Here is a 1,153,433-nt window from a genome sequence, read left to right as displayed (position 1 = left end):
ACTTGTGCTTGCCTTTCATATCATGACAATGTTAATTTAGTTGGTGTCAAACTAGTGTAATGCTGACTCTACAACTATCAGTGTAGACATAACACTTGATTTTTACTAAAATGGAGTGCTGTCAGCCTAAGTGCTAGCAATAGGAATGACATGCAGGTGTCATCTTTATTGAAATCTTTATTGAAATCTGTTTGAAAGCTTGGACAGCTCCATGGAGTCTAGGCTGTCTGACACTCAATTCCAAAACAAAACTGGGTGGACAGGGAGGAATTCAAGACTTAAGCTCCACAGAGGGGAAAGGGCAAAAGAACACTTGGGTGCACTCCAGTAAGCAAAGTGGGGGCCAAAGGAACTAGTACGATCTTTTTTTGGAAGCTGGAACTGCTGACTTCTCAGATATTGCCACATCAATTTCACATGTCAAAAACAAGTTGGCACTACCCCTGCTCTGCATGTAGCAACAGTTCTTAGTCATTTCAGTTCTGCAAAGTGACGTTCTCTATTCCTAAACTCCATTGTGCACAACTGTACAGCAGCCATATCTGCACTGTACCAAGCTTTTTGTCTGAGCTCAAAGAATGCTTTTAATATGACTACCTCCACTTTGGATGGCTTTTGTGTTGAGGGGGGGATATGGAGGCTTTGGATCCTTAATTGTAACTTAGTGTTTTCTCACGTACAGAGTTGGACTTGTAAATGTTAACTACAAATTCAAGGCATAGTAGGGTGGCAGTGCCATTCCTGGGAGAGACATGGGTTAGTATGTCAGTGTAGCTGTAGTTTTCCCCTATATTGAGTTGATACAGCCTGTCTAGAAATGTAGAACCAGGTGGCTGTTTCAGAGTACTAATCACTTACAATGTGTAAAGCCCTTGTGGGCTGAGAACTTGTGTAGTATCTCCCAACCACTAACGTGGAGTGGGTGGGGTACTTTATGAAAGAATGCATCTCTTCTGCTCTACTGTTACTCACATTAGGTGAGTTAACTTAAATGCTTGCTAGTAAAGAGACTTTAGCTCTGAGTAATATTTAACTTGATTAGAAACAAGTTTGGCAGTGCTGACATGCCCTGTATCTTGTTTGAGTGCAGCAGCATGTGTACACTGCAGCTGGGCATAAGCCTCCAACCATGGGTAGACAGGCTTGTGCTAGCTGGAGCCCTGCTAGCACACTAAAAATAGAAGTGCGCATATTGCGGTTAAGGCAGTACCTTGCGCTGTCAAGGCCGGCTGACCCCTGCTAGGTCTGAGCTCAGGTGGTAGCCTGAGTCTTTGCTGGAGCTGCAACACTAGTGCTTATTTTTAATATGCTAGCTTGAGCCTGGCTAGTGCAAATGTGTCTGCGTGGGCTGGGAGTGACAGGCTTCAATGCCACATCAACTTAGAATAAATTTCCTCTTTCTACAGCAAGCTGGATTTTAGCATTGCTATCCTATATGGTAGGAAACTTGGAGAAACAAAGTCAGTGTCCTCGTCACACATCTCACCTGTTCTCTTTTCAGAGCTGGCATAAGGTGAGGTGGCCAAACTTACTGCCTGATTTTTATTTTTTTTGTATAAATAGTCCATTAAACCATCTCTAATTGTTGCTTTAATTACGAAAGGCTGCGGAGAAAAAACAGAGGCCCTTTTGATGGTCATTAGTCACAGGACCCATTTGCTTTGTTGTTCCTTACAGTACTTCCTGCCAAGTGTTGCATTTTTACACCCTTTATGCAGCCTTACTGGGTCAGACCTAAGGTCCATCTAGCCCACTATCCTGTCTTCCAACAGTGACCAATGCCAGGTGTTATTCCCTCTGAAGCACAACAGGTAATCAAGTGATCCACCTCATATCACCTATTCCCAGCTTCTGGCAAACAGAGACTAGGGACACCAATCCTGTCCATCCTGGGTAATAGCCATTGATGGACCTATTCTCCATGAATTTACCTAGTTCCTTTTTGAACACTATTACAGTCTTGGCCTTCACAACATTCTCAGGCAAGGAGTTCCACAGGTTGATAGTGCACTGTGTGAAGAAATACTTTTGTTTTAAACCTGCTGCCTATTAATTTTATTTGGTGACTCTTCCTTCTTGTGTTATCAGAAGGAGCAAATAACACTTCCTTATTCCTAGCAACTCCAGTTGCTAGGAAAAGGCGGGTGTTAGTAAGGGGAGATTCGATCATTAGAAACGTAGATAGCTGGGTTTGTGATGACCAGGAGAACTGTATGGTGACTTGCCTGCCTGGTGTGAAGGTTGCGGATCTCTCGAGGCATCTAGACAGACTTATGTGTAGTGCTGGGGAGGAGCGGGTGGTCGTGGTACATGTAGGTACCAATGATATAGGGAAGGGTAGGAGAGATGTCCTGGAAGCCAAATTTAGGCTGCTAGGGAAGAGACTGAAATCCAGGACCTCTATGGTGGCGTTCTCAGAAATGCTCCCAGTTCCACACGCAGGGCCAGGTAGGCAGGCAGAGCTTTAGAGTCTCAATGCATGGATGAGACAATGGTGTAGAGAGGAGGGGTTTAGATTCATTAGGAACTGGGGAAACTTTTGGGAGGGGGGAGCCTATACAGGAGAAATGGGCTCCACCTAAACCAAAGTGGAACCAGACTGCTGGCACTAAACATTAAAAAGGTTGTAAAGCAGTTTTTAAACTAGGAGATGGGGGAAAGTCAACTGCTGCAGAGGAGCATGTGGATCGGACACAGACTTCTCTTAGGGGAGAGTCTAATGATAGAGAATCTCCAGGTTATAGTCAGGAGCAGAGGATGGAAGAGGATAATGTAAGGGCCAGATCAGATGATAAACAGTCACATAAAAAAGAATCTGGCACATCAGAAAAGGGCAGACAAATAAACAGGGACAAGTTTTTAAAGTGCTTGTACACAAATGCTAGAAGTCTATTAAGATGGGTGAACTAGAGTGCCTTGTGATAAAGGAGGATATTGATATAATAGGCATCACAGAAACCTGGTGGACTGAGAGCAATCAATGGGACACAATCATTCAGGGGTACAAAATATATCAGAAGGACAGAACAGGTCGTGCAGGAGTGGGAGTGGCACTATATGTGAAAGAAAATGTAGATTCAAATGAAGTAAAAATCTTAAGCGAATCCACATGTTCTATAGAATCTCTATGGATAGAAATTTTATGCTCTAATAAAAATATAACATTAGGGATCTATTATCGACCACCTGACCAGGACAGTGATAGTGATGATGAAATGCTAAGGGAAATTAGGCTATCAAAATTAAGAACCCAATAATAGTGGGGGATTTCAATTATCCCCATATTGACTGGGAACATTTCACTTCAGGACGAAATGCAGAGATAACATTTCTCAATACTTTAAATGACTGCTTCATGGAGCAGCTGGTATGGGAACCCACAAGGGGAGAGGCAACTCTAGATTTAATCCTGAGTGGAGCGCAGGAGCTGGTCCAAGAGGTAACTATAGCAGGACCACTTGGAAATAGTGACCATAATACAATAGCATTCAACATCCCTGTGGTGGGAAGAACATCTCAACAGCCCAACACTGTGGTATTTAATTTCAAAAGGGGGAACTATGCAAAAATGAGGGGGTTAGTTAAACAGAAGTTAAAAGGTACAGTGACTAAAGTGAAATCCCTGCAAGCTGCATGGGTGCTTTTTAAAGACACCATAATAGAGGCCCAACTTCAATGTATACTCCAAATTAAGAAACACAGTAAAAGAACTAAAAAAGAGCCACCGTGGCTTAACAACCATGTAAAAGAAGCAGTGAGAGATAAAAAGACTTCCTTTAAAAAGTGGAAGTCAAATCCTAGTGAGGCAAATAGAAAGGAGCATAAACACTGCCAAATTAAGTGCAAGAGTATAATAAGAAAAGCCAAAGAGGAGTTTGAAGAACAGCTAGCCAAAAACTCCAAAGGTAATAACAAAATGTTTTTTAAGTACATCAGAAGCAGGAAGCCTGCTAAACAACCAGTGGGGCCCCTTGATGATCGAGATACGAAAGGAGCGCTTAAAGATGATAAAGTCATTGCAGAGAAACTAAATGGATTCTTTGCTTCAGTCTTCACGGCTGAGGATGTTAGAGAGATTCCCAAACCTGAGCCGGCTTTTGTAGGTGACAAATCTGAGGAACTGTCACAGATTGAAGTGTCACTAGAGGAGGTTTTGGAATTAATTGATAAACTCAACATTAACAAGTCACCGGGACCAGATGGCATTCACCCAAGAGTTCTGAAAGAACTCAAATGTGAAGTTGTGGAACTCTTAACTAAGATTTGTAACCTGTCCTTTAAATCGTCTTCGGTACCCAATGACTGGAAGTTAGCTAATGTAACGCCAATATTTAAAAAGGGCTCTAGAGGTGATCCCAGCAATTACAGACCAGTAAGTCTAACGTCGGTACCAGGCAAATTAGTCGAAACAATAGTTAAGAATAAAATTGTCAGACACGTAGAAAAACATAAACTGTTGAGCAATAGTCAACATGGTTTCTGTAAAGGGAAATCGTGTCTTACTAATCTATTAGAGTTCTTTGAAGCTGTCAACAAACGTGGACAAGGGGGATCCAGTGGTCATAGTATACTTATTTTTCCAGAAAGCCTTTGACAAGGTCCCTCACCAAAGGCTGTTACGTAAATTAAGCTGTCATGGGATAAAAGTAAAGGTCCTTTCATGGACTGAGAACTGGTTAAAAGACAGGGAACAAAGGGTAGGAATTAATGGTAAATTCTCAGAATGGAGAGGGGTAACTAGTGGTGTTCCCCAAGGGTCAGTCCTAGGACCAATCCTATTCAATTTATTCATAAATGATCCGGAGAAAGGGGTAAACAGTGAGGTGGCAAAGTTTGCAGATGATACTAAGCTGCTCAAGATAGTTAAGACCAAAGCAGACTGTGAAGAACTTCAAAAAGTTCTCACAAAACTAAGTGATTGGGCAGCAAAATGGCAAATGAAATTTAATGTGGATAAATGTAAAGTAATGCACATTGGAAAAAATAACCCCAACTATACATACAATATGATGGGGGCTAATTTAGCTACAACTAATCAGGAAAAAGATCTTGGAGTCATCTTGGACAGTTCTCTGAAGATGTCTACGCAGTGTGCAGAGGTGGTCAAAAAAGCAAACGATGTTAGGAATTATTAAAAAGGGGATAGAGAATAAGACTGAGAATAATTATTGCCCTTATATAAATCCATGGTACGCCCACATCTCGAATACTGTGTACAGATGTGGTCTCCTCACCTCAAAAAAGATATACTGGCACTAGAAAAGGTTCAGAAAAGGGCAACTAAAATGATTAGGGGTTTGGAGAGGGTTCCATATGAGGAAAGATTAAAGAGGCTAGGACTCTTCATCTTGGAAAAGAGGAGACTAAGGGTGGGATATGATAGAGGTATATAAAATCATGAGTGATGTGGAGAAAGTGGATAAGGAAAAGTTATGTACTTGTTCCCATAATACAAGAACTAGGGATCACCAAATGAAATTAATAGGCAGCAGGTTTAAAACAAATACAAGGAAGTTCTTCTTCACACAGCGCACAGTCAACTTGTGGAACTCCTTACCTGAGAAGGTTGTGAATGCTAGGACTATAACAGCGTTTAAAAGAGAACTGGATAAATTCATGGTGGTTAAGTACATAAATGGCTATTAGCCAGGATAGGTAAGGAATGGTGTCCCTAGCCTCTGTTTGTCAGAGGACTGAGATGAATAGCAGGAGAGAGATCACTTGATCATTACCTGTTAGGTTCACTCCCTCTGGGGCACCTGGCATTGGCCACTGTCGGTAGACAGATACTGGGCTAGATGGACCTTTGGTCTGACCCGGTACGGCCGTTCTTATGTTCTTATTTACTTTCTCACATCAGTCATGATTTTATAGACCTTTATTATATCTCCCCTTAGTCATCTCTTTTCCAAGCTGAAAAGTCCCAGTCTTATTAATCTCTCCTCATATGGAAGCTGTTCCATACCCCTAACCATTTTTTGTTGCCCTGCTTCTGTTCCTCTTCCAATTCCAAAATATCTTTTTTGAGATGGGGTGACCAGATCTGTGCAGAGTATTCAAGATGTGGGCATACCTTGGATTCATATAGAGGTAATGATATTTTCTGTCTTGTCTATCCCTTTCCTAATGATTCCCAACATTCTGTTAGCTATGTGTTAAGGCTGTGTGTACTTAATCTTTTTAAATTGGGAAGTTGGACATTTAACTCCAAATATTTATTTCTTAAATAGTTTTAAGCATAACTCAAAATGTACAAGATGCTGAGCCTGATATTTAACTTTTATGAGCCAAAATAAATTTTTAATGCTACAGTTGAGCCAAACCTGCTTTTAAAAAAATCCTGTAAAATTAGATTTTGCTGTGCAATTAAAATCTACAAAATTAAAACAGAGTCCCCGCTAGTGAGTCACATGCCTCTGCTTATGGTTTTAAAAATATTGAGCAAAGTCCAAACTGTTATTTAGAGTCAGACAATGTAATAGGCCACAAATTAGGCCTCTGGCAATATGAAAATAAAATTGTTGTCTAGGTAACAAAACTATCTACACAGGGATTTAGGTTGTCTTAAAACCACCTGGATTTTTCACATTCTTGAGGAATGGAGTTAAATGGACCTAATTTTCTAGTGTAGACCAGGCCTACAAAAGAAAATTCTTCTCAAAACATAAAGCCACTTTTTGCCCCTGCAAGTCTGAGTGGTTTAAGATAAATACAGGAAAATTTGTATTTAAGATTAAGCAAGAAGCAGAAGGAGGTGTTGGACCTGGAATGAGCTAATCTCCAGAACAGCCAGAAGGAGGTGCCCCAGCAGTGAGTGGACCCCATGATACCACCTTATAACTTTTAGCCCAGTGGTTAGAGCACTTGCCTGGATGTGAGAGAACCTGGGTTCAATTGCTGCCCACCCCAGGAGGAGAGAGGATTTGAACAGGTGTCTCCTAGCTCTCAGGAGAGTGCTATAATTTCTGAACTATTGGATAGTCTGATGTGGGATTGCCTCAGTGTCTCCTGTTAAAGCTATTCCACTTTGCATAAGTAAAGAGTCATTGGAGCTGGGTACGGACCTTGGGACTTTCATTGTCTAGGCAGGTGCAGTTACTCATTCTTTTACTTGCCTAATGACAAGTATTTATCAACATTTGAATAGTTTCAACTGGAGACATTGAGGTAGGTCCCCGTTAGATTAGCCCATAGCTCAGTGGTTAGAGTGCCCTCTTGAAAGGGTGGGGGAGATCCCTCTTCAAATCTTTTCTCACTCTCAGGCTGAGATGGGAATTGAACCTGGTTCTCCCACATCCCAGATAAGCACTCTAACCACTGGGCAAAAAGAAGGTGGGCATCACTGCCATGTGTGGAGTGAGGTAGGTGAGGTATTTTCCATAATAAATGACTTAGGTGCCAAGGCCACCTGACTCCAAGACAGATGTCCCTGGGTGTGGAACAATAATAGAGAAAGGCATCTCCCTGCAGTCTGGACTTAAGGTGCCGAACTTCCTAAGAGGTGTGTGGTTTAGGACCCACCACTCTCATCAATATCTCCCATTAGCTAGTTTAGGCAGTTCCCTGCCTAGCATACTGGCTTTTGTGAATTGCTTTCTTAGACACTATCTCATCTTATGCATTGTACAGGGAGATAAGGCACTTAACAGGCTTTGTTGAGCACAAAGTTATTCCAGGAATTTTCTAATACCCAAGCCCCTTTGGGGACTGATTCTTCAAGGAGAACAGCATAAGTTTTTGCCCAGTGAAGTCATTGGATCTATACATACGTACTGGAAGTAGGAGTACTGGGGGTGCGGCAGCATCCCTTGGTTTGAAGTAATTTCTATCATTTACAGGGTTTACAGTTTGGTTCAATGGCTTTCCGCACACCCACTATAAACATTGTTCCAGCACCTATCTATGTGTAGCCCCAAGGATCAGTCCACACAGTAATTCTTACAGGTTCAGGGAATAAGTTCTGTTTGTGGCATCTTTATTGCCGGGAATATGTAGAGATCAAGAAAATGAACACAGATGATTTTCAGATTCCAGGTGGAGCTTGCAGGGCAGACAGTTAGGAAAACCAAAGTTGTTTTTGTAAATTGAGCAAAGTTGACCCAGAAGTCATTGGGAAATTAATAAACAGGGAGCCTTTTAAAACACTTCTAGTTTTTTACTTTTCAGAGTAGAGGTACACTTCTAAATTTGTTAGCTTCAACATTCTATAAAGTTCAGAGGGGGAAAGAGTCAATTAAGAATAACAAGTAATAAAGACAGTATTCAGGAAGAGCAAAAACACTTGCTTAAAGGTGTGAAGAATACAGTCACAAACAGCTTTTAAACCTCTCTCAGGATCCTTTGGACTGGATGAAGATGGATGGTGCTGCATCATAATGGCAGAAAAGAGTTTTAAAACATCTCTCCCAGCATCTCTTGGTGTAGACAGGGCCAGATAACACACAATGGAGAGACAGGGACAGCAGAGAGGATTTTAGTCCCTTTCTCCTAGCATCTTGTGGGGATAGATGTGGTTTCCTGATGCTGGCTTTGGTTAGCAACAGCTGCTGCTGCCTTGGTCTTGCTATTCTGTTATGCTTTTTTCATATAAACAGTTCAGCAATGTAGCTGGGAAATCTTTTATACATCTCTAGAAAGTCACTTCATCCCACTTTAATGTGAATTGCCTCATAAACCAGCATTTACTGAGCTACTACAGGAGTTACTGACTGCACAACTTTTCCAGGCAATAAGGTAGATATTCTGAAAATCCTTGGTTCAGGATATCAAGAAGTTTTTGGATTTCACTTTTGAAATGAATAAAAAAAATTTCCCCACAAAACTCTTTCCTATACAAGTTTTGTAGTTGCCATAACACTTAATTAGAAAAATACACCCAGCAGCCGTTTAAAAAACAAACATTCAAAAAGGAACATATTAACTCAATTCAGCTAGCCACAAAAATGCTGCTTTTGATCCCCCATCCTTCCATACTTAATTGTTTTACAGAGAGTTATGCAGTACATACTAACTCATTAAAGAATTTTTACATTTGTGTAGTGAATGTGTATGGGGATGGAGGAGAGAGATTTCAGCACGAGACTGTCTCATTTCTTAAGCATTTTGTTGTAAACAAAGCTACAGATTTTGAATGGGAGCTTGCTGGGGAGTGATTTTCTCTAGCAGCAGTGCCGTCATTCAGTTTGTCACATTTTCATTAAAATATACCCTTCTCCCATCCAGCTTTATATACATATATACATGTACATACACACAGACATATTTATGAAAACTGTCTTAGCTGTCAGCCTGCTGCAGGCTAAAACTTGTCAAACAGGTGCTCTACCCTTGCTGAGCTTTTCTTTCTGGTAGATGGCAAACACAGCAGTGATTTCAGATGGGTTTTTATTGAACTACTGCCAGGTTTTGTTGTTGCTGTGTGTATTGTGTGTGTATGTGAGTGCAGCATAGTATAATAAAATATAAATCTCCCCAAGCATTCAGACTTTAACTTAGGTTTCTTTTAATAACTATATTTGTTTAATAGATTTAAGTACATCAGAAATGCCTACACACAAGCTCCAGGTGTCTTTATGATTAATTAAACTCATAATCACATGGTGATAGCCATCCAGCAGCATAAGAATAGTTGTATTGAAAGAAAATAACTTTTGTTGATTTACTGACGGAGTTAATTTATCTCTTCCATTGCCAAGTAAGATGTTTTACAGAAGCATAGTTAACATGTGAAAATAAGCTATTATGCATAATATTTTCCAAACAAATGAGTTTCTAGTGAAAGACCCTGCCATTTCGCCCCCAATTTAGGGTGTCATTCTTTTGATTTACTCTACACACACATATAAAAAGCATACATTAAAAGAACATCATTAAGATTGAAATGTGAAGCTCTAAAGTTAGGAAATGCCAGAATTAAGGTTGCCTGTGCAACCTTAATTTGGCCCCCTTGGCATTGTGATGAGTCATCCCTGAGTTACCTGTGAGCCTAAACCTGATGATTCATCCCTGAGTCAGAGAGTGTGATGAGTCAGCAGAAGCAATTTCCTTCAGGTCTGTTGACAGGCCCCATGCCATTCAACCAGAGTTCAGCCAATCCAGAGCCAAGGACCCACCCAGGTGATCCCAAGGCAGGTATATAGGCTCCTGGGGGACGTATTCTCTCTTGTCTGCTCAATATCACTAGCTGGCTGGGAGTACTCCCATTATCAGTAGTTTCAACAGAGTGGCCATGCTCCTTTTCCACTCTCTGCCCCTTGCTTCATCTCCAGCTCTAGCCACCCTTGCTCCTGTGCCTGTTTCCATGCTAGCCAACACCTGTTCCAGCCTGCATCTGCTCCTGTCTCAGCTGCTTGTCCAGCAATTCTGACATGTATATAGGTTACTCTTTAATTACATGATCACATTTCCCTCATGTGGCATCATAATAACACCACATGGGGCACCAGCAAGGTTGGAACCTTTACGTTCAGCACACAGACCTCTTCTACCTGAGCTAATGGCGTAACTGATAGCAGCAGTAGTAGCATCACTGTGGGAGATGGGACCGTTTGCCAGTGTGTTTCATTGTTATTTGCTGACAGCAGAGAATGCTGAGACTTGGAAATCTGGATTCCATTCCAGACTCTGGAGGTGAATGTGGTCTAGCTGGCACAAACTCTTCTGACCATTCCCCCAAAGTGTGACTCTCTTCTACTCTGTCCCCTACAATCTGCCCTTGTTCTGTCTCTTCCTCACACTGGCTCCTCATCCCAGCACCAGTCTTCATACCTCAGGCTTTGCATCCCATTTTCTGCCTCATTGCCCAGTAAGTCCTAATCTTACCCTTTTGTACTCCCCATCACAGTCCCAGTTTCCCAATCCCAGTCTCGTTGCCCTCCCAGTTCCCCAACCCCCTACATCTCCTCATCCAATCTGTCTCTCACTCTGACCCAGACCTCCAGTTTCCACACCCCCTACATAACCTGTACCCACTGGCTCCCAGTCCCAACCTACCTCCATATGCTCATCATCCAATCACAATGTCCCTGACTCTCTGGCTTCTTGTTCCAGTCTCTTTGCCTAACCAGTCCTGGTTCTTCCCCTGCACACTGGCTCCTTCAAATCTGTTTCCTCTTCCCCGTCATCACCTTCTCCCTGTTCTATGTATTCTCAGTCCCAGTCTCCTTTCCCAGCCAGTCTCAGTCTTCTGTCCTTTCCCTGCCCCTGGGTTTCTCATGTGACCTCAGTCTTCCTCGCCATTGATTGGCTCTCTTTTCCTCCTGCCTTGCGGTCATCCCTGCTCCCAGTCCGAGTCCATTGCACAGCAAATCACAGTCTTCTCCCCTCCCTTTACCCCACCACTCCCTGTTCTAGTCTTCTGCCTCTGGCTTCCAGCCTCAATTCTAGTTTCGTTGACCAGCAAGTTTCTGCTTCTTCCCAGGCTCCTTGTTCCAATCTATTACCCCTTCCCATCCTTCTGCCTACATATCTGGCTTTTGTCCCCTCTGCATTCAGATCAGGCAACTTCCTTCCCCAGAGTTGCCTGAGCTCAGCAGGGGGGTCACTGAGAGCACAGGAGAGTCTCCCTGGTCTCACTTCCAGTGCCTGGACTTGGATCAGCCTGCAGAAGCCCAAGGTTCAATTGCAGGGAAAGTCCTGCCTATCTCAGGGCTAGAGTATGCCCAGGGCAGGTGGACTCTTCAGGGAAGTTAGATTCCTTAGTTAGAGTAGCTAAGAATTCGCTATTAAACATGTGTGAACTATGATTTTCCAAAGGCTTATAATTTGGTCCTATTTGGGCAGTTTTTCATGGGGAGGCAAAAGGCACATCCTGCCAAATTTCAAGTCCCTGCTCCAAAGCATGGGGACACCAGATCTTCTCAAAGAAAAGATCACCAAAATTGTTAACATGGGCAACACAATTTATTTGTCCTTATTCTCGGAAAAAGCTGAACTGTTTTGGCTGAAATTTTCCAAAATATTTAAGCCTGAGACAGACCCCCAGCATGGAAAATTTCAGCCCAAACAATTATACCTGGCAAAGTTATAAGCAACTGAAAGGAGGGTTTTATAATGGGAAGTGCTGGCAACCTTAAAAATAGGCAGTGCTACCCACCTCTCCTATAATCACTACAACGCTCATCACCATAATATTGAAGTATTATGGAAGAGACAAATGAAAATTACAATTTCCCTGAAAGGAAAGAGGAATAGCAATATAGTATTTCAAAAATAATGCTAACATTTTTGTTGGTTAAGGAATGTTGAAAATACGTTATTCTTGTTGTAGTTACTTATTTTTCAGTGTTACTGACCAGTCTAATGATAATTAGAACACATCTACATTTGTGGAAGACTGCCTCTTCCTACATATGAAATAGTGCTTTTATCTCACTATTTGCTGCTATTTATGTCAGTGTAGAAATTGCATGATAAAGTCCTGCTCTACTCGAGGTCAATAAGAGGATTTCAATTAAATTTCTTGAGAGCCAGATCAGTCTCTCTCTCTCTCTATATATATATATATATAACCACAGCCACATATTATAGACGTTTCACCAACTACTAAAATGCAACCACTTCAAGGTTGGAATGTGGTAGCTTTTTAAGGGCCCACTCTTGCCGTCACGTTGTTCCCATTGAAGACAGATGAATTAAGGGTAGCAGGCTGGAGCCCTGATGTCATACATCACTGCTACATAACAGTTTGGAACAAGATTGGGGCAGCCGTGTACAGTTATACAGTTGAATCTGCAGAGACATATAAGTGGGTAGAGTGTTCATTACCTAAACCAGATTTTAGTCAGAACACAAGTGCTAACAACACTACTCTGGCAAAATGTGCCATTGAATTTGTAATGAATGGTCAGAAAGTCAGTTTTACATCTCAGCTGAGAGGCAGCATGTCCAATAATACCGTGTTGGAAACTGGTTCTGTTTTGGCTCAATCTTTATTCCCTTATGTTCCCCCCCATTAACTCTTCCCTATCTCATAAAATAGAGTAGTTATCAGTGGTTCACAGTTAAGCTGGAAGGGTATATCAAGTGAGGTCCCATAGGGATCAGTTCTGGGTCTGGTTCTGTTCAATATCTTCATCAATAATTTAGATAATGGCATAGAGAGTACACTTATAAAGTTTGAGGATGATACCAAGATGGGAAGGGTTGCAGCACTTTGGAGGATAGGATTAAAATGATCTGGACAAACTGGATAAATGGTCTGAAGTAAATAGGATGAAATTAAATAAGGACAAATGCAAAGTACTCCACTTAGGAAGGAACAATAAGTTGCACACATACAAAATGGGAAATGAAGGAAAGAGATCTGGGTGTTACATTGGATCACAAGCTAAATATTAGTGAACAATGTAACACTTGCAAAAAGAAAAAAGAAAACATCATTCTGGGATTTATTAGCAGGAATGTTGTAAGCAAGACACAAGAAGTAATTCTGCTCATTATGCCTCACCTGGAGTGCTTTGTCCAGTTCTGTGCACCACATTTCAGGAAAGATACGGACAAATTGGAGAAAGTCCAGAGAACAGCAACAAAAATAATTAAAAGTCTAGAAAACATGACTTATGAGGGAAGATTGAAAAAATTGGGTTTGTTTAGTCTGGAGAAGAGAAAATACTGAGGAGGGGGAATGATAACAGTTTTCAAGTACATAAAAGCGTGTTATAAGAAGGAGGGAGAAAAATTGTTCTCTTTAACGTCTGAGGGTAGAACAAGAAGCAATGAGCTTAAATTGCAGCAAGGACTGTTTAGCTTGGATATTAGGAAAAATTTCCTGTCCGGGTGGTTAAGCACTGGAATAAATTGCCTAGGGAGGTTGTGGAATTTCTATCACTGGAGATTTTTAAGAGCAGGTTAGACAAACACCTGTCAGGGTTGGTTTAGATAATACTTAGTCCTGTCATGAGTGCAGGACACTAGACTAGAAGACCTATTGAGGTTTCTTACAATTCTATGATTCTATGAAACATAGAAACTGGAAATGGACCTAGCAGGTCATTTATTCTATCACCCTGGCAATCTACACTTTTATACATATAAATACTTTATCATGGCTTAAAGTTTTACAATATTATTATTTATATAGTGACCAGGCAGCACCTGAGGATTCCAAGTAAATTAGCTTTTCATTCTCAAGATGGGGAACACCTTTATTAGACAAATTGACATAAATGCAGAGGACTCTAAAGGACTGTGGGACACCAGCTCTCTGGAGCGCTAGATCAAGGAAACAGCCAATGAACACATCACGTAAGGAGCAATTAAGGAAAACTAGATATTCATCTAATTCTGCTGTGGCAGAATGAATTTCACTATAGCAAAGTGCTTTGGAGGAGATGCTGAAGAAAAGGATTACACTATTTTTAAAGAAGAGTCTCTGTTGACAAAGAGACTCTGTCCCAGATTACAAGATGGCTGTGAAAGCCTGAAGAAAAACTGTGCTAAAAGTACGCAGCTGAAAAGTCATTTACACGAGAGACATCTGTGTGTGTTCAGAATTCTTCCCATGCTGTTCCCATTATTCAACAAAATCTGCTGGAGGAGAAGATAAGACTGGTGAAGCAGACTCAAGAGAAAGGAGAGCTACTTCAAAGATTCAAACCGGTCAAAGTGTACAAGTCCAAGAATAATTTTTCATATTTGCAGTCTTTAACAGCCAAATGGAGCAGCATCACCCAAAGTGATGCTTTATAAGCTCAATCAGTCTTGTCTGCAGATGGCAAGAAACCGAGATTCACTATGTTGCTAGACAATTTTGGATTAGAAGACCAATTACTTCACTACAGAAGAACAGAAGAAGACTTTATAGCTATATAGTCTACACTTACAAAACTCACAGTTATAAAAACAATGTCTTCAGAAAGGCTGAATAAATTCTGATTGCATCAGAAGTATTACATCATCATGCTACTCTGTGCCGGACTAGTGGATTGTGCTAATAGACTGTTCTTAAAATCATGTATTAGATGCAGCATGTATAAGAGACAGTTATTTTCTGGAGAGGATTAACTGTTGTGGACTGATGTAGCAAAAGCTGAGTCATATTGAGAAAACTGCCATTAGTGAATATGAAGAAATATGAAAATAAAATCTAGTAATATGTACTTATCAGCTGGCTGTTGATGGGTTTTACACAGTACATTCTCTTACTCATTATGAAATAATGGAGTCAAGTTAGGTGCTGCTTCTAATTATACTAAGACATGGAAGTGTTGTATCCTTTGTTCATGGGGTACAAAATCTCCATCTTCAAAAAGTTTCTTCCAACTGCCAGTCAGCTGATGCCAACATTCTAAGGGTTAAGTACTGGTGTAATCAATTTGTACATTCTTAATTACTAAAGTAATATTGAGGTCTTGTACATGACTTTATTTCCTGTGATTTTATTAGAATAGAACCTATTTATATAATAACATAGGTGCTGCTGGCAGTTTACAGACATAATAAGTTCCTGACCGAAGTGGAATCTAACCTAATTAAAACAAATAACACACTGATGATGGGAAGAGATCATCTGGCTGGATTTGGGTGTGTGGGAAAGAGGAAAAAAATATGAGGGTCCTGAAACATTTTTGGAGGGTTATTGCTATTTGCGCACTATTAACTGCTAGTTTTTGTATATATTTTCAAAGCTATCCCAAAATAATAGTTGGAGGATTTTTTATTTTAATTCCAAATATCTCCTACTTTGGGGACTAACATTAAGACCATCCTTCCCTATAAACTTTGGGGGGAACCTTGGTTTCAGTTGTTAACATCATTGTTAAAGGACCAATAAACTGATGGTAAAATTCTCGCTTTCATCTTCGCAAATTCTCAGTCCAGTGGGTTATAAACGTAAATTTCCATTCAGGTTTTGTAATAAATCAGGTTGACGTCACTTTCAGTTAATAGGACACGAATATTTCAGTCTAGATCTTGACCTATTTTAAAGTTTTTATAACCATGGGGCAAATTTTCTCCAGAGTCTACATTTCTAAATGTTAAAACTCCAACACTATTTAGGAAAACTAGCTCAGGGGCCTCTGCTGATAAGCCAACAATAATTTTGTTCTGTTGCTGCAGAAACCACTTACGGACTGGGGCCCCATGAGTTGTGATGCTTAAACATGACTGGGGTAGCTGAACTAAGCAGATTCATCATTAGCTCTGAATTTTCTTTGATTCCGTAGATCTAGGTCAGACTAAGTGTTACCCTAATGGGGTTTTGTGGTTTCATTTAATTTTTCATTATAGCTTTCTTTTAAAAAAAAAAAAAATATTTAAAAGGAAAAAGGTGTTAGTAGAAACCAATGGGCAGGAAAACTGGGTTGATAGATTCTTAGTGAAGAATAAAAGAGGGGGTCTTGGTGGGGTAGAATAAGCAAATATGCTCACACAGGAGATCTGTGCTGGAGGTTGAGAGAGGGAGAGGTTGTTTCAGAGCCTGCTCCAAAAGAATCCCTGCAGAGAGAAGAATGAGTGATGGGGAGGAATGTTTGAGAGGAGATCCAAAGTAGTAAGTAAAGCAGAAGCAGAAGCAGCAGCTTGGTTGTATGTCCCATCTTAAAGATGGTATCGCCAATTGCATTTTGGCCCACTGCACCAAGTGCAGGCGTTGGTTCTGAAGGACATGGTTCACCTGGTAAATCACTAATTCTAGTTCCAATAGAACCCTAGCATTTTCTCTATCCAAGCCAGATACAACCCTGCCTAGTTTGTGAGAGCTCATGAGACCCCTGTCTGAAGCTGAAGTCAATGGGTCTACAGGCTTTAGTAAAGAGTATTTGGGTGATTGAAGATTGCAGGATCAGACCCTTGAAATGTAACTATGACATTTCCAATATTTCAGAGTATAGCAAGGTGTTTTCTAGCTCCTCATTATAGTCTGTGGGCCTGATTCTCCACTTCGTTACAACTGTTTGACACCAAGGTCACTCTATTGAAATTAATGAAGTGGCAACAGAATAAAAACTAGTGTAATGGAGCACTGAAATAGATCCCAAAGTAATTACCTTACTTTAAATAACTTAAACTGTCTGAAATAAGGGATGGGATACAGAGCCTATCACCTCTAGATCACTGATTCAAATCTGACCCGTTAGTAGTTACCAAAAATTATTATCAACAAGTGGGTGTTTGGCAGCCTACATAAAATATTATTTATAGCACCATTGTGCATGAGTTAATGGTCTCAGTTCACTTGCTAGATTCCACATCACAAAACTAGCATCACAATTTGCACTAATTAGTCTCCTAATCTGTAACTCAGGCCGCTAAATAAGTGGCCTAATTTTTCAGAAGGGCTGCATTGAGTGAAATTTTTTGAAAATGTTCATGAAAAACAAGAGAGCACCCTAAGAATAGCAAATAGCTTGGTGTTTAAGACACTCAGCTGGGATGTGGGAGACCTGTGTTGAAGTGCCACCTCTGAATCGAGTACAATAGGGATTTGAAGCTGGGTCTCCCCTAGCATAGATGAGTGTCTTGACCACAAGGCTATTGGCTAGTATTCTAGTATGCTTGTTCATTTTGACCACAAATTCCATCCTAGACTTGAGAAAGTTTCTGACCCCTTCCTGTGAAATTTTCCAGTTTTTATCATATTGGCATTTTCCAATGAAAAACCATTTAATCAAAAAGTTCCTGATCAGCTGCAACTATCAGTGACAGGTATCTAACTTCAAGCTTCCAAGTCTGAAAATTAGCCAGTCAGAACCAGAGTGCAGGAAGCTAATGTGGTTGTTTCAAACCACCATACTGGAAAAAGAGTTGTTCATATTTTTTAATGAGCCAACCATCCTGTAAGTTGTACCCTTTCTGTGTTTGTTCATAGAGGGGTCAGCCATAGAACCATTCCCTTCCTGCACAACCAAACAACCCTCCAGTGCCTATGAAAACAGAACAGCTAATAAGCCCATTAGAGCCTAACCTAGGTCAGCCAGGACCTGACAGTAAACCACGTGCTTGCAGCTGTCTTCCACAAACCACCCTCAGGGCACACTGTGGGGAAATTCAACAGGATATTTGCATATTAACAGGCAGACAAGAATGGAGAGAACTATTCTTAGGCCAACAGCATCTATCACTGTACGTTAGATATAAACACATGCATGAGAACTTCCTACAAATGGACTGTGCTGCAGAGACGAATCTGAACAAAACACTCAGATCCCAGAACTTTTGGAAAGTTCCAAATCAAGATCTAAATTTTGCCACTATCTTTATAACAGACTGAAACCCCAGATCCAATCCCCAATAAAAAAAAATAGTGGGGCATTAGAGATCCAGACAGAGAGAGGAAGTTTACAGTTTGGGCCCCTCTCTAGTGCTTTATAACATGAAATATACATTGTCCCTTTTATTCTTCCTTAGATCAGTATGAATGAATACCTTTAATGGCACTTATTGCTGGCTTAAAATGCATTGGAGGGCACAGTAATGTTTTAAAAAACAGATTTCAATATTAATGTTGTGGTAAATTTAGAGATGAAAGACTTCCCTACCCATAATCTGTGCCCCTGAGCCATCCAGTCCCCATTTGAAAACCATTACCATGTTTTTTTACATGAATGTTGCTATGGACTGCTTAATTTTTTTTAGCTATTATAAACAAAACAGCAGATTCTGTTGCTGATCTGTTCATTATGCCCCTGGCAAACCAAGTAATAGGGATGCTTTCTATCAAGTTGGATGAAATCTGGACATCTTGTGCAGTCTCCTTGTTTTGTTCCAGTAAAATCCTCTGAATGGTTTGCAGAGATTTTATTATTGAAGCTCCTTGTTTGTATATAAACAATATTACCACATTATTTCCATGTGTCCAAACTATGATCTCAGCTTCTGCTCTTTTTTCATTTTTTGGTAGGTAGCTGATCAAAGCTTTAATAATCATCTACTGGACCAATGAGATCAAGTGCTGGTGCTCAAATTGCCGTACTTAGTGAGCGAACTGGATGAGTCAGGGGATTAATAATGGTCTATAGAGACTTTTTGCCTCTAGTCTGACAGCTCAAACCCAAACAGCTCAGCCAGCAAGGACTGAAAGTAATTACCATATGCTGGCTATTTGATGTTTCAACTGAAACAAGTTTAGTTCAGTTTCCAAGTGTCCATGTCACACTCACTGTTGGAAGACATTAGTAGAGAAGTGGAGGACTTGGTGGACAATGGAAACTGAATTAGCCCCATACCCATAGAAGGTTAGAGTTTGAGGCACATTGCTAGGTGAATTTAAGGAAACCTTGCATTGACACCACCCAGCTGTACCTGTTACGTGAGTAAGTAGATGATTTCAATCTTGAGGGTGTTTATCTAGAATTTTTCACAAGCTCATTCACATGCCCTCTATCTGTCTATCCCAAGGTTTCTCAAACTTAATTCCACCGCGACCCCCTTCTGACAAAAAAAATTTACTACATGACCCCAGGAAGGGGGACTGAAGCCCAAGCCTGTTGCCCAGGGGGAAGGGAGGGAGCAAAGCTTAAGGGCTTCAGCCCTGGGCGAGGGGGCCTGTAACATAAGCCCCACTGCCTAGGGCTGAAGTCAAAGCCTGAGCCCTGCCACCCAGAGCTGAAGCCGAAGCTTGAGCCCTTCCACCCAGGGCTGAAACCCTTGGGCTTCAGCTTCAGCCCTAGGCAGTGGGGCTCAGGCTTCAGCTTCAGCTCCAGAGCCCAGCAAATCTAATGCTAGCCCTGGCGACCCCATTACAACAGGGTTGTGACCCACTGTGGGGTCCCGGACCTACAGTTTGAGAACTGCTGTACAATTCACTAAGATAGAGGAGAGAAATATATTATGTACATATATATTATCATAGCAGGATCCTGCTAGCATCCACTATAATTAAAGTTGGAAAAATGGTTCTCTCTTTTTTCTCATATGCTTCTAATTTCCTAAAATAATCCAATTTTGGAGCAAATATAGTCTCTCCTTGATCTCTGCCAAAAGGTGAATATTTCTGGCAAGCTTGAACATCATCTCTTTATGCTCCAAAATGATTCTTTTTTAACTTTCTTTTAAAAACCTAAGAAATTAAATGCAAACTGCATTACTGCAACCTTCGGGTTGCACAGCTGAAGCAACAAAATGTCAGACAATGTAAAAGGGAAGTTTCTAACAGCCCCTTTGACTCTGCTGCATTTCATACAAGTTGCGTTTTTGTATTCCTCTTTGGTTGAATGTATAGTTTAATGTATTACCATCTATATTGTAAGATATATATCATAAAGCACACAGAGGGCCAGATTTTCAAGAGTTTAGCATTTAGTACCTTTGATTGAAACCATGAAGAACAATAGGACTTCTGGGTATGGAACACTTTTGGAAAATCTGGTCACTTTATTTAGATGCCTGAGTGGGAGCTGAGCCCTGATTGTGGGTATTGAGCACTTTTGACAATCTGGCCCACGATGTGCAAAGTGGTTGAGTAAGCATTGCTTTTGCATAATCTTGATTTTTAATGACTTTTACTGTGTAGCATTTCTAAAGTTTATTTATATTTTCCATGTAGTTCTATTACAGTATATTGTATTATATTGAAAGAAAAAGAGTTGTGCAAAGAGAATAAAATGATCCATTAGTACAGTACATGTATTAGTACAGAATATCAACATATATTTAATATTATAAAAATGTAACTTTTTGACTTACACTTTGCCATCCTATTGACGTCAGTGCAATTGCACAAATTTAACTGAGGCCAAAATTTCCTTCTGTTGTTTTAGCAAAGTCTTGATGAAATAATGTAGGGGTCTTTATTCAACCATGTATAATGCAATAGGTGCAGGCGCGGCTTCAGGCACCAGCACGCCAAGGCGTGCCTGGGACGGCAAGCCACGGGGGGCGCTCTGCCGGTCACCGTGAGGGCGGCAGGCAGGTTGCCTTCGGCGGCATGCCTGCGGAGGGTCCGCTTGTCCTGCGGCTTCGGCGGACCTCTCGCAGGCTGCCGCCGAATCCACGGGACCGGGGACCTCCCGCAGGCAAGCCACCGAAGGCAGCCTGCCTGCCGTGCTTGGGGCGGCAAAATACCTAGAGCCACCCCTGAATAGGTGGCACTTGAAAAGACCAGGGTGCTTATTGTTTATATGTGATTTCTGTTGAAACTCTTCATTAGAGTTGCAATTTTTGCTTGCCCTCCTTTGGGTCGCCTTTTACTTTCTAATAACAAACTCCATGTTTTTTCTCATTCCTCTAGTTTCTCTAATAATTTTTCTGTGCAATGTGCTATGATTATGTAGCTCAATGCTGCAGGCTGCACATTGCCTATTTTGGGTGGTATTAGAAGACAAAAGGTCAAAGACAAATGCATTTATCAAACCCACTGGTGTGATAATCTCCCCATAACATTGTTTCCGTCTAACCCAAATACTCTATACTGCAGCATTTGACTTTGTTTGGCCCAAAGAAAGGAAGAGAAGACATCAATTTTAGTTAGAATACTCCATGTCTCTGCAAACATAAGAGAGCAAGGCAGGGCAACTCAGCTAGAAGGGCCCAGAAATATCTAGAAATAGGGTGTGTTGTGGCCAGGGCCGTCTCCAGCATTTTTGCTGCCCCAAGCAGGGGGAAAAAACCCGTGATCAGCGGCACTTCAGCGGCAGCTCTACCACCGCCGCTTCATTCTTCGGCGGCAATTCGGCGGCAGGTCCTTCCCTCCGAGAAGGACTGAGGGACCTGCCGCCGAATTGCTGCTGAAGAGCCAGACGTGCAGCCCCTGTCTGTTGGCCGCCCCAAGCACCTGCTTGCTGCGCTGGTGCCTGGAGCCGGCCCTGGTTGTGGCCATTTCTAAACATGCTCAGCAGCTGTTTCTGAAGCCATATAGGAAATTTTTCATTGTGGGCAATCCACCTGGCAGTCACCCCCAGTTACCTTCCAAGATCTGAACCAATCAGAACGCAATGGGGAGGCAGTGCTTAATTTGTGCCAGGACTTGCCAGAGCTGAGCCCTGGCAACTCTAGGCTTGGCAGTTCATAGCCCTGGCATCCCTGGGCTTGCTGAATGAAAAAAATTGCTTGAGCCCTGGCACCTCTTTCATTACAAATTAAGCACTGAGTGGGGAGGAAGTTATAAGTGTTAAAGCAGCACTGTGGACTCAGTGGCTGATCAATGTGTCCACTTTGATGGCTGGGTCCTAATACCTCTACTGCTTTGGAAACAGGTGAGTGCTATTCCAGCTTTACTTACTATGCAAGCTGTCTATTAGGATAATGTTTGGTCTACCATGGTTTGTTCTGTGGAACTAGAGAGGGAGAACTGGGAGGGGAGCAATTGTCATCTCTAGAGGCTATATGGCCTATGGAATTTACATTTAGCTATTAGCTAACTGTTTGACACTGGGATTCTGTCTCAAAGAGAAAATGGGCAGATATGAGTGAGGTGAAGGTTTGTAAATTCTTGTCTGATTTAGCTAAATTTATGGGGAGAAGATAATGCCATTGAGAGTGAAAGCCTTATTGAGCTCCAGGGAATGGGTATTTTACATGCTGATCCAAGTACTTGTACCACTTTGAATACAGGCTACAGATTTCTGACTCACCAGCAAATGAGGACCAGTCAGCTGTTTGCTCTAGGGCTGGAATGCTGCTAGCTATGGAGATCTCTAGACTGTTTGCTGACCAGGTTCTGAAGTGTTTAAAATAACTGAGATGCTGCCATTTCCCCCAGGAGTCCACATGACATACATTACATATTTTGTTCACTCTACAAAAACTGAGAAATCGTCTCTGAAAGAAGATCAGAGGGGAATATGTATATATGTGTGTGCTAAAGCACAGAAGTATAAAATGTTATGTTGAAGCCTTAGATTTGCTTATATGTAACAGCAACAAAGAGGGGAAGTTTGAATAAGGAACACTAGTAGATTTACTATCTAATAGCTTTTGTTTAAAAGTTATTCATAGTGTTTCAAATACTATTTACAGCAGTCGTCCCCAACCTTTTCGTCTGGCAGTGGAGCATCCGCCAAAATGCCACCGAATTTCTGCGGCGTTTCGGCGGCGACGCCTCTCGATGACGCCACTTGCCGCCGACAAGCAGCATCATAGAGAGGTGTCGCCGCCAAAACGCCACAGAAATTCGGCAGCATTTTGGCAGATGCTCGACCACCAGCCAGGATGCAGGCGCATTTAGATGCCCCTGCGGGTGCCATGGCGCCCGCGGGCACCACGTTGGGGACCCCTGATTTACAGTGTTTTATACTATGATGTTTTTGGTGTTCATCAAATGTTTGTTTTACTAAGAAACTGTATTGTACTCTCTGTCTGAAATTCACAGGAAATTATTATCTATTTCTCAGAGTTTTACATACACTAGCCCTGAAGTTTAACTCTGTGTAATGCTTTCTGAAAAGACAGAATTCCAGCCTGTGCTTCAGCAAAAAGTTAAGCTGAGGTACAGAAGGAAGGGGAGTGTAATAGTTACAAATAATGGTGCCTCAGCATGCCCCAACTCTATTACATTGGCAGCATCTCATTGCTATTAGAAACTGGTTAAATAAAATAAGGAAAGCAGTGGAAGATGGGCATTATAAGTGTGGACGTAAAATCAGTGAAGGCTCTGATTGTGCCATTTCACAAAGCTCTATATATGGTCTGGTAAATTTCCTGATGCCAGCAACTTTTGTAGGTGAGGATCTCTTGGATGGTATCTAACCCTTCCATTTTTAGTTACAATCTTTCTGCTGTATAAATGTGGCAAATACATGTCACACGATTTGATCCCAAATCTATTGAAGTGGACAAGAGTTTTGATATTGACTTCAGTAGGTGCAGGTTTGGGTTTACTTTGGGCTCTATTCTGCTCTCATTTAAAATGAATGGAGTTGCATCAAGTTTAGGATCAATTATTTCAGTAGGAGATGTGGCTGCTCACCCCTTAGCAGGACTGGGCTGTTAGGGCTCTATCTTGCAAGGTACTGAGTGATTTCCACTGAAGTCAGTGGGAGTTTCAGAGCTCAGCATCTTGCTGGATTAAGCCCCTGTAGAAAGCAGGTTTGTCCCTGTCTGCTTCTCTTCCCTGTTTCTGAGAACTCTCCTTTTTTCTATTGCTCTTTATGTTCCTGCATAAGAGCTAGTTACTGTTCTCCTTTAGCTCATTTACACTCAATTCTGAGTCAGGAGGACAAACAACTGAAGAATCAAGCTCAGTATTCTGGTAACCATATGTTGATGATGGTATAGTGGGACAGCAAACTAATCTCACTAGGTTTCACAAAGTCTTCTTTTGTTTGTTTTAAATGATTTGTGTGTTCATTTGAAATCCAGACATACAAACTGCTATCTAGCTCTAAGAATCCATTTAGAGACTTGGAGCAAATACATGATGCCTTCTATAATGGGTTAAAAGGATTATTTGTTTGGAATAAAATATTGAAGAGTTACTCCAACTAAACTGATGTAATTCATCCTTTTTTTCAATTTGAAAAAAAATATATTAATTTGCTTTTTTCTGGACTCTTTTTCTTCTTCACCCATGAGTTTCTTTCTTCAGTGTTTAGTGTGAGCTATCAAATTTAAGAAAAGTGCTAGAAATGAACTATCACATTTGTTGCTATATAGGGATGTGATTCAAACAAGAGGAAAGTCAGTGTTTTAGAACAGATTCTGCTCCCACAGAAAGCAATAATAAAACCCTCATTGACCTCAATATGAACAAAATCATGCAATTTGTCCTCAGTTCAAGAAGGTACTTAAGCACATGCCTAACTAAGCTGCTTTCAATAGGACCACTTGTGCTTAAAGTTACATGCCTAAGTACTTTTCAGTTATTTGTAAGAATGGACCCTGTAAGATATACATAGAACAGTTAATTATACATCATATTTATTATTTATATTGATTACTGGTGAATTTACCTATAGATCCTAGATGATAAAATAGGCAAGCATTTAATTATTTGTGTGTGGATATTAAATATTGCTGAGTTTCTTTTCATTTTTTGTATCATGGAGTTATCATTTGTTAGAAATTTTGAACAAAATGTTGCAAAATAATTGCAAGTACTGTGTATATATATTCATTTTGGTGGACTTGCTGTGTTTTGTGAAAGATTCACAATTCCAGCATGATAACCATGGCAGGGTGGCCTTGTGCACCCCCACTACACAGAGGGAACCCTCTGAGTGGGCCTCCAGTTTTTCACCTGGGATGGGAGAGGGAAGTCAATTATCTCCACAGCACTATCTACTGCTCCCAGCCCCCTTGGAGGTCTCTCCAATGGCTTTGGAGTCTGCACAGGGGGAGTGGGAAGATTGGGGAAGATAGGGGCATACATATCCCCCCAACTTCCACCGTCCCCATGTAGATAGGGTATACAACTTTGAGCTGTATCACCTTTTCTGTTGAGCCCCCTTCATGTTGAGTAGACCCCTTTAAGGGGCAGTCCCCAATATTTCAGGTATTGCATGCTGAGTAATAATATGAAAGGACTCCATGCCTCTGGCTCTTCATTAAGATAACTGTTTACAGAGGTGGTGCAACTGCAGCTGGCCTCCTAGCCAGATGCACACAGAGTGGCTTCCTGGTGCTTCCTCCAAACTCTTCCCTTCCGCAACCTGTGCTCCTCCCTCCAAGTTCCATACAGGCTGCTACTAGGGTTACCAGGCATCCAGTTTTTGACCAGAACACCCGGTCAAAAAGGGACCCTGGTGGCTCCTGTCAGCACCGCTGACTGGGCTGTTAAAAGTCCAATTGGTGGTGCGGCGGGGCTAAAGCAGGCTCCTTGCTTGCCTTGGCTCTGCACAGCTCCCGGAAGAGTCCGCCATGTCTGGCTCCTAGGCAAAGGGGCAGCCAGAGAGGCTCCATGCGCTGCCCCACCCTGAATGTCAGCTCCACAGCTCTCATTGGCTGGGAACTGCAGCCAATGGGTGCTGTGGGGGCAGTGCTTGCAGGCATGGGCAGTGTGCACCATGAAGAGCCACCTGACCACCATGGCGCCTAGGAGCCTGACATGGTGGCCGCTTCTGGGAGCCATGTGGAGCCTTGGCAAGCAGGGAATCTGCCTTAGCCCTGCTGTGCAGCTGTCTGGGAGCAGCCTGAGGTAAGCACCACCTGGCTGGAGCCCACATTCTGAGCCCCTTCCCCTACCCCAACCCCCTGCCCCAGCCCTGAGCCCCCTCCTGGAGCCCACACCCCAAACCCCTCCTGTACCCCAGTCCCAGCCCAGAGGCACCTCCTGCATCCAAACCCCTCCTGGAGCCCACACCTCCTCCTGCATCCCAAACCCCTCATCCCCGGCCTCACCCCAGAGTCCACACCCCCATCTGGAGCCTGTACCCTGCCCCACACCCCAATCCCCTGCTCCATTCCTAGCCCACTCTTGCACCCCAACCCAGAGCCCGCACCCCCAGCTGCAGCCCCAGCCTGGAACCCCCTCCTCACCCTGAACCCCTCATTTCTGGCCCCAGCCCAGAGCCTGCACCCTCAGCCAGAGCCCTCACCCCTTCCTGCATCACCCACTATCCCAGCCCAGTGAGAGTGAGTGAGGGAGAGTGAGTAACAGAGGGAGGGAAGATGGAATGAGTGGGGCCTCAGGGAAGGGGTGGGGCAGGGAACAAGGCAAGGGTGTTTGGTTTTGTGCAGTTAGAAAGTTGGCAACCTTAGCTGCTACACCTAAGGCAGCCATGACCAGTAGAGACCCTATTACTGTTAGTCCAATGGGGGCTGAAAAGGGCTAAAGCTTCAGCAGAGACCTCCCATACATCCCCTGGGATTTCCACACATCTTCAGGGGTCTGCAGGGTTGGTGGGGGGATGTCCTGTAGTCTAATCTGTGGAGAGAAGAGAATAACGTGGGGGGCTTTTGGGGGGAGATGTCTATCCTGGTAGTCCCTCCTCTTGCTTTTATTGTAACCTGTCTCTGTAAAAGTAACATTTACTTTTAATTTATTTTTGTTTGAACAGAATTAATTGAAATTAAAAAGCTTAAAAGAAACTAACATACTAACATGTCTGCCCATTGTGCAGTAAATATCACACATTTCATGAAAACATTTGATGAAATTTGAGATGGTTGCAAAAAGCTATGAATACTTCCAGATTATAACAGGGCTTGGGACCTGGGGCTTGGGACCACATTAACCAGCTCTCTTCCCGCTGGCCAAAGAAAAGATGATCTCTCTCCCTCTGCAAACATACAAGTATTACGATTCATCATAGCTCCCTTTACCTCTCAGAAGCTGCCTTAATAGCTGTTTGGTCATCATACTTTGTTTTATGAAACTGAAGTGTGCAGCTTTTCTGAAATTTAAACAAAATGTTCACATAATTGTAGAATCTAAAGATTCCCTGGGACCGAGACACCTGGGACTGGTGCAGAGGTTTTCAGAGATTCTGAAAGTGGGGTGTTAGGTAAACTAGGCCATGCCCCTGGCCATACAGAATTGTTCCTTATGCTATATTCTCTAGTGTCAACAGAGTATGTGACACTCACAAAAGGGTAATGAGCTCTCTGTAGTTGCTAGGTAACTGTCTTGCCCTCAGGATCACTGATCAGTCAGTGATAGCTTGTTCTAATGATAACATGCTTAATTTATAACTGGATAGCCTGCTTCATAGTGGAGTAAGTCACTATGCTGCCATAATAATTTATTTTACTTCCTTTTAAAAAACTAGGAAATTAAATGCAAAAACCTTGTGGTATTGAAATGTTAAGGCTGCATGGGTAAAGCCGTCAAAAAAATATATCAAGAAATGCAAAAGTTGTAGAACTTGTCTAAAGTGGCCTGTTCAGCTGCTAGGGAAGTTGAATTTAGTTCTTAATAGAAAGCTAGCTCTACAGCAGACTCTTGAGTATTATCACCACAAACACAACAGTTCTTGGTGCAGTGTAGTGTGGAATAACACTCCCATGATAGGTCCCTTAGATTGATAGGTTGGGAAATGCCAGTTAGGAAATGTTTCAGTCAGGGCTGGATTAACCTTTTGTGGGCCTGGCACCAAATATATTTGTGGGTCCCATGGAAGAAATAGGACATGGTGTGGAGGGAGGTATGGGGGTGTGTGTCAGTTCCTGGAGTGAGGGGCTGGCAGGGCGCAATGGGGCATGGCGTGAAGGGGACAGCCCTGCTCCACCCAGCCCACTGTGAAAAAAACAGCAGCCACCAGATGCACACTGGCCCGCCCAGTCCTGCACTGCCAGCATGCCCCTTCCCCTCAGGGCTGGCCCCATGTCATGCGCTGTATCACCCCGCCACCCCCACCCAGTGCCCCCCCAAACCCCTTATGCCCAACGCCCCTGCCCAGAGACACCCCCCCCCCCCCCGCAGACCTCTATACACAGCACCCCCTGGATCCACTATGCCCAGGGATCACTCCAGCCCCTTGGAGCAGTGCGATCAGCCAGGCTGGAGCAGGGCCTGGCCGGGCTCCCTCAGGAACAATTTGCTTGGCAGGGCCTGGCTGAGTTCCTCGCACTGCCCTCCCACACTTGGTCAAGACTGGCTAAACCTCTGCACCAGTCCCAGGTGTCTCGGTCCCAGGGAAGCAGGGGTGGGGGCACAGGTGGTGGGCAGCAGAGATCGCTCTGAGCCGGAGCTGTGCTGGGAAGACCCCTGGGACGTGTCCCCTGAGAGCCTGTCTAACCCATATGCCAGCAGCCCTGCCCAGTCCGCATGACAGAGGCTGGCTGCTGGGATGTAAGCAGAACCTGGGGTCTGGGAGCTGCTCGCATAGCAAGTGCTGGACTGCCCCAGGGGGGGCCAGACGCAGCCGTGTGGGTGAATTAGATGGGTCCATAATGTGCCCCTTCCCAGTGTGGCCCGGTGCCATTGGTGCCATTGTAAACCCAGTACTAGTTTCAGTCCAAATTTCCTTTTCTAACTGCCACCTCATTATTCCTATTCCTACTTCATAACTAAAATCTATTCTTTGCAAGCCAGCAGGCACTGTTTGGGTTTAGATTATTAATGGATTTAGGCTAAACGGCTCAAAAATGCTTGTCAAGAGGTTCAATGTGCAGCCAAAGATCAAATAGCTAGGTCAGCTCCAGAGGTATGTTCTTTAGATATTGAGTTTGAAGAAAGTGGTAATTTATTCCTAGGTAACAGAAAAACACATTTGGTTTAAAATAAATAAAACAATTTAACAAACATTTCTCTCACTTTTGTGCCTTTCATATGGAAACAAAGTGATTTAACCCCAGATTAGCTCTTCCCACTCTGAAATCCCACAGGAGGGATCTAGGGATCACAACTATACAGAGTCTTGTGGACCATGTCCCTCCTATTTGAGTTCATTTAGTTTCCATGTACTAACTACAGCAATTGCTTATATGGAAAAGCAGTATTAGGAAATAACAGACCACAGACTGGGAACCACTTTAGACAGCTAGATTAAACAAATTTTTGCCCTCTGTGTAGATAGATTATTATTATTGTATTTAATATTCCTGCACCACCATGGATGTGCATGCATTTAACAGACTTCATCTGTATTCATTTGACTTATAATTTGGAAAACACAGTAGCAATATATTGGCTCCAAAACAAACATATAACCAACCCATCACCAGACCCCCTTGTTGGGCGTCTAAGGGTTCCAGCCGTACTTGAAATAGCAATAACAAACACAAATACATGGTTTTCATGGTTTCCATCAGCACTCCCACTATAAAAATTGTCCCGGCAGCCCTGTCATCAAGAGTCAGTGAACATACAAATATTCTGAATTTCTGCCATTTTGCCTTTGTGTTTGCTTTGTAGGGATCGTCACACAAGGCAAGGTGCTAGATAACACCATTCAAAGAACTGGAATTGAATTTGTAAGTGTCAGTTTCGTTCTGGGAAACTTCCAAAAATGTGTTATGTGCAGCAGGGTGTGATTTACCGGTACTCTGATTTGTACCTCCCGTCCTAAACTATTTCTGAGCCTATGAAGGACACTTTCTCTATCTCTGATGGACTAGAAAAGTGACACATTTATTCAGTAATGAAGGTGTAGTCCTGCAAAATCTTTGTAAGAATTTGGAGATTATCTAAAAAAAAAATAACAAAAAAAAATAAACCCTTGAAATTGTTAACATAATTTAGGGAATGTGATCAGTTACTGCATTTGGTTAAAAAATGCACAACTATTATCCCAATTTTAGAGAGGGGGAACTGAGATACAGACAGACTGGGTGTCCTTGAACACTAGGCAAATCTTGGCATACAGGCATCCAAAGTTACACAGCTAGACTATGGTGGAGCCAGGAAAAGAACCTGGCAGTCAACTCCAAGTCTTGTCTTACCACAAGATAACCACAAACACAACTGCAGAGATTAGAACTCCTGATACCAATACACAAGCATGAATATGACACAGGTTACCATAAATGGCTATGCAGAAATTATGAGGAGCATGGATCTTAATAAGAGAAGGCTTGATCCTTTCCACATTGACATAAAACCCCTTTTGCTTTGAAACTTTCCAGTTCCCATTGCTTCCTAAGAAGAAATTAGCCTTACTTCACATTATCACGCTGTCAACGTAGCAGCTTCTAGTTTAATTTTTTAATTTTGTTTTTAATATATTTAAGACAAACATTTTAATGTAACATAAATTTTCTAATTAGCAGCAGTGATCAAAATAATTATTTTATCCTTACCTTTGAGCCAACTCCGGAAGTGACGTATGTGTCAAGGCATGGCCAAAAGCAGAATAAAAACTGCAGGGCTGTTGTGCAGGGGGACAAACGAATCAAGATTCTGCTCAGGTGACTCTTTGCCCTTCTCCTGCCACATGCACCACAGAGGAACTATCCTGCAGGTCTCCACAGTTCATGGCAGAGGGGGAAGAGATGGGGCATGTTGGGACATTGGTCAGTTGAGCCACTTCCAGTGCAGATCTCAAATGGCAGGGAGCAGAAGGCTGCATCTACTAATCCTCTCCATCCCCAGAAATCAGCCTGGCTACGCTGCTGTCTCAGGCCTAATTCTAGGTTATGGGTGAGGATTTTGTCCCCCACTCCTCAACCCCTTCACAGTTTTCTTGGTGAAGGCCATTTTACTGGGGCTTTGCTTGCAGGCTCAGGATTGGACCCAGAAGGAATTATTCACGTTCCAGGTGTGCATTGAGGTTTCCAGTTAAATGGCTGCAGAGGTTTGTTTCTGCCTCACCTCTGCTCACCTCAGCCAAATCTGTTATTTGGGAAGCCAATTTCATTTTGCTGATTTTGTCTGACTATTTATTATTCTGGATTTCTAAGAGCTCACGCTTGGCTGGATGATTCTCAGAAAGGGAATAGCGCCTTTTGTAGTTAACGCTGCAAAATGTCCAATGAATAATTAAATAACATCTTGTCTCTACTTCAGCTTTGTCTGTTTGGTCAGTCAGTTGATGGTTACCGCTCCTATCAGACAAAAACCTCTCTGCAAAGCTTGTTTAAAATGCAGCATTTGCTAATTAGCATTGTTCCAAATGTAATTCTAAGTGCCACTTCTTCAGGCAATTCAAGCCTACAATGTAGGAAACTTCAGGGTCGCTATGGATACCATCAATAATTTAAAAGAGAGTTTAATACCTTGCACTACTTAAAAAACACCCCAAAACAAAATAGGCTACCCTATTGTACCCCATCAGTATGTGGAACCAATTTGCTCAGGATACACTGAATGCAGCTAGAAAGGATTCAATGTATTCAGTTGAGTGGTAAGCAAAGACTCCAGAATTAGTCTCAGAGGTTTAAATTAAGCACTGAATAAATATTTAAAATGTGAAAGACCAAATCTTCAGGCACATGTGCCAGCTGCAGAAAGGTAAAACCAGTTTAATGGAGTCAGATAGAGAAAGAAACAAGAAATGAATGAGGCAGCCCTGGTAACCATCTGGATTAGAGCATTCTGTACCATAATTTATCTTTACTCATAGGACTATAGGATTTGCCAGAGAAGATTAGAACTTCAGTGTACCAAGCTGGCCATCCTGTCTCCAACAGGGCCTTTTACCTGATGCTTCAGAGGAAGGCAATGCTCAGCATGGGAGGAAGAGGGGGTTCCTTCCTCATCTGTCTGTGGATTGGTTTTTGACTGAAGCGTAAGAATAGTTTACCCTCATTATAGACTGCATAACTGTCAGTGTTATTAATGGCCATAAAATTATCCAGCTGTGCTTCAGATCCCACTATGATACTTGACTCTAACTCTCTGTGACAGTGAGTTGCACAGGTAACAATGCTGTTTCTACATGCCTTGCTGCAATCTCCTCAGCTACAGCTGGGCCAAACCATCTCAAGTGCAACTGATGGATGATCCCCTGTCAGTGGATAGAAGACAAACATCCATGCTCAGCTTCCTGGACTTCTCTGCAGCATTCAACACTGTTGACACAAGATTCTGTTGTCTCACCTGAGGGAGGTGGCAGAGGTCCAGGGTAAGAGCTAATATGGTTTGAGTCCTACCTGAAGGGATGGCCCTAAAGAATAATGATGGGAAACTGCACCTCCGCCACTAGAACCATCACATGAAGAGTTCCACAAGGATTAATTGTCTCTCCAGGTCTTTTCAATATCTACATGCAACCAATAGGCGAACTGGTTGGATGACATGGATTCAAGTGCCAGCAATATGCAGATGACACACAGCTCTACTTCTCCTTCAACACACATGACCACACCATTACCACCAAGATGGCCCAGTGTTTGGATGAGATTAGCTCTTGGATGAAGAATGGCTGTCTGAAGTTTAACTCTAACAAGACAGAGGTAATGCTGGTAGGAAGAGGAAAGTATTTTGAAGAGCTTGCAACAACTGTCCATGTGTCGAATATACATACCAACTATTGGTCACAAATGATACACACTCACAGTTCATATTCTAGAAGTACTCTTGGATTCCTCACTGATGCTAAACTCTTACATAGCAGCATCTGCAAGTAGTGCTTTCTACCATCTCTGCTTGGCTAGCAGGGGCAGTTCCAGGCACCAGCACGCCAAGTGCGTGCTTGGGGCGGCAAGCCGCGGGAGGCGCTCTGCCAGTCGCCGCGAGGGTGGCAGGCAGGCTGCCGTGGCGGCTTGCCTGCAGAGGGTCCGCTGGTCCCGTGGCTTCGGCGGACCTCCCACAAGCTGCTGCTGAATTCGCGAGACCAGGGACCTCCCGCAGGCAAGCCGCCGAAGGCAGCCTGCCTGCCGTGCTTGGGGCGGCAAAATGCCTAGAGCCGCCCCTATTGGCTAGGAAACTCTGTCCCATCCTGGCCTAAGAAGACCTGGCCTCAGTTATTCATGCCCTTGTCATCTCTCGGCTAGCTTACAGCAATGCAATATACTTGGGCACGAAGCATTCACTCTTGAAAAAATCCACTTAGTTCAGAATGCTGCAGCATGTCTCCTCAGCAACACAGGCTACCATGCACATATCAAACTGCTCTCTACACTGGCTTGCCATAGAATTTCAAATCAGGTTTAAGGTCTTGGTCTTTATCTTCAAAGTGCTCCATGGTCTGGAGATCTAAAAGATTTCCTAAAGCCCTGGGATAAAGACTGTGGTCAACAGCTCCCCTCCTCTGGCACAATGGAACTCTCAACAATAAGAGTAAAGCTCATCTGTGCAGGAGACAGAACTTTCTCGGGGGGGGATGTCCTAGACTGTACAATGAACCGCTCCTGGAAGAAAGGACCTACACAAACCTCACCACTTTCCACTCCAATTGCAAAGTGTACTTCTTTGTCCTTGCCTTCTCTAACATAAACACATAGCAACAGGTATATTATATATTGTGGCAGGTCGACGACTCACTGGCGCAGCGTCTCCTGCTGGTTGTCCTGAGAATTAGCTCTTCACCAGCTCTGGAGCACCCTCTGCAGGCTGGCAGCTTGCCTGACGCTGGCCCCTGTGTCTCTCCCAGACCCCGGTGCCCTTTGGCCAGAGGTTCTGCCCACCATAGTACCCCACACTCTGGGTCTCCTCACCCAGGGGGACCCCCAAACCTCTATCTCCAACTTGCCTCAGTGGCTACTGCCAGTCACCATCTAGCCCCTGCTTCCTGGGGTGGACTGCAGTCTATAAACCACTCATCATCGGGAAGGGGAGTTGGACCAGCTGCCTCTGCCTATTTCTGGGCTGCCGCTCTGCAGCCCTAGTACCCTTTTGTGGGCCCTTAACTCGGCCTGCAGCCTGGGGCTTTGCTAGGCTGGAGCTCTCCAGCTCCCTCTGCCCTTCCCCAGCACTGTTCCACCCTACGTACCCTCCTCAGCTCCCAGGCAGCCAGGTCCCCCTCTCTCAAAAGGCTAGAGAGAGTCCTTTTCAGCCTCTGGCCCTCAGCACTCTTATAGGGCCAGCCGTGGCCTGACTGGGGCATGGCCCCAGCCGTGGCTGCTTTTCCAATCAGCCCAATTTTTCCACGCTACAGCCCTCTCCTAGAGCTGTTTTATGCCCTTCAGGGCAGGAGCGGGGTGACCATCACGCTCCATATATATAAATAAATAATAATAAAAAATACACCCTACCAAAACAAGACACTCCACTGTACGTGGTTCTCCCATTGTAGAGAGGATGAGAGAACAAACAACATGTGACAGATGTGTAATCACATTGCTTAATGGACTACTACAAAGTGCTCAGATATTCTGGCAACAAGTGTGGTATAAAAAACTATACAAAATAGAAATAAGACTTTTGTTTCTATCTGACCTCAGAAGTCCCCTAAGAGGTCAGTCTTTTACCACATAAGCTATTTGTAAATTGGTAGCCACAGTCATTTTGAACAATGTAAATCACAGAGCAGCCATGTCTGAAAATATGTGCCCCAGGGAACAAGCATCCACCCCAATCTCATGCATATGAGATGCACTTGCAATTTTTCATGGAGATAAAATTGTAGTTCTGAATAGTCAAAAATACTCTGGACAGTCATTGGGTCAAATCCTCATCCCAGTAAAGTGAATGGGAATTCTGCCATTGACTTCAGAGGGAACTGGATTTAGCCTATTGATGCTTCTCTCCCTCCCATGCACATGCCGCATGCGACATAGGACCTTATTCTGATCTCTCTTGCATCTGTATAAATCAGGAGACGCTCCACGGAAGTCAGTGGAGTTGCATATGTATTGGTGAGAGGAGACTCAAGTGCAGTTGCCTGGAAGAGGGCTTTGATATAAGGAAAGCTCCCGAGTCAGCTCAGACTCACAGATAACATCTTAAAGTGCTTGGAAGTAATAACTAGTGCACAGACCAGTAACAAACGTGATCTCAGAACAAATGTGCAGAAGGCCAAAGTCACTCAGTACAATCTAGAAGTGTAAAGGAGGGAAAGTTCATGGCAGATGCAAAAGAAGATAATAAATAGCCCATTGAACGAGCTTCTCATTCCGGATACAATCACTACTGTCTGACTTCACAGAGCTTTCTGGTTTTCTGGCAAAGAGCACTGTGCTACATACAGTAGACTGGCAGTGTCTAGTCTGCTTGCTGTAATGCAGGGTCCTATACCACTTGCAGCCATTAGGGCTTTGATGGTGGGCTGGAGCATCTACAGCCACTGGATGCGCTAATGGCTGTAGTACATCTGGTGGCCACTCGGGAACTCCTGGCGCTTGCCCAGGATCTCTTGTCACACGTGGGCTTCAGGCCACAGCTGGGACTGTAGGCCTCTGTGGGACTAATTCAGTTTTGCCCTGCTGCCCCTCCAGGCTGTCTCCAGCTCCTGCTTCTCCAGGCCCAGCACCAGGTATGAGTGTTTGTGGGGGGCGGGAGGGGGACTCCTGAGGCTGGAGGATTAAGTGAGAGGGGCTCAGAGGTTCCGAGCTGGGAGGGGCAGGGGAGCTACAGCAGGAGACAGAACTGGAGTACAGCACTGTGTGAAGATACAAAAGGGGGAGGGAGAGAGTACAGCAGAGGGCAACAAGGCTATAGGACAGCACTGTAGTATGGGGGGACACTGGGAGACACTGCAGGGTGGAGAGCACTGGAGATGGGGAGAGTGAGAGAACTGAGTGAAAGAGAAAAGAACTGGGGGGGGGGGGCAATGAGAAAGGGAAGGGGAAAAGAGCCGTAAAATGCAGAAGGGTCAAAGGGGAAGAAAGATAAGGGAGAAGAAAAGCAAGAATGAAAAGTGAAAAGAAAAATGAGGGAAGGAAATGAGAGAAATAGACAGGACAGAAATTGGGGCTAGGAGATGGGTGAGGTGTAGCAATTGTGTCTGAGCATGATGTGAGGGGGCCATGAGGAGTGATGGCTATCTGTTGCATAAGGGGGAAGTTCCACCTATTGCCATCAGGGTGACCAGACAGCAAGTGTGAAAAATCGGGACAGGAGGTGGAGGCAGGGGGCGGGGAGGCCGCGGGGGGGGGGGCTTTCCGGGGGGGGGCCTTGCCCCCCGCCACCAAGCCCCCCCCCCCCCACCCCCGGGCCCCGGGGGCACCCGGGCGGCGGGCCCCGCCCCCCCCGGCCCCAGGCGCGCCGCCGCGGCGCGGGGCTTCTCCCCGCCCCGCCCCCCCCCCCCCCGCCCCGCCCCCCCCCCCCGCCCGCCCCCCCCCGCCGCCCCGCCCCCCCCGCGCCCAGCCCCCCCCCCCCCCCCCCCCCCCCCGCCCCCCCCCGCCCGGCCCGCCCCCCCACCGCCCCGCCCCCCCCCCCCCCCCGGCCCCCGCCCCACCCGCCGGGCCCCGCCCGGGGGCGGGGCCTGAGTCCCCTCAGGAGCGCGTGGTGAGGGGGGGGCGGGGCTGGGCGGCGAGGCGAGGCCCCAGCCCCCCCCCCTCCCCCTCCCGCCGGCGGGGGGGCGGGGCTCCCAGCCCGCCCAGCTCCCCCCCCTCACCACCGCAGACGGCAGGGGGGGGGGCAGGCTCTCAGCTCTCGGCGCGCGCTGGCTGAGGAGCAGGAGAGGGGCGGAGCGGCCTCGCTCTTCTCTTGGGGGCCCCTGCGGGCCGGGGCGGGGGGGGGCCCCCCTTGCCCCCCTCTGGGCGGCCCTGGGTGGAGGGTAATAGTAGCCTATATAAGAAAAAGCCCCAAATATCAGGACTGTCCCTATAAAATTGGGACATCTGATCACCCTAATTGCCATAGGCCATCTTCATTTTATACACTCTCAGGTTTTAAATGTAGAGGAAGAGTGCATCCTGCAAGCCATGCAAATCCCTCTGTGTAGCCTGTGGGAGGAACTGGGCTAAAACCCTCGCTCATCTGTCTGAAACAAGTGAGCAACGGAGAAATGAAAGCATAATGGGTGAAATCTTTGGTGCTCAAAATCCTTCCTGCCCTTGAAATTGAGAGTTGCTGCTGTCATGGTATGAAATATCCCAAAATAAACAACCTAATCTCCTCAAATCGTGCATTGTAATCAGCAGGTAGAAGTTTTTGGAAAGCTGAGAAGATACCTATGGGCTAATAATTTCATTTGATCAGCAATCATTTTGCTTACATACTTCCGATATTAGCATAAAGTAGGTTTACTTATTTTGTTTTGTTAGATCATAGGAAAGATATACAGGTTTATTTTATAATCTGCTCAACATTTTAAAAAAATATACTCTCAATTTTAGCTTATTCATTGTCATTTTTTGTCATGCTGTTTCAGCAATAGCGTTCATTAGAATCTATAAAAATAGACGTTTAATGAGATGTTTACTTCATGTAATTAAAGCCTGATATTTTCTGCCTGGAATACAGTGTATGCTTAGTGTTTGTTGATACATTAGAGTCACATGAATTATATAACTGGATATTAATGCTGAACAGGGAGTCAGTGTAATTTTGGTACGATGAGATCTGTTCTTCCTTTGATACACACATGGTGTTCCCATTGATGTTAGTGGGAATTCCACATGCATATTTAGGAGAGGACAGGTAGACCCCTAAGCATGGCACATCTCATGTTACATAGTATTTTATGAAGGGAACAAATGTCTTTCACGCTCCAGTTTTAACCTGTAGACTGTTGAAGTTATTTTCTCTTTCTTCCTGTTGCTCCTTGTCCATTTGGGGTGTTATGGGAAATGTGATCAGCACAAAAGGGTTAATATGGTAAAGGACATTTTCAGAAGTTGCATATTATGCTCTTAGGTTATGATTAGCCAATGAGCATAGGCACCGACTTCCCCTCTTTCATGTGGGTGCTCGACTCCATCTCTGGCCTCAGCCCTGCCCCCACTCCATCCCTTCCATGAGGCCCCGCCCCTTCCCAACCCTTCCCTGCCCCCATTTCAACCCCTTCCCCAAAGTCTCCACCCCAAATCCGCCTGGTCCCCGCCAATATTCCAACTCCTTCCCCACATCCCCCCCGCCCCCTCCCCTGAACATGCCATGTTCCTGCTCCTGCGCCTCCCCCCCCCTGGAGTGTGTTAATGTTGCCAAACGGCTGTTTGTTAGCGGCCGGATGGGAAACGCTGGGAGGTAGGTGGAGGAGCGGGGATGTGGCACACTCAGGGGAGGAGATGTGGTGGGGGGTGAAGGGCGCTTGGTTGACAGTGGGTGCAGAGCACCCACTAATTTTTCCCCATGGGTGCTTCAGCCCCAGAGCACAGCGGAGTTGGTGCCTATGCCAATGAGAGTTTAATCAGCTGATGTGATGCTTCCAAATTGATGTTGCCTTATTTTAGGCCCCAATCCTGCAACTGCATCACCATGCCCCTGGTGGCTCAAGCCCCCGGACAATTGCCCTGCTTCCTACCCCTTAATGGCAGCTGTATCTTTTATATGGAGAAAAACAGTTGTTGTGGTACAGTGGGCTGTGGAGTTTTTATAGCATGTTGGGGGGGGGGCTTAGAAAGAAAAAGGTTGAGAACCCCTGCTGTAGGGGGAGTTTCCACCATATGTAGTTCAGTTAAGGTCTTTATTAAACTCATTGTTTTTTCTAATTAATCTTTGTTTTCCAAATAAATACTGCTCCAAACTCAACAGGTAGGGTTTGCAACTGATTATATACAATAATATATAGGATGCGGGAGTCACAGCACTGTATTATGGGGGGACACAGGGAAGCATAGCAGGGTGGAGAGCATTGGCGATATTAAAAACGACCACCAATATTAACAACCACCACCAAACATTCTTAAGCACTTTCTTTGTAGAAGTCACTGAAATATGCAGGTAGGCCCCAATCTTGCTTAAATGTACACATATGGATTCCCAGTGAAGTCAATGAGAGTATTCAGGTATGCAAAGTTAAACCTGCTTAAGTGTTTGCATGTTTACGGACTATGGGAGAGATCCGCAAAGCCATATAGGCACCTAAAGCCCATATTTAGGCACCTGTGTCCCAGTTTTAGGCACTGCTGTAATATTCAAAACTCCTGCTTGGGTGCCTTCTAGCCCTGTAGGCTCCTAAACTCACTTGTCTACTACATTTTTGCTGTAAAAGTTCCCTAGGTGCCTACGTTTCTGCCTCTGAGCATGTGCACTACTGCCTTAGGCAGGCATCTGGGTACCTATCTCACACCTAAAGCTCACTGCTGTCTTTATAACCAGGGATGAAAGGCAGAGGAATGCTCATCTTGCTTGTGGGCCCAGTCTGGGGGTGTGCTGAGACACTGCCTAACTCCATGGACCTGAAAAAGAGCTCTGTGGAGCTTGAAAGCTTGTTTCTTTCACCCATAGAAGTTGATCCAATAAAAGATATTACCTCACCCACCTCATTTCACTCCACATAAAACAGCCAGGGTGGGAGGCAACCTCCCTTTACTTTTACCCCAGTGGTTAGAGAACTTAGCTGGGATGTGGGAGACTTTGGTTCAATTCCTCTCCCCTTCCTCCCCCTGCCCTCCCTCATGATGAAGAGTACAAGAGGCACATTTCTGGGGGAAAGTCTGGGACTGGGAGTCTGCTGGTGTCGCTCTGCAGTATAATTCAAGGGTGGTAACCTGGCTGAAGCACTCCTGAAATATAACTGGGAGTAATTTACATGCTGAAGGCTGAATGGGAGCAGGCCAGGAGTGGTTGCTCTGAGCAAAGTAGCGTAAAAGGCACCTTAGGTTGGAGAACTGAGGGGCACAGCTGTTCAACAGTCCAGATTGTACCCTGCATAATGTGACATGCACATTTTTTAAATCAAAACGAAAGTTGCCAGCCACAGTATTTGCTTGTATTTCTGTCTTTTAAGAGAGAGAGAGAGAGAGATGTGGGCTGCGTTGTAGGAGTCCATGGGCTGGCTTTTGACTTACTGGGTTGCATTGCAAAGATTCACTTCAGACCTATCTGTTAATGTTGAACTTCCACTTCAAACCTGGGCAGGTATTATTGTGTTGGGTATTTTAAAGCATTTTTTAAATGTGTAAGCAGAGTCAGGATGAGCTCTACCCTGACATCTGGTGGTGAATTGTGGTGAGTCATGAATAAGAACTTCAGGGGCTGGTCTTGTTTGCATAGGCACACTCACCCCGCCTAGCATGAGCCCATAGCCGCCCAAATGGTCACTTTGGCTGCTGTGGAATCCCCAGTTCCTCTGTTATTGGGGCAGGAAGAATAAAGGGTTGTTACCCTGATTATGTGAATCAAGGCCAGTGGAACTGTTTTATGACAGAGGGACTCACCATCAACTAAGTAGCACTTGCTAGACAAGGGACATGGGTTCCAAAATGCAGTGAATGAAGAGAGTCTGGGGACAGGTATTTGTGCCTGATAGGATGCCCCTCCCTTCTTGAGGGCCTGAAATGCCAATTGTATTGCTTCATATCTCAACTGTTAAATAGCAGAGCTAATTTTGATTCCATTAAGAGATTAGTTACAGCCTGCTGTGCTGAATTTGTTTTGAGCCATTGGTGCACCAGCACTGGGGCTCTTCTACTATGAGCTGAGATCACTGAGTGCTGTGTTAACTAGTGGGGGGAGCCTGAAGATATATTGCTAAGCGGCTGGCAGAGTGGAACAGTTTGTGGGGTGGTTGGAGTGGGCCATGGGACAGCAAGTGGAGCTGAGCAGTTTGCGGGAAGGTTGGAGCGGCCCTCAGAACAGCAAGTGGAGTGGAGCGGGGCGGAGTGGAGCAGTTTGTAGGATGGCTGGAGTAGCTCACGGGATGGCTGGTGGAGTGGAGCAGCTCAAGGTGAAGGCTGCAGCAGAGCCCCACAGAGAGGCAGGGCAGTTGGCCTCGGACCGCGTAAGGTGCCCCTTAACACCCCGTGTGTCCCTTCTCCCCCCCATTTCCATCCAGGCTGTGGGAGGTAAAACTCTGCATATAAACTTTTGAACTCTGGGGCTGCACTGACCAGGGACAGAGACTTTTGGGTTGTTGGACTTTTGGGTGATTTTGGGGTTGCTGCACACAAGAGACTTTTGGGGTGTTAGACTTTTGGGAATTGGAGTGATCTTTTGGGTTGTTGGACTTAAGAGCCTGAGGGGAAAAGGATACTGCTAAACTTACTTGAGGGGTGGGTCTTTTGCTCATGGCTTGTGTTATGAATCCTGTTTGTGGTGTTTCTCCAACACAATGCCGCATTGTTTCCCTCCTTTATTAAAAGGATTTTGCTACACTCAGACTCCGTGTTTGCGAGAGGGGAAGTATTGCCTCTTAGAGGCACCTGGGAGGTGGTATGTAATTGTCCCAGGTCACTGGGTGGGGGCTCGAGCCGGTTTTGCATTGCGTTATTGAAACGGAACCCCTAGATACTGAACCCGGCCCTTGTTGCTGCCAACTCAGATGGGCAGAAGGGTTACAAATGTAATAAATTAAAACCTACCAGGTCTTCTAGGCCTCTCCTTCCTTTCCAGTGACATTGTTTGGGCAATATATAATAAGAAATGCCTCACCGTGGTGATGTATGGCACTATCTATCATGAGAGCACTCTCTCTCTGATGTATTAGAATGATTCTTCATTAAAACACCATTGATGTGGATATATATCACTCAGCCACTGCCTGGCCATCAACAACACAAGTAGGAGATAAGGATAGGTTTAATGTATTAAATCAAAACTAAATGTATCTGAACAGAAAAAAAAGTTGAATGCCATTAAAGAATGGTGAGAGGCAAAATATTAATAGATATAATGAGAGCTTCCAAAAGACCTTTTGAAGTTTTGGGTTGTTTTTTTTTTAATTACAGTTTTAATGGAGTGATGGAAACTGCCCTCCTGCCACCCACATTGTTTTCCTGTTCTAGAATGCGTGGTGGTGAGGGATGAAGCTAGAAAGAAAAGATGCTGGGCAGTGATCCAATGGCATCACTCTATTCCACAGGTTTGTTAGGAAGCAGAAAAAATAATAAAAAGAAATGAGAGTTGAAATGGGGAAAGGTTACATACTTCATTTAGGATTTTCTGAAAGCTTTGGGTCCTTCTAATATTCCTGTGCTGTCCTTCTTGACTTTGAAATTAAAAGAGAGTTCCTGCTTTTCAGTGAGTTTAAGTGACACAAACTGCAGCACATAGGCTAACAAAGGGAGCGGGGGAAAGCAATATTGTATGTTAGCCATTGTTTGTTTCTAGCAAATTATAGGTCTTTGTTGTGGAGCGTTTTTTAAAATTCTCTGCCAGTTTCAAGAGTGTTGCCATTTGTTGAAATGAAAATATGGGGGTCACATCTGTTGCGGTGAAACAATGTTGATAGAGCTGTGCAATTGCTATTTCTACTCTTGTAGCAATGTTAGATGCACCTGCAGTTTTATCTGTTGTCTATGCTGGGCTGGGTTTTTTCTACCTTTTGGGAGTATTCAGGAAGTACTCATGTGGGATCCTTTTTGCTTCTGAAGCCAAGTGCAGCAGAGTTGTGTTAAAAAATCTGCACTTGCAGGTGTATTAGATTTTGAAACTGGAACTGGTTCCAAAAAGAGCTGAAAGTTAAAAATATGAAGAGAGGAAGGATTATAAAATGTCCTACAGAAGGCACAGGGAGGTTAAATTCTTCACTTAATGTGTCCATTTCTCATCTGCCTACATTCTGTATATGTTACTGACTTAACTAAACTTTCAAATTCACCATCACATTCAAAGCAGATTAAATTCAATACAATACAGTACAACTCAATAAGTTTATTCTCACTCCTGGGTTATTCCTAAAGAACAAAACAGAGGATCCTACAGCATAGAAGCTTCTTGTGACCAGGTTTTGGAGAGGATCATCTGAACTCCAGAGTAAGATAGTATCTAAGGCACAGATGTGATCTGGTCTTTACAACAAGAAAATTTGGCCAATATTGGATTGACACCAAGAAGTACTGTGTGCCTTCAGTGATAGAATTATGCAAAATAATTGTGGTGATATCTTAATAGAAGGCAGTAGACAAAAACACAGGACCAGAGAATAGCAGGCTCAAGAGCACTGGGAAACCTTTTAATAGCATTGTGTGGGGAAGTGGGGATCTTGTGTGCATGAGGATACATTTTCAGCACAAAGATCTTTCCATGTTTATAGCCTGGGTACATCTGGTGTTGAGCCGAGCTACTGAAAATTGGGTGTCATCAGTTCATCACTTACTTGGCCTTTGACTTCTAGTGACCAAATTCCATTTCCAGTGGGAAAAGGTGATAAAGCATCACTGACAAGGCCAGGGTGGAGGTTAACTTTTTGGTTCTGGTGCTAGCAATGCAACATAGAAAGTAGAAAATAAACTATCCACTAAGTTTAAAAATATAATCTAGGTGCATCATGTAGAGGTAAACTTTCAGCACTATGCACAGAGATCCTGCTGTACATCTCTCATAAAGGTATACAGGAGTTAAGTGGACAGTGTGCCATACTGAAAGCCAGTGCTAGGAACCATGAACTAAGTCCACTTCTGACAGTGATTCCTTCAGTGGCCTTAGGCAAGTCTCTCAACTATTCTGTGCCTCGGTTTCCCAATCTGTATAATAGGTCTAGTGATATTTAATTATGTACTGTACCGAGGAGTTGTAAAAATTGATTAATTCATTTTTAAAATTTCTGTGAAGGTGAAAAATGCTATATTAGTGTTATGTATTATTCCAATGGGCTCTTGATTTTGATGACTGACAGCTCTATACCACTATGAAACTGGTTTAAGTGGAAATCAAGAGATGTGGGTAATGATAGGAGACAAACATATCCACTACGAGCAGCCTGAACTGATGCACCAAGAGGAGATGTATACAAGTAGGTTTGGCAGAAATCAATTAAAAAATAATTTTGAAGGATATCAGTTTATTTTAAGCATTTGTTCCTATTTTTATCTATTGAAATTTTGTCTAAATTATGGGTTTTAAACATTGTTTTCAATTTTTAATCTATTTAAATTTTCACAGTGGTAGAAAATTAGGGAGGGCAGACAATAATTATTTAATCATAGTAGACACTGAGATTCAATAAGTTAAAGCTTTATAAACATTAAAACACAAATGATCAATATCCATGTCAAAATATACAAAACAAATATTGTTAAATCAAACTTTAATAAGTTCTCAAGCAGTATTTATCTTACTTTGCCTGTCATAACTTTCAATTACTATTGATGGAAGTATTTTTGTCAGTGTGCTGAAATCTGTGTATGCTGAAATCAGCATTTACTAATAAAAATCTAATGCTTCCAAGCCTACCCCATCAAGACACTCATAAAAAAACCCCCTCGTTACTGTAGCTGGAACTGGTCACTGTCCTGACTATGCCATTATGCCCTGGACAGGAGTGAGAAACATGTTAATGAAACAGAAAAATATCTGGAGCATCTGGGAAGGCTATTGTGTCAGGTCATATTATGAGGTACACGGACATCTTCCAGAGTTCTCCCAGAATGAAACAATAATATGCACGCATAAAAAAACCTTTGTGGGTGCAAGCAAAGAGCAGAACATCAAAGGGGCAAAGGGAAGGAAAGAAAAGTTCACACTGTGAAATACAGCTGGTTCTATCAGAGCTCATGAAAGAAGCTGGTGAATGCCCTGTCAGTGCCTTTCACAAAGTCTGTCAAGGTAAGAAAAGAGGGGAACAGCCAACAAAACATCCCAAAGTTCCTACCTCTGTTAGAACCAAAGTACAAAATCATTAATCTGCTCCACAAGGAAGGTGCAGCTGCTCATTACTGCAGACAGGGAGCCTGGCAAAGGAGCCCAGAAACTTCAAGTCAATTTTCTCTTTGATAATTTGGATGGTGAAATTAAGGGAGCTAATTAATAACACCGCAAGTGCACCATTAATTACCAGACAGCATCTAAGGCACACACAGAATGGAGGTGATGCTTGAGATGGGTTTCTAATCTCAACTAATTGGATTAATTTAGAATTGGAGCAACATCAATAGTCAGTACCAAAATGGGGCTGGGAAGTGGTTCAGGAGAGGAAAAGATTGCAGTAGTTACACTAGCCAACCACATCTTTGTGCCTGTAAGCTATAGATAACCAGGAGGGCTGAAAAGCAGACTAAAAGTAGAAGAATGATCTGAACGGTGCAGTTGAGGCCTGATCCAAAGCCCAGTGAAGCCTGTGGAAGAACTCCCATACAGAAAGCAAAACATCCTATAAATTATGCACCACTGGGTTATTAATTGCACAAATACAAAATAGGAAATGAGGGTCTGGGGGTTACAAAGGATCACAAACTAATTATGACTAAGGCTAAGATTTAGTGATGGTTATTTTTAGTAAAAGTCATGGACAGGTCATGGGAAATTAACAAAAAATCACGGCAACCGTAACCTGTCTGTGACTTTTCCTGCTGCGGCTCCATGGTTTCCCCCACCAACAAGGTGTGCTGGGAGCTGTGGGGTGACCATATTTCCCAAAGAGAAAACAGGACACCCCCAGCCTCTCGCCCGAGGCATCCCTCTTCCCTTCATGCAAGGCTGTCGCCCATCACTGGAACCCAGAGGAGGGATCCCTCAGGAGTCTGTCACCTGTTGCTGGAGTTTTGCAGGGGGGCCCCTGTCACTTGTTGCTGCTGTCGCCTGTCATTGGAACCCTGCCAGGGCCCCACTGGCTGTCAGCTCCAGACTCCTGCAGCCCCTGGGGCTGAAGCAGAGAATGTCACAGAGGTCTCTGGAAGTCACCGATTCCGACTTCCATGACCTCCGTGAAATAAACGTAGCCTTAATTATGAGCCAACAATATAATACTGTCTCAAAAAAAGCAAACATCATTCTGGGATGTATTAGCAGGAATGTTGTAAGCAAGACATGAGAAGTAATTCTTGCACTCTACTCAGCACTGATAAGGCCTCAACTGGGCACCACATTTCAGGAAAGATGTGGACAAATAGTTGAAAGTCCAGAGGAGAGCAACAAAAATGATTAAAGGTCTAGAAAACACGACCTGCGAGGAAAGATTGAAAAAATTGCATTTGTTTAGTCTGGACAAGAGAAGACTAAAGGGAAACTTGATAACAATCTTAAAAGTATGTAAAAAGTTGATATAAAGAGGAGGTTGATAAATTGTTCTCCTTAAGCACCAAGGACAGGACAAGAAGCAGTGGCTTAAATTGCAGCAAGAGAGTTTTAGGTTAGACATTAGGTAATTAAGCACTGGAACAAATTACCTAGGGAGGTTGTGGAATCGCTGTCATTGGAGGTTTTTAAGAACAGGTTAGTAGAAACAAACACGTTTCAGGAATGGTCTAGATAATACGCAGTCCTCCCTCAGTTCAGGGAACTGGACTAGATGACCTATTGAGGTCCCTTTCAATCCTACAATTCTATAATTAGTATCATTTAATTGTATTACAGTAATGCCTGGAGGTTCCAACCAAGACAAGGTTGGAACTTCCAGGAATTACAATATAAAAATATACATAGTAAGGGACAGTCCCTGCCCCAAACAGCTTGCAATCTAAATAGGCAAGACACAGGGTGGGAGGCAAAATAGAGCCCCAGAGAGGGGAAATGACCTGCCCAAGGTCACATAGCAGGTCAGTGTGAGAGCTGTGAATAGAGCATAGGTCTCCTGACTCACAGTTCGGTGCCCTATCCATTAGATTACACTCCCTCCCCCACCGCAAAACTCCCCCATGCAATTATCCTGTACAAAAGTCAGAGAACAGATTGCACACGAGTATTCAGTCTGTTTCAGACTGAGGTTTTCATCAGCCCTTAGGCTGAAAATAATATAGATGTTGAAAAAGGGGGAGAATAAACCCAGGCAAAAAAATTACATGTCACATCCCAACAGTAGAAAGGTGGGTGTTATTCAGAATGTCGCTCTGTTCTGCAATTTCACAAGTCCAGGCTGCTTAAAAAAAATGGGGATGGGGTATGATGGCAACAGTCTTCATTCACTGTAAAGGAACAAAGCAGATCTAGAGAGCCATATAACTTATCAAGGTCTTGCTGTGCGCCACATCAGCAATCTTTTTCCTCCTCCACATATTTATTATAATAGTAATTAATTAAAATATTGTCCTTTGATGGTGCCTTCCATTCACAGTATTTTAAAATATTAACAAATGAAGCCTCATAATCTCTTTGTGAAGTAAGAATTATTGTTATCCATATTTTATGGCTGGATAAACAAAGGCACAGCGAGATTAAAGGCTGATTGTTCACAGCCTTGCCTGGGTGGACACAGAGGTGGGGTAAAGGCCAAGAAGCCTCTTCTTTCCTTTCCTTGTGGTGCTGTTCAGGGGCTGGTTACTGAGTCCTTGACCTCCCAGAACCCAAACATTCTACAGGCTCACGGTGTTCATGGCAGTTCTAGCCCATCTGCCCATCACTGTATTATCTAAGCTTCCCCAAAGGGACAGGAAAGGACAGGGACAGGCATCCTATCCCCACCCCACCCCACCCCTTTTCACACACTGACCTGCAAAGCTAACCCCAACATAGGGAGGGGACACTGCACTCCTGGAAAGAGTGGCACAACAGTGGGGCTCCCCTTAACTGTGCATGAGATCTGGGGAGCATCATACTTGAGTCAGGCAAGTGTTTCCAGGAGCTCCTGTTAAGGAGGTAGTCTTCCATCTTGCCTGCAGTGTGCAGCTGTGTCTGAGCCCTAAATTACTTGCCCAAGGTCAGACAGGGAACTTTTGGCCAAGCCAGGAGTAGTAGCCAGGAATCCTGACTCAGTCCCATACTCTAACCACTAGGTCCCATTCCCTGCCTATAGTTGAAAAGAATAGTTTGTTAGTCTATGGGCCAAGTTTTTCTCTCCATACCATCAGCTTGAAAACAGAACACTGGTCAGGTTGTCAGGATCAAGACACTGGAGTGACTGTTTAGCCAGCCTGTCTTATGAGATTGTTAGCTCTGAGATTTGGCCCCGACATTGCCACATGTAAAGTCAGACTTACATTTATCATTAGAAAACCCCGTGGGGCGTGCTCTGTTGTAATGGCCATTGTCTGCAGCACACACAGACATCCAGTGCTGCCTCTGGGTTTCCAGGGTGAATGCTCTGTTTTTATGTAACAGAGAGAAAGAGAGAACATGTGAATGATTCAGGAGACAATTCCACTGAGTTCTGCTTGGCAAATGGTCTGCCTGAATGTGATGATGAATTTCATTGCAATTATATCTCTGCACATCTGTGACACTTCTTCCTAGAGCAGCTATGTGGCAAAAGGGCTTCTGTTCACATTGTTCAGTCTGGCTGCCCTCTTCTTCCCCTTATAGACTTTGTATCTAGGATATAATAAATAACATTGTTTCATCTGCTCCTGCTTTTTCATTCAATAAGATAAATGAACATAAAGACTCACTTTGCTTGCCTCTGAATACAGTCTGCTCCACGTATAGTGAAGATAAATAAGCAGGCAAGCCAACCTCATCGCCGCAAAATCCAGGCAAGCACCTATAAACTCTCCACCTGATACTACAGTGATGAACACCATAGAGAAGCCTATGAATAAAATAAATAAATACAGGGCTACTGAGAATCAAGAGAAAGAAGTGATAATGATTAATGGTATCCTCTGGCCTATATTCTACAACCTACATACAAGCCCAAACAAATCAATTGAATTTGCCTGTTTCCTCATCCTTTCACCATATTTAGTAGGAATGAAAGCAATAGAAAACCTATAGCATTCAATAGAGAATGATCTCCTTTCCATGGATGTCTGAACCACCATATCAAATTCTATAGCAGGAATATTATTCTCTATTTACAGTTTATATGATGGTTCAAAAAACCTGTAGAAAAGAGATCATTCTCAAATTTGCCTTTTCCTTTTGGTCAGTTGCATTTGTTTTTACTTCTTTTCAGCTTAGGCTGGACTATTAATACCTAGAAAGCTTTGTTTTTGCTGGTCACAATAAAAGCACTCCAAGACTTCTGACCTGTATCAGTGCCTTTCTGCATAGAGATACAGTGGAAAAAACCAGAGGTTCAGATGCTCTGGTGCATGGGGCAAGAAATATAATGCCAGAGGGAACTAAGGATAAGCAGATCAATCTGGAGGGAGGGATCACTCAATCTGCAGTGGGCAGCAGTGTGGTCTAGTGGAACAGGGTTACTTTTAGGAGCCAGGGAGCCTGCATTCTGAAAACTGGCGCTCACATTGAGTTACTGTGACTCTTGAGCTGAGTCACTTCACCATTCTGAGCCTCAGTTTCCACATCTGTAAAATGAATGTTTGGCCCAGATATCTTGGTAATGGGCATGTAAGATATAATGAGAGATGGCCAGAAAGACAAATAAGTGAAATAGGTGAAATTTTTTGGGTGGGTGGCAGGCAGGAACAATACCAAACGGGAAAAAAGCAAGTACTTTAAGTGGGAGGGTGGGATTGGGAGCAAGGATAACTAAGAAATCTAGTTGCCATCTCATTCTGATAAACTGTTTACAACTGGCTAGTTTCTCTTTTTGATCCTTCTGTATTTGATGGGTGTTCCTTCATGCTAGGACTCCAGCTGTTTTCATATGCCTGATGCTGTCTTCTTAATGTCCTCTCTACCAACTGACTCGCCATTGGCATGGTTTTGTTTAACATCACAGAATTTTCAGCAGAGCTGTGTGTGAAATGTTTTGTATCTGGGATTACCCTGTCATTGCGTGCTGTTCTTTTTTATAGGCCATGTCCAAACTGTGCTATTGGGAAAGATCCCATGTCTCAGGGTGTTTTCCAACCTCTCCTCATTATTCCTACATCCAGTTATGGCCAAGCAGTGAAACCATGTGAACCACTTATGTGCTCATCACTGTGGTATTTGACCACCAGGTCTCTATGCAGACATGTCAAATTCAAATCCTGCCTGTAGTATTCAACCATAGAAATGCTACGTTTCAAACCCACATCTTTTTGGATTGTGATGCAATTATCCAAGATGCACCTATCCATTTCATACCAAACCTGGAAAGATTTCCACAGCTCTGTTATGGTGCATTCCTCCTTCATGCCCTTTGCACCTACTGATTTGCTTGTTACTGCCCAGTGGTTGCCCTCTCCAGCTGGTCCCTTGCATGGTGCTGCATTGTTGGTGCCATCTCTAGTTCTGTAGAATTTACTTCTGAAATGTACTCTTTACCCAAATTATTTTATTATGCAAGGGGGAAGGGAAACTGCTCACCCTCTCCTACTCAAATTCCCCCTTTTAAGAACTTTGCCTAAGGCATAGTGTCAGTATTTTAAGCTATGGAAGAACAAAAGACACAGGAGGGAATGATTCAAAAACACAAGCTAAGCCATGTGGGTAAGATAAGGTCTTGCTCTTGCCCTCCTTCCCTCTGAGTCTCTGGGAAAGGATGTCCTTGCTTGCCACTGTAATCACTGATTACCATGTCATTTGCCTGTTGTATTAAAGCTGCTTGCTTAATTAATATCATTTTAAAGGGCGGTCTTGGCATGAGAGAGACAAGCTGTTTGAACTCTAGTAAACACATTTAGTATGTGATCATTGTAAGCATCCCCTGTAGCCTTTCTCCAGCAAGCAGACAGAAAGCCACATGAGTTAATGAACTCTGTTTTAACCACCTGATGCTGGTCAAAGCTTTGATCCATCAGATTTAAGGGCTGCATGGAGAGGATAGGAAGAAAGATGTTACTGCACACTTCCCAGCAACATCCAAACTATTAATCAGCTTGCTCTGCAGTCTACTGCGGAGTTTGCTTTATTAAAACTCGCTGCTGCCTGTACACGTTCACTGGCACAGACCTAGCGAGACAAGCAAATGCTTATCAAAGTGCAGAGCACTTACTGCTGCATTGCAGAGTTTACTGGCATAAAATGATGGGGGTAGGTAATCAAAGGTAGGAGCTTGGGTCCTCTCACTCAGTCTGTGTCTGCAGTGTCATGGATACTTGGAATAACAGATTCTAAGGGGGTTGGAGGCTAAACATGCACATGTGTGTGGGTCTTTCTAATTAACTCTTAAATGTCTGGCTGTCTGGCACTGAATACATTGTTCTCTAATGTGTTCTGTGTTGCTTAATGTATGTTTATCCAGAGTTATTCCATGAAACTAAAGATTAATTTCCTGTGAGGTACTAGCTGGGGTAAGCTTAATTGTATTTATTATTATTATTATTTATTATTTACTTACACTAAATCAGTGACCAGAGACCCCGATCAGGGTCCCATTATGCTATATGCTGTACAATGGTCTATAGAGGTGGACACAGGCCCTGAACCTAAGAGTTTACAATCTGAGAATTAAAGTCTCTTTGGCTGACTTGCATGTTTCTTATATAAGGGCTTGGGCAGAATTAAGTCATTTTCACAGAGTGAATTGTAGGTGATGAATTCAGTCCAGTTTCCCACAATAACTCTACCTATGGAGTTACACTTGATGAGTGTTCTTTGCCAATACAAAAAGTAATTGATTATTTAAAATATTTATTGAGGATTAATATCAAATAACAAATCTGTGCTGAAACCTGTCTGTAACTACAGTAGAGCTGTTAACCTTCAGGAAGCAGTTTTTATGCAAGGAAACTGGTGTTTACCTAACAGGCATTAAGCATTTTTTTTTATCCTCCGCATTAAATGTATATTTGGAAACCTAATTTTAATCATGACCATATTTAGTTTACTCTTTGTAGGCAGTCAGTTCAGGGTTTCTTTCATATGTGAAGAATAAAATGTAAAGTACTATTTAAGTTGCTGCTTAATATTCAAGACAGGACAATGATGGAGTAGGTCTCTTCACCCTATATTTTCAGTAGTGATACAATACTGCATTCCTGGCCTTACTCAGTTTATGTCTAATAGTGGAGTACATAGCTCATAGTTACTGCAAAAAAGATTCATGTGCAATCTTATCGTTTGATGCACATATTTGAAGTTATCCATCCATCCATTTATAGTCTGCATTGTTAACAGATTTTCATCCACATAGCAGACCTCAATTACACATTGGATAGCAATTAATTCTGGGGACTCCAGATGAAGATGGCTCTGGGTGAGGTGGTTTGGGAATTTGCAGTGTAATTCATTGAAAGCAGTATGGTACACTGTGTATAAAGGAAATGAGGTTTCTTTTCAGCAAAAAACTGAGTTTGTCTGGAAATAAATTCATTTTGTTTTCCTGTGGAGCAGAAGATTCCACCCCAGTATCCAGAATCAGAGCATCCATGGAGCAGCCGGAGCAGCCCAAACTGCCTCATTGAAACAGAGGAGCCACCAGGACTCAGTACCAGGAGTGTTACAGCTCAGGTTTGAAGTATTACAGCATAGAATTTAAAGTGTGGTTATGATTGGAAACATAACCATTGGGCCTGATTTTCAGAGCTGTTGAGCATCTACAACTTCAAATGACTTGTGAATATAGCAAATTTTCTCTGTAAATCAATGAGGGAGAATCAATGCTGGAACCCCAAGGTGACATTTGCGCAGCATCATTTTTCAGAATATAGTGAGAATTTAAAACACTGTGGGAGGAAGCCAGTGGGGGAGAGGAGAGAGAAATTGGATCTTGCATTTTTATTAGAAGATGAAGAGAGGTGAGTGAACTGCATAATACTGTAAGCTCTGTAACTGAGAGGAGGGTGAACCACACCTCTTGGAGACAAAATGTTAACTTATCTCAAAGCATGACCTATAGTGCATAGAGCCCAAGGGATACCTTCTGATCCCCTTTGAAAACAAGATCTAATATATTTACATACACTGACACTTAATCCTGCAGATAAGTAGCATTAGATTCATGTACTGCTATCAGCAGACTCTCTTGGGGTACATCTACACTGCAATAACAGACCTGTGACATGGCTATAGCTGGCCCAGGTCAGCAGACTTGGGCTATCAGGGCTTGGACTGTGAGGCTGAAAAACTGCAGTGTAGACGTTCATGGAGTCTCAGAGCCTGGGCCTGAGCCCGAACACCTACACTGCCATTTTTAGCCCCTCATCCTGAGCCTAGCAAGCTTGAGTCATTCAACCCAGGCCAGTCTTTTATTGCATGTAGACATACCCTTAATGTTATCAGAGGACCCTGTTCAGCAAAGTACTGGTATTGAATGTAAGTGGTTGGTTGGGGTGAGCCAAATCAAGCTAAAAATGGTCTTAATTTTGACCTGTTTTGGGATGTGGTAAACTGGCAGCAGCCCATGGTAGACGAGAACAGTAGATTACTGAATACTGCGACCCATGGAACATTATTCTCATTAAAAAGTCCAACCTAATGGCAATAATAACAACAGACATGCAGAAGAGACTTTATATTAGATAAGGTCACTCTGACTTGAATGGATTTGACTGCATCCATGGGAAGAGAGCCACGTCTCGAATGGGCAAACACTGTATTGACTCAAGTTGAGCTTTGGCCATTTATTTGCTGAGTTACATACATGCTGGGGCTCTTAAAATTAGCAGGGAGATTATTGATGGAAATTTATGATGCCTGTCCTAGGCAAGGAATAGTGCTAGCACACCTCAAATCAGTAGGTATGACGGCCATGCTCAAGAAATTGTTCCTAGGTGATGTTGGTGAGCTCACTAACTACTGACCTATCTTTTGTCTGCGTTTTTGGATAAGGTAATTGAGAAGGTGATTGGGAAGCAGCTCTGGCAATATCTGCAGGGCTCAGATTTCTGGATCCTTGTCAGTCCAGTTTCACACATGGGCATGGTATAGAAGCTGTGTGTTGGTTTTGCTGGTTGATGATCTCCTAGAATTAAAGAAATGGCAGTTGTCCATGTAGGTTGTTTTTCGCTCTGTCAGCAGCCTTTGATAGCATTGGCCATATGGTTTTGTTGTCTTGACAATGGAAGCTGGCAAAGCTAGACAAGATCATCGATGAGTGTTTCCATTCTTTCCTCTCAGAGAGAGATCCCAAAGACATGTATTGGGTAATTGCTCAACTGCCCCAAGGTCTCTCTCTTGTAGGGTTCCAGAGGAGTCTGTTCTGTCACTTCATCTGTTCAGTGTTTCATTGAGGCCACTGAGAGGGGGAGGGAGAAGGTTTGGGCTTCAGTGCCATCAGTATATGGATGACATGCAGTTCGACATCTTCTCTCCATTGGACCCAGACTGTGCAGGCTTTCTGTTTCCGAGTCCCAGAATAAGAGAGCAAGATAACTAAGACTAAATCCAGAGAAAGAGTGATGGCTGGCCAGAGGAAGCAACTGGAACATACAATGGGGATGGTGCCTTGCATTACTGACTGGTTTTGTCTACCCTTCTAAATATAGGTTAGTAGTTCTAGGGGTACTTTTCAAAACCAGTTTGCTCCTAGAGCCCTCAGTGGCTCTGGTAGCCAAAAGTGCTTTTGTGTGAAGCACAGATGGAAAAACAATTGCAATCATGTCTCTCAGACCAGGAACCATAGTGCTCCATGACTTGTGTCCTTTAGACTGGATTATTGAAATGTGATTTACACAGGGCTGTGCCTGAATATTACTTGCAATATGCATGGCACATGGGAGCATATTACACCAGCACTTGAAAGTCCACATGTACAGCTCTCTATTCAGTTACAGTTGCAACACAGGTTGTTGTAATTGATAAGTAAGTCCTAAAGATTTGGACTGTAGCTATTTGAGAGCAAACGTCTCTCTAGCTGATGCACTCTCTGTTTTGAAGCGCAAGGTTCTCAGTAACTTTGAAATTTGCTTCCTCTCTTGGTCTGGAGAGGAAGAATTTTGGGTTTTACAATGTGTTCTAAAAGCCAATCAGTGCCTTCAGACCTTTGCCTGGGATAGGTTTGTGGGACAGGATGGCTCTGTTTATGGGTTGGAGATGTTACCTCTGAGGATTTTATTTTTCATTGATGTGGTTTCAAATTTGAGGAGAGTCCTTTTTACAACCAGAAAATTATTTGGGGCAGGGATTATCTCTTACAATTGGTATGTGTAGTGTCTAGCACAATGGGGTCCCGATCTCAGTTAGTGCCTGTAGGAATTGTCATAATGTAATAAATAATAACAATAAAATATGTCCACTAAATATTTTATCATTGGAAAAATATAGTACAAGATGTTAAAAAAGAAAACTGGTTTGATTTGACTCAAAGAACAATTTGCATTTCCATTGCACCTTTTATCGGAGGGTCCCCAACCAATGTGAATTAGTTACTAGCCTTAAGCCTATAATAGTACTTTCTGTTTTGCAGGATAGGTAAATATCCCCATTTTACAGACCATTTATAGTGAGAGACTCAGACATTAAGAACTGTTTCATAGTCACTCAGTAATTCAGCAGCAGAGCTGAGAGAAGAATCTAGGAAACCTTATTCTCAATTTCCTGCTCTGCTCACTAGAGCACACTCACCATTGCTGGACTATCTTTGAAACATGAAATTAAAGCTATCCTACTAATGATTTTTCACCACAGGATAGTGTTCTGCAGACATGTTAGCAGGAATAGATCCAAGTCTCAAGAGACCATGTCAAACCCTAATTACAAGGTGTGGATTTTTCTGGGTGGAAGTAATTTGATGGGCTGGAAATTTATTCTTAGCATATCCTCTGAATGTGATTGTGAACAACAATCTTTGTATCTCCCCTTTTGTAGCAGGTCACATTTTCATGATGTCAAGCAAGCTGCCTTCTCTTCTATAATAAAGCTCACCTAATCAAAACAAGTCAGGGTTTATCTAAGCCCCTAGCCAGAGATATCTCTGTGGTGGCTACAGAGCTGTGTATCCTAGCAACCTAAAAAGGCATTAGAAAGGGCTTTGTAGACATTAATCTGTTACACACAAAAACCTCTGTTTGAAAACTGACAAAAGCCAGGAAATTCAGAGTTGAGGCAGATTCTCTATCCTTGCCCCTCATCACAGTGCAAAACAGAAAGCACAACCATGAGATTGATGGGCAGAGCAGCCCTATACTGATATTTCCTGGTTTTTGTCACAAATGTAACACTATTTAAATGAAGGGCTTGCTATACATTTTCTTTTCTTCAAGTGTGCTTGGTGCTTACCAAAGGTACTAAACTGACAGTCCTGCCAGCTTCCCCACACTGCCTCAACCTCTTCTGAAGGGACCACCTGCCCTGAGGAAGGGACTATTTGAGCTTCCATGCCTGTGCAGTCCTTAACCTCTCTACTGTGACTGCTTCCATAAGTGGCAATTACAGTGTAGATACCTATCTTCAAGGAACCAGTCTGAGACCATCAATCCACTTCACGTGAGCCACCATAGTTATCAGATGGCAATGACTTTCCATCACTACAAACCTAGGCCAGACTTGAGCATGTGGTGTCCCTGAGGTGAAAGACACTGTATCCTGCTACTAATCTCCTAGATCATCCACTTAATTTCCTGACTAGAAAAATACCTTTTATGCAAGGTTCAAGGGGTGTCTTAGAATCCAAGAACTTGGAATGAATCCTGATATAAAGTATTGGAAATAAATGGTCAGGAAACAAAGACTTCATTTTTCCCCACTCAGACAAAATATACACTGGGGACTCATGAATGGCCTATAAAATGATGTTTCAAAAATCTCGTTTTTCCAAGTTGTAGGACTGTTTGTGTCTGAAGTCCCACAACATCTGGGAGAGGTTGCTGAGGATGTTGCAAGATAAAGTAGGGAGACCGTTGCATTCTCTTATTACCACTTAAAATTCTTATGGAAAAATCCAATTGCATTTCCTAGAAAATGATCACCTTTCCAGAGACTTTTTGAAACTAGAATTTAACAGAAAATGTGATTCCTGCTGTAGAATAACATAGGATGGTTTTAAAAAAAACTATAGAAAAGAGATAAATCTGTGTTTAAGTTCATGGACCAGATTCTGAGCTGGTGTAATCTGGCCTAGCCCCGTTGACTTCAATGGTGAGTGACACCAATTTACATTTGCTGAAAATCTAGCCATGTAGGTTTTTAGAGTAATTTTTATAGAGCTCTATTGGTTTCATCTCTGTAAAATGTCAGAATTTTTTATTTCCTTCTGATGTGTGACCTGGTATAAAGATTTTTTTGCATTGAGTAAATTTTTTCCACCCTAATTCTGAAACCTCTGAAATGGTTTATAGAGAAAACACTGACAAAACCTTAGTTACAGCTCATCAAATAGCCTTGTTATAGTATTGTAGCAGAAAATCCTCTGCATTGCTGTCAGCAAGTTAGCAGCAGAGCTTTCATCCCCAGCATTCTCCACGGTAATCTTCATTAATATAACACTTGGTGTATTACTCCCTACTCATGGATGCCATATTGTCTGATCACTATGGGTTTGTCTGAATAATAATACCAAGGGCTCTGTATTGATGATAGCCAGGATATTTATGGACAGACACATCATGAAAAAATACACGAGAGTGGAGAGGAATTACTGCACAAAGTTCTTTTGCAAAACCAGGAGCAAAAGGAGGATCTTGCCCTTTCTACCAGCATTATCTTTACCATTCATCCATTTTAGCTTCTCCACTGGTAAAGCTTCCATTATGTGTGTGTAAGAGGAGACATTTGAGCCTACTATGCACTGGAGAATTTATGCATTGTTCTTCTGATTCACCACAGAAATCCCAACGTACACATGACCCACTTGCTGAGATTTTTTTTTTTTTGAGACGTGTCGAGGAGGGGAATGGAGAAGAGATCTCACAGCTGTATGCTGATTAGCAGTGCATACACACACACATATTGACATGGGTAAAATGCCTTTTATCTCCACAAAAGCCGTGTGTAGAATGGGCATATAACATCATTTAGCAGGACAAGAGTGTTGGGCAGCTTTCCCATCTCCTATGAGGTAACTGACTTTGACACCATCATGGACTTCTGCCTCAGGATGCATTACCTAAGTCACAGCTATCTTGTACAGAGCCCCTGATGGCAGGAGACTACTACCCAACTCCTTAATTCAGAATAATAGTCTGAAGGTTATTGAGGAATGTAGCACAGCTCTGTTGAGAGAACATATGAATAAGAATACCACAGAAATGTAACATGTGTTTTCCTCTACTTTATTGAGAACTCATTTAATCTATATAATACATGCATTTGGCAAGCTGGTTTGTTGTGTTAATTTAGGGGTAAAGGTGTTAATGTAGCCCAGTCCCTGACAAACATTAAACAGTGTTAAACAAGGTCTGGGGCTTGGTATACAGAGACCTCAGACTGCTTAGCACCCTGGCAAACACACCATTAAAATCCTTTTAACCTTTTATTAAAAGTACAGAAAAGTTAAAAACAAAGATGGTAATAACTGTCCTTTTGGAGAAAAGAGAAGTTAGCTAAGTGCAGATGTTGCTGCTGCTGTTGTTAAAGTCCAGTCTTAGAAGGAAAAGCCCTATTGTTTCACTGTCTCTTAGATGGAATCAAAGATAGTAATAACTGTCATCCCAGGTGGTGTTTGGGATTCATCTGGATTTGGTAGAGGTGTTGGTGGTGTCATCTGAGTCCCTCTCTCACTGGATCATTCTGGTCAGGATACTTCTCAGGATCAGGATGAGGAAGGCATGGGGTTCCAGGAAATGGTGGGGTTGGCAGCCATGATGGTGATGGCTCTGTGCAGTAGCCTCTGTCTGTTCTTCTTTTTGTTTTGTTTTGTTCATTTTCTCCACAAAATCTTTTTCTTCGGAGGACCTAAAAAAGGAGTGATGGATGGAATAGCCCATCCCATATTGTCCACCAATTACGCCTAATATCCAACATACCCATGTTAGATGATTAACTTCTGCCTCCATATCCCTTGGCTTTAACAAGCATAATTTCTACATAGTTCTTGAATCATATCAACTTGGTGTTTTTGTTTAGACTAATTCTGTTATTCTGTTTCCCTTTTGTACCTTTTCCATCAGCATTTGTTATTATAGGTAATTGTAACATTTTATTAACTTTCATATATATTTTACAGTTGAGTTCGCAATTCATGTAAATTTGTAGGCCCACTTGTCACAAGCCCCACAAAGTGTTACTACATCAGATAATCCAGCCATCAGAGCTATGGTGTACTCATCCAGAGTGCTATGTGGCTCCAACTTAAATGCGGGTAGTTTTCACATGTGTAGCACTTCCTAAGACTGCACCTGAAGTAATCCCTATTTATTTTGTAATAATATCCTCTAAATCAGTGGTTCTCAACCAGGGGTATAAGTACCCTTGGGGGTACTCAGAGGTCTTCCAGGGGATATTCAACTCATCTAGATATTTGCCTAATTTTATAACAGACTACATAAAAAGAACTAGCAGTCAGTACAAACTAAAATTTCATATGGACAATGGCTTGTTTATACTGCTCTCTATACTATACACTGAAATGTAAGTACAATATTTATGTTCCAACAGATTTATTTTAATTATATAGTAAAAATGAGAAAGTAAGCAATTTTTCCAGTACTAGTGTGCTGTTAAATATTTGTATTTTTATGTCTGATTTTGTAAGCAAGTAGTTTTTAAATGAGGTGAAACTTGGGGGTACGCAAAACAAATCTGACTCCTGAAAGGCATGTGGTAGTCTGGAAAGGTTGAGAACCACTGCTCTAAATGCTTGTTTAGAAGAAGGCTTAGTCCTGAAACTAGATAATACTTAGTCTTGCCGTGAGTGCAGGGGACTGGACTAGATGATCTCTTGAGGTCCCTTCCAGTTCTACAATTCCAGAGAAAGATAATTAAAGAGTATATTCTATCATGGGCATAGAGTGGCAAGGACACGGTAGAACAAGTGCAGTTCTGCTGTATAGGCAGGAGGAGAAGTATCCTGGAGTTTGTGCTTTAGATGCATTAGTGGCGGTGAGCCATGAAAATGGTGGAGTCATTGACGTCAGACTGAAAAAAAATCCTCTGGTCTTTTTGAAGAGTGGGTCTTACAACACATGAAAGCAATGGCCTGAGAGCTGCAGAGGTGGCCATAGAATGGTCCTACCATCACTTGGCCTAGAGGGAAATCTTCCTTCTCACTGGTCCCAGCCTTAAACCCTTATGTGCAGATATGGTACAGGTTGCGGGATTTGAACATTAGGCAGAAAAATGTCTTTCTGATTTGGTAGAATTTTATACCCATTTTGCACACGTGAAAATGATGCTACATAGTGCAATGCAATGGAGAATCAGATTGAGTGGAGAATTCTAGGCAGTGTTCTGGCCATTTTACATTGCTCTCGTAGCATAATGGAGCCAGAAAGCAGCTGGAACTTCCCCTTGGGAATTCCCAAGTGATAGATCTATACGTCCGTCCCCCGCCACAAAACCTCTAGTGTAGGAGTGTGCTGGGGATGGGAAAGGATATGGGGCAGAGCACATTGTGCTCTGGCTGTCCAGGGCTGCTGAATTGTCTCTCTGGGATCACTGCAGTCTGGAGGTAAGTTGGAGCACTCTGGTCTCCCACCCTGTTCTGCATCGTCCAAGGGATGCACCTCTGAATCAGGGCCATTGACTTAAGAGTGGAAGGTGCTCAGTATCTTACACACAGAGCTCAGCACTTTGCAGGATGAGGCCCTAAATGAAAAAAAGATTCTAAAACTTCTTTTTCTCTCTCCCCACCCCTTTCCATCTCTTCTATTCTGCTCTTCCCTGATTTCTTTTATTATGGTTCTGAAATCTATATCTTTTCATTTCCAACAGTACCATCTAATTGTGCACATAGGCCCTGTTTCAGTAAGATTGTGCGTAATATAAGCATGTTCCTAATTGTAACTACCTGAAAAGTGGGACTGCTTGTACTTAAAGTTAAACACGTGCTTAAACTGATTTGGAAACACAGGAATATGTGACTATCTCCATGTTATCTCCATGCTGTCTACACCATTTCCTCAGTATATTTGTTACACTACTTGTTGAGTCTGGGCTTAAATAAAATTGCAAGCTTTCTTGGACAGTTTCTAGCTATATGTTTGTGCAGCACCCAGCCCCAGTCCTGACTGGGGCCTCTGGACACTGCCTTCATACAAAATATTAATAAGTCTTCTCTTTCTCTCTTCCATGCCACCTCTCTTTTCTTCTTGTAGTGTATCTTCTCCTTTGATTCAGTATTGACTTCCTTTTCCACCTCCTATGTTCCTCTTCCCTTTTTTTCCCTCCTCCCCTTTTTCTACCCCATTGGCAGGCTGGTAAATCTGCGTTTTTGCCACTGCTGTTGCTGCTACAGTCCCCAGCCTTGATTTAGCAAAGCAAGGAGGATACCGAAATATTTTTACTAAGTTATCGGTACCGAATTCTTACTCATACACAAGAGCTGAGATGGTTGTGTGGATAAGGCACAAGTACAGAAGACAGGATGCCTGGGTTCTGTTCCCAGCTGTGACACTGACTTGCTCTATCCCTTCAGGAAGTCACTAAACTGCAGGGAGCTTAGTTCCCCCTACTGTAAACCAGAATGTTGTGAGGCTTAATTCATTTATCTCTATGAAATGCTTTGAGATCTTCAGATGGAAATGGAAAGAATTGTTAATTATAATTGTGTTGGGAAAGATGGTCCAATTGGCACTGGATGAGCACTAAGGAACCTAACCCTAGACGGATGTTTGGTTTAATAGGCAAATGTGGAACTGACCAGGCAGCACCTCTGAGTGAAAAACAATACGTGTGCTAAATTGAGAAGTGCTGAGCACGTGCAGCTCACGTTGCCGTTGATGGGAGATGTGAAAATTCATCACTTCTGAGAATCAGGCCCTTACATACTCAGCATGACAGTCCCAAGGTTAAAATGTATATAGTAGAGTCTGTCAGACTTTCTGAACCATACTCTTAGCACTGTCAGAGCAAGTGGGACTGTCAAATGAAAAGCTGCATTTGCAGCAGTAGGAAAAGAAACCGCAAGGTCATATCAAATCCAAGAAATAGGTTTAGTTTCAAAATATAAATTGGCTAGCAAGGAGTTAGGTATTTTCTCATCTAATAAAAACATGAACTGTTGTTACGCAATATGTGGTATGGGCTGTGGGAAAGGACTGTGTTGGTTATTGGCACCAGCTTCTTGATCTGTGCTGGTGCCAGCCTGCAGTGACTGTATTTCATTTCTTGTGTAACAACTGTTAATTTTCACAACATGCTGTTCTGTAAAAAGTTAGTTGATCTTGTCACAGAGTTGCTCAATCAATAAGATGTAAATCAACTAGAGTGGCACCTAATTATACTAGGCCTGAGTTTGGCTCCTTGTTCCCAGTGCTGAGGTCTGGCCATTAGACATTTATAAACAGCTGAGGAAGGGGAGAATTTAAAAAATGCTTCAGTGTCTCACCCTAGAAAGGAGTTGTCCTGGATTTCCTATTGTTAAAAAATATAAACTAATGTTCATTGAAACTGAAAGTGCAAAATAGAAGCTTGAAGAGAGGTCTCAAACATTTGTATTTGTGCAGATTAAAATGTCTCACCCACTCTTCAGGACTGTATATCTGTTAATCTACCACTTCCATTCAGCACTGAATACTGTGGTCTAGGCTTCCCCTATTGCCTTAGCCACTATATTGTATAGAACTCTCTGCCAATCCCATGAGACCAAAAGGCAATTGAGTATTCCACATTGGTACAATGTTTGACCATCGGACATTAAACTGAACCAGGGGTCGGCAACCTTTCGGAAGTGGTGTGCCAAGTCTTCATTTATTCACTCTGATTTCAGGTTTTGCGTGCCAGTAATACATTTTAACGTTTTTAGAAGGTCTCTTTCTATGTCTATAATATATAACTAAACTATTGTTGTATGTAAAGTAAATAAGGTTTTTAAAATGTTTAAGAAGCTTCATTTTAAATTAAATTAAAATGCAGAGCCCCCCGGACTGGTGGCCAGGACCCAGGCACTGTGAGCGCCACTGAAAATCGGCTCGCGTGCCATAGGTTGCCTACCCCTGAGCTAAACAATTGCTGGATGAAGAAGTGCCTGTAACGTTACTGGAAGTTACTAGAATGGCACTCTAACAAGATAGTATTGATGCCCCTTTTACAGGACAGTCAGTCAGCATTTGAGGTCTTGCAGGTTTGTTTCCATTGGTAGGAGAAATGGATGATACTAGTCAGGTGTATTCTTTGGTGAGGTCCTATGTATTGACAATGTTCTGTTTCCCAGAATGCAGTAGAAACAAACAGCAGGCAATTTCCTTGCTCAGAGATCCCCAAGCCTGCTTTTCCAGTGTATTCTATGCTCACGAAGCTCTGTCTCTCTGCCTCCTCTCAGGGCCACATTCATGACTGATTCTTTCACTGTCAGCTTACCAAACAATCCCGTAGCCGCAGCATTTACAATCAGGGAACTTCTCATCCCACATGGCTTAGCCTCTGGTCAGGCCTTGCCATATGACCAATTGCCTTGGGTAATGGTTCTGTTGTTTCAGTTATCTCACTGTATAAAGGGGCTTAATTGTTCCTTCCATTGAGCCCGAAAAAAAGATGGTTAGACATCCATTCACTTTAGCCAGGTTTGTGATTATTTACCTATCAAAGACTTGCTTGATGGTACCCATTAACACCTTCCATCATAACGGTGTTATTAGTTCCATTAATCTGAATGTGTAGGAGTTAGATCTTGGAGAAATGCTTATTGTCAGCTCTTATCCAGCTCTTTCTAAAATCTGTGTTCCTTTCTGGAATCTCTGTCTGATTAAAATAATTCGGAGGTGTTGTTGCTGCCTACAGGATATACCCATGTGAACAAAGTTTTACATGATGCCAAAACATCATATGAATCAGAAACCCTGTAAGTGCAGAAATAGCCTAAGAGAAAGAACAAATTGTCCAGCATGGAACTTCCTAGAAATAAACTGCCTAAAATGAATTGGGATAACATGACACTTCCTTAGAAGTGGAAGAAGTTCAAGCAGTAGATAGAACTCCTTTTCAAGGGCCTCCTGAAATTCAAAATTGAGGCGGTAAAATGCTGTTCTCTGTAATTAGGGTTGGAATGAAAGGTAGAGATATGTATACTATTATTTGTGTAGACATGTCGGATGAAGAGGAAAAAATAGCTGAAAGCATATTACAACAGATTTGATGAACCTCCACAAAAAGCTAACCCAATATTTGCATGCTATAGAATCTCATTCTCTAATGTAGTGCAAGGTGCTAGTGAACTGTAGAACAATTTGTAATGGTTCAAGTTGCTGGCTAAAGACTCTGTATAGATTAAATACTTCATAGGTGGCAGGTATAATAGGCCTGGCGGCTGGTGCAGCTGCCACCACCCTACTGACAGATACCTGGGCTGTGGTGGCCCCACTTCTTCTCCTCCCTGCTATGCCCCTTCCCCAGGCCCTCACTGCCTGCTGGTGCTGCGGGGCCTCTAAAGATACCTACTGCTCGTTGCATCCGTACTAACCCCCGCTCCCCTGTGGGGGCAGGGGAGTGAGGAGGGATGCAGCAAGCTAGCGGCAGGTGGGAGTGTCTGGCAGGGGTGAGGAGGGCGAGCCACCAACGGGTGGATGGATGGGGATCTGGTGGGGGAGTGAGGAGGTGAGCGGTGGTCTGGCGAGGGTCTTGCTGGGGGTGAGGGGATCTGGCAGGGGAGTGAGGAGGTGAGTGGCGGGCAGGCATGGGGCTGAGGAGGTGAGCAGCAGGTGGGCAGGGGTCTCGCTGTGGGCGGGGTGGTCTGGTGAGGCGTGAGGAAGCGGGCAGGTGGGGGTCTCATAATAGGTGGGGGGCTCTGGCAGGGGAATGACGAGGTGAGCGGCGGGTGGGGAGGCAGGAGGCAAGCAGCAAGTTGGGGTCTCACACCCAGCAGGGGAGTGAGGAGGAATGTGGTGAGCCAGGTAGGGGGGATAAGGAGGCAAGTGGCGGAGGGTGAGGAGTGAGGAGGTGAGCCACCAGCAGTGGGTGGGAGAAGATCTGGCGTGGGGGTGAGGAGGCGAGCAGCAGGGGGGGACTGAGCCAGGAGGGGGCTCAGTCGGGGTGAGGTTTGGGGCAGGGCAGGGGTGGAGTGGGGGCAGGGCCGAGGGCAGAAGAGACAGGATAGGGAGCTAGTCTCCCCCAGGGGAAGCTTCACTTGCTGCCCACAGAAATACTGACATAGATGAAATAATTGACAGGACAGTGTTTCGGACAAATCACCAAATATCTGTGAAAAGTTGATAAATGAGGGAATTGAGCTGGATTTAAATAAAATGCTCTCTTGCCACCGGTCTTCTGCTGCCTGGATAGGAACCTCTGTTTGGCAAGAGCTTATGGCTCTCCACCTTAGGCAGCTTTGCTGGAGTTAGAGATCTATTCCTGAGGAGCTGTCACAAAACTCCAATGTCCAACTACTCTATTGCCCATCCTCCAAAAGGCATCAGCGTGAGTGTCTGGCTGTCTGCCCCACTTTGGGATCTATATTATGATATACACCCCTATTCCATTATAACGCCACTTGATATAACACGAATTGGGATTTAACACGGTAAAGCAGCGCTCGGGGTGGGGGAGGGGCTGCACGCTCCAGCAGATCAAATCAAGTTCAATATAACGCGGTTTCACCTGTAACACGGTAAGATTTTTTTGGCTCCCAAGGACAGCGTTATATCGAGGTAGAGGTGTATTTCTATTTTTTAAACTATGTGGGTGCAGAATTTACTGTGTAGTATTTATTGTTTTGTTTTTGATTATAGAGTTGGCAATAATTTCCTGTATGTTCCATACTGGGCTGTCGTTTTAGAGAAATAAAGGCCCACCATGAGGATATCTTTGTCACTTTTACTTGTGTAGTACTATACATCCTGCAGGTTAATAGATTTCTTCTTTATTTTTATTTTTTTGTGCTTGCCCAGTGGTATGCTTTTTAGGCACAAGAAGACCACTTTAATTTAATGTCTCCTTTAAGTGAGGAAAGATGAACTTGTGCAGTGGAGTAGGACTCAGGAAAATTAGGGTTGCCAACTTTCTACTCGCACAAAGCCTTGGCCCACCCTCTGCCTCACCCCTCCTCCAAGACCCTGTCTGTGCCCTGCCCCTTCTCCGAAGCCCCACCCCCACTCACTCCATCCTCCCTCCCTCTCACTCGCTCTCCCCACCCTCCCTCACTCGCTCATTTTCACCAGCCTAGCTCAGCAGGCTGGGGTGCAGGAGAGGGTGAGGGCTCCGGATCGGGGTACAGGCTCTGTGGTGGGGCTGGGGATGAGGGATTTGGGGTGTAGGAGGAGGCTCCGAGCTGGGGCTGAAGGGTGCAGAGGAGGGAATCAGGACTGAGGCTAGGGGTTGGGGCCCGGGAAGTGGTCAGGAGTGCAGGCTCTGGGCAGCACTTACCTCAAGCAGCTTCTGGAAGCAGTGGCATGTCCCTCCTTCAACTCCTACACAGAGGTTCAGCCAGACAGCTCTTCGCACTGCCCCATCTGCAGGCTCTGTCCCCATCCAATGGGGGCTCTGCATGCTGCCCCCACCGCTCCCATCTGCAGGCGCTGCCCCCATCCAATGGGAGCTGTGGGGGCAGCGCTTGGGGTGGGGGCAGCATACAGAGCCCCCTGACTACCCCTACACGTAGGAACTGGAGGAGGGACATGCCTTGCTACAGACACCATATATGACTTTGAGCAGTCAGTTAATATTTGTTTGCCTTAGTTCTCCATGTATAAAATGGGGATAATGAAACTTACTTTGTCGATTTAGAGACTGTAAATTCTTTGGGGCAAGGACAGGCAGGTAATATATTTAGAAAAGCACCAAACACAAGGAACCCCTAATCTCAGGTGGGGCTTCTTGGTACTATTGTAGAAGAAATAATAAACAGTAACTGACTTTTGAAATTCTTTGGATGTTCTTAACACTACTGCTACCCCTCTTTGTCAAGGGGTCAGAGGTGTTGTCAATACATCAGAACTTCCATACAGAATCAGACACGTGATCCATCTAGTACAGTATGATGGGTCTGCACCAGATATTCCAGAGGAGGGTACAAGAAACAGCACAATGAACAGATGTGGAATAATCTGCCATCCGGAGGAGTCTTCTCCTAAACCACAATAGCTAGAGAAGATTTTAAACCCTTATGCATGAAGTTTTATATCCCTTCTAAAACTCCTTTTTTCTGAAATCTTATCTTATAAATGTCCAATCCCTCTTTGAATCTTGCTAAATTCTTCACTTCAATAATATACTGTGGCAATCAGTTCCACAGTCTAATTAAACGTGTGAAAAAATGACCTTTTATCAGTTTTGAATTTTCTGCCTTTCAATTTTACTGAAGCCCCTTTGAATTTCCAATAAGAACTATTTCTCTTCTGAAGTATTTTAATCCAGTTCTTGTAGTGTACCCATCTCTGTCCTATCTGGGTGGCTGTTGGTTTATCTTTAGCTATTATTATTTCTTTTGACGCTTCAGTGAACATTGAGAGATAGATGTTCTATGGTAGGAAAATGGTAAAATTTTACAAAAAGTTGTAAAATTTGATATTTTTCCTGATATGGCCAAAGTTACTTAGTCTGTAGGGGGGGAGCATTTGCTTCATTTATAGCTTGAATTTCTTTCTTTTGGGTTTAACTGGTTGTGTTTCTTTTCCAGCAAAAATACATCTTATCATAAATAAAAAAACTTTCTGATGTTGATGATAGAGTGTGTTGCCAAAAACATTGCTAAAACTGGTGAATCTGATGATAAAGATAATGAGGAAATTGCTTCAGATATTGATTCATTTAGTTCTGTAATACCAAATGATTGAAATTGTCTTCAGTTCTTTAGACTGGTCTAAAAAATGAAAGAAATATTTATGAATTTGAGTGTACTATTGAATTTTTAAAGGTATTTATATTTTGCTTTGTGTTAATGTCTGGTCTGACTTCCCTAGGGCTAAATGACAATATTTCCATTTAGTTTTGGAAAGAAGTGTTTAAGATTTTATTGTCCAATTCAAGAAGGTACTAAAGCAAGCGCATAACTTTAAGCACATGCTTACATGTTGAATAGCATAAGTCAGCTAAACTCTGTCTAAAAAGAAGGACATATACTCAGGGATGGATTTCACTCAGTGAATGTACACACTGGTTCAGATTCAGTCTGGGTTTGTTGTCTCTTCCCTATTTCACAGATTAACAGCCTGCCTGCTCATGTGCATTTAATATTTGCTGTGGTTGCCAGGAAATCATGGTGAGGCTTTGCTACTGCAGACTGAAACTGATCCCAGGTGTAGAATCAAGAACTTGTAAACACAAACACATTCATTCCACTGAAGATCCATGGCTGAATCATTAGGGGTGAATTTGTCCCATTGTGTCTATAGGTGTGTTTTATCCTCAGCAAACACTCACAGCTACACAATTTAAATCTGTACCCATAACACCATAAATAGATTAGTGATAGGTGACCTAACATGCTTTTTCCTATGTCTTTCCTCTGAGCACTGCAGGACTGGAAGATGGAAAAACACAACTCACATTTGCACAGCAGTTAGCATGATTGGTTATGCCTGTGTTACACGATATATTACATTGGAACATAGAAATGAGCTTGAAGTATCACTTCATCAGATGTGGAGCATTTCAATAAACTCATTCACTGTGCGCTATTAAAGCCATTTGCCAATGATGTTTTAAAACAGTGTTACTGATTTTTATTAGCATATATAATATTAACACCTATAGTAAAAGAACCTTCAAAACATCTGTGTATGACAAACAGGATAGTCTGATTCAATATCCATCTGAACACTTACTCACTTCTGTCCCTATCAAAGGGCAGTTTAAAATTAGGATATTGATTTCTCATGCTATAGAATAAAGGCCTAAAGAAGGTCTGTTTCTCAAAGGATAGCTGTGCAATGGATCCTATTCTGACAAACCAGTGTATGTATGTATAGTCTGGGACTCATGTACAACACTAATAAACCAACACAGTATATATGAGCAGGACTAGAATAACAATCCAACAGAAAGATACATGATGGGAGAAAAAAAGAAACTTGTGCAAATAAACTACATTAAATTTGAATGCTTCCAAGGGGATTAATTGCACCCTCAGCAAGTTTGCAGATGACACTAAACTGGGAGGAATGGTACATACGCTGGAGGGTAGGGATAGGGTCCAGAGTGACCTAGACAAATTGGAGGATTGGGCCAAAAGAAATCTGATGAGGTTCAACAGAGTCCTGCACTTAAGATGGAAGAATCCCATGCACTGCTACAGGCTGGGGACCGACTGGCTAAGCGGCAGTTCTGCAGAAAAGGACCTGGGGATTACAGTGGACGAGAAGCTGGCTATGAGTCAACAGTGTGCCCTTGTTGCCAAAAAGGCTAACAGCATATTGGGCCGCATTAGTAGGAGCATGCCAGCAGATGGAGGGAAGTGATTATACATCTCTATTTGGCAACAGTGAGGCCACATCTGGAGTATTGCATCCAGTTTTGGGCCCCCCACTACAGAAAGGATGTGGACAATTTGGAAAGAGTCCAACGGAGAGCCACAAAAATGATTAGGGGGCTGGGACACGTGGCTTACGAGGAGAGGCTGAGTGAACTGGGCTCATTTAGTCTGAAGAAGAGACTAGTGAGGGGGGATTTGATAGCCTTCAACTACCTGAAGCAGGGGTTCCAAAGAGGATGCAGCTAGGCTTTTCTCAGTGGTGGCAGATGACAGAACAAGCAGCAATGGTCTCATATTGCAGTGGGGGAGGTGTAGGTTGGATATTAGGAAAAACGATTTCACTAGGAGGGTGGTGAAGCACTGGAATGGGTTACCTAGGGAGGTGGTGGAATCTCCATCCTTAGAGGTTTTTAAGGCCTGGCTTGACAAAGCCCTGGCTGGGATGATTTGGTTGGGGTTGGTCCTGCTTTGAGCAGGGGGTTGGACTAGATAACCTCCTGAGGTATCTTCCAGCCCTAATCTTCTATGATTCTATGTTATGTAACATAATTAAGTAGGAAAAAAGATGTAAAAAATGATTAAACAAATGCCTTGTCAGTGTCCTGATAATGTCATTCACTGTACGGTGCTGCTAAGAAAAGGCAGATATTGGGACAAATGTATCCATTAAAGGCAATAGACTTACACTGGGAAAATATGGCCTGTTGAAAAAGAGCTAAGTTAACTTAATAAAAATCTCTCTCTCTCTCTGGATAAGGTTTAGGGGGTGAGGTGAGGACCATGAAGGCCATTCTGCGTGCCTTATATTTGCTATGAAATTCTCTTTTACCTTCTCTCCCCCCACCCCCACCCCCACCCCCCCGCTTCTGTGTCTTTTCATGCGGCCCTTTAGACTTTTATAGGTCCCTTAAAAATCTTCCATTGCTCTGCAGGGTGGTACAACAGCTACTCTGCACTTCTGCTTTCTTGGTGCTTTGTAACCCAAGATGGTCAATACACTCTCTTTGAAGGACAAGTGATTCCATCTTCAGGCTGGATCAATGCTGGTTTCCTCCTCTGTGGGGGCTAAATCACTAAGATTTACCCTGTATCCACTTTTCCCTATAAATCCAATGTACTTCCTGTGGATAAAAGCAACATAATTTGATTTTCATTTTAAAAGAGCATTAATCATGTTAGATTGCCACTATGGGTCTCTGATATGCTATGATATGATAAGCTATGCCACCCACTTAGGTGGGTCCCAAAGGCATGAAAGAAACAGAAGTGGTATGGTGGTATTTTTCCTTCTGCTATCAATAGGTCTCTGGCATGACCTGCTGTCATTTGATTTGTATTAAACCTACCTAGCATTTTCCAGCTTCAAAGTGCTTTACGGACCTTTATTAATTAAGGTTCACAGTGCCTCTGTGAGATAAGTATTACTTATCCCCATTTTACAGCTGGGTAACTGGGGCAGAGAGTTTAAGTGACTGCTCCAAGGTTGCAGGAGTGTGTGTCAGGGCAGGGATTGGAACTCAAGATCGTGATTTCAGTGTCCACGCTATTTCACTGCTGATCAGTTCGTGCTTCTCAGCACTGAACTACATTTCACCTTCCTCTCCCATAAAAAGGGATGGAAAACCTTTTAATTTTTGAAACTCTTATCATGTAACACAAAGCACTGTGGCTTCTTGGCATGGTGCTATGCAGTGATGGATTTTATTGCTTGCAACTTGTATTAAGTTTTAACATGTATGGTGCTATGTCTTGTTTTGTGGGCTTGAGTTTTACTTAGTACTTAGAAAGTCTCAACTGACAGACCCTACAAAAAAATCTTGTTGTTGTTAGATTTATACTATAGAAGTCCAAATGATAGATGCCATGAGGAGAAAAAAGTGAAAGATCCCAAAAACCCTAAATGGGATAATGGAATTCAGAGACAGAAAAGGTTTACAGCAGTGTGTCATCTTGTCCATCCACCCCTCCCCACAGTCAGTGCAGGATAGGTCCTTGCAGGGTGAATCCTCCATTGCTTCCTCCAAACCAGTTTTAAATGGGGCGTCCAACACTTTCCTTGGCTTCCTTTGATTTTCCTTCATTATGAATGAATGATTATGACTAATTGCTTTTCCTGTTGCTCTCGCTCCCCGCTCTCTCCTGCAGGAGACACGTGCCAAACATCTTTACTTTCCATCCCCTGCTGCCAAAAGGAGGTTTCTAGAGGCACTGACCTGTCAGCACCAGCAAAACTTGAGTTTCAGAGACTCTCTTGTTCTCCACCTGTGCCAAGGAAGGTCATCCCTTGGTTAGTATCAGAGCTCTCCTTAACCCCTCAAATCTCTGGGTGTTATAAAAATTAGTATCAGGTCAGGGCCAAGGGTCTACAGGGCCTTCATTGAAATAAGACATGCAGAGCCCCTCATAACAATCTTGATAGTTAGGATACATTTTATTTACAGCTTCTCTCCCTCACCCCCATCTGCTCAGTACTGAGCAATTATTTCAACATCTCACTCATTAGAATCACACCACATTTCAATTAGGGGTTGCATCCTCCACAAACCAGACCATGTGAAGGGATGGGAAGCTATGAGAATGTTGGGTGGGTGGAGGAGTGTGTGCATAGGGAGGTGATAAGTTCCTAGCCGTGCTTACAGTTATGTCACCAAAGAGCATACTCCTTCACCAGGGAAACGGCAGGTGAACAGGCAGGATTCTTGGCTTCTCTTCTCAGTTTCGCCACTACCTTGCTGGGTGATCTTGGGCAAGTCTCTTAAGCCTACTTTCAAAAGTGCCCGCTGATTTTGGATGGCTCAATTTTGGGTGCTCAACTTGAGACACCTTTGCCTGATTTCAGAAATTCTATGCACCCAAAAGTTAAGGAATTTAAAAAAAAAATAGGGTTGGGTTTTTTGTTTTTGTTTTTTTTTTTAAATTTAGTCCCTAATCTATAAAATGAGGATAATGATACTTACCCATCTTTGTAAGGCACTCTGGATCAAGACTGCTATGTAAGTGCAAGTTTTATGATGAGGCTGATTTTTAAATGATCTCCTTGCTTCCCCTCCATCCATGCAACTACACCTCTGTACACTTTGTGGCTACCAGTCTGTTAGCTGGAATGTGCCATGTGCCCTGTAATTCTGTGTGACATGATTCCAAGTACATTGAGATATCTATTGAAGAGCTCCAGGAAACACAGGCTGCAGACAATGTTCTGAAATTGTCAGCCAAATTGCCAAGATCATATAACTTATCAAGGAAGTGCCTGTTTGATCTGTTTTCTTATCTTTTACCTTGAGAATGATCAGATCCTTTTTTAGGGTGAAAAAAAACCACATCAGAAATTAATCCTGTGAAAGCCTCTTCTGGAGGATGACTTCCTGTGAGGAGTACACAATCCCCAAAAGATGCTTCCCTTCTCTCTGAGAGGAGAAAGTTCTTCAGACTGTCACTGTAATGTCCTGGGAAAATCCCAACCAGTTTTTTTGTCTATGACTTTGCAACCAAAGAAGGGGTATTCGCTGTAGGATCCTTCCCAGCTTTTACACTAAGTCTGGTGTGTCTGGGGACATTTTGATGAGTGCTGTCTGGATATTTGTACAGTGCAGACATGATCAGTGAAGCTTATAGATATGTGTAGGCTTGGAAGTGTTAGATTTTTATTGCTAAATGTCGATAAACATTGATTCTGCTGTAATGTAGTGAGGCAGAGTGGCCTCCCGCCAAGCCTGAGAGCAAGGGACCACTACACTCTGCCTGGTGGGTGGACCCAAACCAGCTGTACCCCCCATGCCATAAGTGCAGGGGCAGAGAGGACATATAAAAAGAGAGCCCTACAGCTCAGTTGGGGCAGAGCCAGGGAAGGAGGCAGACATCTCAAGCCCTCGGCAGGACTCTGGACTAGGCACCGAGCCACACCTTGCCCTGCCACCGGAGGAGATCTAGAGCAGAGAGGAGTTATCGGGACTGCCATTGACCGTCTATCCCAAAGCAACTGAGTACCAACTGAATATGGAGCCACGCTGATGGAGGTCAGTAGGAAGTAGCCCAGGGAAACCAGACTTTGGTCAGGTTGTACTGCCAAGAAGCAAGGCAGTACAGTTCGGCTTCCCCACCGACCCAATGGTGGGACTACCCATCACTAACAGGGCCCTGGGCTGGGACCCGGTAGAGTAGGATGGACCCAGGTCCCCCATCCCTCCCCTTCGCCACCAACTCCACAGCTGAGGATTGGACATTCACCGTAGATCCTTGAGCCCCAAACTGTGTTTGCTATCTGCCCTAACCAAGTGGCTAAGCTAAAGACAGCTTATTGCTCTGCCCCACCGGGGGGGTCCGAACCCAGACTGTGGCTAAAGACTGATCCTTCCTCTGACCTGCCTCGCTGGGGGGCGGTGAGGGGCAGAGCCCTCGACTGCTAATTGACTGTTGTTTGTTGCCTGATGCAGCAAGTCAGAGTGGCCTCCTGCCAAGCCTGAGACTGAGGGATCACTACATGTACACACACAAACAGACAAAAAATATTTCCTTTGATACTTTAACCATCTGTAAATTTAAATTAAGAAAAATGCTACTTGAGAATTTAGAGTTTGATTTAAAGCTAAAAGGTTGACATATGATGTTGACAGTTTTGTGTTTTAATGGATACAAAGCTTTAACTTTTTGAATCTCAACATCTACTGTTATTAAGAATATAAAGAACAGCCATATTGGGTCAGACCAAAGGTCCATCTAGCCCAGTATCCTGTCTTCTGACAGTGGCCAATGCCAGGTGCCCCAGAGGGAATGAACAGAACAGGTAATCATCAAGTGATCCATTCCCTGTCATCCACTCCCAGCTTCTGGCAAACAGAGGCTAGGGCAGGGATGAGCAAACTTTTTGGCCCAAGGGCCACATCGGGTATAGAAATTGTATGGCGGGCCATGAATGCTCACAAAATTGGGGTTAGGGTGTGAGACGGGGTATGGGCTCTGGGGTGGGGCTGGGGATGAGAGGTTTGGGGTGCAGGAGGGTGCTCTGGGCTGGGATTGAGGGGTTTGGAGAGTGGGAGGGTGATCAGGGCTGGGGCATGGGAAGAGGCTTGGGGGTGCAGGCTCTGAGCAGTGCTTACCTCAAGCAGCTCCTGGAAGCAGCAGCATGTCCCTTCTCCAGCTCCTACACTCCGGCACGGCCAAGCAGCTCTGTGCGCTGCCCCGTCTGCAGGCACTGCCCCTGCAGCTCCCATTGGAGTGTGTAGGAGCTGGAGCAGGACCATGCCACGGCTTCTGGGAGCTGCGTGGTGCGGCCCCAACTCTGTGCCCCATCCGGAGTGGGGCCGAGCCGCATGGTGCGGTTCGCGGGCCAGCTTAAAATGGCTCATGGGCTGGATCTGGCCTGCGGGCTGTAGTTCGCCCACCCCTGGGCCAGGGACACTATCCTTGTCCATCCTGGCTAATAGCCACTAATGGACCTATCCTCCATGAACTTATCTAGTTCTTTTTTGAATCCTGTTATAGTCTTGGCCTTTACAACATCCTCTGGCAAGGAGTTCCACGGGTTGACTGTGTGGTGTGTGAAAAACTACTTCCTTTTGTTTGTTTTAAACCTGTTGCTTATTAATTTCATTTGGTGACCCCTAGTTCTTACGTGATGAGAAGGAGTAAATAACACTTCCTTAATTATTTCATTAAATAATTATTTTCTGACTCCCACTCCATACTGTTTGAGCTACCATAATTTCCCACAACTGTGAAAATTTAAATTGATAAAAATAAAAAGAATACTTAAAACCAATGATATTGCACAACTATGAACATTTAAAGATAAAAATTTTAAAAAATGCTTAAATATAAACATCAATATTTTCCAATGAAATTATATATTAAAAAATTGAATTCTGTCAAACCTAGGTATGTGCCTTAATATTCACCTTAAGATCCAAATTTAAGGAGCGCTGTGACTAGGGACACAGCAGTCACCACAATACTAGCTGCCATCCATCAGAGTTAGGAGAGGGTAATTGCAGGAGAAGGAGATTGTGATGAGCTGGGAGAAAACCCCATTGAGATTGGTAGGTGTGAATTCACCCTTCAATTAACATAACTAAGCATAAATCCCACCTAAGACAAATGGTGTATGTGAACCCTCTCAGGAACTTTTGGCTGAGCATTATTTTGGGTAGTGGTGTGTATGAGGGAAGAGAGATCATACAGAAACTGATGTGAGACAAGAACAGACTGAGTGAAAGAGCGAGCCTGAAGGAGCAGCTGGAAGTGTGTGGCTGACCCTGGAAGAACCTGGGAAGAGGTTTGGGGGTCATGGTTGCCAGCTGAGAGGAGTGCTCTTGGTGCTGGGAGCAAAAGAAGCTGTTTCCTGGTATTACTTTCCTTTTGTGTTCAGAAATACAGGACCTTTGTACATTCTTTCTAAATAAACAAAATTGCATCAAAGAAATACTTGACTACCTCCAATTTCTACTCCCAATTGGAACACCCACAGAGCCCCAAACTTTGACTAGCTGGTCGAAAAGCGGCAAAAAGATGAACATGCAGAACTGTGACCCTGTGAGCCATAACATCAGTGGATTTCCCTCCTGGGGAATACTTTGTCATAAGAGGGATTCCTTGGTGGCCTGGGGCTTACAGAATGATAATATGCCACTCCCTGTTTGCAGCCCAGTGTAGAAGCCTGCTGGGGATGGAAGGGGTAGTTCTATGCACTGTTCTGGGCTGTTGGATATCTCCGTATGGAACCTTGCAGGCAGAGTCATTACCGTGGCCACAATCAAAATCCAGGAGGTGCAGAGGTAGCGTGTGCATCCTTTTTCCCTGCCCTTCCCCCCCCCACCTCCTCCCCACACCCTGACTGCACGAAGCTCAGCTCATCCATGGGCCAGTATCAGGGCTTCAGTGTTTTTAAAGATGAGTATAATGTGGGACGTTGCCCTTGGTTCTGGGTTAGTGCTGCAATAATCATGGAAATAGTTGCAGCATATTTGGCGGATGTAATGAACTCATTTTCTTCTTCATTAGTGGGACTGTATCTTTCAGTGGTCATGAGGGAGCCATATTGATCTTAGGTAATGGCACTACCCCAAAAATGGAAGGGACACTAAAGCTATTCAGAATTTAATGAAAAGCAACAAAAAAAGTCTTCGTCTCAAGTCCATTTTGCTGAAAACATACCCATGTTTTATCTATTTTTCACTTTCCCTCCCCTATTGAAAATGAACCCATTCCAAGTCTAAATAATCTTTCAGATTGAATTTGAACTTGTGTGTGTTTTCGGTATGAAATTCCAATTGATCTGAATGTGGCAGAAAAGTGAAGTCTCTGTGCGGTCACCCAAAGACAAATAGCAAGTATTTTTATGTAAAGTGTTATGGGAAATTTTTCATCAACTTTGCCTAGCTGGTCTAAGCAGTTAAGCAAGCACTATTACAAAGCTCTACTACCAAGCAAGCTCTACTAAGAGAGAGAGTGGGTGACTAGGGGACTGTTTCCTGTATCATGTGCAGCCCATTTCAGAAGTGTCTGGGTTTAAATAAAATATGTCTTGATAGTTTACCTTAAAACTGTGTCCTTTGCCTCAGATTCAGCAGAATCCTATGAAATAGATATGCAGCTTGGAGCCGTTCTTTACACCCCCACAAGTGCTAAAAATGGCCTTGATAAAACATGTATTTATGTAACAGTCATCTGCATTAATATCTTCCTTGCCTTCTGCATAGAGTCTGGAAAGGACTGTCCTGGGTGGATTTTAATGCAGTCCTGCACAAAGAGCAGGGTACCCTCTCCTCCATTCCCCTGGAGCTCACTGTAGTCCTGCTGTCCCAAATGCATTGATGGTGAGTGACACCCTTCCTAACCACGAGACCAATAAGCATGAATATGACATAACTATTTACATTGCCCACATTTTTAAACCAGCAAAAAGCTAGGGGGCTGGCTGGCTGGCTCTGGGCATGGGGAGTGAGCAGCAGAGCCTTCCCTTCTGATTCAAATTTGGAAGAAGTGACTGAAAGTTGTTACTCTCCAACAGCTGCCTGGTGCACTATTGGTCACAGTCATATCCTACTGGGGCTGTTCTCAGCATCTCATTGTACCTGTCCCCCTGGCTGGCAGCCTCAAAAAAGCGTTCAGATACTGTGTGAGCAAAGAGACTGAACTCCCCTTAACCTCCTAGAGTTAATCCCTCTAGGTCAACACTGAGTTACGTCATCAGGGCGGGAGGAAGGGGAGAAAAGCCTGAACTGTTGCTGCTGCTATGTTGATACAAAAAACAAAACAAAACAGGAGTACTTGTGGCACCTTAAAGACTAACAAATTTATTTTAGCATGAGCTTTCGTGAGCTGCAGCTCACTTCTTTGGATGCATCCGAAGAAGTGAGCTGCAGCTCACGAAAGCTCATGCTAAAATAAATTTGTTAGTCTTTAAGGTGCCACAAGTACTCCTGTTTTTTTTGCAGATACAGACTAACACGGCTGCTACTCTGAAACCTATGTTGATACAGAGAGTCTTGAGGGCAGACAAGTCAGCAGTGTTCACCACCATTAAACTTCCTTAAAGAATAAACAGCCTTCAACCCCTGAACTTCTTACACAAAGGCTTATGCACCCACCTCTGGTGTTCCTCTTTGTTTACCGATATCCACATGTACTATTGGGCTTTCTCACAGGCTAACAAATGTATCACTGTTCACTGAATCCTTGTGGTGGCTCACTGGTGCAGGATGGCTTGGCTCTGGGGCTTGTGTTTTGCAAGGGGCTGGCTGGGCTGGCCCAGAGAAAGACCCCTAAGCCTGTTAAATGTCCAAACCTGCTGCCTGTGTGGAACTTAGTACTAACCCAACAGCAAGAATCAAACCAACATTCTCATCAGCATCTGTAAACTTGATAAGCCTATTTCCTTCCTGCCCCCCTTCGCACTTCCCCATAGTGTTGAAATGAAGGCAGAGACATGCTGAGAGAGGCAGTGCAGTGCTCTGTTTGCAGAGAGTAATATGCAGACCACATGTATGTATTCAAGGCTGTATAGAATAATAATAAGCCAGGAGCATTTAAATGTGAGCCAAGGGGAATTTGCTATTCTGTGTGGGCAGATTTCAATTGTAAGGTTGGCAGCTCCAGTATCCTGTTCTCTAATGCCATGGGATGAGAAAAAATAGGCTTTTCTTTCAGAGCAGTTGATTATTGAATCCGTACCAGCTGTTCACCCTAATCCAAGCTTTCTGTGCTTGCTCCTTGTAATAGAGGCGTCTCTCATCCATCCATCCGCCTGTCCCCTGGCTCTCGTTTTCATGGCCCTTTTGTAATCTTTCAGAATGCTGGTTAGCAGATAGCAGCCATCTAAAGAGACATAAACATTGATACTAGGCAAGGGTTATAACTAATTAACAAGAGAAGAAAGGCCCTGTGGCCTTTTAGTGAAACCCAAATTATATTTCTCAGCCACGACGAGAAGTGTGAGAAGGAAAAGAAAAAGCTGTCACAAATCGAAGATCAGGAAACCATTTTTAACGGTGCCAGTGCCAGCTCGGTGCCCAGTGACAATGCGAACAGTGTGGCGGCACAGCCTAGAGCTGGTCCTTTGCACATGCAGTCAGGTGACTGTCCCTTTGGCAACTGAGGGCCAAAAATAAGTCTTTTTTGGTAGTAAAGAAGGTGAATGGGGTGAGAGTCGAGGGAGTGACCACTTCTCACGCTGCTGATCACATTATGTAAGACTGGTACTGCTTATGTCTTCACTGCTTTGTCATTGACTAGTTCATTCCATCTCTGTTACAATTATTTCATCAGTCTCCCTTATCAATCTATACAAATGCAAACTGAACTGCAATCTCACTTCTAATGATGGTCCCTTCGGGCCTGGGTTGAAGTGTATGGTGGGGGAGAATGGGGAAGGTGAGACAGGCTGTCCTGTGAATGGTTAGATATATAACTGCATCTTTATACCGTACATGTGGATACATAAAACAAATTAATCCCGATCCTTGACTTGTGTGATTTAGAGCTGTCAAGTTTGTGCACACAGCTAGCTAACATTTTTAAATCACCAGGCTTGGATAATCTGCACCCAAAAGTCCTAAAAAGAGTTGGTTGAGGAGATCTTTGGCCCAATTTTAAATAAATCTTGATCTACTGGAGAAATTCCAGAAGACTGAGGAGTGCTAATGTTTGCAATATTAAAAAAAAAAAAAAGGCAAGTGGGATGACTTGGGTAACTAAAGGCTGGTTACCCTGACATTAATCCTGGGCAAAATAATGTAAAAGTTGATATGGAATTCAATTAATAATGAAAGAAAGGATAGGGATATAATTAATGTGAGTCAACATGGTTTTATGGAAAACCGATCTTGTCAAACAAATCTGATTTCATCCTTTGATGAGATTACAAGTTTGGTTAATGACGGTAACTGTGTAGACGTGATATACTTTGTCAAATGCCTGACAAAAGTTTTAGTACCACAAGATTTTTAAAAAAAATTAGTACTGTACAATATCAATAGAGCACACATTAAATAGATTAAGAACTGGCTAACTGACAGATCTCAAAAAGTAGTTGTTATTGGGGAATCATCATTATTGAATGGGGGTATTTTTAGTGGGTTTCCACAAGGACTGGTACTAGGCCTGACACTATTCAACGTTTTCATCAATGATCTGGAAATAAACATAAAATCACTGCTGATAAGATTTGCAGCTGCTGCAAAGATTGGCAGAGTGGGAAATGATGATGACAGAGCAGTGATACAGAGTGATCTCGATTGTAAAGATGGGACCATTCAAAGAAAATACTTTTCGATACAGCCAAATGCAAATGTATACTTCTAGAAACAAGGAATGCAAGCCATACTTAGAGAATGGGGGACTATACCCTTCAAAGCAGTGACTCTGAAAGGGATGACAAGCAACTCAACATAAGCTTCCAGTGTGATGATGTGGTAAAAGGGCAAGTGTGATTGTTGGATGTATAAACGGGAGTAATGGGTAGGAGTAGGGAGGTGATTTTAACTTCTGAATACAGCATTGGTGAGCCCAATACTGGAATACTGTGTCCAGTTCTGATGTCCACATATTAAAAAGAATGTGGAAAAATTGGAGACGGTGCAGAAAAGAGCCCCCAAAATTATTTGAGGGCTGGAGAAAATGCCTTGAAGTGAGATGCTTAAAGAGGTCAATCAGTTTACATTATCAAAAAGAAGATTGAGAGATAACTCAGTCACAGTGTATAAATACCTTCCTGGGGAGAAAATACTGGGTGCTAAAAGGCTCTTTAGCGGAGTACATAAGAACATAAGAATGGCCCTACTGGGTCGGACCAAAGGTCCATCTAGCCCAGTATCCTGTCTTCTGACAGTGGCCAGTGCCAGGTGCCCCAGAGGGAATGAACAGAACAGGTAATCATCAGGTGATCCATCCCCTGTTGCTCATTCCCAGCTTCTGGCAAACAGAGGCTAGAGACACCATTCCTGCCCATCCTAATAGCCATTGATGGACCTATCCTCCATGAATTTATCTAGTTCTTTTTTGAACCCTGTCTGGCAAGGATGTTGTGAAGGCCAAGACCATAACAGGGTTCAAAAAAGAACTAGAAAATACTGGGTGCTAAAAGGATCTTTACTCTAGTGGAGTAAGGCAAAACAAGAACCAATGTCTGAAGCCAGACAAATTCAAATTAGAAATAAGGCACACATTTTTAACAGTTAGGGTTATTAACCATTAATTTGGGACTACCACGGTAGGTGGTAGATTTTCCATCTCTTGATGTCACCAGATCAAGACAGAATGCCTTTGTGGAAGAGATGCTGCAGCTGAACACAAGTGAGTGAAATGTAGTGAAATCTAGAATTCAGACTAATGGGTCCTGCTGGCCTTAAACTCTATGAGTAGCCGATGTAATCATGTTTTCTTACTGATGATACCCTCATCCTCCTCACATCTGCTTCCCCTTATAGTTTGTTATACAGACTTGTCTTACGTTAGAGGGAACTCATCAGAGCAGGGACTGTACCTTTATATATGTGTGCACAGCACTGAGCACAATGGAGTCCAGATTTTGTCTGGGGCTTCTGAGAGCTTCTGCTATGCAAATATTAAATGATGATAATTAAAAACAAAACATTTGATCCTTAGGCCCAAATTCAGTCTAAAGTGGGTCTGTCTCCCCTGGATGGTTTTGGTCCAAAACCATCAGAAATGTAAATAGTGGCATGAGTTATGTATTTGGTGTAAATTACCCAGAAAATAGGCATTAATTTAAGTGAGTGGAAAATTGTTTACATCTGGCAATCAGCGGGTGTGCTAACTGGGTGTAATTTACACACAGGACCGAGCAAATACTGCCAAAAAATGGACCGACAGACCTTGCTGGCTTACACTTGCTGGGGATCTGACTCAGTGTTGGGAAATATTCACTGGACTTTAGAAATGAATTTGCCCTGACTGTCTGTTGATGCCCCCTTTTTGCTGGGTTTGCTTTCAGTGAATATTCTAGGAAGTGAGCTGACTGGCAGGAATGTTGTTGGCAACAGTGAATATGGGAAAATATTCCCAAACCACAGGGCTCAGGTGTGATGTACGTCACCACCCTTTACATCACAACTGAATATGAACCATAGCTGCCTCGCTGTCAACTCAGCAGCTTTCACCAGCTTTACATTCATGTATCACCAGACGAAAGAAAGGAAAAAGAAACGTGTTTGAGTAAGAGACTAATTCAAAGCCCATTCCATTGACTTCATGGACTTCGAATCATGCCTTAAAAGTGGTTCTCTGGGAACTCTGAACATGTCTCAGAGGGTTGAAGGCATTTGGCCTCTTGCCTCACAACATAACTGAAATGAGCAGGACTGCAGCAGAACTGCTTACCTTCTCTCTTGTTACTATTTTCCTAAGGGACAGCACTAATTCAGTCTCCACATATTGTATCATCAGCCACATCTTTGAGTCCATTTCACATCATCGGGATGTGTGCAGAAGCAGACTCAGGCAGAAACAGCATGTTTGGTTGTATATAGGGCAGCAGGGGTGAAGAGACACTGAAGTAATGCACCTAATTTATCAAATTCTCTTGCGGTGGTGGCCTGGGGGCAGGAGGGGGTTACCTTTTCCTTCCCTGCATGCACATCAAACACAGCACGTAGGCTCTTGCTGGACCCTTGCTGTGTTTCAGTGGCAGCACTGGAAGCGTCTCCTGTCAGTCACTGAGAGGAGGTGCTAATACAGCATGGCAGGGGACTGAGAGTTTGACGAATAAGGCATAACATAACAAGCGTTCTGATACCCTGGAGTTCACTTCTATGTTTGTGTGGGCAACACAAGGCTTAATTCCAGCCATGGATGTACAGTATGGTATGGGCCATATTCTAATCATATGATCATATACAGTTACATCACTGTAAATCAGGAGTAACCTTTTTTAGGCCAATGGAATTAAACTGGTGTAAAAGCAGTGTGATGTCAGAATCAGGCTGTGCCTCTGTTTGATAGAGAGAGAGGGTGGGAGATCTAAAGTAACCACAGAAACACAGTATTCTTAGATATTAACAAAGATGACCTACTTCTGGATATTCACTCAGTTTATTAGTGCATCTGGCAGAGGGCTGTAATAGTTAGAGCTTTAAGCTTCAGAAAAGGAAGGGAATCTCTCTATCATTTTACAGGAGCTGGATTATTTGTAATAATATTGTGTTGTTATATTTCATTAGCAGTTTTCCTCTTTAGTGTATCACAATATTAAATTTGCATTCCTGCTTAATATATTCATAATATATTCATGTTTTAATATATTAATACATTATGTACATGGTCCTCTTTTGTCATGTGACAATGATAAAGTCTAGGGGTCCTGATTCTGCTGTCACTTATACTAGTGTACTCCAACTGAATAAAATGGAGTTACTCTTGATAATCAAGGCCCCATGTTTATGTACAGTACTGAGCCAAATTCTACTCTCTTACACTGTTGCAAATCAGGAGGCATTACCCTAACAGCAGTTCAATTACATTGGTATAAGTGAGAGGAAAAATCAGGCCCCAGGCTTTATATATTTTAAATGACTTCAATGAAGCTACTAAGAATTTGCTTTTTGCTCCTCATTGAGTATTTCATGTGGCATAAAATATATGAAGTCAAATGCTGTCAGTTACATACTATTGCAAACAAAGGAAGATGACTGGAATTCAGCACCTCTATTATATTATCGTTGAGACTTTGTCTCTGAAAAAGCCACAGATTTTAATCTGATAGGACCATGCATATATTCTGATTTTAATTTACAGTGGCTCTTGTTAAAGGTGTAAAATACCTCACGTAGGGCATAAGCCAATGCCCACTAAGCCTCAACTTCACTGGGCTGTTATAGTCCAGAGATTCTGTACATGGCATGTTAGCAAAGGTGAAAACTGAGGAGCAGATCCTTGCATATGTTTTATATCTTTACATTTTTGCACTTAATAGTTTTGATCATTCAATACAAAAATATGAAAACTAAGATTGGACTCATAAAGGTGCTTCAAGTTTCCTATGAGCTGTGGCTCCTTTTTGAGCTTTTATCCTGGGTTCATGGTCATTATATCACATACAGGATCAAACACTCAGACGTTACTAGCACCATCAGTCTAAAAGGAAAAGGATCTGAAAGCCTCTGGTATATGAAATTTAGCTTTACAGCATGATTTCTCATTAACTGGTAAAATGAAAATCCAACTTGCTGAGGATAACAATGCAATTTGCTGTGTTCCCTGCATTCCATTCAGATACTAGGTCTGTGCACATCTGCTGTCTGCACATACTGAAATCCAGGGGTTTCTCATTTCTGTGCCTGCAACAGCACTTGAAACTAGATAACATGCTATTAATTAAAGGATTGACTCAAGGAAGCACATAATAATAATTAATGAGCCCATAACATCTTAGCTCTCACAGCACCTCCAGTGCACCCAAATATTGGTATTCCCATTCTGCAGAAGGGAAACTTCAGTGACATGGACTGGAGATTAGGTGACTTGCTCAGTGCCACACAGTGATTTATTTTACAGGATTGGATCTGGACTTGTGAATTCCAGGATCCATACCTGGGCTGCGAAAGTATGAGACTAGGGCCTTGTCTAAACAGTATTTTTGACCTCAAGTTTCCTACTGTTGCTGTTACCTGTTCACGATTTTAAGTACCACATCACATACACTTGTTCTGATCAGGTCTAAACAACCTGGAGTGAAATTATGGCTGCATTGAAGTCAATGGTAGATTTCCAATTACTTGAATGAGGCTAGGCTTTCACCGCTGGTGTTTAAAATGGTGTCAACTGCCTGAGCCTTGTCTGTACTAGAGCTCCCCCTGTAGCTACCACTACTGGAACCAAACATATGGTAGCAATGTTTGGAAACTTTTGGGAACCTCTCCAAAAAAAACAACAACTAGTGTAGGCATCTCCCAGATGGCAGATTAGATAGAGAAAAAGAAACAATGTAATGAAACAGAGAGACCTGTGTGCCAGGGGGATGTAGATAATACTGTGTGCAGCTTTGCAATGCTGTCCAACACCTACATCCACTGGGATGGCTTGTGTAGAGGGCTCATAAAGGATTTGCAGAACAAGGCAGTATCAACAACCTATTAGTAACACAGCCATATGACAGACTCCAAAGCTGTTAGCATAATTGATTATGGCTGAAGAGTGGGTGATCTGGGGATTTTTTTTTTTTTAAAGGAAGCTTTTTTCTGTTATACCCAAAGTTTTGCATTTTACAAAAAAAAAAAAAAAAGAAAGAAAGCTTTTAATATTTCACCCTTTCTGTCCCCTAGTCCAAATAATATACCCTCTATGCTAGATTGATCTCTTTTTTTCATTCAGTGAATGGAATTTTACACAAGCATTTAAGTTACCTCTCTCTTTTAAATAGTCATTTAGTTTTCTTTACTTTAAAGCTGAGCTTAACAGAATCTAATTTACATAACAAGCCACTCAAAGCCTATTATGAGTCAAATAAAAAAAACCTGCCATATTTTATCATTTCTAGCTGACAAGTAGAAAGAAATATGTTGAGAAGGACCTACCCAATTATTAGGTTTTATGGTCGGCGTGTGTGTGTGTGTATGTATATATATATATATATATATATAAAAATTGTGGCACTTTCTAATACACCTCTACTTCGATATAATGCGACCCGATATAACACAAATTTGGATATAACGCAGTAAAGCAGTGCTCCGGGGTGGGGGAGAGGGGGGACAGGGCTGTGCACTCCAGTGGATCAAAGCAAGTTCGATATAAGGCGGTTTCACCTATAACGCAGTAAGATTTTTTTGGCTCCCAAGGACAGCATTATATCGAGTAGAGGTGTATATTAGAAATGCCACAATAACAAACTAGGATTTCCAAACATAGCAAGATCCTGCAACATTAGGATGTACCATCTGGACTTTATTCTCAAGGTGACATGACTTTGGCCAAGATAAACCTTGGATTATGAAGAGAGACAGGAAATCTTGCATTGACAGTACTAGAAGAAGCATGGAATCAAGAGGCAGAATCAAAAAGTAAACAGAACAACTTCTCAGGGACTGTGAGCAGCAGAGGAGTAGTGTACAACAAAGAAGGTGAACAGGGGCCCACCCAGTCCTGCCAGATGCTGAGCACTTTGCCCTAATCCAGCAAAGCATTGAAGCATATGCTTGACTTTAAGTACCATATAAGTAGTCCTGATGTCAGCTGAAAGAATGTAATAATAGTCCCTTTACTTTGAATTGAATCAGTGGGATTACTCACTTGCTCAAAGCTGAGTATGTGCTTTGCTGGAGGGGGGGCCAGAGTGCTCAGCACCTTTCAGGCCTGAGCCTTAGCTGAGCAAGGATCTGACAGAAGATTTTAGGAAGAACATGAAATATCCAGGGGGTAAAGGGAATACTGGGGCAGTGGTAAAGAGTTACAGCTGATGAGACACGCAGCTGAGGTTCTCATAATGATCATTTGTGGACATTAAATATCCCATAAGTTTTTGCAAGAGGAGAGATGAGGTGTTATCCTCAGTGTGCTGATCAAAGTCCAATGTGATTACTATCTGTCTATGGAAATTCCACCTGAAGTATCAGTTGGCTATAGCATTCTTCACTTCCTGTCCTAAACTACTCTGTAATGTGCAGCTCACTGATAAAAAGCTGCCAAATATTTCACCACAGTCATGCATGTCAGTGGAGGATGGTGATCCAAACATGTAGTGGCATGGTACTGCACATCAGCTTAAGTCAGTAAAATACATTGAGATTCTTTGGGTGAAAGGCAACACATATTGTAAATATAAGTTGTTACAAAAATTCAAAAAAGAGCATGTAAAGGAGTCCCCTGTACTAAGTCATCACCTTCAAGCCACCTGTTGGGGTCAAGGTCTGATTTGAATTAGTGGTAATATTACCAATAATTTGCCCTTCTACAACATCTTCTATCTGAGGATCTTTGCAAGTATTAATAAATCAGTCTTCAAAACACCCTTGTGAGATAGATAAGTAGTATTATAACTATTTTCCAGGAGAGCTGAAGTACAGCAGGATTAAATGATTTATCCAAAGGCACAGAGCAAATGCGTCAGGTAGGTAAGGATTATTCTACCAGTGAGGAAACTAAATCACAGGTAGCTTAAGTGACTTGCCCAAAGTCACATCACACAATGAATGGCAGGCCTGAGAAGAAAATCCAGGAACCCTGACTACCACGCTTTTGTGCTAACTACTATACCACACTACTACTTTTTTATTTCCTTCTCAGTCAAAATAAAATAAAAGGTCCCTTTGACTCTGAAAAGTAAATTGTTCTGCAGAAGTTTGGTTTGAAGCCAAACGATCCAGTCAGTCAGTGTCTCAGCTGCTGAGAGCTTGTATTGGTGGGATTTGCCAACACAGTAAAGACACAACTAAATGAGTTTCAGTTTTGAATGGATCTCAGGGCCTTCATTATTCTTAATTTTTTTTAATTATATATTATTTATTAGTGATTTGTGTTCCAGTAACTATTATAAGGTGCTAATATCCTTCACACACCCAAGAAGACACAGCCCCTGCTCCAAAGATTTTACATTCTTATTGTTCTCCTTCTTATTCTTATGTCTTGGTTTTAGGATGAGATATGACCAAGAAAGGAGTTTAGGCTCCACCTCCAGTTCTATTGAGCATGAAGCAGTTGCAGAAACTCTAAGCTTCCCCAAACCAGGACATCAGTACTTCAGGTGAGGTACTGAAAATACAGTGTTCCTATGAACTCCCCCGCACTTTCAGAGTGGGGACTCAAAAGGCCTAATTTCCCCACACTTCATAGGGTAAGAGTTCCTGCAATCAAACATAATGGCAGTTACTTGTATCCTAATGAGAGGGGGGAGAGTGGAAGCTGAGACACACAATGGAGGATGAATAAGCAAAGTGCTTGAAGAACATCACCATGGTGAAGGGGGAAGAGGGATATGAACAAATACTGACCGTCTACAGATGGAAATCAGAGAAAACAGAGCAGCAATCTAAAGGTGAATCTCTCAACAGTATTTAGTCCTACTGTGCACTGCCTTCACTGCTCTGTTATAGCTCCTCCTCCTTTTATTCTTTTTAAATTTGGGCATCATTATATTTTTGGACAATCAAAAGCTGCAATGAATGTTTAGTACAGGGCTACCTCACGCCCAACACCACACATATGCTTTCATCATATGTTGTATGGTCAAACCAATGTCATATATTGAGCTTGTTTCTGGTGGCACAAGCTCCCTAACACACCCTGCTTGTGTGTCTCAGTTTGTTCATTCTCTGGGATCCATTCAGTTGGCTTCCCTGCAAAGAACACCATCAAAGGACAATAAGTAGTACCAATTGTGAAGGGTCCTTTTGTAGTGTAGAAACCTAACCTCCAAGAACTGAAGTGAGACCGCCAACACATTTCACATAGACCTCTGAACACCTGTCACATGATCACTCTCCATCATCACTGACGTGCCACATTTCAACTAGGGAGCTAAAGGCAAAACGGTTCACACTCTATTACCAATTTCCTCGTCTATCTAGTCCCCCAAAGCCTACATTAATTAACCCCCACACTGGCCTTTGGGAAATCATTAGGAGTTTAGAAGCCATGCTGGCTGATTCTCAAGGAGCCCCTACTTATCAGTGATCACCCTTGTGTTCCAGTATAGAGAGATTCAGGGAAAGAATTTGCAATACGTAGGTTACTGTATGGACCAACCTGAGGTTACCAAACTCAATTTAATCTGAGTTCCCCACTGGTCTTTGGACATTGCAGCCTCTTCCTTTAGCTCTGTAGGCCTTCAAGAGTAAATAAGGAAATTATGGTTCTTTGTTTTCTCTGTATATCCTTTATAGAATGCTAAGTACTGCACTATGAAGTTATAAGATTACATTGGAAATGGAAATGGAAAGAGAAGGGTTTAGCCTTCAAGAAATTGTACTAGTGCTATAAGTAACATTTAGGTAATTGTCTAGGGCAGTGGTTCTCAAAGTCAGTCCGCCGCTTATCCCTCATCCCTTGGCCCGTGCTGCTTCCTGCAGCCCCCATTGGCCTGGAGCAGCAAACGGAGCCGCGATCGGCTGAACCCGCAGACGCAGCAGGTAAACAAATTGGCCCAAACCGTGAGGGGCTTTCCCTGAACTAGTGGCGGACTGGCTCTGAGAACCACTGGTCTAGGGGGTTATTTTTTCACTTGGACAACTCTATTTTTCCTAAAATAGATTTTTGTAGTGGTCGCATACAGTAGATTTGCCTCTGACCCTCTTTCGGCTCTTTGCCTATTTCATTGGCTGGCACCATTAGTGGGCATTAGAACATAAGAGTGGCCATACGGGTCAGGCTAAAGGTCTATCTAGCCAAGTATCCTGTCTTCCAACAGTGGCCAATGCCAGGTGCCCCAGAGGGAATGAACAGAACAGGTAATCATCAAGTGATCCATCCCATCGCCCATTCGCAGCTTCTGGCAAACAAATGCTAGGGACACCATCCCTGCCCCATCTATTTTGGTCTTTCATTTGTGTAATGTACAGCTTAGAAGAGCATATGCTTCTTTGGAAGGATGGTCTAATGGTTAGTCAACTAACTGGAGGTTGGGATGTCAGCCTTCAATTCCCTGCTCCACCACAGACTTCCTGTGTGATATTCAGTCTCTCTGTGCCTCAGTTCCCCATCTGTAAAATGGGGATAAAAGCACTGCCCTACCTCACACAGGTGTTGTGAGGATGAATATATTAAAGATTGTGAGGTGCTCAGTTATTACACTAATGATGGTTGAACAAGTACCTTAGATATGCTTTATTGATAAAGAATAGATAGACCAGATAAGGTGTTTGCAGTGTGAATTAGACAAATATTGAAGCAGATCATGAACTGATCAAGAGAGATTTAATGTAACATCCATGTGCACTATATGAGCCACCTACAGGTAGCATTATCAGACTATGGGGTCTTGGTCAATAAAAACTATGAGCCTGGTCCTTCTCCCACTGAGCAAAACTGACAAGTGATTTGTCTGAGTTTCTATGGCTATGAATAAGTTTCGTAGGTGGAGAAGCTGGACATGATGTCGGTTGAACTGAGTCTCTCAGCGAGTTGAAATCTGCAGCCTTCTCAAAGAGGCATCTAAGCTTAGGACACATAGGATAGGCCAGCCAGGCTGATTCTATCCTACCAAGTTGCACTTATGGTACTGGCTTTGTGAGCTTTGCAAGAGGCATCTTCTGATTTGGAACCAGAGGCTTTCGGTGTGGCTGTCAAATCTTTCTACATGTCTGTGTGTGTGCTTTCTCACCTTGTCACATTGGCTTTTGGTTATTTACTGATCCAGTACCATTTTCAGTAGTCATTATGGGTGTCTCAAGTTTTTGGGTGCCCAGCCTGAGCCACCTTAGAGGGGCCAGATTTTCAAAAAGTGTTGAGCACTCACCCTCAAAAATCAAGCCGCTTTCAGGTGTTTCAAGTTCAGTGCCCAAAAACTGAAGCACCCCAAATCACTTTACTTTTGAAAATCTTTGCTCAAGTTCTTCAGCCCTTTCAGTTTAATTTTATACATTTTTCAGCTAAGAAGAAAATCTCTCCCCTCTTCTTTCTTCCATGGTTTAAGAAAATTGTGCACTTTAGTCTGTTTTCCCAAGTTGTTCAGGAACATCAGCAATGCTAGTAGACACTGCACCCAAAAAGGAGACTATCATCTTATATGGCCTTCATTGCTGTGATATCTGAGAATATTTACAGGGATCTCACTCCAAGGCATCCAGTGCAATAGCTGTCTGAACTTCCAGGACATACTCTTGTTGAGATGACAGCCTTTACTACTATTATTATTAGTAATAGTAGTAATATTACCATAGCCCCAGGAGTCCTACTTCTGGACCAGGACTCCCCTGTGCTAGGTGATGTATAATCACACAATAAAAATATGGTCCCTGCCCCAGAGAATTTGCTATCTAAGTATAAAACAATAGACAACAGATGGGTACAGACAGATACTGGAGTACAAGTTCTGGTCTTGGCGCACCAGTGGCCTTACTGTTATAAAGTTATTTTTTTTTGTTGGCATCATGGCAAAGGAGAGTTTTAAGGAGGGGTTTGAAGGAGGATAATGAGGTAACTTTGGGGATGTTTATGAGGAGCGTGTCCCTAAAGTAAGGAGCACCACAAAGGAGTGCGTTTGAAAATTTAACAAGTGTGCAATGGAGGTTGACATTATGAACTGATTGGAGGTTGGAGTTGACCTCTTGATAGTGACCCTGAAGTACAGCCTCAAGTACAGGCCAATTATCTGAATCTAAGAAACTGGAGGTGGTAAGAACCACATAGATATCATTAGAGGTGGGCTTATGCTGAAGATTTCTCCAGTACTGAACAGTATTTAGATCTGAGGTTTGGTTTGGACCATGGTCCCAGCCTAGGGGCTAGATGGAGAGCTGAAAGCAAAGATTTTCTGATGTTTCTGATCACGGCCAGTGGGAGCTGCAGTTTGCCATTCCAGGCCAATGGGGGCTGCGGGAAGTGGCGGCCAGCACATCCCTCAGCCCATGCCACTTCCTACAGCCCCCATTGGCCAGTGGGAGCTGCGATCAGCCGAACCCGCGGATGCGGCAGCTAAACAAACTGGCCTGGCCTGCCAGCAGGCCTGCCCTGGCGGGCTGCATTGCAAAGGTTGCTGATCCCTGGTGTAATCAGTTTTACAGTGTGCCAGTGTAAACACATAGTTCTCAACTCCAGGAAGCTCTGTGACACTGGCCTTTGTAATGTGTAACACAGACAAAAAAATAAGAGAAATTAGGTGAGGTCCTTTTCTTTCCTGTGTATAAAGCCTTAGGGACATAGGACTTACCATGCCCAATAAGAGCAGTTATCCACCTAGATGCTTCAGAGGAAGCTGCAAGAAACTCTGTAATGGACCATTATGAAATAACCTGCTGAGGCGGAGCCCAGCAGCCGCAAGGCAGAGGCGAACCAGAACAGCCACCTCAGCAGCCGGCTCCCGCTGAACCTCAGGGCCCCGGGGCCAGGACCCCTCCCCGCGGCGGACCACGGCCGGAGAAGCCCGGCCGGCCGGGCGGGACCGGGACAGCCCAGGCAGGCCCAGAAGGTACCCGACGCGACCTGCCAGAGACGGTACCCGGGACAGCAGACAGGTACGGCGGCCTCAAGAAGCAAGCCTCCGGAGCAAGGCGAGCGGAGCTGAGCGAGGTACCCCCCCTGCCGCCGCCAGCCCTGACCGAGCCCCCCGAGCGTTCGAGTGACCCGAGACAGCCCGAGTGATAGCCCGACCGCTCCGAGCCGCCAGCAGCTCACCGAGGGCCCATGATGGGGAGATGAGCCCGAGGCCCAGCAGCCGGGGTACCGAGCGAGGCAGATGGAATGCAGCCCCGCCTGGAGTTGCAGGGCCTGCCCGGCTCCATGTGGCCCCTTTCCGCCCAGGATGTGTGTGCCCCCTGGCTCCCCGCTGGGCTGGGGCGCGGTGACCCGCCCTGTGGGCCCGTGCTGTGGGTGGTGGGTCCTCCCACCCCCCCCCTCCCCCCCCTGCTCCCCCACCTCCCCCCCCCCCCACCCTCTCACTGGCGCAGCACTGCCTGCTCTACTGCTGCTCTCATGAACTGCTGCCTGAGCTCAGCCCTGAGCCTTGAGCCTGAGCCTTTGCCCTGCCTGACTGCTGCCTGACCTGAGCCTGACTGCTCTGCCCTGCCTGCCTGGCTCCTGCTACCTGCTGAGGACCCTGAGCTTGCTCTGCTAGTTTTTTGCTTGCAGCTTACTGGCTGCTGGACCTGCAGGCCTGAGCCTGGAGACCTTGCCCACCCCCTGGGACTGACTGGTTTTGCTGGGACTATTGCTATTACTATTACTCTGCTCCTGATGCAGGACCCCTGGCTGAAGGACTTTGGCCTGAACCCTGCCCTATGCCCCTGCCTGGCTCTGATTTCCTAAGTTGTAAGCCGTTGCTCAGGACCTGAGACTGGCCCTGAGGCCCTGGGAGTGTTTGACTGGCCCTGCTGTGAGAGCTGTTGCTGCTGAGCCTGCTGCCTTGCTGCCCTGCTGACTGGCTTGGCGCCTGACCTGACTGAGGCTTTGTGCTGTGCTAGTGAGCAGCCTGCTGAGCTGCTGTGTTGCTGCCCCTACTGACTGCTGCCCTGCTGCCCGCTTGGCAAGCTTGTGTGTTTGTGTGTGTGTGCCTGCTGTGAGCTGCTGACTGCTGAGCTGCCTGCTGCTGCTTGCTGCCTGCCCTGGGGCTACTTGGGCTTAAACTGCTGTAGTTGTGCTCAGCCCCTGACCTGAGGTCTGAGCTAGAACTGCTGTGTGCTGCGCCTGCTGAGCTAGGGGGGGCTTTACAGGCGCTCAGAGCTGCTCAGCCCTCCTGTGGGATCTGGGATCTCTGCTCCTCTCGCCTGTGCTGCCTGCCCTAGGGGGGGGCTGGGCTTGACTCTACTGACTCTCTGCTCCGGCAGCCAGGACCGCAGGACCCCCTAGACCTGTCTGCTGTCCCGCTCTGACTGGCTGCTGGGACTCCTAGCAACTGTGTGCCTTCTGTTCTCTGCCTGCTTGAGGGGCAGAACCCCAAAAAAAACCAGAAGAAGAGGACTGGGAGGGTAGTGTGAGGGTGGCCTGGGGCGGGCCCCCCCTGGCGGCACGGCACGGCCCCTACCGCGGACTATTACACCTGCCCATAGCGAAAGCTTCTTACTCTAACCCCAATTAGTTAGCACTTGGCTTATATGCTAGACAAGAGGGTTTATAGTCCTTTTAAATATTTTAACCCTTTCTAATGTAACAGTGGTTATGGTATTATCCATATCAGTATCTAATTCTTTTTTCCCCCTCTGTGTAATTTCAGTTCAAGTCTGTATCTCTGGCACTAGCAATAATATAGCACATTCCATCCAGGGATTTCAAAGTTTTTAGAATTAATTAAACCTCAGAATCTCTGTGAGGTGATTATTCATAGATTCCAAGGCCAGAATGGACCATTATGATTAACTAGTCTGACCTCCTGTGTAACACAGGCCAGAGACCTTCCCCTAAATAATTCCCAAAGTACATTTTTTAGAAAAACCATCCAATCTTGATTTAAAAATTGTCAGTGATAGAGAATCCACCACCACTCTTGGTAAATTGTTCCAGCGGTTAATTATTCTTACTGTTAAACAAGTACACCTTATATCCAGTCTGAATTTGTCTAGCTTCAACATCCAGGCATTGGATCATGTTATACCTCTCTCTGCTAGACTGAAGAGCCCATTATTAAATATTTGTTCACCATATAGATACTTATAGACTGTAATCAAGCTACGCCTTAGCCTTCTCTTTGTTTAGTTCAGAGCTAAATCTCTTTAGTTTAACAATATAAGCCATGTTTTCTAATTCTTTAATCATTCTCATTGCTCTTTCCTGAACCTTCTCCAATTCATCAACATCTTTCTTGATGCTTAGGCCCATTTATGTATGGGGAAACTGAGGCACAGTGAGTTAGGGTCTGATTCAATGCCCATCAACTTCAGTAGAAAGACTCCCATTGACATCCATCTGAGATCTTTACTGAATTGCCCAGAGTCTTCCAGCCAGTCAGCGGCAGAGCTGGAAACAGAAACCATATCTTCCAATTCCAAGTCTTGTTCCTGCATCACTTTCTCTCCTAGTCTTTCTGGGTAATGCCCCTAGGCAGGAACTGTGAGCAACACAATCACACTTTGGCCCTTCTAGCACCTCCGCTCAGGAGCTCAACGTGCTTCAGTCAGTAAAGGTCATAGCCACACAACCTGCCTGTGGGCTGGGAAATATTACTTAAAAGGTGAGGAAACCAAGGTACAAAGGCTAAATGATGTAGCTAAAATCACAACTGAAGTCCCTCATTTGGTGCCTTATTTCATTTTATTATTTTGTGTTTGTTTAATAGTGGAATTTTGTTTTCATACAAAAAAAGTCTTTTCTGGAGATGTTAAAACACCTTCTTGGTATTTATTGTTGATGTTACAGTAGCACCCAGAGGACCCCCCCAATCAAGATCAGGGTCCCATTGTATGATGTATCCTACAAACACACAGTCCTTGCCCTGGTGACAGGTTTCAGAGTGGTAGCCGTGTTAGTCTGTATCAGCAAAAAGAACAGGAGTACCTGCGGGACCTTAGAGACAAACAAATTTATTTGGGCATAAGCTTTTGTGGAATAAAACCCACTTCATCAGATGGTATGGCAACACCCATTTTTTCCATGTTCTCTCTCTCTCTCTCTGTGTGTGTACACATCTTCCTACTGTATTTTCCACTGCATGCTTCCGATGAAGTGGGTTTTAGCCCACGAAAGTTTATGCCCAAATAAATTTGTTAGTCTAAGATGCCACAAGTACTCCTAGTCCTTGTCCTGAAGAGTTTATAATCTAAGGTCCCAATCCTGCAAACACTTAACACATGGAACTTTACCTACCTGCGTAGTCCTGTTGAATTCAAAGGGATTATTCACCTGCACTAAATTTCTCACCTATGTAAATGTTTGCAGGAATGAGGTATAAAGAGATAAAGGACATATGAAGGAGAGGGGAAAGAGAAATGCTAGTATATAAAATATTATTTACGGTACAAATATACACTTTCCTCCCTTTATTCCCCCCTCTCTCTTTAATAGAGCTCATTGATGTTGAGATTTGTCTTTTTTTTTTTAATTAGGAATAATAAAATAAGTGATGAGTCGTACTCTCAGTAGAGACCTAACAAACTCTCGAGCACTGCACGGCTATTTCAAGCTCCAAAAAGATTGTTTTGAGTTTGACAAAATGAGAAGACCAGAAAGCTCTGTCTCTCCTGACTTGGTGTTTGAATCCTCAGGGGTCTTCTCTAATGCCCTGTGATTCTGCTTAGTTCTTTTAAGGAGTGTTGAGAGTAACTAGTCCTAGAAGAAAAAAGGTCTGATCTGAGACTGTCCTGTGCCTCCAGAAGGGAGGAGGCTTTAAGGAACCTTTGTGCCTACAGATTCTTGGCTGCACCACGTGCCAAAACAGCCCACAGCCAGGGCCAGCGCAATCCATTAGGTGACCTAGGTGGTCGCCTAGGGCACTAACATTTGCGGGGCGGTGACCGCGGCGGCTGGATCTTCAGCCGCCCCGGTCATCGGCGGTATTTTGGGGGCGGGACCTTCCGCCGCCTAGGGTGCCAAAAAAGCTGGCGGCGCTTCTGCCCACAGCACAAATGAGAAGTTCTGGGATGCTCTAAATTAGAGCATACTCTTCTGGATGGCTATGTGCTTTTCTACAGTCCAGAGCAGCTCAGAATCACCATAGCATTATGCATGGCAGAGTCATCTCTGCACCTGACATGCATCTTCCTGCCTCCCACCTGTAACAAGGTTATCAAGGGTTACTATGGTCCTATTCTGTACATGTGAAAAGGGAACTCCCCTCTGGCCCCCGGCTGCCTCCAAAACTTCACATGGGACCAAGGTGGATGGAATATGTCACTTTTGTTCAATTGGACCCATGATTGATATAGAATTGAGGTTTCAGTTTTGACTAATGCAGGGTTACTTAAGCTCCCCCTGCAGTGATTAGGTATAGTTCTCTGACACAACAAAACTGTTATTGAGGGGTAGTGTTTTTCTATATGTAGTTAATCAAATTAACACTAGAAATGGGTGAATTCAGTTCAGAAAAATTCCCCAAGAATAGTCACTCACTTTTTTTTTAAATGAATTCTTTGAAATTCTGCTCATACCCCTTTTTTATTTTGTTCATCTTCCATGACTATTCAAGTAAGCACATTCACTGGCAGGAATGTTCATAAAAGTAGCCCATTTAAAACATATACAGAATATTCACAAAAAGAACACTCCCAGTTTGTGATTACTAGTATGCACCAGAAACCTTATTCTAAAAGTTACGCTCATCCAAATAGGCCACAGAAGCATACCACAAATATGTAAGTACAGTCAAGACAGCTAGAATTTTGAATTTTAAATGCTTTCAATGAAATTTCTACAACTAAAACCAAGGCCTACCTCCTAGGTGCCTAATCAGTTTAGGTGCTTTTGAAAAATTCCACTAGGAACCTAGCTGTATCTTTAGGCACCTATAGATATTTAAAAATCTGACCCTCTACCTCTCTGTTCTTCAGTACCATGATGATAATTGTATTTGCTCTTATATTTAAAGTGCTTTTATTTCTTCAGATGAAAAAACTGTATTTAAGAGCTAAAAATTATTATTATGAATCTCATTGAAGCATATCAGCTTGTTCCTCTGCTCTCACTGAAGTCAATAGCACAACTCCCATTGACTATATAGAAAAAGAATGTGGCCCAGTTGGAATGCTTTTGTAAATAAGGGTTGCCAGATTGAACCTGTTATGCTGAAGAGTATTGGTAGCTGCCAGTAAGCATGTCTTGGATGTCTGGGCAGTTACAGACTTTATTGAAGTTGATGAGCATACAAGGCAAGCTTCCTTCTGTTTAACTAAAAGAAGGAAGTAAGCTCTTTTATGGAGTAAGATAGCTAAAACAATAGAAGCTATCACCCAAAGCACTAGGCACATGAAAGACCTGAACAACGATTAACAGAGAGAATAAAAGGAATTTCCTTCAGAACCGGTTGGAAACAGGGACTATGGCTGTGTGTGTCAAAGCAGAAAGCCAAGAGAGAGTTTAATCTTTGGGGGGGGCTAGAGTTCACTTCATTGCCCTTCTCCAGTGCTTAAAAAACCCATAGAAAACCTGCTGAAGACCCAGAATTCAGTGTCTAAAGATTTTCAACAAGGATTGCATAGGGTCAACTTCCCCACATTCAAGTCCCAAAAAGAACATTAGAAATGAATTTAACAACTTTATAAAATCTTAAGAAAAATAACAATGTTTACAACATAACATGGCTATTTTATAATTCACATATATTATCTTCAGTTATACATAAAGAAAACAAATAAAGTCTAAACAGGTCAGACCCCACAGTGAGAAGAAACTCAGAGTTCCCAAAAGCTTAGGTTGAGTTCACTTGAGTCTCAGTAGTCTTTGATCACCAAATCTATATAGTTTGCTGAGTCAAAAGCAACATCTTCCCTCCACTTGCTTGTTGGAATCCATACATGCAGACTCTTACTCTTTCTCCACTGAAATCTCTATTAGCCAGACAGCTAACTGATTAACCAACCACTCAGTTAAGTATATAGAATTAAAAATAAAAAAGTTACAAGATAATGCAAAACTAAGAATAGCAAAATAGAAATGACTCTTTCCCCATTACTACATTTAAAGAAAAGTTGGTGAATCATACTAGTTGAGACAATTTAACTGAACAGTTTGGCTAAAAATCAAACATTCAAAGTGTACAATTAAAATAAATTATTTTCACTCCCAATTTCCTCTTTCTATAATTAACATTGCCCATGCTTCTTGTTGGAGGGTTACTAATATCACTAACCTACTGTGACAGACCCAGGCCAGTGGAGGTACAGGAGTCTGGTAAAGGGCAAGTATACTAGTCACTGGATGAGTAGTTTTCTGTCCCCTGAGTGACCAAAGCAGGGGCTGCACTAGAGTAATCAGGAACCTGCTAGAACCAATTAAGGCAGACAGGCTGATTAGATCACCTGCAGCCAATCAAGGCAGGCTAATCAGGGCACCTGGGTTTAAAAAGGAGCTCACTCCAATCAGGTGAGGAGGAGCCAGAGGAGAGGAAGTGTGTGTGAGGTGCTAGGAGCAAGAGGCACCAGGAGCTGAGAGTGAGAGGGTGTGCTGCTGGAGGACTAAGGAGTACAAGTGTTATCACATGCCAGGAGGAAGGTCCTGTGGTGAGGATAAAGAAGGTGTTTGGCGAAGGCCATGGGGAAGTAGCCCAGGGAGTTGTAGCTGTTACAGGAGGCACTATAGACAGCTGCAATCCATAGGGCCCTGGGCTGGAACCTGGAGTAGAGGGTGGGCCTGGGTTCCCCCCAAACCTCCCAACTCCTGATCAGACACAGGAGGAGTTGATCCAGACTGTGGGGAAGATGACTGAGGTGAGCAAATCTGCCAATAAGTGCAGGACCCACCAAGGTAGAGGAGGAACTTTGTCACAACACTCATTGGTGGATTTGGAGGGTGGGGGAGGGATAGGCTACTGGGGGCATTGGTGTCCCAAACTGTAGCACCATAATCAAAATAGGACAGCTCTGGTGGCAGTTCCACCCCCTCCCTCTTAAGGCCCCACCCCTGGCCAGGTCAGAGGCTGGAAGACAGCTAGCCGGAGCCTAGAAGTACAGGGTAGCTGCTATTCTGGATGGTTCCATGAACCAGGTGGATATGGTATTTCTCTATCTGCTGCTGGTGCCTGGGATGTGGTTGCTTCTCAGCCTCCACCCAGCCTTCCTTGAATGCTTGTACAGCTGGTAAGAACCACCTGGGCAGGGAGACCCAACTCATGGACAGGCAGAGCCCTCAGGGAGTAGTGATTGGGGGGACCCTCCAGAACACAGCCCCTAGGTACTCTTCTCCCTGTACCGAGCTACCCTCCTGCCTGTGCACAGCCCCTAGGTACCTGTCTCTTCGAACTACACCCCTGCCTCCACCCTGAGCAGTTTTCAAAGTTTTTGAGGTGAGCCCTTCCCTGTGGGTTATAGTTTTCAGCTATGCACTGCATTACCCCCACGGGGCTGGGTGGCCTGCTGAGGTGAGTTAGGGGGTTGAGGTGGTACAATGGCACTCCTTCCCCAGATCCCACTGTGCAGAGCTGGCCTGAGCCTTGTTGGGCCCTGCCACCCCAAATATAAAAATCAAACTACTCTATATCTACTACAAAACGTTTCAGGGTTAGGGAAAACACCCTGCTCCTGGACTCAGCTTCTCCTAACTCACCCAGGACACGTGGTCTTTTGTAAAGCATCTGCACTGACTGCTTGCCCTCATGGAGTCTGACACCCCAGCAACAGGGAACCTACTGGAGCAGACCCAAAACTACCACACCCAATTCCAGAAGCTTCTGGATGTGGTGTACTAAATCTGCCTAGGAACAATGGCTCAGACACAACTCACTTCTAACCCCCTCTCTCCCAGGTCTCTTAAAGAGTTATCTCCCTATTTGGAGTTACAAAGGCAGCCGGAAAGTGGGCAGAAAGCCAGAGAAGCACTTGTTGTGTGGACCTAGAAGCAAGCCAAGAGGGAGACCCTTTTTTTTGTAAATAACTAGCTAGAAGAAGCCTGGGATTGTGTTCAAGGAAACTGTCTCCTCTTGTTCATTCCTATTCTGTTCAGGTAAACAGGACTTTGTGTACATGTTTTGTAAATAAACAGGTCTGCAGCAAAGAAATACCCTGATTTGCTTAATCATTTTCTGCTTCTAACAGAAGCAATCTCCAAGGCCCCTGAGTAATGACTAATTGCTTGGGCCAAAAGGGACAGTAGCATAGATCCTCATTTAGGTGCCTAACTCCCATTGATTTTTTTTTAATGGAAGTTAGGCACCTAAATATCTTTGAGGATCTGGGCTAACAGACCCTATCATTTATACTTAAAGGACGTAGAGAAGCCCATTTCGCTGAGCAATGAGGAGAAGTAGGGGTTAGTGAAAGAGGGTGCATGGAGTAATCCTAAGGTGTTTGCAGCTGAGCCACTTTAATCATTAGGGGCTGAAAGCTGGGGGGGATGCTAGAAAGGAAGCTGCAATCCAGAAGCTGGACTAAAAAAGCAAACAGTAGGGTAAGAAATAAAAATATACCTGTCTGTCTCAACTCAAGCCTTTGTGGTCTAACTTGCATATCTCAAGATTTATAGCAGTTCCATGATACTGAGCAGAAGCAGAACTGAGGTAAGTCCTGTCCTGGCAGGCCCCCAAAGAAAGCCATTTGCTTGCCTCATTGTTGCCTGTGTTCATTTAAATTAGAATGTGGATTATTTTCCTGACTTATTTGTTTTAAATATTTTTTCATGTTAGTGTTCCCCCAAAGGGAAAGAAGAACTGAAGGTGAGGGTATGCATGGAGAGGTTTGTCTATAGGAAAATTTCAGGCTTTTTAGTTGCCTATTGTAGGCAGTAAGAAGAAAATCCTTCTTCAAAGGTTGAAAAAGTGTATTGGATTAACTCAGTCAAAGTCAGTGGAAAGAATGTTGTGTTCGACTTAGTAAATGATTTGTGCCTGACAAAAACAGTACTAAGAAAGATTTCTTCAACTGGGAGGAAATGGTGACTCCCAATTTTGAAGTGGAGGAAGCTTGGCTGCAGTGCTTGTTTATACAGGGCCATAGATAAATATGAGCTTTTTGGGATTGTTCCCAAGACGCACTGTGTCTGGGGGGTGGGGGGAAACAAGGAGTCCTTGTGGCACCTTAGAGACTAAAAAATTTATTTGGGCATAAGCTTTTGTGTGCTAGAACCCACTTCATCAGATGTCTGAAGATATTCTTTGAAACATCACCTCCAACTTCAGTGACTGGAATGATAATGTATGCAATTATGGTAGCACCTGGTGGGTCCTATTGAGCCAGGAACTGTACAGACACGTAACAAAGACAATTGCAGTTGTGGACGCTATCATTGCAGTGCTTATGCTACTGTACAGTGAGATAGAAGTTGGAGAGCTTGATAAGCCTTATCTATGCTTGACCTGGGCTTAGCATTAGTATCTATTGTCACACATGTGGATAGATTCTCAGCTGGTGTGACTCAATGTGAGCTATGCCATGGGGGTGGGACTCATATCTGTAGGGATTGCAGGCAGTGCTGCCTCCTGTAGAACTACCATAGTTTAAGAAGTCACCCAGGGCTGACCAAGTTACTCCAGTGGTCACACTGCCCACCCTCGGCAGCCTAGAATTGTGAGGGTGCATAGGCCCACATTCAGTCTTCTAGTTTCCAGGCCATCTGTTCAAGGTAAACACTAGTACTAGATTTCCTTTGCTATTTGCACGTTAAATTCTGGTCTCCTTCCAGTTCTGAATAATTTAGTCAGAAGACACTCTGTGTTTTCCTCTAGTGGGTGAAAGTAGTACAGTTTTTATAGAAGAATTGAGTCTTTCCCCACAGCGGGAGTGTCCTCCTCTCTTTGAGTCAGATCCTCATCAGAGCTCTGCACAGCTGAGGAGGAGAATAGGAAAAAGTGGATTTAAAAATCACTTCTGTTTGCTCAGTCCCCAGGCAGCTGGGGACCTTTTGTCATAATTCAAAGCAGCAGGGCCTTATTGGAAATCCAGCTATCCTCTGGAGACTGTTACACTGGCCAGCTCATACTGTTCCCATGTTCAGGGGCAGGCATTGAGAATGGGTGACATAGTCAATGTAGTTAGCCCTAATGCTGGTGCACAGCCATCAGTAGTCAATTGTAGAAGTAGGGTCTTGTTAAGAATAGAAACAGCCATTAGTTTCATTAGTAAGGTTTGCCCTCCAAACTGCTAGTACACAACATTAGCCTTTTTTCTTTTGCTCTGAATCTTCACAGTTCCAACATTTCATACCCTCTGAGGAAAGATTCTTTCTATTGTATCCTCTGAAAGGCCACAATGAAATGTCACTTGCCAGTGTGATGAAAGCTTGGTGCCTAATGAAGAAAATCTGCTTGAGGGGGCCTCCCACTGTTGCAGGCTAGAGGATTGGAAGTAATTGAATTTCTGAATATCTTTTTATTCTAGATATAAATCCTCCCACAAGCTTCAAGAAAAAAGTGGCCTGTTAAGCACAAAAATAATCAGCCAAAACCAGACATGGGCTGTTACTGGGAAGAAAACAGGACTCTCATGAGTTACCTTCTAAACTCCCTGAGGTGACATGACTCTCAAAAGGATATAATCCAACATGTCTCATGCAGCAACCTGTGCCTTTGATCTTGAATGTAGGCCCATACTTGCAGTATGGAGTACTGTATCCTGGAAAGCAGTGACTCTGAAAAGGAGCTCCTAATGCAATCATGCGACAAAAAAGCTACTCTAATTCTTGTATAAATAGTAGACTATTGAGGATGAATAGGGAAGTGATATTACCCCTGTGCACAACACTGCTGGGGTCACTACTGTTGCGCTGTCTCGTTCTGGTGTCCATGCTTTAAAAAGGATGTTGAAAAACTGGAGAGGGTTCAGGGAAGACCCACAAGAATGGCTGATCTGGAAAGCTCCTTTAGTTTTGTAAGAGAAGATTAAGAGGTGATTTGACCAAAATTACCTGCAGAGAGAGGAAAATATCTGATCACTGAAGACTCTTTAATTCAGCAAAAACATAACAAGATCCACAACAAGTGTCTGGAAATTCCAGTCCACAAAATTCAAACTGGAAAGAAGACTCCATTTTTTTTAAGTGTGTGATTAGCAAATAGAACAGATTACAAAAGGATGTGGTAAATGCTCCACCCTTTTTAGCCTTTTAATCCATATTGGATATGTTTTTAGATTGGGCTAGATTCAAGAATTACTAGGTGAAATTCTGTGGGTTGTGTTGTACAGATGGTCAGATTAGATGATCATAATGGTCCCTTCAGGCCTTAAAAATCCATGAGTTTTACTAACTGTTCCATTGGCTCTGAGTATTGTCTCAGTGATTGACAGAAATGGATGAAATAACTTCATAATTTAATCATTTGCCTGAAAAGTGGGCAGCAACTTTATTACCATACTTTCTGGTTGCTTTAGAGCATTTTATTTTAGTTCGTTGTTCTCTGACTGGGAGAAGGGGAATAGGACTGGGGGGAACATAAGGAAACATGGGCATCTCTTATTGAAGAAATTGAGGTTTGGCTGCTTTTATATAGTGGTAGATTGAAAAATGCAGAAGTTGGAAATTATTTTTATTTCTGTCCGGGGACAGGTTACACTAGTAATTCAGCCCTTTCTTTTCTACTTTAATTGGCTTTTCTCTTTAATCTCAGCATTTCTTGAGTCCTATATAAATTTGACACTTTTTGCACTAGTGTCTCATCAAAATACTGCTCTTAATGACTCCTGGCTTGTTGTATCTTGTTTGCTTTTTACACAGCATATTTTGTGGAGTAGGAGACCCCGAAACATCTAATCATTAAAGGGTGAGTCTTCTACAATAGAAGATTGGAACTCTGCCTCTCCTGAACTCTGCTGTGTAGCAAAGACATTAAGCCTAACTAAACACAGGAAATGATTCAAAACTAACTATATAAATGAGAGCCTTTCCACATAAGAAATTCAAGATAAAACAGAACACCTGAGTATAAGAAAAAATTAATCAAAGTATTTGGAGGTACGACAGAAAAATAAGCATAAGAATGCAAAGCCAGAGACTATTTAGGGGTCCAATGGATCTAACTGTGCTGTAATTAAACACCTGTGGCTGGCCCTGCTGACTTGTGCTCGTGGGACTCAGGCTAAGGGACTGTTTAATTGTGGTGTAGACATTTGGGCTCAAGCTGGGGTCTGAGCTGTAGGACCTTCCCCACTAGTTGAGTCCCAGAGCCTGAGTTCCAGTCCTTGCCCTAATGCCTACACTGCTGTTAAACAGTACCTTAGCCTGAGCCCTGCAAGCCTGAGTAAGCTGACACAGGCCAGTTACAGGTTTTTAAGTGCAGTATAGACACATTATTTGAGGCCAGGTGTCCCCTGACTCTTTAGTTAAAGGCAGATGTCAAGGCCAGTTCTCTTGTAACAATAGTAGGGCTGAAATTTTGAAAACTTTGGTGCCTGAAGGCAAGACTTTCAAGAGTGACTAATGACTTTTGGCTGACCATCTTGAGGCAGGAGTCTTAAAAGAATATTTTCCAGAAGATGGGTGCTGAACACCCTTCTGAAAATCAGGTCTCAAGTCTCACATCAGTCACTTTTGAAAATCTTGACTCTTGGTCAATATTTATGCATATAAATAAGTAGATTGGTATTTCAGAGGTGCTAAGCAGTCCTAACCACTGAACTCAGTGGGAGAGAACCCCAAATTTATTTTAAACTCATATTTTAAGCCAAACTCTTTGTTTATTTGGGGGGGCAGGAGACCGATTCATTATTTTTGAATACTTGGGTTTGAGGGCTGGACTTGAGGGCTGAGCACCTCAATCAGTTATTTAATCTAAGTATAGATTAAATTACTTAATTCCCTTATTTCTCTAGTGTAACTAGGGTCTGAATGAGCTCTCCTCTGACATCTAGTGTTGAGTAGGGGGTCAAAGACCATATTTGCTGGGTTCAGTAGTAGAACCTGAGAATGTGGCATTGCAGAGCGTGACGGGTAGCAGCAACACCAGAGTGAGTGATGGTGCCAGAGTGAATGACAGTAACTGATGTCAGTTGCAGCGGCAGCAACTGAGGCACTGTTCAGTGTTCCACCCTTCTGTGGTGGGAAGTGAACCCACACAAATGCACCTCTGAACTCTGGGTCTTTGCCTGACCAAGGACAGCCAACTGTGAGTGGAGTGGAGAGAGATGCAAGTGATGTGCTAAAGGGACATTGGTTCATTGGATGAATACGGGGTGGGAAACTGAGGCAAAAGACATGGCTCAATGCATTGTGGGGTCAGGCTGACCTCTGATCACATGTTCTTGAATGTGGCTGTTTTCCCAAACTAATGCTTGGATCCCGTTCCCTTTTAATTAAAGTTCTCTTTTGTTATACACTGAAACAGTGCTTGCAAGTGGCTAAGTATTCTCTTAGAGGCACCCAGTGATGATGGTAAATTTTCCCAGATTATTGGGTGGGGGCTAGAGCTGGTTCTGTGTTAGGAGGAACCCCTAAATATGAAACCCGGCCCTTGTTGCTGTTGACTCCACTTGGCAGGTTGCACTAGCATCTTTGTTGTGGTGGGGATCCTAAAAAAAAGTAACTGCTTGAAGGTTACTGAGATACTGCAATGCCTTTGAGCCATTGAAAACCACACCTGTATATCCCTTGTTTTCTGAAGAGGCCCCCAGTATAAATATTAATGTTTTTAATTTAATTCCCTGCTGTGTGATTCCAGAAGTGACTGGAGACAAGGAACTGCAGTGATGCAGTGGAGAATCAGGACCAATATTTGTGGATACTTTCTTTTGCTATTTAACAACTCTTGGAGTTGTGTACATGCTGGAAAAGCCAAATATAACATGAAGTTTTAAAGCTTCTCTGCTGTGGTGAGATTATGCAGAACTTACAAGAAGGAAATAAAAATAACTTGAGGACGTGTGTAACCAGCTGGAGCTCTCGAGTAAACCTGCAATCCTGGAACAGCCAGATGGGGTGCTGGGGAGTCTCTGGGAAATAGTATATGAGAATTTAAGCCCTGTGTGTAACAATTAAAATATGCTAGCTAAATATTGTTGGCTGCAAAAGCCTGAAGGAGGTAAGAACAGGAAGTTGGTAGGATGAGAAGGGGATATAGAAGAACACTAGAGGAATTGCTATCTTGGTCAACCTTTAGACAGGATACGGGGACTCGTCTTAAACACAAGACAAAACTAAACTATTCTCCTCCCTCATCGTGGGGTTTGATTCACGTTGATGTGAAGTCTATGTAGGTACCAAAGCGGTGTGAAGGCACCTCACTCCACAGTGATGGTAGTAGGCATTGAAGCTCAAAACCTTCTTACACCCACTTCAGCAGAGTGATGACATGTCCGGCCTCATCAACCTTCATTCAATAGTTGTGGTGGAGTGGGCTAGTCAACTGAGCTCTAGACTAGTTCCATCTACCACAGAGTGCAACTATAGTGAGGAAAAGCTAGTTTTGTATTACTCCTGGCTTTAGTAATGGAAGCTTTTTATAGAGTTGTCTTTGGGATTGCAGATAAGCAATTCATGGGAGACTGTGTGCTCCTTAGATGCAGATGGCTACTTAGTGTGGACTTTTGGCACTTGGTAACTTGTGATCAGGTTGTGGTTTCTTAAACAATCTTTAATCTCTGTTCTAGGAAATCGTGCTTTTCACCAGTGGTTGCTATGGTGATAGGAGAATGGACTAGGTATCAAGTTATTTTCTTGGCGGCAGCATCTGAAAAGAGGAGGCTAACGTGTGTGGGTGTAACTTGGCTTCACTCTGAGCACACTCACTATAAACATATATGTATGTGTTAGGAAGTCAATTAACTGCCTCTTAGAGGAAGTATATTAAAGGTTTGATTTGAAACCCAGAAATCAAGAGAAATTTAAAAGGGCCCTGTCAAAGTAGGTGGCAGGCTAGCCTAATGTTTAAGGTGCAGTCCTGGGATTTAGGGCACCATGGTTCAATTCCCTGCTCCACCACAGACTTTTCTGTGTGATCTTGGGCGAGTCACTTGGTCCCTCTGGGTCTCAGCTCCCCATCTGTAAAAGAGAGGAGTAATATTGTCCCCAACAGGGGTGCTGTGAGGATAAAAACACTAAAGATTGTGATGTGATCACATACCATGGGAATAGACTATCTAAGTACCTAAGATAGGTAGGTAGGCTACAAGTCTGAACTAATTCTATTTAGCTATCTTTTTGCTGACTTTTTGTTTAAAAAAAAAAATGCAATTAACCCCCTCCCCCAGTACTCTAATGCTCATGAGTAACCCTTACAAGGCTTACTTTGTACGAAGATCATTACAATAGGGTGTGAATTGGGTATATTTTGTCAGCCTTATCTGCAATACAGGAATACTTTTCTTTCCTACTGTGCAGAGGGTTTTGAGTATTGGCATTATTTGAAACCATTTAGATTGCCACAAAACTCCCTGACTCAGTGTCTGTTTGGGGGGATTCCAACCAAGCTCACTTCATTCTTCAGGGTACAAACTGTGGACCTGATTCTCCTGTGACTTATACCAGTGTAAATCAGGAGTAATTCTGAAGTCAAAGAAATTACATTGCTGTAAAGTCACCAAATGAAATTAATAGGCAGCAGGTTTAAAACAAAGTATTTCTTTACCCAACGCAGTCATCCTGTGGAACTCTTTGCCAGAGGATGTTATGAGGGCCAAGACTATAACAGGGTTCAAAAAATAACTAGATAAATGCATGGAGGATAGCCATTGATGGACCTATTAGTCAGGATGGTGGTCCGGAGCCTCTGTTTGCCAGAAGCTGGGAATGGGCATCAGGGATGGATCACTTGATGATTACCTCTTCTGTTCATTCCTTTTGGGGCACCTGGCAGAGACGGCTCACAACATTTTTGGCACCTGAGGTGGGGATCTCAAATGGTGCCTCCATGCCCCCTTGCTTGGGCCAAAATTTTGAAAGGTCTCAATTTTGCCTTCTTCCTCTTCTACTCCTCTCATGGTACTGCTCTGCTACCTATCCCAATAAAGGAGAACTAACAACTTAAAACGACTTGTTCAAGAATTTTAAGTAATGCTTACATTTGCTGTTCAGGTGTTTGAAAGTTTACTATGCAGACAAGAAAAGTTAACACTGGCATTTTTATCTGTTTGATTATTCAAAGTGGTGCTTTCTGTGCCTTCTTGGTTGCAAAGATTTGAACTGCTTCCTGAAGGTCCACTGTCTGGGCCAGCTCATGCTCTACTGAGATGGTTGCAAGGCTGACCAGCCTCTCCTGCGTCATTGTGGGGCGTAGATGTGTTTTTATTAACGTCAGCTTGGAGAAGCTGCTTTCTTCACTGACAACTGTTACAGGAAGTGTTAGAAGTACGTGCAGAGCAACAAAAGCATTGGGAAAGATGGTGGTCATCTTTATTTGTGCACATATATTCCAGAACAGCCTTTGGAGTTGATCCTGCTGAAATGTATCTTGGAAAGGGTTTTCAGTTCATCACCTAAATCACTCACATCAATATCATGCATGTCATCATGTGTCAACACTGTCCCTAATGCCCTGCATTGCTGGTGTAGGTCTTTAGGTATAGTGAGGAGTTTTGGAATATCATACAACATCTCAAATATACTGCTGTTCCTTGAGCTGCATGAAACATTCTTCAGCTGACTGTATTGCACAATCTAGCACCTGGTTAAAGAATTCAACTTTGAATTGTTTGGGGTCTCTTACGGGGTTATCCCTTGCCTCGTAATCAAAATGTTGTCTTCAGTGACTTCTGTATACTTGAATGGGTGGGAATATAGCTTCAGTGCAAAGTTCCTCTGCCAACTTCTGTGTACTCTTCAGAATGTTTTGAAATCCCTCATCCTACTGGTAAGACTGTAGGTATGACTTTGCTTTGTCTGCAGAACTGCTGCCTAGCCATTCGGTCCCTAGTCTGTAGCAGTGCATGGGATTCTTCCATCCTAAGTGCAGGACTCTGTACTCATCCTTGTTGAACCTCATCAGATTTATTTTGGCCCAATCCTCCTAATTTGTCTAGGTCCCTCTGTAGTCTATCCCTACCCTCCAGTGTATTTACCACTCCTCCCAGTTTAGTGTCATATGCAAACTTGCTGAGAGTGCAGTCCCCACCATCCTCCAGCTCATTGAGTGTTTTCATGCCAGTAATGCATTGGATGGAAACTTCTATTTTCATAGTCTTTGGGGAACATGAAGGTTTTTTTTTTTCCACTTGCTGTGGCCCATGCAGTACAAGGAAGTCCCTCAGGCTACTGATCAAGTGGGTCCACAGTCCTGGATCATCTAGACTTAAGGAACTAAACTCAGCAGCAGCTGTTTCTTGTGCCTCCACCACACTCTTCTCTGATCTACACTCTTCAGGAATGTGCATGGTTACATCCATTTGAGATGGAGATATGGATGCTGCAGTAGCTGCCAGGTCACCTGCACTCTGGCTAACTGGAAGATCAGGCATCTCCTCACCACTCCCTTCCAGCCCCAGTGAGGATGTCTCACTGTGAACATTTGTGTCTATGCATCTGAGGAGAGCTCCTTCCTGCTAAGCAAAGGAAGCTTTCCTATCTAGCTTTCTTTTTCTGAATGCTGCCCCAGAAGGTCGTTCTTGTCTTTCACTCATGACTGCTGTTCTATGCCAGCTATAGTGGCTCTCTTCACTCAGTTGAAGGGGACAAATAAGCAGGCTGGTAGCAGGGCCTGAGTGAGGGAAGATATCAGTGTCTTAAGGGCCTAATTGGCTCATACTACTTCAGTTGACTGCCTGTTCTCCTCCAGTGGGTTCAGGGAAGCAGCAGGAAGCTCCCTGAGAAGCTGGAGTTAATCAGTCCAGGCTCCTGGGGTGCTAGAGAGGCTCATAAGAGGCTCCTCCTCCTCTCTCTCCCTGCAGCTGCTGCTGCTTTGTTATTCCCTCTCACCTTTTCTCCTGCCTGCCTGTTATGTCTCTTGTGCCCTCCTTCCTCCAGCACAGCACTCCACCGTCTCTGTGCATCTAGAGCAGAGAGAATACATATGCACCATAGTCTGGCACCTGAGGAGGCCGCCTCAATTCGCCTCATGGTAAGGCTAGCCGTGGCACCTGGCATTGGTCACTTTTGGAAGATGGGATACTGGGCTAGGTGCAGGGGCGGCTCTAGAAATGACGCTGCCCCAAGCAGCGCAGAGCGCTGCGCCGCCCTTCCCCGGTCCCGCGGCGGGTCCCCTCTTCCCGCGGCTCCGGTTGAGCTCCTGCCGGCATGCTTGCGGCAGGTCCACCGGAGCCCGGGACCAGCGGACCTGCCGCAGTCATGCCTGCGGGAGCTCAACCGGAGCCGCGGGAAGACGGGACCCGCCGCAGTCATGCCTGCGGCAGGTCCGCTCGTCCCGGGCTCCGGTGGACCTGCCGCAGGCATGCCGGCGGGAGCTCCACCGGAGCCAAATGCCGCCCCCAGGGAAACGGCCGCCCCAAGCGCCTGCTTGGCGCGCTGGGGTCTAGAGCCGCCCCTGGCTAGGTGAGACCCAGTATGGCCATTCTCTTATTCAGATCTAGTGACTGCTGGTTCTGCTCTGAACTATGTGCATAAGAGATCCTCCCTATTATAATGTAGAATCTGTATGAAAGTGAGCAGTTTGTATCACCACCATTCAGCAAATGAAGTTTCACTCATGCACAAATGGCAAACATCTCTAAGTCCACAGAGCTCAGAACAAACATGAAAGGGCAGCTATGAGAGCAAATGAAAATTTATCCCAGCACAGGATTCTCCAGTCACTTTCAGAATGTGACTTATGTTCTTACGTTAATATACATGAGTGAGGAATGGACAACAGGCCAGTGTAGTAATTTATTATGAGAAATGACACCTAAACTAGACCGGCCTTAAGGCATTTAAAAATGTAATATAAAAACAGTTAAAATAGCAACTTTCATCTGAGGATTACAAATTCTTTACAAACATTAACCCTCACAATGCACCCCTGAAGTGGGTAAGGTGTGTTGTTTTACTGAAGTGCAGCCATCCCTCAGGTAGCTCTCAATTGGAGGAGGAAATTAGATACCTATCGTGGAATTATCGAAGTTGAAATTTGGACAAGTGTTTTTTTTAAAACAGTGGCAGGATGGTAGGAAATTTATGGAAAATATCTCTTAAAAAGCTGGGGGTTTTTTCCCTTACGCCTACCCCTACCCCGCATGCTTAATCCACCCCACTGTGCTGCTTGGATGTTGTTCTAAGACCCAACAATGTGAGAGATTATGTGCTAGTCAGGACAGTGTTATCTGCAGTATTGGCCTTGGTTCTGAGTAGCCCCCTCATTTTTGTGGGATTTAGTTGGTTACCACATTATTGAATTTTAAAAAAAAAAACACAAACTGTTACTTTAATTATGTCACTTTGAGTGTGTGAAACAACATGCAAATGTGTAAATTCATATTTAGGCCATTATTAAAATGCATGTCATATACCCTATGATCACTTTAGTTATTTTGTTCTGTATATGGTGTCAGATGATTTGGCTTTCATAGGTGCATGAAGGAAGAATAGGATAATAAATGTCCTTTGCTTTCACCCATCCAAGAGATGACTAGCCCACCTGAACTTCCTGAAGTGGTATATGGCTGATGATCCTGGTCCTGTGGATACTAGGTAACTCCTTCCACAATGCATATTCTTATAATTGTAAGTAAGAGTGTTACTTACACACACCCCAAATCTAATAGTGTCTTCCAAGGAAGCAACACCCCCATCAGTTAAATTATGATCCTTAAAATAAATGTACATGTTCTGTTCTGGAAATGCTCTTCGCAGGAAAGCACTGAAGACTGCAAAATTGCCTCTCAGAGCCGCAGCACCTCCTGAGAGCTACATGAGATGGCACAGAATGAGAGTCCAATTCTGCATATATAAATTTTATTTTTATTTTTTGTGCACCAGAATTGCCATTGAGGTCAGGGTGGTGGTCTGGGTACACAAGGAAATCAAGATTGTGCCGAGTGAGATGAATACAAGGTCTGGAAAGGAGAGAAATAAAGGCATGCTTGAAACAATATTCACTAAAACTTTCCAATGAATTTAATGAAATGGTTTGGGCATATTGGAAATAGACTTTCAACAAATTTTGTCAGTACAATTCCTGGAAAGCAGACACACAAGGGTCACCAAATAGCCTGTCTGCACAAATGTTCACAAGTTATAGATCAGTTTTAAATTTGCATGTACAAGCACTCTCTTGGAAGCCCGTGAGTGTTCATCCAGTCTGGAAGTAGAAACAATGGCATGTGACTTAGTGACTTGAGCTAAGGAACAGGAGCAGCAAACATAGGAGTTCTCCCAGGTGAGGCAGGAGTCACTACATGACCCTGGGGGTGAGTTTGTTGGCAACCCTAGTAAACTATCAGACAACTTTCTAATCTCACAAAACTGACCCCCCGCCCCAGCCTCATCCCTTCCCTGAGGTCCTGCCCCCACTCACTATTCTCCCCCCCCCCCCTTGGTGGCTCGCTCTCCCCCACTCATTTTCACTGTGCTGGGGCAGGGGGTTGGGGTGTGGGAGGGAGTGAGGGCTCTGGCTGGGGGTGCAGGCTCGGGGATGGAGTTGGGGATGAGGGGTTGGGGTGCAGGAGGGGGCTCCAGGCTGCAGGGTGGGGCTGAGGGAGTTGGAGTGTGGGAGGGGGCTGCAGGTTGAGGTGGGGGTTGGTGTGGGAGGGGTATGGGCTCTGGGATGGGGGTGTGGGTTCTGGGGTAGGGCTGGGGATGAAGGGTTTGGGGTAGAGGAGGGGGCTCAGTTTGTGGGGGCTCAGGGCTGGGGCACAGGCTTACCTCGGTCAGCAGGGCTAAGGCAGGCTCCCTGGCTGTCCTGGCACTGCGCTGCGCCCTGGAAGTGGCCAGCAGGTCCAGCTCTTAGGCAGGGTGGAGGGAAGGGCAGGAGGCTCTGTGCACTGCTCTTGTCTGCAGGCAGTGCCCCTGCCCCAGCCCCAGCCCCAGGTCTTGGCCAATGGGTGTGCAGAGCCAGTGCTCAGGGTGGGGACTGCGCGTGGAGCCCAGTGGCCCCCCTGCATAGGAGCCAGACCTGCTGGCCACTTTCGGGGCACAGCACGGTGCCAGGACAGGTAGGGACTAGCCTGCCTAGCCCTGCAGCACCACCAACGGGACTTTTAGTGGCCCAGTCGGCAGTGCTGAGCAGAGCTGCCAGGGTCCCTTTTCAACCAGAATGCCCAGACACCTGGCAACCCAATAGTTTGTTGTGGTTGTGCCTGCTTGATTCAAGTTTATAGTGTGGTCTGTTTGGGGGCTGTGATTGACTGCCTTCCCCACCTCCTGGGGAAGAGCAGCCAATTAGGGCTGGTTCAAGAGCTAGTCCACTTCCCCTCCCTGCCCCCCAGCAGCCAGAGGAGCTCTTTGGGAGGTGAGGGAAGGATACTGAGGGGGGAAGCAGCTGATGCCATTTTTATGAGTGGAGTGGAAAGAGTCCAGCTGCTCAGGGCAGTTCTGCTCCCTCCACCCTCCCTTCCTGCAAACAATGGGTCAGTCTGCTCTCTGCTCATCCCCTCAGCCTCCTTTCACCACCAGGCATCCCCAACCTGGGAGTGGGATGAAGAACCCCTGGAGCAGCAGGAAGAACAGAGCAGAACCAGGTTGTAGTGGGAGGGCTAGGCAAGCCTGGAGGCCAGGCAGAGGCAGGAGCTGGGTAGGTGGAAGGGATTGGTGGGCTGGGGAATGGGCAAATGTGGAGTGAGGGGGAGGGGACCACAGTATGTATGTTGGTATTTATTAGAATTTTGGTGGTTGGGAAGAAGCTGGAAGTTTTGTACCATCAGACAGTCAGCGGGGGCTAAAATCAATAAATTTGGGAGAGGTGGTAACAGTGTTTGTGCAATAGTCACTGGGAATGGGTGGGGAGAGGTCAAAAATCAAGACAGACCAAAAAAACCTTTGTTGTCTGCCGCATGATTTTTGAAATTTTGTGTTGGCAGTACTGGAATTACTCACTCTGCTCTCAGTCAGGCCCAGATTCTGCCTCTGGATGCGTGTCCTGGGCTCCCATTTACATTTTTCAGGAGCTGTATTATAGGGGCTGATTTTTACTTTTTTTTTTTTTTGGCTCCCTTTTTCTCAAGACTTGATTTCACTTTCTGAAAGTTCTAAATGTACTGACGTTTTATCACTTGCCTCAATTTCTCACTGAATTCAGACAATAGCTAGGACAGCCTCTGGACTCTTGAGGCTCATGTAGTTGATGTGCCTATTAATAATTCATGTATAATTTGTCAGTTACAATTCCCTGTAGGATTTTAATTTCCATTTTATATTGAAGTGCACATAGCTTAAATTCCTTCATGAGCTCATTCTGTCTTTTTCTCTACTGAATTTCCACATCCACCTTGATTATTTTAAAAATGTAAATATTTTACTTTGTGGGAAGATGGGAGTGGAAACATTCTAATCAATAGGAAGCTTTAAATTACAAACCCTGCGCCTACAGGGCCTAAATGATATACTCTTCAGGCAAGTAAAACTTCCACTAATGTCAGCACAGGAACCAAACCATAAAGATTCTGGTAAATCAAAAATCACTTCAAATTTTGCTTGGCAATGGACTGGAAGCCAGTGCAGTTAGTTAAGTGCCAGTGTAATATGACCCAGACAAGAAGTACTGCTAAGTAGATAAGAGGGGCAGCTGTATTATGCTGAAGTTTCCAACTTCAGCTGAAATCAAAGTTTACAAGTGGCCTTCAGGTGTAACACTATGTGCAGCAAGAGTAATCCAACCTAGATGAGACTGCTTTTTCCTATTTTAAGAATGTTTCATTGCTGCTGCTCCCTGGCCAGCACTGTGACTGCAGGTGCCATAGGCAAGGGTGTGTCACAGGTGGCCATGCTATCCATGTGTCCCTAAGATCAAATCTGCTGGTGGCACTGCATCTCATCTTACTGGTCTCCCCCCCACCTCCCCCAAGCTGAGCAGATGAGGATGACAACAGGAGCCAGAGGTACTCTGCACATGCAATTATCAAGTGCCCTACATAGCTTCTGCATCCTCCTAGAGAGGAAAAAAAATAAAACCAGGGGTGGGTTTTTGTGTGTGTGCGTTTTGGTTTTTTTGCAGGGTGGAAAGGATTTTGAACAATGGCAGTATTGGGAATCTGAACAATGGCAGTGTCGTAGCAAATGAGAGTAAAGAAAAGAAACTGACACATTTAATTTTGTTTTCTAAGCTAATGGAAACACACAAAGGTAAATAGGCAGCAGCATAAATGGCAAAGATTATTTGTTAATCTAAGTGCTGACTGTGCACTGTGTTCTTAAAACATACAAAGACAGTTCCTGCCCTGAGGAATTTTCAATAAAAAAGCACTCAGTAAATTAAATGTTAGAATCAGTTGATTTTAGGCATTCATAGGGCATCAATCCATTATAATATGTAGGTGTGGAAAAAAATCTATTCACTCTTAATAATCTGAGGTTTTGTGGTTCCTGAGAGCCAAATAATCTTTTGAGTATGCTGTGCTGACTGTTCCTTTTTAAGCTAAAAGAAACCCCACTGACTTTTCTTTGGGGGAGGGGAGGGAGAAAGCTTACTCATTGCAAAACACTCTCTTCACCTACACACCTCGATCACTGTTCCACTTCTAATTCTATACATGAATAAACAGTGTAGTTTGTCAGTGTGAGCCATCTTGGGCACATTCATCCACCATCAAACTGTCATAATAAGAGTTGATTAATATTTTGTGATGCTTTGTCCTCTTTGATAATGGTAAAGGGAATTATGTGACAGGTTGTCATTTCTGTTTGCTCACATATAATTAGTCTCCATCCAATTAAACACAACACATAATAATTGTGTCTTTGGTGGGGGGAAACAAATAGTTTGGAAATCAAGTTGGTATTTTTCTTGAGTGACAAGTAAAAGTAGATAGACCACTCATCTCTCAAGCACATTTTAAGACAGTAAATTATTCTGAAAAAGATAATCACTTCACCTATGTATAGCATAAAATTCAGCATCTGTGGTGTTCAGAATATCTTCTTTCCAGCATGCAGATAATGTACAATAGCATAAGCAGTTGGTAAATGATCCTCAATTTGTAAGGCAGCAGTGTAGTCACTTTGGAACAGATTTGAACACCCTCAAACTCTGCATTATATAATTTCACACATGTGCAAGATTGTGTTTTCAGAGTATGTTTACCCTACAGCACTTGACTGAGGTTTTCAGATATTGACTTTGAACCCTTTTGAATGCCAGAGAGATTCCTAGAACTAGGCCAGTTGCCAGAAGCTTAAAAAAAATAGAATATATGTGGGACAGATTAAAATGAATTTTCTCTTATACAGATATGGTGATTGTTGGTTCTGCTTTGAACCATGTGCATAAAACAGATCCTCCCTATTAGTGTAGAATCTGTATGAAAATGAGCAGCTTGTATCACCACCATTCAGCAAATGAAGATTCACTCATGCACAAATGGCAAACATCTGACTCCAAAGAGCTCGGAAGGGTAGCTATGTCAGCAAATAGAGATTTATCCTAGCACAGGGTTCCTCAGTCATTTTCAGAAGGCGGACTGCATCTTAATTGAGTGTCACCTAAATACCTCTCTTCTGCTCCCAGCCTGTGTAGCCCAGTTTCTCTACCATTCACATTATATCACTATGAATACTAAAGCAGCTGCTCACATGCAGCAGTAATATGAGGAAAGCATTTCTTGGATTTTTAGCAGTCTTTAATGCTTTGTTCTTTTTGAAAAAGTTAATCCCTTTGTCTCCTTTAGCTGTTAATATCTCCCCCTCCCCTCTCTTCTTCCTTGATGCTGTATCCTCTTTCTTCTCCACTCACTTCTCTCCAGTGCATGGTGCCTAACAACCTCATTTTGTTATCTCCATTGTTCCTTGATAAAACTGCCCAATTCCCTTCTCCTGTGTGCATCCCTGCTGTCCTTGAGGTGGCTCTGGTCCTTGAGGGTGACTTCTGTTTCCTTTTCCACTTTTACATAGCAGTGATCTATGCTATGTTGGCTACTCCTTCTGTTTCCAAATGTTTATAGGGTTCTAAGCTCTTCTCCTCAGCTAGAACCTGGACACAAATAGAAGAATACAAATGGAAGAGGTAGCATCATGTGACTAGCCAGCTTTCCAAGACCACCAGCAAGTGCTCTGCAGATCACACTCTGGAAACTGCTCTGAGCATAACTAAAGAAATCCAGGTGTGACTGGGGAGCCAACTGAGATCACTCAATTATGGTGAACTGCAAAGAATGAGGCAAGCAATCCCCAAAGCTGGAGATATTCCAATACTTACATTTATGAAGCCAGCACAAAACAGCTTCTATAATACCTCACTGGTTACCCAGAAGCCAACAACACAGCCCCCTTAAAGTAACCCAGCTTTAGGCCTCCATCCAGACACCCAAGTCAAATATGATGAGGATTACTGTAAATCTTAATCATCATATAAAAAAATTCTACCAATCCCAAAGGATCAGACACATTGCCTCCCAGGTTAATGAATATTCCAGATCTTACCTGAATACACACTTACAGCCAATTCTTATTAACAAAACTAAAATTTATTAAGAAAGAAAAGAGAGTATTGGTTAAAAGATCAATATGCATATGGACATGAGTACAATTCTCGAGATTCAGATTCATAGCAGAGATGGTCAGCTTTTGTAGTTGCAAAGAGTCCTTTCAGAATTAGTCCATGGGTTATAGTCCAATGACTGCTTCTTGGAGCAGCCGGTGCAGGAACCCACAAGGTGAGAGGCAATTCTCAATTTAGTTCTGAGTGGAGCGCAGGATCTGGTCCAAGAGGTAACTATAACAGGCCCACTTGGAAATAGTGACCATAATAGTGACCCAGCTTTGTGAACAGGGGCTGCTAACAGGGAGTTTCGCAAGGGAGTTGGGAAGGGGGCAAGGTTCACTTGCTGTTCTTTAAAACCTGTAAACTAAACTACATTCAAAACTTCTTGATTTAAACAAAACCCTTTCATTAACTAGGTAGCTGCAGGAGACCATGCAGGCAGAAGCCCAATAGCAGAGTGGGGGCTATCTAGTTTATTGCGCTGAGTGCAGCATGTATGATTACCTGCCCTGTGGGCAGGTGGCATATGTGTGCATTCGATGCAAGGAGCTCCTGGCCCTCAGAAACCGCGTACAGGCTTTGCAGGCCAGGGTGGTGGAACTGGAGGAGCAAAGGGAGGCAGAGAAGTATGTTGATGAGGCTTTCCGGGACAATGTAGAATTGTCCCCCCTCCAGTCAGACAGCCCCTGCGCTGTTGAGGAGGATGAAAGACCCAGGGAAGCAGAGCCGTCAACGGGAGCAGAGGGAAACCTTCCCATAGTTGGGACCCTCCTTCCAGATAGTGTTAGGGTATCCTCTCGCACTGTGGGTACCTCTCCCGGGGAGGGAACTCCAGTCACTAGGAAAAGGCAGGTGTTAATAGTGGGAGATTCAATCATTAGAAACATAGATAGCTTGGTTTGTGATGACCGGGAGAACCATATGTTGACTTGCCTGCCTGGTGTGAAGGTTGTGGATCTCTTGAGGCATCTGGATAGACTTATGAGTAGTGCTGGGGAAGAGCCGGTGGTCGTGGTACATGTAGGTACCAATGACATAGGGAAAGGTAGGAGTGACGTCCTGGAGGCCAGATTTAGGCTGCTAGGGAAGAGACTGAAATCCATGACCTCTATGGTGGCATTCTTAGAAATGCTTCCAGTTCCATGCGCAGGGCCAGGTAGGCAAGCAGAGCTTCAAAGTCTCAATGTATGGATGAGACGATGGTGTAGAGCGGAGGGGTTTAGATTCATTAGGAACTGGGGAAACTTTTGGGATGGGGGGAGCCTATACAGGAAAGATGGGCTCCACCTAAACCAAAGTGGAACCAGACTGCTGGCACTTAACATTAAAAAGGTTGCAGAGCAGTTTTTTAAACTAGGAGATGGCGGGGGGAGGGGAAGCCGGCTGCTGCAGAGGACCCGCATGGATTGGACAGAGACTTCTCTTAGAGGAGAGTCTATTGATAGAGATTCTCTAGTTTATAGTCAGGAGCAGAGGATGGAAGAGGATAATGTAAGGGCCAGATCAGACTAGAAACATTCACAAAGAATCGGACATATCAGAAAAGGGCAGACAAATAAATAGAGACAAGTTTTTAACGTGCTTGTACACAAATGCTAGAAGTCTAAATAATAAGATGGGTGAACTAGAGTGCCTTGTGATAAAGGAGGATATTGATATAATAGATATCACAGAAACCTGGTGGACTGAGGACAATCAATGGGACACCTTCAATATATCGGAAGGACAGAACAGGTCGTGCCGGGGGAGGAGAGTGGCAGTATATGTGAAAGAAAATGTAGAATCAAATGAAGTAAAAATCTTAAGTGAATCCACATGTTCCATAGAATCTCTATGGATAGTAATTTCATGCTCTAATAAGAATATAACATTAGGGATCTATTATCGACCACCTGACCAGAACAGTGATAGTGATGATGGAATGCTAAGGGAAATTAGATAGGCTATCAAAATTAAGAACTCAATAATAGTGGGGGATTTCAATTATCCCCATATTGACTGGGAACATGTCACCTCAGGATGAAATGCAGAGACAAAAATTCTCGATACTTTAAATGACTGCTTCATGGAGCAGCTGGTATGGGAACCCACAAGGGGAGAGGCAACTCTCAATTTAGTCCTGAGTGGAGCACAGGAGCTAGTCCAAGAGGTAACTATAACAGGACCACTTGGAAGTAGTGACCATAATATAATAACATTTAACATCCTTGTGGTGGGAAGAACATCTCAACAGCCCAACACTGTGGCATTTAATTTCAAAAAGGGGAACTAACTAACCCCTTCACTTTTGCATAAACAGAAATTAAAAGGTACAGTGACTAAAGTGAAATCACTGCAGCTGCATGGATGCTTTTTAAAGACACCATAATAGAGGCCCAACTTAAATGTATACCCCAAATTAAGCAACACAGTAAAAAAACTAAAAAAGCCACTGTGGCTTAACAACCATGTAAAAGAAGCAGTGAGAGATAAAAAGGCATCTTTTAAAAAGTGGAAGTCAAATCCTAGTGAGGTAAATAGAAAGGAGCATAAACACTGATAAATTAAGTGTAAAATGTAATAAGAAAAGCCAAAGAGGAGTTTGAAGAACGGTTAGGCAAAAACTCAAAAGGTAATAAAATGTTTTTTAAGTACATCAGAAGCAGGAAGCCTGCTAAACAAGCAGTGGGGCCCCTTGATGATCGGGATACAAAAGGCGCGCTTAAAGACGATAAAGTCATTGCGGATAAACTAAATGGATTCTTTGCTTCAGTCTTCACAGCTGAGGATGTTAGGAAGATTCCCAAACCTGAGCCAGATTTTGTAGGTGACAAATCTGAGGAACTGTCACAGATTGAAGTGTCACTAGAGGAGGCTTTGGAATTAATTGATAAACTCAACATTAACAAGTCACCGGGACCAGATGGCATTCACCCAAGAGTTCTGAAAGAACTCATATGTGAAGTTGCGGAACTATTAACTATGGTTTGTAACCTGTCCTTTAAATCAGCTTCTGTACCCAGTGACTGAAAGATAGCTAATGTAACACCAATATTTAAAAAGGCTCTAGAGGTGATCCTGGCAATTACAGACTGGTAAGTCTAACGTCAGTACTGGGCAAATTAGTCGAAACAATAGTAAAGAATAAACTTGTCGACACATAGAAGAACATAAATTGTTGGGCAAAAGTCAACGTGGTTTCTGTAAAGGGAAATCGTGTCCTACTAATCTATTAGAGTTCTTTGAAGGGGTCAATAAACATGTGGACAAGGGGGATCCAGTAGACATAGAATACTTAGATTTCCAGAAAGCCTTTGACAAGGTCCCTCACCAAAAGCTCTTATGTAAATTAAGTTGTCATGGGATAAAAGGGAAGGTCCTTTCATAGATTGACAACTGGTTAAAAAACAGGGAACAAAGGGTAGGAATAAATGGTAAATTCTCAGAATGGAGAGGGGTAACTAGTGGTGTTCCCCAAGGGTCAGTCCTAGGACCAATCCTATTCAATTTATTCATAAATGATCTGGAGAAAGGGGTAAAAAGTGAGGTGGCAAAGTTTGCAGATGATACTAAACTGTTCAAGATAGTTAAATCCAAAGCAGACTGTGAAGAACTTCAAAAAGATCTCACAAAACTAAGTGATTGGGCAACAAAATGACAAATGAAATTTAATGTGGATAAATGTAAAGTAATGCACATTGGAAAAAATAACCCCAACTATACATACAATATGATGGGGGCTAATTTAGCTACAATGAATCAGGAAAAAGATCTTGGAGTCATCATGGATTGTTCTCTGAAGATGTCCATGTAGTATGCAGAGGCAGTCAAAAAGCAAACATGATGTTAGGAATCATTAAAAAGGGAATAGAGAATAAGACAGAGAATATATTATTGCCCTTATATAAATCGATATTACGCTCACATCTTGAATACTGTGCACAGATGTGGTCTCCTCACCTCAAAAAAGATATACTGGAACTAGAAAAGGTTCAGGGAAGGGCAACTAAAATGACGAGGGGTTTGGCACGGGTTCCATATGAGGAAAGATTAAAGAGGGTAGGACTTTTCAGCTTGGAAAAGAAGAGACTAAGGGGGGATATGCTAGAAGTATATAAAATCATGAGTGGTGTGGAGAAAGTAGATAAGGAAAAGTTATGTACTTGTTCCCATAATACAAGAACTAGGGGCCACCAAATGAAATTAATGGGCAGCAGGTTTAAAACAAATACAAGGAAGTTCTTCTTCACGCAGCGCACAGTCAACTTGTGGAACTCCTTACCTGAGGAGGTTGTGAAGGCTAGGACTATAACAGTGTTTAAAAAGAACTGGATAAATTCATGGAGGTTAAGTCCATAAATGGCTATTAGCCAGGATGGGTAAGGAATGGTGTCTCTAGCCTCTGTTTGTCAGAGGGTGGAGATGGATGGCAGGAGAGAGATCACTTGATCATTACCTGTTAGGTTCACTCCCTTTGGGACACTTGGCATTGGTCGCTGTCAGTAGACTGGATTCTGGGCTGGATAGACCATTCTTATGTTTATGTTTTAGGGTGGTCCAATCAGACTGGCTTAGGCTCTCCTGCATGAAACCTCAACCAGATCTGAGATTAAAAAGAAATTGGGACCCAAAGGTCTTTTATAAAGTTTCAGGCCCTTTTGTGACATCTCAGAGTCCTTTGGCAAACAATAGTCACTCATGGGGACTCTGAAGTGGACCCATTTCCTAAGTATCATGAGTAATTATCTCCACAGATTAACATAAAGCAATTGCCTGTTTTTTCCACCATTTGCAGATGATTTGCTCTACATTTCAAAGAGAGGTGAATACAGCGATATCCTATTTACAGTTCATTTAAATGTTTAAGATGTCCTTTTGATCTCTGGATGAACAGAATACAACATAGACGACTGTTTGATTACACTGTTAATCATTACATAAGATAATTTGTACCTCTTTGAAACAAGATATAAGTAAACACATACAATTAGTATCACCTTTAATTTCTGCTGATATAGGTTTGCATTTCAAAGTTCTAGCTTATCTAACATGTTTCTAAAGGTTAACTCTCAGTCAACTAGTATGCAAGCTGCTTAACCCTTTCTGGCTATGCGTCACACCAGGTTAAGAGTTCTTTCAAGTGTTTGGCTGTGATTTAGAATTGCCCCAGGCTCTGGTAACTAATGCCTATGCATGTGCTCAGTCATTAATTCATGACACTGGTCTGTGGCAGCCACTACATCATATTACATACACAGTATCTCACAGCTTACCTTTTCAAGAGAATCTATCAGAGGGGTAGCCGTGTTAGTCTGGTTCTGTAGAAGCAGCAAAGAATCCTGTGGCACCTTATAGACTAACAGATGTTTTGTAGCATGAGCTTTCGTGGGTGAACACCCACTTCTTTGGATGCAAGAGAATCTAGTGCTCATAAGAGGCGTCAGACTTACAACATAAGAACGGCCGTACCGGGTCAGACCAAAGGTCCATCTAGCCCAGTATCTGTCTACCGACAGTGGCCAATGCCAGGTGCCCCAGAGGGAGTGAACCTACAAGTGATCACTCTCCTGCCATCCGTCTCCATTCTCTGACAAAGAGAGGCTAGGGACACCATTCCTTACCCATCCTGGCTAATAGCCATTTATGGACTTAATCACCATGAATTTATCCAGTTCTCTTTTAAATGCTGTTATAGTCCTAGCCTTCACAAACCCCTAATCATTTTAGTTGCCCTTTTCTGAACCTTTTCTAGTTCCAGTATATCTTTTTTTGAGGTGAGGAGACCACATCTGTACACAGTATTAGAGGAAGATTATATAAGGGCAATAATATATTCTCAGTCTTATTCTCTATCCTCTTTTTAATGATTCCTAACATCCTGTTTGCTTTTTTGACCGCCTCTGCACACTGCATGGACATCTTCAGAGAACTATCCACGATGACTCCAAGATCTTTTTCCTGACTCGTTGTAGCTAAATTAGCCCCCATCATATTGTATGTATAGTTGGGGTTATTTTTTCCAATGTGCATTACTTTACATTTATCCACATTAAATTTCATTTGTCATTTTGTTGCCCAATCACTTAGTTTTGTGAGATCTTTTTGAAGTTCTTCATAGTCTGCTTTGGTCTTAACTATCTTGAGCAGTTTAGTATCATCTGCAAACTTTGCCACCTCACTGTTTATTCATAAATGATCTGGAGAAAGGGGTAAATTGAATAGGTTTGGTCCTAGGACTGATCCTTGGGGAACACCACTAGTTACCCCTCTCCATTCTGAGAATTTACCATTAATTCCTACCCTTTGTTCCCTATCTTTTAACCAGTTCTTAATTCATGAAAGGACCTTCCCTTTTATCCCATGACAGCTTAATTTACGTAACAGCCTTTGGTGAGGGACCTTGTCAAAGGCTTTCTGGAAATCTAAGTATACTATGTCCCCTGGATCCTCCTTGTCCACATGTTTATTGACCCCTTCAAAGAACTCTAGTAGGACACGATTTCCCTTTACAGAAACCATCTTGACTTTTGCCCAATAGTGTTTTTCTATGTGTCCGACAATTTTATTCTTAACTATTGTTTCGACTAATTTGCCCGGTACCGCCGTTAGACTTACCGGTCTGTAATTGCTGGGATCACCTCTAGAGCCTTTTTAAATATTGGCGTTACATTGGCTAACTTCCAGTCACTTGCACCACTGGACTGAAATCCCATATTTCATATAGCAGGGGCAATGCCACCTTCTAGTGCTTCTCTAGGTCAGAGCAGAAGCACGCTAGAAGCACTGTCTTCTAGGGGTTGCACAGCTTACTTGGAGAAATACCTCACATATGCAGAGGCGCTGGAACGGGGCGGGGAGAGGGGGACCAGGGGGCCATGGCCCCATCACTTTTTACTGGCTGTAAGGGTGAGTGACAGGGGGAGGGGTGGAGAAGAGCAAGCTGGTAGCAGGGCCTCGGGGCTGGGGGGAAGAGGTGGTGTGGGGGGCAAGGCCAAGGTTCGGGTGCCAGTGGGCCCCCAACACTTATAGGTAGCTTCTGCTACTTCTCCACAGATGTTGCTAAAGAAGAGTTCTGTGTAGCTCTAAAGCAGGGGTCTCAAACTCAAATGATTGTGAGGGCCACATGAGGACTAGTTCATTGGCCCAAGGGCTGCATCACTGACACACACACCCCCTCGCTGCCCCCAGCCCTGCCCCCACTCCACCCCTTTCATGAGGCCCCACCCCTGCCCAGCCTCTTCCCTGCCTCCATTCCAACCCCTTCCCTGAAGTCCCCACCCCAACTGCGCCCCCTCCCTGCCCCCAGAGGGTGCAGGAGGGGTGTGGCAGGAGCTCAGGGCAGGGAGTGCAGGAGGTGTGCAGGGTGCGGCAGGGGGCTCAGGGCAGGGAGTTGGGGTGTGGGGTGCAGGAGGGAGTGCAGGGTGTGGCAGAGGGTTGGGGTTCAGGCAGGGGGCTCAGGGCAGGGGGTTAGGGTGCGGCAGGGGGCTCAGGGCAGGGGGTTAGGGTGTGGCAGGGGGCTCAGGGCAGGGGGTTGGGGTACAAGAGGGCTCCGGGCCAGAGCCTGAAGCCACTTACCTACAGCGGCTCTGGGGTGGCAGTGGTGCACACCGGGACCAGGACAGGCTCCTGGCCCTGGCCCTGGCTGGAACTATGTCCCTGCGGTCCCTGGGGAAAGAGGGACACAGGGCTCCGCGTGCTGCTTGCTGCTCGTCCAGGTACCTCCCCCGAAGCTCCCATTGGCCGCGGTTTCCTGTTCCCAGCCAATGGGAGCTGCGGGGGGGGGGGAGGTGTGCCTGGAAGCAGGGCAACACACGGAGCCCTCTGCTTCCGCCCCTCCACCCCGGCCGCAGGGACGTGATGCCAGCCACTTCAGTTTGCCCACCCCAGGCCTGGAGGTAGGCCGGGGCGGGGGGCGCGGGCTGTGTGGCAGGCTGTAGGAAATAGCCCCGCAGGCCACGTGTTTAAGACCCCTGCTCTAAAGCGTCTCTCTCTCTCTCTCTCTCTCTCACCCACCAGCAGAAGCTGGTCCAATAGAAGATACTACCTTGCCTCTCTCATTATAAGGGAGAGGTAGCAGTCACTCCATAGTTTTAAAGTTGAAGCTAGTATGATTTTTTCAAAACCTCCTCACTGCCCAATTTTTCCACAAAAAACTTATCTTCCAGAGATTTTGCACACTGCATCTCATTTCAAGGTAGAGAGGGTGGGTAAGTTTAGTAAGATGGACAAAAAATTGCTATAGTTCAAATTTTTGAAATGTTTCCAGTCCTTTTTTTTTTTTTAATTATTATTCCTCTTATCTCCAGATGGCTGGACTTTTGTTTTGCTTTGTTGGCCTTACTGAGTAGAAGTCCTGGTAAGTATTTTTGGATGGGGAAGAGGCAGAACATAGATTGTCAATATAAAAATTTGTTTTTACATGAATAAAATAGATCAGTTACAAAAAATCATTATGGTCATTCATATTTTAGCAAGTATAACAGATTATATTACCAACATCCATAATCATGAATGATAGATTATATAAACTTTTAAAACAGTGGTTCATTTGGATGCGAGAGATATTCCCAATTTTAACAGCATTACTTATTGTACGTGTAGGGAATGGAATATCTCTGGAACTAGTGATACCTGTAAACCAGAATTAATTTTTAATTTAGGCTTGAGCTGATTGTTTAGGCTTCCTTGTATGGATGAGAGATTGGCTGAAATAGTGAGTGAGTAAAGATGGAATAAATGGCATAAATTAAGTGACTGACTGTCCTGGAAATGTTTCTAGACTTAAGAGTTTTGTAGGTTATTCCCACCCCCCCCCCCCAGCTGTCAGCAGAATGATTCTATAGAAGTGCTAATCCATTTTCTAGGCATTAAGTAGTCATCACTGTTGCACAAATTCAAACATAGCTATTTCCTAATGAATTATTGTTTAGAAGTATGTAAAAAATTAGATGAAATCCTGGCCCCATTGAAGTCAATTACAAAGCTCCATTGTAGCCAATGGGGCCAGGATTTCATCCATAAAATTCAGGTTAACTCACATGACATGTGCATCAGCATCTCCAGCAGCTGCATTATGTTGTTATCGCTCTTGTCCTTTTTCCCTGTTCTCGCTAGGTACTTATATAGCCCCCATCACCATAGTACACAAGTACCTAAACCTTATCTCCTTATACTTTGTCTATGTTTCTGACATCATGTCTCAAGTTAAAGCTCCTCGGGGCAAGGATAGTAGGCCTGACTTTGATCTCCTTATCACTAGCTTTACACATGTCAGCTCAATTGACTTCAATGGAGTTACTTCTGATTTACACCAAAGTCAGTGAGATCCGAATTAGGCCCATTGTCCCTTACTTCTCTGTAAAATACTATAAATATACATGGCTCTATCAGAATTATATGATGAAAAGCATTTCTTAATGGAGGTTGAATTGATTTACTGACCCGTAGTAGCATACACATGAATCCCTTAATTTTGGGACACTCCTAAGAAAGATATCCTCACACCAGCCTGACAAAACTAAGGTGGTATGAGTAGTGTGAATGGAATGTCTTATTTAATCCGTTGGCTTGCTGGAACCGAGAGAATTATTATAGAGCATGTTGACTGACAGTTTTCTTAATCTTAAAAGCATTGGCTTGAGAACCCTTGTGACACTGATAGAATGGTGACTAATGTTTTAGGACTGCTGCATTTCCGGAACTAGTTCTCAGAAATCCAACAGGTAGACACAGAACCACAGAGAATGGAGGAAGAAGAAAGACTTGTGGAATGGGAAGAGAACATGGGAGAGACCTTAAATAATTATAAACTTGGTGCTAAATCTTCTGTCAAAGCCCACCTAGCCCTCAATGAACCAAGTTGGTGGGGATCAGCAGGGGTTAAGAATCCTTCTTTGCCACCTAGCTCCACTTCATAAAGCACAATGCCAGTGGATCTGTACAGGGATCCCCCATGAAACAGGGCTCCATGGTGTACCAAGAGCATGGGCTCAGAGCATGAACTCTGCTGGGGTCTGATCCTGCGTCTACTGAAGTCAATTGCAAAATTCCCATTTACTTCAGTGTTGAAAGATTTAGTCCCAGTCCTGCCACCTCCCCCAGCCCTCATGCATCAGAAGGCTAGTCTAGTTCTGCTTCATTTGCAGCCCATGGCTATGGAGGAGGGGGGCAATTTTTTCCCTGTAGTAAGTGTGACATAGAGGTTCTTTGCAAAGAACAGTAGAACCTTTGCCAAACAATTGTCATCTCAGACCTGACACACTCTCTAGACTAAATGTATGTCTTGCAGGGTATTTATCCATAAAGAGTAACATGAAAGCTTGTAACTTGTCAAGATTCATAATCATTGCGAGATGTATGTATCGGTAATATTTAAGGAATCCTGTATTTATATTGAAAGTATGCTTTATGGACTTGAAGTAAAAGTTAGTCATCGGGGACAAGATGTCTCAGTGATGGCCCATTCAAGCATGAGGGAGTTGCCAATCCACCCTGGTTAGCTGGTGATGTAATGCAAAGCTCAGTTGTTCAGACATAGTCTTGGGAAGGAGCATCAATGGAAAACTATCAAAGACAAGTGCAAACAATTGAAACCACCTGGAGGCAGTGCTGGTGCTAGGCATAAGCAGGCTAAGCAATTGCTTATGGCCTTGAGCAGCGCAGGGCGGCCCACATTTAAACTAAGTGGAAGAATAAACAAAAATAGATCTGTGTGTTTTTTTTTTATTTCAAAAGGGCGAACTTTAAAGAATTAAGGAAATTAGTTAGGGAAGTGGATTGGACTGAAGAACTTGGGGATCTAAAGGTGGAGGAAGCCTGGAATTACTTTGTCAAAGTTTGCAGAAACTATCAGAAGCCTGCATCCCAAGAAAGGGGAAAAAATTCATAGGCAGGAGTTGTAGACCAAGCTGGATGAGCAAGCATCTCAGAGAGGTGATTTTAAAAAAAGCAGAAAGCCTACAAGGAATGGAAGATGGGAGTGATCAGCAAGGAAAGCCACCTTATTGAGGTCAGAACATGTAGGGATAAAGTGAGAAAGGCCAAAAGCCATGTAGAGTTGGACCTTGCAAACGGAATTAAAACCAATAGTAAAAAGTTCTATAGCCATATAAATAAGAAGAAAACAAAGACAGAAGAAGTGGGACCGCTAAACACTGAGGATGGAGTGGAGGTTAAGGATAATCTAGGTATGGCCCAATATCTAAGCAAATACTTTGCCTCAGACTTTAATGAGGCTAATGAGGAGCTTAGGGATAATGGTAGGATGACAAATAGCAATGAGGATATGGAGGCAGATATTACCAAATCCAAGGTAGAAGCCAAACTCGAACAGCTTAATGGGATGAAATCAGGGGGCCCAGATAATCTTCATCCAAGAATATTAAAGGAACTGGCACATGAAATTGCAGCCCATTAGCAAGAATTTTTAATGAATCTGTAAACTCAGGGGTTGTACCATATGACTGGAGAATTGCTAACATAGTTCCTATCTTTAAGAAAGGGAAAAAACGTGATCCGGGCAACTATAGGCCTGCCAGTTTGACATCTGTAGTATGCAGGGTCTTGGGAAAAAAATTTGAAGGAAAAAGTAGTCAAGGACATTGAGGTCAATGGTAATTGGGACAAAATACAACATGGTTTTACAAAAGGTAGATCATGCCAAACCAACCTGATCTCCTACTTTGAGAAGGTAACAGATTATTTAGACAAAGGAAATGCAGTGGATCTAATTTACCTCAATTTCAGTAAGGCATTTGATATGGTTCCACATGGGAAATTATTAGCTAAATTGGAAAAGATGAGCATCAATATGAAAATTGAAAGGTGGATAAGGAACTGGTTAAAGGGGAGACTACAACAGGTTGTACTGAGAGGTGAATTGTCAGGCTGGAAGGAGGTTACTAGTGGAGTTCCTCAGGGATCGGTTTTAGGACCAATCTTATTTAATCTTTTTATTTCTGACCTTGGCACAAAAAGTGGGAATGTGCTAATAAAGTTTGAGGATGACACAAAGCTGGGAGGTATTGCCAATACAGAGAAGGACTGGGATATCATACAGGAAGATCTGGATGACCTTGGAAACTGGAGTAATAGTAATAGGATGAAATTTAATAGTGAAAAGTGCAAGGTCATGCATTTAGGGATTAATAACAAAAACTATTGTTATAAGCTGGGGAGGCATCAGTTGGAAGTAACAGAGGAGGGGAAGGAGCTCGGAGTATTGATTGATCACAGGATGACTATGAGCCACCAATGTGATATGGCTGTGAAAAAAGCTAATGCGGTCTTGGGATGCATCAGGCGAGGTATTTCCAGTAGAGATAAGGAGGTGTTAGTACCGTTATACAAGGCACTGGTGAGACCTCATCTGGAATACTGTGTGCAGTTCTGGTCTCCCATGTTTAAGAAGGATGAATTCAAACTGGAACAAGTTCAGAGAAGGGCTACTATGATGATTCGAGGAATGGAAAACCTGTCATATAAAAGGAGACGCAAAGAGCTGGCTTGTTTAGCCTAACCAAAAGAAGGCTGAGGGGAGATATGATTGCTCTCTATAAATATATCACAGGAATAAATACCAGGGAGGGAGAGGAATTATTTAAGCTCAGTACCAATGTGGACACAAGAACAAATGGATATAAACTGGCTATCAAGAAGTTTAGACTTGAAATTAGATGAAGGTTTCTAACCATCAGAGGAGTGAAGTTCTGGAATAGCCTTCCAAGGGGAGTAGTGGGGGGGGGGGGAGACATATCTGGCTTCAAGACTAAGCTTGATAAGTTTATGGAGGGTATGGTATAATGGGATAGCCTAATTTTGGCAATTAATTCGTCTTTGACTACTAGCGGTAAATATGCCCAAAGGCTTGTGATGGGATGTTGGATGGGGTGGGATCTGAGTTACTACAGAGAATTCTTTCCTGGGTATCTGGCTGGTGAGTCTTGCCCACATGCTCAGGGTTTAGCTGATCGCCATATTTGGAGTCGGCATGGAATTCCTCCAGGGGTTTTTCCCCCTGGTTTTTTTTTCGCCTTCCTCTGCAGCATGGGGCACAGGTCACTTGCTGGAAGATTCTCTGCACCTTGACGTCTTTAAACCACGATTTGAGGACTTCAATGGCTCAGACACAGGTTTGATACAGGAGTGGGTGGGTGAGATTCTGTGGCCTGCATTGTGCAGGAGGTCAGACTTAGATGATCATAATGGCCCCTTCTGACCTTAAAGTCTATGATTCTATGATTTGCTTTTTTAGTTTGTGATGTGGGGGAGGGACAAAAATATTCCTGTTTAGGGCCAGCAATGGGCTAGCACCGCCTCTGCCTGGAGGTAAAAAAAGGAACATTACAACAGACAGTGTTTTTGCCCTCTCTGTGAATAAAGACAAAGACTGATTTGCAGATGATACTAAACTGCGGGGGGGGGGGGGCGTGAGGAGGGAGGTAGATACACTGGAGTGTAGGGATAGGATACAGAGGGACCCAAACAAATTAGAGGACCGGGCCAAAAGAAATCTAATGAGGTTCAACAAGGACAAGTGCAGAGTCCAGCACTTAGGACGGAAGAATCCCATGCACTGCTACAGACTAGGGACTGAATGGCTGGGCAGCAGTTCTGCAGAAAAGGACCTAGGGGTTACAGTGGACGAGAAGCTGGATATGAGTCAACAGTGTGCCCTTGTTGCCAAGAAGGCTAATGGCATTTTGGGCTGTATAAGTAGGAGCATTGCCAGCAGATTGAGGGACGTGATGATGCCCCTCTATTCGGCATTGGTGTAGTTTTGGGCCCCACACTACAAGAAGGACGTGGAAAAATTGGAAAGAGTCCAGTGGAGGGCAACAAAAATGATTAGGGGGCTGGGGCATGTGACTTATGAGGAGAGGCTGAGGGAACTGGGATTATTTAGTCTGCAGAAGAGAAGAATGAGGGGGGTGGGGATTTGATAGCTGCTTTCAATTACCTGAAAGGGGTTCCAAAGAGGATGGATCTAGGCTGTTATCAGTGGTAGCAGATAACAGAACAAGGAGTAATGGTCTCAAGTTGCAGTGGGGGAGGTTTAGGTTGGATATTAGGAAAAACTTTTTCACTAGGAGGGTGGTGAAGCACTGGAATGGGTTACCTAGGGAGGTGGTGGAATCGCCTTCCTTAGACTTTTTAAGGTCAGGCTTGACAAAGCCCTGGCTGGGATCATTTAGTTGGAGATTGGTTTTGCTTTGAGCAGGGGGTTGGACTAGATGACCTCCTGAGGTCCCTTCCAACCCTGATATTCTATAATTCAGTATATGAGGGGAGGGAGAAAGACCCTCTGCATCTTTTTTCTGAGGAGATATCTTGGGGAGCAGGGATGTTCTCATGAGGAAAAATTGTATCCTGGTTCCTGTGAAGCCAGTCAGCTCTGCAATAGACTGAATGTTGTGAGGAAAACCTACTTCATTAGATAGGAAAGGTAACTATTAATATGTGTAGACCCAGGTTAGTGTGTTGTGGTGGGTTTTTTTTTTATTGGTATTGTAACCATTTTGTTTCCACCACTCTCTCTTGTTTCTAGTTCACTCTTTCTTTCTAAAATAAACCTACTTTTATCATATTATAAGTGCTGCATGGTTTACAGGAGCGGTGATTTTAGATAATGCTAGTAAAAAGGAGTATGCATCTCCTTTGGGAGCAGAGGATCTGGGATTTCTGTGAAGAACCAGTGTCAGGGGTTGGACATCACAGAGGAATAATTCACAGGTACTCTGTGACTGGTGTGCACCTATTATTAACCTGCACAGCAAAGAAAGGACTGGCATAGTCCAGAGGAGAGTGTTTGAGTGGCTGACAGGCTGGGGGTGTTAGCTCCTTAACACTCAGCCACCATGGGCAAGACTCCCTGCTTCCAGTGAAAGGAGATAAGGTGATTCACAATCCTGGGTGCCTGAGAGCCATCACAGTAAGTAATTCACAAGCCATGCTATCTGTAACTATCAGCACCTTCATGGGAGATGTCCAAGGAACTAGGCATCTGATTGCCCACAACATTGACCTTGTGTCATCACTTACCCTTGTGCAAGGTGGGTGTAAAATGTCATCAAATGAGAATGGCAGCATTTTCCACCCACTTTGTATAGGTATAAATGACATTATGAGGTGCAAGGAAGTAGAGAATCAGGACTTGGGTGTTACTGAAAGAGGTGCTGCTGATTTAATAAGTTGCACTCTTCCTTTTGAGCCAGTACCCCAGGATGGTATTAGGAAGCATCAGCAGTATAGCCCCTCTATCTGTGAGATGTGATGTTAAAAAACCAAACAACAACAACAAAAACCTCTGGTCCTGACTGCTTATAGCTATTAAGGATCTCACAGTGGTTTTTTGCAAGAGTAGGATTATTAACTTTGGGCTCCTGCCCAGATTCCAGTTTGAGGTGTAGCTTTATTTTGTTGCATAACTACCCCATGCCTTTGCAATGTCAACTTGAAAAAAGCCTCCTCTTTCATTTCCTATCCTAAACTGTTGTGGGTTGTTGCTGTCCTCTGTTATACAGCCACTTCTGGGGTGACAGCAGATGTCTATCAGTGGTGCCTGATGCTAAACTTTGTGCTTTGTGTTTGCCTTGATAAAACACTTCAGAATGAAAAGTGCTGGTAAATTGTGAGTTTATTATAATACATCTCTGCTTATTTAGCTATAGAGGGACGTGGACTGCAGTGAGGAAGCAGCAGGTCTTTTCAACTCTCCCCTGAATAGTCAGTAAATGACTTGTAATTCATTCGCCATTTCTTTTTGGGTGGGAAAGTTCTCCTCAACATGCATGAAATCCTCACCATAGAGCTGCAAAGAAGAACCTGTGTGAAGGTCTAGCTCTTCAGACTGTTCCTGGGCTGGTCTGAATTCTAAGAATGGCAGGTGAATTTACAAACTGGCTAATTCTGAATTACATATAAAGAAAATCCAGCTCCCCTATAACAGGATCCTAGCAACTGAAATAAATTCAGTTTGGTGCCTTCCACAATAGACTATAACAAGAAGCTTCAACCATGCGTAAGCAGCCATTGAAAACAGTCCTACAATGGGAAGGCCTTAAGCCATGGGTATCTGTATACAAAGATGATTTGGCCCACTGCGAGTGCTGTCAGACATCTTCGCCATGCAGATTATCACCAAGTGTTTGAATGTAGCCACAGTGAATTTCATCTGTCTGAGCTCAAACAAATTGTCAGCACATTGCTTCCAAATACTTACCCTGCCCTTTTACCTTCTATGTGTGTTGTAAGATTGAGGTCACATCCACACTAATTAGTCAATGGATATTCCCAAAATTCCTTTAACTATTAAGGTCTGGTCTATACTATAGCATTAGGTTGACATAAACTGTGGAAGCATCTTCACTTAAATTTGGCTCCTGCTGATGTAAATGCCTCTCTATGCCGGTTTAGTAACATCACCTCTGTGAGCGGCATAGAGTCATGGTCGAGGCAATTAGGTTGATGCAGTGTCAGTACAGATACTATGTCCACTGTTACTTGCTTTCTGGAGTTTTCTGACACTACCCCTCACTGACAATACAATTGATACAAGACCTTCTGGTGAGGACACGCACCGCCGTCACAAGGAGCAAAGTGTGTGCACATGCGTGTGTACACAAGTGATTTAATAAATATGGTGGCTGTATGCTGACACAAGTTGGGTTGACATAATTTTGAAGTGTAGACATGGCCTTACTCTTTTCTCAATCTCTGGGTTTTTTTGTCCAGCTTGCTGGAAAAAAAATACAAAACTTTGTTCTGCGGGTGGGATAACATAATGAAATGTTTGCTGCACTAAAGTGTGCTACTAAAAGCAAAGTACAGAGGAATCTCACTTTTCTGCACACCCCAAAAAAACTCTATCTGAAAATGAATTGTCTCTGTCCTACATCATTTCCATGGAAGTCCTATGACATCTGAATAAATCCTTTGTCCTCCTGATCAGTTGAAGGGTGTTCAACTGTCCTAAAACACATTGTAGCTTAGATTTAATGGAGGCTGGGGTGAGGAAAAAACGATATTGGAAAGCCACTGTTGTTCTGTCAAAAAAGCACTGAATGACAGTCTGGGAGACTAAAATTCTTTACCCACAGAGTAAGTCTGGAAAGAGAATAGCACTGGAAGCTTCCCTTTCTCCCACTTGCTGCTGTGCCTCAACCCTGCACTACAAAACCACCTCTAGAGAACTGTAAAAATTTATGCCTTGGCTTCTTAGTGAAGCTGCCTGGTGGTGATGCCAGCTTGGTGCTTTGGGCACTTGTCAGTCTCTGTCAAATCCTTAGTTGGCTTCACACAGCCCCCTGACCAGTGGTCAGCTGGGAGGAAGTTCTGGTCATGACTCAGAACTGACCTGAGGTACTTTTTTGCACTGGTGAGCTATAAGAGAAAGAATTGGTTTCCTATTACCAGTCTCTAGAGCCATCATACCCATGAGAACTATCAAACCTGGCTGAAGGCGGTTGTAATAACGTGTTTTCTTGACTTGCAGAAGTGACTACCAAAGGCATTTTCTTTAATACACACGTAAAGGCACTCCACTTTTGTTCTTGAGATTAAGGATGGGTCACTGCTTCTGTATTAGACGACAGTCACTTGACACTAAAACACTGGAAAAACATGACCTCTGAAGATTTGAGCAGTTGAAACATATTAGAATGCTACACGAAATCTGTGGCACAAGTATCTGTGTCAATATAAATATCTATAGAAGCCTATTGAAGGGCTAAGTAAAGATTGAATATAGGAAGAAAAGAATGTGTCCTGGAAGGAGAGTTGCCATAACAAGTTTGGTAGCTCCAGGTACCTCCTGTTTACTGAGCAAATACATTAGTACACATAGCAACTAAGTGTACAAAGAAGGGGTTTCTTCTGGATTTTTCTGTCCCAGCACATTCCACTAGTTACAGACAATGAATTAGAAAGGCTTGAGACTATGGGCTCTATAAATAGCACTACGAGGTGACAATAATTTACCTGGGATTCCAGTCTGGAACAAGATACGCAATACAACACATTAGAATAACCTGACTATGACCCGAAATATAAACAGATGGACTGGTGAAGGATGAACACGATGCATGTTTAGAACAGGCTATGTAGCAAGATGGTGTCGAATGACATGATAACTCTGACCCTTGCTTGATATAAAAGGCAATGATAATAGAACTGGAGTAGAGGAAACCAATTAACAAAGTGATGGGTTGGTGGAGACTAAGTGGGTTATGACTGGGTCATCTTTCATTTGTGATGAAATAAGAGGTGAGCTTTGATTAAAATCTTTTATTACAGGAATAAAGGAGGGTGACACATCTCTTTAAATGCATTACTTTATTCTGAGTGGGAAATGGCATTGAATAGCTATTGTGGGGGACATAGTTCTGCATGCCAGACACAAACCAGCAAAGCATTACCTTTAAAATAAGGGCAAACTGGAAAATACTGCATATGCAGTGATGAGCTGCCAAAATATTAACAGGTTCCCTCCTCTTCACCCCACAAGGGGGTCGTGGCCATCCCTGGGAATCCTGCCCCATCCAACCCCCCACATTCCTTGATGCCCCCCAGAACCCCTGCCCCATCCACCGCTCTTCCCTGTCCCCTGATTGCCCCCTGCTGCCCCATCCAACCCCTCCTCTTATTCCTGATGCCCCCCTGGGACCTCTGCCCCATCCAACCACCCCTTCTCCCTGTCCCCTGACCGCCCATGGAATCCCTGTCCCTGACTGCCCCCCGCCATCCCATTGAACCCCTGCTCCTTCCTGACTGCCCCCCCATGACCCTTGCCCCCATTCAATCCCCCTGTTCCCTGCCCTCTGACTGCCCCACCCCTATCCACCCTCCCACGACCCCCCAAACTCCCCTGCCCTCTTCCAACAACACCCCTTCCCTGCTCCCTGTCCCCTTACCGCGCTGCCTGGAGCCGCCTGGCCAGGACCAGCACTGGTGCCATGGGGCCCAGGCTGGGCCGGAGCTGCAACCGCGGGCCGGGACCAACACCGGCGCCGCGGGGTCCCGCGGCGGAGCCGAAGCTGGGGGCGCTCGGCTGGGGCCGGGACAAGACGGGGCTAGGGGCGCTCAGCCGGGGTCGGGCCGCAGGGAGCCACGGGGCCGAAGCCAGGGGCACTCGGCTGGGGGCGCCAGGCTGGAGGGAACTGCTCGGCCGGGACCAGGAGCTGGGCTGGAGGGAGCCGCTGAGCCGGCTGCACCTCCCCTCCCCCAGCTTACCTGCCTGCTGCTTGTTTCAGGCTTCCTGTGAACATCTAATTTGCAGGAAGCAGGGGAGGGGGAGGAGAAGGGGGGCGGAGCATTCAGGGAAGGAGGGGGAAGTGAGCTGGGGCTGGGGCGGAGTGCCAGAGCTTTTGTTAAATAAAGCCCTTATAGAACTGGTTGTCCTGGAACAACCGGTTCTAAAAGGCCTACTAAATTTAACAACTGGTTCCAGCTCACCACTCTGCATATGGAGAATCATAGGGTTGGAAGGGACCTCAGGAGATCTAGACCAACCCCCTGCTCAAAGCAGGGCCAATCCCCAAATGGCCCCCTCAAGGATTGAGCTCACAACCTTGGGTTTAGCAGACCAATGCTCAAACCACCAAGCTATCCCTTATGCTTACTTATGATGTGCCAACAGGATGTAATATTGGCTTGGACTCTTATTTACAAGGCTACATTTTTGCCTACCATATAAAAGGTCAAAACATCTCTATTCTGTAGGGATGTATTTTTTAACATATTCCAGCTGGGATTGTGTGAGGATGATGAAATATGCAACTCAGATTATTACTTTCAGATGCTGGGTCTATAGATGTTAAACAGGGCAGACTACCTTTTCTTACCAATCTGTTCCATTTACCCTAAGTATTTCCCATAAGTGGCCTGTCAATTTGTCTTTCATCCGGTTACAGGTCACTCTCCATTTATTGTAAGTGAGAGAGATAATTCTACAAACAAATAGAATATTGCAGACACTTAGGCCTGAAGAATGTGATTGCAAAGTATGCCCCCCCTCTAACATTAATAATAGATCAAAATAGTTTGCAGCAATTGCACCTCTGGCTCTGATCTTGACAGATCTTTCAAGTTAAGCAAGAGCAGGTTAGGTCAGTAGTAAAATGAGACTTCAGAGGAAAAGTCAGATGCTGTGGGAAATGGTGTTGATGATGATGCTTTTCTCTCTCTCATTATTGAATCAATTCAACATTGTATTAAGGGGCAAAGCCCTGCTGGAGGTGTTCTCATTTTGTCAAGCTATAAAACTGACATTCCATTTATTGGCCCCATGTTGGTTTTTATATTAATAAAGCATTTGGCATTCTATCTACCTGACCCCTATCTACTGTGTCCCTCACCATGGTATCTGAATCTTGGTGTTAGTCAAATTCCAACTTGTGGTGTTATATGCCACATGCACTCCACAGCCTAAGCTAGACACAGTATTTTTTTATTTCTGGTTCTAAAGCTGTTGTGGGTCATGTTTCAATAGTGAATTAAATTGTTCCTGTATGCATACAATTTTTATGAAGTACTTTGAGATAAAAAGTGCTATATAACTTGAAACTATTACATTATTAAAATGTTGTTAAATGGCACAAATAACTTACTTGCTCTGTAATTAGGCAATGAGAATCTATAGGGTATTTGCTCAAAGTACTTAGCAAAGAGATTTCAAGTGCAAGGTTAGTTACAGCATAACATCTAGTTTTTGAATAATATTTTGATCCTCTAGAAAGAGAGATAATCCATGAAATAACCCTGTAATGTGTAGTATTTATTAGAGCTGAGTAAATCATTCTATCTGTCAAGACTTTTATCCACTCAGCCCTTGCTGCAGTAGCATAATCACCCATTCATCTGATGCATTTAGCACTTCTCCACCCCGCCCCCTCCTTTGCTGGCAGAATATCTGTAAGCAGATCAGTTTCCTCAAGTTTATTAGCTTATTCAGCAAATATTTTACTGGGGATATTGCTTATTTGTGACTGATCAGTCAAATGGCAGTGTTTGTTTCTTGATGGCAAAATGTGCAAACACATCCATTGTGCATACATATGTGTTGGAAATTTAGGCTCTATGAATATTCATATACTTGATTTAGAAATTTGTTTTCCATACGCATTCCTGGAAATCTAACACAAAAGGGGCAAGAGAACAGGGAGAGCAAGTTCATTTAAAAATTAAAAGTGATATTCATGTATAGTGTACTCACTAATGTGGGTTGTTCTTTTTTTGTTTGGGTTTTGTTTTTTAATATTCACCCAGCTCTCACTCTCACCATGTATCAGTGATTGGGTAGTAGGACCTAAATAGCAGGTTATTTTACTTGCATTAGTAGCTAACACTTGACTCAGCAAATAGAAACAATATGTTTCTACTGCAATTCCATGATTCTCTGTAATAAATCTGTCAATAAAATGTGCATTATATACCTAATATATAATATGAAGGGCACATAACAGGATAGCAAGGTGTTTAATGACCCACTCATCTAGCAGGTATTGGGAGCTGCATAGAAATGGTGCTTGGCTTTTGCTGACTGACTTATAAGTGTGACTTATTAACTCTTTTCTGGATTCTAAGGGAGATGAGAATGGCTCCAAGAAGGTCATAGAAGGACAGCCTAGGAACACTGGAAAATAAGAATTGCCAGACTTATGCCTGGGGTAATTCTGCACCAAAAAAATAAAAGTTCTGCGCACAATATTTTAAAATTCTGCAAATTTTGTCAAAATAACGCTACATAATCACGCAGCTTCAATTATTTTGGTAATTTATTTCAAAATACTTGTCAGCATGTATGTCTGACACCTCCCCCCCCGCCCACACACAAAATTCCCCTAGGAGTAGAGCGTTAAAGAAACACCTATGACAACCCAGTTCCAGTTTCTTGGCCCCCACGCCTCAGCTGGGGGGCCAGACACCCACAATCCTCCCCACCCAGAGCCCAGCAACGGGGGCCATCCAGCCCAGCTACCTACACCCCTACCCTTCGCCCAGATACCCTCCCCGCACCTCTCCGAGCCCAGGGATCCAGAAGGAGAAACAGCATGATACTTGGTCCCACACTTGTGTGGAGTTTCCTGCATACCACCACTGCCTCCTTTCTTCAGGGTGTGCTGGGAATTGCAGCCGCCAGGAACCCTCTAGCTCCCTCCCGCTCCTGGCAGTGTCTTCTTTGTGCGAGCTGGGCTCTGCCCAGTCCAGCAGCCCCTAGTGGCATGCAGCAGCACTTCAGCCCATTTCTGTGCGGGAAAGGAAATTCTGAGCGCACAACATTAATTTCTGCAAAATTCTGCATTGTGCAGTGGCGCAGAATTCCCCCAGGAGTACAGACTGGATCAGATTCAAGGTCCATCTTGTCCAGGCCCTGACAGTGGCCATTACCAGATGCTTCAGGGGTCTGAGGCAGGCCTAGGTTTTTAAATATTTGGCCATGTATCGTAAAATTAATTCCAGGTAATGAAAGATGGTCAGAGAAGGTTTTGGAATGGTGGCCTCTAGATTGCAAACAAAGGAGAGGACAGTTGTGAGCCAGATGGAGGAATGAGCTGACAGAGCAGTTATTTTGAATGGGAAAGTATAAGATTGAAGAAATGATGAATAATGGGGAAGGCCTTCATTCAGCAATGGGCTGATAATGTCTGATTAAAAGAGGAGTTGTTATCCTAATTCCAAGTAATTAATGAGAATGAAGACAAGTGCTGAAAATTCAGAGAGCTGGCACTTGTGATAGACATGTGCTGCATATTTTCATTTGGAAGAGGTCAATCCTATATTCGTTTGTTTTTGGTGTTTGTTGTAATAACTGTAATTATGAGCCACTAATGTGGTAATTTAATGTAATTTAGCTCTTAATTAGTGAACCAAAATTCTGCACAACTATTCCTACCCGGAGTAGTGCAAGTAATTGGTAGTAGGGTTCAGTAATCATTTACATCTTCCGTGTTGACACATTCATCAGCCCCACATAGGCTGCATGCTTCACATGGCCTGCAGTATGTTTCCTTGTTTTGCTTTTTGAAGACCCAGTATAAGTGTAGATATTGTGGGGGAATTATTGAAATGAGAGCTGCTGCAGAAGGGAAAGCTCCACCCTTCGGGTATGAAAACTGACTTATTCCTGGCCAAGTGAATGCAGCTAAAGGAACAGTATTCTCTGAAAGCTTCATTGTACCCTCCACGCTTCACTGCTGCTCAATAATGTCATCTCTCCTGATCTCAAAAAAAAAAAAAAAACTGATGGAAGAAAACTTCAATAGCTTTTTCTGGGAAAATATCCTCCTGGCTGCTCTTTCATACAGGAAAACTAATCTCTGACTGCAGTTGTGCTGTTCCCCTTCATACAGGGCAAACATATATCCACTTTTAATGTGTATAATAGAAAATGCCAGACAAACCAGGTGAGACATGCTTGAGGCTGGTTTAGGATTTTTATGGTATATTATAACAAACAATTAAATCATAAGAGCCAAACCAAGTATATTTTGCTAAATCCCTATTAAAATTGTTGAGATGACCTTGTAAAACAATATACGGTATATTTCTTGCCTTAAGGAACCAATCTTTTGAGGTGCTAAGTGCCCTTAGGTCCCATTCAAGTCAGTGGGATTTGCAGCTCTTCTGCAATTCTGAGGAAGCACGCAGCACCTTAGAGGGTTGACTTTGTACTCTTAACTCAGATTTTAAAACATAAAGGCTCTGAAGATCCTTGGGTTCAAATCCCAGCAAAAGAAGATAAATCTGAGTTCCATGTAATTTGGATGTGGGGCTCTATATGAGCATTAAATATGTCTCAGTTTCATAGATTTATAATATTTATAATATGACCTCCTGTGTGTGACAAGCCATTGAATTTCACCCATATTGAGTCCCATAACTTGTTTGACTAAAGTATACTTTCCAGAAAGGCATCCAGTCTTGATTTTTAGACATCAAGGTGGTGGATTCTCCATCTCTCCTTTGGTAGTTTGTTCCAATGGTTAATCACTGTCACTGTTAAAAGTGTGTGCCTTATTTCTAATTTGAATTTGTCTGGCTTGTTTCCATCCATTGGTTCTTATTAAATCTTCCTCTCATTAGGTTAAAGAACCCTTTAGTTTACATGATTTTCTCCCCATAAGGATGCTTATAATCAAATCACCGTCTAATCTTATTTTTGATAAGGTTAACAGATTGAGCTCCTTAAGTCTCTCACTGGCAAGGCCTTCTCTTCAGCCCCTCAAATCATTCGTGTGGTTCTCTTCTGCAATCTCTCTAATTTTTCAGCATTCTTTTTAAAATGTGGATGCCAGAGTTGTTAACAACATAAGAATAGCCATATTGGGTCAGATCAATGGTCCAGCTAGCAGAGTATCCTGACTTCCAACAGTGGTCGATGCCAGATGGATCAAAAGGACTGAACAGAACAGGGCAAATATTGAGTGAACCATCCCCTGTTGTCCGGTTCCAGCTTCTGGCAGTCAGAGGTTTAGGGACACCCAGGTCATAGGATTGCATCCCTGACCACCTTTGCTAATAGGTTCACGAATGGCTATCTTCCAAGAACTTATCTAAATATTTTTTGAACCTCATCATACTTTTGGCCTTCAGAACATTCCCTGACGATGAGTTGCACAGATTGACTGTGTGTTGTATGAAGAAGTGTACTTCCTTTTGTTTGTTTTTAAAGGTGTTGCTTATTAATTTCATTAGGTGACCCTTGGTGCCTGTGCTCATGTGAACGGGTAAATAACATTTTTTTATTCATTTCCTCCACACCATTCATGATTTTATAGACTTTTGTCCTATCCCCTCTTAGGCCTGGCTACACTAGCGGCGGGGTTCGAACTAAGATACGCTATTCGCGTAGCTGAAGTCAAAGTATTTTAGTTCGACTTACCTGGCCGTCCTCACGGCGGCGAGTCGACTGGCGCGGCTCCCCCGTCGACTCCGCTTACTCCTCCTGACGAGGTGGAGTACGGGCATCGATTAGCGAATCCATTTATCGCGTCCAGACAAGACGTGATAAATCAATCCCCGATACATCGAACACTACCCGCCGATCCTGCAGGTAGTATAGATGTACCCTTAGTCATCTCTTTTCCAAGCTGAACAGTCCCAGTCTTTTTAATCTCTCTTCAAATGGAAGCTGTTCCATACTCTTAATCATTTTTGTTGTCCTTCTCTATACCTTTTCCAATTCTAATATATCTCTTTTGAAATGGGGCAACCAGAACTGCACACAGTATTCAAAGTGTGGGCATACTATGGATTTATATAGGGGCATTCTGATATTTTCTGTCTTCTTATCTGTCCCTTTCCTAATGGTTGCTAATATGGTTAGCTTTTTTTGATTGATGTTGCACACTGAGTGGATGTTTTCAGAAAACTATCCACAATGACTCCAAGATCTCTTTCCTGGGCGGAAACAGCTAATTTAGACTACATCATTTTGTATGTCTAGCTGGGGAGCGTGGGAACTGTGAGGGGGTAAGTGTGGCATGCAGGAGGGGCACCTTGAAGACTTGAGGGACACCCTGATAACTGGGGAGAATGGAGGGTGGGACTTAGAACTGGGAGGCTGGTACTTGTGAGGCAGAGGGAGGGGCCTCCTGGGAGCTATGTGGGCATGGAGGGGGTGCTGTGAGTTGGGGGCACAGGAAGGGGGCCCCCCTGGGAGCTGGGGGGGCTGGGACCTAGAGGCACAGGGAGAGCCCCAGGGAGCTTGGGGCACAGGGAGGGGTTGGGGGCATGGGGGTCACAACCCCCAAGACTTACTGGTCTCTTTGCCCTGCAGTTTTAGTTCCCAGTCACTCCCCTCCCCTCCCAATCGGGAAGAGGCCAGCAACTTCCAGCTCCCATTGGCTGGCTGAGACACCACACTCACCTTCCATTGGGCAGCATGGCTTTCATTCAGCCCATGGAAAGAGGAACAGCAGGGCTGGGAAGAGGAGGGGAAGAGCCTGCCAGCTCGCAGTTGTAGAGTGTGGAGATGGGGCTGGGAAACTATGTGGGGTGGCAAGCAGGGGACCTCTGCTCAGTCAGTAGCCGGGAAGCGGGTGTTCCTCACACCAGGCTGCACCCTGCAGGCAGTGAGGGGAAGCCTGAGCCCCTTGCCTCTGCACCACGGCACTCCCTGGCTATGGTGCCTTGGGCAGGCACCTGGATCACCCAGCCCAAAGGCCAGCCCTCCGCAGTCAGTTTTGGAATTAACTATCTGGAGTAATACTGTATCATCTGCAAACTTTGCCACTTCACTGTTTATCCCTTTTTTCCAGATTATCTATGAATATTGTGACAAAGTTCCTCCTCTACCTTGGTGGGTCCTGCACTTATTGGCAGATTTGCTCACCTCAGTGATCTTTCCCACAGTCTGGGTCAACTCCTCCTGTGTCTGGTCAGGAGTTGGGAGGTTTGGGGGAACCCAGGCCCGCCCTCTACTCCGGGTTCCAGCCCAGGGCCCTGTGGATTGCAGCTGTCTATAGTGCCTCCTGTAACAGCTGCATGACAGCTACAACTCCCTGGGCTACTTTCCCATGGCCTCCTCCAAACACCTTTTTTATCCTCACCACAGGACCTTCCTCCTGGTGTCTGATAACGCTTGTACTCCTTAGTCCTCCAGCAGCACACCCTCTCACTCTCAGCTCCTGGTGCCTCTTGCTCCCAGCTCCTCACACACACTTCCACTCCCCCTCACCTGACTGGAGTGAGCTCCTTTTTAAACCCAGGTGCCTTGATTAGCCTGCCTTGATTGGCTGCAGGTGATCTAATCAGCCTGTCTGCCTTAATTGGTTCTAGCAGGTGCCTGATTACTCTAGTGCAGCCCCTGCTCTGGTCACTCAGGGAACAGAAAACTACTCATCCAGTGACCAATATATTTGTCCTCTACCAGACTCCTGTACCCCCACTGGTCTGGGTCTGTCACAATATGTTGAACAGCACTGGTCCCAGTACAGATCCTCAGGGACCTCGTTGTTTACTTCTTGCCACTGTGAAAACGAATAATTTGTTCCTACCCTTTGTTTCCCATCTTTTAACTAGTTGCTGATCCATGAGAGGACCTTCCCTCTTATCTCATGACTGCTGGCTTTGCTTAAGAGCTTTTGGTGAAGGCCCTTGTCAAAAGCTTTCTGAAAGTCCTAGTACGCTTTATCTACTGGATGACCCTTGTCCACATGTTTGTTGACCCCCCTCCCCAACTAATTCTAATAGATTGGCATTATTTCCATTTACAAAAGCCGTTTTGACTCTTCCCCAACAAATCATGTTAATCTATGTCTGATAATTCTGTTCTTTACTATAGTTTCAACCTATTTATCTGGTACTGAAGTTAGGTTTATGGGCCTGTAATTGCCAGGATTGCCTCTGGAGCCTTTTAAAAAAATTCAGCATTACATGAGCTATCTTCTAATCATCTGGTGGAGAGGCTGACTTAAATGATAGGTTACATACCACATTTAGTAGTTCTGCAATTTCATATTTGAGTTCTTTCAGAACTCTTGGGTGAATACCATCTGGTTCTGGTGACTTTTACGGTTTAATTTATCAATTTGTTTCAGAACCCCCTCTAATTACATCAGTCTGGGACCATTCCTCAGATTTGTCACCTAATAAACATGACTAAGGTGTGTGAATCTCCCGCACATTCTCTGCAGTGAAGATTGATGCAAAGAATTCATTTAGCTTCTCTGCAGCATTTTCTTGAGTGCTCCTTTAGCACCTTGGTGGTCCACTGGCCCCACTGATTGTTTGGCAGGCCTCCTGATTCTTATGTACTTCATTATTTTTTTGCTGTTTAAATTCTTTTTTGACCTGCCTAATTATACTTGAGTCGTCAGAGTTTATGCTCCTTTCTATCTTCTTCAGTAGGATTTTACTTCCAATTTTTAAAGGATGCCTTTTTGCCTCTAACCAGTTTTACCCTGCAGTTTAGCTGTTGTGGCATTTTTTGTGGTCCTCTTACTGTTTTTTGTTTGTTTGTTTTTGGGCATACATTTAATTTAAGCCTCTAATATGGTGTTTTAAAAAAGTTTGTATGCAGCTCTCTGGCATTTCATTCCTGTGACTATTCCTTTTAATTTCCATTTAACTAGTTTCCTCATTTTTGCATAGTTCCCCTTTTTTAAGTTAAATGCTACTGTCATGGACTTCTTTGGCCCCCGCTGCTCCCCTCCCCACAGAAAGATGTTAAATTTAATTACATTATGGTAGCTATTACTGAGCTGTTCAGCTGTATTCACCTCTTGGACCAGATCCTGCGTGCCACTTAGGACTAAATCAAGAATTTCCTCTCTCCTTGTGGGTTCCAGGACTAGCTGCTCCAAGAAGCAGTCATTAATGGTGTCTAGAAATTTTATTTCTGCATCCTGTCCTGAGGTGACATGTACCCAGTCAATATGGGGATAGTTGAAATCCCCTATTATTATTGAGGTTCCCCCCCCCCAACCTTTCTAATCTCCCTGAGCATTTTATGATCACTGTCACCATCTTGGTCAGGTGGTCCATAGTAATTCGTGTTGCTATACTCTTATTATTCAAGCATGGAATTTCTATCCCTCGAGATTCATTTGATTCATTTAAGGTTTTTACTATACTCGACTCTATGCTTTCTTTCACATATAGTGCCACTTCCCCACCAGCATGACCTATTCTATCAATTCCTATATATTTTTGTATCGTAGTATTACAGTGTTATCATTCCACCAAGTTTCTGTTATGCCTATTATATCAATATACTCATTTAATACCAGGCACTCAAGTTCACTCATCTTATTATTTAGAATTCTAACATTTGTATACAAGCACTTATAAAATTTGTTTTATCTGCCTTCATGTGATATAACTGAATGGGACCCTTTCATTTGACTTCTCATTAAGCTGCTACCTTTTACTTCTATCCTCTCCTGCTTACTAGGATATAAAGAATACCCCTTAATAGATCCTCCCCTAAGGATGTCGCCGTACAAATTTGTGCTCCTCTACATCTGTCAGCTCTTCCTCAGTTTAAAAACTCCTCTATGACCTTTTTAATTTTAATGCCAGCAATCTGATTCCATTTTGATTTAGGGGGAGCCCATCCTTCCTGTGTAGGCTTCTCCTTTCCCAAAAGGTTCCCCTGCTCCTAATAAACCTAAAACCCTCCTCTCTACACCATCGTCTCATCCATGCATTGAGACCCTGCAGTTCTGCCTATATAACTGGCCCTATATGTGGAACTGGAAGTATTTCAGAGAATGCCTCCATGGAGGTCCTGGACTTTAATCTCTTACCTAGCAGCCTAAATTTGGTTTCCAGGACCTCTCTCCTACCTTTTCCAATGTCATTGGTACCTATATGTATCACAGTCAGCGGCTGCTCCCCAGCACTGTAGTATCAGTTTCACCAAGGCCATATATAGAAGTAAAGTTTCCTCACTACATCCCTGTTTATACATCTAAGGATCATGTTAATCCTTTTTGCCACAGCATCACACTGGGAGCTCACGTTGATTTGCTTTACCATTGCTGCCCCCCACCCCATTGGCAGCCCTGTTGGTACGCACCCTACCAGCAGGGCCCCTGACAGGGGAGGCAAAAGGGGCAGGGATATTAAAGCGCTGCTGCAGCAGCATTTTAATGTGGGCTGGGTGTGGGCCAGTGCGGGTTCTTACCGGTACAGAGTACCAGCCCGTACCAGCTCACTTTCACCCCTGCCTTTTTTGGAAAAGCTTTTGCACCTTTCAGTTTGGTATCTAAGCGCTATGGCCTCCTGTGACAAAAATGGGAAGTGCTGAATATCTGTTTTGATGCACTTCTTTTTTTTCCCCCCTCTCTAGTGTCACAGTCGTATTCACCTCAGAGCATTTTTATTACAGACTGTGGTAGAGGTCTGACACTTCTAGGATTCTGGTACAAAATGTGTTTACCATGTTTGACTCAAAGAAATTCTCCAGTAACAGAGACTTAGGTTAGGTAGGCTGCTAATAGTATTTATTTTACCAGATTAATCTTTTCTACCTCAGCCTATTCAGTCGCTGGGAAGTGCAGTGTTGGAGGTCATCATTCCCATCCCCTTTGGCAATAATTTCTAAAATGGTGCCAAAGGGAAGGAAGTTCATATCGCCCCCAGAAGTTTTGCCTTATAGTAATACTTTACATTTCCTAGCAAGTAGCTCCAAGACCTCCACAAACAATTGATGAAACCTTATAGCATCCCTAGGAAGAAAGTAGCTGCTATTTATTCACATTTTACAGTTGGCACAGAGAAGTAATGTGACTGCCCTAGATGTCTCAATAGGTCAGTGACAGAACTGGGAATGCAACCAAGGCAACTTAGTCTGATCTAAACTTTAGAAATTTCCAGGATTTTTGGAAAACTTTAATAGCTCTTCCTGGTTGGGTTAGTCACAGACAGGGTAATTTGGGGAAGAGGGAGTAAGATATCTAAGGAACTGGGCAGATGTCACCTAACTCAGTTTGCTTCTAGATGTGAATTATGATTTTGTTTTTAAGAAGAAACGGTGATTCAGACCTGGGAGTGCGGCTGATCTCTCCGCACAGGGATCTTGTTAATCTGTATGAGGATTGGAAAGATTTGAGCTGGTAGTGTATCCTCTCACCAAATGTATTTTGCAACAGTTTTATTCAAAACCTCTCATCTCAAATCTGAATCCTCTTGGTCCTGGCCTTTTTATCTCAGCCTATTTTATGGAGATGTGGTTAATCCACAAGCCCTTGACCTTTACTGATTTGTAATGCCATCAGTATGTATTATACAGCTTTCTGAGACATTCAGCCCTACAAAGCAAACATCCACTGTAGGGCTGTTTCCTTTTGAACAGAGCAACAGCCCAGGTGGTGCTTTTATAATGCAAACAGTTTCATTTTGGGGAAGAAAATCCAGAAGAGTCTCAGTGTGAAATACAGAACGGAGAAGCCCTGTCTAGATTGCGGGGAGTTTATGAGACTGAATGAAAGGAAATCTTGCAAACTGCTGTGGATTATATTGGTCTTGCTAGGAACAGAAACTGAGAGGGGGAAAATGGGAGTTTAATATTAATACCTTGCAAGAAGCTGGCTTCATTTTCAAAGAAAGATTTCAGAAGCATTTAGCCTATAGCTTTGTTGAAGAATGGGTTGCTGGGATTTTGCAGTTACTGTAAAATATACAGGTGCATCAATTCTCCTCCTTCTCCTTCTCCTCCTCCTCCTTTCCTGCCTTTTTATAGTAAGGCTGCTGAAAGAGGCAGTGCTGACAGCCTGAAGTCCTCCCTGTGTCCACAGAGCCAGAAGAGCACAAGCAAGAGATACAGGCTCTAACTGGAAGGGACCAACCATAGGGATAGTGGGGACAATTTAATTTCCATGCTGAGTCAGTTCATAGCCTCTTTCTTGAGACTGCCAGCAAGGGTATCAACTGAAGCAGTTCGGTTTGTGGGAGGTGGACCTCTGTCCATAAGGAACTGGACTGAAACTAAAAGCTCACTTCACAGTGGCCAGTAATGGGTTCCAGCTTCTTACTAACCTGGACTACATTTGAACTGGCAATGGAGAGGTGAGAAGATCCATGTGTGTTATCAATGCTGTCTCTTGCACTCTGCCCTTTGTTTCCAAGTTCCTTTTAGTAAACTATTTCTCATATTGGTTTATCTATTAGGATAATGGAGACTGAAATTAGATAGTCTGAGGTGAACGTGTCCTGTATTAAGATTACAGCTCTTTGCATTAAACAGCTCCACAAATGGTTACAGTCCTTCAGGTTTGGATGGAAACTCACGAAAGCAAGAACATATAGTCAAGAGTGAAACACACGATGCGGTAGTTTAACAAAGAAATCCCCTCTTGTTGTTTCTTCACAATGCAACCAGTTAAGGCCATTGGTTGTAGCCATGTTGTTCAAATGTAATGGTTTGTTTATTCCTAGTTTTGATTGCAGTTAGATTAATCTTTCTTATCTTCAGTACTGAGATTTTCTAAATTCTGTAACTGGAGTAAGAATACCGTACACCAGGAACTTCTAACCAGCCAAAAAGACTGTGCTCCAAACTTTCTGCTCTGCTACCATCGAGGAGGAAATAGGATACCATAAGAGCTCACATGACCATGGGACCTCTCACCAATGTAGAGTTAGAGGGTGATAATATAATACCTGTTAGGTCAACTGGCCCATCCCATTTCATCCGTGTATTTTTTTCCCTAGTGGTTTGTTCTAGTTTAAAACTTTCAAAGTAATGGGGCTTTTACTACTTCCTTTGGGAGGTTATATCACAGGCTTATCTTTACTGACAAAAAGGGTGTGTTTTTACTGCTCAGTAACTAATATGGATTAGCTATCCAGCTGTAAAATTCTAGTGGAGACAAGGCACTTTCATTTCACTGCAAGATAAACTAGGTATGGTCAACCCCAGATGAGGATATAATACTGACCTCACCTGACTACCTTGCAGAAATAACTGCAGGTGCCTTGTCTCTGGGTTAGGATTAACAAATGCACAATAGTTAAAAACGCCTTTTTAAGCAACGAAGACTCAGCGAAGACAAAGCTAAGAGCTCTCTCAGTTAGGGAGTGTTACCTGATAGTAGCCTAAGTAGCCTTGCATAGATCTATTCCTTGTATCACCCTAAGTAATTCCTCTATTTGCTGTTCACACTCTTCAAAACCTTGTGGGTGGCCTTCCTGTTCTGTGCCTCCATTGTATATAGGTCACTGCTCTACTTCCATGGAGCCTCCCTATGTCCTTTCTGAAATGTGAAGATTCATTAGCCACTTGCCAGTGTTCTGGCATTACCCTCCTCTGTAGTGAGCTTTCAATCTCCTTTGCTAGTGGCTTTCTTCATTCCCTTGCTATTCCCCTTTCAGAAACAGTATTGCCAAGCAACTCAGTGAATTGGAAACTCTGGGGAATGCCCATTAGCACATGATGGGCCACTCCTGTAAATATTTCACTGTGCTTTGTCTTATTTGGGAATCTCATTATGTTTCTTGTAGATTCTGGATGTCAGGCACCCTCTCTGCGCCTGAGAAAAAACGTTTTAAAAAAATCCTTTGAATCACTGAATATTGTGTGCACTTCTATAAACAAGGAACAGCAATACACTTTTACTTCAAATGGCTTTTATTTTAGATTAAGAGAAGAAAATGACACAAAAAAACAAAATTTAAGTCTCCATAAGAGAGCACAGTGTGTATGTGTCCTCTCTGCAAAAGTTTGCATTGGAACGGAACGTAAAATGACAGCTGTCTTTAGCTGGCAACAGGCTCTTAGAAATGCAAAGGGCAGTTCACAGAAAGGAAAACCATGTATGTTACATAGCTACATACACCACATTCAACAAATAAGCCAGGGACTCTCTTCAATTTCTTTAGGACCCATGCTGCCAGTCCCCAGATTCCTGCTGTTATGAACTGCCATCTGGAATATACCACGAGCATGGCTGTGTTTATATTTTGACACCAAGGGCTGCATATCAGCAACTTTCCAGGAGCTGAGGGCTGCATTGGCTCACTCGTACATGCACTTAGAATTTGACATACTGTGACATTCTGTACCTCAAAACAGTACCCTGTAACCCCCATATTCATCACTTCTGTGTGGTTGTGATGTTTCATACAAAGCATGCCTTGTAAGGTATCATATGAAAGGTCATGATCGGCTGAAACTCATTGTTCTGTCAAAATATGTGCATCGTAGAATCATAGGACTGGAAGAGAGGTCATCTAGTCCAGTCCCCGCACTAATGGCAGGACTAAGTATTATCTAGAACATCCCTGACAGGTGTTTGTCTAACCTGCTCTTAAAGATTCCACAACCTCCCTGGGCAATTTATTGCAGTGCTTAACCACCCTGACAGGAAGTTTTTCCTAATGTCCAACCTAAACCACCCTTGCTGCAATTTAAACCCATTGCTTCTTGTCCACTCTTCAGAGGTTAAAGAGAACAATTTTTTTCTCTCCTTCTCTTATGTACCTGAAAACTGTTATGTCCCCTCTGTCTTCCCTTCTCCAGACTAAACAAACCCAGTTTTTTCAGTTGTCCCTCATAGGTCATGTTTTCTAGACCTTTAATTGTTTTTATTGCTCTTCTCTGGACTTTCTCCAATTTGTCCACATCTTTCCTGAAATGTGGCGCCCAGAACTGGACACAATACTCCAGTTGAGGCCTATCAGCATGGAGTAGAGCGGACGAATTACTTCTTGTGTCTTGCTTATAACACTCCTGCTAATACATCCCAGAATGAGGTTTGCTTTTTTTTTTTTTTGCAACAGCGTTACTGTTGACTCACATTTAGCTTGTGATCCACTATGACTCTCAGATCCCTTTCCTCGGTACTCCTTCCTAGGCAGACCTTTCCCATTTTGAATATGTGCAACTGATTTGCTCCTTCCTAAGTGGAGTTCTTTGCATTTGTCCTTTGCATCCTATTTACTTTAGACCATTTCTCCAGATCATTTTGAATTTTAATCCTATCCTCCAAAGCACCTGCAACCCCTCCCAGTTTGGTATAGTTTGGTATAATTATAAGTGTACTCTGCCATTATTTAAATCATTGATGAAGATATTGACCAGAACTGGACCCAGAACGGCGGGACCCCACTCGATATGCCCTTCCAGCTTGTTTGTGAATCACTGATAACTACTCTCTGGGAATGGTGTTCCAACCAGTTATGCACCCAGCTTATAGTAGCTCTATCTAGGTTGTATTTACCTAGTTTGAGAAAGTCATGCGAGACAATATCAAAAGCCTTGCTAAAGTCAAGATATCACATCTACCACTTCCCTCCCCATGCACAAAGCCTGTTACTCTGTCACAGAAAGCTATTACTCTGGTGTGACATGATTTGTTCTTGACAAACCCATGCTGACTTTCACTTATCACCTTATCTTCATCTAGCTGTTTGCAAGTTGATTGCTTTATTATTTGCTCCATATCTTTCCTGGTACTGAAGTTAAGCTGACTGGTTGGTAATTCCCTGGGTTGTCCTTATTTGACTTTTTATATATTGGCACTATATTTGCCCTCTGCCAGTGCTTTGGAATCTCTCCCGCCTTCTATGATTTTTCAAAGATTGTCGCTAATGGCTCAGATATTTCCTCAGTCAGCTCCTTGAGTATTCTAGGATGTATTTCATCAGGACCTGGTGACTTGAAGACATCTAATTTGTCTAAGTAATTTTTAACTTGTTCTTTCCCTATTTTAGCCTCTGTTCCTACCTCATTTTTACTGGCATTCACTATGTTAGACATCCAGTCGCTACTAACCTTTTTGGTGAAAACTGAAACAAAAAGGTCATTTAGCACTTCTGCTATTTCCACATTTTCTGTAATTGTCGTTCTACCTCCCCCCACCCTGCTGCTTGAGTAATGGGCCTACTCTGTCCTTGGTCTTCCACTTGCTTCTGATGTATTTGTAGAATGTTTTCTTGCTACCCTTTATGTCTCTAGATAGTTTAATCTCATTTTGTGCCTTGGCCTTTCTAATTTTGTCCCTACAGACTTGTGTTGTTTGTTTATATTCATCATTTGTAATTTGACCTAGTTTCCACTTTTTGTAGGACTCTTCTTTGAGTTTCAGACCATTGAAGATCTCCTAGTTAAGCCAGGGTGGTCTCTTGCCATACTTCCTATCATTCATGCAACTTAGCTGGGTGTGTCTCTGCATGCCGGTGGCTAAGTGATAAGTGTCACTATCAAAGCATGCATCCGACGAAGTGGGTATTCACCCACGAAAGCTCATGCTCCAAAACGTCTGTTAGTCTATAAGGTGCCACAAGACTCTTTGCTGCTTTTAGCAAAGCATTATGAGAGACAGCCCTGGCTATAGAGTTAAGGGGGCACAGTGGTCCCACAGTTCCAGATTGTATCCTGGGAATCCCATCACACATATAAAGCGTACTGGATGAAGAGCAGTTGCTTTCTGTTTGGGGTTTGCTAGCAATAAAACCCTGCATCAGATCAGTATTGTCCATCTCCTGCAGTTGCAGGATGAGGAAGTACCTGCGTAGTAGCATTTCAGGATACAAGGTTAGACTTGATATATATCTAGTTTCAGAGGAGACTTTGAAGAATTGAGATATATAATTTTGCACGAAGGCAAAGCAATGCAAGAATACTAAGCATTCTGTAGCCCCCGATATTTCCACAGCCCTGCATGAATGTTAGCTAAATGTCTCACAGAGCATGTGTGTCCGTTGTTATCCCCATTTTCCAGGTGGAGAGACTGACAGAAAATCAGTAGGAGATATTCCTCCCAACCCTGTGATCATTCTGCCAGATCACACTCACTCCAGTGAATCATGTCCCAGATCATTTATGCACAGACTCAGTTCTAGGGCTATCAGCAGTTCACCCTAGCAGTTCAGCTATCTTTCTACTCAGAGCGTTCCAGGCTCACTGGCTTCTGTAACTTTTATGCTAACAGTGAACACCACATACCGTCTCCTGTGGTCCAACAAGTACCAGAGGGGCCAGCATCCTCAGAAGAAGCAGTAGCAGATCTTAAGGGAATTTTCTTTCCCTCCTGTTTACAACTATCTCTGTTGCTGCCACTGCCATTTTGTATGTTTGTCTTTACTGTGCTTTCCCAGCTAAGATTCTCTCACATCTGCCTTCCTAATTACTCTCACTTCACTCTTCTTTTTCCAGTAGGTGCATGTGTGCAGCTAGTAGCTTTCCATACTTACAGCAGTGCTTCCAATTTTAAGAAGAAAAATTGGCTGGCTTACAAAACCCAGCCCTGAAGGTCACAACCTTTGGAGGATTTTTTTCTTTTTAAAGCCTATGGTCTGTACTAGCCTGTCACATTAGTAACAACTCTTAGAGCACTCTTTATCTGTAGATCTCAAAGTGTTTTACTAACGGTGTGTGATTCTCATTATCCTCATTTTAAAGATGGAGAAAGGAAGGCTTAGAGATGTTAAATTACCCAAATAAATTGCCAGCAAATGAGGTTAGAGATGGGAATAGAACCCATCTCTCCTGGTTCCCAGTTCTGTTTTCGATTAGATCTGCTCCTGGAGTTTTGTGTGCTTTTATTCTGTGCACTGGCACTCAGATCTCTTCTGGCTCTGGTCTGCTTTGTCTCTCAACTTTCTACTTTGATCCCATTTTCCTTTCATGCAAAGCCTGCCCGCACTCCAGTGCTATCATAATCTGTATCTTTCTGCCACCTTAGTATTATGTCATTAGTGACCACTACTTTGCACAAGAAGTGGAATATCCTTCATAAATCCTCTTGTAATTTCTCCCACAGTGACTACTTTATTTTCCAAGGAGGAAGATGCCTTTGTTCAGAAACATTCCCTCTGCTTATTTGCATTATCCACCCTCCTCCTCCTCTTCAGAGTGCACGAACAAAAGGGAAGTTCTGGGCAGTTCTTTGGTTTGTGTCCAGTCCATGGTAAGTTTGGCAGGCAGGTTGTTGTCTGCTGATGGAGCAATGCAAGGATCAGTATTATTGGTATTCGCCTCAATAATAAAAAGTGCAATTTCTCTATTTTTTTAAAGGTAGCTCTTTCCCCCCCTCCCCCCCCCACTGGTGGCTTTGATCAGTATTGGGCTTTAGTCCAAGAACTCATTAAAAAGAAAGTACAGCCAGCTATCACTTTAGAAGAGGAAAATCTTGTTCATTTGTCAGGAGAAAGACAAACAATGTCACACTCACTGCTTGCTAATTTGCTCTCTCCTGGGAGCTCTGATTCTTTTTATACAGAAGTGAGTTGAGCCATTGAGAGATGCTGAGTAAACCTTGTATTTGTTCAGACTTTCCTTTCCCTTCTCTTTCCCAGCACAGTTGTGAGGGAGTGAGCATTTCCTATGACGTGCCAATATAAATGTGGAACTCGCTGGTGCAGGCTGCTGTTGAGACAATAGCTTTGTAAATTTCAAAATAGTTTAGTAGATTTCAAAACAGGATCAGGCACTTATAGGAATGGCATTTGCTAGGATAAATTTGAAAGGTGTGTGAAAAATCCTCAAGCTTCATAATATAAACTGATCAGGGCTGGGTTCCCGAAGAAAGCCAGCTTCTCTCCATCTCATGATGTAGTCCTGAGAATTAGTCAGGTGCATTATTTGAAGGGAATGTGAATTGCCCTCCTCTGAAGTAATCAGTATAAGACATGATCAGTCAGACAAGAAATGCTGCCTCAAGAAATACTGATTCTGAGACAGAGAAATTCAGGAGCATTTAGTGTTAGCCTAACCTCACCTATCTTGAGGTAAGAAAGTCTGTCCTGGGAATCAGGATGATGGGAAGTGGCCCATTTCTGTGCCATAAATGTGCCTTGAATGTTTCCACTTTTCACTCATCTTCCAGGGCCTCTACCAGCATTCCTACCCATCACTGAGAGTAAAAACCTTCAGTAAATCCAGCCTATTCTCTTGTGATGTCCTTCCCCCACTTCATGTGTTAATGGCTGCAGTCCCAATCCTGGCCTTTGTACCCTGCCAGGGCTTTGTTACTGAGTGCTCTTGGGGACTAAACAGCTTCCAATCATCCCTGAAGTTCTTTTGAAAATCTTGTAGTACATGAGCTGTGCTTTCAAAATGGCCTTACTGGTGAGCCTGATCAGCTGAGCAAGACCCTCTGTAAAGTTTGTGGTGGCAACTCTGACTTATTTTCTTATGTGACACTGGTAGGTGTCACTGAGTTTACCTTGGGACTGTTGTGTCAAAATTGAACTGCTTCATCCAAGGCAGTATTAAAGCCCCAGCTACTCTAGGGATGGATCCCTCCCCCTACAATGCATTGTGTGTGTGTTGGAAAACCAGCTGGTTTGAGTGCAAATCCAAAGTGAGGAGTATACAACCTTGCCTACTAGGAAGCAGGACTGAGCTGCAATGACTGAGTGAAACTGGGCATTAACATGTGACTTGCCCATGTGACTCCAAACACTATCTGGTCACCTGTGGTTCTCCACTAGCTGTGCTGAGGTTTTTGTTTGAAACAACAGGTTTCCCTCCACATGGCAGAGGATATAAATGGCCCTGGAAACCCCTCCATTTTGCCTCCATCCTGCTCCATCCTCTGGACTATACTAATGGGAGCATTCTAACCAATGGACTGAGGACCTTCCAATGGTTTTTGGAAGCAGCCAGAGACTTGACTTAAGCCAGCAGTTTATTCCATCACTGCTACAAGCTTGACTCAAGAACTTTGCAATTACTGTATGTATTTGATTTTTTTAACCAATTTTAACTCTCAACCTTCTTTCCTTTTATGAGTAAACCTTTAGATTTTAGATACTCAAAGATTGGCATCAGCATGATTTTTGGGTAAGATCTAAGTTATATATTGACCTGGGTGTGTGGCTGGTCATTTGGGATCAGAAAAACCATTTATTTGATGAGACTGGTTGTAAAGAACCACTCATGTCTAAACTAGTGTTTTTGGTGATGATATTAGCACTAGAATGCCTGAGGAAACTGCCTTTGTTTTCTTGTTAGCCAGTGTGGTGAAACAAAAGTTTACTTTTGTTGCTGGTTTAGTATATCCTATGGGGGATTAGCCACCAGTCTTGGGGTGTATCTGCCCTATTTCTCAGCAGTTCGTCCTGAATTTGGCATCCTCAGTTGTGACCCACTGAGGCACAGTTACACAATGGGCTCTTGATCTTGAATGAGACCTCTATGTACTATTGTAATACAAATAAATAATGATGATGCATCATGGTGGGTAAAATATTATTTATCCCATTTTGGAAGTTGAGGAGACTGAGGCAGAGAGGTTACGTTACTTGCCTGAGGTCACAGAAGGAGCTGAGGTTAATTCCTGGCCCATCTCCCTGAGAAGATGTTTTTTCATAGATTCTAGGACTGGAAGGGACCTCGAGAGGTCGAGTCCAGTCCCCTGCCCTCATGGCAGGACCAAATACTGTCTAGACCATCCCTGATAGACATTTATCTAACCTACTCTTAAATATCTCAAGAGATGGAGATTCCACAACCTCCCTAGGCAATGTATTCCAGTGTTTAACCACCCTGACAGTTAGGAACTTTTTCCTAATGTCCAACCTAAGCCTCCCTTGCTGCAGTTTAAGCCCATTGCTTCTTGTTCTATCCTTAGAGGCTAAGATGAACAAGTTTTCTCCCTCCTCCTTATGACACCCTTTTAGATACCTGAAAACTGCTATCATGTCCCTTCTCAGTCTTGGGAAATGGCATTAGTTGGAATGGTTCATTCATCCATTGAGTAGATCTTTCCATTGTGAGACACTGTGTGAGCATTGCACACGCCAGCACTGAGCCATGCTGAACTCTCTCGCTTTCAGTGTGCTGAGGAAGGAAGCATTTCCAGGACTAAAGCAAGGCACGAGGGCAATGGTGGGTCACAAATGAGACGGGAGGAAATGACTGTGCCTTTAGCCAGCACACACACGCCTCTCTGGATTCTAGCCAGGAGCACATGCTGTGGGAAAATTTGGTAGCAATCTCTACTGCTGACTCAGAGGGTGTGGTATTGTGCAGCTCCAGAGCAGGAAGGGCAGCTGGCGGAGATGAGAGTCCACAATAGAGGCAGGAAGAGTTCAGCTGCCCTATTAATAAAAACAAGAGAATGCTTAATGGTGGTGGCAGTATATGATAGCCTTTGTACGAGTTGGTGGGGTAATCGGTCTGGCTGACTTAGTGCAGTAATAGTGTGTGTATGAGAGAATCCCCAGGTCAGAAACAGCTCTTTGTTACCTCTGTACTTTTGGCACTGTACTGTAGTATCAGACAGTCCTTGAAGCTGCGTGTTCATGGTTTCTGTATCTAATACCTGGATAAATCATAGTTCATCCAGGGATCTCAAAGTTCTTTATAAACACTAATTATAACTTCACTGTGTGTGTGGTGGGTGGGGAGGTGTAAAGATGATGGCTTATTTCTCTCTCATTTACACTGAACTCCAGTGATGTCTTGGAATTGATGTAAGGTGCAAAGAGAATTGGGCCCTTGCTCCTGTGGTTTGGGGGATTTGTTTATTTGCTGCCATATGTAAACCCTGTGAAGTGCATCCAAATAGCGCTGTGGTGGCCACTTTCCATAGCTGACTGACTTCTATGTACATCGGCCAAACTGGACAGTCTCTAAGGAAAAGGATAAATGGACACAAATCAGACATTAGGAATGGCAATATACAAAAACCTGTAGGAGAACACTTCAACCTCCCTGGCCACACAATAGCAGATCTTAAGGTGGCCATCCTCCAGCAAAAAAACTTTAGGACTAGACTTCAAAGAGAAACTGCTGAGCTCCAGTTCATCTGCAAATTTGACACCATCAGCTCAGGACTAAACAAAGACTGTGAATGGCTTGCCAATTACAGAACCAGTTTCTCCTCCCTTGGTTTTCACACTTCAACTGCTAGAACAGGGCCTCATCCTCCCTGATTGATCTAACCTCGTTATCTCTAGCTTGCTTCTTGCTTGCTTATATATACCTGCCCCAGGAAATTTCCACCACTTGCATCCGAAGAAGTGGGTATTCACCCACGAAAGCTCATGCTGCAAAACATCTGTTAGTCTATAAGGTGCCACAGGATTCTTTGCTGCTTTTACAGAACCAGACTAACACGGCTACCCCTCTGATACTTGACTTCTCATAGGGGGTTATCCTCATTTTGCAGATGGGTAAATTGAGGCACAGAGAAATGGTGACTTGACAAAGGCTACATAGGAAGCTGATGGCAGAGCAGAGAATAGAAGCCAGTAATTCTACCTCAGTCCTATGCTCAAACCAGTAGAAATCCTTCTCCAAAGAAATGAAGGGGGGCCCTAATCCTCAGCTCCATCATACCACTCCTGTGACAAAGAAGGGCTATGATGCAGCCAGATTTCCCCTGCTTAGAAATTCCCCTGCCACAAAGGGGTTGCCCTGCTGGTGTAGGTATAATGGCCCTGTGCTGCTCATTCTTGCAGCCCTGGCACTAGGCAGGCCCAGGGGGCTCTGAGATAGCTGGATCAGGGCTTTGAGCAGCCCACTGGCAACTGTGGGAATCTTCCATAAACTAGAGCAGCCTGAATGCCAGGGACCACACCGGCCTCTGGAGCAGCCCAGAATTGGAGAGGTTCAAAGGTAGCACAAGGCCACTTTTCCTCCCCTTTCCACTGGATTATGCCTCCTGAGAGACACAGCTCATAGTCTGGGCCACAGTCCCTTCATAGGGATTTATGACCCTGAAAAGATTTGATTTTTTTTTAAAGTATCATTCTATAGATTATAAATTTGAGAAGCTTGTCCTGTGCTTCATTCTGGAGCTTGCCCTGCACTGAAGCACCAGTGCCCAGTGAAGTTCATGGCTTCAATCAGCCAGCCAGCTAGGTGCAGCAAATCTCTCTCTTATGTAATCCTAGGCAAAGTGGATTTGTTCAGCTTCGCTGTTTGCCAGGGACCTTGTTCATTCTTATTTTAACTAGGAAAGAATTAACACTGGAAAAGCAAAGTCCTTCTCAAACCTGTACCTTACTACTTTTTTGTGCATTAGCAAGGTGGAATGGCTGTTATTGCCTGCAAAAGACTATAAATACAGCCTGCTTATTAGTGGGAGGATGAAGAAAAAGGTTCAGAGTTTGGGTTTGGGAGCAAAATTAAAAATAGTGAAATAAGTTAAACAAACTTGTTCTGTACCATCCCGGGTTTGATCAGTTCAAGTTCTGGGCTGGAGGTTCAGGAGGATTCTTGCAGTATTTGTTCCAAAGTGGGTTATTCCTCACTAATTTATATATCCAGATGCTCTGTTTCCAGTGGAGTCCACAGAGGAAAATGGGCAGGGTTTGCTGCCACTAGATGTTAGCAATCAGTGGAAGCAGCTAACTTGATTTTGTATACGTTCCAAATGCATATGGAAGACAGCTAGGAGGAGAGAATGTCATTTTGTGTTGTATACATTTCTAGAATCTAGGATAGGCCCATTTTCTGCATATAAAAAAACAAACAATAATAAATTAATCCTACACTAGGAGAAAGAATTGTCAAAAAAGTCACAGATAGAGGTTTGTGTACAAATATTCCTCTGTCTCTAAATATAGTGCCCCAAATGCCCAGCCTGAAGGCCGCAAATTATCTTCAAATGAGTATGTGCTTATGATCACAGTGCAGCACCTCTGCAAGCCCAGCTAAGCAGTAATGCATTTTGTTTTATGGGGAGTAGTCCTGGTATTTCCAAATGGCATTGAGCCCTGATCTCCTCTCAAGACAATAGTGTGGGCCCATGGTGATGAATTAAGGGCACTGTGGGTGGATCAGACAAAATTCAGTGCTGTCTAGACCAGCTGCATTGGGGAGTGCTCAACCCAACTTCAAAATTACCAGTTTGGTTTCACAGATGAGAGCCTGTGCTCCAGCCACCCTTGCTCGGGGTGTATGTAAGGGGATTACATAAAGGATATAGGGCCCCTACAGGGAAGGAAAAGTCACTGCCCTCTGTGGGGAAGAAGAGGATGTTTGCTAGCTTGCAAAGCATTGCAGTGGTTGCTGTTTATTGAAGACATATTATTTGTAATAATAGATTAAAATGTTTGGAACCAGGTAGTTTTTGCTTGTCATGCAGTGCAGTGTGTTTGGGGAGGATTTGTTGTTACATGAACTACCTCCCATAACTTGTTAAGAGCTTGGAGAAGACAGAGTCCCTCAAATGTAAGACAATGAGCAGAAATTCTACCATAATGCAGGTTGATGCTGATTTCGCTTGCTGACCATGCTGAAAGGGCAGTTGTTACCATAAGAATACAGACCAGACTAAAGCTACCTTGAGAAAGATGAGTCCAGGCTCTGGTCACCTGAAATGAGAAGCCAGCCTAACCCAGGTCACCTATGAAGGAGAAGGCAAGGAGGAGGACTGGATGGGTGGAGTTTGTGAATTTGGGTGTAAGCAAGCAAATTTAGGTGCCAAAGCAAGTGGCCTGAGTACCATTGGGGAGGCCCTATATTTGGGAAATTTACCTGGTAGGACTCAGAAGACAGATCCTGGGGGACTTACCAATAGAAAATTTGGGAAGTGTTTCTATTTAAATTCTCCATTGTTTCTGGATGGAATGAATTGCTCTGTTGTTCACTGTACAGAGTGTTTAGTAATATGAATAGAGTTGTTACAGAAATTCTCAGTGTGTGTAAGGGAAGTGGGTCATTGGTGTAAAACTGCCCCTTATAATGAGTTGTTTCTTCTCTTCCAGCTAAGAAAAGCCTGTGCTCCCGGAGACCATTGCTAGAACACAGGTGAGAGGAGAAGGCCAGAAGCTTGCACCTTCCCCGCATCTGACCATGAAGAGTCCATACTGGAGAATGGCTTGCAGGTGAGTGCCAGTCATCTGGCGTAATGGCTGCTCCATAGGAGCCCTTTCTAGAGGCATGGAAGAGAATGGGGAGGCTGGGTTCAAGTTCAAGAAGTCCCACTCTGGGCCTCAAAATTTGGTGAAGTTGAATGTCTCTGAGCTCATGCAGACTTCTGACAACCTGGCTGGGCCATGAGATGAAGAGGAATCAGTAACAAGAACAATTCCTCCTGTGGGGTGTCTGGCACTCAGGTCTGGTGCAAGGATGTTTCGCGCCCTAGGCGAAACTTCCACCTTGCGCCCTCCCCGTCCCCAAGCCCCCGCCCTGAGGCACCCCCGCCGCCCCAGCTCACCCCTGCTCCGAGCACGAGCACCCCGAGCACGCCGTTGCTGCTTCATTTCTCCCACCTCCCAGGCTTGCGGTGCCTAAGCTGATTGGTGCCGCAAGCCTGGGAGGCATTAGAAGTGAAGCAGTTCACCCCTGCCCCGCCTCCTCCCCGAGCACGCCGTCGCTGCTTCACTTCTCCCACCTCCCAGGCTTGCGGTGCCAATCAGCTTAGGCGCCGCAAGCCTGGGAGGCGGGAGAAGTGAAGCAGCCACGGCATGCTCGGGGAGGAGGCGGGGCAGGGGTGAGCTGGGGCGGGGAGTTCCCCTGAGTGCCGCACCCTCCCCTTACTTGCTGCAGGCGGCCCTCCCCGTGCTCCCCTGCCCCAGCTCCCTCCGCCTAAATGCCGGCGGCGACCGGGGTGGCCAAAGATTCGGCTGCCGCAGTCGCTGCCGAAGAAAATGCCGCCCCCCAAATCCTAGCGTCCTAGGCGACCGCCTAGGTCACCTAAATGGTTGCACCGGCCCTGCTGGCACTGGGAGCAATTTTTTTTTCTTCTGTCCAGAGTTGCATGAATGTGGATTGTATGATTTCTTCTACTTTCATGCATATACCATTCGAGTAAAAATAAAATCAGGACTCGGTGCAAAGTGCATTCCTCCAGAATATTGATTTTGGCCAAATTACTTTTGAATTAAACAAGAATGTTGGGGAAAGGTTTAGTCTCCCTTTGGGCTCAGATTGGCTAGAGAAAAAGTGGGCTTGGACTTGGCATACATCCAGTTCTTTTTGGAGCTCAGAATGTTTCTTTGCATTTTGATCTCACTGCTATTGGCATCTTGTGCCAGCCAGACATTAGCGCTTCTCAACTATGATCTACGATCTGAAAGTGACTGGTAGCGGAGTTCAATAAATGCAGGAATAAACAGATTTATTATTTCTCCAGAAAGGCATAGAATAGAGGCATCCAGAAGTCTGTCCATCCAAGTGTTGCCCATAACTGGCATGAAATGGAGCAGATTGCAGTGGCTCTCCTCTTCAGCCCACAGAGATTACAGCTCCTGGTATGCACTACTCCATTTTGTGCATTATCCTCTGAAAATGTAATCTTAGATTTGCTCTGAGGAGAGGAAGCTGCCCATAAAATTTGTCTGTTCAGCATCATGCACACACCTACAGTGCCATAGGAACAATAAATTATAACATGCAACTTAATCTGTTCTTCCAGATTGGTTAAAATGTTAAACAAAGCCTGTTATGATCAACTCTTCCATCTTGATACATTGCTTTTACTCATAGCTACCCTTCTATTTAACTGTTTGGTGAAATAATGTACGACCCATGTGATGGTGCTAATATCTGAGCCCATTTCCAAATAACCCAAACAACCATGACACTGTATAAAATGCTTTACTAAAATCAAGATCTTGTCATGCTTTGGGCTTTGCCAATTACCATTATGTTGCCCATGGATGACACCTGAAACTTCTCCGTGATGGCAGGAATAGAATCGAGATCCTCCTGCTCCAAAAGCACAGGCTTTGTTGCCAAAGGAGAATCTTCAATTGTTAGTATTGTAGGATTTATGAGGGCTGGTCCACACTAAGAAGCGGGGTCGAACTAGGGTACGCAAATTCAGCTACGTGAATAGCGTAGCTGAATTCGAAGTACCCTAGTTCGAACTACTCACCCGTCCAGACGCCGCGGAATCGAAGTCCGCGGCTCCAAGGTTGACTCCGCCACCGCCTTTTGCAGTGGTGGAGTACCGGAGTCAACGGCGGCGCTTCCGGACTTCGAACTATCGCGTCCAGATTAGACGCGATAGTTCGAACTCCGAGAAGTCAAACTCACCGCGTCGACCCGGCTCGTAAGTGTAGACTAGCCCTGATACACAACTGAGCAGTTCTGATCCAATCCACTGGGAGGTGGTGGTAGACCACACATACTAACTAAAAAGAACAGGGGTACCTGTGGCACCTTAGAGACTAACAAATTTATTGGAGCATAAGCTGTCATGGGCTACAGCCCACTTCATTGGATGCATAGAATGGAGATCTCGATATACACATACAGAGAACATGAAAAGGTGGGAGTTGCCATACCAACTCTAAGAGGTTAATTAATTAAGATGAGCAGTTACCAGCAGGAGAGAAAAAACTTTTGTAGTGATAATCAAGATAGCCCATTACAGACAGTTTGACAGGAAGGTGTGAGGATACTTAACATGGGGAAATAGATTCAATGTGTGTAATGGCTCAGCCATTCCCAGTCTCTATTCAAGCCTAAATTGATGGTATCTAGTTTGCATATTCATTCAAATTCAGCAGTTTCTCATTGGAGTCTGTTTTTGAAGCTTTTCTGTTGCAAAATTGCCACCTTTAAGTCTGTTACTGAGTGACCAGAGAGGCTGAAGTGTTCTACTGGTTTTTGAATGTTATGATTCATGATGTCAGATTTGTGTCCATTTATTCTTTTGCGTAGAGACTGTCTGGTTTGGCCAATGTACATTGATTATCACTACAAAAGTTTTTTTTCTCCTGCTGATAATTGCTCATCTTAATTAATTAGCCTCTTAGAGTTGGTAAGGCAACTCCCACCTTTTCATGTTCTCTGTATGGGTATATATATATATCTCCTTACTATATGTTCCATTCTATGAAGTGGACTGTAGCCCACGAAAGCTTATGCTCAAATACATTTGATAGTCTCTAAGTTGCCACAAGTACTCCTGTTCTTTTTGCGGATACAGACTAACACGGCTGCTACTCTGAAACGTACTAACTAGTTCTTTATTATATACTGCATCTACTACAGGAGTTCCCAACATTTTTCTTTCTGAGCCCCTCCCCAACAAGTAATAAATATTCCATGGCCCAACTGTTTTTCTGCATATAAAAGCCAGGGCCGGTGTAAGGGAGTAACAAGCAGGGCAATTGCTCAGGGCTCCACAAAGCAAAGTTGCTCAGCCTTTGACTTGAGCCTGAGGTGGTGGGGCTCACAGCCCCAGGCTTCAGCCCTGTGCAGCTGGGTTTCAGCTTTCTGCAAACAAACCTCTGTTCTGTTAGTGGAGCCATCCCAGCTTCTCTGCCTGACCAGCTCCTAATTCTATACAGAGGCAGCTCCCCTTCTCTCTGCCCCCAGAATCTCCAGTTTTACACAGTCGGGGGTCAGTGAGCCCAATCAAAGGAAGAGAAACAACATCTACTTAAGAGGAGCATGTGCATGGGGAGAAAGTTTCTACTCTGACCATGATTGTTGTAGACACTTACTGCACTTGTTCTTTATAAACCTCCATTGATGTTTCTTGGTCATAGTTCTGTGACCCTTTTGATACACAGGTTATTTTTTAATTGAACTTCATATTGAGTATGAGTAGGACAAACCACAAGTTATTGAGTCTGAGGATAGTTTTAGAATATTATGCAGTATTAATTACAAAAGAGCTGAGTTGAGCCACAGCCCCAGGAAATAGCAGGGGCAGAAATGGAAGACAGACAATTTAGGAATATCTTTTGGGAAAGTATTAAGTGCTGGGAGAAAGAGGAAGGAATGAAGAGAGACAAACAATGCCAAGTTGAGGGCAGGCTTCCCAGTGAATGCTGTCAGTTCTCTGCAGCTGCATGCAGAATTATTCTTTGCGTTTCTCTCTCTCCCAGTCTCTCAGAAAACCACTGTCTAGTGCCAGACCTAGCGGGAAGTGTAGCCACTCAATACAGCAAACGCATCCACAAGCAAGTAAAAACTGGATTCAGAATCTGGCTTCTCTTATTTGTAGCTCATCTGCAACTTATCCTTAGGTATATGCAACTTTCTAACTTCTTTAAATTAAGCAGCGGATTACCAGTTATTGCAGTCCAAAAGGCAAATGTTCTGCATTTCCTGGGACTTGTGACAGGCAGTAGGGTTGCAGAAGTTTCCAAACAAGCCAGTAAGTGAGGATATTTTTAGACTATTGTATCAAAAAGCCCTTAAGTAAAAGTTGCATCATCTGCTTCTCTAATTTTAACAAAAGATTTAGACAGAGATCACCTATTCTGCAAAGCATATCCCTAGCATAGCCCTGTGGCTAAATTCATCCCTTGTATAAATCCACTGAAGTCCGATTAATTGAGCTCATGCTCTGTAGATTGCTGAGAAAAGAATATTCTGTTCCCACCATACCAGAAGACAAAGGAATGTATTAACTCCCTTGGTGTTTGGCAGGACTATCCTAGGCCAACCTGGCATTCACCCCAGGGCATTCATCTCTGGGGGCCCATGTACACTAGAACCACAGCCAGGTCAGGGCACTCTGTAACAACACACAAGTTTATTTCCAGGCACTGTTCCATATTGTAGTTTGGCAACACATGCCATGCAAAGGGAAGTGCCAAGGCTTCAGCACAGTTTACCCTTCCAGTTAAAGTCAAGTCTGCACTACTAAATGGACCCTTGCTTTACTTACAGCCTGTGGAAAACTATGTTGTTGTTGGGTCTGCCCCCAACACAGCTAAAACACTAAGAACCTGGTTCTGATTTCACTCACACCAGTTTAACTTCACTGACAGCAGTGGAGATATTCCTGACTGAGATCAGAATTTGTCCCTAAATAAAGTGCAGTTACATACAGTACAGTGAACACAGGCTCCTTCTCTCCTCTGACCAGATTTGATGCTGATGCCCAAGTACCCATCTCTGGCACTGAATGTTGGAGGGAGGCAGGTGTTATGATATCAGTGTCCTGAAGGTACTGACATTCAGAATATACATAGCCAAGGGATTTGCATTGTATTCAGCCAGGAGAGTATTGTCTGTTATACTCATGTCCTAATTACTGACTGAATATGCATACGTAATACATCTTGTTTTTAATCAGGTAAACAAGTATTTCCCTGGCCTTGGAACTTGCAGCCAAATAATGATTAAAAATCACTGTGCGTTTCCTATCCTCCCTGGCACTCCTGGGAGCATGTGTTCCCACTGAGCCAATGAAGTCAGCTACTTAGTCATGGGCTGTGACCCAAGTCCCGGACAGAGCAGTAGATTCTTCAGAAGAGGCAGAAGGCAAACCTGTGGGGAATTACATGTTTCCTTAAATGTTCTTGAAAAACCTGGTTGAAAATTGTTGAAGGAGCGAAAGCCACCATCACCAGTAGACGTGTCTTCCAGACAATAGGCACAGTGGGCGCAACACCGCAGAGACAGCAGAATAAGAGAGCTTTCCTCCCCATCCCCTATTCTGATGCACTGGGCCAGGCACCCAGCCTACTCACTAGTAGGTTGGCAGCCTGGCTTTTTTGATTTGGTAAGTTACTGAGATGGATACATCTTCCTGAAGTCTCCAAGCTCAGCCCTGTGTCTCTGTGTTAATTTATTCAGCACTTGAGCTTGTTCCTTTGGCAGATCTTATGCATTTCACTAGATCAGAGTCTGAGCTGTCTGCACAGAGGCTGACATGCATATTCAGAGCCTCCTTTAACACCACTGCAGGAGAATGCGGTGGCACTTAGCAGCCACTGCCTGAAACTCCGAGTAGATATTGTTAATGAACCTCGATGCATTGCTTGTCATATAGGTATCAGAGCCTCTTTCAAAATGCTTGACTCACACTCCACTAATCAGAAGGGCTAATTACTTAGATGTCCCTTCATGGATATAAAAAACTTTTGTCCTCTTGCCTGTCATTGATCAAAGGTGGGTTTTGAAAGGTAGTAGCCATATGGGCTTGATTTATTCTACAAAACCACTCAGAGCTGAGATGGCAGTAAGTGCACAGCTTATCAAAGGGACTAACAGAGTGCCTGTGAGAGAGGGAGACTGTGTGGTTTACATGTATTTCATTTACCCCTTTTTCTGTGCTCTAGCTTCCTTCTGTATAACAGTGTCCTCCACCAAGCCTGGGGGCCAGTTCATATCAGTACTAATGGAATTTGGAGAAATACACAAGACATCTTGTATGCTGTAGGGGCAAATCTGCTAGCCAAGCTCTGCTGTACCCCAAGAATTTCTCTCTTTATATGTTCAGTGTCTGGAATTAATCCAGGTTCTTGCTCCCTACGGCCTGTTCTGAGCTACCTCGGCATGACCCAAATGCAAGTGCTGAGCAGCATAGAGTATGAACAAAGTGAAAAACGCTGAGCCGAGGTACAGAGTGGAGGAGGCTCCAGAGCATACTTGGATTGTTCCTCTTTCAACAGTGGGCAAAACCCAAAGGCTCAGAGACAATTTCTGTGCTGTGCAGAATATGCTAAAAAGACTTAAGCTAACTCAGGCTCATATGCTCATGAGGTAGTCGTGCCATCCCATAAACACACATTAAGGATTGGTGCTGAATTATCTTTGGTATTTAATGAATACCTTATTGGCCTTTGCTGTTTGACAGTAACAGTGACTGCCTCCTGATGCCCCTGAACACTGGATAGCAGGAATCCTTAAATGTGAGAGAATTGTGTTTTGATAAAGAGTCTCTCTGCTGTAGCTCCATCGTTACCAATGGCAGCACGGCTTGCAGAGCCTCTGGGAAATGGCTGTTGGTGCAGTGCATATTTATGTCCCTGGGGTGATGACGGGCCTATATAATGAGAACTCAGTTTATCCAAATAGCATATGGGATTTAGATTTTATTCTGAAAGATGGAGCTTCACATAAATGGGGACCTTCACAATGTAAATGATGCGCATTGGAGTCATAACCAAGTTACAGATATGTGTACATGAGGGGTGTGTGTGTGTGTAGGAGGATAGGGAGTTGGTCACAGGGTGCAGAAGCCCTAGACTATCCCTGGCAAATGAGATGGCAATAGCAATTCAGGCTCCAGGGAGGGGCCATGAAATCAGCTGATCCAGAAACAGGAGAGAGAGCAAGCCTGGGTGAAGGCTGTTCTCTGAACCCAGGACTGTGCATCTGCCTAGGCAACCCCAGCCTGCATCATTTTTGTGTGTTATGCTTTGATGTTTTTGCCTTTGACTGAGAGAAAAATTTTTCCCTGGAGAAGAGGATATGACAGGCTGACCGGGTGTTCTTTAGAGTGTTGTTGCATCAGCTTAAAAGGGCCAAATTCTGCTCTGTTACATGGATCCCAGCTTGAAGAAAAACAAATTAATGGTTTTAAAGGTATGAACATTTGACAATAACCAGCCCATAGTTTATGATGCCCCAACATCCTAAGCCATTCAGCCATCATATCACTCTTAATAATTAAATCACTAAATGCTGATTTGGATTGCTCCTCATGTTAAAACAACCAAATTGCCAATACAATTTACCTAAAGCTTCATAGCCTGAAAGGGCTGTTTTGCATTAATTGTGGACTGTAGGTTCGTGTGATGGCTCTGCACAGATATCCTGAACACTGAGACCTTCCTCTTTGAAAGCCTCTCTCTAGGAGGCAAAGCTGCACTTTGAGTCAGGCATCTGCTTCAAGGCAAATCTCTTTGAAGCACTCCAAGCTGACAAAGTTTTGGACTTGTTGGAATCTTATTTGGAGGCCTCAGAATATCTGAGGTTCTCTGCTGTCTCCAGAGAGTTGCGGTAATGTCTCTAGGGCAGAGAGATATCCCTGTGCAAAGTCTCATCTGAATATATGAAATTCCAGTTCAGCAGAATCTACAAAAACTTGTAAAAGTATCTCCATGTAGTAAGAGAAGGTTTTGAAGCCAGGCACTGATTTATCAGCACACTTACATGCTAAGTGTTTTGATGACTCAGGGCCTTCGACGGAAAGCTCAGTAAGGAGGAATCAGCATTGTTGAAGTACTTAGGCTACAGATACACTGAAATCACAGCAGCACCTTCTCACATCCTCCTCAGTAAGTCTCTTGTAGATAATGAAGAGGAGGGAGGACCAGCTAGATCCCTGTGGGACTCCACAAGTGAAGGCTTTTGGGGAAGAGTAGCAGCTGCTCATGCCCACTCTTGCTGGAGAGGAATGATTGAAGCCATTGTGGTGCTGCACTGTTTGTTTTAGCTATATCAGGTAAGCAGGTCAGCAATACCTTGTTTTAACCATGTGAAAAAATTGCAGTGAGGTTGAGTAGTACAAGTACAGAGACGTGGCCTTTAACCACTACCACGAGGTGGTCATTTGCTAGCACCATGAGGGCTGTTTCTGTGCCATGTCAAAAGCAAAAGCCTGATTGAAAAGGGTCCCAAGTGTCAGCAGCTGTCACATGTTGCTGGAGTTTGGTTGTCACTGCTTTCTCATATTTTCCTTCCCTCACCCCAAGAAATGGGAGGTTGCAGAATCGGTGGTAGTTGAAGAGGTTCAGTGCATCATCTGGGCTCTTTAGGATTGAGTTGGTTGTTTTGTTTTGTTTTTTTTCAAGATTGGCATGCTTGTTTCTCTTAAGCAGGCATTCAGTTCTGCTGGCAGTGGGCACAGCTGTTCTTGGCTGGCTTCCATTGGCCAGGAGAGGCATGGATCTGTTTTGTAGGAGATGGGCTGGCTTTCTTGAGTTTAATCATGTGAGATAGGGCTGAACTCAGCATGGTGGCTGTTGCCATTCAGGCTGGTTTAAAGTTTTTTACCACAGTGAGTTCATCTCATATTTGGTCAATATTTCCTGCATAGTAGGTTGAGAACTCTTTACCTAAACATTAGACCCAAGCACTGACCACAGTGAAGCAGTCTGGCTTAATCAACTGGTTCACCATGTGGAATCTCTCTGCTGGCTGCCACTTTTCAGCTGTGATGGTGGAGAAGGTCTTTCTGAGCTTCATTTGTTGCAATGATGGAGTGCTGTAAAATTCTGTGTGTGTGCGTGTGTGTTGGTGGTGGGTGGATTCAGAAGAGGTTTGTGTCACTAATGAGGTACACATTTCATCTGCCATAGTTGGTTTGTGTACTGCAGAGATCTTCATGACACATCAGTGGTTGTGGCTATCAGATAGTTGCACTGTTCTACTAGCTTGTCAGCATATTACCTGTCTAGCTGGTAACTGGCTTTCCATGGGCAAGCTGAACCAGCTGTGTACTCCTTTCTTCTTGGGATGCATGGAAGACCATGATCTTCACCTGGGTGAGGTGGCAGAACATTTGTCCCCAATTTCTACTGCTAGTCTGATGATCAGGTCCAGGTATCTGAGAACCCAGAGTTGCTATGTTCCATGCAGAACATCAGTTGCTAGGGTGGGTGTTTTGGGCATTGTCCATGTGGTTGTAACTGTCATTAAGAACAGTGAAGCTGGGGGATTCCAGCAGTAGATCTATCAGTTGTTCTAGGAGGTTTGCTGGGTTTCAGGTAAACATCTCTAGGAGTCTAACGCACCTTCTAGTCTTTCCCTCACAGACCATCTGGGATTCTGAGGATTTTGGATGGGGGGCATCTTCTGCATATTGGTCACAGGGCTACGTCTCCATTTCCCTTTGTCTTCTTTTGCTTGCTCGGGGTCTTCCTTGGCTTGCGTTGTACTGAACAACCTATTGGGGCTAGCTGGGTTAAAAGGACTGGGTAGTGATGAGGATGGGTCAAGTCTTCGAGGGAGGCAGGGTCCGAGATCTCATCCTGAATCAGATAATGAATAATGCTACTTTTATTGACCTCTAACCTTGTATTTATTAACAGCAATTTGATGCAGCCCTGGTTTTTCAGGTGTGGATTTAGAGAAAGGTAGTGGCATTATGTGCCTAAGTGTAGGACTGTTTTTATGGGCTAGCATTCTTGGATCCCATTAATGGTTGGGATTGGGGAGGATAGGGGATATCTGAGTCCCAGGTCCCTTGAAGGGGCTGGGGTTCCAAATCTCCAGATTCCAAGATTTTGGCCAGAGGGTTGCATGATGGCACTTGAAAGGGTGAATCTGGTGTAATAGTATTTTGCCTTAATGGATTAAGAACAAGTTAGACAAACATCTCTCAAGGATGGCTCACTAATACTTGGTCCTGCCACAGGGCAGGGGGATAGAGTAGATGACCTCTCAAGATCCCTTCCAGCCCTACATTTCTGTGACTGGTGTTTGTGGAACTTGGAACTGAGTGTGTGTATCTGTCAGATGCAGTGTGGCCAGATGCATTACATACCCTTCGAGCTGTGGTCCTTGGCTGGATGGCTTTGCACTCTGAGCTTATTTCCTCCTATGGTGGTTGTGAATACTCAAGGTAATTTTTAATGATGTATAACTCAAAAATAGTTTGACCAATTTTCTTAATGCAGAGAAAAAAGCTAGGTGCCATTGGACAAAAAAAACCCATTGCTACATATGAGCAAACCCTACAATTATTAAATAAACTAAATCTGCCTGGAGAATGGGGAAAGATCGCTGCTCCTAGCTCTCTACTGCTCGAGCTACAGAAGACTCTGTTAGCTATAGGAAGGACCCATATGTTAAATGCTATCTCCAAGTTGTAACCAGCCACTAGAGGGGAACATGCTCATTGTGAATGGACATGGTCTCAGTACCACTTCCCCGCTCCCCAAATGCATGATTGGGTTTTGTTTAAAAATCCCCACCCTTCCTGCATTAGTAACTTGTTCTGAAGCTTTAGAAAGTTAACAAAAGCAATAAATCTTTCAGGCAGGACTTGACACAGGCCTGGTCTACACTACGGGTTTATACCGAATTTAGCAGCGTTAGACCGAATTAACCCTGCACCCGTCCACACAACGAAGCCCTTTATATTGATATAAAGAGCTCTTAATATCGATATCTGTACTCCTCCCCGACGAGGGGAGTAGCGCTCAAATCGGTGTTGCCATTTCGGAATAGGGTTAGTGTGGCCGCAATTCGACGGTATTGGCCTCTGGGAGGTATCCCACAGTGCAGCATTGTGACCGCTCTGGACAGCAATCTGGAGTCGGATGCACTGGCCAGATAGACAGGAAAAGCCCCGCGAACTTTTGAATTTCATTTCCTGTTTGCTCAGCGTGGAGAGCTGATCAGCACAGGTGACCACGCAGGGCTCATCAGCACAGGTAACTATGCAGTCTGAGAATCGAAAAAGAGCTCCAGCATGGACCGCATGGGAGGTACTGGATCTGATCGCTATATGGGGAGAGGATTCCATGCTAACAGAACTCCATTCCAAAAGACGAAATGAAAAAACATTTGAAAAAATTTCCGAGGCCATGATGGAGAGAGGCCACACCAGGGACTCAGTACAGTGCCGTGTGAAAGTTAAGGCGCTCAGACAAGCCTACCAGAAAACCAAAGAAGCAAACGGAAGGTCCGGGGCAGGGCCGCAAACATGCCGCTTCCATGCTGAGCTGCATGCAATTCTAGGGGAGTCCGCCACCACTCCCCCACCCCTGTCCGTGGATTCCGAGGTGGGGGTAATCTTAGCCTTGCCTGAGGATTCTGCGGACGGGGAAGATGAGGAGGAGGAAGAGGAGGACGAGCTTGCAGAGAGCACACAGCACTCCGTTCTCCTCAACAGCCAGGAGCTTTTTCTCACCCTGACAGAAGTACCCTCCCAGCCTTCCCAAGCCACTATCCCAGACAATGAAGCCATGGAAGGGACCTCTGGTGAGTGTACCTTTGTAAATATAAAACATGGTTTAAAAGCAAGTGTTTTTTAATGATTAATTTGCCCTGAGGACTTGGGATGCATTTGCGGCCAGTACAGTTACTGGAAAAGTCTGTTAACATGTCTGGGGATGGAGCGGAAATCCTCCAGGGACATCTCCATGAAGCTCTCCTGGAGGTATTCCAAAAGCCTTTGCAGAAGGTTTCTGGGCAGGGCAGCCTTATTCCGTCCTCCATGGTAGGACACTTGACCACACCATGCATGTAGCAAGTAATCTGGTATCATTGCATGACAAAGCCTAGCTGCGTATGGTCCCGGTGTTTGCTGGCATTCAAGCAACATCCATTCTTTATCTCGCTGTGTTATCCTCAGGAGAGTGATATCATTCATGGTAACCTGGTTGAAATACAGGAATTTAATTAAGGGGACAGAGATGATTGGACTGTTTGCCTGTGGCTTAAAAGAAATCCTTCCCTGCATTTAGCCAAGCAGGGAGGGGTGGTGTGATTTGGCACTGAGCTTTTTCGCGTTTGGCTAGCTGGGATCTTCCCTGCTACCAGCCATGCGGTGTGGGGGAGGGTGGCTAGCAGGGATCTTCCATCATGGGGGGAGGGATAAAGCGATCATCCCAGAGAATTGGATGGGGGCGGTTCTGGTGCTGCACGTTAACAGGAAAGAAGCAGCACTCAATGGGCTTTGCTTGCTATTTGGGAAAGGAGGGCGCTGGATATATGAAGGCTGCAGAAGACGAAAGACAATGGCTTACATGGCCACATGCAAGCCGAATTCTGATGCCTGGACCTGCGTCTGTGATCTCTAACACCAAAGCCGCAGGCACTCAATAATTAAGATGCAAAATGCGACCTTGTAGTGAGATCACATGTGCTATGTAAGGTGAATAGTGTTGTTCACCGTGAAAGAGTATAACCATTGTTCTGTAAAATGTATCTTTCTAAATACTTCTCTCCCTTTTTTCCCTCCCTCCTGCAGCTGCAAATTTTTTAAGTCTCCCTCCTCCGTCCCGAAGGCTATCTCAGTTAAGGCGTCGGGAAAAAAAAGACGTGAGATGAAATGTTCTCGGAAATCATGGAAGTGACCCGCAATGAAAGAACTCATCTGAATGAGTGGAAGGACGTGGTATCAAAGTACAGGAAAGATGCCATTGACCTTGAGGACAGGAGGGACCAACGTGAGGAGAGGAGAGATGCTCGAGATCAGAGGTGGTGGCAGGAAGATCAGAGGTGGCGGGATGCAACTCTGGGGCTGCTGCGTGATCAAACTGACATGCTCCGGCGTCTGGTGGAGCTTCAGGAGCATCAGCAGGATCACAGAGTGCCGCTGCAGCCCCTGTATAACCGCCCTCCCCCCTCACCATGTTCCTTAGCCTCCTCACCCACCAGATGACTAAGAACGCATGGGGGGAGGCTCCATGCACCCACCCATTCCACCCCAGTGGACAGCCCAACCAAAAGGCTGTCATTATTTTGAAATTTTTTTAGTGGCCTTTTCCTTCCCTCCTATCCTCCTCCCAAACCACACCCAGGCTACCTTGTCAGTTCTCTCCCTCTTTTTATAATTAAGTAATAAAGAATACATGATTTTTAAATGAGAGTGACTTTATTTCCTTAGGAAGCAAACGGTAATCGAAGGGGGAGGGTGGGTGGCTTACAGGGAATGAGTCAATCGGGGGCAGGGGGGGGTTCATCAAAGAGAAACAAACACAACACTCACACTGTACCCTGGCCTGTGATGAAACTGGTTTTCAGAGCTTCTCTGATGCGCACCGCTTCCTGGTGTGCTCTTCTAATCGCCCTGGTGTCTGGCTGCGCGTAATCAGCGGCCAGGTGATTTGCCTCAGCCTCCCACCCTGCCATAAAGGTCTCCCCCTTACTCTCACAGAGATTGTGGAGCACACAGCAAGCAGCAATAACAAAGGGGACATTGGTTTGGCTGAGGTCTGAGCGAGTCAGTAATGTGCGCCAGCGCGCCTTTAAACGGCCAAATGCACATTCTACCACCATTCTGCACTTGCTCAGCCTGTAGTTGAACAACTCCTGACTATTGTCCAGGCTGCTTGTGTATGGCTTCATGAGCCATGGCATCAATGGGTAGGCTGGGTCCCCCAGGATAACTACAGGCATTTCAACATCCCCAACTGTTATTTTCTGGTCTGGGAAGTAATTCCCTTGCTGCAGCCATTTAAACAGAGTAGTGTTCCTGAAGACACGAGCGTCATGAACCCTTCCCAGCCATCCTACGTGGATGTTGCTGAAATGTCCCTTGGGATCCACCAGTGCTTGCAGCAACATGGAAAAGTACCCCTTGTGGTTTATGTACTGGGTGCCCTGGTGCTCCGGTGCCAAGATAGGGATATGGGTTCCATCTATCGCCCGACCACAGTTAGGGAATCCCATTGCAGCAAAGCCATCCACTATGACCTGCACATTTCCCAGAGTCACTACCTTTTGTAGCAGCAGCTTAGTGATTGCTTTGGCTACTTGCATCACAGCAGCCCACACAGTAGATTTGCCCACTCCAAATTGATTCCCGACTGACCGGTAGCTGTCTGGCATTGCAAGTTTCCAGAGGGCTATCGCCACTCGCTTCTCAACTGTGAGGGCTGCTCTCATCTTGGTATTCTGGCGTTTCAGGACCAGAAAGCAAGTCACAAAGTTCCATGAAAGTGCCCTTATGCATGCGAAAGTTTTGCAGCCACTGGGAATCGTCCCACACCTGCAACACTATGCGGTCCCACCAGTCTGTGCTTGTTTCCCGGACCCAAAATCGGTGTTCAGTGGCTAGAACCTGCCCCATTACCAGCATGATCTCCAAAGCGCAGAGGCCAGTGGTTTGAGAGAATTCTGTGTCCATGTCCTCATCACTCTTGTCGCCGCACTGCCGTAGCCACCGCCTCCTCGCCTGGTTTTGCAGGTCCTGGTTCAGCATAGACTGCACGAGACTGCGCGAGGTGTTTACAACATCCATGATTGCTGTCTTGAGCTGAGCAGGCTCCAAGCCTGCCGTGCTAAGGCGTCTGCACAGTTCACCCAGGAAAAAAGGCACAAAACGGTTGTCTGCTACTTGCACGGAGGGAGGGGTGAGGCTGTACCCAGAACCACCCGCGACAATGTTTTTTGCCCCATCGGGCACTGAGATCTCAGCCCAGAATTCCAATGGGCAGGGGAGACTGCGGGAACTATGGGATAGCTACCCACAGTGCAACGCTCCGGAAATCAACACTAGCCTCGGTGCCACAACGCACACCGCCGAATTAATGTGCTTAGTGTGGCCGCATGCACTCGACTTTATACAATCTGTTTTAAAAAACCGGTTTCTGTAAAAATCGGAATAATCCCGTAGTGTAGACATACCTTCACAAACAATTCTCTGTAGACCTTTTGTGGGCTTACTTATTTCCAGGACTTCTCCTTGCAGGACGACTAGTTCCTCTCACTAGCTCTTCTACTGCAGAATAGAATTAGTTAGCTTTTTCTCTTGCAAATTGATTTGAATGAGCTTTATTTGCCCTGGCTACCAGAGTGAGTCAGTAGAGTACAGTAGCTCTGCTCATCCATGCAAAGCTCTAAAGCCTGCTATCATGTTGCATTTACACTCACACTATAACTATTATAATTAGATCTAACAATTGCTAGTACAAAGTGCTTACTTGTAACCACATTTTGTCAACTATACCCTGCTCATTAGTCTTCAAGAAGATTTTACCCTATGGATTGTTTGAAGGGGTTTTTTAAAACTCTACAAAGCACCTACAAGCTGCTTTTGAGCTAAAAGACCCAGAGTACTGTTAAACTCTGTTAACATTTTATTTTAGGGTAATTTTTATACGCCATGTAACACAATACATTTTCTTCAGACTTTGCAGAAAATCTGACCTTTAACTCCAGAGAAAATCTAGCAATTTTCAGGACTAGCCAATGTTAGCATGAAGGTGCCTAAAACAAAACTCATAGTGGAACGTGGTTGCAATCTTAACCCCAGAGCCATGACCGTAGCACCACAACATATAATTTCCCTGCCTCTACTCCAGCAAGTTATTTATGCCACCTCCTCCATGCAGACTGCTGCTCTGCCTGAATGTCTCAGTCTGAGTGAGTGGCTCTCCAGAGGATTTCTTCTAGGAACTGGGACACAAAAGCTGTCAGAGCATGTTGTTTAGCTCTCCCAGTGAATTATGAAATCAGGGCCAGATACAAGCACTGAGGCTGCTTGTGGCATTGTTCCAAGTTGCCCTTTACCAAGAAATGTCTCTTAAGTGTCAGAATGTGAAAGGAGCATCTATAAATGTACAGCAGGGTGAGAAGTGAGAGGGAACCTACAGCCTCTTTCAAAAGGCTGAAGATGCACTGATGAACCTCTCTGGTGTGGTGGAAATTGTAGCTTCTGAATGGAATGCGGCAGCTATTTTTCACTAATTCCATTTAATCTGTGTCTTAAAATCTGTGCCTATAAAAATCATCCTGATTTGGGGCTTATGTAGTTATAGCAGAGGTGCAGGGAAATGGCAGGGTAGAGCCAGATAAAGGCTAGGGAGAGAGATATAGCGCTGCTTGTGCTGCTGCAGTAACAGTGTGCGGAGAGCAGACTGGAGCCAGGGGCACACAGATGCAAATGAAATAGATAACGGGGACACACATCCCTGCAAGAGCTTTAACTCTGGGACTGCTCGGCACAAAATTCCCCTCTCAGTGAGCCCCGGGGGCTTTGAGAGCAGCATCTGCTTTAACTTGGAAAAGACTAAACCAGTCAACAGCTTTTTTTTTTCTTCTTCTTCTTCAGGAAACTTAAAAGTAGCCACAGGGTAGGTGCTGAGCTCTAAATAACCAAGGTGAGGATGAGCTCAGCACAGGCCTGGTCACCAGCATAAGTCCCCCAGAAAGCATGTGGCAGTGTGAGAGGTGTAAGAAAAGCAGGAGGAAGATGCTTTCAGAATATTAATGACATGGAAATATGGATTTAAAAAAACATTTGCTATTTCAATATTTTAATGCCCTCGCACTACCTTTGGAGCAGAGCCTAGAAACCTAAAAGAGCAGGTGTTTAGCATCTACGTCATACTCAGCCCCGGCCATCCCTAAGCACTCAGCTAACAGCAACTAATGAGCCAAGTGGCCATTTCATGAGGCGCACACACAATGTGAGTCAGTCACTGAAAGAGCTAGAATCAGACCATGGTCTCTGCTTATGTTAGCAGTAGGCTAGTGCTATGCAGGTGATGCTTGTTACCATTCTGCAGCTCTAGGGAGTGATGACAGGGTGGGGCAGCATAAAGGTTTTAGGGGGACAAGTTTGGGATGGGTGTATTACTCCCAGATGTAAAGCCACTGGTCAGTTACGCAGGTCATTGTAAACAAATGCCAATAAAACCTTTCAGCCACACCATCATGTATCTTGTATATGTCACAGCTCTACCATAGCCTTTCTGGGTGACTGGGGCAGATCACGTGTGATAACGTTTTCAGAAGAAACTCAGCACTAGCATTAACACTGCTTCCATTTTGTCCATGGGAGCTGAATGCTTTAGATCTTTGTGCCTCAATTCCCATCTGTAAAATGGAGATAAGGAACCTTCCTTTCACCACCATTTGACTGGTGTGTCTATTTTAGCTCGTGTGCTCTTTAGGGCATAGAGGGTCTTGCACGGTGTGTTCAGTACAGTGCTGTTCCTAATGAGTCTGCAGATCCTGCTGGGGCACCCTAGGAACTTACTGTAACACAGGCTTTTAGCCACTGATACAAAGCTGTAGCATAATCATGATTTATACTGGTGCAGTTAATGCACATTTCAAAGCAGGGCAAACTGCACCTGTGCAAAATGTGTCTGCTAGAGGATTGCCCTGGTGCATTTAGACTGCTGCCTGAAAACAGTGGTGTAGAAAAAGGCACAAATAATATAAATGGGGCAGAACTACTTTAGAAATGGTTCAGCGGTTCTTTAGCGGAACTTGTCTTTTTTTTTTCCGGTCTCCTCTCTGCCAAGAGGTCTAACTGGGGCTACAGAAAGAGAAAAATTCAAACCCACGATCCAAAATAGATTTTTTTTCCAGACATAAACACACCATCACTTTAAAGTCTGATTTTCCTGCGCCCAATACAGTGCCTGTTTCATACCTTAAACCAGTCACTGGGCCAGGACTACATGGGAGCTAGAGGGATTGTCTGTAGTGCTGTGGAGAGAATCCCACCTTTGAGGTAAAGGATGGAACATTGTATGGCAGTATCACCTCTGCTATTCAAATGTAGTGCAGAGCCACCGTTAAAGTCCACGAAGCTGCAGGCGGAGTGGGGAGCTGCCTAAAAGTGAAATACAGAGGAAAGGGGCAGGACTTAAATGTATAACTCCCACTGGTCTGAGATGTAGGAGACTCATGGGCCAAAGGGGAGGGGCTTTCTTCTGCTCTGGATTCTCAGCCATGAAGCTTCTCCTGGAGTTAGGCATATAGGGCTGACCTGGCTTTTCTCAGGAGAACTGTGAGATGCTGGCTAGGTCTACACAATTTATGTTGACATATGTTACACTGACATAAGCACCAGTGTGGACAGTGCTATGTTGGCAGGAGAGGTGTACCAGAGCATCAGGCTATTGTTAACTAACTGGGCCATCTTAGGCATTTCATGAGACTTCTACAGCTGAGTCAAATCACACAAAATGTTCACCCAGTTGGAAACTCAGTTCAGAAGACTAGCTCTTTGCGATTAGGGGTAAACTCAGATGCAAGTCACTATAAATGTGACTTCCTTTCAGGCTCACGGTCCACAGAACAGTGCTGTAGGATGATCAAGCAAGAGGAAATTATTACTGAACTATGCATGTGGGAAGATGATATTTAGTTCATGAATATATTAGGAAGTAAGAATGCTGCAGTGGGGCCCTTTTGTGTTAATCATTGAACAGCATTGTTGTCTATTACACTACACTCACTATTTCAGCCAGTGCCCTCCCTAGATGTTTCTCCTATCCACTGCCTTATGCGTCAGATCTTTGTACCCTCAGTGCGCAACCATTAGTGTAAATAAATGATAATGCAACAAAAATGGTCTCAGGCTTGGATTTGGGAGATAGGACTTCTCAAGGTTGCAAGCTCGCTTGCCCTTGCCAGTTCCATATCAGTATTGCGGTGCTGTTTGGGAAGCACCAACTCTTGCGACTTTCTAAGTCTCACCACAGATCTGATGTTTGGGCTCAGTGGGAGGGGTTTGGGATGAAGCCGGTGGGTGACAATTTTGTCCCCTCTACAATAAGGGTAAAACTCATCTGTGCTGCAGATAGAGTTTTCTCCAGGGGCTGTCAGAGACTGGACTGAACTCCCCCAGCACATTAGGCCCATCACAGATTTCACTGTGACAGGTTGGACTCCCTTGCTGTGATGCCACCTGCTGTACTGGGATTTCACAGAGCCACATTACTTAATCCACCCTCTCTCTTAGAGCTTCTAAATTTTACTCTTTCAGATTACACCTGCAACTTACACTGTTTTAAAACCAATTTCTTAAATTTACCATAAGCGGCAGTATCACCAACTGGCATCTTATTGAATATGTCCAGAGCTCTCCCAGTCAACTTTGCAACCCAATTGGTCATCTGTTGATCCTCAGGAATTGCATGGAGCATACCCAGCCTCTCAAAGGGGATGAAATATTCAGCAATGTCCCTGGACTTGCTGTATGGAGGACACAACCACTCCCATTTGGGGATTTTTGGAAAGGTGGCGTCCCCTGGCGTGGGGTTCTGCTCTTCCATTACATTACATTTCCATAAGGAAAGAGAAGCAGATAGGAGGTGGAGGCCAAGCCACGAATGCATGCATCTGAAGAAGTGAGGTTTTCTACCCACGAAAGCTAATGCCCAAATAAATCTGTTAGTCCTGAAGGTGCCACTGGCCTCCATGTTGTTTTTGTGGATACAGACTAACAGCTACCGCCTGATACTTGGTTTCAAGAAATAATTTCTCACCCTAAATGTTGTTTTAGACAAGTTGCAGAGTTTCTGTAGCTTAGAGTTCCAGTTATTTCTCTTTCCAGACTAGACTAGATGCCTGTCTTAGTCTGGACTCTGCCTTGCCTTTCCCACTGCTCAGTTACTTTTTCTCTTCAGATATTTTAAGCAGTCTTTCTTCTTGGCAGGAAGGCAATGGAGAAGAGTCCTGTTTGCCTTACTGCCCAGCCTGAAATAAGATTTACAGAAGGCGGGAATCTTTTGTTTCCCAGTCTTAACCTCCCCCTGCTTTTAGTGGAAAATTACTAGAAGTCCAAGATGGTGTTTAGTACCAGGTGACAGGACCAACTGACCGAGTAGTATCACAGCTACGGCCCAGGACGCCTCTCAGGAAGGAGAGAGATTAGTATCTTTCAAAGTCTTATTGTTCCTTTCTAATGGCCCATCAAGGCTGATGGGTGTCTCCCAAATACACACACAAGTGTAGTTGTTACATAATTAGTATTGCTAACTTTAGATACAGAAATGATACATGCATACAAATCGGATAATCACATGCAGTAAATTATAACCTTTAAGATGATACCTTACAAGACTCATCTTGCATAAAATATATCTCCCTTATGCCATATCATAAGCATATTTCCATAAAGAATATGGGGAGTAACATTACACTCTCCACTTCCTGCTCCAAGTGCAGGTGCATTGCCTCAGACCTTGCCTTTTCTACATAGGAACAACTATGTGTGTATAGTACTAAAAGGAAGAAAAACAAACAAACATTCTACTACACACTTCTTCCCCAAGGGAAAGAATGAGAGAACAAACTTCATGCCAGCTGCTAGTCATGTTGCTTTAATGCACTATGGGAAGGTGCTCAGGGCAAGAAAGAAACTGAAGCTTGAGGCAGGCACTGATTTAGCAAAAAGCCAGGGAAAAAGCAGCAGGCTGCTAACAGAAATTTTACCCCAGTGGTTAGGGTATTCACCTGGCATGTGGAAGACAACCCTCCCTCCTCCATTCAAGGCCCCTTCTCCATAGGCAGCAGATTTGTATAATTTTTGGTGGTGCCCACAATGGTGGTGCGCCCCCACCCCGCTCCCGCCCTGTAAGCTGATATAAAATGAAGCTTCAATGCGTCGGCACCACAAGATTACAAGGGTCAATTAAAAGTGGAAAGTCAGAAGCAGCACTTGCCTGCTTCAATATACGGTATTATATTTTGTTGCACCTGTTGTGACAAAGTGGGAATGTTCTTAATGTTTTCTCTGAATACTGTGTGGATGCCTCAGTTTCCCGTGCAAGGTGCCAACTGAAGGTGTTGGGGACAAAGAGATCAGGTGGCCTCCTTGTCCGGAAGAGACACAAAGGCTAGAGGAGGGAGTGTCAGTTTGGAGCTGGCTGGGGAAATGGGGAGAGGCCCCGAACTTGGGTCTAGGCTCCCCACCCTCCAAGATGGACCTGACTGAGGGGTCCTGTTTTCTGTACCTACAAGCTCTGTTTTAGACTGTGATCCTGTTGTCTAATAAACCACCTGTTTTACCAGTTGGCTGAGAGTCACGTCTGACTGCACAGTTGGGGTGCAGGTACCTCTGGTTGCCCCAGGACCTGTCTGGGCACACTCGCTGCGGAAAGCGCACGGTGTGGAAGGGCATGCTGAATGCTCCGAGGTCAGACCCAGGAAGGTGTAAGCTTCTTGCCCTGTAGACAATACGCTCAGAGAGAGGAGGCTCCCCCAGAGTCCTGACTGGCTTTGTATGGAATAGTTCCAAAGCATCCCAGCATCCCCTTCCACACCATGTGCTTCCCAGAAGTCCGCACAGGCACTGACACTCTCTCCTCTGGCTTTGTCTCTTTTCCAGGCATTAGGAGGCCACCTGATCGCTTTGTTCTCCAACACCTTGCAGGAGAGCGGCCCAGGCCATCAGTTGCCCGGATACAGGGTTTCGGTCATTCTCTGTGCAGACAGCATCACACTGACACTCTAGGGCTCTACATCAATCACACACCCTTATCCCACCATCTAGATCTTTGAGAAATGCATAGGGGAAACTGAGGCACCCACACAGTATTCAGAGAAAACATTAAGAACATTCCCACTTTGTAACACCTGTATACTTTAAAGGGTGTAAAATAATCAAGTATTGTGCTAAACACAATGATATTCCAAAGTGACCACCAAATTTAAGTAGCATTTTTTTCCCCTCAAGTGAGGGCTCTGGGGTGGGGCTGGGGATGAGGGGTTCACAGTGCAGGAGGGTGCTCAGGGTTGGGGTGCTGGGGGTGCAGGCTCTGGGGTGGGGCAGGGCTGGGGATAAGGAACTTGGGATGCAGACAGGCTGCCCCAGGGCTAGGCCAGAAAGGACTCCCCTGCCCTTACTGGCAGCAGCAAGCTCCAGGGGAGGGACCCCTCCTCTCCCCCCTTCCCCGCCCCCCTGTAGCACACTCACTCTGCACCACGGTCACTGCACATGCTCCTAGGGACTCTCTCAGGTCCAGAAGCCCACTTGCCTCCCCTATGGTGGGTACCGGGGGGGGGGGCGGTTGCCATCACGTGTGGCCTCCCCTGCTGCTGCCTCTCACCATAGCCTCACTGGAGATGGGGGATGGGGCTGCCCCTTGCCCAGCATGGGGCAGGAGTGGGGACTGCAGGGTGGTGGCTGGGGTGGGGGGTAGGATGTCACAAAATTCACCCAAGCCCCAGCTGCTCAGGTCTAGGAAGCTCCCCTCCTACATCTCCCGGTGGTAGGTGGGTGCTGGGGAGCGGGGGGGGGGGGTACAGCCAGCACATGTGGCTGCCTTCCTCCCCTGCTGCAGCCTGCTGCCCCTCACCCTTGTCTCACTGGGGATGGGGCTGCCTCTTCCCGAGTATTGGGCAGGAGTGGGGGCTGCGGGGAGAGGGGGTGGACCACAGGATCAAACCTCACCGAAGCCCCAGCAGCTGCTCATGTGAGTGAGGTCCACCCCAGATGGCCATCTCCTGGCCGGAAGTCCCCTTGGCATCTCCTCCATGTGGGTGCCTGGGGGCGGGGGAGAGAGCTCCCAAGCACGTGTGTGCCTCCACCGTCACCTCCTCTCTCCCTCTTCCCCTCCCCTGGTGCACCAAGAGGCTACAGGCAGCTGATCTCTATATCTTTAAGCAGAAGCAGCACAAGCAAGTCAGAGAGACACCGGCGGTTTTCTTTCAGGCAGGGAAGCTCCGAGGTGAGGGAGGGCACGCTCCAGGCAGAGCCAGGGGAGAAACCCAGCCACAAATATTGATGGAGGACAGCCCTCAGCCTTGAATATTCCTGGTACTCGATCACCTTGAGCCCATATAAAATGCCGTCACTGCCTAAGGATAGGGCACTTGGAGCTAGGGTTAGGGTTCCTATAGTTAGAGCTTCCAGCCCTAGGGTAAGAGATCCTAAGGATAGGGCACTTCGAACTAATGTTACGGTTCCTATGGGTAGGGCGTCCCACCCTAGGGTTCGGGTTCCCAACGGTAGGGAACTTAGAGCTAGGGTTACGGTTCCTATAGGTAGGGCACCCCCATCCTACGGTTAGGGTTCCTATTCCTAGGGCACTTGGAGCTAGGGTTAGGGTTCCTATGGGTAGGGCTTCCCACCCTAGGGTTAGGATTCCTAAGGGGAGGGCACTTGGACCTAGGGTTAGGGTTCCTATGGGTGGGGATTCTGTCCCAGGGTTAGGATTCCTATGGGTAGGTCATTTGCAGCTAGAGTTAGGGTTGCTATAGGTAATGCGCCCCACCTTAGCTTAAGGTTTCATATGAGTAGGGCACTTGAAGCTAGGGTTAAGGTTTATATCGGTAGGGCACTTGGAGCTAGGGTTAGGGTTCCTGGGAGTAGGGCACGTGGAGCTAAGATCAGGGTTCCTATGGGTAGGGCACGTGGAGCTAGGGTTAGGGTTCCTATGGGTAGGTCTTCATACCCTAGGGTTAGGGTTCCTATGGGTAAGGCACGTGGACCTAGGGTTACGGGTCCTATGGGTAGATCTTACCGCCCTAGGGTTAGGGTTCCTATGGGCAGGGCACGTGGAGCTAGGGTTAGGATTCCTATGGGTAGGGCATGAGGAGCTAGGGTTAGGGTTCCAGGGAGTAGGGCACATGGAGCTAGGGTTGGGGTTTCTATGGGAACGGCACGTGGAGCTAGGGTTAGGGTTCCTATGGGTAGGTCTTCCAACCCTAGGGTTACGGTCCCTATGGGTAGGGCACGTGGAGCTAGGGTTAGGGTTCCTATGGGTAAGGCACGTGGAGCTAGGATTAGGGTTCCTATGGGTAGGTCTTTCGGCCCTAGGGTTAGTGTTCCTATGGGTAGGGCACATGGAGCTCGGGTTAGTGTTCCGATGGGTAGGGAACGTGGAGCTAGGGTTAGGGTTCCTATGGGTAGGTCTTCCCGCCTTAGGGTTACTATGGGAACGGTATGTGGAGCTAGGGTTAGGGTTTCTATGGGTAGGGCACGTTGAGCTAGGGTTAGGCTTCCCATGGGAAGGGCACATGGAGCTAGGGTTAGGGTTCCTATGGGTAGGGCATGTGGACCTAGGGTTAGGGTTCCTGGGAGTAGGGCAAGTGGAGCTAAGATTAGGGTTCCTATGGGTAGGGCACGTGGAGCTAGGGTTAGGGTTTCTATGCGCAGGGTGCGTGGAGCTAGGGTTAGGTTTCCTATGGGTAGGTCTTCCAACCCTAGGATCAGGGTTCCTTTGGGTAACGTAAGTGGAGCTAGAGTTAGGGTTCCTATTGTTAGGTCTTCCCTCTCTAGGGTTAGAGTTCCTATGGGTAGGTCACGTGGAGCTAGTGTTAGGCTTCCTATGGGTACGGTACTTGGTGCTAGGTTTAGGGTTCCTATGGGTAGGGCACGTGGAGCTAGGTTTAGGGTTCCTATGGGTAGGGCACGTAGAGCTAGGTTTTGGGGTCCTGTGGCTATGTCTTCCTTCCCTAGGGTTAGAGTTCCTATGGGTAAGGCACGTGGAGCTAGGGTTAGGGTTCCTATGGGTAGGGCACGTGGAGCTAGGGTTAGGGTTCCTATGGGTAGGGCACGTGGAGCTCGGGTTAGGCTTCCTATGGGTAGGGCACGTGGAGCTAGGGTTACGGTCCCTATGGGTAGGGTACGTGGAGCTAGGGTTAGGGTTCCTATGGGTAGGGCACGTGCAGCTAACGTTAGGGTTCCTATGGGTAGGTCTTCCCTCCTCAGGGTTCCTATGGGTATGGTATGTGGAGCTAGGGTTAGGGTTCCTATGGGTGGGGCACGTGGAGCTAGGGTCAGGGTTCCTATGGTAGGTCTTCCCGCCCTAGGGTTAGGGTTCCTATGGGTAGGGCACGTGTAGCTAGGGTTAGGATTCCTATGGGTAGGGCACCTGGATCTAGGGTTAGGGTTCCTATGGGTAGGGCACTTGGAGCTAGGGTTGGGGTTCCTGGGAGTAGGGCATGTGGAGCTAAGATCAGGGTTCCTATGGGTAGGGCACGTGGAGCTAGGGTTAGGGTTCCTATGGGTAAGGCACGTGGACCTAGGGTTACGGTTCCTATGGGTAGGTCTTCCCGCCCTAGGGTTAGGGTTCCTATGGGCAGGGCACGTGGAGCTCGGGTTAGTGTTCTGATGGGTAGGGAACGTGGAGCTAGGGTTAGGATTCCTATGGGTAGGGCATGAGGAGCTAGGGTTAGGGTTCCAGGGAGTAGGGCACATGGAGCTAGGGTTGGGGTTTCTATGGGAAGGGCACGTGGAGCAAGGGTTAGGGTTCCTATGGGTAGGTCTTCCAACCCTAGGGTTAGGGTTCCTTTGGGTAAGGCACGTGGAGCTAGGGTTAGGGTTCCTATGGGTAGGTCTTCCCTCCCTAGGGTTAGAGTTCCTATGGGTAGGGCACGTGGAGCTAGGGTTACGGTCCCTATGGGTAGGGCACGTGGAGCTAAGGTTAGGGTTCCTATCCATAGGGAACGTGGAGCTAGGGTTAGGGTTCCTATGGGTAGGTCTTGCCACCCTAGGTTTAGGATTCCTATGGGTAAGGCACGTGGAGCTAGGGTTAGGGTTCCTATGGGTAGGGCCCGTGGAGCTAGGTTTAGAGTTCCTATTGGTAGGGCATGTGGAGCTAGGGTTAGGCTTCCTATGGGTACGGTATGTGGAGCTAGGGTACGTGGATCTAGGGTTAGGCTTTCTATGGGCAGGGTGCGTGGAGCTAGAGTTAGGTTTCCTATGGGCAGGGCAAATGGAGATAGGGTTAGGGTTCCTATGGGTATGGCACGTGGGGCTAGGGTTACGGTTCCTATGGCTAGGGCATTTCGAGCTAGGGTTAGGGTTCTTGGGAATAGGGAACGTGGAGCTAAGATTAGGGTTCCTAAGGGTAGGGCACGTGGAGCTAGGGTTAGGGTTGCGATGGGCAGGGCACGTGGGGCTAGGGTTAGAGTTCTTATGGGTAGGTCACTTGGAGCTAGGGTTAGGGTTCCTATGGGCAGGGCACGTGGGGCTAGGGTTAGAGTTCTTATGGGTAGGTCACGTGGAGCTAGGGTTACGGTTCCTATGGGCAGGGCACGTGGAGATAGGATTAGGGTTCCTATGGGTAATGTACGTGGAGCTAGGGTTAGGGTTCCTATGGGTAGGTCTTCCTGCCCTAGGGTTAGGGTTCCTATGGGTACGGCACGTGGAGCTAGGTTTAGGGTTCCTATGGGAAGGACACGTGGAGCTAGGGTTAGGGTTCCTATGGGTAGGGCATTTCGAGCTAGGGTTAGGGTTCCTGGGAATAGGGCACGTGGAGCTAAGATTAGGGTTCCTATGGGTAGGGCACATGGAGCTAGGGTTAGGGTTTCTGTGGGCAGAGCACTTGAACCTAGGCTTAGGGTTCCTAAGGGTAGGTCTTCCAACCCTAGCATTAGAGTTCCTATGGGTAGGGCACGTGGGGCTAGGGTTAGGCTTCCTATGGGTAGGGTACGTGGAGCTAGGGTTACGGTCCCATTGGGTAGGGCACGTGGAGCTAGGGTTAGGGTTCCTATAGGTAGGGCACATGCAGCGAGGTTTAGGGTTCCTATGGGTACATCTTCCCGCCTTAGTGTTCCTATGGGTACGGTATGTAGAGCTAGGGTTAGGATTCCTATTGGTAGGGCATGTGGAGCTAGGGTTATGGTTCCTATGGGCAGGGCATGTGGAGCTAAGGTTACGGTTCCTATGGGTAGGTCTTCCTGACCTAGGGATAGGGTTCCTATGGGTAAGGCACATGGAGCTAGGGTTAGGGTTCCTATGGGTAGGTCTTCCTGCCCTAGGGTTAGGTTTCCTATGGGTAGGGCACGTAGAGCTAGGGTTAGGGTTCCTATCCATAGGGAACGTGGAGCTAGGGTTAGGGTTCCTATGGGTAGGTCTTCCCACCCTAGGTTTAGGATTCCTATGGGTAAGGCACGTGGAGCTAGGGTTAGGGTTCCTAGGGGTAGGGCACTTGGAGCTAGGGTTAGGGTTCCTATGGGTAGATCTTGCCGCCCAAGGGTTATAGTTTCCTAGGGGTAGGATACATTGAGCTAGGTTTAGGGTTCCTATGGGCAGGGCACCTGGAGCTAGGGTTTGGGTAGTTCTTGCCACCATAGGGTTAGGGTTCCTATGGGTATGGCAATTGGTGCTAGGGTTAGGGTTCCTGTGGGTAAGGCACGTGGAGCTAGGGTTAGGGTTTCTATGGCTAGGTCTTCCAACCCTAGGGTTAGGGTTCCTATGGGGACGGCCCGTGTATCCATGGTAGGGTTCCTATGGGTAGGTCTTCCTGACCTAGGGTTAGGGTTTCTATGGTTAGGGCACGTGGAGCTAGGGTTATAGTTCCTATGGGTAGGGCACGTGGAGCTAGGCTTAGGGTTCCTATGGCCAGGGACATGGAGCTAGGGTTAGGGTTCCTATGGGTAGGTCTTCCCGACCTAGAGTTATAGTTCCTTTGGTAGACCACGTGGAGCTAGTGTTAGGGTTCCTATGGGCAGGGCATGTGGAGCTATGGTTTGGGTTCCTATGGGCAGGTCTTCCTGCCCTAGGGTTAGGGTTCCTATGGGTAGGGCACGTGTAGCTAGGGTTAGGGTTCCTATGGGTGGGGCACGTGGAGCTAGGGTCAGGGTTCCTATGGTAGGTCTTCCCGCCCTAGGGTTAGGGTTCCTATGGGTAGGGCACGTGTAGCTAGGGTTAGGATTCCTATGGGTAGGGCACCTGGATCTAGGGTTAGGGTTCCTATGGGTAGGGCACTTGGAGCTAGGGTTGGGGTTCCTGGGAGTAGGGCATGTGGAGCTAAGATCAGGGTTCCTATGGGTAGGGCACGTGGAGCTAGGGTTAGGGTTCCTATGGGCAGGGCTTGTGGAGCTAGGAATAGGGTTCCTATGGGTAGGTATTCCCATCCTAGGGTTAGGTTTCCTATGGGAAGGGCACGTGGAGCTCAGGTTAGGGTTCCGATGGGTAGGGAACATGGAGCTATGGTTAGGGCTCCTATGGGTAGGGCATGAGGAGCTAGGGTTAGGTTTCCTGGGAATCGGGCACATGGAGCTAGGGTTAGGGTTCCTATGGGCAGGGCACGTGGAGCTAGGGTTAGGGTTCCTATGGGTAGGTCTTCCAACCCTAGGGTTAGGGTTCCTTTGGGTAAGGCACGTGGAGCTGGGGTGAGGGTTCCTATGGGTCGGTCTTCACTCCCTAGGGTTAGAGTTCCTATGGGTAGGGCACGTGGAACGAGGGTTACAGTCCCTATGGGTAGGGCACGTGGAGCTAAGGTTAGGGTTCCTATCCATAGGGAACGTGGAGCTAGGGTTAGGGTTCCTATGGGTAGGTCTTGCCACCCTAGGTTTAGGATTCCTATGGGTAAGGCACGTGGAGCTAGGGTTAGGGTTCCTATGGGTAGGGCCCGTGGAGCTAGGTTTAGAGTTCCTATTGGTAGGGCACGTGGCGCTAGGGTTAGGCTTCCTATGGGTACGGTATGTGGAGCTAGGGTACGTGGATCTAGGGTTAGGGTTTCTATGGGCAGGGTGCGTGGAGCTAGAGTTAGGTTTCCTATGGGCAGGGCAAATGGAGATAGGGTTAGGGTTCCTATGGGTATGGCACGTGGGGCTAGGGTTACGGTTCCTATGGCTAGGGCATTTCGAGCTAGGGTTAGGGTTCTTGGGAATAGGGAACGTGGAGCTAAGATTAGGGTTCCTAAGGGTAGGGCACGTGGAGCTAGGGTTAGGGTTTCGATGGGCAGGGCACGTGGGGCTAGGGTTAGAGTTCTTATGGGTAGGTCACTTGGAGCTAGGGTTAGGGTTCCTATGGGCAGGGCACGTGGGGCTAGGGTTAGAGTTCTTATGGGTAGGTCACGTGGAGCTAGGGTTACGGTTCCTATGGGCAGGGCACGTGGAGATAGGATTAGGGTTCCTATGGGTAATGTACGTGGAGCTAGGGTTAGGGTTCCTATGGGTAGGTCTTCCTGCCCTAGGGTTAGGGTTCCTATGGGTAATGTACGTGGAGCTAGGTTTAAGGTTCCTATGGGAAGGACACGTGGAGCTAGGGTTAGGGTTCCTATGGGTAGGGCATTTCGAGCTAGGGTTAGGGTTCCTGGGAATAGGGCACATGGAGCTAGGGTTAGGGTTTCTATGGGCAGAGCACTTGAACCTAGGCTTAGGGTTCCTAAGGGTAGGTCTTCCAACCCTAGCATTAGAGTTCCTATGGGTAGGGCACGTGGGGCTAGGGTTAGGCTTCCTATGGGTAGGGTACGTGGAGCTAGGGTTACGGTCCCATTGGTTAGGGCACGTGGAGCTAGGGTTAGGGTTCCTATAGGTAGGGCACATGCAGCGAGGTTTAGGGTTCCTATGGGTACATCTTCCCGCCTTAGTGTTCCTATGGGTACGGTATGTAGAGCTAGGGTTAGGATTCCTATCGGTAGGGCATGTGGAGCTAGGGATAGGGTTCCTATGGGTAAGGCACATGGAGCTAGGGTTAGGGTTCCTATGGGTAGGTCTTCCTGCCCTAGGGTTAGGTTTCCTATGGGTAGGGCACGTAGAGCTAGGGTTAGGGTTCCTATCCATAGGGAACGTGGAGCTAGGGTTAGGGTTCCTATGGGTAGGTCTTCCCACCCTAGGTTTAGGATTCCTATGGGTAAGGCACGTGGAGCTAGGGTTAGGGTTCCTATGGGTAGATCTTGCCGCCCAAGGGTTATAGTTTCCTAGGGGTAGGATACATTGAGCTAGGTTTAGGGTTCCTATGGGCAGGGCACCTGGAGCTAGGGTTTGGGTAGTTCTTGCCACCATAGGGTTAGGGTTCCTATGGGTATGGCAATTGGTGCTAGGGTTAGGGTTCCTGTGGGTAAGGCACGTGGAGCTAGGGTTAGGGTTTCTATGGCTAGGTCTTCCAACCCTAGGGTTAGGGTTCCTATGGGGACGGCCCGTGTATCCATGGTAGGGTTCCTATGGGTAGGTCTTCCTGACCTAGGGTTAGGGTTTCTATGGTTAGGGCACGTGGAGCTAGGGTTATAGTTCCTATGGGTAGGGCACGTGGAGCTAGGCTTAGGGTTCCTATGGCCAGGGACGTGGAGCTAGGGTTAGGGTTCCTATGGGTAGGTCTTCCCGACCTAGGGTTAGAGTTCCTTTGGTAGACCACGTGGAGCTAGTGTTAGGGTTCCTATGGGCAGGGCATGTGGAGCTATGGTTTGGGTTCCTATGGGCAGGTCTTCCTGCCCTAGGGTTAGGGTTCCTATGGGTAGGGCACGTGGAGCTAGGGTTTGGGTTCCTATGGGTAGGTCTTCCAACCCTTGGGTTAGGGTTCCTTTTGGTAGACCACGTGAAGCTTGGGTTAGGATTCCTATGGGTAGGGAACGCGGAGCTAGGGTTAGGGTTCCTATGGGTAGGTCTTCTGGCCCTAGGGTTAAGGTTCCAATGGCTAGGGTATGTGGATCTAGGGTTAGGGTTCCAATGGGTAGGGCACGTGGAGCTAGGGTTAAGGTTCATATGGGTAGGGCACGTGGAGCTAGAGTTAGGGTTTCAATGGGTAGGGCACGTGGAGCTAGGGTTAGGGTTCCCATGGGTAGGGCACGTGGACCTAGGGTTACGGTTCCTATCGGTAAGTCTTGCCATCCTAGGGTTAGTGTTGCTATGGGTAACGCACGAGGAGCTAGGGTTAGGGTACCTATTGGTAGGTCTTCCCCCCCTAGGGTTAGGGTCCCTATGGGTAGGGCACGTGGAGCTAGGGTTACGGTTCCTATGGGTAGCTCTTCCTGCCATAGGGTTAGGGTTGCTATGGGTAACGCACGAGGAGCTAGGGTTAGGGTTCCTATGGGTAAGTCTTCCTGCCCTAGGGTTAGGGTTCCTATGGGTAGGGGACATGGAGCTAGGATTATGCTTCCTATGGGTAGGGCACGTGGAGCTAGGGTTAGGGTTCCTATGGGCAGGGCACCTGGATCTAGGGTTAGGGTTCCTATGGGTAGGGCACTTGGAGCTAGGGTTGGGGTTCCTGGGAGTAGGGCATGTGGAGCTAAGATCAGGGTTCCTATGGGTAGGGCACGTGGAGCTAGGGTTAGGGTTCCTATGGGTAAGGCACGTGGACCTAGGGTTACAGTTCCTATGGGTAGGTCTTCCCGCCCTAGGGTTAGGGTTCCTATGGGTAGGGCATGAGGAGCTAGGGTTAGGGTTCCAGGGAGTAGGGCACATGGAGCTAGGTTTGGGGTTTCTATGGGAAGGGCACGTGGAGCAAGGGTTAGGGTTCCTATGGGTAGGTCTTCCAACCCTAGGGTTAGGGTTCCTTTGGGTAAGGCACGTGGAGCTAGGGTTAGGGTTCCTATGGGTAGGTCTTCCCTCCCTAGGGTTAGGGTTCCTATGGGTAGGTCTTCCCACCCTAGGTTTAGGATTCCTATGGGTAAGGCACGTGGAGCTAGGGTTAGGGTTCCTATGGGTAGGGCCCGTGGAGCTAGGTTTAGAGTTCCTATTGGTAGGGCACGTGGAGCTAGGGTTAGGCTTCCTATGGGTCCGGTATGTGGAGCTAGGGTACGTGGATCTAGGGTTAGGGTTTCTATGGGCAGGGTGCGTGGAGCTAGAGTTAGGTTTCCTATGGGCAGGGCACGTGGAGCTAGGGTTAGGGTTCCCATGGGTAGGGCACGTGGACCTAGGGTTACGGTTCCTATCGGTAAGTCTTGCCATCCTAGGGTTAGTGTTGCTATGGGTAACGCACGAGGAGCTAGGGTTAGGGTACCTATTGGTAGGTCTTCCCCCCCTAGGGTTAGGGTCCCTATGGGTAGGGCACGTGGAGCTAGGGTTACGGTTCCTATGGGTAGCTCTTCCTGCCATAGGGTTAGGGTTCCTATGGGTAGGGCACGTGGCGCTAGGGTTAGGGTTCCTATGGGTAGGTCTTCCTGCCCTAGGGTTAGGGTTCCTATGGGTAGGGGACATGGAGCTAGGATTATGCTTCCTATGGGTAGGGCACGTGGAGCTAGGGTTAGGGTTCCTATGGGCAGGGCACCTGGAGCTAGGGTTAGGGTTCCTATGGGTAGGTCTTCCTGCCCTAGGTTTAGGGTTCCTATGGGTATGGCAATTGGAGCTAGGGTTAGGGTTCCTATGGATAGGGCACTTGGAGCTATGGTTAGGGTTCCTATGGGTAGATCTTCCTGCCCAAGGGTTATAGGTTCCTAGGGGTAGGATAGATTGAGCTAGGATTAGGGTTCTTATGGGTAGAGTACATGGAGCTAGGGTTAGGGTTCCTATGGGTAGGTCTTCCCGCCCTAGGGTTAGGGTTCCTATGGGGAGGGCACTTGGACCTAGGGTTAGGGTTGCTATGGGTAGGGTACTTGGAGCTAGGGTTAGGGTTCGTATGGGTAGTGCACTTGGAGCTAGGGTAAGGGTTCGTATAGGTAGGGCACCCCGCCCTTGGGTGAGACTTCCTAAGGATAGGGCACTTGGACCTAGGGTTAGGTTTGCTATGGGTAGAGTACGTTGAGCTAGGGTAAGGGTTCGTATGGGTAGGGCACCCCGCTCTAGGGTGAGACTTCCTAAGGGTAGGGCACTTGGAGCTAGCGTTATGGTTCCTATGGGTAGGGTAGCCCGACCGAGCGTTAGGTTTCCTATGGGTATGGCATTTGGAGCTAGGGTTAGGGCTCCTATGGGTAGGGGTTCCCGCCCTAGCGTTAGGGTTGCTAAGGGCATATGTGGAGGTTTGCATATTTTTTGGTGGTGCCTAAAATGGTGGTGCTCCCCTTCGCTCCTGCTCTGTAAGCCGATATAAAATGAAGCTAGAACGCGTTGGCACCACAAGATTAAAAGGGTCAATTAAAAGCGGAAAGTCAGAAGGAGCACTTGTCTGCTTTTATATACGGTATTATATTTTGTTGCACCTGTTGTGACAAAGTGGGAATGTTCTTAATGTTTTCTGTGAATACTGTGTGGGTGCCTCAGTTTCCCGTGCAAGGTGCCAACTGAATGTTTTGGGTACAAATAGATCAGGTGGCCTCCTTGTTCAGAAGGGACACAAAGGCTAGAGGAGGGAGTGTCAGTTTGGAGCTGGCTGGGGAAATGGGGAAAGGCCCAGAACTTGGGTCTAGGCTCCCCACCCTCCAAGATTGACCTGATTGAGGTCCTACCTACAAGCTCTGTTTTAGACTGTGATCCTGTTGTCTAATAAACCTTCTGTTTTACCGGCTGGCTGAGAGTCACGCCTGACTGCAGAGTTGGGGTGCAGGGACCTCTGGTTGCCCCAGGACCTGCCTGGGCACACTCGCTGCGGAAAGTGCATGATGTGGAAGGGCATACTGAATGCTCCGAGGTCAGACCCAGGAAGATATAAGCTTCTTGCCCTGTAGACAGTATGCTCAGAGAGAGGAGGCTCCCCCAGAGTCCTTACTTGCTTTGTATGGAGTAGTTCCAAAGCATCTCAGCATCCCCTCCCACACCATGCGCTTCCCAGAAGGCCGCTCAGGCACTGACACTCTCTCCTCTGGCCTTTGTCTCTTTTCCAGGCATTAGGAGGCCACCTGATCGCTTTGTTCTCCAACATCTTCAGTTGGCACCTTGCAGGAGAGCGACCCAGGCCATCAGTTGCCCGGAGACAGGGTTTCGGTCATTCTCTGTGCAGACAGCATCACACTGACACTCTAGGGCTCTACAACAATCACACACCCTTATCCCACCATCTAGATCTTTGAGAAATGCATAGGGGAAACCGAGGCACCCACACAGTATTCAGAGAAAACATGAACATTCCCACTTTGTAACACTTGTATACTTTAAAGAGTGTAAAATAATCAAGTATTGTGCTAAACAATGATACTCGAAACTGACCACCAAATTTAAGTTGCACGTTTTTCCCCTCAAGTGCGGGATCTGGGGTGGGGCTGGGGATGAGGGGTTCACAGTGGAAGAGGGTGCTCAGGGTTGGGGTGCTGGGGGTGCAGGCTCTAGGGTGGGGCTGGGCTGGGGATAAGGAACTTGGGATGCAGACAGCCTGCCCCAAGGCTAGGGCCAGAAAGGACTCCTCCCCCTTATTGGCAGCAGCAAGCTCCAGGGGAGGGACCCCTCCTCTCCCCACTTCCCCACCCCCCTGCAGCACACTCACTCTGCACCACGGTCACTGCACATGCTCCTATGGACTCTCTCAGGTCCAGAAAGCCCACTCACTTCCCCTATGATGGGTACCGGGGCGGGGGGGAGTTTGTCATCATGTGTGGCCTCCCCCGCTGCTGCCTCTCATCATAGCCTCACTGGGGATGAGGGATGGGACTGCCCCTTGCCCAGCATGGGGCAGGAGTGGGGACTGCAGGGTGGTGGCTGGGATGGGGGGTAGGGTGTCACAAAATTCACCCAAGCCCCAGCTGCTCAGGTCTAGGAAGCTCCCCTCCTACATCTCCCCTGTGGTGGGTTGGTGCTGGGGAGCGGGGCGGGGGGGGGGGACTGCCAGCACATGTGGCTTCCTTCCTCCCCTGCTGCAGCCTGCTGCCCCTCACCCTTGTCTCACTGGGGATGGGGCTGCCCCTCGCCCAGCATTGGGCAGGAGTGGGGGCTGCGGGGGGACAGGGTGGATCACAGGATCAAACCTCACCGAAGGCGCAGCAGCTGCTCAGGTGAGTGAGGTCCACCCCAGATGGCCATCTCCTGGCCGGAAGTCCCCTTGGCATCTCCTCCATGCGGGGTTCCGGGGGGCGGGGGAGAGAGCTCCCAAGCAGGTGTGCCATCCCTGCCTCCTCCTCTCTCCCTCTTCCCCTCCCCCAGTGCTCCAAGAGGCTGCCGGTGGCTGATCTCTATAGCCTTAGGCAGAAGCAACACAAGCAAGGGAGAGAGGCACCGGCTGTTTTCTTTCAGGCAGGGAAGCTCCGAGGTGGGGGAGGACCTGCTCCAGGCAGGGCCAGGGGAGAAACCCAGCTCCAAATATTGGTGGAGCACAGCCCTCAGCCTTGAATATTCCTGGTGCTCGAGCAGCTTGAGCCCATATAACCTGCCTCCCTTGCCCCTCTCTGCCGAGAGGAAGAAGGGATTTAAACAGGCATCTGCCACCTCTCAGGTGAGGGCTCTGGGAAATGTCTGATGTGGAGCTCCCCCAGTGTCTCCCATTGAAGTTGTTTCACTGTTGTTAAAAGTCATTAGCATGGGGGAGGGCTGCCTCCGTGGTCTCCCACAGGAATGCTGTAACCACCAGCCTAGAGTTTCATTCTCTCACTCTCCCTGGCCCATTGATTCTTGGCACCACACAGCTGTTTTGTGCAAGCTCGCCTATAGGCGCTCACACAAGTAGGTGAGGTCCAAGCATACTCACTGGATTGGGCCCTGCAGGTGAGTTAGGCAGAGGAATGCATATTGTACACTGACTTGTGTCTTGCTCTGGTGAGCAGGTCGCCAGGTGGCTGGCCTGGAACTTCAGTGCGCATGTGCCGGGGGAATGTTTATGGCAAATATGTAGGTTCTCAGCAAGATTAGGTGGTTCAGTAGCGATGAGCAGGGGGGCTGTGAATCCTAGTGGGACCTGATTCTGGGATTTAGGCACAAATTCTTTTGTGAATGTAGCCTTCAGATACTACAGTTTATACATGTGGGGTAAGAACCTCTATAGAACAGACTGGAATGTTATTTGGGACCCATATTTTTAAAGGGTGGTGTTTGAGAAGCTATGGATTCTCAGCCCTGTTGGTCTTCCATACTGCTGAAGGGGAAGGGATCAAGTGTAAATGCTGGCTACATGGGAAGTGGTAGGTCCTGGCATGGGAAAGAGTGAGAGAACCACTGATATGGGCTCTTACGATTACTTCTAATTGTGTTTTCCCTCATGCTGGTATCTCACCATCAATGATCATTAGCTGCTATTGTGGCTAACAATTGTTCCAGAGACCTTCCACCATGGTGATGATTTCATATGAAGAATGTGCATTTATGTGGAGGCTGTATTTGAAGAGATGAGTGGGAGTCAAGACTATGTTCAACTTGCCACTACAGACTTAAGATCTCATGGCTTTATCCATCTGTAAAATCACATCAATGATCTGTACCTGGCTTGGAGCAGTCTTGTGAAGTTTAATCTCTCCTTGGATGAAGTGTGGTACAATAATGCCCATTTCAAGTGATTTGATTGAAACTGTCTGCTCTGAATGCATCTTATTTCAAAAAACACAAACGTGATCAAAATAAACTGTCATCACATTTCAAGCATATTAACTCTTTCCTATCTTAAATAGATTTTTATGTCTACAGTTCCATGAAATAAAGCACTTAGAAGGTGATTGCTTCTGGCTTCCCAATTGGCCAGAATGCAGTTAGCACTCCCTCACCAGCTGAGGAGCTATGTTCTTGTTGCACTCCTGTCTTGTGAACTACATTCAGAAAAAGTACTGACTTCAGTTGCTGTTGAATAACTGTAAAAATGGCATTGTGGGGGTCAGAGTTTGGCTTTTGTATGATATGAATAGAGCTGGGAGGAGAATGAGAATCTTTCGCAGAGAAATCTGTGATTTCAAAATTTTGTTTCATTCAGATTTTGAACAAAACCTCGAAGTTTTGAAATTCATCATGCGATGGAATGTGATCTGGGGATGCTAGAAACCCTGGGAGCCCCGACTCGGAGGCAGCCAGCTCAGTGGGCTGCCCTGGAGCCAGGGACCCTGAAAGCAAGGTTGTGAAGGAGCTGCATGTCTGGGAGTCAGGATTTCCAGGGAGTGTGCCTTGCAAGTTAACAGAGAGCCTGAAAGCCCTAGAAACCCAAGCAGGTTTCAGAAAAGATTTCCAAGATTTTGACAAATTGGCAAATTCAGATGAAAAGTTTAGATGGATTTTTTTTGATCAGCTCTCGATAGGAACTCAGTTTACAAATAAAAATATTTTTTACCCATCTCACCCTGAAAACTCAAACTGGGCTCAGAGTCAAGTTGGCTATTTTATTTCTCCCACTCACCAGTAATAAAGATTGTGTAGGGTGAATTATCTATATCTGTGGCTCCTAGATGGCACTGACCATACAAATCTATGTATAAAATACCCTAAGCCTTCAATTAACTGGAGCAGTGCTAACAGAACATAACTTGGATGCAGTTGGGTTTCACAGGTGGTACTGAAGACATAATTTGGACTACAGGACCTTTATTACTGGTGGTGATGAGAGAGAAGGCAACAGCCCAGGCTGAGTATGAGGGTTGTTGGTCAGGGAAAAGTGTCATTTTAATTGAAAACTGAGCAAATTTTGATAGGCAATTAGTGAGACAAAATAAATTTAGAATTCCAAGATACCATTTTAACTTTACATCACCCACCTTGTCAGTTTAATACTGTCACTTTACAGAGTAGAACAGAACCTTCAGAAAAAGTTTCCAAAATAACATTTTTTGCATAAATGTCTGATCAGGTTGTATAATATCAAGATGCTGGAAAATATGGCAGATACAATTGGGCTGGTTCTGCTTCTCTCTGAATCCTGCTGTCCTCATCCAGTCAAGACATATATGGGCTGAATTAATTCCTCGTGTAAGTCCTCTTACTTCACTAGTTAGAGTGATGAATTTGCCCCATTAACTTCAGTGGCAATGTTGCCTATTGAAGCCCTGCAGGTTCAGTCATTTTATGCACAGTGACTGTAACTATCACTAGTTTTGCATATGCTTAGTAGCACCAAATGCAATTAGTTTTGAGAAGGACAAAGAAAAGCTCTGTCTGAAAAAGAAAGTCTGCAATCAGTTTTTGTCCTGATTGAATTCTGCTGGGCTATAGTCTAAGGTGAAAGAAATACACATTTTTAAAGTGATGGAAGTTTCATTCCTGGCTGAAGATCAGAAGACTTTATAGCAGTTTACAAAGAGGTGCTCCACATTTCATGTGGGCCAAGCTATAGAATAAAAGAAACTAAGGTCTCAGAGTCCAGGTGCTACTAGAGGCTGGGGTCTCAGTAGGTCACTCAGCCTGTTTCAAAGAGAGCAGACCATGTTATCTTTCACTAGGACTTGTTACTTAGACTGGGTGCATATACCTTTTTCTAACAACTGCTGATATAAGATAGATGGTAAAGGTAAATTAAGTGATGTTTAAACAAGTTCTGCCATTTAATTAACGTGCTATGAGGGCCTCCTGCTTTGGTCTGAAAACTCCTAAATTTGACCTTGTATACATACTCCATTTTTTGAAGCATGTAGTTGAGTTTTCTTGTTTTGACCAGGCAATTCGTAGGAGGTAAAGTCTTGTGGAAAAAATAATGAAACTAATTCCAAGAAAAGAACATGAAAGCCTGTTACACACTCCACTGTACATGAAGTTACTCCTGCGAGAATTCTGCACCACTGTGCAAGTCATGTGCCCTGCAGATTTTTTTTTCCCCCACAGAATGATTCTGTGGGAGAGGTGCTGCAGTTGTACCGTTTGCCCACCAGGGGCTGCTGTGGCACCAAAACAGAGCAGATGGCTCACCGCTCACCGGCTGTATCAATCAGCAGCTGCTAGGGAGGAAGAGAGGCTGCATTCCTCTCAGTGCCTGCCTGCTGGGCCAGGTGAAGAGGCACAGGATATGGGGGGACAGAAAGGGGAGCACATGGGCCTTCTGGGGGGTGACAGAATGGGGTTCAGAAGGGCTAGTGGGGGGACAGACTGGAGGGGGGGCTGATTGTGAGTGAGGGTGCAGGGACACATGGGGATGGGGTGGGGGTGCAGAGCTACCTGGGGACAGGGACAGATGTGTCTGACTGATTGGGAGAGGCTAGGGATCATCCAGAATCTGATTGGGGGAGGCTCCCCAACTTAACAGTCCCTCCATCCCCAAAATACCTGTTCCATAATTTACGCCTAACAACCCTCCAGGTTCACTACCAGCATCCTTCCCAGCAATTAGTGTGCACGGAATGTTTAGGCCCAGAATTCCCCCTGGAGTACTGAAGTGTACAATAGGTGTGACAGGCTATCCGCTAACGGCGCAGCAAGGAGGGACCTAACATCATTACACTGCCATCATTACCATTGGGAGAGTTTACCAAAATTGGCTAGAACTTTGAATTAAGTGAAAGAGATCAAGTAACAATTTGGGGCTTAAAAGGATCCCTCCATTCTTTGCGCTAGCAGAGGTTCTGTGCATGTTTATGCTTTAGAATAAGCAGGACATTCTCAAGTGAGGTGTGGTGCTTCTTATGGGAGAAGATTAAGCCTGACTTCTCAGAGCTTGATGTTAAAGCACTCTGCCTTGTCAGAAGAGCCTTCCTGCAATAGTGAAAGGGTGGACAGCTGAAGAATTGTGGGTAGGAATGTCTGTGTGGTGGCAGAGCAGATGATGGGTATTTTAAGAAACTGAAGAGGGATGGCAAAACCAAGGTTTACCATGGACAAAAATCACACACAAGTCTTAATTTCTGCATTTCCTTTTAGTTATTAGACATGGGATCATACAACTGTTGGGATCAAACATGTTTTAGGGGCTGAAAGAGGTCACAGAGTGTACATTGTGAGCTGTAGCTAGTGGGAGGCTTCAGCAGTGGGATGACAACATGGAGGGATGACTAAGACATTGCCTAGGACAGCAGTCAAGGAAGAGAAAACAGGACCACGTTTTGTCAAGAGACAGGAAGACAGTCAGATATGGCAGACAGACCAATGAGCTCTCTGATTCCTTTGTTTTCAAAAGTGTCTTGTATAACTGGGTTGATTTTAAAATTTTTATATTGGTCCAAATTAACTCCATGTGTGCATTTACCATGGGTTTTGGTGGAGATTTTTCTATCCTCTGGGGGGAAGAGGGGGGGGGGGATATTTTACAAGACTAGAAGACTAGGCAAAGATATCCGATGTGCCTCTTTTTCTCTTGACCTCATTGGACATAAGCAGTGCTAAATGTGATCTTCTCAAGGCCAGATGGCCTCCCACAGGCCCAACATTAATGAGCTGCACTCACAAGTTACCAGTTCCACTTCCTTTCATTGCGCTTTCAGACAGAGGACAGCCATGGGGGCCATTTAAAAATCTTTTTATTATTAACATAATCTTCCAACTGTGAGTAATGTATAAGGAATGTCAGTAAATATTCCATTTGAAGCTTCTTTTTACATATTTCCATCGATAAATAAACTCTGAATTCACATAAAAAAGTTACACTTAAATAACGAATATTTTCTTTTTTTGTAGCAGGCATACATTGGTAAAATATAAATATTCTTATACTCAGCCTTTGTTCTAAGTAAAGATAACAATTAGCCACACATCACAGTTTTTAACAACCAAAACCAAGAACTCTTCAACTGATTTTCTGGCCTGGACTACTATAGAGATGGAAAACAGAAAATTCACAGTTTGACTTTAGGCCAAGAGGGGTTGAGACGGAGGAGGAGAGAGAACAGTTTTCACGACAGGCTTGATAAAAATAGTCTGCTCTGCCACTGAATTTTAATTCAAATATATTATTCTACACTTGATGGTGGATTCCATTATAATTTTTACATAACACTCAGATGTCATCTAATGAAATATGGCACATTATCTATTAGAACAATATAATCAGGTTTCATAACCACCATGGGGAAAAAATGTAGGTGATCTATGAGAGATTTGTTTTTGGTTAGTCATTTTTTCCTCACTAATATTAAAATATTGTATCACTTCAATGCTTTGTCAGGTTTCCCACAATAGTTAACAAATTTTGTGGGGTTTTCTGTTACCTCTGAAACCACGCTGCGTTATCAAAGAGACCTGTATGTTGTGTTTCCTCACCCTCAAATCCAAAACTTGAAACATGATGAACTCAGTAATCAAGATATTATCTCAGAGAATTCGTGGAATGATGGTAAAAGGGACGATTGGGCTGCTGGCTTCAAGCTCTAATGCCGTCAAGAAGCACTCTGTTGCTGCATCGTCATTGCCCTGAGCTTGTAGAACCTCCCCAAGACCATTCCAAACCTCATGGGCTGTAGAATTCACCTGGACAGCATCTCTGAGAATCTTCTCAGCCAAACTATAGCGTCCTAATTGGTGAAGTATCAGAGCCTGCAATAAAATAAAGAAAATGCAGAAGTGGCTGAGAACACCAATATTAAGTACTGAACACTAGCAGTAGTAACATGAACAAGACTTTTAATAGGACTTTTACCAGACCCAAATTATACCTAGAAGCATTGAAAGAAGTGAAAATGGCTAGATGATTCAAGTGAATTAATGCATTTCACCATCTCTACTTTATAAACCTGGGTTCAAATTCTACTTTTGATTGTAAGTGAAAATGAGTGTGGTGGAGTGATATTGGTCTATTTTATAAAATCTCAGTAGCATGGTGAAGAGTAGAGTAGTATTGCTGAGTAGAGGTGCAGGAATGAAATAGGGTGTTCTTAAATTCACATTGAAGAGAACTGGAAGAGCTGTATAAGCTGGCTGTAAACAATTAGTCCCCACACCTTCATGAGTACCAAGTGGGTATAAAAGTAACTGAAGAGTGTAGAGATTCTGTGCAATTGTTTAACTATCCATTGTAAATTCCTGGAGTTTGAATTACTCACTCTGTCCCCTGCCAACTACATTAAACTCTATTGTAAGCAGACTATTAACTACACTATATAATTTAACTTTTGAATGCTTGACTGTTGAGAACAAATTCATGAAGAAGAAAGCAAATAAAGTAATTTCAGCAATGGGTTTAATGCAGAAATGCAATGAGAGCTAATTTCTAACAGTCTAATGGATCTGCTGTCACAGATGTACTGCAGTTTCATTTTTTGAGTTGTCAAGTGAGTAAGCACTCCCAGGGATGGTGATCAGTGGTTTGAGCGATATTTGAAAATTAGACCATCAAATTAATTCAGAAAAAGTGAGGCAGGAAGGAATCTATGGATGTTCTCTGCACTAAGCTAGTTTAGTGTAGCATTCTCAAGTTATAATTTACTGCCACCAAAGTGAATGAATAAAAGGTACTTGATTTACAGATGTAAGCTCCTCTTCCCAATTCATTTACAGAAATCTTCCTTCTGGAAGCTGTGCATATTCTATCCTAGTTAAAAATGCTAGTATTTTGTAAATGAAAAATGATATATATGTGTGTATATATATGTATTTTCAACATGCCAGATCCCATTTGCCAACTTGTTAAAAAAACAAACTCTACTTTTCAAGACCAAAGGAAGCAACATGGTCTTGTAGAGGTATTAGCCTGATTGACAGGGGTACAGACTAAAACAAATTACATCAAATCTGCAATTACTTTCTATGGAAAGAGCACATTTTTTTCTGATTATCTGCTACTGCAGTTAAGTACTGACAGCAATTGTTTGGTAGCCATGTTTTACTTGAGATGTTAGGGTATTTGATGCTGGTGAAGGATACTGCATTGAGAACACTGGAGAAAGAAGTTAATTGTTTATCCAAAGAACAGCCGTGACATGGGTAGTAACAAGGGTAAATCTTCACACCAGGCCCACCAAGGCACATTAGCCCTGGAGGGCACCACCTTACAGAGTCCATTCACTCACTGGCCTCTCTGCTGTGACTGCCAACAAAGGTTCTGGTGATTATTTTTATGATGATGAATCCTGTTCACTGGAACCCAGTAGACTGAGATTACAGACTCATTTCATATAGGGCATCAGAAAAGATTGCTATAACATTTGGTCATGATAGACTTAGGCTGAACTGAAACCCGTGATCCACAGATAAAAGGCCTCATATCCCATTGTCAGTCTTCTGACTCATCATAGACCCATCTAAAAGGGAGACCAGATGCCAGAGTTTACTGACAATATCCAATTTTTGCAGGGGTACCTCAAACCAATTATACTTCACTTGGATTTGTTTTTTAATACCATTTTAATAAAATGGTATTAAAATTGGGTGATCAGTCAATCTCCAGTGTTTCAGGATTTCCTTCTTGCCTCTGAGGTTCCCAGGACTACATGCTGGATTCCTGTGCTGTACCACCTGCCTACTGGTCTCTTAATTTAGCTATGTGCAAATTACAGCACAACATAGTCTGAGGACTTTACAATCTCCAGAGTTTGCTTGTGCTGGGTTTTGGAATATTTTGACCATTCTCAATGTTAACTGGACTCAGTTCTTTTAAAGCACTGAATCCCCAGATCACTACATCCCAAGCCTGGGAAAGCTCAGAACTGTACCCTATTTGAACATGGGCCTTGCCTAAATCATGGAATACTAATCTGAATACTAAACAGACACAGGTCTCCCTATATTCTGATTATATCAAGGAGTACAACCTCACTTATCAGATCATTTCTGCCCACTGCTCTGCCAATGAAACCAGGACACAATATTTTGTTTGTCTGCTTCCTTCATAATCATCTTCATGATTTATTCTACACTGCCCCATATGCACAAAACACTGTTTTTGAGTTTTCTCTCAAATCCATCAGCGCACGGATGGTATTTCATTATATGTCTGTACAATGCTTAGCACAATAGGGCCCCAATCCTTTATTTGGGCTCTAGGTACTACTGCAGGACAAATATATAATAATAATTCAAGCCCCTCCCTATGATCCACTATTGTCTCCAGGCCTACTCAAATGCTGATAATTAAGACATCTATTTAGACTGAATGTAATAACAAAACATCCTTAATCATGCCATGTGCTAGACCGCGTTGAATAATCACTATCTTATTTGTTATCCCACATTTTCCCTCTCACTTGCTACTCATTGCTGTATCATGACTAATACTAGGTTGGAAGATCCTTGGGGCAAGGGTAATCTCTTTTCTTGGTTTCGGAAGGGGTCTAGCACACCTATTAATATTTTCCAGTGACAGTCCTGTTCTTTCCAGATCTACAGAGAAAGAACTGATTGAAAGATTTGCACTATGCTTGCTTCTGGGGAGGCTTGCTTCTTGGACTTGGTAGGGGGAAATATATCTGTTTTCTTCCTTACTATGGCCCTACACCATGTAAACAATTCAGGGAGAATCATCTTGGCTTTGAAGCTTCTGCTGGACTGAAGGGTGCTGTGACTTGCCCCCTTGACAAATACTGTACCCACTCATCCTCATTTCCTGAGATGGACTTAGACGTAATGTCAAATCCAGTTGTTACAAAAAAACCCAAAAAACAAAACCGCATGATATTGACTAATAAGTCAAGAAAGTAAAAAGAAAATAGCTTTTGGGTTTTTTTGTTTGTTTTCTGGATTTTGAGCTCTTAGTGTTCATGTCTTCAAGCTTTTCTCTGCAACCCCAAGGGCTAGAAGCTTATTTTTAAACAATGAAAGCTGAAATTATCACAGTCACTTGTCTCCAGAGCTGGGGTTTTAAGAAAAACATTAAACACTGCAAGATAAGGAATGAAATCACTACAATTGGCAACACTTCAGAGAAATACTCTCCTCTTCAGTGATGGAACCTTGGTGCACTGAGACTTGTATTTCTCTGAATGGTCTCTGCTTAGGAGAGCTGGAGATTTGACCACTGACTGAGTTGTCTTGTCCTATCTGGAACAGGAGCCATTCTCAAGGGGAGAGCCATTTTAGTTTCCTCTGCGTCTACTTGGTGCTAAATGGAGCATCTTGGCTTTCCTTGTGGCCTGTAAAACTCTGGGAGAGGAATGGAGAAGAACAGAGACAAAGAACAGATGAAAAAATAAACTGAAACTAGGAGGAGAAGAAGAAACTAATGGAGGAAAAACTCTTCACAAGCACCAGAAAATATGAATTCAAGAGCCCAGCAGTCAGGACAGAAGCTGTGAATGCCAGTTCTTCTTCGAATGCTTGTTCATGTCAATTCCAATTATGTGTGCACCCTGCGTGCACAGCAGCCGGAAGGTTTTTCCCCTAGCAGTATCCGTCGGGTTGGTCCAGGTGATCTCTGGAACATGCCTTCATGGTGCTGGATATAGGGCCCTGCCGACCCACCATCCCCTCAGTTCCTTCTACCGCCTGTGATGGTTAGCTGGAATGCTCATGTCTCTTGCTTCGGCGAGCGTCTCTCTGAGCAGTTTGAACTTTCAACTCATGTATATATTTAGATCATATAGTAGTTAGCATAGTCTTCTATGTGTTTCATTTGGGGGTTTCCCCCACTCCCTTTCTTCCCAGTAATGGAGCATGCTTGGCTTTAAACCCTGCACGGCATGTGCCAAGCTTATGCCAAGACCGACCCACACACTTCTTGTCTGAAGTGTTTGGGGGAAAGCCACCAAAAAGAATGCTGCAACATCTGCAGGGGATTCTGTTGGACCACACAAAAGGAGAGGGACCTGTGTCTCAAGATCCTTGTCCACATTTGGACCCTGGATCAGCAGAGCTGGCATTGAGCACCTCATCTTTGGTGCGCAGTGCGCCAGTACCAGTGACACAAGTCGGCGCCAAGGAAAGACTCCACCAGAGACTCTTGGCACCATCATGGCTCCTCGCACAGGAGCTCCATGCATCCCAGTGGGCGGCACTGTTCCCATTCTCTGGTGCCCCAGAAGAAAAGGAGACCCGAAAGGGGCTGCTCCCCTGCGCCCAGACTGCCACAGAAGGAGCCCACAGCCTTGGGATGCACGTCGGACAATGGCAGTTTGGCCCCACCGACTAAGGCCTTGTCAATTCCTGCCCCCACATGGGACCAGTCGAGTCCGAGCCCACAACACTCCCTGATCTGGGAGAGCAACGACCTGCAGTTGCCATCCACAACGGAGGTGTTTGGAGGGAGCAGGAGACCCCATCATCCTTACAGCACCATCCTCCCCACCAAGGCGGATAGGTCTCCTGCATTGGTCTCAGAGGCCCCTGCGAGACCCTCCGTGCCATCCAAAGGCAAGCCAGCAATGATGCCATGCCAGTCGCCATCCCCTCAGCACCATACACCAGCGCCAACACAGGGGAGCCACACTGGTCCCCGAGTTCCCAGCACCAATCTCCACCGCTCCTCCGTGGTCCTCCTATACAGAGTCATAGAATATCAGGGTTGGAAGGGACCTCACGAGGTCATCTAGTCCAACCCCCTGCTCAAAGCAGGACCAATCCCCAGATTTTTGCCCCAGATCCTAAATGGCCCCCTCATGGATTGAACTCACAACCCTGGGTTTAGCAGGCCAATGCTCAAACCACTGAGCTATCCCTCCCCCCAGAGTCCTCGGAGTCAGAGTCATTCCGCTCCAGGAGAAGCAGGAAATCTAGGTCCAATAGGCACAGATGGCAACCCTACCCGGGACCGTAGCCAGGTCACTGGCAAACTCCTACCCAGGGGCCATTCTGGACACCCTTGGCTTTCCACCGGGGCCAGAGACAGAGTCAAAGGTCCTATTCAAGGCCGGCATTGGTGGTCGCAGCTTCATATGTACCAGCGACATATCAGCAGGACCAAGCGTTTCCTGCATAGACACCAACTGTGCCAGCATCGACACTCTCAGCACCAACTGTGCTGGCACTGGTGACGGATCTCCGAGTTTAATGAGATCCCCTTGGTGCCGAAGGCAGGGAACAGGACCTGCTCCTAGCTAGGGCATTGTCCTCGTCCTTGCCTGACAAGGCGGTGGCAGGAACAACATCCCATGCTGGCAGCTCCTCCGGCACAGCTGTACCAGTACCACTCCCAGCACTGTCCTCCGATGGGGCTGTACACACCCCAGGAGATGCAGCTGCAGGGAAGGGCTGGGGACAGTACAGCCACGCTGGAGGAGCTGTCGGTGTGGGAATGCCCTCCTTACACCTGAAATCCGAGTCCAGTGCAGTGGGAGGACAGAGTGCTCCCCCCCCCCGGGTAATATGGGATGGGAAGGGGACGGGGAGAGCATGGGGCCTGGGCTGGGTGGAGTAACGTGGAGAGGTCATGTGCCCCACTTTAGCTGGTGCTCCCCCTTGTGTCCCTCCCATGAGTCACCCATCCTCCTATACTGCTCTGCCACTCATCAAAACTATTTGTGATACCACCGAAACTCAGACCCTAGCCTCTTTGCTACCAATGGCAAAGAGGAATGAATGAAAGTACTTTGTTCCCTCGAAGGGGCATGAACATCTGTATAACCATTCCCTGCCGGACTCCATGATGGTAGCTGCAGTGAATAAGGAGAAGTGCCAAGGCTACCAAAAAATCGGGAGGCAAAACAGCTGGACCTCTTTGTGAGGAAAATGTACTCCAACTCCGTATAGCCAACCACCAGGCCATCCCCAGCAAGTATAATTACAACTTCTGCGGAGCGATGGCCAAGTTCACGGAGTTGTTGCCAGAGGACTCCTGGGCAGAGTTTTCCTCCTTGGTAGAGGAGGGCAAGCTCATTGCCCAAGCATCGCTGCAGGCAGCCCTTGATGTAGCAGATGCGGCCATCTGCACCATGGCCTCGGGGATAGCCATGAGGAGTAACTCCTAGCTACAAGTTTCAGAGCTCCCATATGAGGTCCAGCAGACAATCCAAGATCTCCCCTTTGAGGGTCTGTCCCTCTTTTCAGAAAAGACCAATTCATAGCCTTATAGCCTTAAGTTCTCGAGGGCTACCCTCAAGTCCCTTGGCTTCCACACTCCAGCTAATCAACAAACATTTTAAGCTGCAGCCCCCACCTCATTTTTACCATCTTCAAAACACTACATTGGATTGCTGGGTACTCTGCATGGTAGAAAGGGAACACTCCTCCTTCATTTCTCTTCCCCCACACCCTTCCCCATGCCTCTTCAGGGACCCCTCTCATGAGCAACTCCTCACATAGGAGGTGCACTCGTGCCTAAAGCTCGGGACAGTGGAAGAGGTTCCTCAGGAACTGAAGGGCTAGGGGTTCTATTCCTGGTATTTCCTAATACCAAAAGCCAAAGGTGGCCTCAGGCCCATTCTAGACCTGCAAGAGCTCAACAAGTTCATGAAGAAACTGAAGTTCTGCATGGTCTCTTTGACCTCTATTATCTCTTCCTGGGCTCCACGAGACTAATATGCCGCCCTCAATTTGAAGGACGCTTACTTTCACATTTCATTCAAGCCATCCTACAGAAGGTACCTCAGGTTTGTGGTGAACTGCAATCATTATCAGTTCACAGTCCTTCCATTTGGCCTGTCAGTGGCTCCTTGAGTATTTACCAAGTTCATGGCAGTCATATCTCCTTTCCTGCACAAGAGCCGGGTGCAGGTGTTTCCATACGTCAATGACTGGCTAATCAAGGGCTGCTCCAAGGCACAAGTGAGCTTCGTAAGAGCTACTTTTGATGACCCTGGGCCTTCTACTGAATGTACAGAAGTCAATCCTAGCCCCCATTCAGAGAACAGAATTTATATTGGGCGATGCTGAACTCTATGCAGGCGAGGGCGTACCTCCCGGAGTCGCGTTTCTGGTTCCTCTGTCACTTAATATGAAGCCTTATGCAATTCCCTATTACCACAGCAAAAAATTGCCTAAAACTTGTGGGACACATGGCTGCTTGTACCTCGGTGGTGCAGCACGCCAGATTGAGGCTCCGGCCTCTTCAGGTGTGTTAACTTCAGTGTATCAGCTGGTTCGAGACTGTCTAGACGAGGTTGTCACTTTTCCTCGTCTGGTCCTTGAGTCCCCCTTAGGGTGGCTCAACCCTCAGGAGGTCTGTGCACGTGTCCCCTTTCCCAGACCACAGCCTTCCCTCTTGCTGGTGATGGACGCATCAGCGTTAGGATAGGGAGCACACCTCGGAGACCTCAGAACTCAAGGCCTCTGGTCCCAAGCAGAGCACTCACTCCACATCAATGTCAGAGAGCTGAGTGATCCTTCTTGTATGCCAGGCATTCCAAGTTCCCTGGAGGGCAAATGTGTATAAGTTATGACAGCCAATACAACAGCGATGTTTTATATAAACAGAAGGGTATGTATGCTCCTCTCCCTTGTGCCAGGAATCCCTCAGTCTGTGGGACTTCTGCATAACTCACTCAATACACCTGGAGGCATCGTCCCTTCCCGGAATACAGAACGAGTTGGTGGACTATCTCAGCAGGTCCTTTCAGAGCCACAAATGGTCCCTATGCCCGGATGTCGTGAATACCATCTTCCAAAAGTGGGGATTTCCCCAGATAGACTTGTTCACCATGTGGCGCAACAGGGATGCCTGCATTTCTGCTGCTTCCTGAATCATAGCCTGGGTTCCATTGCGCATCGTTCCTCCTTCCCTGGAAGAGACCCCTTCTGTACGCGTTCCATCCCATACCTCTCATTCTCAAGGTGCTCGCTCCTCAAGGTTTGAAGGGAGGAGGCCTCAGCGATATTGATAGCTCTAGCCTGGCTCTGCCAGCATGGGTACACATCCCTCCTGGAAATGTCGCTGAACAACCCAATCGCCTCACTGCTCCTTCCAGACCTGATAACTCAGGACCACGGCCGTCTCCAGCACCCTAATCTTGAGTTGCTTCACCTCATGGCATGGAAGCTCCATGGCTAACCCCGACGGAGCTCGCCTGTTCGAGTCTGGTCAGGGAAGTCCGGTCAGTGGAGGGATAGCTCAGTGGTTTGAGCATTGGCCTGGCAAACCCAGGGTTGTGAGCTAAATCCTTGAGGGGACCATTTAGGGAACTGGGGTAAAAATCTGTCTCAGGCTTGGTCCTGCTTTGAGCAGGGGGTTGGACTAGATGACCTCCTGAGGTCCCTTCCAACCCTGATATTCTATGATTCTAAGTCCTCCTGTGCAGTAGGAAACCCTCCACTAGGGCTACCTACCTGGCCAAATGGAAAAGATTCACAATTTTGTCCTCCCAATTCCTCCCGTCTCCAACATATTTGTTGATACCTGTAATATTGGACTATCTTCTCCATCAGCAAGGGCTTTCCCTGTTGTCAATAAAAGTCCATCTGGCTGCTATCTCGGCCTTCTATCCAGGTACAGAGGGCCGGCTGGTCTTTGCCAAGTTAGTCTTTGCCTGTGGTTAGTGGTTTCCTAAATGGTCTCGACATGCTATACCCTCAGGTACGACAGCCGGTCCCAGCCTGGGACCTTAGCTTGGTCCTTTTCCAGACTAATGGGGACACCCTTCAAACTATTGGCTAAAGCTTTGTTGCTGTACCTCTCATACAAAGTGGCATTCCTGGTAGCGATAATATTGGCCAGGAGGGTATCTGAGCTCAAGGCCCTAACATCTAAGCCTCCTTACATGATGTTCTTTAAGGATAACGTCCAGCTCAGGCTGCATCCTGCTTTTCTCTCTAAGGTTATCTCCCAGTTCCACGTGAACCAGGATATCTTCCTTCTGGTTTTCTATCCCAAGCCACACGCAAGCAGCAGGGAGCAGAAACTGCATTCATTGGGCATTAGGCAGACACTTGCCTTCTATATCGAGTGCACCCCACAAGGGCGTAGGCATCATCAGTGGCATTCCTGGCCCATGTTCCGACGCAGGAGATCTGCAGAGCTGCAACATGGTCATGAATATATACTTTTACCTCGCATTACACAACAGGCCACAGATGATGCAGCCTTAATCAGAGCGGTGCTACAATTAGCAAGCCTTTGAGCTCCAACACTGCCTCCAAAACTTGGGCTTGGTAATCACCTAATTGGAATCAACATGAACAAGCACTTGAAGAAGAAAAATGGTTACTTACCGTCTCATAACTGTTCTTCGAGATGTGTTGTTCATGTCCATTCCAATACCCACCCTCCTACCCATCTGTCGGAGCAGCTGGCAAGAAGGAACTGAGGGGGTGGCAGGTTGGCAAAGGCCTATATCCAGCGCCATGAAGGCGCAACCCTAGGGGGCGCCTGGAGTGACCCGATGGATACTGCTAGGGGAAAAACCTTCCAGCTGCCATGCATATGGTGCGTGCACACCTAATTGGAATGGACATGAACAACATATCTCGAACAACAGTTATGAGATCGTAAGTAACCGTTTTTTCCTGCTGCAGAATAAGATGGTGTGGTAAGAAAGAAGGTGATACTGGCCAAAACTATGAACTGCCTCTGAAGTGTGCTGTGAAAGGACCTTGCCCACTTGGAGGAATGGAAATAATTAGCAAACAAACAAACAAACAAACAAACAAACAAACAAACAAACAAACAAACAAACAAACAAACAAACAAACAAACAAACAGTAAATGGCAGGGAAAGGCTGGGAAACTCATTCTGCCAAACTTGCAAAAATGTGGGCTTAATATCTGGAAAAGAACTCAGAACTATTGAGCTTCAAATTCCATTTGGTATGTCACGAGCACTGGATTGTTATATTTTTATTTCTTTGATAGTCCTAGAAGCATGACAAGAATTACTCTAATGGACATCTGTGTTTCTATAGCACAGGTTCCATTTATTCAGAAGTATCTCACTCAAAAAATAAATTTTCTTTGAAAAACAACAGCATATTGAAAAAATTGTTTTATGAAACTCAGAAGTGGAATGTGTGTGCTCTTAAGGTTCGAGGAATGGAGTGGGAGTCAGGAGACCTGTGTCCCATTCCCAGTGCTGACACGGACTCACTGTGACCACTGGCAAGTCACACAAAGTTTTCACATCAGGAAAACAAGTAGAATACCTGCCTAATTCACAGGCATGTTGTGAGATTAAATAAATTGCCACCAGTAAAGGGCATTAACACCACCAGATGGAAAGGCATAAAGAAATTCAAAGTAGTAGTATTAAAACTAACAGAAGTTTCATGAAACCCAAACCACCACTAGGTTCACCAATTCTCTAACGTTCTTTTGGTTGTTTTCCTTGCAAATTACCATCTAAAAAAGACTTAAGTATCTATACTTGTGTGCAGTAACACACTACAAATACTTCACTCAAAAACATGAAAACTAAGAATGATCTGACTATATAGTTATAGAACATCACTTAATATGCAAAACCTGCACAGCAAATCCATATGCACAGCAATTGTATCATCAAAAAAGTTTTTACCACTAAAAGTGTACTGCTTTTTCAATCTAATTTGCATATCTTATTTATGTGGCTGTTATTTTCAAACAAACCTATCAAACTTGAAGGTTTACAACAAAATTTTCAGTACTGTATTATAATCATAAAACAGAAATGCTGATTGCACATATCTAGAAGCATAAGATTTTCTATGACGTATGAAAAATGTAACATGAAACATCCCCCTCCCAGAATCTGAGATTTTCTCATGTGTTGGGACAGAAACATGCATGTTTTTAAATCACATGATAGTTATTGTAAGGATTTTGCTTTTGTTCCATGTGTTTTACTACAAGCATGAGAACTGAAGTTTAAAATAAAATTAGTGAAGTATTTCCATGTATTCCCTCTCATTCACGTACTTTGTATTTCCCTTTTAGAAGATGTATTTGTAATGAAATATGTTGGCCTGTTTCTTTAAAGGAAATATGAAATTCTACAGAAAATAATTTAGTAGCTCTTTCCTTTGGAAACAAGTGCACACGGAACACTTAATCTGTTTGTAATTATTATAATCAGATGTGTTGTGCAAATGAGATTAAAAACTCAGATGCACATCAGTTTGGAAATCAAGGATTCAGTAAAAATAACCTGTAATCAAACAAGAAACTGGACTTGGATTATTCTGTAGTGTTATTTTCCATACAACATGGTAGCTTTCAAAATGTCCATATCTTTTACTCACCCATCTATAATACAATCCAAATTAGTAAATTTTTGTCTTGAAAAATTAAGTTAAATTTATTAAATTGGTCTGGTTCCTTTTGGATCATGCAAACCAGCGGTTCTCAAATTATGGGTTGGGTCTCCCAAGGGAGATGCGAGGTCTGCCTTTTTTTCTTTTAAAAGAGCTCTGGCTGTCAGCCCGGGGTGGCTGGCGGCCGTACATATCCAGGAGGCAGGGATAATAGGGACAGCTGGAGCCCCGCCATCCTGGGGCTGACAGGTGGAGCCTGGCCATCCGGGCTTGGGCTCTACTTCCACCCCCCAATCCCTCACAGGTGGCAGGCCGGGCTCTGGCTCTCCCCCTCCCCATTCCCTAACCAAGAAGCAGGCCGGGCTCAGGTTCTCCTTCCTTCCCTCGCCCAATCCCTCACCTGGTGGCAGCAGGGCTCTGGGTGTCAACTGTGGGGTGGCAGCAGCAGTGCAGAAATAAGGGTGGCAATGGGGCACTAAGTCTGCTGTGAAAAGTGATATATTGGAAGTGATGTATCACTTTTCACTTCGCCACCCTTAATTTTGTGCTGCTGCTGACTTGGCACTGCCTTTAGAGCTGGGTAGCGATATATTTATTTGTGTGTACGGGGTGAGCGGCATAAATGACTTCAGACACAAAGAAGGGGGCCCAATTAAATAAGTTTGAGAGCCACTCATTTAAGGTATATTTGCTCAGTAATGTAATTATGTTGTATTCAAATATATTTAAATGTACAGAATCATAGCACTGGAAGGGCCTTTGAGAGGTCATCTAGTCCAGTCCCCTGCGGGGGAGGGGGCAGGACATCCCTGACAGGTGTTTATCTAACCCAGTGGTTCTCAAACTTTTGTACTGGTGACCCCTTTCACATAGCAAGCCTCTGAGTGTGACCCCCTTAATAAATTAAAAAACACTTTTTAATATATTTAACACCATTATAAATGCTGGAGGCAAAGCAGGGTTTGGGGTGGAGGCTGACAGCTTGCGACCTCCCATGTAATAACCTCGTGACCCCCTGAGGGGTCCCGACCCCCAGTTCGAGAACCCCTGATCTAACTTGCTCTTAAAAATCTCCAATAATGGAGATTCCACAACCTCCCTAGGCAATTTATTCCAGTGCTTAACCATTCTGACAGGAAGTTTTTCCTAATGTCCAACCTAAATTGCCCTTGCCGCAATTTAAGCCCATTGCTTCTCGTCCTATCCTCAGAGGTTAAGAAAAACAATTTTTTGCCCTCCTCCTTGTAACAACCTTTTACATACCTGAAAACTGTTATCATGTCCCCCCTCAGTCTTCTCTTTTCCAAACTAAACAAACCCAATTTTTTCAATCTTCCCTCATAGGTCATGTTTTCTAGACCTTTCATCATTTTTTGCTGCTCTTCTCTGTACTTTCTCCAATTTGTCCACATCCTTCCTGAAATGTGGCACCCAGAACTGGACACAATACTCCAGTTGAGGCCTAGACAGTGCGGAGTAGAGCGGAAGAATTACTTCTCATGTCTTGCTTATAATACTCCTGCTAATACATTCCAGAATGATAGCTTTTTTTGCAACAGTGTTACACATATTTAGCTTGTGGTCCACTATGACCCCCAGATCCCTTTCCACAGTACTCCTTCCTAGGCAGCCATTTCCCATTTTGTATGTGTGCAACTGACTGTTCCTTCCTAAGTGGAGTACTTTGCATTTGTTCTTACTGAATTTCATCCAGTTTACTTCAGACCATTTTTCCAGTTTGTCCAGATCATTTTGAATTTTAATCCTATCCTCCAAAGAAATTGCAACCCCTCCCAGCTTGGTATCATCCGCAAACTTTATAAGTGTACACTCTGTGCCATTATCTAAATCATTGATGAAGATATTGAACAGAACCGGACCCAGAACTGATCCCTGAGGGACCCCACTTGTTATGTCCTTCCAGCATGACTGAAATACTGATAACTACTCTCTGGGAACGACAAGGAGCCCAGTGGCACCTTAAAGACTAACAGATTTATTTGGACATAAGCTTTTGTTGGTTAAAAAAAACCCTTCTTCAGATGCATGGAGTGAAAATTACAGATGCAGGCATTATTATACATGGTTTTCCAAGCAGTTTTGCACCCACCTTATAGTAGCTCCATATAGGTTGCATTTCCCCAGTTTGTTTACGAGAAGATCATGTGAGACAGTATCAAAAGCTTACTAAAGTCAAGATATACCACGTCTACTGCTTCCCCCCATCCACAAGGCTTGTTACCTTGTCAAATAAAGCTATCAGGTTGCTCTGACACAATTTGTTTTCGACAAATCCATGCTGACTGTCACTTATCACCTTATTATCTTCTAGATATTTGCAAACTGATTGCTTAATTATTTGCTCCATTATCTTTCCGGGTACAGAAGTTAAGCTAACTGGTCTGTAATTCCCCAGGTTGTCCTTATTTCCCTTTTTATAGATTGGAACTATATCTGCCCTTTTCCAGTTTTTGGAATCTCTCCAGTCTTCCATGACTTTTCAAAGATAATTGCTAATGGCTCAGATATCTCCTCAGTCAGCTCTTTGAGTATTCTAAAATGTATTTCATCAGGCCCCGGTGACTTGAAGACACCTAATTTTCTAAGTAATTTTTAACTTGTCCTTTTCCCCTATTTTAGCCTCTTCTGATCTTACCTCATTTTCACTGGTATTCATTATGTTAGACGTCCCATCACCACCAACCTTCTCGGTGAAAACCAAAACAAAGAAGTCATTAAGCACCTCTATCATTTCCACATTTTCTGTTATTATTTTTCCCTCCTTATTGAGTAATGGGCCTACTCTGTCCTCGGTCTTCCTCTAGCTTCTAATGTACTTGTAGAATGTTTTCTTGTTACCTTTATGTCTCTAGCTAGTTTGATCTTGTTTTATGCCTTGGCCTTTCTAATTTTGCCCCTACATACTTGTGTTAATTGTTTATATTCATTCTTTGAAATCTGATCTAGTTTCCACTTTTAGTAGGACTCTTTTTTGATTTTTAGATTCATACTATTATCAAATAAAGGACTCATACTTATCAAATCTGTTACATTTCTGTGTGCTTATTTAGAGTGGATTTGAAATATTGTGATCTTAATTTTTTTTAAATTTAAAGGCAACTTGGTCGGTCATTAGTATTTAAATGTAAAAATATAGTGTTTCTCCAGAAAGCGTCCTTCAGTGATTTTGAATTATAGGTGCATACTAAATAAAAGGGTGACGTCAGACTTCAGTATATGATTAAAGTGTTTCAAAACACAGTATCTGTTTTGGCAAAGAGAAAAGGGATGCACTGGAATATAAATCACGTGTTCCCAACTGTAGAGCTTTTGTCTATTAATTTCTCTCGCTTTTGCTAATAAAAATAATCTTGAAATAAAACATGTTCTTCACTATTCACACATAGAAATTCCTCCTTAACTTTTTTAGCAGCTTTATTATCCTGAGACTATTATGAAGAAAATATGGTCCATTATATTGTAATAGTGTATGGTTTCAGAGTAGCAGACATGTTAGTCTGTATCCACAAAAAGAACAGGAGTCCTTCTGGCACCTTATATTGTAATAGTGTATGTGATCACTTACCTACGGAAGCAGACTATGAACAAAACAATGCCTGCAGTCAACATTTTATTTGTTCATCATCTATCTTAAACAATTGTTTGCACTGCATGTCCATTCCTGCCTCTCTTGCCTTCATTATTCAATCACTAGCATATTGAGAAATTTAGCTGTGTATTCTGTGTAAGCTCCTGATCCTAGCATGTTATTTCTTCCCCACCCCCAAACATACCAACTTGTTTCTCCTGCTGCAAAACACTTGTTGCTAGGAAAAACAACCTCCTGCATGGCAACATATTTTTAAAAGAACAACTTTGGTGTAGTTACTTACTGAACTTTATATTGCCAGTATGCAATAATGAACATAAGTGGTTGATAGTGCATCTCTGTGTGTTTATAAAACCCTTGAAAATGACTGACCCATTCTAACAAGAATGTCCTTGCCTTTTGTTTAATTCTTGGTTGCAGTTGTTGTTAGAAAAAATATGGAAAGTGATTTTTTTTTTAAAAACACAGCTGATGGATGGCTTTTACCAAAACTGAAGCTATTTTGGGCTTTTTTTTATACTTTGCAATTTTGTGACATTGTATCATAATTTACATTTACAGCTGATGTGAACACTACTAGACTAGCTTCAATAGAACATACTGGCATTACGAATTAATCTGACTATAATGAGTGTACTCAAACAAAGCCCCTTACTGATTAAATGAAAAGGCAAGTTATTTTACAGATGACTTAATTTTATAACCATATCTGGAAACGGTACGGCGAGTGCCATATCTATAATCACAGCAATACCCATTATAGCTGCAAAAGCTACAGGTGGGTTCACTGTAGGGAGATATTCCACTTCCCTCTGGATACTAGCACTGCAGCTATGTGGGTAGAATTCACTAGAACCTCAGAGCTGCTCATGTGGGGACAAAACCTAAGTTTGGGGGATAAACTACCTAATACACATCCTTTTAATCTCCTCTCAATTTTCTCCCATGAGGAAGCAGCACAGACAATGTGATCTGTTTCCCCCCCCTCTTTTTTTCCAAAATAGAAGCCACATCAATCTCCTAAGTGGATCAAAGCATGAATTAGAAAAGGACATTCAAGACAACCCTTCAAACACACACAGGAATAAAACATACTATAGACAGTGTTGCCTCTGCATAGGATGAATTCTCTTATGTGGTTTATACCTCTCAAATGTTCACCCCTCTGTACTGTTATTCTTCTCCAAGACTGGTAGTATTACTTTAACTCTGCTTCGGTCTATTTAACTGTATTTTTACATGCAAGCATGCTGCCTTGTTTATAGTCTCAGGCCTGGTCTACACTACAAAGTTTGGTCGATGTAAGGCAGTTTACATTGACCTAATAATGTGTCTACACTACAATGTTCCTCTTGCCAATGTAACTTGCTTGCTATGTCGACTTCATAACTCCACCCCCGTGAATGGCATAGTACTTAAGTTGACATACTTAGGTCGATGCAATGGCAGCGTAGACACTGTGTTGCTTACGTCAACTTACATGGCCTCCAGGAGGTGTCCCATAATGCCCCACTGTGACCGCTCTGGTCACCGTTTTCAACTCTGCCTCCCAGCAGCCTGGTATATAAGAACAAGCCCTTCCCTTGTTAAAGGAGTGCAAATCTTTGAATGTTCATTTCCAGCCCGCTTGGCGGGAAAGCTCCCCTGGCAACTGCCCACCTGAGCATGCTGGCTACATGGTCCAAATGCACTCCTGCCTGGAGTGCACAGGAGGTCTGTGGGGAGAAGGGGCTGAGCAGGCCAGTGCCGTAACAAGGGAAGTGCCTCGGGTTCACAAAGCCGAGGGGCGCAGAAAGCGGAGGAGGAAAAAAAAGCCACTGCCGCGGAGATATGTATAACCCAGGTAATCTCCCCCCCCCCGGCCCCGCCTGCCACCCCCCCATGCCTCCCCCGAGTGTCCCCTGGCCCCGACTTGCTCCCCCTCTCCCCGCCTTCCTGGCCCCAGGAGCAGAGAATTCCTGTCTTTCCCCTGCAGCTCCATGCTGCCTCCCTGCAGCAACTGCTGCCGCAGGGTCCTACTGTCCCCCACATCAACTGCCAGGGCAGACTGACTCTGAGCCTGCCCTTCCCCCTCAGACCCTTTCATTTTCCAATGAGACCTTCCACCAGCACAGGGGGCCCCCTCGCCCTCAGTCACCGTTCCTACCCCATGCTGGGCAAGGAGGCAGCCCCATCCCTCACCCCCAGTGAGGCTACAGTCAGGGGCAACAGCAGGGGAGGAGGTGGACGGAGCACCCCTCCCGGCACCCACCACGGGGGAGGCGAGGGAGATTCCTGGACCTGAGAGAGGCCCTAGGAGCACATGCAGTGACAGTGGTGGGGGTGAGTGTGCTGCTGGGGGGGCAGGAAAGGGGGGCTCCTCCCCCAGAGCTTGCTGCTGCCGGCAGGGAAAGGGCTGTGGGGAGTCCTCCTCACTGGCCCCTGTCCCGGAGCAGCCTGTCTGCACCCCAAACTCATCCCCAGCCCTGCCCCACCTCAGAGCCCACACCCTCAGTTAGAGCTTTCACCCCTCATCGCACCATCAACCCTCTGCCCCAGCCCTGAGCCCCTCCAGCACCCCAAACACCTTATCCCCAGTTCCAGCCAAAGCCCTCATCCCCCCGCAACCTGACCCTCTGCCCGAGCCCTGAGTCCCTCCAGCACCCCAAACACCTCATCCCCAGTCCCAGAGAGAGCCCTAACCCCCCCACACTCCTACTCTTGCCCTGAGCCCCTCCCACACCCCAAACCTCCCATTCCCAGCCCCAGACAGAGCCCTCACCCCTACTCTCACCTTGAGCCCCTCCCACACTCCAAACCCCTCATCTTCAGCCACAACCCACAGCCCTCACCCCTGCATTAATTAAATTTGTGACTAAATTCCTTGGGGGAGAATTGTATGTCCCCTGTTCTGTTTCTGCCATATATTTCATGTTATAGCAGTCTCGGATGATGACCCAGCACATGTTGTTCATTTTAAGAACACTTTCACTGCAGATTTGACAAAACGCAAAGAAGGTACCGATATGAGATTTCTAAAGATAGCTACAGCATTCAACCCAAGGTTTCAGAATATGAAGGGCCGTCCAAAATCTGAGAGGGATGAGGTGTGGAGCATGCAGTCAGAAGTCTTAAAAGAGCAACACTCCAATGCGGAAACTAAAGAAGCAAAACCACCAAAAAAAGAAAATCAACCTTCTGCTGGTGGCATCAGACTTAGATAATGGAAATGAACATGTGTCGGTCCACACTGCTTTGGATTGTTATCAAGTTGAAACGGTTACCAGTATGGACGCTGACGTCCCCTGGAATGGTGGTTAAAGCATGAAGGGACATATACATCTTTAGTGCATCTGGCACGTAAATATCTTGCAATGTCGGCTACAAAAGTGCCATGCAAATGCCTTTTCTCACTTTCTGGTGACACTGTAAATAAGAAGAGGGTAGCATTATCTCCTGTAAATGTAAACAAAATTGTTTGTCTAAGTGACTGGTTGAACGAGAAGTAGGACTGAGTGGACCTGCAGGCTCTGAAGTTTTATATTGTTTTGTTTTTGAGTGCAATTATGTAACAAAAAACCTCTACATTTGTAAGTTGCACCTTCATGACAAAGAGATTGCACTACAGTACTTGTATTAGGTGAACTGAAAAACACTTGATTTTTTACAGTGCAAATATTTGTAATAAAAAATAAATATAAAGTGAGCACTGTACACTTTGTATTCTGTATTGTAATTGAAATCAATATATTTGAAAATGTAGAAAACATCCAAAAATATTTAAATAAATGGCATTCTGTTTTTGTTTAACAGTGCGAATAATTTTTTTAATCGCAGCCCTAGTCAAAATGCAAAACATATTTCAATTACCCAAACCACAGAACTAATGACAAAAAATGCTTTACATACTGAAGATGAAAAACTGAATCTACTGATGTTATTGGTGAAGAGCAAAGATAAAGGAATACAGAAGATGTCAGGCCAAGATTCTAAAAAACAGGACCCGTAAAAAGTTAGAATTCTGAATCCATGTTTAAACATCTAAGTAATTAGCCTTACAGCAGAGGTGGGCAAACTACGGCCCGCTGGACCATCCTGCCCAGCCCTTGTTTCCGTCCGGGAAGGCTATAGCCCCCGGCCCCTCCTTTGCTGTTTCCCTTCCCCCGCAGCCTCACCTCACCACGCTGCCAGAGCTCGGGCCCGCCACTCCTGCTGGGCAGCATGGTGGCATGGCTGGCTCCGGCCAGCTGGTGGGGCTGCAAGCTCTTGCCGCTCTGAGCGGCATGGTAAAGGGGTGGGGAGGGGGTTGGATAAGGGGCAGGAGGTCCTGGGGGGCAGTCAGGGGACAGGGAGCGGTTGGATGGGGTGGAGGTTCTGGTAGGGGGCAGTCAGGGGATGGGGAGCAGGGTGGGTTGGATAGGTGTGGGAGTCTGGGGGGGTCGGTGGGGGTGTGGATAGGGGTCAGGGTAGTCAGGGGACGGGGGAGGTTGGATAGGGGATGAGGTCCTGGGGGGTTGCTTAGGGGCAGAGGGTCCTGGGGGGCAGTCAGGGGACAGGGAGCAGGGGGAGTTGGATAGGGCGTGGGGTCCTGGGGGGTGGTTAGGGGCAGGGGTCCCAGAAGGGGACGGTCAGGGGACAAGGAGCAGGGGGGGTTGGATGGGTTGGGGGTTCTCAGAGGGGCAGTCGGGGGCGGGAAGTGGGAGGGGGTGCATAGGGGCCAGGGGCCAGGCTGTTTGGGGAAGCACAGCCTTCCCTACCTGGCCCTCCGTACAGTTGTGCAATCCTGATGTGGCCCTCGGACCAAAAAGTTAGCCCGCCCCTGCCTTAGAGTGAGCAGTGGCACCAGTAGAAAAGCATGACCCTCAGCAGGAAAATACAGATTACAGCTATGAATTTAGAAGCCTAACTCTAAGGTCCCTGTTTTTGAAAAGCGTGCCTGCCTTCAAACAACATTCCTACTTATGGATAGACACTAAATTAAGAATATGCATTTCCTAGCATTAGTCATAAAAAATTTTATACAATCCAAGAAAAAACAGTGAAAAATTATAAGCATAGCTGATGTGAAAGGAAGGTGTGAAACAGTTTAGGGTTCCTGCTGTTTAAGTTAGGCCTCCCCAGAGTCTACCTTATGACGGGAATGTCAAAAAATATTCCAAAAGCTGTGTACTGATAGTAATATACTTAGCACTTACATACTGCTGTATACCTTCCAAGTGCTTTGCAAATATTAAATAATCCTCACATTACACTTGTTAGGTAGGTAAATAAATATTATTTTCTTCTCCTTTTTATATATGGAGAAACAGAGAGAAGTGAAGTGATTTGCCTGAGGACACACAATGAGTCATTACCACAGCCAGGACTGGAATTGAGGAGTTAATGGCTCCTAGGCTTATGCTAAAGTGAGTAGACCAAGCTACCTCCTGTGTACTTTGCATAATTGGGCTGATTTTTTGCCTCTGTTCAGTTTGCATTATCTAAATGACCAGAAGGTTTTCCTGCAGCTCATCCCTTTAAAGTTACATTTACAAAGGTTATATATATATATATAACACAAGATTGTTATGCAGCTTCCCACAAAATGGAGTGCTGACAGTGTGTCAGAATAGCATGAAAAGCGTAAAATGTAGAAGGAAGATAGGGATATCAGTGATGCTAACTAGGTTTTTTAAGTAAGGCTACAATTTAGTCATGGGAATTTTTAGTAGAAGTCATGGACAGGTCACTGGCAATAAACAAAAATTCACAGCCCATGACCTGTTCATGACCTTTACTATAAATACCTCTGACTAAATCTTAGCTAGGAGGCCCTGCGGGGCTGTTATTCTGGGGGCCTCTGGGGTGCTGCTGCTCTGGGGGGCCTCTGGGGCCAGCCCCACTGGCTGCTGTTCTGGCTGCCCCCAGACCACTGCTCAGGTGGTCCCTGGGGCCAACTGCACTGGCTGTTGCTTGGGGGGTCCCCGTGGCCACCCCGGCAGCATCCGGGGTGGCTGTCCTCAGGGCATATCAAGGTTAAGGGTTTTACACATACAAATCAGCCTAAGATATGGTGTTTTTAAAAAAACCAAACCCACAAGATTTGAAGACATTAATTTCCTATGATATTCAAATCTAGTACAAAATAATGCAAAACATGTCATATAATCACCACCTACCAGAATTACTAATAAAAAACAGAGGCCGTTAAGTACATATTTGATGTAGAGGACAGCTATAAATGGGCAGTGAATTCAAGGAGCTAAAGTTACAATAACATGAAATTAAACTGCTTTATGTAGTTTCAATAAAAGCTTTTATATAAAACAATAAGAAAATACAGGGGCATGATTTTTGGAGATACTGATTAGAAAACTGATCACGTGAATGACTAAATGCTCCAATGAACAAATCAGCATGCAGTATGGACAGTAGCAAAGTTACAGATATGGCCATTATATTCTAAAGTGATGTGCCAAAGGGTATGTGAAAATTACACATTGTCTGTGGCAGTGCATTTAACAACATATAACTGTAGGTTCCAATCCTACAAAGAGCCAAGCACCTTCCTTCAAAGAAACTCCACACATAACAGATCAGGCCGGCACATTGTAAAGGCCATCCTGGTGGACACTTTGTACTCAGGTTATCTATGTCAAAGAGCATGCCGGTCACTATTTATCTGTCCGGAGTTCTTTGGAAACATAACTGAAAAAATAAAGACGGCATTGTTTAAAATACAACCATATTTTTCAGAAACATTTTTTCATTTATGTATGTGTGTTGCCATCAAAAATTCGGACACAAGTTTAGTAAACATTTAAAATCAGAGCTGCAATATATTATGCAAAAAGGAAGCCTAGCTCTTTTACTGGCAAAGCAACAAAAATAGGAAATCTAAATGCAGAAATTATTAAGCATACCCTTCCCATTTTTTTGCTTTCAGTCACAGAGATTGTTATATAAAGCTAAATATCTACATACGTAATAACATTCAGCCTTACGGTTAGCACCTTTGGAACAATTTTGCTGTTAGAATAAAACAGTATATATTAGATTAAATTAAGATTTCAACAGAATACCAATGAACTCAGTCTTTGGCACTTTAGCTATCTTAAGAATCTCTGGGAAAGAAACTGGATTCTTCTTGATAATAGAGAAAGGTAAATTAGTTCCTAACACACAGATCTGTCAGTCACTGGAACAATGTCTGTGCTTCTTTTAGTTCAGGAAAAGAGAATCCAAGTGCTTCATATCAAATACAATAATCCTCAAATAAAACAGACATTCTGATTATCCCCTCCCCCACCCAGGCCTGGATCAACACCTCCCTCAAATACACATGGGAGGGAAAAAGGTCCCCCGTATGGAGTTTTATGGAGATCGTTCCTTGTGGGTTGTTGTCTCCCCTTTCTCTCCAGAACCCATAGATTCCTAAGTAAACCAGAGGAGCCCAAGGACCTCATCAGCCCTCCTCTTGCTCCCTGACAGCACAGCTTCCTGCTGATCCATCTCTGGAGGGAGGGGATTCTCAGCATGGATGGGAACCACAGAATACTTAATGCAGCCACAACCTGTATTTCATTTTCACTAGCTTTTCCATGGGGAGAGGGGTTGTGTACTCCTCTCCCAGCCCACCACACTCCCCAGCTGTGGATCCCTGACTCAGGAAGAGCATTCTGCACATTCTGGCTAGGGGAGCACAATGCTGTGAACTGGACATATCACCCCTTCCCATCCCCCCTCGGTGCAGTCCCAGAGAGATATATAATGAAGGTTCTCATCTCACCCTTATTTTGGATATCCAACGTTTAGATAGACTCTCAATTTTGTCGAAAAAAACAAGCTAATCAGAACTAGACTATTGGAATCAGATCAGCTATATGTTTAAATACAGAAGCAGGGGTCAGGGGATCCTAAAGAGACAATCTAATTAAAGGTGAAACATTAAAATTTCCCTGTAAAAGAAGAATGTAATGAACAAAAAGCTGCTTACACAGCTTCATGAAGGACTGCTCAAAGATCTGAGGTTAGCAAAAGCTTGTCTGGAAATTAAAAAGGGGGAAGAAATCTAACAAGGATACACAGACAGTTACAGTTGGTAGGGAAAGATAAGGACAACTACAGAGGAGAAGGAGCCAATGGTATCCAAAGGAGTTACAGACGGGCTTTTAACACATGTATTATGGAAAAGCTAGTATAGAGAGTAAGCAAATCTATTAATGAACAAGAAATAAGCAGAAATTAATGTCTTGAAATTGGCTGAGTTTCTGAAGTTTTTTAAAATTTATCTTCAACTACAATATAAAGAAAACAGGACTGGGCAATTGGAAAGTGAGCAAAAACCTAATATGAATAGCTATTGACAAAGAATAGGTAAGAGCATAAATGAAAAATTTAACCCTAAAAAAATCAGCTGGTGGAAGGAGGTATATTTCCAGCAGGACTTGGAGAGTAAACAGCAAACTCATTCATTGTGGTAGTGATCAGACAGAGGGAATGTAAATATAGTATGGTATGTGATATTAAAGCAACTTCCTTACTGGTTTGAAAGCAATCATTCAATATATTTGAAATAAAGAGCAAATCAATTTGCCACCCTGTTTCACAAGTATCATCCTGTGACTGAGGGTCATTTTTATATGTAAAACTGGCCAACATGAAACATTTCTGCTTTATATCCAATGCCACACTAAAGTCCCAAACTGTGACAAAGCTTCCTTAAAAATGACAAACTTTGATTTTCAAACACTGTATTGATTGATACCCCACTTTAAACCATTAAATGGTCCAGAATGACGCCTTTAACTGTATTAAAATCCCAGTTCCTACACTGGGTAAAAACTCTCCGAAACTAACCAGCCCCATGGGCTGGGACCCTGACAGAAAGCTAATGTGATGCTGAAAGTATGTCATCTCTGTACCCTTTCCTTTTGGCTTATTGCTGACTGACTGACTGAAAGGGATACAAATCCAGCTTCCAAGGTGAGAGGCAGAATCACGTCCCTTTTAATCACTTTTCCAGCTCGCTAGAGCAGAGCTGGTGGGGAGGACAGAAAGCTGACACACAATGCACTACCATACATACACCTATGATTCTATCACGCTCACCAAACTGGGCTATTAGTTGGTGCTCATCTAGCCTCTGAGCTGAAATTCAGACTTGCAAGCCTTCATTTTGGAGGACTGAAACAGTAGCAATAGTGGGGATTCAGGAAAATGGGAATTCTAACAATGACACCACCATTTGAGTGGTGGGTGAGTCAAGTACATTTTCTGTCCATCAACTGACAATGTGTTTTTCTGAGATTTGGATAGTTTCCTCCCTGCTCCACTTCACATCACTTTTTCCTACTGCCATGGAGACCTTCAGCCCAGTCCAAACTATGCAATTTATACAGTAAGACACAGATGAACATAAACAAACAGCATGTTTAAGCAGCCATTTATTTCACTAGTACTTTCCAACCGATCCAACTAGTTAGAAAATCTTTAGCTAGAAACATCATGTGAAAGTATCTCCTTTTTAAAAACATTCTGCCAAGTCATTTTATTTATGTTCTTTTACTAGTCACCATTTTGTTTAATTTTTTTGTGAAAATAAGTACCAGCAAAAGACAGGATAGATAAAAATGAATTTAAAAAATTAAATAGTTTTTTTTTATTTAAATTGGATTTTAAAAATTTAAAATGGGTTTATTTTAAAAAGATTAAAATTGTCAGTCTATGTTGTCCTAAACTTATTAAAGGCTGTCACAATTATTTAAATTGTAGGCAGCAAACATGTACTGCATAATATTATTTTCGATATTTAATTTAAAGGAAGTCAAACCACAGAACTGGTGAAAGTCTGGTTAAGTACCTGGAACCAGAATTTGCTGAAGTGTTAAAAAAGTTCTGAAGGCAGTACTTTCTTCTGCAGGTGCAGAGAGAATATATTCTTCATTTCAGTTTATTCAATTAGTTGAGTTCAATGACTAGTTCATTGAAAGTTAAGAAACTAAATGCAAGTTGAAAACCTGGAGAATTTGTTTTCCTCTTCCAATCTATGAATAAAAACTAGGTGTGAGAGGATGAGATCTATTAGTTCCAAAATCTTGAAGGACATAGTGACCACAAATAACCAGTTCAATTTACTAACTAGAGATATTTTGTTTAATAAATATATCAGTTTTAAATACAAAACATATTTTGATAAACTTTTTTAATATATCCATCACATTTAAGGTAGTTTTATTTAACAGAAAGTTAAAATGCTGTTTATATGAATAAAGCTCTACACAAAGCACAAGTAAAAAATTAATCTAGTAAATAAGAACTGCATCATTCATCACTTTTTAACATAAAAATTAGGCATCTGAAAAATTTAAGTAAAGCCATATAATTGCTTAAATAAATGTGTTCAGAGGTAGTATATCCTCCTGGTTAGCAAAAAGCACCAAATTTAGTGTAAAGGCTATATTTAGTTGCAAATCGGTATTTTTCATGGTTACCAACCAATAAGAATCAACTTTTCTTTAGGAAAATAACTAAAAGTACACCTGAAAATCAATTTTATGATTATTTAAATTAAGGTTTCCTACTTGCTGATTTAAATCATGATGAAAATTAATCCATCCTGGTGAACGATGCCTATTGACAGCCCTGGAGGCTGAAATCCTCTATCCACAGAACAAGTACTGTTCAGAGTTAGCTACAATGAAAGCTCTACTCCACACTTCCAATAACATACTCCCCTGCTATACCAATTTTCCTTTTTAATTTAGTTAATGTCTGATTTGTAAAAAAAAATACTGGGTACAATGTTGGACAGTTCTAAAGACACTACTGAAATCTAGCCCATTAAAAAAAACTTTAAAGTATTTTTAGGTATAATATCTGCCAATTCTGGTGGATTCACAATAATATTTTCCCACTTTAAAAATGTTTTTCATTCCCCCATAACTGCATTCTACAATTGTCAGATGAAAATGGCTGACTGAGGGGAAAGCGTTAAACTCATTATACACAGAGTGTTGTCAAATATACAACGTAAAGAGAATTTTTTTGTCCATCCTTTGCTTACAGTGATCTTAAATGTTACCTGTGTTAATAGTTGTGATGGGGTGAGCAGCCCACACTGGTCCGGCAAGAACTGGGAAGGGCCAGATGGGCCCAAGCTACTAATTTGGCTGCAGACCAGGGACAGTGGTGCTGGAACAGTTTTTAGAGTGGGGGTGCTGCACCTGTGCTCCCCCTTACGCCTGTCCGTGCCCTTCACTGCCCCTAGAGCTGGGGCCGGGATGGGGGGAAGGTGGCTCTGGGAGTGGGGGGAGGATGACGACGTGGACATGGGTGAGGGGGCTAAGGCTGAAGCCATAGCTGGGGGAGGTGCGGAGCCCCAGGTGCAGGGCCAGCAGCTGGGACCCCATGCAAAACTTGGGGGTGCTTCAGAACCCCCTGCACCGCTAGTTCCCACACCTATGGCCAGGGAGTTAATTGATGAGGAACAGGCTCACCAGGAGAGAAACAGGTGGGGTCTATAGAAAACCAGGTGTCTGGCTAGAGAGAGGGGCAGCTTATTGGGAAGGGGAGTCACTCCCTGGAAAGGGGGAGGAGTGTTTGAGGCTGCAGGAAGACAGGCAGCACAGACTCTCTGAGAGGAGGGAGTGGAGAAGCTGGCGAACCCAGAGAAGGGTGGAGCCAGTTCAGTAGGAAAAAGCCCAGGGAAACAGCAGCAAGGTCAAAGGGAATACTGGCCTAGGCTGAATGTTATAGGGTCCCTGGGCTGGAACCCAGTGTAGAGGGTGGGCATGGGTTCCTCTACTAGCCACTGGGTAGTGGCTCAGGGCACTGGAGACACCAGCCGGACAGCTGGTCTGGAAAGACTGTGATTTCCCCGGAACGGGAGGGAGTGAGTGACCTGGCCAGAGGGCCATGCCATGGACTGGAAGAGGCAGCACTAAGAGAGGCCCCATACAGAGAGAAGATGGGTGGACAGACCACTGCAGAGGCTGCAACACAAGACAGAGATAATCCCCAGAGCAACCAGCAGGTGGTGCCATGAGTGGAGAGGGAATCCTGTCACAAGCATGTAAAAAAATGCTCAAACAAAGGTATAACGATTTTAAATTGAGTGTCCCTTCAAACTATTACACTTACAGTTAGAAGAGAGTACCAACATAGTTTTTATAGGACCCACAAAATAACTTGTGGTAATTTTTCAGTATGATTTAGGGCTTCTTCCTTCACCTAATGAAGTCAATGACAAAGTTTTCATTTACTTTAGTAGTGCAGGATCAAGGTCTTACTGCATATTTTAAAATACAGACTTAGTTCAAATAGATTTACCCCATCAGATCACAATTTTAAAGGAGGTCAAATTTGGAGCATCAACTACTTTAATAAACCTAACAGCATTTCACACTGTTTCAGGCACCACACTAAGAACAGCTTAATTTTTGGCAGTGGTACTTACCAACTTTTGGCCAGGAGCCATATTAAAACTGAGACACTATCAAGGGCTGTATTCATAACATTGCCTGTCAAAGCCTTCTGGCAGGCCTGGAGAGCTGTCTGTGCACCATACTGATAACCTCATAGCATCACATGTTGAGATGTCACAGTAGCTGTGTCGTCTCCAAAATGGTCATACATTGGATTGTGACTTTTAAAAAGAGGCTTAAAACACGGGAAACAATGTAAACTACACTGGTGGACTGTAGCAAAGACCACAAAAACAGGATGTGGGGTTGAAAGTGATCTGCAAATACTAAGGATTTATTGATTCTTCTTTTGAAAGGTTTTTTAGCAATGTGAAAACACCTGTTTTTAATGGTGACTTTTGTTCTCTGCTCCATGTTCAGAAAACAATAAAATATGTTTTCTTTTACATGCTTTTAGAAGAGAATCCATGCATTTGAATTCAGCTCTATTTACAGTCACTTTTTATTTAAAAAAAAAAAATGAAATGGAGGCAAGCTGTTCTACCGGTAAGGATTCAGAAGCTAAGGCAGCATCAGGCTTCCCTTTCAGTAGTTCATAGATAGGAGGCCACTTTATTGAAATTCCAGTTAATGCTTATTTTCATGTTGTGGGCCTTGTGCAGAATAGATACTGGATGTGCACTATTTTTTTCTCCTCTCATTTATACATTTCCTTACTGAAAAGACAATGTCCCTGATCCATACTAGTTACATTAGTTTATTTGGTGTAACAAGTGTACATACATAGACTCTCCTTTGCCAGCTAATTTGACTAATACAGTGCAAGTAATTACAGTATCTAATTATTCTATGGATAATTTTTTTTTAGAAAATTCTTAATAGGACTGAAATAAAAAAGTTAATAGGACTATTTCTATCTCATACATTAAACCTATCAATGGAAGTTGTGATACTTTGCTAGGCACATCGTACTGCAACAGATCTTTCCTACCAGATAGGTTGGCACTAACTGAAGGTATTTTTTAATTAAAGATGCAATATTATGGAAATGTTAAAGAATCATTAGTGGATTAGAACCTCGGGGAGAATCTCTGTGAATTTTCAGGTCTTGCCATACAAACAGCGTAAAGAATTGTTCTTTTGAAAGTTGGCTTTTGGGGCAAGACCCACCCCATCTTTCCCTGAGACTCTTGCTCTATTAGTTACATTTAGAGTATTTTAAAAAATAAAAACAATGCACGTGATATATACATCCTAATGGGCTTCACCTAAATTACGCTATTTCATACGAGTGCTTTGGGCAGCATTAAGAAACAATGAAATAGAGGTTACACAGTGCTTAGCCTAAGCTTTCAACACACTTGTAACAACAGTGCATTTGTTTTCATGTCAATGCCAAGTAGGTGGCTCACTAATGGACTTCTGTGCTCAGTTGTAATATCCGATGAGCAGTACATGATTGTATATAAGCAGACTCTCTTCCAGGTCAAATGCTTTATGTGAACAAATGTGGCTCTTGGGTATGAAAACTTGCATTTGGCATTCCAACTCTTTGCTAATACAGCTTTTTCCTTCAACCCTTTACCTTTCTAAGCCAGTTCCTAACAACGAAACAAAGCTGTTTTTCAAAAGGCAACTTCAGGGCTTTGAATTGTAAATTCTAAACTATTTTCTGAAAGTCAAGTTCCTTGAAGTACTACAGCACTAGAAAGAAAAAGGCAATATTTTTATTATAAACAACATCTCTGAAATTTGTATTAAAAGGCCTGATGTTAGTTGTTTATATATATATATATATATATATATATATATATATATATACACACACACACACACACACACACACACCCCCCACATACTAAGTTTAGGGCTGGAGAAAAAGCTGCACATTTTGTAATCTATGCTGCTTTTTAAATTTCCGGAGATATCTGTTAAGAACATATTACCTAAAGTGAAAAACTCAACTCAGCCTTAACCACAGGGTCATGATTAGCACCTTCATAACAATTACTTGGTACCCTTTTTGGCAATCTTAGCAGAGAGAGCAAGATGATTAAACTATCCTCTCTTTCTTATCCTTAAGTCCAGGGCAGGGTTGAAGCTAATTATTATTATTTGTATTATCATAGCACCTAGGAGCCCCAGCCCCGGACCAGGACCTCACTGTAGTATGTGCTATACATACACAGAACAAAAAGATGGTCCTTGGCTTAAAGAGCTTACAATCCAATTATAAGACCAGAGACTGATACATACAGATGGTGGAACACAAGGAAACAATGAGACAATATTGGTTAGCACGATAGGCAGTGGTACGAGCACATCTGCAGACTAACCACCTAAGTTTTTATAGGCATAATGGAAAAGTTGAGTTTTAAGGAAGGATTTTGAAGGTGGATAATCAGTTAGCTTTGTGGATGTTTATGGGGAACTCCCCCACCCCCAAGCGTGAGGGACAGCCTGGAAATAAAAGCACAAAGGTGCTTGTTTGAAAAATTAAGTAGTGGTCGATAGAGGCTGGCATCATGTGCCAATTAAGGAATGGGTGTGAAGTCTGTGATTGGTGTGTGTGTGTGTGTGTGTGTGTGTGGAAGGGCCTCAAAGTGAAGGAAAACAAAAGTCAATTTAATGAAAAAATATTTTATGTGAAAGAAAGAGAGAATCAAAGAGGAGTAGAGTGAAAAAACAGTTGGACAAGAAAAGATCATTTTGCTCGATCTTTTTGAATTGATTGAAGCAGGGCACAGGATTTGGATTGTATTGATTCATGTATTGAGGTTCTGGGAATGCCACTGTGCCAGTGCAAAGTAAGTAGTTTTTTTTTTTTTTTTTTTTTCAGAGAGACTATACAGAGACTGGGCCAGGGGGGACCCTCAGGGGCAGCAAGGTGCTTAGGGGAGTCGAGGGGAGTCAGCTCACAGCTCCCCCTCCACCCAAGTTGTTGTTGGTGTTAGTATTTATATTAAAAATATTAAAATTAAATTTTGTTTTTGAGGGAGCCACAGAGGAGTCAGCTGCTTGGGAAGTCAAGGGTCAGCAGAGAGGAGGGGAGAGGGAAGGCAAGTGGCCCCTGGAGTGGGGTCCTCGGGGTCCCGGAAAACTCTGGAAACTGGTCTTTGGGTGCAATTTGCAGGGGGGTGGGGGGGTCTCGGGCCCCGGACCGCCCGCGCCTGCCCCAGACCCGGTGTGGTCCTTCCGCTCTGGGACCCCTGCCACCGAAGACCCCAGGCCCCCTGAATCCTCTGGGCGGCCCTGGTACAGCACATTTCATAAAAACTGTATTCTAAAATGCTTTACATAGCCGCGTAAATTCCCAGATAAAAGCAACATTAAAGCTGAGTTAAGGCTGAGAATACATACTAGTAATTTTGGTTAAAATACATTACAAGGATGTTGCAGTTATCCAGAAAGCAAGTATTATAAGCACAGGAAATTCAGAATTAACGTTACATTTTGAGGAAATCCAAACAAGTTAATGGATGAAAAATCACATTTAGGGCATCTAAACTATTTTAATTCTATCTTGTTGTAACACCGTGCAACAATCGTATGACTACAGTTAAAGCGTTTTAATGTTTGTTGGTCCCAGATTATAATAAACTGATTTTAAAGATATGTTAGAGTTTTCTTTTCTTTCCCCTCATTGTGTGTTTGTTTTTTTAATTAAAGTTTTCATACATGAACAGTAAGCGAGAAACCAAAGAGAAAGTTACAAGGTGATATCTCCAATTATTTGAAGATATCTTCCTTAAATCATTTTTTATTTTAACTTGGATGGACGTATTCACTGGTATGCTCTGGATACTTTATGCTACTCTGGAGCAGCACAAAGCAGCCAGACATTCTGGCTAGTTAAAATGGGTGTAAAGATGCTTTGCATTATCGTAGCAGCAAAAAGCAACTTGAGTATATACTCAAGATTGCCCGTTCATCCTGTGCTCTTAATTTTCCTGGCCTCTTGCACCTCCCTACTTCCTATAGTACACCCCCTGCCACAGTCCTTTGTCTGCCCTGACTCAAGATTTACATACACACATCCCAGTTTCCCCTTTCCACAATACACACCCCTAGTTTCCTCATCTTACTTTCTTTATTGAACAGGCCTGGTAAAATGGGTAGCTTTTGAAAAGAAATATCCAGGATTAATCGTCTTTCTGCTACTAATTTTCATAAGTGAAAGTTTATCTGTCAGCAGAGACTGATGAGTAATATTTTATTACAGAAAATTATAAAACTGCATTCTTCCTAAACTGCTGCCATAGCCTATTGTTCTCAATGTGAATGAAGCCACAGCTTCCCTTTTTCAAATGGCCTCCACTTTCAATTGTTTCCAGAATAAATTCAACAGCTAGCTTTAAGAGCCGCCATTGGCCTCAGCTCCATTGAGGTCAGGCAATAGGGCTTCTCAACATGGCTATGCTGTTCAAGATACAAGAATGGCCATACTGGGTAGGATTAATGGTCCATCTAGCCCAGTATCCTGTCTTTCAACAGTGGCCAATACCAGATGCTTCAAAGGGAATGAACAGAACAGGACGATCATCAAGTGATCCATCCTCGGTTCTCCTGGCCCAGCATCTGGCAGTCAGAGGTTTAGAGACAACCGCGCATGGGGTTGCATCCCTGACCATCTTGGCTAATAGTCATTGATGGACCTATCCTCCATGAACTTTTTAGAATCCAGTTATACTTTTAGATTTCACAACATCCCACAGCAACGAGTTCCAGGGGCTGACTGTGCATTGTGTGAAGAAATACTTCTGTTTGTTTTAAACATGTTGCATATTAATTTAATTGGGTGATCTCTGGTTCTTGTGCTATGTGAAAGGGTAAATGACACTTCCCCATCCCCTTTCTCCACACCATTCATGATTTTATAGACCTCTATCATATTGTCTTAGTTGTCTCTTTTCCAAGATGAACAGTCCCAGTCTTTTTAATGTCTCCTCATATAGAAACTGTTCCATATCCTTAATAATTTTTGTTGCCCTTCTCCATATCTTTTTCATTTCTAATGTTTCTTTTTGAGACGGGGTGACCATAAATGCATGCAGTATTCAAGGTATGAGCATACCATGGATTTGTATAGTGGCATTGTATTTCCTGTTTTATTATCTATTGCTGTCCTAATGGTTCCTAACATTCTGTTAGCTGTTTTGACTGCTGCTGCGCACTGAGTGGATGTTTTCAGAGAACGATCCATGACGACTCCAAGATCTCTTTCTTGAGTGGTAACAACTAATTTAGACCTCATCATTTTGTATGTATAGTTCGAGTCTGCTTTGGATTTAACTATCTTGAGTAATTATTTATCATCTGCAAACTTTGGCACCTGATTGCTTACCCCTTTTTCCAGATCATTTATGAATATGTTGAACAGCACTGATCCCAGTACAGATCCCTGCGGACACTGCTACTTACCTGTTTCCATTCTGAAAATGGACCACTTCTTTCTACTGTTTGTTTCCTGTCTTTTAACCAGTTACTGATCCATGAGAGGACCGTCCCTCTTATCCCAAGACTGCTCACTTTGCTAAGAGCCTTTGGTGAGGGACCTTATCAAAGGTTTTCTGAAAGTTCAAGTACACTGTATCTACTGGGTCACCCTTATCCACGTTTATTGACACCCTCAAAGAATTCCAATAGATTGATGAGGCATGATTTCCCTTTACAAAAACTGTGTTGACTCTTCCCCAATATATTGTGTTCATCTATGTGTCTGATAATGCTCTTCTTTAATACAGTTCAACCCAATTTTCCCGGTACTTTTCCTGGAAGTTAGGCTTACGGGCTGATAATAGCCAGGAGCACCTCTGGAGCCTTTAAAAATATTGGCATTACATTAGTTATCCTCCAGTCATCAGTACATAAGCTGATTTAAGTGATAGTTCGCAATTTCATATTTGAGTTCCTTCAGGACTCTTGGGGTGACTTATTACTGTTTAATTTATCAATTTACTCTAAAACCTCCTGTACTGACACCTTAATCTGGGACAATTCCTCAGATTGGTCACTTAAAAAGAATGCCTTAGGTGTGGGAATCTCCTCACGTCCTCCGCAGTGAAGAATGACACAAAATATTCATTTAGCTTCTCTGAAATAGCCTAATCTTCCTTGGGTGCTCCTTTAGCACCTCAATCATCCAGTGGCCAAATGATTGTTTGGCAGGCTTCCTGCTTCTCATGTAATTAAGTTTTGTTTTTTTTGCTGTTAGTTTTTTATGTCTTTTGCTAGTCCCTCTTCAAATTCTTTTTTGGCCTGCCTAATTATACTTTTACATTTGACTTGCCAACGTTTATGCTCCTTTTAATTTTCCTCATTAGGATTTGACTTCAAAATGTTAAAGGATGCCTTTTTAGCTCTAACCACTTCTTTTACTCTGTTTAGCCAAGGTGGCATTTTTTTGGTTCTATGTTTTTTAAATTTAGGACATACATTTAATTTGAGCCTCTGTTATGGTGTTTTTAAAAAAGTTTCCATGCAGTTTGCAGGCATCTCATTCTTGTGACTATTCCTTTTAATTTCTGTTTAAGTAGCTTCCTCATTTTTGTGTAGTTCCTCTTTCTGAAGTTTAATGTAACTGTGGTGGGCTTCTTTGGTATTCCCTCCCACCCACGACAAGGATGTTAAATGCAATTATATTATGGTCACCATTACTGAGCAGTTCAGCTATAATACTTCTTGGACCAGACCCTGTTCTCCACTTAGACCTAAATCCCTTGTGTGTTCTAAGACTAACTGCTCAAAGAAGCATTCATTAATGGTGTCTAGAAATTCTCTCTCTACATCCTTCCTGAAGTAACATGTATCCAACCAACATAGGGATAGTTGAAATCCCCCATTATTATTGCGTTTTCTATTTTACAGCCTTTCTAATATCCCTGGGCATTTCATGATCACCTTCACCATACTGGTCAGAAGGTCAGTAGTATATTCCTACTGCTCTCCTCTTATTTTTCAGGCATGGAATTTCTATCCATAGAAATTCTATGGTACAGTTTGATTCATTTAAGATTTTTTCCATACTTGACTCTATGCTTTGTTTCACCTATAGTGCCACTTCCCCACCAGCATCACCCATTCTTTCATTCCTATATATTTTGTATCGTGGTATTACAGTGTTATCATTCTATTTCAATATCTTCAATGACAGGCACTGGAGTTCACTCATCTTATTATTTATACTTCTAGCATTTGTATACAAACTCTTAAAACATTTGTCACTTTTTATCTGTCCACTTTCATGTGATATAACTGAACTGCACCCTTCTTCATTTATGACCACAGTCCTACTGAGAATAATGAGAGATGGCAGCTATTTTGAAAGAGGGTAATTTTACATATCATTTGCTGCAGAAAAATATTATTTGTCAGTCCCTGCCAAGAGAGAATCTTTCAATTATGATCAATAAAGAGGAAAATGACCACCAGGTCTTACATTTCATTTTCAGCAGTAGCCTATGTCACACATCAGTAAGCTTTAACTATAAGGGAAGCTTAAAGTATTTGCATTATTAAGATCATTTGGGAACATCAAATGGTCTGACACCAAAAATGGTGCTAAACTTGTTAATGGTCCCATTAATTAATTTTAACTCAAATGAATTAGCCAATTTACTTATAAAATTACAGAAAATTCAGTCCTTACTCAAAGAGTAAGTGCTGTAATTTTGGGGAGAGTATGCTCAATTCTTCAGACATAAAGTGGTTGAACCCCTGCTTTAAGTGCAAAATTAAACTCAGACTCAACTATAGAATTGTATGTGGCACTTTCATAATAATACAACTGCAGAGTATAACAGCATTATGCTGGGAGGTATTGGTGACTGCATGAATCAAAAAGCTTTTTGAGACTGAGTATGAATTTAATCTTCAATTAACTATTCCTGGGGGCATTCTGCACCAAAATATTAAAAAATCTGCGCACACTATTTTAAAATTCTGCAAATTTTATTTGTCAAATAAATGTGGAGGCTCCAGCATGTACAGCTCCCCAGACACAGACTAAGGGTACGTCTTCACTACCCGCCATATTGGCGGGTAGCAATCGATTTCTCGGCGTTCGATATATCGCGTCTCATCTAGACGCGATATATTGAACTCCGAACGCGCTCCCGTCGACTCCGGAACTCCACCACCGCAAACGGCGGTGGCGGAGTCGACGAGGGAGCCGTGGATGTCGATCCCGCGCCGTGAGGACGGGTAAGTAGTTCGAACTAAGGTAGTTCGACTTCAGCTACGCTATTCACGTAGCTGAAGTTGCGTACCTTAGTTCGACCCCCCCCCAGTGTAGACCAGGCCTAAGTGGTGAGGCTGCACCCAACCCTGACACAGCACATCGACTGGGTCTGCCATAGAAACACCCCAGGGCCCTTCCCCTCCACATCAGGTGCACCAGGTGTGGGCAGGAGGTTCTGGGTGCAATGGTAATGGGACTCTACAGGTGGGTCCAGGTGAAGGTGGTTGGGGCTCAGCTGCAGGGATGGTCTGGATGGGGGGGTAGAGCTCAGCAGGGGGTTTGGGTGTGGAGGGCTCAGGGGGTTGTCCAGATGCTAGGGGAGTGGGGCTCAGTGGGGTGGGGATCCAGGTGTGGCTGATTGGGGCTTGGTGGGGTGGGGGTGCGGGTGGCTCCTCGGAGTGGTCCAGGTACAAGGGAAGTGGGGCTCATCAGGGGGTTTCTGAGTGTGGGAGGGCATGAGGGGGTCTGGATGCCTGGGGTCAGGTGGATGGCAGAGCAGCTCCCTGTACAGGGATCCCTCTCCCTGCAGCTGAAGAGTGATGGGTACAGGAAGGGATGGGGGAGGAGGAGGGAGTTTGCAGAGCTTCCTGCAGCTGTGGGAGAAATCAGGGGGGTCTGACCCAGCCCCAGATGCCATGCAGGGGAAGAGGAAATCCCATCCTCCCCAGCCCAGCCAGGAGTAGCAGCTGAGCCAGGCGCAGTGTAGGGAGCTGCGTCTTCCTCAGTAGCATTAGTAATGCTACATTATAAGTCTGAAAAATACAAATATGCTTTGTCCCATTCAGATTGACCTTGATAAACAATTATATTTATATTTCAACAGTAAAAGTTCTCCAGCTGACAGAAAAGACAATATGGGTGTTTTACTTCGTGTCAACAAATATTTTTTGCTGCTAGTTCATGAGTTCAGACTCAGAGAATCTCAGAGTACTTTTCTTACCCAACCATCTTCCCCCCGACTTCAGCCTCTTTTTAAAGCCATTTGAGGACAGCTGCTCTCAGTAGCACTGTTTTGGTATCCATTATTTAGTCGAAACAATCCCAACCCTCCTTTTTAAAATAAGAGTAATTTTTATTAATTATACTGAAATACAATTACAAATGATTAGGTGCCAGATGTTGCCTACAAGCAAAAGGCCCTTGGAGAGTATATATAGGCAAGATGGCCATGCATGCCAGGTGCCACACAGCTTTGATTGCTGTGCAAGTTCTCAGCTCCAGCTACGAAGTAATGCTGTAATAAATTCAATGAGCAGAAAAAACACCCAGGGAGCAAAATAATCGTAATTAGTCCAGTGCACTGAACAGAAGACGGACCTAATTTAAAAAATGTTTTGCAAAGCAATTCTCATCTACTATCAAAAGGATTACGGAGAGCAAAATGTAAAGTTGTATCTTTGAGATACGTGCAAAGGAAAGCATGAGTGTCAACACAAAAATGGGTAAACTAAACTCTCCTGTCAAATGCTAGGATGCAGAGCATGCTCTCAAAGATTATTCCAGACCTTCTATCACCATCTGAATTTCATTCTTTGTTTAAACAAGAACAAGTGATGCCTTAAATCAAAGACGTAAAAACCCCTCAGTTATGTCCTGATGCAGTAGGTTTATGACCAGCTGACATTTTCATTGTTACAATGTCATCTCACTTGTTGGTACCTTTTCTTTGGTAAAAGTGTGTGTGTGTGTGTGTGTGTGTGTTTTTCTCTTTCAGTGGTAAATCGTACCCAGCAACAATCATGGAAGGAAGGACAAAGAAGAATGCTCTGGATATCAGTATGTCCCAAATGACAATCATTTGTATACTTGTTACACTAATACAAAGCTCTGAGATAATCACCCCCTTGGAGGATCAGACGTACATGGAGACTTTAAATGCACCTTTAACTGTCCCAAGATTATTATTTTATGAGCACCTCACTTCCTATAATACCTCTGTGCTTCCTAAGCATGGACTGTTTGAACTCTCCTCTTTTCTGAGCAAATTTAAAACATCTAATATATACACAAACACATAGGCAAAGGCTATAAAAGATAAACCAAACATATATATATATATATATAAATAAAACCACATCACCATCCTGTGATCAGGCACTTCTAATAACCTGTCAGCATTTGCACTCTCTCTGGGTTAATGCTATCAAAGGAGAGAATATCTTCCATGTTAAGGACCTGCTGTGTATTCCAGAAGCCACAAATATGTTCTGTTCTTTCTATAATACTGGGCTACACTTTCACCTAAGAATGCAATACATGGCTCATTAAGGGCCTGTGAGAATTTGGGTAATCTATGTATAACTCATGAATTGTTATTCATTGTTTGAGACAATGAACTGTATGCCTGGTTAAGCCCAGATGCTTATCTGAACTATGTTCTTGCACACCCTGATACTTCTTGTGTTAAGGAGACAGGGGAGTGGCGTCTGTATGTCCAATTAGGAATAGGTTGATCATTAAAGACGATCAGCAACTGAACAGAACTTGCCCAGGCAGAACAAATGGGCACTGTATCCTAGATAGAACCAGTTTTCTTCAACTTTTCTGTATGGTAGGTGGTTAGAAGATACGGAATTTCCCCAGGAGAGGGAACAAAGAGACGAAGTATAGAGGCAGCCCTTTAAAAACACAGAGGGCATGTCTTCACTAGCAACGGCAGCGCTTTAACGTGGCTGTGTAGTCGTGGCACCAGCGAGAGAACTCTCCCAGTGCTATAAAAAAATCCCACTTCCACGAGGGGCGTGGCTACCATCACTGTAGCACTGTCTACGCTGCCACGTTACAGCACTGAAACTTGCAGCGCTCCGGGGAGTGTTTTTTCATACCCCCTGAGTGAGAAAGTTGCAGTGCTGTAAAGTGGCAGCGTAGGCAAGGCCAGAGACTGGGTCTGTCAGACAGGCAGAAAGGTTGGGGCAGGAGAAAGGAGCATGCTTTTGTGGCAGAGGAGACCTTTTTGACTACTGGATTAGAGCAAGCTGAAGGAAGCTGGTTGCAAGGAGAGCGAGAGACTCTGTAAATAAGACAAACTATAAACTGCAGAAGGGGGATCATGGACACTCTGAAAGGACACTGATCAAAATCCAAAAAGAATGTTCATGAGTGCTAAGGAAATTGAAGCAGATAAAAGCATGTCAGTGTTTCTTATTTTGCCTACATCTGCATATTTCTTGTGCTGTCTATAGTGAAGAGTAATTGTGCTAGAAACTTTTGCAAAGCCTGTGTCTGTTTGCTTCTACAATCACGTGTCCCTGAAGAGATGACATGTAAACCAGTGTGTCTACAAGGTTGGATCTCTGGGAAAGTGTGCTTAATCACCTGGGGATTCTGGGGGAGTAGGCACTACCCTCAGAGTTCAGACAGTTGGATCACAGTGAGCGCTCTCAGGGGAGGAGACTAAAGAGAGGGCACCTAGAAAATCAGAGCCAAAGGCAGTGCAAACAGGTAAGCTTAAAAATACATGGATCTAGTGTTGGGATCCAAACACAGTAGCCTCGTGAGTGCCTAGCAAGGGGAGTTCAACTAGGGCTGTGACAGGGCTCTATTTCCTACAGTGAAACCCTGGGGAGGGAGCCAGGGGCCCAGAAAACTGAAATATTCGCCTTGCAGAGTTTCCAATTAATGTTCTCAAAACACTGACCACCGACACTTCTGCCCGCACAATCGCCAAGCCCCATCACATGAATAGGCTGTAGATGTGAAGGAGTTAATCCAGAGCATTAATGAAAAATACTGGATTGGGGAATACATCTGGCACATTTCTGGGTTGCTTCATATCTGCATCCCAATGGTGCTTCTCAACATATCATTAAAGCTCAGGTATTTAAGAAATAGCCAAATCAAACAGATAACATTCTTACTGAAAAGGCCTTTTGTTAATAACTACCCTCACAACAAAGCCCGTTTCACTAACTTTAGCATTCTGCCATGCCTGTAAGAGATCAGCCAGTTAATGAAGGCTAGGCTGTGTTGCAGATGGGCTAGTTGGCACCTACTTTATTTGTAACAAGTTTTTTAAAATACAAACATACAAAATTTATATCTCATTCTACCCCTTTCCCACAACTGTTTGCATGTCAATTGTCTTCTGAGATTGTAAATTCTTTTAGGCAGGTACCTTATCTTTAGGTGTGTATTTATAGGGTTTAGCACAATGGGGTCCTGATCATCACTGGAGTATAAAAATTATTAAACAATCCTGAAGTATTAAAGAGCAAACAGTAAAGCAAGTACTAAAATAGGCTACACTGCAGTGATCCAGAGGTCTTGTATATATTTCAAGATTATTTTTGACTGGATGCTGCACAGGAATGTAACAAACAGCCTTTCATTTCTAGATCAGTGGTCCAAATCCAGACCAGGCTCACACTGACTGAAAAGACACTGTCTGATGGCTATTAGCTGTCCACAAAGTGAGTTGGTAGTTTTGATTCAGTTCTTGTTCTTTAACAGCTGAGATGGCCAGTTTTATCGTGGGCTGATGAATAAGTAGTTCTGAGAGAAGTAGCCAATCAGGGTAGAAGAATTCTTATAATTAAGATCTGTTCAGAAATAAGAGCAATTTGTGCAATGGCAGCATGAAGAATTATAGTATTTCTCAGCAAGATAACAGTATGCAGCACACAGTATATTCTTGTAATCTAACTGGGGAGAGTTATTAGTCAAACTGAGTGCACGGATTTGTATTGTATATGGTTGACAAATAACCGTAATCATATAAATCAGACCCCATATGGCCCAAGTTTAAGGGAATGTAGTATACTGATCACAACCATATAGCATCCCAGCACACTAACTGGCTGACAGAATTACATTTCACTATATTCCAGCACAGACAGTAAAGCAAATCTCGCATCCAGTTCTAACTCAAGTTTAACATAGACAAAGTGTGAATTGACAATGCTGGGCTGCTAACCTTTCATTGACAGTCACATATGGTTTGCATGTGGTTATACAAAACTAGCAACAATAAATTCCTCAAGTAACTTTTTATTCGCAAAGTAGCAATTAAGTTTTACTATCCAATAAAGTGTGAAACTCCTGACAGTGACCATTCTCAAATGTAAGTTACACAGTAGATATGTACACCAACAGGATCTGACATTAAAATAATATTTTTAAAGATCCTGGTGAAAGCCTGTAGTAATTAGGTGAATCATCCCTTTACTACCTTTAATATGTTATCTCCAAAACTTGGATAGCAATCTTATAGCCCTAATAAAGAAAAAAGAGTCTATTTTTAAACCAACCAATAGCAGAATTAACTTTACTGATCATTCAGTCATATGGATAAAATCTTAGTTTCCAAAAAGCAGTGTCTATGGATGCTGGCATCTATACCCTTTGATTTTATTACACTGATCAGTGGGGATTTTCAGTTGTAAGGCTCAAATGGGAAATATTTTTCAAGATCTCCAAGGCAGCAAAGACTGTCAGCTTTTGAGTGACATGTGGCAACAAGTGAAGAATTTAAGTTTGTGGAAGACATGCTTATAATTCAATTAACCTGTCTTGATTTAAAATGCATGGTAGAGCTTCTGCTATCCTTTCAAAATGAAGAATTTGTTTCTAAGCATGTATCTCATTTGGGAAAATCACAGTTTAAGGGTTGCACTCATAGTGCCTGATCCAAAGCCCACTGAAGTTAACAGAAATACTCCCACTGACTTCAATAGGCCATGGATGAGATCCACAGTTATCTTCAAGACAGAATGACCCAAAGGTGGAGGGAGCCTGCTCAAACTGATTCTAATAGCAGAATTCCACTGTCATTTTTTTCTTCTTAGGACAACAACAACATTATTTAAAGCATTTAGACCTCTGAGTGGCTAAAATACTGCTCCTGAGGAAAAAGACATTTAATTTAAAGTGTATTTTGCTTTTTCTCCTTTTTCCTGCAGCAATCAAACTTCCAAAGGTCAACTTATTTAAAACATAAGCAATCTTTTACTAAGAAATCTAATAAAACAAATTACTATTATTTTCCCATTTTTTTTTCATCAAGACACTGCAGGCTTGAGGACTCAGTAGAGAAGAGGCCAAGTGAATCTTGTAGATATGCCAGAGGTATTACCTCTCTCGTTGTTATTATTACAGTGTATGCTGCAGGAACTAGTAATAATATGCTTAGGAAAGGTCCATCGATCTCAGAACAACATCTCTTACAAAGCAGGAACCTGACTCTGAAAACCCTTGAGGACCTCATGGCTGCTATGATACTATGGGCTCATATGACCAAGTCACCTGGTACTGGACTCCATCTTGTTTTTCCACTGAAAGGTGTGGGAACCAAGCTTGTAGACAAAAGGTTCCCGCCCAGGGCTGTCCTGAGGCATACACAGCATACGCGGCTGCGTAGGGCACCAGAAAATTTGGAGCATCCCTGGGTCTTAAGTGTCCACCCTCCTGCCTCTTCCTATCCCTGTTCTGACCCTTCTTGCAGGCTCCCACAGCTACCTGCTGCAGCCTGGTGACTCTACTCCAGAGGGGATCTAGTAACTTAAAAGTGAAAAAGCCTTCCAGCCTGCCAGAGGTTTAGTGTGTTCATAACGCAGCAAAGAATCCTGTGGCACCTTATAGACTAACAGATGTTTTGCAGCATGAGCTTTCGTGGGTGAATACCCACTTCTTCGGATGCAAGCAGGATTCTTTGCTGCTTCTACAGAACCAGACTAACACGGCTACCCCTCTGATACTTGTGTTCATAACAACGTTCATTGCTTTTAGAAAAAGGGATCACTAATTTACTTTGTGTGATCTCCATAACACAGACATATTTATGAAATTTCACCAACTTTAAAAAATGTGTTTCCAAAGATTTTAGGCATAATAAAGGATTTTATATCTCACTGAGGTACTGATTTTGCTGGAGGGTTCTCTTAAAATTAGTTAGTCAACACTACATCTGGAATCCAGTGATAAAGGGCATGAAATTAATTTACAGAAGTCTTAAAAGATTTGGCTTATTTAGTTACAGTAGCTAAGCTTAGCTATAATTATAGGCATCTTTAACATATTTGTTCCGGTGGAAAAAACAACACCCTTTTGAAAACTATTTTAAAGTAAGTTCCTTAAGCAAGTGATCTTGGGCTAGTCACTTCACCCTCTCTCTCTTTCAGTTTCCCCATCTTTGAAACTGGACTGTTGGAAGGATTAGCTAGAGCAGAGGTGGCCAACCTGGCTCTGTGGATGAGGGGAAAGCAATGGACGTGTTATTCCATGATTTTAGCAAAGCTTTTGATATGGTCTCCCACAGTATTCTTGCCAGCAAGTTAAAGAAGTATGGGCTGGATGAATGGACTATAAGGTGGACAGAAAGCTGGCTAAATCGTCAGGCTCAGCGGGTAGTGATCAATGGCTCCATGTCTAGTTGGCAGCTGGTATCAAGTGGAGTGCCCCAAGGGTCGTTCCTGGGGCCGGTTTTGTTCAATATCTTCATTAACGATCTGGAGGATGGCGTGGACTGCATCCTCAGCAAGTTTGCAGATGACACTAAACTTGGAGGAGTGGTACATATGCTGGAGGGTAGGGATAGGATACAGAGGGACCTAGACAAATTAGAGGATTGGGCCAAAAGAAATCTGAGGAGGTTCAACAAGGACAAGTGCAGAGTCCTGCACTTAGGATGGAAGAATCCCATGCACTGCTACAGACTAGAGACCAAATGCCTAGGCATCAGTTCTGCAGAAAAGGACCTAGGGGTTACAGTGTACAAGAAGCTGAATATGAATCAACAGTGTGCCCTTGTTGCTATATTGGGCTGTATAAGTAGGGGCATTGCCAGCAGATCGAGGGACGTGATCATTCCCCTCTATTCGACATTGGTGAGGCCTCATTTGGAGTACTGTGTCCATTTTTGGTCCCCACACTACAAGGAGGATGTGGAAAAATTGGACAGAGTCCAGCGGAGGGCAACAAATATGATTATTAGGCTGGAGCACATGACTTATGAGAAGAGGCTGAGGGAACTGGAATTGTTTAGTCTGCAGAAGAGAAGAATGAGGGGGGATATGATAGCTGCTTTCTACTACCTGAAAGGGGGTTCCAAAGAGGATGTACTGTTCTCAGTGGTAGCAGATGACAGAACAAGGAGTAATGGTCTCAAGTTGCAGTGGGGGAGGTTGAGGTTGGATATTAGGAAAAAAATTTTCACTAAGAGGATGATGAAGCACTGGAATTGGTTACCTAGGGAGGTGGTGGAATCTCCTTCCTTAGAGGTTTTTAAGGTCAGGCTTGACAAAGCCCTGGCTGGGATGATTTAGTTGGGGATTGGTCCTGCTTTGAGCAGGGGGTTGGACTAGATGACCTCCTGAGGTCCCTTCCAATCCTGATATTCTATGAACCTGTGGCTCCAGAGCTACCTGCGGCTCTTCATAAGTTAATATGTGGTTCCTTGCATAGGCACTGACTCTGGGGCTGGAGCTACAGGCACCAACTTTCCAATGTGCCGGGGGGTGTGTGCTCACTGCTCAACCCCTGGCTCTGCCACAGGCCCTTCTTGCCCCCACCCCTGAGCCTGCCATGCCCTGGCTCCTCCCCTCCCCCCAGAGCCTCCTGCATGCCACAAAACTGCTGATGGGGAGGGAAGGGGAGGTGCTAATTGGTGGGGCTGATGGTGAGTGGGAGGTGCTGGGAGCAGAGGGGGAGCTGATGGGGGGCTGTTGATGTATTATCATGGCTCTTTGGCAATGTACACTGGTAAATTCTGGCTCCTTCTCAGGCTCAGGTTGGCCACCCCTGAACTAGAGGGTGTTATAAGGATTAATTAATGTTTGCAAAACGTTTTTGGATGAAAAGCACTGTAATAGTGCATTATTACAATATACTGATTTATGCAGGGTGGTCAAATTATTTCAAATAAAAGCTCTTTTTGGCTATAAACTTATCAGATCCTAGAGAGAATGCATGGGTTTTATTTTCTGGACAGTGATGTGAAGAGCTCTGTCCACTTCCAGCCATCACTGGATGATGACCTACTTCCCAAATGAGTCAGAAAAGTAACAGCTACTTTTCTATGGTGTTGCTCTGACTGTGAAATATAAAAAGCTTGTTTCTCCTTTCTCAAGGGAGGCAGAGCTACAAAAAACAGAAAAGCAGCAGCGATGCATTAACCTGCAGGTGATGGTCAAGAGAGGGGAGAATGGAGGAAATTATCTAAAGGAAACTATTTTAAGCAAAAACAGCCAGCTGACAAACACGTAACAAATGTATGTAACACTTAAGCAAAGTGAGAATGATGTTTAAGACTCAGGATTAGTACAGAGGTTTAACTTAAAATGTCACTGCTCATTTTGGCTCAATATTTTAAGTTATTTAAATAATTTTAGATGTCTAGATATTGACATACGACTTACACTTATCTTTAAGCACTGTTGGTGCATGGTGTGACGTCCCCATGCTGTTTATCAATTTCCATGTAGTTCACATCTTGGATACTTTACTACTTAGCCTTGAAATGTCAAAACCAATCTAGCCCATATTAAGTAGATTAAAAACTGCTTAACTAATATCTTAAAAGTAACTGTAAATGGGGATTCAGTATCCAATGGGAGTGTTTCTAGTGAGGTCCAGCCGGGGTCTGTTCTCGGCTAACTGCTATTAAATATCTTTATTTTCTTCCAGATTATTGATAAAGTCATTACTAGTTACATTTGCCGATGACACAAACATTAGTGGAATGGTAACTAATAATGGGGACACATCACTTTTTTACAGACAGAGCTGGAATGCTTGGCAAGAGAGGCTCATTTTAATATAGCCAAATACAAGGTCAAATCTATGAACAGAGAATGTAGGTCACACTTATAAGATGGGGGACTGGATCCTGGAAAGCAGTAACACTGAAAAAGATGTAGATAGAGTATTGTACTGGGAGCTCATGTTAAGCTGGTTATTTACAATTACCACTAAGAGGGTGAACACGATCCTCGGATGCATAAGAAAGGGAATATCAAGTAGGTGTAAGGAAGTGGTATTACATCTGTATACAGCATTAGTGAGACCATTACTGGAATACTGTGTCCTAGCATCCACACAGTTCAGAAAGAAGCTTGAAACTTTTCTAAGGAGTTAAAAACAGGCTACCAGAACATTTTGCCGACATCAGTGATAATGTAGATGACTTCTTAAGGCATTTGACTGAGTACTACATGACAGTTTGATTAAAAAACTAGAAAGATATAAAATTAACATGGCACACATTACATGGATTAAAAGCTGACTAACTGATAGGTCTCAATATGTGATTTTAAATGGGGAATTACTATTGAACAGATGTGTTTCCAAGGGGATCTTGCAGGGATCGGTTCTTGCTACTACACTATTTAACATTTTTATTAATGACCTGGAAAACATAAAATCATCACTGGTAAAGTTTGCAGATGCCTCAAAAATCAGGAGAATGGTAAATGTAAATGATGAAGAGGATAGGTCACTGATATCAAGTGATCTGCATAGTTTGGTAAGCTGGGGCCAAGCAAACAATATGTTTTAATATGGCTAAATGTAGGCCATACTTACATGATGGGGGACTATCTTGGGAAGCAGTGACTCTGAAAACTATTGGAAGGTTGTAGGAGATAATCAGCTGAACATGAGCTCCCACTGCAATGCTGTTGCCAAGAGGGCTTATCCATCCAAGGACTGCATTAACAGGGAAATCTTGAGTAGGAATAGAAAGGATATATTACCTTTATATGTGACACTAGTGTGAGTCATAGAATCATAGAATATCAGGGTTGGAAGGTGTTAGGCCTGAATAAAGATGTAGCACCAGTTGTGCTAACCTGCCTGAAGTCAAGCATCTAGAGGTTTCTGGGTAAACCCAGAGTGAAATACTGAAAAGCAGCATTGTCTCACAAAGCCCTGGGAAAGAGTAAGATAAGTGAAGGGGCTGGGATCAGCTGTGTTATGTTGAGAGACAAACTGTCTCAAGTACTGATAAGAAACACAAGCATCTCACAGTTCTGACTTACTCCTTGGTTTAGTGTTCACATTCCTAACCTTTGGTGCTTGTTGAGATATTAACAATATAATGCTGTAGAGACTAGGCATGAGTATATATTAAAAGGTGTCTAATTTCTAGTTGTTAGACAAAGGGGGTGGATTGCTCTAGTAAATGATCTATGATGTAATAAAACTGTCTATATAAGCTAATACTAGCTGTAAAGGGGGGGCTGGTTCTTTGTCAATAAAGAACTTTTGATCGGACCTTGCTGGTGTTGCCTGTCTCTCTGCGGTCAGACAACGAACTTCGCTGTTGGGGTTCGAGTCCCCGACATAGGGACCTCAGGAGATCATCTAGTCTCAGGGGTGCAGAACCTTGCACTGGTCCTCTGTACCTACGTGAATTTCACCCTCACTGGCTTTGGCAATTTTAGTCATATCCACTGATCTATTTTTAGTCAAAAAATAGAATTCACCTTCTAAATCTGACGGTGTGAATGGAATCATTTCAGCTCCACTCTTTTAATAACTGATCTTTTAAAGATAGTTTTAATAGAACTTCTACCTTTTGTCTAGAATTTGTATATTATTTTTTATTTGAAAATTTATGCTAAAGCTTGATATTCCAATGACTTTAAACCTATCTTTCATCATGTACATTTCTCACTGAACATAATAATATGGGTCCAATTTAAATCACTGGGAATTTTATGTATGTGATGGAACACAGTGGATTTACAAAAAAGGATATGAGATCTAGACTATACACAGTAGCCTCTATTCAGATATAGTCAAGCTCAGCTATTCATTCTTCTCAAAACAGATCATTCATATTGTGATCTAAATCTGCAAAACTAAGCCATTTTTGTTAGTGTGAGTGCAAAATTCACATAAAAATGGCAAAAAGCAGTATCCTTTCTTTGACTTCAACTTACAAGCAACTGATTTTTTTTTAAACTGCACCTCAGCCAGGAAATTAATTAATTTAGGTCAAATATAAGTTTAAATGAGTTATAAACATCCCATAATATCAATGCAATAAGGCCCCCAAACAGAGTAGCCCAACTTGAAGTTAAAATGTGTATCCATTTGGACTCAAGACTTACCAGTCTCTGCATACTTTTTACATGGGTAGGACTGATAGATAAGGCCTCTTCATACCAGCGTTTGGCTTCATCAATATTTCCTCTAAGTTCAGCCACTTGACCTCTCATGTAGAGGACGTTATGTGACATTGGAAAGAGGTTAGCTGCTTCCTGGATACATGCTGTGGCTTCAGCAGGCTTCCCAATTCCTATATAGACTTCAGCTGTAGGAGGAAAAAAAAAAAGTAAATTCATTAATGTATTTTTCTCTGGTTAATCATAATATGCCAAAATATTGCAAGAACGGTTACATTTTCTTGAGGTTTTTTTCATTTCCTGCCAAGTGAATAAGGTTATTTCACTCAAGAAGGATAATAACTGAAGCTACAAGCAGTTGCCACATAAACCGTACCCAAAATGAATCTTTTAGAAAATAAGCAGCTTTTCTATCTGTAACATGTATACTTTAATTTTTTACAATGGCTGTTCCAGACAGCTGAGAGCTTTATAATAGAAATGTTTTAGTACTACAAAGTAACCTTAATAACAGGTACTTTTAATAAACACTGGCGAGTCTAAAATACCTATCAGCATATACGCTGGCACTATTAAAGAAAACCACTCTCCCCCCATGTTTCGGGTGTCAGACTGGAAGGCACCAATTATTGAACTGACTGAAAAGTTTCTGCTTGTTATTGATATGATTTTACAAGTCACAAGCTGAGAGAAGTGGCATCTGCTCATGTTCCCAACCACTGCACGTGGCAACCTGATCCAAATTATCCTGTGTATTTAAGCCTTTTCTTCTTAAAAACACATTTGATAAGAACGTAACATAATTGAATGACAGGCCTATTCAGAATTCTGATTTGCTGAGAAACTGCTTGTGAGATATGAGAAATAAGTTATTTAACTCAGTAATTTTATGTAAACATTAAAAGCTGTAGAATTATATTAGCAACAATTAATTTAAAATATATCATAACTGATATAAATAACTGGCTGGCCTGAGAATGAACTGTCTTTAGGTTGGGTTGGCTAGCTAAAAGATGCTCAATAATAAATTAATTAATGGCTAGAAAAAAAGTGTTTTGTTTCAGGCATTCCCTCAGTCTTAAATATTATTATTATGTTGATCAATTAGCTCAAAGTCTGTCCTTTGACTGGGAGAAGGAGGGTGGGTTAAAAATGATGGATGAGCAAGGGACTGTTATCTTGTATGTTTGCATAGCACAACTGGGCCACAAATAATGATTGGGACCGATGGATGCTACCATAGCACAATTTATAACAAACAACAACTAATGTGTGTTTAAAAAGTCAAAGCACTACAGATACATCTCTTCTCTTCAAGCCAATGTTCACGCTACATTATTTGGAGTAATACATCAACCCCATTTAGAAGGACAGGGACCTTAAGAGCTCAATCCAATGTCTACTGAAGTAAACTGGAGTCTTTTCAGGGAGTTTAATGATCTTAGGCCTAGTCTACACTAGGACTTTAATTCGAATTTAGCAGTGTTAATTCGAATTAACCGTGCACCCGTCCACACCACGAAGCTATTTAATTCGACATAGAGGGCTCTTTAGTTCGACTTCTGTACTCCTCCCCGATGAGGGGAGTAGCGCTAAATTCGACATGGCTATGTCAAATTAGGCTAGGTGTGGATGCAAATCGACCTTAATAGCTCCGGGAGCTATCCCACAGTGCACCACTCTGTTGACGCTCTGGACAGAAGTCCGAGCTTGGATGCTCTGACCAGCCACACAGGAAATGCCCCGGGAAAATCTGAATTCGTTTTCCTGTCTGGCCAGTTTGAATCTCATTTCCTGTGTGGACGTCGTGGCGAGCTCAGCAGCACTGGCAACGATGCAGAGCTCTCCAGCAGAGGAGTCCAGGGAATCTCAGAGTAGAAAGAGGGCCCCAGCATGGACTGACCAGGAAGTCTTGGATCTCATTGCTGTGTGGGGCGATGAGTCTGTGCTTTCGGAGCTACGCTCCAACAAACGGAATGCAAAGACCTACGAGAAGGTCTCCAAAGCCATGACAGACAGAGGATACAGCCGGGATGCAACGCAGTGCCGTGTGAAAGTCAAGGAGCTGAGACAAGGCTACCAAAAAATCAAAGCGGCAAACGGACGCTCCGGAGCCCAGCACCAGACATGCCGGTTCTACGAGGCACTGCATGCCATTCTCGGTGGGTCTGCCACCACTGCCCCACCAGTGTCTGTGGACTCTGACGATGGGATAGTGTCGACGGCCAGTTCCTCGGCGATGTTCGCAGACGGGGAAGATGAGGAAGGAGATGGGGGGGGCAGTCGACAGCGCTTACAATGCTGATTTTCCAGAAAGCCAGGATCTCTTCATCACCCTCACTGAGATCCCCTACCAACCCTCCCCAGCCATTACCCCCGGACCCTGAATCAGGGGAAGGATCAGTCTGTAAGTGCTTTAAACATGTTAACATTTATTTTTAATGGAGTAGGAATAGTTACTAGTTGAAAAAAAGGTCAATATATATGGGGATAGAACAGAAATCCTATTGGGAGATCTCCGAGAAGCTCTCTTGGAGGTAATCGAAAAGCCTCTGCATGAGGTTCCTGGGGAGAGCTGCCTTATTGGGTGCTCTGAGGTAGCACACTTTTCCACGCCAGGCTTTCATCTGGTACTCTGGGACCATTGCCTCAACGAGCATGGCAGCATAGGCCCCTGGTTTGTGCTCGCTTTCACGCAGCATGCGCTCTCTATCTCTTTCTGTGACCCTCCTCAGGGTGATCTCGCTCAGAGACTCCTGCATTTAATTAGAGTAATTTGTGTACTATTAGTATTGGGAGTGCTTCACTGTTCCTTTGCATAACAAGAAGCGTCACTTTACAGCCATGTGGTGGAGGCTGCAGAGTGGCAGCATACAGGGATCTTTTCCAGGGAACAGACGTGAGGGGGTGGAACAGGGGCAGAGTTTATGCTTTCAGGATTGCCTGCAGCAAGAGGACAGTGGTATACATTCACGTTTAAGCAGCCAAAAGTCTTTGGCTTATCATGCTTGGCTGCTCCATGGATTCTGCTGTCCTGCCCCGCTTGTCTGATCTGCAGTGCAATCCCCCAGGCAATGAAAGCGAATTCCGAAAATTCGAACTTTCCCTGAGTGAGTGCGCATGAGATAGGTGCTGTGCATGGTCTTGTTCACAGAGACTGACTAGATTATGTTTCTTCTTTGCAAAAATGTATCTTTGTAAGGAATTCACTCCCTTTTTCCCATCACACAGCTGCAACTGTATCCCGACCTGCTCCAGCATGCCCCTCACAGAGCCTGGCGCAGATTAGGCGGCGCAAGAAAAAGACACGGGTTGAGATGTTCGCTGAACGTATGGGCTGCTCCCGAGCCGAGGCAGCCCAGCAGAGCCAGTGGAGGGAGAACCTCTCTCAGCAGCCGTGCTCACACAGCGAACGGGAGGACAGATGGCGTCTGGAGGACCAGCAGGCGACTCAAACGCTGCTTGGGCTAATGAGGGAGCAAACGGACACGCTCAGGCGCCTTGTGGATGTTCTGCAGGACCGCAGGCAGGAGGACAGAGCCCCCCTGCACTGTATCTGCAACCGCCCTCCCCCGCCACAAAGTCCAATACCCCCCTCACCCAAAATAACAAGAAGGAGGTGCGCCAAGGGCTGTGAACACTGTCATTCCACGCCAGCAGAGTGCTCAAGTACCAAAAAGCTCTCATTCGCTAAATTTTGAGAAGTCCTTCCCTTTCTGGGTCACCCAAGCCCAAATCCCAGTTTCATCCCCTAACTGTGTAGTTGATTATTAAAAATAGTTTGCTGTTCATTACTGTTTCCGTCATGTTTCTTTACAGAAGACTTTGTGTGAAGGGGGGGAGGGGTTTGGTAATTGCATAGGACAGTCACCATTACCAGGGTACAGACACGGGGGCAGGATCTACAGCAGGTCACACACACAGTGCAGTCACTAGGCACCCTGGTCAGTCTGGGAGGTGTTTTTCATGTTCTGTGCATAGGCGGCAGGTGCCCTGCTCCAGCTATATTTGGAGCTGGGTCTCTCCCCCGACCCTGCCTGGATCGGGCCCTGGCCTCCACGGGTCTCCCCTTGCCCCGCCGGGCTGCGTCCCTGCCTGACAGTAGAGCGGCTCCCCGCAGAAATGCTGTCTGCTGCCCCAGGGTCCTAGCGCCTGCCATCCACAAATGGCAAGGCAGGCTGCCCTTACCCTGGCCTTCCACCATAGCCCTGAGCCTCTCCAATGCCCCAAAGCCTCAGCCCCAGCCAGAGCCCTCATCCCCCTACACCTTCTCCCCCTTCCCACACACCCCTCACCCCTTCCTACGCCCCCGCCCCCAGCCCAGAGCCTGCACCCCTCACCCCTTCCTGCACACCCACCTGTAACCGTCCTCCCCCCAGTCCTCCCCCGCCACAAGGCCACATAGCCCCCGCACACAGAGTCCCGAAAAGGAGGGATGGCAGGCTCCGTTGAAACAACCACTCCGGCACTGCAGACCGCTCTAGGAGCAGGTGCCTGTCATTCCTCGAGTGTAGAAGCGGTGTTAACATCACTGCACACCCTACCCACCCCAGTCTTTGTCCCTGTTTCAACCCTTTAACGCGAATTCATTAGTAAAGAAAACGTTGTTAATTAACAATGTTCCATTAACTTTATTTTTAAACGTGTGTTGGAAGGCGGGAAACGTGGTGAACGGGGTATGTAACCGCAAAAGAAAGTCAACAGTAACTGAAACAGGGGCAGGTTCAGCTTCTCTGTAAAGAAACTGAACAGTCACAGGTTACCCTGCAACCTGAGGAATCTATCTTTCAAAGCCTCTCGGATGCACAGCGCTTCCCGCTGGGCTCTTCTAATTGCACGGGTGTCTGGCTGAGCGTAATCAGCAGCCAGGCGATTTGCCTCAACCTCCCACCCCGCCATAAAGGTCTCCCCCTTGCTCTCACAGAGATTGTGGAGCACACAGCAAGCAGCAATAACAATGGGGATATTGGTTTCGCTGAGATCCGAGCGAGTCAGTAAGCTCCTCCATCTCCCCTTGAGATGTCCGAAAGCACACTCCACCACCATTCTGCACTTGCTCAGCTGGTAGTTGAAGAGTTCCTTGTCACTGTCCAAGGCGCCTGTATAGGGCTTCATGAGCCAGAGCATTAGCGGGTAGGCTGGGTCCCCGAGGATCACTGTAGGCATCTGCACATCCCCAACCGTTATTTTGTGGTCCGGGAAGAAACTACCTTCCTGCAGGCATCTAAACAGACCAGAGTTCCTGAACACACGCGCGTCATGAACCTTGCCCGGCCACCTGACGTTGATGTTGGTAAAGCGTTCCCTATGGTCCACCAGTGCTTGCAGCACCATTGAAAAGTAGCCCTTTCGGTTTATATACTAGCTGGTCTGGTGGGCCGGTCCCAGGATAGGGATGTGAGTCCCATCTATAGCCCCACTGCAGTTTGGGAATCCCATCACGGCGAAGCCAGCTATGATGACCTGGACGTTTTCCAGGGTCACTACCTTTGAGAGCAGTAGCTCAACGATTGCGTGGGCTACTTGCATCACAGCAACGTCCACGGTAGATTTGCCCACGCCAAAGTGGTTTGCTGCTGACCGGTAGCTGTCTGGCGTGGCAAGTTTCCAGAGGGCTATGGCCACTCACTTCTGCACAGTCAGGGCTGCTCGCATCCGGGTGTCCTTGCGCTTCAGGGCAGGGGACAGCAAATCACACAGTTCAAGGAAAGTGCCCTTACGCATGCGGAAGTTTCGCAGCCACTGTGATTCATCCCAGACCTGCAGCACTATGCAGTCCCACTAGTCCGTGCTTGTTTCCCGGGCCCAGAATCGCCGTTCCATAGCATGAACATGACCCATTGCCACCATGATCTCCACGGCGCGGCGTACCGTGCTTTCTGAGAGGTCTGTGCCACTCTGTGACTTCATGTCCTCACCGCGCTGCCGTTGCCTCCTCGCCCGATTTCTCAGCATCTGACTGTTGAAGAGGTGTACAATAAGGTGCGAGGAGTTGACAACGGCCATAAGCGCAGTGATGATCGCAGCGGGCTCCATGATCGCAGTGGAGTGCTGTGGCATCCGCGCTGTCACTAACAGGAAAAGTGCGCGAACTGATTTCCCGCCGGCGGGAGTGACAGTTGAAAGCTGACAGTTACCCAAGACCACCCTCGACACAGTTTCCCCCCCAGCATGCATTGGGGGGAAATCCCAGAATTCCAATGGGCAGCGGGGAGTGCGGGGTGGGGATAGCTTCCCACAGTGCACCGCTTCCAATTTCGACGCTTGCCCCGTTAGTGTGGACTCACAAAGTCGAATTAGTGTCCTTAGTGTGGACACACAAATTCGACTTTGTAAGGTCGATTCTACAAATTCAAATTAACTTATCGAACTAATCTGGTAGTGTAGACATACCCTTAGGAGGGGCCCTTAAATAAATTCAAGTTGATGAGATGTACCACAATAAATTTTAAGGCACTTTTTTGGGGATAAAAAATTATATCAAACAAACAATAATTAACATTACTTCAGTCTATTCAACTTAAAGAAGAGAAGGAGAATGTAAGTCTTCAATTGGTTGAACACCTGTAATTTATTAATTCTTGTACTCATTACTCTGTCTATCCACTTACAACAATCACAACCATAGCTCCTAGGCATCTAACAAAGGTAGTCAATAAACACAGTGTAAGAGCCCACACAATCTAAAGGCACACTGAAAAACAATCAGAATGGTAGGAGAACCAACAGAAGACAGGAGTCATGAAAGTCTGAAGGAAACTGATAAGAGTGAATGATTAATCAGAAAGTTCAGGGAAGGAGATGGGTGAACATTCACTTAAGGTTCAGAATTTAATCTTTTGCCTGTTCTGGTAATTTACATGAACATTTCTCACACAGTGTTCTCTGATTAATACCATTACTTCATCTTTTAGGAATAAAAGACGATTACCTTTTCTGTAACTGGTGTTCTTCGAGATGTGTTGCTCATGTCTATTCCACAATAGGTGTGCACGCTCGCCACGTACACCGGTGCCGGAAGTTTTTCCCCTAGCAGTACCCGTAGGGGAGCGCCCCAGCGACCCCTGGAGTGGCGCCTCCATGGCACAGTATAAGGGGCACTGCGTGCTCCCCCCACCCTTAGTTCCTTCTTGCCAAACAACTCTGACAGAGGGGAAGGTGGGCCGGATGTGGAATAGACATGAGCAACACATCTCGAAGAACACCAGTTACGGAAAAGGTAACTGTCTTTTCTTCTTCTCTTAGAGAAGTGGGCCAATGATGCTGGTGTTTGCCACAGGTCATTTGAAATTTTTGCCACCCCTTCATGGAGAGGCAAGGCCACCCTGCCTGGTGCTGAGGAGGACAGCACATTAAACAAGGAGTCTGAGGGCTCCTCCATCTCCTCCTCCTCCTCTGAGGTCTGGAGAGGGAGGCTGGTGGTCCTTCTGAGGCTCCGGCCACCGAGCGAGCCCCACCGGGGGCTGCGTCGGTGCCCACGGTGCTCACTGGTACCACTGAGCTAGCCACGGGGCCCGGTACCACTGCACCTGCTTTGGCACCAGCAAAGCCGGTTGTTCGGCCTGGCTAGCCTGGCCCATTGATGGACAACTACGAAGGGAGGATGGACTGACATAGGACCTGCCGCTGTCCCCAGACCAGGAGAAGCAGCGGTGCTGGGAGCAATGCCTACCACCAGACCGCAATCCCGACGTGGAGGACCGGTACCGTCAGTAACAGCTGCTCCACGATTGGCTCGGACGGGTGGACCTGCAATGGCGGAGACAAGGACCTTCTGCCTCGGTCCCATCAGTGTTCGCTCCTCGAGGCGGAGTGGTGCTGAGAGTCTCAGTCGGATGGATCCCAATCAGACAGTTTGGTGGGCGTCGAGGGCAATCCACGTGGACTTTGCTCTGAACGGTTGCTGGGCGGCGAATGGCGTCAGGAACATTCTCTCGACTGAGACTGGTACCGAGCTGGGGGTGACTGCGGAGATCTCAGTGGAAGCTTGTCTCTGGAGTGCAGGGCCGACATTGGCGGTGCTCCTGGTACTGGCATGGACATAACATCCTGGGCCACCTGCAGGGCCTCCAGTGTGGAGGGCATCCTGACATCCGGGGAGGCCTGCTCTGAATGGCCCAGGCTCTGCCCGACATTGGTCTGGCCTCTGTCCCATCAGAATAGCCTGGAGCTTAATGTCCCTTTCTCTCAAATCTTGCAGCGATCGCTGAGATGGGTTTTCCCCAAACAGCGCAGACAGTCCACGTGTGGATCACTCAGTGGCATAGATCACCTACAAGTATCGCACGACATAAAACCTGGGGAGCGGGGAATGCCCCGGCCTGGGCACTCTAAACTAAACTAAACTAACTAAACAATTAACTAACTACAGGTACCATACACTGAATGAACAAGCAGTTTTGGGGACGAGCTACAGCAAAGCTGGAGCAGAGCAATTCCGAATCAACTTCACTGGTGGCAAGAAGGAACTGAGGCATCGGTGCATGTGGTGAGCACACACACCTATTGTGGAATACACATGAGCAATCACTCGAAGAAGAACATATATCACAGGGGAATAGAAGTCCACTGCAGATCACTGGGTCAAATTTAAGACAAGATGGAAATGACTGAAAGTCTGTATTATTTGTCGGGAAGACAGAGGCTTTAGTGGGGAAGGGAACTAAGAGCAGAAGAGTCTTTGAACAGAACAGTATGAGAGAAGGGATGGAAAAGCTGGGGGACAAGGAGAAGATATGGAGTAGGTGATGCAGAGAAAAAAAGAGAAGACCTCAAAATGTTAAATAAATGTTCAAACTTCTGGGGGTTTAGATAACCGTTTTGAGGTTCACCCATCACCAGCTGTTGGTAGGAACTGAAAAGAGTTTGTAGCCCTAATTTGAGGGCTGAGAATATAGTATAAAGATCAAACCCCAGCTAGGCTTATTTTAAAAACAAATATTTTAAAGGAGGAGGGTACTAGTTTGGGTCCTTCGCTCTTCATAATGCCATTTAATAATTATGTGATCAATGTTAGCTCAAGAGAAAAAAGTTTCTTAGTGTGAGCAAAACAAAGGTTATTTATACTAAATTATTTTCACTACCAGAAATTTAAGCTCTCTCAGTTTTTTCAGTGTAACAAGAATTGACACATTTTTAATAATGCACGCTTACAAACTGGTGATAAGCAGACAGTAAGAGGAGGTTACTTACCTTATAGTAACTGGAGTTTCTTCGAGATGTGTGGTCCCTATCTGTAATTCCACTCTTGGTGTGTGCATGTGCTCCAGAAGTCAGAGAATTCTTGCAAGCAATATCTGTTAGTCCATGCATGTGGCCTTGCCCTCCTTGTGATTTCAACTGAAGTCATAAAGGGCAGAGCAGACCAACTGCCTCTCGAGTTCCCTCTCTACTATGACTCCAGTAAAGATCTGAAGCAGAGGGGAAGGAAGGCAGATAGTGACCACACATCTCAAACAACCTGCAGTTACTAAAAGGTACGAAACCTCTTCTTCGAGTGCTGGTCCCTATGTATATTCCATTGTGGGTGACCGACAAACAGGAGAAGGGGGCAAGGATGCAGCCAGCAGAGCCATTTGGAGAATTGCTGCCCCAAAGGATGAGTCAGTGAAGGAGTTCTGTGCTAGTGCATAATGTCTCATGAATGTATGGACAGAGCTCCACATAGCTGTTCTGCAAATGTCAAGTAAAGTGATGTCATTTAGGTTGCTTGTGCTTTGTAAAATGAGCCTTCACTCCTTTAGGAGAAAGAAGATGCAACAACTGGTAACTGAGCAGGATACAGCCCAAGATCCACTTACAAATCTTCTGGGAAAATACAACGTGAGCTCAGACTCATTCTGCTATAGTGAGAAACAATCTAGGCAATTTTCTACTTGGTTTTGTCTTTTCCAGGCAGATGGTGAAAGCATGTTGTCCACTGAGGGAGTGAAGTCTCTTCTCTTCTTCAAATGCATGCTGTTTCAGAAAAAACACTGGTAAGTGGATCGACTGGTCCATGTGAAACTCCAAAACTACTCAGGGAGTGAATTTTGGACGAAAGAGACTTTGTCCTTATAAAATACAGTGTCTGATGGATCCGCCATTACTGTTCCTAGCTCATCCATGCTTCTGGCTGAGGTAATGGTCACAAGGAATGCAATTTCATTGATAACTGAGACATGGAACATGTAGCTAATGGTTCAAAGGGAAGCTTAAAAAGTGCCAAAAGTACAAGATTTGAGTCCCAATGAAGGGCAGGTTTTCTTACTGGTGGGAAAGTTATAGGTGGGCTTTTTAAGAATCTGGTAGCCAATGGATGAGTGAAAATTGAATAATCATCCAATAGCGCATGGCACTGATAGCACTGCTGCCCGGTTGTGTAGAACTGAGTGAACGCCCAGCTGTTTAGAGTGAAAGACTGTAGACCAAAATGAGGGGACTATCACTGACTCAGGAGATACATGCTTTGGTTGTGCTCCAATGGAAAAATGCTTCCACTTGGCTGGATTAGCATTTCCTAGTGGAATCCTTTCTGATGTTATGTAAAGCTTCAGAGCAGGAATGTTATAATGTTGATGCCTAACCAAATACCAAGCCATGAGATGAAGTGCTCTGGGGTTGGAACATTTGATCTTCCCTTTCTCTTGGGTCAAGAGATGAGGAGAGGACTAGATGGTGATCTGAGCAGGAGATGAGAGTCATGGGAGATCTGGGAACCAAAAGTATCTGGGACTCATACCCTGTCCTAATGAATTTTCCGTAAGGGAGGAAAGGCATAGCTCAGATGGTCTGAGAAGTGATGGAGTACATCAGCTGAGAGTGTAGTCCTAGAGCTCCTCTAGAGCAGTATATGTTGCTTATCTTGTTCATTTTGGAGATGAACAGATCTCAGCAGGGGGTCCCCACTGAGCTTTTTGCTGCTGAACTGTGCAATGCTCACTCATGATTGATAGCACAATGCCTGCTGAGGGTGTCTGCCAACACATTATGAGTTCCTGACAGATATACTGCCAACAGGGTGAGTCGATTCCTGATACACCAATTCCACAGGGTGACCATTTCTACATAGAGGGGGACTGATCTCTCTCATCCCCCTGTGATGCAAAAGATGGTTGTCATGTTGTCTGACATTATGAAGACATGGTGGGACTGGATGACCTGTATAAAAACCTTGTAAGCTTCTTGGACTCCCACAGTTCCAGAAAGTGGATATGTATCCTGGTCTCTCAGAGTGTCCAAGTGCTCTGTGCCATACAGTTGTCTATGTGGGCTCCCCAGACTTAGATACGCATCTGTAACACTTTTCTTGTTTGGCAAGGATGGTACACAGGGGATGCCCACAAATACCTAATGAGAATACACCCACCACATCACTCTCCAAGGAATGGTTAACTATGGTGTTCATGATGTATTTGATTGCTGACTACACTCTTTGGAACCACACCTGAAGTCAACATAGATTGAGTCTGGCAATTGAGTTAGTTAAGTACATGAAGCCATGTACCCCAGGAGGGAAAGAAAAGTTCTGATTAAAGATCAACGGTTGCTTTTAACCTGCTCTATTAGATTGTTCATGGCATGAAACCTGCCTCTTGGTATATAAGTTTGTGCCATGACTGAATGTAGGGTGGCCCCTATGATTCCTACAGTCTGTCAGAGTGAGGACAGACTTTCCAGGTTCACACTGACTCATAGGGAAGAACGTAGATGAAGCATTAAAGAGGCTGACTCATAGGCTTCCTGATGTGTCTTTGCAATGAGAACCCAATTGTAGAGAGATGTGAAACCAGTGAAGCTGTTCCACCTAAAATGAGCTGCTACTGTCAGAAAGACCTTGATAAAGACCCTGGAGGCAGTGGTGAGGCCAAAAGGGAGCACCCTGTACTGAAAGTGGTCAGGGACAACTATGAATCTGAGAAAACGCCTATGGGCAGGCTGAATATCCACGTGAAAGTAAGTGGCCTTCATATTAAGAGCTGTAAAACATACATTTTTTCAAGGATGCAAGTGTGATCATAAGAATAAAGCAATTGAGATTATGGAGACTGAGGATAGGTCTCCAACCTCCCGGCTTTTTGGGGACTAGGAAGTATCTAGAGTAAAAACCTTTTCCTTGCTGTTGAGGCGTATGCACTCTATTGCTCCTTGCTGGAGGAGGGTTCCACTTCCTGCCTGAGAATCCCCTTGTGAGAATGATCCCTGAAAAGGGATGGGGATGGGGGATTTGGAGGAGATGGGCAAGTAAACTCGATCGCATAGCCATTATAGATGATATCTAATACCCACTTGTCCCATTGTTATGGCATTCCAGTTGTGGAAATAGAGTGCTAAATGACCCCCAAATGGTATGGGGGGGGGTCGAGTAGTGGTGGCATCATAAGTGGTCTGCAGCTATCGAACGCCCATCAAAAATATCTTTTTGCCAGGAGATGGGATTGAGATGGTATTATAGACATGGGAGGAACACGGAAATGAGACTTCTATACTCTGTCTCTTACAAGGAGGGTCATAAGACCTCTGGTGATAAAATTGTTGAGATGCTGCTTTAAGTTTGAAAGACTACCTGTGACACTTCCTTTCTGGGGCAGGTGTATATACTCACAGAGAGCAGAAGTGGCCCTGGAGCCCTTTAACATATTAAGGACTCAGGGCTTCATCGAAGTGTAGGTCTTGAACAGACAGTTTATTTTGGACCTCCCTGGGAACCCCCCAAATCTTGCTACTATGACTCATGGAGCATCACGACGACTGTTGCCATTGACCTAGATGATGAGTCTGCTGCATCTACCGCTAATTGAAGTGTGTTTCTGGCCACCAGCTTTTTCTCTTCAATAAGAGCCTGGAAGTGAGCTCTGTGCTGCTGTGGCAGCTGTGAATTTGGAATAGTTGAGATAGTCTTACTTCGCTAACAGTGCTTGATAATGTGCTATATGAAACCAAAAGCTAGATGTGAAAACGTTTCTTCACAACAAGTCTAGATGTTTAGTCTCCTACTTAGGAGTGGATTTAAGATGTTGTCTCGATCTCTCCATGGCAGCCTGGACAACTAGAGAGCTCGGTGCAGTGTGGGTAAAGAGAAATTCTGCTCCCCTAGCTGTAATGAAATAGTGCTTCTCTGCCTTCTTGGGGTAGGGGTGCACGTGACTAATGTATGCCAGACTGCTCTAGCAGGTTCCAGAATAGCTTCATTAACGGGATCCAGTGGTTTGTAGGATATCCAGGAGTTTGTATTGAGACCTCTTCTAGGGAGATCTGGAGTTCCTTAGCCACCCTTTGCAATAAATCCTGAAACTGTTTATGATCGTCTGGGGGGAAGGAGATGCTGGGATGACTGCTTCATGGGGACATGAAGAAGATAATTTTGTCAGTACTGTTTCATATTTTTTTCTTTCATGAGGTCAGGAGGAGGCTCTGACTGTTCCCTTAGAGGGGAATGGTGGACTGATTCCTTGGCACAATGCACAGGCTCTGTATATCCAGCACAGGTCCCATGTTCTCCAGTATGATCAGTATGTTGGCTCAGGAGGGAGTTGTGGGGGTCCCCAAGGTATGGGGTACCGATGGTCCTGAGGCAAATGCCAAGGCGGGGATCGGTACGAGGAGACCAATGGACACTTCTTGCAAGAATTCTCAGACTCTGGGTGCACAGAACACATGCACAGTGGAATACACATAAGGACAAGCACTTGAAGAAGGAGATACATCATTTATATCAAGGGTTCTCACAACAATTTTTTTGGTGGCCTCAGAGTGGGGCCTTTCCAGCTAGTAAGTCTGCTGCTGTGAAAAGTGATATTTGTATGTTCCTTAATATCATTTTCACAGCCTCTCAGCTAGCTAATAAGTCTGCTGTGAAAAATGATATTAACAAACATACCAACATGACTTTTCACAGCAGCAGACTTACTAGCTAGCTGGGAGGCGGTGAAAAGTGATACTTGTGTGTTTGTTAATATCACTTTTCACAGCAAGCCCCAGGACAAATTAAGCCATAGATGGGGCAGTGGGGAAGCAGCGGGGATGACGGGGTGGGTTGGGTGTGAGACCCATGGTGGGAGCTGGGGGTCAGAACCTCACGTCCGCAGCCTGGAGCCAGGGATCAGAGCCTGCCGGAGTTGGAGCCTGGAGCCCTTTGGCCAGAGCTGTGGGTTGGAGCCTGAACACCCACAGGAGGAGCCCACGGACAGAGACTGAAGCCCAAAGTCCTGCCCCGCCCCCAACCACCACTCCAGACCGAAGCCCAAGCCCCATCGTCCCTGGGAAGGTTGGGGGAACTCACCTTACTCCTCCAGCATTGTGCCCCACCTGTCTTGAGAGGTGGCGCTGGGCGCCATCCCCTGTTGACAGCTTCAGCCACCAACCCCAAAGTGGCACATCCAGGAGCAACAGGGAGGGGGAGTGGCTGCTGCTTTGCCCTCCTCTGCCATCACTGCCCAGGAGGCTGCCATGGCTGCAAGAAAAATCACCAGTGGCTGCATGTGGCCACAGTGGCTGCATTTAAGAAAGGCTGATTTATACTGTTAGTGACTGAGAAAAAAGTCACATACTATACAACACTGTAGAAGGAACTGGATGCTTTCATGGACTATTTGCTCCGTGACTTTAAAAGTCCTAATGCAAGGTTGGAGGAAACCAGAAACATCTGATGGTGCATATTCTAAGAATAGCTGCTAGTTTAGACTGTGAAAGGTGCTAAGTGAAAGCTGTAATTATTAGCAAGTAGCATGTAGAAATTAACCACCTACTTAAAAGTAATTTTTAGCTGCTACCACAATTCTGGACTGAAAGATAAGCATGCAGAGGCTAAAGGCATGTCTACATGGGCTTTCGGACTATAGGGTGTGAACAGCAGTGCACACTAAAGGGCTGTGCTGTATCTCCTCAGTGCGGATGCTGTGGGCATGAATTAAAAGGTTCCTAGTTCACATTAAAGTGGTCCTCCTCAAACAAGACTACACTAATGTGAACTAGGAACCTTCTAGTTCATGCCTGCGACAGCCACACTGGGAAAGTTACAGTGCAGTTCTTTGGTGCACACTGCTATTCAGATCCCCATAGTCTGAACTGCAGGGAAGTGTAGACAAGTCCTAGCTTAAAAAAACTCTCACAGTTCAGTTTCTGGTACTCATGCCTGGAGTCAAGTCAGAACCATGCTAGCAATGAGTCCTGAATGATAGGGGCAAGCCAGTGTAGCTTTTGGAAATGGTTTTATTTTGAACTAACAGATAGTAAAGCAATGGTGGGAGACAGCATGGTTTTATATGGAGAATCTTGACACCATTAACTAGTAAGTATTCCTGTAACTAATAAGCCATTAATAGAATTAAGGGAACATAAAAAAGACAGACTAATGTACTACTTTGAGAGTATACACATGTTGTGTTCTGCATATGTTTTTAATATTTTAAATTCCAGAAGAGATTCAAAACCTATATTTAAGAATGTATGTAAAGGATGAACTCTTTGTTAGCTGCTGAACAGAATACTTTATTCAAGGCAAATCACGGATCTAATAATTACCCAAGCACCTCAATCCATTATGAGCTGATTCAGTCTGACATCTACAAATAAAGGAGTGAAAACATCTTTGTACCGCAGGAGGAAAAGAAGAGAAGCTGTTTTTTAATCCAACTAAGATGGAAATCATTTGTAAGAGGAAAAAAATTACTAGACTAAAATCAGTGAGGCAAGTTTAAACAAGCCATTCATAAAAGGTTGACAAATAAGTCACCTGACTTGATAGGAGTTTCTCAAAGAAGAAATGGGGAACTACAGTTTGAAGATGCATGAGCTCAAAAACAAAATGGTGGCTTTGACTTGCAGGCTCTCCTCTTGCTCCACCCTGGAAAGAATGCCGCCAAGTTCTTGAATCCCTGTCCAAAATGTATGTTTAAGTTTTGCTAAGATTGCTATCATATGGTCTCTTTATAATAAAACTTATTGGCAGTATGAATGAATCCAATATGCTTTGTGTATTTACTTTTATTTTCATCCTTCCTTTAATGTATTTTGTGGCTTTGTAATTAACGTGAATAAATCCTATATTAATGAAACAGAGGAAATTATAAGGGAGTTCAGTCTTCATGTATTTTTCAAAAGAATAATTGCACAGCGTGTTAATTAATGACCGGTACTGTACTTTGTTTCCTTAACTGGACACACTAAAAAGTGTTTGAGCAGCAGCATTATCAGATAAAGAGTTCTTCTGATTAACATTCAAGATAAATCAGTGAGTTTCCACCTCTGCAGTGTAACCTTGGAAAGGTATTCAAAGTTTGAGGTTGCTTGATAACAGTGAACACTGAAGATGTGAGGTGGTGGCCCTGGGGAGACAAATCTGTGACAACTGCAAACACAAAGAAGGGAGAGAAACTGAAGAAAAGATACCAACATATAGGGCAGCTATTTATTTAGACTGAACACCGTAACTCAGTCATGGTTCTACCTCTTGTGAGTAAAGCTGTCTTTCCTCAACTCATGGTAATTAGAACAACAAATTCCATACTCTCAAGAGCTGTGTCTGTCTATATTACAGTCATTATAAGGCTGAGTTAGCTTTCACATATTTTTGCTGTGCTGTGTTTCTATGATTTAACATAAGAACAGCCATACTGAATCAGACCAATGTTCCATCTACTCCAACATCCTGTCTTCTGACAGTGGCCAATGCCAGGTGCTTCAGAGGGAATGAAAAGAATTTGCAAATCACCAATTGATCCATCTCCTGTCATCCACTCCCAGCTTCTGGCAACCAGAGGAAAAACTGTACATTTTTATATCATATGAATGCAGAAGTTAATTTAATTAAGATAGCAATTTTACTTCCACTAGAGTAAGATAGATAGTGCAACACTACTGTACAATGGCTGTTAAAAAGCAGTTTTCAAAACTGTGGCAGTGGTAGCCTCCTCATCAGAAGAAAGTGATTCCCCACACGGTGATCTTTGCTTTTATTTAGAGATTGTGTGCCATACATTAAGTTTAAAATAGGTTTTACAGCAGTCTATTGTTACAGATGGATAATATAAATAACCCTTTCAAGGTATCTTGAAAAAACCTGCCACTCTTTGGCTTTTCACCATGGTTCTCTGACCAAACCTGTTTTCTGACAGTCAATGTACAGGAAATGCTCCTTTCTCAAGATGCAGAACTAAATCTATTTGTTACTATATGTCACAGTTGGAAAGGTAACAGCTGCTTGAGAAAAATAATGTACATCACTCTGAAACAATACACAAAATATCAGCCTTATGTGGTGAGTTAAGTAACCTTTATAAAAGAGATGAATTGGAAAGGGCTCAGAGGAGAGCAATACTTTGCAAGAGCTCTGCTCTCTCTTCTCTCTCCTTCATCTATGTTGTAAGGGTGCTCTTTCACTTCCACACCCACACAACTGGAGTGGCTCTGTCTTTTCCCTCTCTCTTCCTACCGGGTGCTCTGGCCTTCCTAGTTGTCTCTTCTCTTTCCTCAATTCTGCTCTTTCTAGTACACCTCTACCCCGATATAACGCTGTCCTTGGGAGCCAAAAAAATCTTACCACGTTATACGTGAAACCATGTTATATCGAACTTGCTTTGCTCCACCGGAGTGCGCAGCCCCGCCCCTCCAGAGCGCTGCTTTACCGTGTTATATCCGAATTCGTGTTATACAGGTCGCATTATATCAGGGTAGAGGTGTAACTGTAGTCAGGAGGCAGGGAAATGGCAGACATGGAGATCTGATCACCAGGGTATCTGAAGGAGGGGAACAGGAGGATATGGGCCGTACAGGAATGAATTCTTCTTGGCCACTGAGGAGAGAGTAGCCAAGCCAGCATCACTTACTTCCTCACTACCCCCCACTAATGGGAATAAGCAAAGGGTTCCCCACAGCAGGGAGGACATGGTTCGCATCCACACATTGCGGATCAGTCACTGGTTCTAATTAGGCATTGAGGACTGAATAAGGAGTAATGGGTTTAAGCTACAACATTGAAAATTAAGGATGAATACGCAGAAAAATAAACGATGAGTTGAAAAATAAAACAAGTTGCAAGGGGAGGCTGTGAAAATTATCAGCACTGGAAATATTCAAAGCTAACAGACACTCGCCTGCTTAGCATGGCTTATGAATATTTAAACAAGTGATGCTATGATGCAGGGGAAGTGACTAGACTATCCCTACAGGCACATTCCAATTCTAAATCTCTGTGTGATTCTCTGGAGGAAAAGTCACCTCTTTTTGAACTGTCAGAATTAATAGGAATTCTAAGGCACTTCAACCAAATACCATACTAATCACTAGCACATCTTTTGCTCTCATTCTTTTGTTTTTCTGAAATAATTACTACTTGGCAGTGTTGCTACCTAATTACTTCTGCACAATAAAATGGTCAATGCAAGACAAGGCTAGTTAAGTATACAAAGAAATACAGCAATACTAAAAATAAACATGATTACTTCTTAATGGCAAAGAACTCCAACAATTTGAAAAAGTTATGCTAAACTCCTACCAATGAACAAGTTAGTGATGTTTGCTAAATGACATGGTGTCTTAGAGATCTTTAATATATGGTTACTTTTTACTGTATGACCAACTGTTACTAAAGGTATAGTTAATATAGACTACAGTGTATGAATGACAAATATTTAAGCTAGTATACAGATAAGCGTCCTGCAGGATAAATGACCCAAATATGACCTTTAGGGACATATTTATAGATAATGTTTGTGGTTGTGTGTTTACATATATATAGTTAGAGGTTAACAGTGTAACCAAATGGTTCCTGTCTCTGCTGTATTCTGTGAATTCAGAGATCAAAAGAACATCTTAACATTTAAATGAACTGTAAATATAGTGATATCACTGTATTGATCTTTCTTTAAAATGTACAAATCATCTGCAAATGGCGGAAAATAGGCAATTGCATTATATTGATCTGTGTAGCTAATTACCAGTGATGCTTGGGAAATAGGTCTACTTCAGAGTCTCGATGATTGCTTACTGTTCGGGCAAACAACTGGGTGGGGAAATTGCATGCAGGGCCATGAATGTAGGGCTGGGGCAGGGGGTTGGGGAGCAGGAGTGGTGCGGCAGGGGGCTCAGGGCAGGGGGTTGAAGTGCAGGAGGGGTGTGGCAGAGGGCTAGGAGCCGTCTGTACCCCCCACCGACCCCTAGGGGCTGCAGGAACATGGTGCCGACCACTTCCAGGAGTGGCACAGAGCCTGCAGTGTCATGGGAGTGGCAATCCTGTGGGCCAGATCCAAAGCCCTAAACGTGGTTCATAGTTTGCCCCCCCTGGGCCTAAGGACTCTGAGTTGTCAAGAGAAGGCCTGGAATTGCATTACTGACAATCCTTGAAGCTTTAGGTGAAGCAAATAGTACTAAATACACGATTTTGTTGTCTGACAGGACAAGAATCCCTTCTGCCCTAACCAGATGGAGAATCATTTTGCCAAATACGTAGCCCTGGTGGATGGTTTTCTGCTTCCTAGCAAGACCTCCTGAACCAGGCTAAAACACATGAGCTCTGAGGGGTTCCGCCATGGAGCTTACAGACCGTGAGATGAGGGAACTTGACATTCAGATGCTGGAGGCGACTGTGATCCTGAAAGATTAGATTTGAAAACATAGGCAGGGGGATTGGTGTTTCCACCGACAGGTTTAGGAGGGTGGTGAACCAATGCTGATGTGGCCAGGCTGGTACTATCAGAATCAGCCTCACTCTGTCCCTTTAGACCTTCAGGATCTTGTGAATGAGTGAAACAGGCAGGAATGCATAGAAAACATGGTCCTTCCATGGGAGAAGGAATGCGTTCGCCAGCAAGCCCAGGCTGTGATTCTGAAAGGAGCAGAACTGCAGGCACTTCCTGTTGTATTTTCTCGGAAACTGGTCTATCTGGGGAGTCCCTCACCTCTGGAAAATGTCCTTGATGCCAGCTGAGTGAAAAGACCACTCGTGATTGGAGAACGATCTCCTGAGACGATCTGCCAACATGTACTGAGTCCCTGGAAGGTAGGAAGCCTCCAGATGGATCGAGCAGGTTATGCAGAACTCCCACAGGGGGAGGGCTTCCTGGTATAGGCGAGGAATGCACTTCACCCTATCTGTTTATACAGGACATTGTTGTCATGTTGTCTGTAAGCACTGACACACACTTGCCATCCATGTGAAACTGGAATGCTTGACAAGCAGACAGACCCCGGGTACAACCACCACAAGAGGGAGCTGACCACAGGAAGGGGAAGCGTGATCACCATGTCCAGGCAATCCTGGACAGTATGTGGATGCTAGCGAAGCCTGGAGTGGTTTGAGTTGTAACCTTGTGAACTTCACAATATACGTGCAGGACGCCACATGGCTCAGAAGTTTCAGGCAGATTCGTGACGTGATGGTAGGTTGCTTTCTGAGGCTCTGAATGACTGACCCTAATGCCTGGACTCTTGATTCCAGCAGGAAGACTTTGGCCTGGACTGAGTTGAGGACTGCCCCAATAAATTCTATTCTTTGGCCAGGAACAAGAATTGATTTCTCTGTGGTAACAGGCCCAACCTCTGGAAGGTTGACAGTATTAGCTGGATGTGCGCCCAGCCTCCACCTGGCCTTTGGACTGACCCCTGATAGGGGCACACCTGTACTCTCTGCTTTCTCAGGAAGGCCGCGACTATTGCCATGTACTTTGTGAAGACGGGAGTGGGGACGGGTGCTGACAGGCCAAATGGCAGTAGTGTGAACTGATGGTGAACTTGACCCACAACGAACCGGAGGAATCTCCTGTGGTCTTGGAGGATTGAAATGTTCAAGTATGCATCTTTCACGTTGAGGGCAGCATACCAGTCTTCTGGATCCAAGGAGGGGATAATGGAGGCTAAGGAGACCATGAGGAACTTCAGTTTCTCCATGAACTAGTTGAGGTTTCGCAGGTCCAGGATGGGTCTGAAACTGTCTTTGGCCTTGGGGATTAGGAAAAAGTGGAGTAGAACCCCCTCCCCCATAGGAACCTCCTTTACTCCTCCCAGCTGCAGAAGCATTTGCACTTCCTGGAGTAGAAGTTGCTCCTGAGAAGGGTCCCTTAAGAGGGATGGAGAGGCAGGTTGGGAAGGAGGGGAAGAACTGAATTCCAGAGTGTATCTCAGAGTCTTATCATGTGTAGCACCCAGCAGTCTGACATAATATGGGCCCATGCCCAATAAAAGTGGGATAGCCAGTCCACAAAAGTAGGGAAGGTTGGATCCTGGCAAAGAACTGGTATGCCATCCTCAGACATACCCCTCAACAGGCCTGCTTGGAGCTGGACGCTTGCCTGGCCAAACCCAATCCGTGGGTCGATAAGGGTTGAGTAGAGGGCCTCCATTCTTGTAGCCCCTACACCACTTTCTACTATAGTCCTGCCTTGGCTGTGACTGGTAGAACTGAGATAGTGGTTGTGGCTTCCTCAAGCCAAGAGCACCTCCTCATCACCATGGCCAAGGCCATGGTCTGTATGGTGAAGTCAGCCACATCCAGAGACACTTGCAGGGACGCCTTCGCTACTGCCCTACCTTCCTTGACCAATTTAAACTTCGTCATTGCACCCCAGGAGTTAAAGTTGCATCTGCTAAGGAGCACTTGCTGGTTAGCAATGCAAAGCTGGAGTGCTCCTGTGGCATAGTTGTCTGTCAATCAAAGAGGTCCAGTTTCTTGGCATCCTTAGCTTTAAGGATAAGTCCCTGCTGCCCCTGCCATTTGCGCTTGTTTGTTGCTGAGACAACCAGAGCCCCGGAAACCAGGGTATATAGGTACTAAAATCCTTTTGGGAGAACAAAGTTCTTGTGTTGCACACTCTTTGCCGTAGGCTGTAAGAGTCTGGAATCTGCCAGAGCGCCTTGATATGTTCTAAGATGGCAGAATTCAGTGGCAGGACTACCTGAGAAGGGCCCAAAGGTGCCAAAATGTCCACTAAGGCATGGGAGAGCTCAGAAATTTTCTTCACCTGGACCCACAGGTTCTGTGCCACCCATCTCAACAATTCTTGGTGCGCCCTGTGGTCATCCTGTATGGATGCCACCAAGATACCTGTAACTGCCTCATCTGTAGAGGAGGAAGAGGATTCCAGAACCAGTACATTGCTCTTGGCCATCCACTCCTGACAGGTCCTGTGGTGCTGGTCCCTGATGTGAGGTACCAGGCTCAGTATTTTGGTCCTGCCCCTGCACCACTAGAGGAGGAGGCGGCGACAGGGCTCTAGTTTCCGATGCCACCGAGTATGACATCCTTGACTGGGGTCCTTGGGACTGATGGAAAACACTCCACACAAAGTCCCAAAGGGCCATTTACAGGCATCTGCCACTGTGCTTGCCAGACCGCAGGAGACAACCCATGGCTCATGTCCTCCATCCAGGACCGGCGGTCCGAGTGGTGCTGACTCCTGTGTGAGGTATAGGACTCCGGCTCCGAGGATTCACTCCCCAGAGGACCATGGGGGTGTGGTGCTGACAGTGGTGCTGGGATGGAGGCAATCAATGCTGCTGCATCACTGCTGGCTTTCCTTTCAACGGCACCTGGGGCCTTGGTACCATAGCTGGCTTTGCCTCCGGTGCTGGCTCACGTCTAATTGGCAACAGTGGCACTGGGAGGGACATCAGATCCTGTGCCACCTGGAATATGTCTGGCATAGATGGGAGCGCCAGTCCCACACTCCTATGGCTCTCCCTTTGGGGAGAGTCCAACAGCATTGGACTCAACGGCTCCCTCTCTGGGGTCAGAGTCAACGGTGCCACAGCAGCAGTCATTGACCCTTGTGTGGTTCTCACTCTGCCAGAGTCCTTTTGACTGGTGGGCTTTGGGGTAGGGGAGTGTCCCCTGCCTGGTTCTGTGCTGCTTCTTGCGCAGTACTGGCGAACGGGAGTAGTGCCACGTGCTCTCCTGCGCTGACCTCCTTTGTACTGGCAACCTGTGGTGGTGCCGGGAGTCATGTGACACCAGCAAGGAATCTCTCCTTGGTGCCAGAGAGGCTGGGCTGCGGTGACCGTCCCTCACAGAAGCAGGTGTACTCCTCACAGAGGCAGAGGTGCTCGGCGCTGAGTCATGGTGACTTGGCTCTGAGGGATGAAGAGCCGCTTCCATCAGGAGGAACTTAAGTCTCTCTGTGATGCGTTGGATCACAGAAGCCTCCTTGGGGCTGCCAGCTGATGTGCCAAGACTACTTCTACCCCTGCTTTCCCTGCCAGCTTGGTACTCCAGCACCCTGTCTTGTTGAGCCAGACATGCCAGTCTGCTCCAACACAGACCCAGGGTCTGACCCACGTGCCCCGAAGCTGGAGACTTAACTGAAAGCAACGTAAGAAGTGTTCCTGTCTAACACTTAGATGCTCAACTCCCATTTGGGTCCAACCCCCAAATAAATCTGTTTTACCCTGTATAAAGCTTACAGGATAAACTCATAAATTGTTCGCCCTCTATAACAACTGATAGAGAGAGATGCACAGTTGTTTGCCCCCCCTCCCCCCCAGGTATACACACTCTGGGTTAATTAATAAGTAAAAAGTGATTTTATTAAATACAGAAAGTAGGATTTAAGTGGTTCGAAGTAGTGACATACAGACCCAAGTGAATTAACAAGCAAAATAAAATAAAACATGCAAGTCTAAGCCTAGTACAGTAATAAAACTGAATACAGATAAAATCTCACCCTCAGAGATGTTTCAATAAGTTTCTTTCACAGTCTGGATGCCTTCCTAGTCTGGGCACAACCCTTTCCCCTGGTCCAGCCCTTTTCCCAGCTCAGGTGGTAGCTAGGGGATTTCTTATGATGGCTGCCTTTGTTCTGTTCCACCCACTTATATATCTTTTGCATAAGGCGGGAATCCTTTGTCCCTCTCTGGGTCTCCAACCCCACCGCCCCCTTCTAAATGGAAAAGTACCAGGTTAAAGATGGATTCCATGTCACTGTAAGACATGTCAGACACTGTAAGACTTCATTATCCACTTGCCAGCACACACGTATACAGGGAGACTTACAAGTAAAACAGAGTCATCTGCAGACAATTGTCCTGGTTAATGGGAGCCATCAAGATTCCAAACCATCATTAATGGCCCATACTTTGCATAATTACAATAGGCCCTCAGAGTTATATTTCATATTTCTAGTTTCAGATACAAGAATGATACATTCATGAAAATAGGATGAACACACTCAGTAGATTATAAGCTTTGTAATGATACCTTATAAGAGACTGGCATATTCCAGTCACATTATATTCATACTCATTAGCATATTTTCATAATATCATATAGCGTGCAATGTCACACTCTGGTCCCTTTCTTTTTGGGTCTGGGGCTTGAAACCTCTACAAATCCTGTAATGATCATGCAGTTGGGATTCGCCCAAACATTTGAGGCAAGCTGAGTGGGGATCACTGATAGGCACAAGCTTGTGGCAAGCCTTGAATGGCTTAAACCCCAGAGACTGAAGCATTCCCTGGTGCTGGACAGGAGAGAATCCTGATAAACGGGGTCCTACTCTATACTAGCAACTAGTAAGTTCTGCAAACACTAACTACTAACATTTTTAGAACTATTTACAGGAAAATATACAACAAGTCCACTGGGGAGAGTACTTGCAGAGCAAGAACGAGCAGTTCCAGCGACCGTCACAAGGGAAAGAAGGAATTGAGGGGGTGGCAGGCCCCTATATACAACACCATGAGGGTGTGACTCCAGGGGGCACCAGAGCCGACCCAACAGATACCACTGAGGGAAAAGCCTTCTGGCGACTGTGCACTCAGTGCGCACACACCTACATGGGAATGGACATGAGCAAGCACCCAAAGAACTACTTTTCAAATTGAATATTTTTAAAAGAATGATTAGAACACTGTTTTCACATAAACCATTATGCAATGCACTATTACCATCCACTGCCATCAGTGACACTCTCTGACTTAGAGTTTGGTGCAAAGCTTCAGGCCACTCTTGGGCACAAACTCCATTCCAGATCATTCACCAGTTAGGAAAATGCTACCACACATCCCAACAGGCAAACCAAGAAATGGCGACACCAGAAGCCCACTATCACTTTTACACTGGATAGGTGTCTCAAAAGCAAAATGATACTGGTTTGCTCCAGTTAACTTGTTGTCAAGTTAAGCTTTTATACAGTGCTAATGTTTTTTCTTCCAGCTGCAGTTGTAATATCTGATATTCCTGTAAATGCCTGCTCCTCTCCAGGGGAAATAAGGCATCTATGTTCCATGCTATTTAGCTTCTCAAGAAGCTTCAGACACCATAATGCCTACAAAGGGGACAGTGGTACTGCTCCATTAGTCTGCAAAGTTCTGATCCACCATGTAGCAATCCTATTATAAAACTGCTGCCCTATCTTATGTACGAATCAAGTGCTTTCTATTTAAGTGTTTCCATTCCTTTGCTTGCCTCAATACCAGGATCCAAATTTTCCCCTTTTAAAAAACAAAATCAAAAGTTCAGTAACTTAAGTATAAAAAGTTAAACAACAACCAACTAGCCAGCACCAGCAAGCACTTCACACTGTCAGCCCAGAGGCCTAGTTCAAGTTTTGGGCCCAATCTATTGCTTGCTTTGCCACACGATTCCATCAACCTCCATTCACACTTTTTGAAAAGAGCATAAACAAATGTGCAACTTTTTTACTTTATTGAAATACTAAATACCATGTTTACAGCACTACTTTGAACACGTGCCTTTCAGATCCAGCCCACAATGATTATGGTGGTCTGCAGTAGCTGTAATAAATACTGTCCTGCCACCCTTTGTAACAGAAGCACTTGCATATATTAGAAGTATCTGAATTTTTGCACACGGAAAAAAGCAGAAACCTATCCAGCCCCCTTTTAAAAAAAAAAAAAAAGCAGTCTCCCCTTTTTTTAAACCTCCACATCCAATGAATATATTTTGGAAGATAAACTTTAATTATTGTGCCCCCTTATGTAGAGTGATAGAAGCAACTCACATTAAAACTATATTTCTATGGTTAATTTCAGCAAACTATGATATGCATTATTTTTATTATTAGGACCCCAAGACTATTAAACATTCTTATGGTGATTGACGTTTAGTTAAAAAGTTCCACAAAAACACAGCAACCCTTAATTCTCAAGGACAAATTTGCCAAATAAGAAATTTTAGAAATCCACGACTTAATACAGTCTAAACTGTAGCTAGAAAATGCAACAACACTGTGACAAGGTTATTAAATTAAAAACTAAATGCCATCCTTATTGACCACTGTTTAATTTATAAAACATATAATGTTCTTTCTTGAAATGCAAAAAAATGCCACACTTTGAATAAGTGTCCTTAAAAGCTCCAATTTCAGTTGACAAATGATAATAGAGTCTGACCTGCTGAATGAAATGAATACAGATTCCTGGCTGTTTCATAGGTTAGTGAACAGGAAAAAAAAAAAGTTGTTTTTGTTTTCCAGTACCTGCATGAAGCCAGATTTGAGCCAGAGTCATCCAAGGATGCAGAGGACCTTGCTTAGGAGCACTGCTCTGCAAAGATGAAGCAACCTCAGACAGTGCCTGCTCCACTCTGGAGGCTGCTATTGACGTTGCATGGACTGAACCTGCAGAAGTAATAAAAAAAATTACATCAGTGTGTAGAGATGGGAGGGGAAGAAAGGAAGACAAAAATGTTCACAAAGGCTGGGTTAAATACTACACCTTAACCCTTTCCATAACACAGGCTTCACCAAAAAAGCTAACTTGGGTCTTAACTTCTGGATGTTTGCTGTCAGACTTTTTCTGATGTAAAATGCACAAATGTGAGTGAATGTACACTAAAATCATGTTATGATTTTACTAGCAGCAATGTTTGATGCCAAATTGAGTAGCCACTGTGAACACTGAAGATTTAACTCAGCATTTCATTTATGAGTATAAATGATTCAAAGAAGGTTTGTGATGGTACTATATGCTGTAACCTTTATGCTGCTGCTGCATGCACTTTGATGTTAGTAATTGCAATGTCTTTTCATAGAGTGCAATTAGATGTCTATTTAAAGGCTAATAATAGATTGCAAAAAAGAAAGACAGAACTAAAATATATAGGCTGAGCACAATATGCCCCTGCATGGATACATGATTAAATTGCATGGGATGTAAACTTTAGCTAATCAACAATGTTGAAGAAAATGTTTAGTAGCCTAATAATTCCTTGCAGGAAGAATATCTTGAAAATGCTGAATGGAATGGATTAGTCTCTCAAAATAAAGCTTTTCTGACAGATATTAAAATTCAGTCTGAAATAGTATCTCTTTTCCAGTAAATGAAAAATGAAATAGGTTTTCCACCAATTCAGTATGATAAATTTACCCTCATGATAAATTAAGCGTATGTATTAAATATTTAACTGTCAGCAGAGAATCTTTAGCACTGATGTTTTTCTATCCAGACCATAAACATTTAAAGTTATAGTTCTCATTGTGTTTTTAAATACTTACAAATCCACTGTAAATTTGTTCTGTAATTTCAAATTGTATTTGAGGCTCACTGGGCTTGATTAAAGAAGAAGTAGTTTTACACTGCTTACAGAGATAGGAAAACAGGAACACAGGAAATGCCAGACTGGATCAGAACAAAGGTTCACCTAGTCCAGTATCCTGCCTCTCATAATTACCAGCAGCAGATGCTTTTCAGGAAGATGTTAAACTGATTACCACAGAAGTCAAAGACATAAGCTTGGTGATTGCTTGCCTAAAACTGCGAACAGTAAACGTGAGCTGGTCACGTGACTGTTGACATTACAGGCCTTCACAAGAGAAGAGACACAATATGGATGGCTTTCAGTAAACTGCTGCAGTTTGATGTAGTAACATCAGAGTACACTTAAAGTGGAGGAGGTGGTGAATGCAGACACATATTGCATAATTTATCCCAATGCTTCTCTTGTCTACTGTCCCCTCCCCCAGACTATGATGGTGTCAGCTTCCCAATCAATTTGGGAAATGCTGATGTGTGTATTTTATTATTTGCACTGGAGAGAGAAATTTGTCACTATGTTTGAAAAGTCCTGTCAAGGCTATAAAAGCAGTGATTCCATTCATTTCAGGATCCGGTCCACCATTTCCCCCTTAGGTTTTAAAGATGACAAGCTCCACAATCAACAGCAGAGACTCATGCTCTCTCCCAGCAGCAAGGGGCTCAGAGAATTTTCTTAGTTAAAAAGTGTAAAGGATGTCTGATGCGATCTGTGCAGTGGCTCAGTAATGGAGTAGAAGCCTTTGCTACTCCCAGTGCTGACATGGTCTGTTGTAAATGGTTAAGAAGGAGAATCCACCCCAGATCTCTTGAAGAACTGGTAAGGAAGGGATGCAGCTCCTTGATATGAAGAAAAGCTGAGGAAAGGAGAAAGTTGTAGACCATTATCCAACCCCTCACTTGTAATAATACAAAGCTTCAGCAGGGAGGAGGAGTTCCCTAGCAGGAGGCTGGTTGTACAGTGAGAACCATGTACTCTTAACAAGAGTAAAAATTTTCCAGTATACAAACAAATGTTTTGGTACCTTCTAAATAGGCCAAAATTTGTTCCATTTAGCAGCATATATATTATTCAGATTGCACATCCCTAGTATCTAGGTCTAAAGTCAGAAAAAACAATGGAATGTAAACAGTTTACTACAGTAATTCTGTAAGTGGATAAATCCACATACAGTGTAACAGTAACCTGGTGGTAAAACTTATTTGAGCAGAGGATAGTTCTATAGGATAATAAGCAACTATACCAAAGTTATAAAAGCTTATTTAAGAACATAAGAATGGCAATGAGGGTTCAAGACCAGTGATCCATCTAGCCCAGTATCCTGTCTTCCAACAGCAGCCAATGCCAGATGCTTCAAAGGGAATGAAAAGAACAGGGTAATTTACTGATTGATCCATCCCTGTTGTCCAGTCCGAGCTTTTAGTAGTCAGACATTTAGGACATCTAGAGCATTTAGGAAACCCTGACCATCTTGACTAACAGCCATCAATGGACCTATCCTCCACAAACTTATCTAATTCTTTTTTGAATCCAGTTATACCCTAAGCTGTTCTATACCCCTAATCTTTCTATTGCATGTATCTGTATGTTTTCTAATTCTAATTTTGAGATGGGGCACCAGAACTGCACACAGTTTTCAAGGTGTGCAAGTACCAGGGATTTCTATAGTGACATTATGATATTTTCTGTCTTATTATCTATCCCTTTGTTAATGGTGTCTACCATTTTGTTAGGTTTTTTGACTGCCGCAGCACACTGAGCAGATGTTTTCAGAAAACTATCCATGATGACTTCAAGAGCTCTTTTTTGAGTGGTAATAGCTTATTCAGAACCCACCAATTTGTACAGATATTTGGGATTATGTTTTCCAGTGTGCATTACTTTGCACTTAACAACACTGAATTTCATTTGCCATTTTGTTGCCCAGTCAGCCAGTTTTGAGAGAAGGATAGCCTCTAATGCAGCCTCTGGCAGTCCCTGTATTTTGTGGGTCTCTAGACAACACTACCACTGAAGCTTCATCATGCCTGGGCTATGCCTTTTTATAGTCACAGTCTTTTCAGTCATCAAATCAAGCGTCCTGACCATGTGTAACTTTCATCCCTGGAAATCTAATCCCACAATATTTCATGCTTCTCTGGTATCACCACAATTAATTAGCATTTCGCTCATTCATGGCTCTTCCAGAGGAAATGCATGGTACACAGTTTCTTTTAATAGTTGTTCTGTGGACAACTGGGAGCAGTTCTCTTAAAAGCAGAGTTTTGAGTGCCCAAAATTCACTCTGCCTTTCTTCTAGTTTCTTCAGAAGTTTTCTTATTTAAAATCCAGATTTCTTGCTCTACATCTCACACTTGCTATGGTGCTAAATGCCTACATTCTGGCTTCCCGTTCCACTCTACCGCACACTCACTCTGCTCTTTCCCCAGCATCACACAGATCTCTCCTAGTTTTGTTTGTATGGTTATAGACCCTCAGCCAATCACATTCCTTTGCCAGTTGCTTAGCTCTCTCCAGCAAGGTTTTGTTGCTGCATTTCACTCAATTTTATCCCCCTTCCATCCCCAAAAGGTGCTATGGCAGTTTTACTCTCATTGCTTTGACCAGGAATATATATATATTCTGTATTTTTTAATCCCTACCCAGCCCATCAGAATTCATTGTAAAGGCCAACTTGTGTCCCAGCTGAATATGCTGTAAAATAATCTATTATCTCTTCATCAGAAAACGTAACCCATACAGATAACCTGTTGGACAACTGCTAAAATCAGGATTTAAGCATGAACATTGTGACGAACCGAAGAAGGGTTTTGTTCCCTTAAAACAGAAACTGAAGGTTCTTTTGAACTCAAATGTCTGAAAAAGGCATGAGAGGTCTGGGAAAGAAAACTAGTCATAATACATCAGCATAATGGCTCTCTGCTATCACCTTTGGCTTGTTTGGTTGTACTTTGACTAGGATTCATCTTTGATACTAAAATTGTCTCAATGGCGGGAAGTTTTTGAAAGTTCAAGAACTCACATTTAGTTACCACCTGAATAACATCTGGAAATAGTAATTATCTCACACATGGTAAAATGATGTGTGAGATTTGCTGTCTAACTTTTTATTTCATGGCACATTTTTGTTGAGAAATATTTTGCTTTACTTCCAAGTTACCTTTGGCAATTGCTATTCAGGATTTATGAAGAGAGAATTTTTGTCACTAAACCAACATTTTATTAGTTTACAATCAGCCTTTGCTTGTTTGAACGTTTTAATCAATAAGCTTTTAATTCAATAGGAGACTTCATCTGTCATAATGTGAACAAATTACCAAGGAAACCTGACATTGTGACCAGATGATTACTGAATCGTCAGCATTTTTACTGGCATTTGCTCTGAGAAGTCCTTTACATCTCAAAGACTTGCTTATTGCCCGATTTCAGCAAATACAGCAATGCCCTAAATTTACAGATTATCTCTAAAATCTTCTTTTAGATTATCTAAAATTCCATTTTGTCCTGAAGCCTAGATGTTCATAAGCTTCACTATCTAAAAAAAATTATGATAAAATCCATGTCTTTCCTAGTAATTTTCTTGGTAATTTCTAAATAAATTTCAACATTAAATACTTGATTTAATGAAAGTCTGTCATATATTCTTGCTCTTACCGCAGAAGAGGAAAGTTGCTTTATAAATCAAATGTAATGGAATAATGTCTTATTCAAAGCAAGAGAAATCTGAATTCACCAGAAACATTCAGGCAGGATGAAGAATACTTCCAATTTCACATGCACAAAAAGCAGGCATTAAAGCATTTAAAAATACTAATGGTGTAACATGCACTGGACTGTGTGCTAATGCAAGCAAACACATTTTGTGTAAAAAGACAGTACCTTCTGCAGGGCTACATAAAGCAGATGTTTCAATTGAAATTTACATTCTTCCTACTGAATATTCACAAGGCACGGGAGACACTTTTCCTCACACAGAAGTTGCAATGTTAATTATCAGTTTGGGCAGAAGAACATTTCAAGAAAGCCAAATCTGGGCAATAAGATTTAGCATACCCTCTCCTTTAGTTCCCTGAATAACACTATCTGCAATGAGACAAGGTGGGTGAGGTAATATCGTCTAATGGACCAACTTCTGTTGGTGAGAGAGACAAGCTTTCACGCTTAGAGAGAGCTCTTCTTCAGATCGTCACAGGTCTATCTGCACTGAACAGACACCATATTTGCAGCGAAATATGTACAGCTCTTCCAAATTCTTCTTCCTCCCCACCCCTTAGTTAAAAAAGTATCTTCCACTACTTGGGAATTTCAAAGTGAAAAGGGTAATAAAAACACATATGCCACAATTTTCTATAGGCTAAGCATAAAATAATATTAAAATATATCTGATGGTAGCAATCTCAAGATTGCAAAAAATGTGTTTTGTATCTTGGATAATTTATTTGTCTAACTTTAAACGTATATTTACCGATCTTTATTTTATTCTCTTTATTGAGGTCTTTAGCTCTCCTCTGACAATCACTATTTCAGGCAGTGGAACACCTCTCAGAAAAGAAAGCAATGGCCCACTGTGAATTGCACTAGAAATCAAATTAACAGTAGCAACATTACATATTAGACCACTGTAATGCTTACTAACAGTGGTGGCTTAAGAACTTTAATAATAAAAATTACCAGTGACTGACCATTATTCTATATAAGACCTTCCTGAAATACCTTTATTTGCAGCCCTCCAGAAATGAATACTGCCTCTTTAATAATTAAATTCATGTGTTGGTTGAGTGCATTCAGATTTTGTAAGATTACAGCCCTCAGAGTGACTGAATGGGTAAACAGCATCAGCTGCACTTTACACAATATAACAAACTTCCACTATTGATAAGCAATATTTACATTTTGTGGTGGAGAAATACGTGATTTATAAGTCATTTAGAAATTAAAAGTAGACCTGTATAGTGAATACTACTTACAAACTGAAAAAAGGGAGTAAAAACCATGAAAGTAAGCATCTGGTGGATTACCTTTGAACAACAGATCAAATCACAAATTAAAATCTTAATTAAAAAAAGACAAAATATAAAAACTAAATACTCCAAGAAAACAAAAAGACTTCTGATAATCTTCAAACTGAAAATCAGGTTTATTGTTTTCAGCTTTCAATAAAGGTTTTGAAAAAAGAGTGGTTGTTACTACTTCTGAAATCATTTTGGTTTTCACCAGTACAGGATGGTGAACTAAACACTTGTGATGTGTGTTTTGTTTCTATTACAGGAAGATGTAGAGTTGAATAAAATAAGCAGCCCACAACCTTCAGCCCTGAAATTTATACCAAGAAGCTACAAGGATCTGGACTAAATTTTTATTCATATAGCATAAAGGGTAAAAATACCCAATGCTTTGAATCTCACCAATTATTTACACTCTAGATAAGAATCTGACATTCTGCTTTTATGACCTGCACATCATCATGTAAACTTTCCTCACATCATCATGCAACCTCAAAAGCTCTTTTCCTTATTAATACTGTAGCTTTTATTGGAAATGGAAAACTCAGACTTCATACCACTTAGTCTGTGTTTGCACTTCTGCATTTTCTCATTATATGTTAGGCATCCCGGTGGAACTCCTGGTGACTCATTGCTCCACAAAGAACAAACAATCTAATGCTGCATGGAATGTACCATCTTATAGCAGTATGCCTACAAAATGGAACACAGCCTTCAACTTCTTAAGCCTTTGTATCTAAGTACCCTGAAGTTTAAAGAAACATCCATGCTTCCATAGATTTGAACATTTAAAATATCAAGGAGGGTGGTCACTGACCAATACCAAAACTGAACTTCAGAACACTGGATTATTGTGGTATAGCAGTGAAACCAAATAGTACTATACCTAAGGCTAACAGTGAGGGTCAGGAATATTAATAGTAAGCAATCTAGTGGAAGGAGAATAAATATAAACTGAGAAAAATGTTTGGAAAGTTATTTTAAACAAGAGGTTACAACACCAACACCAGATTTATTTTGATATATTTTGTAGAGTTTTTAAGTGAGAGGAGAATCAGGCCTACAATGGGTTTACATTAGCAGAACTCAACTGATTATAGTTCAGTAAGACAGATCAATAGGCCTTTGCAATATGCAAAACAAACAAAATAAATACAAATTATTTGATGCATTTTGCCTCCTTGGTGCAAGATTTCAGGAAAAGATAGTTGTTAGAAATTATAGTTATTATAGTTGTTAATGAAGGATCCAACAACACAAAATAAATTATTACAATTTATGGATGAGAAAGGCAAACCTCGTAGATAGTTATATTCCTATGAGACAAAGGGTACCAGTAACTGAACTGACTATTCCAGGTTCAACACCAGATATGCTTTATTGCAATGCATATAACAGGTACTCTAAAACAACACTGATTGATAATCCCTTTCTCCTCCCATCTATTACACTGTGTCACATCCAGGAGTTTGAGATACTAATCTATTCAAAACTGTAAAGCTTTACGCACTCCAATATTACCTATTAAAATCTCCTCATACACTACTAATGTTTGTCTATTTAATATTTCCCCCACACTAGTTAACTAAGAGCATCTGACCAGGCAGGCTCCAGTTGCACCTAATGTTTTGAAGTTTAAAATAGTTTCAATGGAAACACTGTTTATCAGTTATGGAGATTATCAGAAAACCAAACAAAGAGCAAATTAACACGCCTATCAGGAAGAGATAACCAGTTTACAGAGAGGAGGTGCATGGGGCCCAGGAACATGGTTGCAGTATGGATAGGCTGCATGGGGCCACACAAAGGTATCAGATTTGGGATGAGGGTGAGAAGGATGAGAAGATATAAACAGGTGAAGAGGAGATTCTGTTCTTGAGAGAGATGAGGCGGAAGTATCGGTAGCTAAAAAAATGAAAGAAAAAATGGATAAAAGAAAAAAGATCCAAGAACAGGGTTTTAATGGATTCATGAATTCCAAAAAGAAAATGATATAATGCACAGCATTTATTCCACTACTCATAATATGAAGATGGTTTCTGCAGAAAACAAGTATTCGTTTTTCTTTAAACAACTTTACAAAGTCCATTATCTTGTATGATATTCAAAGACAAGTATCTTTATGTACAAGAAAACCAGAAAACTAGATTTAATCAAAATCAATTAATTTGGAAAGCAAATTTTCTTTAATATGCTTTAAACTCATTTTATTTGAGGAAAAACAAAGTTCTAGAAAACCAGCTACTAATTTTATTTTCTATTATGCTGGTCCAAAAATAAGTGAGCTAAGAGCTTTATTATCACATAATAAAACAAGTAAAACAGAACCTCAGAGTTATGAACACCAGAGTTATGAACTGACCAGTGACCCAAGATAAGATATCTAGCTAAAGTGGAAAGGATTTTAGGAGGGCTGACATGACATGACTTTTGACCAGAAGACTAGCACTAACAGTCTAGTTTTGTGAACAAGAGAGATCCGGACTTGTCTACATTAGAAAATTGCACAGGTGTAACTTAAATTTATTAAGCCTGTTTAGTTAAACTGATGCAAATCCCTATGTAAACAAATTTTAAGAGTGGCTTATTTCAGTTTAGTTTAAGTTGGTAAGGAACTGAGTTACATTAAATTGATATATGAAACTCTTATCTGGAAATAAGAGTGTCTAGACAGGATTTTGCACCAGTTTAGCATTTAGTTTAAAAACAACTTTAGTTAAACTGGTACAAGTTTTGTGTAGATAGACAAGGCCTCTAGTATGATTATTAGCTCTAGTCTCTTGTTCCATAGGTCAGTAGAGGCTGAATATGCTGCTCGGCTGTGTGGATAAGGGACTCATCACTTAAAAGTTGGCTTACAAAGGAAAAAAGAATGAGTTAAATTCAACTCCCTCCCCTTCCTTTCTGATATATAAAGGAAGACCGAATGTTGCTCTCATGGAGGTATTTTTTCTTGCTCATTTTTACCTTAAAACTATCAGAAATGCCAGTTCTGTTCTTCTATATTTTTGGAAGACCCACTGAACTGTAGTGGGAGCTCTCTCCGCACATAAAGATTCAACACCCCTGCACTATTATTATCTAAGACCTTTTTCTCCAAATGGTTCCTGACATTTGATAACATCTGTTTAACTCAGAAGTAAAAATCAAGGGGTTTTAAGGTACTTACCTAAAACACCCTCCCCCTAATCAACATACTAAGTTTCACTTCCTTGGTATTTGTAGAGTCATAATTCTTCTACTTCCCCATCCATCTACACAGTGTTCCAGATAAAGAGAGTAGCAGAAACCTGAATTTCTAAGTGAGATGGTATGCTCTTAGGGAAAAGGACTGTCCCCATCTGTGTGCATGTACAGCATGCAGCACAATAAACCCTAAATCCTTATTGGAGTCTTTGGATGGTGCTACAATATTAATTTTTTTATTATTATTAACAAGAACAAAAACCCTTTCAAAAGTTACTTTTCAGTCACTCTTTATACTTCATAAAGTAGCAAGAAGGAGGACCGTAGAAGAGTAGACTCTCTGCTGACAAGTCCCCTTGGGGCTAGGCATGGTGTAGTAAGCTCTCATTTAGTAAACTCCCCTGCTGACAGACCGCTCTGACTCTGTACGGTCTGCCTCTTCTTCTGATTCGGATCTCCGGCCAGGTTATATTTTAGTCCAGCCCCTTCTGCGGTAACAAAAAGTCCAACGAACAACAAGTTTCCAATCTTTCTGTTCAATCTGTCACCCTTGATCCTGGGTCCCGTGGTTCATATGCCCTTTATTCGAACTCCCAGTCATCAATCCCCCTTCTCACAAGCTTTCTATCACCTTACCAGTGGGGTTAATAGAGGAACCCATGCCCAGGGTTCCAGTCCAGGGACCCTAAGATAGGCAGTCAAGTTTCAATCCCTCAAACTACTTACTGTCACCTCCCTGGACTTCTTCCTACCAACCCTGTAAGCAGACTTCTCCTATAGCTTAAGTTCACCCTTTTCGCAGGGCTAGGACCTCCAGGGCTCTCCCCTGGAATCTCCCAATAAATCCTAGAATAAAAGTATAAACAAACCCCCTTCTGCCCTCCTTGGGCTTCACCTTTTAACCCTCTCTTGGTCCTTAAGTGAATACATCTGAGGGCTTTTTCCTCACACTGGAGTGACTGCAGAGTTTCTACCATTCTCCCTGCAGACTTCTTTCTACTACAAACTTTCCTCTCTTTCTACTAACACCCAGCTCCTCCCTGCCCAGGTACGGCCAGTTCAGATTCAGAATAATACAAATCTGAACTTCCAAAAAGTTCAAGTTTGTTGAGATCCTTTGTTCCAGTTTTGTCTGAAGATAGTTTAAAGAACAGGTTAGACAAACATCTGTCAGGGATGGTTTAGGTAAACCTGGTCCTGTCTCTGTGAGGTCCCTTCCAGCCCTTACATTTCCATGCTTGTGACAAGCCCCAGTAATAAAGGTCAGACCTGGATGCAAACTTCCCAAAAAGTTCACATGGTTTTAGATTACAAGTTTTGATCCAGGGATATCTCTATTTAACAGCACTTCATCTGGCTGATTAATGGTGAGTGATGAAGGTCTATGAAGATAATTCAATCTATAAAGGCAGCGATTACTGTTCATGGTCTGAGTAACTGGAGAGGTAAAAGCAGGGTGTCCCAAGGCTCTCTAAAGTATCTTGGCACCCGCTTGAAAAACAAATGTTTCTTAGCATGCATAAGCAGCTAGATTTTAAAATTTCATACCTCATTTCTTATATTTCCTTGATAAAACAAAAGCAGTGAGATAGCCCAGAATATGGAATGATCACAAGCCAAATTTCGTATTTTTAATTAAAGTGCTTTTTTAAATTGCAAGTGCACATAAGAATGTGAAAGCAAAAAAATCCCACTGTATGACTAACAGACTTCTTGCTATATGATACAGTACACACTGCATCAAGCCTTTTTAATTCTCAGAAATAAGGCATTTATAACAGAATACCTATAATAATGGCAAAAATGCACCTCTTTGTGCATGTGAGTGCGCACATCTGGTCCAACTTCATGGTTTCAGAAATAAAGCAAGCAAATACAATTTTTTACTATTGAATAATTCTGTTACATTATATTTCAACTACTCACAGGTTGATGAGTTCTAATTTACAGCTGTCAAAATGCCATAAAGGCATCTCAGGCTGGGAAATCTTTCCAAAAGCATTTTATATTGAAGCCTGAGTAAACAAAATTTCATGTCTCAAAGACAATTCAAAAAGTATGTTATAGTTTTGACATAAAACCACAAAAGCAAGGAAACAAACAGCTAAGGAAAATCTCTTAATACTTGTGATACAATAGGATCTAGATTAGGATAAGCTTAATATGGCGTCCTTTCATGTAAAGTAGTGAAACTAAAATCACCATATGTCAATTGTTTCCCCTTCTGAGAGTTTCTCTTAAAACTGTACATTTATTCACTCATTTTGGCTGAGTTTTTGGTTTACACAGTCTTTTAGGTGTATTTATTCAAGTTATGATTGGTGAACATAAGATTATAAACTGTAATTTGTCTATTAATATGTACTAACATGTAATGACATCGCAAAGCTAACCTACTGCATCTGTGCAGCATTTTATTTTGCACTGTTTAATGAGAAGTTCATTATCTGACTTGTAAAATATTTATTTCCCTTAAAGTCAAAAGCTATAAGCCTCTTTTCTGAACCCGCCACCAAAATGAAATTTGTTTTCAAATATACAGTGCCAAAAAATTGCTAAAATAAATTTTAACGTTTTTGAATGGGTGGGAGAGAGTTCTCTTTGTATCACTAATTTGCTTATTAAATAATAACAAGAAAAAATGTACTCAGAAATGCTCAGATACCAAGGAAATGGGTGAAGTATCAGACCCTAGCTAGAATAGAATAGATCAGCATGCCACTATGAAATATTTAACAATAAGTATAGTAATACTTCCTAAAATGTTTATATATATTTTATTAATACAAATGTACTGACAGGCCTGGGAAATGGGCACTTTTAAAAACAAAAAATAATTAATAAAAAGTAAAGTTTATATATTGCAAGCATCTCCTCAAAACCTTGATACTGCAATTTGTTTTATATTTTTTACTTTACAACAATGAAGGTATATAGTGCAAAAATAATCACATCTTACACTGACTGCTTTTGTCTTTTTATCTTGTAAGATTTGACTGATGATACTGAGCCACACATTATCTTTGCCACTTTATTGTTCAAGATGTTAATTCTCACCTGTTTCAGGGTCACTGAAGTCAGGTAAGGTAATCGTATTGAGCTGTCGTCTGTCAGCAATGGCTCTGTCTAACAGACTGCTCCCACGTCCAGAATCACTGTAACACAATATTTGAAGTACAAGTCATTTAAAATATAAAATCGAACACTGATGGTTGAGATACAATTTTTATACGGTACCACCTCATGTTGTTGCAAAAAAATGTGGATAGCAACAATCAAAGTTTAGTATTAAACATGGCCAATTATTCAGTTAAACAACTACACTAAATAAAAGGTAACTAAAAATTTAATCCATACTTATTTTAACAATTTTTGTTCCATAATAAAATCAATCAAAATGGGCACAAAAGATACAAACATTTCAAGTGAGTTATATAATGTTATAGCTTTACAAGTGAAGTACATGCTCAGACTCAAGTTATTAAACTAGTGCACAATACAGTAAATTTACATGGCAATTAATAAGATGATGACAGTGCTAAAGAACAGAATCTAAACACATCCAAACCAAAACAAAATGTAGGACAAAGAGTTAAAGTTCAAGAGGAGCTGTAGAGATTACTAAAGAGTAAAAGAAATGCCCCAAGAGCTGAGTTTTAAGCAGGGATCAGAAGAAAAGAGGATGTTTTGCAGATGAACCAATTCAGTTTTATGCTTAGTTAAATTTAGGGCAACAACCTTTGTATAAATACAGATGGTACAGGAGACTGGTAATGAATTACTGTAAGAATCTTTCACCTCTGTTCATTACATCTGAGACTAGTCTACTTTGGCAGTAACAAAGTCAATGCCACCTAGCTGGCTGATTTGGCAGCCTATGTGTAGGGCCCTACCAAATTCACAGTCCATTTCACAGTCATAGGATTTTAAAAATCAAATTTCATGATTTCAGCTATTTAAATCTGAAATTTCATGGTGTTGTAATTGTAGGGGTCCTGATCCAAAAAGGAGTTGTGTGTGTGTGTGTGTGGGGGGGGGGGGGGCAGAAGGTTATTGTTGGGGGGGGAGGGGCTGTTGCAGCACTGCCACCCTTACTTCTGCACTGGGCAGTTGGAGAGCAATGGCTGCTGGCCGGGAGCCCAGCTCTAAAGGCAGAGTTGCTGCCAGCAGCATAGAAATAAGGATGGACTGATATGGTATTGCCACCCTTACTTCTCCGCTGCTGCCTGCAGAGCTGGGCCCTCAGTTACCAGCCTCCATTCTCCGGCCGCCCAGCTCTGAAGGCAGCTGCGCAGAAGTAAGGGTGGCATGGTATGGTATTGCCACCCTTACTTCTGTGCTGCTGCTGGTGGGGCACTGCCTTCAAAGCTGGACGCCCAGCCAACAGCCACCACTCTCTGGCCACTCAGCTCTGAAGGCAATGGAGAAGTAAGGGTGGAAATGCTTCTACTCCCCAAAATAACCTTGTGGACCCCTCCACTCTCTTTCGGATCAGGACCCACCCCCAATTTGAGAAATCTGGTGTCCCCAGTGAAATCTGGAGAAGAGATTTCATGGTCTGTGACATGTTTTTCATGGCTGTGAATTTGGCAGGGCCCTACCTATGTGGAAAAAAATTGGTCTATTAGTCCATTTCTTAGTTCACATCACAAATAAACCAACCATACAACACTTGACTGGCAGTTTTAGCAGAAGGACCAGGACTTAATGGGAATGGAGAATGAATTTCCTCTCACCCCTAAATTGTCCCTCCAGGTTGGTGGTGAGGCACATTAGCAGGACAGTGAGGGGAAGCTCGTACGGATACTGTCTGTGCCTTAAACATTCTGTGGATAAATAGATAACTTTTGTTTCTATGGCTGTTAATCTGACACTTTTCACAGTTAATTCTCCCTTTTAAAAGGCATTTTTTCAGTGGAACCCTAAATTGTAATAGCTCCATTTAATATGGTATATGCTCTTGCCTAATTCTCCTCTCACAACGGTGACAATTCAGAGTAATTCCATTTAATTCACCAGTATAAAATGGGGTCTAAGAGAGATCAGAATCTGGGCCAATTTTAAAATGGCCTCCTACTTTTGAATTCAAATGTATTTTTGCCCTTTTCTTTCAATTCAGCTACTAAATTCATTATAGTTTCATACTTTAAAAACAGAGTGAAAGATACTATTTCCTTTCTTTATGCAGATGTTGCTAAAATGTTACCAATAAGATCTTGCATAACACTAATGTCATTGCTAGACTGCAATTTCCCTGCAAAGGGATGCTATTATAGCAATCTACAGGAAACAGAAGAGAATTTTCTGGGATACAGACACCTTAGCTATAGTTATGACATCAGTTGGAACATATTTTTTGGTAACAGCTATATTAATTACTTCTTCAACCCAGGAACAATGTCACACTAAATATCGTTGACCAGAACAACATTTAATGTAAATTACCTTTTAACTACTGCACTGACATTCTGGGTGGTTATCTGGTTTCCTCCCATAGTTAATTCACATTTTGTATTTATTCCAAAATAAACCTGTATGTGACAATGTCCTACACTGCTCCTAATCTGGGGTGTAGCCTACCTCTTTCCTATTTAATATACAGAAATTAAATGAAAGTTATACGCATGTACACTATATTCCCTTAATTAGGCTGAATTGGTTTAAGGAGGAAAATACATTATACTGTAATTGTAATGAGAAAAATATAGCAAAAGAAGAGAAAGAACCTATTTTAATTTTCATTATACTTTAGCAACCAGATTACAGATGCATTGCATTTGATGCAAGTATTACACCTTAATTCTACAAGCCTTATACGTTACAATAAGGGAATTAAAGAGTAGCAGAATTCTAAGGATTTATAGCCAATTAGTAAGCAAACATTTACTTGTATGCCGGAAATGACTTTCAACAAAGAGCAGATTGTTTTCTTGTGTTTTACAAGATCAAAGCCGTGGGAAAGAGTAGTATTAGCACTTTTATATCATGTATTCAGTTCAGTTGTTTTCATAGGTAACAGATTAATGAGGACACTGGGTCCAACCTTCTCCTACAAAAGGTGATCTGATTGCAATCAGAGATATGAGCCATTGCCAGTCGAGCTAGTCAGGACAGGGAACTTTCATTCAGCAGCACAAATTAGAAAGGGAACCCTCTTCTAATTATAACACTGCTCCATGTTCAACTACTATTGGTTTAAAAATGCAGTATGCTACATTAGGGTAGGTATGTCACATCACCACAACCCTGTCAGCACTGTATTGGAGAGGTATGCCACATCAGATGCTACATAAGGGAGGTGTATGATACCATCACAACTACAACAGTGCCAATGTGACGTGATTCGCAAAACCACATCTCCTGTATCACAGCATTTGTCCCCCTCTTCCCTGAGATCCACTTTGATCTTGATTGTAATTTATAAAGATTTTTTGTAACTGAATTGTTAGAGCTTTTCTACCAAAATCAGCAGCCTCAAAATCTAGGTTAGTGTCAAATATGGAGCTAGAAGTTCCCAGGTTCTTAAGGAGAGGTGGAAAGATCAAGAGAGTTGGCAACTATTATTATTATTCAGAACTGATATCAAACCCAATGTAATGAGAATACTAAGCTTTTATCATTCAGGGCAGGTCAGAATTCCTGCTGTTATCTGGAGGAGTTGTTACTTAACTGAAGTATTTTTAGGCTAGATAGCACTGAGCACATCAGGAAAGCAATGACAAAGCATGGTTAGGCATCTGTGCTGCACATATATATACACACACACACAGAGCCTATTTCCACATCTCTTTCTCGACATCCCTTAAATGAGGGATATCTTCATGAAAATAACAGATGCTTTTAAAGAGTTCATCTGCTTATTCTGACCTTCAATAAGAATAAGACATCATAATTAAATACTGTGCAGAAGATTGTGACATTACAAAATGAGGACTTTATATTCAAGCAATGAGTAACCAAATTTGTGAATGGGGGATAAGCTTTTAAAAAATGCATGGCTGAAGATTAGAGTGGACTGGGCTCTAAACAGATGGTTCTCATGACTACTCAACAAGTCTTCTAAATGGATTTTTTCTCTTTAATGGAAGAAAAACAAAAATATAGTACTACTCTCCTGCATAAACTCCTCGCCCAGCAACAGGCCACCCCTGCAAATGCTTTTTAAATTGTCACACATTACAGGAATTTAGATGAAATAGAAATATTCCTTATACCGTACTATTTTTCTATAAACTACACCTAAAGCTACAACACATATAGCTAGTACAAACAAGGGATTAGACAGGTATTTAGAAGCAACACATTTTCAGGTATAAAAGGTACCACAATGGAGGGCACAGTTCAAGATGAACCCCTTATCTCCCTTGTGGTAAAATTGCTTATATTCCCATCAGAAAGGTAAATTAATCTGAAGTACCATCTGCTCGGTTAGGGTCTGGCCCTTTGCACCACTAAAGCAATGTCAAGGGGCAGAGACTTGGACATAACTGGTCAAGTGCAGTTAATTTGGCAGAGCTAGTTCCTTACACCAAATGCCCCCGGTTAAGGGGGTGTCTTAGGAAGGGCATCCCTCTGCTATGCTGAGCCTTAAGTGGTGTAAATTAGAACACCCCCATAGCTTCTCTAACTTGTGGCCAGGCCAGGTCCACTAGAGACCAAAGCTCAGAATCAAGGATCCAGAAATAGCTGTCTTATGTGCTTGCATTCATCTCTCAAAAATCATTCCTGCTCTCTAAAATATTCCCATTGGAGTAGCTTGTGCACAATTTCTAGCACGCCTCCCCTCCCCTCCAGATAATGGATGATATTGGCTCTTACATTTTAGGAATAATTAGGGCTGTCGATTAATTGCAGTTAACTCAAAACTAATCATGATTAATTGCACTTTTAATTGCACTCAAACAATAGAATATCAATTGAAATATATTAAACGTTTGGATGTTTTTCTACATTTTCAAATATATTGATTTCAATTACAACACAGAATATAAAGTGTACACTGCTCACTTTACATTATTATTTTTTATTACAAATATTTGCACAGTAAAAATGATAAACAAAAGAAATAGTATTTTTCAATTCACCTCATACAAGTACTGTAGTGCAATCTCTTTATCGTCGAAGTGTAAGTTACAAATGTTGATTTTTTTTGGGGTTAAATAACTGCACTCAAAAAACAAAACAATGTAAAACTTTACAGCCAACAAGTCCAGTCAGTCCTACTTCTTGTTCAGCCAATGGCTAAGACAAACAAGTTTGTTTACATTTACAGGACATAATGCTGCCTGCTTCTTATTTACAAGGTCACCTGAAAGTGAGAACAGGCATTTGCATAGAACTTTGTAGTTGGCATTGCAAGGTATTTATGTGCTAGATATGCTAAACATTCGTACGCCCCTTCATGCTTTGGCCACCATTCCAGAGGACAGGCTTCCATGCTGATGACGCTTGTTAAAAAAAAGTGTGTTAATTAAATTTGTGACTGAACTCCTTGGGGGAGAATTGTATGTCTCCTGCTGTTTTACTCGCATTCTGCCATATATTTCATGTTATGGCAATCTCGGATGATGACTCAGAACATGTTGTTCGTTTTAAGAACACTTTCACTGCAGATCTGACAAAACTCAAAGGAGGTACCAATGTGAGATTTTTAAAGACAGCTACATCACTCAACCCAAGGTTTAAGAATCTGAAGCACCTTCCAAAATCTGAGCGAGATGAGGTGTGGAGCATGCTTTAAGAAGTCTTAAAAGAGCAACACTCCAATGCGGAAACTACAGAACCCAAACCACCAAAAAAGAAAATCAATCTTCTGCTGACTCAGATGATGAAAATGAATATGCGTCGATCCACACTGCTTTGGATTGTTATCAAGCAGAACCCATCATTGGCATGGAAGCATGTCCTCTGGAATGGTGGTTGAAGCATGATGGGACATATGAATCATTAGCGCATCTGGCATGTAAATATCTGATTGTACATTAAACATATCAGACTTTAACCCTTTTTCCCTTTGAAAAACAGAAATCAATGAATCCCACCCATCTCTAATGTATCTTATAAAAGCAGAAATAAAAATTAAGACAGGCCTTTCCAGCTCTCATCATCATAAAACTTCTTGCAAGTAACCACCCACTTCTGTCTCAAAACTGTAGAGCAATGCATTTAAAAATACCTTTTATAAATAGAGACCAGATATAGCCCAAGAACCATCTTAGCAGTAAACCCAAGAAAAAAGATTTATGAATTGTAATTAAATTGGAATTCTGTACACTGAAACTCATCAGGAGACAAAATCCAAGATTTCTTTAGCATCTTACCTAGGGTTAGTGAGATTGTAACAGGACTTCCAAATCTGTAGCATATGTTTGCAGGTAAGGAGTGCCTCATCCGGGCCTCTGCACAGGGATTCCAGTTTGGCTTTTGAAAACAGTAATCTAATGGAGAAGGGGAAATTTTTTTTTTTTTTGAAGAGTCACACTGAAGCAAAAACCCTTAATCTCATTTGAGAGATCCTTGCAATGATTTGAAAACAAATTAGAATACAAAAGTTCCCAATACTATCTACAGAGAACCAAACTGGAGGAGAATCTGAAATATTGACTTTATAGCACAATGCCCTGGAATTGTATTCTTTAGGTATTTTTCCTTACCGTACACATCACATACAAAGAAATCATTCTAATAGGAGCCCTATTTGTAAAGTAACATATGGTAACATACAACTCATTTTTTTGTTGTGGCAGCATAAACACACAGTAAATTAAATCTGATTTTCAGAAAATTTGCATTCATGTAGATATCTTGGTCTGAATTAGGGGGCATTCTTCAATTAAACTATGTTCAAAGGGGAGTCTATATTTATTTTTTTCTTGTAATTCTCAATATGGGCTCCATTCAGTGTCAAAATCAGCACCTAGATCCAAGATGACATTGACTACATTTAACATAGAACCCATGTATAACAACCCTTGGGAACTGTGGTGTACAAAATATTTATCTTATATACCACTGTACGTTTGACTTCACAAATTGTTTTTTATTCTTGATGGAAGTTTAGTGTTCTTTTTTATGACTGAAAACACAAGGCTGAAATATCTGACTACAGAATACAATTTCTATGATACATCATCATTGTCAAACCAATCTTGGGAACCAATAACGTCAGTGATATATTGTAAATTTGATGGAGACACAAGATGAGTGAGGTAATATCTTTTATTGGACCAACTTTAGCTGGTGAAAGAGAGAAGCTCTCAAGCTACACAGAGGTCTTCTGGGTTCAATAAAAGATATTTCCTCACCCACCTTGTCTGTCTAATATCCTGGGACCAGCACGGCTACAGCAACACTGTAAACTTGATATTTTCATAGGGCAATTACAATGAGACTCAGTGTAGTCAGAATTGAATATTTTCATATTACTTTGTGTTTCAATACACTATCCTGATGAAAACCATGTTTTTTTTATTGTGTGGGGTATGAGCACCCAAACAGGCACATTCACCTACAGAGGTTTAAGTCGGACATTACATTAGTCAGGACAGAACTAGATATAATAATGTTAAGTGAAACCCAAAGGAGAATGAAAAAAGCACATTGCGTCTGAGGAGACAGCAGCATTTCTTAGTTGGGATTGTGACTACTACTTTTGTGTGCGGGGGGTGGGGGTGGGGAGCAAGGTAGTAGGTAAGTACCCAGGTAGACAATAAGTGAAAGAATTTTAAAAGCTTAACTGTGAATCACTCTGGCAAAGAGGAAAATTGCACAGTGCCATACATAATAACTACTTTTAACAATGATCAGCACTTGAAAGTTTTCTTTGTTAACTACAATGGAAAATTGGAAATGGCCATATTGGAAATGACACTATTGGACTAGAAAGGATAAAGGGAAGAGAGCGTGACAAGGAAAATCTACCTTCACTCTGCATTATGTTGTCATCAAGAGAAGGTCAAACTCAGGTTTGATTTGAATTTAAGACGTTTCCTAACAGAGTTCAAAATGGCATCTTGCACTATGGCTCATATAGGGAAAGCAAAGATAGATGCAAATGATGTTACTATCATAATTAATTACTATAGAAAAGAATTAAAGTGACTATTTTTAACTGCTCCTTTGCACAAAATGTCAAGATGTCCTTTCAGCTGCATTTTTCAGATGTTATGTTAGAACATGGCACCCTATCAGATATGCTTGCGGTGACTGACTCAATTCCATGATATATAAAATGGGGACAGTACTTCTTTATTAGCTTTCAGGGGCATTAGAACCATAAATTCAGTAAAGTGCTTTGAGATCCTCAGATAGAAGTTCAAAATATTCACAACAATTGTGTAATTAATGCATGATCATCTCTCTGTCAAATTTCAGTAACATTATCAGTTATCAGAGTGGTAGCCGTGTTAGTCTGTATCAGCAAAAAAGAACGAGGAGTACTTGTGGCACCTTAGAGACTAACAAACACACACACTAATAAAAGTGAATGTGATTTAACGTATTGATGGAAGATTCAAATACTAAAAACTTTTGCTTGGACTATATTTTATCTGTCTGCTTTCATAGTTCTAATCTGTGCATTAAAAACATCGTTTGCTATCTTTCTATAGCACCAGACTGAAAAAATCTCTCTAGAATCAAGATAGGACAATACTGGTGGATATCTAGATTTTGTATAGCTTAAACGGTATAGAAAAAACAAGTTCAGAGCACACAGCTTAAGAGAAGTCATATACAACACATCAAACTGACAAAGAACTTCTAATTAACATTAAATAACAGCTTTCAAACACTTGACTCAGGATACGGTGTTGAAAAGGTGTGGGCTGAATTAAAGGAAGTTATATGCAGAGAACAATCGAGGATTTAGTGTGCAGACTTCAAAAGAAAGAGTAGCAGTAACACCTGCAAGGTAGGCAAGAAGTAATGACAATGGAAGCAAATGGGAAAGAAAACCTGATCTTAGAATATAGCACACACAAAACACAGTAAAATGTCCATGAAATTTGAAAAAGCATCTTGGGCTAAATTGTAAAGAAACAGAAAATGAAATCTTCACCACCCTTTTTAAAGCAATCATCAATTAAAAGGAGGGTGCAATAGTCACTTCAAGGCATGAAGAAACAACGGAACTCTCTTGTAATTTCTTACTGGGATGGCCAACTAAACCAACGTAAGTGAAATATGCAAGCAGGCTGTATTTGTTAATTGAAAATTATTCCAAAACTTCTTTTGCTCTAAGCTCCTGCCTAATTTAGTTTAGCAGAAAAACTATAATAGATGTCACAGATACCCATTCACCTGCTAAAGTATGTTCAGATGCAGTAAACTACAGTACAAAAAAGAAAAAAAAGTATCTACTGATTAGAAAAGAGCCAAAAACAATGGAACAAAAGAGATTTAATAGCCTGAAACTACTGCAAAGTGAAGTCATACTGGGAAAATGTTGAGAATTACAATAATGATATAAATGAGAAACAAGCCTGAGAAACCGCATCAAAACAAAAATCAAGTCCTCTAGTGGGTGGATTGTATTTGATTTTTTTTAAATGGTTACAACAGAAAAACTTATCGTAGGTTTCAAAAGTTCTTGATCACATTCACTGGGTCCAAAAAATATTGCAGTGTGTATGAATCAGAGTAAATGTGTCATAGTCCAAGAAGTTGATCAGGAATGTTATTGAACAAAATAAGAGCAGAACCTCCTACACAAAAATCCAAGTACTGAAGAGCACTAGGAAAAAAAGACTAGTGACACAAGCAGGGCACTCAAATCTAATAGGATTTAATATATTAAATCTGAATCCTTCCTACGTGGGGCACAAACAATGCTCCACTATCTGTACTGCTCAACCACGACCTCTCTTGTGCATACCCTCTATGTTAAGCGCCATAAATATTCCCTCTTTAAGTACAGTTCAACAAACGGGGTTCTTTCAGTCAGCATTACTGTAGTGTTCCTCCCACTCCCCAGTCAAAGCAGACTCTTTAGCTTCATTCTTAACACATGCCAGCTTTCACAAGCTTCGTTGGTGACTTGGTTTTCACCTGTAGTTTCCCAAGTTTTAACTTTTTTATTAGCAGCAAAGAGTCCTGTGGCACCTTATAGACTAACAGACGTTTTGGAGCATGAGCTTTCGTGGGTGAATACCCACAAAACGTCTGTTAGTCTATAAGGTGCCACAGGACTCTCCGCTGCTTTTACAGATCCAGACTAACACGGCTACCCTCTGATAACTTTTTTATTGAGTCTCACGTCTTTGTTTGTAATGTGAGATGTTACAACACTGTCTTTTGGGTGTTAATTTCTCTGTCAAAGGCTTCTTGTTGGGTTGGTCCATTTAGCAGTATTGCCAGCCCCAAATGTTTAAAAATCAAGAGTCAGGCTCACCAAAAATAATGAAATTTGGCTTCATGTAAAAATAATAGATTTGGTGTTCTTTTATTTGCCTTTTGCTTTTTGAGCCTTTAGGGTGCACTAGGGTCACATTTTAGGAAACTTTCTCCACAATCATGAGAGCTAAAAACTTACTTTTTCTTTAAGAATGAAGGCTGAAATAATCACATATCCACTTGACTCCAGAAGCTGGGGCTTTCAGGAAAACAATAATTATCATGAGACTAATGCCAAAATCATGGCAACACTGATTATCTCTTGACAGTATTCTGCCTATCACGCTCTTCGTTCTATTTCTGTTGTTCAGATTTTTCCTTGTTTGTTCTTAACAGACTCTTGGCTGGTCTAAACTTGCCACTTAGAACCCTGCTGAGTTTTGATAAAGTATTTTACTAACATCTCTTTCAGCATCAGCTTCTTTGGAGATGTTATCTATGAATTTCCTCGTCTCATCTTGTGTTGCTTTTTACTGCTTTGTCCTCTCTTTTGTGCAATTTTTTCCCTATTAAATGATTAGCGCACAAAAATATATTGAAATGTATTGAAAGGCAAAGACATAACATCATGGATGGTAATCTGTTAATTTGTATTTGATATAGTGTAGCGGGGCGACCACCCACTCCAGCCTGGAAGGGGTTGGAAAAGCCCTGCAGAGGGCTGGGGCTGGGCAAGGTAAAACTCTGGCTGATTGGGGGAAGTGGCTGCAGCTGGGGCCATGCCCCAAACTGAGCAACAGGGCCTTATAAGAAGGCCAGGGAAGCCAGAAGTAACAGTCTCTCTCTGTTTGTAGAGGGAGAAGGGCCTGGCTGCAGGGAGCTAGAGACAAAGTACCTGAGTGGAGCAGGGCTGGGGAAAGGCAGACTAGCTGGGGAGCTCCAGCCTGGAAAGCCCCAGGCTGTGGCCTAGCACAAGGTCAACAGGTACTGGGGGTTGCAGAGGGCAGCCCAGGGGTAGGCAAAGGCAGCAGGTTCAAACCCAGCCTTGCCAGTGATGAGTGGCTGATACTGCAGTCTGCCCCAGGGCGTAGGGGCTAGACGATGACTGGCAGTAGCCTTATACTGAGGCGAGGTGGGAATAGTGGGTGGGAGTTCCCCGGGGAAGGGAGACCCTAAGACTGAGGAGATTACTGCTAGGGGGCAGCACCCCAGGTAAAAAGGCACCGGGTCTAGGGAGGGACACAGAGGACAGGCGGATCACCGGCCTGCAGAGGGCGCTCCAGAGCTGGAATGAGCTAATTCCCAGGAGTCACCAGCAGGAGGCGCCGCAGGGGTGAGTCCACTCCTCTACATATAGATTAAATCAAAAAGGAAATAAAATATATGAACAGTTTCTTTAAAGGCAGACAGCAAGCTGGATTTAGTTTGACACCTCCAGACAATAAAATGAATATGCAAAAGCTAAGACATAAGGTTAGAACAACTAGAGAGCTGTCTGAATGGAGAGAATCTTTTGTTTTGAAAATAAGATGCAAAGGTGGGGCTAAGAGGTTCACTTGCAAAGTTGGCACCAAAAATACAAAAAACAAAAATGTAACAATTTGGGATAGTTGGTGGCACTTGGATCAGAGAAATCTCACTCAGTCTGGAGTCTGTAGGCAGTTCAATGACAATTCTCATTTTTTGTGAAAACAAAATTCCATAGGGTTTTCCTGAATTGGGGAAAACCCAGGAGCTAAATATGTTGCACTGCTTATAATTATGGACAGGACATTCAGGATTCAGCCCTGCGAATCCTGGATGTAAATCTCACAGGGACATTCCTTCCCACCTTTAGAAATCACCATGGCAGAATGATTCATAAATTGGAGAACTGCTCTGAAATCAATTAAATAAATTCAAGAAAGACAAGTGTCAAGTCCTATACTTATGAAGCAAAAATCAAATGCACAAATACAAAATGGCAAATAACTGGCTAAGTAGCAGTACTACAGAAAAAGATCTGGGGTAATAGGTAATAATAATAGGTAATAGGTAATAGGTGTGTGGGGGGGGTATAGTGCATCACAAATTAAGCATGAGTCAACAGTTTGATGCTCAGTGTTGCCAACCTCAAGAGATTAAATGTCATGCGCCAGACCCCTCAAGAGATTAACAATTATCAGGTTAGACCCCAAGAGTCATGAGATTGGCCCAAAATTCATGGTTTTTTTTTTTTTAAGATTATGTTGTGGTTTTGGTCTGTCTTTTGATATTTGAACCCTCCTGCCCATGTCCAGTGTGTGTGGGGGAGGGAGGGAATTAGCTTTGACCATTCTTCCACATTTACTGGGAAAGGTGATTTTGGCCCCTGCTGCTGGAGCTCTCACCCCCACATCTGCCTGCCCCTGCCCAGCAATTAATCCTGCCCGACTGTGCCCACATCAGTCCCACAACCCACCAATTCAATCCCCATCCCCAGCCTCACGTCTGTACCCCCTCACCCAGACCTGTGAGGCTGCAATAGGGTCCCATCTCCTGCTTCCCAGGCTGGTGGGGGCTGCTCCAGGAACTCTTAATCTCTCCATACCTTTCCCAGGCCAGGAGCTGCAAGGGGATGTGGGGGACAAACAGAGGCACTGTCCTGTTCATCTTTATCACAGGAAAAGTGAGGGGAAGAAGGGAGTAGAGTTGTGCTGAGCTCTAGTATCCTCTGATATCCTGTCACTTACAAAAAAAAATCGTATGGGTTGGCAATACTGGATGCTGTTGAGAAAAAAGCAAATGTCATTCTGGGCACACGTAGTCTAGAGAAGAAACGACATGGGGAGGTACATGATAACAGTTCAAACACATAAAAAGTTGTTGTAAAGAGGACAGTGATCAATTGTTCTTCATGTCAACAAAGGGCAGGACAAGAAATAATCAGCATGGTTTTCAGCAAGAGAGATTTAAGTTAGATATTGAGAAAAGCTTTCTATCTATAAGGATAGAACTTAGCTGCCTCCAAATAACATGACTGGAACAACACAAACATCTGAATATTCATGAAGCATGAGAGCTCGATAGGAAGTAGTCAGGAGAAAAAGGAAGGGGAAATCAGTTTGCTGCAGGACTTACACATCTACTGGCTGCACTAGGAAGAGAGAAGGATTCAATACACAGCAATATTGCAGCCCTAATCATGCCTCCTCCTCCTCGGCCTGCCAGACCCATCCACCAATTGAGCTACCAGAGGGGAAGCTCCAGCTACCATAGCCTCTCCAAAGCAAACTTTCCACCATAAAGCCAGCATAAAACAGGACTGAATTTGGCTAACAGTGGCTCAAGTCACTAAGCTGCTGTTTGTCTCTCTTCAAATGCTACAATCCAATGTCCTCACATTCTTCTTCCATCCTATCTACTAGGTATTTATCACTTGTCATTATGGTACTCGGAGCCCTCCAGTTTCATAACTCCTTGATTTTCATTCTGTATGGTACTTACCACATTCAGGGCATGAAGAACATAAGAAATGCCATGATGTGTTGCCACAGGGTTAAGCCAACCATTCTTGGCAAGTGACAAAGAATGATGCACATTCAAAGAAACTAGCATTTAAAAGCTATTTCAAGAAAAGGTACCTGTATGCACTGTGTGATGAAAAAAGTAATTTTGTACCCCAAAGTAACTGACTTTTATTGTATTACATTCTATACAATTGAAAAATGAGACCATTACAGAATTCCAGATAGTCTCTTTGAATAATGCAACAGTTTGTATTTCTAATCTAGCTAACCTTTAATATGCTTTGCAAAGCATTTTTCTGATGAATACATGATAGTATCAAACTGGAAAAGATTAGGAAAGAATAAAAGTAAGGCAATAATTCTCTCCAACTTTCATATGGTTGTAGGAAAAGTGTATTAATTAACGGTATTGAATAAGAAAAATTATACTGATGCACAAAACAACTTTGTGAATGTTGAGATTATGTAGAATGCTTGGAAACGGTATCTAGACTGAATTTAAAAACAGATAAATAGACTACAAACATTTCATTTACTCAGAATATGTTTCTTTTAAAGCCCATTTTATAGGATGATATGCTGGTTGTGTAGTTAGTGCGTAAGAGCTCCCAACAAATGCAAGGGATCTGGGATTTATCTCCATATCAAGTCTGTTACTCAAAGGCTGGGAGTGTCCTGTATTATTCTTTAGAGAATCTTAGAGTTGAAGTAACAGCGTCATATATATGGGTTTAGAAAAGAATCTCAATCCATCACTCTTCAACTAGAACTAAGAACATCATTGGGGTGGCCTTGAGGATGGCATCATCTGGGAAGAAACAAAAAGGGATTCTTTGGGCCCACAGAGGCCTGGAGAGGATCCCTTTCTAAAAAGAATACAAAATATCCCTCAAGAATGTGTAGATACTGTTCTAAGAACATTTACTGCATTAGAGAAACACATGTTCCATCATATTTTTAGTTTGCATTCCCTCACACAATAAATTGACTGTTCTTATTCAGATTTGTTTAGCAGTGACAATGCAATGTAATAGGTATCCTTTAAAAATGAAGTACCAGTATGTTAAATGGTAAAAGTGAAAATTTAAAAAAAGTAATCCTAACAGCGCTATAGCATTATTATTTTAAAACCATCACTTAAAGATTTTATAATTATTTAAACAGCACAGACGTGAGTAGGATGCCTTATAAAACTTGAGTTTATGAAAAAAAATTAACAAAGACTGGGTAGGTGACCTCATACTTATTGTTTAGTGGGAGGGATGAGGCTTTCCACCTTGGTCTCCAAATTCTCATTTTTTTAAATGGTTATTATAAAGTAAATCTCTTGCCATCATGGTTGTGAAGAAAAACTTCAAAACATGAACTGAATGTAACTGAGATAAATATTGATCTGAAACCCAACATATAATTTATGTACTGGGTGTCTGAGATGGAGTGCTGGAATATCAAAGGGCAGCAGACACTTTCAGCACCATCCTCCACAGTCACAAGACCAATGACCGCAAGCCATTAAGACTAAATGGACCTAACTGCCAAACAATGGAGCAATGATCTCAGGGACATTCTCTTAGGTGGGCTGGACTGGGCAACTGGGGGAAAAAAGAAAGACTTCACACCTAGGCCCTGTAACAAAGTCTATAAGAAAGCAATATGGCAATAGGACTTGGACACACGCAAGGGGAGGGATAGCTCAGTGGTTTGAGCACTGGCCTGCTAAACCCAGGGTTGTGAGTTCAATCCTTGAGGGGGCCATTTGGGGATTGGTCCTGCTTTGAGCAGGGGGTTGGACTAGATGACCTCCTGAGGTTCCTTCCAACCCTGATATTCTATTTAAAAAAGAAAAAAAAAGCAGGTTGGGACTTTGAGAAAAGGCTGGTCCTGAGAGGGGGGGAAACCAACTAGGGTTGACTTGCTGGTTGGGCCCCAAGAGTTCCTCAGCTTCCTAAAAAGATGCAAGTTGGGTCTGTTCTATTCCAGTAGATCAAAAGGGAAGCCCATTTAACTTAGCTTGTATTGAATCATAAGAGTAGATGAGACTAAATATGTGTTTGGGTTTTTTAAAACTCATTTTCTCTAAAATTTTGCTCCAGGGGCTAATAAACCTATTTGTTTTAAGATGACTGCATGTCACTATATCATTGGTCACATATTCCTAAAGAGAAAATCACGCAGGTGCCAAAATTTAGCTGGGCCTGTTTGGTAATAAGTGGTTGACACAGATAGAGTGTCTGGGGGTAGAGTGGGAGAACTGTGAAATTCTACCCCAAGACAGGTAAAGGCATGAAATGCCCAACATCTGATATTAGCCCCATAACTGTGACATTAACCAACACAATAATGTCTGCCTGAGTTTGCAGAGAGTTTGAATCAATAATTTTGAGAGTTGTCAACTACTGTGTTAATGTTTATGGTAGCTTACATTTACAAGAATAACTTAAATGTCATCATTGTTAACTATTTCATTACTGATCAAAGCACATAAGAATGGAGACAAATTATCACATTATAAAGAGCTGCATAATCTACTGCAAAAGATGTTCCATTTTAGTCCCACAAGTAAATGGCAATTTGGAAAGTGCCAGAAATTTTGAAGCAACTGGGAAAACACCAGATAACTTGTTAAAAACTAATGTTGTGCTAATATTTGAGAGGGGTAAATGGGATGACCTGGGAAGCTATAGGCTTGTTAGCCTGACAGTGATCGGAGGCAAAATCATGAAAAGGTTAATATGAGACGGAATCCGTAAAGAATTAAAGGATGGTAGCATAATTAATACCAATCAATATCTTTCATGGAAAATATGCCCTGTCAGACAAACATGATATAATTTTTGTATGAGATTCCAGGATTGGCTGATAAAGTGTAATACTCTTGACATAATATACTTAAAACTTCTGTAAGTCATATCTCTTAATTAGATTAAAATTAACATTAAACAAAAAATCGATGTAGCCCACATTAAGTGAGGTAAAAATGATTGATAGACCTCAAAAAGTAATTGTAATGGAGAATTGCCATCCATTACAGGTGTTCTGAGTAAGGTCCCACAGGGATCTATTCTTTGCTCAGTGCTATTGTATATTTTCAATGTTCTGGAAGAAAATATAAAATCATTACCAGTAAAATCTCCAGCTAACATCAAAATTGGTGAACTGGTAAATAATATTGGGAACAAGTGAGTTACACTGGAACCTAGATCACTTCGTGAGGTGGGTGCATTTGAAGAATGTTCATTTTAATACAACCAAATGCAAGGTCCTACCCAAGAAAAAAAGAATGTAGGTCTCACTTACAAGATGAGGGATTATACCCTGGAAGGCAGTAACACTGAAAAGGACTTGGGATCATGGCAGATAACAATTAACATGAGCTCCCAAGTGCAATGCTACATCTAGCTAAGCAAACAAAAGTCTAGCTCAGATATATAAGCTGGTGAGCATCAAACATGGGTTTAAGAGTTGGTATTACCTCTGTCTATGGCATTAGTGAAATCATTACATGTCCGGTCTTGGTGTTCACATTTATGAACGGGATGTTGAAAAATTGGAGGTATTCAGGAAAGAGCTATAAGAATGATTCAAAGTCTGGAATACAAGCTTTAGAGTGAGGCTAAAGAAGCTCAATACGTTTAGTTTATAAAAGTGAAGGTTAAGAGGTGACTTGATCATGGTCTACGTCAGTGGTCCCCAACCTTTTGGCACCCACCAAACGACAAGCCACAGAGGACCGTGGCGGCGGACGAGCATCCGCTGAAATTCCGCCAAGGGGCAACGTCAATAGGCGTCGCTGCCGAAATGCTGCCGACAAACAGCGTCATCCAGAGGCGTCGCTGCCGAAATACCACCGAAAATCGGCGCCGACGCCTCTGGATGACGCAGCTTGTCGACGGCATTTCGGCGGATGCTCATCTGCCAGCCAGTACGCGGGCACACTTAGACGCCATGGCGCCCGCGGGCACCACGTTGGGGACCCCTAGTCTACGTACTACATAGAGAAGATTTCTGATACTGTCTTTATTCTAGCAGAAAGGCATAACAAGATCCAATGGTCAGAAGCTGAAGCTAGACAAATTCAGATTAAAAATAAGTTCATGTTTTTCAAAGTAACAGTAATTTATCATTCAGAACAATTTACCTAGAGATGTGGTAGATTTTGCATCACTTTAAATCAAAACTGGATAGCTTCCTTAAAGTTATGCAATAGCACAACGAGAAGTGATGGGCTTGATGCAGAGATTGCTGAGTGAGTTTTTTTGGCCTGTATTATGCCAGGTCAGACTATTGTTCTGATGTGTCCACCTGTAAGGAGGAGTTCAGTTTCCAAGCCTATTCATCTCTTACAATGGACAGTAACCATATTTAATAATTCTTTTCACCACCACCATTAAACAGGAGTTAGAAAAAAAAATACCTTCTTTTCTAAATATGTTAGATGGAGCAACAACTGCTCTAGTTCTGTCCCCTTTGCCCTGCCTGGAAGGAGCAAAGGGCCAGACTCTGGTTGCAGCTTTGCTGTTGAAAATTTTCCCAGCAGGAATACTCTCTTATGTCATAAAAGCAGCGGACAAAACTCTTATACTGACTTCCCCATCCCAGCTTAGGGGGTCTTGCCAAGGGCAGACAGCACCATGTTAGTGCAGGGAGATCAAAGCTTGACTCTGCCAATTCACAGCTGGTGCATGATCACTTAGGGAACATAGCCAGTTGTCGTAAATTAGAGCAGCCTAAAGCCAAAACTTGCTTGATAGTATTGATGCAACTTAAATAATTTAAAAATCAGGTGACATGTACACTAAATTAAATATATTTCATCTCAGTATAATTTAATGTTGGTGTATCTATCATCTTTTGTTTTTGATGAACACCAGTCTAATATACTAAAGTATCAGAGTTGACTAACATGAAGCTGTGAACATGCCACTTCGAATGTTAAAATGACACCTGCCAAACTAAGTATTGGATAGAGTTTAAGACCAGAAGAAACCATTAGATCATCGAGTCTCATCTCCTGTGTATCACAGGCCATTACATTTAAATCAGTTCCCCATTTTGAGCCAAATAACTCACATTTGACTAAAATATCATTTTCTGAAAGGCATCCAGTCTTGATATGAAGACATCAAGAGATGGAGGATCCACCACCTCCCTTGGTAGTTTGTTCAAATGGTTAAATCAACCTCACTATTAACATTTGTGCCTAATTTCTAATTTGAATTTATGTGGCTACAACTTCTAGTCACTGGGTCTCGTTTTGCCTTTCTCCAGTAGATTAAAAAAAAAGCCCTTTAATACCTGGCATTTTCTACCTATAAAAGTAGTTATACACTAATCAATCACCTCTCTCTCTTCTTTTTGATAAAATAATAGAGATTCTTTAAGATTCTCACTGTAAGGGTATGTCTACACTACTCGCTGGATTGGTGGGCAGCAATCAATCCAGCGGCGATTGATTTATCGCGTCTAGTCTAGACGCAATAAATCTACCTCCAAGCGCTGTCCCATCGACTCCTGTACTCCAGCGCTGCGAGAAGCATAGGGAGAGTCGACAGGAGAGCCGCAGCAGTTGACTCGCCACGGTGAAGACGCCATGGTAAATTGATCTAAATATGTCGACTTCAGCTATGTTATTCAGGTAGCTGAAGTTGCGTAACTTAGACTGATCCACCCCCCAGTGTAGACCAGGGCTAAGACATTTTCTCTAGCCCTTGAATAATTTTGGGGGGCTCTTTTCTGCACACTCTAAATTTTTAACACCCTTTTTAAAAGTGGCCACCAGAATGGCAAGCAGTATTCCAGGATCCATCCCATGAATACCATATACAGAGGTAAAAATCACCTTTCTACTCACTACACCCCTATTTATACATCCAAGGGAGTTGTGAACAACTGATCTAGGTGGATAATCTACATTTATATTTATATTCCCTCCAAGATGTATGAGTCAGGCTAAGATTTTGTCATGGATATTTTTAGTAAAAGTCACAGACAGGTCATGTGGAAGTCCACGACCTGTCCTGTGACTTTTACTAAAAATATCCATGAAAAATGGGGACCTCGAGGCCCACTGCGGCTCGGAGCTCCAGGGTCTCTGGCCATCCGTGGCTTGGAGTTGTGGACCCCTGCCACCCGCAGCAGCTGCTGGGAACTGGCGGGTCCCCTGGCTCGCAGTGGGAGCTCCATGTTGCCCCTGCCACCCCAGAACTCCAGGGAGATTGGAGCACTGTTCATCTGAAGGCCGCATCGTCTCTGGCCTGCTGGATAACTGCATAGTGTGTGGTGAAAGTATGAATGTAGGACCACATCGCTGCTCTGCAGATTTCCTGAGTGGGAACCTGAGCCAGGAACGCTGTTGATGAAGCCTGCACCATAGTGGAGTGTGCAGTGATTGGAGGTGCAGGAATCCCCACCAGGCTGTAGTACTCATGAATGCAGGATATGATCCATGACGAAATGCATTGCAACGACACAGGCAGACCTTCCATTCTGTCCACCACTGCCACAAATAACTGGACTGATTTTCTGAATGGCTTTGTTCTCTTGATGTAAAAGACTAGTGCCCTATGGACATTCAGTGAATGAAGTCTCTGCTCCCTGCCGCTGGAATGTGGCTTAGGGAAGAATTCCAGGAGAAAGATGTCCTGGTTGATGTGAAACTGCGACACAACCTTCGGTAGGAAAGTAGGATGAGGACTGAGCTGAACCTTGTCCTTATAGAACATGGTGTAAGGGGACTTTGATGTTAGGGCCTTAAGTTCAGACACCCTCGTGGCCGAGGTTATCGCTACCAGGAACATGACCTTGTAAGAGAGGTAGAACAGGGAGCACAATGCCAAGGGTTCAAAGGGCGGTCCCATGAGTCTACAAAGGACAAGGTTGAGGTCCCAAGCCGGGACAGGCTGCCGGACATTAGGGTGTAGCCTGTCGAGATCTTTTAGAAATTGGCTGACCATAAGAGTGGCCCTCCGCACCCTGGTGGAAGGCTAAGATGGTGTCCAAGTGAACCCTTACTGATGACACTGAAAGCAGGCCAATGCTTCAATGGAGGAGATAGTCCAGAATAAGCGGTACTGAGGCTAGCATCGGGAACGAATAGTGCTGTGCCGACCAGATTGAAAATCTCTTCCACTTGGCAAGGTAGGTAGCTCTCATAGAGGGTTTCCTGCTGCCAAGGAGGACTTGTCTAACCTGGTCTGAATAGGAAAGCTTCGCCAGGTTCAACCGCGGAGCTTCCACCCCATGAGGTGCAGCAACCTGAGGTTCGGATGTTGGAGACAACTGTGATCTTGTATCAGAAAGTCTGGGAAGAGCGGCAGGGTGACTGGAGCTTCCACAGACATGTCTAGGAGAGATGTGTACCAGTGCTGGTGGGGTCAGGCTGGAGCTATCAAGATGACCTGAGCTTGTTCCCTCTGGATCTTGAGGAGTACCTTGGGAATGAGCAGTATGGGCTTAAAGGCGTATAGGAGACAACCTCCCCATGGGAGGAGGAACGCATCCGCGCTGGAGCTGGGCTGTGATTTTAGAAGGAGCAGAACTGCTGGCACTTCCTGTTGTGTTGCGTAGCTAAGAGGTCTATCTGGGGAAATCTCCACCTCTGGAAGACTGAATTCACGACGTCCGGGTGAAGGGACCACTCGTGGCCGTGAGGGCTGGAGTGCCCAAGAGGCTCCATGGTCGTGCCGAGCCTCCTTGGCAGTCTTTTTTGGACACTGGATGTTTCAAAGATGGCACCGGAGCACTGAAAAAGAAACTGGGAGCGGCAACCCCGGCGCCTGGGTCTGACTGAGATCGGAGAGCTGTCTCCATGAGGAGGATTTTAAGGTGCTGCTCCCTCTCTTTAAATGTTCTCGGTCAGAATTCCTGACAGATCTTGCAGCAGTCTTTTTGGTGACCCTCCCCCAGACACTATAAACAGGAGGTGTGGGAGTCACTTTTAGGCATGTGTTTTGCGCAATCCTCGCAAATCATAGAATCACAGAATATCAGGGTTGGAAGGGACCTCAGGAGGTCATCTAGTCCAACCCCCTGCTCAAAGCAGGACCAATCCCCAGACAGATTTTTACCCCAGTTCCCTAAATGGTCCCCTCAAGGATTGAACTCACAACCCTGCGTTTAGCAGGCCAATGCTCAAACCACTGAGCTATCCCTCCCCCAATCTTGAAGCCTGGGGATCACGGCCTGCCCCAGTGACAAATAAGGGGGGGGAAGGAACCCCCCCGTAAGTGAAACTTGTAAGTGAACTAACTATGCTATACTAACCAACTAGAACTATCTATCTATAGCAAAAACCAAAAGTACTGCTAAGCTACATGCTGAAGCAAGAGCAAGGGGAAGATCCAGCTACTGTCACTGGCGGTAAGACGTAACTGAGGGGGTGGCGGATTGGCAGGGCCCTTTATTGAGTGCCATTAAGGCACGACTCCAGGGGGTGCTCAGGCCAACCCCAGGGATGCTGCTCGGGGAAAAATCTTCCGGCTAATGTGAGCGCGCACATGCACCTGAATGGAATTGACATGAACAAGAACTCGAACAACAACTCATTTCACTTAGGATAATGGACAGTTATCAAATGAATATGACTTGCAGCCATTATTGACCTGGGGAAAAATAAAGGGCTCCATATTCCACTGCTGACTCCTGAAACAGTGTAGCTCCGAAAAAATTCCCCATGGGCTAGGAAGAATTTTAGAGTTTTCAATTAAGATAATACATTTGCTTAAAATTTTATGAAATATTCTTGTAACAAAAAAGTTTTCTACCACACTTCAACAAATGTAAATGTTTAAACAGTGAGCTTAGTCTTCAGTTGCTTTCAGACCTGTTACCATATGTCTTTCCTTTTTTGAGCTTACAGCTTAACATTAAAATAAGATTCTTGCATTCCTCAAATATCCCTTCTGCTGTTCCTTATGCCTGCTACTTTAAAAAGCCTGTCAGCTGTCATCTCTTGGAGTCATCACTAATTTGCAGCATATTAGCAGTTATTGTTTATTACTTATTGTTTTAAGTGGCTTTTCATTAAATCAGGATGATCTCAGGTAACATACTAGACCTATTGATTTGGTAACATAATACCATAAGTTAAAAAAATACTAAGGTGAAAAAGCGACTACATAAATATTTAATTATGAAACATGAATCCATCCTACTAAGTGATAATTTGATGGCTAAGCATGAGGTAGAATAAATAAAAAGGTATTTGAAGATTTTATACTATAAATAGCAGAGACCATATAGAAACACGTACCTCATGAGACAACAATAAAAGACAGGAAGTTTGGGAATTGTAAAAATTGAGTTTTTAAGTAAAGGACTGTCACTAATCTCTCTCTCTTTGTGACTAAAATACAGTGATTTCATATATAACTGTATTATACAGATACATGTTTTGCACAACATAGTGAACGTGATTTGAACAAAATCTACTCTTTTTCACAGTATTAACTAGAATTCTTATCAACTGATAGGCAGAGGGGAAACAGTTCCTTGTAAGAACAAAACAATACAAAGTTCATAATGAAAATTTACAAAAATCTCTGTCCTAAGCAAACGGGTGGAACACAGGCAATTGAAGGATAAAAAAGTTATTTGCAATCAAATATCAAGGCAACATTTTCATAACTTATTTACTCTATCCTCTTTGAAGAGGGGGACAAACGTCTTGTCTACTTAGTCATGATACCACACTCATCATCAACATTCTAGCACTTAATACGTCTAGTTCTCTCTCTCCTCACCAACACTAGTACTGCGGCAAATTTACTTTGATATTTTAGTCACAAGAAGAACTCAAATTAGGCTGAAAAGTTTTTTGCAATGTCAAAAAAATTATTTACTGTGGGATCCTGTATGTGCATGGCCTGCCAGGACAGCCATTGGAAACTTGCCTGGGGAACACAGCAGCAGCCTTGACAAAGACTTGCACAAGTAGTTTTCTATGTTCTTTCCCCTCAGTATTTTCATGAGTCTTACATCATCAATGTAAGTCTCACAAAAAAGCAGTATCAATCATAGAAACAGCTTTACAGTAAATGCACATGGGAGTGGGGCAGAAAAAGGGAATACAGGTGTGTTTAAAATGTGCTTAAGGTAATTCATTTCATTTTGAAACTCTTGACACAACATAAAAGTCACCACAGGTAATTTTCTTGAACATGCACCCAAACATATAAAATGGGTACCTGTTAAACAAACCTATATTTACTCTACACCAAACAGGCAACTACTACTCAATATCTCTCTGTGGCCATAGTTTGGCAGACAAGTCCTACAGTTGAACTTTGCAGAAATAACAACAAGAGGAAATTTTCTAGTCTGTATCTTTGCGTTTGTAGGCTGATTGAGTTTGAAGAGTAAGCAATCTAAGGCTATGCCTATACTATGCAACTTTCAGCAACATGGCTGTGCCGCTACAGCCGTGCTGCTAAAAGGCATGCAGTGTAGCAGCTGTTTGTCGGTAGGAGAGAGCTCCTATAGACAAAAAACTTCCACCTCCAACGAGCGGCGTTAGCATTGTTGGCAAGAGCGCGCTCCAGCCGACAAAGCGCTGTTCACACCAGCGCTTGTTGTCGACAAAGCTTTTGTCTTTCGGGAGGGTGTTTTTTTTAAACACCTCTAAATGACAAAAATGTTCTCTTTCACTTGCCAGTGTAGACAAAGTCTAAGAGTGCTGGGATGGGATGAGGTTATGTCCTTTTGTGTAAGTTGAGATCCCAGTGCCTGATGGGGCAAAAACTTGTGTGATGAATTAATAAAGAATGCAGACCATCCATCCACCAGAAAAATTAGGATCAGCTGAAGCTGATCATCAGGCCTCAGTTTGGATTCTGATACTTGTGAAGAAAAAGGGTGGAGTAGAAGCTTTTTCTTTAGATTACGCAGTGGTGTGGTAATAGATTCAAAATTTTAGGTAATTCTAGATGTGAAAGGTGTTACATTTCTTCACCACAGAATATGGTTGTCTTCAGCAAAATACCTTGCAGCAATGTTGGTATGCCAAGCATACAGCTTTTAAATTTGTCCTGGAAAAATGATCTAAGCAGCATGTACTTCCTCCATCTGGTGGATTTATTACTACTTCATCTTATTTTTTCCTCCCTATGTTGCAAAGAATGAGATGTCAACTCTTCATGTGGAGAAGATGCTATGACTTGCAGGCAACACTAGAATGTGGTATTCACTCTCTCCCATAACTTCTTTTGCTTAGGATGGTTCTCGGGCCTGGAGTAAACTCTCTATTTCTTAACAAAGGGGTCACACTGCAAAAAGTGTATATGAATGGCTGTTCAGCAGTTTGTTTGTTTGTTCAGCAGTTTTTCTTGGCTGCCTATTAGAGCAATAAACCCTGTAAGACCAAGATGCAAATTTGGGGGATATACCAATAGCATACTTCTGACATGAGTGGTGCCAGCGCAAGAATCAATCTTGGAAAGGTACCAAATTTTAAAGGATTAAAATGTTGAACACCAGCAGTTAGCATTCACCCATCAATCAGCAGTTAGGCAAAATGCATCTCAGCAAGAAGAGAGGAGGACCAGGAAGAACTGTTTTATCAGCACAGCTTCTATTACCAGTTTACAGCTTTCCCTTGTGTTTTATGAAGGTATCACATGCAAACTTGAAATTAAAGCCACTTGACTGGAAAAAAACAAAAACAAAAACAAAACAAAAGCCCCGAAAGAATGGCAGGAAGGCACACAGTGTAGCATGTAGTGGTATTCAGTTATGCACAATGTAAATTAAATAATAAATGGCATAATTCACATACACTATGTATTTGTTTTTTAAATTTAGTTTTTCCACAAAGAGAGGATTATCTTCAACAAGCTGTAAAGCAACTTCTATATCCATGCTGTCAAGGCTGAATCCCCACTCTGTCACTTTGAGTACAGAAGGTGGGGGCTCGCAAGGATTTTAAAAATTAATACTTGCTACTCTAGTCTTGTATTAAACTCCCAAGGTTACAGCTTTTCTGTGACCGTGGCTTGGTAAACGTTGCCACCACCCAAATGCCAAAACCCCCTTGAACCCAGGAAGGAGCACTTGGGAATTCCTCCCTGTGGGGTACCCTCAAGCCCTTACACACACACACTCTCTCTCTCTCCCCCCCCCCGCCCCCCGCAATCTGGGGAAGAGCCGTGAAAAAAACTAAAGCTACCAGCTAATTAAACAACACTCACAAACCTCATAGGACACCAAAAATCCAATCGTGTTCTTAAAAAAAGTAAATTTTATTAAAAACAAAAAGGAAGAAAATACATCTGGAAATTAGGCTTTTGCTAGATTTTAAAAGAGCAATTCCAAAAATTAAGCACCCAAGATAGCTTTCTTGGGGGTTAGTTTAAAGGTGACAAGCAAACAAAGCATCTGGGGTTAGTACAGAGGAGTCCACAAGCCTTAAAAAATAAACAGAAATAAAACTAATCGCGTCTTTTTAGACATTCCCTAATTTTACTTACATATCTGAGGCTTCAGATAAGTAGGTTTGAGGTATGAATTGATAATCTATAATCATACCTGGCTTAAAGCTGCTTACAGCATTGCTGCCCATGTCCCTGCAACCCAGAGAGAACAATAGACAAAGGGAAAGTTTCTTTCCCAATTTTTAAAAGTTCTACCTTCCCATTGGCTCTTTTGGTCAGGTTCCCACTTCCTTTTCTTTACCTGGGGGACTTTTAACCCTTTACAGGTAAAGCATGCAGAGAACAACTACCAAGAGGGATTTTACAGCTAACTGGCTGGCTGGGTGTCCATCAAAAGGAGCTACCTCCCCTTTGCCCCCTCCCACACACTTCATTTATCACACATGCAAAAAAGTTTTAAATTATACTTTGATAGGGGAGTCTCTGATATGCAGCAACGAGGAGACTCAGAAGCCCCATACTATTTAATTTACTAAGATTCGGGATATCCTGGCCTGTGTCCCCAGAGGAAAAATAGAAAACAATTGAAATGTACAAAAAACCCAATTAAATACTAAAGAAAATAGAATGAATCAAGGAATGTTTGAGCATACTGAAAATTAGCAACTTTTGAGGTGTGTTATAGGGATCTCTTCTCACAGGTGGTGGGGGAGAGGGAATGGGGTTGCGTCATCTGTCAGCAGTTGCAGAGAGGGAAAATAGAGTCAGCTTACATCCAAAGCACTTTTGTAGAATAAAAAAAACTATCAAATACACTGCTACCTCGATGTAACGCCACACGATATAACACAAATTTGGATATAATGCTGTAAAGCAGTGCTCCGGGGCGGCGGGGCTGCGCATTCCAGTGGATCAAAACAAGTTCAATATAACACGGTTTCACCTACAACGTGGTAAGATTTTTTGGCTCCCAAGGACAGCATTATATCGAGGTAGAGGTGTATTTGTACATGATGTTTTACAAGTCAAAGATATAGTAATAAAACCTGATCATATAACTGAGGCTTATAAATCCCTGTAGAAAATAATATAATGATATGGAGAATTCAATACCAGGTTTAAATTATGGGCCACACTGTGGCTGCCCAAGAGAGAAGACAGAGAATAAGGAATCTTCACCATCCCTTGAACTCTCTGCAGGGGCCAGCCATGACCTGATGGGGTATGCTACCAAGCAGATTATCCACCCAAAAAGGGAACTAAGAGGGGTACAGCTGTACCAGCACAGGAGAGTAATTTCACATTCATTCTTTTTTCAGAGGCTGGCAGATTTCCCACTCTGATGTCTGCACTGACTTCCTTTCTCCCCTCTCCCAAAGACTCTTCAGGAATTCTAGCCCACTAAGATCTGTCCAACTAGGTTTTCCACCAAGGGACCTGTACCGCATAATCTGGCCAGTGACTTAAAACCACAATCTTGTCCTAAATTAAGAATAAAAGATTGCCCCTTATTTTTTAGTGTGTTGGAATTAGTGTGGAGCTAGGTTTAGGCTCAAGATTCAATGTAAACAATTGTTTATCTTTTTCTTTTCTCAATTTGAAAAACCCACAGACGTATACTGAAATGTACATATAGGAATAAAGGAATTGCCATACTGGATCACATGCATCCGACGAAGTGGGTATTCACCCACGAAAGCTCATGCTCCAATACGTCTGTTAGTCTATAAGGTGCCACAGGACTCTTTGCTGCTTTTACAGATCCAGACTAACACGGCTATCCCTCTGATACTGGATCATACCCTACTCCACCTAGTCCAGTACCCTATCTCTGACAATAGCAAGATACTTCAGAGGAAGATGCAAACAACCGCCTCACTCAGTAGTTAAAGACTGTCTCAAGACCTGAAGTATGATGTTTAATATCTTTCAAAATTTTTGGTTCTTGAGAAAAGAATTGGAGGAGGCACAGATGTTTGTGTACGAATCTGAGAAATGGATAGATGATGCAGAAATTGTGAAACAGAGGAGGCAAGAGATGACGCAGTAGGTGATAATATTGCACAAGTAGGGTGGCATATTGCTGTGAAGGGCCTTTGAAGTCAAGTGCACAAAGACTTGAAGTGATGCAGTTCAACAGTGGGAGCAACTGGAGAGATTCAGGGAGAGGTGAGGTTGATGTGGTACCTGGTCGGAGCGATGAAGGTGATCTTACCAACTGTGCTTTGTATGGATTTAACATGGAGTGGGAGGTGACCTGGATATAAGGGAGGTCAGTAATCAAGATGGGAGAGAATGAGGGTTTGGATAAGAGATTTTGTTGTCTGAACTGAAAGAGGATGACTCATGCAGGGATAAGTGGCAAAATTTGGAAACCGCCTGGATGTTCAGGGTAAGAGAGGGATGAGTCAAAGATGATCCTCTAATTTATGGGGTGATGGAATGACAGGGAGGATAGCAGAATTGTCAACAGCAAATGAGAATGAAGGAGTTGGGAGGGAAGAAGAGGAATTCAGCTTTGGCATTGTTAAATTTAAGCGGACAGTGAGTCATTCCAGAGTAGTCATCAGAGAGCAAGACTGAGATGTGAGATTAGACAGAAGCAGACAGATCAGGAGTTGAGTAGTATATATGAGAGCTACCAGCATAAAGATGGAAGCTGAAACCAGGAGAGGAGCAGATTACACAGAGAAGGGGCTCACCCAAAGAAACAAGTATGGGGCAGTCTCAGAAGCAGCAGGCACAAATTCAAAAGCTTCAAGGGGTCAGATTTCAAAAAGGAGGGTCAAAAGCAGTGATAAGATCCATGAGGATGAAATACAGACCATGTGATTTGGCCATGAAAAAGTTGTTAGAAATCTTGGTGACAGCAGTTTTATGTTATTAGGAAACAATTTCTAATTGAGGTAAGTCTGTTCTCTCCAACTGGTTCAAAATATTGATTTTTTTTTATTGCCACGAAGTTATATATTAGTTTAAAAATAGTTTATATTTTAAACTGAAAATTCTATTACTATCATATCTATTAAATGGGCATCTGATAAAGACTAATACATTTTTTAAACGTTTGAATTAATGTTGAATTGTCAGCAACTTAGTTTAGGATGCTTAAAATGCTGTGGATCATAACCTGGAGTAGCTGACACAAACTTCTTTATCAGAATAAAACATTGCTGGTCTTACTGAAGTCAAAGGGAGTTTTGCCATTGACTTCAGTAGTGTTATGATTTCACGCTGAAACTTTTGACCTTATTGTGGGTTCCACTGAAATATATACTAATTTTATACTGAATTTAAATGCATCTTTACAGAATTATGAAATCCAACTATATTTAAGGGATGTCATCCAACAACAAAGGAAACTGTGGTGCCTGTGTGTGTCCCAAGCAAAATACAATGAGTATGCACAACAAAAAATGAATTGTTTTTAATATGATAAAGAACCTTCCACCAAATTTGTGCTTCTTCCACTTCAGTTGTTTAATTATGCACCTGTTGATTCCTGATGACTGGCCATTAAACACAGACAAAGTAGCACAGCGACTTTATACAATAAACACATTAGTGGATTTTTATCCTTAGAAGACGACATTATGAAACTACATTTTTTTTGTGAAAGTATCATATAAGCTTTTTTAGATTGCTACATAAAAATATACAACCCAGGAGAATATTGTAAAACATGCTAAGTGGGAAATTTTTAAAACAAATAACCAGTATATGGAAAACCACCAAAAATACAGGGCAGCTGTTTGAAACCTATTTTCAACATTTAAAAAAGCCTAAAATGCTAAGAAACAGCAATAGTATTGAAAACAATTACAATGCATTGGAGAAAAAAAGAAAACTAAAATAAAAAAGATTGCAATCTTCAAAAATAACCTCTCTTACCATTAATGAGATAGGGAGCCTACTACTAGCCAACAAAATTCAGGAGTTGTGAAATAGGGTATATGGAAATAGATGCACTGAAAGTACTCACATGAAGTTTTCTGGATATTCACTCAAGGCCATGTCAATTATATTCAAAGCATCATGATAGTGTTTCTGGGCTGACAGCAAGAGTGCAAGGAGATGCAAAGAGTTGGCATCATCTCCTTGAAGTTGAAGAGCCTGACGAACATAACCTAAAGCTTCTGGTATCTGAGTAAAAAAAATGCTGAGAAGAGTTATTATTAGAAATACCACTTGCTATAATTTCACTGCATGTATATAAACATTCAAAGTACATGTAATACTTGTAGAAATTATGCAAAGCTGTATAGGCTCACATAAAATACTAACCAGAAATATACAAGCAGACTTGACATTTTACAGTGAACATTAAAAGCTCCAAAGTAATAAATCAACCTCTGAAATGAGATAAAATGTGTTTAAATTTATGCATAGCAGTCAATACCAGACCATTGCATCTAATTCATTCCTTTTCTCCCATTTACAACATTTTAAATCTCTTTTTAATGATGCTCAAAAGATATTTTATTTTAACTTCAGCTCAAGTATACCTGAATAAGCACACAGCTAGATTTCAGAGTAATCTTTCTTCTTTATAACTCCCCATAATCACCAAAGTTATATATGCTTTTGTTTAAACAAATGCTTCAAGTGTTGAAATGAATGTACAATGTAAAATTGCATTTCATAAAGCAATGTGCTTCTGAAGTAAAAAGGAAATTCTGGCAAACTCATAACAGTTGGGATTCCCTCCAAGATCTCTTTCCACTCAGCTTCCCAGGAACTCAGTTCAACTCGAGACTTCACTCAGGTATCTTTATTTGGCATGCAGCAAAGCTACGCTGAGCTGATTAGACCCAAACACAGAGTATGGATGCAGGGTACATCACAGATCCAAAGTTACACAGAAACCCTCTCCCTTTATATACATCTACACATCTCACTGCATTTACTATACATTGCATTACAAATTTTGGGATTACCAAATACTTGGTAGGAACCAATTCTCGTACAGCATGCTGTGTCTACGCACTGGCCATGTTCAACCTACTCTTTACCTCATCTTTACATTTTCAGCATATCTTGTCCATTGTTATCTTGTTCTTTGCAAATGGTTCCCTAGGCATTCCCTCCCCATACCTTAGCTAGTTCAGACATTCTGTCTCAGTTGACTGAGCCATTTTCCTAATTTAGTTACACAACTGTTTTCAGCCTGCTCATCTATTTACTTCCCTAAACCAGTCTTCCAAGAAATGAGGCCTCCCCCATGTTTAATTACTCATGTCAAGCCAGACTGACATTTCACTGCCTTTGGGGTTTTAAAAATATTTTTTCAATATTTTTAAACATTTGTTGTATTTTCATTACATTTTGGGATTTTTTTTGTGTGCTTTTTGATGCGTATTACCCAGCAACACATTCTCAGGACAACAGTAATTGTAATAATTTGAACTACCATTAATATCAGGCTCAAACCCAGGGGATGCAAGCTCACCTCCTCTGGTACAGCCCACCAATGTATTTCCAATGCCTGTACAGTATTGTCCCTAATCTTTTGTTCCATGGCTATTTAGTAACATGTTCTTTTCCAATTCCGATATAGTGGTTTTTACCATGGGCCATCTTGTGAAAGGGGAAATATGAAGAACAGCTGAGGTGCAGAAGTCTGGAAACCCTATTGGGAGTTCACTGGATGAGCTTTCTCAGCAGGTGGACATCCCTGCAGAGCTTTCAATATTTTTACTTCCTCCTCCAGTTGCTTCTTCTCTTTTTCAGGCTGCCAAAAGGGTACCCATAGTCTTCCATGTTCCTGATCTCCTTGTCCCTCACCCAGAATCCCTTGCCCTTGGGGCCAGATTCCACTTGGAAAAGTTAGCTTCAGCTACTGACACTGCTGATTTATTTAACCCCAACCAGCACTCAGTTCTGGCTAAGAAACTGTCCAAATGATTGGGATCAGGGTTGAACTGCAAGAAATTTCTTGCATTCTGGGGAAGCACCATTCATGCCACTTCAATGTGCGCTTGCTCTCCTCTTGCTAGTATATTATGCACATTATACTCTCAGAAATTCCACCTCCAAAGGAGGCGATCTGCTAGCTCATGTGGACCTTCCATCCAATGCTTCCGCTTGAGTTGATCTTAAATTATATAGTACTCATACCAACTGTGCCCCTAAATTTGAGTCATCAATAGTATGACCTATAACCTGCAACCATAAACGCCCCAAAGATCTCTGCCATAACTTATCTCAATTCTGCTTATTTAAGTGGTTCATCTTTTTCAAGATGATTCTTTTCAGTAACAATCTTTCCACCGTTGTTCCCTTCCCCTTCTACCTGAACTATAATTGGAGCAGGGAGATCAGGGGCATGCCCATAACCTCTGGATATATTATTCAACTCAGCCTGCAGGTATCTTGTTTTAGCAGTGTCCAAAGCAGGAGAGCAGTAGCAACTTGCACAGGCCCTGCTGCACAGATATATCCCATGGCTACAGTGAAAACTAAGGAAAATGCTTCTGGGTCCTGCCTCCCATTATGCTGGTATCTCCACAACTCATCCTGTAAGTTTGCTACTTGTTCTACAAGCTAGTTATGTTCCTCCCTCATTTCCTCACAGCTTTTATTTTTCTCCAAAAACGCCTCATTGGATTGCACTGCATGTACCTTGTGTATCTTCTTTTCTTCTCCAATCTATTTTTTCCTTTCCTAATTTGTGGATCTGGATCTTTAAGTCCTTTAACTTCCTGATCCAAGCCTCCAATGTCCAACATTAAGCAGTTTTTTGCTTTTCTTTTTTCCATATTTTATCCAGCACTATTTGTTGGAGTTTCTTTTCCACCTGATTCTAGTCTCTCCCTACTACATTTCTGGGGTGTAAGAGCCAGGCTTACAATAACCTGCTACAGAAACCTGTGATATCATAAGACAGTCCATTCTTCTCCAATGTGACATTTTTGCTGTTCATTAGCAATAAAAAGTAGTCACCTAGAGTATGTAAACTACTCTGTTCCAATCTAGCTCCTAAAATAAACCTGACACAGGAAAAAGCCTACGACATATAGAAAGCAGCTATATATTACACAAATTAATGCAATGCAAGATACAATTCTAGCTCCTTTAAATGTAACAGCTGTACAAGGACATGATTCAGGTTGTGTTTTAAGAACACAACTTAACTCCCACCTCTTTCTGCAGATTTATAAGATTTTTCTTTTCTTTTTAAACAGATATTTGTAGTACTGTTTACAACAAGCAAACCATCCACAAGTATTCAGAGAACATGTACTTTTACATGGCCATGAGGCACAAGAATTTGATTCCTAGTCTCCTACTTCTGACCCTTAGTGCTGGGTATGCTGTGGCAGAATACTGGATTAAAGGGCAACACTGACAGACTCTGAGGGAAATGCTCCCTGTATTGATGTTAGCCACAGTGCAGGGCCTGCAGGGAAAGAGCACAGGGCCGGCTCCAGGCACCAGCGAAGGAAGTAGGTGCTTGGGGCGGCCAATGGGAAGGGGTCTGGGTCTTCGGTGGCAATTCAGCAGCAGGTCCCTCAGTCCCTCTCGGAGCCAAGGAACTGCTGCCAAATAATGAAGCAGCACGGTAGAGCTGCTGCTGAAGTGCCACCGATCACGGCTTTATCTTTTTCTTTTTGACTTCACCACTTGGGGTGGCAAAAAAGCTGGAGCCGGCCCTGAAAGAGCAGAAACCATCTATTCATTAAATGAGGAAGTGGAATTAAGCATGTCTAGGTACAGAATTCAATACTCCGAGGACAGATATAAATCATGTAACAGATGATCAGAATTTATAACGAGTGCACACAGAAAGAGTAATTGGATCCTTAGGATAATAAAATATTCCATTGTTAAAAATGGCTGATGCTCCTTAATGGTATATTATACATTGGTGAACACAGCTTGCACCAGGCTATGAAAACACATGAATTATTTTGTTTGCTGTTTACCATTGCTGTGTCCATTTACACAGGTCAGAATTTCTATCTTCATATCACGATGTGGAGTTTTAATATATTTGACAAGTAGAACTAACCTGTCTAGATATGGCAAGCTGCAGTGCCAGGTAAAATGCTGCGAGATGATCTGTTGGAGACAAACTGTGGGCCCTGAAAAAAATCGAAACACAGTTAGTCTATTAAGACATGTTAACTACTATACATTCAGATCTCTTTTTGACTTGTCGTTGGTTCATATTTTGACATAGGAGGACGTGCCAGTCTTCTGTCCCTCCCACACTGGATTGGTTATAAAGTGATTGCTCTTAACAACCCTGGGTTAAACAGAAACACCTTTTGGTTTTGCACAGAGTCCTTTTAGTGCAAGCAGACTATGTACCTTCAGTGCAATCTTAGAAGTGGATGAATTGAAAAGTAAGAATTCTCATTAATTACGTCTAATCCCAGGTCCATGCCAGACACACCTATGGAAGAGTTATTTGCACTAAGAACTCAATTTCTCACAATTAACTATGGGGATCTTATTTTACATTAAAAATTCAATGTGCTTTACAGTGACAATGAGAAGAACGATGCCAACTTCATGACAGGAACCCGAGCCATCCCACTGATGCAGGGCAGGATGATGCTGAAGGCTAGACCTCAAGGAAAGGGAATGTACAGTGGAGTGAATCTTACTGTTGCACACCCTCCAGTGAGTGTTGCAGAATCCAGAAATCTGATCATACTCTCAACAACCCAGTATTCTGTACCTCCCTGGGGACCAGGCAGATGAGTCAGCCTGTCCAACTACAGGCACTCAAGAAAAAGGTAGGAGGGTATCCTGCTTCGCTGCTGTGCAGGAATTTTCCAGCCATCCCTTTCCCGCCATAGCACAGGGCAGGATAAGACCCCATATTTAAAAGGAGAGAAGAAATAGAGAGCAATGTTTCTTTTAAAAATAAACATTACTGCAGCACACAAAAAAGAAAGTAGGGGGCCCAGTAACACCACCACTTTAGGATTAGACACTTAGGCCTGGTCTACACTAGGGTGGGGGGGTCGAACTAAGGTACATGACTTCAGCTACACAAATAGCGTAGCTGAAGTCGAACTACCTTAGTTCGAGTTACTTACCCGTCCAGACGCCGCGGGATCGAAGTCCGCGGCTCCCCCGTCGACTCCGCCACCGCCGTTTGCGGTGGTGGAGTTCCGGAGTCGACGGGAGCGCGTTCGGAGTGCGAACTATCGCGTCTAGATGAGACGCAATATATCGAACTCCGAGAAGTCGAACGCTACGCGTCGACCCGGCAGGTAAGTATAGACCTACCCACAGTTAATGAAAATATCACTTTTCTGTTTGAAACATTTGTATCTATATTTATCATAAGTAACACCACAGGTTACTACAACAAAGAAATTAGAGGAAAAACATTTTTCTCTCAATTTTTTCCGGTTTTTTACTTTGTGCATTTGACAGAATTTTGCGTATAGACCATTTTGCTCCTTCTCCTGTAGAGTCAGATTCCATTGCAGTTTGTGTGTTTGGGATTTTTTTTTTAAACATAGCAACAAAAGAGAAAAAGGATGTTAAAAATAAGTAAAAACACAAATACTGTCTGGTGAAAACTAAGGCATTAAGGGTAGAACCTAACACAATTTCTAAACTTTGCTTTTAAAACAAGACTAGATTTCAAATTGATTGTGTTCTCTAACGGAGGTTATATTACAAATAGGACATAAAATAAAGATGCCAAGAAAATCTAGTCAGAATTCTTTTTTCAGAGAAAAAACATTGCTATCCTTTATGATCATGAAGGGAACCTTCTACACATGACTTGATCAGAGCGGTCATCCTGAATGTGCAGAAAGACAGTTCCAGTGGCTTGGTGGCTTCCCATAATACAGTTGCTTCCCTAATAACCTGTATTGTTGGTGAACCAAGTATTTCAGCTTCTACCATTCCTGAAGACCAAATTTATTTTCAAGAAGTGGGATGGAGTAAAGAGCACAGACAATCTGGAAAAAGTGCAAATAAGCATTCCTAGAAGTGACAATTTTTAAATGGAGTTGCCCTCCTCAGTCATAAAAACAACGGAGCTAGCAACCTTATTAACCACAGACACACACATTTCCAGCAGGGTTATATGCTGATGAATGTCAGCTCTAAGTGACGCTTCACGCTACCAGACAAGTCAATACCAAACTTTCTAAAATTACTGTTTTCCTCCTCTTTGAAGCAAATTATAATGCTGTTAAGGTCCAGCAACTCCAACCGTTGTAAATGGTCAATCCATTTTATACATGTATGTTTGAGCCAGTCACATCTGCAGTGTTACCATGTCCTGGTCGCAATACTGGAAGTGTTTTTTTAAAGCCTACTCTAACTGTTCACTGTCATTTTGAAATCCTATCCCACATGTTTTCACTAACAACTCCAAAGATACTTCAATTTAAAACTTTGGTACAAATTAATAATAAGAAATACCAGTTGACAGAATGAACATATAATTTTGATTTCAAGTAAATTGAAATTGTGCATTCAGACTGCTAAATACAGAACACCACAGTGTAGGTTTCAAGTACGAACTGGTAATATAGAAATACAAAATATACAGCTTTTAAGAAAGGAAAAGAAGTAATCACCATTTTCCAAGGCACTCTATGTTTATATGCCTCTATTTAGGACAAAAATTTCAAAGCTTCAAATCACTAAAAAATTAAAATTCCATCCACACTCTACAGCTATAGGGCATCCATAAAAGCTCACTGAACAGACACCAGATATGTTTTCAGATATCACTGCTAACAAGTCTTAGAAACAGTATAGTTAAGAAGCCATCAGGAATCTTGTTAGTTGCTGTAAGTAAAGAAGCTGCAAAGATCCTAGGAGTAATAAAAACAGAAAATGAATGATAATGGTTGCATAGGGAAAAATATCTTCTCATGAAGTCCGAACTCATATGTTATTGCAGAGAAAGAATTCTAGTAACCCCCCTGTCCCATATACTATTCGGTATTTTTCACAGGGTTTCAGCCCAAACATTTACTGTACATCCTTTTCTAGGACAAAATACTGTAAGAATAACAAAAATCAGACAAACGGCACAGTCTCTGCTTTATCAAGGCACACAGCATTTCCATTAGGAAGCTCACATTTTATTAATTTACAAGTGCAGTAAAATACAGATCAAGGAAGCAACCAAGGTTTGGTACATGCTGCACACTTTAATCCTTGGGAAAATGGCAAGTAACCATACAGATTACTAGCAGAGACTTGCTTCCTAAGGGTTTTTGGATCTCCATGGCAAGCTGGAAGATGAGGAAGAGATAGTTGCAGCTACGTAGTGAGCAGGGAAGGACTGGCTTCAGTCAAGAGTCTCACTCTGTCCCTAGCTTTTGGAAGGCAACCACAGAGGCAGGCAAGTCATGTTAGGAATTCAAGCCAGGGATGAAATGACATACAAGCCGCCAGCAGCTGAGTAAATGGAGTCAGGCTGACAGCAGAGCAAGGCAAGGGAATGGGGAGGCAAGTTAGTTATTGATAGTTGGTAGTTGGTCCTGCTTTGAACAGGGGGTTGGACTGGATGACGTACGAAGGTCTCTTCAACCCTAATCGTCTATGATTCTATGAAATGGAGGTGGTCAAGTTTTAGAACTTTGTGGTGATGGCAGGAATCATTGTGGAACCCAGGGAGGGACCAGGAAGTGGAAAGTGCACATTGAGAATGGGTGACAGGAGAAATCATGTACTCAAAAAAGGCTGAAGGAGCTCAATCTATTTAGCTTAAGAAAGAGAAGGTTACTAGGGCATAGGAAGCCAACTCAACCAAATTGAGGCTTTAACTTTTTTAATTTCGGACTCACCCCTCCACACAGGGCAGGTGGAGTACGGTCCGCAGGTTAGAAGCCGCTGGGCTCAACTTGCTGCTCTTGCTAGCTATTTGAGCGGAGCTATCCCACAGCTGCGTGCTCTTTTCGCGCCACAGTGGTCAGAGCTCGGTCTCTGCTTCAGCCTTCCAGCTGGGACGGCTGGAGAGCCCAGAATTGATTCACTCGCTTTTTGGCGCTGGGAGTCGGCTTGGATCTGAGAACACATGGCCATGAATCCAAGCAGCCTGTTCCGAAATCCAGGGAATGATTCTGTCTGGTCGGTTTGAATCTGAGACCAGCAGAGGAGTCCAGGGACGAGTGCAGAGCACCTGCAGTCCCGCAGAGGAGTCCAGCAGAGAGCACTCAAGGGAGAAAGAAGAGACAGCCAGAATGAAAGAAGTCCCTGAAAGCCTGACCGGGAAGTGTGACCATGAGTAAGAGCGGGAGGACAGAATGCCTCCAAAGCTCGAAGGAGAAAAAATAGAAAGGCAAAGGATACAGCGGGGAGCAACCCGGCAGTGCCCGCCACTGGTGCAGCAGACGCGGGGAGAAAGGAGTGCTGACATCAACAGGTCCAGTGGTGGCCCCCGGCAGAACCCCAGGGACTGTTCTCAGGTGCTCTGCAGCACTGCTTGCCATTCAAGGGGGTTCCCCACCAGTGATGAATGAGGCTCCGAGGGCTCAACCGTGTGCAGGGACACTTTCCCCCCCCAGCCAGGATCTGGACAGGGAGGATCCCCGATTGAGAAGATCTAAGAGGCGACATCCCCCCCCTCTCAACTCTCCTCCCAGTAGGGAGGGCTTCATCACCCTCACAGAGATCCCCTACCAACAGGGGAATTAATATTATTCGGAATCAGGGAAATTTATATAAAAAAGAAATAAAAATAAAAAACATTTAAATTTAAATAAAAAAGAAAATAGAAAAATATAAAAACTATACAAAAATTTAAATCAGAGAGCAGCTGGAAAAGAAGCAGCAAAGCAACAGCAACTCAGAGGAAATTTCTTGGGATAAGTCTCTGCAGGCTCTCTTCAGCAAGCCACAAACTCTTGCGAGACAGCCTCTCCATGAGAGAGAGGGGGACCTGCGCAGCTCTTGGCAGTCTGTGCAGCTCCATCTGTCCTGGTCCGTGCTCACATCCGCTCTCTGTGTGTCGTTCCTGCTCTGTGCATCCCTTGTGTATTCTATCTGTGTGTTGTGTTAGTGCTGTGGTGTGATTGGTGTTTTTAGAAGTGTGTTAATCTGAAGTGCTTAAGTAAACTTTTATTGTGCACTTTGTTGCATAACTTAACAGACTTTTACTTAGACTTTTAGAGTGCATACAGTGAGTTTACTTTTAGGTGAGTTTTATGCAGGCCTAAATGACTTTGCTTATACTCAGTTTGCACTGCAGAGAGATGCCTTACAATGCCATCTTATCAAATCTTACACGTTTTCAGCAGGCAGAGGCAGTCTTGCTCACTTGCTCACTATCTGACGCGCTCTCTGTACTGAAGCTTACGCAGTGCCAGTGCAGCAGCGCTAAGCTAGCTTGCTACCCAGCCAAATGCAGCTGCAATGACTGCGCCAATGAGAGCCTGCACTAAATCTCCTCCCACTAGTGCAATCTCGCCTGCTCTTAGTTTGTTTTTCTCGACTCTCTCTTGATCTCCTGACTGTGTAACTTGTTGATGGTAAACTGTGTTTTGTTCAAGAAATGCACCTACTTTTTCGCATCATGTACACTACTGTTCGCATCACACCCGCTGGCTCGCGCATCACACGCGGCACAGACTATGAGAAAAAACATAGACGCGGAGGCGACTGGCAGAGACGGGGCCTTCCAGGGCTCCAGCGCCAAGGCAGAGAAGAGAGGGAGGGAGCAGCAGCACCAGGCAGGGAGGCGACAGGGCAGGTGGAGTGGAGGCAGAGCAGAGACATCGAGAGGACGACCAGCAGGCGGATCAGCAGCCAGGCACAGGAATGCAGGCGGGAGGAGCAAGACCGGCAGCAGGAGCATAGATGGGATGGAAGCAGCCCTCTGCGCAGGAGAGCGCAGGCAAGAGCTGCTGTCCCCCTGGAACCCCCCGCAGAAGTGACCGGTCTGGGCAAGTGCCCTGTCACCAAGGAGGAGGCCCTGAGCCAAGTGACTGCAGTGTCAGCAGAGTGTACAAGTAATGAACCAGACACCTACAGTCTGTACCAGTCTGTTGTCCCTACACCTACCCCCAGTCCCATCCCAATCCCTTTTCCCAAGTTGCTATTACTTTAACATTGTTGGTCAAGTTTTGTTTCAGTCTCTGTTTCAGCCATTTTGCACAGTGTTACCAGTTTGCAGTTTGGGGGGGATCATTGTTTCAGGACCACTTGCATGGGGCACACAGAGACACAGGGGGTACAGAGGCACAGCAGGGCCACATTGCAGGTGTAGTGTGTGGGGCTGAGGATGCTGTGTGTGGTGGACACATCCCGGGTCTTTCCCTCAATGTATGGGTGTGGTGCTGCCACATGCCCCGGGTCCCCTGCAGCGTCCCCCCCCTGCCCCCTGACCCCGTCATCCACTCCCTCCCCCTGCCCCTCCCCCACCCCCCCCCCACACCTCACCAGCCCCTCACCCTAAACCCCCTTCCTCACCTCCCCCCCCCCCCCAACGCCCCCCCAACCCCCTCCCCCCAAACCACCCCATCACTTCACCACCCACCAACCCACCATGACCTTCCCCTTAACCCTTCAATTAAAAACGATGTTTCACAAATAGAAAAACATTTAATTAGTATTATTTTCAAAACGTAAAACTTAAAAAATTTTTTGTTAAATTTTAAACTAGTGGGGAAAATTGGGAAAAGTTAGTCTATGGGGGCTCTCTGAAAAATGCTTCACAGGTTAAGCTCTCAAGCCTCAAGTGGCATATCAAAGCTCACCCTGCTCCTCTGCTCTGCGGCTTTTCTTCTCTCTCTCTCTCAGCCAAGCCTGGGATCTGGCAGCCTCTCAAAGGCCAAAAAGCCTTGCTCCCAACCACCCAAGCCTTGGGCTCTCACTCCAGCACAGCAGCACGGGAGCACACAGCAAGCAGTCAGCACTGGGATATTCAAGCGAGCAGCGTCCCTTCATGTCTCCGTTCTTGCCTCCACCACCATTCAGCACTCTCCACCACCCACCCCTTCTTGCTCAGCCAGCTCCACACCATTTCCAACTTGCAGCTTCAGGGTTCGCCTGCCTAGGGCTTCATGAGCCAGGGGCCGAGCGAGGAGCACTGTAGGAGGATCACTGTCCCCATCTGCATCCCCAACATTCTGGCCTGAGTCCGAAAGGAAAGACCGCCTGCCTGGAGGAACGAACCTGCAGACTGCGAACCTCATGCCCCCCGCCCGCGCCTGACCCCGCTGCGAATTTGCCCCTTGCCCCCACCCTTGCTTGCCAGCTTGCAAGCCCATTGCAGCACCCAGGATGTCGCTGGTACCCTGCTGGCTGGTGCTCTGGTGCCTGGAGTGGATAGGGATGATGGGGATGTGACATGGTGGGGGAATCCATCTATAGCCCCCGTCGCCTGATCATCTGACATGATGACTACCAGTCAGAGCAGTTGGAGATTTCGATTGCTCGAGCTTTTTGCTGAGCGACTTGCTTGACACAGAAGACAATCCCATGATGGGAGCCGCCCGCTACTGAGGGGTAGCTGTCTAGCGTAAGTGCCTGGCTGGCTGGCTTTTGGCGCTTCAGGCTGGCGCTTCAGCACTGGCAGCTGCACAGTCAGTCCTGCTCAGTTCCAGGCAGGGGACAGCAAGTCACACAGGACAGAAGTGTCACAGTTCAGGAGAAGTTTTCGCAGCCACTCTGTGTCATCCCACTCCTGCAGCACCATGCAGTCCCAGCCATGCCTGTCTGTGTCTGTTCCCGGGCCCAGACCACACATTCCACCCACCCCCCTGCCACACATGATCCCCACTGCCTCCACTGCCGCCGGCGTCTGAGCTCTGAGCCCTGGTCACGCTCTCTCTCACCCTGCTGCGGAGCCCTCTCTCGCGGTTTCTCAGCATCTGACTGTGTGAGAGGTGGGGCGATAACGCGGAGGAGTTGACAGCGGCCATAAGTGCAGCGATCTCAGCGGCGGGCTGCTGGGCTCTGCGTGCGGCCCGCTCCACCAGAGCAGAAGCCAGAAGAACAGAAGGCCGAACGCGATTTCCGAGGAAGAGAGGGAGGGCGGGAGGGAGGCGGGATTGGTTTTTCCCCAGCATGCATTGGCCAGCATGCATTGGGGAAATCCAAATAAGCGGCGTGGGGGGAACTGCTGTGGGACTTCTTCCCACCAAACAAAAAGCTGTCCCAGCTGCCCCGTGGAATGGATCAGAAGTTGAATTTGTGTGTTAGTATGGATACACAATCGTATTTTCGTCGAATCCAACACAAATTCTTAAGTAGATTCGAAATAGTCCTGTAGTGTAGACAAGCCCTAGGTGACTTGATCACAGTCTGTAAGCACCTACATGGGGAAAAGGAGGTTACTTACCTGTAACTTAAGGTTGAGAGGTGTGGTCCGCTATCTGTATTCCACTGAGGGTTACGCATGCGCACCACGTGCCTGAGTGAGAGAATTAGGGCAGACTGACCGCGTCTCTGAAGATGGCACTGGAAACGGAGTCTCTGGTAATCACATAAGGAGCTGCAAAGTTATGCACAGGTTGCCACTCTACAGATTTCACAGATAGGGACATTGTTGAGGAAGGTAACGGAAGAGGAAACCAACCTCGTGGAGTGAGTTCGAATACTGAATGGAAGTGTTCTATTGAGAACCTGACAGCATTGTTTAATACTGTTCGAGACTCATCTGGAGAGTCTCTGGGCCAACATCACTGAGCCCTTAAATCTCTCTTATTGAGGTGATTGCCACCAGGAAGGTTGTCTTCACTGACAGGTATATGAACGAACAAGTGGTCATGGGTTCAAAGGGAGGTCTAGTCGGGCTTCTTAGCATGAGGTTTAGGACCCATGTTGGGACTGGATATCTGGGTTTGGAGAAAAAGTTTAATATTCCCACAAAGAATCATTTTGTGGTTGGATGTGAGAGCACTGACTATCCCTCTTCTTGTTGATGGAATGTCACTATAACTTCTAGGTGAACTTTGAGTGAAAGCCCAGATTTTTTTTTTTTTTTTAAAAGAGTCAGTACATAGTTTTGGGCCATTGGGAGAGTAGCTGATGTCAGAGAGATTTGTTGGGAATTACACCAAACCTGAAACCTGGACCACTTTTGCAGGGCAGTAGTGGAGTGGATTTTCTACTGCGCAGTTAACACTTCCTGTATCTTCTCAGCAGGCATGTTGCCAGTTGTTTCAGGTAAGGGTACCAAGTCTGTCTCAGCCATGTGGGAGCAATCAGTATGACATTTGCTCTCTCTCTTTATCTTTAGCTGGACTTTTGACAGTAGGGGAACAGGGGAAAGGCATAGAGAACGTCCCTGTCCCACCAAAGAAGGAGAGTGTTGCCCAAGGAGTGTTGCCCTATCCTTAGCCTGGAGCAGTAGCATGGACATTTCTTGTTCAGGTAAGTGACAAACAGGTCTGTGGCTGATGTCTCCCATGGCCTGAGTAGGTCATGAAGCACTGCTGGGTTTATCTCTTACTTGTGGTCATGTGGGAATTTGTGACTGAGACTGTCCACTATCAAGTTTTGTATTCCAGGAAGGTAGGTCGTTGATAATGTGATGTTGTGGGAAATGCACCAGTTCCACAACTTTAGTGGTTCTGCGCAAAGGAAGAGTGACCTGGCTCCTCCCTGCCAATTTATGTAGTATATACATGGTATGTTGTCTGTTAAGACACTTGTGTTCCCTCGAGCAGTGGGAGGAAATGGACCCAGGCATTCCTGATCGCTCCGAAGAGGTTGATGTGAAGGGACATTTCCATGGATGACCTTTTGCCTTGTGTTGTAAAGTTGTTTAGATGTGCACCCCATCCTATGAGGGATGCGTTGGTGGTGAGAAGTAATGACAGGGAAGTTTGCAGAAAGAGAATCCCCTTGCAAACACTGGCTGGATTTTTCCACCAGTCAAGAGAGTTTTTGACCTTGGTTCGTACTGACAGAGGTTTGTCTAATCTGTCTCTGTTAAACAGTATCTGGAGGCACTGCATATGAAGTCTGGCATGAGGTATCACCGCTGTGCCTTTCGCCATATCCCCCAGGATTTGGCGGCAGTGTCTTGCTGATATTTGAGGGCAGTTTTGTAGTGTCTCTATGGCCTGGACTACACTACGTGTTTATGTCGAATTTAGCAGCGTTAAAACGAATTAACTCTGCACTCGTCCACACAATGAAGCCCTTTACTTCGATATAAAGGACTTTTAAAATCAATTTCTGTACTCCTCCCCGACGAGGGGATTAGTGCTGAAATCGATATCGCTGGTTCGAATTAGGGTTAGCGTGGACGCAATTCGATGTTATTGGCCTCCGGGAGCTATCCCACAGTGCACCATTGTGACTGCTCTGGACAGCACTTTCAACTTGGATGCACGGGCCAGGTGTACAGGAAAAGCCCCACGAACTTTTGAATCTCATTTCCTGTTTGGCCAGTTTAGCTCATCAGCACAGGTAACTATGCAGTCCGAGAACTGAAAAACAGCTCCAGCATGGACCATACAGGAGGTACTGGATCTGATCGCTATATGGGGAGACGATTCCGTGCTATCAGAACTACATTCCAAAAGACCAAATGCCAAAACATTTGAAAAAATCTCCAAGGCCATGATGGAGAGAGGTCACAACAGAGACTCAATACAGTGCCGCATGAAAGTTAAGTAGCTCAGACAAGCGTACGAGAAAACGGAATCAAATGGACGCTCCGGGGCAGAGCCGCAGACATGCTGCTTCTACGCTGAGCTGCATGCAATTCTAGGGGGGGCCGCCACCACTACCCTGCCCCTGACCGTGGATTCCGAGGAGGGGGTAATCTCAGCCATGCCTGAGGATTTTGCGGACAGGGAAGATGAGGACGACAACGAGGACAACCTTGAGGAGAGCACACAGCACACCGTTCTCCCCAACAGCCAGGATCTTTTTCTCACTGTGACTGAAATACCCTCCCAACTCTCCCAAGGCGGTATCCCAGACCATGAAGCCGTAGAAGGGACTTCTGGTGAGTGTACCTTTGTATATATAATACATGGTTTAAAAGCAAGCGTTTTTTAATGATTAATTTGCCCTGTAGACTTGGGATGCATTCACGGCCAGTACAGCTACTGGAAAAGTCTGTTAACGTGTCTGGGGATGGAGCAGAAATCCTCCAGGGACATCTCCATGAAGCTCTCCTGGAGGTACAGCCTTTGCAGAAGGTTTCTGGAGAGAACCAGCCACGCAGTGGGGAAAAGGGTAAAGTGATCATCCCAGAGAACTGGATGGGGGGGGTTACTTTGGTTTCTGCTGCTGCACGTTAATAGCTGCTTTTATGAAGGTTGCAGAAGCCGAAAGACTATGGCTTACCATGGCCGCCTGCAAGCCGAATTCTGTTGCCCGGCCCTGCATCTGTGATCTCTAACGCCAAAGCTGCAAGCACTCAATATAAAAGATGCAAAATGCAACCTTGTACTGAAATCACATGTGCTATGTAATGTAAATAGCGTTGTTCACAGTGAAAGGGTATACCCATTGTTCTGTAAAATGTATCTTTTTTCTCCCTGTAAAATGTATCTTCTCTCCCTTTTTTCCCCTCACACAGCTGCAAATTTTTCAAGCCTCCCTCCTCCGTCCCAAAGGCTCTCTCAGATAAAGCGGCAAAAAAAAAAACGCACGCGAGATGAAATGTTCTGAGATCATGAAGTTGACCCGCAATGAAAGAGCTCATCTGAATGAGTGGAAGGACACAGTATAACAATACAGGAAAGTGGCCAATGACCGTGAGGACAGGAGGGACGAACGTGAGGACAGGAGGGACGAACGTGAGGACAGGAGGGACGAACGTGAGGACAGGAGGGACGAACGTGAGGACAGGAGGGACGAACGTGAGGACAGGAGGGACGACTGAGATGAGAGGTGCCAGCAGGAAGATCAGAGGAGGCAAGATGCAATGCTGGGGCTACTGCGGGATCAAACGGACATACTTCGGCGTCTGGTGGAGCGTCAGGAACGGCAGTGGATCACAGAGTGCTGCTGCAGCTCCTGTTTAACCGCCCTCCCCCGTCCCCAAGTTCCACAGCCTCCTCACGCAGACGCCCAAGAACACCGGGGGGGGGGGGCGGGAGGATCTGGGGACCCAACCACTCCACCCCAGTGGACAACCCAAGCAACAGAAGGCTTGCATTCAACAAGTTTTGAGGTGGCCTTTTTCTTCCCTCCTCCCACACCCCACCTGGGCTACCTTGTCAGTTATCTCCCTATTTTTATAATCAATTAATAAAGAATACATATTTTTTAAACGATAGTGACTTTATTTCCTTTGCAAGCAAGCTATGATCGAAGGGGGGAGGGTGGGTGGCTTACAGAGAATGAGTCAATAAGGGGGCGGGTTTTCATCAAGGAGAAACAAACAGAACTGTCACACCATAGCCTGGCCAGTCATGAAACTGGTTTTCAAAGCTTCTCTGATGCGCAGCGCTTCCTGGTCTGCTCTTCTAATCGCCCTGGTGTCTGGCTGTGCGTAATCAGCAGCCAGGCAATTTGCCTCAACCTCCCACCCCACCATAAACGTCTCTCCCTTACTCTCACAGAGATTGTGGCGCACACAGCAAGCAGCAATAACAATGGGAATACTGGTCTGGCTGAGGTCTGAGCGAGTCAGTAAAGTGCTCTAGCAACCCTTTAAACATCCAAATGCACATTCTACCACCATTCTGCACTTGCTCAGCCTACAGTTGAACAGCTCTTGACTACTGTCCAGGCTGCCTGTATGGCTTCATGAGCCATGGCATTAAGGGGTAGGCTGGGTCCCCAAGAATAACTATAGGCATGCCAACATCCCCAACTGTTATTTTCTGGTCTGGGAAGCAAATCCCTTGCTGCAGCTGTTTAAACAGACTAGTGTTCCTGAAGACGCGAGCGTCGTGAACCCTTCCCAGCCATCCCACGTTGATGTTGGTGAAATGTCCCTTGTGATTCACCAGTGCTTGCAGCACCATTGAAAAGTACCGCTTGCAGTTTATGTATTTAGCTGCCCTGGTGGTCCGGTGCCAAGATAGGGATATGGGTTCCATCTATCGCCCCACCACAGTTAGGGAATCCCATTGCAGGAAAGCCATCTACTATGATCTGCACATTTCCTAGAGTCACTACCTTTGGTAGCAGCAGCTCAGTGATTGCTTTGGCTACTTGCATCACAGCAGCCCCCACAGTAGATTTGCCCACTCCAAATTGACTCCTGACTGACCGGTAGCTGTCTGGCGTTGCACGCTTCCACAGGGCTATTGCCACTCGCTTGTGAACTGCGAGGGCTGCTCTCATCTTGGTATTCTGGCGTTTCAGGGCAGGGGAAAGCAAGTCACAAAGTTCCATGAAAGTGCCCTTACATATGTGAAAGTTTTGCAGCCACTGGGAATTGTCCCACACCTGCAACACTATGCGGTCCCACCAGTCTGTGCTTGTTTCCTGGGCCCAGATTCGGCGTTCCACGGCATGAACCTGCCCCATTAACACCATGATCTCCAAAGCGCCGGGGCCCGCGCTTTGAGAGAATTGTGTGTCCATTTCCTCATCACTCTTGTCACCGCACTGCTGTCACCTCCCCCTCGTCTGGTTTTTCAGGTTCTGGTTCTGCATAAACTGCATGATAATGTGTGAGGTGTTTACAATGTTCATGACTGCTGCGTTGAGATGAGCGGGCTCCATGCTTGCCGTGGTATGGTGTCTACACTGAAAAAAGGCGCAAAACGATTGTCTGCCGTTGCTCTGGGGAGGGGCGACTGACAACATGGCTTAAAGGGAATTAAAATCAACAAAGGGGGTGGCTTTGCCTCAAGGAGAAACACAAACAACTGTCACACAGAATGGCCCCCTCAAGGATTGAACTCAAAACCCTGGGTTTAGCAGGCCGATGATTTCACGGGGGTGGGGGAGCAAATGAATACAAAACAAATCTGGTCTATTTCTTGTTTGATCCACTCCATCTATCTTTTACATCTTAGGCTGGCAGCAGACGGTGCAGTATGACTGCTAGCCATCGTCATCTCCTGGGTGCTCACCAGGAGACGGTGCAGTACGACTGCTAGCCATTGTCATCTTCTGGGTGCTCGGCAGAAGATGGGAATAACCTGGCTGAGTCACTCCCATGTGTGCCCAGGTGCCCCTGACCGACCTCACTGAGGTTGGCTAAAAGAGCACCCAGGAGTACTATGACATTATGGCATAATACACCGTCTGCTGCCAAAAGGTAATAAGCTGCTGCAGTGTAGCAATGCAGTCCCAAGTCTGCCAGCACCCAGGAGACATACGGTGACGGTCAGCTGAGCGGGCTCCATGCTTGCCGTGGTATGGTGTCTCCACAGGTAACCCAGGAAAAAAGGCGCAAAACAATTGTCTGTCATTGCTTTCACGGAGGGAGGGAGGGAGAGGAGGGTCTGACGACATGTACCCAGAACCGCCCGCGACAATGTTTTTTGTGCCATCAGGCATTGGGATCTCAACCCAGAATTCCAATGGGCAGCAGAGACTGCAGGAACTAAGGGATAGCTACTCACAGTGCAACACTCTGGAAGTCGACACTAGCCTCGGCACTAGGGATGCACACCGCCGATTAACGTGCTTAGTGTGGATGCATGCACTCGACTTTATACAATCTGTTGCCAAAAATCTAATTCTGTAAAATTGGAGTAATTCCGTAGTGTAGACATACCCTTAGAGTGTGGCCAAAGTGCAGAACCTGTGCTGAGGCAGAGCGCTTTGGCCTGTAATGAGGCCGACTCCTATGAACTCTAGGTGCTGTACAGTGGTGAAGGTTGATTTTTGGATGTTGATCTGTTCTGTGAATAAGTCTACTGTGGTTTTGGTAACCCAGTGGGCCTCATTGAAGGAGTGGGCCTCTGAAGAAACAATCATCCAGGTGGGGTAGATCATGATTCCCTGTGAGCATAGGTAAGGCACCACTATGGAGAGGACCTTGGAGAATATTCTTGGAGCTGATGAGAAACCAAAGGGGAGTACTTTGTATTGGTAGTGGTACTGGCCTAGGGTAAATCTGAGAAATCGTCTGCGTGAAGGTAGGATAGATATGTGGAAATCGCTGCTAGTATGACCATACTGAATTTCTGAGCTTTGAAAAATTTGTTCAGAGCCATGAGGTCCAGCATGGGTCTCCAACCTCCCTTCTTCTTGGGTATCAGGAAATAATGAGACTAAAAACATTTGCCCCCTCGCAGATGTTGAGGTACTGGGTCTACAGCTCCTAACTGGAGGAGGAGATCTATTTCTTGTTGTAGTAAACTCTCGTGAGAAGGGTTCCTGAAGAGGGATGGGTGTTTGGGGAGGGTAGCAAAGTGAATAGAGTACACGTTGCAGATGATTTCCAGGACCCATTGGTCTTGATGTTATGTGTTCCCAGATGCTGCGGAACGGGGCAAGCTGGTAATCAAATGGATGCGATGTGTTGGTCAGCTGCAGCAGTTGAGGGGATTGGTCTGTCGACCCCTTAACCAACACATCAAAACTGATGTTTTGAGGTAGATGGTTGCAACGTGGAAGGCTCTGGGACTGATGGCTTATGTATGGAGAATCTGGATTTCTTTCTCTGAGGCTTGTAGAAACGCTGGGTTGGGAACTGCAAAGTACAGTATTTATGTTGAGGTTGTGGACTAAGCTCTCTCTTTTGTCCAGGAGTATAGATCCCTACTGAGTAGAGAGTCACCCTGGAATCTTTAATGGTCCAGAAGAACGAGTCAGGCTTTTTAGCAAACAGTTTGGTGCCTTTGAAGGGAAGATCTTCTACAGTTGTTTGCACTTCCTTAGGGAAGCCAGACAGGTGTAACCAAAAGGCTCATCACATAACCACTGCAATGGAGATGAACAGGGCTGCTCTGTCAGTTGCATCGAGTGCTGACTGGAGCGCTGTTTTGGCCACTAGTTGTCCCTCCTGGATAATAGCCCAGAACTGGTCATGGTATGACTCTGGGAGCTGATCAGTAAAAGTGTTCAGCTTTGTATAATTGAAATAGTTATATTTTGCTGTTAATGTTTGATAATTGGCAATTCTAAATTGCAATGTGGCTGAGGAGTAGGGCTTTCTCCCAAAGAGCTCCAGGTGTTTCCAATCCGTATCATAGGGGATTTCATTTGGTGATGGTGGCCATGGAAATTTCCTGCATCCATGACAACAGAATTAAGGGGAGGGGGAGAAAAAGGAATTCCATCTTCCTAGCTGGGATGTAAATATTTTTAATTGGACCATTTGTAAGTAGGTATCACCAATGCTGGGGTTTGCCATAACTTGAACAGGTCCAGAAGGACCTCATTGATGGGGAAGACTATTCTGGAGAATGAGAAAGAGTGTAAGATCTTTTACCTCCTCCAGGGGTATCTAGAAAAGCCGAAAATTGTTGGGCAAGGAAGATGGAGGGGGCATCACTCCCTTGCCTGAAGAGGAGGAAGAGATGTTGGTTCTCAGTGTAACTTCCTCCTTGAATCCACCCTCCTGTTCCTCCAAAGATCTCCTCTGGGGGTTCGGCAGTTCTGGATGCTGTGGTTGAGGGAGAATGTCTCAGGGACTTCATGGTGAGTCAAGCTGGAAGCCCAAGAGGTGCGAGGTCTATATGTTACCCAGGGATCCCAGTAGGGCCACTGGGGTGGTGGGATAGTTCCACATGGTGGTGCCAATGGCTGGCTGTACCATGGTGGTGGAGGAGGTTGGGGGTATGACTGAGGAGCCCCTTGATAACAGGCACCATAGGGAGCATGAGAGGAGTGGTGACTCCTCTGGCTCACTGTCTGAGTCACCACTAGAAAATGAAAGTGCATGGCAAGGTGCCAGAGAAGACTCCCATGACTGGAGAAGACTTGGTATCAGAGCCATAGTGCCAAGAAGAGAAGACTCTGGTATATCAGATAACTTAAGTTCTCTTCAGTGCTACAAATTCTGTTGTGCAGACCAACCCAGTGCCAATGCCAATACAAAGGAAGTCTCAGATTTCGCCTGTACCAAGCGCTCTGGTCCTGGGTGGCTCACAGTTGACAGTGCCAAAAGTAAAGCTTGTACCACCAGCATCTTCTTAACACTGTGCTCCCTGCTCCTGTCCTTATCCACTGGTATCGTTGGTTCAGTCCCTGTGCCTATCAGGTTTTTAGGTGTATCATCGTACCTGCCATTCCAGACCCTCATGAGCTATGTTTTATTATGCTTGGACTGTCTCAGTACCGAAGATACCAAGCATGCTGGTGAACTTCTGCTAGCTCGGAGTTCATTCTGGGGACTCTCAGCTCTTTTTTTAAGATGCTTTACCTGAGAGGTTTGCGGCTGTTTTCTTCGATTCATAGTCCCTGTATGTTGAGGGCCGTGGGGAAGATCTGTGCCTTCTCGGTGATTCTTGGCACAGATCTAGGGAAGGCTGAAGGGCTGCCTCCATCAGGATGATTTTTTGTCTCAGTTCCTGTCACGGGGGCAAGTGCATCCCCCGTCCCCGTTTGGGGCGGGGCAAGGGTGTTGTAGCCCCGTGGTTAAGTCCGCTTGACTGTTCTTATCCTCAGGGCAGTATGGCCTAATGGCCAAAGTCTATCTGGTCACCCTTCCTGACAGGGCTAGGCGGACTGGTGGCCAAAGTCAATATGCATGCCCTCTCCCTAGGGGCAGTAGGACCTCATGACAAGTCAACAAGGCTGCCTTTTCCCTAGGGCAGAATGGTCCAGTGGCCAGAGTTAACATGGCTGCCCTCCTCCGCATGGCTGAGAGACCTAGTGACCAGCTCAGGGAGTGTGCGGCGACTGGGGTAAGGGGACCCAGGCCCTCTGTACTCCACCAGATCCCAGCCCAAAGTCCTGGCAATGGCGAGTACAGAGATCTGATCAAAGAGTCAGCAGGATCTGACCGAAACACGCTGACAACACCAAGCACAATGGCTAGTGCCCCCTGGGCTACTTCCTATCCTGTCTCCTGATGCAGTGGTCCGGGTGTCTTCAGGGTCTCTGGGTTCCTCGGCCTGTGCAGCTCCCAACAGCTCCGACCTTCCTTGGGCGTCAGTATGTACGTGGGAATCCTCTTGTGTCTTGGTACCTTGGGCTTCTGTGTCCTGGGCCTTCCACACACGTCTCCCTGCAAGGTCCGTCATCCCTCCTCGGCAGTCAGCCCAGACTGGGTTGAGTTGCTTCCTTTTATACTTTCGTGGATATTCACCCACGAAAGCTCATGCTGCAAAACGTCTGTTAGTCTATAAAGGTGCCACAGGATTCTTTGCTCCTTTTATACTGGTGTTCCAGTTGGAGCATGGCCAGCAGGGCCAAGGGCTTCCTCTGTCCAGAGTGTGGCGTTAGCCCCTTCTTGACCAGTGTGGGAAAAGTGCACCCTGTCACAGCTCCCTATCCTTCCGTGACCTGGGTTTAAGCTGTTGACAGAGACCACACTTCTGAGGAACATGGCCTTCCCGGAGGCAGCATATGCAGCAATAATGTTTATCTGCCACAGGGATGGCCTCCTTACATGAGAGGCACTTCTTGAAGCCCAGTGAGCTGGGCATACCCTGCTGCGGAAAGGGTTCCCCAACAAAGGGGGAACATTAAGTTTTTGGGGTTTTTGTTTTGTTTTTAAAGTGAAAATAAAGAAAATCTACAACTAAGAAGGAAGGAGATGAACTAGCTACTAAAAATACTAATAAAGACTATAGATAATGATTACAAATGGACTGCTAGCAGCTCCCTCTCCATCAATGGGGGTTCACCCCAGCAAGTGGGGACAGCACATGTGTAGATCGAATGGACACTGCTACCAAAGTTCTCCAATCAGCAATGCAGGGATGCACGTGCACCTACAGTGGAGCACCCACAGTAGGGACACTACTCCAAAAAGAACAGAGTAATCTTCCACAGGAGGAAGGAATGTGCTGATTGCCACCAGGTGGACTCGCAAAAGCACTGAAGGCATGACCCAATGACTTTAAGGATAAAATGCAGTCTAGGATGAGGGGAATTCCTGCTGCTTCTGGTAAAACCCCTTTATGTTGTGCCCAAGACAAAAAACATCTCCACTTAGTCTGGTAACATTGTCTAGTGAAATCCTTCCTACTGTTAGAGAGAATGTCTTGTACAGCCAAGGCGCATGTCTGCTCTAGACTAGATTCCCATCCAAATACCACGCCCTGAGGTGAGTATATGTGAATTGTGATGCTTGATCTTGCCACTGTACTGGGTCAGAGGATCGGGAAAGTACAGGATCGGAATTGGTGGGCCGGATGACATGTGCAGGAAATTGGGGAACCAGAACTGTCTTGGCCAGAGGGGCCGATGAGAAGACAGTCATCCTGTCTTGTTGGATCTTGTGCAGCACGCGAAGCAGGAGCAGTAGTAGAGAAAAGGCATAGTTGAGTTGGTCCAACCAGGAAAGTAGGAGAACATTGCCCTGGAAGTGGAAGCCGAGGCGCATTTGCTGTTTATGTATATGTAACCCTCTGTGGAATATAATAGAGACCATCACAGAAAGCACAATAAATATTTGATAATGGGATCTTCAATCTAGCAGACAAAGATATCACAAGACCCAGTGGCTGCAAGTTGAAGCTAGACAAATTTAGACTGCAAATAAGGGATACATTTTCAACAGTGAGGGTAATTAATCATTGGAACAATTTACAAAGGGTAGTGGTGGAGTCTTCCTCACTGGCAATTTTTAGATCAAGATTGGATGTTCTCCTAAAAAAATATGCTCTAGTTCATACAAATTATTCTGAAGATCTGTGGCCTGTGTTATTCAGGTGGTCAGACTAGATGATTACATTGGTCCATTGTGGCCTCAGAATTTATGAATCCTCAGTGTTCTAAGGGCTTAAAAAAGTCTCAAGACAGTTACAGACTGCAACAACTATTGTAACTCACTGATAAGTGAGTGCTACAGGTCCCCCTCTGTGCTGATCCACATAGGAAATTAGTTGTTACAGACCTCAGATAGGGAGCCATGGTTCTTTAGCTCAAGCCATAGATGTTCATGCTTTTGCTCTGAAGGTCCACAGTTCAATTCCAGCATGTCAGACAAGACCACAACTGTCATACCATCATAGTATCATACATGTCCATTTTTCCTCTATTCCCCTCCAATCTAATGTCACCATATTAAACAAAACCCTACATATTCTTGTAAAAGTGACTCAAGTATAAGTCAATGATCCCCATGTTTAATAGGAAAAAAACCTGCAAAAGCCTTTTTACTTTTATATAACCCAAGTGGGCTTATGCAAGAATATATACATTAGCAAGAATCAAGTGTAGACACTGTGGCACTTCTACTATTTAAACTTCTTTCTATATTTATAATCTTTAATTCATGTACAAACTGACTCCTTTTTGTTCCCCCTTTTCTCTTCCAAACAGTTCTGCCCCTGGGTCAAGATTTGGGGATATGCGCATGTGTGATTTGCATTGTCATTGCCTGCGCTGTGACTGTTCTGTGGCTACAGAGGACTACATTCTCCAGATCTAGCAATCCAGCATATTTTACAATGATAAACTCCCTGTTTATTCAAATGCACAAAGAAACTATATCACATATCACTCTAAAACTATGCATACGCAATTGCAAAAATCTTGGTGTACACTTTGATCAATGACAATCACTACAAAAATGTTTTTACTGGATTCAACAGTGACCTTAAGACTCTATTTCCTTTCTTTCTTTTTTTTTTCCCCCTCCCCTTTAGCACATCAGAAAGAGAGAACATTTCATTAAAGGACTGTTAGATGAACAATAGTCTCTGGTAGATGGCAACAAAAATATCTTTAATAATGAAATAAGAGGAAATCTTTTGGAATCTGTTCGGATTTGCCTGGCAGAAACTGATTAACTGAATGTTAATGTAATATGTTCTGTACCCATGAAACCAGACTCCCAGAGGTAAAATCCTCATTATATAATCTTCATAGATATCTTTTTTTAAAACCACATACAACAAGGTTTTTCCACTATGTACAGCTGAATGAAATGAAAAGATTAACACCCACTCACCTCTGAAATGCAAGAAGAGCCTTTCTCTGCAGGACCTCTTGCATCCCTCGCAAAGATGCTAAAAAAGGATATATTAATCAGCGATATTTAAGAGTCAAAGATTTGCTTGCACATGCTTACTGAACAAAGATTAATACATTCACAGACTATTATGACAAAAATGATGCAAAAAACGTACAACACATTTTCTTTTAGAGGCTGGTGTGTCTGAGGTTTTTCCATTATATGACTGGTATTTTCTAACTCTATGAGTATGTCTAAACTGCAGTTGGGAGCGTGCTCCCCAGCATGGGCAGACAGACACACGGTAGCTTTGCTCGAGCTAGTGCACTAAAATTAGCAGTGTAGCCAGAGTAGCATAGGTGGCCAACTGTCTGAATGCATAACAAGGGTGTCTGGGCAGGTTTGTGCTTGGGCAGCTAGTCTGAGCTGCTGCCGTCTCTGCTATTTTGCTAAACTGGTATCTTTAGAGGTCTAGCTCGAGCAAAGCAAGCACATCTGTCTACCCATGCTGGGATGCATACTCCAGCTGCAGTGTAGACGTACCCAATGCGTGAATTCTTTTCTTACCATCAGTGGCTTGCAGGCTGTAAGTTAGTCCCAATGCTAAATAGCCTTTTGCTTTGAACTCCGATGTTTTGTCACCAACATCAACAACCGTTTTGGCAAATCTTTCCGCTTCTTCCAACTGAAAATATTACAAAAGATGAACATAAGTCTCTGTCAGAGTTTTGCTTTTGAAAACTCCACACACAAAACCATAAATATAAAGCAAGCCAAAATCTGTGTTACAGTGAGTCTAAAATTAGAAAGAAGTGTACAGACCATGGATGCAATATACATTAGGTCAGTTTAACAAATAATGTCAACCATTACCACTTCCTTTAAGCACCCCGCTGCCCTTTTCCGCCTACATTTAGTTGTCCTGTTAACTCCACAACAAAGAATATAGCTCTTACACAAGGCCGAGACATCCATTTCTATGGTGAAATGGGAACTAGCACTGAAAGGATACAAGTAAACTTGAAATTTAGTCTGTTAAACAAAAAAAGGATTTAAAATCTATTTTCAGATCCAATACCTATCCCTGAACCCCACCCGCCAACCTCTACTGCCTTACAGTCACATTTCCCAATTAACATTTTTTTTCCCTGATGACTTATTTCTCTGTGAAACACCCCACTAATAACTGCAGAAACTAAGGCCCTGATTCTGCACGGCAGATCTCTTCATCACAAGCACACACATTGATTTGGCTTTGCTAATGCAGAGCTCCTTGTAAGATCCAGGCCTGTCTACACATTCATACACCACTCCCTCTTCTACACTTTGCGATGTCAAGTAGTTAGACTACAAACTACAAAGAAAAAACAACATGAATTTACTGGAAATGAATCTAAAACCTACATGCCCAATACAGCAAGCTGCTCCATGCAGGATTCACCTATGCAGGAAAATTTACAGAACTCGGACCACTATTAGCAATCAAGTAATACTATGTTTTCAGCAACTTAAGTCATATCCCTGCTACTGAACCATTTTCTCATTTCTGCTTGAACTAAACAAAAGCAATATTTATAAAGCACTGCCCTGCCTCTGTGGTACTATACATTCAAAGCAAATTAAATATAACCATAATTATTATAAAAACTGCACATCTTCCTCCCAACCATTTCCTCTGGAAGCTACAGGCCCACCTTGCAACTCATACAATAACCACAATGAACGCTAAATTATTCTTTTTATTAAATCAATGTCTTCTGGAGAGAGATACCTGTTTCAAGGGAATCTAATAATGTATTTTACTATTAAATAACACTTTCAAGTTAAATATGGTCTCAAATTTAGGTTGTATAAAAAAAAAGTGAGCTTTTCCAAAACCTAACATCAACAGAAATGTTACTACGAAATTCTTTCAAGAGGAAATTTTACCTTCTGATCTTGGGATGTCTGAATAATTAATAAAATGTAATGCTGTCAACTCCTCCCTCCAATTATTTACTCTTAAAGCTAAAATAAGTGACTAATCTCTGAACCATATAACCATTAAAGCAAGTGGCGTGCTGTGTGGATAATTACCTATCTCTGAAATCTGTATGCAAAAAATTCTGCTCCTATATAAGTGAAAAAGTTTTGTGCTAAAGTGGTTGTCATTTATTAAAAAGTCAGAATTTAACAGTTACCACCCCTTAGTGTCTGAAACACATTAGCGATTTCTTACAATACCAGAAATCAAGGTGTGCTAACTTTTGTTAAATGTGGACTTTAATGGCAATAACTGTTCCTGAATATTTTTAAACCATGGAGATATAAAGACAGTGATAAACAGTACTGTTCAACTGCGATCCTATAGAAAATATTCTGTATTTTTATCAATATTCTATTGCGTGCTGTCAATGTGTCTACCATATTTTCAAAGTCCATAACCATGGATTTGTCACATTCTGAAATTCTCAGTCCTTGCTGATCTGACTGCTAATATAAACTTACCCAGTGAAGAGATCCCATGCATAGCTTTGCAGCAAGAAGTGGAATAGTAGCATCATCTGGTTTCAAACGTATACACTCCTTCAAGACTTTCACAGCTCGAGCAGACTGTATAAAAATGTATTTTTCCACTGTGAAACACTAAAAGCACAAGCCCAACATCTCACTACTGCAAGACCCCTATGCTACATTTTTTAGTTTCTGTTTTACTAGTTGAAGGAACCACTATTAATTCATTTTTATTTTAACAATCCGCCATAAGCATCTGTACAGATCAGATATAAGACCTTATACACTGTATAGTCAATCATGTTGGATTATATGCCAGCCCTGCATATCACTCCAGTGGTGCGGAAGAGCTAGAAAACTGCCCTACCAGGGGAGATAAGGGCTCACCTTTGGTCTATAGCACTCCACTTCTGATCCCCCCACAGAATAGGGGCACGATTAAGGCTGAGGCAGGGGGTTGGGGTGCAGGAGGAGGTGATGGCTCTGGGTGGTGGTTACCTTGGGGGGACTCCCTGGAAGCGGCAACATGTTCCTAGGTGGAGGCACACCGCCTCTGCCTGCAGGCACCACCCCCGCAGCTCCCACTGGCCATGGTTCCCAGCCAATGGGAGCTGCAGAGCGGGTGCTTGGGGCGGGACAGCGCATGGAGCCCAACGGCCGCACCTCTGCCTAGGGGCTGCAGGGACATCCTGTCAGGCGCCCTCCCCAATACCAGTGGGGGCACCACCTCCAGCACCCACGGCACCCCTAGTCTGCCCCCTGCCTCAGAGCACTCAAGTTTTAGTCAGGGGTATATAGTACAAGTCATGGACAGGTCACAGGCCGTGAATTTTTGTTTACTGCCTGAGACCTGTCCATGACTTTTACTAAAAATACCTGTGACTAAAACCTAGACTTAAGCATGACTAGTGAAGGGATAGGACGAATATAGCCAGAACAAGCTGTACTCCAGTGATGCCCAGTTGGCATAACAGCATGTAAAGGACCGTTCTGAACTGGTATAGTATAGATCAGCCCTTTATGGCTCCCTGAACCTGAAGCCTTTTTAATTCCGCTTCTGTCCCCAGCATAATTTAGAGGCCACTCTAAACTAAACTGGGGATTGGGGCAGAAGAAAAAAGGCTCCAAGATAGAGAAGCCACAAAACATTCCTTTAAATAAATAAAATTTTCTCAGTAAATTCTCTCTCTCTGTACAGACTGGGCTTGGTGGAAGCAGGAGATAACAACTATTCATAATATAACAAAAATGGCTTGTTCCCCATACTAATTCATACGTAAGAGGAAAAAATTTTATCCAAAAGTATAAGATGAGGGTTGACATATTCCAACTCAATTTTTACTTGTACATGAGATTTTGCATCCTGGACAAGAATATTTGATAAATAATGGTGTAAACAGAAGTCCCAAATTAAATAAATTTAAAAGTCTATTGGATTGTCTTCCAGGATCAGTCTGAATTGTATGAGCTTGGATCTAAAAATCAAGCCTCTGTTGATCACAGTGGCAGTTAAAATAAACTCTACTGCATTTTTCTCCAGAGTAATGTCTAACTTATCTAAAATAAACAAAATAATACAGCTTACATTCACTTTACTGCTTACTTTAGTGTGTATAGCAGCAAAGTCCCCAAATATTTAATATTGGTTCTGTCTAGATTGTAAATTCTTGAGGCAGAAACTGTATTTTTGTGCCTTGTCCAATGCTGACCACAAATTCACTGGTACACTATTCACAGAGCTTCTGTGAGGATTAGTTAATGTTTTCAAAGTTCTTTAAAGATGGAAAACACTAGTAAAAAAATTATTACTAGCCACCAATACAAAGAATTATATACAGAAAAGATTAGACTTACTTTTCCTGCTGCCATTAGGGACAATGCAAACTGATACCAAAGATGGAACTCTTCAAATGCAAACTTCATTGCTCTTTCTAAACACTAATTTTAAAATAAAAATGATTAATAAATTTATAAAACACTCATTAAGGGCTTTCAAAGATTTATGCACATGCTTATCTTAATGGCCTAAGAAGATCAAAATAATCCTAAGGCTTTTCTGTAGATTTGTCATATACATCCTCACTTAAAGTATTATGAAATGAAAACCTAATTGGTTCAAATAACCTGCATATCAAGATAGCAAGCTCTTTGAGAAATGGACTGTCTTTCAGTTGTTTGTGCACAGCATTTAGCGCTGGGGTCCTAGGCACTACAATAATAAGTTCTACTACTCAACAAGACAAAACAAACAGAAGCTATCAGAGCCTACAGGATCATTCTAACAGAAATTTACAAAATTTAAAAGCCAAGGAGAAAATTTTTCTCCCTCACACCATGAATGTTTAAAATATTGCTATGTCGGCTGTTCCTTTTTATTCTGATTGGAGAAGTGATACACATCTGCCATGTGACTGTTGGATGCGGGACCTTAGACTTCCAGCTTCTGGGTGCTTATTTAAGACTCAGGTGCCAAAGGAAACTACATACCCATCTTCTCAATCAAAGTGAACACTTGTTGCAGCATTAGCACCCTCAAAACTGGTCATTAGTACAATGAAAAATTGATCCGGTAGTATTATTTCCAATTTAAAGAAATCATCTGGACTCAAACTACTGGTGGGTATGAAATCAGAGTACTCATTTATTACACTGAATATTCAGCTGAGACTCTCACTTTAGTAACTGGATGCCATAAGATAGACTGATCATTAGTATATAGAGATTTAATATATTTTAATTAGTGTGTGTATCAATTACAAAAGTTTCATATTTGCTGTTGGCATTAAGAATCCATTTCCTCTTATGCTTATTATTCTGGTTTTAGAAATGAGGCCAAAGATTGGATGCTCTTCTGGTTTAAACAAACTGATTTAGCAATTATCTTCCTAGCATGCAGAGCCCAATTATACAAACTAGGTGTTCTGCACTGACAGATGTCCAATAAATACCCCCAAACTTTAAGAACCCAAACACTATTTCTGGTATTCAAATGAGCCTTCAGTATTATGGAGAAAACAGAAAAAAAACAGACAATATTTATTGTGTTTCCACATAACAGGAGCTGAAGTGAAGTATGATAAAATACTGAGGCTGAAATAGATGAAAATGGTAAGAAATGTGTTAACTAGGCATTCTGTTTACCAAATAACATTTACATATTATAATTTTTCTTATTACAGGAAATTCTTTTAAATACAGAAATATTATTAATTATTATCCTTAAAAATTATGGTACCATATGGACATTGGTGAAATGTAAGTGTTTTTTTTTTGTTTTTTTTGTAAACAATCAGTAATTCCTTTGCAGCGCTGTTACAGAAAGATATTTGCAGGTGGCGTTGCAACCTGGTGCATTGGGTTACAGCACCGCTCACTCAAATTTTGTCTGGCCACCCCTATCAGGAATGCCTACCCAATCCTCAGCAGCCTCAGGGGCCAGGTCACAATGCTCAGAGTGAGTAGCCAACCCCAGTCAGCCCTGCGGGACTAGAGCTGCTGTAGTGGGCTGAGTGCAAAGCAGGTTCACTCTGCAACTCCCCCCCAGGGCCACCCAATTTCTGGGGCAGCAGACGACCCCTCCCCAGTGCTACCCACCCACTGGGGGCAGCACCTATCCCACCACCACCCAGGGCAGAACCTGGACCACGTTAACCTCTTGAAATGTTGGGAGGTATTTTGATGGAGCTCTAATCCAAAAACAAAGATCTAATTCCCTGGATATAGAAGTTTGTCCTTACGATCTCTTCTTGCTAATAAAACTTATCTCAAAGATTCACCATTAAAATGATGAGTCTCTTTCTTTAGTTTTGATTTACCTACTTGTTCTTGCCCACAATACCGTAATTCTTTCATATGTAAAGTGGGATATTCCACAATTCTGTTAGCAATGAGAGTGCCAATGAATTGCTGCTTTTGATATTAACCAGCTGTACTGCAATCCCACACATTTTTAGTGAGCCCTGGTTTTCTGGTATCTTGACAGCTCTTTCATAGCAGATATATTGTTTTACAATTGCCACCTTTGATGTGTTTTCCTTGACCTCCATCAAACTCTCTTCAAGTTTAATTTCCTATCTTATTAGGTATCCTTAAGGCTGTTGACCTGGAAACAAGCAATTCTGTTTTGCTCTGCAGTGCAACTGAAAACACTTGCACATGGACCATTTTTCCCCCCTTTTCAGATGTGAAGTCTCAACTGAAAGTTTCTCTGGTGCTCAGGATTGCCATGAGATATGAACACACGGCCTAGTCATGGACATTGAGAACTCTGTTATAAAGTGGTACATATAGTGATGTGTATGCATACATGTCTCTTTATTTGGAAAACATATTGTGATTTTGACATCTCTGCATATAAAATGCTTTCCCTGAACAGGAGCCAATAAATAAATAAATGTTTTACAATCACTATATAGCAGAGGTCGGCAACCTCTGGCACGTGGCTCGCCAGGGTAAGCACCCTGGCGGGCCGGGCCAGTTTCTTTACCCTGCCACATCAGCAGGTTCAGCAGACCACGGCTCCCACTGGCTGCGGTTTGCCGTCCCCAGGCCAATGCGGGAGGCCTCAGCCAGCACATCCCTTGGCCCGCGGCGTTTCCTGCTGCCCCCAATGGCCTGGAACGGCGAACCGCAGCCAGTGGGAGCCGCGGTCCGCCAAACCTGCCGATGCAGCAGGTAAACAAACTGGCCTGGCCCGCCAGGGTGCTTACCCTGGCGAACCGCGTGCCAGAGGTTGCCGACCACTGCTATGTAGTTTTTATAATGTTCATGAATTTACATTCAAACGTGCTGTGCTCTTCATGAATATAATTGGTCTCACTGCATCTGTTCTTGCCCACTCCATCCTGCACCTAGGGCTTGATTCTGCAAGGTGCTCATTACTCTGCATCTGAGCCAGCAAAATGGAGCCAAAGCACTCCTCACCTTGCAGGTTCAAGTCTTTCCTTTCTTCCTATTAGTTTAACTGTGAGAAAATTTCTTATTCCAGATATAAAAATAGAATTTGGAATGCATAGTCACATAAACAGGTAAATCTCAAAATTCAGCTACCCTGGCTCATGCAGTGCACTACCTTTGAAATCAGTGATTAATTCCATTTCAAGAATTGCAGCAATGAAGAGAGCTGAACCAATAGCTTACTGAGCAACATGCCTCTGTTGGGAAAATATTTGCTAACTAGTTCTTCCACGAGTTGAGTGAGGTGAGGAATGCTTTTTAATAAAGGCCCAATATGCCATCATCACCACCAAGAGAGTTCCAAGTAGATTTAGGGATAGATATATAAAATTCATACCGCACAGCAAGAGAATATACAGTGAATTCACAAATCATGAGATGATAAACATGGTCACTTCTCTGAGAGATTACTAGACAAAAGGAAACAGGCTGATAATATACAAAAGTAGCTCTGTTCTACTGAGCATGGATATGGCATATGATAATTTAGCTATGACAAGATATGAAAATCATGGTCCAGACACCCCAAGAGGAAAACGGGAGGTCTGAACGCCAAAGAACAAGCAATTGAATGAATTGGTTGTGTATTAAATATATGTCATGTAAGGTCTTTTATGAATGCTTGTAATCTCCTGAATTTATTGGTCATTAGGAGATCTGCATCAAGTTATGATTATAGATGCACGCATGTATATAGGTGCAGAAAATTGTAACCGTAACTATAGTGCAACTAGAGCATCACCTCACAGAAGTATGGTGAATCAATCAGGCACAGAGGGCATCTCCCGGGCCAGGTATTTACATGAACCAGCTCCAACCACTGAGCATTGTCCAGCCAGAAAGAGACAGTGGCGGACCACTAATGTTAATGGGAAAACACTGAAACTGAAAAGAAATCCCCCACTCTGTGTAACCATGAATTAGTCTGAGAAAAAGGAAAAACCAAACCAAAACAGAAGCAAAAAACCCACAAGCCCTGTTAAAAGGGAAGGAATTTGAAGTGAAGGCTGTCCAGAAACTGAGGGCCAGCATAGGTGTGCTGTCCATGAAGCATCCCCTCTAGGACATAGGACACACTGGGAAACTGTTCAGAGGCAATAGGTAACTTGTATTAGTAGAGAATTATAAAGCATGAGATTTGTGTTTATGTTTATTTTTTGTATAACGTGTATTTGCTTTTCCTTACTATTTCATCATTGACTATGATTTTTCTATTAAATAAACTTTTTGTTTATTTTTATCCTCTGTTGTGGAGGACAAGATATTCATCAAAGATGCGAAGGTTAATGGTAGGGTATGCCAGGCATGGAAAGATACTGCTCTGCAGATTTCACTGGTTAAAAGGGAGATGGTCAAAGAGCTTAACATGCTCCCAGAAGAAAATGTAAAACTCCTTGCTTTGGGAAATTTTGAAATCACAGCACCCTTAGCCCACATAGAGCTGGAGTAGGAGGGAAGCAAAATACGATCTGAAAGTGGGAATTTGGGATGGTATCCCTGCAGACATTTTGGTTGGAAATTATTATACCTGTGTCTAAAGTTACTAATGTGGTAACCTGCACTGGGAAAGCGTGTACCACAGGGGAGAAAGAGACAGAAGGAACAGGGAAAGACACTTTGCCTGCACTGCAGAGTGGGAAACACTGCCAGGGAGGGGGTATCAGCTCCTCTTACTGAAGCAGCCCTCCAAATCAGCCAGAGGCAAGGAGCCCTTGTTAGGGATTGGGACACAGATGTTTTCCTAGAGACCATTAGCAATACCCCTGCAAAAGATGATGGGGGAGGTTTTTTTATGCAAGAAGGCAGGATATTTAGGGAAGCCCCAATAGGAAAGAACAAGGGCCACAGGGAGCACTACAAACAATTGATAATGCTCAAAAAGCACAGATCAGCATCACTACATTTAGCCCATGACTGTCCATTCGATGGACATCTAGGAGTAGAAAGGACATTTAGACGGCTTCAGAAGAAGTTTTACTGGCCAGGTATAGGGATGGACATAAAGGAATACAGTAAATCCTGTGAGTTGTGCCGAAAGTGGAAAAAGACTACAAGTCTCTGCAAGGTCCCATTAAAAACTGGCTAATTTGCACAAAAAGTTGTTAGTCTCTCCCCACTGCTCAAACAAGATTTACTAGGACACTGTAGTGAGGAATTTTTGTACTAAGGTCTCATAAGCCTTACAAAATATACTGCAGCACATTTTTTAGCATACTAAGAAACAGTATAAATAATTGAAACTAAATTCTAAGTATCCATATTGTGATGCACATCACCCCCCCAAATTTTGTTTGTTTACTTATTTGCTACTTTGTAAAATTCAGTACCTCACAATTGGTCCTTCCAATACATGTACATTTATAAATTTATTGGGGCATAAGCTTTTGTGGGCTAACACGCACTTCATCAGATGCACGGAGTGGAGTGCATCAGATGAAGTGGGTTTTAGCCCACGAAAGCTTATGCCCAAATCATAGAATAGAATCATAGAATCTCAGGGTTGGAAGGGACCTCAGGAGGTCATCTAGTCCAACCCCCTGCTCAAAGCAGGACCAAACCCAACTAAATCATCCCAGCCAGGGCTTTGTCAAGCCTGACCTTAAAAACCTCTAAGGAAGGAGATTCCACTACCTCCCTAGGTAACCCATTCCAGTTCTTCACCACCCTACTAGTGAAAAAGTTTTTCCTAATATCCAACCTAAACCTCCCCCTCTGCAACTTGAGACCATTACTCCTTGTTCTGTCATCTTCTACCACTGAGAACAGTCTAGATCCATCCTCTTTGGAACCCCCTTTCAGGTAGTTGAAAGCAGCTACCAAATCCCCCCTCATTCTTCTCTTCTGCAGACTAAACAATCCCAGTTCCCTCAGCCTCTCCTCCTAAGTCATGTGCTCCAGCCCCCTAATCATTTTTGTTGCCCTCCACTGGACTCTCTCCAATTTATCCACATCCTTCTTGTAGTGTGGGGCCCAAAACTGGACACAGTACTCCAAATGAGGCCTCACCAGTGCTGAGTAGAGGGGAATGATCACATCCCTTGATCTGCTGGAAATGCTCCTACTTATACAACCCAAAATGCCATTAGCCTTCTTGGCAACAAGGGCACACTGTTGACTCATATTCAGCTTTTCGTCCACCGTAACCCCTAGGTCCTTTTCTGCAGAACTGCTACCCAGCCATTCAGTCCTTAGTCTGTATCAGTGCATGGGATTCTTCCGTCCTAAGTGCAGGACTCTGCACTTGTCCTTGTTGAACCTCATCATATTTCTTTTGGCCCAATCCTCTAATTTGTCTAGGTCCCTCTGTATCCTATCCCTACCCTCCAGCGTATCAAGCACTCCTCCCAGTTTAGTGTCATCTGCAAACTTGCTAAGGGTGCAGTCCACACCATCCTCCAGATCGTTAATGAAGATATTGAACAAAACCGGCCCCAGCACCGACCCTTGGGGCACTCCACTTGATACCGGCTGCCAACTAGACATGGAACCATTGATCACTACCCGTTGAGCCCGACCATCTAGCCAGTTTTCTATCCACCTTACTGTCCATTCATCCAGCCCAGACTTCTTTAACTTGCTGGCAAGAATACTGTGGGAGACTGTATCAAAAGCTTTGCTAAAATCCAGAAATAGTACATCCACTGCTTTCCCCTCATCCACAGAGCCGGTTATCTCGTCATAGAAGGCCATTAGGTTAGTCAGGCATGACTTGCCCTTGGTGAATCCATGCTGACTGTTCCTGATCACTTTCCCCTCCTTTAAGTGGTTCAGGATTGATTCCTTGAGGACCTGTTCCATGATTTTTCCAGGGACTGAGGTGAGACTGACTGGCCTGTAGTTCCCTGGATCTTCCTTCTTCCCTTTTTTAAAGATGGGCACTACATTAGCTTTTTTCCAGTCATCCGGGACCTCCCCCGATCGCCATGATTTTTCAAAGATAATGGCCAATGGCTCTGCAATCTCATTGGCCAACTCCTTTAGCACCCTCGGATGCAGCGCATCCGGCCCCATGGACTTGTGCTCGTCCAGCTTTCCTAAATAGCCCCGAACTACTTCTTTCTCCACAGAGAGCTGGTCACCTCCTCCCCATACCGTGCTGCAGAGTGCAGCTGTCTGGGAGCTGACCTTGTCTGTGAAGACAGAGGCAAAAAAAGCATTGAGTACACTAGCTTTCTCCACATCCTCTGTTACTAGGTTCCCTCCCTCATTCAGCAAGGGGCCCACACTTTTCTTGACTTTCTTCCTGTTGCTAACATACCTAAAGAAACCCTTCTTGTTACTCCTAACATCTCCGGCTAGCTGCAACTCCAAGTGTGATTTGGCCTTCCTGATTTCACACCTGCATGCCTGAACAATACTTTTATACTCCTCCCTGGTTATTTGTCCAATCTTCCACTTCTTGTAAGCTGTTCTTTTGTGTTTAAGACGAGCAAGGATTTCACTGTTAAGCCAAGCTGGTCGCCTGCCATATTTACTTTTCTTCCTACACATCGGAAGTCTCTAAGGTGCCACAAGGATTCCTCATTGTTTTTGCTGATACAGACTAACACGGCTACCACTCTGAAACATGTAAATTTCTGTCGTTCTTCTGTATTTAGGGAGTAGACATTTAGCTAGAAAGTAAAAAAGTTGAATGTCACTGTATTTACGCTAACTTAATTAAATCAATATTCAAGCTGTGTGAAATGTAGCACTGTAGGAAGGAGAACCTATTAAAGTGACACGGCAGATAATTCTACTATGTTGGAAAGTTATGTAGTTATATACAGTTCTCAGAAGTGACTTAAGTATCTATCACTCCAACTGACAAGGAACAATTATTGCTACAGTTGGGATTTGATATAGTTTAAGCATTTGTTAAGCCATCCATGTGCTCAGCACTATACAAGACACAAAAAAAGCCCACAAATAAATTCCAGGAATTTACGACCGAAGGCCCCAAACTGGCCTACAAATACTAATCAAAATTACTCAAGATAAGTTCAAAGCTGACTATGAAGAGTTACAAATGGCTCTCACTAAATTGGGTGACAGGGCAATAAAATGGCAGATGAAATTCAATGTTGATAAATGCAAAGTAAAGTACATTGGAAAACATCATCCCAACTATACATACAAAATGATGGGATCTAAATTAACCGCTACCACTCAAGAAACAGATCTTGGCATCATTGTGGATAGTTCTCTGAAAACATTCGCTCAACGTGCAACAGCAGTCAAAAAAACTAACAATGTTAACAGCCATTAGGAAAAGGATAGATAATAAGACAGTAAATATAATGCCACTATACAAATCCATGGAATGCCCACATCTTTAATACTGCATGCAGTTCTGGTCACCCCATCTCAAAAAGAGAAATTAGAATTGGAAAAGGTACAAAGAAGGGCAACAAAAATGATTAAGTGAATAGAACAGCTTCCGTATGAGGAGAGATTAAAAAGACTGGGACTTTTTAGTTTGGAAAAGAGACGACTAAGGAGGGGGGGATATGATAAAGATCTATAAAATCATGAATGGTGTAAAGAAAGTGAATAAGGAAATATTTACTTCTTCACAAAACACAAATACCAGGGATCACTCAATAATATTAATAGGCAACAGGTTTAAAGCAAACAAAAAGAAGTACTACTTCACATGGCACTCAGTCAACTTGTGGAACTCGTTTCCAGGGATGTTGTGAAGGCCAAAACTATAACTGGGTTAAAAAAAAGAACTGGATAAGTTCATGGAGGTCCTTCAATGGCTATTAGCCAAGCTGGTGAGGGACACAACCCCACGTTCTGGGTGTCTCTAGCCTCTGACTGCGAGAAGCTGGAAGTGAATGACTGGGCGATCATTCAATAATTGTCCTGTTCTGTTCATTCCCTTTGAGCACCTGGTTTTGGTCACTGTTTGAAGACAGGATACTGACCTAAACGGACTGTTGACCCATTATGGCCATTTTATGTTCTTATCAATTTAAACACAATGTTATTAAAACAGTAAAACAACTAACATGTTTGTAGTGTTCTAAGTCAATACTTCCTTTGGGTCTTACCTTGCATTTTACCTATGCTAAGTGTTTTAGATTGTAAGCTCCTCAGGGCAAGGATAGTCTTTGTATCTTTTACAGTGGTAAGAATATAATCTGCACTAGATAAATAAAAAGGAATTTACTATGTGGGATTTGAACAAAAACAGAAGTGTGAACTCAAATATATTGGCACCTAAACCAAGTCCACAGCATCAGAAAAAAATATTTTTCTTTCAAAATAATGTTGGACTTCATAATGCATTATGAGAACTGTAAAACGTCAATAAACTATGTTAATATCTTTAGTATTTACAGATTCAAGAATATAATATTAATTGCTTTCCTTTTCATAGCCATGATTCTTATGCCAACCAGAGGTTAAGCCAAAAACAGCAACTAGTAGCCATAAATTTGCTCCCTTACTACATAAAGATTTCAACAAGGCTTACAATTGGCCAATTAAACATTAATCTGTATTACTAATTATACTTTGGTAGTGCCCAAAATGCGTTAAGAAAAAAATTCTGTAGCTCATTGACACACTAGGAAGTGTTTTCCACAAAACCATATTGACTGAGTTTTAAAAGTAACATTACCATAAGGTGAAATAAATTTGAATGTTACTGTTTTTATAGGTGTTGTATTCATTGAGATGAGAGCTGTATTGGCTAAAATAGAATTCAGAGGTTAGGTTTCCTATTTTTTCTTGTTAATTTATCGTCTTCTCACATGATGCAGGAAACAGCAGGGTAATTTGCTCTATTTATTAAAGTACAATGCTTTAAATCAGGGGTGGCTAACCTGTGGCTCCAGAGCCACATGCGGCTCTTCAGAAGTTAATATATGGTGTGGCTCCTTGTATAGGCACCGACTCCGGGACTGGAGCTACAGGCGCCAACTTTCCAATGTGCCAGGGGATGCTCACTGCTCAACCCCTGGCTCTGCCCCCCACTCCACCCCTTCCCGTCCCCTCCCCTGAGCCTGCCATGCCCTCACTCCTTCTCCTTTCCCGCAGAGGGTCCTGCATGCCACAAAACAGCTGATCGGGAGGTACGGGGAGGGAGGGGGAGGTGCTAATTGGCAGGGCTGTTGGTGGGTGGGAGACGCTAGGAGCGGGGGGAGTTGATGGGGGAGTGCTACTGACATATTACTGTGGCTCTTTGGCAATGTACACTGGTAAATTCTGGCTCCTTCTCAGGCTCAGGCTGGCCACCCTTGCTTTAAATACACAATTTTGGGGGAATTTCAATACTCAGTGCAGACTCCTGCCCTACTTTTTGATTCCCTCCCCCGCACCCAGCCAAGCACAACTCCCAGAAAATTGTAGACTCATATTTATTTTACGCTAACAGAACAAAAAACAAACAAAAATATCTGTGAAGTCCATCCTGGACCACTTTACCTCAAGTTCCAGAGCCACTGCCTTTAATAGTAATTATTGCAGAAGTATGGAATATGCACACACAAGTTCATCGACATCAGCAAATATTTGCACTTGTGAATTTGACAACACATTTGCACATTCACATATGCAAAATGTGAATGTGCAAATGTGTCAACAAATTCACAAGTGCAAATATTTGCAAAATGTGAATGTGTTATGTGACTGTTGGAACGCATGGCATTGTAATTAAGGTTCTGCATTATACAGCGAGGGAGATAAATATATTATTTGAAAGGCATTTCCTTACCAGCTGGAGATAGAAGAAAGTTCATTGCAACTATGCAGTGTATCTTTGTCATTGGAAGCATGTTGGGTGGGCATTAGGGTATGGTTAAGAGGTGACCCACAACTTGGTAATTCTTGTTTTTTAGGATTTGTCTTGGGGGATGTCACACTTAGCCAACTTCAAATCTCCATCCTCAATCCTTTTGATATCAAGCTTTTGGTTACAGAATAAAGAAAAGAAACTAAAAGTGTAGTAGAAATAATTCTCCCAGTTCTCTACGCTAGAGTCCTTCTGTGGGTGGATGACTGGTCACTGACCTCCCAGAGCTTTCCCAGTCAAGATCAGATGATTACAGGTTTCCTGCTGGGTTAACTAGCAGAGGAGCTAGCCAAAGAAGCCAGCTTCTTTAGGTGCTGCTGGTCCTGGATAAATACTTGCAGCAGATAGTTGAGGTTGATAGCAGTGACTATACATCAGAAGCTATGAAATGCAGAACCGTGAAATGCTAAAACCAACTATGAAATGCTAAAACCAATGGAAATCTAAGCTCAGTAGAAGGATAATAAGGAATTTTAAAATTCGAACAGTAACTAAAGAGTAGGTTAACTAGACATTAAAGAGGAACTACTAAAGATGAACATTTTTAAACCTGCAGGACGGGACAACTCAGCACCAAAGAGTTTTAAAGATGGAAGGTGGTAATGACCACTTTCATGTGGTCCACTTTGTTAAGTGGGAAACCATCGCTATCATCATCAAACCAGTGACCAAACGTTAACGGTCGACCTCCCAGTCAGAAGAGCAACAAAATAAGACTTTTCAGGGCCAACTTACTAGGCAGATTGGACCTGGGATAAAAGTCTGCCAATTGAATGTTGAAGGCCTCTTATGATCCAAGTGTGACTACCAGGAGAAAATGCTGAAGACGACCACCATCCACGTCCTCGCCCTCCTGGAAACCTATGCCACAAACGAAGAAAAAGCCTGTTGCTACAACGGCTATAAACTCATAGCCAGCAATTACCACCTAAAACATGGGCTGGCAATATACATGAAGCAGGAGATCAACTAATATGTGGTCTTACTTCCTAAAGTGCACAAAGAAACAACTACAATCTGTGCGCCTTATCAAGTTTATCATCATTAATGTATACAAACCACCCCGTGTGAAGTTCCCTCAATCAACTCTGCCAACCGCACAGGACCCTGCTGTATTAGTGGGGGACTTTAATTGTCACCACACACAGTGGAGCTAGGCAGCAAAGAATACTGCAGGCGAAGAACTGACACAGTGGGCATCAGCAAATGATATACTCCTCCTTTCTGATGCAAAACAGCATGGTACTTTCCATTCTGAAAGACAGGGCACAGCCTGGCCTGAGGTTCACCTCTAAAGATGATACAGGCACACCAATACATGCATCATGGATTGTCCTTGACAACTTCTCAAACAGCCAGCACAAATCAGTACTGACCCATATTGGCATTCAAATTCCAGTACTCTACTTAAAACCAGCGCCATGCTGGAGCTTCAAAAAAGTTGACTGAGCCACTTTCACAACAACTGCGGAGAATACAATCTTCCACACTGTCCCACCACTGAAGACTTCTGACCATTTGTCACATTCTGAGGTGCAATCCAGACCAGTGAGGGGTTGTGTCACCGCATACCCCACAATGCGGCCACACTGAAATAGCCTGCCAGCATGAAGTTCATACTCTGAGTGCCTCTGTATTGCTGTAGCCCTGGTCCAGCAGCTCTTAACCCAGCAGCCTGTCAGTAACACACCAGTCACACTTCGGCTTCCATCACCCTTGGTTACTAGTTGCAGAGTGACCCCAACAAATTCCCAGTCCCGAATTTTCCCAAAAATGTGTGTTCTGCACTCTCCAGCCCTGTTCTGGACAGTTCAGATATTAAGGTTTGTTGATCCTGTATGAAGCCAATATTCAACAGTTTGCTACTTTAACTGGAGTTACCAAACAGTTCAGTTTAAACTCAGCATTGTATTGCTTTAGATTAAAAAAAAAAAGTCTATTAACAAGAAAATAGTATTTTTAGTGAATTCAAGTATAAGAGATTAAGTTAGAAGTTGTCACAAGCAAATATAAGTGAGAACATGCATCTAAAAGTCTAAAACTTAATTAAGCAAGTTTTGATTCAAAGCTTTGTTTAAAATGCACGTTCTCACCCAGTGTTTCCCAGCAAGATGGTGACTGACCCTTCCTCCTGGTCAGGGTCTCTCCAGGAGGCCCAAAGGTGCTGGTGCCTTTGTCTTCTTAGGTGAAAGAGATAATTTGGGGTTTTCTGCTCTTCTCTTTTACAGTTCAGTGAACTTTTCAAGTGGATTCTTCTGAAGATTACCCCTCAAAGCAAAGTTTTCCAACAATGAGGTAGGTGACATGGAGTCAGGTGATGGACACTTCATGCTCTCTCCCCTCACATGTTTGTTGAAATGTCAATTTGCTTTGTCTCCTGCCATCTGCCCCTGTTGTCTAATGAATCTTGTTTACTATTTATGTGTAAATTGGGGTAAACACACATTCATTTGTTTAAGATAGCCCCAATTAACAACTTTTGCTTAGGCAGGGCTGTGCTAATATCATACTGGGGGATTTCATAACTTTACATATAATTTTGCTACATAAATTTCACCATATTTACTAGTTTTCAAATGATACCTCACAAGGCATATTTCATATAAAGATTATTACAGCAGTGTATAGGGTGTGAATATGGGGGGTGTTTTCAATCACACCATTTTACTAAGCTCCTTCTTTGTGGGGGAGATTAGAACATCCACCAGGGACACAAGTCATCATATACTCCTTTCTGGACTGCAGAGAGCCAAGAGCTCTTCCATAAATATGATGAGTGTAGAGACTCAGAAATTGGAAAGCCCTCCTAGCAGCACTGGATGCAGCAAGATGGAAACAGTGGCCCGAATGAGCAGAAGGTCTAAATTTCATACACACAAGTAGATGTTCCTGGAATCTGCTGAGACACCTGGGGGCTACAAATCCCTTGCATTCCACTAGGATGCAGGTGAAAGATAATGCCATCATTGCTAAACTGTTGTGGACATCAAAACAGCAGGTGGACAAACAGTAGCACAGACAGCCCAGCATCAACTCCAGCAGATAAAGTCCACACCCTCTTCATTATCCCAGTGGTTTGGACCATTCACAAATAGGGAGATTGATGCAGCCAATGTAGCCACAAAACTGGGAAAAGCAGCAGCAGAAGATGGCATCTATCTCAAGTTTCTATATAACCTGGGTCCACTGACATGGAAATGGATGGTCACCAACATCCTAGAGACCAGTGAAATCCGCCCCGTGTGGAGAGAACCTAAAGTCATTGAAATCCTAAAGCCTGGAAAACCTGCACATGACCCTTCTAGTTATAGGGCAATCTCCTGTTTGAGAACCACCTACAAGTGATGAAGTGTATGAATCGGAACCAAATTGGGCCCGCTGCAGATAACAGCCTACACAAGGAGCAAGCTGGTTTCCGACTGCACGGAAGTTGCTGTGCCCAGGTCCTGGGCCTCACTACATACACCAAGGCTGGATTCCAACAAAAACTCAAGACCCAGTACTGCTTTCTTTCATCTGTCAGCAGCATGTGACGTAGTCTGAAAGGATGGACTACTACTGAACCTGGCCAAAGTGATCCCGTGTTCACATTCCCCAGCTGCTGAACACCAGCTTAGCAGCCAAAGGATGTGCGTACATCTCGGAAGTCAAACCTGCAAGCCACGCAATTTCCATAATGGGCTACCATAAGGCTCCGTACTTGCTCCAATACTCTACAATGTATACAAGAGCGATATCCCTGAAACAATAGCACATGAATTTCTGCATGCTGATGATTTGGCACTCACAACTCAGGCTCCATAACTTTAAAGAATTTGAAGTAATCCTTACATCTGACCTTAAGATCACGGAGGAGTACTTCCAAAAGTGGTGGCTGAGACCAAATCCGAGCAATTAGCAGTCTCTACTTTCCACCTTGAAAATAGAATCGCAGAAGGCACTGTCTAGTTTTATGGTGAAACTGTGCGTTATGACCCAAAGCCAACACATCTCAATATTATTCTTGACCACTCACTGATCTTTCATGACCACCTCAAGAAAGTAGCCTGTAAAGCAAAGGCTTGCGCCAACATTATCCAAAAGTTAGTGGGAACAAGCTGGACACCAACCGCTCTGGTGCTACGAACATCAGCCTTAACCCTGGTATACTTAGTTGCACAGTACTGTGCACTAGTTTTGGACAAGATGCTGCCATATCCAACTTGTGGATAGGCAGCTGAATCAGACCATGTGCATTATGACAGAAACTTTACAATCAACACTTCACTGAACCGCATCTGAACAAACCATGCAGTTACTTCATGCACAAGTGGAAAATCAAAGACTCACCTTTCATACGACTGCAGTGAGAACATCCAAACCATTGAATACATAATAATGCAGTGCTTCAAATATGGATTCAAAGGTGAAATGGACAATGGTTTATCTGACAATGACACAGAGGAGGCCTTGAGATGGCTTATGGACCTACAACTGCATCTACAAAACATTGCTCTGCAGATGCCATACACACATGCGAGAGAGAAAGTTTTAAAAGATTTAGCTGAGGAGGATTCTGAACCACTGATGTTGATTTTTAACAGATTTTGGAATCTAAGGAAAGTTCAAGAGAAAAAAGGTGAATATACCAGTACTTTTAAAAGGGTAAGCAAGATGATTAGGATAACTAAAGGGCAGGTAGCCTGACATCAATCCTGGGCAAAATCATGGAAGGACTAATATGGGATGCAATCAGAAAAAACAATTAAAGGTTGGTAGCTTGGTACTAATCAGCACTGTTTTATGAAAAATAGGTTCTGTCAGATAAATGTCTTTTTTGAAGAGATCACAAGTTTGCTTTAGGCATAATAATGTCTAAACAACTCTGTAGATGTAATATTCTGAGACGTTCATAAAACATTTGACTTAGTACCACCTGGCATTCTGATTAAAAACCCAAACACTATACAAAAACCAGTATAATGCATGTTAAATGTATTAAGACCTGGCTAATTGATAGATCTCAAAAAGTAATTATAAACAGAGAATCATCATAATAACAAAGGGAGCTATTTCTAATGGGGTCCAATAGGGATCTGTTTTTGCCCCAATGCTATTCAGCATCTTTACCAACAATCCGGAAGAAAATACAAAAGCATTGCTGATACATTTTGCAGATCACAAAAATTGGTAGAGTAGTAAATAATAATGACAGATCACTACTACAGAATGATCTGGAGCACTTGGTAAACCATGTTCCTCTGAACAATATGCATTATAATACAGCTAGATGCAAGGTAATGTACCTAGGAACAAAAAATCTATGTCACACTTTCAGTATTGGGGAGAGTTGGGGGGCTGTATTCTGAAAAGGATTAGGGGTCATGGTGGATAACCAACTGTACATGAGCTTTCAGTACAATACCGTGGCTAAGAGGGATAACATTTCTTGGATATATAAGGAGGCAATATCAGGTAATCGTAGGGAGAGGGTATTATCTCTGTATACGGCACTGATGAGGAAAGGACTGGAATACTGTTGTCTAGCTCTGCTGTCCATACTTAAAAAATGTTTTAAAATGGAAAAAGAGTTCAAAGAAGAATTTTAAGAATGATTTGAATTCTAGAAAACATGTCTCGCACTGAAAGGTTTAAGAGGCTCAATCTATCTAGCTTATCAACGAGAAAGTTAAGACGTAACTTTATCACAGTCTGTAAGTACCTGAATTTACAGAAGATTTCTGGCAGTAGAGGACTCTTTAATCTAGCAGACAAAGGCATAATGAGATCCAATGGCTGGAAACTGAAGCAAGATAAATTCAGACTAGAAATAAAGCACACAATTTAACAGTGAGGGTAATTAAGCATTGGAATAAGTTAACAAGGGATGTGGTGAATCCTCCATCACTTAACATTTTTAAATCAAGACTGGATATTTTTCTAAAAGATATGCTACAGGTCAGACAGATGGTATGGGTGTGATGCAAGAATTACTGTACAAAATCTGATGGTCTTTGTATGCAAATGGTTACAGTAGATAAGGATAACAATCCTTTATGATCTTAAATCTATTAATCTAGATAGAACTGGGTTTGTTTTCTAGTGACCTGCCTGGGGAAAGATGCTGTTGGTCCAGAAAGATCTCCCCCGAATTCATGAAGGACCAAATACACTTCATCACAGTAACTACATAAATAATGATTTCTATGCTAATTCCGATAGCACACATTATAGAGTTCCATTTACTCAATGATTTTTGGAAGATTTGAAATGTTATACACAGAAGTATCTTTATAAATGTAAATAAAACCCTTACTACTGTGGCCAGGGGAAAAAAAAAACTAAAGAAATCAGGAAAAATATATAAAGGTCTATTCCTTGACTCTACTGAAGGCACTTCATTACTTTCTGCATGAGCAAAAACTGTTATTGGCTCCAAAAAATGGCTGCCTCTTAGGAGCACCTATAGATCATCACCTGGTTTCCAGAACACAAAAGGTGATACAAAGCTCCAAGGTGGAGCCAAAGGAAAGGTCAGGTCAAGTCAAGACAGGATGACAGGCTAACTGGAAGGAAATTTCCTCTGCTGGACTGATATTTAGATAATTCCCATTTATAATTAATCTATCAACTCCTTTTTGACCAAACTGAAGTATATTAACACTAATGGATCAAAGACTTTTCAAATTTTATTATATTTACATTAATAATAAAATTAAGCTAGAGGCTGCTGGTTGGCGACCACAGAATCTGAAGGCAGATAAGCTGCACAATGCCATGGGTGGTTGGAGAAAATTAGCTCCTTAAAGCCTGGATGTTCTGGAATATTTTGGACAATAGTGCATGGGATTTAAGAGCTGGTTGAATGCTTTGTCGATATGAGAGAAGAATAGATCTTACAGGACATCTGACAGAACAATACATTTGTATCTTTCCATCAAAAACAGGCATCGTATTTTGACATATATTTTATTCTGATAGAGAATGTCTTTACAGAAGTTGTTTTTTCCACATACAGAATAGCTGCTTCATGGCCAGAGTATCAATATTTTTAAACGTTATGTATTGGCCAAGATTTTCAAAAATGTGTGACTAAAGTTAGGCTTCTAAAAAGTGGCTTGATGTACAAAATAACCCTATAGTACTGCAATGGACTATACCTATGAAGGGTTAGACCCCATTTTGGCAAAGACTTAATTTTAACCATATGAGGAGTCCTACTCAAGAGCCATGAAATCAGAGGAAGTTTCATGATTTATCAGTATAATTGACAAGCCTACATGCACTGGAAGACATTGGGACAAACCTTGGGCCATTAATTTCTAAAGTGCACGAGCCTACATTAATACATTGGGGTACATGCTTGGCAAATGAAGCTCCAAACAAATTCTATGTAAACACCACATAGCGGATATACAATTTAGGAAACAAAGTCATTTACTGGAAAGAATTTTAAAATATTTGACAATCCAAGATTATGCTGAGAAACGAAAGCCCTCCCTAAGCTTTTATACTGTTTGGTTTCATGGAAGGGCTACTATCACTCTGATAAAAATTGTGTGTAGACCACCTGATGCTGAAAAACACTGGTTACAGGAGGCAAAACTTCCATTTCAGAGTTGAGCATGAAGAGATATTGCTATGAAATGCTTCACAGACATAACACTATTGAATTTTTATTTTAAGTAAAGAATCCTTCAGTGAATGTTCTGAGGCATATTACTAACCAGCTAATCAATTCCTTGATGGGCTTTTCTTGTCAAGCGAAATGTATGGAATTCAGGTGTGACTAAGGGCTCATCGTGGATACAGATGGCATTTTGCTGAATTCAAGGCATTGCTTTAAGCAGGAGAAAAACCTTCTCTTCTGCAAAGAGCTTGATTACCCATTATGCATTTGAGAAATAGGAGATTACACTTTAAAATGCCCTAAACATGTAAAAAGGCATATCTAAAAAGAACAGATTTCTATATTATATAATTAAATAAAACTCTTCAGACATCATATGCAATTTCTATAGCAGAGATCTGAAGAGACAAATAATGAGGGAGAAGCTCATTATTAGCTATATAAAAGCCAGGTATTATTACTATTATTATTATGAACAGCATTTTAGAGCAGTCCCAATGCTATGAGACCAAGCGGGGAAATTATATAAAATACTTACCTCAAAAGAAATAGTTTCATAAATTCCTTTTCCAGCTACTCACTAATGAGGATGTATTTATAATACAATTGTTATGGTAGAAGATTTTTTATGAAACTGTTTAGACCCTTTTACTACAACATAACTGAACAGAGTAGTAAATTCATGGCAGTTTTTGTTTTCAAATGACCATAGACAGTTTTGTCATCTACATTTCATATATGTTAACAGTTGGAAACAAACTGAAGACATGGCACTGGAAATATTTACTATTAAAGACGTACCTCTGATAGCATTTCATATTGACCTCTTCTCCCTAAGGCAATTGTAAGCAAATCGTAGACCACAGATGCACTTTGCAAACTGATGATGCGATCATTTTTGTGCTCTGGTATTCTGCTCAGTACAGCATCACGGTTAGCCTGGAAGACAACACCAAGAAGAAACCTAGGGTGTTAGTCTAATCTGACTCACATTTTGATTCTGGTCATTATTAATATGTTTCAACATATCAATCATCACTGGAAGCAAGTGACCAAACAAGATAGCAACTGCTGCTCATTTTGCATTTGATTACTTGTATTTAAACAAAAGACTATTTGATGCCATTTTTTCACACTACTTTTTGTGAGGGATTTAATATACAAATTAACCCTAATCCAGTGTTTCTGTAACTGATTTACTTTCATTGTTATGTTTTAACTGTATAAAACAGAGGAAAATAATTTTGTTAAAAATTATCTAAGCTGAAGCTATACTTTGTGGTTTGACTCTGGCATAATTAGTGCTTTACAGCAACTCCTCACTTAAAGTCGTCCCAGTTAACGCTGTTTCCTTGCTGATCAATTAGGGAACATGCTCGTTTAAAGTTGAGCAATACTCCCTTATAATGTCATTTGGCAGCCGCCTGCTTTGTCCACTGCTTGCAGGAAGAGCAGCCTGTTGCAGCTACCTGGTGGGGGCTTGGAACCAGGGTGGACTGGCAGCCCCCCCATCAGCTCCCCGCTCCCTTAAATTCCCTGTTTGGCAGCCGCCCAGCAGGCTATCAATTGCTGGCAGTTCAGCTGTCCCTCCCTCCACTGCCACATGCTATTCCTGCCCTCTGCCTTGGAGCTGCTCCCCAGAGCCTCCTGCTTTCTGTGCGGGGGGGAGGGGGAGGCACTCTAATGTCAGGGTGCTCCCCTCCCCCCTGCTCCTGCACCCCGCGTACCCCATCTTCCATAGAGCAGGGGGGGACACGACAGGGCTCAGGATGGAGGGAGCTTCCTGGCAGCAGCTGCCATCTCAGCTTGCTGATCTACTTAAAAAGGCAGTGTACTTAAAGGAGCATCTCTCTCTCCCACACACGGTGTGTGTCTCTGTCTGCCATGCTATCTCCCCTCCCTCCATTTGTGCTGCCTTGTAGAGTGTGAGACTATTTTAACAACAAGTTAACCCTTGAGGGCTCAGCCAATTGCTAGTTCGTCATTTAGCAGTAAGGCATTCCCTGGGAAATATCCCACCCTCTGACTTCATCACCTCAACCAAGCCTCACAATCATTATCTCTGTGTACCAGTATTAAATTGTTTGTTTAAAACACTTATACTGTGTGTATATATATATATAAAATATAGTCTTTTGTCTGGCGACAAAAATTTCCCTGGAACCTAACCCCCCTATTTACATTAATTCTTATGGGGAAATTGGATTCGCTTAACATCGTTTCGCTTAGTCACATTTTTCAGGAACATAACTACAACATTAAGCGAGGAGTTACTGTATTGTCTTTTGCATCAAAATAATGTACAACTTTGCTGATTGACAGGCTGTTGGGGTCTTCCATCCTTCTTTTGTTCCACTTAACTTCATCTTCTGAAGGTCATGACAGTGTCCTCTCTATGGGATGAATAAACAGTCTCTTCCAAAGATAACCCACACCAATACAGTTCAATGTAAACTCCATAAGAAGGGCCTTATACAAGAAGCTCAGCCTCGCCGATCCTATGGCTCAAGCGTTGCACAGAAACGTGTGCATATTGACAACACTCTGCACTTCTCATGTGCCTTTCATCTGATGGATTTCAAAATATTTTACGAAGACTAATGAATTACAACACACCTTTTTACAAATAGGCATACTGAGGTACAGGCAGATTAAATCAACTTGCCCAGGTTAACAGAGGAAGTCTTTTGTAGAGCAGAGATAAAATTCAAGTCTCCTGATGCCCAGTGCTATGAGTTAACGAGAAGACCACTTGTACGCCACTGTCTAGAACTTTAAAAGGTTACTCTAAAACCAACCTCTTCTATTCTCCATCACATCTTATCACAAAACCACCAGTCTGAATATGCCTTGTCTTGATGTCCTCTAATTACAGTAAAAGCTCTAATTCTATATGCTTTTACAATCAAATTTAGAATTTCAGTTCAAAATTTCATTGTTGTAGACTACAGACTTGAATTTTTATGGGTTACTATAATGTGAAACAAAGTAAAGATCTGAAGTGAGAGGAGCCCAAGGTTTTTGTTTTGTTTTGTTGTGTTTAAATATTAATGACAGTCAGAGGACCCTCTAGAGAATTGAAGAGCAAGTTGACAACTGCATTTATTCACCTATTAATTTCATCTAGCTAGAAACCAACATTATTTTTAGCAACTTGTTTTAATTCCAACTTAAGTTTAATTTCTATATAGTTTATAGATTCACATTAGAAGTCAGAATGGACAGCCTTCATTCCCCCGTTATAGGAAGATGAAAAATCACACACATTAAAATCTGAAGTACTTTTTAGCTATTTTAACTGGCTAACGTTTTAGGCTCTGAAAACACTGGATGAAAAAGTCAATAAAATCAGGATAATCAAACACTAAGTGGTAAATTTTCAAAGTGGTACATGGGGAGTTACACGCACAAATACTCCATTAGTTGTGAACTTAGCTGCCCACATCTTCCTTTGAAAATGTACTCCCATATGTGTAGAAGAATTGGTTTTCTTTTGATCAACAAGTAGTTGGCATTTACATTCTCCACTGTATAAATATTTAGTCAGCTTCAAAATCTCTTACTTTTATGGTTGCATATGTAATCATGGTAACATCATGTTAGTGGCACTCACTGCTTCCTGCCTCTCAGATGCAGTCAGCTGTGACAAAAACACTGCTGCTGGTACCATGGTAGGCTATACCAGTGTGAGAGTAGGGACAATTCTCCCACCCTAAGTATTAAAAACAAATTTAAAATTGCTTGAAGTAGGAAAAGAACCTCCATATACGTATGTGTGATTACTTTAAAGGTCCAGTGACTCAGAACTGCTTACGAGTCTGACCCCTCTACAGGATCTTACTTAGATAAGCAAAGCAAAGGTAGGCATGTACTTCATATGTATGGGAGCCAGAGTACAAGGGCACCTTATAACAGCAACAATGATAATACTGCAGCTGGCTCTCTGCACTACTCATGAGAGTACTGTGGTAGCAGTAGTCAGTGCAACTATCATAATGTTAAACGGTAGGAGACACTTCCTACTCTTAAATGTAAAAGACAAGCTGAACTCTATAAGACAATCACACTTACAAATCACAGTTATATATCTTTCTAGAGTTGTCCTTTTCTTAAAGATTACAATTTAAGCTTTACCCATCAAAGTGTCCTTTCCGACTCAGACAGATTGAGGGGACATTCAAGGTGGCAAAAAATTGACTACTGGAAATGATCTATTTAGGAGACTATGCAATTTCTGGAAATGTTCTGCATCAGGACTGTTTCAAATAGGAAGAATGATGATAGCAATACCAATATTTACGAGCTATCATATTAACAAGTTTTTTCAGCTAAATAGAAGTAGTGAAAATATTTTCATGAGTTTTGAAAATAAATGACCAAAATAACCATTTTTATAATTTACTGCAATACATGAAAGCACTTAGCGCTTTTGAAAATTTCACCCTTTGATTCAATATAAGCAGGGAAAAAGTTTCAGATTCATTATACGAAGTGAAAAGATTACTCCTGGGGGAATTCTGCACCAAAAAATTGTAAATGCTGTACACAATATTTTAAAATTCTGCAAAATTCTGCCTATTTTAGTTGTCATAATAATACAATATACAGTGTATATATATATATATATATATATATATATACATATATATATACACACACATATATACATATATATATACACACACACAGTAAAAGCGTTCTTATCCGGCATGTTGACGGAATGGGGGTGCCAGTAAGTGAAAAATGATGGTTAACTAAGAGGGAGAGAGTTTGGGTACAGGAGGGGATGCGCGGTGCTGGGGCGAGAGGGGGTGCGGCATGTGGGCTGTGGGAGGGATTTTGGCTGTGGGAGGGGGCTGGGGGCACGGGAAGGGGTGCTGGATCTGGGGGCGGCTCCCCGCAAGCATCGACCTGTCTCATCTGCTCCTAGGCGGAGGCGTGGCAGGCAGCTCTGTGTGCTGCCTCTGCCCACAGGCACTGCACCACAGCGCCCATTGGCCATGGTTCCCAGCCAATGGGAGCTGCAGAAACAGCGCTCGGGGTGGCACCTGTGGGCAGAGGCAGCACACAAAACCGCCTGCCACGCCTCGTATAGGAGCAGCTGGGACAGGTTGCCGCTTGCGGGGATCTGCCCAAGATGAGCGGGCCCCTCGATCCAACACCCCAAACATCCCCTCCCGCATTCCAAGCCCCTCCCATACCCAAACTCTGTCCTAAAGCCCGCACTCCACACCCCTTCTTGCGCCACAACCCCCTGCTAGCCCCACGTCAACTGGACTATATGCTGACATTTCAATTAAGATCAGAAATGCTGGATTATAGAGCTTTCCGGTTGGTGAAATGCCTGGTAAAACAGCTTTTACTGTAATCACACCAGTTTCAATTATTTTTGGCCATTTATTTCAAAATACCTGTCAGCAAGTATGTCTGTCACAATACAGACAATAAGAGATTCATGAAATGTTTTTTGACAAATAGATTCCTTGCTCGGCATATTAAGACAGAACTTGGAGTAATAATTCATTTAAACTACAGTACAGAACCGTATAAGCAGTGCAAAGACTTGGGGGAGTCAAGGGTAACGGAGGAGCCAAGGGAGAGGGAAGTAATTGCTGGGAAGGAGCCTGGGTATGAACCTGAAGGGCTGTTGGGTGTGGGTGGGAAAAGTATGGATCAGTTTTTTTGAGGGTGCAGGGTGGGATTGTTAGGATGTGTCCCCCATGCAGACCCGGGCTGATGTCTAGCCTCTCCCATTCAGTCAGGCACATCTGCCCCAGTGCCCATGTGTCCCTACTCCCCCATGTATCCTTGCACCCCCGTCCCTCGACCCTGACACCCACTCCCCCCATCCCCATGTGTCCCCGCATCCCTGTCCCGTGTCCATGCACCTCCACCCCCTGTCCCCGTAACTGTTCCCCCACTCAACTACCCTGTCCCCATATGGTCCTACACCTCTCTCCCCATGTGTCCATGCACCCCGTCCTCATGTGGCTGTGCCCCCACTCAACCACACCTTTTCCCCTCGGTAGCTCTGCACCCCCTCCACCTAGGTGGCCCTGCGCCTCCACTCCCATTCAGCTCCTGCTCCAGTCTGTCCTCCCTCTCTAGGCCTTATGAGCACCGTCTGACCCCTCAGCAGCCCCATGCTGTCTGTCGCCCCATATCCCCTGCCTCCTGACTTGGTCTGACAGGTGCTGTGAAGAAGGCAGGCTCTTTCTCTTCCCCACCGTAGCTGGAGCTGGACAGAAATGGATGCTGTGTTCTAGTGCCACACCACCCTCTGGTGGACAAAAGGTGGAATCACAGCAACGTTTCAGAAGGAGCTTTTTTCTGCAAAAAATATGTGCAGCAATGAAATATGCACGTGCACAGTGGGACAGAATTCCCCCAGGAGTAAAAGATTTTGTATTGAACGTTTTAAGAGCATGGGATGTAAGTGACCTTGCATTAGTAAGTTACCAGCAGGCAGGAGATCAATGATTAGGAAAGCTCTGCTAGAGCAGTAGTATGGCACCGTTTTAACAGGTGTCAATAAAGGCATTGAAAGGAAACAACCACAGGGGAAAATCAAGGCTTTATAAAAAACACAACACCAGTAACATCCTATGATGCCTTATACAGATGATATGCCAATATCAAGAGTTATTTGAAACTTGAGTGAGATCTGCATTTTAAAGCACTTCAGAAAGAATTCTTGGCCATATACACATTGAATAGGTCACACGTGGGCAAACTACGGCCCACAGGCCACATTCAGACCTGTGGGACCATCCTGCCCGGCCCCTGAGCTGCCGGCTGGGGAGCCTAGTCCCCAGCCCCTCCCCTGCTGTCCCACCTCCCCCGCAGCCACGCTACCACGTGGGCCGTGCTCTGACCCACCGTTCATGCTGGGCAGCACAGCTGTCTCTGGCTGGGTGTCGTGGCTGCGAGTTCCTGCTGCTGGTAAGGGGGTGAGGGTTGGTAAGGGAGCAGGGATTCTGGGGGGCAGTCAGAGAGGAGGGGGCGGAGGTTGGAGGGGGCTCAAGGGAACAGGGAGGGTTGGGAGTGGGAGTCCCGGGGGCAGGGATATGGATGGGGTAGGAAGGGCAATCAGGGGACAGGAAGCAGGGGGTGTTGGATAAGGGGGTGGGATCCCAGGGGGCAGTTAGGGGCAGGGAGTCCCGGGAGGGGGTGGTCAGGGGACAAGGAGCAGAGGGCAGTTGGATGGGTTGGAGGTTCTGAGGGGGGGAGTCAGGGGCGGGAGCCAGGCAGTTTGGGGAGGCACAGCCTTCCCTACCCGGCCCTTCATACAATTGCGCAACACCAATGTGACCCTCAGGCCAACAAGTTTGCTCACCCCTGGAATAGGTACATGTATCTAATTTTTGGTTTTCATGATTACAACAAAAACTACTTGAATTTTCAAGTTTGCTTGTCTGAATGGCAGCAGCTATTGTAACAGCTGTTCACACTGATGTGATGCCAAGTGAAGGACCTGGTTTTGGGAACAGATTCTACCTCTCCTCCCTAAAACTAAAGGAAGGGTAGGTTCAGCCCAGAGACAATGCACTTAGTCTCAAAAAGAAAGAGGAACTCAGAATCATAATACACTCACAGCACTTCCTGCTGGCTCCCTGTCAGAGTAGCAATAACTTTAGTCCCAGAAGGAACTGCTCTTGTAGGTTCGTAACAGGAAATGACAAAATGTGCTCTAAAGACAAATGAAAGAAGTGACATAATTTTTTTTTAAAACAGCTGTTTAACTTACCATAGATTCACTAATCAGCAACAACAATAGGGCTTCTTCTGTGTTTTCTTGAGGACAAAAAATGCTGTCAAAAACAAAAACTTTAGTATTTATTAAAATACAAGTAGAGCATATTACCCTTAAGAATGGTGTACATAACATCAAATGTTTCTATGATTAGTATATTTTTAATATTCAGAAAAAATGAAAATCTCTATACATTAGAATTTTAGTTTCAATGATTAGTTTTATTTCAATACTTTGATTTGCCTTTAAAAAAATAAGTTGGCAAAACAGAATGAACAGAAGCACCAGACTGATCAGAGTTGAAAACAAACAGTGCAAATATCCCAAATACCATTTAATTTTGACAGCTGTAAAAAAAAAAAAAGGCAGTATTCACAATTAAACCTCCCACTCTACTTGTAAGTGTGCATGAACTGCAACCATTCATGAATAGCAACAAGGGCATATTAAAATAGATTATCCCTCAGCTTACAAGAATAGGATATTGATTACATTTTAGCAATGTTTGGACTCCATTTGCATTATCTCTGCATTAGATATATTTAAGATTCCTCTTACTGATGCTGTACTGTATAGCTCACTATTAAAACCAAAAGCCACTCCAGTTTCTGCCTTTTCTGTGGACCATCACTCTCATCACTTCCTAAGCACTTAAAACATTTATTTCCAATTACTTAATTCTGAAGGCCCCTGCCAGCCTATGCAACAGATTGCAGAAAGCAGTTATCCAGACACATTCCACAAGGCCACAACTCCCCTCTGGTGCAGGGGTTGGGGGTGAGGGTAGAGAAGTAAAATCTGTACCAGGTACAGAGCTAGGACCCTCCTACTCTCTCAAAGCAAAGGGAAACCAGGCATCAAATTGTGACCCAGTCAGGATTTGGTGTCTGGTCTGTTCCTGGGGTAGAGCATCTATATTCTGCTCTTTACTCAGTGCTTGTGGTTACTCTACAATCAAGCTCTTACTAATGAGCTAAATTTCTCTCACCACTACTAGACACTGCCTTATAGGTATTATGGAATTTGCCTAAACTACACTGAATTACTGAGAGGGAACTAAGGGTTGTCTAAGATTTAGACATTTTTTATTTCTTAAAGATGCCTCAAATTTAACAGGAAATTTACCATGAAACCGTGAAATCATTTTAGACAAATAGCAGGTTTGATCTCAAGAATAGTGCCTCTCCACTTTTTTAAAATAGATGGGCTATTATCAATGCAAGTCGATCTCCATGTCTCTTTTTGGACATTAAAGTAAGGGTACGAAATCATTTCCAAGACTAACTATTTTTTATGTAATAAAGAAGTTTCAACACATAGTTAAGACTGCTGGCACTACCAAAAGCTGCCAGAAATGGAATAACGCATCTGTTAAGAAACTTGGCTTCTTTATTGCTTTAAAGAAACACTTCAGAGAGGTGATATACAAACCTATAAATATTTTAGTATTTCTCTAACAAGCTGACAGAAGAACTAAATGGGCTCCGCTCACAGAAGTCCATAGTGCTAAATGAAACAACTAGACAATAAAAAAAAAGGGTGAGTTTTGAGATCTTAAGAATCTGAAGGCAAATATTTTAAGCTACACCCACAGTGTTAATGTTTATCTATTGATTCCCTCTCCAGTTTAATTAAATGATGGTTACTTACCTGTAACTGGAGGTTCTTTGAGATGTGTGAACCTATGTGTATTACACATGTGGGTACAAGGACACAGGCAGTATAGATATTTGCAATATTGTCATTCCAAAGGCTGAGTCTGCAAGAGAGGTTTGGACTAAAGTATAATGCTTTGTGGCAGTGTTACAAGTGTCCAGTATAGGTATTTCTTGGAGAAATGCTACTGAAATTGCCTGTGCCCTAAAGAATGGGCTCTCACCCCATCCAGGGGAGGGAGATGGGCTAACCGATAGCAAAAGGAGGATACATCCAGAAATCCACTTAGAAATCTCTCTGAGCAGATATTGCTTGCCCCCCATGCTCACTCTCCTACAACTACAAACAATCTAGGTATTTTTCTAAATGTCCTCTTTCTTCGCAAGTGGAACCCAAAGCTCGTCAGATATTGAAGAAATGAAATGTCCTCTCCTCACTGGAGGCATGAGGTTTCAGAATGAATATCAATACAACAGATACATTTATGTGGAACTCAGAAACAGTCTTAGGGATGAATTTCAGGTAGAAGTGAAGGGATGTGTTATCTTTATGAAAAGTAGTGTGGGCCAGTTCACTAGTTGGCCACAAGTGCTCCCATCTCACACACCAACCTGGCTGATGTGATGGCGATGAGGGCAACTTTCACAGACTAGTGGACACCAAGCACCTGGCCAACACTTCGAGTACTTACCAGGCCACCCTTTGAAGTATAAGACTGAAATACCATTGAAGTGCTGGCTTCACTACTGGTGGGAAGGCCCTAGTGAGGCACTTTAGGAATCTGGTTGTTATCAGGCGACTAAAAATAGAACAGCCACCTACCAGTGGGTTGAGAGCACTGATTGCTGCTAGGTAGACCTGAAGAGAGCTAACAGAAAGGCCCAGTGTCTTGAGAGTGAGGAGATTATCTAAAATAGCAGGAATACCTGCTATCTCTGGAGATAACTGGTTTTGTTGCACCCAGGTAGAGAAATGCTGCCATTTAGCTTGATGGAATTTCTGATGGAGTCTTCTCTTAAGATCAGTCTGAACGGCCTCCAAACATGCTCTATGTCTGAGACCCATCCAAATACCAAGATCTGAGGCAAAAAGAGTCTGGGTTGGAATATCTGATACCACTATTCTCCTGCATTATCAGAGCTGGAAGATGCTGGATGCTAATGGGATAACTGGTTAACTTTCATAGGAGATCCAGAAATCGGAACTCTGTGGACCAGTTGGGTTCATTGAGAATGACTCATGTTTTATTGTGATTAATCCAGACGAGACGCAATAAATTGATCCCTGATACATCGAACACTACCCACTGATCTGGCGGGTAGTATAGATGTACCCTCAGTGTGTTTATCCTATTTGTTTGCATTTATATATCTGGAGTTAGGAGAATAAAATATAAATGTGTATCTCTGATGTAAACATATTAAGTGGAGACCATTAAGGGTACTCCAGAAACAATCAGTTGTAAATGGCCTTACTTACTTGAAAGCTTTCCTGTGTATGTGTGGGCTAGCCCATGGGGAATGGAGACTAGGGGTTTTACAGTGACATGTGATCATGTCACCTGATAATGAAATCCATCTTAAATCTGGTACTTTTCCATTTAGGAGGAGGAGTGGGGACTGAGAGAGACAAAAGACTCTCGCCTTGTGCCAAAGCTATAAAATGGGGTGGGAGGGGGGAAGAGCAGGACAAAAGGGGATGCCAGTCATGAGAAAACCCCTGCTTACCACCTAAGATGTCTGCTGGATCTAACAAAGACTGTACCGGGGGAAAGGATTGGGCCCAGATTAGGAAGGAGTCTAGTCTATGAAAGAAGCTTATTGGAACATCTTTGAGGGTGAGATATTTACCTGTAATCAGTTTATTAATGTATTAGGCTTAGACTTGTGTGTTTTATTTTATTTTGCTTTGTGACTTACTTTGTTCTGGCTGTTATTACTTGAAGCCACTTAAATCTTACCTTTTATACTTAATAAAATCACTTTTGTTTATTGATAAACCCAGAGTAAGTGATTAATACGTGGGGGAGCAAACAGCTGTGCATCTCTCTCTATCAGCGATATAGAGGGCAAACAATTTACAAATTTACCCTGTATAAGCTTTATACAGAATAAAATGGATTTATTTGGGGTTTGGATCCCATTGGGAGCTGCGTGTCTCGGTGCTGGAGACAGGTAAACTGCTGAGCTGTTTTGGTTAAAGTCTGCAGCCTTGGAGGCATGGCCCAGACCCTGAGCCTGTGTTGCAGCTGGCTAGTGTGTCTGGCTCAACAAGGCAGGATTCTGAAGTCCCAAACTAGCAGGGAAAATGTGTCAGAGATAATTTAAGCACATCAGGTAACAGTCTCAAGGGGATCTCTGTGACCAAACCCGTCACAGGATGAATGTCCACGTGGAAATATACATCCTTCATGTTGGGAGCCACGAACCACATCCTTTCCTGACGGGCATGGATTATTGATGACAATGTAATCACCTGGAATTTCAGCTTTCGAATAAAGATGCTCAGTTGCCAAAGGTCCAGAATCGGTCTATACCCTCTCTCTTTTTTGGGAATCAGGAAATACGAGGAGTTGAACCCTCACCTCTTGATACTGAGGTGGAACACATTCTATTGCCTCTCAGTGTAAGAGGGATTTTGCCTCCCATTGAAGAAACATCTTGTGAGAGTGGTCCCCGAAGTGGGACTGGGAAGGAGAGGAACTCCATAGATCATCCCTGATGGATAATCTCCAAAACCCAACTGCCCTTTATGATCAACCTCCAGTTATGGGCAAAGAGAGAGAGAGAGACAGTACCCAAAAATAATGGGAGGAAGAGGTAGGTGGCTTCAGTGGTGGTAGGCAAGTCTCGACTAGTATGTCAAAAATAGCTGTTGGCGGGTGGTTGAGAGTGAGAAAAGGCTGTGGCAGTGGAGGGGGTTATGAAGCAAGGCCTCTGAACGCTCTGTTTCCATAGAGGCTTGGCTGGGCGCTGGTAATACGGTATATGAGGAGGGGGCGATTTTAGTTTACAAGATTGTCTCTGGTGTTTCCTCCTGGGGGTTGAGTATAAATCACCAGGTAATGCACAGTCAATCTCCAGTCCTTTAATGAATAAAGGGACTCTCCGTTTCTTTCATTAAAGAGATTTGACTCAAAGGGGAGGGACGCCCTAGGAAACCCTTACAATTGCAGACAAGAGTCACTCCTCTTGACCAAGCCAGTGGCCAGACTTGTGGAAGCGGTGTCTGTCATATCCAACATGGCCTGGAGAGCTGTTTTTGCTACTAGCCTTCCCTCATCTAAAAGAGACTGAAACTGGGCTCTGTCCTTTGTGGGAAGCTTGTCAATGAAGTTCATATGCCTGGAATAGTTGTTAGAGTCATATTTCGCTAACAGAACCTGGTAGTTATGACACAAAACTGCAAGCCTGGGGAAGAGAAGGGAAGACTTTCCCCCCCAGGAGGTCCAGTCCCTTAAAGCCCTTATCTGCTGGGATAGCCCTTGGATAGTATGTCCGAGCCTTTTCTGTAGGCACTGTACCATTAGTGAGTTGGGAGCAGGGTGGGAGAATAAAAATTCAGTTCCTTTGTCAGGAACAAAATATTGCCTCTCAGCAATTTTTGGCATAGGGGCACAGGATGCTGAAGTGTGCCATACTGCTCTTGCTGGTTCTAGTATGGCCTTATTAATTGGAAGAGACACCTTACTTGGTCCCTTAGGTTGTAAGATATCCAGAAGCCAACGTTGCGGGTCCTGGACCTCCTCTTGTGGAATCTGGAGGTCACTGGCAACTCTCTGCAGTAGTTCCTGGTACTGCCAATGGTAATCCAGTAGAGATGGCAAATAAGAACTGATCATTTCATACAAGGATGATGATGAGACACCTGTTGGAATCTGTGGATTCGGGTCAACCTCTTCCTCCTTGCACCTTGACAGACCCAGTTGGCAGGAGGGAGAAGAGCAGTACAATTCTCGAGAAGGGTCCAGGCACCTGCCATAAGGATCCCACGGACCCCAATAAAGCCAGAAAAAGGTACCAACCGGTTGGAGGGGACTCTAAGGGAATCAGTATGGCAATCTGGGGATGAGGGGGCAGTAATACCCTAAGGAACAAGGAGCATGACTCCTTGATTGTCTGCAGTGTGCATGTAGCCATGTTGGTCCCAGGATACTGAAGAAGAGCTCTGTGTGGCTTGAAAGCTTGTTTCTCTCACCAAAAGAAGTTGGTCCAATAAAAGATATTACCTCGCCCATCTTGAATTTCCTTGAATATCTGTCAGGGCTCCTCTGTCTCTGCGGATATACCAGAGCATCTACTACAGGGGTGGGCAAACTACGGCCCGTGGGCTGCATCCAGCCTGTCGGACCTTTTAATCCAGCCCTCGAGCTCCCGCCGGCGAGTGGGGTTGGGAGCTTTCCCTGCTCCGGTGCTCCAGCTGGGGAGTGGGGTCAGGGGCTTGCCTTGCTCTGCTCCGCGCAGCACAGCTCCCTGAAGCAGGGGCAGCCAGGGGGCTCCGCATGCTGCCCCCACCCCAAGTGCTGGCTCTGCAGCTCCCATTGGCTGGGATCCCAGCACAGAGCACCTTCCTGTACCCCCAAACCCCTCATCTCTAACCCCACCCCAGAGTCTGAATCCCCAACTGGAGCCCTCATCCCCGCCCCCCCCCCCGCCCCAGTGCGCCCCAGATGGCCCTCCATACAATTTCCATACTGAGATGTGTCTGTCAGGTCAAAAAGTTTGCCCACTCAGATGTGACTCATCTGAGTCCGAAAACTGCTCTACTGGTAGCAGCAGGGCTGTCTTTACTGAAGCACTCCTGCCCGAGGTTTGGAGATAGGATGGCTTCTGGGACACTGACTAGGCTCCTCCTCCAGAGTAATTATGTCCCTCAAGAAGGCCAAGCTGGAGAGAAGTGGAGACTGTGGGTAAGGGAGGAATATATCCTCTGGCGTTATGTAAGTCTACGTACACTCTGAGCACCAGAGGTTATGGCAGTTAAGTTTTAAAGACCCAGCGCATCCATGGCAGCTGGATAGTCCTTAGACGAATTCAGTGATATCGAGATTTGCCAGGACCAGCACTCAAAAACGGAACCAGCGAATGTCAGTCCTTAGGCTTCGGTACCAAGGTGACCAACTGAACCACCGGATCTTTCTTTTGACACTCTTTGCCCTTCAACCCAGATGTCTTTAGCAGAACCAGGTCCTTCAATTTTGCGCGCAAAGTCTCACCAGACCTGGAAAACCTCAGGGAGGAAACGCATCTCTTATGGACAGTCCTCAATGGGGATCTATCCTTACACTCATGGAAATGCCCACTACTCTCATGGGGAGCCCTAGAAGAAGATTCTTTTGACTTGGGTTTTGGTTGCTCTACTCCAAGGCACACGGTTGGAGAGACACTAGTAATGTGCAGGGGAGTCTCCCTGACCCTGATCAGACAGGGATCTCATAGCTTTCTGTATTAGGTGGTTCCCCAGGGGAAGTCCCCGAGCTTCTTGAGTTCTGGGTGGAAAGAGTGACAGATACCGCATTTTGCAGAGATATCCACCTCATCCAGACAATAGAGGTAGCATCGATGTTCGTCACTGATGGAAGAGGAGTGAAGTCAAGAGACGCAATTCTTTAATCCCGGGACTCTGGGCATAGTCCTGGATCCATGGTGGTGTTCCCCAACAGGGGAGAAGAAAACACACTATAATAAGTATAATATGACTTTTAATTGACTATTAAGCTAGGAAATAGAACTATTTACAAGTGTCTTTACAGACTGTACAATGAGCTGAAGGAGGACACAGGATTCTGACTCAGGCCACGTGGTAGTAAAAAGGAACTGGAGAGGCGTCGACCTGCACTGTCTCATATATTCTCAGTCAAGAGCACAAGGAGCTCTACTGTGCACATGCAGCCAACAAACACTGTTTGGAAGAATTTCCAGACTCCCTCATAGATTTCCACCACAACTTCAACTCTCCATTAAACTCTCTCTGGAACACTCCCACACTAGCATCAACTTCCTGGATATCATGCTTCAACAATGGAACATTACAGACAACCATATACAAGAAACCCACAGATCACCATGCCTACCCTTCAGAGATACAGTAACCACCCCAAACACACCAAGAAATCTGTTATCTACTGCCAGGCACTCAAGATACCACAGAAATTACTCTGAGGAGAAAGTCTGGGATATACACCTTAGCACACACAAAACCACCTTCCCAAACAATGACACTCCTCCACAGAAGTATATCACATCATGGAATAGGCCACCTAGACATCTCAAGAGAACCTGCTCCAGTACAGAAATAAAACTCTGTCTGACCACACACCCCTAGTTGTCAGCTACCATACTACACTGGAACCCATAGGGGGCATCTTCAAACTACAATCCATACTCAATGGGGACCCCACCCTGAAAGAAATCTTTCCTGAATCCCCATGTCTGGCCTTTAAACAACCCCCTAATCGCTCCAGGCTCATCATCAGAAGCAAGCTCACCACAGACCAGGACACACCAACTCAAAGCAAGACCAGAACAACAGATGCAAAACCTGCAGGCATATCTCCACTGCTACAACAATCAACCCCCCCCCCCCACACACACACACGACATACTTTTCAAGATCCCTGGATTCTACCCATGTCTATTACAACATGTGGTGTACCTCATCCAGTGCACTAAATGTCCCAACAATAATCATGTGGGTGACACCAGACAATCACTATGCTCTCAAATGAACTAACGTAGGAGATAAAAACACCCTATCACCTGTGGCTGAACATTTTTCACAAAGGGATCATGCTATTTCTGACCTATCAGTCCTCATCCTCAAAGGAAACCTGCACAAGACTTTCAAAAGACGAGCCTGGGAACTTAAATCCATTGCTATAATAGAAACTAAAAATCATGGACTGAAGAGAGACACTGGATCTATGGCTTAGTAACTCACTGACCTCTCTTTTTGTCCTATAACTGATGAGGTGTTAATGGGCCACTCTACTTTGAAAGGTCCCTTATAATATGTGCTCACTACTTATGTTAAACAATCTGTTCCATTTTGCATTTTGCTGTGACATTGGCAGTACCTTCCCAGACCTGAGGAAGAGCTCTGTGTGGCTTGAAAGCTTGTCTCTCTCACCAACAGAAGTTGGTCCAATAAAAGATCTCTCTCATATCCACCTTGTCTCTATCATACTGTGGCTAGGAAATTTTCACGGGTCTATCAGATAATTGACATTATTTGCAAGTGGACAGTCACTTTAAAATGAAAAATTTTCATATAAGCTTTATTAGTTTCTGGAAGAGTTTGTGTGATTACCTCTCTTCTGAACAAAAATATCCTTTTAACAAGCTAAATTTCAGACTTCACTTCATGGATAATAAGTTGCAAGTAATCAGAGTATTTTAATTGGCCTTCTACCACCAGGAGATGACGTTTAAACATACTAGTACACACTAACCTTGTTAGAAGCTACTCATTTTTGATTTTGCTAGAACACAGCAAAACCTTTTACACTCCCTTGTAGTCTAAATTGTCCACCTGACCTTACAGTCTAGTCATTTTCAAAATACAATAAGCTGCAAATTGCGTTTTCATGATATACTGCATCTATGTAGTGTGGAACTTAATACTTTATGGGAACAGCAGACCTCTTTTAGGACAAAAAGAACAGGAGTACTTGTGGCACCTTACAGCCACAAGTACTCCTGTTCTTTTTGCGGATACAGACTAACACGGCTGCTACTCTGAAACCTGTCTTTTAGGACAGAAGCTGGAAAACCAAAGCCTGGTACTAGATTTAGATCTGGTTATGCTTTAGATCCTTTTAACTTGTAAAGTTAATAAATTATGTCTGAATATGAGGTAGAGCACAAAACGCTATCTTAAGTCTAGACTAAGCAGTTGGAGGTTGTCTGTACTTCAAATGACAGTCTATATATACACTGTGAAGTCCAGTCAATAAGTTTGACATTTGTGAAAAAAACTGCACTTGTGGCTCAGAACTTGAGGGTAGAGCCGAGTCAGAGTCCATAAACAAATGGTCTATTGTAGCAGATAACTCTCAACCCAATGCTTAAAAAAAGAGACAAATTATGGAAAACAGTAATCCCCTAATGAATACGTTTTAGCAGTGAAGAAGGGAACAGAGGCTCTTTCTAGGAAAGAATTGCGTGGATCTAAGGAGTCGTCAGAATTATCACTTGGGAGAGTTAGTAAACCAGTGTCAAAGATATATTCTTAAAACTTCCTCACACAGAATATTAGGGAAAATATTTAAAGTAGCAGAATTCACATTCTGTAGAAATGGTTACCCTTGTCTTCACATAGCTCCTACTTCAGCATTTCCTTTCTAGAATATAAGCTATTCTTAATGCTTAATAAGCAAGTTTATTGTGACTTGCAAGGCACCAAACTGACTGACTGAATTGTATGTCATTATAGACAGTTCAAATGTGACGCCAGGATTCATAAAAAGATCTTACTTTACCAGCAGTGTCAAAGTTTGAACCAATTTTAAAAAATGGTGAAAAATCAAGGTAGAGCTGAAAAAAATTGCACTGGTACAGGAAACTGCTCTAAGGCATTGACTGAAGCAGCCTGCATCTTTTCCTAACCTCAAAATTGGTTTTGGAGCACATGAATATCAAAGTCAAAGAGGAATCAGTAATAATATTTTGCAGTTACACACAGCACTGATAATCTCCAAAGAACATTTCAATCATCAATTTATATATTAACCAATCCTCAGAATTCCCCAAGAAGCATGTTTCACCTTCATTTTTAAAATAGGGAAACTGAGGTAGACACATTTAAAGACCTAATTTTCAAGAATATACATAACTGAGTTTGCAAAAGTGTGTGCAATTAATGCCTGAGTTGCAAATGCAATTACCATGGGTATTTGTATTTACAAATTACTAGTTATATGCATAACTAACCAACTGTGTATTCACCTAATAATCTAATTTGTATGGGGAATTGAAATAACTGTGTTTGCAAACTAGGTATGCAACTATATTTCTGTAATTTCAGCTCTCACTTGTAATCTTGGGAGCAGTGCCTGCTTAAATCATCAGCTACCATGTTTTGAGTGCCTGGAATGCAAGAGGCTGAAATGAGGATGTGATTGGCTATACACCAGTTCCATCACTTTAGTGCTTTGGCACAAATAGGGGGGAAGGGATCTTACCCCCCATCTTGAAGATTTATGTAGAACATACAGACTACATTGTCTGTCATGACTTTGGTGGACTGACCCTTGATTAAGTGAAGGAAGTGGATACAGGCATTCCTGACTTCCCTTATTTCCAGGAGTTGATGTGGAGAAGGGACTCCTGAGAGGACCATTTGCGTTGACTGGTGTGCTCCCCATCCCACAAGGGATGCTTCTGAAGTTCTAGTTATAGTAGTGAAAGGGAACTCCTTCACAAACTTTGTATGGGTCCTTCCACCAATTGAGTGAGTCTAGCTCAGGACCAGACACCAGTTTATCAAGACTGTGTGTGTTCAAAATGTAGCCTGTTCTGAGCTATCCCTGGATGCAAGTGGTGGAAATTGAAACCACCACTTGCACGTGTTCACAAAAGCTCATGCTGCAAAATGTCTGTTAGTCTATAAGGTGCCACAGGATTCTTTGTTGCTTTTACAGATCCAGACTAACACGGCTACCCCTCTGATACCTAAGGACTTTTATGAATCTTGGAAATAAGTTTCGTCAGTCCCATAAACCAGTGAGCTGGAAGCTAAGTTCTGGACATGATGGCATGCAGAGAAGCCCATATGAAGTCTCTCTGCTGAACTCAAGTCAAAAGGGACTTTTCACTATTGAGTTGTAGTCCCTACTTGTGGAACAGGGACACAGCTATCTTTACTGCAAAGAAAACCCCATTGTATGACTAGCCCTTAAGGAGCCAATCATCGAGATGGGGGGAGATGATTATTCCCATTCAACCTAGGTGAATGGCCATCACTACAAGGACTTTCAAGAATACCCTTGAGGAAAAGAATAGGATGAAGAGGAGCACTTGATACTGGAAGTCATCCTGGCCAACCATAAAATGAAGGTGCCTGTTCTGAGAGGAATGTATCGCAATTAAAAGGAAACGGCCTAAATGTTCAGTGCCACAAACCAATCCCTGGAATCTAATGATGGAATTATAGCTACAAGAGTTACTATCCTGAATTTTTGCATTTTTACAAAAGTGACGGTTAGTATCCAAGATGTAAAATTGTTTTCCATCCTCCATTTCTTTTGGGGACCAGAAAATACTTGGAACAGAATCACTTCCCTCTGTGCTGGACCAGAACTGATTCTATGGCTCCTGTGCACAGGAGGGAGAGGAATTCCTGTCTCAGCAATTCCTGTATGTGAGATGGGTCCCTGAGAAGGAACGGGAAAGGAGGGTGGGATGGAGGAACAGAGGTAAAATGGCTGGAGTAACTCAATGTTATACCTTCCAAAATCCATTTGTTGGCTACTATCTGCTCCCACGACGGTCAAAAGCAGAAGAGATCGTCTCCAAAGGGTGAGTAGACTGATGCAGTTGAAGTTGTCGATAAAGGGGACCTTCGGCACCCTCAACTGAACCATCAAAATTGCTGTTTCAATGAGGAGGAGGGCTGGGTGGTAGTAGTGGATATGGTAGGCGGCCTCTCTTTTTGATTTCTTGGTCTCTTTTTGGGTGACTTGGCAGACTTATGGAAAACAGGAAATTGGGCCTGGCGGGATCTCTGAACCAACTGTGATCCACTCAATTTTCTTTTGTTCACAGATGTGTAGATCCCAAGAGACCGGATTACAGCCCTTAAATTCTTCAAAGTGTGCAAGGATTCATCTGTGGACTCACCGAAGAGCATAAATCTGTCAAAAAGAAGGTATTCTACAGTATGTTGGATCCCCAGGGAAATCCTGATAGTTGCAGCCAAGATGCTTGACACACGATAACAGCAGTGGAAAAAGAGCAGGCTGCAGTGTTATCTGCATCTTGTCCTTGCTAGGAGCTGACCTTCCCCTGTGATTGCCTGAAATTTTTCCCATGGTTCGAGACGGAGATGCTCAATCAAAGCATTATATTTGTAATTATACTTTACCATCAGAGCAGGGCAATTCATAACCCTAAATCACAGTGTCACAGAGGAGTAGCTCTTACAACCAAAGAGGTCCAAGCACTTTTAGCTCTTATCGTAAGGTGCTGTTTGTCATGCTTGTTGATGGCTTCCACAAACAAAGAATTAGGCGGAAGATGTGTAAATAAAAACTAATTGTTTTGCTGGGATGTAACACTTTGTCAGCTAGTCTGCATGTAAGCAGTACCGTGGCAGGAGTCTGACAGATTGTCTGGTGGATTCAAGCAGAGCCTTGTTCACCAGCAAGGCCGCTCAACCAAAAGTTGTCATGTGGTGAGCATCTTGGATCTCCTCCAGGGGGGTTTGGAGTGAATTGTCAATCCATTTATTAAGTTCTTGAAGCTATTTAAAATCATCTGCATAAGAAGGTGTGGGAGGCAGCACAGCCTCACATGGTGAAAGTGAGGAGATATTAGTTTGTGTTGTTACCTCCTTATCAGCTGTAACCTCCTGCTCCTCGAAAGATTCCCATTAGAGGAGGGAGAGATGTGGTGGAGACTGTCTTCCAGGATGATCCCCATGTGAATAGTTGGGAGCTCTCGAAAGTTGTTGACTACAGGCAGCCCACAGGTTCCAGTATGGTCAATGAGGGGGAATCACAAAAGTAGAAGCAGTGGTATCTAATGCTGTTCATACCAGATCGAATGAGAGGGAACATGAGATTGCCTCACCTTAAGAACCTCACTCTTGGTGAAGGCATCAGAAGAGGTGTCTCTATGCTGGTAAGTAGCTGACCCCTGCTTTAATACCCAAAGGGATTTACTTATTATCCCAACACCCCCGAGGGAGAACCCCTGAAGAAGGGAAGCCAGAGGAAAGGGGTATGTAACCAAATAAACCCAAGAAAATAAATGAAGTAATGATACAACTAAACTAAATTAAAATAAAACTAAACTAGACCTAGACGACCCAAGGGGCTGAAGGCTAGCTACTGCTAAAAAGGGGTACACCAAATGCTCTGTGTCAGGCTATAGAGTGGTTGAGAAGGAACTGAGGGTGGCTCCCCCATGCAGGCCTATATGTCCTAAGTATAGGGCACAAGGAGGTCTGGAATGCATGCACAGGCCGAACTGGAGCTGCTACCTAAAATCTCCAATCAAAGGTGCCTGGGGCATGTGCACTCCTGAAGTAAAGTGGAGCACTCACAGGGATGCTACTTGAAGAACTGTTACCTTTGAAGAGAAAAATTAAGTTCCAGAAAATAGTTACCCACATTCATTACATTACTAGCTGTGATCAGGACAGAAGGAATGAGACATGAGGAAGGGGAAATCATGTACTTCAAATACTGAAAGTAGGGGATTCTTGGGGGTGGGGAGAAATCAAAGTTAAATGCAAATCAGCACAGAGAGCCATGTAATACCATACCACCTGCCTGACTAAATGGAAGAAAAGCAAACTCAACAACGAGCTGACACAGCAGAGAAATGCCAGGGCTGGCTTAAGAGGATTAAGAGGCAGCTGCCTTGGGAAATATACTCCCTGTGCAAAGTGCTACAAATGTTTTTCAAATCTGTCACTGAGACATAATGAATCTCCCTATTGCTTTCTCTATCATTGCTTTCTCTAGTGCTACAGAATATAGAGGTCTAGAAACAGCACAAAAATTGTACAGCTTTAATACCTAAAGGGATTTACTTGTTATCCAGTTTGTATGACAAAAACACACAATCCTGCCTCCACATCTTTAATTTTGTTTTCTAAAAAGGAGCAAATAGCAATTGTGTAGTTTCAAATCATCCAGAGAGAAATCCTGCCTTTCCCAAGGGAGCTGCTCAAACTATGGATGTCAAGAGCAGTGGAGTGGTGCATGACAAGATAGCTCAAGGTGGGGGGAAGACACATTGCCAGGCTCACTGTGATCACCTATGTTCCCCAGCTAACGTATGCTACTGACCACAGCATGTGCACTAGTTAAACTGAACCCATAAACCTCCACGCCTCTGATAAATGATGTTGTAAGCACCACAGGACTAGAACCAGGAAGGTTCTTGGCCATGGTCACTTCTGTATCGCCATCAGAGCTCTGGCCAGGCTGCTGGTGGTGGACCCTGTGAAGCTAGACACTGCAGGAAGTACCGCCCAGTGGGGCTTGAGTGGCACCTCACCCCTGTAGTACACTGATTGGCCCATCCTGGTATATAAACCAAGAACCTATTACAGGGAGCTGTCTGAGCAATGATGCTTCTGCTCCAGACCTTGCCTTACTGTGAACCTCCAACTCAGGCACTCACCTCCTGTCTGTAACCTGGAACCCGACCCTCTCTTATTGGTATCCAGACCCCGCTCAACCTTGTCACCACTACTTCCCTCCTGCTTGCAACTCAGTGCCTGATCCTGACTTGCTGGTATCCTGACTCGGCTCAATCCCAACTTCACTACCCATCACCTGACTGCAACTTGGTAACTGACCACTGCACACTCACTGTGCCCGGCCCTGACAGATATGCCGGCTAGCTGGGTAATCAGGCTCACTTCCTATAGTGGGCTCTGCAGCATTAGGAAAAGTTCTACTCTTCTACTTTCTGAGGAAAGTGGATCCCCTACCTTTCTCCCCAACAGTATAGGACAAGAATCATAGACTCAGACTTTAAGGTCAGAAGGGACCATTATGATCATCTAGTCTGACCTCCTGCGCAATGCAGGCCACAGAATCTCACCCACCCACTCCTGTAACAAACCCCTAACCTATGTCTGAGTTACTGAAGTCCTCAAATTGTGGTTTGAAGACCTCAAGCTGCAGAGAATCCTCCAGCGAGTGACCCCTGCCCCATGCTGCAGAGGAAGGCGAAAAACCTCCAGTGCCTCTGCCAATCTGCCTGTGCCCTTATCATTTTTGAAATGCCTCTTTCTTTGTCAATAATATAAATAAGATATTTAATGGATAGAACAATCATAATTAGAGAACCAGTAGTGATATGAAGAACTCATTCCATACTTTTCTCCAGTGTACACCCGGGGTCTTCTGCTGAGTGCATAATTTTTAGTATTTGAGCCTTTCCGAAGTGGATCATCAAGAGGTGACTGATGAGGAGGGTCTTCCAGTGGATTCCAGTAACTCTGTTCACACATACCTCGTAACAAAATTTCAGCTAACTGCCTGGCTATTGTCTGTGAAAGAAAAACAGAAAAATATTTTCTCCTAGAAATGCTGAACAGGAAATAAGGACTAGTCACGTTCAATATGATTTTGCTCAAAAAGGTTTCTATTCTCAGTCTATTCATTATAGAGAATTCCCATCTTCCTTTATTTTTTCACTTTGTGCAAAAAATGAACAAACAAGATGACGTGACCACCACATATTTTTCCATTGGCCTGAAAAACTCAGAATACCCTGCACTCCAAGAATGAAAGGAACAATGTCCAGTTTGCTTCTGTACAAGACTGCAACAAAAAGCTTTCAAAACTGTTTGACAGAACTTTAATGGATAAATCCCAGATATTTGAAGAAACATATCAAAATATGTTAACATACCTAAAAATCACTTAAATTCAGGTGTGTTTTCTGTTATTCTACATTACAGTCATTGCTGCCAAGAAGGCTTAATTTGAATCCTTAACTTCATCAATTCAAACACAGTAAAAATGCAATTTTCTATTAAAATTACATGTTTTGGTTCACAGGACCTGAAATTTTAGTTCCTTTGTATGATATCAACAATTTTGCCATCAAGCTGTGCACATAGGAACAAGTGGTTACAAAGATTAGCTACCACCATTGCCCTTTTCTTTCTGTTCTCTATGTCCTCTTCTATAAATGTGTATGCACAACTTAGTTTTACATATGCAAGTAATTCCATTAAACTCCATTTGATTATTCATATGTATGAGTATCAAGGTCTTAGACTGTAAATTCTTTGTGATGGGACAATGTCTCCCTATGTGCTCAAACGGTGCCTGCCACAATGCAGCCTCAACCCTGGCTGCGGCCTCTCTCGTTGCTGCCACAATACAAATAATAGCTGTGACAGATATCGCATGCAATATCTTTGGGGACCACTGTATTAAATTTATGGTTTACATATGATTCTATTCTGCTCTATGGGGGACAGTTACTACAGCTCCTACAAGAACTAAAAATATTAGGGGGCAATTACCCCTGGGATAGTGAACAATTAAGCACCACCCACTGGGGTGGTTTCATATACTGGTTCAGGCTGGGTTTTCTGAGACAAAGAGACAAAAACAGAATTTAGGATATATAAAGCCTGAGTTTAAACTGACTGGGGGCTTCGTTTTGAGTGAGAAAATGGACAAGACTGTCCAAGGGAGACCCCAACTCTTACTGAAGAGATATTGGCCTGCGAGACTCCCCATGTGAAAGATGAGCAGTTTCTGGTACATTCAGTAGAGTGAAAGAATTTATATTGTTTAAATATTTCCTCTGTGATGCTTTATCCTAAGAATAAATAGCACACTGCTCCTTCTCAGCGGAGTGTAACGTCTAACTGCTGGCAATATACTGTTCGGAGCCCTTGGAGAGAACTCACAGCCTAGGCACTGGCCTTCAGGCAGACTGACTTGCTGGGGATATCACAGTCTAAGGCAGGGGGCAGTGCAGCCTTATAACCCATGGTCAGGAGGGAAAAAGTCTTCACCCAGAAGCAATGGCTGGGATCCTGAAAGCTTGAGTGCCCTTGAAGGTCCATGGAGAGGGAATATAGTGTTGTTACCCTTGAATTTTGACAGCAGCACTAGCAACAAACACTAAAAGCTTTGAATCAGATGTTTATCTCCATCTCCCCTGCCCCAGAAATCCTAAACACTCTAATAGAGCTTCAGTAAAAGAAGGAATCTGGTAGCATATTATGATCATCATGCAAGGAAATTACTTCCTATATTCTTCCCCAAATAAAATCTCAGTGGGCTTTTACTGTCTATAAAAATATAACTCAAATTGCATCACCACCACAATATGTAGACTAAAGATTTTTAATCCTATTGTTATTTTTAAAGAGCTCAACAAAATGGCCTTTATTGAACTCTTTTTGCAATAGCTTTCATTATGTTATTTATATTTTACTTAAAAAAAGATGACTAATTTCTTCCCCTGGTAATTTCTATGGAGACTGAAAATAAAACCTTTGAAGAATATATTTGTTTAAAAAGCCCCCCAAACTACAGATTCTCATTTGTCTACGTATCACAAAACTATTAAAAATTGTTAAAAATTCTGTTCTCTCTGATCTTTAAAGAAACTCACAAATAAAATATTAACATGAAAATCTACCTCCAAACAAGTTCAAGTGAACATCAGTGAAATAGTTCATAAGAGACGGAGAACATAAAAAAGGTTTACTTTTTGGCCAAAATGTTCTGGGTACTGTATATTTCTATTTCTCCAGCTTAAAATAAAAAAAGACTGTCTTAGATCCAAAACTATCAGCTTAATCCCTTTCTAAATGCTTTATACATATGTGCATTAGCTACATATGACCCCTGGATGACAGTGTTGAAAAATTCTGACTTTGAGTCTTAGAAGTGGTAAAGTGGACTGCTATAGAAATGGGACAACCTCAGCATCTGTACAAGAGTTGTAAAAGCAACAAAGAATCCTGTGGCACCTTATAAACTAACTGACGTTTTGCAGCATGAGCTTTCGTGGGTGAATACCCACTTCTTCGGATGCAAGTAGTGGAAATATCCAGGGGCAGGTTTATATATGCTTGCATATATATAGGTTGCCACAGGATTCTTTGCTGCTTTTACAGATCCAGACTAACATGGCTACCCCTCTGATACTGTACAAGAGTTGTCAGCATTTCCCAACAACAGATAGTTAGCAACTGAGCCAGAAGTGTCACTGTCTAAGTGACATCATTTTTTGATCCTTGTAATATAAGAAACCTACCTTCCATTTCTTATTGTTCTATTTACACTCTGTACATGGAATATTACTGGCCTCCTTTAAACGTCTAATATTTCACCATTTATGAAAAATGTGGTTTTTGAAATCTCATTAAAAAAGCTAACTGATCAACTGATTTTCTAATGGTGTTTTGAAAGTTTTGGAGAGACTATACTAGAACTCTTGTTTAGGACGTCTGTAGAAATGGTTCAGAATAACAAAAAACACAAAACGTGTTGTAATGAATGTTGCATATCCCTTATTCTTATCTGAAAACGTTTGATTTCTACTTGTTAACACTTGTTTAGTGAATGTTTACTTTATATGGATATGGATCTGAATCTCCTTGATGGCTTCTCTTTTTTGAAAAAGTTTTATGGTAGAGAAGAAAGAGGTAATTTACGTAACAATGGAAGTCAAAGTCAGTATTCTGGAAAAACAAAAACAGACAGTACAGAACCCTAAGAGTAATTAAACAATGCCTCTGCGGAACTGAAATACAGTAATGTTCATTAGACATTGATCATGGTTCCAAGCCTAATTCATTTTACACAACAACCAGATAAAGAAGATAAGTCAGATGAATAGAGGGAGGGGAAGAAAGACGGCTGATCAAACAGTCTCTTCTGTTTTTACTAATTATTTTAACCCCAAATTTTGCAACCAAAGTTGGATAGGTTTTAGTAACTAATAGACTACTGTGGTGTAATCTGATTTGTTTCCCTCTGTAATAAATGTATATTTATCATTTATACAACATTTAGATTTTAAGCAATGTAAGTTTGTAAAACTTACCATTCGTAGATTTTGTGTAGTTCTTGTTTCAACAGCTCTTAGAATCTCTCTAAATCTACCAACTCCTCTTGTCAAGTTCCTGTACACACACACACACACACAGAGAATTTGACAGTTTTCCCATCCAGTGCTTAGCAGTATTTTATATACAATTTTTCTGTTGTTTTACTTGTTAGTCAAACCCATACAAGCAAAATTTTTCCTGCTGTAATATCTCATTCATTAGCTAAAAGAATCTCATTTGGCAGGTAGCCCTGTCACTGTGGGTCACAGCAAAGAACCAAATTAAAAAAACATAACTTTTCAAAAATAATAGCTAGCTTCAGAGAGTAAGAAAATTAAGGATATTGTACGATAGAAGGGACATGAGAGGGAAAACTGATTTAAATCATTTAAAAGCAAAACTGATATACTACACTAATACTTGGAAAAATCCATTTCAGTAGCTTCTCTTCCTTTGTTTAACCCACAAAATAGTAAAATTTTCCAACTCCTTTTATATACAAAAATATTTCTAGAGAATATAGACATAGGAGACCGAGCTGTACGGTTAGAGCAGAAGACTGGGAGGCAGGAAATCAGAGTTCCATTTTTGACTCTGCAAATGGATTCCTGTGTGACCCTGCACAACTCGTTTAATTTCTTTGTGTCTTAACTTCTTCCACTTAATACTTAAATCATTTTTGACAAGAGAAGTGAAAACGTGAGATGAAAAGTACTATATACATGCAGAGTAGCCGTATTCTTAATCCAAACTTTTCCCCCAAACAGTCTGGAAACATAATATTCTGAACCCATGCCAACTAACTTGTAAATGTTTCTCTTCTCTCATCATTTGGACAGTTTTCTCCACTATTTTCCCTGTTTTCAATATATTAAGATTTTTTATGATATTAACAATCCATTTATTACAACACAGCTTGACTTCCAAATGAGCTGGTGAAAGACTGGGTCTGCATTTACTGACCCAGACAGTTGAGTTCTGCAGTCTCTAGCACATACTATACTAAAATTGTTTTGTTATTTGCTCTGATTAAGTTTCAAATCAGATAATGGATATTCAATCAAAAAAGTGCTTTGCATTAATTCAGAGCCATGGTCATCTGATATGGAATTGAATCTTAAACCAATATGACAGTGTACAAATCACATAACGGAACTTTAAAGGAAAAACAGATAATTATGCATCACCTACATTGTTTATAGATGAAGGCATCATATACATGTTTCACAAACATTTATTACAATCACAACAAAAGTTTTGCAATATTACATATAAGTACATAAAATTACAGTGTTTAAATGTATTTGGGATAACAAATATAAGCCCATCAGGATAACGAGAACAATTTTCTTTGGATATATTGAAATCTGAAATTTATTTTGTGCAAAGCAGTTTCCATTTTAATTGCACAGTGACTGGAGTCAGATTGTCTTTTTCAGCAAGGGGTCTTGAACTGTGGGACTCGCTTTCATCAGAACCTGAATTTTTTTACGTTTAGGTTACACTGTAAAGCTTATCTGTTCTACCTGGACTCCGTATGGAAAAGGATGAGCAAACACACACATTCTGTGTACATCAAGGATTTCAGCCTTTAGGGCAGTTTCTCTCAAATGCGGCCACCATGGCTGCATGTGGCCACCAGGGGCTTTTCTTGACGCCACAGCCTCCTGGATGACAATAGGGGTGGGGAGAAGCAGTGGCCCCTCCCCCGGGGCCACCAGCAGGTGCTGATCCCTACCCTCTTCTGGAGGCCCACACTCTGTAGGAGCAGGTAACCGGTGTGAGTTCTCCATCTTTCCGGGATGGCGGGGCTCGGGCTTCAGCCCTGGGGTGGGCAGCAGGCTCTAGCCGTGCAGCAGTGGGCTCCATCCCCCAGCCTCCGGGCTTCAGACTCTGGCCCCGGACTCACCGCTCCTCCCCCATGTTGCCCCTGACCCCACTGCCTCCTCCAGTCCCTAGCGGTGCGGTGGGATACTAGGCTTTAGCCCTGGCTCACCCCCACTACACCGCCCCTGACCCCACTGCGTCCTCCTCCTCCCAGCTGTGCAGTGGGACCCCAGGCTCACCTCCCATCCCGCCCATCACCCTGCCCCCCCCTCCATCCAGAGCTTAATGTGTCCCCCAGCTTGCCAAGGCTGAGTAAGCTTGCTGTGAAAAGTGATATTAACAAATATACAACTATCAATTTTCATAGTAGCAGACTTACTAGCTAGCAAATCTGAAAAAAAAAAATCAACCAAAAAAGCAAAACATGCAAAGCACTTTATTTGTGTTTCTATTCTGTTTAGGTCCAGTAAATAATAGAGACAACTGTACATTATTTTTATTATTGAAGTCTGGCAAAAAAAAATAAAAAAGACCACCCCTACATAAATAAATTACAATGATTTGGACATGTATGTGTGCATATTTATTTGTTTTTCCTAAAGTTAATTAAGTATTTTAGGAAAAATTGTCAGCGCAGCCACCAGCAAGAATTGGTGGCTGCACTCTGTGGCCACCAAAAAATGTGTTATGAGACCCCTGCTCTAGGGTAACCAATATGACACCCTTCACCAGCAAGTATAAGGGTTTAATATCAAGTATATCCATACATACCTATGAACAGCTGCTCAAAGTGGATCAGTATCTGATAAAACCATATACCAATGATATGAGAAATAATGATCTATTTATGAGCATCAATAATTTCAGATATTGCTGGAGCCTGGTTTTAGGTAAACAGGTAACAAGATTTATCATGGGTTACACAGTTTTTGGTTCAGTAAGCATCTCCTCTAAGAAAAATAATAGTTTGTACTTTGACCACCAAAGGTCCCAACGTTCTTTACATATATTAACACATAAGATACCTGTGTGAAATAGGCATTACTATACTGATTTTACATCTGAGGAAAATGAGGCACAGAATGTTAGCAGGAAGCACTGCAGCTGTTCAGCATTTTTGAAAATCAGAACATAAATGATTTTTGCCAAGATCACACACCAAATCAGTAGCAGAGCCAGGAACAGAATGCAGGAGTCCTGATTCCCAGTCTTCTGTTCTAAATGAGCATGTGGGGGAGATATGTAGTTGTAGGGGGCACGTTAGTTAATCTAAAAATCAAGATGTAAACGGTCCTAAGAATGGAATACTCTCTCTGAATCTGTCAACAGAGCAGCAGAAATGATCCAAAACATATAACTCTCTGGAAGACTGACTTGTTACAACAAATGAAATATGGAAACAGCAGAATCTCAGCTAATTCACACTAATTGAAAACCCTATTGCTAATTAGTTAATTTTGAGAATTTGCAAATGTGTGTACAAAACCAAAACAGATAATATAACACAAAATGAACTTTGTTCATTTATGTCATTAATAAAAACTTTATATATGAAATCTATTATATTGTTATAATAGTATAGTATATTCTGTAAAAAGAATCTTGGAGAAGTGGCATGAGACCTCACTAAATTACCTGCTATTACATCTTTGCTAACCAATAGGAAAAGACTAGAATGGAGTGTGTGATAGTCAGATTCTACTGTCTCATGGAAAACACTATAAGGTTATGTAAGAAAACTGAAAAAATATATAACTAATCTTTGCTTCATAAAGCATTTAACATTGTTTCACAGCACAAAAACACAGGAATACAATACAATTTAACTTTGCACAGCATCTTCTATACAAACTATTACAAAGTACAAAAGGATAAAAAACTCAAGAATTCAGCTAAATGCTTTGAGAGGAAAAAATTTGAAGCAAAACTTATTTTTAACAATGTTTTAGGTTTTCACCTTTACTAAAGTACATTTCATATATTTGTTAACAGTTTTTACTAGTTTCTTGGGTGCTCAAAGGGAGAGATTTTTTCTGTTAACAGGTACATACTTTCACCAGCAACTTCAAAAAGATGCGGTTTAATTTTAATAGCCCCACCCTTATTGATGTAGAGTTGCAGTGGCAAAGGTCAATTTACTTATTAATTGTAACGTCTGTACAGTGTCTGTAAAGAATTTTGAGATCCTGTGTGAATGACATGCATTATAAAAGCAAATTCCATTCAACCATTCAATATACAGAGCAGTAACACAACTGCTAACATTCACTCACAACAGATAGAGATGTTCAGTAATTTAAGAATTGGCAACTTGGGGATCGGCATGCACAGACAGTCAGTTATGTCTCTGGTTGTGTGTGTATGCATACCCCAATATGCACATTAGCTATGTGGGAACAAGAGTCAGTGCATGATTGTGCAAGATTCATTTTTAAAATATAGCTCCAAATTTTATTTTCTGTTTTCAAGCTGCTAGGTAAAGGAAGCTCAACTCTTCCATCTGGACTGGTACTTGTGAATGACTGAGAATAGTAACTGGAATTTTCAAATGAGTTTAAGGGTATTAGGCACCTGACTCCCACTGAAACTCAGAATTGGTAGCTAACTCCCTGAGGACTGATCAAGACAAAAAACTCGCATCAAGACAACAAAAGATGCAAGCAATTGAGTTATTTTGGTTCAAATCTGTGTGTGGGCAGTTCAAGTTAGTGTGTAGATCACTCCTTAGGTTCCTCTGAAAACACCAGGCAGTACTCCTCTACTGCTCACAAAACAAAATTAAAAATTAAGAAAACAAAAGATACTCTGTGCACTACTGTAAAAAAAAATACAAAAATGACAAATCCTTAGAATTACATGAACATGTCAATTTCACCTATGTATAGCAGGAGTCTCCAAATAGAGCACAGTATTACCATACATGATAAAAAGTTTTGTGGATGGGGGGAAACGATAGATCTGGTATATCTTTGACTTTAGTCAGACTTTTGATACTGTCTTGCATGACGCTCTCATAAACAAGCTAGGGAAATACAGCCTAGATGGAGCTACTATAATGTGGGAACCATTATAAAACCATTCCCAGAGAGTACAGTAAAAGCTCAGAGTTATGAATACCTCAGGAATGGAGGCTGTTCATAACTCTGAAATGTTCGTAACTCTGAACAAAACGTTATGGCTGTTCTTTCAAAAGATTACAACTTACCATTGACTTAATACAGCTTTGAAACTTTACAATTCAGAAGAACAACACTGCTTTTAACCATCTTAATTTAAATGAAACAAGCTCAGAAACAGTTTCCTTACCTCGTCAATTTTTTTTTTTTAATTTTCTCTGGACTGGACTGGACTGCATTTGCTTTTTTGGGGGCGGGGGAAGGGGTGGAGGCACTCTGCGGCTGTCTGATTGCATACTTCCAGTTCCAAAGGAGGTGTGTGGTTGATTGGTCAGTTTGTAACTCTGAGGTTCACAACTCTGAGGTTCCACTGTAGCTATCTATGGTACACAGTCACGCTGAAAAAGCATAGCACGTGGGGTCCCACATGGATCTGCCCGGGGTCCAGTTCTGTTTAATATCTTCATAAATGATTTTGATAAAGGCACAGAGTACACTTATAAAGTTTGTGGACGATAACAAGCTGGGAAGGTTGAAAGTGTTTTGGAGAATAGGATTAAAATTCAAAATGACCTGGACAAACTGGAGAAATGGTCTAAAGGAAATAGAATGAAATTCAATAAGGACAAATGCAAAATACTCCACTTTGGAAGGAACAATCAATTGCACGCATAAAATGGGAAATGACTGCCTAGGAAGGAGTACTGCGGAAAGGGATCTGGGGATCACAGTGACCCACAAGCTAATTATGAGTCAACAGTGTAGTGCTGTTGCAAAAAAAGGCGATCATTCTGGGATGTATTAGCAGGAATGTTATAAACAAGACACAAGTAGTAATTCTTGCACTCTACTCTGTGCTGATAAGGCCTTAGCTAGAGTACTGTATACAGTTCTGGGCACCACACTTCAGGAAAGATGTGGATAAATTGGAGAAAGTCCAGAGAAGAGCAACAAAAATGATTAAAAGTCTAAAAAACATGACCTATGAGGGAAAGGGTTTGTTTAGTCTGGAGAAGAGGAGGCTGAGAGGGGACATGATAACAGTTTTCAAGTACATAAAAGATGTTTCCAAGGAGGAGGGTGAAAAATGGTTCTCCTTAATGGCTGAGGATAGAACACAAATCAATGGGCTTAAATTGCAGCAAGGGAGATTTAGATTGGACATTAGGAAAAACTTCCTGTCAGAGTTGTTAAGTACTGGAAAAAAATGCCTAGGGAGGTTGTGGAATCTCCATCATTGGAGGTTTTTAAGAAAAGCTTAGACAAACACCTACCAGGAATGGTCTAGTTACTACTTAGTCCTGGTTTGAGGGCAGGGGACTGAACTAAATGACCTCTTGCAGCCTCTTCCGGTCCTATACTTCTATGGGCTGGTCCACACTAAGAAGCGGGGTCGAACTAGGGTACGCAAATTCAGCTACGTGAATAGCGTAGCTGAATTCGAAGTACCCTAGTTCGAACTACTCACCCGTCCAGACGCCGCGGAATCGAAGTCCGCGGCTCCAAGGTCGACTCCGCCACCGCCGTTTGCAGTGGTGGAGTACCGGAGTCGACCGCGGCGCTTCCGGAGTTCGAACTATCGTGTCCACATTAGACACGATAGTTCGAACTCCGAGAAGTCGAACTCACCGCGTCGACCCGGCTGGTAAGTGTAGACTAGCCCTAAGATTCTATGTTCTTGGTGAGATTTGACAAGACTAAAGACCAGTTCAGTCTTGGAGAGATCAATACAATAAAGATTCTATGTATCTGAAGAAAAGGAAAATTATTAAGGGGCCAGAGAGACTAACTTTTGAAGAACTATTAAAAGAACTAAAAATGTGTGTCTAGGCTAAACAACACTTGGGTAGGAAAAAGAGAAGAGATGAGAAATATTTACAAGTGTATTAAGAATGTAAGCATTGAAGAGTGAGAGAGAAACTGTTCTGAGTGGTCATAAGAGACAGAAAGAGGAGTAATCTATCATCATTGAGAAAAGAAAAAAAAAGTGATTGGATATCAGGAAACACTCCTTAATAGCCACATGTTAGGAACAGTATCCCTAAAGAAGTGGTGGGAGTCTGAAAGCATTAAATTTAAAACTAAACTAGACAAAGCATTTGAAACAATCCTGCAAAGGCCAGGTATGGACTAGATTAACTCAGTACTTTTTCATATCCAATAGATATGATTTTACAACTATGGTCATACACAACATTCAAGGTAACCCAGGTATTTCTATTCTACTCAACACTTATAACTGAGTGCCTATCTACTATTAACAAGTTACTAGGGCACATCCACAGGTTACCATTATACCTACATTAAATGAAATATTCATATGCTACACAGAAGGAGCAGAAACTATAAAACAAAAGATTTATGAAAGACAAATTGCTTTAATAAAAGTTAACCCCTTTTGGTCCCTCCTTCCTCATTCTCTCCATCTTTGCTTTCTCAACTTTTCTTCCCTCATTACAGGTATGCAAGGCTCTGTCCTCCAGAATACCCACAATCTATTTTGTTTAGATTGTGTTTCAAAATTTAATTAAGAGGGCATGGCTGGGATAAACCCCAATATAAACACACACATGAATATATTAATTGTTCTGGGAATAGAGCCTCGCTGCCATGGGAAGAGAGGAAGGGACAAGAGAAAGCAGGGAAAGAAACCAAATGGTTTCAAAAACTTTAACCAAAATCAAACAATAAGATTTACCAGAAGAATTTAAAAGTCCTGTTTTCTTTTGGAGCGGTATGTGTGTGTGTATGTGGGGAGGGGGTTGTTTTCTGCATCAGGTGAAGTGGGAGAAGAGACTGAGGCAGCATCTATGTTGCAGGCAAGCATCTTAAGACTTCTGAATATATGAGCCAATCAGAGTACCAGGATTATAGTAGCTGGAGAAACATTTGCACATTTACTGTGCAGTTACTGAGAAATAACTACGTAGTGATCAAACAAATCCCCACACTAGATAACGGCTGTCAGCCAATAAGAGTAGAGGAATCCACATACTATAAAGCTGAGAAATAACTGTATATTCATTATGCAAATCAGCCAGCCACAGACAGTGCAGGGACTTGCATAACTGTGAAAAAAGTGCATAGCTCTTTATCAGTAATGGTGTAGCACCCTCACATGCCGACTGGTTCAGTCAATTCTATTCCTGTATAAGTAATAATGTATATCACATTACAGCATCTGTGACCCAGAGAGCTCGATGATGTGAGATTAAACTGCATTAAAAGTTACTTAACACTCCAGCTAGTTTAAAGAATTGTAACACACAACACTCTAGCACAATGTCAGGACTGGGATTAGATTTTTTTGCAATGTTTCTACACTGCTTTGTCAAACTTCCTAATGCTGAATTTGCAATCCTTTAAGATTTTGGTGTCTGAAATGTCCTTACTAAAAAGAGGTAAAATGTAAAATTACTAATTAAATTAAGTAAATAATGAAATTAGCTTTTCAAACAATTTACTCCAGCAGCATTTTCTTTCCAGTTCCGAATGCCAACACCCTCCCCATAGCTCCACACACACTCATACATGCCCAGGACTCAGTGAGGACATGAAATCCAACACTAAGATAGCAAGGGTGTTTAGAACAAGTTTATAAACAGCCGTTCTTTCTCCTTTTCTAAGCAAGCCCTATACAGACACTTTGCTGGTTGAGAATGCTCTGCTATAATTGGTCAGATCAACACCAACCTTTAATACCCACAATTGCATTTTAACTAAGTTTTACTGGAGTAGAGCTGCCCTACTATATGTGTATATTTTTTTCTGGATAAGTAAAAATATTATTCATAAGACAGGAAACTCTACAGCAGTCAAAATTTACATGAAAAAGATAACTTACATCCCTAGTGTATTTTAAAAAAATATTTTGAATTGATTAAACCCAATATAACCTCTCCTTTCCTGAGTTCACTGGCTCATTTACCCCGTTTACTCAAGATGCGTTTATGATAGCATACTTTTCCACTACCCACTTGTAAAGCACCATAAATGTGTAAGGCACTTTAGAACAAAATCACTGGTGGGGATCTCCTGTCGGCATCAGCTTGTGGCAGGCCGAGCACAGTTTGAAACCCGGTGAACCGGGCATAGGCCCCGGCACCGGGTGCGGGGAAGGGGATAATCCCCAAACCCCTCTGAACTATATACATTAACTATACTATAAACGAATAAAGTTAACTACAACTATATAAATCTGAACTATATATGCAAGAATTAACGAGAGAACTACGAGTAGCTAGGGAAGTGGAGGTCAGCTAAGCCGTACTCCACTGTTCCAATGACCGACACGGGCGGTAAGAAGGAACTGAGGGGCGGATGGGTTGGCAGGGGTATATATCCGGTGCCATAGCGGCGCCACTCCAGGGGGCGCCCAGCCGACCCACCGAGTGTTGCTAGGGTAAAAATCTTCCGATGAACGTGCACGCGGCGCGTGCACACCTAATTGGAATCTATATGAGCAAGCACTCGAAGAAGAACATAACTTTTTCAAGGATTAATTGGGAGACGATGCTGCAGAAATTGTGCAGTTATTATTCAGATTATGATTCATCACTTTCACAGTACACACAACCAATGTGAAGTTTTACAGCTATTTTCTTTAACAACTCCATTCCCATCTGCCCATGCATGCCTCATAATAAAAATTAACAAAAATAAGTCTACCAATTTAAAAACTCTAAAATACCTCTATGCCCTTCTGCAACAACAACCCTGTTAGTTAATTTAAAAGCCTGACCAAATATGTACTGAACCCAAACTTTTCAAAATTTAGCTCTGGTGAACAGTCACAGGGAACAAGATCCAGAGAAGGGGCCTTCCAGAGAACATTTACTGCTGGTCTTAGAGAAGTCATCCACAGGGACAGACAGCAAGAGTGACCCAGCAATCACAAATGGTGATTCAATTTTTACACAGAAATGTATGTTACTATAAATGTGTCCCGTCAAAGTTCAAACACTACAGCAAACAATAGAGATGTTAGATCTCCTCGACAAAAGTAAGGCAATCTAACTATAGGGGTTGCTACCAACATGCATATATTCACATACATAATCAGTGCTTCAGGAAGCAGAATGGATTGAAAGTTTTGTCTTTTAGAAAGGAATCTAGGAAAACTAGTTAGAGACAGCATTGACCAGGGACAGATTAAGAGGACACTAAGATAGACAAGCAGAGTCAGCATGGATTCACAAAAGGGAAATTATACTGAACGTGCCTCACACTGTTTTATTGAGAAAATAATAAGTCAGCAAGGGGAAGGCATGGGCATGACTTACTTTAGGAATGATACGATACAGTATTGTGCAGAGATTAATCTACATGTTCAGAAAATGTTATACATGAGGTGAGCTACTTAAAGAGAATTCTGAAACTGAAGATGCTTGTGTGTAGAAGAAGCTGGGGGGTGAGGAGACATTTATTGGAATAATACAAGCATCAGGCGCAGAACCTATTTTATTTATATTATACATTAATAAGAACCTAGAAGCAAGACCATGCAATACAAGGAATAACATTGTTAAGGATATTAAACTGGGTGGGCCAAGCCAATATGAAGGATGACAAAATTTAAAAGGACTTCAACAGGCTTAGCAGTATAAGCAAATGGGTGGTTTTACAACTCGCTGCAAAGAAAAGTTAAAAAGCAAAGACAAAACATAGGAAGAGAGAATATACTATAATAAAACACAAGATTCAGACCAGGGACAAAAAACAGCTAGGAGATATTAATGAATAAGTAGATTTGGCAGCACACCAAATGCCAGTTTGAAATATATCATTAGAAAGATCAATATTTATTGCTGTGAGAGAGACAGTACAGAGGGACAACAGGAACAGACAAGAGAAAAAGAGGAAAAAGAATGGAAGAGGAGTTCTGTGTAAGCGCAAAAGCTTGTCTCTCGCTTACCAACAGAAGTGGTCCAATAAAAGATATTACCTAACTCACATTGCTGCTCTAAGAGAAAAACAAACAGTCATTCTTTGGAGAAAATGCAGCTAAGTGCACCATGCATAGAAGCTGGATTGTAGAGCAGGCCTGAAGAAGACTGGCAGCTAGCTATCCCCATGAGGGGACTGGCACTGTACAGTCCCAATGCCTTATATGCTGACATTACTACTGCTACCAGAACATGCTGTCTTTACATTAATATTTTCCCAAAGCACGCGGCACCACACACAGGAAGGTATAAACACACCTGCTAATCCTCCTAACAAAGGAACCATTGCCCCCACTTCCTCTAGCTCTCTGTACCTCCAGGAGCTCCCAACACCCACCTACTCACCCAGGATCCCCCTGCTCCCCAGAACCCCCTGGCCCCAACACCTATCTATGCCCAGAGCCCATAACAATTTCTATCCCACAAGGAGTTCCCTATGCCCAAGCAGCTGCAGCACCCACCTACATCCTGAGAAACCCCATGCCCCTCCTAATTGTAAGCTATCCACTCAGAATCCCCACCCACCAAGTACCTTGCCGAGCTAGAGCTGTCAAGTTTTGTTCAGCTCCACATCCCACCCTCGCCACTGCTTGTGGAAGGGTGTGTTGATCATTATCTTATGTTTAGAGTTGTATTCAAATTATTTGCAAATATACCCAGTTTGCATTAAATGTCCCAAATGGAGCAGAACAAAGTTTGGCAGCTACACTGTGGGGGGGAATAGAGCCCGCTCAATTGTTCTCTTTCATAAAAAAAAAGTCTCCAGCTGTTATGGTTGCACAGAAAACCTGGAAACACATTACAAAGATATGCCTAAACCTGCAGAGAGCCTGAAATAACAGTTTGAGTGGTGTGAATTGTCCTATCCTGTTATCTCAGATGCTAATAATGGTAGTTAACTGTTAGCTTGTCTACAAAGAATCTAGTGCAAGGTACTTTTAGCACATGCCAGCAGGGTCCACATGGACAGTTAGTGCATGACATGGTGGTGTGCACTAGAATTTATACCTCAGCTGATGCACATTAGTGCACTATGGAGACATGCTCAATGTTGACATTTAAAACATTTTACTGCTCATCAAAGCATGTAATATGATTATCAAGATGATAAATTAGCACGTACCAAAGCATGGGCACACCTCCCTAGGGGTGAGTGAAGGACTAGTTGGAAGGATGAGGGAGAAGAGGAGAAAAGAAAAATATATAAATTAAGATGTGTAGACATTTAAAAGCAAATGGCAGGAGACATTAGCAGAGAACCATGTGGTTTCATTTTCCTGAAGTGCAAGCTCAGTCTTCAAAACTATAAATAACACTGCTTTAGATGTTATCTTGTTAAGTTATTTAACAAAGCTGCAATCTTTTAGTCATAAATTTATATAAATAGATCTCTGTTGTTACTTGTCCCTGCCCTCCGCATATGGAAATTCACTGAGGTAAGCAGCATATTCATTGTAAAAGAGAAAGAAGGAAGCATTGTATGAGCTGGAGTAAATACAAGAACAAGGGAGCATAAACTTAAGATGAGGTCTTTAGAAGAGCAAGAGTGGAATTTCTTGATGTAGAAAATTGTTAACTACACAGCATTAACTGTGGTGACTAGCAGGAAAACAACAGTAATTAGGCTTGATACTCTCCTGAATGGATTTAGACAAATATTTGAAAGGAAAAATTACCATAACACCCAAATGCTGGAGTAAATGTAGTCATGTTCCATTCTGAAGCTGTTCTTTGGACATTATAAAGTCAATATTTGCCAAAAGATATCACAGTTTTCTCTTAATAGAAATGTTAAATAATACAATAGAAAATAACTGTGGTTAACTATTAGCATATGTTGGCCTTTTATTGGCAACCCCTATACACATTATCTGGCCATCATATGGAAAAAATAGAATGGAAGAGGAAACTCCCTTTTCCCCCTTGCCTCACAGTATTTTTGAAATTGTTTACCAGATCCTCTTTATGTCATTAACGTTCTTCAAATAATTATGTACATTAAGTACACTGCCTCCTGGCAATATAATACTTTGGGGGGGGAGTAAGAGATAAGTGTAAGCATACTACATACACATCACCTGAAATATGGTTGCAGTTATAACAAGAAGAAAGAACTAACTATGTAAGCCCTCCAAATGCCAGAGAGGCAGAGTACTTATCAGTAACTGCACATCCTTGAGCGGTGCCTCTGTATATCCACTCCTGCAAAGAATGCCTCCTTGTACCTTGAGGCTCCAGGTAGCACTCTATCCCAGAATGGGAACATACAGAGGCCCACGAAGAACATGCAGTTCACAATCTTATATAAACTTCAGAGTAAAAGGACTCATTTCATTGCTGCTTTGTACACCAGGTACATCCAAACAGGTATCCACTTCCCAGTGGTCTGATTTCAAAGGAAAATGTGATTTCAAAACCAGCAGAGGAGGAACTTAAGGAATATGGCTATAATGCTGACAATACACCACTAAACATGGAAGAAAATGTTCAAACCCCACCCGCCATATATATACGGGTGGGTGAGAGGAACAATGAATGAGTGGAGTACTACATATCCTGATTCAGCTAACAAACCATTATACACTTTGGGAAGAGGAAGGTATCTTCAAAGTCCCCCATCTCCCCAATAAACAATAGCATCAAAATAGAATGGAGAAAGGTTACCAAGAGAAACAAGCCCAACAATGTCAGATCCCATCTGTCTACCATACACAAACTACTAGAGCATAGACAATTAAAATAATCATTTAATACAACACAAACTCAACTAAAAACCTAAAATTAACTTAGTGTTTCCACCTCTTCTTCACAAAAAGGCTAAAAATCAGGGTGGATAAAAATTAATGATTTTAAAAAAATTGGATTTTTAAATTAAATTGGATTTTTTTGATAAAATGCTTTTTGAGGAAAAACCTATCGAGAGATAGTTTTAATTAAGATACATTATAGCTCAAAGATAGCTCATGATGGAATAGGGATTATAAATTCTAATTCTATAGTATGAGATAATATATTCATGTAATGTTTAAGAGAAGTTTTCTAAATGAGTTGCAATAGTTCATGGATTAGGGACCCAATCTTATGGGCTTCCAGGGGTTTCTGTATAGATTATTTAGGTTAATCTTTCTACCTACCCAATGGGGCTCAGTCTAGAACAGGGGTCGGCAACCTTTCAGAAGTGGTGTGCCGAGTTTTCATTTATTCACTTTAATTTAAGGTTTTGCGTGCTGGTAATACATGTTAATATTTTTTAGAAGGTCTCTCTCTATAAGTCTATATATTATATAACTAAACTATAGTTGTATTGTAAAATAAACAAGGTTTTCAAAATGTTTACGAAGCTTCATTTAAAATTAAATTAAAATGTTGTGGCACTAAAAATCGGCACGCGTGCCATAGGTTGCCGACCCCTGGTCTAGAAGATACCATCAGTGATGCTTAGTTTTGCAGTTCTCAAACTGTAGATTTGTGTCTCCAGAGATAACATGCTTGTTAACAGCAAAAATGGTTTTAAATAAATAAATAACATATAGAGGTGAGAAATAACAGACCTCAACCCTGTTATCCCTCTGCAAATTTGTGTACACAGAGTCAATCCCTTACCTCTCTCTAAAAGTGAAAAGTTTAAAAAAGTTCAAATTAACAGAAGATTGTTGGGGGCGGAATAAGATCTGGACAAGGAGAAGTCTGGAGATAAAGGTGAGAAGGGAGGGACAGGCAGTAGAAACAAAAGTGAAACTGTTTGAGCAGCATATTGCAGAAGACTTGAGGTCTTTTTGAGTGTAGCCTTCATTGATTTGAGATCAACCATCCCATTCTCTCACTAGAAGGGAAAACCTATGATGCCAGCAGGCCATAAAAGAGACCCAGTTTGGGAATATTCTAATGAAGTTCCTCTACCTGTGCGTAAGACATGCAAGCATGCAACAAAGAAATGCAAGGCTTGGATGCCCAAATGAAATAACTTCATGAGAAGTGTTCCTTCTCAGGAGGAAGCTGCACTGAAAATGATGAAAGGAACATGTCTGAACATGCAGGAGCTTCAGGTTGGTAAACTTTTTTATTTCATACTTCTTTCTCAAGGACTGCCTGTCTTCCTTCTGGACTATTCTTGAATTCTCATGTTTGAGCAAAAAATATAATTGTTACTCATTTTAGATGCAGTTGTGATAAAAAATAAATAGCTGAAACAGGCAGGTCTTCCTTTTACAATTTCACCTTTAAAGCAGTACTGAGTGTCAATAATAGCAGCAAAGAGTCCTGTGGCACCTTATAGACTAACAGATGTATTGGAGCATGAGCTTTCATGGGTGAATACCCACTTCGTCAGATGAGTGTCAATAGTGTTAGAGAATGAGCAGGCAGATTCAGTAGATGTACTTCTTTATTGTGGTACTTGTTCCCCTCGACCCAACTGTCGAGTAAGCACATAACACTCTTTTATCTAAAAAAGCAGCAAAGAATCCTGTGGCACCTTATAGACTAACAGACGTTTTGCAGCATGAGCTTTCGTGGGTGAATACTCACTTCTTCGGATGCAAGTACTGGAAATTCCAGGGGCAGGTATATATATGCAAGCAAGAAGCAAGCTAGAGATAACGAGGTTAGTTCAATCAGGGAGGATGAGGCCCTGTTCTAGCAGTTGAGGTGTGAAAACCAAGGGAGGAGAAACTGGTTCTGTAGTTGGCAAGCCATTCTCAGTCTTTGTTTAATCCTGAGCTGATGGTGTCAAATTTGCAGATGAACTGAAGCTCAGCAGTTTCTCTCTTTTATCTAAGTTAATATGTAAATACGTACATTTACTACAACACCCCCAAAACCCTTATTTAGTAATATGAACGTCCATATACTGAATATAATAATCCCCACCCCTGTTTACTGTTTAAAACATTAAGCATATTCTACAGACCTTTTTACCTTGAAGATACATTTCTTTGCAGTAATTGCAGCCACAAATTCCCTTAATCAGCAATTCACAGGGAAGGGAAGAAGGGGCCATGAGCCCAAGCCCATTTATGTAGTTGGGAAAGGAAGGGAGGGGGGAGATAACACTTCTTAACACAAAGGGTATTCTTTAGACAACCACATTCCTAATGCAGCTGCAACGCTTATCTATCCCTAACAAGCAGAAGGGAAGGGATAGCACTTTATCTACCAAGCAAAGAGACAGTGCCTGCCTGTGCCTTCCTCCCTAATATCATGCTAGTGGTTACCCAGGTTTTTACTTAACCCTTACCTACCCCAAAAAGTGAATTCAGTGAGTAAACTAAATGAGCAGTATGGTAATAATAATTAAATAACTGCATTGACTTATTTTGTTTAGGAGAATCCATCCTGAACATACAAGATTCTGAAGACTATCTACCTTCAAGATCATCATCATTTTCTGTAGTTTCAGAGTTAACTGCCAATGATAGCGTTTGTCACATCATGCATGTCACATAGCCACAGTATATCACCTGTAGCAAAAAGAAGAAAAAAACCTCCATTATCCAAAAACAACCATAGATAAGTTTGTGATAAGAACCAGCAGATTACAAAAAGAGGTAATTGGCAAAAAAATTGCCCGGTTTGTTTATGCAACAAACTTTCCTTTCCGTACGATTGAGAACCCACACTTTATTAACATTGTTCAGTCATTAAGACCAGGATATAGTCCACCCAACAGATCAAATGTCACAGGCAAATTGCTGGATCAAGTGTATGAAAGAGAAATTGAGCAGTGTGCAAAAGGTCTAGAGGATAAAATTGTTAACCTGAGTACTGATGGATGGAGCAATGTCCACAATGTTCTTGTTGTATGTGCTTGTGTGACAACAGAAGAAGGGAATGTCTTCCTTACAGAAACAATTGATACACCAGGAAATGCACACACAGCAGAATACTTTCAAGAAGTAGCAGTAAAACCAATAACAAACCGTGGAAAAAAAATTCAAATGTCTAGTACGCAGCTTGGTCACAGACAATACTGCAAATGTATCCAAGAGGAGAAGAAATTATTTAGAAGAGAGTCCCAAGCTAATAACATACGGTTGCAGTGCTTATTTGATGCACCTCCTAGCCAAAAATATCGGTGTTCCAGAAATAAAGGCTAATGTTGAAATTGCAAAATATTTCCCTAACAACCACTTTGCAGCAGCTGCTCTTAAAAAAAGTGAAAAGAACCAAGCTAACTCTCCCACAAGACGTGTGATGGAACTCAGTGGTAGATTTTTTTGAGCACTATATCAAGAACTGGCCTAATCTGATGACAGTTTGTGAACAAAATTGTGAAAAAATAGATGGCACTGTCACAGCCAAAGTTCTCAACATCGAGCTTAAGAGAAATGTTTAACATATGCTGAGTACTCTGAAGCCTATTTCTGTAGCCTTGAACAAAATGCAGGGAAATAGCTGTTTTATTGCTGACACTGTTGAAATTTGGAAGGAACTGAGTGAGATCTTAAAAAGAGAAATATGCAATGACAGTTAAATTACAAGCATTAAAAAAACAAATGGGACAAACACGATCTTCAGCTCATTTTCTTGCAAATATTCTCAATACTCAGTACCAGGGTACTGCTGAAGAAGAGGAGTTGGCTATGACATGGATGTCCAGCAATCATCCCACCATAATGCCAACTATAATAAACTTCAGAGCTAAGGGTGACCCATTCAAGAAAGATATGTTTGCTGATGATGTTTTAAAGAGAGTCACACCAGTGAACTGGTGGAAGTCACTTAAGCACTTGGATTCAGAGACTGTTGAAGTGATAATCTCACTTAACAGCAGTAGCTTCTTTTGCCGGTGTAGAAAGAATATTTTCTTCCTTTGGACTAATTCATTCCAAATTGAGAAATCGTTTGGGACCTGAAAAAGCAGGAAAGCTTGTTTTTTCTTCTCCAGATTATAAACAAACAGGAAAATGAAGGTGAAGACGATTGAGTTAGCTGCAGAAGCCAATATTCTAAGTTTTTCATGTTGACCTGGTTGACATAGTCGATTTAATTTTTGTTTTTGTTTTTTTTTAAATATTTCATTGAACTATTTTAGTTAAAAACAATTTTAACAAAAACAAACCTGATTTTAAAAAACTTGAATGTTTAACTAAATTCAAAAATTGATATGCTTGCTTTGTTAAATATGATGTGTTTGCTGTTGAAGAAAAAAAATCCAGTATAACGTTGCTGTTTTAATTAAATAAAACATTTTAAATGTCTGTCTGGTGATGTCCTCCTCCTAATACAGCCTGGCAAGAAAATCCCCCAAATATTAATGATTAACCTGTTGAATTGGAGATAGTTCAACTCCCAATGACTTCATAAATATCTGCTTCAATTACCTTTGGTACATGAAATAACCAAACAATCATTTATTGTCTGATATAGCTGTAAAACTAATCTGAAAAGTTTTCAAAATAAATCCCTTTACAAATGTATAATGTGTACCTTCTAAAAATGAAACCTACATCTATCTCTGAGTTGTGAAGAATATGTATTAAGGTTATAACAACCAACAAGAATGCACTTTTATGTAGAAATCCATGATTAAATCAAGTCTTCCTGACTAATGATTTAAATCAAATCCACCCTGATAAAAATACAATTCACATTACTCATACATGGTTGCTGAAGAGCTCTGAAAATGATGTTCGCAACTACACAGCTAATCACTATCCAAAAAAAGTCCACACAGGAAAGAATGAGAGCCTCCCTTTCATTTTCAGTAGGTGACCTTAAGAGTTTCTGCTGCCTATTCTTTTTCCAAGGTTTTTTCAGCAAGTACTTTGTATCTTTCCTTCTTGCAGTTTATTTCATTTCAGATTTAATACCTACTCTTCTGAAAAAAAGATCAAATTAACTTAAATGACCAAGAAGACAAGACAAGACCTACAGATATCCAACTGCGTGGGATTTACTTTATCTAATTTAGAATAAAGATGGACTGAGTTAACTCTTAGGATTTAAACTCCTGGCTCCAGAACACCCATGTATTCCTAGGTTTAAGCCTTGACTGCTATGGCATCCCCTCTAGTTTGTACATTTACAAACACTTTGGAATAGGAATTTAAAATGTTTTAATTTTAAAGAGTAGAAAATGGAATGTATTTTGATATAGCTTGTTAACAGAAGTTGTAGGAGAACGGTATTACTATATAAAGTAAGATGAGCAAGGTCCTTTAACATTGCCTTTTTTGCAGCCCTGGGCTCCTAATTAATCTCTTAGTTTCTCCAAAATTCAGTCCATTGTTACCAGCTCATGACTGACATCACGCACACTGACATCACACACACTGCACTGCTTCCATGACAAACTCTGACTGGGGAGGTTTATTAATTCAACAGTTTCTAATCTTACCGTGAGGCAATCTGGACCACCATTTAGTCAGCCCACATGCTAATTACTTTCCCCTAAAAAACCTCTGATGTGAATGAATTTAAATGTTTTCAGTTACACACTGGCTAATGCCACCAATTTTAACCAATTTCAGGTGCTTTCTTCAACTAGAACTATAGATTTAAATGTAAATAACTAACTCTGCTAGCAGCATATAAAACAGAATATTGAGATATTTTGAAATAGAGGTAGCCAAAATATTTTATTTATAAAACAAAACATTTATTCTGTTGACAATATGAACTTAATATCATCTAAACGTGCCAATTAAACTGGAGCTAAACTAATGTTAGAGGAACTACTTCTAATGTAATAGCTAAAGAGACTTTTCAGTTAATTGCATAAGACCACTACAACCTCAGTTGCAGCATCTCAGATACTTAACTCAACATAGTTCAACACAATACCCAAAAAACCACCAGAGGGTAACGGGGGTTCAAACCATTTGGAATCACTGCCCCAAAAGCTGAGAGAGCCCTGATTTCTGGATGGGTGAAAGGAAATTAAATACAATAAACGTTTTGTTAAATAGTGTTCTTTCTCTGACTTAATGCTACCATGCTGCTTTCAGCTTGCCTTGCTGTGTTGTATTGCAGCACACGCAAGACCTGAAACTTCCCACTTTGTGCAGATAAAAATAAGAATAAGGCCTACATTAGCTACTGTTAAAGGACTACAGTACAGGAGCTAAAAATATACCTGAAGTCTACATAACAGGATGAGTTAAGACAGAACTTCAGCTTCAAACTAGTAAACACACAAGTGTTCAATATCCAATTAATTTTGACCTTTAGAATGGCTATACTGGGTCAGACCAATTGTCCATCTAGCTCAGTATCCAGTTTTCTGACAGCAGCCAATGCCAAATGCTTCAGAGGAATGAACAGAACAGGGCAATGATGAGTGATCCACCCCTTTTGTCCAGTCCCAGTTTCTGGTAGTCAGAGATTTAAAGACACCTGGAGGATGGGGTGGCATCTCTGACCATCTTGTCTAATAGCCATTGAAAGACTTATGCTCCATGTGCTTATCTAATTCTTTTTGAAACACAGTTATAGTTTTGGCCTTCACAACATCCCCTAGCAATGAGTTCCATGAGTTAACTCTGCACTGTGTGCAGAAGTACTTCCTTATGTTTGTTTTAAACTTGCTGCTTATTAATTTAAATGGGTGACCCCCTCGTTCTTGTGTTACAGAGGAGTCGCATTTTACGCTGAGGTTAGGTTCTGAAGTCAGCGCGTAAGGCGAAAATCGCGAATAGTCAAACGCTCATTGAGTGGACTGGCGGGCGGAATCGCCCACACTACAGGTATAGTATTTAAATTGTTATTTTTCTCTTTTATGTTTTGTTTTGCTGAACGTGTATAGTTAAAATCGTGTAAGTTAAATGCGCCTATGATGTGACTCCACTGTATTGTGAAGGGGTAAATACCATTTCCCTATTCACTTTCTCCACCCCATTCATGATTTTATAGATCTCTATCGTCACCCCTTCACCATCTCTTTTCTAAGTTGAACAATCCCAGTCTTTTTTTCTCTCCCCCACTCTCATATGGAGACTGTTCCACATCCTTAATCATTTTTGTTGTCCTTCTCTCTACCTTTTCTAATTCTAATTTTCTTTTTGGAGATAGGGTGATCAGAACTGCACACAATATTCAAGGTGTTGGCATTCCATGGACTTATAGAATGGCATTATGATATTTTCTGTCTTATTATCCATCTCTTTCCTAATGGTTCCTAACATTGTGTTAGGGTTGTTTATTTATTTATTTAAAGCTGCCACTACACACTGATCTTTAATCTTTTTGGAGAGTTTTGTACTATATGCAACTATAAAGATCACAAAAAATTATTACTAAAATTAATTTAAACAGGAAAGCTTCGTTCAATTTTAAATACAGTTTAGTGACAGTTTTATAGTGAATGACCTTTTAAATATATAAACTTCACATTAGTATTCCATTTGAAAGTCTGAACTTCAGACAAAATTCAGTACATGTAACATGGCATAGGGAGCCTCAGACAACCAAAACAAACTGTTCTTGACAGATCATCTTATCTGAATGTCTGAATGAACAATTAACTCCCCTCACATTCAGACACATTGTGTTTTTCACTGAAGACTTGCCTGATAAGAACAGAATCTTAAATAAAAAGGCAGAAAAAGCTGATTTTACAGAGATTATATTATAGCAGATTTTGTAACTACTTTTTGTTATTCATCACAAAAAAACTACTTTGTTTCAACCAAGAATTTTTTTCTGGGTTAGCTTCAGCATAACATGACAGTTATCTCCATGACAAAGTTGTTTACAAAACTTGAAACTACAAACTGGAAATTACTGTTAGTTTAAATACATCAATGTTTCATGCATCAGAAATCTGAGGCTTTCAACAGTGAGCTAACTTATAAGCATTTAACACTGAATTCTATATGTAACATTAATAATTTTTCCCTTTCTCATCTCATCATATCTACTGACATACTTGGTTTGGGACCTGTATAGATGAACAGGTGAGACATATCATAGTCCTTTCTGGGCTCATGACACATTTGTAAACTTTGATGACCTGTTGCGACCTAGTAAATAGCTTTAGTACAAAAAACATCTGACTTACTATATATTACTTACCCCAGATAAACACACATTAACTTAAGTACCAAATAAGTACTCTGTCTGTACAATAGTGGTGGCTCTTGATCTGCAGGGCTGGCTGGGCTTGGCTCCTGTAGTAACCTCGGGGGTCACAACACTGCTCAGGCTCAGCCTGGCAGCCAGCTGGGCCAAATTTGTGTGTGGCATTGAGACCTGGCACATGGGGTTGTGGTGCCACTCGCTCAAATTTGGCCTGGTTGCCCCCATTCTCATTGCAATGGAGGGGAAGCTGGGCCAAACCTGAGAAGTAAAGTGACCCGGTGCACAAGTTGCAATGTCCAGACCAGTAAGTTAAGCACCATTGTGAGGTCTCTGCACAGCACACTCTGCAATCACCCCAGCCCCACGGATTGACCCAACTTCCACCCCACCATCCCATGTGATCTTTTGACACATTCTGGCAACCCAATTTTGGATCATAACCCACAAGTTGAGAAAAACCTGTGATAGTCTAACAGCATGTTCTGTCCAATAGATGGAATGGCAAGGTAACTAAACTTAAAGAGGGTTGTGATGAAGTGGGACTTTTCTATTATATTTGTATTAACGATATGAATGACAGTGACTTTCTTGACTAGAGATTGCTACGCAGTGGGTGCAGAAGGGTTAAATACTCCTCAGGAAGAGCAGGAGACATGAGGTGTTTGGATCACATAACTGTCTGGGGTGAGATGAATGGGTCTTAAGGACTGACTGAAACCAACCCGTATCAATGGAGAATGGGAAAGACAATGGGAACCCCAAGGACTGAACTACTGACCCCTAACAATTGGAAACTCCAGCAGGCAGAACATGTAAACTCAGCACTTGACTGGGTGAAGCCCTGGCTTTAGCCATATGGACTATGTCTTAACCTTTGCTTCTCTATATGCCAACCTAAGAACTTCCTGATGCTGTGTTCCAGCTGATTAATAAACCCTACTCTGTTTTGAAAAGACTGCCTAGTGTCACTGCAAATACTTGCTGAGGTGCATTGGTCACTGATGAGGGTGAAAGTCTCTGAACAGGAAGCTAACTAATAAACCCTACTCTGTTTTGAAAAGACGGCCTGGTATCTTTTCTTGCTGAGGTGAATTGGGTCTGACAAGAGTCAAAGCCTCTGAACAGGAATCTGTGCCAGATTCACTTGCTAGACAGTGCTCACAGCGAGAAGCAGGAATTTTGGAGCCCAGAGGCTCAATGTCCGAGACGTTGAGGCCTCCCCTTAAAGAAGAGTGGGATTCTTCACCGGTCTGGCACATTAAAGGAGTATCTCCAAGGGACTATTTAAAAGAGGTATTTTCAGAAATTCTCCCTCTACAGATACAGTACTCATACAACTCCACCAGCTTTACTACAGAACACAGGCACATGTGATTTTATCAACATATTGTCTAATCTTGTTCAGAGATGGTCTAGATCAGTGGTTTTCAAACTCTTTTTCTGGTGAATCAGTTGAAGAAAATTGTTGATGCCCGTGACCCAACAGAGCTGGGGATGAGTGGGGTTTGGGGTGTGGGAGGGGTTCAGGGCTGGGGCAGAGTGGGGCCGGGAATGAGGGCTCAGGGTGTGGGAGGGGGCTCTGGGCTGGGGCAGGGAGTTGAGGTGCAGGAGGGGGTCAGGGCTCGGGGATGCAGGATGGGGCTCTTGGTTTGGGCGGGGGCTCAGGGCTGGGGCTTGGGGCATGGGTTGAGGCACGGGCTTACCTCAGGTGGCTCCCGGTCAGCGGTGCAGCGGGGATGCTAAGGCTTCTTGCCAGTACTGGCACCGCGGACCATGCTGTGCCCCAGAAGCGGCCAGCAGCAGGTCCGGCTCCTAGGCGGAGGTGCACAAACAGCCCCACATGGCTCTCACTCGGAGGTACCGCCCAGCAGCTCCCATTGGCCAGTTCCCAGCCAATGGGAGTGCGGAGCCAGTGCTTGATCAGTTTGTGGAGCCCTGTGGCCCCCCCGCCTAGAAACTGGAACTGCTGCTGGCCGCTTCTGGGACACAGCGGAGTGTCAGAACAGGTAGGAACTAGCCTGCCTTAGCCAGGCAGCACTGTTGAGGGGTCTTTAATGGCCCAGTTGGCAGTGCTGACCAGAGCCGCCGCAACCCAGTGCCTTACATTCCGCGACCCAGTACTGGGTCGCAACCCGCAGTTTGAAAACCACTGGTCTAACAGACTTGGTGACAAAAACACCAATGCCTGGTTTACACTAACTCTTTCATAGTTTTTAACACCAGAGGTTGCTAAATATATACATTAGGGGCAAGAGAAAGACTGGGTCCACTACTTAGCAAGGAAGAAGAGCTAACAACAGACAACACCAAGAAGTCGGAGGCATTTAATACTTATTTTGCTTCAGTTTTCACTAAAAAGGTTAATTGTGACCACATGCTTAACACAATTAACACTAACACCAAGGGGGAAGGAACACAAGACAAAATAGAGGAAGAATAAGATAAAGAATATTTAAGTAAATTAGATGTATTCAAGTTGGCAAGGCCTGATGAAATTCACCCAGGGTATTTAAGGAACTAGCTGAAGCAATCTCAGAACTATTAGTGATTATCTTTGAGGACTCATGGAAGACAGGTGAGGTCACAAAGAACTGCAGAAGGGCAAGCATAGTACCTATCTTTAAAAAGAGGAACAAAGACGATCTGGGGAATTACAGGCCACTCATCCTAACTTTGATATCTAGAAAGATAACTGGAACAAATTATTAAGTATGCAATTTGTAAGCACCTAAAAATAACAGGGTTATAAGCAGGGATCCCCAAAATTCTATGATAAAAAACATAAAAATCCGCATTTTTCAGCAATTGAAACACTGAACTTTAGTTTCCCTAGCCACGATATATATATATAGGTATCAGTCAAACACAATTTTTTATCGATATACAATAGAACACTGACTATCCAACCCTCCATTATCCGTCTCTGTATTAACCAAACCACCAGCTGCCTGGGGCTGACAGCGGCCAGGGGCTCCAGATAGAAAGATCTTTACCAATTCTCCTGATTATCCAAATTTCTGATTCTCCAATCTTGCCCCAGTCCCAATTAGATCAGATAAACCGGGTTCCATTGTAAATTTTAAATGCATTAATAAATCAACCACAAGAGTGGGAGGCTGTGCACACTGAATAAGTGACACTGGTACTTTCTGTAAAATTTAGTTGTTTGTTAAAATGTTTTTATTTTTTCACAGAATGTAAAATCTAAATATTCTCTTCAAAAACACAAATTTCATGTTTTTCTGTGTCAAACAGATTTCTAGGATCCCTGGTTATAAGTAATAGTAAGAGATGGTTACTCATCTTGTGCAGTAACTGAGGTTCTTTCAAGATGTGTCCCCCGGTGAGTGCTCTAACTCCAGGTGATGGTGCGTCCCTGCACCTTTGCTTGGAGAGTTTTACAGCAGTGCCTGTATGGGTCACGCTTGTGCGGTGCCTGCCTCTTGCGCCACTGGCGCTTCATCTAGTGCGCGTGTTCAACCTGAACTCCTCAGTTCCTTCTCTACCACAGTCTGTTTTAAACTCCGAAATAGAGGGGAGGAGGGTGGGTAGTGGAGCACCTGCAGAGACACAGAACTCAAAGAACCTCAGGTACTGCACAATGGGAGTAACCTTCTCCTCTTCGAGAGAGATGTCCCTGTGAGTGCTCCACTCCACGTGACTATAGAGCAGTGCCCTCTTAGGATGATAGGGGCTTCAGAGTTGGTAGAATAAGTGATAAGTATCCTCCTTAGGGCCTTGTGTTATTGCGTCATGTTTGGCAAAGGTGTGTTTGGAGGCTCAAGTTGCAGCTTTGCATATGTCTATAAGGGGAACGTTGATTAGAAATGCTATTGACACTGATATGGATCTAGCAGAGTGCGTCTTGGTCCGCACTGGAGGTTGTGCGCCTTTAATTGATAGCACAGGTGAATGCATCAAGAGATCCACCTAGAGAGCTTCTGCGTGGATATGACGGTACCTTTAAGACTGTTCTGCGATGAATATAAATAGTTTTGGTGAAGCCCTAAATCGGTTGGTTCTATCCAAATAGAAAGCTAGTGCTCTTCTAACGTCTAGGGTGCGCATTGTAGCTTCAAATGCATTCTCGTGTGGTTTGAGAAAAAAAGCTAGAAGGCGTATAGGCTGGTTAACGTGGAAGGACGGGTTTACCTTGGGGAGAAATTTAGGGTAGGTTCTTAATGTGACTTTATCTTTAAAAAAGATCTGCCATGAGAGCCCTGATTTCTCCCACATGTCTAGTGAATGTGATCGCTATTAGGAACACCACTTTCATGGACAGGTATAGTAGGGAGCAGTTTGCTCAGGGTTTAAGTCCCAGGGTTGTGTGGGTGGTCTCATATCCGGATAGATGGTTTGAATGCCCCTGAGGAATCTCTTGGTGATTGGGTGAGCAAATATTGTAGTGTCGCAGATTTTTTTGGTGAAAGGCAGTGATACCCAGGAAGTGTACCTTTATGGATGGAGAGACTGGATTGTTTTAATTCCAGGAGGTAGTCTAAAATCAATGAAAGAGGTGCAGATGTTGCAGTGGTTTGTCAGTGGGGCACCACACTGTAAATCTCTTCCACTTTTGTAGGTAGGTATTATGTGTAGTATGTTTTCTACTGTGGAGTAGCACCCACTGGACCTGTTCAGAACTTAGTTTGCCATGTGAGAACCATAGAGGTGCCATGCTTTCAGGTGTAGCATCTCTATGTTCGGATGTTGCATTTCAACCTCTTGTTGTGTTAACAGGTCCGTCTGGAGCAGAAGAGTGATTGGGGCACATGCCGACATCCTTGTTATGTACAGATACCACACTTGTCTTGGCCATGTGGGGGCTATTAGGATGACTCTGGCTTTGTCAGTCCTTATTTTCTGTATTATTCTGGGTAGTAATGGTATTGGTGGGAATGCATAGAGAAGGTCTGTGTTCCACGTGGTCCGGAACATGTCCCCCTTTGATCACCTTCCCAGACATGCTCTGGAGCAGAATTTCGGACACTTGGTGTTGCAGGCAGTCATGAATAGATCTATTTGTGGGTGGCCCCATTTTCAGAATATATCTTCCAGTATCGCACTGTTTAATTCCCATTTATGGTCATGGGGAAAATGTCTGCTGGGTTCATCTGCTGTGGTGTTCTGGCATCCAGGTAGGCAGGAAGCCGAGATGTGGATACTGTGCTGGATGCACCAATTCCAGAGTCTCATAGTCTCAGGTACATAGCAAGTGCAATCGGACTCTTCCTTGCCTGATTATGTAAAACATGCAAGCGATATTGTCGGTCACTACTCTTATGTTTTGGTCTCTTATGAATGGTAGGAAGTGGAGGTAGGCATTGCGGATGGAATGAAGGTCTAGCAGGTTTATGTGTAGCCTTGTCTCGGCTGTGGACCATAATCCAGGAATTGTGCAATGCTGCACGTGTGCGCCCCACTTTATGAGGGCAGCATCTGTTGTGATCAGAAGTGATGGAGGATCTTGTGTAAATGGGATCCCCGAGCACAGGTTGTATGGTTAAGTCCACCAGTTAGTAAGTCCTTGACCTTGGGGGGCATCGTTAATCATATGTTTAACCTGTGTGTGTTTGGTCTGTAGACAGTTGCTAGCCCTCTTTGTAGGCAACGCATGTTCAGGCGCGCATGTTTGACCACTAATGTGCATGCAGCCATGTGGCCCAAAAGTTTTAGGTATGCATGGGCTGTACCACACTGTGGATATGAGTGTCTTTATCGTGTCGAATCTGTCTTGTGGAAGTGATGCTTTTGCGGCCACTGACTCGAGGTAAGCACCGATGAATTCTAACGGTTGAGCTGGTTCTATTGTTGATTTATTTTCATTTATTTATAGACCGAGACTCTGGAAGCAATCTATCATCGTTTGGATAGAGCAAATGGCGTCTGATCGAGTGTGTGACTTTAAGAGACAGTTGTCCAGGTAAGGGAAAATTATTATTTCTTGTTTTCTCAGGTGTGCCATTACTACTGTGAGGATCTTTAAGAAAACGCAAGGCGCTGTTCACAGGCCAAAAGGTAAAATTTTGTATCGATAGTGGTCTGTGTCCAACGTAAATCTCAGAAAACGCCTGTAGGTGGGGTGTATTGTAACACGAAAATAAGCATCCCACAGGTCGAGGGCTGAAAGCCAGTCCCCCTGCTCCAGCGCTGGTATTATTGTTAAGGCGACCATCTTGAACAGTTACTTTCTTATGAACTGGTTCAGTCGCCTGAGATCGAGGATAGATCACCATCCCACATTTTTCTTTTGCGTTAAAAAGTAGTGGAAATAAAACCCCTTCCCCTATGTTGCACAGGAACAATTTCCACTGCCCCTAATTGTAGATGATCTACCTCTTGGTGTAGCAAATGTTCACGAGAGGGGTCCCTGAACAGGGATGGGGAGGGGGGGTAGACAGTAAAGGAAGGGTGTAGCCCGTATGGATATTTCTAGGACCCATTTGTCCATGGAACTGGGAGCAAACGGTTTCCAAATAGCTGGATGGATTATGTAGGCACTGGAATGTGGGAGAGGTCTTCCAGACCCTCGGCCAAGCCTTCACATTTGTTGCTTAGAGGAAGGAGGTTGAGATGCTGGTGGTGGTGGAGGTTGGTGCCACTGTGATCTTTGTCATTGTTGGTGTTATTCATAAGGCCTCTAGTGTTGCTGTGTGTATACTATCTATTCCTCTGATATGGTTGATACCTGTATTGTCTCCTTTTTGTGGCAGGAGTATGAATGCAGAGGGACTAGACAGTTGCCTGCGAGTCCTTCACAGTGTGCAGTACCTCACTGTTTTTTGCTGCAAACAATTTTTCTCACTCGAAGGGGAGATCTTCGACTATATTTTGTATTTCCCGTGGGAATGCTGAGGAATTAAACCACGAAACTTGTCGCATGACCACAGCTGTAGCGGTAGATATGGTGGCCATGTCAGCAATGTCTAGTCAGGCCTGTAGAGCCATGCGTGCAATCATTTGTCCTTCGGAGACTAATGATTTAAATTGTTGCCTCTTTTCCTCTAGAATCTCATTAATAAAGTCCATAAACTTTCCATAGTTTCTGTGGTCGTATTTGGCAAGTAGTGCCGTGTAATTTGTCATGCTGAATTGAAGCGTGGAAGAATATAGTTTGTGGCCAACCAGGTCCAACCTCTTACTATCTTTATAGAAGGGTGTGGACCAAAAGTGCTGTTTGCCCCTCTGGCTGGCTGCTTCCACTACCAGCGAGCTGGGTGGTGGGTGCGTGAATAAAAATTCTAATCCCTTCGAGGGAATGTAATATTTTCTGTCCTCCCTTTTGCATGTTGGAGATATGGTGGCTGGAGTTTGCCATACCGTCTTGGCAGATTCCATGATAGCCCCATTGATTGGCAATGCTATCTTTGAGGAGGAAGATGTTTGTAAGATATCTGTTAGCTCACGTTGAGTTTCTGGCACTTCCTCTAGAGCAATTTTGAGCTCACTCGTCTGAATAAATCTTTAAAGTGAGTAAAGTCATCAGCGATGGTTGGGGGTGGAGGCATAATAGCCTCGTCCGGTGAGGAGGATGAATTGTTGTTGATTGGTGAGGTGTCAAGAGCAGTGTCCTCTTCCTGCTCTGCCATGGATTCATCCCTTGTTTGGTGACTACGGTCTCTGAGGGTGGAGGTGGGACTCTGGTGTCTTCCCAACGTGGGCTGGGGCACCTGCTGCAGTGCTTTCTGTAAGCCCCCAGGGATTCCAGTATGGCTAGTGACCAGGGAAGTCCCATCCATGGGTGAGCGTACCATGGTGGCATGTTGTGCGCATACGTGGACCGTGATCGTAGTGGTCCAGTAGCCATAGGAATCCTGATCGGGGAGGTATGGTGAAGGGAGAATACGCCTTCAACCTCCTTATTGTCATCACACAAGAACTGTGATGCTATTGGAGATAACTATTTGCTGTGGTACCGCTGGCCCCGGTGACACATCAGTGCCCAAGAGAGGGGACTCTGGGGTCGAGGAGCCCAACAGATACTCTGGTGCATAAAGTGGGGTGGCGCCGAGAGCCTCAGTGCTGAAGAGTGAGGTGCCAATTGCGTTGGGAATGTGGTGTACTGAGCCGGAGCCGGTGCAGTTTGTGTTGGCGCCATTGCACTAGCAGCATTGGGCTGTGGCACAGAAATAGGAGCGGTTGTCAGTGCCATCTCCTTTAGTGCTGTCGACGGTACCGTGGTGGAGATGGACAATTTAGAGCCGTTAGACATCGCATCGGAGTGCTGGGTTCTGGCGGTGGCCACCACGCAGACAGTGCAGGAGGTGCCCAGAGTGTCATAGGTACTGAGCCGTGGTGCAGCCAGCACCAATGAGAGCAATTTAGTTGGTGACCATTTTGTGTTGGTCTGTTCTTTATGAGACAAAGAGGATGGCCATTTTTTTTGCAGATTTTTTGGTCTTTGAGGACCTTGACAGTGAAGAGACTGATGACTTATACCAGGAAGAGGGCTCTTGCCCCAGATCAGAGGCTGGTCTTAATGACTTCTCCATCAAAATGAGTTTCAGTCTCAGGTCTCTATCCCTGTGTGCCCTAGCTTTCAGTTTGTTACAGTAGTCACTTTTCTGAGGAATGTGAGCTTCCCCTACATAACAAAACACATTGAGTGTGTCCATCTGACACAGGCATCGCCTCTCTGCGTATTTTAAATCCTGGTGAACCAGGCATTTTCCTAAGCTAACACTAACTGTACTAAGGGATGGAGAAATAAAATCTTTCCCCCCTTCTTGTCCTCCCCCCCGGTAGGGGACGTAACTCTAATAACTGAAACAATGTATCTAAACTATCCTAACTCACTAATTTATCTAAACTTATCTAGTAGAAACGAAAGTTTTCAACAGGACTGCTGAGCGCCATCTCAGGCCAGGGACAGTTGAGAAGGAACTGAGGAGTCCAGGTCGCATGTGAGCTAGATAAAGTGCCAACGGCACACGAGGCAGGCACCATGTGTGCCTGACCCTATATGGGCACTGCTGCAAAACTCTCTAACCAAAGGCATAGGGATGCATCATCACCTGGACTGGAGCACTCACAGGGACAGCTCTCGAAGAAGTATGGATTTGTCAAGAACAAATCATGCCTAACTAATCTCATTTCCTTCTTTGACAGGGTTACTGGCCAACTGGATGGGGGGAAGCTGCAGACATGATATATCTTGATTTTAGTAATGCTTTTAACAGTTTCATACAACATTCTCATAAGCAAACTAGAGAAATATGGTCTAGACCAGTGATACTTAGACTAAGGCTCACTAGCCACAAGTGGTCTCTTGCGGCTCTTTGCAACACATGATATTAAAACTCTGTGTGATTCAGTTATTAACCAATCTAAGTTACTAATCAATCAGGATGCTTTCACTATGTTATGCACAAACCTCTTAGGACACCAAAAAATCCAATCCTGTTCTTAAAAAAGGTAAATTTTATTAACAATAAAAAGAAAGAAAATACATTTGGAACTTAGGCTTTTGATAGATAAGAGCAATTCCAAAAATTACCGTATTTTCCGGCGTATAAGACGACATTTTATACTAAAAAACAACCCCCAAAAATCGGGGGTCGTCTTATACGCCGGGTATAAACATACTGTAGCTTCGGCTACATACAGAACGTCCCTGTGCTGATACTGTATGTACCGCGCTGAGCCAATCCCGGCAAGCGGTGTCATCTATTAATGCATACAAAGCCTGCTCGGATTGGCAAAGGTTGTAATAGCCCGCCTCTCTGACTCAGCCAATCCGAGCAGGCTTTGTATGCATTAATACACCGCTTGCCGGGATTGGCTCAGCGCGGTACATACAGTATCAGCATAGGGACGTTCTGTATTGATTTTGCAGTTCGGTGGAGCTGGCCCTGCATCCCTAGGTATGGGGGGGAAGTGGGATTCAAAGGGCTCTGGGCTGCTGGCATCCGCGGGGAGCCCTGAGCCATTTAAATCCCAGCCGCGGCCGGGAATCAGAGGGCTCTGAGCTGCCCGCTGTGGCGGGGCGCCCAAAGCCTTTTAAATCCCAGCCGCAGCGGGCAGCCCAGAGCCCTCTGATTCCCGGCCGCAGCTGGGATTTAAAAGGCTCTGGGCTCCCCGCCGCAGCAGGCAGCCCAGAGCCCTCTGACTCCCCGCCGTGGCTGGGATTTAAAAGGCTCTGGGCTCCCCGCCGCAGCGGGCAGCCCAGAGCCCTCTGATTCCCGGCCGCGGCTGGGATTTAAAGGCTCTGGGCTCCCGCCGCAGCGGCAGCCCAGAGCCCTCTGACTCCCCGCCGTGGCTGGGATTTAAAAGGCTCTGGGCTCCCCGCCGCAGCGGGCAGCCCAGAGCCCTCTGACTCCCGGCCGCGGCTGGGATTTAAAAGGCTCTGTGCTCCCCGCCGCAGCGGGCAGCCCAGAGCCCTCTGACTCCCCGCCGCAGCTGAGATTTAAAAGGCTCTGTGCTCCCCGCCGCAGCAGACAGCCCAGAGCCCTCTGACTCCCTGCCGCGGCTGGGATTTAAAAGGCTCTGGGCGCCCCGCCACAGCGGGCAGCTCAGAGCCCTCTGATTCCCAACCGCAGCTAGGATTTAAAAGGCTCTGTGCTCCCCGCCGCAGCGGACAGCCCAGAGCCCTCTGACTCCCTGCCGCGGCTGGGATTTAAAAGGCTCTGGGCTCCCCGCCGCAGCGGGCAACCCAGAGCCCTCTGATTCCCGGCCGCGGCTGGGATTTAAAAGGCTCTGGGCTCCCCGCCGCAGCGGGCAGCCCAGAGCCCTCTGACTCCCGGCCGCAGCTGGGATTTAAAAGGCTCTGGGCTCCCCGCCGCAGCGGGCAGCCCAGAGCCCTCTGACTCCTGGTAAGTACCGGTAAGTCAAAACCATTTTAATTAAAATTATTTAAATCAAATCTGATGTTATTAAATGGTGTTGCCTTGGAAGGGGGGGTAGTCTTATACGGCGAGTATAGGCCAAAACCTATGTTTTAACTGGAAAATTAGGGGGTCGTCTTATACGCCCAGTCACCTTATACGCCGGAAAATACGTTAAGCACCCAAAATAGCTTTCTTGGGGGTTCAGCTTAAAGGTTACAAGCAAACAGAAGCATCTGGGGTTAGCACAGAGGAGATCCCCACAAGCCAAAATAAAAAATAAACCTGATTGTGTCTAACTAAACATTCCCTATCCAAATAATTTCTTCTAGGTATGGAAGATGAATTTTCATACCTGGTTCAAGCCTTACATAGCATTCTGATCCGTGTCTCTGCAGCACAGAGAGAGCAACCACAGACAAAGGGAAAGTTTCTTTTCCCATTTTAAAAAGTTCTAGCCTTCCCATTGACTTTTTTTGTCAGGTACTCACTTTTTTTTCTTTACACTGCGGACTTTTTAACCCTTTACAGGTAAAGCAAGTAAAGAACAGCTACCAAGAGGGATTTTACAGCTAACTGGTTGGCTGGGTGTCCATCAAAGGGAGCTACCCTCCCCCCCTTTATTTATCACATGCCCCCTGCCCCAAAGCCAAGCCCCTGCCTGCCCCTTGTCTGAGGCCCCACCACCCACTCATTCCACCCTCGCTCACTCACTCATTTTCACCGGGCTGGGGTAGGGGGTTGGGGTGTGGGGTTTTGGCTGTGGATGCAGGCTCTCGGGTGCAGCCGGGGATGAGGAGTTTGGGGTGGAGGAGGTGGGGGATGGTGCTGAGGGGTTCAGTGTGTGGGAGGGAGCTCTTGGCTGAGGCAGGGAGTTGGGGTGCGGGAGGGGGTACAGGATCTGGAATGAGACCAGAAATGAGGGGTTCAGGAGGGGGCTCCAGTATGGGGCTGCAAAAAAACACCTCGATGAGAATCGTAAGGCTATTTGCACAGAGGCTCCGGCGCGCTATTGCCAGTGTGAACACTTGATTGCTTTCTGCGCTGTAATTGGTCTCTGGAGCTGTTCCATAATACCTCAAGTGACCGCTCTGCTCATTGTTTTGAACTCTGCTGCCCTGGAGACATGCACCCCTCCCCTTTCAAAGGGGGGGGAGGGACAGCTCAGTAGTTTGAGCATTGGCCTGCTAAACCCAGGGTTGTGAGTTCAATCCTTGAGGAGGCCATTTAGAGATTGGGGCAAAAATCTGTCTGGGGATTGGTCCTGCTTTGAGCAGGGGGTTGGACTAGATGACCTCCTGAGGTCCCTTCCAACTCTGATATTCTATGATTCACCATTTCTGACAGCCCTTGCATGCTGTGCTGATCTGCTCCAGGACACAAAGCAAAGCATTAATGTGGAATGCTTGTGCTGCTGAACAGAGAGAGAGAGAGAGAGAGAGAGGGTGTGTGTGTGTGTGTGTGTGTGTGTGTGTGAGAGAGAGAGATACACTGTCACCCAAAACACACTGTATCTCCCCCCATCCCATACCCACACTCTTCAGTTGAAAAGCTGCTGGCAATGTAGAAAGATGCCCCTGGGACAATGGGACTGGGAAACCTGCACCTTGTGACACTGTGTCTGCCCCATGAGTCATTTAAACCCCTTCCCAAAGCACCCTGCGGCCAGTTGCACAGTGGGATAGCTACCACAATGCACTGCTGTCTTTGCCGTTGGAAGAGCTGCTAATGTGCATACACTCCAGCGTCACAAGGAGCACAGTGTGGACACACAACAGCGGTTTAATTCCAATGTTTTAATAAAAATGGTATAACTTGTGGCACAGAAACTTGCCAGTGTAGACATACCCTTAGATTAGATATTTTAAAACACTTCTAACTATATGACAGGTTTCAGAGTAGCAGCCGTGTTAGTCTGTAACCGCAAAAAGGAACAAGAGTACTTGTGGCACCTTAGAGTTAGTCTCTAAGGTTAATTCTGTTAATTCTAACTATATGGATAATTAAGCAATGGAACAAGTTACCAAGGGAGTTTGTGAAATCATTTGAGGTTTTTAAGAACAGGTCAGACAAACACCTGCCAGCGATGGTTTAGGTATACTTGGTCCTGCCCCACCCAGCATGAACAGTGGGACTAGATGATCTTTCGAAGTCCTGTTAAGACCTACATTTCTATGATTCCATAAAGCATGGATGGGGAAAGGAATTAAAAGCATAGGGCAAGTACCAGAGTAAAGAGTGTAGGAAAAGTTTCCACTGAAATCACTGGAATTTTTAGCTAAGTATACAATTGTAGGACATGGACTTTGAATTATTCACACCATCCCCCATCACCGATGCTTGGTCTACTTAGAATTAAAATTAAAGTTAATCCATAGTGTTCATCCTGAAATGTAAGGAAACCAAAAATCAAAGAGAACTGATCTTTTTTTGTAGGGTCTCACTCAGTGGCAAGTCCAGGGGGACTACAAGAAAAATCCACTATTTGACACTTTTTAAGCAGATTGAACTATGGTACTTGTATTAGGTGAATTGAAAAATACTATTTCTTTTGTTTTTTACAGTGCAAATATTTGCAATAAAAATAAATATAAAGTGAGCACTGTACACTTTGTATTCTGTATTGTAATTGAAATCAATATATTTGAAAATGTAGAAAACATTGAAAAATATTTAAATAAATAGTATTCTGTTATTATTTAATCACACGATAAATGGCGATAATTTTTTTAATCATTTGTCATCCCTAATAAGCATACATTTAAACATTTGGCTGAACTGCGGCATAAGGCAATGAGAAACATCTTCCCAAAATCAACTAGCTAGTGATCATGTTAATTTGATTTTATGATTGTATTATACATTACATAGCATAATCAATAGTTCTAACTAAAGGCCAAAATGTTACCTGCTTGTGCAGTGGCACAAGGGAATGCATCATACGTAACACTGCAGGAGGCTCTGGACAGCTGTTCCCATCACCTGGGCAGGAATGGATGGGGACTGGATGGAATTTGGCTTCTCAGCCTCCAGTGCCGTCAGTGTTGTTGCATCAGCATAGTAGGAAACATACACTGTGCTGAATACAGACTTGGCACAATTTACTCACTACCTGAAGAAGCAGGGAAACTGGGACAGAGATTTTGACTGAGTTTGAACCTTCCTTCTGGACTACTTCTGGACAGTGCAACAAGACTTTTCTCTGGGCAATGCTACTAACTGATTAGATGAGCCTAGTTTCACCAATTGTGTTTGTGGGGTATATAAATGATGGAGTCCAACCACAAACATCTGTTGGAGTGTGCATGCGCCTTGCTAGTATTTTTCTATGTATTTTGGATCTCTTTCACAAGTAAAATTTATTACAGTATGAGACTTTGAAAGCATGTTTCTCACAAAACATTAATGCTAAGTAAAACAAATCATTGGTCAGACAACTATTGAATACGTGAAAAACTTCAGGTTTTATTTTCTTTCCAAAAGCATTTAACTTGAAAATAACTGCTTTATTAAAATACTAATATTAAAGATTTCAGATAAAGTACCTACATTCATAGTTTTTGTTGTCTTCATAGCAAAGGACTCTGAACTACATTTTTTCTCCAATTTGAGACTACAATAGAGCAACCGGAGACCAAATGGAAGTTGTGTAGCCAGCCAGAAAGTTATTTTAAATAAATTTTTTAAATACTAAAAATCCCCCACAACATTTCTGTTTAAATTCATAACTATTTCTTTCTCCCTTGTTTCTCATCTTATCACACAGTAGAAACTCCTCTCTGTCTCTGACTGAAACACAGACTTAAATTTTAAGACCAGAAGGGATCATTGTGATCATCTAGTCTGACCTTCTGCATACTTCAGTCCACACAACCTCATCCTCCCACTCCCATAACTTCTGGCTGAGTAGTCCTCTAATCATGTTTTAAAGACTTCAAGTTACAGAGAATCCATGATTTACTCTAGATTAAACCTGCAAGTGACCCATGCCCCACGAAAAAGAGGAAGATGAAAAACCCCTCGGGTCTCTGCCAATTTGACCCGGGGAAAAATTCCTTCCTGATCCCAAATATGGCGATCAGTTGGACTCTGAGCATGTCAGCAAGACCCATCAGCCAGACACCTGGGAAAGAATTCTTCATAGTAACTCAGAGCCCTTCCCATCTACTGCCCCTCTCCGGCTATTGGGGATATTTGCTACTAGCAGTTGCTAATGGGCCACATGCCACAGTAGGCAATTTCATCATATCATCCCCTCCACAAAATTATCAAGCTCAGTTTTGAAGCCAGTTAAGTTTTTTGGCCCCACTGCACACTTTGGAAGGCTGTTCTAGAACTTCATGCCTCTGATGATAAGAAATTTTCATGTGATTTCAAACCCCAAATTTGTGGGTGGCCAGTTTATAGCCATTTGTTCCAATGTCAACATTGGTGCTTAACTTAAATAACTCTTCGCCCAATTCCTGATATTCATCCCTCTGATGTATAGAGAGCAATCATATCGCCACTCAGCCTTAGCTTGATTAGGCTAAACAAGCCAAGCTCCTTGAGTCTCTTCTCCTAAGACATATTTTTCCATTCCTCTGATCATCCTAGCAGCCCTTCTCTGTGCCTGTTCCACACTGAATTCATCTTTCGTAAATATCTGCACACAGCATTCTGGATGAGGTCTCACAAGTTCCTTGTATAATGGTAATCACACTTCTCTATCTGTAGTGGAATTATCTTGCCTGGTGCATCCTAGGATTGCATTGGTCAATATAGTTTGCTCATCCTAACTCAATTCTTCTACACCTTTTGGGAAGAAAACATTCATTTGGAATTTCTGTCTTAATAAAGATTGCAAAATCATTCATGAAATATGGTTTCATATATTTTTGGTAGATAATGGTTTTTCCATGTATTTTCTAAATCCTAGCACTTAGCATTTAGACTTCTAAGGTTTCAATACTTTATCTTTTTTCTTACAAGAAAATGCTGCCTATAAGATCTTCACTGGTTTCCGTACAAGAATATACACTTTTCTTTTTAAAAGAACATGTGGGTACAACTGCTGAGCAAAGGGACAGTTAATTGGATCAACTGGTCTAATTTTAAAAAAAGAGTGCTTTGCCTAAGTAAGCAGCAATGCACACCAGGTATCAGAGGACAGGGTCTAGCTCCTTCAATAGCTGTAAAAGTCTTTTTATATTTGCCAACTGTTTGTGACTGACACATACATAAATAAATATAAAAACAAGTGAGAGCCTGATTCTCAGTAATGCTCAGCACATTAGAAAACATGACCTTGTGTTTCCAAGATATGCAGGAAGAAACACTCCAGAGAAGAGGACTGAATCAAGCAACAAGCTTCTCTGTTTATGCAACAGATTTTCAGAGCTACATGATTACTATTACTTATTGGAGCTGGAGTGATTTCTTAAAAATATTATGCATATGTATTTATTCAGGTTTTTAAGTGAATATGCTTCATCAGGTAATTCTGATAACATGTTAATTGGAACTAACTCAGAAGCAATGCCAGATTAGAATCTAGTGAGACAACCGAAATTTAAAGATTTCATACAATTTCGTAATTACCTTTGCTTCATGAAGAAGCAGAAGGCAAAGGACCCCTTTACACTACAACATCAGCATACTCTCGCCCAAGCCTACACGCAAAGACAAAACACATAACAAATGTTACAAAGAAAGCAACACTCGAATTTTGCAAATTCTGATCACCTCAGTTTGAGACCTGTTGTCATCTATAGTCTCTTCTGTAACAAAGCCTTGTTGTAAGATAAACAAGCACATTCATCCAATTTTCCTAATTGACTAGCATCGATGCTCATATAATGCTAACATGAAAATGATGACTATTGAAACCTTTTTAAGTGAAAAGGTCTTAGACTGAATTCTTATAAACTTGACAATGCCGGGGCAAAGTAAAATATACATTCAAGTAATTTTGGAGTGAAATATTAAAAGGGCACAAAGTAAAACACTGGTCACTATTTAAAAAGTTAACAATTCAGTATTCAGTTCTGGTCAGTCCAAGTTAAAAAAAGATACAGCAGAAAAACAGATGGGATCAAGAGACAGGTGGCAAAATAATAAAAATTTAAAAATCTTCATCAACCCTCACTATTCAAATTATATCAAAATCTCACACCTTTACAGACACTGCCTGACTCCACCCATTTTAGTTATTTATTTTGATTTGAAAGGTATTAATGAAATGAAGTGATATTCTGGGCTTACTGAAGTCAATGGGAGTTTTGCCAGTTAGGGGGTAGGATTTCACACAGTATTTTCTCAGAAAAAAACAAAAACCAGCAAACCAATCTACGTAGTCTAAAATGACTACGGATTCAACAACAAATACCAGAAGTGTACTTTAAACCTAGCGTGCCAAGTTTTCAAGAGCTTAAAAAAATGAATTCATTTGTTCATTTTCTGTAATGTTTGAGATTCATTTGTACACCTATATTCAGTAGAATTTTTACTTCACAAAATTATGAATGATCTCCCATGCACAATCTAAAAGGTTCTACAAAGTAGGCACAATGGAGATTATACATATACATACTGTTGATCTTCATGCACATTTATCCTGCAGCATAATGTTAAAATAAGTGATAACTGAAGAGATTTGAAAAAAAATTATAAAATCAAATGTTTCAATTTATCTCTTTTTCTTGTAATCTGCATTATTAAAGTTTCAACACAAAAAACAGACATTTCACAGATATTTATGTTTGATATTTTAAGTTCTTACAGTTAATAAAGAGCTGTAAGAAAATATTTCACTCATTCTATTTAATATTCCCTATTTCATTTTATTCTAAACATATATTTTGAGGAAAAAATTAAATGCAAGTTAAAATAAATACTATCTGGATAGAAAAATTAATATCTTCAACCAAAATATCTCTACTATAGTAATAAAAAGTAAAGATTAGATGCTCATCAGCTCCATTTTCTGACTTTTTTGACATTATGATCGAGAACAAAAAAAACCCTAAATTCAAATCTTACCCATTTTTGAAATACAAGACATGTGCTCTTTGTAGTCCTGTTTCTAGGAAAAATCCCAGTTCCTGTTCATGGACTGCAGACCCCGGTTTAGGGCTTCTGTTTTGTATATTGGTAATTATTACCTAAGAAAACACACAAGTGAAATAAAATTAAATGAAATACAGATGAAACGTTCTAGTCTTATTATTTGAGAGCATGTGGGGTAGAACAAAAGAAGCTGGCGCTCGATAATGTTGAGTCTTCTTCACTCCATTCTCCTGCTGTCTAGGAGAGCATTTCTATATCTGTCTCACTGATTTTCCAGCTCTTCAAATCTCTTCTCAATACCTTCCTTCATTGTGACTTTTAATTTATTCTTCCTTCTTCTATTATTCTGACTGTAATTGTATTATTTAATTTTTAATGCATTTTAGGATGCAATATATGAAAAAAGTATTCAAAGCAAAATAACGTATAGCTTATAAAATATATAGTTAAACATGCTTCAGTAATAGTTAATGGCAGTGCTCAGTTCCTCTTGGCATCAGCCCCTACACATAAATGGTTTAATTCCAATTACAAAAATGAATACATAGGCACTACCAAGCTCAGTTAAAATGAGTCAAGTACACAGAACTAAAAACTAATGTAAAAATGCACGGAGATTAGTGAGATACTCAAAAGTAGTGTCCCCGGGTTGTTCAGAAAGAATGAAATACAGAACTTGAGTCCCTTAATATTTGTGCTCACATTGCCCTTTTAGCCAAAGCTTCTTTGAAACTGCTGTATGGCTTGGATTTTCATGTATACAGTCTATATTTTATCTGTCATGAAAAACCAATAATGAAAGACATTCTAGAGGAAACTATTTCAATAAATCCATTATGTGAAAATGAACACTGACAATTCCATATGCACGCTCGCTTTAAAAATATCATAGGCAAAAATATAGCCCCTCTTTCCCAATTGCTAACAATGTGTTTGTTTCCTTTTTCCTTCACTTATAGCAAGATTAAAATATTTTTAGAAGTAGATTTGTGGTGTAACTATTGTCTTCCTTTAATGCAATTTGCATGAAATACTTGTCATTCAAGTAGACAATCTCTCTGGCATCCTGAATTGACTTTTCTTAAAACAGAACAGTTCTTTATAGACATCCACAAAAGAACACTCATTTGACTAACTGGTCCTCTGGTTACAATTTCATGTATCATAATGAAATTGGATGAACATTTAAATGTTAGTAGAATCTGAATGAAAATACCCTATCTTATCCAACACAATGAACCCTATTTACTATAGTTTTCCATCCACATTACACCTTCTATAATGCTGTTAAGTAGAGTTATTGTATCTGAGAGAATGCTAACTTTCTACAAAAACTCAATCCCTATGTCTAATTCAATCATAAATTCATTAGGCATGCTGAAGTCTAAACACTAGACCCTATAAAACAGCAGAAACTGTCTAAAATTAAAAAATGTTCAGCTGCGATTCTAACTCAGAGTGCACTGTGAATGTGATTCATAACTTCTCTCTTCCCTCATATTCATATTTAATAATTTTTAGGGAGTGCTCTTCACCAGGAAGTTCAGGGCAAAGGACATGTTTTCTAACATACCTGCCATCTATGAGATCTGGTACATTCCAAAAAGGTAGAAAATTGTTCATCAGCAGGAACAGTTTGCAGCATCCAGACAAGGAAAAAAGTCAGATGAAGAGAAACCTCACCATCCCTCACAATACAAATACCGGACCCAATCCTCTCTCACTGAAGCCACTGGCAAACCCACTATTAATTTCAATGACAGTACCATTATGTCCACTGGTTGTACTGGCTTTATGTATGTGCCAATATGAAACGAATTATACACCAATACCCTGTGATGAACAGTTTAACTGTACAAGTATTTAAGATGTGCTCTATGGACTGACTAAAGCCGTTAGAAAAAACTGCTTTAAAGATAGGTCATTTAAAAACGTACTGTAAATATGTCTTCTTACAAAAGGTATTCCTCTAGGCTATAAACAGGACTATTTGGTTAATCTCACCCATAGAGCCACAGAGGTAACTGACTGATTGAAGTATTGGAAGCTCCTGCTGTTCCCCCATACCATCTTGGCAAGTCCATCACAACTCCTGTTTAAAATCTTAAACCATAAAACACTATAAACATATGTGCAAAAGTGGGGAAGAATCTAGATGAGATGATTTCCTATTATGAAAAGACTGCATGTTTCAATGCTCCGTTGTCATTCACAGAAATTCATCTAGTCTGGAAACAGGACTGCTGGGAAATCACAAGCAGTCCAACCAGAGAAAGGGGAGGAAAAGCAGTGAAGACTTAGAGACCCACATACTATGAGAGCCAGAGACTAAAGGCAGCATCTGATGAGGATGCCACATGTGCTTTGTAATGTCTGGTAAAAGGATGTGGAAGTTGCCAGGTAGACACACTCCAGATCTCATAAGTAGGGCCCAACCAAATTTACAGCCATGAAAAATAAGTAATGGATCGTGAAATCTGTTGCCCACCTGTGAAATCTGGTCTTTTGTGTGCTTTTACACTATACTATAAAGATTTCATGGGGGAAGAGTGGCACTTCTCAAATTGGGGGTCCTGACCCAAAAGGCAGTTGCAGGGGGGTCACAAGGTTATTTTAGGGGGGATGTGATACTGCCTGTTTTCAGAGCGGGTTAGCCAGAAAGCAGCGGCTGTTGGCCAGTTGCCAGCTCTGAATACCACCCTTACTTCTGTACTGCTGCCTTCAGAGCTGAGTAGCAGCTGCTGACCAAGGGCCCAACTCTGAAGGCAGCAGCGCAGAAGTAAGGGTGGCCATACCATTCCATGCCACCCTTACTTCTGTACTACAGTTGGTAGTGGTGTTGCCTTCAGAGCTGGGCTCTTGGCCAGTATCAGGGCAGAGATAAGGGTAACCATACTGCAAACCCCCCCACAACTCCTTTTTGGGTCAGGACCTGTACAATTACAACACCATGACATTTCAGATTTAAATTTTAAAATTTACAATTTCTAAATTAATGTGACCATGAAATTGACCAAACTGGACTGTGAATTTGGAAGGGCCCTACTCATAAGATGGGTCAGGAGAGGAATACACAAGTTTTGGTTGACTGGTTCAGTGGGGTTCAATAGCCCAGCAAAATCATAGGTGCAGGATGGATCTCCTTTGCTTGTTGCATGCCCAGAGGCCCCACTTTTATCCATGACTTGCTCAATTATTCCTCTCCAGGGACTGTGGAAGAGCTAGTCACTCATCTCCCTTAGCACAGAGAATCTCAGGGGAGGTACTGCCTTCAATGTGCTCAGTCATGGTGAGAGCAGGGTGGATACAAATCAATGATTTAAAAAAATAAAATTAAAAAATCGTTTTTTATTTAAATCAGATTTTTGAGAAAAACTATCTAAAGATAGTTTTAATTAAGATATACTATAGCTCAAAGATACCTCATCATGGAATAGGGATTATAAATTCTAATTCTATAGTATGAGACAATATACTCATGTAATGTTTAAGAAAAGTTTTGTAAATGAGTTCCAATAGTTCATGGATTAGGGACCCAATTTTATGGGTTTACAGGGGCTTCTGCATAGATTACTTAGGTTAATCTTTCTACCTACCCAATGGGGCTCAGTCTAGAAGATACCATCTGAGATGCTCAGTTTTGCAGTTCTCAAACTGTGGATTTGTGTCTCTAGAGATAACATGCTTGTTAACAGCAAAACATGGTAGGAACTGAATGAGACTATGCAATGACAGAGTTAAATTACAAGCATTAAAAAAAACAAATGGGACAAGTACTATCTACAGCTCCTTTTCTTGCAAATAGTCTCAATACTCGGTACCAGGGTACTGCTGAAGAAGAGGAGTTGGCTATGACATGGACATCCAGCAATCATCCTTCCATAATGCCAACTATAAAACTTCAGAGCTAAGAGTGAACCATTCAAGAAATATATGTTTGCTGATGATGTTTTAAAGTTAGTCACACCAGTGAACTGGTGGAAGTCATGTAAGCACTTGGATTCAGAGACTGCTGAAGTGATAATCTCACTTAACAGCAGTAGCTTCTTTTGCCGGTGTAGAAAGACTATTTTCTTCCTTTGGACTAATTCATTCCAAATTGAGAAATTGTTTGGAACTTGAAAAAGCAGGAAAGCTTGTTATTCTTTTCCAGATTATGAATAAACAGGAAAACGAAGGTGAAGACGACTGAGTTAGCTGCAGAAGCCAATATTTTAAATTTCACACAGTCTATTTAATTTTTGTTTAGTTTTTTAAAATATTTCATTTAACTATTTTAGTTAAAAACAATTTTAACAAAAACAAACCTGATTTTAAGAGACTTGAATGTTTAACTAAATTCAAAATTTCATATGCTTGTTTTGTTAAAATAGGATATGTTTGCTGTTGAAGAAAAAAATCCAGAATACATTAACATTGTTTTAGTTAAATAAAACAATTTAAATGTCTGTCTGATTATGTTCTTCTCCTAATACAGCATGGCAAGAAAATCCTCCAAATATTAATGATTAACCTGTTGAATTGGAGATAATTCAACTCCCAGTGACTTCATAAATATCTGCTTCAATTACCTTTGGTACATGAAATAACCAAACAATCATTTATTGTCTGATATAGCTGTAAAACTAATCTGAAAAGTTTTCAAAATAAATCCCTTTACAAATGTATAATGTGTACCTTCTAAAAATGAAACCTACATCTATCACTGAGTTGTGAAGAATATGTATTAAGGTTATAACAACCAACAAGAATGCACTTTTACATAGAAATCCATGATTAAATTCAGTATTCCTGACTAGTGATTTAAATCAATTTGATTTAAATCAAATCTATCCTGGGTGAGAGACTCTTCCTAGTTTGTGCTGACCACAGTTCGGGCTTGGGAATAGTGCCTCTCCAACCTGAGGTAACAGTCACCAGCTTCCAGAGGTAACAGCACTGATCACAGAGAACGCCTCCTACACTGAGGCCTGGGTTTGGAGCTGCTGAAAGAGCAGAGAGATGGAGCCAGAGAAGAAAAGCTGGACAGGACTGTGGCTTTCCCTAGGAGCTCAAAGCAAAGATGCACAGGGAAAGCAGAGAAGAGTTTTGAGGCACTCTTCCAGGCTGATTTACACAGAACAGCTTCAAACATCAGAAACCTTGAGGAGTCAGCTGCTTTTCTGATTTGACCAGCATAACCAGACTAGAGGGTTTTCTATGTACGTAAATAATCATACTTAGCTATAAAAGGAACAAAGAAAGGAAGATGAGAGTGGGATCACTAATGGGGCACAGGTAAAGTCATTTTGTAAGTTTCTTGCAAGTTTATCATACATTGAATTTCCTAGGTCTCTAACATGTTATTAATTCAAACAGCTTGAAGGGCAATATATGCTCACAACACTGACATGGGCCTGCAACATTACCTTCACCTTTCAACTTTTTTTTTTGGTATGGTATTAAATTGAGGATTGGTTGCCACAACATTTAGATCTAAAGTGCGATACCTCCAAACAAAACATTTCAATATTCAGCAAAGACCTAAGAAATTGAAGGGCAAGGAACGGAATTTGCATTTGAGTTTCCAAAGTCTCCTACCTCTTTGGGATAAGCTGTTCATCTCCAATGGTGGTACTATCAGTGACTGATAGGAGCTGTCTCCAAAGGTGCTGACCTAGCCAAGCCATGGTCAGCTGGCTTTTAAGAAGAAAAATCACAAAAATGTAGGACTGGAAGGGACCTCAATAGCTCATCTAGTCCAGAACCCTACACTGAAGTATTATCTAGATCAGGGTTTCTCAAACTTCATTGCACCACGACCCCCTTCTGACAACAAAAAATACTTCATGACCCCTTGGGGAGGGGGAGAGGCGAAGCCAAAACCTGAGCCCCTCCACCCTGTGGGGAAGAATTGGGTGTGGGAGGGGCTGTAACCTGAGCCCAGCTGCCTAGGGCCAAAGCCAAAGCCTGAGCCCCCACACCAATATATCCCAGAATTATATTCAGGGTTGGGGTTGTTTGTTTGTTTTTGTTTTGCACAGCATTACATTGATGACTCATATTAAGTTTGTGATCCACTATAACAGCCAGAACTACTTCTGCGGTACTCCTTCTTAGCAAGCCATTTCCCATTCTGTATTTGTGCAACTGATTATTTCTTCTTAAGTGTAATAGTTTGTATTTGTCCTTACTGAATTTCATCCTGTTTATTTCAGACCATTTCTCCAATTTATCAAGCTTCAGATGAATTCTAATCCTGTCCTCCAAAACACCTGCAACCCCTCTCAGCTTGGTATCATCTGCAATCTTTGGAATTGCATTCTCTATGCCAATATCCAAATAATTTATGAAGATACTGACTAGAACCCAGGCCCTGTGGGATCTGTCCTTCCAGGCTGACTGTGAACCATTAATAACTGCTCTGAGTATGCTTTGCAAACCAGCTGCGCATCCATCTTATAGTAGGTTCATCAGACTATATTTCTCTAGTTTGCTTATGAGAAGGTCACATGAGACAGTACTAAAGTCAAGCTATATCACATGCGCTGCATCCCCCATCCATAAGGCTTGTAACCCTGTCAAAGAAGGGTATTAGGTTGGTTTGACATGACTTGTACTTGAAGAATCCATGTTGACTGTTACTTATCGTCTTCTTATCTCCTAGGTCCCTAGAAATTGATTGTTTGATTATTTGCTCCATTAGCTTTCCCGGTATCAAAGTTAAGGTGACTGGTCTACAATTTCCTGGGTTGTTCTTATTCCCTTTTTTATAGATAGGTACTATATTTACTCTTTTCCAGTCCTCTGGGATCACTCCCGTCCTCCATGAGTTCTCAAAGATGATCTCAAATGGCTGAGATAACTCTTCAGCCAGTTCCTTAAATATTCTAGGACAGTGGTCCCCAATATGGCGCCCGCCGGGGCATTTATGTGCGCCCGCCTAGTGCTCAGCAGGGGAGAGAAGCCGGGGCCCCGTGCCTGCCGGGGACAGAGAACTCCGGGGCTGCAGGCGCCAGCGTTCTCTGTCCTTGGCAGGCACGGGGCTGCGGCTTCTCTCCGGCTTCTCTGGGGCTGCAGGCGTCGGTGTTCTCTGTCCCCAGCAGGCACCGGGCTGCAGCTTCTCTCCGGCTTTGAAGCCAGAGAGAAGCCGCAGCCCCGCCCCTGCCGGGGACAGAGAACTCCGGGGCTGCAGGCTTCATTCTATGTTAAAGTAAGAATAATAAATATATTTGGACCAACAGTTCAACAATGTTTTACTTTTTAAAAATAAATAAGATGAAAACTGTTTATGATATTTATTTTGTAAAAACGCCTTAATTTTTCTTGCAGGTAGATAAAAAAGAGCAAATTCACATGGTAAGGTGAAAGAGTAATTGCCGAATAATTTAATTAATACCTTTTACATATAAAATTACCCTTTTTATCTTATGGATTCATATATTAGGTAATATTAAATATGATGTTTATCGTATTATTTAATGTACAGATATAAAATAAGCCTTGAAAAATTGTTGGCGCCCGCCACACTCTTCTGAAAACATGAATGTGCTACTGGCCACAAAAAGGTTGGGATCCACTGTTCTAGGATGTACTTTGTCAGGCCCTTCTGACTTGACGACATCTAACCCGTATCAGTAATTTTTAACTGACAACATTCACTTTATGTTCCACTGTTGTTTGCAGTGTTGGTCCTAGGATAGTAGAGAGACAAGGTGAAGTAATATCTGTTATTGGACCAAGTTGTATTGGTGTAAGAGACAAGCTTTTGAGCAACACAGAGCTCTCCTTCAAGAGGTCTGTACAGCTTGAAAGCTTCTCTCTTTCATCAACAGAAGTTGGTCCAATAAAATACATTAACGCACTCACCTTGTGTCTCTAATGTTCACTTTAGACATGCCAGAAGTGCATCCTTCTGCCAATCTATTAGCAAGCTAGTACGAAGGCCTTCCTTATCCCTGTGTCAAGTTTCAGCACCAAGCTGTCAACACTGACATACCCTACAAAGCAACGGTGTGCAAGTGAAATACTATCTTAAGCATTTTACTGTGTCCACCATTATTGTATCTAAGTGCCTATAATGTAGCTTGATGATAGAAGAGCAGCTTCTCAGCTACTTCAGAGGGTTTCTGAGAAAGTGATCTATTTTACTGCACATTGCAACCAGTTACAAAGTTAAATTTGGCAAATATCCATCACATTATTAATATAAGACTAATTTTTAAGTATGGTTTCCTGTGGCTACTGAACTGATTTAACACATACTCTAGGGTTCCTTCATTACACACATTTTACAAGAACAAGTAGTTTCTTATTTTAACAAAGATAGACAAAGAAAAGATTAATGAAAATACATATAATCCAAGTTCAAAGCAGAAAAGAAAACAAGTTCCTTATCAAAATATATTTCAGGGAGAAAGGAAAACCAGGTCTCTGATGGGACTGATAACAGAATAATTGCTAAGGAGATTGGAAATAGGATAAAGGGCATGATTCTGAGTTCACTTTCTCTGGTTTTGCACTGATGTAACGCAAATGACTTTAGTGGTGCTGCTTCAAAATCAGGCCCCCAAGACCTTTCATCTGTAGGAGCTGGTTCAGTTACAGCGTGATTTAGTAATGACTTTCTAGGTCTAAGACCAGAACGGACCACTACAATCATAGTCTGACCACCTCCATACACAGGCCATAGATTTTTCCCTAGAAACTGGATTAAACCATGTCTTTTTGAAAGATATCTAATCTTGTGTGAAAGACTCCAAGTGATATTGAGTGCACCACCTTCCCTGGTAAACCATAAATTAATTTCCTGAATGTTATGCATTTAAAATCTCAACTATTAATGTTCATAAACACACTTTTAATAGTGAGATCTCTTATTTGTTATTTATAAACAGGAAAAAAACAAGAGAAAAATCCAGTTTCATTTCAACATGTGACATGAAATTAAAACATGGGCAACTAAAAAGACATATACCTTGGAACTTGCAGCTTGGTATTTAATTTAGCATTAAACTTTTAAGCATGTACCGGACTATATGTGAGCATCATGAAGATCTTCAAACACTTGACATTTCTAAACCAATTTTTTTTAAAACATGTTAATAGCACTTGATATCTAAGCACTTGATGTCTAAGTCCATGATCAGTTTCAGGTTTTAAAAAGAAAACATTTGGGTGCTTTTGAACACAAAATGGGTCTGAACAATTTCTTCAATGCCTGAAAGAAACCTTTCACACACATGCTGTGGGTATTTTGACGTATTGCTTATATGAATCACAGAAGTAATATAATACTTCTATTTCATCCTTGCTAAGCAGCTCTAATTCTGCTGAAGAAAACTCGTTTAAATTAATACTGCTATTAAGAAAAAGGTTAAAATTTTTGCCTCGTTAAAGCAATGCTACAAATGCTATCACCAGACTTTTTCAACTTGATGCTGTAAGCAATAATGGCTGTAGCAGAGAGATGAAATGGGAGGAGTCATGTTACATGGTATGACAGTGCATAACTTTTTAGATGCACAGATTATATTGACCTCACTGCCCTGACTAAGCAGTATTTACCGAGAATAACTGAAAAGTTAGCCAGGGAAAGCAGAAAATTTGGATTGAAGATCAGCACGGAGAAGACAAATTATGGCACTTGGAAAACAAAAGAAAGAGCTAACGATCAAACTCAGAGACAAAGAACTACAACAAGTGGGGAAAAATTGTTTATCCTTGGAAGACTAGTATCAAAGAATGGGAATTGTGAAGACAAAAAAGGAACAATAAATCAGACTAGCTGCTACTGCATTTGGAAAACTCTGAAATACCTGGAAGGCTCAAGACATTTAGATAAAAACAAAAATCAGTGTATATGAAACAACAGTCTTGGAAGTACTGCTATGTAGGTCAGAATGAGGGAGGAGGAGGAAAGCTGACGAATGTAAGATTTTGACTGCAGAAATGAACTGGCTGATAGGAATACTGAGAGTTTCAAGACTGCAGAAAATTAAAAATGAAGAGATAAGAAAAAGGTTAGGGCAAGAAATAACGCTGTTCCAGAAGATTCAAGGAAGACAACTTCAATGGTTTGGACACATGGCAAGAATGGACTTGGAAAAAAGATACCATGTATGGCGATACATACCAGATTCCAAACAACTAGAAATGGAGGAAGACCGAGGATGTGTTGGATAGACACAGTCAAAAATGACAGAACAAAAAGGTTAAAGATGAACAAAGTCATGAAGCTGGTACAAGATTGTCATAAACAGATAGCTAAGGGTTAATGCCTCTTACCTGTAAAGGGTTAAAAAGTTCACCTAGCCTAGCTGACACCTGACCAGAGGAACCAATGGGGGAACAAGATATTTCAAAAGGAAGGAGAGAAGTTTCCTTTGTTTAGTCAGTGTTCAGTTTCAGCCGAGTGAAAAAGATCAAGGAACCAGCCTTTTATCAGAGTAGTACGTTTTAGAAAGGAATAAATAGGTTTATGTTTATTTTCTTTTGTACTTGTCTTGGTGCAAATTAAGGGAATTATCAAATTTGAGGATTCTTGTGTGTATTAAGATTTTTGCCCAGGGGAACATCCTGTGTTTTCAAGTTATTGTCTGTGAGGTTAGCTGATATGCTGTCTCCCAGAGTTTTTTTTCCTTTCTTTCTTTTACCTTCCTTTTCTTTAATTAAAAGCCTTCTTTTTAAGAACCTGATTGATTTTTCCTTGTTTTAAGATCCCAGGGGATTGGATCTGGACTCACCAGGAATTGGTGGGGGAAAGAAGGGGGGATGGTTAAATTCTCCTTGTGTTAAGATCCAAGGGATTGGATCTGGACTCACCAGGGAATTGGTGAAGGAGTCTCTCAAGGCTACCCAGGGAGGGGAAGGTTTTGGGGGGAAAGGGAGTGATCCAGAAACTGAGAATTCTGGATGGTGGCAGCGATACCAGATCTAAGCTGGTAATTAAGCTTAGAAGTGTCCATGCAGGTCCCCACATCTGTACCCTAAAGTTCAGAGTGGGGGTGAGACCTATGACAAAGACAGAAAGAGTTGACAGACTTCATTCACCCTGATCATCGCTATTGAGCTGATGGATGGGAATCAAAGAAAGAGAAGACAAGTGCTAAACTAAAATATGTAAATGGGAATTATGCAATTAACTTATTCATAAAACGTATGTGCCCCCTAGTTTAGGGGACTATTCTGGTTTGTGCACCTGTCAAAAGGAAATGTAAGTAGTCAAATATACAATGTTTATTAATTATAAAGAACAGACTCAATATATACATTTTATTTAGCATTTTGTGGGGCTGTTGTAATTTCATAGATCTTTTCTTTTTTAAATTTTCAGCGAAGTGTTAAGTATTCCTATAAAGTGATAGACTACTGTGGGAAGAGACGTTCTTTTCACCGAACAGGGAACACATGACAGTAGCTGTGGAGACATTCCTTACGTACTGCCTCACCAATATGCCTTATTTTTCACCAAGAAGAGTCACCCTTTAGGGCGGAAAGGGTATTCCAGTTTGATCACTGATAAATCCTGGCACATTGTAAGACTGACAGTTAATGCCACTTCCAGTATGGAGATATGTCTACTAGGAACTGGACTGAGACTACTGGAAACCTTGGTGAAAATAGTCAAACAGACATTAAGTGATGATAAAGTCCAGACACTACCGAGAATGGATTTAAACATTTTAGAGAAAAATCCAATTACAAAAAGGGGTCATCATCTCTAGCAAACCCCATAATTTATAATGTTTTAACTAAAATATGAATAATTTCAATCAATATTATTGCTTTGGCTCTGCAGAAAAAACTCGTTATGGTAGCACGTAGCCTTTTTCCCTCTTGCAACAATGTCTACAGAAAATGAGTGCAATTAATGTAGATATCTGATTATTATTGTCCATTAGATTTATTATGGTAGGGGCCAACTGAGACGGGGGGGGCATGGTACAGAGCATTATAGAAACAGGCTAACAGACAGAAAATCTTTGGATGGGTTTACTTAAGAGGGGATTTGCTAAACAGAAAGAAAGGAAGGTGAAGGGAGGAAGGGGGACAGGGCAGGTGAGAATAAGCAAGGGAGAAGGAGGAGGGTATGAAGGGCAGGTGTAGGCTGAAGTGAAGAGAAGACGATTTTTTAATTCAGAAGCTCAAATCTTTACACAAATAAACAATAGTTATAACTTCAAGATTTTCCCCATATTTCAAAATTGGGAAACTGTGGCATAGAGATTTGCCCCAGGTCACTGAGGAAATCTGGGAATAGAACTCAGATTTCCGAACTCTTGGTCCGGTGCTTCAACCTGTTCGCTCATGTTTTCTCTTCCACCAAGGAGGCTCTGAAATTCCAGCTTTGATTAAAAAATTTCCAACACATTTTATTACTCAAACAAGGAAAAAGTGCTTTTCAACATATGAATTCTGAGGTTGCGGTGTTGATTAGTTGATCAGTTGTGTACAGATGTCTCTTGGGTGAAAATCCAAGCAACATTTTAACTTCATAAAAATCATATAATATAGCAATGGACCAAAACAACCAATCAATTCACATCTGTCAAGCGCAAAGGACATCTCTTCATGCAGCAAACAAACAAAATTAGCCGTATCTGAAGGTTTGTCAACAAGAAAGCAAAATCTCTATTAGGAAGAAAGAGAAAGCAATTGCTAAACAAATTGGTGCAGCCCCTTTCCAGTTTTAGGAAGTGTATTTGTAGTGTTTATTATGTAAGTCACACAGCTTTAACCTTGACCTAATGTTACTTCTAGAGACTCAGCACTCCCAAAACATCAAATGAAAAAGTGCTGATTAGTACATAAAATAATGTTACATTACTTTTCAACTGGAATGACCAAATAGATGAGTCGTCAATAACAGTATTCAGTTCAAGCAAATAATGAGAATTTCCATCCTGACACTGCCTATGCAGCATAAAGAAGGTACGGTTTGTTAGTTACTGCACATGGAGGACAAACAGTGGATAGCTTCATGTGACAAAGAAAGGCACCATATGGGGAGTTACATTTTAGAACTACAAATTAATCTTCTAGTAATACAAAAACACTACAGTATTATGAGCTCTTTCTGGGTCAGACAACTATTTACTTTTGAAATGCTGTAGCTATTCCTGGGGCAAATTAAACAGATGTTTAGGTAAAGAGTATATGGCACTTTTAATTCCAAATTAATAATGTAACATTTACACAGGACCTTGCATGCTTTGTGTTCTTCATCAGTAAGACTGCAGGAAACATTCAGCACAGAAAAGTTTAAGCTTTTCTTTTTCTTTCACCTTTCCCAGTATGTGAAATCCTGTGGCAAGTCCCCATTTACTAACCAGTGGTATTTCACTGATGCCTTTAGTCCCTAGTACAAAAGAAAATATTTTTTTTAAATGCAAGTTAATATATATTCTGGATTTTTTCATTTAAACTTTGTAGTTCACCTTTAAATGCCCTCCTTCATGTCCTAATGATTATATATGAAGACGTTACAGACCTGGTCATGTGGCTGGACACTGACCAGACTACTGAGTTTTGATCCCAATCCTGGACCTGTGTAATCTTAAGATTCCCTTGGTCTGAGCAGGCTCCAGCAATGTTTCTTCTTTAGCCTCTCTGGCACACATTCTGGGCATAGCTCCTCTGTTCCCCCTTCTGGAAGTGGGATGTCCTGGTAAAGCTGTCCTAGGGCCCCCAGAACCAGTGCTGACTCCCCACACCCCAAGACATCCCAGTGGCTTACACACACTCTTTCTCATAACGCCAACTTTGTGGGCACTCTGGTTTATAGTTGTCCCCTCGGGGATATCTGACAGTTGAAGCGCACAGACTTTGCAAAAGGATTTCTAAACACCATCATGCTTTACTTTAGACAGCAAAAGAGACGCACAGATCTAGGCAAACAATAAAATATCTGCAGGCTACTCCTTGCCTTACTTTCCTTACCAGTTTGGAATATATTTAGCAGAATACTCTGATTAAATTCTAAGGGTGTCTAGGATCCCTTTTCTCACTTTTCCTGTGGCACATGGCTTCTCCCCAGGAACTTGGAATCTTGATCTCTGACCTCTGCAGTCACCATCTTTCTACTCTCTAAAATGGCCAATAAGAGAACCTTCCTTTTATAATTTCCAGCTCCCTTTGTCATATGATCCCTATGAAAGCCTCAATTCCCTCCAGTCAGATGATCAGTTGCCTGGTTATAGCACATCTGGGAGGTTCTTCTGGGCAGTAGCCAGCTCGCTGACATAGGATGTCTCCATTTGCACAAAAGGCCATCAAGGTTTAATGATCCTCCACTATTAGTTCTTTGTCAACATCTCTTGAATTTCAGACTAAAATGGAGGTAAAAAACAGACAGCAGAAAAGTCAAACCAGTCTTACAATCAACATGAAGTTTGTAGTTTAATATGGATGCATAATGAATCCATATCAATCAGAATTCATGAACGGTACAGAGATTCACCAAATCATCACAGAAGGTAACAGTAACATCACGCCTGGTACAGTGCTAATTTCTTGATGGTTTTGCTTGAGCAATGGAAGAAGAAACAAAATGTCTGTTAATGCAGCAAGAACTTGTGAAATTCAATAAACCAGTTTTATTGGTAACATTTTTGGCCTATCACCTACAACACTCTTCATCTGTAAACGGTGCACCAGACAGGCTATAGCTATGTAATCTTTGTAGAAAGTGACACTCAGTTACTCTGAAGGCTTGTCTACACAAGTTATACTGTTTTAACTATATAGTAGAACCTCAGTTATGAACACATTGGGAATGGAGGTTGTTCATAACTCTGAAATATTCGCAACTCTGAACAAAACATCATGGTTGTTCAGAGGGAGGGGAGGAGGGGCACAGCTTGAAACTAACAGATTAGGAATTTGGCCAGTTTACTAAAGCCTACAACAGTGCAGAAAGGGTTCAACAGAGGTTTAGGAAAAACAAAGTGCCCAACAGAGCTAAAAATTCCTAACACTAACTATATTTGCATACAAAAATGGCAAATTTTTGCAAAAGTGAACCAAGAGAGGCAGGGATCCAGCCTTCCCAAAATTTCCAGCTTGATATCTATTGCATGCTGTTGGTTCACATCAGTTACGGTTGCGACCCTTAGATAAACATTTAGGTAGGACAGCACAAAGACATAAGCAGGTTGTGCATAGGGCCCCAACGGAGAACTCTGCACAAAAGTTCATAAGAACATAAGAATGGTCAGACTGGGTCATCTACTCAGTATCCTGTCTTCTGACAGTGGCCAATGCCAGATGTTTCAGAGGGAATGAATAGAAGAGGTAATTATCAAGTGATCCATCCCCTGCCGTCCAGTCCCAGCTTCTGGCAATCATAGGCTAGGGACACCCAGAGTGTGGAGTTGAACCTCTGACCATCTTGGCTAACAGCCAGTGATGGACCTATCCTCCATGACCTTATCTAATTCTTTATTGAACTCAATTATAATTTTGGCTTTCATAACATCTCCTGGCAATGAGTTCCAAAGGTTGACTGTGTATTCTGTGAAGAAGTACTTCCTTTCATTTTTTTTAAAACTTGCTGCCTGTTAATTTAATTGGATTGCCCCTGGTTCTTCTGTTATGTGAAAGAGTAACTTTTCCTTATTAACTTTTTCCATGACATTCATCATTTTATAGACCTGTGTCATATCCCCGCATAGTCGTCTCTTTTCCAGTCTGAAAAGTCAGTCTTTATAACCTCAGAGGGAAGCTGTTCCAATTATTTTTGTTGCCCTTCTCTGTATCTTTTCCAATACAATCTGCCCCCCCACCCCCCCGCGAGACTGGTAGCTCAGAACTGCACACAGTATTCAAGGTGTGGGTCTACCATGGATTTATATAGTGACATTATGATATGACTGTCTTATTATCTATCCCTTTCCTAATGGTTCCTAACTTTGTTAACCTTTTTGACTGCTGCTGCACATTCAGTGGACATTTTTAGAGAACTATCCACAACTCCAAGATCTCTTAATTGAGTAGTAACAATTACGTTAGATCCCATCATTTTGTACGTATAGTGGGGATTGTGTTTTCCAATGTGCATTACTTTGAATTTATCAACACTGAATTTCATCTGCCATTTTGTTGCCCAGTCACCCAGTTTTGTGAGATTCCTTTGGAACTTTTCGCAATATGCTTTGGACTTAACTATCTTGAGTAATTTTGTATCGTCTGTAAACTTTGCCACTTGACTGTTTACCGCTTTTTCCAGATCATTTATGAATATGTTGAACAGTACTGACCTCGGTACAGATTCTTAGGGGACACTTGGGACCTTCCCTTTTATCCCATGACTGATTACTTTGATAAGAGTCTTTGGTGAGGGACCATGTCAAAGGCTTTCTGAAAGTCCAAGTACACTATATCACCCTTGTTCACGTGACTGTTGACCCCCTCAAAGAATTCTAATAGTTTAGTGACTCTTAGTTTAGTCAACTCATGTTGACACTTCCCCCAACAAATCATATTCATCTATGTGTCTGATAATTCTGTTCTTTACTATAGTTTCAACCAATTTGCCTGGTACTGAAGTTAGGTTTACTGGCCTGTAATTCCCAGCATCACTTCTGGAGCCTTTTTTAAAAATTGGCATCACATTAAATATCCCACCGACATCAGAAACTTAAGTGATATGTAACCTATCAATTAGTAGCTCTGCAATTTCATATTTGAATTCATTCAGAACTCTTGGGTGAACACCATCTGGTCCTGGTAACTTATTATTGATTAATTTTCCAATTTGTTCCAAACCCTCCTCTAATGACACCTAAATCTGAGACAGTTCCTCAGATTTGCCACCTAAAAAGAATGGCTCAGGTGTGAGAATCTCCCTCTCATCCTCTGCAGTGAAGACCAATGCAAATAATTTGTTTTGCTTCTCTGCAATAGCCTTATCTTCCTTGAGTGCTCCTTTAGCACCTTGATTGTCCAGTGAACCCACTGACTGTTTGGCAGGCTTCCTGCTTCTGATGTACTTACATTTTTTTGCTGTCTGTTTTTGAGTCTTTTGCTACTTGCCCTTCAAATTCTCTTTCAGCCTGCCCAATTATGCTTCTACATTTGACTTGCCAGAGTTTATGCTCCTCTCTGTTTTCTTCAGTAGGATTTGACTTCCAATTTTTAAAGGGTGCCTTTTGGCCTCTAACTGCTTCTTTTACTTTGCTGTTTAGCTACGGTTGCACTTTTTTGGTCCTCTTACTAGGTTTTTTAATTTGGGGTATACATTTAATACAAGCCTCTACTATGGTGTTTTTAAAAAGTTTCCATGCAGCTTGCAAGCATTTTACTTTTGTGACTGTTCCTTTTAAATTTCCATTTAACTCACTTCCTCATTTTTGTGTAGTTCCCCTTTCTGAAGTTACTGCTACTGTAGTTGGTTTCTTTGGTATTCCCTCACACACAAGGATTTTAAATTTACTTATATTATGGACACTATTATTGAGTGGTTCAGCTATGTGCATCACAAACTGTGGGATCCATGCAGGCAATGCCTGAAGAACCTTCACTTATAATTAAACAGTCCTGGTATCTATATAAGCCTATTACATTTACTCAAAAAGTTCTGCTGTCAAACACACATGAATTTACTTTAACTCTTAATATTTCCACCAGCTGTTTAATTTTTCCTTCGCTAAAAGCGATAACCTGCACTCAAGTTCAAAGACTGGTAGAATTACATTACAAAAGAAATCTGCTATTTAAACAGAATTCTAATTGTTTAACAAATTACCCTAATTTATTTAAAACAAATCAAGGTACATTTATTAGGAAAATGTCAGCAATTACTGCAAATAAATTATGATTTAACTTAATAGCCGGGTCACAGATTTTTAGCAATGACCAAAGTTTATTTTGATTACATCTCAGCACAGTGAGTGTAGTGTATCAGTTCTGATACACTATTGCCTGCAGTGTATCAAACACAGTTCGCTCTTAATTTATCATTGGTTAACGAATTATATATCTACGCTACAGCCTATGGTGGCATAACTTATGTCGCTCAGGGGTGTGAATAAACCACCTCCCCAGAGTGAAATAAGCTATAGCGACATAAGTGCTCGTGTGCACAATGCTAAGTTGGTGGGAGAACTTCTCCCGCCAACATTACCTCCACGAACGGCAGAAGCTGTTTTATTATATCGACAGGAGAGCCCTCTCCCATCAGCATGGAGTGTCTTCACCAGACACACTGCAGTGGTGCAGCTGCATCAGTACAGCTGCACTTCTGCAGCGCTGTAAGCGTAGACATGCCCTTAATAACCTTACGCTTTTTCACTTGTTCCTCATTTTGCTTGAAGAATTTTTCAGTCCTACATTATTGATGAAAAACAGAAGTTACAGGTATGTCTTTATTGTCCCTGAATTATGTCTATAAAATGAAATGAATATATAGTCTTCAAATGTTATTCTGGCTCTTCCCACGGGCATGACATGCACCTTGCTGATAGATACAACACTATTTTAGGTTCTTTTCCACCAGTATACTTTATGGATTGGAAGGGAAATGAACTGTGGTGAAATCCTGGCTCCATCAAAGTCAATGGAAATTCTGCTACTGACCTCCACTGAGCCAGGATTTCACTTCTGGTATTTACAGGTACAGGTTTATTTCATTTTTGTTGTTTTTTTAAATTAAACAAATAAACCCATGTGTAGGATCATGGGGACTACAAGGTTTTCTGTGTATCCTTTTCACCATCATGTCTATGAGAAAACAGAGCTTGGAACATTCCGTTGTGGTTAAATACCAAGTTATCTGATCACATCAATGAAAGCTAAACCGTGTAATCTAGTCTCTCTCAGTCCTCAGAAGGTTTCATGTGGAAACACTATAGGTGCTGCTGTTCTAAGGATGACTGCAAGCTGTTCTGTAATAAATAAGATCAGTTGTTTCAGCTGGTCAAATTATCCCATCTTACCCTTTCTATCTCCTGAAGGTACAGGAGGGCAATATCTCCAGCTTTCTCGTAGCACGTAATGATTTCTTGTTCACGGTCCGTATGGAGGTTACTAGTTGAAGAGGAAATTGGCAACTTCTCTAGACAAAGACCTGAAAATAAAACACAGTTTTAAAAGGGACACTTAGGTTAAAACAATAGTCCTGTTTGGGAACCATGCTAAGCTAGCCTCTGGCAACGTTAGAGGAGGAGGAGAACAAAAACGACTAAGGCATGGTGGTCTTGAACAGTATATAGCTTCGAGACCACCACCCACACCTATTCCCATTTATCATGCCCCCTTTAAGTACTCATTCAGTTTCTAGTTGCCTTCTCAGCCCAAAATCCTTTAATTCACTCTTCACCAAGATGGCACCAGAGTTTGTCACAAAAACAACTCAGAAGTCCCAAAACAAACACAAAGATTCCCCTGGGTTCCAGCTCCCCCACAGATTCTGGTTTCCTGGGCTTCTCTTTTCTTACTACCAGGCCTCATGCTTCCAGCAGTCCCCAGCTACATCTCTCAACTCCACACTCCCTGTTGCCTTTTATATGAATCACCTGATTCCTCTCATGTGGGGTCATCTTGTAACCAGGACTGGCTAAGCCTCAGGCACACAAAGGCAAGCCATCCTGTTACATACCCCCACCCCACCACCCTCAGAACCATGCTGCACTTCCCAGGGCAGGCTCTACCTGAAAAAATTCCCCCCTCTCTATTTCCCCCACTTTTCCTTATGTCACCAGCCCTGTCATGTCCAGGTCTGTACAGTTTCCAGCTCTCCACCATCCTGAGATCACTAACCATGACATGCAGGCGATCTTGCTCCTCAAAGGCTACCTGGTGTTTATTAATTAACTGCTACCATGTACCCTATGAAGGAGCTTGGGCTACCCTGTTTCCCTTCTTATCCCACGGGTCATCATTTGGGTGCCTACCACCTCTCCGAAGGGTATAGTCCAGCAATTACCACCTATGTACTATGACAAGGTCTGCGTTCCTACTTCCTCCATTCTGGACCCTACCTGGATTTCCCTTACATCCCAGACCAGCACCCATCCCCCAAGACTCCTTTCTGTCTGGAACAAATGCAGCTCCGAGGTTCGCCCATCCTCAGCTTCCTTTGTTTCACCGTTTCAGATACGAGGCCTGAAGCTTCTACCTGCTCTACAGAGTGGGTCAGAACCTCCTCCTCTAGTGGTCCTCCTCCCAATATCAAGAGTTCACCAATCCCTGCTGGCAAATTGTGTACTATGCTGCCCCTCTCTGGACTGCCTGGGATGCTAATTCCCAGTCCTGATGAATACTGTTCTTCCTTACTATCCTCAAATTGTGGTCGCCCCGTCCCTTTCCCCATACCTCCCTGCCCACCATACCAATCCATATGAGGGTAAGTCTTCTGTTTATGCCCTCTTCTCCCACACTGAAAACAAACGTCTGTAGGGCTTGTCCCTCCCCTTAGCAGAAATAGCCTTTTTGGAGGGGACCTCAACTACTTTGCCTGACTAAAATAGCAGCCCACAAAGTCACATTCCATGAGGGGGCAGTTTTTTTCTGGATGTGTCCCACTTGCCTGCAGCAGCAGCACATCACTGGTAACTCTATTATCACCCCTCTGAAACTTTGCCGTTTGGTGACAATAAGGGATTAGTAGCTGTTCTTTTATGGCATGATGGTCGAGGTTAGCCCCCCTTCTTTCCTCTGTTGACTTCTCTGCCCTTGGGGTATCCTTGGTGCTGGCTTTCTTTCAATATCGGAATGCTGGGCTAGACTCAGCATGCCTATGTGCTCCAGTCCCTCTGCCTCCAAATAGGCCTCTGCATTCTCTACCATCTCCATCACTATATTCAGGGTTGAAATCTTTTTTACCCAGGATTGTGTCCCCCTATACAGAACATGCAGGAGCTGCTCTAAGACAACTAAGTCCATTATTCCAACTAACAAATTCATTTCCAAGTTCAGCCATTAGCCAGTTACATCCCACAGTGTCTGGATTACTGCATGGGGCTGGGCCTCTTGCAGAAACAGCTCTATCTGCAACTTCTATTAGTAACCCAAGCTGATCTAAGATGGCTGCTTTTAGATCAGGGTATGAGCTTGACAGGATATCACTCACGGCTCTATAAGACACTTGGGACGCCCCTGTTAAAAAAGGGTGGTCTGGTAGCCGAGGTGGATTCTCCCCAACCAGCAACCCACTAAAAAGTGCAGAGAATCTTCCACATCATCCCCCAGACCTAAGTTCCCTCTAAGCTGCGCGGCCATGCAGCAGGCTATCAAAGGCCATGCAGGAGGGGAGAGGCACCTCCTCCCCCGGCCCCAGAGGTGTCACGGCCGGGGAGAGGCGCCTCCTCCCCTGGCCCCAGAGCTGCCACGGCTAGGGAGAGGAACCTCCTCTTCCGGCCCTAGCTCTGGAGCTGCCATGGCTGGGGAGAGGAACCTCCTCCTCCGGCCCCAGCCCTGGAGCTGCCACAGCTGGGGAGAAGCGCCTCTTCCCCCAGGACCGGGCTTCTATGGTGAGAGTGGGTTAGGGGGAGTCCTCTCTCCCTGCTGCAGCCCTGGGGCAGCCTGCATCCCAAACCCCTCATCCCCAACGCCACCCCAGTGCCAGCACCCCCAGCCAGAGCCACTGCATCTCCTGCCACTGTTGTTGAAAGGCAAACTGTACTTCCTGCTATTCCTGTTGGTTTTGTACAGGTGCAGGAGGAGAACCTGAGTTTTCTATTGCTGCTTTGCTAATAGGAGTACAAACTCTTCCATCTCCCCTTTTTTGGGGTTGCTCCTTCTAGGACTACTTCTCTCCTTGGTAGCAGAGGGTTCAGAGATCCTGCTGACAATCTGGTATAGCACCAAGACTACCATCCTGCCTCAATTTCCCCTTCAAGAACTCAGTTTCCAGTCCCCTTCTCAGACCAAAATCCTTTAAATTAATCTTTACCCAGCAGGCAGTAGAGTTTGTCACAAAAACAACTCAAAAGTTTCAAAACAAACACAAAAGATTTCCCTCAGTTCCAGCTCCATAGCCTCCTGTTTTCTGGGCTTCCCTTTGATTATTGCCAGGACTCATGCCTCTGGCAGTCCTAGCTACTTCTCTCTATTGCACACCCTGCAGCTTCCTGCTGCCTTTTATACATGAAGCTCTTGATTCCTCTCAGGTGGGCTCATCTTGTAATAAGGGCTGGATTAGCCTCAGGCTCTCCAACCCAAGGACATGCCACCCTTTTATAAGTATACTGTAGCATCTACTGCAGTAACTAACTCAGCGGAAGCAAGTTGCAGTATTTTTGTAAATATATAATGTATCATGACAGCCTAGTGCAAAAGCATCTTTTTCCAGTGTTTAAATTATTCAACAGATATATCCTCTGCCCAGAAGCCACCACAGTAGCCAAAGTAAGGTGAAATGCTCAAGCTAATGGTTCCTTGATTTAAATGTCTGAGCAAGGCAGGAGCATGCGTTAGAAGAAAGTAGCAAAGTATTTTGAAGAAGAGAGTTTAGGAAATTATAATGTTTGTATTTTTTCTTGTAGTTCAACACATTTTTTAATCACAAATGTGGGCAGATGTGCTCTGGAGGCTGTAATCATAGTGTGCAGCCAGTAACATGCTGGAGCACATCTGATCATGACATTCCATCCTACAGAAAGTAGTGGTCATTGATGGGTGGTAGGTATTAGAAGGACAGATACCAACAATACACACACACACACGCATGCGCGCACATACACACAGTGGAGCAGCAAGTAACTTGTTAAATAATTTTATTAGTCTTACTATATAGTTCCATGTATTGAAATATATTGTTAATGATACACAGGACTGAATTAAGCATCTTCAGGAACAACATATTGAAATCAATATAACAGCTTACATAGCATAACACAGTTTGGGCAAGATCCTTAGCCCTGCTCTGACTCCTTTACATAGGGTATGAGGGCAGGATAGACATAAAGTGACTCTAAAAACCCCAGATCTGGCTGGGAAGGATTCCCTTAGCACAGGAACAGAGGAAGACAGCCATAAAACTAACTTTTCAAGCACCCTTTCACAAGGCATGGCATTGAGGGCAGCACCCTCAGTGTGGAGATTCTAGTCAGTTCTATGGTCCATAGGGCAGTTTCCCTAGACTGATCTACCAGACATTCTCCAGGACTGTTGAAATTATGACAGGACCTGCAGAGCAGCGCAGGGTGAGGAGGGTGCAAAGGTGGTTTAAAGCCGCCTTAACCCTTCCCTCCACCGTGGCTAGGAGTTCTGTACTGCACCTCACAGGCACACTACAGAATCTCTCTTTTTAAGAAATATAAAAACTGCCAGAGGCAAACAGAAGCCCTGTTCCACAAAGAATATCAGATATACAATGGATTTTAACAGTTATCTGGAACTCAATGCCAGGTACATGAGAGATTTATTAAGCCTTTTTTTAACATCTAACTCTCACCACATGTGGGAGAGCAATTGAATACCACCTGCTATAATCAGATACCATTTGCTAGACAAATAATATCCATTATAATTATTTTCATGATATAACAGATCTAAATGCTATGCTGCATTTTTAAAGTATTATTTGGGCCATGTTTAGAGCTGAACAATGCTACCACCATCTATTTACATCATATAAGAGTACAGGGTTTCTATTAATTCACTAGCCACATCATTCAGATTAGATGAAGTGATTGGATCCTGCAGTATCCAGAGATGGGCATTGTTACATTATATGAACAACTATCTAATAGCGTCCTTTTTAGTGCAATTAGATGCCTCACTTACACCATCATCATCAATACCATTTTTAAAAAGCTGCATACATGGAAAAATATTGCTACATAGCCAAGAGTCAGCTTTTGATATTTTACTAATGCCGATCTGACAACTGCCATCTTGGTCAGCACATTGGGATTGAACTGAAGACTTCTACAACAAAATGTTCATGTTTCTACAGATTGAGCTACAGTGCCAAGCCGGAGACTGTAACAAACATGCATCCTCTATGGGTCAAACATCAAAGGGAACTAATAACACACACAGACCAGAGCGTTATATCCATACCTACCAAAATACGTTTATTCACACATATTGACTTAACATGAATATACATAAAATGTTATTCTTTGCATGTCCTTTTAGTTAAGGAGCTCAAAATGCTTTACAAACATGTATTAAGCCAACACTCTTGTGAGGCACGTATCATTATACTTAGGTTATAGAGGAGGAAATTGAATAAAGTAACTTATTCAAGACTATAGAGTACGTCTGTTCAGAGATAGAGAACATGTCCAGGACTCTAATCTCTCAGTGCAATACTCTAATCCAGTGGTTCTCAAACTTTTGTACTGGTGAACCCTTTCCCATAGCAAGCCTCTGAGTGCGACCACTCCCTTACAAATTAAAAACACTTTTTTATATATTTAACACCATTATAAATGCTGGAGGCAAAGCGGGGTTTGAGGTGGAGGCTAACAGCTCACGACACTTATGTAATAACCCTGTGACCCCCCTCAGGGGTTCCAACTCCCCGTTTGAGAACCTCTGCTCTAATCAGTATGCAACCCTCATTTTCTACTGCAGTTTGTTAGCTAAACAAGCCAAGTAGCTAAGATAAAAATCCTTCAAACAAAAAACAGTTTTCAACTATTGCTAACACAGGTTTTATAGATACTAGAATTTAAAAAGCCATTAGAAGTTGCTAGGCTAATGCCTTCCAATATGCACATTTTATAACTAGTGTAGACGGTGGTATATACTTTAATCTTGGCCAGTTTAGCATCTTTTAAATCATACACTACCAGTGTATGATGCCTAGCCCACTTCTTCCTCTCCCTCTGCATGTGCTTCCCTGCCACCTTTTTTTGTAGCCAGACAAACTGCCCAGTAACTTCGTTCTATTCCTCTAAACATACTGCCATGACATCTCATGCTCTTCTCCTCTGGAACTTCCTCTCTGCACCTGAGTGGCAGCTCTAGCTTCTGACAGTGGCTTCCATTGCCTCTTCTCGTGCAATGTAGCAGTAGCTACAAGCAGAGTCAGCAAAACTGGTTTCTCCTCTTAGTTTGCAGCTGCCTTTCTAGGCTTTATTTTTGTAATGGAAGACATGGAAGCAGCAGCAAATTAGGAAAGCCAGTACCATGCGACCAACCTGTCCACTCTACGCACTGCTATCAAATGTTCCATGGACCACACTTTGGGAATTATTGCAATACACTCATTTAATAAGCCCAAAGAAATGGACAGAAAAATACTCCATTTTACACATCAGTAAATGAACATGTGACAATTTTTAAAAAGGTGAATTATTTAACAAGCATCAAAAAGATGCCTGATCTCTCAAAAGTCTTTCAGTTCTAATATTCAGAATTTCTTGTCCAAACTACTATAAAAGTGCATCTTTGTAAGTGTGTTCCTATGCACAACATGCAAGCTTTCAATAGATGTGCAAGGGAATACTGACAAATGTTCAAGTTGACTTATATAGTAATTGTTCCCATAGAGTAATTTTTGTAAAAACTAAGCTAAATATTCTACCTACATTTAGGTTGAAATATCTCCATTTGCCAATATGTTACCAGACATGTTAAAAAAAACATTAAAAGTTTTACACTGATTTTATGCTACCCAGGAACTTCTACAGAAAGTGTCTACACTTAAAATGATACTGCCAATCTGATTTTATTAAAACAACTTATTTCAACAAATTCAGTTTCTAATAGTGCAACCGTCAAATACTCTGTCTTAACTATTTTGTAAAAATGCCTTCTAAGAAAGAAAAGACTTCTCCTGTTTTCTTGCTGGTATTTATAAAATACCTTTCTAGCAAGGGAGGGGAACACAGAAAAAAAGACAATGGTTCAGAGAAGAGCCAAGAGAATGATTAACAGATTAGAAAATTGTTAATTGAGCTCTTTGAGTCTATTTAGCTTAATAAAAGGTTAAGGGGTGACTTTATCACAGTTTATAAGTATCTATACAGGGAAGAAATATTTAATAATGGGCTCATCAATCTAGCAGAGAAAGGTATAACACCACCCAATGTCTGAAAGATGAAGCTAGACAAATTCAAAGTGGAAATAAGGCTTACATTTTTAACAATGAGAGTAATTAACCAGTGAAACAATTTACCAAGGACCATGGTAGAGTCTCCATTACTGACAATTATTAATCAAGATTGGATGTTACTCTAAAACATATACTCTAGGAATTATTTTGGGGAGGTTCTATGGCCTGTGTTATACAGGAGGTAAGTCTAGATTAGATGATCATAATGGTCCCTTCTGGCACTGGAATTTGTGAATAAAGGCACAACCCCACTTTTTTTGTTCCTTTGAACATCATCTTTAAGAACTGTAATAAAACAACTGTGTCAAACATATACTATGTTATTTTAAATATAATCATGTTCAGCTGCTCTTATTGTGCTCATAAAAAAAGTTTACTTAGTTTAACTGTACTGTAAAACAGGGATGTCCATCCTTTTAAGGGCTACAAGACTTGGGGACAGTCAGCCAGCCTGGTTCTGCAGCAGTGCCCTGTTAAGAACTGGTTGGGGCCTGATGGCTTTCAAGGGGTCAGGTGATTGCCTGATGAGCACCTGACTCCACGAATGCTGAAAGAGCTTAGCTGAGGAAGGAGAGCTACAGGAAGCAAGTTGGCTCATGTTGCAGGCCCTGGAGCAGGGAGACTCCCAGGCAAATGGAAGAGCTGCCAGGAACAGGGAGACTCTAGCAAGGAAGCCCCTGCGTCTGGGGAAAGGACCTGGTTTAGCTGCTGCATTTATGTTGCACTATTTATTTTGGGAGTGTTGCTGAAGATTGTCAGTGCCACCAATAAATGAAGCCCCAAGAAAGAGGGCCAGATCCAAACTCTGAGCTGACTCCTGGGCTGGGTAGACAAGGCCAGCAGCTCAACAGTTACACTGTCAATTAGAATTTGGCCAAAAAAATTTTTTTTTTGTAAAAATCAAACCTCTACAAAGCTTGCAACCAAAAAATTAGAGTTTCAGTATTTAATAAAAGTCCCAAAGAAATTAGTTTTTAAGCAACTAGACATTTTCATGCAGTATTTGATATGCCAACCCTGCAACACTAAGAACTAATGCTGGTTGAGTAATTTTCACAGTTTTTTATTTTTGGTGGGAAAATGCCACTTCGTTGAAACCAAAACTTTTCACAAAAGCATACGAGTTTTGACAAAACTTTTGCCAGGAGGGTTTCTTCGGTCCAGGATAGAAGTTGGGGAGAGGGAAGCGAGCAGAATAGCCAATAGCCCAGTGGTTCGGGCACTTACCTGGGTTATGTAAAAGTCAGCTTCAAGTCCCTGCTCTGCCTGATTCAGAGCAAGGACTTGAACTTGGGTCTCTCCCAATCATTGGACTACTGACTGTTTTAGGGTAGGTCACTCTTTTTGCACAAAAAAATTCAAAAGGTCTCATTTTCATCCCAATGCAGAACAAATCTAAATATCTAAACCTCAAATTTTTTGACAAAGCAGAATTCCTGTTTTCCAGCCAGACCTACTAAGATCCTGAAAGTGAAACTAACTCCATTGTTTTTTCAAGTCCAAACAAAGAAAAAAACCAATAGGAGCTTTATTACCGGTAAAAATTGATTTTTTAAATAGTTTCACCTTTAAAAATATACTACATAGGTACTCAACCTGGGGGTTGTGAACAGATCCAAGGCAGCTGCAACCACCTTCTTTTTATGGTTAGACAGGAGGATGATCTTGAAACTGTTTTCTGTAGTAACACAGGATCATGGTATGGAACAGGTTGAGAACTAAACATCTATGACCTTATTAGCAACTAAGATAACTAAGTATAGGTAACTAAAAGTATTCCTTTAACATTTTTCTCTGAAGATCTACTTTGATGACCCTTGCCCCAGGCTACTCATGGCTTTTCTTACTGCTGCTGAACAAACAGATCTGATTACAATCCAGTGAGCTTAAAGTTAAATGGCAGCATCTTTTGTGAACTGCAAAAGGAGTAACTCAACTGTTTCACCTGACACTTTCACTGAACCTAATGAGTGTTTGCCTGTTTCTGCAAATAGAACTAATTAATAGCCAATCACTTAGCTCATCAAATACAACATTAAATTTGAATATGGGGTCAGCAGCAGTTTTACCTTACTCATCTTACACCCTCTAAATATAAACAGAGACATTTGACCAGGCAACTTGAGACATGAACCAGTCTGCAGCAATATGGGTGCAATCTGTGTAATGAAAGGGTCTAACTTACATATGACATCTCTAGAGACAAGGAGGGTGAGGTAATATCTTTTATTGGACCAGCTTCTGTTGGTGAGAGAGGTTATGTCTACAATGCAATTAGACACCCGCAGCTGGCCCGTGCCAGATGAGTTGGGCTTGCGTTGCTTGGGCTGAGGGGCTGTTTAACTAAGGTGTAAACATTCTGGTTCCAGCTGCAACCCAAGCTCTGGAATCCTCCCACCTCACAGGATCCTAGAGCCTGGGCTCCAGCCAGCAAAAGCCTGATCAGTGACCTGAAGAAGAGCTCTGTATAGCTCAAAAGCTTGTCACTCTCACTAACAGCAGTTGGTCCAATAAAACACCATCCACCCTCACCCATCTTGTCTCTCTAATATCTTGGGACCAACATGGCTACAACAACACTGCATATGACATCCCTCACATTCATGACAGAATTTTGCCACCATAACACAACACACAACCTTCTGGTTAGGGGGCAACAATTTGTCTTTTCATTTACTGTAATGTAATAAGTAATGTTAACAAAAATAGTCTCCTCTAATAAAATGAAAATGTATGAGTTTTGGCAGAAGAGATTTACCTTTAAACTGCAATTTTCATTTGCATGCAGTGTTGCTGTAGCCATATTGGTCCCAGGATATTAGAGAGACAAGATGGGTGAGGTAGGATCTTTTACTGGACCAACTGCTGCTAATGAGAGAGACAAGCTTTTGAGTTACATAGGGCCCTTCTTCAGGTTTGGGAAAAAGTACTAAGAGAGTACTAAGATAGAATAAACTGTTTAACATAAGTAGTTACATATTCTAATGGACCATTCACTGTTAAGAGGCCAATTAACGCCCCAGTAAGTCATAGAAGGAAAAGGAGGGCTAGTGCGTTACAGATTGTTGTAATAAGCCATAATCCAGTGTCTACTAATAATTAATCAATCAATATTATAATTAATATTATGGCTTACTACAATCTGTAAATCACTAACCCCCTTTTTTGTCCTATAAATACAGGGGTATTAATGAACCACTTCCTCTTGAATGGTCCCTTAGAACATGTGCTATCTGCTCAAACTTATATTTAGCTGTGACATTCTTAGTATCTTTCCCAGACCTGAAGAAGAGCTCTGTGTAGCTGAAAAACTTGTGCCTCTCACCAGCAGTAGTTGATCTAATAAAATATATTACCTCACCCACCTTGCGTCCTAGTTGTCATTTGCAAGCCCTTTCAGGAGACTCACTAATTCAAGGGCCAGGGGCAGCACCAGAAATTCATACTCCTACTCTGTCTTCTGAACTACCGAAGCAGAATCAGTCATGGTACATAAGGTTTCAATAAACTTATTTGCCAGTTAACTAAATGTTTGATATTTAAGCATCTTACAGATAAGTGTTACTCTCCTCTAAAGAACAGTTTATCTCGAGTGTTCCATTGGAAAAGATATTCTACTTACAAGAATCTCCATCACTTCTTTCATAAAGAAACAAAAATTTGCCAGGAAAAACAGAAAACAGATTTTCAAAATGGTCTACATTACAACTTTTATTTATTTTTCACTAAATTTATTTAATTAATTTATCATTGAAGCCTGTAGAACTTTTATTATTGGAGACTAAATATCAGCTTGAACCTTTATCAAAGCAGACTCCTAATATATCCTTCTAAAATAATTATTGTACGGTAACAGCATCACTTTTTTCCATCCTAACTTTGCAGTCTTGTCTGCCTCAATTTCCTTTACAATTACAGGGAATAAGATACAAGGGAAGTTCAGAACTGGGCAGACATCAGGCACAAACCATATGATAAAACCCTCTCAAGGTCTTCAATTATTCTGTTATGGATTCATAATGTTTGTTTATCTCATTTCAGACACCATAAAATGTGTCAAGTTCCCTCAACATCCCCTCCCCCCGGTATACTAGACATTTCTGATTAAAAGGATTTATTCAAGAAAGTAAATATAAACAAATTAAATGGATACTTAAGATCCAAAATTAAACTCATCTTAAAACACTGGTCTGCCAAAGATGGCAGTTCTCAATCTCTGTTGCTGGCCTCCCTGCTTACAACAGACTGGGGGGTCGGAGCCCCCTCCTCATATTTCCTCAAACCATGCCCTGGCACAGTTAACTGATCTCTATTTTTTTTTCTGTACAGTACCTTCCCTCACTTTGTCTCTCATTTTTCCTCCATCTCATTTTGTTTCTTCTCGTATTTGTATTAATTTGAGCATTTTCTTGTATAATACAGCCAGTGACCCATACTTTTGCTCCCTTGTGTAATATGGCCAGGGACACATGTTGTTACAGCTGAGTTGCATGCTGAGAGCGTACACACAAGATCTGAGCTGGTGAACTGTTTCCTGACCCTTTAGAGCATACATATTAGCTGCTCCTGTGGCTAGCTATATTGGGCACTACTTTGCTGCAGGATGAGAAGGCAAATTTCAAGGATCTACCTACTGCTATATTTAAAGCAAAATGTTTGCCATAACGGATTGGATACAGGGCCATGCAGGTCCCCACCCCTCACTGTCCCTCACCCTCTTCTGCTCATGTCCTTTCTGGACTAGACTGACATGTCTCCAGGATGGAAAACAACAAGTTAAGGTATTGTTAAAAGATGCCTATCATCCTGATGACTAAGCATCAAATGCAATTATGAAGACACAATGAACCCACAACAACTGTTCCTAAGTACAATTTGATTTTAAATCCACCTCTGTCTGCAAATATGCCACTACTGTATTTATGAGTGACCCTGTGTAATACTTCTACTTTCAAGACCAACCAGCAGAGGGAGCACAAACTAATCAAACAGGTTTTTCCTAGAGCTGAGATAACATAACTGATGATTGCAACTACACCAAGAAAGTACAAGTTGTGTTGACGGGTAGACCATATGAAACTGCAGGTTTTAAAATGACAAATGACAAAAACAGTATTTAAATAAATGTAATTTTAAACCTATGAAAGGGACTGAATGGAAAACAAATTTTAAAATGATAAACAGTATTTAAAGTATTTTTAAATTAAAGTTTGAGATCTTCAAGAAGTGAGTCTCGGAAGCAGTTTATCAAGGAGAGGAGTATGAGTTGGACCCATTTCTTATTCCAATTAAGAATAATATAAAATTTCTCTTTTAACAAAAGTTGGCAAAGTTCATATCTGTTTCTGAATTTTAAAAAACATCTCAAATAACTCTTCTTGATACTCAACTCATTCATTTAATCAAAACAATCCTACATTTATCATCAAAACTGTGGTTTGCTAATGCTTTAACTACTATATATCACTACTGTAACTACTAGTCATCACTCAAATGAAAGCATAGAATAGATGAACACTGTAAAACAAGGAGGAATAAAGTACAAGTCTGAATGATCTATAAATATGCCCAGTGTCACAACATCTCAGAACTGCCAAAGTTTGAAGTACAAAATAGAAAAACTAACTGCTATGGCAAATTAATGCTAGTAATGGCAACTATGACCTGGTATTAAAGAGGTTTTCACTGTTTAGATACAACTCTAAATATCCTCATAAAAATACCTGGTACAAAAGTGCCAATTTAACACTGATTCTTACAATTCAATTCTTACAGAAATTAAAAAGTTACACATCCGAATACAAAAATCCAGGGAGCTCTAGGCATGTTTCTCCCCTAAATCATTTGAACACCAGAATTTCTGGCCAGGGTGGATAAAAATAAATGATTTTTTAAAATTAAAAAAAAAATTGGATTTTTATTTAAATCAGATTTTTTTTTATAAAATGCTTTTTAAGGAAAAAACCTACCGAAAGATAATATTAATTAAGATACATTATAGCTCAAATATATCTCATCATGGAATAGGGATTATAAATTCTAATTCTATAGTGACAAAATATATTCATGTAACATTTAAGAAAAGTTTTGTAAATGAGTTCTAATAGTTCATGGATTAGGGACCCAATCTTATGGGGCTGCAGGGGCTTCTGTATAGATTATTTAGGTTACTCTTTCTATCCACCCAATAGGACTCAGTGCTCAGTCTAGAAGATACAATCAGAGATGCTTAGTTTTGGAGTTCTCAAATTGTGGATTTGTGTCTCCAGAGATAACATGCTTGTTTAACAGCAAAAATGTTTTTAAATAAATAAATAAATAATATATAGATGTGAGAAATAGTTAAATAAAACTATGTAAATGTCTGTCTGGTGATGTTCTCCTCCTAATACAGCATGGCAAGAAAATCCTTCAAATGTTAATGATTAACCTGTTGAATTGGAGATAGTTCAACTCCCAATGACTTCATAAATATCTGCTTCAATTACCTTTGGTAAACCAAATAACCAAACAATCATTCATTTTCTGATATAGCTGTAAAACTAATCTGAAAAGTTTTCAAAAAATAAATCTCTTTAAAAATGTATAGTGTGTGCCTTCTAAAAATGAAACCTACATCTATCTCTGAGTTGTGAAGAATATGTATTAAAGTTTTAACAACCAACAAGAATGCACTTTTATGTAGAAATACATGATTAAATTGAGTCTTCCTGAAATCCATGATTAAATCAAATCCACCCTGTTTCTGGCATATGTGAAGCACACGCCAACAACATTTGAAGCAGAGCTGGGCAAAGAAACATTATTCCATTTTGCAGATGATTTTGATATGTTGAAATTTGGTTTCATTCTGATTTGGAATGAAAACCAAATGTTTCAAAAGTCCCCACAAAAGGGAATGGAGTCCCAGCTCCAGGACAGTTGACCTGGTGAGCTGTCCCAGAGCCATAAACTCAGAAAGCCCTAGGATCCCTGACTTCAAGGCAGTCTGCCTGGCAGGCTGCAAGGTGCCAAACAGATGAGATGGCAGGAAACCAGCCAGGTTTCCAACAGAATCCTGCCTGGGCTCTGTCGAAGCTTCAGAAAACTCAAACCATTTTGCAAGCCATTTCAATTTTGACAAATTTCTTTGGAATTTTTCCAACCAGCTCTAATCCAAAGCGGAATTCTGCTAGCAATGTTATATTTTTCCAGGATAACAGCAACAAGGATTCATGACTAACCCAATATTTTTACAGGCTCCAAAATCCCTTGCTGGTCCCATCCTGGTCTTGTCATGACCCATAAGTGAGACTGGAAAGGGAACGCAGGCTGCAAGCAACAGCACAACATAAGATAAAAGGACAGCAAAGTAAAGTGTGGTAGAGAAATGCCCTACCATCACATTTAAAAATGGCAGTCACACTCCATTTGAAATGGGGAAGATATGGGCTGTAAACCTATGGAAACCGTGAAGAGAAGAAAGGCAGAAGAAGTCAAAAGATGCCACTGTCGATATCAAAAGTAAAATTTTTGTTTACGGCCCCATTAAAAAGTACATTTATCTGCATTTAAAAGTTCCAGTAGTAAGTCATAAAGCAACCAATCCTGCAAAAAGGGCAAAAAGCCACTCTGGCTCAAACTTCTGAGCTGAGGTCTAACCAGCAACTGAGTCTTGCTGTGACCTGCTGAAGCTGGAGACCAGCTTTCTAATCCCTTGATTTCTCTCCTCTCTTTTTAGTAGGTGTGTGTGTTCTTAGTATTTTTATATTAAATCATTTTCCACCTTACCTTCTCTGGCCAAGATGAAATAGGGGCCAACACCAACACCAACCACCCAAAACAAACCAGCTGTAGATTAAACTAACAGATTTTTTGGCAGTCTTCCATGGCACCAGTGCTGCCTTGCTTGCAATACTATACTCCTGGCACCAGATGATGTTGTGTAAAGGAGTGAATAAATAACTTTTAAACCCTCTTTCACATGACCTAAAATGGAGACCAATAGCTACCAGCAAATACTGTGGCTTCTCCTGGTAACAGAAACCTCTGCCAAAAATATTGCTACTCCTTGGGTTTCCACATTCGCTGTGACAGCTCACTCTTTACAGTGGCACCACCCACTAACCTATGGAAACCGTGAAGAGAAGAAAGGAGCTCCAGAGATTGGCTGCTCGGTAGTTACCAAAACTGGTAATGAACAGATTTTCTGTCTTTGACATTTACTAACTAAAACTTCCTGCAGATACTTGAAATATTTTCAATTTAACTACGCAAATTAGGTGTTATTATTCAAACTTTTTCATTCATCTGAGGGTCCAGCATAATCCAAATAGCACTTTTATTGAATTGGTTTCAAACCTTCATTTAAAACAGACCTGCTTGTATTAGTGCAATTAAGATTCTACATAGAGGAAAAAAAGGTTGATTTTGTGGTTCAGAGCACACCACCAGGAGTCTGGAGACCTATGGCCAAGTCACAACTTTGCTTCAGACTTCCAGCATCACTTTAGACAAGTCACTTAATCTCTCTATTGCTCAGTTCCCCCCTCTATAAAATTGGGTTGTTAATATTTATCACACATTGCTGTTGTGAGGCTAATTTCATTTATGACTCTAAGGCACTCTGAGAACCTCCTATGAAGGATGCTTTAGAAATGGAAGTATTATGTCAAGGTCAAGGTTTACTTGTTAATTTTTGTCCATGCTTCCATAAATGGGTAAAAAAATACAGATTCAAGACAAAACAGTAATATACAACAGCAATCTTACATTTGATTGAGACTGATTGACAATTTCACTCCCCTGGCACAATCGAACTTTCTGTCCCAGGGTAAAGCTCATCTGTACAGGAGACAAAGCTTCCTTGGGCACCAACCCAAGACTGTGGAATGAACTCGCAACAAGAACTAAGGATCATCACAAACTTCACCACCTTCTGCTGTAAGTGCAAGTAGTATTTCTTTGACCATGCCTTCTCTAGCAAACTTAGAGCAAAATACATATGTATTATATATATATTTTTAATTCCAAAACAAAACACTCCTCGGCACACATTTCTCCCCCTGGAGAGAGAATGAGAGAACAAAAATGCGAGAAATATTAGTCACATTGTTTAGTGCACTACTGGAAGGTGCTCAGATACTACGGTGATGAGTGCAGTATAAGAGCCCATACATAATAAAATGGAACAGATGTTTCTTTTAACCTCTATAACTTATTTACTATCAATAAATCCCATACTACACAGGCATGGTCCTCCATTTGAGTCCTCGTACAGTCATGTATCTCCTCAGCTAGAGATAAAAGCAGTACCATGATCTAAGTTGCACTTTTACTGCAGGGTTAAGAGGAATGAAGATCCCTTCGTTATATAACAATGATTTTCAGACTCTCTTTGCAAATGCAATGCAGCCCGCAGATGATTTTTGTTCTCTAGTTTGATGACAGAATTATTCTAAATTGAGCATTGCGGGGGTGTGAAGACACTGAATCTTCAAGTTTGAGAGAGAAAGAAAGAAAGAAGGAGCTAAGATTTTCTGATACAGGCTATTGTATTTAAATACTTTTTAATGAACTTTTGCACTGTGTTTTGATAACAACCAATTTGACGGAGACTGCTTTTAGACACCTGCTCTACAAAAACTCATGCAGGAGCTTCCTTTTTCTTTTAAGGAATGTAGAGTCTTATTTGACAGTGACGCATTATGGTATATTTCATATTGCTTAGACCCTAGGTTCCCTGGAGCAAGAATTGTCTTCCTTGGTGTTCTACAGAGCACCAGGAACACTTTGGGTGCTCCACAAGCAAATATGAAAAACAGAATTTCTTCCATTATTAACTTGGCTATTTAAGCGCCATCACAAATATCAGTCTACCGTCCCTCAGAAACACTACCCCCAACCAAGTGCTGAGCTTCCACTGCATTTCCCCATACATCCAAGTTTTCAACCATCAGACATCAAATTCTAACTGCACAACTCAGCTCCAAGTTCTTTTGTCCTATTTTAATTCTGATTCAAACACCAAATGGCCATTCATCATTTCCTTAGGCTTTTCTGTAGCTGATATCACTATCCTACTAAGCACTAAGAAAATAATGTATTTAATATCCTTGCCTCAACCTACATTCCTATTATCCCTGAACCTCCAGTTCAACCAGAAACACACATTCTAATAAACCCACAAAAGCCAACAGGCACCAACCAATCTGACCGACCAACCAACCAACCAAAGCTTTTCTTCTAAGGTTAGGGACCACAGATCTCCATGCACATCTTTTTAGATGAAGGGAGACTCTACTAACTCTCAAGGCAAGAACAGTCTTCATAAAGGCTTCCGGGCCATTTCCTCCACCATTATAAGAATGGAAGATTTCTTACTGATAATTTCCTGTCTGTTAGCAGCATCTCCCATAATGCTGGACATCTGGGCTGCTTTCCTGTCTCTCTGCAGCTCACAGAGGTGGATCAGCATTTTAGTGGTCCGGCCACACCCCTTCTGCTCCTGCTTGCTGTCTGATGAGCTATTCCCAAGCTGTAAAACTTGTATAACATCATTAACAAATATTCCAGAGATAATGAAAAAATATGTATATTAGATCAGGAAGACCACCATCTGGTAATGATTCCACTTAATACCTGACCCTAGACTCATGAGTCATCAAGTGGGTAGAACTGTTAGAGATGCTGCTAGAAGAAAGAAAATTATCAGTACGAATTTTCTGTTCTCCATCCCAGCATCTCCCACAATTCTGGTTGACTGGGAAGTAGGAAGCAGTGAACAAATGTAGGATTGCTTCCTGGAATGGGGGGAAGAACGCGCACCGTCCTGACTGTTTATGTAGAACGTAGCCGTCGTATTGTCTGTGAGGACTGAAATAGATTTGCCTGTCAAGTGAAGTAGAAATGCCCGGCATGCTAGACCTGAGTTCCCTGACCTGATGTGCAAGGAGAGCTCTTGGACTCAAAGGCCTTGGATTCGGATAGGTCCTAAGTGGGCTCCCCAACCGAGGGCTGATGCGTTGCATACCAGGGACAGGGATGAGAGAGATCTTGAAAAGGGTACCCCCGCACATACCATGTGGCTGTCCAGCCACCACTGCAGTGAGTCTAGGACATGGGCCAGTACCATGAGAACTGAGTCCAGGTGATGGCGAGAGGGAGAGTAGACCATGGCTAGCCAGGTTTGCAGAGGTCTGAGTTGTAGCCTTGCATGTTGCACTACGTATGTGCACGATACCACATAGCCCAGGAAGCTCAGGCACTTTCATGGGGTTGTGATCGGATGACTTCAGAGAGATTGTTATCAGGGATGCAATAGCGAGGAACCAGTCATTTGGAAGCAGAGCTCTCACTTGCACCAAGTCAAGTATTGACACTATGAACTCTATCTTCTGGACTGGGATCAGGGTGGACTTCTGAAAATTTAACAGAAGGCCCAACGCATTGAAGGTTGATTGAATGAGACAGATGTCGGCCTCAACTCAAGTTCTGGACCAGACCTTTATCAGCCAGTCATCGAGGTATGGAAAGACATGGATGCCCCTTTTCCTTAGTCAGGCTGCTACTACTGGCATATATTTTATGAAAACCTGTGTGGCAGCCGACAAGCCAAACAGGAGCACCATGAACTATTAGTGACTTTGGTTTATTACAAACCTTGGGAAAATGTCTGTGACCAGGGAAGAACGAAATGTGGAAGTAAGCGTCCTTTAGATTGAGGGTGGCATACCAATTCCTGGGATCCAGCAAAGGGATGATGGAGGCCAAGGAGAACATGCAGAACTTCAGGTTCTTGAGATATCAGTTGAGACTGTGCAGGTCTAAAATGGGTCTGAGATCAAACACACACACCCCCCTCTTGATTTTCAGGAGCACGAAGTAGTGGGATTAGAACCCCCTTCCTCTCAAATGGGAGGGCACTTGCTCCACACCTCTCACCCGAAGGAGAGATTGGACTTCTTGTTCCAACAGGAGCTTGTGAGAAGAGGGACGGAGGGAAGGAGGGCAGGACAAGGTGGAGTGGATAGGAATTGGAAGGCGTAACCCAGTTCTATGGTGCTGAGGACCCATCGATCTGAAGTAATCTGGGTCCAGGCATCCAAGAAATAGGAAAGGTGATTGGAAAACAAGTGGGTAGCTGGATTCAGTGTAGAAGGGATTGATATATCAACCTCAATTATCTTGTCAAAATGAGTGCTTTGACAAGCCAGGATGCCTGGAGTCAGACTGCATAGGGCCTGTTGAGGATGACTGGGAAGGGGGCCTGCGCCTAAACTTCTGTTATACCTCCTGAGGGAGCTCTGAGGATTGCAACCAGGAACTCCTATGCATCGTCACCGCAGTCGCCATTGATCCGGCCGCAGAGACAGTGGCATCCAGGGTTGCTTGCAGGGAGGTCCGAGATACAGTTTTCCCTTCCTCAGTTACGGATTAAAACTCCTTTCTGGAGTCCTGTGGGAGAAGATCCTTGAATTTAATCAAGAATTGCCACATGTTGAAGTTGTAGCACCCCAGCAGGGCCTGCTGGTTTGCTATACAAAGTTGCAGGCCCACTGAAGAGTAAGTGTTGCACCCAAAGAGGTTTAGCTTTTTAGGGTCCTTTGACTTGGGCATAGAGCTTGGTTGTCCCTGGAGGGCTCCCTCATTGGCCACCGCAACCACCCATGATCCGAAGGGCGGGAGGTGTGTGAAGAGGAACTTGTACCTGGGCTGGAACAAAGTATTTATGCTTCGAGCATTTCACCATCAGTGGAAGTGAGGCAGGGGTATGCTAGAGGGCTTTAATAGGGTCCATGATGGCATCGTGCAGCACCAGGACTACTCTGGACTCTGCTGGCGACAGAATATCCAGGAGGTCATGTGTCACCTCCTTAACCACTTCTACTTGGACCCCTAGATTTGAGGCTACCTATTTGAGTAGGTCCTGATGTGCCTTATGGTCATCTGGAGGTGGAGATACCCCGGGTGCCACTGTGGCCTTATTCGGCAAGGATGAGGAGGCGGCTAAAGCCTGATGGGGAGCCTCAATTGGTATCTCAGTGTCTGCAGGAGCCTACAGGGCTTCTTGGGGTTCAGTGCCTTGTTCGTTACAGGAATCTGGTTCCGCGGTATCCCTGTAAAGTACCGTGGATGCTCTAGTGTCCGAAACGACCAAATAAGAGCATCTCAAAGACGTCCCTTGAGGCTGGGGAAACCCCCAAGGGTTCCAAAAGGGACACTGCATGGTGGTTGGGCCCCATGGGTACAGTGGCCAGGCACCCAGAGGTCCCGATGAACTCAATGCTGTAATGGAGTAGGAATAGCATGGAGAGCAGCAGGGTTGGCTGCTTTGGCAGAGTGAGTACACTTCTGTGTCCGAGTTTGATGAGGAGGAAGAAGTACACTGTGGAGACCAGAGGATGCCATGCCACTGGGTGCCAGTGAAGGCCACCTAGAGGACCTTCAGACTGTCAGAGACGATTTCCCCTTGGACAGCTGACACGGTGCTGGATGAGGCACTGGCATTGATTTCCTATTGCTTGGGGGCACTGGCAGTGCCGAGCCCTGACCCTCTGGGGAGCTCGGTACCAGCAGGGTTAGAAGATACCTTGCAGCCACAAAGGCTTTGGGGGGAGCAACAGGACCACAAACTGCAAGGTACAATGGTCTTAAGTGGGTATCATAGGACACTGCAGATGTGCTCGGGGCGCACATACACCTAAACTGGAATGGACTTACGCATGCACTTGAAGAAGAACATGTAGGCCCTGCAGCCAACTGCAATAAGGCAACTGTCCCCCAGGGATCTGCTTCCCTTGTGAAGTATTTTGGCCTCTGTGTTCATATGATTCACAAACGAGTTGGCTGAAGGGAGGCCAAGCATCTGAACAATGAGATAGAAAAACTCCTGATTCAGGTACCACTCAGAATGGTTGACCCTGAGCATGCTGCGCCAGTCTGTCTTTTGGTTCAGGTCCCCTTTGATGTGGATCACTTTAAGGGAAAGGAGGAATGGTCCCACCCACCTCACTATTTTCACTGCTTCGTGTGTAGTGCCCAACTCCTTGTTCCCCCTTAGCTGTTTAAATATGCAATCACAGTTGTATTGTTTGATTGAATTAGGATGTGGTTTCCCCTTAGGGTGGGCTGGAACCTTCACAGAGCTAACTTGACCAATCTCAGTTATAGGAGATTTATGCTGCAAGCCTGTTCCTTCTTGCTCCAGAGATCCTAGGCTGTTTGAGTTTCCAAGTGAGCTCCCCAGACCTGCTTTCAGGAACTAAAGGATCTGGAAGGCAGATAAGCAAGCCTTTACAGACGTTATCATGGGCTGACAACCACTGCAAAGAGTTGAATACCTACGTTGGAACCCATACTTGGTCTTTCATGTGTTCCAGGGAGTGGTCCCACACATTTTGTATGACGGCCTGAAGACTTCTGATGTGTGATTGTGCCCATGGAGTGATCCCTAAGCATGACACCAGGAATCCTAGCAGTTGGAAGCATAGCGCTATGGTAGGCTTCCTGCGGCTCTGAAGCATGAAAATAAATTCCTCGATGAAACTAGAGAACTTTTCTTGGCACTGGTGATGAAACTGTGCACCTGGAGAAGCACTGCCAAAAAACTGGGAAGAAAAGTTAAAATAGAAAGAGTAAGGACAAGAGTAAAAGAAACTGCCACTGTTTGCTGCTTCAGAGGCAGAGAAAACTGACAGCAAGCAGGAGCAGAGGGGAGGTGGCCAGACCCTGTGACTCCAAAAAGGTGATCTGCCTCTGTAAGCTGCAGAGAGAGAGAGAGAGCAGCCCAGGCATCTAGAATTGTGGGAGATGCTGGACTGCAGAAAAGGGAGGAGAGCCAAGAGAAGCAGTTGAAGGTTTCACTGTTATATTTTTGATTTGCTGAGTATCCAATGTATGTTTCTAGATTTCTTTTAAAAAGTACATTAAGAATATCCTCAATTTCCTACCACTTCCTTTAATCTAAATATTGCAATGATTTAGGAAGTATATTTCTCTCTCTTCTAGGAATCAAGGCTGCTATTTCCCGCACCTTTGTCTACAGTACATCTAATACTCGTCAACACTCAGCAGGGAACTGAGTTGATGGAAAACAGTCAGCCTTTTCCGAGACTAATGTTAGAAAAATTCTTTGATCAGTTGTCAGCAAATGCAACTGAGCCATCTCCTGAAAGACAGCAAACATAACTTATGACACTGTGCACTCATCGAGCCATAGCAAGAAATTTTAAATGCATTCCAAAACCCAGGTTTAATACACCAGTCAAGCAAAAACATCCAGACATAGTGAATTCCATAAGCTATGCCACAAACTGCCGCATTCTCAGAACACTGACACAGCTACAGGCTGTGTGTACGTAGCTCATAAAAGACGCCTCTAAACTGAAGTGGCACTGCCATCCTTAGACACAACACAAGCATTACAACTTTCACTGATGAGATACCACTCAGATAGGAAAATTAAGACAAATCATTTGAATTTTTGGATACATTTGTAAAAAAATCCACATCAGTACACACCCAAAATAAAATCCCACAGAAGAAAACCCTCCCATTCATACCAGTTATTTTATTTTATAATTACTATGATTATTACTATTATTATTATGGAACCGCCTGGCCAAGTGTAGTTGATAAAAAGCCAACTTGATTACTGATCTAAGGGCAGCAGGTTGTGGGTGAAAGATCTAAGCAAATAAAAGCGACTGACTCCACAAAGGAAACAGTGAAACTAAAAAAATACACAAATACTTAGTGCATTTGACACAAAAAGTTGTCAAATGCACTAAGTAAACTGAGGGGGAAATAAAGACAAATATTTTTTTTCTCTAATGCCTTTTAATTATAGTAATAGCAGGTGCTACGTTTTAACTACAGGAAATAAAAATTTCAGACAAATGTAACATTTAGGCTGAGGGTGCAATTTTAACATTTGAATCTGTGCTGAAAAACTACTAATACATATTTGCCAGAAGGAGGTTTAACAGTTAAGATGTAAACACTTAAATGTGTTTTGGATGGGTGGATGGAGGGGGAAGGACTAGAACAGAAATGTTGACAGAAATAACAGTCCTACCAACTTAGCACGTATTTAAATTAATCTAAAGGGATGAACGTTTCTTTCAGATATTTCTAAAGCACCCATCACTTTGGTATCTAAGCTCAGTGTCAACTGATATAGTATGAACAAATTTTCCTTCAGTCAAAAATAATAAAAGTAGAAATATTTCATTTGAAAGAATCAACCACAATTAATAAATAGATATGAGCAATCTTACCTTTGGTAGAATATGCTTCAGCTATCATCCTCAGCCTATAAGGAGGCACAGCAACAAGATGCAAGTCATCAACTTCAACCCTGGCATAAGTGTTAAGACCTTCTTTGTAATCACCTTCCACATAGTTTAACTTGGCCATAATTAAGTTGGCTTCTTGTAAGAATTCTGGCTAGAAGAAAGAGGAAGAAGATAAACTATATTTTCTGAGGCAAAACACTTTAAAAAATGACAAAAAAAGTTATCTGCACCCTAGTAATTTCCACCATATTCTGAAAGCCTTTCCAGCAGATATTTCATTCCCAGATTACAGTTTATTATTTTTATTCTGTAGTTAAATTTTCAGATAATATTTGGGAGGCTACTACAGAAAAACACATATTGAGTCCCTCACCAAGCTACAGAACAGTGATTTTATTCCTACCAGTCATTTTTAAACTTGGAAATACATATTATTTCATATCTGCATTATGTGAGCATCCTTGAATCTGTATTAGGATCCTAGTGTGCCAGGTGGTGTACAAACATTTAAGATGACACACCCTTGCCACCCAGGAAGTTTAAAGTTTAACATGACAACCAATACATGAAGGTAGAAGTAGGAGATGATGAACTATAAATTTATCACTGTTATTTTAAGTTTAGTAATTATGCACTGGCTTTTCCCAACTGCTCCTCAGCCTAGTCATTTTAATTTGGTTGATTTCTTGTAAGTGGAGAGGAGGGTCTTGAAAAAGAATTCACATGAAGAGAGGTCAGTACCCCCACAGATCAGTTTAAGGAGGGCATGGATGAAATCGCAAAGATGGCTGTGGAAGATGACAAATAGGGTGTTGAAATAGCATCAATGGTGGGGCAAAGGGGAACAGGGAGACACAGTAATATGCAGTAGTGAATAAATATGGAGTGAGAGCATTGTGAAGTGCCTTGAAGGGGAGGACATATATATTTCACATCCAACACCAAGCATTATAGTTTGATGATGAATATCTAAAGGTGGGCCAGAATGGGCTCCAAGTAGAATCGAGGATAAAAACATCTTGTATGGTTTTCCTCAAAACATGGAACAGTTTGCAGTTTCACTACAGTGCTGAATATTTACATTGATTTTGTTTTCTTAATAGAAGGGGATCTTTATTGGTGTAGGAATGCTCTGAGACTATTTCAGTAATGTTTGTGATGCACTTTGACATAACCAAATGCAAGGTACTATGGGAATGCAAAGTGTTATTATTCCTTGAAATGCATTATCTGTGTCAAGTATCATGTTACTGTGTAAATAAGCTGTTCACAAGACATCTTGAAAATTCTTTTGAATTTTTAAGCATCCCTGGGGACAACATCTTTCTTTCAAATGTTATCTTTCAATATTAGAATGAAAAAATGGTCTGAACAAAATTCCATAAGCAAATTAAAGGGATCAAATCCCAAAATACTGAAGATATTCTGGAAGTAATAAAATTGCTTAACAAGAACACTGTAACCAGAGAATTATCTGAGCTCTCATAAAGCTTTTCTTCTCAAATAACTTCCAATTATATCCTTAATTTTCTAACCCCTCCTCCAGACTTATGTGAATACCTTTAGGTTTCCTCTGTCAAGTGCTGCAGTGAGATGTTTCCTGACCTCGGTCAGCTTTGGCCGGGGACCCCAGGGACTAGTGCCCTGTTTAAAAGGATTTTCCTTCAAAAACTGTTCTAGTTTGGACTCCCCAAGGAGAAGTTCTGCCATGTCATCTATAAAGAGAAAAAACAGCGTCAAAGGGAAAAAGTCTTCACAACAGTAATAGCCATTCTATCCAGCTGATATTTCACACAGATTACAGTGGAAGCATACAGCAGGGGAGGTAATTATTTTTAGGTCTGGACTTTAAATGCAGAACTAGACACATTAAGGGCCACTGACCCAGATTTAACTCGGTGTTATAAAAGTGTTTATTATTTGATTTTTCAATTTATCATTTAAATACTTATCATAGCATTATAGGAGCACTACAGCATTATAGTCACAGAGATTAAGGCAAATCTATTTCCCATTAATTGGGATCTAATACTCTATGACCTTTTGTTTTTTTAAATAAAAAACCATTGACGAGAGGTGCAGCTCTCAGGGCTTTCCAAATATAGGTAAACTCAGCATTTGATGAATTTCTGGCAGTGGTGAATTCCAGAGGCAAGCACCTGATACCAAGAATGCCCTACCCCATCTCACAAACATCATACTTGCAATAGCTAGATTAAGATTTCTACCTGAATACAACAAAGAATCCTGTGGCACCTTATAGACTAACAGACGTTTTGCAGCATGAGCTTTCGTGGGTGAATACCCACTTCTTCGGATGAAAGTCTGATGGATTTTACAGATCCAGACTAACACGGCTACCCCTCTGATACTTGATACCTGAATACAGATTATGTGGCAGCTCAGAGACGGAGATGTCCCTCAGGATTTCCTGGGCAATTAGGGCATTACAGATGGTGACCAGCTACTTGAATTTTATCTGGAGGTTAACCAGCAGCCAGCACTAGCATTTCCATCTTGGAAAACTGACTGTCATTCAGTTTCCCATTTTTGCCAGACCTTGGAAAAACAAGACAATGGCTCAATCTTGGTCTGATAAAAAGGTGACAGAGCTATGAAACTCAGGAGGTTGAGAACACTGTAACCCTTATCAGCTTCCCAAGTGCCTTCACCTACATGTTCAACAAAACAGGTAATAAGACTGGGCTTTGCGATTCTGATACCATTCTAAACAGATTCCTTCCACTGTGCCAGGTCTCACAAACACATCATCAGCACCTTATGTTTGACATTATTAAGACTGCTAAAAGATCTAGCTGATTAGCGCATCTGGCCTGTGTACACTGAAATTATGAAGTCAGAGTGAGTAATGCTGTTTCTGTATCATATCCTGATCTTAAATGTGACAGGGAGATGTCTAAAGGACAAAAGGATGCCAGATACCATTTCATTTGACCTGACAGAAGCAGCAACAACTCTGGACAATCTTTCAATCCACATATCAATGGTGTACATTTCCCATTTCAAAACAGAAAAAATAGTAATTTTGCTCAGTATGTATCCAAATAATTTCAATAAAGATAAAAATCTTCCTCTTACTGATTTGTAGAGCACCCAGCCTCTCAAAAATAAGTCAGTGCTGAGTTGCCAGCTCTTATCAACTCCTGTCCTGAATATTCACCAACGTATTGAATTATATATACTAGCAGGCAAGTGCCACTGTTCTGTAGGCATCAGCAATATGGGGAAATGGTTTGAGTTAGAACTATTCCTGTCTTGAAACCTATACATGCCTTTGTCAAAAGGCAAACTGACATTTGATTATTTTACTCCTAGAACAATGAACCCAAAGTTCTCAGAAGAAGTGTTTTCATTTCATAGACCTAGTCTATGCTACGACTTTAGGTCGAATTTAGCAGCGTTACCTCGATTTAAGCCTGGACACAACGTTACCTCGATTTAAGCCACATAACAAAGCCCTTTTTTTCGACTTAAAGGGCTCTTTAAATCGATTTCTTTACTCCACCTCCGACGAGGGGATTAGTTCTGAAATCGGCCTTGCCAGGTTGAATTTGGGATAGTGTGGACGCAATTCGATGGTATTGGCCTCTGGGAGCTATCCCAGAGTGCTCCATTGTGACCGCTCTGGACAGCACTCTCAACTCAGATGCACTGGCCAGGTAGACAGGAAAAGGCCCGCAAACTTTTGAATTTCATTTCCTGTTTGGCCAGCATGTGAGCAACACATCTTGAAGGGAAGGGGAGCCAAGAGAAGCAGTTGTTGGTTTCACTGTTATATTTTTGATTTGCTGGGGCAACTGACAACATGGCTTACAGGGAATTAAAATCAACAAAAGGGGAGGCTTTGCATCACGGAGAAACACAAACAACTGTCACACAAAATGGCCCCCTCAAGGACTGAACTCAAAACCCTGGATTTAGCAGGCTGTTGATTTCACAAAACAAAACGGGTCAATTTCTTGTTTTGATCCATCTGTCTTTTACAGCTGAGGCTGGCAGCAGACAGTGCAGTACAACTGCTAGCAATAGTCATCTCCTGGGTGCTCGGCAGAAGATGCTACATTATGATTGCTAGCCATCTTCATCTCCTGGCTGCTTGCCAGAAGACGGTGCAGTACGAGTGCTAGCCATCGTCATCTCCTGGGTGCTCGGCAGAAGATGGGAATGACCTGGCTGAGTCACTCCTATGTCTGCCCAGGTGCCCCTTACCGACCTCACTGAGGTCGGCTAAAAGAGCAACCAGGAATACGACGACGACGGACGACGACGGCTACCAAGTGTAATGCACCGTCTGCTGCCAAAAGGCAATGAACTGCCACTGTGTTGCAATGCAGTCTCACGTCTACCAGCACCCAGGAGACGTACGGTGACAGTGAGCTGAGTGGGCTCCATGCTTGCCATGGTATGGCGTCTGCTCAGGTAACCCAGGAAAAAAGGCGCGAAACGATTGTCTGCCGTTGCTTTCACGGAGGGAGGGAGGGAGAAGGGGGCCTGACGACATGTATCCAGAACCACCCGTGACACTGTTTTTGCCCCATCAGGCATTGGAATTCCAATGGGCAGCGGAGACTGCGAGAACTGTGGGATAGCTACCCACAGTGCAACGCTCCGAAAGTTGATGATAGCCTTGGTACTGTGGACACAGTCCGTCGACTTGATGCACTTAGAGCATTTTGTGTGGGGACACACACAATCGACTGTATAAAAACGATTTCTAAAAGACCAACTTCTATAAATTCGACCTAATTTCATAGTGTAGACATATCCATAGTGTGTCAGTGACACTAGAGTTAGTTTAGGTTTAGTTAGACTAACAAGCCAAACTAGAGTTGTGAAATAAATGCCAATATTTTCCACTTACATATTTTGAAAAATAGGCTAGAGATGACTTCCAATACAATGTACTCACTGAAGCTCTTACAACCAAACTAATCACCTTATGCACTGAATTTGATAACCTTGAATTAAATGTTTCAACTCTTAAATAAACCTCGAATGAAAGGGTCTCATAGCAAAGAAGATCTTTTGATTTAAGTAAAAGACAAGGAACACATTGTTAACTGCTGCAGGAAACCAGCAGGTTAAGGAGGCTTTTAGTATTTGCTTCATCACTCATAAGGACTGAGCATTTTTATGAAATTCACAAGACTAAATAATGCTTACAAAATACTCCTTGTGTTTACAAAGCAAGGAAATCTTTCCCAGTGGCATGAGTTTTTCTACAATTATCAAGATATTTTAAACTGTGACTTTAATAGCTGCAATTTGTAATCAAAAAGGTCATTACAGCTTTTTAAGGGCAGACTCTCAAAATTAGGACATCAGTTACAAAGTCTGAAGCAGATTCTAATACTTTACAGGTAAATTTTTATTGTACAGTATCTGAAGAAATAAAGATATGGCAGACCAATATGCTCCCAAACATTACGCAGTGCTGACACTTGCCCCTTTCAGGAAAGGTTAACTTCACTACCACTTCACATTCTGAAGCAACTTAAGCGACACTGCAACAAAATCATTTAACTGTAACAGTCTGCTCAGAAGGAAAGAATAGAAAATAATGGCATAAGGGATGATTCAATGCTGAAAATGAGAAAAAGGACAAGCCATATAGCAACAGCAAGTGGAAGAAAGTAACCTTGTATCATTGATCCAATAAATATTTTACAGATAATGATTCACAGGCATTCCAGCACAAAGTAATCTGCATCAATACCAATAGGCCTGCTGCAAGTGCTGATATGACAGTGAACATATACTGAAATGTATAAAATTTACAATACAATAAGGCACCATTTTCAAAGGTACCAGAACTCTAGAATGGAAGCATATTTTTAAAATACTTGATATGGTACCTTTTCACTTTGCTATAGGCAGCTAATTATGTATTTTCTATTTTTCTTCAAACATGGCTTAAACTGTAACAGACTAGATGAGTGCAAACAGTTTGAATCTAACGAAGGACACTACTCACAAAATACTTGGGATACAAAAGAAGAGATCTGTATCTAACATTATAGGTCATATTCCATCCCCATGGATACATCCTCATTTCAAATTTCATTGAAATAACCATTCCAATATCAATTTGAAAAACAGGTAACAGAATCGGACACAAGCTTACAATAAAACTGCACTTCAAACATGTTCACAGACCCCCAGGATTCTGTCACCTGCCTTTCAGAGGAAAGATTACTGAGGGTACGTCTATACTGCAATTAAACACCCACGGCTGACCCATATGAAGGGCTCGGGCTACGGGGCTATAAAATTCTGATGTACACCTTTGGGGCTCAAGCTGGAGCTCAAGCTCAGGGACCCCGTGATGGGGTAGGCTATTTTTTAACAATTATCTGGAAGTAAACAAAATTATTGCTAATAAAATTTGCAGATGATACAAACACTGGTGGAGAGGTAAATAATGAGGAGGACAGGTCAATCACAGAGAACAATCTGGATCGTTTGGTAAGCTGGGCCCCTTCAAACAAAATACACTTTAATACAGCCACATACTATCAGGCACTGACTTCAATAATTAGGCCTAATGGCTGCAGCATGGGTCACGACGAGGCACAGGTTTGGGTCTGGGCCAAGGGTGGCCCTGAAATTGAGATCCGGGGGCAGGACAGGATCAAAACCAAGATCAGAGTCTATAGATAAACCAGGATCAGAACCATAGCCAGAGGCAGAACAGAAGTCGAATCTGGGAGGTCAGAGTCCAAAGACAAGCCAACCTGATACCAAAGTCGGAGTTCAGATATGCGCCAAAGCTCAAAACCAGATAGAGTCTGAGGCTTTGGGGGTGTGACATGAGGGGGGCTGTAACTCAAAGTAGCACCCTTTAACTTCCATAATCATCATTTGTATATGGTTGTGATATTTCTTCCAAACCATGTCTTGTAAGCTATTATATTAAAGATCATGATCTGCTGAAATTCACTGTTCTGTTAAAATATGTACATCGTTATTGTGTATGAAGTTATGAGATTCTGCTCTATGGCTGTTATTGAAATATGTTGCGAGTCTGGGAGACGCCCACAGCCAGCTCTCCAAGGACAACAAAGAAGGTGACCCACACCCAGGCGGGCGATAAATGACTATCACCAACCATGGACCAGCAGGGGAATTGTAAACAAGAGATTTACAAATTCAATAAGAGACAGTTGCGCAAGCACCACACAATAGGGACTGCTCAACTCTGACTCAGCAAAGCCCACCAGGACGTCTGGGCCATTGTTTTTCCAGGAACATGAATTGAGAGTATAAAATAAGAGACACTGAAATCATGAGACCACCTACTCTGAAGGCAACAAGAACACTGGGAAGACAAGGACTTTGAACTGGGGAGATTGGTCCCAGGCTGAGAAGGGAATTCAGACTGTGTATTAAGAACTGTAACCTGCCTTCAACAACCAATGGAGTGAGAAAAACTGTTTGATTCAAATCTTACTAAGAATGATAAAGTTGAGGATGTAGAATGAGTATTAGGTAACATCTCTGACCTTTATGCCTACTACTTACAATCACTTTAAATCTATCTTTCTGTAATTAATAAACTTCTTTTAATGTTTTATCTTTACCAGTGAGTTTGTCTAAAGCATTTGGGAAAAAGATAGTTACCATTTCCGTAACTGGTGTTCAAGATGTGTTGCTCACATCCATTCCATATTATATGTGCGTGCTCGCCACATGCACTGGTGCTGGAAGCTTTTCCCCCAGTGGTATTCGTAGGGGACCAGCTCTGGAACCCTCTGGAGTGGCACGCACATGCCTCAGTATAAGGGGTGCCGCCGGCTCCCCCAAAGCTCATTTTCTTCTTGCTGGAAACTCCGACAGTGGGGAAGGAGGGTGTCTCATGGAATGGACATGAGCAACACAGGGTTCCCTCCCCACTTTGAACTTTTGGGTACAGATGTGGTGACCCTTATGAAAGACCCCTTAAGCTTATTTCTACCAGCTTAGGTTAAAAACTTCGCCAAGGCACAAATTCTTCCTTGTCCTTGGAGAGTATGCTGCCACCATCAAGTGAGTTAGCCAAAGATTCAGGAAAAGGACCACTTGGAGTTCCTGTTTTCCCCAAATATCCCCCCAAACCTATTCACCCCCTTTCCTGGGGTGGCTTGAGAGTAACCAAGGTGAGCACAGACCAGACCCTTCAGTTTCTGGGACACTAAAACCCCAATCAGATTCTTAAAAACAGAACTTTTATTATAAGAAAAAAAAGTAAAAAACAACCTCTGTAAAATTAGGATGGAAGGTAACTTTACAGAGTAATAAGAGTTAAAACACAGAGGACTTCGCTCTAGGCAAAACTTTAAAGTTACCAAAAAACAGGAATATACCTCCCTCTTAGCATAGGGAAAATTTACAAACTAAAACAAAAGATTCTCTAAAGCATTTCCTTGCTATTACTTACTATTTTTGTAATATTAGAGGCATCAGTTCAGTAGGGGCTGGATTACTTGCATGGTCTCTCCCTTTGTTTCCCAAGAGAACACCCACAAAGCATAAAACAAAGCCTTCTCCCCCCGCCCCCAATCTGAAAGTATTTTTTATGCTACCCTTATCTGTATGTTTATGACAATCTTGAAGAACACCAGTAAGGGAAAACGTAACTGTCTTTTCTTCTTCAAGTACTTGCTCATGTCCATTCCATATTAGGTGACTCCCAAGCAGTAGAGAGGCGGGTAGGAGTTCATGGAGTCTGTGCTCCTCCTTGTCTGTTGACGTAGAGCATTGAGGCCGTATTGTCCGTAAACACTCTTACCACTTTGCTGACAGATGCAGTGGGAAGACCCTGCAGGCCAAACATACCGCTCTGAGCTCCTTGACATTTATGTGCAACGTCATTTCCTCTGGGGACCATGTCTCTTGGGTCTGTAACTTGTCTAGATGCACTCCCCAGATGACCGAAGCATCTGGTATCAGTTTGACCGACTGGCGCGGGCTGTCGAATGAAACGTCTTCCAGAACAGCCTTGGGGTAGGTCCACCATTGCAGGGAGATAAGTATCACTGGTGGGACAGTAACGACCTTGTGTAAGTGATCTCTGGACTGCGAATAAACTGTCGCCAGCCACTTCAGAATGTGACCCTTGCAGCAGCCTTGCATGGTGGACAACATACGTACATGCTGCCATGTGGCCCAGCAGATGCAGACATACCCGGACTGTGGGTAGAGGGAACGCAGAGACCCCCCGCAATGAGGTCCACCATCGTCTGGAACCAATCCTGTGGCAGGAATGCTCTGGCACAGGTGGAGTCAAGCCCTGCTCTGATTAATTCTATCCTTTGCACCGGATAGAATGTTGACTTCTTGTCGTTCAACAGGACCAGGGACCGGCACGTGACCTGCAGCACCGCAATGTCCCGTTGGACTTGAGACCTGGAGCGGCCTTTGATCAGTCATCGAGATATAGGTATATTTGAATGCCCCGATGCCTGAGGTAAGCTGCTACCACCAACATGCACTTGGTAAACACCCTTAGTGCTGTCGCTAGACAGAAAGGGAGGACAGCAAACTGGTAGTGGTCTGATCCCACCATGAAGCGCAGGAAACATCTGTGTCCTTGGAAGATCGTTATATGACACTACACGTCCTTCAAGTGGAGGGCAGCATGCCAGTCTCCCAGATCCAGGGAGGATATGATGGAGACCATGAGCAACTTCAACTTCTTTAGGTATTTGTTGAGGTCTCACAGGTCCAGGATGGATCTTAGACCGCCTTTGGGATTAGAAAGTACCGGGAACAGAATTCCTTGTTCCTGTACTCGCAAGGAACTTCCTCCACCGCTCCCAGCTGCAGCAGGACCTTCACCTCCTGCACGAGGAGACTTTCGTGAGAAGGATCCCTGAAGAGGAACAGGGAAGGTGGGTGGGTGGGTGTTAGAAAGAAACTGGAGGATATAGCCCTGGGCCACTGTGCTGAGGACCCAGCGGTCTATGCAGGGAGGAAAAAAGAAAGGTGGTTTCAGAAACACAGAGAGGATGGATCCAAGGTACAGTCTGATAGGTTGCCCTGGGGCGCACCCTCAAAACACTCGCTTGCCACCCTGCCTATTGAGGGAGGCGCCTGACTGGATAAAGTGTGGAGGTTAATGGCTTTGGCAATGTTTGTAGCCTCTGCTCTTCTTATGAGCGGTCTTCTGCCTGGGTTGGCTCCCTTGACTCTGGCTATTGCGGCTTGAACCACTTACGGGCCAGACCCGGGATGTAGAGCCCTAGGGTTTTCAATGTAGTACAGGAGCCCTTCAACCTGTGAAATTTATTGTCTGTCTGCTCAGCAAACAGTGCCTGGCTGTTGAAGGGAAGGCTGTGTATCGACTGCTGGGCCTCTGTCGACAAGCCTGAGAGAAGGAACCAGGATGCTTTCCTCATGGAGATGACCAAGGCCATGGTGCATGCCGCGGAGTCCACCATGTCCAAGGCTACTTGCAGGGCCACTCTGGCCACAGCCTTGCCCTCATTGAAGATCGGCCAGAACTCCTTCCTGGCATCCACGGGAAGCAAATCCTCAAACAAGGCCATGGCTTATCGCATACCGAAGTCATATCAGAAAAGGAGGGCTTGATTTTTTTTTAATTTAAATCAGATACATTATAGCTCAAAGATATCTCATCATGGAATAAGGATTATAAATTCTAATTCTATAGTATGAGACAATATATTTATGTAATGTTTATGAAAAGTTTTGTAAATGAGTTCCAATAGTTCATGGATTAGGGACCCAATCTTAGGGAGCTCCAGGGCCTTCTGTACAGATTATTTAGGTTAATCTTTCTATCTATCCAATGGGATTCAGTGCTCAGTCTAGAAGATACCATCAGAAATGCTTAGTTTTGCAGTTCTCAAACTGTGGCTTTGTGTCTCCAGAGATAACATGCTTCTTAACAGCAAAAATGGTTTAAATAAACAAATTAATATATTGAGGTGAGAAATAACAGACCTCAACCCTATTGTCCTTCTGCAAATTTGTGTACACAGAGTCAATCCCTCACCACTCTCTAAAAGTGCAATGTTTCAAAAGTTCAATGAACAGAATTGTTAAGATTGGGAGACAGGGGGAAGGAGGAGAAGAAAAAGATAAAAGGTGAGAAGGGAGAGAGACAGGTAGTAGAAACAAAAGGGAAATTATTTGAGCAGCATATTCCAGAAGTCTTGAGGGCTTTCTGAGTGTAGCCTTCATTGATTTGAGAACTACCATCCCATTCTCTCACTAGAAGGGAAAACCTATAATGCCAGCAGGCCGTAAAAGAGACCCAGTTTGGAAATATTTTAATGAAGTTCCTCTACCTGTGGGTCAGACAGGCATGCAAGCAAAATGCAAAGAGCGCAACAAAGAAATGCAAGGCCTGGTTGTCCGAATGAAACAACATCATGAGAAGTGTTCCTTCTCAGGAGGAAGCAGCACTGAAGATGATGAAAGGAACATGTCCGAACATGCAGGATCTTAAAGTTGGTAAACTTTTTCATTTCATACTTTTCTTAAGGACTGCTGAAGAAGAGGAGTTGGCTATGACATGGACATCCAGCAATCATCCCTCCATAATGCCAACTATAATAAACTTCAGAACTAAGAGTGAACCATTCAAGAAATATATGTTTGCTGATGATGTTTTAAAGAAAGTCACACCAGTGAACTGGTGGAAGTCACTTAAGCACTTGGATTCAGAGACTGTCGAAGTGATAATCTCACTTTTAACAGCAGTAGCTTCTTCTGCCGGTATTGAAAGAATATTTTCTTCCTTTGGACTAATTCATTCCAAATTGGGAAATCCTTTGGGACCTGAAAAAGCAGGAAAGCTTGTTTTCTTTTCTAGATTATGAATAAACAGGAAAATGAAGGTGAAAATGATTGAGTTAGCTGCAGAGGCCAATATTTTAAGTTTCTCATGTTGACCTGGCTGACAGTCGATTTAATTTTTTTTTTAATATTTAATTTAACTATTTTAAAAACAATTTTAACAAAAACAAACCTGATTTTAAAAAAATTTGAATGTTTAAATTCAAAATTTCACATGCTTGTTTTGTTAAAATAGGATATGTTTGCTGTTGAAGAAAAAAATCTAGAATACATAATGTTGTTTTATTTAAATAAAACAATGTAAATGTCTGTCTGATTATGTTCTCCTCCTAATACAGCATGGCAAGAAAATCCTCCAAATATTAATGATTAACCAATTGGATTGGAGATCGTTGACCTCCCAATGACTTCATAAATATCTGCTTCAATTACCTTTGGTAAATGAAATAACTAAACAATCATTAGTTTTACAGCTATATCAGAAAATCAATCTGAAAAGTTTTCAAAATAAATCTCTTTAAAAATGTATAGTGTGTGCCTTCTAAAAATGAAACCTACATCCATCTCTGAGTTGTGAAGAATATGTATTAAGGTTATAACAACCAACAAGAAAAACGGTTACTCACCTTCTCATAACTGTTGTTCTTCGAGATGTGGTGTTCATATCCATTTCAATCAGGTGTGTGAGCGCACACATGCATGTAGGCCGGAAGATTTTTCCCTTAGCAGCATCCGTCGGGTCGGCCTGGGCACCCCCTGGAGTTGTGTCCCCATGGCACCTAATATAGCCCTGCCGACCCGCCACCCCTTCAGTTCCTTTTTGCCGGCTTTTCCAACAGAGGAGTAGGAGGGTGGCTATTGGAATGGACATGAACAACACATCTCAAAGAACAACAGTTACGAGAAGGTAACTTTTTTTTTTCTTCTTCGAGTGCTTGTTCATGTCGATTCCAATCAGGTGACTCCCAAGCAAAATTAGAAGGTGGGGTTGAAGCTGTCCACTGACTGGAGTAATGCCCTACCAAAGGCCGTATCATCTCTGGCCTGCCTAATAATTGCATAGTGTGTGGCAAAAGTGTGTATTGATGATGACATCGCTGCCCTTCAGATTTCCTGGGTGGGGACCTGAGCCAGTAGCACTTGGTAATGCCACAATCCATGATGAAATATGCTGAGTCGAAACAGACTGGCCCTTCCTCCTGTCCGCTACTGCGACAAAAAGCTGTACCGACTTTCTGAACAGTTTGGTCCTTTCTATGTAAAAGGCCAGCGCTTAATAGACGTAAAGAGTGTGGAGTCTCTGCTCCTTGTTACTCACATGAGGTTCAGGGTAGAAAACCGGGAGGAAAATGTCCTGGTTGATGTGGAACTGCGACACAACCTTCAGGAGAAAGGCCAGATGGGGCCTGAGCTGAATCTTGTCCTTAAACACAGCGTAGGGCATTTTGGACGTTAGAGCCCTGAGTTCAGACACCCTCTCGGCTGAAGTGATCGCCACTAGGAACACGACCTTGTAGGAGAGGTTCAGCAAGAAGCATGTTGCTAGAGGCTCAAAGGGATGCCCCATGAGCCTAGAGAGGACCAAGTTAAGGTCCCAAGCAGGAATTGGTTGGCAGACGTATGGGTACAACCTGTTGAGGCCCTTCAGGAAGTGACTGACCGGGGGTTCGCAAAAACTGAGCGCCCCTGCGCCCCCAGGTGGAAAGCCAAGATGGCAGCCAGGTGTACTCTTATAGAAGACAAGGAGAGACCTTCCTGCTTTAGGTGGAAAAGATCATCCAACATCTGTGGCACTGAGGCTAGCACTGGGGGAAAGTCGCTGACCAGATTGAAAATCTCTTCCACTTGACCAGGTACGTGGCCCTAGTGGAGGGTTTCCTACTGCCCAAGAGAACCTGTCTAACTTGTTCTGAACAGGAGAGCTCGAACAGATTCAGCGATGGAGTCTCCAGGCTGTGAGATGCAGTGACTGCAGGTTCGGGTGCTGGAGCCACCTGTGATCCTGCATGAGAAGGTCCAGGAAGAGTGGCAGGGTCACAGGTGGCTCCAGCCAGGTGTACTCTTATAGAAGACAAGGAGAGATATGTATCAATGCTGGCAGGGCCAGGCTGGTGCTATGTGAATGAGAGGAGAGGAGCACGCATCCCCCGTTTGTTGATATAGAACGTCGCGGTCGTATTGTCCATTGTGACCGATACACATCGACCTGCTAGATACGGGTGGAATGACTGACACGCTAGGCATACCGCCCTGAGCTCCCTGACACTGATATGAAGACGGAGATCCATCTGTGACCAGAGGCCCTGAGTCTTTTGGTCCCCGAGATGAGCTCCTCACCCCAAATCTGACACGTCCATCACTAGCATCAGGGATGGCTGTGGGGCAGGGAAGGGGACTCCTGAGCACACCTGCTGTGCATCTGTCCACCCCAGGAGCGAGTCAAGGATGGGGCGAGGTAGGTTCACGATCCTGTCCAAGCTGTCCCTGCAGCGGTCAAAGCCAGAGTCTGGCATGCTGAACCATGTGCGTACAGGCTGCCATATGGCTGCGCAGCCTGAGAATGTCTCACAGTGGTGGTGGGGAACTGCCTGAGTCCCTGGATCATGGCATCGAGGGCCTGGAATCTCACCTGCGGGAGGCATGCTCTGGCTTGGGTTCAGTCCAGAATTGCCCCTATGAACTCTATTCCTCTGGACAGGGGAAAGAGTCTATTTCTCCTCATTCAGGAGGAGGCCCAGATTCTCCAAAGTTGCTCTGATGAATGCCACCTGAGCTTCCACCTGAGCCCTAGATTGACCTTTGATCAGCCACTCATCGAGGTATAGAACACCTGTACCTGATGTTTCCGCAGAAGGGTGGCGATGACTACCATGCACTTTGTGAAGACTCGAGGTGCTGCTGACAGGCCGAAAGGGAGAACATTAAATTGGTAATGGGAACCATTGACCACAAACCTGAGGTACTTTCTGTGGTTTTGCGCTATTGCTATGTGAAAATACGCATCCTTCAAGCCAAGGGCGGCAACCAGTCTGCTGGATCCAGTGAAGGGATGATGGAGACCATGCGGAACCCGAGTTTCTTCACAAACTTGTTGAGGTTGCACAGATCCAGGATAGGCCTTAGGCCCCCTTTGGCCTTCGGTATTAGGAAATAGCGGGAGTAGAAACCCTTGTCCCTGTGATTCAATGGAACCACCTCCAAAACCCCCAGCTCTAGGAGCGATTGTACCTCCTGAATGAGAAGTTGCTCATGAGAAGGGTCCCTGAAGAGGGACAGGGAACGGGGGTGGAAGGGCGGGAGGGCACAAAATTGGATGGAGTATCCCCTCTCTACCATGCGAAGCACTCAGCAGTCCGAAGTTATACGGGACCATGCACAGTAAAAAGGAGATAGTCGGGAGGAAAAGGTAAGGTGGAGTAAATCCAGCCTCTGGGCTGGTGCGCCATCCTCGATCACACCTTCAAAATGCTGGTTTAGGGCCAGAGGGTGGTTTGGGCTGGCCTTGATTAGCGGAGGGATGTTGTCTTCTCCTACTGCTCCAGTTCCTCCTCCTCCTAGTCCTGGTGGTTCTGCTGCTGGAACCTTTGAGGAGGTTGTGGGTGGAAGTGTCTCCGCTGAGTGGTGGCGGTATGCAAGCCCAAGGATCTTAGGGTGGCTCAGGAGTCTTTTAGGCTGTGGAGCCGTTTGTCTGAGAGTCTCACCCTCAAACGGAAGCTCCTGAATTTCGTAGGTCTTGCAACACTGAGACTTGCAACCAAGCCCCCCGTCGCGTAGCCACTCTTGTCTCCATGACTCTTGTGGCAGCATCTGCAGCATCTAAGGTTGCCTGCAGTGAAGCGCGGGAAACTAATTTCCTTTCTTCCACCAAGGCGGTGAACTCAGACTGAAAGGCCGAAGGGATGAGCTAAAATTAGCCATGGAAGCACAGGTATTATAGGAGTACCTGCTCATAATGGCGTGCTGGTTAGCAATACGGAGTTGTAACTCACCAATGGAGTAAATTTTTCTACCCGCAAGGTCCAGGCGTTTAGCATCCCTATTCTTTGGGGAAGGACCTTGGAAACCTTGTCTCTCCCGCTGGGTTAACCGCATCAACAACCAATGAGTCCAGAGGCAGATGAGAGTAGAAATGCTCAAAGCCTCTGGAGGGGACAAAATACCAGTGCTCATTGCATTTAGCAGTAGGTGGCAGAAATGCCAGCGTCTGCCACAGAGTTTTGGTGGTGTCCACCACCGTCTTTATGAGGGGTAATGCTACCCGTGAGGGCCCCAAGGGTGCTAGGATGTCCACCATGGGATCCGCGTCCTCAACCACCTCCTCGGTCTTGATACCCAAGCCTTGGGCAGCCCTGTGGAGTAACTGTTGTAGAACTCTGTTGCCCTCTAATGCAGGAGCTATGGACAACCCTGGCAACGTCTCTTCTGGACACGAGGAGTAAGAAGCGTGTTCCAGAAACTCCCTACCGCCTGCTCCGGACAGGTCACATGACTCCCAGGTCAGCATTAGAGGAGGTGGTGACAATGACAGTGCCGGGGACGTAGGCCTCATAGCCGACATCGACCTCACAGGAGGGAGCTGCATCAGCACACTCACAGCAGCTGCCAGTGTCGGGGGGCCCAGTGCCGACATAGGCACCAGGGCCAGAGGTGCCTGCATCGAGGTCGACGTCGACAACAGTGCAGGCGTCAGAGATGTGTGTGTCGATGTCGTAAAGGCCGGTGCTGAAGTCGGGGCTGAGCACAGTGCCGGAGTCAACGACGGTGCCAGAGTGAAAGGCGTCGGAACAGTAGGTGCTGGTGCGGGTGCACGGCTGAAGGCGACACAAAAATGGCGAAGGCGACTGAAGACATCGCTGACTGTGGGCCCTGAGATCCTCCCTGGCCCTGGTGATAAGCCCAGGGAGTCCAGAAGGGCCACTGAGGTGGGTTCTGCGACTGCGGAGGCCACGCCGGCTGCTCCCTTCTGTCTCTGCCCGACCTCGCTCTACGGCTTCTGCTCCTACTTGAGCGGTACGAGTCGGGCTCCAACTCTGAGGTCTCAGACACTGAAGACCACAGAGGAGCCGATCCTCGGTGCTTCGAACGTCAAGAGCTCAGGGAGCGGGAACGCTCTCTGTCGGAGTGTGTAGGTGCAGATGGACAAGGCGAAGGGGAGTGCCTGGACACCACAGCGGGCTTTCCCTTGGAATGCACCAGAGGACGGGGCTCCGTCGGCGCTGAGCGTTCCTCCCGACAGGCAAGAACGGTGCCATCAGGTGGAGGAGATCCCTGGTAGCCTGATACGCTTCCGGCGTGGATGGGAGCTGAAGCTGCTGCATAGGCATCTGAGATCAAGGTGGGGCCGGACTCGACTGCCTCACCTGGGCAGGAGTTGACACAGCCCTGAAAGGAGATGCCGAGGAGTGGCCCAGCTGTGGTCGCACTTCTCGAGGCTTAGCCAGAGGAGAACAGCCATCCAACTTTTTCTTCTTTTGAGGCACTGGCTAATGGGAGCGGTGCCTACTATCAGACAGGCCCCGTGAGGAGCCATGGTGGCGCCGAGAATCCCTGCAGAAAGCCTTCCTCGGCGCTGAAGTTGCGGACGACGCCGTCGGGGTCGGGTCTCTCGAGCCTGGGTCGGATTGGGGGTGCAAGGCTGCCTCCATGAGGATCACCTTCAGCCACTGTTCCCATTCTTTAAGTGTTCTCAGGGGGAACTCGCAGCAGATCTTGCAACGATCTTTCTGATGGGTCTCCACCAGGCACCTAAGACACGATGAGTGTGGGTCACTCTTAGGCACTCGCTAAGCGCAAGCCACGCAGTTCTTAAATCCCAGGGACCGCAGCATGCCACAGCACTGGGGCCGGAGTTGGGGGGGGGACACCCCCAATTACTATACTAAAGTAAACTTTTAACTGGTACTACAAACAGCTAAACTATATACACAGAATAATGAAGAGAACTTGCTGTGCAAGAGCCAAGGGAAGTTCCATCCACCGTCACTGGCAGTAAGAAGGAACTGAAGGGGTGGCAGGTCGGCAGGGCTCTATATTAGGCGCCATAGGGGCATGACTCCAGGGAGCACCCAGGCCAACCTGACGGATGCTGCTAAGGGAAAAATCTTCCGGCCAACGTGCACGTGCACACACCTGATTGGAATCGACATGAACAAGCACTCGAAGAAGAATGCACTTTTATGTAGAAATCCATGATTAAATCGAGACTTTCTCACTACTGATTTAAATCAATTTTATTTAAATCAAATCTACCCTATTCAACAGGGTCTTGAGTAGTGTTAAGTGGTACATTTCTGGGGTGCAAAGCTGGGGGGATTTGCAGGTGTTCTCCTCTGTATGGTTCATGAATGGCTTAGAGCAGCTTTTCTCAAACTAGGGTCCATGGACCCCTGGCAGTCCCCGAGGTACTCCGGGGGGGTCCACAGACCCCGCTGATCAACTCCTCCTCCTCCATTTCCCATAGGCTACTGAAGCCAAACAGGGAGATTTTAAGTGCTAAAACTCCAGCAGCATAGCAGGGCTAAGACAGGCTCCCTGCCTGTCCTGGCCCCCTGACACTTCCGGAAGCAGCTGGCATGTCCCTGCAGTCCCTGGGGAATTGCGGGGCAAGGGGTCTCCATGTGCTACCCACGCTCCCAGAGCCAACTCCGCAGCTCCCATTAGCCGGGAACTGTGGACAACGGGAGCTGCAGGGGCAGTGCTTGCAGGCAGGCGCAGCGCATTGACACCTCCTGACCCCTCTTCCCCCAACCTAAGAGCCACTGCCAGAGAGATGTGCCAGTCACTTTTGGGAGTCACCCAAGGTAAGCGCCACCCAGACGGCGTCTGCACCCCTCTCTCCATCCCGCTCCCCAACCCTCTGCCCCAGCCCAGAGCCTGCATCCAAACTCCCTCCCAGAGCCCACACTCTGCACCCTAAGCCGCTGCTCCAGCCTGGTGAAAGTGAGGGTGGGGGAGAGCAAGCAATGGAGAGAGATGCAGAGAAGAGTCACAAAAATGATTAGAGTAGTGAAAAAAATACCCTACAGTGAGAAACAAAGAGTGCAATCAGAAAAAGATTAACAGATTACTTGATTATAGTGTACCTCTACCTTCACAGGAAGAAAAGAGCGATACTAGAGCTGAGAAAGGCATAACAAGAACCAATGACTAGAATTCAAATCTAGACAAATCCAAATTAGAAACAAGCAAAAACTTTTAAGTGAAGATGTCTTCAAGTTAAGTCTGGATGCCTTTTTAGAAGATCACCATAATTGGAATCGGAAAGGAATTCCCCCCAGGTCAGGTTGGCAGAGACCCTGGGGGCTCTTGAAGTCTTTAAATCAAGATGTCAATTCAGCTAGAGATCATGGGCCTCTTACAGGAGTGAGTGGATGAGGTTCTGTGGCCTGTGATGTGCAGAAGGTCAGACTAAATGATCATGATGGTCCCTTCTGTCTTTAAAGTCTCTTTAGTCAAACACAAGTTACTGGGCTCAACAGAAGGGTAATCCAGTGAAATTACACAGAATTAGATCATCCAACTGTTCCTTTTGGCCTTAAAAATTTATGAATTCATCCCCCAGCAGTTCATCCTGTATATGAAATAAAGAAGGGGTCCTGTGGGGAAACACAATATATGATCATGATTTGCAAATACACAAGAAGGCTGAAGTAAGACTGAACAGTCAACCTTAATGTTCTTTTAATGTAGGTGTTTTTAAAAGCAATTTCCTAGGTTTGGTTTGTTTTTTGTTTTTTTTTAAACTGCAAAAATAGATATTCCATCATGTACACTCATACTGACATCCACATGGGTCATCACCAGAGCTGGAACCTTTAGATGCATAGCACAGATCCCTGCCACTTTAGCTAACAAAGTAAACGATAGCTGCTGTAGTAGGCTCATCCTTGAGGTCAAAGAGCCACTATACTCTTTGCCAGTGAGTTTCACAGCCACACACTAGTAGTAGAGGAATGCTGAGATTCAGGAATCTTTGATTCCATTTGAGGCTCTGGAGGGGAACATTTGCTAGTGATCAAAGACCCTACTGCTCCTGTTCCCCTCAATCCTGACCACTTATCTCTCTGTCCTACCCTCTCTTTCCACACTCCAGTTCCTTGTTCCCAGTCTCCCTCACCCCTTGAATTTCAGGTTGGAGCATTCTCAGCATGTACAGAGTCTTCAGAGAATTTAGCTGCCAAATTCTAGCAAATCTCTACTGAGCAGGTGCAAATTGAGATTTTTCAAAGGTTTACAGTTTGGTCAAATTTGGGCACTTTTTCATGGGAATACCAAAAGGCACATCCTTGACAGAGAAGCAACCCTCTGCCAAATTTCAAGTCCCTGCTCCAAAGCTTGGGAGCAGTACAACTTTTCAAAGAACAGATTGGCAGAAATTTTTTAAAACATGGACAACACAATGTATTTTGCGTAATCTTATTCTCAAAAACAGCTGGATCATTTTTGCAGAAATGTTACAAAAATCAAAAATTAAAATCAATCTGTGACAGACACCAAGCATGGAAAGTTTCAGCCTGAATGTTTAAAGTTTACAAGCAACTGAAAATGAAGTTTTATAAAGACAAATGTGGGGCAAACGACTGTATGTGGCTGCAAGCAATGTTTCTTTTGAGCTACAATGTGTCAAATCTGTGGCATGTGGATGCAACTTCATTAGAGAGGGGTCAGTGGAAGGTGTTCTCTCTTTTGTATATAGTGAACATTTCACATCAACTAAGGTGTCTAGAAAATGGATAGATAACATGTGTCATTTCCTCTCATCTGAACTACAGAGGGTTGCCTCTTTGGTACCTTTTGGTTTTTCAGCAAGACCCACAGATCCCAGTGCAATTCAGGAGAGTCACATTCTTGGTAGCAGTGACATGGGGCTGGAAGCAGGTCTGCAAATGAAGGGCAATCCATGAGCTGTACCCACTTCATCCACTCAGTTGTATTCCCAAACTGACACTATATGGATCTTATGTTTCCAAATATTAACAATAAAAAAGAATTGTAAAAACTTCTGCTTGGAGGAAGTGTGGTCTGATTTTTTTGAGCAACTAGAATCATGATATAAAGTTCCAATGTAACAATTTATTTTGAGCTACCTCCTGTTTCATCACTACAGAACATCATGAATTTGCAACTTACCAGTGGCCTTGACTATCATGATATTCAGTGTTTTTGCTAGAGCCCCAGTTCCAGGAGTCATTTGATGTGAGAATCTCAGCTTTTAAAAAAAATGTCCAGCCCTCATAATTGCAGAGAAAAGCTTGAAAGTGTGAATATTAGAGGCTCAAAACTCACAGAAGTAAAATCAAAAGGATTTTAAAATATATTTTAAAAATCTCATGATTTTAAAGACAATCTCACAATTTTGGAGGGTCTGACATTTTTTAATACTGTTGACCGTCACCATTAAAAACAACTCTCCAATCAAAAAGAAAACTTCAGAGACAAGTTTTGTCTACATGCAATTGTTAATCAATAGTGTTCTAGCCATTGGTAGTTGCTACTACAGTATCCCAATCTATAGGTCTCAGTAGAATACTATCAGTGAGACGGTCCTAACCTCTAATTCCAACTTTCAAACTAGATCCTTCTGCAGCCATGGACCGGTCACTTTTACACATGCTGCTGAGGGTAGAAGCCTATTTTTAAACTAACTTTTGCCCACACAGGCTTCACACTAGTTCTGTAAGCTAGGAGCACGTTTCCTGCCAATTTGCAAATAATAATTAAGAATGCCAGCCAACTCAGACTGGCTCAAAATAGAGAAAATCCAACTTCTGTACCACCTTGAAGTGGAAAAATGAAAAGCATGATCTCACTCTTAACATTTAATAATATTTAGCTTTACATTTCAAGGCTCTGGATATTATGGCTCTGGATATTATGTACAAACAGAACTTATCTTCATAGGTAAGAAACTTGCTAGCTTTCTGTCACAAGAAAAAATCTGACTCATACCTCCCTGTTCATTCTCTAGTTAGCCAAAACTAGACTAATGGGACTGAAAATCTTCATATATTTATTTGACAGAGAAGATATTCTTTTCAGTTAGCCAAAGTGCAATTGAGATATCACAGCTAGAGAAATCAAAGGTATTTAATTTTACAAAATGATGCATATTTATTTTGGTAACATTTTTTTTTAAATACAAAGACGTGGCCAGTAATTCCCAATTTGTTTTATTATTTTTGTTCTATTTAATTTAGACACACTCACAACCACAGCATTTTGATGACTGGTGCCTTTGAGTATTTGTGACACTTGGCTTGTAAGTTATTTAATACAGTTTCTGTTAACCTTTGAGAATTCCACAAGGTTGCATGTACTGGTGTGATGATTCTCTGTGAAAAATGAAACAGATAATATTACAAAAGTTCATAAACTCTGGTACAAGATGGAATCAAAACATGAGGAGTCTTGATGAAGTGAGGACTTTGAGAAGCGAGAGAGAGGGCCTGGTAAAACCTCAGCCATTCCTGTGGATCTTGTAAACTGTACAACAGACTCTTTCCACTACCCATCATCTGTGGGTCTCGGAGAGAAGTCTAAATCAGACTGTATTGACCCATAATGATCTTACATTATACGCAAAGATCTTCTTGCACCCATATGACCTCTTGTACTCAAAGATAATACTAAGGGCCGGAGCCTTGAGACACACATTGTGCTCCAAATTGTAACTATGGTTTCTTTCCCATTTTGAGGGCAAGTAAATCGTCTCTCTTCTGTCCAATTTCTCTATGAAGCCTTCCAAATGCAATCTCCCAAATACAGAAATTAAATGCTGGTAACTGCTAGTTTGAATTCAAATCTCTTTATTACCAGTAATTCATATTTGAGCTAGTATTCAAAAATCATTTTTTACAAATCCCCAATTCTATGAAGGTTTTAGATGTTCCAAGCCAGCCATAAAAACAGAGTTCACTACTAAATATTAAATAAACAAATCTAAACAAAACATGCTAATCCATTTGCTCATCACAGAAAAGTAGACTCTCTCAAGAGCAGTACTTTCCTCAAAGCATTTGCCACTGTCTCACACTTGCACACACTGCTTCGCCCCCACAATCAGTCGTCTCTCTGTGTTCTTGATTAATTTAGGTGGTAACCTCTATGGGATAGAGATCCTGACCTTTATGTTGCTTGATTTAGGAAGTTAATAATATTAATTTGGATAGTATGAAGTTTAGGCTTGCCAATCTGTTTGATCAGAAGATAAAAGTTCTTGTCCCGAATCAGGCTCTACAGAATTTACAAAGGACCCTTGGGGGTATGAGAGGAAGCTTACACTGAGACAGATATAGCCTTAGACTTTTTATTAAGATAAATGAAGTAGTAATTAAATGGTAAAATAATTAGAGAGTTACAAAGTTACAATTGTATTACTACTATTTAAAAGATACATATGGTATTATATGCTACAAAGTATTGATTAATATACTTACACCCTCTCTTGATAATCTGGTGGTGAGAGACACAGAACCAGCCTCGCCTTTAGCCATTTAGGTTCCTTAATTCTTGAGTGAGAGGTGAAAAGCTTAGAAGAAGCTAGAGCTAAGAGCTATTGAAGCTAACTTAGAGTTTAGTAACTTAAACTTAAAATTAAAACCTAATAAACAAAACTAAGAACAAAAGCTTAGGGAAACCAAGCTTAGAAAGTTTATGAAACAAATAGTACAGGCTTCCCCTAGCAAGGTGGGTTACTTTTTTTTTTTTTTATAGGGCACAGGTGCCTGAAATTTTCTCTTTTATGCTCATACTTTATTTTTTACCCACAAAAATGTTGGGGTACACTTACTCCATAGGCTAGTATGTTTGTACATATTGATGACATGTACATACATATTAATTACATTAGCTTATACACACATGTTTTTGTTTTCCTGGTTATTTTGATTCTTTCCTTGTGGTATACTTGTTAAGTTTGAGGGTACAGACTTGGAAACCCACTATGCCATTCTAGCATTATTTATTTATTTAGGTGAAAGGTCTCAGACATATGTATGGGTGTTGATTTTGCTATTTGGGTGAAAGGTTTCAGAAATAGATACACTAACTTTGCCTTAGCTTAACATACAGGATTTGGTGTGTAAGTTGCTTGCATTACAGCCGAACTTACTTTAATATAAATTTATAAATTTATAACAATAAACCAAATACTTAAACTATACAAAAAGATATATATATGCAAGCAAGCAGGTTAATTCTATAGGCTACATGCCCCCCTTTGAGGGGGTGGTTTGCAACAATGAACCCTGTCACATAGCTACAGATGTAGGGGGTTAGGTATCTGTGGGGACAGTTTTAACGCTATTTTCCCTCGGTTAGGGTGGAGGAAGGGTATTATAAAGATGGTATTTTGGATCCTGGCACATTTTTGGAGTGGGCATCATGTATACATATTTATTATTCTTAACATTTGGTGCCAGTTTAGGTTTCTGCTTGGGCCTGTTGGATTTATACCGCAGGCATCCTAAAACAAGGAAATAAATTTCAATTGCAATTCCTTGGATAATAACCCATTCTTTTCATTCAAAATTTTACCCGGCAGTTGCTGCAGGCTTATTACCCTTATTTATTAACTGGGTAATAGCTTGTTTGGCTTTGTCCATATCGTTAATAATTTGTATGAGGTGGGGGGTTTTTATGAGCCAATAATGACTTTCACTGGAACCCAAGTGGGGGCACGTAGACAAGAAAGGTGGGTGTACTTTGGATAGTTAAATCCTAATAGGCTGGGTCGGACTGGATAATAGTGATGTTTTTGTAAGTGGGAATAGGGGAAATAGCTTGATTCCCTATTAAAGTGGGTCGCTTTGGAGTAAAACAAAAATTTGGCTCTGTGAAGGACACTTTAAGGGACCATATTGGTACCTTTTTTGACTGGTAACCACGCAAAACTGGCTATTTTCAACATAGGTGACCCTTTTCATTGGAGTTTTTCACTTGGTCTGCCTTACCAAGCATGACAATGATGAATTTTGTAATTTTTTTCCTGCAGTTCACACAAAACAGTGTTTGTTTAAACACGTTACACCTACAGATATACTGAGGCCCTTTTTTAGAGCAACAGGCCATTTGTGGTACTTTTCAGGTATGAGTTGGAGTGTGACAGACCACCAGGGGAGGTGCATTAATGTGTTCCCTATAGATGTCGCCTTTTAAGTGACCTATAGAATGAACAGCTATCAATTCCCTGTACACATTCTTGTTTGGGTTTAACGAGACTTTGAATGAGACATACAAGGATCATGCCATTATACAATTTTTAGAAAGAGAACAACCGTTTCAGTGGGGTGAGGTGTCATATTTTATTTATTTTTAATAACACCCCCGATAAATGCTGGCATGAATTCAAACATTTGGATTGGGGGTTTTTTGGCCTTTGAAAACATTTGGGACAGTACCAACTGAATAGTTGCTTATTTTTAATTAGGTTAGGAACTTTTTTCAGTCTTAAGGATTGTAATGTATTAGTGATTACATTTACAATGTTTTTCCAATATGCAGAGCAAATTTTTTAAAATTTGATTCCTGTGCTGATTACTGTTTAAAGCAATTAGCTGATTAATTTTACGTTGGGTCTTATTAAATAGTTGGGCTATGTCATGCATATTATAAACAGTAAATTGCTTTTTCTGTGACAATCCCTTTATTTCCTGTAACACTGAATTGACTACTTGGTTGGCTTCCTTTTGTAACACATAATTTATATGTTTGTGAATTTTTACATATTCGCTTGGTTTCAAATTGACACTTTTGAACCAAATAGTTCTGCTAGGGATCCTAAACTTTCAAAAAATTTTAAGCTACGCTTTCTTCTCAAGGTATATGGTTTATGAATTTTATTATCCATCCCCAACAGAACAATATTTTGCACTTGTTGTTGATAAACTGCAATCCTATCCACAAGTTGTACTGAGAAAAAGGAAGCCACTTTGGTATGCTGACAATAGCTAAATTTTTCTAGATGCTAATTAGACAAATTTAACACTACAGGAGTATGCCTAAACCAAACCTGATTAATTACTTTCCCTATTATGGGCATTGTGGTGAGACCACTAGCAGGTTCTGAGTTATTAATTGGACAAGTTACATTATTTAGTATTGGATTGTTATAATTATTGTTAATAATTGGATTCTGAACCTTATGTATAAATTTTACATTTAGTACATATTTTTTGCTTTTTGATTTGGTTTGAAAAGTAGCTATAATGAGCTTTTTATATTGTTTTTTATTCTTATATTTAAGTTTATGTAAGGTTAAACTCCCTCCAACCCCGTTATTAGATTACAAATGGCTTTTTTTTTAAGTTTTAAAAGGTATTTTGTGTTTTAGGGAAGTTGAATTTGTTGGTGAGGAGGTATAGGTTTTACATCCTTCCCCCTTTGAGTTATTATTTAAAGCCCAAATTTTCTTCCAGCCACTGGATGGCAACAAGATTACTTTAACCACCTGATATTTAAAGGTGACATCTTTCCCTTTAATTTCCTTAACCTGGTGGATAGGACTGTGGATAAGTTTTGGGTAGAGTATAATAGTCCATTTTTTTGACTTCGGTATGTTTTGTTTTACATGCTCAGGCAATTAAGCACGACCATGTCGTCTGGTTTTATGGGGTTGTAACAGTTCAGTTTCAAATTTGTGATTTTGACTTAGTTTTACCCTTAGAGCAATAATAAGGGTGTAGTACATTAGAAATATTAATGTTCGTTTTATGGTTACAATTTGCTGGACTTTAGCTGTTGCGATTTTGTTGGATGCTGTTCACTTAAGTTCTGAAGAGGACGTTGCTTTTGCAACCTGAATGATTGATACAGCTTTAACTGATTAGCATGGTAGATTTTATTTTTATTACACTTGCCTTTTGTTATCCTAATTTTATACACTGCTGAACTGAGTTTACTGATGACTCAGAAGGGTACGAGTACATTATTTTCCTCCATAAGTGAGCTGGAACTACCCATACAGGGAAAGGGCCTCCTGTATACATGAGAACTTTGTTTACTACCTGAAAATGCTGCTTATATTTTTTGTACAAAAGGATTTATGGTTAGTGACTCTTTTTCTTTTGTTTTGGATTACTTTCACTATGTTTTTATTCGATTTTTGCATTTTTTTAAATCTGGTATGTTAGCCTAAACAACAATAGTAGCGGCAATAGGGCATTTGGGACTAGAGGTAGTAACAGAATATTTCTGATTTTTTTTTTTTTTTTTTTAGAATTTTCCTGATTGGGCTTTTTTGGGGGCTAATTTATTAGCCTTTCCATTTTTTGTAGCATAGGGTTCTAATTTTTAGTGAGCTTTTCTTTTTATTTACTTTAATTGGCCACCCTGGAACAATGATTGTTCCTGCTAACTAGTGGATGTATTTAACCAGTGATGCATACCTAACAGGCGAGCCATCAGAAGATGTGAACACATTTGTTTCCCAACGTGGTAGAAATTTTGTGAGAAAATTGCATACCCATGTGGAGTCTGAAAACAGATAGATACTTTGGTATGTGGTGGTGATGGAGAACTGCACACAGTACTCCAACACACAAGCCACCGCTGCTAATTTAGCATATTGAGCCAAATGTGGAATGCATGACTATGCCTTCTTCCAAGGCTCTTCTTTTTTCTCGGGAGGAACTGCACAGATTCCAAACCTGATATAAGGTTGCCTTAATGGTAATAACTAGAACTGTTAGCAAAGAAATGATACCTTTAACAGAATCTGTTTCCTGGATTAATGGTTGGAAAAGCTTTTGTTTTTCCTCCCCCCTTAGTTTTAATTAAGATTGGGATACACATGCAGCTTCCCTTGGTACAGTAGGGAAGTTGGTAACAAAGATGGTGTTCTAACAGATTTTACTGCAATATTTTTTTCTTGCAGCAGCAATGCCCAGTGGGCTAGGCGAGCATTTGAAACTTGCCCATCTTTTACCCTATTAGACAGTAAGAACTGAAGGGGAGTATGCGATGAGTGTAATATGATCGGGCTGAAGCCAATCAGAAAAGAAAAGTGTTGTATGACTCAACTGGTGGCCAATAGGTACTTTTTACAATTGTCATACTTAAGTTTAATTGATGACATTAAACGTGAGGTATAGACCACAGGTTTGATTTTTCCATGTTTTTTTTTTTTTGTGTGAAGCCACAGCCGCTAACGCATTAACACTCACCGCTAGCTTCAGATGATAGGGTATCTTAGGATATAGAGTGATCAACACCGGAGCCTTGACAATGGCCTGTTTTAGCTGGGATACTGCTTCCGTGTGTTGCTCAGTCCATTTCCACTGAACATGTGGTTTGTTTTTTTTTAAGACAGTTGGTACAAGGGACCTGCAATGGAAACAAAATTGGGAATGAAATCCCTGTGGTACCCAGTTAAACCCTGTGGTACCCAGTTAAAAGGATTTTAAAGCCATTGGGTCCTATGGTAAAGGCAATGTTTGGATTGCATTCACTTTGTGTTGTGCTGGGGTTCTACCCCATTTTGTCAGGGTGAGGCCTAAGAAAGAGACATGGTTGGCCATTAGCTGTGCCTTGGCCGGACTGCATTTTAGCCCTGCTTTAGGATCTGCAGGAGCTCATCAAGCCTTTTCAAATGCTCCTTTTTGGTCCATGCTGCCAAACAAAGGTTATTTATGTATTGAAACAGAACAGTTGGTTTAGAAAACTGTGACAGTACCCACCTTATTTGCGCATGGAATAAAGCTGGAGAATTTTTATACCCCTGGGGTAAACGTGTCCAGGAATATTGGACCCCCCTGGAAACTAAATGCAAAACAGTGCTGTGAAATGCGGGCCAATGGTAATGTCCAAAAGCTGTTACTGACGTTAAGGACAGTAAACCACACAGCCTCTGGATTAAAGGACTTGATTAGATCTGGCATCTTAGCCACTGTAGAGGCACAAGTGGGTGTGACCTGATTCAGGCGTCTGTAATTAATTGTGAGATGACAAGAACCATTTGGGTTTTTTACAGGTCAAATAGAGGAATTGGCAGTGGAAGTACATTTACGTAGTACTCCCTGTGTCAGTAAAGACTTGATAGTCTTTCCTATGTATGGGTTTGGATAGTTTGGGTAAGGATATTGTTTTGGGGCTGATATCTCCCTTTCTTCCACAACAATAGTGACTGCCATACATCCACAATTATGTTTGTGTTTAACAAAGGCATCCGCATACTTGCCAAGTAAAGCCTGTAACTCAGGTTGGTCTGCATGATTAGTTACTATTTTGTTCAAATTATCCCCTCAAGTTCAGAGTTCCCCACTGGAGACACCATGCCACACTCAGGTATGATAACTGGTGAGTTATCCTTTGCCTGTTATACAGTAAGACACAACAACTGGTTAACCAAATTAAGAACACATTCCTGTTTGTATAGGAAATTAGTTCCTAATAGGCAATTTACTAGGTTTCCTAAGTTCATTAACACAAAGGTATGAACCTTTCTTAGGTGACCTATCTGTACTTTAATAGGTTTAGAATGTGTGGTGGTAACTTGATTGCTTGCAAAAGCTGAAAGTGTTTTTGTACACTCTGATGACAAAGAGGATCTAGGATCCTTGACATGGATAATCCTAATTGCTGCCCCAGTATTTATAATAAAATTCCTGTGGAGGCCCCCTATCACTGCAGATACTGTGGGTTTCCTGCTTGCATCCCAGCCTAAAGGGGCTATGACTACGCTCGGGGCTGGATGGCGTTATGCCGAGTAACTGTTGAGCATGCAGATAAATAATCTATGGGTTTTTCTTCTATCTCTTCAGAGGCAACCAACTCTGGAGGAGGAGAGGTTGTCCACCGGAGAGAAGAAAATGGGTCAACGGAGAGCACTGCATGGTTTGAGGGTGCTGGGCCTTGGCCTTCTGTTATTAGCTCATTCACGCGTGCTTGGAGTTCCCAGATATTCCATTGTTGAGCCTTAACCATTTGCTGCAGTGTCTTAAAGCTTATTACAACTGAGTCCTCATTTCTGTGGGGAGGTGGTGAGGTGGATCTCTGCAGGTGTGAATTGTTTTGGGTGACATCTGAAAAGAAAGGAACACAGTCCCTGGCCACTACATGGGGTGCAAACACATAACCCTGTCAAGCGGCACGCCCACTCGAAGGGCCAGTATTATGATGTGGGTTAGGGTCATTTTGCCAACGCTGATACCTAGGGAATTTAGGAACACCGCAGCCTAACCCTGGGAGTCCCTTAATCCTCACAGTGGGATTGCCTCATGGTTCCTGAAGTATTGCAACAGGGGCTTCACACCGACCTATTTTAGGGCCTCCCTGAGAATATGCCTTGGCCAGTAAGGCTAATGCCTCCTTTAAAGAAGTTCCATTACTTATATGCATGTTAATCTTTTCCTGCAAACGGGGAAGAGAGTTATTGATCAACAAACTAATGTATGATGGCTCATTTGTTTTCTCTTTTATGTAACTGTGCCATGCTGCACTTAACCGGAGGTGAAACTGATGTGGGGACTTATTAAGTTTCTGCTTTAGGTTAAAAAGGATGGCCACTCCAGCTTGCCCCAGATGTTGATTATGTTTTAATAGGGCTACTGTGTCTTTAAAAAAAATCTCTTTCCTACCCTAAACTCAGGTGGCAAAGTACTTTATAAAGCTCGATTCACTGTGAGTTGTAAGATTTTAACCCAATCTTTCCTTGGTAAGCCAAACACTTTTGCTGTTTCTTGTACACATTGTGCATGCATTGCAACCAAAGAATCCTCCATCATTCCTACTTGCTTAGCTACCAGATCTAGGCTCTTAATATTTGTAACAACTGGTACAGGTAATTAGAATTAGAATCTGAGGATTGTCTTTCCAGATTGGGATCTGGGCTTTTGTTTGAGCTTGAATTTATAATTTTTATGTTTTGACTTCTTCTACCCAAATTTACATTTTTCTTATTAGACCTATTAGAACTTTTCTCTCGAAATAATCCTGGATGAGCAGGGTAACTTTCCATAAAACCTTTACGTTTTACACTTAAGGCATTTCCACACTGACGCAGGACATTTTTCAGTCCATTAAGATCTGGTGCAACAGGGTGTTACTAGTACACCAGGTGATACCAGCATATACCAAAGCGGTGTAGAGGGTCCACGAAATTCTAGGGACCTAGGCAATGTTGATGATTGCCCAAATGCCAATAAGTGTTCACCCAAAAGGGCTGAGTCTTCTGATTTATATGGTGCCAATGTAACATTGGGTGGAGGAGTAGGAACTGCATTCATTGGTTGTTGTATCTCTCTCTGTTGTAACCTAGAGATTACTACATCCCAGGCACTAGCTACTTGTGACACCGCATTTTTTAGTCCCTGAACAATTAGTTTTTAAAAGCACTTCCTCTTTACTATCAAGGGCGCACACAAACAGAGGAGAGGATATCTCCTTCCCCTTTGCTCATTTTATTCTTTACATCACTAGTTGCCTCCTCTATGATGACACTTAATTTCACCTTCTGTGATGCCATCCTGGGTCTTCCTTTTCCTATCTGCAGACTGCTAGTAGCTTCTGCACTGCTAAATTCCTCTTTTCACTCTTCCTGTGGCTCCTGAGATGTAATCTCCAACTTTGCTTCTAAAGGTACTGTATTAGCCTGAACTAACTATTTAGCCCTACTTCTAGTAATTGGCCTTGCAGGTTTCTCTATCTCCATCGGTTCCACCACGCCAATAGGGATGGGAACCAATTCTTTGTTCTCCTCTAACGCATCTCCTATAATCATCTCCATAAACATCATACACACCTATGGTTTTATATAAATATAATCTAGATCAAAAAGTATCAAACTACTATCTACATCAATTTTTCACACATAAAAGTTGTCTAAAGCAACAAAAGAAATTCCAAAACAAGAGCTTAATTAAAATAGAGTTACAGCTGCACATAGACTATACATTTACAAGATTATTAAAGATTGGGCAATTAACAAAACAGGAGGGCTCCCTTAAGAGAAAGCTCCTATATTCTGAGTTTAGTAAACCCAGGTCCCAAAAGTGTTTGTATCTTCAATCAAAGCCCAGCAGCATGTACAAGTTACCTTCTCTCCTGTGAAGGCTCCTATTACACTCCTCTCTGTACACCTAATGATGATTCCTTCTCTATGGAGTCCCATAAGGTTCACCTGTAAGCTTTATTTTCCCTACCATCCTTTCTTTTTACTGTATCTTTAACATCTGCTTTTATTGCAAAGATACTCAACAGAACATCACCATCACCTAACACAGAGGTTTCTCAAACTGGGGGTCGTGACCCCTCAGGGGGTCACGGGGTTATTATATGGGGGGTCACAAGCTGTCAGCCTGCACCCCAAACCCTGCTTTGCATCCAGTATTTATAATGGTGTTAAATCTATAAAAAAGTGTTTTTAATTTGTAAGGAGGAAGTCGCACTCAGAGGCTTGCTGCTTGAAAGTCATCACCAGTACAAAAGTTTGAGAACCACTGACCTAACACCTTTAATGACTCCTCCACTTTCCACCTGTGTTTAATCTTTTAATTAGTTAATTTATGGCTTAGTATCAGGTTCATTCACTTAAATATCTTCAAAATGAATTGCTTCTCTTGAACAAGAGAAACAACAATCAACATCCAACTCCATCTTTCTTCTCTCTCTCCCCCTTTGAATCAGACTTAGGCTATGGCTACACTTAAACTTCAAAGCGCTGCCGCGGCAGCGCTTTGAAGCGCTAAGTGTAGTCAAAGCTCCAGCGCTGGGAGAAAACTCTCCCAGCGCTGTCCGTACTCCACCTCCCTGTAGGGAATAACGGACAGCGCTGGGAGCGCGGCTCCCAGCGCTGGGGCTTTGACTACACTGGCGCTTTGTAGCGCCGCAATTTGCAGCGCTGCAGAGGGTGTGTTTTCACACCCTGCTGCAGCGCTGCAAATTTGTAAGTGTAGCCAAGCCCTTAGTGCTTTCACTGTGTGTATTTCTGTCATCCTTGATCCTGAAATTTCTCCCTCTTCCCATATTTCTTGTGGTGTGCAAAGCTGCCTATCATCACTTCTGCAACACTGTCCGTGACATTTGTTGTTTGCAGTGTTGTTGTAGCCATGATGGTCCCAGGATATGAGATACACAAGGGGGGTGAGATAATATCTTTGACTGGACCAACTTCTGTTGGTGGAAGGGACAAGTTAATGAGCTTTACAGAGCCCTTTTTCAAGTCTGAAGAGGGAAATAAGAGCATTCAAACTAAATACAAGGTGGTGTGGTACAGACTGTTAAGCATAAGGGGTTGACACATGTTGTAGGACTTAAAATGCAGTGGACAATTAACACTTCTGCAGTCATGACAATGGAAGGTCACTAGGTAGCTGGGTGTGTTACAAGTTGTCCTAATGGACCACAAAGCCAGATATCAGTGGGGTAGCCATGTTAGTCTGGATCTGTAAAAGCAGCAAAGAGTCCTGTGGCACCTTATAGACTAACAGATGTATTGGAGCATTTCACCCACGAAAGCTCATGCTTAAATACGGCTGTTAGTCTATAAAGTGCCATAGGACTCTCTGCTGCTTTCACAAAGCCAGAGTGTCTGTGAAGTCTATCCTTTTCAGTGACCCACACAGTTATGAATTTAAGTTCCCAGGCTCATCTTTTTGAAGGTTTTTTGCAGTTTTCCTTAAAGGATGAGGACTGAGAGGTCAGATATGGAGTGATTGTTTTGCAAAAAGTGTTCACCCACAGATGATGGAAAAGAGGTTGTTGGGGTTTTTTTCTCTATGGCTGTGGCTACACTTAGCACTTCAAAGCGCTGCTGCGGTAGCGCTTTGAAGCGCTAAGTGTAGTCAAAGCGCCGGGAGAGAGCTCTCCCAGCGCTGTCCGTACTCCACCTCCCTGTGGGGAATAATGGACAGCGCTAGGAGCCGCGCTCCCAGCGCTGGGGCTTTGACCACACTGGCGCTTTGCAGCGCCGCAATTTGCAGCGCTGGAGAGGGTGTGTTTTCACACCCTGCTGCAGCGCTGCAAATTTGTAAGTGTAGCCAAGCCCTAAGTGAGCAACTGAAATCCTCATAACCATGCCTTTATCACTGCTCACCTTCACTATTTTAACTACCTTTTCTATAGCCACCTCAAGTTCCACATCACCGTTCTTCAAGTCCTCCACAAAACAGCTCCAGTCTACCATACAGACCATATTTGTCTATCCCCTTCCAAGTTCACTACATGCACACCTGTTTCAAAACACAGGCATCTTATCTTTGTTGGTGCAGGAACCTGCTCTCTACATCTCTTGAAAACTGAAACAGCTTTCCTAGGTCTTGATATCTCTTGGGCTATTTTCAAATCAGATGATACATTATTTCTCTCTTCATCGCTTAAGTTCTCATCTCTAATTTTTAAATTGTATTTTGTAACCACTTAACTCCAACATATTTATTAGAATGATAGTTTGCACAAGATACTATGTAAAAATGTCTTATGTGTAATGTTACATTTCTCAGTAATTTTTAACAAAAGTTAATTAAAAATACTGTATTTCTACCAATAACCCAAACTTGTCCAAGTACTGCATGAATTATAAACTGAAGTGTTTTAATAATGTCATGTACATTATCAACTTGCATATCCCACAAGATGTAACACCAGCTTAAAATACAACATTCATGATTCAAAATAATGGGTCTCACCAACAGTTCAAACTGTAAGATAGCCTGTCATATTTCCAACACAAGCAAACACCGCTTTGGGAAAAGGGCTCCCACTACAAAGTGTATTTGCCTAATTTATACACAGAGAAATATCTGCTCTCCCTTGAAAAATCAGTTACACCTTATAAACATAAACTGAGTCCTCTACCCACCATTCTAATCTCATTACAGCTACAGACTTCATTTCTTCCTGAGGCCACAACTCTCCTTCTACCCAAGGGATAAGAGTGGGCGGAGGAATCAGATAGCAGCCTTTAACTACCTGAAGGGGGGTTTCAAAGAGGATGGAGTTAGGCTGTTCTCAGTGGTAGCAGATAACAGAACAAGAAGCAATGGTCTCAAGTTGCAGTGGGGGAGGTTTAGGTTGGATATTAGGAAAAACTATTTCACTAGTAGGGTGGTGAAGCACTGGAATGGGTTACCTAGGGAGGTGGTGGAATCTCCATCCTTAGAGGTTTTTAAAGTCAGGCTTGACAAAGCCCTGGCTGGGATGATTTAGTTGGGGTTGGTCCTGCTTTGAACAGGGGGTTGGACTAGATGACCTCCTGAGGTCCCTTCCAACCCCATTCTTCCATGACTCTATAGTCACAAGCATATAGAAGACACGCATCCTTGCAGCGGCTGGGTGCTGCTCCTTGTACATCTACATGGCTCTAGCGCTATAAACACGCGCAACAATCTCTCTTCGGGAACCAGGGCTCAAGGACTCGTGAAAAACAACAGCGTCAACACGTGCAGCACCCCCCCCCCCCCACCCGGGGCAGGGAGGGAGCGAGCGAGCGCGCGCGCGGGACCCCCCCACCCCACGACAGCGCGCGAGCGAAGCACCCCCGACCCCTTCCCTCATTCATTCCCTCTGCCCGCTCCGCCCCGCCAGCGGCTCCCCTCCGGCTGCACCTGCCGGCCCCGGGCGCCGCGCCACGCCCCCAGGCGAGGCCGCGCCGGTGCCCACCAGCTTCCCGCCCGCGTTCAGTCCGTCCCACGCCGACCCCTCGGCCCAGCGCGGCCCCGCACCGTTGGCGATGAGCTTGGCCGACAGCTGCTTGACGAGCTCGGGGATCCGCTCCCATTGGCACTCGGAGCGGCACCGCTCGATCTCCGTCTCCAGCCGCGAGCCCGCCTTCTTCGTGGCCATGGCCGGAGTCCCCGGGGGGCGGCGGCGCGGGGCGCTTCCTCGGCGGCGGCGGCAGTAGTGAGGGAGGGGAACGTGAGGGCTGCGCGGCCCGAGCGCAGGGCGCCGAACGCCGGGAGCAGCGCCCTCTGGCGGGCCGCCGCGGGACTGCAGGGGGCGGGGGCGGAGTCAGGCGGGGAGGGGGCGCTCAGCGGGCTGCGGGGAGAGGAAAGCGGCGGGTGGGTAGAGAGCGTTACAGCCCGCCCCGGCGGCCCCCGGGCCAGGGAAATGGCGGCCCGCCGGGCTCGAAACGTGTCCTTGCACCAGAGCCCCCTCCTCCTCCAGCCCGGCCCGCGCCGCGGCTAACGCCTCTTCCCACCGCCCACCGCAGAGCCACCCCGACCCTTTGCTGGGCCCCGCCCCCGAGTGTGCGAGCCCGCCCCTGTCCTGAGTGCCCCCTTCTTCCCCGTGCAGCCAACAGTAACGAGCCTCCCCCGCCGAACGTGCCGGAGGCGCTTGCTGCCCAGGCTGAAGCGTCTCTCCCCCGCCCCACGTAGTGGCACAAACCGGCTCTGCTCCTGCTTTGCCGCTCGTTAGCGCAGCGGTGCAGGAGGCCCTGGGAGGCGGAGCGCGCGCTTGGGTACAGGGCAGCAGCCGTAGAGAGAAGAGTTGGGGCGCGGGCAGGGGCGGCTCTACCTTTTTGGCCGCCCCAAGCAGTCATGCGCGGGAGGCGCCCCGGAGCCGCGGGCATGACTGCAGAGGGACCGCTGGTCCCGCGTGGCTCGGCTGGACCTCCCGCGGCTGCGGACGGTTCACGGTCCGGCGGCTCCGCTTGAGCTGCCGCAGTCATGCCTGCGGGAGGTCCAGTCCAGCCGCGGGACGAGCGCCCCCTCCGCAGTCTTGCCTGCGGCAGGTCCAGTCGTCCCGGGGCTCCGGTGGCAGGGGACGGGCCGCTCCTCGGCTCGCAGCGGCAGGATGAGCTGGGGCGCCAGCCTTTTGCCGCCCCCTAGATTTTGCTGCCCTAGGCACCAGCTTGTTTTGCTGGTGCCTAGAGCTGCCCCTGGACGCGGGGCAACTTTGCAGAGGAGCCATCGGGCCGGGGATTTGCTTAGCAGGCAGCCCCGAGGAGGAGGAGGCTGCTCAGCCTTAGGAGTGAAGGGGTCTAAGAATTGAGGGTTGGGGAACGGAGGCGAACCACCCAAGTGAACTGACTGAGAGGACGGGAGAGGAATGCCTCAGATGATAAAGTATCAGAGGGGTATTATCAGATGATAAAGTGGAAAAGGGGCTGCTCTTGAAATTATGGATTACTCGGGGAAGACGGGCTAATAAGAAAGGCGGCCAATAATTTATGAATTAGAGCAATGAGTCTTGGAATTATGTAAATTGTTGGAAGAGAGTGAAATAGGAGTAGGCACGACTTCAAATCTTTCCTAGCCCTTAGCCTAAATTTAGGTATTTACTTTTTTTGGTTCTTCAAATAAATTAAATTTTAAAACAAGATTACACTTTGAAACTAAATGTCAAGAGGTTTTTTTTTTAACGTCAAAACATTAAAAACAAAATTCAATTCAGTCAAAATTTGACAATTTTGAGAATAGTTTCTCAACCTGAAACTACTATGGGGGGGGGATAATTTGTCCAAAACATTTTGCCCAGTTCTAACACACAGATTGACAGCTAAATTTTAAAAAATGGCCTCTGACTGTCAGGTGACTCCCTTTGTAGGATGCTCAACTTAGACATCCTGACCTCATTTTCAGAGGTGCAGAATACTTCTAGCCCTTAATTAAGTCAGTTATAAGTGCTCAGCCTTCTGAAAATGAGAGCAAGGTCTGTGAACCCATAAATGGAGTTATCTAAACACAGTAGCTACGTCTGAAAAGTTGATCTAAAGTGATTTTCCAGAGGTGACACAGGAAGTCTGTGGAAGAGCTGGAAATCACACTCAGATCTTTTGAGCCCCAGTACAATGCCTTAGGTCTCTCTGTGGCCAATGCAAAGTGAATCGGTGGTCTCAGTCCAATTCCACATAAATGCATCCATAACACAAAAACATCACCACCACTCAACAGTAACCTCCATTTAGTCTTAGCAGAAAAACCAAGTACTGAATGTGCCAGAAACCCCTTCTTCTCCCACTCTGCCATCTTCCTCCGCCCACAATAGAACTAAGGCCCATAAGCAATACAGTTGAGAGTTTATAATGAGACAAAGCATGATCTAATTGTAATGCACTGAGCACAGGACCTGAAGCCAGGCACTCCAGAATTTTAATCCTTGTTCTGTCAATGAGGCATTGTGTGGCCTTGGGCAAGTTATTTAACTCTTCTGTGGCTCAGGCTACATCTACACTACAGCCAGGATCGACACTCTGAGATCTATCCACCAGCAGTTGATTTCGTGGGTCTAGTGAAGACCCCTCAAATCGACACCAGATCGTTCTCCAGTTGACCCCTGTACTCTTACCCCCGACGAGAAGAGTAAGGTAAGTCAACGGAAGAGTTTCTCCTGTCGCCCCCCCCGTGGTGTAGACCCCACGGTAACTCAACCTAAGGTACGTCAACTCCAGCACAAATCGTGCCCCTAACCAGTTCCTTACCTTCCACTCTATGTCAAATTTCTGCTAATATCTGCCACTTTGTACCTAATTTTTGACTATCATTTTAAAAGCTGTTTTGTGGCCAGCTAGAACATCTGAAGCAGGGCCGGCTCCAGACCCCAGCGCGCCAAGCGCACGCTTGGGGCGGCATTTTGCCGGCAGGGCAGCAGGCGGCTCCGGCGGACCTTCCGCAGTCATGCCTGCGGGAGGTCCACCGGAGCCACGGGACCAGCGGACCTCCCGCAGGCATGACTGTGGAGGGTTCGGTCGTCCCGCGGCTCGGGTAGACCTCCCGCAGGCATGCCTGCGGATGCTCCACCGGAGCCGCGGGACCAGCGCACCCTCCACAGACACATCTCCAAGAGGTCCCCCGGAGCCGCGGGACCGGCGACCAGCAGCGCGCCCCCTGCTGCATGCCGCCGTGCTTGGGGCGGCCAAATTCCTAGAGCCGCCCCTGATCTGAAGTGCTGAATAGCTCCTTTACTGTGCAGGCACCGATCCCACACTCATTATATGCAGGCAAGTCTCACTGAAGTCAGAGTAATTTTTCTAGTAAGCATGTGTCGCAACCTGATACACAGTTATGGCTCTGTATGGCCAATTGTCTGTCCACGGCCATCTTGTCCTGTTAAAAGGACAAGGCAGCCTCCATCTTGGACCAGGTTCTTGTTGCATAGGAAAGGGCAGAGACCTAATCCTGCCCAGCAACACTAAAGTGCTGTGTGTACTTTCCTGTTTTTTTTCCCTGTTGGGCCGTCTAAAGGTCAGGCTAGTGCAGTATGCAAAGACCTGATTCTGCCCAGCAACTCCGTAATATGCATTTTCCCGCTCTTTTTGGGCCCGGTCGTCTGGAGGTCAGGCTAGTTCTGCCCAGCAACTCCAGAGTACTGTATACAGAGACCTAATTCTGCCCAGATACCCCAGTGTGCCGTGTGCAAATCCTGCTGGCGTGGGGGGCAACAGCTCGAAGCCTGGAGGGAGGGGGAACCAGGGACCAATCAGATGTTGACACGAGTGAGTGAGACCCTTTCTATAAAACTAGGTTTCCCCCCAAAATCTGTGTGGAGTATCCGCGTGTCAGCTGAAGGGCCTGATCAACCTTTTGGCCGGGGTCTCCTCCCGGTCTAGCCTGTAGTGTGGAGTGTCCGCGTGTCAGCTGAAGGGCCTGATCAACCTTTTGGCCAGGGTCTCCTCCCGGTCTAGCTCATAGTGTGGAGTATCCGGGTGTCAACTGAAGGACCTGATCACCCTTTCGTCCAGGGTCTCCTTCCAGTATAGCTAGCTTGTGTCGTGTCGTCTTCATTGTCGCCTTGGACCTGTTCCTGGCACCTCATCATGCTTCTGGTGTCTGCTCTGCTGGTCAGCTGCGCCTGGAGTGCGGTATTTGTTTTCTAATTTCTGGCAGTTTGCTTATCCAGCCTCCTATTTTTCCCCTCCCTAACCCAGTACCAAGTGTGTACACAGTGTTAAGGATTAAAGTATTGAGCTCATAATTGCACAATTGCCTAGGTGTATAGTTGTTCTAAGGTTTTAATAAATTGTTTATTGTAAACTGTTTTAAGTGTGTGTCACTGCTCTGTCTTTGTCCGGAGTGTTTGTGTCTGGGAGCTGTCTCCACCTGGGGATTAGCTGACCAAGGGGTTCCTGTCCCCACGGTCTGTGTGAGTGGAATCTGCCCAACTGCAGCCGCATCACACTCTGGGTTTACCCTTAGTGTGAAAGCAAGGGCAGTTGAGGCAGTGGCCTGTGGGTCTCTTTCCTGTGTTGCACCGGGCACCGCCCTGACGAACCCGATTCCCATCTTGTGTGATTGGTATGTCTGCCTATCCAGTGTGGTGCAGTGAGCAGTATAGAATTGTACTGTTAATGATTTTTGGGTTGTTTATATTGCCTAACAACATCCCAGCTAAAAATTGCCTCTCTCCCTTGGCCCAAGTTGTAACTTTCCCCCAAATAAACGCAGCCACTTGGCTTAGCACCTTATTCTGGTCCTGCCTGTTTTTCCTCACCCAATACAAAGCTTATCGAACCCGAATCAGTTTCAGACAGCATGGTACTGAATGTTGACGTATGATCCAGTGATGTTCTGGGCACCCTCAACTCCTACTGAAGCAGTATCTTTCCTCTTAACTAAGTAAAGCTGATATAGAAATTACTGAAAGACAAACATGATGCCACAACACCATTTTTACAGTCAGGTTTTTTAGAGTCAAAATACAGTTTAAAGGAAATTTAGATCATAGTGAGAGTTAGCAGTACTATAAAATCAAGACTTTGGCAATGTGCATATTATATTAAAAGAGCCAGACTCTTGAAGATCGTAATGATGAGCACAGTTCAAATGAACCAGAAGTGAAATGTACTGTAATGACGTACTTCCGAATTTAAGATTTTGCACTTAGACAAGTTTATTTTTAAAGGTAAAACAAACACATCTGTGAACATACACACAATTAGGTAAATGTAAGCCCTTACTGCTTTTTTAAAGTTAAATTCACACACAAAACACTTCAAAGAAATCCAAAAAGCAAGATAGCACGTTCCTACACAATCAATGTTCAACTCTGTTGTTGCTGTCAAGTTGATACAACTCATTCAGTACTTGCCTAATACAGGAAAAACAAACTTCAAGACTTGGAAAAGAATACACGTCTTTACAACTTTTAGACAAGTATCTGTTGATTTCTTACAATTCTCAATAAATAATCCATAGTATAAACCCCCTTGATTTGTATATTTCATCTTTAATGAATGGCAGTGCCAACCATCACCGTAATAAAGCATTTAAGAGAAATTAACATTGCTTAGCATATATACAGCAACAGAAGGAAAACAGACTGACATTTTTCTGTCTTAATAATTCCAAAGGAACCAAAGTTCCACATTACACAATAAGTTAACACTTTTAAGTTCTAGCCCAGCTAGAATTAAACAAGCCGAACAAGGTATTGTTTACTATCATTAACTAAATCTTTGCATATAAACTGTATAATATTACACAAAGATATTATTTCAGTAAAAGCTATTATAATATATTAAATTTTGTAATGCTACCTAAAAATATCTAAATCCCCTTTGATAATCACTAAAATAATTTTTAAAAATGGCATCCTGTGAGGTTAGAATATAAAAGAAAGTGAACTTTGATGGTCAGATATCTTTTATTCATTCCCCAGAATATCTTATGTTCTTAAAAAAAAATCTTCACAGATCTAGAGAGATAACATACAAATGAAATACAAGTCACACACTAGTAACTGACCTCACCATAGATTGAGTAAATGGGCTAAGCAACTAAAGTCCTTGCAAAAGGAGATAAAGATTTTCTTGAATTTGAACAATTAACATTTACATAAAAATCTTTCCTCCTCTTCAAAATGTAAAATACCTGCTCACAATAGAATCCTCAGTCCGTAGGTTCTAGCTCACCCAATACTTCTGCTCAGTGGCGTAGCCAGGTGGAGGGAACAGGGGGAGCGATCTCAAAAAAAGGCACCATCTACTGCAGCGCTTTTACTCACCCGGCGGTGCTTTTACTCATGGGGCGGCACTTCGGGTCCTCAGCAGCACCTTGGCAGCGGGACCTTCACTCGCTCCATGGGTCTTCAGCAGCATTTCGGCGGCGGGTCCTTAAGTGCCACCGAAGACACCCGGAGCTAGTGAAGGGCCTGCCACTGAAGTGCCGCCGAAGACCTGGAGTGCCGCTGGATGAGTAAAAATTAAAAAGGTGCCAAGAAATTTAAAAGGCGCCACTTGTGCTCAGTGGGAGAGCGGCCGCTGTCCCACTCCCCTACTACCTACGCTACTGCAGTTCTGCTGCATGACTTACCTTCCCCATACCAATTCTCTGATATGTTTAAAAAATGTGCACTTCTTTTAACAGCTAGTTATAGCTCATGTAAGTAGGAAGCACAGCTCAGATGTTGACAAAGTAAAACGCATTAGAAATAGGTCCCAAAGAATGAAAAATATGATTAGCTCTTTAATGACTGCCAGATAATCCAGTAAAATCTCAACTATAGCATATATTCTTTAATATTCTATTTCAAGTGGGACCTTACCCGCTGTACTCATGTCATTTTTCTTAAACTGGAGTAGCAGACACAAAAGACAATCATATTGAGATCCTTTTCATAGCCAACCATACCAAATGGGAATAAGACTATACTAATGGTTAGGCTACAACAATGACTAGTTAATAAAAAGCATACATTAAAAGTCAACATTCCATAGTTTAGGCAGAATATTTGTCCTACAGTATCTTAAGCTTGTCATAATATGGTGGGAAATGCCCTTGAGATTCTAAATATATATTATATATATAAAAATATAAAATACACCTTCAAGACATTTAGAAAAACCCAAATAGCCATTATTACTAATGGGCCAATAAAAAATGTTTCAGATTCTGCTATCTCTGCAGACTCTGCTAGCTCTATAGCAGTTAAATACTATTCCAGAGCTATAGTCACATCATCAATAGTTTTGCTGCACTATCAAAGAACAAGATAAAAAGAGCCATTAATTTCAACACCAAAAAAACAAGCAAAAGCAGTTTTCTAAATGGAAAAGATCAGAACTGCTAGAGAAAGATATTTTATTTTCAGCTTCTAAAATGAAAGTATAAAAGAGGTTTTAAACATGACTGTACCCTTTTAAGAAAAAAGATGAACTTACCAAAAATTGTATTCAGAAGCATCAAACCATTTTCTTACCACATAAGCTAATGTGTGGTAAATAACATGAGGTAACATGCGATGAACACAAGGCAGTTTATAGTTTTCACATGTTAGCACGTCAAGGTCAACACTAGCAAGGGATAAGGCTGATGTCCAACCTCTTTCAAGGGATCACAATCAATACTTTAACAATTTTCCTAGGCTCAGGCAGAGCCAACTAAGCCTCTAACCGTGGGCCTCACACAGCCTGGCAAGGAAGCAGGCAGTGGAGAAACTAGTCAGTCTTTTCTCTCCCCTGCAATAAAACAGACTGCCACTGGGGATGCTTCTGAGCAGCTGCAGCAGGGAAAGAACAGCAAGTAGCTGCTCAGAACGCTCCTGGTTCATGCCAGAAACTGCTCATGGGGCTGCAGAAGAAATAATGAGGCATAGCAACATGGCTGATTCAAGTAGTTCAGTTTAAAAATTGCAGAGCATGGCTCAGTAAATATATTTTCAATTCATAATCAATATAATATTTCTTCTTTACACAATTACCCTTGAAAGCCACAATTTAGTGCTCTGAAGGCCTCAGGTTGGACACCACCGACACAGACCATTGGTTCTAACTTGGAAATCCATCCTGTTAATTTTTTACCTCATTTAAGCTAGCAGTCCCCAGAAATTCTTTCAATGGTTTTGTAAATAAAAATATGCAGAAAGAGGGACTTTTTATTGTTTTAGAAAAATAGCCTGTATTACACAGTCTAATATTGTCACACATAGAAAATAAAACCATATGCAACAAAGTGGCAGAGCACTTTTATATGACCTAGACATTTAAAATTAAGAGGACTACCTCCATAATAATTAGTTTTATTACTTCTTGAGCATTGATAATGTGCTTGGCAATGCACAAGACAAAATACAGAGAGTCCCTGCCTTACAGAATTTGCATAATCCAAGTTCCCAACTGCAAGGTGAACAGTAGTATTAAGTTCTATGTTTTTAAATATATTACAAAGAAAAGAAATCCTAGCAATGGTAATGGCCCTTTATTAGACAGAGATAGTAACATTGTTAATAATGATGCACAAATGCAAAAATGTTCCGTAAGTATTTCTGTTCTGTAATTGGAAAGAAGCAGGATGATGTACTTGTATCATACATACTGATCAAGTAAGTTCCCATTCCATTAGTAACTCAGGAGGATGTTAGAGAACATCTACTATGAATAAATATTTTTAAATCAGCAGGCCTCAATAACTTGCAACCCAAGACTCCTACAAGGAGATCTCAGGCTCGCTGATGTTAATTTGTAATAAATCTTAGAATACCAAAGAAATTCCAGAAGACAGAAACAGTGCTATCGTTGTGCCAATATTCAAAAACAGCAAGCAGGATGACCTGAGTAACTATAGGCAGGTTAGCCTGACATCAATTCTGTGCAAAATTACGGAAAAACTAATTCAACTGATAAAGAACTAAAGGATAGGAATACAATTAATCCCATTCAACATGCCTTTATAGAAAATAGATCTTCTCAAACTAGCCCAATTTATTTTTTGGTGAGATTACAAGGTTGGTTGACAAAGATAACTGCATAGATGTTGACATGCATCCGATGAAGTGGGTATTCACCCACGAAAGCTCATGTTCCAATACGTCTGTTAGTCCATAAGGTGCCACAGGACTCTTTGCTGCTTTTACAGATCCAGACTAACAGGGCTACACCTCTGATGCATAGATGTTGTATATTTAGACTTTTGTAAGGCATTTGACTTAATACTGCATTCTTATTAAAAAACAGAACTACACAATATCAATAAACAACACATTAAATGGACTAACAGGCTAATTAACAGATATCAAAAAGTAGCTGTCAATGGGGAATCCTCACTGAATGCGTCTGTTTTTAGTGCAGTTCCCCAGGCATCAATGCTAGGCCTGACACTGTTCAACATTTTCATCAATGAACTGGAAATATAAAATCACTACTGATAAAATCTCCAGATGACACAAAGATGTGTGGAATGGTAAATAATGATGAGGACAGGGCACTCATACAGAGCGATATGGATCACTGGGTAATTTAGACCCATTCAAACTAAATACATTTTAATATAACCAAATGCAAATTTATACATCTAAAACAGTGATACTCATCCTGAGGCTCACGAGCCGCAATGTGTCTTTAATGTGTCTTCTGTGGCTCTTTGCAACACATGATACTAAGGCTGTATCTACACTGCCACTTTCAGCACTAAAACTTTAGTCGTTCAGGGGTGTGAAAAAACACACCCCTGAGCGACAAAAGTTTTAGCGCTGAAAAACACCAACACAGACAGCGCTTTATCGCCAAGAGCCACATCCCGGTGAGAGAGCGACCACGTCCTGTTCGTGGTGGGGTTTGTTTTTTTTTAATCGCCGGGACAGTTCTCCTCCAGCGATAAAGCATGACTACCCTGCCCATGTCACAGTGCTGCCATGGCCGCACTGTAACATGGACAGTACAGACATACCTTATGTGTGTGATTTAACAAACAACAAAATCAGGATGCTTTTACTGTGTTATTACTCAATTGTAATTGATAAAATGATAATACTTGGTCAGTCATTCTGCTGTGAGAATAACATATGAATAACATGCAATTTATATATGTTATATATGTTATATGTTATTCTCACAACAAAATGACTGACAAGATGTTGTACAAATCTACACTGGTTACTCTGGTGATTCAACAGTAGACTTAGGCCTGGTCTACGCTGGCGGGGGGAGGGTATCGATCTAAAATATGCAACTTCAGCTACAAGAATAGCGTTGCTGAAGTCGACATATCTTAGATCAACTTAGAATCACTTACTTCACGTCCTCGTGGCGTGGGATCGACGTCTGCCGCTCCCCCGCCAGTCAATGAGCAGACATTTGTACTGAACAGCAGTACATTCTGTAGCTGTTCTGTAACTTAACCTAGGTTGTCAATGCAGCTCTTTCCCCTTGCATTACATTCACAAAAAATGGGAAATGATTTGTCATTTTTGTTTAAACAGGACTGGCAAGCTGCTCTCAACAAAATAATAGTTTTCTTTATCCTCTAGTCATCTCTCTATCCCTTAGGCATAACTTTAAACAACACAAACACCAACCCTGAGATTTCTTTACCCTCTGCTGCCTTTAGCATTAATTCTGTGCTCCACCTCTTCTCCCTCTTCTCTCCTTGTTCCTGTTCCCTAATTCTAAGGCCTGGTTTGTACTTAAAAGGTTTGCTGGCATAACTAGGCTAGTTGGCAATGTGAAAAAAAGCAACCCCTAACTGGCACAGCTATGCTGGCAAGAGTCCAAATGTAGTCTCAGTTATATGAACAAAAAAAGACCATTTGCTATTGTAGAGATCTTATTTCATTTGTGGAACTGATATAAGCTATGCTGACAAAAGAACAATTTTGAGGTTATGAAATGCAGCTACATTGGCAAACCCTTTCTAATATAGACAAGGTCACAATCAAAATTCTTATATTTTCTCCTCTACCCTTCATTAAACATCCAAACATCTTGCTATTAAGAGAACTAATTACATAATTAACAACTGGTCAAGAATCCAGCAAAAATGAGTATTTATGAGAGTAAATATTTTAGGGAGAACCGAAGCTTAGACTATTCTAAACGCCCCAAATGTGTTGCCAAAAATTAAATATGACTTTCTATTAAGAAGTATAATACATTGTACCTCTGCATCCAGTCTGCACTTTAATCTGTGATTATTTTTTTTAGTGGTTCCTTTGCCTTTGTGGGAGATAGGAGGAAGAAAAGCTGTTTTTCCATCTTTATCTCAGACAAATTTAAAAAAGAAGTCAATGGATTTCAATAAGAATTTTGTGGGTGCAGCTATTAACAGGCTTGGCCCTTAACTTTATAAAAAAATCCACAGTATTTACCCTCTCTACCTTTGCTCATTTTTGAACTCCACTTTACTTCCAAATAAACATCAGATTCCAAAATTTTTCTAAACTAAGCCACTAATTTAAATTATTTTCCTAGTTGAATTAAGGCAACTAACACGCATTAGCTTTTGTAATACTTAATTGATACTTTTAGTCTGGTTAATTTTTAAGTCAATTGCTCTCTTTCGTTCTTAAATGTCAACACAGACGCTCTCCGACTTACGCAAGTGATCCATTCTGGAACACCTTGCGTAACTCGAATTTTGCATAAGTCGGAAACATATACCCAACCATTACACACACAAAAAACCAAACAAAAAACAACCCTTCTATTTCTAGCTTACAGAACTTTTTCCGTAAGTGCGGATTTGCGTAAGTCAGGTGTGTGTAACCTGGGGTCGTCTGCATTTTAAACAAAGGTGACTTTTACCACTGTAGAGACTACTAACAGGGAGAGACTCAGCAGGCATAAATTCTGGTTCTATTTCTGTCTCTGCCACCATGTTGCCTTTGGCAAGTCACAGCCTTCCTGTGCTTCAGTTCCCCTTTATAAAATGGGCCTAATTCTAGAGTTGCTTACAATTTGTGTGGGAAATTCTAGTGAAAAATATGGAACATGTCAATTCTGATTAATATTATCAGTTTCCCTGTAGAAAATTTCAAAATGAAAATTATTTCAAATGGACATTTTGAAAATAAAGTAAATTTTACATTTAATTTAGACTTAAATTATAATTTTATTTTGGTTTAAAAACCAGAAACAAAATATTTTAATTCAAATTGACATTTTGACACAAATTTTCATTTTCAATTAAAAAGTTGCTTCACTTAAAACATGAAATAAAAATTTAAGTCAAAACAAAATATAATTTTCATTTTTAATCTGTTCAAAACTACATGTGCAAAAACTAAAAAATAATTTTACTGCAATTTTGAACAAAGATTTTTTGCTTAAAATTTCTTGCAGGAAATGCTTTTGTTTTCCAACCAGCCTTACTTAATATTATCTATTTTTGTAAAGAACTTTGGAATATATGGTTCAAACAAGCTTTGTGTGTGTATTATAGTTAAGGCTACAATTTTGTCACAGAGATTATGGAAGTCACAGAATCCATGACTTCCAAAGACCTCTGTGACTTCAGCCCTGGTGGCTGGGAACTACAGGATCCTGCCAACTTCTGCAGTGGCAGGGAGCTGTGAGTTACCCCCCACCGTCTGAGGCAGCGGGCCTCCAAGCTCCGAGCCATCATGGGCAGTGGGGGTACCCTGCAGCTTCTGGCCACCATGGGGGGAGGGCAGGTGGACCTCTGCAGCTCCCTGGCCACCACGGGGGGGCAGGGGACCCCGGCAGCTCCCCAGCCACCACAGGGGACCCCCACAGAGCCCCACCATGGTGGCGGGGGAGGGGAATCTCTGCAGCACCCCATGGTGGGGCAGAGGGACCCCCACAGCTCCCCATCACTGTGGGGGGCACGGGGAAACCCACAGACCCCAGCTGCTGCAGGAGGGCAGAGGGACTCACACAGCCCCCGGGTGCCATGGGAGGGTAGGGGGATCCCTGAAGCTCTGAGCCCCCAAGGGCAGTGGAGACCCTGGACTTCCAGCTACCCCGCAGCTGCCTAGCCCCTTCCCATTTAATCATGGATATTTTTAGTAAAAGTCATGGACAGGTCATGGGCAATAAAGGAAAAATCACGGGAGCCCATGACTTGTCCTTGACTTTTACTAAAAATATCCATGACAAAATCTTAGCCTTAATTATAGTATTAGTATTATTTAAAAGGTAACATTACTTTCTTGGAATAGCAAAGAGCATGTATTTTTTCCTCTTGATTTCTCAACTAGCCTCAAACTTGCAGATACAGAAGTTACTCATAAACATGTTTCCAGGATAGGGGTGTAGAATTATATATTTTTATCCAATTTTTATCAGCTTTATTCTATATTACATGTAAAATGTACATATCTACAGCATTTGCAATACCCTTTGAAAAAGAGGATACTGAAGTTAAGAACTATATTAGATCATGAATTTAGCAAACTACATGACCAAATGTTACACACCACACACACCCTTTTTTTTTTAAAAGAAGAATTATACAAACAACTAAAATAAGCATATGTATAGGGGTGCTATAAAAAGGAATAAGGTCTAATATAGCAGGCCTCAATAAACCCCCCAAAACAAAAATATGTATCTCACTTTACAGTATATTTGGTTAAAATATAAAACTTATCTATAATGCATTTTACTTTGAATCATATTTCCTAAAACTAATGGTATAAAAGTCAGGACAAGGTTGCGTATTTTGTTTACTCTTAAGCAGTTTTTAAGCATAGATTTCTAAAATGGACTTCACTGTCACCATAGATATTTCTTTTTTAGCAGTTTGTAAAGAATTTTTAAAAAACAGCAAATAGTTAACTTTTGTTCAACACACAAAAATTCCAATTTCTACTTTAAAAAAAAGTGCTAACATAAAAATAAGCTTTCCCATTCTTGTGTCATGCAATTTCACAATCTTCCTGAATAAATATACTAGTCACTTATATGCTACACTGATGAATGCTATAAAAATTTCTAGATAGAACAGAAGAAGGAAAAATGTTTATCTCGAAGCACAAGGAGAGAAGACCCATACCTTCCCATCCATCAATTTTTGTAGTTAGCTCAGTGAACAGCTCTGGAAAACAACTGGTAGCTTATATATATTATCAAGCTATACCTTGTTAACTTTTTTCTTCAATAATCATTTCACTTTTCTTATTTTTTTCTTACTATTTTTGGATGCAAGTATATACAGTCAGTAAATACATCAGACTGCCCACATCAGTCTATGCAATGTAGATCCTCAGTTTTGTCCACCCATCTGGAGTGTAGGATGCATTGGCTCACTCCTAAGTTTTTGTTGCTAAATAACAATTCAGAACTCTTAACGCAACAGACAAATAAGTGACTTATAAAAATGGAAGGTGGTAGGGGAAAGCTGGCTTGGAGCTGTACAGTTGTCATATTTACCAACTTACAAGAGACTGATGTCTGGGGAATAAACTGAAGATATTTTTTACAGGTTGACAAAGACTGAAAGATCAAGGCACTTTGGTCTCTGGAACAGTAGCAGCCCCACTATTTCCAGTTTCCACTACCTAGAAGATTCAAACATTAGGATTCCTCAGAAGGAAGGAAGGAAATACAGTGGTGGTCACAGTAAAAGACAGTGAGGGTGTGTGTGTGTGTTATGTGTATTGGGGTGCGGGGGGCATGCAAAGAAAAGATATGGACCATGATCAGGAAGACTGAGCCAAAGCCTCTGGTATGATTAGGGCCCTATCAAATTCACAGCCCGTGAAATCTGGTCTTTTGTTGTATATTATAATGGTCCATTATAATATATAGATTTAATGGAGGAGACCAGCGTTTCTCAAATTGGGGGTCCTGACCCAAAAAGGAGTTGCAGGGGGGTTGCAAGGTTATTTTAGTTGGGTGGAGGTATTGCCACCCTTACTTCTGTGCTGCCTTCAGAGCTGGGCAGCCGGAGAGCAGCAGCTTTTGACCAGATGCCCAGCTCTGAAGGCAATGCCCCGCCAGCAGCAGTGCAGAAGTAAGGGTGGCAATACCATGCCATGCCATCCTTACTTCTGCACTGCTGCTGGCAGTGACGCTGCCTTCAGAGCTATGACACTGGCCAGCAGCCACCACTCTCCAGCTGCCCAGCTCTGAAGGCAGCGTCGCTGCCAGAGGAAGCTTAGAAGTAAGGGGTAGCACTACCGCAATTCCCCCTACAATAACCTTGTGACCCCCCCCCCAACTCCTTTTTGGGTCAGGACCCCTACAATTACAACACTGTGGAATTTTAGATTTAAATAGCTGAAATAATGAAATTTATGATTTTTAAAATCCTATGACCATGAAATTGACCAAAATGGACCATGAATTTGGTAGTGCCCTAGGTATGATGCTTAAGGCATAATACCACAACAAAAAATTATAACTGAAGACCAAATAACTATTAAAAAAATAAAATACATACACACTTCTTGTTAAAAATTGAGAATGATACTTATATAGTAACAATTCTTTAGAATACTGATAAAACACATACATGACAGTTGTGTGAATCTATTCCTTTAAGTATATTCTGGAAGAAGCAGCAGGGGAATGTGGCTGTGCTGGTATAAATTATTTTGTTTAGAAGGGCAGCGAAAACAGGTGCATCAGTAATGTCAGTCTGGAAGATGGGAAATGTCAGCCATCTTGATGGTATACTGTATTTTTATGCTCTTCTGAAGAACAGTAACAATTATCCATTGTAGTAAAATCTTCTTTTATAATACTGTACATGTGAGATAAGTGTACTGAGTACTTTGTCTGACCTTCTATGAAGAAACAATTCTCTAAATTAAGGATAGATTGCTCTTTGTGTGAGAAGGAGGAATTTAATTAGAAAGTCAAGTAAAACTCTGGTTTTGTGCTTTTCGTGCTCCAAGCCTTCCACTTTTTTCATATCTACCCCTAAATTGTTACCGTTTGTATTTTTAAAAACAGTAAGTTCTCAGAACAAATAAATAGTTTTTGTACAACTAAATATTTTGATTTTTTTAAAAAATGCATTAATATAAATAAGTAAATAGTTACGTAGAGCTATACTGTTAAAGAACTGGGTTTTCAAGAAACTAATCTACTGCTCTTCCTAGTACTGTTGACTGCACCAAATAATCTGGAAGGAATGGAGAGATATAAATTCAAATTAAATTAGAATCTGTCAGTAACATATCCCATACTTCCTCTTAATAAATGTGGCTGAATTTAGTATTTTGTGTTAGAGAGAAATCTAGAAGTATACATACAATTAGAAATATGCGGTTTGATTCCATCTTGTGCAGTGGTTTAAAAGTACCTTAACCTAACTATAAATGTAATTTACATCCACTTAGTGCCCTTTTACACTAATAGAGTGGTGTAAAGTAGTCTTAGCATAAATGAGAATCTAGTCCTAACATTATGGTGTGGCAAAATTTTACACCCACTTTGCACAGGCATAAATGACTGCACAGGCACAGGGCAACGAAGAATCAGGTCCATGATATTTATATGTGACTGAGTACTGATCGTCCTCATATTAAATAGGTGACAGGCAAAACACTATACCAGTATAGCACAAAAGAAAAGCAGACTTTGCATCCAAATATCCTTACATAAAAGAAAATGTCTTTTATGCAAGAGATGTGTATCCATTACTGTGAGCTGTAATAATTTCAGAGTCCCAATATAGTCTAAAAATGGCATAATGAAGTATTTCATAAATGCCTGTGCGATAAAACAATGAAAATACAACTGCACTTTCCTCAGAATGAAATAATCACTCTTTTAGTCAATTTTAGCAATTGTCCAAAAAGTCCATAAAAAGTTATTTCTTCAAGTTTCCAAAGCAAGGGAACACATTTTATTATCCCCTTAATTTTAAAAAGTTAAATTCAGCAGAGTCATTTAATTCCAATTTTTTTCCATTTAGAAACCTTTTTGGTTTTGTTGAAAAAGTACTTGAAAAACTGTACAGCAATAATATCTCAAAGTGCGGTTTACTGAACATTACAAACAATCAGCATTGCAATTTGTTAGTGCTGTTTGCATAATAAATATTAATTGTTACTATGGTTTCTTTGTATTTACTGGAGGTTTACTGGGGAGAGGGAATGTATTTGTTTACAAATTAGTTGTATTTATTACTGAGATTACTCCCAAGAGAGTATTCAAAAAGCAAATCTGAATATTATATTAATATTAGTTTAAAATATCTTAACACCAGCCACTTTAAATTGTTTGTGTTACCAGCATATATACTGATTTTTAAGATTAAATATACTAATTCTACATAAACATTGCAAATGTCTCAATATTCACATCAACCTAAAATTAATGCTGCAATTACTACTGACACTCATGTCAAAAAAGTAGTAAATTAAGTAATTCACATCAGTAATTCTCAAATCCTCAAAATGCTGTCATTAATAATATTAAAGCAACACAGAACAAATGTTGGGTCTCAAAACCTCTTGGTTTTGTCAAACACAGTCCGTGTAAACATGGCAGCATAAGATTTCTCAACACTGTTATCTGATGTAATTAAATAAATAAAACAATTGACAAACAATTCCTATATCTTTTTGCATAGGGTTTGGATTAAATTTACTTCAAAATGCAGCAAGCTGTTAATAAAATCTGTTAGTCAACTAGGTTCCAATCATGCTAACAATTACACGTGTACTTTACACCAGTAGTCTCATTGACTTTAATGGGATGACTCACATGTGTAACTGTTTACAGAATTGGGGTCTTATTTAACACTTAATAGTTAGTTGTCCCTAGTCATTCAGAAGGTGAGGAGTAGAAGTGCTCTGCATAAGTTTACAAAATATGCTATTCAATTTAAAAGTATATCAATGGAAATGTTTCAGTAAAAGTCACATATTTTTGATTCCAAACAGGTTATGTACATAATATACTACCACAGCAGGAAATACCTCACTGTAATACAACAGTGTACAGTTGTGAAACACAGTGTTTAGTATAATTTCCCTTTAGTTTTCCCAGTGCATAAGTGCTTTACAACTACACTATACAACATGCCCAAGTCTAGTTATTTATTATGTACAAGATAGAAGCAAGATGTGAGGAAGGAAATGTAATGTAAGGAATGAAAAAAAATGGCAAAGATACAGGGTTTCATTCCTGCCAGGTGCTGAGCGCTCCTCCAAAGATACTAAGAGCCCACAACTCCCACTGAAATCAGTGAGACTTAAGGACACTCAGCATCTCAGAGCAGCATGCAACACCTTGTGGGATCCCAAATACACTCCATGAGAAAACATCAAAATCATTCAGATGTTTTATAAAGCACAAATAAGAAAAATATATTTGAATATTTTACAATCAGTATTGAGCTAACTGCCACGTTTGTGCAATGCAAAATTAAAAACATAGGTTGGCATGCATTCAATATGGACCCCATGATAACAAAAATGGAATTTGGAGTTTCTGCATCTTTTAAAAAAAAGATTCATCTTGGTATCTTCAAGTTATCATATAAATATAAAAGATAAACACAATACATTATAGCTGTTCCTTGAAATAAATATTTGAACACATGACCATTTAAAAAAATGTTCAGTACTAAATTTCAACTTCTTTTCTCTGGTATATCATTGGGTTTTGGAGCTTGAAAAGTTTTTTAAAAAATTATATTTTCTAGAAATACAGATAAACAATAGCATTACAGTGCAAAGTCACCTCATCTTGCTAGCCATAGATTCCTTTTTCATTTAGATCAGGGGTCGGCAACCTTTCAGAAGTGGAGTTTTCATTTATTCACTTTAATTTAAGGTTCCGCGTGCCAGTAATACATTTTAACGTTTTTAGAAGGTCTCTTTCTATAATATATAACTAAACTATTGTTGTATGTAAAGTAAATAAGGTTTTTAAAATGTTTAAGAAGCTTCATTTAAAATTAAATTAAAATGCAGAGCCCCCTGAACTGGTGGTCACGACCTGGGCAGTGGGAGTGCCACTGAAAATCAGCTCGTGTGCCGCCTTCGGCACCCGTGCCATAGGTTGCCTACCCCGATCTAGATAATATAAGACTGTTATATTCTGAGTAGCGTAAAACCAAATTTAAGGAATAAATTTGTAAAACAGCATAATGGTACTCCTTTTATGTTCATCTCTGTTCTTAATTTCCAAAATAAGGTCCAGGTTCTAGCCCATCCTATGCACCAACACAAGGGGGTTAGAAGTGATGTAAGATGGCCTCTTGCTTTAGTGCACTGTACTGCCATTACTTGTGTGCGGAGGAAACCAGAGCTGCTATGACCCTCCTTATGCAGATAGGCAGGAGGACTCTTGACTCTGCTCCCCACAACATGCCTAGTTACACAGCATTTCAGGGAGTACACATTGACTTTTACAGCATATACCCTCCCCGGAACAGTGGGGAAACTGAAAGGAGATTATGCCTCTCAGTAACACTCTTCCTCCAGGGATAAAACAACAATGTGATTACCCCTTACTCAGGACTAGACTGCATACCAATCCAGCCCTAAGAGAGTTCAATGTTGGTTGTATTCACAATATTATACCACATCCAGTGATTCTGAACTAAGACTAAAACCAAATGTCTTGAAACAAAAAGCTAAAAAGGCAGAAATGAAACAAGTTGTTCAAAGCAATGAACATATCCCTGTAATCCCTCTGTTCCAAGGAGGGACAAGTACTACCAGGCTTATCACCTCTTAATTGTTCAAGAGAGGATATTTCTCTGCTTTTCAGTCAGAGAACTGGAAGATGGTTTCTGGGTTATTGCTGTCTGCAGGATTTGTTGGCTGCAGGGTTTTTGTTGGTGTAGTTTTACCATGAGAATGAGAGGAAGAAGAATGTGAACTTTCACTGGAACTGCTACGTGTCTCTGTGCTTGTACTTGTCTTTTTCATCTTCCTTCTTTTAGCAAGAGGTGCCTTGTCAACATTCTGGAGGCAAAATCCTTCCCTTTTGTACTTGTTAAAGGCCTGATTAAAAATAAAAAGGCAATTTATGCATTTATAAAAGGTTTAAGAAATGTTAGAACATGTATAATAAGGTATGAGTTCTATGTTTTATTATTTCTCAAGAGTCATGTCTATACATTCTTCATGCAGTTTATGACAATTTTACAAGCCTTTAAACTAGCGCTGTCAAGCGATTAAAAATATTACTCCCACAATTAATCGCACTGTTAATAGAATACCATTTTTTTAAATATTTTTGGATGTTTTCTACATTTTCAAATACATTGATTTCAATTACAACAGAATACAAAGTGTACAATTCTAACTTTATATTTATTTTTATTACAAATATTTGCACTGTAAAAAACAAAAGAAATAGCATTTTTCAATTCACCTAATACAAGTACTGTAGTGTAATCTCTTTATCAGGAAAGCTGAACTTACAAATGTAGAATTATATACCAAAAAAAAACTGCATTCAAAAATAAAACAATATAAAACTTTAGCGCCTATAAGTCCACTCAGTCCTATTTCTTGTTCAGCCAATTGCTCAGACAAACAAGTTTGTTTACATTTGAAGAAGATAATGCTGCCCACATCTTGTTCAAAATGTCACCTGAAAGTAAGAACAGGTGTTTTCATGGCACTGTTGTAGCTGGCGTCACAAGATATTTACATGCCAGATGCGCTGAAGATTCACATGTCCCTTCATGCTTCAACCACTATTCCAGAGGACATGCTGATGACGGGTTGTGCTCAATAACAGTGCAGATCAACGCATTTTCATTTTCATCATCCGAGTAAGATGCAACCAGCAGAAGGCTGATTTTCTTTTTTGGTGGTTCGTGTTCTATAGTTTTCGCATCGGCGTGTTGCTCTTTTAAGACTTCTGAAAGCATGCTCTACACCTTGTCCCTCTCAGATTTTGGAAGTCCCTTCAGAGTCTTAAATCTGGGGTTGAGTGCTGTAGCTATCTTTAGAAATCTCACATTGGTACCTTCTTTGCGTTTTGTCAAATCTTCAGTGAAAGTGTTCTTAAAATGAACAACATGTGCTGAGTCATTATTCAAGACTACTATAACATGAAATATATGGCAGAATGCAGGTAAAATAGAGCTGGAAACATACAATTCTCCTCCAAGGAGTTCAGTCACAAATTTAATTTAACGCATTATTTTTTTAATGAGCTTCATCAGAATGGACGCATGTCCTCTGGAATGGTGGCCAAAGCATGAAAAGGCATACAGATGATTAGCATATCTGGCACGTATATACCTTGCAATGCCGGCTACAGAAGTGCCATGTGAACGCCTGTTCTCACTTTCTGGTGACATTGTAAATAAGAAGTGGGCAGCATTATCTCCCATAAATGTAAACAAACTTGTTTATCTTTGCAATTGCCTGAACGAGAAGTAGGATTGTGTGAACTTGTAGGCGCTGAAGTTTTGTATTGTTTTGTTTTTGAGTGCAGTTATGTAACAAAAAAAATTCTACATTTGTAAGTTGCACTTTCACAATAAAGAGATTGCACTACAGTACTTGTATGAGGTGAATTGAAAAATACTATTTCTTATGTTTATCATTTTTACAGTGCAAATATTTGTAATAAAAAATAGTAATATAAAGTGAGGAGTGAACACTTTGTATTCGGTGTTGTATTTGAAATCAATATATTTGAAAATGTAGAAAAACATCCAAAAATATTTAATATATTTCAATTGGTAGTCATTTAACAATGCAATTAAAATGGCAATTAATCACTATTATTTTTTTAAATCGTGATTAATTTTTTTGAGTTAATCGCGTGAGTTAACTGCGATTAATCGATGGCCCTATTTTAAACCTATATATACACACACAATCACTAATTGGCAACCTTCTCCCCACATATTCCATGTTTTTAAAATATTTTACTAAGCCATAAATATAGTCAAGATTACATTTTAGTATTTTATATTTACTTAAATTACAATTTTAGTTTTAAACATTTCATTTTTTTTTCAAAACTTAGATCTCTGCAATTGCTAAATAAAGAAAAACTATTTACCCCACTTCTTCTTGGACAACACAGTCCCTGTTTGCAATGAAGCCATAAAATGCAATGTGTTTGAGCATAAACTGCAATTTAACATATTATGTTTTTAGATCATTCTTCATATATAAAGTTTTGAAAAAATCAATCTAACATTTTCCTCTTTGCCTGCATTTGTATAACAAACATATTTTTAGTGAATTAATGTTGGTATCCAAAAATGTCCATTAAGACAATTAAGGTATTTCCACAGAGCATTCCAAATCGTAATATATTTTAAATGCTTTACCTCAAATTTTTGTAGCAGTAGTTTACTTTCTTTCTAATCACAAAAAGGGCAATTAAACTGAAAGTCAAGCAAGTGCTAAGTGTAACCAGAACGTTACACATATCTTAGAAAGCTTTGTTTAAGGACCTTCTCTAAACTTTATATTTATGGTAGCTGTTTCACCATCATCACTTTCCCCAGTGATATAAATATGCTGTCAAAATCTATATTCCTCTCTCAACTTCCCATTTTGACATGTGTTTCATTATATTCTCTCATGTAGGTTTTTGGCCATTGATACAAGTCAACATATTATATAGGCCTTATATTTCTGTAACTTCCTATGCACCTATCATAGAACTCAATGTAAATACATTTTCAAAATAAACAAATTCATGGAAATCCAAATTCTAGGCTGATATAATGTAGCAAATATTTAATATTTATAATTAAAATACAAGAGTTTTCAAGCTTACATGAAAGGTTGCTTTGACGTATGTATGTACAGCAGCTCCTGAAGAGCCTAAGTTATCAGGAGTCATTAGAGGATTGGATGACAGCTGGCTCCCATCTTGAAGCCATTCACTGTATCTCAAGCTGGACATTTTAATTCTTTTATTTGGATCCACTGTAAGAAGTCCTAACAGAAATATATTATATATATTAAATATATTCTTAATCCAGGAGCTATTATTTATCTTTTTAATACTGTGGATAAAGTAATCATTTGAAAACATAAAACCTGAATCATTTGATGAGTCATAATTATATATCACTTTAGATATAGCTCATACAACGTTGACACAGGGTAGTACAAAACACTTTTTAACAGAGAAATGAACTAAGTACTTGTTATAAAATATTCATAAATCAAATCAACAATAATAAATCACGTATTCAATAACTGACATCCCTAAAAAATTACAGACATTTATTCTGGATGAGCTGATAATTACTGCTTGTAACAAAAAGACTACTTTGGTTTCCTTATAAACTTAAATTAATAAAGCACCAAAAACTGAAGAACACAAAAGTATACAGTATAGTACTTTACTCTGGTCACTGCAGCTAAAAGAAAAATATGAAATATCTATGGATTCCTACCTTGTATCAAATCTTTGGCTTCTTGAGATACATTCTTCCAGGCTTCTCTTTCAAAGGAGAATTCTCCTTTTTTAATTTTCTTCATAATTTCCAATGCACTAATGCATGTTAAACCTTTGTCTTGAGACTGGAAGGGTACCTGTCCTGACAGCATTGTATACTACCAGGAGAACAAAAGTAGTACTAATTAATACCATATATTTATTACCAACCTTACTATATTACTGATTACACATTAACCTAACTAACTCAATATTCAGATATTGTTACTTGCAGAGTTAGCAACAGTGTATATATTCCTACAAATAGTACTTTAACAAGAGTTATATTTTCTCTTTAAGGTGTACATGGTCTAAAGCACAACAGGTCTTTATTTAGAGACCTTGTAAGCAACATGGCTTACATGTCTCAGGAATGTTGAAAACATACAGATTTTATACAGTGGGAAAGCCTATACCATTTACTTATTTTTCAAAATAAATTTTTCTGTAAAACAGAACGTAGGTTGGCTCTTTATCTGAACCGGAACCATTTTAAGATCATAATATAAATTTATAGAGGTCTCATAATCGACTTATTATTTCCTTCACACATCCAAGCTGTTTTAACAGGTGAACATTCCAAGAAAAAATAATTTAATCAAATTGCTCAGAAAAAAACTGAAAGATGGCTCTAGCTCTACCTTCTTAAATGCCTCCAATACACATCCCAGCTGCTACTATATGTGCAGGAAAGAGATATCCTCATTTCACTCCAAAGCAGTGTCTATCCAATTCTAGCTTATCTGGGACAATGTCAAGCCCTCTCCAGACATTAGTTTTAACAAGGAATCAATTTTGCTTGTGTTATAGAATGATTAAAATAATAAGACACACAACCAAACACTCACCAAAATAACCCCCAAACTCCAGAGATCACAGGATTCATCATAACCATTGTGATTCAAGAGCTCTGGAGCAGCATAATGAAGAGTAAAACATGGAGTTTTAAGAGGCTGATTATCAGGTGGTTTTAACCGAGCAAATCCAAAATCAATTATTTTTATTTCTGAATCATCATTTTCATCTGTGAACAATAAATTCTGAAAAGCAAATGCAAAGATAACTAAGTTAAAGATAATTTAAAAGATGCAGTTTTAAAATGTACACGAAATTGATTCGAACCAACAATTTAAAAAATAATTTAGTCTCTAAGAACAAATATGTAAACCAATGTGCTTTTCTCCTATTTGTGAATATATCCTATTTCCTCATACTGCTTAATTAGAAAGAGAAGTTAAATAATGTTACATTTATAAATCAGCTCTGATTGGAGATAAGCATGTGTTTACCACTATGCAACTTGTAAAATCAGCTAAGTATGCTCATGCTTAGGAGATGATTTTTCCAAGATACAGTGCCAAGCATATCAGATCAAATTCTATATCACAACTATATCACTAACAAGCAGAAAAATTAGAAACTAGCATGTTTAGAAAGGGAAATGGAAAATGTTTAAACACTGAATTAGTACAAATATTACACTTCTTAGTAACCTCATTTTTACAGGACGAGTACTTATTGTAACTGAAGAATATTATTTAACACTACCTACTTTAAAAGAATTAAATTGGTTTATTCCAATTTAAGTGCACTAACCAAATGTGCATCAGTCTTTTAAATCATTTAAAGCTCTATTCTGTAATGTGCTAAGTAACCTAGACTGCCATATGAGTCAGAGTGCTCTGCATCTTGCAGGATTGAGCTTTAAAATTGTCTCTTGCTACCAATACAAAGACTTGGAAAACCAAACCTGAGAAAATTCAGAGAGAGAGAAAATGTGTATTTTCCTGTGCCAGTTTCCCTAATTTAAGGAATATTCATATAATCACTGGATTCCAACATTAAAGATGGGTTATAAACCATTAAGATTCAACCAACATGGGTAATACAGTTCTGACAGGCTGCAGAAATTATTTGATTTAGTTATTAGAAAAGTTCCTGGTGAGAATTTGGGGAGAAAGCAAGCTGGTGTGCTGATAATGATAAGAAAATCTGACAGAGCTCAAATGACCTGTTTCTGACACCTCACATTTATCTACTTTCTTTGTCTGCCCACAAAACTCTACTAATAATGTCTTCATTTTGAGTCTTCCCCCACATATGATGGCTAGAATCAAATTTCCATTTGGCTACTTCATCTTCTTAAAACACTTCTTCATTCCCTCTGACCCAGAGCTATTTCTTTATTTTAAAAATATACTTTTTTTTAGTTTGTAATTAATGAAACTTTTATATCATGCTCAAAGAACGTGAACGCATTAAGCCTAAATCATTTTTCTTTCTCCTTTACTGCATCTTTTCATTTCCCTCCCAATATAGTCTGCAAGAGTACTTATTTCCAAGTACATTTGAATTTTTTCTTGTTCAATTTTAATGCATAGTTTATTCTTTTGCCTCCTGAATGAAAATCATCGTATTTAAGTACATAAAGCATTTTCACTCAGTGCACATGAGTGCGCACGCACAAACATATTCCCAGCCTCATCTTCGGTTCATATATATAAAAATATTATACAAGGGAATAATGTTAAAGGGTTGAAAGCATTACAAACTCAGACTCCAGGTGCTAGGAACATATTGAACCTAAGTAGCAAAGAACGTAAAGAAAATAATTTTTTAAATTTCTTATACAATGGTGCTAGGAGTCTGGATAATAAGCAGAAGGAACTGGAAATTCTCACTAGTGAGAAGAAATTTGACACAACTGGTATTACCGACCTCTGGGTGGATGCTTCCCTTTACTGGAATGTTAACATCACTGGTTACAATTTATTTAGGAGAGATATAGTGAGTAAAAGGAGGTGGGGACTGGCACTCTATATTAAGCAAACCATTACCTGTTTTAGAATTATTGATAGTTCAGAACAGCAGAATCTTGAATGCATGTGGATCAATTTGCTAACTAATAAAGCTCAAGGGGGACACTGACAGGGGCCTGTTACAGATGACTGAATCAATTTAGACAAAAGGAAAAGTTGCTCCTTAAAGCACCTGTCTGCAATTTGTGTTAGGAAAAATTGTGTTACGTGAAATATATGCTGCAGGTCTCATGCAGCCAGTAGTAAAACACCATCAGAGTTTCTATCATAGGTGATAATATTCTGAAACAAAAGACTAAACACCTAAGATAACTATTTTGGACCCTCATTATCATGAATTGATCACTGGACTGGAAGTTGTGTTTGTCAATGAACCAGTGACCAAGACTTCATTACATTAATTATGGACAAACAGAGGATAATCCCAGCCAAGGAACAGATATACTTGGAACCTAATTTTCCAGAGATGAAGAAAATTAGAATTATGAGCAGAACTGATGGGAAGAAAGAATTTAGAGAGCAAAATATGAATGAACATTGAAATTGTTTAAAAAGAGTTTACAAGACAGCCCAAAAGCCACAATTCCTCAGTCACAGAAGAGGACAACTGGGTTAAAAGCCCATCCTAGTTAAGAGGGAAGTGCAGACAGAAATTAGAAACAAGCACACACTATATAACAAATGGAAAAAAAATTTGATGTAGATTGTGAACATCATAAATTACCAACTATGAAGTGTAGAAAATTGATAAGGGAAGCTAAAGACATCAGGGAAAAATCCCTGTTCCACTGCTTAATTAGTCTTATACTTAGAGATAGCCAACTTAAAACTCCCATACTGCAAACTAAGCCAATTACTTCTTGTCTTATCCTCAGAGGACATGAAAAACAATTGAATAATGTCCTCTTCATAACAACCATTTACTTATTTGAAGACTTACCAGGTCCCCCTTCAGCCTTCTCCTCTCTACCCTAAACATGCATAGTTCTTTCAATCTTTCCTTATAGGACATGTTTTCTAAACCTTTTACCATTTTTACTGCTCTCCTCTGGACTCCCTCCAATTCATCCACATCTTTCTTAAAGTATGATGCCAAAAACTGGACACAGTACTCCAGGTGAGGCCTCAGCAGTGCTGAGTATAGCAAAACAATTACCTCATATGTCTTACATATGACATGCCTGTGTAATACAGCTCAGAATACTATTTGCTTTTTTCACAATACCATCATACTGTTGGCTCGTATTAAATTTGTGATCCACTATAGCCCTCAGACTCTTCTGCAGTAATGATGCCTATTCAATTATTCTCCGTTTTGTATCTGTGCATTTGACTTTTCCTTCCTAAGTGCAGTACCTTGCACGTGTCTTTACTGAATATTGTCTTATTGATTTCAGACCAATTCTCTAAATTATCAAGATCATTTTGAATTCTAGTTCCATCCTGCATAGTGCTTGCAACCCCTCCCCAGCTTGGTATGCAAATTTTATAAGGATACTTTCCATTCCATCATTCAAGTTATTAATGAAAATACTGAATACTATCAGACCCAGAACAGACCCTTGGAGGATACTACTTGGTACATCCTCCCAGTGAACCACTGATAACTACTTTTTGAGTAGTCTTTCAACTAGTTATATAAGCACCTTATAGTAATTGCACGTAGACCATATTTCCCTAGTTTGCTTATGAGAATATCACATGGAACTGTGTCGAGCCTTACTAAAGTAAAGCTATATCATGTCTACTGTCTCTATTTATTAGGCTAGTTACCCTGTCAAAGAAGGATATAAGATTGGTTTGGGATAATTTGTTCTTGACAAATCCATACTGGCTACTGCTTATCACCTTATTATCCTCTATTATTGTTATTAATTTATTGTTTAATAATTTGTTCCAGTATCTTTCCAGGTACTGAAGTTAGGCTAGCTTGCCTATTATTCTCCAGGTCCTTCCTTTTCTCCCTTTTTTAAAGCTGGATACTATGTTTGTCCTTTTCCATTCCTATGGAACCTCACTTGTCCTCGATGGGTCCTTAAAGATAGCTAATGGAGCAGAAAAAAAAAATGTAATACATCAGAAGCAGGAAGCCTGCCAAACAATTAGCAGGACCACTGGAAGATTAAGACAAAGACAAGGCAGTTGCAGAGAAGCTAAATGAATTCTTTGCATTGCTCATCACTGCAGAGGATGTGAGGAAGATTCCCACACTTGAGCCACCTGTGACGGGGTGTACCAACTCCGCACTGGGCCACCAGGTGCGGACCTATCATTGTGGGCCCAGGCAACCATGCCCCCTTTCCCCTGCTGCGCATGCTCCAGGTGGAGAAGCTGGATAAAAGGAGGCAGCCCAGGTCAGTCGGAGTGGATGACAGAGGGGAAAGGACGTACACTGCTGATTCCTGTGATAGTCTTGGTGGTAGAGCCCAAACACCCAGACTATGCTCTAGGAGTCTCGCTGATGGCGAAGACTGCCAGGGAAGCCAAACCACCGCCTGCCGAGGAGGCTGCTGCCTGCTCTATGTCCCAGCCCAGAGGGAAGTAAGGCCTATTGACTGTTTGTTTTCCCCACCCAAGGGCCATAGACTGAATGATGTTTTACCCTGGCCAGGGGGCTAATTACCCAAGTCCTATTGCCTGCCCCAGCCAGGAGGCTGCAGGGCTTCAGACTGCTTGCTTGTTTTGCCTGCCCAGGAACCCATGGACTATTCATCTAAATGATCCTGGCAGGGGGCCAGGCCCTACTTGACTGGAATCACCCGCTTAACAGGGAATCCCAATGACTGTGTGATGGGGTGTACAAACCTCGCACTGGGTTGATGTGGGCACCCCAACTTGACACACTGGGCCCTGTCACACTATTCTTTTTAGGTTATGTAACATATCGCTTAAATCAGCCTCTATCAGGTGAGTGGAGGATAGCTAATGCAATGCTGATTTTTTAAAAAGTCTCCAGAAGCAATCCTAGCAATTACAGGCCGGTAAGCCTAACTTCAGTACCAGGCAAATTGGTTGAAACTATACTAAGAACAGAATTATCAGACAAACAGATGAACACAATATGTTGGGGAAGAGTCAACATGGGTTTTGTAAAGGGAAATCATGCCTCACCAATCTATTAGCATTCTTTGAGGGGGTCAACAAGCATGTGAACAAGGGTGATTCAGTGGATATGGTAAACTTGGACTTCCAAAAAGCCTTTGACAAGGTCCCTCACCACAGGCTCTTACGCAAAGTAAGCAGCCAGGGGATAAGAGGGAAGGTCCTCTCATGGATCAGTAACTGGTTAAAGACAGGAAACAAAGGGTAGGGAGAAATGGTCAGTTTTTAGAATGTAGAGAGGCCCCCTAAAGATCTGTATGGGGACCAGTGCTATTCAACATATTCATAAGTGATCTGGAAAAAGGGGTAAACATTCAGGTGGCAAAATTTCAGATGGCACAAAATTATTTAAGGACAGTTAAATCCAAAGCAGACTGCAAAGAGTTACAAAAGGATCTCATAAAACTGGATGACTTGTACAACAAAATGGAAGATTAAATTCAATGTTCATAATAAATGCAAAGTAGTGCATACTGGAAAACATCATCCCAACTATACATACAAAATGATAGGGTCTAAATTAGCTGTTACCACACAAGAAAGAGAATTTTGAGTCATTTTGGCTAGTTCTCTGAAAGCGTCTACTCAACTTGCAGTGGCAGTCAAAAAAGCTAACAGAATGTTAGGAACCATTTGGAAAGGCATAGATAATACAGGGAGTCCTTGGACTTATGACGCCCGACTTACGTCTCATGCCACCCCATGATGTTTGTTTCACCCTTATGATGCTCGATTTGCATAAAGTTAGCTTGAAATCACTTTCTGGTGGTGTTATACTGGTATAGAGCTGGAAGGGGTCGCTTCTGATTGGCTTCGAGACAGCAGGGTAGCTTGTTGCCAGGTAGGGTTGCCACTTGTTTTTGATTGGCTGAGCCCGGGGCCGTGAGCCAATCAGAAAGCTTGAACAGTGATTAGCTGAGGCTCAGCACGTGTGCTGTTCTCCCTGGCTTTCTGAGCCTGTGTTGCCGGCATTCTGAGCAACATATGTGAGTTTATATGTTTATTTGAATGCTGTTTACAAAATACATTGATGTTGCAACTTTAGTTAACTATAATTCATTTAGTACAAAAATCTGGGTTATTGTGGTGAAAATAGTGTATCAAACCTTGGTTCAGGAACCAATCCCCCCTTCATATCACTGATTCCTATAGGAAAAGCGTTTTCGACTTACATTTCAACTTACAACGCAATTCTGAGGAAGGAATTGTGTCATAAGTCTGAGGACTCCCTGTAAAACCAACAATATCATCATACCACTATATAAATCCATAGTAGTCCCACACCTGGAATATTGTGTGCAGTTCTGATTGCCCCTTCTAAAAAAAAGTGTGTTAGAATTGGAAAAAGTACAGAGAAGAGCAACAGAAAAGATTAGGGATATTGAACAACTTCCATATGAGGAGAGATTAAAAGGACTGGGACTGTTCAGTTTACAAAAGAAACAACCGGGGGTAGCACGGGATAGGTACTCTAGTTTTTCATAGGCTGAATTAAATCCATCTAATTTATCTAAATATTATTTAGCCTGTTCTTTCCTGTTTTGGCCCGAGATCCTTCCCCCTTGTTGTTAATATTAATTGTGTTAAGCATCTCATCACAATTAGACTTTTTAGTGAAGACTGAAGCAAAAAAGGCATTAAATACTTCAGCCTTCTCTGCATTACCTGTTACTTACTCTCCCCTTCTCCATGAAGTAATGGACGTACACTTTCTTTCATCTTTGTCTTACAGAGTTGTCGGTGGGAAGGAGTCTTGACAGGGGTGCAGGTCAGTACTGAGGAGCACAAGCACAGCTGTGGGGGGAGGAGCCCAGGGCAAGCATGATAAGGGGCTGCACATCAGGATTATAGGGCAAGGAGGGCAGATGCACATCCTCTTCTTATTCCATTACTACAGTGAATTCCCTAAATTTTGCTACTATCCAATAGGTTCCTGTCCCTTGCAGAACAAAACATCTCAAGCCTATAGCATAGTAGCATGGATAGGGAGGGCTGCTGCATAATTAAGAACTCCCTCTTCTATTTTAATGACTTATGTAACTGCCATGTAAAAAAGAGTTTATTTATCAGTATTTCACTAAATCTGCATAGTCACACCAAGCAACCCTGACCAGTCCTGTTAAAAGAGTAGTTAGAGCCTAAATGGGGTCTCATGCTTTTGCAGAAAGGTGCACTTACCACATCTATATGTGGAAAACTGCATCCCACCCTCAATTCCTGAGTGCCTTAAAATAGTAACTTTAAAAACAACAAGCAGGAAAAAGAGAGGAAGGGCTAGTCTGACTGTGGAGGCAGTAAAGTCTGCAAACTGTTCACTAACAAGTAACCCTTCATTACTTCACTTCTCAGATTTCCGTTCTTACAGATTAGCACTATTGAGATGAGTTGAAGAATGTGCCCAGTTTATTAAGAGAATGAAGTACTCCCTTACGCCTTGTCTACACTACAAGACTATTTCGAATCTACTTAAGTCGAATTTGTGGATTCAACCTTATGAAGTCGAATTTGTGTATCCACACTAAATACACTAATTCGAACTTCTGAGTCCACATTAACGGGGCCGGCGTCGACTTTCGAAGCGGTGCACTGTGGGAAGCTATCCCACAGTTCCCGCAGTCCCCGCTGCCCATTGGAATGCTGGGTAGAGCTCGCAATGCCTGCTGGGGGAAAAAATGTGTCGAGGGCGGTTTTGGGATACTGTCGTCATTGAACCGTCAATCACGCCCTTCCTCCCTGAAAGCGCCGGCGGGAAATCTGATCGCGCCCTTCTCTGGTCGGTTACAGCGCGGATGCCACAGCACTGCGAGCATGGAGCCCGCTGCGATCATCGCTGCACTTATGGCCGTTGTCAACTCCTCGCACCTTATCGTCCACCTCTTCCACAGTCAGATGCTGAGAAATCGGGCGAGGAGGCTCCGGCAGCATGGTGAGGAGAGTGGCGCAGACCTCTCGGAAAGCAGGGTACGCCGCGCCGTGGAGATCATGGTGGCAATGGGTCAAGTTCATGGTGTGGAACGGCGATTCTGGGCCCGGGAAACAAGCACGGACTGGTGGGACCGCATAGTGCTGCAGGTCTGGGATGAAACAGAGTGGCTGCGTAACTTCAGGATGCGTAAGGGCACTTTCCTTGAACTGTGTGACTTGCTGTCCCCTGCCCTGAAGCGCCAGGACACACGGATGCGAGCAGCCCTCAGTGTGCAGAAGCGAGTGGCCATAGCCCTCTGGAAACTTGCCACGCCAGACAGCTACCGGTCAGTAGCGAACCACTTTGGCGTGGGCAAATCTACCATGGGGGTTGCTGTGATTCAAGTAGCCCACGCAATCGTTGAGCAACTGCTCTCAAAGGTAGTGACTCTCGGAAACGTCCAGGTCGTCATAGATGGCTTCGCCGCGATGGGATTCCCAAACTGCGGTGGGGCTATAGATGGGACTCACATCCCTATCCTGGCACCAGCCCACCAGGCCAGCGAGTACATTAACCGAAAGGGCTACTTTTCAATGGTGCTGCAAGCACTGGTGGACCATAGGGGACGTTTTACCAACATCTTCGTCGGGTGGGCGGGCAAGGTTCATGACGCGCGTGTGTTCAGGAACTCTGGTCTCTTCAAACGCCTCCAGGCAGGTACTTTCTTCCCGGACCACAAAATAACGGTTGGGGATGTGCAGATGCCTACAGTGATCCTCGGGGACCCAGCCTACCCGCTAATGCCCTGGCTCATGAAGCCCTATACAGGCGCCTTGGACAGTGACAAGGAACTCTTCAACTACCGCCTGAGCAAGTGCAGAATGGTCGTGGAGTGTGCTTTCGGACGTCTCAAGGGGAGATGGCGGAGCTTACTCACTCGCTCAGACATCAGCGAAAAGAATATCCCCGTAGTTATTGCTGCTTGCTGTGTGCTCCACAATCTGTGTGAGAGCAAGGGCGAGACCTTTTTGGCCGGATGGGAGGTTGAGGCAAATCGCCTGGCTGCTGTTTACGATCAGCCAGACACCCGTGCCGAGAGAATATCCCAGCGGGAAGTGCTGTGCATCCGGGAGGCTTTGAAAGCTAGTTTCCTCGCAGAGCAGGGTAACCTGTGACTGTCCACTTGATTTTAAGAGAGCCTGATCATGGGCCTGTGTCTGTATGTGTCGAGTTAGATCTGAGCTCACAAACCCGGTTCTCCAAGTTTCCCCCACTTCCAAAGCACGTTTTAAAACTAATGACATGTAACAGTAATTAATAAGAAATCTTTCGTTGACTTTGCATTTCTGTTCCTGGGTTGAAACATGGAAGCATACTGTGCTGGGTTCGGTGTGCACTGATGTACAGACCGCTTGTCCAATACAGGACGGACAGCCTCCTGCTCCTACATAGGTCTGTGGGGTGGGGGACGGTTTACAGTGATTGTGCATGTAGGGGTGGGTTTGCAGGAATGGGTGGGTTTGCAGGAAGGGGCGAGGGGTGCCGTCTTTGGATAGGGGTTTGCATGATGGCTGTGGGCTGTGGGTTTGGGCGTTGGAAGGGGTGAGGGGTGTGGGGGACGGGTGAGTATCTGTCCCTGGATGAGGGCTCTTTTTGGGGCTCAGGACAGCGGAGAGGCTCGTGGCTACGGTCGAAGTGCATGGTAAGGGAAGCCTGCCTTTACATTCGGGGATGGCAGGCGCCAGGACCCTGGACAAGCATACACATCAACGAATGACCCGGGGCAGCATACACCACACAGACTGACCCTTGTGCCTAGTGACTGCAGTCTGTGTGTGCCCTGCAGTTGACCCTGCCCCCAAGTCTGTACCCTGGTAATGTGGGCTATGCACTGCAATTAAAAATCCCCCCCCACAAAGTCTTCTGACACGAGAAACGTGACGGAAACAGAGAGTAACAGCAAACCGCTTTTAATAATGTTAGACACAGTGGGGGGTTGAAACTTGGATTTGGGACTGGGTGATCCTGTAAGGGAAGAACTTCTACAAATTTAGAGCGCGAGAGGTGTCTTGTACATTAGCGCTCTGCTGCGGTGCAGTGACAGTTCTCACGGCCCCTACCGCCCCTCCTTCTTGTAACTTTGGGTGAGGGGGGGACAGGACTTCTTGGCGTTGGAGGGCGGTTGCAGATGCAGTGCAGGGGGGCTCTCTCCTCCTGCCTGCGGTCCTGCAGAACATCTACAAGGCGCCGGAGCGTGTCCGTTTGCTCCCTCATTAGACCAAGCAGCGTTTGAGTCGCCTGCTGGTCTTCCTGCCGCCACCTATCCTCCCGTTCGATGTGTGCGATGCTGCTGACACAGGGTCTCCCTCCACTGTCTCTGCTCTGCCGCCTCGGCTGTGGAGCAGGCCATCAGTTCCGCGAACATGTCGTCCCTAGTCTTTTTCTTTCGCCGCCTAATGTTAGCCAGCCTCTGCGAGGTGGATGACGGGGCAGTCCGGGAAAGAGCCGAAGCTGTGTGATGGGAAAAAGTAAGTGATTTCCTTGAACAGATACATGTTTGCGAACAGTGAACACAGTCTAGTCAGTTTCTGTGAACAAGACCATACAGGGCACCTAGTCTCACGAGATCTCAGGCCAAGTTCGAGATTTCGGAATACGCTTTCAGTGGTTGCGGTCTTGCACAGGAGAGACGCCAAGTGGGGAGGGACAGCTGAATCCGTCTAGCAGCCAGTCCTGGTAAGCCTTACAGTAGAGTCTGCTTAACAGTTAATGGATAGCTGTGCCCTCCCGCTAAAGGCAATCTGGAAAGCATAAAGTCTGAGCCTTTTCCAGCCCCTCCCGGCAGTGCACAGGAAAGATCACTGTATGCTTTTCCTCTGTGGCCTCCAACACGTGGCTGTTAAGCGAGGGTCATTCTTATGCAAAGTAAAAGTCTACCATTCACAAAAGTAACAGTACACTAATTGCCCTAATTAGATGCAGCACTTCCAGAACGACATTACCCTGAGGCGTGTCACTCGGAGTCAGAGAGAGCGGATGCTAAGGGAAGCCCTGCACAGACCAGGACCATATGCAGCAATGCTGGTGGAGGCGATGGTTCCTATGTACATTAGGATGTCCTGGCGCAGAAGAGTGTGCTTCCACGGAGCACCCAATAAGGCACCTCTCCCCAGGAACCTCCTGCGGAGGTTTTTCGAGCTGCTCTCTGAGAGCTTTTTTGAACTGTCCCAAGAGGATTATTGCTCTATTCCTATATGTGTGGACCTACTTTTTGTATAGTTTGAGATTTAAAATTTTTTATATAGTATTTCTATTTTTTATATACCTGTTTTTTAAAAAATAAATGTTTCCATGTTTATAGCACTTACCGCCTGATCCTTCCCCTGATTCTGAGTCCGGGTTAACGGGCGGGGACGGTTGGTAGGGGATCTCTGTGAGGGTGATGAAGAGATCCTGGCTGTCAGGGAAAGCGGGAGTGGGTTCGCTGTCGCCTGCGCCGTCCTCTGTCCCGGTACACTATTCCGTCCTCGGAGTCCACCGTCACTGGTGGGGCAGTGGTGGCAGACCCACCTAGAATGGCATGCAGTGCCTCGTAGAAGCGGCATGTCTGGGGCTTGGCTCCGGAGCGTCCGTTTGCCGCTCTGACTTTTTGATACCCTTGTCTTAGGTCCTTGACTTTCACGTGGCACTGCATCGCATCCCGGCTGTATCCTTTGTCTTTCATGGCTTTCGAGACCTTCTCGTAGGTCTTTGCATTCCGCTTGCTGGAGCGCAGCTCCGAGAGCACAGACTCCTCGCCCCACACAGCGATCAGATCCATGACTTCCCGGTCTGTCCATGCTGGGGACCTCTTTCTATTCTGGGATTGCCCGGACTCCTCTGCTGGAGAGCTCTGCATCGTTGCAGGTGCTGCGGAGCTCGCCCCGATGTCCAACCAGGACGTCAGATTCAAAGTGCCCAGACAGGAAAATGAATTCAAATTTTCCCGGGTCATTTCCTGTGTGGCTGGCCAGAGAATCCAAGCTCGGACTGCTGTCCAGAGCGTCAACAGAATGGTGCACTGTGGGATAGCTCCCGGAGCTACTAAGTTCGATTAGCATCCACACCAAGCCTAATTCGAGCTAGCCATGTCGAATTTAGCGTTACTCCACCTGTCGGGGTGGAGTACCAAATTCGAACTAAAGAGCCCTCTAGTTCGAATTAAATGGCTTCCTGGTGTGGACGGTTGAGCGGTTAGTTCGAATTAACGCTGCTAAATTCGAATTAAAGTCCTAGTGTAGACCAGGCCTTACAAACCTAACATCTGAACCAGTCTTTAAATTAAGATGGTAACAAGAGTAAATGGGGGGACTCAGTTCCAGATGGTTCCATATTTATAAAAACCTACCTCAAATGCTACTTTTTCTCTGATGGACAGAGAACCAGCAATCTAAGTTCTACATTAAGCATTTTGGCAATATATTTTCTTATCTTGTTAGAATTTCATGACACATCCCCAATGATTTATTATGTTCACTAATTCACAGATAGTACCTAAAAGCAAAGGGTAGGATTTTCAAAAGCAAATCTCCTGGGGACTTGCACAAATCTTTTTGCTCTGAAGTCACTTAGGTCTTTGGGTGAGATTTTCAAAAGTACCTTAGTACCATTATCGCACAGACTTCTTTAGCCTTTAACTTTGAAACAGTTATAAACAACTGTATGCTAGGCAACCGTAACACAAAGTATTCTGCAAAAAGAATAACAGTTGCCTCAGTTGTAAGTGGGAGAGAATATTAAATTCCAGACAGAAAGTGGCTGGGAATCTTCTGTGATAACAGCTATATCATCTGCACTTAGGTGATATATTATAACCATCCCTTGAGGGTCAGTCCTACTGGAGAAATTCTGTTCCATTCAGGTTTTTATGCCATCATTATCACTACAGTAGCTGAGCACCTTCCAATAGTGCATTAAGCCAGATGTCTATACCTCTGTCATGTTTTGTTTGTCCTCTCATCCTCTACTCACAAGGAGAAGACTGTACAGTGGAGTCTCTTGTTTTGCAAAGTAGAGTTGTTGGTTGGGCATTTGTTTGTTTAACCACTGCAGAAGAACTGTTTTGAAAGGAAGGTGTGGTTGCATGATCAGAAAGGCATCAAGGTTCAGAATGAGTCATTATTGTATTAGTTTGCAGCTGATTCATTATTTTTAATTTTTAAATCAAATACAGTTAATAGGTAGATGTGACAGTAACCACTAGGCACTTGATACTAATCCACATCACATTACTATTACCTTTTATTAGTAGAAAAGAAATGGTCACTTACTGTAACTGTGGTTCTATGAAATGTGATGCAGGTATGTATTCCATTTAGGTGTGCGTACCCCCGTTCACTGGAGCTGGAGAAATTTGCCTAGAAGTACCTGTAGAGGGGCAGCGCTCGCACCTCATGGCTATTCCCCCTCCCCTGTCTATATGAGGCAGCGCTGCCCGCACCCCGCTCAGTTCCTTTGCAGTGGCTGCCCAGAGACTAGTTTCTGATGCGGATGGGTCAGAGGGTGGGTCGTGGAATACACATCTGCATCACATCTCCAAGGACCACAGTTAGATTAAGTAACTGTTTCTTCTTCTTCGAGTAGATGCAGCACAGTATTCCACTTGGATGACTCACTAGCTATACCCGGGGGTGTGGCTCGGATTCTATTTAAACAAGGACTGCAAACCACCTTCCCAAAGTTTGCATCTGATCTGGATGCTGCAGTAATGGCATAATGGTTCATAAAAATACATATTGATGACCACATGGCAGCCCTGCAAATATACAATATTGAGATATCACGTACAAACACTATTGACATAGTTTGTGCTCTCATAGAATGAGCTTGCTACAACACAGGAGGCGTAGCCAAAGCGGTTTTGTATGCAGTCTTGATGCAGGAAGTTGTCCATTTACAGATAGTCAGCGAGGAGGCTGTCTGTCCCTTCATACAGTTTGCTTACAACACAAACAGACAAGATGAAGCCCAAAATAATTTAGTCCTGTCCAGGTAAAAAGCCAGACACAGTTTGAGGTCTAATGTGTGAAGATGCTGCTCCTCCAGAGATAAGCAGCTTAGGACAAAAACACAGGTAAATGGAACCGCCGGGTTTAAATGAAACAGAGACCACTTTAGATACAAATTTCAGGTGCAAACACAATGTCACTTTGTCTTGGGATAATTGCATGTAAGGAGGCTCTGCTATCAAAGCCTGCAGCTCTCACACTCTCCTTGCAGATGTTATTGCCACAAGGAATACAGGTTTTTTGACACAAGAGAGGAAAGGGACAGATGTTCGTACATAGGTCTCATCAGAACTGCTAAGACTGTGTTAAGGTCCCACAAGGAAACCGGTTCCCAGACCATGAATGGAGACAAAGGATTTCTTTTAAGAATCTCGCCATCGTTGAAAAACACCGATCTTCCATGAATGGATGGATGAAAGACTGTTAGCACTAGATACACCGTCAATGAGCTAAGTATAACACCGATGACTGAAGATGCGGTAAATACTCCAAGATGTCTTGGATACTACCCAGTGTTGGCTGAACTCCATGGGCCAATTACCACATTGAAAAACACTTCCACTTTGCTGAATAGGCCATCCTGGTGGAGGGGGTTTTCTAGTACTAAGCAGGACCTGTCGAACAGCCACCAAACATTGCTCTTCCTCCTCATTCAACCATGGAACAACCACACCATAAGATGCAGGGAGCTGAAACCAGGATTCAAAGTGTGACCAGGTTGGGATGGAGAGGAAAGGATATGGGAGGCTAAAACGACACTGCAAGCTTAGAAAACCAACACTGTCTCAGCCAGTGAAATGATCGAGATCTGAGGGAAAGCATAAAGGGGAGCTGACTGCCAACTGAGGTGGAAGGTGTTGGAAACTGGACTGATGCCCACTTGAGAGCAGAAAAGAGAAAGTTACTCACCTTGAAGTAACTGAGATTCTTCAAAACGTGTGTCCCAGTGGGTGCTCCACTCTAGGTGACGGTGCGTCCCGGCGCCGTTGATCGGAGATCTTCGGTAGCAGTGCCTCGTTGGGACGCACGAGCTCAGTTGATATCTCCCATTTCATTGGAATCTTCCTGAGAGCGTGTGTCCCGCACCCTCGTCAGTTCCTTCTCTACCGTGGAGAAATCATACTAGTACTCCAGAGTAGAGGGGAGGAGGGTGGGGAGTGGAGCACCCAAAGGGACACAGATCTCGAAGAACCTCAGTTATTGCAAGGTGAGTAACTTTCTCTTCTTCTTCAAGTGCTGTCCCTGTGCATCCTCCACTCTAGGTGAATGTGAAGCAGTACCCACTATGGTTGGTGGGATTTTTGAGTTTTGTGAGGGACAACAGTAGACAGTACCATATGGCCAACTTGGACACACCGTTCCCTAGAGTGGACCACCCACAGGGACAGCACTCGAAGAAGTCTATGTTTCCTATTGTCCGTTGTAGTGAACAGGAAGATCGTCGGGATGCCCCAAGCCACGAAGATGACTTGCAGAACACTGGGCTCCAGGGACTACTTGTGATCTGGGGAAAAATTCCCACTGTGATGATTTGTGAGATGATTCTGGACTCTGGGCAAGTGTCCAGCTATTGGAGTGACACCCTCCTCAATGCAGAACTGCCACAGCCTAATAGTCTCTTGGCAGAGCACTTTGGAGTGTGCTCCTCCTTGCCTGTTCACATAATACATCGATAAAGCTATGAATTTTGTCATGGTTATTTTTAGTAAAAGTCATGGACAGCTCAAGGGCAATAAACAAAAATTTGAATTTGGAAACCAGAAAATATTGGGAATAAAACTTTGACCCCAGTGTTCCGAAGGAATCTCCTTCATTGCTACCAAAGCCAGAAAAAAACAGACCTGCTTGAGGAGCAGTATCTCATGAGAGGGGCCCTGAAGAGGGGCAGGTACAGACGGTGTGGAGAGCAACTGGATAACCTAAACTGACATTGCTTAGGCCTCAGCTGTCTGTAGTAACTGCATCTCAAACACTGAGAAAATGGCCTATCCTGTCCCCGAAGTTCTGTAGAAGGGCCAATAGAAGTCATGACTGAATCACTGCTTTGGACCAGCGAGTCAAAATGAGCACTTGTGGGCACCAGAGGAGGAAGAGTGGACTGGCCAAATCCAAGACCAGAATGCCTCCACCTTTGGGACCTATGCCCATTGCTAGGGTAGTCCTGCTCTCTTGGGGGAGGGACAGACAGTCCAAAGGGGCGTTGTTGCTGCTGCTGTTGTCCGTCATAAGAATGCCTCTGCACTGCCAGTGTATACACCCCCAAGGAACAAAGGGTAGCCCTAGAATCCTTGAAGGAGTGCAGAGTTTCGTCTGTTGTGTCAGAAAAAAGTAGCTGACCATCAAAGGCCAAGTCCTCTCTTAGTTCTGGAAGAATTCTGTGCCACTGTACATGCACATAATTCATGTCCCCCTCAATTTTTTTTCTCTGCAGAAAATTCATTCTGCCAGAGAGGTGCATCAATTATGCCTTTCACCCACCAGGGGCTGCTGTGGCACCAGAACAGAGGGCAGCCGGCTCAGCCAGCCCCAAAGAGGGATGTGGATAGGTTATATTCCTCACAGCACTCTTCCTGCAGAGCCAGGTGAGGAGACACATCATGTGGGGGACAAAGTAGGGCACACAGGGATGCTGGATCATGGACTGGGGTTCAGAAGGGCTAGTTGAGGGACAGACTGGGGTGGGGGCTGAATGGGAGTGGGTGTGCAGGGACAAATGGGAACAGGGGCAGATATGCCTGACTGAATGGGAGAGGCTAGGGGTCTAGTGTCTGCATGGGGGAGGCTCCCTAATAATCCCTCCCTCCCAAAAGAAAACCTGTTCCATATTACTTCTTCCACCCACAACCAACGATCGTCCAGGTTCACACCTAGACTCCTGCCCAGCAACTACTTCCCTTCCCCTCCTCCATTACTCCGACTCCCCAAGCCTTTGCACTCTTTCTCAGGAGTGCGGGAAATACGTTTCTGTATTTTAAATGAATTATTATGTAAAGTTCTGTATTAATATGCTGAGTAAGGAATCTGTTTATCAAAAAAACATTTCCTGAATATTTTGTTGTTGTCTGTATTGTTACAGACATCGTTGCTGACAGGGATTTTGAAATAAATTACCAAAACAATAGAAACTGGCATAATTATATTTTATTTTCAACAAATAAAATATGCAGAATTTCACAGGATTTTTAAATATTGTACACAGAATTTTTAAATTTTTGGCACAGAATTCCTCCTGGAGTACTCTGTGGTCTGCTGCACATAGGGAGCAATGCCCAAACTCTACCGCCGGATGCCCTTCTCATGGTCACTGCCGAGGCCATTTCTCTGACCAAAGTGTCTGCAATGTCTAACACGGATTGTAACAATGTCTTGGCTATCAAGCAGCCCTCCATGATAAATGCCCAAAATTCCTACCACAGTGCTGTGTCCTGTCCAGGATACAAAGGACTGCACTTCCAAGTCAAAGGCTTCCAATAATTGAGGTGCTGATGCAGACAGTACCGGAGAGAGTTATCTTGAACCCTTTGAGGGTGGTAGCAGAGAAATCATGAGAGGTTTCCTTCTTGATAAGACTGGTTTGAGAGGAGGTGCAAGCAGTGGTACTTGGGGATTCTTGGTGTGGTGAGGGGTGAGTTGCCGGAGGAAGAACCAGTCAGACAGTTTCCAATGCTGGTGAAACCTGTAATGAGGCACTAACCAAGTCTCTTGCGGCTGCATATGCCTCTGGGGTAGATGGGAGTTCCATCAACTGTTGGCTCCTGAAATGTGTCTCAGGACAACCTCACTGAACCTGGCACGAGCTTTGGAGGCAGCAAACACCTCTTAGGAGGTGAGGCTTCTGAGGTAGCTCTCTCTGCCACATGTTTAGTAGAGTCCTTGTCTCTATCTTGCCTGGGTACCAAGGCTGATGAACAAGATGCTGAGACTAAGGAAGGCCTGGGTCTCTTCTTCGATACCAGGGATCAGGATGGAGAAGCCAAAAAAAATCTGGTGGAGCACTCCATACCCATGGAGAAGTACTTGGGGTGCTCTCCTCATGCAATGACTTGACTGGGGGTCAAAATGTTGCTTCCATAATCAAGCACATAAGTCTCACCATTTCAAGTGAGGATTGAAGCCCCTGCAAATGTGGTATGTGTCACTAATGTGGGCCCCACCCAAACACTTCAGGCAGGATGGATGAGGATCACTGACCAGCATAGGCTTTGAACATGTCCTGCAGGACTTAAATACTGAGGAGCAGGGCATCATTGTGGTACCAAGCCTGGTACCAAAAGAAAAGAAAGGACACCAAAAACAGAAATGTAACACTAACTAACTTGAGAAACTATCTATCTAATAAGAAATAATAATTAACTGCAACTATTTAAAATGAATGAGGGATGCACTTGAGTAAACAAGCACAAGATCACTTTGAAAACCATCACTGGTGGCAAGAAGGAACTGGGGGTGCTCAGCTCCACCCTCTTGTATCAGCATGCCATGGTGCAGCAAAAGGGGGCATTCGAGCTGCCGTGATGGGTAGCACCGAGGGGAAAAAATATCTCTGACATCTGTGCATAAGGCACACAAACCCCTACAGTGGAATGGACATGTGCAATAGCTCAAAGAAGAATCCATTGTTCCTCTTCTTCTGTACAAAAGGTCTTGTTCACTTCTGTCGCAATCCGATACGAAGTTATGGCTTTGAATGGCCAATTGTCGGTCCACGGCCATCTTGTCCTGTTAAAAGGACAAGGCAGCCTCCATCTTGGACTAGGTTCTTGTATATAGGAGAGGGCAGAGACTCAATCCTGCCCAGCAACACTGGCTGTGTATGTTCTCCTGTGTTTTTTTTTCTCCTCTCTCCTGCTGGGCCATCTAAAGGTCAGGCTAGTTCTGTGTGTGAAGGCCTGATTCTGCCCAGCAACTCCGTAGTATGCATTTTCCCGCTCTTTTTGGGCCCGGTCATCTGGAGGTCAGGCTAGTTCTGCCCAGCAACTCCAGAGTACTGTATGCAGAGACCTAATTCTGCCCAGATACCCCAGTGTGCCGTGTGCAAATCCTGCCAGCGTGGGGGCAACAGCTCGAAGCCTGGAGGGAGGGGGAACCAGGGACCAATCAGATACTGACACGAGGGAGTGAGACCTTTCTATAAAACTAGGTTTTCCCCCAAAATGTGTGTGGAGCATCCGCGTGTTAGCTGAAGGACCTGATCAACCTTTCGGCCAGGATCTCCTCCCGGTAAAGCGCGCTCGTGTCGTATCGTTTGGATTCGTTGTCGTTTGGACCCAATCCCTGTCAGCTCATCATGCTTCTGGTGTCTGTTCTGCTGGTCAGCTGCACCTGGAGTGCGGTATTTGTTTTCTAATTTCTGGCAGTTTGCTTATCTAGCCTCTTATTTTTCCCCTCCCTAACTCGGTACCAAGTATCTAGTCAGAATATCAGGATTGTATTAATGAGCTCAGAATTACACAATTGCTTAGCTAGTTTGTATAATTGTTCTGTTTGTTAGTAAATTGTTAATTGCAAACTGTTTTATGTGTGTGAATCACTGCTCTGTCTTTGTCCAGAGTGCATGAATCTGGGAGCTGTCTCCACCTGGAGATTAGCAGACCAAGGGGTTCCCGTCCCTGCGGTCTGAATGAGTGGAATCTGCCCAGCTGCAGCCGCACCACACTCTGGGTTACCCTTAGTGTGAAAGCAAGGGTGGCTGAGGCAGTGGCCCGTGGGTCTCTGTTCTGTGTTGCACCGGGTACCGCCCTGACAAACCCGATTCCTATCTTGTAAGATTGGTGTGTCTGCCTATTTGGTGTGGTGTGGTGAGCAGTATAAAGTGTATTATTACTGTGTTTTGGGGTGTGTTTGTACTTTTGATACCATCCCAGCCAAAGTTGCCTACTCCCCCAGCCCAAGTTGTAATTATCACCCAAATAAACGCAGCCACTTGACTTTTCACTGTTATTCTGGTCCTGCCTGTTTTTCCTCACTGAATACCAAGCTTTAACGAACCGCAATCAGTTTTGGTCAACTTCATTAAGGATTTCGAGATTAACATGAAATCTATTCTAGCATGTAAATGATGAGGATGTGAATAAAATGTATAATCTCATTCCCCTAAATGCATTGCTCTCCAGCAAACTGAGAGACTGACGTTTTGGCACAGAGAAGAAAATGCTGCACTTGCTTCCCTACACACTTCATCTTCTTTATCTGATCTGATCTGTCGAATAAGGAATCGGTGTGCAACTGAAGTCTCCTCCAAGTATAATTTCCCTTCCCCAAAGTGTTGCAGTATTTTAAAGTCTTTTTTTTCCCCTGTGATTGGAAACATATCCTCAGCCCACTGTTACTAATAATCTAATAACTGTACCTGTCAATAAGATAAACCACCCCTCCATATCCTTAACTTGATCTTCAATCTAAAAAATTACATGTTTAGCAAATATTATGGCCATTCCTCTTTTCTTTGGCTGAAACAAAAAATTTCACTGAAACCAAACCGTCTTTCATGCCCAGAATATGCCACTCCTGAAAATGAGTTTCTTGAAGTAAAATAATCTGAGAATGAGGTTTTTAAAAAATTCAGCCAGGGCTTTTTCCCCCTCTTAACAACATTATTTAGCCCCTTAAAATTCAAAGGTGTTATTTTAAAAGGAACAGCCATTGAGAATAACTATTTAGCTTATTGAAAAACTTGAAACTGATTATTTAGCTGTTTGATAGCATGAACCCTTGAGTGGCCAATGTCTCTTGTTGCAAATTATGTTGTATTCAGAACTGTGCGCCTGAATTTGGCATGATTTCTGTTTGTAAATTTCCATAGCTATGTCTTGTATTAATTCTCCCTCCCATCCCTGATTCCGTCCCCTCTCCTGCATTATTCCCCTTATTTTAAAAATAAAATACCAAAATAGCATATAATTCAGCCCCCAAACAACTGTGCTTTCTTGAACCCTAAACACATGTACTTTCACCATGAACTGTTTCTCTTGTAATCCAAAGGAGTTACATTCTCCACATATGAGACCTTAGGGATAGATTGCCATCTGATTATTTGAGTCACATGGGGAGGATTTACACAGAACCTCCTCAACAACCCCTTTCTATTTTCTCCAATCTCCCCATCCCTGGGACACTCATCTTATTGTCCTATATGTGCTCTACACTCTAAAATACAGAGTTATAATTATCCCAATTAAAACAAACTTCATACTATTTTCTTTATAACATTAACATAGTTACTGTTAAACTGTTCATTCTTGATGACTCTCATGAAGTTCTTTCAGGGTAATCTTTTGGTAACTATTCATGTATCTGAGTCCTCTTGTACAGCTTCATTTTTTGCCATTGACAGAACATTCTCTAGAGTCTTTTTCTTTTCCTACCCTAATGTTCTTGGATTTGACCATCTGTCAAGATATTTCCAGCATTTTATACTTAGTTTCCACCTCCAGAGTATCCTCTTGCCTTTCTGAGATTTTGATTTCTATCCGAAGTTTTACATACCGGATTGTATTTCTTCCTTCAGCATTTTCAGACAGTCTCTTAATTCTGATGTTGTTCCTTCGCACTCTATTTTCTATATCATCCAATTTAAGCTGCTTCTCTCTGTGTTCCAGCAGTGTCATGCAGCTCTGCAGCAATGGCTGTCTGTCTCTCACTAGCTTCCTTTAGGCCAATCTCCGGTACAGACAGTGACTCAACCTTTCAAATCAGTTACTTCCTTCTTTACTGCTAGAATCAGTCATCAGATCATTTCTCATGGCCTTGGAGATCAACTCCCAAATGTCTGCCTTGGAGACTGATTTTCTTCAGCCTTCACATTTCTGTCAGGGGCCTCTCCACACTGTATTTTTAATTTTTAATTATTTTTTTTGAGACTCCATCGTCTGCAACGCAGTGCTCTGTTTTTTGGTGGAGTTTAGTAGCTTTAGTGGGTTGATGGAGGCAGATTACTTTCTTATCCCCTCAGAGCTCTGGCTTCAGGCAGCCATTTTAGTTCTGACTACTGCTGATCCCCACAACCCTCTTTTTTTTTTAAACTAACAGACCCACTACCTTCTCACCTACCTTATTTCTCAGGTGAAAACTGTATTAAACTAGAGTGAGATTGAGAGTAAAAACTGTACAAGAACACTGTAATTCCATCAAAAACAACAACTTCAAACCCAGGAATTCACAGTGAAGTAAAAGGAGGCATGAAAATGCACAGTAAAGGCACTGAAACAACCTTAATGCCACTTTGTAGCTATGCTATGCAATAATCATACATTTATGATAAGAACAGAATAGAATGTTAGTCCCTGAGTAGACAAAATTGAATTTTGATAACAGATTTTTTTTCCTCATCATATTACTACATAGTGGGGTAAGATTGAATTTTTTATTTTATAAACAAAGTTTATAAATCAGTTATTTATCTGAGTTGAGTATTTTATTGTTTTTACTACTGATTGCATAGCATAATGGAATAAAATAAAATTAGACAGTAAATGTGTGAAACTTTCATTTCCTAATAACAAAAAAAGGTATGAAAACCACACGAACTACAGTATTTTTCCATTAAAGTAACCATGCACTTTAACGTAGGGATACACTGCTTTGTTAAAGAACGTGTAAGTAAGGTATTAGAACAATAATATACACAATCATACCACACTATACCTCAGGTTTCAGATCTCTATGGACGACTCCTACATCATGCATGTGGCTCACAGCTGAAACAAGTTTGCGCATGATATAACTGGCTTCTGTCTCACTGAAGTGTTTCTTTTTCTGAATGCGTTCAAGCAATTCTCCTCCCTTCAGTAGTTCCATTACTAGAAATGTGTGAAGCTAGAAAACAAAAAAACAGTTTAATCTGAGACCTTAGAAAAATTAGATTATATACCAACACTTTGTGGATTTTAAATATTAATAATTAAGTCTTAACTTTTTACTGTTTATTATTAAAAATACTATACAACTGTATTTAGGGGGAAAAAAACAAACCCTGTATCATTTAAGACAGAAAATGGTGGGAAAATATAGCCTTTTAAACTGCAAAGCATAACATCACTTTTTTCTCATCAGTTCTTTTGTCTGGTTCTTTGTTCTGCATCACAACACATTTACCTTCCACCAGCTACATGCTATACTGCAGTAGGATCTCTCTTTCCGGAGGTCAGGATGAGTAAAGCTTCTGTTTATAATGCTGTTTTAGGAGTACAAAAATATGAAGAACCAAATTCTACTCTTAGAGATGTCTGGTGCTCACGGCTACCACTGACATCTATGGGATTCACTTACATACATTAGTGGGTAGGATCTAGCTCAAAGAGTGGTGAACATTGCCGACTTCCACATAAGGGTACATTTTTATCATTATTCAGGAAGAATTAATCACAGACATCAAGGTAATAGCAGAAAAAGTTGCTAATTCCTTGCACAGCCTCCTGAAAGTTTACTTCCAAGTCTTTAATTATCCTCAACTGCTTCATATCCCATCTCCCACATAGAAGGATACATGCTGCTTCTGTACCATTACTAGAACCACAATATATATTTAATATTCCCAACAGTAAACTTTGTTACTAAAAGTGAAGGTTGTGCCAGTGTATTTACTTTAAGACAAATTTTTTTTTATATCAAGGAAGTCACCACTTAAGGCAAACATTGACATAAAGACCAATCTTAATTTACATGCCTTGTCACCAACGCACCCAAGACTCCACAACTTCACAACAAACTCCTTTTTATGGAATTATGCTCAAATGCACAAACTTTATTACAACTTCAACAAGATTAACCCCTTAAAACTCATTTTGAGAAGTCTTTTTTTTATACTGTTACAAAGTCTGAATTTGGAGTAAATGTCGTATGTTCGTTTGTGATTGGGAGAAACGACAGTTTTTTTGGTGGGAATTACCTTGTTTTTTAAAAACCTGTTAACTGTTAGCAGCAGATTAGTGGGGTACTGGGGAAGAGGTAGCATTAAAGGGTTTTGAGGAGGGGGCCATTTTGAAGGCAGATGATCATAATGGGAGAAGGGAAGGACAGCATGGTTGGTGAGTAGAGGAAGAGTACAAAGAGACTGAAGAGGGCTGATGGGGGGAGGCAAGGACAGGGAGGCATAAAGAATACTGGATGGAGAGACATAAGATTTGTGGGAGACAGCTGGAAATATGAGACTGGTGGGGCTGTGCGATGAGTTATAGAAAATCAACAAGACAGCAGTCAGATTTGGGGATCTAGGAAAAACAGAAAGGCTATGGAGATGTAAAAGCGGGAGCAGTGGGAAAAGTATATTCAGGGAAGTAATGTAGGGCATGAGGTTGTTGTGGGTAGCAGAAGGGCAGAAGACTCACAGACAGGAGGCCAGCAGGGTGTTTTGGATCAGGGCTTCCCTATGCTAAGGGAATCCTGCCCAGAGACTGTAGAAATAAAGGGTAGGTGGTGTTTCCACAGTTGGGAAGTCTCTGTCCTCTTTACATAGGAATTCCCCAGCACAGGGAAATCCCACTCATTGTGGAGACTGTTATATAGGCTTTGCTTCTATAAAAGGGGGAGAACTATAGCCCACACTTTCTTCACTTTGTCAGATGGGCTGTGACCTCACCAGCCCTTCCTCACAAAGATTTTGGTACCTTGGAATTGAGAACTCAGTAGTTCCCTTAAGTAAGATGGGGCTGGTTAGCCAGCCAGCCTTGAAAAACAATGGGGTATGAGTATCTGAGATGGCCATTGTCACTGTGTCAACTGCTCTTGATTCAGTCTGTCTAGCGATCCTAGGTTTGTCTTAACTGGTCCTCTTCATCTACAATTAGACCAGTCCATGAATTCTTAACTTAAATTGAGTCTATCAGCCCTTAAACTCCAAGGCTTGCAGTCTCCTTTTGTCTCTTTGTTAGTTTCTCAGAAGCAGCATGGCATGGGCTGTTGCCCTCTGCTATCCCAAGCCTTTTTGCCTCCCTTTCCCTCTTTGTTCTCCCTCTTTCATAGCTGGTCTTATTTACTGCATTGGTCACAACTGTGGCTGCATGTGTCCAAGACTGGCAATTCTGGTAGCTACGCAGGGGTGTGATCAGCCTGATAGCCTTTAAGCAGGGAAGACTCTCCTCTCCCTTCTGCTGGATGCTCAATTTGGGATTTGTAAACCCCATTACACAGTCCTATCTCCCAACAAAAATTTCTAAGGATATAATCTGGGGCAGGTGAGACAAGTATGAAAAGATGTGAGGGGAACAGAGATATCAGCTTTTGTCTATCCCCTAACCATGGTGGAGGGCAGCATTAGGAGGAACAGAATTGTGAAGATGGGTGGGCATTTTTTTGGAACAGAGACTATCTCTCATTAGTTAAGCTAAGAGTACGGCTTGTCAGGTTTCTTTTTCTGCAATTCTCTCCCCCATCCTTGAACACAGCGGAAGGGGCAGGGAAAGAGGATAAAAAATATTCTCTCAATGGTAAATGTCCCAGGATTTGCCAAAAAAGAGTCATAGCCTGACTAATATTGGCAAGTCCAGTCGGAGTAGGATTCCCAATGGAGAACCTGATTAAATTTGCAGTACCAGCTAGTAAAAAATAAGGAAAAATGTTCAGAAAAAAAAATGGTAATTTTTTTTTTAATTTCAAAATTTGGAAAAAATTGACCAGCTCTAGTCTGCGGAAGCCTCAAGTGGTGACTATATACATGTTGCAGAAGGATGAAAAGCAGGATGAGTGGCTGGTTGAAGGTAGGCTAATCAGATTCACAGTAATCTAAGAGTATATTTACTGTTATATCTTGTTTATTAAGTATTGATTGTGCTCAAAAGAAGAAAATAAAGATAGCACCTTGCCACAAAGAGCTAATTTAAACAGATTCTTCTGCTTAAGGACTCAAAAAAGTACATTGATAATACATTCTGAACATGTTTTAGTACATAAAATATAAATAGTGAAAATGTAAATCTCCTCCATCCTTAAAGATTGTGGGTTAAGATTCTTCAGTTTGCTAGGCGCATTTTTGTGCTGCATATGACTACCAGCTGTTCCCTTAGACACTTTCATAAGGGCATAGGAAACATTTTGGGAGGGAGCTGGGGGCACGTCAGGGGTTGAGAGGAGCTTGGCTTCATTACACCTGATCTTCTGCTGGGGAGCTTACACCAACAGAGGAAGACAGAGTAGGCCCCCAGCTGCTCTGGTTTCCCTGAGGCCACCACTGTCCATTACATTTGAGCTATGCTCGGATACAGCAGATAACTGAGGTTTCTATAACTAAATAAAACTCAAGCACATTCTAGTCTTTTTTTTTTTTAAAGGAACTGCTTTTAAATCTGGTAATTTATTAAATTATTTGGGTTGCCTCATTTGAAAACAAAATTATGAAATAATCTTTGGTACTTATGTAGCACCATTAATTCAAGGATTTCCAAGCGTGTTACAAATATCATTTAAATGTCACAATACCTCTGAAGGAAGGTAAGTATACCTGAGTTCCAACAAATACATTTTTGTTGTATATAAATAAAAATGTAATCTTCTTTGGTTTTAATGCTTTTGCTATAATTTTCCTAGGTAGACAAGACTCAATTAGTTGGAAAAAGCTGCCTATACAGAGTGTCAGTAAGCTTTATCACAAGAGTTAATGCTATGCACAACAAAATGTGTTTGGAAAATGCTTATTATAGTTTCTTCAAAATACCTGATCATGATAAACTTCATGCAACTTCACTACATTGGGGTGTCCTTCACAGAGTTTCAAAGCTGTTATTTCCCTCTGGGTGTTGGCTTCCATTCTGGAAAATTACCAAGTTTAACAAAGCAAATTTCAAGTCAAAATTGTTACATCTATTTTTTTAAATTCTTCCTAATCCAGATTTTGGAATATTAGAACAGTTGCCCTTTTGATATACACAATTAGAAGTCAGCACCTTCAAACAAGCAAATTGAACCAACCAAACAAGCAAGTCCTGCAGAGTGGGGGTAAATAAATAAAACAAAACACATTTATGATTCAGTCATGTCTTGGCATGTTAAGAATAAAAACTGTGTTATTTTACAAACACCATAAGCAATTCAGACTTGCCCATTAGGCTTGAAACATTGGCACTACCTGTTCCACCCTCATGCCAGAGAAGTACTTCCAAAGCTGTATGGAAACATTAAATCCATTTTGGATAAAATAATATTGCTTTAAATAATAGCACTATACTCAACTATAAGTGATAGCAGGTCCGTCCAAAGTGGGAGAGTTCATGCAGCACATACCGCCATGTGCATTAGGTAAGGGTACCAGTTCTGTCTGGCCCATGTCAGGGCTATCAGTATGACCTTGGCTTTGTCAATATGTATCTTGTGTATTACCTGCAAGGGCAGTGGTATTGGGGGGAATGCATAAAGAGTGATTTGTCCCAGGTGATTAGGAAGGCATCCCCCAGTAATTGGGGTCCCATTCCTGCTCTCGAGAAAAAGATTGGGCATTTGTAATTTTGCGAATACATTGATGAGAGGGAAGCCCCATCATTGAAATATGGCTAGTACAACTTTGCTGTTCATTTACCATTCCTGGTCCTGGAAAAACTATCTGCTCAGTGTGTCCACTGTCATGTTCTAGCACCCAGGAAGGTAGGAGACTGAGACGTTTATATTGTCATTTATGCACTAGTTCCACAGCCTCATGGTCTCGATGCATAGTGAGAGAGAGTGGGCTCCTCCTTGTCAATTTATATAGAACATGCAGGCAATGTTGTCGGTCATCACGCATACTGTTTCGTAATTTATCAGTGGGAGAAAGTGAAGATAGGCATTGTACACAGTGTGTAATTCTATAGGTTGATGTGTAGTTGGCTCTTGGTAGATGACTACCTCCCTTGGATCATATGCTAGTTCAGGTGGGTGCCCCAACCTATCAAGGCATTTGTTGTGATTATTACTGATGGTGGATCCTGGTGAAAGGGCATCTCCGTGCATACATTCTCCAGTCTTGTCCACCACTGTAGAGATGCCAGTACTTTTGATGGCAGTGTTAGCCTTCTGTTCAGGTTGTTTTTGCTTGATATGTACACTGAACTCAGCCAACCTTGTAGGCAGCACATGTATAGTCTTGCATGTCTTACCACAAAGGTCATGGCCACCATGTGACCTAATAGTTGTAAGCAGGTTCATGCTGATATTTGTGGGCTAGTCGTGACTACCTAGATAAGATTGGTCAGAGTTATGAATCTGTCCATCGGTAATGATGCCCTGGCCTCTATAGTCGAGGCGAGCCCTGATGGAGTCCAATTGCTGTATAGGAACTAGGGTTGGTTTTTGTTTATTTGTAACCCTACCTTCCAGAAGAGAGTGATAGTCCTCTGAATGTTGTCTATTGCTTCTAACCAGGTAGGCCCTGTTAGTAAACAGTTTAGATATGGGAAAACCACTATCCCTTGTTTGAGGAAGTGTGCCACTACTACCACGAGGGAAAGTCCGAAACGTAGGACTCTGTATTGGTAGTGGATGTTGACTTTGTGGTTCATATTCTTGTTGTTGCTGACGTTGGAATGAGATGTCTGTTTCGTTGGTATTGCTGGTAATGTCTCCATTTTGTGGCAGGTGTATATATCAAGAGTATAGAGAGTCATTCAGAACTCTTTCATCAAGTGGAGGATCTTGTTTGTTTTGGTAGAAAAAAGGCTTTTCTCTGTCAAATGGGAGATACTCCACTTTCACTTGGAGATCTTTTGGAATCCCCGAAGATTGCAGCCATGATGCTCTGTGCATTACTATGGCTGTCACTGCTATTCTCACTGCGGCGACTGCTATGTCCAGGGATGCTTGTAGTGCTGTTCTGGCAACCAGCTGTCCCTCAGTTAGTATGGCTTTGAATTTTGCAAGCCTCTCCTCTGGGAGATCATTAATAAATTCATTCAGCTTGCCATAATTATCGTGGTCATACTTGGCTAGGAGCACACTATAATTTGCCACTCGGAATTGTACTGTCACCGAGGAATAGACCCTCTGACTGAAGAGGTCGAATCTCTTGTATTCCTTGTCCTGTGGAGTGGACCTGTACTGTGGTTGTTTGCCGCAACGATTTGCGGCCTCTGCTACTAAGGAGTTGGGTGGTGGGCAGGAAAAAAGGAAGTCCATACCCTTGGCAGGCATGTAGTACTTCCTGTCCACCCTCTTGCATGCTAGTGGGACAGTAGCTGGTGTTTGCCGGACTGTCTCCGCTAGTTACATGATGGTGTCATTTATGACAACGCTATTTTAGAAGTCAACTATGTCTGTAGAATTTGGAGGAGTTTGTGATGGGTGTCCCGCACTCTGGGATCTCCTGACTCTGAGCTACCCTTCTGAACAGTTTTTGGAAGTGTTTGAAATCATCTGCTGTGGTGGGAGGTAGGGGCATTAATGCTTCCTCTGGTGATGAACAAGAGTTATGCACAGGTGATGTTATGTCCTGCTTGGTGCCCTCTTCCCTCTCATCCCCTGTTTCCTCCTGGGCTTCCAAGATCTCCATTATGGAGGATGGTGATCTGATTTCACCTCTGGGTGGAGTTGAGGGTCTGTTGTAACGAGTCCTGTACGCTGCCCATGGATCCCAAGATGACCATTGCTTGGAGAAGAGCACAGGTGGGCACATCCATGATTATCTGTACCATGATTGCATGCAAGAGGCCTTTGATTTCATGGGTCCCCAAGGTGGTCTGTATTCTGTAGGTGAAGAATGGTGTGAAGAGAAGACACCCTCTCTTTCTGGTGGTCATCATCTTTGCTTGTGAATAGTGGGATGGTAGGTGATACTGCTTGGTCTGATGCTGTATGCTCAGGGGAGCCATCAGTGCCAAAGAGCGGGGACTGCGGAATTGAAAAGACCATGATGTCTTTTTGTTGCAGGAATATCTGCGGTGGTGTTGGTTTCGGTGCCATAAGTACCCATGTCGCTATTTTAGGCGGTACCATGGACCGTGCTGATGACTTGTAGCTCGACTTACTTGGTGTGGACAGTGCTGTCTTTGCGCTGTCCGTTGGTACCGATGGGGTTGTTGGAGCTGGTGGTGGAGGCATAGCCACTAGTGAGGGTCTTGGCACCATGTCTCTCACCTGTGTGGTCAGTGCCATAGGGGAGGAGGCAGTCTTAGATCTGTGCCTCGACTCCTTGTCCTTCTGATGGGGCTCAGCAGAGGTCCTGGTGCAGATGGTGTCAGAGGTTCCCCGTGCCTCAAGGTGCTTATCCAGGGGTTGACAGGCACTGAGGACAGCGACCTGGCAACAGACAGTTTCTGTTTATTCAGCTCTCTTTGCAGAGAGGTCATGGCTCTTTTCCTCGATCTTTTAGAGGACTGAGTGTTGTCCTTGGTTGAAGTGGATGTGCCCACAGAGTCCCCTGTGGAAGGAGTCTGTTATCCTGGATTGGAGGACGGTTGGAGAAATTTCCCATCAGAATAAGTTTTAGATGGTGGTCTCGATCATGCCTGGCCCTCGCTTTCAAATTGCTGCAGTGAGTGCACTTCTGGGGAACATGCAAATCACTGAGGCAGTCAACACAGAGAGAATGGCTGTCTGAGATGGGCATAGCTTCGTGGCAAGACCCACATCTCTTAAAGCCTGGGAACCAGGCATTTTGAATCAGGTTAAGTGTTCCCCACTCTGAGGAAAATAAAAAGAAAAAAAATTGAACTGATTAAAACAAACTAAACTAAACTAACTATACTAGGAAAAAGCTAAAACTATTTCTAATTATATTTCTCTAGGTTTGAGAGAGATGTTGGCATATCGCCATGGAGTTCTATCTCATGCCAAGGACAATTGAGAAGGAACTGAGGGGGTTGGACCCTGTGCATACTAGATGAGGTACCAACAGCACCGCGAGACAACTACTGCACACATGCATCCCAGATGGACATTGCTACTGAAAATCTCTGATCAACAGTGGTTGATCACACTGACATGGTTGAACACACTGACATCTGAAATGGAGCACCCATTCTTGAAGAAGAATCATCAGGTAACAATTTTTTTCAGTCTATACCGACATCTCCCTGAATCCAAGACATGTGGGACACAGCTAGAAGCATGAAAAAAAAAATTTGTAGGGATTCTTTCCTCAAAATTAATGTTAATCTATCTTGGGGCAACTGCTTGAAGAACATTCCCGCCAAAGGTTGCTTCTGCAGAGGGAAGGTCAGGTCTGTACCGATTTATAAAGGAGTTGATGGATCACCAGTTGCATCCTTTTTGACCTTGAACATGTCCCCTATATATTGCAGTTCTCAAGTTGTGCTCAAAATGAAAGGGTGTCACTTATGGACAGGATTTTGAGATATGAATTGTGGAGGAAAGACCCTATTATCATGTGGGTTTCCTGTAACCAAAAGGGACAAACTGAACCACTTTGGATGGTCTTTTCATTTTACTTTTCATTTGCTGTTGAAAGTGATTCCAGGCTCTTAAGAAGAATCCCTTACGTTGTCTTATATTGTCTTGTCATTAGAGGAATCTCTAAGCATGAGACGAGAAGACTTAGGAGTCACAGTAAAGATGGATCAATGACATGCAGCTTCATAACACCTCAGAGATCAGTGTCTGGATTTTGTTGAACCTTTCCAGCAATACGAAGACTCTGGCTCTCTTTGCACCTATCTTAGACTCTTAGGTAGACAATAGTGTGATAGGGAATTGGGAAGCTTGCAAGAAGTAACCCAGATAACCCCCTCTGTGCTTCATACCTGGATGTATAATACATTTAAAGAACAACTGGTTGGAGGTGAGCCAGTTGTTGACATACTGGCTATTTGGGCTAGAAGCAGGGATTGAACCACTTTCCTGATCTGGGCTTTCATCTAGTGTTTCAGGTCCAGATTTTAGCCAGGAATTGGAGTCACTTTTCTGGTACATTTGCTATGGGTAGGAGCGAAAAGAGCATCTGCCTTTGTATCAGCACTTGTAGTCCTTCTCAGACTTAACCGGAGTGGAGAGTAAATGCCTGGGCTGATGTGTGTGCAACTACCACCTTACCAATCTTCTCCCTGAATAAAAATCCTTCAGAATTGTGTGGCATAGATGATTTACTTATCTACTGTAGGGTTTAAACCAGAGTTCGCACCTGACCTCTGAGTTTTCTGCCACAACTTTTGCTGCCTGCTTTATGTAGAGTATGGATCTGTCCATCATGAATGCAGTAACTAGAGATATTTTCTTTAGTGCTGAATCGAATTCATCATGATTCTGAGGCTCAAGGCTTTTTAAGCCTTTGCAATAACAAAGTACATGACTGTCTGTGATTTTAGCTCTAACAAAAAGTCAGTGAAGCGATAAGAGCCACCTTCTAAGGGTGGTCTCTATCTTCTTGTGAGTGGCATTGTTTGGGAAGAAATCACCCTCAGCAGGAATGACCATGTCCACTGCCAGGAATGCCACTTCTACATCAATCTCAGGGAGCATAAAAAGAAAAAAAAATAGATTCTAAGAGCCTGGGCTTATCTAATGAGACTTTTCCCTTTGTTAGGTGTTTTCCATTCCATCTTAATGATTTCTTCTGAGGAGGTTGGAGGGGAATAGCAAATTCTGTTTTAGTTCTGACTGGGAGATATTTGCTACTGGCTTTAACCTGCTCATCCTTTCCCTTTAGCTACCACTTTCTTCCCCTTAGTTGCATACATGCCTGGGGGGAAAAACCTTTCGATTCTCTGGTTTTACAGTTTATTATGAACCAAAGGCAAAACTTCTCCTTTTTAGGGAGAGGTGCTAGTGCAGGAGCGGGCAAACTTTTTGGCCTGAGGGCCACATCGGGGTATGGAAATTGTATGGCAGGGCCTGAATGCTCATGAAATTCGGGGTAAGCATGCAGAAGGGGGGTGAGGGCTCTGGGGTGGGACCAGAAATGAGGAGTTCAGGGTGCAGGAGGGGGCTCCGGGCTGGGGCAGAGAGTTGGGGTGTGTGGGGATGAGAGCTCCAGCTGGGGCTGCGGGCTCTGGGGTGGGACTGGGATGAAGGGTTTGGGGTGCAGCAGGATGGGACAGAGGGCTGGGGTACGGGGGTGTATGAGGGCTCTGGCTGGGGGTGCTGGCTCTGGGGTGGGGCCGTGGATGAGGGGTTTGGGGTACCAGAAGTGGCGCCGGGCTGGGATTGAGGGGTTCAGAGGGTGGGAGGGGGATCAGGGCTGGGTCAAGGGATTGGGGCACAGGGGCGGGAGTGGGGAAATCAGGGGTGCAGGCTCCAGGCAGTGCTTACCTCAAGCAGCTCCCAGAAGCATGTCCCCCTCTCTGGCTCCTATGCAGAGGCACAGCTAGGCAGTTCTGCATGCTGCCCTGTCTGCAGGCACCGCCCCCGCAGCTCCCACTGACTGGGAACTGTGGCCAATGGGAGCTGAGGGGGCGGCGCCTGCGGACGGGGCAGCATGCAGAGCCACCTGGCCATGCCTCCACATACTACATAGGAGCCGGAGGGGGGTCATCCCAGGAGCCACGCAGAGCAGGAGGAGTCCCTGACCCCGCTCCCCGGCGGGAGCTGAGAGATGGATTAAAAGGTCTGACTTTTTGGGAGGGGTGGGGGATAAAGTGGGGATGATGGTGCACTTCATCATCTGAAATGTAACTAGAAGAAGCATAGGGAGAACATCCCTAAGGGAACCTAGATCTTCATTTTAGGAAGAAAATCTGAAAAGATGCCAAAGTCTTTACTATGTGACTCAATTATTCACATGTGGACCTAATATAGGACCCTGGAGCTTTTCCCTTTATAGGAGACTGAATCAAGGAGTTTAGAGTTTTAGACTTACCCTTGAAGAATAATGAGCCTGTGAGGGGAATGCAGTTCGCTGAATCCCAAGAGCTGAAAAGGACTGACCCATATTTCAGGGGAGTCTCGACTGAGGGAGTGGTTGGGAGTTGTGGCGTGCACAAGCGGTGATGGGAGAAACAGAAGTCTCAATAAGCTCTCCAGTTTCTGAGCTCCATAAAAAGCTGGCAGAAATCTTTGCAGGTGGAACAACTCTTACCTTCAGCTTGCTCCAGCCTGCACTGGCATACTTGGGGGGCGGGGGGTAGGGGGAGAAATAACAAGAAGGAACTTATTATGTGATCCTATCTAGGGACAAAGCCCCTGAAAATTTGGTCCTGTAAGGGAAAGGAAAGAGTAGAGAAAAAGATGTTGCTCACTATCACCAGAGTCAACTTTAAAAGCTAGTAAATTAATGGATAAGGAGCACTGAACTCATGCTCTGTTTGCACCAACCAATACGGAGAATCTGGCATAAAGGCATAAGGGGTGTAGTCAAATCCCAGAGCCTCAAGGACAAGTTTGAACTGCCTCCAATATTTGCAGAAAGAGGTACAGCCAAATATCCTAGACTGGGGGGAGTCATGATCCCAAAGTGATCATCATCTATCTATTTGGTTACTAAATATTCACACTTCCCCAACCCTCTCCTTCCTTGCCAGCAGTCTACAAACTGATAAGCACAATTGTTTCAGTGACCGCTGAGGAAAGGAAGGTAACAACACATTGAAAAAAAATTAGAATTCTATTCATTCTAATTCATCTGCCACTGGTATTCTGGAATCAGAGGAGCACAGAAAGTAGGACAGCTGCCCCCACAGTAGTGTTTTCCTTGTCCTGGGCCCCACAGTGAGTCAGGAAAGGGAAACACATCATCCCTCATTGGCCCAGTTGAGCTTCTCACAGAAAGTTAATATAGCCTGAGATTCTATTAACTTTGTGCTTGTCTCTGAATCCATGCTGGGGATCCCCAGATCAGCTACTGGCTTTATGCTGCCTGGAAGCTGGCTGGGGTGCAGGGGAAGCTACCATAGACTGCCATTCAGATGGCCCTGACCTTCTAAAGATCCCAAGTGGATCCAGAGACTCTGTGAGAGGACTCAACAAACTATTCTGCTGGGAGAGGAATGTAATGGGGGCACAAAACAACTGGGAACAAATCTGCACAAGAAAAGTATTATGGCGGTTTCTTTCCTCTTTATCCCATTCTGCAAGAGGCACAATTAGCCTCAAACTGCAAAATCTTCCAGTTAAAAAAATTCATATTACCGTATGATGACTTTTGAATTCTCAAAAGAAAACTGATGTTTTAAACCAACATTTTTTTTTCACATGCAAAATTCAGTGAAAATTATTCAAGTTCATTGGTGATACTGAGCAAAAAAAAAAAGTTTTTATTGTCTTAGTAAATATTTATACCTTTTGCTAATTATTTTTACTGCATATTCTTGGCTAGTTTTCTTGTGTAAACACTTTCGACAGATGGAAAAACTTCCTTCTCCCAGTGGTTTCTCTTTCAGATCCAGTTCATAGTGGTGATAAAATGGAGAGTCCTGTCATAAAACTGACTGTATTTAGTTCTGTGGAATACTTTTGGTAGTCAAAGACACATAATAAATTTTGGTGATAATTATTCATCTGCATTTAAAGATCCAAAAATACATTTTTAAAAGAGATCTCATTTTGGTAAACAACATAGTATAAATTGAGTCTGAGAATAATAATGTGCAATTATATACATAAACTTCTCTAATGGTGCAGAGAGTACACACATATTTAAGATACTTTAAACAAAAATTCTGAAATAAATTTACTATCAGAATAGCTTTAGCTACAAAAATATTCAGACAGTGCCAGGGATGATTTACAGATATTGATCCACTAACTGTGTGGTTATTTGGAGATACCACAATGATGGTTATCATACAGAATCTATTTCTAGCTGTATCTATCTATGAAAATATAGGCGAATGTATCATAGAAAGAGAGATGTGAGTTAATAACCTCAGCAGCTTTGAAAACATATACTTACCTAGGGAGAGTACCATTTTGACAGTTGAGTAAAAGCATTGTTAATATTTTCATTGCTCTTCTGCTGGTAAGGTGGTGCCTCTGTTGTGATTTTTAACAACAGTTTTTCAAGGCTGGACTCAAGTTATTTCTTAACTATATGGTATGTAAATTGAATGCTCTAACTGGCAGAAGATCCATTAGCAGACAAAGAGCAGCTAACTGCATAATGACTGTAAATTACTTCTTAACAATTAATTAGTACTTCAGCCTCTGGGCTCAGAATTTATTTAGCCTAGAATAAGATTATTACCTCATAAATCATAAGCATCTTCAAATTATCACGGGTTATGTTTATTTGGAGATTATCATTACCTTCGTCATAGCACTTCTGGCAATAGTTGTAACTCCAGGTCTTTCAACTCCCATATGAAATTGAACAGGATCTACTGTGGCTGCATTGCGTTTAAACAAGATAGAAGGAGCAACAAAAGAATATCCCTACAGAACAAAGACAGAAGATAAATATAAAGCCTATCATAATGCAGACAGTAAAAAGTAATCAACTGAAAAATGGGTAAATGCAACTTCATTTTAAATCAATAGAAAAATGCCTTCCCGAAAGAGGTTATACAATCTTCTTTCTTTAAAAAATAAAAATAAGAGATTGTGTACAAAAAATGCTCAGAAAATCTGACTCACAGATTCAGTTCTTTTTCACTGGTGACAAAGGTTCATACTTCAAACTGGCTAGCTTCTCAAAACACCTATAGTTAAGGTATCAAATAAATTTACATTATGATGGGGCATATGTCTAAAAATTGCTTTAAATGGCCAAACAAAAATGGTGTGCTGAATTGTTAGTGTAATTATCTTCAGATAATATGTTTTATATATATATACACATATATATATATATATATATACACACATACATACATACATACATATACACACACACACACACGAAATTCAAAAACATATTTAAAATTTAAGGTAACTATCTTGAATGTGATTTGTAGCACACAGAAATATTATTATGTTGATGTATTTTTGGTAGATGTATACCCAAATAAGTTGGATTTCTCTAAGTGACTAAGCAAATAAAATCACTTAAAATAAAACAGTATGGATACTTCATAAACAGGAAAGGTTAATTCCCTGTAAATAATAATATATCCAAGACTACAGGTGTAATAGTGACCTAACTATTTATGATTTTTAAAAGTCTAATTTCCCCACAGTATATATTTAAAGTGCTTGTTTGATCAATATTTTTTCTTAAGTAATTTTATTTTGTGTATTTGGAAAATAAGTGACAGTAATCTTTTAGAAAACAGATATTTAAGTCTACAAAAATTGAAAGTTATTTAATACCACACAAACCATTCAAATATCACAACCTATTTTTTTTTCAATTTCCCAGTGGACTACATGTTGAAAATGGCATTCATTTATGTTCCTAATAGACACATACTTTAAAGAACACAACTTAAAGTAAATTCAAAGATATAAATGAAATATGCGACCAAAAAGAATTTACAGGGTATCTGATAAAATTTTCAAATGCATCTAAATCTTATTGAATTTTTAAAAACATGTTTTAGGTCATCCTGAAAATTATTCCCATCCTGAAATATTATACGGGCCCAAATCATTACATATAGAAAGAATTCCAACTGCAAGAAGCACAATAAGAAATTTTTGAATGTATTTTTCACCTGTCTGGACAGCATATTGGTGGATTGCCATTTCTGTGGAAACATCTATAGGCCCAGGGCCAGAGGGACAAAAATCTGCAAGATTATACCTTGACCTTCTCCTCACTGCATCCACAGAGGCATATGGCCTGAGGTAGAGGTACAGTGTCTTGAAGATAGCTGACACTCCCCTTCTCCTTAGTCTCTTCCCCTCCCTCAAGGAAATGGGAGATCCACACGAAAGGCAAAAGCAATTATCATTAAGACTAATTTGTACTAGGGCTATCAAGAAATTAAAAAAATTGATTGTGATTATTCGCACTGTTAAAAAGATTAATTGTACGATTAATCATACTTAAACAATAATCAAATACCGTTTAATTTTTTTTGATGTTTTCTACATTTTCAAATATATTGATTTCAATTTCAACACAGAATACAAAGTGTACAGTGTTCACTTTATATTTATTTTTTATTACAAGTGTTTGCACTATATCTAAGACAAAAGAAATAGTATTTTTCAATTCACCTAATACAAGTACTGTAGTGCAATCTCTATCATGAAAGTTGAACATACAAATATAGAATTATATACAAAAAACTGCATTCAAAAATAGAACAATGTAAAATTTTAGAGCTTGCAAGTCCACTCAGTCCTACTTCTTGTTCAGCCAATCGCTCAGACAAACAAGTTTGTTTACATTTACAGGAGATAATGCTGCACGCTTCTTGTTTACAATGTCACCTGAAAGTGAGAATAGGCGTTCTCATGGCACTATTGTAGCTGGCGTTGTAAGATATTTACATGCCAGATGCGCTGAAGATTCACATGTCCCTTCATGCTTCAACCACTATTCCAGAGGACACGCATCCATGCTTATGATGGGATCTGCCAGAAAACCATCCAAAGCAGTACGAACCGATGCATGTTCATTTTAATCATGAATCAGTTGCCAGCAGCAGAAGATTGATTTTCTTTTTTGGTGGTTCAGGTTCTATAGTTTTTGCATCGGTGTGTTGCTCTTTTAAGACTTCTGAAAGTATGCTCTACACCTTGTCCCTCTCAGATTTGGAAGGCACTTCAGATTCTTAAATCTTGGGTTGAGTGCTGAAGCTATCTTTACAAATCTCACATTGGTACCTTCTTTGCATTTTGTCAAATCTGCAGTGAAAGTGTTCTTAAAATGAACAACAACATGTACTGGGTCATCATCCAAGACTGCCATAACATGAAATATATGGCAGAATATGGGTAAACCAGAGCAGGGGACGTACAATTCTCCCCAAGGAGTTGAGTCAGAAATTTAATTAACTCATTCTTTTTTTTAAATGAGCGTCATCAGTACAGAAGCATGTCCTCTGGAATGGTGGCTGAAGCATGAAGGGGCATACGAATGGTTAGCATATCTGGCACATAAATACCTTGCCATGCTGGCTACAAAAATGCCATGCAAATATCTGTTCTCACTTTCTGATGACATTGTAAATAAGAAGAGGACAGCATTATCTCCTGTAAATGTAAACAAATTTGTTTGCCGTAGAGATTGGCTGAAAAAGAAGTAGGGCTGAATAGACTTGTAGGCTCTGAAGTTTACATTGTTTTGTTTTTGAGTGCAGTTATGTAACAAAAAACATTCCGTTTGTAAGTTGCACTTTCAGGACAAAGAGATTGCACTACAGTACTTTTCTGAGATGAATTGAAAAATACTATTTCTTCTGTTTATCATTTTTACAGTGCAAATATTTGTAATCAAAATATATACTTTGATTTCAGTTACAACACAGAATACAAGATATATATGAAAATGCAGAAAAACATCCAAAATATTTAATAAATTTCAATTGGTATTCTCGATTAAACCTGTGATTATTCGTGATTCATTTTTTTAGCTAATCACGTGACTTAACTGCGATTAATTGACAGCCCTAATTTGTACATATGAATAATCAGACAAAACCAGCATTCCTGTTATCAAATAGATTAATTTGCTTCTGTATTTGGTTAAAAGAATCTGGTAGCAAAGATATTTCCTTATATAATAGACCTGATCCTGTCCCACTGAAATCAACAAGAGATTTGACATTCACTTCCTAGGGGTAGAATTGGGCCCAAAAATAATACTAATAAAATCTAACACAGTGGTTAAGTGAGAAACATGTATTATATAATAATAAGTATACAAGAATGTAACACTGGCTGTTTATTAAACTATCAATTTTACTAATAAGTCACAATTTCTATCCTCAAGAAAGATTTCTATAAAAGGTGTAACATAGCATAATTTATATGTTAAAACTACATTAATGATCCAATTCTGACCATTGATTCTGTATTCAACTCCCAATAACTTCAATGGCAATCACAAACACACATGGCAAGGACAAAATCTGGCCATACATGCGGGAAATGTATATTTTAAGAGAGTTGTAATAGTCTATAATTACCTGAAATATTCTCTCTGAAGTCTGTGGTGTGGCTGCAGGAGAGTATGTGGGATCCATTTCTGTAAACTCCTCTGCAAAGTTACTAACATCCAACTCATCCCGGATTACTGGTTTAAACGGAGCTGGTATTTTTTTGGCAGCTAAATCGTCCCAGTTTATTTTCTAAACCAGAAATAACAAATGAACTTTGAATCAAAATGTAAATTTAACAAGACAGACATATTAAAAGGAGAGATTAATATTTCCAAATTGAAACAGCCCCTGTTCACTGCCTATAGAAGTCAGGAAGAACTGTTGAGGCTACATCCCCTTATATATTCCTCAAGTTGGAGGCAGAAGAATAAGCAGCATTTGTGCGTAGTCATATGGACACTGCTCTCAAAAAAAAAAAAAAAGTCTGATTGTGTGCTGAGAATGAATACTTCACTTAGAGCAGGGATCTGTCCACACAATGTTTGAAAAAAGTAAACATCCATCAGTTATAAAAATAATTCCCGCACCATTGTTTTGAACAAATCTATAGCCTAATGCAAAAAATGGCAAATTGAAATATGGCAAGGAAATAATGCACAATGAGAAAAGGCACCTGAGTCTTCCAGTGAAAATGGTTCTGATTTCACTCAGTTATGACACACTGAAAGGGAAATTTCTTACCCTGATAATTTTCTGTTCGCAGCTTCTCTCTGAATTCATCACTAATGCCCCACCCTCCACCCCCCACACCTGTGGAATTTGGAGATGGTCCAATGTTGTTGCTAGAAGGCCCAAAATTAAGCTCTACCCTACAGCTCAGGCCACCAGAACGCTTCTTCCGCAGCTGCAGAAACAGTCCAGAAACCCATTATTAGCACTAAGACAACATGATATAATGTATTAAATTGGCCTCAATACAATATATGTCTAAGTCTCCCTTTAGAGAAAATTTCAATTTATACTCTGGTCATTTACCAGACTACCAGGATGGGTTGAATTCAGAAATAAGCTGCTAACAGAAAAAAAATTATTAAGGAAGAAATTTCTCATTCTATTGCACAGCTTTTCTCCTCATCCATTACTTCTAGGTAGTGAGCAGTAAATTCCAGAAGTGTGGGGGGTGGGGCTCAGGAGGGAAGATATACTATAATAATTAAACAACAGGCAAGAATGGACATGCCTCCAGATAAAGCAAGAACTTCATAAACTAAGGAGTTATGTGGGAACCAACTCAGTAGCACCTTCCTATTAAAAGACATCTCTGAAGAGAAATTAAAATTTACTTTGCAAATCTTCTTCAGCCTTCCTCTAGGGGCTTCTGTGAATAGTTTTCCAAATGCCTAATACACCAATTAGTGCATGGATTTTATATCTTGCCTGCAGCAACCTTGAGGATGTAAGGCCTTGGCATTTTGGACAGAATGAAATGGACAGGATACAATTGACATATGTACGCCATATCCTTGAAATATATCTTTAGGGCTGTAGGAATACCCATTTATGCCACAACCTTCCAAGGGTTAGAACAAAATGATGGGAGAACTATTTCCCCAGAATTGTGAAAAGATGAACTTACTTTAAACAGAAAGGTATCTGAAGTTATAAGAATAATCTTTTTCCTAATGACAAAAGCAGTGGGGTTCTTGTACATATATGGGAACTAATTTCAAAACTTGCTTTTCAGAGGTAATGGCAACAAGAAAGACCAGCCTCAGGCTTCTTTAATTTGTCATTGTGATTAAACTGGGCACCAGATACTCAAAGAGAGAATCTGATGTGCCTGTCTACAAAATACCACTATGGCTGGTAACCACACATTTAAGATGCTTGATTGTTGGACTCCAACCAAACCTCCTGGAGAAACACTAGCGTAACTGAGATCACCAGAACGTTGTGTTTATTATTTGTACTACAATAGCATCTAGAAATCAAAGCCACGTTGTGCTGAGCACTGCCCCAAAGAGTCTGCCATTTCCCCTTGCACCAGAAATGTAAATTTGACGAGATTAATGATGAAATATCCTGGTTGAGTTATGTGTGGATACCAAACAATCAGAAGTTAATGGACAATTCATGGTGAACTACACTTGTCTTCCAACGCTCATTCTGTTAACTGTGACCAGTATGAATGGAGTCACTGCTACAAAAAAAGTCTTGTGTTTTCTGCATGAAAATATGAAGTCTTTGGTTATCTGGAAAGTTTAAAGTGCTTTCTGGGTTAGTGGAGCACTAGGAAGACCACCACAACTCTCCCTTTTCCTCTTTTCTGTGTCCTTTATGTGAATTGTCTTCAAAGATAGAAAAAATGTCCTGGGCCAAAAATAATCTATTGGCACAGACCTCTGGTTATTCCCTGGTTTTGGAAGGTATACAAACATTTTAATCATAAGCCAACCTCTAATGAGGTGGGATGCTTCCTCTGCAAGTACCATAATTGACCACTATGTGGTATCTTGCATCTTCAACTGATTCAGCTATCAGTCACTGGATACTGGACTCAACAGACCACTGGTTCTATCCTATATTGCCATGTTTGTTGTTTTTTTAAGACACACCGATAGAGATGTTGTAATGAATTTAAAGGATGTGTATTATGAGATTTTAGAAATCTGTCTTCCAAGTATACTTGCTTCCATAGTGAGTATGCAAGGGTCTACAATGAAATTAGGGTTGGCTTTCAGCATGTTGTTTGTACTTACCTGCCCACAAAGGATAATTTGGATCTGAAAATGATACCTAATTTGCACTGCATCAAGTGCATCGTTCTATGTCCCCAGAAGGAATTACAGTAGGTGCATTTTGAGAAATCCACTCAGGGGCTGAAGTTGATGTATGGCACTAGCAATCCTAGCCTTTGGATGAGCCTTCAGGAAATGACTGATGCAACAAAGTTTTGGTTTTTTGCAAATCTGTATCTTTTTGTTAAAATTACAGCAAGAACCAGCTGTTTTCACCTCTGGCGGTATGTCTATACTGCCATTAAAAACCCAAGGCTGGTCCAAGATAGCTGACTTGGGCTTGCATGTTGTTTATGCATGAGTATAGTGTGTAACGTGAGACCTGTGCCTTGCTGTGACTACCACCAGACACTTAAGACTCTGCATAGAGAGAGGATCAGAAGGAAGACTCTTGCACAGGAATTGTGAGGTTCTAGACACAAAGGTTCTTTTTATCTGGCATGCTGAGGATTTTTTTGGTTTAGAGGAAAATTAATCTGGCTTCCCTTTGAAGCTTCTGCTCCAGATTTCCCCCCTCTGTCAGGGAAGAGTCCCTTCTTGGATACCCTTGGTGTTGGTAGCAACCTATGAATGGCTATGATAGCTTTGACTGTAAGGGTTGAGGACTCTCTATAATCTCAGCGACTAATCTCTCTAATGTTTCCCCAAAAAGCTCCTTACGTCTAAGTCCAGTTGTACAAGGTATTCATTTAGGATGTGTGATGGCCATTCATGGGCATAACATCACTTCCTTGTAACCAACAAGTTAGAATTCCTTCTTTGTCACAAATCACATCAAGGGTTTGACCAAGACAGAACCTGGGTCCCAGCAAGGTTCACACTCCTAGACAATGAGTTACTTGTTTTTCAAAAAACAGAATTTCCTCACTAAATATATTAAAGACCTTTGGTCTGAATGGCTATAGTCAGGCTTAGAAATTGCTGTGCAGTGAATCATCACTCTTATGGTCTAGGGCCTTTTGGAAGGAATTTCCCTTCTGAAGTTGTGACTCTGTCTTTCACTGGGGGAACTTCTGCTGTACCACCTTTAGGCTCCCCATATTTACAAAATTTGTTTTTATATACAAATTTTGTTTTAATGTTTGGTTTAATCAGATGTGCTCTTTTGAATCTCATGATGCCCTCAAAAGAGGCATCAGTAGGAAACCATATATCTAATAATGCTTGAAATGGAAGATAGTTCACTAATATTAATTAGTTCCTTGCAAGCCACTGACTGACATTCTGTCCAGAAAAAGTCCTGTGTTTTGTTTGGGCTTTTTTCCCTGATGTTGCATGTATAGTACTTTTTCCCTTGGGTGTGTACAGGGGGAGGTAGTCTATTATTCATCCTGGCATGGGGCCCACACAACTTCGGAGGGATACTGGTGTACATAGCTCGATTGTAGAAGTGGCTCACTAGATTGCCCCCAAAAGCCTCAAATGCTGCCTGTCTGCTCCAGCAGGCTGGTTAGCACCCAAATAAACACTGTAGGAGCAACCTACCACCACTCAGGGCTTTGCTTGGTAAATCAGGATCATTTTGAACATGGAAAGGGATTTCTCACTTACCCCTCTGCAATCCCACAATGGTCCAGTATCATAGTGAGTGGAATCCTCATTTTCTGGTCACAGAATGGCTGAAGTGCTCTTAGGGTTTTAATGTGGCCCCTGGCTGTAGAGCGGGGCTGGAGGGACACAGAGACCCTTGTCAACTTTTTACACTATGAACTCCTTTCCCTGGTAGAGCAAGGATTTGTGGCTGATGTTCAGAAGGCCCAATTCCCATTCTGCTGTTGCCTGAAACCTGAGCTCCTTTCCCTGGCAGGGTGAGGGTTTCCATACTCATTAGGCTGCAGCCTGAGGCAGAGCTGCACAGAAGGATACAGGCTTTTTCTGGAGGCCCACACATGCTGGGATGGGGAAGGGCCATGTGCATGATACAGAGCACTATGAATAGGGCCCTACCAAAGTCACGCGCCATTTTTGTCAATTTAAAAATAATAAATTTCATGATTTCAGGTATTTAAATCTGAAATTTCACAATGCTGTAAGTGTAGGGGTCCTGACTCAAAAATGAGTTTGGGGGGAGGGGAGAAGTTGCAAGGTTATTGTAGGGGGCATTGTGTACTGCTACCCTTACTTTTTCACTGCTGCTGGCATGGTATTGCCACCCTTACTTCTGCACTGCTCCTGGCTGGGAGTTGCCTTCAGAGCTGGGTGTTTGGCCAACAGCTGCCGCTCTCCACACACCCAGCTCTGAAGACAGCGCAGAAGGGTGGCAATACCCCCACTGCAACTCCCTTTTGGGTCAGGATTCCCAATCTGAGAAATGCTGGTCTCCCTCTGAAAACTGTATAGTGTAGGGTAAAGGCAAAAGACCAGATTTCGCAGGAGGGGGGAGGCCAGGTGTCACAGTCCATGATGCATTTTTCATGGCCGTGAATTTGGTAGGGCCCTAACTATGAATCAAAGAAGATTAGGGTTGGAAGAGACCTCAGGTCATCATCTAGTCCAACCCCTTACTCAAAGCAGGACCAACCAAATCATCCCAGCCACGGCTTTGTCAAGCCAGGCCTTAAAAACCTCCAAGGATGGAGATTCTACCACCTCCCTAGATAGCCCATTCCAGTGCTTCACCACACTCCTAGTGAAATAGTTTTTCCTAATATCCAACCCAGACCTCCTCCCAACTTGAGACCATTGCTTCTTGTTCTGTCATCTGCCACCACTGAGAACACCCTAGATCCATCCTCTTTGGAACCCCCCTTCAGGTAGCAGAAGGCTGCTATTAAATCTCCCCCTCACTCTTCTCTTCAGCAGACTGAATAATCCCACTTCCCTCAGCCTCTCCTAAGTCATGTGCTCTAGCTCCCTAATAATTTTCGTTGCCCTCCACTGGACTCTCTCAAATTTGTCTACATCCTTTCTGTACTGGGGGGACCAAAACTGGACGCAATACTCCAGATGTGGCCTAATAGGCCACGTGTACACTACCCGCCAGATCAGCGGTAGTAATCGATCTATCGGGGATCGATTTATGTCTCATCTGGATGAGATAAATCAATCCCTGAATCAACACCCGTACTCCACCTCGGCAGAAAGAGTAAGAGGACTTGACGGGGAAGCTGCGGCGGTCGATTTGCCCCCCTGAGGACAGCCAGGTAAGTCAAACTTGTCATCCATGAACTTGCTGAGGATGCAAGCCATCCCATCATCCGGATCATTAATGAAGATGTTGAACAAAACTGGCCCCAGGACTGACTCCTGGGGCACTCTGCTTGATACCAGCTGCCAAATATGAGAGCCCCCGTGTGGGAGAAAAGCTACAGCAAACACTCCCTTGGGGGGGGAGAAGGCACAGGACAAGAAGTTTAACCCCTGATTTTCACCACACTTGTTCCTTAACAATAGTAATCACTACTTTTTAAAGGACACGCTTGCTTTTGCCTTTTTAGGATTCAGAGTCTCTGGGGCTTGCAAGACTCAACCCCCCCACCTCCACACACACACCCCCACCCCAACGTATCATGAGAATTTCCTGATTCATAGTGGAAGGAATGGGAGCTGTGTAGAAGCCATGTTTCTTTCCCCAGGAAGCTAGAGACCCACTTCAGTATCTTGTGACAGTGGTGAGGAGGCAGCACGGGGAGGCCTATGGATCCTTTCAGGGGTTTTCCCTTGCCAGTCCAGGTCTGTTGCAGGACTTATCCCCCCAGATCTGGCTGGATAGTTTCCTTCTCATCCTTAGACTCTCTCCACAAAAGCTCAGGAATTCCAATTGAGCTCTTCTGCATTGGAGTCCTGGTTCCTTGGGGGAGGGTGGGGACCAGACATACTGGTCTTTTTCTGAGCCCCAGCTGGGTAGGAACAGATAAGGCATAATTCACTCTCTGTAGAGCCTGTAAATGCTGCCTCACTTAGGGAGCACTGCTTATATTTAAGCTAGGTGTTTGCAGGAGAGCTCTACTATGCCTGAGTGGGGGAAGAGGAGTCCAGCAGGGAGCTACTGCAGCTGCAGATCGAGATGGTTGAAACCACCATGTTGCTATTTATCCAGTCCAGATGATGAGGAGAATGATTATAAATTGCAACTGCATGAAAATGAATAAAACAAAAGGTTTGAAAACAAAAATGATTGTGAAAAGCGGAACCGCCAACTTGTTCTACTGCTGGATGCAGAAAATCTGGTGGCCTGAAGGATGGAGTTTAGTCATAGAGTCTCCAGCAACAAATGTGGACTGCCTCCAAATTCCAGAGAGGGAGGAAATTAGCCCATTAGTAATGAATGAGGAGAGAAGCTGTGAAACAGAAAAAAAAATCTACTTTGTGCACCCACACTATATTCTGAACAGGATTTGTTCACAATAAATAATAATAAAGATAATAAAATACACAGATAAGGAATGCTGTAGAATGAAACCACACTTAATTTACTATGTTTCTATAACATGTACAAAGCGGTGATAGTAGGACAATGACTTTCAAAGTTTCAGTTTGGATAGATTGGGGAGGATAAGAGACCAGGCAACAGAAACGTATAGTAACTAACATTGGAGATGACCAGCATATAGATAAAGACTTTAATGGTGAGAACAGTGAAAAAAGAGCAGATTTGAGGTATATGAAAAAGACAATCGATACACTTTTACAAGATACTAGATATGTTGGGTGCAGATGCAGCAGAAAAGGAAATAATAGTCAAAGATTACACCAGGGTAACTTGTGCCTTCTGAAAAGGTGGTTCTGTGGATGATTACCCACCAAAATCTATAATGAGACTCACCATAATCATTTCAATGAATAGCCAATAAATAGCAACAACTTTAGTTCATTCACAACATTCTGCTTTGAATTAATGATTAAACATTACTGGATATATAATTTGTGTTTTATACATGATCTGTTTCCCCCCTTCTCTCCTGGTCAAAATAATTTCTGAAAAAACTTCCTCACCACTGCTCTTCTTCACCACACTTGTTGAGCTCCATGTCTTATGGAGAGTTATGACACTGTGATCTCCAGGAGGGACTCAGCAATACAAGATTTGCTTTCATTTGCGCAACATCACAAATACCGAGACCCTTACAAGTGACTTAGCAAACCTCACCCTAGATCAGTGGTTTTCAAATTCTGAGTCGTGGAATATAAGGCACTGGGTCGTGGTGGCTATGGTCAGCACCGCCAAATGGGCCATTAAAGTCCCGTCGGCAGCGCTGCTCCTCTAAGACAGGCTAGTCCCTACCTGTTCTGACACTGTGCTGCACCCTGGAAGCGGACAGTTGGGGCTACTAGGTGATACCGTAATACAAATTAAATAACATTAAATTAATAAACAAACAGTGGCAACAAAACAAGCTGTTTTGCAGGGGATAGGAGTTCTGTAAGTCTGGATCCCCGAGGCAGGGAATTTTATGTGAGGTTCTTGAGTAACACCATTCAACCAAAGCGTAGCATTAACAGACATTAAAAGGAGCTGTGCTCAGACCTCAGCTGAAAGTACATATCTGCATACTACAAGCCTTTGGGGTAAGGAAGAAGCAGCAGAAGCATAAGGAATAACCTGGAACACCCCCCCTCCAAATTAAGGAAAGAAATAATGAGAATTTTAAAAGTAATTTTTCTGACAATTTTTGGCACTTCTAAGTAGTGCTGTACTAATACAGTACTTGAGTCTTAATGTGCCTCTTTGAAACAGGACTAAACTAAGTACATTAACTATTAATGTGCATCAGCAGGGCCCATATGGACAGTTAGTCTGTGGCAGGCTAGAGTCACAAATTCACACCCCAAAAGAACATAAGGATAGTCCATACTGGGGCAGACCAATAGTCCATCTAGCCCAGTATTCTGTCTTCTGACAGTGACAGGTGATTCAGAGGGAACGAACAGAACAGGATAATCATTAAGTGATCCTTCCCTGTAATCCAGTCTCAGCTTCCAGCTGTTGGGATTTAGGGACACTTAGAACACAGGGTTGCATCCCAGACCATCTTGGTTATAGCCATTGATAGACCTATCCTCCATAATCCTCCAGTTGCATCTACCAGTCTAATACCAGGTTTTCCTTGGGAAGAGAGATCATCTTGTTATGCTGTCTGTTGTTTACACTGATTTCAACCACTTCTGGAGTGAACAAAGGTGAAATCTGGCACTGTGACATGTACATACACACTGACATGTGCCTATGCAGCTTTGGATAGTTTTTATTGGTTGTAATAGTGTTTGCACATGAAGCTGCCATATGGTGTCTGTCATTAGAATCTGTTGCAGTATGTATGCCTTCAACAATTTGGTATCTAACACTGCTCCTACGAAATTTGATGCTTTATGCTGGGGTCCGTGTGGATTTGTCTTTGCTGACTTTCAGGTCCACAGAGATGAAGAGGTCTGAGGTCTTGACTGGACACTTTGACTTGCTATGGAGAAGAGCTTCATATCAGCCATTTGTCTACGTACAGGTAAACCTGGACTCCTAGTCTTCTTAGGTGTGCTGCCACCACAGTGAGGAACTTGGTAATATCCTTGAGATAGTGGAAAGACCAAAAGGTAGGACTACTGTACAGATAGTGAGATGCCTCCAGGGTGGATTAAAAAATGTGGTTTTTTGGAAGAAAAAAAGTTTTTTAAATTTAAATCTTATTTTTTATTTTGTTATTTAAGCTACATTTTTTTCTTTTTTAAAAATAAACCTGTTTAAAATGAAATCTGAATGTACTAGAACATATGTTAAGGCCAAAAGTTAAAATTTCTTAAAAAACATTTAAATAAAAAAATAAATATGCTGAACCCACAGCCCTCTATCAAAATGTTTGAGTTAAACACTGCTTTTCTATATAAAGAAAGGTATTTTCCCCCTATTCTTACTTTTGAGGTCAAGCTTTATAAATATGGCCCAACAGGTCAGCCTAAGTAACTTTCTCATTTTCAAGAGACTTAGGTGAAACTAGGAACTTACCGCTCCTGTCACTTTCACCTAGGCATATTTGAAGATATTTTCAGGGTGACCTGAAATAATCAGTTTAATTTATTGACTACAGTTAATCCCTCTTTAATAAATCATTTAGTTGCAAATGTGAAATAAATTTTGGATACATAAACATCTCATCAAATATTTAAGATTGTTTTGTTTAATGAAAAAAATTCTATCCTGTTTTGTATGTTTAATTAAAATCCACTTACCATCCTAATGCAGTTTGACACAAATCATAAGCAAAAAGTTAATTCACTAAGCAATATATCATTCACAATTGTCTAACATATTAAAATGTACAATTAATAAGAATCTGAAAATATTAAGCTATACAATTCCTTAAATAACTGTATATCATTATAGTGTACTTTCCCAGACAGAAAAAAAATGCATCAAACCTAGTGTAAAAGGTTCTATTTACTTGTAAATCAATGCATTTTAATGGTCTTATCAACTAATAAGAATGCACCTTTCTTTAGGAAATAAAAAGAATAAATGAAAAATTTGATTAAAATAGGTTATTTAAATCAAGGCTTTCTACTTAGTGATTTAAATCAATCCTGATTTAAATCAATCCATCCTGGATGTCCCTACTGATAACTGTAGAAATTTTCTGTGTGCTAGGAGTATTGAGCTGTGGAAGTAGGCATCATGCAGTCGAAAAGCCATGAACAAGTCCATGGGATCCAGTGAGGGGATGATAGAGACTAGGTGACCATCCTGAACTTGAAATGACAAATGAAGACATTGAGATATCAAAGGTCTAGAATGGGTCTCCACCCACATCTCTTCATTGTGATCAAGTAATAGTGGGAGTAGAAGCCTTCCCTCTGAATCCTCGAGGTGTGACACTGGCAGACCAGGTACCAGCTCATGCCAAGGCCCCTAGGGCTCAACTGTACACTGACACTATATAGCTGCAAAAACAACAAGGAGTCCGGTGGCACCTTAAAGACTAACAGATTTATTTGGGCATAAGCTTTCATGGGTAAAAAAACCTCACACTTCTTCAGATGTTACCCCCTGATACAATATAGCTGGAAACCAGTCTGGCTCACCCTGTGTGTTAGTCTTGTTAAAATAGGTATTAGATTTATAAAAATATGTTTAGTGTTTAGACTTTATGAAATGCTTGTGAGTTGCTGCATGCACTAATCCAACAGCCCATGTTATAAAAGTAGTATCAAACGTTTGCTCTGAAACTCTAAACCTCCCCAGTAAAGAGAGATTCATTACCAAGTGTGAAATACTAGTTCTCCAGAAGAGGTATCTCTGACGGGTTCAGTCACAAACTCCCTCAAGACTGTCACTAGATGTGCTGGGATACCACTGAGAGCCAACCCCCCTGCCAGAGAAGGCTTCCCTCCACTCCCGTCTTGCTCAGTTAGACACTCCAGTCAGCTACAGCACAGACCAAGAGGTTGGGCCATGCCCCCCTGCAGTGCACAGAAACTAAGATTCACTTAGCCCAGGGGTTTCTCAGTTAACAGGGACTTTCCCAGCACCCAGGATTCAGTCTTTCTCGGAGCCTAAACCCCAAATGAATCCATTTTACTCTGTATAAAGCTTATACAGGGTAAACTCATAAATTGTCTGCCCTCTATAACACTGATAGATATGCACAGCTGTTTGCTCCCCTAGGTATTACTTACTCTGGGTTAATTAGTAGGCAAAAGTGATTTTATTAAATATAAAAAGTAGTATTTAAGTGGTTCCAAGTAATAAGACAGAAGAAAGTAAGTTACCAAGCAAAATAAAACAAAACATGCAAGTCTAAGCCTAATACAATATGAAACTGAATATAGGTAAATCTCATCCTCAGAGAAACCCCTTCGTTCTTCTGTGCAAAGTCACAGCAACAAGATGGAGTTTGTAGCCACCTGGGCAAGTCACATGTCCATAAATGATTCCGCTTTTTGCAGGCCGATGCCATTGTTTACTTGTTAGTTTAAACGTTCCCAGGAAAGCTCAGATGTGGCATCTCCCAAAGATAACTGTCAGTTAAGTGTATCTTGATTGGGCACTTATTGAGAATAGTCCTTTCTCAAGAAGCTGACCAAATGCTTCACTGATGCTACTTAGAATCATATACATTGAGATACAAATACATAGCCAATATTTATAACTTCAAATACAAAAATGATACACACATACAGATAGCATAATTATAACCAGCAAATTATAGCCTTTCCATAGACATATCCCTATCTCCTAGAACTGGAAGGGACTTTGAAAGGTCATTGAGTCCAGCCCTCTGCCTTCACTAGCAGGACCAAGTACTGATTTTTGCCCCAGATCCCTAAGTGGCCCCCTCAAGGATTGAACTCACAACCCTGGGTTTAGCAGGCCAATGCTCAAACCACTAAGCTATCCCTCACTCCCCCTTACTTGACCTCCTTTGTACAAGATTTGGTGCAACTATAAGACCTTGGTTGCCACAATGATCTATATTGTCACAGTTCATGTCAATAACGTCACAGTGTCATCTCCTGCCCAACAAAAGAAGGGCCACAGACATCACTGTGGAACATCAGTGGACAAAATATTTTGTTGATTGCTTTCCCCACACCCAAGAAGAAGAGATGTTCACAAGCACTCATCCCATCAGCTTGAACTCTGAGGAATAAAAATCCTTGTCAAGAAGAAATTGTTATGTCAATGCTGCTTGAACTCTGAAGGGCAAAGATTTCTAAGCATAAGTAAGAGTTCCCTAGTGCTTGGCCTGGGTTAGCCCTAAAAGACATATAGAGCTTGATTATTATCAAAGTCTCTATTACCTTTTGGAACTTAAGACTGTAACTCATTTGTGTGTGTATGTTTACCTTTAATCTTGTAAATATTTTTTTTCGTAATTAAGAAATCTGTAGTTAATTTACTATAGGACTAGCTACAAGCACTGTCTTGGGTAAAAGATCTAAGGTGTAATTGATCGGAGGTAAGTGACTGGTCTTCCGGCTGTGAGAGTAATCTGAATATTGCTGTGATCTTTGGTGTAAGGAACTATCCATTACAAAGGCAAGCTTGCCTGGGTGGTAACACAGACTGGAGTACCCAAAGGAACTGTCTGTGACTCCATATTAAGGCTGTTATAGTGCTTGAGGAATTCACACTTGATACCTGGTTGGTGAAATCTAAGTTTAGAACTCAAACGGGTTGGGGCTTGTGCCCTGCTTCTTTGCAGTCTGCCCTGAGGTTGGTAGTCATGCTCGTGAGCCACTCCAGACAGCTTAATAAACCTCCTCTACTGCTCTCAAATGCAATAGGAAGTTGACTTCTTCTTGTATTTGTGACTCATGAGCTGGGTCCCTGAAGACGGACTGGGAGGGAGGAGAGGATGTTGGAAAAGTATGAAATTAGATGGGATACTCCTTGTTTATGATCTCAAGGAGCCACCAGTCCACAGTAATCCCAGACCAAGCTTCTTTGAAATAACAGAGGCAGCTGCCTAACAGAAAAATAGGGGATGGATTCAAAGATGATCCAGATGAGCTCTCGGTTGTCCCATCAAAACTGTTTGCGGGGCACCAGCCCCTGCTGCAAGGTTATCAAGGAGGTAGTTGAAAAGTGCCATTGATGGAAATGTTGGAGCTTCCTCAGTGGTTCTGAGGGATGTTGTTGGAACTGCTGCTGGGGCCTGTTTCTGAATGAAGACTGAGGCTGCTGTGGTGCTTCTTACGCTTAGGAGCTGGAACGTACAGCCCCAGTGAATGGAGGTTGCTCTCCAATCTGTTAGAAGGGCGCAGAGCTTCATCCATGCTGCTGTTGAAGAGGTCATTTCCTAGAAATGGCAAGTCCTCTCTGGTAACTTGGACCTTGCAAGGGATGCTGCAGCTAGGGGGACCACTTCATTGTCAGAACCATTTTAGTGGCAGTTTCTGACACATCCAGGGCTGTCTGGAGCACTGTTCTGGAGGTGAACTGTTCTTTTGTTATGTTGGATCTTAGTTCCTCTTAATATCCACTGGGGAGCCTGCTCGTGGCAAAAAAAGTCATACTTTGCTGGGAGCACCTGATAGCTAGTAACTCTGAGTTGAAGATTCTCAGAGCAGTACACCTTCTGTCCCACAAGGTCCAGCTTCTTTCGATCCCTTTCTCAGGGTGGGGGAGACCCTAGTTTGTCATTATGGCGTCCCATGCAGCTTGCAGGAATCCAGGATGCGGTGCTGGAAAGACATACTCTAAATCTCTTCACCAGAACCTTTTATGTTCTATCTGACCTTCTGGAGGCAGTGGGCATTGATGCAAGTGTGTACCATATAACTTAAGCTCATTCATCAGTAGGGCCATTCTACCAATTGAGAGGGCAGAAGAATGTTTAATAGTTTGTGCTGCTTCTCTTACATGATCTCGAGCGAAATATTGAGAGTATCCACTAGCCTCCTCAGCAAATCCTGTGAAACATTCAACTTGTTCAGAGAGTGTATGGATGGTAGATCAGTCGCTTTGTCTGGGGACGAGGAGGAGGGATAGCCAGTGGCTGAAGGTGTTCATCCCCACTGAGCGCTTGTTCTTCTTCTACTAAGGGTTGTTGAGATGGTGCCAACTGTAGCAGCAGTTTGAGCAAGGCCGACTTTGGTTTAGAGATAGTTGAGGTGGCCATTTTCCTGATGCAGGGGTTTACGCCCAAGTGGCCCAGTCGGTCCTGGGTTGGTGGGGTACTGACGAAGAAGTAGGCACATGGATGGACACCAGCTTGGTGGTTCTCTAGAGGAGCCTGGTGACATGTGATTGCCTCTTATGGACTCCTCCCTGGACTGACTGTCCATGTACCACTGGGCCATCTTTGGAGGGGTTGGTTGTATTCTGGTAAGGATGGTCTGCTGCAATCACCTGAGAAAGATGAAAAGGCAAAGTCTTCTTCAATGGATGAGAAATAGCCCTCCAAGAGAGTCCTGTCTGGTTAGGTCTATGGCTGGTTTTGACAGACTGTGAGATGGACCTGGCCTTTCTGAGTCTGTCTAAGATCAAGGACTTTGCTACTAGTCTCGCCACTAAGTTTGCCGGTGCTAAAAATTACATCAGTACTAATAAGCCCACGTGTGCTGGTAAAGAACTCTCTGATGATTTCTTCAGCACTGTGATGCTTGGTATTAGGCCTGCCAATAGAAATTCTGGGCCCTAGGGCCAGGGCCATCCCTGGGGAGGGCGAGGCCTGGGGTGAAAGTAATGAATCTGTCACTTCCGGGACCGCTTGCGCTGGCCTGCGGGACTCGGAGCAGGCACACGTGTGTGCACCTAGGAGCCCTACGTCCCCCCCGCAAGCAATTTAAAAGGGCCCAGGGCTTGCGGTAGCGGGCAGGGCCCCCTGGGTTCTTTTAAATCACCTGGGCCCCTGGGCAATTGCCCCTTTTGCCCCCCCCAACTCCCTCCAGTGTCAATGGGCCTACTTGGTATCCACAAGTTTGGCATCAGTTTCCTTGGTGACAGGTTGTCTAGTACTGGTGTGCAGTGCCAGTGCAGAGTCAGCTGCTTGAACGATACTGGGGAAAGTGCAATGCTTATTCTGGGAAGCGACCATTGGTGCGGTTTTTGCCTTCGCATTTAGGCAAGGTTCAGTCCTAAGACTCTGATGAGTTGAAACCTAAGAAGAGGATTTCTTCCTCTTAGGGTACGTCTGCACTACGGAATTATTCCGATTTTACATAAACCGGTTTAGTAAAACAGATTGTATAAAATCGAGTGCACGCGGCCACACTAAACACATTAATTTGGTGGTGTGCGTCCACGGTCCGAGGCTAGCATCGATTTCTGGAGCGTTGCACTGTGGGTAGCTATTCCGTAGCTATCCCATAGTTCCCGCAGTCTCCCCTGCCCCTTGGAATTCTGGGTTGAGATCCCAGTGCCTGATGGGGCAAAAATCATTGTCGCAGGTGGTTCTGGGTAAATGTCGTCAATCATTCCTTCCTCCGGGAAAGCAACGGCAGACAATCATTTCGCGCCCTTTTTCCCTGGATTGCCCTGGCAGACGCCATAGCATGGCAACCATGGAGCCTGTTTTGCCTCTTGTCACTGTCACCGTATGTGTAATAGATGCCACTGACAGAGGCGATTCAGCAGCGCTACACAGCAGCATTTATTTGCTTTTGCATGATAGCAGAGATAGTTATCAGCCGTTCTGTACCATCTACCATACCCTTGTAAATTGGCTACGAGATGATGGTTACCAGTTCTTTTGTGCTGTATCCTCTGCTGCTGTCATAGGTGGCCCTGGCTGAGATCGGCCGGGGGCGCAAAAGACAAGCAGAGATGGTTACCAGTCATATTGCACTGTCTGCTGCTATCATGGGTGCCCCTGGCTGAGATCGGCCCGGGGTGCAAAAGACAAAAATGGGAATGACTTCCCGAGTCAATCCCTCCTTCATGGTATCTAAAAATAGAATCAGTCCTGCCTAGAATATGGGGCAAGTGTAGTAGAGATTCAGTGTTTCAGAGAACCAGAGAGCACAGCCCCTCCATGTCAGATCCCGCAGAAATGATGAGCTGCATGCCATTCACAGGGGGTGCCTCTGCAACAACCCCATCTGTTGATTCCCTCCTCCCCCAGCCTTCCTGGGCTACCGTTGCAGTGTCCCCCCAGTTGTGTGATGAAGTAATAAAGAATGCAGGAATAAGAAACAGTAACTTGTTAGTGAGATAAAATGAGGGGAAGGCAGCCTCCAGCTGCTATGATAGTCCAGACAGGATATTAAGCAGTGTGGGGGAGTGGAGCCCAGCATCCCGCTGCTATGATAGTCCAGGCAGTACAGAATCTTTTCTTTACACATGAAGGGCGGGGGCTGATGGAGCTCAGCCCCCTATTGCTACAATGAAGATGGTTACCAGCCGTTCTGTACCATCTAGTGGGAATGACCAGGAGTTTTTTACCCAGGCGCCCCCGGCCGACCTCACCTGAGGCCAGCCAGGAGCACTCACGGGCTGATGATGAGAACGGGTACCAGTCCTATTGTGCAGCACCATCTGCCATAAGGCTGATGATGAGGACGGTTACCAGTCATATTGCACAATCTACCACCAGTGAGGGGGAAAGAGGATACTGCAATTGAGTGCCGCAGCATCGCGTGTACCAGCAGCATTCAGTAGACATAGGGTGACATTTAGAAGAGTCAAGAGACAATTTTTTTCCCTTTTAATTCTGGGGGTGGGTGGGGGCTGTAAATTGACCAGCTATGCCCTGAACCACCGCGGACAATGTGTTTGACCCCACAGGCATTTGGAGCTCAGCCAAGAATGCAAATGCTTTTCGGAGACTGCAGGAACTGTGGGATAGCTTGAGTCCTCAGACCCCCCTCCCTCCCTCCATGAGCGTCCATTTGATTCTTTGGCTTTCCGTTACGCTTGTCACGCAGCAGTGCGTTGAGTCCCTGCTATGGCGTCTGTCTGGAGATTTTTTTAAAATGCTTTGGAATTTTGTCTTCTGTAACGGAGCTCTGATAGAACAGATGTGCCTGCCAATACAGCGATCACATCCGTACGGTCCATGCTGGAGCTCTTTTTGGATTTTGATTTCGGACTGCATCGCCACCCGTGCTGATCGGAGCTCCACGCTGGGCAAACAGGAAATGATATTCAAAAGTTCGCGGGGCTTTTCCTGTCTACCTGGCCACTGCATCCGAGTTCAGATTGCTGTCCAGAGCGGTCAGTGGTGCACTGTGGGATACCGCCCGGAGGCCAATACTGTCGATTTGCGGCCACACTAACCCTAAACCGATATGGTAATACCGATATTAGCGCTACTCCTCTCGTTAGGGAGGAGTACAGAAACCGGTTTAAAGAGCCCTTTATATCGATATAAAGGGCCTCTTAGTGTGGACGGGTGTGGCGTTAAATCGGTTTAACGCTCCTAAAACTGGTTTAAACGCGTAGTGTAGACCAGGCCTTAGATGAGGAGGGACATCAGCACTTTCTCTGGTCTCTAACATGGAGCTCCTTGTTACCCATACTGTGTCAAAGCTGAAGCTGCTGAAAAGCAAGATTTGTAAGTGTCCTTCAAGCTCAGTGTGACATTGAGGCTCACAGGGGCACTGGAGAAGTAAGACTGGCCAGGAGGATGTGGTCTCACAGCAGGCTTGCCTAGGTATGACAACATTTGCATCACAGTCTCAAGGAGATGTATCTTCTTCTGCCATATCTAGCTTTCAGGGTGCAATTTGAGAAAGTCTTGTACACCAAACAGCATTCAGGCAGCTGCCCCTCAACTAAGTATGGAGGGCAGTTTGCATGAGCATAGCTGATGGGCATTGCTGTGTCACAGGAGGGGCAGATCTTGATTCCTGGACGTCAGTCTTTGGTCATTTTGGCCTCAGGTATGGAGTAGGGATGGGAGTTTAACCCTGTACTGAGGGGGAGGGGACAGAAACCCTATCAATGTTTCTACAGGAACTTCTATCTAAATTCATTAAAAAAAAAAAAAGAATGGATGCACTGACAACTGCTGAATAGGAAGTAGAACAACCATAACTAATACATTTCTTGCAGGTTGAAAAGACACGGGCACCATAAGTTTCAGTCTCACAGCCATGGGTGGCAAGAAGGGATTGAGGTCGTTGAGGCTAATCCATCCCTTATGCTCTCCTGGTGGTCTCACAGCTCTCACGACACAGGCACAGCCCTAAAGGACACTCCTATTAAAAAAGAATGGGATCTTGTGTGCATGAAACATATGCATACCAAGAACGGAATCTGTGTACAATTGCTTAAAGAAGAAAAGGTTTGCTCAAACTTATACTTAATTTCCTTAAAAGAACATACCTACTGTTTAGGCACAAACTGTTTCCTAGAACATGAGTGAAAACAAGCCATAGAATTCTAAATAGTGTTTCATTTTTTAAAATCTCTCTCTCCATTTCTAATAAAAAAAATTAGACAATAGTCACAATTTTATAAGTCAGATCAGAAACAAAACAACCAATGTTGTGTCTTTTCTTGCCTATGGAAACACTTAACAACTAATCTTTATATCGCGTTCTGTGACAGATTCATACCTGAGGATTCTTGTATGCAAATATATTGTCAGAACTAGAGGCCATGATTGCAGTTGTTAACAGAAAATTGCTCTGTTAATTCCTGCTCCATTCAATACTTGTGTAATGGAATGTGCAACACTCACTGCAGAAAAATGTATCTTCAGACACGAACACCAAAGAATGAAAAACAGAAGCGGATTTCATAAAATTATTTGTCAGTGCTTATTTATCCTGTACAGTATTTAAACATCAGAGGGGTAGCTGTGTTAGTCTGGATCTGTAAAAAGCGACACAGTTCTGTGGCACCTTATAGACTAACAGACGTATTGGAGCATAAGCTTTCGTGGGTGAATACCCACTTCGTCAGACACAACTGACGTCTGACGAAGTGGGTATTCACCCATGAAAGCTTATGCTCCAATACGTCTGTTAGTCTATAAGGTACCACAGGACTCTGTCAGTATTTAAACAGGAAATTCAAAGGAATACGAAGGAACTGGATGTTTTAAGTGACTAATATTGGATATTTGAAAGTCAAGATAGAGCTTTCAAGGAAAATTTAAATAATATTTTCCCAAACTAACTTGTGCCATTAGTCCCTGATTTTCCTCAGCACTAAAATTTTACCCCTATTTTAAAAGAATAGTTAATTTTAAAGGAATAACTGACAATTCAAATTTAGTTTAAAATTGAAATTTTCTAAAAATAAAATTCTTGATTATGCTTAAGACTAAAAGGAATGTTTCCAAGTTTTTGTTTTTTTTTATGCCAATGGAAACAGTTGTATAGCTGTTTTTACACAAGAACATTCTATTTCAATATTTGGAACCCAAACACAAATGCACTAAAATCTGAATTTGACTATATATACAATGTATTAATCCAGTTTCCATTTCGATTATCCAAGCTAAGGAAGATGTAAAAAACAGACAGCATAAATAGTGAAAAGTAAAATGATTTTAAACAGTCTTTCATTTTTAATAATTTAAGATATTAGGAGCAAAGAAATTTGATTATTTTACAACACTGCAAGCTGCGTCCCTTTGTTTTATTTAACAATAACATTTAAAATATTGAAGTAAATGTAAAGGTATTGATTCAATAAGGCACTTCAGCATGTGCAATGCAACTATTCATACAGTTAAAGTTATGTACTTGCTAAGCTATATTGCTAAATCAGGGCTCATGATAGAAAAATGGGAACTGGTTTGATTCAGATTTCCAAAGGAGGTGAAGGGAGAGAAGAATAATTTATGAAGAATTTTATTTCTTTCACCTGAAAGAAGGGATGTTGTCTGATTTCATCAGCACCACCTGGACCACAGCCCAGCCTTTTCTTGGGATCTTTCATCAAAAGACGCTGAATTACATCTTTAGCTAAAGCACTCATTTCTTGGGGATACGGAGGTTCACTTTTTAATATTCTCCTGTAGAAAAAATGTTAATTACTTAATAACATTTCATTATGGTATTAAAACAAAAGACAACTGCTATGTATATATTGGATAGTTCTACAATAAGAAATGTACAGTTTCTTGCCACTCTTGTCACATACAGTATTCTTGTATGTGAGCTTATTGCATTTGTTCTCTGTGCAATATGCTAACCTGGACAATATGACCTTCTGAGTAATTGGCTTGGGAAGAAATATGAAAGCCAATGAATGCAATAAAACTCCTCAGCTGGACTACCTGAACAAATTACTGGTGAAGACATCTTTCAAGTCAAAAACTCATCTGGCCAAAGTAATAACAATTATTAAAGTTGTTTTTAAAACAAAAGAGGATGTCTGGGGAATGATAATTACAGGCTCAAATTGGAGATAAATTTTTCCATGAAAGGACTACTGCACACAAAAAAATAGTTACCTATCTTTTGTAACTTGTTCTTCGAGATGTGTTGCTCATGTCCATTCCATTCTAAGTGAGTGTGTGCCCATGTGCACAGCTGTCAGAATTTTTTGCCTTAGTGGTATCTGTCGGGCCGGCTGTGGTGCCCTCTCGAGTGCCATGCTCATGCACTGGTATATGAGGCGCTGCCGGCCCTACGCCCTCTCAGTTCCTTCTTGCCAGCAACTCCAACAGAGGTGTAGGAGAGAAGGTAATGGAATGGACATGGGCAAAATATCTCAAAGAGCAACAGTTACAAAAGGTAGGTAACCATTTTTTCTTCTTCAAGTGCTTGCTCATATCAATTCCATTCTAGGTGACTCACAAGCAGTAACCATAGAGGTGGGATCACAGTTCACAGGCGTGCAGCTTGCAACACTGCTCTACCGAAGCCAGCACTGTCCCGGGTTTCCTGTGTGATTGCACAGTGGGACATAAACATGTGGCTGGCCAACCAGGTAGCGGCCCTGCAGATATCTTGAATCGGTACCTGGGCCAGGAAGGTTGCCAATGAGGCAACCACCTCATTGGTTGAATGGGCAGTTATGATCGCCGGCAGTGGCACTTTCACCCCTTTGTAGCAAAATCAGATGCAGGCAGTCCATCTGGGGAGTTCCCCACCTCCGGAAGATCATGCTGACCACCTCCAGACAGAGTGACCACTCGTTGCAAGACAAAGTCTTGCTGAAGTGATCTGCAAACACATTTTTGGCCCTGGGGAGGTGCGAACTCACAAGATGAATGGCATGCTACACAGAGAAGTACTCCCCCCCACCCCCCGAGGAGCTCCTTGGCAAAGGGCTGATGACAAGGCTCCGCCTTGCTTGTTGATGTAAAACATCACATTGGTGTTGTCCATCAGTATCTTTACCACCCTGCTCCTCAGATGAGCTGGGAACCCTGGCAGGCAAAGCGAACCACTCTGAGCTCTCAGACGTTTACATGGAGGGAGAGATCATCTCGCTGCCAACAACCTTGCATGCTGAGATTGCCCAGATGGGCTCCGCACCCCAGCTCTGAGGCACTGGAGACCAGGATCACCGATGGGAAGGAGTACCCTTTTGGAGGAGGACAGTGCCTTCATAGTGAAGAACAGAGTCCTGGGAAGGGTCTGGAGGGCAGCCACCAGGTGGATAGTGAGAAGGGAAAGGGAAGGAATTCGACAATGTAGCCCTGGTGGATGATGTCCAGCACCCAACAGTCAGAAGGGATCCTGCCACAGTTGTGGGCAAGGAAGGCAAGACGGCCCCTGAAGATTATTTGTGATGTGGCTGGAAGGCCCAAGGAGGGTTCATGGATCACTAGGGAAGAGTCAAAAGGGTTGTTTAGACAGTCAGTGAGAGGTGGAGGAGGCGGCAGAAGAAGAATGGCGAGACCATTGGGAGTCAGGGCAGTGATGAGGTGGATCAAGTGGCCGCTGGGGGTATGGCTGGTAAGTGACCCATGGGCAAGGGCGGAAGGGATGGGTGTTGTTGCCGGTGTGTGGGGGGTAGAATATAAATGTCCAGGAAACGAAGGGTTATTCGGGAGTCCTTAAGAGAGTGATGGGACTCGTCCATTTTGTCACCTCGCAGGGGAGGTCCACAAGGGTTGTCTGGACCTCTTTGGGGAAGCCACTAGACTGGACCCAAGAGTTGGGGCACAGTACCACGCTGGATGCCAAGGAGCAAGATGCAGTGTTCATGGCATCAACCACAGCCTGGAGGGCCATTTTGGCTACCAGTTTGCCCTCGTCTAACAGATGTTGGAACTCTTGCTGCCTGGCTGCTGGAAGAGAGTCCTGAAAGTCTGCCAGTTTGGAATAGGACAGGAAATCGTATTCAGCAAGAATAGCCTGGTAGCTGGCATTGCGGAACTGTAACCCTGCTGAGAATAAACTTTGCAGCCCGGAAATCTAGTTTTTTGGCAGCATGGTCAGGGGGCCAGATTTGAAGTGCTGCTGACTGGCACATTTGGTGGCGGCATGGACAGAGAGTTGGGGAATGAGTGGGTAAAAAGGAAGTCAGTGTAGGGGCGCAGGATGCTGGTGTGTGCCAAACCATTTGGCTGGTTGTAAGATGGTGTCATGTATTGGTAAGGCCGTACAAGAGGGTCCAGGAGGTTGAAAGATGTCCAGGAACTGGTCCTGGCGGGGAGTCTTGAACATTCTCCAGCAGGAGACAGAGCAGCAGCCATGTGACGGAGCAGGGACTGGTACTGTGCTCTGGTGGTGAGAGGGAAGGTGGAATAAGGGCATCATCCAGTGACAACGAAGCACCTGTAGGGACCAGTGGCTCAGATGGTGCAGCTGGGGCCAACGGTGTGGGAGCACCCAGGGGTTCCTCCTGGAAGGTGGCAGTAGGGAAGGAGATGAGCGGTGCAGGCAATACATACCGTGATGGTGGTAGGGGGCCCAGGAGGGCCAGTGAGGTCAGGATTAGGGATAGCCATGCATCCACAGCACCCATAGGTAATGGAACCATGGGTCAGATGCAGGACCGTAGTCCAGAGGGTAAGACCAGTGTCAAGGGTCTGGACTGTAGGAGCGGGCCAGGGAAAGGGCCGTGTCCAGGTCAAAAACCAGTTGAACTTCGAAGGGTCCAAGAGAGAAGGAGCCGTCAGCGCTGGTGGGACCAATGGTGCCAGACATGGCGCGGGAGGATTGTGAATGAGCAGAAGTGGCTCGTCCACCACCGGAGCTGGTGGAGAATGGTGGAGGACAAGAGGTTCATTGGCCGGAAAAGGGAGTCTGGGGCCAGGCAGAGGTCCAGAGCATGGCAAAGTGTCCACAAACAGCAACATGAGTTCTGCTGATGGTGTCAAGGGCGATAAATGGCCCGGAGTGTGCAGGACTCAGTGCAATTAACATGAGGGTCCCGGGGGAGTTGGTGCTGGGAGTGAAGTAGGAGTTTCTGGGGCCAGAATGGAAGATGGAGCTGGCAGTGAGCAATAGCATTTGGAACAGTGCTCCGTACACACTCTCTTTGGAACTGGAGCTTCCATCATGATGTGCAACTTCTCACCCGACCTATCACAGCTTGGGGAGGTAATGCTGCATTTTGAGACGGTCCTCTCGGAGAACCGCCCTTGTGCCTATGCTTCTTGTGCATGCAGCAGGGCTTCGGTGGGTGTGGCGGTGCTGCAGGCGATGCACATGAGGGATCCAGTGAGGTGTTCACCGCTGGTGATGGATGTTGCTCCAATGATTGTGTCGGAGCCGGATCAGGTTGTGCACGTGGGCGCATTGCCTCCTCCATTAGAAAATTATATAGGCAAAGTTCTCGAGTTGCTCGGGTCCACCGTGGAAACAAGAAGCAGATGGAGCAGTGGAAAACTATGTGGGCATCACCCAGGCAGTAAAGGCAATGAGCGTGTTCGTTGCTCACCGAAAAGGAGTGAGAGCACGAGGAAAAGTTCTTGAAGCTGGCCTGTGGGGCATAGTCCCGGTGCCAGGGAGGAGGAGAAGTCCCCAATAGAGGAAAAAAGTTCAAGGGAGAACCTAACTAACTACTATGAACCAACGGACAACTATCTAACTAGAGAAAAACTATGTACAGTAAAAGGCAAACGCAGTACTCTTAGTTGTCAATCAAAGCAGCCTCTTAAAACCTCAGACGTGCCACATGGCCAACGCACGAAGCATGTGCGGGTCAAGGGATAATATTATGAAGTTTCGGCTCCGGCATATGGCGTGCATGCGCACCCGTGTTTGGAATCCACATAGGGATCATTACTCAAAAAAGAATTATGCTTCTGTCAACTCACGTCTATGCCAGCGATAACTATTTAATCTATTCACTGTTGGCAGTTGACTGAAAGTTACCTGCAGTTCAACTTTTAGTCAGTGTAGATAGAGAGAAGAGGAACTGGCTCAGCAGCAGTTCTTGGAGGTCTGCATAGCCTGTGTGGGTTGGTTAACAGGTCTGTGAGATTTATTATTTCTGAAGTTGATCTTGGGGCAACTGGAAAATAACCTGAAAAAAATCCGCCTGTGGACTTGCCAAAGGACAGTCAGTCCTTAAAGTACTTAGTTGAGATGGTCCTGAGTTTTTGGGTCTGTCTGAAAGAAGCAAAGTCTTTGGACCAACGTTTTTCAAAGTCTAGAACAGGCTATTCCCCAAACCGTTATTCTTTTCATAACAGGAGACGTTAATAAGATGCAGCTTAGATTCTAAGACACCTGTTCATGGTTTTAGCTGTAGAAAGTGAGTCACAATGTTTCCTGCCATCATCTAGGCCAACACTTTAATCGAGTCTGTAGCCCAGTGAGTTAGCTTGCCTTTATTATATTCTACTCTGCATTATATTCAGAACCTAAAGGCCTATATATCCTGTAAGACATTTATCTTCAGCAAGTTGGCATAAGGCTTGAGGCCTATGTACTTGGAACAGATAAACTTTGTACAGATACACTGCCAGTATCTGATACAAGTACAGTAACTTCTCACTTAATGTTGTAGTTATGTTCCTGAAAAATGCTACTTTAAGTGTTAAGTGAATCCAATTTCCCCATAAGAATTAATGTAAATAGGGGGGGATTAGGTTCCAGGGAAATTTTTTTCGCCAGACAAAAGACATTATATATACACACAGTATAAGTTTTAAACAAATAATTTCATACTGCATACAGCAATGATGATTGTGAAAGCTTGGTTGAGGTGGTGAAGTCAGAGGGTGGAAGAGGATGGGATATTTCCCAGGGAATGCCTTACTGCTAAATGATGAACTAGCACTCGGGTGAGCCCTTAAGGATTAATACATTGTTGTTAATGGAAGCTCACACTCTACAAGGCAGCATGAATGAAGGGAAGAGAGACAATAGATACATGGCACTGGCTGCAAACATTCCCTGCAGAAACTGAATGTGATGATTATCCCACTGGAGTGAACCACTCTCTCTCTCTCTCTCTCTCTCTGAAAAGTGGAGGGAGAGAGAGAGAGTGTGTGTGTGTGAGAGACACACGCATTGCCCCTTTAAGTACATTGACACCACTCTAAGTACACTGCCTTTTTAAGTATATCAGCAAGTTGAGACAGCAGCTGCTGCCAGCAAGCTCCCTCCATCCTGAACCCCGTGGTGTCCCCCACCCTGCTCTGTGGAGATGGGGTATAGGAGCAGGGGGACACCCTGACATCAACACCTCTCTTCCCCCCACACCCCCTGCACAGCAAGCAGGAGGCTCCCGGGAGCAGCTCCAAGGCAGAAGGCAGGAGCAGCGCACGGCAGTGGTGGGAGGGACACCTGAACTGCCTGCCACTTGACAGCCTGCTGAGCAGATGCCTCACAGGGAACTTAGGGGAGCTGATAAGGGCTGCCAGCCCACCCTGGTTCCAAGCCCCCACCAGCTAGCTCCAACAAGCTGCTTTTCCTGCAAGCGGTGGACAAAGCAGGCGGCTGCCAAACAACATTATAATGGAGCACTGCGCAACTTTAAACGAGCATGTTCTCTAATAGACCAGCAACGGAACAATGTTAACCGGGACGACATTAAGTGAGGAGTTACTGTGTTGGGATGCTAACAATAGAGTATTTAAAGGAAAGTTCTGACCACAGGTACATGATCCAACCACAAGTGTCATGGCAATGAATTGTCATATATAACAGGTACATAAGCTACATCCGCAGATACCTAACCACAAAAGGGCAATGGTAATGAACTGATGTATATGATAGTAAGTTGAGATCATGGATATACTAACCTAACCTATAAAATTAGTAAGGTAAGGACATACAAATAAATAAGGAAAAAGGGAAATACCCCTACTGAATATGCATCAAATATAGTGTCACTAATATATCATATTATAAAAGTTGCATCACAGTCTAGGGGCAGTAGGAGAAGGAGATGTAGTCCTTGGGATGGCCACTGGTGATGATGGCGACAGTGATGGTGATGAGGAAGATGATGGCTAACATTTCAGATTGTTCTACAAGGGATGGTGTGAGTATATAGATGTGCAAATGTGCATTCTGTAGAATCTCTATCTTACTAAGTGGGGTGTTTATGACTGTGCTAAATGTATTAATAAATTATATTTTTAAATATAGAAGAGTTCCCATAGTGTGAGTGTTGCAATTTTGCACATCAGGGTTCCTAACTATATAATAATTTGTATAATACTGGGTCTGATCTTGGGCAAGAACCTGTCAACCCTTAAAGTAATACCCGTGGATTCTTATGTAATCAATATAATTAATACATAAGCTAAAAATTAGGATACACATCTCTAGTGGCAACACATACAAATTGCTAGTTATAGCAGTGCCCACTCCACTACAGATTGCAAAAAGAAAGAGGTCTAAGTTTCTTTTTAAAAAACTCAAGATAAGCCTCATGGAGATTCTAGGCTCTTGAAGACAACGTGAATCAACAGAAAAGACACACACACGTATTTCCTGAATTTATAGCATCAAAGGTCCTCTTTCTTTGTCTCACTTATGTATACTCTAACAATTATTATAGCATTGGTGTCTGGGGGTGAGGACTGTAGTTGTCATTGTCCATTGGGAGCAAGATCAATGGGAAACAGATACTCTCTTTCTTTGAGCAAGGTTTAATGAGGACTTTTAACTTGTGGGATGTAAGACCCATAAAGTCAAGAAACAAATTAGAAATGGGAAATATCCTTTTGGGTATGGATGCATTTTGGGTATCTTATCTGGGAACAATTCTTCAAATTGCCTCTACAGCCTGCTCAGAGATTTAGATTTAGATACCTAGGTACCACCCCGATGTAACAATACAGATACATGCTGGGTGCTCAAGCAAAGGTTTAGTTCAGGGTGACTGGCCTCTTAAATCTCTTGAGTAAGGGTTTATAAGACAAGAAAAAACTGTATATTAAACAATCTGAAAGGAGATGTTCAGTTTTGTGCACACTGTTTTCACTGTCTCCTCTCAAAAGTGCATCATGTTGGCAGAAAGAGACCATGTTCTTTGATTTGTGTTGTTTGTTAGTTAATAAAGTAACTAACACCCATGATGTAAACTAAGAACGAGACCCCCAATTCTGCATATATGATCCACTTGGATGACCTTCAAGGGCTCATATGTTGGCAAAGCTATCCTTCTGCAAAGCATACAGTTCATCATTAGATGACACAAGATATGACAGGCAGCTGTTCTGTTTGCATATGGTTTCAAATGTAGATAGTCTTCCATTCTACAACTACACCTCATTTTGCATGAGTATTTTGGAAAGCTTTAATACGAAGCTAGCACTTGTGTAAAGATGATCTTGCCGCAACACAAAGTTTCTATTTGTGCTAATGGAGCTCCTCTCTGCAGCAGCACTAAAAATGCTACAACTGATTGTTCTCAAAAGCTTCAATGTCTATGCACATGAGGACTTCTGAATTAGCTCAAAGATCTCTATTTCGAATGTGGAGTGGAGGTTGTACAGGTGGAGATTACATCCTTGCCACAGACCATCCATTGCCTCTTTCTGTTTGGAGCAAGGTTGTATGCATTTAGGTGCAATGAATACATCTTCATCTATGCTTGGAAACCACCTACCATGCTGCGGTGCTATTACAATTAAATATTATAAATACTAGGCTGACTCTTGTTGATGGTCTACCTGCAGAAGTTAATGAAACCAGTCTGCTTCCTGATGGCTCAGTGAGAAATGCTGAATTTCTGATAAGGATTTGGTAGGTGTTTAATCTAACATCTGTAATTTAACTGAACTGAAACAGATTACATTGCATTTTTTTCTAAATCAGGATAAAAGTCATCAAAATAATTTACAGGGTGGCACTGTAATAATTTTCTATGAGAAAACACACACACATTATTGTTTCATAACTTACCTAGAAATCTCAGCTTGGGAATTTTTCTCTCCATCAACTGTAAAAGGTGATGCTCCAGTTAATAACTCATACATAAGAACACCAAGACTCCACCAATCAACAGCCTATAAAATAAAAATTATATATATGGTACTTTAAAAAGCATATAAAAATAAAACAAAATCCTAGGAAATAGCTGACAAAAGAGAACTATGCTGCAGTTTAACACACAAAGGCAGGGTATGGTGAAATTACAGAATTAAGATATTAGAGTAATTAAGTTGAGATAGCGTAGAAAATGTTTAACTGTGTTTTTATATATAAATAAAACATATATATGCACATTTCCCTATTTGGATTTATGAGAAAATACTAAATCATAGGTTATCTGCTCCAAGCCCCTACATTGAGGCAGGACTAAATGTTATCTAGACCATCACGACAGGTCTTTGTCTCACTTGTTCTTAATAACCTCTAATGATGAAGATTTCACAACCTTACTAAGTAATCTGTTCCAGTGCTTAACTACTCTTACAGTTAGTAAGTTTTTCCTAATGTCTAACCTAAATCTCCCTTGCTGTAACGTAAACCCATTGCTTCTTGTCCTGTCCTTAGTGGCTATGGAGAACAATTTATCACCCTCCTCTTTATAAAAACCTTTTACATGAAGACTATAATGTCCCCTCTCAGTCTTTTCTTCTCCAAACTAAACAAACCCATTTTTTTTTCAGTCTTTCCTCACAGGTCATTGTGATGGGTTGTATGCCCCACACTGAAACAGACAGAGTTGGGGGCGGGTCTGGGTGCCCCTGCCATCCACTGCAAAATGGTATTGCTAGGGCAGTAAATGGGAAGACTGCATGAGTCACTGTGGGAGTGACATACTCAGGGCAGTGGGCATGAGGACTACCTGATGATGCTGCTGCAGAGGGACTTACCATGGTGTGACCTGGCCGGAGGGCTGAGTCACAAAGCAGTTGTACTGCGACTCTGAGATGGAGGAGAGCTGCAATGGTGGAAGAGAAAAAAGGGAGCACTGAACAAGGCAGAGCTATCCTCAGAATCTCCAGAAGGGGGCATCATCAAGAAATGAGTATAGGACACTGTGACAGCATGTTGGAGAATGTGGGCATGATGATACCTCTGGTATAAGGCGTCAGTGATAGACTGTGCATGATGAATACCCAGAGATTAGGGGTTAGAGAGAAACTCTAAGGCAGTCAAATCTTGACAAAGGGGAGGGTGAGGGGCGATAGCCGAGAAAAGACGGTTACTCACCGTTGTAACTGTTGTTCTTCGAGATGTGTTGCTCCTATCCATTCCAGTTAGGTGTGCGCGCCGCGCGTGCACGGCTCTTCGGAAAATTTTTACCCTAGCAACACTCGGTGGATCGGCTGGGCGCCCCCTGGAGTGGCGCTGCTATGGCGCAGGATATATACCCCTGCCGACCCATCCGCCCCTCAGTTCCTTCTTGCCGGCTACTCCGACAGTGGGGAAGGAGGGCGGGTCTGGAATGGATAGGAGCAACACATCTCGAAGAACAACAGTTACAACGGTGAGTAACCGTCTTTTCTTCTTCGAGTGATTGCTTCTATGCATTCCAGTTAGGTGATTCCCAAGCCTTACGTAGGCGGTGGGGTTGGAGTTAGATGTTGCAGAATGCAAAACTGCTGAGCCAAAGGCTGCATCATCTCTGGACTCTTGGGCCAATGAGGCAAAGGTGTGGACCGAGGGCCAGGTAGTTGCACGACACATCCCCTGAAAGGGTACGTGAGCCAGGAAGGCAGCAGAGAAGCCTGAGCCCTGGTGGAATGTGAAGTAAGGTGGCTCTATGGAACATGGGCCAAAACACAGGAGGTGCGGATGCACGATGTCATCGAAGACGAAATCCTCTAGGAGGAGACAGGCATGCCCCTCGTCCGGCACGCCAGCACGACGAAGATTTGGGGGCGTTACGAAAGGGCTTTGTCCGCTCGATATAGATTGTGGATGCCCTGCGGACGTCTAGGGAGGGCAGGCTTCGGAAAGAAGACCGGAAGGAAGATATCCTGGATGATATGAGAGGCTGATACCACCTTTAGGGAGGAAGGCCGAACGTGGTCACAACTGCCCTTGTCCTTGAGAGACACAGTATACCGTGGGTCCAACGTGAGCGCCTGAAGCTCGGAGACTCGTCTGGCCGATGGAAAGGCTACAAGGAAAAACTGTCTCCCAGGACAGGTATGTCAGCGAGCATGTCGTCAGTGGCTCGAATGGGCAATCATAAAACTGGTTAGAACCAGGTCGAAGACCCAGGTTTTGGCGGGGGCCAACTGGGGGGGTATAACGCTCCAAGCCCTTGAGGAACCTAGAAACCACAAGGTGTAAGAATACGGAGCGGCCACTCTCCACTGGGTGGAAGGAAGAGATGGCTGCCAAGAATGCCCTTAATGAGGACCGTGCCAGGTGCTGCTGTTTGAGAGACCAGAGGTAGTCCAAGACGGAATGGATCGGGACCTCGGCGGGAGAAACATTGTGCGTTTCGTAGCAGCAGGAGAAACGCTTCCACCCTGCCAGATACGTTAACCGAGTGGAAGATTTCCTACCACCCAGGAGAATCCTGTAGAACCAAGGCAGAACAATGTAATTCGGATCGGTTTAGCCACGCAGCAGCCATGCTGTGAGGTGCAGGGATTACAAGTCTGGGTGGTGAAGCTTGCCGTGATCCCGCGTTATGGGGTCTGGGCAAAGAGGTAGGGAAATAGGGTTGGCTACCAACAGGGGTAGCAACCTGGTGTACCAGCGCTGCCTGGGTTACACTGGAGCGATCATGATCAGGTGCGCTCCGTCCCTGCGGAGTTTTAGCAGGACCCTGTGAACCAGCGGGAACGGTGGGAAATCGCACAGCCGATGGCTCATCCACGGCATCAGAAAACCCCTCCAAACCTGAGCCCGGGGAGAAGCTTTGGAATGAGGAGAACTTCTCTCTCTTTTCGCTCTCGCGGGAGCGAAGAGGGCTATGCGGGGAAAGACCCACTTCCGAAAAACGGAATGGACAATGTCCGGAGGAACGCCACTTGTGAGACAGGAAGGATCTTCTGAGGCGATCCGCCAGCTGAAACGCCTGGTATACAAGGCAGACTGCTCTCAGCTCTCGGACATTGATGTGTAAGGCCAGCTCTTGAGCCGACCGAAGGCCGTGAGTGCGAAACTGACCCAGGTGAGCACCCAGACGAGAGATGGGGTGTCTGTCATGAGGGACCCCGAGGGGTTAATGGAACAGCCTGCCTGGATACACCAGGGAGGATGCTGACTCCCGGTCGAGGGAGCCTAGGATACTCAGGGGGAACGAGACGACCAGGAGTATGCTATCTCTGCCCGGGTGGTACACCAAGGTGAGCCACGATTGAAGTGGACGGAGGCGAAGCCTGGCATGTTTGGAAACAAACGTGCAGACAGCCATGTGACTCAGGAAACCTAGCAAGTGCGAGCCAAAGTTGTCGGGAAGGTCTGTAGACCTTGTACAATTGTTACCATCGCATGAAACCGAGGCTGAGGTAAGCAGGCTCTGGTGAGACTGGAGTCCAGGATGGCCCCAATGAATTCTATTCCCTGTGTGGGAACCAGAGTGGATTTTACTATTGATCATCAGGCCTAGACACAGGAATAGGTCCGTGTCGATGCCCACAGGACTGGTAACTTGGGCCGGGAGGTCCCTCGAATGAGCCAATTGTCTAGATACAGAGAACGTGTATCCGACGGTGGCGAAGAGAGGCGGTGACTACCGCCATGCACTTTGAATACACTTGGGCAGTATAGAGGCCAACCGGGAGGGCCGTATACTGGAAACAACGGTACCCCCAACCAGGGGTACCTTCTGTGTGGAAGAGAAATGGCGACGTGAAAATACGTGCCCTTCATATCGAGGGCGGCATACAGTCTCCGGGATCCAAGGATGGGATGACGGTCCCCATGGGTACCATGCGGAACTTATCTGCATCGTGAACTTGTTGAGGTCCCGCAGGTCTAGGATAGGTCTGAGACCTCCCTTCGCCCAGGGGATTAGGTTTCGTCCTTGGGTACCTCCTGTATAGCTCTGATGAAGAGGAGCGTCCGCACCTGTTGCAAGCGGAATCACTCGTGAGAGGGGTCCCTAAGAGGGACGAGGATGGGTAGGCTTTTGCCCCATTGGTGGTCAGAAGGACCTTAATTTTGGCTTCTTTGGGGGCCTGATTGACGCCTACGACCATGTAAGTGACGCCTGCTGGCAAAGTCCTGTCTTTGTCTAGGCGCAGGGTAAGAGCGGTGAGGCTGGGGACGGAAAGGTCAGCACTAAAGCACCGGCGTGTGCATGCCGAGAGAGAGCGCAAAGTGACCCTGCTGCCCTTCAGGCTTTGCAGCCTAGGGCCCGTTTTCTTTTTAGAGAACAGGCCTTTGCCATTGAAGGGCAAGTCCTGTATAATGTACAGCAGCTGCGAGGGAGGCTCGATAACTGGAGCCATGAAATGCGCCTCGTGGCAACACCCGAGGCCAGGGTCGTGGCAGCGGAGTCAGCTGCATCCAACGAGGCCTGGAGGGAAGCTCTAGCCAGCTTCTTCCTTCGTTCCAGGAGGGCATCGAACTCTTGAGAGGAGTTCTGAAGAACCGACTCTGTAAATTTGCCCACCGCCACCCATAGTAGCGGCTAAGCAGGGCTTGCTAGTTTGCTACACGAAGTGGCAGGGCCCCCGCCGAGTACATCTTACGGCCCAGTAAGACCATTCGCCTAGCCTCCTTGGCTTTAGGGGCTGGTGCCTGCTGGCCATGGTGTTCCATCCCATTGAGGGACTGGACGACAAGGGAGCGGGGTGGGGGGGTAGATGTACCTATAGGTACTCGTACCCCCTGGATGATACCATGCACTTGCGTTCCGATCAGAGGAGGGCCCGAGGAGTATGTTCCTGCCCCCGCCTCATCTGGGGAGGAGGCAGAAGAAAGGCCAGGGACAAGTGGGTCCTGTGTGGGCTCGCGCTCCTGGACGACCTCCTGATCCGGTGGGATCTGGGAGCCCGGTGGCTGAACCGGGGCTTGCTCCGTACCGGTCGGAGGGGGACGGCTAATTGTCGCCTCTGGCACCCAGAGCTCCGACGGAACGGAGCGAGATGGGAGCACCGGTATGCCTCTGGCGTGGTAGTACGCCCAAGGTGACTAGAAGGACCACTGATAGGTCTCCTGGGAGACTCTGGAGGGCACATCGGAAAACAGAGTACTGCGCATATGAAGTGTCCGCACGTGGCAACACTGATGCGTGGCTGGAAGGCCCTGAAGGAGCTGAAGAGCCTTTGGTAGAGTCTCCTTCTCTAACTGACGTCGCTCGACGTGGCACCAGGGATCGGTACCGGGAGACATACCGGTACCAAGAACGGGACCTGCCACCGGAACTGTGCCAGGCGGTCGACTGAGAGCGCAAGGCTCGATGTTCAGGAGTGGCTACGGGAGTCTCGATGCCTGGGGCGGTGCCGGGAGCGGGATCGGTGCCGAGTGTACCGGGCCAGCGAACGGGACGCTGACCGGTGCCGCGAGTACTAAAGGTACCGAAACAGAGAACGGTGCCGAGACTGCGAGCGGCGTCGGGACCTCGATCGGTGACGGGACCGAGAACGTCTGCGGGACCGCGATCAGGAACAGTGCCGCTCTGCGGTGCCGACGCAGGGTGGCGTGAGCAAGACAGGCTCGCCGATAGACAATATAACCCGCACCGGCGGTGTCGGGGGTTAAAGCAACGCAGGCTCTGCCCTTGCCATCAACTCCCTCGCTGTGGAAATGTTTCCAGCGTGGAGGGAATACTGAGCTCGACCACAGCTCGCACCGGGGAGCATTCAGGTGCTGGACTTGATGGCTCTTGCGTGTCCGGAGTCTACGGTGCTGATACTGTCGGTGCCGCGGCAGACATCGGTGCCGGGCGATCCGACTGAGCATAGCGCTCGGCTGCGGAGCAGGCGGCTCGGACGCAGCTTCATAGCGAGCTCTACTACGGTTCGTACAGGGGAGCCGTCCAGCACCGGACTCGACGGCTCTTGCCTGGCCAGAGTTAATGGTGCGGATATTGTCGGAGCCGCAGCCGACATCGGTGCCGGGCGCTCCGACTGAGCATAGCGCTCGGCTGCGGAGCAGGGCTCGGACGCAGCAAGTATATTGTGCCTCTTCATCCTCCAGGAGAGGGAACCATGCCGAGTGGACGTCGGAGCCAGCGAGGGCCAGTGCCGGGAGGCCTTGACGGTACCGGCGATCCGGTGCCGAGGGAGCGCTCCTTGAAGACTAACCAGCGCTCGGCGCCGAGAGCGGAGGAGCAAGAGCTGCCTCCCTCAGGAGCTGATTGAGACGAAAGTCCCGCTCCCCTTTGTTCTCGGATTAAAGGCCTCACAAATACGGCACTTATCTGTTAGTTGAGATTCCTCGAGGCACTTAGGAGAGGATCTCTTGTCGGCATCGGCTTGTGGCCGGCCGAGCAGTGTAAAACCCTGTGGACCGGGCATCGGACCCGGCACCGGGTGAGGGGAAGGGATAAACCCCGAACCCCTGAAAATAAATACTATACTACAAACAAATAAAGTTAACTACAACTATAAACATCTGAACTATATACTAAACGAGAGAAACTACGAGTAGCTAGGGAAGTGGAGGTCAGCTAAGCCGCGCTCCACTGTTCCAACGGCCGTCACGGGCAGGAAGAAGGAACTGAGGGGCGGATGGGTCGGCAGGGGTATATATCCTGCGCCATAGCGGCGCCACTCCAGGGGGCGCCCAGCCGACCCACCGAGTGTTGCTAGGGTAAAAATCTTCTGAAGAGCCATGCACGCGCAGCGCGCACACCTAACTGAAATGCATAGGAGCAATCACTCGAAGAAGAACTGGTGTATCAGAAACCACATCACAATAAAACTACGTATACCCTGGGAGTTCACAACAGCAGAGGTGAGAGTGGTCCCTGAAGGGGGATTGGGAAGGAGGTTTGTGATGAGGGAAGGAGAGAAACTTGATGGAATAGCCCTGATAATCTCCAGGACTCAACTGTCTACGGTGATCTTATTCCAGCTGTAGGCAAACAGAATGAGACAACTGCCAAAGGTGACAGGAGAAGTGGGTGGCATCTATCTGGCATGCGGGTCTCAAGCTGTATGTCAAAAGTGGCCCTTGGCCTGCGGTAGACAGTGAGTGGAAGCTGTGGCAGTAGAGGGAGGTGAGAAATTGAACCTCTGAGTCCTCTGGCATTTGCGTACAGGCTCAGGTAGACACTGGTAATACAGAGCATGCAGAGAAGGTTTTGCTCTAAAGGAATGTCTATGGTGTTTCCTCCTGGGGACTGAAGTGTAAATCCCCAGGGACCTCAGAGTAGATCTTGAGTCCTTTAGTGAGTACAGGGATTTATATGTCTCTTCATTAAAAAAGTTGGACTCACTGAAGGGAAGGTCCTGCAAGGTGTTTTAGACCTCCCTAGGAAATCCTGACAACTGTAGCCACAGGTCCTTCACCATAGCAAGTTCTGTGGCCAAAGTCCTGGACATCATGTCTGCGGTAGCTACTGCAGCCTGGAGGGCCACCTTTGCTACTAACTTCACTTCACCTAGAAGGGACTGGAATTGGGTTCTGTCCTCTATGGGAAGTTTATCTTTAAAGTCTGAAAGTCTGGCATAGCTGTTAAAATCATATTTCACTAACAATGCTTGGTAGTTAGTCATATGAAATTGCAGATCTGTGGAGAACACCTTCCTTCCCAGAAAGTCCAGTCTCTGACTGCCAAGATGGATTTCTGGTAATGTGACTTAACTCTTTCCAGAGCTGCCTGTACCATCAATGAGTTGGGGGCAGGATGAGAAAACAAAAAGTCAGTTTCTTTGGGAGAAACAAAACCACATTTTATTTTAGTTTATTGGAGATATACCTATCTCCTAGAACTGAAAGGGACCTTGAAAGGTCATCGAGTCCAGTCCCCTGCCTTCACTAGCAGGACCAAGTACTGATTTTTGCCCCAGATCCCTACGTGGCCCCCTCAAGGATTGAACTCACAACCCTGGGTTTAGCAGCCAATGCTCAAACCACTGAGCTACCCCCTCTCGCTCAGCCTTTTTTGGTGTAGGGACACAAGATGCTGGTGTGTGCCATACCACTCTGGCTGGCTCTAGTATAGCCTCGTTAATTGGAAAGGCCACCTTACTCAGTCCCTTTGGTTGCAAAATGTCCGGGCACCAGTACTGGGGATCTAATTTACTGGGATCTGTAGATTGTTTGCAACCCTATGTAACAGCTCCTAGTACTGACTGTCATCTGGTGGAGAAGGCAATGACTAAGTGACAGCATTGTCCAGAGATGATGAAGTAGCAGCCTGTGGCAGAGCCTCTGCTCAAGTCAAAAAACTGCACAGAGACCTTTATGCTAGTAAAACAGCCAGTGCAGCTTATTTATAATGTTGGTTCCCACCACCCTTGTACACTATACAGTCTTAACTCCTACAGTTTTAGGGAGCCCTCAGCTCCTGTCTGCTCCTCCCCACCACTTCCACCCTGTGCCTTTTTATATCCTTCGCCTAATAGCTTAATTAGCCTTCCAGTTAGTCTCCACCCATCAGTAAGACACAGTTCTTAATAAGGTCTCTTCTGCAGTGCTTAACTGAAGCTGCAGTGACCAGAGCGCTGGCTCAACTGTTGTTGCTCAGTGTTCTATCACAAAGCTCCTATCAAATCAGCAGAACTGGTTCTGGCACCTCCTCCTCATACACCAATGGAACCGGCCATCAAGAAGTGGAGAAGTGGTACAACTCATAAGAGGGGTCCAGACTCCTGCCATAGGAATCCTGTGGTCCCCAATAAGGCCAGAAGGAGGGATCCATCAGTCGCAATGGCTCCCAGAGGAATTGGTACCAGTGGTGCTGGGAGCGAAGGGGGTCATACCGGGAGGGATGATAAGTATAGCCCAGGGGTAGGCAACCTATGGCACGCGTGCCAAAGGCAGTACACGAGCTGATTTTCAGTGGCACTCACGCTGCCTGGGTCCTGGCCACCAGTCTGGGGGGTTCTGCATTTTAATTTAATTTTAAATGAAGCTTCTTAAACATTTAAAAAACCTTATTTACTTTACATACAACAATAGTTTAGTTATATATTATTATATATTTATAGAAAGAGACCTTCTAAAGACATTAAAATGTATTACTGGCATGCAAAACCTTAGAGTGAATAAATGAAGACTCGGCATACCACTTCTGAAAGGTTGCCGACCCCTCGTATAGCCTCTCAACTGTCTATTGGGTCTCCTGTCCTTCTGTGGAAATACTGATGCAGCTATCTCCTCTTCCAATTCTGAGGACTGTTCTGTTGGTAGCAGCAATGCCATTGGTACTGGAATACTCCTGCCCGATGGTTGAAGATGGAACTGCTGAATTCTGAGACATTAGTAAAGATTCTTCCTCCAGAACAAGGACATCCCTCACAAGATCAGGGCCAGAAAGGAGTGGAGACTGTAGGTAGGGGAGGAAAATATCCTCTGGTGTTACATAAGTCTCTATTGCCCAGGGAGTTTCAGCAGATATGCCTGAAGAACTTGGCTCATCTGTTGCAGCTGAACAGTCTTTAGATGAACACGGTGATACCAACAATGAGTCCAGACTCACACATGTATATGGAACTGGTGAGCATCTGTTCTTCCATTTTGGTACCACAGTCACAGTCGGAACTGACTGATCCTTCTTTTTGCATGCCTTGCCCTCCTCCTAGGGGTGTTAGTGGAGCCGGTTCCATGGTTCCAAACACAGTGTGTCACCCAAACTGGACCAGCTCAGGAACAGAATGCATTTCTTATGGACCATCCTCTGTCCTTGCACCCTGAGAGTGCTCTCTACTCTCAAGAGGCGGCCTGGAAAAAGAGTCCTTTGGCTTTGGGGTTGATGACTCTGCTCTAAGGCGTATTTTGGAGAGGCACTTCTGGTTGGTGGAGGCCATTGTACAGGGGGGTCCTCCCAGGCCCAGATCAGAGCAGGACCTCACACAAAGTTCCTGATAGAGGAGGCTAAGTTGGAGCTCCTGGGCCTCTCGAGTTCTAGGTGGAAAAGGATCTACAGATACTGCTCTGTGCAGAGATATGTGCTTCACCCATACAGTAGAAGCACCGTTGATACTTGTCACTGATGCAGAAGAAGTGCACAAGACACAAGTCTTGAAGCTCGGGACTCTGGGCATAGTCTTAGACCAGAGAGTGGGTTGAGAAATGATTCTATACTATAACAACAAACTTCTTAAACAAATATAGAAAAACTATTTACAAATATTGCATGTTATAGTTTATACTCAGAGTGAAACAGGACACTATTCCAACTCAGGCCATACGGTGGTAAGAAGTAACTAGACTGGCGTTGACCTACACTGCTTTTACACCCTGGGTCTGAAGCATGAGGGGATCTACCACACATGTGCAGGTCAATGGACACTCCTTTGAAGAATTTCTGGACTTGGACACATGCAGCCAGTGCAAACCCACCTGTGGAATACACATAGGGACTTTCACTCAAAGAATCACCATTGAGTACACTTTTTCAAATCAGTCCTGCATCCACCTTATGGTAGACTACATTTTCCTAGTTTGCTTATGAGAATGTCATGTGGGACTGTGTCAGAAACCTTATTAAAGTCTACTGCTTCCCCACTATCCACTAGGCCAGTTACCCTGTCAAAGAAGGAAATTAATTGGTTTGGCATGATTTATTCTTGCAAAATCCATGTTGCCTATTATTATTAAGTTAAGCTGATTAGTCTATAATTTCCCAGGTCCTCTTTGTTCCCCTTTTTGAAGATAGGTATCATGTTCCCCCTTCTCTAATCCTTTGGGACCTTCCCCATCCTCCATGAGTTCTTGAAAACGATTGCTTTGGCTAGCTCTAGGATGAATTTCATCAGGCCCTGTCAACTTGAATACAAGATTTAATTTACCTAATTATTCTTTAATCTGTTAATTCCCTATTCTGTCCTGTGTTCCTTCCTCCTTGTTGTTAATATTGGGTGAAGCATCTAGTGAATTAATTGTTTTAGTGAAACTGAAGCAAAATAGGCATTAAACACGTGTCCTCTTTGTGTCATCTGTTATAAGCTTTTCTTCCCTAGTAAGTAATGGACCTACACTTTCCTTTATCTTTCTCTTGCCCCAATGTATTTATAGAACCTCTTCTTACTGCCTTTTGCCTTTCGTTAGGTATACCTCATTTGGTGCCTTAGGGCTTGTCTACATTATCTGCTGGATCGACAGGCAGTGATTGATCCAACGGAGGTCGATTTATCGTGTCTAGTCTAGATGGAGTTGATGGGAGAGCATCAGCCGTCAACTTACTGCAGTAAAGACACCACAGTAAGTAGATCTAAGTACGTCGACTTCAGCTACGCTATTCAAATAGCTGAAGTTGCATAACTTAGATCAATTTCTCCCCCTCCCAGCCCCCTGTGTAGACCAGGCCTTGGTCTTTCTGATTTTGTTCCTGCTTGTTTGTGCTATTCTTTCACACTCATCCTTAGCAATTTTGTCCTTGTTTCCATTTTGTACAATTCCTTTTTGATTTTCACGTTATTAAAGAACTCCTGAAACAATCATATTGGCCTTTTATTAGTCTTCCCATTTTTCTTCTGCCTCAGGATATAGTTTGCTGTTTTGCTTTTAATATTGTCTCAGAGAAACTGCCAGCTCTCCTGTACTACTTCCATTTGCCTTACACTCTCTTTTCAAAGATATCATACATAACAGTTCTTTAAGTTTGTCGAAGTCTGCTTTTGTGAAGTCCATTGTCCTTATTCTGCTGCTCTCATTCCTTTTCCTTAGAATAATAAATTCTATTATTTTGTGATCTTCACTGAAGTTGCCTTTTGCTTTCAGACTCACAACTACTTCCTCTCTATTAATCAGAATCAAATCTAAAATATCTGCTCCTCTTGTTACCTCCTCCACCTTCCGAAATAAAAAGTTGTCCCAAATACATTCCAAGAACTTGTTGACAGTCTGTTTTCCTGAATTATTTTTCCAACAAGTATCTGGGAAGTTAAAGTCCCCCATTACTACCATGGTTCGTGTTTTGGCTGCTTCTGTTATTCGTTCTAAAAATGTTGTCTCCTCCTCCTCCTCATTTGGTGGTCTACAGTAGACATCCTACCGCCTCCCCACCTTTTCCTTCTTTTATCTTCACCCAGAGACTTTCAACATGTCTGATTCTCACTTCTTTCTGGGCCTTAGTTGGGAAAGCCTGAGTTGTGAAATGGAGTGAGGAAGTTTTGGAGGGCAGGCAAATAATCACATAAAAAACTACACAGTAGGATTCATTTTAATCAGGAATGTAAACAGGCAGTGACAAAAGAAAGCTGAGATGAAACACACCTTGTCATGTCCGGTGTCTCCTCCTCTGACAATATCTGGAGCCATGTATTCTATAGTTCCGCAAAAAGAATATGCTCTCTCATTCTAAAAAAGACACACATATTGGTATCAAATGATTACAGTGAATAAGGGCTATATATAACTAACAGCTGGTGACCCACAGCTATCATCCAAACAATTCAGAATTGCATAGACAAATCACCTTCCATCATACAGAGAATTAACCCAGAACCCTTGAGACTATTCACTACCTCTTAGGCAAGCACTACAATATTATGAATTTGTGGGGCAGATTTAACATAAGCACATGAAACAATGTTTGGTATTTAAAACAAAAATGTCATCTAGACTTAAAATAGAGTATAACCAATTAGATGTTACAGGACATTCTCCAATATACAATTTATATGATCTCTGCCAGGTACATTACTAATGCTCTAAATAACATGATAAAATGTGTAAGTAAATACAATGATATATTTTTATAAAGGTCTTTGCAATTTGGCTAAACTTGATGTTATATCAAACCCTCTGGCTCCCATATTCATGAAGCTATACTGACCTTTATTAAAAAAAAAACTCTTTCCATAATATACAGTGTGCAAAAAACAACCCCCTCTCTTCTTGGGAGCAAATTGTTTTCATTTTAGACTACACACAAGGTATTTGTTTTGGGTGTGTTCAATCTGAGCTGTTTTCACAGATCACTGTACCATTCTTTGTTAATAGCCATTTACTTTTGTGGGCAACAAGGTAATGCTGTGTCTTGATAATTATGAAAGCACATGTGATTAAGCCGAGCAACACTGTTCACCCCTTACCCTTCAAGGTTCTAGCACTTTTTAGAGAGATTATGATAGGTCCTTCAAAGAAGTGTGTTTAAATAAGCAGATATGTCACAAGTCAGGTTTACATTTGTAGATTCAGATTTGGAGTTCAAGACAGGTGCTATACAAGGAAATCAAGAATGTACTACACTAGAAAAAGGAAACTTATGAAATAAATTTTAAAAAAAGTCTTGTTCAGTGCTTCCATGAGATGTAAATTAACCAGTATAATGCCAAATTATTAAACTATATTTTTATTTAAAAATGTATACTCTGTCTCACTTCTGATAAATTTCTGATTTTAATATAGTTAAATATAAGCCTAATTTTTTGGGAATGTTATTTGTTTAAGATTGTTTCAGCTGTTCCCCTTAATAAAGCAATAGGATAGAAAACGATTATTTTCTTCTAACCAAATTCTTTCTGGATTGTGTCCACAATCACTGAATATTCAAATACTCACTTCATCTGTAAGAAACTCCTTACTCAGACCAAAGTCTGTCAGCACAACGTGGCCATTAGAATCAAGTAGAATATTCTCAAGTTTTATATCTCGATATATAATCCCCAACTGCAAATAAACACAAAAACAGTAATATAACATTGATTTGGAAATACTAAACAGATATGTTAAAAGAATGTTTCTAAATCTGAATCTAGCAAAAGTGATTAAAAATCCCAGATACAAAACTATGTTAAATTCTCTCAACCTTCACTAAATTTATCAGTAATTTAAGGCCTGGTCCACACTAGGCCTTTAATTCGAATTTAGCAGCGTTAATTCGAATTAACCGTGCACCCGTCCACACCAGGAAGCCATTTAATTCGACATAGAGGGCTCTTTAGTTCGAATTCTGTACTCCTCCCCGACGAGGGGAGTAGCGCTAAATTCGACATGGCCATGTCGAATTAGGCTAGGTGTGGACGGAAATCGACCTTAGTAGCTCCGGGAGCTATCCCACAGTGCACCACTCTGTTGACGCTCTGGACAGCAGTCCGAGCTTGGATGTTCTGATCAGCCACACAGGAAAAGCCCTGGGAAAATTTGAATTCCTTTTCCTGTCTGGCCATTTTGAATCTCATTTCCTGGTTGGACATCGGGGCGAGCTCAGCAGCACCAGCAACGATGCAGAGCTCTCCAGCAGAGGAGTCCAGGCAATCTCTGAATAGAAACAGGGCCCCAGCACAGACTGACCGGGAAGTCTTGGATCTGCTCGTTGTGTGGGGCGAGGAGTCTGTGCTTTAGGAGCTGCGCTCCAAAAAATGGAATGCAAAGACCTACGAGAAGGTCTCCAAAGCCATGACAGAGGATCCAGCCGGGATGCAACGCAGTGCCGCCTGAAAATCAAAGACCTGAGACAAGGCTACCAGAAGACCAAAGTGGCAAACGGACGCTCCGGAGCCTGCCACCACTGCCCCACCAGTGACCGTGGATTCTGACGATGGGATAGTGTCAATGGCCAGTTCCTCGGCGATGTTCGTGGACGGAGAAGATGAGGAAGGGTTTGTGGAGGACGAGGCAGGCGACAGCGCTTACAACGCTGATTTCCCCAACAGCCAGGATCTCTTCATCACCCTCACGGAGAACCCCTACCAACCCTCCCCGGCCGTTAACCCGGACCCTGAATCAGGGGAAGGATCAGTCGGTAAGTGCTTAAAACATGTAAACTTTTATTATTAATGGAACAGGAATCTGAACTATGTGAAAAGGAGGTCTATATATATGGGGATAGAACAGAAATCCTCCTGGGAGATCTCCACGAAGCTCTCCTAGAGGTAATCGTAAAGCCTCCGCAGGAGGTTCCTGGGGAGAGCTGCCTTACTGGATGCTCCATGGTAGCACACTTTTCCGCGCCAGGCTTTCATGAGGTACTCAGGGAGCATTGCCTCCCTGAGCACGGCTGCATAGGGCCCTGGTTTGTGCTGGCTTTCACGCAGCATGCGCTCTCTATCTCCTTCAGTGACCGTCCTCAGGGTGATCTCGCTCGGAGACTACAGGATCTAATTAGGGGAATTACTGTAATGTTACGCCTGGTCCAAAGTATTTTTAAAAAATCTCCGGACAGACGGCGTAGCAGAGACTCAGCACGCTGCTGCGTGACAAGCGTAACGGAAAGCCAAAGAATCAAATGGACGCTCATGGAGGGAGGGGGGACTGAGGACGCAAGGTATCCCACAGTTCCTGCAGTCTCCGAAAAGCATTTGCATTCTTGGCTGATCTCCCAATACCTGTACGGTCAAACACATTGTCCGCGGCGGTTCAGGGCATAGCTGGTCAATGTACCCCCCTCCCCCACCCCCAGAAGGAAAAAGGAAAAAAAATCGTCTCTTGACTCTTTTAAATGTCACCCTATGTGTACTGAATGCTGCTGGTAGACGCGATGCTGTGGCACTGTACTGTAGCATCCTCTCCCCCGCATCATGGGTGGCTGATGGTGCAGTAAGACTGATATCCGTCATCATCATCATCAGCCTTGCTGTAGATGGTGTAGTGCAATACGACTGGTACCTGTCCTCGTCATCAGCCCATAAGTAGACGGCCTGCTAACCATCTTCATCATAGCAACAGGGGGCTGAGCTCCATCAGGCCCCGCCCTTCATGTGTAAAGAAAAGATTCTGTACTGCCTGGACTGTCATAGCAGCAGAATGCTGTTTTCCTCTCTCCCACACTGCTTAATGTCCTGTCTGGACAATCATAGCAGCTGGAGGCTGCCTTCCCCTCATTTCATTTCAGTAACAAGTCACTGTTTCTTATTCCTGCATTCTGTATTACTTCAGCACACAAATCAGGGGACACTGCAACGGTAGCCCGGGAAGGCTGGGGGAGGAGGGAAGCAACAGGTGGGGTTGTTGCAGGAGCACCCCCTGTGAATGCCATGCAGCTCATCATTCCTGCATAATCTGACACGGAGCGGCTGTGCTCTCTGGTTCTCTGAAACACTGAATCTCTACTACACTAGCCCCATATTCTATGCAGGAATTATTCTATTTTTAGATACCATAAAGGAGGGATTGACTCGGGGAGTCATTCCCAGTTTTGTCTTTTGCGCCCCCGGCTGATCTCGGCCAGGGGCACCTATGACAGCAGCAGAAGGTATAATGCAATACGGCTGGTAACCATCATCACCTTGCCAATTTACAATGGCATGGTAGATGGTACAGTATGGCTGATAACCATCTCTGCTGTCATGCAAAAGCAAATGAATGCTGCTGTGTAGCGCTGCTGAATCGCCTCTGTCCGCGGCATCTAGTACACATACGGTGACAGTGACAAAAGGCAAAATAGGCTCCATGGTTGCCACGCTATGGCGTCTGCCAGGGTAATCCAGGGAAAACGGGCTCGAAATGATTGTCTGCCATTGCTTTCCTGGAGGAAGGAATGAGTGACTACATGTACCCAGAACCACCCGCGACAATGAAATTTGCACCATCAGGCACTGGGATCTCAACCCGGAATTCCAAAGGTCGGGGGACACTGCAATGGGGTGGAACAGGGGCAGAGTTTATGCTTTCCGGATTGCCTGCAGCAGGAGTGCGCACGAGATAGGTGCTGTGCATGCTCTTGTTCACAGACAGACTAGACTGTGTTCATTGTTCGCAAAAATGTATCTTTGCAAGGAATTCACTCCCTTTTTCCCCATCACACAGCTTCGACTGTCTCCAGACCTGCCACAGCATCCCCCTCACAGAGGCTGGCAAAGATTAGGCGGCGAAAGAAAAAGACACAGGACGAGATGTTCGCTGAACTTATGGGCTGCTCCCGAGACGAGGCGGACCAGCAGAGCCAGTGGAGGGAGAACCTCTCTCTGTACCAGCGCTCACACAGCGAACAGGAGGAGAGGTGGCATGAGGAACACAAGCAGGCGACTCAAACGCTGCTTGGACTAATGAGGGAGCAAATGGACACGCTCCGGCACCTTGTGCATGTTCTGCAGGACCGCAGGCAGGAGGACAGAGCCCCCCTGCAGTGTATCTGCAACCGCCCTCCCCCGCCACAAAGTCCCATACCCCCCTCACCCAAAATAACCAGAAGGAGGGGCGCCAGGGGGCGTTAAAACTGTCACTGTACCCCAGCAGAGTGCTCAAGTACCCAAAAGCTCTCATACCCTAAATTTTGAGAAGTCCTTTCCTTCCCGCCTCACCCAAGCCCCCGTCCCAATTTCATCCCCTAACTGGCTAGTTGATAATAAAAAAATACTTTTCTGTTAATTACTGTTTCCGTCATGTTCTTTTAGAGGAGACTGTGTTTGAAGGGGGGGAAGGGGGTTGGTAATTGGACAGGACAGTCACCTTTACCAGGGTACAGACACGGGGGCAGGATCAGCAGCAGGTCACACACACAGTGCAGTCAGTAGGCACCCTGGTCGGTATGGGAGGTGGTTTCCAGGTTCTGTGTGGGTGCGGGGGATGTGACTTTGTAGCGGGGGAGGGCGGTTACAGATCTTATGCAGCGGTCCTTGTCCTGGACCGCTGAGTCACGCAGCAGAGGAATCTGTATCCGTCCTCCTCCGCCACAAGGTCACATAGCCCCCGCACACAGAATCCCAAAGAGGGATGGCAGGCTCCGTTGAAACAACCAGTCCGGCACTGCGGACCGCTCTAGGAGCAGGAGCCTGTCATTCCTCGAGTTCAGAGGTGGTCTTTACATCACCGCACACCCTACCCAGCACAGTCTGCGTCCCAGTTTCAACCCTTTAACGCAAAGTCATTAATAAAGAAACCTTTCTTAAGTAACAATGGAACATGTATTTTATTTTTACACGTGTGTTGGAAGTGGGGGAAACGGGGTGAACGGGGTATGTAACTGCAGAGGATAGTCAACAGTAACTGGGTAAAGAAACAGAGGCAGGTTCAGCTTCTCTGTAAAGAAACTGAACAGTCACAGGTCACGCTGCTCGCTGGTACTTGAAGAGTTCCTTGTCGCTGTCCAAGGCGCCTGTATAGGGCTTCATGAGCCAGGGCATTAGCGGGTAGGCTGGGTCCCCAAGGATCACTATAGGCATCTGCACATCCCCAACAGTTATTTTGTGGTCCGGGAAGAAACTACCTTCCTGCAGGTGCCTAAACAGACCACAGTTCCTGAAAACACGCGTGTCATGAACCTTGCCTGGCCACCCGACGTTGATGTTGGTAAAACATCCCCTATGGTCCACCAGTGCTTGCAGCACCATTGAAAAGTAGCCCGATTTCTCAGCAGCTGACTGTGGAAGAGGTGGACGATAAGGTGCAAGGAGGTGAAAACGGCCATAACTGCAGCGGGCTCCATGCTCGCAGTGCTGTGGCGTCCGCGCTGTCACTGACCAGAAAAGTGCACGAACAGATTGCCCGCAGGCGCTTTCGGGGAGGGAGGGAGGGAGGGCGTGATTGACGGTTCAATGATGACAGTTACCCAAAACCGCCCTTGACACATTTTTCCCCCCAGCAGGCATTAGGGGCTCCATGAAGACCTTCCATCTCAAAATGGCTGCCATCTCTTACTGTTCTCAATGGGTGCGAAGCTACAAGTTACCATTAGCAAAGATCCCTTGTTTCAAAATGGCCATTACTTCCCACTGTCCCCAACGAGCATGAAGTCAAACTGCCATCAAGAAGAATGGTGGCTCTGTGAGTTGGTAGCCACCATCCTCCCTGAGGGCATCTTGGCTTCATCCTCAATGGAAACAATGGCAGGCAGTAAACATTCGAAAGAGAGCATCTTTCTGATAGCAACCCGCAGCTTCACATCCATTGAGAACAGTAAGAGATGGCAACTCCCATTTTGAAAGAGGATGGATTGTGAAGGACACAGGGCTAATTTGTATTAATTCATGAAAACTGTATGTTTTATATGATTGTCTGATCGTTGAATTAAATAGGTACTTAGTAGCTATATTGGGTTAATGGGAACTGAACACACAGGGTAGTTCATTTTAATACTAGGCTGTTCAAAAAACAGTCAGGAACACTAGACAATGAGTGCAAATAAGCTACAAAAGCACAAGAAGGCTGAGCAATTAATTGTAAATATTCCACTTACAGGCTCCAGCCAAGAGTTACATTAGTGTTCTGCCACGGCTGGAACCTAAAGATCAAAAGGATACTTAACAGTTAAAGTGACTCTCTACTGAGAAAGAGGTGAGAGTTGTTGGGGATGCTTACACAGAGCAGTCCAAAACAGAGACAGATTCTGTGAGAAGGTCTAAGTTGTGCTATCTGGCTACTACCAGGGGAATAGTAGTCTAGACAGGCATTTGGATTGTTTAGTGGGCTCAAATTCTCTCTCTCTCTCTTATGCAGAGCAGTGTTCCTACTGTTAAAGATAAGCAACACACACTGTTTTTGAGAAGATCACTGTATAGTAACTGCTCATCAAAGCCCTGAAGGAAAGACCTGCAGGGCTCAGTAAATTGGGCCTGCCGAGAGAACGAGGGAAGTATGCCAAGGATATAGACCAGGTCCCTGATCTACAAGTCAGAGAAGTGTGAGATTCCACCCAGATAGAGGTATAGGCAGGAAGCCTCTCATCTGAGAGGGCTGTGCACTTGGAGAGACTAGAAAGGGGTTCCAGGTGCAGTTAAGAAGGTAACTGTGACACAGATCTTCATGGAATTCTCTGTAGAAGAATAGTGTTTTTCAGCCTCTGCTGAAGAAAAATCTTTCCGTTATGAAAAAACAAACAAGAAATGACTTACTCCTACATAAAATTCTTCATATGTAGTGTGGAAGTAGAGAAAGAACTGACAGGGATTTGAAGGGGATTTCAAATCCACGCAGTCTCCTTATGCGAGCAACCGTCAGGCTAGCTGTAATCCTAATAACATGAGATTTGTAGGAGAGGATTGTGTGAGGCGAGTGGGAAAGAACTGTGTGAGAAGTTGTTGCGACCTTGTGTTAGGTAAGTATGGAATGTAGACTATAGTCTAAATTGCGGAGGAAAGTAAGATATCAGGATGACATATGTATAAACAAAATGCAGCTGTCGCCTATTATTGTATGTAACAAAAGGTATAAATGCTTGCTGTAATTGTTTACCTGTGAGAGACCTGTGTTACCCTATCCTTTTACGCAACTGCTAGAGATAATGAAATATCTGACTTGCTGCACCCAACCTGAGAGTGAGAACTCTGTTTTTCTCCGACAGTAGGCAATGCATGAGATTTCAAGATTTTAACTATATGGGAGGTTTCAAGAGTATGTTACTCCATGATTAAGACTATTCAGGACACCTAAAAACACCAAAGCTAAGATTCTTAAAGGACCCATTTTAAATTTAACTTGTAAACTAATTAAATGACTTACTTGTAGATTATCAGAAACTAAAGAAGTGTTGTAATTTAGGGGAGTATAAACTGTATTCTTCAAATATAAGAAAGTGGCTGAATCCCTACTTAAGTGCAAAACTGAATTCAACCTTAATAATGGAACCACCAGCAACTATATTCATAAGAATATAGGTTCCTGGCTGGTCTCTGCAGATTATGTAAGAGTCCATAAACACAATGCAGGAGCCAGTTATGCTACAGCAGGCTGCATGGCAATTTTGCTCACATAAATTTCCACTCTCTTTGCTTCATTAAAATAACAATTCATCAGAGACTGCACTATTAGTATTACTATGTCTTACGTTCCTAAAGCTCATGCTTCAGAGTTTCAGCAGGACACCTGTAGGGATCAGGAAGGGATTCCCCCTCTCCCCCAATGTATTCTTGGAGGTTTGGGTTTGGTTTTGTTTTTAATCTTTTTCTGAAGCATCAGGGATGACCATGACTGGCGATGGGACATTAAGCAGGATAGGCCAGGGCCCCAAGGAGGCACTGAACATTCTCTCTCTCAGGTACTTGGGCTGGCGGATTCTTGGGCTCTGTGGTGACACCAAACATTCTCTCTCTCAGGTGTGTGGCTGGCTGGTTCTTGCTCATATGTTTAGGGTCTCACTGATTGCCACATATAGGTTGAGGAAGGACTTCCCCCCCCAGATCATATGGGCAGCGATCTTGGTTTTTTTTCCTCCACCTTCCTCTTCAGGATGTGGGTGCAGGTTATTTGCCAGGATGATCTGGGTATATCTTGCTTAATCAGACATTCCGGAGCCCTCAAGCACTGGTGCACCTTTCTCCATTCTATTCTCTGCCTATGGCACATAATAGTCTAGTCTTCTGTGGGCTGTAATACTTTAGTCTAATTTCAGTTGTTGGATTTAGTGTGTGGGTGCTGGGTAGTGTTGGTGTCCTGTGATATACACAAGGTCAGATTAAACAATCTGGCGGTCTCTTCTAGCCGTAAAGTCTATGACGCTCAAATCCCAGTAAATTCAATGGGACATCTTTGTAAATTATGCCTCTCTTAGGTGCCTAAATAGGAAATTAGGTGTCTAATTTTACGCCTCAGCTCTGAAAATTTTAACCTATAATTTTAATGAGAGGACACAGTTATAAAAACTGACTGCAGACATCTCTGTTCTTTATGTTGAAAGAAAATAAGAGTCACAATGACATTTCATGTGTGAAAAGAAGATACTTTTGGAAATGGAGATATTCAGAAAGTAACAACCAATTGGCAAAATAACAAATACTGACTCCAGAGGCAGAGTGTAGACTCTAGTCTTAATCTGTGCACAGATACTACAGATGAATACCTAATAAAGGGACATTTATAATTCATTAAATATTTAAAATTGGTGTATATAATCATGAGCTATATTTCTAAACAAAAAAATTAAGTCCTTTTTATTTTGTATATAATCATGAAGATGTAACTCACAAGAAAACATTGATGGAAAAAACTGTCTTACCTTGTGCAGGTGTTCAAGAGCCAGTACAATTTCTCCAATGTATATCTGCACCTCATTTTCTGTAAATCTCTCTCTTTGAGAAAGGTGAGTAAAAAGTTCTCCTCCATTTATATAATCTATAAATTAAAACAGAAAATCTAGTAATTTCACTTTCTTTTGAAAGCTTTTTAAAAATTATTTTGACATATTACCATTTCTTGAAAAAAAATGTTCTGAACTAGATGCTTTTATTGTATTTTAATAATATTTTACATATATGTATATAGCTTTTTATACATACATATACAGCACTTGAAATCCCTTGAGGAAGGAATATGAGAATCTTTATAAAGTTTCAAATCCAAGGCCCAAAATTAAAGTTTTCCTTAGACTTTTCACACAGCAGCTCCGTAACAGCAAAAACCTATTTATCTCAAAAGTATGAAAGGCAAATTGCCAAGAATTTTCTTTTTAAAGAGTCAGTCTTTCATTTATTTACCAAGAGGCTTAGAAAAGGAATATAAGACCTACAAACATCACATTTGTGCACACTTATAAAAGAGGGAAGAACAACAAGGAAGCGGAATCTTCAGTTAACTTTGTACAACATAAGCAGTGCAAAATTATGTAGCACAAAGTGGGCTTAAAGAGTCTGGAAACAGCCAGTGACGTATTCCCCCTATGCAGGAGAACTCTCTGTTGGCAGGAAGTATCAAAGGAACTGTTACCTCATGTGTCATCACCCCTCCCCTCCCTTTTGCACTGCATCCGAAGAAGTGGGTATTCACCCACGAAAGCTCATGCTGCAAAACGTCTGTTAGTCTATAAGGTGCCACAGGATTCTTTGCTGCTTCTATTAACAATGTGATTAATCGCACAATTAATCGTGATTAATTTTTTTAATTGAGCGATTAATCACGATTTTTTAATCGCTTAACAGACCTAGTGTAAAGCAAGCAAAAGATGCTGCTACTGCTCTAGCAGAATGAGAACTTACAACAGAATGCACACAAACTGTCATTAACTTGTAACTTTCAATGATACACTGTTTAACCTATCTGGAAATATGTGAGCAAACATACTATGACCATATGATTCTTAGCATAATAATTCAACTTAAAACTACATTTTAGGAGATCATTTATTTAAATAATAGGTTAGAACTCTTTTTATGCATCTAAGAACTGTCCCTGCTGAGACATTCTGCCAGCACATTGCTCTCCCCTGCTAAAGGCAGGGCCGCTCGACAGATGTGAAGAATGCACGAGTCCCATAATGACAGCTTCAGCACATAACTGCGAACAGTCAACACCCTTTTCCTTGTTGATATAGCATATAGTGGCTGTATTGTTCATTACCTGAGGAAGGAAAGATCAAACGCATGACTCTTAACTTCAACACATTTAAAAGCAAGCTCTTTTCCTGAGAAGCCCAGTGGCCCTGAATTGTAAAATGACCCAAATGCACTCCTCGTCCATTGTGTGGTGCATCTGAAGTTAACATCCTGAGTATGGTGTGGCGAACCACATATATGCACACCAACATGTGACCCAACAGCTGGAGACACGTTCTGGCTGTTGTCACTGGAAATCTTGTGACTGTGTCGATGAGCCCTTTCAGGGTCTTGAACCTGTCCGGTGGGAGGGATGCTCTTGCCGACGTGGCATCCAGGACTGCCCCGATAAACTCTATGCACTGTACCAGGACTAATGTGGACGTGGTGTCATTCACCAACAGGCCCAGAGTGGTCCATGTGGACAGAAGGAGCGCCACATGATGCCACACCTGCAACCGGGAGCTGTCCTTGACCAGCCAGTCGTCCAGATAGAGGAAGATCTGGACCACACGGCACCTGAGACAGGTGCCACCACAAACACACACTTTGTAAATATCCTGGGGGCAGTGGACAGGCCAAATGGGAGGACCGTAAATTGGTAGTGTTCCTGTCCAACCGTGAAATGGAGGAAACGCCTGTGCCCCTCAAATATATGGATGTGGAAGTATGCGTCCTGCAGATCGAGGGCGGCGTACCAGTCCCCAGGATCCGGGGAGGGAATGATGGAGGCCAGGGAGACCATGCGGAGCTTGAGTTTCACCATGTACTGGTTCAGGCCTTGCAGGTCCAGGATGGGCCTGAGCCCCCCCCCCCCCTTTGGTCTTCGGGATAAGGAAATAGCAAGAGTGGTACCCCTTGCATTTGAACTCCGCTGGCACCACTTCCACCACTCCTAGGCCAAGGAGCCGCACCACCTCCTGCTCAGGTGAGAGGGGTCCCTCAGGAAGGACGGGGCGGAGGGTGGTTGGCAGGGTAGAGGTAAACTGGAGGGTGTAGCCCTGGGAGATGTTGCTGAGGACCCATCGTTCCGAGGTCAGCCGTGACCACTCCGGGAAAAAAGCACACAACCAGTTGGAGAAGGGAAGCTTTATCGTGGGTGTATCCCTGATGTGACCTGGTAGGTCACCCCCAGGAGTCCTGTCAAAACTGTCATTTCCCTGACTGTTTGCCCTTGGAGGACCCAGGCTGGGGGGCAGACCAGGACTGCCTCTGCAGGCGTTTCTTATAGTCCCACGACTTTTTATAAGGGGGCTCGTATTTAGAGTGGGTGGCCTGGGTGGGAGCCTGCTGCGGCTTAAACTTAGGTCTAGCCAGAGCCGGAACATAGAGACCAAGAGTCTTAAGCGGCGGTGCGTGGGAGGCTTTCAGGCCATGTAGTTTTATGTCCATCTGTTCTGCAAACAGCTTTGCCGTCAAACGGGAGGTCCTGCAAGGAGTTCTGCGCCTCACTGGACAGCCCTGACAGCAGGAGCCACAACGCCCTTCTCATGGATACCGCGGAGGCCATGAACTGCACAGCCGTGTCCACCACATCCAACGCTGCCTGCAGGGTTGTCTTGACAGCCACTGTACCCTCCTCCACCAAAGCTCTGAACTCCTTCCTGTCACGCTCCTGGAGGAAGTCCTCGAATTTGGGCAGAGAGTCCCACAGATTGAACTCATACCGGCCCAGGAGAGCCTGATGGTTTGCCACCCGTAACTGGAAGCTCGAGGACGAATAAATTTTTCTCCCAAATGAATCCAGCCTCCTTGAGTCTTTATTTTTCAGAGTAGGGGCTGGTTGGCCCTGCCGCTCCCTGTGGTTGACCAACTTGACCACCAGGGAGTTAGGGGCAGGGTGGGTGTATAGGTATTCATGTCCCTTGGCAGGCACAAAATACTTGCATTCCACTCTCTTTGAGATGGCGGGCAAGGAGATCGGGGTTTGCCATAAGGCATTTGAAATTTTTGCCACCCCTTCGTGGAGTGACAAGACAGCCCTGCCCGGTACCGAGGCAGACAGGATGTTAAAAAGGGAGTCTGAGGGCTCCTCCACCTCCTCTGCCTGAAGGTTGAGGTTTGATGCCACCCTTTTCAATAGTTCCTGGTGGGCTTTAGAGTCCTCCTGCAGGACAGAGGGCCGTAGTCGCCACATCAGGGGAGGCTGAGGAGGCGGGTGCAATACTTTGCAAGTCCACTGGCACCGGAGGATCCATCACTTGGTCATTCTCCGGGCACGGCACCAAAGATGCACGTCCCACCGACTCCTTCCTCGGAAGCTGAGAGAGGGAGGACGACAGCCATTCCAAGGCTCTGGCCACGGTGCCCACTGGTACCACTGTGCGAGCCACGGGGCCTGGTGCCACTGCACCTGCTGTGGCACCAGCAGAGCAGGCTGTTCGCCCTGACTGGCCTGTCCCATCGATTGATGACTATGAAGGGAGGCCGGGCTGATGTACGACCTGCTGCTGTCCCTGGACCAGTAGGAGCGGCGGTGCTGGGAGCGGTGCCGACCACGAGACCGTGATCCCGATGTAGAGGAACGGTACCGCCAGTAGCAGCTGCTCCGCGATCAGCTCTGGTGGGTGGATCCACGACGGCGGTGATCAACACCCAGGGCTGCAGGAGTGGTGCCGTGGCAGGGTCTTGGAGCGAGACGACGAACAGGAACGGCGTCAACGTTTGTGTCGAAACTGGCTACAATAGCCCCTCAGAGACGAGGACCTTTGGCAGCGTCTACCTCAGTCCCTTCTGTGTCCGCTCCTCGAGGCAGAGCGGTGCCTGGAGTCTCTGTCAGTCGGAACCCAGCCAGACAACCTGGTGGGGGTCGACGGCGACCCACGAGGACTAAACATGGGACGGTCACTGAGCAGCGAACGGCGTCAGGAACATTCCCTAGACCGTGACCAGTACCGAGTCAGGGGTGACTACGGAGATCCCAGCGGCGGCTTGCCTCTGGATCGTGGAGCCAACATTTGCAGTGCCCCTGGTACTGACATGGCCATAACGTCCCGGGCTGCTTGCAGGGCCTCTGGCATGGAGAGCATCTGGACATCTGGGGAAGCCTGCTCCGAATGGGCCGGGCTATTCCACTCAGCCTGAGTCAGAGGCCTAGAGGCCAATGGGGACCGAAGACTGCACAACATGGGTCTAGTCTCTCCCTCAATCTTGCTCCAGTGCCACAGCGGAGAAGGCCTCTTCTTAGCCTTCTTGGTGTGCACCATGGATGGGGAGCAGTGCCGACTGGTAGATGGCACTGGAGGGTCGCAGCGCACAGACACCATGGTACCCAGTGCTGACTCAGAGCAGTGTGCCGGAGTGAGGTCAACACTGACTCCATCAGGATGGCCTGGAGACGAATGTCTCCTTCTCTCTTGGTCTGAGACTTGAACGACAATTGCTGAGATGGGTTTCACCCAAACAGCGTAAACAATCCGTGTGCAGCTCACTCACTGGCATCGCTTGCCTACAAGTGTCACATGACTTAAAACCTGGGGTACTGGCCTAGGCGCACTAAACTAAACTAATCAAACTACTTAACTATAGATACTAGTACACTGAATGAACAAGAGTTCTGGAGGAGAGCTGTAGCAAGGCTGGAGCAGTGCAGTGCCAAAGCACCTTCACTGGTGGCAAGAAGGAACTGAGGATGGGGGAGCGCGCAGCGCCCCTTATACCTCGCCATGGACACGCCACTCTAACGGTCACTAGGGGCGCTCCCCTACGGGTACTGCTAGGGGCAAAACTTCCAGCACCAGTGCACATGGCAAGCACGCACACCTATTAGGAATACACATGATCAATTCACTCGAAGAAGAATTATGGGTGCTTATGGTTCACATATGAAGACAATTTGTCTGGTCAATTTTCTTAAATCTAGAATGGTACAAAAACCCTCACCTTTTTTTTTTTCTGTGCCAAGAAATATCCTGGATAAAATTCCCAACCCTACAGATGTTTGGGTACCTCCTCAAGAGCAGTTTCTGTGTTTCTGAAAGTATAATAGCCTTGTAAGTCCCTTGAAAAAAGGAAGAATAGAGGGAACTGAAAGGAGGTAAGTTTTCAAAATGAATGGCATAGCCTTTTTTTAACAATTCCTATGGCCCACTTGTCCGACGTAATAAGCCTCCAATTGTTCATAAAAGAAGGGACAGATCCTCACTTATTGGCTCATGATTCTCAATCTTCACATCAGATCTGAGATCTTGTGTTAAAAAAGGAGGGAGCAGGCTGTTTTGTCTTAGGTCTGGATCTGAAAGACCTCTTTTTTGTGCTGGCTCTGAAAAAAGACTAAGCTTGCAGATGCTGTTGCTGACATCTCTGATTTAAGGAAAAATAAGTAGACTAACAAGGTAAAACTGTCTTACCAAAAAGAATGGGTAAGAAGGCCTGCTTATGACCAAAGAATAAAGACCTAGTGATGGAGCTAGTTTCTTTCAATTTTATTTTTTAAACAGTTCATCAGTCTTGTTGCTGAAAAGACCATCCCCTTCGAAGGGAAGTTCTTCCACTTTAATTCTAGTATCCATAGCCAGTGACAAGGAACAAGGCTAGTCCTGACTCCTTAATGCAACTGCAGATGCCAATGCTCTGACAGAAGAGTCCAATGCATCAAACAAAGGATGAGCATGTTTCACAACATTCTGTTCTCCTATCAAAATAGCTTTTACCAGCCTTCTGTTGTCATCTGGCAAATCCTGAACATACACAGCCGTCTTTTCCCATAGATGGAATTGATTACCAGCCATCACCACCTGGTAATTGGTCATCCTAACAGTAAGAGAAAGGGAGGGGGGAGGGGAATCTTTCTCCAAGTGGCATTGATCTTCCTCTCTCTGTCTGCAGCAGTCAAGTGGGCTTGGCCAGACCTAAGCCTGTTACTAGCAGCAGCCAGCACCAGAATTAGGCACAGGGTAATTAAAAAAAAACACCCAGTAATTAGAAAATTGTCTTTTTAAGCCATGAAGGATGAGGGGTCTATATTCCTTCCATTTTTTAAATATTTACTATAAACCAATTGGTATAGTCTTGTTATCCATATAAGTATCTAATCGCTTTTTGTATGTTGCTCAACTCCAGGCCACAATATTCTGGCAATGAATTCCACAAACTACTACAGATTGTGTGAAAAAGTATTGTTCATGATTAGTTTTGAATTTGCCACCTTTCAATTTCATTGGAAGTCCTCTTGTTCCTGTATCATAATGGGATATGAATAAATCTACTCAATCTGTCTACTCTATACCATTTATTGTTTTGGTATCTTTATCATGTCCATTCTTACTCACCTCTTCTATAACGTAACACACAATATAATCCTAATCTTTTCAATCTCTCTGTGTAGGAAAGATTTCCCCTTGCCTCTAACCATTCTTGTCACCAGTCTCCAAACCCTCGCTTTTTATATATAATTTTTGAGATACTGTGAACAAAACTAAAAACAATATTCCAGGTCACTGTGTTCACCTCTGAAGGCCATTGTAATTTTTTTCACATTATGCATTTTAACATTGTTTGCTTCTTAGACTTCTGCTGTACATTGAGCAGAGATCTTCAGTGAGTTATCAGCAATGATGAACAGTCTTTTTCCCAAGTTGATAAAATTAATATAGAATTCTGTAAGGTGCATGAGTAGTTCAGACTGCTCCCTCCGATATGAATAACTTTGTACTTACCAACATTGAACTTCATCTGCCATAATGTTGCCCATTCTCTGAGCTTGTGTAGGTCCCTCTGATTTTTCTCTATCTTTTCTTGTCTTGACTAACCTGAAAATTTTATTCTTACTATCACCCCCTTTTCCAGATCATTACTATATTAAACACCACCCATTTTAGTACAGCAGTGTTTCCCAACCTTTTCCAGTCTAAGGCACAATTACCTCAGTAAAAGATTTGTGCGGCGCACTCCTGCCCTGCATTACAATTATTATAACAAAACATACTTTTAATAAGAAATCTGAGCTTGCCTTGATATGCAGAGTCCTTCCTGGCAGGAAATATTGAGAATGCAACTCAGAGCTCTTACTCCACCAATCTCAGATGCTCTCTTTGTTTGGTTTTGATGCAAGTCGGGCTTGAAGAAGCGTAACATGCACAGGTATGTTGTTGAAAATGGCAACAAAATGGAGATAGCAAGGTCTGAGATTACTGAATATTCGGTTACCACTGTCAACCAGAATAAGTCCAAAGGCATGTCACCAAATTTAATTTTAAAAGGAGGGTCCATCCTTTAATTCTCTTGAGTCATTATTGTAAGATTCTTAGCACTTTCCATTGCAGAGGAAAGCCAAGGATCCCAGAACCAGTCAAAATTGTCTATATAGGTTGACAGAAAATATAAGCTCAATTATTCTTCCAGACTATTTAAATGCTCAGAAATGACATTGACCAAAATACTATCAGTAGGATCTGTCACGTTTTCCAGAGGGAACATTTTATTTCTAGTAGTACATCCTGCTACTTTTTTTCATGTCAGAGGGCTAACTTAGATCTAAACCCATGCAGTTTATCCATGAAGGCGACACGATTCTCATTTCTACCTTGCATGTTCCTGCTCAGTTCACTGAGGTGGTGAAATATATCAGCCGGTAAGTATGTTTTACACACCATGCCAGACCAACAATTAGGTCCGTGTATGCTGATTCCTCCAAAGCTAAGAACATTTTTAACTCTTCTCTCAGCTCATAAAAACATAGAACTTTTCCATGGAAAAGCCAGGGTATTTCTGTGTGCAAAAGTAAACTCTGGTGTTCTGATCCCATTTCCTCACACAACAGTGAGAAAAGGCAACATTTTAAGAACCATGATTTTATTAAGTTGACGATCTGTACTGCTCCATCTAACTCTAAGGAAATTTCTTCTGGCAGTGTTTTGGCCATAAGAGCTTCACGGTGCAGGAAAAAGTGGGTCACCAGCACAACTGGATTTTGTTCTTTAGCCTTGTTTACACAAACCCCTTCACTTTGTCAGTCATGGGGGCAGTCCTGTCTGTGCAAACACTAAGACAATTTTTCCATTGCAATTCTCCCTCCTCAAGGTACCCCCCAGACACGTGATCTGGCACGTGTCTGAAAAATAAAAACAATTTATTTTATACTATTTCCATCAACGTGCCTGATGTTAGCTAAGAGTTGAGCATGACAACTGATATCTGCTGATTCATCAAGCTACAGTGCAAATTTTCCACTTGATCTAATTTTTTTCCTCAGAGTACAGTTTCAGCGTCAGCTGATCTCACCAATGCAGCGACTTATTTTATCTGAAAGGGGAACTTTTGCAATTTCATTGACTGCATTTGCCCCTAACACTACTCTCACCATTTCTTGGCATGCTAATGTTTCTGTGACTGTATGCGGCTTTTTCGCCTTCACTACAAGCTCAGCAACCAAGTAGCTTGCTTCCAATGGTTTAATCAGAAACTGTGACACAGCATTTCATCATTTGCACTTGTTTTTCATTTTGATCCTTCAAACGCTCAAAAAGGAAAATGCCCTTGTTGGCAAGGGATAGATGTTTGCTTGTAAGGTGTCATTTTAAACTTACTTGGCAAACTTGCACGGTTTGAGACTTTTGCTCCACACATAATACTGATGAAGAGAGTAAGATGGTTCACCTGTAAACAAAAATCCAAATTGCAAATGCTCTCACAATAGTGTTGGCTCACAACTTTGACTTTCTGTTCATGTTCAGCTTCATCACTGAAAATAGATGTGTAGGTGTCAGACTCTTTTCTTCAAATATTTGTCCATTTTCAAGTCTTCAATTTAAAATTCACCACTGTAACTTAACGGTTGATAAGAAAACATGGCTACCACATGATACCATGCGAACAGCAAGGTAATTTAATCACACTGTGTGTAACGCTTGTCTCACACACAAACACCCGAAGAGCAACAGCACAAAATGCATTTGGTTGTGACACTAATTAAAATAAATGAGAATTTTTTTTCTCCTCACAAGTGACTTTTCCAAAATTCCATGGCACACCTGTTCATACCTGACGGCACACTGGCTGGGAAACACCGTAGTACTGAACCTTCTGACACCCTGCTCTTACCGTTCTGTGATCATTAAATTTGCCCATTTATTTCTAGTCTTTGTTTTTCTTGGACAGTTTCTGATGTATGACAATATTTTACTCTCCTACCCTTGTGAGGGACTTTGACAAAGGCCTTTTGAGAGTCTAAGAGTAAAATTTTTCAAAGGACTTACATAACTTATTTTACCCAAAATAAACTCCAAATGAGTTTTTCTTTAGCCACTCTTTTATTGATACATATAAATATTTCTAATAGATCAGCAAGGCACCATCATCCTCTTCAGAAACCTTGCTGGTTCAACCCTATTTGTATCATGATCTGTTAGGTGTTCTATTATTCTATTTTTCATTACTGCTTCAACCAATTTACCCAGTACAGAAGTAAGGGTTAAAGGCTTGTAATTCCAGATCACCAATAAGTCTTCTTTAACTACAGGCAATATTTGCTACCCTTTATCCCTCTGGTTTAATAGCTGATTTTAAAAGAGAGACTCCATATTTTTGCAAGCAACTCATCACTTAATTCTTTCAGAATTTTTGGGTATGCACCATCGGGACCTGATTGGTAAATGCAACTTTTTTTTCTTTTGACATCTCAGTCCCTGACAGTACTTAATCTTTTTTTTTAAATCAGAAAAGAGTTGATCCAAGCTAGATATCTCCCCAAAATCCTATGTCATGAAGACTGATGCAAAGAAATCATTTAGCTTTTCAGCAATGTCTTTATCTTCCTTAATTGCTTCTTTTACAGCACTCTTTTCTGTTTGCTCCCTCTGGTGGTCCAATAGACCCAACAATTCATGTAAGATTCCTGCTTCTAATATACTTCAGAGAACTCGTGTGTTATACCTTTAATCATGTTTTTTAAATTCCATCGTAAGATTCCTAATTTTCCTATTTAAATATTGTGAAAATGTCTGACCACACTGCAGACACCTTATTCCATGTAGTTAAGCTGGAACATGTGCAGTGTCTCTCAACAAGCAGCCTTTCTGCTATTTGAACATCCTCCTTTTCCCTGGTTTCCCTTTCTCTTTTATTCACAGCTCACAATAAAGTCAGTGATTTAAAAACACTCCCTGGTTCCTTACTCCCAAATATGCAAAGACAGTACGCAAATATGGTGTACTATCTTTGCATGTTTGGGAGTGAGGATGCGAGGAACATTTCCAAAGTGAATATGTTCATTCATATGATTATATCTTATTCACATAAATAAGAGTTCCTTCCCAAATATTCAAGGAAGCAAAAACACTTTGCTTGAAATTTTTCAGAACAGCAAACAGATGAAATTCAATCATGGTCAAATCAAGAAGTGAGTGAAAATTCCCTAAAAGTTCAAGAAAATGTATTTCCATTATTTGTCCATCTTCTCAGGTTTCTCATAGCCATACAGAATTATGATACAAGGGAGTCATTGATAAAAACAAACAAAAACAAACCATATATGAGCAGAGTACTGACACTGAAACACAACAAACAAGTGCTAGCTTCACAAAAGCTTTAGGTGCCTAACTGCCTTTTTAGGCACCTAAATCCCAGAATCAGGGCCCAGTGAGATTCACAAAACCCTATTTAGCTGCGGCCAAACCTTACAGGCACCTAAACTCACTTGGTGCCTGAATGTGGTAAAAGTTCCCTCGGCACCCATGTTTCTGCCTGTGTGCATGCAGACTGTTGCTCTGCACCAGGTTCTGGGTACCTAAGCCCCACTGCAATGCACAAACCAGGGTAAGATAGGCATTCCTCTACCTAAGTCACCTTTGGGACCCAATCTGGTAAGTGTGCTCAGACTTCACATACTGGATCAGGCCATATAAGTGAACTTAACAAAAGGTGGTGGTGGGGGGAGAATACAGAATATTAAATAATGGGAAACAATAAATAAAAATTAATAATCAACTTCAATCATGACAACCACTTACCTAAAATGAGATGAAGTTTTGTGTCTGTCTGGAAAGCATAGTGCAATGTGACCAAAAATGGTGATTGCCTAATATGTTCCAGTACTTGTCGTTCCGTCCTTGTGTGCTCTGTTGTTTTGGCTTTTTGAATTATTGTTGCTTTTTTCAATACTTTCATGGCATACAGCTTCCCATTATCATGGCCACTTATTTTCCTCACTAGAAATACTTTTCCATAAGCTTAAAAAAAAAAGGGGGGGTGGAGAAGGGAAATTGAGATGTACAATTAATCAAAGAGAAATAGCAAGAGATTAAACTGATCATATGGTCAAATATATGTATGTTCGACAAAAATATGTTTTTAAAAAAGCACACACAGTTTTCAGTGCTGTTTCTTGCAAATCACTTTAATAGGTTTCTTCATTTCCACATTAAAAACTGTATAAATGCAAAAATGCTTTGAGCCAGATTCTGCCTTCTCTTACATAATTCCTTTTAAATCAATGGAATTATACCAGCAGAAAACAAGTATATCAGAGAGAATAGTCAAACCCTCTCTCTCATGGATAGGGTTGGGTAGTACAACCTAGGAAGGTTGCCCCACACGTCGTATAACAACACTTGTTTTCACTGGCTAATAACTTTGCCAAACTTTAACCATTTGGGACGAAATTTTCCAAGTCAGGTGCCTGTCTCAGGCTAGATATTTCTGAACATTTCAATCAAAATGGTTCAGCTTTTTCAGAGAAGGCAGCTAGGGAATAAATACATTGTTCTTCCTACAGTAAGAGATTCTGTCAACCTTTTCTTTGAACAGGTATTTTTATTTAACTACTGAAAAACATATTTGAAATTATGTTTTTGTGAAATTTTAGTTGAATTCCAATTTTCATCTAAATGGATTTTAATTTTGTTTTGCATTTGTGTTTTTTAGTTATTTTTCTAAGGAAAAGTTGTTTCTCATGGAAATCAACTTATTCAAATGTTGGATATGTCAGACTACATCCATTACACTAAATTTGGTACTTTTTGCTAACCAAGAGGATATGCTGTATCTATACACATTTATTAAAGTATATAGCTCAACATATATTTATACAGATTCTTAACTTTTATTCTTTCTCATTATGTTAGAAAACTGTGAATGACATGTATTAGATTATTAAGGCTTTTTTTTTACTTGTGATTCGTGTCAAGCTACATCTGGATAGAAACTGGAATTCATTAAAAATGCACAGAAACATTTTAAAATGTTTTCATTAGTTAAATAAAACTACTTTGAATACGCTGGATACATAAGGGGAATAAAAATAAATTTATCAAAACATGTTTGGCATTTAAAACTGATTTATTAAACAAAGGAAGTATGATCATAGTTAGTGAACTAAACTGATTGTTTTGGGTCACCATGTCCTTCAAGATTTTAGAGCTACTAGATCTCATCCTCTCATGCTTCTTTTTTATTCATAGATTGGCAGGGAAAACAAACTTCCCTGTTTTTTCAACTCCCAATTGATTTCTCAACTTAGAATATTTTCTTTATTTCAGTTTGACTAATTCATTCATTCTGCCCCTGCACAAGAGGCTACTGTTGTCAAAAGTGGGTTTAGCACTTCAACAAACTCAGGCTCCAGGTGCTCAGCTAGGGACTTGCACCAGGTTCAGTGGCTTAACTCTCTAAAACTTGATTAGAGTTAGATAGTAGCAAATACTATCTGAATATTATTTAAATAATTGTAATAAATTATATTAAATTTAGGTCATAATTTCAAATTTAAATAGGTTTATTTTTTAAGAAAGAAAGTGTATTTAATATAAATATAAAAATCTGGTATTTTTAAATAGATTTTTTTATCCATCTTGCTCACTGGCAAGCGGGTCTCATCCCTCTCTAGTGCTTGTCTACACAGAGGATGACAACCTGCTATTGCCTTCAGTTACTCTATTTATCTCAGGTAACAGAGGTCTGTGTCGTGAATCTAAAGGTTCCAACACAACTGATGAAGCAGGAAGGATTCAATTTGATGACACATGACAGAATTTATTTGTTCAGTTTGCTTTTTTAAAAACCAAGAAAATTACATACACGCACAAAACCTATGTTAAAAGAACATTGTTACTATTGCAAAGTCAAGGATTCCGAACTTAGGAAATACCAGAATTAAAGTTGCATATGCATTATAATACAAACTTTAATTACAAGATCACATGCTGGTTTTTTCCACAGGACCCTTGCCTCATTTATTTGAGTCCTGTGAGCTCAGCACTTCTGTAAATCAAACCACAGGGTACAGGTATGCAGAAAATGAGCTGTACACAGTTAGTGACCACCTCTGAAAAATTTGGTTTCGGCCACGTCCACTTTACGGGGACTCTAGTGGCATAGCTACAGCACCATATCTATGTTGACATAACCACATATTCTAGATGCAGCCTAGAGTGACAAAAGGGATTTTTCCATCACTGTAGGAACACCACCTCATTCAGTAATGGTAGCCATGTCAATGGAAGAATTCTTCTGTCAACCTACTTGTGTCTACACCAGGGTCAACTATGACGCTCAGGAGCATGGATATTTTCACACTCCAGGGAGGGCAACGAACCCCGGTGGGCCAGCCAGTATTTCACCTTGGGTCCAAGGCACACCAGGGTTATAAGATGGCAGCTCCTTCATGGAGCCATGAGCACAGGTGTATCACTGACAGTTTTTGGATGCTCCAACCCTTGTTTTTCCTATGGTAAGAGAGACACCCTGGCACATGCATATTGCAGTGTACCAGACTGCAGCCCTTTTTCCTCCTCATCAGAAATTTTTGTTGAGGCTCTGGATGCAGTTTTCCCTGCATCTTTTTATTTATACACTCTCCCTTCATTACCCCACAAAGTCATGAGACCTCCTCATCAACCTCTTCCTGGTGCTAGCCAAATATCAATCCAGGCAGGGGGGTTAAATGGGGAAGAGGGGGTCCTCGTGACCTGTGGGGCTCATTTTTGAACATTCATCTATTCACGTCTCCAGGCAGAGTACCTGTAGGCAGCGTCCCCTATCTCCCTGGACTCTTTCAGGGAATTTAGGTCACCCAAATGTAGGTGCTTCTCTGTTTTTTTTTTTTCTTTCTCTCTCTTCCCATGTGAAGAGAAGGCGACCCTTCTGGTTTAATGGATGGAAAGGAATCAATCACTAACCAGGGGAGCAAATAGGCCTGTGCACTGAATGACGCAGCGGTACTGTGGAAAAAAATAGTATGTGATCAGGAAATTAAAGACTTCGTCATAATGCATATACACAACAGAGATGAATTAAGGTTGCACAGGCAACCTTAATTTTTGCATTTCCTAAAGCTTGAGTGCTTGACTTAGCAACCCTAGCAATTTTATTTTAACACCATTTCATGTTTAATGTATTTTACCAGTGTTTTCAATGTTGCAAATGTTTTTTTCAATATGGTCCCTCTCTCTGCTGCTTAAGATACTAAAGAGGCAATCAAGAAAGTATTTGTAATAAATAAAAACACATATGACCTGCTTCCCAGGCCAGAGGCATATTGACTTCCTGCCTGTTAATTTCTGAACAGTCCTCCTCAATATAGAACCGATCAATATCACCCACAGTTAATGTGTTCCATAAAAGTCTCCTTAGACATAAGAACAACAGAGCTTTGAGAAGCGAGGTGTGAATAAAGAATGAGATTTTCTAAAGGTCCAAAAAGAGTCAGGTTCCCAACTCTTATTGATTTTCAGTGAGAGTAGGAAACATAACTACATTAGACCCTTTTGAAAAGTGCATCCTAACTATTAAATAGAAGTTAATTTAATACTCCACATTCATTGTAAACAGACTAATAAAAAGTTATTTCAAATTGAAAGTTAAGATTGAAAACCTATACATTTTATAGTCTACTTAACTGAAGCACGCCTTATTACAAGAAATGTTAATGCATTTCCTATAAATTAATGCTTGCAGTAAAAATAGGAATAGCAGTAATTATGATTATGAATGCATCTTATAAAAAAGTTAGCTGATAAGTAAATATAAATTTTAGAAATGGTTTCCAAATTGCACTTATGTCATGTTAAACAAACATCAATATAAAGATTCATTGGCGAATAAACCTGATTCTTTAGTAACCAGAGGCAGACATAAGATTGAAGACACTGGGCCGAATTCTGATATGAGTTACAGCAGTGTAAATCCAGAGTAACACCATTTAAATCAATGAAGTTACTCCTGATGTACACCAGACTGACTAAAATTAGAATCCTTTCTCTACCACCACAGGTTCCTAAAATCCATTGGAACTACTACCTTGAATCAGGGCTGTAGACCTATAATTCCTTCCCTGACAAAGATGAAGCTCACTGTAAGAGTCTCGCCACTCGATAATCTCTGATTTCAATCCAATTTATTTTCATTATACAGAAATATATTTTAGTTATATTTTCTGAAGTTCAATTTCATGATCAAGATCCAAATTCTGTCCTTAGAGTCTATTGTGTAGATCTCAATACAGATCTGAACAAAATTATTTCTGAGGCAGAAACATTTGGCTTGGGATCCACCAACATAAGAGAAGCACAAGCACACACGGATTATCATGAAATATCTGCACCTACTATCCAACCTAAACTGCTCTTGCTGCAATTTAAGCTGATTATCGTCTGAGGTTAGGACAAGAAGCAAAGAGAACATTTTTTTCTCCCTCCTCCTTGTAACAACCTTTTATGTACTTGAAAACTGTTATGTCTCCTCTCGTCTTCTCTTCTCCAGGCTAAACCAACCTAATTTTTTCAGTCTTCCCTCAAGATCACCATCATTTTCTATAGTTTCAGAGTTATCTGACAACGATAGTGTTTCGGTCACATCATGTATGTCACTTAGCCACAGTATATCATCTGTACCAAAAAGAGAAAAAAAATCTCCATCATCCAGAAATGACCATAGATAAGTTTGTGATAAGAACCAACAGATTACAAAAAGATAATTGATGAAAAAATGGCCCGGTTTGTTTATGCAACGAACTCTCCTTTCCGTATGATTGAGAACCCACACTTCATTAACATGGTTCAGTCATTAAGACCAGGATACAGTCCACCCAACAGAGCAGATGTCGCAGGCAAATTGCTGGATAAAGTGTCTGAAAGAGAAATTGAGCAGTGTGCAAAAGGTCTGAAGCAGAGGGGGGCAAACTACAGCCCACGGGCCACATTTGGCCCGCGGGACTGTCCTGCCCAGCACTTGAGCTCCCAGCCGGGAAGACTAGCTCCCGGCCCCTCCCCTGTTGTCCACCTCCCCCACAGCCTCAGCTCGCTGTGCCACCTGTGCTCAGGCCCGCTGTGTCTTGATGGGTGGAACAACTGATACATCAGGAAATGCGCACACAGCCGAATACTTACAAGAAGTAGCAATAAAATCTATAACAAACTGAAAAAAAAATTTCAAATGTCTAGACTGCAGCTTGGTCACAGACAATGCTGCAAATGTATCCAGGACGAGAAGAGAGTCCCAAGTGAATAACATACAGTTGCAGTGCTCATTTGATGCACCTCCGAGCCAAAGCCTTCAGTGTTCCAGAATAAAGGCTAATGTTGAAATTGCAAAACACTTCCGTAACAACCACTCTACAGCAGCTGCTCGAAAAAAAGTGCGAGGAACCAAGCTAACTCTCCCACAAGACATGCGATGGAACTCAGTGGACTGTTTTGAGCATTGTATCAAGAACTGGCCTAATTGGATGATAGTTTGTGAACAAAATTGTGAAAAAATAGGTGGTACTGTCACAGCCAAAGTTCTGAACATTGGGCTTAAGAGAAATGTTGAACACATGCTGAGTACCCTGAAGCCTATTTCTGTAGCCTGGAACAAAATGCCGGGAAACAGCTATTTTACTGCTGACGCTGTTGAAATTTGGAAGGAACTGAAAGATCTTAAAAAGAGAAACATGCAATGACAGAGTTAAATTACAAGCATTAAAAAAACAAATGGGACAAGCACTGTCTTCAGCTCATTTTCTTGCAAATATTCTCAATACTCGGTACCAGGGTCACACCTTAACTGCTGAAAAAGAGGAGTTGGCTATGACATAGACATCCAGCAATCATCCCTCCATAATGCCAACTATAATAAACTTCAGAGCTAAGGGTGAACCATTCAAGAAATATATGTTTGCTGATGATGTTTTAAAGAAAATCCCACCAGTGAACTGGTGGAACTCTCTTAAGTACTTGGATTCAGAGACTGTTGAAGTGATAATCTCACTTTTAACAGCAGTAGCTTCTTCTGCCGGTGTAGAAAGACTATTTTCTACCTTTGGACTAATTTGTTCCAAATTGAGAAATGGTTTGGAACCTGAAAAAGCAGGAAAGCTTGTTTTTCTTTTCCAGATTATGAACAAACAGGAAAATGAAGGTGAAGACGACTGAGTTAGCTTCAGAAGCCAATATCTTAAGTTTCTCATGTTGACCTGGTTGACATAGTCGATTTAATTTTGGGTTTTTTTTAAAAATATATTTCATTTAACTATTTTAGTTAAAAACAATTTTAACAAAAACAAAGCTGATTTTAAGAGACTTGAATGTTTAACTAAATTCAAAAATTCATATGCTTGTGTTGTTAAAATATTATATATTTGCTGTTGAAGAAAAAAATCCAGAATACATAACATTGTTTTAGTTAAATAAAACAATTTAAATGCCTGTCTGGTGATGTTCTCCTCCTAATACAGCATGGCAAGAAAATCCTTCAAATATTAATGATTAACCTTTTGACTTGGAGATATTTATGAAGTCATTGGGAGGTGAACTATCTATTTCAATTACCTTTAGTAAATGAAATAACTAATCATTCATTTTCTGATATAGCTGTAAAACTAATCTGAAAAGTTTTCAAAATAAATCACTTTAAAAAAGTATAGTGTGTACCTTCTAAAAATGAAACCTACATCTATCTCTGAATTGTGAAGAATATGTATTAAGGTTATAACAACCAACAAGAATGCACTGTTATGTAGAAATCCATGACTAAAGCGAGTCTTCCTGACTAGTGATTTAAATCATGATTTAAAATCAATTTGATTTAAATCAAATCCACCCTGCCAAGGATTGCTTGACCCTGGTGAACACTGATAGTACTTTGCTTATGTTGTCTCTGTGCAGCCTGTAAATCAAACCACACCATGCTTGGGAGGCACCTCATGTGTAGTCTGGCGTGAGCAAAAACTGATGTGCCCACAGCCTTGTGCCTCAGGAGCTGGAGACAACGTTTGGCCGAAATCTGAGGGCTGGATTGTACTGTATCAATGAGGAGAAACTAAGAAATCTGTGTCGGAAGAGCGCTTTTGCCTGAATGGAGTTGAGGGGGCAGGGCTGGCAGCAGGGATCCCCCCTAAAAGGTGGGAATGCTGCAGCACCCCCCACACCCTTAATTCCCCGGTCAAACATTTAACTGTGTAACTGACAGAATTTTAATCGGTTACACGGTTATTGTTTTTACATATTATGTACATCTCTACTATAGGTCATACTTGTTATGTTGAGCTAAGGCAAAGTTAGTACACATATGTTTGGGACCTTTCACCTAGATAGGTGATGATGAGCTAAAGCATAAGGCTCGCACAGGAGGCTTCCTAAGTTCATAGCCTCTGTAAACGTAACAGGTACACCACATGGAAAGAACCTAAAGAACCGGTAGGACAGAAATAAATCCGAGAATGATCTAATGTCATTAATATGTATGTATATGTCATCAATACCAGCTTATGGAGTAAGTGTACCCTAACATTTTGTGGAGGAGGAAACTAAGTTTGGACATAGAAGGAGGGCTCAAGTACTCTAGCTCTAAAAGAGAGGTGACCCACCATGCCAAGGAAGCTTCTAAGCTTCAGGGTTTCTAAGCTTCAAGTTTCAAGTTTTCAGGCTTCTTTGTTTATTAGTCTGTTAGTTCCTAATTGTAAGTTTTAAGTCAGTTAAGTAAAACTCTAAATTAGCTTTGATAGCTCTTAAGCTTCTCCTAAGCTCTATACTCCCACTCAAGAATTGAGGAACCTGGACCTGAACTCTCTTGGCATGCCAGAGGCGAGGCTAGTCCTTTGTCTCTTACCACCACGTTATCAAGGAAGGGTGTGAGTATATTAATCAAAAGCTTTATAGTATATACCATCACATGTATCTCTAGAACAATATTATTGCATTTATAACTCTATTTTACCATTTGATTACTATTTGATTATTATTCCATTTATCTCAATAAAAGTCTTTAAGGCTACATTTGTCTCAGTGTGAGTGTCCTGTCATACATCCCAAGGATCCTTGCCAACTCTGTATAGCCTGATTCTGGGACAAGAACTTTATTATCTTCTGATCAGATTAATTGGCGAGCCTATAATCAATACTATCAAATTAATAATATTAGCTTCCTAAAATCAGACAACAATACACATACCCCGAAGTGAAACGGACATGCACACTCCCTTGAAGAGCTAAAAATTCGTGGTAGCATAGGTACAAGTAATTATGACTTGATCATTCTCGGCCCAACATAATTTAACATTTTTACCAGTGTCCTGGGGAAAAAAAATTAAAATCATAATTGATAAAGTTTGCATATAACAAAAGACTGAGGGAGTCAAATAATGAGGACAGGTCACTGATACAGAGCAGTTTACTATTGCCTAATGTAACAGCCATACATTTAAAAAAAAAGAACGTAGCCCATATTTACAGAGTGGGGGACTCTATCCTGGGAAGCAATGATTCTGAGGTTATGGTGGCTAGCATGACACTGTGGCAAAAAGGACTAATGTGATGCTTGGATGCATAAACAGGAAATTTGAGTAGCAGTAGGGAGGTGATATTACCTCTGTATTTTTCACTGGATTGACAGCTACTGGAATATTATGTCCAGTTCTTGTGTCCACAATTCAAGAAGGATGTTGATATATTGAAGAGGGTTCAGAGAGAAGTCATGAGAAAGATTACAGGATGAGAAAGTATGCCTTATAGGCAAGGGCTCACAAACTGTGGGCCGCAGCCCAAAGGTAGGCTGTGCACTGTCCCGTGTGGTCTGCCATCATGGGTGGCATTTTGGGGGTGGGGGCAAGTAGCAATACCAGGTGCTCTGTGCGTCCAGGTCAGTTTCCCCACTTGGGCTGGGTAAGGGGAAGGTGGGAGAACAGCTTCTGACGCCTCAAAGCACAGTCCTCATGGAGAAACTGACCTGGACGCACAGAGCACCTGGCATCAACACTCGCCCTCCAGCCCCAAGGTCCCTGGGGGGGGAGCACAGCAACCAGATCAGCTTCCCCATGTGGGCTGAATAATGGATGCCACACCCGCCAGGCTCAAGTAACTGTAGTCCTCAGTGTCCACAGCCATAGTGAATGTGCAGGACAGTACAGGACTCACAGAGCCACAAGGAGCAGAGCTGCCCCCCACTGTGCTAATGAGGGATCAAGTGCAAGGCCGGGCCTCTTCGGACACAGCAGCACCTCTTCGGACATAGCCCCTGCCTGCACTTTGAGCTACCACCCTGCCTTAACACAGCCTGTAGCCATCACCTCTTCATGCTCCCTGAGTTATACTCCCCCAGAGACAAAGCTCCTAACTACCTCCTGCCTGCACCCTGAGCTGGCTGAAAGGCTGAAAATTGAAAATGAGATCAGGTTGAGCCTCACTAACAGATGTTACCAGCTTGAAACCCAGTGCAAGGAGAAGCAGGCAAATCCATCCCACTAAGATGACTCCTGGACTGTAAGTTATTATAACTAAAAATATAAAGAATTTGACTCTTTTCTAATTAGTAGAGAATAGGGTTGGGTCTTTACTTACCCCGCACAGAAATTCAGATTTTACACACAAAAAACAGAAAACAATATCGTTTTCAAAGTTGGACAACTATTTTGTTTTAAAATCAAACAACTTTTTCTTAAAAATGTTGTTGCATTGCTTATGTTCAGTTTTATACAAATTGTGTTTTCCCTGTTTGAACACATTTTTTTCAAGTGTAGTTTTACTAAAACTGCTTGGTTTCAAACATCTTGAAGCATTTCTTTGACTGCATATTGCTAAGGCTTTCTATTATTACAATCATTTACATTAAAATGAAAAGTAAACATACATTGTTTATTTAGTGTTAGTTTATATGTATGTAACAAAATTAATATTTTTCCTCAAGAAGAAGTGTTAATAGTGGGCCATAATGCCTATTGTAACTGCACAGGTAGGCGTCAGGAGAAAAAGTTTGGGAACCCCTCCCTTATAGGAATAGACATAAGGAGCTCAATCTGCTTAGTTTAACAAAGGAAAGGTTAACTGTGACTTCACCACAGTTTTTAAGTACCTACATGGGAAAAGAAATGTGATAAGAAAGGGCTCTTCAATCTAGCAAGGAAACATATAACAAGATACAACGTTTGGACTTCAAAGCTAGACAAGTTCAGACTAGGAATCAGGGACAATTTTTTAAGAATGAGGGTAATTATCCATTGGAACAAATTACCAAGGATTATGGAGGATTCTCCATCACTGTCAACTTTAAAATGAAGGTTGGACACTTTTCTAAAAGATATGCTTTAGTTCAAACAGGAAATAATTCAGGGAAGTCCTATGACCTGTTTTATTCAGGTCAGACACTAGATGATCACACTAATTCCATCTACCTTAAAATATAAAATTTGTGCATCACAGCCTCCTAAGGCTCCTTCTTCACTGGAAAAGAAGTCAGCTAGCACCTGCTTAGATCTTGGTGGATTCCCCCCCCCCACTCTTTTTTCCTAAAAACTTTGAAAATCTAGCTACAGAAACTCCACAGCAAGATGAGTGGAATGTGGAAGGGTATCCTCTGACATTTGTCCATGTTTCTCATGGATACTAGGATTGTTAATTTTCTCTGGAGAATGTTCTTCCACTTGCTCTGAGATGCTTGGTGTGCGAGGTGTTTCCCCCCGCCATGTGGGCAGGGAGCATCATGAGATCTTTCCCTGCTTCTGCACAAGGCATTGCCCCAATTTATTTTTCTCCCATTTACACTTCCTTCTCTGATTTTGACATAAACAGGAATGTAGGACATTTTGATTTCTCTGAGGAGAATAAGCAATTTGGCAACTGCTTTTGACTGATAGCAAAATTCCATATTGCATCTCTTGCTAATTAGTTCAAATTTGGTAGTCACAATGAGTCCTCACCAGGGGCGGTTCTAGGTATTTTACCGCCCCAAGCACGGCAGGCAGGCTGCCTTCGGCGGCTTGCCTGTGGGAGGTCCCCCGTCCCGCGGATTCGACGGCATGCCCGCGGAAGGTCCGTCAAAGCCGCTGATGCCTGGAGCCGCCCTTGGTCCTCACTATCCTACTCCGGATTATTTGATGGCTTATATAAAAGGAATTGGTGATCTCAGTTAAACTGAGAACTCAGTGATCTCAGCAGTTAAGTGCCCACCACATTAAAATCTATTCTCATAATTGGAATTCTCTGGCAATCACACAGAGCACAATCATTGAACAGCCACAGATATGAAATCCCTTCTTACCACTGCAACCCTTGTTCCTCCAAGTTAGTGCTGAAGAACAGCGGCAAAAACAGTGAGAGGAAGCATATACTGCTGTTACTCTTACTGTACATTTTCTACGTACAGAGAGGGAATCTTGTCTCCTGAAAGATCAACCCACCATCTTTCTCTAGCTCTAAATGTTCTTTTAAAAGTGCATGCACGCACACACACGCAAAGCTCCCCCTACCATAATAAAATTCAAAATCCAATACTTAGTGCTTTCATTTATCTTCTTAAAAAGTAGTGCTATTCTGCTTGCATGACAAAAGAGATATAGCCGCCAATGATACTTCTGTGAAAAAGTGTAGTTAAAAAGAATGAAGATTCCAGTTGATGAAGAGGCAGACGTTCCTGTTTTTCCACAAACTATGATCTTCATCAACTGTAGCGGTCTGAAGAATTTAATGAAAACTTCAAGCGTATGCCTTATAACTTAGTACCAGATTTTAAATGTTTTGTTATACTGTCATGTGAGTCACCAGTCAATGTTGTTCTATTTGACCATCTTTTCAAAAGGATGCTTCTTTTATGTGAAAAAAATTGATATGATATAATTGTGCATATTTGTTCTTTACATATCCCAGGTTGTCTTTGCCTTATTTTATAAGACAAATCCCCCTAAATAATTTGTTCCAATTACTCTCTAGATAATTTCTTCCAAAAACTGAGCTAGGAAACAGAGCTGCACTAAAGAGCATTACTTCCAAAGGTCACCTCAGAAGAAAAAAAGTCTTACCTCCTGTTCCAAGAACTTTCAAGAGTTCGAAGTTTTCAATGCCCACCTTCTCTGCATGGCCTGTCAAATTTGCTGAGAAAAAAAGAAAAAATTTCCACGTCAAAATCTTCAGAGATGTAACGCACTGATATATCAGACATTCTGACACGTTTCTGCACTTTGAGAACATTTTAATGTATAGAAGGGAAAAAAGGAACCCTAAAAGAACACTGTACCATTTCAATTTGAAACTTAAAAAAAAAAAAACCCACATTTTTGTACATTTAAAATAAAACCAAATTAGTCCAGGGTAGTAACTCTCAATCTATTGTCTTTCGACTACCAGTTGTCCACAGGGATCTTCCAGGTCATTCACAAAACAAAAGGTTTTGAGAACTAAGTACTTGGGAACAGAGGTGTTGGTAAAGGAGATCAGTCTGTGATAGGATTTCTTGTACAAAGTGAAAAGAACAGGAGTACTTCTGGCACCTTAGAGACTAACAAATTTATTTCAGCATGAGCTTTCATGGCTACAGCTCACTTCTTCGGATGCACAGAATGGAACACACTGCTATGGGTACCCGCATGGCCCCACAGTATGCCAATATCTTTATGGCTGACTTAGAACAACGCTTCCCTAGCTCTCGTCCCCTAACGCCCCTACTCTACTTGCGCTACATTGATGACATCTTCATCATCTGGACACATGGAAAAGAAGCCTTCGAGGAATTCCACCATGATTTCAACAATTTCCATCCCACCATCCACCTCAGCCTAGTCCAATCCACACAAGCGGTCCATTTCCTAGACACTATTGTGCTAATAAGCGATGGTCACATAAACACCACACTATACCAGAAACGCACTGACCGCTATACTTACCTACATGCCTCCAGCTTCCATCCAGGACACACCACATGATCCATTGTCTACAGCCAAGCTCTAAGATACAACCGTATTTACTCCAATCCCTCAGACAGAGATAAACACCTACAAGATCTCTATCAAGCATTCTTAAAACTACAATACCCACCCGCTGAAGTGAAAAAAACAGATTGACAGAGCCAGAAGAGTACCCAGAAGCCACCTACTACAGGACAGGCCCAACAAAGAAAATAACAGAACACCACTAGCCATCACCTACAGCCCCCAACTAAAACCTCTCCAGCGCACCATCAAAGATCTACAACCTATCCTGAAAGATGATCCCTCACTCTCACAGATCTTGGGAGACAGGCCAGTCCTCGCTTACAGACAGCCTCCCAACCTGAAGCAAATATTCACCAGCAACCGCACACCATACAACATAAACACTAACCCAAGAACCTATCCTTGCAAGAAAGCCCGATGCCAGCTCTGTCCACATATCTATTCAAGTGACACCATCATAGGACCTAATCACATCAGCCACGCCATCAGGGGCTCGTTCACCTGCACATCTACCAACGTGATATATGCCATCATGTGCCAGCAATGCCCTTCTGCCATGTACACTGGCCAAACCGGACAGTCTCTACGCAAAAGAATAAATGGACACAAATCTGACATCAGGAATCATAACATTCAAAAACCAGTGGGAGAACACTTCAACCTCTCTAACCACTCAGTGACAGACTTGAAGGTGGCAATTTTGCAACAAAAAAAACTTCAAAAACAGACTCCAAAGAGAGACTGCGAAACTCGAATTAATATGCAAATTAGATACAATTAACTTAGGTTTAAACGGAGATTGGGAATGGTTGGGTCATTACACTAATTGAATCTATTTCCCTGTGTTAAGTTCTCCTCACACCTTTTATGGGTCATCTCAATTATCACTTCAAAGGTTTTTTTTCCTCCAGCTGACAACAGCTCATCTCAATTGATTGGACTCTTCCAGTTGGTATGCATACTTCCACCTTTTCATGTTCTCTGTATGTATAAATATCTCCTGTCTGTGTGTTCCATTCTACACAAGAAGTGAGCTGTAGCCCACGAAAGCTTATGCTGAAATAAATTTGTTAGTCTCTAAGGGCTAGTCTACACTTACCAGCCGGGTCAACGCGGTGAGATCGACTTCTCGGAGTTCGAACTATCGTGTCTAATCTGGACGCGATAGTTCGAACTCCGGAAGCGCCGCGGTCGACTCCGGTACTCCACCACTGCAAACGGCGGTGGCAGAGTCGACCTTGGGGCCACGGACTTCGATTTCGCGGCGTCTGGACGGGTGAGTAGTTCGAACTAGGGTACTTCGAATTCAGCTACGCTATTCACGTAGCTGAACTTGCGTACCCTAGTTCGACCCCACCCTTAGTGTAGACCTGCCCTAAGGTGCCACAAGTACTCCTGTTCTTTTTGCGGATACAGACTAACACGGCGGCTACTCTGAAACTTGTACAAAGTGGTCCACCATAAGTTACATGTGAGAAATATCTTCTCAAGCAGATACATAAAAGTGTTTGCATTATCAGGGCCTTATTGATTATTCTAAAAATTTTAAGTGCTCTAAAGGCGAAAGCATTTTTGCACTAATTCTGGCCCTGATGCTGCAACTTGTTCCATATGGGTACAAGAGATCCATCCAAAGGGAACATTTTCAGGATCTGGGACTCTGTATTCAATATGTTTTCCAGTGGCATTTTAGAAGAAATAAAATTAAAACAGTCTTTTGAAGACTCATTAAACAGGTGCATTCAAATGACAAGAATATCAAATATATAATTTGAATACATTCTAACTGGATGCACTACCAGGAATTTTATAAGTTACTACTTTACAAAGCTATCAATTTCTGTAAATAGATGTAGCTCCTTCCAAAACTAATAAAAATGGTTATTTACCTTACAGTGACCCTGGTTCTTCAAAATGTTTTATCCACATGGATACCACTCAGTATGTGCATGCACCTGAGACTGGATTCTTTTTGACTAGCAGTGTACATTGGGCCCCTGCATGAGCCCTTAATGTCCTTAAGCCCTTCCCTTGAGGGCACAAAGAGCAGGGCAGTCCTAACTGCTATTCAGTTCCTTCACCAATACAAAATCCTCAAAGCTAAAAGGACTTCAGATTAGCAGAGAAGGGGGGTAGATCATAGGATCAGTGTGGACAAAACATCTTGAAGAACCATGGTTACTATAAGGTAAGTAACCATTTTTCTTCAAGTATTTATCCACATAGATCCCACTGAAGGCAACTAACAAACTCTCTCTCTCTCTCTCTAAGGTGCTGGGTGCTAGGAGTCCTATTTAAATAAGTACTGTAAAATTTCCCTGCCAAACTGTGTATCAGATCTAGAGGCTGACACTAGAGAATATTAGCTTGTAAACATGTATGGAGCTCCAAGAAGCAGCTCTTCCGATTTCAAATATAGAGATGCCTCTTAAAAAGCCAAAGGAGGCTGCTTGAGCAGTAGCAGACTGTGCCTTGATATGAGATGGAGTTAACTTACTCAGCTGATAAGAATTTCTAAGCAGTCTGCAAGTTCCAAGGAAACCAGTATGACAAGGATTGCAACCTATATGGATATGGTATGTTGGGGCAAGGTGAAGGGAAGAGGAGGTTACTTACCTGTAACTGGAGGTTCTTTGAGATGTGTGGTCTCTATCTGTATCTCACTGAGGGTTATACGCATACATCATCTGTCCGGAGCTGGAGATTTTGAAAGTAGTAGTGTGCATTCATCCACACATGCACCCTTGCTTCACCTCATGCTTTTGTCCCAGGTGAAAAAGGGCAGGGCAGACAGACTGTGCCCTCAGTTCCTTCTCCACCGCAATCCAAGAAGTCCCCAGGGGAAGGAGAAGTGGAGTACAGATAGGGCCCACACACCTCTCAAAGAACCTCCAGTTACAGGTAAGTAACCTTCTCTTCTTCGAGTGATGCTCCCTATTGTATTCCACTGAAGCCATTGACAAAGAGTACTTAGTTAAGAGGAGGGTCAGAGGAAGAATGACGGGAACAGAAAACAGCTGCGCTGAAAAAGGCACCTGTCGCAGAGTCTCGCACCAAGGCGTAATGAGAAGAGAAAATATGTAAAGATCTCCAGGTGGCTGCCCAACATATGTCCGTAAGCAGTATGTCGTGAAGCGCAGCCAAAGTCAATGCTTGTGCTCATACTCCAAAGGGCAGAGAAAGTCCCAATAGTCAACAAGAGAGCATAATGCACCCCAAAATCCACTTGGAAAGCTTCTAAGTGGAGATTGCTTGCCCCTAAATCCTTTCTGCTACAGTGATAAACAACCTAGGGGACTTTATGAAGGACCTCGTCCTCTGCAGGTAGGAGGCCAGGGCCCTGTGGACGCCGAGGGAGTGAAAGTGTCATTCTTCCACTAATGCATGCTCTTTCGGAAAGAATGCATGCAAGTGGTTGGGTTGGTTGAGATGAAAAATGGGAAACAAACTTTGGCAAAAACTTGGGGTGCAAGCGCAGGGAAACTTTGTCCTTATGGAACATGGTAAAGGGGGTATCCACCATCATAGCCCCCAATTCGCCTACCCTCCTTGTGAAGATAATAGCTACCAGGAAGGTGACCTTCATGGAAAGGCGGCACAGGAGGCCAGCAGTTCAAAGGGCAATTTCATCAGCACCGTGAGGATGAGGCTAAGATCACACTGGGAAGCTACAGATTAAATGGGAGGATAAGTCCGTAAGAGGCCTCTCCAAAACCTGTTGTAGTCAAGGGGTACATAAAGACACAGTGTCCCTTCACAAGGGGGTGGAAAGCACTAATAGCTGCCATGTGCACCTCGATGGAGTTAAGAGCAAGTTCTGATGCCTTCAGGGATAGGAAATAGTCCACAAAAAGAGGAATACCCACAGCCTCAGTGGGAAGACCCTTCTGCTGGGACCAGGAGATGAAAAGTTTCCACTTGCCCCTATAGGACTGCCTCATGAACTCTTTGCTGCAACTTGAGAGGATGTCTTGCACTGCTGATGAACATTCCTGCTCTAGTGAAGATGCCCATCCAAAAAAATCAAGCTCTTAGGTGACATTTCCGCAGATTGGGACATCTGATTCTGCCACTGTGTTGTGTGAGCAGCTCTGGAGAAACCGGCAGCGGAAGCAGGGGGATGCGCCAACATACAGAGAAGGAGGGGAAACCAGAATTACCGAGGCCAGAATCGGGTGATCAGGATGACCATAGCTCTTTCCCGTCTCATCTTGTGAGGACCCATGGCAGGAACAGTAGAGGAGAAAAGAAAAAACTGATCTAGTCCAGCCAGTGGAAGACCAGGGCATCACTTTGGGAAAGGGTGCCGAGCCCCGCCCAAGAAGCAGTACAGGATGCATTTGCTGTTGGTGCAGGAGGGAAAAAGGTCTCTGGTCAGAGTCCCCAGAGGTCAAAAATATCAACAGAGTCACATAGCTCCCATTCGTGATCAGCCATGAATTTCCTGCTGAGAGAGTCTGCAATCACATTCTGATTCCCCAGAAGATAGGCTGCTAACAACAGTATCTTGTGTGCGATGCACTAGTCTCAGAGACGAACCACTTCTGCACAAAGTGCTGATGACCTCGCACTCCCTTGTTTGTTTATGTAGTAAACAGTGGTGGTGTTGTCTGCCATGATGAGAACATCATGGGAGAGAATGGATGGGAGAAATGCATGACATACTTTTCTTACCGTCCTAAGTTCTTGGAGGTTGATGTGCATCCTGGATTCCTGAGCAGTCCAAGTTCCCTATGTCATGTGCTCGCCTATGTCGGCACCCCATCAATTGAGTGATACATCTGTGATGATCATGGGGAGGATGGAAGAAAGGGTATCCCGGTGTAAACCTGAACTGGGTCTGTCTACCATCAAAGGTAGGAGAGAACCTCAGGGGGAACTGTCAAGAAGAGGTCCACAGAATGGTTCATAAGAGAATAGAGCTGTAGATAGCAGAAGCGATATGACCAAAGGTAGTGATCTACGTGTATGCTGCCATGTGGCCAAGAAGGGAAAGGCTGGTTCTGGCTGGAACAGAATGACTGGAAATCACCATGGCAATCAGTTCTTGCAGGATCTGGAACCTGTCCTCTGGTAGACATGCACACACAGAGATCACATTAATTCATGCCCCCATGAACTCTTAGGCTTGTGGGAGCTATGTTTATGAGCAACCCCAGAGAGGAAAGGAGTAGGGGCAGCAGGGCAGTCGAGGCTCGAGCTTCTTGTCTGGATTGCGCTGCTAGCAGCCAGTATCAAACTAAGGGAATATAAGGATTCCTTGATGCCGGAGATGGACCGCCACTATAGAAAAATATTTGGTGAAAAACCACAGAGCGGTGGTGAGTCCCAACGGTAGAACCTTGTATTGGAAGTGTTGAGGGCCTACGGTGAATCTCAAGAACTGCCTATGGGTAGGACGAATATCTACGTGGAAATAAGTGTCTTGCATATATATGGAGAGTCATAAACCACATGCCTTTTTTCTAGTGAGGATATAATGGCTGCAAGGCTGACCATACAAAAAAGACGGTTACTCACCTTTGTAACTGTTCTTCGAGATGTGTTGCTCATATTTGGGGGTGGGGAGGGATAGCTCAGTGGTTTGAGCATTGGCCTGCTAAACCCAGGGTTGTGAGTTCAATCCTTGAGGGGGCCACCTAGGGATCTGGGGCAAAAATCAGTACTTAGTCCTGCTAGTGAAGGCAGGGGGCTGGACTCGATGACCTGTCAAGGTCCCTTCCAGTTCTAGAAGATAGGTATATCTCCAATTATTATTATTATCATCATCATCCATTCCAATAAGGTGTGTGCGCGCTGCGTGCACGTTGGTCGGAAGATTTTTACCCTAGCAACACTCAGTGGGTCGGCTGAGGCACCCCCTGGAGTGGCGCCACTATGGTGCTGGATATATACCCTTGCCGGCTACTCCAACAGAGGGGAAGGAGGGCGGGTTTGGAATGGTTATGAGCAACACATCTTGAAGAACAACAGTTACTAAGGTGAGTAAGCGTTTTTTCTTCTTCGAGTGCTTGCTCATATCGATTCCAATTAGGTGACTCCCAAGCCTTACTTAAGCGGTGGGGTCGGAGTAAGATGTCGCGGACTGAAGTACCGCTGAACCAAACGCCGCATCATCTCTGGACTGCTGCACTAACGCATAGTGTGAAGCGAAGGTGTGCACGGATGACCAGGTGGCTGCCATACAGATCTCCTGGATGGGTATATGGGCCAGGAAGGCGGCAGATGAAGCTTGAGCCAGAGTAGAATGGGCGGTGAGATGGCTAGCTGAAACGTGAGCCAAGTCATAACAGGCACAGATGTAAGACGTCACCCAAGATGAAATTCGCTGCAAGGAGACCGGTAAGCCCTTCATCCGGTCTGACACCGCTATGAAGAGTTGAGGTGTCTTTCGAAAGGGCTTTGTTCTCTCGATGTAAAAGGCGAGAGTCCTACGTATGTCCAGGAAATGCAGCTATTGCTCCCTACATGAGGAGTGCGGTTTCGGGAAGACGACTGGGAGGAAGATGTCCTGGTTGATGTGAAAGGCAGACACCACCTTAGGGAGGAAGGCGGGGTGTGGTCGCAGCTGTACCTTATCCTTATGGAAAACTATATACAGGGGGTCCGCTGTGAGGGCCTAAAGTTCCGACACTCGCCTCGCCAATGTAATAGCGACTAGGAAGGTTGTCTTCCAGGAAAGGTACAGCAGCGAGCAGGTGGCCATCGGCTCGAAGGGAGCACCCATGAGCCTAGTTAGAACTAGATTGAGATCCCATGTAGGGGCCGGACGACGGACCTGTGGGTACAAGCGCTCCAGGCCTTTAAGGAATCTGGTAACCATAGGATTAGAAAAGACTGAACGTCCGTTCTCCCCTGGATGAAAGGCTGAGATGGCTGCCAGGTGTACCCTGATGGACGAAACCGCTAGGCCGTGCTGCTTCAGGGACCAGAGATACTCCAGGATGGTAGGGACTGGTACCTGCATGGGGGCAGTATCGTTCTGGGCACACCAGCAGGAAAAACGCTTCCACTTGGCCAGGTATGTGGACCTAGTGGAAGGTTTCCTGCTGTCCAGGAGCACCTGTTGTACCGAGGCGGAGCAACGCAGCTCGGATTGATTTAACCATGCAGCATCCATGCTGTGAGATGGAGGGACTGCAGGTCTGGGTGGTGTAGCCTGCCGTGTTCTTGAGTTATGAGATCAGGCCACAGTGGTAGAGGAATTGGGTCGGTCAACGACAGGTCGAGCAACGTGGTGTACCAGTGCTGCCTTGGCCACGCTGGAGCAATCAGGATTAAACGGGCCTTGTCTCTGCGCAGCTTGAGCAGGACCCTGTGGACCAGTGGGAATGGAGGAAAGGCGTAGAGCAGATGGTCGTTCCAAGTTATCAGGAATGCGTCCGAGAGGGAGCCCGGGGAGCGCCCCTGGAGGGAGCAGAACACGTGGCACTTCTGATTCTCGCAAGAGGCGAAGAGGTCTATGTGGGGAAATCCCCACTTCTGGAAAACAGAATGGATGATGTCCAGACGAATCGACCACTCGTGAGCTAGGAAAGATCTGCTGAGGTGATCTGCCAGGGTATTCTGGACTCCTGGGAGAAAGGACGCCACCATATCGATCGAATGGACTATACAAAACTCCCAGAGGTGTATGGCTTCCTGACAAAGGAGGGAGGAGCGTGCTCCGCCTTGCTTGTTGATGTAAAACATGGCCGTTGTGTTGTCTGTGAATACTGTAACACAACGGCCTTGGAGGTGTTCACAAAACACTTGACACGCGAGACATACTGCCCTTAGTTCCCCCACATTGATGTGCAGGGTCACTTCCTGGGCAGGTCAGAGGCCTTGCATACGGAGTCCCGCAAGGTGGGCGCCCCAACCTAGAGATGACGCATCTGTGGTCAGGGCCATCGAAGGTTGTGGGGCCTGGAAAGGCATCCCTGCGCAGACCAGGGAGGGGTTCAGCCACCAAGTCAAGGAGGCTAAGACGTGAGAATCATGTCCAGGCTGTTGTGGCCCGGTCGGTACACCGAGGAAAGCCAGGTCTGAAGTGGGCGGAGGCATAGTCTGGCATGTCTGGTCAAGAAAGTGCAGGCGGCCATGTGACCTAGGAGACAGAGACACGTGCGAACCGATGAGGTCGGAAAGTTGTGGAGGCCTTGAATTATGGCTACCATTGGCTGAAAGCGGGGCTGTGGTAAGCAAGCCCTGGCGAGACTGGAGTCCAAGATCACTCCAATGAAGTCTATCCTCTGTGTGGGTACCAGAGTGGACTTTTCGATGTTGAGCATAAGGCCGAGTTGCCTGAACAGTTCTCTAATGAGATGCACATGATACCGCACTTGCGTCTCAGAGGAGCCTCGAATGAGCCAATCGTCGAGGTACGGGAAGACTTGTATGCGACGTCGACGGACTGAGGCCGCGACGACAGCCATACATTTTGTAAATACTCTTGGTGCTGTGGAGAGGCCAAATGGAAGGACCGCAAATTGAAAGTGCTGCTGGTTGACCACAAAGCGAAGGTATCGTCTGTACGGTGGGTAAATCGCTATGTGGAAGTACGCATCCTTCATATCGAGGGCGGCATACCAATCTCCCGGATCCAGGGAAGGGATAATGGTTCCCAAGGATACCATGCGGAACTTCAACTTTACCATGAATTTGTTGAGTCCACGCAGGTCCAGGATGGGCCTTAGATCCCCCTTTGCCTTGGGAATTAGGAAGTAGCGGGAGTAAAACCCCTTGCCCCTTTGGGACCTCTTCTATTGCTCCGATATCCAGGAGCATCTGTACCTCCTGTACGAGGAATTGCTCGTGAGAGGAGTCCCTGAAGAGGGACGGGGAGGGAGGGTGGGAAGGGGGCGTGAAACAAACTGAAATTGGTACCCAATTCCACCATGCGCAGGACCCAACGATCTGAGGTCAGGCGGGACCACGCAGGGAGGAAATAGGAAAGGCGGTTGCAGAAGGGTGGAGAAGGATCCGGGAAAGAAACTGGTGCTCTGTCCTCGAACATATCTTCAAAAGTTTTGTATGGGCCCCGCCGGTGGTTTTGGGGGGCCCCAATTCTGACCCCCTTGGGGACCAGATTGCCTCCTACGGTTACCCCAGCCACGTCGTCTAGTGAAGTCCTGCCATGGCCGAGGGTTAGGATAGGTGCGTTGAGACTGGGGACTGAAGGGTCTGCGCTGGGTTACTGGGGTGTGCATCCCCAGCGAGCGCATGATCACTCGGTTATCTTTTAGGCTTTGGAGCCTGGGATCAGTTTTGACCAAGAATAAGCCCTGGCCTTCGAAGGGCAAGTCTTGAATCGTTTGCTGAAACTCAGGCGGAAGGCCGGACACCTGAAGCCAGGAGATGCGCCGCATGGCCACTCCAGAGGCTAGAGTTCTGGCTGCAGAGTCCGCCGCATCCAAGGACGCCTGAAGGGAAGTCCTTGCCACCTTTTTGCCTTCTTCTAGTAAGGCCGCAAACTCCTGTCGGAACTCTTGGGGAACAAGTTCTTTAAACTTCCCCATGGAGGTCCACGTGCTATAATTATAACAGCTTAGGAGAGCTTGTTGATTAGCTACCCTAAGTTGAAGGCCCCCTGCTAAGTAGATCTTACGACCGAATAAGTCCAGGGGCCTGGCTTCCTTGGACTTGGGGCAGGAGCTTGCTGGCCATGCCACTCTCTCTCATTAACCGACTGTACGACCAAGGAGCAAGGGTGAGGGTGTACATACAGATAGCCCTTGGATGGCACCGTATATTTCCTCTCCACCCCTCTGGCCATGGGAGGAATAGATGCTGGGGACTGCCAGATTGTATCCGCATTCGCCTGAATGGTCCTGATAAATGGCAGGGCAACCCTGGTAGGTGTATCTGCCGACAAAATGTCAACCACCGGGTCCTCTATTTCTGGAACCTCCTCCACCTGGAGGTTCATATTCTGCGCCACCCTACGCAGGAGATTTTGGTGAGCTCGCAGATCTATTGGTGGAGGACCAGAGGAGGATGTGCCTGCCACTGCCTCATCTGGCGAGGAGGAGGAGGAAAGACCAGGAACCAGGTGATCCTGAGGAAGCTCCTGTATTGTGGGTCCTGGTGTTCGGGGTCAGGTACAGCCGGGGCCTGAGTGTTGGTTGGTGGGACAACAATGTCATCTGTGTCCATAGGAGGAGGACGGCTAACGGTGGTCTCAGGAATGCGATGGTCAGAATGGGCTGACCGGGAGGCATCTGAGGGGGCACCTTGGGCTTGATGGTATGCCCAAGGTGTCCAGAAGGACCATTGTGGTGGTCCCTGATCCGGATCTTGACTCTCAACGTAGGTCTGACTAGCGCCCTCTGTGTCATGACCTTGGACATAGTAGCCGCTCCTCGCCTGAGAAGATGACGAATTGTGCCTCGAAGGCCAAGGGGGGGGGGGGCTGAGCGTCCCTGAGATGCTGCGCCATCCCAAACTGTTAAGTCGCGGGTTGGAACAGGAGACCGGTGCCGGGATCTTCGGCGGTACCGCGATTGAGACCGGGACCAACGACTATAGCGGTGCCGGGAGGCCGACCTGGATCTCGACAATGATCTGCGGCGTCGAGATCGGCTCCGAGATGACCGGTGCCAGGATCGGTACCGACCGTACCGGGCGGGTGTACGGGAGGTACAACAGTGCCGAGAGTACGACTGGTGCCGCGATGGAGAGCGGTGCCGGGACTGCAAGCGGCGCCGGGACCGTCGGTGGGATCGGGACTGTCGGCGGGACCAAGATCGGGACCGATGTTTATCAGTCACTCCCACGGAGGCAGGCCTCATCAAGGCAGGCTTACCTATTGACTGAATCCAGGTGGTCCAGGTTCCGTCAGCGCGATCAGGTCGTGGGCGGTGGAGAAGGTCTCCGGAGTGGACGGGAGACCAAGCTCAACCACGGTGCGCACTGGGGAGCCTTGGAGCACCGGACTCGACGGCCCTTGTGGAGCCGGAATCAACAGTGCCGAAGCCTGTGTAGCCGCAGTAGATGCCTTGGTAGGGCGATCCAGTCTGGGCTGTTGCTCTGGTGGCGGCACAGGCGGTGCCGAAGCAGCAGGTGGTTTGTGCTGCTTCCTAGGCCGCGGAGACAGCGAATGGTGCCACGATGTTATCGGTGCCAGAGAAGGTCGGTGCCGAGGTTCTTTAGCGGTGCCGGATCGTTCCGGTGCCGAAGGAGCGCTTCGAACCGAAGGAGTCTGCACCGTGCTCGGTACTGAGGACACCGGGCTAAGTGCCGCCTCCATTAGGAGCTGCTTCAAATGAAAGTCCTGCTCCTTCTTCGTTCTAGGCTTAAAAGCCTTGCAAATGCGGCACTTATCAGGTAGATGGGATTCCCCAAGGCACTTCAGACAGGAGTCGTGGGGATCTCCCGGTGGCATCGGCTTGAGACACGCCGAGCATGGTTTGAAACCCGGTGACCTGGGCATGGGCCCTGGTACCAGGCTGGAGGAAGGGGGATGATCCCCGATCCCTCCAAATACTATATACACACTATCTATATACAAAACACTAACAACTAACTATAATTGTAAAACTATTGAACTATCTACAACTACCTGTAGAGAAAACACGAGAAAAGCTAGGGAGGTGGAGATCAGCTATGCTGTGCTCCACAGTTCCAACGACCGTCACAGGTGGTAAGAAGGAACTGAGGGGGTGATGGGTCGGCAGGGGTATATATCCGGCGCCAAAGTGGTGCCGCTCCAGGGGGCACCTCAGCCGACCCACCGAGTGTTGTTAGGGTAAAAATCTTCCGACGAACATGCACGCAGTGCACACACCCCTAATTGGAAGAACTTTGGTTTACATATGAAGCGGTTGAGACAGAGATTTAAGATTGGTCTCCATCCTCTCTTCTTCTTGAGTACCAGGAAATATGTGGACTAGAACCCTGTGTCTTGCAAGGCAATAGGAACAGCCTCTATTGCTCCCTTTTGCAGTAAGGAGTCAACCTTTGGGGCAAGAATACAGTCATGAGAGTGGTCCCAGAGGCAGGATCGGGATGGGACATGTGGATGAGGTAGCATCGTGATCTCAATCATATAGCCATGTCGAGTGACATCCAAGACCCACCTGTCCATTATTATCACACTTCAAGCTGGCAGAAAGAGTGCTAGGCTTCCCCCAAAGAAGAGGTGGGTCATAAGTATGGTAGGATCCAAGGAAGTTGATGGTTCTCTAAATTCACTCAGAATTAATCGTTTATGCAAAGGCTGAGTGTGTGGTGTCAAAGACTGAACAGACTGACCAGGTGGACAGGACCACTGGGTCTTCTGATGCTTACGAGGAGGCTCCTATGATTGCTGATGAAAGAATTGAGGAACTCTGAACTGTTGTGCAGGAGGCGGGTAGTAGAACTTGTGCTTGGGTGCAGGTGTACAGATACCCAGTGATCACAGAGTGGCTCTGGAGTCATTGTGGGAGTGTAGGGACTTGTCGGGGTTCTAGCTGAAAAGGTGAGATTCACTGAAAGGGAGGTCTTCAATGGTATTCTGCACTTCCCTGGGGGAACCAGAAGAGTACAACCAGGATTTCCTCTGCATGATTATGCCGGTGGCCACCGTGCACAAAGATGTGTCTGCTGAATCCACAGCAGCCTGGAGCGTTGTCCTGGCGCCCAGCTTGCCCTCCTCTAAGACAGTCTGGAGGCAGGCACGATCCTGCTGGGGAAGCTTGTCTGCAATATCTGCTAATTGGTTGTAATTTAGAGAGTCATATTTAGCTAATAACGCCAGGTAATTGGAGATCCAAAACTGAAGGCTGGCCAAAAAAAGAGACCTTACTACCTAGGAAGTCCAATCTCGTACCCTCGTCTACTGGAGTTGAATGTGGATGTTGCTGCCTGGCCAGTTCTGTTGCTGCTTGTATAACCAGAGAATTCAGTGGAGGGTGAGAAAACAGAAACTCAACCCTCTTTGCCACTACATAATACTTCTTGTCCACCCCCTTTGGGGTGGGAACACAAGTGGCCTGAGCATGACAGACAGTTTGGGACAGCTGGAAAATGGCACTGTTCATTGGTAGTACCACCCTGGCCAGTACTGACGGATGGAAGGTATCAAGTAACTGATGTAGGCTGTCCTGTACTTTCTCCAGTGGAGGGCATCAGCTACTCTTTACCACCAGATCCAGTCATCCAGAGGGGAGGAAGGAGTAGACGACACTGCTGGATACAGAGACAATGAGGGGAAACACTCTGGTTCTGGGAGTAGTATCAGAGTCAGGCTAATCGGTGCATCCTCCAGTCCTGGTTTTGAACATCTACTTGATGAAAGGTGGAGTGGTGTGATGGGAGACTCCTCTTGGGTGGATCGGGAAGGTTGAAAAGGTGGATACTGTGCCCAAGACCCCCAGTATGGCCAAACAGCAGTTGTTGTGGGGGGCCCCATGGAGCTAGGTACTAACGACTCCTGTGCCGAGAAAGGGAAGGTATTGCCACTGAGCTGGCAGTATCTTCAGGAAGTCATGCCAATGGTATGAGAGGGGTGGACTTTGCGTTCCATCCGAGTCCTCCCATATTGAGAAGTCAGAGCCCTGCTTGAACAGCAGTGCTGGCAGAACCATGTAAGCCACAGAGAAACGATCAGGAACATGACCTGAAAGAGATAAGTCCAAGTTAGGAGAGCAGCCTCTTTTAGGAGGTGAGTGCACCAGGAGATGGAGACCTCACCTTTTCCAGGGCAAAGTGTTTATGAGGCCCGGGAGCCAACTCAAGCCTCCCCAGCATCAGCAGTACATGTTCCAAAGTTGGAACCAGAGCCAGAACTGGAGCAGAGAACTGTCTCAGAACCAAAAGTCCCTTGATTTTGGTGGTGTGGATCCGGAAGGGGTACACTGCTCAGTGACTGGGACCAGTAGGCCCCGTGTCCTGTGCAACTTCTTGTTGTGTGTGTGAGAGCCTTGGAATGTGCTGCTTCTCCATGGCTGGAGCTCATGAAGGGTACAACGTTCTTCTTGGGCCTTGAGGAAGATTTACTGTCATGCTTGGGGTCTGTAGCACTAGTACCAGTGGAAGCGGACTGGGGCTTCACAGTAGGAGGTGTGCTCCCCGAGTCCGCAGGCCCAAACTGGGGGTGTTTTTCAGTCTGGATCTGACTGCGGCCTCATAGCAATCTCCATGAGGTGCTTCTTGAGGTGGAGAGCCTTCCCAGGTATAACTTGGGAAAAAGAGGCAGATACTGCACCTGGATGCGACATGGGCTTCCCCCAAGCAGTAAAGGCAGTTTTGGTGCTTGTTGCTGACCAAGAATGAACGAGGCCAAGAGGAGCAGATCTTGAACCCAAGCATGGGTGCTGGGGGAAGGGGGATGGGAGATCGGGAAAACGGCATCCACAAATCCTTAAAATCCTAAAAACTACTCCACTACAGAAAAACTGCTGACAACAGTCCCCAATGTCAGCTTCTTCCAGGCACTTCAGGCAGCTTGAATGCGGGTTGCCCAGGTGCATAGATTTGTTGCAAGAGGCGAAGGGCTTAAAGTCCAGTGACTGAGGCATGCCTTGGCACCAGAGAACAGACAAAAACTCCATTAACACACAAAATGACAGAACTTAACTAAAACGAGCTAAAACTGACTACAAATAACTATGTACAGATAAGAAAAAAATACCACAGAGAGCTTGCCAAAGCAAGGATAGCAGTTCTAGCAACCATCACGGGCTATAAGAAGGAACTGAGGAGACGTGGGGTCGGCTGGGCGCTTTATACCAGTGCAATAGGTGCAAGGCTGCAGAGGGCATTAGAGCTGCCCCAATGGGTACCACTGATGGAAAAGTTTCCAGAAACTGTGCTCAGGGTAGTGCACACTTAAAGTGCAATGCACATGTGCAATCACCCGAAGAAGAAAAACTATCTGCACAGTAAGAGAAACAAAGAAGCTATCATTATGAGGTAGCAAAGGACAATGTGGCAATTCAGTCTATGCAGTTTTTAGAAATCTGTAATATCCTTTATTGAGCTAACCATCAGAAACTATCTTAATGGAATTGCTTACATGAATAAAATGATATGCCTAAATGTTTGTAAGATCAAGACCTTAACTTCATTTGTTCATTTACTTGGTTAAGCCACTCAAGTACTCATTGCAGACATCTCCCAGAAATGCAAAAATCAAGTTAAAAGCTCAGCTATATCAGGAACCCAGTTTCTCTTCCTCACCAGCACATCTCAGAAAAGTTTATCATTTCTGAAACAGTTTGTCTCAACCAAAAGACAGGCTGGATCGTCAGTAGTATTAGTAAATCCATAACTATTCTGTTGCAGAAGCATTTTTAAGTTCTTATGGTAATGTTCTTTGATGAATTCCAAATATTCCTGTTTTCTATAACATTATGTAAAAGACGGTTACTCACCGTTGTAACTGTTGTTCTTCGAGATGTGTTGCTCCTATCCATTCCAGTTAGGTGTGCGCGCGCCGCATGCACAGCTCTTCGGAAGATTTTTACCCTAGCAACTCCGGCGGGTCGGCTGGGTGCCCCCTGGAGTGGCGCCGCTATAGCGCTAGATATATACCCCAGCCGACCCGTCCGCTCCTCAGTTCCTTCTTGCCGGCTACTCCGACAGTGGGGAAGGAGGACGGGTCTGGAATGGATAGGAGCAACACATCTCGAAGAACAACAGTTACAACGGTGAGTAACCGTCTTTTCTTCTTCGAGTGATTGCTCCTATGCATTCCAGTTAGGTGGTGATTCCCAAGCCTTACCTAGGCGGTGGGGTCGGAGTGAGACGTGGCAGAGTGTAAGACTGCTGAGCCGAAGGCTGCATCGTCTCTAGATTGTTGCACCAACGCATAGTGGGAAGCGAAGGTGTGGACAGAAGACCAGGTGGCCGCTCTACAGATGTCCTGGATGGGGACATGGGCCAGGAAGGCAGCAGACGAGGCTTGTGCTCTCGTAGAGTGAGCGGGGAGGCGGCTAGCTGGCACACGAGCAAGCTCGTAACATGTCCGGATACATGATGTTACCCAGGAGGAAATCCTCTGAGAGGAGACCGGCTTTCCTTTCATGCGATCAGCAACCACTACGAATAGCTGGGGCGAACGCCGGAAGGGTTTCGTTCGCTCTATGTAAAATGCGAGGGCCCTGCGGACGTCAAGGGTGTGAAGCTGTTGTTCACGACTTGAGGCGTGCGGCTTCGGGAAAAAGACCGGGAGGAAAATGTCCTGGTTCAAATGGAAGGCCGACACCACCTTAGGGAGGAAGGCCGGGTGTGGTCGAAGCTGCACCTTGTCTCCATGGAAGATGGTATACGGTGGACCAGCCGTTAGGGCACGAAGCTCTGAAACTCGTCTCGCTGAAGTTATAGCGACGAGAAAAACCGTTTTCCATGACAGATAGAGCAGGGAACACGTGGCCAAGGGCTCGAAGGGGGCTCCCATAAGCTTGGCTAGAACTAGGTTCAAATCCCAGGATGGGGTAGGACGCCGTATCGGCGGGTACAGGCGATCTAGACCCTTAAGGAAGCGGGAAACCATCTGATTGGAAAAGATGGACCGTTCTTCTACGGCCGGTCGAAAGGCGGACATGGCCGCTAGGTGTACTTTCAAGGAGGAGACCGCGAGTCCTTGCTCCTTAAGGGACCAGAGGTAGTCCAGGATCGTAGGAATAGGGACCACGAAAGGATTAAGGCCTCTCTGATCGCACCAGAGTGCGAAACGCTTCCATTTCGCGAGGTAGGTTGAGCGAGTGGAAGGCTTCCTGCTTTCCACCAGGACTTGCTGCACCGCAGCCGAACAATCACGCTCCGCGCGGGTCAGCCATGTAGGCACCAAGCTGTAAGATGGAGGGACTGCAGGTCGGGTGGCGGAGCCTGCCGAAGTCCTGCGTTATCAGGTCCGGCCATAATGGGAGAGGAATGGGATCCCATACGGAGAGCTCGAGCAGCAGGGTGTACCAGTGCTGTCTCGGCCAGGCCGGAGCGATGAGTATGAGGCAGGCCCTGTCCCTCCGGAGCTTGAGTAGCACGCGGTGCACGAGGGGAAACTGAGGGAAAGCATACAACAGGTGACCCATCCAGGGGACGCGTTCCTGCGCCGATAGGGAGCCGTGGGAGCGACCCTGGTAAGAGCAGAACTGGTGGCATTTCCTGTTCTCTTTGGAGGCAAACAGGTCTATCTGGGGAAACCCCCACCTTTGGAAAATTGTGTGCACCACATCGGGACGAAGGGACCACTCGTGGGAGAGGAATGACCTGCTGAGATGGTCGGCCAGCGTGTTCTGCACTCCTGGAAGAAACGACGCTACCAGGTGAATAGAGTGGGTTATGCAGAAGTCCCAAAGGAGCATCGCTTCCGTGCAAAGCAGGGAGGAGCGAGCCCCGCCCTGTCTGTTGACGTAAAACATCGCCGTCGTGTTGTCCGTGAAAACAGCCACACAGCGCCCTTGGAGATGGGCGTGGAAGGTTTGACATGCCAAGTGGATCGCCCGCAGCTCCCTGACATTGATATGGAGGGAGAGCTCTTGGGGCGACCAGAGACCCTGGGTGTGTAGGTCGCCGAGGTGTGCCCCCCACCCCAATGCCGAGGCATCCGTGGTCAGGGTGACCGACGGGCGAGGAGGGCGGAATGGGACTCCGGCACACACGACCTCTGGGTCCAGCCACCAGTTGAGCGAATCGAGGGTCGGTTTCGTGACCGTGACTACCATGTCTATGGAGTCGCGGTGCGGGCGGTACACCAACGCAAGCCAAGTTTGAAATGTGCGAAGACGCAGCCTCGCGTACATGGTCACGAACGTGCATGACGCCATGTGGCCCAGGAGTCGGAGGCAGGACCGCACCGTTGTTGTGGGAAAGGATTGTAGGTCCCGGACGAAGGAAACCATAGTCTGGTGCCGAGGTCGAAGGAGGCAGGCCCTGGCCAAATTGGAATCCAGGACCGCTCCGATGAACTCCACCCTCTGCGATGGAGCTAAAGCGGACTTCTCGGCGTTTATCATAAGTCCTAGGCGCTGAAACAGGGCTAGGATCTCGGCTAGTTGACTTGCTACCAGTTGGCGGGATGGTCCGCGGACCAGCCAGTCGTCGAGATACGGGTACACATGTATGCGACGACGGCAGAGGGCTGCGGCAACCACTGCCATGCACTTGGTGAAGACCCTCGGTGCGGTGGAGAGGCCGAAGGGTAGCACCGTAAACTGGTAGTGCATGTTGTTGACGACGAAACGCAGGTAGCGTCGATGAGGAGGGTAAATCGCGACATGGAAGTACGCGTCCTTCATGTCGAGGGCGGCAAACCAGTCTCCCGGATCCAGGGAAGGAATAATGGTCCCCAGGGTTACCATGCGAAAATTGAGCTTGAGCAGGTACCTGTTGAGCTCTTGGAGGTCTAGTATAGGTCATAGACCTCCCTTCGCCTTGGGGATTAGGAAATATTGGGAATAAAATCCCCTGCCTCGCATGCCGTTCGGCACCTCCTCTATGGCACCCAAACTCAACAGAGTCTCGACCTCTTGCAAGAGGAATTGCTTGTGAGAGGGGTCCCTGAAGAGGGACGGGGAGGGGGCGAAACAAACTGAAGGCGGTAACCATACTCCACCGTGCAAAGTACCCAGTTGTCCGTTGTTATCTGGGACCACGCCGGAAGGAAGTGGGAAAGACGGTGAAAAATAACGGGGAAGGATCCGGTGAATACACTGATGGGCCGTCCTTGGCCGTCCCATCAAAAGGCTTGCTTAGGCCCCTGAAGGGGCTTGGAGGGCGCTTGGGACTGATTACCCCGGTTGCCCGACGGTCTACGGCGGTTCACCCTGCCTCTGCGCCTATTATCAGGCCGTGGCCTGACCTGATTAAACTGGCGGTACGGATGCTGCCGGAAGGACCTCCGCTGGGTAGCCGGCGTGTGCATGCCCAGGGTGCGGATGGCGACTCGGCCATCTTTGAGAGTCTGAAGCCTTGAGTCCATTTTCTCAGAGAAGAGGCCCTTGGTGTCGAATGGTAGGCCCTGAATAGTGTGTTGGACCTCGGGCGGCAAGGTGGAGGCCTGCAGCCAGGAGATTCTCCTCATGGTCACTCCCGAGGCCAGAGATCTGGCTCCTGAGTCTGCTGAGTCCAGAGAGGCCTGGAGGGATGACCGGAAGGCTTTCTTGCCCTCTTCAATAAGGGCTGAGAATTCAGGTCGGGAGTCTGTTGGTACCAGCTCCGTAAACTTTGAGAGTGACACCAAGGTATCGTAAGTGTAGCGACCGAGGAGAGCCAGCTGATTGGCAATCCTTAGCTGGAGGCCACCGGCCGAATAGACCTTCCGGCCCAACAGATCCATCCTTCGCGCTTCTTTTGATTTTGGCGCTGGAGCTGGTTGCCCATGCCGCTCCCGGTCATTAACAGACTGCACTACCAAGGAGTCCGGAGCTGGGTGCGTGTATAAATACTCATACCTGTTGGGTGGAACTGAGTATTTCCTTTCCACCCCTCGAGCAGTGGGAGGGATGGAAGCCGGTGACTGATACACCGTATTGGCATTTCTTTGTATGGTCCGAATGAAGGGCAAGGCCACCCGCAGCGGGGCCTCAGCTCCAATTATGCTGGTCACTGGGTCATCGTCCTCAGCAACCTCCTCGACAGGGAGGTTAATGTTCTGGGCCACCCGTCGAAGCAGGTCCTGGTGGGCCCGCAGGTCAATCGGTGGAGGGCCTGATGCCGATGCCCCTGCCACCGCCTCATCTGGTGAGGAAGACGATGACAGGCCCTGGGTCAGGGCTTCCGGTGGGGGCTCGTCCATGCGCTGTGAGGCCTCCGCGTCTGTGGTATACTCTCCCACTACAGGTGGCGGCGGTTCCTCCACCAACGGTGATGGAGGAGGTCCGCTGACCGTGGCTTCCGGTGCCCTGTGGTCTGAAGTCCTGGGCCGCTGAGTGAAGGGGACCCCTTGAGCCTCGTGATAGGCCCAGGGGGTCCAGAAGCCCCATTGTTGGGGGCCGTGGTCCTGCCTTTGGGGGTCGGTGCGTAGATTGCCCACACTGCCCGCTTGGGAGGAGACTGAAGGCTGGCGGGAAGGCCATGGGGGGGCAGAGGCACTGTGGGACTGTGCCGTCGATCTGTCCCTGGACGGTGCCGGGGAACGGTGCTGGTCATCGCGGTGCCGGAAGCGAGAACGGGACCATCGACCGTGCCAGTGCCGGGAGGTCGATGAGATCTCGACTGACGTCGGTGGGAGCGGCTGCGAGATGACCGGTACCGCGAGCGGTACCGGGATCCGGACCTTCGTCAGTACCGACAGTCGGGTGACCAGGATCGTCTCCGGGAGTGCGACCAGTACTGCGATGTGGAGCGGTACCGGGACTGCGACCGGCGCCGAGATGGAGAACGGTACCGGGATTGTGACCGGTGCCGGGATCTAGATCGGCGAGAAGGCGAACGTCTCCGGGATCGGGACCGGGACTTGGAATGCCTTCTATCCCATCTGTCAGGTGAAGGAGGCCTCATGATGGCCGGTTTGCCCACTGACTTCACAGCCCGCACCGGCGGTGCCGGGGGCTGGAGACACGGTGGCTCTGTGAGCTCTATAAGCTCTCTCGCCGTCGAGAAAGTTTCGGGCGTCGACGGGAGAGGCAGCTCGACCACGGTTTGCACCGGGGAGCAGGGCGGTACCGGACTCAACGGCTCTTGCGGTGCCGGAGTGGACGGTACTATGCACGATTTGTGCACCACCACAATCGGTGCCGGGGGTGCCGGCGGTGGCTGGGTGAGCGGTCCCGGTGCAGGAGGCTTGGAGGCCATCTGCGCCGGCTTACGCTTCCTCGCAGGAGAGAGGGAACGGTGCCGGGACGTCGGTGCTGGCTGTTGTTTTTTCAAAGTCTCGGTACCGGACCAGCTCGGGACCGCTGGTGCGCTCCGCAACGAAGAGGACTGCTGAGCTGCTGGTGCCGGCACCGTAGGGCTAAGTGCCGATTCCATCAAGAGCTGCTTTAACCAAAAGTCTCTCTCTTTCTTTGTCCTCGGCTTAAACGACTTGCAAATAGAGCACTTATCTGCATGATGGGACTCTCCTAAGCAGCGCAGGCAGGAGTCGTGAGGGTCTCCAATCGGCATGGGCCGCTGGCAAGCCGAACAGGGCTTAAACCCTGGTGCCTTGGGCATGAGCCCGCACCGGTTCGGGAAAAGAGGGGCTAAGCCCCCCCGATTCCCCTTAATCCACTAACGAACTAAACTAACTATTTTAAATAACTATATACAACAAGAACCAGAGATAAGCTAGGGATGTGGAGGTCAAAGGAGCACTCCACTGTTCCAACGGCCGTCACGGGTGGTAAGAAGGAACTGAGGAGCGGACGGGTCGGCTGGGGTATATATCTAGCGCTATAGCGGCGCCACTCCAGGGGGTGCCCAGCCGACCCGCCGGAGTTGCTAGGGTAAAAATCTTCCGAAGAGCCGTGCACGCAGCGCGTGCACACCTAACTGGAATGCATAGGAGCAATCACTCGAAGAAGAAGAGAATCATTCTTCTCAAACCATTATAGCAAAAGGCAGTATATTAGTACTTGCATCCTCTCCACAATTATAGTCCAGAATTTATTTTTATAAGTCTAGACCCAAAACAGCTGCAAAATATTTTTAACAGTGAGGATACATAATCCTCACTCCTTAATACGGGCACACATTCTCAAAATATCTGCCAATAATGAGCTTGAGAGAAAAGAAAATTTTTCTATATTGGAGAAGAGCAATTACAATCTGATACCCATAAGCAGATGCAGTTTAAGTGTTATTCAGCTGTGCTGACAAAAACACTAAAAAGGATATATATATAGTTAAACCACTTATGCAGGGTATTCTTATCCCAATAATAAGTTATCACTAAAAACTATACCACCAAACACTCTAGGCAAAACTCTGGCCCTCTTTGCTTTTGCCTCTTAAAATGAATCTGAAACAATACTGAACAGAACATAACAGTATGCCAGAACTCATCTCCAAGTAATCATGGAATATTATACCCCACCCCCTACCACTGCTTTCAAAGATAGCCATGGACTAACTGCTGTCCCTACAATGCTTATTTTGGTGTAGAGTTTAAAAAAAAAAAAAAAAAACACACCTCCCTCCTCCACATTCTCTTGCTCATCTCCTACTTTCTCTCACTTGCTGCACTCCATATATCTCACTGCTCTTCCTCTCCCCAGGTTGTGCCTTTCCAGGATTACTCCATGGCTGCTTCTCCTGGATTGCTCTGCCCACCTGTCCCCCACTGTTGTTATATACCCAAACAACACACCTACAAGGTGTAACCCAATCCTGAATATTTTTCAAAAAACATTTCCAGTAATTAAGGGATTAAAAGCCTTTTACACCTGTTTAAGGGCACATCATGCCTACGAAAGTAAGTTATATATTTGATTATTCATTAATACATTACAGTAATGAGATATACAGATTTTATTGGAATGCCCACGTTACTCATGAGTGGCGAAGCTACAAGTGAATCATGCAGGTCATCCTAAATAGATGCTAATAAAACCTTCACTCCATATTACATCATCATGCATTCTGAATATGCCACATATTACATAACAAAAATTAGAAATGTTTTAGGAAGGTTTTTAAAAACTGTACTGCAAGTGTTCTTGTATCCTTCTACCTTGTAAAGTTAGGCACCATAAATACGAGTTAAATCGTACAGACCTTGTAGAGGAGATTTAAAACTATTCCATTTCTTAGCAGCGTTATAACTAAACCAGCTTTTCTAGAAATAAGATTGGTGCGATTTTAAAATACGACCTCTTCAGATCTTTCCTGGTTAGACGTCAGATATAAGTGGGTTGAAGAAAACAAGAGAAAGCAGTCCTCATGAGGAATCCCCTAGCTACCACCTGAGCTGGAACAAGGCCTGTACCGGGGAAAAAACTGTGCCCAAACTAGGAAGGCGTCCAGTCTGTGAAAGAAACTTATTGAAACATCTCTCAGGGTGAGATTTTATCTGTACACAATTGTATTACTGTATTAGGCTTAGATTTGCATGTTTTATTTTATTTCACTTGGTAATTCACTCTGTTCTGTCTGCTACTACTTGGAACCACTTGAATCCTACTTTCTGTATTTAATAAAATCACTTTTTACCTATTAATTAACCCAGAGTATGCATCAATACCAGGAGGGGGGAGCACAAAAAGCTGTGCATACCTCTCTATCAGTGTTATAGAGGGCAAATAATTTATGAGTTTACCCTGTATAAAGTTTATACAGGGTAAAACGGATTTATCTGGGTTTTAGACCCCATTGGAATTTGGGCATCTAAGTGTTAAAGACAAGAATACTTCTGTAAGCTGCTTTCAGTTAAGTCTGCAGCTTTGGGGCAAGTAATTCAGACCCTGGGTCTGTGCTGAAGCAGTCGGGCTTGTCTGGCTCAGCAAGACAGGGTGCTGGGGTCCCAAGCTGGCAGGGAAAGCAGGGGCAGAAGTAGTCTTGGCACACCAGTTGGCAGCTCCCAAGGGGGGTTCTGTAATCCAACCTGTCACACATGCCACATATTAAGTGGATTAAAACCTGGCTAACTGAAGGGTCTAAAAATGTAATTGTAAATGGGGAATCATCATTGAGCAGGTCTGCTTCCAGTGGGATGCCATAGAGATCAGTATCTGGCCCTATGGTAGTTAACATTTTTATCAATGACCAGAAGAAAACAAAATCGTAAATGATAAAGTTTGCAGATTGTTGCCTGATTTGTTGAGTGGATTCTTATTATTAAGAATTTCCAATTAGTTACTTAGTAAAATTTCTGAGGTTTAAAGGGTTACAGTCCCAGAATTAGGCACAACAGAAGTAAATTCAATACGCAGATGGGAACCCCAACATGCACAGTCACAACACTCACATTCAGGGCAAAAGAACTCTTTAAATACTTTTATTAGCATAATTAGTAAAAACACAAATGTTCCAACCCAAATAAATGTAGTATTCCCAGTTCCCCAATAACTCAGGGTACTGGTGGGTAACTCACTTATGCAACAGCTCACAGGCCTCAAAACCTTATGCTAACTACTTCAGCTAATATCTTAAGGATGTATGCTCATAGGTTTCTTGCATAACTGCTGCATAAAATAACTAAGTTAGCTCTATGGACTACAAGTTGACAAAAACTGGTGTGGTAAATAGAGAAGACAGGTCCCAACTCTACATATAAAATGATGAAGTCTAAATTAGCTGTTACCACTCAAGAAAGAGCTCTTGGAGTCATTCGGGATAGTTCTCTGAAAACACCCATTTAATGTGCACTGGCAGTCAAGAAAGCTAACAGAATCATTATGAAAGGAATAGATAATAAGACAGAAAATATCATATTGCCTCTATATAAATCTACAGTATGCCCACATCTTGAATACTGCATGACATCTCAAAAAAGATAAATTGGAATTGGAAACGGTACAGGAAAGGGCAACAAAAATGATTAGGGGTATGGAATAGCTTCCATATGAGGAGAGATTAAAAAGACTGGGACTGCTCATCTTGGAAAAAGAGGTAACTAATGGGGGATATGAAATGAGGTCTATAAAATCATGACTGGTATGGAGAAAGTAACATAACACAAGAACTAGGGGTCACCAAGTGAAATTCATAGGCATCAGGATTAACAAACAAACAAAAGGCGTATTTCTTCACACAACACACAGTCAGTCTGTGGAACTCTTTGCCAGAGGATGTTGTGAAGGCCAAGACCATAATAGGGTTTAAAAAAAAAAACCTAGATAAATTTGTGGAGGACAGATCCATCAATGACTATTAGCCAGAATGGGCAGGGATACAAAACCATGCTCCGAAGTGTCCCTAGTCTCTGTTTGCCAGAAGCTGGGAATGGGCAACAGGATGGATAACTTGATGATTATCTGTTCTGTTCATTCCCTCTGAAGCACTTGGCATTGGCCACTGTCCAAAGACAGGATACCAGGTTGGATGGACTATTGGTCTGACCTAGTATAGATGCTCTTATATTCAGAGCAATCTGGATCTCTTGTTAAACTGGGCGCAAGCAAACATCATGCATTTAATACAGATAAATGTAAATGTATACACCTAGGAACAAAGAACATAGACCATACTTACAAGATTGTGAACTCTACCCTAGGAAGCAATGACTCTGAAAAAGATTTGGGTGTCATGGTGGACATTCAGCTGAACATGAGCTCCCACTGTGACACTGTGGCAAAAAGAGCTAATGCAATCCTCAGATGAATAAACAGGGCAATCTTGAGTAGGAGTAGAGAAGTTATTTTACCTCTATATATTTTACTGGTGTCACTGCTGCTGGAATACTGTGTCCAGTTCTCGTGCCCACAGTTCAAAAAGGATGTTGATAAATTGGACAGGGTTCAGAGAAAACCCATAAAAATCATCAAAGGATTAGAAAACCTGCCTTACAGTGATAAATAGACTTAAGGCGTTCAATCTATCTTAACAGAGATTAAAAGGATTGACTTGATTACAGTTTACAAGTACTTACCTGGGGAACAAATATTTAATAAAGGGCTCTTCAATCTAGCAGAGAAAGGTATAACACGATCTAATGGTTGGAAGCTGAAGCTAGACAAATTCAGACTGGAAATAAAGTATAAATTTTTAACAGTGAGCAATTAGCCATTGGAACAATTGGTCATGGTGAATTCTCCATCACTTGATTTTAAAAACTGCCAGACTGGATGTTTTTTCTAAAAGATATACTCCAGGAATTATTTTGGAAAGGTTCTATGGCCTGTGTTATACAGGAGGTCAGACTAAATGATCCCTTCTGGGCATGGAATCTATGAACAAAAGACATTATGATGCCTCAGATGCTAGCATGAGAGCTACAGCCACAGATATAGCCCTAAGAAAATACTCATGGTTAAGATCCTCAGAACACTACAGAACAAAGATCTTCCTTTTGAAAACATAGATCTTCTTAATGTCAAGACTGATCAGACTTTGGATAATATCAAAACCTCAAAAAGGTGAGTTTGACCCTTACGACTTACTCAGTCCACATCCTCTACAAGAACAAAACCCTTTTTATCTAACATTCCACTTCCAGAGACAGTCTCTCTCAAGTCTACAACAAAAGATGCAGCCTTAGAAATGGGACCACTTTTTCCTCAGCTAAGCCTGTGTCCAATAAGAGATCTGTATACAGAAACAGAATTCTCTGTTGTGCATTTCAGCCAATAGCTTTGGCCTCCAAGCAACAGTTTTGACAGGATGGTGGATTACTGCTCACTTATGTCTCTTGGTGCAGAATTACTTCCCATAGCAGGATACTGGAAACCATCCGTGACAGTTATTCCATCCAATTCTCCACCAAGCCACCTCGCTTTCCTCCCTCATGCTTCAGGGACTCATCTCATGAGCAACCTATTAGAGCAGTGGTTTTCAAACTTGTACAGATGACCCCTTTCACATAGCAAGCCTCTGAGTGTGACACCCCTTATAGATTAAAAACACTTTTTTATATATTTAACACCATTATAAATGCTGGAGGCAAAGCGAGATTTGGGGTGGAGGCTGACAGTTCTCGACCCCCATGTAATAACCTCGCAACCCCCTGAGGCGTGCGAAACCCCAGTTTGAGAACCACTGTATTAGAGCAACTAGATTCCCTCCGTAAAAAAGGGAGCCATAGAGGAGGTTCCATAAGAAAATCAGGGAAAGGAGTTCTAGGTCATGTTGCTTTCTAATACCCAAGAAGAGCAACTGCCTTAAACCCATTGTGGCCCACAGAAATCTCAACAGATTATTCAACTACAGGATACCCACATGAACAGATATCACATGAACAGTTCTCAGAAAGGATCTCTCTGCTGTGATTCACTACATGTGCACCCTCCTGAAATCTCTGGGACTGCTAATTAACTAGGAGAGTTCTTCGCTGCACCTACACAGAGAATCATTTTCATGAGAGCAGCCCCAGGCACCCGTCAAGCCAGGCCCTTTCTCCCAGATGATGCTTTCTGAGAACTCTAATGATACAAACCAGGACAAACTATGCAGTTTTTCTTAAAACTCTAAGACCTGATGGCCTCATCAACCCAAATCCCGCCTTTTACTTGTATCCAAAGGAGATCCTTACAACACAGGGTAGCATCTCACCACACTCAACGGCCACAGTTACATAACCATAACTCCCTGACTACTCCAGCAACACCACTGGTAGGAGAACAAATACAAAGGAGTACCATTTGTTCCTCTCTACCCCACTATTACAGTCGTCACTGATGCCTCCAATCTGGGCTGTGGCATGCACTATCATAGGGCCTTATGAAATCTGCATTAACGAAAACATGGACAGAATTACAGAATCGAAATAACAACATGGAATCCAGGTTCTCCCCAGCAAGAGAACTGCAGCAGCAGGCAGGCTGCATGGCTGAGCTATGTGTAGCCACTGGAGGAAAGAGACTAGTGGGCATGAGGAGGGAGGTGCAGGGGGCTAAAGCCATGAGAGAGTGCAGGGATTAGTGGAGAAGTGCTAGCATCTGGAATTTAAGAGCAGCTTCTGAGAACTAAGTTCCTCATTATGTCAGTTTCATATTGGGAGTTGCAGCTGAGCAACTCCCCATTCAGGGATGGGGCACGTGCCCATCCCTCTGAGTTTCGCATCACAGTGGAGTGCAAACAGGAAAAGGAACTGCTGCTTTCACTCTCACTGGAGGAACCAGATGCCCTTAGCTGTGGTCTGAGAAGTTGCTGCAGGGCTGTCCCTGAGGAGGTAGACCAGCAGCACCCCTCTCCTCTCCCCTCCCAGCTCATGTTTCCCTGGTTGTGTTGGCTGCTCCGTGCCCAGGAGCAGGAGAGCTTACACTCTTGCCAGCCCCCACAGGCAGCAGCAGCCCCAGGACCAGAGGGGTACTCAAAGCACTTCATGTGGGTAAATAGCTCCTCGTTACCCAACTGATAGGATGAGATCCAGGAGAGAACAGTTTCTGGTTAGCCTTGGCTGAGAGAAGAGACCTGTTGAGTGCTGATCTCCTTAAGTCTCTCCCATAAAGCTGACCAGTTTTATTTTCAGTGTGAAAGTCAGTGCGTCCCTTGTACATTTCAGTTGCTCCTGATGGAAATCAGAACAAGTTATTGTACATTCCTCTACATCTTAATCAGAAAATATTTTTCAGTTAGACTATGGACCCCAGGGACACTGTTTTTTACTTATTTATTACAATTCCTGGAGGGTTCTTAATTCTCCCAGGTTGTTACAGCCTTGAAATAGGTCTCTTACTAACTTCCTTAATATAGGAATATGCCCTTGAAATGACATTTTTAGAGGGCAAATTTCCTTAACATTTAAGACATATAGTATCTCATACACACACAATACTATATATATACACACATATACATATACACACACACAGTTCAGCAATGTCAATTTGGTCATATTACCGAGTGTTACTTTAAAAAGTGATTTAAATTGTGTTACTTTTAACAGATACCGTGTATGAGCAGGACGTTTTGTTTAAATTGTAGGGGGGGGTTGTAAAAAAAAAAAAAAATCAGCTTTTCCCATTGCAGTCCAATTCTGAACATTTGTATGCATTTATATAGTAAGGCTATTTAATTGTCAACATAGCACATGATTTTGATTAAAAAAGACAGAATTAATTTTTCCATTTATTAAAAAACAATCAGAAAATAATAAATCCAAAAATCCATAATAAAAAAAAAGGATTTCATAGGGCCCAATTATCAGAACCACAAAGTATACAGCCAGAACATCATCTAGGAGTCCAGACTTCTTACTTGTATTCTAGACTCCTTACCCTCATGGCATCCCATAGAACATAGTTATAACGGGATATGATGGCCTGATAACTGGCTACATGAAAACCCAAGAACCGGGAGATTATGTCTTTCCGACAAAAGTATCCAATTTATGGCTTTCCGCATCTGAGGGAGCAGACTGAGATGCCTTACCACCTCTAGAAATTTTCTGTATTGCAGATACCATCACAGAATTTCTCAGAAGGCACTGGAGTAAAAACTGATAATCCTTAGTAGGTACTGTAATCCTTAGTAGGTACTGGGTACATCCTATTAAACTCTCGTCCATACTGGTGGTGAAAAGACAGTAGACAGTCAAATATCCAGAATGGAGGGACAGCAAATTCCACCCCAGAATGTGGTCTTGGAGACACAGACCTTGGGCATAATATGGAGGGTGGTGCTGAAGCTGAGGTGATGAGGTGTGTCATAGCTCTTTATTGGAAGACCTTGACACAGAGGCTGGCCTTGCTACTCCCAAAGAAATAGCTGAAGAAGCCATCTATAGGTGCCAAGAAGCCACGTACATCCAAAGCCTCAGAAAGCTTTTTTTTTTTTTTTTACAGCTGCCCAAGGAGTAAAAGCATGACACATCACACACCGGGACAGAAAGTAGGTCTCTCCCAGGCATATGAGATATCTAACATAGGTGTTTTCAGGAATCATCACTGAGTAAGGCACACACTTCTTCAAGGACTCAGGGACCAACATGACTGTAGGGGCTACCTAAGGCAAGTAGCCACTTAAAAAACTATGCTAACACTTCACTGAACTAATTAAACTATGTACAAGAAAAGAATTAGAATACTAGGAATATCCAGAGGACATGAAAAGTGAGTTTTGTTAGCTCTCTGTGACAATGGCAAAGGAACTGAGGCAGTCAGGGATGCACTCCCTTATAAGGTAGGACAACTGTGTCACCCTCACACCAGACCGCTAATGCACTTTCCAATTTTCAAGGCAGTTCCACAGCTCAGTGGCTGAGGCACTATATCCAAGACATAAGCTCTTGAGGAAGAACAAAAATTTTAAAAACCCAAACCTAATGAAATATGTAACTCTGAAGAGTCACAGGACAGCCTGTTTATGATAACAAAATTAGCAGCAGATTAGAACAACCAGTTGTACTTATCAAGAAAGGGGTAGAAGGATAACAGCACATGACACACAGAGGTTCCTATATAAAGTTTTGGAATTCAGGAATTATAGTCATAACATTTCTTAACATGAATCAAAATCTACTACCTCTCAAGTAAGATACTTTATGTCTCCAAGACAGATATTCTTCACCTGATTCTGCTTCCACTTGAGCAGTAACACAGTTTCTTTCTGTTCCTTATCCTCAGCAAGAAGTGAAAGTTGCAACTCAATCTAAACAGACTGGAATCTTGCCAATCTTTCTTTTCTTTTTTTAACTGAAGTCTCTCTCAAGTGCCATGGCATATCAAAAGTATCTGGATTCCAGACAACTAAGCAGAAAGAATTAGACAAGTGAAAGATAAAGACACAAAGAAAACAAAAGTGTTATCAAACTAGCTTGAATACAAAGGAGCTATAGAATCTTAGGGCACAGACTAATGAAACAAAGCTTTTGGGAGGGATACTTATGAAGCCCAACTCCTGTTTTTACTGTCAAGTATTTGTATGACCTGCTATTACTTAATGCAATTCACATGCACTAATATGCATGACTAAGACTCCTATATGATTTTTCATGCAGTAAAAGAATATCAGAACTATCGGAGATAAACCTACTTAGATTAGATGAATCTCAGTGTCTTGAGGAAGAAGACAACAAAATGACTCAGTTTCATTACTAAAATAATTATCCCCTTTCAGAGGGTTCACCAATCGTTTGTTTGTATAGCAAGTGCAAAATCTAGGTATCTAAGTGAACCACTAGGACAGTGGAAACAGCTACGGCCAGATCAACTTTTTCAAATCTACATACAGCCAAAAGGTTAAGATCATATCTTCTGGATGCAGACCTTGCAACTGTTACCCATGTCTTTATCACCTTCAGATTACACTACCACAATATGTTCCACATGATGCTAGATCTTAAATCTATCCAGAAACTGAAGCTGGCACAGTAGTCATCATCTTTCCTTAAAGAAAAGAAAAGTCACAGGTTACATCTTTGTAGAACATAACAGTGCTATTGGATCTGCTCTGGTTCGCTATTATATACCACGCAGAAATTAAGGGGACAGTTTTGAGCTACATCGTTCTAAACAGTCTGTGACCTACTTATCTGATCACCTCCCCATGGATGGAGGTAAGATACTGGGAGGACTTTAGAGGGAGACCTAAGAATATAATGTGTTTTCAGGTGCTAGGTTATTTATGTATGTTCATTATTAGCAGAAGAGCCTTACTAGAGTATTTTTTTTAAATATTTCAAGCATGTAGAGCAAAGCTAGACATTCCTCTTGAAAGAATGAGTGTATAATTCAAATAAAAATATCATCTGAGGCAGAATTAGAGTGAAAGAGACTCTTCAAGAAATATTCTGACATTATTTGTATTACAGTACTGCCTAGAGCAGGGATCAGCAACCTTTGGCACATCCCTCGGCCCACCTGCTTCCCGCAGCCCCCATTAGCCTGGAGCAGTGAACTGCAGCCAGAGGGAGCATTGATTATCCGAATCTGCAGACGCGGCAGGTAAACAAACTGGCCCGGCCCACCAGGGTACTTACCCTGGCGGGATGTGTGCCAAAGGTTGCAGATCCCTGAAGGATCCAATACAGATTAGGGCACCATTCTACTAGATGCCTTATATGTAGGCTTGGAAGGATTAGATTTTTATCTGTAAACGTTGATAAATGTCAATTAAACCATACACACAAACCAACAAAAGAATATTCCCATTGATAATAACTGAAATTTATGAATTAGCAAAGAAAAAAAGTGCTGCTTGAGACATTACTTTGATTTAAGCATTATCTGCTTTGTATATTTTGACATGTGGTGTTGACAATAAGTGTTTGAGCGGTTATAAATCTAACTTTTTAAATCTCAGTCTGTCATTAAAGTGACCCCATCCCCCATAATTTCCCATAACTGTGAAAATTTAAATAGATTAAAAATAGAAAAAGCTTAAAAATAAAACATTATTATCCATCAAAATTATAAAAATAATAATTGAATTCTATCAAGTCTGTCTACATACCTACAACAGGAGATGCCTCTGCCCAGAAGAGTTTACAATATAATATAGATGAGGGGAACAAAGGATTATTGTCCCATTTTTACAGATGAAGTTATAGAGGCACAGAGAGATTAAGGTTCTGAACCTTTGCAGTCAAGGAGAGTTTTCTCATAAACTTCAGCAGGTCTTGGACCAGTGACCAGCCCGTGATCACACAGGAAGACTGTGGCAGAGCTGGGAACTGAACCCAGATCCTATGCAAAAACCATATGGTTAAGGTCTTTTAATATCAGCAAAGAGTCCTGTGGCACCTTATAGACTAACAGACATTTCAGAGCATGAGCTTTCATGGGTGAATATGTCACATGCATCCGACGAAGTGGGTATTCACCCACGAAAGCCCATGCTCCAAAACGTCTGTTAGTCTATAAGATGCCACATGACTCTTTGCTGCTTTTACAGATCCAGACTAACACAGCTACCCCTCTGATACTTGTCTTTTAATATGTTTGCAGTCCTAGATTAAGTGAAACTCTCACCCTTTCATAGTGTCATAACAAGTGTCATCACAAGGCTGTGCCATAAATATGCATTTCCACATCTTAACACGTTTAGCTATATTTTAAATGTAGCCTTAACTCCAAACTTCCTGAGTTTATAATGCTTGTTTCTAAGATAATTACAACGTCCCAGCTCTTTTTTTACCCTAAATTACTGACATGTTCCTTCAACCATAATTCCATCTTCAGTTTGTTTTTTTTTCCTAGTAATTTCCTTAGGTTTTTTTATTAAAAAAAAAATCATAAGCCAACACTAAAAAGAAACTGAAGAGACTATTAAAATGTGATGTTTGTAATGATTCCAAGATACGTACTATCAACCTTAACAATATTTATTTTAACTTTTAGGCTAGATTCAGCAAGTACACTCAGGTTGCTTTACGCTGTTGTGGAGAAGTGCCATACAGCCATAGTTTAATGGCCAGTTAAGCTGTTCACAACTTCTTTGCGTAGCTAAGAAAGTGCAAAGCAACCAGAGGGCACACCCCATTTTTTCCTTAGTTCTGGTACTCTACATTCCCTTGCACGCATCCTTTAGTTTCCCTCACTCCTGCTGAACAGAGCTTGTGTGCAATGGATAGATTTTTTAAAAAGAAATATTAAGTATCACAGATCATTTTAACAACAATTTTCATAACTGGACGTTTCTGCTTCAGAAACTGGCTCAAAATAGTCTCCTTTGAAAAAACTCAAAGAACTGTGCATTTCAAAAATGCCTGCCCTCTCCCACTGTTATCAATGGCAAGGAGGATACAGACTGCCCTGAGTTTAGTTTCAAAATAGCAACTACTATTTTTTGACCTCCAAAGAAGATATTCCTGTAATCATTGGGGGGGGGGGGGAACTAAGAGCGAAGCAACAATGCGAGGAGCAGGTGAGTGGAAGCAGTGGTCTCAGTCGCATTGCAAAAAAAAAAAATAGGATACGGCAGCTATTTTGAAAGGCCAATTCTTTTCAAAATTTTATGAAGGAGAAAATTATTCAGCCTTGGTGAAGCATAAAAAATAGTTACTTACTTGTACAGTAACTGTTGTTCTTTGAAATTTGTTGTGCAAGTACACATTTCACTATAAGTGTCTGCTCACCCAGTGCACTTAGGTTGGAGACTTGATAGCAGTACTGATACCGCAAAGAATGTGGCCTGCACATCCTTGTGCCAAGGGCATGAAGAGCACAGTTGCCCCATCTCTCTGTTTCTTTGCACCAGAGAAAGTAAGATGGTAACTGAGGGTGTGGAAATGTATATGTACACAATACATCTTGAAGAACCCGGGAAGGTTTCCCAGAATCAGACAGGTGAAAATGTCCCTGTATTCTAAGTCACTTGAAATGTGAAAAATACTGTTTAGTTCTTCATGTAATTAGTAGTAAAATTAGAGGTGCATGTATCTTATTAACTCTGTTTCCTAAACCTCCAGGAAGAAATCCCAGCCGGTGTGGATCCAACCTAAACCAGGCTGGCCAGCACCATCTGTGATTTGGGGGGCATGTGATAAATGAAGGGGGAGGTATAGTTCCCTTTTGTGGACACCCAGCCAGCCAATTAGTTATAGAATCCCTCTTGGTGATAGTTCTCTACTTGCTTTACCTGTAAAGGGTTAGCAAGTCCATAGGTAAAAGGAAAGGAGTGGGCACCTGACCAAAAAAGCCAATGGGAGGGCTAGAACTTTTTAAAATAGGGAAAAAAACTTTCCCTTTGTCTGTTATTGTTCTCTGGAGAGAGAGAGAGAGAGAGAGAGAGAGAGAGAGAGAGAACAGAGCAGAGACAGGGCTGAGACTATGCTGTAAAAAGCTTTTTGTCAGGTATGGAAATCATCAGATCATATCTAAAACGCCTCATTTGAGCCCAGATATGTAAGTAAACCAGAAAACGTGTAGGAAGATGTGATTAGGTTTATTTTGACTTGTGGACTCCTCTGTGCTAACCCCAGATGCATTTGTTGCTTGTAACCTTTAAGCTGAATCCCCAGAAAACTATTTTGGGTGCTTAATTTTTGGAATTGCTCTTTTAAAAAAAATTTAGCAATAGTCTTGAGTTTTCAGATGTATTTTTTTTCTTATTGATTTTAATAAAATTTATGTTTTTTAAGAACAGGATTTGGGTTTGTGTGTCTTTAAGAGGTTTGTGCACATGTTTTTTAGTTAGCTGGTGGCAACACCTGATTTCTTTGCTTTCCTTTATCAGCTCTTCCTGGGGGGAGAGGAGGAAGGGTGAAAGGGCTTGAGGGTACCCCACAGGAAGGAATTCCCAAGTGCGCCTTCCTGGGTTCCAAGGGGTTTTGCATTTGGGTGGTGGCAGCATCTACCCATCTGAGGTCAGACAGAAGCTGTGACCTTGGAAGTTTAATACCAGCTTGGAGGGGCCAGTATTAACTTTTAGAATACTTGCAGGCCCCCACCTTCTGCCTCGAAATGCCAGAGTGGGGAAATAGTTATTCTAAAGATACACAAGTAATTTTTTTCTCCTTGGAATGCTCGTGCACATATCCATCCCATTACAGGTGATTTCCAAGCAATTCACTGATGACAGTAGGGCTTCAGAGTCTAGCAAAACACTGGAAGATCTGTCCTCCAGTCTCAGTCTGTGTCAGCCCAAAATGCCTGAATGACGGCATGCACTGAAAACCATGCAGCTGCTCTGCATATTTCTGACTCAGGTACTTGCTTGTGCTCTGGTTGAATGTGGTGGTGTTATAGCCGGAGGGCCTAAACTGACGATTTCATAGAAAATCCAAATACATGCAAAAATCCAGGTTGACATTTGTTGAGCTGAAAGTGACTGTTCTTTAACTCCTTTGCAAATGCTATAAAGCATTTGGGTCAAGATCTAAAACTTAATTCTACAAATGTAAAAGGACTAAGCCCTTCTACCATGTAGGGCATGAAGTTTCTGCTCATCTTTGTAAGAATGAGTTCTGGGGAAAAACAAACACAGATGCACTGTTTGATTCAAATGAAAATCCTAAACGCTTTGGACATAAACTTAGGGGGAGGTCTTAAAGATACACTGGCCTTGTGAAAAATGGTGTAGAGTGGGTCGATCATTAAAGCCTGAAGCTCTAATACACTTTTAACAGAAGTGATCGCCATCAAGAAGACAGGCTTGTACAACATGAAGCCATTAACTCAAAGGGAGGATCTGTCAAACAGTAAAGGACAACATTCAGATCTCAAGGAGGAATCTGGCTCTTAAGTAAATAAAGTTCTGATAAGATCTTTAAGAAAACTGAAGGTTGTAGTGTGAGAGAACACTGAAGAGCCTCGGTAGGTGGATGCATGGCAGATATAACAGCGAAGTGTATTTAACTGTACAAATCAAAAGGTTTGATTGTTCGAGCTGCAATAAGCATCACAGAATATCTTGAATGTGAGTTGTACTAAGAGATGATTAATAGGATAATGCACAAACTGAAAACCTCTTCCGCATGGCAAGGAAAGTGCATCTTGTAGACTCCTTTCTGCTGGATATCAAGACGCTATAAGAAAGTTCAGACTAAGATCTTTCAATCGGGTTCAGCCACTGATGAGCCATGCTGTTAGGTGTAGAGTGTGAGGACTGTGATGAAAGAATTGTTCCTGGTTCTGTGTCAGGAGACCTTCTGGTACAGAAGAGTTATTGGTGGCTGGATGAACAGCTCTTGAAGATCCACATACCAGTACTGAGAAATGAAAAGTGGGAAATCCCCTGTAGTCCAGGATGAGCTGAGTAATTGTTTTTGAGTTTTGCTTATGTCTGAAAAATAAGACTGCCTGGAAAGAGGTTCTGGGTGTGACTCTGGGTTCTTCAGAGGTGTGGGACAAGCCAGCACCTTACAGTGTCCTTCTGACACCATTCAGGCTGGAATGCGAAATTCCTGCTTAACCAGTCCACTAATGTACTCTTTGCTCCAGGGAGATGAAAAGCTTTCAGGGTGATTTTGTTGCACATACAGAAATTCCACAATTGGACCCCCTCCTGACATAGTTTGATGGACTTCAGGAAGACTTCAACCCAGTGAATGTGCATTTAACTCCAGTATGTTTACGTGGAGAGATGACTCCTGTGACAATCAAAGGGCTAGAGACTGAAGATGCCTCAAGTGGGCACCCCAGATAATCATGGATACATCTATAACCAAAGTCAGAGATGGCTGTGGAGAGGAGAATGGAACATCCATTGTCTAGCTCCATTCACCAATCAGGGGATGACAGCACTCACATAAATCAGCATGATCAGATGATGGTTGGTTTGTAAACTGAGCTAATCCAGGTCTACATTCATGAGGTGAAGTCTGGCATGCTGACACACACATGCGTAATACCATGTGCCTCAGAAGGCAAAGACAAGACCTCATTGTGGTTCTGGGATCATTCTTCAGATCCTCAGGTATGTACTTGATGGGCAGAAGGTGGTCTCAAGTTAGTTGTACCATCATGGAACTGGAGTTGAGAACCACTCCAACTAACTGGATCCTTTGGACAAGAACTTTTTAGACCTAGACTGTTGAACAGAGACTGGATCTGCTACAAGTTCTGAGATGCAAGTCAGAAGTCCAGGTCCCAGACAAGCAAGTCATCTAGATAAGGGGAAACTGTATGCCTGTCTTTCTGAGACAGGCCACTATCACTGCCATACATTTGTGAACACTCTGGGGGAAGATGAGAGATTGAATGGAAACACAATGTACTGGTAAATGAGTATTGTTTATCATGAATTTTCAATACTTCCTGGGGCTTGGATGGATCACCACATGGAAATATGCATCCTATAAACTGAGGGCAATATACTAATCTCCATGATTCAAAGCAGGGATAACGGAGCAAAAGGATTCATCCCAAGCTTTGTCTTCTTTATGAAGGCATTTTGCTTTCTTAAGTCCAAGATGAATCACATACCATCTTTTTTCCTGGGGATGAGGAAGTAACGAGAATAGAAAAGATTTTGCCTTTGTTGTGGAGGAACTTCCCATACTGCTCCCCGATCTAACAAACTGCATTTGTGAAAGCTACACAGTCTCATGGGAGGGTGCCTACAAAGAGAGACTGGAAAAAGGTGTGAAAGGAATTGGATAGAATATCCTGTCTTCAATGCTTTGAGAAGCCACTTGTCCATTGCTATTGCTTTCCAGATACAAAGAAAAAGGAATACCAAACTTCCAAAGGCTAGTCAAGGTTCCAAAACAGATGATAGACATGGCACAGCGCTCTCACCCTGATTGTTAAGTGGTTTGCTTGGTAGAAGGTGAACCTTGGTGGGCAGAAGCTCCAGTTGCTGATGCAGACTGACTGTATTTGAAGGGTTTTCCTTTCCTCCTAGACACGTCAGCTTGTTAGTGCTAGTACAAAGATTGTCTAGGCTGGCTGAAGTTTATACTGATGCCATTTAGAGGTAGCACATATGTTCCTAAAGAGCAGAGTATGGCTGTGGAATCTTTAAGAGACCTCACTCATTAGGGTTTTGTTTTTTGTGGAGGGGGAGACTTTGGGGGGGAGGGACGGAGGGAAAGGAACAGCTTAAGTCCTTCAGAGGCAGATCCTCAAACATGGTCTGTTAATTCTTAATAAATGCTTGAGGATCGCAGCCACAGACTGTCACATTGCTATGGCATTTGCCACCAAGCAAGAAGTTGTATCCACTTTATCAGTGACTGCCTGAAGGGATGTCTTTTTTGATGAGATGACCTTCTGAGACAAAATGTCAAACTGGTCTCTATAGTCTTCTGGCAGTTTGGATGAGAATTCTAAGACTGAGTCCCAATTAACAAAAGAATATTTTGCAAGCAATGCCTCACAGTTGGATATCCTCATTTGGAGGCTCACTATGGAAAAGGTTTTTCTGGCAAACAGATCTAGTCATTTAAAGCCCTTCTCCTTAGGAGCAGACTTTATTGGGATCTACTTGGACCTCTCATTTGCTGCAACAACAACAAGGGAAACTGGCACTGAGTGCATAAAGAATTGCACAAAGCCTTGTGCTGGGACATGGTATTTTCTGTCTGCCTTTTTAGAAATGGGAAGCTGAAGTCTACCAAAGCACTTGTGTACAAGTAGTATTTAATTAGCGGGAAGGACAATTCTTCCAGATAGGTTATTAAATATTTAAGAAGAGATGATTTATAGGAGACCACTGAAATCCTTCAACATGCTCAAGGGTCTTATCTTGGCTGCGGGAACAGGCTACAGCAGAAATACCAGAAGAATCTCCTTACTTGAGTTCCTTCCAAATCATTCCATTTTGGAAGGGAAAGATAGGCTGTGAAACCAGACCCAAACCTTGCAAATCTTTCAGCCTCCACAAAGGAAAAAGGCCACCCAAGCTAGCAACATGGCTCTACTCAGGAGCTGCCCCAGCATTTCCCCAAGTACTTGCTGCAGGACCAGTTTGAGGGTGGTAGAACAATGTGCATCCCCAACCCTGTACCAACTATTCATGGGCTTTCCACTTCCCACACCTGACCTACACATTTACTACTCTTTCCCCCATTCCCCACATAGTTCCCAACCCTACAGAACTCCCTCCTGAAGGTCTGGAGACTGTGCCACAGGCAGTTTACAGCTCGTGGCTGGAGCAGGGAGGGGTGCAAATCGGGACACACTATACTCTCCAGTCCATATGGAGAGGTGATCAAATCTAGCCTCCTGTGAGGTGCTGAGCACCCTCAACTCCTATTAACTTCAGTGGAAAATGAAGGCATTCTGCAACTCCCAGAAGGCACTCAAACATAACTACTATGTAGTTCTGAAGCCAATCCTGGGTTAATATGGCAAATAAGCACATTAGGAACAAGTCAACAGTATGGTACCTTTACCTACATTTCTCAAATTTGCAAGCCACGCTGGGTTGAGCTATAAAATTGTATCTATTTTAGAACTGTAAAAAAACCTGCAAACCCTATGATAAAGATTTTCTACATTCGAATGTTTGCCAGTCATTATGGTTTAATTAGATATGAAAAGTATAGCAATGCTTTAGTCCTTCTAAGGCACTAATCTAATTTTTTTTCAATTCTACTGTCATCCCTACTTTTAATTTTATTTTGAGAATGAATTTTTATCAACCTTTTGCCTTTCTATTTCTCGTTCAAACTGAAAGCCTTCATTTCAGCATTAGTTCATGAGAATCACTGTGACTACAAGACGTTGTTGAAAGAGACACTGCTAACTAGTTCAAGTTCAAAGTTTGATCTCCTTTAAAACACTTATAGGCTCCAGAAGAGAAGGCAGTGCACTGCACTAAGGGTTCAGAGGTTGGGGACTCTAAACTCTATTACAAGTAGTTATAAGCATGACAGAAAGATGGCAGGGAATACTAAGTTCTTTCATAACTTTTTCAGCCAATTCAAGTTATACTAACTGGTCCTGAAGAGATCCATATCTAGCTTTCCTTAGCCCGAAGGTTGACCCAATATTGGTGTGGGGTGGAAAAGAAAGGTTTAAGCGGGGATTGAGGCATTCTGGTCAACATTTTTTTTTTAATTCAATACCTCTAAACTTTTGTAATATCTTCCGAGTAGGCTTCATTTGAAGATTTTTTTTTTAAATTTAAGATTGGCACAGTTAAAGGGCAAGCTGCAAATTAGACTCCTTTTGTCACTCTCAAGTGCATCCCTCTGAATGATAGGCCTGGCTTCCTCCACCTCTGTCTGGGTGGAGCCCTGCAGTCCAACCACTCTTCAACCAGATCTCTAAGCTGCAGCACCCTATTTCTCAATGGTGTTAACCTGATACGCCCAGCTTTGGCACCTCTATCCTTTTCCATCAGGAGCTTGTGACCGTGGGTGTATAAAGTGATTCAAAAACAACAACTTTAACAAAAAAAAAAAAAAAAAAAAAAAGAGAGATAACATTTATTTGCCAAAAGAAACAAAGCATTTAGGAAAACTGATTCAAACAACTCCTTGCAGAATCCCAGTCCACTGCTCTACCAGCTGTGCCAGAACTATTCAAGAGATGGGAGGGAACTATTGAGGGATGTGTTTATGTGTAGGGGAACATGGAGCACAAGATGAAGGGCAAAACTGAGGTGTATACTATGATTGTTTTGATGACTCAAAGCAGTTGTAAAACTAGCCCAACCAATTAGTATGTTCTGACTGCTTAGTGCTGCTCCAGGGCAGAACAAAGCTACCATATCATACCAGTGAATATGGCCATACTACCCACCACCTGACCAGGATGTTGATGGTGACTGTGAAATGCTCTGAGATTAGAGGCTAAAAAACACAACCCTCAGTAATAATGGGAGATTTCAATTATCCCCACATTGACTGGGTACTTGTCTCCTCAGGACAAGATGCAGAGATAAAGCTTCTATACACCCTAAAATGACTGCTTCTTAGAGCAGCCAGTCCTGAAATACACAAGGGGAGAGGCAACTCTTGATTTAGTCCGAAGTGGAAAACAGGGTCTGCTCCACAAGGTGAATATATCTGAACTGCTAGGTAACAGCTACAATAATATTATTAAATTTAACATCCTATGGAGGGGAACACCAATGAAGCCCATCACAGTAGCATTAAACTCCAAAAAGGGGAACCACACAAAAATGAGGAAGCTAGTTAAACAAAAATTAAAAGATATAGTCACAAAAGTGAAATGCCTAAAAGCTCTTTAAAAACACTGTAATAAAGGCTCAAATTGATTGTACACCCCAAATTAAAAAACATAGTAACAGGACCAAAAGAGTGCCACCATGGCTAAACAATAAAGTAAAAGAAGCGGTTACAGACAAAAAGACATCGTTTAAAAACTGGAAGTCATATCCTACTGTGGAATACAGAAAGGAGCATAAACTTTGGCAAGTCAAGTGTAAAAGTATAATTAGGCAGGCCAAAAAAGAATTTGAAGAGCAACTAGCAAAAGACTCAAAAACTAACAGCAAAAATAATTTTAAGGACATAAGAAGCAGGAAGCCTGCCACGTAATAAGTGGGACCACTGGATAATTGAGGTGCTAAAGGAGCACTCAAGGAAGATAAAGGCCATTGAGGAGAAGCAATATGAATTATTTGCATTGGTCTTCACTGCAGCGGATGTGAGGGAGATTCCCACACCTGAGCCATTCTTTTAAGGTCCTTGTAATTATCCCATAAACAAGCATTATAAATTCAGAGTTAAGGTTAAACTTGAAAGAAATGTAAACATGTTAAGGTATAGTCAATAATCATATGAGCATTGTAAGGGGTTACTACAAGATAGATTTAACATTGTTTATACACCCTAATAGTATATTTCCGTAATTTATTTTTAGGGAAATAACTATAACAGCCCCCATAATGTACTTCACCCTAAATTACTGATATGTACTCTCAACCTGAAAACTAATTTAACCATTTTCTTATCTGGCAATTAGGTAAACAAGCATATACTGTAATCAGTGTCTATTTTTTAGAGCAATCCCATGTGAGGTTCTTATGATAACAGAGAAAATAAACTCAAGTATGAGCATGTGTCCGCCAGTATATTGCTCAATTTAAATCCAAGACTGTTCGCTGAATGTGGTATAGTGCTTTTGACAATAGAAACACAGTTACCAAAACACCCTTACAAAGATCCAAGCAGCATCTTCCAAAATGTGTAAATAAGAAGTCACGCTCTTCTCAAAGCAACTCCTATTTTAGTAATCATATTATGATTTTTAAAAAATGCTGTTGAGAGTGACCATCATTTTCCTCTGCTTACTGATACTTTCAGTGTGTAGTTAGTAAATCATTCAGTGAACCACACAGACAGCAAACTCAAAAAAATAACTGGGAGGGGTGGCAGGGAACAAAGACATCCAAGAAAGCCACCCACAAAAAGGAGTAATAAGATCAAGGGATTAACATTTTTTTAAAACAGAAAAGTTAGTGCAATTCCCTTCTTTAGTTCTTCCAATGTGTCTCATCTTTCCATGCATCATCTAGATTGTAAATTCAGAGGTAGGGTCTTTGAATCTGTGCCCTGAATAGTGATTACATTGTTGACACTTAATTCCAGGCAGATATGATGTAGTTCTTCCCTCATCCATGCACTCCAAATATTTCCAAAAGTAGCCTGAATCCTTCCCGAAAGCATTTGAAAGAAAGAAAACCTTGGATACTTGGTAGGGAGTAAAACTCAAAAATATATACACACACACACACACGGAAAAAGCAGCATGCAACTGAATTCCATTATACTGAAGATACTAAAAAGAAGTTTATATAAAAGCCTTCTGTTAAAAATAAATATATGGACTCTTCAGAGCTAGAAAGAGTTTAAAGTAAGAGTTGACCAAAATCAAGAGTGATGCTAAAGAAACCACACTCTCACATTTCAAAACATTTCTTTATTCCCTATACCATCTTTGTACAACTGTGTTGGTCAGATACAGTCTTACTTTTTAGTGTTGTGAAGCAGTCTGAAAACTATAAAATAAAGTTGTATTGTGTTTACACCTACCACACGACCTCACACACCACCCTATCTCAAAACTGAAGGTGAATTTGTTCTGTATCTACACTCTTTAAAAAAAACCCTGCAACCCCTATATAAGGTGGTATGGATCTAGCTGTCAAAAAAGACTGCTTCTCTCTCTGTGCTGCAGTGACAGTTAAGGTAAACTGGGGAGCTTTTGTACACAGTCCCTAGATCTGAATGTCTGAGAGTGGGAATCTGCACTTTCTCAGTGGCCTGTCCTTGACTATTGAATTTGCTTTCACAAGTGGTCTAAAGACGGAATCTGTTACACTTTGTCTTGTAGGTTAAGACCTCTCTCTTCCTTTTTCTTAACAGAAGTACCATGTTACTGTTTTGTGGTGCAGCTAATTTTACTTTATTTTGGGGCTGAAGGGGAAAGGAGAGAGGGCTATTGTTTTTCTGGTTGGCATAGGTCACAGGACATGGATTGTTTTAAAATACTGTGCATGCATTTTGTCTATGTCCTTGTGTGCATTTTGTAAACTTAAAATAAGCCCAAAACTTCCTGTAGCATTCAAGTTACTTGAAGACCGCTTCGAAAACAAGATACCAAAATCATCCATAAAACCACAACTTAGAACAGCATTCCTACTGTGTTTTTTAACACTATATAGTATATTTTGTTTGTGAAAATATTTCCACACAGGGTTTTCAAACAGCTACCTAATTATGAGGAGGTTTGAAGACCCAGGCAGAAAAGTCAGAGCATCTAACAGCATACCAAAAAAAGCTGTACTTGCCATAGCTGAGGACACTTAATGATGCTTTAGAAAAAGAAAGCATGGAATTTTGAGTGGGCGGAAGGGAAACTGGTGAATACTATAGTAAGTTGCAGTGTTTTGGATCATTACTTCTTAAAAAAAACACCTTTTAAAATACATATACAAGAACTAGAACTCAAGTCCACACATGGGAAGATATGGTGAATTTATGGTAGGCAACAGGCAGTCTCCAGCCATTTATGCCCTTCAAAACCATCAGACACTACACGTTAGGGAAAATTAAAAATCACCAAAACTCAATACTAATATATATATACATATTTTTTAAAAGGCCCCTTTCCCTGTTTCACCTCCCCATGCCAGGCCATTTCGCCTTCTCTTTTCCCAGTTCTTTCCCAAGCGCCACAGCTCCCTCGAATCTCCCTTCTCTTCCCCCCTCACCGTCCATGGTCAGCGCTTCTCTCCAGTCACCAACCCCCTTCTCTCCGGCCTCTTCTTGGAGCCGCCACCCCGCGCTCCCCTTTCCACCGGTCTTCTCGGTGTCTCTGTCCCCCATACTCCCTTCTCCGCTCAGCCTCCGTCTCCCCCGTGCCACCTCTCGCCCGATGTCCCCATTTCTCTCCATCGATGGCCCTACTCTACCGCTCCATTTACCCCAGCTCATCCTGCCCCACGCTAACGTCCCCAGCCCTGCTACCCCCCGCACGCCACGACCCCCATCCCAACCTCGCGTTGCCCTCGTAACCGTTCTCTGACTGACACCCGTGCCCTCTGCTCACTCCGCTTCCACCGGCCTCGTTCATGGCTCACCCCCGCCCACCTCGGCCCTTACCAGGCACCCCCACCCCCGCCTGGCCGTCACCCCCTCTCCGCCCCGGGGCGCTGTGCGGTCACTCACCGTTCTTCAGCTCGTGCTTGACAGTGAGGAGGGGCAGCTCCCCTTCCTCTGCGGAGCCGGAGGGTCCCTCCATTTTCTCACAGGCTCACCACCCCCCGCCCCTCTCTCTGCCTCCCGCCTGGGGTGTGCGTGTAGGGTCACCGTGTTTGGCAGGATTTTATTGTTCAGAGACGTATTTGCGGGTTAAAAGCCATAACATTAAACAAAAAAATAATAAAAGAAACATTAAAATTCCGCCTCCCCAAAATCCAGTCCCTGTAGCTCCCCCCTCGCTCCGGCTCCCCTCCCTACCCAACAGCAGTGGGGTGGGGACCCAGCCCCGGCGGCGGGATGGGGGGGGGCTATGCGAGGAAGAGGAGACTCTACTCACTGTTCCCCCGCCCCTCATTTCTCTAGACCTCAGAGAGGAACGGTGGAGAGCTGAGAGCTCATTGGCGCGCGCGCCCTCACATCGGGCGACGGTTGGTCAGAGAGCGTTGGACATTCGGTCCCCACCCCCTAGCCGCCGAGTGGCGCGCTGCCCTATTGGTTCACAGGTTGCGCTAATCGCTTGCTCCTCCCCCTTCCTTTCTGCCGTTTCCCCCGCCCACCCGCCGTTTTATTTGTAAACATTCCCTCCCGCCTCCTGAAGTGGGCGGGTGCTAGGTCGCCTGGAGATGAAGGGACGACGCTGACTGGCTCCTTGGGACTGCCAGTCATTCTAGGCTGAGAGAGGGAGGAGTGCCCCCTCCGGCTCGGACCTCTCATACTTCTGGGGAAAAGAGGGGCGCGGTAGTGGGGGAAGGGAAGAAGATGTTCCCCCCCCCGAGGCGTCCCTGACTCGCCTAACCCCGAAAAGCGGACACGGCTTCTGCCGCCATCGGGTCCGCCAACCCCCTAATGGGGGAAGTGGGAGAAGAAAGGGGAGGGGTCGCCCCGCCCCCTGCTGCTGAGGGGGAAGAGGGTTCCCGGCTCTCGGAGATGGGAATACTAATGAGAGCGACAGAGCGAGACAGGAGCATTGAGCTGGCTGCCCGGAGCACAGCACCGTGCGCTAGCTACTCAGTAGTATTACCCCTCAGGGAGTGAGGACCCCTCGAGCTAACTTCTGTGCATCTGCAACAAAACGGTGGGACCCGTCCCAAAGTCCTTAATATCTACATACCGAGAGCCAAAAGCTGGGTGCAACGAGGAGGTTGGAGAAACACATGGTAACAGTTAAAGGATAACGGTAAGTGTAATAAACAGCGGTCACAGCACACCAGCTGACTAGCCTTTCAAAATCAAGTGTTTTGTAGGTTCTTTGGCAGAGGTGAATTTTAAGGAGACCACTCGGTCCCAGCAGCATGACCTGCAGCAAAGGGAAATGCCAATATGCAATGTACTGTATCAGTCCCAGTGACACATCCTGCAACAACATTAGATGTTAGATATCCTAGCTCCATTCCAGCGATGCAGCAAAACCCAGTGCTCTATCTTGATCCTGATAACACAACCCACAGCAAAGCCAAGTCCCCCAGCATGCAATGCATCCTCTCTCTCACAGCACCACAGCCCATATCTATTTATTTAGGTGCATATACTGTAGCAAAGAGACTTCAAGCTCCCAGTATACAATTTGCCACATCAATATGAGCAGTATGGTGACTGGAGACAACAGGTAGTGGCACATATAGGAGATGTGGATCAGCATTCATGTCCGGCTCCCCATCTGTGCCCAGCCCAGGCTGGGAAAGCTAATGATCTAACCACCATGGTAGCAAATGCACATTGCACATATGCTTAGAAGTGGCACATATTCCACCTCACCTCATTTGGCTTTCCTGAAGAGCACAGAAGTCAGGAGGTAAGCCAATCCAAACAGCATATGAATTGAAACTGCTTCTCCCAGATCTTTGGCACATCAGCAGAAGCAGATGCTGCTCCTTCCACTGAAAATAGCAGAGATGTACTTAGGATTGGGGAATGCAGCTTCTAGGATGCAGCTAGAGTAGGCACTCCTGTATGGTACCAGGCTCAGGAACAGAAGAGAAAATCATCTGGCCCAGTCTTATGTTGCAAACAGATTAAGATCCAGTTTCAATACAATCAGCCTTTGCACTAAGACAGTGTTGGCACCTCTTCTGGTTTTACTAAGGGCTTGGCTACACTTACAAGTTGCAGCGCTGGTTGAGGCTTTCCAGCGCTGCAATTACACCCCGTCCACACTTGCAGGGCACAACCAGCGCTGCAACTCCCTGGTTGCAGCGCTGGCTGAAAACCCATCCGGGTTGGGGTATAAGGAGTGCAGCGCTGGTGATCCAGCACTGCTCATCAGGTGTGGACACTCACCAGCGCTGTAATTGTCCTCCAGGGAATAAGGAGTTATCCCAGAATTCCTGTTCAGCCACTCTGCTCATCAGTTTGCACTCTACTGCTCTTGCCTCAGGTGACCCGCCCATTAAATGCCCCGGGAAATTTAAAAATCTCCTTCCTGTTTGCTGCAGCCAGGTGTGTGTGGAGTGCAATCAGTTAATCTTTACAGGTGACCATGCCTCCACGCGGCAAACAAGCCCCAGCATGGAGCACTGGCGAATTGCAGGACCTCATTAGTGTTTGGGGGGAGGAAGCTGTGCAGTCCCAGCTGCGCTCCAGCCGTAGGAATTACGATATCTTTGAGCAGGTATCAAGGTCCATGCTGGATAGGGGCCATGATCGGGACGCACTACAATGCAGGGTGAAAGTTAAAGAGCTGCGGAGTGCCTATTACAAAGCCCGCGAGGGTAATCGCCGATCCGGAGCTGCCCCCACGACCTACCGTTTTTACAGGGAGATGGACGCGATACTTGGGGGTTACCCCACTGCCAATCCCAGGACCACGATGGACACTTCTGAGCAGGGTGGGGGACAGGAGGAGGAGGAGGCGGAGGCAGCGGTGGGGGGGAGGAAAACGCGAGTGAAGCTACTGGGATGGGGGAAGACACCCCAGAGTCCCAGGAGGCATGCAGCCAGGAGCTCTTCTCAAGCCAGGAGGAAAGTACCCAATCGCAGCAGCCAGCAGTTGCAGAAGGACAAGCATAGCAGCGGGTTACCGGTAAGCGGCTTTTATTTTCTGGGTGGAAATGTTTCTGGAGAGGAAGGGGGGTTAGGGCTGCATTCATGCCAGCCTAGATGTGGAATAGCCCATTGATGTGGTCTATCACGTCGCGGTAATCGGCTGCAGTAATCTCCTCAAAAGTTTCAGCCAGAGCGTGGGCAATATGCCTGCGCAGATTTATAGGGAGAGCCACTGTGGTCCTTGTCCCAGTCAGGCTAACGCGTCCGCGCCACTGTGCCGCGAGGGGTGGGGGACCATTGCTGAACACAGGCAAGCTGCATAGGGTCCAGGGCGGAATCCACATTGCTGTAGAAGAGCCTCCCGCTCTTCCCTAGTGACCCGCAGCAGGGAGATATCTTCCAGGAGTAACTCCTGTGAAAAATGTTGGGAGACTCTTTAGTGAAGATAGTGATAGGGAGATAGTGAAGATCACCCCTGCAGCTGCATCTTCACTCAACCCCTCTATCACTTCAGCTGTTCGGTGCACTTACCCGAAGCAACCAGCACCCCTCTATCACTCAAGCCCCACTTCTCCCTCTATGCAGCACCCCTCACTCACCATTTCATGTCTTCTGTTGTGTTATGTGTGTGGTAAAAGAATGCTAAAGTGAGGACTAAGAACTCCTTCAGTGTGTGGGAATTTCTGTCTGGAGATAATGAAAACAATGCTACCCTGTTAAATGTTGTCATTTCTGCCTTTCTAAAGTGACCTTGACTTCTGGACTGACCAGATGTACCACAGCACAGAAACTGCAGAATTTGAGGAAAAATCCCCAAAGGGCAAGGAGGACATGCTGAAAACTGTTATTGCTCACTCTGCTAGAGAGAGTAAAAACTTGCAGGAGTGGAGAGAAAAGGAAAGCAGGATCCGCAAGAGAAATGCAGTGGCCAAGAGGAAAAGCACAGAGCAGCTGCTAAGCATCCTGTCGCGCCAAGCGGACTCTATCGAGTCACTCGTTGCCATGCAAGCAGAGCACTACCGTGCTACTCCCCCACCCCACCCCCCGTCCCAAATGTGTGCTCAAACCCCACTTCCCCACCATCCAGGTTCTTACCACCACCAGCTGCCTCCAACACCTGTACGTTCACCAACCAGCCCTGATAACTACAACCCTTACCCTCTGCACTCAACCCCCATCACCATGCAGTTTATGCACCCTGAAGTGCAGGATTCATTGCACAGCACTCCAGACAGGACATATGCAAACTTGTGACTGTGCAGTTCACCAACCCACACCCCTGCCCTCTTGTGTTCATGAAATGTTGTGTGTGTCTGTCTGTCTGTCAAGGAAGTTTTTTTCTTTTCAATAAAACAATTTGGCTTTGAAAACAGTCTTTATTATAGCAGATAGTGAAAGATACCTTAGCCCAGTAAAGAAAGAGGCACTGCAAATCATTTTAGGGATAATAGAATAACAGTGTAAACAGTGCACTTCACTCCCATGCAAGGCAGCAAACATGACTGTTGGCTTTCAGCCTCAAGTTCTTCCCTCAAGGCATCCCTAATCCTTGAAGCCCTGTGCTGGGCCTCTCTATTAGCCCTGCTCTCTGGCTGTGCATATTCAGCCTCCAGGACTTGAACCTCGGTGGTCCATGCCTGACTGAATGTTTCACCCTTCCCTTCACAAATATTATGGAGGGTACAGCAAGCGGATATAACCGCGGGGATGCTGCTTTCCCCCAAGTCTAGCTTCCCATACAAGGATCTCCAGCAGGCTTTTAAACGCCCAAAAGCACACTCCACAGTCATTCGGCACCGGCTCAGCCTGTAGTTGAACCGGTCCTTGCTCCTGTCAAGCTTCCCTGTATAGGGTTTCATGAGCCAAGGCAGTAACGGGTACGCGGGGTCTCCAAGGATCACAATGGGCATTTCGATGTCCCCTACTGTGATCTTCCTGTCTGGGAAAAAAGTCCCTGCCTGCATCTTCCTGAACAGGCCACTGTTCCGAAAGATGCGTGCATCATGCACCGTTCCAGGCCAGCCTGTGTAAATGTCAATGAAACGCCCACGGTGATCCACAAGCTCCTGGAGAACCATAGAGAAATACCCCTTACGATTAACATACTCTGATGCCAGGTGTGTGTGTGGGGGGGCCAGAATAGGAATATGCGTCCCATCTATCGCCCCTCCACAGTTAGGGAAACCCATTTGTGCAAAGCCATCCACAATGTCCTGCACGTTCCCCAGAGTCACGGTCTTTCTTAGCAGGATGCGATTAATTGCCTTGCAAACTTGCATCAACACGATTCCAACGGTCGACTTTCCCACTCCAAACTGGTTCCCGACCGACCGGTAGCTGTCTGGAGTTGCCAGCTTCCAGATTGCAATAGCCACCCGCTTTTCCACCGTCAGGGCAGCTCTCAATCTTGTGTCCTTGCGCCGCAGAGTGGGGGCGAGCTCAGCACACAGTCCCATGAAAGTGGCTTTTCTCATACGAAAGTTCTGTAGCCACTGCTCGTCATCCCAGACTTCCATGACGATGTGATCCCACCAGTCAGTGCTTGTTTCCCGAGCCCAAAAGCGGCGTTCAACGGTGCTGAGCATTTCCGTGAATGCCACAAGCACTGTAGTGTCACACGCGGCAGGCAAATCGATATCAATATCATCGTCGGACTCCTCACTGTCACTTTGGAGCTGAAGGAATAGCTCGACTGCCAAACGTGTTGTGTTGGCGACACTCATCAGCACAGTCCTCAGCAGCTCGGGCTCCATTTCCCATAGAAATCGCGATTCACACACAGAGAGTAAAACAGAAAGACACTCACAATGGCGCCAAACGTTGCCGGAAAGACTGAATGCTGGGATGTGAAGCGATGCACCACGGGGCGTTGGCACAGGAAGCGGAATGACCCACACACTTCCTTCCCCTTCCCACAATACTCAGCGCCAAAATGGGACGAGGTGCTCTGTGGGATAGCTGCCCACAATGCACCTCTCAATACAGCACTGCAAATGCTGCAAGTGTGGCCACACTGCAGCGCTGGTAGCTGTCAGTGTGGCCACACTCCAGCGCTGGCCCTGCACAGCTGGACGACCAGCGCTGCAACTTGTAAGTGTAGCCAAGCCCTAAGAGTCTCACACAACGTGGTGCTTTTCTTAAAGATCGTGCTACAAGAATCAAGATGTCAGCTTTAATTTTTTAAAATAGTTTCTTGTCCTCATGGTTATGGAGAAAAGCTTGAAAATGTGAAGCATATATACTTTAAAGTCTTGAAAACTAAAAGGCAAATAAAGAGAACCCAAAAATTATGATTTAAAAAAAAACCTCAATTTTTAAGCCAGTCATGATACTTTGGGGTCTAACTCATGATTTTTTTAACACTTGGGCTCAAAACATGAGGCATTTCTGCTGAATCAGGCATTCTCATTGCCTATGGTGTTATGATCTGTAGTATCAGTGAGATGCACCTAATATTAAAAACAATGGTATCTTCAGTCTGTTTAGTTGCATACAGATTAGGTGCAGCACTGTCTCCTGGCAAATTGTCAGTGCAGGCCTTAATTGGACAGGCTGTTAGAATATCCCTGTTTAAAGGGGATGGGGAGGTAAGGGAAGAATGATGGATATAGTTTTGGAAAGAGTGTGTATATGTCTTTAAATACATGTGTGGCTTAGTGTTTCCTGTTTGCATGTAACCTTAATGTAGAAGGAGGAAGCAGGAAGAGACTTGGGCTGCATGGTGTCAGAGCAAAGTTGTTTTTCCTTAGAATTGCAGCAAATGCAAAAGAGCATTAGATTATTTTCTGGGGAGCAATAAGAGACAGGGTAATATGGAAGACCAAGATTGTGTTTACTTGAAGATAAAACAGCCTTTGCAATAGATGAAAGGCCAAACTAACAGTAAGATTGCTTGTTTACACTATGTTAGACTGTTACCAGATAATTGTTAAATGTGATGGGGAGTGTTATGTGCTGTTATTACACACTGAATATTTTGTGGTATGAGGAAAGGAGAACCTATTATAGAAATACATCAATTCATGAATAGGTATTTGAGTTATGTAATTTGGTTTATTTTCATATGAAGTGGGCTGGGAGATATATTAATAGAAAACTGATTTTTGGTTAATTTTTAAGAAAACAAGAACTATGTGTTTAGAATCATATTAGGCCTTCACCCTCACTTAGGTCTCCACAGCTTTTACATTGTGGAAATAATATGCCACTTGTTAGGCAGATTCCTCTGTTTCCCTCTGACCCAGAGATAATTCTGTTAGTGATAAGTAAGGCTAAGTTTTAGTCAGAGGTATTTTTAGTAAAAGTCATGGGCAGGTCACAGGCAGTAAACAAAAATTCACGGCCTGTGACCTGTCCATGACTTTTACTATATACCCCTAACTAAAACTTGGGCCAGAGGTGCGCTGCGGGGGGAGGTCCCGGTGGCAGGGGCATGTGGCCTGGGACTCCTGCTGGTGCTGGGGGGCACGGTGGTGGCGCACAGCCCCGGGGACCCCTGCTGGTCCTGGGGGGGAGGGGGGCAGGCTCCCTACCTGGCTCCAACCTGCATGTCCCTGCAGCTCCTAGGGGGAGGGGTAGCCGGGGGGCTCCGCATGCTGCTCCCGCCACAAGCACCAGCTCCATAGCTCCCAGTGGCCCGGAACTGCAGCCAATGGGAGCTGAGTTGGGGTGGCAGTTGCAGGCAGTGTGCGGAGCCCGCTGGCCCCTCTGCCTAGGAGCTACAGGGACATGCCGGTGGGAGCCCCAGTAAGCGCTGCCCAATACTCCAATCCCCTGCCCCAACCCTGAGCCCTCTCCCACACCCAAACTGCTGAGCCAGCCACACCAGCTGCTGCAGAAGTCACAGAAAATCATGGAATCTGTGACTTCCATGACACACATGCAGCCTTAGTGATAAGGTACAGCTGCATTAGATTTACAGTTATGTATTGCAACATTTGTTTTCAGTCACGCTGTTTGTTGTCCTTTGTTTATGTCCTTGCTGTACCATTTGAAAGATTTGCTATTGTGTATGAGTATTACTATGCCATCTACTGGTTAGAATAACAGGTCTGCTCATTTTTTACTTCATTTCCCTAATCAGAGTTTGACAAGATGGTGGACCTAACTATAATAATTATTTATTGAGTACTGATTGTGCAGTTGGAGCACTGTGTATGAGCAAAACTGAGCTTGACTTTTGGCAATTCTCACTTTATGTCTATACTTTTTGACTTCCAAGCTGTAGCTTTCTTTGCTGATGTGTCCCTTTTTTCTGTTCCTTGTATACTCTCTTTTTACTCCTAATGTCCTTTTTGAGATGGCTATTCAGCAAGTTAGAGCTGGAGCCTTTCCCTGTAAGTTTTTTCACCTTATTTGGGATGCAACTTGCAGGTAAATTTTTGCTCCTCTGACTTAAAGAAATTCAAAACCTCCTACAAATTTAAGTCCCTGAGCTCTTCCATCCATTTGACTTCACTAACTAGTTCCCTTAGTTTCCCAAATTCTGCCATTTTGAAATTGAATACCTATTTCTAACCTGTTTTTGAGTCTCTTTCCATTTAAATTTAACTGGATTACCTCATGATCACTCAGTCCAAGGCTTTCTTCTATAGTCTCATCACTGTTTACCCAAACCAAGTCTAATGTAGCATCACCTCTAATTGTTCAGTGATTATTTGGTGAAGAAGAAACCTGTTATCTAGTGCCTCACTGGGCCTTACCATTATTAGTAGAGATTAACTTCCAAGCTATAGATTGGAGAAGAAAGTCTCCCATAATGACAATTTGCATTAGTTCTCTCTTTAATAATATTAAGAGACTTCTATCCATATCCAAAACTGACCCTGGAGGTCTGTATCAAATCCCTAACACTAGCACAATAGAACTTCTTTTTACAATCCTTCCCCATAGTGATTTTGGCCCAAATGGATTCTGTTTAATTTGTTATCTCTTCTCGTTTCTTTACAATGCTATCCCAGTATCTTTACTTCTTTCTCTCCTGAACAGTATGTACCCATTAGTACCTGTATTTCAGTCATGACTGCTATTCTGCCATATTTCTGTTATCCCTTTAACAACCTGCATTGGTGGGTCTAATTCCTCTATTTTGGTGCCAAGGCCCCTCATGTTAGTTTACAAATATGATTTTTTTTCTTGACTTCAACCAATTTCCTAGCTGGATTGGGCATAGTCCTTTTGCTGTCCCTACTCCTATCTTCTGGTTTCCCTTATCCATTATTATTATATCTCTTGCTTACCTGCTTTTCCTTTCCTGACTGTTAAAACCAGGTATAAGTAAGTTCCTTCTTTCCTTCTTCTGAATCTTGCGTATAGTCTCCCCTGGTTTCTTCCTGCAGACTGCTGCTGGCTCATGTTCACACTTTCTCTGTTAGAGATTGAATGTATAATAAAATGCTAATTTGCAGTTACTTTCAATGGCACTAATCACGTTTGACAGTTCTGTTCAATTTAGGCAGAGAGCCCAGTTCTGATAGACTCCAATGAAATAAACTTGCTTCTGGTAGTCCATCTCTTACTCTACATTTTGCTGCTTTACAGTTTACATGAATACACACAGGCAGCCACTGTCATTTTTAAAGGCACAATGTCAATTTTAAAAAAAGTTCAAGTTAAATCTGTTTTCTAATAGAGTCCTATTTAAATTGCATGCGCTCATTTGTTGGATTTTTTTTTAATTTCTGAAAAATATTCATAAGGGTTACTGTGCTCCTCTGGGGATATTTATAAGGGTTTTTTCAGCAAGGGAGAGAGAGCAACTCAGGCCTCCAATCCTGAAAGTTATTCTGCTTGGTTGCATCCTGGCACACCCACATGGAGCCCCAGTAATGTCAGTGGGGTTCCATATGGATGCAAGAGTCTATCCACACAGAACAACCTAATGGATGAGTGCCTTATTGGCTATACACTGGAAAGAGCGAAACAGTATACAAAGTCCTGTCAAATACACAGTTTATAAACTGAAAAACAAGATTGTCTTTCACTAAATCTTAAAGTACATAATTTTCTGACAAAGATGTCGTTTTCAAGTTGGTGTGCCTTAATATTAGAGGGCTTTGCCTGAGCAGCTTGGAAAATACCAAGGAAGTTTCTGATGCAGAGACAGTTTTGTATCAGCAAATCTGTTATACATACATTCAATATAGAGAGCTATATTTTTTAATCTGCTTAGAAAATATTTTACATTAAAATTGAAGCCATCTATAATTCTGAGTCTGTAACTTTAGTAGGCCCCTTTTCACTACCAGTGAATACTGCTTGCTCTGTAGTGCTTCTGCAGCAGTCCCAGCTGCAGGAGGCATTGCGGTGGCATAACTGCAACCAGGTTGTATTTTGCCCTGCAATGGCCTATTTGGCCCTTGTAAAAGGAGCACAAGAAAGGCAATGTGATAGCTGGTCTAGCCTGCACGTGGGCTAAACTGGTCCCTGGCAGCCCCAAAGAAAAAAGGTGCAAGCCACCTCCCCTCTGTCCCTACACTGGCAAAATTATAGACAGAACTAGTAGCACCTCTTACAGCAGGAGTCGGTAACCTTTCAGAAGTGGTGTGCCAAGTCTTCATTTATTCACTCTGATGTAAGGTTTGGCATGCCAGTAATACATTTTAACATTTTTAGAAGGTCTCTTTCTATAATATATAACTAAACGATGGTTGTATGTAAAATAAAGAAGGCTTTTAAAATGTTTAAGAAGTTTCATTTAAAATTAAATTAAATTAAAATGCAGAGCCCCCCGGACTGGTGGCCAGGACCCGGGCAGCGAGTGCCACTGAAAATCAGCTCGCGTGCTGACTTCGGCACCTGTGCCATAGGTTGCCTACTCCTGTCTTACAGTGACGGGTGCAAAATACTTTCAATTACAAGATCTTGTTTTCAGATGTTTATAGATTTCAAAAAATTTCAGTCTGAACAGTTAAAGTTTGCAAAGAGTATCAGCTAAAGTGGTTCAGCCATGTCAGAGAATGAGGCAAGGGTCCTCTAGAAAAAGGAAGTTATTTGATTGTATAATTAAAGACCAGATCATAATTAAGGCTAAGTTTTAGACACGGGTATTTTCAGTAAAAGTCATGGACAGGTCATGGGTCGTAAACAAAAATTCACGGCCCATGACCTGTCCATGACTTTTACTATACACCCCTAACTAAAACTTGGGCCGGGGGGGATTTGGGGGGATGGTCCCAGGCACCGTGGGTCTTAGGAGTGGTGACCTGGGACCCTTGCTGGTGCTGGGGGCGGGGAGGTGGGTGGCGGTGCATGGCTCATGACCCCTGCTGGCACTGGGTGGGTGGGTAGAGGGCAGGCAGCTGCACGCAGCCCAGGGTGGAGGGAGAGGGACAGGTGGTGGCATGCGTTCTGGGACTGGTGCTGGGGGGGCTGGCAGGCTCCCTACCCGGCTCGGACCAGCATGTCCCTGCAGCTCCTAGGGGGAGGGGCAGTCACGGGGGCTCCACATGCTGCTCCCGCCGCAAGCACCATTAGCCAGGAACTGCAGCCAATGGGAACTGTGGGGCGGTGCTTGCAGTCACATGTGTCATAAATAAACAGATCAGGGTTAAGGTCTCTTTTCCCTGGAAAGGGTTAACAAGCTCAGTAACCTGAGAAACACCTGACCAGAGAACCAATCAAGGAACAGGATAATTTCAAATCTCTGTGGAGGGAAGCCTTTGTCTGTGTTTCTTTGTTTGGCTCTGAGAGCTCTCTTTGGATCTAAGAGAAGTCAGTCATGTCTCCAAGTTCTCCTGGAGTAGTTTCTACTATTAAATAGTGAGTATTAATTAGAAAGGTGAATTAGTCTTATAATTTGATTTCTACATTTGCAATTGTGTGTTTTGATAAAGGAAATTCTTTATTCCTGTTTGCTGTTACTTTGCTTTCACTGAGAAAGAAAGGGGGAGGGGGGGATTCTCTCCAGAGATTAATAAGTTTAGACCCTGTATGGTTCTATCTTGGATTACAGAGACAAGTTACTTTCTTTTTATTCTTTAATAAATTCTTTTCTTTTCTATTAAGGACTTGTTTGGTCTTTCCTTGGGTGGATTCTCAGGGAAAGAGAAGGGGGAGGCGGGGCCGCCCAGAGGGGGGGGCAAGAGGGGCAATTTGCCCCAGGCCCCGCGTCCCGCAGGGGCCCCCACGAGTGTTTTCCGGGGCCCCTGGAGTGTTTCCCGTTTTCCCGCGGCTCCGGTTGAGCTCCCGCAGGCATGCCTGCGGCAGGTCGACCGGAGCCCGGGACGAGTGGATCTGCCGCAGGCATGACTGCGGAGGGGGCGCTCGTCCCGCGGCTCGGCTGGACCTCCCGCAGGCAACCGGAACCGCGGGACCACGGCACCCGCCGCAGTCATACCTGCGGCAGGTCCGCTCGTCCCGGGCTCCGGAGCCGCGGGAAGACGCCCCCCAGCCACGCGCCTGCTTGGCGCGCTGGGGTCTAGAGCCGCCCCTGAGCGGGGCCCCCCGCCGCCGAAGACCCCGGGCCCCCGGAATTCTCTGGGCGGCCCTGGGGGGAGGTATCCCTCTGTAGTTAGATCCCGGTATCTCTCCTAGGAAAAGGGAGGGGGAGGAAGCAGGGGGAATGGTTTATTTCTCCTGGGTGTAAGAACTCCATGGATTTGGGGCTCTTGGAATCCCCTAGGATTTTGGGACTGTGTCTCAATCCACATATCTGATTGAGTGGTGGCAGCTTACTAGATCTAAACTAGAATTTTAGTTTAGAGGGAAACCAAGTCAGGTCCCCACATTGGAGTCCAACAGTTCCAAGTGGGGGTGAGACCTATGACATGGTGGGCAGCAGTGAGGGATTTTTTTCTGAACCAGACAGCCATTGCTATTCTCTTCTCCTTAAGCAGGACTGCAGGTTAGGAGGGAGAGATACCCCGAAGGCAAACAGACAAGGTTTTCTAACTGGCTTTGTTAGAAGGAGTTTTTTTTCAGCTGGGCTAAGCTGAAGGGAGCTATTCTCTTCTTCTAGAGCAGGAAAGCAACCTGAGAGAAGAGGGAGTTTACAAGTATTCAGTTTCTAACTGGTATTGTTAGAAGGAATCTTCAGCCAGGTTGGCTGGAGGGAATTGAGTTTCCAGCAGGCTTTGTTGGAAGCAAGTTTCTTTCTGGTTGCTTGGACAGGCAGCTTGAGGAAAAGGGAGTTTTGAAGCAGTTTTCAGAGTTAGAAGCAGTTTCAGCAGTTTGGCTGGAGGGAATTAGTTTTTCTAACCAGGCTTTTGTTACAAGGAAAACCCTGCTGAGAGGGTACTTAGCAATTTGCAAAAGACAGTGGCAAAACCAGTTTTCCTACCTTCTTGGAAGCCAGGAGGGGGAGATTTTTTTTTTTTTTTGGAAACAGATTTTCAGCTGGGTTTAGCTGAGGGAGATAAGGTTTTCTAACGGGCTGTGTTAGAAAAGAATTTTTTTTCTTCTTCTTTTCTTTTTTTTCCCTTTTTTCTTTCTGTCTGCTTGAAAAAACAGCTAGGGAAGAGGTGCAAGTTTTTCTAGGAGGCTTGTTAGAAAGGACCCCCACTGTGAGGTACTTAGCAAGTTGCTAGAAAATCATCACCATGTGGAGCCCCCTGGCCCTTCTGCCTAGGAGCTGCAGGGACATGCCGGTGTGAGCCGGGGACCCCCCCAGGTAAGTGCCACTCCGCACCCGTATGCTGTGCCTTAGCCTTGAGCCGCCACCCACACACCCAGACTGCTGCCTCCGCTGGCCCAGGGGCTGCCCAGCTTAGACAACACCTGAGCTAGATGCACCGGCCACTGCAGAAGTCACGGAAGGTCACGGAATCCATGACTTCTGTGACCTCCATGAAAGACACGCAACCTTAATCATAATACATATGCATAAGGGGACTGGATTAAGGCTATTTAGGCACCCTTAATTCTGACATTTCCTAATTTTTGAATGCTTGACTTTGCAACCTTAATATTCCTCTAGTGTAGTGGGGGCGGGTTTGTTTTGTATATAGTTACATATTTGTATTGCAGTAACTGTAGAGGCCCCAACTAAGGTCAGCACTCTATTGTGATTGATGCTGTACATGCATATAGCAAGAGACAGTCCCTGCCCCAGAGAGTTTAGATTAAAAAGTAACAGATTCAGGGGCAGTCTACAACAGTTCTCACACAAACATTTTTATATAAGCTGAGTATTCAGTGTGATCAATTAGTGGAAGCAGCAATCACACCCTGGAAAAAGTGGCCTAACAGCTCAGTTATTTTAGAAATAAAGACTTCCCTACACTAACAAAGCTGGAAGTTTAGAACTAGAACAGGGGTCTCAAAGTCCCGGCCCACGGGCCATCTGCAGCCCAAAACCTCCCCACTGCGGCCCATGAAGGAGAGACGCATACAGCCTGCAGTGTGGTGCCGCCCCCCGCAGCTCCCATTGGTTGGGGGAAAGGGACAGAGATATCATCACTAGTCGCTGGGCAGAGTCAGCCATGAAGCAGCATCATTAGTTGCTGGGCAGAGTCAGCCACGGAGGCAGCATTACTTTTTTCCACAATGAATATAAACAAGTCAAAATACCGAACACAACTATCTGATGCACACCTTGCTGCAATCCTGAAGGTTTCAACTGCTCAGTCATTGAGGCCAAACATCAACAAACTGACAGAACTGAAGCATTGCCAGGTGTCTGGCAAACACTAAAAACACTCTGGCAGGCGAAGAATTGTATAAAGTTGTATGACAGTTTTATTATTTCTAAGAAATTCAAAATTAAAAATATAATATTTTCTTTTCAGTGACATTATTGGCCCACTGGGAGGATTTGAGGACTGGCACTGGCCCTAAGGTAAATTGAGTTTGAGACCCCTGGGCTAGAATCTCACCTCCAAGCCAAAGGTAGATGTAATCAAGGCTGCTCTGCTATCTCTAAATGCATGAAATCAACCCTACCTTTGAGAATCAGGAAGGATGGATGGTGGAGAGAGGAAGGGAATCCACATCTGTAGGGTGAACAGAATAACCCTTAAGAGGTCTCTTTTGTGGATTGGAAAGGAAAAGCCAGCCTTTGCTATGGAAGCTATCCTCTTGCATTAATTTAGTCAGTGAAATAATCCAACTGGCTACAATATTTCCTATGTGATATGTGGCATGATCACATATGCAAATCAATAGAACAATGTTGCAAAAGAAGAAACGTGTTTGGTAAAAAACAACCTTTTTCTATGCAACAGTATGGGGTGGCAATAGGATTCCTTAAAACAATTTTCAACCTGTTTTAATATTCACATGTATAGCTGAACATTGGTATGGCAGTGCAAGGCTTGGTGTTGACTATGTGCTGCAAATCTGGGTAAAATGGGTTATGAAGCTATAAAATTCTCCCTTTCCCACCCGATAATTACCTGGCATTAGAATTTTTATTTTACTTTGTTTTTTTGCACAGCAGTAGGAAAAAATACCGTGGGCAGTATCCACATGAAACTTATCACTGGATTTCTGTTGAGAGCTAGCATCCAGCCCAAGAACCAGTTCCAGACCCCAGATATTAAAAAGAGTTGTTAAACTATGTTTGGTTCTAGGGGGAGGTATACTAGGCTGCCGTCAGCACTACATGGAATATTAACATTGTGTACAGAGTCCTGCCAGACCTGGTACACAACAGAGAGAAAGCTGCAGCTGCACACCGCAGACCGCTCACAGCTGCACAACTCCTGAGGTTTCTGATGGGGGCAAGGTGGAAAAGGGTTCCAGGGCTCCCCTTGCTCCTAGTGCAGAAGTTTACTTGGAGTGGGGTGGGAAGCGGGGCAAAAACACACCACATGGACCTCCACACTAATGAAAATTTAAAGGTACACAAATTCTATATTACCTTGTTCATTGTATTCTTCCAGAACATGCATTTAATTCCCAAAGCTCAAAAGTTGGAAGACCAGAAAATATTGCTAAGGTCCCCTTATTCCGGATGCAAACATTACTGCTGCAAGAAAAAAATAATTTCCTGGTTTCCCACAATATGATTTTAAGAGTTAAGGTGACATTTCCAACACAACAGACTCAAAAACCTGCAACCTTAGCTCCATATAAATGAAGTTGTGTGTGTTTGTGTGAATACTATACAATAGTTCCCTAATACTATTCATTTCCCCATTCTTATCTAGTCTTTGTATGTGCATATTTCTTGAGTCTGTAGCCAAACTGCATTATGATTGTCACAAAAGCAGACTGGGTATGTAAATTTGCTGTTTAAAGCATATTTTTTTTGCTGATCTGTCCTAATACTCAACAGTTCTCTTCTTGCTAAAACCACTTAGTGTAATACTGTGAAAGCAGAGGTTACTACTAAGAAATTAATCCAAACCTGAATAATTCTAACAGAAATGGTAGGACTCTGTCAGGAAATGGGTCATTTCTTGAAAAAATTAGTTTAAGTAATAAAGATTTGTTATTGACTATGGTTTAAATCTTCACACCCCAACCTTACCTTAGTCTTACTGCTGTTGTCCTTTTTACACATTGCTTCTCCCTTCAGACAAAATCTTAAAATACAGCTTTTTAAAATCTGTATAGTTATTAATTTCAAGTGATAAAAGTACAAATATTTTACTAGTGTTATACTACCAGCCTCCCAGGCTAAGTAGTCACTATAAGTGAACAATATTAAAGGAGAGCAGAGAGGCAACTCATTCTAATAAAGCAATAATGAGTGATTTCAACTATCCACCTATAAAACTTACTCAAATGTTATTACCAGTCAAGGTTTATAGAAGGAATTTCTCAATAACTTAAACAATTGCGTCTTGGAACAAGTAGTACCTGAAGCGAAGCGATTCTCAACTTAGACCTAAGAAATAGACAGCAATGGGTTCATAATGTAACTGCTGTTGAGCCACTGAGTAACAGTGAACCTAATTAAATTCAAGTATCAGAGGGGTAGCCGTGTTAGTCTGGTTCTGTAGAAGCAGCAAAGAATCCTGTGGCACCTTATAGACTAACAGACGTTTTGCAGCATGAGCTTTCGTGGGTGAATACCCACTTCTTGCATCCGAAGAAGTGGGTATTCACCCACGAAAGCTCATGCTGCAAAACGTCTGTTAGTCTGTAAGGTGCCACAGGATTCTTTGCTGCTTCTAATTAAATTCAACACCCTCTTCAGAGGAATCATACCTATAATTGCCACAATTTTGACATCGAACTCCAAAAAGGTGATTTCCAAAAAAGAGGAAGCTAGTCAATGTGATCCTAAAGTAAAAAATGAGGAAATTAAAATCCTTTGACTGAGCAGAGAGGCCACTTGAACACATCTTAAGAGTCACAGGTGGCACATATATCCCTAAACAAAAAAGGGAGCAAAAAGATCAGAAAGAAAATTAATTAAATGGTAGAGTTCAAGAGGTTATTCTAGACAAACCAAGATCCTTCAGAAAATGGAAATCCAATGATAGTGAAGCCAACAGAAGTGGTAATAAAATGTAAGATGAAAATAGAACTAAGGGGAGGTTTTGAAGAACAAATAATCCCGGGGGGGGGGGAGGGGGGAGAGACAAAGAACTTAATTATGTCAAAAGCGAGATACCTGTGGGGGAATTGTTGCATCTGCTAAACTCCCAAAGAGCTAAAAGAACAATGAAGGAAGAGAACAACATTGCAGAGGAGATAAACAAATTTCTGGTCTGATCTAGTATGGCAGATTTTATGTTCCTAAAATTAGTTTAGGATTTAAATATTTCTTCAAATGTAATGTAAATAAGAATAAGATTCTGATTCTCTTGGCCAGTAGAGTGTAGGATTGTTGTGAAGGGGAAGCATTCGATCTCTGCATGGACAGGAATGGGGCAAACACATTTGTTAATCACCTATGTGGCCTCTTAATCCATCTGAGTAGCAACACTAACAATCTTCAATGTTTCATCTAGTCATTAAATGGATGGCTGCATTGTGGGTCAGAGGAAGGAATGGTGATAGAAGATGGGGAGGGGGAAAGTAATCCTTTAGGATGTAAAAGAGCCACCAGCATGGAGTGAAGAAGAAAATTCTGCCATTGGGGTTGGGACTATATAGAACCTTCAGAAGTTAATTCTGTAATAACTTTCTGTGGAAAGGGAAAGATACTTGTTCCTTAGGGGTCAGGTTACTAGCTACATCACTTACATGCCAAAATTCAGATTTCAATTGGTTAGCCTCTCTTATAAAAAACTGGCTGTACAACTAAAGACACCTGGTTGAGAAGCTGTTCCAACTCTCTCTGAAGTCAATGAAAAGCCTTTGATTGCCTATCATGGCTGTTAGGATATGCTACTCAGGCCTGTCTGCAAAGGCCTATACTTTAAGAATTTAGGTGTATTCTTATCACTTAGTTAATTATAGAGGTATAAAAGAAAGAATCAAAATCACCATCTTCTGGTGTAAGGGCCTTCTCTTACTGTGACACTCTGAGGCCCTGGCTAAGCAGCAGAGGCATCTATAAACTGGGAAGTGAACGGTCACATCCTTACATTCCAAACTAGTCACATTGAAATAAGGTGCTATTTGGCTGTTAGGAATACAATCCTGCCCTGATAATGCCTATCACCTCCAGAGAAATGGAAGAGCCTAGAAGATTTAAAGAAAACTTAGTTTGATAGCATCCTGTCTGGCAAGAACTCACTTATCAATAGCAGGGGTGTGAAATCCTCATTTCTTTGTTGTTTTTTCATTGTAGTCTCCACTTCCCTATTGTTTGTCTGTATAATCTCTTGTCTGGTTTTGTGATTGTTTCTGTCTGCTGTATAATTAATTTTGTTGGGTGTAAACCAATTAAGGTGGTGGGATATAATTGGTTAGATAATCATGTTACAATATCTTAGGATTGGTTAGTTAAATTTCAGTAAAATGATTGGTTAAGATATAGCTAAGCAGAACTCAAGTTTTACTATATAGTCCATAATCAGGAAGTAAGGGGAGGATGGGAGGGAATTGGAATCATGTTTTGCTAAGTATGGGAATGGGAGCATGGGAGCCGACTTATATGGGCTCCTGGGGCTTTAGCCCCAGGAATATTCACAGACAGGGGCTCTGCTCCAGCAATATTTGGAGCTACGTTTCTCCCCTGCAGTGCGCTGCCGGCAGCCCAGAGCCTTTTAAATCGCAGCCGCGGCAGGGAATCAGAGGGCTCTGGGCTGCCTGCCGCGGCGGGGAGCCCAGAGCCCTCTGATTCCCCGCCGCGGCTGGGATTTAAAAGGCTCTGGGCTGCCCGCCGCGGCGGGGAGCCCAGAGCCCTCTGATTCCCAGCCGCAGCTGGGATTTAAAAGGCCCTGGGCTCCCCGCGGTTGCAGGCAGCCCAGAGCCCTCTGATTCCCGGCCGCGGCTGGGATTTAAAAGGCTCTGGGCTGCCCGCCGCAGCAGGCAGCCCAGAGCCCTCTGATTCCCGGCGGCTGCTGGGATTTAAAAGGCTCTGGGCTGCCCGCCGCAGCAGGCAGCCCAGAGCCCTCTGATTCCCGGCCGCGGCTGGGATTTAAAGGGCTCTGGGCTCCCCGCGGTTGCAGGCAGCCCAGAGTCCTTTAAATCCCAGCCGCGGCTGAGATTTAAAGGACTCTGGGCTCCCCGCTGCAGCGGGAAGCCCAGAGCCCTCTGATTCCTGGCTGCGGCTGGGATTTAAAAGGCTCTGGGCTCCCCGTGGTTGCAGGCAGCCCAGAGCCCTCTGATTCCCGGCCGCGGCTGGGATTTAAAAGGCTCTGGGCTGCCTGCCGTGGCGGGGAGCCCAGAGCCCTCTGATTCCCGGCTGCGGCTGGGATTTAAAAGGCTCTGGGCTGCCCGCGGTTGCAGGCAGCCCAGAGCCCTCTGATTCCCCGCCGCGGCTGGGATTTAAAAGGCTCTGGGCTGCCCGCCGCGGCGGAGAGCCCAGAGCCCTCTGATTCCCAGCCGCGGCTGGGATTTAAAGGCTCTGGGCTCCCGCGCAGCAGGCAGCCCAGAGCCCTCTGATTCCCGGCGCGGCTGGGATTTAAAGGCTCTGGGCTGCCTGCGCAGCAGGCAGCCCAGAGCCTCTGATTCCCGGCGCGGCTGGGATTTAAAGGCTCTGGGCTGCCGCCGCAGCAGGAAGCCCAGAGCCCTCTGATTCCGGCGGCTGCTGGGATTTAAAAGGCTCTGGGCTGCCGCGCGGCAGGAGCCCAGAGCCTCTGATTCCCGGCCGCGGCTGGGATTTAAAGGCTCTGGGCTGCCCGCAGCAGGCAGCCCAGAGCCCTCTGATTCCCGGCGCGGCTGGGATTTAAAGGCTCTGGGCTGCCTGCGCGGCAGGCAGCCCAGAGCCCTCTGATTCCCGGCCACGGCTGGGATTTAAAGGCTCTGGGCTCCGCCCGGCGGGAAGCCCAGAGCCTCTGATTCCCGGCTGCGGCTGGGATTTAAAGGCTCTGGGCTGCCTGCAGCAGGCAGCCCAGAGCCCTCTGATTCCCGGCTGTGGCTGGGATTTAAAGGCTCTGCGCTCCCGGTTGCAGGCAGCCCAGGGCCCTTTAAATCCCTGCCGGCTGAGTTTTAAGGGCTGCGGGCTCCCGCGGTTGCAGGCAGCCCTGATCCTTTAAATCCCAGCCGCGGCTGAGATTTAAAGGGCTCTGGGCTCCCGCCGCAGCGGGCAGCGCAGAGCCCTCTGATTCCCGGCCGCGGCTGGGATTTAAAGGCTCTGAGCTCCCGCCGTGGCGGGCAGCCCAGAGCTCTCTGGTTCCCGGCCGCGGCTGGGATTTAAAAGGCTCTGGGCTCCCGCGTTGCAGGCAGCCCAGAGCCTTTAAATCCCAGCAGCGGCTGAGATTTAAAGGTTCTGGGCTCCGCCGCAGCGGGCAGCCCAGAGCCCTCTGATTCCCGGCCGGCTGGGATTTAAAGGCTCTGGGCTCCCGTGGTTGCAGGCAGCCCAGAGTCCTCTGACTCCCAGCCGGGCTGGGATTTAAAGGGCTCTGGAATCCCGCGGCTGCCAGCAGCCCAGAGCCCTTTGAATCCCAGCCTCTGTCCGCTGATTGCCCCCTCCCCAGACCCCTGCCCCAACTGCCCCCAGAACCTCCACCCCTATCTAAGCCCCACTGGTCCTTGTTCCCGATTACCCCCTCCCGAGACCCCTGCCCCTAACTGCCCCTTGGGACCTCAGCCCCTATCTAAGCCTCCCTTCTCCTTGTCCCCAACTGCTCCCTCCTGAGACCCCACCCAACTTCCCCCAGGACCGCACCCCCTACCTGTCCCCTGATAAACCTCTTAGACTCCCATGCCTATCCAATTGCTGCCTGTCCCCTGACTGCCCCTTCGAACCTCTGCCCCATCCAACTCCCCCTGCTCCTTGTCCCTTGACTGCCCCCCGGAACTCCCTACCTCTTCTCCAACCCCCAAACCGCTTACTGTGCCACTCAGACCAGCGTATCTGGCTCCATGCAGCTCCAGACAGTTGCTGCCATGCTCCCCCATGGAGCCCACAGCCCTCTCCCACCCCTAGCACCTGACTTCCAGATTTGAACACCTCAAAATTCAGGAGTGCTCAAGCTCGGTTTGGGCAGCTTTTACTTCATTTCTCCCAAATCAGTTTCCCCTGCAAGGTGCCAACTGAAGGTGTTGGAGAACAGAGAGATCAGGTGGCCTCCTAATGCCTGGAAAAGAGACAAAGGCCGGAGGAGGGAGTGTCAGTGCCTGTGCGGACTTCTGGGAAGTGCACGGTGTGGAAGGGAATGCTGTGATGCTTTGGAACATCTCCATACAAAGCCAGTCAGGACTCTGGGGGAGCCTCCTCTCTCGGAGCATACTGTCTCCAGGGCAAGAAGCTTACACCTTCCTGGGTCTGACCTCGGAGCATTCAGCATGCCCTTCCACGTCATGCACTTTCCACAGTGAGTCTGCCCAGGCTGGTCCTGGGGCAACCAGAGGTCGCTGCACCCCAACTCCGCAGTCAGATGTGACTCTCAGCCAGACAGTAAAACAGAAGGTTTATTAGATGATGGGAACACAGTTTAAACAGAGCTTGTTGGTACAGAAAACAGAACCCCTCTGTCAGGTCCATCTTGGGGGGTGGGGAGCCCAGAACCAAGTTCTGGGTCTCTCCCCATTTCCCCAGCCAGCTCCAAACTGACACTCCCTCCTCTGGCCTCTGTGTCTCTTCTGGACAAGGAGGCCACCTGATCTCTTTGTCCCCAACACCTTCAGTTGGCATCTTGCAGGGGAAACTGAGGCACCCACACAGTATTCAGAGAAAATATTAAGAACATTCCCACTTCATCACAACAGATGCAACAAAATATAATACTGTATATTGAAGTAGGCAAGTGCTGCTTCTGACTTTCCACTTTTAATTGACCCTTGTAATCTTGTGGCACTGACGCGTTGTAGCTTCATTTTATATCGGCTTACAGGGCGGGAGCGAGGGGGCACCACCATTTTGGGCCCCACCAAAAATTATACAAACCTGCCGCCTATGAATGGGAGGGGGAATTGGAATCATGTTTTGCTAAGGGGGGGAATGGGAACAGGGACACAGGCAAGGCTCTGTGCTGTCCGAGCTGAGAAGGGGAATGCTAAGGAAGGAAATTGGAATCATTGCTTGCTTGAAGTTCACCCCAATAAACAAAAAATTGTTTGTACCTTTGGACTTCAGGTATTGTTGCTCTCTGTTCATGCAAGAAGGACCAGGGAAGTAAGCAGGTGAAGGAATAAGCCCTCTAACAATTGCTTTGTATCATGCCCTAAACAACAGCCCCACAGCTAAGCAATATGTGAAGCTTTTAAAACATCCAATAGGGTTTGCCTTTTTTTTAAAAAAAGTTTAGGCTTAATGCAAGAGCCAGCTCGAAGTGATCTTCACATGAATTTGAGTTATGGAACTTGTAAATGCTAATGGCCTGATTTTCAGAGGTCAGTGAATGGTGAAGGGTGTATCAGCATTTCTGTAAATCAGGCCACAGATTTTTAGATGAGATGGTCTTTAAAGACTGAAGAAATGTATTGTCTTGGTTACAGGGCTAGCTGCATTTGACCCTTCTTTGGTCTCTGAGTACACCCTCTCATATGTCCTTTATTTTTCCTGTGGTAGAATATAGTGACCAGATAGCCTTCTTAAACCAAAATATGGTTTAATCTTAACAGTAGGACTAAAGCTTGCAGAGAAACATCTATGGATGTCTATCTTACCCATAGGCTTAGTACCCCTTAATCATAGCTCAGGCAGTTCTCTCTCTTTCTCTCTCAACAGTTCCCCAAGAGCAATCTTAACAGCTTCCCTCTTAGAGAGGGAGAGAAACATTATTTCCAGCCAGAGTGCCTTTGTTTTCTCTTACATGTCCATCACAGTTATAATCAGGAACAGAGAGATACTTTAACGTGATCACATAAAACACGTAATTGCATATTGGAGGTTGTCCTTGGTTCAGTAGAAGCATATGCTTATGGCTTCAGTCACAGAACAGATGTACAGTACAGTTAACCGGTTTCTTTGCACTATTATTTGTATTATTAGCACATAGGAGCCCCTGTCATGGACCAGGACCCCATTGTCCTAGACACTGTGCAGCAGGGGCGGGCAAACTTTTTGGCCTGAGGGCTGCATCCGGTTTTGTAAATTGTATGGAGGGCCGGTTAGGGGAGGGGGTTGTGGCATGGCCCCCACCTCCTATCTGCCCCTCCAGGACTCCTGCCCTGTCCAATCCCCCCGTTCCCTGATGGCCTCTGACCCCCGCCACCCCATCCAACCCCTCCTCTCATTCCTGACAGCCCCTCCTGGGATCCCTGCCCCATCCAACCACCCCTTCTCCCTGTCCCCTGACTGCCCCATCCAACCCCCCACTCCTTCCTGACTGCCCCCTGGTACCCTTACCCCCATTCAACCCCCTGTTCCCACCCCGACCCCTATCGCCGCCTGACCACCACCCTATTCTCCCTGCCCTCTATCCAACCCTCCCTGCCCCCTTACCGCGCTGTCTGGAGCACCAGTGGCTGGCAGCGCTACAGCCACGCCACCTGGCTTGAGCCGGGCCACACCACCACTACCACCATGCAGCACAGAGACCAGGCTCTGCAGCTGCGCTGCCCCAGGAGCTCACAGGCCCGCTGCCTAAAGCATTGCACCGGTGGCAGAGCAAGCAAGCTGAGGCTGCGGAGGAGGAGCCAGGGATAGCCTCCCAGGCCAGGAGCTTGGGGGCCAGGCAGGATGGTCCCACAGGCCAGATGTGGCCCGTCGGCCGTAGTTTGCCCACCTCTGGTGTACAGAGACAGAACAGAAAGACGGTCTCTGCCCTCAAAGAGCTTCTTATTAATATGCCTTGATGAAAACCTGCAGGGCCCAACTCTAAGAGCAAGAGGATTTTTTTTTAAATGGAGATATACATATCTCCTAGAACTGGAAGAGAAGGGTCATTGAGTCCAGCCCCCTGCCTTCAATAGGCAGGACTAAGTACTGGTTTTTGCCCCACATCCCTAAGTGGCCACGTCAAGGATTGAATTCATAACCCTGGGTTTAGCAGGCCAATGTTCAAACCACTGAGCTATCTCTCCCTTAGTGAAGGGATAGGACAATCTTCATATCCACGCTTGACTTTCTTACTGAGACTGCCAGTGGGAAACCCAGTTGTGGTGGTGTTTCTGTTGGGAATGCATGTCAACTAGAAACAGGACATGAAACACTGAAGTACACCAATTTCTCTCTTCTTTTAAGGAAACCATTTCAGACGTGTCATTCCTACACAGTGTATATAAACTGTAAGTGTATTTTCTTGTTAATATTTTCAACTAGTCACTGTTTAATTTTAAATATACACACAAACTACTCCCTAGACAACCCTATTCATATTTTTTCAGCACACTGATTTGTGTCCCCTTGTATACTAGATTAGATTAGAAAAACATATAAATCATACTTTAGGTCAAATTTTTAATCTATTCCATATGGTATATATTATATCTTGAAATATAAGAAGCTGTTCATTTGGGGCAAAATTGTGATCTGTTGTACTAATATAATTCTGGAGTAATTCCGTTGCAACTGAGAACAGCTCACTTTAACACAGTCTGCCACTGAATATGAAGTATTTTTCCTAGCGTCCAAAATGAAATACTGGGTATAGTACAGTTTACTTTTTCAGAGTGAATGGAACATTTTGTACAATATTTTCCAGAGTGAAGTTGGCTACACTCAAAATACCTATAGTTAATTTGATCTTCCTGATACCTGAAAAAGCTAGTACTATATTTGACTGGAAGGGGGACAGAGAAAGAGAGGCTAATCTCTTTATATACATCCTGCCAATCTAACAATTTTTATGTTTAGTGAGCAAACTTCAGGAAACTCGTCATGCCATCCATTCTAGTCCTTAGAGAGGAAAAGTTACATGTTTGCTTAAATATTTCTAAAACTTTGAAGAGAAACACCTAAACTTTCTGACATCTGCCTGAGTGAACTTTGATGTATTATTAACAGAGAACTAATGCCTTGCTCTTCACGAGTTCCCAGCTGCTTTTGTGGGTCCATCTGGGGTTTGATGGTAGTGCATATGACTGTAGTTTGAGGGATTTTCTAGGTTCAAAACTCGCCTTATAAAGCAAAGTTCTGTGTTACTGTTCTACATTTAGCAAGCAAAACCAAATAAACAGCAAGAGTATATTTCTACAGGTTTTATACTGAAACCCAGGCATTAGTATTTGACCACCCCACACATAGTATGAACTGAGTTTGAAAGCCATTAGTCACTATGAACTTTTAAAATGGTTTATAATAAAAAAAGTTGTATCTTTCTTTCGACAAGCCTTCCTCCTCCTATTTCCCAGTCAGACGACCTGAGAATCACACCAAGCCAGGGTGGATAAAAATCAATGATTTATTTTTTAAATAAAAATAATCAGATTTTTTTTATTTAAATCGGATTTTTTTAATAAAATGCTCTTTGAGGAAAAACCTATCTAAAGATAGTTTTAATTAAGATACATTATAGCTCAAAGATATTTCATGATGAGATAGGGATTATAAATTCTAATTCTATAGTATAAGACAATATATTCCTGTAATGTTTAAGAAAAGTTTTCTAAATGAGTTCCCATAGTTCATGGATTAGGGACCCAGTTTTATGGGGTTCCAGGGGCTTCTGCATAGATTATTTAGGTTAATCTTTCTATGTATCCAATGGGACTCAGTGCTCAGTCTAGAAGATACCATCAGAGATGCTTAGTTTTGCAGTTCTCGAACTGTGGATTTGTGTCTCCAGAGATAACATGCTTCTTAACAGCAAAAATGGTTTTAAATAAATAATATATAGAGGTAAGAAATAACAGACTCTATTGTCCCTCTGCAAATTTGTGTACATAGAGTCAATCCCTTACCACTCTCTAAAAGTGCAAATTTCAGAAAGTTCAATGAATAAAAGATTGTTGGAGGCGGATTAGATCTGGACAAGGAGAAATCTGGAGATAAATGTGAGAAGGGAGGGACAGGCAGTAGAAACAAAAAGGAAATTGTTTGAGCAGCATATTCCAGAAGTCTTGAGGGCTTTCTGAGGGTAGTCTTCATTGGTTTAAGATCTACCCATCCCATTCTTTCACCAGAAGGAAAAACCTATAATGGTAGCAGGCCGTAGAAGGGACCCAGTTTGGAAATATTTTAATGAAGTTCCTCTACCTGTGGGTAAGACAGGCATGCATGCAAAATGCAAGAAGTGCAAGAAAGAAATGCAAGTCCTGATTGCCCGAATGAAACAACATCATGAGAAGTGTTCCTTCTCAGGAGGAAGCTGCATTGAAGATGATGAAAGGAACATGTCTGAACATGCAGGATATTCAGGTTGGTAATCTTTTTTTATTTCATACTTCTTTCTTAAGGACTGCCTATCTTCCTTCTGGATTATTCTTAAATTCTCTCGTTTGAGCAAAAAACATAGTTGTTACTCTATGGTAGTATCATTTTAGATGCAGTTGTGATAGAAAATAAATAGCTGAAATAGGCAGATCTTCTGTTTACAACTTCACCTTTAAAGTAGTACTGAGTGTCAGTGAATGCAATGAGTAATACTAAATGAGCAGTATGGTAATAATTATTATATAACTGCATTGATTTATTTTGTTTAGGAGAATCCATCCTCAACATACAGGATTCTGAAGACTATCCACCTTCAAGATCACCATTATTTTCTTTAGTTTCAGAGTTATCTGCCAATGATAATGTTTCGGTCACATCATATATGTCACTTAGCCACAGTATATCACCTGTAGCAAAAAGAAAAAAAAATCTCCATCATCCAGAAACAACCATAGATAAATTTGTGATAAGAACCAGCAGATTACAAAGAGAGATAATTGATGAAAAAAGTGCTCAGTTTGTTTATACAACAAACTCTCCTTTCCGTATGATTGAGAACCCACGCTTCATTAACATGGTTCAGTCATTAAGACCAGGATACAGTCCACCCAACAGAGCAGATGTCGCAGGCAAATTGCTGGATAAAGTGTCTGAAAGAGAAATTGAGCAGTGTGCAAAAGGTCTAGAGGGTAAAATTGATGACCTGGGTCTTGATAGGTGGAGCAGTGTCCACAATGATCCTGTTGTATGTGCTTATGTGACAACAGAAGAAGGCAATGTCTTACTTACAGAAACAATTGATACATCAGGAAATGCACACACAGAAAAATACTTACAAGTAGCAGTAAAAGCTATAACGAACTGAAAAAAAAATTAAATGTCTAATATGCAGCTTGGTCACACACAATGCTGCAAATGTATCCAAGATGAGAAGAAATTATTTAGAAGAGAGTCCCAAGCTAATCATATATGGTTGTAGTGCTCATTTGATGCACCTCCTAGCCAAAGACTTCAGTGTTCCAAAAATAAAGGCTAATGTTGTTGAAATTGCAAAATACTTCCGTAACAACCACTTTGCAGCAGCTGCTTTGAAAAAAGTGGGAGGAACCAAGCTAATTCTCCCACAAGACATGTGATGGAACTCAGTAGTGGACTGTTTTGAGCACTAAATCTGATGACAGTTTGTGAACAAAATTGTGAAAAAATAGATGGTAATGCCACAGCCAAAGTTCTCAACATTGGGCTTAAGAGAAATGTTGAACACATGCTGAGTACCCTGAAGCCTATTTCTATAGGCTGGAACAAAATTCTGGGAAATAGCGGGTTTTTTGCTAATGCTGTTGAAATTTGGAAGGAACTTAGTGAGATCTTAAAAAGAGAAATATGCAATGACAGAGTTAAATTACAAGCATTAAAAAACGAATGGGACAAACACTATCTCCAGCTCATTTTCTTGTAAATATTCTCAATACTCAGTGCCAGAGTCAAACCTTAACTGCTGAAGAAGAGGAGTTGGCTATGATATGGACATCCAGCAATCATCCCTCCATAATGCCAACTATAATAAACGTCGGCGCTAAGGGTAAACCATTCAAGAAATATATGTTTGCTGATGATGTTTTAAAGAAAGTCACACCAGTGAACTGGTGGAAGCCACTTAAGCACTTGAATTCAGAGACTGTTGAAGTGATAATCTCACTTTTAACAGCAGTAGCTTCTTCTGCTGGTGTAGAAAAAATATTTTCTTCCTTTGGACTAATTTGTCCCAAATTGAGAAATCGTTTGAGACCTGAAAAAGCAGGAAAGCTTGTTTTTCTTTTCCAGATTATGAACAAAACAGGAAAATGAAGGTGAAGACAACTGAGTTAGCTTCAGAAGCCAATATTTTAAGTTTCTCATGTTGACCTGGCTGACAGTCAATTTAATTTTTTTTAAATATTTCATTTAACTATTTTAGTTAAAAACAACTTTAAGAAAAACAAACCTAATTTTAAAAAACTTGAATGTTTAAGTTCAAAAATTCATATGCTGGTTTTGTTAAAATATTATATATTTGCTGTTGAAGAAAAAAAATCCAGAATACATAACGTTGTTGTTTTAGTTAAATAAAACAATTTAAATGCCTGTCTGGTGATGTTCTCCTCCTAATACAGCACGGTAAGAAAATCCTCCAAATATTAATGATTAATCTGTTGAATTGGAGATAGTTCAACTCCCAATGACTTCATAAATATCTGCTTCAATTACCTTTGGTAAATGAAATAACCAAACAATCATTCATTTTCTGATATAGCTGTAAAACTAAACTGAAAAGTTTTCAAAATAAATCCCTTTACAAATGTATAATGTGTACCTTCTAAAAATGAAACTTACATCTATGAGTTGTGAAGAATATGTATTAAGGTTATAACAACCCACAAAAATGCACTTTTATGTAGAAATCCATTATTAAATGGAGTCGTCCTGACTAGTGATTTAAATTTAAACCCTGCACCAAGCCCTAGAGGCCTATACACATACATGTTTATTTTCATCTGATTAAATTCCTCTGACCTCCTGTCTTTCTTATAACAAGAAGGTCGCTAATCAATCTTCCTTCAGATAAGAATACTCTCCCATTACTTCCTAATATCAAGAACCCTGACTGCTAAACACTCCCAATCTCATACATAGGATTTTTTATATTTTAATGGGAATTAGGCACCTAACCTGCTTAGGTGCTTTTGTGAATCCAATTGGGGTTGGATTCAGAAGGAGGACCTCAGGCACTTAAGTCCTAATTTAGATTCTCAAAATCCCTGCTCACTGTTGCCTAACCTACATTTCCTAAGCACTTAAGTTTTCACTGGTAAAGTCCCTGTAGCACCTAGATTTCTGCTTGTGAACATGCATAGCCTCCTCAGACCTGGCACCACCAAGCAGCTGAATACCTAACTCACACTTAAGCCCCAGTGGGAGTTGGAATTATTATTTACGCAGGATCTTACCTACAGGGGGTTAAGGGATAGCTCAGTGGTTTAAGCATTGGCCTGCTAAACCCAGCATTGTGAGTTCAATCCTTGAAGGGACCACTTAAGGGGATCTGGGTCAAAATCAGTACTTGGTCCCACTAGTGAAAGCAGGAGGCTGGACTCAATAACCTTTCCAATTCTATGAGATAGGTATATCTCAACCATAAATTCTTTTATTAAGATCAAAGGCCAGATGGTATTTATACAAATTGCTCTAAACATACCTAAAGAGCCTAACTAAGCAATTTACTACATCCAAAATAGTAATACATTTATAAGCATTTGATCAAGATATTATAAAAGGGCTAGACCCAGAGGTGTTGGGACCCATAAGAAGTTGGTTCCAACTTGGTCAGGCAGGTATTAGCAATGAACTTTTTTAAGAGTTTACTCTTTTGACCCTTTAACAAAGAAAAGACATTGTTACCAGTTGCGTAACTTTAACTAAGGCCAGAAGAAGCAGTTTCTTATATAGTCAATTTACTGCACCTGGGACCCTATTAACAGCTATTACTTCAATCCAAACCTTAAATAACACTGGTATTTCAAAAGCTCATTTCAAGTTTAACACAACTCTTCTTTCTGATCACCTCATTCTTTTTGGTCATGTGCTTTGGCCTATTGCTCATGCTAATATCCAAACTCAATTTAAAACCATAGTTTGCACAAATCTAATGTTAATTTATATTCTTACATAGGGTTCCCCTACCTATTGCCTGGTCCAGCAAGAGATTGACTCTATAGCCTAGTGTTTAGGGCACACATCTAGAAGGAGTTCAAGTCCCTTACTCCAATGCCTATTTAAATATTTTATACAAAGTGGAACAGCTTCAACAGAAGGTATTGATCCACCCAGAGCTGAGTGATTAGGGCACTCACCTGGGAAATGGAAGACCTGGGTTTAAGTCCTTCATATTAGGCATAGTTGGGATCTGAACCTGGGTTTCCCACATTATGGGCAAAATGTAAGTCACATCACCACCAGCTCCTCAGTTTTTCTTGAAAAAGGACTGGCCTAACTTGAATGCCTAACATCAGGAGGGGGTTCACGTCTGTAAATCCAAACTTGAGGTTGCCAATTTTCTAATTGCACAAAACAGAACACCCTTGCCCCACCCCTTCTCCGAGGCCCCACCCCACTCACTCCATCTCCCTGCCCTCTGTTGCTCTCCTTCCACCCTCACTCACTCAGTCATTTTCATCAGGCCCGGGAGGGTACCTTTTGACAGTGTGCTTAGTGCTGTACAAAGAAACATAACGAGGAACGTCCTTCCATTCAGTTCACAGTCAGATATATAAAATCAAAGAAGACAGAATAAACTGCAAAGGAGCTGTGACAGAGTTATTTTTTGTTTGTTTGAATCCCTAAAAGACAAGAAAAAAAATTCAGACCTTCCTTCCTTTGGGCTGCCAACCTATTATAAACATATGAGGTACAGGGTGCAAAATCCAGACCCAAAACTTGATCTGAATTTCACAGTGGACCAAATCAAAACCCCACTTCAGAATACCTCAAACTTTGGGAGGGGTTTTGAAATTTGGACTCAAGATCAGATCAGAATTTCACCATCAAAACCCATCTGCTCTCTTAGTGCAAGTTAATTAATAATAAAGTTGCTCAGAAATGTAAATTATTAAAGTAAAGTGGTTCATGTATGACCTCTTAGGACTGGAATCTTGCATTGTCATGGTAATAACACAAAACATTGTAGATTTTTAACAGAAGTTACCATTTTCTAGAAACCCATAACATGTGGAAACTCATGAACTTTTAAAAGAACAGCACTGAATTTTCTATGTTTAAAACCATTATTGCTTCTTTAGGAATTACATCAACAATACTGGCTTCTCCAGAATTAAAAATAACTTCAATGGTAAAGTAATTTGACTACTTGGAGGGTGTTTTCTTACTAACAAGGAATTGAGCATAGTCCTGAGGTGGCATAGGTTAGTTGTTAGAGCAGAGAGCTAGGAACCAGGAGTCTTGGCTTCTAGTTTCCTCTCTCTTTGGGTACATCTACACTGCAGCTGGGAGTGAGCCTTCAAGCCTGGGTACACAGACTCTCACTAGCAGAGTTCAAGCTAGCATGCTAAAAATAAAAATTGCTGCACTGGGGTTTGTCTGGACTAAGACAAATGTCCAAAGTTAAGTCAGGCTAGCTAACACATTACCTTATCCTGACCTATACTTAAATGTTTTCCTAATGTAGATTCAAGTTAACAACTTTTATGTCTGCTTAGCAGGTTGAGGTTGAGTGGGGAATTTAGGGTAGACTCTGATTAACTAAATCAAAATAAAAGGTGTTAACTTGCATCTACAAAAGGTCAGGGTTAGGTAACATGACCTTGGATGAGTCACTTAAACATCTCTGTGCCTAAATTTCCCCAACAGAAAACTTGACCCAAGAGTATCCATCATACTATATGAACGGGAAGTATTAAGGTTACAATTATATTCAGAAAATATATTCTCTGATTATCAAAGAGTTAAATTTCTAATCTACAAAGGCATTTTCAGTTAGTAAATCAGTTCTACACGTCAAAATCCGATGGACTAATCTAGCTGTGAATTTGTGAGTCTCAAAAAGATTTTGGGAACCAAAAACTTCAGAAGTTAAACACTTACCAAAATGAATAAAGTCTATATGTTGACTCCCTATAGCTAACTAGATTTTACATTTCAGCCAGACTGATAAACTAAACCTCAGTAGCTAATTCATTAGGAGATTCAGCCTCTGCTTAGTCACTAACCATCAGTGAATCAACCCTTTGAGTTTGTGATTTGCATTTTGTTTTGAGACGGAGAATTGCAAATAGAGAGGAAACATGGCAGAACATTAAGAGGAAACACAAACCTTGAAACTGACACATTAGATTTTAAAGCAATAGTAAAATGCATTTGCTGTATTTTTAAGTTTATAATATAGTAATTGTAGCATTCTTCTGTTCAAGGATGAAGAGATGGTTTTTACAGGAGGCTTGAGATCTCTTCTTCCCCTTGCAGTCAGAAGTCTAATTCGATTCAACAAACTCAATATAAGTAATACTTCTGGAATGGCTGAGGGTAAGTGAATACAACAGCTGTATGTAGACACATAAGTCCCATTCCTAGATAGTAAATGGCCAGGATTTTTCAAAAGCATATAAGTGAAATAGATACGCAGAAGTCCAATGGAAAATCAACTGGACATTTGTATCTATTTCACTTGGGTTCTTTTTTAAATTCTGGGTGTCTAAAGTTAGGCTCCCAAATCCATCTTAACTAGGGTGACCAGACAGCAAATGTGAAAAATCGGGACGGGGTGGGGGTAATAGGAGCCTATATAAGAAAAAGACCCAAAAATCGGGACTGTCCCTATAAAATCAGGACATCTGGTCACGCTATGGTCACTCTAATCTTAACTCACTTAAATGGCTTCATTTTTAAAACTGCAGAGCACCCAGAAGCTCCCTGTAATGTCAGTGGAATTGGCCCTTTTAAAGCACCAAGTGTATATTAATTACTGGTCTGGACTTTATTCTGTTTGCACATTATAAATGTGATCAAGTCATGATCACTTGAACCTAAGCTATCACTAATTTTTAGGTCTGTGATCAATTCCTCTTTATGTCAAGATGAGGTCTAATATAGAAGTTCCCCATGTTGGGTGGAAAATATTTTGAGTTAGAAAATTGTCATCTATAATATTTAGACAGTCAGGGATGTTTTATTAGTGGCAGCATGAGACCTCCAGCATCTGTCATTCAATCTGAATTTCCCCATGATCATGTAGCTTCCCACCACACACACACATATTATAGATAGATGCATAAGGAGCTGGTCATCCTGTTCCCTTGTGTGATTTTGTGGCCTGTATCAAACATCAGCTAATACCTTATTTGTACCTATCTTGTCCTTAGTCTGTTAGGACATTGATCCACAAGCATTCATGATCATTTTTGTCTGAGTTATCAGTGACTTGGAAACAGGTTATGCCATTTTTGATGCAGAGTGCCACTCTCTCTCCGTTTTTGCTCACTGGATCCTTCCTAAATAGATTATAACCACTGATTTTAACATTCCAATCATGAAGTTGCATTCCAGTATTCAGAGATTACTTCAGGAGCTCTCTCAAAAAGTGATATACTTGACTTTATTAGGCCTCATAGCCTCAATAATATATGTGACACCATACGCCAGGCTCAGAATGAAGACACTTCAATACTGGGAATCAAGAAATTTCAAACCCATTATGGACAGTATGTTCAAGGTAGTCACTCTTCCAAGAAATATCCAAATATCTCTAATGTGGTGGCTGAGACCAGAAAATGTTCTCAAAGGAGTTTTGTTGAACTCCCATCTTCTACTGTAATAGTTACATCAGATACTTTTCAAAATGGGATGCGTACCATGTATCAATAATTTATTTGAGTCATTTGGAATCACCAAGACTCAAATTTACACATAAATATGTTTGAACCGTGCCTAGCTCTCAAGTCATTCCTTCCACAAGTGCACAACTCAGTGGTTCAAGTTGCCATGGACAAAAGGTCAGCAATGCATTATGTGCAATGCAATATCTTCCTCCTTATACCGTTTTTCAAAAAGACTTTGGGGTTCTTAGACCTCACCTCAGATTTTTTCCTAAAATATGTTCAGATTTTCATGTTATTCAGTATATTGATTTATCAGTTTTCATGCCTTGACCCCATGCACATAAAGTTGAATCCAGATTGCATTATTTAGCTACAAAGAGTGTTTTATCATATTATCTGGGCAGGACTAAGGCTTTTAGTGCGTCTCCAAAATTGTTTATTTCCCATGCTGGACACTGTAAGGGTCAAGCTATTTCTGCCCAGTCCTAGCCTAGATGGATTAGTCAATGTCTAGATGAGTCTTACAACATTTCTTCCTTCTTTCCTTCTGCTGGTATTAGGACTCACTTTACAAGAGCGGTTGCTACATCTGCAACATGTGCTAGCCATGTTCCCCTTATTAAAATATTGCAAAGCTGCCACTTGGGATTCAATTCACATTTTCACTAAACATCATGTGTTAGATTTGACAGCCAGACCTAATGCTCCATTTAGCAGAGCAGTACTTCAATCCTTGTGTAGGCAGGTGCTGTTGGGGTCGCCCCTCTGGGGCGGCTGGGAGCAAGGCCACCTCACTACACAAGTCTGGTGAGTCAGGGGGGGTTAGCCTGGTGGGGCAGGAAACAGTCAAGGGCTCAGGCCCTCAGGCAGGGGCTGAGCAAATAGTTTTGTGACTGGCCCGGCCCAGGATAAGGGCAGGCTGCAAGTGCTCGGTCGGGAGCTCAGGACCTCAAACAGGGGCTGAGCACAGAATTCAGTAACAAGCCCAGGCCCTGGGTCAGGGCGGGGCACCAAACAAACAGTTCAGGGCTCAGACCCTCAGGCAGGGGCTGAGCACAGAGTTCAATAGTAAGGCCAGGCCCTGGGTCAGGGCAGGGCAGCAAAACCCAGGCTCCTGGTCCTGAGCGTCGGGGCGAGGGGGAGACTGCCACCCGTGAGTCGGGTGGCAGGGGGGACGCAGGCCCACCCACTCCACTGTGTCCCAGCCCGGGGCCGTGACAGCGGCAGGCGACCTGCTGCTATGTCAGTGGGGATTCTGGCCGCAACACACTGACATCAGCTCTGGGTGTGCCACAGCCAGACTAGAGTCGACTGCCTCCGGGCTACTTCCAACCTCCCCCTCCAGCAGTACCTGCGTCTGGTCGGCGTCTTCCACGGCATCAAGCACCATGGGCTCCTCAGGGTACTCAGCAAGCAGCAAGCTGGGCAGCTCCTCTGGGTCCCTTCTCACCGGTAGGCTTCCTGGCTTCTCCGGCGTCTGGTCGCCGTCCGGCCTCCATGGGTATGGCCAGTCCTTGGGGCGGTCACAGGCAGCAGGAGTCTCCCCAGCGGGAGCTAGAGCACCAGCATCCGGCTTCTCCAGCCAGCTTCTGAGCCCTGGGGTTGGGCTTTTATACTTCCTATCCTGCACCTTGACCTCTGGGGGGCGGGTGCAGGCTCCAGTGGCTCCGCCCACTTTGGCATCCGGAGGGGCTTGTCCCTCTCTGGGGCGGCTGGGAGCCAGGCCGCTTCACTACACCTTGTTAATTAGGACTCTGCAACCCTCTATCCATTCTTGAAATAACTGCTTGCCAAGCTATCCCAAGAATGGAAATATGCAGAGGACACTCAAAGAAGAAATGAAGGTTACTTATGTGTAACCAGAGTTCTTCAAGATGGACTCAGCATATTCACACTCCCTGCCCACCTTCCCCTCTTCTGTTGTAGTCCTAATTAAGTAATACTGTTATACTCTGCCCTAGCAGTGGAAGGAACTGAGAGGGCAGCTGGCAACATGCCCCCTTTTATAGCCATACCCTCCAAATGTGCTTGAACACTAATAGGTTGTAGGAGGGACACGTGAGCCTTTAATAGGCATTACTACCAGCAAGTTCCACTGTTCATACTACACCGGTTGGCACTTCCCAAGAGTGTTAATATGCAGAATCCTTCTTGAAGAATTCTAGTAACCTTCATTTCCTGAATTTGTAGTAGATTTGTAAGCTATGGATGCATGATGTCAGATGGTTTGATTGATGTTTTTAACCTCATGTGTTCTACATCTCTGCTCAATAAAAGCATGAATTAATGCTTTCTGGAATATCTTCAGCAAAGCAGGGCATATCAGTGGACGTCAGAGGGGGGAATTGTTTAAATTTAGTATTAAATGTAATATATTTATTTACATTTAGTATTAAATATGGCTAGTATAAAATTTAGTACATTTATTTGGTAATAAATTTATTTCTGTAGTTAGTATGTATATTTAGAAATAAAATTTATTTCTGTGCTGAATACTCCCTAGAGATTGGATTGGGGTGGGGGAGCATTCATTACATAAATTTGTGCATACCTCAGTTCTCACCTTTGCTTGGCAATTTTCCTTTAAGAGCAGGGTAGGTAGCCTTGTCTCTTGGTTTCCTGTCTTTTGTCAGTTTAGGTCAGACCTAGGATGTTAAGTTAATATTGATATTTTTTCCTTTATGTAAAGAACATTCACTTCTATCACATCTCAGGTATTTCAATTGCAGTTTGTATAAGGATGCATGAACCAGAACCCAGGTCTGCAGAACCTGGGACAGCTGAAGTTCCCAGAGTGCCACTGGGACAGCATGCAGTGCCATGTCCAGGGACCACTGTGGAGAATAGGCACCACAGGAAATACCACCCAGAGTGACAGTAACCTGCAGTCCTCTGATGGGCCGAGTGCACTATTTATTCTTCAAGTGCTTGCACATGTCCATTCCCACATAGGTATGTGCACGCCCCATTTTTCCCCTACTGATATCCATCGGGTTTGCTCTAGTGCCCTCTGGTGCCGTGTGCACATGGCACCGGTATAAAGGGCCCTGCCAGCCCTGTTCCCCTTCAGTTCCTTCTTACCACCTGTGACGGTTGGCTTGAATCCTTCATTACTTAGGCAATGGTTTGTGGGAAAAATCCTAGTGGTTTTTTCATACTAATTTTAGTGTAAGTAGTTATTATGGTTAGTAATTAGAGTAGTTTTAGGTTTTAAATAGCTCAGACACTTCTGCACTTAATTTTCGGGGTTGTCTTCCTTCCCGGTGCTGGGGCATGCCTTGGTCGCCGGGTTTTAGGCCCTGCGCTGCCTGCAGTAAGCCTATGCCTTGCAGCAACTCCAACTTGAGCTGTCTCAAGTGCCTGTCAGAGGAAAGACTGCTGCCAAATCTGCAGGGACTTCAGACTCTGGAGCAAGAAGGACTGAGAGGCTCGACTGAAGGTCCTCCTCATGGAAGCAGCCTTAAGACAGGCTTTGGAACCGCACTCAAACTCAGCACCAAGCACCTTAGTTTCTGTGCAAAGCACTCATCCATCGACCGGGGAGTCTTGGCACTGATCGCCCTCCCTGGTGCCTAAGTAGAAGCACCAGAAGCACCAAGAGAAGTCCAGGTCTCTGGTGCTGAAACCAAAGGAGACAGGGAGAGAGCGAGATCTGCACTGGACCACTCGTCTCCCCTGGCATCACAATATAAAGTGTCAACAACTCCGGTTCCACAGCAAGCTCCTTGGACACCTACAGAGGAGCAACCTCAGAGCAGACAATGCACCAGCCAGTTTGCAATGCCGTCAACTCCTGAGGTGTTCACAATGGCCAGGGACCATCTCACCCTACCACTACTGGGATCCCCAAAGGGTCAAGACCAGGGAACCCAGAACTGGCTAGCGGATTGCCTCAGCAGTTTCTTCTCCTCTCACCACAAGTGTTCTCTCTGACCGGACATTGTGAGGCACATGTTCCAATGGTGGAGTTTTCCACTTATAGACCTGTTTGCCACCCACATCAAGAAGAAATGTAATCAGTTCTGCTCTCTGTGAGGCCATAGCCCAGGCTCCCTGACAGACACGTTCCTGTTGCAATGGACGAATCACCTGTTCTGCGCCTTTCCTCCTATTTCATTGATTCACAGGTTCTGGTGAAAATCAAGCAAGAGCAAGCTTGAGTCATTCTCATAAACCCAGCATGGCCCAGACAGCATTGGTTCACCACTCTCCTCAGCATGTCTGTTGAGGCGCCAATTCAGCTTCCATTGCACCTGGACTTGATCTCCCAGGACCATGGTCAGCTGCTACATCCAAATCTTGTCTCTCTCTATCTGACTGCCTGTAAGCTCCCTGGTTGAACCAGAAGGAGCAGGCATGCTCTGAGCAGGTCCATGAGGTCCTACTGAATAATAGGAAGCCCTGCACCTGAATCACCTACCTTGTAAAATGGAAGCGATTCTCCATCTGGTGCTCCCAATGACAGATCCCATCTTTACAATCATCTATACAGCTTATCTTGGGGTACCTGCTGCTCCTGGAACAACAAGGCCTAGCCCTCTCATCAATCAAGGTCCACCTAATGGCCATTTCTGCCTTCCATCCCAAGATGGACAACTGATCAGTCTTCTCCCACGAGATGGTCGTCCGATTTCTCAAAGGCCTGGGAAGGATGTACCCTCAGGTCAGAGATCACCTGTACTAATGGCACAGTTCGTCCCAGATTTTGAAAGGTATTTAGGCATTGCTGTGTTCAACATTGCAATGCCTGACTGATTTAGGAGCCTGTTGATTGTCAATAGGATTTAAGCTCTGAAGTGCCTAAGTCACTTTTTAAAACTGAGATTTAGACTCAATAATGGGGCAACACAGGGTTAATGAGCTCATGTGGGCTCAGGGTGGCTGTTCCCCCTTATATATGTGAGAGATGTCAGGACTGGAGTAAGTAGCTTAAGAGGGAAAAATATATCTCAGTTGATGACAGATCAGGAAGGAAAGCAGAGCTTCAGTCCTCCGCTCCTGTAGAAAGGGCTGACTGACGGCAGAAACTCCCCAGATGACCACTGCCTGATGGACCCTCCATGAAGGAAGGGAGTGTCAGATGTTGACTCATCTTGAGATATAGCCATTCCCTTCTATTACTTGTAAACTCAATTTAGGACCACAGCATAACAAGCGCCCTCTGAAGGAAGAGAGCCTTAACCCAATTTTGGGATGATTCATTTGTGTTAATTCCCTTTGTTTCTGTTTGTTGACTATCCTGGAAGGGGGAAGGGAGGGAGACTTTAAAATGACCTGGGGCCAAGTCACAGGAAGAGGCAGACCACCACAGAAGGTATCTGATGGGGAAAGAGCTGCTATACCAGGCCTGGCTGGCCACAAGGAGATGCTAGTGGTGAGTCAATCCCTTCACAGGCTCCTTAATCAGTTAGGTGTTGCAGCACTGAGTACAGTTCCTGCAGCTCCCATTGGCCAGGAACAGCAAACTGCGGCCACTGGGAGCTGCGGGGAGCCATGCCTGTGGATGGTCAACGTAAACAAACTGTCTCGCGGCCTGCCAGCAGATTACCCTGATGAGCTGCGTGCCAAAGTTTGCCGACCCCTGGAGTACAGCAACACATAAATACCTTTAAAAATGTGGGCTTTAGGGACTATTAATTTGTGTATTTTACACTGTAGACCGGACTGGCTCCTTTGACTGCATCCCTGTTGTAGTCAATGAGCATCATATAGTAGTTTAGTAGATTTTAGTAGTTGCTGCTTAAAGATGAATATCTGCTTTTTTCATTTGTTATTTGTTATTTCATTTGTTATTTGTTATTTCATTTGTTATTACAGAATAGCAGGTTGCAAAAATGACATATTTTAAATTAAAACTGGTTCTGAGTCGATTGCAGACGTGTCTGAATCTGTAACAATTTTATTATTTTCCCTCCTATATTTTAGAAATAGTTGTAATGACTTGAATCTAACCTAACAGACAAAATTTCATTCCTAGGAGAAAACCCTGTATGCTAAATTGCAACCCAAAGTACATTTCCAAGGCTAAGTTTCAAATGCCATTGAAAAATGGGCTGTGTAATGAAAGATCTTTACTTATTAGACTTGTTTTGAGTTGCAGTTTTGCATTAACACAAGAAAAATAAAATGATGTATGCACAAAGTATTGTACTCTTTTTATTTCCATGCCAATATTTACATCAAATAAAATAATCTATTCTATAACATAACAATTTGCCAGACTATTTAATTAAATTCATTGTAGGCTTCTGGTTTCCCCATAAAATAGCTTATTAGAGAGAAGCGACCCCCTCAAACCAGTGAATGCCAAGTACTTTCACTACTAAAATGATTGCAGTAGACATTGACTATGAAGAGCATATCTAGGAGTGATTTTATAAACAGTCTTTCCAAAAACATTGAAATTTTATTTAACTATCATAGTCTGTATTATATTTAAAAATTCTCTTTTTCAAGGGACAAGAATCTCTTCTCTAGATAAGATCCATACAGCAATATTACTGTCACATATATTAACAATTGAACGAGTTGCTGATAATTGTTCCCTTAAATGCTTTAAGGCTATAAACAGGCAAATGTTGTGATTTTGCACAAATCCCTTGCTGATGACTTTGAAAAGTTTTGCCATGCAAATGATGGACCTCTCCCGCTGCTGTACAGAAGTAAACCAGGTGAATGGAAATGTCCTTCTCTGAGCAGCAATTCTGATATCAAGTAAGTGTGGAAGTCTTTCCAGCTGTCACACAGGTCTGATATTGATACTGGACATTATTGGAAGATAACATTTTCCAGAGTGCAAACCATCCATAGCTTTGTGCACAGTGAGCCCAACTTGCTTTCTGTTATACCTTTGCAACTGAAGTAAATGGACTGATGCAGTGGCATAGAATTTGGCCCTTGTTTTTTTACAAAACACCCCTTTACAATCCATGTTGTCAACATTTCAATTGTTTCAGTGATCCAAAAAATTAAGTTATGTTTAGTTGCAAAGATCTCTTAATAGTAAACCTAAGAGTTAGCCTACAGTATTTTTCCCCATTTCATAGCAGCACTGACATGGTTGCTCTACATTGCTCAGAGGCGGTTAGGAGACTGACTTCTGGAGCAAGCAGTCAGAGCAATAGTCAGAACTCTGAAGAACATAATTTTGTAATGCTCATGAGAAGGAGATCAGTCTCAGGGGCATTTGCCTAGTAAGAATAAAATGTTTAGATGGCTTGAATGTGTGCACGGGGTTTCTGGCTTAATATGCAGTTGTGTAGGACAAGCAGGCTTTTACTGTTCTTCTTCAAGTGATTCCACATTCCACTATGGTTGTGCACATGCCCCACGCACAGATGTCAGAGATTTTTTTTCCCTCAGTGGTACCCAGCAGGATGGCTCAAGTGCCCTCTGTTGCCAGGCGCCACTGCATGCTGGTATAAGAGAGCGCAGTCTTCCCTGACCTGCTCAGTTTCTTCTTACCACCAGTGACGGTTGTCAGAGTGATCCAGACTTAAAGTAATACGTGCTTCCCTCATTCTTTTCTGCATATAGATACTGTTGTAAATTAGTATTTTGTTAGTTATACTTAGTTTTAGACAGTTTTAGTGCTTAAGCATGGCCCCTTCCCAATGCCTCTTCAGAGACCACGCTCTCAAAATTGCCCTTCAATAGGAAGTCTAATGTTTTCTTCAGGCAGAGGCCATAGAGGAAGTCTCATTGTACCTCATGAGGAAGGGCATCTATTTCTGCTACTTCATCATCCCCCAGGACAAATGGGGGACTCAGGCCTATTTTAGATCTAGGAGAGTTGAACAAATTCCTGAAGAAAATAAAATTCTGTATCATGACACTAGCTTCAATTATTCCTTCCCTGGAACAGCGGGACTGGTACTCTGCCCTTGACTTAAAGGATGCTTGCTTCCATATTGCAATATGCCATGACCATCAGAAGCTTCTCTGATTCGTGGTGAATGGTTGCAATTATCAGTTCACGGTGCTTACATTGGGGCTGTCAGCTGTTCTTGGGTGTTCATGAAGTGTGTGGCAGTTGCGGCAGCTCATCTATGAACATCGGGCGTCCCTGTTTGTCCCTGTACCTGGATGACTGGTTGATCAAAGGTCGGTCCAAGGCTCAAGTCTTGCCCACTATATACATTGTCCTGTCCACATTCTTTGCACTGTGCTCCTACTAAATTGAGACAAATCAACCCTGAACTCAGTTATAGACAATAGAGTTCATTGGGGCAGTCTTAGACTCCACAAAGGCCAAGGCCTTTCTGTCACAAGCCAGGTTCAAAACTTCAAAACTTCAAAAAGTTTACAACTTTACAAGACCTAGTACTGCAACTGAGAACATACCTTCTCGTAACAGTACATAGCTGCCTCAGTTTTCCAGGCCACATGGTAGTATGTACCTGTGTAGTTTGACACTCCAGACTACATCTCAGAAAGCTGCAGGCATGGCTAGTGGTTCAAGTCTCTACGTTAGTTTTGTCATCTCTGGATTGATAGATGGACCCTCTGAAAGTTTGCCTGAGGATTCCCTTTCTCCCCCTGCTATCAAACCTCAGTCTGGTCACAGATGTGTCTTCAGTGGTCTGAAGAGCTCATATGGGGTTCCTGCAGATTCAAGGTCTTTGGTCATCCCAAGATCTAGAGACTCTCATAAATGTTAGGGAGTTAAGAGTGATACGTCTAGCCTGCTTGGCCTTCCTCTCCCACGTAGTGGGGAAAAAATTATTAATTCTGACAGACGATTTGGTGCCCATGCCTTACATAAACAGACAAGGAGGAACATGATCAAACCAACAGTGCCAGGCGGCAATTTGCCTTTGAACTTCTGTATAGCCTCAGTTTATCTCAGAGCTGCCTACTTTCCAGGGAAACAGAACATGTTAGTGAATCAGCTGAGCGGATCCTTCTCTGATCATCATTAGTGATCACTATGTCCAGACATGGCCAGGTCCATCTTCCAACTCTGGGAGACTCACCAAGTGGACTTGTTTGCAATGAGAACCAACAGAAAATGCCATCAGTTCTGTTCCTGGGGAGGCTCAGTCCAGGCTCACTGATAGATGCTTTTCTCCTGCCCTGGAAGGAATCCCTTGTGTATGCTTTCCTTCTGATTCCTTTACTTCCCAGGGTCATCTTCAAAGAGAAACAAGACCATGCTCACCTCATCCTCATAGCACCAGCATAGCCTCCTCAACACTGGGTACTCAATCCTACTATCCTTGTCAGTGAAGCCTCCTCTGTCTCTCCTGTTGGATCCAGATATCATTTCCCAGGACCATGGGCACCTACTCCATCCCAACATCCAAACTTTCCATCTGACAGCATGGATGCTTTATGGCTGACAACTTTTGAAAAGTCCTGGTCAAGGGACATGCAGAAAGTGCTTCAGAGTAGCAGAAAACCCTCAACTAGGAACATTTACCGGCTAAATGGCAGCACTTCTCCATTTGATCTTATAGGAAAGGTGTATTTCCAGAGACGGGCCCCTGAACCTCGTGCTAGACTATCTTCTAGATTTAAAACAGAGTATTGCAATTAGTTCTATAAGGGTTATAGGGGGAGGGATAGCTCAGTGGTTTGAGCATTGGCCTGCTAAACCCAGGGTTATGAGTTTAATCCTTGAGGGGGCCACTTAGGGATCAGGGCAAAATCAGTACTTGGTCCTGCTAGTGAAGGCAGGGGGCTGGACTCAATGACCTTTCAAGGTCCCTTCCAGTTCTTGGAGACAGGATATCTCCATTAATAAAAAAAATTAAAAAACCCTTAAAAAGGGTGCATCTGGCATCTATTTCAGCCTTCCATGTCTTGGTGGATAATAGATCCCTTTTCTCTAACCCCATCATCACCTGATTCTTAAAGGGCTTGTTCAGATTACACCCACACGTATGAGACCCTATCCTATCTTGGGATCTTTTGAACTTAGTCCTAGCAAAATTGATGGGACCACCCTTTGAGCCCCTTGCAACTTGCTCCCTCCTTCACCTTTCCATGAAGATAGCATTTCTGGTGGCAGTTACCTCAGTCAGAAGGATGGGTGAGCTGAAAACTCTGATGTCAGAGTCACCCATATAGTTTTCCATAAGGATAAAGTTTATCTTCATCCTCACCCAAAATTTCTCACAAAAGTAATCTCTAATTTTCATATTAATCAAGCAATCTATTTGTCCATGTTCTGTCTGAAACACGATGCACATATGGATGAAGAAAAGCTTCACTCTTGGATGTGAGAAGAAGGGCTTTAGCTTTCTACCTGGCACAAACTAAATCTTTTAGATCCCATATGAAGTTGTTTGTAGCAGTTGCAGACAGAGCTATGGCCCAACCAGTTTCCACTCAGAGAATCTCCTCCTGGATCTCTTCATGCATTCATTTATGCTACCAATTGGTTAATATAATCCCACCAACTAGACAGCTGGTGCATTCTACTAGTGCGCAGGCAGTTTCTGCAGCTTTCTTAGTGCAAGTGCCGATTATAGACATTTGTAAAGCAGCCACTTGGTCATCAGGCCACACTTTTGCATCTCATTATGCCATTTCTGTCAGTCAAGAGCAGTTTTTCTCAAACCCACAGCTGTTGCCCGTGTGACATCCTCAGGACCATAGAGGTAGTATATATATTGTGTGGATTCGGCCCACATAACACATAGAGAGAGCTGCATATGTGGCCCACAGTGGTAAATAGGTTGAGAACCACTGGTCCAGAGACAATGCCAGTTTTGGACAGGCTCTCTTAAAATCACTGTTCAGGTAGACTCCAAATCCACCTCCTTGCATGTTTGCTTTTGAGTCACCTACAGTGGCATGGACATGTGCAATCACTCAAAGAATAAAAACCAGTTACCTTCCTTTCTTTAATTGTTATTCTTCAAGATGTGTTCCATATGTCCACTCCACAGCCCTCGCACCATCCCCTCTCTATTGGAGTTTGTCTGGTACAAAGGAACTATGGCGAGTCAGTGGCAGCTCTGCTCTCTTATACCAGCACGCAGTGGTGCATGGCGACAGAGGGCTCTCAAGCCCAAGCTTGTGCTTGGGGTGGCAGATTCTACGGGGCGGCATTCCGCCCAATCCTAGGGCAGCACAGCCGCTTTTTTTTGTTTTGTTTGCCGATCTGGCCGCCCTGTAGGGGGCAGCGGTGTGGAGGAGGGGAGTGCCCTGCTGGGAGCGGGCTGCACGCTCCGTCTGCCCCAGCTGATGCCAGGTCTGTAGCAAGCCCGGCAGGGCAGCCCGCGTTCTTCCCTGCCCGCCGACCGGAGTGGCGCAGAGCCCTCCCGGCAGGCGGTGCGGTGGTCGGGGCCACGTGGGTGAGTGCCCTGCTGAAGCCCTGGCTGCTCCCCTTCTCTCTCTCCCCCCGCTCCCTCACCCTCCCACCCTCCCCCGCTAGCCGAGGCACATCTGCAGTGGTCTGAAGACCCTGCACCCTGGCTCCGGCCGCCCCGCAGGTTTTTGTTTTTTTCCTGCTTTGCCGCTCCGGCCACGCCGCAGGTGGTTTTTTTGCTTTGTTTTTTTTTTGCTTGGGGCGGCAAAAAAGCCAGAGCCGGCCCTGCTCAAGCCACACCGACTGGTGCCGCTGAGGGGAAAAAAATCTCTAACATCTGTGGACAGGGTGCACTCACACCCAGTGTGAACAGACATGTGCAACCCATATTAAAGATCAACTGTTACAGCAAGGTAGATCAACCACTTTTTTTGTGTTGGTTACACTGTCACCAAGAAGAAAAAGAAATGGACAGAACAGGAAAAATCCTGAGCTTTAACACTTCATGAATGTCAATTTAGTCAACATTTCTTGAATTCTTCTAATTCATTTTGCTTAAAAAAATTGTGATAATTGTGACAGTATAGCTCTTTCTTTATTTCATTAGAACTGATTGCCTGCAATACAGGATATATGAGTATGGAGCTTGTACTGGCACTTTGACAAGTCTAAAGGATTATTTTGATCAGCTTAAAGACATGGTGACTTTTTACTTAGGCTGCAGTGACTCATTTGAAAAGGCAGCCCACAAAGTTGGTGTTCCTCTAAGGAACGTTGAGCAGAAATGCAACGTAAGCATGTACAAGGTAAGAACATAATAATTGTTAAATTACATCGAGGTTCAGATAGGGTTACATCAGCACATTTTTGTACACTGAAACCTGTACTGCAGACCATCTCCAATACACACAATATTGACTATTATTAAACCACTTTTAGTATCTCCACATGGATTTGCTGTTTAGTTAAAAGGTTGACTGTACTATGCAATGGATTTTTGTTTCACCTTGGGTTATCATTCAACATGTTTGTTTCTGTTTTCTTGGTCTCAATGAGAAGAAAAAAATCACTCTCACAGTGAGAGCCTATGTTAGTCTTCAGGTTGGAGAAAATACATGAAGTTGTTTACAAAGAAGAATTGGTCTAATTGTGTTTATTACATTCTAGAATTTAAAAATATCATTATTTATTGCACTAATGGCAATATCAAGGTAAAATAAATGCTACCTTTTGAATGTAGACCTATGAATGATCCTTAACTATTATTTCTCTATACTTTAATTGAAATCAAATACTTTTTATTAAAAATTTCCTGTGCAGACAGTATTATTTGTTGGTTTGCTTACTATATCTCAAATGACAAATTAACTTGGAATGACATTTTGTCTTTATAACCTAGATGTGTGTTTCTAAGTGGAAATGACTCAACATTAAAATTTCTTAGGACCAATCTGTGGCTCCTCTTCCATGGGCAGGAAAGGCCCTGGCCCAATGGAACTTGAGTATTTCTGCAATGTAAATGGAAGATTGCCAGTTTTGGGGTGTACTGCGATAAGGATCTGTAGGATCTTTGCAAACTCTGCTATATGCAGTTTCTCTGCATTTTAGCATGCATGGAGGGTTGTGGCCAATAGATCTGTTTCTTTGTGCTTCCCCGCCCCACCTCCCAAAAGGAGAGAAAACTGGCAGCACCTGGGGTCCACAGTATATCTGGGTTTACCAAGATTTGTGCTGCATATGCCAAATTAAGGATTTAGCTCTTAGAATATAATTAATGGAGATATTCACTGCAAAACATGTTAATTACAAGAGCTAAAGGGTAGACTGTCTGGTTTATTCATTATTGATTGTTATAGGAAATGGATTATTTTCATTGGATGCTAGTTACAATATTACTCAAAATCCTTTAAAAATGTATGTTAAAATGTGCCCCTTGTAAATTCAAGGGTGCATAGTCATTTCAGAACTGAAAATAAGCCTTGATAGTTCTTCAATTCCTGCTAATGCCTTGGTTATTTTTTAAATTTTGTCAGACAGATATGCCTTGCTGCAGAGTTGCTAGTTTTTGCTGCAATTTAGTGGTCACAATGAGACCGATTCCTGAAGACAAGTTAGAAGCAGTTGTGGAAGCTACTTATCCATTGAAAGACTCACATGGAGCACCAGTTCATATTGGTAACCCTGGTCAGTGTACTTTCCATACATTTCACTCTAAGAGTGTATTACACTGGCCATAAAGCTAAGGAAAAAAATTGACAAAAAGTATATGGGACAATAAGCTTCAGCCTAAATTTCAAGTGGCTACATAAAAACCTAAACCTTTTTATAGGTACATAGGTACTGATTTGTTTACAATTTAGTTTAGCTGGAAGTGAAGGTTTGATGTGACTGAACAGAGGAAATGTGTTGGATAAGAAGATGGATGTGTGAAACAGGGAAAGAAGTAATGTAGTCTATTTGGTGACAGGTTTCAGAGTGGCAACCGTGTTAGTCTGTATCAGTAAAAACAATGAGGAGTCCTTGTGGTACCTTAGAGATTAACAAATTTATTTGGGCATAAGCTTTCGTGAGATATAACCCACTTCATCAGCTGCATGGAGTGGAAAATACAGTAAGCAGGTATAAATATACAGCACATGAAAAGATGGGAGTTGCCTTACCAAGTGAGGGCTCGGTGCTAATGAGGCCAATGGGACACGTCCAGCCTAATTGAATTGGCCTGCTTACTGTATTTTCCACTCCATACATCTGATGAAGTGGGTTATATCCCATGAAAGCTTATGCCCAAATAAATTTGTTAGTCTCTCAGGTGCCACAAGGACTCCTCATTGTAGTCTATTTGGATTTCAGTAAAGTATTTGATTAAATCTTATTTGAAAAATACATGTGGTTTGGCTTGAATATGTGCACTGTCCCGTCATTGGAAAGGGTAACAATAAATGGCAGTGTTGGAGGATGTCAATTTCAAGATGGGATCAGTTGTAAGTCTGGTATTATTTAGCATCTTCAGTAATGAACTTGAAAGTAAACATCACATTGTATTTAAAAATAATATTGAACTAAGATGTGTTAAAAACAACTGTGAGGACAGAGAAAATAATATAATTGAATTGAAGAGTTTAGAAATATAGACAGGAACAAGCAAAATGAAGTCCAGCATAGAAAAATGTAAGCTCATTCATGTAGGGGAAAATGGAATACAGCTATTCAATAGGAAGATTATGTTTGGAAAGCAAAATATCGAAGGGCAACAGTGGAAAACATATTAGAAATGACCTTTTATTATGATATGGCAGTAATAAAAAAAACCAGTGAAGTTATTGGCTATATCAAATCACGGAGCATGGAGGGAGGTCTATATGGCACTAGTGACACTGCACCTAGAATAATGCATACAGGTCTGGGTATTTAACTTCTAGAAGGCAAACTACAAATTGGAGTGAGTTCAGAGAAGAGCAACAAAAATGATTAAGAGGCTATTTTTGTTGGTCCCTGAGGAGTGTTTTAAATAATCACATGTGGCTTACTCAAATGAAGTCTAAGGCAGGTGGGGGGGAAATAAGAAAACCAGCTGCAAGTGTCTGAAGAATGTAAACACAAAGGGGAGAGAGCAATTGTTGAGGATGATCCAGGACAGTATAACTAGAAATAATTGAATTAAATCAAGCAAAGGATTTAGGCCAAAGAACAGGAAAAGTTTGATAGTGAGATCTAATAGGCTGTGGAATAACTGCCAAAGGGAAGTAATTAAGGCCCATATCTTTAGTTAATGAAAATAGGCTGGACAAAGCACTGGATAGGAACATGCCTGCATGGGCAAATAGGAATAACCCACCACTACTCTTATGAAAGTATCTCGGAGTGAACAGATCAGATATTGTAAGAATGTTTCCTAGGAACTGTAAAATTCAGAGAGTGCTCAGCAGGTTTTCATTTGTCTCAGATATAGCCAGATATAATATGTAATAAAATGTCATCATCCATGTTTTACTAATATACAAAAAAAATGTAAGGCATGTAATATTAGGACAGGAATCGAGGACACATACACGCATGCTAAGGGAACCTAACAGGCCATTTGAGTCATAGGTTGGCCTTGCCATTACTGCTTTTCATGCTGCAATTTTAACATAGTGTCATTGCATGAGCTCAGCTTTATACCATTACTGCTTTGCTGGAATTTAATGTTGTTTTTACTGTTTGTCAAACATAGGCCTATTAGGAATCCAAAACCTTTCCAGCCCAGACTATGGAGATCCAGTTCAGCCTCACCCTCAGGATGTTCCAGTGTTTTGGGCCTGTGGAGTAACAGGGGTGGAAGCAGTCAGCAACTGCAGTATGATGGACTTTTTATGTTTGAGATAACAGTGGTTTCATTTTTATGTTGCTCACTGTACACTGAGAGAGTTCTTATTGGCAGGATGTGGTTAGTGGGTCTGATCTTCATTGCCCTGAACTAGAGCAGGATGAAAAATCTTTGATGGACTCATTTTCTGTTGGAACAGTTCATTGAGTTATTTTCCCTATGGGTGCTCCACATGTGGTTGTGCACATGCCCATGCACTCTTGGAGACCTTTCTGCTAGTAGTGCCTGCACGGCCACACCTGCGCTGTACACCTCCTTGTGCTCCAGTATGCAAATATGTAGGGAGGAGTGGACCCATGCTACTCCAGTTCATTCTTAACTGCCTGCAGCTTGAGATGGAGTTCTGTGGTACCAGCTATCTAGTTGACACAGTTATTCTTCTGCCCTTTTACTCTTTATTTTTGTTTTATAATTAATTTTTAGTTGTTGATATTTGTTTTGTTTTTGCTGTTGTTAATTTACATTTTATAGCACAGATGTTCTTTGAAGGTGGGTTCCCCCATCTGTTCCTTCTTTCTTTGAGAGCCCCCTTTTCTCTCAGGCCTTCTTGACTGGCAGATTTCCTGGCAGGGTATGCCCAAGACCCCAGGATTCAAGCCCTTCCAATCCTGACACAGGTCTTTCTCCCTTCTGTGATAGGCATTCCAGCTGCCTCTCCTGTACTGGAGCTTGTCTACGCTACTGTGCGGGGTCTATCTAAGATACGATACTTCAGCTATGTGAATAGCGTAGCTGAGTGGTCCCTAACGTGGTGCCTGCGGGCGCCATGGTGCCCGCCGGGGCATTTATGTGCTCCCGCCTAGTGCCCAGCAGGGGAGAGAAGCCGTGGCCCTGCGCCTGCCGGGGACAGAGAACTCCAGGGCCCGCAGGCTGCAGGTGCCGGTGTTCTCTGTCCCTGGCAGGCGTGGGGCTGTGGCTTCTCTCCGGCTTCTCCGGGCGCCGGTGTTCTCGGTCCCCGCAGGCACAGGTCCCGCCTAGTGCCCAGCATGGGAGAGAAACCAGGGCTCCACGCCTGCCGGGGACAGAGAACTCCGGGGCTGCAGGCTGCGGGCGCCGGTGTTCTCCGTCCCTGGCAGGCGTGGGGCTGCGGCTTCTCTCCGGCTTCTCCGGGGCTGCAGGCGCCCGTGTTCTCTGTCCTGGCAGGCGTGGAGCTGCGGCTTCTCCGGGGCTGCAGGCTGCGGGCGCCGGTGTTCTCCGTCCCTGGCAGGCGTGGGGCTGCGGCTTCTCTCCGGCTTCTCCGGGGCTGCAGGTGCCCGTGTTCTCTGTCCTGGCAGGCGTGGAGCTGCGGCTTCTCCGGGGCTGCAGGCTGTGGGCGCCGGTGTTCTCGGTCCCCGGCAGGCGTGGGGCTGCGGCTTCTCCGGGGCTGCAGGCTGTGGGTGCCGGTGTTCTCGGTCCCCGGCAGGCGTGGGGCTGCAGCTTCTCTCCAGCTTCTCCGGGCGCCGGTGTTCTCAGTCCCCGGCAGGCGTGGGGCTGCGGCTTCTCTCCGGCTTCTCTGGGCGCCAGTGTTCTCGGTCCCCGCCTAGTGCCCAGGATGGGAGAGAAACCGGGGCCCCGTGCCTGCCGGGGACAGAGAACTCCGGGGCTGCAGGCTGCGGGCACCGGTGTTCTCTGTCCCCAGCAGGCGCGAGGCCCGCCTAGTGTCCAGCAGGGGAGAGAAGCCGGGACCCCGCGCCTGCTGGGGACAGAGTACTCCGGGGCTGCAGGCTGCGGGTGCCGGCGTTCTCTGTCTCTGGCAGGCGTGGGGCTGCAGCTTCTCTCCGGCTTCTCCGGGGCTGTAGGCTGCGGGCGCCGGTGTTCTCTGTCCCTGGCAGGTGCCGGGCCGCGGCTTCTCTCCGGCTTCAAAGCCCACCTTCAATAGTTAGGAATAGTCCTTGTTGCGTATCTGGATAACTGGCTCCTCAAAGACTATACTTTCCTGGAAGTCCAGTTGGCCACTAAGAAGGCCCTAGCTCTGTTCCACCCCCAAAGCCTTCGCCTCAACATATGAACCCTGACACCCATGCACTGCATAGACTCGGAGACAGCCAAAACATACCTACCTGTGGACAGGCTTGCCAAGAGGTCCAACCTGATCTTCATTCTTACAGCAGAGCCCACGAACCACAGTGAGAACTTGTCTTCAGCTTCTGGGACACAAGGCAGTCTGAACGTCTGTAATCCTTCATGCAAGGCTGAACTCCTGGTGTCTTCAAGCCTGGCTCAAGACAACCTACACTCCCAGCAGGCACAAGACAACCTACACTCCCAGGGAGGTGTCAGGCCCTCAGATGGTACTCGACTCCCTCAATTGCTGGAAGGACCCTTTAAAAGTCTGTATGGGAACCCCCTTCTCATGTCCATCTCCCACACACATCATCACCACGGTTGCCTCCCTTATAGCCTCCAGTGCTCAACTGCAAAATCCTAAAGCCCAAGGCAAATGGACTCCTCGAAAGTTGTCACTACATATCAACATATTTTAACTTCAAGCAGGCATAACTAAGCCCTTCAGGGTTTTTCCCAGGCTCTTAGTTTGCTTTGCAGAGAGGATGATGGGTCACTCAATCTCCTCTCAGAGACTGTGTGGGTAGGTATCAGGATGCATTTTGGCATGCTATGAGATTTATAGATTGTACCCAGGGCTGGCTCCAGGCACCAGCTAAAGAAGCAGGTGCTCGGGGTGGCCAATACCAATGGGCGGCACGTCCGGGTCTTCGGCGGCAATTCGGAGGCGGGTCCCTCAGTCTCTCTTGGAGTGAAGGACCTCCTGCCGAATTGCCGCTGAAGAGTGGAGCAGCACGATTGCGCTGCCACTGCTTTTTTTTTTCCCGCTTGGGGCGGCAGAAAACCTGGAGCCAGCCCTGATTGTACCCACCCTCCTAGAGTCACTATTCACTTCATGCAGGCTCAATCTACTTCCAGTGCCCTCCTTAGGAAGGTATGCCTCAAGGACATTTGCAAGGCCGCCATCTGGTCCTGCATTCACATATTTTTCACAGCATTATCCCTTACTCCATGCCACCAAAGTGGACATGATATTCGGTGAAGCTGTTCTGCACTCTGTACTGGATCCACCTCCTCAGCATTCTCTTCCACATTAAGGTACTGCTTGGTAGTCTCCTCATGAGAAACCCAAATGGACAACACTCAAAGAAGGAGAGGTTACTTACCTTGTACAGTAACTGGAATTCTTTGAGATGTTTCATCTGTATGGGTGCTCCACTGTTCACCTTCCTTTCCCCTTTGCTTCGGACTTTTACTATGCTCTGAGGTTGAGAAGGAACTGGAGAGGTGTGGGTCTGCTTTTATCTATATGCCCTCTTACCAGAGCATAAGGCAGCATACAATACAGGTGCGGACCTGTGGGATATACTAGCAGAAGAATCTCTGATGGAGAGTGCACAAGCTCACGCACATCCTCAAATGGAGCACCAACAGGGACAAAACAACTTGAACTCAGGTTACTGTATAAGATGATAAGTAACCTCTTCTTCCGTCAGAATCAAAATTAAATGCAAAATCTTGTTAATTTTACCAAAATTTTGTTTAGGAGGAAAACTGGAGAAAAAGTGTTATGTAGAAATGTTGCGTTTCAGCATTTTGGTAAAGAACCATTTTCATTTTTCATTTTGAAACTGCTTTCTTTCACATTTTTTTTCAAATTTTATATTATATTGTGTATATATACACTTGGAAGGATTAGATTTTAATTGCTAACCGTCAGTAAACATAGATTTCACCATACATACATAAAATGATTTAAAAAATCTTTCCATCAATAATAATTGAATTTACAGATAGACAGAGTAAGAAAAATGCTGCTTGAGAACTTTAGTTTGATTTAAGGATATTTACTTTGTACATTTGGTCATGTAACATTGACAATTTTTGTTTTGATAGTTATATAGCTTTAACTTTGTGAACCTCAATATATACTGTCTTAAATAATTATTGCCTGACCCTCCCCATAATTTCCAGCAACTGTAAAAAAATTAATTGATTAAAAATAAGGTGAGAATACAGTAAAAGCTTTTTTATCTGGCATGTTGGGAGAATGGTGGGTGCTGATAAGTAAAAACTTCTGATTAACTAAGAGTGAGGGAGTGGGGGCACGCGGGGCGCAAGCTCTGGGAGGGAGTTTGAGTGTGGGGGAGAGTGCGGGGCAGAGGGTTGGGGTGCGCGGAGTGCCGAATCTGGGGTTGTTCACCTCAGGTGGCTCCCCGCAAGAAGCGACGAGTCCCTGCGGCCCCTAGGCAGAGGTGCAGCTAGACAGCTCTGCAAACGCTGCCCCCATTCACAGGCGCCACCCCCGCAGATCCCATTGGCTGTGGTTCCCAGCCAATGGGAGCTGCAGAGCTAGCGCTGGGGCGGGGGCAGCGTGCGCAGAGCCACCTAGCTGCGCTTCCATCTAAGGGCCACAGGGACTGGTCGCTGCTTGCGCGGAGCCATCCAAGGTGAGCACCCTGCCAGGATCCAGCACCCCGCATCCCCTCCCCCATCCTAGAGCCCGTGCCCCAATCCCCCCCCGCACCCAAACTCCGTCCGAGGGCCTGTGCTCCTCATCTCCCCCCGCACCCCAGCCCTGCACCCCACTCCCGCACTCTGAACCCCTCGTGGCCTTTCCTCCGCCTAGGAGCAGCAGGAACATGTCGCCACTGCCAGGAAGGCACATAGGGAGTCTGCTGGCCTCGCACCAACCGGGACTATAAAGCAGACTTTCTATGAAGATTAGAAATGCCAGTTTATAGAACTCTCTGGTTGGTACAGGGCCGTATAACACAGCTTTTACTGTTCTTTAAAACCATAATTTTACACTACTATAAACATTTAATTCACTAACAATAACAAAATGCTTAAAAATAAACATCAATATTACATGTCAAAATTACTTTAAAAATCTAATTTTGCCAAGCCTAATTATATTTTACAATATAAAATAAAGTCAACTGAAACAAAACATTTTGTTTTTCTAAAAAAAAAAAAAAAAATTTTTTTTGACTGATCCAAAAAAAAATTTTTCCTGAATTTTCTTTCACAGAGAATTTCAAAAATTTAGGGGTTTGTTCCAAATCACAACAAAAACAAACTTCAGGATTCTTTGTGAAACAGCATTTCCATTCTCCACACAGCTCTACACTGCACCTTATGCAGTCATTTATATTTAATGCGAAGTGAGGGCACAGTGGATGTGAAATGCTTGCAAATCAAAGTGGCAGTTTTTTACATTGGGTCTAAATGATTACACAAGGCAAAAGCAATGGAGAATGAGGCCCAGTGTATTTTTTTAGTGCTTCTGCAAAGTGAGTTTAGTAACATGGACTAGAGCAGTGCTTACAGTGGGTAGGCTGCCTCTCACACACATTTACTATACAGCAAATACAGATACTAAAGAAAGGCAATGTTGTTTAGTGTTTGTACTACAGAAGTGGGTGACTGATTATATTTTTAATCCCAGCTGTACCACTGACTCATTGTATGACTGTAGGCAAGTCACTTGTACCTAAATTGTCAAAATTATCACTGATTTAGGGTGCCCAACTTGAGACATCTAAGATCTGATTTTCAGATTAACTCCATTAGGAGCTGCAAGTGCTCAGTGCCTCCAAAATCAGGTTCTAAATCGTTCAAGTTGGGTAACAAAAATGGGGACACTTCTGAAAATATAAGCCCGATCATCTAAATCCGTTTTCATATAGTCTTTTTCTTAAGTGAAAATGCGTTCAACTGATTCATAAGCCCACCGTTCTTTCCTCCAGATGTGTTAGTGTGTGTGTATATATATATACACACACACATACACACATAAACTTACAATGTTACTTATGTATATATTTGATTAGCTCCCTTCACGTGTCACTTGTCATCTTATATTGTAAGCTCTTTGAGGTAGGGAACATGTATATGTTTTAGGATGCAACTTTTCTATTTTTCTTATTGTTCCAGTGCTTTATCAATAATATTTTTGTTATTAGTATATTGTATTAGTTTATTGAGTTGAAGTTTTTCCATCTATTATAGAGTCTCCGCTGGCTTTTACACATTCTCCTGGGTGCATGTTTATTACTGACCTGAAGAATGAAGATGCTCCAGTTCATAACTCTAAAGAAATCCCCAAGGTCCACTGCATTTCTCAAAATCCTTTGCATTATAGCATTGCATCAGAAACAGCTGTGCAAAAGATAAGAGAGCTAGAAAGCCTAATTGGAGTAGATCCAGGTAAAAAAAAAAATTTCTTGAGTTATTGTAGAATTAATAATTCTGGAAACATAGGATTTGTCATACTAAATTAGTGTGATCCATTCTGTTCATTTAGCTATTGCATAGTTGACCTTAAATAGTAAAAATTGAAAGGTAATTCCAAACATTACAAAGAATTCCAATGTTAGATTATTCTGATTGAACCTTGTTACTTCTCCCCTTCCACCTTACCAAATGGACTACTTTGGGCCAGCCTAAGGTACTGGTCTGCACCAGATAAAGTCAGGCATCAATTCAGTTCCCATTCCTGGTCTCATTTTCAGACTCTGAGTTCTAGACAGTCATGCCTGGTGGTTAAAGCAGTATCCGAGAACAGATATCAAGGGTTGAAGCAGGAGGTAGAGTTGGGACCAGGCCGAGGGCAGCACTGAAACTGAGGTCCAGGGACGAGCCGTGGGTAAGAACCAGGGTCAGAGTCCATAGATGTGCCAACTCAGGATCGTAGTCAGAATTTGGAAGCAGGATGAAGCCGAAACTGGGCTGGAGTCAGTCCAAGAGTCTGGGGGGTCAGGAGCTGGGTGCAGGGCTGGAACTGGTCAGGACCAGGGCTGGAGCAGCTGAAGCGGGCTAGAACAAGGCTTAGGCAAGGCTGGAGCAGGAACAGGGATAGGATCAAGGGCAGGCTGGAAGCCTAGGGAATCTGTAACACCATGAGGCAGCAGGAAGATTCCTAGCCAAATGGTGCTGTTGCACAGACCAAGTTGTGGCTCTGGTGGGGAGTGTGAAATACCTGTGCCGGGGGGGTCATCAGCCCCTGCCCCTGGATAGGCTGTTGCAGCATGCCTGAGAGATTAGTCACTGCAGGCTCTGCTGGAGGGGTGAGTCATAGCTGAGTGAGCAGCCCTGGTCCAGCTGAGGGTTTGCCTTACATTCATTTTCACGCTAACATCATGTACTGCTGACCATCACTGAAAACCCTAGGCAGATGCACCTGACTGCTGCAAGGTGACTGGAGACCCACAAGCTAGTTCTCACCAGGAAGAAATCTAGTTACTGTATATAAATAGGGCCCTACTTGTAATGAAAGAGGTGCTGGGGCTCAAGCAATTAGGTGCCACGGCTCAAGCAATTATTTACTTTCATAACTGGCGTGGCAAGCTTAGAGGTGACAGGGCTCAGTCCTGGCAAGCCCTGGCACAAAGTAAGCACTGGGCTGTACCAAATTCATGGTCCCTTTTGGTAAATTTCACGGTCATAAGATTTAATGAAATTTCATGGTGGTGTAACCATGGGAGTCCCAATCCAAAAAGGGGTTGGAGTGCGGGGTTGGCCAGGCTTTGTAGGGGGGTCACGGTATTGGCACCCTTACTTCTGCACTGCTGCTGATAGCAATGCAGCCTTCACAGCTGAGTGCCCGGCCAGCAGCCGCCACTCTCCAGCATCCAGCTCTGAAGGCAGTAGCACAGAAGTAAGGGTGGCAATACTATATCATGCCATTCTTGCTTTTGTACTGCTGCTGGTGACAGTGCTGCCTTCAGAGTTGGGCTCCCAGCCAACGCTCTCCAGCTGCCCAGTTCTGAAGGCAGTGCCGCCACCAGCAGTAGTGCAGAAGTAAGGGTGGAATACCATGACCCCCTCTACAATGGCCAGATTTCATGGGGGAGACCGGATTTCACGGTCCATGATGCATTTTTCATGGCCGTGAATTTGGTAGGGATCTATATATAAATGAATACTAGTAGCATATGCTAGTACATGAACTGCAGAGCTCTTAAACATACTAGCATCAGCTCAAGGATAATTCCCTATGTGAGATGATGTCGACGAGGGCTACTGCTTTAACAGCTTTTCAGTACCATTTCACTCCTTCATATATAAAGTGTGCTACGGATTTTATTTGTCTATGTACTTTTAAACACTGACTTTTTCTGAATGGAATAATATCTTGCTTAGCTTAAATGTTTATGTATAACAAATTTGGGGAAGGCAACATACTAAGATCAGGTATTGTATTTCTTTTCTGTTCAGTACTTCAGCTTACCTTTCTGCTGTAGTACAGACCAAAGTTTAGTTTTTTCAGGGTTTGTACAGATAGAAGGAGAATGACACAATCTCTAAAGGAAAATTTATGAACTAAATATCTATCCATCTATGAATGCATAACAGTTTTCCTACAACTCTTGAAGTAACTGTGAACAATGTCAACAACTCTTAAGGGTTTTTCCCCCAAGTTTTAGTACTTATTACTTTTGCAGGTCTCAGTGCAAAATATAATTATGTGCACATACATACATACACTCCGCTAGGTTCTTTTCTGGGAAATTTTACCCCTCTCAGTCTCTGCAGAATGATGTCCAAACCCTCTGTAGAGCATGAAAGCAAGCTCTTTAAAGTCTGGGAAACAAGTGATAGTCCCACAGTCTCCTTCAAACTCCCTTTGAGTCTCTGAAATAACAGCCTGCAATTTGCACAGCCTACAGCAATTTTAGTTGCCTTCTTCTTCCCCAAATCTGGCAATCAGTTTGACCCTGAGCACATGAGCACGATTCAACAGCTAAGCATCTAGGAACAAAGGATTCAAGGTACCACTTTAGAACATAGTTCCATTTTGCCCGGTGCCCTGCCGCCAGCTATGGTCAATTCCTGATGCTTCAGACGAAAGCAAAAAAAAATCCAGAATGGATTTGGCGTATTGTGTATTGAAGAGGAATAAATTCCTTTGAGACCCCTACAGATGGCCAACTGAAGCCAAGAAACATGAGATTTTATTATAGTCATTGTTTTAATATGACCGTGTCTTCATTGCACACATGCTTGAGGACATCCAGCTTATTGTGGACCACTTTGCCTATGCCTCGAAGTGCTTCAGTTTCACAATCAGCCTGAAAAAAGACAGCCAGCAGCAGACCACCAGTATCGCCAGCACCATGATCCTATCATCACAATTGACAACACACCCCTCAACTTGGTCAGAAAATTCTGCTACCTGCGTAGCATACTTTCCAGGAACACCATGTTGAATAATGAGATCACTCAGTGCCTGGCAAAGACAGCTTGGCATTTGGCAGCCTCACCCACGGGCCCTGGAGGGAGCATGGAGTCTGCCTCAGAACTAAGATAAAAATCCTCTGCACTATTGTACTCACCTTATTCTTATTCTACAGCTGTGAGACATGGATGCTCTACTAATACCACATCAAAAAGCTGGAGAGCTTAAACCGTCAGTGTTAAGTGGCAGTATAGGATCCCCAACACCGAAGTGCTTGAGAGTTGTCAAATCCCTGGTATTGAGAGCATGCTCATCAGGGCTCAACTTTGTTGGGTCGGACATGCAGTCTATATGGAGGTTTCCTGTATGCAAAAGTGGTGCTTTACAGTCAGCTGAGCACAGGAAACAACTCTAAGGGTTGACCCATCCTCAGATATAAAGACTCTTTGAAGGCCAATCTCAATGCATGCAAGATGGACATTAAAACCTGGGAACTCGTTGCACGGGAGAGACCGAGATGGAGAGGTCTGTGCCATACGGCCATGTCTACTTTTGAAGAGTGGTGTGTGAAGTCTCTGCAGGAGAAGAGAGCATGTCATAAGTCCAGCGCCTCAAGCTCTTCTTCCAACAACTACACTTGCAAGACATGCAACCACATTTGCAAATCCAGGATTGGACTCATTTTCCATGTAAGAAGCCATAAAAACAAATACCCCTAACCCTAACCCCTCACTCTTCTCTTCTGCAGATTAAATAACCCCAGTTCCCTCAGCCTCTTCTCGTAAATTATGTGCCCCAGCCCCCTAATCATTTTCGTTGCCCTTCACTGGACTCTCTCCAATTTGTCCACATCCCTTCTGTAGTGGGGGGGGCCAAAACTGAACGCAATACTCCAGGTGTGGCCTCACCAGTGTCGAATAGAGGGGAATAATCACTTCCCTCAATCTGCTGGCAGTGCTCCTATTAATACAGCCCAATATGCCGTTGGCCTTTTTGGCAACAAGGGCACACTGCTGACTCATATCCAGCTTCTCGCCCACTGTAATCTGCAGGTCCTTTTCTGCAGAACTGCTGCTTAGCCAGTCGGTCCCCAGCCTGTAGTGATGCATGGGATTCTTCCATCCTAACTGCAGGACCCTGCACTTGTCCTTGTTGAACCTCATCAGATTTCTTTTGGCCCAATCCTCCAATTTGTAGTAGTGCTAGGGCTATGGAAAAGGTTATTGGCTGCTCCTCTCCTTCAGCCAGACTGACAGTGCAGAACAGGGATGGTCCTGACACAACCTACTGGATAGATGAGGTCATCTGCATTGTGACATCCAACCACAGGCGGATTAAGCTTTTGTATGGCCCTGGGCCAGAGCAAGTGAGGGCCCCTCCCCATCCCTTCTGCCTACAATCACACACACCCCACATTCCTGGCGGGGAAATGGGATTGGGTCATGGGGGCTTGCCCTGCCTCGCTCCCCCACCCAGCACTCCTGCCGGGGAACAAGGTCAGGGCGCGGGCGCTTGTCCCATTCCACTCACTCAGCACTCTTGCAGGGCAGCGGGGTTGGGATACAGGGGCTTCCCCTGCCCACCCAGTGCTCCTGCCAGGGAGCAGGGTCAGGGCACGGGGGCTTGTCCCGCTCCCTGGCAGGAGCACCAGGCAGAGCGGGGCAAGCTCTTGTGCCCCGACCCCGCTCCCTGCCAGGAGCACCGGGTCGGTGAAATGGGTCGGGGTGTGGGAGCACACATATTTCTGGGGAGCCCCAGTTGGCAAATCTGCCACTGCATCCAACTGCTCTGAAGAGCTTTTGACCAAAGAAATCATGGCATTTTCACTGACCACACACTCATAGATCCAGTCCCACTCCTTCCTCCCAGATAGCTCTAAGCCACATGGGGCTCAATCTGACTATATTATTATTTAATGTTCATCATGCAGTATGGTCTAAAGGCCATAGCCAGGTTGGTCCCTGTTGTGCTAGGCCCGGTATTCCAATTTCTTCCAGGGAATTGAGTTTCTTACACTGGAATCACAGCCTGTTAATTTTACACTCTCCCTCAAGCCCCATCCCTCAACCAGTTCAGAAAAAATTACTGGTTTGGCCATTATTCAATAATCTTTGATGAAGAAACAGGCTAGAGCTAACAGGTTTGGACAAGTTTGAATGACATCTTCCCTTTCCCATTTCAGAGACAGTCCCTAGCCACAGTGTGAAATGCCCACTTACAGATCGATTGCCTTGCCCTGTCCTGGTGCAGTTTTCCTATGTGTACATGTGAGCATGTGCATGAGCCTGAGTTTAAATGTTTATCTGTGCATTTGGACATGCACACAGGAATGTGCTTGAGCTTGCTTGTGTAAAATAACTGGGGTCTGGATCTTCTCTGAATCTGATTTTGTTCTTTACAGAACAACTTTGGGCCAAGACGCTTGAATTATTTAAAAGAGAAAAGTGGCTCCCAAATGGGAGGATCAATGAACAAAATCCTCTCTGCCCCAGAGTCTTTTTTTGTCATATTTTCTAGGTTTATCTTCTGCATTCCTTTCCCACATCTCTTATTTTCCTCTCATTTCACTCACATCACTTACCAAAACTCCTGCCCCCAACACTTCTGAATTTAGCAGTGATTTTGAATATGAGCGTGGATCTGGTTCTGAATTTATCCACTCGCTCAGTATTTACAATGAGCGGAACCAATACCCCATTGGCTTCTTCTCTATAAAAAATTGAAATGAAGCCCTCATCTGTTTGGGGTTTCAGAAATCTGAATCCAGATCTGAATTCTGCACTTCAGCCTCATTTCCAAATTAATGATCCACAGTTCAGTCCAGGCTGAGGGAGGCTTCCCAACCTCTCCTTTTTGTAAAGGGACCACTAGGAACAACAAAAATAACACTCTACTCCCAGGATTACAGGCTGGAAACCTGCTGCTTTATTCAAATGTATCTCAAACAAATTTAGTTTAGGGGGTATGGAACTCCCAGTGACAAACATGATGTAGGCAGGGGTAGAGCATGGCTCCATCCCCTAACATTTTGGATTACTCATTTACCCCATTATGACCACTTTATGACATCCTTCACAAGTACACACATGGGTAGTGATCCCAGTAGAGCTGCAGAATGGACAATAGTCTTCACAACCTTCTATAAGTTCATTCAGGAGACTCTCCCTGCACTTACGTAGTGGGAGATGATGTGCTTTGCTGATGGTCTCCGTTCCCCTGGTCTGTCACTATCTCTGGATCAATAGTGATAGAGCCTGGCTGCTCTTCTCGTTGGCCCTGCCAGGAACTCTGACAGTGATGGACAGGGATTGGTCCTGACAGAGCCTCTTAGAGGTATTAATATGCTAAAAATCTAGCACCGTCTTTTTAAAAAATTGTTTTTTATTTTTAGGAGACCGGGGCGTGAAACATTTGTGCTGCCAGGATGAGCTGCTAAAGACTTGCCTCTCCCTTTCACATGCCCGATCAGTGCTGATAACCACTGGATTTCCTACTCACTTCAACCATGAGCCACCTGAAGAGAATGATGGACCTCCAGGAGCCATTGCTATGGCAGCCATGTTGCAGAGCTTGGAGAAAGATGTTGTTATAGTAACAGACCAGAGAGCCATGGGTTTGAATAAAAAGATTATTGAGGATGCTGTTCAGCAAGGTAAAACATGCAGTTAGGCAACAAAGACAGTTAGCTTTTCAGTTTTAATTTGCTAATCTGGTTCAAGCTCTATTTCAGTGCAATCTCTAAGGGCCTGATCCGCACCTGGCTAAATCAGCATAGCTCCATTGACTTCATTGGAACTACACTGAGTTATACCAATTGAGCGTATAGTCCCTAATCTTTTGAAATCCATCTAGAATCTTTCTTCCTATTACCATTGTATTTTGAAATTTAGTGTATCATCAAAAAGAAGGAGGTGAGAAGAGAGCTTATTTTTAAAGTGTCTTCATCCCTGCACATCTTCTCATTTTTGTCAGTCCAAATAACATCTCTAGACTCTGGCTTGTAGCTCTGAATTGTGCAAAAGCTAAAGATGGCCAACTAGTCCAATATTTCCAATTGGGAAATATTGTCTTACACAATCATATGTTTGCTAGAATCACCTTACAGTTCTAACTGTTCTGTTCTTTTAAAATCCAAGCTAAGCACACAAAAAATGACCTATGGAAACCATTTTGTATTTTTGTTTGCTCTAGGGGTACTGAAGACACCAGTGCCTCTATTGAGTTATCAGGGAGATGCTGCAGAGTCAGCTTTGATGTTTTTGTGTGAGAATGGGAATCTTGAAAGACCCAGGTATGTGTACTAAGTTCGTGAAAATGAGTAGCAAGGAGGCTATGCGAAGTCACAGTAAAAGGAACAGCTCTGTTCACAGAAGATATAATGATTGCAAGCAAACCTTTGAAGTATGAAGTATCTGGCAATCAAATTGTTTTGTTTCTCTTTTTAAATGACTGGTTTTATAAAATATACATTAAGTAAATATTACAATAGCAGTGGAAGGTCTGAAATTAAAGGAAGAAAATTCTGAGACAAGCACTCCACTCTGCTGTAGTATTGCAGCACATGTGAAATACAGGATTCCACATTATTCTGAGACCTCTGCAATCCCAATGCACAACAGGAAATAGGGAAGGAAGTACATTACTTTGCATTTATATGGCACCTTTCAGATGAAAATTTTAAAGACCTCTACAAACATTCATTAACTTACACTACACCTGTGAAATACTGTACGTCATTATCCCCATTCTTATCAATGGGAAAAGTCCACTAACAGAGAGATTAAATGTCTTTCCAAAGACTACACAAAGTCCAGTGGCAGAATCAGGAATAGAATACTGGAGTCCAAGACTGTAGTCCACTTTCATCCACGCTCAGATCTTTGATAATCCATTTTATTCTAGTATGCAGAATCCTCCTATCTGTTTTTAATAGTCTGAAAAAGATCCTCATTGTCTTTAGACACCCCAGCCAAAATATTTGAAGAGTGGATGGAGTTCTGAAAACTCATTCAAACTATGCAAGTGCAAACTCTGATGTGCCACAAAACCCCAATTTGAACATGCATATGTTGAGGGTTTGTATACATGCACTGGAGTTTGCATTAAAATGTACATACATTGAATATCTGGCCAACAACTTACCTTTCCTTGTAAAGGACTTACTGGGTTTTTTTCCTTGAACTTTCTCTGTGTATAGGTGTGTAATGAAAGTCTAGGGCATATACAGCCATATTCAGTTAGCAGCCAATTCTCTTTAATAACAGCTTATCTAAGTATATGCATCTTCAGTGCATTCAATTTCCACTTATTTCTATGGGTTAATAAAAACTGTAATTTCAGTAACACCCTGTTTTCATTTCTCATACACTAGACTCAAGAGGATGCTTTTATAATTGAACATAATTCAGCTACAGCTGATTTGTACCTCAGTAGATCCCATAATCCTAGGAGGCTAAACTGAATATTTTTTCATGTTGGAAATTCAATTGCACAAGTACAGCTGCAGTCACAGTGTCTATTAGTCCATATCATAAAACCACTTAGTAACTTGGCACAATTGGTAGCCTCTATTCAGTAGAACTGGAGTAGCAGGATGTTGCACATTAGGCTTGAGGTATATTGGCAGAGCTTGGGGATGAGAGGGGAGAATCCTAAACATGGGCTGCCTAAAACAGATCCTATCTGCTGCTTCCCATCCACATTTACAAGCACCAAATTTGTCAAAAATGTTAAATAAAAGAAACCAAATAAATGAATAACTTACAAGCAGTACAGTACTTTAAATAGGACATTATAAACAATAAACTGCATTTTGAGGATCCCTCTGAGGATCTTTAACTGCATTGCAAACTTTAATGATTTAAAACCAGTATCCTTATGTGAGGTGCTACCTACTTTTTAACTGAGGCACAGAGAGACTAAGGCCCAGATCCTCAAAGGTATATAGGTGCCTAACTCCCATTGATATCAATAGGAGTTAGGTACCTACATATCTCTGAGGATCTGGGCTCTAAAGTGATTCACCCAGTGCTCCACTGGGTAGAGAAAGATTTCACCTCTCTCTCCATTCGTTGCTGGCAGTGTGAAGGGGCTGCATTAAAGCTACCAAGAAAACAAACCAGATATTGAAAACAAAATGTATAGGCCCAAATTCAAGACTGAGATAAACTGTGCTGTAAATTACCTGTTGGATATAAGTTGGTGGGAAAATAGATGTACAGCAAATGGTCCAATCTGACATTCAGAAGCTTTGCAAAATGAGTATAACTTGTACCTAAGGAGACAGAAGCGAAGCATGTGGCAGGAAAAGCAACTGACAGAAAAATGTAAGATGTAAGTTTCACAATTCCCCCCATTAACTAATTTATCACCTTGTCTCTGACTAGATTTGATCACCTGATAGCAATAGAACGTGCAGGGATGTCTGCTGATGGCAATTATTACAATGCAAGGAAAGTCAATATTAAGCATCTAGTGGATCCCATAGATGAACTGTTTCTAGCTGCACATAACATCCCTGGAGTCACAACAACAGGTAAGTGTGAGGCTGTGGCATCTCCTCAATGATAAGAGAAAGGCAAAACATAGAAAAGGAAGAGAGGATAAAGCAGCAGCCAGCTTCCAAAAGACTTCAGGACTGCCACTGTTTGTCTCTGCCAAATGGAAAGGACCAGCTAGCAGAAAAACGTCCTTAGAAAGGTTTATATAATCAGAGAAATGTAGGGCTGGAAGGAACCTCTAGAGGTCATCCAGTCCAGCCCCTTGCACTGAGGCAGAACCAAAATACCTAGATCATCCCTGACAGCTGTTTGTCTAACTTGTTCTTAAAAACCTCCAATAAGGGGTATTCCACACACTTCCTTGGAAGCCTATTGTATTGCTTAGCTATCCTTATAGTTAGAAGGTTTCTCCTATCTAATCTAAATCTCTCTTATGGCAGTTTATGCCAATTACTTCTTGTCCTACCTTAAGAGGACATGGAGAACAGTTGATCACAGTCCTCTGTGTAATAGCCCTTAAGATATTTGACAAGTGTTATCAGCCCCTCCCCCCACTCTTCTTTTCTCAAGATTAAACATGCCCAGTTATTTTAACCTTTCCTCATAAATCAGGTTTTCTAAATCTTTTATCATTTTTGTTGCTGTCCTCTCCACTCTCTCCAGTTTGTCTACATCTTTCTTAAAGTGTGGCACTGGACACAGTACTCCAACTGAGGACTCACCAGTGCTGAGTAGAGCAGGACAATTACCTCCTGTGTTTCACATACAGTACTCCTGGTAATACACCCTAGAACGATATCAGCCTTTTTCACAATTGCATCATATTGTTGGCTTATCTTCAGTTTATGATACACTATAGTCCTCTTTTTTTAATTAGTACTACTGCCTAACAGTTACTCCCCATTTTGAGTTATTAATTTGATTTCTTTCTTCCTAAGTAGTACTTTGACTTGTCTTTATTGAATTTCATCTTGCTGATTTCAGATACATTCTCCAATTTGTCAAGGTTGTTTTCAGTTCTAATCCTGTCCTCTCAAGTGCTGGTATCCTCTCCCTGCCTGGTGTCATCCACAAATATAAGCATACTCTGTACTCATGTATCTGAACCACTAACGAAAATAGGACTGACCCCTGTGAGCTCACACTAGATATGACCTCCCATTTTGCCAGCGAACCATTGGTAACTACTCAGTTTTGCACCCACTTTATAGTAATTTCATTTAGAGACCACATTTCCCTAGTTTGCTTATGAGAATGTGGGACTCTGTCTAAAGGTTTACTAAAATCAAGATATATCAAGTCTACAGTCCCCTCCTGGTTACTAAGCCAGTAACCCTGTCAGAGAAGGAAATCATGTTGATCTGGCATGATTTCTTCTTGACAAATCCTTGTTGCCTATTCCTTGCAATCTTATTATCCTCGAAATGGTCACAAATTGATGTTAAATATTTGTTCCAATATCTTTCCAGATATCTTAGTTAGTCTATAACCCCCACAGTCCTCTTTGTTTCCATTTTTAAAGATAGGTACTGTTGTATTAATTTTGATGGAATATATGGGCCCAAAGACTCAAAGGTATTAACATGCTCCTGAAACTCTCTAACATTAAACAGTTTTAAACAAGATTTGGGGTTAGATATACAGAGACACAGCCTGCTTAGTACCATGGCAAATACACCATTAAAAATCCTTTTATCTTTTATTAAAGATACAGAAAGAAGGAAAAATAGTTAAAATATTTGAAATGTAAAATATTAAGTATGGCTTTCATTTAACCATATCCCTTGTTACCTTTCCCTTTAACTGAAGAAAGTTTTTAGAAAGAACTCCCCTTGTTTGACAGTCTTTTAGATGGTATTAAAGATGGTAACTACTGTCCATTTGGGGAAAAGAGAAGAAGTTAGTTGAGAAGGTCTGGTGCTGCTGTTGTCAGTGTTGTTTCTGAAGTCCAGTCCAGTTTGTCTTCGAGGAGTGTCCTTGTGGGTGCTCCACTGTAGGTGTTCTGGTGCCCCTGCGCTGGTAATTAGAGATTTGTAGTAGCTGTGCTCGGTTGGGATGCGCATGCGTCGTCCCTGTCTCGTGTTACCTGAGGTGGTTACATAGCATTGCATGGACAACCCCTCACCCTCAGTTCCTTCTCTGCTGCCTTTGGCTTCTGTCAGAGCACTTAGCAGCACCTCTTTATTAAACTTAGTTCACATAGTTAACTGTTTTATTATTTTGTTATGGTTTAAAAAAAATTTCTCTCAGGATAAGTTTCAGTTGTTAGTGACCCCTTAGATTAGAGCTGTTCTCCCCTGAGTGAGAAAACCCCACTCAGAGGGGCATGTCCAGCTCCCCGGGTTTCAAACGCTACCTGACGTGCAGGCTTTCAATTCCTATCTCAGATGGGCATTCTCAGTGTGTTCACTGCCTGGGCAAAGCACGTATACCACAGAAGTGCACACACTGTGATAAACTGAGAGCCCACATCAGGAAAGCCAGAGAATTACAACTAAAACTCCTTATGTTGGAGAAATCTCTGCACCCAGACTCCCCCCTGGACAACTGTCTCCCACAATAGCTTTGACAGAGGCTCTCTCATGGTGTCTCAGGAAAAGAAGCTCACTGTCAACTACTGTGACAGGAAGTAACCCATTTTAGACAGCTAGAAGCAGTACCAATTCAACACAGTGGAAGGTGTTTTTACTCAGACTACTTTCTAACTCAGAAAAAATGGAAGGATGAGGCCCATTCTTGGCTTGAGACAGCTCAACAAATTCATGAAGACCCAACATTTCCAAATGATCACAATAGCAACCATATGTCCAGCATTGGAAAGAGGGGATTGGTTCTCAGCCTTCAATCTGCAGGACACACATTTTCATATAATGATACAATGCTCACACAGGAAGTTTCTCAGGTTTATCCTCAGAATAGAACATTTCCAGCATAGGGTCCTGCCCTTCGAACTATCCACGTCCCCTGGGTTTTCTCAAAAGTCCTTGCGGTGGTCATGGCTCATCTCAGAAGATAAGGAATTATAATTTTTCCTTATCTCAGCGATTGCTTACTGACAGTGCCAACCCAACCAGAGACAATAGAGGCTACACAAAACATGGTAGGTCTCTTTACACATCTGGGACTACAAATAAACATACAAAAATCAACACTGATACCTGTACAAAAACTGGTATTCATCAGAGCCTACCTCAATTCTCTAGAAGCTACAGCCTCCCTGCCTCAGCAACATTTCACAGCCTTATGAAATCTCATCTTCACAGCAGTGAACAGCCCCCAGATCTTGGCTAAGGCTTGCCTACAATTACTGGGTCATGTGTCAGCAACAACATTTGTCATCAGACACATAAGGCTACACATGCGCTGCCTGCAGGCCTGGTTCTGTACAGTCTACATCCCAAACAGATACAATATACACAAATGCCTCACCATGCCAAAACAGGTAAAGGTCTTCTTACATTGGTGGACACGACCAACCAATGTTTACTCAGGGGTTCCCTTCGTCCAACACGCTCCAGTGATGGTAATAACCATGGACACCTCCCTATTAGGTTGGGGAGAACACTTGAACACCCACGCTGTCCAAGGCCACTGGTCCTCAGCAGAATCTCTCCTTCACATACCGTATTTTTCCATGTATAAGACGCCCCCATGTATAAGACGCCCCCACTTTTCTAACCCCAAATTCAGGTTTTTGTTTTTTTTTCTCCCCTGCTTTGCCGCTCCGGCCATGCCCCAGGTTTTTTTGTTTTGTTTTCTTTTCCCTCCAGCCGCACTGCAGCTGTCCCCCCCGACTTTGCTGCTCAGGCCCAGGAAGAGGACGCGGAGGTAGGGGTAGAGGGAAGGAGGAGGGCCGTGCGCCCGGCTGGTCTCCGGCGGCAGCCCTGCCCGGCTCCTGCCGCGTCCCTCCCCGGCCGCGCGACTCCTGCCGCCCGGCTCCCCCGGTCCCCAGCCGCCCGGCTCTCCCGGTCCCCAGCCGCCGCAGTACCCGGACCGCACTACCGGAGCCGGGGAGCCGCCCGGCTCCCCCGGTCCCCAGCCGCCGCTGTGCCCGGACCGCACTACCAGAGCTGGGCAGCTGGGGGCGGGAGCCGGGAGTGGGCGGCTGGGAGCCGCCTGGCTCCCAGCCGCCCGGCTCCTCCCGCGTCCCCAGCCGCCCGGCTCCCCAGCTCCTAGCCGCCCGGCTCCTCGGTCCCCAGCCGCCCGGCTCCCCAGCCGCCCGGCTCCCCAGTCCCCAGCCGCGGTGCCGGACCGCACTACGGGCGGGCAGCCGGGACGCGAGCCGCCGGCTCCCTGGCTCCCGTCCGCCCGGCTGCCCGGCTCCGGTAGTGCGGTCCGGGCACTGCGGCGGCCGCGACCCCGCCTACCCGGATGCCCGGCTCCGGACACTGCCCGGCCCCGCGCTCCCAGCTCCAGCCGGATAGATTGTAGCGCCACCAGCCACGTGCAGGCAGCGCGGTAAGGGGGCAGGGAGGGGGTGTTGGAGAGAGGGCAGGGGAGTTCCGGGGTGGGGGGGTGGATAGGGGTTGGGGGGGGCAGAGGGCAGGGAACAGGAGGCTTACTTCCGTGTATAAGACTACCCTCAATTTTTAGGCTAAGGATTTTAGGAAAAAGTATAGTCTTATACATGGAAAAATACGGTAAATCTATTGGAGCTACGGGCAGTTCGCAATGGGTGTTCCCATTTTCTCCCATTGATCAAGAACAAAACTGTGACAAACCCCCCTCAGGGTGCAACATAGAAGTGGGGTACCACTGAGTCCTCTGACTCCCCAGCCTGGGTTCCTTCTCACACACTGCTGCTGTGACAAGCTGCAGACCACGCCCAGTCCTACACTCCCACCAGCATTCACACAGGCAGGGACACACCCAGCTGCAGTTACATATAGGCTCTGGCCAGCCACTGCATGAACCAAAAATAGAAAGGCTACAGCCAAAATAACCCCAGTTCCCCGCCCTAGGACTCCAGATCTCTACTGTCATTCCCTGGTCAAAACCTAACCCGTATGAATTTATTACCCAGTACGCCCCTCCCTTGATGTGGAGAGAAATATGTACAACATCTTTGTTAACTGAGTTGAGATTTTCCCAAACAGCAACAAAGAATCCTGTGGCACCTTATAGACTAACAGACGTTCTGCAGCATGAGCTTTCGTGGGTGAATACCCACTTCTTCAGATGACTTGCATCTGAAGAAGTGGGTATTCACCCACGAAAGCTCATGCTGCAGAACGTCTGTTAGTCTATAAGGTGCCACAGGATTCTTTGTTGCTTTTACAGATCCAGACTAACACGGCTACCCCTGATACTTTCCCAAACAGGTTAAGGGAAAATCTCTGGTTCCCCTTAAAATAAAATAAACTGGTTAAGATAAAACATAAAATAGGTTTATTAACTACAGAAAGATAGATTTTAAGTGATTATAAGTGATAGCAAACAAATCAAAGCAGATTACCTAGCAAATAAACAAGAATGCAATCTAAGCCTAACATACTACACAGGATTTTAATCAAACAGTGTCTCACCCTGTTAGATAGTACAAACAGTCCATCAAGCTTCCATACACAGGCTAGAAATCATTTTAGCCTGGAACCAGCACTTCCCCCGGTTCAGTCTTTGTTCCTCAGGTGTTCTCTTGTGTGGGGAGTGAGGCCCTGAAATGATGTCACTCCCCATCTTTTATAGTTTCTTCATAGGGTGGGAACCCCTTTGTTCTAAGCCAAGTTCCCAGCCCCCTTTGTGGAAAAATACAGGTACTAAAATGGAGTTCAATATCATGTGGTCTGGTCACGTGCCCTTGCATGCCTCACTGAGTCATAGCAGCTATCCACAGGCTGTCTGAAGGGTTCCCAGGTGAGGACAAGCCTTTTCCATGGTCCATTGTCTTTGTTGATGGGTCATTAGCACTGTTCAGCTTCTTCATTGTTGTACGTGAAAGGCTAGTTGTGGGTGTTTCCAACTTCACATCTTTCAAGTAACACATACTTAGCAAAACTTCATAACTTCACATACAATAACAACAAATACAATCCAACAGAGTATTAATGTTTAACATATTAATACTTTTAGAATGATACCTCACAAAGCATACTTTGTACAAAATATATCTTAATTATATTTCTTCTTCAAGTGATGTCCCTATGGGTGCTCCACTTAAGGTGTTGAGCGCTCCTGTGCTTGTAATCGGAGATTTGTGGTAGTAGTGCCTGGTTAGATTGCACATGCGCAGTCCCCATCTCGTGCCGCCTCAGGCGGTTAACTGCCACTGTGCGACCAACCCCCCCTCAGTTCCTTCTCTACTGTCCGTGGCTACAAATTGGAGCATTCAGCAGTGCCTCAAAGAGCTTAGTTAGTGTAGTATACCTTAGTTAGTTCTAGTTTTGTTAGAGATAGTTAACTCCTTTCATTTTCTAGTCCCTGTTTATTTAAAAAAAACACCACCTTATTTGTATCCCAACTAGAAATAGGTTTTTGTTGAACCGTTACTCACACCTCCCCCCTTGGAGGAGGATGAAACTTTCTCCTCAGGGACATGCCTGGTTCTCTGGGCTTTAAACAGTGCCTCACCTGTAGGCTATCAAGCCCAGTGTCGGACGGGCATGCTCAGTGTGTTCGCTGCTTAGGCAAAGCACACATGCCTCAAAAGTACCCTCATTGTCACAAATTGACAGCCCGGACCAGGAAAGCCAGAGACTTGCAGCTTAAACTGCTGCTCATGGAGAAGTCTCTCCAGCTAACATCTGAACCAGAAGCATGGACCCCCCAGAACACAGTTCACCAACTACAGCCTCTCACAGGGGCTCTTCTTTGTCTGTGACTCATATGACAGACCACCAAGCTAAAATGGTGGCTAAGAAGCATATGCTGTCCTCCCCCAATCCTGCAAACATCAGCATAATCTAAAATCGCTTTACCCATGAATGATGCAATCATGGAACCAGGGGGCAGTCGCAACTCTCTCCCCATCCGTCAGGGAGGGAGACCACACCCCCTCTCTACAATGTTTTCACCTATTGTTTTTGTGATCTCCTGTTTTGTGACACTTTTGAAACAGTTCAAGAGGGCTAACCTGTTATACACAGACCCTTGTGAGAGGCACTGGATAGCTTATAAATGGGTTTGTATTTGTAAGGTGGTTTGGATACTCATGGGATCTTTTTTATTTTTTAATGAAGGCATTGGGGATGGAGGAAATGAACTTGGAATGGGAAAAGTAAAAGAAGCTGTAAGGAAGCACATAAAAAATGGAGATGTTATAGCTTGTGACGTTGAAGCTGATTTCGCTATTGTAGCCGGTAAGTTTTAAAATATTGAGAACAAAGCACATGTGTTGCAGATTAATTTTGGTTTGTCACTTTCTCTAAATGACCTACTGAGCATTCAGGTACGGTGAGCTTTCTCTGTTTTGTGCCCAGTCCTGTGAGGTGTTGAGCAGCCACATCTTCCCCTGGTATAACTGAAAATGGAGAATGCTCAGCATGCCACAGGATTGAACTTTTCATAATGAGTTCCTGCAAAATAAAAGATCAAAGATCATCACTTGATTCTAGAATCCTGTTTGTGAGTTACTTTGAAGCCTTTTTAACTTTTAGACTGCTGTTAATTTAATGTAGAAACTGTACTAAGCAATTAAAGGTGTTGTGTTCAAAAGCATTCAGCCTATCTCTGCTCCCATTGAAGTCAGTGCTCGGTATTGGCATAGCTCTGCTCTCATTAAAGTCAGCATTACTTCAATGGGAGCAGAACTAGACCAACACTGAGTACTTACGAAAATTCCCACCCTAAATAACTATTAAAATCATTTGACTCTCAAGGAGAACTGTACAGCCATCTTCTATGCAGGAATTAAACTTTGTATTAATATAAGTTTTCATGTATTTGTTAGTGCCCTGGGGGTGTACCATACCAGGATAAAATCAATTGCAATATACTCCATATGGGGTGATGCGAACTCTATCAAATAACGTCTACAGGGCTTCTATGCATTCTAAATGTTGCATGTAACAAAACATAAATACAACTTCATGTTTAGAACCTTTTCCTACCCTATTGTCTTGGCCAGCACAAAGCAGACTTTAGAGAAGTTAATAGTGAAGGAGACAGATTCAGCAATGACAGATTTACAAATTGTGTGGTCTATATTGTGCTATAGCTCAGTGCAATGGGTGCCCATGTATGTATAATAATGGAAGGTCAGTTTAATAGAAGGGAGTTGGGAGACTAGATTTCCAACACCAATGGTACAGGAATGGGAAGTAGTTGGGGGGAAGAATTATAGACTTCATCAGCAGTCCACAGACAGTCATTTGCTGTTTTCATCACAGCTGTTCTTCCCATAAAATGGCTGAACTCTTTACGTGGCCTATGCTCTTTGTGAACAAAAGGAATAAGCTATGAACTTTATAAAACTTTCATTATAAAATCTGACACCATGCAAATCTCACCTGGTTTTGGAAAAGCTGGTAACTCAGCTCATCTTAAGTTTGCAAAAGTTGGCAAGACTTGGTTTAGTCAAAGCCACACAGAATCCATGGCTTTGGCAAAGCCAAGTGAAATTCTGTTTTTGACCATTTCCCTTTGAGTTTTTGCACTTGTTTGAACCACAAACCCCCAAACTAAACTAGTAGCTGCAAACCTGCGCTTATTGGATCTGAAAAAAAAGTTCACACAAACAGCTAAAAAACGTTGCTCAACTCTAAATTAGACAGACAAATACAGCATATAGCAAAGTTAGGAACTTTTATATTACAGAAGATACCCAAATGTGAACCTGAATGACAAGATTTGTATCCACCAAGTGAGATGAAACATGATTTAGGAGTCAAAGCACAGGCCTGGGAGTCAAGACTCTTCAATTCTATTCCTGGCTCTCTCATTTATTGTTAGATAATTAGTATCACCCCAAATATGAATATGTACTTTGAAGGACTGATTTCAGAGGCATGTCAATAAGCTATATGATGCATCTAATATAACATAGGTAATCTAATAATAGCTTGCAGGAAAATTGTTGATGCTGTAGAATTCCCCATGAGATGTTTCCTGGTAAAATGTTTCTGCAAGGATAAAAATAAACAACTGTAAGACATATTAAAAATAGAATATCTCTGTGGAACAGTTAATGAAACAGCACGTGCCTGTTCTTATAGACTATTTCAATCCAAAACAGGCACTAGGAAAATCTTGCTAATAAACCCCATCAAATTGTGTATTCCACCACTGGTCCATAAATTGGTTTCTGATTGTGGCTAACTTTGTCACTGGCAACTAACCTATCAAAGTAATGTGGAAAGCTAGAGACATCTCCAGTCTTTAGCCCTTACAGCTGAGTTTTTCAACATAGTTAATTTCAAAGCATAGCTCTAGATTGAGTAGTACAGTAACTTTTCAGAATTTAGTAAACTAGTAGGGTGTGTACAATGTACTGTGAGAAATGTTTGTGTTATCTTAAAAGATTTCATTAAAAAACCCTTATTGTTCCAAATGAATATTATTAGGACATTCCTACCTCTCTCCCCACCCTTTGAGACTTATGTGGATTAGGTTCACTCACAATTTTTTAAAAACTTTTTACATTTAATTTTTACTGTCCAGTTTCATGGTGACTTTCTCTTGCAGGAGTCTCTAACTGGGGAGGCTATGCTGTTGCTTGTGCTCTGTATATCCTCAACACCTGTGAAATACACGATCGCTATCTGCGGAAAGCTATTGGGTTCCCCAGATTGTCCAAGAAGGCAAACTGGGCATCAGCACTTCCATCCATTACTAAGGTATTCTCTGTGGATAGGTTAGAGAATTGCTAATGGGATGTTGACACCTTCAGCTATTGGTCACTGGTTTCCTGTAGCCCATAGCTATTTAATGGGCTACAGGAAATGAGTTTGGGCTCTCAGTCCAATTCCCAGTGGACAAGAGCACATACCACAACCAACTTTCTCAGGAAAGGGTGCACTGATTATGTGAGAATGGAAAACTGAACCACCTCCTTATTCTTATACATGTGCCATCCAGAATGGGGTTGAGGCAAATTAATGGGGCAACATGAGAAATCTTGTATACTGAAAGTATCTGTATTGTACCTGTTCCTTGGATTAAAAAAAAAGATTTCACTCTCAGTGGCTGCCAGACTCCTTTCAGCAGCATAAAAATCATTTTAAAAATATTCAAAAATATGTAGACTTTGTCCTCTGAATACATCTGCTGCTGGTTTTTTTTTTTGTTTGGTTGGGGGTTTTTTTTGAGTATTTCGACAGAATCAGTAGTATAAACAATTTGAAGGTTCAATATAAACAATTCTAGGATGTTACAAGCTGCCTTTCCCCTAAAGCAATTCAGTTAAGTTTGAGAGAGACCAGGTGGATTTTAACCATTTGTTGAAAACTACAATAGATTACGTGATCCTAGGCTATATTATAGCAAATAAAGTAAACAATCGCCCTCCCTGCTGGGTGATCCAGCAAGGCATACTGGTTGTGGGCTGTTCAGAGTCTGTCACCATAACACCACAAAGAGAAGCTCTTAACACCCGGTATAGATTCTAAGTTACTCATGTGTCTTGTGATGGTCACATGTCACATAATTAGCATGTCCAGACATGCCCAACCATGGCTTCCCCTACTGCTAGAAAATGTGAAACAGGTGGTAAGAAGATAAACATTAAAACAAGGGCAAAGGTGCCACATCCCCGGGACACAGGAGCATGTAAAAGTGCATTTTGGGAGGGAAGGGGTTCTCCAATCCCCTAACAGGGTTTTATTGTTTTTTCAATTTACAGTAACACTGCTCTCTGTCTTGAATTATAACCTTTCTTCCCTCCTTATTATGTTTATGTTGGTAGAAACTGATTTGATGCCTGACAGTAAGATTATAATTGGAAATCTAAAGGTTTCCATTTGAGGGAGCCAACTGTAAAAGTGTTCTTGGCTGAAATTGATTATCACAGGTTGAAGCCCAGGAGTGAATTTTATTTACCAGATTTTATGTCCACTGTTTCAGTTTTTTCTAAATTAAAGAAGGGAGAGATAATTGAAGTTCTGAAGTTTCAAACATATTTCACCAATACAACTCAGAACTAGGTGTAAATCTGTAATCCTGTGGAGGTTTTCAAAATGGCAGAGAAGAGTCATAGTTATACTTTTTCTTTGATAATAAAAAGGAACATCATTAAGAGAGCAGGGTCTGGTATACTGTGTCAATTACACACCAGTCTGGATTTCCTAAATGTTCATTGGCAGAATGACCATCATAAGGACTTGGAAACACTCAATACTGTTTGTGTGATCTGCAAGCAAAGTCCTAGGCAACTTCTGTCCATCCATCCATCCTGTATTCATCACAGTAGTATTTCTACTGAGCTCACAATAGTTTCCACTTAAAATTCCATCAAAATATCTCACATTAATCACGGTGACAGGTTTGTTATTTAACACTAGAAAAACTAAATTAATATTCCAGGTTAGGCAAATACAACAAAAACAGGATACTCAGGACTGCTTCTTCATATCATGTGCTTAAATCATCAGGTATTACAAAAAGTTTCTCAGAACAGTGCATGCACTTTTTAGTTATTTTTGAGAGGTATTGTAATTAAACACAGTATCTCACAGAGCAAATCCTGTCTTGCATTTGTATTACCAAGTTCTACAGCTAGCAGTCTTGATAATGATCTGATAATGGGAAGGACCCTTGAAGGGTCAATGCTAACATTCATTCAGATAAAACTAATGGAAACAGCTCTGTAGGGAGAAAGAAAATTACAAATTCTCTGTCAAGAGGCTATGATGCCTCTAACTGTAAACCTTGGAACAGTTAAACACTGCAGCAAATTTCTTGAGCACACCTTACTCCATTAGTGTAAAAAGATAAAAACTGAGGAAGAAATTCCAGACTGTTTGTGTTTTCTGCTGGCAGTTACCTCTCAAATACAGTTGCTTTTAGTGCTCTGGCCAAGTGCCCAGTTAAGATAATAAAGCACCCGCGACATCTATACACTTGGGCACCCTGGTACCAGGATTTGCGTCAGGACCGACACGGCTTTTGGCACAGGCATGTGCTCTCATCTGAGGCACCACTTCCTGCCTCATTCTGGGCGATGGATGAATCAGATCACTTACCCTCTTCCTCTGCTGTTGCTCCACCCCATCACCAAGATCCCAGAACTCTTCCGCATCCAAGTTGGGGTCATCCTCCTCCTGCTCCACATCACTCAATGAGCACTGCGGGCCGCTAATGGACTGTTATGGCTCCCAGGCTTGGCATGCACCCTGTGGTCAGGACAGAGGTCCCTGACCTGGTGCCTACTGGCTAGCAATGTCCTACTCATGTCAGTGGCCTCCTTGGACTCAGTAGGATGTCCCTCGCTTGCAGAGATCCCACTCCTCATTACATTCAATGGCAAGATAATTCACCAAATCAACAGTGATGGTTGAAGATCAGCTGCAAGCCCAGGCATCAGCGGGTCTCCTCCTTGTAGAGCCTCCGGAGTCCTCCCATCTGGGTAAGTTATCCCGGGAGCAAGATCCAGCTTTGGCTCAATCAAGAACATCGTCCTCATCTCCAGATGATGCTGTTCTGTCCGATTTATCCTCCCCTTCCATACTGGAGGACTTTCAGGCATACTGTGACCTTTTACACTGTATCCATGTCCCTTGACATTCAGGCAGAGTTCCTGCATGAGAACACCCACAAATTGGTGGACATTCTGCAGCCATCTGTCTCTGGAGAGTTGCCCTCCCAATCAATGATGCATTTCTTGAACCAGCAAAAGCCCTCTGGAGCACACCGGCCTCGGTATTGCCACTGGCTAAGTGCATGGAAAAGTGCTATTTTGTTCCTGTGCAGGGATTTGAGGAGTTCTATTCCCATTCGGCTCTGAATTCCCTGGTTGTAATGGTGGTTAGTGACACAGCTCGACAGTGCGGAAAGTCCACCGCTAACAACAGAGACTCCAAGCTGTTGGCCCTTCTGGGCTGGAAAGTCTACACGTCCTTGTCCCTACAGATGTGGATCACCAATCAACAAGTCTTGGTGTCCAAATATAATTTCCTTAATTGGACAGCTATGTACAAATCTGTGGGCCTGAGACCTTTTGTGAGGAGTTTTGGGTGTTTGTCATGGAAGGCTGCTTGGTGCCCAAGACATCCCTGCGGTCTGCTCTTGAAGTTGTAGACACTTTGGCCAGGGTGATGCATTCTGTAATCACTGTGAGGAGGGCTTACTGACTGCAAAACTCTGGAATTGCGCATGATGTCCACCAAGCCATCGAGGACTTGCCTTTTGACAGATGGACCTTGTTCTCGGAAAAGATCAATTACACACTAGTGCTCCTTTAAGGACTCCAGGGCTATCTTGAGGTTCTTGCGGAGGTACACATTGTTGACACAGAGGCACCACTATGGTGCTCAGCAGCAGTAGTACTGCCTGCATCACTCCTTTGTGCATTTCTTCCCCCCAAAACAGCAGGACTACCCAAGAAAAAGGGATTGTTCCCACAAGAGGAAGCAGTCAAGCTTGGGATTTGGCCAGTCCATGTGTCTTCCCCCTGTACCCTCTATGTGCTCATTTTGACTCCTTGGTCCAGAGCACTGTTCCAGTCATTGCTACACCTTCTTCTTCCCCCCTACTCCTTTGGGGACAGGCTAGACCACGTTAATAATGTTTGAGGATCAATTACTTCCGACAACTGGGTCCTAGACAATGTCAGATCAGGTTATGCCATCCAGTTGCTCTCTACACCTCCTCTCCCATCTCCAGCCCTCTTCAGGGACCCTTCTCATGAGACACTGCTCATCGAGCAGGTCCACTCTCAGCTAGCGTTGGGAGTGGTGGAACCTGGAGGAAGTTCTTCCAGAACACCAGACTTCTACTTCTAGTACTTCCTGACACCCAAACCCAAGGGTGGAATAAGACCCATACTCGATCTTTGTGGTCTCAACAAGTTTATCAAATACATGAGGTTCCAAATGTTTACTCTATTGACTATCCTCCCTGCGCTGTCTCAGAACGACTGGTTTGCTGCTCTGGACCTACTTTCATGTGGCGATTCTACCAAGCCACAGGAAGTTTCTCCATTTCATTGTAGGAGAACACCACTTTTAGTATATGGTTTTCCCATTTTTAGTATATGGTTTTAGTATACTTTTAGTATATGGTTTTCCCAAACTCTCTTCTGTCCCTTGAGTTTTCACCAGTTGCATGGCCAAGGTTATGGCATATCTCAGGAGGAAGGGAATCCACATCTTCCCGTACCTTGATGACTGGCTACTAAGAAGCAGCTCCAGAGAGGAAGTTGTTGCCTACATCAACACCATGTTGTGTTTGCTAAACCGTCTGGATCTCATTTTAAACACCATAAAGTCAACCTTCGCTCCCATCAAAAATCGAGTTCATTGGGGCCCTGTTAGATTCTATGATGTTAAGGGTGTTCCTGCTGACTGATCACGTCCATGCAGTTCAACATCTCTGCCTTAGTCTACATTCTCAGCCCTCCACAACAGTCCAGGTGTGTCTGTGCCTGTTGGGCCACATATCCGCTTGTACACATGTAGTCAAATTTGCGAGGCTGTACTTTCACCCCCTTCACATGTGGTAGATGGTCTACCACTCTGCCCTGCATTCTCTGGACAGTTTGGTTCACCTTTCCTCCACTAGTCCTGTACGCCTTACAGTGATGGGCATGCCCACACAATGTATGGCAGGGCATCCCCTTCGGTCAGCTCTCTCCAAATAAGTCAGTAGTTACGATGCTTCCCTTCAGGGTTGGGGAGCACATCTGGACTCACTGAGAGTACAGTGTCTGTGGTTGGAACAGGAAGCCTCACTCCATAGCAGCATGCTGGAGCTTTCGGCAATCCACAATGCATTGTTCACATACTCACCAACAATACCACCACAATGTACTGTGTGAACAAACAAGGGGGAGCACACTGTAGGTTACTATGCCTAGAGATGATCAACCTGGGCAATTCTGCATTTAAGAGGACATCACTCTGATAGCTGTCCACTTGCCTGGCATGCAGAATTGTCTCATGGACCATCTAAGTGGGGTTTTCTACCTGAGTCACAAGTGGTCCCTGAAGGCGAGGGTCCTCCGGGTCATCCTTGCAACATGGGGCATTCCCATGGTCAACCTGTTTGTGATGAGCAAAAACAGGAAGTGTCACCTATTGAGCTCTTGGTGGAGGTGTCTCAACCCGAGCTCCCTCTCTGATGTCTTCCACTGTAGCTGGCAGTCGACTCTTCTGTATACGTTCTCCCCTATCCCAATCATTCCTCAGGTCATCCTCAAGCTCAAGGTGGATCAGGCCAAGCTCATCCGCATTTCTCCAGCATGGCTGAGGCAGTACTGGTTCTTGGACCGTCTTGGACCATTGGTTCAGCCTCCTACACCACTTCTTCCCCATTGCATCCTGCTCACTCAGAACCATGGCATCACTCTCCATCCTGCACTTACCTTCCTATACCTTACAGTGAGGCTGCTGCATGGTTTAATGAAGAGAAAGAGCAGTGCTCAGTGTCCAACAAGTCCTGCTCATTAGAAGGAAGTCCTCTACTAAGATGGCTTACTTAGCAAAGTGGAAGAGGTCTTCCATGTGGGATCCAACCGGTGTAATCTTCTATCCAGGACACCTTGGGGTACCTACTATATCAGAGGCAGGCAAACTACAGCCTGCGGGCCACATCCGGCCCGCGGGACCCTCCTGCCCAGCCCCTGAGCTCCTGCCCTGGGAGGCTCACCCCCAGCCCCTCCCCTGCTGTTCCCCCACTGCCTCAGCTCGTGCCGCCACTGGCGCAATGCTCTGGGTGGCGGAGCTGCGAGTTCCTGGGGCTTCACAGCTGCAGAACCGTGGCCTGACCCGGTGCTCTGTGCTGTGCAGTGGCGTGGCATGGCTGGCTCCAGCCTGGTGGCACAGCTGCCTTTCTTGGTGCTCTGGACAGCACAGCTGTAGTGCCACCAGCCACCGGTGCTCCAGGCAGAGTGGTAAGGGGGCAGGAAGCTGGGGGGGGGTTGGATAGAGGGCAGGGGAGTTTAGGGTGGTGGTCAGGGGGTGGGGGTGTGGATAGGGGTTTGGGCAGTCAGAGGGCAGGGAACAGGGGGGTTGAATGGGGGCAGGAGTCCTCAGGGGGCAGTCAAGAAGGAGACGGGGGGGTCGGATTGGGCGGCGGGGGGCAGTCAGGGGCAGGGGTTCCAGGGACGGTCAGGGGACAGAGAGAACGGGTGGTTGGATAGGACACGGGTCCCCGGGGCGGAGGCAGTCAGGAATGAGAGGAGGGGTTGGATTGGGGGGGCAGTCAGGAGCAGTGGTTCTGGGGGCTGTCAGGGGACAGGGAACGGGGGGGGGAGGGTTGGATGGGGCAAGAGTCTCCGGGGAGGCTGTCAGAGGGCGAGAAGTAGGAAGGGTAGAATAGGGAGCAGGGCCAGGCCATGCCTGGCTATTTGGGGAGGCACAGCCTCCGCTAACCAGCCCTCCATGCAATTTTGGAAACCCGATGTGGCCCTCAAGCCAAAAAGTTTGCCCGCCCCTGTACTACATCTACAGAAACTGGGCCTTGCAGTCAGTTCACTAAGAGTGCATCTAGCAGCAATCTTTCATGTTCACAGAAACTCAATCTTTTCCAATGCCTTGATGACAAGATTTCTAAAAAGGTCTTCTCCATTTAATCCTCTGGTCTGTGAGCCAGTCCCCTTGTGGGACCTAAATACAGTTCTGGCGGCTTTAATGGACCCTCTACTCAAGCCCCTTGTTTCCTGCCCACTGCCTCTTTTGTCTCAGAAAACCACATTCCTCGTAGCCATTACATCTACCAGGAGGGTGTGAGAGTTGCAGGCCCTGATGGGTGGGCCTCCTTACATACAGTTCTTCAAAGACAAGGTAACTTTATGACCACACCCAAGGTCTTTATCCAAAGTGGGGTCTCAGTTTCATTTGAACCAGGCAGTGTATTTACCTGTATTTTTTCCTAAGCTGCATTCATTCCCGGAGTAACAGTACCTCCATAGTTTGGATGTCAAACAATGTCTAGCCTTTTACCTAGATAGGACTGAAGTGTTTCGTGGTTTGCCTCACCTGTTCATGGCATATGCAGACCGCACAAAGGGGCAAGCAGTCTCTTCACAGACCATCTCTGTATCAAGATTGTGCATATCAAGATAGCTTGAACTGTACCTCCTCAGTTGATATGGTCTCATTTGATGAGAGTGCAAGCAATGGTGATAGTGTTCCTCAGTGACTTTTCCATATTTGATATTTGCCACATGGTCATTCATACACGTTTACAGATCATTATGCTATTATCGCATCTTCCAAAGTGGATGCAAGCTTTAGAAGGACAGTCCTGTGATCCCGCTTTCGATAGACCCTTAACACGCCTCTCCTGGACAGCGTACTGCTTGTGAGTCACCTAAGGGGAATACACTTCTACATCTACTTGAAGAAGAAGAAGAAGAAACGGTTACTTACTGTAACTGTGGTTCTTCAAGATGTTATGCAGATGTGTATTCCACAGGCTACCCTCCATCCCCTGTGCATTGGAGTCTTCTCTCAGGGGCATTCAGAACGGAGGAACTCAGCAGGGTGGTGCTGTCTCATATAGCCAGGGGAGGGGCCACAGCCATGAGGTGCCACCCCTCTATAGGTACTGTCAGGCAAAATCTCCAGCTCCGCTCATGCATCTAAGTGGAATACACGTCTTTATCACATCTTGAAGAACCACCGCTAGAGTAAGTTTCTTCTTCCAGTAGATCTGCATCTCAAAGAACCATTTCTTTTGGGAGTTGCTGTATGGCTAAAATTTCATTATTAGTATTACGAAATATACTACACATCATTCACTCACACATTATGTACTATCACAAATTCAAGCTGAACTATAGTTGTCTGCATAAATGAACAGCATATAAAGATGTACTATCCTTGTTTTACTATTATTTATTCACTCGTTAAATTCACAAATGGGTTTTCCCCATTACTAATGCAAATCAGTGTATTTCTACTGTATTGCTTGCTATTTCGGTTATTTAATTTGAATTTCTTGTTGCCCTAATTTTTGCGCTCAGTTTGAAGTACTTTTGTAAACATTGATTTGAGAGTGAATTGCAAAGAACTCCACAGCTAAGGAAAGCTGTTACACATTGTGTTTGCCCATTACAGACATACACAGAGTAACATATCTGACAGTAGAATATAGTTTAGCAGAGACAATCTCATCGTATTAAACAGAAGAAGCTTTTTCAGTGTAGTCAGGCCAGAGATGTTTAGCAAGTAAAATGTACTTGCTAAAGGTAAAAGAATTATAGCTACAAGATGAGAATAAATCCATCTAGTTTGTTTGTCCCTCATGAGTCCAGAGGAGAAATTTAGTTTACATCATTTTGCGTTCAGAGACACTTTTTGCATGAAGAACAGGAGTACTTGTGGCACCTTAGAGACTAACAAATTTATTTCAGCATGAGCTTTCGTGAGCTACAGCTCACTTCTTCGGATGCATAGAATGGAACACACAGACATGAGATATTTATACATACAGAGAACATGAAAAGGTGGAAGTATGCATACCAACAGGAAGAGTCTAATCAATTGAGATGAGCTATCATCAGGAGGAGAAAAAAAACTTTTGAAGTGATAATTAAGATGACCCATAGAAGGTGTGAGGCGAACTTAACATAGGGAAATAGATTCAATTAGTGTAATGACCCAACCATTCCCAGTCTCTGTTTAGGCTTGAGTTAAATGTATCTAACTTGCATATTAATTCGAGTTCAGCAGTCTCTCTTTGGAGTCTGTTTTTGAAGTTTTTTTGTTGCAAAACTGCCACCTTCAAGTCTGTCACTGAGTGGTTAGAGAGGTTGAAGTGTTCTCCCACTGGTTTTTGAATGTTATGATTCCTGATGTCAGATTTGTGTCCATTTATTCTTTTGCGTAGAGACTGTCCGGTTTGGCCAATGTACATGGCAGAGGGGCATTGCTGGCACATGATGGCATCTATCACGTTGGTAGATGTGCAGGTGTACGAGCCCCTGATGGCGTGGCTGATGTGATTAGGTCCTATGATGGTGTCACTTGAATAGATATGTGGACAGAGCTGGCATCGGGCTTTGTTGCAAGGATAGGTTCCTGGGTTAGTATTTATGTTGTATGGTATGCGGTTGCTGGTGAGTATTTGCTTCAGGTTGGGAGGCTGTCTATAAGCAAGGACTGGCCTGTCTCCCAAGATCTGTGTATAAATATCTCATGTCTGTGTGTTCCATTCTATGCATCCAAAGAAGTGAGCTGTAGCTCACGAAAGCTCATGCTGAAATAAATTTATTAGTCTCTAAGGTGCCACAAGTACTCCTGTTCTTTTTGCGGATACAGACTAACACGGCTGCTACTCTGAAACTTTTTGCATGGGGAAAGGGCTCATACTTAAATTTACAGCTGGATTCTGCACTTGATATATTTAGATGTTAAAGCACAGTTATGATCAGAATCATGTCACCATCTTATGAAAATTGGCACTTATGCAAAAGCTGAAGCCAGATGCTTTCTGTAAGAAGTTAATTAACTGGTTGCTGTGCACAGTTTGACATAATGTACCTAGGCATTTTCTGGTTCTTTACTGTAAAAGCTGTGTCTTATTTAAGACTGCTTTGGCTGTGAAATATATATCACATGGATCAGGAAATTTAAGAAAGATAGCAATCATTAAGGGGTACAGTTAGAAAAACAGGGTACCAGCTAACAAATTTTCAATTGTTAATTGGCTTTGGGAGACTATTCCAGTGCTTCCAAAAAAATTTCAAATGTAATCACACACAAAAGTACATTATACATATGTATAATAATGCTACAGTATACTTCATTCATATATCCAAACACTGTAGTAAAACTATTGTAATCAGTAGGGTTTGAAACATTTATGTACAAATAGTGTCCATTTCATGAACGGGAATACTTGACATTTTTGGTTTATGAATTCTTGTATCAAGCGAACTACAAGTACTAAAAATGTTTCTTTTCTTTCCTTCCTGTTTATCCTCTCATTGTATTAGGATCCAACCAGGTGTGGTGCTAAGCTCCCTCAAGTCTCACTGAAATCAGTAGAAGCTGAGGGTCTGATCATTGTGCAAAGTTGGATATAGGTTGCACAGATTATCCCAGTATTTTCTATTTCTCTATCTCCCCATCTTTTCTCTTTCCCCCTGTTTCTTTTCTTTAAAATCTGTCTGTTTCCGACTGTTGTATATATCAGGAAATAAGTTAGTTAGTGATGAGAAGCCCAAAGGATGGCAGAAGCCCTCCCACGGGTGAATTTATGCTACTTATGGGGGGACACCCCCCCCCACACACATACACACGCACACTGCCAGCCCTAGCCAATAAAAGCAGTCAGTTAGCCCTAAAAGAACATGTCACATCCAGGCTGCTTTAAGCCATTATTTTCTGGGGGAACCAGATAGTCTTTAAGATGCTTTGTGTGAATATGTGTTTGGTTCCACTTTTCGAAATTTACTAACATGAAGCTAGCCAGAATCTCAATGCGGTGGATTCAGATTTCTGAATGGACACTAATATGCTTTTGGTTTGGTACCATTAACATTGCACAGTAATTAAAAGGGTATCTATGAATACTGCCTTTTGTTAATTCCTTAGCATTTGCATTTCCTGCTACTAAAAGTACCCTTTGGCCCCCTTAGAGTGGTAATGTTTTTGATACTGCTAGCCAAAATAAATTCTTAGGCAGATATGGTCACAGTCTTCTAATGTTTAATTGAAAGCTTTTGAGGAATATTCTTTGCCTTATTAGTTACATTAGTAATATATTAATTATACCTTGTTTTAGGAAGAAAAGTTACTGAAGACACTTATACAGCATGGAGTCCGTAGTGGAATAACTGCCAGTCTCGAAATGGAAGTGGATGGACTGCCCTTCTACAATATACACTCAGTTATGATTGAAAAACTTCTGGAGCAGATACCGTGATGCCTTTTCCCTAACCATTTCTAAACTCTAGAGTATCTCTCCACCCCTAATCTAACAAGGTATGGAAGACCAGAAAAGGCTTGAAGGTACTTATATGGTCTCCATCACTAGTGTCTGAGCACCTCACAATCATTAATGATTATCCTTCTAACTTTGCTGTGAAATAGGGAGGTTTCATTAGTCCCATTTGGCAGATTAAGACATGAGAGATGGAGAGATTAAATTATTTCATCAAGAGTCTGACACAGACCTGAATGCAGCTCTCAAGAGTCCCAGCCTCCTGCCTTCACCACAAGCCCATCTTTCCTGTTTGATAAGCATAAAACTCTTAGTTATAATGACTCACTCAGACAATCTATGGCCTTATATAGTAAAAGGTGACCCGTGTTTCATGAAAAAATCAAGTGTCTCTTTCCATTAAATGCAGAAGTGTTGTAACCATTGCTTGTTCCTGTTTTACTAAGCCACATTGCTGCAACAGGAAGTAGTGCTTGTAGCAACTTGGTTTTTAAAAGACAGTATGGAAAGCAGCTCCAATAAAGGTGCAGGTTAAAAAAAAAAAGAGGCTTTATAGCAGTGAAAGTTCTAAATGTATCATCTACACCAGAGGTTCTCAAACTGTGGTCCGCGGACCACCGGTGGTCCATGAGCTCCATTCAGGTAGTCCACGGATAGTTCCAAGGTGTGTGCCTGTGCAGCCGCGCACAAGAGAATGAAGGGCCACCCATCTAATTAGTGGAGCTGCATAAGCGGGGCTCCACTAATTAGGTGCCTGGACGCTGGAAAAGACGCACATGTAAGGTGAGGTGGTGGCCTTGGGGGGGAATAAGGGGTAGGTGGGAGGGGGCAGTGGGGTGAGAAGAGGGGGTGGAGTGAATTTGGGACATGCAGGGCTGCGGCGGCCATAGAAAGACGACTTTCCTCAACTCCAGGGCTGCGGCTGGCAGGGAGCGATGACCCTCCTTCCCAGCCTCAGCTCTGTGGAGGGGCAGAGCCCATCCTCCCTGCCCCCTTCGCACTGCCGTGGCAGGGGAGAGAGGGCACATCCATCGCATTAGAAAGGTAAGACTACTGATATTAAAATATGAGTTGTGTGCCTTTATGTGTAGAACCCCAAAACATTAATTATTATTAAGGGTTTTTTTTTAATACAGTGCTTTTATCCAAAGCGCTTTACAATAGTTAGCTAATGGTACAAACAACATTTGGAAAGATCATTAAGTGGTCTGTCGAGACCCTCAGCAATTTTCAGTTCCTGCAGCCCCTCTGACTGTGTATTCTTTTGATCGTGAATAAACAAGGGAAGCTTTACCAGAATTAGTGAAATAATAGTAGCATTGCATGACTCCTGTGTAAAGCATGGGGAAATAATGAAACTGACATTATGCAGAAATTTCCCTTTGGTGAAAGAGAGGCCTGGTTTGTGTGTGTCTCTCTCTCACATCTGCATCCACACACAGTCCAGTGCGGGGATGAAAGCACTCCACTAAGACTGCATTTACTTAACTCTGTAACCACCAATTAGCAGCTGTAACAAATGTATTTTACAACACTCAATTTAGTCAAGAATGTTTGAATCAGTAAGTCTTTATCCACTCCCATCTTCCAGCAAATACGGGGATATGTCAGACAGCTATTACTGGGAAATACTAAGTTTAACACTTTGTTGTTTTTCTCTAAATAATAATAAAAATCCCAGCTCTTTTTCATTAATGAGACTTTAATCTGGTGGCGATGTATAGCATTTTCCTGACAACTGCAATGTGGCATATGATGTTATATGCAGAGTAAAAGGCCGTCATAGTGAAAATCTGTGATAATTAAACTACTGGTATAGTCGTGACATTAAAATTGCACCTGTCCGGCAGGATGAATTTCATTAAGCAGCACTGAGTTCATGTTTAGAAAAAGAAAACCACAAACACCTCCCTTTCTGTAGGATAGAAGAAATTTTAAAATTCTAAGGGCCAAATTCTGACTCAGTTGCACAGGTTTCAATCTGCTTTTACACTGACAACGAAATTTGGCCCCACGCATGTACCAACTCAGATTAGCCTTATTCTAGTAGATGACAGTTGCATGTAAGATGCCATACTCTTCATTCCAGCTCCATATTTTAATTGACATGGAAGACTATAAAAGAGTTAACATAAACAAGGCAACAAATGCCTTCAATCTTCTTAATCCAAAACTGGTGTGTGCCTAACACCATTTTAGATCAGGGAGAATGAATAGTTAAAGATGTGTTTGTGCAGGCTGCATTCCCAACAACATTCTAGATTTGCTTAGTGCAATTTGGAACGGCTGCCATGTGACCTAGAGGGCAGAATGGAATGGGAAAGGTTTGGAAGGAAGTAACGTTAAATAACAATGATCAGGAGAAAAGTGCATGTATAAGGAAATCAACCCAGCATCGTGGGAGCTCTCAGCATAATGAAACTTAAATGAACTAAACAAGCTGAGTGTTAATGTAAACAGACCTAATCCTCTTTTGGAAGTGGGGATATGATTTCTTTGGGCACAAGGAGGGAAGAGAGAATGATCTGAAGTCTCACAAATGGACTCTGTGGGCCAAAGCCAAAAGATAGTTACTCCAATCACAGAACAAATCAATATAGGAGGAAAATATAATCAATGCATTAATTATTAAACGTATTCCCTAATTATTTCTAGTGTATACTTTCACAGTGATTTTCAGTGCAGCGTTCAGTATGTATTATGTGTTAAGCATACAGACAACACAAATCAGACACAAGATGCAAAAGATCTGCCTTTGAATGTCTTTTTAAATATATTGGGTATTTACATTGCTGTGTGTTATTGTCTGTCTGTGGGTTGCACTGCACAGAATTAGTGTGTTTTAAGGAGAGCTTTGAAAGCAGAAGGTGGATGCCAGGAGCAGCAGTGCGGGTGGGATATTAGGATGTGAGGGGCAGAAGGCAAGAAGGCACAAAAATTAGACTTCAAAAAGGAGATGAAGTAAAGGTGAGGCAGTATTGATTAGCAAAGCAAAGATGTATAAGAAACAAGATGTGGGTAGGAAGCATTGTGGGAGCCTATACATATGCGACTTTCCATTCTTTTATTGCCAATACATTTTGTTGTATAATAGGACCTCCCTATGTTTTTTCTGTTCCCTGTGTGTATACCAAAAGCCATTATGGATCACTTTACATACAATGCATTTTGACACTGCATTCCAGGAAAAGTGGTTCCCTTTATAAGGGATCAAACTAGAGAATTTTAAAAAAATCTGTTGGGGGACACAGAAGTTAAACTCATCCTGTTCAACACACTGTCTGCCCTACAATTTATTATAATTTAAGTGCCTTTATGCTCTGTGCTGCACAAAACACAGAAACATGAAAAAACACAACAATCCAAATTTTAAACTGGTTAGTGGAGTATGGATTTAAATGAATGTGTATCCTCAAATACTGTGAATCAGTGCACTGGCATGTGGTGTCAACTCTATCTGTGCCCCCAAACTAATGCTTCCTTTGAAGTCCATGGAATAAATTAATTGCCCACTAAGTTCCAGATCGAGTGTCCATTGAAGTCAGTGGGAATCAGTGGCACTGGATCAAGCCCAAAGAGCAGTGGCTCAAGACCCAACAGACATTAACTTAACTATCAGTTATGGAAAACAGTTTCATTGTGAATTCTCTTCTAATATATCCCTCATGATTTTGTTGGCTGGTTCCTTTGCTTTTTTAGTTTGGCTGTGTCTTTGCATTCACTGCTCACTGGTTGTTGCATGGCTTGAGGATGATTGGGACAAAGTTACAGAAAACATACACATAGACAAAAGATGTTCTTTTGGGAAATGTTTATCACTTCATTTTACATAAATTTGTTCCATCTTCCACCTTTTCAGCAAGGTGATCACAGAGTTTGACAGCTTTCTCATAAAGTCAATACATGGACAAACAATCAGCAATTAAAGACCATTATGGAAAATTCACACCACTAACATCTTATTTCAGCCAGTCCAGTCATCAGAAAAGCAGCTTCCCCATGACTAGCGCTATACTGAGTCAGTAATATATACATGTGACCTGAGCTAAACTGACCTGGTGTATATTTTCCCTGCCCTATGTCAAGGCCCAGGTTACTCAAGGGAACTAAGGAATTCCCCGTGTGGAAAGAGTATCAACTCAGCTCTGCTTATAATACTGATGAGTTATTAAGCTCTTTAGAATGTAAAGCAGTTGCAATACATTTATAAACCAAAGACTGAAACCCAAACTTAGACCTGGAAACTTTAGATCAGTCTGCCTTTCTAACGGGTGCTAAAGTCTGTCTATACTGACAATGGAAGAGTCTTTCATTTCATTAACAGTATGTAGTTTGTTTAATAACTCTGGCTCTTCAACTGCTGGTACACTGTTGCTTTTTCTGAGGGTTTCTAGAGTTTTCATCTGGTAAGATACCTGGGTTTTAGTCCTTAAACATCTTAGGCATGTTAAACCGGAGTCTCTCATTTTGACAAAATTCTGGTAGGTGCTCTCACTGGAAAAGCAGTACAATACTGGGTCAGCAACACAGTTAAAACTAGTCAACAAGAGAGAAAAGTGGTAAATGTTAAAGATTTTCTCTGCAAACATGCAGTTCTTCTCAAACAAGCTGCGAATTACCAACAGGATGTGGTATGGTCCAAAGCAAACCAAGAAAATTATAACTGTGCTTGAAACCAGACGTTTAATTTGGATTTTTGTCTTATTTTGCGTACCATGGCTCTTGCGGACAACTCGTAAAATGCCACAGTAAGAAAAGAGCAGTAGGAAGAAGGGGAAAAGGAAGCCACCAAAGAAGCGGTAGTAATTGATCTTGTGCTCCCAATCTTTGATGGGATAATGTTCAAAGCATATTGTATGACTCTCTGCATCAATACTAGTATCAGCATGCTGAAAGACAAACCAGCTCATCAGAATTTCCTTGCCCCAGATTATGATGCTCACTACCACAGCGGCCTTTATTGTCCGAAACTGATAGAAACGAAAAGGATGTACCACTGCTAGATAGCGGTCAATGGAGATGCAGCAGAGGAAGCCCACACTGATGTAGATGTTTTCATACAGGAGTATGCCACAGATTTTGCACAGATTTGCATCATAGGTCCAGTTGTCATGCTGCAAAACGTACTGGAGCCAGAAAGGCAAAGAGAAGATGTAGAACAGGTCTGCTATAGTCAAATTGCACAGATAGATCCCCAGTTCATTTTTGGCCCTGATCTGTAGGTACCCATAGTACAGCGAGAGGCAGTTAGCTGGGAGACCTATTGCAAAGACAAGTATGTATATAGTGGGGGATAAAGTCTGGTGTATGCTGTGATTAATGGTGCAGTTAGTAGAACTGTTCCCAGTCCCATTCTGTGTCGAATTCTGCATCTTCTAGCAGTGACCATACATCTCTCATCAGGGTCCCAAAGACGGAGATGTAAATTTTAATTTCATCCCGTTTCATAAGTTACTCATTTCTTCCGCACTCTCTTCCTACTGAGGTGGCTGTCTGCCTTAGGATCCTAGCAACCTGGAAGTAAAACATATGAAAGTTCTTATGAGGAATATCACTGAAAAATAGTATCATTTTCAATAAACTGAATTGTCCTAGCCCTGAGCTCTCTCAAATTCTCTAACACAAGACCTGCCTCAGAAATCTCATAATTTCGGAATTGTAAATACATGAATATAGCATCTTCCACCAAAGCATTTCACTTTACAAACATTCATCAGTTTAGCCTCGCAACCATGCTATCAGATAAGGAAATATCTCCATTTTACAGATGAGGCACAGAGATATTAAGTTAGTTGCTCAGGATAACATGCTTCCCAAGGCAGAGTAGTGAATAGAGTCCTATTCAGACTTTCTTATAGGGCATTGTAGCTATGGCAATTTAATTTCCTGAACAAAATGTACTGACTCAGCAATTCCTGCAAGGAAATTGCACTTTTCAAGCAGTCTCTCCTGCACAGACACAGTTGCAAAGCTACTTTTCCCTATCAAAAGAATCTTGCAGGGAAAGATTTCCAGAATCCTGTAAAAATCTCTAACAACAACATATCCATTGTCTCTGCCCTGCAAGATATTCCATTGCAGATCTGCTTACTTACAATGGATCCTCAAAAAAAATCCGTCTGCTGCAAGTTTCACTTTGTACATCTCCACTGTACATGGGTATAAATATGTTTAGCTAAGGAGCCCTTTTATAATCCAAAGCTCTAGCCATACAAGTCTTGTCTACACTACACAATTTTACAGTGTTTGAACATGGTTGTGAAGAGCTGACTACAGTTTAGCAGTCAGTACAGACCACAATAAATTGTGCTCAGCATCAGGCAGCTAACTGATTAAATCCTGATCTCCACCAACCACTAAATCATGGTCAGCATTTGGTCATCTAACATGATTGTTCACAGGTGTGTTCAATCACAGTAAAAGTAAAGGCTTCAGTGTAGATGTTCAGGGGTGAAGGCCTGCTTACTCTTGTGAAGATAACCCTTTTTATATGGTGTATATTTCCTAAAGCTCAAATTAATATTAGGCAGTTCAAAAAAATGCCAGCATTCTAAGGGAGAGTAGAAATGATCTTTACAGCTTCTGCATGTTTCCTCTCCCTGTTTGATTTCAACCTAGTTGTATTTTTGTTTGTTTCCTTTCATCTCTGTGCAGTGTCAGGTTGTAGGAACCCTCCCAATGTAATGCAACAAACAACAACAAAAGCTACCCTTTCCTACAGCAATTGCCCCAAACACTGCAGCAGTTGTATTGTGTGCTGCAGTGTTTGAGAATGTTATTGTAGAATTTTTTTAATGGTTTTTATAAAAGGAATTGTAGTCTTTTTCAAGGAGCTAATGGGCTACAGTCCTTTAACAGAGACCTAAAAAGAAGTTTTAAAAATGTTACTTCTATATGTGATGAAGATGGTTGGAAGTGGTTTTCCCCCCAGACTAAAAACATTGACCTTGTCCTGCAAAGATTCATGCATGTTTCACTTTACTCACTGTGGAGTAGTCCTACTGAAGTCACAGTGAAGTTAAGCATAAACATGTCTTTGAAAGATTGTGCTTGTGTTTTTTTTTTTTTGCTTCCCTCCCCTTCCCATCAGGAATATCAGGCCTGGTCTTGCTTGAGGCTTTCTTAGGGATCTCAAATATGTTTGATGTGAGCCCTTACATCCTGTGTGAAGGGAAGGGCATCTTGAATGCTTAATAAAGGCATCCAGTCACTACAGAGCCTTCCCTGGGAGACAAGACCAAAACCAATGGAACTAATTACTTGAGTAAGGTTCAGTTATGTGACTAAAGATTGCAAGACTGGGTCTTAAATTCTAACTAATTGGTTTGTGTGCTTGTTTGGATGACCTGCATACCAGGAAGGCAGCATGAGCAAGAACACACATTTTGGGATGCTATTTTTACACCTTTCCCCTAAACAACATTGTGGTGCAGGAGGACTGGTCAGGAGCAAGTCTTTCTCGAGAATCACTAGGACACACTGCTGTGGGTGTGAGGCTGTGACGCTCAGTACAGAAACATGGCTTCTTGTGCATATTTCACATGGGTGGTTAAAAACCTCAGTCCCATTTTCCCTAATCATAATAATACCTTTTTACCATTAGGACAGCACATCCTGAATTATTTGCCTAATCTTGGGTTTTCACTTTTAAGCAGTTATATCGCTGATTTTATGTTTTAAAGGATATCTGTCAGAAAGTAAAATAATCTTTCATGCAACTTTCATTTAAATGATGATAATTGAAGACTGCAACTTTGGTTAACATGTAACAGATTCAACAAGGTTTGAATCACCTCTGAGGTGAAGGAGGACCCTGGATCTCCCGGTGACCAGGCTGGAACACCTTCACACTATTCCACTCAGTAATCAGGAACATGAGACAGTAGGCCGAATCCTGTTTACCTTTCTCATATCACTGATTTCATTCGCTGAAGCTAGTTGTGTGTTAGACAAGTAGAATCCAGTGAAGTATGGAGAGTTTAGTCTCCTGCTTAGCATTCTCATACAAAACTGTGCACCTCTACTGTGGACAGTGTCATAATTATTTTATGCATTAATCAAGTGTGGCAGAAGAAGAGCTCTTTGAAGGGAACAAGTCACAAGTATCAATGGTTTGATTTGAAGTTTTCTCTTCATTATGGTCATAAATCTTCTCCCATAGAACAAAAAGTTTGGAAATGTAGTACCAAAGTCTTAAACTGGATAACAATAACTCCACGGTGAATGTAGATTGCACTGAGACAAAAATCAGATGCAATCTGTATTTGTAAAGTGCTTTGCAAATGGTACTTTTCCTCCAAGGAATTCAAAATATTATTATTATAATATCAGTACTACTCCGTATGAAAACCAAATCCCATAAGTATGAGAAATCCCCAAGTTAGTTGGGTTTGTTTTCCGTAAGCCTTTGCCAGAATTCAAAATGGAGCGCAGTGTGAAGGCCACAGCAAAAGTTTTCTTGAAACAATATTGTTCTAATCCAATTTAAACTAGCACCTGATGGCAACAAGATTTCCTGCTACTGTATGAAGTGCACTGCCTCCCAGAAGTGCTGGAGTGTGTTATCTGAGTGGGGAAGGAGAGGAAATTGGCTTCTATAAAACTCTTTGCCCTGTTACAGCTAAAATATATACTTGAGCTCCTTTTAAGGTTTTTATCTCTTTATCACTTAACACATGGTTCAAATATGGGGAAAATCTCAGAAGTCCAGCTTCTTGGCTGCACGGTAGCTGCTATGCACTGGTCTACTTGTGTGAGGTAGCAGTGAGCTTGGAGGATTCCTCCAGTACTTCTGTCAATGCTGTCTGGAGTGGCTGATGACCATGAGTGCCAACCTTAGGGCAGACTGTCAAGAAGCAGGGCAGAGACCCCAAACTGGTTGTACGGTCTATAATTAGATTTCACTGATCCGGTAACAAAGTGTGAACTCCTAAAGCACTATAACAACCTTACCATGGAGTTACTGACAGTCCCTTTGGGCATTCCAGTCTATTTTGCCACCCAGGCAAGATGGACTTAGTGATGGTTGGTTGCTATAGACCAAAGCTCACAAAATATTCAGGTTGCTTCTGGTCACAAGAGACCAGTCACATACCTCAGGTCAATTTGTACCTCAGATTTCACACCAAAAATAATGCTTGTAGCCAATCCTATAGTAAACTATCTAAGGATTTATTAACTAAGAAAAGAAATGAGAGAGTTATTATAAGGTTAAAGCAAGCAAACAAATACACACAAATTACAAGTTACAGTCTATGGTTTCCAAAAGATGACAGAGTTGTAGTAATATGTCCACTCTGAATGTCTTTTAGGGGTGACCCTAGGGATCTCTGCTTCTGTTTCATAGCTCCCGCCCTGTGAATCTACACAACAAAAGAGATGAAAAAAAAATCTTCACAGCTATTTTTATTTCTTTCTTCCAGAATTCAAGCTGAGAGGATGAGCCCTTTTTCATGTAGCCTCTTAATGGGTGTGAAGGGGGCAATTAAAGTCTATGTATTGTGCTGTCCCACAATGGCCCATTTAGTTTTGATAGGCCTTCTTAATGGTCAGAAGATGATCCTTCCTGACTGGGTTCACAGCAGTGCTTAATTTGTGTCAGGGCTGAGTCCCGGCACCTCTAGGCTTGGCAATTCATAGACCCAGCACCTCTGAGCTTGCCATGTTAGTTATGAAAATAAAAAAATTGCTTGAACCCCAGCACCTCTTTAATTACAGATTAAGCACTGGTTCACAGTTATAAAGCAAAAACTTAAATATTACCATATAGCATGTGATAAAGATATTATAAGATTAATGCATGCGGCAACTGAAAACGTGTTTAGACTTCATGAAATATTTGTAAATTCAATACCTACCTTAACTATACTAACACGTGGATGAAACAGACAGGTTTCCAGCCATTAATTTATCGGTGCTTGGCAGCCAGCGTAAAGTAAAGTAGCCCCAAGGCCAGTGTCGATGGTTCAAGGATCGAGGTGATAAAAGGTTGTTTAAATCCACCATTTCCCCTCTTCCTTCCTCTGGTGTTATGAAACTGACAAATAACTCCCTTGTAAAATGTACCAGAAAAGCTGGCATTGAAGGGAACAACAATCAGAGGTTAAGGCAAAGAGAGTCTAAGCCAACCCAGACAGCTGAAGAAATTTTAAAAAGAGAGAAATGAATAAGTTGCTCTGTAAAAACTGCTTGTGGTGCAACTAAACCCAATGACTAACCAGAAGATAGTCACTGGTCTACTACCAACACCAATTAGAGATGGTAACAGATAAGCACATTTTTCTTAAGATAGCTTTAAAAAACAAAATAGTAGCTCTGAGAAATGACACAGCTGCTACGATCTGTAACAGTGGCAGCACCTCCCTGCTACTCTGTGGCCACAATCTAGGCAAATTACTTATCACACTGGTCATCTGATGGTTTCCTTTCCCATCTCTACTCACCCTATTGCACTATGTCTTCTTTTAATAGACTCATCTTAGAGCCAAATTTTCCAAAGGTGGGAAAGACAGAAGTAGACTCCCCTCAACATCTGAAGATGCCCCAATCACTCCTCCTGTTCCTGGTTTAAACACAACACAAAGACAAACATTCACCACCCACTCTCACACCTGCAAGAGGTTCTTTCCTCACCAATCTCTCTGTATCCTAACTGCAGCCAAAAAAGTAGTGCCTTCCCAAGGCAGTTAAACTGTAAAAAAAAAAACCATACAAAACTATGCAACATCATGTCTGCACCAAGTACAGTCTGCTGGCGATGGTATAGGAAACAACATAAAAGCCTTCGCAAACTCAAACTGAGTAATAATGTGTAGCTAGGGTGGGTCCTTTGGTTTGAATGACGCATTACAGGAAATCCCTCTACACTCTCGCCCACATCTTCAGTAGCAGGGCCCTATTCCAAAGAGCCTTCCTTAGGCACGTATGAAATTTGCAGTCAGCCCTTCTCACACACAAGACACTTACTTCCATGAACAGCTTCGGTAGTAAGATGTGCCTTTGTGCACACAATGGGTTGACTCTGTGGCACTGGATCTCTTGATCTCTAATCTGCCTCTACCCCTACCCCTGTCACACAATGAAGACAGACTTGAATAATTGTCTTTTATAGCAGGAGATGGGCCAAGGTGCACGTTTTAGATCAAAACTTCCCCAACGCTTGAGGTTGTTTATATTTGGGACTTTGGTTCAGCCCATTGTTTTGATAAAAGTCAGACATGAAGTTCACTTCCAAGTTTAAGGTGAAAAGGGACCACCAGATTATAGGAGCAGGATTTTATAATTGTACTATGAGAATTAACGTATGATTTGATTTCATCTTCCAGCCACCCTGTTTGAATAAGCAGCAAAGAATCCTGTGGCACCTTATAGACTAGCAGATGTTTTGGAGCATGAGCTTTTGTGGGTGAATACCCACTTCGTCTGTTTGAATAGCAGAAAGGAATGACCTCCTGGAACTATGGGATTCTGTTTCCCATATGCATTACAAATTGGGCCCTTTTTAGTTCTTTGTTTTAAGGTGTAGTTAGTAAGAGAGAGGATTTTGTATTGTGTCTATGTTAAGTAGATTAAAGGAACGTTGAAGGCCTGGGCCTCAATGTGAATTGTTTTGGTTATAAAACTTAGCAAGGTTTAATTTACAATGTTTTTTTGCTTGATATGAAATACTGCTGTTTGTATTCTCAAAGGTCTCTGTAAAAGACTGTTTGTGTGAATGAGGAATGCATGCATCAGGAAAAGATAAGATGTGAAGGCCAAAGTTAACCAGATGGTCAAGAAAGGAGGAGCGAAGACACTTATCGAGACTTATTGACACCAGAGAACCATCAACGTGCATCTATAAGTGAGGAAGGACAGATTGATGACCATGAGGTGGAGGCTGGCACCCCTAAAGACAATTGATTAAATCAAATCCAGGACAGGATGACCATCTCGGAGGTGTTTTGGAATGTTTACATCAAAAGATAACACCAATTAAGGAGTAACCAGTCATAAACTGACACAGCAAAATCCATAGACTTCAACAGAGAAAAAAAAGACTATAAGAACAGGGTGCTTTACCATGGGACTTTAAGTTTGTCTTGCCACAACCCCAGGAGCATCGGATCGTGACTGACAGAGCCCCTCTAGGACCAATCTGGCCACTAGATCGATCCAGATTCTGGACTGGTAACTATAAACATTGACTGGCGGGACTGTGTGTATGGTGTATGTGTGTGTGTGACTGAAAAGCATATGCTAACTGTATTCTCAATAAATGCGGTGTTGCCTTCTCCCCTATAAAAGATCTCGTGTGCTTTGTTTAAGCATAACAAGATCATCTAGTCTGACCTCCTGCACATATCACAGGCCACTAACACCACTCAATACCTGCACACTACACCCAGCAACTGAAATTAGACCAAAGTATTACAACCCTCAGAAGACTATGCTACTGTGGACCACAGGCAGAGAATAGGACAGAATGAGGCACACAAGTGCCAGCAGGCCCTGCAGTGGCAGGGAACTGATTAAATGAGATATACCCAGATGATCCTGGCAAGCAACCCCCATCCCATGCAGCGGAGGAAAGCAAAATCCCTCATGGTACCTGCCAATCTGACCTGGGAGGAAATTCCTTCCCAGCCCCGCATATGGTCATCAGTTAGTCCCTGAGCATGTGAGCAAGAAGCAAGCACCTGAGCGAGTATTCTCAGTACAATCTCAAAGCACCAGCCTTCTCCATCCAGAATCCCATCTCCAGCAATGACCTAAATTTGGGGGATTGTATCCCAGATATTAGTTTTGGCTTATGGTGACTGGGGAACAGATTGGATGAGTAGCCTAGTGGGGGGAGACTAGAATGGGGCCCCAGAGGAGCCTGGGAATGGAAGCAAAGGAGATTAGGACCACTAGAACACACTCCTCTCCAGAAGTTGGAATGGAATCCAAGTTTCCTGATTCACAACATTGCTTCTTTGTCAGCAAACATCTGTGAGACCCACTGGTAAGGTGGTGTATCTCATGCTCTTGTAGTGCTGATCCACACTGAGGAGGACAACATATTATTTCTATCAGTTACTTCATTAGGTAAAGTGGGAGAGGTCTGGGCAATGGATCTAAAGGTTCCAATTCTGCTGATGACCCATGTGGCACCATATTGACATCCACATGATGCAATTCTGTTTTTTTCCCCTTGTTCGTTTTTATAAAAACTTGGTGAGGTACACACAGAAACTACTTTAAAAGAACATTAATTTTCCAAAGTTGAGCACTCAAAAGTTAAGAAATAGCAGGATTAAGGTTGCCTGTGCAACCCTAATTCAGCCGTGTGCATATGCATTATGATACTGTGATTACCTTGCCTCACATAGCTGACACAGCTGGCCTGACATAGCACTACAGTTCAGAAAACCAAGCCCACACGTTACATTTAAATCAGAGATGGGAGGAGTCTTCAGAGCTTCTGCAGATGTTCAGACACTTGTTGCAATGGCATATTGCAGTCAGGGCTAATCGCTTGAGCAAAAGTACTGGAAGAGAGGGCTGGTTGTTCCTCTGCAGCCATCCCAGAAAATGGGGTCCTGAAGTGTATAGAGAAGGTAAGTGACCCAGCTGCATGGTGAAGCAGCCTGATCAAGAGACTCTCCAGAAGTCCATCCACAGAACATTGAGGTCTGTGAACCCATTAACCAAGTTCATTTCCACTGAACGAGCCTCATGAGATCACACTTCCTCGCAAAACACTCATACTCACCCAGAAAGACTCATTTCTTTGGTAAACAACTAGTACCCTGTGTTGTGTGCCCACAAGCCTCCAAGGTATGGGTGTCAGGTAATGAAAAAATTGGCCAATGATATGAAGACATACCTCTCACAGGCACCACAGTGGCACTGTTAGGTTCAGCAAAAAGGAAAAAATGGTCCAACTACTGAATAGTTAAATGTTTCATTATTGTTTACACTCTTTTGCTTCTCCAGGCTAGCTCCATACTTCTACCCAACCCTAGGAATATGGGTCAACATTAGTATATGTCTGAACATGCCATTTTATGTAGTGTGGGGCCCAAAACTGGACACAGTACTCCAGATGAGGCCTCACCAATGCCGAATAGAGGGGAATGATCACATCCCTCGATCTACTGGCAATGCTCCTACTTATACAGCCCAAAATGCCATTAGCCTTGTTGGCAACAAGGGCACACTGTTGACTCATATCCAGCTTCTCATCCACTGTAACCCGTAGGTCCTTTTCTGCAGAACTGCTGCCTAGCCATTCGGTCCCTAGTCTGTAGCAGTGCATGGGATTCTTCAGTCCTAAGTCTTCCTCAAAGTCTTTCTGCTATACCTGCTGTGACCATGTGAGACTCACTGTTGCGGTGCCTCCCGATGCTCATTCAGTAAATGAGCTTGCCAGCCTCCGGAGCGCTCTCTGCAGGCCAGTGTCTTGCCTTGCTGCTGGCCTTGATGCCCCTCCCGGACCCCGGTGCCACTTTCTCTTGGGTGCTGCCCTCTGGCAGTACCCCCCCCAGTTTCTGGGTCTCCCCACCCAGGGGAACCCCCACCCACTATCACCACCTTGCCTCAGTATAAGGCTACTGCCAGTCACCATCTAGCCCCCACTCACTGGGGCAGACTGCAGTTTACAAGCCACTCATCACAGGCAAGGGGGGCTTGTACCTGCTGTCTCCGCCTACCCTTAGGCTGCCCCCTGCAACCCCACTACCTATTTGGCCTTGCACAAGGTCAGCAGTCTGGGGAGTTGCCAGGCAGGAGCTCCCCAGCTCCTCTCGACTTTCCCCAGCCCTGCTGCACCTCAGGTACCCTGGTACACTCCCCAGCAGCCAGGCCCGTTTCCCTCCACAGCTAGAGGAGACTCTCTTTGAGCCTCTGGCTCACAGCCCTTTTATAAGGGCTAGCTGAGGTCTGTTTGGGGCATGGCCCCCAACTGTGCCTGCTTCCCCAATCAGCCTGGGACCTGCTTGCCCCAGCCACAGCCCTCTCCTGGGCTGTTTTAAACCACCTCAGGGCAGGAGCGGTTGACCACCCTGCTATACCCACCCTCCAGTTTTTCTCCACTTCTCTTTTTACATTAGAAAGATCAGGTCTGCTTTTTTTTTCTTTCAAGATGATCTTGCCAAAGACCTACAGCAAAAAGATTAACTTTTTTTTTTGAATCTGACACCACCTTCATTCATCCTAAAGGAGAAGTAAAGGGCAGAAAACAAAGCCACAATGCTTCCTTACCTTAAACTTGAGCCCCAGCCTAAAACTTAATTCAGATCTGAACACTACCCACTCAATGCTAGTCTGTTTTATTAACTTGTAAATGGGCCCCTCTGACTTGTATTCCTATACACAATAATAATGACTCGTATTTGTTTCAGTGGGAGGGAATCATTGAATTATTCTGTAAATTATACATTCCTTGACTTTTGTCATCCCTACTTGGCTTCATTTATAAAAATCTATTGTAAAAAAGGAAGCCAGCAATATTTTTTAAAACCTCATATAAACAATTGATGAATTATTCTACATACAATTTTCCTGGAACACAGACACATAATTACTCATTGCATTGGCTAAACTTCTTCACCCATCACTCTCTTGATTTCCTGTTAGGAAGTCAACAAGTGGCAAAAACTTTCTCAATTAAATCCTTCAAATGTTTGAAACATGTCTGTGTCCTTAAGTATTTAATTACTGAAATTGATAGTTTCAGATGCCACCTGTGTTGTAATTTTTGTAAATTCAGGACTAATGACCATAAATATGTTGGCACGTACCTGTTAAATGGATTTGGGTATCAGTTTTTAATAGGAAATTTCCTTTTTTCCTCAGAGGGAATTCAGTGTTTATTAACTGTGCTGGATTGGACATGTTTTCTACATGGAAAAAAGTGCTATAATATTCCACAGAAACGGTTTACACCACTGTAGTTACTGATGTGCTTTAGGTGAGTAATCTAGAATACTGCAATACATTAACTGACATAACATTTCTTCATTTCTCTTTTGGTAATGAATCCCATCCAATAGACTTTCATCCCATCCTGTCCAATAATATAGATAATTTAGTCTAATACTATACTACTGTAACACAGAGACTCCTTCGCAAAGGGTCCTCTGTTCTTTGCAAACAACTCTTACCTCAGACCTGACAAACTCACTATGCCAAACACAGGTTTTACAGGATCTTTACCCATAAAGAGTAACATGCAAGGAATCTACCGAAAGCTTGTAACTTGTCGAGATTCATAATATTGAGAGATGTATGTATGTGTAATATTTAAGGAATAATGTATTTATATTGAAAGTACGTTTTATGGACTTGGAGTAGAAATTAGTTACCAAGAGATTGTGTGTCTTGATGATGTCCCATTCAGGCAAGGTGGAGTTGTAACCTTGCCCTGTTTGGCCAATGATGCACTGCAAGGCTCAGTTGTTTAACGTTGTTTGTACAATACTAAGACTTTGAACAGGAAACCATCAGAGGCAACTATAAACAATCAAAACCCCAATGGTAAAAAAAAAAAGTTTTACAACAAGACAGAGGTTCACCCTATGAGTAGAAACAAAGGGCTGTTTTCAGTATAACACAGAGGGAGAAGCACTGTCTATTCATTCACTGAGGAAACCCCTTGTGGAGTGGGGCTGCTTTCATGAACGTTTGGATCTTGGTTCTTGGGAAACCAGCCAGTTCTGCAACAGACTGAACTTTTGGGTGGGGAGGAAGGGAAATCTACTTTATGAGATAGGAAAGGTAACCATTCATAAATGTAGACCCAGGTTTGTGTTTCATGATTTTGTTTTGCATTGTAGCCACTTGTTTTCATCAGTCTCTGATTTCTAGTTAAATCATTGTTCTTTCTTCAATAAACTTACTTTTTTTTTATCAGAAGTGCTCACAAGTGCTGTCTGGTTTACAGGAGCTGTGGTGTGAGGTAAAACTTGTGCTCTGTGGTACACTGCACCTTTGGGCACAGAGAATCTGGAATTTCTATGAGTAGCTAAAACAATGAGGAGTCCTTGTGGCACCTTAGAGACTAACAAATTTATTTGGGCATAAGCTTTTATGGGCTGAGGGTTTTAGCCCACAAAAGCTTATGCCCAAATAAATTTGTTAGTTTCTAAGGTGCCACAAGTACTCCTCGTTGTTTTTGCTGATACAGACTAACATGGCTACCTCTCTGAAACCTGTGAGTAGCTAGTGTCAGGGGATAGATATCACAGGGGAACGATTGAAAGGGACTCAGGGACTGGGTGCATCTACTGTTAACCTGCAAGGTGATGTTAGGCCTGACATAACCCAGAGGAAAGTGATTGAATGGCTGAAAGATTGACAATGTCAGGGAGCCAACACTCAGCTACCACAAGGAAGACTCCCTCTTGTTGGCAGCAGTGGGTGCCCTGAGAACTGTCACAACCACATATTACCATCCTATCTGATCCAGTCCCAGGCCTACCCACCCAAGAACGTACATGCCCATCCTATTCCATCAAATCCACTATTATCCAACACCTAATCATACTGTCCTCTTTGATATCTTTCAGTACCAGATCACCTAGTACCATCCAATGCCCTCTCTAGAATACTGCTGGTATGTTGTTGATTTGTTTGATTTAATAAGTGCTGGAAACTAATATTCTCTATTTATCCATAGCATAGGTACAGTATGGGGGGCAGCAATAAAGTCCAGTTTCCCCATTGGTATTCCTAATAATTTCTGTTTCTGGTGCCATTTATACCTTGGCCTCACTGCTGAAGATGCCACTGAGGATGACAATGATTGGGTAGGAGCATAAGAGCAGCACCACTTGTTTCACAGAGTCTACCCATCACGTTCATTCACTCAAATCTTAGCCAGATTGGAATCAGTGACAGGATAATAAAATATTATCTATTTCACCACCAATCCCATCAAGCCCAGGAGCTATTTGTTTGAGAATCCCTAGCGATGGAGTTGGCACCTCTATTTCTCCACCAGAAGTTGAATTTGCTGGCTTTCCGTATGTTGCTCTAGGCTCATAGTCTTGGTCAAACATTTGCTTGACTGGGAACTTGACAATTTTTCCTCCCACCATGGGTTAAAGCACTTGACGTATTGATACCATATATGAACAAAGCAGGCAGCGTGTATTACATTAGAAAATATATAAAAATTAATTCCTTGTCATTCTAAGTTTTGTTCTAGTGCTGTCCGGCTTCCCACAGGTAGCAATATAATAGAATCATAGAAGTATAGGACTGGAAGGAACCTAAATAGGTCATCTAGTCCAGTTTCCTGGACTGAAGGCAGGACTAAATAATAGCTAGAAAATTCCTGACAAGTGTTTGGAGGTTTTTAAGAACAGGTTAGACAATGACAGAGACTCCACGACCTCCCTAGACAATTTGTTCCAGTTCTTTACTACCCTGACAGGAAATTTTTCTAACGTCTAACTTAAAACTCCCTTGCTGCAATTTAAGCCCATTGCTTCTTGTCCTATCCTCAGAGGTTAACAAGAACATTTTTTTACCCTCCTCCTTGTAACAGCCTTTTTCATACTTGAAAACTGTAATCATTTCCCACCTTGGTCTGCTCTTCTCCAGACTAAACAACCCCAATTTTTTCGTTCTTCCCTCATAGGTCATGTTTTCTAGACATTTAATCATTTTTGTTGCTCTCTGGATTTTCTCCAATTTGTCCACATCTTTCCTGAAATGTGGCACCCAGAACTGTACACAATACTCCAGCTGAGGCCTAATCAGTGCAGAGTAGAGTGTCTTGCTTACAACACTCCTGCTAATACATTCCAGAATTATGTTAGCTTCTCTTTGCAACAATGTTACACTGTTGACTCATATTTAGTTTGTGATCCATTATAATCCCCAAATCCCTATTCGTAGTACTCCTTCCTAAGCAGTCATTTCCCATTTTGTATGTGTGCAACTGACTGTGCCTTCCTAAATGGAGTACTTTGCATTTGTCCTCATTGAATTTCATTCTATTTACTTCAGACCATTTCTCCAGATCATTTTGAATTTTAATCCTCCAAAGCACCTACAGCTTGTTCCAGCTTGGTATCATCTGCAACTTTTATAAGTGTACTCTCTATGCCATTATCTAAATCATGGATGATTTTGAACAGAACCGGACCCAGAACTGGTTCCTGCAGGACCCCACTCATTATGCCCTTCCAGCTTGACTGTGAACCACTGATAACTATTCTCTGGGAATGATTTTCCAACCAGTTCAGCACCCACCTTATAGTAGCTCCATCTAGGCTAGCTTGTTTATGAGCAATAAGGGGTCCTAGCACATGTAAATAAGATGGGCAGGAAGATAAATACAGTTCAGCCCATGTGTGAAGGATCATCATAGTTTTATCCATTGTCACTACTCAGGAGCACCCTCTTGTGGCAGGCTGTGGCATGACCGACACACCTGCTTCGGTCTCCTTCCTTTGCACTCCCCAGCAGTAGTTCAAACAGGCTTTCTGAGTATAAATAGCCCTTGTAGAGTTAATTTATGACAGAAGAAAGCCCTATTTACGTATATCATAAGCCAAGACCCATAACGATAATCCATATGGTTCTGGTATCCCTCACAATGCCCCAGTTCTCCAGTACCTTTCAGCATGCCTCACCATAGCCCCTCTAACTAGCAAGTTTCTTCAACCTGTTTCAAACTCAGGTTTCATTTTAGTTCTTGCCTGGAGATATCAGAAGGCTCACAATGTCCATCATTTCCCAGCTTTTAGCCCTCTCCAGCCCTCTGGCTTCAGCTTTCTATCACCAAGAGCCAGCAGGCATCTCCATTCCTATAAACCTTCAGTTCTCGCCTGCCTTCTATGGCTGAGGATATTTGGCTCAGGAAAGATAAGCAAGTTCTCCCCGCCACTGATTTCCTAGCCCTCAGCCCTTTCCAGCCTCCTGGCACTAGCTCTAACTCAGGAAGTCCCATCCCACTGGCTTCCTGGTAATTCCTCCCTCTTTCCAGAGAGAGCCTGCAGAGAGCTATCTACAGCTTTCCCCCAAAGACCTTCTCCTCCAGTCTCCTGACTCTCATCAGGTCCCTCATGGATCTTTTATAGCCCCCCCAACCATATTACCCCCCCCCAATTGACTAAAGTCAGAGCACCAGTTCTGGCACATGGGCATTAACTGTGGCCAGCAATCCTGTGACACCACTGCTTTGCTTTTTATTGTGTAGCGAGGGCTGAACAGAGAGTTTCTCATGTTAGTGCTAACCACAGGGACAGAGTGAAAAGGAGCCTAGAGATTCCTCCTGGAATTCCCTATTCCTGGCACAGCACAGTTCACACACCTTTTTAAAATTATTTTTTAAATTTGTATTTATTTATTTCCGTAAGGGTTTGGCCCAGAGCCTTGTGAAAGACAACCCACATCAGTCTCTTCTCCCTGCTGCTCTTAAAGTCACACAAATATTCAGGGCAAGCCTTTGGGTTCTCCACCAGTTTGGCATCGAACAAAGAGGGATGTGAGCCTTCAAATCATCACCTGCCTTGTTCTCACCCATGTGATTCATCTGATTGACGTGAGCAGAACTACCTCGATGAATTAGGGATTTGGGATCAAGCCCATGGCTGGTATTATACTTATTAACTGCCAAAATCCAAATCCCAACACCTCCACCCCTCAAAAGAACAAAATCCCTGGAAACCAAACCACCATGCTCTATGAACGGAAAGCCAGGCAAATAGGCAGTTATCTTGCCATCATCAAACAATGCCTAAAATCCCCATTTAAAATGACAATACCAGAAATTCTAAGTCTGTTTTTGCATTACCAGTCACAAGCCATGTAGAACACAGTGAGACATAGAAAATCCCAGCTAAGGGACAAGTGTTCCACATGCCCATATACATGGTGTTGGTAAAGGTGTGCTGTAGGCACAGGACTGGGGACCAGGAATGCCTATGTTCTAAATTGACTCTGACATAGAATATTCTCTATAGCCCTGGGCAAATCACCTAATCTCTCTGGGTTTTTCCCCAGCTGTAAAATGGGAATTATTGTAGCCCCTTCTTCTGTCCCAGTCGGACACCAGCACTGTTCTCCTGCTAAGCAGCTGTTTAGGCCTTGTAGGTCAGCCTTCCAGTGAAGGGGGAATCAATGATATAGAGTCTGGGTATATTCTAAGTGCAGCTTGCTTTATTTACACATATACACCAGCTCTGGAATGGGGGATAAGGTGTGAAACAGCATGCAACACACTCTACTTTCAGGGATCTCAGCCCAACACTAATTCCCTAGTTTCCAGAGAGAAACTCTGCTCAGGAATTGACTAAAAATAGACCAGGGCACAGATAAGGTGCCCAGACAGCAAGTGTGAAAAATCAGGACAGGGAATGGCAGGTAATAGGCACCTATATAAGACAAAGCCCCAAATATCAGGACTATCCCTATAAAATCGGGACATCTGGTCACCCTAAGCAACTCTTCTGCAGCTTACACAGCTCCCTCTCCAAGGGCCACTGACTCTACACAGAACCTTGCATTACCACAACCAAAGTCAACACAGCATGCTTCCTAAGGGTATGTCTACACTACGGGATTATTCCGATTTTACATAAACCGGTTTTGTAAAACAGATTGTATAAAGTCAAGTGCACGTGGCCACACTAAGCACATTAATTCGGCGGTGTGCGTCCATGTACCGAGGCTAGCGTCGATTTCCGGAGCGTTGCACTGTGGGTAGCTATCCCGTAGCTATCCCATAGTTCCCGCAGTCTCCTCCGCCCATTGGAATTCTGGGTTGAGATCCCAGTGCAAAAACAGTGTCGCGGGTGATTCTGGGTAAATGTTGTCACTCAATCCTTCCTCCGTGAAAGCAACGGCAGACAATAATTTCACGCCCTTTTCCCCTGGATTGGGAGCTCAGCCAAGAATGCAAATGCTTTTCGGAGACTGCGGGGACTGTGGGATAGCTGGAGTCCTCAGTACCCCCTCCCTCCCTCCATGAGTGTCCATTTGATTCTTTGGCTTTCCGTTACGCTTGTCACACAGCACTGTGCTGTGGCCTCTGTCTATCATAGCCTGGAGATTTTTTCAAATGCTTTGTCATTTCGTCTTCTGGAACGGAGCTCTGATAGAACAGATTTGTCTCCCCATACAGCGATCAGATCCAGTATCTCCAGTACGGTCCATGCTGGAGCTCTTTTTGATTTGGGACTGCATCGCCACCCATGCTGATCAGAGCTCCACGCTGGGCAAACAGGAAATGAAATTCAAAGGTTGGCGGGGCTTTTCCTGTCTACCTGGCCAGTGCATCCAAGTTCAGATTCGTTTCCAGAGTGGTCACAATGGTGCACTGTGGGATACCACCCGGAGGCCAATACCGTCGATATAAAGGGCCTCGTTGTGTGGACGGGTGCAGGGTTAAATCGGTTTAACGCTGCTAAATTTGGTTTAAACGTGTAGTGTAGACCAGGCCTAAGACTGAACATTTGTTCACACAATAAGAAAATGAACTTGGAACAGCGCTGCCTGTCAGTGGCACAGCTAGCTCCCAGCCTGGTCACTAGGTAACCTAGCAAGCTCAGCTGGGCCCAATGAGCTCCCTCCAAACAATTGATCTCCCTGATTGCTGGCTGCCCTGCTCAGTCTGCAACTTCGGCCTTACAGCAGCTAGTCATGTGTGTATCATGCCCACAGATGCACTTACCCTGCTCTAACTTCTGCTTCCTGCTCCAGCCTGTTTACAATCCTTGCTCCAAGCCTTATTTCCTGCTTCATTCTGGTTTCTGACTGCTGGCTCCCCATCTTGGCTACATCCCTGACTATGACTCCGGTTTACTCGTTGGCTTAGGCTTTGGCTTCTGACTCTGGTTCTGACCTTCTGCTTGGAGACTAGTGCTTTGCCTTGGACAGGTGCCTGATCTCTGGATCTACACTTGTCATTACCTGAACTGCCACCAAAATCGCCAGTCCATGTCCTGCTCCACCTGCTAGGTAGGCCGCCCATGCCCTGGCAGCTTATACTACCTCACATCACTGCATTTATTTTAATTCACAGGACATAGTTCATCACAGGAAATTAGTCTGCTGAATTAGAGGGCCTCAGAGAGCACACCCAAAACATTTTAAAAAATTACTCATTCTTTTGCACCGTTTGTGTTTCTGGCTTACACAGAATTACTTTGTTTTGTTTTGTTTTGATACTCCTTGCATTGGCTCCTAATTAAAACATTATAAGTTGATCCTTTAGCATCAGCACACAAAGGTGGCTTCACGCAGCGCTGCCTCATCATGGATTATGGAGTAACTCATCCAGAGACCTTTGTATTGGTTAGTTTCCATGAGAGTGTCAACACTGGAGTTCAAATGACAAATGCCTTTTTGAAGAGTTCCCTAAGTGGTCTATTTAAGAGTTCGTCTTCATCGTTAAGTGTTATTATTGTCTCTCTGAGAGTTGGATTCATTTTAGAATTCTAAGATTATCATCAAATGTAGCCTTAAGATGTATTTGCATAATTAATCTTACCTCTTAATATTGCTTATTTAAAAACTCGAAACCTTGTTTATCGTGAACAACAGTGTGTTTTTAATTTCTTCCAAAAGGCTAATTCACAGTAAGTTTATGGGAATATTGTATATACTGTGTGTATGCACAGTGTACATTGAGTGTGAATTTATATACTTCTGGGGTGGCTAACATACACCCCACCGTCACCTTCACATTTAATACAGAGATGAGGATTGTGGAAAGTGCAGAGCCCAGCATGAAATGCTCTCTTTGAATCCAAGTAGCCTGGCCACTTAAGTTAAGAGGGAAGACCATAGGATGACAGGGGCAGCAGGTTTGTATAATTTTTGGTGGTGCCCAGAATGGGTCCAAGTCCCTCACTCTGAAATTATCAGAGCAACAAGTTCACAAATAGTCTTTACAGTTGAATTCTATTTTAATTAGATGGAATATTTGGATTAAAAGATTTAAGACCCCAGTGTTCAGAAGTTTTGAGATGTTCAGGTCATGGGTTTTGGTGTGGCCCATGTACTGGGATAAGGGTCCAGCTGTAAAATGTGGAGACCAGTGTGAATTCCAAATCCCATTATTTTGGGGCATTCAGATGAGGGATTCTGGTTTGGGCCCATCTATAGTCATAAAGGGTCAATTTAAGCAACCTTCCTTATAATACCGTAGTTATGTCTGATTGTGACACGCAGAAGCATAAAGCAGTTAACTCCCCAAATTAGGTATGTGCATAGAAGCTAAATCACTATCCTGCACGGGCAGAGTGAGTTCTGCTAGTTGGGTTCTTTCCATGACATAAGGATGATGGGAACACTTCCCAATTATTTCCCTGAAATAACATATTCTAATTCTATTTGTTACTAATGTGGTTAAAACAGTACTATAGATCTCAAAATCTTGTGCCAAAAAATCCCAAACCAAAGCCAAAAATCTTGATAAATTGCATCTCTCTGATTATGTTTACATTTCCCTCCTTCTGGTGTTGTCCATTTTTGCTACATAATACAATCTGTGATTGTAGCAGATGATTTAAAGACGTCACACTACAGAGAATCTAAAATTTGAGGACTTCATTAACTCAGCCAGAGATTATGGGCCTACTACAGGAATGAGTGGGTGAGGTTCTGTGGCCTGCAATATGCAGAAGGTCAGAGTAGATGATCATGATGGTCCCTTCTGGTCTGAAAGTCTATGCATCTGTTAGAATATTTTTTATTTTTGTAACGCTCCCATTTCAGCTTCTTCGCTTCCTCTCTCCTGATAGCTAAAACCACATCTTTAAAACTACATTAGCACTACTTTAGAGCTCAGGCAGCAATAAACAAGCTCCAGAACAAGGGAGCATGAAGGTTTGTAGATAGGCAACTACAATAGTGATGTTTAAAATTAATAGACGGGAATTATCTCAGCAGCAACAACTATATGTGGCAACTGATGAGTAGGAAAATGTCATGAGTGCATTTGTCATGGGGGGACTGTAACAGAAGTATAGTACAGTGCACCCTCGGTTACTTACAGACTAGATCAGAGCTACCATTCTTCCAGCCCTTAGTGTGGTTAGTGCTTTCCACATACCAATATCAGATTCAACCTCCAATCCAAACCAGTTTACAGACAAATCTGCTGTCCCTGAGTGGCTCAGCCACTACTCCCGATGACATTATGTCATTAGCCATGACAGGCTGCGGGAACATTCTGCATGCATCAAGGTAAACTTCTTATCAGTCTCCCTCTACTGCAGGAATAAGATGGGAACAGAATTTGTAAAAGACTATTACTGCGTCTTGTTCCTCAGGCAGATTATCTACAGATTTCTGATGACGTGCCAAAATGTTAACTCACAAAGCTCAAGAACATAGCTTCTGATGGGAAATTACAATGGAGCTAGCCTTGCTTGACACACTCCCCAAGAGCATCTGGGCTAGCTTCTCTGCTCAGAGAAAAGGCTTTTATGCTCTTACTGCCAGTTACAAGGTGGGGTCAATACAGCCCCCATTTGTTAGGGCCAGGGACAGCTCTAGGTATTTTGCCGCCCCAAGCACTGCAGGTAGGCTGCCTTTGGCAGCTTGCCTGCGGGAGGTCCCCGGACCCGTGGATTTGGCGGCAGCTTGCGGGAGGTCCGCCGAAGCTGCGGGACCAGCGGACCCTCCGCAGACATGCCGCCGAAGGCAACCTGCCTGCCACCCTCGCGGCGACCGGCAGAGCGCCCCCCGTGGCTTGCCGCCCCAGGCACGCGCTTAGCATGCTGGTGCCTGGAACCGCCCCTGGTTAGGGTCAAGCCATGGGCGGCTGGTGTGCACTGGTCAGTTACCAAGTTGTGGTCAAGGGATGTGTAAGTGGAGTTGGGATCTACCTGGGTTAGGATGCCAGGAAGTCAGGGTCATGCATCAGGTGACAGACAAGAAGCAAGTAGTGGAGTCAGGGACAAATCAGGGTCAGGAGCTGGAATCTGGGGTTCACAGTAAGGCAAAGTCTGGAGCAGAAGCAAGCAGGTGGTCTGCATCATTGCTCAGACAGCTCTCCATGCTGGCTTCCTGTTATATACACCAGCATGAGTTAATCAGTAGGCTGCAGGGAGGACACCACTCAGGCCCCACTGAGTAGTACTTCCTGCAGTGTCTAGCTTCATGAGGTCTTCCGGTGGAACCCCAGCCTGAGCTCCCAATGGCGATGCAGAAGCATTGATGGCCCAGAACCTCCGTGGTCCCAGGTTTTAGTCCTGCAGGGTCTAACACTAGCATAGGCACCAGTTTAAATTAAAATAGCCAGGCTACCACTTCTCTTTTCACCTGAAACGGATGTTTAACACTGCAATACCATGTTATAACATTGTGTCCCAACATCATGCTTCACCACCACATGTAGTCAACTCATGGTCAGACTCCAGTGAAGAATGTTCCATCATTGCACCACAACATGATTCACAGGCCCTGGAAAGACTTCCAAGCAATGACTGAAACGTAGGGAATATATTTCACACTATATCACTTTATTTACTATTTGACAGCAGCTAGATGCCTTACAGTACAGAAAAGATGACGTGACACCTCCCACTCTCATCCCCCGCCTTCCATGAAGAGTTTACAAATTAGTTACAGGCAGTGACACAATGAGCGGGACAACAGCACAATCAGGAAGATGGGGGCGAAGGAAGGGCTGGTTACAAATTAAAATTACATGTGCAGCAAAGGTGAGTGTACAGCATACAATACATTTTATATAAATAAGTGTCTGACTCACTTCTTGCGGGTGTTGTGGCCTGAAGGAGACATCTGAATGAGGAGGGGAAAGTGGTCTAGTAGGCTGGGAAGGACATTTTTAGTGAAATGTGGTAAAAGACACTGAGATCGCTTATGAATATATAATTAAGATGGTCACGAAATTCTTAGAATTACACTATGTTGTGATCTGGTGTCTGGCCATTTCTCCCAGGCCTGTTGAAAAGTCTCTTTTTTTAGATTACTAGTTAATAGCTGTACATAGAAATCGCTGAGTAAGTGCTGAATATTTTCTTCTTAATTCGATATATGCATTTACAGCCTCCACAAAACCAGTCCTTCAGTGATTTGTTCAAAAGAAGTGTCAGAAATCTGAGGAAATTTTCAGCAGCACAAGCACCTACAACAACGAAACTTTATGCTGTTCAGTAGCAAATCAGCATGTTTTCTGGTGGAAGGATTTCAGTAGAAAGCCTTCCAATGTCAAGTTTCCCCAAGGGTCACCATAAATAACAGGGAGAAAAATTGTTTACAGATGAGGAAAATATTTAGATTGGGTCCTTCTGAGTGATCAGTTACACAGGTAAACCCTACAGCAGTACACAGAATACATATCTAGCCAGGTGCTTGGTTGGCAGTTTCCCTCTGGATCGCCCTCGACAAATCACTTGTTAATCAGTTCAAACTTGCTTACATTGGTACCTTCATATTGACATGCTTTGGAAGTGCCTTAAAAAAAGTCAGTCCATCTGTCTCTGTGCCAGTCCATCTGCAAACATGAAATCATTTCCAGTCCGTTCTAATCATTCCATTTCACCACTGTATCTTCAACACTTAACTTCCCCTTTATCTAAACAGAACTCATCTATGTTCTGCAAAAGAACCTCTGTCCAAAGCACTTACACTATGGCGAACTGGCTCTTTGGAGATCAAGGAAGTTATTTTAAAGGTGTGCTTTTCTATGCACATTTCTTTGCTCAAGTTCCTGGATTCTTTGTTTTGCTTCTGCTTTTAACACTTCAGCAGAAACTGATGCCCCATTGCCTGTCCACCAGGTCCCTGACCCTGAACAGTGCAGATCAGTGCTGAAAAACTTCATGTGTGTTAAAAAAAATAGAATAAAACAGAGACTCACTTGAGAGCAGGGGATCCCTGGGAAGCGCTGGGATATAAGGAAATTCACTGAGGTGTGGCAGCACAGATCTTCTGTCTTCCCAGCTCCTGACTCCGGCTGGCTGGCTTAGCTGACCTCCGCCCCACTCCGAGCAAGGCAGTGAGTGAGAGAGTCTGGAGGAGGATGGGGGAGGAGATTGTGCTTCAGTTCCTGCTGCTCTTGCTGGTACCACTGCAGAGGAGTGAGACTATCAGTTCCCTCCTGCCTCACTCGCTCAGAGGACACGAAACCAAAACCACATACTGAGGTGTACAAATCACAACTAGAAAATAACCACACAGCCATATGCTCTACAATATGCACAACTGTTCAAACCTACACAAACACATCGGTGGTCACAGACATAAGCAAGTCTAGCATATATACACAAATCCTAGACACAGGGACTAAACACACACAGCCCAGATATCGCTGTGTGTAGTATGTCTGGATACACAATGTGCACACCTACATGACACACACAAAGCATACAGAGTTTTATTTGTACGGCAGTGGCTCCTAGAGGCCTCATATGAGATCAAGGCCTCATCATGCTAGGTCAGTGGTTCCCAAACTGGGGGTTCACGAAATGTTACAGGGGGTTCTCAGGAAAAAATTCCCTAATGGCAGACAGAGCTATTCCTAGAGACCCCGGGTGCACGGGACCAACAGCTCGGAGCCCCTGGACTTCCAAGAACTAAGCAGATCAAAGCAAGCATCTCTATCACACTGAGGAGATTTAAACTTCAAGACCCCTTCTAGGAAATGGAAAGGGAGGTGGATATTTTTTGCTGATTTTAAAATTAAATAGGCAGCTAGTATTTTTTTTAAATTATTATGAAGAACAAGTTTAAGCTTTGTTGTAACGTGTGTTGTTTATCTGAACTGCTCAAGACCTGAATGCTTGTGTAGGAGGAACTCTTTGAGTTGGCTTCTTAGATATCTTCATGCTGTTTCACATCTGATACTTCTTGATGAAACATAGGAACCTTGTCTTATAACAGGCTTATTCAAAGTGATACAAGCTACAAAAGTGAGATTTTGGAAGAGTGTTGCAGTTTTTATAATGTAATAAAAATAGTGTAATGATAAATAATTAATAGTGTGTAATAAGCATGTCATAAAAACAAATTTTATATTTCCAGGATCACTGCTTTTATAATTTATACTCAGGTAAAAGAGAAAATCCCTGGCAATATTCATTTTTAGGAGGAGGTTCATGAGACTTGACATTATGGTGAAAGGGGTTCACAGGGTTGTTAAAGTTTGGGAACCACTGTGCTAGATACAGAAACATTATTTACATAAACATAATGAAAGACAGTCCATGTGAGATTCTGCAGGGACCGGAACCTGGGTCTGTGGGTTGCTCAACGCTTCCATGCTTCTACCCCACAGCTGTGATGAGGCCATATGCCTTATCACATAGACCTTGAGGAGATGAGCACCACAGGAAGTTCCCCTCAGAAGGCCCGACTGATAACTGCACTCATGGCCACTGATTGGTCCAGGCACTCTGTTTGAGCCCAGGAGTTGTTTCAGGAAGTGTCCATGCAAGGTGACGGACTGAAAGTAGAGAGACGATCAAAAATAATATTGGTGAACAGAATCTCTTTTCTAGACCCCCAAGTCTGATGATTAAACCCCTGATTTCCAGAGGCGCTGAACACTGGAGCTCTACCTGAAGTCAACAGGAGCTGTGGCTGATCAGTGTCTCTGGAAATCAGACTCTTGGACTCTGGACACATCATTCTCCATTAGAATCCACTGTAAAGGAATTATTTTTATACTTCATTCTCTGAAGCAGGCATCTTGGATGGAATTGTATCTCCACCTCTTGACCCCTCTCTCCCTCCAAAAAAAGAAAAAAAAGAAACAGACCACAATAAAACCCAGCAAACCCAGCATAGTTGTGGTTGGTTTTTGTTCTGTCCATCCATTAAATACAACTCTTCTCAGTCCAGTTCATTGAGGTGGAAGCTGTACAGCTTGAGAGTAACTTGCCTCTGACTGTGTCTGTTGGCAAACATCCCGACAAGCTTTTAAAAGAAGAAAACAAAACACATATGAGCGTAGTTGCTGTAAAACACACAGCTCAGCTATGGGGATTCTGGAGAGTTTGGGAATTGTGTAAACAGAGGATTGGCTGAAATATAGGGCGACTCCTTTCAGGAGCACAGTTAATTCACAAGTGTCTAGAACAAACTCTACTGCCATTAACACACACGCACATACCCTCTCCCTCCTCCCCACTTCATTGCACATTGGGACTCACTTAAAAAGAAAATATAATGAAAGTACTTATCGTCTTTTCTCTCTAATGAATTATTCAAAACTGAAATAACTATTCTGTGCATGTGACAATAATTCTTTCCATTTTGCATTGGGAGACTGTTTTACTTTTGTGATGATTAATTAGCCCCATTCGGTAGGGTAACGTCTGGTAGGCAAGTGGCATAACCAAAAAATGTTGTGCTTAAAAAGGAACAGGGCTAAACTGATACTGTTAATGCCAGTTACTAATTAGAGGGACATTGTCAATTAATTTAGACTTGACGTGGGAGAATACATCCAAAATTTGAATGGAAGTTTGGAAATACAATTTGGATGCTATTCATGACCCTTTTAATTTTTTCCATAAAATTTTTTGCGAGAGAGATTTGGTTTTTTTTTTTATTATTCTTATTCATGTGGTGACATTCTCCTTTTCCACAAAGGCTATCTCCACAAGTGTTTATCTACATTTTTCCTACAGTTTGTGTTTCAATCATCCAATCAGAGAACAAACAGCCCAGTGGCTCAGATGACCAGTCACGCAATGACTAACATATGATCCAGGACATAACCAAAAGGAGCAGCTTTTACAGTGGCTGTAAAATAGCATAGCTCCTTGACAATTTACACCAGCTGAGGATCTACTCCAAAATTTCAATACAATGTTCCTTCAGCACACACTCATCTCTGCTCGAGCTCTGGCTAAGGGCAAATTTTGTTATGAAAAGTTGAGTAAAATCCTTTCAGACATGTGAGTCTTGTGAGGATGTGGGGACAAATATCTTCCACTTTTAAAAAACATGCCCCCGAGAAATAACTCCCACACCAGCTGACTGCTGTAACAGCCTGTAAATGGTGCTCACTGAAGCATGTGGCTATGACAGTATTGTAAAAAGAAATTGATAGGATATTAATAAAGTTAAATGCAATAGAAAAAAATCAGTGATGAGAGGAATAAGAGGTTAAATGACAGAGCCTTAAAAATGATATAGAGAATGAAAATTGGCTGTTTCAATTTACTATAATCCAAGAACAAGAGTATGTACTGTGGGAAACACGATAAAGCACCTGGGGTAAAATCCTGGCTCCATTGAAGTCAATGGAAAAACTCTCAGTGGGGCCACGATTTCACTTCTTATCTTGACCAGCAGGGATGATAGTTTGAAAAATGATGATAAAAAAAATTAACAAATAGTTTTTCTATAATGGTCATGGCATACGCAGAATACATGATGGTGTGGTGAGATATAAATGTGTTCACTGGCATTAATTTGGAATGATCTGCATAATTCATTCATGATTTTGTTTCTGGTGAATAACCTGTTCATCACAGACTCATGCTGAAAAATCCCTTATACCACATCACCTCATCTCTTTAGAGTTCCTAAAATATAATTTGCTTGTCACCATTAAACCAGCTACTTTACTGTATTGCTCTCAGCTTGGCTAGTGAAAGATGGACAGCTAGTCAATTTTACTCTTGGTTACAGTTGGGTTTCTAGTCAACTTTGACTTTCAGAGGCTCCAGCACACCAAGGCTGAAATTTTTACATGGCAAACACTGCATTAGCATAAACAATTAAATCCATTAGAATGCAACATACTGTGGGAAGATTTCTATTGATTCTACTTACAAAACCTAAACGTGGGGCCAAATATAATCTGACAAAGTCTTGTTAACTTCTGCAATTGTTGATATATTTGTTATATAAACCAGGAAACAGACTCCTGTTCACTGGGGCTCCAGGAGGAATTCAGTAGTTCCCAAAATCAGCAAGGAAGGAAATGTTCTTTTGAGTTTATAAAACAATGGAAATAAAGTGGAAAGTTGATCTATTTAAACAACGTAACTTCAAAGTGGTAGAATGGGCATGGGGAATATATACAGAGTGTTACGGCCTCTTTTAAATGTCTATATACTTCTATTGTTATTTTATACTACCAATTAATTCTTCCAAAGGTTTAGCCAACAAGCTTTTCTATACAACAAACCTAAAATACTGCAAAGCCTCCTGTCCAAAAATAGCTATTAAGTCTGGCACCATTCAAATCTTGCTATGTGTATTAGGAATTTTAATACAGAAATATAGAAAAGTTGTAAATCTCTGTAACAAATAGAAAACAAGTTTTGAAATTAGATTGAACAACATACTTTCTTTGGACATTATTAACACACCTATACAGCGACATATTACCTGACCTAAAGAGTTTACAATCTCAACTAGCCAACATCATGAAAAGGAGCCAAAACAAGGTAATACATCTGAGCTAAAGGAGGGCATGGGGATTATTTATGACGAGCTGTCAGGAAGAATTGCTGGTAGCAATGGGTTTTAAGGCAAGATGTGGAGAAGAGGGCTCTTGGTGGAGGAGAAAAGGGAGATTGTTCTATTTGTTAGGGTAGCATGACAGAAAGCCAGATTGTGAGTGGGGAAAGATGACTTAGGAAGCAGCAAGGTGATTGTACAGGGAAGTGCTAAGGAGCAACAGAGGGAATTGAGAGCAGATACATAGGTAGGGACAAGACTATGTATCAGCATTGCCTTGTAGGAGAGGATGTGAAGCTTGAATTTGATGTTGTGAGAAACAGGATGCCACCAAAGGGGCCAGTGAAGATGGTGTGACAGAAAAAGGCAACTGCAGTTCTAAGAGGTGGGAGGCCAGAGAGGTGAAGTAAAGAGAAAAAATGTTTATGGTGTAGTGAAGGCTTTTAGCAGTAGGGTAATGATGAAAGGGCAGATTGTTGATATGAAATGATGAATAGGGAACAGGATTTGAACAGAGACTAGCTATGAGGGAAGATTGAAGGACAGAGACGAGTCAAAGATAACACTGTGGGGATGGGCCTGGGAGACAAAAAAAAAAAGGAGAGTGGAGTTGTCAATGGTGACTGAGAAGGTAGGTGCTGAAGACGGAAAAAATGAGCAGACTGAGGTTGCAGGACATCCCTTGGGAGACATCTGAAAGGCAGCTGGAGATGTAGGACATAGAGTGGGTGAATTTAGGGGTGGAAGGTAGATATGGAATCACCCCACAGAAGTGGTAGTTGAAACCCTTGGGAGTAAATGATGTTGCTGATTTTGAAGCGGAGGAGGCGGAAGCTGGGAATGGAACCCTGGCAGGTGCCAACAGGCCAGAGCTAATGAGAATTGTGCAAGATAAGATGGGAGCTAGAAGTGATTTGATAAGGCCCAGAGAGGTGAGCACATGGAGCAGTGCTGTGAAAGGCAGCACTAGATCAAGAAGAGTAATCATGCAGAAGTGCTCCCAGGATTTAGCTAGGAATGGCTCATTAGCGACCTTTCTAAAGGCTGTTTCAGTGGGCTGGAGAGGATGAAATCTAGAGTAGAAGTAATCAAGACCTTGAGAAGAGCAGTGCAGTCAGTTTCTAGTAGCTTGTCCATTATAGGGATGAAATGACAGTGGCACTAATAATTTGTGTGTTAACTGGAGTGGTAAGAAGGCTGCATACCAAAATTAGACAAATTTACTGAAATATTACAGTGAAGTATTTTTAAACACAATTCTCCATGCAAAGGCCTAATTCAGAAGCTGTATTTGAGGCAGACCTATAAACAAAGGACCCAAAGAACTTCTTGTTTCTATTCTAAGCTGAGCAACTATATTGATGATACACAGGCATGTGCTATGCAGTAGTTTTGAGAAAGTGATTTTAGTGAGCACACTGACACTAGAAACTGATTCTTCCCCACACACAATTCTTTTTAAAAAAAACAGCTATTCACCCTGTACAAAGAAATATTAAGCAAAAACACAAGTTATGTAACTTATCAATGTATCATTGGTTACTCAAAATTCATAAAGGCACCTGTGCAGCCAATAGACCAAATTCAGAAGTGATTTATAAAATGGTGTCAGAGTTAGACTCTCCCTTTATGCTAATTTACACCCCTTTACATTCAGGATCCCCTAGATCTATTCTCTCCAGGTGTTAAGGATTCTGAGTGTAATTTACACCCTAAACAGCTGGATTCTTTAATATACACCATGTTATGATAGCTCTTCGGGGTATAAATTACCCCCACTTTAGACTTCCTGACACATGGGCAAAGTGAGTGTGAACAGGCTGAAGAAGAATCTGAGTAAAAGGTAGTTTAGGTTACCCACCTTATGCATCATATTTGCCTCTGGCCCAATTACAGCTTTACAAACTGTGCTAATACAAGGCTTACTTGGTGCATAGTGCTTGCTTTTCTCCATTTAATTTTGTATTACCATGATACAGCTTCTTGCTTCAAAGCCCTGCAGTCAGGCTAAAAACCCCTAAAATCTCCAAGAGCCTCCCATATCAATACGTGTTCCCTGATCCTTGATGGTTTAACATTTTTCACTCCTCTGCATCCAAATTTGCAGATTAAATGGCATTACATAAATCCACAATGCCCACACACAAAAATTCAAATTTTCAGATAACTAAAGAAAAAATATTTCTAATCATTCACAAGTACTTACAGCTTTTTTCATAGGATCACAAGGAATTTGAGAAATGTTTGTAAAATATATTTAAAGATACAGGAAGACAATCTTGTGAGTCCCATAACCTTCCAAATGCCCTGCAGAACGGTAAACTAATCATAATTTTAGAAACAGCACAAAGAGTTTGCTTCAGTGCATTACAAACATTTTTTCTACTTATTTATTGCAGAAATCTTTTTCCTGCTTCCAATTCAATAGTCTCTGGAGATGCCTTAGTTTTTTTCATTTGGTTCTCAAGCTGAAATATCCTGCTAAAAATTCTCATGGCCTTCCCTAGTAATAATAATTAGAGTACTATTTTCTCCTCTTTCCCATACACTCCTTACCTTCAGCTAATCCATAGGTTATAAATCATTTCATGACTAATTGGAGATTCCCTCTGTATGTTTCAGAGATTTTCCTGGTTTAAAATTACTTACCTTAAACCAAACTTAAAAAAACAAACCAACCAACTCACCCACCCACAAACCAGCTGGCTGATCAGAAATAATTTCCAGCTATGTGGTGTGTGTCTGTCAATAATCTAAACATACATGCTTTAGCCATTTTTAAAAAGCGCTCCTACTCTGCACTCCTTTATTATGGAAAAAAACTAACTTACATTTGGTACTCTGCTTTTTCAATTTCCTATACTTTAGTCCCAGTTAAACTCAGAATAAACAGTCTGTATATTTGAAAGACAACTTCAAACTTTGGGGCGCAGGGGCAGAATATCCAATAGAGCAAACACGCCTGTGACAAGGTTGCTCCTTAGAGGAGCAGGGCTTTACATTTCCTAACCAGGCCACACTAGATGAGACGGCATCAATGAACAAAAGGGGTTTATCAAGAAGTACTGTACATACCAGCTGCTTTTTTAACTCAAGAGATTAACAAGGTCACTCGGGTGGTGGTGATTTTTAAAATAAAAATTACTCACTTATATTTAACAGCCTCGCCCATTTCTGCATCTGAGCGCATTGCATAGTGAGCGTATTTCCATGGGCACAAGCCTTGAGTACAAATCTAATCGCACTTATGGACAGATTCTCCAGAGCTCAGCAATCAAGGAGTCGATCTCTTTGGAAAAATCTGTCCACTTATTTGGGTGCCTAACTATGAACAGCACTTCTTTGGAAAATCTGGCCCTTATTGCAAAACGTGATCACCAGGGAAAAAAAAAAGCCATGACTATTGCCCTCTAGCAGTCTGTGGGTGTGTGTGTGGGGGGGGAGGGCTATAGATTTACTTTGAATTTTTGAGGTAAAAAAGCAAAATAAAAGCAAATCTTTCTAAACTTCACATCCCATTTTACACCCACCCACTTCACAGAACATAGAATGAAAGCTATAAGGAAGATAGTGGTATTGTGGAAATTCAAGCCAGAATAGATCTATTAAATCACCTGGTCCATGTCCCTGTCAGCACTAGACTGTTCTTCACAGTGCTTTTTCCATTAGTTTGTATTAGGAAATCAGCTTATGTAGCCTATTTTTAAATTTCTCAAGTGTTGGGGATTCCACTGCTTCCTGAGGGAGTTCTATTGCATTGAGGCATGGGATTCCCTGTCTCAGAGGCCTTTTCAGAGAGAGGGAAATCATCCAACTGCTCACGCTGAATAGAAAATTAGTGGACTGATATACTCCGTAGGAAAGATTTTATAGCCACCAAGTCTATTAAAGGTCAAGTGATAATGATGTATATACATTGAACAGACTGCAATATAATGTCCCTATAACAGAGCACTCACCTTTGCCTATTCACTCTTCAATGTTAATTCTCTTGACAGTTTGAGTGCTACAGCACAGGATGTTAGGCTCACAGTGGCTTTGGTTTTTAAGACCACTTTAAGATATATTCACTGTTACAATTTGTGTTTTTTCAAGTTATGTGATGCACTTAGATATGAGATAGAGGCAATAAAAGTTTAAATAAGACACATAGGGATTCAGAGGATAATTAAAAACACCTCGCATGTCAGTTTAATAAATAATTAGAAACATTGTTTTTCAAGTTGAAGAGCTCAAGGCTGTGATGAATCTCATGTGTCTCCATCAAATCAGAGCCTGTAACCTCCCAGATAGGGGTCTAACTCTTTAGCAGTTTAACCTGGAGGTCGGTGAATATATTCAAGCAAACTCCTTGATGAAGGATTTTTAAGAGAGGAGAATGCAGTAGATAAAGACATATGCCTTTTGGGGGTTCTAGATTGAAATAACAGGGAATGTTGCAGGTCACTTTACTACAGTTCCTCAGTTTGGAGATAACGTTTATCCACGTTTGTAAGATGCTTTGAGATTGATGCATGAAAAGTGTTATGTAAATTCATACTTGTTAAATATCAGCAATGTGCTTGGTGTTCTTTAAAATGATCTCTGCTCAGAAATGCTTAAATCTAAGTGCCTTCTCCTACAAAGACATGCCTGTCATTTAATTCACAATTCGTTGCTCTGAAGCCCTCATTAAGGAGATTACAATCTAAACAATATCAATTTATGATAAAGCTAATATGGAAATATTGTACAGAGAAAAATAATATAGTTGCACGTGAATACTTTCCAGTATTAAAATAAATTTACACAAATCTCCTAAACTCAGATCTAGCCCCATCTCTGTGAATCTGGGATTTTCTAAAGGAAAAAATATATTGCACCTATTTGTTTTTTTTAAATCTTTTATTATAAACAATCCTGTAGTTTTCAGAATGTGATTGCTACATACTATAACAAAAACATTCCTAGCTGACCAGATATCAGTTTAAAATTGCTTACATATGTCTTTTGCTATATTAAATCGGAGCCAGTGTAAGGAAAACCTTAAAATTTTTTAGGGATTTAGTCTATCACAAGGAAAACACATTTACAAACATGAATAGAATTAAAGATATGTTTCATCATATATACATAAGCAGCTGATGAAACTTGACAGACACATGAGAAATTTTATTTGAACATAAATAGATTTTTTTAAAGTAGATTTCTTTCTCATGTATATAACATTATTTTGGTTTCTACACTGAACAAGTTCTTTAAGACAGAAACAAAGACTTCATCCTATGAGAGAGATTCCTGTATATTACTTAGGACATGGGCAATCACGCACATGGGGATGCAAGAAGAAGTGATAGCACATTTATTAATACAGTTTACACAGCAATCCTATACAATGATTTTACTTTTCATTTACATATGTACAAGTCACCTTTGTACATGGGATGCCATCTTTGCAATGCCATTGAAATCAGGCATCTCCCTGAACAGGCTGTATCAGTTCCAGTGTTTGTATAAAAGATAAAGCAAGTGTCAAAAGGCAGCACCACTTGGCTTTCAGAATCAAGGATCCGCTGAACTGTGTGTGTAGTGGAGGAGTGAGGCAAATACACTGACCTCTTTGGGTTCAAACAGTTCCCAATGTGAAAGGTTAATATGAGACCCTTTAATTCTACTCCTCCTATTTATAAAATGCAGCTGTCACAAACATAATTGCTTTTACTTACACCCACTGCAAAGCCATACACTTTTGCCCTTCAGCTTTTCTTTAAGCTGCTGCAAGCGTCTGGTTCTTTTCCCCAGGGAGGAGTTTGGCTTTTACATGATCTTTTCTGCAACTTAAGTCATTTTTCAAACTGAGGGCTGAATTCAGCACAGTTAAATTTGACCCATGAATGTTTCTTTAATGCAGAATCTGGGGGAGCATGGGAGAGGGCAGTATGAAGATAGGGAGAGGCGGTGACCAATTGTCAGAGAGTGGTGAGCCCTCACAGATCCCCTTGTCTTCAGCTGGATTTGTGGGTGCTCAGCACTTCTGAAAATTAGGCCAAAGTCTTTTGTGGGAGTCTGTAAGGGGTCCACTTTGTTTTAGGCACTATAGTGTGAAAGGAAAGGCCCTGGTTCGGCTGTTCAGTTCTGTTTTTTAACCGTGAAAATGTCCTTTGTTCCATTAAAAACCAGTGGCTGGAAGGCATTTAGACAAACTAGAAAATTAGGTGCAGGTAATGCCTTTTAAGACCTGCCACAGTGTTTAGACAAATGTCACTAACAAATTCCACCCAAATGTCACCAGCTTAAAACACGTTACCAAGAGAATCAACGGATTACACACATCCATACTCATACCAGACGGTCTGCTGGTCCCCATGGGGATCTGGAGAACCAGGAGTGCTCCTGGAGCTGCCCCCTCTGTTGGATTCCTCTATTCCCCCTGCACCAGCGTGGCCTTCTGGTGACCTACTCTGGCACTTGGTAATGAGGGCATCACTCCGACTTTGCCCTTGGGTAACATCGCCCTCACTGTTACTAGAGGCAGCTCTGACAGGAGTCACGGTGGCCACTTCCCCGGAGCGTGCAGCTGGCTTGGATTTGACTTTAGCCGGTGTATATTGTGTGGGTGAATAGTGCTGCCCAGACACTGCACTCACTTGTTCAGGCTGCTGTACACTGTTGGCACCGGCAGAGGCAGAAGACTGATGAAACGAAAGAGGCCTCTCCTCCTTTGGAGGTGCCAGAGAAAGACGTCTCACGTCAAGCTGCCGACAACGGGAATCGACAGCTTGCAAAGTGCACGCTGCCTTTGCAGACTGTGGTCTGTCTCGTACGGTAGCGTGAGAGCCTGGGGGCACAGAGAGCCGCAAGGTCTGACTGCCAGAGTCTTTGCCTGCATGAACATCTGCACCCAGCTTCTGAGGGCTCTCCTGTCTGTATGTCTCTGGGCCTGTGGCTCTCAGGAGGTCTGCAGAGGCCAGACTAAAGGCTCTGCTCAGTGAGGCATTCCTCTGGCTCATCGTACTGGTCTGCTGCGGTTGTGCCATTGGCCTCAGCCCACTGAGTGGCTGATGTGGTGGTGTGGGAGGAAGTTTAAGAGATCCTGTGGCCAGTGTCTCAGATTCAGCTGGTCTAAGGTTGGGTTTGACATAGTGTCCAGGTTTAGCCACTCTCCCCTCTTCACTGGCGATGGTCATTTTTATAGTTGGTGACACATAGCTGGTAGGCGTCTTAGCTGTCTCCTTTCTACTTGGCTGACCCAGCTGGTTCCCAACAGGAGTGGGTTCATTTGCTTTTCTAAAATAATCACTCAGCAAGTCATCTCTGCTACTGGAAGTGTCCTACGGGGAGAAAATACATACAGGGCACATTAATGGCAACAGTGTTATAAGGAAAATGTGTTTAGCAAGCACTTTTCCTCTCAAGGATGTCACAACATAATTCCACACATCAAGCAACCCAGGGATCAACACAAAGTAACTGTATGAGAGAGAGCACTTGGCACTACGTACAACATGCCTCACCTTCAAAGTGCTTTACGCACTAATTGGTGTGTCAGTGTCAACTTTTGAGGGACTCTCAACATCTTATATAAAACCACTTATTTCATGCCTATAGCTGAGAGCACTGGGGGAAAGAGTAAATGTAGATCAATGAGTTACATGATGATCAAAATTAGATTGTGACAGCCTTATTTGCCAGTTTAATTGTCACCAGTTAAAGAAATTCATCTTGATAGCACCCTGGGCTGCAGCTCTTTTGCTTCATTTAGTATCGTCCAATTTAGTGCACATCAGTGATTGAGTGTTTGTCATTTCTAGAACGCAGGCTGTTTTGGACAACACCTTGTTCAATATTAGTGAAACAACAGGAGATTACTCTAAGTGGAGATGTGCTAGCAGCCTACTATAGGGCAATTTCATTGGGCTTGGGGTTTTTTGGACCAAGGCCAACATACTGCATGTGTTAAATGCTGTATGTACAATAGATGAATGATTGAGCATCCAGAAATTAATGTGCAATATTCTGAAGGCAAATAATTAACCTGGCCACAAAATAAAATATACAATAAATGCTTAATGGAGATGGACTCATGCAAAACATACGGATGACACTATCAACTGCTGTTGAGGTATTAGTAAAAGGCATGCTGTGAATAGTTAACGGACATGTTAGTTATAAAAAGAATGTGTTGAAACAACCTGATGTACAGACGCTCCCCGGGTTACGCAAGACCCGACTTATGCAAATCTGCACTTATGGAAAAAGTTCCGTAAGCTAGAAATAGGAGGGTTTTTTTGCGTAACGGTTAGAGATACGTTTCCAACTTACGCAAAATTCGAGATATGCAAGGTGTTCTGGAACGGAATGCTTGTGTAAGTCAGGGAGCATCTGTACTTCATTTCTTTACTCTTCTCTGGGAAGTACGTCATGGTTTAATATATCTTTTCATTTCACTAGAGTTTACAGAGAAGGTTACTTCCAGTAGCAAAACCCATTTTGCTCATAGTAAATAGTAATAGTTATAAAACGGCAGCTCATGATAATTCCTTACTGTGTCAGAAGCATTCCAGGTTCAATCAAATGCTAAGAGCCTGGGTTATTTTTTTATGTTAGTCTAAATCTCTGTTGTGCATGTTAAAATTAGAGGGCCACCATATTGCGCTATTACAATCCTCCCAGCAAACAGGGGCTCATGCTCAACACTGGAAATACTTTAGGGATCATTAATATGAGTAATTTGGCTACTTTAGTTTTTAAACTAAAGTAACGCTGAAACATTAAAACAAGCTTCCATAGGCATTAACGTGCTTGCAGGCTGGAGTGAGGGGGGAGCTGTTAACTGCACAGTGATAGCGATGGATACCCTGGGGATATACAGCGAAGTTGCTCTCCTACTCCCACTGCCAGTTCTGGGCCTCAGACTGTCACAACACGAATGACTGAGGACTGGTTCGACTGAACGCGGAGGTTCCTGATGGAGGGAATGAGATGGGAAATGGCAAGAGGGATACAGTGCGTCAGCTTCTAACAGAAATTGGTGCAATGAGATAATTTCGGTCTCATTTAAGCTGCGTCGCCGCTGAAAAGGAACAAGGATGACAGAAAGAATGAAAATGGAGACATGATCACATGGTTACAGACAAGTGTTTTGCATTCAACTAATTGACCCCTAGAGACTCAGAACAAGGGATTACAATACATTTTAAAAGGTTTGTCTTAAACATTGAGGACCAAATTCGCTGATGTCATAAGAGGGTGGGACTCCGATGACATCAGTAATGCTACTGGGCTGTTGATGTACCATTAACTTTCACTCACTTATGCCAACAGTGAATTTGGTCTGAAGATATCAACATGTTTTGTACTGCGACATTTCATGTGACTGGTATGCATCATCACTAAGTGATACAAGACATTTACAAACAAATGCATATTATTTCCTACAAAACATCTTTAACTGCACAGTGAAATATTGTAGCATTGATTTCACCAACAGCACAACAGTACCACATGGTTCATAGAAACAGATAAAACAATCCAGGGGAACAGAGACTTCCCTCCCTCAAATCCTTAATAAAATCCTCCTGAAAAAACTGGATCATGAGATTTTTTAAATAGAGCAGACCTTCTTGAAGATCCACACTTTATAATTCAATTAATGATGGTCATCAAGCTTTAGTTTTCGGCAGAGATTTAGCAGCCGAGAACTGTATCAAAGGCTCAGATGATTAAAATTTAATTCTGCAGAATACTGCACAGTACAGTTACTAGTTCACAAATAATTATAACTCACCTAAACTTAAAGCTGGTGGAATAATGGGAAAGTTTAATCACAAAGAATTACTGGATGAAAAAAATACCAATTTTCCAACAAATATCACGTAATGAATTATTTCACTAACTCTCGCTACAAATATAAAAATAAACTAACAGGATATTTGTGATGTATTATCCTGAGTTTTTTTGCAGGGGTTGTTCCCTTAAATACTGATTTGAAAAATTCATAGCTCACAATGAGCTTTGTGTAGCTTGAAGGCATCTCTCCCCCAGAAGTTGGTCCAACAAAAGATATTACCTCACCCACCTTTCCACTTTAATGAGTCTCACAGTCATTAGTGAGGATCTCACTGTATTTCTTATTTGTCCCCTCCCCGTCAGATCAGCTTGGAATATTTTCATGTCACCTAAGATAGCTATAGTATTATTTTACGTACACTCGGTGGGGATAACTTGTTGGTCTCTTCCAGAAACTCTTCCAAAGTCACCATGTCGCTTCCAGGAGAAGCAGATCGCTGCCTGCCAGCATAGGATTGGGTTGGGTTACTCCTCTGAGGTATGTCATAAGTCGAGCTGTTCCTGTGAAGGGAGGGGTCTTGTCTGTTGTTAGAGCTTAAGATGGCAGAAGTGGAACGACAGATGTAGCCGTCTCTGGGCAAGGCAGGTGTGTCTCTACTTGGCACCATATCTTCACTGCTGAGGCTCTCAGCTCTGCCGTAGATACGATCTGAAGAACCTGAGGAGGGAAAAAAAGCAACATTAAAAACACTTATTTTCCTCTATTTTAGCAGAATGTCAACTCTCTACTGAGGTAGGTATGTATGACTCAGTTCCTTTTCCATGCTGAATATGTCAACTAAAATTGGACTTTACAATCATTATTTCCTCCTCCCCAAAACCACATGAAATCAGAGCTTCAGAATACCAGGAACAGTACCTATTCCAGAGCTTCAAAAAGGAATCCAGTTACATGAGCCGAGGTACTTGTCCCCAGAACAGGAGTAAGAAGTTCTACTTCATGAGCCAGATTCTGAGCCATAACAGAAGAGCACACAACAAAAGTCAGCTTTTCACTACCTTGATCTCGGGGCTGTTGTGTACAGGGCCAGTACTCAAGTACAAGGTACAGCAGCCTTGATGCTCCTCTAAATTACGCTGGTTGCTAATGGTCCTAAGGAGCTGCAACAGCTGCCAGGGGGTTGGTACAGGGTGGTAGCATCCTGGCCACATCCCTTCCTATGGCCACACTCTTTGCTAGCAGCAGGGATAACAGTTGAGCCTCCGTGTCAGCTCTGTGGCACTAAAAGAGCCTCCTAGCCCTGGCATTGTGCCAACTTGAGAGCCAGAATTTGCCAGTGAGGCAGCACAAAGTGGTTTCACCACGTTTAGCCTAATAGGTTTATCCTTGTTAATAGACAGAACTCTAGCAATCTAGACAGCATAGAATCATAGAATATCAGGGTTGGAAGGGACCTCAGGAGGTCATCTAGTCCAACCCCCTGCTCAAAGCAGGACCGATCCCCAACTAAATCATCCCAGCCAGGGCTTTGTCAAGCCCGACCTTAAAAACCATTAAGGAAAGAGATTCCCCTCCCCAGGTAACCTATTCCAGTGCTTCACCACCCTCGTAGTGAAAAAGTTTTTCCTAATATCCAACCTAGACCTCCCCCACTGCAACTTGAGACCATTACTCCTTGTTCAGTCATCTGGTACCACTGAGAACAGTCTAGATCCATCCTCTTTGGAACCCCCTTTCAGGTAGTTGAAAGCAGCTATCAAATCCCCCCTCACTCTTCTCTTCTGCAGACTAAATAACCCCAGTTCCCTCAGCCTCGTCTCCTAAATCATGTGCTCCAGCCCCCTAATCATTTTTGTTACCCTTCGCTGGACTCTTTCCAATTTTTCCACATCCTTCTTGTAGTGTGGGGCCCAAAAAGCATGTTTATCTTACGAAGTTGTGCATAGAGTGAGAATGCTGGAGAACTGCTTGTATATACAGACAGAGTTTAAGTCTGGACTTTCATCCATCAGAATACCCCAAAATGATGCCTTTGATATGGCAGAAGAATCGGTCTCTCTCTCTCTGTCCTAGAATTCATGTCCCGTTAGTCATGATCATGCTTTAAAAAATCATTTTTGCTAATACTGTTTCAAGTCTCTGTGGTAGCCAGGCCCCTGCTCAGGTTACAAAACCATGTTATTTGTTCAAGCCCAACTGGAAAGAAAAGAAAATGCTTTGCATGCAATTCAATTTCATTTCCTGTTCATCAGAAGGCATCTCAGCTCTGAAAATATCTTACCTTTCAAGTTCAGAGGTGAACTACTGCTGGATGCATTTCGACTGCTCTCTAAACTATTTGGCTTGGAAACTGTAAAGAAAGAGGAATATTAAGTTCATGAGCACATAACAAGGTCTGGACAAAACGTTAACATTTTCAAAAGTGCCTATGTGACTTAAGAGCCTAAGTTCCATTGACTTCCAGTGAGACTTAGGATGCGACTTTTGAAAATATGACTTTGGCACTTGAAAATTTTACCAGAATGTGATGTACATCAAGTGAGAAAGCCTGGACACAACACAAATCAACCCTGTTCTTCCTTTGTCAGGTGTTTAAGAACATCTCATTTTCTTACTATCATTTTGTGCAGAGAAATGTATTCTTCAGTTTGCTTCTACAGTAATTAGGTTTGCCACAAAGAGAATTTTTTTATGATGAAAAAGGCTAATGTGATGTTATGTTTGATATACTAAGGTAGTTTTTATTGGTCCAACTATGAAACATGCATTTTTATTTAAAACTTCTCCTCTATTTTCAAGTTCTTTTTAGAGGTGAGCTAGTGAATTTTTAGTGCTGACTGTTAACCAGCTTGCAAACTGAAAGTCCAGAAAGGCACTTATTATGCAGTGCTGCTGCTACCACCGCCAAATAAATCTACTACGGCTGATTCCTTCCCTTCCTGTTATATGTAAATATTGATCTGAAAAATCAGTGCATGCACCTGTATTGCATGCACTGAACATGTTGCTGCTGAGGCAGGTCTGTTTGTCTTGATTAGGAATTTCTTCCTTGTTTTTTTTTTTTTTTTTTTTAAGTTTCATTTGGAAATAATGAATTTTTTTTTAAAATCTTAAAATAAAAATAAAACATTTGAATCCAAAACCCCAAAGAAATTAATAATAAATCATTTCAGATCATTTTATAATCCAAGTTTAACTATAATGGCCTATGAGGGTTTGTTTAGACATTATGAAGCAGGCCCCAATATACGGGATTAGTGCAATCTTACATTCCATAAACTTACCATGTTGTCTGTTTCTTGAAAACTCTACCTCAGGAGATTGGTCACAAAGATTATCCTCTGAATTATATCCTGGAAAGAATATAAAATTTAGTAGGTAACATTAAGTTTAGGAAGGTCAGTCCCACAGATTTACCTCAAACAGACCATTACAGTATAAGTGGTAGAGCCTGTTGAGTGACTTTATAAAGGTTACATGGAGAAGTATCCATCTCTTTGGCCACCATTTTGAATCAATGGGCCCACAGTCAAGCTGAGTTGGAGGGAAAGACTAGTGCATTGTAATGCAACCTCCCACATGGTAGCTTTGCTAGTGTAAAGAAGTCCTATAACTAGGGCCCTACCAAATTCACAGTCCGTTTTGGTCAATTTGTCAGTCATAGGATTTCATTATTTCAGCTATTTCAATCTGAAATTTCATGGTGTTGTAACTGTGGGGATCCTGACCAAAAAAGGAGTGTGGGGGGAGTTTGTAAGATTATTGTTGGGGGGTTGCGCTTCTGCTACCCTTACTTCTGTGCTGCAGCTGGCAGTGGTGCTGCCTTCAGAGGCTGGGCAGCTGCAGAGCGGCGGCTGCTGTCCAGGACCCCAGTTCTGAAGGCAGCACGGCCACCAGCAGCAGTGCAGAAGTAAGGGTGGCATGGTATGATATTACTTCTGCGCTGCTGCTGGTGGGGCACTGCCTTCAGAGCTGGGCACCCGGCCAACAGTCGCCACTCTCTGGCTGTCCACCTCTGAAGGCAGCCCAGAATTTAAGGGTGGCAATATCATGACCTCCCCCCCCCTAAAATAACCTTGCAATCCCCCTGCAATTCTCTTTTGGGTCAGGACCCCCAGTTTGAGAAATACTGGTCTTCCCTGTGGAATCTGTATAGTATAGGGCAGGGGTCGACAACCTTTCAGAAGTGCTGTGCCGAGTCTTCATTTATTCACTCTAAGTTAAGGTTTCGCGTGCCAGTAATACATTTTAACATTTTTAGAAGGTCTCTTTCTCTAAGTCTATAATATATAACTAAACTATTGTTGTATGTAAAGTAAATAAAGTTTTCAAAATGTTTAAGAAGCTTCATTTAAAATTAAATTAAAATGCAGAGACCCCCGGACCGGTGGCCAGGACCCGGGCAGTGTGAGTGCCACTGAAAAATCAGCCCGCGTGCCGAAGGCGGCACGCGTGCCATAGGTTGCCTACCCCTGGTATAGGGTAAAAGCACACAAAAGACCAGATTTCATTGTCCGTAATGCGTTTTCCATGGCCGTGAATTTGGTAGGGCCCTACCTATAACTTATGAAGGGGATCCCTCTGTTACAGCTAGAGCCCTGCTTGGATACAAAAATGTGGATCCGTATCCAATCCTCACCCACCAGAATCAACGTGCATCCAACCCACGATCCGCTAGCCATCTTCTGTGTGTATCCGCATTTGCGCTCGCAGCAGCAAGCCGTCTTGCAAGGGCTAGTGATGGGGAGGGTGGGAGAGGGAGCGGAGATGAGCGAGCGGGGGGGTGGGGTCTTGCAGGGTGGAAGCAGCACAAGGACGGGGACTTGGGGTAAGGGGCAGGGCAGGGCAGGGCCGGGGTCTTGAGGAGAAGGGACGGTGAGGGGGCTGGAGGAAGGGGCATCGCATTGCATGCTGCTCCTGGGGGCTTCCAAGTGACGGCAGCAGCAGTCCATGTTGCATCACAGTGGGGAGAAGGGGTGAGGAGCTGGGGCCCTGCCTGCTCCAATCCCTGTGTCCAGGAGCAGGCCCTGCTGCCCAGGAGCCTGCAGGCCAGGAGCATGGCCAGTACTGTCAGGACGAGTCATGGTGGGGACGCTGGCGCTGCCTGAGGGACCTGAGCTGCTGGACAGGAAGCGGAGCCGCGAGCAGGTGCTGGAGAGCCCTGACTCTGGACTGCCACCCAATCCCAGCCACTGGCAGCTGGCCCCAAGCGCACTCCGCCCCTCGGGCTGGCCAATTTGGATACTGCAGGGCAGGTGCCGCCAGTGAGTAGAGCCCTGTGCGGTTGTATCCATATCCGATCCACTATCCACAAAAATGGTCCGTGGATATCTGCATCCGGGGATGCGGCTATCCACAGAATATGAAGAGGATATCCATGGATTTGCAGGCTCTAGTTATAGCATGTGCTGAGCTTCTGTAATTGCAGAAAGCCTATTATGTACCTTGCAGTATCTGTTATGATGGGGGAGGGTCACATTACAGTGAAGTGGGGGCTACAAGTCCTGGGAGTTGGACTAGCTGTAGATAGACTAAATACAAGTTTACACAACACACCTTTGGGTTTGCTTTGGTGCCTGGAAGTGGGAGTAGAGCTTGAAGTGGTCAAATGGATGGCTGAGGTAGAGAAAGTTCGGGAACCCAGCTCCATGCAGTGCTTAGTAGCAGAGTCTGCTGAATTTTCAACATTATCATTGCTGCCTCCACGTTGGGAAATTCGGTTTTGTTTTAGATCCATTAATGCTGAGTAGGGGAGAAAGAGGTAAATAAAGGAGGCAATAGAGGACAACACAATCAAACATGTATCTATCCACTTTCATAGAGACACAACAAGCAGGCACACACAAAAACGCACAACAGAGGCGCCAGTTTTGCAAGCTTTTCAAGAACCAGTTCACTCTTGGGGAAGAGATTTCTGTAACCAGTTTTGCAATCATATGTCTGCACACTAGGGAGCTTAGGAGTGACAAGGGCTAATTTAGTGTCAGTAGGAAGGTTGATTTTATACATGCAACACATATTGTGAAAGGAAGAGGATAGACATGGGAGCAAAGACGTGAAAGCAGAAAAAATAAGTGGGATATGAAATGCCTTAAGGTACATTTTATAAGCACTTGCTTCAGTAATAAAAGGGAATAAAGCTTTGATATATTGAAAGTCAAAGCCATATTCAAAACAAAGGTTCCTGATTTTAAAATCACCTAACAGGATTCATGCAAAGATATAATCTCTGTCCATACAGAATTCTGCTGTGGTAAGAGCTCAGACTCTCCAGAGGGTTTAAACTCTCCTCCTTCAATGCACTGATTTCTTAAACAGGATTTTTGGATAACAACAAATACTGCCTGCTAAAATATTAAACACACCTAGATGGACAGAAAGGCTTTTTTCCAGTGATGAGGTGAAATGTATTAAAACCCCCAAATTAACACAGCTGATACACATTTTAAGGCTCAAATAAAACAGAGCGAAATGTAAAGCCTTCATTTTAGAAAACAGCCTTGATGAGAAGCAAGATTCTGGTTTCCTAAATTTTTCTGAAGTGAGGTTAATTAATGGTAATTAGATACTGAAAACAAAGCAGAGCAAGGCGGTCAATATAAACAGCTGGCAGGGACAAAACAAAACCAGTTAGTTCAAAGGCACAGGGCAGCAACAAAAATGTATTAGCGAAGGTGGACTAGGGTACTATTGGGTTATGCTGTTTCTGAAAGTTTCTCTCTCAAAAAAAGTTTTGTATAGCAGAGGTAGTCTGTGTGTGCTACTACAGCATGGGGTCTGCACCATTTTCACTCTCTCCCACATTTTATACGTTTATAGCACAGCCATAAAAATTGTTATGGGCTAAAACTTGCCATGCAAGTCAATATTTCAAATTGCCTTTGAAAAATTAATTTAGTGCCTTTCAAAGATGCTGAATTAATAGCTCTGGAGACTCTCTATTAATCCAAAGAAAGGTAGTGACAGTGCAAACTTCTCTATGTTGTTATGCCAGTGTGCTCAGCTCTGATATGGAGGAATCACCTCTAGGAGAGAAAGGGGAGTTTGGCCTCTCTGCTGAGGATGACCACAAGGGCACCATCTGTGATATGGACACTTGTCCAACAGGAAGTGGATTGTGACCATGAGTTTGTTTCACAAGCTACCAAATAGCAATGACTATTAGATGGTAAGGCATTTGGGCAACTAAAAGAGATCAGATCACCTTTTCTGACATAAAAACATTCTCAAAAGCCAAATTCTCAGAGGCTCAGCTCTTACCTCCCAACTTATAAACCTTCTAAAAATAGCTGTTTAGAATGCAAATGTTGAGACATTTGGAGAGTAGCATTGCTAATGAGTGCCACTATATTTCCAGATTTAGACTGCCTGGAAGCACAGCGAAATTATAATAAGTTGGCCATCTTAAATTTAGCTGCACAGAGCACTGGAAAAATCTCCAAGATTTGAGCGTGCTTATATATTAGCTTCGTATTTTAGTAGTGATAATACATTGTAGGAAGCATAGCAAAAGCAATTTCCACATTTCAACTGGACATGATGCAAGTCTGTGATTGCAAGAAGACAATGAAGCGCACAGCAACTTCACTTACTTATAATGTGCACCACAGCCAGTATACATAAGCATACTGTATGTCATGAGGTCCCCTAAAAGTGTACTGCATTGAAGAAATGATCCATAGTGTGCAATAATGATTCATCTTCTACTGAAAAAATTAAGTCCACATTCACTAATCTGTGATTGTATTTAGTTTATTTTAAGGACATGCTGAGTGTTTGTAGCAAGGTGTGTGTTCATTTAAGCATGTGGGTTTTTTGTTTTAAACTTGAGAAATATATGAAAATAAAGACAAGGTGTTAGAAATCTCCCATTTCCGAGAAAGAAAGAGGTTCATTAGGAGAAGATGGGATGTCGGAAGAAGACCAGAACCGCAGACGATTAGTGAGAGACTGATGATTCGATGGAGACTTAGGAGACTTTTCTTTGTCCTTGCTTTTGCTTCTCAAAAAGGCAATCTTTTTGCGTTGAGTAGCTAAATTGTTATCACCCAGGTATTCCAAAAAGAAGAAGAAGAAAAATAGTGAACAAAAAATAAAAATATAACTAAAATGTCTTAAAACAGCTAAGTGACAACACAATTCAGTGAAACATGAAAAAGACTAAACCAACACTAAATAACGTTTAGGGAATCAGATTCATGATTAGTTAATACAGTACACATGAGCAACTTCTACCTAAAACTGCCAATAATGTCATCCGTGATATAAAATGTATAATAACATACTATATATACACATTTGATATAATTCATGTACATCGATACATTACTTAGTGGTACAGTATACAGATTACTTAGGGTTTTATACAGACGTCCACCACTGCAGGATCTGAGCACCTTCCTTGTAAAATCAGTAGTAACAGTGATTAGAGGACTTCATGGAGTCCCTGGCACTCTGAAGGGGCCTGACTCTACATTTCTTGCTCATCTCAAACTTTCCTTTAGGTCAGTGGGAGCTTTGAATGCACACAGATTGCATTTCACATTTTCTGGAATTACACAGTGCTAAGATACAGATGATTTTAAATATGCCTTTTCATTGTATATTGATCACAGACCATGCAGAATGGGGGGGGTGGGGGAGGAGAAGAGGAATGAAAACAATTAAAGACTTTTCTAAACTGTCATTTCTAATAATGGAGCTCTCCATTCTTCCCTCACACCCAGCATGAAACCATGAGTGTAAGATGTTGAGACCATTAAAGTTGTTCCTTGAAAAATATTCTTAGAGGACAAAAAGTTAAAGGGAGGCTGATCTGAGCGATCTCAGTAGCAGCAGTGAAAGCTGGAGGGTTTTTTTTTTGCAAAGTTAATAATTCATTAATTTTGTGGGGGTTTCCATTAAAATTCTGCATTATTGAGAACATCCGATTATTGTACAAAATAATTCTCCCACCTGCACACAAAACCAACACACTACACTACATATACATGCACAAAATTATATACCTTTTATATCACATTCTTGCAACATCACAGAAATCACTTGTTATAACTTTGCATTAGGAAACTCTTAAATCGACTACAAATGGAAACACTCCACTGTCTCCACAAATAATAGGCATTTATTAGAAATTAACATTATTTTACTCTTCTTGCATTTATTTTCTGAGAGTGCCCTCTGCTGGTGACAGACAATACCACACCAGTAACTTTAACAACAGAAAAGGCTAGTGAATTGCATAGTTTCACAGATGGACTTTATTTTCGTTTTGCAAGCTAACTTAATTTTGCCCATCATCTTATTAACTAACATGCCACATATGTAGGGAAATGTGAAGCTGAAAAACAAGTCACAGATAAGGAAAACTAATAAATATAAATACTGGTTTAATATTAAAAGGGTATAACACATGGTGACATAATATATTATATAAGAATCATGCCTATTAAACCTTCCCAACAAATAAAATGCCTAGTGTGTGACTTCTATTTCATTAACTACCTCTCTAAGGCCTGGTCTACACTAGGGTGGGGGGTCGAACTAAGGTACGCAACTTCAGCTACGCGAATAGCGTAGCTGAAGTCGAACTACCTTAGTTCGAACTTCTTACCTGTCCAGACGCCATGGGATTGAAGTCTGCAGCTCCCCTGTTGACTCCGCCACCGCCATTCACGGTGGTGGAGTTCCGGAGTCGACTGGAGCGCGTTCGGAGTTCGAACTATCGCATCTAGATTAGACGTGATAGTTCGAACTCCGAGAAGTCGAACGCTACCCGTCGACCCAGCAGATAAGTATAGACCTACCCTAAGTCAGACACATACCTTTGTTTGAAGCTCCATTGTGGCTCACTTTCTCTTCCATAGAGTTTGACCCCAGAGAGGTGTTATCCAGACTCTCCTGCTGATGCTTGAATATCTGAGAAGCAGATGGCGAAGATGCTGTCTCTGTGGATTCAGAGTGCCATGGAGGACTCTCCACCGATGATATCAATCGCTCCTTTGTAGCCTCTTTCTTTGGCTTGATCAGTTTGACTAAAGCTCTGGCTCCAATCCAGTGGTTTTTCCTGTTAGAGGCACATTTTGATAACGGAAGACCATAAAATACTTGAAATTTTTTTCCTTGAAATCTAGAACTGTGCCACAGCTTCCGCTCTCCTGCACTTTTAAATTATGCTGAAACTAAGGCATGGTGCAGGGTCCCCAGAGTGTGAGATGTGGAGTTCTTATCATTAAACACATGGTCGGGGAATGATTTCACAAAATGAAAGTGGCTGGTTCTCCTCCTTCAAGGTCAGCATCAGTCTAGGGAAATATTTCTCCAGAGCTAGTCCTATCGTTAGAAGCAAAACCATATATGTGGACCCACATGAAACATTTTAAAAAGGTGGGAGGTCTTGCTACATGAACAGCCTGAAAAGTTGTGAAATCAAGACTTCTAACCATTAGTATGGATTCTCCCGTGCACTGGATGTGTCAGACATTTATGTTGGGGTTCACATGGCTTTGTTGTTTATATGATTTTTTTAAAGGCCTATTCCTCTTTTTGGACTGCTTATCCCCCACTGAAAGAGCAGCTCTGGGAGCAGCGCTGCTGCTTAATCATTGTCTGGGTCACATTTTCTGTGATTCCAATTCAGTGTCAACAGGAAGATGCAGTTCCAAAGACAGACAGAGGTGGCTTTGTTGATTAAACCATCCCACTAGTTTGACAGCCCATATTAGTGGCCATTCATTGCCTAGCTGCTCCTCAGATCTGACACCCCAGCTCGAATTTGAGCACAGGATTTGAAACAAAAGCTGACAGATTATATTGTGAGGCTTTCACAAACAGATTAAACGACCCCAACCTGATCAGCAATTCAGCATCCTTTGGATACCAGGATCTTATATGGCCCTCATCACTGTAATACCTCTGCCTCTCCCGTTACTAAAATACGATAATTTCTCTTTCTCTCTCCTCTTACCAGGAAGCAGGCTTAGGGATTGGTCTTTTAAATAGAAGAATCTGAGATTTTACTTAATAAACAGTAACTCAGGGCCTGATTCAGGAAAGCATTAAAGCACCAATGGAGGCACTGTTCTGTTCCTGCCCCTCCCCGGCTCCCTCACTGTGATGAGTTCTGCTGCTTGAAACTTACTCCTGGAAGAGGAAGAAGAAGGTATTCCTCAGGGCAAAATGGCTCCCTGTAGAAGCTTATATTGACTCAGATCCCGATATGAAGTTACTGGGACTCCGCATGTGCACAGGGGTCTATGTTAGCACATGCTAAAGCAGGATTGCCGCTTGAGTCAGTTAACTTTTGTGTGGCTGTTCAATGGGAGAGTGTGGGGGACAACAAACAGGCTCCTATCAAGGAGAATCCCAATTAAAGCAAGAGGCTTCTGGGGTGAGAGGAGGAGAGCGTAGTGATGACCAGACACACCAGTTGCCCTCTTTGTCACATCTCCTGACAGGGAGTCACAGGGTTTCGGTCCTCTCCGGCTATGAAGAGCCCCTTTTGTTCTCAATTCTGTATTGCAATAGTGGCACTGAAATGGAAGGGAACTTACTTTTTTGGAGCAGGATCATAAAACTTGTACTGATCCATTATCTTCTCTTCCAGTTTTTCTTTGTGTCTCCTTAATGTATTTAATTTATCACTGTGAAAATAAAAAAATAAAAAAGGTAGATCTTGAAGGATTTGCTTGGATTTCACAACGGTTACAAAATGGAAGAGCAAGGCCAACAATCACCAGGAGAAGAAAGAGGTCATCCTACAGGTTAGATTTCTACAGATCAAAAAGCCTTCTTATCCAGTGCATTCAAGCAGCAGCAGTAATTTAACCCTAGCGATCTTATTCATTAACAATCTGGGAAAACAAAATGCAAACACACCTTAACCTTACTTACAGTTGTCATAGACAGAAGGCTCACCAGTTATGGTCTCAATAAAGAGAAGATAGGAAGTAGGAAACCAAAATACCTTGTATTTTGAACAATGCCAATGTTTCCAGAGAGTCATGCTACAATGCTAAATTATTTCTCCCAGTTCTTTTAGCTACCATTTAACTGACATGCTAGCAAATCTACAGGCACAATTTTTCTTTTCAGAAGCGGGGCTGGCTTGTCTCTGCCATATGTTCATCCAGGTGTTTCATTTACAAACACAGTTTCAATAATTTTTCCTGGTACTGAAGTAAAACTCAATCAGTTATTCCCAAGATCACTCCTAGCTCCTGGGTCTGTAAATCCAAGGATCTACCCTAGATAGGAACAAGCATGTATTTTGTTCATCCTCACTGTAGTACAGGGAGAGCCCACATATCCCTGTGAAGATTAGATTGTCTGTAGATGTAAAAAAGAAGGAAACAGTGCCATACTTCAGTGAATCAGTCTATTTAAAAAGGAGATTGTGAAAGTGGATGAAGAACTTGGACTCTTAGAGACTCTGTGTCCTTTAAAAGAATATTGTGTTGAATATTTATGGTAACGAAAATCACTAAAATGATCTTAAATATTGGCGGCATCCCATGTTTAGTGCCTGGAACACCTGCTATCTGCCACTCCTCCAGTATTGTACTTATTTTAATGAGAGGCTACAGGTTTTTGTTAGCAGGTCAGCCGCTTCATTCTTAAGTTCCTTCAGAGCTCTTGGATGCTGCTCTTTTATCGTCTGGTTTCAGCACCTCCTGTTTTCTCCCCTCAACATCTCACAGTGCCTCATCTTTATTACTTGAAAAGAGTTGGTCTAGGGCAGGGGTAGTCAATTATTTTTTGTCAAAGTCCAAATTTCTCAGACAAGGTATAGTCAAGGTCCGTACTCCACAGAAACATTTTTCACACCGTAATAACAATAATATGTAAATAAAAAGATTTTACTGTCCATTCAAAAGCATTTGCTCATCCAGAGTTGGCCTGCAGCCCAACTATTGACTATCCCTGGTCTAGGGTAGGTATTGCCTCAGAATCCTCTGTGGTGGAGGCATGGAAAGATATAGCTTCTCTGCAAAGTCTTTATTCTCCTTAAATGGTCCTTTACTTAGCTGGGGAATCCAGTGGGCCCACCAGTTCTTTTGGTCTTTCTGCTTCTGATATGTAACATTTTCCATTTTCTACACTCACCATTTCTTTTCTTGCCTACCAGATTACTTCTAGTTGTCAAAAGTCAATATTTCTAGTCTCTTACATGTATTGCTTCTGCTCTTCATGGTACTGTTCCTTGTTCTCCATGTTTTGCTCCAGTAGCATTTGGTTCTGCTGACTCAGCATCTGGATCTGGCTCAGGAGATGATGGTTCTCTTCTTCCAGATTTCCCTTTAGACGGGTAAGCAGCTAGTCAACAGAATAAGAGGTGAATTTTCCTTTTGCACTTGACTTCACTCTGAATGCAATATAATACACTAGCACGAGTACAGAATTACCTGGGTACAGAGTCAGAGATTTTTAAGGCCAGAAAGGCCCATTATAATCACTTAATTTGACCTGCATAACACAGGGCAAAGAATTTCCTTTAGTGATTCCTGAACTGATCCCGTATCTTGTGGTAATTTGTCCTCACAAGTCCTCTTTGGAGTAGGGGAGTGGTGTATCCCCATTTTATAGATGGGGATACGAAGCACAGAGATTAAGTGGCATGGCCAAGGTCACACAGGGACTGTATACCACAGCCGGAACTGAACCCAGTGTCCCAAATCTCAGTTCAGTGCCTTACCTACAAGATCACCCTGCTTCCCAATATCCTGTAGTTCCCTCTCTCCAGCTGTGTCTTGCTAATATTGCCCTACTGCTACCCAAAAGTCCAGCACCGCAGTGTGCTGAGTATCTCTTGAGCATCACTGGACACCCTCAACTCTCACTTAAGCAAGGGGAGCTGAGGGTGCTCAGTACTTTGTAGGACTGTGCCCTAAAAAGGTGTGTAGGAAATTCAACTCAACAGAAGTGGATCTTTAGCCAGTAGGTTTAGAACTCATTCAAAGTTCTAACACTTAACCGAAGGTGATTTTCTTCTGTTGCTTAGAGCTCAAGATCAACAATTTCCAAAGGACCGGGGCACAGACGCCCTTTTAACATAGAGGGAGATGGCCCCTTTGGAAAGGCTGGGAAAATGTCCTGCTGCTAGATGCTCACCTCACAGTGGCTATCAAGCTTGGTCAGGGAGATATCCATGGACTGGTGCTGCTCCTTCAGTTCATCATAACGAGCCTGCCAGCGGTTCAGCTCCAGCTGAGAATTATTCAATGAGGTTTTCAGCTCCTTAGTGTGTGCATGCAGCCCCTCATACTCTGCCTTTAGCTGGCTATGCAAGAAATTTACCCTGAAAATGAAGAAACCAGGAAGCTTACAAATAATAATCAACAACTGAAAGCCACAATACCAGTATGCTGAGCCATGGTTGTCAAATCTAAACAGAATCTGTCAAGGCCAATTTTTAAATGTATGTTTACTTATATGTATGTATCTTACATGTTTGCTACAGCACTGACAGTGTTACAAAATGTTCCATCTCTACAAAATAATTGAAAGGAAAAGAATACAGAGCATAATGCTCACCACCCTTCTTTGGTACTTAACCATTTAGGACAGGACAAGTTTCCACGATAAAAATACACCTAAAAGCATTCTGATGTAAAAACAGCCCCACTGGGCACAGGAAAAAACTATCTACTGGAATTTATTTTCTTGATGCATGAAATGTAAGTGTTATTGTGCACTGTATGTCATAGACATTGCAATACTTCAGTAAATTAGACAACTTCTTGGTTTTTTTTTAAGTCAGTAGTAATGCTAAAAATATCTACTATTCCTGGATGCCAAAAATGAATTCTGACTCTGTTGACAAATAAAGCAAACAAACCTACTTCTCCCCAAACCCTCTGCAATTTTGGGACACTGTTCCCAAGCCCTGTCCACATAGGAAAATGACCCATGGTTGAAAAGAGCAAGCTCAGAGAACCCTGGCTTGCACAGCAGTAGTGCAATAAGCTGCATTCCATGAGAACAGCATAAGAGTATATCGTCAGCAAACTCAAAGAACGTTTGATTTTTAAACATGGTTCAAATTATGATGTAGACATAAAGCCTCAGGTCTTGCTTACACCAAGCTACTTTTTAAAATTTCCTCATGAACCTGCCTGAACAGTGCAGGTTCACTGGTTGTAGCAACAACTGTAGTGCTACCAGCCTGAAACATTGTCTAAACCTGCTCAGTGGGTTCCAGCATGGTTTAAAATGTGCCCAGTGAGTATACAAACCACTGATTCCACTTTTAAACCACGTTTAGTTCTTGTACTTAAACCTTGACAGTGTTGCTAGTCTGGACAGGTTATTACAACTTAAAATAAGGAACATCAGGGCTTTAACTCCTGGCACCAGAGCACATCTTGAACATCAGAAATAATATAGTTACAAATGTAAGGGAGACAGTATTGGGTATTTGGGTAGCAATTTCAGCTGACACTGAATACAAAGCACCCTCTAGTGATTCCTCAACAATTGGAAGGCATGTTCCTCCTGTTCCCCACCATGAGGCAAATTCCACATTGATTTATGCCCCATGCAATCCCATGGATTTTCATGAGATTGCAACGGCCAGAAGTCAGCACAGAATTTGGTCAGTAGACCCTTTATAAAACAGATACACATGCAAACAAAAACCATAGCCCCAGCCTATCTGGAATGAGTCCAAGTCACAGCAACAGACTACATCTGAATCACTGACTAACGGCCCATTTACAATTATTAGAAAGCTGATTATCTACCAGCGATTAAGCAAACATGAGCAGATTAGCAAAACAGAGCTATTAGGGAACAGAAATTCTGTTATGACTAGACACACTGATGAAGGCTTCCAGGAACCTTATGTTAGCACAACAGCGGATTAGAGCAAGTCTATATTGCATAGGATTGAATTTTTACTAATATATGCAAAACACAGTTCCAAGCAGCCATACCTGTCCAGTTCTTCTCTCATCTTTTGATTTTCTCCAGTGGTTATTGTATTTGTTCTCCTTTCTTGCTGCAGAACCTCTCTCTCAGTTTTTAGAACAATTTCCAATTCTTCCAATTCTGCCTTGTGTTTTACTAAACTGTTGTACCTAAAAGAGACGAATAAGCATCTTCTGGGCTTTGCCTACAAAATTTTATTCCTTTAGCTCAAGATTTTTCAGTAGATAAAAATGCATCATCAGAAAACAAGACTTCTTCAATATATATATTTTTAGTTGAGTTCAAAAGAAATCTATAGTGAGTGAGTGAATGCAGGCTAGTCTATAAGCCTACAGGGAGGCTGCACAATTATATTTTTGACTGAATTGAAATGCAAGTTGTAAGAACTGTGATCACTCTGTACATCCTAATCAACTGGTACAAAGCAAGGATTTCTCTGGGGTGAAGGAAACCTAAAGGGAGGGTTCCCAGACAGTGCTGCACCATTTACTCCAACACACCATTCAGAATCAATTACTAGGGGCAGGTCCCAAAGCATCTGTGCAGAGCATAAAGAGGCAGCCAAAAACAAGAAAGGAGTGAAATTAACTACTTATATCAACCCTCAAACATTAGATATAGGAGGCAGACAATGTGATCATGACACGTGAGTGCCAATGGAGTGTTGTAGCCTTTTGTAGTGGTTGCTCAAATGGTTCTGCTCGTTTGCTAATGAGAAATCTCAGAGGGTAGCACAGGGGTTTATTTGCCCTGAAGCCTCCACTCTGCTGCATTCTATTTCACCTCCTGATTTGTTCATCAAGGGTGTCGAGGAAGGGAGTGAGAAAGCACAGTGGTGTCTCCTCTGTGCTGAGGATACCTAGCTTTATAGTGACATCTCTCCTGACCCTACTGGCACGGTGGAACAATTTCCCTAATGTCTAAAGGAGACAGGCATGGATGAGGGGGTTGAGTGCCCCTTCCAAGCCATGGCTGCCCATTTCTCAGATAACACTAGCCCCATACTGCCACCCTAACATAAGGCAGGCTGTGGCCACTTTGCACTGTAGTAAGTTGTTCTCAGGTGGATTTTCTGCAACTGGGGTCCTCTGTCAAGGTTTACGTTTGCATAAACTGGGGTAGACTATATAGGAATCTGTCTCAGTGAAGTGGAAATGACCAGTGTCTTGACTTAGCACAGCTTTGTGTGACAATGGTGTGAAACCATTGCTGGAGGTGGGACAGCAGATTTTCACTCCCATAGCATGCTCTTGCTGGGGCAGGTATATCTGTTGTGATTCATGGAAGAACGCTGTTATAAGAAGTGTCAAAACAGCAGCCAAACAGAGGATAGAGAAGTACATTAAAAAGGTACAGTGAACAGACAGACTTCTACTGCATTCATCCAACCAGGCACTGGCAATTCTCATTTCAAGAGAGGTGAAAGCAGACCAAGGATAGTTACTTTGCAGCCACAGTAAACAGTAAAAACAAAACAAAAGAAAGAGAGCAGCACCAAATGTATTGAGCCTTGCCAAGTTATTTCTCTTTCAGGCTACCATCTCTCTCCCTCAGGGGTCACATTACAACCTGTTCCAAATTCCAGCCCAGTGAGCTGCCTCACAGAGGAGTACCTATCTGCCAGACAAAAAGCTGCTCTTTACTATTCATCACCGGGGGCAGTAATGGAGTTGAATTAACCTTGTTTATTTCTCTCATTCAGCTGCAGGACATTTTAAATACTGAGCGTTCAGCGTCCACATGGTGAATGGAAGATCCTGAATGTGGAGGATAGTTTCTCATGTAAACCTGAGGTATTAGGGGTTAGATTAGATGACCATTGCAGTCTCTTCTAATCCTATGATTCTATAATTATTTTCTCTTCTGTGAAAACATTTATGGATTTTTTAAAAAAAAATTTTTTTTTACAACCCCCATCCTTTGCCTTTGGATCTTGGCTCTAGTTGAGACTTTTATGTCCAGCTTCAAGAATTATTTTCGAAAGACAGCCCATGTCAATCCCAGAGTTTGACCAAACCAGCTCTACGTCAATATCCTGACAGAGGTCATCAAGGCCTTGTCTGTATGGAGCCTTTCAGAAACTCTCTTATCACTGCTCTCGTGTTTCTGCAGCTTGACTGGCACTAGTATAGATTTGCTACCAGCAGCTTTACACCAGGTGTACAACTCTGAGCAGGGTTAGATAATCTAGAGGTAAATCAGTCTATGGCCAGTCTTCACTAGTATCCCCACCATTGGTATAGCACTGGTGCCAGTCCAATGGTGGGAAGATTTCACTCTAGGCACAGACCAAGTGCATCTCAGTACTGATTCAGTCTACACTGATCAAGGACTTGAATGGCCATATTCCTCTACACTCCTGTTCTGATAATATTACTTGGCTTCCACTTGCTGCTGCTGTGTTTGTACCGATACTATGAGTGGATATTTGTGACTGAGAACATTTTAAAAATGCACAGCCATGATGAGAAACATACGCAGAAGCAGCCCACAAGCAGGACTGCTAACCAGCCTTGGTAAGTTAATAATGCAAGTCCCTGCAGCATGTAACCCTGCCTGGCAGGACCTACCTTCTCCAGCGAGAAGAGAAGAGTTATTTCAATATCTGTGATGGATTACAGGTTTCTACACAGCAAGACATACAGAACTGTGTAATCTCTAGCAGTGGTGGCTAGTTATTATGATTCCTTAGTATTAAGTAGTATCCAAAGTACTCCAAAAATGCAGAAGATGGATCCAGTTCCTCTCAGCACAAGCCAGCCAAACACGCGACAGCATAAAGAAAATGTTTTTAATAGACGCCCTGTAACATGTCAACTACTCCTTTCCCTAAGTCAAACCCACAGCTTCTGTGTATGGCTAAGCTTTGGCAGACTATTTCACTGAACTTAGATACAACCTATGTGGTGGGACTAGGATCTATATTCATGATCATCATCTGAGAAAAAACCTACTGCCTGGTAGCCTGGAACAAAAAAAAACCTTGTTCAGACACATTATAGAGTAGACAGTTACTTCATGCCTACTGGTCATGCTGAGGAGCACTTACAAATTTTGGGTGCACTTCCTGGGTGGTGCATCCTAGTTGAAGGTGAAAGTGAGAAATTTCCTGTCATCAGTTAAATACCTCCTGAGTAGCAGAAGAAAACAGATGACTTCGCTTCCTGCTTTTTTGCTAACTTCCTCCCTAGACTGCTCTCAGCCAGTTGTGCTCCATGTTGCACACAGATTTAAAAAAAAATGTAACAGGTATATTTTTTTCTGACAGCTGAACAAAGATACAGGCTGGCCTTACACAAATCACCTTGACTAATATCTTCCTAACTTGACCTGAGATGAGATGAGATTATGGAGAAGCGCATCCTACTCTTAAAACTGCCTAAATCAATCTGTTCTGAGTACACAAAAGGTCACCATCTGTTTCCACGCTAGCATTTTTCACTGGTAGTTACATCCCAGCAATAGTTGGGGCAAGAGAGTTTGAAACGTTATCACCGGCATAGGCAATGATGATCAGAGTGCTTATCAGTGACAACAACGTATTTTTCAGCAAACCACTGACTCCTCAGGCTGCAACCGTTTAAATATTGATACTCATCAAGAAAACATGGAAGTCAGCAAATTGTCTGCACATGGCAGTGTGATAAGCTAAGGCAAGGCTCACATCGGTGGAAACCATTAATCAGTCTGTGAAAGACACAGCAAGCAGGGATGGTGCCTGTGTAATCACTTATAGCTCATTTAGCTGACAGTCAGGCAGCTGTCCTGTCATACAGCTCTAATGAATATTTTCATCACAGCACATTTATTTCTGTACCCTATCAAATCCTGCTGCACGTTGTATGGCCAGATCCTTCAAGTTTAGGACAGAAAAGTTTCTATTAATCCACCTCCTAGGACACTGTCAACTTAATCTGAGCCTCAAGTTCACCTTTTATATAAAAATTAAATGTGAATACAGATATGTTGGGAAAAATAATCAAAACATTACAATTAAAATTCTTTGGTTTTTTTTCTTTAGAGCAGGGAGTGGGAAAAACACACTCTCGAGCATTAGACCACGATCACCAGAAAGTGAAAACGACTCACAACTAAAAGTGAAACAGATCAGTCTAATTTCATTGTGCAAACTGAAGCACCTAAATGGCACAGATGGTGAAAAGTAGAAGGAAAACAAAATATATAAAAAACATAATTTACATCTATCCCAACAGGGCCTCTGAGGGTATGTCTACACAGCAAAGAAAAACCTGTGGCTGGCCCATGCCAGCTGACTCGGGCTCCCTGGTCGTGGGGCTGTTTCATTGCTGTGTACACATCTGGGCTAGAGATGGGGTACAGGCTCTAGGATCCTGTGGGGTGGGAGGATCTCAGAGCCCAGGCTCCAGCTCAAGCCTGAGTTTCTACTCTGCAATTCAACAGTCCCACAGCATGAGTTCTGTGACCTCCTGACAGGGGCCAGCCACAGGAGTTTAACTGCAGGGCAGACATAGCCTCTAGGACAGTGGTTTTCAACCTATTTTCATATGTGGACCCCTAAAAAATTTCGAATGGAGATGTGGATTCTTTTGGAAATATTAGGTATTAGTCTGCAGACCCCTAGGGGTCTGCGGACCACAGGTTGAAAACCACTGCACTAAGACAACCTCTTTTGTCACAATAATCCATATCTTTCCTCCATACAATTCTCAGTGATTCATATTGTTTCACAGTTCTCAAGAAATGCATCATTCTCACTTTGCTAGTTAATTAGCTGATTTAAAGGTTTTACCCTGTGACTCTACCACCACAAAACAGGATCAGGGAAATCTTTGAAGGGTCTACATTTTAAAGACATTAAGGGCAAAATTTTCAAAAGTGCCTAAATGATCAAGGATCCTAAGTCCTATTTTCACAAGTGCTTAGACACTTAGGATCCTACATTTCATTGAAAGGCATCTGCTTGGTAATTCCCAAATTCACCCTCTTGTAACACCTATTCCTTTGCAGGCGATTATGTTTCCAATCTTAACCCCTTGATGAAAGTAAGAATAGGAAGAAAGGCCTCCAGAAGCAATGAATTACTCTAATGAAATGCTAGTTATGTCTACTCTCAGAGAACAAAAAGGAAAATAGAAATCTGCAACATGAGTACTTAGCACACACTAGCCATGCAATTCCCTTGGGTATTGCTGAACTGTAATTCCATTATTAGTGACTATTCAGCACATTGTAATGCATTTTAAAAATTCATACCTTTCCCCAAGAGCTTTGTGCTCCAGTTCCAGATTTTTGTGCAATGTTTTCAGGCAGCTGTGCTGCTTTATTAGCATTTCATATTCTGTGGACTGTCGCTCATGCAGTGAGGCAAAGTGTTCGTGGTCCTGCAGCAGTGACTCGTATTCAGCTTTTAGCTGATCTTTCTGTTTCAGTAGATTTTCATTCTCATTTTCCTTAGCTGTCTGCTGGTTTTGGAGTAAAGCATTCTGGGCCATCAGTGAAGTGCTCTGGGAGCTCAGGGTTGAATTTTCTACCTAAAGTTTCTCAAATAAAAAGTAATTATATTTATATACAAATGCTGGTACACACCAAGGACATGCTATGCAGTATACACTCAGACGTAGGTAAACATACACAAAAGATGCTTATATAGTTACTGGGAACATGAAGAAATTTGGAAAGGACACTTGAGCAACCTTTTAGTATTACTGGTAATGTACAGGACATGAAGTCATGGCATACGTGAGATCAATGTTTGTCCTGTAGCAAGACAATCTCAAAGCTGGTACAGCAATATTAAGACTAGATTTGTGACAGGTAAGTAACCTGCAACATTTGGGTCCCATCTATAACTCTGACAAGAGTGTACAAGAACTGAAATTGCTCCATGTTTATATACAACTGAATGGAAGCTTGTTAATTTCATCTAACGCAAGTGGGGGTGAAATTTACCACTGTGCAGGGGGCCAGTGTGAAATCTATATTTCAAGTCAGATCACTTTTGGTACTTACCTGGTGCATTGGGTTTGTGGTGACCACATGGTCATGAGTACGCTTAAGTGAATCTAAAGTGGTGTAAAGTGCATGTTGAAAAGGTGAAGAAAGTAAAGTTGAAGTAGTGGGCAGAGTAGGGCTAGTTAAAAAAGTTTCCATTGCAACTGCTTTGATAGAAAATTGGGTTTTCAATTAAATGAAATTGTTCTCCAAAAGTTTCTGCTTTTCATGGAAAATACTTATTTTTCATCAAGAAATCAAATGACTGAAAACTGAAATACGCTGATTTGCATATGCCACCTCATTCTCACTTCCCTGGGGAAAGTTCTTTCTGGGACACAATAGGAAAAGAAAAAAAGAACTAAGATGAAGAAGGAACATATGATAGGCTAGCTGCAACAGTAAATCTGGATAACGACCGTATATACTCGTTCATTAGCCTGTTCGTTTATAAGCTGACCCCCAAAAATGGATAGGTAAAAACAGCAAAAACTGTATGACCCTTTCATAAGCTGACCCTATATTTCAGGGGTTGGAAAACTTTGGCTCCCTGCCTGTCAGGGTAAGCCGCTGGCGGGTTGGGACATTTTGTTTACTTGGAGCATCTGCAGGCGTGGAGCCCCTCAGCTCCCTGTGGCCGCGGTTCGCTGTTCCCAGCCAATGGGAACTGCGGGAAGTTCCCATTGGCTGGGAATGTTGAACTGCGGCCACAGGGAGCTGAGGAGCCTGCAGATGCTCCAGGTAAACAAAACTACAATGTATTAGAATCAGGGATCGGCAACCTTTGGCACACGGCTCGCCAGGGTAAGCACCCTGGTGGGCTGGGCCGATTTGTTTACTTGCCACATCCGCAGGTTCAGCCGATCGCGGCTCCCACTGGCCGCGGTTTGCCGCTTCAGGCCAATGGGGGCGGCAGGAAGCGGTGCAGGCCGAGGGATGTGCTGGCCGCCACTTCCTGCCGCCCCCATTGGCCTGGAGTGGCGAACCACGGCCAGTGTGAGCTGCAATCGGCCGAACCTGCGGACGCGGCAGGTAAACAAACTGGCCCGTCCCATCAGGCGTCCCATTACCCTGGTCCCATTACCATTACAGGGATCGCATACCAAAGGTTGCCGATCCCTGTATTAGATATTCAATGATTCCATAGAGTTTAAAATCATCAAATTTTGGTGTAGATCCATTTATAAGCAAACCCTCGCTCTTTGATGCGTCATTTTTTTTACCAAAAATATTCAGCTTATGAACAAGTATATACGGTAATTACTTCTTCCCAAGTACTATAAATAGCAATTTCTTAATAATGATGAGCCAAGGCTGAAATTTTGGATCCAAACCCTTTTTAATTTGAAGGAAATTCAGATCTGAATCTGAATTCCCTTGCTTCAACACCATCTGATTATTGTCAACACTGAAATCTTCCTTCTCAGCTTCCATCCTCTCTACACAACTAAAATCAAATCCAAAGTTTCCTGAGACATTGGCATTTGGTTCTTCTGACCTGGAGCTTGGCTGTTTGGGTCTGCAGAGCAGTGTTATGCTCCTGAAGGAAGCCATTTTGCTTCTGTAGTGTTAGGATCTGATTGTTGAAAGAGACATTCTGCATTTCCAAATGCTTCAGCTGTTCTTTCAGCAGCTGCTTCTCAGCATGGAGGGCTGCATTCTAACAGAGAAATAGAATGGAAGTGTGGGGGGAGAAAAAAATTAAACAGCTGTTCTGATTATTTAGAGCCCTATCAAAGGTGAGAACAAACTTCTGATACCCCTTAAGCCATGAAGTTTTAGTAGCAAATACTTCACAGCATTAAATCAAAGGTCGGATAGATGTTATGGTGCAAGAGTCACCCCTGGACAGAGGCCAGCACAAGACCCATGTGTCATGCAAGTCCCACATAGCCCCTAAGGTGAGGGCTTAAGTGGTGCATAGGCGTGGTGCATAGGCCTGGTGTTGGTTCACTGCACATGGGTAAATTTCCCCTGCAATGATAAAATTATTCCATGCTGTAGTACTTGTATGCTCCATTACCATAGTATCTGAGCTCCTGACAATCTTTAATGTATTTATCCTCATAACATCCCTGTGAGGCTATCAGCCCCATTTCACAGATGGGGAACTGAGGCACGGACTTCCCAAAGGTCCCCCAGAAGCCTGTGGTGGAGCAGGGAATCAAATCCCCGAGTCCCAGGCTAGCACGCTGACCATTGTACCATTAATCCTCTCTGAATACACAGAACTCGGGGTTGCTTCCTACTTTAAAAAAATGACACAAACATCCCCAAATGCCTTATACCCGCATCGTGAAGGAGAAGACTTACATTCCTTTCCAGCTCTATAGCCCTGTCTTTCACTTTCAACAGCTCCATTGTTGTTTCTCGGTGTCCCGTTTCCCATTTCTCTTTCATCTGGTGGTTGGAAATGAGTTTTTCTGCAGGAGATTTTATTGAGTTCTTCACACATAGCCCATCTTCTTGACTTTGCTTAAGAACTTCAAAGTCCTTCTTTATCTGTGAAGTAGACAAGAAATATGCTTGTAAAACTGGCTTTTTGGAAAGTAATTGCAGCACACTCAAATAAATAAAACATTAATAATAATAATTAGGTCTTATGCAGAATTTTTTCTCATGATTTCAAGATACTTTATAAAAGATGGGGGGGGGAGTATCATTATTCACATTTTATGGATAGGGAAAGTGAGACACAGAGGTGAAATTATAAATCAGGAAAAGAATGCACATCCCTCACTCCAAGTCAGGTGCCCTCTCCACTTGAACTCCCTGCCTCCTAATAAATAAAAATAATCTAAAGGAGATACCTGGTGTGGGGATTTTTAAAAGCATTCAACATTGGCAGAACTCTGCTCTCATTGAAGATTATTATTTTTACTTGTATTACTATAGCACCTAAGAGCCCTAGTCATGACCAGGAACCCACTGAGCTACGTGCTGAACAAACACAAAACAAAAAGGTGGTGTCTGCCCAAAGAGTTTACAATCTAAACATACGACAAGAGACAACAGATGGTGGTAAAACTCCATGACTTCTAAAGGAAACAGGACTAAGCCAAACCTGAGCACTCTTGAAAATCTCATCCCGGACTCCAAAATAACAATAATGCCGGTATTATTAATTATTATTATTATTGGCTAGGATATGATAGAAGAAGGCATTTAAGTCAAATAAGGTTTTTTTTTGGCTATCTGTTCCTCTGGAGTAAAAATGCATGTGCCATGCCAACCTATAGAATAGCTAAACCTTACACCTTAAAATGGAGTTTCCTCTTACCGTATTTAGCTCATTCTGCAACTGCTGATTCAAGTTAAGAGACTCTTCCACTTGAGACTCTAACAATACAATCTTTTCTTCTTTAATGGCTAGTGTTGTCTTTAGTGCAGAGTCAGTTTTGCTTTCCAGAATCTTATATTTGCTGAAAGACAACGAGAACAACATTCCAACATTTGTCACTGGAAAACATGCACCCATCTGGCTTGCAGACATTTCTCTCCCACATCACATCTCTCATAATTACATGTATTTGCTCTCATATACACCTGATTTCCATCACTACTCTATACTTTTGGACAAAAGTAAATTGAAAGATTACTAAGGAAGCAAAAAATTACTTATGGGAAAATCCAACAGATTTTAATGGGATAAAACCAATTCAATTCTATGGAAGAAACAAAAACTACAGAATTCAATATAGAATAACTTTTCTAATTTTTTTCCTAACCACACTGTAGACTTTAATAGAAAATTATATCCCTGCTGTGGATTTCTATAGCTTAGAGGGGAAACCCAACCCAGCAAAATTCTGCATTAAGGATATAATCATCCATTAAATTCTATAGGACAGTTCAAAAAAGCCTATAGAAAGAAGATCTTTTTTGTTAAATTCTATAGGACTTGCCCATCAGGGATGTCCCGTGCCACACCTTTATAGGGGGACACAAAACAGCTGTAATCCAAATGTACTGCAGTATGAAGATATGTAATGATTTTACAAAGTTAATGTCACCAGTACAGCAAATTGAACTGGAATTCACTTCTCCTTCAAGTAGATACAGAACACCCATCTGTGGTAGCCTGCCTGCATGATTTCCATTAAGACTTGTTACAGTGGCTTTGCTATTAGAAAACAAAATCTAAGACAAATGGTTTCGTGTAGTCTCTCTTGTCTAGGACATGAAACCATGATTTCAGTGGGAGTGGGTGGAAGTGGGAGGGGTACAAAATGTGAAAATGAAAAAAGCAAAAGGATGTGGTTAGCAGGTTTAAGGAGTTATGGAGTTACACTGTTAAAGGAACTCAGTTTCCTCACTTGTCATTGCCATTATCATCCTGTAGCAGCAGCTCTTTGTTCAATCCAATCTTCTCCAGCTCTTGGCTCAGTTTGTCCATTTCACTAGACAACTGTTGGCTCTTTAACTTTTCAAGGACCAAATCCTGTAACAGTAATATCATTAACCATCATACAGAAGACTGTGATAATTACACAGTACCAGTGATTTTAAAAACCCTGAGGTATGATAAGGGCATTGGGTGAAATCCTGGCCCCATTAAAGTCAAAGGGAGTTTTCCCATTGATTTCAATGGGGTCAGGATCTCACTCATTGTTTTTTGGGGCCTGTTTCTTCTCTCAGACCTGTGTAAATTAAGAGCAGCTGCACTGTACATCACTGTGAGAGGAGAATCAGCTGCTTTGTTTTTAAACAGCAATCTATTTTCATTCTCTATTTGTAGTTTTCTCAAATAAAATAGAAGGATTTTTCCTTCAGATTTTGGCCTTTCCTAATTTGTATTTAATTCTTTATGCTTCCATTAGCACAGGTTTGTTAGTGAATTGATATTGGGCCAGCAGAGGGAGCTCACAGTCTTCTGAATCCAACCAAAAGAAGAAGACGAAAAAACGTTTTAGAATTACATGTAAAAGTAAATTTTTTTTAAATCTTCTGAATAGCACAAAAATTAACTAATGAAAACCAAATACATATACAGTGGTGGGACTTCAATTTGCCAATTTCCTGTGATAATTAAATAACATTTTCAGTTTATTAACCTCTGCATTTACAGTATTGAAGATATTTCCTAAACCTAGGGCTAGTCTACATGTGGAAATTTACCAGCATAATTATAGCAGTATAACTCCCAGTGCGGACACTCTTATTCAAGTGCCTTTTTCTGGTTTAGGCTATGTTGCTTTCAAAGCAGTATTAATTACACCAGACTAAAAAAGTGTCCACCCAGGGAGTTATACTAGTATAAATATAGTGGCATAATTATACCAATATAATTATGCAAGTAAATTTCCCTGTGTAGTTGAGCTCTATGTATGTAAAAGGAAATACTGACATGTAAGGTAACCTTCTTGGTTTCATTGTCAGATTCCACGTCCAAATGCAACAAATGATTTTGGGTGCCCAACTGGAGACACCTTTAAAGAGTCCTGAGTTTCCTAAGCACCCAGAACGCTTTTGAAAATTTTGGCATATTATACACACCAGCCCCCCCCCCTCCCCCCCATTAAACAATGGGTGAAATCCTGGTCTCACTGAAGTCAATGGAGTTTTGTCATTGACTTCCATGGAGCCAGGATTTCACCCAGTACTTCAGTGATTCAAATAAGCTATTAGAAAAACGGTATTATAAATAACATGCATCAAATTTAAGCTTGCACACAGGACCTAGAGCTACTTAAATGGTTCTGCATGACCTCTGAGATGATTATATTCCAACAGGATATGGATTATGGGTGTGAATGCCTATTTTGACACTGAAGGTGCGGATTCCTTCAACTGTTTATGCATGTTCTTCCTACTGACAAATTTTCTTTTATATCTATGTATTTTTAAAATTTAAATTTAAAAACCAGAGGACACTGGCAGTTGATGTAAGGATTTAAGATAGGGCAAAATGTTGGGCAAAATTCCTGAACTTAAATCTATCTCAGGGCTTTATGTGAAGGCTTGGTCTCCACTACCAATGTATGTCTGTATAACTATGTTGCTTAGGGGTATAGAAAATCCACACTCCAAGCAGGGGCAGCTCTAGAAAGTAGGCTGCCCCAAGCAGCGCGGAGCGCTGCGCTGCCCTTCCCCGGTCCCGCGGCGGGTCCCCTCTTCCCGCGGCTCCGGTTGAGCTCCTGCCGGCATGCCTGCGGCAGGTCCACCGGAGCCCGGGACCAGCGGACCTGCCGCAGTCATGCCTGTGGGAGCTCAACCGGAGCCGCGGGAAGGCGGGACCCGCCGCAGTCATGCCTGCGGCAGGTCCGCTCGTCCCGGGCTCCGGTGGACCTGCCGCAGGCATGCCGGCGGGAGCTCCACCGGAGCCAAATGCCGCCCCCCCGGGAAACGGCCGCCCCAAGCGCCTGCTTGGCGCGCTGGGGTCTAGAGCCGCCCCTGACTCCAAGTGACAGTTATAAACTCCCAGTGCAAACAGTGCTATGTTGATGGGAGGGCATCTTCTGTGGACATAGCTACCGCCTCTCGGGAAGGTAGAGTGCCTATGCCTATGGGAGAAGCTCTCCTGTTGGTGTAGGTAGTGTCTTCACTAAGTGCTAAGGCAGGGGTCGGCAACCTTTCAGAAGTGGGGTGCCGAGTCTTCATTTAGTCACTCTAATTTAAGATTTCGCGTGCCAGTAATACATTTTAATGTTTTAGAAGGTCCCTTTCTATAAGTCTATAATATATAACTAAACTATTGTTGTATGTAAGGTAAATAAGGTTTTAAAAATGTTTAAGAAGCTTCATTTAAAATTAAATTAAAATGCAGAGCCCCCCCGGACCGGTGGCCAGGACCTGGGCAGTGTGAGTGCCACTGAAAATCAGATTGCGTGCCGCCTTTGGCACGCGTTCCGTAAGTTGCCTATCCCTGTGCTAAGGTGCTGTAATTGTAGACAAGCACTAAGACTACTTCCTCACCGAGATCCTTTCTTAAACCATCCTTGGGAGGAGAGGGGCAGACAACTGATTACAAACTTTTCCCCAAGAAACATTTTCTAAAACTAAAGAAAGTGGATGTTGAACAGCAGCTAGACTGAATTAAAAAATGTGTTTTTTTTTAATTAAAAAATTCAAATGTTATCTCCCCAAAGCAATTTAGCCCCATTTGTACATATGAAATCATTTGTTTAGACCACAGAAGACTAAGCAGAAGTATAGATAATAACAGCACTCAGCTTTTCACTTTATCTTGTTTAAAGTAATTCTGAAAAACATCAGCCTAATTTGTAAACTAGACATGGGTGGCTTGAAGACTTTTAAAATAAAACCAACTTTCAACATAATAATAATTATATGCTCTGTGCTTATGCTGTGGCATCCCTTAAAAACTTGGTCATTTAACTAAGTTATCTCAATATCTACAATATTCCCTTACATGTCCTTATACTTTCTACAGAAAATTCTTGAATACTAGAAATACTTCCTTGGACACCAATCTTGCAACCACATCTGAATGTGTCCACGCAAACCCCATTAGTTTTAACAGGGTTCTGCCTAGGCTAAAGGCTCCAGCCATATGGATACAATTGCAGGAACAGGTGCTTATGCAACAGGTATGCTTTTAAAGAGCCACTACTGTATAATACATGAGGCACAATAAGTAGTGTTGCCTTGTGCCACAGCAGAAAAGGGTCAGGACTCCAGCATAGTGAATGCAAAGCTAAGCCTGATTATAGAGCTATGGACACAAGACAAACTCTAGGATTCCACTTCCTTGGGCAGCACAACCTGTGATGCCTAGAGTCACAACACAGGGTCTCTCGGTCTCCCTAATTCATGGTCTGGATCAAACTGGCATGGAATGGACCACAGTCTACACCACATACCATAAATTAAATAAATAAAATACATATAATGAGGGCAATATTATTATTTTGATTACCTCTCTCAATGTAGCTAGTGTTCTTTTATCAATGGTAACTTGCTTTATAAGGTCTTTATTGTCTTTTTCAAATTCTTTCATCTTATTAGATGACTCTCTGAATCGAGCCATTTCTTTTTCAAGTGTTCTGTTTTCCTTCTCCACAGCCGCCAGCTTTACTGTGTTATCATCCAAAATAGCATCTTTCAACTCCACCTGCTGCCAAAGCCTTTTTGTTTCCTTCTCTAGCATCTTTTTGTCTTTCTCCAGTTGGGACACTTCTTGCTCCAGCACTTTGTTCTCCTTTTCTAACCTCTCCAGCTGTTTGCTGGAAATCTTCAGCTCTTCAAGTTTTCTCTGGAGGACCTGATTTTCACTTTCCATTCCCTGTAGCTCTTTCTCTAGCTCTTGGGTTTTTTTGCTGCTGTTCTCCAGGATCTGCTGAAGCCTCTGATTCTCAGAGTTCACACTCTGATAGCTCAGCTCCAGCCTTTCCGACTTCTTTCCCAGTGTTTTTAACATCTCCACATTTTTTCTTAGCTCCTCTTTCTCCCTCTCCAGCTCTTTATTTTCTTCCTCTATCTGTGCCATTTTTGTGCTGGTGAATCTCATGGTCTCTACCATCCTCCTGAGCTCCAAGTTCTCTTCATCCAGTTGCTTGTTGTCCCTCTGCAGGTCCTCTAGACGGATGGAAACATTCTGTAAGGTATCCAGGGACTTTCTCAACTTCCTGTTCTCCACTTCCAGATCCCCATTTTCCTGCTCTAGAACCTCAACTTTTTCTGTTACAATTTTCATGGCTGCTGCCTTCTTTGTGAGCTGTTCATTCTCCCTCTCTAGCCGATGGAGCTCTTTCTCCATTTCCTCCACTCGTTCTACCTTTTCTTTAACCTGTTCAAAATCTTTATGCAATTGTTTCTTCTCAAACTCCAGCTTGCTGAGTTTGCTACCAGTCTCTGTAACTGTTTCATGGAGCATCTTGTTCTCTTTTTCAATGTCTTTTACTCTGGCCTCGCTACTAACCTGAGCCCTCTGCCTCAGGGACAAAACCACTTGGTTGAGGTGGTCATTCTCTTGTTTGAGGTCATTAATCTACATTAAAAATAAAACAAGGAGAGAGTTATCTATAGTAGAGTAGACAGTACCTGAGGTGTTCCTAGAGAGTATGTTTTTTTAGAGCAATGTACCGTCTGGCAATTTACCCTCGAAGCAGTCAGAACTCTGTATTAACAAAACAATGCCCCTTTAACACAACACAAATTCTTCAACCATTAGCCACTGTCATCCCTGATTTAAACCCTCCCCACCAATCCAAACTAAGGAAGAGGCTTCTTGAAGAAAATTTGGTTTTATCTAGCCCTTTTAATACCATACATGAGGTATCTCAAGGTACTAGTGAGTTAAACATTGTGCTTTATTCCTTTCAAATCTTGAACTAAGCAGGTCTAGGCAGAGTCAGTCCATGGATGGGAGATCTCCATGGAACAGCTTGGACTTGATGATTTATGAGGAGCCACTCCTGTCTCTGAGTCAGATTGAACCAATGTCCTAGCACAGTGCTCAGGGGCACGGTTCCCTCTCTTTCTAGGTTCATATTCTCCACTCATCTCTGTGAAAACTGAAAGCACAAGTGCCCTTTTTCTTATAAGATGTAAAATTAATGTGCTAAACACTAGTAGTTGTTAAAGAGTTAATTAAAAAAATATTCTTTGTAAGGGAAGAGAGTTCATCATGATTTCTTGGCCAAATTCCAGCTGAGGTAGTTACGTTGGACCAAATACTCAAATCCTTAGTCAGATTTTTACCTAGTTCTTACTCAGGCAGAACACCTACTGAAATCAAATGGAGTTAGGCATGAGTAAAGGCCATCCCTACCCTAGTTTCTGCTTATCCTAGTTTTCTTCACTTCCTATCATGTCATGAAGAATTCCTGTGTGCTTTTACACAGCAGCTGTGCTTCACTACTGCTATATTTCAGAGGTGGAGTTTTCCCGGAGTATAAATCTGTAAAGCACTTAAGAATGCTTCAGGATAAAAGGCACTACATATAAATGCAAGGTTTACTTTTATTATTTAACCTCACCCCAGACTTGTCACACAAATCAATTTAATATATTTAAAAGCAAGCACACCATTCTCCAATGACCTACACGTCTATTCCCATTATTAAATTACTAAGTATGAATGACAGCTTGTAAAATAGTGGTATTGTACTTAAACTGCATCACAGCAGTAAAGGCTGCAGGGTATTTAAAATGTCAGTCTTATGGGTGTTGTAGCTTTCTCAGCATTTTTTTTTACTTAGATCAAGGAAGTCTAAGAAATCTACCATAACAAATAGCTGGTATCAATCCAATCTTCTTCAGCAATATGGGATTTGAATTGTACATCCTAATCTGTCTAGTCAAGGCTTTTTGAAGGGCAGGGAAGAACCAATGTTACAAACAACCTGAAGGTTCCCAAAGAGCAATGGGATGAGCAGCAGACACCATCACATGTAGTTATTTTTGCTCAAAGCCACCCTGACTTGTATTTGAACAAGTGTTCTGCATGCAATACACTCTGCAGGCTATTACCAAGCCCCTGAGCCATCGAGACCCTCTAAATGGCCATGGTAAAATTACCACTACTGAGCTTTTGGATCACATGTGTGAAGTCAGCACCTGTCTGTCTTTGTCAGCTTTTACAGTTTCCATGACACCCTGTAGCTGTTCTTTCTCTTTTATCAGCTCCTCGCTTAAGGTCTCCAAGTCTTGGTTGCTTTGTTTCTCTTTTTCAATCTGATTTTGCAACTTCTCAATCTGCACGGAGAAAGCACCACAAAATACATCAGACAACAAATTGAACCATGACTGTTTTTATTTCAGGGCATTTTGAAAAGTCGAGATTAAATAGATGGCCAAGATGCTATCTGTTCCTGAAGGGCTATGTCAAACCAACAAGACTGAGCAAACTAACCCTTCCCTTCTGAAAGTTGCCAACCACTGTTTAACCAACTATACAAATTTAGGTCAGAATTTTCAGAAATCTGAAAGTTAGTCAGGGACTAGGGGTGAAACTCTGGCCCTATTTAAGTCAATGGTAAAACTCTCATTGTTTTCAGTGAGGCCAGGATTTCACACCTGGTACCTCAAGGTTCCCAAAGAGCAATGGGGATGAGCAGCAGACACCATCACGTGTAGTTATTTTTGCTCAAACCCACCTTGACTTATATTTGAACAAGTGTTCTGCATGACACCCAAAATGGAGGCACATGAAATTAGAGAACACTTCTAAAAATGTGGCTGCTAGATCTTTGATCTCACCACTTACATCAATATTTTGCCCTATTGTCTTTAGTAGTCCTTACACTCAACACTATAGTGTCCTTTTCTTCCTGCTTGCATTAGACTTGCTGGATAGGTGAGGGAACTATGGTTTGGTTTACTGTTTTTTAAATTACGTCTTCCTCCATTAAAACCTCCTCTATCATCACCCCTTTTCCACATTCCCTGTATCTGACACACAGGCCACCTGTGTAGAAGTTCTGAGTCTCCCTCACCATTCATATTTGCTTTGCTGCTGCATTAAAAACAAAAAAGCCTTCCCACTCTACAAAAATCCATTGATCATTCTTGGACATGCAGTTTTGTCAGCATCAGGAATCTCAACATTATAGGTCTCCACACAGCATGTGTGAGGAAGACACATTTTGTTAAAAAAACACCCGATAAACCCAATGTAAGATACTTTACAAGCCTCATATCTCTTAGTATCAACAGACTATGTACCACTGACACAGTAGTTGAGCAGGCAAATGACTGTGCAGTAACTTCTTCTCAAATCTCCTTGAATAGGTGACAGAGTCACTAGCAATATGATCAGATTGTGATATTCACTCAACACTCGCAGACTAGGTTAGCTCCCATTACAATCTACCTCCCTGTTCCGAAAGTGATGCATCATTAGCAAAGAATTTTAGTTCTGTTTCATGAATCTCAGCTGTTCTTGATCACAACACTTTAAACCCACTGGCATTTTTGCTCTGTCTCATGCCCACACATTCTGCCCTGCCCCTGCACTGGCACTCTCTATTACTGGGTAATCCTACTCATTTAAGGGTGGGGATCAAACCTTTAGGTAACCCAGGCTTACTGGGTCCCAGGCTTACTGGGTCCGACTGCCAAAACAAGAGCAAATCAGACTACTGATATAGTGCCACAGCTTGAGGTATCAAAGAAATATGTATGTGGTAAGCCAAAGTCAACTGCAGCTGTTCAAACGACTTAAGTTGCTGGGCACCAGAGACATTTGTTTGGCACTTTATACCCTCAGATCTCAAGTTCTGAGTGTTTTAATTAGAGAACCTAGTTTGAATCACTGTCACAAAGGAGCTGTGAGGGAGTGGAGTGGGAATAGGGAGAGATGAATTTTTGCAGACTCTCTCTCTTGCCCAGATAGGGACTTTGAGAAGTGGATTTTGTTCTCTCACGTTGGCAAAAGCATCTGTCAAAGTGCTCCCTGTAGTAAAGGGATGCCAACCCTCTCTCACTTGCATAGAGGCAGGTACTGTGCTAATTATAATCAGCCAATCTACATCTAGACTACGATCTACAAAACAGCAAATGGGTGCTCTCATTTAGGGCATCCGAATGGTCCAGCACATCTTTAACGGGAAGTTGAGCAAAGAGGGGAGCCCAATATGTTTCAGGGCCAAAGTGTTGTATAAGCTTGTATCAGTACCACAAAAGACATTAGTTACAGCAGCAAAGAAAAAGGCAGGAGTAGGCCCCATAACATGTTTAGTGTTATGTAGAGGAGTGAGGAGAACTAAGTCCCTTACATGGGAATTCTTCAGATGCACCAAACTAACAAGCATCTTGTTTCCCCACTGGCATTGGGTTCAGTTAATTGGAGATCAGAATGCATGCTGTAGCCAGACAAAACCAAAGCAGGTGGCTGTGGCAGAACTGAACACTCCTTTCCAAAGGCAGAGCTAGGCTGGCACATGAGCTAAAAGTACCAGCAGTCGATAAGGGAGTGTAGCAAAAAATGTGATGAGCAGCGCATTCATTACCAGGAATGAAAAGAACCCATGGCTTTGTGGGAAGGGGAGATGCAGCAGAACACTGTGATAGCCAGAAAAGGAGACAAGGCGGAGAAGTCAATCAAGGACCATGAATAGCAGAGGACGTTTCTTTAAAAATATATCGGTCCGAACTCACCTTTCATGTAACTTCATTGATTTAAATGGAATTACACAAAGGATGAGTGTAGCCCATTGTTTTCTCCCCTGTAACAGAACAAGCTGAGGAAATACTTGTCACAGGAACAGGAAGTGAGACAAGAGGACAATCTGCCAGTGGCAGAATAGCTCCATAAAGTGCATATACAAGGAAGAGGATGACTATAATTAACTAGGCAAGCACTAAAAAAAATGAGTTGAGAACCTCATGCAGAAGCTCTCCAGAGTTGACAGTACTGCCCTCAAGCAGCATTCAGGAATGCTGTAAGCTGCAGCGTGTAACAGGTCTAGTTCCAGCACACTGTTAGAAACAGCACAATCAGCTCCCAGATAGCTAGGCCAGCATGAACCTAGTGAGAGTTACCTTCTTGCTAAGTTGTTGATTCTCCTTTTCCAGCTCTACAAACTTTAGGCTGCTCTCTTCCGTGCTCAGAGAGAGATCTCTGAGCTCCTGGATGGTGTTTTGCAGGCTCTGATTGTCCTTTTCTAGCTTCAGAATGCGACTCGATGCACACTCATTTAGCTCAAACACAAAGGACTTTCTAGCTGTTGAAACATAAGAATCAGAATGCAGTTTATACACATTCATAAACATGTTATCATTTCTAGGATCATAAAACAGATAATTAGGGCCAGCCCCCTAGCACTTCAGCTGATCTTAGGTGGTAGAGTGGTCCCTAAGTAAAAACACCTACATAAAAAAAATGGAGCATACTTCCATAGATAATAGTTACACCCCTTCATGAACAGGAAAGTGTCCAAAGACATGATATAGCAAAAGCTGCTTATCTTTATAGTCTCATATCTAAGAGTCGGGTTAGTTACTAAGTTGAATGGTCAACTAGAAACGTTTGGTGTGACACACTTTTGCTGAGATAGAAATTCTTAAAAAAATCAATATCTGAAACTAGGAAAAATACCATTTTCAATCATTTATACCATGAAGTTGCAGCTTCCGCACATGGCCAATTAAAACTTGTATATTAACCACTGAAATTGCTCACGTGAATGGGTGCCAGTGCTCTGGGTTACCCAAATGCTTTAACAGGCACACACTGAAGCAGTGTGTGTATTTTAAGGCTGGATACATATGCACTAAGCATCAATCACAGAGAATTCTCTATGAGTGTGAGTTTTGCCACTGACTTCAACAAAACCAGGATTTCACCCCAGGTGTTTAGAGTTTACAAGTTTTATCACATTTCATGTGACATTTCCCAATACCGGCATCTCCACTGCACATTTACCTTTTTCACAGTGCTTGATTTTAGTAACTCAGCACTGGAGTAACTAAAAATCTACTTCCTGTTTCAAATGTAACAGATCTACTCTCTACATAAAAATCATACGTTTAACATGCAAGTGACATTAACTCTGTGTTCTAGTCTTAGAAAATACTCATCCTTGCAGGAAGAAAGACAAAATTTATTGCTGCTACAGCCCCTTAAATAGCACTTACAACTGGCTGAAACTCCTGGGAGGTTGAATGGTTTACAACATCCATGATCTTTATGAGCAATATGCTGGTGAGTTTTGGTTGCATCGATGTTTAACACTAATACCATCAGCATGGTTCAATTTCAATTCTATTCTGAAATAAAGACTTTAAAAGTGGCTTTACTGGTTTCCATGCTTATTGTTACCCATTGATTTCTGTACCAACTGTGCGCAGTTTACAAGTTTAAAAAAAAGGGGAGGGGAGAGGGGGGAGGTTTCCTACGTGTCATCCTTCCAAACTCAACCTGAGATCCAACAGTCAAGCTGGGTTCTTTCCTGATCATCACCACAGCTAAAATAAAAGTTCTGGAGACCAAACTGTGCTCTCAGTTACATCTGCAAAATTCAGCTGTCCTCAGTGGGATAAAGTGTAACTAATTGGAACTTCATAAACGGAGCTGGCTGAAAAATAGGAAAACATTTTTGTGAAAGATTTTGAAATTTTTAAGTTGTTTTCATTTCACAGGGTTAAAAAAAATGAAATAACTTTTTGTTTTTTTTCCAAAATTTTAATGATTTTTATTCAGATTTTCAAAATTTTGCCTCTTCCCCCGCCCCTTTTTTTTTCCTTTTGCCACTGAGTGCAATAAAGTAAATGTTGTCGTTGACTCCCCTCCACTTTTCTTTTGCTACTCTGGTGAAGTTTTGAAAAGCTACAACTTTTGAAGAGTTACAGACAGTTAGAGTTACAAAGTTTATCATTAATTATTATTCCCCCTTGATAACTTTTCTAAAGTTGAGGAAGTTTTGAAAGGTTAAAAAATGGACAAACAAATAACAAAAATGAAAAATGGGAAAGAACCTAGACATCATTCATTCTAATGTATTCAGCAGCAAAAAAGAAATACAGGAAAAAGCAAACAAAGGAGGGGAAAAACCAGAAATGAAACAAAAATTGCAATTTGAAACAAGGCAGAAATTTTTGCATTGTTTCAAATTTGTCATAGAAAAATTGCACTGTTTTCCCAAAATGTTTCAACGTTGATGAACCAGAATACAGTTCACCCTCTCTGAACTTTGATGAGCTCGCTTTGCAGGGCTAACAAAGTAATAAGAACTAATTAGTCACTACTGTTAGTAGACATAGCTCAGAATACACACAGTAAGCCAATTGGAGGAGCAAGGTGGTGGTGCCATTTTTACATATAGTTACTTTACAAGACCCTGATTTTACCAAGACATGTGTACATGCTAAGGTTTACAGGATGTGATTTGCCCCACTGATATCAATGAACCTGCTCATCATGCGTAAAGCTAAGCATGTGCATGAGTCTTTGAGGGATTAGGTAAGTGTTCAGCAAAGTTCTGATACTGAAAACTTCTGCCAGTAACATCCTGTTATATATCCCAGGATTCTTTAAAAATATGATTTTGTATCCTAGTATTATAAACTGAATTAATTATATGAAAGAAACTAATTATCAAGCCTATGATACAGGGCACTGATTTTTTTTTTTATGTCTTGCATATAATTACTGAAAGTGAATCACCCACTTAAAAAATATCCAGCCAGTTATTTCCCCTCCCTCCCACTCATTTTTCACCTTCTATTAAAAATAGTTATCTCACAGCATAGGCTTTTTCCTGGGACTTAAAGATCAGCTGGGAGTAGAGAAGGGTCATTGACTCCTCCCAGACACTATTTAGTTAAAAATACCTTGTGCTGGGATCATTACTGTGCAATATCCGGGGGTGTTTGTTTATTTTTGGGCACTTTCTCAAGGGAGGTTTAAATATAAAGAAGTCATTGTTAATAGTTACGTAATGTACGGAAAGAAGCTGGAAGCTGTGGCGTTGTTAGAAGCTTTACTGTGTCAAGTGGTTAAATACAGAAATTTATTTCCCCATGTGAACTACTGAGCTTGGAGTTTGAGGTTTTGCTCCTGCCCAATGCAGTAACTTGTTCCCCTCCTCTTCTACAAGGAAACCTTGCGCAAGCACAATAATAATTAAGAGTTGCCTCATGACTGCTACTTACTATCTGCGAGGTCTGTGCTCTTTGACAGCTGTTCTAGTTCCCAGCCCAGGTGTGCAGACTCATTCATGCTCTGTTTTTGCGCGATCTCCAGTACCATATTCTCTTCCAGCAGCTCTTCAATTCGTTTCTTGTCTGCGTCCCGGTCCTGTGGAAAGAGCATGCAAATGGAACGTCATACTGAGTTTATTAACTAGGGAGCCTGATCAGGCTTGCACAGTTATCGTTACTAGGAGTGATGAATGCATCAAGAATTGAACGGACCCCTCTATACAACATGTGCATATGTTAATATACACATACAATATTAAGAGAGATTTCAGAGTAGCAGCCATGTTAGTCTGTATCCGCAAAAAGAACAGGAGTACTTGTGGCCCCTTAGAGACTAACAAATTTATCTGAGCATAAGCTTTTGTGGGCAACAGCCCACTTCATCGGATGCATGAAGTGGAAAATACAGTAGGAAGATATATATATATATATATATACACACACACACACACACACACACAGAGAACATGAAACAATGGGTGTTACCATACACACTCTAATGAGAGTGATCAGTTAAGGTGAGCTATTATCAGCAGAAGAGAAAAAGAACTGTTCGTAATGGTAATGAAAATGGCCCATTTCCAGCAATTGACAAGGAGATGTAAGGAACTGTAGTGTGTGTGTGTGGGGTGGGCTGGGGGGGAAATAAGCATGGGGAAAATAGTTTTACTTTGTGTAATGGCCCATCCACTCCCTGTCTTTATTCAAGCCTAATTTCATGGTGTCCAATTTGCAAATTAATTCCAATTCAGCAGTTTCTCGTTAGAGTTTGTTTTTGAAGTTTTGTTGTTGTAATACTGCGACTTTTAGGTCTGTAATCGAGTGGCCAGGGAGATTGAAGTGTTCTCCAACTGTTTTTTGAATGTTATAATTCTTGACGTCTGATTTGTGTCCATTTATTCTTTAAGAGAGACATCTCACAGATCCAAGATTAAAGCCACCCTCTGGATGGGCCAGATCCCAAATGAAACTTCCCCAGGTTCAGAGGTACAAAGATCCAGGGTTTTGGTCCATCTCCAATTACCTGAAATACTAAATGGACGATTCAAGACATGTTTAATACAATCAAGCCTGCATAATTTCACTACTAACTTGACACAACTTTTTGACACTATCTGGGCTCAAAATAAGCTCTCTTCTCTTCCTAAAGCTGAAGATAAACATCACAGAATCAAAGGTATTTTTTCTTCATTTCTTGAAATGCCAAGAAGTGAAATCTTCATGTCACATCATTGTCAGTTTCACACAGCTTTTTAACAAAGAAACCGTGTGAATAAATGGAAAATAAATTCATATAATGTACTTTAAAAAACTACCATACCAGGTGATATCACATGCTGTAATTGGAACTGAGTGCTGTTAGGGTAGGAAATCAGTAATTTCTAATTGACATTAACTTCTTGACTTAATTCTTGCCTTTCACATGCAAAATGCACCAAATATGCATGGGCTCAATGAGACATTGTTCAACGTTTCCCAATGGAAGTCAGTTTTTTACTGCTGATTGACAAAATGGGAATTATTCTAATAAACAGATGAAAAATAGGCTTATATACACAGAAAAATGTCCATTAAAGTGAGTTGGTATTGAATGGGATAGACTTTAGAGAGTGATGAACAGCTGTTCCCAGTCAAAGTACCAGTGTAGCATATAGGTGCAGGCATGCTCCTCTCTCTCTCTCTCTCTCACAAGCACACACACATATACACACACTCCCCACCCCTTTCTCCTTATAAGATACTTGCATCACTCTGAATAATATTTACATGCATGATGTTTGCACTGAAATGAGAAACACACTCAACATGAAAGGCATCAGGTAGGTTAGTGATCTGGGGCAATACATTTTTCTGCATGTCATGCCTCTTCAAGGTATCTCAAGGCGGGCACCCAAAATGTGAGGCACCCAAAATTATGGCATCAGGTAGGTTAGTGATCTGGGGCAATACATTTTTGGTCGCTCAACTCAAGACACCTGAAAGGCGTGCCAGCCCTCTGCATGTCATGCCTCTTCAAGGTATCTCAAGGCGGGCACCCAAAATGTGAGGCACCCAAAATTATGAGCCAATTTGAAAATCTTGGGTATGTTTCGTTTCTTAATTTACAATGTTCTGAGCCGGGCATTTAGCATAACACTAGGGGAGGATCTGACCAACACCTCCATTCCAGCAAAATCTTTTTCAGGTTAATAAATGACCACACTTTGCAAGAATTCAGAACAACGAACCCATAAGAATGAGGAATACTAGTAACTAAAGTTACTGCACATGAAGTAACATTTCTTATGTTTAATGCAATAATAAATGTCCAGTGTAATGTATTAGCCTTTTAGTTGTGAGTGATAAACTGCCAGGTCTTAAGTCTCTCATTTGTGTTCAAATGAATAAGCCCCTTTTCTCTGATTTATGTAGTATTAAATATTGAGAACATTTTATTTTTTGCAGTGGTCAGTGCCTCATAGACCTGCTGCAATAACTCTACATTTTATTTTCAGCAAGAACAGTTGTTCATTGCAGCAGATTTTCATACTCCATGTGTAAGAGATTTTTTTTTTAAACGGATACATTCTAAACCCTCTAACACCCATGTACATAGGTTCAGTATTTGCAACTTGGTGATATATGCTCATGTAACCTGAAATCTGTCCAACTGTTTGCTTCTCCCAAGCAGATTTTTTAAATATATTTATATAAAATAGAAATATATTTTTATTGTAAGTCGAGTGTCATGCTATTTTAAGCATGCACGATGCACTGCACTGACACAAAGATCACATGGCCTGAGACATATTGAAAACTTTGTAAATGGAATTTGTCCAACTCCAATGGATTATGTAAAAAGAGTGTGTAACCTAGTTTAAAATATGATTTTTTAAAAATTGCATAGTTAAATAACGAGTGTGTACCAGCTCTACATCATGAAGTTTGGATTTCAATTGCAAGTTTTCCTTCTCTAGTTCATGCAGTTTATCACCACGAGCTCTTGCTACTGTTAACTGTTCTTCTAGCATAGCCTTTGTTTCAATTAATATGATGTTGTCTTCTCTCAATTCCTATAAAACAAAAAGAAAAACAGCATATGAAGTTAATCTCCTAGTTTCAGAATTTTACGTTTCAAACATCAGACAACTTTAATATACTACAGTTTGGAAAAAAGGATATATAGCACACCTAGAACAAGGGCACTGAAATACTGGATATTTAACTATGAATAGCACCTTTTAATCATTACCTCCAAAATGACAATTTTACATATGAAGATCCCATAGAGAAAGATTTATACTTTAAAATGTTCCAATATCAACGTTGGTGAAGCACTTGGAAGACAGAGAGTGCAAAATATAAACAAACAGACCTAGACCTTTAGAGGTTATGGGATCATTTACATGAAAAAGTCCTTTCAATAACATGTCAGAAAGAATTCTCTTTCCCTCTCTCTCATGTATATGGCTTTATTTCACTTAAAGAAGCACTGGTTTGCAATGACCTTTTAAACACCTGACACAATCATTAACTGTATGAACAGTTTTGTTTTTCCTTTAGGCCAGCAGCATTTTTGGTTTGTGTTTTGTGGAACACAAACCAACCGGGTTCTGCAGCTACAGCAGTTCTAGCACAGCTCTAGGAACAAGTCTGGTGAATTATATGGTGCTCCCCTTGTTGTTTGAACCACAACAAAGCAAAAATTGCAGCATCATGCATTCATATACCTTATCTCCAGAAATAATGCATGTCCGCAGCATAAAATCTGGTTGACATTCTTGACCAGGTCAGAACAGCTTTAAATTGTCTGATTTCAGGTTAAAAAAAAATGACTGCTTACTTTTATCTTTAAATGCTTTTAATATCAGAAACATACATGTAAGGCCTACAATTCTCTCACTCAGGAAAGTGATGGGCATTTGAAAGATGAGAAAGAGCAGGATGTTACACAGGGGAACCGAGGGTGGAGTGGGGGAAAAAAAACCCAGCAATTTACCTTGTTCCGCTAAAAAGATTTTTATTAGTTTATTTTTTCCTCCAACATACAGAAAAAAATGGAACATGCACACATCCATGGAGAAATAATTATGGGTTGACAGTTTATTGCTGGACAGTAGCCTTCAAATTGTAAAGCCTCTGCTGATATCAGTGAATGAGTCTGCTCTCTCGAACAACCAACCTTCAAAACACATAGACTACTGAAAGATGATCAGGAATGAGTAAGTTGTGGTGATCCGTTGGACAACAGCTGCCTTCCCATTTTTGGAAGGATACAATCAGTGGCCTCAAAAGTCTCACGGCAGCTCAGTAAGACTCACTCCCAGGTCTGAATGTCCCATTTCAGAACATAGTTTGCAGAGAATGTTATGAAATGGTGTTCATGCTCTAACATGCATACCAACCTAATATATACATAACCCTTAATCATAACCCATAACCAGTCTATTAATGCTGACCTAAAGAGAAAGCATACAAAGGCTTTCAATTTAACCCTAATTTATCCTAAAGCCAGTGGGAAGAGTCAGCAGTCAACCAACTAATCTTCAGGCATTTCTTGCCATTCCTATAGGACTTTCCCACAGTATGCAAAACTCTAGCCATCAGCTACGCTCCTTAGAAATAGAGAGTGCTGTGGGGTGGAGATATGCAGCAATTTCTTGGAAATAAACTTTGGCAGGAAAAAAAATATCTCCTAGCCCATAGAAAAGAAAAATCCCTGGTTATTGTTGCTATTGCTTAGAATCAACACTTCCATCACCTATTGTGTGGAATGGCTTTTAAGTCCCCATCACACTGAAACTGATTAGTGCAAAGCTGTTGCAAAACTTTAGATTAATGTGTTTTTAGAACAATTCCACTAGTGGTAAGAATCCATGGAGAAACATTTCTATTAGTTTTAGGTTTTATAAAAAGAGAAAGGATGTTCTTGTGGTTAAGGCTGGACTGGGACTCGGGAACTCTGGATTCCGTTTCCCGGCATCGGTACAGACTTCCAGTGATATCCTACACCTAGAGACATCCCTTAATCGATGTATGCCTCAGTTCCCCATCTGTAAAATAGGGATGATTGCACTTTGTGCTCACAGGAGATACTATGATGGTGGCTGCAATAGAGACGTCTGTGAGTAAATGATAAAGAGAAAACGTTGAAACTCTGATATTTTAAGACCTAAATTTTGGGCCAAGTTTGACCAGAGAGGATGGATATGTTAAACTGTCTGACACCAAAACAGATGAGAATGAGTGGAGTTAAAAACAGGCAGCATGCTGGGTGTAAAACAAGTACCAAAAATACTCATATTGAAACAATGGGTCAATCAGAATATATTTAACAAACTGTCCTGCTCAGTCTGGACCACAGCCGTGAGAAGTAAGATGGTGTTTTACCTCATAAACATCACCTCAGAACTATCTCTGAAACTGCTTACCAAGCAGGAACTGATTATTTAAGTGTCTCATGAAGAGTCTAATTGTGTGCCAAGTAAGGTATACACATATTTGGTCTCTGTTTGCAAATCACACATTGTTGGGAGCCATAATATCTGAGAAACGGGAGGTACACACCATGCAGGTGCCTGAGGGGCGAGGGGGAGGAAGACCTGTCAGATCAGAAGGTTTCTGATGAAATCTTAAATTAAGAACCTTTTGCAGAAGCCTGTTAAAGTTGGGCCAACATTACTTACTTGCACCCATTTCTGAGGTCATCTTTATAGTGCAAACTTAATTTAAGTAATTACTCCAGGATAGCTTTATAAAGTTATGTTTCAGAGCCTGGAAGGTAGAATTGTTCTTAGAACAGCATATTATAACTAATGTCACCACAGATAACCCTAGGGTAGCACAACTGACCTGAGAATTGGTTTGGCTATAAATCAGTTTTGTATTAGATAAGCAGAATGGTTGGGTGTATTCTTCATGGGAATTAAGATATTTTTTTCCTTTTAAATTAATAAAACTCTCAAAATGGTTTTATAGCCATGGGGTACTTTTAAATCAACAGCACAGAATAGTTATCTATGGTCTTTTACGATTTATAATACATTTACTTATAAGAGATTCCAAAATCAATTAGAGGAAATTTACCTTAAAATATCCAACAATTTCTGATCTTGCCTTCATAAACCTCTGACTGAATTAAACCATAGAATTTGGTCTGCAGCCTTAACAACACAGGCCCTGATCCTGCAAACACTCACACCCATGAGTAGACCACTTAAAATTAAATCTTGGCATATGTATTTGCAGGATTGGGGCCAGACACGCACACGCACGCTATGGAAGTTGCTCCTGCTGAGCTGCAAAAATGTTAGCAAATGCCCTGGAATAATTGCATTTTGCATCAATCAAACTAAATGAAAATGTAAAAGAAATGCTTTTTTTTATTTTTTTTTAATGTTCACAGGAATTTCTTCCCATTATCCTGTGGGGAAACTTATTGCAGTTGGGGGGGGGGGGGGGAAATGCAAGCAAGACTCCCTGGTCTCCAAAAAGAATCTGGTCTCCTGGAGCAGCACTAGACTCAATGGAGAGGAATGCTGCAGCAGGGTTTTTACGTTGGAGGGAAACACCTCCTCAGAGGAAGCACTGCATTAAGCCTGCCCCTGCACATTGATAGCTATGACCTCATTAAGCCACCACAGCGGGCAAGTCCATAGCAGGGCTGCCCAGAGGATTCAGGGGGCCTGGGGCAAAGCAATTTGGGGGCCACTGCCATAAAAAAAAGTTGCAATATTATAGAATACCATATTCTCATGGGGGCCCCTGTGAGGCCCGGGGCAAATTGCCCCACTTCCCCCCCCCCCAACCCTGGTGGCCCTGGTCCATAGACTGCATTTGCATTGTGTTTTCTTAAAGATATAATCAAATTAAAACAGCATTTGGTAATTTCTTCTTGTCGTGAAAGACGTGGAAGGAAAACATTCACCTGCTCAGACATGTCAAGTCTTGCTTGCCTGCAGTGAGGCTTGCTCCTTTTGCACTTGTTCTAAGGCAGCTTCTCTAATCTCCCTCCTGCCATTAGGGACTTTTAGCCTGTGGTTTAAGGAGCTATTTAAAGTCTCACTCCAATTTCTCTTCTCTTACCTCTTGTAAACTGCCTCACATGGTCTGCCCTCCATATGGCACTTTCATGACCACTGCCTGGAGATGACATTCAATAGGGGCATGTTTTCATGGCTGTACTTCAAGTACCAGAACTAGAGGCTTGTTAAGTGCCCATCATATGTTTCTTCACTGAAGTGCATGCAGTTAAAATGGCCCCATCTATGTGAAATTTGTTTCAGAGTCTCAGACCCTCTGAGCTTAGGAAGCTACCAATAAGCATCAGGGGAGTTGGACCAGCTTTATAGCCTAGTGGTATCTCTCACTGTCAAGTGAGAGACTAGAACTAGACCCCTGCTCCGACGCTGGGAGTGGTTCTGAGGAAACTGTAAATCCAGCTATTTTTCAAGGGGGTGAGAGGAATGTGAGTAGGCACAGCTCTGAATTAAGTCCTATTCATTACACCTCACTTTGAAGGACAGTTGCTTGAGGCAGGGGGGAAATGGAAGGGAAACTGAGGGATAACACTGGCTGAAGGACATATATATTGTCAGATTCTGGCTTCAATGAAGCCTCTTTACATTGGTACAGCAACATAAGAGGGCCAGAATCCCCCCTGGGGAATTTCCTGAATGCAGCCAGCAGGGGCAGCACAAGGCCAGAGGAGACAGACTTATGCTGCCCTTCTACATCGTGGGATGTGCTGGAGAATTTAGGACAAGGAGTGGCTGGAATGCAAAATACTGGCAATTTTACACTGTGGAGCAGCCCAAAGGCAGCTGAAGCAGCTCCTAACTCAGGTGTAGGCAACCTATGGCACACGTGCCAAAGGCAGCACACGAGCTGATTTTCAATGGCACTCACACTGCCCGGGTCCTGGCCACTGGTCCGGGGGGCTCTGCATTTTAATTTAATTTTAAATGAAGCTTCTTAAACATTTTAAAAACCTTATTTACTTTACATACAACAAAAGTTTAGTTATATATTATAGAGTTATAGAAAGAGACCTTCTAAAAACGTTAAAATGTATTACTGGCACACGAAACCTTAAATCAGAGTGAATAAATGAAGACTCGGCACACCACTTCTGAAAGGTTGCCAAACCCTGTCCTAACTTATGCCAGAGGACACACTGACTCCCTAGAGCAGAGTTAGAAAGGTGCCAAGAAGATGTAAAATGACCTTTGCTTCATCCCCATGCCTCCAGATTGCAGCTCTTAGAGATGCAGCACAGAATCTCACCTATGATGCAGAACCTCGACACCCAACACGGAAGAGACAGAGGTGGGAGACTGCATAAGGGATGGAAGAAAAGACATGAAGGAGAGCTCTGTAAATTTTACATTATGGATCAAGTTAACTTGCTACATAGGAAACAGAAGTGGTTAGTTTGAGGGTATCGCTGGCTCCAGGGCAAGCCACAGTTCTGAGAACCCAAGTACTTACAATAGAATGGCTGCCCTCTTGTCTCAGATGAAGATAAGAGGAAGCACTGGCCTCTCCCATTCTACCAGAACCAACTCCTCTGCATGCTTTGGGCAGCAGACTAAAGTACAGCAGCACAGAGCTGAAGGGAAAATGTCAAGACGTGGCTCTGCTATCTAGTGTGCATGATAGGGTTAATGAACAACTGACTTGCCAGCTTGAGGGAGTAGGAGAGAGAGACGACTTACAGTAAGAGATTCCAGTAAACTGGAAATTGCCAGCAGAGAGGAGCCTGCCTCAGTTTGCAGTTTATACATTTGATACTCAGCAGGCTTAGTGGACCTATTCATAAGACGCAGTGGACAGCTGGTCCCCTAGGTTGGCAAAGAGAAAAATGTATTTACAAGGCGAGGTTTGCAAACCATAAAGAACTGCCATGTTTTCAGCAGGGAGTGTTATGGGCATATGTTTTAGTGACACTGACACCCCATTATCTCAGAGCCAGGAGCTTCATCTACTTACAGTTTGGGCCCAATCTTGAAGTCAATTGCAAAATTTCCTCTGGCTTCAATGTAAGCAGAACTGGGATTACATAATTCCAAGATTCAGCCTCCAGAATCAATCTCAGACAGTCTTTTGATTGCACCTGACTCTGTCTAAAGTGCCACATTCTTCCATTGGAAAGGCAAAGAATTACTCAACCAGCCCAAAGCATTCTCTTTGTTGCTAGTGGCATGACAATCACAATCAGATATTTATCCATAGGACAAGCAGAAGAATTTTGTCTGTTTTTGGTTAACATAAAGGTTTCATACACAGTAAAATAAACAAGCGAATTGGATGCTGCAAGGTAGAGGACTTCAGTATTAGTCTGATTCAGTTCTGGAGCCCATATACAGTAGATTCAGTGAAGTATTTGTTGACAGCTGTTTCCCACAATCTTAGTCACACGTTGAGTCTATCCATTTTCTTCAGCATGAACCCTAACAGAAGCAAGCAGGGCTAATGCAAATTCACTGAGCATAGCCGTCCCTTGGGTACTGTGAATTGGGGTGACTGTTCCAGGCCCTGTGCTTTGGGGGGCCCCGTGGGCCGGACCAACTGGCTGGTGTGGTCGGTCCCGGAAGTGACGGATTCATCACTTTTGCCCCAGACCCTGCACCCCCTTAAGGACAGCCCTGGTACTGAGGCAACCCTTCCTGCCACAGGTCACTGCTATCTTCCCACATTACCAGAAACAGGTCCATCCATGTTTCTAGCACAGAATCCTCAGCTCTCCCTCTCTATTAGTTTTAGGTGGAAAAGAATTAGTAAGAATGAGCAGCAGAAAAACTCCAGAAGGGTAGAATTAGGTGCTTGTACTGTGGGTGAGATGAAATGGGGTGGCAGGTATCCCTCTGTATCAGGGAAATGTAGGGGATCTCGAGAGTTAAAGATGAGATTAGCCAAGAGGCCTAGAAAGAGAGTGAAATAGGATGAGCAGTGGCCTGAAGTGGCTAAGCAGAAGATATTGGTATTACTAATAGCATAAACTTATAGGTACAAATACTCCACTTAAGAGCAGTTTCTCTGTTATTTACTAAGGCCAACATTTGCAGATTTCGATTCCTAAGGTTTGCCATCTGAAACTATACTTAAAAATTTCTAGCCACTTCAATTGGAGCCGCAGATGCTAAGAACCTCTGAAAATATCAGGCCACGTATTTAGATAATTAGCACAGGGTACTCACAAATGGAAAATTTTGGCCAAAGAATCAACTCTGGCACAAAGACAGCTTGAAAATTTACTGCAAGGACCCAGACCTGTAGTGTCAAAGAACAGGGCTGCTACAGTCAGCCACATAATGGAGACCCAATAGATCTATAACAAGGGGGCTTTTCAGCACTGGCCTAGCCCATCTCTCACTGTTGAGAGTTTTACCGCTGACTCCAATGGGGGAGCAGAGCTAGGCCATTGCTGAGTGCTTTCAAAAATCCCATCCATCAGGTATTTTCTGGAACTTCAGTTTGCTTTAATGTGCTGGTAGAGTGATTATAAATGAAGCATGAACTGGTGAGCAGCACTGGGGAAAATGGGCCCTGCACAGCAGATTTTTTTCCTGATCTTCACTTGCCTCCATACGAGCCTTGTAGAAATCCACATCATGCAGTTTCTCTTTACACCGGACCAGTTCCATCTCGAGTCTCTCGACTCTGTTTGCTCTCTCTCTCAGTGAATCCAGTTCATCTCTGTATGCTCGGGCAGAGCGTGCATCAGCTGCCAGATGGATGTTCTGGGAAAAGTGACAGACAAATGGAAAAAAATAAAATTAACCCCCCCATGCTTGTAAAACTCATGACATACCCCTTCCCCTGCCCCCAAGTCCAAATGAGAGGAAGTGAATGGAAAGCCAGAAGTGACCCCACGGTGCAAGTGTGGGGAAGCCTTCAATTAGCCATCAAACTCATTGCAGGATTGAGTGGTAACTCAGCCTACAGGGATTCTTCAGTTTTCAATGATCAGTGCTGTATATGCTCCAGGCATTATTGGACAAGTCAGTGAACTGAACAGATGAGACCTGCTCTCACCAGTAAGTCACTGCATTACTCTGTCACAATCAGACCAACATGCTGCAGTAACTTGGTTCCATCATTCAAATTTCATGAGAAGAATTTTTATCTTACTATTGAAAGCAATTTTTAAAGTGTTGTGTGTCACGGCAGTGTTACAACTGAAGAAGCTCCACTTACCTCCTGTTTTATTTTCTGCAGCTCTAGTACAAGCTGTTCTGCTTCATGTTTAGTGTCCACAAGTTGCTCAGATTTTTCTTCCCTGAAAATGATTAGGAAAAACTTAATAAGAAACTATAACAAGAGTTCCTGGAACAATACTCATGGCATTAACATCATGGCAAGATGCAGGGGGTATTAGTCACAGGAGTCAACCAGGATAATCTGGACACAAGACTGTCTAGATTTTCTTGGTGCTGCTCCAGTTTCAAAGTTACCAATAGCTGCAGATGTTTTCGTGTGGGGCCCTGAGCCACAGAAAATTTGGGACTGTCTCTCTTTTTTAAATCATCATTTCACCTGCCATTCCTGCCGCCACAGCTACCAGCAATTTGTAATCAGTTCTTCCCAACAATCACTGCCAAGAAGCAAGGGTAACATGTATGCATGTGGGGAAGGGGAAATACCAACTGGAATCAACAATCTTTGAAAATTTAAGGATGGCATAGGGGTGGGGAGGGAAAGAAGGAAAAGGGGAAGAAAGAGTGATGGATGTGGGAAGGCAAGAAAAGAGGGAAGGGAAAGACAAACTAATGGATGTTTGAGATTGGTGACAAGAAAGAGGGAAGATGGGAGAAGGTGAAGCCAGCTACTTTACACGCATCCTTTCCTTGAGCAACCGTCCACCCCCAACGTACAAGACCCAAATCTACAGCAAGTCTGCATGCTGAACTCCGAGACAAGTCAAGGAGTTGAAGCCAATGGGCAACCTGATGCTGCAGACACAGGCTTAATACACGTTTACTTGACACTGTTAGCAAAGAACCTGAAATAGAGAGCACTTCTCCAGCAGCCCAGGCGTTTAGTGACTTACAATTCCTGTCGGACCCTTCTCAGCTTTGCTCGTGTGTCTGCCAGCTCAACAGCCAGGTGCTGCTTATCCTCACTGGAGAGACGACTGGCTAGGTTTGGTGAAGAGTCTGGACTAGATGTTTTCAGAGGACTTGGTGGTTGCTGAGACTGCAGATAATCTCTCTCTTGAGTGAGATCCACAATCAGCTGGAAAAGGAGAGAGGCCAGTGGCATTAACAAGAAATAACAACACATTGCACTTATAGCTCCTTTCACTCAAGCATCTCAAAGTACTTTGCAAAGGTGGGTAATTATTAGCCTACCTTACAGATGTGGAAACTCAGGCACAGAAGGTTCAGGTGATGTACCTAATGTCACACACTGAAATCGGTGACACAGTTGGGAACAGAACACAATTTTGATTCCCAGTCCTTTGCTGACCACCGGAATACACTACTTCCTAGTGTTTCAGATAAGGACTGTATTTTGCTTTGAGTTTTTATAAAAACTGCAACAATTTACAGGTTTAACAAATATAATCAGAGTCAAATCAATAACAGTAGGAAGAGGAGGAAGTTAAGAGATCTCAGTCGGGAGAAGAGAGGTTTCTAGCAGAGAACTGAAATAAGATTAACTGATGAGTCACAGATAAAGAGAAAAGATGTCACTGGTGGCATAAGCTAGAGACAAGGCTCTTGAACCAACAATGGCAGATATTGTGGGAAGGACAGAAAAGTATCCACTCAGAGAAGAGAATAAGAGACAAAAGCTTTAAGGCAAATTCACAAAATAAAGCATATTGTGTTTCCTGCACACACTTCTCCTTCACAGATCAATTCTCTGTAGCTCGAGTATACAATTTATGAGAGCAGCAAGGGATGATTAAACATCACTCTAACGAATGCTAGAATTTTTAGAGATTTAATAGAGTGACAAGAGACTGAACCTTAAATGAAACATAGAGGCAATCAGTACAGAAGCAAAAGACAATAGAAAAGCAGAGCCTGTCTCTGATCCCTCAAATGAACTGTATGAGAAACAGACATCTCATTCATACTTCTGTGCACTCGTCTCTCTCATCAATAAGCCTCTTGAGATGGAAAACCATATTCCTTGAGAGAGACTCCAGTTCTTCTGGGGCCATATCTGGCAGCTCTAGCCACTGCAAGTCAAACACATTCTCCTGGTTCTGAGTCACCTGCAAACAAGAACAAAATACAGTTTTTGTTTTTTTAATTTTCCCTGATATATTTTCAAATGTTGCTTGTTGAATTGATTCATTCTGTGCAAGGATTTTCTTTCAAGTTTGCTACTTATATAAATCAGCTGTTGGAATCAGTACAGTTCCTCTTCCAATTGTCACCAATTTTCAAGAATCGATAAGTGGGCAAACCTAGTCATAAATGTCACTTTTCAGCCAATATAGCCAGGAAATGGTGCAGAAATGCTCAGTTCAACTGCAACATCATGTAACAAAGCTTCTAGTTTTCACAAGATAGCTAGATTTAGAAAAAGTGGCTGGATAATTTTGTGCTCAAGAACACTTAGAGTACTGTACTCAACTCTCAATCTTCATGCGGGTGAGCTAGTCTCTGCAAGAGTCAGGAAGGTATTGGCCCTGTATTGCACAATTAGCTAGATGCATTATTGTGGGGGTGACAAGGTTTGTGCTTCCCCTGACGCTCTGGTATTTGATCACTGCCACAGGGATTATCTGACTTAATAGATCTGATGTGGCAGTGATCTAATCTGGTATGGGGAAAAAAAAAATTTTTTAACTATAATTCTCTAAAAATTGCTTTTTTCCAAATGTTGTTGCTGAAAACTGCACTGCACTGGAAAGGTTATTTTCAAGTTGCTATGTCCACATTTAGGGCTCTACATGTTTCTGCTTTTACCAGAACCATATTCTTTATATTCCTTAGTCTTTAAATGAAATTGCTAGTCTGTGGGATCTGCTTTTAGAAAGCAGATTTTAAAATATATTAAAAGGTTATTGTCAACATCTTCTAACAGTATGTGTTCCCCAACCCACCTAGGTTAGTTGGTTTTTCGCTTCTGCATCCGATGAAGCCAGCACATCCTGAGAGAACGTGCATTTTGTACTTGAGGCCTGTCCCGTAGAGGGCATTTACAGAAGGCTTCACCTGAACTCCCAGAAAATGGAATGATAGCTGCTGTTTGAGCAAACTTTTTTTTTTCTTTAAACAAAGCATTTAGAATCCAGGCATCATATGTCACCAAATTATACCATTTTTAAAAGACTGAAATCAAATTTTGGACCATCGATAATATTTTCAAAAGCACTTATGTGACTTAGGTGCTTAAGTCCCAATTTCAAAAGTGCTGCAGGCACTTGGGAGTCTCATTGCCTTCTAATGGGACTTAAGCTCCTAAGTGACTTTTGAAAATAAGACTAAATCACTAAAGTGCTTCTGAAAATTTTACCTGAAACCCTTTTTGTGTATCCTTATAAAACTACTTTCAGTCTGAGCTGACGTTTGGCAGTTCTGACATTTATCACTGGCACTCTTTGAGAAGTGGTTAGCCCAGTTAATTTCCCAACCACCTAGTAATTTTTACCTTTTAATTTGATTACACTGAGAGGGAAGCAGTGATTCCCAGCTCACATAGACATACCTGTGCTAGCACTACACAAGCTAGCATGCTAAAAACAGCAGTGTAGCTGGAGTAGCCAGGGAAGGTGGCTCGGGCTAGCCACCCAAGTACATACCTAGTGCATCCGGGTAGGCACATATTTAGCAGGTAGCCCAAGCTGCTACCCAGACTATCCGGGCTACACTACTAGTTTTAATGTGGGTATGTCTATGCGAGCTGGGAATCAGACCTCCAAGCCCAAAAATAGATATACCCATACATTCATGGAATGTATCTTTCTTTGCGTCAAACACACTAGTGCCACTATGAAAGGTTAACCTGTGCTACTACATAGCAAAGTAAACAATACCACTGAACCATCAGGAGAAGAAAAGAAGAAAGCAAGCTTCAAGTGCTGAGAACCCTACCTCCTGAATGTGTGAAACAATTCCAGCCTGGGTCTCAATATCCAGTTGTTTTATTCTTTCGATAAACTCTTCCTTTCTTTCACACTGTAAACAAACAGAAAATAAATACACGTCACTTGAAAACGGCTATGGATCAAAACTCTACCACGGTGTTGTTTTTGTTGAACATCTCTGCACAGCTAAAAGGACACTTGCAACACCAAGGGCCAGACTCTGTCACGCTTACTCACATTGAGTAGCTAGTGCTTTATTGCACTATTCCAATACTCCTTGAGGTCACTGAACTAACTGAGGAACCAATGAACATGCGGTCTGAGTAAGGGTGACTGAGTCCTGCCAAAAGTTTTTAAACTTAAGGCTAAGTTAAATGTAAAAAAGAAACCCAACCAAAACCCAACCTCCCCCCATCCAAGCTAAAAATCAAGGATTGGATCCATAGCTGGCGTAAATCAGCAAAGCTCCACTGATTTCAAAGGAGCTACACCAACATATACCAGCTGAGGATCTGGCCCTAACTTTACTTTACATAATTTAAACCATTTGTTTACTTTTTGCATTTTGCTCATTTTGGGCAATGACAACAGATCAGTTGGTTTTGGTTTTGGTTTTGCTTCTGCTCACTTAAGCTTCATTTATTGGTTCTTGGGCACTAATTAAATGTTTGCTTCGTATGTAAAATATTTAATGAAAAATAAATGACATTTTAACTCCATAGCTTCACAATTCTATTTTTATCAAATTAGTTTTGTAAATCTTAAAAAACAAAAAAATACCCCACACAATGACAGTCAGTGAAAATTTGGGACCCCAAGTTGGCAGAATCTCTAGACAGAAGTAACAGAGAAGTTGAACATTTCCACAGTCTGTTTTCTGTTGATTCCATGATACACAGTGCCGATTTTGGCTCAATTCTGAGTACAACCATTCACTTCAGGTCTTTAAACAGGAACTGAGACTATTCAGCCCCTTGCCGAATCAGGCCTTTTATTCTTTGTGTTAAAATGTGTTAGTAAGTATAAAGTTCCGAACAGCCACATGAAGAGAGCACTGCTCTGACATAATTGACTTGACATAGCTGGGCAGGGAGAGTGTCCTAAGGCATGACAAGAACATTAGACAGACACACAAACAAGGTCAATTATAAGCAAAGACTGGCCCGCAACATTCCTATTTTCTGTTACAACAGTTTACAGTGGAATTCCAAACACAGAGCTTTGGTGTGCAAGACACTGATTCCTTTATTTGGTTAACTGTCATGTATTTCAGGGGAATTTACCATGTGTATCGGCTGTCCACTTGGTTTAACAACACAGCATAAAAACCCTCATGTGATCATACAGAGTTCCTATTTAGGACTTTCTATCTACACATATTAAAAAAAAAAAAAAGTGCGGCTGAGTAGTATGCGTTAGAAGATAGTGATTAGATGTTGGTTTATCTATTCTCTTTGCATTAATGTACTCCACTACATTCCTGTATATTGTAACAACAACAAAAAACAACAACCCCAGAACAAAAACAAACCAACTCCCTCTCCCCCACAACAATCCTTAGACTAAGGAGATTGTTCACACTCCCATTCTCTCCTGCAGGAATTACTGTGTGCCAATGATTTCGATTGCCTAATTGTGACAGCATGTATCAAAGCACTGGTTCAAACAGTGGCAAGGCAGGTGGCAAGCTGAGGCTATAGCTTATTATGCAAAATGTGCTAATTTTTCTCCCATCTCCTTTCCCCTGGTTTTTCTGTTTCATCCATCTATTGTGTCTCACAATTCTAGACCACAAACTGTCTGGGGCAGTACAGCACTTAGCATAATGGGACTGGATCATTGATTGGCACTTCTAGTTCCAGCACCAAAATCAGATTCAAATGACATATTAAAATATTTTGTAATTCCATAAGGCATGTTCACCTGTACAGCACAGCCCAGCACCAACAACAGCATCTTCTTAATTTCATCCATACTTTTACCTACATTGAAAGAAAAGAGGCAGATCAGTCCACATGCACAACACGAGTCACGAAAAATACTTGCATAAAGTGATTATCTCAAAACGCAGAGCAAGCCCTGTCGGATTGGAGTAATACCCTTTGATTTAACTGAGTGCTTGCATATATACACACACATCTAGATCTGTTTAACATGATTTCAATGTAGCAAAATGGTTGTTATAGATTCAATTAACAGATCCATCAAAGCACTTATGCATTTGCCTGTACAGGCACCATGCTTGATCCCTTAATTCTGATGAAGTAAAAATACAAAGCAGGAGTGGGGGGGGGTTGTTTTTAAAAGGAACCCCCCCTGAAAACCCAAATTACACATTTTAAAAGTAATCACCACACAGCTTCCCCTAGAGTTAAAATCAGAATGCTGAAGACTACTAGTGCGTACTTAAATTCATTGTCTATCAAAGAGTGGTATGCTTCAGCAAGGAGCTTTGTCTCTGTTGCAACCAAGTGTACACACTTTGAAGTGAATGCTCCATGTGCTAAGAGGAAAAAAATGGGCTGTGTAGAACGGAGAATATTCAGCTACCATATGCTCGTGGATCTGGCGGGGAGAAGGGGCATAAGCAGGATGCTATTGCAGGGAATCTTGCTGTGACCAAGAACCCAGCAAGTATCATTCTCATTCTTAGGTGAAGAAAAAGAGTGCTATGGAAGGGAAATTGCTCTGGCTTATTGCCAAGTTCAGATCTTGTCTCAGCAAAATTAAAATATGGCTATTACCTCCTCATTGGGAAGCAAAGAAAGTTATATATAGTAAAGATAAGGGATGAAGAAATTAGAAGAACAAAAGGTTGAGGCATGACTGAAATTGCATCTCCAGCTGGTAAAAAACTGGAGGCAAGTTAGATTCAAAATGTAACATCCAGGAAACGCCTGACATCATACACACCATGCCAAAAAAATAGGCAATGCATAGTTTTCTCTCCCTTACACATCTGTAAATGTATGCACTCTTCACACACTGTATAATAGCGAGATAAACATTTTCACATTCTGCACCTCTCTACTTGGGTGTTCGATTGTTCATATCTATATACAGGCAGAGGAAGGAAATTCCCTCTGCTCACTGAGAAGTTTTTGTGTGTAACTGTATTAATACACCACCATGCCCTTGTAAGGCTGTGCTGTGCTGTAAATTTCATGCATCTGCAGGACTGACAGTAGAGAACTGGAGTGAAATTGATTAATCAATTATGCTAACCCAGCATTTCAGATTAACAAAGAAGGCACACTGACCTAAATTAGCAAAAGGGTGGAGTTTCAACCTGAGACTCTTGCAATGCAGACCAACCAAAGTTACTCTTAAAAAAAAGAATTATTTTGCTTTTTTTTTCTCCCTATTTTCTTTTAACAAAAGTGCCCTGAAGCATCTAAATAAACCATTTTTGTTAGCTAAATTTTCCAGGACAACCTAAGGACAGGATGCTTTGTCTACTTAAAGAAAAAACAACAATTTTATAAGTATCAATTTTAAAAGAAATAAATAGTTTTTCAAGAGAGCCTCACACAAATTCGCAGTGCCTGATATGTATAAGAGCTGATTTATCAGTAGGGCTCCATAAGCAGAGCTCTAGTCTTCTAAGAAAACCTACAGTTGTAAACCCTACCAGATCCCAGGCTATATTACAGGTATATTTTTATTTCCCTTCAGGCTATTTGAAACCTATTTTTCAAAAAGGATTAACACCCTTCCTACATAAAGGCACAGTGTTACAGTATTCATGGCTCTTTTGTACAATTGAATTTTTGTGTACACATAGAATCCACAGTTTTGCACAAATAAAATAATGCTACATTATTCTGAGAGATACAATCAACGTGAAATGTAGTCAATACCAAAAATGAACAGAGTTAGAAGTAGTTTCAGACAATATTTCTGCTTCTACGTACGCTTGCCAATTCTTCTGGCTTTACAATCAAATTTTCCTAATTAATTTTTTTTCTGTGTCTCCTGTTACACCATGAAAGACCCTATGTAAAACTGACTGACTATACAGGAAGATTTGTTATTAGGTGTTTTAACAACAGGAACATAAACAATTCAGAGATGTGCTTTTAAAGTTGATGAACCTTTTAAACATTATTTAAAAAACAACAACTCCAATACCTTTCTCCATCCTCCCACCAAATGCAGCTGAATCTTACTATATAGCAAGTGCTGTCTCAGGTGAATCAGCTGATCCTGTATGGGTGTAAAGTAAGCTTTCTTCCTGTGCTTACAAAATACTCCTTTTACAGGAATGGGGCCCCACACATTTTGAAGCCAGTGTCTGATAACTATTTGGTCCAGTCAGTCACTATTGCCCTAGGCAGATATTTAGCACTGGCCAGAAAACAAGAATTTCATTTAATAAAAAAATGGAGGTTTTGGCATCATTCCACATCAGTTTCAGAGCAGACTCTGAGCAGGGACTTGAACCTTGGTCTCCCAGATCCCAAGTAAATGGCCTAGTCACTGGGGTTCTTCTGGGGTCATTCTCTCTGACCAGAAATTCCCATCCTGGGCCTGAGAAACCTTCCTGATAAAACTTTAATCAAAATGGACATGGTTTTGGCTTTGACATATCAGTATTTTCTGATGAAAAAAATGTGTCATTGAAAAATTCCTGCAGTTTTACAGATATTGCCCAGGCATCTCACACATCTAATAGGACAATCCTAGGACAATTTTGAAATGAACAGTTTACATTCCAGGAAGAGCAGAACATGGATCTAAATTAGAAATCTTGTTTGCTTCTGCATTATTTATTTAGCATATGCAATCAGGTCAAGCCAAGCCACAGCATTCTTATCAACAATGTTCAAGGCATGAAGATCTCCAGGAAGCTGAGTAATTTTGCAGTCCTCAACAAAGTGTGTGATGATTTGTGGCTGTCCACATTGACATAGTGTACCGTCTTTAAAATGCCACCGAAATTCTGCTGCAGCACCAATTCCATGTCTGATATGAAACTGGTTGAGAAGGCTCCATTGCCGTCATAATAAATCAAATCCAGGTTGACATTGTGTGGTGTCCAAGATAAGATAATTATTTGTCACTTTCTCTGTGAACCATGAAGCTTGCCCTACGTCCTCTACTATAAATCCCTCACCTGGTAAACTTATCCACAACGAGCGCTGTGAGGGCAGACGACCATATGGTGGATTAAAACAAATCTTTAATTAACAGTAGATGTGGTATATCACACAATTTCATCACGAGCTTTGCTGGGCTTTCCTCTCTGCGAACACTGGGTGAAGCAATATTGCAAAGAACCAGTAATCGTGGTAGAGGAGTAGATTTAAGTATGCCTGAAATAATACGCACATTGGAATGAAGTTGTATGTCGATCATCCTTGTGTGAGATGAGCGAGCCCATACTGGAGTGCAGTACTCTGCCGCTGAATAACACAGTGCCAAGACTGAAGTGTGTAACATTTGGACGTTGGCACCCCATGTCATTCTGGCCACTTTTCCGAGCAAGTTGTTGTGCGTTTTGACCTTAGTTGCTGACTTTGTACAATGGTCATGATATGTGAGAGTTCTATCCACAGTGAAGCCTAGATAGAGCAGGTGTGACTCATGCTTTATTCACTGACCATTGAAAACTATGTTCAGCTTTCTGCCCGCTTGTGCATGATATAAATGGAAGACACTCGACACAGTCTTACTTCCACTATTAATCAGGTGCCTCCGATGACAATAATTGGCCATAGCCACCATATCTACATACGAAACACTCTCAAGTATGTCAAAGGAGTGTGACTAAGTGCTTACCTGCATTAGGAAGTTATCACTATATCTCTATGAAAAGAGGGCACCATTAAAATACTTTGTCTATTGTGCTCACCACATGGCCCTTCCCACCGCGCCACCTGCCGGGAGGGCTCTGCGCAGCTCCAATCGGTTTGAAGGGAAGGACGTGGGCTGCCCTGCCGAGTTTGCTGCAGGGCGCTCCCCTTCTCCGCGCTGCTGCCCCCTACAGGGCAGCCGGAGCGGCAAACCAAAAAGAAAAAGAAAAAGAAAAAAAAGGGTGGCCGGAATGCCGTCCCTTGGAATCTGCCGCCCCAAGCACAAGCTTTCTTGGCTAGTGCCTGGAGTCGGTCCTGCTAGTAAGTGTACAACCAATTAACCCAAAAGGTGTAGATGTTACTTAATCCAGTCTGGCTAGGTCTTCACTGCAAAACAATTTATTTGTTTGACAATGGGCTAACTAAAGCAGGATAGAAATCCTGCTGTAAGATCTGAGGGCGGTGAGGCACTTTTAGTTTTTGCTGTGGGGTAGCTAGGTGAGGTCAGTGCTAGACCTTGCTTCATTTCCCTCCTGGTAAAAACTAAAAGTGCCTTGTCTCCAATAGGATTTTACAGCAGAATAGCTAAAGCACTTCAAATTATCTCGCAGTAAACAAATGACTTTTTTGTTTGTTTGTTTTTGTAGTAAAGGCAAAGCCAGAGTTTAGGGGAAGGAATGAGAAATCAAAAGGAAGACTCCAGCGTAGTAGCTAGTACTCACAGAACCCTTTGCTGTCAGAAGTGTTCCAAAGCAGAGTTTTTTGATTAACATTTTTTAATGCTTCAGGGTATGTAATGCACATCTAATGAAAGCTGGTTTCTATGGCTCACTAGACACACTCTGAAGGTCATGAGGTATATTAATAGTTTTACTCTATAGGCTGCACAAATGTTTTAAAGATAATGTGTTAAAGTTTTAAGAGCCACATTTAGTTCAATTCTATGGGGAAACTGAGGCACAGAAAGGTTAAGTGGCTTATACCAGATTACAGAGCAAGTCACTGGCTAGAACTAAAACAGTACTGTGTACACTTGGGATTAAAACAACACAGTAACAGACCTGGGACTTATGTACAGAATCATGTACATTTGGGATACAATATACCTTGAACAAAAACAACTATTCTTTATCTCCAATTTAATAATGCTTCCTCCACAGCACACACTCCTGCAGTGCTTTCTAAAGGATTGATTTGCATTATCATAATGAGGTGGGGAAGCCATAAGGCACCATGCTGATAAAACTGGAGACTGAAGTCCTACATCCATAGGAAAGGCACAGCATGAGCAGTCGTAGGCAAGCGTCCCTAGGCTGCTTCACCGAAGTGTTTCAACGCTGTCTTATCTGGTTGAGAAGATAGTGCCCAGCTCAATCCAGCCCTTGGGATCTCTGCTGAGATTGCCAAGAAGAGAGCTACATTGCGATGTGGATAATGTCTACTAGGAACTGAACTGAGATGTACACACTTATCGCGTAGGTCAACCAACGACTGACCTGGAGTGGACTTGAACCAGCAACCAAAGAGAAGGGCTCTAAATTCAACACAACAGCATTTTCCACCTTGCTGAAAATTCCAGGGCAGCTGTTCCTATGCTAGGTCTCTGAGCCAGTGAGGCAGCCAGTGACCTGAGGATTTGCAGAAAAGCCATCTGCTCTCAACAGTGGGAAAGGGCCTTTGGGTTTTTAGGAAAAAATCCTGTGCTCTGGGATTTTTCTCTCTATGCTGTGGGCCCAGAACATCCCCATGGTCTCTCAGGAGAGGGAGGGTGAGAAACAGATGGCAGGATTGGGGGAGGGGAGGAGAAGGAGATTAGGAGACAACAACAAAAAGGAGGATAAAGGTAAAGAGAAAATACGAGAGATAAATGAGGGGAGGTGGAGAGGAAGCCGGAGAGAGAGATGAGAAAGAGAGAGTGCAGAAGAAATGGTAGATTATGAGTTGATACATTTTATTTATTCACATTCCTACTGTGTATTAAATTTCCTCAGCAGAAAACAGGGAACTGTAATGTGTTTGTGTGGCGGGGGTTAACATCCAGCAGACGGTGGAGCAGGTGAAACGTGGGAAAACACATCGGCACTCATTTCTTCCAGTCAGAACAGAGTCCCAAATTATATAAGCCTGAACTCTACAGTTAACATTTTAGAGACAGAGCTTTGTTATTAACAGGGAAAAACTGTACAACATATTTTACAAGCCTTTGTCTCCTTGGACAGTTATGAAACAAAATAAGGAAGGAAATCAGGCATGGAAAAAAATATACCAGTGGGAGACTAAATCTTTTATGATTATAATGAAAAACATTTTCTACCGACATTTATTAGCAGGGACTTTTGGCTCACTCCTGTGCAAGGACTTAACGGCCTTTAATTTGAAAAATGTACTGAACCTGCAAAGTGTTTCCAGAGGACGGAAATGAGCTGTAGGTCTAGTAAATTAAGTCACTTTTTTTAATCTTTTGAAGGAAGTGAAGCTAAAAACCCTGAAAGGCTCAGTTTAAAAAAAGAAAAAAAAAAGTGCACATTTCAAAATGTTCGTTTCCATCAGCTTCTGAAGTATCAGTAGTGTGTGTGTTTGGGTCTAAGTGAAGGTTGCCGGGCAACCGAGAAAAAGAAACAAAGTCAGTTACAGAAGTTCAGGATCATCATACATTACCAGTTCACTCTGTGTGTATGGGGTGGGGGTGGGGTAAGACATGCGGCAAAGAGGAAATTACGAAAGACAACTATGGTGTATTATGTTCATTACAGCTCCCCCATATGCGCCATGGGATATGTCGAGTTGTAATGAAATGATGAGATTGTACAGTGAGAATTACCACTGCTGGGGAAAATATTCCAAAGGGAAGAAGATGGCAACATGTGAATGCAATGCTTTAACAACTGTATATTGTACAAAGCAGTAGAGAGAGAACCAATCCTGCAGCTCCCAGCAGAACTGTCTAATGTGTCTCAGAAGTTTTCAACCGCTATGAACTCTCAGATTTTTTTTCAGTTCCTTACGTTTCAGGAACTAAGTATTAAATGAAACAATTCAGCTCGCTCAGAGGCTTTTTTTTTTTTTTGAAATATTTATCCTTATCTTCATCCGAATTGAACCAGATGAAATTAGCATGGACTGGAAAAAATATTCAGAGGGCACGGGGAAGGGTTACATCTTCTAAACCCAGTGGGCATGTGCCATTGCATAAGCACTGTCCCACCGAAAACTGTAATGCCATTGTTTGAAGTGTTAAGTCCAGGAGATGTGACTGTACTTCTAAGAGCAATATAGCAGTCCCAGTGGACTGAAACACTCACATATATAACATGGATGAGTATTTAAGGGATATAAGTATCCTCACTTACTACCAAGATCCCTATTTTAACATATATAACGGCACTTTGGTCTACATCTTACCAAAGACAAAGGAAAAGTCACAATTTGAATCGTCAAACAGGCAATTCTGGAAGGTATGTTTTAGGCAAACACAAGTTGGGCTCAATACAAGAGTGATTGTCCCTTTTGGCTTTGAATTAATGACTCTATGAAGGCAGAAGGGACTCAAAAACCTTTCACAGTTTGAGCAAAACAAATCATCCCTTTATTTATTTACTTATTTTAAATTAAGCAAAATTTCAGCAATCTAAATATGGGATCTGATTTATTTCCCCAACTAATATGGCTGTCTCAACCTCTCCCTTTTCCAGGAAAGCATACAGACCCTTTACCCATGTTAGTTAACTCCTGATTTCCCCCTGCTCCCATCAGTACAAACCCAGATCCCACATCTACACCCTCTTCTGCCTCCTCCTCCTCACCTCTAGTGACATTTGCCCCAGCCTGGGCCCTCCCTCCATCTCCCTCCTCTCCGTCTCCCACACCCATCCCCACCCTCTTATGCCATCATTCTTAACCTCACACCCATCCTCCTCTTTCCTCTTGCTGTCTCTGGAATACCCATTCCATCTCTATAAATAATCACATCCATCCATGACCTCTTCACATCTTGCTCCCTCCAGCTCTTGGTTATCACAGAGACCACGATTCCTTCATCTGACATAGCCTTAGCAGTTGTACTCTCTTACGGAGACCTCTCCTTCTTTCACACTCCCTGCCCTGGATCAGGCCCTGCTGGGGGTGTTGGGCTTCTCCTCTTTCATTCCTGTCACTTCCAACTCCTCCCTTCTCCCCCTTCCCACTCTATCTCCTCTTTTGAACAGTACTGAAGCTGACTCTTCTCTCCTCTCCCCTTCCATGTTGATGCTGTTTACCATCCACCCAACTCCCCCAAACATCAGCCTTCCTCTCTGATTTCATCTCGTCTCTCTCTTCCTCTCCTGATAGTCTCCCACACGCATCCTCAGTAACTACTTCTTCTATGTTGGTGACTCCTCTGACCCCTTAGCTTCACGTTCCCTCATCCTCACTTCTTTATCGCACATGGAGCCTTGGTTCAACTCTTCCACTCATGAAAAGGACTCAGCTTGGTCTTCATCAAGCTCATCTCTCTCTCTCTCTCTAATCTCTCTCTTGCGGAGTTCCCCCTTTCCAACTATTACCTGTCACACTGTCCTATCACTTCTATGATTTCCAGTGCAGCAGCGTGGTTGATTTCTTATCTGCTCTCAGCCCTCTCTTCCTTGCGTCTCTCTCTCTCTCTCTCCCCATTTTCTTCCACCGATATGGTTACTGATTCTCTCCTTGTTTCACTTTCCTCCAAATCAGACCTCTCTCTAGGCTATGTCTAAATCTTTGAAATTCTTTCTGCACGACACCTCTAAGATACGGCCCTTCCTATCATTCCACACTGCTGAAGCGCTTGTCCCTCATCATATTACATCTTGATTACTGCAACAGCCTACTCTCTGGACCTTGGCAAATGCAATCTTGCCTCACTCATATCCATTCAGAATGCTGCTGCAAAGATAATTCTTGTACCATGTCACTTTGACCATGCTACCCTTCTCTTTGCATCCCTTCACTGGCTCCCTCTTTATTGTATCAAACATACCTATCGTCTCCACTGTCAAAGGCCTAGCCCCACCCTACCTATCATCTCTCATTCACTACCAAAGTGTTGACTGCCACTTCTGATTGGCCCATGATATGAGCCTCCATCGGCCACTCGTTAAATTTTCAAACAAGCACCTTCATGCTTTCTCCCAAACTGCCACTCATGGTTGAGAAAAGTTCCCTGTAAACATCTGCAAAACTACCTCATAATCCACCTTCAAATTCCTCTCCAAAACACTCCTTTGCTGTGATGCCTACAAAAAAACTTGACAACAGCTAGGCCACCGGTGTGCTGAAACCATTGTTTCCTTGTACTCCCCTTGAATACCTGTCTGTATCCATTTGTTACCTCTTGTCTTACATTTAAAGGTCAGTGTTTTTGTTCTGTTTTTGTACAGCACCTACCACAGTGGGGTCCTGGTCCACGACTAGGGCTCCTAGGTGCTATGATAATATAAATATTAAATAATAACTTCAAATTTTCCCACCAATCCCATTGCTTTCAGCCTTTATGTTGTTCCACTTCTGCATTACCAAGCCTCTACTGCAGTGTACACTCCTGTATAATATTGGCAATAATACTTATAGTGTCCCTGTACCTGCGTAACAATTAATTGAAATCCACCTTCTAAAAAACTTCAAAGGGATTAAGCAAGTGAGTGCTTGTAACAGAAGTTTGGAAAGTAATGAATATGGGCCAACTGTGGCCATTCTAAAGCAAGACTTTTCTACAAGAAAGATTTCAAGTGCTTGTTAAAAGTGGGGAAAGAAGGACCGAGACTGATTTCAGGTGGGGGAAGAGAGTTCTACACCAACCGGACTCCCATAGCAATGATCTCCTCACCAAACACAGTGGCAGGACTGTTTAATATTAAGTGGTATCTAAATGCAGATATCCAACAGGTTCGCATTCTTGGATGTTTTGAATGCAGCTTCCACTTTGAAGGGATTTGAGAACCTACCGTGGTAGCTTTTTGTCAATTGATGCTCACATCAGGCCAGAAAGACAGGCCAACCAGCCTTTTCCTAAGATGGATCTCAAAGTTGCTCTGGGAGGGATGTTACGAGATAGGAGGAGAGGGGAGAAGGATGAGGACTAGTGACCTCTGAAGGTAGAAAGCAACACAGCTACATCTACTTCCAAAAGAACAGTGGCCCAGAGAACAGAAGTACTTGAGAGGGGTTATGTAGTATGTAACACACAGACTACACTGGCAATATATTAAAGGGAGACAGCAACTTCATAATCTGCCCTGGGCGAGGGGTGTTGTGTAGCTAAGCTGCTCCAGGGACAGACCAAGAACAACCCTCTGACTCACAACTCACCTTTGAAGGGAAGGAAGAAGTAATTCATGCCTACTCTTGGCCAGCAGCAGATTAACTCCCCATTTGCTCCTGGACAACTCTGCTGCCTGGTGCATTGGATGGATGGAATCAAGGCTCTGCCCTCACCTGTTCTCTGTGCACACGGCACACTCCCATGCCTGTTTTCCCTGTTGTATTGGGACTGGCCATTCAGGTAGCCTGTAAGGGGGGTGGGGGAGCTGGGCTTGCAGACCTTATGCTCCTTTTTGTGGGCATGCTGAGCAAATGGCAATCGTAACTGCAAAGGTGCCAGGAGTACAAACTGTAGTGGTCCATGGACTGGAGGGTAGATTTATTTTCTGACTAAAAATAAAACAAAACACCCCAACACTGCTGCTAAGCACAGCAAAAAGAAACCTCATGCTGAGGCTTACTATTCTGGTGAGATGTTTGTTACACCACATCGTTCTCAATCAACACTGGCTATCCAATTTTCCTTCTATGGTAAAACTGGTATTTCTTCCTTGGCTTTTGCAAGGAGGGAAGGAAATAGGCATTTGGCATAAAGTCAAAATCTAACAACAAACCCATAATTTTAGAGACATGCAGGCTGGGAGCGATCATTTTCAATATTCTGGCTAAATCCCAGCAGTGAACTGGGAAAGTCAAACATTAGCTCAGTGGTTCCCAACTTATTTTTGGTGGTATTCTCCGTGCGATGGAGTGGCAGGGCAGGGTGTCCGCCCTGGTGTCCCTTAGCAAAATGCCTGGCATGATTGCTAACCATCTGTTGCCCCATTCCCCCACCTATTCTCTCCTTTCCCTGTTCCCCTATACTCCTCCTTTTCATTTTCTCCCTTTCTCCATGTTGTCTTGTGTATTATTGCCTCTTCCCCCACTTTCTTGGTGGCAGTCCCTTCATCACAGCACATGCCACCACTTAGCAAATGGCTACTCAGACAGCACTGCTCTTGGTGCAAGCATCCACAGCTGGCTTTATGGGGCCACATCCATGTGTGCTCTCACAACTGAGCCGAGTGCTGCAGGAGCAGAGGACAGGAACACAGCAGGACAAGAGACATTCCCATGTCAGCCTACATCACAGGCTGTACTGGAGCAGAGACCCAAGGAAAGTAGCTTCCAAGAAAACCCTCGCTGCTCTTCTACCAGCTATGGGAGCACATGGGGAGTGGGTCCAGAGCCAATCTTCCACAAGAAGAAGGATGAGCCAGTGGCTAGAGTGCTAGTATAGGACTCAAGAGACAAGGTCAATTCTGTGCTCTGCCACAGACTTTAAGTGACTTTCCCAAGATAACACAGGGTCTCTCTGCGCCTCAGTTCCCATCTATGAAATAGAAATAATAAGCCTTCTTCATCTCACAGGGTAATGTCTGGATAAATACACACACAAAAAATTGCGAGGCACTCATATACTATGGTAATAGGGGCCACATAAGTACCTGAGATAGAAAGAATTAGCTTTTTCTCTCTTCTCCCCATCCCCCAGATTAGTCCTAGTTTGGGAAACTGCATGTACAACATCAAAAGAAAAAGACATTATGGAACTAACAAAGTTGTGTACAACTTGAAGGAAAAAACTACCCAAATTACTCACCGGAAAGAGGATCTTTGCCAATTGTTAAAACGTTTGGTAAATGCATTACGATCAGCTGCTGGAGGACCTCCTAAATGAAATGGAAAATTATAAACAAGAATCAGTCAAGAATCCAAATCAATTGAATCATGCAAAATACACAGCTCTATTGATCCACAAGGCTTCGGCATGCTGGCAGTTAAGGAGGTCACAAAGTAAAGTCTCACATGAGACATAAATCACTCTTTGAAGATGGCTACAGACTCTACAACTGAGATACACCAATGATCTCTTATAATGATGGTTAATGTAGGACTTAAGGGTCTCACGATACTAATAAAAATGAATGCGAAGTGATGCCTGGGCATAGCCATCAATCACACCTTTCCTCCTGACAAGACCTTTGTTCGTATAGCGCTCAACCCATAGTTGCTGCCATTTTTCTGGATTTATAGCTGCAGCATGTTGACCAAAGCTATGTAAGCCACTCTGGTATGCCTGGTTAATTCAAATAATTCATGGGTCTGGACATTTTAAAGGATGGATTGGGGGGAGGGGAGGAGGAAAGAAAGCTATTAATGTGATCTCCTGCACTGCTGTGAGAAATTGGACAGAAAAGCTGAGATTCTTTAGGTACAGGAGAGCTGACACCCTGCCTAAATACTAAGTTTTCCCATCATAGGTCTTGGGCAAGTGTCATTTTAATTTTGAGGTGTGTGGGGAAATCCCCACAACAGATAGAGAACAGGAGGTCACGTTACTTTGGCAGGTTCCATTTTTCAAAAACTGTCAGCTATTTGAAGCTGAGCAGGGCCTTGAAGTGCCAGAATGGGTCCTGAGGAGATGGATCGGCAGCCAGAGGGCAGGTGCAGTGGTCAAAGGAGCATGGTAAGTACATCACAGAGATGACATTCATGGGATAAATTACAGAACCATGTGATTCATGAATATTTTGCAACCTGGCATGAAGGTAACTAGCACTCATTTGGGACGACACCATTATTTCTCTCTCTTTCCCCTCCCCCGAATAAAAAGATGGTCTTGTGTTTCTGCACTAGACTGGGACTCAGGAGATCCAGATTCTCTACCCATCTCTCCCTAACCTTTGGTAAGTGCCTTAACCTGCCTGTCTCCATTTCCCATCCTACCTCAGAGGATGCTGTGAAGATAAATTCATTAGTGTCTCACATACTATGGGAACCAGAGCCATAGCAAAGACTATAAATAAAGCACACAGTGTGTGTGTGTCTCTCTCTCTCTCTACACACACACACACACACACACACACACACACTTCTAGAAAGTGTCACCAATTCATCCAAACACACTCCCCCCTTAAACTACTGGATTGGTATTTCTGCACTTTGAGAACCATCACAAAAGGAAAACTGAATCTGAATGGGTAAGGAAATCATTCACTGATCTAGCAGTGTCTAGGAAGGAATTGGAAGGGATTTTTAAAACCATTTTGGGTGCAATATGTTTAATCTTTTCTCTGCTCACAATTTAAAGAAACAACACATGTTTAAAGCAATGGTTAGTTTGCATAAAGAAGAAATGTGTTAATACCACAGCTGATACCTTTGGTGATGTTAGGAAACAAGAATTTAACCAAACACTACATTGCATCAAGATTTGTGACTTGGACTGACTGCTGAGTCATTATCCAAATGCTGTACAGTACACGTATTTTCAAGACATGCTAAACAAAAGTTTGTTTCCACTTGTTGCCAACAGGTGCAAAACATATTAGATTTCACAGCACATGGCCGGAATATGATACTCTGCTAATCAGTTCCACAATGCATTGTCTCCTTTGGCAGATGCAAATTCTGACAATTCAGTTAATGAACTTGGCTCTTACTACTGAGTTCCTTGGCAAAGGAAAAAAAATTTTTCAATCATCCAGTACATGGAGCGGCACTGAGGCAGGAATGCATAAAGAATTCTTGTTGTCTTTGTCTAATCATCAGATCTCTTGCTATTTAGCTAACAGAGACAAAAGGCACTGGGGCTAAACTTTATGTAGTTAGCATTCCCACACACTCCTTCTGCAAATTATTATTTGATTACCTCACCCAGTATTTAAATGACTAGCTTCCCTTCTAGTGATGTGAGTTTATTCTCTGTGAGGTGGCATGCAAGAATCTTTGTTTAATTGTTAATTGTTAAGAAATGGGCCCAAACTGTGAACATCACATCAAACCACGATTTTCTAATTCAGATTAAAAGATTCCATCTTATGCAAGAGATTGTACCTACTTCTCTCTGACCTAAAGAACAGTATCTTTACCTGTGCTATTAGAATCATCTTAGATATTAATAATAGCAATACTCTTATATAGTAAATAGTAAGGCTCTTATATGGAGCTTTTCATCAGTAGATCTGAGGAGGTTGGTATCATTATCCATCTTTTACAGATGGGGAAACTGAGGCACGGAAGTGAAATGATTTACCCGAGTCACACTACTGGCCAATTACAGAGCTGGGAATAGAACCAGAGTCCCAGTCCAATACTTTATCCATTAAGCCACACCGCCTCCCGCAAACAAGATCACAGAATTATTAACATCCTGCATGTGCATCAATATTTCTTTTATTTGTTTAGTTTTGGCATTTCCTCTCAGCTTGGACAACGAAAATCCATCCAGCCAGTTTTACTTTCAGATCCTCAATGCTGCATTATTTGAGTTGCATACACCGAAGGAAAATGTTTGTTTAAAGGCAGCTGTTTTCTATTGGAATTGTAAAAATTACAAACATTTCTATTAGCTGAGGGTTTTGAAGACATCAGGATTTATAAATATGGAGCAATTTTGAGCTTTGAGCGCACTCACATGTGACTCTAAAAATGAGCTGGAATGTTTACTGTCCCAGTGATTTGCAAATCAACTACAAGACAGACCTCCCCTCCCCAATGAAAGCCCTTCAAATTCAACCTGGGCTCCAACAATGGAGCTGTGTTCTTTACGGCTTCTGAATCACCAGTATTAAAAAGATTCTGTGGGCCAAATTCTATTTTCAGTGTTACAAGCCCAACTGTATTACAACATGAGTAAATGAACAGGAGAACATGAAAACGAAATCTGGCCCTACAACTGGAACTTAGTTGACAATAAGCAAATGGTAAATACAGTGCAACTTATTTCTAAAGGTGTAGTAAGCACTTGTATTAGGCTACATCTACAATTATGGCAGCGTGTAGTGCACAGACATTGCCGTAGCATGGATATGCATAGCACTGTAGATGGTGATGCACTGCTTAGGTGAGTACAGACAAGCTAGAACTTTAGGGTATATTCCCTACACAGTTCTCTACGCGCCCAAGCAGTGTCTCCTACGTCTACACTGCTGTTTTTAACAGGGTAATGTCCTGCTGCCTACCCACTATCAGAGCCATTCACCTCCACATGTAGCTACACATCTCAGTGTGGACGCAGCCTGCTTTCCAGTGCCGGGTGTACATGTCACCGCAAGTGTAGACAAAGCCTTAGACAACAAGGAGGTTGTAATACTTGTTAAATGCTTGGGGCTGGATATGGATTTTGAAACAGAGGAGTCTGAAAGAAACTGCAAGTCTCCTCCACCTCCCCTCACTCCAAGACATTACACTGTGTATGGTAGCCAATGTGAGAGGAGAGGCACTAAAAAGAACAGCAGAATAAAGAAACTACACTGTCCAGAAAGGTTGGCGTTCTTCAGAGCATCAGGGAGAGCTGGTATACAATAAATCCTCCTTTCTCCTAGGAGAGATCCAGATAATGATTTTAACAGCCAAACTAACTCTTGATTAAAACAATAAAGGTAAGAGCAACAACATATGGTACCAATCTGCCTTAACTATAAGCTATTAGAACAATTAATGGTAATGCTGTCAGCTTTACACCTGAGGCCATTAACAAACCAAGTGGCCATTAACTGCAAGTCATAAATCATTTCACGGAGATTACGGTTTTCCATGTTACTTCGTAATGAAATTTCCATGAAAAAAATAATTTTGATACAGGAAGCCACACTTATGGGATCCGATTCAAATAGCTCATTACTCAGTTTTCAGCGCAAACGAGGTGATATTGGAAACCAGCCTCTCCCAAGATCGGAATATCAGAAGGCTGGATGTATTTTCTGAAATCTAGGACCCTTTTATGTTATTGGCAGGTGCCATATTGAACTGCAAAGAACAAGGCTGTCCTATAGCTAGCAGAACCAAGCCCTATTCCCCGCAGTGAAACACCCCAAACTTTAAGGATGTTTAGCTTCAGATCCAAACTGCAACTTGGGTCTATTTCTATTAATTGGTAAAGCACCCACAAATCATAAGAGTGGATTAAGAATCATGAAATGTTCCTAAAATAATAAATTTTGTTGGCTTCTTGTTATTTGCCTTCTGGTTTCTGAGCCTTCAGTGTGCTTTCACGTCATGTTTTAAGCTCTTCTCTGCAACAACTAAAATGAAAAACTCACTTTTAAAAAATGAAAGTTGAGATTCTCCCACAGTTCTTTGATTGCAGCAGCTGGGTATTTAAGATAAACAGAAAATAGCACAAGACTCGCAAGAGCCAGCAACATGGCATTATTAGGAGTCTGAGTCATGAGGTCCCCCTTTGCTTCATTCTCTTTGGCTGATAAGTGCTCTAATTTATTCCTGAGGAGTTGCTGAAAACTCTAGTTTTCTTTTTTACTAACCCAAGATTACTCTCAGGATATTTGCTTGTCTGTCTTTGTAGGCAGGTGGGATGTAAAAGCATTTCCCATTCTTAGTCTGCATGGTCATATGTTAATATTTTATTCAGCAACAGGTTAGTTAGATAGATCCTCTGAAGTTTAGAAGGGAACATTCTTGGGCAGCTCAACCCTATTCCAGGTTAGGCTCTTAAAAATACCTGTGAATCAGCAGTGCGAGAAACGGCTCAATCAGTCTGCAGTTTCTAACAGCTCGTGCACAGATGGCTCCACGGGAGCTCAGGGTTGGAGGGTAGGCTAGACTTCTGTCCCCTCTGCAGTGAGGTAGAAAGCTGATTCAGACTGGTTCCTAAGTGGCATCTCTCTGTATTAGGAAAGCAAGGTTGCTGGAAAAGGTAGTTTCTTGTGGCAGCCATAGTAACTCCAGAGTGAGGAACAAGTGGTTTCAGGGAAGCAGCTCTGAAGTTTATAACAAAGCCCATGACTTTGTGACCCCTGCTCTAAACAAAGCATGCTAGGAAGTATGTAAAACCGGCCTTTCCACAGCTGAGAGAGACCTGGAAGGATGCAGGTTGTGCCAATGAGTCTCTCTTGGGGAAATAAAAACAACTTTCTTTTGTTTGCTTGTATAATCCTTTGCTTTATAATAGCATACCCCTCTGATGAGTGTCTGAACCAATCAAACTGTGGATGAATTTTTGTCTTTTAAGTGAACTGAAATAAAGACCTGAGAAGGACTGTTTTTCTGTTTACCAGTTCCAAAGTTGGGCTTTGGGGTTTTCTGCTTGTCTGGTCTGGGAAACAGAACTTAAAATGCCCACTTAACCAGGGATGTGCCAACCCCAGAACTCCAAAGATGTGTTTCTGGATTGGAGGTGGGAAAGAAGACTTCTGTTGCAAGTAGGATCTAAAGCCTTAAGAGGCTCATTTTAAGGCTATGGGGCAGCTGAAATCTCACAAGAACAACCTGAAAGATTTAGGTGACATGGAAATTCAAACCCTAAACTGAACCTCAGCCCTGATTCAGCCTCAAACCAGAATCCTGGCCTAATCAGGATCCAAACACTACCTCCTCAGCCCAGCTGTACCATCCATGTACATGTTTTTCAAAGGCTACTATATGATCTACACTGAAACTTCTCTCTACATCACAGTACAGTGTTAATGTACATTCACCATTAGCTTCTCCTGTAGATTTAAATTAACCTTCCCCTGAATCCTAAAAACACATGTAGGCACTAAATAAATTATCTAAAATTTGCAGTCTCTTGGCCATTATAATTCAATGCCCAAGCCAGGTAAGTCCACTTAAGAATACTATTTAACTAGAAAATGCTAATTGCCCAGATGATTGAAAGCCAAATGGCTCTTTCCTACTTACTCATAATTACCATGAGAAATATCATCACCTGCTTTGTCTTCACCACAAAGACATCACTACTGACCCAGAGTGGCTAGTTTAAATTTCAACATAAACTCAAGCCCCATAGAGTAGATGGGGCTAACAGAAATATTAAGGCTTGTCATGAGTTTCTTTGAGTTGTTGTTAATGATACATTATGATCATAGTTTCACCCCCTATACCTATGACCTTAATATGTGTACCAGAAAAATGAAACTATGAGCCTGATTCTGGAAATATCACCTGGAGTGGGACTCACTGTAGTAAGCACTACACTCTGGGGCAGCTCCTCAGCTGGTATAAATTGTCAGAGCTTCAATGATGTCAGTAGACATCTGACAATTTATACCAGTTGAAGCTCAGCTCCCACAACAGTAAGTGTTAGCAGTTCAGGATCATGATAGCAACTGATCGCTTCACTCATTATACCTAGCTCTCACAGAATCCGGGAGTACACATGGAATGAAAACTGCACTGACTAGAGAGATAGACCCCAAGTCAAAGAGGTGATTGGATTCAAGGTATTTTTGGCTCAGAGCAATTTCTAATTTGCTAGAGAACATACAGAAAAATAGGCTTTTCTTCAAAACTAATTTAATTATATTAAATCTAAGATAAATTTAAATGTTTTCAATTTTGTTTTTATACATCGGTGAAAACAGTTATTTTTAAAGCAGTAACATAACCTGTTGCTTGCAGACTGCAGAAACAAAAACCAGGAAGGAAATTTTATGTTCAGTGCCCCAACTGGGATAAAGGTTAAAAACTGACAAGTAAATTAGATTTTAAAAAATATTTCAGTTTTAATGAGCCCGGGGGTTACTAGTTACACGAGTAAATACATTAAACATACAATGTTGTAAACCAATGTGACAGTGCCCCTTTAAAGGTTAGACAAGATAAAACAAGTTGTTGCTGGGAAATTTCAGTACAATTAAATACAAACAGATCTATCAAAAATCTCTACATATACAACTTACAATTTGCACATACCTGAGCACAGTTCTTGTACAACTAGGAGGTACTTGTTCCCCAGGTAACACATTATATACATGACAAACTATTTGATTAAGAACTTTGCTTACTTCTGCAACAATTTTATTTATTATTTGATGGATAATAGGATTAGAAGTGTTTCAAGGGCGATTTTTGAAAATCAGCAACTTAGAAAGCTCAATTCCAAAACCCCATCAAGTGGAAACTAAAAGCCAATAAAATAGCTGTGGCTTCATCCGTTGAGAATAATCAGCCCTGACAATCATAGGCTGGAATTTCAGCAGGAGGGCAAAGTGAAGGAATCATATCTCATCATAACTATACAAAGCGTATGTGGGATGCAGGTAACTGCAGTAGCAGCCAAAGGAGAGAAAAATAAACCCAACATAGGTGCAGCATGAGCAATGTTCTATTAAAAAGTTTAATAGGGTCATGGCAGCATACAGAGGGTTATTCTATAGACAACTGGCACTATAAAAAGAGAACCTCCATAAAGCCATCTTCCACCAATCCAGTGACACATTACTGGTCAGATACCATCACTAGTGATCAGTGTTATGATTGTTATGTGTATTACGGGAGCACAGAGGTTTCAGTCAGAAGCGGATCCTAACATGCTACATGCTGTAATAACACATTACAAAATAACCTTTGCCCTGGTTAGCTTATCATCTACAGACCAAGTGCAACAAGAAAATGTGACAAATAGGAGGCAAGGGAGGACAGTAGGGTTGCCAACTTTCTAATCGCACAAAACCGAATACCCTTGTCCCGCCCCTGCCCCACCCCTTCTCCGAGGCCCCCTCCCCTTGCTCACTCCATCCCCCCCTCTCTGTCACTCACACTCCCCCACCCTCCCTCACTCATTTTCCCCGTGCTTGGGCAGGGGGTTGGGGTGTGGGAGGGGGTTCCAGGCTAGGACAGGGGGTTGGGGTGCGGGAAGGGGTGATGGCTCTGACTGGGAGTGTGGACTTTGGGGTGGGGCTGGGGATGAGGGGTTTGGGGTGCAAGAGGGGGCTCTGGGCTGGGGCTGAGGGGTTCAGAGTGTGGGAGGGGATTCCTAACTGGGGCAAGGAATTGGGGCATGGGAGGGGGTTTACAGTGTGGGGACCAGGAGGGAGTTTGGGTGCGGGAGGAGGCTCAGGGCTGGGGGAGGAGGTTGGGGCGTGGGAGGGGGTTTAGGGTGTGGGGTCCAGGAGGGAGTTTGGGTGTGGGAGGGGGCTCAGGGCTGGGGGAGGAGGTTGGGGCGTGGAAGGGGGCCTGGGCTCCAGGCAGCGTTTATCTCACTAAGGTGTCTCCTGGAAGTAGCGACATGACATGTCCCTTGGCTCCTAGGCAAAGGGGCGACCAGGGGGCTCTGGCTGCTGCATGCACCTGCAGGTGCCACCCCCGCAACTTCCATTGGCCACAGTTCCCAGCCAATGGGAGCTGCGGAGCTGGCACTTGGGGTGGGGGCAGCCTGTGGAGCCCCCCAACCGTCCCTCCGCCTAGGAGCCAAGGGACATGTCACCACTTCCAGGGAGCCACATGGAGCCGGGTAGGGAGCCTGCCAGCCCTGCACCAACCGGACTTTTAATGGCCCACTCAGTGATGCTGACTGGAGCTGCCAAGCTCCCTTTTCAACCGCATGTTCCGATCGAAAACTAGACACTTGGCAACCCTGGAGGACAGAGGAGATAAAAAATGAAAATAAGATCCTCTGGTTATAAAGAGAGATACTGCATAATTAGATTATTCCTGAAGGTACCAAATTTACTATTATTATTTTTAAAATAAATACATTGGCTATTCCTGTCAGGCACACAACGAAACCACCACTGACAGGATGATGTCTTGCGGAAACTGCAGCAGAAGTGGGGCTTGAAGAGGGCATGAAGGAAGGCAGGGGGGTCTGATCAATGATTTCATAATGTGCAAGTCATGTAACAGAAGTTCTGATTAAGATGCACTTCTTGGCATATATAAGTGGCTATTGAAATATTATTAAAATATGGCACAATGTATTGCATTTTAAGATGTTTGTTCCATTCCTTAAAGTTTGAATTCATTCCATGTAAAAAGCGACTCCCTGCGATTTACATACCACAAAGTAATAAGCACAGAAAAAGCTATTTTATCAAACAAAATACAAAAACTGCCATGCCGAACAGTGTAAAACAAGGATTCACAAAATATAGGGTGCACATTTTAAGATTACTTCTACATAGTAATTCAGTATGATACAAACTTTATTCCCTCGCCTCCCTGACTCAGAAATGTCAATCACTTATTTCCATACAATATGCAGCACTGCAATTGGGTCCTAGTGGCACTATTGATTTGACCCTGAAAGGGAAAATCCAAATGTCGAGGTCTGTGTCCTCCAGGTTTTATTGCCAGCAGCACATTTTACTAATTTAACCACTCGTTGAAAATAAAAAGCTTATTGATTTATCCTCAACTCCCTTCAAAGCCCGTGCAAGTGACTTCACATGCTTATAACAGTATCCAGACAAATTACTCTAGACTTTTATTTAATTCCGCCTCCAAATTGTGCAGGGGTGGTTTTTGCAGTAGCAGGGAATAACAAACTGTGTTGTGTTAAAGGGCTGTCACTTAAAATTACAGATGTAACCAGCTAAAATGCAATCCATCTGTTCAACATACATCCAGTTAATTTGTGGTGGTCTCAAGGGCCCATAATGATTTAACCCAACACATGCTGAAAAGAAATAAAATTAAAGTGGTTTAAAATTCAGTATAACTCAGCAGTAAATACCCATTTAAACAAAAATCATTCACAGTTTGAGCAGTGTGTGTGTGCACGTGCATGCCTTGACATTGTACATCAAATTCTAACACTGAATCATTAAGTATATTTAAATTTTTAGGTTGAAATTTGCTACCTACTTACAGCAGCCTTGCAAAATTGCCATGAACATTTACCAGCCCAGCAACAAATTCTATCAGGCTGCCTGTTAATGAGACGAGTGTTAATGACAAATGTAACAATAACATTTTACTTTCTCATCAAAAAACCACTCACCCCGATAAGTGCTTGCAAAAACTGCTTTTATTATAGATCTTAAATAGGTGATAGTTTTCTAACTCTGTTCAGAGAGAAGCCATTGCTACTAACAGACACCTCTTGGCATAGAACAACATTTGATGTTAAATTCTGCCACTGGATTTGGTAACATGAAGTGATCAATTTGTAAGATGGCATCTTAAATGTCATGAAGACATGCCAAAATGATCAGCCTAAGAGACAACCATGTATTGAGCGGTGGGGCTGGTCTAATGGCCTAGTGTTAGAGCTCTGCACTGCAAATGAAACATCTGGATTTGAGTCTTGTTTCATGCTCACCAGGCCTGGGATTGCTGTGGAAGCAGAAGGTTCAGCCCCTGGATGGTGTGAGGAAGAGGGAATGTCTCATGCTGCTCACCAATTATTACTGTGTCAAGTTAAGAGTATCATTCATGGGCTTCAAAGAGGAATCCATCCTGTCCTTTTAGACCATACGGGTGTTAGCCATTAGGTAAGGTCTGAAGAGGAGGATGTTGTACAAACTGTACTAGAGAGTGGGGAAGTACACAGATCTGACAGGTAGGAAAGAAAATTAGAACAAAGAATATGAGACAAAGTAATACAGCTATATCCAAAGGTGTAAAGTGCCCCCCTTCAAAACACAGCCCCCTTACCAAACTCTGACCCAGCTACTGTATTTCATTCTTGTCGTACTTTGAAAAGAACCACATGCACTGGGGAAAATATTGTAACACAAGCTGCTGATCCAAGGGCTAATACCAGGAGGAAGCAAAGCCAGCCACAAGCTGGAGCCATTTCCAAGTTTCTCCAGAGAGACACTGAGATGTCAACTTCAGCTTTCAAAGAAGATTGAACTCCTGAAACGTTAAACTGAGAGCAAGCAAGACAAAAACAGGAACATAGCCGGACGTTGGAGATGGGGGCAGTGATGGTCCGTGGGGGATTTTAGAAATGACTGGCCTGTCACAACTAATGTTTCAGTAAGAAATGAAAATCTTAGCAGACATCATCAAGTTCAGAACAGCTGTCTGAATCAGGCTTCACGAATGACTCCAAACAGAATGTACAAAACTCAGCCAGGAGCACACAGACCGGTCATTGCAAGTGTGGTAATCAGGATATCCTTCCCTGTGTCAGTTTCAGATTGAAAGTCTGCCAGTTAAGCCCCAAAAGAGACTAGGGGCTATAGCCTGCCACTCTTCCTCATAATGAGTAGTATCTTACTCAGCAAGTAGCCCTACTGATTTCAATGGGGCTACTCATGGAGTACGCATTTCTCAATGTGAAGTGTGGTCTTAAGTACATAAAATGACTTCAGGGTTGCTTGGATATACAGCTGCTAAGTTGTTAACGTTTTATAAAGAGGCATCATTTACTGGCCTCAGTTTACCTGGCTAACACTCATTTACCATACAAGAATCATGAGACAATTCATTAATGTTTGTAAATTGCTTTGCGATCTTTGGCTGGATGGCATTAGGGAAATGCAAAACATTATAAGCAGGTACCTGCAAACTAAGCAGCAGTAGATATATGGACATAGGACAGTTACTACTGATCTACTGTACGTATGGAATAAATCAGATAAGTAGGTGGTTTCAAAGCGATGTCTAAAGTATAGTTCAGAGTTCTTCAGATCAATAATAAGGTATGTAGTGATCCAACCTATGGTTAATGTAAGGTGGAGATCTGCAATAAATTCTGCCAATGGTAAAACCATCAGCTCCTGGATTAAAACGGTTGTGAGGGCTGTCTACGAATACCAGAGAAATAAGTTGAGCCCTGCATGGATACAAAATTTGTATCCTCATCCAAGCCACGATCTGCAAACATGGTCCGCGGATATCCGCAGATTTGCAGGGCTCTAGAAATAAGTGAGCAACTGGTCTATATTGGTAGGTTTGGAAGGATTCGATTTTTATTGGTAATTGTTGGTAAACACTGTTTTCACTGTATACACAAAAACTGATGAGAGCATATTGCTATTGATAATAATTAAAATCTACAGATAGGCAAAGAAAGAAAAATGCTACTTAAGAGCTTATTAGACTCCCACCTTAATATAAATAAAACATGTTGCAATGCCGGCATTAGCAGAACTGGTGCAGGGGCTTTAACTTTTTGAATCTCAACATCTGCTGTCATTAGTCTGCCTTCCTTCCCCATAACTGTTAAAATTTAAATAGATAAAAACAGAAATAAACCAATATTATCCATCACAACTATAAAAAGGAATAAGAATCTATTGGTAACCATCTTACTTTCCTCTCCCCAAAAATAAATAGAAACTGTTAAAAATAAATGTAAACATGCTTAATTTCTGAAATACATGTAGAGCTTAAAACGGGCATCAGTTTGCAATAAGAGTATAAAACTGTGTGTTCATACAGCCTATTTTATAAATATATTATTGCAAAATGAACCTACCATTACACATATGCGCAGAGAGACAAAGTCCAAGTGGAGAGGACCTTATCTTTTTACTTAGACAATACTACACATGGGACAACAGTGGAGCCATGAGAAGGTACAGAGATCAATGTAGGATTTGTAGAAGAAACAAGTTTTAAAGAGGCTGGAAGGAAGAAAGAAGAGTAACTTTGTGCGTGAGAATTCAGAAGCTGATCCGAGCTCAGAGAGCCAACCTGAAAGAAGGTGTGAAACCAAGAGGGCCAGAAGGAGACAAAGGGAGCAGTTAGGTGGCAGGATATGCAGGGAGTGAGAGCAAATGAAACGTTTTTACTGCTAATTGCTATGGCTGTGTAAAAAAGATACCCAGACAGATGAGATTAGTTTGCTTCCAGGCTTCTCTGAAGCAACTCAGCATCATTTCTCTAGGCTTTCAATGACAAGGGAACTGCTGCTTCTGTGTATTTATTAAATGGTGTAAAATCTTTAAAATAGGTATTTGAAGGGAAGATTTCACTTGGTTCTGTTTGGCTTTCATCTAACACAGGAAGGCTGTTGGTAAGTTTTAATAGGGGAATGATGACCTGACAAAATGGAGTCTTGTTTTTAAAATGTAGATTAACTTTGGGGCCTGTTGATTAGCGTGTCCCTTTGTGGTTTTAATTAGTTACATACAGTATTACTGCCAGGATCTACTACCAGAGTCAGGGCCTATCTAGTTTATCAGTTTTTGGAAACCTTCAAAATCATCCACGAGCAGGTCATTAGCCAGAAGATTTATCCTATTCCACAACTGTGTGCACATAATTTTTTTTCTTGAGGTGGCCGATGAGGAATCTTGAGGCAAAGATCATGTGATTCCTCTAAGCACTGCTCTACAGGAGTGCTCTCCGTCCCTCACCTTGGCAAAAGCTAGTAGGGGAGTGGATCGTCACAGGCTGGTAATTTGCACAGAATTCCAAGGACTTTGTACAGCTGGAGAAGATGAAGCACAAAAGCAGTAAGTTATTTTCCCAAGGTTACACAGGAAGCCTGCGACAGAGCTGAGAAAAGATCCTAGAACTCCTCACACCAATGCCAGTCTGATCTCCAGGCCATGCTGCAATTTTAATACTCTATCAAGTGACAGAAACTATTCAGTAGCCCTAACAAAAAAGGGGGTGGGGCACAAAAGGGAGCTAAACTTCTGAAAAAGGTTCCACACCCTCAAAATCTCCCCCCCCACCCTGCTGCACATTTTGGATTTTTCCCCTTAGTTCACATCTACACTTAGGGTGACCAGACAGCAAGTGAAAAATCGGGACAGGAGGTGGGGGGGTAATAGGAACCTATATAAGAAAAAGCCCCAAATATCAAGACTGTCCATATAAAATCAGGACATCTGGTCATCCTATCTACACTATAGACTTCTGCCAGGATAACTATGTTTGTCAGGATGGGGTGTGACGAGTTGTGATCTCTGACTGATCAAGCGGAGCTGGCAGATGCCCCTAGTGTAGATTCTGTTTTGCACTTTACTGGTATAGCTTGTTTTGCTCAAGGAGGGCTGGAATAAGCATGCCGGGAAAAGCGGTATTTCCAGTATAAGTTGCATCCGCACAGCACTGCTGATATAGCACACTGATACAGCTATTTCGGGAAAGGGCTCCTAGTGTAGACATGGCCTTAGTTTGCTAATACTTTCTGATGGCTTGGCCACTATGCATCCTTTGGAGGAGGGAGCAGTTCTCCATAGCAGAGCAATCCCATGTGAAGATGAAGACAGGCATTTATTTGCAACTGACACTCAGCTTCTAATCAAGAAGATTGCAAAACAAGAAGATTTGTTTCTTCAAAGCAGAGTCATGTGTGGCCCAGAGACTACTGTATCATATCACCAGCAGAACAAAATCGCTGTTTTTTTTGCAACTTGCTGCCATCAAGGCACTTGAAAGAGAAGCCTCCCCCCTTCCATTCCAATGAGACCTTTCACTGACATCTGTTCACTTTGTTAACTGTCAGCTTGAAGTTACCATGACAAAAAGAGACAGCGTTTCCACAGTGAATAGCGCCCAGCAGCTACTAAATGCAAGCAGAGTCAGAAGGAAACCAGGGCACCAGAGAAGTGCCTCAGCTTCCGCCCCTGCATGGAGATCTCTGCTTTTACCATCTCTTCTTTCATTCTCTGCCCTAGCTTATTATATGATATACATAAAGCACAACAAAACTAGCCAAGCTTAAAAAAAATCAAGAGCAAGATAGACAACGGAAGCAGCTTTTATTAGTCAGAAAAAGCAACTGCTCTCTTAATGGAACAGACTGACTTGTTCTGTGACTACATCAAAGTCCAAATGGAAGATAGAGGGGTTGTTGGAGAGCTGAGGAAGGACACAGCCTTGCATTACTTTAACCCTTTAAGCTCCTTAAGGGGTGCTGCACATGAAGAATGCAGGAACTGGCCAAGAAAAATGTGGAATGAGCAGGGACATACTCTGGAAGCTTTGTTTATGCAATGGTGACAAAGCTAATACTTCCCAATGGAAATGGTGCCTTTTGCCTCATTGTTAGAGGCACTGCATCCTGTCCATCTCCACCTGGTTTACTAAGGGGAGGGGCAAGAAGCTAAATCATCAGCAGCTTACAGTTCAGATTTACTGTCTGAGTATAACCTGACACCAGACTAGTAGCTTTTGCAAGGGTTAGAAATTTTGTATTGCAATAGTAAAAACAAGTCGTTGCAGATACTGAAAGCCGAAGTCTAATTCTGACTTGACGTGAACAAGAGGCACTGCACTGGCTTTAATAGAGTTACATTATCTTTCAACTCAGCCCCATGTGTTAGCAATTATTCCCTGCTGTTTGTAACATGCATGTGTGTGGCTGAAGGGAAACTCAGCAGCACCCTGAAATGTGCTGGTGAGCAAATAAGTTGGAATTTGTATCACTTAATAAATAATCATCATTAGCTCTCATGCAGCACTCTTCAAGAACCACTTTCCATCGAAGTATTTCCAGTGCACCCAATACCAGTAGTGCCAAAACACCTTGCACATAACAAAGCATCACTGGGAAAGACTATTTTCCATTTAGCCCTAGTATCACTCAGAGCAAATAAGCACAGAGTAAACAACAGGCCCGCTGACAGGAATTCTGGGCTCCAGGGCAGAAGAGTCAATGGGCCCCCCGTGCCCGCCTGACACTTGGGCAATGCTGCGCCGGCGCTGTGGTGCCCAATGAGCTGCCAGCTGCACTGCTGGGCGCGCTCTTCTGGCACAGCCAGGGCTTCCACATGCCTACCTGGTTGGGTTGCCAACTGTTTAATCGCGCAAACCCAAAGGCCCTGGCCCCACCCCTTCCCTGAGACCATGCCCCTGCCCCACCCCTCCATCGCTTACTCTCCCCCATTCTCACTCACTTTCAACAGGCTGGGGCAGGGGGTGTGGGGTGCAGGCTCTGGGAGGGAGTTTGGATGCGGTCTCTAGGCTGGGGCAGGGGGTTGGGGTCCAGGAGGGGCCCAAGGGTCGGCGCTTACCTCAGGGGGCTCCTGAAAGTGACCAGCACACCCCTCTGGCAGCAGCTCCTAGGTAGGGGGCCTAGGGGGTCTCCACGCACCACTGCCTGCAGGCACTGCCCCCACAGCTCCCATTGGCTGCAGTTCCCAGCCAATGGGAGCTGCAGAGTCGGTGCCCGGGGCGGGGGCAGCGCACAAAACCCCCCTCTCCAGGGGCCGCAGGGACATGCCGGATGCTTCTAGGAGCGGTGTGGAGTGAGGGTGGGTAGGAAGCCTGCCTCTAGCACTGCGGCGCTGCTGGCAGCGGTGGTGACTGGAGGTCCCCGGGCCCCTGGGCAATTGCCCCATTTGTCCCGTCCCCACCCCATCAGCGGGCCTGGCAAACGAGTAAGTTTGTGGAGCTGAGAATTTTTCAGGAAAGGTGATGGGCAACATATATTTATACAAACACACACTACATATCTGTTACATATGGCTATGTGATAAGTGAACTTATCTCATAGTTCTGTACTTTATCAAGTACCTCTAACCTTAATCTTCCCTTTGTCTATTAATTAATTTTCCTAGCACCTATTCTAACATGCCTGAGCTATCTTTTTCCCCATATTAATTTACCAGCGAAATATTTCCTCCTCCTCCTCCAAGTGTGGATTTCCCTTTCAATTATACTACACCTGCTTGAGGCCCAGGATGGGCAAGATTCATTCTTGGAGCATTGACAAATCTTCTATACATATAAATGTATTTGGTAACTTTAATGTCTGAAATCACATGGCTATAATATATAGTTATACTATTGATGGGAGGGACAGATTACCAGCATTTCAGTGGAACACACAACACTTAATGTCCCATTTTTATGCACAAAATAAAATAAACTCTACAGTCTTTAGCAACATAGTTATTAAGGCACCTGGCTTCACAGGCTCAGGGATTAAATAAAAATAAATAGCCCAAATGCTATTGAAAAACTCTCAAACTCTCAGATGTTTTTAACATACGTGGCATGTACAGAACATATTTTGCTGTGGTGTGGCATTGTTTGAGATGAGCTGCATAATTCACCTGTGGTTTTGCCACTCATGAACAATGCACCCATCTCACTCTTATGATAAAACCTGAATGTTACCATGTGAGTTTTGCATATTCTATTTCACACACATCCCATAAATTATGCCATTAAAAATAAACAATTTGCCACCCCATGGTGATTGTGGTACTGTAATATTATCTCCTATTTTAAATACAGAAAGGTATTACTATTGTTGTAAAAATTGCAGAACAGTTTCTTTAAACACAAATACAGTCATTAGGAAATATGATTTTAACAGCTGCCCCAATTTTTGCTTATACTTAGACTATAAAATAATGCGTATCCAAGATGTCTCTGTGTGGTAGCTGTTAGGAAAGGCTGATTTATTGACTGTAACCCACCCATGTGTGTACACGTACACACACAGTGTCCATACAGTTTTAAGGAACACTGTTTCAGACTTGCCAACTTTAGCAGTGTCCCTTTAAAGATCTGAAACTACTGATTAGCCCTGCTTAATACAATCTGTGTAATCTACTGTGGATTTTACAGAAAACTAGCAACTGTTAACATTAATTAACTCAACAGAGCTTTAACCTCTCCTTTTCCTCCCCCCTCCCCTCCAGGCTCTCCCTGGAGTCCCTGAGTTAAGGGTTTTCTTTTAAATCAGAACTAGAGCATGACTTAGCTAGAGTTATTATTTAAGTGTCATCCTTGTGGATCTAGGGTGGAAAGCCATTAAATAATTTACACACATTTTTAAAGGGATTTCCTCTCCCCTTTTTGACTTGCCTTCTCTAATACCTGCTGTAGTCCTGACATGCTTAATACGTATAATATCCTGGGAATATCCATTAAACCCCAAGAAAAATTTAGAGGGTGCAGCTGCATTCTAGGACTCCTTTCTTCCACCAGCTGTCACAGAGACAAAGGTAAACTGTGTCACTATGTAATTTATTAACATTCACAAAAGATTAAGGACCTAATACCCCTGCTATTCCAGTGTTAAGGCTTCCAAGCATTATATTTTCAGTATTGCTAGCTCTCACCATTGTAATCTCAAGTCTTGTGATATTTGGTAAAGCCCCAGCTCCTGGAGTCAGGTAATTATGTGACAAACCTCTACTTTCATGAGACAGAGACAGAAAGAAAGGTTCTAGCTCTCGTGGTTGAAGAGAAAAAACTTGAAAAATGTGACCCTCTACAGCAGTGGTGGGCAACCCGCGGCTCATCAGGGTAATCTGATTGCAGGCCATGAGACATTTTGGTGACCATCCACAGGCACGGCCCCCCGCAGCTCCCATTGTCCAGGAATGGCAAACCACTGGGACCTGCGGGGGGGGCTGTGCCTGCATACAGTCAACGTCACCAAAATGTCTCACAGCCCGCAATCAGATTACCCTGATGGGCTGCTTGCAGCCTGCTGACCTCAGGTTGACCACCACTGCTCTACAGGTTCAAAAACTGGAAGGCAAATAAAAAGAACCGTACATGCATTATTATTTAAAATCTCATGATTTGGGGGGGTCTGGCTTATTATTTTTGAATACGTGGGATTGGCAATACAGCATTTTCCTCAAAAGTAGCCCATAGGCTGTTATGGACTGAGGAGACAGTCAACCAGAAGGACGGTGTTATTCTTGCTACAAGTCAGGAAAACAGAGAGGCTGGGAGTTATCACACGTGCTACAGAAAGCCCCCTGTGTTACTAATTTCATTTCTCAGTTATACTTCTTGATCCGTGGTTTCTTTCGATTTAACAGCTGGGAGAGAGCGACACTCAGAATGACATTTCCTAGCGTGTCAACATTCGCAGAGGGGCTGGCGGTTGGCAAGACTACGATGCTTTAAGGCAATGTCCAAAAGCAGCCATGTGTTTCTCCCACCGCACCCTTTACCTGTGCTGCTGGAGATGAGGATTACTGTGAAAGTAACACAGTCAGGCTTGGAACGAACGAAGAAACACAAGAAGATGTATATCAAATTATCTGTACTCTCTCTCGGCCAGATCATGAAACAACAGGAGTGCTGCTGCGATGGGGCTGACCTCCCAGCTAGCTAGAAGCTGAGGGAGGGAGGATATGAAAGGGGACTAAATGTTAAATCCCCAGAAAGAATGCTTCAGGCAAGGAAAGAATCAAGCCTCAGAACGCTGAAGGGATAATAGTGCCTCTCATGCTCTCACTCTAGGAGGGTTTTAAATGCTGATTTACAAGTAGCAAAGGCTGTAGGGAAATAAGGCCAACATTTACTAAACTTGGTGCCTAAAGTTAAACCGCAAAATCCATATTTAGGTGCCTAAACAAGTGAGTGCTAAGCAACCAACAGCTTCAATGGGAACTGCAGATCCTCAGTGCCTTAGAAATGCAGGTCACTTATTTAGGTGCCTAAATATAGACATAAGGGCTTACCTTTAGGCACTGGAGTTGGAGCATTTGGGCTCAAATCTCCTTAAAAAGCTTAAAATAAATACTAGTGTAATATTCACAAATATCTTGATTACAATCTAGTTTAAATTTCTGTCATAATTGCTAACAATTGATGCAAAGGCTATAATGGTTCCGTACCTAGTATTCTCTCCTCAGGCCTGCCGGGGGGTGGGGAATTGCCTGGGGGCCTGGGCAATTTAAAAGGGCCCAGGACTCCCAGCTGCTAACATGGTTGCAGCAGTGGCAGGACTCCTAGGTGTATACGAGGTGGTGCTGGCGGCAAACGCAGCTGGGCAGGCATGTGGAAGCCCCAGCTGTTCCGGGAAGAGCGTCCATTGACTGTGCTGCCCTGGGGCCTGGAATTGCTGTCGGCGGGCTTGCCTCTCCTATATCGTGTTGAGTCAACACTGTAGCTAATGGCAAGAGTTTGTCTCTCCTACTGCAACTAAGTTTAGAGGGCTTTGAAATCAAGTCAGAAAAGCACAGCCCAAGCAAGTAGTTCAGTTAATACTTAATCAGCAAGGGGACTGTGTCATCTTTCATTCTTGTGGCACACAAAGCACGTGTGTAACTAGAGCAACAGTGTGTTTATTATGAGCTTCAAAGAGTTGAGGGTAAGTGGTGGAGTTAGGGGAGAGGAGAGTTTTGTTCTGGTTTACAAACAGCTTTTCACATCACTTATTAAAACTTCCCTGAATCATTGTTTAAATATATTTATACTAAGGTGTCAGGTTACTTTGTCAAACCTGTTCTTTGCTGAGAATACCGTGAATTAGTTGACTCTGGTGAATGGCTGATCTGAAACTGGAGAGCGGTGGGAATTAGCTCTCAGTTGCTTACCAAAGCAAGTGCTGCAGGGAAACAAATATGTCTGGGACTCTTAGAATCTACAATTAAAGTGTGTTAGGTATGAGGGCCGACATTTTCAAAATTGCATGCTTAAAGTTTAGGCACTTAACTACAGATGCCTAATAAGTGACCTGATTTTTCAGAACTGAGCACACACTGCTCCCATTAACTTCAAAGGTAGTAGTAGATACTCCATGTGTCTGAAAAAAATCAGACCGCTTCTATGTAGGGATCTGAATGTAGATCTGGATGACAAGGTACCTTCACAGAAGTAGCCTGATTTTCACATATGCCAAAGTCCTACCACTCTCTTTGAACTCAAGGAAGCTGCATAGGTTCGGTGCCTCTGAAAAGTCCAGCCACATATTGACATGTCTAAATAAGGATGCTAAAGGTTAGAAATTTAAAGTTTGAAATTTTTGATCTAAGTGCTCAGTTTCTGCACCTGATAATGATAATATGATAATAGCCACTTATCTTATGGGGTGCATAGGAATGTTTGTAGAGCACACTGAAATCCTCTAACGAATGGGGCTACATAAAGTATTAATTAGACAGGAATCCCCAATACCCACAAATAATGAGGAAGCTTGTGCCTTGATCCAAACTTGATGACTCATGCCGATCTCTAGCATTAACATATATACATGTACAAATGACGCAGAAGGTAAGACTGTATTGCTAGTGTTCCAGATCAGCAGATTAACAATTCATTGTGAATTACGACTGAATAAGATACCATGAAACAGAGGGAACTGCCATTTTAATCTTACCCAAAACTAATGCAGGCAGGAGCTGTGCAAGTTTTTTCAAACAGCTCTGCCCATACAACTCCGCCCTGAGCTGCAGCGTTCCTGGTATTTCAAACCCCAGGCCTCACTAGGGCAGACTGCCCATTTCATCCAATTGTGTGGCAGTTTTATGATTTGCATAATAGGGAGCAGGAGGAAATTAAGTTTGTCCACTTGTGATGTAAGATAGGATTTGAAACCAAGTCAAGATCAGGATATTTTGCCACCTCTCCCTTTTCCTCAATAAAACAAAAAGGTTTATAGATATATACACGCACACTCACTCTTTTGAGAGTACAGCTCTACACGTATGCTATATGAACTGTTTTTTTTTTAATATATTTAAGAGATCAGAGGTGGCACTTGTATTGGTTGGAATCAGGAACAACTCCACTGAAATCAGTGGAGTTTGACCAGTGTAAAGCTGATGCAAGATGACGATCAAGCCCCTTATGCATGTTTAGTAGCCACGGTCCAATTATTATTGTTAGTGTAGGTGCTTCACAGAAGATTAGGAAAGATGTGGTCCCTACCCCAAAGGATAAAGCCTAAATTCAGTCCTTGTAAGGAACTTTGGGGAGCCTCTTTTTATCCATAAGGCAGTTGCTACCTACTCAGAAACGTAGCTTGATCATCTTGCTTGCTCTTGGCTAGGGTCACACATTTAGTGCTCTAGTTATTATGCAAGGGCCACCAAATCAGGATGAAAAAACATCAACCAGCTTTTCCAGTTGATCATAAAGATGGTGCATTAGAAGTCTTTTCCCTGGGGATGGCTAGACCAGAAATCTGAATGTATTTCAGCCCATATGGTTCAAAGCACTGAATAATGTACTTCAGAAAAGAATAATGATGGGGAAAAAACACATCGCCACATTAAAGAATGAATCACATGAAACAAATAGCAGGTGGTAACTAACAATACATATTTAATGAGGGCCTCCTGCTTCATGAATACATACAATATAGTCTTGGTTTCTCTGGCTAATTGACACCACTCCTTGTTATAGACTGAAAAAAGAGCTTTGTTATATGGAACTACATATTTGAGTTGTTCATATTTAATACAGGAATTTTCTTGGCAAAAAATACGTTTAACAGCCAAGCAATATGAACTTTAAACTCCTAACCATTTATTTATCAGAGCTATAACCCTCCCCCCAGCTACATTTGCAATTACTGTATACTCTAAATTGTTCTATATCCTGTATAGTTGCCTTGGGTTCAAAAACTCATGCTACTCTTTACATGAATTCAATTAGCTCAGGGAATGAACCCCAGTGGTTAGAGCAGGTGACAGAATTAGGACTCCTGGCTTGTTTCCACCTGTGCCACGGACCAGCTGTGACATTTTATGCAAGTCATTTAACCTCTCTGTGCCTGAGATGCTCCTCCTTTAAAATAAGGATCATTCGTGAATATAAATGGGGAGAACACACATGTATAATACCCAAGACCCTGTGAGCTTCACAGGTATTAATGTTCATGGATTCTGTGCTGAAAGATATTCCATGCAAGTGCTTTACAAAACCTAATTTTGGCCAAATTTATTTTAAAAAAATTAATTAATTAGTTTATGAACACAGGCTGACTGAAGGATTTGCTAAGAAATGGTTTGGAAATAAACTCTTCCTATGGATTCTCGGAGCTGCAGGGTCTGGAGGGCTAGCCAATGCAGATTCATGGTGACCTCCTACTTGGGTAAAAGCTGGTCACAAGCTCCTCCTGGATCTATTGGGCATAACGCCTGTGGCCAAGTGTCATAGGCACAACTCTGCAGTGGCAGAGATCCTTATACCACAGGACATTGGAGGGCCCAGAGAGCATCAGGTCACTAATGCTGGTATCCCACAAAGGGGAAAAATCAGAGCAATGAATTATGGGAAAACTGTTATTTGGGGGGTTAGCAGGTCAGGCTGCTTTGGCAGGGTGGTGCACCAGGGAAGAAGTCTGAGTTTTAAACTGTTAAAACTTAGTCAGGAAATGAGACTTTATTGCATTAGCTCTACAGTCTGATAAACTACATGTAGCCAAAGCTAAAAACTGCCCTGGCTCAGCACAAAATGTTATCATCTCCAGGGCTGTGGTAACCATTTAAACTGTGACTGATGTTTACATTTTTTCATGCCCCCTTACGTTACCCTTCATGCAACAAAATTCATTCTGCTTTTTGCTCTGATATAGGAAGGATTCTCTTGTTAACCACAAGAAAGCTCTCTCTCTCTCCTGCAAAACCCTAAGCTAGCATTCGAAATCCCTGCTTTGTAGGGGCGGGGGGAACTTCACGGGTACCCAGCAGGCTATTGCTTCAGTAGGTTTATTTGTAAGCTAACTACAGTACATCTCATAACTGTTAACTGCTTTCCCCCTTGAGGGCATACATCATACATTCTGGGAAGAGAACCTGAAGAGACTTGCTCCAAATCAAACCAAGAAAAATGAATGGCTTGTCCTTAAAAAAAAAAAAAGAGGCAAGCAGCAGCAGTTAAAAAACTATCCTTGTACTTGGCCCCTCAATGAGATAAACAGATGACATTTCTCTGTTTAATGATCCTATAGAAGATGCTTTTTTGAAAGCAAACACACAGGTTTGGCCCTCTACTAGGGTGAATATTTTATGCTGTGTATTTAGTACTATATTAATTTTGCCAGCATGGCTGCTTTTTTAGGTTTGTGCATTAGCACTAACATCGGTGTCTGAATGCCAAGAAACCAGTTTATTCTATTTCTAATTTCTCTCTGATACTCCAGCGGCATGTCTCAGGGTGCCTACTTGCTTGTAAGATGAGTGGAATTCAGATGGGCCTTCCTCTTACCACATGTTGGGGTGGGGAGAAGCATGGAATCATTAGAATCCAAAGCATTAGAATCCAAAAACCTCACAGTAATAAAATTGGTGGGTGGATTTTTAAAAAATGTTTAAGAGCCAAATACTGCCAGCAGTATGTGCGTGAAATTCTCTCTAGACCTACATGTTTAGAATGCAGGGTACAATCTCCACTCTAGTCCCCCATATTTAAGACTAGCCATATTTTAATGCTAAACAGGCTGACAGCATCTATTTAATAGGCTTATCAGAGCAGTCAGTGAAAAGCACTGCACTGTAATTTCAGCTGGGCCTCACTGTGTTCTGAACCCTCCTTTGTGTAAATAGAATAAATGGCAAGTTGTTTGTTGGCCATGATGGATGAACATGTCAAGATGCTAAAATCTACAAATGTGTTTTATTTGAGATGGGGAGTAGATGATGTGCAGGGGTGGTTGACCATGACTAGAGACATCCTCCTCTTCCCCTCCCCCCGAGTATTAAACTGAGTTCTTGGAAGACTTTACACTGGAAGGGACAATTACCAGCAATGATTTGAGTCACTAGATTTAAAAGAAAAGACTGTTCAGTTCATGTGAGCTTCCTTTTGTGTTGTAAAACAGCAAGAGACAAGGAGGGGAACAACATACCCAACACCCAAATGCTTTGGTCTTTAAGTTTGAATAACTGCCTGGGAACATGCTCAAAGAAGGGTTTATTGTATCTGATGAGGGTTAATACACCTGGGGTCTGATTCTGTGTGCCCCTGCAACTTGTGCAGTCACTCACATCAGCAGCGTGAGTGTAAAACAGTACCAGATCACCATGATAGCATTTCACACCCACTGTGCATGAACAAAAGTGCCTGCACAAAGCGTAGGCAACAGAGACTAAAGCCATCCAGCCGGCTGAGGGTCTGAATAAAGTTTCTAGAGTTCTGGAAGTGGTATACTACATCCTAGATTTGCTTTTGTCATTTCATCTCTGTTCTGCAGATTGCATGTTGTAAATCAATTAGACATAGCATCCTGTACCTATACCAACTGATCTCTCTCCCAATAAAGAAGCAATCTACCTCCTGGAATCCAGGACCTTCTGACAGTGGCAGGAACTAGATTACTAAAAGAATTTCTAGCCTCACCTATGTGTGCCTTGCATTTAGTTCAAGGTGCTCTCCTAAAAAACAGAGGTTGTCTAACTTTTTCTCTAGTGTGAATGATAATAGAAAACATCTTGGGGTCTTCCTTCCTCCCAAGCACTATTACTAGATCCCAACAAAATTCACAGTCCATTTTGGTCAATTTCATGGACATAGGATTTTAAAAATCATAAATATTATTTCAGCTACACAAATCTGAAATGTCATTGTGTTGTAATTGTAGAGGTCCTGGCCCAAAAAGGAGTTGGGGGAGAGGGGGTCACAAGGTTTTTCTAGGGATGTTTGCAGTACTGCTACCCTTACTTCTGTGCTGCTAATGGCAACGGTGCTGCCTTCAGAGCTGGGCAGCTGGAGAGCTGTGGCGGCTAGCTGGGAGCCCAGCTCTGAAGGCAGAGCTGCCACCAGCAGCAGTGCAGAAGTAAGGATGGCTTGGTACAGTATTGCCACCCTTCTGTGTTGCTGCCTGCAGAGCTGGGCCCTCAGTCAGCATCCGTTGCTCTCTGGCCAGCCAGCTCTGAAGGCAGCAACGCAGAAGTATTAGTGGCAATAGTACCACTCCCCTAAAATAACACTGTGACACCCGCCCTGCAACTCTCTTTTGGGTTAGGACCCCCAATTTGAGAAATGCTGGTCTTCCCTATGAAATCTGTATAGTATAGGGTAAAAGCACACAAGACCAGATTTCATGGGAAAAGACCAGATTTCACAGCGTGTGATGCGTTTTTCCATGGCCGTGAATTTGGTAGGGCTCTATTACACAAACCCCACCCATTTGTAACCATGTAACATGCTTGTATCAACTGCAATGGTTGTCTTCAAGGAAGAGCAATAGGGAAGTATTAAATATATTTTAGCTGCGTTTTAATGTAATTTAGCAGCTAGAATTGGGGAGGAGTCGTCAGCACTATGGGACAAACTAGCTCTCTGCTAGACCACAGTTTGGGAACTAAAGTCTTAAATAAGTAGGGATGGAGGAACACAGTAACATAAAACTAGCCTACTATAGTGAAAATACTTCAAGGTAATTTTTTTTAAAGTACCAATATATTAATATTTATGTATTTTTCAAATGTTGAAAAGAGGCAGAGAAAAGTCAGATATACTGAAGTCGGAAACATCATACACTTCTGAATTATTTTCTTGCAGTGTTTGAAGTGAACATCTGGTTATAAAGCATTTCTTGATTTTACTGCAATTTCAGCATTTTCCGACCTTCACATTCTTGTACATTTTCTAATACCCATAGATATTAATTTGGTGACAGTATAACCAGCAATCATGAATTGGATGAGAAAACTACTTACAAGTTTTAGCTGTCTCTAATATTACACAGTTCTCCTTTTGCCATTTGTTTGCACTGTACAGGCATGGAACTGACACCTGTGACCATAGTGAAAGAAAAACAACTATTGCTACTACTGTACCATAAAAAAAAAGAGACTATTGTGGTAGTCAGCCACACAGCAGCTTTGGCAGCCCTGGGAGGAGACAACAAACAGGGAAGCAAGGAGACCTGTAATCCTGTCATGTTTGCTTTTATAGGTTATATTTGCCTCTGCTTAAAAAAAATAAAAAAATCATACAGTTCAAACTACAAACCAGGTCTTGCATATGGATTTGTTTATATTACCGTAAGCCTTTAAAACCCACAAGTGTGGTGAGCATTCCATATTCTCAGTCACTTTCTACATGCATCTGTAAAGTAGCATAATTCAGGCAAGTGGTGAGCTACGACTCCTGTTTTTATGCTAATGCTCAGGTACACAGAGTAGCAAAACGCAGAAGTTCATTTTAAATATGCTTTTTGTTTAGCTGTGTAACCTGGCTGTCACCAACTTTTATAACAACTTAAAGACTTTCTCTAATTATGTAATTACTTAATACATAAACATCCCAAATGCTAGATTACACGACATTTATTGGATAAGCATCATATTTTACAAGTTATCAAAACCAGGGCAGTCAGATTCTTGCCTATTTGCATATCATTCTGCAAAGTGGATAGCCAACTACAAATAAACTGAGGCCGGCAATTACGCATGGTTACATTATCTTTCTATATATACTAGGACATGGATTAGGTTAGTCCAATATATGAGGCTTCCACCATGAATACTGACTAGGTCCATCCTTCTGCTTTTGTTGAATTTGGTATTGGAGATAATCACCAGAGACCCAGGAGAATAGGATCACTAGTCATGTAACTATTCCTTCATGTTTCGTATCTAGATGGCTGCAGAATTAAAGCATGACCTAGGATCACGTTAAGGGAACTTCTATCTAGTCTTGCTGAAATGACTGAAGAAATAGGTCTGACCTTAATTCTGGACATTGGAAAATAGAAAAGCGGTATTAAGATCGCTGTAGAAATAGGCAACAGCACTGACTAACTAAAAAAGCTCTTTCTTTGGTAAGATGGGCAGAGATGCATTATCAACCTAACATGCTTGAGCAAGCCTGAGAAACCCACTTGTGCACAAAGATGAAAACAATTGATAAGGATGGTTTCAGGTATCCAGCTGGTTGCTGTAAACACTGAAAGAATTAGTTTTAATAAGCTATGACCAGTACCTTGAAAAGCATTTAAGATTGCAACAGGCTGTCAGGGAGAAGAGCCAAAGCAAACTGTGACCTGGCATCCAGCTTTGTTTTAACCATGCACAAGTGTATCAAACAAAACTGCTCTAGGGCCCAGTCATGGGAGATGCCCAGCATCTCACCTGAAGCCAGCTGAGGAACTGAAGGTGTTCAGTAGCACTCATGATCAGGCTCCAAGTTAGAGAATGAAAAGGAACAAATTGGCTTTATTTTCTCTGTAGGATTGGAATCGGAGGGCAAGATTAAGTGTTCAGGCACTGAAACATAAGCAACTCTTGCAAAACTGGCAGCTTTTGTTACTGTGTATCAGCTTATGCCTTCTGCACATAAAACCATAAAGAAATATCAACGTGCTACTCAGATAAATACAAATCATGACACTGAAGACAAAACCCACAAATCATGACACTGAAGACAAAAGGTGGCTGCACCCTGTTACATTCATGAAAACCTAAAAAATACATGCATTCTTTTTTAAGGGGCAAAGGCCAAAAAGCAACTTGAAGACATGAATTGTATGAGAGGGTAACTTTTTTTTTATTATTATTTTATTTTTTTAAAGTTACACTATGGTTCTGCTCTGAAAAATGACTATTAAGAGAACTCACATTTATGATTTCTTAATTACTCATATAAAACATGCTCATATTAATTAAACCTTCTCATTATCACCCCTACAGACTAAGGGTATGTCTACACTATGAAATTAGGTCGATTTAATAGAAGTAGATTTTTTTAGAAATCGATTTGATAGTCGATTGTGCGCGTCCTCACTAAGCGCATTAAGTCAGCAGTGTGTGTCCACAGTACCGAGGCTAGCATCGACTTTCAGAGCCTTGCACTGTGGTAGTTATCCCACAGTTCCCGCAGTCTCCGCTGCCCATTGGAATTCTGGGTTGAGCTCCCAATGCCTGATGGGGCAAAAACATTGTCACGGGTGATTCTGGGTAAATGTCATCAGCCCCCCCGTGAAAGCAATGGCAAAAAATCGTTTCTCGCCTTTTTTCCTGGGTTACCCGTGCAGACGACATACCATGGCAAGCATGGAGCCCGCTCAGCTCACTGTCACCGTATGTCTCCTGGGTGGTGCTGGCAGATGCGGAACTGGAGTGCTACACAGCAGCATCCCCTTGCCTTGCGGACGGCAGATGGTATTATATGACTGCTAGCTGCCGTCGTCGTCCTGTGGGTGCTCCTGGCCGACCTCGGTGAGGTCAGGGGCGCCTGGACAAAAATGGGAATGACTCCAGGTCATTTTCTTTTTTAAATTTTGTCTAATGGAGATTCAGTCCTGCCTGGAATATCATGCCAGCTGGAGGCTTCTGCCTCAGGCTGCTCTCCCAGAAGAGCACAGCAGGGTGCGCTGTGCATCAGAGAAGCTTTGAAAACCAGTTTCACGACTAGCCAGGCTACGGTGTGAAAGTTCTGTTTGTTTCTCCTTGATGAAAACCCACTCCCTTGGTTCACTCTACTTCCCTGTAAGCCAACCGCCCTCCTCTCTCCTCTTTGATTTCCGCTTGCAGAGGCAATAAAGTCATCGTTTCAAATTCATGCATTCTTTATTAATTCATCACACAAATGAGAGAATAACTGCCAAAGTAGCCCGGGAGTGGTGAGGGAGGAGGGAAGCATAGGGGTGGGATAGTTGTAGGGGCACCCCCTAGAATGGCATGCAGCTCATCATAGAAGTGGCATGTCGGGGCTCTGACCCGGAGCAGCCTTTTGCCTCTCTGGTTCTTTGGTAGGCTTCATGTGGCACTGCTGCGGGTCCCTGTTATAACTTCTGTCCTTCATGCCATTGGTTTTTTTTCAAATATTCCAGCATTTCGTCTTTTGGAACGGAGTTCAGCCAGCACGGATTCGTCTCCCCGTACAGCGATCAGATGCAGTACCTCCAGTTCGGTCCATGCTGGAGCTCTTTTGCAATTCTGGGATTCCATAGTCACCTGTGCTTATCAGCTCGCTACGCTGGCCAAACAGGAAATGAAATTCAAAAGTTTGCAGGGCTTTTCCTGTCTACCTGGCCAGTGCATCTGAGTTGAGAGTGCTGTCCAGAGTGGTCACAATGGAGCACTCTGGGATAGCTCCTGGATGCCAATACCATCGAATTGCGTCCATACTATCCCAAATTCGACCCAGCAGGGTTGATTTCAGCGCTAATCCCCTTGTCGGGGAGGAGTACAGAAATTGATTTTAAGAGCCCTTAAAGTCGACAAAAATGGCTTCATTGTGTGGACAAGTGCAGGGTTAAATAGATCTAACGCTGCTAAATTCGACCTAAACTCGTAGTGTAGACCAGGACTCAGCTTGGGACCAGGAAGTCAAGCTGTTTGCTTTCAGTGTCACTACCAGTAACAAAGATGCTATAACTGAAATTTAATTAAGAATTCTGTTGAGGATCTGTGAGCCAGAAAATAACCCACCTCCCTCTGCCTTAGCTGCTTTGGCTCAGGAGAGCTAGCAGTGATGATCACCAGTAAAGAAAACCCCAGAATGATACTTCTGTCACTAAAATAAGCTGGTATGACTTGAAAGGAGCAAGTGTGGAGGCTCATATTTTGGATCATAAACTCACTTTAAAGCAAAACACGTAATTAGTAAATTTAAAAGGTAGTTTAAAAACTGAATTCCACATTACTCTGTGTTAAAGTATGATAGCTAATGTTCTAAAGAATCAATCTTGAACAGGTATCCTATAAAAGGTCTATTATAATTCATAAACTGACAATTTTGGATTGAACATTTGCAAGAGAAGTTTTACCCACCACTGTTTTCTAGTGGTAATTCTTATGGTTCTCATGGGACTACAGCCATTTAGTCTTACTGCAACACAGCTGTTCCAAATAAACCAGGCATTAACCCCAACATGACCTTCTCCTTCCTCTAACACACTGTGCACCAAAGGGGTTCACAGAAGTAGGTCTCTTCGCAAACACCATTTGGATATTGGACTCCATTCCAAAGGCCACATTGGCGGATCTTTTATGCATTAGTCTATTGGGCCAGCTTTTGAAAAAAAATATGTATTTAAGATGCCATGGAAAAAATTACATTTACTTTTTCTCTTGCTTTTAAACCTCAAAGCAAATAGGTTTGGCAAATATTTTAAATTAGCCATTTAACATGAGGTGACTAAATCCAACAAATTGGATCCATTTTCCTGAGAGAAGGACTAAGCTTATTAGTTAAAAGGTTTTAAAGATATTCAATAATTCCAACAGCTCAGTTTTTAATGGAGAGAGGTATTTAGATGCAGTGTGCATGATATCTTACTTTATAAGGGATGGGCTTGATTTTTAAAAGGAATAGCAGAATTAATGGCCTCTATCCATGTCTTTAGAAATACTAAAACCCAAGATTACGTAAGTATCTAGGGACTTTTAATAATGCTAATTATTAAACTGACAGACAGTGACAGCTCCACAGGGGTGATTTCAGTCTGTTGAACAGATTCTTATTTAGGGACTTTTATTGGCCAGATTAGGGCCTGATAGAATTTAAAAGCTTAACTCCTTAGCTGCTGGATTTATCTAGATTGCTACATGCTGTGTGGTTTAGACAGTGTAACCATCAGTGCACACATTCAAATTATCTCAAAGAGACAAGAAACAGACGTTGTGCTAGCACAGCTGTTTATTTGTTTGTTTGGTTTTTTTAAAGTAAGAGGTGTCTTTAAAAATCTTCCCCATTAAAAAACAAACCCATGAACCCAGAAGCATTATTGCATATTAGGGATTAGTGGATGACAAATTTCAGTTTAAACACACACTTGTGAACAGTTGCCCTTCACAACCAATTCTGACACACAGTCCATGCTCTGTAGTGTCAAAATTTCACCTTATTCCTAAGGCTTGCCCTTATTAACAAAACAAAGTTTAGCTCAAGTGTTCTCCCCGACCTGCTCCATTCCTACACCAGGTCTGCTCAGCCCACACTCTACATCCGCTCTCTAGAGAGTCACTCCCAACTCCTTTATATCCAGGTGCGGTAATCAGCCACACGATTCCGCAAACTCCACTGACCCATTTCCCCAGCAGGATCTACACCTGCTAGGAGGATCGGGTGTTTCAGACAAACACTGCCGGCCAGTTACAACAATGAACTGCATGAGACACATGACAGTATCAAAAGCAAATCTAAAAACAGTAACTTCCTTTTTTGGAATGCCTATGAGTTAAATAAATAAATAATTCGCCCAAGCTTTTTTCCAAAATTAAAAAACACCCTAGAGGTATGGTTTGCAGGTCCAATTCCTTGTTTTGTTTTTTGTTATTTGTTTGTTTTTTTGGGGGGGGGAGCCTATGTTAAAACGATGGCCAAGTAACTGCTACTTTTAAGATTAAGTGCTGATACAGCTGAAGTCATAGGCCCCGATCTTGCAAACTCTCAGACACAGGCAGAACCCTTTGCTCATGCAGTGCCCCATTAAAGTCAATGGGGTGCATATGACATTGCAGGATTAAGGTTTTAATTCCCCTCTTTATATACCACGTCTGTACAGGAGATTAATCTAGATTTATAGGGAAACCAGCACCTAAAACAGAATGGATCTAATATGGTTCATATACACCATTTACATATGCTGATGTATACAGATTATGTTTTCTGAGATCATAATATAAAATTATTCATTGATAGAATGTGCATATAATCAAAGAAATATCATTTCCATTTGTGACCTGCCAAGAAGAAGCAGAAATCCTGTGTTTAGGGAACTGCTGTGCAATTGGAAGATTTTTTTTTTAATTTACTGTATATTTATGGCATTCATGTACACTTCACTTTAAAATATCTGTATGCAAAAGGCTAAATTAAATGGAACCCATTATAGAAATACAACTGACCAAAGCAGGCCTTTAGAGCTGCAGATATTATAGCTATGCAACAGGCATTACAGGCAGTCCTTGGACTTATGACACAATTGGTTCCTGAAAATTGCTTCGTAAGTCAAAATGTCGTAATTCAGAACCGCAATCCACTCCATTGCGGGATCGAATGTCGTAAAGTTGAAACCAATTGTCGTAAGTTGAATCAGGGTGGCAATTCAGAAACGTCGTAGGTGCCATTCATGGTAAGTCAAACATCGTAAAGTCGAGGACTGCCTGTATAAACAATTAATTTAGCAGAAATAAATCCCTTTACTACTATACACTGCACACAGCAGACAGAATATTTTCCAATATATCTGAAATTGTAGCTTCCTTAGGCAATAGGGAACCTAGGGCTGCAGTACCTACCTAAACAATACTCCAACCGATGTAAATGGGAATTTTGCCTACGTCTAGATAGCAGAATGGAGTCAAAAGCATGTTGAATCTGATGAGATTGTCTAGATACAGTGATATATGCCTTAAACCTAATCAAAAACTCACAATAGATATGGTAGTGGAAGGTAGCAAAATGCCCTGGGGTTTTACTCTTGCAAGTTGTAGTGCAACAGTTTACTAGGTTAACACTTGAATAAATTAAATTCTTAAACAGAAGATTTACACCAGGTAAATTCAAATTAGTACAGACCTAAATTAAACGTTCACTTTTTTTTTTAGCTGTCTAAATGACAGTGGAAATATTCTCTAATTCAGACCATTCCAAGTATCTTTCTTCCCCCACACCCCTAGTTGATGATAAAATGTTGTGGGTTAAATCAAGAAGTGCTGAATAAAAGCCAGAGAGATATTTCATGTTGTACAATACCCATTTTTGCACCCTCGGGTCCAGTAGGTGCTGGAGCCGTGATCATCCTACCTCCTCACCTGTGCTTTCAGAATATTGACCCTTTGACTCTACTTCTGATGTGGCAACCTTATCCAACTGCTGCCACAAACTAGAACAACAAACCCACTGAAACCTTGGATCGGAACAAAAGAGGCAGCTGATGACAGCAGCACAGCCCTTCTCCTCCAAGTACATTCCATTCAAGCTATGAGTCTAGAATTCAGAGTCATCTTCATTGTCATCCTTTAGTATTTATATTATAGGAGCACACATGAGGTCCCTTGCTATCTCAGCTTGGTTTCCCCATTTGTCTGTACAATGAATTCACACCTTCCTAGCTTATTAGCCAAAACAAAGACAGAACTAACCCAGGCACATGCCAGCCTATTCTGTCCTTCCTATATTCCAGCTCCAGGAAATTACGGGGCATAAAGAAGTTTAAAAGCCGGGCTATTTTCCCCTCCAATCTGTTTGAGTTCACCATTTCATTCAGGATTAAAATATATGCAGAGCCTCAAGGGGGAAAAATGTGCCTTTCAAAGCTCAGTGCTGTATTAAGCTTTCAGACATAATCCAATATATCAGCTACAATGCATCCTAGAATCACAGCTAGTAAACAGCAGAGTTCTCAATGACATGTGGCGGGATCCCTGTACCATCTGAAATAGTAGCTCTCAAAATATTGATATCTTTCCAAATTAGCCACCACACTCTGGGACAAATGGCTAATTTGTCTATTTCCACCAGAGTTATAGATGGCATAAATCTCACTACACAGTATCAGATCCTCTCTCTCTGGTACAGATGAGTAACCTGTCTAGGGACCTACCTATAAAAGGTACTTCTATGGCCCCCATTATTGTACTATCTGACCATCTCACAATCTTTAGTATACTTATCTCTACAAACACACTTGTGAGGTAGGGCGGTACCATTAGTTTCACAGATGGGATACTGAGGCACTGGGAGATTAAGTGATTGCCTGCTCACTCAAGAAATCTGTGTCAGAACTAAGAATTCACTTACATGGCACACCTGACTACAGTATATGAGTATCCTTAGTATCCATTTAACATACTGTATACTTCGTATTTCATACTGTAGCTAGTACACTGGTTAAAGAATATTTAGATAAGTTAGATGCATTCAAGTCAGTCGGGCCTGATGAAATTCATACTAAGGTACATAAAGAGCTAGCTGACAATCTCAGAACCATTAGCGATTATCAAGAACGCACAGAAGATGGGTGAGCTCACAGAGGCTGGAGAAAGGCAAACAAAGGAGACTTGGGGAATTATAGACTGACTGGCCTAACTTTGATAACTGGAAAGATACGGGAACAAATTATTAAACAATCAGTTTGTAAGTAAGTAGAGGATAAAAGGGTTAAGGTACAGCCAGCATGGGTTTGTCAAGAACAAATCATGCCAAACCAACCTAATTTCCTTCTCCGATGGGGTTACTGGCCTACATGGGAAGCAGAAGACAGGCTAAATCTTGACTTTAGAAAGGGATACCATCCTTTGTGACAGTCTCATAATCAAACTAGGAAAACATTGTCTGGATGAAATTACTATAAGGTGGGTGTCCAATTGGTTGAAAGACTGTATTCCAAGAATAGTTATCAATGGATTGCTATCTAACTGGGATGGTGTAACTAGTGAGTCTCTCAGGGGTCAGTCCTGGATCCAGAACTATTCAACATTTTCATTAATGACTTGGATAATGGAGTGGAGAGTATGCTTATAAAATTTGCAGATGACAACAAGCTGGACGGTGGGGGTCGTAAGCACTCTGGGGGATAGGATTGGAATTCAAAACGACCTTGACAAATTGGAGAATTGTTCTGAATTCAACAATAGGAAATTCAATAAAGTGCAAACTACTACACTTAGAAAGGAAAAGAAAAATCAAATGCATAACTACAAAACAGGGAATAACTGGCTCGGTGGTAGTACTGTTTATGTTATCAAGAAGACTGTGATCAATTGTTCTCCATTTCCAGCGAAGGTAGGACAAGAAATAATGGACTTAATCTGCAGCAAGGGGGATTTAAGTTAGATATTAGGAAAAACTTTAACTCTTAGGATAGTTAAGCACTGGAGTAAACTTCCAAGGGAAGTTGTGGAATCCCTGTCATTGGAGGTTTTAAAGAACAGGTTGGACAAATAGCCGTGAGGGATGGTCTAGGTTTACTTGGTCCTGCCTCAGTGTAGGGGGTGGATTCAATGACCTCTTGAGGTCCCTTCCAGCCCTACATTCTGTGATTCCATAATGGAAAACCTGACCACAAATTTTATTTGCATCACAGTAGTGTCAAGAGGCCTCAACTGAGATTGGGGTCCTGCTGTGCTTGGCATTGCGTAAACACACAATAAGACAGTTAGTGCCCCATGGACGTTCAATCTAAATAAAGATAGACAAAGGGTAGGAGCTGAAATGGAGGCACAGAAAACAGAAAGGTCTTGCCCAAAGTGACCACCAGAGCTAGGACTAAAACCAACATCTCCTACCACCCAATCCACTTGACCAAATTACCCCTTTGTAAAAAGGACAAGTACTTGATACTAAATTATTCCCAGTATACGTAACAAGGTTTATGGTACTAAGAATCTCAGCTTCTATACCTTACCTTCCCCATATCCTGCTACAAGTTATCACAGTTTAAAATCTGTTATCTTTGAGGGGCACATTAATGTTCAAAATTACACATGTGAGACTGATTCAGGCACTTAAATATATATTACAAACAAATTGTGCTCTCAGTTGCATACACCTTGGAGAGGAAATTGACAAACCCATAGTGTATAGTCAGCAAAGTAGTTTGGGTGACTTTATAAGGGACTATTTGTAAAAACTGTGGTCTTGAGAAGAGACAAATATTGTGGTTTACAAGCTTGGATTTCAAAACTCAAGAAAAAAGTTCCTCCCTTGAGTTCCTGAACTGAGAGAGAGCTTGAAATATAGATATGTATTAGTACTAAGAAATAAAGTTTACCTATAGAGGCCTATTAATTAAGCAACAAATCAGAGACTCCTGGGGGTCTTCTTACTATTAGAAGAGAGATGTAAATTCAACAAAGGGGCACATTGTATATAAAAACTTGTTTACAGCTGGCAACACAGCTATTGGGCACAAGCTATGAACCAAAACCAGAATTTGGATTTGCAGCAATACGATATATATATAATGTTCTTTCTGCACATTCAGTGAATGACTTCATATTTACTCCTCCCACCATTATTAATGGAACTTAAGGTTTGAGTTACTTGTGGAAGTTGCACATGAGCCATTTTGAGAGTATAACTGGTTTCAGAATTGCTTCTCAGCAGCAATTCTTTTTTAAATGCAGAAATATTTCCAGCCATTTAGAAATGTCAAGCAATTGTCCAAGGACTTAGTGGTCACAACTATGGGAACTACAGGCATCAAAATGTAGCAGTGACCACATACAGTGCTTCTTCCACTGGCATTTCCAATCTGCATTCTTCAAATGAAAGATATGCCTCAAAACCTCACAGGCACTAGCCAAGTGATGATAATGTTAATTCTTTTCTTCCCACAACCACAAGCTTTTATGCAAACTGTAGGGGTTTTTGTGATGCAGTATGTGCCATTTGAGTGAATATTGGCATGTCTGAAAGTTAATGATCTAGCAGATATGGAAACAGATCCTTTTGTTGCTTCTAGTTTTTTCAAACTATAATTAAAATGAATTTCATTGCCCATAAAAGGTGTCAGATCCAGAGGCCGATGCACAGAATGGAAGAAGCATGACACTTCAAGCTTCCCCAGGCTACCCTGCCAGTCTGCCCCAGCCCAGGCTTGTTTCAAATAACCACTCCAAAGCCTAGTCCACACAAGCACATTCTGTACCCGCTGTTGGTAAAGAATGCAGTTGCACTGGTGTTGACAATGGTTTAATGCTAGCATCCATAGGCTAAATAAAGCATTACCTACAGTGTGGTAAAGGGTGCTATGGTGATGAATTCAGTATAAGAACCAAACAGAATAGAATAGGGTGTGTCTACACTCAGGATTTTCCCCAAGTTCTCCTGCCATTGTCCTAGCTACATCTTACCCCCCCCACCCCGAACTTGATGTCATCTACAAATTTTATAAGCACACTCTTCACTCCATTATCCAAATCATTAATGAAAAATATTGAATAGTACCAAACCCAGAACTGACCCGAGGGACCCCACTAAAAAACACCATCCAGTTGAGCAGTGAACCATTGATAACTACTCTTGGTCTTTCAGCCAGATTTGCACCCGCCTTATAGTAATTTCACATCATGTTTCCCTGGTTTGATTGAGAGACCATCACATGGGACAGTATCCATTTTTAAAGTCAAGATATATCCCATATTGCTTCCCCAGTAACCCTGTCAAAGAAGGAAGTTAAGCAGGTTTGACATGATTTATTCTTGATAAACCCATGCTGGCTGCACCTTAACCCTTTTATCCTCTACTTGTTTACAAACTGTTTAATAAATTTGTTCCAGTATTTTTCTAGGAATCAAAGTTAGGCCGACCAGTCTACAATTCCCCACATCTCTCCCATTTTTAAAGATAGGTATTATGTTTGTCCTTCTCCAGTCCTCTGGGAGCTCACCTGTCTTCCATGAGTTCTCAAAGATAATCACTAATGGTTCTGAGATTGCTTCAGCTAGTTCCTTAAGTACCCTAATATGAATTTCATCAGGTCCTGCCAACTTGAATACATCTAACTTATCTAAATGTTCTTTAACCTGTTCTTACCCTATTTTCCTTCCCCCTTGTTGCTCATATTAATTGTGTTATCTGCTAACTTTAACCTTTTTAGTGAAGACTGAAGCAAAATGGACATTAAACACTTCAGCCTTCCTGATGTCCTCAGTTATTAGGTCAACTTCTCCTCTAAGTAGTGAGCCAACACTTTCCTTTGTCTTTCACTTGTTCCTAATGTAGAACCTGTTTACTGCCTTTTACGTGCATTACAAGGTGTAACTCATTTTGTGTCCTAGCCTTTCTGGTTTTGTCCCTACACGGGGGGAAGGATAGCTCAGTGGTTTGAGCACTGGCCTGCTAAACCAAGGGTTGTGAGTTCAATCCTTGAGGGGGCCAATTGGGGATTGGTCCTGCTTTGAGCAGGGGGTTGGACTAGATGACCTCCTGAGGTCCCTTCCAACCCTATGATTCTATGCTTGTGTTCTTCTTTTGTACACCTCCTAAGCAATTCATCCATGTTTCCACTTTTTCTAGGATTCCTTTTTGATTTTCAGTTCGTTAAAGACATACAATTACATACATCAACAAGGGCAGTGGAAAGCTGCCAATGCTCTGAACCATCAGCTTGATCAAAGCACTAGCTAGAAAGTGCAAACACACCCTCCAACACACATGTACACGTACACACACACACACAGCTGACAATGACATTTCACATTCTCCCTCATAGAAGCCTTCCCAAAATGTCACAAAAGTTCAAAAAATTAATTACCAGCATTTTTGCTGTTAGCCAGTGGCACAATGTTCATTAAATGGAATTAGTGGCAGATCCTCTTTTACAGATTTCTGCTCAAGAAATCCCACAACAAAGTGACTAATTTGCTTAGTTTCAGGAGATGAAGTTCTCACAGGCCATGATTACAGAGCCTGTAAAAGTGCAGATACTCACTGGGAAATGTAGAGACTTTACTTGCCACCAGGACTAACCCTTTTTTATACACTCCCATTAAAATAAAAAATTGGAACTGGCCAAATCAAAATTCTCTCATCTTAAAAGTTGTCAATGTTTCTCCAGATTTTACTGCAACAATCATGACACAAAGCACTGGTGGTTGTTTTTTTACAGCCCTCAGTGATCAAGGTTTTGTGCTGCTGTAAGCGCTGGCATAACTTCACTGAATTCATAGATTAATTGCTTTTGACAGAGTTAACAAAAACAGCAATTGAAACACCAGGTGAATGACAGAGCCACCTAAACTGTTCTGATTCCAGTGTAAAAGTGTTTCTTTAGTGCATTTGCTCATCCCATTTATGCCCAGTGAAGCAAATTTTAAAAAGAGATCAGTCCAAGCCACAAAGGTCAGATCTAGATCCAAATTTCCCAGATACCCAGCTCAGGCCTGTTAGAGAGATAGTGCCTCAAAGTTCCGATCCAGATCTGGAATGTCCTAACATTGTGGGGGGCAATTTGGGTCCAGGGTTCTGGTTTACTCCCACCTCTACATTCAGAAGAATATCACCAAATACTGAAATAAATTTTGTTTTAACAAGGAGATCAATTATACTGAGCACAGTTATGTTAGACATTTATATGGACCCAAAAAACTATCCAGCCTTTGAGTGATATCTTAAAATAGTTTAATTTTAGTAGCTACTGATATCTTATTCCACAAAACACAGGGACTAAGGGACCATGAACTTATGTTTTTATTCTTCCTTGTCTTTGGGTGGGGGGGAAGGCTTTTGTTTTGACACACCCACTTTGACCCTTTGTTTAATAACACACAAAAGAATAATCACCCTCAGTTCCCTCCATATACACTCCCCCCACCAAATACAAGGAATTAGCTGTAAACGAGATTTGAGTCCATTTGGTGAAAGTGAAGGGAATTCCCCAAGGCCAACATGCTGTTTTTTAAGCTTGTGCTTCCCTTGAGGAAGCAGCAATTTGTGCTTCTATTGTTTGTCAGGAACCTTCCCTCCCACTTCCAGACTGCCACTGAAATTGATTAGATGTTTTCTGTCAGTAACACACTAGCCTCATCTCGAGCTATTGACTTAGATTACTCAACTATACAAACGCAACTAATTTCAGGCTACTTAAAAAACAATAACAACAAACAAAAAAGTTCAAAGGAGGAGAGGTTTCACAATAATTACTATGAAAAGTTTTAGATGGCAAAATTCTCTAGCACATCCCGAAATATCCATTCTAGATGCCTTGGGTATACTTTGTAACAACGAACCATCATTTAATTCAAATGATATATACTAGCTGGGCTTCTAACACACAAGAAATCCTCCAAAATATAACAACCATTAGTAGAAATGTGACGTTGCATATCAATCATATATAGAACTGCGCAGGTTGCTGCACAGACAGCCTTTAACTCCTTCCAGGCTATTGGGAATTGAAGGTTATGCAGCGTCATTTAAAAGGGAATCTCTCTTAGATTAACAAGAGGCCTTGGATTTGCCCTAAAGATCTTGATGTGATAAAGGAGAAATGAACTCCTTACATGTAGTGTATAGATACAAAAATTTAATTTTTGTTAGATTTGCTATTATTTAATATTTTCAAGAACAAACTAATTAATTTTTGCTATCATACTATTTACATGCAGGGTATGCATTCCTGAGGCAGGGAGATGCACTAGCCTGACAAAGTAATGGTCTAGAACGATTCTTCTGGAATATGGCCAGAGTCTTATTATTATGCCTCCCATCTCCAGCCACAGCTCTTGCTCCCTGTTACAAATAATAAGAAAGTGTGTTATAAGGTATTACTGTAGTGCCTGGCTGGATTAGATTATATTAAAAAAAACCCAACAGCGCAAAACCAACAAGACACTAAACAAGCCAGGTCACATAATTCTGAATCACATTTATTTTCTCCCATACTCTAGCCCCTGTTCGTACATTGTCTAACAAAGGGCCTGATCATCTGCTGCAAGGTGCTGAACTCCCATGAGTGAGACTAAATGCTTAGGGCTCTCAGCAAATTAAGGATCAGGTTCTTGGATTGCAAACTTTGTGGAGAAAGACTGTGTCTTCTGATGTTGTACATAGCATAGTTGTAGAAATGTCGGTCCCAGGATATTAGAGAGACAAGGTGAGTGAGGTAATATCTTTTATAAGACCAACGTCTGTTGGCGAGACAGACAAGTTGAAGAAGAATCTGGGTGGTTCAAAAGCTTGTCTCTCTCACCAACAAAAGTTGGTCCAATAAAAGGGGGGGAGGAAAATAAATAAAAATAAATGTACCTCACCCACCTTGTCTCTCTGTCTTCTGATGTCTGTAAAACTTCATACAGATCTATGGTGCTGAGTAAGCAATAACAAAGACAGACAAGGAAATCCCATCCTGTTATGTTGAAAGATTGAGGAAATGGGATTTCCCTGCTCGGGTAGAGAACTCAACGGGACAATTAAAGTTATTTTTTTAAGTGAATGACGACCCATTCCAGCAATACCTACAATGCTAAATGATTGAGCCATACGTTTGTTGTCTTCAAAAATATATAAAATGCCAACATACCACCTCAGATCAAAAAGCTACACAATCTACTCTCCTGACATGCTGCCATAACTTGCATTTAACAGTCATCGGTTCTATTTTACTTTCTTCTGCATGAATCCCTCTCAGAGACTTTCTTTAGCAAGCTCTGTAGCACAGATAGCAATTGGTGGCAGTAATATTTTGGGGTCTCGCTCTACTTTAGTGGCATCAAGCCACAGAACTGTAATTAAAGTCAATGAAGTACCATTATTCTCCCACACTCTCAAGAGATGCAACACTCCACCCAGCTGCCTCTAGTGTACAGCATATGGCTAGAAGAGATGCAGGTGGATGAGAAGAACCTGGGAATGGGAGTTGATGTAGTCAGTCTTTCATGAGACTTCTTTAAACACAATATGTACGTACAGGGCCATTTTAATACTCCTTGGCATTTCAAGATGTCTCTAGGAGTGAAAGCAACGCTACTTGTTTTAAACACGTTTTATATCCTCAGACATTAGTCCTATTTCATAGATCCTGCAGAAGACTTGAATATTGACACAGCTAACCAAAGTGCTATCATATCCTTCAAACTCAGTTTTTTCCTTCCTTTTTAAAATCTGCCAATGGGCCATGAAGGCTAGAAAAGTTAGCTCTATCTATATTTCAAAGTGCTGGCAATGATGGCTGAAAATGCTTTTACATGAACACAATTTCCTCTTCATTTCCTGTGGTAGTTTTCTTTAACAGACTACTAATTCCTGTACTAGCGGAAACACCACAACCCTTGGCAGACACCAGTAAGAGCAGAAGGCACACCTGATAATAAATCTTGATGTTTCTGACTAAGATGGTCAGGTTTTGGATTCGGAGGTTGACATCATTATCGACGTGCTTGTTGACACGTTGGTTTGTCGGCCGTGGATCTCTAGAAGAAAAAAAAAAAAAAAAAGAGAAAACCCAATGTTAAAGACTGGGCATGCATCAGCTCTATCCTGTCACACTATAATAATGCAGTACAAGGAGGACTCTTAAGCATTTGAATATTTCAGTACAATACATACAAACTTACAGTACAATAAACTAACACCACAATGAAAGGGAGGGAGAGAGTTTGGAACTCCTCCACATACCACTCTGCGTAACACATTTTAGGTGACCCTATGTGGCCATTCAAGAGCCTCCCTCACTTCTAAGCAACAGCATCCTACAACCACTATGCACTCCCAGAGCAAGGGGTATGCAGCATACATATAGTTAGACCATCCCTGATGCAAGGAAATCTCATTCAGACACAGGCCATTTTCTGTCTTGCCTAATTAAATTTAAGCCCTGTCTTATATTTTATGAGTGTTCAGTGCCTAGCACACTGGGGCCCAGATCCTGACTGGGGCTTCTAGGAACTATTGGAAGATATATATAAAGGTGCATGCACGTGCAAGAGAGCAATTAATCGGGTTGGGGAGGGGGGAGAGATTAGGAGGCTAGAAGTTTTCTTTGTTTTAAAGGAAGTGATTACAATTGAATCTCAACGGTGAACTGAAATGACTGTTTCTCAGGTAAAGAAAAGCTCCAAATGATTAAGAGAATCTGTATGGAAGTTAAACACATCAATGCACCTTAAAAGGGATCTGAAAAACTTGTGATCAGTCAATCCCCTAGTTCAGAGTGTTATCAGTTGACACCTAACCAACACTGGCATCTGCATCCAGGACTCTGCTCTGGCAGTTAATCTAGCCATTGACAACTTTCCAGAGGAAACACTGAATTTTGGTGTTGACAGGTGAATTAAAGGGGAACTGACATACGGTGTCACTGTTTGTCGAAGTTTACACAAGTACCGTAAGCAGTTAAGAGTATTTTTTTGTTTTTAAGCACAACCACGTCAATTCATCTTTGCACTGAACATGGGTGATATGTGTAGACATCACAGAGCGTCTCTCCCATTGAAGAGATGGCCAAAGTCCTGCTTTGCTATTAGACTTGATACCTATACGCATGTGCAGTTGGTGATTTTAAATGCACTGAGGTACAAAGTGGCAAATTTGCCTCTGGCCTAAATAGGCAAGACTCCTCTTCATCCACTCTTACAAAAGCAGTAATATTTGGCACACTGACTGCAGTTTTAATGCACAAGTTAAGAAAAACATAGGACTTCAACATGAATGCCTTTACCTGAACCGTCTCATTTTTGTTGATATTTGCAGCCATGAGATTAACTTGCCCTTGTTACTGAAACCGATGCTCAAATACTATGGTGATGGGGTTATACAAGTGAGACAGATCAGCCAGCAGTGCAACAGCACAAGACATGTGCAAGATTTGAAAGGGGAACCTGGGTTTGGCTTCTCCAGGTCCTTGGTAGGGCAGCCTGTATGGGGAATGCTTTAAAGAATACTAGTAGAGAGTCTGATTCTGATGGATGCTGGATACTTAGGTTTGTGATTAAAGTCATTACAATACACAGGGAAGCAAACAAATAGTAAAGAGAAGTTGAACAAAGAGAAGGGGTAGTTCAAAGTCCTCCAGGTTCCACATGAACCAATCCATTCATGAACTACGTAGCGGTGCTGCGGTCCAATACCACAGCCCATTAGCCCAAAGTCTAGATCCAGAAAGAAGAGATGTGGGCTTTGGCTGTTCTATTTGGCACCTGCTGCCATACTTGAACAAAGGAAATATTATTTTTGATGGTTGCTTATCTCACAAATCTATCACTGGGACATACTAGGAATGATGATGGGGCTGGAAAATAAGCTGACTTTAAACGTTTGATTAATAAAAAACCCACGAGAGGAAAACACACAACTGGCCATGGCAAAGAACTGGTGTTTCTTTTGAATATTCCTAGATCGGGCAGTTTTAGGTCCAGGGTGAGATTTTCAAAAGCACCTAAGTGACTCAGGAGCACAAGGTCAATTGACTTTTAATGGGACTTTTGCTCCTAAATCATTTAGACATCTTTGAAAAAAAAAATGACCCCCCCTTTACCGCCCAGAAATTGCAAAACACACCCATACAGCCGCTTAACTTTACACATACAAGTAGCCCCACTGAAATCATTGGGACTATTCACATCCATAAGTGTTTGCAGGATCAGGGCATGAGGGGAAAAAAAAAAAACTTCCTCAGCTGCCACTATTACGTTTAATGACAATAATGAGTTTGCCCAGGGCAGCCTTTAATATCATTGACCACGAGGCTTGTTGATCTGCCTGTGGAGCCAGACCGGAGTAAATGGTGTTATTTAAGCGGTTCCATCATCTCCACTCTGAGATGGAGGCCGAGTGCTTTCTTGAAAATAAAATATAGTCTGAACATTATGTTACAGATGTTTGAAGAAATTGCATAAGTAGGCAGGTTTGTTTAACGTCAGAAAGGGGCACTTTGCAATGCCCCGAAAGCTCACAGCTGCTAGTCAGTATACAGAACACAATCATATACAGTTTGTTGCCCAATAGGACAGACTGGGATAAGTGAGATCATGTATACAGCAACTTTATAAACGTCCTAAGCAGCATGGAATCTTATGCATGAGGTGAGGTAAGCAGCTCCTTTCCCTGAAACAGGAATGCTTTTCAACTTGTCACCACAGAAGCACTTTATGAAATGTTAATGCTCACTGTATAACAAATTCAGATACTGATACTGGAGATGCACATGTGCAATAGGAGATCAGTAAGTTATGGGAGTCATGGCAAGTTGCTCGTTGAGACAATGGCTGGTTTCTGAAAAGCAGATTATCTTACGGATCCTGGTTTGCTTGGTCTTACACAATTCTGTAACTTAAAGGCATCTTGGCCCAGTTAGGACTTGGATGAGAACCTACTTACGAACCCCAGGTGTTCTAGGCATTCAGCTTTTCTGCAAGAAAAACTGATACTTCATTATAATATTTTTAAATAAGTGTTTACAATATGTTTTCTATATTTGATTTTCTGTCTAGTGTGAGTGGGCAGCATAATGCAAAGGGAACAGATTGGATTGCTGCTCTCTCTACCTCACTTACCAGGATTTAAAAATCCACTTGCCCTAGGCTAGTAGGGATGTGGCAAGCATGAATGCGCTGAGTGATGTAGGGGAGTAGAGACGGGGGTGGCTGGCTGGCTGCTAAGGGAAGGGAGCAACTGTGGAATCACAGGCCTGGTCTACACTACACGTTTAAACCGATTTTAGGAGCTTTAAACCGATTTAACTCCGCACCCGTCCACACTAAGAGGCCCTTTATATCGATATAAAGGGCTCCTTAAACCGGTTTCTGTACTCCTCCCCAACGAGAGGAGTAGCGCTAATATCGGTATTAGCGTATCGGATTAGGGTTAGTGTGGCCGCAAATCGACGGTATTGGCCTCCGGGCGGTATCCCACAGTGCTGTCCAGAGTGGTCAGTGGTGCAATCAGAACTCAGATGAAGTGGCCAGGTAGACAGGAAAAGCCCCGCGAACTTTTGAATATCATTTCCTGCTTGCCCAGCATGGAGCTCTGATCTGCACGGGTGGCGATGCAGTCCCAAATCCAAAAAGAGCTCCAGCATGGACCGTACGGATGTGATCGCTGTATGGGCAGACAAATCTGTTCTATCAGAGCTCCGTTACAGATGACGAAATTCCAAAGCATTTAAAAAAAATCTCCAGACAGAGGCCATAGCAGGGACTCAGCACACTGCTGCGTGATAAGCGTAACGGAAAGCCAAAGAATCGAATGGACGCTCATGGAGGGAGGGAGGGGGGACTGAGGACTCAAGCTATCCCACAGTTCCTGCAGTCTCCGAAAAGCATTTGCATTCTTGGCTGAGCTCCCAATGCCTGTAGGGTCAAACACATTGTCCGTGGTGGTTCAGGGCATAGCTCGTCAATTTACCCTTCCAACCCACCCACAGAAGGAAAAGGTAAAAAAATCGTCTCTTGACTCTTTTAAATGTCACCCTATGTATACTGAATGCTGCTGGTAGACGCAATGCTGCGGCACTGAACTGTAGCATCCTCGCCCCCACTCCTTGGTGCCTGATGGTACAATATGACTGATATCCATCGTCATCATCAGCCCATGAGTGCTACTACTTCTCAGTAGATGGTACAGAATGGCTGGTAACCATCTTAATCATAGCAACAGGGGGCTGAGCTCCATCAGCCCCCGCCTTTCATGTGTAAAGAAAAGATTCTGTTCTGCCTGGACTGTCATAGCAGCGGGATGCTGGGCTACCCTCTCCCCAACACTGCTTAATGTCCTGTCTGGACTATCATAGCAGCTGGAGGCTGCCTTCCCCTCATTTTATCTCACTAACAAGTCACTGTTTCTTATTCCTGCATTCTTTATTACTTCATCACACAAATGGGGGGACACTGCAACGGTAGCCCAGGAAGGCTGGGGGAGGAGGGAATCAACAGGTGGGGTTGTTGCAGGGGCACCCCCTGTGAATGGCATACAGCTCATCATTTCTGCGGGATTTGACACGGAGCAGCTGTGCTCTCTTATTCTCTGATACACTTGCCCCATATTCTAGACAGGACTGATTCTATTTTTAGATACCATAAAGGAGGAATTGACTCAGGGAGTCATTCCCATTTTTGTCTTTTGCACCCCTGGCTGATCTCAGACAGGGGCACCTATGACAGCAGCAAATGGTACAGCACAGAAGGCCTGGTAACCATCATCTCATTGCCAATTTACAATGGCATGGTAGATGGTACAGAACAGCTGATAACCATGTCTGCTATCATGCAAAAGCAAATGAATGCTGCTGCGTAGCGCTGCTGAATCGCCTGTCAGCGGCATCTAGTACACATACGGTGACAGTGACAAAAGGCAAAACAGGCTCCGTGGTTGCCATGCTAATGGCGTCTGCCAGGGCAATCCAGGAAAAAAGGGCGCGAAATGATTTTCTGCCGTTGCTTTCCCAGAGGAAGGAGTGACTGACGATATTTACCCAGAACCACCCGCGACAATGATTTTTGGCCCATCAGGCACTGGGATCTCAACCCAGAATTCCAAGGGGTGGGGGGAGACTGCGGGAACTATGGGATAGCTACGGAATAGCTACCCACAGTGCAACGCTCCAGAAATCGATGCTAGCCTCGGACCGTGGACGCACACTGCCGAATTAATGTGCTTAGTGTGACCGCGTGCACTCGATTTTATACAATCTGTTTTACTAAACCGGTTTATGTAAAATCGGAATAATCCCGTAGTGTAGACGTACCCACAGAAACACAGGAGGCAGCCGCTCCTTTTAGACGTTAGAAAGACAGGACCACTGTGATCCAGGGGACATGCCTGTATTTTCAGGACAAGAGGCAGCAGAGTGGCATCTCCCCACTTCTCTTTAAATGGGGGAACCAGAAATCAGCCTGTGAATGTGTGGCTGCATATGGACACATGCAGGACAGGTGGGTATGTTGGAAGATGTGATTCTGGGGAGTGAGAAGAAGGAAGTTTGGGGGAGGAGAAGATAAATGAAGACAAAAACACAGAGCGAGAGAGAAGAAGATACCAGAAATCTAGGGGAGAAGCAAAAGAACAGAACTCAGTGTAGGGAAAGAGAGAGGAAGCTACTCAAAACTACACAGAAAAGGGTACAACTCACTCTGTAATAGCAAAGAATAGAGGGAGCAAAGTCAAGGAGTGGGAACAGGGTTCAACAAAATCATAAGACACTGGAGTAAGCTGTGCAATAAGAAGCAAGCTTCACATTTACAGGAATATCTTTTTCCTTTCATTAAACTGAGACAAAGAGTCTCAAACCACGGCCTATGGACTGATATTGGCTCTCCTTGTTTCCAGCTTCTAAATTCCAAGCATTCTCAGCTCAGCCACTGGCCTGCTAGGCAACTTTGAGCAACTCACTGGCCTTAGTTTCCCCATTTGTAAAATGGGGATAATGATATTGACCTCCCTTTGTAAAGCCTTTTGAGAGCTCTCAATGAAAAGATCTCTAAGAGCTAGACATTATTAAAAATTGTATTAAAACAAACTAGAAATATATCATACTTAGATTACACAGAAACTAACAGGGATATTATGCAAGTGGAGGTGACAGCTCACAAGAATCTCCGTATTAAAATATGCTCCCCACTATGAATGAGTTTGAGACTGCTGAACTGAATTTTATGAGCACCTCGCTATTCAGCATTTTCCTTAAAGCCCCTGCTCCATATGAGTACATGAGAATCTCAACTTTCATTTCTAAAGAGAATGTATGTTTTTAGCCCTCATGATTGCAGAGAAAAACCATGAGTTGAGTGTAACTCAGAAGTTTAAAAAACAGAAGGCAAATAAAAGGACCACAAAATTATTAATTAAAAAAATCCGATCTTTTTTGGAGGACGCGGGGAGGTCTTGATGGTTGAATGCTTTGCGCTGCTAATACTGGTTAACTGTGCTTGAGAAGAGCTCAGAGAGCTAGCCATCAGTTAAACCATTACAAATCAGTGGGAAGCCCTCAAATAGGGCCAGCGAATTATCAAATATCACGGATAATCAAATGTACCAAGGGTCATTAGTATTCTATTGCCTCTGGGCTGATTTTGTCAGAGATAAAAGTTGGTTTGAGAAAAACTATCCTGCAGTCCCAATCTCCTGTATTCTTTTGCCTGCACTTTGTTCCTGGAAGTAATTCACTAATGGAAAACAAACAACAGACGGGGACTTTGTTTAGTTTAATTGCTACATGATTCAAATATCAGCTTCCTCTTCTTTCGTATCTATTAGACTAAAAGCCAATGAGAGTAGGGTTGGGTCCTAAACTGCCTGTAAAATAAATATTCAAATATGATTTAAAAATAATACAAGAAATATGCTTCCAAATAATGTAACCCTCATGTATACATGGCTGCTTGCTGCTTCCATTATAGTATTGGTTACTCCTATCACATATACTGAGATCATAGAAGATAGGTTGATATTATAAATCATGACAATTCCAAGCAAAGTTCAAAGATATTTTCATTTAGGAGTTACAAAAAATGATGGTTTTGTCAGATTTATTCCTGTCAGATATTTTGTTACTTTATTCCTGTCAGATATGTTCCAGTCTAGGGGTGTAACCTATTGTTCAACAAGCCAATACACAAATATTTAGGGCTTCTTGTGTATATACATCCACCATTTCCCGATAAAAACACTCCATCATAAAAAGCTAGGGGCTTAAGCAGTAAATATTTGCGTACACTAACAGATATTCCTGCCCCAATGTAATCATGACAATCAGATTTGTGTCACTTTCATACCAGGAGTGACACAAAACTGTATGCAGCAGAGTCTGAAAAACTTTGAAATGTGCTGTAGAATAGCGTATTAATTTGATACAAATGCACTCACAAGAAATCCAGACGTTCTAGTACTACTGCAATTTCACTATGGATACCTGTATTATTTTAGCGCCCCACTAAAGAATATTGTATCATTTGCTCATAAGAGATATTATTTACAGATATGCAACTGTGCCATATCCGTGCTTAGGTCAGAGTCAACTGTGTCAGAATACAGAAGGAAGAAATCATCAACAACAAAAAGACTTATCCTGTTTAGCAGTATCTAAAAATGTAGTGACATTAACATTGGATGTTGGCCACAGTCTGACTCAATATGTAACTATCACCTGCATGAGTGGGTAAGGAGGCCTATCGTCCCTCCTTGAAAAGTTTAGCGTGCCTGAGGCTCAGCTCATTTCTGAGTCTCTCTGAACTCTAGCTGTCTAAAAAGGACAGGGTGGCAGCAGGCCACTGGCCAGCCCTCACTCCCCCTCCCCCATTTCGCACAGCCAGCAGACCTGGACAGGCAAAAAGAATGGCAGCCTGCACTGCACCTCCCTCCCAGGGTGGTGCAGTTGCCATGCTGATCTGACCAAGTCATCCAAAATGCCTCCTGGGGGTTCTGGCTGCAGCACGGCCCTTCTGCACCCACACCAGCATGCCAGATGGCGTATAGGGCCTAATCCAGCCTACCGTATTTAGAAATCATTGGTCTGCTTGTGTGAATGGAGCCTGCTCAGCACCGCACACAGTCGAAGCCTTATGTTTTGCCAGCAATCAAAGCTCACCAAGTTTAACCATGCCACTTAATAGAGCCACTGGATTCCTTTCAGCGATGATCGGACATTAAACCTCACTTGACAGCAGGACAGAAATAATGTATTTTAACAATGAAACACCTACAGCACCAGCCCCCGCAACTCAAAACAAAGTTTTGGTCAGGGGTGGGGGGAGGGGAGGTAATACAAATACCAGCTTCACCAATTCCCATTTAGAGACACCTGTTTCGCTGCAGCTAAACAATAAGGGTTTCAATCACACGGGACCATAAAAAAAATCCAAGCCTAAAACTCAAACTGTCATTTAGGTGTGAAGTCATATGCCTGTGTTGTGTGTGTTCAAACAACTTTGTCAACAGGATATTCCTCAGGCGAAACAATTTCAAGTAGGACTGACAAGAAGAGAACACCTGATTGGTCAGATAGTTGTCTAAGAGCTCTTTACTACACTCCACCTTCAGAGCACCAACATTAGTTTAACATAGCACATAATATACTATCCAATTTAGCAAGGACCCTGACAAGCTCAGTTTCAGTAAGACGCAAGCATTTAAAATCAACCTTACATGGAACCTGAGGAACTGCTGAGCGAGCATTTCTGAGACACATTTGTTTTTCTATTCTGAAAACTTTGTGGGGCAGAAACACATTTAGAAAGGCTCTCCTGATTTACAGGCAAGCAGTAATTGCATTGCAAATTCTAAAGGTTGGCTAACAAAGAGTGAAGGTCACGGACAGCAGCTCTCTTCAGCACCTTGCTGTCTTGGGTGTACATAAATACTGTAGTGCTGGTTCCTTAGTTAAATCATCTTGGGCTCTCGATAGAAAAGTTTTGGTTTCTTTGATCCCAAGATACCACCAGAAGCACTGCCAAAGCCATCTAAAATAAAAAGGAAAAAGTAAAGTTCTGCCTGCTTGTGTTTAATCTAATGGGAGTTTCTTACTCCAGTACTCATTGTGCGTTAGTGCTTCCTCCCCTCCCCCATTTCCCATGGTGCTGCTGGCAGAGTTGTCTTTTGGGTGAGATGTAAGGCTAAGCTCTTGAATGCTATTGGTCATTAAAGACCCCATGGCATTTTTCGCCAGAGTATGGTATCCTGACCAAACTCCAACAGCATAATTACAGTTAACCTGATTTCTTCCCCCCCTGCAATTTCAATTGGATTTTATTGTTCACTTCTTGTCCCAAAACACTGTTAAATTTTTGTACACTGTAGAACAGTTATGTTCCTCTCTAGAGGTGGCGGCATTTCAATGGTTGATGAGGTGATGTAAACATTCTGTTTTAATTATATATCAATATATGCGCACATATAATTTTAGTCAGCAAAGCACTTTTGGATTCATTATTATGAGACACAGTGATCTTCTACAGTTCTATCACTAAAAGAAAAACTCAGTTGCTCATATTTCTTTGTTGTAAATAGACACCAAGATAGCACCATTTTTGTTTTCCTTTGTTAGGTACTTTCTCTTTGGATGTACAAAGTCTTCTAAAAATTTTTTTTCCAACACTGTCCATAAATTAGTTAATTCTAGTTAGTTAATTCCATAGCAGCCTCACTACAGCTGTAACTTTGTCTGGCATGGAGAAGTACTTTAAGGAAAGATGGACATGATGTAAAACCCCCTTCCACTTCTATACATTGAGAAAGTTTAGATGTGGATCTAAATATTGATGCTTGGAACCCTGATTTTAGAAATGCTATTTAAAAAGGAGTTCTACCATGAAAAATGACTAAGAAACGTGGCTTTTCTGTAATCAGAGTCATAGGTCATGTAAGATTTTGGCCCCACCCTCCCCACACACACTTTTTTTTTTTTTAAAAAACCCACTTCAGTTAGCACTGCAGAAACAATACACCTCAGAGGGAGTGTTCTGGAATCAACCTTGGCTCGTGTTAATTGTTAGCTAAATTCCATTTACAGAATCTTAATGGCTGGTAATGCACAAACCACAAAGAATTCAGTTTCACTTTGCAGATTGCATATGGAGCTGGCCACCATCAGAGACAGGATACTGGACTCGATATCTTGGGGTAAGAAGCCAGACTCAAGACACCATCTTTACAAAGTCACTTTTCAGAAAATACTTCCACAGTAAGCTCCCAGTGACAAGTTAATCATCTACAGCAGGCTTTTCAAAAGTGCTCAGGGTTGGCGTAGATCTGAATACATTGAAATCTATGGTAAAATGTCAATAAACTTCATTCAATGGGAGCAGAATTAGACCCATATTACGTGCTTTTGAAAATTCCACCTTTAAAAGTTAAAATAAAATAAAAACTTTTCCACATAAATTCTTCATCTTAAATATGTCCATTATGTTTAAAGCCAAATGCAAATTCATATGAAACAGAATCTGCACATGATAAATTCAGCGACAGGAAAGGATGTGGTCAAAACTAGATTAACGTAGAAACTTTTTACTAAGAGCTTACTTAAATGTAAGGAAAAAAACCAGAGTAGATTAAGGTAACTGTTTTCTATTTCAGATTAAACTATTTATAAATGTCTTAGTTCTATCTGCAGTGGTCCGTGACAAACACGCCACCCAAATGAAAAAGTATTTTACTGAACTATATGAGCACAGTGAAACTTTATATTTGAACATCGATATTTCAGACCTTCTACGCAAGTGTGACACACTAACTACAGTAAAGTTTCACGTGATAAGGCTTTTTCATTTCTCCAGAGATGATGAAATGTGCCATCACAGGGGGATACACAAACAAACAATTAACGAATGTATCAGGGCAATTTTTTAAGTCCATTTTTAAACCTGGGTCAATTTTTCCTGTGTGGTCAATTTCAAATTCAGGAAATTAAAAAAAACAAACACACCAATCCCCCTCTCAACCTAGGAACAAATATTGCAAAAGATTTTCCTCTCGCCATGCACCTGTTTTCCAACCAACTCTCTATCAATTATAGAGAAGACTGAAATGCTTTAATGCCTGTCAAACAACAGTAACACACACTTCACCTTCAATGGGAAAACACATTTAATTCACCAAAAATGAGGCAATCTGCATATCAGGAAACTGACCTGTCTATTCAGAAGTATTGATTTCCAGTATACATTTAAATACAAGTCAACTCAATTACCGTAATTTAAGGTTGGATCTTGTAACACTAAGCAGTTTTCATTATCCCTTAAAAGATTACTTACATTTGCAACATGATTTTGTTCAGAAAGACACCATCGACCAGATCCATATACATAGTCAATTTGTCTTCATTTTCATTCCCTAATGGGCCAAATGTCTTCACCTGTCAGAAAAAACAGCAGATATTTTAATAATCTATCACAATTTTCTTACAGAGTAACTTAAAATTGCACAAGTCCCAAGTCTCGCTAGAAACCACCTCCAACCCCACTCCTGCCAAAACAATTACAAACTGAGTAGTTAAACAATCCCTGCACATCTTCTAAACACAAAAGACTCATCTGCGAATAGGCTTTCTGACATAAGGGGAGGGAAGCAGCCCTGCTGTAAAACCGTTGATTTCAACAGTGCTAGACTTGTTTACACCAGCATTGAATTTAAATCAAGATTGGATGTTTTTCTAAAAGATCTGCTCTAGAAATTATTTTGGAGACAATCTCTGGCCTATGTTACACAGGAGGTCAGACTAGATGATCACAAGGGTCCCTTCCGGCCTTGGAATCTATGAATTTGACTCAAGCTTCTTCACAACCCTGTTCTTGCTGCCTACATATATTTTTTTTCTTCCTCCAGCAAGAACTGTGTACCTGTGTCATAAAAGCAAAGGACAGTGGTTCTTATTCGGTGACTCTGATCACCAACAGGGACAAATATTTTTGGCTGAGGGTGCCCAGGCCTATTTGACAACATTGTTCACATTTAAATTAAAAGATTGAGACAGATTCCCAACCCGTGGTGGATGTCAAATTCATAGAAAGAAAGCTCTTTGCTCTCATTGTACCAGGGCAAGATTTACATCATTCAGGCTCCTTTCCCATCCCCCATTCCAAAGGTGGGGTTTGACACTCCCCATTTCAGAGTCACATGGTCCTTTTTCAGATTTTGGAAAAGATTCATCCTAATTACTGATCTCACAACACTTATCTATGGTTTATCTGACAGTCATATCCTGGAAGGTATTTTTGCTTTAGGCCTAGCATTCAAACCTCTGAACAGCAGGTAAGTAGCAACAGAATAACTGAATTCCTCTTTTCAAGATGGTCCCCCCCTCCCAGGTCAAAATCCCTTTTCTTCTATGGACCTATTGTGATCAGCACCTAGCTCTCAGAGAGGAAAGATTATTTTTGTTTTGCAGGCAGATCGCTAGGAGACCCCCGGACTGGTCGCAGGCAGTCACTTGCAGCAGCTTTATTTAAAGTTGAAAAATAGAGCTACTTTGTAACTGGAGTAGACAGTTGATATTAATTATTATTATTATGTAAAATAACCAGGACCCATAAACCTGTCCCCCTGCCAGCCGCCAAGGTGGGGATAATTCAGCCTGGCCAAGAGATCTCTGCATGAAGTTGCTTTAAAGAATCAAAAAGCAGCGTTGCGGGTGTGCGCGCAGCGGGACGCCAACCTGTCCCCGGCCCCTCGGGCGCGCGGCCAGGTGCTCCCCGGGGCGCGGGGGGAGCGGGCAGCCCCCTGCCCAGCACACAGGTCCCAGAACCCGTAACAATGAGGCGCCACTTACCCAGGTCACCAAAGGGCTCTGCAGGAAGAGCTCCATGAGCTCGGAAATGGTCACATCCATGTTCGCGGGGCTCGGCTCACAAAGGCGGCGTGCGAAGGGCTCGCTCACTCGGGAGACAAAGGCGAGGAGCCCATGGTCCGCGGCGCCGGCGCCCCGCAGGAGTTGCTTAGCAGAGGAACAATGCGAGGTCCATCCCCGCTTCCCCTGAGGGCACACGGTGCGCGGGGCCGCCTCCTCCGGCTGCGAGTCCGCCCGCCCGGCTGCCCCGCCAGGGATCGGAGCCCCTCGGCTGCAGGCCGGTCCCGCCGCCCCCGCTCGCGGCAAGGGCTCGCTAGTCACTCCCCCGGCAGGCTGCGGCGCCCCGGAGAGACGCTCCCACTCCGCACACACTCCGCGGCGGCGGCGGGTTACTCGGCGCGGCAGGAGCGGGCTCCGAAGCGTGCGCTCGGGGGAGTCAGGAGAACCACGCGCCTCGCCGCAGCCCTGTCAGCGCCAGGAAGGGGCGCGCGGGGAAGTTGGGTGCATTAATAGTCATAAAGGAGCACGGCCCAGAAACTCCCCTGCGCTCGAGAGAGGCCGGGCAGCGCGCAGCCCCTTGCAGCAGAGCGGGCGATGTAGCGCCCTTCGCTTCGCGACTACCTGTAGCAGCTAGGAAAGTCCCTGCACCCGCAATTAGACACGGGGTGGGAGGGGGCGGTAAGGAGGAGCTTTGACAGGCATCGCCGGCTGCAAATGGGAGGCTGGAGCCTGGACTGAACCTGACCAATGGGAGTTGCCGCTGGCTTATTTTTGGTGTCGGTTAAGCTTGCTGTTACTTTGGGGCTGAGCGGACACGAGGAGGGGCGGCGGAGGTGGTGGGGCGGGCTGGTCCCTGCTGCGCGGTGGGGAGGTGCGCGCTGGCGCTAGCTGGGACGCGGAGGGGTGGCGCGTGGTGGCCTGGCTCGTCTGCGCGCCCGGGGGAAGAATCCGGGCTGCTCTTGGGGAGGGTGATGCCCGCGGGGGAACCTGCCTGCAGTTGGCTCCCAGTGTGTTCCCCAGTCACTAACCCACCACGCTACCTTAACTCCGGGTGTGGGAGCAGTTACCCGTGCCGAAGGCAGGGAGGGGTATCAGTCAGTGCCCAGAGATCGGTATTGAAAACCAGTTCTTGTTTTCCGAGTATTGAACAGGGCGGATCTATAAACGCGTAAAGCTAAAAGACAATGAAGGAAAGGGGGGTGGGGGAGAAATGGAGAGAGAGAGAGAAACCTTCTTCGACCCGCAGGATGTTTTTCGTCTATGCTAATGGCCATTGCTAGCATGACTCCAGTACTAGCCCGCTTGTGTTTAAACATGAACTCATGCCCAGGGCTTCCCAAAACCGAGGGAAGGCGGTTGGGCAAGTGACCATTTAGACAGAGTACTAAATCCTTCCGTTTAACTTCGGAGCCCTACTAATTTTGAACTCCAATGGGAGCGGATGACTAGATTCACATGCAGCACTTTCAACAGTGACCCCTTTCGTTCAGTTCCACGTTCTCTCGTTTTCGGGGGGAAGGGGGGGGCTCTGCTTATTGTCTCTGACTTTTCGTCATCCCTTAACCAAAGGATGGCACTGGGGAGGCTGGGGTATTTATATGAGCTATGTACGGTGTTATTTCTCCTTCTAAATTCTGATAGCTGCATGCATCCCTCCTCCCCTTCTTTCATCAGCTCAGCTGCCAAGTCTGCACCATGTCCGGTCTGAGAGGAAGAGCAGCAGGTTGCTGGAGCCAGCCCGTGTTGATCCATACACGATTGGCTGAAAGACCCCTCGAATGAGTAACTGAGCCATTCAGTCTCTGCAGACCTCCAAAACTAGTTATTTCTGAAGATAGGTTTCCAAGCAGCACCGCTAAATACAACAGGTGGTATGGGGACTTCTTGTGTTGTTTTCAGTGTACCCAAATTAGCTACAACTCAATCATCATAGAGGTCATCACTGCTGTTTGTCCCCATGTAAATGACCATAACTCTTATTCATCCACTCACATAAAATTCCTTGGAAAAAAATAAACCACAAAAATAAAATTAGGTCCCTCTCTGCCCCAAAATGCAATGGCATAGAAAAACAAACTGAAGAAAAGGTGGCTACAGAAACTCAATGGGGGATTGTGGTTTCTCTGTGTGGTCCCCAAAATTAGTGTACATTATTACATGAACCTCTCTTCTATTGTAGTGACAGAGGTTGAAAGGGAGGAAGGACAGTCATGCAGTTAAGACACTGAAATGGGACTCTAGAGCTCTGGGTTCAAAAGTCTGCTGCAGACTTCTTGTGTAACCTTAGTAAAGTTACTTAATCGCTCTGTGCTTTAGTTTCTCCATGTGTGAGAGTCTGATCCAAAGCCCATTGAAGTCAGTGAAAAGACTAAGGGCCTGATCCAAAGCCTGCTGGAGGCTATAACTAGGGCTGCTACTCCTTACTGACAACAAAAAAATTGTGCAGTTAATTAACATTTATAAAGTGCTTCAGGTGGAAGGCAATAGAAGTACAACATATTAAATTAATGGATATCTTTTGAAGAAATAAAATGAAGACTCTAAAAGCAACTGCGATGTATTTAAGTGGGCTAGAACAAAGGAAACCTAGTGGTGTTTTAAAATGTATTACTTTATGTGTCAGAGCTACTGAAGGAAGCAAGAAACAGAAGAGGGAAACGGAGAAAGGTTGATGCACAGTCAGGCAAGTGAGAAGCAAACTACAGCATGTCTTTTTTAATAAATACAAAATCAGGTGGTTAATTCTGGTTACACTCTGCTAGTTGTATTCTTTAACAACACTTACAAAATATTTACTACTGTCAAATGCTGCATATTGGGATATGGATGCCAAAATATAATCTTGGGAAAAGGAAGTGGGAATTATCTTCTTGCAGACAGAATTTAGCCTATTTGAGCTTTAAAAAATTCAAAATAATTTAACATACTGCATGATAGTCCTATCAAATTCAATAAATTACTAGTAGGCATTTTGATAGTTACAATTAAATCTGTCCCATTCATTGGTTCTCAGATTTGAAATAAAACCATTGTATGCAAAATTTTAGCATCTAGCTAGAGTTTACTACATTTGTTTTTCACATATGTAGTATTTTACTTACCCTCTTTATCAGTCTTCCCATCACTGGCTTTCCTAGTACAACCTATCTTTCTATTGTTTAGACACTAAGCTCTCTAGATCAGAGACTGCTTTTATTTTTGGGTATTTTAGAGGGGTCTAGCACATTAGCAGAGGTAAGCAAATAGGACAGAATACATCGGTAAAGATACCATTTAAATTATTTTCTGCACTTTCCCCACTTTGTCCCAGGAAAATATCAGCTGGTTTGAACAATATAGCTGTACAGTTTGTAAAAAGTCTACTGCTAAATGGTAGAAGTCAATGTTAATTGTAGTGTCTTTTTCATATCATTTAAGTTGGGTTTTAGTGGCTCATAATTATAGGTAGATAAGTAGATCCTTGATCCCCAGGAGCCTGTTTCTTGTAGAAGTCAATGGCAAAAATCTCCTTGACATCAGTGGGAAAAAGATTAGGCCCTGTGTGTGTGACAGAGATTTTTCTAATACGACAGGAGGAAAGAAAACATTCTCTCCAACTTGGAGGGAGTTGCTGAGACAACATGGGATTGATCACACTCACTCATCTGTCATTTAAAGACTAGGTAAACTAAGTGGAAAATCACTTCCTGTTTGAACAACCTGTGCTCTGTCTACTTCATTAAATCAGTCCATCCGGAAAACATGTTTATCTACCATTCCCCACTGTAAGAAGTGTAGTATCTTACTGCAAATCAAGATAGGCTCAAGCCTCAGAGTTCAGATCTGCATTTGGATGTCTGCACAATTCAGGGCTATTCCTATCTAAGGGGTTGGTTAGTAGAGAGACACTTGTAATTTAGCAGTGGTTCAAATTTTACAACTCCTCCTAAACTTCTGGGTGCTTGGCAGACTTGGTCTACATGAATTGTCACTTGCCTACATCCCTGTATATCTGCCTCTCTAGCTTTCCTGAGAAAAGTGAACCGCGGTATCTGAACAATAAACAAAAAAGTCATAAAACAGTGGGCCACATACCCATCAGTGTGCCTTACTAAGTGTCTCAGGTACCTATGAGGCTAACCCTGAGAAAGAATGGAGAAAAAGGCAGAATAGGAGTGGTTAACAATTTTTCTACAAGTTTTAGAGGGGTTGACTGTTACAATTTAACTTCTTGTACCCTGTGATCTTCCATACTATTGACTGGTCTGTTCCTCCACTTATTTGTGAATGTTCTCTAGTGGCTAGAGCAGGGGACCAGTGTTCAAGAAGATCTAACTGGCTAAAGCATAGGGCCAGGAGTCTGGAACCTTGGATTCTATTTTCAGTTCTGCTACTGACTGGCTATGTGACTTTGGGGCAAGTCATTTAACCTCTTTAAGCTGTAACTTCCCCATCTATAAAATGGGGATAATTACCCAGTTTGTAAAGTGGTGTGAGATCCTCATCTGAAAGTGTAAACATATCCTTACCTGTCATGACTTGAGTGCACTTTCCTGAATCTCAAAGAGTCCTAAACTAGAGCAGTCTCTCAGCATAGGATTTGGGCATTAGGAATATGGGATAATTGAAAGGAGCTGTGGAGAAAGTCATTATAGATCACAAATTATAAAATCAGTGTGTGCTGATCTAAAGGCCCCAAGGGAATATAAGCCTGCTCCTGAAAGGTGCTGAGCACCTCAGCTCCCATTGCATTCAGTATTTGGCCCCTCACAGCAGCAGATGCTCTGGGTGAAATCTTGGCCTCAGTAAAATCAGTAGCAAAACTCCCATAAATGGGAGTTCAATGGGGCCAGGATTTCACCCCATGATTTCACTTCTCTGTGTAAGGAGATGAGTTCCATCTAGTGGATACAGGAAAGCACAGCATGCTTTCTAGTGGATGCAGAAAGGCACAGCATCGGTAAATGAAACTGTCAAATAACCAGATAGCTATGCTGAATTCAAGATAAAAACCTGCGGGGAGTGCACATTTCAGATGAAAAAACAAATTAAAATATAAGCTTTGAAAAATGGATGCACTTTGAAAGTGTGATACCTTTTATTTTTGTAACATGAGCTTCCATTCTTTTCTTATACTCTTTCTCCCCACTCACACACACAATTTAAAAAATATACATTACTCTAGTACCCAAAAGTGAATGAGGTGTTTTAAAACTACATAAGAAGAAAGATGCCTGCCTAAAGAGTCTAAATACAAAAATTAAAAAATGAAGGCTAGAGAGTTTTTTGGGATGAGTTTTTTGGGCCCATGACTAGGAAAGTTTGTTGCTTTCCAACTTCTCCCTCCTATCCTGGAGCGGAGCCATGATTTTCAGGGTGGGCTCCTTCAGAGCACTCAGTTTTGGCTTAACTCTGCTCCTACTAAAGTCAAGGATAAAATTCCTATTGACTTCAATGGGAGCAAAAATTAGGTCAATCCTGAGTGCTTTTGAAAATCCCATCCTCAGTGCATAAAGGTATTCTGGGGAACAGAGGCTCCACCTGCCTTCGGAGTCCTTGGTCCAATGTGATTTTTCCCCCCTTATCTCCTCCCTGCTACAGATTCTGTCTCATGTTTTTGACCCAGCCCTCAACCATACACACACTGCTTTCCTATATTTACTCCCTGTTCATTGTCTCCCTTATCATAGTATAATCAGCCCACTTCCCCCATCCTATCTCACCAAAGCAAGAGTTGGCTTCTCCAACACCTACCCACCTATCAAGAATTAAGTTCTTGTCCCTGTCCAAACCACTGACAGGATCTGGTGCTGCTGCTGTCAAAAAGGCAGTGAAATAAATGTTTATCTGAATGTGATCAGAGCTAGGTCTAAGCATGAGTATTTGTATGGATATGGAGCACTCTCCACCTTAGATCAGTAAGGAAAATAATGTGCACGTTTGTATTATGTGATTTTTCTAGTGGTTTGTAACATTCATTTCTAAATCTTTTTGTCAAGATTTGGCAAAGAGCTCATTTCTCTCCATTACAAATGCTGAACTTCAGCCTCTAAACAAAAAACTTAGTTACTAGAGTACCAAAATGCACCAGAACAATGTCCTTAAGCAGCTAAGAGAATACAAGCCATTAAAAATAGAGGCCATAATTATTGCCTGTATTTATTATTACTGCACACATTTCTAAAGCACCCACCACCATCATGCTGTAGTTGTGTGACAGACAGACACACTACAGAAGAAGAAAATTTCTAAGTCCAAGCATTTTCAAATGTTCCTTTATGCTGACTGTACGCAGCATAATTCACCTCTCTCAAACTGTCCCCTGGCAACAGCTATAAGCATCAACAAAGCTACACCATTCATGTGTTGTCTGAAGTGTAAGGCCCTGAGTGATGTACATTCTGCTATTCCCAAGATTACAATATAGGACAGCTAAATTGATGGTAATGAAAGTAGGTTTTCTATTTCTGTCTGCCTAGGAGTGTCATTAAGAAACTTGCTTGTAAATATGACTCTCTTGTTCACAAGAGTCTTAGCAATGAAAACAAATTATTTTAAATTAACTAGTGTGAAAAGAGCTGCTAGTGCAGCATTGACAGGAGATTCCCCATATCTTGCTGTCCAGTGTCTACAGCAATTTTTTATTACAGTATTTTAATCTTTTTACAAGCTTGAAACAGCTCTTTCTACAGCAAGTCTGCTGGCTCAACCCTATAAGACGATTAAATATTGGCCAACTCCTGTTCCCTCCCTCCTCCCCCCCCCAAAAAAAATCTAGGGGATGAATTATTTTTGGTTTTGGAAATCTAATTTTAAATCTGATTTTAGGCACAAATGAAATTGTTGTTCTCCATTTATTGTTGTCTAGCACAGGGGTTTTCAAACTTTCATCACATGAATCATATTTTAGTTGGTAGATACACATGCTCCAATTCACAACTTCACGCTCACTTGTAATCACAGAATATCCCCTGGAGCAGTGGCAGCAATTGCTTAAGTGGAAAAGTGACACTTGGGAAGTTTCAATGTATGTTTCGTCATGTTTGACATAATTTAACAACTAGAAATAAGGAGAAACCAGTTCTGTGCAACCAGGGGCCGCTCTAGCTTTTTTTGCTGCCCCAAGCACAGCAGGCAGGCTGCCTTGGCGGCTTACCTGTGGGAAGTCCCCAGTCCCACGGATTCGGCGGCATGCCTGGAGCCGCCGCTGTGTGCAACCAGCATGCACAGATCACAGCTGGGGAAATTCTGACCTAGTGGATGCCTTTCTGGGTTACCAATTTACCTAACAACTGGGAGTTTCCATTCAGGGTGCCCAGGAATAGTACAATATGGGGAGGTTATTGGATTGGGAGGAGGTGCATTAGCAGAATTGTTTATGGAAGTTTAGGCACTGGGACTGGCTCCCTGCAGCTAGTTAGCACACGCTTCTATGAGCTTTCTGACCTAGCATTTTCCTTTCCATTGTAGAGCAGTCTAAGACAGATTCTACTTGAAGATGTCTGAAGAATTTCGGGACAAGAGACTACCTCACTGAGAGTGTTTCGTTTCAGTTTAGTCTCCTCTGAATGGGATTATAAAAATAAACGGATATGGAAAAGACTTGTTAGACTATTCAGATGACTTAATGCCATTGTCAGATTGTTCCTTAGAGTACATTCTGTAAGGGCCAAAGCTTGTTCCCCTCTTAACCATAGGCACAGAAGGTTCTAAATGTCACAATCACTAGAGTTCTACTATGCAGGGAGATCTAACAGAAGAGTTTTAACATCCTTTGTCCACCACCAAGTAACTAAATCCATAGCAGCATTAGGTGTGTGAGAGAAAGAAGGGGGTTGGGCCTTACGGTCCATTACTGAGAAATTTCTTACCTGATAATTATTTGTTAGAAGGCTCTCTCTTCATTCACCAATAATGGGTTAATTGCCTCCTCTGTGAAATTCGGAGGCAACCTAATGTTGTTGCTGGAGGCTCCAGGACTAAGCCCCACTCTGCAGCTTAGGCCACCACCAGATTTCTTCCACAGCTGTAGAAATACTGCAGCAACTGATTATTAGCGTTAAGACAACTTGATATAATGTATCAATTAACCTTGAGCCTGTGACATGTAACTGTTTTCCTTTAGATACAATTTCAATTTGTGTTCTAGTCATTTACCAGACTATTGGGGGCGTTGAATGAGGAGAAAAGCCGTGCAACAGAAAATTATCAGAAAAGAAATATTACAACGTCTCTCCTCATTTGTCACTAATGGAAAGCAGAGAAAACACAGCAGCAGTGGATGAAATAAGCAGAGTTTTAAGTGATATAGCAGAATAATAAGCAGTAATGAAAGTTCCCCCCATAATAAGGCAAGGAATTATGTGGGAACCAACCCAGTAGCATCTCTCTACTGAAGGAGGCCTCTATAGAGAAATGGAAACCTACTTTTCCTCAGTGTCAGTAGGGGCTTCTGTGAATAGCTTCCCAGATGCTTAATATGCCAGCAGATGCAGGATTTTTATATCTTTCCTGCAGCAACTCTAAGGCCTTGGCATTTTGGGTAGAATGAGGTGAGCAGGGTACTATTGGTGTGTGAATGCCACATGCTTGTCCCACTGAAACACACTAACTGAGATTGGCCTGAAAACCCACAAGTTCCTATCTCTGTGTAGGAGCTGGCCCTCCAGGGCACATCCAGAAGCAAAAGAAACAATACACAAAGTTAGTATTGTGGGTGCACTCACAGTCTTGAATCATAAAAGTTACATACACCTCTTTTTCACTTTCCCTTGGCAAACATGCTGCATGTTTGCCAAGAGCACTAAACATGGTGAGTTCGGCCCAGGGGTGTGGGGTGGGGGTGGGGAAGGGTGATGTTTGTGCAAGATGGGACAAAGGGTCTGGGTTTCCAGAAGGGGATCAGTACAAGCGCCTAGGGATACTATTCTGAATACTGGCACTGAAGCTGAAATCGCACTACTGAGGGTAATTGAAGATGTTTGATGCTCGTCTGTATGTTACTTTGGTGCCTCCAGAAGTAACTGCCGATTGGCGCCACAAAGTGTCCTGTAATGGGAGAAGAAACAAAGCAGCTCTGCCAAGGAACCTTGGGCAGAGAATTGCACAGCATCTTTTCTTAAAAATCTCCAGAGACAGGGACTCCACAACCTCCCTTGGAAACCTATTCCAGTGCTTAACTATCCTCATTGTTAGATAGTTTTTCCTAGCAACTAATTTAAATCTTCCCTGCTGTAGATGAAGCCTATTACTTCTTGTCCTACCTTCTGCAGGGAAGTTTCCTAGCGTTCTCTATGGTGGATTCCTGGGAGATCTCAGTGTGTATTAAACTTTTCTGCAGGGCCTTCCCTGCGTAGCTGCACAGGGGAGTGTGAAGCAGATGCAAACAGTACCCAGTGTTGTTAATTTTGATCCCTTATCCCACGTGCACCATGTAACAAAATAAAGGACGCCTCTACCTTATGTAACTGTCAGGAAAAAAAAAAAAAAAAAAAAAGTACTTACCAGAGCTCCACTCTCTTGCTTCAGACACAGAGCCAGACTGCTGGGACTGGCTAGACCCCTCCAGAGACAAAAGAGGTCCTGGCTCACCAGGCCACCAGACAAGCCTGGCGCCTGTCCCACATCCTCCTCCAACTCGACCTCCTTGTCCACCACTTCACCTTCGGGGTTGATTTCCTGGGCGCTGCCTCCAGTCCCCATCAAAGTATCCATAGGGCTCTTGGCAGCAAAGGTGGGGTGAGAGTGGTGTGCAGCTCCTTTTAGAAGCTGCATGTTTTCTGTGCCACACCAGAGTGACAGTTGACCTCCCTTGCCTTCTGGTACACCTGCCTCAGCTCCTTGATCTTAGCACGGCACTGCTGCATGTCCCTATTGTGCCCTTCTCAGCCACCTGAACCATCCTATGGCTCAAAGCTGCGACTGCTCAGCCTCCTCTCCCCACAGACCGAACAGATCCAGCAACTCTGATATACTCCACAAGGGAGCCTATTTTCTGCAGAAAGCAAGCATAGTCAGCTAGGAAGATGCGATGTGAGCTGTCCACACCAAGCAAACAGGAGATGGAATTGCAAAGATTCTTGAGGCTTTAAAGGGGGAAGGATGGACGCCTGCGTACCTGGTGGCAGGGCAGCAGAGAAGAAACTGCTTACCAGAGTGGTCACGATCGGCATTGTGGAACACCTCCTTGAGGCCACTTATGGCAACATAAGCAAACACAGTATCTACACTGATACTGTGTTGCTCTTTTTCACAAAAACCTCTATGCCGCTCATTGAGGTGGTTTTACTCTGTTGGCGTAGCAGGAGAGTTAAATCAGCAGGAGGAGCACTTGTGTGTGTGTGCCTCAACTGTTTTGTTGATGAAACCTGACTTTTGTCAACAAAACTGTGTAGTGTTAATATTAAAATAGGTATTAAAAGTATAAAAATGTGCTTAGTGTTTAGACTTTATTGAATACTTGCAAGTTGCTGCCTGCATCTCACTTATTACCTTACAATATGGGATACAGATGTTATATTTGAGCATTTGCATTGTAAGTCTCTAACTGTGTAAATCACCAGAAAAAAGAAAAGCATTAATTAGTGTGAAATACTAGTCTCCAACAGAAGATGTTTGACCTGCATGACAAAAAAAGGCCCATCGACACCAGACAAAATTTGTGGATTAGAGAACAAGACTTGGTTGATTGCTCTCTCTCTCTCTTTTCCCTCCTTCCTCCCAAGCTCTCTCTCCATGATGAGATGTGTAAGTGAATTCCTCCCATCAGCTAAGTTTGCAACTCAAAGCAGACGGGGTGGGAGGAGGGGAAATTAATATAAAGCCTGAACAAAGAGGAACTGTATCTCAGCGCTGCTTGGATTCTCAAGGGCAAGGTTTCCTAGGCATAAGCAAGAGATCCCCAGGGTTTAGCCTGGGTTAGCCCTGAAGGACATATAGAGCTTGCTTATTATAGAAGTTTCTGCTACTTCTTGAAAGTTAAGATTGGAACTCATTTGAATGTTTGTATGGTTGCCTACTTTCACATTGTAAATAATACTCATTTCCTTTGCCTAAATAATAAATCTTTACACAACTCATTATAGGATTGGCTACAAGTGTTGTTTTCCAGGATGAGATCTAAGGTGCAACTGACCTGGGGAAAATGACTGGGCCTCTGGGACTGGCAGTAACCTAGTGCTGTGATGTTTGGTGTAAGAGACCAGCTATCACAAAGGTAAGCTTACCTGGGGCAAGACAGATTGCAGTAACCAAGGGGACTGTCTGTGACTCCATGGTAAGGCTGTTGCGGTGCCTGAGGAGTGAACACTTGATAACTAGTTGGTGAAATCTAAGCATAGAACTCTCAACCAATTTGAGGCTTGTGCTCTGTTTCCTCAGAGTCTGCCTCAAGGTTGGTACCCACGCTCTTGAGCCACTGCAGGACAGCTTGACACTCCAATCTTCTGTACTGGTCACAGTCTGCCTGAAAGTCTCCTAAGGCTTAAATATGGAGCCAGCCTGTGGAGTGGAGAGGGATAGGCAGAGACTTTTCCCCATCTTTCAGACTCCTTTCCCTGGCAGAGCAGGGTTTATGGCTGATGCTCAAAAGGCAGTTCCCATGCCACAGTTGCCTGACAGAGCCCTTTCCCCTGGCAGAGTGCCAGATAGGCACAATTCCCATTAGCTGCAGCCTTAGGCAGGCTGCACAGGAGGAACAGGGGTATCTGCTGAGCCCAGACATGCTGCAGGCTGAGGTACAGGCAGTGAACCTGCAGAGAACTGAGACCATTTAGGAGAAAAACACCCAGCAAACACTCCCTCTGTGATAGGGTGGGGGGAGGAGGAGGAGTTGTTTACTCTCTGATTTTCACCCCACTTGTTCATTAACAATATTGCTACCTCAGGAAGGCAAAGCTAGCTTTTGCTCTTTTGGGGAACGAGACTCTGGCATTTGCAAGACTCACCCCTGAATACCACAAAAATGGAAGGAATGGAGCAGAGGACCCAATTCAGTAGTGGGAGTGGATTTTGGACCCTTTCGGGGTTTTATTCCTCCAGCCCAGGTCTGATGTGGGACTTACTCTCTGAGCTGGCCAAGTGGCTTCCTCCTTGTCCTTGGACTCTCCATCCAAAAGCTCAGAAACTCAGGCTTTTCTGCAATGGAGCCATAGCTCCTCAGGCAGGGTGGGGACCCAATCTGCCGGTCCACCTCTGAGCCCTGTACACTGGCAGTGCAAGGATCTGCTGACCGGGAGCAGTCAGGACATAATTCTCCCTCTGCCAAGCTTGTAAATGCTACTTCACAGAGGGAGCACCCCTGATTTATCCCAAAGCTTGCAGAACAGCTCTGCCTTGCCTTGCCTGAGTGGGGGAAAGAGGTGTCTCAGAGAGTAGGAAGGTGGGTAGCAACAGATCTGGGTGATTAAAACCACCATGCCGTTATTTATGAGATGGGGGCGAAGGGGGGGGGAGAAGATAGGTCACTGGATTTTTGTATAGTAATTAAAATGATAAAAACAAAAGGGTTACGGCAAAACTGAGCTGCCAACTTGTTCTACCACCAGAGGCAGACTGAGCTGAAGGTTGAGGCTGAGTGACGAATAAAGACAGCAGCTGTGCAACAGAATGCTAATATAGAGGTGTGCAGTGGTCGCAGCTCATGAACTGTCCTCCTTGTTGGAAAGAAAATTCTTGGAGCTGGTCACTGTGACTCTTTTCTTCTGCTAGGTGCATAAGGAGAGACTGACCCATGTGCCTCTTTTTCAACCTGGGGCTCATGCTCCAAGGTTACTATCTGGAAATCCCTCCCCAAAGGACCTGGCAGAAAAGAGGCAGGCTAGGCAGCCTACACATAGACTTCCTTGCCCAAATCAGTCTTTGATGATGTTGAGACAAACAGGACCAAATGCAAACATGTAGGGGAGGCAGTAAATCCAGCTTTTAGTGGGCACCACTAAATGTGTAGCTTGGCCTGCTTTTAAGCTCTGCAGGTCAGCCCAGCACATACATACACAAAGTGTATCCCTGAACACTTCTTTAAGAGGAACCTTAAGGGAAGCACAAAAGGTTCCCAGAGGAAACTGGCACATATTCCATGCTGCTCCCACTTACCCCAAATCAAATCCATGAGTCTAATGCATGTCTCAGGCAATTCCACCAAATGTGCACCAGTCATCCGACAGAGAAGACAGCTGATTAATGCAGATCACCCTTAAACAGGGTTGAAAGCTGAGCTGAAGACCACCACAGAAGCTCCACAATAACAGCTGCCCTATACCAGACTGTTCTGTGATACAACTGGAATCAGTTCATAATTAATGACAGGTTCTCCTCCTCTTCCTACAACCACCACAGTATTTTATCATGGGAACTGACTGCTTTATATGAGAAACAGTTACAGGCTAATCAAAAACTACAACTCAGAGGGCCACTAATTCACACCTTTTCAATGTACATGCAGGGCTAGTGACATTTATTTTCAGGAACTTGATCCTAGGCTTCAATGCAAGTTGATCTAGGATTGTTTAATTATAATACTTTGTGTGACTAGGTTAGCTCTGTTACAAAAGACTTCCAAAAGTTTGTTATTGTTCACACACAGGGCCAAATTCTACTCTCTTGTATGCATACAACTCTAACTGAAATCAAATGTAGTGCTGTGCACACATGAGGGCAGAATTTGGTTCATAGACGGCTGCAGTTTGAGTTGACAAACTTGAGATGACAAACTGGACTGTTTTGGCTTTAAAAACTATATAATATAGGAGTGATGTTACTTTGTTACCACTTAGCTTTAATTCCCCTATCTTTGGGTTGATTTATATAAGAAAGCTAAGACTATGCTTTTTAGCGTGATCTTAGCGCTAGCAGAAAAATACTTTTGGGAGTTCTCATGTATGGCTATTTTTATATGGAAAAAAATTCCCCTGGAGCTGATCTGACCCTGAAGTAGTTACTCACCTTATACAGTAACAATAATTCTTCAAGATGTGTTCACCCATGGGAGATCGGAGAACTTTGGTAGCAGTTGGACCAGCACATGCACTGTCTCTCCTTGTGCCCTGCCACGAGGCTAGCCAGAGCACATTGTTGAACCCCCCTCAGTCCCCTCTTCTCTATGAGACAAGAACTCCAAAGTAGAGGGAAGGTGGGTGGGTTGTGGAGCACCCATAGAGACACACATTTCAAAGAACCATCATTACTGCACACGGCAACTTCGAGTAGTGTCTCTATGGGTGCTCCACTGTAGGAGACTCACGAGAAGTATCCGTACTGGAAGGCTGGGGCTTTGGAGTCAGGTCAGTTACAGATGACAATACCATGGAATCAAAGATGGCATCGGAGGCAGAGTCTGATCACATACTGTTTTGTGAAGGTTTGGATTGACAACCATGTCACCGCGCCACAGATTTCTGAGAGATAGACATTCTTGAAGGCGGTGACGGATGAAATGATTGACCTCATGCAGTGTGTGGGAATGCTATCTGGCGGGGTCATGTTGCAGAGCTGATTAACTGTATTAGGCAATGTTGAGACTCACTTGGGAGAATCTCTGAGCTGATATTGTTGATCCCTTAGATCTTTCCAAAATAGAGAGGAAAAGTTTAGGAGAGATCTAGTGTGTGTAATAAAGTCCCCCTGACGTCATGGTCAGGCAACAGTCTGAATGGCTTAGTCCTGTCAATATAATAAAATAAAGTCCTGGATACATCTAGTGTGTGCAATGTCTTTTCTCCCAGTGCTGGGTGTGGCTTCAGGAAGAAGACAGGCAGGCTGAATGACTGGTTTAGATGAAATTCGGAGACCCGTGTTAGGAATTAAATTTGGATGAGGTCTTAGAAAAACCTTGTCCCTATGGAATGTCATATATATGAGTTCAGCCATAAAAGAGTCTGAAGCTCATTTACTCTTCTGACCAAAATAACAACCAATAGAAAGATAGTTTTCAGAATGAGGTGGGGTAAAGAACTATCAGAGATTCAAATGGGGGCTCCACCAGCATCAGGAGTAGTAAATGGAGGTTCGAGGCAGGAGTAGGTTCTTCGCCATCACAGCGGGTAAATATCTAATAGTTCCTGTGAAACTTTGATACTGATGGATGAGAAAAAGACCAAACAGAACTGCCCAGGCTGATGGCAAATTGAAATTGTCACAAAATGGATCTAAATTGAGCTGAGTGAAAGTACAGCCTGCTTCAAATGCAATAAGTACTCAAAATTCTTTGGTATCAGAGTCAAGACTATGCTGGGCTGCCCATACCAAGAACAAGAAGAATATATTTTACTGACTGATGTTTTCCTGCCTGGATTTCTTGTAGGGAAGCTAACAGCCTCATCATCAGATACAGTGACTTGACTTTGGGTCTGGATGAAGCATTTGGCTGTGGTGCTGCGAAAATCAGGTTGGGGCAGTCTGGGAGCTGGATCAGAAACTGAACAGACATCTGGAACAAGTTTGTCACCCAAAACTGCCATGGCCAGTAGGGAGCTACAAGAAAGATCATAGCTTTGTCCCTATTTTAGACTAGATAGAAATGTAGGGCAAAACAGTTTTCTTCATCATCAAATATTTGATAGTGGGCTCTTCAATCTAGAAGAGAAAGGTACAACACAATCCAACGGCCGGAAGGTGAAGTTAGACAAATTCGGACCAGAAATAAGCATAAAATTTTAACGATGAGTAATTAATCATTGGCATAATTTACCAAGGGTCGTAGTGGAGTCTCCATTACTGACCATTTTAAAATCAAGATTGGAGGTTTTCTAAAAGATATGCTCTAGGAATTATTTTGGGGATGTTCTAGGGCTTGTTATACAGGAGGTCAAACTAGATGATCTCTTTTGGCCATGGAATCTATAAATCATCTTCATCCTGCGGCCCACTTTGTATGAGAGATATTATGGACCCATACCCTTTCACAATTTTTTTGTTCTGAAAATGTTTCATTTTTAAAGTTTTCCATGAAAAGCGGAATGAAAATGGTATGAGAATCACTGTGCAAGATCACTTTTCCATCCCAAACCTGGTCTATAACCACGTTATATAAAGATGCTATGGCCTCTTTAGATACTCATGTCTAACTGGGCCAGAATTGTTAGTTAAAAAGGAGTGGAAGGTACAAACGATACAACAGAAATATCTCTTAGCACTTAAGTGGTCTTCTAGCACCTCATAAAATGGACAGTTTTAAAAACATTACAATTCAGACAATTTTGTTAGTTTGTGGATTGTATTAGCTATGTTAATTTGAAACTTAACTAAATCATTCAAGAACTGCTGTTTGGGTCAGAACAGTCTTTTTTGTTCTGTGTTTGTAGAGCACCTAGTATAATGGGGTACTGGTTCATGGCTAGAGTTCCTATGTAATACAAATAAATAAAGACTAAATAAATTATAAATTCTTTGCTGCTAATACTCTGATGCATCTAAGTTGCAACAGTCAAGTTTCAGAATAAAGCCACAACCATGATGCATAATTATCCAGTTGTAGTTTCATCAACATTCTGTTTTACAGCTTTTCAAAAAGCCAGTTTCCCTCCACCCTGATATTTTGCCAGCTTGTTCCCAAGCCAAAAAGTGTTTTTTCACACATCTCCCAGCACAGAGTAAAGGATACTGACTACTGATGTTCAGCAGTGCCTTCGACCAGTGGTTTTCAAACTGCAGGTAACGACTGAGTACTGGGTCGCAGAATGTAAGGCACTGGGTTGCAGCGGCTCTGTCCAGCACCACCGACTGGACCGTTAAAAGTCCTGTCAGCGCTGCTGCCTGGTTAAGGCAGGCTAGTCGCTACCTGTGCTGACACCGTGCTGCGCCCTGGAAGCAGCCTGCGGCAGGTCTGGCTCCTAGGCGGGGGGCCATGGGGCTCCATGCGCTGCCCCTACCCCAAGCACTGGCTCCGCACTCCCATTGGCCAGTTCCTGTTTTGTATGCAGTCTTGAAACAGGAAGTGATCCACTTCGAGATCATCTGTGAGGAGATTGCTTGTTCCTTCATAGAACCTGCATATGATACAAACAAACAAGGCGAAGCCTGAAAGGGTTTAGTCCCATCCAGATAAAAGGCCAGACATCTAATATCCAGCATGTGAAGATGCTGCGCCTCTGAAGATGAATGCGGCGTGGTGAGGGGCGGGGGAAGGGTTCACAGGCAAATATGCTGCCTTGTTTAAATGAAACCGAGAAACTACTTTCAGCACAGTTCAGGTGCCGATGCAACATCACTTTGTCTTCGGAGAAGTGTGTGTAAGGAGGCTCTGTCATCAAAACCTGCAACACTCACTCTCCTCAGAGATGTTATCGCCATGAGGAATGCAGTTTGACACGAGAGGAAAGAAGCAGGGTGCCAGAGGCTCGAATAGGTCCCAGGAAAGCCACTCAGACAAGCATTAAGGTCAACGTCACCAAGGCATTGGAAAATAGTGATGATCCATGAATGGGTGGATGAAAGACTGAGGTCGCTGCTAGATGCACCCTCAATGAGCTAAGTGTAAGGCCTGATGACTGAAGATGCAGCAAATACTTCAAGAGATCTTGGATACCAGCCAGCATCATCTGAACTCCACGGGTCAACGACCATATTGAAAAACACTTCCACTTTGCCTAATAGACCACCCTGGTGGAGAGTTTTATCCTGAGTAGTACCTGTCAAACAGCTGCTGAACATCACTCTTCCTCCTCATTCAACCACAGAGCAGCCATGCTGTGAGATGCAGGGAGCTGAGCGTGGGATATAAAGTATGACCATGATTCTGAGTAAGCGGGTCAGGATGGAGAGGAAAGGATACGAGAGGCTGAATCGTTAGTGCAAGAAGGTCGGCAAACCAGCACTGCCATAGCCATGCCAGGGCAACGAGGATGAGCTTGGCCTGATCTGCTTTCAGCTTGATCAAGATGACCTGTGGAATGATCAGGATTGGAGGAAAATCATACAGGGAACCAATTGCCAGCTGAGGTGGAAGGAGTCAGTTAGAGAACCTGGACTAGGGCCCTCTTGAGAGCAGAACAGATGGCATTTCCTATTGTCCCTTGTAGCAAACATGTCAATTGTCAGGATGCCCCACGCTGCAAAGATGACTCTCAGAACACTGAGCTTCAGAGACCACTTGTGGTCCAGGGCAAAATTCCTGAGATTGTCCACAAGATGATTCTGGACCCAAGACAAGTGACTGGGTATCAGAGTGATACTCTTGTTGATGCAGAACTGCCACAACCTGATCACCTCTTGTCAGAGCGTTCAAGTGTGCTCCCCCTTGCCTGTTCACATACTTACAACATGATGGTATTGATAGTATTATGGGAACTACTGAACCCTTGATGAGGTCTAGGAAAGTGAGACAGGCATTGTAGATGGCCTGAAACTCCAGGTCAGTGATATACAGTTGCACTTAACGTAAGAACGGCCGTACCGGGTCAGACCAAAGGTCCATCTAGCCCAGTATCCTGTCTACCGACAGTGGCCAATGCCAGGTGCCCCAGAGGGAGTGGACCTAACAGGCAATGATCAAATGATCTCTCTCCTGCCATCCATCTCCATCCTCTGACAGAGGCTAGGGACACCATTCCTTACCCATCCTGGCTAATAGCCATTAATGGACTTAACCACCATGAATTTATCCAGTTCTCTTTTAAACACTGTTATAGTCCTAGCCTTCACAACCTCCTCAGGTAAGGAGTTCCACAAGTTGACTGTGCGCTGTATGAAGAACTTCCTTTTGTTTTAAACCTGCTGCCTATTCATTTCATTTGGTGACCCCTAGTTCTTTTATTTACTTATTCCCGTAATACCTTTTCTTTATTCACATCACTCATGATTTTATATACCTCTATCATATCCCCCCCTAGTCTCCTCTTTTTCAGACTGAAGAGTCCTAGTTTCTTTAATCTCTCCTCATATGAGACCCATTCCAAACCTTTTCTAGTGCCAGTATATCTTTTTTGAGATGAGACCACATCTGTATGCAGTATTCGAGATGTGGGCGTACCATCGATTTATATAAGGGCAATTATATTCAGTCTTATTTTCTATCCCCTTTTTAATGATTCCTAACATCCTGTTTGCTTTTTTGACCACCACTGCACACTGTGTGGACATCTTCAGAGAACTATCCACGATGACTCCAAGATCTTTTTCCTGACTCGTTGTAGCTACATTAGCCCCCATCATATTGTATGTATAGTTGGGGTTATTTTTTCCAATGTGCATTACTTTACATTTATCCACATTAAATTTCATTTGCCATTTTGTTGCCCAATCACTTAGTTTTGTGAGATCTTTTTTAAGTTCATCACAGTCTGCTTTGGTCTTAACTATCTTGAGCAGTTTAGTATCTGCAAATTTTGCCACCTCGCTGTTTACCCCTTTCTCCAGATCATTTATGAGTAAGTTGAATAGGATTGGTCTGAGGACTGGCCCTTGGGTAACACCACTAGTTACTCCTCTCCATTCTGAGAATTTACCATTAATTCCTACCCTTTGTTCCCTGTCTTTTAACCAGTTCTCAATCCATGAAAAGACCTTCCCCTTTATCCTGCTCCAGTCACAGGCTAGGAACATTCAGAGACTCCAGATGTGCTCCCTAACCTACCAGGAAGGTATTAATGACAACAGTCCTGATTGGTAAGTGCTGGTGCAAAAGGCACGCCTCAACATACAGTCCTCTGAACCTTCCACCATTTCAAGGAGTCCAGGATCAATGGAGGGAGGCAGACCCCAACCTGTCCAGAGCGTGAAGGGTTGGATGTTAAACGGTCCTGAGCTATATTTGAAGAAGACAAAGGCGCAGCTTTGCAAACAAACCACCTGTGTGCAAGTGGACATGTGGCCTAAGAGCCTTAGGAACATGCAAACTGTTGTGGAAGGTTAAGACTACAGACAGAGACAAAGGTGGCCTCAGTGCAGAAGCAGGCTGCATGGTCTGTTTGAATAGGTGCTACTTTAGGCAAAGATCCCTAGCCATGAGTTTGTTTCATGAATGATCAACAAATGGAACAATCACTCCTTCACATGGGCCTTGCCCAAGCACAGCATGCATCATGTATGGGGATTGTTGGGAATTGCTTCCCCACATGATGGACGATATTTAAACCCCGGTGAGGGCACCACAGAGGAATGCTTAATTAAATACAACTAACACTAATATAACACTAAGGGTACTATTAACTATATACAACTACAAAGAGAGACTAAAATAGCGGGAGGTTGTGCGGTTAAGACCACCCAGAGCTCAGACTCCACCAACAGGTGGTAAGAAGGAACTGAGGGAGGGGTCAGAGTGGCACCACCTCATATAGTGAGGGGAGGGACTATGGCCATGAGATGCAAGCTCCAACCCTGTACAGGTAATGCTAGGCAAAATTCTCTGGCTCCCGTGCGATGGGTGTGCACACAGCTAAGTGAAATACACAGCTGCATCTTCTCAAAGAAGCAGCACTTGCTACTGCTAACAAGCAGTAGCATGAAAATAATTAGATACCAAGAATCTTCTTAGGCCCTTTGCTGATGAACAGTGGCACCTGTTCCTGCCTTGATGGCTGCCCTTTAGTGGCACATCCAGAGAGATACAAAGCCATTGGTTTTCAAATTGTTGTCCAATGACCATCAATTGTGTCTCACATTTCCAGTTAGTTGGTACAGCTGAACCTACCACAATGGGGAAACAGTCGATAGTTTTCGAGCAATACCATTTCCAGGACTGGCTTACAGCTAGCCAGACTTTCAGATCAGATAAATTAAATTAAAAACCAACCAACCAAAAACCAACAACTGAAATACACCCCCCCTCATCCATAAAGATAAACCCCTCTAAGTTGGCATTGAGCCACTTCAGCAAGGCAATGTGGGGAAACTCCCACTTCAACTGTGGGTTGTACCTGTTCAGTTAGTGACAGATGACTTCATTTTTGGGTTAACACCTTTCATCAGTACAAAATTCACTGATAATTGTCCTTTTACAGAACACCATTGTGACGTATCCAGGCGAATAAGTAGCTGTGTTACTCATGCCCTGCAACCTCGGGTGCCTTACAATGCCTTTCAAAAGTGGTAAGGTATTCTTCAATGCAGTCCGATTCGTTGTATGCAGAACACAACTTGTCTCAGCTGAGGGTTCCTTAAATTGAGGGAGAGGCTGGTGACTCTGGGATCCGTCCATGTTTTTGCCCATCAAGTCCAGATTATATTTCTGCTCCTTCTCCTTTTCTTGGGCCTCTTGCTCTTTCAGCTCCATGGCTCCCTTGTGGGCAGCTGTTTCTATTTCAGCTTCTCAGGCTTGTTGGAGGGCTGTTTTTTCTTTTTCATTCAGCTTCATGGCTTGTTTTTGGGCAGCTGCTTCTCTTTTCTTTTTTCTTCTCAGCTTCCAGGGCTCACTGGAGGGCAGCTGTTTCTTTTTCCTTCAGCTCCATGGCTCACCAGTGGGCAGCTTCCTGCTCCTTCATTCTCATCTCAGGTGTCAGTCTTAGTATTCATGTTCTTTGTCCTTTGCTTCTTTCTCCAATCTGGCCAATTCCAGGTTTGCCGTTGTTTTGCTGGTGCTCATATTTATGTTTTACACTGGATTAGATAAAACTGTGTTTAAATTGAAGTGTCTGAATAACTATCTGAAACAATAAGCTGGCGTGTTTCCTTAAAATATATATACTGTCCAGGAGAGAGCTAGGCAGTACAGGACACAGTTCTGGGGGAAAATCTAGGACTGTTTTAGTCATTCTACTGTATAACCAAGGCTAGTGATAGCCAAAGTGTAACCCAAGTGTGGCTGGCAGGCTGCAGTTATATACAGACATTCAGGACATGGCTTGCATGCTGTCTGTGGCCCAGATGGGAGCTACTTCAGCAAGGAATTGTAATTTACCCAAGGCTGCAGGACAGGGGTCACACAGCTGCTCATTAGTCTGGATTGTATCCTCGTATGTCACAACCATACACTATGAATATAACTTATAAAGTAACAATGGACCTGAAAAACTGATGCAAGAAGTAACTTGTTGAGGAAAAGGTAGTTAGTGCAAAGAAAGATTAACTCACGTTGTATTCTAGAACAACAAATTCACTTTCCCCTCCTGTCCCCTCCACTGTGTTTTCTCATTTAAATCTGGAATTACTGTGCAATTACATATGTATTAATAAAGATGAAGCTCAAATTGCTTTGACAATGAAAACTGGCACACAATCCGAAAAGTATTTTTTGTAGGCACCTTACAGGCAATGTGTCAGTTTCCATGCAACATTCCACCTACAGACACTAAAAGCTAAGCTGCTATCTATGGTCAAATCCTGGATCCCCACTGATCATTATCCCACTATAAAATGGCATATTTGTACTTGTGACAGTCTGGTGATGTGAATGAGCAGAGGGCAATCAACTTCTCATTAAGCAGGTATCTTTTGATTGGAAAAGAATTAAACTAATTTCTAACTAACAAGATACTCTTATTATTTTGCTACTTATTGAAAGTACATCCCTCTACTTAAGAATTGAGACTCATCAGGTTTTGGAAAACAGATATGGTTACTGAGTTTCATTACTGTTTTCCAGCCAGGTATCAGAATAGATCTCAACAGATGGTATTCTGGTAAGCGAATAATCCTGGAAACATCTTTATAACAATACTAAAACTGGTATTCCAAAGGGAGTCAGATGTTTAAAAAATACCACTAATGCAGATTTTCCTTCACCTTTAATTATTTCTTTTTTTATTTTCATAAGTCAAATATGTCAATATACTGGTGTGCCTAAATCATCCATCATCCATTTTGATTCGTAAGTATACCATCACTGTTCCCAGTTATGATATTTCAAAATCTCTTTGGAATACTAATTTCATCTTTATAGGTTTCTTCAACTTTTTTTTTTTAAATTCCACCCTATTTCCCTGAATCGTTTCTCAAGACAGTTGCTGATGTAAAGTTTAATATAAAATATTTAGTCACAAAATAGTATTGCTTTTGTATGCACATTGTGGCAAGAATCATTTTTTTTTTCAATAAAAACTATACCATCTTCCATAAAATCCTACACATATCAAGATTTGTGATGCAGAACAAAATTACACAGGGTGAAACAGGTACCAGCACAACAGTGAGATTATATTACATCAAAAAATTTTTAATGGTCCCAAATATATACTCAACAACTAAGCATACACTCAGGGGGGCAAAATAAAATAAAATAAAATAAAATTATGACACAAAAAGTGACCACATCTAGAATTCCACTCAATCTTTAATCAAGAAGGGACAGACAAATCCCCCACCTCCAAAAAAATCTGCAGTTTAAAGGGCAAAAGGGAACAGATAAAAAAAGAGGAAACTTTATATTCAGGCCCTCCCACACAGAGGTTTTTAAAACCTGTTGCAGCTTGACTAAAATGTTCAGAATGTATGATTTCAAAGGCAGGTCTCTTTATACAAAGAAACTGCTGGCATTCTTAGTGAAGAATTATGATAAGACAGCCTTTTCTTCAAAAGTCTCATACATTGTCCAAGAAAGCATATTCTGATTGTAGTAACTGACCAGCCAATCCAGAGTTCCATGAACAAAACTCCTGCCCTGTTGGCTTTTTATTTTTTCCATTTCCTTCCCTGAGAAAAGGGCAATGTGTGGTCCAAGCTGGAGAGCTCAAAGGCATAAGTCTTCCCCCTAAATGTAATATTTTCCCCTTCTTCTGCTCCTTTGAATTGGCACTTGATTAGCAGAAATCCATTTGTATAGGTTGATCTGTGTCACACACAGTAATTCACAAAAGATTGCCGCTTTGTTGTGTATTATTTTTAATTTGAAAAATTAGTAGTTTTTTTTTCCTTCCCCAACTGGAATTGATATTAGATGGTTGCCATTACGACGACTCAAGTTTTGCTTTCTTTGACAAAGGTACAGTTTCTTCCTTATCTTCATCTTCATCATCCTCTTCATCATCATCAGGATAATCTACAAGCCCCACTAGACCTCCCTGTGAAGAAATACAAATAATTAAGACGTACACAAAAATGAACCAAATATTGCTCAATCCCAGAGATACTAGAAAATGTTATTACCACAAGAATATTGATAAGTCTGAAGTTTTGTTAAAAAAAAAAACCCAACTCCAACATGCACAAAAGCAATGTCTTTTGGAAGTGCTGATTACAGTAAGTGAAAAAAAAATGGTCTACCCCTCCAAACAATCCTACCTATGGGGATAATTTGGGTAGAAATTAAAGAAAATGCAAACTACTCAGCAAAAAAATTGTCATTGCAGCTCAATCTGTACAAAGATGGAAATTTCCTTTACCTAGAATAGTTGACTGGACTGCAGCAATGAGCGATCTGGCAGAACTTCAGAGACAATATGGAACATCCTTCAAATTGAATTATCAATTAGGATAATTTTATAATATGGTCTCTTTTCACTAACACTAATTTAAAAGTAGTAATAGTAATTGTAAATATGTTTATTATATGAAAAGTAGCTTTATTAATATGTGAAGGTTACAAAATTTAAACAATTTTAGGAAATTCAAAATTAGAAGTATCTCTAGTAACATGAACTCATCTACACTGAACATACTGACCAAACCATTTTAATTCAGATGTCTATAGTTAGGCACCTACATCTATATTTAGGCACCTAAATATGTGATTTGATCTTACCAGGTGGTAAGCACCCACAACTCCGACTTACTACAGTATTTTCCAATTTCTGGAATTTAGTCAACACACGACTACAAAGAATTATGGGCGCCAAGCATCTATGAAGATCAAGTCCCTTTTTTAGGCGCCTAACTTCAGACATCCAAGTTAGGAAATTTTGGCCATTGCATACCAAGGCATAAATGCAACAAGTATATTGTATACAATATACACACACAATATACAGTTGTATTTTATACAGCATTACACTGTGTGTGTGTGTGTGTGTGTGTGTGTGTATATATATAAAAATAATGTGAGCAAATAAATGTTACTAGAAAACCTAATTCCAATGTTATTTCTAATGGGTGTATATAAGAATAAAGTGATAACAGCATTTTTAGAGAAAAATGTTCAGAATCCACAGACATACTATTGTATTAAATTAGGAGAAAGATATCTTATACAGAAAGACCATTGTTGCACTGTATTAACAGATAACCCAACAAATTGCACAATAGTAGTGTAAATATAATCTTTGGAGATGGGATCAAGGAAGAGGGGTTGTCAGGATCAGGAAACTGTCAACAATCTAAGTATTGTAGTTAAAGTTCACTTTTGATCTGGCTTTTCAGCTTGTGAGTGAGTTATAAAAACAAAAACTAATTTATAGAATACTAAAAAACAAGGGCAGTATCATTCCCCTAATATCTGTACATAAAGGGGAGTTTTCTGTGTGTAGATACTGTTATTCCAGAACAGAACCATTAGTTTCCTTTGTGGCACTATCCTACTCTCCCATATTCCCCCAAATACTCAATGACCCATGCATGCAGGGGAGTAGGCAGATGTGCAATCCCTGTATTCATGTTTTAGTAGAATCCCCTCCGTTCTGAAGAGTAACTAATGTAAGGAACGTCCTAAAGGTATCCGAGTTTTAACTCTGCTCTGCTGCTAGGGAGTGCAGCAGGGCTACCAGAGGCGTGTGAGGGAACAAAAGCCTCCACATGGATAGAGAATCTGTTGGAGACACAGTTAAATTCCATGAATACCTGATCTACTGCTTCTTCCATGGGTGGGACAAATCTGCCACCCCTCTTCCCTACAAAAGAACTCGGAGGACACATTTTTAAGGGAATCTCACATTAGTTATCTTTCCAATCAGGATTCCCTGCTGCAGGTATACTATGACTGATAGAAAAAAAATTTAGTAAGACAGAACAAAAATGAGATTGGAGGTGAAGAACAAGCATCCAGATTTTTAAAAACTGATGAAATGGCCTCATTTCCAGGCTTCTGGGAGAACACATGACTAGAGAAAGATCCAAGCAACTTTTCAGAAATGGAAGAATTCAGTACTAGTCGGTACTGGTTTTCTTAGTTGGTTTCTATTACCATGAAATTCTGCTCTCCATATATTCTTTTCCCACTGTGAAAATCGATCTTGATAATACACAAATGTTAAATATAATTTTAGGACAAAATGTAGTTAACTGCATTTACAAATATAGTGTTGTATGAAATTTCCAAAAGGAGCATATTAAAACACCAACTACTAATAATCCTTTTTAATGATTTTTTTTTATTAGTTTAGTGTGCTGCACCTGAAAACCGACAGTCAATTGAAAAAAAAAGCTGAAATTTCTTTCGAAGCAAAATTTTAATAATCACACGTGTGTTGTGGCATACAGCAACTGTCTCCAAGAATATATGGCCACAGCTAATAAAACAGCTGTAGGAGTCTCAACACTGCTGTAAGAATTGCTGCTAGGGACGTATATTGGTATGCAGCAAAATTTGGTAATATTTCCATTAACTCTTTCAACAGCAAACTATTTCTGCCCCCCTCCCCCCCCAGTATTCCTATGCAACCCAATGAATATAGATTGCTTTTTATAGTCCACAATAAAAATAAATGAAAATGGAGAATACATTAAAAAATACTTTATATTTAAGATTTTTTTGAAGTGGTGCACAAACTTGTGCACAAAAAATTTATTTAAATACTCCTTTTGTTTATATTACGTCAAGGCTCTTCAAAAGTGCCAGAGACCAGGAAAACGTACAAAAGGAAATAACTCAAATTTATGTAGGTGATCAGATGGGCTCTAAATTTGCTAGAATAAAAATTTGACCAATGGCAGCTGAAAGATACCTTGGTAGTAATAGCTGCCATCTGAGATGTGCTTTTAGAAACTGATCCCGGTGATCCTGGTGATCCTGGAGATCCTGGCGATCCTGGAGAGCCAGACAAGTTACTTGCAGATGACTGGCTGGTAAGGTTAGTTTTTGTACCACTAGAGAAGGAAAGTTTGAAACTTGGGCTCTGACGACCTGAAAGATTAGTTTTCAGAAGGACCTCCTTTTCTTCACTCTCTTTCACTGTAGAAAAGAAATGTAGTTTTGAGTGCTACCCCAGTGACTTTTGTAAATAAATGTGAGTTATGAAATGTTTAATATTTTGCTACAAAAGTTACATCTGTCTAACTTCACTTGTACCTTGGTGGAAGGAGATAAATGAATATATTTTTATAGTAACTTGTATTATTGTAATGCCTAACAGCCTTTGTCACAGACCAGGACCCCATTGTGTACTATTCAGTGATATTATTTGTTGAATGTACAAAGAAGCTGACTAGATATAAATTAAGCAAACAGCATATGGACAACTTGATTATTCAGCTGGGATTTTCTTCATTTCAGTCCTTTAAGAAAAACAGGCAAATTCATTCAGAGAACATTATTTTTGCACTTTTATGCCTTTAAACAGATATGAATAAAACCTAAAATGGTTTGAGTTTAGTTGCATGTAGCAAGTTCTAAAACTAAAAATAAAGGCTTTATATGAAAATACAGGCAAACCCTTGACTATAGTAGAAATAATACTTCCTTAAAAATAAGCCCAGGCTTTCATTTAAGCTAGATACACTGCCATTCTCCTTCCAGTCACTTACATTTTTTCCTTTCCATGAATTTACTAATAGGGTCCATAATGTCTTCATCATTTTTAGTTTTGTCAGAGGGGGGCACCACTGCTTCGCCATCTTCCATATCATCTTCATCACTATTAAACCACATTTCCTCCTCATCCTCTAGGGTTCTCGCATCTCTGCGGTATCTATGATTTCTCAAGATGGAGCGCATGCTGTGGAACAAGTAGGTTTTAAGGATTTTGACACTCAAGTATCACTTTAAATTTACATAAATATTGGAATAAATCAGCACAGCATAGGTTTACACAATTTGAGCTTATAGACAAAAATAATGTGATAAAAGAACTATCAATATTTTATTTTTTTAAAAAGTCATCCTGAAACCAGTACATTTATTTACTTCACGTGGACTACACAAAGAAATCCAACAAGAGAAAGTTTTGTAGTATATAGCACAGTAAAGCCTCACTAATAAGCACATTCACACACACATCACCACTCTCTTCAAAAGGTGCTGTAAGTCTTTAAATTACTAAGAATAGTCTAGTACAAGTAAATTGTGGAGTATTGTCGTTTGTTTATTTTGGCAATTGTAGATCAGTATTATGACATTTTTAATGCATTATCGTTGTCCTATAGTGCAAATTATACTTAATTGATTGAATTTTCATTTATCAGTAAATACAAATGTTATAACAACAGATGTCATGAATGAGGTGTCAATATTGTCAACTCTCACAATTTTATTGTGAATCTGATGGTTAGTGTATATTTTTGAAGTCCAGCTCCTGGAGTCAGGAAATTACATTAATTTTTCACTAAAAAAAAGTAAGTTTCTACCGCTTCTGAGTGCAGAGAAAAATCTTAAAAACATGAGCCCTCTACACTCAAAAATCAGGAGGCAAATAAAAAGAATCCAGAACAGTTTGTTTTCAACCTCTCATGTTTTTTGTGGCCTGACTCATGATATTTTAATACTTACAGACACAGCAAGACCGCAGTATTGCCAGTCAGATGTTCAGTACCATTTTTAATTTTGTTGAATTTAGAATTCTGGTAAGTTTAGAAGTTTTCATCTTAAATCAAACTAAGTCCTACACCCTTGTGAGTATTCTGGAGCTCACACTCTCCCAAGTTGTGGACCTGTCTTAACCAAAGTACTTCTTGCACTAAACCGCATAATCAAATCTTTGCTATTTTTGCATGTTTCACTTAGGGCCAGCTAGTGGCCTGGCTTACGAGACCACAAAGGAATGTAAATGACAGCAAGACACTCCCCTCCCATGCTGTCTCCGAATAGGAGGGCTGCCCCCATATCCACTATAGGCATAGGAGGAGGAAAGTTAGGCCAACTGTGCCTCTCAGGGCCCTAATTCTTTCCTTAGGCTGCTCTGAGACAGCACAACTATGAGCTATCCCTTAGCCTGAGCTAAACGCAAAGGACAATTTAGCTCTTAGTGTTTTGTTTTTTTCTAACTGAATAGGAGAGAGGGATTTCTTCTGTGCTGGGCTAATGCCATAAAGGGGCAAAGAGAGAATATTGTTTATTTTTTTAATTAAGGGAAATGCACCTCTAAATCAGATATGCTGACAAATCAATAAATTAAGTAGAGATAATGTGATGCCTTTAAATGTGGGAATAACTGTCAAATAGCTTCCTCAGATGTGAAATCTATGATATGGCTGAATGTTTGTTCCTCCCTCCCACACGCATGCTAATACAAAAGCTCTAGGGTTTGAGTTTTACGTATATTGAAATGCTCCATTCACCAGGCATTAGATACTAATAATTCAAAGTAATAAAATTTAAACACAACATATTAGCACAAAATACTGTATATTTGAAGCACACTCTCAAACATGGTAGTTCTATTAAAGACATTTATGGCATTTTAAAACAAATCCGCTGTAATCCTGCTCCTTTGCTTAAATTTTCAGATGCTCAAACTGAAATATCAGAGTTAAGAAATCTCTCAGAATGAAGTCAAATATACATTAAAATAACACAGCATGTTCTGAAATTAGGGTGGCTGGATGCCGGTTCAAAAGGGGACCTCACAGTGTCCGGTCATATCTATTGACTGGACACAGAAAGTTCAATTGCTGCAGGTGAGAGAGACTGGGTGGTGCCGAGTCATCACACGCGCCAGCCCCTACTCAGCCGTGGCTGCCTCCTACGTGCATTGGGTAGTTGCAGCTGCCAGCCCCAGCTCAGCAGGCAAGTCCTTCCTGACCCATGCAGAGTGGAAGAGCAGCGTGCAACAGGGGGAAGGAGAAAGAGGAGCAAGTGTGTGTGTGGGGGGGGGCCTCAGGAGGAAGAGGTGGGGCAGGGCAAGGCCTGGGGGGAAGAGGCAGGGCAGGGCAGGACCTCAGGGGGAAGTGGGAGGATAGGGGAGGTTCTGGCACTCCCGCTGGAGTGTCCAGTTTTTATATATTACCAAGTTGGCAACTCTATCTGAAATTTAAACTTCTGCAATGGGTAACATGCATAATTTCATTCAAATGTGTTTTCAATGTGTTCAAACCACAATATAAATAATTCAAAAACATCAATTGAACACCAACCAAGTGTTTGAGCAACACAGATCTGGAAATCACACTATCAATCAGATCTGTTCAGCAAGAGCTGAGCTGCAAACAGCAAAGGGTCTGAATTATTCATGGCTGCCCTGCTAGTGCACAGAAATCCAAATGCCTATAGCCTCAAATACAATTTAGCATGGACGTATTAATACATTGAAATGTATATTTACCTGTCAAGTTTGGGATTATCTTGTCTTTCCCTTTGTTGTTCAAATCGTAGTTTCAATCCTTTGAACGTCTGCACATAATCTACGTCTTCCAGGGCTTTCCAGTAATTCTCAATTACATGAGCAGTTAATGATTTTATATCTTCCTATAAGAAAAGTACAATCAAAACAGTGACCTTTTAATTCTTCAAGACAATTAATTTATCTTGTTACTGTAATAAAAATACAGCAGGGTATAACTGAAAGATATGGAAAAGATGCAATATTCATAAAATGCCTTTGAAGTAAGGCATACTAATTTATTTAATTAAAAAAACATTGTAAATACCAGTGTAGCTGAAATCTGGTACTTAACTTCTGATTAATAATTTGATAAAAAAGAGAACAATAACAGTTTTGTATTCATAAATTCTTCTAAACTTTAAAAAAAAAAGGGTAAAAAACCATCTACAAAGCCAGTATAAAAACAATGAAAGCAACTCTAAAAAAAATTAAGATCTCTGTATGGCAATTTACACATTTTTATGTCAGTCTCCTTATATTTGTTGTAATAACTAAACAAGGAAGTCAATACTTTTATTTTCCTCTCTCCCTCTCTAGAATAAACAACAATCACTACTCAACAAAAAAAGGAAAACAAACCATTATATTTTTATGTCAGAGGGAAGACAAGGGGAAAGAGGTTTATTTCTCCACAGAATGAACTGTGGGGACAGCTCTCAATCTTACAGAACTTTAAGAGACCAGTAGGAAGCCAGGGTCCTCTGGCTCTGGAGCTTCAACACAAATACCACTCTCTCCACTTCCAGAAATTTGACTCCACTGAAGTTGTGCTACCAACAACGACTATCCCAGGCCTTGATTATCCTGGGCCCCCCCCATGTAAGTGGGATGATCCCCATCACAGAGAGTTACTAAAGCTCCAGGATATGTTACATTTGTCAAGTAATTCCTACAGGACTAGTGGGGAATGATTAATGTCCTCCAGACCCCCACCCCAACCTAACATCAGGCTGCCCTTCCCCCTTATGGATCTTAAAACCAGACAGCATCTTGCCAGGGTCTGGGTGAAGGTGGCAGGTGGGGGAACAGTTCTCTGGAGGGAACTGACTAGTCCCTTATTGCCCAGCCAGAAATCTTGGGGACCAATATTTATATCAGTTAGATTAACACACGTCTCCATATTCTTTAGTATTACTATAGTTGCACCAGAGCACACAATTAGTGTGTTCATGTGTGAAATTTCAAGTTACATCTATTCTTTAATACTTTCCAGAAAAAGTTAATCAAATCCAGAGTTAGTTTATACAATGGTTACATTTTTAAGTCTAGGCACAATGGAGAGCAACTTCAACACTATATATCCACTGAATGTAGAGCTCTGACAACAAAGGCAGTGTTTTCAAACAGTGGTACATACAAAACTTCACTTAAATTATGGATTTCTAGTGGTCACATTATTATGATGCTTTCATCTGAACACCATCAGAAATAACTGGGCATCCATAATTGTATCATAAATTCAAGTATTTAACTCGAAATACACATGATGTATTATAAAAATTAAATGGTCAATTCAAGACAGTACTCACCACCCTAATAAATTCAAACATCTCTATTATAGCAGAGTTCATCAGATTATAGCGGGATCCATTGTTGAGAAATGCTTTGACCACAGGTTCAAACAAAAAGCTTTTCATTATATAACGGTTATAGAATTCATCCTTCAACCCAATTATCTTTCTCTTAAAACGAAGGGCACCTGAAACAGAGAAATGGTTGTTAAAAAGCCATGAATTTTTGATATTTTACATTTAAAAGCAAAAAACCCAGCAATTGTTCCAAGTTGACTACAAGAAGGATACTCCCAATCCCAACTCTCACAGAGTTTTACATTGTTGGTAATGGATTACGTACTCAAATATCCAGTACCCTGTGGATTCAATCTACAGTAGCTCTTGAAACTAGAATTGAAATGTAATGACATTTTACATTACCAGGAGGAAAAAATCCTTCAGAGTAATCCTAAATACACAGGTCATCTCTTTTCAGTGAACATGCTTTAACAAAACAGAATGCTGTAAATTAGGCACATTTCATAATTACACTGCTAGTGTGTAACTGAAACAACAGTTCAAGTTTAAAAGAAAAATCATTTAACAATGTAGGAATCATTGACAAGATTCATGGTTGGATTATGATGTAATCATTTAAAAAAAAAAAGAGAAATTTGCCATTAACAAAAATAAGAAATAAGTAGTACAGACTGTAATCAGGTATTGTATTGGGTGATTAGCTGAATCTTCCCAGCATTTATCATTAAATCTTAAAATCCAGTCCCAGCCCTCTTTGGAGCAGACACTGTCAACCTTACTGTGCTATGCTTTTGAGATTTAGAAGCCCACTGGAATTTAGACAGAGACTACATAATTTATTTAACTTGTGATCAAAAGTCAAAGATAAACTACTGGTATTCCCTGTGCAATCTACACTTTCATGACCAAATTCTCAACATATTTTCCTACAATCAGAATTTTGCTCATAAATTTCTATTTTCCAATGAAAGTCTTGAATCTATTTCATTATTTTTGTATTAATTTTTTAAATGTAAACCTTTTTAATTTTAAATGAGAAATGGCATTTTCTCTCTCTTTCAAACGCACAGTGGAGCCTTGATCTATTTACATCTTCAAGGCTCTCCCTTCTGAGGAACTCCAGCACTATCTTAGCATTTGAGGTCTCACAGCACCTTACTGTAGATAACCGAGGGCTTGCTTCTCTGCACTTACAGCGCTGCTGGAGTGCAGCTACGCTACTGTAGTCTCAGGGCTTGGCTACACTTACAAATTTGCAGCGCTGCAGCAGGGTGTGAAAACACACCCTCTGCAGCGCTGCAAATTGCGGCGCTACAAAGCGCCAGTGTAGTCAAAGCCCCAGCGCTGGGAGCCGCGCTCCCAGCGCTGTCCGTTATTCCCCACAGGGATGTGGAGTACGGACAGCGCTGGGAGAGTTTTCTCCCAGCGCTGGCGCTTTGACTACACTTAGCGCTTCAAAGCGCTGCTGCGGCAGCGCTACCGCGGCAGCGCTTTGAAGTGCTAAGTGTAGCCACAGCCTTAGGGAATACGTTACCTATGCCAACAGGAGAGCTTCTCCTGTCAGCACAGGCACTCCACCTCCCTGAGAGGCAGTAGCTATAACTCGACTCAGTGTTGTCTACACCAGGAGTTAGGTCAGTATAACTGCATTGCTCAGGGATGGGGATTTTCTACACATTTGAGCAACGTAGTTATACTGACATAAGTTTGTACTGTAGACCAAGGCTAATGCAGGTAACCTTCCCTCCATTGTTTTGTGAAAAGTGATGAAAATGGACCAACTATGCATGTGTGAAATGTCATTATTGAAGGGCTTTGATTCTGCCAAAATGATTTTCAATGGAACACTCAAAAAAGCTCTCCTCAATCCAAGCTACTTATTTCCCTGCAAATTTTCAACTTTCTATCCTACTCTTTATTCACATTTACAAGTGACATTTTGCAAAGTATTAACAACTGCTCAATTAGTCACTTTACTTTTTGGAGTTGTTGTTCAGGGTCTTCCCACCACTAGTCTTGACAATGAAATGACTTTTCTTTACATGGCTGTGCAAAGCTCATTGACATTTACCACCAGAAGTGTTTCTCTCCAGAATGAAGTACTATAATTAGCACAACAAAGGTCTTGTCTATATGGTGCATTACTCCACACTAGAGAGGTGTTAATTCTAGTGTGCACTAGGTTGTCACATATTAACCAGCCAACTTGAACCACGCTGATGCACATTAAAAGCTCATATGTGTGTTAACATAATTCTGCTTTAAATGGGACTACGTTAATGCATGCCAAGGAACTTTTAGTATGTGCCAGCAGGGTCAAAACAGGCCAGTTAATGTGCAACACACTAGAATTTACACATCTCTGGTGTGGACTAATGCCCTTATCAACAAACCCAAGAAGTGCTGACCTTGACCAATGTAGTGTTACTAAATTCTAAATACTAGCTCAGGAGAAGCATCTGAACATGCATCAACAGTGAAGATCTTCAGTATTTTAAAATGTTACATTTATTATAGATAGAGATCCAGATGTCCAATTAAAAATGCTTTTGAAATTTTTTCTAAAGCAAGTACTATTTAAAACCTATGGAGTGTTCCCCTAGCTAGTTTAATTAATACAGCCTCTTTCAATTTCATCTTCCCTCATCATTGAGGAATAACATATCAACAAATTGCTATGAGAAATATAGACCTAGTTGTAAAGGTAGCATATCTGTGCTGAACTGGTAGCTGTCATGCTTCTGTAAATGTGTTTTTCTTCCAGTAAAATACAATCAAAGAATATTAATCTTCACACAGCTAAATTTATTCTCTATAATTCAAACTTACATAATGCCAAGAAAGCATGCTTTGAGGCCATGAGAACTAGTACTCTCCGTAGGATATCCTTGTTAATAATATAGTTCTTTATGTGATACGTATGATGTTCTACACAGAATGTTAGCAATTCCAATATTAATGCCAAGAGCTGGGCTGTCTGAAAATCATCTATAAACAAAAAACAAAACGTTAACAAGAACATGAATTTAAAAATATTTAGGGCCTACTTTTCAGAAAGTGACTTCAAATTTGCAGATGCAATCAGATAACTAGATACTTAAATGCCATTGTGCTCTCCTGCACCTAGTTTAGGTAAATAACTGGAAGCCACGCTTAGACCTTTACAAAACAAATATACAATCCCTGGATTTGGTATTTTCACCAAAAGCCCAGGTCTACACCTGAAAAGGTTTGCCAGGATTGTTACCCAAGCAAATACTCCTATACTATAGACACAGATTATATCTGCAAAAAGGTGCTTTTGACAGTATAGCTTATACCAGTTTGGTGAGCAAAATAAGATAGACTAGTAAAAGCCCTGCTATGCCCCGCATAACTGCATCTATACTAAGGTTTTTGCCAGTATAGAAATGTTGTACCAAAAAGTCATCTCTAACTGACATTACTATACCAGCAAAAGTTTCTAATGTGGACCTAGCCTAAGGTAATTTGTTAAAAGCCATGTAAGATTTTAAAAGTTAGGGTTTTTTTTTTTGTTTTTTTTTTAAAAGGTTTCTAGACTACAACCTAGCACTAGAGCGAAGATGCAATTATTGATGGACTCATTAGAATGATAAGTTAAAAAACAAGAGAAAAATGGAAAATTTAAACTCAGATTTCTTCATCTAAAAAAATGTAAAACTAGTTGATCTGAAACGTAGTTGAGTTACAGGCTCTTATAAATGCACATGAGACCCAAAGAAAAATAAAATACAATTTCAAAATTTTCTGGAAGCTGGTTCGAAATTATATTTCATTTTTCTTTGTTGAATATATGCATTTCAAAAGGAGTAACTGAAAAGCATACTTCCAATGTTTTCACCTGGCTCTGAGTCACCTTTCTGGTTCAAATCAGACAAATCTTTTGAAATACTCTTATTCTGATCATGCAGCGTTTCTGACATCCTTTGACAGTTATTCTATTCTATGTATTACAATTCAATAGCCATGGACATGACTACCAACATCCACAGTAGTCTCACCTTTGCTAGGCTTCTCCTCTGTTGTATTAGCCAGTAAGGGAGCTGTGAGAACATGCATACAATGTTTATAGAAGAAACCCAGGAATTCTGTCTTTTCAGTTTTCTAAAGGATAAAAAATATATCAATATTTTAATATGAAAGTAACTTAAATTACCAACAAAATTTTAAAACACGAAAAAACCCAACCATACTTGAATTTGGGAATGCACTTACATTGGCTGTGGCCAGCATGTTTTCTGGATCAACTAAAGTACGAAGGAGACCCATGAGTTGGACTGCCCCTCCAAGTTCAGGATCTGTATCACAAATCATGTGTTCTATGATGAGGTTAATGAGTAAAATATCCTAATAGAGAAGATATAAAAATGAAGAGATTAGTTATGACTAAGAAAAACTAAAATTAAAAAGGGACACTGTCAGGTCAAATTTGGCCCAAAACTAAAGATTTTGTAAAATAAAAGATTTTAGGACAAAATTTAGAACTAACAGAAATAGATCCTTGAAATGTATTTTAAAAAATGCCCATGAAAACCTACTCTATTTGTATCCCTAATACTGATGCACTATACTCATCCATGAGAATCTTTCAGAGCAACTACAAATGGCAGATAAATAAAAAACTTGGATAAAAAAATAGACTAGTCTAAACTGAAAATACAAAAAAAAAGTAAACAGAATAAATGGTGAGAAGGTACATGCATAAAATTCTTATGTTGAATTTATGATGTGCATTATGGAATTTGTTTTTTTGAAATTAGGAGTTTTAACCTGAGTGTCCTTTTAAAATACAATGCAAGTCCCTACTTCTGCAAACACATGGGACTCCTGAACTAAACGGGATTACTCACATGTGTAAAGTTATTCAAATGCATAAATGTTTGCAGAATAGGAGTTCAAGAGTAAAAATTTCCATTCTCATATAATCCCTTAGTGCTTGCATGCCCTATTACCAGCAACAGCAGGGCCATCCAGAAATTGAGACATCAGGTTAAGGCCCTGATTCTGCATACACTTATGTACATGCTTTACTTTTACACACCTGAGTAATCAAATGAAGACAATGGGTCAACTCACAAGTAAAATTAAGCAAATTTATGTTAGCAGGATCAGGGCCTTAGATTATAACTTGTCTTCCATAGTTGTAGGAGGTTTTCCATACAGAAACAAGATTAGCAGCTGTACAATATGAAAGTAAACTATTTCCTGAAACAAAACAAGTTTTAAAACTAACTTGAAACACTGGATATTTCTACTAAACTGGCCAAATATGAACTAAAAATATTTTAGTTATCCCACTATTTAATTACGGTCTTAAGCCACCAATACAGAAATTAAATAGAGCTATGATCAGAATCATCTTAAATTACCATGGAAATAAAGGGTAGTACAATTTATTTATTTGTTTAGCTAACTGTATTTGAAAGTAACAAAAAAGATTATGGGAGACAGGTATATAAAGCAGCTAAAAATATATACCAAGTACTTTAGATCCAGAATACATTTTTAAACAGCTATGGGTTCATTTTTTATTCAAAATTCCATCTTTCTATTTACAGGAAATAATGCTGCCCTCTTCTTATTTACAATGTCACCAGAAAGTGAGAAGAGGCATTTGCATGGCACTTTTGTAGCTGGCAATGCAAGGTATTTACGTGCGGGATATGCTAAACATTTGTATGCCACTTCATGCTTTGGCCACCAATCCAAACAACATGCTTCCATGCTGATGATGCTCATTAAAAAAAATCTGTTAATTAAATTTGTGACTGAACTCCTTGGGGGAGAATTGTATGTCCCCTGCTATGTTTTACTCACATTCTGCCATATTTTTCATGTTATAGCAGTCTCGGATGATGATGCAGCACATGTTGTTCATTTTAACAACACTTTCACTGCAGATTAGACAATACACAAAAATTTCTAAAAATAGCTACAGCACTCAACCCAAAAGCTTAAGAATCTGAAGTGCCTTCCAAAATCTGAGCAGGACCAGGTGTGCAGCATGCTTTCAGAAGTCTTAAAAGAGCAACACTCTGATGCGGAAACTACAGAACTACAGAACCCGAACCACCAAAAAAAGAAAATCAACCTTCTGCTGGTGGCATCTGATTCAGATAATGAAAATGAACATGCATCTGTCTGCACTGCTTTGGATTGTTATCGAGCAGAACATTTGTCATCAACATGCAGGCATGTCCTCTGGAATGGTGGTTGAAGCATGAAGGTACACATGAAGCTTTAGCGCATCTGGCATGTAAATATCTTGCGAGGCTGGTTACGACAGTGCCATGAGAATGCCTGTTCTCTCTTTCGGGTGACATTGTAAACAAGAAGCAGGTAGCATTACCTCCTGCAAATGTAAACAAACGAGTTTGTCTGAGCACCTGGCTGAACAAGTAGGACTGAGTGGACTTGCAGGCTCTAAAATTTTACGTTGTTTTATTTTTGAATGCAGGTTTTTTTGTACCTAATTCTACATTTGTAAGTTCAACTTTCATGATAAAAAGATTGCACTACAGTACTCATATTAGGCAAACTGAAAAATACTATTTTTGTTTTTTTACAGTACACTTTATATTCTGTGTTGTAATTGAAATCAATATATTTGAAAATGTAAAAAACATCCAAAAATATTTAAATAAATGGTATTCTATTATTGTTTAACAGTGCGATTGTGATTAATTTTTTAAATCGCTTGACAGCCCTAAAATTTACACATCAATTGGTGCACTCCAATAAGCAACCTGGCAGGGTAGAAAAGTTACTTTTTATTTAAACACCCCAATCCTGTAAGTACTTAAGAACGTGCTCAGGCCCCATTGGACTGCTCATACACTTAAAGTTAAGGAACATGACTAAGTGTTTGCAGGACTGGGGTCCAAAAAGGCTATGCAAATGAGATATGGTCACCTTTCCAAATATGAAAAATTAATAGATAAAATAGGGTAAGCTGTAGTTTATATAATTGTGTTGTGATTAATAATATTATTGTAAATACTACCGTGATGGGTACGAGAGAGAACCTTCCAAACATAGTTAATTTTTTTTTTAAAAGGAAAGGTTCTAGAAAACTATTTCAAATGCACATTTGTCAAATGAAAAAACTCAGAAAGTAGGATTTAGTCACTAATAATAGAGACATAAATATGAACCTTCTAAAAAAGCTTCAGAGGACCTCCTACTTACATCATCATTTTGTTGAGCTTCCTGCATAACAAACTCTCGTACCATGGATGGATTGTACTCAACCAAATATGAGAATATATCAGTAGCTGCACTTCGCACTTGTGCATCATCCATACCCTGGAAAGTCAATTAAAACTGTTTAAGTACTTTAAAGAACAAAAATCGTTGTACTTGAAAGGCATAACAGTAGTTTTTTAAAATGAGCAGAAGCCATTTCAGAAATCATAGTTCTGTCTGAATTTTTATTATTAACTATTACTGTTACAAGTAATAACTAAAGTCACCATAAATAAGAGTTGAGGGCTCCCCCCCACCGTTTTTTTCTGGTTTAATTGATAGCTTTGTATGTAATCAGTTTAACAGTTTCTCTGGTTTATTGGTCATAGCCCTGTTTTAGTCTGAACACAGAAACAGACCAGAAAAAGGAATAAAGATTGGGGAAAAAAATTGCAAATTCACAAAAACTGCTAGGGGGACTTAGTGATCTAATACCTAAGACTACTTTAAAAACAAACCAAACCAAACCAAAAAAAAACTTTCAAGTGGACTGAATTTCAAGATGACAGTATCCCTTTCAGACAAAACAAATCACTAAAGTACTTCAGAAAGCCATGACACAGCAGTGTTGCTGTAACTACTTTTTAAATAATTATCTTTTCTGAAATGAAAAAATATAACTGTTACAACAAATATTTACAAAAAGTCATCTCAGAAAAATACATATTGCATTAACTTACTAGGATGACTTCTAGTGCTGGCAGTATACCCATATTAGACAATGTTTTGAAAAAAGCATCTCTGTTTTGAGGTTGTAATGTTTGAGAAAATGCACAGAACTCTTTGAGAAAGTTTACCTGAAATGTAGAAAACAACATGCTAGTGATTAACAACATTCAGACAACAAATAGTCACTTCATGAATATTTTACAAATGCTTACCAATTCTTGTCTTTTCTCCTCATCTGTGGCTTCATCTGTTAATTGTGCAAACAATTCTGTCAGAAATTTTTCATCTTCCTACAAAAGTAAAATAATGCCATGTGTTTATTTGACAATACTGAAGCTAACCCTCATAATATTAACTCCCCAAAGCCATGCCTCCTACATTTTATACCACTGTGCATGCACAGAATTTATGTCCGGCACAGAAATTTGTATTTTCTGTGCAGAAAAAAACCACTCTGCCTGAGAGGTGCTGCAGTTCCACCTTTCGTCCACCAGAGGCCACTGTGATGCCAGAACAGATAGCTGTGGCTGACCAGCAGCCCACAGCGCAGCACCCTGCCCCATGCCGTTGCACTGCTTCTGAGGGGAGAGGGAAATAAGTTTCTGTATTGTAGTTTAGATGGATTACTCAAAATTCTCTATTAATTTGCCTAGTAAGGAATTTGTCAAAAAACACCAAACACTCCGGATATCTATTTTTGTCTGTATTACAGACTTACTTTCTGATAGATATTTTGAAATAAATTACCAAAATAATTGAAACTAGTGTGATTACATTGTATTATTTATGCATAAATCTGAAGAATTTTAAAATATTGTGCACAGAATTTTTAATTTTTTTGGCACAGAATTCCCCCAGGAAATAATTTTAAAGGGAAAATACAGTTGTGTAGGATACTTAATTGTAACAGTGTCAATCAACTTTCCACTTAATACATGTAACTGATGGAAGATGCGTCATGACTGGCGCAATCTATAGGAGGGCTGAAGGACCGATCAATCAAGGTGACATGTAACTGACTATGTGTCCTTTCCTTGCTGTTGTATGCTGTTATATGCAATTTTCTTTCCTAGGTTCATTCCATTTTCCTTCCAATTGTGGTACATCTTATGTTGTCATCTGTCAGTCTTCTCTTTTCCTTGTCTCTCTCAATTTGCAAAATATCCCTACATTATATTGTCTGATTATCACCCCTCTATTTGGTCTTTCCCTCCCCCCAAAAAATCACTCTCTATCTGACTGTCTCATTTTCACATTTATTTTTTTTTAAAAGTACCCTATTCAAATCAAGTATCAGAGAGGTAGCCGTGTTAGTCTGGTTCTGTAAAAGCAGCAAAGAATCCTGTGGCACCTTATAGACTAACAGACTTTTGCAGCATGAGCTTTCGTGGGTGAATGCCCACTTCGTCGGATGCAATCAAATCACTCTCTCCTATCCATATGATCCACTCATAAACAGGGCCTGGAAATTTTACCAGAGACCTTAACATAACTATACCCAGTAGCTTAAAAAATGATATGAGAAGAAAGGAAGATTCCAACACCAAGATGTTGGGAAAGGGGTGAGTGCTGAAAACCAAATGAAAATGATTAGATTCTTATCAATTCCACTGCTGCTCACAAGGTTATTAATGGCAGCAGTCAAAATTGATTAACATTCATGCTGCTGAAGCTTAGCAAAGCTGAGCAGCGGCAAACACACTGGAGCCATCTGTCTGCAGACTTAAGACAGCACTATATCAGTTAACCTTCCAAACATAAACCAAGTATAAGTCTAAGAGCTAAAAATCCTTAAAAACAAAACAATCCCCCGCCCCCAAACAGTAACTGATAGCTTTTCCAGGCAAATGCTTTCTACATGCCACATATAAGCAGCGTTTGAAAAAAATCTACTCAACACTAAGTTGAAATATACTTAATACATTATTAATGCAATAAGTGGCCAAGAAACCCAAAACAAAACAGTGACTGAACCCCAAATTTTTTTTGGAAGAGTCCTATATACTTAAAGGAGGCCATTCGTCAATCTTGCAATTATTTGGCACCGATCAGGATGAGCAATGCCAACCACCTACTCACAACAAAAGGAGATCTAAGAAGCCTCACTTGAAGCTTAGTGATCTTCCAAACTGAGTTATAGCTGAGTAGACAAAAAAAAACAACCAAACAAAAAAAACCCTTACTAATAGCCTGGAGCGGACATTCCAGATTCCAACTGAGGTCATACCCAAGAAACTCAAGTATGGGGGTCTACAATTCAATAGTTTTTTTTATGAGAGAACACAGGTGTGGTTATCTGGCACTTGTCTACCATTTGAATTTCTAAATGTTTTGTTTAAATCCTTAGTCTATCATGAAGTAATTACAGAAATTATACTAAATTTATGACAGATTGTAGAGAGACCAATGTACTCTTATTTACCCGAACACCACAACAGTTCAGTTATTTACTCCAAACATAAAAAGATTTTCTTGAAACAAAATCCAAATTACCATCCTTGAATAACAGTCAAAGTAAGAGGAGACTAAGTAGATCTGGGTGGCACATTGAACTGTACAGTATTAATACCACCACCTCAAACTGGAAGAAAGTAGTAATCTGGTTCATCTATTACCACTGAAACCTTTAACAAGATCCATGCTCATCCCTGCCATGATAGCAACATATCATAACTGTCATCTAGATGACCTCACAAGGAACATTTTTTCTCCTTTACTAGGAATGGGAATGAGTGGATGGCCTACACCACATCTTTTTCATCTCAATTACAATCCCTGGAAGTGAGTATAAAAAGCTAAATTAGTACAACATTAAAATTGCAGCGTTAAAAGCACTCAAAAGTCAGGAAGAGTACAACTTTCAGAAGTGCCTAAGTGACTTTAGCTTAGTACCATTTTCACTGAAAGTTAATGAGATTTAAGGCTCCTAAATCACTTTTGAAAATGAGATTTGAGCCTAAATCAGAGAGGCATTTTGAAAATTTTTCCCTAAGTGCTAAAAGTTGCGTATGCAACCGTAACTCTATAACCCTCTCTGTATGTATTACAATAAAGCAGGGATCGGCAACCTTTCAGAAGTGGCATGCCGAGTCTTCATTTATTTACTCTAGTTTAAGGTTCACGTGTCAGTAATACATTTTAACATTTTTAGAAGGTCTCTTTCTATACGTCTATACATACAACAATAGTTTAGTTATACATTAAAGTAAATAAGGTTTTAAAAGTGTTTAAGAATCTTCATTTAAAATTAAATTAAAATGCAGAGCCCCCCGGACCAGTGGCCAGGATCCAGGCAGTGCAAGTGCCACTGAAAAAATCAGCTCGCGTGCTGCCTTTGGCACGCATGCCATAGGTTGCCTACTGCTGATCTAAATGGAAGGTCCATACAGATTTTGCCCTTTCTAGCTCCCATCTCTCCCTGCAATATTGATCCACACAAACACCCCAGATACTTTTCAAGTTCAGAAGATGGTAGCATGTGCATTGAAGATGAAAAGCAGCGACTGTACCAGCAACAGGGTGGGGGGGAGAGAGGGAGGAAAGGGGGCATTGCTACCACATAAAGGAGCATTAGGAGGTTCTTTCAAATGAACCTGTGCACAGAATACTCTGATTGACACAGTGCCCAGGGGAGTTTCAGCTTCTCTCTTTCGGTGATGCCAGTGGCTCAGAGACACAGCTCAGCTGCAACTCCTGACATGAAACTGATACAGCAGGGATTGGAGCTATCAGAAGTGGCCCTTAAGACCCAGGTCCCTGCTGCCCAAAAAAACCTCATATGGCTGCTTCTAGGGACCACTGAGCTTCCCACTGCCTTCCCCCTTTGAGATGCAGATCACCTGCGATGCAAGACCTACCCAGATCACTCTGCAGTTTGCGCATTTAAAACCTGAACTCTCCTGGGGGCCACTCTCTCCTGAGCTGAAGTGCCACTGTGTTAGCATGCACAGAAACAGCAAGAGCCTCCCTGACTCCATCTGCTCTTTCCAGAGGCTGCAAAACCTGTTCAACCCCACCACTGCCTGGCTGGCTCAGGGGCACTGGGGGCACAGCCCTCTCCTGGGCTGATGCGATGCTAGAGAAGGGGAGATGAGAATAGGAACATGAGGTGGCAGCCGCGCCATGCAAAGAGGGAGGCCAGTTGCGACTCGCAGCACCTTGCACGAGTCCAGGCTCCCCCTTTAAAATCCAGGGGCCAGGAGAGAGTCTACAAACCGCTCATGCAGCATCTGGGAGCCCTAATGCAGCTGCTTCCCAGAGCCCAGTTCCCCCAGTGCTCCCCGAGCCCTGTGGGCAGGGGCTTCGGAACTCACATCCAAGATCACCGAGGTGCCTTTCCGTTGCCCCGTGGAGAAGAATGCCTGGCTGGCGACTGCCTGCCCTTCCTGGAGGAACTCCCTGTCGGAGAGCAGCGGGCTGAGTGGGGCCGGCAGCTGGGACCCCAGAGTGGCGGCGGGCTGAGCCGCTCAGCCCGCCGCCACTCTGGTGTCCTGGCCACTGGCCCCGCTCAGCCCGCCGCCGGCCTGGGGTTTCTTTCACCCAGGCCGGCAGCGGACTGAGCGGGGCCGGCGGCCAGGACCTCGGCTGGCAGCAGTGTGCCATTAAAAATCGGCTCGTGCGCCACCTTTGGCACGCGTGCCGTAGGTTGCCGACTCCTGCAATACAGTATTCTGTGATCACATACATCTACTTCCTAGCAGCTAGGATCATCTGGGCATATCTCACTGAGTCAACTGCTTGCCACTGCAGAGGCCTGAGGCATTGGTGGCATCTCAATCTCTTCTATTCTCTGCTTGTGGCACACAGTGTAGTCTCATGAATACTAGCATGCTTTCCTCTAACCCAAGTAACTGGGTTCAAAATGAAGGTAACTGAGCAAAATGTAATTACCTATGATATACAAATGGCCAGAGTAGATCTAATAATGGTACCTTCTGTTCTGAAACTTTATGAAACTGTATTGCAAATATAATATACATTTTCCCCCTCAAACGTCTAGTAAACACAGTGTTTTCTGTGGATGAGATTTTTTTCAAAAGCTCTCGGCCATGGCCTAGCCCTACTCCCATTTAAGTCACTGTAGAGTTAAGACAGGAACGAGTTCTTTTGAAAAATCCCATCCTATAGTATGCATACAAATCTTGTATCTGACGTGCACAATAAGCTGCTGCTGTTATAACAGAAGAACTTGCTGGACAATATAGGCCACCTGTGACTGTAACTCAATTAGCTTTGTAGTTACAGCTCAGCCCATTAAATGCACTTAAAGGCTGGTGTTGCTGGCTGAAAAGAACAACAGTATGCATTGCTCACAATATTTGTATTATACTCTATATAAAAGCACTTTAGAGAAAACGGATATATAAAAGCTAAGTGAAAGAAAAAACAGTTACCTACCTTTTGTAACTGTTGTTCGAGATGTGTTGCTCATGTCCATTCCAAGTAGGCGTGTGTGCGCTGCGTGTACCATTGTCAGAAGGTTTTTCCCTAGCGGTACCCGTCGGCCATGAAGCCCCCTGGCGCCTACATGACCGTGTATATAGGTCCTTGCTGACCCGCCGCCTCTTCGGTTCCTTCTTGCCAGATACTCCGAGAGAGAGGAGGCAAATGGGTCTTGGAATGGACATGAGCAACATGGCTGTACAATTATAGCACTCAGTGGGACTGTGCTGAAAGTTAAGCTTGTACATTAAGCTTCTGAAAGATTGCAGCAGCTTTTCTTAGCCTTTTGGCATCTTATAAAGTCTGTGCAGAGACTGAGCTAAGGTCTCCTGCAAAGTCCTCACTGTAGCCCACTGTACTTTTAACTACACAGTTAACATTAAAAATGTACCTATGTGCAGCTCAGACTTCCTTAGCTATATATTTCATGAACTTTAGCAAAAAATCTCATACAAATATACTGCATATGCTCCATATGCAGTTTTCAAAGGCATGACAAATTGTCAAATTAAATGCAATTTTCCCTGCTGGAACATTTGAAACACACTTCTCAGTTAGGGCTATTTCTGTGAAGCAAAATTAACTTTCAATGTCTATCCACTTCACAGCTGTGGAAAAACAGACAAGAACCCACCCCTCACTCAAAAAAAAACAACAACAACCACCCCCTATTCTCCCTGCTTTCTTCATATTCCCTTTTGGTCTGAGCTAACTTCTGGAACATTTCAGCCCAAAAGGTGAAAGTTTAATAAAAAGTTACAAGCAAATAAGTTCCTAGAACAGAAACAGTGTATCAGCCTTAAGTATAGTGCTATTGTTGCTGCTCCTGTTGTAATATTGCACCTGCTTTATATAACCCTTCCCTCCCCCATAGAATCATAGAATGTCACGGTTGGAGGGACCTCAGGAGGTCATCTAGTCCAACCCCCTGCTCAAAGCAAGACCAATCCCTAGACAGATTTTTGCCCCAGATCCCTAAATGGCCCCCTTAAGGATTGAATTCACAACCCTGGGTTTAGCAGTCCAATGCTCAAACCACTGAGCTATCCCTCCCCCAGTCAGACACCAGTGATTAGTTTGTGATATAGATTAAAGTGCCCTCATCCCCTTGATCTTGAGCTATCCTACTTCACACCAGTCCTTTAATAAACTATTGATAAGTAATTTCCCCCTTGAGACACTTCTCCATTATCGTTTAGGCATAGCTTTGGTAGTAACAGGAACCCATCATATTTTCAAGATAGTATACACATCCAAACTATTTTTTTAGCATGGAAGAAAGAAGAAACTAAGCTCTGATACCACCAATATGCAACACTTGCATGCATCATTTCACTGAGCTATTTCCCATTGGAAAACTGCCCTTATTTACTTTAGTGCAGCAGATAATTTGCATAGTAAACTACTCTGTAAAATGCATTTGAAAGTGCAAATAAATTAAACCTGACATTTCTGAGCCTACTGCTGACAGCATGTATCCTTCTGAGACAATCTAATTTCAGCTTGATGCACTCCCTTTAATATCTGGTCAAAATCGCTAAACTTCTCTAACTCAGTTCCCCCAAATCACCTACAGATAATATATACTTACATCAAACGGTGATGCAAAACAAATTAATATCTGTAAAGCACTTTCAAAATAAAGAGCAAAATACTGCTATTACTACATGTGGATCTGGTAGCAGGATGATGCAATCTGAGAATAAACATATGTACACAATCTTGTATTTATTCCACCCTTTTAAAAAGACTGGCTTAAACAAAAATGATTGCTTTGTTTGAAAACTGATGAATATCATAAAAGGAAAATTATAATGTAGTAAGGCCATGCACTAAACATCCCAAATACACCTCTACCTCAATATAACGCTGTTGTCGGGAGCCAAAAGAAATCTTACCGCATTATATTGAACTTGCTTTGATCCACCAGAGTGTGCAGCCCCACTCCCCCAGAGCACTGCTTTACCATGTTATATCCGAATTCGTTTTATATCGGGTTGTGTTATATCGGGGTAGAGGTGTAGCAAGGGCTAAGACAGCAGTAAGTACATACATTATTTTAAACTATCTGTTCCTCCCCTTCTATTAAATTCTTCAGATCCCTAGAAAACACAAATCATAGACTTCACGTGAGCCCAACAGCGTGCTTTATTCAGGCAACATTATGAACATCACAGGAGTTTGCTGGCACACAGAACCAGCCAATAATGGGGGTCAAGTAAATGGTGTTTACTCACTCTATGGCGCAGTTTTGCAAGTTTTTTTTTTTTTTTTTAAAACTTTAATACAAAGGGATAGGACTGATGGCCTCCAATGTGAGAAGAAATGTATAAAGTAATATTTTTAGTTGCAAAAGAGCGTCACAAAGTAAGAAACATCACTTACCTGTCTTCCCCCCCATTCTCAAAATTAGTCAGCTCCAGGTTCCAGTCAGGGTTTTTTTTGGTAGTTGTGGTAGAATAGCACATGCTGGTACACCAAGCTGTGTTGGCAGTTAGGAAGGGATGAAAAAGAAAATGATGGGGAAAAAAAAAAGGAACGAATTTAAATTCAATTATGTGCTGAATGCCTTTATTACACCACCTACATAGGCCAAGGACAGGCTTGGCAAAACTTTTTTTTTTTTTAAATAATTTTGATAGATAATATTTATGTTTATTTTAAATTGATAAAAATAAAAAAGCTTAAAGTGTTCACAGCTGTGCAAAATTATGGGTTTTAAGATTTATTTTTATTGATTTTAATTTTCTTGATTGTGGGAAGTTATGGGGGAGTCTGGTAATTATGTAATGACAGATACGGAGATTCAAAAAGTTTAAGTTTTATAGCCATTGACAAATTGTGTTTTAACAATTTGACAATTTGTCAAAATATACAAAGTAAATAGCCTTAAATCCAAGGAGCATTCTTCTTACTTTGTGTATTTGTACATTTTGGTCATCATCTACGGAAATATTTTTTCAGCAGTTTGTATGGTGAAACCGACACTTACTGATAAAAAACTAATTCTTCCAACCATAGATATAGTCCTGCTTACCCACCGCACGAGACTGGTGTCCCTGCTCACCCGAGCCCTGACTGCTCCCCGCACGCTGGAACCCTGCCCTGCCCCCACCCCTGCTGGAGCCCAGCTCCCCCTGCGTGGGGCTGGCATTGCCCCACCACACTACATAACTGCCAAATAATATTGTTGTATCAACGCATAAATAATATGGTAACGCCTCACTTAAGGTTGTAGTTATGTTCCTGAAAAATGTGACTAAGTGAAACAATGTTAAGTGAATCCAATTTCCCCATAAGAATGAATGTAAATAGAGGGCTTAGGTTCCAAGGAAATTTATTTTTGCCATACAGTACAGTACTATAGTTGGGAGGTGCCCCCTCCTTACCCCACACAGGCACAGCCCACTGGCACTGGAGACGATGAGGCAGACAAGGAGGCTGAAGGTGCTGTAGACTAGGAGAAGCATGTTGCACAGCAGCAGCGTCAGCTTCCCCTTCCCTGCAAGCACCAGGGGTGGGGGAAGCTCAACCCTCAGCCCACCCACTCCACCCCTTCTCCACAGAATACCTGCCTCATTCAGTGTCCAGGATTCACTATACTCACTGATTGAGCTGCTGTTTAATATTTTGTTTTATTCTCATTGTTCGGCTTGTGGTCCCAGGCAAACCATTCAAACCCTGCTTGGAAGACAGTATTAATTTCCCCAGTGGCTTTTTTATGGCTGTGACAGGATGACTGCTCCCTGCAAGAAAGGGAGCAGGGTCCAGTGTACCTGGACAGATTAGCTGATACCCAACTGGGTATAAAGGAAGGCACCTGGGCCTTATAAAAAGGGTGTCAGCTGCAAGTGCTGAGGGATGCTTGCAGATACTGGAGGGAGTAAGGATGTTTCTGCATGGCCCTGAGTCAATGGGGAAAGGCAGCAATCAGAAAGGCCTGTAGAGAAGACCAAACTTTAAGCAAGAGGTGCTTGGAGAGCAGGAAGACAGGCCCTCAGGGAGGAGGGGCTGCACCCAATTTGGGATTGGGGTGGAAGAACTGAATTGTTAGAGAGGACAGGCCCTTGGGGGGGGGGTGGGGGGGAGGATGGGCTCAGCTGAAACTGGGATGAAGTCTTTGAAGGTCTAAATTTTCTTTTGAAAGACTTTGCACTGGGTGTACCAAACTGGACCCCAAAAGGAGGAATGTTTGCAACATCTGGCCTATGTGGACTTTTTATTAAAAGGGAGCCTGATTTAAAGAGAAACTGAGTCATGCCTCAGCAGAGCCACAGTTGGCCTGAAGGAGCACTACAAAATAGATGCATCCATTTATAATGGCATTCATCACAATAGTAGCAGACTGCTTCACAAGCATGAATGAATTTATTCTCACACCAATGAGATGAGGTGACGTTATCAGAGTTTTACAGATGGGGAAACTGAAGAACAGAGAGACAAAAGTGTCCACTAATTTTGAGAGTTCAGTTTGACACCCCAACAATCTATTTTTGAAAGTACTTAGCTTTATATGACTTTTATGTTCAAAGCACATTGACTTCAGATTCAGTTGTGAGTGCTAAGCAATTTTGCACATCAGACCCCAGGTAAAGCATCCAGAAAACAAAGAACACAACTAATGCTCACCTGTTAATAAAAAAAAAAAAAGTTTGGTTTGAATGACTTGCCCAAAAATCACATCTCTTTCTGCCACAGAGTTGCTAACACCCTACCTTATTCACTACACACCTTCCAATTTCTGCAACAAATGAGGAAGCAGTCCTACAGACTACAGCCTCTTTCACTACACACAGATCTATCCAATTCATTGAATGAAGCAGGGTCCTGTGGAACAAAATACTACAGAATCATAGAAATGCAGGGCTGGAAGGGACCTCAAGAAGTCAACAAGTCCAGCCCCCTCTGCTGATGCATGACGAAGTAAACCCTTCATGGGTGTTTGTTTAATCTATTCTTAAAACCCCCCTCCAGTGATGGTGATTCCACAACTTTCCTTGGAAGCCTATTACCCAGTTTAACTACCCTTATAGTTTGCAAGTTTTTCCTATTATCTAACCTAAATCGCCTTTGCTTCAGATTAAACCCATTACCTCTTCAGTGGACATAGAGAACAATTGATCACAGTCCTCTTTTTATCAGCCTTTAACATATTTGAAGAGAGTGTTATCAAGTCCTCCTCTGTCCTCTTTTCTGAAGACTAAATGTGACCAGCTTTTATGATCTTTCATCATAGGTAAGGGTTTCTAAACCTTTTATTATTTTTGTTGCTCTCCTATAGACTCTCTCCAATCTGTCCACATCTTTCATAAACTGTGGCACCCAGAACTGGGCACAGCTGAGGCCTCGTCATGTAAATAAATACTGTATTATAATGTATATGCACATGGGGGCAATCTTAATTCTGGCATTTTTCACTTTTGAGCGCTTGACTTTGCAACTAGGGCTGTCAATTACAGTTAATTCAACCGATTAACACAAAACAAATTAACTAGATTTTTAAAAGTTGCTATTAATCAGTTTTAATCGCACTGTTAAATAATAGAATACCAATTTCCATTTATTATTAATATTTGGACATTTTTCTTATTGTCAAAATATATTCATTTCAATTACAACACAGAATACAAAGTGTACAGTGCTCACTTTATATTACAACAGTGCAATGCAAATGCTTGTTCTCACTTTCAGGTGAGATTGTAAATAAGAAGCGGGCAGCATTATCACTTGTAAATGTAAACAACCTTGTTTATCTTATCAATTGGCTGAACAAAAAATTAGGACTGAGTGGACTTTTGGCTCTAAAGTTTTACATTGTTTTGTTTTTGAGTGCAGTGATGTAAAAAATAATCCTACATTTGTAAATAGCACTTTCACGATAAAGAGACTGCACAACATTACTTGTATGAGGTGAACTGAAAAAATACTATTTATCTTTCAGTGCAAATATTTGTAATAAAAAATAAAGTGAGCACTGTACACTTTGTATTGTGTTGTAACTGAAATCAATATATTTTGAAAATGTAGACATACATGCAAAAATATTTACAATACATTTAAATTGGTATTCTATTATTAACAGTCTGATTAAAACTGTGATTAACTGCAACATTTTTTAATCTCCCGATTATTTTTTAAAATTGTCTGAGAGCCCTAATATTTTTATGTGCGCAATGTCTTAGGTTTTTAAAAAAGAAAAACTGAAAAACAAAATTCTATCTGGTTGCATAATACTGATACTGACATAGGTCATCTGCAGGGCCACATGAGCTAATGGAGTAATTGATAGTAGCCGTAAGTTATCATCCTCTGTGTAGACCAGCCACTAGAGAGAGATGAGACATAATTTGCCACTTGGTTCCACAAATATTTTCTGACACCAGAGGAATATTGAGACTCAAGAATCTAGGGTTCCATTCCATATTCTGTGGGGTAGCATGCAATGTCCAGTGGTTTCCAAACTGCGGGTCATGAGCCAGTACTGGGTCACGGAATGTAAGGTATTTGGTCGCAGTGGCTCTGGGCTGTTAAAAGCCCCATCGGCGGTGCCTCCCAGCTAAGGCTAGTCGCTACCTGTTCTGACACTATGCTGCGCCCCAGAAGCAGCCAACAGCAGGTCTGGCTCCTAGGTGGGGGATCCACGGGCCTCCGCGCACTGCCCACAACCCGAGCACTGGCTCCACACTCCCATTGGCTGGGAACCGGTCAATGTGAGCTGGGGGAAAGAGGATAGTGCCTGCGGGCGAGAGCTGAGTGGAGCCGCTTGCATGCCTCTGCCTAGGAACCAGACCTGCTGCTGGCTGCTTCCGGGGCACAGCATGGTCCACAGTGCCAGGACAGGCAACAAGCCTGCCTTAGTATCCCCGCTGTGCCACTGACCGGGAGCCGTCCAAGGTAAGCCTGCACCCCAACCCCATGCCCCAATCCCCTGCCCCAGCACTAAGCCCCTTCCTGCACCCAAACCCCTCATTCATGGCCCCACCCCTGAGCCTGCATCCCCAGCCCATAGCCTCTCCTGCACCCGAACCTCCTACCCCAGCCCTGAACCCGCCGCAAACCCGAAGCCCCCTCCTGCACCCCAAACCCCCCCATCCCCAGCCCCACCCCAGAGCCTGCACCCCCAGCCCTGACCCCCTCCCACAACCCAACCCCCTGCCCCAGCCCAGAGCCCCCTCTCACACCCTGAACCCTCATTTCTGGCCCCACTCCACAGCCCTCCCCCCCCGAGCCTCTCCCACACCCCAAACCCCTCATCTGCAGCTCCATTGAATCCTGGGCATCAACAATTTTCTTCAACTGGGTCATCAGAAAAATAGTTTGAAAACCGCTGCTCTAGTGGACTCTTGGGCTCCTGTTCCCCCTAAGCCTGATTCCCTTCTACCTCTGTCCACTCTAGCTGGGCCCAGTCCTGTCTCTTCCCACCCACTCCAGGCTCCTCATCTCAGTCAGTCCTAATCTCATGTGAACAGCAGGGTTATGTCAGGGAAGAAAGGCACAGGTTGCAAGAGAAGAGGCACAGATGTTGTGCATGGAGTGTATAATGCCTTACATTCTAAATAACTTCATGTATTTAAACCAGGGGTGGGCAAACTTTTTGGTCTGAGGGCCATATCTGGGTGGGGAAATTGTATGCAGGGCCATGCATGTAGGGCTGGGGCAGGGAGCTGGGGTGCAGGATGGAGTGCAGAGTGTAGGAGGGGGTGTGGTGTGCAGGAAGGGGCTCGGGGCAGGGTGTATGAGGGGACTCAGGGAAGGGGGTTACGGTACAGGAGGGGGTGCGGAGTGCAGGAGGGGGCTCGGGGAAGGAGGCTGGGGTGCAGGAGAGATGCGGCAGGGGGTTGTGGTGCAGAGTGCAGAAACTGTTCGGGGTGTGGGCTCCGGACTGGCGCCGCTTACCTGGAGCACCTCCGGGGTGGCAGCGGCATGCAGCAGGGCTAAGCCAGGCTCCCTGCCTGCCCTGGCCCCACGCCACTCCTGGAAGTGGCCAGCACCATGTCCCTGCGGCCTTCTGGTTGCGGGGGCGGGGAAGAGGCAGAGGGCTCTGCACACTGCCCTCCCCTGCGGCACCTCCCCCGAAGCTCCCATTGGCCACAGTTTCCCATTCCTGGCCAATGGGAGCTGCGGGGTGGGGGGGTTACCTGCAGGTGAGGGCAGCGCACGGAGCCCTCTGCCTCCTCTCCCCCAGGGGCCACAGTGATGTGGTGCCAGCCGCTTCCAGCAGTGGCACAGGGACCATAGCCCCACAGGAGTGCCAATCCTACAGGCCGAATCCAGCCCGTAAGCCGTAGTTTGCCCACTCCTGATTTAAACTTAAAACAGAACCATTTTGTTCCTGTATAGCCCACCTTCATTGGGTCTAGAGTTGTCCAAGGTTGACCTACAATCAACAGCAGCGGTATCACCACCACAAGCACTACCATGGTCCACAGAAGACAGCCACACATGCAGCATCCTCCATCCTTGGCTCCCACTGGACTATTGTGAAGCACTCCAAACATCAAGTCCAGGGGTCTCTTCAGTTAAAAGGTAGCTTATAAAGACCTCAGTCCCCAGCAGCACCAGTCTCCAGCAGGAAGTGGTAAGATGGAAAGGAGAGAGAACCAGCTACACTACAATGGCTTCTACAGTGGACAGCAACCACCAACTAATACACAGGATTAACAATAGTCAGAAAGGAACATTTTGTTCAGTTACATTGTGACAAGCCTTTAGGCTAACAAAAAATACTATTGGGGCTATTATATTCACACACAACAGACAGACCTTCAGTTTTAAAGTTCTGTCTAAAAAAATTCCAAGTAAACTTCAAGGAACTCATTTATTTTACCTTGCTAATGCAACCCTAACCAAACTGTATCTCCAGGTAAATATTTCTAACCTGATTTTTATAAAGCATAAAAAAACTTACTCACCCAGGCTGAGCAGTAATTTTGCCAGTGGAACCAGGGAGCTGTATGCTATTTCTCAGAAGAGGAAAGGAGAATAGCAGTCTAAGCACCACTGTTACTTTAACAGGATGGGGCAGAAGGAGTCAAGAATCCCAGAGGCAAGCAGCCTGAGGAAGTACGTTCCTTATAAAAATCAGGTTACAAAAGAATGGGGGGGGGTACATTAGTGGAAGAGAAATTAAAGTGGGAGAGACTATACTCATGTATGTTTTTTAAACTTGAGCTAGGGTAGTCATTCATTTTACAGAGAGAATGAAAGAGAAAGGGAGAAGAAGGGTATGGCTACACTTACAAATCTGCAGCGCTGGTAGTTGCAGTGCTGGTCGTCCAGCTGTGCAGGGCCAGCGCTGGTGTGTGGCCACACTCACAGCTACCAGCGCTGGTGTGTGGCCACATTTGCAGCGCTGTTGGGAGTGATGCATTATGGGCAGCTATCCCAGCGTTCAAGTGGCAGCAACGTGCTTTTCAAAAGAGGGGCGGTGGGGTGGGGCGTAGTGTGACAGGGAGCGGGGGGAGAGAGAGAGTGTGTGGATTTTTGGAGCCAACACTGTGTGTTACCTTCCTGCCTTGAAAAATCAGAACATGTTCCCGATCCCTTACCCTTAACTGCAAACAGCCTGCAGCCAACGGACTCCCTCTCTCCCCTCTGCCCCCCCTCCCCCGTTTCTGTCAAGCAAACACTCACTCCCTGCCTGCCTCATTATCTCATTTGATTTTTCACAGATTGATCACAGCAAACAGGAGCTGTGTTTGTAGATAAGCAGCTCCGGGATCAACGGAGCTCCAAGTTCACAACAAAACAAAGAGAGGCTGCATAACAAAACAAAGAGTAATTTATAGAAGCATTCTGGGATATCTGCTAATACCCTGGAGGCCAATAACAGCGCTGGTGTGTGGCCACACTTGATGACCACCGCTGCAGCACCAGCGCTGCAATCTTTATTCCCCATGCTGAGCCAGGTGTACAGCCAGCGCTGCAGCCAGGGAGTTGCAGCGCTGGATGTGCCCTGCAGGTGTGGACACTTACTAATTGCAGCGCTGGAAAGCCTCCACCAGCACTGCAACTTGCAAGTGTAGCCATACCTGAAGAAAGGCTAGCCTTCAGACTATAAGCCACAGCAGCTGTGGTAGGAAGGAAGGCTTCAAATATTCCTATTCACTGGCCACTTGGAGCATCCATAGGATAGATGGGAGAGCAGCCGTCTCCCATCTATCCTACAGCTGCTCCAAGTGGCCAGTGAATAGGAATATTTTCCTTCATTCAAGCCAGATCCCATATTTATCTCCACCATAAACTATACCTCATATTTAGCTCCACCACTGCCTTTTCTCCTCTCCCAGAGTAGGGAAGGGAAGCAAGAAAGAGTGTGGAGCAGTGGAATGAATGAGAGTCAATCAATAAAGATGTAAACTGAACAATGGAGGAGATACAAGAGATGAGAGTGAAAAGACAGCTTGATGGTTTTAAAATTTCATCTCGGAGTCTTTGATCTCACACAAAGAAAAAATAAATTAAGAAAGAACACTGTGCCAAACCTTAATATTTACTATGCATGGGAAGAAGAGGAAAGGGCAGCATAAATTAATTTATTGGGGGTGAACTGCTACCTTGATAAGTTTAACTGTTCAAAAGCCTTTTGTTGCTTTAAAATCTCAGATAACGCAGTTTGGGAGGGGCTTGGCTTGAGGCATAGCTGTATTTCAGCCAGGTTACTAGGTTTAAACTTTGGGCTAGTAATGTTTGGTACATTTTCCAAGCTTTTTAACAATATAAAAATAAGCCATTCCCTCTAGCACAGTGTAAAACATTCATTACTATTCTGTTTACCTTCTTTTATTTTTTCCAGAAAGAAGCAAAATTAGATGTTTCTGCCAAACATCTACCATTTTCTAATCCTTCCCAATTTATATACCTGAGAATTTTCCCTCTTTCTTGGTACTTTGTGGAAGTCAGAAAAGCTAGGATACAGTGAAGGATGTTTATTCTGCTCTGTGTAGTGCTGCTCTCTGCTTTTCAAAGCTAAAGAGGCCATTTAACAGGACACAAGTTTTTATGGTTTAAAGTAAATCATTAATCCTCACAGCCCCACTGTGAGGTTGATAGGCATTATTCTCATTTACAGACAACAGAAACAGAAGTAGGGAGTGGTTTAAGTGACTTATCCAAGGTCATATAGCAAGTCAACGTCAGAACCAAAGTCTCCAGCCTCATTATACCCCTTGCATACAAGTTCCTCAACCATACTTCACATGCAATACAATATCACCACTGGCTAAAACCAGAAACCAACAGTAGAGAAGAAACTGGCTGCTATTATTCTATCAACTTCTTCATCCTGTACAACAGATACTACTCTTATTTCTGACAGCTGCACATGTGATGCATGACTTGCTGCTTGAGACTGTTGCAGTACTAACTCCTCTTGCCCAAATTTCCTCCCTAAAGCTTATCCAATTCATGTATGTTGGAGTCAGTGGTTGATGTTTGTTGGGTCAGCAAATGACACCATCAGCAAACAGTGTTCCAGTTTTGTAATAAGTAAGATGGCAACGGGTAGGGGAGGGTAAGCATCTGTGAGGTGGACAAAGAGGCCAAGATTTTCAAAAGTGACTAATGAGCCTGGATGCCTAACATAAGGGACCTGAGCATTTTTGAAAGGATGGGTGCTGAGCACTTTCTGAAGATCAGGCCTTTAAAGTGTTTGCTGCCACCCCAAGATTATTAGTCAGCTTTTGAAAATTTAGGCCATATATGTGCATTCTCCCCATTCTACAGGAAAACACATTCAAAGATCAAGTGATTCAGCTGGGGAGCATCGTAGTCTAGTGAGTTAGATCGACTAGAAATCAGGAGACCTGGGATTGACTTGCCCATGTAACTATGGGCAAATAATTTTAATCTTTCAGCCACAGTTTCCCCATCTGTTATGGGGATAACAATATTCAACAGGGTGTTTTGAGGCTCATCTAAATAAACTAAGCTTAAAATGTTAAGGCAAGTGTGACGCATTGCTAGAAAGGGTTAGATATTCTGCAAAATAAATAACCCTCAAAAGACATGTGGGGAGATGATGTTTGTTTTTGTGCAATTACATACACATGAGTAGGGTCGACAATGTGATCAACAGTCCCTGCCTATGCTGTATTCTGACAATTCAGAGGTCAAAAGAAGATCCTAGCATTTAAATAAATTGTAAAAACACGATATCTTGGTTTTCGTCTCTCTTTGAAATGTACTGTGAATGATGGAGGAACAAGCAAATATCCTTATGTTAATTCGTATAGCTAAGTACTGGTTATGGACCTCCTTCAAAATCATCCTAATTACCTTTTGTTCCCTGAGGAACTTCAACTTGTCAAAAGACAGGAAATTGTACAAAAGATCCTTGGATCCTGATTCTGTCATCTCAGATCTGCTTAGGCTTCATCAGGGGAAGTTTGACTTACAAGACTGAGGTCCCAGTTATGCTGGTACGCTCTGAATATGATATTTGGACATTGGACTATAAACTATTAACTATTTCTGAAAGAACTCTTTGCAACTACGAAGCCCACCATCTCTGTTACAAATCTGCACCTAAATGAATTGAACTCATGTCTGAATATACATTGATCTTTTAACCATTCTCTCTCGTTTTTTAAATAAATTTTAGTTTAGTTAATAAGAATTGCTGTAGCGTGTATTTGGGTAAGATCTGAAACATTCATTAACCTGAGAGGTAATGTGTCTGATCCTTTGGGATTGGTAAAACCTTTTCTTTTATATGATGAAATAAGATTTACAGAAATTTTCATCATATTTGATGTGGGTACCTGGATGGAGGCCTGAGGCTGGATCGCTTTAAGGGAACTGTGTTGTTTGAACTTCTGAGTAACCAGTAAGGTAATAAAGAAGCTGTTTTATGCTAGCTTGATAAATCTTGGATATTCCAATACACCAGCTTTTTGGGGTTTGGCTGCCCCATTTTTTGCAGTTCATCCTAACTGAGTGCCCATAGCTGGCCCCTACTAGGACCCCGGTCACAGCAAGTCTGCAGAAACATTTAACACTGTGCTCACTTCTTCAGACTACATAGTTAACAGGAAAACATGACCATTATCTCCATCCTTCTTGCTTTTGTTTGGTTTAAGAAGCTGGCATCCACTGACTGCATATTAATAAAATACACATCTGTGTGCCTTAGCAATGCTACCCGGCTCTGATGAAAGCCTTATAGCGCTCACTGTGCTACACAAAGTTGATACTTACTTCTGCCCAGTTCATAGAGTTTGATGTGAATACCTAAGCAATGTGTGTGGGTAAGACCACCAGGCATAAATTGTTTTTAATATCTAAATTTCTCCATTAAAGCTTTTCAACAAATGCACAAATTCAAAACAAGACACACATTAGAACAGATAGGTAGTTTCTTGGCAAAACTATTTTGCAATTATGAGCCAAAATAATTAGGAACATGTTTAAGAAACCAAGTCACCACTATTTTTTAAAAATTTGTATCTTCCAAACAACTTTTCTGAGCTGCCTCAACCTTTAGAAAAATTCTACCCTGGCATAAAATCATACATGTGAATTTTAGGTGAAAAGATTTAGGGCAGATTCATTCTTAGTTACAGAGGCTGGAGTCTTAACAAGTAAAGGCTTAACAACTGGGTAAGAATACTCAGTATACCTTGCTAACTTCAATTCAACGGTGTTCAATTAGGTACTAATTAGTTTGTTACATTTACATTATAAGTTCTACAGTAATAAGTCTAAAGTTCACATTTTAATTGCAGAATATCAACTTTATAGCTCAGTCTTCCAAACTCTGTTAATCTTTTACATAATATATATTAAAAAAATCTTAAGATGCTGAAAGCCAGTTTCAAGTCAACTTTCCATGTAAAAAGTAAGAGCTTCCGACTTACCTGTAACATACCAACTATTTCCACTTTATTAAAAAAGATGAAGGAGTGAAGTGTTGACAGCATATTTTCTTCAAACACTGAGGGAGTGGGTAGAACCATATCTTGGATATACTGTACTCTGTATGTTTGATGAATTTTTTGCTTCAGCTCTGGATCAGATATAGGAATCACCTCTTTAAATTTTGCTGTTTTTGTCAGAAATTCCCTGTGTTTCCGTGACGGCGATAAAGAAGGATCATATTCTAGGCATCCAATTACGTCCATTATACATTCCTCAGAAAACATTACTTCAAAAAGTGCAGTTCTGTTCAAAAGGAAGATTCCCTTGATAATTTCATACAAGTGGTGTAGTCCTTCAAGGTTCTCCAAGTCCTCACACACATGAAAAATTTCTAAGAGCTTTTTAATATAGCCCTCATTTTCCAATGCTAGTGCGAGTTTTTCACGACGTAATGGGGAAGGCAGTGAAGATGCCACAAGTTCTGCAATTTCCTCTAGCCGATTTAATTCACAAGATGGCAATTCTAGACCTGGTGATGACATATCATCAAAACGTTCCTCCTCAGATTCATCTACAAGGTCCTGAGTAATATCCACTGAAGGATCTTTTCCTTGAACCTATTACAATGAGACATTTTTTGTAAGTAATTTTTTAAAATTTCTACCGGCATTTTTTTAAAAAAATATTTCTAAAAATGTGCGTTTCTGGTAAGGGACAGAGGGTGAAGGAAAAAAGCCAAAAGCCACATTACACTCCTTGATGGTAGAAAGACTTCTGATTGTATTTTTATTAAAAGCATGATCTGGACTATCAATGATTCTACTTCCTGGAGCCAAAAATAAATGCATGAATAAGAGTTTGCCATTTAAATACAATGCAGTTCAGGTTCTGATGTGCTTTTGAATGCTGGCATAAAAGGCACAGTCTGGGACACTGAATACCTTCATTAATATATGATTTTGAAACAGTAATTTTCTGGACTAGATATTTAATTGTATTAGTTCGCAAAAAGCTGAATACTTTAATGTCAGGAAACTGGAAATATAGGGAATAGAGAAATAGCATAATATTCTGAATACTTCAGGAAAAAGGAAGACATTATTATTAGCACTTCTCGGGTGTCCGTCACTAGAGCTTGAAAGGTCCCCTTGCCCAAGGTGAATAAGAAGTGTTCCCAGGTGAACAACACATCTTCTGCAGAATCTAAACTTCCAATTACAAATAAATTTGTTTGAACACTTATGGTTTTGAATAGAAGGTTCTAACACAAACAGATATTAAACTGATGCAGCACAATCTTCTTAAGTCTATATTCAACTTGTTCAACTACCTCTGCTGCTGATCAGAGCTTTCCATGAGCTACACCAGAATGAATTGACCAGAGTCTTGTCAGCTTTTATTTCTATTTCTTACACCTGTGGGTAGTAGTGAAAATTACAAGAATCAAGTCAAGTTTTGTTCTGCTACTGTTTGGGAAAACAGAACATCAGCAGAGATGGGCACTGGTGCTATTCACTGAGAAAGAGGACCCAAAAAATGAAGGTTGTTTCCAATACTCTGCCTTTGTTCAATATATCTGCAGTAGCCAAAAAACTAAGGGAATGGAAGAGGTTGACAATGATGCAGCCAGGAGGTTAGTGGAGATATATAGCAATAAACACCTCATTCTTGCAGCAGCCAGAAGGCTGTGGAAGAGGATGGAAGAACAGTGAGAACACTTTGCCATCCTCATAGCAGCCAAAGAAGGCCGGGGAGAGAGAGACCCCAAGGCTTCAAATTTGGATGCCCTCCAGCCACAGGTGTATATAAATGGTGGGGCCTCAAAACACAGTCCAAGGAAAACAACCTGGCAAAAACACTAGCACATTCAATTTTCCCAAAGCTGGGGGATGATTAGCTTTTCACCTGGGTATTCCCCAGGAACAGTGGGTGCCACCCTATCTTTTGAATCTGTCTTTAGCTAACAGTTTTAATCCTCTGGCAGTATTTCTGATTGTGGGTTCATGGGTAAGAAAGATCAATAAGCTAAAATAGAAAATGAGTACGATATGTATGTGTGTATAAAGAGATGTATGAAGACATACTGATCTATGGAGAGGAGAAGTGGAAGAAGGAATAAGAAAATATACAGGACAGAACGTAGAACAGAGAGAAGAGAGGAGGAGAGAAAGGAAAGAGACAGATAAAGGGGCGGTGGGAGAGATAAGGGACAGGGAGGGAAAGAAAAGGGAAGCAGAGAAGGAAGCAGACACACACCATGGTTTATTACAGAAAAGAAAAAGAACGGAGTGAAGCTAGGAAGCAGAGAAAGTAACATCAAGCAAATGAGACATTAGTAATAATATTCAATGAATTTATTTGATTAATCCTTTGGGTGGTATTCAAACATCTACATAGCTTGTCAAATACTATTAACACTGGTGGAATACAGCAGATACATGCAGTGGATACATTTTCTGCTATTCAATCAGCCCTAGTAAAATATATTAAAAATTGTATTAAATAGAAAGTTGATTGACATGTCACAAATAAAATGCAGTGTACAATGAACAGTTTAACTGCTTTAAATTGAAAAGGTCAGGACTTTGGGGGGAGAATATAGAGGTACAGATCTGACTCCCAACCTAAAAGATGTCAAATAAATCTTTCAACCCCTGCCAGTCACCACAGGTACTCCATTACACACATGCAGAAGAACAATCCACTCAAGTAAATTAACCAAGTTCTCCTCTCTCTGTTACAGGAGAAAGGCAACAAACAGGAGGGTATGAGAGAGAAGGAAGAGAAATGCACAAATAAGAAGAAAAATGTATATGAAGAACAGGGAATTAGGAGACAAAACAGACTAGCATTAAGAAACCTACAAAATGGAAAAGACAACAGGTAGATTAAATCAAATACAACCTCTATTCTATGGTTCTATAATCAGCTTCAAAATGCATTTTAATGTTGAAGTATCTCCCACCTTAAAAAAATGAAGTAATTGGTAACTAATGAAATCATTGTTATAAAACCTCATAGAAACATAGAAGTGTACAACTGGAAGGAACCTTGAGAGTCATCTAGTCTAGTCCCCTGCACTCAAGGCAGAACTAAGTAAAACTAGAACTTTCCTGACAGGTGTTTGTCTAACGTGTTTCATGAACTTGCACTTTATGCAAACTTTCCTTAGGGAAAGTGTGGGTGAATCTCAAAAAGGATACTTTTAAACACAGTTTTGGGGAGAGCTTTCATATATAACTGTTAAACTTAGCACCAGACTTTTATGGGGAAAGCAGCAGTTTCTCAAATTACCAAATATGTAATTTTTTCCTCTGTATTTTTTACTTACAAGTACTATGCTTAATCTCATTGCTAAAAACAGACCATAAAAATCAAAGGCATAACATTACAACATCCAGAAAATCTTCCATTTTTCAAACATACCTGACATATTTTTTCCCATATTTCATCACATCCAGCTTTTTCTTGAAAGCTAAGTGCCAAGTCATAATTTTCAGCTTCAGACCACACAATCAAAGTGTCCTTGAAAGAGATGAAGAAGAAGTATCTTTCAGGCGAGTTATATTTTAGCTATAACAGGCTTTAAAAATGTTTAAAGAGTGATCTATCAGTTAATTTAACAAGGCAAATGTGAAACCAAAAACCAGAAGGACAGTATAACAATACCTATTCAATGATCATATTTTAAAGTTATGTTTGAAGCTTCTAGGATCTTGAAATAGTCACATTTTATGTAAACCAAAATAAACAAAGTCAAAGAATACTGAAAACTGTTTTAATCTTACTTTACGCAATTAAAAATTATATTTGAATAATGTAAATATTCTTTAGCTTCAGGATGTAATTATTCTCCTTCCCTCCCTAATAAAACATGCTAACAAGTACAATACACCAGTTAAATTAAATTGACTTTCATGGGACTAATGACAGTGCATAAAATCAAACATATGCATGTCATGTGCAGGATCAGGGTCACAGTCATCTTCCAGATCTGTTATGCCCCAGAAAGCACTATGCTGATGCAGTGTCTAATACCACCGAGTTGTATTTCTAAAAATGCCTATAGTTTTGTCATAGTTTCAAATTTATTGATAAGCATGGAGCTAATTTACTGGCTGCATGAATGTCTTTTTCTACCACTATACTCAAATGTATGCCCTCCCCACCTTTATTTTAAATGTGAAAGGATATAACATTTTACCCCACCTTTTGTAGTCAAATGCAAAAATATACACTCACTCATTTGATATATAAAAAATTAAAAAACATCAAACTCTTTTCTGATCAAATTCAACATTTAAATCTCAAGCATGCTATAAAACAGAATACCTATGCTACATTATGCGTAACCTTGTTTAGTTTACTATTCTCATTTTTAAAAGAGTTCATTTTAAATTTATCACAGTGAGAAGTTACAAGAGAGACTTACATAATTCAACATTTCATATGTCAATTGGATTTTTGTTTACTTCAACAAGCATTAAATGGATAATAACCATAAAGGGAAAGTGAGCATTTTTATTTTAAAGTGCACTTGCCAAAAAAAATCTTCATTTTTGCCTCTGTCTACCCATTACACAATCCCGAAAACTTAAAAAAAAAAAAAAAAAAACTAGTCAAATAGCGCAGCACTACTACCCTGCTCCACTGTGAGCAAGTCAATCAAGAAAATAATATCCTTTTGCCATTACCAGAGCAGCTATACAGCTTCAAATATACCACTGGGTTTATCTTTCAAATGGCAGTTTACCTTTTCTTTTTCCAAAGGGTTGGGGAAGAGGTGGCGGACAGAAGGAAGAGATTTAGCAAGCTACCTCCAAAATACAAAAGGGAAAAAGCTGCAATGAATGATGTATCCTCATGCAAGACAGAGTACAGTGCAAATTCTTTGGTAGTAGATTGACAGCACATGGTGCTGCTGTCTCCTAATGAGATGGACAAGTGTCTCATGGCTAGGGGATTTTATATGGAGCATCCCACAATGATCTTTCCTCTCTTTGTCATAGCACATCAGGAAAACCCTTACTCAGAGATTTAGCCATTACTTGGAAATGCAGATGATCACCTTACAGTTAGAAGGTGTCCAACACCATTTTGCTGTACGAGAAGGGTGATCGCAAAGATCTAAAACACTATCATCCAATATGCCTGCTCCCACATGTCTACAAGCTGTTCACCAAAATAACAACAAATCGACTCTTGCAGAGTCTGGACAAGCAGCAACTGAGAGAGTAGGCAGGTTTTTGAAGGAATTTCAGCATAACGGATCATATCTTCACTATAAACCAGCTATTGGAGTGCTCCAGAGAATACAAAATTCCCTTTATGCATTGCCTTCGTCAACTATGAAAAAGTGTTTGACAGCGTGGAGCTCAATGGACTGCTGAAAACTCTTGCAGAGTAGGGCATCGACACAAACTACAGACCATTAAAGGAAGTAAACTCTGACTGCACTACAGGTATAACTCTGTTCGACACTCCCCTTCACATCCCAGTCAAAAGAGGTGTGAAGCAAGGAGACACTTTCACCAAAACCCTTCACAGTCTATCTCAAAATGGTAATGAGGTGGATGAATTGGAAGGGTGGAATCAGCATCAACGAAGAGCAGTTAAACCACCTCAGATTCACGGACAATATTGTGTTGATTACTGAAAATACTATCAAACTACAGAGAACAAAATGTATGCGGTCTGATGCCTTGCCAAAAGTCCAAATAATAGTCAAGGGAGAACAAATAGAAGAAGTTGAGCAATAAGTTTATTTGGGCCAAAAAATTAATATGCACCATGATCAGGAAGACGAACTCTCACAAAGAAAGAAAGCTGGTTGGTGCACATTCAGTTCTATCAAGGATGTCCTCCAAGAAAAAAAATAAATAAATAAAAATCAACAAGGTAACACGTGCCAACCTCTTCAACTCAACAGTACTGCTGGCAATGTATGGCAGCGAAACATGGGTTCTAACGAAGATAGAGGAGCAACAATTGTCTATCATGGAGAAGGGGGGTGGAAAGAAGAATTTGGGGGATTTCAATCCGTGACTGAGTCCCCAATGAAGTGATCAGACAGCAGAGTGGAGTGCAGGATGTCATCGTTGAAAGCAGGTACAATAAAATGCAATGGGCAGGGAATATAGCTAGGCTCACTGACAATAGATGAACTGCAGCTGTCACCAAGTGGTACCTATGGGAACTGAAATGACCACTCAGTCGATCTCCAAAAAGATATAGGATAATTTTATCGTGAAAAGGCATGGCCGCATATGGAGAAGGAAGCTCAGGATAACAGAAGAATGGACGACTTGTTGAGATCGGCACAAGCTATATGAGGGCTGAAGGACCGATTGATGAAGGTGATAGTAGACACTTTTTAACAAGAACTTATCTAAACGCATGAGAGAAGATCATCAGCAAGCTACTGCTGACTAACTCTTTCTCTCAACTCTGAGAATCATGCATGTCTGCTTGCTGCTTTGAAGAAATATTTTGTGATGGGTGGATGGAGTCAACACTGCCTTGTTCTGGGAAAAGAGAAGTTTTGCTGTTTGGCAAAGGTAGTCAATAGCAATCTCTCCTTTTCATATCCTCATATTGGTAATACTTGGTCAGAGGTAGTAAACTTAAGAATCCCAACCAGGAATTCTGACCATGTCCCTTTTAAAGAAAGCTATGTATTGAACATGGAATTTAAGTATTTTCAGGTTCACTATTTGCAGAGGCTGCACCTGGTTCTGCACTTATCAACATAAGGATTGATTTACTGTCACACTTTCAACAGGGTAGTGCTATCTCTTGAATTTCATTCAGAATGCAGCACAATAATTAGTTGCTGGTTTGCCATCACCCACCATATTATGTCCATCATATGTAAACTTTGGCTGCTTAAAGTGACAGATGATTGTTTTTAAAGCCCTAACATTATAGGCCAGGGTCGGCAACCTTTGGCACGTAGCTCGCCAGGGTAAGCACCCTGGTGGGCCGGGCCAGTTTGTTTACCTGCCACGTCCGCAGATTCGACGGATCGCGGCTCCCACTGGTCGCGGTTCGCCGCTCCAGGCCAATGGGGACAGCGGACAGCACATCCCTTTGCCCACGCTGCTTCCCACTGCCCCCATTGGCCTGGAGCGGCGAACCGCGGCCAGTGGGAGCCGCGATCCGTCGAACCTGCGGACGCGGCAGGTAAACAAACTGGCCCGGCCCACCAGGGTGCTTACCCTGGCGAGCTGCATGCCAAAAGTTGCTGACCCCTGTTATAGGTCATGGCCACGCTTGAGATCTCTTTCTTAAGCCTCAACCTGACATATCTTTCTGGAGACACTGTTTTAGGAATCTCACCACTGTAGATCAAATCAACCGGTGATTGCTGCTTTGCCATGAGTTAGCAGGGCTACCATCCAGAATTTACTCACCCTTGACATGTCTTAATTAATTTCTACTCATTTTTAAAAGTTACTTTTTAAATAAAAAACAAAAACAAAAAAAGTTTTTTAAGTGGGACCAGTGTTAGCTCCATGTTATCATATTCTCACTTTCTTCTCCCCATAACCCTACCCAAAAAACCCACATCACACTATTTTTCAGCAGATTCTTGAGTGGTTTCATTTGAATGTTAGTGAAATGGTTACTAATTATGCTTGTGGAAGAGTTGGGGCTTTAAAAGAATGAGTAATTTCTTAAGAGTTGCTGCCTTGGAAACAATTCTGTAGTGAGATGAATCTTGTAGCAAGAGATGCTGATCTTAATTCTAGAAAACTGACGGTGTTCTGCAGTCCTTTCTTGCACGGGTACTAACATGTTTAAAGGATCATCAGCCATCTTTTCAGGCATCTATAGTCAGTTCTGAGGATGTAACAGAAAAGACACCTTAATGTTATTCAGTCATACAATCTACCATCTAATTGATGCCGTGACATGAGGTTCTGATGACATGTTGTAGCCTGACCTGCTGGTAAACCAAGTTTCAAAATATTCTCTGAGGCATCAGCTATGTCAAGCCAGAACACCACGTTCCCTCAAACAGATAGGAATGAATAGACAGTTTCAGCTGATACCTACTGAAGTAATCTTCTGGTGATATTGCTAGTATGACTGACACGAATACTTTCATTCTGAATTTGGTCCCTATTATTTGCTCAACCTGGAGGTACCTGGCTCTGTAAAATCACTTTGCATCTCCTGAAAACTGCAAAAAATATCAAGTACATATCTACACGTGATCTTTTTTCTGGCATTTGGTCTATTAGCTCCTATGTTCAATAGCTGAACTTTTGTTTTTAGTTGCAGTATATTTCAAGAACATGGGATAGAATAATATATTTCAGTTTACTGATTCCATAATATGGCCTTGCGGTACTCCCTTTATGATTTATCTATTTAGTCAGCTTTGTCCAGCAATAGTGAAAAAGAACCAATTTGGCATCATGTTGCTCTCCTATTAAAAAGGAGGCATTCACTATCTTCTCTTGCTCTGCTTCCTCTGTCCCAACAACTTCCGAGTCCATATTCTAAGTTGTCTTTAGTTATAGGGCCAAAAGTTTTATTTCCTACGGTCTCAATTATTTCAGGTTTGTCCCACTGGTAGAAATACAAGTTTCTTCTTTTCTGCACATTTTGTCATAATCTCCTCACAAGTCTCTCTCTTTGTAGCTCCCCCAAATTAGGTCATGTTAGTGATAGTTTGACATGGCTACTTTTTAACATTAAAGCCATAATTGCCTCAGAACTACTTCATTAGTAGATAGTACACTAGCTGAAATGTAGAGTGTATCTTCAGGTACATCTGAAATTAAATTAAGATATCTGAACTACAGATTTTACTGCCATATCACTGGCAGGACCACTGTCATAATTATCCTTGAACAAAAAGTATCTGCAAAAGTCTGCATGACTGCATGCTTTACTATCTCTCATAGAAGAGGCTTTATTTTTATGTTTGTTCTTTTGGAGTGGATAGAAGGGAGCGTCTCTTCCTTAAGAAATAGCCATGTCTACATTGTGAACTCTTTGGGGGAAGGCAGTTTGTTCCTGTATGTGTGGACAGCACCCAAGAAATTGTTACAACAATGTAAATAAATAAGCAGCATGAACTAGGAATGAGTTTAAAAAAAAAGGGTATTGCTTAAAGTATGCAAAATTAATCTGTTTAATGTCCATACTCACTGGGATATTCCAATCAACCTTTGAGTGTACCTTCTTCATTTAGTGGACTAACCATTTCCATCTGCCTTTTCTGTTTGTAATCCTAATTTTCTTTATTTTTACAATTGCTTTGATAATTGGTTTAAAATAATCTAAAAAATGAACTCCATTAGTTAACAGTATAATATTAAAAATAGACATTACTATCTATAGATTAAAGGTATTGTATTACATAGCTAACTGTAGTGCCTGTCTATATTTGAATATAAACTCTTTAGTGAATGGACCGTGTCTTCTTCAATGAATTAAATAATCATAGAATATTTTTAATTAAAAATAATTGCATTTTTGAGAAAAACTATCTAAAGATAGTTTTAATTAAGATACATTATAGCTTAAAGATATCTCATCATGGAATAGGGATTATAAATTCTAATTCTACAGTATCAGACAATATATTCATGTAATGTTTAAGAAAAGTTTTCTAAATGAGTTCCAACAGTTCATGGATTAGGGTCCCAATCTTATGGGGCTTCAGGGGCTTCTACGTAGATTATTTAGGTTAATCTTTCTACCCAATGGGACTCAGTGCTCAGTCTAGAAGATACCATCAGAGATGCTTAGTTTTGCAGTTCTCAAACTGTGAATTTGTGTCTCCAGAGATAACATGCTTCTTAACAGCAAAAAATGTTTTTAAATAAATGATACATAGAGGTGAGAAATAACAGACCTCTGCAAATTTGTGTACACAGAGTCAATCTCTTACCTCTCTCTAAAAGTGCAAAGTTTCAAAAAGTTCAATGAATAGAAGATTGTTGGAGGCGGATTAGATCTGGACAAGGAGAAGAAGTCTGGAGATGAATGTGAGAAGGGAGGGACAGGGAGTAGAAACAAAAGTGAAACTGTTTGAGCAGCATATTCCAGAAGTCTTGAGGTCTGAGTGTACCCTTCATTGATTTGAGATCTACCATACCATTCTCTCACTAGAAGGCAAAACCTACAGTGGCAGCAGGCTGTAAAAGAGACTCAGTTTGGGAATATTTTAAATGAAGTTCCTCTACCCGTGGGTAAGACAGGCATGCGTGCAAAATGCAAACAGTGCAACAAAGAAATGCAAGGCCTTGTTGCCCAAATGAAACAACATCATGAGAAGTTCCTTTCTCATGAGGAAGCTGCATTGAAGATGATGAAAGGAACATCACTTTAAAAATGTATAGTGTGTATCTTCTAAAAATGAAACCTACATCTATCTCTGAGTCATAAAGAATATATATTAAGGTTAACACAACCAATAAGAATGCACTTTTATGTAGAAATCCATGATTAAATCAAGTCTTCCTGACTAGTGATTTAAATTATGATTTAAATCAAATCCACCCTGGCTTGAAGGCAAGAGGAGGCACATGGAATAGGCTTGATGTGCATCTGCTAACCAATTTCCCCATTCTGTTTTGTTTTTCAGAGCTCCAGGATGTGGAAAACTGCCCTAACACGGGTTAAAAAGCTGAGTCAGCCCCCAATTAAAATAATTATGTTGTGGCATTTCTCTGCGTGTATAAGAGAATGCAATCTAAAATAAAAGCTAACTTTTGCTTTTGGCTTTCCAGGAAAAAAAAACAAAGATCTGATACGTCTGGTATAATAAAGTTCTGTTATCTTTGTGTCCTTCACTGATGCTCTGGAGGCTGGGGGACCAGAGAGAGCAAAACCAACAAAAGCTGGTTTTGGGTCTGCATACAACCAATTTGACAAGTGACAATAGAGTTCTGAGTTGTGAAAGCTGTCACTGAAGTGTAAACAGATTTATTCTTGGATAGCAATATTTGTACCACTAGTGTTATGTTAGTGATCTCTGTTCACACTGACAAAACTAATGCAGTTGAGACAACAAGACAGCATTTCTGGAAGCAAATTTAATCCAAGCAACGGTTGCCAATCATGCACATCTGCTGGAGCACTTCTGTGTGGACAAGAGAAGTGTTACAGACATGCTAAAGAGATCAGAGTGGCTAACATGGCAAATATCATTGTTATAAGGTATCCTTGGATGAAAGAAAAAGTTATTGTTGATAGGATATAACCCTCCGCAGCTGCAGTGAGTCACCACTGTGCATGTGAGGTGAGACTTTGGAGAAGGAAGAAGGGTAGTGATGGAAATAGTTCCTTTAGAAGGGTGTACAGAGAGTGTACTGGATGGGGGAAAACCTAAAAAAAGTTGAGACAAAAAAAAGAGTGGAGGGGAGGGAGAGAATGACGAGAAAAAGAACAGAAAATTTGTAATTTTAAATGATACTTTTGGCTACTGATCCAGTTTAAAAAAGGGTATCAGATTATCATAACTGCAGCCAAAAGAAAAATAAATAAGCCTGTCCTTCTAAAAGTTTGGAATCCCATCTCTCATTTCACAGAAAGGAAGAGTAATTTTGCAGTTGTCAAAGGGAATCTACTTAAACTCCTAAGCAAGCAATAAGTTCCAGACTTACAAGTGCTCTAGAGTCTTATTTGCAGGGGGGGAAAAAGTGTTTAGGACAACTAAAGGCCAAAAATGCCAAACAAAGACAATTTTACAGGCACTTTTTTCCTAGATACCATGAACTGCATTACTGAAGCTAGCCTCTATCTGCAACACAGTATTAAACTGATTAGAAAATAGGCTTAATTTGCATAAACTAAGTTCAATATAACAATAACCAGAAGACAGCAGCATTTGTCCCTTTCTAGTATAGTTTCTAATACTGAAAGAATATTGTGCTTTTCAACAGGACACACCCATCAAATTTCATTTTAATTCTTCAAGCAAAAAGACTCTCCAGGCTAGCAATGCACACAACTAACTAGCTTAAGATGTGAAAGTCTTATTGACAAAAAAAAAAAAAAAAAACAGTCAACCCTAGGATTGCAAAAAAGAAGGCAGGCACCAATATTTCATCTATTTGTTTGGAAAGAGGTGGCATATTTTGGACAGAGTTAATCTGTATGCCTTAAAACTTTTACAATCAGACTGCTGTTTTTCCATAGGTTTTGTTGCTGTGTAAAGTACACACAGTACATTACACAAAATACAATTGATTGGTTGTACGATCATACACAAAAACACTGAAAAGTATTTTCTCTCATCTTTCAGTTATAGTGACAGGTAGCGTTACTTGTAATAAAGGGTAGTAAACGCATAGAATATTCCTATTAAAGAAATAACAGTCTCCCTTTAAAAAGAAAGAAAAGGTAAAATAATTAAAGTTTACCTGTTGCTTCTGGTATGCAGTGTTTGGATTAATTTTGGACTCCAAAAGAAGAGAACCTGAAGGAATTAAAAAAAGAAGAAAGTTCTGCTTTACTTCTACAGCTGCATTGTGAATTCAATAATGAGGATTGAAAATTCTCTTTTTAATCACTGATACACTAAATACACATCAAAAATACACACAACCTAAGACTATGTTCAGAACTTCATCCCCAATCCTGCAAACAGGTATGCACATGATTTATTTTACTCACGAGTAGTTTCGCTGAAGTCGCCAAGACTCCTCACAAACAACATTAAGAACACGCATAAGTATTTGCAGGATTTGGGCCTTAATCTCCATAATCTATTTTGACTTCATTATTGCCTCCCCCAAACAGCATTTATGGTTGAGATGATCAAACTAGAAAAATAAACGGTTCCTAAGATGTGGTCCACAAAGCACTTACTGGTGGTCTACAGACACTGGTCACATGACGCTGGCTCTCCTTGTTTCCATCTGCTAAATCTCATTAAAAAGTTCATGATCCATGTCAACTTCTTGATACTACTTTTTCTATGGAAGCGGTTACTGTAGTTGCCACAAGAATGTTTTCTATCACCAGTGGGAAGTAGTCCACACAATCACATTATAAAACCCGGAATTAAGAGTAACCTTAAAAGAAATCCAAACAGGTAAAGGTATGGAAATGCACAGTTAAGGCACCCATACAACCTTGTGACAACAGGCAGAGTTAAAATTGTATGGGGTGCCTTAACTGTGCGTTTCCATACCTTTACCTGTTTGGACTTCTTTTAGGTTAACTCTGAATTTCCTGGGTTTTTAGTATAATTACATCATCACTAATTATTTTTATTTAGTCATTCTTACCCATACGTTACTGGTATGCATGCTTAACCTTCACTGAACCTTACTGTCCAGGAATTTAGGAGAAATTAAAATACTTAAACCCATTTTTCTTAGTGCAAACCTCTGAAATTTCTAAAAGGTGAGAAGCAATTCTCCATGAATAAACAGAATTTGAAAATGATAATTGTAATTAAAATGGTCATTTCTGAATCTCATGGTAGGAGCCAACTTTCTGAACTGATCACCGGAAAATAATGTTCAATACCTGAACAGTTCATTAATTATAAATCCATACTTTAAAAACCTATATTAACAATATAGAGAGAATTACTGAAAGAATCTTACACTTGTTTCTCTCACTGTCCGTCACAAACCCTGGGTTTAGACATACAGACCTTATCTGAAGAATTTCCAGTGAACTTCAATAAGACTGTTGCTTAAAAAAGGACTGCAGAATGAGACCATGTTACTTTTTCAGCAAGATGGCTACTAAAAGCAGTAGAACTGAATACCAATGTTAATGATAGTTTCTCCCGTGATAAAAGTGCTTCTTACCTTATAAATTTAGAATGTTACAAAATGTTGATGTTTAAACAAGAGGCACACAAACCAAGTCAGTAACGGAATATATAGTTTTTTAAAAATGACATACATTCACTTTAAAGAAGACAGTGTAATTTTTTTTTTTAAACTTACCTGCAATTAGTGTACTACTTATTAACTCTAAGGCCTTGTCTACACTATAGTTTTGTTGACAAAAGTTATGGCGCTTTAATTAAAGTGCTTTAAATTAAACCACTGTCACATGTCCACACTATGCTCGTGTCAGCAGAGCGCATCCACACTAGCAGCTCTTGCATTGACACAGAGCAGTACGCTGTGGGTAGCTATCCCACTGTGCAACTGGCCACATGGTGCTTTGGGAAAGGTTTGCAATGCCTCATGGGACAGGTACAGCGTCACATGATGCACATTAATCTCATCGTTCCATGGGCATCCTACTAGATTACCATCTGTTTTTCAACTGAAGTGGGGGGAGAAGGTGGGGAAAGTGAGAGACACGGAGTGTATGTGTATGCTCGCGGCGGGATGGGAAGTGTGTGTGTGTTTGGGGGGGGAGGAGGAAGAAGAGTGTTGGAATACTGTCTCTAAGTTCAGACAGCTGCCAGCACCAACAAATCCTGAAGCAGGGGGAGAGGGACACCCCAGCCCCCATCAGCCCCTGGCTCTGCACAGCAGTAGTCACTCCCCTCTCCCGCCACCCTTCAGCAGCAGCCCACTCTGCCTGCCTGCCAGACAATTTCACATTAACGATTCTGTGATTCCCTCTGAGTTCTCCCACAGCCTCCTCAGCTACCAGAAGTGGTATCCTCAGCAGCTCTGTGAGCTCTTCACAAATGCTGAGAAATGTCAAAGCTTCCCAGAGCTTTGAAAGGGGAGGGACGCATGCCTGTGTAGCTAGATGCAGAGCAGCAGAGTTCAAAGGAGTGAGCAGAGTGCTCGTGTTGGGTGTTGTGGGATACTGGGGAAGGCAAGTTATGTCGACATAATGAACGGCAGCATCTACACTGATGTTTTATCACTTTAACTTTGCCACAAAAAGCTCTGCGCCTCTTATTGAGGTGGTTTTATTTTGTTGGCAAAACAGAGTTTTGCTGCCAAAAGTAGGTTTGTAGCCTGTACATCTCCACTGTTTTTTCGGCAAAAGCTGCCTTTTGCCAACAAAACTATGTAGTGTACACAAAGCCTAAGTCCCAAGTTCAGGATTTTGTTTGCCTTGCAACCACCTAAAAGCTCTCATGAACTGTTGATGATTCCAAAGAGCGATGGTTGTACATATATCATCAATTGTTGCATAACAGAATCCTCAACTCAGAAGCTGACAGGTAAAGAAGAGGAGAAACAGATTTTCATGTGTTTTAAAATGTAAAGCTATTTGCAAGTTGAAGTTCACACAGTACATTCTGTAGACCTGAACTATTTTTTCCTCTCACAAGTTTTGCAGTATATAAATATTCTTTTGTCAGCTAACCATATCTGCTAACCCAAATCTTTCTTTTTCTAAGGAAGTTGTAAACAGCCTTAAGCCATCTGTAAAATTCCTGTCAGACATTGACTTAAAAAAAACAAAACAAAAACATACCACTGAACGGACAAGTCCTTTTTGATTATAAAAGTGTATGTAGAAAGACTAAAGGCTTGTCTCAACATGGACCTATTCAGGAATAACGCCATGTGTGTACACTCAATCCCTGTTCAACAGGGCACTCTTATTCTGGAAATGTCCACACATGGAATTATTCAGGAACAGCTGTTCCTGAATATCTTCATGTGCAGACAAGACCTAAAAGAACTCTAATCCAGCTATTTGATATTAATTGAAGATTTTGATATGGATCACTACTACAGAGATCTCCTCAATATTTTTATATTTGTAAAGGAACCTAGGAGGAGGAGGAGGAATCTCACTATAAAGAAGAGAGCTTCTGTTCAAACACTCACCCTTGGTAAGTAGCAACAACAGGAAAGAACACAAATAGCACAAGGGAGCAGAACAGAATTTTGTGGTAATGCTAGGTAATTTACTTGTGTGGCAGACATTAATTTTAAGTCCTTTTTAAAAAAAATGTGTAAATACATTACATGCAAATGTATGTTTTCCCCATGATTAGCTTAGCTAACTTCTACAATGAACAATTGAACCAGAAATGTTAAGAACTAGAACGTGTGTCCCATTCAGATGGATAGATGTCATAAATATCAACTTGTGATAGGAGATTATTTCTATACAACTCATTTTGCTTTTGGGAACCCAGTTGTGCAGTGCCCCTTTAACTGCCATCCTTGTGAAAAGGCAACAATTCAGCATTATCAAAAGAAAATAATCTTTTACAATATGGAGTGGGAAACATTGTCTGAGTTGGTTTTTATTCCCTTAAGCAACGCTACCATATAAAGCAATTGCTGGGAATGTGTTCAATATAAGTTAATTTGTATTAGGTGAAAGCTGTAAGGATGCTGCAAGGATAGCAGCTGGGCCAAGTAACCCACCATCTGTGCAGTCTCCATCATACAACCAATTGAACTGTTGCATGCAAATTAGCTGTAGACTAAGGGTGGTAATTGGTTGAGTTACCTCTATCATCACAATGGTCTTGGCATCGCATAAATACATGCCTTACTGTAACTGAAAGTCCATGCTTTGTGCCAGTGTAATTTGTAAAGTCAAAATGGGTGCAAACTTACAAATGACAGTAATGGACCACAAATCCCAGTTGAATGATTGAACCTGGTGACAGTTTAAGCAAAAAGAGCTCTCATGAGCTTGTAGCAGCTTCCATCACTTCACGCTGATTAAACAGACATACTAGGTTTTAGAGTGACAAAGTCAGACTTGGAAACAACTTCCAAAAGGGATGGTGGAACTAAAAGTCACTAGAAATCATCAAGCTATGCGTCTTGATGAATGCCTTTTGGACAAATTCTACAGATACTAGATTTCTGAAAAAAGTCAAGGGAATATGCGAGATGACCTCGTGCATGTGATTACTTCTATGACTGACAAGACAGTATACAGAATGCGGAAAAAATAATTCAAAACCAATACTTAAGACAATAAAGTCTTTGCCTATGTCTGACATAACCTCCTTCCAGGCTCATCCTTCCGGACTATCAAAAAGATCAGTCTTTATACCCCTTTTCTATTGTTATCACAAATCTTGCATTCTAATATTCTGTACCTGATGCCTGCAACAGCCTTCTAAAATCTAATCGTCAAGGCTCCAAACTCACAATTCAACTCACTCCTACTCATTTATGCAGTATCACCTAACAAAAGCATGCGTTTTCACACTTTTTAGAGACTCAAAACATTTAAACCACCACATTTTGTTGTAAGAATGAATAAATGAGTTCTCTGTAACCCATGTCCTCCCTCAACTCCACTCCACCTAGGAAATATGATGGACTTGTAAGGATATTGTAACAGGCCTGACATTCCAGATCGTTACTCAAGTTAATAACTACTCTAGTAGTTAAGTCAGTAAGACTACTCCTGAAAAAAAACACTACTTATATACATAAGCTTTTGCAGGATAAGGCTCCCAGACAGTAAGCTCTTTGGAGGCAGGAACCTGAAGCACATTTGTGGATAGTAAAAATAGTAAATAATAGTTAGGTTTGGTAGTGATAATAGAAACATTAACAATGTCAACCTTCATTTAATAGGTCAGACTGCAGCTAATAAAATTTCTTGTTTTTAACTACATACATTCTCCACTCAAAATACTGGATTCCAGTCCTGGTCTTTTGAATAGTATACTTAAAAACATTTTTTAAAAATTGTTTTGTTGGGTTTAATCAATCTTGTTAAACATGTCTAATAAATTTGTAAAATATACCTTCCATTTCTTGATGCTCTCCTAGTCTACGTGTATCCTACAGCTTTTGTCAGTGTAACTTATGCTGCTCAGAGGTGTGAATAAACCACTCCCCTGAGTGACATAAGTTACTCTGACATGAGCACTGGTTTGGACTGCGCTATGTCAGTGGGAGAAGCACAGCTATTGCTTAGGGCAGAGGTGGTTTTATTATGTTGACAGGAGAGCTCTCTGTTGTCAGCATAGTGTGTCTTCACCAGATGCACGGCATTGTTGTATGTGTAGACAAGCCCCTAGAATACTCTCCAAGACTTTATCCACATTACTTTTTGAAAAGGGTTGTAGCATGTAAAGCAAATTTTTAAAAATGTCAGCAGGATTCCATGTTCACTAATGACTCCATATGAAGTTTGCTCATTTTTCTAAACACTTTTTCGAACTGCCTGCCCTGAAAACTCATCTTAAAACTTCAGAGTCAAGCTGCATTTTTTACATAACCACAAGAAAAAAATTCTGCAGACCAAATGATGCACTAAGTGACATCTATACAAACCCATTTAAAGCTAATGAGTTTATGTGGACATCACTGAAGGAATAACGTGAAGACAGCAGGGTTACCTTTGGAGAGGAAAGTAAGACTTAGTCTACAGAACCTCTAGTACTGGGAGTTGTATGTGAGATGGAAAGAACGCAGCTTGAGTCTGACAGCTCAGGGCAGCTTTGCAGAAGTGGGTCTGGTGGGAATGGTTTGATTCACAAACAAAACAATTCTGATAGGGAAGCAAGCAAGAATAACTACAAAACTCCACAATGGCATATTGAGAGTTACTGTTTAGGGAAGAAACATACTTTAAATGTGTTAAGCCAGTGGTTCTCAGCATCCTTCTTTGTGTTTTGAAAGGGAGGCGGGAGGTGGCACTTGGGGTACTTCTCCCACATCCCTAAAAATGAGCTGGATGCTTCAGCTACTAGTGACCAGCAATGAAAATTAGTTAACAATGCAATTCACACTACTCAACTATTAGTGCAGACTGCCTGCAGACTTGGGAAAATACTTCATCATTAACATACCCAAAAGTGGAAATGTTTTCTTCACAACAATGGAGGGTTATATATTTTTTTTTTAAATGAGAACTTCAATTTAGGAGCATAATGCTGGAGGAAAGTGCGCGCAAAAGGCGGATTCTGCAGTAAAGTCTGCTGTTATAGAATTCATGTAGCTCTGTCTATTAAAACCTTTCTTATAAAGGGTCCACACAGTGACAGGAGAACAAACTACAGTGTATACACTACTTTTCTTGAGAGACTATTTCACAGTCTAATAGATGGTGTTAACATTTTCCTCATTATTTTCCATCTTAAATGTTTCTTTTAATTTCAACCCATCACTCCCAGTTTTACCCAAAAGGACTGGCTGAAATCCCAAGCCCTGGCGCCCCCCGTGGGCAGAAGCAGAGTCCATGTCCAGAGTGGGGGAGAGTGTTACCTCCCCTAAACTGCAGTGCCTTATCCAGAGTGGAGCTGTCCCAGGGGCAGCTCCCACCGCACTTCCGCCAGTCCTCCTCAGGTCCCATACTCTGGCCAGATCATAGGTGGGAAGCCGAGCCAGGCAGTGCAGGACAGCTGCTCCTCTGCTTGGTGGTGCCATGGAGATGGCAGCTGTGGCATTCCCATCTGCTACTGGTGCTCGGGGTTGCGGCTGCTCCTCAGCTCCCAGCCCCCTTTGACTGCTCATGCATGTAAGAGCTGCCCAGGCAGGGGGACCTGTCTCCAGGACAGCAGAGCCCTAGGAAAACAGCCACCACAAGGGGAGCACTCCTAGCACACAGCCCCTAACTATCCCTCTCTCCTTGCACCCTTAGCTACATCCCTGCTTGCACTCAGGGGAGGTGGCACTCTCTCTGGACCCCACTGTGCAGAGCTGGCCCTTGCCCCACCAACCCTTGCCCCCACCCCAAAGAAAATAGAAGTCAGACTATGCCTATGCCCAAGGGCTCCCGCCCGGAGCCCCAAGCCTCCCCAACCACACTGGGCCTTTGAGTTTTTATAGCATGTTGAGGGGGAGGCCTCAGAGAAAAAAAAAAAAAAAAAGGTTGAGACCCCCTGCCTTACAGAGCCATATAAGATCTTTGAGGCTAATAAAATCACCCTTTAAGACATCAGGGCAGGTAGAACAGCATCACTAACGGGCATTACCATGCACTCCAGTCATAGTCTACAGACCAATCAGTTCAGTGATTAGCGGCAATCAAAACAGCATTGGGACATATAGAGAATGGGATTGGGCAGGGGGAGACAAAAAAAATAAGCTCCTCCAGAGTGAGTACCAAACTTTCCTGGGCAAGTGCCATCAACTTTAGCAGACTCCTAAACTTTACTTAAAAAAATAGTTTCAAGACATTGTGATCACAAAGAAAACCTTCCAAATGGGGAGGAAGTATAAATCAAACCAGTGATGTCTTCCTAATTGTGCTGAGAGATAGCAGCAGTGCCACCACTGCTTTCGGGGCAGAGCAGCTTCTTGCCTCTGTAACAGGGGCATAGGAGACCTGTCTGCTGCCACTGTTGTTTGGCGGGTAGGTAGAGACCGGTATTTGTTGGAGGACTGGCACAGAATTAATTAGGATTCAGAATTCAGCGACCTGGAAGCTAGGGTCTTCAGGCCCAAGCAGCAGGGAGGTGTTGCCCAGAGGAAGACGAGGCAGAAGGGGAGGCATGGCTTGGTAATGTGTATTCTGACAAGGCAAATAAGCGGAGTCCTTATACTAGTAAGTGCCTGATCATTTTCTCAATCCCTAAGATAGAAAAATATTTGTATCATTAAGTGAATGGTATACCCTCATCTGGAATATTGCTTTCAGTTTTGGACACCTTACCTCAAAAGAGAAAACAACAAAAATAAAAGAGGTTCAGAAACAAGCAATGAAAATTATTTAAAAGCATAGAAAGGTTGTCTTATGAAGAATAGGACTGTTCAGGTAATGGAAGTGACAAGGAGAGGATAGGATACAGTTATTTATAAAAAGAATGTTAAAAAGAGTGGAAATTAGGCACTCCTTTATTGTCTAACAGAAATACAAGGGGTCATGCAGTCAAACTAAAAGGGATTGGCAGGTAGTGATCGATCTATCAGGGATCGATGTATCGCGTCTAGATGAGACGCGATACATCGATCCCCGAACGTGCTCCCCGTCGACTCCAGAACTCCACCAGGGCGAGAGGCGGAAGCGGAGTCGACAGGGGAGCGGCGGCCGTCCATCCCATGCCGTGAGGACGTGAAATAAGTCATTCTAAGTTGATCTAAGATGCGCGACTTCAGCTACAAGAATAGCGTAGCTGAAGTTGACGTATCTTAGATCGATTCCTCCCCCCCCCCCGTGTAGACCAGGCCTTACTTGACATTTCTGGCCACCATCAAAAACAGGACACTAGACACATCATGGACCACTGGCCTGATCTGATAATTCCTATGTTCCATCTGTTGGAAGTGGTTACAGTGTCCTAACAGGCCACGGATAAAAACTGACTACTGGTTGCATTCTCCCTTAGAGAATTCTGAAACCTAAATTGGTCTATCAACTTCTGTGTGTAAGCCATTAAATAAGGTACCAAATAACAGGAAGTTGAGTCCTGACCCCAAACTGTAGGAAGAAACCGTTCAAAGGGAGGAAGGAAGAAGACACCTTGATGGAAAGGGGAGGAACTGTCAAGGAAAGAAGATGAAAGAACTACACAGGGATGCGAAGACATGTAGAACACTAGTAGGGTGTACAGTACTTGTTAATTTTGATCCTTACATTTAACAAAGCAATTCAACAGAAAATCTGAAGGGTGACTGAAAGGAGGAGGAACAAGGGACTTGAGCCCTATAAAAGGCATCAATGCATTTGAAGTATAACAATCTGGTGTCACTTTTTTTTGGAATGGGGGGGGGAATGAATTAACTGTTCACACTTACAAACATTTCATACACCAAATTTTTTTTTTTTTTTAAATTTCATTGCATACAAATTTGCCTTCAAATTTGGCCACTGACTTCTGACACTGAGAGAAAACTGAATATTAATTTGATAAGGTAAAGTGACAAGAATAAGGCAACAAACAATTACTAGAGGGCATGTTTGCCTAAAAGGAGTGATATATTAGCCTCAGTGATAAAAAAAACAACGTAAGTTTCTGAAGAGCATTATCTAATAATCCTATAAACTGTACATGCTAAATAAATTATGTTAATTTCAGTTACTTAATTTTTAAAAATATTAGTTTGCTGAATATTTTTAAAAATATGGATAATCTTTAAAATCAATAACTCCTAGATAAACCTTAAAGCAACACTTACAATACGTCATACTTCCACTTTCTTTTATAGATTTAAACAAGCTCATTTACAGCAAATAAACTACCAAAATCAATCTGCATATGCAAATCCCACTAAAATCAGTGGAAGTCTGTGTAGCCTGAATAGACTGCTCGACAGTGAGATTACAACCTGCAGCATTTTATACTCAAAAATTCTACGCACATTTGTTTTTTTAATGGCACTCTTTCATTTGATGTATCACTTGTACTTTACTCATTTGTTCAGCTCTTGAAAGCTGTCCTGGTGGTGGTCAGTGCTATAATTATACCATTGTAAAATAAGCCAGTTTACAAAAGGTGATTCGCTCCCTTCTCCTCCCCTCCCCCTGCACTGTGCTCCCTTTCACCCTTAAATTCAATAGTAGAGGTCCATTGCCATCTCGAGTTGTTCATCTTACATAAGAAATAAGACATGCTGTAAAGAATAGGGAGAACAGTCTTGATATTTTCTTTCGGAAAAAATTACATATTTGGTTTTCATAATTTATTAATAATTTGGCAATGTAAAAGACTCAAATCAATGTAATTAGCATTTAAACATGTTTTTTTATAATAATCAATTTTCTAAATTTGATTCCTACTATATCAATTTAGGATTTCCTTATAGCGCATGTTCTCAGAAATTTCCCCAACAATGACTCCATTAAGTAAGTGACCTCAATGAAGTTTTCTATCATTCAGTATCAGCAAAGGGAAAGCCAAATAACATGAGGGAGAGGGGAGATTACAATCAATTGTAGACAGCAATCTGCAAGAATGATCCACCCTAACCAGATGTAAGATAAAAAGCCTGGAAATAGCTAACCTCAGAAAAACATCACCAAATATTCAACTATATGGTTAAATGAGATGACAGACTTCATTCATACTACTTGTGTTAAATAAAGCCAGATATACTTCAAAGTTTAATCCACAGTAACTACAGCAACCATTAACTAACTGATCAAATAATTATGTATAGTTCTTACAAAAAACCTACCATAATGTAGCGATCTGCAGAGAAACATGCTTGCAACGTGAGGAAAACAAGTGATATGCTTTGTTTTAAGTTAATTTATTATGTAAGGGGTAATTCTAAAGCAGTTTTAGCATGAGTGCAGAATACTCTAGCTGCTTAAAATATATCCTAACAATATTGTTTTGTTCTTTGTACTGTTTTGAAAGCAACAATGTTATAAAGTGTGGATATACATATAGTATTAAACAACCTTTAAAACTTTTAAAAAGTGAAAAATATATTTGAAACCCAACTACTGAGAGCTGAGTAGGGTAGACAGTACATTGAAAGAATTTTAAAATATTTTATGTTCAACAAATGTAATCCAAACTCTGAGTAGTTTCTTTAATCTGAGGATTATCATTTCTTTGAAGAAGAGATCCCAAGTAGTATTTGTGGCAAAGATAATTTTGGGGGGCCAAGAAGCAGGATACTGGTGTGCAATACAGTGTGTATAATGTGGACTAAGTGTATTGGTATGCACCATTACATCTGTGTGTCCAATATGCACAGTGTGTACCTGATGGGTAGGAGACTTTTGTCCTAATCGTCCAACCCTGTCCCTTGGCCTAACAAGAGTTAACCATAGCTGCTGCCGCCCCCATTTCAGAATTGCATACAAAGTATGCCGATAGTGTCATGGAACAGATATACAAAGCCAGTTCCCCTCTTTCTTTTTAGGTGGATTAGGAAAAGACGACTACCAATACTTTGCATGCTTTCACACACTTACCATCGCTCTCTGCCCTGACAAGCAGGGACATGCCCTTCAGCCTCTCCACGTAGCCAGAGGACACATGTCCGGTGCCCCGATCATCCCACTGGCGGTCTTCATTCAGCGTGTAAACTTTCACCCTCCGCCGGGTGTCTGTCATCCTGCCGCCTGCCACACCACAGCCACCACCCTGGCCTATGACACCTGAAGGAACAGGAGGTTGGTGGGGGGCTAGGCCCCCCTCAAAGGAGGGGAGCAGGAAAGAAGGTAGCAGTCCCACACAGACACCCCCGGATCTCTCCTTATTCTTCACTGCTGGGGCAGTCTTCTCCTCATCCCCAATATTTGGAGACACAGCAGAGTGCTGGGGAAGGGGGTGGTTGGTGGAAAGCTATTTACGAGGCGTGCTAGAGGACCAGGGAGGTGTTAGTCAGCAGGGAAAGCCTAGGGAGCAGTTGGGCTGCCAGGGGTAAAGGGACAGGCCGAAGGGGCAGCGTGGGGAGGGAGCAGAGGTATTAGAGGAGGGATGGTGAAGGAGAGGAAAGATGGCTATGGAGGCTAGAAGTGGGTGGGGGGAAAGCGGGGGGAAAGGGTGGCAGGGGATGGGGCTTGCGGAGCAGGGGTGCCAGGAGAGGGGTGAGCCGGGAGGACAGCGTGCTGGCCGGGGAAGGGGACACCAAGCAGCTAGATTAGCAGAGGGGACAAGGGGTGGTGGCAGATCGGCGGCAAGGGGGAGGGAGCGGGGTCAGTTCACCCCCTGCCCAGCGCTCGGCTCTATTGTGCGGGCGCTGCCCAGGCCCGACGCCCCCTCGCTCGCTCGCCGTTCGTCAGTGCGGGGGGTAGAGGAGGCGCGGCTCGCGGGCGGCCAGCGGGCGCTGCCCGTCCCGGGCGGGGTGCGAAGGCGGCCGGGCTCAGCGCCCCGTCTCCCCCATGGGCTCGCGGCAGATTCACTCCCAGCCCGGCTCCGCCGCCATATTCTTCCTCCTCCTCCTCCCGCTACTGCTGCGGCTCAGCCCCGGCTCCTCGGCCCGCTGCGCTAGTCCGGCCGGCTCCGCTCCGGGCGCCCGGCAGGCAAGGCCCCTCCCCGGCCGGGCTGGCTGGCTGGCTAAGGCGCGGCGAGGCCCGTCCGTCTCCCACTGGCTCTATCTCCGCCTCAGTCACTGCGCGGCCGCCATCTTGGTTTCACCTCTCACTGGAGGCGCGGGGTCTCCCAGCCAGCGGCGGCACGGGCCGCCCGCCAGCATTTAAAGGGCCAGCAGCAGCCGTGGGCTCAGGGAGCGGAAGGGGTTGTTATGGGGGAGAGCAGCGCCTGCCTGTGTCACACACCAACTGTGTGCAGCCCCCAGGTAGCACCCTACCTTGAACCACACAGCAGCCCACTCATCAGCAGGCCATAGCCTGAGGGGCAAGGGTAGCACCCCTGACCATGCACCACCCCACTGATCACTGTGGCACCCCACCCACGACCACATATCACCCCCCTGTGCAGCACCTCACCCACAGCACCCCACTAATCACACAGCACCCCGGGGTGCTAGGGCCCAGCCCTACAGTGCAGCACCCCACTGATCACCACACAGCACCTAAGGGTGTAAAAGAACAGTACTTCACAGCACCCCAGCCTGAAAAGGCAGAAGCCCATTGCCCAGCACCCCCACATATCATTGCACACCACCCCCACTCTTTATGGTGTAGCCCCCCTAGGTACTAGGGCACCACCTCCACCCTTTACAGTGCATTTCAACCTGGGGTGAGAGAGCAGTAGCCCTACCCACAACACCCTACCTTTAAGCCAAACAGTGGCACCCATGCAGCACCCCACATAACAGTGGCTATGCAGGAGGGCCAAATAACCATAACAAATAATATTTCACTTATATTGCAGTGTTTCATTTCTGGCATCACAGAGCAGGAGCCATTCATTAATCCAAAGCCCAGTGTGTATAATGACACTGTAAATAGTATAGTGCTGGGAAATACTTTACCCTCCCCCAGTCTGGCCCTATATTAGAGGAACTACCAAAGTGATTAAAGTCACCTTTGTTTCACTACCTTTCTTTGGATCCGGATTCAGGAGTAACAATACATTGAGCCTTAAGACTTTAAATTCATTCTGAAGTGATCAACAATGGTGAGAGAGTGCTGGTGTGATGAGCTCCTGCCCACCTTTGTTGGTCTCAAAGCAGGATGCTGTATGGTATAAGAGCTGCAGCTTATGATATGTTCAGTAGCTGTTGGCTTCCTTAGGGATATCAAATATGAAGTCTAACCCAGAGGTGACAAATACATAGATCACACTGGCAAGATCCAGAGTCTTCTGGCCATTCAAAGATAGTGAAAATCATTCCTTGCCCCAAAATGCATGTCCAGGAGCAGTGGGGAGGAGCCCAGCATGAACCCAGGCTTTATTCTACCTTGACAACTGGTGATCAGATGTCTTTGATTGAACAGGAAGTGTGAGTTCCAGGGAGTTTCTAACCTCCCTTTTTTCCCTGATCTGAGTCCCGCATTCTTCTCCTCTGTTTGCTTACATTTTGTCCAGCAAAGCTGGAGTGATCCTGCTGCAAAGTCATCTTTTCAGGAGGCTCCCTGAATGGTACAAAAAGTTAAACAGCTTCTGGTAGAACGGCTGTTGGAGTCACCAGACAGAGATGCAATCCAACAAGTGCAGTAACAAACAGACGCTGTTGATTCTCTGCTGCTGTCAACATCAGAGCATATGTCTGACAGATTTTTTTTTTGACGACTGCATCAAAATTGAAAAAAATATGCAAAAAAACACTAGAGCTGTGGGGACCTTATAGGCCCATCACTGTACGGGGAGAGTCTATTACAAGACACATTCTAGCTACACATGGGAGCTCATTGTATTTTACTTTATTAAATGGATGTTTGTATTTATTAATAAAATGCATTTTGCTGGGTCTAGTGTGCCACAATCAGACTAACAGGTTATCTCCCCAATTAACAGTTACTCAGGAAGAGGTATCCAATCGCCACTATTTCCACATCCCTGTCATACATTTTTGTTTGGCCCTTTATAGCTAACCACAAAATTTATATCCATATGTGAACTCTTCTAAAGTCCAGTTGTGGACATTTAGTTGGGGCCCACCTCTAGGTTTCAGCAGGGATCCAATTGCTGTCTGTGATGATATCTCTGTCTACACTATGAAGACAAGCATTTTAAAAAAGCATCTATAGTATGGCTGAAACTGTACCAGAGACACAGTTGTACCATAGTTCTCTTGACTAGTGAATATAAAGTGTTATTGGTGTTTTGAGAACCACATGTTGTGGATCTGTGCCCAGGGGAAGTCCTGGAGCAGGTGCACAGAAATGCACACTACCTGTAAATGCAGAGGCCATCCCTGAAGGCACTCATGTAGCCAGGTGTGGCACTGGAGGCGAGTTCCACCTTACTTTCCCTGATTAGGCATCAATAAGATCTGGGCAAGGAAAAGCCAACACAAACTAACAAAATAGTACATCCCCTTTTAATAAGGTTTCAGGACAGACACAATTACATGAAACAATACATAACATCCTCACCCTGGTTCAGAGCTCTCACATGAAGTATTAGAATCTGGTCAGACTAGTCTCCTGAAACATAAACCACCACCTGCTGCAACCAACATAACTTCTACTGCCTTCTCTCTTGCCCAGCTTCCTGTTTAAATAGCCAATCCCCATGGCAGGGCAGGGCTTCCTTAATTACACCCAGGCTAGCCCACACAATGCCACAAGTATACAGGGATGGTCTGGGAGGCACTGGGGCCAATCTAACCAAAGATGAGCTACTTCATTACCTGACCCAAGCACCCTCTGTCAACAGGGCTTCTGTACAGAGTCCTAGCTGGAATCTGAAGTTGCTTTCTGCCAATGGAAAATCTGAGGGAGAGCAGTGGTTATTTGCAATTTGCACCCCTTTGCGGCCATGGGAATAAATGTGGACCTTGGTTTATTTTATTGTGGTTTCTTTGTTTCAGTTTTTGGCAATTACAGAATGGTATGCTCAAGCAGGCTCCATGTGGAGTCTATAACCTTTAATTTCTTAACTTTGTCTTAAGTTTCTTTATACCAGACTGTTGGTTTTTTTAAAAAATCACCCTTCTTGAGTCTCAGTGTCACTGCATTGCCTACTCTCATATTTGTTTTTTCATGATGCCTCAGCTCCCAGATTCATATGATTACATGAGAATCTCAATTTTATAAGTAAGTTTCTAGCCCTCATGAAAGCAGAGAAAAGCTCAAAAATGTGACTAAAGGCTCAGAGACCAGAAGGCCAGCAGAGGAGCTAGCAAACAGGAGTTTTGCAAGGGAGTTCTCCACCAGGTGAAGGAGAAGCAACTACATGACCCTTGGGGTGAGTTTGTTGTCTCTTAGTTTGTTGTTTGAGTTCTTGCTGCTTGTCTGAAGCCTACAGTGTGGTCTGTTTGGTGGGAGGGCATGGCTGAGCCTAGTGGCCTGTTAGGCAAGGCTGAGAATTACTTAATGAGGCTTTGATCTGTAATCCCTTTAGGATCTGTTAACCAGGGAGTGGGGCTACTCAGGGAAAACAGGGGGTTAAAATGCCAGCTCCTAAGTGACCAAAGGAGCTAGTGAACAAAAGCAGCAAACAGGATTTTTGTGAAAGAGTACAGAGAAGGAGCATGAGAGCCGGCTATACCTGATGTTCTTTAAACTTGGGCCAATATTCACCCCTCCTGAAAAAAAACCCCAAACAACCCCTCCCCCAATAAAAGCTTCAGGAGTAAAAATAATGCAGGTAGAAGCCCAGCAGCAGAGCTGGGCTATCTAGCTTATTGCACTGAACACAGCATGCATGATTACCTGCCTCGTGGACAGGTGGTGTATGAGTGCACTCAGTGCAAGCAGCTCATGGACCTCAGGAACGAAGTATGGGCTCTTGAGACCAGAGTGACTGAACTGGAGGAGCTAAGGGAAACAGAGAGGTACATAGACAAGACTTTCTGGGACACAGTAGAATGGTCCCACCTGCAGTTTGACAGCCTCTGTGCTGTTGAGGAGGATGAAAGTCTTTGGGAAGGAGAACATCAAGCTGGAGTGGAGAGAAATGATCACATAGTTAGCACCCTCCTACCAAATGATGCCATGGTATCTTCTCATGCTGAGGATACCTCTCCAGGGGAGGGAACCCCAGTTATTAGGAAGAGACCAGTAATAGTAATGGAGGATTTGATCATCAGAGATACAGATAGTTGGGTTACTGATGTCTGGGAGAACCAGATGGTAAATTGCCTGCTGGGTGCAAAGGTTGTGGATCTCTTGAGTAATTTAGACAAACTTATGTGCAGTGCTGGGGAGGAGCTGATAGATGTGGTACATATAGGTACCAATGATATAGGGAAAGATATTTGAAGAGAGGGGTCCTGCAGGCTAAATATAAATCTAGGTAAGAAATTAAAGACCAGGACCTCCATGGTAGTATTCTCTGACATGCTTCCAGTTCAACGCACAGGGCCAGTTAGACAGGCAGAATTGCAGAGTCTAACTGTAGGGAGGAGGGTTTTAGGTTAGGAACCGGGGAACCTTTTGGGAAAGCAGGAGCCTATACAGGAAGGATGGGCTCCACCTAAACCAAAATAGAGCCAGATTGCTGGCATGTAAAATTAAAAAGATCATAGAAGAATTTTTGAACTAAGGGCTGGGGGAAAGCCAACAGGTGTGGAGGAGCACACAGTTTGAGACATCCCTTAGGGGAGGATCTATTAATGAGGATTTTCTATATCCTAGAAAAGAGGAGAGGATAGAAGTTGATAAAGTACAGGTAGGAACAAAAAAGAAACAGTCAAATGAAAAAAGAGTCCCATTCAGTTATATCACATGAAGGCAGACAAATAAATATTGACAAATTTGATAAGTGCTTGTATACAAATGCTGGAAGTCTAAATACTAACTGAATAATAACTTGAGTGCTTGATATTAAATGACAGTATTGATATAATGGGCATCACAGAAACTTGGTGGAATGATGCTAATCAGTGTGACACAGTAATACCAGGGTACAAAATACATAGCAATCACAGAGTAGGTCATGCTGGTGGGGGAGTGGCATTATATGTGAAAGCAAGCATAAAGTCAAATATTGGAAAAATCTTCAAAGAATCAAACTGTACCACCGGATAGAAATTCCACATTTAAATAATAATAAGATAGCAGTAAGAATATACTACCAACCATTTGGCCAGGATGGCGATTGTGATTGTGAAATGCTCAGGGAGATTAGAGAGGCTATAAAAGTAGAAAACTCAATAATAATGGCATAAGTGCCGACTTCATGGGTGCTCTGGGGCTGGAGCACCCACGGGAAAAAATTAGTTGGTGCTCTGCACACACTGGCAGCAAAGCTCCCCTCTCCCTCTGCCCCACTTCCTCCTCCTCCCCGTCCTGATCGTGCCACGTCCCTGGTCCTCCACCTACCGCCTAGTGTTTCCCACCTGACCACCACCAAACAGCTGTTTGGCAGTATTGGCACGCTCAGGGGAGGAGGCGGGGCTGGGGCGGGGATTTGGGGAAGGAGTTTGAATGGGGGTGGGGAAGGGTGGGAAGAGGCAGGGCATCATGGAAGGGGTGGAGTGGGAATGAAGGTAGGGACGGGGGGGTTGAGCACCCATGGGAGAGAGGGGAACTCACTGCTTATGATAATGGGGGATTTCAACTATCCCCATATTGACTGGGTATGTGTCACCTCAGGATGGGATGCAGAAATACAATTTCTAGAAATCTGTAATGATTACTTCTTGGAGCAACTAGTCCTGGAACCTACAAGAGGAGAGGGGAGAGGCAATTCTCTATATAGTTCTAAGTGGAGCACAGGATGTGGTATAAGAGGTGAATATAGCTGAGCTGTTCACTAATGGCAACCATAATGTAATTAAATTTAACATCTTTGATGGGGTGTGAATACCAAAGACCACCACCACACCAGCATTTAACTTCAGAAAGGGGAACTACACAAAAATGAGGAAGCTACTTAAATGGAAACTAACAAAACTGAAATGCCTGCAAGCTGCATAGAAACTATTTAAATACATCATAATAGAGGCTCAAATATAATGTATGCCCCAAATTTAAAAAAAATAGTAAGAGGACAAAACTAAAGTCACCATAGCTAAACACAGAATAAACGAGGTGATTAAAGCCAAAAAGGCATCCTTTAAAAATTGGAAGTAAAATCCTACTGTAGAAAATAAAAAGGAGCATGAACTCTGGCAAGTCAAGTGTAAAAGTATAATTAGGCAGGCCAAAAAAGAACGTGAAGAGCAACTAGCAAAAAGACACATAACCTAACAGCAAAAAATTTAAGGACATCAGAAGCAGGAAGCCTGCCAAACAATTAGTGGGGCCATTATACGACTGAGATGCTAAAGGAGCACTCAAGGAAGATAAGGACATTGTGGAGAAGCTAAACAAATTCTTTGCATCTGTTTTCACTGCAGAGGATGTGAGGGAGATTCCTACCCCTGAGCCATTCTTTTTTTAGGTGAAACATCTAAGAAACTGTACCAGACTGAGGTGTCAATTGAGGAGGTTTTGGAACAACTTGATACATTAAACAGTAATAAGTCACCAGGACCAGATAGTGTGCACTCAAGAATTCTGAAGGAACTGAAATATGAAGTTGCATAACTATGGTGTGTAACATATAGCTTAAATCAGCTTCTGTACCAGATGACTGGAGGTTAGCTAATGTGATGCCAATTTTTTTAAAAGGTTCCAGAGGCAATCCTGGCAATTACAAGCCACTAAACCAAACTTCAGTACCAGACAAATTGGTTGAAATATAATAAAGAAGAGAATGATCAGATACATAGATGAACACAGTATGTTGGAGTTTAGTCAACACAGCTATTGTAAAGGGAAATCATGCCTCACCAATCTATTAGAGTTCTTTGAGGGGGGTCAACAAATATGTGGGCAAGGGTGATCCAGTGGATATAGTGTACTTGGACTTTCAGATAAATGATCTGGAAATAGGGTTATACAATAAGGTGGCAAAATTTGCAGACAACACAAAATTACTCAAGATTGCAGTCTATTTTGGACTTAACTAAGAGTTTCAAAGGGATCTAACAAAACTAGGTGACTGGGCAACACAATGGCAGATGAAATTTAATGTTGATAAATGCAAAGCAATGCATATTGGAAAATAATCTCAATTGTACCTACAAAATGATGTGGTCTAAATTAGCTGTTACCACTCAACAAAGAGATTGTGGATTCACTGTGGTAGTTCTCTGAAAACATCTGCTCAGTGTGCAGCAGAAGTCAAAAAAGCTAACTGTTAGGAACCATTAGGAAAGGGAAAGATAATAAGACAGAAAATATCATAATGACCCTATATAAATCCAATGCTCACACTTTGAATACTGTGTGCAATTCTGGTCACCCCGTCTCAAAAAAGTTATATTAGAAATAGAAAAGATACAGAGGAGGGCAACAAAAATGATTAAGGGTATGGAACAGCTTTGCTATGAGGAGAGATTAAAAAGACTGGGTCTGTTCATCTTAGAAAAGAGATGACTAAGAAGTGATATGACAGAGATCTGTAAAGTCATGAATGGTGTGAAGAAAGTGTTATTTACCTCTTCACATAACATGAGAACCAGGGGTCACCAAATTAAATGAATAGGCAGCAGGTTTAAAACAAACAAAAGGAAGTACTTCTTCACATAATGCAGTCAACCCATGGAACTCATTGCCAGGGGATGGTGTGAAGACCAAAAATATAACTGGGTTCAAAAAAGAATTAGATAAGTTAATGGTGGTTAAGTCTATCAATGGCCATTATCCAAGATGTTCAGGGATGCAACCTCATGCTCTGGGTGTCCCTAGGTCTCTTACTGCTAGATGCTGGGACTGGACAACAGGGGAATTATTGCATGATCCATCACCTGTTTTTTCATTCCCTCTGAAGCATCTGGCATTGATCACTGTCAGAAGACAGGATACTGGGCTAGATGGACCATTGGTCTGACCCAGTATGGCCATTCTTAGGTTCTAAAAAGCACCCAAAGTATCTCATGATGTTTAGGTCAATCTCATGATTTTGGGTACTGTCTCATGATTTTTTAATGCTTGGGGTTGGCGGTATTGGTGCCATAGTAAAGTAAAGTAAAGACACAGAGCTGATTCAAAACTAAAACTTTGTTTTGTATTAGAAAGAAGGAAAGAGAACAGTTCCCTGTGGTTCAGTCTGAAAAACAACTAATTCAACCAAGATGATTAATTATATAAGTTAAAATATAGACAGATATGGGATGCTGCACAACCATCACCCACCCCAAAAGATACATATCTGAAACTGGTGTATGTGGGATGTTCAGGCATCTCTGGAGGAGCAATTTAAGCCATCCAGCATGCTGATATACATAAGTTATAATTAGTACATCAATGAAAGAGCATAGTGTGGGTTCCTTCCCCATGTCCCATCTGAAACAGCCTTGAGAAAGGACACTTACCTTCCTATAGTTTTTGGTCATCTGGTAGTCATCCCCTGTCTTCACAAGTGGCTCCACTGGAACTAGGTAGAGAGGCAGGATGGAGAAAACTGGCTGGACACCATAGAAGGAACCAATGGCCTGTCCCCCTGGCAGAGATGAGCCCATACTACATCTCCTAATATAGGATGCTAGAAGGGAGGAAGAAAAAAAAGATAGTAAGGCAATATACAGAACACTGAAAAGTACATATAAGGTGAGAACAAATGACGCAACAGACCAAAGAAACCACAGAGTAATAGGCATGATCTTCCCAAACATGATCACCCTCATGCCATGCCCAGAGGCAAGGATATAGAATCATAGGTGTCATAAACAGATAGTTAAGGGTTAAAGTCTCTTTTACCTGTAAAGGGTTAACAAGCTCAGTAACCTGATGAACACCTGACCAGAGGACCAATCAAGGGACAGGATAATTTCAAATCTCTGTGGAGGGAAGCCTTTGTCTGTGTTTCTTTGTTGGAGTTAGTCTCTTTTTGGATTTAAGAGAGGCCAGTCATATCCTTCAAGTTCTCCAAGTTTCCTGAAATAGTCTCTTCTATTCAATATAGTGAGTATTAGTTAAAAAGGCGGATTAGTCTTTTGAGTTGCTTTCTGTTTTTGCAATTGTGTGTTTGCTGGAAAAATTCTTTATTTCTGTTTGCTGTTACTGATTATGCTGAGGAGGAGGGAGGGGGAAGTCTCTCCAGGTTTATAAGTCAGACCCTGTGATATTTTTCCATCCTGGTATTACAGAGATAGTGTACTTTCTTTCTTTCTTTTAATAAAATCGTTTCCTTTTAGAACTTGATTGATTTCTTCCCTTGTTTGGATTTTCAGGGGAAGGGGAGGGGGAAAAGTGAATCCCTCTTTGGTTTGATTCAAGGAATTTGAATCCAGATATCTCTCCTAAGCTAGGAGAGGGGAGGAGAGAAATGGTTTGTTTCCCTTTGTGTTGAGATTCAAGTTTGAATCTGTGTTCCCCAGGGAAAGTTTTGGGGAAACAGGGAGTGTGTCAGACACTTAAAAACTGACTGGTGGCAGCGAGAACCAGATCTAAACTAGGATTTTAGTTTAGAGGAGTCCATGCAGGTCCCCATCTTGTGAACGCTAAAGTTCAAAGTGGGGAATAAACCTATGACAATAGGACTGGAAGGGTCCTTGAGAGGTCATCTAGTCCAGTCCCTTGCCTCATGGCAGGACTAAGTATTATCAACCATTCCTGACAGGTGTTTGTCTAACCCGCCCTTAAAAATCTCCAATAATGGAGACTCCACAACCTCCCTAGGCAATTTGTTCCAGTGCTCAACTACTCTGAACAGTTAGGAAATTTGTCCTAATGTCCAACTTAAATATCCCTTGCTGCAATTTAAGCCCATTGCTTCTTGTCTTATCTTCAGAGATTAAGAACAATAATTTTCCTCCCTCCTTGTTATAACAACCTTTTACGTACTTGAAAACTGTTATCATGTCCCCCCTCAGTCTTCTCTTTCCCAAACTAAACAAACCCATTTTTTCCCCAATCTTCCTTCATAGGTCATGTTTTCTAGACCTTTAATCATTTTTGTTGCTCTTCTCTGGACTTTCTCCAATTTGTCCACATCTTTCCTGAAATGTAGCGCTCAGAACTGCACACAATATTCCAGTTGAGGCCTAATCAGCATGGAGTAGAGCGGAAGAATTACTTCTCGTGTCTTGCTTACAACACCTCTGCTAATACATCCCAGAATGATGTTTGCTTTTTTGGCAACAGCGTTACACTGTTGACACATATGCAATGTATCTAACAGCACTGGCAATTGCCATGTAGGACTGGACCATTTGAGATCCGGGAGAGCAAACGTACAAATAGTGTCACAGAATCATAGGGTTGGAAGGGACCTCAAGAGGTCATCTAGTCCGACCCCCTGCTCAAAGCAGGACCAATCCCCAGATTTTTACCCCAGTTCCCCAAATGGCTCCCTCAAGGATTGAACTCACAACCCTGGGTTTAGCAGGCCAATGCTCAAATAGGAACTGGTATACTCTACAGACCTGTGGAAATGTGCAAGTAAACCAGGGATCAGAGCAAGGTAGGAAAATAAGCCAAAGGTTTACCCTATTTCCTGAGACTGGGGTGCTGGATACTAGGAAAGACAGCATAGAGGCAGGATGTTTTGGAGAAAAGGGAGTAGCAGAAGATGTGAGAAAATTAACTTGAACAAGGTGCAGGTTGCTATTATTTGTGTTACTGTAGCACCCAGGAGCCCCAGTTATGGGCCAGGACCCCATTGTGCTTGGCCCTGTACAAACACAGGACAAAGACAGTCCATACTCTAAAGAGAGTTACAATCTAAGTAGAAGACAAGAGACACTAGCTAGATACAGATATGCAGATGAGGGAGCACAAGGAAACAACAGAGCAATGTTGGTCAAGTATGACAGGCAGTGGGCTCAGCATAACAATGGCCTAGCCATTGTCAAATTTTTTGTAGGCATCACACCAAAGGAGAGTTTTAAGTAGGGATTTGAAGGCGATAATGAGTTAGTTTTGTGGATATTTACAGGGAGATCCTCCGAAGTATCAGGGGGTCCTAAAAGAAAGTAGAAAGGTGCTTGTTTGAAAATTTAACAAATGGGTAATGGAGGCTGGCATCATGAACTGATTGGAGGCAGGAGTTGACATCTCAATAGTCAGTGAGAGATGATAGATAGCATGGAGAATGACTGTTGTGAGTCTTGAAAGTGAAGACAAGCTACTTACATTTAATCCAATAGAGAAGAAGGAGCCAGTGGAAGGAATTGAGGAGAAGAGTGACATGGTCAAAGAGATGAGCTAGAGAATCATCTCGGCAGAATCGACATGAGCATTCATCAAGGCCAGAGATCAAGATACATGATTATGAAAACTTGGATGAGAGTTTTAGCTGTGTGAATAGATAGGAAAGGAAATATTGTTGAGATGTTATGCCAAAAGAATTGGCAAGATTTAGAAATAGCCTGGATGTAAGGACCTAGAGAGAGGTCCAAGTCAAAGATAATGCCCAGGTTACAGGCCTGAGTGACAGGTAGGATGATGATGTTGTCCAGAGTGATCGAGAAAAGAGGTGGAAGGAAGGCTTTGGGGGAAAGATTTAAGAGCTCTATTTTAGCTATGCTGAGCTTTAGCTGATGGTCAGACATCCACAAGGAGATGTCAGAGAGGCAGACCAAGTTTTTAGTTTTGACCAGGAGACAGGTTACTCTCATTGCCAGGGCAGCAAATCTCAAATGGGGTAAGAACTGGCTAACTGACAGATATCAAATAGTAGTTATCAATAGGGAATCATTATCGAATGTGGTGTTTCTAGGGGGGTTCTGCAGGGATCATTACTAAGCCTAATGCTATTCAACATTTTTATCAATGATCTGGAGGTAAATGTAAACTCCTGGTGTATAAAATTTGTGGCAGTCACAAAGATTGGCAGCATGGTAAATAATGATGAGGCCAGAGCAGTCATACAGAGTAATGTGGATCACTTGTTTATCTGGGACCATATAAATAAAATGCATTTTTGTACAGCCAAGTGCAGCATCATACATTTAGGACAAAGAATGCAGGTCATACCAACAGAATGGGGGACTTTATCCTGGAAAACAGTGTCTCTTAGGCTACAATACTAGTGACTATGCATGTCTCCATGTGTGTTGTTGTGCTATAGCTCACACACATACACACACACCCCTAAATCCCTGAAGCCTGAGTCTGGAGGCGAGTACAGGACGAGGAAGCTAGCATGCCTGAGGGCATGGGTATGTATATGCCTCCACTATAGCATGGACCTGTACCCATGGTAGAGTGTAGTGTGTGGACGGGGCAAGAGGTACGTACCAGATCCCAAGTTTCAGTATTGCTCCAGATCCATTCCCACAATGCAGTGAACCCTTTTCTGCTTGACCCTTACCGCATCTATATAAAAGCCTCATAACTCTGTTGCCAGTGGTAGTAGCAAACTGGGCTGACCACTTCTGTACTCATCAAAAGAGTGCAGCAGAAAACTGTTCTGGTGAACATGGATCATGTTCTGACTGCAGCTGCATTGTCTGCCAAGCATACCTGGGCTGGATCGAAATGTGCGGTTAGACTATACCATCCTCCAGGACTTCTCCCAGAGCAGCAGGAACATTCACCTGAGCTGGGAGATTTCAAGGAGGCTGGAGGAGGCAGGAATTCACAGCACTCCAGTCCAATGGCAGGAATGAAAGAAACACCCGAGACTCCAATACTGGAGGGTAGAGGACTCCAACAATTGTTCCAAAAGGGACTCTCATACATGCCCATACTACAATGACCTAGACCTGGTGTTCTCCAGAGCTCCCAGTAGTAGCCTGCAGTATCTCATGACCCCTTCCTCAACCCCACTGCCTCATCGTACAATGGGATGCCAGTAGGGGCTAGGGTGTGGAGATAGGACGGACCATGGAGGAAGCCCTGGAAGCCCCAGAGGAAAAGAAGCATTTCATTCTGTATCTCTACCCGACAGAGCTGGTTGAGCAGGCAACCCTCTCCCCCTGCCAACAATGAGCTGCAGCAGGAACCAGAACCTGAGGCTGCTAAGCTGCAATGGGCTCCCACCCATATCCCATCTTGTCCTGGTGCTACATGCCTGAACCCCAGTCCCTGCTCCACCCCAAAATGGTCCCTGAGCAAGACATGGCTATAAATCAAGAATTTCATTGAATTTCCATCGGCCACATTATGCATTTAGCAAAAGCTATAAAACAAATTATTAATGAACTGTCATTGTGCCCTATGTCTGTGCATTTCTAGGCCAGCACTCTAGGTACAATAGTTTATGGCAGTGATTCTCAAACTTTTGTACTGGTGACCCCTTTCACAGAGAAAGCCTCTGAGTGCGACCCCCCTTATAAATTAAAAACACTTTTTATATATTTAACACCACTATAAATGCTGGAGGCAAAGTGGGGTTTGGAGGCTGACAGCTCGCGACCCCCCAAGAACCCCACGCAGAGTGGGGGAAAGGGAGGGAGGAGACAGGTTTGGAAAGGGACCAGTCAGGGATAGGACAGTAGTAGAAAACTTATGGCTATCCAAAGGCACAAAACCACTCCTCCACTTCCCTCTGGTCCTCCAGTCCCCTTACAAATGGTAGCTGCATTGAAGGGGATGGGGCTGGGTTAGGTGCAAGGTCATTTAAGTCTGGGAAGGAAACTTTGGTTGTCCAAGGAAAATCGCAGCAGTCCTTTCTCTCTGTGACCATTACAAATGTTTTCACCATTCCTCGTACCTGGTGTGTGGCCTTTCCCCACTCTACCCCACGCTGCAGAAGCTGGGAGAAATGGGGGCTGATCCACTCTGGTGGCTGAACAAACACAATGTGGTATCTTTTAGCAGTGGAGATGCTAGTGTCTTGCAGTGTTGATCAGAAAGTTCAGGGAACAAATAAAGTTATAGTGCATCTCTTTCCCTGTCCCTTTCAAAGATGTTTGCTGGACACAGGGTCCAGGTTTCCTGGAAATGCTGGTTGAGAGTGGCTGGGCATTCTCAGTGGTTTGCTTCCTCGCTTCCATAGACACTCCATCTGCTAGTCTTAGAATATAGTCAATTTTCTCTCAAATTGCCTCCCAGTCCTATAAAAACAATCAGCAAATTTCTGGTGAAGCAGAAATTCCATCTGGTTCTTCAGGTTAATGGCAAATGTGTTTGGTCCACCTTCATAACTGACCAAACGCTCCATTGAGCAATGTGTGAAGGGGTGATCATTAGCAGAAACATCTCACTGTGTAGATGGCTGGATCTCTTCCACAGGACTGGAAAGCCACACCTCTGTTCCATTCTGGTACCTTGAAAACTGCTATGTTCTCCAAATGATGACCAGCTTTTAAAGAAGAAATAGGTAACTGGTAACATAGCCCTGGAAGGAACTGACCTCCTCCCCTCTTTGATACACTAAGTTAAAAAAAAATTGTAACCCTTCTGCCAGGTGTAGTTGGCAGTGACATGGCCTGGTTCAATATCTAGGGGTTCCTTTTACAGCATAACACAGAACTGTCTCAAGCCCCGACCCAGTAACCTGGGAAAATTACATTCCACCCTTGGGTGCCTCCAAGACGCAATACTTCTTGTCTTGCAAGCACTGAGTCTGAGTATAGAAAAGAAAATTTTTAATAAAAAGTGGAATAGAACCTGGCATTAGTTTGGGAAAATGCCACAAGCATGACTTGGAAGCATATGACCATGAGCAAAACACTCACCCCAGAGTATGTTGGGCAGTGACTTTTGTCTCAGGTTCTCACCCTACAATGTGAAAGTCGAACAAACGTTCCTTTTACATGTCACTCCTCTCTCCCCCCACTGCACCCCACATACAGTTTTTGTCCTTGGTCATAAAAGATCCAGAGGTGCATTCACCTTCCACCCTGAAGTGTGTGTGTGGGAGGTGTCAAGCAATGCCTCAACTGCTGCTGCTGCTGCGCTGTGCACTCTGCATTGATGCCTGCTGCCACCGCTGCTACATCATCATTCACTTCACCACTGCATCGTTCTACTGCCAACCTCTGCAGTGTCTCAAGGTCTCACCACTTAACACAGTGATTTCAACTGGGGAGGTGGTGATGGGTGGTGGGGGGAAAGCCTCACTACTAGGCTGGCCCACAGAAGATGTAAGCCTAGCACTTAGACCTGGTTATCACTGAATTCAGCTCTAACATTCTGTAACAAAACAAATGACTTCCTATTGAGTCTTATCAGTTCTGTCATTCAACACAGAAGAGGGAAAGTGTCAAATGGTATCCAGGACTCTTTAGCTAAAGACCACACCATCAGGTACACTTATCTGTCCCCACCCATTTCCTTTTCACTGGGATTTAGCATCCCTACCCCTTCCTTAGTGAATGCAGTTCAGTTGAGGGTAACCCCCTCAACCTGGGCAGGTTAAGCACAGTTCTGCCATCCCACACTCACACAACAAGGACAACCACCTTTCATTGCACCCAGAGCCCAAGTGACTTGCAATCCAACAACAGCCAAAAGCGATCATTTGGTCAAAACAGCTCCATCACGCTGTGCACCTAGGCAGAGTAGGTGTGTCTATGCAAACAACCTGAGTTCCTGAAATCTTTTCCTTCAGCTCATCCGTAGATTTCAGGGGAGAGCCAAAGGTGCCAGAACCTTTGTAGAAGTGGAGAGGGAGGGGCCAAGCCCAAAGCGTCCTCTCTCTCCACAGCTGGCTGCTCCGGTGGTGAGCCAGTTTCCCTCCCTTCTGGTGCCACAGCAGCCCTTGGTAGGCAAAAGATGTAATTGCAGGGCCTCCCCAACAGAGAGAGAGAGAGAGAGAGAGAGAGAGAGTATAATCTGCAGGGGCATGAATTCTGCACTTGCCCTGAATTCTCCCAGGAGTACAACATGCATCTTGGCCTTTAGCAATATGATCATGTTTTTTCCCCACAGTGCATGTGATTCTTTTATTTAAAAGTGGTGAAGGGGCAGGGGGTAGGGCATGGGCCCCTGATTCCAGCACGGGAGAGCTCATTCAGACCCTGCTTACACATTACTACAGGTATCTTACTATTATTAACCTCTGCTCCTTCCTAGGGGACTGCAGAAGTCTGAGACTGAAGGAGAGTGTAACAGTCACATTCCTGAACTGCTAAAAAGTATCAATATTGAGGCCTTTGGCAACACAGCTATGTTGTGTGGGAGGATTTATTAGCTTCCCTCAAAGGACATAAAAATGTAATGCTACCCTTGCCTTTGAACTGGCAGGAATTTCCACTGCCAAATGAAAACCATTTTTGCAAGGAGGGCAGGAGCAGCACCCCAGAGACATCAGAGGCAGATGAAGAAGGACCCTGGAGGTCCTGCTCAGTGGCACGGACAGGAGAAATCAGGAGCAGTTTGAGTTCCTCAAGGCTTGGGAGCATGAGACTCTGTGGCAGGAGAAGGCACTGATGAACCAGTTCTTGAAGCGGGATGCATGCCTCAAGGAATGGCATCAAGCCCTGATGTAGTCACTCATTCAGCTGGTAGCCAAACGAATTTGGGGCCCCCCATCAGCCAGGGCCACTGTGTCCCTCTGGGAGCTGGCGCCATCTCCTTCTCCTCCTGCTGCTCCTTCTCCTTCAGCTGTTCCCCAGGGCTCTGTGGAGGTGGAGGATACAACCTCCTGAGTGACAGGGAGGATCCTTCAGGACTCCTGGCACAACAACCTCTACCAGCACCTGAACCCCCCTGAGCATGCAGGAGGGGAACAATGAGCCTGTGGCACTCCCTGAAACCCAGCTTGTGTCTGCCCCTCTAACTCCACACAGGAGATGTCCCTGCCTGGACAATTTTCCACTGCTATTTCCAGGGGGATGGGGAGGGAGAGGGAAAAGACAAGGAGACAGGTTCACCGACAATAATGTGTGCACATTGCTCAGGGAGCCTGACCCATTGTTTTTGGATTTGCAGTTGTCAAGATTTCCCCCCCCCCCTTTTATGTTCCATGTGTCACTTGTAATGTTACTGTTCCCTTGACTTGTGCATTGGCCCTCCTTTCTAGTATGATCAGTGGGCTATTTTCTCCAGATTTGGCATTGGGCCCAAAAATACACAGTACGTGACCGACTTCCATAAATCACTGCAGCCATAACACTGCAAAGAATTCCCTCTCTCCCCCATGCCCGCTCCCTGGTCCCTAAATATCATAATTTAAAAAAGCCCACTGGCAGAATACGAAAAGTAAAGTGTGATCAGAATGCACTGGATACTTTCACTAGCAGCAGAATTAAACACATAGGAAAAGTTTACATACATATCTTTGTGGCTTGGTTAATATATTAATTTAGTATACAGAAAAAGGAGACAATTAAATTAACAGTAAAGACATCAGACACCAAACAGTGCTTAAATGGCCCTTCCCTCCCCCAAGCTCCAACAAACCTTGACCACTTTAAACATTGGGCGTAGTCAGGCATAACAGCAGATAAATGTTATAGGCAAGTGAATGGTGAAAAGAAATATTCTGAAGCCCCTCACAACCACTTACAGAACTGTTTTTAAAGTGGTTTACAACTAATTGACTACTCTTGATAAGGAACTGCTTAACAGAGGTGTTGCCATAATTGTGCAATGTTTTGTATTGTTAATAGAACTGTGTCAGCACTCTCCGCCACACAAACACATGGCTAAAGGTATTAACCTTGAGGAGGTGCCTTCACACAATTGCCTATGGTTAATAGGTACAGAATGTTGGCTGTAGGAGATCAAAACCTACAAAAATGTATGTTGGCTTGCAACTCTATGCGAGTGTTCTCTAGTGCTTTAAAAGTGGCTCCCAGAGATAGTGTCCTCAGCAGAGGCAGAAGTCACTATCTCCCTTCCTGCTGTTTCAGGATGTGAGAATATATTGCATCCTGGATTTCACTTGCCCAACAGGAACCAGGACTAGTGTTCACATGGACGGAATCTAGTTGTTAGTATAAGCTTTGCAAACTAGTTCTGTCCTGTGCAGGTGTGGTGGAAGCACCCTGAAAGTGAGGGGACCATAGGCACCTGAACGATGGCCATGACCCTGGAGGACCTGACCCACCCCTTCTTCCTGAGCCACCACTCACTTCTCTCCACACCCTCCCCCTGTTGCTCACCCTTATGGCCAGTAAAGGCGGGAGGGGGGAGGGGGAATAGCCCTTTTGGCACTTCTGGTCCTGTGCCCACTCCATACTGAATTATTTCCCTTTCCCTTCACATACGTCGTGAGGGGTACAGCATGTCACGATTATGCAAAGGGTGTTGGCCACAATGGCATCCAGACAGGTATGCAGACATTGTCAATGAGCTTTCAGCTGCCCAAATGCACACTCTATGACCATTCTGCAGCTACTCAGTTTGTAACCAAATTCCCTTTTTGTTGGATCAGAGATGTTGGGGTTTTGTTACATTAGCCAAGTTAGAAGTTGGTATACAGGGTTCCCCAAATTAACTGCTGGTACAGAAATACCTTAGAGAATCATGTGGTTTCTGGGTAATTAAGTCTCTTCTTCCCTTCTCAAGTACAATTCCACTCTCTTGAGAACCCTGGCATCATAAACCTTTCCTTTTTGTCCAGCATTGGTGTTCGCAAACCTACCTGTCACCATTCCAGCCTGACCCAGCTCAGCCCCTTGCAGGCAGGCACAATGTTGCAGACAAGCCCTTACTTGATTTTTCCCTTGGTCAGGGTATCAATATGTCCAAACAGCCAGATAAGTGCTAAAGAGGCCCTTGTTGTGGAGGGTCTAATTTATTAGCGAAAAAGCCAATGCAGAACATAAACAAAACTTTCACCCCAATATCCCAGTGGGGTGACAAGGTCATTCTTAGTCCATGTTCCTCACCTGAGTCACATTCACCTCTACCCATGTTCTTCCTCCCTGGTTCCAGCCTCTACCCGTGGTGTTAGGTCTCTTGCCCCTACTAGAGTAATGTTCTTCTCTGGAATCTGGGTTCCAGGGAGGTCTATCCACTGCAACTCTTCTCCAGGGACAGCAGGTGATCCTTGCCAGGCTGGGCTTGGAGGCATGAATGGTAAAACCTTCTGCCTCAGAGACTCCCCTCTCCAGGAGCTACTCTTACAGGCTCCCCCGCCTAGCAGATTCCTCAGAGAGTTCACCTTCTAGGTATTCAGCCCTCTGGCTCAGGTTCCTCTTGAGGGCTCCCGTCTGTGGGAACCTCTTGTCTCCCTGTGGAGTTTCTCTAAATGAGCTTGGGTAACCATTATTAGATCCAGGTGCTTATTTACTAATCAGCCACCTGGGCAGTCAATTACCCTACAACAAGAGTATAGACTACTTGTATGCTCCAGAACTAGCTGTTCCAAGAAACATTCATTGCTTCTCCAAACTGGGTCCCCACATGACCTTTGAACACAAGGGATGAATTTGGCTCTTTGGTAACTTCAGGGATTGACATGGATGTTCCCTATGGATTTTAACAGGACTCCATTATTGTTTCACTATTTATACTATTCATTTAAGTCAAGTTAATATGTAAATATTAGAAAATTGCTAGTAAATGAGGTTACATGGATCATGAAAATAAAAGTTTATTAGAATGTTAAATCATTCTCAGAAATAAAACTTTTCCAAAACGTTACCACACATATGAGTTCTGTTTACAGAACTTTGAATCACTTATTTATATTGTCTTGGAATGTTGCAGCTACATATGAAAAATGCCTAACTCTCCATGAGTGATTAACTTTTTCTTACAGTATAGTTGCTTATTTGATAGGTTAGTCCATGCCTTTATGCAAATACACATCCACAATGTCTCATCTTTGAATTTGGAGTAGAACTTTTAGAAGCACTCAGTGTTGGCCTAAATTTGCTCCCATTACAATTTACACACTCAAAATGCTGTAAAACATTAACTATTTATGCCTCAAAACAACCTGTGAGGTTGGTAGGTAATTATCACTATTTTAAAAGCTACAGGGGAAACTGAGGAAGCGATAGGTTATTTGATTTGCTCAAGGTCACACAGCAAGTCAGGACATGTCTACACCGACAAAGTTACAGTGTCGACAGTTACAGCACCTCTCAGAGAGCGCCAAAGGAACACCGCTGTTGTGTGTTCACCACTGCCAGCTGCCAGCGCAATAGTGTGTTCATACTTGTGGCGCTATTCGGAGCGGTGCACTCTGGGCAGCTATCCCACAGAGTACCTCTTTCTCTTTTGCTGCTAAGACTTGTGGGAAGGTGGAAGGGGTCATGGGGCATCCTGGTTCCTGTCCCAATACCCCATGATGCATTTCTTCATATCCCAGCAATACCTGTGCTTCCATCCGCATTTAGCGCCATTTTTCAACGGTTTGTGTACTGCGTGCTCTGCCCTGCCTCTTTATGGCTGCAAAAATGGATCCCAAGCTGTTGACAAGAATGCTGTTCACACTGACCAATGTGTCACGAGTGGCAGTAGAGTTATTCCTTAAATTACAAAGGCAAGAGGAGTACAACATTGATCTTGCCACGAGTAGTAGCTATGTCATGAGATTTCTTGTGACATTCATGGAGGTGCTGACCATTGTGGAACACCACTTTTGGGCTTGGGAAACAAGCACTGCGTGGTGGGATCACATTGTGATGCACATCTGTGGGGACAACAGTGGCTGCAGAACTTTTGCATGAGGAAAGCCACATTCATGGGACTGTGTGATGAGCTCGCACCAGCCCTGCAGCGCAAGGACAAGAGAATGAGAGCTGCCCTGCTGTTGGAGAAGCACGTGGCGATTGCACTGTGGAAGCGGGCTACTCCAGACTGCTACCGATCGGTTGCTAACCAGTTCGGAGTGGGAAAGTTGACCGTTGGATTCGTGTTGATGCAAGTGTGCAGGGCCATTAATTGTATCCTGTGCCAAAAGACCGTGACTTTGGGCAACGTGTGTGAGATTGTGGATGGCTTTGCACAAATGGGCTTCCCTAACTGTAGAGGGCGATAGATGGCACCCACATTCCAATTCTGGCACCACGTAGCCACCGAGTACATTAATTGCAAGGGGTATTTCTCAATGGTTCTCCAGGCACTTGTGGATCACTGTGGGCGTTTCACAGCCATTAATGCAGGCTGGTCCGGAAAGGTGCATGACACATGCGTCTTTAGAAACACTGGCTTATTCAAGAAGCTGCAAGCAAGGACTTTCTTCCTGGACCAGAAGATCACCATGGGGGAAAATAGAAATGCCCATTGTGATTCTGGGAGACCCTGCCTACCCCTTAATGCCGTAGGTCATGAAGTCATACACGGGGCAACTTGACAGCAGCAAGGAGTGGTTCAACAACAGGCTGAGCAAGTGCAAAATGATTGTGGAGTGTGCATTTGGCTGTTTAAAAGCCAATTGGTGATGCCTGTATGGGAAACTGGACATGGCCGATGATAATATTCCTATGCTTATGCTTCGTATATGTGCTGTGCACTCCATAATATTTGTGAAGGGAAGGGTGAAAGGTTCACTCAGGGCTGGACCACAGAGGCTCAGAGCCTGGAGACTAAGTTTGAACAGGCAAAGACCAGGGCTATTAGAGGGGCACAGCACGGGGCCATAAGGATCAGGGATGCTTTGAGCAGGGCCAGATCCAGGCACCAGCGCAGCAAGCAGGTGCTTGGGGTGGCCAAGGGGAAGGGGTGGCATGCCCGGCTCTTCGGTGGCAATCTGACGGCAGGTCCCTCGGTCCCTCTCGGAGGGAAGGACCTGCCGCCGAAGAAGACAGCGGCGCGGTGGAGCTGCCGCTGAAGTGCTGCCGATCGTGATTGTGGCTTTTTTTTTTTCCCGCTGCTTGGGGCGGCAAAAACCCTGGAGCCATCCCTGGCTTTGACGCAGCAATTTGAAGCTGAAGTCACTAATATTTGTTGCTATGCTTGGGATTGCAGTGCTTGTAATGCTAGGAGGTGATTGGTGCACATGATGCAAGAAGGGGCCTTAACATAGCTGCATGTATGTTGCTTTGCAGTGCTCTTTTTGCTTTCATTTAATAGAATAAAAATTGCTTTCAAACAAACACAATTCTTTTATTGAAAGAATAAGGGCCGACGAGAGGTGGGGAAAGCCGGTACAAATTACCAGGGCATGGCAGTCCGGAAGGGGGCACGGGGCCCAGCTTTGTCAGCCCTGTTTAGCCAGTCTGCCCTTGCTGGGGGGCCCGAAAAATTTTTTTCACTGGGGCCCGAACTCACCCTCGGCGGCCCTGAAGATAACAACCAGAGGGGAGTCAAATGAAAAAATTAATTAGCAGGGAGGGCCGTGGGGGAAACTGGAAGGAATGGGGGGAATGGAAGGTCTCAAGAAGAGGAGGGGGTCCCAGGACAGCTACAGATTTGTGTATGTCCAGGGGATCATACCCAACCTTCCCCTTTGGAGTATGATGCAGCGGGTGCTGTACTTCAGCAGGGCCAAACAGCAGAGGGATGGGTGTTGAATGCAGTGGGTAGTGGGATTCCGCACTGCGGGACTGTGAGGAGCAGGGGCGGCTCCAGGCACCAGCATGCCAAGTGTGTGCCTGGGGTGGCAAGCCAGGGGGGCGGGGGCACTTTGCCGGTCACCACGAGGGCGGCAGGCAGGTTGCCTTTGGCGGCATGCCTGCAGAGGGTCTGCTGGTCCTGCGGCTTCGGTGGACCTCCCGCAGGCTGTCGCCGAATCTGTGGGACCGGGGATCTCCCGCAGGCAAGTCGCCGAAGGCAGCCTGCCTGCCGTGCTTGGGGTGGCAAAATACCTAGAGCCACCCCTGGTGAGGAGGGAGGGGTGGAATGCTGTGGGTAGAGAATGGAGCCAGGAGGTTGATAAGAGTGTGTTGGCAGTGTGGAGGGAGCACATGGGAAAGAGTTTTGCGACAGCAGCTGCATGAGAGGGCGGGAGTGAGGCTGCTCAGTTGAAGAGCTAGTATCTCCTAGAGCATGTCCACTTGGTGCTCCATAACTGTTAAGAGCCATTCCGTGGCTTCTTTCTGGTGTGCCGCATTCTCGTTTAGTTCCCTCTGACCATACCCAGGTGCAGCACTGTGGCCTACTGTATTTGGAAAATCTTTGATGAAAGCATGCAAGATTGTTTCAGACCCATGGTTTACTTTTTTCCAAAATTGGATAAACATACGAAACCTGCCAAGTAAAATCATTTACCATATATATATATATATATATATGGAACTTCCATAATATTAAGCATTACACTCAGCTCTTTGAGCAAGGGAGCACATTGTATCATTCTCCAGCTAACTCATCAGGCTAACATATTGAGTACTGATGGTCTTCTTTTAGGTTAATTTAAGGAGATCTCTCCTCAGCCAAACCTCTACTGTAACCTAACATGCCCTGACCTCCCTCATTACCTCCAAATATACTATCTTCTCCCCTCTTCTAAACGCTTTCATGTATTGTTCATACCAGCTCCTTCTAGTTCCCTTTTCTTATCTCCCACTTCCTTGTGGTGCACATCCCAACTAGGGCTGACTGGAAATTCCATTTTGTAAAAAAGAATTCCATTTTGTAAAAAAAAATCAAGATTTCAACATTTGTTTTTGTTCCACATCAGAATGAAAATGAGACCTTTCAAAAAAATTTCACAAAAAACTATGACAGACCCACCCCAGAATAGCTGATAACCATTCCAGATGAGTTGTGGTTTGCCAGGTGAGCCAATAACCATACCTGGGGTGATACCAACCCCAGAATATCCAATAACCATCCCAAGAGTGTGCCCTAATCACCGGGCTATAGCCTCAATCTCTCACCAACTGGAGTTGTTCCACTTTGAATTAATAATATAAAGAGGGGACAGGGAGTGGGAGAGAGAGCATTCATGCAAGGGAGAACATTGTCTATAACCCAGTGATCAGGATACTCAACAGGTGTGTGGGAGAGCCCAGCCCAAGTCCCTGCCCTGAATTAGGCAGAGCAGGAACTTGAACGTAGATCTCGCACAATCCAACTAAGTGTCCTAATCACTGAATAATTGGATATTATGGAGGTGGGGTGTGTGCATGCCTCTCTTGATTGAAATTCTATCCTTGACAAATGTTTTGTTGAAATGAGTATGTTTCCACAAAAAGTTTTTGATTTTGACAAATTGGATTTTCCTATGAAAAATGTTTTGTTAAAAAATTCCCAGCTAGTTCTAATCCCAGCCTTCTTTCTCACTCCCTAATTTTTAAATTATGTTGTTGGATCCAGCTTTTCTTCTACTAGCTCCATGAATCCACCTAATTTTATATTGCACTCTAAAGTATATTCAAGCTCCAATATTCAAGATTTAAAGTGAAAGTGATCAAGTCCCTCTGGAGAAATAGGTGAACCACATATTAGATTTTATTGAATAGATAAAAGTAACAAAATGCCAGAAACTTGTGAGGATTCTCAAGAAGAATGAACTTTAGCTATGAATCTTGAAGGAACCTTTATTCACCCACTACTGGTAGTTACTCACCCACAAGAGGTTTTATTTTTTCAGTTTTAAGAGTGCATTTGGTGCTCATAACAATAAGGACCAACAAAACCTTGAGACTTGGATAGCGCAGACAGGATTATGCTGCAAACTGCAGTAACATGCAGGGCATGCACACAGCAAGCACATCCAACCACAGGATGGAAGAACACTAATTAGCCAAGTCTGTTCTTGTGTCTGCCCTTTAATAGCCAAATACAACAAACTTGAGTAATTTATACAGGTTGAACCTCTCTAGTCTGGTACCCTCGGGATCTGACCAGAGCCAAACCAGAGAATTTGCTGAACCACGGGAGGTCAATATTGTAGCAAGCGGGTCTCTTTTTATTTCGCCGAGGTGAATAAAAGGAACAACATTTGCAGCACTGCCTAGCCAAGGCTTCCCGGTTCTCTTCATAACCAAGTGTAAGTGTTGTTACAGACTTTTACTGTATTGGCACTCTCACTTATGTTAAGTAGTACCTTATTACAAATGAAGTTCTTTACAACATCTGAAAACACTTTCCTAATAAAATAATTTGTAAATGAATATATTTTCCTCTAGATTTCAATACATACATTTATAAAGAAACCAAATCCTGATGGAAAAATTACATATGTAAAAATATCAATGAAGGAAGATAGATAACATAACAATATTAAATAGGAATTACTTTCAACGTCTGTCTTGGGAAATGTAGATAAGAGAGAGATTTAATAAAGGGGGATGGAATAACTTGCTATTGGGTGTCACCTTGTATTTCATTTAGAAGTGTGGTTGTCCAACCTAGGAAGAAGTAGAAGTAACAGTTGCTGAGGTTTCAGACACCGATACTTTGTTCTTTTTCCTCACTTTACTTTTCACTTTGTTCCATATGTTTATTTCATATATTTGCATCATAAATATGACAAAGATGATGCCTCCTACTAATACAGCTGTTACTGTGCTAACAAGATATTGTCCTGGGAAGGCCAAAGGAGCATCATCAACATAAATCTGCAACAGAAAACATTTAACATATCCTTATATTGTCTTAATCTAACTACTAAAATACTATATCAAAGTTTTAACATGTCCTATTTATTATTTGTTAATACTGTTAGTGTGCTCAACAAAGAGAAAGAAAAGGGAGATTCTCTTCCCCGGGAGCTGACAATCATAGGACCCAGTTCTGCTCCATTGAAATCAGCAGAAGTTTTGCCATTGCTTCAATGGGACCAATGTTGGGGATTAAATTAGACAACTAAACAGTTCAGATATAATATTTTGGACTATATAAAAGTACTCTAAGTTCAGATTATGCACATGCCTTCTTACTTTGATGTATTAACAAACCCGGATAGGCTTCACAAAGGTTTACTGGGTCTGGTTCATTCCTGGCATGACTCCACAAAAGCAGTTATACCAGGGATGAGTTTGGTTAGTATACGCTAGACTATCATTTTTTGTGAAACATTATTTTGCATTTGTTATGCTCAGGACAGTCTTTTGTACAATATAAAAGAAAATACTTTTCTCCTACAGAGAACACTGATCTTAGATATTATTTTAAGGACCACAATGTCCTTTAATGCAGTGGTTTTCAAACTGCGGGTTGCGACCCAGTACTGGGTCGTGGAATGTAAGGCACTGGGTCACGGAGGCTCTGGTCAGCACCGCCGACCGGGCTGTTAAGAGTCCCGTCGGCGATGCTGTCTGGCTAAGGCAGGCTAGTTCCTACCTGTTCTGACACCGCGCTGTGCCCTGGAAGTGGTCAGCAGCAGGTCCGGCTCCTAGGCGGGGGGCCATGGGGCTCCATGCGCTGCCCCTGCCCCGAGCACCGGCTCTGCACTACCATTGACTGGTTCCTGGCTAATGGTAGCTGGGGGGTGGGGGACAGTGTCTGCGTGTGAGAGCTGCGCCGAGCCATTTGTGGGCCTCTGCCTAGGAGTCGGACCTGCTGGTGGCTGCTTCTGGGGTGCAGTGCGGTCCATGGCGCAAGGACAGGCAGGAAGCCTGCCATAGCACTCCCGCTGCACTGCTGACTGGGAGCTGCCCGAGGTAAGCCTGTGCCCCAACCCCATGCCCCAGCCCTGTGGCCCCCCCAACCCAGAGTCCCCTCCGAACCCCTCATTCCTGGCCCCACCCCGGAGCCTTCACCCCCACACCCCAACGCTCTGCCCCAGCCCTGAGCCTCTCCCACACCCCAAACCCCTCATCCCCAGCTCCATGGGCATCAACAATTTTCTTCAACTGGGTCGCCAGAGAAAAAGTTTAAAAACCACTGTTTTAATGAATGCAATTTGCCATGGCTATGGCTGTAAATATAGTCTAGCAATTGCTTCAGTGAAATAAGAGTCTACGCTTTTTAAAAAAACCTAGCAATCCTTTTACATAAAACTTCATGCTTTCAACCTTCACTAGTTAGTTAAGATCTTTGAAGGTGTGAAACAGTCTGTCTTAGAATCATAGATTATTAGGGTTGGAAGGGACCGCAGGAGATCATCTAGTCCAACCACCTGCTTAAAGCAGGACCAATCCCCAAATGGCCCCCTCAAGGACTGAACTCACAACGCTGGGTTTAGCAGGGTAATGCTCAAACCACTGAGCTATCCCTCCAAGTCTAATAGTTCTTTATACTCATCTCTCATAAAAATGGTTTCCTTGGCTAAATATTACATTATCTCTTCCTTCATCAGCAGCTTCCTCTTAGAAATTCTGCTTAGCCCAGGCCTGCACAACTTGTAAAGCGGCAAGGGCCATATTACTCCAAAGAAAACAGCTAAGGGCCGAAACACCCCAGCCCCGCTGAAACACCCCTCACCTCAGAGCTGCCCGGCCCTGCAGAAACACCCCGCCCCCCAGCGCCGCCTGCCCCGCGGAAACAAACCCTCCTTCCCCAGCGCCTCCCAGCCGAAACAGCTGTGGGCCGAAAAGGAAGGTGGTGGAGTGGGAGGGGAGAAACAGCATGCAAAGGGTGACCAGATCACAGCAGTAAAATAGGACCCGCCCCCTCCTTGCTCGGCCTCACCATCACACTCCTCTTCACCCCCAAGCCACCCGCTGGCTTGCTGCTTCCCTCCTAGTCAGTCCCCCACCCACCACTTGCCTCCTTTCACCTTCTCCCTCCCCTGCCAGAAATCCCCATGCCCGCCCCTAGAACCCCTGCTGGCTCACTGCTCGCCTCTTTGCCCCCCACCCCCCGACTTGCCACTTGCCCCCCGCCCCTAAGTATAAAGCCTCATTCAAAGACTCAGGGGTCACTATATTACTGCACGCAGCAGCCAATCAATGCAGTTGTAGATAACTCTCTGCATTATGCATTTTTGTATAACTTTTATATGACTTTGTATTGAAGCTTGGTAATATGTTATAGCGGGCCCCTAAGGCCCCTAATTAAGGTAAAAGAAAAATGTCTTTTTGCTAGAAGTAGAATAAGATCGTCCCCCCACTGTGTGATCAAATGCCCTGTTGAATGAATGAGATGTGAATAAGGAAGGCATGGAAGGCAGCACCTCCAGACAGCTGCAACCCTTGGAAAGGGGCTGGGAGCCAGACCAAGGACAATCAAACTTGTCAAGTGGGATGACTAGAGAAGAGCAGACATACTGATGGCCTCGGCGGTTAGAAGCAAGCACCTTCCTTTGCAGCATTGGAACAACCCCCAGCCCAGAGAAAAGCAGCAAAAAAGACCAACGGACACAGTCCCAGATTTTGAATCTGGGAGATTTGCCCCACTCCAGCCACTGACTCGCCACTCACCTCTTCACCGCCCCCAAGTATAAAGCCTCATTCAAAGACCCAGGGGGTCACTATATTAATGCACACAGCAGTCAATCAATGCAGTACCAAAATTAAAATACTGAAAATGGATGCCCCCCTCCATCCACCGACTTGCCACTCACCTCCTCACCCTGCCCCCCAAGTATCAGAGGTGGCAGGTTTGTAGAAATTTTGGTGGTGCCCAGAATGCTCAGAGCCTGTCCCCCTGAACTCCGCCCCCCACCTGCCTAAGGCTCTGTGAGGGAGTTTGGATGGGGGGGGGGGGAGGCCTGGGTGCAGGCCCTGGGTTGGGGGAGGGGATTGGGGTGTAGGATGGTTGAGAGGTTGAGCTCTGGGCTGGAGTCTGGGGTGTAGGTTCTGGGATGGAGTTTGGGTTCTGGGATGGAGTTTGGGTGCTGGGTACAGGCTCTGGGCTGGGGCACAGGGTGGGGGTGCAGGATGGGTGGAGGGGTGCAGGCTTTGGGAGGGAGTGCGGAAGGCTGGGTGCAGGCTCTGGGACAGAGTTTGGGGGCTGGAGAGGGGGTGTGGGCTCTGGGAGAGGATGGTGGGTGCTGGGGGGAGGGGACTGCCATCACATGTGGCTTCCTTCCTCCCCTGCTGCCCCTCACCATAGCCTCACTGGGGGTGGGGGATGGGGCTGCCTCTTGCCCAGTTTTGCAGGAGTGGTGGCTGGGGGGGTGGGGTGGATCACAGGGTCAAACACTCACCGAAGGCCCAGCAGCTGCTCAGGTGAGTGAGGTCCACTGCAGATGATCCTGTCTCCCGCCGGAAGCCCCCTTGGCGTCTCTTCCAGGTGGGTGCTGGGGGAGGGGAGGGCTGCAAAGCTTTTGCACAGCTTTTGTTCTGGCAGTGACGCTCTGGGGCTGGCGGGGGGGGGGGAGGACGGGGAATGGACACACATTGAGTCCACCTACTCACCCCCCGCGGCTGCACAGTGAGCCCATGCAGGCCACATGTGGCCCGGGGGCCGTACGTTGTGCAGGCCTGGCTTAGCCTATGATTCATCTTGACCAGCTACACAGAGGTAAAATTACATCTTGACATGACTACACTAGGACTCTACAACGTGTTACCTATCTTGCTGTAAAAAAAATACCTATTTTTCCAACATGTCATTGATGCCTATCAAATCCTAACTATAATTCTTAAAAATATAAAAGCTGTTGCTATCTAATCTGCCTACCCATGTATTTCTAACACACTCATGACCATAATATCCAAGCACAAATTTATGGTTAGTAAAAAAAATCTTTCTTTCTGGGTTTTCCGATTGAAATTGCTTTGGTTCTCTAAGCAGCTGCATTGGAGGACCGGCAAAACTGACCTAAAAACTTAGTTCTTAATCAAGCAGTGCCATGAACTGAACCGTGTTAGGAACATAGCAAGAGATTGTACTCATGATCTGAAACCCTCTCTGCTTTGCCCTTTCTTCCTGACTGTCACCACCACCACCAACCTCCTCATTGCTCACTAACGTAAGGGTCATCTTTGATTCCTTCCTTTCTCTTGAACCGCACATCAAGGCTATGTCCAAACCCCGCCACTACTGCCTCCATCACATTTCCAAAATCTGAACATTTCTTTCTGCGCTAATGCTCTGACCCAGGCTCTCAGCATCTTCCATGTTCACTACTGCAACCTCTTTTTCTCTGGCCTCCCTCATACTCAAATCAGCCCCCCGCCCAGTCTGTACAAAAAGCAACTGCTGGTGTCCATCTTCCTTGGCCATGGCTTTGACCACATCATCATCCCTTCTTTGGATCCTTCCTACCATGGGGCTCTCACTTACAGGGGTGCTGGAACAATTTGTATAGTGGGGGTGCTGAGAACCACTGAACCAAATTGTAAACCCTGTCTCTGATGGAAACCACTTCAAGCCAGGGGGTGTGGCAGCACCCCCAGCACTCCTAGTTCCAGCACCTATGCTCACTCAGCCACTGTATCAAGTTAAAGTTTCTTGTTCTTCCTATCAAGACCAGTTATGGAGCTCCCTTTCCCTACCTATCTGCTCTGATATCTGATTGCATCACTCCCTGCCTCATCTGCTCTTCCAGTGATGCCAGCTTCAAGGCCTCATATTCAGCTTCTCAGACAGATGTATATATACTTTCTTCCACTTTGTTCTTTAAACAGGGAATGCTCTTCCTAAGCTGATTCATAAAGCCACTACTCATCCCTTCTTACAAATCTCTCTCCAAGACCCATCTCTGTCACAACACCTACAACAAAAATTCCAGCATAGAACAGCTAGGTTCAAAGCTGCGGGGGAGGCACAGTGAGAAGATGGAGCGGGGAAATGTATTTTTGTAAATAAAAACAATTATGTAGAAGTTACAGAATCATAGAAGTGTAGGACTGGAAGGGACCTCAAGAGGTCATCTAGTCCAGTCCCCTGCCATCAAGCCAGGACAATTTCTGATGGGTATTTGTCTAAACTGTTCTTAAAAACCTCCAGTGATGGAGATTCCACAACCTCCCTTGGCAATTTGTTCCAGTGCTTAACTACCCTGACAGTCAGGAAGATTTTCCTAATGTCCAACCTAAACCGCCCTTGCGGCAGTTTAAGCCTATTGCTTCTTGTTCTATCCTCAGAGATTAACTAGAACATTGTTTCACCCTCTTCCTTGTAACTTTTTATGCGCTTGAAAACTGTTATGTCCCTCCCCTCAGTTTTCTCTTTTCCAAACTAAACAAACCCATTTTTGTCAATCTTTCCTCATAGGTCATGTTTTCTAGATCTTTAATAATTTTTTCTCTCCTATGGACTTTCTCCAATTTGTCCACATCTTACCTGAAATGTGGCACCCAGAACTGGACACAATTCTCCAGTTGAGGCCTTATCAGCATGGAGTAGAGCAGAAAAATTACTTCTTGTGTCTTGCTTACAACATTCCTGCTAATACATCCCAGAATGATGTTTGCTTTTTTTGCAACAGTGTTGCACTGTTGACTCATATTTAGCCTGTGATCCACTATAACCTCAGATTCCTTTCCTAGCTAGTCATTTCCCATTTTGTATGTGTGCAACTGATTGTTCCTTCCTAAATGGAGTACTTCGCATTTGTCCTTATTGAATTTCATCCTATTTATTTCAGGCCATTTCTCCAGTTTGTCCAGATCATTTTGAATTTTAATCCTATCCTCCAAAGCAGTTGCAACCCCTCTCATCTTGGCAACATCCACAAACTTTACAAGTGTACTTTCTATGCCATTATCTAAATCATTAATGAAGACATTTAACAGAACTGGACCCAGTGGGACCCCATTTGACATGGGCTTCCAGCTTGACTGTGAACCACTGATAACTACTCTCTGGGAATGGTTGTCCTACTAGTTATGCACTCACCTTATAGTAGCTCCATCTAGACTGCATTTCCCTAGTTTGTTTATGAGAAGGTCATGTGAGACAGTATCAAAAGCTTTACTAAAACCAAGATATACCACATCTACCGCTTCCCCTCATCCACAAGGCTTGTTACCCAAGAAAGCTATTGGGTTGGTTTTAACAAATCCATGCTGACTGTTCCTTATCACCTTATTATTTTCTAGGTGTTTGCAAATTGATTGCTTGATTATTTTCTCCATTATCTTTCCAGGTACTGAAGTTAAGATGACTGGTCTGTAATTCTCTGGGTTGTCCTTATTCCCCCTTTTATGGACTGGCACTATATTTGCCTTCTTCCAGTCCTCTGGAATCTCTCTCATCTCATGAGTTTTCAAAGATAATTGCTAATGGCTCAGATATCTCCTCAGTTAGCTCATATACATCCTCTCTCCCCACCCTTAATATATCACTTGTCTTCTTTCACTATGGAGCAGAGATTATGTATCTATTTTATGGATTTGTGTATCACTCAGCATAATGGAGCCCTGATCCTGATTTGGGCCTCTAGGTGCTATGTTGTCCCTCTGTAAAATGGGGATAATGATATTGACCTTTTCTTAAAGTACTTTGAGATCTATGGATAAGTGCTATGGAAGTACTCACATATTATTATTGCTAGTAGTAGTAGTTACATAAAATAATGAATAATAATATGCACATAAATGGAACCCTCTGCATGTGCAGCTCTTTCACTCCACATGGAAAAAGGGTCAGCTGCCTCAACAATAGCATTCCACTTGGAGATCTCTCTGCAGATGTGGGCATCTGCAAGTGGGAACGTAACCCATGTGCCTAATAGGGCGATATCTCTTTAAGAGACTCATTGGGGGAGGTAGAAGTGAGTAGTGTCCGGATCATTGTTGCTCGGCAGATTTAGCACTCCACATCCAGAAGCTTCTGGATTTGTGTGTGGAAGTTTTGGGTCTGCTCCAATAGGTTCCATGTTGCTGGGGTCAGACTCCATGAGGGCAAGCAGTCAGGGCAGCTGCTTTACAAAGGGCCATGTCCCCTGTGTGAGTTGACAGAAGCTCAGCCAAGGAGCAGAAAGCAGGCGCTTGTCCTTAGCTCTGAAGCATTTTGCAGCAGGTAGGTGATATTGTGAACCCTCTAAACGGGAAGCCTGGGCAATGTCAATTACAGTAAATTGTATTTATATTGTATAGAAAATTAATTATAGCAAACTGGGAGGGAAAATAACTTCTATGTTAGTTGTATGCTTTGAATGTTGTTTTGATTTTAGCTAAACTGTTCTAGCTAAATTGTCTCAACTAATATGACTCACCAACTTTTCCTTAAATGTAGTAATGAGGAAAGAGTCATTTATATTTTGTTATTCTCAGTTTTGTATTTTCTTGTAACAGGGGTTTCTTTAAATCTATACACTTAACTGAGTGATTGGTTAACCGGTTAGCTGAGTGGCTAACAGTGATTTCAGCAGCAGAAGAGTCTGCATGGATTCTAACTGAATCTTCCTATAAGCAAGTGGAGGGGTGTATAGATTTGTTGATCAAAAACTCTAATGGAGACGTAGGTGAACTAAACCTAAGCTTTTGGGGACTTAACTGTTCAGATCTCAATTTGTTTTCTTTATTTATATTTATGTATAACTGTGAAGATAATGTCTGTGGATTATAAAATAGCCATGTTATGCTGTAAAAATTAGATTGTTTCTTTATAGTAAGATTTTATAAAGTTATTTAATTAAATTCATTTCTTTAGTTCCTTTTGGAACTTGAATGTGGGGAGGTTGACCCTGTGCAATCCTTGCTGAAAATCCTTAGAGACTGAACTCTGGGTCTCCAGCTACTTTTCTATGGGAGGTGGGGTTTTTAGGCATTGAAGAAGGGCAATGAAGTAAACTCTGGCCCACCCAAAGGTTACAGGAAGGGGACTGGAGATTGTATTAATTTGCATTCATTAACTTTCCATGACTTTTGTAATCCCTTTTGAAGTGTGAATTCTGGGAATGGGTAGGCCAGGCACCATACTGACCAGGGAGCCAGGACAGAGCTGCAGGAGTCCCATACCTGCTGCAGAGAAGTAGTGGCTTAGTACTACTGGGGCAGTGTTCCCATTTGATACTTGCTTTCTTCCTCTGGCTTATGACCACCAAAAATGGAATGGCCAGCTATATTAGGAAGCTGAAACTCACTTTTTATTGCCAGTATCCACTTCCTATTAATTTGCTCAGTCACTTGGAGTCTGGTCATCCTCACCTGCCATTGTGCAACTCCTATATAGCTCCTTAAGAGAGCTGCAAGGCCCAGCAACTTCCACAAAATGCTGTGGAAATTTTGGACTCTGGGATACATCTGAGGAAGACCAGTTGTGTGAATGGCAAAATGTGGGGGCAGTATCCCTGTTTTACAAAATGTGTAAATCCAAGTTTAGCAAGTACACCTTTTGTGACAGCTCTTGTCTTTCATTTGAAATGCTGTGATCATTTTTTTAAAGTGACATTTGTTGAAATTATGGGCTATTTACTGTACCTGAAATTCATCAAGTAGATTGCAAAAGGAGACTCCAGGAATAGTTGCTACCCTGAAATGAAAAAGCTCAGACCCCTGTGAAAACAAAACAAAACAGCATTGATGGATCTCTTGTTTTAAGAACAAAATTTAATTAAAGAAAATACATATTGGAGGCCCTGTTGAGCAGAAACATGCACAGAAAGCATTTTCAGCTGGTTCCTTGAAACTTTTTTGCAGTTTTGCATGCAAAGTTGGCAAAAGTAAGAGCAACTAGTGAGGGACAAACATATTTTGCTTGCAGATGCAGTAGGGCAGGGGATTAATTGGGGCCATCAGTGGGCTGACAATCTTCCTCTAACAGTGTGTGATTTCTTGATTATGGTGTGCATCAACATAAAAATGACAAGGGGTGGGGAGCAGACCATGAGGAGAGCCACTGCAAACCGCATGTTTTCTCCAGAGGTTGCTCCTAAAATCTAGAGGGTCATCTTCATTTCCCTCATTATCAGAGAAGACTCAGCAGCAGGACAGCATGGGGGCAAAGGGAACAGAATATTCTTGCCTACTTCCAATTCCACTTCAGAATAGCTGATGTGGAAATCAAAAGACTGAGTAGTTCCCAATCCCATTAGCACTCTAGGACAAATTAGAGTGTTTTTTACATTTTGAAGGGGCAGAGGACATGGGTTCTACTGCTCCAAAACATGCAGAGTGGATTGCTCTCAGAAAGTGGCATTTCTAAGTAGATTTACTAGGAAATGGGGCCTCAACTGGTCCCCTGAATACCTCACTAGAAAATGCCAATGTTGGTTTCCGCTTCCGTAAATGGCCTAGTTTTGAAAGAGCAATCTAACTTCTGAAAGAAGTTAAATGAAAAACCAAGTGCTAATCTTAGCCCCGGTATAAATGGCCATAAATTCATTGGAGTTACACCTGGGCTGTATTTGGCCCATACTCTTTTATACAGAAGAAAAGTGTAGGACTCTCCCAAACACACCAAAATCTTTCAAAATTTAATTTTTAATCTGTGCTTAATATTATTTTAATACTTCTATTGAAAACTTTAGAAGAAAGCAAAAAAGCTAAAATATGCAAAGCATATTTTTAATAAAATACTACTTCATTTTAATAAAATTATTTAAAAAAACATTTTGGAAGACAGGGCTGCTAGAGTACTAGGCAGGAGAGCTGTTTGAGAATTTTCCAATAGAATGATTTTTCAACTGAAAACAAAAATAAAGTTATGCCAATATTTTTGATTTTCCATAGAAAAAATGAAATTACTTTTTTTGGACTCAGTTTAACCAGAATTAGAATATTTTGTTTACTGAACTGCCCCAAAACATTTAACTTCAGATCAGTTAATAAAAGATATAAACTGTATTTCCCTAGCACATGGCCTTATGGGAGTTGTAGACTGGTTCCCTGGAAGACTACATCTCCCACAATACAATGTGGATCCAGCTCACCAAGCTAGGAAAATGAATTTAATGTTGATCTGACTTGAAAGAAGCTTTCGGGTCATTTCAACAAAACAAAATGTAACATTTAGATTTCAGAAATGTCAGAATGTTTTGATTCTATCAAAAATGAACAATGTTGAAATGAAACATTTTGAAGTTTCTGCAGTGAAAATTTTCAGAATTTCCATTCAGCAAAAAAATATAGAAATTTCAAAGTTTCATCCTATGTGATCATTTAGTTTGACCTCTTGCATAATACAAGTCATAGAACTTCCCCCAAAATTTCTTATGGGATGGAACTGAAATTCCAAATTTTGCTCAGCTCTAATATGCAGTTGTGATATTTAAAAGTTTAAGCAAAATATTTAAAAAAGTGGCTTTGAAAGACTGTACCCAGAATAGAGGCTTACTAAAACTGCTTAGAAAACATAATCTATGGATAGATTATATTAGATTAGATAGATAAAGTAGATTAGATTGATAGATCAAATATGCCCTTATTTTGTAATCAGTATTTTTTCCAAAGGAACATCTTGGTGACTGCATATAAAACAGGCTGGTGAAATAAGTGATGGTAATGTCTTGAACAAAACTTATAAAGTAACATAATCAAAAGGATCATATGTGAAACAACTACCAAATACTTTCTTTACTATCTTAAAGGATCAGCACCTTTAAAGGCTATATATGGTATGGTCATAAGGTATAAAAGACAGTTTATCCAGATTACAGATCGGTCTGATCTATGAATGGGTGTGCTTGGATCTGGGTTTTATATGGAAAGGAAGCTTGTATTCAGATCAGAACTTCCTCAGAGTTGAACGGTGTTTGGATATGTAGTTTTGATTCATGCCCATTTTTGTCCAAAATATTTATTTTTATCTGAAATAAAAAAAACAAACTTACATATATGTTTAGGGCTAGGGCTTCTGGATTATACAGTGTAATGTTGAGTTTATCAGCTAAATACGCTCTCATTTTTAACATGCTTGGTGTTTCATTGGTACCTGTAAAATAGTAGAGTTATTCCATTTTTTATTTCCCCCACATTTTTTAAATAATTCCATTTTCTATATTACGGGTAGTTGATAATATAGGTTCTATGAGTCACAGACAGACAAGGGAAGAGGCGTGTGTTAGCCCATTTAGTCTAAAGGCCTACCTCTGTGAGATGGTGAGAGCTTCCTGCGAGATGCTAAGTACCATGAACTTCCATTAAAGAAAATGGGAGCTAGAGGCACTCAATACTATGAGAGGTGCTCAGAATCTTGTAGGATCCAGCCTTTATGTAGTTTTGATCACTCACCTATCATTGAGTTTCTGAGCATCACAGAGTAAGGATAATTAGGAAATTTTTGCCTTCTTGTTTAAAAAAAAGTCTCCCTTTTCTTGAAAAATTTCCCTGCATCCACAAAAACATATAGACTGGGGGCTCCAATTATACAGTATTACAAAAAGCAAAATAAAGGAACATACTTTAAGGTTGCTGTTGCAGATAGTGCAACTGCATGCAGTATCTTTGGGGATCTTATTGTATTAAGTTTCAAATGTTTATGTATCATTGTAGGCCAATGATTGTATGCAACTCCATGGGGCAAAGTTATCAGAGCTCCTCCAGGAACTCAGAACGTGTGTGTGTGTGTGTGTGTGTGAGATCACTACAGTCCCACAGATTGTAAACAGCTCCAGAGGAGTACTCTCTAATGGGGTAGTTTATATATACTGGTTTAGGGCTGAGTTTAAAAAGACTTCTGTGTGTCTCTTGCATCTGGTTAAAAAAAATGGTGAGGATCTCAGGTCCTAGAGAGGACCCCAGCCCTTGCTGAAAAGTTGGAAAGACTTTGGCTTACTAGTACCCATAAGATTTCTGGTTGATTCCTGGACTGTTTAGTGCATATTTAAATCTGTTCATTGATTTTTTTATATGTTTTCTCTGTGATGCTTTTGGCTAAGAATAAATGTACTTTGCTTTGGAAGAGCTGTGTGGTCACTGGTGAAAACATTGTCCTTGGACAATGCTGGCCATTAGGTGACCTGGCCTGCTGGGGATATCACAGTGGATGGCATGGGCTGTGCAGCCTTAAAACTCCTTTTCAGGAGGGAGAAAGAAGCACCAGTCTCCACCTAAGAGATGTGATGGCTGGGAGCCTGAAATCTTAAGTGGGTGCCCTTGAGGGACCATGGAGGGGAAATTGCAGTTATCCTGAAACTCTGTGACAGTTGCTACAGATGACAACTTCAAACTAAAGGGCTATACACTTTATTACTTATATAGGCTAAGCTGTGTACCCCATAAGAGCAGCATATTAAGCTGCTAGGATATGTGTGCCGCCATAAAGATTCCTCTGCCTGCAGCACCAAATGAGAACTCTGAGGGGCGTTTTTTCCTCTCACACAGTGGAAATCAGGTTTTCAGGTTTTTTGATTTTAACCAAAATGAGTAAGGTTCTGCCCTCTGAGGGCTACAGCATTCCCTGAAATGTTGCAATGCTCTTATCTTATGCGGTATCACAACCCTTCAAACCAAAGCATATGTGATTGCTAAGGACCCAGCAGAATTGTCCGCTGAAACAGGTGTGGAAGTGGCAGAAATACAGTTTCTATCTTGAACCTGAATGTCCTGGCCTCCTAGATCATCACCCTCTGAGGACTTCAAAGTGCTTTCCAGGTCTGAGGGGATTCCCTCTAGGCCAACAGGAGACAAAGGAAAATAAGATTCATTACAGACAGTTCCTGCTACTTTGAGCCACTCCTGCTCCTCAGTCTGTCCCTGACCTCCCCACCACTCAGACTTGCAATCTCCATGCTGCCTTTTACTCCACTGTGTCACCTAGGGCTAGGCTGTTATTGAATCCCCTCTGTTCTTCATCCCCACCCCTCAACCTCTGCTCCCTGCCTTGGTCATCTCTTCATTTGACTGCTGCATAGGGTTACCAGATACCAACTGTGAAAAAATGGGACAGGGAGTGGGGGGTAATAGGAGCCAATATAAGAAAAAGTCTCAAAAAATGGGACTGTCCCTTTAAAAATGGGACATCTGGTCACCTTACTCCTGCGGCCTTCTCTTCTCTGGCCTCAGTGCCTCTCCTCTTGCTCCCCTCAGTTTAGTTAAAATGCTGTTGCTAAAATTATCTTCTTCCCTTGTGACTTTGCTCATGTCACACATTTTTTTTTTTTAGAGCCCTGAACTGCCCTCCCTGAAACTTGTTCATCAAGGTCAGACTTCTCTTCACCTGCTAGGTCCTACCCAGCTCCACTCCCTCCTGCATCTCCTCCTGCTCCCCCCTCACTCACCCAAGACTCTCTCCTCACCACCCCTTTGTATCCTCCCCATCACCTTTATTCCCCATTCTGTGCAGAAGTCTGTCCATAGTCCCATATGTCACGTGACTGCCCCTCCTCCTTTTTCATCCACCTCCCCAGAGCTCACTTCTTCCAACAGTACCTCTGGAGAGATTCTTACATACAATGTTACAGTCAAGCAAGAAGAAATGCAAGAGAATTGAGTGTAAGGTGAGTCACCTAATATTTCTCTCAATTTCTTTTTACTTATAATATGGTGCCTCAATTTTAATGAATCAAAAATATTATTTTTGTTGCTCCATAGGTATTCATGCTTCTTGATATACAAAGAGAAAAATATGGTTCCTGCGCTGAGGAGGTTAGAAAATAAATTATACTGATACTCCAATGAATAAAAACAAATCATAGTGAAAGTAGGAAAGCAAGAGAAATAACAGAAAACAAGGGAAAGGGAATAATATTCTTGCAGGAGCATTATTTTATTATTTATATACAACTGTTCTTAAGCAATGCTCAGAAAGGAGGTTGGTTCCCAGGTATTTTGCTCCTACACCTCTACTCTGATATAACGTGACCCGATGTAACACAAATTTGAATATAACGCAGTAAAGCAGTGCTCCGGGGTGGGGGTGGGGGGGAGGGCTGCGCACTCCGGTGGATCAAAGCAAGTTCGATATAACGCGGTTTCACCTATAACGCGGTAAGATTTTTTGGCTCCCGAGGACAGCGTTATATCGGGGTAGAGGTGTATATATGGCCCAAACTGAAATGATTTAATGGCGATTTTGTTCAATCATTTCTTTTAGAAATGATAATTGATTAACCTAGGCAGCTAATATGTTTGATTACACTCTGCATCCTAATTTGGACAAATTTAAATCCTTCTGTTCTAATATTATGATGCTAATTTTTATTTGATTACAATAGGTCTTAGAGAACCACATCAGTATCAGGACCCATGGGCTAGACTCTGTACAAATACACTTAAAGCCGGCGTCCCTGCCTTGAACAGCTTGCATAATTTTTAAATTTGAAGATCCATGGAAGATCCAAGTAGATCTATCTACTGTGAATTTTGCCATTGACTTCTATTGGGCCAAAAATTCAATAGCTCCAATCCTGCAGTACCTCGGGCATGTAAAACTCCCATAGTCTTCAATGCATCCGACGAAGTGGGTATTCACCCACGAAAGCTCATGCTCCAAAACTTCTGTTAGTCTATAAGGTGCCACAGGACTCTTTGCTGCTTTTATAGTCTTCATGTGTCTGTGGAAGGAGACTGCCCAGTTGGGTCCTATGTGATATTTTAAATGTTAGGGGGTTGAATCCTGCTCCCATTTAACTCAATGGTAAATGGCTGGGGTTTTACATTTTCCTCTTGCATCTTTTACTCTGTATTTTAAACAGTAGAATGTCTTGGCTGAGAGAAATCAGACAATGCTCAGTCTCACAACCCTCCACTGTCCTACTTGACCACTAAGACAGATATAGTACATACATCAGGGGCTAAACAGGAGTCCTTGCCTGGATCCGTTAAGAAAATAGATGAGAAAGGAAGGTAAACTTCCAGCAGAAATGCCCATTTAGAGAGAAGTCTTACAGATTTTAACATTTGTTCCTAGTCTTGTCTGTTATCAAAAAGAACTTTTCTGCAAATCCTCTATCCATACCTGCAACTTCCCAGTTTGTCCTATGGTTAACCTCTGTGACTGTGACAAAAAAAGGAGATACCAGTGGTGTATATTCATTCTCACTGTCAACTCTGAAATTGACTGGAAGTCTTGTAACTGGATATTTCATCCTCAAAGCCTAAAATTGAAGTTGTATATTACTATTTAGTTACATTGAAAATAAAAGATTGTGTTTCTTCTTTAATTCACTCATTAAACACTGAAGCCTCACTGTGATGGGGTGTCTATCCCATACAGATGAACAAAGGTTAACAGGCATCTGAGAGCTCAGTTAGCCCACCGTGACGCACCTGGAGGATGTGTCAGAGTTGATTTGTTATTAGACCCAGCTGGGGATAAGTGGATAAAAGAAGGATCTGAAAGCTAGAGGGGAGGTCCCAGACAGAGAAACCAAGAGAGAAAAGGTAGTGAGATTCCCTCTGTCTGGGAAAGGCCTGGGGAAAGCAGCTGGAAGAAAGCTACAGGAATTAGCTACAGGAATTAATCCCAGTGGTGGCCCTGGAAAGGTAGCATGGCACAGAGGAGTCCTGAAGGCAGGACTGGCTCTAGGCACCAGCAAACCAAATGCGTGCTTGGGGCAGCACAATTCCATGGGTGGCATTCTGGGAGGTTTTTTTTTTTTTTTGCTTTGGCAGTTGTGCTCTCTGAGGTTTTTTGTTTTTGTTTTGCTTTGGCAGTTACGGTTTCGGAGGTTTTTTTTTTTTTGCTTGAGGCGGCAAAAAACCTAGAGCCGGCCCTGCCTGAAGGAGTGGTGTTCAAGGAGAGAAAGGAGGAGCTGGGAAGGCCTAGAGAGAAGCTAGAGGCCTGGTTAAACAGAGGAGAGGCTGTGGTAAGCACAGGATGCTGGGAAGTAGCACAGGAGGAATGAGAGATAGGATGGGCCCAGGGAAATAGCAGCATGTCTGAAGAAGACCCAGCTACTTAAGACAGGGTCCTCTAGGCCAGAACATAGATTTGAAGGTGGGCTTGAGTTCTCCAACCAGCCCTGAGAAAGGCATGTATAAGCCTGATACAAGGACTGCTTAGCCCAGAGTGTGGCTGAAGATGGAGCGTCAAGAAAGAGCTAAATAGTAGCCCAAGAGGGGGCAAAAGGATAATTTGTATTACAACAGCTTTGGACTTTCAGTTGTACTTTTGTTACACTAGAAGGGGTGCAATTAAAATGTGACTTGGCCAGAGGATGAATTGCGAGATGAGACCACCACAGGACCAGAATGACTATTGGCAGGGGAGTACTAGAGCAGAAAGAGCTGCTACATCATGCCCAGCTAGGAGGGGGAGTGTTAACAGTGAGTCAACTCTTCCACACTCACATACCTAGAATGATGAGCTGGGATGTCTCCTTCAGAGTTGGATTGTTTGCCCCCGTTTCATCCATACAATTGTTACTCAAGTCAGGAGAGTTGCCTAGACGTAGCTAAGGGCAGAATTCAGTCTTAATAAAAAATTATTTTCAAGCTTGTCTAGTTACAGTTCTCACCTTCTCCTTGCAATCTGAGAAAGCAACAAAAAAGGAAAGTTTCTCGTTGTCATTGCAGTTACATTCTGCTCGAGTTGACTTGTTGGCACACTGCTTGTAGGCTCCAGAATTCTGTGGAAAGGACATAAAAACAGTTTACCTCACTTTCCTACCTACATTCTGAAAACAAGATTTATTTTTTTTAAAAAGAAAGAACATGAGTAAACAAAGGCAATTATTTATCTGCATTTATCAGAGAGATTTAAAATGTAAATGTGTGATTTGCTAAAGACCAATCTGGGTATTAGAGAAGGTCAAAATTCAGAATTTCCATTCTGTGGGAAATTCTGAGGTTGCAAAATATGGTTTCATTTCATGTGGTTTTGAAAAAAACCAAAATCTCAGAATTTTCCCTGAAATGCAATATTCCCAAAATATTTAATTAATGTTTAGTTTAATCTTGACTGTATCATTTTGACTTTTATGTTACATTATATTAACTAGAGCTGTTCAGGAAGCTGAATTTCAATTTTGTGAATGTTTTTGAGTTTGGGGGAAAACATTTTTTTTTCTATACTAAAACAAAAAGCCAAAATTTCAAAATTTTTCCCAAAACTGAAATCCCATGATATTTTATTTCAGAAACATTGAAAAAATGAGTTACTTACTTGTGCCATAACTGTTGTTTTTCTAGATGCGGGGACAGATGTGCATTCCACTCAGATGTGCTCAGTGTGCTGAAGACAGAGAACTTTGTGCATGTGCCCTCATGCCTTTTTTTCTGGTCCCTCCCAAGGCTATTTAAGGGTGGAACTGCCCTGATCCTCCTCAGTTCCTTCACACTGGAAGGGATAGAGAACATGCCATGGAATACACATCTGCATCCGCATCTCAAAGAACAACAGTTACAGTCCAGTAACTAACTGTTTTTTCTTCTTCAAGTGGTTGCAGACATGTATTCTGCTCACATGACTCACAAGCAGTAATAGAAGGGGGTGAGACTCAGAGGCTATTTAAACAGCAACTGTAGAACTGACTTTCCAAAATTTGTATCTAGCCTAGATGCAGTCATAATAGTGTAGTATAGTGTTTGGTAAAGGTGTGCACAGAAGACCAGGTAGTGACCCAGCAAATGTCCAATAGGGAAACGTCACTGACAAACGTGACCGAAGCCACTTGGTTTCTTGTGTAGATGTGGCCCATTGAGACACAGAGGCCCCTTGGCAAAGGATCCTCTCTTCTTTGAAAACAACTCTTGTTTCAGGCCTGACAAACTCACTACTCCAAACACATGTCTTGAAAAGTATTTATCCATAGGGGTAACCTGCAAGGCATAGACAGATAGCTTGTAACAAGACCTATAATAATTATGTATGGGTAATATTTAAGGAAAAATGTAACTATATGGAAAGTATGGTCTTGGAGTGAAGTTAGTTACCAAGGGATAAAAATATGTCTTGGTGATGGCACATTCAAACAGGCGGGATTCAACGCAACTATCTAATTTCGGGATGGAGCAAGGCTATCAATGGAAAACTATCAGAGACAATGGTAAACAATTGAAACCAGCTAGATGTAAAAAAGGAACATTACAACAGACAGGGGATCACATTGCCTATGAGTAGAGACATAAGACTGTTTCAGTATAACAGATTAAGAAGAGGCACTCTGGATCCATTCACTGAGGAAACATCTTGTGGAGCTGGGGTGTTTTCATGAAAGACTGGATCCTGGTCCTTGTAAAGCCAACCAGTTTTGAACTCTGGAGTTTTCTGGCAATTTATCTATAAATTTAGACATCATGTTCCAATTTAGGAAGTCACATTTCAATAACAGTGCCTGCTGATTACCAATGTGCATCTGTAATGACAAGGTAGAATAAATATTCCTTCCCATTAAATCTAACCCCTTAGTCGCCTTATCTTCAGGCATCAGCTTGAATCTCTCTTGTCTCAACCTCCCATTTGCAGCCATTATAAGGAGAGAGTTTGGGATGGAATGGCAGTAGAAACTCTCAAAGCCTTGCATAGGGACATAGTATTGCTTATCCATATGCTGTGTATGTTTCAAAAGAGCTTCATTTACAGGGAGAGCTCCTGCAACTAATGGTTGGAAAATGTCCACCAATTTATGGGTATTCTCCTGAGCAAACTCTGTCTAAATGCCCAAGGCTGTAGTCATTCGCCTCAGCAGATCTTGATAAGACTTAGGGTCTTGAGTAACAGAAGAAGACAAATCCGACATTGTGGAATCATCCAGTGAGGAAGATGAGGAAGGAAGAGGAGCCCGTGGAATCTCCTGTAGCAAAGCTTGCTCCTGCAATACTGTTTCAGACTGTAATAGCTCAGAGGGAGAAATGAGTATGAGACTCCAGTCTAGCTGAGTTGGAAAGTGAGACAATAGGAAGGTTCAGTGATCTTGCTCTGCAATGAGAAGAGGATTGGGTCTTTGAAGATTGAGAAGCATCCCCAAAGTTAACCCTCACTATAATAGAGAGGAGACTAATGAGCTCTTCTGGGCTTGTTCAGCACTAACTAGGCACACCTGTAGGGCTTGCTGTGCCTGGAGAGGAGGAGCTTAAAAAGGGAAAACAAGACAAAGACATTATAAACAACCTGAAGTGGAGTCTCGTGGGAACTCAGGGGAGCCACATGGGCCCCAAACCCCTACCCTTACTGTGGGATTGGTGCTGGTTCTGGTAATGATAGTGATTCCCTGGAGGCCTCAAAGACTTTCAAGATTGGTACTTGGAAGGACAGAGAGAGGCAGTAGATGACGTTGAGCTCCAACGCAAGGAATCTTCCAAATAGTCCAATGACAACAAAGGAGCCAGCCCTGGTGGAGTCAGCAAACGCCCATACTTGACTGAGGTTTAAAACGTGGACCACATTGGTATTAAAGATGGTATGGTAACCAGCGCCTTGAGTACCACTAGGGATACTGAGGCTGCACAGACAGTTGGCACTGGAACGAATGTTAGTATTGAACCTGTAGATCTGGTCTGCACTGAAACTGCACAAGCCAACATTGCCATCAGTGCCAAAGGGATCTCTTTGTACCAGTAAAAGGAACTGATTTTTCCTCTGCACACTGATTTTTAAGCAGTGCTGAAGGCAGCACAGGCAACAGCGCACAATCTTAAATCAGTTCAGGCAGTCCTGAGGCTGCAGAAGAAACTACCACAGCTGAATGCTTGTATTAAAGGAGAGACAGAGAGGCAGAGCAAATCTGAAGCTGTTCGATAAGTCCATGGAAGAGGAAAAGATAGCCAACAGGAAATTTTTCTTTGGTTTCCTGTTTGAACTCTCCCAGGATTGGAACTAGGAAACAAAGCAGAGACATCCTAGGAACAACTTGGGTCAGCCCTAAAAGAAATAACCACCCAAAGCAGTGCAGACCAAAAGCAAGTTCATTTTCATAATCTGAATCAGATGCCACCAGCAGAAGATTGATTTTCTTTTTTGGTGGTTCGGGCTCTGTAGTTTCCGCATCAGAGTGTTGCAGCATTATCTCTCATAAATGTAAACAAACTTGTTTATGTGAGTAATTGGATGAACAAGAAGTAGGACTGAGTGGACTTGTAGGCTCTAAAGTTTTGAATTGTTTTGTTTTTAAGTGTAGTTATATAACAAAAAGAAATCAACATGTGTAAGTTGCACTTACACGAAAAAGAGACTGCATTATGGTACTTGTATGAGGTGAACTGAAAAATCCTATTTCTTTTGTTTGCCATTTTTACAGTGCAAATATTTGTAATAAAAAATGATATAAAGTGAGCACTGTCAACTTTGTATACTGTGTTGTACTTGAAATCAATATATTTGAAAATATTGAAAAACATCCAAAAATATTAAATACATTTCAATTGGTATTCTATTCTTTAACAGTGTGATTTAACTCAAAAAAATTAATCGTGATTAATTTTTTGGAGTTAATCATGTGAGTTAACTGTGATTAATAGACAGCCCTACTTTATAGCATGGGATACAGACATTACAAGATTAATTCATAAAGCAATTAACAAGCATTTTAGAGTCTAAACACATCCGTACTAGTTTAACACCGGTCTTGAATAATACTAACATACATGCAAGTTGGCCTGGATTCCAGCTATAAATTTGTCAGTGCTCAGCTGACACCTACAGCCTTGGCAAGAGCTGGCACCAGTGCTACCAGCATCACACTAATTAACTAAATAGTAAGAGTACTACTACTACCACTATCTAGAACTATTTAAAGGCATTCACAGAGAAAGGCACTGTGACACCAAAATGTGACCACGCTGAATGCTATGACTCAAGCTGTGGGAGTGAGAAGGACCTGAGGAGAGCTGGGGCAGTGTCACCCTTATATATCCTTGAGAAGGACCAAAAGGAGGTGTGAGGGTGCATGTGCCACCTGACAGGTACTGCTAAGCAAAAGTTGTCCCTTTCTGGCATGCTGGGCACATGCACACCTGAGTGGAATACATCTCTGCAACCACTTGAAGAAGAGCATAGTGTTTCCAAAACAAAATATATTCCCTAGAATCCCCCATTGCAGTGAAGCTGGGAATGCTGGAAGGTCAGGTAGTGGCTATTAAAATAGACATGAGCCTTGTCAGTTTCACTTCTGCTCACCATTGAATAGAAGCTCTGAAATTGACCAGACCTGTCATCAAGTTAATGAGAGAGAGAGAGAGAGACCCCCCACTTCCACCCTACAATATCCAATAGACCAGTAGCTGGGCACTCACATGGGATGTGGGAATCACATGTTCAAGTCCCTGTTCCAAAGCAGGCAGAGCAGGGACTTGAACCACATCCGATGTGAGTGCCCCAACCACCTGGCTACTCTGGGATGGGTCTCTTCCTCCATTCACCCTCACCTCATTTTTCACCAGAACTCCTGTCCTGGATCTGAAAAACCTTCCCAACAAAAGTTTAATCAAAATGGATATGTTTCTGAGGAACTGATATTTTCCATTGAAAAAGTCTCCAGCAGCTCTAGTACCAGTTAGTTTCCATTGTCTTTCCTCTCTATTGTTGCAGAATCCACAGTTGTACACTGCAGTTTCCATCAAAGTATGTGGCGTAGTCTACGTAGACTGTCAGTCCATCAGTTGAAACTGAGCCAATCACAACACGTCTTCTAATATCTCACTCTGGCAATCCTTCACCATGCTTGCTAGGAAATCATCCCACCTCTTTGGAAGCTGACCGTGCGGCCGTTTCTATTCTTGTGGATACCACACGGATATAGCTGTGGGCCATACGTTGTTGCTGAATTGGACCACATGTCCCACCCACCACATTTTGCTGAGCCTGCTTTCAACAACAACGTCTCGCACTCCAGACTGCTGCCTAATTATTTCATAGGGGATGTGATCGCGGAGAGAAATGCCCAAAAATGTTTGTTCCATCGCTCTCTGTGTGACAGATAGTTGATGTTCTTCAATCTTTGTCAGCGACCATGTTTTGCTGCCATATAACATTGCTGGAAGCCTGGTTGAGTTGAAAAGATTCACATGAGTTGTTTTGCTGATCTTTCCTTGGAGGATGTCCTTGATGTCATTGAATGTGCACCATCCAGCTTTTTTTTTGTGTGACAGTTCACCTTTCTGATCGTGTCGCATGCTGACTTCCTGGCCCAGATAAATGTATTTATCAACCTCTTGGATCTGCTCTCCTCCAAGAGTTATGTGGGTTTTTGGCAGAACATCTGATCTCATTTTAAATCCAACTTGACTACTTTTCGCATTCAGTTCTTTAAGCATTCTCTCAAGTTGGGCTGTATTTTTGGCTACCAGCACTATATCATCTGTGAACCTGAGATGGTTTAGCCGCTCGCTGTTGATATTAGTCCCACCTTTCAAGTCTGCTCAGTAAAAAACCGATTCAAGACAGGCTGTGAATAATTTTGGTGAAACTATATCTCCTTGTTTCACACCTTTCTCGATGGGGATTTGGAGGGGAGTATCAAACAGTGATATGTCCGTGCTGCAGCCAGAGTTTGCTTCCTTTAGTAATGTGATATATTTCACGCTGATTCCCTGTTCTGAAAGAGCTTCAAGGACAATGTTAGTCTCTATGCTGTTGAATGCCTTCTCGTAGTCCACGAAGTCAATGCACAAAGGAACTTAAATTCCCCTCAACGCTCTAGTAGTTGGTTTAGAGTGAAGAGGTGGTCTATCATGCTATAATTCCTTCGAAAGCCGGCTTGCTCTCTAGGTTGCTGTTCATCCAGGTTTCATGACAGTCGATTTATTATTATTTTAGTGAACAATTTATAGATATGCGAAAGCAGGCAAATTGGGTGATAGTTCTTTCGATTTTCTCGATTGCCTTTCTTATGCAGCAAGATGGTATTGGACTCTTTCCAACTGGACAGAATCATCTAGATTTCCAGGTAGCAGCTGAACCTTTGTGCGAGAGCTTTCCAAAGTTCCTGACCTCCCGCCTTAAGCACTTCTGCTGTCAGACCCTCCTTACCTGGAGCCTTCTCCTCCGTCATTTGATGGACTGCGTGACAGACTTCGCTAATGAGAACCTGAAGTATGTGTTCATCGGTTTCCTGAAGTGATGGCATTGGGATGTCTATACAGGATGCAAACAGCTGGGTATAGAAATCCCTGCAGATTGCCTCCATCTCTGTTCCATCGGTTACTGATTCTCCATCCCTGTTCTTCAAAGCTGATAATGATGACCTGTACAACTCCAATTACTGTTTGCATTTTTTTGAGACTTTTACGATCTTCAGCAGCCTTTAGGGGCTTTTCGGTTTGAAATTTCTCAAAGTCTTCCTTCAATTTAATTTGTATGAGCGTGCAGAGAAGGGAGTACTCGAGCCCGTCGCTACCATTTCTTTTCATTTTCCTTCTCTTCTCCAATAAAGTATTTGTATTCGCCGAGATTCTTCTGCTAGCTCTTCTTGGTCTTTCATGTTCAGCTGAGTCTCTTCAGTTTCTTACTGAAGTTCTAATAATCATCATCACAGTCGTTCAGGAGGCTCCAATCTTCCCTAGAAATGTTTTCCTTCAGGATTGCCTCGTCAAAAGCTACCGGTTGGTGCCTTTTGTTCGCCATACACAGCGCCTTTTTCTCCACCTTCACAGTGAACATGAGTCTGGCTCTCAGTAGGCAATGATCACTACCAATATTGAATGATGGCACTACTGAAATATTCTGCACGATGTGTTGTCTATCTATCAGAAACTATTCAATTTCATTTTTTGTCTTTGCGTTTGGTGCGATCCAGGTCCATCTTCTGTTGGCCTCCTTTCGGAACCAGGTGTTACCAATGAACTTTCTCCTCATCTCTGTCAATATAGCTAGTCGTTCTTGAGCGTTTCGTTCTCCGATACCGCACCTTCCTATGAACTATTCGCCCTCTCTCCCTCTTCCAACCTTGGCATTAAAATCTCCCATCACAACCGTATATGTGGAACTCTGAACGAGGGTTTCCTCCAGTTCCTGATAGAATCCTTCCACATTGTCATCTTCGCATTCACTTGTGGGAGCATAGATCTGGATGATTTTGAGGGTACTATTTCGGATCAGTCAGAGGTAAAGCACCCCGATATGCGGTGACTTCAAATGGCATGATACAATTTTTGAAGACCATTCCTTGTTTATGATTAATCCGACTCCTCCAACTCTCCTTGTGCCTTTTCCTTTTCCTAGAATGACTGTGCTTCCATCCCTCCAGCTGAACTCCATCTCCTTCTTTCATTGTGTTTCACAAACACCCAGCACATTGCAGGCTGTTTTTGCCTTTTCCTCCATGAGATGGTTTATCGTTTCCTCCCTTGTCAATGTTCTGCAGTTATAAGTGCATACTGAGAGAGTTGTCTGGTTTTCCTTTGCTGACCTGGCATCTGAGATTCTTTGCAGCCTCTTGTCATTTGAATGCCTCACTGCCTCCAGAGTGGGGATCAAGGGACATGCTGAGAACTGAGACTTGGTTTTCCATGTTGTTTTAGCCATTGTTTTCAGCCACCAGCTGGCTGGGCTGTCAGTGGCGTGTTTACCTCCTCAACTTAGCTAGCTTACAACCTGAGAAAGCACCCATGATCCCAGAACATTCAGCAGCAGTGAAATGATTAGAGAAGACTTACTTTTGATCCAGCAAAATAATCTCTCATTCTAGGTTTGCTGGGGTCAGCATTATAAAAGTTATCAGTGAGTGGAACAGCTATTCCCAGTTTAGATGGAGGCCTGTAGTTTACCTGTATATAATACAACAGAAGAGAGATGGATATGGAATAAATACACATTCAGATGTAGTCAACAGGATAATACAATAATTTCTTAATGTCAGAATAACTGGCAGAAGAAATATATATGGTATTAATACCACAGATGACACAAAACCGACTGATTCATTTATTTTTTGTCACATTTCTATGTCCATTGTTGTCCCAAATGGAAAAGTATCTATCTCCTTAAAATGTATGTATTATAATGTTTAATAAACTGAATTATAAACCAAGTGGACTCAATTTTCAAACATGGGCATCTAAATGGAACATTCAGAGCCTATATTTGAATGTTCAAATTGACACATATGCATACACATTTGACACGTCTATATGCTATATCCTAGTAAGGGATTTGGTTGTCTTATTTAGGCATCTGTGTTTGAAATATGGGTCTAACAATGTGCAAAGTTTTGTATATTTTGTATCTTAAATATAATTAAGATATTACAGAATTGTCCAATATTAAGTCTGATCTAGAACATTTCACATGATTAAAAAGCCATGTTAGAAAATGAACCATTCAGTCATATGAATTGGCTATGTGTATAAAATAAACCAATGTTAAGAACAAGGTATTCAATAGTCAAGTTAATAATATCATAACTCGGTAACTTGGTTTTCTATCTTGCTCTGCTCCCTGCTTCCAATCCCATTTCAGAGCTCCTGTATTTGTGGGGTTTAGGAATCTTGACAGAAAAAACAAAATATTCTGGAGGACAGTAGTAGCCTTGAAATCATGAATTAACATGTAGTGAAAGTATTTTTATGATTAGAATGTTAAAAGCAATTATTATAACCTATTTAGAAAACATTGAGTGGGCAAAAGGGGAGGGGAGTGGTTCTATATGCCAAAAATGGCATTACCTGTTTCCAAGTCACTGACAACTTGGAAAAAAATGCTCTTGAATGCTTAGAGATCAATGTCCTAACAGATGATAATGCACAAGCTGGGATACTAATTGGTGTCTGCTTCAGACCACCAAATCACAGTAGAGAACAGGATGACCTACTCCTGTTGTGCCTATCTACAAAGTGTCAGGAAAAAAGCTGTGAGATCATGGGGAACTTCAATCTGAGTGACATGCTGGAGGTCTCATGCTGCCAGTACTAAAACATCCTTGGAATTTCTAAATATTATAGATGACAATAGCTTAACTCAAACAGTGTTGCATCCAACATGGGGGAATTCTATATTAGCCCTCATCTTGACAGATAAACAGGGATTGATTACAGAACTAAAAATTAATGGAAGCTTTGGTACATGTGATCATAACTTGATCATATTTGTAATATGCAACAGAAAAAAAGCCCAAATCAGTAATACTCGGTGCTGAAAATAATTATGAACCAAATCATCTGGAAGGAAGAATTTAATCAGAAAAAACAATGATAATTGGGAATTGTTTAAGAACAATTATATCTTAGACAATTCCCAATTATCATTGTTTTTTCTCATTAAATTCTTCCTCCCAGCTGATATATAACAAATGGAAGAAAAAAGAAGTCAATAGTAATAAATATAAATCAGAATCTAAGAATTGTAGAAAACTGATAAGAGAAGCCAAGGGACACAAAGATAAATTTATGGCCAGCAGAGTTAAAGACAATAATAAAATAAGTTTTTTAATAAAAAAACTTTTTCTTAAGAACAAAAAGAAACCTAACAATGGTATTAGTCCATTACTAGATGGAAATGATACAATTATTAATAATAATGCACCAAAGGCAGAAGTATTCAATATATATTTCTGTTCAGTATTTGGGGAAAAGTAGATGATGTTGTCATATCATGATGATGATGATGATAACAACAATGACACTATTTCCATTCCACTAGCATCTCAGAAAGATGTTAGACAGCAGCTATTAGAGTTAGATATTTTAAAATCAGCAGATAACTTGCACTGAAGAGTTTTAAAAGACCTGGTGGGGGTACTTCCTGGACTGTAAATGTTGATTTTCAATAAGTTTTGGAACACTGGGGAATTGGCAGAAGAAAGCTAACATTATGCCAATATTTTAAAAGGGTAAATTGGGATGACCTGGATAAATATAAGCCTGTTGGTCTGACATCAGTCCCAGGCAAGATAATGGAGTGGCTGATACAGGACTTCACTGATAAAGAATTAAAGGAGGGTAATATAGTTAATGTCAATCAACATGGGTTTATGGAAACCAGATCTTTTCAAACTAATTTGATATCTTTTTTAAAAAAATGAGATTACAAGTTTGATTGATAAAGGTAATTGTGTAGATGAAATATACTTATATTTATGCAAAACATTTGAGATGATACCATGTGATTCTTTGTTTGAAAAGAACAGAATGTTATAAAATTAACAAGGCACACATTAAAAGGATTAAAAATTGGCTGATTGATAGATCTCAAAATGTAATGGTAAATAGGGAACCATCATCAAATGGATGTCTAGTGGGGCCCCTCAGGAATTAGTTCTTGGCCCTATGCTATCTAACATTTTTATCAATGACCTGGAAGAAAACATAAAATCATCACTGATAAAATTTGCAGATGACACAGAGATTGGGGGAGTGGTAAATAATGAAGAGGACAGTTCACTGATACAGAGCAACTTGGATCATGTGGTAAACTGAGTGTAAGCAAACAATATGAGTTTTAATATGGCTAAATGTGACTGTATACATCTAGGAACAATGAATGTTGGACATACAAGATGGGGGACTCTATCCTAGGAAGCATTGACTCTGAAAATATATTGGGGTCATGGCATGGCAGATAATCAGCCAAACATGTGTCCCCAGTGCGATGTTGTACCAAAAAGGCTAATGCAGTCCTGGTATGCATAAACATGGGAATCTCGAGTAAGAGTAAAGAAGTTATTTTACCTCTGTATTTGGCACTGGCGTGACCACTGCAGAAATACTGTCTCCAGTTCTGGTATTCACAATTCAAGAGGGACATTGATAAATTGGAGAGGGTTCAGAGAAGAGCCATGAGAATGATTAAGGGATTAGAAAACATGTTTTACAGTGGTAGATTCAAGGAGTTCAATATATTTAGCTTAACAAAGAGAAGGTTAAGGGTGACTTGATCACAGTCTGTAAGTATCTACATGGTGAATAAATATTTGAAAATGGGCTCTTCAGTCTAGCAGACAGAGGTATAACATGATTCAATGGCTCGACATTGAAGCTAGAAAAATTCAGACTGGAAATAAGGTGTAAGAGTTTTTGAAGTGAGAATAATTAACCCTTGGAACATCTTACCAAGGGTCATGGTGAATCCTCCATCACTGGCAATTTGTAAATCAAATTTGGATGTTTTATAAAAAGATATGCCCTAATTCAACAGTATTATTTTGAAGGCGTTCTGTGGCCTGTTATACAGGAGGTGAGACTTGATTATCACAGTGGTCCCTTCTGGCCTTGGACTCTACAAACATTTTGATTTACTCAGCCTAAACATACTAAATATTGATGGCATATTTGTAACAAAATATAATAATTTTTGATCCAACTTTCAAGCCCTGGCCTCTAATTTTGCACACACATTTTTGTGCACAACTAAATCATCTACAAAAATATGTTGACACCAGTTTATATATTCACTTCCTCAACTTTTGTGTGCAAATAAGCATGCTTCCACTTTTTCTTGTGAAATCAGTGTCTCCTACAAAAGTGGACGCACAAAATTGGAGGCTGAACATTACTCTCTTTGGATATAGATTTGCTGACTACTTAGCTTTCTTACCGGCAACTGTTTTAAGAGTTTGAAACCATATGGGTCTTTTGGGTCCCCATGCAGCCAACTCTGGGCAGAGATTGAAACTGGAGAAATGTAGTGCATTGATTTACTGTACGAACAGCCACTCTTCAGTGTTAGCACAATTGTTGACACATCACAAACAAGTGATGCTTTTGTGAGAATGACAGCTATTGAAGATTTACCCTGTGGAAGTTCATATGGTAAAAATAAATGAGTACATCCAAAACATATACAATATACCATTACAATGAACATAGCAAATAAAGCTAGAAATGGCCTATAGCTTATACAGTCTTCTTCAGGAATGGTCTGTACCATTAGACACAGCAGTGCTTCATAATTTGTTCTGATTGGTTGGCTGGGTGGAGTTAAAGGGGAAAATTGTAATCTATATGACTTGATACCATTTATCTGGAGAATTTGTATTAATTTAGATGGAATATATGGGGCCAAAAAGTCAAAGTTGTTAACATGACCCACTCACCATTCCACATTAAACAGTTTTAAACAAGGTTCGGGATTTGGTATAGAGAGACCTCAGCCTGCTTAGTACCAGGGCAAACACATTACAAATCCTTTTTAATCTTTTATTAAAAATACAGAAACAGAAGAGAAAATGGTTAAAGCATTTGAAATGTAAAGTATTAAATAAAGGTTTTCTTTCAACAACATATCTTGTTCCCTTTCCCTTTAGTGGGAGAGAATCTTTGGAAGGAACCCCACCCCTACCACCCTTGTCTGACAGTCTCTTAGATGGAATTAAAGATGGTAATAATTGTCCTTTTGGAGAAAAGAAGAACTTAGTTGTGATGGGTTGGAGCTGTTGTTAAAGTCCAAACCCCTTTCGTAGGAGACAAAACATGACAAACACACACAAGAGGGAAGAGAAAATAACAATAAAGATAGAAAATGCAGCTTCTGTCCCTGGTGTAGAAATTCACTTGCAATCACACTGCTGAAGAAACAATATTTTCAGCCACTTGGAGACCTGGCATATTTGTTTCAGCACGGGTCAATGTAGGATATTGCTTTTAACTGCCTTTCTAAATCACAAGCTTATAGCAATGTTGCAAAATATACAGTCCCAACTAGCTAAACCAAATTCTTATTAAACAGAAGAAAAAAAAGACAAATAAAAAGGGATTTAGCCAAAGCCGGTGGAAGTGGTTTTGTCTTCTAGGTCCCTCTCTCTGGCCCAGTCTGGCCAGGATCTCTCAGGATCAGGCTGACAAAAGCACAATGGTGTCATGCTGGATTCAAGGACCCCAGGAGATGGTGGGGATAGCACCCCAATGGTGAAAGCTCACTCCTTCCCCTTTCATAGAATCATAGAAGATGAGGGTTGGAAGAGACTTCTAGTCCAACCCCCTGCTCAAAGCAGGACCAACACCAACTAAATCGTCCCAGCCAGGGCTTTGTCAAGCCAGGCCTTAAAAACCTCTAAGGATGGAGATTCCAGCACCTCCCTAGGTAACCCATTCCAGTGCTTCACCACCCTCCTAGTGATATAGTGTTTCCTAATATCCAACCTAGACCTCCCCCACTGCAACTTGAGACCATTGCTCCTTGTTCTGTCATCTGCCACCACTGAGAACAGCCAGGCTCCATCCTCCTTGGAACCACCTCTTCAGGTAGTTGAAGGCTATTATCAAATCCTCCCTCACTCTTCTCTTCTGCAGACTAACTCAGCCCAGTTTCCTCAGCCTCTCCTCGTAAGTCATGTGTCCCAGCCCCCTGATCATTTTTGTTGCCCTCCACTGGACTCTCACAAATTTGTCCACATCCTGTCTGTAGTGGGGGGTCCAAAACTGGACGCAATATTCCAGATGTGGCCTCACAGTGCCGAATAGAGGGGAATAATCACTTCCCTTGATCTGCTGGCAATGCTCCTACTAATGCAGCCCAATATGCCGTTAGCCTTCTTAGAAAGAAGGGCACACTGCTGACTCATCTCCAGCTTCTCATCCACTGTAATCCCCAGGTGCTTTTCTGCAGAACTTCTTCTTAGTCCCCAGCCTGTAGTGGTGCATGGGATTCTTCCATCCTAAGTGCAGGACTCTACACTTGTCCTTGTTGAACCTCATAAGATTTCTTTTGGCCCAATCCTCCAATTTGTCTAGGTCACTATGGACCCTATCCCTACCCTCCAGCGTATCTACCTCTCCCCCCAGCGTAGTGTCATCTGCGAACTTGCTGAGGGTGCAATTCATCCCTTCATCCAGATCATTAATAAAGATGTTGAACAAAACTAGCCCCAGGACTGACTCCCGGGGTGCTCCGCTTGATACCGGCTGCCAACTAGACATCAAGCTGTTGATCACTACTCATTGAGCCCGACAATCTAGCCACCTTTCTATTCACCTTATAGTCCATTCATCCAATCCATACTCTTTTAAGTTGCTGGCAAGAATACTGTGGGAGACAGTATCAAAAGCTTTGCTAAAGTCAAGATATATCACGTCCAATGCTTTCCCCATATCTACAGTGCCTTCTATGATGAGATAACTGGCTATCAGGTTGGTCAGGCATGACTTGCCCTTGGTAAATCCATGTTGACTGTTCCTGATCACCTTCCTCTCCCCCAAGTGCTTCAAAATGGTTTCCTTGAGGACCTGCTCCATATTTTTTCCAGGGACTGAGGTGAGGCTGACCAGTCTGTAGTTCCCCAGGTTCTCCTTCTTCTCTTTTTTAAAGATGGGCACTATATTTGCCTTTTTCCAGTCATCCAGGACCTCCCCTGATCACCACGAGTTTTCAAAGATAATGGCCAATGGCTCTGCAATCATAACAGCCAATTCTCTCAGCACCCTCAGATGCATTAGATCTGGACCCGTGGACTTGTGCATGTCCAGCTATTCTCAGGCCTGGTCTACACTAGGGGGCAGGGTCAATGTAAGAGACGTTATTTCAGCTACGGGAATAGCGTAGCTGAAGTCGACGTATCTTATTTCAACTTACCTCCCGTCCTCATGGTGCGGGATCAATGGCCACGGCGCCCCCTGTCGACTCCGCTACCTCCACTCAGCCTGGTGGAGTTCCGGATTTGATGGGAGTGCGTTCAGGGATCAATATATCGTGTCTAGATGAGACGCGATAATCGATCCCCAATAAATCAATCACTACCCACCGATCGGCAGGTAGTGTAGACATACCCTAAATAGTCCTTAACCCGTTCTTTCACCACTTAGGGCTGCTCACCTCCTCCCCATACTGTGTTGCCCAGTGCAACAGTCTGGGAGCTGACCTTGTCTGTGAAGACTGAGGCAAAAAAATAATTAAGTACTTCAGCTTTTTCCACATCATCTGTCACTAGGTTGCCTCCCCCATTCATTAAGGGTCCCACACTTTCTCTGACCTTTTACTTGTTGCTAACATACCTATAGAAACCCTTCTTGTTACCCTTCACATCCCTTGCTAGCTGCAATTTCAGTTGTGTTTTAGCCTTCCTGATTACACCCCTGCATGCTCGACCAATATTTTTATATTCCTCCCTAGTCATCTGTCCAAGTTTCCACTTCTTGTAAGCTTTCTTCTTGTGTTTAAGGTCAGCGAAGATTTCACTGTTAAACCAAGCTGGTCACCTGCCTTATTTGCTATTCTTTCTGCACATCGGGATGGTTTGTTTCTGCTACCTCAATAAGACTTCTTTAAAATACAGCCAGGTCTCCTGGACTTCTTTCTCCCTCATCTTAGCCTCCCAGGGATCCTGCCAATCAGTTCCCTAAAGGAGTCAAAGTCTGCTTTTCAGAAGTCCAGGTCTGTATTTTGCTACTCTCCTTTCTTCCTTTTGTGAGGATCCTGAACTCAACCATCTCATGGTCACTGCTGCCCAGGTTGCCACCTGCTTCTAGTTTCCTTACCAATTCTTCCCTGTTTGTAAGCAACAGGTCAAGAGGAAAACGGCCTTGGTTGGTTCCTCCAGTAGTTGCACCAGGAAGTTGTGCAATTACAGTTACAGGTACAATTATGCAGTCAGCAATTATTGTTTTCACTTCTGTTCATCTGAATTCCCTCCCCCAATTTTATTTTTTTTAAGCACCCCAAAAGGGATGATAGGTGAACTAGCCCATCTCTTCATTATTTTGTCCAATAGGACTAATTTCCGACACATTGATTTTGGTTAATTGATTTCTGGACCCACACTTCTCTTGGATACCAGGCATGATCTTAATAAAATCTCTGACTTAGATCAGTAGGCCTTTCTGTTTGGATTAATTCAGTCTGTCTCCCTTCTGCACCTTTCCCATCAATATTTGTATAGCTTATTGTGACAGTTTATAAACTTGCACTCCTCACAGTTGAGCTCACAATTGTGATAAATTTATATGCTTAATTACCACAACAGCTGCCTCTCTCTACATGTAATAGGACTATGGTTGTGATCAGCGGGGTACTCAAGCTACCTGCTTTAGATGGGAAGGGGAAGGGGGTGGGGATGGTAGGACATGCTCTGTGAGGCATCCTTGACTCAGCAATTCACTCTTCCACTTAATCTACCACAGCCCATGCTTGTTAATTTTCTGGTCATGCTGTAAAAGCCATTTTTTTTAACCAGGATACTTTGGGGAAAGGGGTGAATTAAGGATTATGACATGATAAAAGAGGGGGTGTTCTGATTAACAGAATTAATGTGGGTACATATAGCATGTGAATTTGTGTAGACAAGTCATTATCTCACTAGTACTGATTTTATTTTTATGTGCTTTTGTCATGCTTGTGAAAAAGCCCACAGCAATGGAAGGGGTGTGTGTGAAAGAATAAAAAGAAAAACTTTGCAAAGGGGTAATTTTTTCCTGAGTTGCTCCATATTACTTGACAAATATTGACTTTACCCCAACACCAAAAACTCTGAAAGGAAAAAAAGAGACTATCAAGGTGAAACCTGGTGGGTAACTCTCCTGTCATTAATCTAAGATTTCCATGCTCTGGCATGGCAGTGTCACTTCCCCGTGGGGCATTCACACTAATATTAATTGGCCTCAAAGCTTACATTCTGATCTCCATTAATCTTTTACACCTCATAGGCAATATGCTTATGTAGACCCACATACAGACAACTTGAATAACAAGGTCTCTACCCCGAGGAAGATAGAAAATAAACTGCACTGATAATGAATCATATGAATGCATAACAAATTACACTGAGGGTAGAGATGTGGGGGAGAACAGAAATAAGTAAAAAAGAATACGTCACTTGGAAATAATTTTATATTATATATACTAGATAGATTCTTGAGCCATACTCATTCCATAGGTGGAACTCGCAGTGACATGTATGAGAACTTTACACAAGAACTGAGGGTCAACAGGCAATAGATATTCACAAAATTTTGATCAAATGTTGAAAATGTTTCATAGCAAAGTCCTTTAACAAAGATATTCTACATGACCCAGTCACTACATAAGTGTAAATTCTCTCAATGTATAATCATCTGCTCTGCTCCCCTTTATCAAAACTCTGCTAAATAAAAAATGAAAGATACTATTGTAGGTGCCAGTATGTTACTTACTACTTGTCTGCTCTTACTTGTTTGTAAAAATTGTTAGTAACAGAGAATTCCATGGTGTAACTATCAGTGTCATCCCAGTAATCATTTGTCTTCACTTTAAATATGGATGGATTTCCAACTACTAGCTTCATTAGTGGCATGTGAAAGATTGGATAGGCTGTGAAATCAAGCACAGAAATGAAGATCATAATTACTTGGAGCCACGTGCTCCCTTACTATAGGAAAAACTCAAGTGAGGAACAATTATGCACAAGACTCAAAGTTTGAACTCTAGAGTTGCCATCTAATGCTCCACTCAAAGGGAAGAGATTTGTGTCCATATGGCGTGACCAGGGAAGAGTTATCCCCTACTCACAGCTCTGAACGTCCTCCTCCTCCTCAACATTAGTAGTCGCTTCTTAGTTTGGCCAAACAGGTTAGTTGACCTGTTACTGTAATGTGTCCTTACACAGATGAGTGCAGATTTTTGTGGGAACCATATCTGAGAATTTCCTGACTTTTTCCTCTCTGGCCTCCCTGCATCTCATCTCATCCCACTCTTTCTAGTCTGTGCTGCTGTTAAAATCATCTTCCCATCTCACCACTCGATCACGTCACTCCTGTTGTCTTTGAATCAGACTTGCTCTCACAATCGAGCTTCTCGCCCTCATTCTCAGTGCTCTGCACAATTCTATGCTGGCCTGTATCTCAGATCTCATTTCTCACCAATATTGTTACCCTCAGCAATGCAGCTTTGGTATGCCTCACCCACCTTGGCCTTTGCACCTTTTTCCATGCCACCTCTTTTGCTTAGAATATCATGCTTCCTGTTATTTTCCAAACATTCATTCTTCATTCAATTTCTTTGTTAAAACAGAATTCTGCCACAAAGCTTACCAACATTAATCCATCAATGCAATGTGTGTGCGTATGTGTGTGTGTTAAAAGGAAGAAGAACTCAGCATCACTTAGAAATTTGACCCTCCTCTGCTAATATATTGCCCTGTGATGGGATTTTCAAAAGTGCCTAAGGAATTTAGGAGCACAAGTCTCATTAAATTTCCAGTGGGACCTGTATTTATATTTCTCTGAGTGCTTTGGAAAATCCCACCGGATGTGTAGGAACTGTTATGTACCCCTAATTTAGGATGCAAAATCCTTGATTAGGTACTGTGTTGCTCTTTGTTTTGTACATCATCAACCACACTATCATAAGGTTAAAATTTTCAACCTGGGATTGAACTGCAGATTTAGGGTCAAATTCTGCTATCAAATACACCCACACAACTACATTCACTTACATTGGCACGTATGGGAGAGATCTATACCAGGGATTCTGATAATTATCTTTTTAAATGGCTTGACCCTGCAAACATTTACACATGTGAGAAACTTGACTTATGTGAGGACACTCACTGAAGTCAAGGAGACTCTTCATACGACTGAAGCTATTTCATGTGCAGGAACAAGTCCTAAAATACTGACACTAATTTTCTAACATTCTCACCAATGCTTAATTTTCTTTGATTCTTACTGGGCGGCACAAAGCAGTTAGTCCCTGAGGATAGACTAGGCCTAGCTCCCTTGGACCAAGCAGGTGAGTTCAGTGTAGCCAGTTAAAGAAGTCTGATCTACCCCTGTACCTATAAAGCAGTGGTCCCCAACTTTCCGTTGACAAGCGACATCAGCGAGAGGCGTCCCCGCCGAAATTCGGGAGCGACGACTCTCGATGATGTCACTTGTCAACGGCAAGCAGCGTCAGCGAGAGACGTCCCCGTCGAAATTCGGGGGCAACGCCTGTCGATGACGTCACTTGTCGGCAACAAGCGTCGTCATCGAGAGGCGTCCCTGCCGTGGCATTTCGGTGGGTGCTCTCCTGGGGGCCAGGCCGTGGGCGCATTAAGATGCCCCTGCGGGCGCAATGGGCACCGCGTTGGGGACCACTGCTATAAAGGGTTGGTACTGGGCAGGAAGAGGAGGGATTGATTGACATAGGTTGTGTCTGGGGAGGGAGAGCCACACTGGATTACAGCTAACTCCTGGTAGATCCCCCGGAATAAAGTGGGGGTTGGTGCTCAGGGAGACAGCCCTGAGGCTGCTCAGAACTGAGAACCTGCCAGAGGGTCCTGAGAGTGGTAGAGCAGCAACCTGAGAGCAAGGACTGAATTAAAATTGTTTTTCTCTTTATTTGATGGCTTCTATTAAGAAAGTGAGCCTCTTTGCAAGCAGGGCCGGTGCAACCACTAGGCAAACTAGGTGGCCACCTAGGGCACCAAGATTTGAGGGCACCAAAAAGCAGCGCCCAAAATATCTGGGATGCTCACCTAGCGCCGGCTAAACGTGTAACCCTCTTCCCGCTGCTGTGCGAGGGGGCGCTGCGGCTTTGATCAGCTCCGGCCGGCCGGCTGGCCGGGAAGTGATGTCATTCCTCCTCCAGCTGCGGGGGTGCTGCGCTGCTCCCTGCTGCTCTGGCTTTGCCACAGGGTCCCCGCCTCTGCTCAGCCCTGCCCCGCCCCATCCCCACTCCCCTGAGCTCTGCAGCAGGGCCGGGCCTGCACTCACCAGCGGTGGGAAGTGCAGAGACCCGGACCCAGCCGTGTTGCTGGTGAGTGCAGGGGCGGTGGTTCCCTCCACTCCCACCCCCCTGCAGCCAGCCCCACACCTCTTACCTGGAGCCAACCCCTGCTGCACTCTCATGCCCGAAACCAGCCAGCCCCACACTCCCCTTTCTTCAGCCAGCCCCTGCCACACCCCCGTGGCTGAAACCAGCCACCCCACACTGTCTCCAGCCAACCCCACACCCCATCTCCAACCAGCTCTGCATCCCCTGCCCTGCCTGAAGCCAGCCAGCCCCACACCCTGTCAGGTTATTTATTTATTTTTATTAAATATGTAGACTAAATAATTAAATTAATACATTTTCAAGCCAAATGTGTATTAATTCTAATTAACAATGCCACATTATGCAGTATTCATTTTGGAAAGTTTATAATAAGCGATGCTCCAGGGGGAGGGGTGGGAGTGGAGGGCGCAAAGTGGAAGTTTTGCCTAGGGTGCAAAATATCCTTGTACCGGCCCTGCTTGCAAGACAATGGGCATGGCAGCATATATTTTGGAGGTCGGGAGAAGCCTGGCCTAGTGACACTGGGGATTAACACACAAGTGGAAAAAGCACCCATACTGCACTGTTTACATGAAAAAACTGTGTTTAATAATTGTGGCCCCTGGCACTTCCTGTTCTCTTTCCTGTTATTATTTTATTCCATTGGTTTGATTTAGTCATACATCTATTTTTGGCCAACTATTTTTAAAGAAGGGTCCAAAAGTCAGGGTATCAACTGGTGCTTATATGTAATTGAAAAATCAATGGAAACACATTTTAAAAGCAACAAAGAATCCTGTGGCACCTTATAGACTAACAGACGTTCTGCAGCATGAGCTTTCGTGAGTGAATACCCACTTCTTCAGATGCAAGTCAGGGATGAATTTAGCCCATCTGACTTGCATCTGAAGAAGTGGGTATTCACCCACGAAAGCTCATGCTGCAGAACGTCTGTTAGTCTATAAGGTGCCACAGGATTCTTTGTTGCTTTTACAGATCCAGACTAACACGGCTACCCCTCTGATACTTGACATTTTAAAAGAAAAAATTCAGCTTCAACTTTGCATTAAATTTCTTCAACTGTATTTCTTCAAGCATGTCAAAAGCTACTTGCCTTTGCTAAGAAGAGAGGGCCAGATCCAAAGTTCACTTAAGTCAATGGAAAGACTCCCATTGACATAATGAAATTTGGATCATGCCTTAAGTCTATAATGTGATGTTGCACTCCATATTCTTTATGAAAATATGTTTATGAATGTGAATATAATGTAACTGGAATATGCTTTATGCAAAAGGTCTCTTGTAAGGTATCATTACAAAGCTTATGATGTACTGAGTGTGTTCATCCTATTTGTAAATTAAATTCATCTTAAATCTGGTACTTTTCCATTTAGAAGGAGGGGTGGGGACCCAGAGAGACAGAAGATTCCCACTTTGTGCCAAAAGGGGGTGGAGCAGGACAAAGGGAGAGCCAGTCATGGAAAAAAACCCTAGTTAACACCTAAGATATCTTCTGGAACTAACAAGGCTAGTGTGTCTGGCTCAACAAGGCAGGGTTCTGGAGTCCCAAGCTGGCAGGGAAACCAGGCTCAGAGGTAATTTCAGCACATCAGGTAACAGTCCCAAGGGGGTGTCTGTGACCGAACCCGTCACATATAGCAAATTTGAAGGTTTAAAATTAACCTATTTACGAGTGCAAAAAGAAACCATCTGTCAAAATGTTGTAACTGTTACAATGGCCATACTAAGGTGCTTGGTTTTGGGTGTGAGGAGGGAGTGGAGGTAAGTAGAATTTGGTTAAAAAATTTCCTTTTGTCCAAAACCAACCATGTATAATTTCAGTTTATAATTCCAGCAAGTGGCAGGGGATTGAAATGTAGGACATCGTCTTCACTGGAGTTACTCCAAATTTACATCTAACTGAAATCAGTATCTGGCCATTATCATGTAAAATTCACCCAAACCAGCCTCATTGCTATTTTATGTTTTGTGTTCATACTATAGAGCTCAAGAAATAAAACAAAATTCAAAATGTCTCACCTGTATTAACAGGGGTTACTCTGAATCCAAAATTGAAGGTTTGGGTAAGATCCAGGTATTTAATGGCATTCAGTGGTAGATTATCAAGCTCTCGTACCCAGTATCTACAGGTATCTACGATAATCTTCCATCTTCTTCCATTCTTAGTGCCAAAGTCATACACAAACCACATGTCTGAGGCAAAACTTTTGTTGAACTGCACTCTCTCAGGCATGGTAGCATCTGCCAAAGCATTCAGACTATCCAGAACTTCAACAATCAGGAAGCTGCTAAAGCCAGGAATCACCACAGTCTTCTCAATATCAGAAGATTTAAATTCATTAAGACTTGAAGAAACAACCTGCTCCGAACTATTATAATCTAAATTAAGAAAACAGAATAATTACATTTTCTGTTCAATAATTTTTAGCATGCAAATATAGGGCCAGATTATGGTACCCTTACTAAAATTGAGCAGTACCTTATTCCTTCACTGGTATGACCACATGTAAATTAACATATTATTCAGTGTGAATCATGGTGTCAGAATCTGGCTCATAATTTCAATAAAGAATGCTCATAAGTAAGTTTAGAAATAAAAATTCATACTGGATTTCAAACATTTGTGTTTGTTGTAACTGCGATACATTTTATTAAACATAGGCTCTGATCCTGTGAAATGCTGTGTGCCTCCTCTTACCATGACATAAGAGCTGCACCGCCAGCTCTACTCCAGCATGGGGTTTTGATACTGAGGAAACCCTGAGGTAGTTGCTTGAGCCAGTTTTGCAGCTGCTTTGTGCACAGCAGCAGGAGGCAGCATCCAGCCCTAGGTTTACAGAAGGGCATTTTTGGGTGGGTGAATTTGCAGCTTTCAGTATTGATACAAAATGACCATTTCTGGAATAAGTTTAGGGTGGCAATATACTCTCTTTCAGTGGCACCATTTTGATTGCTTATAATTTATTTGTATATAAATTTCTTTAAGTATGTCATAGTCATTTTTCCTCTGGGAAAACTAAGTCCATGGCATTTCTTAACTAACAAACAAAACAAAACAAAACAAACCATTTTGAGTGGCGTTCAAGCTAGATTCCACTGAAAGATTATATATCTATATAAAAAAATGGACACTTTGTCCATGCTTGTATAACTCCAGGACAGCTCATCTGAACTAGTGGTAAATTTCCAGTTTCAGCCTGAGGCTGAGAAAAAAACATGTGGAGTTACAGACTCAAAGGAAGTATTTAGAGGGACTGAAAATCGGGGTTTAGAATACAATGGCTTTTCAAAATATGTTAATGGTGGTTGTAATATTGCTTATTTGGCTACTCTGAAAGAAAAATGAGGAAGTCTGCAAACAACTCAGAATTCTCAGCATGTTTGTACTTCCAACACTCTCTCCCTCCACTCTTTTTATATCACTTGGCTCCTTAGATCTTCAGGGTTTAGATATCTTCATATGTGTTTGTATATCATCTAGCACTATGGGGCCTTTGGACACTATGTAATATAAGGATTACATATGACTATTTCTTAGTAATAATTAAAAATGAAGCAAGAGATAATTGTCTCAAATTTGTTAAAACAGTTCTGATTTCATTGTTTAATAATATATGGAGATATACCTATCTCACAGAACTGGAAGGGACCCTGAAAGGTCATTGAGTCCAGCCCCCTGCCTTCAGTAGCAGGACCAAGTACTGATTTTGCCCTGGATCCCTAAGTGGCCCCCTCAAGGATTGAATTTGCAACCCTGGCTTTAGCAGGCCAATGCTCAAACCAGTGAGCTATCCTTCCCCCTCCCCCCCCCCGCAATTGGTATATATACTTTTGTTCTTCTTGAGTGATGCACATGTGCATACCATGTCTGAGTCGCAACAGCTTTTACCATCACCAGTGCCTAAGAAGAGGCATAAGAAGCAGGGGACTTCATTGGCACTGAAGTCTATTAGGCATGGGGATAAGAGTAGAGTGCAGTCTAAGTACTCTTCTGCTTTGGTACTGCAGAAGATGGAACCATTGATTCTGGCACCTAGGTGGGTGACGTCAAGTCCGAAGCCAGAAGGGACTCCTTCCACATCCGTGGCACCACACCACATTTTGACACTATCTCAGTACCGGCCATGCTAGAGGCATTTGTGGTTGCCAGGGATCTCCTGACCCTGCCGGTGCCAATATTGCCAGCAGTACAAGAGCCAATGCTATTGGTGCTGGTGGACACAGGAGAACCAGCAGGATCATTATAGAGCTCGGTACCATGCCAGACTCATGTACCCCTGACAGCTCTTACTTTGGCACCGTGAATGATAAAACCCATGATGTTCACTTCTCTATGGACCTCTCCTCTGCACCAATTGCTGGCACCATCTGGTATGGCACCTCTGTGGTCAGCAAAAGGAGAGTCATCTTTTTCCAAATCGGAGGCTGGGTCTTACATTTCCTATTCTCAGAGCCGCTCCTGCTCCCCCTCCTCTAGATGTCTCGACCCTTCCTTGCTACACAGGTCCTGAATTCTCCAAGTTAATGGATTCGGCTCTAAACAGTAAGCTCTCTGGGGCAGGGTCTATCATTTATTTTGTATTTATACAGTGCCTGGCAGAAAGTAGCTCAGTGAGATTGTTGCCTTTAGGTGCTACCACAATATAAATGTTAAGTAATAATAAACCTTTATAATTGTCCCCCAACTTTTCTATAGAAGTCAGATATGTAAGTAATGAAGAAGTAAGTTGATCAGAGAAGGCAGATGGAATTTAAAACTCGATATAAAAGTGAAATTAGCAAGCTTTAAATTAATTTTTTAAATCATATTAACTAGAAATACCACTAACTATTAGAGAACATTACCTGTATGGAGTTTCAGGGAAGAGAATAGAGTAATGCAATTTGAAATCATCACCTGTCTGATATTCAAACATTTAAGATTTTGGAAAAGAAAGGAGATGTTAATTACCTGTACAGTAACTGGAGTTCTTCAAGGTGCATTGTCTCTATGGGTGTTCTGCTTCAGATGTGCATGCACCCAATATGTTTTTGATCAGAGATTTTTGCCAGCAATAACTGTTTGGTCCACACATGCATCCTAGTTATCTTTGTGCACCATTCCAAGGGTATAAAGGGTAGTGTGGCAGGACCAATCGCCACTCCATCACAGTACCCAGCATAAGCTAGGGACTCTGAAGCAGAGGTGAAGGAAGATCAACAGGGACAACACATCTTAAAGACCACCAGTTACTGTACAGGTAAACTCTCTGAGCAATTGTCCCTATGGGTTTTCCACTGTAAGTGCCTCCCAAGCAGTAAACTAATTATGGAGCTGGGTGTTCAGCATCCTATCTAGTACAGATGAAGTACTGCCCTGCCAAAAGAGGATTCCAATCCAGAAGTCTCTAGACTTCTACACCTTCTCAAGGCATTAGGCCAGAAGTCTCTAGACTTCTGGCCTAATGCCTTGAGAAGGTGTGAATAGAGCCCCAAATAACCTCTTTACAAATATCTATAATAGAGATAATTTTCAACAAGGCTGCAGATGTAGACTGAAGTCTAATGGAGTGAGCTCTAAGAATAGTCTGGGGGGAGGGGTCTAATGTCATGATTTTATAGCATGTTCTTATTCACCCTGAAACCCCGTTCAATAATCTGAGTAGAAACAGGGGCACCTTTCTGCAAATGAAATAAAGAGCATCCGGGAGGTTCTTCAGGACTTTAGTCTTTGGAGATAAAAGGCTAATACTCTCCAATGAGTGCAATCTTGCTTCTTCAAGATTGGCATGAAATTTAGGATAAAATGTTGGTAATTGAATGTCCTAATTAAGGTAGAATTTGGATACTATTTCATCTTAGCTGACATAGTAGCTACTAGGAAAGATGTCTTCACTGCAAATGTAGGAAAGAAAATCTTGCTAAAGGCTTAAACAGGGGACTCAAGTGCTATAAGGACCAAATTATGATCCCAAAGTGGATCCCAATAGGTAGAAAAAGTTTCAGTAACCACTTGATAAACCTATGTCAATGGGCAAGGGAAAAACAATAATCAAGAAACCTTCTAATGGAGGGGAAAGCTGCTAATAGGTGCCAAATGCACTCTAATGGAACTCAGTGACAGCCCCCTATTTTTTAGGAATAAGTAATCTAAAACAGGAGATAGCTGTGACTCAAGAGGAAGCAGACCAAATGTAGAACCTCTTCCATTTCCCATATGTCCTTCTTGTAGAAGGTTTTCTGCTGTGGGTGGAATTGTGCATCCCTATCCTGCCTGGACACCCAAGATACCCTTTCTGACTGATATTCTGGGGAGGGACTCCTAGAAAAATAAGGTTGTGTGTTCTCATCTCTATGTTGTGAATCTGATAAGAGACATCAAATTCAAAAGTGGGGCATGCAGTAGAAGGTGGAGTAATTTGTGGTAAGGTCTAAGCTCTGGTCAGTACTGAAGATTCAGTTGGTTTTGATGACAGTCTTGTGACTCATATTGACAGGTGCATGTCTCCTGACAAAAGAAGGGATTCCAATTCCTCTGGTACTAGGAGATCCTGGGGTAGAATAAATCTATCTGGTGCTGGTGTCAATTGAGGAGAAGGCACTTGCTATATTAATCCTACATGGAAAGAAGTAGCTGGTACTGGTAGTAGAATTATTGATTTAGCCAATACTGAATAACTCTTCAGAACCAACCACTTTGCTGGTGCTAAGGACTTGCTTGCTTGTCAAAGCAAAGACAAGCACTAAGAGAAGAATTTGAGATATCTATCCATGAAGAAATAGAAAAGAAATTCAGTTTTACACTTTTGGAGAACTAACCCCACTGAAATGTGAATGCCTTTATCTGCAGGTTAAATATAGTGTACATTCAGACAGCTAGAATGGGGATTTTTTTTTTGGTAAAAGGTCATATAAGAGGTTATTTTCCAAAAAAAAAAAAAAGGACCTCATTACTGTACAGAATCAATGGTATCTGTAACTTACATTCAGAAACAAGCTGAAGCTTAACTCTGGTGGTGTCTGACACCTTCAAAATACGTAAAGAATTACGTATAAAGGAGTTTCTCTCTTCATCTCTAAAGGGAAACTTTTCCAGAACGTCTACGGTGATAGAGGACAAATATTGTGGAGGATATTCATGATGGAAAACATTGACTATTGTAGCTGATCCTCTTGGCCTACATGGGCGGGAAGCATATATTTGTTATTACATTAGACAATTCGCTAATTAAATAATTTACACATGCTTAAGTCCAACCCTATTCACAACAGTACTTAAAGAACATACATAAATCCAATTGACTTCAATAGGATTTAAGCATAAGTTTAGACAGTCAAGCATATGCTTAAACACCATTCCTGAACGGATATGCTTTCATGAACTAAGGTGCTAGTCAGGTCCATTAGAGTAGAAATTACCCATGTCTGTCTCCAACACAAAGCCGGAACAGTTGGACTGTGTACAATGTTGGGTGCGAGTAGCAGAGATAGATTCACTTCCTAACCTGCAGGCAGGCTATGGAGCTTCAGTGCAACCCCTCTAAAGCTGATATTCCAGCCCATGGACTATAAAAGCAGTCACTGCCACTCTGTTCCTCTTCTACTATGTTCCTGCCTCTGGAGGACTTAGTGCAGAGGCTCTCTTATGATGGCAGCTGTTTTCAATCACCATGTTGTTTTAACACACGTGGAGCTAAAAATGCTGCCAGAGCAAGAGAAACATTGTGTACTAGAATTCCCAGTGGTCCCAGCACCACTGCAGCTGAACTGGTCTTAGAAACAGTAGGAATTTTTTGTAACAATTCCATAGTGTAGACAAAGTTTGAAGTAAATTCTTGGTGCATCAGAAAGCTGCAGCTGAAAAAAATCAATCCAGATGCAAAGGGAAAGAAGAGTGAAAGAGGCTATACTGATGATTTCTACTGTTATTTCTGAAGACAGACAGGTGACTGCTGGCAAGGGTAGAGTGAGGAAGCTTGGTTTGCTGCAGAGCTCAAAATATATTTAAAACATAACTGCTGATTGACACAGTTGATTAGCTTCTTTACCTATGCAGCCCTTTGCCTGTCTGCTGAGACAAGCAAAGGGTTGTAGTGGTGGCGGTTTGTGTCAGGTGGGTGCCTGTTCACTAGTACTGCCACAATGTTCTTCACACAACAACCAGAAGGTAAGATTTAGCCCATTAGACAGAGAAACTGTCTCTAATGATATTGAACGCTCTAGCAGACATTTATATTCAACACAAAGTCAACACATAATTAGGTTATGACTGTCTGCTGCTATGCAAATGAGGCACTGGGCTGGAGAAGCAGAGTTGATGTAAACTGGCAGAGCAGTCTTAGGACATTTTCATGAGCATTACATTCATTTAAAACCAAAAATAACCACAAGCAATATAGGAACTAGACCAAAATGAAGCTTTATGTGGCTCTCAGCTATTTCTAAAAACCCTTCGCACCAGTGTAGTGCTGATTTAACACATGATGTTAGTGTACACAAGAAGGAAGTAAATAAAAAACTGCAATAAATCCAAGCTCCATTAAAACACACACACACACACACACACACACACACACACACACACAAATGTAAGGGCTAGATACTACAGTCCTAAAGCAAATAAAACTACCATTGAACTCCCACTGGACTTAATGGTCTCCTAGTAAACTCCACTTATGACTCTCCTTCATGATTCTGCCATTTTACTTAGATTGTTTTCTGCTGACGTTGCTCCATTGGACAATTAGAGGGCAATTTTTGCTGCTAGCCATCTGGCAAAGAAAGGCTTTCCGAAGGCCACTGGACTATAGGACTTCAGTGCAAGCTTTGCTTGGAGTACACCAAGACTGTACCCATCCTTTGCAGAATGGAAAAAGTAAAAATGGACAGAAAAATCTATATCCAGCTAAAATCTGCCCTTGGTTATACCCTGGTAACCCCATTGAAGCCAATAGATTTGGAAAGTATGATTGAGGGCAGCTCTTTGCCCAATGTTTCCACGTTCCTAAAATGGTATATAAAACATTTTAATAAAATACAAACCATGAAAAAAAGTATTTAGCAATGCTCTTTTAAATGATTAGCACATGAAAATATTGAACGCTCTTTGATACTAATAATATAGGAAGAGTTCATCTATTTACCGATATTGTAACACCTTGCCTTTGTGCAGACCATAAAATCTTGACTTTTGAACACTTCTTGATTTTCCATTCAATGGGATATGTTCAAAAAATACCATTTGCTGTTCAGTGATGTATTGTGGTGACAATGGGCCATCAAAACCTATGTCGTCCTCCTAGAATGGAGGGAAAATGGTGGTGGTTATCCTTTTTCTTTTTATTCTTCTTTGCCTAAACAATGTAAAATATAAAATTGTGCTGATGCCTTGAAAACTGATTAAAGACAAATTAGTACAATAAGGACATTTCAAATAATCTGTTCCTTCCCCCCACATAAAATGTTACAAAAGTTTTCTAACACCTACAGGACTCTCTGGGTATGTCTACACTACAAGACTATTTCGAATCAACTTAAGTTGAATTTGTGGAATCGACCTTATGAAGTCGAATTTGTGTATCCACACTAAATACACTAGTTCGACTGTGTGAGTCCACAGTAACGGGGCCAGCGTCGACTTTGGAAGCGGTGCACTGTGGGAAGCTATCCCACAGTTCCCGCACTCCCCGCTGCCCATTGGAATTCTGGGATTTCCCCCCAATGCATGCTGGGGGAAAAATGTGTCGAGGGTGGTTTTGGGTAACTGTCATCATTGAACCATCAATCACGCCCTCCCTCCCTCCCCGAAAGCGCCTGCGGGCAATCTGTTCGTGCACTTCTCTGCTCAGTGACAGCGCGGGCGCCACAGCACTGCGAGCACGGAGCCCGCTGCAGTTATGGCCGTTGTCAACTCCTCGCACCTTATCGTCCACCTCTTCCACAGTCAGCTGCTGAGAAATAGGGCTACTTTTCAATGGTGCTGCGAGCACTGGTGGACCATGGGGGATGTTTTACCAACATCAACGTCGGGTGGCCAGGCAAAGTTCATGACACGCGTGTTTTCAGGAACTCTGCTCTGTTTAGACGCCTGCAGGAAGGTAGTTTCTTCCCGGACCACAAAATAACTCTTGGGGATGTGCAGATGCCTACAGTGATCCTCGGGGACCCAGCCTACCCGCTAATGCCCTGGCTCGTGAAGCCCTATGCAGGCGCCTTGCACAGCGACAAGGAACTCTTCAAGTACCAGCGAGCAGCGAGACCTGTGACTGTTCAGTTTCTTTACAGAGAAGCTGAACCTGCCCCTGTTTCTTTACCAAGTTACTGTTGACTAGCATCTGCAGTTACATACCCCGTCCACCCCGCTTCCCCCAATTCCAACACACATTTAAAAATAAAATACATGTTCCACTGTAACTTTACAAAGGTTTCTTTATTGATGACTTTGCGTTAAAGGGTTGAAACTGGGACGCGGACTGTGCTGGGTAGAGTGTGCGGTGATGTAAAGACCACCTCTAAACTCGAGGAATGACAGGCTCCTGCTCCCAGAGCGGTCTGCAGTGCCGGACTGGTTGTTTCAACGGAGCCTGCCATCCCTCCTTTTTGGGACTCTGTGTGCGGGGGCTATGTGGCCTTGCGGCGGGGGAGGACGGATACAGATTCCTCTGCTGCGTGGCTCTGTGGTCCAGGACAGGGACTGTTGCATGAGATCTGTAACCCCCCTCCCCCGCTACAAAGTCACGTACCCCCCCCCACCCACACAGAACCTGCAAACCACCTCCCATACCGACCAGGGTGCCTATTGACTGCACTGTGTGTGTGACCTGCTGCTGATCCTGCCCCCGTCTCTGTACCCTGCTAAAGGTGACTGTCCTATGCAATACCCTACCCCCTTCCCCACCCACCCACCCCTTCAAACACAGCATTGTGTAAAAAAGCATGACGGAAACAGTAATTAACAGCAAAGTATTTTTAATAATTAACCAGACAGTCAGGGGATGAAACTGGGATTGGGGCCTGGGTGAGTCAGGAAGGGAAGGAATTCTCAAAAATTAGGCTATGAGAGCTTTTGGGTACTTGAACACTCTGCTGGGGTGCAGTGACAGTTTTCATGGCCCCTGGCGCCACTCCTTCTGGTTACTTTGGGTGACGGGAGGTATGGGACTTTGTGGCGGTGGAGGGCGGTTACAGATACACTGCGGGGGGGCTCTGTCCTCCTGGCTGCAGTCCTGCAGAACATCCACAAGGTGCCGGAGCGTGTCCGTTTGCTCCCTCATTAGTCCAAGCAGCGTTTGAGTCGCCTGCTTGTCTTCCTCATGCCACCTCTTCTCCCGTTCGTTGTGTGAGCGCTGGTACAGAGAGAGGGTCTCCCTCCACTGGTTCTGCTGGTCCGCCTCGGCTCGGGAGCACCCCATAACTTCAGCGATCATCTCATCCCGTGTCTTTTTCTTTCGCCGCCTAATCTTTGCCAGCCTCTGAGGGGGATGCTGTGGCAGGTCTGGAGACAGTTGAAGCTGTGTGATGGGAGAAAGGGAGTGAATTCCTTGCAAAGATACATTTTTGCGAACAATGAACACAGTCTAGTCTGTGTCTGTGAACACCATGCACAGCACCTATCTCGTGCGTACTCCTGCTGCAGGCAATCCTGAAAGCATAAACTCTGCCCCTGTTCTACCCCATCGCAGTGTCCCCCGACCCTTGCACTTCTGGGTTGAGATCCCAGTGCCTGATGGTGCAAATTTCATTGTTGCGGGTGGTTCTGGGTAAATGTAGTCAGTCATTCCTTCCTCCGAGAAAGCAACGCCAGACAATCATTTCGAGCCCGTTTTCCCTGGATTGCCCTGGCAGACGCCATAGCGTGGCAACCATGGAGCCTGTTTTGCCTTTTGTCACTGTCACCGTATGTGTACTAGATGCCGCGGACAGAGGCGATTCAGCAGCGCTACACAGCAGTATTCATTTGCTTTTGCATGACAGCAGAGATGGTTATCAGCCATACTGTACCATCTACCATGCCATTGTAAATTGGCAAGGTGATGATGGTTACCAGTCGTATTGCATTATACCTTCTGCTGCTGTCGTAGGTGCCCCTGGCCGAGATTAGCCGGGGGCGCAAAAGACAAAACTGGGAATGACTCCCCGAGTCAATCCCTCCTTTATGGTATCTAAAAATAGAATAATTCCTGCATAGAATATGGGGCTAGTGTAGTAGAGATCCAGTGTTTCACAGAATCAGAGAGCACAGCCGCTCCGTGTCAGATTATTCAGGAATGATGAGCTGCATGGCATTCACAGGGGGTGCTCCTGCAACAACCCCACCTGTTGCTTCCCTCCTCCCCCAGCCTTCCCGGGCTACCGTTGCAGTGTCCCCTGAAACAGTGACTTGTTACTGAAATGAAATGAGGGGAAGGCAGCCTCCAGCTGCTATGATTGTCCAGACAGGACATTAAGCAGTGTGTGGGAGAGGAAAACAGCATCCTGCTGCTATGACAGTCCAGGCAGTACAGAATCTTTTCTTTACACATGAAGGGCGGGGGCTGATGGAGCTCAGCCCCCTGTTGCTATGATGAAGACGGTTAGCAGGCCGTCTACTTATGGGCTGATGACGAGGACGGGTACAAGTCGTATTGCACTACACCATCTACAGCAAGGCTGATGATGACGACGACGGATATCAGTCATATTGCACCGTCAGCCACCCATGGGGGGGGGAGGATGCTACAGTGCAGTGCCGCAGCATCACGTCTACCAGCAGCATTCAGTACACATAGGGTGACATTTAAAAGAGTCAAGAGACGGGTTTTTTGCCTTTTCCTTCTGGGGGTGGTTGTACATTGACGAGCTATACCCTTAACCGCCGCGGACAATGTGTTTGACCGTACAGGTATTGGGAGCTCAGCCAAGAATGCAAATGCTTTTCGGAGACTGCAGGAACTGTGGGATACCTTGCGTCCTCAGTCCCCCCTCCCTCAATGAGCGTCCATTTGATTCTTTGGCTTTCTGTTACGCTTGTCACGCAGCAGCGTGCTGAGTCTCTGCTACGCCGTCTGTCCGGAGATTTTTTAAAAATACTTTGGACCAGGCGTAACATTACAGTAATTCCCCTAATTAGATGCAGGAGTCTCCGAGCAAGATCACCCTGAGGACGGTCACTGAAGGAGATAGAGAGCGCATGCTGCGTGAAAGCCAGCACAAACCAGGGCCCTATGCAGCCGTGCTCGGGGAGGCAATGCTCCCTGAGTACCTCATGAAAGCCTGGCGCGGAAAAGTGTGCTACCACGGAGCACCCAATAAGGCAGCTCTCCCCAGGAACCTCCTGCGGAGGCTTTTCGATTACCTCCAGGAGAGCTTCGTGGAGATCTCCCAGGAGGATTTCTGTTCTATCCCCATATATTTAGAGACCTCCTTTTCACATACTTCAGATTCCTGTTATATTAAGAATAAAAGTTTACATGTTTAAAGCACTTACCGACTGCTCCTTCCCCTGATTCAGGGTCCGGGTTAACGGTCGGGGAGGGTTGGTAGGGGATCTCTGTGAGGGTGATGAAGAGATCCTGGCTGTCAGGGAAACCAGCGTTGTAAGCGCTGTCGCCTGCCTCGTCCTCCACAAACCCTTCCTCATCTTCCCCGTCCGTGAACATCGCCAAGGAACTGTCCGTCGACACTGTCCCATCATCAGAGTCCATGGTCACTGGTGGGGCAATGGTGGCAGGCTCCGTAGCGTCTGTTTGCCACTTTGATTTTTTGGTAGCCTTGTCTGGGGTCCTTGATTTTCACGCGGCGCTGCGTTGCATCCCGCCTGTATCCTCTGTCTCTCATGGCTTTGGAGACCTTCTTGTAGGTCTTTGCATTCCGTTTTTTGGAGCGCAGCTCTGAAAGTACAGACTCCTCGCCCCACACACTGATCAGATCCAAGACTTCCCGGTCAGTCTATGCTGGGTCCCTCTTTTTATTCAGAGATTACATGAACTCCTCTGCTGGAGAGCTCTGCATTGCTGCCGGTGCTGCTGAACTCGCCCCGATGTCCAACCACGAAATGAGATTCTAACTGTCCAGACAGGAAAAGGAATTCAAATTTTCCCGGGACTTTTCCTGTGTGGCTGGTCAGAGCATCCAAGCTCGGACTGCTGTCCAGAGCGTCAACAGAGTGGTGCAGTGTGGGATAGCTCCCGGAACTACTAAGTTCGATTTGCATCCACACCTAGCCTAATTCGACATAGCCATGTCGAATTTAGCGCTACTCCCCTTGTCGGGGAGGAGTACAGAATTCGAACTAAAGAGCCCTCTATGTCGAATTAAATGGCTTCCTGGTGTGGACGGGTGCGCGGTTAATTCGAATTAACGCTGCTAAATTCGAATTAAAGTCCTAGTGTAGACCAGGCCTCTAAATATAGAGGCCATCCCATTAAAAAGGCAACAGTAACCAAGCTTAAGAGAGTGGTATTTGAGGTACAGCAGTTATTTCCTTTGCTAAGTAAAGGGAAAACTGCAGCATCTGAGATGTGTAACTGTTGGCAAATGTTTTTAAATGGCAACAAAGGTATTTCTTTTGAGTTCACTGATTATGTTTTTTAAATAGTAAGAAAAAAACCCAGTAAGTACAAGGACTATATTATTGGACAATTACTTGTTGCCCATTTGATTTAACAGGTATTATGCCAACTTCTTACTACATCATTATTAGCAACTATGGATGAAGGTCACATTTCCTGGAATATTTATAATTGAAAAGTGATTTTTTTTTTTAGGTTAACCATGTTGCTTAGGCCCATAGACTGATCAGATTTTACCTATGTGACTAAATTCCACTCAGCCTCCCACTTCTTATTCCTGCATCATGAGCTTCTCTCTATTACTGTGAAAGAAAGTTCATTTCCTCATAGTTCTTAAGCCTTCTCTTCTTTTGGTATTATTCAGTACATTATTCCGTCTCACCATACACTTGGGAATTGCTCTGCTCACTTAATTAAAATGTTACTATTTAAACTCAAATTCTGCAAAGCACTGAGAAATAATTTGCATAAAAGATACTATATAAAAAGAAATACAATTTACCAGCACCAGCTCTATGTGTGAGCAGCACTGGGTGATTCGGCTCTCTTCCATTTAAGGTGAAATCCACTTGCGTGTGGAGGGCACACTCAAAACCTTCTGCTCTATTCAAGCATAGCATTGCACCATCTGCTAGTGGGGAAAGGCCTGTGCAAACCTGTGATGAACCCAAATAGGAGGGCCAGACAATGATGTTTGAAGTGGAATGGAGAGATGGACTACTGGATCCACACTTAATTGTACTCAGCATAAAAGTGAAGAAAGGTCTGTGACTTATTCCAGGTCCTGGACTAGAAATACCCAGACAGGGGCTCCACAGCAGCCTTGTAGCTTGTCCAAAGGGTGGATTCCTTGAACTTTCCTTGAAATTTCCTTGAACTTTGTGCCTGGGGAGGCAGGAGTGGTTTTAAAAGTATTCTACAAGAGTTTGATAATGTTGTTATACAACTAACCTGTATTAGAGTGATAACATCAAGCAGGTGTACTTCCAGACTATCAGAGACTGATTCATTCAGAGAAATTATATTTAAAGACCCCAAATGGTCGTAGTACAAATTGAAAACATCGTGTGCTGATGTTGTAAGCTTGGCATATCTTTCTAAACCTACAGAGAAAGAACATAGGACAAGATGTTGAAAATAGGTCACCTGCACAAGCAAAACTTGGTAGCATAGTGAGTTTCGGTTTATTGCAATAGGGCTGAAGGCTGCTGTTGGCTTCTGAGGGAGCTGTAATGGCTCAAGATGAGGCCTCTGTTTTTAAAAATCTCAGAAGAAACAAGCTTATGGTAAGTTAATAAATAAAAACTGTTTAGAACAAAATCACAAATAAATGTAATTGAATGATTATCTCCTAAGGCACATACTATATAAGGTCCTGATCCTGCACTGAGCACTGGGATAAGCCCTTGTGTCCATTATTGTCAAAGAGGCTCTGCCTGGGTCAGGGGATCCACGCATACATGCTCATTGCAGGCTCAAAGCCCCAAGGCTCAGTCCTGCAATCAGTTAAGTCAATGACAAAACTCCCACTGACTTCAGTCATAGTGTGGAGCATACCATTACTGATGCTCAGCCCAAACAGATTATCCGCTTTGCAGTTTTAGATGTGTATGTTAATGTTAGTAATACAAAGAGTTTTTCCAACCTAATGACAGTTCGTTCAGAACTTAACAGAAGATATGAATTGAATAATTATTTTTTGTAGCAGTTTAAAAGACTTCTTGTATCCCTTCAGCCAATGTACTGTAAAATAATGGTAACAAAGAACTAGCTTTAACTGTTTTTCCCGGAGCATGGTTAGCAAAGCATGCCCTGGGTCAATTCCTGACCACTGCAGAACTAATTCTGAATTCCTCACCTGCCTTAGTAAAGAAGATGTTTCCCTTGTCCGTCACAAATGCAACTGAGTGACTATAAACACACATATTTGTTTTTATAATTATTTCATTCTCCAGAGTGATTAACAACATAAAAGTGTTGCCTCCATCATCAGAAAACCAGACCTATGGAAAAGAAACAATTGTGACTGTTGAACTGCTATCTGCATTAATAGTTTGCTCACAGAGTATTATAGAGACAGAATCTTTTTCAAATTAACATTTGCGGAAATAATCAAAGTAAACACCCCAGCCTTACAGTTATAAAAATGCAATACATTTTATTGCATACATACATAAGTATTACAGAAATATCAGGCTGTCCCAAAATCTACAACTTGATGTTTTTAGAAAATAACCCCTATCCAGCAATACAATGTTTCCCTGTAACTAAAATTTGTTCATAATTAACTATAACTCACTTCTTGAGTATTTCCTCTCTCCCTCTCCCCCCGGAATTAAAGGCCTATCCTTACTTAAGATGAGCAGTACCTCACTCCACAAAGTCACGCTTGATTTAAACAAGACCATTCACAGACTCTGTTCAGTGGTAGCAAGCACTGCAGAATGAGACCCTGTGAGAAGTTATTTCTTCCCACAGTTAGAAAATGCATGACAGTTTCTCATTTTGATCTTGCTTCTGCTGAAGTTGATAGGAGTTTTACAAAATTTCATCAAGAAGGATAGACCTGGACCTTTCATTCCTAAAAATCACCATTAAAATTATACCTCACTTCCATATATATTCCCAGAGATGCACACCTGGCTTCCATAAACATAGAGAAAGTGACTTCCTGGGTGAAAAAACATTCCAAAAGGCAAAAACTTAGGGTCTGGAAACCAGAATACTGGAAATTTTGTTTGCCTGTTCAATTTGTGGTCTGTTATCTTGTACACCGAGACCATTGCTTTATTCTAAAGAGAAAAAAAATATTAACTATAGGCAGGTAAAATTTTTGCACCAGTCATTAAACCACTAGCATAGAGAATATCATAAGAGACAGAATGTACAGCACATTTAAGTGGTTATAAATTTACGTCTAGCAAGTGACAGTAATACACAGAACTTAGAGAGAGAAACCTGCACTTTATTGTGTAACTGGGCACAAATTTTTACTTTTCATTGACCGGTCAAATAGAAACATTCCCTAATTTCTAGTAATTGAAGGAAAAGGCTTTTGTGGCATTTAGAAAAGACGGAAACTTAAGTTCTGAAGAGGGGGAAAAGGGCTTGTGAATAAAGCAGAGGACTGGGAACCAGGAGAGCTGGGTTTTGTTTCCAGCTGTGCTACAAGACATCCTGGGAACTGCAATTAAATGTTTGATTTTCCTCATCAAAATATAGTTGCTCGTGAAGAGCCATTTGCACAGTTAACCTTTTTTCAGTGCAAAGCACCTAAAGAAGGACCCATTTTATATACAGAAATAAAGGAGAAATATCCCATTACTACTTCACACTTCTGTAGCACATTCCATGCAAAGATTTCAAAAAGTACCTGCAAACACTAGGGTGAAGTTCATCCCTGTGCAGAAGTTCAACACCAAGCCAATGCACCACTTCCACCCAACACAGGCCTTTCTCTGGACTTCTGCACAGGGGAGAATGTCACTGTAGATTAATAATTTTTTATTATCCTTATTTTACAGATGGGGAAACTAATGCACAGAAAGGTGAGTGACTTGCCCCAAAAGCAAACCAGTGAAAGCGTCAGGGATAGAATTCAGATCTCCTAAGTTTCAGTTCCTCTCCTCTACTACTCACTGATATTGTTTGGCATCCTTTATCCAAAAACCATTGTCTTGAACAGAACAACAGAATGGCATGGAAGGATGGGCAATTTAATTTAAATTATAAATTAAAGTTCAGATGTGCTAAGTGACGGAAATTATGCCTGGGGTTCCATACTGTACCTGAACAGTTATAAGACCTATTCCAGTGTTCTGCTGATAGTCAATAAGAAATGCCACTACTCGTCTAGAAAGTGTCTTTCCACCATGAATTCTATGGGGCAAGCAACTGTACCATTCTATATATGGATCATTACTATAGAAACAGGTAGATACCTAAGAGGAAGGAAATATATGATTAGGAACTCAATATGGTGAAAGTTTGAATGGCTTTGTATGTAGTGTATCATAAGTTTGGTTTCAGAACAGAATGGAGGACCAGATCCTCAGCTGGTGTAAATTGGCTCAGCTCCATTGACTTCAGTGAAATGCTTGTGAGCATGACACTAACAAAACTGCACAAGCTTTCGCACAAATCCCTTCAGCAAGACCAAACTCAGTCTTACTCGGGTCCTGGGTTTCTTCTTTGGGGCAGAAATTGACAACTACCTGGAAGCCAACCTCTATGTTGGATTTGTGATATGGACAAATGGGAACTGGTAAGTAAGTGGAAGTTAATGAGAATTTTCTTGGAGTATTAAGGAAGCAGTTCAAGTAAATGATTGCAACTTTAGGCCCTTTAATCTGCAACTACATCCATGTAGACCGCCTTTTGTGCCCATATGGAGCCTAATTGATTTTAGTGGGATCCACATTGGTGCTGGGGCCACCAATGTTACCCAATGGAAGTATCAACAGGGTCATAGTATGAGCTAAATGTTATTGTATATTAATTTGGAAAGCAATTTTAAAGCTAGGAAACTAACTAGGGGACATATAGCATGCCAACTTTTTACTAATGAGCTATGACCTCAAGACTTTACATGTTCAGACAGAAAAATGGCAAAGAAATAGGAAGTTAAAAAATATAGACTGATATCAGTGGGAATACTGTTGCATTAGTACTGCAGTTACGATCAACCAATGCAAACCTTACCTGGTTTACAGCATTACCATACCTGGCTTAATGTCTTATCTTTGTTGAACGAGAGGCTAATGTAATCCACTAGGGAAAAAACAAAGGTATTATCTAAACATCGAAGTCAACATGTAATAGCTGTAATATAGTTTTGTAAAAAGACCAATATGGTTTCATCTTTATGGGACAGATTTCCCAGAGTTGGGGCCAGTTCTTCAAAACAGCTCAGTACCCAACATGCTCAGCACTTTTGAAAATAAAGGCTTATATCAGCTCATATAATATATATATATATATCATTCTATATATAAATTTTATACTCCCTCCCTCACACACACCAACCCTCTTCCTTATACAGAGAGGGAACCTGTACAAGCTGATTTGGGTTTCGGCAGGTTGGAAAGGGAACGATTGCCTCTGTGGTATGTGCCACATTTCATCCAACCCTAGAGAGACTCTTCCATGGGTTCTCTTTCGGATTCCAGTTCCACCTGATTCTCCATCCCACCAGAGTTTAGGTAAATTACGTTGTGTCCCCCTCCACCATTTGAAAATCCCCTTCAGGGTTCGGTTCAAATAACATCTTTGGTTGAGGGAACTCCTAGAAGGCTGCTGGGAGTTTGGCTCAGCACTTGTGGAGAGACAGGAAGCCTTTAAGTGGCAGTCCCTCTAAAAGGGAGAATCCTCAGGAGGATTCTTCAAAATCTGTGAGTTTAAGGATTAGAGCAGTAAAATAAAAAGATCAATATTTTTTAGATATGAAAAGTACTTTTTAGTCAAAGGATAACTGGAAAAGTCTATACATGAAAAAGTGAAAAGCTCTCTGTTGCAAAGCTAGAATATCCTGCAGCTAAGCTGTCATTACGCCAAGTGAGAACAGGAAATGGCTGAAAGGTCAGAAAGCACTGCCAAAAAGGCACTTAGCTACATGGGGAACAGTTTTAGGATAACTGTTTCTTTCATTTCCCCTTGATGAAGAGGTTTGGAGGGGAGGTGGATCTGCAAGAAGATATATGTATAGTAGAACCTCAGAGTTCCGAACACCTCAGGAAAGGAGGTTGTTTGTAAATCTGAAATGTTCATAACTCTCAACAAAACGTTATGGTTGTTCTTTCATTGACTTAATACAGCTTTGAAACTTGTTGTCTCTGCTGCTGCCTGATTGCGTACTTCCAGTTCCAAATGAGGTGTGTGGTTGACCGGTCAGTTTGTAACTCTGGTGTTCGTAACTCTGAGGTTCTACTGTATTCTGTTCCATACCTCCTGTTTTAATCCTTTTTCCCTACTCACCTCTCTTACACTAAAGTGGTCCACTGGATCAATAAAAGGGGAACCACTAATCTGGGAAATTATAACCAATTAACAAACGAGTAAGGTAAATGACAAATTTGGGATATGGACAAGCAAATCCTCTTTACTCTATAGACTGCATTTACACAGAACAGAATTTGTGAACTGGATTTGTGGAATGCTGATTTCAATCTGCCTGTCTAAAGTAGCTACTGTGCACCCACATACAAGTACAAATGAAAATTAAGAACATAAAAATATCCATTGGTGCTAGAAAAACTCTTTTACCCCACGTGCTCATGCAATGGATGGGAGATGAGGAGACCTCTTGTAACTGTTTACACAAATACACTTGTAAATAATTTAAATCTGTGTGTAATTGTCTGGGTTTTAAATTCTTGCTCCCTTTTCAAAGCTTGAGTGAATGGGCTTTACACAGGGATCTAGGGAAGAATTGTCACCCTAACCTGGAGCTGGGTTTCAGAGTAGCTACTATGTGGCCACTACAGCAGTGTCTGGGTTATAAGAGCCGCCGCTGCTGCTGCTGCTGCTGCTCTGTGTCCACTAAATAATGTTCTGATCAGTGGATCTGTGAAGTTTATAGATTCTCCGCCCATTCCTTGCAGAGAACTGCTGCAGAGCAGTGCTGTAGGGCACTGAGAAAGCACAGGTTTCTCTTCCATGCAGCCTCTTGACCACCTATTCCTCATGCAGCAGGAGAGGTTACTCACCTTGGGCAGTAACTGGAGCTCTTTGAGAAGTGTATGTGTGCCTGCGGTGCTCCACTTTAGGGGAACATTCATCCCTGCACCTTTGATTGAAGATTTTTGGTAGCAGTGCCCGTTCAGCCCACGCATGCATCCTACCCATCCTCGTGCCCTGAACCGAGGCTATATAGGGCTATGTGGGCAAGCTGCTCTCAGTTCCTTCTAGATCGCAAATCCCACAAAGGCAGCTCCAAAGCGGGGGAAGTGGGGTGGATAGTGGAGCACCCACAGGGACACATATTGAAGAACTCCAGTTATTGCACAAGGTGAATAACCTCTCCTTCTTCTTGGAGAAGTGTCCCTGGGGGAACTCCACTTTAGGTGACTCCCTAGCAGTAACCCTTTAAGAAGGTGGGAGGTTGAGAACAGAGTCCATCACTGCCCCCTGGATGAGATGATTTTGATTGTATTTTTTGTGTATTATATTATTGAAGATCGCCTCATCCAGGGGGCAGAAAAGAACTGCCCCAGCTTTGGTCACGCCCCCCCCCCAAACAACCATGAGTGAAATTAACAAGGATGCCAGAAATAGCCCCGGATCCCCCGGTTCAGACCGTGGAGTGAACAGCTAAGTTTAAACTGTCCCTATGCAGGCAGCAGACTACCTTGGGAGGCTTCTCCCTCAGCCAGTCCCCCTGCTACAAGCTAGAGGGGAGCCGCTGCAGCCCCTGCTGAGTGCGGGGGTCGGGGAAACGGGGAGCCTAGCCACCTTGGCAACCTGGCTGGAGGAGGAGGAGGGAGAACAAGATGAAAAATATGACAGTGAGTTTTCAGTTTTTCAGGCTTGTTCCAGTAGTAAAGTTCTATTACAGACAGTACTGGTAGTAGCTTTATTTTCTATATCTAAGTCATGCAATGGGAGGGATCCATGAAGTATGTAGGAGAGGTGGGTTGCTTGTGTTTGGACTGTACGGGTAAGAAATGTAACTTATTTCCACCCTGGCCCTGCCCCTTCCATCTGAGACCCCGCCCCTTCCGGGGGACCACAGTGGGACCCGTACCGGTGAGAGCTGTATTTTACTTTCACCCCAGCTCTTAACACCAAAGTTTATATCTTCTCTATTTCTGAAGATAAGTATGTCTAGTAGATTCCTTTCTGGTATTTAACAGTATCTTTTGTACTTCCAAAGAACATATGATCTCTAATCCTGAGAATCACTGAGGAACCAAGTTTGCAGGACATTCAGACTGGGGTGAAGTGTCTGACCCACATCCTGAGACAATAGTTGAGGTCTGATTGCGAGCTGCCGTGGAGTGTGAGAGATGAATTTGATGAAGTAAGGAAACCAAACTTGTCATGGTCAAGTTGATGGAACTCCTTGCCAGAGGATGTTGTGAAGGCCAAGACGATAACAGGGTTAAAAAGAAACTAGATAAGTTCATGGAGGATGGTTCCATCAATGGCTATTAGCCTGGATGGACAGGGATGGTGTCTCTAGCCTCTGCTTGCCAGAAGCTGGGAATGGGCGACAGGGGATCGATCTCTTGATGATTGCCTGTTCTGTTCATTGCCTCTGGGGCACATGGCATTGGCCACTGTTGGAAGACAGGATACTGGGCTAGATAGACCGTTGGTCTGACCCAGTCTGGCCGTTATGTTCTTATGATGCAATCAAAATGACTTTGGCTTGGTCCTGTCTGCTCTTGATAAAGACCTTTAAGAGCAATGGAGTTGGAAGATATGCATAGAAAAGACCCTTTGTACATGCAAAGAGGAAAGTGTCTCCTAGAGGATGGGGATTGAGCCCTGCCTAGAACAGAATTTCCTGCTCTTTGTGTTGGCTGACGTTGCAAAAAGATTGATCTCTGGAAATCCCCAAGCTACGAGTATTTTGTTAAGGACTTGAGAGTCCAGCTCCCATATGTAATTTAGGAAGAAGTGTCTGCTCATGTCATCCGCCATGGTGTTTTGTATACCCAGGAGGTAAGAAGCCAAGATGACTATCCGATTGGCTGTGCACCAGTGTTGCGTTGCATGCGGGCCGGATAAAGCACAATAACTAATATGATTGCAAGCTGAATTGTTTATTATTTACAATGCATTATATTATATAGGCTTTTTTATATTAGTAAACGTTAGACACACTAACATTACATTGCTGCTGATTGGTTTTTTGTTTAATATATACATTTTTTACATGCATGGCTTTTTGCTTACTGGTTTCCCATTTCCCATGCAACTTATTTAATTTTAGTTAGGCCATTTGACGTCTGTCTCCCACGGGCTAGCTCTCAACTTTTTTATAACAACTTTATCTAACTCCTCTATTTTTGTTGTCCTGCTGCTGTAACTTTCCACCAAGGCAGCATAAAAATAATGTAACCCCACACACCAGTTCCAAAGCTTTATTGCTTCGGTGCAGAGTGAGGGGAATGCACTCTGCCCTGATGATTGATATAATATATGCATGCTATGTTGTCTGTCATGATCTTGATAGACTTGGTTTTGAGTAGGGGAAGAAAGTGGAGGCAAGCATTTCTGACCACCCTTAATTCTAACAGATTGATATGCAAGGGCTGTTCCTGTTGTAACCATTTGCCTTGGACTGTGTGGTACGCTAAATGTACTGCCCATTCCAAGAGGGAAATGTCCAATGTTAATAGGACCCCTCTGTAGGGGGATTCTGGTTGAAAAGGATTCCTGCACAGACTTTGGATGCATTCATCCACCAGGTGACTGACTGTAGGACCTGACTGGGTACAGATACCAGACTGAGTATGTTGGGTGCATTAACAGTCCTGAGCCACCAGGATGTAACATTTTTGTTATCAGCCCTCTTGCATGTGGGAGGGTGGGGGTGTTGGTGGAGTTTGCCAGATGGACTTGGCTGGCTTCAGGAAGGCCTCGTTAATTGGCAGTGCTATCTATGCTGAGGCAGAGCTGTGCAATATGTTCAGGAGCTTGTGATGGGAATCCTGGACATCTTTTGGTCGAATTTTCAGGGTGTCAGTGACCCACTTCATCAGGTCCTGGAATGGTCTAAAGCTGTCAGCTAATGATGGTGAGGATGGGATGACTATTGATTGACTCATACAGTGATGATGAGATGTTTGAGATGGGGGTCACGGCCTTGTCTGCCCTTGCCTCTTGCTCCTCAAAGGTCTCCTCAGGCTCAGAATGGGGAGAAGAGATGGATAGTACTGCGGAACACAGTCTTCTGTGTTCCCTATGGGACTGAACTGAGGTCCCTTGAAATTGTTGGCAGTACATTGCTCGTGGATTACAGTAAGGGCAATGAGGGAGACCATAAGGCACAGTGGGAGGAATCCAGCACTGGTCATCTCAACTGTTGGAAGGCAGGGGTCTGGTGTCCTGCGTCTGTTGCATCTGCAGAGGGGAATAACTTCTCCTGGAATAAACTGAAGAAAGTTCAAAGTCTGAGTCAGAATGCTCCTCTACAGATTGTATTGCATGTGACAACTCCTCCTCATGGATAGTCGAAGATGTAGGTCTGTCTCCCAGAAACATGAGCAGACAGTGACCCAGCCAATCTCAGTACTGAGGGGCATCCAGAGCTTGCAAGGAGAAGAGATTCAGGCTCATTTGGTACCATAAGGTCTTTCAGGTACCGGAATTCCTGCAGCAGAACAGAACTTGGTACTGGCACCAATGATGTTGCAGAGGCCATTGTGCAAGGTACTAATGGGGCTGAAGATTCAGTCTCTTGTTAGTAGTAATCTTTGGTACCAAGCCCTTTACCAAAGAAGGTACAGGACTTAGTTGAAACTTAACATGCCTAATATTTGGAGCTTCACTAGCATTCCTCTTGGGGCCTGAGGTCTCTGGGGACCAGATCTTCTTTAATGATGAACTCTCCATTGTTTTGCTCCTCTTATCCCCTTCCTTATACTTGGAGTGGGAAGCTCTTGGTACTGGCAGTGTGGTAATCAGTACTGCACTCAAGGAGAGTATAAGGATGCAGGGGCTAGAACCCTGGTCTGTAGAACCAATGATGGCTGATGTTAGCATTGTGAAGAATAGTTGCCACAGGAAGTACCGCCCAAGGGAGACAGAGTGACAGTACCCTGTGGCCCTCTGATTCACCAATCACCCTATTGTCTGGGCAACAACTACGACTCAAGACCTCACATTATTTCCTGATCTCCAGCCTCCGATTTCACCCTGACTCTTGCCTTCTGACTCTAGCCTGGTACTACCTCTGATCTCTGATCCCAACCTCACCTTGACACTGATTCTTGCCTAATGAACCTGGCTTTAGCAATTCCTCTGACTCATGATCACTGACTACTGTCCCTGGCACTTGTGGACTCCAGCCCAGCAGTGACTGCTAGGCCAAACTGCCTATGCCTCAGTCCCTTACAGGCAGTGTTGGAGACCGGGGTTTTGTTGCTGTGTTCCCCTTGGAAGCTCTCAATCACTGTGATCTCAATGATGACGGGGCACTGACAGACAGAGAGGATCCCCATACAGGGGGTTTTCTGTACTTGGATCCAAAGCCAGTCTTAAGGCAGTCTTAAGGCCACCATTAATAATCTGTACTTAATTTCCCTGTTTTTATAGACTCTTCCCTTAAAAAGCAGATTTTACACTTGCTGGGAATGTGAGAGTCTCCCAAGCAATGAATGCAGTGGGAATGCCTGTCACTAACAGGGATTGCTTCTTGACAAGAGAGGGACCTTTTACATTTCAGGGAGCCCAGTATCCCCAACAGAAGAAAAAGTTGTTCAACCCCTCAATAGGGAAAAATTTTAAAAAAAAGTGTGTGTGTGTGTGTGTGCGCGCACATGTACATATTTTAAGAAAAAAGAAAAGAAAGAAAAGAAAAAAGAGGAACATACATTCCAACTATCAGGTACTAAATCTACTATGACTAAGAACTAACTATACAGCAAAAACATTAATAAAAGAGTGGGAATAGGTACACAGTAAAAAGGCACACAGGACCGGCTTTAGGCCAATTCAACCAAGTCCCCTGAATCGGGCCCCGCCCCTAAGAGGGCCCCGCGTAGGGTGACCAGACAGCAAATGTGAAAAATCGGGACGGGTAGGAGGTAATAGGAGCCTATATAAGAAAAAGGCCCCAAAATTGGGATTGTCCCTATAAAATCAGGACATCTGCTCACCCTAGCCCCGCGCCCAAGCCCCAGTACGGCGTACCGGTGCACTGTACCGGGATGGCCTTGCTTCCCCAAGGGGCTGGAGCCCCAAGCCATTTAAATTGCCACCAGAGCCCCACTGCTGGAGCCCTGGGGTAGGGCTGCGGGGCACTGGGGGCTATTTAAAAGGTCCAGGGCTCCTGTTGCTTCTACTGCCCCGACCCTTTAAATAGCTGCTGGAGCCCTGCCACTTCCCCAGGGCTCCCTTGGCTATTTAAAGGGCCAGGGCGGTAGAAGCAGGGGAGCCCCTGGCCCTTTAAATAATCCCCAGAGCCCTGGGTTAGCAGGAGGCTCCGGGGGCTATTTAAAGGGCCGGGGCTCCAGCTGCCTCTGCCGCCCTGGTCCTTTAAATTGCCGCTGGAGCCCTGCCACTTCCCCAGAGCTCCCGCAGCTATTTACAGGGCCGGGCGGTGGAAGCAGGGTAGCCCCGGGCTGCTGCTGCTACCCCGGGGGGCGGGGAGGAGGACGGGGCACTCACCATACAGGGTGGGCTGTACTCCCTGTACCCGCACCCCCTACCCCTAGCAGGGGCGGCTCTAGAAATCACGCTGCCCCAAGCAGCGCGGTGCGCTGCGACGCCCTTCCCCGGTCCTGCGGCGGGTCCCCTCTTCCCGCGGCTCCGGTTGAGCTCCCGCTGCGGTAGGTCGACCGGAGCCCGGGACGAGCGGACCTGCGCCAAGGCGCGGGACGAGCGCCCCCTCCGCAGTCATGCCTGCGGCAGGTCCACTCGTCCCGGGCTCCGGTCGACCTGCCGCAGCCATGACGGCGGCAGGTCCGCCGGCCCAGCCTCCCGCCCTCCCCGGCGGCAGGGGACGCCCCCTACATTTTGCCGCCCTAGGCACCAGCTTGTTTTGCTGGTGCCTAGAGCCGTCCCTGCCCCTAGCCAGCCCCAGCCCTGCACCCCCTGCCCTGCCCTAGCCAGCCCCTGCCCGCAGCCAGCCCTGCACTCCCTGCCCTGTCTCTAGCCAGCCCTGCACACCCTGCCCGCAGCCAGCCCCTGCCACACCCCCTGCCCTGCCCGCACCAGCCCCACACCCCCTGTCCTGCCTGCACCAGACCCGCACCCCCTGCCCTTTCTCCAGCCAACCCTTGCCGCACCCCACTGCCTGAAGCCAGCCAGTCCTTCATTCCTCTGTCTCCAACCCTGCCAAGCCCTGCTGCACCCCCCTGCGGCCCTGCCTAAAGCCAGCCAGCCCGCCCCACACCCCCGTCTCCAGCCAGCCCTGCACCCCTTGCAGCCAGACCCTACCTCCAGTCAGCCCCTGCCCTGCCTCCAGCCAGCCCCATGTTCCCTGGTGCCCTGCAGTTCCCAGGGCAGTAACCCTGCACACCTGCTTCAATGAGGGGGGCAGGGAGCAGCTGGGACCCACACGTGTGCACACCCTAGGGTGACCAGACAGCAAGTGTGAAAAATCGGGATGGAGGTGGGGTGTAATAGGATCCTATATACCGTATTTTCCGGTGTATAAGACGACTGGGCATATAAGACGACCCCTTAATTTTCCAGTTAAAACATAGGTTTTGGCCTATACTCGCCGTATAAGACTACCCCTCCTTCCGAGGCAACACCTGACTGCCCCGACTCCATCCACCACCATCCCAACAGACCCCAGGAACTCCCACGCGGTGCCTACCCAACCCCCCCTTTCCCATCCCCTGTCTGCCCCCCCAGAACCTCTGCCCGATCCAACCCCTCCTCCTCCGCCCCAGTCCCAGCCCTGGCCCTGGCCTCTTACCCCTGCCGGGGGCCAGGGTCTGAGCTGCAGCCGCGGGGCCTGGCTCCCCGGGCCGACACCGGGCCCGGCGCCGCAGCCGCTGGGCCCGGCTCCCGGCCTGGCCGACACCGGAGCCGCAGCCGGTGCCGCAGCCGCGGGCCCAACTCCCGGGCCGACCCGGGGACCGGCGCCGCAGCCGCGGGGCCCAGCTCCCCGGGCCCGGCCGACGCCGGAGCCGGAGCCGCGGGCCCAGCTCCCGGGCCGACACGGGACCGGCGCCGCAGCCGCTGGGCCCGGCTCCCCGGGCCCGGCTGACACCGTGCCCGGCGCCGCAGCCGCGGGGCCCGGCTCCCCGGGCCCGGCTGACACCGGGCCCGGCGCCGCAGCCGCGGGGCCCGACTCCCCGGGCCCGGCTGACACCGGAGCCGGAGCCGCAGCCGCGGGGCCCGACTCCCCGGGCCCGGCTGACACCGAAGCCGGAGCCGCAGCCGCGGGGCCCGAGCTGGGCCAGGTCCGAGCCGCACAGGCGGGACCAGCCCAAGCCGGAGGTGCTTGCCTGGGACCGGGCTGGGGCGCTCGGCCAGGGCCAGGAGGAGCCGTCCTGCCCCCTCCCCCACACGCCCGGCTTACCTGCCCACTCCTTTTTTCAGGCTTCCCGCGAACATTTGATTCGCGGGAAGCCGGGGAAGGGGAGGAGAAGGAGGGCGGAGCGTTCACGGGAGCGGTGTCATCTATTAAGCCTGCTCGGATTGGCTGAGTCAGAGAGGCGGGCTATTACAACCTTTGCCAATCCGAGCAGGCTCTGTATGCATTAATAGAATACACCGCTTGTCGGGATTGGCTCAGCGCGGTACATACAGTATCAGCACAGGGACGTTCTGTATGTAGCCAAAGCTGTTTATACCCGGAGTATAAGACGACCCCCGATTTTTGGGGGTTGTTTTTTAGTATAAAAAGTCGTCTTATATGCCGGAAAATACGGTAAGAAAAAGACCCAAAGATCGGGACATCTGGTCACCCTAGCACACCCCCAGGGAGTGGCGGGGACCCACACTTGTGAAACGGAGCTCATTTCTAGTTCAGGCCCATCTTTTTAAAAAAGAACTTTAGGTAGGGTTAACATACATCCGTATTTTCCTGGACATGTCAGGCTTTTTGGTTCTTAAATAGCCATCTGGGAGGAATTTTTAAAATTTAAAAATTTCTCCTGGGAAAATACGGATGTATGGTAACCCTATTGGTACAAAAAAAACATACTGTGGCGCATCCCTTAAATCAGAACTTTTTATAGGGAACCGGTTGCTAAGAAATGAAAGGCTTTTTTTTTTTTTCATATTTTTTTTTTTAGTCATCCCTGCCAGGGCCCCACCAAAAATGTTTGAATTGGGCCCTGCACTTCTTAAAGGCACATACTACACTCCATCTCTGGATGCAGGTGATTGAGAAGGAACTGAGGACAGTTTGCCCATGCAGCCTTGGTATAGGGCACAAGGATGTGTGCGTACATGCATGGGAGAACAGGCACTGCTACCAAAAATCTCCCATCAAAGGTGCGGACACACATACGCACCTAAAATGGAACATCCACAGGGACACCACTCAAAGAAGAACCACAGCACTTCTACTGTTTTTTAGCATTTTTCCTGGGTACATACATTGTGGGATCAGCCCCTAAACTAAAGACACTTTATAGTTAAAGCTGGGATTTTCAGAAGATCCTAAGGGAGTTTGGTGCCCAAATTCCATGGAAATTGAGTGGGATATGGGTGCCTAGCTCCCTTAGGCTCCTGCAAAAACCCCAAGTGATTAACACGAACACAACTCAGTTCATAACTATGCTTCACTATTTTTTCCTTTTCTCCCTCCGTTTCATAGATTTAAAAATGTTCACATCTGAACTTCTCACCTTCATAGCTCTCTGCATTAGCTAGACATTGCACATTATACCATACATTTGCGCTGAAATAATCATCCTATGAGAAACAGAGGGAAATATATAATTAAAATAATTGATCCCTTTGTGATGTAATTTTTCTGTACATAAATAATGGCTTAGTTTGCATTAAAGAATCCTGCAAAGACACTGGAGGGTGCAAGGAGGGTTGGGCTTGATCAATAATGTAGATAAGAATAAATACTGGTTGATGGGGAAAGAGGAGTTGGAGAATACAGCCACTTCCGGAATCTCCAAGTCAGGAATAAGCAAGGCCTGAACATAAAGCTGTTGGAGATGTAATTTTGCAAACAACATGTGAAACCAAAGCCTTGATAAGTGGTAGTCATTAAACGATCCCGTGATAATGCTACTCAGTGTCTAAAGCCAAGTTCAAATCTGAGAAAGTAAATTGTGCGTGCCTACAATTCCCTCTGCTGTATTATTCTTAGTAGGCTAGCCTAACTTAAAATGTTTTTGTGGACTGTTAGGCAATTGTGGTGTTCTAACCCAGAAATTACAAATATTTCTGGGTTTTTTTAAAATATTAATTCACTGGTGTAAAGTGATCTCGTATTGTGAACACGTAAAACAAACAGAAAATTAAGAAAACTCCTTTTCCAAGATTCTCACCCTTTCAAAGCCACAGAAACTTGGTTTGGTGAACTAGGGAAAAAAAGAAAGCAAAAAATTAGTAATACTAGTATGTGATCATGTAATTAAAGATTATCATAATACATGTGCACCAGGGGATGAAATTAAGGTTGCACACACACAGCCTTAATTTTGGTATTTACTAAATGTTGAATGCTTGACTTTGCAACCTTAATAATGTTCTTTTAGCATAGTTTTTTGCATATAATATACATATTAAAATCAATAGGGGAGGGCATTTCTTGGCAATTCATGAACAATAATATTAGGCATATTCAATTTCTCCAGCCAGTCATTAACAATCAAGAAATGTTTTTCCTATCAGTTATTAAATATGTTCATGATTAACAGAAATGATAGATGGGTTTGAGCTCCAGAGTTCAGATCCCAATTTGGTTTTGAATTTCTTCAAGTTATTGGGACATTTGAATCCATGGTTTTGATTCAGGCCTATCTCCAATATAAACTCATTGAAAATCACTGGCTATCCAATCTGCAATAACAAGTTGTAGAAACATGTACAGTACAAATTATTTAAAAGTTAATAGGATTTGTTTTGATAACTTGTAATTAGGAGTTTTTAATTATATAAATATTTCAGTTACAGTCAGTCTAATTTTATTCTCATTTTGTAAGCAGGGGCGGCTCTAGACATTTCACCACCCCAAGCAGGGCGGCATGCCGCTGGGGGCGCTCTGCCGGTCGCTGGGAGGGCGGCAGGCAATTCCGGTGATCTGGGGGTCCGCTGGTCCCGCGGCTTTGGTGGACCACCGGAGCTGCGGAAGCAGCGGACCCTCCGCAGGCACGCCTGCGGGAGGTCCACCGGAGCCGCCTGCCACCCTCCTGGTGACCAGCAGAGCGCCTCCTGCGGCATGCCGCCCCAAGCACGCGCTTGGCGTGCTGGGGCCTGGAGCCACCCCTGTTTGTAAGTATATAGAAGCACATGGAGCCAAATTCTGTTCGCAGCTACACCCACACAGGTCTCTGTTGATTTGCTCAGGTGTAAATAAAGGCAAAATTTGGCCAGTGACATGTACTTTGAGCTTTAAACAAGGTAAATTAGTAATCAAATTGGGCCAAATCCTTAAATCTTAATCCATAAATCCTTACTCAGACAAAATTACCATTTAATGAGTGAGTTTGACCCTCAGACCCTCCAACGCCAACTGATAAAGGGTTTGCTGTTCTGTAACAGTAACGCCTATCAAACCTGATGCCCTCACACCACCTAACACACTGCTTTCATGGTATTAATCCATAAATAGTGTCATTTAAGGTATTAAATGAAAGCCAGTGACACACTCTTCATTAATACCAGACGAAGAATGCCTATTCACTTATCCCTGTCTCCAATGTAAATTAAGTATGGTGAGGCAAACACAGTGGAAGCTACATATACATTCCAAGTCATCAGAGACCTGTGAAGTCAACAGGAATGGAGCACACAGGAAAATGAACAATGCGGGAGAAGTGTTTTATCTAGGGATGCACTTCAAAAGAATACACTTCAAAGGTTTACTGGACTATATCTGGGGGAAAGGGACAGCTTTTTATCCATCACTGAGGGAGCAAAAAGGACAGCACATTTTGCATTCATAAAAAGTGGATCCCAGCCATGCTGGGTGGTAGTGCTGGGAAGTTGTTTTAGGTGAGAACCTACTTCAGACAAGGATTTGATCCTGTTAACATTAAGTTTAGACTCTAAGGGTACGTCTACACTATGGGACTATTCCGAATGTGCATAAACCGATTTTGTAAAACAGATTGTATAAAATCGAGTGTGCGCGGCCACACTAAACACATTAAATCGGTGGTGTGCGTCCACGGTCCGAGGCTAGCATCGACTTCTGGAGCGTTGCACTGTGGGTAGCTATTCCGTAGCTATCCCATAGTTCCCGCAGCCTCCCCCGCCCCTTGGAATTTCCGAGTTGAGATCCCAGTGCCTGATGGGGCAAAAATCATTGTCGCGGGTGGTTCTGGGTAAATGTCATCAGTCACTCCTTCCTCTGGGAAAGCAACGGCAGACAAGCATTTCGTGGCTTTTTTCCCTGGATTGCCCTGGCAGATGCCATAGCATGGCAATCATGGAGTCTGTTTTGGCTTTTGTGACTGTCACCGTATGTGTACTAGATGCCGCTGACAGAGGCGATTCAGCAGCGCTACACAGCAGCATGCTTTTGCTTTTGCATGACAGCAGAGATGGTTACCAGCCATACTGTACCATCTACCAATCCATAAATTGGTAAAAAGATGATCATGGTTACCAGTCCTTTTGCACTGCACCATCTGTTGCTGTCATAAGTGCCCCTGGCTGCTCTTAGCCAGGGGCGCAAAAGCCAAAATTGGGAATGACTCCCTGAGTCAATCCCTCCTTTTTGGTATCTAAAAATAGAATCAGTCCTGTCTAGAATTTGGGCAAGTGTACTAGAGAACCACTGTATCATAGAACCAGAGAGCACAGCTGCTCTGTGTCAGATCCAGCAGAAATTATGAGCTGTATGCTATTCACAGGGGGTGCTTCTGCAACAACCCCACCTGTTGATTCCATTCTTCCCCCAGCCTTCCTGGGCTACCATAGCATTGTCCCCCCACTTGTGTGATGAAGTAATAAAGAATGCAAGAATAAGACACAGTGACTTGTTAGTGAGAAATGAGTGGAAGGCAGCCTCCAGCTGCTATGATAATCCAGACAGGACATTAAGCAGTGTGGAGGAGAGGAGCCCAGCATCGCGCTGCTAGTCCAGGGGCAATTGAATCTTTTCTTTACACATGAAGGGTGGGGGCTGATGGAGCTCAGCCCCCTGTTGCTATGATGAGGACAGTTACCAGCCATACTGCACCATCTACCAGGAAAAATTAGGGCCAGGCGCCCTTGATAGACCTAATGGATGCTAGTCGGCATGGTTACCAGTCCTTTTGCACTGCCCCATGTGCCAATAGGCTGATGATGACGATGGGTATCAGTCTTACTGCACCATCAGCCACCCATGGCGGGGGGGGGGGGAGCAAGGATGTTGGTGTTGAGTGCTGCAGCATCGCGTCTATCTGCAGCATTCAGTAAATATAGGGTGACATGTAAAAGAGTCAAGACAGGATTGTTTTCCCTTTCACTTCTGGGGGTGGGTTGGGGGGTGCGTAAATTGCCGAGCTATGCCCTGACCCACCACGGACACTGTTTTTGACCCTAGAAGCATTTGGAGCTCAACCAAGAATGCAAATGCTTTTCGGATACTGCAGGAACTGTGGGATAGCTTGAGTCCTCCAGTCCATGAGCGTCCATTTGATTCTTTGGCTTTCCGTTACGTTTGTCACGCAGCAGTGCGCTGAGCCCCTGCTATGGCGTCTGTCTGGAGATTTTTTAAAAATGATTTTGAATTTCGTCTTCTGTAATGGAGCGCTGATAGAACAGATTTGCCTGCCCTTACTGCGATCACATCCGCATGGTTCATGCTGGTGCTCTTTTTTTATTTTGATTTCGGACTGCATCGCCACCCGTGCTGATCGGAGCTCCACGCTGGGCAAACAGGAAATATTCAAAAGTTCGCGGGGCTTTTCCTGTCTACCTGGCCACTGCATCCGAGTTCAGATTGCTGTCCAGAGCGGTCAGTGGTGCACTGTGGGATACCGCCCGGAGGCCAATACTGTCGATTTGCGGCCACACTAATCCTAAACCGATATGGTAATACCGATACTAGCGCTACTCCTCTCGTTAGGGAGGAATACAGAAACTGGTTTAAAGAGCCCTTTATATCGATATAAAGGGCCTCTCAGTGTGGACGGGTGTGGCGTTAAATCGGTTTTACGCTCCTAAAACAGGTTTAAACGCCTAGTGTAGACCAGGCTTAAGAAGCATCTTATACTTCTGTCTCATTTGAGTCTTTGAATCTCTTTTCTTTGTGAATAAACTTATTCTCGTTTTTATTATAAATACATCCCTGTGTTATTAAGCAAAGTGTCAGCTGAATCAAACAAGCTGATGTGTACTGTATATAGTTCCCTTTGGTGACAGCGAACCTGGTAATTTCTGAAAGCATCCAGTGATGGGGCTGAACACTGCAGGGGTTGCTTTTAGAGGGGCTGAGGAGTTGGAGTCTACCTTTTGTACCTGCAAGGCAAAGTAAGGGCTGGTAATGCTCGAAGGAGATTGTTTGAGTAGCTAACAGACTGGTGGTGTCAGGGAGCAGACAACCAATTCAGCACAAGCACGTCTTTCTCACTGATGCAGGGATGAGGGTAACAAGGTGACTCTCAGTTCTGGACACCCTAAGAAAGCATTATAGTGTGGAGTTAAAAACAGAAGATTTCAGAGATTTGGTCCACTGTAAGCAGTTAGGGACATAATGAAATAAGTTGCTTATAGAGAGTAAATGTATGTGACTAAAAAGATTGAGCCTGCAAGTAGGAATTAATATCTTTCACTTCAGTGGAACTATTCACACGCTTAAAGTTAAGCATGTGCTTAAGTGCTTTTTTGGATGAAGACCAGAAGGCTCAGCATCTTGCAGCATCAAGTTCTAAGTGATCAACCAACCTTCCACTTACCACTAGTGCTGATCAAATGAATTGGCCTTGCCACGTTACTTGTGGCACAGCCAATCATTTGCAAAGATGGACCCAATCCTTTTGCTATGGTGGCAAAGCAACTCTGGTCAACCCATCCATATGTGGGTTTCAGAACATGTAAGTTAGCAAGTCCATTGAAAACCCTGCTTTCAGACTAACAGAGGAACTTCTTGTATGGATAGTTTAAATTAGATGACCCAAAAGATCTCTTCTGGCATTAAAGTTTATTAATCTAATAAATAGTTAACAGGAGCATGACTAAATGTGCTACATTTCTCACAAAACATTCTTACAATAAGATTACTCTACAAATTAATTGTTATGCTATGGGACAGTTGTGTTTCCTGATTCTGAATTTTAACAATCCTGAATCTTCCTTTATTCCTAATTTCCTAATCTCATGTTAAAAGGCTGAGAAAAAGGTAATCCCACTAGTCGCACAAGTTAAAATCTCCCTTACTATATTTCCATGAGGATTTCTCAAAAAATAACTGCACAATTGTGCAAATTTTTATTTGTCTTAAGCTTTACAAATATGGCTTTAAAAGTTACTTAATTTATAAGCAAACTCACATACATTTAAAATCCTTCCGGTTGGATAGCGTAGATCTTGACTAATGAAAAGGCCCAATGTAGTGAGGATTATTAAATGATTATTCGTTAAGATTATATTCACAAGTGAAAGGCCAGCACAGTCTTATGGAAGAGAAAAAACAGCATTATGAATAATCACTGCTTTGTTTTGTGCATTCAAACATCTGTCATGACTATAGTCTACACGCAAGCCAAAGAATCACTTAGCCATTTAGAACATTTGTGGGTATCATTACAAGTGCTCAGTTCCCCTCTGGATTCAGCATATAAAATCATGAGAGACATTTTTACAAATCATGTAGGTTTTAGAATTTGACACTAATGCCATTTAGCTGGCCAGCCTGAACCTGAAAATAAGGCCAGAAGGATAGGTAGTGTGGAATTAGGGTTTTTTTTTGCTGCTTCAGAATAGCTTCAAAACCCATATATCTTTCTTCCTATAGGAACCGATTATTCCTTTTGTCTTGCAGGTTATAGCACCGACTCTTTAAGAGCTTCCTAGGTCAGCTCAGCACTCACCCAGTACTTAAGTACTTCTCATCTTACAAAGGACTGGGAGATGGCCCTTTCCAGAGCACACTTTCCACTCCAGTTAGCCAGTAGGGACCACCGTGGCAACTCTGTAATGTCCTTTTCTTCTCTCTGACAGGGTTCAAAGCACTACCTGTGATATTTACCTTTTCTCTTGTCTGGATTGAGAATGTGGTCAAGCAAGGGACCAAGACTATTTCAAATTAGTTTCTACTACTTGCTACTGATCTAAGCAGGCCTTCCTTCTCTATGCATGCCTGCTATGGATTTATAAATTTTGGTTTATTATTATTTCTTAAGTTTTTTTATTTTATTATTGACAATTACATACACATTATGCTATATTTTGATGTAATTCAAGATGATCTCTACTGACCTCAAGGGCAGCAAAAAATGTGGGCAGAAATGGGTCAGGGCATCCCATCACGGTTCTGTCAACACAAGTCTAAGTGCAGACTTGAGTCTCTCACATGACAGTGTAATGAATGTACCACCCAAGCAATCATGAACACTGCACTTGTTAAATTATTAAGAACAAGAAGGAATTACCATCGTCTAGGAGACTACACAGGCTGTTTGTCATATTGAACCACTGTGTTTCTCGAGATATAAATCCAGAATGGGTAACTCCTAAATAAATTCCTACAAATAAAAAAAAAAAGAAGATTGATGTAGCAATTAAAGGATAAAAGGTCAACCTAAAAGCAGATGTCTCACAATTTGTAAAAGCATCTTCTGGTACAATCATATGAGGCCAAATCCTATACTCTTCATTCTGGAAAAACTCCCACTGACTTCATAGGATTAACTGCAGGGTTGCAAATGCTGTCTTCTATTGATCACTTCAATACAAAAGCTTCTATGTAACTTTTCAGTGAATGAGAACTGAGTAAGGACTCCGGAATCTGGCTACGGATATCAGAGGTGTTTGAAACTCCATTGTCTTTGGTTTTGAACCACTTTTTGGAGCTTTTAACTTGAATTTTGGGTCTGAAACTCCAAAATCAAAAGTAAAACTCAGTTGAAACTGCCAAGTTTTACCTGTTTTCATACTGTGATTGGGAAACCACAATAAGGTTCAGATGTTGACTTTCCAAATCAATCAGTACCACATAGTTTTGATATGAAACCATAAATGAGACCCATATTTTATTTTGAAACAGAGACTAGAACTCATTTTAAGGATTTGCAGACTTTTTAGGAACACAAACTGAGCTGTGATTTTTATTTACTAAATGCTCAATGCACCTGACCAGATGAAGGTCCAGACTTACAGGAGTGCAGATTTCGTCTCTGATTTTAATTAAGCACATCTTGCTTTTGAGGGTTATTGTTGAAAGTTCAGGAAGCATTTCAATGGAATGAGAGTAGCCATTCAGCACAGAGATAAAAAGGGAAGAAGGAAGGATGTATCTAACAAGAGTGAAAGATGTATACGTTGAGTTTGTCATGACTTATTGAAGTGCCTGGTCCCTTAAAAGCCAGTTTTACCTTTCACTTTTATGGGATCAGGTCTTTCCTCAGCTGAGTTTGACCGCTGTCAGTGTTTGTAATGAAAACTTGGAACAGCTACAATAGATATTTCAGGTGTCTCAGTCTGTATTTCAAGCACTGATGTTATGATTTCATTGAAATTAGTGACTGAGAAACTGCAAAAAGTTTCAGGTAGTGTTTTTGTTATCCAAAACTCTGAAAACTAATGCGTAAATCTTAACAAAACAGGCTTTACTGGAGTTCTAGTAGATCATCTGGCTCTGAAATGCTGTGACATTAATGAATGTGGTCATGAGATTTCCTTTTCTTGTCCTGGCCAAAAAGCAGGAAGGGCAGAGGAGTATGGAAAGTTTTAAAAAGAAAAAATATTTCAAATTTTTTTTGTAGATTTGGTTTAGTTTTAGATTTGGGAGAAGTTTCAGGCTTTGTTACCTCATGAAAAAAAAGTTATTTACCGTACAATAACTGGCTCTTCAAGATGTCTTGTCTATATATATTCCACTTTTTGAGTGCATGCACCAGCTGCGCTCTAGATGGATTCTTTGACCAGCATTGTCTGTTGGAGTATCCTTATGCCTCTGACTGAAGAGTGGTGTTGCCCCAACTACCCCTCAGATTCTTTGCCCCATGAAATCTTGATGTTAACAGACTCTATAGCACGGAGTATGGGGGGGAGGTTGAGGCAGATTGTGTAATGTATTTAGTCTAATCTTTATATAGGGAAATGTATTGAAGAACCACAGCTACTGTAGGGTAAGCAATTGTTTCTCCTTTGTTGCTCGTGTATATACAGTATATATTTCACTGCTAGTGAAATTATAGAAGGTAAGTACTCAGAGTCTACCCTAAATGATGACCATAGGACAGCTCTGCCAAAGTCAGCATCAGGTCTGGATGCTCCATGACAGAACAGAGTTGGATGAATATGAGAACTAAAGGCCATGCTTATTACTCTATAAAGTCTATGATTGGTATATTTCTCAGAGAGCCAACAGAAGTTGCTTGTGCTCTCATAGAGTGGGCTATGACCCTTAATGGTGGGATTACAGAAGCCAACTCATAGATTGATACAGACCAAAATCCAGTTCGAGAGTCTTGGGGTAGAAAAGACCTGGTCCTTAACCCTATCACTATATGCTATGAATAGTCTGGGGATGATCTGAGTGGCCTAGTTCTATCTGTGTGTAATAAGAGGCCATCTAATGTATGCAACTTTGCCTCACCTTTTTTTTTCAAACGTGGATGGAAAAAAAAACTACCTGAAAGGGGGTTCCAAAGAGGATGGATCTAGTCTGTTCTCAGTGGTAGAAGATGACAGAACAAGGAGTAATGGTCTCAAGTTGCAGTGGGGGAGGTTTAGGTTGGATATTAGGGAAAACTTTTTCACTAGGAGGGTGGTGAAGCACTGGAATGGGTTACCTAGGGAGGTGGTGGAATGTCCTTCCTTATAGGTTTTTAAGGTCAGGCTTGACAAAGCCCTGGCTGGGATGATTTAGTTGGGGATTGGTCCTGCTCTGAGCAGGGGGCTGGACTAGATGACCGCCTGAGGTCCATTCCAACCCTGATATTCTATGATTTTATGAACATGCAGGAAGCAATGTGGCCAAGCAGTCTGAGGCAAGTTCTTACTGATGTCTTGGGGTGAACTCTTAGATGGTAACATAGGTCTAAAATGGCTTGGAATCTCTGATGGTAGATAAGCCACCACTATTGTGGAGTAGAGACTGGCTTTTATGAGATTTATGTTTTTTTCAGTCACTATTGATTTGTCTTTGTTTATTTCCAGTCCAAAGAGAGATGCAGTTTGCTGAATGGAGCCCACAACTTGCTGCTATAATTGAATAAGCCAATCATCCAGGTATGGGAACACTTGAATAGATAGATTTCTGAGGGAAGCTGCCACTACCATGAGGCACTCTGTGAAAACTGCTGACATGATGAATGGAATACTCTCTCAGGGGGAATCTCTCCCAGGGGTAAATGTTCCTGAGTACCTTGACCTTAGCAATTTAGCTGATGAAGGCTCTCTACTGTCCTCAGAGCTAGAAGAGGAAAAAGAATACTCCTCTTTAAGATGAGAGGCAATACGAGTAGGCTTGCGTGGAGCCACCACAGAATGTGTTTTAGTTCGCAGAGGATGCACTCGGTATCATAGTTGAGACAGTGGCCAGTACTAGCAGTGGTGACTTTACCGCTGGTAACAGAGGGGAGGTCTGCTACTGAGGAGACTGATAGGTCTTTGGATGCTACGTAAATCTTTGGTACTAATATGACAGTGCCTATGGTAAGCAAGCTGCCATTACCAGTACTGAGGTAGAGGCTACTGGAAGAGTCAGTACTGGGAACATCAGTACCAGATGCCTTGGCACTGAGGTGTCCTTATCAGGTGATCTCTTCAGCACCAAAGATGAAGGTCCTGAGATAAAGTGACTGGTGCCTGAATGAGCACTGGTCGAACCCTTTTTGTCTCATGAGCTATCCTTGGCCTCTGATGCTCAAGAAGATTAATGAGCCTTAGAAGTAGAAGGACCCAGAGAAGGAAATCTGTCTTTTCTCTAAAAGCTCCTTCTTCCCACTGCCATCCAATGTTTTACTAGAGGAAGAGAACAAATCCTTCAGCACAGGAACATCAGAGACACAAGTGGAAGAGGCAGCAGGAGCACATTCAGATGAGAGTGCTCAAATGTTTCTGTTCCTGGAAATCAAGGATCCATGATCAGAGGAAGGATGCATCAATCTCTCCATCAGAAAAAGTTTTAGCTGAGCTTCCCTGGCTCTTTGGCTGTCTTTGAACGTGACTTACAGCTGATCTCTCTGATGACATGCCCTTCCCTTAGACATAATAGCATCTAGGTTGTCCATAGTTTAACGGCACTATGGCTTTATACAAAGGGAAATTCTTAAAGCCTGGGGTTTATGATTATATAAAGTGACTGAACTCAATGTTGAAAGTACCTCCCTCAAGCAAAATAAAACTAGTTTCCTCACAAAAAGATGAAAGGAAATGCTATTAAAAAAGTCAAAAACTATACTAATCACTAAGTGTGTACTATCAGACTACCTACGACTATTCACATATACAGAAAAAGGCCACACAACTCAAAAAAAGCTCGGACACTGCAAGTTCTGACTGACTTGTAGCCACATATGGTGAGAAGGAACAGAGGGGTGGAACAACTCTTTATGTCCTCAGCTGGAGGCACGAAGACACATAGGGTGCAAGTGCGGCCCCAACAGACACTGCTGAGCAAAAAAATTCATCTTGACAACCAACACTGGAATATATGAAGGATACTTGCTGGAGGATTCTCTGCACCTTGAGGTCTTTTAACTATGATTTGAGGACTTCATTAACTCAGACATAGGTTAGGGGTTTGTTACAGGAGTGGGTGGGTGATATTCTGTGGCCTGCGTTGTGCAGGAGGTCAGACTAGATGATCATAATGGTCCCTTCTGACCTTAAAGTCTATGAGTCTATATGCAGACAAGCAAGTGCAAAACCACCTCTCATCTCCTACAACTTGTGAGACTACTTCTTTTCATGCTTCTTCCTATGCCTGAAACAGATTCCCTGGTCTAGTATGCCTTGCAAATTCACCTTCCTCCAAATCCCTATTCAAAATGTATTTATTTCAGCAAGGCTTTCACTCATCCCTACTCTCAGCCCTCTCTTCATAATCCTTTCATCTACTCTATATTATGGTTTGACCACAATGGACTGAATCTTGAAGTCTCTACTCAGTCAAAACTCCCATGTATGCCAAAAGGAGTTTGATTTGAGTAAAAATGGAGTAAAAAGTGAGTAGTAACTTCAGGATTCAGGCCAATATGTATTAAAAAAAACGTGTACCATGGAATTGCTAAGAAGCACCAGGACAGGCAGGCAGGCATCTGGCTGTCACTGGAGCAGTAGCAGTCTGTCAGAGCTACCAGGCAGCTGGGAGTATCCCCAACAAGGTAGTGATGTTGAGCAGACTGGAGTGGCTGCTTTCATTAGCAGCCTCTATACCTGCTTTGCTGTCACCTAGTTAGACTCTGGCTTGTTGATTGGCTGGACCCTTAGGACTCACAGGTAATTATCTCAGATGAGAGGTGAGGTTCATAACATGCAGGCTCAGGGATGACTCATCAGACTCAGAATACTTATCACACGAAGTGAGCGAAGACAATTTTTAAAATTGCTCAATCATTTTGCTTTTCTGTTGCTTCCCTTCCCTCCTGTCCTACCTCTATTTTGTTCATTTGGAGTCTAAAATCTTTGGGTCTGTGAATTTATCATTTTACATGTCTATAAAGCACCTTTGATACCAATGGTGCTATATAAATAAAACCATTTTGCCCATCTCTAAAATGGATTAACATTTGGTTTGGTAGCTCTTCCCATGATGGTGTGACAGACCAGATTACCCATAAACTCTGCTGCTTTTTCCAACAGATATAGCTAAACAATAGTAAGTTACTGAATATCTGTATCTTTACTTTAGTTTTTGTTTTACAAGATTACTGGTATCTCCCCTGCCAGGTAGTTTGTGCTGGTTTTACTTTTCAGCATTTCCTACATCTACCATTAGATGGCAGTGCTCACTTTTATTTGCATCTCAGGCCTAGTCTGTCTGAGATATTAAAGCCAATTTCACCATACTGTACAACAGAGTATAAGCCTGGGTCTATGGGGGGGAAATCAATCTAAGTTATGCAACTTCAGCTATGTAAATAACATAGCTGAAGTCGACGTACTTAGATCTACTTACTGTGGTGTCTTTACCATGGTGAGTCAACTACTGCCACTCCCCCATCGACTCTGCCTGCGCCTCTCACAGCACTGGAGTACAGGAGTCGACGGGAGAGCGCTCGGGGGTCGATTTATCGCGTCTAGACTAGATGCAATAAATCGATCCCCACTGGATCGATCACTTCCCACCGATCTGGCGGGTAGTGTAGACATACCCTCAGAGTAATTTTCTAAATGTGATCAAGTTTATCAGGACCAAAAGACATCTAATTATAGAAGGCCATACTAAAAATCAACCAATGGTCCATCCTCCAGCAGGGGTTCATTGCTGGCTTCTTCAGGGGAAGATTTAAAACCTTCATAATTCAACGAAGTGTGCAACACTACCCTATTGGGAATTATTTTCCTGAACCCAAATGATGATCAGAATATATCTGGACTGGGGGACAACTTTGGTTTTATTTCCAACTCTACCATCAACTTGATGAGTGATGTAACTTGACCACAATCACTTCTCAGTGCTTCAGATCATTTTTACAGCTGGGAATCTGAGGCACTGAGAGCCACAAGTTATTTATGTGTTGCTTAAAAAAGCATTTCATAGAGTGCCCTCTTCTGGGAATGAGCAAAACAGAAGTGCCCAATTAAGACTTTTCTATACCATTCATTAGGTCAGGTGACAATCCTATTTCGTTCTTTCTCCTCCAAACAGTGCTGGCTTTTAAATCTCTCTGCATGTCTCAGATAATTTCAGTTGCTTTTTTCCAGACCTCTTCTCCTTCTGCATTTTTTAAATGAAGGGATGCACCCTAAATTCAACAGTCAAAGTGAGGAGGTATCATTGATTTGCATAATAGAAATATAGTTTTTTGGAAGGTTTCTTTTTTCACCTTTTGGCTGTGATTGCACACTGGGCCAGACAATGTCACTGACCTGTCTAATTTTGGAAGGGAGGGTACAGATGCTTACATAAGGTAATGCGAGAGGTTCTATTTATTTCAAAACTAGGGAGAGTATGTGAATAATACAAACTGTTTGATCCAACTTACGTTGCCTTGCACTGGTCTGCAGATTTATGGTGAATATATTTAAACACACAAATGCACAACTTACCATGTACTGTATCATTGCATATAAGAGCAATTACTGCCACATCATTAGCACAGGGGCATTTTGACACTGTGATATTTATTACATCGGGTATTAAAGCAGCAATTTCAGTAGAGTTTATTGGTTTGCCAAGATGCCACTGAAGAAGAGGCTCTGCGGAAGAAAAAAGTCTAGATGTTTAAAATATACAAAGCATGAATACACTGCATGTTTATTTAACCATCCTTACCATTTGTCCTATATATTTCATGGATAAACAGAATACAAATATACTTGGTTATAAGAGACTAAGTAAGAAATGTACCTAAAGTGCAATGGAGAAAGAACGTGCACGTGGACGAGCGCATATGTAAGGGCTTGCCTACACTACAGACGCTACAGTGGTACAGCTCCAGCACTGCAGCTATGCTGCTGTAGCATAGACACTTGTTACAGTGTTACAGAAGGGATTCCCCCCCTCACTAGAGTAAATCCACTCCTATGAGAGGCGGTAGCCAGGTTGATGGAAGAAGTCATTCATTGACCTAGCGGTGTCTACACTGGGGTTTAAGTTCAGCTTAACTATGTCTCTCATGAGTGTTAAAAATTTTTGGTGTTTTAGGTGTAGACCAGGCCTAAGATGAAGGATGCCATTGAAATACAAAACATGTTAATCACATGGAAAAGGAAGTGCAATGGCAAAAAGTACTTGCATGAAGCTTAGTGGAGAATGCATATCCTGCTGCTTAAAATAAAATTATGCACACAACAATTTAAAAGAACATTATTGAGATTGCAAAGTCAAGCACTCAAGAGTTAAGTAGTACCAGAATTAAGGTTGCCCATGCAACTTTATTTTAGCCTCCTTGGGTCTATGCATTATGACATAGTCTTTAATTGAATGCTCACATACTATTTTTTCCACACCTGGTTCCAGTCTCCTTTCCCAGCCAATACCAGTTCCCCCTTTTTTCTCCTCACAATTTCTTGACCCCACAGCTTTCTTGCCCAGCCAGGCCCAATTGTCCCCTCCTGACTCCTCATACAATCTGTCTCCCCAACCCTACATGGGCTCTCAGTTCTTGTCTCCATCTTGGGGTTCTTCATCCAATCTGTTGCTCCTCATTTCAGTCTCCATCTAGCCAATCCCATTTCTCTCCCCACATCCCAACTCCTTGTCAGAACTCTATCCTCCTTCCTCAATCCATCTTCCTCCCACACTGATTCCTATTCCCAGTCTCCCTTTCCCCCAGCTTCTTGTCCAACCTCAGTATACCCCTACCCCAGCCAAATGGCTCCCAGCCTCCCCTCCTGTTTCCCTCACTGGCTACCAGTCTCTCTCCTCCAACTACCATTCCTTGCCCAACCAGTCCTACCCTCCTCTCACAAAAGCTGGTCTCCCCATCTTCTCTCTCAGTCAGTTCTAGTCTCCCCTTCTGACTCCTCCTCAGTTTCTCGCCCCTCTTCAACTCCAGTCTCTCCAGACTTCCTGTCCAATCGATTCCTTTCCCTCCCCCTGCTCTAGATTTTGTCCCCTTTGCATTCAGATCAGATGGCTTCTTCACCCACACTACCTGGGTGTGGGTGGGAGGTGTTCCTGAGAGCACAGGCGAGACAAGCTCTGTATACTCACTTCCATTGCATAGCTCCACCCAGGACTGGAACAGAGAGTCCTTCTGAGCCTCATTTACTCCACCGGGATGGTGTATGTATAGTGTGTTCACCACTAGGAGCTGTGAGGGGATGGCACATGCTCAGGGAGGATGGAATCTCTAGATCCAAACTGTTAAAAGTCCAGACATCTCTACTGAGTATGTGCAAACTGTGATTTTTCAAAGGTTTATAACTTGGTGTGACAGGATGCTATCAGCAGCACCCTGATTATTGACATTACAGAAGCCTAGCTGAGGGCAATTTCACACTTTCTGGGGATTGTGAGCACCTGGCTGACAATCATTGAGCTAACAAAGTAACTGGGGAGAATGTAAGGGGACGATCAGGAAGCAAGGGGAACTCAACAGCAGTGCAAGAGGAGCTCAGCTCAGAAGGCAGCTCAGAAGGCGAGCCAGGGCTGAGGAGTGAGAGCTGTAGGGAAGCCAGTTCTTGCTATTAGCCTGTGTTGCATATTCTTGTGAAGAAAGAGGGAAATAAATTCACACTTTGGTGAAAGATAAATGGCATGGTGTACATTTGAGATTATGAACCATCTGAACTGGCCAGGCAGTGAGGTTTACCAGGTAGTTATGGAGGCACTCTGTGACACTTGGCCAAATTTGGGTAGATTTTCACAGGGTCAGGAAAAAGCACAAGGGGTTGGCCTGACACAAAGGCTACTCCCTTGCCAAATTTTAAGTTTCTGTTCCAAAACAGGGGGACTTTTAGATCATCTCAAAGTATTTTTAAGGGGGGGGGGAGACATATTTTCCTCTTAGCCTCATTCTTGGAAACTGCTGAACTATATTGGCTGAAAAAAAAAATCAGCCTGAGGGAGACACCAGGCATAGAAAACTTCAGCCCAAACCACTGAAATTTCACAAAGTTCTAAGCAACTGAAAACAGGAGATCTTTCCTGGGAAGTATGAGCAAACTTAATTAGGCAGTGTTGACAGCCACTCCAATAATAACCATGTTACAAGACAATAGACTTGATAAAGAAATTAGGAAGGCTCTTTAGCTTGCTCTACAGAAGGGACATAGTTTTCTAATAAAATTATCTGAAAAAGGTGCACTGATCATCTTGTTATAGCTTGCCACAGACAGAACTTTTTAGATGAACTCTGTCCTGTACTGATGTTGTACAATAATTATATGAATATGATTAAGGCATTTTAGCATGTGTAGAAGAAATTGATTTTTAAAGATTTTTTTTCAATTTGTCCCTAATGTTGTCACTACAGGGCAGAGCTAAGGTTACTTGTGTGCCTTAGCAGTATGTTTCCATATCTTAAAATGTTTAGATTTAAGTGTAAGCTTAACTCAGACTAATATCATCCTTAACTCCATTTTTACAGGGTCCTTTTTTTTTTTTTTAGAATTCTACATGATTCTCTTTCTAAATGTATCTTACCTCTAAAAACATCTAGTAGTGTTCCTTCAGTAGCAAACATGTTTAATCTATGATGCATGGTGAATCTTACAAACCATTCCTCTATTGGAGCAATATCTGGTTGAACATAAAGTGAATACAAATGGACAGCATTTAGAGTCTTTTAAAAACACAACAGAAAAGTGTTTTGCAAAGAAGGTTCTTTCTTCATACTTCAGTCTGCCTTCATACAAGGGTTTTCCCATAACTTGAATCCACCCAAACTGAATAACTTCCCATGATATTCCTGTTTATAAAAAGAACCAAAAGGGATAGCTCAGTGGTTTGAGCATTAGCCTGCCTAACTCAGGGTTCTGAGTTCAATTCTTGAGGGGGCCATTTAGGGAACTAGGATAAAAATCTGTCTCGGATTTGATCCCCTTTGAGCAGGGGCTTGGACTCAATAACTTCCTGAGGTCCCTTCTAACCCCGATATTCTATGATTATCCTTGTTTCTATGAATTCTGAAGCCTTATTCAGCAAAAACACTTATTGAAGTCAATGGGAAGGTCTCTTAAATAAACTGAGTAAAGTGCATCAGGTTCTGGCTCAAAGACTATTCATTATGTGGCTTCTTTTCTCAACATTTCATGTAGCAAGGTGACACAATACAGAGAATATATAAGATGCAGTATATTTGGCTTTTTAAAAAGATAAAGCTACAGTGTGTCACTGACTCCTAGTCAAAGTATTTATCTGCATTGTCTTGGATACGAACACTGCCACACAGAGTGAAAAAGAGCTGAAGGACCACCAACTAGGCAACTGCTAATATAGCTGTGGGTCTATCTAGTCTGACATGGGTTTATTTAACATCTTTAAATAAGTGGGAGTAAACCAAATAATGAAATTAACAGATTATATTACATTAGGAGGAACTGTGAACACCAGTGACAGCAGAGAAATATTTCTAGATATGTTAGAAAAGAGGACAGAACATAACAAAAAGATTCAGATTGGGAAAGTGAAAACCAATACAGAGGAGGAAAAACAATATGAAAAACAGATACACAAGGCAGGGAATGAATATGGAAAGCCGTAACTCTATAAGAAACAGAGGTGATAGTGGAAAACAAACAGGAGTTTCCAGTGCAATATGCCACTGTAATTTTGTCTACGAAGTCATGAAATCTCAACCAAGGAGAAGATAGTCATTGGCAAAGGTTATTCAAAAATAGGTGCCTAAAATTAGGCACCTAAATAACTCTGGTCTGATTTGTTAAGTGATGAGCACCTTCAGCTGTCACTGAAATTCATTCAGAATTGCATAACTCAATATCAAAAAGATATTAACAAATTAAATGAAGGTAAAGAAAACAAAAATTACTAGATTTGTAAGGGAAGATTAACAAGGCTAACTATTTACAGAATGGGGCAGAGATTACTATATGGGGACATGATCTACAAGTATATGAGGGGGGCCAAGAATGAAAAAGACTTACATAGGGTGGTACAAAGCAGTGGCATAGCTAGGACAGAAAAACTGGGTGGGCCCTGGATTTTGGGTGGGCGGGCAATGATGGGAGGATGATGGGAGGGGGACAGGAAGGACCGGGGGGGGGGCACAGGATGGATTCCATGCCCTGGAGAGCGGGGGCAGGAGGGATAGTTAGCATGAAAGGGAGGGACCACAGAAGGAATCCAGTGCCCTGGGTAGGGGGGCAGGAGGGCTCAGGGAGCCTGCCTCCCCCCACTCCCTTTCCCACTCAGTAGGCACCTGGAGTGCACAGGCTGTGGGGTGAGCCCATAGGGTGTGTGGGGGGCCCACTAGGGCTCATGTTCCGCCCACCCCTCCTGACCCTGGCTCAGTGTCATGTCCCCCTCCTGCCGGCGTCGTGCGCTGCTGTCCCAGTCTCTGGCCCCAGTGCTAGCTCCCACCCCCAAGGCAAAGAGCAGGTAAGCCTAGTAGTAATGGGATGAAATTAAGAAGAGTAAAACTTCAGTTGAAGTTGAGGGAGAACATGGTGATAGTGATATGTATGTAACTAAAAAGATAGTTTTTACCTGTATTATATGTAATATTTCTTCTGGGGATATCGATAGTCCAGGTAGACTGACTTTCTTCCTTTCATTAAAAAAATCAGTTAAATATTTTATTTCTCTGTGATTCTAAGTCACACATTTTATTTTTCCCTTTTTCTCATTATTTTCAAAGGGTGTCAAAACTTTGGGTTAAATCATCTGTGATGAAATGGAAGCACTGCCATCACACAAGCTGCTGTCAGATTCTCTCTTTTATGGTACTTATTCATTACAATCCACACTTTATATGTGGATGATGGATAAAACTCATTGAAAAGAATAAGCATGATTCCATTCCTCACCGTAAAGCCATGGCAGAGTGCGCTTGGCCCCACGAGTAATTACCCAGGTTCCAGATGGGCTTGTAAAGCCCATGCTGAAGCATGTGCTGCTATGGCTTCCCTGCTCCAGTACCCAAGTTAGCAAGATTAAAACTAGCTCAGGTACGTCAGCTCGAGCTGCAGTCACCCTCTGGGGTTACAGTATAGTGGTACAACTTGTGTGTGTAGATAAGGCCTCATTTAAAGCTCTGGGGATGGCTTGAATAGGTAGCCAGAGCAGGACTAGCATTCAGATCTGATTCAACACTGCTGAAATTTCAGACACTCTCATCAATTGATGTCCCAAAATGGAAGAAATAAGATTGTGTCATACTTATTCTGCGTTGTAAGCCACCATTCTGAAATGCCTGCAAAGCCTGAACAAAGTGTGGGGAAGAAGGGTGGCATCCGGAACCTGAATTTCTGTTTCTTCTGGGCTTAATGCTTTAATTCCTACCTGCCACTAAAATGGTGCATTCAGAATAGCTTGAAACATTGAAAGGTTGCAGCACTTCCTTTCTCTGTGCAGATAAGGCTCTGGCATTCCATCCAGATCCCAACCCAGTGCATTTCCTTCTCAATTGGTTTGCAGCTTGCTAGTCTTTTGACTTGCTGGCCTGTAGCTAGCTCTCCTAGGTTCTCCTGAATTCTGCTTTGCCTCTTGTTCCTCTGCCCATGCCTCCCTATTTGGTGCCACTTCTCTCTACCTGCCTCTCACACTCCATTCCTTACTTCTCCAAATTCCGCACCTCATAGCTCAGAAATAACCCAAGCCACCACTCCCGACCTGACCGCTCAGCTGCTACTACCGTTTCTCCCCGCTTCATTGCTGAACTATAAAAAAGTCTCAGGAATGAAGGGGTTACACTGGACTCAACCTTATTTAAGTGTAGTTCTTCTGTATTTGTATCTACTTCTGACAGAAATGCAAAGGTAATCCAACAGCCTGGTAGGAAGGAAAAAGGGTTACGTGAGAGGAACTGGCTAAAATTGCTTTTTTACACTGTCCAGTGCTTGCCAAATTACTGTTTATCAAACATGCATTGAAAAAGAACAAAATGTTACCAGCTTCATTCTGAAGTAGAAGATCCCAGAATAGGTACTGTTGAAGATCTGAATGGTGGGAGCAAGCCCTGATGAGGTATATAGCAGAAGAAGCTTTTTTCTGTTCTCCAAAGTATCCTCCTCATTTACATTATATAAATGACAGCTGATTTTCTTTGAGGAGGAAAAAAACCCACAAACTTTTAGCAGGGGAACACCTTTCTTCCCCCAACATGCTTCAGTTACCAAAATGATCAACCACTCAATAGGCCAATTTAGGTGGATTTATTAGTGGGATTTGATTGCACATATCAATTTGCCCTGCAAATAAACATATTATAACAAATCCATGACCAAAGCTAGGGCTTCACAGTTATCACTACAATGCACATTACAGCCATGCTGAACTTCAAGTCAGCCGTGGGCATATGAATAAGATCCTCTAGTTCCAGAAGGACAGTCCCCTACCACTTGAGCTGAAGGAGAATCTTCATTCATAGTTAACAGAACAGGGTCAGTTGAGGAGTTCGGATTCTGTCAGTAGAGGTAATTACAATGTAATTAATTAAACACAAAACCCTATGTTATTACAACTTTAATTTTCAAAATGTGGCCTCTGTCTATCTGTGTGAAAGCAACTTCACATGCACCATCACTTCTATATGTAAGTTTTACACACTGAAGCTATGATTTTTATGCACTAACTGTAAAAGGAAAACAAATTTGTGCAAGCAAGTCTGAACAATCAGGGTCATCCAAATGTGCAGGCAAATGATCAAAGCGATAGTGTGCAAAAACTACAATTGCAAATGACTGCAGGTGCACAATTACACACCTATAAAGTACATGCTTGAGTTTAAGATCAAGATCTGGCTGTAAGATTTTGAAATCTGGAAAGCTTGCCATTGATGCATGAGACAGACCAAAATGCAGTTCTGCAGTTAAGTAGCCTTTGCAGCTGAAATAGTAGAAAATGCATATTTGCCTCAGGGCTGCCCCGGGGGTGGTGGTGGGGGAGTAGGGCAATTTACCCCAGGCCCTGGGCCCCGCAGGGGACCCCACGAGAATATAGTATTCTATAATATTGCAACTTTTTTTTTTTTTTTTTTTTTTTACGGAAGACGCCCCCGAAATTGCTTTGCCCCAGGCCCCCTGAATCCTCTGGGTGGCCCTGATTTGCCTATGAAATACAAGTGCATATGACTCCAAATATACTTTAAAAAGAGCTACTGTGTAAGTGCAGTAAACCAATGTGCCATTTTTAGTGTCACATTGGTGACTGTAATGGGGCAGCTGCCCCTCACTGGCAGAAAAGGGGTTAAAAACAGCCCTAGCGAGGCTGCACCGGAGGCAGCCAATTAGAAAGGGGCTGAGGGGAGTAGCCAATCATGGCTCAGCAGGCCTATATAAGAAGAGCTGCAGACAAGGGAGCTATAGAAAACTTCTGGCTGGCTGCAAGGGCCTGGAGGCTGAGGCAAGGGCAGAAGAGGGTGCTGGAGCTACATGGGAAGTGTCCCTGTGACAATGGACTGCAGTTACCACTGAGGGAAGTGGCTAGATGGAGATTGCAGGTCCCCCAGAAGGGGAGAACCCAGAGTGTGGTGCAGCTGGAGGGCAGTGTTATGAAGAGGACACCACGGTCCTGTGAGTGACATGGGTCCAAGAGCAGAGGTGACAGTGGGTGAGACACCACCAGAAGAGGATGCAGAACTAGTTCCCCAGACAGCCAGTAGGAGGTGCCACAGTGGTGAGTTCCACCCCATCACAGTGACCAAAGCTTGCTTTTGCATGCATATACATATATATATACACACACACACACACACACACACACACACGCAGTGACTGAATAATCTGGATATTCTTCATATATCCATTCTTCATTGGAAGGAATAGTTCTCCTGGGATAATTCCAGTCTATTGTTATATATATCCATTAGTAAAAGTAAGCTGATTAAGAAATATCCAGATTATTTGGTCACTGAGATGTTAGGTAAAAGCAGTAATCCATTGCAAATCTAGGGAAAATTACCTTTTTGAATGATACCAGATCATTGCACTCTTCAATGCTATAGGTCAACTCTCAAATCTAATTTGTTACTTTGAGGTCATCATTCAGTCAATCTAATGTGAATTATTTCACTTTTAATGAAGTCCTTATTATGCATGATAGGTTTACACATATGGTAATACCTTCAACTCCTAAGAAGAATTAATTCACAGTCCTCAAATTATAATAGAACAGTTAAGCACAGTACTGTACTTTTTGTCTATAGGCATTGAACAATTACAAATATAAAGCTTCTCTTGGGAACTTACCAAATTTTGTAAACCCAGGTACAATTTAATGACCTTGGGCTTTGGGCTTGCATCATCTAATGGTTCAGTATAGCAAGAGAAACTTGAATTCTCCTTCACTGAGGGAGACAAAAATATAGTTTTATCATTGAAATATCCTTTGTAGAAATGTCTGTTAAAGCTAAATATTAATTTTGGAAAGGAAAAAAGGTAATGTACTAACTTGTATTAGGTATAAGGAAAATTAGCAAGCACATTTGAAAAAATTACACTTATCTATCAGGATCTGACCATAGAATCATAGAAATGTAGGACTGGAAGGGACCTTCATATGTCATCTAGTCCAGATAGGCTGAGGCAGGACCAAGTAAACATAGATCAGCCCTGACAGTTGTTTGTCCAACCCGTTCTTAAAAACCTCTGATGGAGATTCCACAACTTCCCAAGGTAATGTGTTCGAGAGCTTAACTACCCTGATAGTTAGGAAGTTATTCCTAACTTCTAATCTTTGGTGCAATTTAAACCTATTACTTGTCCTGTCCTCAGTGGTTAAGGAGAACAATTTCTCACCCACCTCTTTATAACAACCTCTCACATTCTTGAAAATTGTTATCACGTCTCCCCTCATTCCTCTCTTCTCCTGGCTAAGCAAACCCAGTTTTTTCAGTCTTTCCTCATAAATCATGTTTTGTTGCTCTCCTCTGGACTTTCTCCAAGATGTTCATATCTTTCCCAAAGTGTGATGCAGGACCCTCCGCAGGCAAGCCGCCGAAGGCAGCCTGCCTGCCGTGCTTGGGACTGCAAAATCCCTAGAGCCGCCCTTGGTCCAAGGGCAGTGATTTCGTATTTAATACCAGCGGCTACTGGACTGAGCCAAAGTCTGACTGCTTTGAAAGGATACGACCAGATGCATCTTTTTGCAAAAGCTTTCCTATCATAATAAACAACCACGAAATACTCATAACCCAATTAAGCAGATTATTTGGAATCTCTCACTAGCCATTGTTCGGGGCATTATCTGTCAGCTTCCACCAGAATACAGTTTTCTCAGGGTGTTGTGGGTAGCTAGGTATTTTGTAATGAAGCTGGGTTGTGATCCATTGATGGCTTTGTAGAACAATGCTAAAACCTAGAAGTTGGCATTGAAAACAAATTGGGAGGGAGAGGGGAATGCAGAAATCTGTCATGTGATCTCAATGGCTTCTTCTGCTGAAAAGACAGGCTGCTTCATTCTGTACAAGCTGGAGGTTCTGTATTACTTCCACCTTCAACTCTAGGAGCAATGTTACATTAATTAGATTGGATGTGACAAATGCATGGATTCATCTTAAAGGAATATGCACAGTCTTCTAACAAGCTGAAGGTGGAAGAAAGCATCTCACCTATGTCAGTATCTGGGCATCCAGTGTGAGTGATGACTACTGGTATTATAGAATCTTTGTAAGGCACTCAAATGCTGTAGTAATCAGCATGGGGAAGAGATCAAATGAGTTTGAACAAACGAATGGTTTGGCCCAATGTGCATAAAAATGTTATGGTACCTTGCCACGTGATACAAGACAGGCCCATGATGACTTACGAAGCACTATGGTACTGATAGTTTCAATATTACCACTTTACATCTCTGAATGTGAGTCCGTAACTATTCACCTCCTACACTGACTACCAGTAAGTTAACATATCTGAAAGCCCCCTGACAGAGCTATATCACAACTTGCCTTCCACATTATAAGTGATTCCTGAAGATAGATTAGGCATCTTTAAAATTGCTCCAACTGCAATATATAAAACCAGTGAGTCCATCTGTTTAAACAAAACAAAACAGCCACCCTCATTTTATAATCTTAACAATATATCATGGGAATCTTTTATCAGTTCTACAGAAACTGAGGCCTTTTCACAAAAAATTATGCTAGAGACTTGCAAGACTCTTGGCTTCTACTCCCTTCTCTACCACTGGCTTTTTGCCTGACTTTGAGCAACTCACTTGACTTCTCTGTGCCATATTTTCCTTATAATTTGGATTACACTACCAATCCTGCAATGCCCCACAATGCAATTCTCTCTTGTAGAGAGAATGCTGCAGAACAGACTGTGCTAACTAGTAGTTAGGGTCTATGTTTAACTTTTGCCACTGACTAGCTGTGCAACCTTGGGCAAATCACTTTGCCTCGCTGTGCCTCAATTTTCCCAGCTGTAGAGTGGGAATTCTCAGGGGCATTGTGAGAACTAATATTTATAAACCACTTTGAGACCCTGGGATAGAAGGTGTTATATAAAATATACAGCATTTAACTATCAGGATTTCCCAACTCTTGATAAGTCCCTTCTGTGTCTTAATCTTTTCTTCTTTATGCTGTCCCCATTTGGCTCACTTTAGTCTTGTTTTTTTGTGTATTCAAGACACTTCATTTCCTCTGAGTGCAGCTCTAAAACAGCGAGCAAAATAGACCCAGTCTTCTCTTCCCCCAACCCCACACTGGTCTCTTTACCATTGCTTCCCCATCTGCATGGCTGTGCTGTCATGCCTATCTTCTGCAACAGCCAATCAAAAGTTCCTTAACCCGGGACTAGCTTCAGGATTCTGAAGGATGGCAGTTGGCCTTTCCAACTGTCCCCTCAGATAGATGAGCAGCAGCCCTTCTGCGCCATGCTTCCATGAACAGCAGGCATAGGGCTCTCAGAAGTCCCTCCAGTGAGAACGGTAGTGCAGATCCCTGACGGGCATGGGGCTATTATGTTCACCCCTTTTCACATAATTGACAACAGGCTTGTCTTAATTAATGTCTTTATTACTGAGTTAACAGGGAGCACAGGCTAATCTACACATTGGTTCTTATCCTGTAACACAGGCTGCTCCTGCACCAGGCCAGGAGCTGTTTCTTTCCTTTTAGAATTAAAACAGACACACTGCATGACAGAGAGAGCTAAAAACTTAGGACAAAATTCTGCTCTTGGATCCACACAATGGCTCTCTCAACTGATACTCTGTTCTCTCTGCCTGCTCAAAACCCCTTACTCTGCTCCAAGAGACTCTTTAATTAAAGAAAGCAAAATTCCTCACTGGGGAGGAAGGACAATCCCAGTTAGATTGGGATCACTAAGAAAGGAGTGAATCAATATTAAATCATCCTCCTCCCCAGCCCACACAAGAAGGGGGATTGAAAGAGACTGGATAAGTTTTAAATAACTTGATATGACGTATGGGATTTCCTGATCTGCTCATGAAAGTTACTGAGTTCATAGGGTGATTTCTTACACCTCTTATCAAATGGGAATCATTAAAAGTGTAATGCAAACACAAAGTCTCTCACATTATATATTTTTCCTATAAACATGCCACCTTTCTATAAAGGTGCCCATCTTTATTCTTGTATGGCTGGAGAATAGAGACCACATCATCAGTGTGAACACTCAAATCAATGAATGCGGCACATGTCTCTGATCAGGGCTAGCTCCAGCATTATTGCTGCCCCAAGTGGCAGGAAAAAAAGAAGACACGATCGACTTTATAAGCAATTGCACATGCTGCAGCAGCTACTTCAAAGGACGATGAGTCCCTTGACAGGGAGGGGTAACCTGGTGCAGGGAATGGCATCAGGCTCTGCAGACTTGAATACATCTAATTTATCCAAATAAGTTGCTAATGCGTTCTTCCCGTTTTGGGTTGCAGTTCATTCCCCCTTGTTATTAATATTAATTGGGTTGACTTTCTAGTTACCTTTGACATTTTTATTGCTCTTATTCTTCAGGCCTTACTTTTCAGGTAGTACTGTACTCTGCAGAGCATTATTGTCTCTCTGCCTTCTCTGATTAGGATTTAAATCCTCTTTTCTAATTCAAGCACTGCTCCCTACACTCCTGGTCTCAGATAAGGAAAAATAAAAAGGAAACCAAATTGTCAGCCCCTATGCTGGGCTCAGCATATAGTCCTGGTACTTTAGGGAAGTGTCTCTAGCCCCTTTTGGTGGGAGCCTGTGGGGTAGGTCTGTATTCCTCTCCAGCCTTCTGAGTTGGGTTTCTGCCTTTTCAACCCTGTCTCCAGTTGGAGCATGAGCTGCGGGGTTGGGTTCCATCCCAGTGTGGGGTTTGTATACCTCAACACAGCCAGGTAAATTGATTTATGTAAGATCTTTTCCAAAGTTTACTCTACAACTAACTCTGGTACATCAACCACTGATTTCTTTTGTGCTACTCCAGCACATTATATTAAAACTACTTTAGACAATGGGATTTCCTTTTAAGTTTTGAGTTTGTGGGCACTCAAATTGTCTCCTTGGAATAGAGAACAATAGCAGATGACTCTTCTCTCATGCTTAGATTGTAAACTCTTTTGGACAGAAACTTTTTGTTCTGGTTATCCTGTCTCATGAATATTTTCAAGAATTTTTAAAAAAGTTTTCCCATCCGAAATCTGGAAAGTCAAAATCTTGAAAATCTTCATGATCGAAAACTGAAAATAGAGTTCAGTTTGGTTAAATGTTTTGTTTTGATAATTACAAAACATTTTGCTTCTATTTTGAACATTTTTTCTTTTTTCCTTTAATTTTTTCAGTCTACTTTAATTTCAAAACAAAATCAGTTTGAATTGGAAAACTGGGATTTTTCATTTAGGAAGCATCAAAGCAAAAGGTTTAGAGAATTTTGATACTTTTTCTTCAAGTTGGGAGATTCTCTGAAACCAACCCTGTTTCAAAAACAGACAGATTTGCATTTTTTTTTATAAAAATGATTTGCTGAAAACTTCCCAACCACTTCTATAACACAGTTGTTTTTAGATTGTAAATTCCTTGGGCAATACAAATAATGCCATAGTTAATTAAATGAAAAATTCTAAATGCAGAGTGGATGCCCTTAAATTGAAGAGTGTTCTTTTTCAGGGAAGCACAGGAATTCTTCAAAACAAAATCAGAAATGGGCCTGAAATGGAATAATGGGTCCAAAAACTCTGATCCTGATCCAGGTCCAAATTTAATTTCTCCTGCTCTCTCATCTATGAGCCAAACTGGAACACTGACTCCAAACATCTCCCAACTTTGGCATTACCTGAACTTTGTGTATCAGACCCTCCAAGACTGATACACATCAAACACCTCTTTTCCCTCCAGAATGATCACTAAACAAAGATTTCTTTGGGGACTCGTCTTCTCAGACATAAATCCAGTTGTAGATATTGTGGCTCAAGAGAGACTTATTGTTGCTAGCCTATTTCACCTATTCATATTAGAGAAACCAGCTTCCCCAACCTGAGCAAATCTTGAAGACACACACCTGTACTGGAATTCCACAGCCAGAGCTAGGAGGCCAATTTTTGTGTAGTTTAATCTCCATTACAAGAGGCTATAAGGCTCTGTCTTGCACTGCTGGGACTGTTTTATTTAGTCTAACACCTCCTACCACAAGAGGTCTTGGATTTCAGCTCTGGCAGTCCCTATCATAATTCCAATACTAAGTAGCTTAGACAAGACTTAAGTTTCTCTGCTGTTCTTCACAGCAGCCACTGTGTAGCAGTAGAACACAACTATTTTTCCTCCGCCTTAGAAGGCCAACATTTCACCAGACAGTCTCATACATGGGGCAGCGCTCAAATTTTCTCCTAGATCATAAGCCTTTGCCAGCAGGAACCATCTTTTGTGTGTGGGGTGGGGGGAGGAGTGGGGTTCCTAGCATAATGGGATCCTGATTCAGGCATCTGTGCACTCCCACAATAAAAAATTACAGACAGTACTACTAAGAAAACAGGTACACCATGAGAAGACAAACAGAATATCGTGAAGGAGGGTGAAGAAAATAGATTTATGCTGCTGCTTGGCTAGGTTAGTGCACACATCTTGAGCATTACACCAGGGAAGACCGGGAAGGGGTTGTTGTATGTTTATGGCTATAGTTTATACAAAACTTTATTAAAGAAGTGTGTTTCAAGAAGGACCTTGAGGAGGAGGAAGATCCAGCCAAGAAGGTTGTTCTAGGCATGGAGGCTGCATGAATTGAATGTGGACATGTCAGAAGGGGCTGGTCAGCCAGGCAAAACTCAAAAATGGCTTGAAAAAATAAAATTAAATGCAATCCTCTCCAAAGAAGGCAGCAGATAAAACGGGGGGAAGTCCAGGCTAATGTAATGTGTCAAATTAAGCGCTGAGGCCTAAAAAAAACAAAAGACCGTTCTCTCAGCAACATAAAAGCTGGCGATCCACAGACATTACAGCAAGAAACATGTCTTGAAAACAAGCATTTTAATCATCATTTAAAATAAAATGTTGCACATGATCATCAGAGATATGAGAAGCGCTTTGTTTTGTAAATAAGCCCTGGTCAATTGTCCAAATAATAATGAAATACTACTCTCTGTATTGTGGTAGGGCCTAGATGCCCCAGCCGTGGATCAAGGACTCATTGTGCTAGACACTCTGTAGACACATATAAAAAGAAGCTGGTCCCTGCCCCAAAGTATATGATGAGAAACAACAGGTAGTTATAACAAACAGATGTGGAGGAATACAAGGAAACAGTGAGACAATTATGACTGGTGTAGTAAGCAGTGGTCACAGTACACTAGCTTTGCCATTAACTCCCCATCCCCCTCAAAGGCCATTTTACCAAAATACACTTCAGAACTAAACCAGGCTGTGGTTGGAGAATAGTGTTAAGCACAGCCCTGTGAAATACTCATAATGAAATGCGAAACCAGGCAAAATCACAAAGGTTTGGAGTTTTCCTGCAAACACAAAACTCATGTAAGTTTGCAAACAGCCTGCAAATTGAGTACACATGGGTTTATTTATTTATTGAAACTGTGTAAAGGACAAAGCAAGATGTGGCTGTTCAGCTTTGTGTTTTGGAGCTTTCAGTAGTAGATGGGCACCTTACCTCTGGGTTGGAGTATGAGGAGATTCTGTCCTACCAACTTGTGCATTGTTTCAATAGTGAAAACTCGTCAGTCTCTCTGAGTAAAAAGTCACTTAGTGCACTAAGCCATCTGATATGACTCTGCAAACCATTAGTTGCAATGAAGCCAATGCAGCTACTCATATACTTAAAGTCATTTGCTAAACTGGGGCCGGAGAGCTGAAGCTTTTACGGGATGAGTTCCCTGTTTTATGCTAGCAGTTCCTCACTTTCATGAGCAACAAATTCACACCCATTCTATGCCCTTTTAAAATGTGCAGTAGTTTCCAAGTAAGAGTGACAAGTTAAACAGGTAATAAAACTGGGTAATAGAGCAATGAGAAATCAGTGGGACAGCAGAAGTACTGAGAAAGCTGCAGCTCAACTAACTTTATTACTTACACAAAAAAGTGTATAAAACCACACATATTGGGCCTGATCCCACATTTCTTGTTACACCAAATCTCCTGTTGAACACTAAAGGAGAGTTTCAGCTGTGCATGGAATGTGGAATCAGGCCCTTACTGTACAAAGAACAGAGTATTTTGCAAGTGGAATAAATGAAAGCGCTTAAGAGAAAAATATTATCCAAGTTAACTTCTCCATAGGAATCTCTGTTCATTTGGCTTTTCTTCATGTCTTCTAAACTGTCAAACTGTTTTGATCTGCATTGTACAGTGCAAAGCACAGATAGTTAAGTTAAGAAATGACCGTCAGTTATATGGCCTAACTAAAAGTGCAACTTTTATTCTTACTCATTTATAATATTATACTATATTCCACAATTCTGTGGCTAGAGAATTTGCAACAGGATCCATTAATTGCTGCAAAATCACTCATTTAAAAAAAAAATTTCTAGTCTTTAAGGCTCTGAAGAAAATCATAAAAAATTACTTGCCTCATAAACTCTGACTCTGAAAATGAAAGATGACAATATTAAATGTCTTGTTGTAGCCCTATTGGTCCCAGGATATTAGAGAAACAAGGTGGGTAAGGTAATATCTATTATTAGACCAAATTCTGTTGAAAGACAAGCTTACACAGCAGAAATTGGTCCAATAAAAGATATTACCTCACCTACCTTGTCTCTCTAATATAAATATCAACACTTAACTGTTCCACGGTTGTTCATTTTAGCAGCTATATCCATCAAGTGTGCCTATCCGTAGCCCGACCTTCCTCCCCTGGTGGGGAATCTATTATCAAAATGACTCAGATGTGTCCCTGTGATGTTATTCATTTTTAAAATTCCCATTTTTAAATGTAAATGCTGCTGCAGAATTTGCAGTGTCTCTCACCAGAATGCAGTGTCTGAAGTGTCCCTAGCCTCTGTTTGCCACAAGATGGGAATGGGCGACGGGATGGATCACTTGATGGTTGCCCTGTTCTGTTCATTCCCTCTGTGACTGGATCTCTGGTGTGCAGCCTGGGACTGCTGTGCTCCCTTAACTCTCCAACCTGGATTCTCTCTCACAATGCTTTGCTAGTGACAAGCAGCAAGCCCCTCCAAGCACTGTTATCACTCAGCACAACCGCATGTGGAGCCCCACACACAGCTAGATTGCATGAATGCTCCCAGAGCCACTCATGAATCACACAGAGAAAGGCATCAACCAGATCCCCCCATCTCTCAGCTTTGTACCTCAGGAATATACCATCTTGCACTGCTCAAGATGAGCAGTGCAAATTTATTAATTGGTACACCAGCCTTTGTAAACCTGAGCAAACACCCTTACCAAACATGTCAGGCAAACTCACCGGTAAAGATAAACAGTTAAACAAATTTATTGACTACAAAAGATAGATTTTAAGTGATTATAAGTGATAGGCAAAAAGTCAGAGTTAGTTACCAAAAGAAAATAAAACCTAAGCACGCAGTCTAAACTCTCAACCCTATTAGACTTGGCAACATCTAGATTAAGCAGTTTTTTCTCACCCCACTGGACATTGCAGTTCATAGTATACAGGTTTCACTCCTGAAACCTGGGCCCATCCCCTCTGTTGGAGTCTTCAGTCTTCTGAGTGTCTTTGTTGCTTCCAGCATAGGTGGGAGAAGGAGAAAGAACAGTGGCCAAATGCTTGGCCTGTTTTATACCCTTAGTCCATGTGCTTGGAGAACACAAGTCCAGGCATGTCTGGTGGGCACTGCAGAGTCACAAGGTGAAGCAATACCCTGGTGTGTCTCCTGTGAGTGAGTCACTGAATTGTACCTTCTGTGCTGGACAATTGCTGAAGATGTCTGTTCAGCACGCACCCAGGTGTTGGTTACCTCCCTTGATATTGTCTCTGGAGAGCTAGTATCTGGGCACCTCCCAAACCCACAGCATATTTTAGTGACAACCATACAACACATTCTCATAACTTCA

At 43.0% G+C, this 1,153,433-nt stretch overlaps 7 protein-coding genes, 1 long non-coding RNA gene and 1 pseudogene across 55 annotated transcripts; 3 read left to right on the top strand and 6 right to left on the bottom strand.

The window, feature by feature from the left end:
* Window positions 1–14,060: 14,060 nt before the first annotated feature.
* LOC120405240 lies at window positions 14,061–14,827 on the top strand (annotated as a pseudogene).
* Window positions 14,828–201,657: 186,830 nt separating this feature from the next.
* TTC7B (tetratricopeptide repeat domain 7B) lies at window positions 201,658–512,168 on the bottom strand. 6 transcript variants are annotated; one of them, XM_039537947.1, is made up of 21 exons: window positions 511,728–511,780; window positions 478,630–478,809; window positions 477,811–477,965; window positions 476,233–476,401; window positions 452,898–453,028; window positions 433,957–434,078; window positions 394,206–394,284; window positions 390,500–390,672; window positions 374,782–374,845; window positions 367,836–367,973; window positions 348,541–348,624; window positions 346,681–346,785; window positions 344,761–344,878; window positions 344,191–344,248; window positions 323,323–323,395; window positions 319,294–319,454; window positions 295,447–295,563; window positions 289,184–289,281; window positions 276,883–277,023; window positions 250,463–250,665; window positions 201,660–202,696 (listed from the first exon to the last, which is right to left on the bottom strand). In XM_039537947.1, the coding sequence occupies exons 3-21, from the start codon at window positions 477,958–477,960 to the stop codon at window positions 202,475–202,477; spliced, it is 2,406 nt and encodes an 801-aa protein (XP_039393881.1). In that variant the 5' UTR covers window positions 477,961–477,965; window positions 478,630–478,809; window positions 511,728–511,780; the 3' UTR covers window positions 201,660–202,474. The 6 variants fall into 6 exon arrangements, with proteins under 6 accessions (XP_039393884.1, XP_039393883.1, XP_039393881.1 ...); XM_039537945.1 differs by lacking the exon at window positions 478,630–478,809 and having other exon boundaries at window positions 511,728–512,166; XM_039537946.1 differs by lacking the exons at window positions 478,630–478,809; window positions 511,728–511,780 and adding an exon at window positions 511,666–511,685.
* LOC120404886 lies at window positions 413,427–417,142 on the top strand. The gene is made up of 3 exons (XR_005598234.1): window positions 413,427–413,568; window positions 414,671–414,783; window positions 416,713–417,142. It is a non-coding gene; the product is annotated as an uncharacterized LOC120404886 (long non-coding RNA).
* A 17,820-nt stretch (window positions 512,169–529,988) lies between the features above and the next one.
* Window positions 529,989–695,375, bottom strand: RPS6KA5 (ribosomal protein S6 kinase A5). 8 transcript variants are annotated; one of them, XM_039535738.1, is made up of 19 exons: window positions 695,239–695,357; window positions 681,106–681,225; window positions 680,408–680,586; window positions 649,508–649,579; window positions 637,254–637,472; window positions 625,995–626,110; window positions 617,687–617,794; window positions 616,397–616,480; window positions 604,055–604,158; window positions 595,650–595,800; window positions 575,748–575,909; window positions 571,978–572,103; window positions 571,012–571,145; window positions 562,532–562,625; window positions 558,529–558,699; window positions 535,861–536,052; window positions 534,972–535,131; window positions 534,344–534,507; window positions 529,989–531,588 (listed from the first exon to the last, which is right to left on the bottom strand). In XM_039535738.1, the coding sequence occupies exons 5-19, from the start codon at window positions 637,408–637,410 to the stop codon at window positions 531,349–531,351; spliced, it is 2,163 nt and encodes a 720-aa protein (XP_039391672.1). In that variant the 5' UTR covers window positions 637,411–637,472; window positions 649,508–649,579; window positions 680,408–680,586; window positions 681,106–681,225; window positions 695,239–695,357; the 3' UTR covers window positions 529,989–531,348. The 8 variants fall into 8 exon arrangements, with proteins under 8 accessions (XP_039391672.1, XP_039391675.1, XP_039391670.1 ...); XM_039535741.1 differs by lacking the exon at window positions 695,239–695,357 and adding an exon at window positions 694,869–695,219 and having other exon boundaries at window positions 680,363–680,586; XM_039535736.1 differs by lacking the exon at window positions 695,239–695,357 and adding an exon at window positions 694,869–695,219.
* A 211-nt stretch (window positions 695,376–695,586) lies between these two features.
* On the top strand, window positions 695,587–793,454 carry DGLUCY (D-glutamate cyclase). Of its 15 annotated transcripts, XR_005597530.1 has the most exons (17): window positions 695,587–696,078; window positions 709,610–709,659; window positions 719,458–719,501; window positions 721,426–721,572; window positions 727,551–727,662; window positions 735,515–735,668; window positions 740,819–741,017; window positions 742,245–742,395; window positions 744,425–744,547; window positions 750,575–750,772; window positions 757,135–757,395; window positions 757,935–758,034; window positions 760,130–760,278; window positions 767,419–767,538; window positions 769,862–770,013; window positions 781,064–781,263; window positions 792,910–793,454. XR_005597530.1 is itself a non-coding variant. In XM_039534353.1 (16 exons), the coding sequence occupies exons 4-16, from the start codon at window positions 721,495–721,497 to the stop codon at window positions 781,202–781,204; spliced, it is 1,938 nt and encodes a 645-aa protein (XP_039390287.1). In that variant the 5' UTR covers window positions 695,587–696,078; window positions 709,610–709,659; window positions 719,458–719,501; window positions 721,426–721,494; the 3' UTR covers window positions 781,205–781,766. The 15 variants fall into 15 exon arrangements, 14 of the variants coding, with proteins under 14 accessions (XP_039390287.1, XP_039390290.1, XP_039390294.1 ...); XM_039534353.1 differs by lacking the exon at window positions 792,910–793,454 and having other exon boundaries at window positions 781,064–781,766; XM_039534354.1 differs by lacking the exons at window positions 695,587–696,078; window positions 792,910–793,454 and adding an exon at window positions 701,567–701,765 and having other exon boundaries at window positions 781,064–781,766.
* Window positions 765,710–811,061, bottom strand: GPR68 (G protein-coupled receptor 68). 5 transcript variants are annotated; one of them, XM_039534368.1, is made up of 3 exons: window positions 810,933–811,061; window positions 809,034–809,243; window positions 784,866–786,736 (listed from the first exon to the last, which is right to left on the bottom strand). In XM_039534368.1, exon 3 carries the CDS (start codon window positions 786,592–786,594, stop codon window positions 785,497–785,499), a length of 1,098 nt encoding a protein of 365 aa, XP_039390302.1. In that variant the 5' UTR covers window positions 786,595–786,736; window positions 809,034–809,243; window positions 810,933–811,061; the 3' UTR covers window positions 784,866–785,496. The 5 variants fall into 5 exon arrangements, 3 of the variants coding, with proteins under 3 accessions (XP_039390302.1, XP_039390305.1, XP_039390304.1); XR_005597532.1 differs by lacking the exons at window positions 784,866–786,736; window positions 810,933–811,061 and adding an exon at window positions 765,710–769,299 and having other exon boundaries at window positions 809,034–809,661; XM_039534371.1 differs by lacking the exons at window positions 809,034–809,243; window positions 810,933–811,061 and adding an exon at window positions 791,855–792,001.
* Window positions 811,062–818,457: 7,396 nt separating this feature from the next.
* On the bottom strand, window positions 818,458–946,674 carry CCDC88C (coiled-coil domain containing 88C). Of its 4 annotated transcripts, XM_039534929.1 has the most exons (31): window positions 945,901–946,670; window positions 944,387–944,487; window positions 933,007–933,115; window positions 890,608–890,677; window positions 878,818–878,876; window positions 876,902–876,985; window positions 874,933–875,073; window positions 873,898–874,082; window positions 873,045–873,126; window positions 872,429–872,587; window positions 864,773–864,919; window positions 861,819–861,963; window positions 858,708–858,889; window positions 855,783–855,920; window positions 853,141–854,211; window positions 849,578–849,702; window positions 848,542–848,683; window positions 847,575–847,763; window positions 846,760–846,921; window positions 844,524–844,801; window positions 839,294–839,437; window positions 837,471–837,657; window positions 836,530–836,675; window positions 834,914–835,003; window positions 833,186–833,427; window positions 828,918–829,103; window positions 826,646–826,714; window positions 825,643–825,711; window positions 823,780–824,078; window positions 822,429–822,644; window positions 818,458–820,902 (listed from the first exon to the last, which is right to left on the bottom strand). In XM_039534929.1, exons 1-31 carry the CDS (start codon window positions 945,958–945,960, stop codon window positions 819,895–819,897), a joined length of 6,285 nt encoding a protein of 2,094 aa, XP_039390863.1. In that variant the 5' UTR covers window positions 945,961–946,670; the 3' UTR covers window positions 818,458–819,894. The 4 variants fall into 4 exon arrangements, with proteins under 4 accessions (XP_039390863.1, XP_039390864.1, XP_039390865.1 ...); XM_039534930.1 differs by lacking the exon at window positions 822,429–822,644 and having other exon boundaries at window positions 945,901–946,668; XM_039534932.1 differs by lacking the exons at window positions 818,458–820,902; window positions 822,429–822,644; window positions 823,780–824,078; ... (1 more) ...; window positions 826,646–826,714; window positions 828,918–829,103 and adding an exon at window positions 830,960–831,394 and having other exon boundaries at window positions 945,901–946,674.
* A 22,288-nt stretch (window positions 946,675–968,962) lies between these two features.
* On the bottom strand, window positions 968,963–1,048,834 carry PPP4R3A (protein phosphatase 4 regulatory subunit 3A). Of its 5 annotated transcripts, none has more exons than XM_039537645.1 (16): window positions 1,048,519–1,048,834; window positions 1,038,166–1,038,335; window positions 1,017,382–1,017,437; window positions 1,008,425–1,008,523; window positions 1,004,998–1,005,615; window positions 985,912–985,989; window positions 985,711–985,827; window positions 984,974–985,090; window positions 982,001–982,132; window positions 981,787–981,889; window positions 980,594–980,752; window positions 977,762–977,931; window positions 976,173–976,315; window positions 973,441–973,631; window positions 972,642–972,868; window positions 968,963–969,827 (listed from the first exon to the last, which is right to left on the bottom strand). In XM_039537645.1, the coding sequence occupies exons 5-16, from the start codon at window positions 1,005,538–1,005,540 to the stop codon at window positions 969,714–969,716; spliced, it is 2,094 nt and encodes a 697-aa protein (XP_039393579.1). In that variant the 5' UTR covers window positions 1,005,541–1,005,615; window positions 1,008,425–1,008,523; window positions 1,017,382–1,017,437; window positions 1,038,166–1,038,335; window positions 1,048,519–1,048,834; the 3' UTR covers window positions 968,963–969,713. The 5 variants fall into 5 exon arrangements, with proteins under 5 accessions (XP_039393579.1, XP_039393576.1, XP_039393578.1 ...); XM_039537642.1 differs by lacking the exons at window positions 1,038,166–1,038,335; window positions 1,048,519–1,048,834 and adding exons at window positions 970,149–970,215; window positions 1,028,699–1,029,908; XM_039537644.1 differs by lacking the exons at window positions 1,038,166–1,038,335; window positions 1,048,519–1,048,834 and adding an exon at window positions 1,032,233–1,032,330.
* Window positions 1,048,835–1,054,280: 5,446 nt separating this feature from the next.
* CATSPERB (cation channel sperm associated auxiliary subunit beta) lies at window positions 1,054,281–1,146,734 on the bottom strand. 11 transcript variants are annotated; one of them, XM_039533600.1, is made up of 28 exons: window positions 1,146,675–1,146,687; window positions 1,145,901–1,145,985; window positions 1,144,204–1,144,301; window positions 1,141,906–1,142,058; window positions 1,140,503–1,140,563; window positions 1,138,481–1,138,576; window positions 1,135,438–1,135,587; window positions 1,128,648–1,128,740; window positions 1,127,551–1,127,669; window positions 1,122,390–1,122,422; window positions 1,121,730–1,121,796; window positions 1,110,974–1,111,020; window positions 1,110,039–1,110,191; window positions 1,108,890–1,109,042; window positions 1,108,109–1,108,253; window positions 1,107,202–1,107,353; window positions 1,100,845–1,100,999; window positions 1,098,686–1,098,879; window positions 1,093,742–1,094,101; window positions 1,089,138–1,089,277; window positions 1,083,596–1,083,793; window positions 1,079,722–1,079,832; window positions 1,071,648–1,071,758; window positions 1,070,147–1,070,285; window positions 1,066,080–1,066,180; window positions 1,063,729–1,063,803; window positions 1,058,562–1,058,717; window positions 1,054,960–1,055,088 (listed from the first exon to the last, which is right to left on the bottom strand). In XM_039533600.1, the coding sequence occupies exons 1-27, from the start codon at window positions 1,146,675–1,146,677 to the stop codon at window positions 1,058,580–1,058,582; spliced, it is 3,330 nt and encodes a 1,109-aa protein (XP_039389534.1). In that variant the 5' UTR covers window positions 1,146,678–1,146,687; the 3' UTR covers window positions 1,054,960–1,055,088; window positions 1,058,562–1,058,579. The 11 variants fall into 11 exon arrangements, with proteins under 11 accessions (XP_039389530.1, XP_039389536.1, XP_039389532.1 ...); XM_039533596.1 differs by lacking the exon at window positions 1,058,562–1,058,717 and having other exon boundaries at window positions 1,054,281–1,055,088; XM_039533602.1 differs by lacking the exons at window positions 1,054,960–1,055,088; window positions 1,058,562–1,058,717 and adding an exon at window positions 1,054,281–1,054,878.
* Window positions 1,146,735–1,153,433: the final 6,699 nt, after the last annotated feature.

This window comes from Mauremys reevesii, linkage group 4 (genome assembly GCF_016161935.1).
Source record: "Mauremys reevesii isolate NIE-2019 linkage group 4, ASM1616193v1, whole genome shotgun sequence".
In the NCBI taxonomy this organism is placed as follows: Eukaryota; Metazoa; Chordata; order Testudines; family Geoemydidae; genus Mauremys; species Mauremys reevesii.
The sequence above is the reverse complement of the archived record's forward strand: the minus strand, read 5'-3'. Positions and strand labels throughout refer to the sequence as shown.

Bases quoted from the DNA above. Each gene is read 5' to 3' on its own strand.
- TTC7B (XM_039537945.1), bottom strand. From the start codon at position 511,848: ATGGCCACGAAGAAGGCGGGCTCGCGGCTGGAGACGGAGATCGAGCGG. The intron at 477,966-511,727 runs GTGCGGGGCCGC...TTCTCTTTATAG, and splicing joins GGCCAAGCTCATCGCCAACG to ATGACATGGCAGAACTTCTC. The intron at 434,079-452,897 runs GTAAGATGGGAT...GTGTTTTCTTAG, and splicing joins ACCTTCAGGAGATAGAAAGG to GTAATAATTACCAATATACA.
- RPS6KA5 (XM_039535734.1), bottom strand. From the start codon at position 694,941: ATGGAGGGACCCTCCGGCTCCGCAGAGGAAGGGGAGCTGCCCCTCCTC. The intron at 604,159-616,396 runs GTGTGTTTCATC...TTTATTTTATAG, and splicing joins GAGACACCGGACATGACAAG to GCTGTTGATTGGTGGAGTCT. The intron at 572,104-575,747 runs GTAATTATAGAC...TTTGTTCTGTAG, and splicing joins CTTCAGAGAGAATATTTCAG to GGATATTCTTTTGTTGCTCC.
- DGLUCY (XM_039534356.1), top strand. From the start codon at position 721,495: ATGAGAAGTGTTCCTTCTCAGGAGGAAGCTGCATTGAAGATGATGAAA. The intron at 742,396-744,424 runs GTCAGTGTACTT...TGTCAAACATAG, and splicing joins AGTTCATATTGGTAACCCTG to GCCTATTAGGAATCCAAAAC. The intron at 760,279-767,418 runs GTAAGTGTGAGG...TTTTTAATGAAG, and splicing joins CCCTGGAGTCACAACAACAG to GCATTGGGGATGGAGGAAAT.
- GPR68 (XM_039534368.1), bottom strand. From the start codon at position 786,594: ATGCAGAATTCGACACAGAATGGGACTGGGAACAGTTCTACTAACTGC.
- CCDC88C (XM_039534929.1), bottom strand. From the start codon at position 945,960: ATGGATGTGACCATTTCCGAGCTCATGGAGCTCTTCCTGCAGAGCCCT. The intron at 874,083-874,932 runs GTATGAATGAGA...CTCCTTTTCCAG, and splicing joins AGAGAGACGAGTGCACAGAA to CTGATTGTGGATCTCACTCA. The intron at 858,890-861,818 runs GTAAGTAGCAGT...ATGTTTCAACAG, and splicing joins GAGCACAGACCTCGCAGATA to CTAGAAAGTCCTTTGTGTTT.
- PPP4R3A (XM_039537640.1), bottom strand. From the start codon at position 1,028,840: ATGACAGACACCCGGCGGAGGGTGAAAGTTTACACGCTGAATGAAGAC. The intron at 977,932-980,593 runs GTAAGTTTGAAT...TCTCTGTTTCAG, and splicing joins GCATGCTTTCTTGGCATTAT to GTGCCCTTCGTTTTAAGAGA. The intron at 973,632-976,172 runs GTAAATATACAT...CTTGTTCCACAG, and splicing joins GATAATCCCAAACTTGACAG to CATGCGCTCCATCTTGAGAA.
- CATSPERB (XM_039533596.1), bottom strand. The intron at 1,142,059-1,144,203 runs GTAAGTTCCCAA...TCCTCCTCAAAG, and splicing joins ACCTGGGTTTACAAAATTTG to AAAATCAGCTGTCATTTATA. The intron at 1,079,833-1,083,595 runs GTAAGAAAGCTA...TATTATATACAG, and splicing joins AACTCTTAAAACAGTTGCCG to GTAAACTACAGGCCTCCATC.